This window comes from Nymphalis io, chromosome 13, assembly GCF_905147045.1.
Source record: "Nymphalis io chromosome 13, ilAglIoxx1.1, whole genome shotgun sequence".
Lineage (NCBI taxonomy): Eukaryota > Metazoa > Arthropoda > Insecta > Lepidoptera > Nymphalidae > Nymphalis > Nymphalis io.
In genome coordinates this window covers 3,241,410-4,394,842 of record NC_065900.1, presented here as the reverse complement: position 1 = coordinate 4,394,842, position 1,153,433 = coordinate 3,241,410, and the positions used below count along the sequence as shown (strand labels likewise).

Genomic DNA, 1,153,433 nt, shown 5'->3' with positions numbered 1-1,153,433 from the left:
TGTACACACTTCCAACTTCCAGACTCCGGGAATAAGTGCTACTGAGAATTTTCTGACAGAAAAATCTAACAACTTTTTGTTGGCCCGACCTGGTAATTGAACCCAGGACCTCCGGGTCTTCGGCCTTACATTAATCTAATAGACGAATGAGGCAGTCAAACAATTATATTGAAATAGGTTTGAAATATGAATGAGCCATTTTTATTACAGCAATATAAGATATAACCTTAAATTTTTGTCTCACCTAATGCTATTGTCTGTGGTGACTAATTACTGAGAAATGCCCTACTTCCTTTATGTGACAAAAAGAAACAACTTCACCTCTTAAGTTTATACAATCTTAACTTTTACAATTGGCTTAAGTTTTTATTTTTTTCTTTATAATAATAATTGTATATGTACAAAAACAGACTACAATCAGGATAAGTGGTCACGGGCATCCTTATCAAAATAATATTAATCAGTCAACTGCTCTTTATATAATAATCAATAAAAATAATAAATTACTAAATAACGGTAATTAATAATTTAAAATCATGTAATGATAAGAATTAATAATAATTAAGGATTACAATAACTTTCTACAGCGTTAAAATTAGTTTTTACAAATGTTGAAAAAAAAGAGAAGAAAAATCATGATGTTTTTTTTTCCGTTCTTCGATCCGATATGGTAGTCAAATTTTGACAATCAATAAGCCAGTGTAGTGCGACTGTTTATAATGCCACTTTCTGTCTTATATTTATTTTAATAACCTACGTTCTAAGTTTGACTAACGTATAATTATCTTAATACACAACATTACATTAAATGATTCAGTTTTCAGGGAAACCATTCATGTAAAAAAAACTTAATGGGATTGTAGATAAATAAAAGCGTCTAAAGGCGAACTAATCAATAAAATAAAAAATAAAAATTGATTGGCTTGTATTTGCAAATTGGTCCAATGACTATAAGTACAATATTCATTTAAAATAATCCACAAAAATCTCTCTATAAAATATGTAAAATGAGTGTAAAATTAAAATTATTTGAGATCCAATAAAAGTGGATTGAACGGTTTGGCTTGGACATCAAAAGGTGGGAACCTAATAGAATAATGGATTAATAGACCGACGCCCGGTTGGAAATAATTTATAGCTTTTGAGTCGGAACTGATATATGGCCCTTTTCAATAGTGCAAAAATATTTAAAAAATACCATATGTAGATATAGCCAAATTGGCATATTCTTATGACTATAAGAAGACGCAAGATTTTTTTTATTTAGAATAAAAAATATTAAGAACTAAAATAGAACTATATATAGATGTAAAATAACATGGAATTAGCATTCGTTGATATATAAGAAAGATATTAAGTTTATTTAATTAATATACTATAATATATATATACATACTCCTGGGTCCTGGATTCAATTCCCAGGTCGGGCTAATAATTGGGTCTTTCTGTCAGAAAATTCTCAGTAGCAGCCCGGAGTCGGGAAGTTGGAAATGTGTACACCGGGAGTGAACACATTTGCCTCGGAAAGCACGTAAAGCCGTTGGTCCTGCGCCTGAACTCTTTCCGATCATGTCGGATTGCCGTCCCATCAGATTATGAGAGTAAACCAATAGAGAGTGCACCCGTGTTTGCGCACACACTTGTGCACTAAAAGTAGTTCTATGAGTCTACTTGAATATATAATATATATTTTTTTGTAATATCATTACTTTATAATTATTTTATTATATTATTTGATTACTGCAAAAAAATTATATATGTATCTTGTTTCGGACTAAGAAAACTATTAAGGCTGTTGAATCATTTTCATAATATTTGACATAAACAGGCTTTCATAAATATAAAATATTAGTTTTGGTAGTGAAATAAGTTCTGAAATATAACTAAGCCATCATTGTTCAAATTGATATACTACCATTACCATCTGTTGAAAAGTTATGCTGTTGTAATAAAAATAATCTAAATTTATTGACAATATTATTCATTGTAGTAAAATTAATTTATATTATAATTGTTGCTTAAAATAAACTGCATATTTTGCATCTCAAACTGAATCAGTGTCAAGGAAGCTATTAACAAGAACCTCTTGGTCTGAGAAAGTTAAAACTTTGAATGAGTTGGTAACACTGCTTTTGATCCTTTGAAAGATTTAATTACAAGAATACTCCAAGTAAAACAAAAACTATACTTTGTGAATAATAATAATTGATTAAGCAATCAAATTAAAAATGACGATGAGTTACAGTACAAGTAATTATTATTCTATACAGTACAGGGTGCGGGCCAGCTCTGACAAAATTCTAAATATGTTGCTAACAGACTAGACTGTATATTTGTAAACTGCTGTTGTAAAGTTTCAGCTGGACCAGTAATTACTAAAATATAAGTGTTTATTTTATTTAATTTTTTTTGTAATTTTGTATATGAGTCTTGTTACTTGAATAAATAAATAAGAATTGTCATTATAAACTATTAGCTACACGTCCCGACTTCCCACAGTTAAAATAAGATTCTAAAAAAATGTTTATTTCGGCCAAGTTACACAAAACCTTTTACTGGTGGTAGAGATTTGTGCAAGCTCGTCTGGGTAGGTACCACCCACTCATCAGATATTCTACCGCAAAACAGCAGTACTTGTTATTGTTGTGTTCCGGTTTGAAGGGTGAGTGAGCCAGTGTAATTACAGGCACAAGGAACGTAAAATCTTAGTTCCCAAGGTTGGTGGCGCATTGGCTATGTAAGCGATGGTTGACATTTCTTACAATGCCAATGTCTAAGGGCGTTTGGTGACCACTTACTATCAGGTGGCCCATATGCTCGTCCGCCTTCCTAGTCTATAAAAAAAAACCTTAATAAATTATGCATCTCCTCATGAATTACTGCGCCCATTTGTGAAAACCGTATTCGGTAGTTTTTGAGTTTATTGCGTTCAGACAGATAGACAGACGCGACTTTGTTTTACAATATGCAGTGATTACTATCTTAACGTGGGAAGTTTTCTGCACGCTCATGATCTTGAATGACGTGGGCCACTAGGCCAATGGCCTTTGGTAAGACCTCAAAGCGATAGAATGGAATATTAATATGCTGTTAAGCTCTTATGTCCAAAAAAATCCTATTTATCCTGATACTTCACTGCATAGTCATTAATTGTAAAGCAGTACACACAATGTATAATGCCTATGTTAAATATACATCCTTTATACTTTCTTTCGCTAGTTCAAACTAAGTTCTGGTCAGGGTATTTTCTTCGCCGAATGCTAAGTAAATACCGGAGGTATTTACTTTATCCTCTTAAAGAGAAGGCTTAGGTCAAGTAGCCGATTGAGGCTTGGCAACTACCAAAGATTGGTTTCCAAATGATCTAAAACCAAGTTTTCATAGTTTCTGGTGATTTTTATGCGAAAGAATGCCTCGGAAAGCACGTAAAGCCGTTGGTCCAGCGCTCTTTCCGATCGTGTCAGATTGCCGTCCCATCGGATTATGAGAGTCAGGGAATAGAGAGTGCACCTGTGCTTGCGCACACACTTGTGCACTATAATATCTCCTGCGTAGTTGGATAATCTCTCTTGAGATTGGCCGCCGAGGCTGAAATCGGTCTGGAGGACATTATTATTACATATCTATCAGAATCCTACAAGTATTATCGAGTTCAGTTTATTGATATGTGCTTACATATCTCTTAAGCTTAATAATATGGAATTCACGCGACACTTACGCATAGTGTTCGGGATGTTTTCAAGCGTAAAAAAAATCAAAACAATTTTCATCAACATCGGGCCACGGTCAAACTGCTCGTTAAAACTTTCTTTAAACTCTAATTAAAATATCATAATTACCAAGTCTGAAATTTCCGAAGAAATAAATTACTTTCCGTGTCTACGCTAACTTTTAACAGAGCGTTGTTCACTGAAGGTGTCGACGTCAGAGCACCGAGATATAATTAGCGATGAAGCGATGGACTTAATTTCATCTTCTTAATTTCTCAAGTCTACCCTAATAAGTGCAACTCGGATAATATTTTTAGTCTTCATTTATATGTATATGTATGATATCACTCTTACAAATTTGAAGCAACAGCATTTTTTTTTCGGCATTCGTCAGGTATTAGCCTAGTTATATAGATTTGCAAAAAAATCGGCATGTTTGGTTATATCCTGGATCAACACAATGCGATTTTGCGATAAAAACAATAATATAAATAGAATATATATTATTTATTATAAAATTTATGATGCGAATTGAATCTTTTAATAGAGAGCTATCAAGTTATTAGAGATAGCGTTATTGACTTGTAAATGTATTATTAAATTCAATAATATCATATTCCGTGCTCAAACAAATTATGAAAAATTTTTTTGTAGAATTAGATAAAATTTGTCTCAGCGAGAAAATCTTCAAACGCCTTTTAAAATTCATGCAATCCTGCTGGAATTGCAGACTAACTTCTAGAGCAGAACACACGGCTATGGAGACTGAAAAATGATTATATTTATATCCTCTGCTATAATATTATGTATATTTACTTATTCAATATTGAATACCAATCAACCAAATATATTATATACGCGGTAGAAACAGACACATCATCATTTATAGAAATGTATATAATGTTACATTAGGTGCAATATATGTGTGCTCTTTAAACTTTATGATAATTCATGTAATGTATCACATTTATAAAGCAAACATATTAGAATCTTAGCTTAAAATTATGATTTCATTCAATTATTTTCTATCATTTTTATCAAAATATTTCCTTAGACTTGAATATTCAACAAAACATGATAATAAACCGTCAGATAGTATATACAATTAAATAGTAGCCATTGTTCCGATTGTCCATGCGTCTCTTTCATTCTAAGGATACGTCATATGTTGATTTACTTTTTGTACTCTCCTTACTATCAATACCTTGGATTTCATTATTAAATTCGTTTTGGTTTTCTTTAGATTTTTTATCACAGTGTGTATTAAAGTCATTTAAATATTTTTAGGCCACGGCAACTCTACTCTTTTGAGGAAAATTTTTATATCAACATTACTTAGCTCTCCAGCGGTCGTTGCAGAAGAGATAGTAAATACTGCCCATACTAATATTAACTTTAGGAATATTATTTTTGACAATTTTATTTGAAGCAAATGAAATAAAGCTTACAAATGTTTCACAACTGAGAACACTTCTCTTTTTAAGAGGTATACTATGAAGTAAAAGGTAAACGAAACAGCCTTCCCACGATTGTATTTGGGCTTTCTTTCATTTGGTGGCAAGGTTTGGAGCTTATTCCACCATGCTACACTACACAGGTTGATGGATACACATGTGGCTGATTTTCATCACATGCATGATTTCTCTGAATTATTAACACATGTTAAGCACATAAAATGGAATGAAATTCGCTTTCTAAGAAGATCATCACGGCTACGGAGAAGTCAATAAAAAAATTTATGCTGCTACTACAAAACGTGTTAGTCGAATTTGAATAAAAATATATTATGCGTACATGCTAACAATGTTTTCCATTCCTGTCTCTTATGTAATTACTAACACAAATAAAAGTTTTTTTTTTTATTCTATATTAATCGGATTAGTTTTTTATATTTTCTTTTCGTATATAAATAAAAAAAACCCTCAATAATAACGAATATTTCATACATTTTTATATTTCATTTGACGATTTGTTTTGAATTTATTATTTTTAAACAAACAATACGGGCGAGAAACGCAGTTTAAAATTTTTATTACTTTTTTATCTTTTGAAATGTTCCCTCACAGGATTATCTTCCTTCATATATTATTCAGAAAAACTTTAGCGTTGCGGGCTTTTTCCTAATGCAGTCTTTCTATCCCTAAGGAACTGTGCAACAAACATTTCATGACTACATTTTACCGGGATGAGAAATCTTCTAGTAGGTAAGAGCAACGTGCATTTCAAAACAATCTGTTTAATGGATGACGCGTGACTAAAAAGCTAAAAATTATACCGGAATTGCTTAGAATGATTTAAAGTTTACAAAAATAACTTTTATATAAGTCTTATAACACATTTCTTATAATTACAATATCAACGTCAAAAATATACTTTATTTAATTATAATATACATAATTTTATCTAACAAGATTAACTAAATTTAATCTTACTAGTTAATATATCCCGAATAAAAATCAATGAATATCTCTTTGTATATTATATTTAATAATTGTTTTTTTTTTTAATATATGTATAATACCATCAGTAATTCAATATACTTATTTTAAATATATTTTGTGTAACTTTAAGATATTGAAACCAGAAAACTGCCAGCAAAGTTTACATTAGGACAGTTTCAAAGTATCCTAACAGTTACGAGTATGTATGTCTAAACTCGTTACATTTCATATTTGTTTGCTCGATAGAAAACTGAGATGCAAATATAGATGGAAAAATGCATTTTTACTGAATCAAATTGAAAATTCATAGAACTTCTATAAATACGTCACATGTTTCGCGAATGAAAATGTTATGTCGAAACATACACATAATAATTGTTATTATATTATATTGATACTACTCGTGTGAACATCTAAGACTTATCTGCAGTAGTATAATATTTAAGAGAACCTTTCACTGGTGGTAGGGCTTTGTGCAAGCTCGTCTGGGTAGGTACCACCCACTCATCAGATATTCTACCGCAAAACAGCAATACTTGATATTGTTGTGTTCCGGTTTGAAGGGTGAGTGAGCCAGTGTAATTACAGGCACAAGGGACATAAAATCTTAGTTCCCAAGGTTGGTGGCGCATTGGCTATAAGCGATGGTTGACATTTCTTACAATGCCAATGTCTAAGGGCGTTTGGTGACCAATTACCATCAGGTGGCCCATATGCTCGTCCACCTTCCTATTCTATAAAAAAAAAAAAAAACAAAACATATATGTGTGTCTATTATAATGTATATACTAAAGCAATACACCGGACTGCTTAATAAGGAATTAGGAGTTCATACCTTCTAACATCATCTCGATATTTAAAACAGGTTATCGAGTGGCAACCACGAAACGGAAGACGCAGCGTGGGCAGGCCCCTTACAAGGTGGTCGTGAAAAAGAGTCGCGGGAAGCGGTTGGATGCGGGCAGCGCAAGACCGGCTAATATGGAAATCCTTGGGTGAGGCCATTGCCCAGCAGTGGACATTCGACTGACATGATAATGATGATAATGATGATGAACATCATTTTTTAATATCTCGACTAAGATATTTAATTAGAAATTGACACATTTTTTAAATTGATGAGACGCGAGGCACGAGGCACCGATCGTATAGGCATACGATACATTTTGATACGATATGTACTACTTTCTTACTAAAAATATAATCAAAAGTTAAGTGTAATTGTTATGAATAGCTATAATTATGATATCACATATATAATTAATACTAGGTAAATTAATATTTTCCATGATCTTAGAATAAACAAATAAAACATGCATTAGACATTGCAATAACATTTGTTATTCATATTAAAATATATTTGCATATTATTATATATGTATAAATGGTTTGTTTTTAATTTAGTATTCCTTTTCATTTGAGTGTTTTCACACAACAAATGGTTGCTTATTAAGAAAATATAATATGAAAGAGTACCTATTGTTCTTACAATATTTGTTGCATAATGCTCGTAATAACCGTTTTCTTCGCGGAACGTAATTAAAATATTCATTCATTGTTATCTGAAAAAGAATGCAATCGCAATGTAAATAATAACATTTATAAGTGCTTCGTAGCCAAAACACGAAACTTCGTAATTAATATAAACACTCTAAGTTGGCTTTAGGGTTTTTTTTAGCGATTTGAAGCGATTTCTTTGTGTTTAATTAAAATATGAGAATTACCTCATTGTCTTTTTGACTCCTTGCTTGATCAAAATCTTATTTAACAAGCTATTTGAACTTGTTTTTAATGATTATTAGCTTTTATACGCGCACCTGCTTAATATGTATTTAATTGAATATGTTTTATGAAGAAGATTGAAACATTTTATCTTTTATTTTTTTAATGATCATATTATTATATAATTTTTATAATTATAATTATATATTTTAAACAAGAATTTATTGTTGCAGGTATGTACAGCAGAAAGTTTTTTTTAATTATAAATAGATAAACAGACTGGTAAGTGGGCCATTAGATGGTAAGTTTCCACTATTACCCATGAATATTGGCGAACATTGCCACAATTCATGATTTTAGTAAGAAACGACAGAATATTTTTAAAAAAAAATTTTTTTTGTTATTTTTTTTTTATCTTAATAACGAGATCTAAGTTAAAACAACATACATTTTTAGCGACCAAGAAAAATGTAGAAAAAGAACAATTTATTAAAAAACTAGTTCCGCAACTTTGCTCGTTTTTAAGGAAAGGGAAGGTGTAAGCAAGGGTATCTTGTGATATATTCTATATCCCTGACAAGCTGTATGCAAAATTTCATGATGATCATGAGTAGTTACCACGTAAAGGGTAGCATACAAACAAACTTACTTTCGCCTTTATAATATTAGTAAGGATGTTGTATCATTTTATGATTCAAACGTGTTTGTCGTTCAAATGCTTAGAATTTATACACTTTTAGAAATAACTACCTAAAAATATAACAGCCGTCAATATTATACAAAGCCTTCTCATTCACAAGTATAAAAAAGATTGATGAATATTAAAGCATTACATACAATTTTTCGCCATCGAATAGAAAAAGGAAAACAATATTGTATAAAAGTACCGTCAGAACGAAAATATTTTTTTCGCGCTGAAATGTTTTGACGGTTATCTTTAAAAATAGATATAAACTATCGTTTGTCAATCTGTCATTATTACTTACTTACTTCATACTGCTGTGTTCCAAATTTAATGATGAATAACAAGTTTATTCATCCATCCATTCAAGATGCAGTGAACTTACAGGCACAAAGAAAATAACATCTTAGATATCGTTTTTGGCGGCACATTGACGATGTAAGAAGAGGTTACTATTACTTACAGTGCCAGCCTCTATGGACCATTTACCATAATGGCCCATTCGCTTGTTTGACTTCCTAAAATAAATTAAAAAAAAAAACCTAAACTAACAAAACCTAGAAAAACTGAAACTTTTAAATATATTATATATTTTTGGTACATTACTTTATTACATAAAAATACAGTTAAAATATTTTTGAAAAAATGTGACATCAATTAATAATGACAAAAAACAATTAATAACTAATTTTGTAGAAGTATATACTATTTTATAGCTGAAATTCATTCTTAAGGATATATATACTTTATAATGCTAAATAGCTTTCGTTAACGTACGGTCTATTTTTCCAAGAAAACACGAACTTCCAAGGCAAATGAACTGTGTGTTCGACTATAAATGATAAGTCCTTTCATGGCAAAACTCGAATGGAATGTTTATAAATAGAACGTCTTAAGTTTTAATATTTCTCTTGAGACTTACCCGAACACCTGACCTACTATAAAATATTACTTAAAAACCGACCTGACCCAAGATGGCTCGGTGAATAAACGTAGCGAGATTTTTCTGTTGCCTTGTCTAACGAATCGGTTTTTAAAAAACTCAATCACATTTTTGCCTTTCATGTTCTAGGATCTGTTCAGTGGCTTTGTAAAGGACTAGGGACAATTACTTGGATGAAATGACGGATAAACCGGGAGGTAAGTAATGAGCATTTATGGTTCTAAATATATCCCAAGTATGAATATATTGTAGGATATTGCCCCATATTATTTTAATGTATATCATTTTTATTAATATAAAGCTTTTTTTTATATAGAATAGGAAGGCGGACGAGCAAATGGGCCACCTGATGGTAAGTGGTCACCAAACGCCCTTAGACATTGGCATTGTAAGAAATGTCAACCATCGCCTACATAGCCAATGCGCCACCAACCTTGGGAACTAAGATTTTATGTCCCTTGTGCATGTAATTACACTGGCTCACTCACCCTTCAAACCGGAACACAACAATAACAAGTACTGCTGTTTTGCGGTAGAATATCTGATGAGTGGGTGGTACCTACCCAGACGAGCTTGCACAAAGCTCTACCACCAGTATATTTTATTTACCAAGTAATATTTAATTTAAAATATTCTAAGCATATTCATAAACATTATTGAATATATAGCACAAGAATAATAGCATATTATAAGAAATTATGTACCGCAGCCAAGGAGCCGAGCCGGTCCAGTGGCTAAAAAAGATTGCGGTTTCAAAGACGAGCAACCACTGCTGAGTTTTCATGTATTCAATTTATGTTTTTCATTCATCTCGAGGTCGGTGGTGAAGGAAAACATCATCATGAAAGCTACATGTGTCAGATGAAAATCTGCCATATGTGCATCCTCTAACCAATTTTTGCGTGACCTGATGAAATAAGTTCAAATTTCGTCAAGGGGCTGTTACTTTACGGTACCGCCACTATTTTTTTTTTAATTTTTTTTTGTAAAGATATTCTTTTGTACATTTGTATAATAGAGTAAAAAAATATTTCATTATTTAGATAACTATATGCTTAAATCATTAACATAATTAAATTTAATTAACATTTAGTTGATTAAAAATTCACGTTTTGAATTCTCGTTCTAGTTACTTAGAGCTTGTAGTTCGCATTATTAACTTGATGGCTGTAACACGAACTGTACTTGCATTTAGAGCGACACCACATGGACTTAAGTGACTATGCCTTCCTAATGTTAATAGAGAGTGAAACTAAGTATACGTATTAAGTGTTAGATTTGTATAATTCTTATTATACATTCTTGATACTTACAATAGTTTGAGAATTCAGAGCGAATAACAATTTTGCAGTTTTAAGTCTTTATACCTTGCTTATGATAATATAGTTATAAGCCGAGGTGGCCCAGTGGTTAGAACGCGTGAATATTAACCGATGATCGTGGGTTCAAACCCGGGCAAGCACCACTGAATTTTCATGGGCTAAATTGTGATTATAATTCATCTCGTGCTTGACGGTGAAGGAAAACATCATGAGGAAACCTGCATGATTCTAATTTCATTGAAATTCTGCCACGTGTGTATTCTACCAACCCGCACTGTAGCAGCGTGGTGAAATAAGCTCCAAACCTTCTCCCCAAAAGGGAGAGGAGGAGGCCTTAACCCAGTAGTGGGACATTAACAGGCTGATACTGTATACTGTTACTTCAAAATGGATATTATAACATTGATTCAAATATTACCATAACGTTCTCGATCGTTAAGATTTATCGTTATCCCAGTTAAACTAAATATAAATTATTCAGTATCATCTGATACATAAACAATAGTTGTATATTATATTGTATTTTTAATATACAAGGAAGTAGATGGGTAAACGCAACAAATGGTAAGTTATCATCTTCAACCAAAGATAGATAGAAGACAAGTGTATTCGTTAACATGAAACGAATGATAAGTTCTTGAAGACGAAAAACGTGAATATTTGAAAGAACATACCTGAACGAAAAACGTTTGAATTCAAATTTACAAGTATTTATTTTGCAATTGCATTACATATAATGAAACATTTTATTTTGATTTCCTAAGAAATTCAATGAGCTACCAAAAATGGAATCTAAGATATAATGCTCCTTAGAAAAATATACTCGCTCTAATCTTAACACCAGTAATTATTATTAACTTAATACAATACCTTAATTATAAATTTAAATGATCGCAGTAATTCTAGAAATATAAATCATTGGGATTTTAATTTAAATAAACTCGTAATAAGGAGATTTATTACATCTACAAAGCGATGTTCGCGATTTCCATCCGTTGTTTGTGAAAGATAACGTGAATTATATCTCGATGAATATCTTTTGTAAAATACCGATATCAAATATATACTATCTGCAGTAAAGTTTGTCACTAAGTAAAATATATTCTATAGAATAACGATTATATGCGTCTATTTGTTATAAATAATTATAATTTTAGTATTTTTTTTATTAAAAACATCTTATTATGTTTTTACTTACATTCAAAAACTGGTCAGTAAAGTAAAACAAATCGATATTCCTTATATATTTCAATGCAAGGATAGGGTAGGTCTTCTCTCGCGTCTGCCTCTTAAAAATAAAGTTTTAGCTGACAAGCTTATCCCACCAGGCTGTGCCACTGGCGGCTGATGGATATAATACACAAATGGTACAAGCACATTTGTTAGATGCAGGTAACCTAAAGATGTACCACTATCTTCTATGAACATCCACTAAACAATCTTGGCTGTATACATACATCAGCGTTTTAATTAATCATCATTTCAGTTTTACTGGTAGTAGGGCTTTGTGCAAGCTCGTCTGGGTAGGTACCACCTACTTATCAGATATTCTACTGCAAAACAGCAGTACTTGGTATTGTTGTGTTCCGGTTTGAAGGGTGAGTGACCCAGTGTAATTATAGGCCAAGGGATTTAACACCTTAGTTCCCAAAGTTGGTGGCGCATTGACGATGTAATAGATGGTTAACATTTTTTACAATGCCTATGTCTATGGGCGTTGGTGACCACTAACCATCAGGTGGCCCATATGCTCGTCCGCTTACCTGTACTATAAAATAAAATAATGAACATTATATTTTTTTATTAAATATATTTGAACGCAATCGTAAGAATTCCTACGCTAAATGCGTAGTATAGTTGTTAAATTCATCCCGAAGGAAGTCTCGAGTTGCAAGATGAATAGCTCGAACAACTCTTTTCTAAAGAATGAATCCAGTTTTAATGGTTACAGTATTTCTTTGAAATGTTAACATTTCGTTTAAATTAAATTTATACATTTTCAAAAATGCAAGCTTTTCTTTTCAAAAATGGTAATAGAACTTCTTTTATAAAAATAATAATGTCCTCCAGACTGATTTCGTCTATGGTGGCCAATCTCAAGAGAGATTAGCCAACTACGCAGGAGATATTATAGTGCACAAGTGGTTGCGCAAACACAGGTGCACTCTCTCTTCCCTCACTCACATAATCCGATGGGACGGCAATCCGACACAACCGGAAAGAGTTCAGGCGCAGGAACAACGGCTTTACGTGTTTCCGATGCACGGGAGTGTACACACTTCCAACTTCCAGACTGAGAATTTTCAGACAGAAAAATTCAATAACTTTTTATAAGCCCGACCTGGGAATTGAACCCAGGACCGCCGGGTCTGCGGCCTTACATCAAGCCACTAGACCAACGAGGCAGATATGTGGTCTTTTATAATATAGGAAGGCGGATTGACAAATCGCCCACCTGATGGCAAATAGTCACGACCGACCACAGAAATTGGCGCTGTAAGTAAATATAAAACACTCCTTATATCGTCAAAGCGTCACCAATCATGGGAAATAATATGTCATGTCCGTTACGCCTGTAGTTATACCGACTCACATGTATAACCAACAAACAACAATACTTATTGCTGTTTGGCGGTAGAATATCAGTTGATTGGGAATGGTAAACAGATTACCACTAAAATCATCGTCCTCACCACGGATCAGATAGGTACTGTCAACTATACTTTCACTGCCCAATCTTAAATACTAGCCAAGATAATATATATTATTATATTATTATTCCTATGTTATATATATATATATATATATATATAACATGTATGTTCGCAAACACAGTTTCGCTGTTTGTGCTCTCACTCTCATGGCCTGTTGAGAATGCAATATTATACGATAGAAAGATTAGGCTTAAATCCAGGCTTTACTTTCTTCCTGAGACTCGATAGTATTGAAAATTCCTTAAATTGTATTAGCCTGATCCCGTATTCAATCCCTTAACCTACATCCTTTTAAAGGACCTATCATCAATAGGACAGTTTAAGATATAACAAATGGTTCAAAATATAAATAGTTTTACTATTAACTATGACCACATAAACTTTGCTTTACGACCTTAATCTTACGGGACGTAAATGGTCTGGGCTATCCAATCCAGCAGGGAAAAAAATACGAGCGAAAAAGTGTCAGAGGTGAAAGCAATCGCGCGGCCCGTGATTTACTCTGTCATTACAGACCTACAAAAAAGATACAGGTATTTGTATGGTCCAATTCCACATGAGTTAATCTGATATAGGAGTAACGAAAACAATTGAAGAACGCGAAATCAAAATAAAATATTCTAAAAAACAGACTACCATTAGAGCAAAGTTTGACCATATGGTAAAGGGTTTCAGGCTTAAAGTTAATTGCGATCAGTTTTATTTATTTATTTATTTTTACTTGTAATCAACAACGTTACATAAATGATTGTACAGTTATATTATATTACTAAATTAAAGCCACATAGGATTTCAATTTTACAATATGAAGCTGGAGAAAAAAAATGTAAGGACATAGTATAAGTATTTTTTTTTTTATATTTTGCCAATTTCAACATTCTGGCACTTCTGTCACTTCCTATAGCTTTAGTTATGGCTAATTTAGTTTCAGTTATTATCTTTTCTTATGAGTGGTATAATTTTAATAAGCCTTTTTTTAATTACCACAGTTGGATCATTATTATAAAATGTATGCCTATTGTAATTATATAATTATAATCAGTTACATAATATAACATTTTATGGTTATTGGAATAAATAAAATCAGAAGAATAATTATATTTATTATTACCCGACTTAAAATAATGCTTTTATTTTTATTATAATTGGGAAACATACAGTATACACCGCATACATTATACAACAATTAACTCGTTCACCCACCAATTAAGTTTCCACTAAAAACTAATTCATGTATGACTGTAAACAAGCTATTTAGTAAATTATAATCAATAATTATTAAGATTCAAACAGTTAACAAATAGCAAAACAATAATATATATATAATAAAAAATAAATAAAAAAACAATGACTAAATTGCTATGCTACTAAACTTTCAAGGGTTTCATTCAAATACATCCGATGAATAAGCTAAGCCCTCACATAATCACTATAGTGTCTGTCAATTTGACCATTTTTTCTAGATCTGAACGAAAACAGTTGATCCGCCGATGTATAGCGTTAACGCTTTTTATTATATTTCGGGTCATCAAACTCTATATGAATACAAAATATCAACTGTTTTTTTTGTCCAGTAGATTTTAAAAAACGATATCTGATATTGGGCAATGATTATGCGATAAAAAATAAAACAAGAGTATCATGTCGTTTATTAAATAAATACCTGTGTATGATAGATACAATTATATTTTTTCTTAATAAATATATAATCAAGCATCAACACCCCTTCACCTTTCTTTACCTCTGAAACCATTGAGGCTGACATTTTGTAAGAAATACTGAAGGCTTCAGTCGAAGCTTAGAAGAAAAATTTAATGGAAATCGTAATTCTTTTAATTCGGGGAACGGAAAAAATACATAATGTATGCATACAATACTTAATTTCTGCGATTTTATTTTTTTTTATATTTGCCGGGAGGGCAAATGACTCTACTCCACCTGATGGTAAGTGGTAGTAGAGTCCAAACGCGACGACGGCCAGTACAGACGGGAAAAACGTTCTGTACTAGCCGGCTTCGCCTTGCCGGCCCGCAAGATGCCTCTTCACGCCTCGTTTGAAGGAACCCGGTTAATTATTATGGATAAGGACGAATGGCCTAATCGTTATAAACTCAATAGACGCCTACATTTTCGAGAAATATAAATTAAAAATTTGTAAAGATATACTTTTTCTTTGCGTAAAATTTTTTCAAAAATTTAAATTAAGAACGTAGTCTAGTCGGATACTAGATTGTCCCACATTTTTAATGTTGCTTTACATTTTTGATGCTAAAATTTAGCAAATTCAGTGCCGGCAACATACAATATACTACAGTTTTAGTACATGAAATATAAAAAAAAAATGTTTTTTTATTTTTATTTTGGCTGAGTGTTGCTCGTTTCCTTCGTTTTCTTTGGCCTTGTTAATTTATTCTTTACAATTTCTCCTAACGTTATATTTCTGACTGATAATTACATTTTTTTTATCTTATTTTCAATCATGTTAATTCGAAAGCCTCTTTACACGAGTCCGATTCGCATTTGACCTGTTTCTTTATTTTCTTCACTCATAACATAACATTTAAAAACATATCTCTTTGTACTGACATATATATTTTAATAACCTAAATTACAATTTAATTTCGCGACTTTCAAATAAATTGGCTCATCTCGAATTTTTATTCAGACGAAGTAATTCAACTTTTTCCAATTTTACAAGTTGTTTCTTGTTTCTTTCAATGAATATTCTTTATTGAATTTTATGAAACAATTTATCGTACATTCTTGTATAATTATTTAGGTAAAACATTTCAAATTTAAATTCGACTACTAACTATTTTAGTACAGACTAAGAAATACATCAGAGAAAACCTAATTGTGAATAATTTATATTTTTTATATTTGAATTACTTCTTAAGAAACTACAGCTTTATTGCAGATTTATTTGCAAGGTCCACCATTTGAACAATATTACTCTAATCAAATAAAGTATATTTTGATTTGACTAGTTTTTTTTTTAATGAAGATTGCCGTTTTCAATTGCGGAATAAGATTATATCAAGCTGATTTCTAAGACAGAGAGGTACTAATCAGGTTTATGGATCCAAAGGAATCGTTACTCCCATCGCCACCGCTTAATTACACGCCACATTTAATCCCGTGAAAATTCTTGCGGCAAAATTATTCGGTGTTTACTCAGAAGCCTGAGCTGAGCTATGAGGAAACATTGTAAATTTTATCTTATCCGACTAACTTTTTCAACGACTACGTGTACAATGAATTTTATATTTTTCATGTCAGTTTTCACATAAGTAGTGTTACCGAAATATAAAACCGGCTGGCGTGGTTGGTGGATGCGTGCCTTTCACGCCAAAGGTTGTGGGTTCTATTTCCACCCAGGACAGATATTTGTGTGCATGAGCATGTCTGTTTGTCCTGAGTCTGCGTGTAATTATCTATATAAGTATGTATTTACAAAAGAAAAATGGTATATGTAGTATATCAGTTGTCTGGTTTCCATAGTACAAGCTCTGTACAAGCTTAGTTTGGGATCAGATGGCCGTGTGTGAAAAAATACCCAGGATATTATCATTATTATTAAATAACATTAATCGAAAATAATATATAAATGGCTTTCTTATTGAACATCTATACTGATATTATAAATACTAAAGTAACTCTCACTGTATGCCTGTCTGTTACGCTTTCAAGGCTAAACAACTTAACAAAATGAAACAAAAATGAAAGCAAAAACAAAGTAGCTTTAACTAACTTAAAGGTTATACTAATTTTGGAGCATTCAAATCACTCTGTATTAAAAGTCCACATACCCATTACCGTGTAAGCGCGTTACAGAGGAGTCACGTTCTGTGGTTTAGACCACATAGCATTTACCACATGTAGTTTACTGCTAAAACTAGCGTACGTCCAAGAGAAGCACATTGCAGACGTTGATTATCATTAATTTTATCATTTGATTTCATTTATTTATTGGGCAAAAATATTATATACATGAATCCATTTCAATACATTTTAATGGTTTTACGAAGCAAACTGCTTCGGAAATTAAAATAATTTTTAGATATTACTGCATATTAAATTCACTTAAAAAGAGTAAACATTTCAAAAACATATTTTTGCCTTTTGTATTGGAAATAGTGGTATTAATATTTAAATAAATAGGAATATTATATAAATTATTATTCAACTTCATAAAGCTGCCTAGTTCAATTAAATAATGTGAGAATAATTACGTATATATTAAACTAAAATCGCATGCTGTATATTTTGTTGTTACATACCAACTTAAGACATAATCTCGTAATTACATGTAAGATAAAACGTAATTAAAAGTAAAGAAAATTATTATGAAATATAAAGTACTTGAAAACTTAATAACGACGAAGAACTGAAGTGACGTCACTTATATTGATAACTAGTTAATTCCTGTTTATAAGTTGAATTGTCTTTAGTGTGTCCAAAATAAATGGGGCGAAGTGCAGACAATGCACGTCGCACGTTGCCACGAAGCATTAACAGCATGTGGTCTGATCGTAAAATCTTTTCGTTGTATACTTCGTCAAACAAAACAACTTTACAAAATATAATCTAAGAATTTTTAAAATGAAAATGTTATTTCATATAAACAAAAATATTTCAAAATTAAAAAAATATTTCAATTTTGACCTCGATTGAATTAAAATTTTATTAGACTAGGAAGTTTTTGGTTTTAAGATTTTTTTATTTAAACTCGATATTCTCGAAATAGTTCGTGTTCGTTTATTCATATTCGTTTATCAAATTCGCAAAAGTAGATACAATATATTTATATCGACAGTAGAGTTTGGGAAGTCTAGAAATTAGGACTAAAGGACTTAAAGATTTTTCTAAATAAACAGAATTAAGTTAATTTTTAGTTGTATATCTCAACAAATTTACAATTTTAATCAACAAATTCCAATATTTTAAATATTAATTAAAGTCTTAGCAATACGAAAGTTTAATGCGAAATTATTATATTTTTTTTTAATTTAAAACACTGACTTAGTAAAGTAATTATACTAACCAGTAAAAATACGTAGAGCGTGTCTTTGATTAAAAAAGCAAGTCTCGACTTGATAGCCCAGGGATACGAGACTATTAAATATGATAAGTGTCGAACCTTCTCCTCAAAAGGGAGAGGAGGCCTTAGCCCAGCAGTGGGACATTAACAGGCTGTTACTGTAAGTGTCGATACTTCTATTATATATTCGATATTCTATTTCCTAGCTGGAAAAACGTATTTACGCGTAACCCCCACGAAAAATCCAGTTGTGCCCACTCTGACTACTGGGAGATGCCACGGAATCACTTATGCATTCTACCGTGACACATCCCGACGGTTGGCCCACATATGCGGGCTTCAAATATATAAGGCGGGAGGGAGGAGAACGGCGGTGTTTTCTCCTGGGTGTTCTTCGGTGAAGAGGGTCAGCATTTTCACAAAAGAAGACGATCTCCGTTCAGTACCTCTTGTTGATAGCAACCATGGCGTTTATCATGCTCAACAGCAAGAGGCCCTGCCAACTAAGACCGCCAGGTAAAAGCGCTGATGACCCCAAGCGGCACACTCAATCAGAGTGTGGCACGCCGCGTTCGAAAGTGCACCACGCTTGATTACCAATACTCCTAAGTTTATAAAAGTCAAGTATAACATTTATTTTTGTCTATATAAAGGAGAAATAAAACATTTTATACAAATTAAATATATCATACATAAAAAAATATTGCATAATCTGTCGGATAATAAAATTCTGCAGATCATTTTACATTTGCCATAAATACATTTAAAACTAATGCAAAAAAGGAAAAGATTGTAGTTAATATTCGTTGACAGAATATATAAATATAATTTTATAGGATTTATTGTACATGTAAGTTTGTTGAAAAAGAGTGGAAAGAGTTTCTTGTCGACTCTACTCCGCAGAATCTATATTGCAAACAGAAGATAGCTTTACAATACGTTTACGTTTAAGTAGTTGACTATATAATAAATAAAAAAAATATTATTTAATAAAAAAAACTTAGTTTTTATCACATTATTTGTCTTTATCATAAACGAGTGGTTATCGGACCATACACAGTGAAGGAGCCCTTTTTCTGTTAAATTTCGAAGTTAAATAATAATTAGTCTATTTTTTTAAATAAAAATATTTTTTTTCTGTCACACTTGGAAAATATTTCGACTTAAATTTTATTGGTAGAAAAACCTGATCTTTAGAATTACCTCGTCTTGGTTCGACAACGAGACCTTATGATATGCAGCCGTAAATCTCGACTAGACGAAACTTTATTAAAAAATTTTTAAATATATTCGGTACATTAAAATATTTTAGGTCTGAGCGTAATTAAGACTAGTATTGAGTTTACTAACTTTTAATGAATCGGGCCGGGTGGCTAACTTTTACTGTTATTCCCCAACCTCGATCAACAACTTCATAATTATTGATGGTAAATAAATATTTTAATCGACTTTTGATTTAGCTTGGTAATATTTATATTTCGACGAACTGATAATGAACATGATAATAAAGTCCTCCTGACCGATTTCGGCCACAGCGGCAATTCTCAAGAGAGATTAGGCTTGTGCGCAGCACAGGACATGTTATATTAGCAGGACATATTAAATAGTGCACAACTTTTTATTGGTCCGACGTGGGGCTTAAACCCAAGACTTGGGATCTGCAGCCAGATTTCTAGCTACTAGACCAACGAGGCAGTCAATATAATTTATTATAAAATATAAGTGTAAAAAAAAAACAATTAACACTAGATTGTTACTTTGGTTTGGTTAGATTAGCTTTTTGATTAAAAAGTAGAATATATTTCAATATTATTTTATTTTCCAAATAAGTGCTTAGCCCACGCCTACGAGTTCTAATATTTAAATGTAAGTGCTTTTGGTTTGAATATCGGGTCTATATAGCTCTTTGTATAATTGAATAAGTGTTTGTAATTCTGCGTATTCGTAATGCGGTAGTAGTGTCATTTGATCTTTGCAAACTTTTGTATGAGCTGAAATGGAATAGCATTTGCATAGCAAATTATGTTTTTTCTTGCAAATACGGCTTCTGTTTGCTTCACGCATACACTTCCTTTATTTCCTTTGCCAAGTCAGCTACTTTGCTTCAAATTTTCATATATCAAACGGCTTTAGGATTTCCATGAATTATTCCTTTAAATCATACAAGCCGTCCAATTTGCATCCAGCATGTATGCAATGTAGATTTAAGCTAAAATCGATGTTAAAATCAAACATTAAGATAATTACTTATTGAAAGCAACGATACAACAGTAACTAAATTCCAATATACATTTCGATAACATAAAGTTATATATATTATACCCAGAGGCTTAAGAACGATCATGTCAATACAAATAAGTCGGTCTAAGAATAGTCACGTACCGTGGGCAATTTGCGAAGCTTTGTGCGTCCATAGTATAGAGAACTCGGAATATAAAATAAACGTCAGAAGAGCCATCGCTTATATTTAGGGAATATTAAATTTGAAATATTGAAATGAGACCGCAAAATGAGACAACGTTTTGAAAAATAACTGTATATACAATATAAAACAAATAATGACTAATCACAATAAGTCACTGATTTTATCGTCCAAGAAGGTAACCGATACGAGACGTTTTCGCAACTTCGTATTAGTAAGACGTTGTTATAAAATATAAAGAACGTCTTATGCCGAGATGGCCTAGTGGTAAGAACGCGTGAATCTTAACCGATGGTCGTGGGTTCAAACCCGGGCATGCACCACTGAATATTCATGTGCTTAATTTGTGTTTATAATTCATCTCGTGTTTGACGGTGAAGAAAAACATCGTGAGGAAACCTGCATGTGTCTAATTTCATTGAAATTCTGCCACATGTCTATTCTACCAACCCGAATTGAATCAGCGTGGTGGAATAAGCTCCAAACCTTCTCCTCAAAATGGAGATGAGGCCTTAGCCCAGCAGTGGGACATTAACAGTCAGACGTCTGACAGACGGTGTGACATGTATAAGCTAAAGGCGCGAAATGAATCTGGACAAGATGGCTTGCGAAAAGGCCGATAGGCCCAGCCGTGGGATAAAGAAGACTTTGGATGGTGATGGAGCCAAGGTTGTTATATCAAACTTTTTTCTTCAAGTCAAGTCGTAAGACACATAACATGTATGTATCCGATTAAAATATGTATTTATGGAACAAGGGATTTAACAGTAAATTTATGTTTTAACTGATATCATAATCAAGATATTTGCTCCTTAAGATGCCACTTCCAACGCACAATTTCTTAGATCAAGAAAAACCTCTTTACAAATCTACTCAGGTGTGTTATACCATTTACTGTGAGTAAAACTCGACCAAGATAATGATACGTCTCTTGGTAACACACGTATATATATCCTAAGTCGGTGGTTACATTTCTGAAGTATTTTGAGCTAAACAAACTTCTTGCTTTGTCATGATTCGCTTACCTTTATCCAATTTCTTTAGGGTCTGGGCAGTTCATATGTAACACTACAAGAAAAAATTTCATGGTCACTCTCTGGGTAACAATAAATAGTTTTTCCTCGCGTTTTAAAGAGACTGGTTTGTATAGAATAAAAAATGTTATTAAATTTAAATGATTTATATTTGTGTATTTTAATTTAACTAATATTGATAGAATAGTATAAAATATAATATTTTGTAAATATGTAAATGATATTTAAAAAAAAATATTAATCATCTTATTTTAAAGTAAGATTTGTTATTATAGAATAGGAAGGCGAACGAGCATATTGACCACCTGAGGGTAAGTGATCACCAACGCCCATTGACATTGGGATTGTAAGAAATATTAACCATCGCTTTCATCACCAATGCACCACCAACCTTGGGAACTAAGATGTTATGTCCCTTGTGCCTGTAATTACACTGGGTCACTCACTTTTCAAACCGGAACACAACACTTTCAAGTACTGCTGTTTTGCGGTAGAATATCTGATGAATCGGTGGTACCTACCCAGACGAGCTCAAAGCTCTACGACCAGTATGAGATAAGATAAATTAACAGCCCTTAACTGAGCAAAGTTTGTCGGCATAAGAAAAAATAATTAGAGCTTATTGCATCACGCTGTTCCACAACGGATTGATGAACATGCATGTGGCAGGCTAAGTTCACACGTGCCTGTTTTCTCACGTTGTTCATCTTCTTTTTCTTCTTCTTCGTCGTGACACTCTAGTCAGAGCGCTCGTGGTCGCCGTGTAGTATTAAGAATTTTTCGGCGCATATGTTATTCCCCTCACGAGCCTTTGTCACATTGTTTATCAGTGAACATGAAATGAATAATAAACATGACATATGAAAAATCAGTAGTGCTTCACCGAATTTGAACCTGCATTATTAGATTATGCTATACGTATCCACTGACAAATAATTTGGATACATATAATTGAATCGATTTACGAAATGAGCGAATTAAAGAGTAAATATTTTTTTACATATACGTTATAATGTAAATGAACTATGAATATAAATTGAAAATTCGGGAAAAAAACATCACAAACCAGAATTAATGAATAAAAACTGGCTGAAATGGATCAAATAATTTGTATGCGAAGCATGCTCCGTTGATTAAAAATGGGCTTGTATGGCTCGCGTCCCAGTTACTGTTCCTCATTGATTAATTTGATATATAGAATGCATTTCTATTATTTATGTATAAAAATCTTACATCATACGATAATAATAATACATTTTTTTTTTAAATCGTCCGCAGCGGTCTTTCTGTATGATTAGCATTACGCAAGAGATATTTGAATTTTATAATGAGTGATGTTATCACAAGTTCTTTATTTTCTTACTTTTATAGCGAATGTTAACTTCAGTGAATAATTAAATAATAAGTCCACAGCTTACTAAATACTATTTATTTTATAAACACTAATTAAATATATACAAAACAGAAGGCGAAGGAGTAAACAGAGTGTAAAGCCGAAAATTACAGTAACTATGAAGATTTAAGCTTTTTAAATAATTAAATAAATAAATTATTTTTCTACCATGCTAGTTAAATACAGTATGTTGTTAGAATAATTCTAATAACACGTACAAAAGAGATATATACACATATGAAATCAATTGACTTAAAATTTAATATCATAAAAGACTGTTTGAGTCGTAAAAAGTAAAAGCCCGACTTGTCAAATGTCTTATTTAAAAAAAAAACATATCTTTTTATATATCAGTGAAATATTTACAAGGTAACAATAAATACTGCACTACGATGCTGATAGTTAAGAGTTGCAACACTTAATTAAAATAAATATTACTGACGATATTTAAAAATTAATGGACATCCAAATAAAATACAAAAAAGACAGATTGTTCTATTATTTTTGTTAATTATTGTTTGCATACATACATATATAAAATATTGAATGCCAGCATAAAGGAATTTTAACCACATGTTATTTTATTCCGTGCTTTAAATAATTCATTTTTGATTAAATTATTTAAAGGTGGGTCTAAGATCTTATCACCCCATCACTCTCACGAAGGTCTGAAGGAGGGACAAGTGAAAACATTTTCTCGAGTCCATTTATATTTCCTTTTGGGTGACCCATTTACATAACTAATAATTTACTCTTACGAAGACATCTATGAGAGCATGAAGTGTTTTAAATAAGTAAATATAATAACTTTATTCGGAACGTTAAAATGTTTAATAATTGTACTATTGAACGTTATAATGTTTAATAATTGTATTGAATTTTCTAATTAATTATACATATTTCTCCAAGTTGATAGCAAACTTGTATCTTAACTTGAACTGGTAACCGCTAGTTCTGAGCAAGTATAAAAAATAAAGACTGAAAATAAATATTAATATATTTTTTTGGTATAAATAAATAAATTATTTAAAAATATAATAAATAACTTAAGTGCTTTGTTTGAATTCCTGCTCAGCGGTTGTGAAATCATAATATATTGATTTATTTATTAATCCATGTATTAGTTATGATAATGTATTCAATTATTTACAAACTACTATTTACACTGTACTAGACTTTTGTCCCAACTGTATTATTGCGAGATAAACCAATGGTGTTCCCTTATCAATAAATTATGTATAAAATCAAATATTTCTAAAAAAAAATCATTCTGACATTACATCTTATTAAAATTTAATTTATATTCTAAGACTGAAAATACTAGATTATTATGAAGTTTAGCAAAGGCCTACCCCAGGTTGTTCTACAATTCTTGAGTTTCCCGGTCTCGGTTTTTTATAATAAAAGATATGTATTATTAAATACATGCGTATTTTATATAATATAGAATAGGTTAAACAGAAATATCAATTCAATGAAACTCATCGTGGACGCAATTCGCGAAACCGAATCGGCTTGTATGTTCATTCATTGCACGTTCACTGTTCGAATGTTGTTTATCTCGTGCTCTCGAAACAAGTAAAATAATCATTTCAACAATACCATAGACTAATTGTTACAATAGGTTTATATGGTTGAAGTATGAGATGTGCTTTGTATATTTTATTTTATTACATTTTTGTAGGTTGACTAGAATTTGTCCAGTGACACAGTGTCACTTATAGGTAAGTCACCGTAGCCTATAGAAATTGACACTGTCAGAAATATTAACCTTGGGAATTAAGATGTTAATGGCCCCATCTGATCGGTGATTTTTTTTTATTTAGTCCACAAAATTGACTACAATTATACAATCGACAATGGCTTACGGTAATAAATTGAATCGTTTTCTTTTCTATTGAGCCTTCTCGATTTGGCATGGAAAAAAATGTTAAAATTACCTAACTACAGCGTAACCTTAGAACTAACTTAAAAACGGAAACCTTATAAAAATATCACCTAAAAAGTAAAAACAAATAACTTTAAAGCAAAACAAAATTAAAACGAAACTAAAAAATAAATACATTATATAAACTTAAAATTGACCGATATGTATTGTACCTACGACATGTACGGTATTGATGTTATCGTTTAAGATATAATATCATGGGAAATTATTCACACGAGGCCATCTGATCCCAAATTAAGCATATCTTGTACTACGGAAACCAGACAACTAATATACTACATATACCACTTTTCTTTTGTCAATACATACTTATAAAGATAATTACACCCATACTAAGGACAACTTACTTACTGGTGGTAGGGCTTTGTACAAGCTCGTCTGGGTAGGTACCACCCACTCATCAGATATTCTACCGCAAAACAACAATACTTGATATTGTTGTGTTCCGGTTTGAAGGGTGAGTGAGCCAGTGTAATTACAGGCACAAGGGTCATAAAATCTTAGTTTCCAAGGTTGGTGGCGCATTGGCTATAAGCGATGGTTGACATTTCTTACAATGCCCATGTCTAAGGGCGTTTGGTGACCACTTACCATCAGGTGGCCCATATGCTCGTCCACCTTCCTATTCTATAAAAAAAAAACAGACATGTTCATTGTACAAAGCTTGTGCTATGGAAACCAGACAACTGATATACTACATATACTACTTTTCTTTTGTAAATACATACTTATATATATATAAGTTCACTCAAACTCAGGACAAACAAACGTGTTCATTTACACAAATGTCTGTCCTGGGTGGGAATCGAACCCACAACCTTCGCCGTGAAAGACAAGTATCTACCAACTACGCCAACCGGCTCTATATTCATAGTATATCTAAAACAATTAGCTAAAGGTAGCATTCTATACAGCGGATCATGCTGACCAAGATGGCCCGCTTACTTGCCCGCTCAAAGCCGACCGAAAAATCTCCTGAGATCCGTGTATCCCTCCCTGGACCTAGCTAGGCAATTACAATAAAAAATATTTGATTATGGCTGCGTAGGTCCGAAACAAATATCAATTTTATTTGGGTGTACGTAATTTTTGTTGCCGATATGATTTTTTTACTATTTGGCCCTGACCTTGATAACATAATATCAATTTATTAAAAAAAACTTAAAAAATTTATAAAATGTCACAATTAAAAATAAAGACACGATATGTTTCACTAAACGACTCATTATATTAAGATTTTTTTTTCCATTAAATTATTGTATCAATGAATATTTAGGACATATTTTATGAATATGTCCTCGCCTACGCTGATTTATATTTTTAGCAACATATATTATCTTTGACGACTTTTATTTGACGAAAATATTAAATAATAATTTATTTTCGATGCGTATCAAAATATAATGCTTGTGTAGGTTGTTATCATATAAAAAGACGCCTACGGTTCTTTAAAAGTTACTAAAGTTCTTCTAATTATTAATGTCATTCCCCGTACAATTCAAAGTTCTATGATATATAATAACAATAATATCCTGGGACATTTTTTTACACGCGGCCATCTGATCCCAAATTAAGCTTGTACAAAGCTTGTGCTATGCAAACAATTGATATACTACATATACTACTTATTTTTTTGGAAATAAATACTTATATATATATATATATATATATATATATATATATAATTACACCCAGACTCAAGACAAACAGACATGTTCATGCACACAAATATCTGTCCTGGGTGATAATCGAACCCACAACCTTCGGCGTGAAAGGCAAGTATCTACCAACCACGCCAACTGGCTCGTCAATACATAATATATTTATTATTTTACTCTAAGCATATCCCATATTTTAAAAAAAACCTTAACCAACAAATATCACTAGCATCGTTTACAGTGCAAAACTTTTTTTAGATTTAATTACGGTTCTAATCACAGTGTGATTATACCTTTACAAGCCCGCAATTTCATAATTTTACTCAACGATATTATATTTCTCTGACCTTACTCTCGAGTTTCATAATTGTTTGAATAAAGAAGTAGAAAGACTAACAGAATTCTTAACTTACTATAATACCGCTGAAATATCAAGTAACTAGCAGAATTTTCCTAAACATAATCAAGCTATATTACGTAATTAGATGCATATTTAAATATTGCAAGATAAAGTTTCTTACCCCTCTTATATGGTGCACATAATAATGATATAACAGCCGAGATGGCCCAGGAGTAGGAACGCGTGAATCTTAACCGATGATCTTGGGTTTAAGCCCGGGTCAAAGCCAAGTCAGACCTTAGGCTTAAATTTATTATTCTAATTTATAAGAAACGATATTTTAAGTAGTTATAAAATATTTTATGTTATTATAAATAAATTTCAGGACTGACCATTGATCTTGGCACCTATTTAGATCTCACTTCTTTTGTCGTTTAAGTCATCAACCAAGGCATATATCATATTATTGAATATTAGCTGACATTTACGTGTTGATAAATAACGGCCTTACTTATAAAAATTGTTTAGCGGTTGATTTATTAAACGATTTCTTTCGAATGTAAAATCAATGATGACAGAAAAATAAACCAGTTTTAACTAAACATCTGCTAACAACGTTAATAAGTAAGGTCGTAAATATATAATATAAGCTTACTCTTAACAATATTTCACGTATTTCATGATTACCAACAAAAGCTTGGTAACAAGTAACTCAATATTTTCGTAAATACAGCTAGCATTTCCTACAAAATCTTGACAATACAATTTTATTTCAGCTTTTCTTGAACATGTCTTCGGAGGTGAACTACAACGAAAGATACAATCGACTTCGGTGTAAAAATTTTCCTCTTTCACGGATAGCGGTTTACTCTAGATTTTTTTAGGAAACCTTAGTTTAATATTTTAGATCAAATACCACAAAAATATACTTCGCTTATAAATACGCTTCATTAATAAAATAATATATTGGATATATGTTTATTCAAATACTTATATTATATTTATGGTTTTATCCATTCCTTTTATAATGTTGGTAGACGGACAGTCAAATGGACCACCTGATGGTAAGTGTTCACCACCACCCATAGACGTTGGCACCGTAAGAAATATTAACCATTTCTTATATCGCCAATGTGTCACAAACCTTGGAACTAAGATGTTATGTCCCTTGCCTCTGAGGTTTCATTAGCTTACCAACTATTTGTACCCCAAGCACGACAATACTAAGTGTTACTATTTGGCGGTAGAATATTTGATGACATCCACCCATTGTAGTGGCTTGTACAAAGCCCTACCACCAATTTGAACGAAATTTTATTTTAAATTTGTAATAATAACAAATAACAATACCTAAGTTCACCATTCCGAAAGTGGAAGAAACTTGAGGTTAAGAAGTCTTGATTTTCAAATTGAGTTGATTCTTAGGAATGTCTACCGACGGGGCGTGGCCTGGCGGCGCGACTCGATCACGTGATGATCATCATAGTGGGGTCTGGCCCTGCCGAGCTCATCGGCCGGCCAGGCTGGCTTTAAGACACTTCTGCTTGGACTCTCGGTTGTGGCGAATATCTCATAAATAATATTTCAGTTGCTCAGTCTTGATTCCTTTCTTCTATTTGTGTGTGTAAATTGTACGTGTCGGTCTACGTTTACTTTATTGTTGTATAGTTATTTAGATTTATCTCTTTTAAAAAACCTATTTCTATCTTGATTTCTAATACTATATTTATATTACATTTATATATACTAAATTTAAAACAATAAGCTTTATACGGTTAATATATTCTTTACTTTAGTGAATGATTTGGATCGTTGTTAATATTATTTAGTTTAAATATGAGGTTCTTATTCTTATAAGGATCATTATCTCTGATTATAGAATTGGAATTATGTATAAACTTAATTGAACACCGAAATAAATAAATCATTAAAAACAAAAAAATTTAAATTATATAAATAAGAGAAAATAGCATTTAAATAAAAGCTATAATTATATAAATTAATACTAAAAATGTTTTTTTAGTATTAATATAAATTAATACTAAAAATGTTTTTTTAGTATTAATTTATTTACTTGTTTTTATTATTCGCTGGATATATTTCTCAGTCAAAGTGTTATTTTCAATAAATTCCTACCAGGTTAATTTAATACTATCGAGTTCTTCTATAATCACGTTTAGTGACAAAACCCTCCTTAAAGTAAGTAGCTTTGTAGCACTTATATTGGGCCTATATACAATTTCGTGTGTAATAACGGATAAACCGTTAAAAAGTTCGTTCGTTGGGAACTCTAAGTGCAGTAGTCATGTTATTGTAAAAGTTACAACAGGCTATCATAATTAAATGTTTACACAAAATTTTACCGTTGCGAAGTTCCTTCGTCTGGGCGTAGAATCGAATTACTATAAAAATGCATTGTCATCAGAATTGCACCAACATGTAAAATTTTCGATCTAAAATAAAGCTTGCATGATTTGACCTAAACAAACATAGCAAGCAAGAAGCTTTTGGAAAGTGCGCGTGGCAAAAAGATTAATATTTCAAAGGCAACCTTAAATCCAGAGCATTAGCATAGATTATGAAGGATGGCGGAATATTGTATACTTTGTATATTAATTCAAGAGGTGACGTTAATTCGTGGAAAGGTGTGTGATGCTCTTATTTTTAGGCTTATAATTTTTGTATTGTAATAATAGCGTTAATAGCTCAATGGCTTACCGCCTAGCGATGTAAGATCACAGCTTCGATCCTGACTGCTTGGGCTACCATTATCAATAGGAATATTATTAAGTAGTAATGTATATATATGTAAATATATTATTTAAAAAAAATGGGATGGAATTGTTTAATTGAACAAATAAAATACGAGTTCATCGAAAAAAATGTTAATTTTTTTTCAAAGATTTTTTTCAAAAAATAATAAAAATAAGATAACGTAATGTATAAAATAGAAAAAGTTCTGTATCATATGTATACCTAGAAACATATATATACCTAAGTTAGCAAATTATGTATCATGTATAAGAAAATATTAGAAAGACCGCTAATATGAATAAATTAGAAACCTCCAAAATACCGTTTTCTACTGAATATTATTATTTATTATAATGTTTGAGCTATAAATTATTCATTATTGAAATTTCTTTACAATATATTTGTCTGGGTATATATTTATAAATATAATATGTATTCGAAAACGTCATATTACAATGCCAAATCTTATCACTCTCTTTTACGGTCTATCTTTTTGCGCTAAAGTTTTAAGCCAAGAAATACCTTTAGGACGAAACGACATTTCCGAGTACAAGAATATTATTCATGAATTTAAATTTTCATCACAATATCTGGACTTTCAACAAAACTATCAAGGTAAATACGGTCTACAGTATTAAATTACTTTACTAATATCGTAAATACGTGAGTTTGTTTACTTCTTACTTACACTCCTTAACTACTTAACCTTTTCAAATTTTGCACACATGTTCTCGGAGGTACAGAAAAGTTCATATGGTACATAGCAAAAGCATCCCCCCCGTAAAGCGCTTGCAAAGTCACAGGCGTAAACTAAAATATAATAAAAATAATTATGTACCAATAGATACCAAATTGCAAGAATAAAACTTATCTTAAATGGTTATAAATAAAGTCCTCGGCTGTCCGAAATGATTTTCCTGATACTATAATACCAAAATAGTTTCTATTATATCTTATCGTAAAAGATTATATAGACATTTAAATAAAACCTTCTTCACGGTTTATTACGGACACATTTGCGTACTTCATAAATATTAAAGTGCTACGTCCTGCGGTAATTTACTTTTAAGTACTAACGTCTCAGACTTGCACCTGTCTACAGTTTTAGTTAATAACATTTCTTAAGAAAGTATTGTCTATGTTAAAAATACTATAAACACATGAATTGTACTTGCCTTATTTTCGTTATTTCCTCTTTATAAGAATAAAATAATTTAAATTCATTACATGTCTCTTTATAATGTATATTTAGCAACCAAAAGTGAAACCAGTGTAATTACAGACACAAGGGACATAAAATCTTAGGTCCCAAGGCTGGTGGCGCTTTGGCAATGTAAGCGATGGTTAACATTTCTTACAGTGCCAAGAGCGTTGGTGACCACTTACCATCAGGTGGCCCATATGCTCGTCCGCCTTCTTATTCTATAAAAAAAAAGAAACTGCTTTAACACCAAATAAAACACACTGACGTATAACACACTCAATCTTTAAAACTCAGTCTTTAAAATTCAAATATTACAAATTACGTTCAACAAATCACGCCAATAGATAATTAATTAATGACTATACCTTTCTGTCCATTAGCAAAATGGCGTTCTTTACAAAGCTTTTATACGGTAAAGGATTCATCTAATTATATTTTAATGTCAACCTTCGTTAAGGACTAATTAATTTAATGAGTTATATTTTATACCAAACTAAGCGGGTAGGTTATCAAGAATTAGTCAAGAATAATAAGATATCAAGAATATACGATAAATACATACCATCAGATGATTAAATTCCATGGAATATGTAAATCTAAGGTTAGTTTACGCCTTCGTCGATTGGAATAGGCTAGTGGGCTCCTGGCGGAAAATTCGATGCAGCGACTATTCGCTCTCTTTGCGAACTGTGTCGCGTCTTGCGACTGAAACAAATGGATAGAAATATACCAAGCGTGCTATGGCAGCGGCCATCGGCGGTGCAAACTGCAAATGTTGCCGCGCAAATCACACGAGTATCAGGCGGTGAGCGATAGTAATATTCTAGGAACCAAACTAACCAACCTACTACTAAACCAACTAAACGATTTAGTTGTATTCGCCGCGAAATAATGGACGTAGAAATTTTTCATATGTGTGATTTAGTTAATGTAAAAAAAAGCTTTCTACTTATTGCGGTAGCTGAAGTTATTAGTTATGTGTACTATTAGGTTATTTGTTATTTTTTAAATATTTAGTTTAATATATTTTTTAATTATATTTTAAACGACCTTAAAACATCGTCGTAAGGTTGCCTGACTGTCGGTATTCTACAAGATATATTTCGGAGTGTGCTCGGGAGCTATTTAAACTGGTTCCCTCGTCACGTCGTCGTTTTTACCATAGAACTGCGAGGCATCGAAAAGATCTAGTAGTTGACGTATTTAAGACACGTAAGAAACGATTTGCTTCCTCGTTTTTGATACGCATCGCCAAGGTCTGGAATACCCTCCGTTTTCCCCACCACCTACAATATGGGTACCTTCAAGTGAATAGGCATCTTCTAGGCAAGCGTGCTACACATTAGACTGTATCTCACTTTCCATCAGGTGTGATAACAGCCAAGCGTTAGCCTATACATAATAAAAAAAAAAAAAACAAATTCTTCGAAATTAAAAGAATTGCTCGTAAGAATGAATACAAAACATACCTTTACATAATGAATACATTTTGTTAAAAGTATTTCTAACGAATTTTCAGTCTACTTTATATCTATTTAATTATAAAACCATAAGAGTTTTTTTCAGAAAATTCAGAGGCATAATATATTTATTTACATACTTGCGAAAAAAGTCACACACACAAAGAAAAAGAAAGAGAAAGAAATATTACAAAATTATAATGAAATAAAAATTATAAGAAATTGATATAACATGTCAAAGTTTGTTTATCTTTGTAAGTTTATCATATAAGTACAAATTCGAAGTCACGAACGAGCTTCATAAATAATAAGTAAGAACATTGAATACGCATGTCATCTCGTTTGACATTTTCCATTTAATACGCGCCTTGACTGTAGATTATCTCTTGAATCAGTGACATGAAAAAACCCCGGACTTTTATTACATAGGAAGTAGACGGACAAGCGGGTCTCGTTGTTATTATTATGTACAATAATAATGCAACCGTGAGAACTAGGATGTAATGTCCATTGAATAAGTAATTTCTCTAATTCGAACTGAAAACTTACCGTAACAGCCTGTGAATGTCCCACAGCTGGCCTCCCTTTTTTGAGAAGGTTTGGAGCTTATTCCATCACGCTGCTATAGTGCGGGATGGTGGAATACACATGTGGCAGAATTTCAGAGAAATTGGACACATGCAGGTTTCCTCACGACGTTTTCTTTCAGCGTAAAGCACGAGATGAATTATAATCACAAATTAAGCACATAAAAATTCAGTGGTGCTTGCCCGGGTTTGAACCCACGATCATCGGTTAAGGTTCACGCGTTCTTACCCCTGGGCCATCTCGGCTATAAACTGAAAACTCAGTTATGTGATATATTGCTACATATTGTATATTTTACTTTTTAAGTGATATATATAAATCGTCCATAAGATTTCACAGTGTAAGCTTAATTTGTTTAAAATTAATTAACTATTTACTAATATTCTAATATGAGTTATATCGTTGACTATCTGTACTAATAATATTATAAATGCATTTTATTTGAATGTCTGTGACGATTTTGATGAAATCTCGTAAGCACTCTTGAACACCAAGGAAGAAAATAGGCTAGCTTTTTTATATTAACAATTTCATCCTCCACTCCATAATATGCGGATGAAGCCGCGGGCAAAATCTATCATTTTATAAATTCGAAGTTTTCTCTACAATAAACTATCTGTAACAGCCCAGAGTTGGAATTTGGTAGAGTTAAAGTTTACACTCCCGTGCTTTAGAAAACACATACAGCTTGAGCTCTAACTTGCTTACGCTTAAACTTTTTCTCGTCAAATCTGATTGTAAATGTGAAAGAATGAAGAGCGCACTAGTTTCGGCGCACTATGTAGACGGCAATCCGACACGATCGGAAAGATTTCAGGTGCAGGACCAACGGCTATATGTGCTTTCCGAGGCACGGGAGTGTACACATTACCAACCTCCAGACTCCCGGCTGCTATTGAGAATTTTCGATAGAAAAACCCAATAACTTTTTATTGGCCCAACCTGGGATTTGAACCCAGGACTTGTTTAGCCGGTCCTGGGATTTAAAGCCAAGAAGGCTCCGGGTCTCCGGCCTTACATCTAGCCACTAGACCAACGAGGCAATCAAATGCTGTAATCACGTTATAACCAAAAATAAATACTAACATCACGTTATAAACAAAAATTGCCTATGAAAATAAAGCATATAGAATTTGTCGCAGTCTAACTTTTCCACTTTATTCACTTTTAGAATAGGCGATGCACGCGTCTTACGGTCTCTCTCACGTAGCATTACCGTCTCTTTGTATGTTTATTTTCAAACATTGTGCAAATATTGTAAAGATAGACAAGTTTACGGGAGCAAGACAGACTTTTTTATAAATATATAATATATTTGAATTTTTAAATATTTAATTATAATTAAGTGACACGACTGAACAGAGGTTTATGCTCTAGTCGAATGTTCTTTTCCTTTTAACAAATCGTTTCCCAGGACATACGATCCCAAAGCATGGAATGACACAATGGCTAACATTCCGCTGATTAAGCATTCACTTCTATAGTCTTCATGCTTTGGGCTAACATAACTAGATACAAACATGTTAAACTTTGAAAAAAGTGCAAGTCATCTGACTATGTTAAAAATAATATATAAATATAATAATAAAAATATTATATAAAACTGAAGCATCTTAAATTTGCTGTAGTCTAAGTCCACTTTAAGCGGTTTTATTATAGGCGGGGCAAATCTTGCAGTTTTTGCCACGTCACGTAACATTTACGGCTTAAAATAATGCATAAGCATAGCAACTTTATTAATATATAATTATAACGCTAATGATTACCATTTTTCAAATCTCTCAAAATGTAGAATGAGTTCGTAGCTGTTACAAAATACAATAATATATTGTACAAATGATAAAAAAGCGTGTAGTTCGTATTCGTTAATTTTCATTCAGGGCATGTCTAGTTTTATACAATAGTTGACTATGTACTTCATTCACTCAACACGTCATATTCTATCGCCAAACATTAATAATTGTTGTGTTCCGGTATGAAGGGTAAGTGAGCTCGTAAAATAATAGGCACAAGAGACTAGTTCCCATGATTGATTGTATTATCGATGTAAGGAATGGTTAATCTTATACAGCCAATGTCTAAGTGCACTATCACTTATTATTATGTAACCCATTTGCAGTCATGCCTACTTATTTTAAATAACCATGAGTTTATGATTCTGAAACAATAATATTTAATTTTGATACTTTCACATTTTATTATAGCGAACGATAAAATTGTTATTAATTATTGCTATTAAATTGATGTGATAGCCTCTTGAATATTTAAAAAAATGTTTAAAAGATAATTTCACTCAATTCTCATTTGTCAAGGGCATCTTAATACAAGTTCACGCTGTTTTTATAAGAATGTTGATGTTTTCTATTGATATAATGTGTTTTTATTGTTTGAAAATATGAAAACATAATCAAGTTAATGATAGTAGAGTTCTCTTAGTATTTTAGATTCTATGATATTTAAATGTTTTACATCATCCTAATTTTTTTTTCGATGTTCCTGAATTTCGTCCAATAGCTGGCGGCTAGACGTATTCCTATGAAAAAAGTATTGTGTACTTTAACAGTGAATATTGACGCTCTCGACTGACGCAGATTTGTTTTTACACGAGTATGGAAACATAAAGGGAGATTTTCTGATTAATTTGAAAACTAACAATGTCGTATGTGAAGTTTATTTCAGAAATGTTTATAATATAAACGGTGGATACTGATGTATTATTAGTTGATTAGAATTCAATTGAGAATTAAGAGTACTCATATTGTGGATTCACCGTGAAGTAATGTCGGAGTTATATCTACCTCGACTTACGTAAGCTTTGAGCTGAGTCAGGGTTTGTACGCCGCAATATCTTTAGGTATACTAACAATATGTGGTGGCAGTTAGAAATAGTAAATGACGGCATACAGACGATGAACCTGAACGTCAGAGTTTTTTTTATCTCCCAATCTTTATTCGCCCTGTTTAAGATTAAGTTACTTTACGAATTTAAGGATTTTAGGCATAAGGAAAATCCACTCAGAATCGTCTTAAAGAATAAAGGATAGAATCAAATAAATAAGGAAAACATATGGCCATTTGGTAATGGCCTTCGCTTTTATACTTCGCTTACTCTATTTTATTATTTATACATTAAAGGTAGTCAAATAAGAAATGGAATCACTTGAATTAAAATATTATGAAGAGTTAAAAACTAAAATAATTTACTATATAACTTCATTTCAGAAACCGAAATTCATTTAAGACTATCGCTATCGTATTTAACAAAGATTAACTAAAGAGAAGAACAATATTCGCAAACACAGGTGCGTTCTCTATTGTCTTACTCTCATATCATGATGGCATCCAAATCTGCAAGAATTGGATAGAGATTAGGTGTGGAGCCAGAACATTGTCAGCAACCTATTTCCGAAATGCCACTGAAACTGTTATCACAACACATTGTCAAACCCAAGACCTTTTTAATTGCAGTCCTGAGTATAAAAACTAACAATTAGAATTACGTCAAAATTTAATTATTTTATGTCTTTTGCTATGTGCTAAGCGTATTATTTAAAATAAAAATCGTGATAATGACATAGTAGTTACTAGTATGAAAACACGAAGTCAGATCTTTGTTACTTATTACATAAAATTTACATAATTAAATTAAGGAATCGCTATCACAGTTGAAGTTTCTTATAAGTTTCTGAAGAGTTCTACCGTTTTAAGTTCTATAATTGCTCTCTTCAAAAGAACTTCAACATAACTATGAAAAATAATTCGTATCAATAAATTGGATGTGATTAGAAATAATTATTGGTTAGTGGTATTTATTTTGTTTTATATATATATAATATATATTATAAAAATGAATTTATATTATTCATATGCCAAAAATATTCATATGAGACGCAGGATATAAACTTTATTAACAATATATTACCCACCAACTCGCTTTAAATGGAATATACTCGAAACCTTCGCCTCAAAAATACAGGAGCTAAGAGAGGAGTAAGCCCAGCAGTAAGACATATACAGGCTGTTGCATTTCATGGATTATAATCTGGGAGTTATGTTTAAGAACAAGCACCTACTCGTCCCTACATGTGTTTATTATTCAATATTCCGGTTTCACTTATGGATTGATGAAGACAACGGTTTTCATGATGATTGATACTTACTATTTACGCGTGACTTACAACAATCAATTGACAAGATAAGTATTTTTGCATTTCGGTTTGGGTGAGTGGGCCAGTGTAACTACTAGGCACGAGGAACATAACACTCGTATCGCCAATGCCTATCGGTGGTGGTCACCACTTACCATCATGTGGCCTATTTGCCCGTCCACTTCCTATATATTTTCGTATTATTATATTGCAGTAACTGTAGTCTAAACAGCCGCTAAGCAACGTTTGAAAATGACGACGTAATTTTTATTATCGTAGCAAATATATGTAAATAATTATCTCTATTATAGAAAAATTGCTATAGTATTAATACAAAATAAGCAGATTGCACTCCGGCAATTCCTAAGATTTATTATATGTTTATTTTATTTTGTGTTTACTTTTCATGATCAAATAATGGAAGAAAGCATTCGTAATTTCAAATTTTACAAACTTTTGTACACATTCACTTGTTGGTACGTGTGGTTCAAAACAAAACTGAACTGACTGAATGAGCAACTGAATTTTCAAACAGTCCCGCTAACCGATTAAGCTAATATTGTGCATACAATTTTGTTACTTATGACAATAATAGATTAAACAAAAGATTATTTGCAAAGCATTTTAAGATTATGTGTATTATGATTTTATCTTGATTAAATATTATAAGATTTCTACGAGATTTCTGAGGATTGGAGAACTAGTAAATATGATTTTTATTATAAACACAAATTAAGAACGTAAGGACGAGATTATATCTCGTATTCGGCGATGAAGCAAATCATTATGAGAAAACCTGCATGTGTGAAAACCTGTGATGTCTGATACTCAAAAAGAGACCTCAGACAAAGGTTCAACACAAACGAATGACATTGGTAATGCGCGACCCGTTATTATTTTCTTTGTTGATTAAAGCTGAACAATTTTCAAAAACAAATCTTATTCCAACATTATTTAACGTATTATTAAGATCTCACAGCTCGAACACCCGCGAAACAGTGCGTGCGTGAATGTGAATGATTCACGCGCCTCTTCAAGCGATTATCGCAAGCTTGTTACTCGTTTCCCATTTCCAGTCTGCAGACTGCGAGCGCAAACAGCGCTACAAACGTATCCAGACTTGTACCGTAGCAGTTTTATTTTGTTACAAGCTGATTTTTATATAATATGTAATTTTAGTTATTTTTTTGTCATTGCTCACCGCGTCAGTGCTATAGCAAAAGCTAATATGTCAGTGTTTATAATTGAGCGCGTAAACTAAGCTGAACTACAGAGATGTTTGCGAGTATAGAGGAGTATTTACTGGTGGTAGGGCTTTGTGCAAGCTCGTCTGAGTAGGTACCACCACCATCATCAGATATTCTACCACAAAACAGCAGTACTTGATATTGTTGTGTTCCTGTTTGAAGGGTGAGTGAGCCACTGTAATTACAGGCACAAGGGACATAAAATCTTAGTTCCCAAGGTTGTTGGCGCATTGGCTATGTAAGCGATGGTTGACATTTCTTACAATGCCAATGTCTAAGGGACCCCTTGCCATCAGGTGGCCCATATGCTCGTCCACCTTCCTATTCTTTTTTTTTTTTTTTTATATGCCCCGGGATGGCAAATGACTCTACTCCACCTGATGGTAAGTGGTAGTAGAGTCCAAACGCGAAGACGGCCAGTACAGTCGGGAAGAATGTTCTGTACTAGCCGTTCCCGCCTTGCCGGCCCGCAAGATGCCTCTTCACGCCTCGTTTGAAGGAACCCGGGTTGTAAGAGGAGGGGAACACGTGAGCTGGTAAGGAATTCCATTCTTTGGTAGTGCGACAAAGAAAGGAGTTGCCAAATTTCTTTGTGCGCGATGGAATTGATGTCACAGTTAGGCGGTGACATCGAGAACCAGCTCGCGTGGACTTAAGAAGGAAGGGGGAAGCAGGAATTAGAGAGAATAATTCCTCAGAGCACTCGCCGTGATACAGACGATAGAAAGCGCTCAGTGCTGCTATCTCGCGATGCAATTGTAAAGGTTCAAGGGTGCTTGTGACCTTTACGTCACCAATAATGCGTACTGCACGTCGCTGCAACCGGTCCAAGGCCTCCATTAGGTACTTAGCGGAGCCATCCCAAAGGTGCGAGCAATATTCAACGCAAGACCGTACCTGTGTTTTGTATAACAGGCACAGTGTTGTTCAGAACTCCGAGTTTTCGTGAAGCTGTTTTTATAATAGCCTCGATGTAATCCCTTGGACTAAGGTCGCAGCGAACGTCCATCCCCAGCATGGCGATTTTGCTTTGTATCATCAGCGGTGTGCCACAGAGGGAGGGATGAGGGTAAAATGGTGACTTTTTCGCTGTGAGAGCGCACACCTGTGTTTTCTTGGCATTAAACTCAACAAGATTATCAGAACCCCATTTGGCGATGAGCTCTAATGTCCTATCGAGTTCAATAACAAGATTCTCCCGCCTCTCCTCACTGTATGCACTGTACTATCATCTGCATAGCAATGTATGTTCCCAAGAGAGAGCATATCATTGACATGCAAAAGAAAGAGTGTGGGAGATAGCACAGATCCCTGGGGGACGCCAGCATTCACTACATAGAATTGTGAAGCGCAACCATCTACTAAACCACGAGGCTACGCTTGTGTAGGAAGCTGGCAATCCAGGTGCATAGCTGAGCAGGCAGACCATATGCCGGTAGCTTGGAGAGAAGACTTCTGTGCCAGACCCTGTCGAAAGCCTTGGAGATATCGAGGCTGACAGCCAACGATTCTCCATGCTTGTCGATAGCTTCACCCCAGAGGCTATCGACATTATTATATTTTTATTCTAAAAAAATAAATCCAAATGACTTCGTAAACGAATTACAGCGTGAAACCATAACGTGACTCACGGAAGGGTTGAGATAAACTATTGATAGGAAACAGATAATTTTTTCTCCAATAAAGAAAATGTCATGTCATCAAAATAATACTTAAAAAGCACTATAATCGAATGTCGTAAAACGTAGCGAGTTGGAGAATATAAATTATAGCTGAACTTTTCTACTGACCATAAATGTTTAGAGTCGGTTTTTTTACAAGTGTATTTATTTCATTATGTGTGTGTTAATACATACGTGTATGTTATATTTTTCTCATTTTTAATTATTATTATATTATTTGACTTTAACTTGTTCGATTAAAATTACATTTAAAATTATCACTAGCTCGAAAATATCCATCGAAAAAATACGTAAGTTATTTTATCTAAACGTAAATAATATTTTTCGAATTCCATGGCAGATTTACACACTTGTGCCACGTGATGGTAAGCGGTCACCACCGCACATAAAAATTGGTATTATTATTAATTGCTAGACGAGAAGGCCCAGTGAAAAGAACGCGTGAATCTTACCCGATGATCGCGGGTTCAAACCCGGGCAAGCACCACTGAATTTCATGTGCTTATTTTGTGATTATAATTCATCTCGTGCTTCTCGGTGAAGGAAAACATTGTGAGGAAACCTGCATGTGTCTAACTTCACTAAAATTCTGCCACATGTGTATTCCACTAACCCGCACTAGAACAACGTGATGGAATAAGCTCCAAAACTTTTCCTCAAAACGGGAGAGGAGGCCTTAGCTCAGCAAAGGGACATTCACAGGTATCGTAACAAATATTAACCATCCAGTGTAGGAACTGAGATGTTATTTCCGTTGTGGCTGTAGCTGGCTCACCCCACCCTTCAAACTGAAACACAAAATACTATGTAGTGCTGTTCGGTATTAGAATATATAATGAGTAGGACGACTACAGTGACGATCTTGCACAAAGTCCTACCACCAAGTGGTATTAAAGTTATAAGCACAGTTAAATTTTTAATTCAGATATGATCGCATCGCTTTGAAATTTATTTATTCGCTTAGTATTTTCCTTTTAAACTTGAAACGCAATCAATTTGTGTCAAAATCGTATAAAGTCCTCTAACAAAAATTATTTCCTTTTTTACGTTGGTCATTCAAAATTGTTCGATCAATCATTAATCACCATTGATAGAATTATACGAATATGTTCCATTAAATAGAATACGTGGATTTTAGCCGACGGTTTGAGGTTGAATTGAACGCTTGTGTACACAACCAATTTTTAGATAAATGAAACTATCGCCTCTAGGTTATTTCATATTAAAAAAATACATATTATTCGGCTACTGTGTAAATTGCCTATGATTTTAAAAGATGAGAGGTGACTTTGAATTAAGGTACATATATATAATGCATAGTAATCATACGTTGAAGGAATCAGGACAATAAGTATTTACCTGCTGGAAACCTTATTTTAATAATAATATCCTGGGATTTTTCACACACGGCCATCTGATCCCAAATAAGGCTTGTACAAAGCTTGTGCTATGGAAACCGGATAACTGATATACTACATATACTACTTTTCTTTTTGTAAATACATACTTATATAGATAATTACACCCAGACTCAGGACAAACAGACATGTTCATGCACACAAATGTCTGTCCTGGGTGGGAATCGAACCCACAACCTTCAGCGTAAAAGGCAAGTATCTACCAACCACGCCAACCGTCCCGTCGTCGTATTTTGGAATGACTACGTACATACGTGTAGTTTATTTTAGTATAATATACATGTATATTTTTTTATTTTACTAACCTCTGTATTGAGAATATATCAAATAGCTAATATGTATTCAAAGTAAAAATTTAATCATATTTCAAATATTGTCTGATATGTGTAATAAAATCGAATGTACCAGGTGTTGATATAAAATCTTTTTTTTCATATATATATGTATATTTCTTAAAGTCCGTCATATTGAAATAGACTTAAAAGTTTAAGGATTATTACCGTTCCCGTTTTAAATTGTGATAAAACTTTACTACATTTCAAGGAATCAGGAAATAGGTTAAAATCTCGAACCAGAAATTTGTTAAAAATTAAAGTTAAAAAACGCGCCATAGGCACTATTCTACTAATTAGATGTACAGGGACCTTATAAGTCATTCGTTCTTTTAGGCGGCTAATATTAGAGTGAAATGGCAGAAACTCTCGCATAACGAAATTGCGCTATGCCTACTCTAAGCGAGGTCTTTCTCTTTATTTCAATAAGTGTCTTAAATACTTTTATGATATTTACAGTAGTGCTTACACGAGAATTTAAAAGCACATTTGGAAACATCATTTGTTAATAACTTGACCGCAATTTATAGTGATGAATACCAGGGGACACGAGGCGGTCAAAACAAACAACACAAAACAAGGAATTTAATTTAAATGTTTAATTTGTGGCTTATAACATCTATGCATTGTAAATAAAACTTTATAATTTATGCAAACTTTTAAACTATCAATGAAAGCGCAAAACTAAAAGACAGCCTTACTAATGATAAAAATACAAGATGTACTTGTTAGTAAGTTATACAAAAAAAATAAGTACTCTTCGAGTCTTATTAAACTATAAATAAGGATAAATTTGAACAATTTAATGGAACAATTAATTAATTTAAATAATTAACAATTTAATGTTATTATATTTTATTTTATCGTTTATTCAACAAAAAACCTTGTTTTCGTTAAACATAATTCATCAATAAAAGAATATTAAATTATCATCCACAAAGCAAAAACTTCGAATCATACAATCATACAGTGAAATTGGAAATATACATATCGATCTTTACAAAATAATATATATTATTGTTAGCTGAATAAACGTACCTACATTATCTGACTATTCGGTTTCAATTCATTATGTGTTGCTTTCTGTGGTCACAGTTTATTAACGGATTCACCGTTACAGCGTCTGTTCATTAAAACCATTATATTATTACATTACATCTTGCTTGATTATAACACTATGTTCTTAATAATATTACTTATATAATATCTACTTGTTCTAAAACCCTGAGAAATCTCCCCTTATAAAAACGAATCAAGATAAAATATATATCTTAAATAAAAAAATAGCGAACAATCTTTTGTTTAATCTATTATTTTTATAAGTAACAAAATTGTATGCACAATATTAGCCTAATCTCAAGCCTAGCCTCAAATGCAAGTTTTGCTTTGACGTACCCAGCAGCAAGTGAATAGTTTGTAAAAATTTTAAATAGCAAATGCTTCCTTCCATTATTTGATCATGAAAAGCTTATAAAAAATAAATAAATGAGTAATTGAAACCGTGTTCAGACTAAATCGCACTTACTCGAAGGCTTAATTTTAAAAGCCTTTATTCTAATTAATTTTCCTGTAGTTTATTGAATTACTTTTAATCTTAGTAATAGCTTAATATTTAAATAAGTATGAAATTTCTGTAAATTTTTATGTCCCAAAATGAATTGTAAATAACTATAAAGACGTAAAGAGTATAATAGGATACCAAGTTCCTCTGTTACTCAAGTCCTATATATTCCTTGTCATCTTAACTCGTAAAAAAGTTATTAAGATTCTAGTGAAAGAATTAATTCCGAAAATACTTTATTGAGGTAAATTTTTACAAAAACTCTTAACGGGCACTTTACAAATCCGTTGTGACAATTCTACGTGTTACTGTCGGTTCGAAATGTGAATTATATTTCACTGAAACTCAGTAGTTAATCTACCAATATTTCTCCTAAACATTACATTAAAAATATTCCCAAGGGAGTCAGTGACTCATTTCAAAATAATGTAAAGGAAGGCAAAGTAGCATGTGAATGTCCCACTGCTAGACTAATGTCTCCTCTAATTTTTTTAAGGAGAAGGTTTTGGAGCTTATTCCACCACGCTGCTCCAATGCTGATTGGTGGAATACACATGTGGCAGAGTGATATTAGTCACTAGATAGATTATTAGTGATAGCAGCACTGAGTGCTTTCTATCGACTGTATCACGGCGAGTGCTCTGAGGAATTATTCTCTCTAATTCCTGCTTCCCCCTTCCTTCTTAAGTCCACGCGAGCTGATTCTCGATGTCACCGCCTAACTGTGACATCAATTCCATCGCGCACAAAGAAATTTGGCAACTCCTTTCTTTGTCGCACTACCAAAAAATGGAATTGCTTACCAGCTCACCTGTTCCCCTCCTCTTACAACCCGGATTCCTTCAAACGAGACGTGAAGAGGCATCTTGCGGGCCGGCAAGGCGGTGACGGCTAGTACAGAACATTCTTCCCGACTGTACTGGCCGTCGTCGCGTTTGGACTCTGCTACCACTTACCATCAGGTGGAGTAGAGTCATTTGCCATCCCGGTCATATAAAAAAAAAAAAAAATTAGTCACATGCAGGTTTTTTCATGATGTTTTCCTACACTGTCAAGCTCGTGATGAATTATAAACACAAATTAAGCACATGAAAATTTAGTAGTGCCTGGTTTGAACCACGGCCATCGGTTAAGATTCACGCATTCTAACCACTAGGCATCTCGGCTTTTTAAAATAATGAATAATAAGATATTTAAGTCAAGCTCGAGATGAATTATAAACACAAATTAAGCACATGAAAATTTAGTAGTGCCTGGTTTGAACCCACGACCATCGGTTAAGATTTACGCATTCTAACCACTAGACATCTCGGCTTTTTAAAATAATGAATAATAAGATATTTAATTTGGAGAATAACTAAGTATACTAATGAAGCAATTTCTCTATCAATTAATCATCTAACTTTCTTGACCGCATATGTAGCAAAGTTGAAACTACCCGCAAGAGATCAAAATTAAATTTTCCATTAAACTTTTGAATATAACGTTAAAACAAAAAATACAGTGCGATTAAAAATGTGAATAACTTCGTTAATATAGAGTTTATTTAATTTGAGATAAATCGATATGTCGTTAAGTAAAATATATTAATAATCGAGTATAAGATATGCTTTTGCTAAAAATTAAACGAGATGGTACTGTGGTTATAGCACCACGCAAGCATTATATTGCTTAATGAGTGCTTATAATTATTTCTTGCTTCGTGGTGCAGGAAAACAAAGGAAATGAACTTTGAATTTTCAAGGCCAAGAATCCCAGATCTATTATGATAAACTAACAAATATCTTTTATCATCATTCTTGGTTGGTATCTCTGATCAAACGAGTAGTTTATGAAGCTTTCTGAGGACACAAATTTAAAATATGGGTCTAGCGAATAAAAGGTTAATTTTTTTTTTTTTAATGTTCTGGGACATTATTCACGCACGGCCATCTGATCCCAAACTAAACAGACCTTGTACTATGGAAACCAGACAACTGATATACTACATATACTACTTTTCTTTTTGTAAATACATACATATATAGATAATTACACCCAGACTCAGGACAAACAGATATGTTCATGCACACAAATGTCTGTCTTGGGTGGGAATCGAGCCCACAACCTTCGGCGTGAAAGGCAAGTATCTACCAACCACGCCAACGGCCCGTCAAATATAATTGTCAAATTATAATTGTTAATAACCAATATATTGGAGCTTGGAGTTTTAATGTTGGCAGGGATTAAAACTGTGATGCGAAATGCTCCTAAAGGCATTGTTAATGCGTGCGTTCTCTATGCGGTAGTGTCGCATAGCCATCTCCTCAAATTATAAGAGAGAGAGTATAGATAATGCACGTGTGCTTTACGGTGAAGGAAAACATCGTGAGGAAACCTGCATGTGTCTAATTTCACTGAAATTCTGCCACATGTGAATTCTACCAACCCGCATTGGAGCAGCGTGGTGGAATAAACTCCAAACCTTCTCCTCAAAAAAAGAGGAGAGGAGGCCTTTAGCCCAACAGTGGGACATTCACAGGCTGTTACGGTTACGCATACACTTGTGCACATAACATATCTTACGTAGTTGGCTATTCTTCTTCAAGTATTTCCGCTGTAGGTGGAACTAGTTTTTAAGGCATTATCAATCGTTATCCAAGGAATTTTGAACAACAATATCGGAACATATTCGTAGAGACAAAAATAGCCTTTAAGCCTTATATGTATTCGTATGAAAGGAAATTAAAGCACGTCTGAATAAATTATATATTATTTTTATAAAAATCACCGCATAAATTGTTCGCAGGCTCCATTGATTTCCCGCAGGGATGGTGTGCAACGAACTTTTTGTGAAATCCGTAACATTCTCGTTAATATGTTTTGTGTTGAAATGAGGAACACGTGCTTTATAAACTTTGAATATCAATAAGTACATGTACTACTTGAATATTGAAATAAAAATTTGAACTGGTATTATTAAATCCTTATTTTCCTCTAAAATTAATTAATTCTTCGAAATCTCTTTGAAAGCTAAAAAACCGTCTGACTAAGTTTAAAGCATAAGCATCGTGTGTTTGTAAATTTTACAGACAGAAAAATAAATATAATCTTTTCATAATTTCTATCAAATAACGTATACAACATATAACTAGTCTTTTGTATTCAAAAGTAAATACCACTTTTATATTTTATTGAGCTTTGCTTGTTATGGTGTTCACAAAAGGCAATTTCAAAGATTTATCTGCGGGAAGTATACGGGACAGCTTGTTAGACGACCAAGCCTTGGGTATAATTATATTGACACAAGGGTTGCACGTGGGTGGGTGTCATATAAAGGTGACGTAAATATATTGAGTTCATTAAAATTGAGATTGTATCGAGGAAAATAAACATATATTTTTTCTCTCTAACATAATTTTTATATTAAATCTTATTACTCGAACTAATTAATTGTTATTTTAATTACTCTGTGTCATTTTTTCTTTCTATATATATTGTTATGTCTTTATTTTTTGGTATTTTGGTGTTCTCAAAAACAACCTGGAGTCTGAAAGTTGAAAGTGTGTATACCTCCCGTGCCGAGGCACGGGAACGGCTTTACGTGCTTTCCGAGGAAAGCACGTAAAGCCGTTGGTCCTGCGCCTGAACTCTTTCCGGTCGTTTTGGATTGCCGTCCTATCGGATTATGAGAGTTAGGGTATAGAGAGTGTACCTGTGTTTGCGCACACATTGTGCACTATAGTATGTCCTGCGCAGTTGGCTAATCTCTCTTGAGATTGGCCGCCGTGGCTGAAATCGCTCTGGAGGACAATATTATTATTATTATATATGTAGGTATATATATTATGTATTAATTTCTGCTTATAATTCATCTCGTGCTTTTCAGTGAAGGGAAACATCGTGGTTCATGACATTCCACCAACCCGCATTGGAGCAGCGTGGTGTAATAAGCTCCAAACCTTCTGCTCAAAAAGGGGCTTTAGCCCCACAGTGGGACACTTTCAGGCTGTTACTTATATATTATCAATCAATCAATCAATCAACAGCCAATCGTTGTCCACTGCTGAACATAGGCCTCTCCCAAGGTGCGCCAAAGCTCCCTGTCCTCCGCCTTCCGCATCCAGTTGGTGCCCGCCACCTTCTTAAGGTCGTCGGTCCACCTGGCTGGAGGGCGCCCTACGCTGCGCTTGCCGATTCGCGGTCTCCACTCTAGGACTCGTCTGCTCCAACGGCCATCGGTCCTACGACATACGTGACCCGCCCACTGCCACTTCAGCCTGCTAATTTTGCAAGCTATGTCGGTGACTCCGGTTCTTTTCCGGATAATCTCATTTCTGATCTTATCCTTCAAAGATACTCCGAGCATAGCTCGCTCCATAGCACGCTGAGCGACTTTGAATTTGTGGACTAGTCCCGCAGTTAGTGTCCACGTTTCGGCATCGTATGTCATGGCAGGTAAGACGCATTGGTTGAAGACTTTCGTCTTCAAACATTGCGGTATAGATGACTTGAGGACTTGACGAAGGTTGCCAAATGCTGCCCATCCCAAGCGAATTCTTCGATCGGCTTCCTTCTCAAAGTTGTTCCTACCGACTTGTATTATCTGTCCTAGGTAGGTATATTCACTAACAACTTCGAGAGGCTTCCCCTCGACGTATATCGGTCCCGGCACGACATGCCTATTGAACATGACCTTGGTCTTGTCCAAGTTCATACCGAGACCGACACACCGGGAAGACTCGCCTAGGCTACGCAGCATTTCGGTGAGTTGTTCCAGCGACTCTGCTATGATGACGATATCGTCGGCAAATCGAAGGTGTGAAATGTACTCGCCGTTTACATTGACTCCATACCTAGTCCAATCCAGCGTTTTGAAAACGTCTTCCAACGCGTTGGTGAACAGTTTCGGGGATATTACATCCCCCTGTCTCACCCCGACAATATCTACTATAAGCGAAGTCTTTGCGAAGGTTTGCGAAGTCCAACACTTTCTTGTCATCATTATAAAACTTAAATTCAAATTGAATTGAATGAATGAATATTTTATAATAATATATCAATATTTTTAACTATTTTTTATAATAAAAGTAATCTAAAATATTGTTAAGAGTATTTTATATAAAAGTTAAGGATCAAAATGTTTCGGAAAAAAATGATTAGACTCAAGAAACGAACCCAATCATTCCAAACTATAATTGTTATTTCATCGCAGAATTTTGGTCATAATAAAAATGTTACTAAGGCTGTTTTTCTATGTATGAAATATATTTTATGATCCACGGGACCATCAAATTTGTTAAATTGAAACGCGAATTTCATGATGTTAATCTTGGCTCTCGTTGCATTCATCATGCGGAAAAAACGGTGTGGATCGTAATGTAAGTGATATTGTTGGGATATATTTATGTCTTGAAGCAACAAAGGCGATCTTTTTCATTCAATAATAAAAGATTCCATTTATTTAAAAATATTTATGTTCATTACTCACGTACATGAAATTTGTGTTTTTTTTTTTTTTTTAAGTCCATTTATAATAATGTGTATATTACGAAACATGGAAATCATGCTCGTCACGTCAATAGATAGTCTAAAGTCTTTTAAAGTGATTGCAACTGCGCAGCTCATATACTTAATTAAATATTTTTACTTAATAATTGAAAAGAGGCCTTTTCCCAACAGTGGGACCTTTACAGGCTTTACTTTATACCGGTCCAAGATCGACATAAAGATATTAGACTACCCAACTGTACAAGACATAATATTGTAGTGAAAAAGTATGTGCGCAAACAAAAGAGCACTTTTTTCCCTAAAACTCATAATCCACAATGACCGAGCTGACGTTAAATCTTACCACAAATAAATCTTACATATATTTTCATCATATGATTGGTGAAGAAAACAAATGTATTCTATTAATAACACAAATATCGAATATAAGAATGTGGTATTATTAAATATTAATCTTTCTTGAGATAATTAATTATTTCGTTCAAGCCGAGAAGTCCCGTGGGCGAATTCGTAGACAGTAACTTGTACAATTTATATCAGCTTAGATTACGGTTTTATGCTCACAATGTCTAAAAATCTGCTGTATTCTTGTAATTTTCTTAAGAGCTTTCATCCCAAGGGACCTCCTGAGCAATGTAAATGACTACGAGTATTTTTTATAACAGCATTCTTCCCACGACTTCGTTTGATGATGGGATATAGAGACAGTTTTTTGAACCCTAAGTAACTAGTGATTCTTCACTTTAAAATTATTATATTTATCCATACTATATTTCATCACCCACATAATGTTCATTGCATTACATTTATTTAAAATTAAAAACTTCATTTAAGTAGACTTACAAACAAGAAATATAAGGGTATGTACACACTAAAGTTGGCTAAGGTTAGTCCTGTTTTCTATTCCACAAATATAATGGACTCAAGTTACAGGACTGGTCTGTGTATCTGTATTGATGTTACATTAAAATATTTAAAATACTTTTGTAAAGCCCTCATAACAAATAAAAAAATACCTTAACCAATTTCAGATCTCATCGTCCCAAATCATCACGACCAATCTAAGCCATCCCATATAAACACACACAATTTTTTTATCAAAATCGGTCCAGCCGTTAGAAGGGGTTCAGTGACATATACACGCATTACATTACAGAAGTATAGTATATTCAAAGATAAAAACTAAATTACTTATAAATATTATTAATTTTTAATTGCGGGTGACTAGTTTAACAATGCTGTGTCTTCTTCTAACAAATGTCAAATCAATAATGACAGAAAGAGTGAAATCAGTTATTAACTAAGCTACCGCTAAGCAACGTTTATAAGTAAGGTCGTAAATTAATAAACCACACACCACTTTATACTTCTAATAAAACACATCGACGTTAATGCTATCCAATTGAACATAGCGTTACATAAAAAAAAGATAACATATAACTTGAGAAATAAAAATAAGCAGCCCTTGACTGCGCGCACGAATTATGGCGAAACCGATATTGTTTGAGCATAGCCATTCAACAGATTACCCTATGACATAAAACCCTGCGACAACATACACTTATTGAAAAAGCAACTTAAATTATATAGATATACAGCTTAAATTTGTATTTAACAGTTAAATAAACATACAGTTTTAAGCTTATTTGTGTGATTTTTTAACGCCTTCAACAAACTACATTTTATAGATAAATTATATTGTATCGTATTGTGTTCATACTTTATATATCTCTAACTTATCCGCGAGGTTTCTCCTGCGTTAAACCTTACTACACCGCCCCCTAGGTCTTAGCGTAATATTAATAAGTTTATAACTTTTCTCAATAAATGGATTATCTTATGTAAAATATTTATTCAATAAATAACCCTTCAGCTTTGATTGTTTGGATAATATAATATATGCAAACCATTATATATCATCATGTGAAATACATTATTTAGAGCTATATTCAAAATGCTTCTATCGCTTTAAAATTCAAAGCAAATAAATAGTTAACGAGTCATATAAACATACAAATTATTAAAATATTTTTTTATCATTTATTGCTTACTTTATATAGCTTATAAATAAAATTGTACATTGAAATATCCTCCTGTTAGTACACCAATAAGTAACATTTTGGTACAATTTTAAATATCTGTAATATATATAATTGACGAGCCGTTTGGCGTGGTTGGTAGGTACCTGCCTTTCACGCCGAAGGTTTTGGGTTCGATTCCCACCCAGGACAGACATTTGTGTGCATGAACATGTCTGTTTGTCCTGAGTCTGTGTGTAATTATCTATATAAGTATGTATTTACAAAAGAAAAGTAGTATATGTAATATATCAGTTGTCTGGTTTCCATGGCACAAGCTCTGCTTAATTTGGGATCAGATGGCCGTGTGTGAATAAAGTCCCAGGGTATTATTATTATTATTATTATAAAATAGTAAGAAATAATTAAAGCTGTTTTTTTCTAATTTCTGGTGATTAGATTAGGTGATAGAGCACTTCGCTGCGCCTTCGAGGTGTGCAATATTAATTGTATCGTTTTGTTTTTGTATAAATTATTTGTCTAACGATAATAATAACAACAGCCTTATGACTTTGTTATATTTTTTATATTTATAGATAGTAGATAGAAACACAACTAAATTATTTACTTTAATACCAAACAATGGAAAAAGTGGGAAAAGTAACCGAAAAATAGTTTAAGTGAGGCCTTAAGATAAACACTTTATCCCAGACATTAAACCGCAAAATTAATGAGAGCTTCAGACAGAACCCGTGGGATCTAGGACGAGGGTTAAAGGGAAACACGAAAATTCAATTCTCACTTCAAAATGGTACAAATTCGAATAAAAAAAATATATAGTGAAATAACTTCAATTTTGTTACTTCGTTTTGTTGACGAGAAAGTATCGAAATACTATAAAAAAGCATTTTTATTTTGCCGGTCTAAGCCATAGATCTAAATACTTATATATAATAATAATAATAATAATATCCTGGGACATTTTTCACACACGGCCATCTGATCCCAAATTAAGCTTGTACAAAGCTTGTGCTATGGAAACCAGACAACTGATATACTAAATATACTACTTTTCTTTTGTAAATACATACTTATATAGATAATTACACCCAGACTCAGGACAAACAGACATGTTCATGCACACAAATGTCTGTCCTGGGTGGGAATCGAACCCACAACCTTCGGCGTGAAAAGCAAGTGTTCTACCAACCACGCCAACCGGCTCGTCGAATCAATATTAAGAATAAATTTAATAGTAGAATATCAAAAACTATTGCAGCTGTATAATGAGGATATCATATCGCTAAGCCATCTCTTCCAGATATACTTGAGGCTTGGAGACAAGTGCGATATAAATGGAGCGCTGCTTATGTATTATAAATAAATAAATGGACATAATGTCATATTATGATTTCCTTGATATTTTTTTTCAATAATGAACATTAAAACAAAATAATTAACTTTAGCTTCATTGCTACATGAAATATGTAACTTGCCCGTTCCGGCTTCGTGTAAGTGAAATAAGAATTCTATTTATTTTACTTCGCAGCGTCACCTAAACACACAATACAAAAATATCTAAATCGAGCCGTTTAGTACGAGTTGAGTGACATGCACAGGCAGAGAAGATATTAGATAAACTATTAGTTTATACAGCGATTTGAATTGATATTTGACGATAACTCTAATTTAATAGCAGAATTTTGATAACTGTTTAAGAAGCTATTTAATTTTATCATCTTTGGTTAAAATTAAATTCTTTTAATTAGTACGTAAAATTAGACAATTCCTAGCGTAATTTGACATTGACAATTATAACCCGCCACCTTACCAGGACGCTTTATTCAGAAATAAGGTGGCCAAAAAAATACATTCCATGCACGCATATAAATATATTGTATAATAAAAATTGAAAAAATGAATTATAAATATTTGACGAGCCGGTTGGCGTGGTTGGTAGAACACTTGCTTTTCACGCCGAAGGTTGTGGGTTCGATTCCCACCCAGAACAGACATTTGTGTGCATGAACAGGTCTGTTTGTCCTGAGTCTGGGTGTAATTATCTATATAAGTATGTATTTACAAAAAAAAAGTAGTATATGTAGTATATCAGTTGTCTGGTTTCCATAGCACAAGCTTTGTACAAGCTTAATTTGGGATCAGATGGCCGTGTGTGAAAAATGTCCCAGGATATTATTATTATTATTAAATAATGTAAGATGAGTTTGAAGTACCGTTTGTCAACTTCTACCAAAATGGAGCACAGAGAAAGATAAATAAAATAATGTACGTTATATGACCATGCATACGATTTGTAGACAAGTAATGTGGACGACAAATGCTCTTATTTACATTTTATTAAAACGAAACTATCTTCATTGGTATTTGTTGCATTTAATAAAACATCTTCTTCTAAATGTAATTTTACAAAAAAAAAAATACGTAAACCGGAACACGTTTACTTGTTTGATTATATCTATGTCAAATGTCAATATAATGTCAATTATCTGCATGACTTGCAGATTCTTCGTTGAGTACTGTGTTTGTGTTTTTACGGTTAGTTTATAATCATTTTGATCCCCGCTTATCTGTAACAACTGATATCTTCTACAACTCGATTACGTTGCTTTTAACTCTGGTAACTGGACTCTGATTTGCATTGTTTCAGATTTATTTTGAGAAGAATTATGAGGTATATCAATTGCGGAATAGCCACGGAATTTACTTTTCCTATGTTATATTTAACAAAACTTATTGACAGCGATTTGAATAAAGCTTTAATGAAATTATGAAACTGTTTACGTCTAGCTGTTGTAATGCCAAGTTCGTTGAAGTTTTTATTTAAAACAACTTATTGTGCTAATATTCACGAATATAAAACATCACGACTCATTAAACATTAGACATTGGCATTGTAAGAAATGTTAACCTTAATACCTTGGGAACTAAGATGTTATGTCTCTTGTGCCTGTAATTACACTGGCTCACTCACCCTTCAAACCGGAACACAACAATACCGACTTTAAAAAAGGAAGATTCTCATTTCAGTTTTTTTAATTTTTTGTTTGTTACCTCATAACACCCTGATTTATGAACCGATTTGGAAAATTATTTCTTTGTTTGGGTATACCTTGAGTATACATTATACTTCCCGATTCGTCTTATTTAAATATGAAAAAAAATAACACTTCTAAAAATCTTCACTCAAGATATATACTTAGTGGACTGTTTGTTATATATAGCTACATAAATAACAATTTCAATATGTTAACGTTTAAATTTAAATCACAGAATATGAGAGAATCTTATAACGTTACAAAAAATATATATAATAGTGATTCGTTCGAACTTCTTAGACTTTTGTTTTACATGTTTTATTGCGAAAGTTCAAAACTTTTTTGTTGTTTCGATCGTCTGTAGGGAATTCGACGTAAATCGAAAATACGAAAGATCAACCGTATTCTACTCGAATAAAGAAGTACGTTATATAGAAACAACGGTTTTAAATATCGAATTCAAATAAATTTTTAACTTTTACTAAGGACCATATTGATAAAATCAGTATCATATCATACAAAGAAAACTTTTATTTTAAACAGCTGAGAGAAAGGTTTTTATTTAAAAAAACATAAGCAGAATATATTTTGAAATATGCAGGCTTCCTTACAATATTTCCTATCACTGTCGAGCACGAGATGAAACATAAACACAACTATGAAAATTCCGTGATGCTTGCTCGATTTCCGCTAGGTGACCTCGATAACCTCGTACAATATAATACCCTAAAAGTATCTAATAATAAAATTGCTGAATAGCTTAAGACATAGTTTGATGATTATTTTTTTTTGCTCACCAACAATTTTGTTTTTTATTTAAAAATATTTCTTTGTTTCCATCTACGACATCACCTACCTAAATTCTATACAAAAATTTGAAACGACAGAGTGCGAGATAAATTATATTTTTGTTTTGAATTATATAAAATAGAAAAGAAGTTAATTATGACATATACACATCGTTCCCATCGAAGAGGAAAAAGAAATACAGAATTGTGAAAACACACGATTCTTGTCAATTCACTGGTACGTGAGTATTTGTCACCCGCGCGTTCGTAAACAAGACGATATTTCTCACCAACAGATTGACAACTGCTGAACTACTCGCATTTGTAAAACTGTTAGGAAAAAGCGAGGATGAATTTAATGTAGATGAATTCGTTACATTGAAAAAAACAAAATTGATCATTGTCTCAATTTTATAATCATTTCCTTAAATTTCACAGTCCAACAAAAACATTTTTATTCAAATTATTAATTTGAAGTCTAGGCTCGATTTTATTATAATAATATTTATACAATTCTAATACTGTTTTAATGTATGCGTAAGTGTTAATGTGTCTCTGTGTTTTGTATTAAGAATATGTCACGTAAAGAACAAAATTATTTTCTCCTGATTGAAAAAGTGGCCAGAAAATATCCTACATAATCAACAGTAAGGTCCGCGTCATTGAAATTCAAAGAACACTTTTATATTTTACAGTATTATTCATAGTACGCTCGTTACGTTCTGCCTGTATAAATAATCGTTGAATGTAAACTTTTTAATACCTACCTCTTTTAACATTGCTTGTAAATTACAGTATTTTTCAACGAATCTGTATTTTACAATTAATTGCAGACAGAGGATATAAGAACACGTTATAATAGAGAAATACAAAACAAATCACAATATACAAAATAAATACTTAAAAATAGCCTGCATAAACACTTAATATTAAAATATATTATTGTTATATAAATATCATTCAGCTTATTATTGGTATGCGTAAAGTTATTTATTATTTTGCGTAATGCTAAAATGAGACAGAGCAATTGATTAGATACAAATACATAATCCTCTATTTTTAATACAAAACTACTTTTTTCAAATCAAAATACAGTCGGCGAAGATATCCTGTATCATTAGGCTATTTTATGCCATATTATAGCATAACTAGTTATTTTGTAATCTATATTTAATTACTACAGTTAAGCTTCATGAACTACTCATATGAATTACTGGGCTGCTTAAGTTTTGTTCATCGCAGAACAAGTTAATAAAAAAAAAAAGTTTCCTTATTTAAGTTTTACTAAACGAATGAATGATGCTAGCATTTTAATGAGTTATTAATACGCTTACGACTTTAAACGTAAATATGCGTTATTAATATTATATTATTGTAATTAATTATTACTACTATAAAAAGTAACTGATAGAGATGAACACTTAGTATTTGTTTTATTATTTAAACTAGGTAGGCAGATAAAGACAGGCCACCTGATAGCAAGCAATCACCAATGCACATAGACATAATCACCTTAAGAAACTTCAACAATCCCTTAACGTCGTTAAACCCCACAGCCTCGCTTCACTCACTCTAACCGAAACACAACAGTACAAAGTATTGCTGTTTAGAAGTTGATTAGAATTTGAAGGTAATTATTTAAATCATTAATGGAAATAATTCTTACGTACATCTGTCATCTATATTTCAAATTTTGTTTTAAATTATTTATATTTTACAAATTTTACCCTATGTTATACAGTCATCAAAATTAATAAAGTGCTTCAGGTTATATATATAAAGTAATATTTATCTTTCAAAATTGAATTTCGCAATTTAAACAAGGAGGAACATTTTTTTTTCTTCCATTTACACCTTCAATTTTATTTTAACGGTATACTAGCTGTAAAAAAACTGTAAAGGTGTAAAAACTTTCCGAATCTCATCACTCTCTTCTTTCTATTTTTTCCAGTTAACTAACGTGGTTTCTATTTGTATCCATTACAGATTTTTATTAATAACATTATTAATTATCTTTAACGATCCTCTTCAATTTTTATTAGCAATTATCAGAATAATTTTGTTTGTTGACGGTACTAGAAAACTTCACACAAGCGCCAACAACGATAACGTACAAAGTTTTAATTTTATCGGTGAATTCATAGAAACGAATAAAAACTTATTTTATAAGATTTATGTATATATTATCCAATATTAATAATAATTATAATAAACATATTAAAATTTATCAAGATATTTTTTATTCCTTCCCTTCTGGCAGAGGCAGTACTAATAGGTATTATTTTTCCTATGTTGACTTAAAATTTTTAAATTAAATTCTCTAAAACATTGACTCAAATATCCTATAATATAATAAAAATCTGGGTAGGTCTTATTCACGACAATACGCGAGGTATTGGACTATAGCTGATTGAGCATACATTTTTATGAGCATTCCTATATTCCACCTGGTACCAATATCGTACAACGTACAGCGCGAGCAGTGGGCCGCGCTCGGCAACATGATTCACACACGTCACTCCATGATAATGGGAACAATAGTCATACCAAAACATGTTGAGTATTTCACGAAAAAACGTGTAAAACCGACATAAAGTATACATTGTATAAAATCCTTAAGTATGAATTACATACATCCCTTGTAAGTGGTTAAAGAATGAAAAATAGCTTTTATACATTTTATATATTAGTCATATGATATCACGACCGAGTAGTGTCCGACGAGTCTTGGTAGTTTCCGAATTATTCCAAATTTAAATATTTTAATGAATAACCCTGATTTTAATACACAAAGGTACCCTTTGTCGTGCATCATACGGAAATTTGCTTAATTATTTGTTGTTTTATAGGAAAATCAGCACAGTCACCGATAACCAAAATTAGCTAGAAAACACCATGATCTTTTTAGTTCAGCCTAAAATACTCAGTATTATTTTACGAAAGTTTTATGTTTTAAGTAAATAAACAAAGATTTCTGGGAATCAATTTGACAGGTTGGATTTTTTGTTTGCAAAAAAAAATGTTAAAAAGAACGAGAAATTAAAGAAACTTCGCCTTGTTCTAGAACCTAATTTAAATAGACTAAGATCTACTTATTAAGGCAACAAAAACAATTTCTAACTTTTGAAGCTACTCAAAGTCAAACTTGATACGTGGTATTAATTAGATTCTACACTCATGCTGTGTTTCTTTTAAAGTCAAACAATAGCTTGTCATTATACTAATATTACAAAGCTTAAGTTCTTAAAATATAGTTTAGTATTATTATTTTTAGAATAATTCATGAGAATAAATTATTAATTCATTGACTAATAGTATTAGATGCTTACATTTATATTTTTAACTTCCATTTTACCTGAACTTCACTTATCATGGAACTTTAAGTATTGTATTTTAATCACACAAAAATGTATTTAAATAATTGACAAGCTAACAAAAACCGGTGATCAGGTTTGGTGACGGTGGACGAACAAGGGCCGGGCCAATTATGAATATATATTAATAATACCACTATTAATACCATTAGGCTTTTGCTGGATTTTTTTTTTGCTGATCTTCTTATACGCATGCCACTTCAATATTCTTAACGCCTTATATAATAATATTATATACTGAAACCTTCTCCGAAACGCTTTACATCTTCTGGTATAAGTTTTATGTATATTGGTTTAGTAGTTTTTCTGTTAGTGATTATAAAACAGCACTTGAAATTAGCTAACTAATATTTTTCCATTTGCCTCAACAAAAAGATATAAAAGTTTATAAGTATAATATAAAATAACATTTCAAACTTTAACGTTTTAGTCGTACTCTTGAAACTTTCGTTATGTATTATCCATTTTACCATCCTAATATTATTAAGAGGAAAGTTTGTTTGTTTGTATATCCAAATTCCGATAACAACTAATAATCTAATTAATAAAGAACTTTTATAATTTAGTTGTTTTGTGTTATTATGAATATAGTTGTGCTATATGTTGATATGAAGAAGAAATTAAAATTAAGAAACGATATATTGAATTATAAATGAAATATATAATGACTGGTTCCCTTGACTGAGGTCTTATATGATTAGTTATCATCATGTTAAATGGCTTGCTCTGAATATACATAGATCTGCATCATAATATAAACAATGGAATTTATTGTACTATACATTAATATATAATAATAACTAACTGCAATGAATAATGAATAACTGCAAGCATTCTCCACAATTAAACGACGTTTGGTTCACGTAAAAATTCATAATAATAAAATTCATAATATTATATCTTTTAGAAAATTCTCGTGGAAACTACTTCGTTCAACGTTATAAGTTCATTGTAGTTTTTCACATTTACCTGACCTTTATGATAGTCGGTAGGCGCTATGATGCGTTTTATCGAAGCTATTATCCTTGCGTAACCTCATTTTCACGATGATGACATCGTCGAAGCCTTCAATTTACTAAAGATTTTCGCAATTTTAGTTCTATCAAACATTTATTTATATAGTGTGGTATCTAAAGTTAACATTTATAACCTTTTATCATATAGTATTATCATGTTTCCAAAATATTCAAATAGGTCACCTTACGGTAATTGATCGCGTTTTCTTCATATAAACTGGCAATTTAAGAGGTGTAAACCCTTACATAGTTAATGTTCCACCACCCATGGGATTTGAATGCTATGTCTTTTGTATTATTGTCTTACTTGCTCATTAAATTAGAACACAGCAATACAAAATATTTATGTTTGGCGAATAACTGATAACTGACTTTCGTTTAAACGGAAAGCACAAAGCTCTACCGTCCATTTTCATAGTAGCAAATTTTAAGCCTATAATCGCCTGAGAGCGACGTTAGGACTCATGCACAATATACTTTCAATATCCTATAGAGCTATTGTGTATGAACTAACTCGTAACGCACACTGACTGACTGTTCCCCCGAACATCAAGGTAGTGATAATGATCATAACATTTAAAGGGTACAGACATCAAAATAGCGTATCATTGTAACTTGATTTTCAATATTTCACAAGTGAGATACGAAGTGAGCACTTACAGAAACGGAAGAGCCGAGATGGCCCAGTGGTAAGAACGCGTGAATCTTAACCGATGTACGTGGGTTCAAATCCGGGCAAGCACCACTGAATTTTCATGTGCTTGATTTGTGATTATAATTCATCTCGTGCTTGACGATGAAGGAAAACATTGTGAGGAAACCTGCATGTTTCTAATTCTCACTGAAATTCTGCCACATGTGTATTCCAACACCCCGCATTGGAGCAGCGTGGTGGAATAAGCTCCAAAACCTTCTCATCAAAAAAGGAGTGGAGGCCTTAGCCCAGCAGTGGGACATTCACCGGCTGTTACTGACTTACAGAATAACACAGCAGACCCTTCGAAGATAAACGCAACTTAAACCCTTTGTAAATCTTTATGTCGTACGCGGTGACGTCATTAATACGTCCGTATTTAGTATTGTGATGCTATGATTGCGCTTGTTTTTATTACCGCAAATATTTTGTCAAACAAATACAAACGCGCCTGCATCTCGTTTTACACGCGTTTCGGTACCTGAAATACAAACAATCTGTTGTAATGACTTTTTCACGCTCTGTTCTATCACAAATACGCGTTTGAAAAAGCCGTCATGTGAATTGACCCTAACCAAAGCTGCAGTTTCAACCATGAAGGTTGATATTAACATTTTATTGGGAATCTTTTACACATTTACGTAGTGAATGTGAATAAGAGTTCAAGAAAGTATTTCTATATTCAATGTATTCCTGTTATATATCGAATACATATATTGCATAATATATCGTAATATCGTTGATTCATTAACTTTAATTATATCTTCATAATTAAAAGAAAGGCTCAAAGGAAACCAAACAAATATATCTATATTTGTTTGGTTTTCCTTTGAGCCTTTCTTAAATTCGCGTAATTTCCCTTGTTTTATGGACATTTCCTGCATATTTCCCTATTTATCTTTCTTCATAAAATACGTGTTCTTTTGTGGGAAAAGTATCATGTAGGATTTCTACATATAAGCCCTCTACGATGACCACACTTAAAAGAGATTTGGAGGGCTACGCGATCGTATAAAAATATAAAATATGTACTGCTCTTTCAATCATCATGATATGATCATTTCTTTTATTATTATTTATGAAAAATTTTCAGGGAAAAGCTGACAAAAATATCAGTAATATACTCGAAAGAATTTTGTGGACTAATATTCGAAAAACGATTCTAAAACTTAAAGCAAGAGATTTATTCCCTGCATTGATGATTGAAGAGCTGGTTCATTTTGCGCCCATAAAATCGGAATTGCGCTTCAACGTGGAAATGCTACTAGCATTTTTGACACCTGTCCCTATGAAATTAGAGAAAATATGCATTTAAAGAATTCTACGACACCATACATCCACTTGAATAAAATAACTGGGAACTCGTTGGCAGTTTCAGCTCGTATTGTCTATATATCTAAATTATGATAATATTATTTGTTACCAAAACAAGCAACATTATAATAATTTTATGCAATTTTTGTTTTTCGCGATGTAATAGATGATGCTAATGCTTAGTACATGTTACTTCGAAAACTTGAAAAGCTTGGTCAACGTCGATTTTGCTCGATGAGGCCTTTTATTTTATTTTTATTTTACTTTAATAGGATCTCCAACAAAGAATACACATGACTAGCTTTAAATAAATTATGCGAGTTATAAATCTATGTGCTCCCTCAGTTACAGGAAACCACAGCATCCATCACATACAACTAAGTAACAGCTAATATAAATTGTAAAATTAAAATTAAGAATTTTCGAGGAACTTGGGAACATATATTTTCGACCACCCAATTTTCCGTCGTGGAATATCCCATTGTAATCTCAGAACCCCTGCGAGGTCAAGTGTCTCAACCTTCGGTATTTTTCGACTATCTATTTAACCAAACATTAAAACATATGTGCTTAATAATTTTAATAAATTTTTACATATGATCCGCTAGTTGTCGTATGGTGGTTGTTGTTTATACCACACCGGTTGTGATCGAATACCATAAAAACCATAAGCATTTCATGCATTTTCTGTATTTGTTTTTATAAATGCAAATAAACGAATATCAAGAGATATCGCGATTTAAAAGAACCACATTTATTACGTCATTAGTTTTCCGATCAGCAAGCATTAATATATATTTTGTCTCGTTTACATTTTTTAAAGGTTCTTCTTAAAATATATAAATAATAATCGTTTTTAGTTGTCAATTTATCATTTCGTTCTATGACAAAATTACTTTTTATCATAAAACTTGCACAAGTTTTTTTCAATTGCCTTTTAAACCCTGCTCAACTTGATACGTTTGGGAGAAGATTTTTTTTTCGAAACGCATATTAATTTAATTTAAATTCGAAAATCATATAGTAATATAATATATATGTCGCAATAGTGTCATCATTGGAACGCTAGCGCACTCTGTCGGCGCTCGACGTAGTCAATGATTCACCGGCTGGGCGGCGCATTCGACACTTATCGAGCAGCAGCCGGCCAGTGCGGTTGAATATTGAAACCGACGCGCGTTCCTAGCTAACCGATTGAACATTATAAACGAGTTCATTAATCTACTGTGTTTCGTTGCTCCAACATTACCCATCGACGCCCGCAGCTTGGATGTTAGAAACTATGGACCATACTGATGAAGCTGAGGCTCATCTTCCGTCATATAAATAAAAAAATATTAGTTTTCTTAGAATATTTAAAAAAAAGCAATTTCAGTCTTAGGACAAATCACCTTAGCCTATTTTTAAGCCTTAGACTGATTATACGTTCTTAATTTAAGGTCTATATCTTAGTTAAAAATTAAGGAGTAACACACTAGACTTGCCATCTTACCGGTACAAAGTCTGACTTAGTTATAAGTTATATAATATATAAATTATCACGTTTATATTTCCTGCATTAATCACAATAAATATTTATAGGGATTGGCGTTCGCGCATGTTTTTGGGATAAAATAGCCTATGTTACTATCCATTCCACAAACTATATCTATGCAAATGAAAGCAAGTGACGTCGATATATTACTTCCAATAAACAAGACCAGAACCAACAAGTACATTTTCGCATTTATTTATTTATATTAGTATATAAGGAATTATTTACGAGTATAAAGTATTATATTACAAGTATACAAGTACCACTCAAATAATAATTAATATGCCTCGACTAAACGAATACAATATTTTTTACTTACAATTTGGTAACCGAAACCTCTCAAATAAGTTTTACAAAGTAGATGACGTTGGTAACCCTTCGTTAATATAAATTTGTATATAATCTGAAACGCATATAAAAACCAATATACGAAATGTACAAACAATATATCCAATGCCAATAATCTGCTTTATTCAACGAATTTTTAAACGACGTTAAAACTGACATGCGTCGGTAAACGACTGGCGCCTGCTCAACGATTAAGAGTACGACCAAACAACGTAGTCTGGAAGTTGGAAATGTGTACACTCCCGTACCTCGGAAAGTACGTAAAGCCGTTGGACCTGCGCCTGAACTCTTTCCGGTCGTGTCGGATTGTGATTACGAGAGTTAGGGAATAGAGAGTGCACCTGTGTTTGCGCACTATAATATCTCCTGCGCAGTTGGCTAATCTCTCTTGAGATATATTTATAAATCTATACACAAACTGTCATGCAAAATAAATGTAGTCACATTCTATGGTTTATTAATAGGATCATGCATATCTTTTTCGAATTTCGTTCTATATTTAAATAACAGAAATTGTAATTTTGATCATATATCCATTCAATAGGAGATGATAATGAACCGCGAAATCTTGATTACCTCACTACTTATTTATTCGAAATGAAATGCGGAATTAACGTAGTTGGCTTAAATTTTACTATTTTAAATAAAAGTCAGTCAAATTATTCAGTTGGATTTTAATTTTAATTCAGTGTTGAAACATTTCATTCGTATACATAATTTGTGTCCCATAAAAATTTTAAATTGTATATTACAGCATAAATTACTCCTTTATATAATTACTTTCCCTTACTTTTATCAGGGAGACTTTACTTTTTGGCTGTCGCCTTAGAGAGAGGGGATTCGAAAGTCACTCCGGGTCTTACTTGGCACAAAGGTTGTCCATTACCTTAAAGCGTGTAATGGGCAGCTTAGCGTCGGGTGGGGATCGGGGAGCACTTTTTTTTAATTGAATAATTTGAGAATTATTATAAGACATTAGTAAAGTTTAAATATTTATTTAATTTAATTAAAATAAGTTATGATTAGCGCATGTGTGAGAAATGAATATGGCAGGAGCTGAATGATATGAAAATCAATAAACTTGTAAAATGTAAAGTTACTGTTGGTTCACAATATATTCTATTAAACGGAAAGACATGAAATCATTAATATATATTATTATTAATTTTAAGTAGAGTATATTAATATTACACTAATTAGAATTACCTTTTAATTTTGCCTATTAATACATTGAATTCTTATGTTTAAAAGCATCGTTGAATATATATAAATTCAGGATATATGTATAAATTTAATTTTACGTATTTGATTAAATATTTCATTTGATAAAAAGTGTAACTACTAAGTTTCTTACGGTTCTGCTTCATTTCAAAGTGTAGCGTTTACGTTTAGCTATAGCTTTCTTCGGCTAACATACACACGGGTACTAACCAAAGGTTTAAGTCCGGACAAACACGACGATTTTTCATGTGCTCAATTTGTTATTATAATGCGTTGAAAGACATCGTGAGGAAACCTATATTAGGTTAAATAAAAATCTGACTTATGTGTGAAATCATTTACTGATGTGTGATGCGTAAACCATTAGAATTATAAGTATTACGATATAAACAGTTTATATAAACCTTTATTCTACCCGTGCGAACTATAAGCTAGTATATAATTATTATTATATATATAATTATTATTAATAGTTACTTATAAAAAATATAGTGTTGTTCTATCTATACTGTATTCCAAGAAAAATTTATTGTATATAATAATTATTATTGTAACGTTATTCGAATATAGCATTTTTTTATAGAATAGGTAGGCGGACGAGCATATGGGCCACCAGATAGTAAGTGGTCACGATGGTATGCGCTACCTGCCTCGGGAACTAAGATAACCCTTGTGCCTGTAATTACATTGGCTCACTCACCCTTCAAACCGGAACACAACAATACCAAGTACTGCTGTTTTGCGGTAGAATATCTGATTAGTGGGTGGTACTTACCCAGACGAGCTAGCACTAAGCACTAGTGAAAAAAAGCGTTTATTAAAGCTATCAATAACAAGCTTTATTAATTGTAATATTTAGTTAGGTATCACGAATTTCCACGTTAAGCTTATCGTACTGAAAGTCTAGTTACAGAATACTCAATCTAGGTCATAAGTTAAAAGCTATTGGCGTATTAGCGGCACTATCTAGGTGGGGAATGCAATAACTACAGTGCCGGAGATAAATCCTGCAATATTGCAGCCGTTTAAGCACACAACTTCGAATGCTAAACATCGAACTAGTTTTAGATTCGAGATTATACTATGCCAAATGCTATAGAAGCAAGCTGGTTTATCTTCCAATCAAATTCACTTGTTTTAAACAAGTGAATTTGATTGGAAGATAAACCAGGAAGATTGTGGGTTTATATCCGGAAAAGCAAAGACTGTAAATTCAAGCCGAGCTGATAATATACTGAAATTCTCTCCCTCCTTATTTAAGTCATCCTCGATGTCACGCATGTTTCAAACGACATCTAAAACAATCTTCTCGCGAAATATGCTATCAGTATGTACATATTTATTGTATACATCTTCATCTTTATCAGCTAATACAAAGCTAACATATATAATACATACATAATCTATGTACTATTATTGTATTGTATTTAATAATACCAGGAATAGACAAACGATTTTATTACTATATGATATATAAAATAATTCGCTTGCTTTTATCATACTTCGGAATCAACGCAGGATGGCTTATAACATTACAAGAAAAATAATTTGGCAGACGACCAGCCGGTTGAATGGTGCCAACTCCTCTACTGTACTGATGGATCGATTTCCCACAACATTTTGGAAGACAGCTGAGGCGCATACTTTCCGAATGAAGGGTGCTTTAGATAATAATTTCGTTATTCAAATCTTATGTCAACGGCGCATCTCATATGGTTGCTTTATTTTCTCTGCCAATACCACATCACTTTGTCCAATTATCATGACGCTTTTATTATTTTACAATATTTTAAATCTATATAAAACAATTATCAAAAAAAAAAACAATCATTGTCGCTTCTTAAATTATTCTTAATATATATTATTTTTAAAAAATATTTATATTAAAGTCTTGTATATAATTAATATAGAAAATAAAAATTTAACATAGCTATTGTACAAATCGTGACCGAATAGAATAGCATTATTGCTATTAGCTTTTGTCCCTTAAATCGCAATTTCGTAAGCATATATATAATCAAGTCAGATTATAATAATTGCACTTTTTTAAAAGGTACATGCTTCAAATACCCGTTAGTCATAAATTTCACGATTGCGATTCAAAGAGAATAATTTTACTGTCAAGATCACTGCAGGATACATAATACGCAATACGAATTATTGTGTTCAATTTAAAATTTTCTTCCTTGTAAAAGTATTAGAATTTAATATTCAAGGAAACGTAGATAGGTAATTATAATTTTATTTCAAGATTAATAATATTAATTTCACAATTTATTAATTAAAGTACACGTTAAGTTAATATTTCGAAGGCTATTAACTATAATAGAAAAGTCAAGACAGTAAGACAACGCTTTGCGTTATTGTTTTTCGTTGTGATGAATGAGTCAGTTTTATTACACGAAGTAAATAACTACTTAGGTAAAAACAGAGTAACAGAACTAAAAATTTAGAAATTTCGCGTTCACGCTTCTCCCTTCTGCTCTAAATCCTTCTTTTTTTTTTATATATGCCCCGGGATGGCAAATGACTCCACTCCACCTGATGGTAAGTGGTAGTAGAGTCCAAACGCGACGACGGCCAGTACAGTCGGGAAGAATGTTCTGTACTAGCCGTCCCCGCCTTACCGGCCCGCAAGATGCCTCTTCACGCCTCGTTTGAAGGAACCCGGGTTGTAAGAGGAGGGGAACACGTGAGCTGGTAAGGAATTCCATTCTTTGGTAGTGCGGCAAAGAAAGGAGTTGCCAAATTTCTTTGTGCGAGATGGAATTGATGTCACAGTTAGGCGGTGACATCGAGAACCAGCTCGCGTGGACTTAAGAAGGAACTTCTGTGTTAAAACTAATGTTCTACTGTAAAATCATCCCTATATCTATCTGTACACAATATAGTAATACAATATTAAGGGTACTTTATGTATATTTATTCGATCAATACCATCTTACTGGTGGTAGGGCTTTGTGCAAGCTCGTCTGGGTAGGTACCACCCACTCATCAGATATTCTACCGCAAAACAGCAATACTTGATATTGTTGTGTTCCGGTTTGAAGGGTGAGTGAGCCAGTGTAATTACAGGCACAAGGGACATAAAATCTTAGTTCCCAAGGTTGGTGGCGCATTGGATATGTAAGCGATGGTTGACATTTCTTACAATGCCAATGTCTAAGAGCGTTGGTGACCACTTACCATCAGGTGGCCCATATGCTCGTCCGCCTTCCTTTTCTATAAAAAAAAAAAAAAAAAAAAAAAAAAAAAAAAAAAAAAAAAAAAAAAAAAAAAAAAAAAAAAAAATCTTAATGTGTACACTTCCAAACCGCTGCTGCTACGTCGAGTTCTATGCTCAAAGGTTGCCTAGAAGCGATTGCTTTCTAAGCGATAAGCCGCCTTTGTAAAACTTCTCTTGCTTGTGTTTATAATCGTTCTTAAATATGGTATGCAATAAAAATATTTAATTTAAATTGATACAAACTCTCAAAAATAATTGACTAAAATACGCTTATTTAATTATTTATTTTAATAAGAGTTCACTTTTAAATACAAACAAATAAAATCAGATCAATTGACGTACATTATTACGCGCAATTGTTATAAAGCAGTAATTACATTAAAATTATTAAAAATATGTATTCATATTAAGAAAATATAATAATATTTGTTCACATTCGATATGAAACAGTAGAATACAAAGGACAAGTATGAAGCCTTTCAAAACACGTAACAAATGGCGTTAAAGTAAGTACTTGTGAAATTTCGTAGTACCGTTATAGTTAATTGTGTACTTTCTATATTTGTTCTCACGTTCCTTGCGTCAAGAACGCCTTAAAGTTCCTACAAACTTTATACAAACGACACTTTCGAAACATCCTATATAATTTCGACTCAGATTTTATTCATAAAACTTTATATTATTATTACGAGATTTAGTTTTAATTAAAACTAGAAATAAATTTAAGTAGAATATTTTAATATGAAGCTTTAATGTTTTAAAAGCGTTTCGAATGTTTATCATAATTTAAAATTTGTGTGTTTGGTGTGTATATTCAAAGTACAAGGAGCAACAAAAATATGTTGCAGAAAAGCAATTTACTATAGCTACCAGCCGACACTATTTTTAATTATGGTATGCTTAAGCTTTTTATCTCTTTTCTTTCTCTTTTTAATTGGTTCATAAAATTTTTGCGATTTTTTTACGAAGCGGTGGTAGATTTTTGACAATTAATCAATCAACAAGCAAAAGTAGCGCTTATATATCAAGATAAAGATTTCATCTCAATTCATGTCGAACATATTCCGTAAAAAACGAAAGATAAATCTGTCTTATGGTTAATAAGTCTTTGACAATTTGGTGAAAATGTCATAACCGCAGCTTAAGCTGATATTCAGTTTATACCATGTACATTTGGTTAAGTAATATAAAAAATGACCTAAAAGTAAATATTGAGGAGAAATCTCTACTATCTAGACGACTTTATAAAATTAAAACGTGTTATAAAACAGTTTACTTTTTATTTATAAAAATAAAAATCTTTTTCACGCTGACTGTACATCTCTTTGTCAAGTTACACTTTTTTCAATGAAGTACCGCGGACATCCGTGACTGAATCGCTGCAACCGTGTTATCTTAACCGCTCTTTTAAATTTCATAATGAAATAAAATTAAGGTTTTACGTTCCACTAACATTTATAATAAATTTAAAATATCACCTCGGGATCTAATTCTACATTTAAATTTTTTAATTGTAAATAAAATGAGCAAAAACACTTAGTGTATATAAATCATTTTTAACTAGGAATTGAAATGTCTTTTTCAGGTCATTTGTCAGATACGATTATTCACATATAAAGTATCCCACAGTAAGGCAGCCTAATGCAATATGTTAAAAGACTTTTTCTAAAAGAAATAAGAGTTTTACGCAAGGACATAACCTCTGTTATATTATTAAATAACGAAAGAGAATAGGAGGACACACCAGCGGTAACTAATTAACAAAATATGAACGATTTTTTTTTTACTTTCGGAATCATGCGTTGTTAATATTTTATTACTCTTGATACGGATTTATATTAATATGGATTATTATTATCAGCAAATGGGCGAACATAAGGAAGTTAGCTATACATAATGTAAGCCGCATAATTAAAAATAATTAACTGAAATAAATACGATTGAAAAACACGCAGTACTGATGAAATCATCATACAATTACAATCACATAAAACTAACAATTGTAATGTAACTTATCAAAACGTATCATCAAATACAGCTCAAACGTTGAATAATAAAATATTACAAATTAAAAGCGTTATAGTTCTTTAAAAGTCAATCTTTTGTAGCAGTTTTTCAGCCCGTGTTGGCACTTTTAAACCTTTTACGGACAAGACTCGGCGCTGAATCCGAGTACCACTTCTTACTTACGATTCATTTAACGCGGACATTAAACTCCAATTTTTCTCTCAAACATGAAATGGAACTAGGTTTAAACCCGATTTTAGTGCAATGTCTTCAATGGCTATTGAGTAAGCTTATTTTAAGTTTCAGTTACAAATGAATTTCGTTTTAGTGTGTGGATTTTAATACGATACAAAAACTGGACTGTGCTTAAAATATCCTGGTTTTGTCAAGCATGAGTTATATTTGTTTTTGACCTTGTTTACCTGAAATTGTTATTAATTTAAATATGCTTATCATTACTAAATCACAAGGATCACATATACACTTTTATTTTTAATTTCCAAAAAAATATTTACACCATGGCGCCATTTTTGCTTATTTTTCTTTAAATTCTGTTTACCGCAATCGTTATTCGAATTATAAACAATATGTATTATATTATATTTGTGTCTACACACACATTTTTATATCCAAGTATTCAAAGCACATATAAATCTTAATTTTATATATTTTAAATATAACTTAAATTTACCTAAATTTAATAATGCAAAACGCAGTGTTTAAAAAACAGAAGAAACGAAGCGAAAACAACTGTATGATATTTAATTTGTCGACAATTGTAAAATTATTCACTTTAACGTGTACTATTCAGACATTTTATTAGTAATGTTATGTAAAAATTTTAAAAGATCTCGTTAAGTTGCAAAAAGAGCAAATTGAGTTATCGCCCGTCGTAATTCAGCATGAGCTTTCAGCAATCGTTCGCTTATTTGAAAAATATTCTTCTATTATTCCATTAGGCTTAGCGACGTGGCAGCCGGCAGTAATGCGTAGTGCTCAGCAAGTCTATTTACAACTTCGTTTTCTTGTGTAGTAACTCTACAAAGATATTATATTTAATTTTCAGTTTCAAGACGTCTAGCAGAAATCTAGAGCAAATTAGGAAAAAGATACATAAGACCAAGAACACAAGACAAGAAATACAAAACGAAAGAAGACGGAAAGAACACAAGAAAGAAAGAAGACGGCAAAGGATATTCCATTGCGTTCAATTGTCTTTTACGTGATCATAATAGTTCACAATGTTTTATTTTAATTACAAATTTAAAACACATTTACTGATATATACGATAAGTGGCTCTCTCTCTCTCTCTCTGTGTGTCTTCTTCTTCAACCTTATAAAGATTATTCTGGTAGTATGAACAAGTATATTTAATTACTTCGTATATATACGCATCCTGAATATACGTAAGCTTGTATAGACGAGCTCATAGACGCACGAATGATACATAATGATAGAAATACTGTTAATAGTTCTTCTGAAATTCTGGCCCCAGCATTCAATCGGAACAAATTTATATACTTTCATATATTTATATTAAAACCATCAACAAATTGCATATATTTTTAGGTTAAACAACATACAGCCTTAGGTAACTAGGTACACATAATTTCATTTACAGGTAGTCAAATTTAGTCAAGTTAAAGTACAATAACTTATTATTCAAAATAAATTTAAAAATTACGCTATTATTTACAAATTAATATAAAAACAAAAAAAAACTTAAAAATATATAAGAAATAACATATCATTAATAACAAGTATTATCCATTTAACTGTTAGGTATATAATACTTATATTTTTTATTCATTTTTTTCTAGATTGTCACTTAAAAATCACGAAATAATGTAGCAATTATATAAATAATAATTTATAGTGCACAAGTATGTGTGAAAACATTGATGCACTTTTCTATTAAATTCAATTGGCGAGGCGACTGGCAAAAAACTAATGTTGAAATTTAGGAAACATTGCAAATTCTTAACTCCAGTTGAGGCTGCTATTGAGAATTTATTGATCCGAGATTTGATCCTGAAACTCGGGGTTTGTTACTACTATTAAAGATACCTTTATCTGATATTTAAATAATCGAGTATAAATAGTATAATGAAAATCAAAAACATTCGAAATAGCAAACAGATTGATATACAATATAAGATAATTATATTAATGACTAAAATTGAATTAAAAAATCAAATACATGACGAGACTACACAAAAAACGTCACGTATCTCGATCACATAAGCTTTAAGCAGAAAAAAATCGCGTCAAAATCGGTCCAATCTTTTAGGAGATGCGATGACACAGACGGACACACAGATATAGACGTTAAAGTTATACTTTCTCTATCTACAACGACAGGCAATAGTAGATTTATACTGCTATTAAATAATTTTCAACTGAAAAATCTAATTTATATTATGAGACTGAAACAGGCTTAGAAGTTGGAACTGCGGTATCAGCAAGCTTATAAGCAGTTATTTGCAATGTTATTATGTTTATTTAATGGTTATTTTTTATTTACGCAGTTATATTATACATATTTTATTAAAGCCTAATAAATTATATGAGCAATAAAAGCAACAGGAAAACAAAAACTGAAATAAGAATAAATGTATGAAATTTGTCAAGATGCTGGCTGCTAACAGTTGAATGATGGTTTCCATCGCGCCGGAGAAAAGTCCAGAGGCGTGAGGCTCTCTTATCAAAGCTTAACGAAGATTTATTTGATCACTTGCCTTTTCTAAGGTCGAATAATATATATATATATATATATATATATATATATATATATATATATATATATATATATATATATATATATATATACTCAATTTTAATGGCTATGTTATCTACGTATAAGTATTATTATTTTTGTATTATTAGTTTTGTATAAGCAAATCTAGAAGAATAATCCAATATATCTTTAGCCGTGTTAGAATCTAATTATATGTGTGTGTGAGGAGCCCTACACATACAAACGATGCATTCAAATTTGACCTTGAAATTGTACTTTAATTGAAATGAGTTTCACTTCAACAATAATACGCTACGTTATAAAATAAGGTATATTTGCGAGAGTATATTATCAGTGGTACAATAATTGTAACAGTCAGTATTGGTTTTGTTATAATATTAAATGCACTTTTGGTTTTCAAGTTACATCAGTCTGCATAAAATAGCTTTTTTCGAGTTTTTCTTAAATAAATAAATAAAAAATGTTGCAATTGTTCAATATAACCAGATATAGGATAATCGAATTGATCTGAATTACTCGTTTGATGGTATTAATACTCCGTTACTTAATTACAAAGCTATTCCCAGTCCACTGCCTGTCTCGTTACTTGTTCATTGCAAACAAAAGGTGAAGGACCATAAAGTGCTACAAACTGTTGCTATTCCGTTCTAGAGTACTATAGAAACGTATAGTAACTACTCTAGAATATATTAACCTCGACTTTGTGAAGAGAAAAGGATTGTGCATGAACACAAAGCGAAGCCTGAGGGTATGCAATATGAAAATATTCGTGAAAACGCGTTCACAATATTTCTGACTACTAACTACTTAGTCGACTAACGTCATTTGACTATGCGTCTCTTAGTGGCAAGATTTAAGATATAGCATGATAAATATGATATATAACAATCATAGTCTATAGTAAAGCAAAAAAAAAAATAACATTTTTTGAATGTCCCAGTGCTGGGCTAAGGCCACCTTTCCCTTTGAGGAGAAGGTTTGGAGCTTAATCCACCATGCATCTCCAATACAACCCCTATAGGAGATGCGTGGTGTTGGATTCACATGTTGCAGAATATTCAGCGAAATTAAACACATGCAAGTTTCGTCATGATGTTTTTTTCGTCACTGTGCACGAGATGAATTATTATATAACACAAGGTTATTAAATGAAAATTCAATTGTGCTTTTTTGTACTGGCGATCATTGGCTAAGATTTAGTCATTATTACTAGATATTTTTATATTATAGATAATATAATAATAATAATAATAATATCCTGGGACATTTTTCACACACGGCCATCTGATCCCAAATTAAGCTTGTACAAAAGCTTGTGCTATGGAAACCAGACAACTGATATACTACATATACTACTTTTCTTTTGTAAATACATACTTATATAGATAATTACACTCAGACTCAGGACAAACAGACATGTTCATGCACACAAATGTCTGTCCTGGGTGGGAATCGAACCCACAACTTTCGGCATGAAAGGCAAGTATCTACCAACCACGCCAACCCTCTCGTCAATTATTGTATATAATACTTTGTCCTGATCTTAAAGATCTCAAAACTCAACAAGCGTTACACCTGTGGATTAAATAAAGTTGTTTTATTAGAAACAATTTTTTTTTCGAAATGTACTAAATCAGATATAATTATGAATTGTAAATTTTTAAATATAAGTATAATTGTACTTTTAAGTCAATTCTCCCTTGAGATTGACCGCATTGGCCGTAATCGGTCAGGAAAACATCATCATCAATTCGCTTTATAGTTCATAACCAATTCTGTATGTATGTATGTAGTATGTATGTATACATCTATGGACAATGGAGTAACAGGGATACAAGTGTGTAATCACCTTCGTTAGTATTCTCAGTGCAGCTATTCTTGTATAAGCTTCAACTAAGTGTTACTTGTTGCTAAACTTGTAAAGGTGTATAATCTAAATCGATACCTGTTCGACTTCTTGTTGCGCATTTTTGCAGTGTTCGGCAAAACAATGGCAAGCTTAAAAATAACTTAAGAAATATTGTACACTGTTAATTGCGTGCACGTTATATTTAAAATAATTTCCTCAATTATATTAAACAAACCTTAGCAACTATTGGCTAATTTGAACAAAATTCTCAAAATAATTCTTTTGAATAACAATATGATATATTGATCTAAGTCAGATACTCAACCTTTTCTTTATAGGGGTCACCAACACATATTGTCATGGTGTTGCAAACAAAAATATTTAAGTAACGATTTGAGGGATTGTTACAAATAAAATTGAACAACTATGAACGGATTTATAATTAACATACGCGATGTTTTAAAAAAATCATGACGTTTCAAACACTTTGCAATGTCCGTGGCCACAATCAGTTATTTAATTCAAATTATTTAGGTGTTAATAAAAGCCTTTAAAATTTAAAATAGTTGAAAATAAAGTAATATCAAGTGGCCCACCACAAAAAACCGGCGGCCGCTGGTTGAGTACGACTGATCTAAGTATTTTATAATAATTTTTTTTTTTTTTTTTATTTTTTTTTTTTTTTTTATAGAATAGGAAGGTGGACGAGCATATGGGCCACCTGATGATAAGTGGTCACCAAACGCCCTTAGACATTGGCATTGTAAGAAATGTTAACCATCGCTTATAGCCAATGCGCCACCAACCCTGGGAACTAAGATTTTATGTCCCTTGTGCCTGTAATTACACTGGCTCACTCACCCTTCAAACCTGAAACACAACAATATCAAGTACTGCTGTTTTGCGGTAGAATATCTGATGAGTGGGTGGTACCTACCCAGACGAGCTTGCACAAAGCCCTACCACCAGTAAATTTTATCATCATGGTGAAATGTAGCTTATTATTTGAAATTATATCAGAAAATCTTGTTTCTTGAGCTATATTTTTACGAACTGGTTGTAATAAAATATAAGATTGAACAATTTTGTTCAACGACATTACGTTTTTAAGATAACTCTAACAGTATATTTTCCGTGACCAGGCTTGAAATAATTCAACTATGCAAAAATAATTACTCAAATAACACTTTTTTTAATTTTATTCCTGAGATAAACGCGTCCTAAAATAAAAACTCGTCAGCTTTTGAATATAAATATAGATAACACTACTGTAACTTAATTTTAAGCAAAATTTTGCCCACATACGTACCACACTTGTATCTGCACAAGCACTAGTGCACTCTGTATTTCGTGACTCTCATTATCCAATACGAAAAGAGTTAATATATACCATACCATATAACTCATAGATGTACTTTGAAAAAACATATGAAAAAATTATAAAATATATATAAAACACAGTTCGTTAAATAAACTTCACTATAATTATGGAAAAAAAAAACAAATACATTAACGAATACATAATAGATGTAGTTTCGTTTCACATAATCACTAAACATAATCTTTATAAGCTTGCGTCTGAACCACTGAACGCTTACATCCGTTTTGAATCTCTTGCACATGATGTGTCCAGTATTGTTTACTGTAGGGGTTTATTTATGCATATTTCAATTTAGACTGCGTTTATACGACAGCGAAATGTCGCAACTTGTCGCTAGTGTTGGTGATAAAGTAAAACGTAATTACTATCAAAATAACACAAGATTATAATTTATATTTTCAGTTCGAACATCTTTCACTTAAGAAGCATTAAGCTATGGTTAATGCTGCTTAAATGAAATATAAAAAACAAAGACGATCGATTATTTTTAAAACAAGATAAAACAAAACTAAATGGCTTTGTTATCGCATTTGTAGGGTCCAAGGTAAGCCCAATCCCTTTGCCTATTTGATCCCTTAACTTGAAAATAATATAAGCTCAAGAGAGCGTAAAGACTTAGTAGTAAAGATTGTACGATTTGTCGATTTTTTTTACTTTCCAGGACATAAACCACACAAATACCAATCGAAATCACGTATTATGTAAAAAGGAAAATAAAAACATTTTAAACTATTATTTAACTAACACAATTTAATAGCATAAAAACGCACATAATTGTTGTATAAAGGATTATGATCGACAATTAAGAGCCAGCTGTTAAAACACGTGAATTCTAATTGAAGCCGCAGGCTTAACTCGAATAGGTCCCGCTAAGTTTTAATAAGAATTACATCTCGTTCTCAGGATAACAGGCTAAAGCAAAACGTCATGAATAAATCTGTATGGATTATCCGACCAGATTAAATTTCACCATATCCTCGATTGGAAAAACTTGGTCGAATAAATTTCAATCTTTTTTTTGAACAAACTTCCGTTGCTAGGAAAAGGTATGTGACCTTTAACTTTAATTGATTAAAACATGAGTTTAACCTTATTTACCTTGGTTATCCTTGACTTATGTGACCTCAATAAATATCGCTCTTTATGTAAAACTGTAATTCTGCCACCCTTTTCAATTTACCGCTGTAAGATGACATTATATCCGATAAAGCCTGTTCTACATATTTTGTCAAAATAAATCTCCCATATTGCTTTCTTTTGCTCCTTGTTTTTGTTTCCATAATCATAATGGACCTCGTTTCGCTGTATGGGATGGTAATGACCCTTAATATATGAGCTTATCTAGTTAACGAAGGGGAATTCTTTAGAAATACGTAAGTAGTGGTGGGAACCATGTTATATGGGATTCTTACCCACTAAAAACCGCTGCCCCTTCCGTGCCATGCTCGTGGCTCGGCGGAGCTCTCCTCAGGGTACGAGTTAATCCAGGCCACCGCGTCTATCGCTAGTACGTACAATGAGAGTTCATCTCAGCTTCTATCCCTCTTAGGGATGCCAGAGTTAATAAGGGCGAGGCCACACGATCTCATGATTTCACGGATGATTGCAGTTCACCTTATTTAGGGTGCCATTCGTTGAATGTATGTACAACAAATAATTCAATAAAGATTTTTTTTATCATTATATAAAATTAAGTATCGTCCCTATTTTTCACGGGTAGAATAAGTGTCTTCATATAATATTTTAAAGCCACCTAGCTGCTTTTACCTTATTGAGTAAAAAACATTTAAATATAGAAACATTCACACTGATTAATAGTAGGAATAGGATATCATCATGTCATGGTTTCAGCTTTCATTGAAATTCTGAGAATATATATTTAATATATTTTATTCATATTTCGAAAGACACGGTATACAAAAGACAAACGAATCCCTTAAACACCTTACCTCTCTTATATTTGTACTGAATACGGAATCTTGGCATATACTGAAACCTTGCAATAGCAATATTGCTTAAGTTATAAAATCTGTATAGTTAATAACAATAATAATCTGTAATATGCTAAATCTTATCTTGTGTATTCGAACGTTACACCATACTCGTAAATTTTGCTCCAACATCACCACCGCACTATAGCAGCTATCTCGCTTAAACCATACAAACAACTACCTTGAATATTTACGGATGGTATGTACGAGATAAAAGTTTTTTATATGAACAATCACTTTAGTTTGTCCAACGCTATTTTTTATTTTATATTTATATTGCGATCATATTCCATTCTCCAATAGAAAAAGCGTGTATGGATATGCGCATGCTACACAAATTTTCCGTTCGAAGCTAGCCCGGAGCGCTAATAAATCGGTTCGGCGAGCTAGTCGGCATTTTTCATGGTTTAATCTACAACAAATTAAAAGAATTTTAAAAGAATATATTAAATGTAATTAACATAAGCATTTTATTTTTCTGCGTAAAATATTAATTAAATACAGATTTTTTTTTTATTTCGGTGTAAGTAAAATAAAGAAAGAAAAAAAATCACAATTATTTTTATCGTGAAAAAGAGATAGCCATAAATTGTATGGACCTGTACCCCAAAAGGCACAGTTATATCATTTTATTTAATAGAACATATTTTATATAAAGATTGAGAAAGTCGCATATAGCTATGAAATCCGGGATTAAAATTATGAATAAAGCTACTAGGCACAGGCCTTTAATTGACAGTTTTGGAGCTCATTATACCACACTGCTGTAATGCAAGTTGCTGGATACAGATGTAGCATAATTTCAATCGATACGATGTTTTCCTTCAGCGTCGAACACGAGATGAATTGTATACACAAGTTAAGCACGTTATGACTTAGTGGTGTTAGCCCGGGTTTGAACCAATAGCTGTCGGTTAAGATTCACGTGGTATATTCCACTCGGCTCTTACCCTCATACTCTGTTATATATTTTGTTAACCTCATTGTAATGCAACAGAGCACGGCAAAACGGGTTTTGTTGCGCTGACTTATATTCATTTTAATTTATTTTAGGATGCAGACGAGCACAAGTGCCAACATTTTTTATATATATTACGTTTTTATGTATATCAAACATTACGATATGATACGAAACTTAATAATATTATTTAATAATAGAAAAATCATCTAAAGCGCCATAGCTTATAGGTTTTTCTTTTACGTTCTTTTAATTTAAACTGATATAAAAAAAAACGGCTAAGATTTCCATCTACGAAAAATCCATTCAACCAATTCTACGTGTCTATTTTTCGACTGTGAATGTTAGATTTAGCTTAAAACTGGAATCAAAGTTAAAAGTTTCACTTGCAGGGAAATTCTATCCACTGCAATAGGACCGGCAATGTCCAAACACTGACAGCTTCAAACTCATAAATTTTACTAAAGTTTCCGAACACTCGTTGTTCCTGTTTCATTCCGAAATTACAATTCCCGTTCAATCTTCGTGTATTCGTAATGGTTAATGGAACTGAATTTCTACTGTTATGATTCTTTAAAGAATTGTTTGGTGTTATTTATATACAAAGAGAGATGCGTTTGCGCGCACACTTATGCACTATTATAAGATCTCTTGTCAAAGTCAAAGTCAAAACATACTTTATTCATGTCTAGACTATCACAAGCACTTTTGAATCGTCATTTTACAATTTCGAAATGTAGACCCGAGAAAAACCGGTAAGGAACTCCGTAGTAACTCTTTTTAATAATCAGAAAATTATATGTAATAAATGCATATAAGCAATTATATTTATATATCCTGTATGATTCTCGACGAATGCCAGCTCCAAGCTCTTCTATGAAATGCATAATAATACAGTTTTAAATTTTGTAATTGGTAAATGTAAAATATATTATGCTAACCCTTAAAATTGGCCTCTGTGGATAAAATTCGGTCAGGAAAACCTCATATAACATTATGACTAAATGACTAACTGACTAACTGACTTATCAAACAACAACTCAAATAACTGGAATTATTTAACGAAAATTAGCATATTTTATTTTTTTATAAAGTATAACATTCTCACGAATATTTGGAGATGTTCTTAATGAGTTCATTAAGAAATTTAAATCATATTACTGTCAATATTTCCTTTTCAATATTCGACTGATTATATTTGTATGAAAAACTGTAACGACGTTAATAATGCTACTGACCATTTAATATTCATAGATTTAAATTCATGTAGAAATTATGAGAGCCTTTTTATATAATGGAATGAGAATTAATTTATTTAAATGACTTGACAGAATAAGGGATATTAAAATGAAATTAATTTCCTTACTTAAATTTACCACGAATGGTTAGAGCTCACTAATGTTTCGTCGCTGGGCAAGTGACATTGCTCTGAATATTTCTCCTACACGCACAAAATTATAATTTAAATGAAGCTTTTGAAAAATCACACGCTTTTACTTAAATATGATACACACAAATTTAGAATTTATATATATACCTTCTATAATAAACATATAAATTCGAGTTTACGTGAATTTGTAATTTTTTTTAAATAATTTTAGTATAAACCGAGTGATATTACATCCTGGAAAAAATATGGTTCCTATTACCACTTCATGATATATCACAGAATAATCACAATAAAATATTAATTAAATTTGGTTTTCGGAAAAATTATGATGTCTGATAGTTATTTTACATAATGTGTGTGTGTGTGTGTGTGATAGTTATTTCACATAATTCTGAAATTTCTTCGTGACAAATAACTGTGAAGTGGTCAAAGGGAATGAGATGATATTGTCTAACTGCATAGTTCCAGTGGAATTCAAACTTATCCCAAATGTTATTATAACTCCGTATTTGGATGTATATGTGAGAATGTTTGTGTGTGTCAATTTATGTGTACGTGTGAATATAAATAAAGGTACATGCTAAACATAAATACTATGTCGGACTTTAAGGAAATTAGCCTTTAATTTTTGAAACACTGATCAAAATTAACTGCTTTGATTTTAATTGAAAAGCTTACTGGTGAATGCAAACCGATGATGCGATAAGAGACCAATGAGCGCTCAGTATTAATTCAGATTAAGCCTGACTTTCCTCACCATTTCAGAACTTGAAATTCAGTTTCGAAATTTAAGACGTATATTTATGCTTTGTAGGTATCTGCTTAAATAATATTATTAAAAAAAAAACATCTAATCGTAGGTAACAGTGGTGTCGAATGTTGAAACTTAAAAAAGGAAAGTATGTTTTTTTTTTATTTAATTTTTTATAAGTTTTAATGTACATTTTTAATATACATTTACTTATATGAACATTATTATTAGATAACGATCGCCAAGAAAAGCGCGCGAGCTTATATATATATATTTCAGGCAACATACTTATAGGTACGACATTAATAAATTAATGTTTAAGCTATTTGCTAAATACAGCTAAACATTTTTACAAGTCTTACTTCTAGATTAATACCAAACGCCATAATTGAACAATTTAATGCTTCTGAAAATAATATAAATATAACACAAATTGTATTAACAATTAAGCATATGACGTCATTGGACTAAGGTAAATGCGTTTACTTTGTTTGTTTCGTATGTAATCCGTATTTTGCTTTATAAAATATGTAGGTGAACGGGCAAATAGTGACCTGATGGTAAATTGTCACCATCGCCACAAACAAACTATATTATGCAATAGTCCGGTTTCATGAAACTATGTTTCCATTTAGTCTTTAGTGGCCATGTTAACGATTAAACTTTAGTCGTAAAAACAATATAAACTAATTATTGAAATAATTTCGTTATTTATCAACTTAAATTTAATCCATTTAGAAGTTAGAATGGCTCGGATTTTAAAGTCATAATTATGACCTTTAATTTAATATGAACAGTCATTTTATTTAAAAAGTACGTTTATGTGTGTATATATGTGTTTGTGGACGATTAATGTACATGTTTGTATGTAAATGTTTTTTATCGACACAATAAGACAGCATTCAAAATAATTTCATTAGACACATTTGACGCACCAACCTGTTTTCTTATTATAAATTCAATTAAAGTCGATTATGTAATTTTTTTCTCAATAAATTATTTCATTATAAAGAATGAATATATGAAATGAATTCATTATTAAAAATATATTATGTAAATCCAGCATGATAATTTTATTATCTAATTATTAAAGGCTTACGATAAAAAAACAACTCACTATGCGGTGCGTTTACGATTGCATTATTGAACTTTATAATTCAATAATATTTAGAGCATTTGACATAGCGTTTGCTATTTATACATGTAACTAGTATTCAGGATACTTCATATTGCTTTTGATGCATTCATAGCCAGATGTTTGTGAATGTTACATCGGATACAGTATGAAATTGAATGGCAGGAATCTTAAAATTTAGAAGAGAAGTTAATTCGGACAACTTTATTCGAATATTAGAATTTATCATCATACATTGTAGTTGTCTAACAGAATCATTTTCTTGAATTTGTATTTTTCTTTAACATGTATGCTATAGCATAAAATATATAATAGCTATAATATACGTTTGTCTCATAACGAGCTCTTTTATATGACTCCCCATATAGTGCTTCGTGCAAAATTAACCTTCATTATAAGAATTGATTTATTTGCACTATACATACATGATTAAGTCTTCGAGCTGTGATGTGACTGAAAGATGATCATATATCAACTGTTTCAAATATTTCAAAATTATTTTCTAGAATAGTAGTGACATTTGGTTTGGTACTCATTAAATTTATTTTCTAGATGTCATTCGTATCAAAATTTGTTTAATTTTTTATCCTATGTGTTTAGACAAACTTATTAGTTTTTATTTTTATTTTTATACAGATACAATAGCATAAACTTCTTTTGAAGAATCCCGATAACTTATTACTCGTTTTAAAAGATACAGGTTTGCTGAACACAACAATTTTCAAGTTTTGAAATTAGACATGCATCTCTGAAATAATATTTCACATTTTTCAAACTTTGAAATTACACAGAGATATTTAAAAACTTCACTGATTTTATTGCTTGTGAATAAGTGCAGAATCGTGTTATATGCATACTTCATCCATTAAGATTCAAGAAAGATGCAATATATTCCAGCTAAAAGCGCTTTAAGAATAAGCAGTAAAATATTCAGAATCAGCCTCCGGTAAGAAAAGATTTTGTTTTCGTAATCAACTATCGTTCCGCTTTGATTTTATACGTTACAGATAAAGGGAGGGAGAAACAAGCTCATTGGATAGGGAATAAACATAAGGAAGTATATATTAATATTTAATAAAAGGTTGATATATGATTATATTTTCTTTTAATTTATTTTATGTAAGCAATGCTATTTTTATTATATTGAATTTTGTTAAGGGGAAATAATTTTGTAATATCAGGCCCATCGTTCTATAAATATTTTGATTGAAATGTGATATTTCGATTCCGATCAATATTCAAACTATTTAAAACTATTTTTTATGTATAGTTTATTTTTTAATTTTATTTGATTTATTTTTATGTAATTAATTAAATATATATTATCAAAATTGAATATACAGTAGATTTATTTAGTACCGATTAATACCGACTGGATGCGGAAGGCGAAGGATCGGGAGCTTTGGCGCACCTTGGGAGAGGCTTATGTCCAGCAGTAGATTACGAAAGGCTGTTGATTGATTGATTGATTATTTAGTAACTCATCGCAATACACGAACATAAAATATAATTTGATAATAATGTGATAAGCGACATTGCTTATAAAAAATGTATCATTGAATTGATACCTACAACAAAATAGCGTATCACCGTTAGTCAGCTTTCAACACCACATGAGTGAGACACGAAGTTCTTACAGAACAGCTCTGTTACCAAGTGAAGTGAATTATTTGTATAGCTGACATACTTACTTTGTTACTTTGTGGCTGAAGTTTCTGTAGTGCTTATGACTTGTATGGTTCTAATATAAATAATTGAAAATATATTATTGAAAACATAAATAAATAAATAAATAAATAAATAAATAAATATATATATATATATATATATATATATATATATATTGACTGTCTCGTTGGCATAGTGGCTTGATGACCCTAGTTGGTCTAGTGGCTTGATTTAGGACCACAATCCTGCGTTCAATTCCCAGATCGGGCCAATAAAAAGTTATTGGATTTTTCTGATGAAAATCGCAATGGAACTTAGAAGTGTGTATGTACACTCCCTTGCCTCAGAAAGCACGTTAGTCCTGCGCCTAAATTCTTTCCGGTCATGTCGGATTGCCGTGCCGATGGTTTAAAAGATCCTTAAAATGTGAAGCTTCTATGTGAACGTGTACTCAGTGCGTCGTACAATGGAACGCTGGAAGAGATCTCTCGTTGGGATAAGTCCGCTTTTGTAACTGTACTTTTATTTAATTTAGTTTACGTGTCGTAGGATTTGTGAGCAACAAAGAGATTTACAACAAGTACTCGGCTACATACTAAAACAGCGAATAATTATTTAAGTGCAGTTTTCACATGCGATTACACTCCACTGCATCCCTTAGGTGTGACCATTGCCTTAGAAAAGATTCTTCATCGCAATTGCTAACATTGGCCATATCATTTATCATTATCATTCGCAATAATGAAATATTCATGAATATATGAATATATTTCTTACAATTGCGATATACTATACGAATAATTAATTCATACACCTCCTTTAGAATGGTAACACTAATCCGTTTTTTAATCTACAAATTCAAATGACATCTTAGTTTATGTAAATTTTTGTAATACAATCTCAAGTTCGTTGCTCTTAAGACAAAGAGTAACTGTAATATTCTTTATAACTGTAATATAACGTTGAATGATTGATGAAACTTCGTCTCTAGAAGCTGCCTTTATTCACGTGACCTTTGATGACCTTTGTAACTCTCGATTTAAATTTATTAGTCACTTTGTTCTATTTAATATGTATTATTGCACTTTTAACTATTTAATTTATTAAATTCATAACACAGAAATTATTCTTATAACAACAGTCGCATTGCCTTTGTAAAATAAAATACCAACTGCTGTTTGTGACTAACGAAATGGTTAATAAAAGTTCATGGTTTTTTTTTACTTTCTAGAGTAGAATATATACAAAAGATACTTTTTATATTCTATGGTCATGATATAGTTCAGTTGATATAAAGAATCGAACCAAAGATTATTGGTTAAAATCTTGGAAACCTACTTTAGTTTATTAATGTGTGTTAGCGATAAAAAAATATTTAATATGTAACATATATTTAAGCGTCAATAAAGCTCACATTTTTAACGATCTAAGTTTTTTGTATATATATTATATTTTGTATATATTTTATAAATACTACAATATAATATTAATCGTTAGATTTAATAATTAATAAAGACGTTCCCGGTCATTTATTGATAGTTAGACTCGTTTATAATATATTATTTCATTATTTCGAAGACCTGAAATGGCACTCCAAATTACACGATCGTTGCATGTCATTCCTGAATGGAAATACTTTGCATTTTATAATATTATTTCACGGCCTTATTAGTTAGCACTGTTCACAAATCATATTTAAAGCTACCATTAGATCGATATTAAATCCTACCTAGATGAACCAGCTCAAAATGAATGAACTTTTACATCGATCACATACATATAATTATTTAGTATACAATACATTTTGTATATCTTCTAAGTCAAAGCTCTTCTTAAATACTAAATCAGTTTACAAAATTATCTCGTGCTTACTAGCAAGCATGTGTCGGATGAAGTTCGAAAATATGCATATAAACGAAACCACAAAGGTGCGGCTTGATGTAACAAACACCAAACATTATCCTTAATAAGAAAACCCTTTCCTAGCTGAGAGTGTACGGATACAAAGATTATTCGCTAATATATATATATATATATAATATGCGTGTAATTCTACATCGCTTTGAATTTTGCTAAATTAAAATCTGTGTTTTTTACATATACAAATATTATAAATGTGAAAGTTTTTATTATTGGTACAACATGGAATATTATGATTAATATCAAACAATTGATAAAGTTTATGTAACGGTAGCACAGCTAACAACAATAAAAATTGGAAAAAAATTTTAGCTCAAGGTTTACAGTATACAAAAATAATAATACCTGTTTCGTTTCTGACAACCGCTGCTTTGTTACAGATTAGGTGTGCCAACCTTTTCATTTTCCCCGGACACTCGTACTGAATAACTTATTCGACACGTCCTTTATCTTGAAAACGACCAGAAAATGTTATATGTCCTCACACCGATATCAGAATAACGCATATATCATGAAAGCTTGAAAGGCAATGATTAGTGTGAGTGCGCTCGAGGAGAGGAAACTTTAACACTAGAGGGTAAAAGTGACGAGGCACGATGATCCTCGCGAGGGATGTTACGCAACACGTCGTCGAAGCTATCCTGTCAGCCGTTAAAACCTGGATGAAATTAAAGCAATGAGTAGGTAATTTTCCGACGATGCGTTAAAATTTAAATGTGAAAGCAGCTTAAAGAATATGAATACAGCACGAAGACCAACTACACTAGGGAACTAAGATGTTATGTCACTCGTGCCTGTAATTACACTGGCTCAATACTGGTGATAGGGCTTTGTGCAAGCTCGTCTAGGTAGGTACCACCCACTCATCAGATATTCTACCGCAAAACAGCAATACTTGATATTGTTGTGTTCCGGTTTGAAGGGTGAGTGAGCCAGTGTAATTACAGGCACAAGGGACATAAAATCTTAGTTCCCAAGGTTGGTGGCGCATTGGCTATAAGCGATGGTTGATATTTCTTACAATGCCAATGTCTAAGGGCGTTTGGTGACCACTTATCATCAGGTGGCCCATATGCTCGTCCACCTTCCTATTCTATAAAAAAAAAGTACTGCTGTTTTGCTGTAGAATATCTAAGTGGGTGGTACCTACCTAGATGAACTTGCACAGTTTACACACCAGTGTACCCAGGCGAGCTTGTACAAAGCCCTACCACCAGCGAATGAAATTTTTTTATGCTTCAGTAGTCGTTAGTCGTTCCATACATGCTTTTTTCATTTATTATAGATATCAGATTGAAATTTCCCATCATACTTTGTTTTGGTCTTTTAAATAGAAGAGATTAATATATAACAAGATTATTTTTCGATCGGATGCTTTTATGTAACTAGTTTCACACGCAGTTTTTCGATTTCCCTTGTCCTCTGTTCAATACACCCGATCTTATTGTCTTCACCCATGATAAATAATTTATGTTTTGTTCTGAGAATCTAAATTGTGATTTAAATGAAACATTACGCTAAAACCATTGCCTAGACTTTTTTGTAGATTTGGTATTTTTATTTCTAAATATTGTCATAATTACAGATTTTTGACTTACATTTTGTAATAATATGAGTTTGTAATGTACATTCAAAAAAAATTGTAAAAGGTGAATTGACTATAATGACTTAAATTATACTTGTATTCAAGATTTGTTGATATTAACTTGATATTACACACATATTATAGCTTATACACACATACTTCGTCCGACTGAAGTGATAGAGTATTTTATTCGAAAATGACAAGCTGTCTAAATGTCCTGCATTTTAAAATTTTCAGATAGTAAACCGTTAATAGTTAAACTCGGACACGTTGCATGAAAATTATGTTCAATGGATGTTTATACAAAATGGCTTTTTGCTGCAGGATTTTCATTTTGTTGAAGTTTTTAGACAAAGTGTAAATTATTTTCTCATTGTGCCCTTTATAGCTGCAAAATTTAGTTATTTTGCTATCAAAAAAAAGTTAGTTTTAGCATTCTGTAACATATGTATACACATCAAATTGTAGTACCGATTAATTGAATTTTCTACGAAATTGAAAGAAAATTATTCACCTTTAACTGTGCTTAACTGCTTAATTTCTGGAAAAATTTAGATTTTTAATTACGCATTGGAAAGTTCTTTTATATATTTTTCTTGCCTTTGTTCATTTATTTTTAGTGGAAGATTGTATATTATTACAATGCATGAAAAAGGTTTTGGCAGCCGACCACCTAGCTGATGCCAACCCTTGGGAATGCTTTTGCATGTAGGTTGACTGGTGGAAACGCTAATAGCTAATTTTTTTTTTATAGAATAGGAAGGCGGACGAGCATATGGGCCACCTGATGGTAAGTGGTCACCAACGCCCATAGACATTGGTATGTAATAAATGTTAACCATCGCTTACATAGCCAATGCGCCACCAACCTTGGGAACTAAGATGTTATGTCCCTTGTGCCTGTAATTACACTGGCTCACTCACCCTTCAAACCGGAACACATCAATAACTAAGTACTGCTGTTTTGCGGTAGAATATCTGATGAGTGGGTGGTACCTACCCAGACGAGCATGCACAAAGCTCTACCACCAGTAAATGTATTGACGTATACGTTCAATGTAAAAATAACTTTTGTTTATACATAGGTATCTTCCGGTACCTTATAATATATATCGATTTTTATTTTAGTAATAAAGAAATAAATATTTTTTTTATATAGCGTTTTTTTTTGAACTCGCATGCAATGAATGTGGCTGAAATGATCATGTCGTTGAATCTTTAGTAATATTATTAGTGTGAAAGTAACTTTGTATATCTTGTATGTTACAATTACATGGCTAAGCCAATGCACAGATTTTGATGATGGGTATGAAGCTTGAACTTCGAGGAAGTACATATGCTATAGAGTTTCATATCATACACCTCCTCCCCCCTAATACGGGGACAAAGCCGGGGACGGAAAATTATTTTCTCTGATAATGTACGATACTATTTTACAAGCAAAAGGCAAAATCTCTTTGTTTTAGACAACTCGTTTACATCGCACAGATAAAATCGTTTGCTGATTATTTTCTCATCATCGTTACTAAGCTCGGTCGTTTTAGTGTGTTAATTTCCTTATAGACACGTGTTGACATGCCGTTAAGCTTTGTATTATCAAAGCTTAAATCGGCTTTGTGAAAATTAACATTGCTTGAATCCAAATGATAATATTCCAAATTTGTTATTGAGATAATACGCTTTCAAGATCTTAATCATTGATTTCCAATCTGATATGAAACTTCCAAACATTTCTTTCAACAAGCCTTTCTAGGCAGAAATGAAGCCATTAATAAATCCACGGATATCTTACTGATAAGAAATGAAACATGTCTAATGTGTTATTGTAACTAACGATACTTTTGACTGCTTTTTTTTCACTAACACCCCAACCAATAAATCAAAATCTTACCAAACCCTTAGATAATTATTTAAAGAATTGTTAAAGATTAAAGTATATGTTAATGTTTGTAGTACATATATTTTTTCTTTCTATAAACATATCACGAAGTTGCAATTTAGGGGCAAACATAACACAATATTGTTTGAACTTTTATGAAAAAACTGCTCGAGTAAACATTTCGGCACGCGTGACCAAAATAACGTGCTTCGCATGCGCAAACATTGGTGAAAAAATAGCAAATCTAGTTCGAATAAAGAAAATAATTCGAAAATACGATAACATTGATTATTATTTGACGACGGATTACTATTTTATATATAAAAGTAAACCAATAATTGCTCCCATTGAACAAACTGTTGGAGTGGAATTTGTACAATATAAATGTTACACTCAACCAATATCCTGCTGCTGGGGACAGCTTCCGCTCATACAAAGTTTTTGGATCTATATTCACAACGCTGCTTCATTTATCTATTTATTTCTTTGTAGAAGCAAACTTACAACATACATACAAACAACTTACAAATGAGCTTACAAAACAATAATAGTACATCTAATGTGCATGTCAATTACAAGTGTACCTACAATACAAGTACAATTTCAGTTTGCAGGGTACATAAACAACAAACATAATTGCAGATTAGCGGATATAAATATATACACAGTAATTCTTAAAAATAAAAAAATATCTTACCTATTATTATTATTATTATTATTATTTTTAATATAACATTATACTGTGTTTTATTTGTTTGATTGTTATATATATTAACTATATATATCTATAAACTGGCTCGTTGGTCTAGTAGTTAGTTAGTGAGGCTTAAGATCGTGAGGTTTAAATTCCGACTCAAACTAATACTGTTGATGAGACAATCAATGAATGTTTGCTAAGAATTGATTGATATTAAAACAAGATTCAGAGCTAGGGAGTAAGCTGTCCCTTGTCTTGGAAAGCATAAAAAAACAATATGTCCTGTGCCTGATTTTTCTCCGATTATGTCGGAGTGCGATTCATGAAACTATGAGCGTTTAAAGATAGAAAATAGACATATATATGAGGACTTACTTTTGCATACGTACAATTAAATGTATAATATTTACAAAATGTTTAAAAATAACACATTTTTATATAAATTATTTGGTTCAATATTAAGTATGATGTATATTTTATAATTTTTATAAATAAAAAGTGCCGCCGTTTGACATAATAATAACATTTTTTATTCATTAATGACACAGAAAATTTATATTTTTAATGACCCGGACTAAAAACGCCTTATAAAACCGAATATTTTCATTACAAAAATTTACGAGGTTAAATGTTGCGCACAATTTAACGACTTAAACGCGAACATTTTCTTTCGGAACATAAAGTAAATTGGTGTTTCAATCCCGTTCAAATTAACGGTCTATTAACCTGTTAAGAAGTATTTCCTACTACAGAATAATTACAAATAGAATACGGACGTACTTTAATTTTTACCCGCCCACGCGAACAACGTGGAATCTACTGTAGCTATTAATTTTACGCAGTATTCTAAATCTTGGCGGGATTTCGTTAAAATTTATTACTTTGGTACAGCCGTTTCGATGATCAGACAAATATGCACTAGATCATTTTTTGGGTTTACAGTACAGTAACAGCCTGTTAATGTCCCACTGCTGGGCTAAGGCCTCCTCTCCCTTATGAGGAGAAGATTTGATACTTATTCCACCACGTTGCTCCAATGCGGGTTGGTAGAATACAAATATCGCAGAATTTCAATGAAATCAGACACATGCAGGTTTCCTCACGATGTTTTCCTTTACTGTCAAGCACGAGATTAATTATAAACACAAATTAAGCACATACAAATTCAGTGGTGCTTTTTTTTTAATAGAATAGGAAGGTGGACGAGCATATGGGCCACCTGATGGTAAGTGGTCACCAAACGCCCTTAGACATTGGCATTGTAAGAAATGTCAACCATCGCTTACAGCCAATGCAACAACAACCATGGGAACTGAGATTTAATGTCCCTTGTGCCTGTAATTACACTGGCTCACTCACCCTTCAAACCGGAATACAACAATATCAAGTACTGCTGTTTTGCGGTTGAATATCTGATGAGTGGGTGGTACCTACCCAGACGAGCCTACACAAAGCCCTACCACCAGTATGTACCGACTAGTAAGTATATAAAAATAATATTTTACATGTTTTTTTATTATATTTATTTTCCATATATATCTCATATCCTTCTTCATTAAAAAAGCAATAAAATTACAAATTAAGATATACAAAAGATTTAATTACCTATGTACGTTAGTATTATTTTTTGAACTAATTATAAGCAAATCGTATCTATGTTGCTTCAATTTGATTAACAGTATATTCAGACAATTGAAATCGTTTTCGATAAATATTTGACCGACTAAAATTGACTTAAGTTAACCCGCTATTACGGTCTCTTGTATTATCTTAAGTCCAAGCCTTTTTTATCGATGTAGATGAAGTATACGAGTTAGTATCTAAAGGATCTTGTTATTAAAAAGTTAGCTCAGCCTATAACGGAACAGCTGTTACTTTCGAAAGTAATATTTTATATCATGCCCTAATCTTAATAGCTCTATTACAGACGAAAAACACATTACAGTAGCTATAACATAAATTTTACTAAAATATTTTAAGAACCCTTTTAGCATGCTATAATCATAAAAATTGATGATAAGTTTCTAGAATGTTCCCACGATGAATAAATATAATATTTTTAGTGTATCTTTATTTTAAGCATCTATCAGCTTGCATCATATATATAATGAAAATCAATTTATAATACCTTTATATTTTTCAATCAAATAAAAGAAAATGTAAAATTAAGCATTTTTTATTCAGTGACATTATTTAACGATTGTTAAGTAATGATAAAACTTGAATTTTCAAAGCATCTTCAGTTATCTTTGTCAGTAAATGTCTGAAGAAGATATTTCCGTTGCCAGTTAAATTTGTCCACCTGCGGCGAAGGCTAAGTGAATATAACAAGCGTTTACGCTTAGTGCACCTGATGTATGTCGTGAGCTTTTCAGGATATTAAATGCATTAAAATATTAAACCTGAATATTTTTTGTATTTCCTTCAGGCAAATCTTAGGATTTTTCATTTCCGTCTACGTCTATTTTATTGGATACCATACCATCTATTTCGATAAAATCAAAATAAAAAAATACTTACTCACGAAGGCTCTTATAAGAATATTTTAATCGAATAAAATATTTTAAAGCTATCACTGATCCGGAATATAGATTATACTGGAGAAAAACCGACAATAAACTGTAGATTCTTTCCACCTCCAGATGTCGTCTGTTCGTTCGTATAGATAGCCATGGAGTGCAACTCCATGCCATCAGACAGTGAGAGGCAGGGCATAGAGAGTCTACCTGCTTTTACGCACACACTTGCAGCATATCTTCTGTCTAATTGGCTAGTCCCCGTTAAAAATGGTCGCCGTCACCGATATCAGTTCTTAAATATAATGTTATATATAAATAATTATTTATATATATATATATATAAATAATACTTTGAAGTTCAATCTAAATAAGATGCAATGTTCTTTTTGTAATTACATCGTTTTACTCACCCTTCAAACCAATATAATGATATCTTCCTGACCAATTTCAATCTTGGTGGCCATTCTCAAGAAATACCATCCGTTGGCAAATTTGCCCGTCCACCTTCCTATGATATATAAAAAAGCATATTATTGTGTATAAGTGTGTCGTGATACGTCTTAAAAGTAATTTAACATAATATCAATAAATGTATATTCTAGTAGGTAGAATCCATTTTCCGAACTGGTGACAGATACAATCGTAATTTGTTAAATTACGTCTAAAAAGTGTTATGAAGAAGTTTATAAAGATTATTTCAATTTTGAGCACATTTATGATTTTTAGCATTTGTAAAAAAAAATAATCATATAAAATACATCATCTCTTTTGTTTCAGTAATTTAAACTTTAAGCGAATATAAATTAAAACTTCAGATGTTATAGAAATATAAATGATATTTTTCAATTAGTATTTATATTCTCTATGTCGGGAACTTTGTAAAGCATGGGTTAAGTTGCAACAGAATCACATCAGTAAATATCAAAGTTGTACCATTACTTTGACTAATCGTCTTCCGTTATGCAATGTATTATTTGCTAGTAGTTCGTGTATTACATTTTATTAAAGCACGTTTTGTTGAGAATTGATAATTCACGTTACATGGATTGTATATTGTTTGAAACAAAACAATTTTATTAATGTTAAAAGACAAAAATATGGATATGGTTTATATAATTCCTAATTAGTGTTTCAAGATATATATATAATACTTTGAAGGCATTATATTTAAGAACTGATATCGGTGACGGCGACCATTTTTAACGAGGACTAGCCAATTAGACAGAAGATATGCTGCAAGTGTGTGCGTAAAAGTACTAGTACTAGTAGTAGACTCTCTATGCCCTGCCTCTCACTGTCTGATGGAGTGCAACTCCATGGCCATCTACACGAACGATACGAGATAGTACGAATAAAGCAATCCAATCTAATATACATAGATTTATTATATCAGTTAAAAACAATAATATAAGCAATTCAATGTTCATTTAACTTTTAAATAACAATAACAAAGCAATTTCAATATATGTAAAAAAATATCAACATTTTCCCTCAACATAACTTTTCTTGCACAAACAAAGAATTTAAATAAAGAATGATTCTGCGAAACAATTTATTTAACATAGTAAAATAACATTTCTACATTATGAAAGAGTGTAGTTACGTTTATTTTTGAAATATTTACTACTAGAATATTAAATTTGCATTTTTGATGTATATTTTACCCTTAAGATTCTAATGAATAAAAGCGATGTTTAGTTCATAAAAGCAAATGGTATTTTAATTAAAACTACATTTTCAAATACATTTAGCAATATTTGAGAAATACATTCTCGAATGTTGCTTAATGCACTTTTAACTTTGAGAGTATGACTATTCCTTTTTTTATTTATTTGCCATTGCAAACGTAACTACATTTTAAATAGAAATTTCTGGTACGATGCCGATGGAAAACAACACAAATGTGATGCCTATTAGATTAATGCCGTAATTTTAGTACAAAATGATGCGTCTCAGACGTTATACTTTCTAAGTAATATTTTACATGTCTTCATTTAAATAATAATAATATATAATATGAAAATAGAATATTTATAAGAACAAGTTCCAACCCTTGCCGTTATAGGGAGAGAACCGCTTTGCTCATCAACTGACTTCGATGCGGTATTTAGACATCTATTTATAAATCTTCATCAATTCAATAGATATATACAAAGTCCTAGAGATAAGCTTGAGACTTTTTTTTAATATCCTGGGACATTATTCACACACTGCCATCTGATCCCAAATTAAGCAGAGCTTGTACTATGGAAACCAGACAACTAATATACTTACCTATTATACCAGTTTTCTGTTGCAAATACATACTTAATTACACCCAGACTCAGGACAAACAGACATGTTCGTGCACACAAATGTCTATCCCAGGAAGGTTATCGGTTCGATTCCCACCTGGGCGTGTAAGGCAAGTATACAAACGACGCCAACCGGCCCGTCAACTTAATCAACATTTATAAATGAAAATCAGAATTTTAATATAATAAATGCTTCTCATGGATACTTAACGATATACGGTTTTCTTATAAACGATGTTTAGCGAGCAATTAGTTAAGCAATGCTTATGTCTTCTTTTTTCAAATATTAAATCCAAAGTGACAGAAAGAGATAAATCATTGTTTAATTAAACAGTCGCTGTGCAATATTTATAAGTATAGAGGTCATTTTTTACCCCTAAATAAAATGAAGCATTTCTGTATAAGTAAAGTTATTCATTAACTTTGACAATAATTTAGCTACGTTACATATAAAGTGTATTATCTATAAGTTTTGATTTTAGAGACATACTTTTTCGTAATGCGCAGAAATCGTTTTAAGGCAAGATTTAGCGACTGTAGAGTTTGACAAAAACATTATATACATATAAAAACATTATATTACACAATGAGAATGGAAACATAAAACAACTAAGTAAATAATAAAAAATAAACAAATATAACTAAAACATTTGAACGGTAATATTTTATTCAAAATTGTTATAAGAAGTATTAAACGTATTGATTTTCAAAAATCTACTTTTTATTGAATTGTTAAAGACTGCACACACGCGTCCACGCCACTCTCGGTACACAATCGCATTTCTATTTCTATTTATATCGACAACAACCGAAGCATTATATTTCATATTTTTTCTGTTGCCCATAGGTTTTTTAAATATATTAATGAATACAAATAATGAATACAAATCACTTAAAAAAATTTGTATGCTACTTTTATTTAGGCTGTATCCATGTTTTGTATTTTTTCTTTTTGTGGTGTACAATAAAGTATAAAGTAAAGTAAAATATCAACAAATCAAAAGCGCCGCAATGACTGTTTTATGAAATAAATATATGTTTGAAGTATGGGTGATAATTGACTGAAGATGGTTTTTTGCGGAAAAAAATTAGTCAGCGCCAAAAAATTTTTAGAAACGTAAAGGTTTTACAAAGTAAAGTAAGAATATAAATAAAAAAAGAGTAAAAATTCGAGGACTTTTTATTGTTTTATGTTTTTATTTAAACACAACCGTTGATATTATATACGAATAATATACGTATACAATACTCTTGCAAAATCAAGTAAATAAATTAAAGCTCTTTAAATTTATGTGTTCTAGTAGTAGTAGTAGTAGTAGTTATACACACTCATTACATATTCTACCGGTAAACGGCAATAGCTTTTTATTGTTGCATTCCGGTTTGAAGGGTGAGTGAGCCAGTGTTACAAGCACAGGGGACATAACTTCTTATTTGCCAAGGTTGGTAGTGCATTGGCGATGAAAGAGATGGTTAATATTTCTTACAATGCTAACGTCTATGAGCGGTGGTCACCACTTTCCATCAGTGGTATATTTACTAGTATGCCTACATATTTTCAATAATAAAAAAAGATGATGTCCGATTTTTTACAGAATAATAATAATAATATCCTGGGACATTTTTCACACACGGCCATCTGATCCCAAATTAAGCTTGTACAAAGCTTGTGCTATGGAAACCAGACAACTTATATACATATACTACTTTTCTTTTGTAAATACATATTTATATAGATTATTACACCCAGTCTCAGGACAAACATACAAATGTTCATGCACACAAATGTCTGTCCTGGGTGGGAATCGAACCCACAACCTTCGGCGTGAAAAGCATCTATCAACCACGCCAACCGGCTCGTCTACGAATCATCAAGAATACGGTCTTAGAAAAGTAAGTCTTAGAAAATTAAATTTAAAAGCTGGAACAATGAGGTATGCTTTCGAAATCATAAAATCAAATAATGCTGAATAAACATAAGAGTTCATGTCGCTGAAGTCGAGTTGTTTGAAGCAAATATTTAATATTTTCATAGCTTATATGATGTATTTTGTTTATTTCATGAAAATAACGTCTAAATTTATAATAAAATAAACTATTTCATATCACACGAGATTTACCTACTTTGTACGTATGTTATAACAGGGCAACATTCTAACATAAACAAATATAGAGTGAAATTACTGGTAACTTAATGTTTTTGGCGTTTTTTCTAATATATTAGACAATATTTTTAATAATATTTTACTGCAAGAAGTTCTATACGTATTAAAATGATTTGCTGTTATCTCCTGGAAATACCTTTACGTTTTGCTTCATAAATATAATATGTCGTCTCTAAATACAATAACATTTTCATTTTTCGAGACAAAGAACTTTTCTTACCTCATTTTACCCCACACTGTAATCTTTCGAAAATTTAACACTCGATAATAATATATTTTTATGGATATTTTATATATTGATAGATTATTTCATTTACGCTTAAGATTTTTTCAAGTTTAGAACAAAGGAACATTATTTCATACCTCAAAATTATAACGTCTTATTGATAAATATCGGCTTATTTAAACACTTTTTTTCCTTTCTGTCATCATTGATTTGACATTCGAAAGATGAGGACACAGCGATGTATTATTTAATAAACTTAATGTTAGAAATAGGCTTAGGATTATTTCATTATGCCATAATATATATAAATAACATCATTATTTTTTTTTTATTGACTACGTTTTTGATTATTAAAAAAATCCTTAATAAACATTTTAGTACAGTAAAAAAAAATACTTATGAATAACAGCGATTACATTAAAAACAAAAACTTTTATTTTTGAAGGCACGTCCTTCGGCTAAGATACCACGTATTCTATACATTTAACCATTTGAGCCACTTATATTTTTAAATATGATGTTAATATAACTACTCGAAGCGCTAACTTGTTGCCGGATGCCCGATCTCCACACTTGAAACCCTTATCGGCCAAAAAGCTCTTATGAATACAAGTCCTCGACCCCGCAATGAGAACTTTGTATAAATGTATTTTCATTGCTAATTTTTTGAGATCATTTCATAAGAATAAAACATTTTTCTTTTACAAATAAACCGTAAGTATTCAAAAATTATGCATCACAATAAAGTTTATTAATACAACAGTTTTGAACTGATGAAAAAATATTTTACACACATACACTAAAGTAAAATCTTGTATAAAAACTGAACAAAAATAAATAAAACTGTACTCTTCTCTGTGTAAAACTGACTGAGTTTTAGCTAAGTTTGTTCAGTAAGGCTAATTAATAAACAGCCATACTTTTATATTTCACAGCCTTACTTATAAACGTTTAGCGTTAAGTTAAGCAATTTCAAATCAATAATGAGAGACAGAGCAAAATAGATGTTTAACTAAACAACTAAGCAATGTTATAAGTAAGGCCCTAAATGTACTGCAAATATCATTAATATATGCCGTTATACGTATATAAATATTGTAAGATTTCTCTTGTTCGTTCTTTTTAATCTTTTGCGAATTTATTTTGACAAAAGAGTTAAGTTCTTCAACTTAATATTAGGTAGGTAAAAAAGAATAGCGTTTTATTATTCTTGTAAAACGATGAGATTACAAATAAAAAAAACGAGTCTTCGTCTATTACGATAAAAAAACGAAAACTTCGGATTATATTTGTATTGCGTAATTTCTATTTATTTTACTTTCATCAAGTGCATAGTGTACATCAAATCGCAATCAGACTGAATATTTTGTTTTTTTTTTTGCACGAAACCGGCGAAACCTCTACAAATTGGTTACTACTGCTAACAATGACGTCAGCTGGAAGAATAACTGGTAAATGCGTTACTCCTATATGTATGATCTTGCAGAATATAAATAATTTTCTATTTTTATAACACCAGTGAAATAATAAGCTATTAAAGATTGTGTTCAAATTAGATGAAATACTATTATATAAAATCGTTAACGACCGACAACCCTTCGAGTTGAATCGACGATTCCTTAACAATACCGCAGCTAACTTTGTTAAGATGTTCATAATTACATCTTTGTCATCCCGAGTCACCCGCTCGACCCGTCATTAGCGCTTTCATGAACATGTTTCAGAAGTTAGCCAAGCGTGTCTAGTTGTCAACATTTCTCCAAATTCGCTCCACGTTCTTCCCATTATTGGAGCTCGTTAATAGTTTCGATGCTGTTAAAAATAATACGGAAGTATTACAGAAAGAGTTTTCAAAATTATCACTTTAATTTATTTAATATTATTACTAGTCTGCCTTCTTAGGATATAAGCTAACTTTTTATACCAGACGCTCAGAATTTAAAATGTATAACGTGATACCTATCAATGGATGTTTGAGGTAGGTTATTAACGTGTCCTGTTTCAGTCGGTCTTGAGGAAGGCGGCGCCTAAGACGACCATCACATCGCAAGGTAAAAATATCACATAACTCCTCCCCCAGGATCCCGAGTACTTTTCCGTTCTATTATTATGAGAGAGAGAAATATCAGAGTTCACTGTGATTTAATATACGTATTAAAACTTGTTTGTACTTGGTTTTAATGTGCTTAATTTGTGTTTATAATTCATTTCGTGCTCGGTGGTGAAGGAAAACATCTGGAACTTGCATTAGGCGAACGAAAATCTGATTTCCACCAATGTAGTTTGGAGCACTGTGTTGGAAAAAGCTCCAAGCCTTCTCTTAGCCTTCAAAAGCTAAAGGAGCCCTTAGCCCAGGCGTGCGATATTTACGTGCTGTTACTTTACTTTACTACTTTTTTGTTTGTTAAAAACATTCTGCCATCAATTTAAAACTTATGTTTTATTTACTTATGCAAATAAATGTTAACATTTGTTTTTCATTTTATTAAGACACGCAAGGTACTGTTGGGTTATAATTTGTTTAAATGAAAATTAAGCACAAGGAATGGGTTACGCCACCGAGCACGAGGTAAATATATGAAGTACCAGGTAAAGAGATTTGTATGTCTCTAAAGAAAATATAACCGCTTGCTAACCAGCTTGATAAATCTAGTAGTATTTTTTAAATACTATTCTTATATACTTACCTTTATATTTAAAATAAATAAAAACTTTTTGATTAAAAGTACAGATGTAATTAAGTAAATATCAACAAACATCAATTATTATTTTATAATAACATATCCACAAAGTCAGACGAAGTTATAAAGGTTATTTCTGTTTTCGCATAACTTAATGTGCTTAAAACAACAAAATATTTTACCGGTGACTTTTCGAACAGGTTAAAATATTTTTGGAATGAAATATTCATATGAAAATATTGGAATACAATATATTATATGTAAGCATTATTGTGCCTCAAATAGGTAGATTTTGTTCATCACCAGGCCTTACCCCACAATTGATACAACTTATTTGTGGTCGTTAAGGAGGTGTGAGTACGTCTGTGTTTGTATGTGTACATTTTGTTGCGTTGTGTTTATTATTATTAAATATAAAAAGGTTCTTACATCTGCTGGACCTCCCGTAGCACCCAAATTTTACAAGTCCACCACAAATGAACTTGCAACAAGAAATATTTTTGAATGAATAAAATGTATTAACTTATCATTGACTTGCTTTGTATTCATAAAATGATATAATGGAAGGCAGAAAGGTCTCATAAAAAATATCCCGAACACAGTGACATTCACCGAAATCGAACATCTTTTCGTGATAAATATAAATATGCTCTGGGAACCTTTGAATTCGATATTCCGCTGAGAGTGGCGTATCATATGACCGCAGTTTATTTTTATGTTTCAAGTGAACATTATTTTTCTACTGCTGTTTTATCTGTCAACATGTTTTTGTATTACTTGTGTTTTCTTTATGTACTAGATAATCTGTGATCCAGTTACTCCTACATAGTAACCTTTTGGGAAAACATGTAAATGTTATTTACCCATTTTCTATCCTAGGAAAACGTTCTAAAAATTATAATAAAGGTCATATTATATTATATATTTTTATATATTTTACCAATTTATGGCTTTAGTAGTATTATAAAATACTCTTTCTTCGTGCTGTCTCAATAATATTAGGTGTTCTTATCACTATGAATTATAAATCCCAAACAATATCGTCGAGTTGTAGAATATTATTGCTTTTTATTTGTGCTCCTGTGGAAAAATTCCACAGTGTTTTATGACGTATTCATCTAGAAAAATGGTTTATAAATAGTGTAAAATAAGCAAGGCAACTAAGCGTTTTCACGAACACGAAACAAACCGGTCAAATGCCAATCGGACTAGCGAAGTTAGTTTCGAACTATCACGACAGAAATAAGAAGAGAAAAATGATGAGGACTGCAATATTTTTTACGGCGGATAAAATATAAAGAATAAAATAAAAGCGCAATAAAACAAAAATAATAAAACGTTATAAAAAATGCAAAGGAAATTACTGCTTTAAGGTCGTCAAATTCAATACGAGACCTGAAGATTTCATCAAAAAATACAAAACGTTAAAATACTTTAAAAAATGGAAAATAGCTATCGCTTAGTTTCTTTCGCCGTTTCTTTTTAGGTGTGACGTATTTCTTTAAGGTTTTTAAAATATTTCACAAATATTTTTTATTTAATATTTCAATATATATCACGTGAATACTTCGCCGTGGAGTACCGGCTTAGAATAGTACTCCCCCAATCTCATCCCGTGGGTGTCGTAAGAGGCGACTGAGGGACGGGGAAAAGGGGGGATGGGCAGCAGCGTCCCCCCTCCCATAAACATCTTACCCCCTACTGCGCTCGCCAACACGCCTGCCCAGCGCGGCGAGTATGGGCAAACCCCTCCCTAAATGGCAGATGCGCCCAAAAAAAGGCCCCCAGTTACCGGCAAGCCCGCTAGGCCCGACCAAGGTAGCGGTCGCGGTATCGGCAGGGCAGGGGGTGCTAAGAATCACCGGTTCACGGCAGGCTACCGTATAAAACGACTGAAAATGGCAACGTATAATGGACGCTCGATGAGGCTGGACCATCACCTCGCTGAATTAGAAGTAGAGTTAAGTCATATAAACTGGCATATACTGGGGTTATCTGAAGTCCGAAGACAGGGGGAGGACACGATAACTCTAGAGTCCGGTAACTTACTCTACTTCCGCGAAGGTGATAACCTCTCCCAGGGTGGTGTCGGTTTTCTAGTCAAAAAGGATCTCATTAGCAGCATTGTGGAAATCAGTAGTGTGTCGAACCGAGTAGCGTACCTTGTCCTAAAACTTTCCGACAGGTACTCCCTGAAGGTTGTACAGGTATATGCGCCAACTTCGACATACTCTGATGATGTGGTCGAAGCGATGTACGAGGACATCGCAAAGGCCCTCAACGACACCTCGGGGGCCCACTACAATGTTGTTATGGGAGACTTTAATGCTAAAGTGGGAGTACAAGATAGCGGTGAATCGAAAGTCGGACCTTACGGCTGGGGCTGCAGAAATCACAGGGGGCAAATGCTGGTAAACTTTCTCGAAGCGCAGGGGCTTTTTTTGATGAATTCTTTCTTTCAAAAGAAGCCTCAGAGGAGGTGGACCTGGCGAAGCCCCGATAACGTGACAAGGAACGAGATAGACTTTATCATTTCGAATAAAAGGCACATATTTAGAGATGTTTCAGTGATCAACAGGTTTAATACCGGAAGTGATCACCGCTTGGTTCGAGGCACTCTAAATATCAATCGATATTTAGAGTGCCTCGAATCGATCGAGAATGATAAGGTCTACTCTCCGACCTACCATGCTCCAAGCTGCTCAAGGCTCCGAAAAGTTCCAAATGGAACTTCAAAATCAATTCACCGCGTTGGAAACCATAAGCAGCATTGATGAGAGAACCGACACGCTGGTCAAAATACTGCAAAACACATCCCGCAAGTGTTTTCCGCCACAGAGAAGAGACAACGCACCAAAACTCTCTGCTGAGACACTCGAGCTCATGAGAAAACGACGAGAACTACCATCGTTTTTGTCAGATAAGGCCTTAAACCGAACAATAAAAACGCTGACGCGACGCGATCTCCGACGCTCCAACACCCGTGCCATCAAGGCTGCGATTGAGCAAAATCGGGGATCGAAAGTGTTCGCTCGCAAGTTTGGGAGGCCGCGTCTGACAAAACTTAAAACTGAAAATGGTGGGGTCGTTACCTCTAGGCCTGAGATTATCGGAGAAGTAGAGAGGTTTTATGGGCAGTTGTTCTCTTCAAGATCGGATAAACCCATGGGAATCAGTATTGATGACCAGCGCGCCCCTCTTATGCGCCATTACTCCGAGGAGCTCCCGGTCGTTGACCAAGGAGAGATTAGGGCGGCTCTAGAACAGCTTAAAAACAACAAATCTCCGGGAGATGACGGAATCACAACAGAGTTGCTTAAGGCAGGCGGGACTCCGGTCCTGAAAGAGCTAGCAAGCCTCTTTAATTCCGTCATCCAACATGGCAAGACCCCGGAAACGTGGAGCGGGAGTGAGGTGGTACTGTTTTTCAAGAAAGGTGATAAAACCCTCTTGAAAAACTACAGACCAATCTCCCTCCTGAGTCACGTGTATAAGCTGTTCTCAAGAGTCGTCACGAACCGTCTCGCCAGACGACTTGACGAGTTCCAGCCCCCAGAGCAAGCCGGCTTTCGATCAGGCTACAGCACCGTGGACCACATCCATACTGTTCGGCAGATTGTGCAGAAGACCGAAGAGTACAATCAGCCGCTGTGTATGGCATTTGTGGACTACGAGAAAGCCTTCGACTCCATCGAAACCTGGGCAGTGCTCGACTCATTGCAGAGATGTCATATCGATTGGAGATATATCGAGGTACTGAGATGTCTGTACAACGCCGCTACAATGACTGTCCACATCCAGGACTGTAAGACGAAGGCGATCCAATTGCGCAGAGGGGTGAGACAGGGGGGTGTAATATCCCCGAAACTGTTCACCAACGCGTTGGAAGACGTTTTCAAAACGCTGGATTGGACTAGGTATGGAGTCAATGTAAACGGCGAGTACATCTCACACCTTCGATTTGCCGACGATATCGTCATCATAGCAGAGTCGCTGGAACAACTCACCGAAATGCTGCGTAGCCTAGGCGAGTCTTCCCGGTGTGTCGGTCTCGGTATGAACTTGGACAAGACCAAGGTCATGTTCAATAGGCATGTCGTGCCGGGACCGATATACGTCGAGGGGAAACCTCTCGAAGTTGTTAGTGAATATACCTACCTAGGACAGATAATACAAGTCGGTAGGAACAACTTCGAGAAGGAAGCCGATCCAAGAATTCGCTTGGGATGGGCAGCATTTGGCAACCTTCGTCAAGTCCTCAAGTCGTCTATACCGCAATGTTTGAAGACGAAATTCTTCAACCAATGCGTCTTACCTGCCATGACATACGGTGCCGAAACGTGGACACTAACTGCGGGACTAGTCCACAAATTCAAAGTCGCTCAGCGTGCTATGGAGCGAGCTATGCTCGGAGTATCTTTGAAGGATAAGATCAGAAATGAGATTATCCGGAAAAGAACCGGAGTCACCGACATAGCTTGCAAAATTAGCAGGCTGAAGTGGCAGTGGGCTGGTCACGTATGTCGTAGGACCGATGGCCGTTGGAGCAGACGAGTCCTAGAGTGGAGACCGCGAATCGGCAAGCGCAGCGTAGGGCGCCCTCCAGCCAGGTGGACCGACGACCTTAAGAAGGTGGCGGGCACCAACTGGATGCGGAAGGCGGAGGACAGGGAGCTTTGGCGCACCTTGGGAGAGGCCTATGTTCAGCAGTGGACAACGATTGGCTGTTGATTGATTGATTGATTGATTGAATACTTTAACTTTCTAGTTGGTCTAGCTAATTACAATAGCTATGGGTAGCATGTAGCATCGCTTGTTCTCGTCGTGGAATTAAAGAGATTCTAAAGCAGACCTATATTTTAGTCTTATCTAATAAAAAAATTTACTTAAAAAGTATGATAACTTAAAACAAACGTAGATATTCGTTTATAGATTTATTTACTACGATGTTTAATGGTGATTGGATGGAAATGCCTAAGATATTCATTACGATAATATGAGATGTCGATATATGTTTTTTTTTGTATTGGCCAGGCAAGGGTAGGCAAATGACTCTACTCCACCTGGTAAGTGGTAGTAGAGTCCAAACGAGACGACGGCCAGTACAGTCGGGAAGAATGTTCTGCACTAGCCGCCCCGCCTTGCCGGCCCGCAAGATACCTCTTCATGGCTTTTATTCTAATCACTTTTAAAAAGACAATATAAAAAACAATAATGAAGGTTACTTATCACCTTAACGACAGTTTTTTTTACTTTTATTTATTTTGATTCTGTTATTTGTACGACTATTTTATTAAAAAAAAATATCCTTCCAGATTAGCCAATCAATATTAACATCAATAATTTTATGTTTGGAAAAGATTAACTTAGATTGAAATTTAAATTTAAATTGAGATGATTATTTTGACAGTGACAATAAAATTATAATATTAATTAGTCAATTAATTCAAAATTACTTCATACATTTATTTTATATATTTATAGTATAGGCATAGACATTGGTATTGTAAGAAATGTTAACCATCACTTACATCTCCAATGCGCCACCAACCTTGGGAACTAAGATGTTATGTACCTTGTGCTTGTAATTACACTGGCTCACTCACCCTTCAAACCGGAACACAACAATAACAAGTACTGCTGTTTTGCGGTTTAATATCTGATGAATGGGTGGTACCTGCCCAGACGGTCTTGCACAAAGTCCTGCCACCAGTAAATCATGCATCACTTTACTTTCAATATTCCACTTAAAATTATGTGTTATTGAATTAACTATTTCCCAAATAATTAAAACGTTCGACCTATTATAATTATAAAGCAGATCCATTATTTTTTTAAATAATCACCTATCTTGTGCTACGATGTTTATAAACCAATTAAAAGAAATGAGAAATACTTGCCGTTGACAGAATTCCCAATTGCTAACGTTGTCTTCAAAGTGCTTTTTACAAGACAGAGCCATTGCTCCGGAAAAAGCAATTGTAGTAACGAGTATTAGCAGTAGAAACGCAACTAGAAAGGTCAGAGATAAACTCTTACGTCTCAAGTGTTTAAGAACAAAAAGCTAAAACGTTTTCTACTTTTTATGTGTCTCAGTTAGCCTGCGGTAGTGACATAATTTATTAAATAGAAGAAAAATTTTAAATTATACGCTTGTTAAAAGAAATCTTCTGGCGAGAAATTTTTAGTAGCGGACCTGATTTAAGAAAATGAGTGTTTACGTTCACTCGGAAATGTTTTACCGAGAAGAAATTGCAAGAAACTCGTAGTTACTGTTAACACCAATTAAATAAAATGATTATGTTAATTAAATACAATTAAGTTATTACGTATCCTGCATACTTCTTAATATAAAATACTTAATATAAAATAATTTCACGCTTTTTTATTACCTATACAATAATAGTAACACGACATACTCATGAATGTTAATATTATTACAATTCTAATATTAAACAAATATGGCCAACATATAAGCCTTTTCGAAGTCAACTAAAAGCAAATAATCTCATTGTTCTAGTGGCTAGATATAATGCTGCAGATTCCGAGGTCCTGGGTTCAAACTCTAGGTTGAACCAGTAAAAAATAATTGGGTTATTCCGTCGTAGATTGTCAACAGCAGCCCGGAGATTGGAAGTTGGAAGTATATACTTCTGTGCCTTGGAAATCGCGTTAAGCCGTTGGTCGTACGCATGAATTCTTTCCAGTTGTGTTAGATTGCCGTCCCATCGGATTATTAGAGTAAAGGAATAGAGCATCTGTGTTTTCGCACATTCTTGTGCAATGTAATATGTCCTAATAATTGGCTAATGTCTCTTGATACTGGCCACCGTGATAAAAATCGGTCTGGAAGACATCCTAATGTTACTCTCTAAAGTTTCAGCGGTTGTCTCATTTTGTAGATACGTATGTCGAAAGAAAAAAGTATATAATAATAATAATTTATAATAATAATTTATTTATTCAACATTAAATATTATTAAAAGTAAAATAATTTATTTAGTTAACATAAAGATTGAAGAGCGTAGGTGAGCTTAGCCCTCCTTGCCCCACATTCCAAACAATACGATCGAGATAGAGCTCCATCCCATTTGACATTGTTAATTTGATTGCTATACCAATGTTTTAAAATTCTAGTAACCTCTGGTGGTATTTGTGTCTGTTCCAGCTTTGCCCAAAGGATATCATAAGCAACCATTTTTATTTCGACAGATCGAGAAAACATTCATAAATAAGTGTTTTACGGTCCGTAATCAGGTATTATACTACAGTTACAGTTTGCTTTAAACTTAATATTGCAGATTCAGCCGAGAGACCAGATCGAAAACCAAACTGATTATCATGTGGCTTAAAATATTTATTAAGTTGATTGTTGATCACACTGTCAAAAACTTTATAAATTATCGTAGCTAGTTATATAGGCCTATAATTATTCTTATCTGAACTATCACCCGTTTTATTTTTTATAATAGGTATCACTATTGTTTTTATCATATTACTTGGCAAATATGCATGAGATAGACAAAAGGAAAATAACATTGCCAAGATTCTGGGCAAATGAGGACCAGCATGTTGTAGATGCTCAACGTTGAGACCATCATGACCGGGAGATCTACCTCTAGCTAAATTATTTATTGTCTGTGCAATGTCAAAGGCGGTAAATCTTATTCTAATATTATCTCCAGACTGATAATTAAGTGTAGACTTTGCAGAACTTAGAGGCGATTTAACAGAAAAGTGATCTACAAAAATATTTGCTATCTCGATAGAATCACTAACGTCATCAACGCTCACGGGAATGCCAGGTTTATTGTTTAGATTATTTGAGTGTTTCCAAAAAGTGTGGAAGTCTTTGTTGGTATGATGTGAAGCTAAAATATCCATCTTCATTTGATTTTGATGATCTTGACACCATTTCAGACGTGATTTAAATATTCTCCTAACTTCACACATTTGTTCATATAAACGACCCACAACAGGCTTTCCACTATTTATCCATAGCAAGAATTGTTTCCGGGCTTCACAATGCGCGTCGCTTACGTGTCTGTTCCAGCCAATAATTTTTTTATGTTTTTTAAGTGTTTTTCTTTCCCGACATTGAATGATCGGCTCACTTATAGAACTAATAACATCATTGTACATTTTATCTATGACTAGTCTATGATTTAATTTATTACATTCATAATCACTACAAATTCTAAAGTCATCTGGGAAATCAATAAGTCGTAATTTTTCACGACATTTGTTTTTGTAAGCACGAACTTATTCCGAATACATTTCACTCCAAATTACTGGACTATTACATGTGACATTTTGTTTTTTAACGTTAATAATATTATCTAGATTGCATTCAATTACTAATGGAAAATGATCAGACCATAATACTCATATCTAACATAAGTATTAACTACTGAGTTCTCAGCCGTTTTAGTTACTATACAATTATCTAACCATCTCCTATTCCGTGTACATCACTAATAAACGTATAAGTATCTGCTTGAGACCCTAATAATTTCATATCTATACAGGTCCATTGTAAATCGTCACAAAATGATAACAATTCATTACAAAATTTCTCTGATGGATGAGCATTAAAGTCGCTTATATATAACAACACTCAACATAATTACTCTCAATTATCGCATTTACTGAACCAATAATATAATGAAATAATAATATAATTAACAGAAATAAAATAATTAGCTTTGAGTCAAAGCCATTGTCATCTCGTCTCTTAATTAAGACAAAGGAATTAGAAGCACTTGTGTAAAATTTCAGTAATCTGATAAAATTCGTGCAAGAAAGAAAATCCCAAAACGCCTTTTAAAATTCATGCAATCTTGCTGGTACAGCGTACTAACTCATAATTTCTGACACACAGCGGTACCGCTTGAAATTTAATTTAATCTTCTCTACACCAAGTACTTGGTAAAATGTTTCTAAAAATATAACTTAAGAAATAAAATAATTGAATTTAACAAGTAATTTATCTTAAGTGTCCGTTTTTGTTAATAAAACTTTTAAGTCATTTCAAACATAGTACACAAAGAATACAGTAAATTAAATGTGGTGTTCGGAATAAAACCTTTTTTGTAAAATAGCTCAAACTTTGGTTTATTATACCATATACTTCTTTTACCATTTTGAGTAAGTCGTGGTATCATCTATGTGAATATTACAAATGTGAATGTAACTCGGTCTATTTGTCGCTTTTACGGTTATACCACTGAACCGATTTTGATGAAATTTGTATGAAGCAAGCTTAAGCCCCTTGGAAGGAATTATGCCTTAACACACGCGCAATGCCGCTGCGAGAGCACGAAAGATATACTATATTTAAAAACACCACCAATATTCAAAATTAAATCATTATCACGTCTTTTACTTTAAGTTTAAATCATACGTTTCTCAGTATATTTATTTATTTAAAACTATATTATACAAATGTCGAAGTCGAGATGGCCCAGTGGTAAGAACGCGTGAATCTTAACCGATGAACGTGGGTTCAAACCCGGGCAAGCACCTCTGAATTTTCATGTGCTTAATTTCTGTTATAATTCATCTCGTGCTTTTCGGTGAAGGAAAACATCGTGAGGAAACCTGCATGTGTCTAATTTCATCGAAATTCTGCCACATGTGTGTTCCACCAACCCGCATTGGAGCAGCGTGGTGGAATAAGCTCCAAACCTTCTCCTCAAAAAGGGAGAGGAGGCCTTAGCCCAGCAGTGGGACATTTACAGGCTGTTACTGTTACTGTACTGTATACAAATGTACGTAACAAAAATCATAAATACAAAAAAAAAACATGCTTATCCCCTTAAAGAGATCTTTCAGAATATCTAAAAAAAATAACTAGACAAAAAAAAGGTAGAGACAATCAAAAGTAGGTAGTGACTTCGATGTACAAAAAAAACTATATATATCCTTAATTATATAGCAATTATATACCAAATAATTGATTAAAACTAAATTAGAGTAGGAGAAAAAAGCAACCACTAAAACCACAGTTTGTAAAAAAACACAATCATCGATCAGAAATTAACAATCGACGACGGGTATTAATAATAAACTAAAAGACTGTCGTTTTCGGACAATTTAGTTATATTTTAAGTATCCGAGGTTCTTTTGAAAATAATCTGATGTAAATAAATTTAATGATTTACGTTTTATGATCAGTATGTATCAATATTCACTGGTGGTATAGCTTTGTGCAAGCTCGTCTGGGTAGGTACCACCAGATATTCTACCGCAAAACAGCAGTACTTGGTATTGTTGTGTTTCGGTTTTTTTTTAATAGAATAGGAAGATGGACGAGCATATGGGCCACCTGATGGTAAGTGGTCACCAAACGCCCTTAGACATTGGCATTTGTAAAAAATAAATGTTAGTTACTTGTAAGACCCGTTTATTTAAATGGTTAAGTTTCTTATAAATTTAACATATATCATATTTAATACTTTTTCATGAAAGACTATTAAAATAAATACTAACGTAAAAAAGTAAACCAATCGGACTTGAGTATTTTTACTAAGTAATTACTATTGATTTGATTGGATATCACAGAGTACAACAGAGACATTGTACCAAATTGCTATTTTCATTCATTTATAGTGTCCCATAAATAACAATAGCTTTAGAATAATTTATAATATTTCAAATGAAGCTTTTGTTATGAAACAGCTAGAAAAGGCTCAGACATTAACGCTCACGAAATAGCAACGTGAATGAATAAAGTGGCAGCCATTGTTTCTTTTAATATTTGTGGTACAATGCTTGTAATAAGAGTTTTCTTAGCTTATAATTAAAATATTTCTTCTTTTTAAATAAAAAATAATTATTTCAAAGATAAATTTTTTTGGATTCTTGCTAACATTCAGTATTTTATTACGAATTTTTTTAAACATTGGTGTTTTTTTAAACATATTTACTCACAATCTGCTATCATGCTTACACAAACAACAAAATGACAAAATTAAGGATACATTACAAGTAACAAAATGTGTTCGGTTGAAATTCTTAATACAGTTGAAGATTGCGGAAGAAGCTGTATAAGCTGCATTAGCTGTGCTCTCAGTAGTCTGAGAACATTAAAAGACTTTTCTATAATGTAAAGCGTCTTCTTTATCCTTTCAGTCCTCATTTAATCAACTCCATCAAGAAAGACAACTGGCACACAATACTCGAGTTAATAAAGAAGTCGTTAACGATAAAAACGTGTTTAGTCATCAATAATACTAATATGTACATTGCAATGCTGTCTAGTAGTAAAAACATGAAATTATATTAAGATAACGTTATCTAAATTATATAACAGACTGAGGTAAATCAGGAACAATGCCTATATAGATACGATTAATTAAAAAAAACTAATCTCTCGTTGATAAAGCACTTAAATATTTTTTTTTAACTTCAGCTAGTATAGTTCCCTGGTACAGTAACTATAATAAATCATAATACAATTATTATATTATACGCTAGCAAAATTCGCGGCTTCGGTAATATGGAATCCAGTTTTTGACGTTAATCCTCCCAAATTTGCCATTTAAACGTACATAATGCCTATTTGAATTATAGATATGAAATATTTTAATTATTACGTAGCAGCGGTAGCTTAAAATAAAATGTTAGTTGTTTTGGTTTTGGTAACTCGCACACAAAGATATCAGCTTAAAAAGAGGCAAATAAATAGGATTATTTTGAAATCCTAAACAAATACTTCAGAAAGATCAAAAAAAGACATAATTTAACAAATGTTATAGTAAAATGTTTTAAACTTCAAGGGAATGTGATTTATTAGTTTTATTAGAGAGTTTTGTGTATAATGTCTTCATATTTATTTAAACTAATAATAATTAAGGTAATAGCACAAATGTCTCACTACGTGCTCGAAGCATGCTCTCTTGTTAATGAATGTCTCCGGAGCTTATATCATACACACTTGAACTCTTGAACGCAACTAATGGTGTTGTGATTGGATACATATTCCAGAACATTCCAAAATTTCCACAAATGTTTGTCTCATTCTCCTTCAATTACGAAATTAATTATATACAAAATCCACCATACTTTAATTAATAAAAAATGCAGTATTACTCGACTGTTTTTGAAGTAATGAAATAAGATCATCCGGTTCTATTCTCTTGAACATCCATATAATTATAGAGCAATATTTTCATCCCTATTTATAATCTTTTTACGCATGGCGACATTACATTGTGCATACGTATACAAAATTAAACAGAAAGGCTGTAAAATTGACCGAAATTACACTTACGAGTATTTAAGATGTAAATGAAATTTAAAATATGTAATATTTTGTAATAATAAAGACATATTTTGATAGATTAATTTTATTAGCACATATATATGATATTCAATAATAAAATGTAACATTTTAAATTTATAAAATTAGCTAATAGACATTGTCTTTTTTTGCCTACATTATATTGACGCTTCAGCATATAAATTATATAAGTTCTTTAAACACCTTCGTTAAAGAACTACGAGCTTAAGATATGTAACTCAACAAATACTAGTTTTTAAATTACACAGGTGTTTTATGAATTAATGTTAATTTAGAGTTTAAACTCATTTTTTAAAATATATGCATATTATTATTTTATTAAACAGTGTGACTAAAATAGCACCTGTAATAAATTTTAATACAAATTTAACGAACGAATTATTATTTTTTGCGTAAAACCAAATATAACATTTTTATAAGAGTAACTCGCTTCAATGGTTAAACGAATGTTTATCATTTTACATTAAAGAATACTCATTTCGACACGGGATTAACTCCAATTCATTTATAGTCCGAGTCAAGAAAAGTTTTTTCGACCGCTAAGAGTAAATAGAAAAAAATGTTCGTATTTCGTTTCGATATTCCCTACACGTTACCTTCGATCCTGTTTATTTATCCAATGACTAACGAATCGAGTAACGTAAACGACAACCGAGAACATTCCCCGAATAGTAAGCACTAAAAACCGTCACGGGACGCCCGGTGTATTTAAACCGTTGAAATTTTTGGGTTATTGAAAGAATTTTTAATTAAAGATTACCAATAAATGTCGAGTAAAATTAAAAAAAAACATTGTGTCGTTTTTTCATTATAATAAGATATAATAATATAATATATAATAATATAGGAAAGTATGTGTATTTAAACGCCATGTTGACAAGGTTTAGAGGGCGGTAGCGAATAAAGGTTCATGTCGTTTGATGTCACAGCATACGAATAATTTTAACTCGACAGCGCGCCAATAGGTGTTTCACTTAAAAAAAATTGTTTTTGCTTTAAAAAATCGACATAGTATTAGTGCACATTCTTGTGTACAATTTATAAGCTAAACTTAATTAGTTTAAACAAGAGTAAACAAAACCACACTATTATTATCTCTTTCTTTTGTGGTCGTTAAAAAGGATAGCAAGTCGTTTAGTCGACGTACAACTTAGATTACAACGTATTTATATTACTTCCTTTGTTGGTTGACACGAGACCTTTAGACGGTGACATAAATATTCCTTAGTAACGAAAACAAAATAGTTTTTTTCTTTACATAATTAAACTACTTGCACACGAAATGATCAGTTTATTTTTATAACATTTAATACACTAACATCCCGATTGTGGTTTTTTTTATAGAATAGGAAGGCGGACGAGCATATGGGCCACCTGATGGTAAGTGGTCACCAACGCCCTTAGACATTGGCATTGTAAGTGGCAGTTGTGAGTGGGTGGTACCTACCCAGACGAGCTAGCGCAAAGTCCTACCACTAGTGTTGACGCGAGCTTTTTTTTAATTTTACTGAGTGAAGTTCCTTTCACCGCATCACGTAAACATGTATTATATATATATAACTGTTTATGCTAAATATTATTTCAAAATTGAGCTAATTACCTCCTAAAATTGGAAGTTTGATTTGATGACGATGATGGAAGTTTGATTAGAAGACAGGTATAAATCACGCCAAAATTTCGGATTTTTACCAAACCGCTTCTGAATTATCTCCTCCGGAACAACTATTGTTGCAACGCCAAAGTCATTAAACGCTCATATACGCTCCAAACTTCCTCACAAGGAAGGAGACTGAATATTAAGCTTGTATGAATATAGATATTGTATTCAATCTTACTTTATGATACGTTCTTTGATTATTTTGACGACTTATTATTATATTATCCTCCAGTTTCTAATCGATGGTCAGAGTCAAATTAACTGATATTATTCTATTCTGAATTGTCGTCGATGGCAGCCGATGAAGTAATGGGCGACCAATGAGCGTTCAGTACCATACACCCCCCCCCCCCCACACACACACACACCGTAGTCGTTAACTAATAATATAATAATACTAAAACCATTTTCGAAACATGCAAATTTTGATATCAGTTTTATGTACATTGGTGTAACTTTAGTACATCCCGAAGGTGTGCAATCATCTATGAACCCTATTAATTGTATAACAACCTGTTGCACGCAAATGTTCGTTTGCAATTTGTTTTATGTAGCATCAGCGGTAGTTCTAAAGCTTTTTGAGATCCTTTTGTAAAAACCTATACTACTTAACCCAAAAGACTTTGACTTTATGTCTGTATGTCTCGCCCTATAGTTTGTTCCTGTTATGTTATTGCTATCATAATTCTTACAAATTTATTCATATTTTTTTTTGACAAACTTACTATTGAAGTAAAATTTTACAAATGAATAACAAGGAAACGAAATAATCTTTTTAAAATTAGTCGAATTTGACCATTTGCATATTTCCTTTTTATCCTATTGAATTTTATATGAAGATGAACAAAGTTTTCTTATGAAAGCGGGTATAAAAAAAACAACGAAACTAAATTGTTATCAAAGAAGTCTCAATTCACGAACAAGTAATTTTGATATATGAAACGTTTCTGTGGTCATCGAATTATTTTTGAAAATAAAGAAATATTTTCTTCGTAACAGAGCGCTGCTATTTTTATTTTCATTTTCTATTTTATAGTTCAAGCTTATATGTACATATAGGCGTTGAAAGTCAATTGCATTTTATATCTTACTAAAAACAAGTCATGAAATTGAAAACTTCATAGAATTGCATTTTCTATTAATTTAGTTTAGGTATTAATAAATTAATCCTACGAAATAGCATATCTATTACAAGTATATGATATTTCGATTATTTATCAATCTTTATATTAAAATAAACAACATTGTTCGTGTTTATTCTGTTTATTCAAAGGTTTTACTTAATACATAATTGTCTGAACTCGGCGCGATTTTCTGTTATTTTTCAAGTCAGTGTAATTTAAAATATATATTTCTATTTTTTTTTTTTTTGTATAAACACAAAAACTTGTAGTGTTATGTCAAAAACATTGGTTAACAATCAAAGTAGAGTTCTATGTTTATGTGTATTCTATAGCTATAAATTAAAAAATAATTGTCATATAAAACTTTCTCCTTTATTTGCAGTCAGGTGAAACGCGTTAATTAATAAAAACCAGACGAAATGAATAATTTGGCCGCGGCCTGGTACCGTTGATTGAAAAACGACTGTTCATATCGTTCTTTTGTCAGAATTAATTACAAACCAACATTGACATTAATTCAGTTGTAAATTTGCATTTAATTGAATAATAAACATCAAAGGATTATGAGCGATTAAAGCAATACATATAAATATTATATGAGATTATTTTGTATAGGAAATATTTTTAATGACCTTATATTTCCCGCCTGTCAAATCATTATAGCAATTATTTTTATTTACGTGAAAAGAATTTGCTATTATAAAATTAAAGAACTTTTAATGATTTTATTTTTGTAATTGGACAGTTGGAACAGGACTACATGCTTCCTTACCTACCTTACCGTACCTTTCTGAAGGTTTCCAATGCGTGAAAAAAAGGACTACATGCTTGGGCCTAGGCCATTAAAGGTAGCACTTGTCCCTGGATCTGTAGGTGGGGCGCGTAAGGTGGGCACCTCGCCTGAACTGTTTCAGACGGCCGTACGGTAGGCGGGATGGCCTCGAGCTGCTATACAAACTAGCGAGGTATGTATAGTTAAGGTCACCCGTCGCTTGAAGAGAGCTCTGCTGAGCTCTGAGTGAAGCCTGCGTTCTGGCACGGGGGTCGATGTCTTATCAACACGAAATCGGAGCCTCCGTGCCGAAGAAGGCCATCACAGTAGTTGAAGTGGTTAAGAAACCCCCATGACCCAGTCACAAGGGGCCGGCGCAGATATTTGTAATTGGTAATTACTCTTATCTTATACTTCGTAATATATAAAAATAGGCTTTAATTGTAATTTATGTAGGTATATTTTGTGTTCTTCGGACGTTCGTTTACTTACTTATGATAAACGGATAAAGAATCACCCAGTAAAATAGTTACACCACAAATTAATAGAAAAACAAGGAAAGACGAACTTTTGTTGAATAATTTTGATATCGATATAGGTTTAGTTTAGTTATGGAGATCGTGAACATGATGTGAAAGACTTTTAACCATTTAATGTAATATAATGCAGAACTTAATTATAATAAAACCTGAAATACACTTTGTGATTTTCTTGATATGAATCATTGCCTAGACATAATACGTACCATAAATAACGTAATACGTAATAAAAATGTATTCACCCAAATATATATATGTATGTATGTATGTGTTCAATTATCTACACTCCTACCGATCTTAATATCTTTATTTGTCTGTATTTTATTAGGTATAAGGTATTTAGGTTAAGGTTAGTTGCCTGGAAGAGATCGCTATGTTTAGCGATAAAGCCACCAAGGTTGTATGCTAATTAGGTTATCATGTAATTTTTGATAGATAGGTTAGGTAGGTGTGTTATGTAGTTTAGTTTAGTGTACAATAAAGTATATTCTATCTATCTATTCAATATATTAAAAATAATAATAAGTTATATGGCCTCTTTTTTATACTTATATTTTTTTCCAAAAAAATACAATCCACTGAACTATCGCGGATACACTTATAGGGATAAATCATCTTTGGAATTAGTTTTTCAGAAATTATCAAATTCTATAATATTAAGAGTTTAAAAAAAAGTATGTTTATGTTTCGAACATTTATTTTCATTTCATTTGTTTAAAATTTGACATATTTTTTTTTACAATACCATGCTTTACTAACAGTAGAGTTAGTAATATAAATAAAATGTACTCGAATAAAAGTATACCAATCCAATTAATTAAATAACATTCAAATACTTGGTTATTTCATTACTTGTAGAATAACATCTTGAGAACATCAAAATATGAAGACTTATGAAAACACATACAAGAACTTGGTCTAAAAGAAGAGTCGACACTCGTAGAGATTTATAAAATTATCTTATTTATTACATACAATTTGATCGTTTCCTTTATTATATTTATTATTTATAAGAAATTGAAACGCTTAAGGCACGGCGAATTACATCTAACTATAATATAAACTATCGTAGACACTTGGTAACCATTATTATACTAATCCGCAAATTGTGATATGTACAAAAATATTTTTCATCTTCACTATCTAAGACTATATTACAATTGCAAACGATACCGAAAAAACGCACACGACACACATAAAAATAAATGAAAACTTAAATGCAACGTTTGAAAATGGAATATATAAGATATACAGCACCATAGAGAAGAATAAATAAGTTCACTTAGACACCCACGTTCATGAATCTAAAACGAATGGAGACACAACAGTAAAAATTAACACACAACGAACTTTTGTACTCGGTCCTTATTGGCACAATTTCACTAACGTTCTCATCGTGTATCGGTCCAGTTCTAGAACCGATACTCTTCGAATCAAGCGCGGGTGTTTTGTCTTCTCTGTCTCTCTACCTGCTTTTTGTGACTACGTCGTTTCCTTGCTATTATCGCTACTAGTATCACGACAACAGCAATTGCGACCGCGACACCTATCCACCAGTACACGTTGTACGAAGCTTCTTTAGGATTTTCTATTTCGTTTTGATCACCAACAGCTACGGGGTTTTTAATTTCTAGAACACCAACTGTCGAAGTTTCGTATTTCGAATTCGTGTCGTCATCAGTTTCGATTATGTTCTCGTGAATGTCGTCGTGGGTTTTATCTTTTTCATTGTTTTGTTCGATTGGTATTTCATTTTTTTCTGGTATATCTTTTTCCTGTGGTTCGACTTCGACTGGTGGATCAACGTAATCCTCAATCATGTTATCGCTAGTTGGATCTAATTGATTATCTAAATACTCGTCTAAAAGCCTAAAATAATCAGTAATTCCAGTATACTCTAATCCGTTTTCTCGTTTCGCTAATAAATCACTGACCATTTCTGGCCATGTGGAAACGAAACCCTGCATCATTACGTCGCTGAAAAGAAATTGATAAATGTACATTTTGTTCAAATAACAAACTTAAATATAACTTATGTCTTATGTTACTTACATTAAACGTTGATTATTTTCAGCAACGTGTTTGACCAAATCAGAGTCATCTGATATAAGTTCCTCGGCAAAAGACTGATAAATTTGATACTTCAATATAAGTCCTAAGAATTTTCTGTAATTTAAATATATAATTGTGTAAACGGAAATTATTTTAATTTAGTATAAATAATGTATGATAAAAATATGTCTTACCCTACATATGGTTTATTTAATAAAATATAAGGATCTCCGATAATGTCAACATTTGACGTTTCAATCATAGAAAAATTCTTCCTAAAATCTCTCCAACTGTCCTCAATTTTAGCATAAGGAATTTTGCCCATTAACACGTCCAATCTCCATGTATCAGCAGCTATATAATAGTTCAATCTAGAATAATACAACATGTCAACAATATTGAAGAATTAAATTACAGGAATGTTAGTATAATACGTCTACTACCAAAATTGTTACTCACTTGGGCAAATCTCTTAAGGCTATTATGAGTTGTAAGACGAGTCGATGATGATTGGTGTTATAGCTGAACCTTTCCAGTGGATATAATCCTGCTCTGTCTAATGTATGAGGATTCAATGATAGCAGAGACACAAATCCAGGGACAGCTTCATATATAGCTAAAACAACATTTTGATCATTAAAAAACACGGCTCGAGATGAATTTCCATAACAATTCCAGTTTGTTTTATATTCATACCTGAGTAACGAGGTGCTTCTCTTAAAATATACGTGTTATTACTGTGTAAAGCAGTGATAAGTTTGTATCTAATTTTCATTGCTGCTTCGTGGGCGTCCATGTAATTCTGAATGCTTACATCTTTGCATGTAATAAATCTAACTTTGTTCGGCTGGCACCAGTCTACTACCGTTGTAGGACATGTTCCGTTGAAAGCGGATTCGGAAAATATTTCTGGTGGAATTTCTCCTAAATTTAGTTGATTTAATAGATTGTTGGCTTCCTTGAAGGCTTTTAATCCACCAATATCCTAAAAGAACAAAAAGATAAAATATGCTTTCAAGCAATGTATTCTCGTAATATTAAACTTACTTATATTTAAATATCAAGTATACCTTCAATTGCAAATTTGCGTGGACTTTTTGATATATATCCGGATGCTTGGGCAGCAGCTTTTCGATTAGGTTCGACCAGTCTTCTCCCGTAAGAGATTCTGCGAAATATATTCCAATATTGTACATCTTTATTTTTTAATCTTAATTCTTAAAGATTTCATATTAGGACTAAATAATTTTTTTGAGCAAAATAATTTACATACTTTGTTAATCATGTAAAAAATACAATGAAACTGTTCTCGTTCTCTTTAATATATGTTAATAAAATATATGTTTATAAAAAACGTTCAACCTTAAAACTTTAAACGTAAAAGAAAAAAAACCTTATTTTCTATTTGAAATCGAATATACAATGACAGTAAATAAAGGTTATTTAATCAACAATACAACCACAACAAAGTAATATTTACAAAGCTTAAAACTTGGTAAAGATTGAAAATTTTATGAAGTTTGATTGAAGGGTTGATGTACTCACGGAGCAAATGAATAGGCAGTGGCTCGCCGACTGTTGATGGCCCGCGAAGTTTTAACGCAGTATATTTGTGTAGCTTTTGATACAGTGGACGAATATGTTGCCAAAGTTCTCGGGCTGCTAACAACGCCCCTTCATACTCGCATAGTCCGTCCCAGTATTCCTCAACCAGTTCGTAGTCTACATAGACGAATACAAATTGTATAATATATAGATAAAAGGAAAACGTTAAAAAACTCATTAATTATGCTACGACATTTTTTCTTATTTCTAAATAATCAACAATTTAAGGATAATAAACGGCGAAAATGTTTTCAAATATTATTAAAAGTTTTTAGTATATTACGTAAAATATTTTAGGTATTGAAAATTATTAGATTATTCAACTGAAGATTTTTATCTTGTTAAGTGCCAAACAGTAACAGTAAGATAGAAATATGTCATATCTCTTAATTTCTTCTGACCATCATCGACTAATCATCGCATGAGTAAAATTTATTCTGGCAATTGAAAACTAAATAGTACATTTATAATAGAAATCATATTCTTATATTAAAATAACTAAAAAAAATTAAATATTTAATGTCGAACTATAAAAGTAATTTAAGTTACTTTTATAGTTCGACATTAAATCGTATTATTTAAAAATATCACATACGATTCTCTTTCGATGCATTTCTCAGCAAAGGTAAAATATTTTCTAAATAATCATGTAGTTCAGGCAGGTGGCTCTCCCATGATAGTTTCATTTGTCGTAAAACCTGTTCATCTTGCTCTCTCGCCAGATTGTTATGTAATTCTATGGAAGAAAATTTTACGTGACATAAAATATTAAATTAGCTACTTTAAAAATAAAGTATGTTATTTTGGTGGTTTATTTCAAAGCCTATAAAAACTAACGGCTTTAACATTAAACGTTAAGAGAAGGTAAGACGGGACGATAAGTTGAGCATTATTGTGTCTCCTTCTTTCCAATGTTAAAACAACGATGACAGAAAGAGAGAAAATCAAACAACGTTTATGTTATATTTAAGGCCGAATATGTTAAATAAATTATACCTCTTAAACTGCATGTGGTGTTGGCTCCACAGTCATAATCGGTCGACATGCGAATTCGATTGAGCGCATTATCGGCAAATGTCACCAACTGTAATATGTGATACTATTATTACCAATAACTATAAATTTCACTTGATGGTAGGCCTCTGTACTAGCCCGTCTAGATAGGTACAACCGACTCATCGCATACTCTTACGCCAAATATAATTAGATGATTGTTTTTCGGTTTAAGGACACAAGAGACATAACATCCCCGTGAACAACACCTTGAGCACCATGTTGCACGAGATGGTTAATATTTCTTAGTATCGATGTATATCGGCGGTAATGATCACTAACCATCACGTGGTTATTTGCTAATCTGCCTTCCTTTGCTAATTAAAAAGAAATAGTTGAAAGCAGTTCCTCAAACTAATTTCGGATATTACTGGTGTCTTGTAGAACAGTTTGTCTATTGCAAGCACCAGTCATTACATTATTTAGTTGATATTTAAATGTTATATGTCAATTTGTAAACTTTTTGTGTAAAAATAAATAAAATATTATTATTAATCGTTAATTAAATATTAATCAATAACCTTTATTATAATGTAGATTTTTTTTTTATTACATTGAATTCATATTAATGGACATATTTTCCTTCACCCATATCTAACATTAATTAATAAAAATAGCGTTCAATGCCATTTCATTTCATATTATATCAATACTTATGTGTAAATACATTTATCTCTATGTTCAAAGACTAATATTAATTATTATTATACAGAGTGAATGGAACCGCAAGAGGTGAAAAGGTAATCTAAGTGGGTCAAACTAAGGGAGTGTGTAATCGCGAACAGAACTGGATGATTGAGGTTGTGTAATACTACGATTAATTTTGTCTTATTTATTTTTATCATAGTATTTCACTTCCACTAATGTTTATGACGATTTTTTTTTCACAAAAATTCATATCTTTGTCTATATTATTTTTCGTGATTCCGTTAAATTCTTATTATTAATTAATAACGTTACAACAATACTATTTGATAATTATCTTAATAGCGAATACATTTATGACTTTTGTAATACATCCATGAATTATGCTAACAATGCTTAAGCTTAGAATGATGGATTAAAATGAGATCATTGAGAAACATCCACAATGTGACGTCACGTTGACGTGATATTTTCAATAACCATCTGAAACCTTTTTATTAATATTATTTATTTATTTTGAACATTTAATACACGTCATAAACAATATATACGATAGTAACTACAATAGTATAATACTGTGTCGTAGCTACTAACGCCCTCCAATTGGACAGCACATTTATTTATTATTTGTTCAATGCATAGAATAACATGAATAGAATAAACATAAACATGAATAGAACATGATTTAATTTAAATAATATGAATTGACAAACATATTTTTTTTAAACTGCTTATTTTAATAATTGTAAGAGTATAACAAATTTTTAGTAAAACAAACCGAATTAAATGAATAGATACCAGTGTATATGGATATCTGTCATGTGTCCCAAATTAAGTTAGAATCCATGTTGTGAATAAAAAGGTGAAGAAACACTTAATATGGTCCATTAAACACGCGCCTCTGTTCGGAAAAGCACTTACATATATTGACTCTCGAGAGTTCTAATAGTAGAATGCGATTCAACTTTTAAAGGTTAAAAGGACAGTCTTCGGAGTAACTTTTTTACGATAATAAGATTATTATAAATGTCCATTTTAACACTATGTTCAGTGAATATTAAAGATAAAAATAAGACATTAAAATAGAGACACACTCTATGGGCGGTTACAATATTTAAATATTTCTTCAGAGGTAGTAATCAATCTTATAGTATGTATAGTATTTTTGTTTGATTTTCGTAATATGTAATAAATATTGTTGATGTTCTTACCCGTATCCATTGCTGCGTGTCCAGCAGTGCGTCACCCGGTTGCAATAGCAGTTTCACACGTCGACGCAACGTGTCATCATCAGCGGATAACGCATGCGCCGTGAACGCACTTTCCACGTCTGTTTTTTGCTTACGCGCGAATATACCGAACGCCTTATCTCGCTCCAACTGTGTCCAGAAATAATTACAATTTAACACTATTAAATTTATGTTTATAAATATGACAAAATTAAATTTTAATTGGTAATACGCTGTCAATGATGGGATGTCAAACATTATGTTCCTTACTTACGCCGTATCACTCATTTCTCATATGGACAACTTAAAACTTTTTAACTGATATTGAAATGGAAGCTAGAATCTTTTATGTAGTACAGTAATTATATTTACAAAAAATATCTATAGCTGCGTTTATAAATTATTTCATGCTTGACGGTAAAGGAAAACATCGTGAGGAAACCTGCATGTGTCTAATTTCATTGTAAATTTGCCACATGTCAATCTAGCAACCCGCATTAAAGCAGCGTGGTGGAATGAGCTCCAAACTTTCTCCTCAAAAAAAAAAAGAGAGGAGGCCTTATCCCAGCAGTGGGACATTCACAGGCTGGTACTTACTATGTATAGTTGGTAACTGTTACCTTCATAGATAAGCCCTTGCTGCTACCTAATAGTTCTTCCCAAGCAGCTGTTGCTCTCTGGTCGCATTGGTCTTGGTAGTCGAATTCTACCAGATCGACAAGAGAAACAAGCCATCGCCTATCGTCACCACTAGACGTTCCGCTTGATAGAAGAGCGTAGAAGCAAATACAAAGCAGAAAGAAGTTCGGCCGCATCGTACTGTGAAAGAAAATAAAAAATGTTATGAAACACTAAATATTTCCAAAAATATGACCAAAAATTGTATATTTCGTTTAACAGCAAATACCAATTTCATACTTGTAGACGTAAACAATTTCAAAATATTTTAAGCAATGAATTTGAATAAAAATTTCGGATTTGTAAAAAAATCTTGAGTAGGAAAGTTTTATGATTTCAAAGTAAGCAATTATTTATCTAACTCGAAATGACAAAACTGATAGCTAATGAAGGGGTCGCAAAATAATAACTGCCTATTATTTCTTTCGTTGCCCTTTAGAAGGGTCACAGTAATTAAAGAGCTGGCATTTATAAAACAAACTTTGTTTTTTTAACTCGGTGCTTTTTCTCTTTTAATAATAAAATTTATATTTTCATATAAATATTTCCTCATAATATCAGTTGATAATTGTATATAGTCGACGATTTGTTTATTTTAGTCTCATTTATACTTTTTACTTGTAGAATAATATAAAATATGTGCTTATCTTTGTCATATTCATTATTTAATAATGCTAAACGTATTGTTACTTACAAAACAAAAAATGAATTTTGAACATTTATACAAGTTAGATTAATATAACACAATATTTTTTTCAAAGAAAAATAATACTTCTCCCGTAATTTTGTGTGTAAAAAATATCTAATGTATTATTCGTATGTTTCGTTGTATGTACATATTTTAAGTACGAGTATTGTCAAGTTAGCTCCGAATTAAGAAGAAAGAAAGAAAGAAGAAAGAAAAACGAGAAATGTTTTAGGACAATTAAGGATACGAAAAGAATTTTTAAAAATGATGGAAATGTAAATGACGCTGACGTAAAATTTACACCGGTTTCAGCATGAACCGTGACAACGATTAGCAGAATGCGACAAAAAAACATTACGCGCGAAATCTTAATCACCGACTTAATAATGACAGAAAGAAATTTAAGGGCAACGCAAATTTTAAATGACCTATCATTATGTTGAGAAAAATTGCAAATTTTCAGAATAAGATGAGGTGTCTTGATGAATATTTTTCTGTGGTGCCGATATCTTTATTTACGAAAACGTAAGGACTAACCTTCAGTTATTTCATACGATGTGATATTTCATATGAGGATGTTTATTAAATCTTATTCACAAGTTTACATATTCTTAAATTTTTTTTTTACACATTTATATTTTTGGGTTATGCCCAAATTTATTTTAAGTCCATTCGTTTACTGTATCTTTATACAAATATATCTATACAAATATAGAGATAGATAGATAGATAAAGGATTCTTACACAAAAAAGCTTTTAGGACGGTAAAAAAAATCACCAAAAACTATTTCATGTACATACTAGATACGACCTGTCATAGTTTTATTACATGTTTGCATTTAAAAAGTCTTTTGTTTATCTGCCTACGTTTTAGTTCCGGAAAACAAATCATAAACGTTTTTCTAACGTTATATCACGAAAATTCGTGCAGTTTAACCTAAAAATGTTTCAGTCTGAGATCAAAGCCATTAGGAAACGGGGGAAGTAGGTGAGTACCTATGGTCAATTTAAGTGGAAAGAGGTCACCGTATACTTTGGAACATTTAAATATCTGTACAGATAGTATAATGATTTCGACTTCCTCGTTGGTCTAGTGGCTTAATGTAAGGCCGCAGACCGGAAGGTCCTGAGTTCAATTCCCAGGTCATGCCAACAAAAAGTTATTGGATTTTTCTGTCAGATAATTCTCAGTAGCAGCCCGGAGTCTGGAATTTGGAAGTGTGTACACTCCCGTGCCTCGGATTACCGTCCCATCGGATTATGAGAGTTAGGGAATAGAGAGTGCACACACTTGTGCACTATAATATCTCCTGCGTAGTTGGCTAATCTCTCTTGAGATTGGCCGCCGTGTCCGAAATCGTTCTGGAGGACATTATTATTATTATAATGTTTTCGTCTAGACTACAACACTAAATCATGCATTTAATTAATGTGTCTTCGATTATCTACATAATATTTAAATTTAGTTATTGACTGTCTACAAATGAATAGATTTATATGTAAGTATGATATGTGTAAAGACTTCATATTTAGACGATTAAAGGCGGTACCGTTTCGTGATGTTTGAGGGCACTTAGAAATGTTGAGAAAATTCTATTTCAAGTGGAGCGTTGCAGCATCCTCGATCGTAAACTTCATCCAACCTACCGTTTAAAATGGCATTATTTTTAGCACATCAAGACAAATAATATGATATACGTTTTTGGGTTTAGATGCTTTAACGTTTTATTTAGTGTTAGTACAGTTTAATCATTTATTTATGTATTGAACACTTTATTGCACAACACGAAATCTACGAAGGAAGTGCAGAAAAGTGCATTTCGTAGGTGTGCAAAAGAAAAAATAAAAGTATCTAAAAGAAAAACTGATTTAATAATACTCATAATAATAAATATACATACGTCTTAAATACATACGTTATACGTACGAAAATAATATAATACAAAAAAGTCATCTGATATAATAGGAAATTAAAAACGAAATACTTACCGTTTAAATGCGTCGCGAGAATATTTCTTTTACTATGTCTATAGGCATTTTAAAGTATAGATATTTCTTTAATACAGGTGAGAGGTGTGTGATCCTATATGAGATGGTATTTTTCTAGAACTCTGTGAGTATTTCCAGCTTATTCAAATTGATGGAACGTGCGTTCGGGGCTACCTGTTTTCATGGTATATTTTTTTAAATCTACACTATGTATGACAGGTCGAGATGATTTACATTTTTTGCAAAAAATAGCTCCATCCGATATTTTTTTATTGTAACAACTCAGACCCTTACGATTAGTGTGGCTGAATTTAAGTAACAAACTACTTAAGTAATAACTCTTATTTCTCTTCTGTTTTAATTTATTTAAAAACCATTTATAAATAAAGCCGTACCTTTTAATCATTAATTTATCAGAACTCTATGGTGTTTAAATCAAATTATGACATAGATGTAAAAATATTGTGCTAATAAACAATACATATGAATTAAAACCTTTTTTGAGTTATTTTAAACAGTTTGTAATTTACCTAAAGTACTGGCCGCTATGCTTATACTAGTAGGCAATGTTTATATGTTGGCAGTCATTTTTAACATCTTTAATATGATTAATTTAAAATATAATTTTAATAAGATAAAATTAAATTTTATAATATTAATATAAGTAATATTAATATTAAAAAATTAATGAGGTATATAGTCAACGAATCGTTTGATAATTAAATTACTGAAATAATCTATGCCTGGTGGCAAAACTAAAATGTATTAATTTGATGACGTAGCATCGGCAACTGAGAGCACGGCCATGTCAAAAACTATTTTAACCCCTAAATTATCTCTAATAGTCAGATGAAATGTCAAAGCGCACAGCCTCACGTATTCGGTGGAAAGTTATTAATATAGATTATAATATATGTAATTATTGAAATCTAATTGTGTCTATAGGTTTGAATTAATTTATAGAATATGCTTTATTGTCCACCACAGATAATAAAAAATTACATAACAAATAGATACAACTTCATTAGCATACAACTTTAGCGGCTTTATCGCTGTTTGTATTTATTTATTTCAATTTTTGTTTTGTTAGATATTTATAAAATATTTTTACTCGCAAAAAAACTCTTATGATTACTATTGCAGATGAGAAGAATATTTACCGTTATGTCTAAAATATAGAATTCTAACAATTCAATGCGTTCACGCACCGTTTATCCGAATCCGTTAAAAGTCAGTTTAATTGCTGTCGGCACGTGCATACCAAACGGCATTTGGCCAGCGTGGTGGAGCTTATCCAAAACCTTCACCTCAAAGGGAGAGGAACCAGCTTGTCATGCGGGTACTTAACTTTATTTTATAGAAACAACAGTTACAATTACAACGTATGCCGGGCTAGTCTTAAATACAGTAAACAGCCCGTGAATGTCCGACTGCTGGGCTAAGGCCTTCTCTACTTTTTTGAGAAGAAGGTTTTGGAGCTTATTCCATTTAATTTAATAGTCATATTATTATTTTAATAGTCTTAAATATTATTTATCAATTGGTTACGAAATAAATTCAACGCATTTTATATCGTTATTCAGAGAACCATCACATTCGACATCGACAAATAACAATAACAGAAATTAAACAAAGATATAATATATTAATAATATTCTATAAAATTTATATCTAAACCATCTACTTAGAATAAATATGTATAACCACACCAACCATTAACAGGGTAATCAAAGTACGCAACAGCAAATCATTCAGATATACATCAAGTAAATTGTGTGATAGTATCACTTGATTGATTGTGGGTTTATGGTGCTATCGTGAACTACTAATTGCAAGTTACTGGTGAAGTAACTGAGCTTCCAATTAACTGTGTTAGACTTCGAACATTGTTTATATAATTATTTACCAGAATCTCGTCTGCTGTAAATCTAGATTGGTTTTTAAATTAATGTACAATTCAGCCCGTTAATATTTTAAAGAGTAAAGAAAAAAAGTTAATATTTAGTGGGTAACAAGTTGAAGAAGATGAAAAGAATGGAATGTAATGGATAAATTAATTTCAAGTTCAGTGATGTAGGAAAACATGTAGAGAAAACCTACATGCATTTTAGTAAATTCAGCTACATTAATTAGTTCAAAACTTTTTTCTTAAGAGTCCTTTGCCATTAGTGGGACTTTTATCGAATTGCCATGGTTTCTGTAAAATTTATTTAGACTACATAAATTTTTAGAAATAATTCAAGTAAGTATAAAATACGTAAAGTATACGAGTGTAGCTAACTTATGCGTCGTGATATCATTTTCGTGACATTTTATTTATTTGTGTGTTCTAGAGACTATCAGGATCTTATCACGAAGAAGTAGAATGAACAGCAGTTTGTTTCATCAAAAGTACGTGCCACTTATTTAAAAAAAAAACCTAAACGTAAATCCAAAAACGTCTAACTACATTGATAAACGAGAAGCGAGCGCTAATCCTTTCTGCGTATCGCGGACCGCTCTCGTGAAACCAGTTCTATCTATTGGATTTTTACTCGGAACTATCGATTTGTTGAAGTTGGAATGCCACGTAAACTATAGTTAATACCACTACGCGATCTAGCGCGTTACAATTTTTTGTGAAATTATTCTAGAAGAAATAGAAGATTGACGTTAATTAAAATAATAAACATTTCGATAACTTTAAATAATAATAATAAATATACTAGGACATTATTCTCATGTGAGAATAATGTTTAATTGGGATTTGGCCATGTGGCCATCTGATCCCAAATTAAACAGAGCTTGTACTATAGAACCAGACTTTTTTTTTTTTTTATATGCCCCGGGATGGCAAATGACTCTACTCCACCTGATGGTAAGTGGTAGTAGAGTCCAAACGCGGCGACGGCCAGTACAGTCGGGAAGAATGTTCTGTACTAGCCGTCCCCGCCTTGCCGGCCCGCAAGATGCCTCTTCACGCCTCGTTTAAGGAACCCGGGTTGTAAGAGGAGGGGAACACGTGAGCTGGTAAGGAATTCCATTCTTTGGTAGTGCGACAAAGAAAGGAGTTGCCAAATTTCTTTGTGCGCGATGGAAATGATGTCACAGTTAGGCGGTGACATCGAGAACCAGCTCGCGTGGACTTAAGAAGGAAGGGGGAAGCAGACTTTTGTAAATACATACTTATAGATAATTACACCCAGACTGAGGACAAACAGACATGTTCATGCACACAAATGTCTGTCCTGGGTGGGAATCGACCCACAACCATCGGCGTGAAAGGCAAGTATCTACCAACCACGCCAACCGGCTCTTAAAATAAAATTAAAAGATTTTATTTGTATAAATTTAGAGATTTTTGTCTGCCAACGGTATAGACAAACAAACGCTTTGTTTATTTTTATTGTATTTGAACAAAGTATTTTGAAATAAGTATAAAATGCCGTGTGGAACGTTTCTATATATAAGACAATGGTAACGATAGTTGATTAATTGAAGCAAAAGCTCTGCTCACGAGAGACGCTTTATCGCTGACATAATGAAATGTAATTAAGAAACCGCAACAATGTTCGACGCAACGGTTGCAGAAAATGAATAAATATTAAATTAAAGATAATTTAAGTTCATCAAGCTTCAAATGATTTCCATTTTATAGATCATGCAGCAGATTGTAAACTAACCTGTAGGTAAATGACCTCTTTATAAATGATTTATTCAACTGCATATCAAGCTATTCTTTGCTTTACCGTATTTCCTTATGATGGATGAGTTAGCCAATGTGATGCGAAATTTATTTTACTGCAAATGTATATAGTTTTGAACACCTACTATTCTACAGCGAAGATTAAATATTCGGTATCCAATACGAATACCTAAATTTAATAGATGCAAGACCAATGTGAATTTCAATTAAATAAGTAATATATTTCGATAATAGTTTTTTTTTTTTGTTATGTTAATAAAATCTTTGAACACCAACACACTTTTACATCTTCAATCATGAAGGTTGAGAATGCAATCGTCATGCTGCTATTTGGATATAATTCGTTTTTTATTGTACAAATAAGCATTTTAAAATGAGTAAAGTATTATTTTATGAACTAAGAACTATGAAATTTATATATTTGTTGATGAATTGTATGATACGGGAGCTATTTTATGTTGAGTGTCACGGTAGCATGCGAAAGCGATCCCGTGGCGCTCTTCGTTAAGACGGAAAGGGTACCGCTGGGTTTTTAGTGGGTATTCCGATGTTTGGGGCGTAATCGGTCCCTTGGACACCGGCGAGCCCCACATACCCCCCACTGTTCATATGGGGGAAACGCGTAACGCGTTTTTCCAGCGAAAAAAAGGAGCTATTTTATGCTAACAGTAATTAAATATGAGGAGCAAGTGTTATCCAATTCAAGAACTATTAAATAGTTCATGTGCTTAATTTATATTGGAATTCATCTTGAACTCAGCAAAGTAAAAATCGTGTGAAATCCTCCATATGCCGCACTGGAGCTACGTGGTAATATATTTTCCTAATTCATTTCTTTAACAGCAGGCCTTTGAGCAGTACTGGAAACTAATGGATACTATTTTGTTAGTTTACTGTAAATTCCGTGAAACATTTTAAAAGACCTTTTATCGAATTTGCCCCGAATTCGCAAAATCAATACATCATTTCCAGGACAAAGCCTTTGTTTTGCATAATAAGATACCGTGGATATTTAACTTTGCTTTTTAATATATTTATAACTTATTTTAAAAATACATAGATAAGACTTATTACACAATACAAGAATATATAAATGATAAAAAGCTCGTATTTGCCGATTTTCATACATGACATATAAATTTAAACATATAAAGTTAGCTATATTGTAAAAAAAGAATAGAAGAAATATATTCATTATATGGAATAACCTATGTAGGAGTTTATCAACGGCTCTTGGTAGAATTTGTTTAACAAAATCATATGTTATTTACGCTTAAGTATATTAAAGCTTTTTAATCTTTATCTTATCGGATTATTTAAGTCTTATTACATTGGTTAACTATATGTATGTATGTATTCTCTCTAACTGTTATACTATACATAACAATTCAAAGGTACTTCTCATCAGTCGTTCGCTCTTGACAGAGTGGTCGTGGTTGACGATGACGTATCGTTTTTGGCTAGTGTAGCCTCCGCTATGTGTCTCCATTTGATGCAGTCTTCAGCATCTCTAGAACATTGGACTATGGAGGTCTGTGTTGCAGCCTTTATAATGTCTGTCCAACGCTTGGGTACTCGACCGCGCGACCGCTTGCCTTCTACTAGCCCTTGGACAACGAGTCGTTCCATGGAGTGTTCATTTCGAACAATGTGTCCGAAGTATTTGAGAATTTGTGTTTGCACAGTCGACGATAGTCTTTTTTTGATTTTTAGTTCCTCCAAGATCGAGATGTTAGTCCGAAATGCTGTCCAAGGGATCCGCAGCAGACGCCTCCAACACCACATTTCGAGTGCGTCAATTTTGCGTCGGTCTTTCTGTCGAACCGTCCATGTTTCTGCGCCATAAAGAAATATAGGGAAGACCAGGCTTCTCATCAGGCGGACTTTGGTGGCTTTTGTTATATTGCGGTTGCACCAGACTCTTTTTAGCCTATCAACAGCAAACCTTGTGATAGCACATCTCCTTTGAATCTCGTCCTCACATCCACCGGTGTTCGTGATCGTGGAGCCGAGGTACACGTAGCTTTGAACTACTTCACAGTTGCCAATCATAGAGATATCTGGGTGATTCAGTTCAGCACGGTCCACGACAAAGGTACTTATAAGAACATAATTAAAGAATAAATATTTTATAAGTTAAAAGTAAAGCAAAAATCCTTTCAGAATAAACGAAAATATAAAATACCGAGAAAATCGACAAGAAATTCAGCTGTAACTCTTTAATTGGCTCGCCGCGATTTCAACCGGTCTTGCCTAAAGCTTTTTTTTTGTATATGCTATAAAAAACTTATAACAATTCCACGTTTTATTTTCGAATAAATAGTCTTATTATTAAAACGTCAACACTCTTAAAGTTGTTAAGATGTAGAACTATATGCTCAATGTTAATATAGCATCGAATACCTTGTTCCAGAACTGACATATGACATTTTGGTATTGAATCCTTCTCGTAATGCAGTCGTAACTTGGTGTTATCAAGTTTATGTTTACTTCTCGTGATTCTGATCTATCTGTATGATTTTCGAGCGAAAATCTTCGAGTTTCAATATTGTTTGCTGGAAGTGCGTTTCATCCGCAATATTATGAGGCAATCACATTTTCACGGCGACAATATTTACGCAGCAGATGCTCTCAATCGGTTCAGTAGCGCAGATCTATTATTTAAGTTATAAGATATAGCGATCAATTGAATAATGCAATGTTAATTTTTAGTCTCATAAACAGGATGAAGTTTTTTTTTTTAATTTCTTTGAATTAGGTAGGCGGGCGCTCAAATGGGCTACCTGATGGTAAATGATCACCAACGCCCATTGGCGCTGTAATAAATATTACCCATTCCTTACAAATTTCGCCATTCCCATTCCTTAAAAAACGAAGCCAACTTTCGGAACTAAGATGTTATTTCCCTGTCCACTGACTCACTTGCACTTCTAACCGAAACACAACAATACTAAGTATTACTGTTTAGCGGTAGAATATCTGGTATAACCCACCCAGAAGGGTGTGTATTCATTCAAATCCACGTGTATTCATTAAACCGCAGTTGAGCAGTATGGTGGATAAGCTTCAATCATAAAAGGACAAAAGTCCTTAACCCAACCACGAAACATTTAGGGGGCGGTTACTTTGTAGATTGATAGCTAACCAGAAAAGTAAAACTTATCTAAATAATAATTATAGTTAAAGAATCTGTTATTTAAAAAATATAGGCGATCTCTTTTTCATTTGATGTTAGCAAAAACAATAACATATTTAGCATATGGAAACTTGTGATCCGTGCGTGGACTTGACCCCGTTATAGTTTGATTAGATTCAGTTACATGTTAAATTTAGTTAAGCCGAGATGGCCTAGTGGTTAGAACGCGTGAATTTTAACCGGTGATCGTGGGTTCAAACCCGGGCAAGCACCACTGAATTTTCATGTGCTTAATTTGTGTTTATAATTCATCTCGTGCTTTACGGTGAAGGAAAACATCGCGAGGAAACCTGCATGTGTCTAATTTCATTGAAATTGTGCGAATACATGTGTATTCTACCAACACGCATTGGAGCAGCGTGGTAGATATACTCCAAACCTTCTCCTCAAATGGGAGAGGAGGCCTTAGCCCAGCAGTGGGACATTAACAGACTGTTACTGTACATGTTAAATTACAACGAGTCAGCTTATAACTTGTGTCAAAGAACACTATGAACCAGATTAAAAGATTATATGAACGAAATGGATAATTCGATCTGAGATTGAAACCTTAACGCCGCTGTGAATGGCATCGTGGGAATATATTTTTTGTATCTTTCTTTTCACGTCCGACGATTACGGTAATTACATTTTCTTTGTTTATTTCCCAACTATTATCAGTTTTATCTCACGAATTAATAAAATAGTAATTAATCTTAAAATTTTTGAAATGGGTATATTAAGTACATAAATGATATTTCTTACTAGAAACATATTATTAATAAATAAATATTTAGACTATATAAATGATGTTCATAATACATAAATATAAGTGTGATAAATGCAGGTATATTTTTTTTTATTTATTTATTTTAAAAAGTAATTTCGTTTTTTTGCCGGTTGTTCGCGGTAGAATATATATTCTACTTCTACTTGAATATAATATACATAATCTTTTTATTTTTCTATTTAAGGAATTTTTTTTCGAATAAAAGGTACATATTTAGAGATGTTTCAGTGATCAACAGGTTTAATACCGGAAGTGATCACCGCTTGGTTCGTGCCTCGAAATCTAAATATCAACTTAAAAGCCGAAAGATCGAGAATGATGAGGTCTACTCTCCGACCTACCATGCTCCAAGCTGCTCAAGGCTCCGAAAAGTTCCAAATGGAACTTCAAAATCAATTCACCGCGTTGGAAACCATAAGCAGCATTGATGAGAGAACCGACACGCTGGTCAAAATACTGCAAAACACATCCCGCAAGTGTTTTCCGCCACAGAGAAGAGACAACGCACCAAAACTCTCTGCTGAGACACTCGAGCTCATGAGAAAACGACGAGAACTACCATCGTTTTGTCAGATAAGGCCTTAAACCGAACAATAAAAACGCTGACGCGACGCGATCTCCGACGCTCCAATACCCGTGCCATCAAGGCTGCGATTGAGCAAAATCGGGGATCGAAAGTGTTCGCTCGCAAGTTTGGGAGGCCGCGTCTGACAAAACTTAAAACTGAAAATGGTGGGGTCGTTACCTCTAGGCCTGAGATTGTCGGAGAAGTAGAGAGGTTTTATGGGCAGTTGTTCTCTTCAAGATCGGATAAGCCCGTGGGAATCAGTATTGATGACCAGCGCGCCCCTCTTATGCGCCATTACTCCGAGGAGCTCCCGGTCGTTGACCAAGGCGAGATTAGGGCGGCTCTAGAACAGCTTAAAAACAACAAAGCTCCGGGAGATGACGGAATCACAACAGAGTTGCTTAAGGCAGGCGGGACTCCGGTCCTGAAAGAGCTAGCAAGCCTCTTTAATTCCGTCATCCAACATGGCAAGACCCCGGAAACGTGGAGCGGGAGTGAGGTGGTACTGTTTTTCAAGAAAGGTGATAAAACCCTCTTGAAAAACTACAGACCAATCTCCCTCCTGAGTCACGTGTATAAGCTGTTCTCAAGAGTCGTCACGAACCGTCTCGCCAGACGACTTGACGAGTTCCAGCCCCCAGAGCAAGCCGGCTTTCGATCAGGCTACAGCACCGTGAACCACATCCATACTGTTCGGCAGATTGTGCAGAAGACCGAAGAGTACAATCAGCCGCTGTGTATGGCATTTGTGGACTACGAGAAAGCCTTCGACTCCATTGAAACCTGGGCAGTGCTCGACTCATTGCAGAGATGTCATATCGATTGGAGATATATCGAGGTACTGAGTTGTCTGTACAACGCCGCTACAATGACTGTCCACATCCAGGACTGTAAGACGAAGGCGATCCAACTGCGCAGAGGGGTGAGACAGGGGGATGTAATATCCAATCGCAATAATCGGCAAGCGCAGCGTAGGGTGCCCTCCAGCCAGGTGGACCGACAACCTTAAGAAGGTGGCGGGCACCAACTGGATGCGGAAGGCGGAGGACAGGGAGCTTTGGCGCACCTAGGGAGAGGCCTATGTTCAGCAGTGGACAACGATTTGCTGTTGATTGATTGATTGATTGATTTAAGGAAAAATAAATTCGATAAAATTGATTTGTATTCGGAATGAATTATTGAATAGAGTTAAGAAATGTAATTTGATTGAAGAAAGCACCTACAGATTTTTTTGTTTCGCTGTAGAATCAACACGCCGACGCCGCGCCGTTAGCTTTACATTTTATTTAATCTTGTTAATTGACTATTCGAAAGTTGTAAGAGCTAATCCCTCAGTCTTTGATTAAATATTCGAGTGTATTCTAATCTTAGAACGAATTTACTAACGTAATTACATGGTTACAGACGTGGCTGAGTTTTAGTGAAATAAGACATATGCAGGAAAACATTTTCCATCCTTTTCCTTCACCGCTGAACACGACATGATTTATAAACGAAAAGTAAGTTTTGAAAATTAAGTGGTTGTTGCCTGGGTTTGAATCACCCACGATCATCTTTCAAGATTCATGACTTTCCAACCACTGGGCCATATTGCGCTTTCTCTCAAATTAGTAACGTGTTTGATTTTAAAAATGGATAAATAGCAATGTAGTATTATAATAAATATTATTGCCGAATGAAGAAAATGTATTTAATGAATAAAGTATATTAATTTATATATACCGAAGGCTCTACAGCTGCACTTTCTTGCAACACTGTGTCATGCAGATATTTATTTTTTTTTTTGGATATTTCTAAAAATATTTACAAAAAAAGTCATCCACAGGATTTTGAAGAAACCACAACCTCTAGATTGCCTGCTTTATACGGCTTCTTTAAACGTCAGAAGCATATCGTGTAGCGTCAGGAAAGTAATGAGACAGCCACATGTCTCCAGTACGGCTTCGTCATTATATGGAAATATTTTATCGATTTACGTCAACACATGCTTTGATAGCGTCACTTTATAGTTATACCAAAGAATTTATAAGTAAAAATATTTAATTTCATATTTATAGCCATTTTCGTTCGTTTCGTAACCATCGTATACTACAGATGCCAAGCTCCTGAGTTTAAACCCTGAGTCGAGCCAGCAAAAAATTATGGTTGTTTCTGTTCTGAAATTCTTAATACCAGGAGATAAGTTGAGAAAATTAAACTCATGTGCTTCGGTAAGCAGCTAAAGCGAAGCTTACGACAACGAAGCGTTTGTTATACACCTCATTACTAGACTGTATCTTTATAAACCGCTGTTCAAAAGTTTCAGCTTTATCAGTAAATTGTATTAGTAGTAGATAATAGTATTTATTTTTTTGTTTAGTTAAAACCGTATCCTATTTTTGTATATGAGTCTTTTGTTACTTGAATAAATAAATTATTATTATTATTTGGTTGGGTCGGATTGCCGTCCCACTGGGGTATGAGAATAAGTTCACGTGTTTTTGCGCAGACACACGCAGTAATTTCTTCTGCGCAAACAAAACCAACGAGGACATCATCATCTTTATTATCTTTTAAATAAAATAAGTATTTATATTTACAACCGTCTACGTTTTTGTGTATATTGTTGTGCAGATCTTTCTACTTAATAAGACGTAGAAGATGAAGTTGGGTACAGTATTATAAATTTGCTTTGCATTTTCCTAAATGTTGTTCTTCGCTGTGTTTAAATTAGTGATTAAGTTATAATAGTACGATAACATAGAATGTTGGCTTATACTTATTACTTACAGCAATGACTTTTGCCACCAGTCAAAGATTAAATTTATATTTAAAATATAATAACGATGATATAAGATCCGCTCAAACGTTGGTAATAAAAACTATGCATTTAAGTTCGTCCATTAAAATTAATTTAAAATACATCCTAATTAGTTTCCTTTTAACCGACACATGTAGACCAATCATATTTTACTAATCTCGGAAATAACAAAACCCGTACATCGGGTAATTCAAATAATATATTATTCATTGCACGTTAAAAAGATATTATAGAATTGGAATATTAGATTAATTACCTCTACAGTTATTTAGTTTGAACATACATATATGTATATTATTATTATTATATTTCGAAAATATGCATATCATAAAAAACGAACATAATTACCATATAATATAACATTAATCATATGATACTATATTATATTGTTACTCATATTTCGATAGCAGCAAAGTAGATACAGACATCTACATTTTTCAGGAGAGCACATTAAGTAAAAAAATTGTTACCATTTCGACATTTATGTATCAATTAACTTGAAATTTTCCATTGTGATTTAAAATAACATTTTTTATTTATTGTATAGCGGATTTGATCGCTATTTCGTTGTTTTTCTGAAATAATGTACATGTATTTTTTACTTTGTAAAAGCCTCAACGTAAAAGAAGACATTTGCCTGATATCCGTTTATTCATTGTAATCAAAATAGAGATCATTCTAATTAAAATATTTAATAAATTAAGGTAACAACCTCCACAACTATTTTTAAAGATATTTAAAGAATTCTAAGCGACATAAAAACAGTATTTAATATTTTTAAACTAAAATTTTGTAGATGTCTTCATTTACTTTGCATATACCATTTCACATAGCTTCGTCTACGTCTCAGTTAAACTCATTTAATTTCCTAAACCACACAAATGTTTTGTTTTAATAATAATGCATATGCAATAATACTGTTTTATTTATTATTTATTCATAATAATTATATATTTTTGTTTATGGACGAAAAAATCAAAACTATTTTAAGTAAAATTATACTTTAGATTAACTACCAAAGAAAATATTTTTTTTATTAATTGATATAAATAAATATAAATAATCTGATATCTTAACCGATGATCGTGGGTTCAAACCCGGGCAAGCACCACTGAATTTTCATGTGCTTAATTTGTGATTATAATTCATCTCGTGCTTTACGGTGAAGGAAAACATCGTGAGGAAACCTGCATGTGTCTAATTTCACTGAAATTCTGCCACATGTGTATTCCACCAACCCGCATTGGAGCAGCGTGGTGGAATAAGCTCCAAACCTTCTCCTCAAAAAGAGGAAAGGAGGCCTTTAGCCCAGCAGTGGGACATTCACAGGCTGTTACGGTACGGTTACGGATATAAATAAAGTATAATGCTAACATACAGATAAAAAAATGAATATCACTGTTTCTAAAAGTATAATCACCCTTGAAATTTAAAGAATATCAGGCTATTTTTAATCACTCAGTTTAGTGTTTTATTGGCCCGCTGTTCCACCTGTGTATAACTTAAAGATGTCACTAAAAGCGTACTTATAGTATTTCAGTAATAACAACATTTTTAGTTTAATTTTCGTGGGATATTAGTATTTATTTGTTTTTCGCCGCATCCAAATTTAGACAGGGCAACATACAATTGACCATGAAAAAACTGAATGCCCTTAAATCTATTCCGACATATTTTAATGTCTCTCTCTGTGCTTTATGTATTATGACTGCAAACGATAGCTTCATAAGAAATTGTATCCTTTTAAAACTTAAAGATAAATCTGTATTTAAAAAATAAATACTAATGATTAACTAACTATTAAAAAAACGAGTAATTATAAATTTAAGAAAACAATGAGAAGAAAATCTACGCAAATAACGGATTATTTTAGAACCAATTTGATTACCATAAAAAAAGGTTATAGTAATTCATCCTTAAATGATACACATATGATATCGTGGATGCTTTTTTTTATCTTTTAAAATAGGCAATTCTGGCATACGTGATTGTTGCTTAACTTTAACCGTTTAGACTGCGCACGCAACGGAAGCTCTCAAAAAGAATACATTTTCCTCGTTTCTGCAACATCTTTTATTATATTTTTTAGCTCCTATTGGTTGTAGCTTGATGTTAAATATAATAATAGCCTTTGATAAAGGGGAACACTAACATAATTTTCAATTTGATCTGGTATTTTTTGAGATTCAGAGAGAGAGATAAGTTCAACCAAAAAAACACTTTAGCTTTATAATATTAGTAAATATTAGTTACCGAGTATAAAATTAAAAAAAAATCTTATAACTCAACAATTATTATGACTTTCAAACTACTTCTAATGAAAAAAAAACGTTAACGATGAGGTGCGAATAAACTAAGTTATTATTTAAATTCTGCGTCGTCTAGCCTATTATTATATTATCACCCGACCTCCGTTTTTCCCACCACCTACAATATACCTTCAAGTCTAGAGTGAATAGGCATCTTCTAGGCAAGCGCGCTCCATCATAGACTGTATCATCACTTTCCATCAGGTGTGATAACAGTCAAGCACTAGCTTATATACTTAAAAAAAAACTTCTGTTGATTCTAATACGCTACTGTGTTTGATATTTTTGTAAAAATCATGGTACTAATAAGAAACTAATATTTAATGATAAATAGCTATAAACAATATAATTTTAGCAAAAAGTGCGATAAATTAACCGCGTAACCGCGTATGCGCAAGAGTGTGATAAGTGACTGATGTCTTTGTTTGCGGTTCAATCATCTGTGGATACTCCGAAGTAAAGGCAGACAAATTCAAATGTCCGTTTCTACTGCGGCGTTTTTTAAAATTCGAGTGTAGATGTATTCATTTACGTACCAGAAAATTGTAATTATTTAGAAAAATTAAAAAAGTTATACAGACTTGTAAATAAGCTTATTTTCGTAAAAAAAGCATTTTCACAAAAAGCAGATGTCCGTATCTACTTTGCTGCCATCGATTTGTACCTCTTGCATATTCTTACTCAAAGACTACATGACTATTCATAGTGAAAGTAAAGTAGTAACATCCATTAGATGTCCCACTGGGCATGGTCTCCTCTTTTCTTAAAAAGCTTGGAGCTGCTTCGCTTGTGGATGAATTTTACCCGACACATGCAGGTTTCCTCACGATGTTTTTCAACAACAAGCACCATATTTATAACACTTTGTTTCTTTTTTTTTAATCACCTGTTCTTATTGAAGATTAAAGTTTATACTATGATGATATACAAACAAATCAATTTCATTCATTCTCAATTTAATGCACATGCGATGGCACTTGCCCGGGTTTGACCTCACATCTTTGGTTAATATTCACAAGTTCTAATCTCTGGGTCACGTCAACTCACTGATAGTGTGTGGAGTGTGTAATTAATTATTTATACTACATTCATAATCATATGACTCTTTTTTTGGGACTTTTATCCTACCCAGGCACGTCGTGACGATAAAACTGGTGGTAGGGCTTTGTGCAAGCTCGTCTGGGTAGGTACCACCCACTCATCAGATATTCTACCGCAAAACAGCAATACTTGATATTGTTGTGTTCCGGTTTGAAGGGTGAGTGAGCCAGTGTAATTAGAGGCACAAGGGACATAAAATCTTAGTTCCCAAGGTTGGTGGCGCATTGGCTATAAGCGATGGTTGACATTTCTTACAATGCCAATGTCTAAGGGCGTTTGGTGACCACTTACCATCAGGTGGCCCATATGCTCGTCCACCTTCCTATTCTATATAAAAAATAAAAAAAAAAATAAAAAAAAATGATTTTTCTTTTCGCGAGTAGAGTTCTTATCTAATTTGGGCATGTACAAAATACCTATGTGTGCAAGCCCTCTTGTCAAGTCGTCAATTATTCTTTACCGAACATCGAGACTATTTATTCTTGTTTTCCGGTTTGAATTTAAAATGAGCCTATATAATTATAGGAACAAGGGTCATTACTTCTTAAATCCCAAGGTTAGCGGACAATGACATTGAAAGGAATTGATATTTATTACACAAATGTCTGAGAGTACAATCAAGTCGCCGAAATCAACCAGCTACGAATAAAATAAAATTTGATCGATGAAAAATATATAGTTAGTGTGTATATAAATTTCTAGTAATGATTAAAACTTAATTCTAAGTAATGTAACAAAAATCAAAAAAAAAAAACTTAAATAAATTACAAATAAAATTAAAATAAATCAACGTTACATCTGAACAAGTTAATTATCAGACTGTATTATTTCAATATTCTTAAATATAGAACTATTATTATCCTATACAGTTTTATATATTGTACGTTAAAAACGCACTCAATCACATTGAACACTTCCTATTGACAGTAAATAAACGTTATGATCGTTTTTACGATGCCAGAAATAAAGCTTATTTGTATTAAGAGCGGGTAGGGAACTTGTAATAGTTCGGTCGTTCGTTGAGATTTATCAAAACACTATTTTACTGCTAGTGAAACGATTTATAATAGTTATCTATACGATTTATTAACAATATATGTTAACTATCGAACATATTTAGATTGAATTAGTATTGTTTGTTTTTGTAAGCCAAGATCTAACAGTGGAAATAACACGAATATAAATCAAGAGCATTGATATTGATGTGCCGAGATGGCCCAGTGGTAAGAACGAGTGAATCTTAACTGATGATCGTGGGTTCAAACCCGGGCAAGCACCACTGAATTATCATATGCTTAATTTGTGATTATAATTCATCTCGTGTTTGACGGTGAAGGAAAACATCGTTAGGAAACTTACATGTGTCTAATTTTACTGAAATTCTGCCACATGTGTATAGAATAAGCTCCAAACCTTCTTCTCAAAAAAGGGAGAGGAGCCATTCGCCCAGCAGTGATATATGTAACAGCTAATTATAACAAGTACTTTTCTTAAGTAGATGTGTAATTAACAACAACAAGCCCTTTTAAGATAAAATATCTTTGTACAGCAGTAGGAATAATAACAGGCTGGTTATTTAAGTCTAGATGGTAAGGAATACTTCAAGAAATGCATATTTTCTTGAAATTCTGACACAATAATTTCTGCTTATATATTTCGACGTAACATATTTGTATATAAAGTAGTAGCAAAATCATGATCGCTTAATATATATCATTTTTCTTTAAAAGAAACATCACTGTATTCTCTCGCGTATATTTTCCCGTAAATGATAAGGTAACTTTTAAAGAAATTCAGGCTCAGCCACGCTTTATATTTTTATGTTAAAGGTAGGTGACTATCGGTAGACTTTATTAAAGGAAACATAATATCTTCAAATGAATAACTAGTAATGACAATATTTTTAGATTGAATATCTTTATTTTTATAGAATAGGTAGGCGGACATATGGGCCACGTCCATAGACATTGGCATTGTTAGAAATGTTAACCATCGCTTACATCACCAATGCGCCACCAACCTTGGGAACTAAAATGTTATGTCCCTTGTGCCTGTAATTACACTCACTCATCCTACAAACCGGAACACAACAATACAAAGTACCGCGGTAGAATATCTGATGAGTGGGTGGTACCTACCCAGACGAGCTTGCACAAAGCCCTACCACCATCCTTTATAGAAGGCCAAATCCTTCAATTAAGCTTGACAAATTCCTTCACGACTGGATTCATTATCGACAAGATTTTATATTGAGTATTTGGATTTCCACGAACTTGGTCAATACTGTCATACGTTACTTAAACGAGTTTCTAGATTAGATATATACTTATAATGATTATATATAGAAATAATGTTTTTGAGTTTTAAAACTTAAAAGCATAACAGTTAAAATAACAAATACTGTGGTAACAACAAATATTTAAAGAAATTATATAAAATGAATGAGCACATCATAAAATGATAACCTTGAAGAAGGTAACTAACAGTAAATTTACTACATACGGTTCATTACATAATTCTTCAATTTCTAGATATAATCAATTTAATATTCACCCGATTGGCGGCGCAGAATTAGAGGTTCTTTGGTATCTGAAAAAGAAAACATTAGTTAGTATTTTCTTTCTTAACAAATATTAAAAACGAAATAGGAGTATTTAGTATTCATCTTGTATAGTTTAAAAACATTACAAGTGGCGTTTTATTATTAACATAAATTGTTTATTCGATTGAAATAGCAAGAGAAATAAATATAAACAAACTTTTATCACATAATCAATTCGATTTGCAGATTTATTATGAACTACGAACAATTCTTACTTAAAATATATATTTTTAAAAGAACATAATTTCACTACTTTACAACGTTGATCTTCTATAATATTATTTCCAAGCTTTCGATACAAACTCCTCCGCTATTAAATACGCAATTATTTCTTAAACCGACAAAGCACATCAATTACACCTCGACTAAGAATATTCTCAAAATTAATGATAAAGGAATAAACTTTAATGATTAAGAAATTATTATACTTGAATTTTAATATTAATTCAACGTTAAAAACTAAGTGATATAATCTAAAAATATATATAATATAACATTTGCATAGCAATACTTATATGATATTTATGTGACTTTTAATATTTGTTAGTATACAAGCGTTGTTATCTAGTTTTTATTTACGTTTAAATATATACCAAAAATGAATTGTATAAAATAACAGTCTATATATAAAAAAATAAAACAACGACGTCTACAATCTTTTTAACGGCGTGTTTTTTGTATAAATTTAAAATGCGTATTTTGTTTTTATTTTAGTTATAGTTTAAGTCTGTAATAAATAGTGTATAAAGTTTTCATCAAACAAATTTGTTAATTATTTTTACCTCATTATTTAAACTATTATATCAATTCAAGGCCAATTTCTTTTTTTTTTTTTAAATCTTTTTTCCTCCTTTAATTGGAATGGACTATACTTATGTTACATAAATATGAATATAATATTAAATTGAATATTATCTATCAAAATGCAGACTTTTGTAACCACACGAGCAAAGATTATACCAGTTAGAATAAACATCCACTTCCTACCATTCAAATATCATGAGATATTCTAACGCAAAACAGCAGTACTTGGTATTGTTGTGTTCCGGTTTGAAGGGTGAGTGAGCCAGTGTAATTACAGGCACAAGGGACATAAAATCTTAGTTCCCAAGGTTGGTGGCGAATTAGCGATATAAGCGATAGTTAACATTTCTTACAATGTCAATGTCTTTGGACGTTGGTGACCACTTACAATCAGGTGGCTATATGCTCGTTCGCCTACCAATCCTATAAAAAATATGCCTAGAAAACAATTTTTTAATTTATTTTTATTGTCTTATTGAAAATTATACGATATATAGTCAAAATATTTTGCGAAAATTTACTTAAAACAGTGTATTTGAGTACTTGAAATAACGTTTAATTATTTATCTGTGGTAAGACTATGCAGGTCTGTTGGTAGGAAGAGAAACACGTAAATGAATCCCTGTTGATTAATTGCTCAAATTCCCCTTATTTCACTACAGAGCTATATATTATTATATCATAAAATTGTCAATTAAACGTTACTATTACATAGACCGTGTCGAGAAAGTTTATAACCTACATACTTCACGTGACCATAAGAAGCAAAGCAGTAACCATAGATGTCATTCACCCAATCTAGAAAATTCTACTGGTATTTATTTAATGAGATGCACTTAGGTATGTTTATATCATGTAACAAGCATGTTATAGGTTTAATCGAAATTCAATTAAAACCACGTGGTACAGGCGACCTAAAAATTCCACTATGACTCGCCATTCATCAAGATATATATATGTATATGTGTGGAATATTAAGGTAACAAAAATTAGATATGTCATTTTTTATTTTTTTTATTTCAATATAAGAACGTATATCATGTGCGACCTGATGGTAAGCGGTCACTTAAAGGTAAATGGGAGTCGTTTCGTATGAATTTTACCCGTACAAAGTCGGGACGGGTAAGGAATATAAGCTATTCTTTACGCCGACAATACGTCAGCCACCATGAGATCTGAAATGTCCCTTGTGGCTGTAATTAAGCCGGCTCTCTCTTAAAACCGGAACACGGTCCTATAAAGTTTTAATGTAAGCGGTAGAATAGTTGATGTATGTATATGTCCATATCTACCTACCAGAAAGGCTTACACAAAGCTTCTTCATATTAAGTTTTGTATATAATATTTTAATATATTTATATCAATTAGAATTATTATATTATAGTAAAGAGCCGGGATAATACAATGGTCAGAACACCTTAATCTTCATCGATGATTACGTATTCAAAAGCCCGGGCAAGGCCTACTGATTAATTTGCGTTTATAATTCATCTCCTGCTAGGCGGTGAAGGATAACATTGTGAGAAAACTAATATATTTCGGATGAAAATCGGCCACATGTATACTCACGAACCAAGATTGGAGCAGCATGATGGAATTATCTCCAACACCTCTTATTCAAAATGAGAACAGGCTAAACCAGTAGTGAGCCATTTAGAGGCTGTAACTTTTTTTCTTTATAGAATTAATTACAATTTATTAATAACGTTAAAATTCACGCGTTTTATTCAAGAGCGTGTTAATGTGATCCTGAATAGATCTTTTAAATATAAATACACTTGTCGGGGTTAGTAGATATCTGTCTATTGACAGTTCACAAATTTGCATATTAATTAACAATAAACACGGCATTACAAGTTTTGAATTGTAAAAAATATTAATTTTTTAGAATCATTTAAAATATCAATGGCTTTGGCAAGCCCCTTTGGATAACTACCACCCGTCCAGTCATTACACATACCGCCAATCATCAATACTGTTGTGTTCCGGTTTGAAGGTTAGGTTAGCCAGTGTAACTATACAAGTAACATCTTAGTTGTCAAGGTTGGTGTCGCATTGTAGATGTAATGTGTGGTTAATATTTCTTACCAATATGTTTAGAACCAATGTCTATAAACGATGGTGACCACTTAACATCAGGTGATCCTTTTGCCAATCTGCCTACCTATACAAATAATATATTGGAACTTTCCATAATTGTACGTTTAAAAAATATCCTCATTTGTGAACACTTCGAGACATCGTTGTCATGAATAGCTTAACATATGAACAAAGGAAGATTAAAAAAGGATTCCCTTTTCTGGATTTACAAAATCCTACGAGTGGCAATATTTTATTCACGAAACGACATCCTTTGTTTCACGTGTAACTCAGTTTTTAACGGCACATCTTTCTCGTCTTGAAAAGAAATACTGCTAAAGGTCAAATCAATTAGAGAGAGATAGATGTATATGGTAAAGCTACGTCTACAAAATTCTCCCGAGATTAAATTATTAGTTACAAAACAATGGACTCAACTTACAATATAGTCTCAGTTATATCGTTTTATTTATTTATAGAATCCCATCTGTTCGCACGCCCGTTTTATTTAGTCACTCGGTAACTTTCTACGTTTAACTCAGACTTAGAATAAATCTTGAAGGTTGAACAAAAAAATGAGCAAAGGTGCTGTGTTAAAACGGACAAGCATGTCAAAACTAATTATTATTACTAAATATCACTATATGAGTCGCAGCTGCAGCGATACGTTATCTATACTTATCAATTCGGAATGCCACAATGACACCACTGACACAACACGCAACTTTGGAAGAGCATTGGTGAAGTGCGTGGCTGTCCGTGGTCATCAGCCGTGAGTAAATAATCCGCAGAAACACGCACCATAGGACGCCACTTTTACGTTTTCAAAATAAAAACAAAATATATGTAAATGTAAAAAGAACTCGACAAGTTATTACAGAGGAAAAACAAAAAAGAAGAAGATTAAAGATCGACTTAGCTCAGTGCAACACATAGATGATTTCCCTTGTGCAAATATTTCACGAATATGTAACCCGACACACCATGCCCATAATGGTATGATCACACAGCGGACAGGACTGCGACGGGGCGTGAGCAGTTGTAATGTATTAGTTCATACGGAAGATGTCACTCATTGCGGTCGCGCTCGGCCGTGGTCGGCGGTTCACGTCCCGCTGTCTGTGTAATTACCAATATGAATACTCATAGAACACAACGCGCTTGCGACACGCCAGCCTCGCGTCGCCGCCCAGCCCGCTTTTTGGCAAGGCTTTTTTGTACCGCATTACTTGATCTTGCCATAAAGTCTTTTAATATTATAAAGCAAAGTGATCTCAAAACATTGTTTTACTTTCTTAAGCAACTACATTAGTCATAGTAGTAAGCAATCAAATTTTACTATATGTTGAATATTCGACTATTTATACAAACAATAATAAGAGAAATTATAATTTATCTAATAATACAAAATTTTAGTGTAATAAATGGCAATGAAAATGGCGTTTATATTTATTATGGATTTTCATAAAATACGAACAGCGAATTCCTAAATTGACGAATAACATTGGGGGATCAAAAGTAAATTAGAGAAAAGCCAATTCAATTCCAGCCAATTTATTCTAATAACTAAATAGGTATTATTTTCCGATTTCGTTCATTCATATAACATTCATAACACCTTTAATAAATGTGAGAATATTAGGCGGTAGAATCGATTTGTGGTGTTTCATTATGTATATATTTATCTGCTTAATGACAACTGTATGTATGAACGTTTAAATACAATTTCATATTACGAAACTTCTTGGGTAACTTTAATATGTAATTAAATTGGTGGAAATGTGTTAGTACTGCCTTATTTATTACCGGTTCATGACAGAATCTATAATTAGAACTGGTGATATTTAATTTAATCTTGTAAAACCACTCTTGATTCTAAAGTGCTTGTTAAATCTACATCTTGAATTTCAATTTGAACCCTATTTATAAGCATTATTATTTTTATGTTCTATGTTTTACATTATGATGATTAATTAAATCACCTGTACTTTTCCTTTGTGATGAGAAATAAATATTATTTCATTTCATTTCATTATAGTAAAAAGGCCAGACATAGAGCGATTATTTTCTTTTGTTCATAAAACTGAGCATTCACAAAAAACGGAGAAGGTAAACGTCAGAGGAATACAATTGTTGCTGTTTGTTATTACGCTTGCTCAGTTAGACTTATTTCAATTCGGTCTGTACGAAATGAAAACAATGTTTGGTGACTTACTAAAAATTGCAAACTGTAAACACAAAAATTGTCACCTGTTTCAGTAAAACGCGCCAAAGTTAGTATTTCAATGTAGTCCAGTGCCGTCTTGCACGCAAACCATAATCAAATATTCTCTGTCGAGCCACTGTACTTCTACAGTATTTAATTTAACTAAATAATAATATTTGATAAATCTTTTAATTACAAAATACTTCACTTTTGTCATACATATATATACATGAACTGTGCCTGTAAAAGAATAACTCACATTGTAGCCACATTTCCTGCAATTCTAATTTCGAATTTTGTTATATTATGCAAAGCAAAAAGGTTATGCAATAATAAAGTACATTCAAGCTGATATAACGATGAAGATAGACAGATACTACGCATTGGTTAATAGCAAGTCCATCGAATTTGAGCTCGCTCGACTTGCGTCAGTGTGATTATAAGGGTGTAATGGAAGAGAAATGAAAGGTTGTCATGAAAAAATTTTGTTCCATTAGTATAAATAACTCACGTCTACTAAGCGTATCGATTTTCGAGATATTACGTATTTCCTGTTATGAATAATTACTAGTATTTTCTCAAGAATTAAGAGTGAAACTCGTGCCAAGAGTGTGACAATAATAGTCTAAAATGAACTAGTAAACTGAAAAGATTATTTATTAGTTCATATCACATATATTTAACTTTTTTTTATTTCACAATTAATACAACTTTATATAATATGATGACGCGATAAACCCATCGGTTAATATATTTTGGCAAAACTAAAAAATCAAGCAATAGTTTCAAATGAACTTAACGTTTCTTTAATATTATCGTGAATACCTTGAAAGCTTTCAATATTAAGTTAGGTCTCTCACAAAATCCTTCTACTCACAACTTTGAATGAGATTAGACGGCCGTGAGTTTTCTTCGATATTATATTGGATCAATTTTAATTCAATTCGAATCACTAGCTTAATCACACTTATTTGTTTATTTGTGTTCGCTTTCGAAATTCGCCTGTGAAAAGTGGACTTTGTATTGGCCGAACTTGCGATTTTAATCCAGCATCTCGGAATCTACTGCTATATAGCAATTTATTTTTTATTACACGAACTATAACTTCTAATATAATAACTTCGGCGTTTTAATAAAATTATTTCCATGTTCATTAATACATATTCGCCACGATTAGTAACGTACACATTTGAAAAAAGATACATTGAATTTTATTTTATTCTTATACACAACGAAGAGTTCAATTTACGGAACAAACATCGAAAGCACCAACGTTAAACACTAATAACATTACGAAAGCGCCTCTCCTCCTGAGTGTCATTTGCCTAACGAGCCATTGAAGGAATTTTATTATTATTTTTTCAAATAAATGCAATAAACACATAATATTATACTAAACCGAGTTGGTATTTTTATAGTCCAAAAATGTATTTTAATTTCTACTTTTTATATAAATACTCTTTGATAGATAAATTCGCTACTAAAATTTGCGTTGCTATATTTTTTTTTGAATGCATGGTTTTAAAATCATATAACTGTAAAAAAGCCGTATGTAAATGTTTTACTGCGTTTATATAGAAATAACTGTGCAGAATTTCATCCGACAAGTAAACTGCACTCATTTATTTCTTGACCACGCGAGAGGAATTTTAAACAAGAATTGAGCACTTGATAAACTTAGTAATAACTTGAAGATATATCAAATTTTTATTACCATTGTACGTTTATTTTACCAGGTACATAGTAGTACTGAGAGAGTAGTAGCAGTAGAGTACTCGAGATGGCCTAGTGGTAAGAACGCGTGAATCTTAACCGATGATCGTGGGTTCAAACCCGGGCAAGCACCACTGAATTTTCATGTGCTTAATTTGTGTTTATAATTCATCTCGTGCTTAACGGTGAAGGAAAACATCGTGAGGAAACCTGCATGTGTCTAATTTCATTGAAATTCTGCCACATGTGTATTCTACCAACCCGCATTGGAGCAGCGTGGTGGAATAAGCTCCAAACCTTCTCCTCAAAAGGGAGAGGAGGCCTTAGCCCAGCAGTGGGACATTAACAGGCTGTTACTGTATAGTAGTACTACGTTTATTTAAAAAAAAAATCGTAAAAAAAACATCACACCACACATATTATATACTTTAGTAAATTTATAAATTAGAAGCAAATAAGCTTCCGTTCGGTGTGATAGCTGCTGAACCGAATTCATATTTTTTTATTTCATTTCAAGCCTTTGCGACTAGCGACTACACTTTACCGAGTTCGTGTCGTTGACTAAAACGAAAAAAAAATCTTGCATTTAATTGCCCCATTGTAGTGGCGAATAAAAAATCAGCAAAAACTTTTTCAATAGACAGAAATGCGGAACCTGAAATGGTACGGAAATACACTCACTTTTATTTGAAAATTCGTTAGTTTGTAAATCATTGTTAAAGTCAATTTTAAATCAAAAGAGAAAAAACAACTTAGGCTATATATGCTACTTTTTATTGCGGTTAGACAGTATATTTTTTGGTATAGAAAGCACGATCATCCATCTCTCCTGCTGATTATCGTTTATTTATTGGACTCTCGATAATATACTATAAGAGCGTAGTTAAAAATGCATACAAGAAATTATCTACTTTGATACGTATCGGAACTGCAGACAAGAAAATGGATGAATAGTAATCACGGAACTCATTTCCGATCCCTCTGACCGCAAACTCTTTTAAAGCGAATGTGAATTTTCCATAGCAGTTCAATATCGGATTGCACTCATTTTTATTACAAAATCCTGATGATGACAGGCATTAAAAATCCATATAAGCAAATTGTAAACTATCGCAATCGTAAACCAAAAATGTTTTTTGAGTTTAGCTGCATTCACTTTTAAACTTTTATTCCAAATATTTTTTCTTTTAAACATCCACCATCTATTATTTATAAATGTGGAAGTAACTCTCTCTGTCTGTATATCTGTTACTTTGACACGGCTAAATAAGTGAACCGATTATCGTCAAATGTACTAAACATTGTAGTAGAAGAAAATCATTTACCAACACCCAGGTGAGTATATAAGACGTAAATATAATAGTCATCGCTGATTCAACAAAAAAAAAAAGATTTCCGGCACGAACCTTTTCCATTTTAATAGCACAAATATATTATAGGGGACTACGCTTAAAAGACGTAAACAAAAGGGGAACTATATTGTAATTCTTCGCTTTACTACCGAATGAATTCTTTTTGTTGACTTCACTACTGCCTTTCCCGAACTATTGGAAGTTTGCCAAGTTAAAGACACTGGCATAACTTGTTTGTATTGTTCAAAATGAATATCAGATATCTCAAAGTCATTTCTCTCGTTCGCGCATTACGTTTGTTTATTTCTAACATCTAGTAACATAATATCATCAGAACTATTTTGTAGTAATAGCAGAGCGCTGGTAGTTGCTAGTGGTTAGATGACGTGAATTTCTGAGTTTGAGCAACCCAGGCGAACACCTGGGAATATGAGGAAACTTGCATGCGGCGGGTGAAAATCTGTCACATGTTTCTACCAACCCTCATTGAAGTACCGTGAAAAAGGACAGGAAGCTTTCACACAGCTGCTAGAAAATTACAGGGTGTTACTTTATTTAACTATTGTGCAATAGGTTTAAAATAAAAAAAAATATAAAAACTAATACTATATTGTTATCACCTAATTTATTTATTTTGGGAAGATGTTCTGAAAGATATTTATTTTGGGTGAAATGATTTTAAATACAATAACCTTATTTATATTACTGTAATGTGTAGTCAATGTTATTTTAATAATATTTACTAGAATTTTCCACCTATCCGCATTGGAGTAGCGTGGTGGAAGCTCCAAACTTTCTCCTCAAAAAAGAAGAGGAGGCTTTAGTCCAGCATTGGGACATACACAGGCTGTTACATACTTATTGAACTAGAACTTAATTTAACGTATTTTTGATTTAATTTAGTATACACATTTTATTATTTTAAAACATTGCTTAAATTACAGAATTAATCTGTCTTACAAACTTTCTCAAATTCAAGTCGGTTCCATGTAAAATATGACATTTTTTCAGTTTATTTACATAAAATATAGCGTCAGTGTTCAATAAAATTATAAGAGCGTCACTTTAAAAAGTAATGCAGAATCCTTAAGTAACCATTGAATAGAACAGATTTAGATAATTGTCGGTTGTTCGGTACAAAATGTTGCGTTAAGCGTTTAAATTTATCGTTAGTTCTTGCATCTCATTAGACCTAAACTTGCTATTTGCAGTTATGAATGCAGTCGCTAGTGCTTATTATAGTACAACACGTGTATAACACAGCTGTAACAATAGCTTTGTATATATTAGTTTAGTTACGAACTAACTCTGCTTTGTATTATGATTGTGAACATAAGATTTCGATGTATTAATAAATATTAGCGCTTTACACTAAGATATTATCTCTTTGTTATATGCTTAAATAATAATTAGGTAGTTATTTATGTCTTCTTTAAAAAAAATTTTCTTTCTTACCAGCGACACCATGTGCAGTCATAGATTATTTTTTTTTCAAAATTAATGGGGTATATTACTGAAATTCAAAAATCGAACGATCAGTTTTAATTGACACCAAAATCGGCCTTTTAAAGACATTTTGGTTATAATTTTAATTTTCAGACTTTTATTTAATGTATTCAAAATTAACATCTAGTACAATCTCGGGCGCAATTCATCTGTCAAGTACCAACTAGTGATAAATACTTTTTTTAAACTTAACTACGCCACAATTATATTAAAGTCGTGTTAAGTTCAAACTAAAGTTGTTTAAAATACCTCGGCAAAATTAGCAGATAAAGCGCTGTTGAGTTTAATTAAAACAAAGCCAACTTCACAGTTTAAAGTGGCAATAAAGTTTGAAAGACAAATTTATTATTAAAGATCGCGAACAACTTGTGTTTGGTGTGGATACGTAAGTAGAGCTTTGCTTTGCCCAAAAATGAAAATATACATATACTTATTTGTCAAAATTCATTTTTTTTTTAAATATGTACTCTTTTTTCGGGAATTCTTTGTAAAGGTGGAAATAACTTTGCTAGCGCTGAGTGAGCGCTGTATTACAGTCGGTATAATAAGCTGACAAAAAAAAACACCTACCTAACGAGTGACGTGTAAATATTTTCACAGATCGAAAAAAAAACAAATGTGGCAAACGTATATGTAACAGCAATCTCTTCATTACCGACCTACCCAATGATCTCGAGGTCAGGTTATTTATTTCATATGATATGAAGAGCAAACTGCGAGTCTGTTTCTTAAGATTGATAGCAAATAGAGTCTGCTATATCTCAAAGGGCTTTTAATATTCATTGCTTGTACATTAGATATAAATGTTAATGGTTTATATCAAATTATATGTAAATATTTTTCGTTCTTAATGATAAACTGATCATTTTAAATATCAATTATATATTTAACGAAATTTTATAAAGATTTGCGTTTGCTCTTTTAATTCTGTCATTGTTATTACTGGTAGTTTTCCTTGAGAAGTAATTGAACCAACTAATTAAGTTGATGCTCTACCACTTCGTAAAAACGCCTCCATTTGCTGGACTCACGTCTCGCACGTACCAAGGATATTATTTTTAATTCTTAATTGGATCTTTTCTTAAAAATACTAAGTATACTGCGTTCATTGTTATATAACTCAAAAGATAATATGAAATAAATTTAATTTTTAATATTAGGTTTAAAAAATGTTACTGTTATTTTTTTATATAAATTTTGCGCATTCCACGCCTTAATTGCTTTTTTTATACAACATACATAATACATTTATTATTATTTTAAACAACATACATAATATATTTTAATACATTTCTTTTTTGTATAATAATAATACGATTCTATTTTCAAGGAGCTGAACATTATTTGTTAAACATCTTACAATTAATAACTTGTTAATAGATTTACCTCACTTACGTGGTCGTAGTCTTAAGGAGATGATTTACAATCTGTACCGTCCTAAGTCAGTTCACAATTATTTATTTTTATTTAAAAAAAAAGTAAAGATACTAACCAATCGTTTAAAGAAATTGGAAATCGAAAAACCTTTGTAGCAAAAGATTCTAACGTCGGTGATATTATGAATCCATTACACGATGCTTCAGAACATAACTGTTCAAAATAACTGACGAAGTTTGGTACAATTTCAAACGAAAATTTTGAAGAATGTAAGAAATAGCTGTGTGATTATCAATGAAATATATTTATTGATTTAAGTAATAAATAATAATAATAATATTCTGGGACATTTTTCACACACGGCCATCTGGCCAAATTAAGCTTGTACAAAGCTTGTGCTATGGAAACCAGACAACTGGTATACTACATATACTACTTTTCTTTTGTAAATACATACTTATATAGATAATTACACAGACTCAGGACAAACAGACATGTTCATGCACACAAATGTCTGTCCTGGGTGGGAATCGAACCCACAACCTTCGGCGTGAAAGGCAAGTGTTCTACCAACCACGCCAACCGGCTCAAATATATATAACGAGTATATATTTATTTAATTGATATGAAAAAAATACTAATAACATATTTTAATTTATCACAAATATTATTTATTGAAATCCTTGGGGGAGGCCTTTGTCCAGCAGTGACTTTCGGCTGGTGATGATATTTATTAATATTTATTTTTAGCAACCGACATTCCGTGCATCATATAATAAGATATTAATCGTCTTATATTTATAAATCACAACGAAGAGCAATTGAAGCGAGATAAGATCAATATTGTTGTAAACGAAAATTAAAATAATTCATTCAAGACATTACTTGTATGTTATGTTTCAGTCTCCGCTCAAACGCCAGTAATATTGCAGGATTTATATCCCGCAGTGGAGCTGCGGCAATCCGCCGTTATAATTTACCCGCAGAAAAGCCCATAACTTAACGTAGTTCACATTCTATGTAAGATGTTTTATATTATAAAATTTCATACAATTTATACGACTTCTTGATTTATGACTGCTTGATTTTTTCACCGTGAATGAGATTTTTGATTTTGACATTCGTAATGCGTATAAATATTCAGATATAGCGGTAAAATATAATAGATATAGCTGTTATGGACTTAGAAAAAAAAATTAAAAAAATAAGAAGAGGAATTAATCACAGAAGAGGAAGTAACCTATAACGGACTTACGAATTCAAGTTACGGGTTTAACACTGTCTCCGTCCTCAAGTTAGATAACTCATTTACACACCCTTTAGTGTTTAATTCGCACCGAATTTCCTACTTAATAAATGAACGTTGAAATTCAATTTTAACGCTTTTTCAGATAAATTACATATTAATTTATTAAGAGGAAGGCACACGCAGAACTGTGTCACTTGCTATTTAATCACAACTGCCTATAGACATTGCGCTGCCAACCATGGAATCTAAGATCTTATACCCTTTGTGCTTGTAATTACAGTGGTTCAATCAACCTTCAAATCGGAGCAAGGAACACAATATATTGGTGTAGAATAGCTGATGAGAGGATGGTACCGACCCAGACGGGCTATCACAAGGTCTTACGGAAACATAAGCAGTAATAAACTATGTATACAAACACTATGTATGTAAACTAATACTATATATATTAACAATGACTAAAGTGCGATAGATATAACGTCACCATTTTGGCTAACAGCCTTAAAGTTTACTTTATTTATCAAATGTGGCGTGCAATTAAATAAAAATATATGCGGACAATAATTCACGAAGTACCCCATACCGAAACACTGATAAAATTGTGCTTTGTTCAAAAATGTTCGTAGTTAACCGACTTGTTCTCAGCGTATCATCACATATCTGGCGGCTCGCCAGGGGGGTTCCGCCCGCTACGACACGCAGTTAAGACGATTCGACTAAAGATTTGGAATGTTTGTATTTCCAGCTTATATTTACTGTATGTAATATTGTTAGCTGATAAGATGTTTGTTACAAGTATTATTTATACAGGTTTGTTGAAAAAAATCTGTCATTAATTATATTAGTATTTTCATATAGTTACATAACAATAGTCTAGACAAATAAAACCTGAATATAGCTTGTGAAAAAAAAAACATGGATTCGTGGAATGGTGGAATAATGCTTGCAATATTTCGTCGTTAAAGCGCAATTCCGATTCTCTGAGCTAAAAATGAACCCTTCTGTCACCAGTGGAAGCAATAAGATTGAGTGTTATGTGTTAAAGAAACGTTTTTGCTCTATTACTTAAAGGTCACAAACAAGATCACCAAGCGTTTTAACTGAAAAAGGCGCTAAAATATATTTTAGAAAGTATTTTTATAAGTTAACTGTGATAACAGAAATACATACCTTACCAATTTTAGCTTTAGGATTAAACCTAAAAAAAAAATTGGGGTGAGATCTGGTGAACGCATTTGCACGTAAAAAGGTATTTTTTTCAGGGTATGAAAGTTTCTTGGATGGTTTTATGTAAAAGATATTTTACATATCAGCTCACACTGTCTCCAATGTCCATAGCATTATTTGAGTGGCGACAGCAGCTGTTCCACACCACATTAAACTTCAAGTACATACTGAGATTGATTTTTAAATCAATCTCAGCATACTAACCTAACCATTGTTTGTCTCTCCTAAGCTATTTTTATTTGCCTTATTATGCTTTGTATTGCTGTTTTCTGGTTTTAGCGTCATTACAGGCACAAGGGACATAACATTTTAGTTCTCAGTTACCAGTATAAGGAATGGTTTACATTTCTCACAGTGCCAATGTCTGTGGTTAATGTGACTACCATGAAGCAGCCTATTCCCAGAATGCCATCGTATAATCGTTAAATGTAGAAAACGTAAGAGACAAATCACACACATACACGCTACTTGATAATGAAAGAGACCTTTCATCTAACTGAGAAACTTAAGAACAGCGTAATTTCATTTTAAGTGCCGTCGTTTTCGTACTTATTAGCAACAAGGTGACAAGAAAGTCAAAGTTGAAGAAAATGTTCGATATACAACCGTAATAATAGTTGCAAGTATGTAAAATTTCAACATATTGGTTTCAGTTCTTAATGTGCTCTCGTAATTAATTGCAGCGTTTGCCGAGCTGCGAGCTTACTTCCTAACTGAAGTAAGTATTTAAACATCTGACGCTCCTATAAGCAGGTAGACCAGTAATTAACAATTTCAAGTTATTTTCCTAGATTGTATTATTAAGAAATTTGAAGGCGAACAATGAAACTAAAATTGTTTCATTTGTTATTTTTAATTTCATCGCAAAAACTTAGTTATTAATTATGATAAAATACAAAAGATACGACAGTTATAAACAGATTTGTTTGCACTTTCACGGCTCTCGGAAGGTAAAAGAAATATTTATTCGTGCAGTTTCCGCGTTAATCATATGTTATTCAAATATATAATAATAAGACTTGGTGTTCTTAAAGTAATGAACTTCGAACGGGCTGTTTAGATGAAGTTGAAAATAGAGGAGTTGTACCGATAAAATTTCATGTTATCCCTTCTTATTGCGCACATTACAAAAAGAACGTCAGTCAGGACATTGCCTTTTATATATGCCATAGATTATAAGTAATATGATTATAAAAATCTATGACAGGGGTCTGGAAATGTAAAACAACCAGACCATACCAAACATAGGAACGGAGGTCGAACCCAAAATATTAATCATAAGCTTCATTGCTTCGATCAGTTAGTAGTAGATTCGTAATCAACCATTCATTCATTTTTTTTTTCGTATAAAAATATGAACGGATTAATTTTTGCTATAATATTTTCATTTTTTGATTAATTACAAAAACCATTTACACATTTATTTATATATAGATACTTTGTGCATCTTTAATCTCTTGGAAATCTTCGAATCAATTTATAAATTGGATATTCAATCGCAGCTTTCCGTCCATAAATCCATTTTCAATGAAATAAATACCAACACGTGCTGATTCTCAGCTAAAGCTGTAGGTTTTGTTCCCGGCAACCAGTTAAGGGGCCATAAATTCATGAATACGAATTATCGTATATTAATTTTTCCTTGAAATTTAAAAGCAGACTTGATAATACTTTTTAAAGTTCGTGTCTCTGTTCGTCCATTTCAAAAATTCATAGAATACCTTTGTTTCTCAATATTATTTATTTGTTTTAACATTATAGAATATGCAATAAATAATTTTAAGTTTTTTTATAAAGAATTAAAGCTGAAAGGCGAAAAAATATAACGTTTATTTTATTCCGCCTCGTAATAAATATTTATATATTAAAAATCACTCACAGATATCTACGCGACAGCATGTAATATTTACGAAAATTCTTTAAACATTATATATAATTATTATATTTGCAAGTAGAAGTATCAACATTGTTTAAGATTATTAATTTTTGCGTAAATATAATAACAAGCCACAGCGAGGATGTTTCCTTTGAAAATATCAAAAGTAGCTAAGCCAGGTATATTGTCCATGGTATTTCACTTGAGCATACAAATCCTGGGACAACGACGAAGAAAATTAAATGTACAGATTGAAAAACAATACAGAACTTTTAATTGGATATTATAAATATTAAAGCTTGAAACTTTTAGTGATATAAAACGTTTTGAGATTAAATTAAACAACTCATTTATTATATAATCGTATCAAATTTTTTTTATATTGAAATTACGTATTCATTTGTATCATAGTAATTTAGTGACAGTCTGTGAATGTCCCACTCTCCTTTTTTGAGAAGATTGGGAGCTTATATCACCACGCTGCTCCAATACATGCATGCATGGTTGGTGGAATACGCATGTGGCAGAATTTCAGTGAAATTAGACACATGCAGGTTTCCTCACGATGCTTCCCTTCACCGTCATTCACGAGATGAATTATAAAAACAAATTAAGCACATGAAAGTTTTAGTCGTCTTGCCCGGGTTTGAACACACGATCAGCAGTTAAAATTCACGCGTTCTAACCACTGCGCCATCTTTTAGCAATTTATATCATATATTCGAAATGTATAAGAAATTAGTGCTTCTAAGACGATGAAACGGTACATAACATATTTTAACGGTAACAGTTAGACAAAAAATCTAGCAAAGTTCGTACCGTTATATCGTGGTAGGTAGGTATATTGAATCATGAATGAAACATAATCAAGAATCTATTATCTTATATATATCAACTTCGCTATTGTATTCAAAATATTTGCGAGTATTATATGGAATAATATAGAATAGTTCAGTAAATTGTTGCTATAACTACTCCACTCCTTTGAAAGTGGCCAGCTTATATGGCTTCAAATTTCAAGGTTCCAAATTTGAGTCCCGAATCGTGCCAAGTTATATCGGGTTTTTCGCTCTCGTGCCTGGGAAACCACGTGAACCATTAGTCCTACGCCAGATCTCTCTCCGGTTAATTAATTAAATTTGATTTTGTAATAAATGTCTTGCTTATTCCCACAATTTTGGCGATAAGATTTTTCATCGCGCACATAATCGCTATGGCTTTATTTAGCCTTGCAGATGTTTTCTATCATTGATGGTTCGGGTTATTTCGAAAATGAAGGAATGCATTCGAATTTTTGAAACATACGGACTATTTATTTTCTAACCACAAAACATAAATTTAAAGTGAACAACGTTAAAACCTAAGCGGAAAACACAATCAAACATATTAAAGTTAAGCATGTCAGCTTAATATTCGTTGCGCAATAGATACCCAATATACCAAATATTCACTCGTCAATAGATTCCTTTGCGTTTAGCTGAGAGAATTCTGCTCCAGTAATTACGCACACCCTGTGGAATATTTCTCAGTTATATAGCTTCCTTTCATGGAAGTTATTAGCTAACGTAAACTTGATTAAGTATAATATTTTAGTTAATATGTGTTTGTTAACATAAAGCTATGTAAGTGTGTGTTTTGAGTTAAAATACGTTTTTTGTTTACACACTACTTCAATAAACAATGATATGTGATATTTATTTGTATCTCGTATAGAAGTACAAAAACAAACATTATATTTTACATATAGGTAATATATAATGTCAGACGTTATCCCATGATCGTTAAACATCTAGCCAATGTTTGAAAACTTATTTCCTAACAAGCTTTTTTGAGATTATTGATTGAGATTTTTTTTTGAGATTACATAGACAATAAATAACGAGTATTTCCTATACACTTTTACATAGCTATATAAAAGCTATATCGATGACGAGCTGGTTGGCGTGGTTGGTGGATGCTTGCCTTTCACGCCGAAGGTTGTGGGTTCGATTTTTACCCGGGCCAGATATTTGTGTGCATGAACATGTCTGTTTGTCCTGAGTCTGGGAGTAAATATCTATATAAGTATGTATTTACAAAAGAAAAATAGTATATGTAGTATATCCGTTGTCTGGTTTTCATAGTACAAGCTCTGTACAAGCTTAATTTGGGATCAGATGGCCGTGTGAGAAAAATGTCCCAGGATATTAATATTATTATTATATATAGCTTATATTCGAGTAAGAGCTTGCTTCCAAAAAGTAATATCGACATTTTTTTATCAACAGTCTCAGGTTTCAGAGTATTATCACAATAATTATTTGTTTATTACAAAACTTTATTGAGAGATAAGACAGCAGTAATATCGTTCTCTTGATAAATATAACTTATTATCGGGTTCAAATACATTACAACTACGAATATAGTCTATAATGTGGCGACGAGACGCCATCTTCGAACACTTGGGATTATGAGTTTACTAAGAGCAACCGTCTTCTTTATTACGTCCCTTTAGATTGACTCCTAGAAAAGCCATAAAATGTATTGATGGAAATAGCGTTTTCTTCGATATAAAACGTCTTTGAAAGAATCTTTACAAAAGTTCATCAGACAATGACAGACCGTTCAGAAAGATTTGAGATTAAGATTTTATTCTTTGTCTAGTATTATTATATTGCATTTAGTGAATTCAAACTCCGTTTACATAGCAGCGAGACATTATTGATTGTACTAGAATTGACAATGTCTCCAATAAGAAAAATCATAACTATAGTACGCGTAAATTTTTATTTTTTAAAACCATTAGGATAATTACATAACAATTCATTAGAATTAAATTTTATAGAAATCAAATTCTAAAGGATGAAAGGATTATGATTTGGGTCTGAAAACTATAAGTCAATCAAACTTGGGTACTAACTAGGGCAAGAATAGTTTCCAATTTACGACAGTGAATATATAATTTTAGTGCAGAATACATATGAAAAAACCTTCACATTAATTATGTTGTTGTAATAAATATCTAGAAGACATTTTGAGAGACTTGTAATAGTTTTTTTTAACGTTTTAGTGACTATGTATAATAATTTTAATAATTTATGGCGATTGAAAACCGTTTATGTATTACTTAAAAAAAAACAATTTCATTGACAGGTGGTAAATCTTACAAATTTATTTATCTGAAAAACTTTTTATCCCGATCGCTAATAATACAAAATACCAGTAAAAATAACACGAAAACAAAATTAACCGATTTTACCATTTTTGTTTACTGAGCCTAACGAGGCTTTTGGGAAAAATCGGAACAAATTAAAAAAAAAGAATCCAACGTAAACTTTGATTTTCTTAACTGGAAGACGAGCAATTTTCAACATTAAGTAACATTGTATTTAATTAATTATCTATGTAACTTAATTGTCGTAAAAGAGCTTCTTGCCGGTTCTTCTCGGTAGAATTTACATTCCAAACCGCTGGTAGCTTTAAATTTAATTTTGTAGTTTTTCATTTCATAAGTTCTCACAAGAGCCTTCTTGAATAAAGCAATATTTCGAAATATTCGAGTCGATATTATTTTTATAGCAAAAATTACAAATTACAATTATACATGTAACAAGCTTAACACAATAGAAATACAACCTCCTCTATCCTATCACACTGAGTGCCAATTCCGCTGATTGATTAGGGCACGTTTTATGGTAGGGTGTACAACTGGAAGTATGTCAGAACAATAATAATATTTTATCCAATCAAACCTTTTATTTGATTATATACAGATTTTCTAACTGAATTTAAAATTTAACATTATTCTTATCTAAAAACAAGTTAAGCGAGCGAAAGCTTAATGGCGTTGCCTTTTTGTTTATTTAAAACGCTAAATTGTAAAGTGTTTAAGAGCGCCTGTTTTTAATAAATTTTTATTTATTTAAAATCTTTCATTAAACTTGCTTTTTATCAAAATTATGAATAACAAACCAATTTAAATAAAAAAAGCATAGAAGTTAGAGATTTTGTGGAATAAGACATAATTTTTTATTTTATTTAATACAAAATTATTACATTATAATTTATGCCGTATATATAAGTGAGTATAACAGCTAGTATCCATCAATAATATCTAAACATAAGTATTTTTTTCAACAGAATAAATCAATAACACGGTTGCCCTGAATGAATGAATGAATTTAGAACTAGTGTCACTCAGGATGATGTAACGTTTCGATCGATACCCCATACATTCAAATCGGTTCATTTAAAAGTTATGATGAAATAAAGAAACTTCCATACATATTTGAATCATGTATAAACTTTGTACTCCTTCTTTGACAGTCGTGTAAGTAGATCAAAAATATAGTATATTCCTAAATTTTAATAAAGAGAAACAAAAACTACACATAAATGTCTCACAGGGCATATGTCTCGTGTGATCTTAAAATTAAAGTTTGAAGTTCATGTCACAACGCTAACCTAACGCAAATTGGAAAATATACATAAGGCAGAATTCATCTGACACAAACAGTTTCTTATATATTCTAATAAATAAAAGGATAATTAATCTTGGATAGGTAATATAAAAACACAACTCTTAAACATTAAAATTAAGTAAAATTTTAGGTACTCATATGAGATGAGGTGAGACAGGTGTGTGTGACACACACACTGTGTGTCACACACACCTGTCTCACAATATGTTCTGTTCATTAACAAATCCGTTGATATAATAATACTGTTTAAAATGTGTATACAGCGACCGAAATTTTAATAAGCCAGTCACAAACAGATATTGAAAGTTAACAACATACAATCAGTAGGGTCGACTTAATTGAGCATGGATACGAATAACAATACCATTATCCTGAACAATCTCAGTGAACAGGGAGTACTCGACGGAATCCTAAACACGAGTTTTACTAAATTGAGTAAACAAATTGCTTTGACTCAATTTCAATCGTGCAAAAAATCGCTTCTTGCAAATGAGATCCGCCTTGTTTAATCCACGCTATCAAAGTTGAGAGGAAATCCAATTTAGAAAAACTTTAAACATGTACGATTTGACTGGATCGTAACAACACTGTATTACGGTAAAAATTTATAATAATGTTACCAGCAAATTCGAACGCTTATTTTCTTGGTAGGTAAATCTAAATTTACTTTAGCATCAATTTAAAAATCTTACCTGTGCAGTAAAAACCGCTTAATCGGATTTTATACAAACTTTATTAATTTTTTATAATAATGAATTAAATTCAAACAAGCAGTTTTTTAAAATATGATTCACAATGAAATAGGGCTTGTCTAAATTAATGAGATCTTTATGCTCTTATGTTCTGGATAAAACATGTGTCATTGACATTTTAGTTAACATTATATATTGTTTTGGTTGAAAAAAATATTTTATATTTCAATTCAATTATTATTGTTGCATAACTGTTTCAAAAAGTTATAAATGCCCACTCGTACAGAGCTATGAATGAAAAATTAAGTTAACGTATAACATTGTATACTACGCGCGAACATTTCATAAAAACATTTGATTTAATAAATTAATTATGTCAAGAAGCGGAAACCAGCGTTTTAAAAGAAACCACATTTATTATTTACTTTAAAAATAATTAAATAACGAGTATTTTCTGTTATAATAAGGATGTTAATTAAGTAAAAACACAAAATGTAAGCATTTTAAAGCAAAGCAAATATTTTGTGTATTCACAAATAATAAAATTATAGCAAAATGTATCGTGTATAAATTAGGAAAGGGTACTAATATCGTCGTCAGAGAGTCACGCGTTTTTAGTGGGTATTCCGATATTCGGGGTGCACTCAGTGCCTTGGACACCGGCGAGCCCACATACCCGCCCCCCACTGTTTCCGTGGGGGAAACGCGTAATGCGTTTTTCCAACGTTAAAACAAACTGAGTCTTAATAGAAAATGAACATGACAATCACGTGGGAATCGTCTTTATAAATAGATTACATGACATAGACATTTTAAAATGTTGTTAGGTAAGAATGTCCACACCAGGACAGCACGAATGAATGACTTTTTTTTAATAAAATTTGTCTAAATCTGGTTAACATAAGTGAAGTGGCCTTTGTCCAGACTATTTATTGCTTATCAAAACGTTGTATAAATATATATAAGTTGTTATATAATATCTAATTATAAATTGTTATATAGTAACATACCCCACCACTTACCCTAGGGACAGGTGAACATAAAACCCGATTAGTCGAAAGCAATATTTACCCTAATTAGAAACAACTAAAATATACATTGTTATGACAGGTACAAACAGAAACTTTGCATTGATTATAAACTGAGATAACTAGTGGTTTACACTTGGTGGTAGGGCTTTGTGCAAGCCCGTGGTAGGTACCATCCACTCATTACATAGATAATATAGATAGATTTGAAGGGTCAGTGAGCCAGTGTAATAATAGGCACAAAGGACATACTCCCATGGCTTGTAGCATATTTGTGATATAAGGGAAAAAAGATATCGCTAATATTTCTTACTGTGCCAATGTCCATGGGCGGTGGTCACCACTGACCACCAGGTGGGCTATTTGCCAGTCTAGCAATCTAATTTAAATAAAAAATAAAAAACTCCCAATCAAAGTTTACATGTTAAAATCCGATTACTTTCATCCATTACTTTTCATGATTTTTTATAACGTGTTAAAATTTAAAACATTGTTAGGAAGTCTGCGTGTTAAGAGATATTTCAATATGCCAATACGTAATGGAACAACGTAGTGAAACAAGCTCTACTAATCCTACTCTTCACTCGTACCTCGGAAAGAACCTCTCACTGTTCTTTCAACGTCATTTTGGACAGTTTCGATTATTTGTTGTTATTATTAAGTAATTCTAACTTTCAACTTTGTCCTCCACAAAATCAGTACCAGTGTCATTTTACAAGTTTTTCTTTGTTTCGTTGCGTTCAGTTACTTGTAATTTTAATTTTTGAATCATTATATAATTATATACGCACATTTATAATACCGTAACAGCCTGTGAATGTCCCACTGCTGGGCTAAAGGCCTCCTCTCCTCTTTTTGAGGAGAAGGTTTGGAGCTTATTCCACCACGCTGCTCCAATGCGGGTTGGTAGAATTCACATGTGGCAGAACTTCAGTGAAATTAGACACATGCAGGTTTCCTCACGATGTTTTCCTTCACCGTAAAGCACGAGATGAATTATAATCACAAATTAAGCACATGAAAATTCAGTGGTGCTTGCCCGGGTTTGAACCCACGATCATCGGTTAAGATTCACGCGTTCTTACCACAGGGCCATTTATAATACACCTAATATTAATGTCAATACTATAATTTTTAGGCGGACATAACACTAAATAAAGCAACCCTCGGATCCTGTCAGCTTCTCGAGAAACGCAATGTGTTCTTTAGGGCCATTTTGATGTTAAAATCTAAATTGAAATCCTCTAAATGATACCCGTTCGAATTTTTTATTTTTCATCTTTTAATTTATAAACAACAACAATAGCAATTGTTCCTCAGCTAGAAAGCATAGTTACTTGAAGGGGAGAGCTTAGTGCTATAAATAATGTAAACATGACCTGAATCCGTTGGTTTTTATTTAAATCACAAACATACACTGTTCTACATTTTCCTATTATTTTCATCGCTTTCAATATTTAATGAAGCTAGTTCTATACTTATGTAATACGTAATTCTATATCAAAATTAAATATTAATAATAAGTACGGTAAATTGTTATTCCTTTCACTTATAACAACTAAGAATAAAGTTTTATTTACTAAGAACTCACATGCATTTACTTATCCTTATATAAATTTATTTATTCGTTCATTTTGTTAAATTCATTTTGTTAAAAAATAGAAAGAAACAAAGGCAGCATAGCTCTTTAGATAAAACAAATATTGCGTCGTATTTACTTCGGATGTGTATTTGTTATTTTAGTTAATATTCTAACCTAGTAACTTTCGAAGTTCTAACAAACCCACAGACCACTGCTCGGAAACAAAATAAAATGAAATAGTCTAGGGAATTCAACCAATCAGGGAGTTACTTATATTAACAAATAAAATTAAATTCTTATTGGGTAAGCGTTCACGATACAAGAAATTATTTTGGATATTTTGTTTTACGAAGATATTATTCAAACATATATATCTATTCCTATCGTTTATAAACGTCCTATAAAAATGAACATGAAGATATTTATGGCCATTTAACTGCGATCTAATGGGGAAATGCTAGTAGCATTATTGCCACTATTCCGGGTGTTTTTTATATGAATTGCATATATACTTATTGAAGTGAACATTTATTATATTTTATGCAGCGTAGTGTGAATAATTTTTTTATTTTTAATAATGTCAGTAAGTTTTTCCAGTTTCACGGTTAAGTTACTAATTCAATTGATATGAAACTTTAAGACAGACTTAAAGTATATAGTATTTTTATACGTTGCATATTTTTTAGACTCGGCTTATTATGTCAACATAGTCATAAAGTAGTAGCCCGAGCGCTTTTCAGACAACGTTGCCAAAACTGTAACAGATACACGAAAACTTTTTATGTACGATTTGTAGAGCTCCGAATAGTCTACCACAAAGTCCGGTACACCATACATATATTATATTTTATAAAAAGTAATTTTATTAAAATTTGTGAAAAATCTATAATACATTAAAGTCAAATATTTATTTACATAGCAAATATTTTCTTATCTATATAAAGAACAGACTAATAATAAAGTTTTTTCAGTGAACAAAAAACCTTTACATATTGCAATTTGGTAACTTAGTTTTATAAATTGTATTAACACACTATTAGAATTTACATATTATATTTATACATATTTATAAAGATATTGCTTGGCTTGATTGTATCATATTAGTTTAATATATACATAATTATTTCGAAAACACACACGGCTTATAACCTTATTAATTCTCGTTTGAAAATTAAATTATAAAATTTACAAAATACATTCTTAAATAATATACCTTGTTATAACACACGATTATAGAATGACGTCACTAATCCTTCCCAAGTCAAATGTCATGTCATCAATAATCTAATAGCCACAAGCTCCTTGTACGAAAGATAGGCCAATGTATTATGAAATATAACAGCTTATTCTGTGTAGGTTCCAATAAATAATGTTAGCGACCTTCCCTTATCTTTATGACGTAAGTTATTTTGATTTGCTGTGCATTCATTCATTTATTCATAAAAGGAAAAAATAAGTTCCAATAATAACTGTGAGACATATTCGTTGTTATTTATTTTATTTCATTAACTCATTTATTCATACAAGGATAATATTTTTATTTTATTATTAGGTATTTTAAGAGGCAAGCAATAGTAAAAAATATTACACAAAATAAATTGTAAGAAATACATCGTCATTGGGCCAACAACTCTGGGAACTAAGATGTTATATCCCTCGTGCCTGTAGTTATACATACTTACCTTCCTTTGGAAAGTCGAACACAGACATTGCTAAGTATTGCTGTTTGGCTTGGTGGCAACTAAGGAACATACAACCGCTTAACATTTTAACATTAACGAATCGTCGATAATAGACATTAAATATTTGTGTATGTGTCACTACGTCTTGAGTAATAAGTTTCAAAATTGTATAATTATATACAAAAAAAAATAGCAAAGAACTGTATTATACTTTTGGTCAATTCGATAGACACGAGTATGTTATAACAATGTTTTTATTATCTGAGTATAAATAAAATTAAAACTATATAAATAAACATTTTTCAAACGAATAAGTCAATTTTGAGTATTATATAATTAATTAGTTAAAGACGTGATAAATTCCAAGTGACTGGAATTGGGAGTAATTTGGATTACGTGTTAAGCGTATAATTGTATAGCGACGTGATTCGTTTTCATTAAAACAGTAATAGAATTTCAGCTTTAAAGATTTACCTTTATTTATTTTCCAAATAATCCAAAAAAAATTGCTTTAAATCAGATTGATTTTGAAAAACATAACTCAAATCGAACTTTACATTAAATTACAACGAAATATCTTTAGGTGTTTTAATCTTTTTGATAAAGTTTTTAATTTATCATAATAGTCTCATAACTTAATACAATTTCTATACTGTATACGACGATAAAGTTTAATTTGTTTAGAAACTTATAAATTGATCATACTTACATTAAGAAGTACCTAAGTTTGTTCTTTTGTTTATTCAGGATTCACGCAACTTTTACTTTTGTAATTGACATTGAAGTTTCATATATTAATTATAGTTTTACAACTTTATCGAATTCTATCTTTCTAAAATCACACTACAAGATTTATTTATGAGAGGATTTTAAATAGGCATACGTACCAAAAGTTTATTTGATGTTGTATATTTTTTTAAATATAGATAAATGTAAGGGGCAAAACCGTTAGTCTGAAAGGTTACTATGACCAAAAAATAGAATAGAATACGCTTTATCTACACCAAAAAAGAATTAATGTGCAAAACGCGGTCTTATAAAAGAGTGATCTCTTCCAGACAACCTTTGGGTGGACGACATGGGATAAATAAAGCGGTAAGGAGGTATACAGATCAACTTAACTTTTGTTAATCAAGATCAGATCAAGTTAACTTTGATTTGTATTAAGGAATCGATTTTATAATAAAATGCGAATTAGAATAAATTTGTTTTAATTGTTTATTAAATCTAAAAATAACAAACAAGAAATAGCTAATTATAATATTATCAAACTCATAGATTTACTTGTTTCTCGTAAACAAACAAATCCTAGCATATTCTTTTAATATAAATATTTACATCGGAAAAAAATATTCATCGTAATTAATCAATCTCCAACTTTAAACACTTATCAAATAGGTCAGATTCAAGAACCGTTTATTGAGAGCATCGAAACCACACACGTCGACCGTTAACCCAAATATTATAAAACGTGATAACTTTATACAACCAAAGATCAGAATTCGAAAATGTAGTTCAACATTCACGAATGCTATAAAACAAAATACCGATTGCCTAACCCATCAAAATAAAGAACAATAAAAATTTATAGAACGATCAAGAAAAAATAAATATTTTCGCAGCTGTTTCAGAGAAATTGCGACATAAAATATGTCGGAAACACCCATTAAACGCCATTATATTGACCAATAATCAAACCGTAGTAGAACATAAGTGGAAAATTCATTTATTTGTTTTGTTATAGTACATAGTAAATATTGACTAATACGTTGAATATATTTTTCCGACAAATAGTGTCACTTTGTAATACTGTGTTCTGGTTTTAAAGATGATCGAGATCGGATGATGCAGGGAAATCGTCTTGGTTCCCAGGTTTGGTTTTATAGTGTAGACGTTGTTTTAAATTACATATTAAAAAGTGGTCTTGGAAAAATCACTAAAAATGTAACAACTTCAAACTATTCCGCAATTTTGTAACTGAATGTATATGTATATAACTTAAGCTTGACTAAATCCCTACATATTAGTTTCCCGTTCCGCCTGTTTGTCTGTCTGTATAAACGCGATAAACTCAAAAACTGCCGAAGGGATTTTCAAACAGTTTTCATCAATTAACGGAGTGACTAATAACGTTTAGGTGTAATTAATTACGGCTTTGTTTAAAGTGGCTGAAATGTAATGATAACTGTTGAATATGACAAGATAGATAAAAATAACATGCAAATAGTCAAATATGACAATATGACAATTTGCATTGCGGAACTAAAATAAACTAAAATAATCATTATTTTTATCTATCTGTCTTTCTGTTTCTCTGGTGGTCTTCAAAACTGCTAAAATTACAAATGTAAATTGGATTATTATAGATTGTATTTTAAGGTAACGTTTAGTCTTTATTTTATGAAAATCAATGGAGCTTATCAATACTTGTTAGGTATTTTAGACACAAACCATTTAATAATTAAATTTAACAATATGTAAACATTTAACAATTATTATAATTAAAAACTATATACCGGATTTCCCGATATTCCCCCGTTCTTTATATAATACAAATTTACCGCTAAAACAATAGGGAACAGCCAGTCTATTATTAATCAGCGCTCAGAAGCAAAAAAAAAACCGTTTAAAAGTGTAGTCTGTTTACATTAAAACAAGGAAAACTTGAAAACCTTTTACTTATTTATTATCCAACTCTGAAAACATCGACCCGGTCTCAAAATAATTACTTAATAGCATTCCCAGGATGCAACATCATCCCTCGATATTTTTATACGTTTATTACGAAACGCAATCTGTAACGGCACTCTTAAAATTTTCATGAGTAATTAATGTGTATTATAATAGACATTATTTTGTGTGACGTCTCTCGTTACGTTCTAATTACTTGGGTAATAAGTTTCAAATTTGCCCAATTATGTGCAAAACAATGTACGATGAAATGTTTACTTTGGTCATTTTCATAGTCATAACAATGTTTTTACCATCCCTTAGTATATAACTTATTATAATTTTAATGGATTTTTTTGAGTTTTATATACTGAACAAGTTCAAGACGAGATAAATTCATAGTGTATGGATTGGAAGTCATTTGTATTATAGTGTAGTGTAAAATCAACATGATTGTTTTCATTATAACAATAATAGATTTTCATACAAATAAACGTGAGATCTGCCACAGTGGAATACGTGATTGCTGGTTGCCCCCGGGCTAGCCTTTGCGAATTTTTCATTGGTTATTGTATTTATAATTATGTCTTTTGTCTGAAGAAAAACAGCTGCATGTGTCCGTTAAAAATCTGCAACTAGTGATGAAAAGCGAAATCTGTATTATATATGACCAAAGTAAAGGAGTCCGAAAACAAAATGGAAACACAAATTCTCCCAAGCGTCGTTTATTGAGAGCATCGAAACCACACACGTCGACCGTTAACCCAAATATTATAAAACGTGATAACTTTATACAACCAAAGATCAGAATTCGAAAATGTAGTTCAACATTCACGAATGCTATAAAACAAAATACCGATTGCCTAACCCATCAAAATAAAGAACAATAAAAATTTATAGAACGATCAAGAAAAAATAAATATTTTCGCAGCTGTTTCAGAGAAATTGCGACATAAAATATGTCGGAAACACCCATTAAACGCCATTATATTGACCAATAATCAAACTGTAGTAGAACATAAGTGGAAAATTCATTTATTTGTTTTGTTATAGTACATAGTAAATATTGACTAATACGTTGAATATATTTTTCCGACAAATAGTGTCACTTTGTAATACTGTGTTCTGGTTTTAAAGATGATCGAGATCGGATGATGCAGGGAAATCGTCTTGGTTCCCAGGTTTGGTTTTATAGTGTAGACGTTGTTTTAAATTACATATTAAAAAGTGGTCTTGGAAAAATCACTAAAAATGTAACAACTTCAAACTATTCCGCAATTTTGTAACTGAATGTATATGTATATAACTTAAGCTTGACTAAATCCCTACATATTAGTTTCCCGTTCCGCCTGTTTGTCTGTCTGTATAAACGCGATAAACTCAAAAACTGCCGAAGGGATTTTCAAACAGTTTTCATCAATTAACGGAGTGACTAATAACGTTTAGGTGTAATTAATTACGGCTTTGTTTAAAGTGGCTGAAATGTAATGATAACTGTTGAATATGTCGACAAAATTCACCGTGTAAACCAATAGTGTTATAAAACGTTTCATGTACAGATTTTCGACACGTTCAAGTAACAAAATATAACAATAATTGCATCTGCAATTATAAAGGTCAGAAAAAGTTTTTAAAAGTTAAACAGGAAATTAACAAAAGATAAACGTTTCCAACGAGTTTTCAAATTCGATTTTTCTTTCGTTAGCTAGATTACACAAAATAATTAAATTGAAATTTCTGTCTGTGGTTTCAAAATAGATCCGACTTTTTATGTTCATATAATAATAATAATAAAATAACTTTATTCGCCAAAAAGAAACAAAACAAAATTAATTTACAAAACCACAAAAAAAAGTTAAAAATGTGATATTTGATGATTTGGTGAAAAGGTCGTAGTCTCAGCTAGGCTGCTTTTCAGTCTACGCCTTGTACATATACTGCCAACACGAACGTTATATTCAGTGACAAGATAGATAAAAATAACATGCAAATAGTCAAATATGACAATATGACAATTTGCATTGCGGAACTAAAATAAACTAAAATAATCATTATTTTTATCTATCTGTCTTTCTGTTTCTCTGGTGGTCTTCAAAACTGCTAAAATTACAAATGTAAATTGGATTATTATAGATTGTATTTTAAGGTAACGTTTAGTCTTTATTTTATGAAAATCAATGGAGCTTATCAATACTTGTTAGGTATTTTAGACACAAACCATTTAATAATTAAATTTAACAATATGTAAACATTTAACAATTATTATAATTAAAAACTATATACCGGATTTCCCGATATTCCCCCGTTCTTTATATAATACAAATTTACCGCTAAAACAATAGGGAACAGCCAGTCTATTATTAATCAGCGCTCAGAAGCAAAAAAAAAACCGTTTAAAAGTGTAGTCTGTTTACATTAAAACAAGGAAAACTTGAAAACCTTTTACTTATTTATTATCCAACTCTGAAAACATCGACCCGGTCTCAAAATAATTACTTAATAGCATTCCCAGGATGCAACATCATCCCTCGATATTTTTATACGTTTATTACGAAACGCAATCTGTAACGGCACTCTTAAAATTTTCATGAGTAATTAATGTGTATTATAATAGACATTATTTTGTGTGACGTCTCTCGTTACGTTCTAATTACTTGGGTAATAAGTTTCAAATTTGCCCAATTATGTGCAAAACAATGTACGATGAAATGTTTACTTTGGTCATTTTCATAGTCATAACAATGTTTTTACCATCCCTTAGTATATAACTTATTATAATTTTAATGGATTTTTTTGAGTTTTATATACTGAACAAGTTCAAGACGAGATAAATTCATAGTGTATGGATTGGAAGTCATTTGTATTATAGTGTAGTGTAAAATCAACATGATTGTTTTCATTATAACAATAATAGATTTTCATACAAATAAACGTGAGATCTGCCACAGTGGAATACGTGATTGCTGGTTGCCCCCGGGCTAGCCTTTGCGAATTTTTCATTGGTTATTGTATTTATAATTATGTCTTTTGTCTGAAGAAAAACAGCTGCATGTGTCCGTTAAAAATCTGCAACTAGTGATGAAAAGCGAAATCTGTATTATATATGACCAAAGTAAAGGAGTCCGAAAACAAAATGGAAACACAAATTCTCCCAAGCGTCGCTGAAACTAGCCGACGGAACTAGCCGACAGATGACATTCCTGAGCCTAAACTTTTCTACGAGACTGTTCTACTTTGTAGCTTATATAATGTTTTAACACATTGACTTAGAAACATGAAATTTTGTGTGCTAGTCATTAAAGATACCTAAAAGCAGTAGTGACCACAAAAATAAGGCGCAGAAATTTTAAGCTTATTTTTTTATTTTTCCTGCGCGGTCTAATGATCATGGCTAATATGCATATAACTATTGAACGCGTTGACTTAGGAACTTGAAATTTGTATACTAGTTAACTAAAGATACCCAAAAGGGATAGTAACCACAAAAATGCGGCGCAGAAATTTTAAACATTGTTTTTTTTCATTTTCCGATGTAAAGGGAGCGCGGTGTGTCTATTGATCTTGGCTTATATGCATATAACTCATGCGTTCAAAGTTTATCAAGAAGTTCCTTAGAAACGTCCAGTCATTATATATTGTTTAACTAGAATAAACATATAGTCATTCATAATACGTTCTTATTACCACACATATTTATTTTAATTCTTGTATAAATATTCTTATAATGTTTTGTCATTTTAAAGACGATGTTGCTTCACGTTTACGTAAAAAAGAAAATATACAAAAATCCCTCTGCTGGGCAAAGACCTTCTCTAATTCAACCACGCTGCACTATGCGAGATACACAAGTGGCGCAGTTTCACCTAACACCGGCGATTCTTTACGTCAAGTGCAACTAATGATGACGCATGTTTTTCGCTCTAAGAAACGTCATAACATCCTATGTATTATTTATCTTATAATAAATATATGAAATAGGATCTCAATGTGTAAAAATTGTAACCTGAATTTTGTACTTGTTAATTTTAGACAATTATTTTGGTAATGCATTTTAGTAACAAGCTACTGTGATTGCAACCACGTCGGTATGGTTCTTGGAAATAAATTTCCCAGAATAAATAATATCCAAACTATTATTAGTCATAGTATACCAATAACAAAATGCTTTTAGTGACTCAGATTGAAAATTTATATAAATTGTTTGAAATTTCATATATAATATAGTAATAATAATATCCTGGGACATTATTCACACATGGCCATCTGATCCCAAACTAAGCAGAGCTTGTACGATGGAAACCAGACAATTGATTTACTACATATACTACTTTTCTTTTGTAAATACATACTTATATAGATGATTACACCCAGATTCAGGACAGACATGTTCATGCACACAAATATTAGCCCTGCGTGGGAATCGACAATAACTTTCGGCGTGAAAGGCAAGTACCAACTACCAACCACGCCAACGGCCCGTCAATTTCAAATTATAATAACGACGATAGTCAGTTTTATATAAAACCGTCAAGAATCGATCTACTAGTTCTCATTACATACTAAATTACGATTATGCATGCCCATTTTATATACATAATGTTTCATACACATAACCACGTACAACTAATTAAATACTCGTAAATATTAGTGCAATTTGCCAGATCGATTGACGTTTATGGTTACCGCTTCGCTTTTTACGTTCATAGCTTGAATTGATACAGTCAATAAATGGTCTCAATAGAGCAAATCGTTTTTTTTTTTTTCAAATCGGTCAGTTAGTTTTTGAGATTAGCGTGTTCAAATAGAATAATGTACTCCTGTTTTTCTCTAACGTTAGAAAAACTTATTGATGGAACTATCTGCTCGGTATATATTGTATACCGTACAAGTGTGGGCATATGTGGGCACAGGTGGGACTATTATTGCATTCGCTAGCTCTTCCGATTACCGTATCGGACGATATTCGATATCAAGTACAGGATGGACTTTTGATCGCTGGGTGGAACATTAACCACTTTTTTTGTGTATTACTGAGGTTAGTTTGACAGTAACTCCCCAAATATTTATTACTAACCCGAACGAAGTTACAAGCCCGGTACGTCGGGATCTGTAGTCTTATGAACTAAACATTAGACCAACGAAGCAGTTAGTATTGTTCAAATAACTAAATGTAATGTTTATTTACTAGCTTTATAATTAGTACATATACATATATAAAATAAATGTATATAGCAGTCTGAAAATTATTCGGTATGTAAAACATTTTCAAATATAACAAGGATATAATATTAAAATACTGATATAATTAAATATTAACGTTTAATATTTATAAGTAACCGATTTGTTTTTGTTTGGTAAACTTTGTCGACGTTATTAATATCTGTCGTTCGCGGCCTATGAGAGGAAATTAAACTTGTTCCAAACATTTTTCGTTTAACATCTCATTTGGAGGGTTTTATATAATTTCCTGGTTATTGTCAACATACTTAAGTATTTGTTACAACCTTCCTACAAGCGACTTAAATGTGATCGTTTGACATTTAACAATAATCTCTACATATAAAATCGTTTGACTATAGGCTTAAATTATATGACTTGTATTTAGATCATACGTTTATTTTATAATGTAAGCATCCGGTTTGAATTTTCGGAAATTTCAACTTAAGTGAGGGAAATGGGAGTAAGGTCAGAGCGTCACTGTAGCATGCGCAAGCGATCCCGTGGCGCTCCTTAATAAGACGGAAAGGGTACCGCTGGTTTTTTAGTGAGTATTCCGATGTTCGTGCGGGCCCTGATAGCACCACATATCCCCACCCCCGTAGACAGGGAAACGCGTAATGCGTTTTTGCAGCGTTAAAAAAAAACAAAATGGAAATGGGACTCCAATTTTGGCAAAAAATGGCACTTACCATTTATTTAAAAAAAAGGGTTTGAATACGGATAGTAGAGCTGTCTAATTGACGTTACTATCCGTTATTCTTAAAGCAGAATGCCAATGGTAGCTTCTACATATGTATCTTTGTTACTTTTTCAATCAATAACTACTTATCGGTTTGGATGGTTATAAAAGATAGCTTATATGCCTGACTTAACACATAAGCTACCTGCCCCTTCTACCCTTACACGTGGGTAGAAGCTAGTATGAGAGCTTAATCGTCTGATTTTTTTTATCGATAGATGTAAAACATAAAAATATATATATGTATAGTTGATATAATACATTTCCATAATTGACGAGCCGTTTGGCGTGGTTGGTAGATACTTGCCTTTCACGCCGAAGGTTTGGGTTCGATTCCCACCCAGGACAGACATTTGTGTGCATGAACATGTCTGTTTGTCCTGAGTCTGGGTGTAATTATCTATATAAGTATGTATTTACAAAAGAAAAATAGTATATGTAGTATATCAGTTGTCTGGTTTCCATAGCACAAGCTCTGCTTAATATGGGATCAGATGGCCGTGTGTGAATAAAGTCCCAGGATATTATTATTATTAATTACTAACCTAATTACTAATCTTAGCTTCCAGTGGACGATTATGGCATTAAAGCGATTTGGATTTGATATCAATATATTCCAGCAAGATCTTACAAACACTTTTGAATACTAATTTTCTTTCCACCTGTTTCATATATATATATATATATATATATATATATATATATATATATATATATATATATATATATATATATATGTATATATGTAGTATAGATAAGGACGAGCATACGGTTACCTGAGTGTAAGGTAAGTGGTCACCAACGCCCATAGACATTAGTATTGTAAGAAATGCGCCATCAATCTTGGGAGCTAAGATGTTATGTCCCTTGCGCATGTAATTACAATGGCTCATTCTCCCTTCAAACCGGAACACAACAATACTAAGTACTGCTGTTTTGCGGTAGAATAACTGATGAGTGGGTGGTACCTACCCAGACGAGCTTGCACGAAGCCCTACCACCAGTATATCCGGTATAACATTATAAAAGACCGGTATGATACTAAGTAGTTTTTCATTTTCATAAATTATATTACACGTATAAAATCATATAAGAATTAATTTACATATTCTGAAAATTAAAATGAGCTGAAACTTTTAGTGTGGAGTTAGTATTCTTTGTATTTCAGGTCATTAAATAGTACTCTCTTAGTGTACGATACGCACACTTAGTAAAGTGTGGAGATGATACTTCTCTATAATTAAATAGTCATATCTTGAAAAATATTCAGATAACACTAAAACCTGAGATGTCGAAACAATATCAAAACCTGTCAATCATCAAGCGTGACGAGACTCATGACGAGCCGGTTGGCGTGGTTGGTGGATGCTTACCTTTCATGCCGAAGGTTGTGGGTTCGATTCCCACCCAGGACAGACATTTGTGTGCATGAACATGTCTGTTTGTCCTGAGTCTGGGTGTAATTATCTATATAAGTATGTATTTACAAAAAGAAAAGTAGTATATGTAGTATATCAGTTGTCTGGTTTCCATAGCACAAGCTTTGTACAAGCTTAATTTGGGATCAGATGGCCGTGTGTGAAAAATGTCCCAGGATATTATTATTATCAAGCGTAACAATCGGCTTTAATGAAACTTTAACTGACTTTCTAAAGTTTTCACAATTACAATAAATTCGATTGAAATCAATACGATTTCAATCTGATTCGATATCAAATTTTCGTTTTTCTCAAAATAGTTCGTCTATCTTATGTTTATAATTGTTAATTAATAATAATAATTTATTTTATGTATTATACAATATATGTAATTGTATAACTGGTTATAAAATGAAATATTTTATAATTGTTTGCTTTCCTTTTTTACAATAATGATTATGATATCTCAAGTGGTATCAAATTTGCATTTACTACACTTTTTTTTGTATAACATATATTTAATATATAAAATTTGTAATGTATATTAATTTATTATAAATCGTTAATTTAGTACTATCAATTACACATGTGGAAACTTTATTGCTCAATGTTTTAATATTATGTTCGTTTTTAGATTATATTATCTTGTAATATATGTTTTTTTTCTGCGCACTTGATATTGTGAATGCAAATTTTATGGTGAACGATTGAGTAGTTCAAACTTAAAAATGTAACAAACAAATTACTATCGCATTTATAATATAATTTAGGGTGATTAATACAGTAATTATTAATCTTCTCATTACTATTTACATTATCTATAATAAAATTTCATTTGCATTAAATTTAGTAACAGTAACAGTAATATCCTGTGAATGTCCCACTGCTGGGCTAACGCCTCCTCTCCTTTTTGAGGAGAAGGTTTGTAGCTTATTCCACCACGCTGCTCCAATGCGGGTTGGTAAAATACTCATGTGGCAGAATTTCAGTGAAATTACCAACATGCAGGATTCCTAACGATGTTTTCCTTCACCGTCAAGCGCGAGATGAATTATAACACAAATTAAGCACATGAAAATGGTGCTTGCCCGGGTTTGAACCCACGATATTTGGTTAAGATTCCCGCGTTCTAACCACTGGGCCATCTCGACTTTAATCTCGTTAAATGATAATTCAAAAATACGTAGGATACTTTCATATTATTTAAAATATTTTTGTACAAAATATCAATCACCTAACCAAAGGCGTCGATCACCTATTATGTTGAATGATTTAGCGCTTTATCACTACGTAAGTAGTATTACGTGTTAATAATGGATACACGTGTATACTGATGTATTACAAAAAATTCACAACGTTAACAATTTTTATTTTATATTATCCGTAACAGCCTTTGAATGTCCCACTGCCGGGCTAAAGGCCTCCTCTCCTCATTTTGAGGAGAAGGTTTGGAGCTTATTCCACCATGCTGCTCCAATGCGAGTTGATGGAATCTAAGTCTCATTTATATAATCGATAGACATATAATATATAGTGTATTAGAAATTGCCTCGTTAGTCTAGTGTTTAATTAGTTCAAATCCCAGGTCGGGCCAGTAAAAAGTTATTGGGTTTTTCTATCACATAATTCTCAGTAGCAACCCGGAGTCTGTAAGTTCGAAGTGTGTACACTCCCGTGCCTCGGAAAGCACGTAAAGCCGTTGATCCTGCGCCTGAACTCTTTCCGTTCGTGTCGGATTGCCGTTCCATCGGATTATGAGAGTGCACCTGTGTTGCGCACTCACTTGAGCACCATAATATCTCCTGCGTAACTATGCAATTGTTTGAAAACTATTTTACAAGTTTATTTTTTCAATTGCTATTGTACCTACATATGTAACGTTAAATTTAAATTTAATTACTTATTTATATTCACAATATTGTGTTTTTTTTTAATTTTATTAACCTCTATACTGATATGAATTTATTCATAATTGAAATTAATCTATATAAGCAAGAATCACCAAGGAGTCTTAATTAATATGAAACATTAAATAGAGATTAAAACATTAAATCAGCTATGCTATTTCATTATAAAAAATTATAAATATTTCTTGCATTGCAACTAAATGTAATTATCCTTATCTTATCAAAGAACACAAATTCAACATACGATCATATAGACATTGAAAAAAAATCTTATCTAAATATCGTACCTACCGAAGCGTTCTTCTTTCTACGCACTAGTGCAATAATGTAAATTGACTATATAAATTAATCTTGATGAGAATAAATACTGTATAACAAGTTAATTGAACTTAAACATATCGTTATTTTTTTCTTATAATAACCCACTTGTGAAATGTTCGCCAAACGAAATTGAAAAGTTGGTCAGATCAGATATCTGATAATGATTGGCATCAATACCATACCAATACCATCATAATATTTATAATGAGAAACATCAATACGTAAAATCCAATATAACAACATAATCTAGTATTGAATGAGTTTACCCACTCATAAACATTAACGGCGTTAAAGTAAGGCAAAAAGTAAAATTGCCAATGCCGCCAACCGTGAAATAAATTTGTTGTATTCCTTACAAAAAACACAATTCTCATAACAGGCTTCATAAGCTATGAAGTCATCGAGATCATGTCAAACAAAAAAACCGGCACATTTACATTCCCTATCAAAATGGGGCAAAACTACAATGTGTAAAATTACTTCATCTTACGCCTCGGTTACAACACATCTTGAATGATCACGAACAAAAATGTGGATCAAACGAGCCACGAAATTGCGAACATAACACGTGTTTATGTATTATAATGAGAGTAATAAACGCAAATTTCAATTCACGATTGCGTTCATATGTGATAACATGGCGTTTCATTCGCAATGGAATCATAATTTTATTGAATTGACAAGTTATCATTTGCATCGCATTATACGTTGAATAATAGTTGAAATAGAGTTTTACGCTGGTAATGAATGATTACTATTTGGCGGTAGTCATAAGATAAGTGGTTGTTACCAGACGGGATTGGATTAAGCCCTACGCACTTAATGATTCAATTTCGTTTGAATCCAATGATTTTTTTTTATTGAGTTCAATAATATTGTAAAGAAAAATTCGACAAATGAGGCCATACAGAAATGACAGTGTCTCACATTATAAAATATGTTTAAATAATTTCCGAACAGTTTATCTTTTAATCCACATGGTAGGTTCAACTACTAAAAAATTATTATGTTCGAATACAGCCATAGCCTATCTATGATCAATCAATTTTATTATATGATGGATTTATATATAGTCTTAAATAACAATATGTGACGTCACAACCGTAACCGTAACAACCTGTGAATATCCCACTGCTGGGCTTAAGGCCTCCTCTCCTCTTTTTGAGAAGGTATTGGAGCTTATTCCACCACGCTGCTCCATTGCGGGTTGGTGGAATACACATGTGGCAGATTTCAGTGAAATTAGACACATGCAGGTTTCCTCACGATGTTTTCCTTCACCGTAAAGCACGAGATGAATTATAATCATAAATTAAGCACATGAAAATTCAGTGGTGCTTGCCCGGGTTTGAACCCACGATTATCGGTTAAGATTCACGCGTTCTTACCAGTGGGCCATCTCGGCTTTTTGACGTCACGAAAACAATATAAATTAATAAATTATGTTAGACTATATACTTAGCAGAGTTTTTAATATAACCTTTGCATATATTTAGAATTACATCGCTAAATGATGAGATAACAAACGTGTGTGATTGATGTTAATCAATGAATATAACGGTACTAATGTGTTGAGCAATAAAAATGTACACAATGTAGTTTGTTAGTAACGACCGAACAAATGATATGCGAATACCTTTACGTATGGAATCAGGCTTATATTATTTTGGTAATAGAACATAGGAAAAAAACAAGTAATTACAAAGGAGATCAAATAGTTTTATAAATTTTTATAAATATATTAGTTTTAATCAATACAATTGAAGGCATGAGTGGAAGAAGGTCACGTGAAACAAAAATATGATTTTAAGTGATGTGCATTTTTATGTTTTCGAGTGGAATATTTTATTCGTCTAAATTCATTAATTACGTTTATTGATCTTAAAGTTTTAAAACGTGAGAATTGTATGTATCATAATGTGTGTAGTGACTTAAAATGTTCATTGATGTGTAAAAATGTCCTTCAATCACTTATTAATATATTCACTTATGTCTTCAATTCTGTGTTATATAAGATAAAACGAAATGTTGTTTCTACAATTAGTCATTAATAGTAATTTTCAAGAGGTCAGACAACAAAGTCTTCTCCCGAAAAAATACCAACTAAATCAGATAGTTCCAGTAACGAAAGTGCTGTTCATTCTACATAAAACATATTTTTTCTAAAACATACATTCAGTAATATTCTTTGGTGAGGTGACGCAATGAGACACCAAATAGTTTTTAGTTCAGATTAAACCAGCTCGATAAATAAAAAGTATTTGACGAGTTAATTTTACGACTATGTTGTGAACGGATAAGCGATGTTTGTAACGGTAAGAATATATATAAAAAAATTACATTGACCCGAATACGAGATTAATACTTAAATAATGCAAGTTTTTTGGAGGTATTTCTCATTAAGGCTGTATAGAGCTTAAAATCTAAAATCTCATTTGGTAGAAAAATGTATGTTTATATTATTGTATAATTTACCGTGTGTGATTTTTATGCTTTATTCATATGACCTTAATGTATATAAACTGATATTGTATAGTAGTTCATCAGTGATCTTTAATAATAAGATCTTTAATAAGAGATAAGCTTTCTTATATAACACAATTACTCTCAATGTACATATAATAAGAGGTTAAATGGCGTAACCTTATTTTGTTTCCTCTATTTGGATTAATTCTAGACCAAATAAAAAAAAACTAGACTAGTAGTGGTCAAAAGTAATGTTTAAAATACTTGAATAAAATACACGCAGTTTAAAATAAAATCAACTTGAGCTCATAATGCGAATAAGTCTTCAACTAGTTTAAAGTAAACATTGGCATAAATAAATCATCGTATCAAAGAACACATCAACTGCTCTTCAAAAACGCTACTTATTTCAATGCATATAAGGTTCAAATTGTCACTTTTGTAACGATAGGTAATGACACAGCTCGACTGGCGCTTTATTCGTGATATGAACATTTAAGATATGAAATAGAAGCGAGGCTATTAATTAATCACAGCCAATGAATTAAGCCTAATAAAGGACGTCAATCAAAGAACACCTATTATCAAAGTTAAGAAAGGGACTGAGTGCGAATTATCACGCCTCCAAATTCTACTCTCCTTATAACGCCGTTTAGAAGACAAATATCATGTCGTTTTTGCGAAGAAAGATATTCAAAAAAAAATACTTATTTAAATTTAACTGAAGTTGAACGACCTTCGTCTATTTTAGGAATACATTTATTTTAAATATATTTTTAATACATTGCTTTTAATGATAACGTTTAAAATATTATTCGAAAATTAAAAGATTTCTCCACAAAGCTAACGCAGATTATGTTTTAGGCACTACAGGAAGTTGATCTTAAGCAAAGATCGCTTAAGGACCACATTGAAGAACAGTCATTATATTATCATTCATTCGATCAATCATATTCGATATCACATTCGACGAGTTTTTATTGCATTTATTAAAAGTAATGGTAGTTTTAAATTATTTTGTAAGAAGGTTCAATTTTACAGAAAACATTTTATATTGAACTTAATTTATAAATATTAAATATACAAAAAGCTATTTCGTTTGTTAAACTCGTATTTAAATCTTCGCTTTTCAATAATATTGAATATTAAATAAACAATATAATGAGAGGACAATTTTGAATATATAATATTAATATTTTTTGGAAATTTTGGAATACATTAAGAGATTATACAATATCGCTTTAAGTCACACTATCAAAGACTATTAATTCTTAATTTGTCAAATGCTCAGGGTGCGTTACAGAAGGAAATTGAATTAATTATCTTATTAGTGGATCTTGACAATCTAACGCAATTAACGCGACATTCTCTAACATAATTGAATCAAAGCTAAAGTAAGCCAGCTTAACGTCGGCTCAAAAAAAATTACATCAACTTATATTTATTATAAAATAATATATAGATGTTTTTTTTATTTATACAGAAAAACTCAATAAATGTAATTTCTAAAATAAACAGAATTATTCAAATCGACTTGTTGGTTCCTGACATTAATCATTTAACCTCTCGCAATTTTATGTTTTAAATTTGGAGTTTTTATAACAATATGATAATATTTGATAAACTTGTCCGGTATTTCAAATTTAGATTTGAGGGGCTTTTGAAAACCAAAAAACTACATACTGTTACCAAAATGTTTTCATGCAAATTATTGTGCTAATAAAATATATATTTATTTGTATTCATAAAAAGCACAATAAACATATTGAATTAACGTTAATATTACATTATTTATTACGGCACGGCGCGGTTTCACCCACGTTAAGCGTTTCTGCAACGCCCACGTGAATCGTAACCTGAAGTTATAATAGTCTTCTAGTTTCTTCCCGCGCGCGTGTGGGGGGGGGGGAGGTATCCCTTTCCGAGACAAAACGTGTATAACAAAGGCTCATGATAATCGGTTGAGTAGTCAAGACGTGTAAGCGTGTAGCGTAAGCAAATAAACTATTTATCGCATTTATTAAAAAAAAATATCCTTATTATTAGAAATGTACACTGCTAAGTTATGATATTAAGTCGTTTAAAAAACAAACTCTTCTGCTTTATATATTATATAACTATATGTAATGGCGTTTAACATTTTTACATAGATTTTACATAATATACAACAAACAGTATATAGAATGCGCACACAAAGAATGTTTACTTGAATCAACACCTTTATATAACGCATATTATCAATGCAATAATTGTTTGTACGTACTCAATATTTAAACCAACAATGGACGTTACATACAAACAGTACGGAATTATTCAAGAACACTTTCATTTCCCGAGATAAATGTACCCATACTTAATATAAATATTGACGCAGGATAATATAAACTGTCGTTGTCACAGATTTCAATGTGTTGTTTCGACAAAACCCTACTTTCAACTTGTGTCTACAATATTTAATGGACAGGCTTTGTGTCTTTCCTGCCTATCTTTTCTGAGCATTATAATTCGAATAATCAAAATTAAATAAGGACAATAAAAAAAATATAAAGCACTTATGAATATATTATTTTAGTCTATTACTTGTTGGTATCCAGCCAACTGGATGCGGAAGGCGGAGGACAGGGAGCTTTGGCGCACCTTGGGAGAGGCCTATGTTCAGCAGTGGACAACGATTGGCTGTTGATTGATTGACTTGTTGGTAGGCTTTATATTTAGTTGTGATGGCAGTTCAAATGCAACTAACTCTTAACAATGTGTTCGAACGCAGACGTACACATATAATTCACGATACAATACAGTCAGGACAACACTAATATACATATAAATTCAATCACGGTAATCAAAACCGAAAGAATATTCGGAAACGCATTAAAAATAATATAACATAGATGATAAAATAATTATATTAAGGGCGATCGAAGTAAATCACTTGTGGAGGGTAATGCAAGTAAAAAATCACTGCCCGCTGCGACGATCGTGGACGGCGCGTAGGCACAAGCCATCTGTACTTTTTAACAACGCCGTCCACTCGGGTTTGCGTCGTAATTAATATTAATTGTTTTTAAATTTATACATATATATATATATATATATTATTATGTGTGTGTGTGTGTGTGTGTGTTCTCCACATATATATAAGCGGACCCTGGCGTTACTAGGCCGGGAAAACGCTAGGCAGAAGAAGACTTGTTGGTAGGGCTTTGTGCCGCCAATCTTGGTAGGACCCAATCATCAAATATTCTACCGCCAGCAGCAATACCTAGGATTGGTGCTGACACAAAAGAAAGTTATTTTGAAAGCCCATAAATATCAATAAAATGAAACGTTGGTTCATATTTTATTGATATTATGGGCTTATTGTTAATTTTGAATGTGGTCTCTACCAACGTGATTAGACTAAAATATTTTAGCACAGTGGATTATATTATACAGTTTGATCAATATGTTTTTACTAAGGACACACAATTATTGCAGGAAAAAATATTCATTGTCGGAGCACAACTATTTCCTTTTGAAAAAACATCACAAAGGCCGATTCAACACAACGGATAATGACGTTTATTCACGGAAAAATCATAGCACCTTTTTACAAAATCCGCTCATTAGTGGAGATCTTAGCCAGTCATTTAACGAATAATTTCACAACGGCGGTAAAGCAATTTAATTCGTGTGAAACAGACTTTATTTCGTTTTATTTATTATTTCTAAACAAAATGCGTTTAATAATCGCTTATGCTATTTGTTTGACCACGATTCTCTCTGATGAAGGAAATTCTGTGTTTTCGTACCACGAATGTTTCTTTTAAGAATTTAAATAGGGCGCAATCATGAATCTTTTCACTATTCTGAATGGAGTTCTGTGACTTTATGATTCAGGACAGCACAATGTATAATATTACAATGAAAATTCTTTGTACTCTTTTCGCTGTAGCTAAATTGAAACTGATACTGAACCACGAAAGTCTTGCACGTGCCCAACAAAGTAAGTTCATATCTTTTAGCTCAACGTGACCTGGCTTGGAATATGCGGAAGATGAATTCTCATGAATGAATAAAGCAAGACCTAGACATTCCAAATTTCATAAAAGACTCGAAATATTATGAAATAAATAATATTGACAATGGTAATTTTAGTTTGTCTATGCTTAAACTTTTGCAATGTATTTATGAATGTAAACCATTTTAATATATTCAAGTTGCAAATTACAGCTTACAGTATGCTGTCCACGACTCGTGTCCACATGTGCAAGTCTATCGAACGTCGGGCAAAATTATAAAAAAAACTTATGATCGTAGTTACGACCCGAAAATAATATATCAAATGGATTAGTTACTCTGTCCCGATCAGAGATCAATGAATCAAGTCCCAACGATGACTCACAACGAATTTATAATCGATCATTTAACTATAAAGTTAAACATACATTTCAATATAAATTTTACTAAGTCAAGCCGTATGTTGAATGTATTTAAAAAAAATGAAATACTTCGATTGTCGTAACAAAGCTACGTAAAATATGACGTCATTCAATGTTGTTGAGTTCACTATAGGCTTGCGTAATTCGAGTCAATCACAAAGTTCAAGGATAGAAATAATGAAACAGCATTATTATGATATAAAAAAATGTACACTAAACTGAAGTTTTGTTGAGAATGATAATCTGTTTGAAAAGGCTTTTCAATAGGTTTAAGATAAAGGTACATAAATAAGGATTTTAAAGTACACATCAATCATTCTGTGCGCAAACAAATCAGGTTGGCCAGCTTGATAAAAACTTATCTAGACAACATTAAGGCGTTGAACAGTAACATCCAAGCCAGATGTCTCACCGAACAATATGAAGCCTCGTTTAGAAAAGAATAAATCTTCAAAAATCCGATAAGTTTCGTAAGCTATCTATGAGATTTTATGTTTTATCGTGAGATAAGGTGATCCCCGAAGAGAATTTAGAGGATTTTCCTCAAGGCCTCACTTTAATATGTCAACAGCTGTGAAACTAGGCTCAAAATTTAATTAAGTAATACTGTCTTAATACGAACTTGATTTAATGAGATTCGTAAACGAACGTTTTGGTTCTAATGAATTTATATAAAAATAAGTATTTGTCATCGTAACAAAGAGAAGAAAAAAATAGAAATTAAATATGATTTCTAGATTTTCATAAAATTTCGGTCTAATGACAGGAGTGAATTTACTAGGTTTTTTTTGAATTACCAGCTAATTCATTAATCTGTCATTAATCTGACTAAAATTGTAAATATGCATTATGATTAAAACAGTGTCATTCTCAAACAGTTGAAATGTTTAAAATATGTCGGAAAAGAATACGCCAAGTCGATTTATAATTCATCTAAATCTTACATCATCAAATCGGGCATTATCGATATAGGACGACCTCGTCCTGTCATGATATACGTTAAGTTTTGACAAATAAATAAATAAATTTACCAATCATATCATTCTTATGTTAGAAGAATTTTTATGCAGATTTTTTTTTTGTTAAAGTAATAATAAATTTATAAAATTGTCACGAAAATTCAATTTCCGCTCAACAACGCGAACAACCAACAAAAGAGATAGTCTATCATAATATTTTGCTTATACTTCAATAGTATTCTATACAAATATAACTAATGACATGTAAACACCTAAAGAAATAGTTCTTTCATGCGCACCGATTATTTCCTTTGTGACAATTTCTTTTCAAGTCTTGAGATTGAATCGCGTACTAGATCTTGAATATAAATTACTTTACAAGTATTATTCGCGAAGTTTTTGAGCAACAAATCGTCATTTTTCATTATTCTTAATCCATGCAATCTAAGTTAAGACGGAAGAGTGAATTAAAACCGAAAGGAAATGAGTAAAGTTTTTATAAAATCGTTCTGCGAACGTTTTAAAATAATAAAATGTAGGTTATATTGAATGGTGACCGCGCTTACATATCCCGATCTATAAATCGTGAAATCTTGTTGAAACGGTGCCAAAACTTGAAATCGCCGTGAAACGTCTATTTTTGGCAAACCCTAGCCTATTCCTTTTCAAACATTAATAACATTCTACAAAGGAACTAGGAGAATTTCTAAATTTCAACAAACACTCAGAAGTAAACTTTACATATACACATTTTTATAATACAATATTTTTGTGAAGATATCTATTAATCCCCGTCCGCTTTGTAAGAAAGGATGTCGAATGCATTTGAAATGAAAATGATCGAGTTTCCAACATGTGCATAGTCCTTTGAAAGCTTATGTAAATGCAATCTAGCACGAATGCGATAAGTGTGGGTCGATTGTAGGCTCAATCACTTTGGCTTCAAGGCAAAGCGTTCTCTTTGCGATTATGCTTTCCATTTGTAAAAATATATTTTAAAGGATACGTTATATATTATTGAAAGGAAGCGAATTTTAAATGCGATTGTATTCTTGGTATACCTATAGCATATATAAATTCAATCAATCCGGTACGATTGAATCGCATCCGTTTTGTTTTTGTAACATAAAAGAATGATTAAAACATAAAGGATTGGATTTCTTTGAAACAAGTTCCATAATATATGTTAATTCTTATAGATGTGTTTATTTTTTTATATTTTTTAATACATTTTTAAATTTAGTGCTTCAGGTTACGTGATGTTAAGTGATCATCTTTGCCCACAGAACTAACATTGCAAGAAGTATAAGCCATAATAAGTTATATGCACCTTTTGTCTGTAATTTCAAGCTCAGTCAACTATTGCCTTAAAATAATTTAAACCGGAATACAGCAATTAGTAATTGTGGTAGCTACCGCGGTTAAAAGGGAGAACAAACCTACCACCGGTAGTAACTCTAAGTTTAGTAATAAAAAGTTGGTAAAAGAGTTAGTATTTCATTGACAATGTATAGACTTTTACAAAATAATAACGTTAAATTTTGAAAAATTAACAATAGTAAAAATTAAGAGTAATGACTATTTGTAAGATGATAACACGTATCGGGAATGAAGCGATCGCCTCTAGGCAGTTTCAAATAAAAGCTATAACTATATTTATAGTTTTCAACAACAAAATTAAAAAATATAATATATTATATAAATCCTTTCAATTTCCAGACCTGAGGTATTTCTTGAAGAACTTGTGGTATATATTCAGGGTAAGGTAACCTCGCAAACTTTGAAATTTAACCATAAACATAAATAAAATATAGATAAATCTGAAAATATTTTCATTATTAGTGATCCGTTATGTTTATACCTATTATGATCAACTAGTTATTCAAACATAATTCATCATACTTACTCTTTATAAAAACCTATCAATTAAATATTAATTAGAAAGAATCTCAAGAAATAAAGATAGGTTCATAAACAACAAATTGCATTGTTATGGATGATGCATTACACTTAATAATAAATTCCTTCCCCATTACAAGTAATTTAAATCTACGACAACGATATATCAACGGAAAAACATAGTCACTGAGTAATTATATAAATAACTTTTGAGCCAAGGTCAGTAATAAAACGCCGACGTATTTGTTTAAATTGCGGTCCGCTGTCAATTACAAAGCGGCATTCATGCGAACGACTAAATGAAATCGTCACGCAAATCGAATTTTTAATCATTATTTTAATAAACTGAGGTCACAACCTCGTTCGTCTTTTGCTGTGTAGACTGGCCCGGAACGCCAACGAATGGGTTTCGGTGCCCTTCGTTGATCTTGTCCGGACGGTTTAGCGAATGCTAACGATCTTTCGTTTGCATTTGCCGACAATCCGGTGGCGGTAACATCAAAAGATATCTTAGAATTTGACTGAACTCGCTGTGGACAAGCATCGGAGGCTAAGGAATAGAGTTGACTTTCTTATAAGTTTGCAGTTTATTCCTCCGTACTTCTACTTACTTATTTAAAAGTTCCTCAAATAATAATAACAATTTTAATTCTTTACCCTTGTTACAATGTAATTAAAGATTCAAGTACTAAATAATTGTTGTTGAAATCAACAAGAATATTTTGACGTACCAGGCCAAATAGAATTACGGCAACCAACACCAAACCGTGAATTGTCGCCCGTTATGTACGTACTTTTTAACTGAGGTTTGGCAAACAAAAAGTAGCTAATATAAACTAGTATGATTTTCATGATATATAGGCTTTATTTACAAGAGTTTTGTTTTTTTCGGAATTCAAGAATAAAAGTATTATTTCGCATAAAATCTAATAGAAATATAATGGTATATATTTTAACAATATATGAATAAGATGAAAATGCTGAGGTAGATGTAACAAACACATACAAAAATTAAATATAATTTGGATATTTGAATCAAAGGTCCATGATAGGGCTAATAATAGCATTGGCACGTTCTTACCGATCGGTAAGATATATATTATCATTTATATATTTGCACTGTACCGAGTCTAAACGAGCTAAAATATCATTCAAATTTTAATACACTATAATATAAAATAAAGTCTAAATGAATGCATTCTTAAAACTAATGTAGAAATATTATAGATTACAGTACATATAAATAAGTGTACCCGTACGGTATATCGATAAAAATATTTCATGGACGTTCATTCACTAATCTTTTTATAATGGTGTATAAAGTTTCAAGGATAATATTAAATCACGTCTTTATTTATAAAAGGACAGCAACTGAACATAAAGTCAATGATCGAGATATTTTCGAGTTAAAAGACAATTTAATGCTCTTATAAGTAATCGCAATTAAGAGGGCTCAAACTTTAGCTTTGTGACTTTGAAAATCGTCTCTTGTGACCCGTCTGTACTTTATAGCATTCATATTTTATATAAGCATATATAGATTTTGAAGGCTAATAAAGTAAATGAGAAATAAAAGTTTAAAGAAAACAAAAAGTACTGTCGAACTATGAGAGACAAAAGTAATTTCAACTTCTGCTAGCCAATGATGAGCTCGTTCTTAAAGTTCAATTCCGTGGAGCTTTAGAATAAATTGCCATTTCAAGTTAATGTCTAAAAAATTTCTTCCCATATCCCAAATGCCATTTTACCGATACGTGAGTGAAACCAATAACGGTCGACTCCTATTTTCCTTAATTGACACGAAGACCACGGCAAGCTGCGTGAAACATAAAATTCTGACCCAACGGTAGTGAATTAATCGCTGTCGTTGAATTTTAGCACCCGAAAAAAAATGGTTATCGACCACTAGCACGAATTGAGTAGAGTAACTTACTTCGAAAGTCATTTATAAACCAACGTACGTGCTCCGTACTCTGTTTTAATTTTTTATTCGCTTTTTAAAAGTTGGACAGCGACAATTCACTAACTTAATCGAGTATTCATTTAACTCCTGTGCGGTCATTCAAATGAAAATTATTTGACAATTAGCTGAAATTTGAAGGTTAATAAGATTATTTAAAATGTATTATTCTAAAATCTGAGGAAGGAATATTCTGATCACTTAAAACATGAGAGAATATATCGATATAAAATTATTTATAAATTGTACAAATACACAAGTATTTCTACAAAGAAACAAATGTAATATATGTTAAAATATACATATATTTGAATGTTAAACAGTCCTAAAGATAGCGACGCCTTACACAGTCCTCGTTGATTTATGTCACTTTTTTTTTCCAAGTTGTATAAAAGCAAAAGGTACATATTTTTACTAAGTTCTCTTCTATTGACAACATGTGTAACACAAGTCTCAGTTCACATAAACTCAAAGAACAAATGTTATTATTCAAACATCTGAAGCGTAATATCCAGAAGCGAATCGTAACGGTAACCTTAAAAATGATCTCAAGTTATATCTTGTGATTTCTTGCAACTTTTATCTTACATTACAAAACGGTCAACAACTCCACTCGACTGTAATGGAGAACTTCCCAATTGATGTAAATTGACAATCATTCACAATTGATCAGCTGATGCAACAGCAATTACTATAACTCAAGAAGAAATCGTCACATCATATATTTCACACAAATCATAATATTCTTATAGAGTCCATACACACCACCACCACACACACCACACACCATACAAGTGACTAATTTTGACATTTGAAATTGAATGGAAAAAAGTCGTAAATCTTAAGCGTAAAAGACTTTTCAATCCGTAATAATAATAATAAAATCTCTCTAATAAAAGTGTAGTATATGTGGTGTGTGCTGTTTGTTTCCCAAATATAATAAAAATAAATAAAAATAAAATAACAACTCAAGACAAGTATATTTAAAATTTGAACATGCGAAGATATTTTAAAAAATACGAAAAAATAACATTATCTTTAAATTACTTTGATAAAATTATGTTAATGAGTAAAAAGCAAATCTAAACAAGATTGGTACAAATAGTTTCGTATTATTGGGAAACGCTTCAATCGGTGAAAATAAATTAACATTTTTCTAAAATCTCAATAAAATATATCGTATTAAAAATACGTGATAATGTTGCGATATCTCAATTGAAAACATTATTACCCACCCTATAGCCTAAAATGTAGATCGTGATCAACATACAAATTTATCACATCGAGCTATTTCCTTTGATTTACAATATACCTGCCTATCTCAAGACGTTATAGCATTAACCTACATTCGCTTCTAAAATCTGATAGAGAATGAATTTATAACGTTAAAGCACGTTGAATCTGGTATAAAATTCAATTTTCTATATTATCATGTGTTTGTTTCAAATACTCTAAAATACTGCAGTCTTTGAATTCATGGGATATAAAATTATTGAGTTTTTCAGTCAAGAAATTGTCAATATCAGTATGAAGTGTTTACACTCCCGCGCCTCGTAAAGCCATTGGTCCTGAGGCTAAACTTACTCCGGTCGTGTCATATTTCCACAAGTGTGCACTATAACATATTCTGCGCAATTAGTCGTCGATGAAATTGGCTTGCACAAATTCGCTCACACCTTCATCATCGTCGTAAAAAAAACATGTGCATTTTTACTTAATAAGCTACAACGCAGTCCTACACTATAAATAAAATCTTTTCTTATACACCAAACATCGTATCATTAAATATTATTTATTTATTTATTTTTATTTATTTATTTATTTTAAGGACCACTAGTAGCTACTACATGTTTTAATGACAAACGTAAAACAATTTAGTGAAAATAGCTAACATGTGAAGCTTTTTAAAGTAGCCACAACAATTACAATATTTGTTTTAAAAATAAAAATTATAGTTACTTTTGCTAATGAATTATTTAGTAATGTTTTTAATTTATCGAAAAGGAATTATAAATAATAATAAAAGGTATAGACAATTTGTTAGGATTATAATTATTATTTGTATATTTTATTATGATATTTTATAAAATCGGAAGCTACTTAGGTACACATGCTTAATCGTTGTTATCGGTTGGTGAAAATCCATAATGAATTCAGTGAATAATCATTCCGTCTCATTCCTATTACATTATCTTGATGACGTCATTTCCTCATTGGAAAAAAACGCTTCGCTTCGTACGCTTGAATTCGTTTTTTCTGACGTCAACTACAAAAAACTCAACTACATTTTGTAAATAACAAAATATCAAAACGTTGAAAAAATTACAATAATTTCAATTGTCATGTTTAACGAATGGCAATTTTATGAATACAAAACGCGTTGTCGTTTCCTTTTGTCAAATACTGAATGCAACCCATTTTTATTAGAGCGCGAATTATAAGCTATGACACTGCAATGCACGTACAACTTTATGAGCACTATATTTCATTGTTTTAATATCAGGTTAATTATTCTTCTTATAGCATTGGAACGGAATGAGAACAAGGGAAAATTTAATTATGACTTTACTGCAATATTTTATTGTACAAAAAAATACAGTTTAATCAAAAGGTTCGTTCCAGATTTTTACAGGCCTTCTCAGTTATATAGTCATCAGACCCCTTTGATGCTTACATAGATTTTTCCTGCAAAAAAATCAAATGTCATGTTTATTTTAAAGTGAGAAGTCTATTACAAAACGCCTTTATTATCGCTTTCGTTGTTCCAGATTTTTATACAGATTATTATCAACCTAAATACTTCTATACTGCGTTGTTATTGACTTGGAATTTCCACATAATTCATTATTGAAGTTTGATGACCCTGATGCGATAATAATCCATGTAATTTTTAACAGATTATAGTAAAATACATCCATCCTCTCTTAACCCAAACAAATCAACAACATAAATATGTTGTTTTGTATTTAGCACATATATTAGCACTATCAACACTTGAAACTTCATAAAACCGTGTATTGGCGAAACACCATTCCACCAGCAAAGACATTCTCAAGGAGATTTGGCGAGCCAAGCGATAGGACAGAGAGTCTGCCAAATCCCTTTCTTTCGGCGTTTTAACAAACTGCGCAGACTCCAGATAAAAGCTAGCGAATAACGATGATCAAAAGAGCCTTTCAATTGTTATCACATATCCTACAATATAAATTTCATGTATATGACTTAATAAAAGATAATTTAAATGACTAATTTATGTTTAGGCTTCCCTTCTGAAAAACTTGTCCAGTGATAAAGTTGTAAAGCATAAGATAAACAAATTCTCTATAGATCCTAGTTTATTGTTTTGTTTCTTAATAATTTAGGTACTCATCACAAATAAAGTTCATAGTACTAGCCAATTATTTATAGTACAATAAAAATCATATGACTGTATGTTTTATCGCGATACACGTACTCATCGACGATTTGAGGATATTTTATGACATTCGGAAACGGATGTGCTATGTTCGCGACATGCTTAACGACATAGTAACAGTACCAATTTTTTACAAAACCATATGGAATAATGGGCCTTCTACAATGGCAAGAACGGAAGGACTTGATGAGCTACAAGTAAGATTTGCATGCTTAAATTAAGCGCCAGCACCTAATAAAGAATACTGACGATTCCGAACTGTTATGTAAAAATTTCTTTTGATTTTTTATTTTTAACTTTTCAAATCATTTTGAATTAAAAAAGACTCACTTGTTTTCAAATATCTTTTTCAGGTTTATGTTATAGATTACAAATTATTTTTGTTTAATTCTTGTCGAATAACATTAATCTTAAAGTCATGCTGGTTTAGTTTGGGGTTAAAATCTATGAACTCTATGTTTACATTAAGTTTGATTGATGAGATAATGTTAATGACGTCTACAAAGTCGGAAGAAAATTAATCCGGAAATTTATATCGTAAACGTTGACAAAACTATTATTTATATATATATATATATATAAAAACATGTTGATTATATTCCTTGAAAATATTGCTTCCATACCGTTGAATCTATGGCCATATGGTACATATATATAGAAAACATCTGCCAGAGTTTTGATAGTAACAATATAAAAACGTATAGGATATTTGAATTTCTCAAAAAGTTAGCAAAAACCCGCATTTCATTTTGACATTCATAGATACATGCTCGTATGTCACACAAACCTGATAGGAGTTGAATATTCAAAATATTGTTTCAATTTTTTTTTTTCATTTCGAAATACAAAATACTCAAACAATTGATTCTATAAATATTATTGAATATAGCAATAAAATAAGCGTAGGTTGAACGATGAATCTTCAATTCGTTCTAGTTCCAGTAACTATTAACTAGGCAGTTGTCGCCTACATGGCGTCTGGCACAACTGACACCCAGAATTAATTATATCTTATACTTCGTTTATGTTTATATGTATAAAAGGTAACGCGGTTTTATGCAAGTCTGTGACATTTATAAGCCCAAAAACCAATTTGAAATGATGATTTTCTATTTATTCCAGCGATAGGAATGTTTTTTTTTTATTTTTATTTTATAATTGATTGGTGGCAATTTAATGGCGACAATTTGTTTCTACTCAAAATGACTATGATTTTTTTTATATACAGACTTGGTAGGCGAACGCGCATGTGGGCCACCTAATGGTAAGTGGTCACCAACGCCCATAGACATTGGTATTGTAAGAAAAGTTAACCATCGCTTATTTCGCCAATGCGCCACCAACCTTGGGAACTGTCTTACTTCAAACCGGAATATAACAATACCAAGTACTGTTTTGCGGTACTATATCAGATGTCTGAGTGGTACCTACCCAGACGAGCTTGTACGAAGCCCTACCACCAGTAAATAAAAATGATGAATGCTTTCCTTTGAAACCCGTGCTTTTATGATCGTTTATTGTTTTTTATTTCGTAAGACAGTGACGTCTTAAAGCGGCGAGATGGCAGAGGCTAGAACACGTGGAACCTTGGCCAGGGTGCGGGTAGAAATTCGGGCCAGCACAATTGAATTATTATGTGGTTCATATTTATATAATCAATATCGGCGGTAGAGGAATATTTTGTGAGAAAACCTCCATATATACGATAGAAACCTACACGTGAATCTCCCAACCGGTGTTGGAGCATTATATTCTGAATGAGCTCCAAATGTTCTATTCAAAAGGCGAGACCATCCAGCGGAACATTAACTGTTACGTCATTTCTAAAAATATATATCAAATATATTTGTACTAAAGAAGTATGACAAAAGTTATATAAGAAACAACGCTTAAAACCATTTTTTTGATAAACATTTTAGTACCTTCACATAATAAAGATATTGTAATTAAAGAAATTAACTCTAAAACTGATAATAAATACATGCCATTATAAACTGGTCTTGAATGTTTTCTGGCAGCGGATGAAGATTGAGCTCAGTGGCATGCCATTAGAGAGACCTATGCGCGCAGCAGTAGACGAGAAAAGGATGATGATGATGATGAATGTTTTAACCGTTTAATTCGAATACGAATATGTAACTACCCGTGTAACTAATACTTTAAATTAAAAGATCGATTAAGTCAAGATAAGTGTAAAGAATCTTTTTTTTTAAACTTACCAATTGAGAGTATTGTTGTTGTTGTTACTGGCTTTAGATATTATAAACGATCTGAAATAAAATAAAACAAATAAATTAACTATGACGAAATGAAAAATTCTATTGAATAGACCATATAAGCGATTAGTACTATTATCGAAATTTGTAAACAAAACACTATTTATCTTAACCTAAAATACTGTAATACAAAAATGTGTTCTTTTTTTTTTCGTATTTTAAACATAATTAATACAATGATTAAACTATAATTACATTAAAAAAATCTTTAAATGATATAAATAGACATTATATCTTCTACAATTCTATACATATATATTTGTCATATTATTGAAATCCCAAGAAGCCTTTCCTTAATTTAATTAACAAACACGAAAAATACTTGAGAATTTTTACGGCGCGAAAACGGGTTACCCTTCTTCGTCAGTAGTCAGCGTTGCGTATGACAGGTTTAATTTATGCCGAATTTTCACTTTCTAGTTATTTGGACCGATTTTTCTTTGCCACAATCAAACGTTTGCATATTCGAATTACACTAATTGATAAATAGGTTTTGATAAAGAATTGATAATTATTATCTTCTTATTAAACTTTGATAAGATTTTTTGTACCTTTGACCCGGTAACAGATTTATTTTTTATGATAATTTAATAATTATTCTTGGTGAATTTTATCATTATCTTTTATTACAATTATTTTTTTGCAGGTCGCATGTATAACATAATATATAACTGAATATAACAGACAAAAATAAATAATAATAAGTCTTAATAAAGATAAAAAATATTTAAATTTAATTTCAGGAAGTATAATTAAGTCATTCGTAAAATGGTAATATTTTTTTTATAGAATCGGTTGGTTAGGTTGGCGGACGAGCAGATGGGCCACCTGATGATAAGTCACCAACGGTCCATAGACATTTGCATTGTAAGAAATGTTAACCATCGCTTATTCGCTTACCAGTATAATATTATTTCATCACACTTCATATTGTGTGTTGTTTTTCATAATCATTAAAAAAAAATTGAATAACCACGTTGATACATTATGTATGGAAGGAATTGTAAGAACATGTTTTAGTTTTTTTCCGACACGTGTAGTTTGTACGTGATTACGAAGTTGTGTTAGCCGACCACGAGTTGAGACAATGTCAACAAAAATTAAAACTCAACTTTATTGTCAAGATTTGAACGCACGAAACCCAATCCCAGGTAAGACATTCGGATGGCTTTCTAATTTTTATACCACCTTACCAATAAATGATATAGCGGAAGTATGGAACACTGATTTCTAGTTGACATTCGAAATAAGAATAAAAAAACATACATTAACTACACCTATACAACCGTTTATAAATAAAATAACGTGATATATAAATTGTGTAATATATCTCATAATAAATACATCGGAGATAGCAATGCATGTAGATAATGTTAAAGCAAATGGTCGTAATAATTAATGCAGCTTCATTAATTCTAAATATTAGACTTTACGTGCATTTAATTAATGATAGTATACATTCATAGAAATACCTATAAATGAGCACGTTATATTTGATTCTGTGTTTTCAATTCTACTGTTAACAATCTCTAAACGAATTCCACAGAAATATTGTCATCTCTCTCTTGTGTGAGAAGGAAAGCGAATCTGTCAAAAGAGTTTAGTTTAGAGCAGTAATTGCAATATTTTCTCGTCACGTTTTATTCAGTTTTGTCTTAAATTCTATTAAAATATGGCGATGGCGAGTATTCTTAAGCGAAATAAATGTATAGAAGCGAAGTTCGTATGTGGTTATTTTATACGTGCAACACAGAACAAAATGTTTAGTAAAAGTGGTATCTATTCTTTGCTTTAATTAAAAGTTTAAACAATTATTTAAACTATATTTAATGTATATCTATAACCCAACGTTATGATCTACTCCGAAACAGTGATAGTTTTATGTTAAATTAATACAACAGGCTAAAAATGTTTACGTTGTTTGCATTTAATTAAAAATCATTATGTTTCATCAAAATTATGACGATTATCTCATAATCCATTTCGGTCACGGCGACCACTTTATTTAATCAAAATACAATTATGTTAACAAAAAGGCATTATGTTAACAAGGCATTATGTTAACATGGCAGTGGGCTGGTCACGTATGTCGTAGGACCGATGGCCGTTGGAGCAGACGAGTCCTAGAGTGGAGACCGCGAATCGGCAAGCGCAGCGTAGGGCGCCCTCCAGCCAGGTGGACCGACGACCTTAAGAAGGTGGCGGGCACCAACTGGATGCGGAAGGCGGAGGACAGGGAGCTTTGGCGCACCTTGGGAGAGGCCTATGTTCAGCAGTGGACAACGATTGGTTGTTGATTTTTTAACAAAAAGGATCAAATAAACAAACTGTAAATGTAATTATGCTTTAAAAAAATCCGTATAAACAACCTTTTAAGGACCATATAATAAACATGTATTCTACTGCTAATCAGAAATACTCTGTATTGCTAGAATCCGGTTTAAATAGTTAATAAGCCAATACATCTACGTTCACAAAAGTCGTAACGCCTCACATATCGTGATGAGCAGCAAGCATTGACTCAGTAAAAAGTATTTTATATTTCTACGATGATGACTACAAATCATTACAATATAACAACATTACAATAGAGTATAAAATTTTTGCCAGTGTATTCTTAAAATTAATTTAAAAAAATACTACTATATTCGTATTTGGTTTGATTAATACGGGAATGTTTCGTACAATTTATATTTGCCTCCGTTCTTTTCTGTCCGTTTGTAAGCTGTATTACTCTTGGGAATGTTCTTGAATCGCAATGGAGGTCAAATGGCGAAGCATCTAAATCGCTTTCACTATGGCCTATCTCGCTAAACGGTTCCATTATACTTTTATTCCTTTCAGGTTTTTATATAATAAATTATCGTAAAATGATCGATTTAGACACAATTACATACATTGTAAAGATCAGAAAAAAGATAGAATTTCCAGTATATAATGGAAAAGACAAGATTATATTGTCATTTATAACGTATCTGTGTTTATATATATATATATATATATATATATATATATATATATATATATATATATTTGTGGATTATAATCTGCCCTGAAACCCGTCAGGCTTGACAGGCTGAACATTCTTACTAATATTATAAATTCGAAAGTGAGTGTGTTTATTTGTTACGCTTTTAAATCTTAACTACGCAACTCACCATTACATGGAATTGCACGTTGTCCGGGTACAGAAATTGACATTGACCTCCCCCATCATACGCGGGCAAAGACGCATACAGAAAATGATCATCTTCATTATAAATAAGCTTAATCAAAAGATTAGTATTTTCACAAGATTTTTTTCAATTTCACATGTGTGTATGTGTGGGTCAAATCTTGAATAGATTTTTAAACAAAGCAACCGCATGAGTGGTTTCTTTGCAAATACTTTTCCTGCTGGTGACAGTATAATATAGTATATTAAAGTCTATTCATGATTGTAACAACATAGATTAAATAAAAAAGAGTTATTAATTTAATAAGAAAACTTTTCTTTCTTTTTCCAACTTATTTAAATTGATTTCTGTTGTCACCAGCCAGCATTACTACCATTGAACAATAATACCATTTTATTATTCACCAAACAACACTGAGATTGCGTATCCCATAATATTGCAAGTAAAATTAATTCCATTCATATAACCAATTTCCGTAGTTAGGCTAGCTTATCAATTAGCCCTTTATTATGTGCATGTTTTGCGGTATCGGCTGCGTTGAATTAGCTATAACAAGCGTGAATGTGGCTTACAGACATGTTAGCTATTGCGTTACATTAACTACTAAGTGAATCCGAGTGAAGTCTAGCTATCGTTGGCTTTTGTTAGTTTATGTATATTAAAAAATACATGCATACAAATGTATAGCCCCGAATAGAAAAAACAAAAACGTTCACGAACACGCTACAGTTAGCTCGAACAGTGAACCCTGCCACTAGCATCGCATATCTATACATACCCGTTGACATCGTCGTCGTTTGTCCTGACTAACTATTAACGCACAGATAAAACTACTGAATTCTGAAAGCTGAAATTCAGGACATACATTTATTTTATAACTTAAACATCCGCTATTAAAGATTTCTGGAAATTTCAACTTTAAGCGGAATGGGCAAATAGGTGTAACTTTGTACGAATTTTACAGTACAAAGTACGAAGTCGGGCCGGGCAGCTAGTGTACACATACATAACCAAGAACATTTAACAAAATAAACTCATTTTCATCAAAGAGAGTATTGGGAAACTTAAAGCAAATCAAACATAAATATTCAATTTGTTAGGTCGATAAATATTGTTTATTATTCAAGCTCAATTGGTTCTAGTGTCTAAATATGACCGAAATTAATACTTAATTCGAAATTGGCATAGAAAATATACAAATATTTCGGTTGAAATGTGACTTGGCACTTTGTCTTTGTAAGATGAAATCTTTATCTTAAATATTTGTAATTAGGCTGAGTGCTCGTTCAAAATTAGTCGTTAATTTTCTACTCGCTATTCAGAAGGCTTTCTCACAGCAGACTTAAATTCTTTATTAATATAACAGTAACAGTAACAGCCTGTTAATGTCCCCACTGCTGGGCTAAGGCCTCCTCTCCCTTTTGAGGAGAAGGTTTGGAGCTTATTCAACCACGCTGCTCCAATGCGGGTTGGTAGAAATTTAAAAAATATAAAATAATTAATATATATTATATATTTTTTATTTCTACATATAAGATAAAATCTTAAAATGTCGTTTGAGCATTTGAGTCATGTACAAGTATTAAAATATAAATAGAATTAGCATTACCTTTTAGCGATTTTTTTATGTTCTATAATAATACAAAAAAAACATAAAATAAAACAAATATTCTCTCTTGTTCCTAGAAAGTATTTAATCTAACTCTTAATATAAAGCCTATTTCATATGACTAATCTTGCGAATATTTGTAGTTTATGCTGCTTATATCAATACTTTAATGTATTATTTAAAAAATATGTACTATCCCCTACCGAAAAAAAACTATTTTAAAACTTTCATAGTATTACAGTTTTTAAAATGAAACTCCATAAAATTATAATAACAAAAGATTTCTTTTCCGAGATTTTAATAGATACAATTAAAATGTATTACGTTTGAAAACATTGTGAAGAACTAAGTAACAGGAAACTTCGTACTTCATTAGGTACCAATGATATTTCTTTTAAAACAAAAATATTAATCACGTCACCTAAAGTAAAATAAGTTTTGAAGTTTTTTTTACCACCCAGTCGAATGCAGTTTGAACACATGTGGAAGATTTTTTACCCCACACATGCAGGGTTCCTCACGTTTTCCTGTGCACGAGATGAATTATTATAAACACAAATTAAGCACATAAAAATCCAATTATGCTTGCCCGGGATTGAACTTGCAATCTTCGGTTAATATTTACGTATTCTACTGGGTCATCTCGGCATTTATTTTTATAATTTCAATGTAATTGGAATAACAATTTTTCTAGAAGCCCTATATCAAAGATTTTTATATATTTTTTTAATTTAGTAGAAAGTTAAACAACGTATTATTCATATATTACCATAAATTTTAATAGCCTTAACATGTATGGTTAAGTCACACAGTCAGTTATTCAATTACGTACGAGTACGTACTCACGTTTGTATTTATTGACAAAAACATTATCGTCTTGTTACGAAACAATCGTTTCGACATCATCAATTACACAATACTTAAGTTTAACTTGACCCAACATTTTAAATTTAATTATTTTGACACAATTCCACGTTGAATATCAAAGTACATAAAGCGATATAATTAAAACTTTTGCAGTATGAAATTGTTCTTATTACTTTTAAGTGTTATGAAACGACAAACGTAAACTTGAAGCGACTAAATTACTGAATAACATTATTATATGACGTTATATTACTTAGTAATAAATGTGTTGGTATGAGATAACTTCGTGAGTAGATCTTTATGCACATTGGGATAGACCGTAGATACCTTTCATCAATTGTTCTATCGCCAAAACATCAATGCTCTCTATGCTGTATAACGATATTGTTACGATTAATCTCTGTTTTAATGGTTTTAGGTGTAATAAAAATAAATTTCCGTAATATACGTAAAGCGCTTTAAAGCACCTTAAATGAAACTCCATAAAATTACTATAATAACAAAAATATTGTGACTAATACCAAAAGCGGTTTTTTAAGGCTTATAATTGTGTTCATAATGTTAAACCCGTACTTTAAATTTTATTAAAAGTCCCACTTAATTATTATCTATCAGATCTATATGTTACACGCTCTATATTTCATTGCATCGGCATCTCTATTACTGTCTTTTAAAATTAATCTTTGAATAAATTACTTACTGGTGGTAGAGCTTTATGCAAGCTCGTCTGGGCAGGTACCATCCACTCATCAGATATTCTACCGCAAAACAGCAGTACTTGGTATTGTTGTGTCCCGGTTTGAAGGGTGAGTGAGCCAGTGTAATTACAGGCACAAGGGACATAACATCTTAGTTCCCAAGGTTGGTGGCGCATTGGTGATGTAAGCGATGGTTAACATTTCTTACAATGCCAATGTCTAAGGGCGTTCGTGACCACTTACCATCAGGTGGCCCATATGCTCGTCCGCCTTCCTATTCTATAAAAAAAATATATTTATAAATTTATTTCTACTAAACTTATTAATATAATGATCATAATATCTTAACAAGATATATAGGTGTATATATGTCACCCGATAATTGCAAATGCTGTTAGTTTCTACTGTGGTTTCTAGATCTAGGCGAGATCATTATATGTCGATAATGTGTGAACGGGACATTCAATTAATAATATTTAATTATTACTTTACGTAATTGTAAGGTGAATTACAATTGCAAACTAGAATCATCCGGTTTATATGCGTAAAAAGTACCAGTGAATTCACAGTCACAGGAAATACTCAATGTCCTACATTAAAAATGCCGTTTTGATTTAAAATATACACTGTAAGTTTTTATTATGTACAGTACAGTAACAGCTTATGAATGTCCCACTGCTGGGCTAAGGCCTCCTTTCCCTTTTGAGGAGAAGGTGTGGAACTTATTACATCACGCTGCTCCAATGCGGGTTGGTAGAATACACACGTGGCATAATTTCAATGAAATTAGACACGTGCAGGTTTCCTCACGATGTTTTCCTTCACCGTCAAGCACGAGATGAATTATAATCACAAATTAAGTACATGGAAATTCAGTGGTGCTTGCCCGGTTTGACCCCACGATCGTCGGTTAAGATTCACGCGTTCTAACCACTAGGCCATCTCGGCTTACTATATATTAATTATATACATATATTAATAATATTAAAAAAATAAGAATCTATTAATAGGCATTAACATTGTCCATATTAGATAGGCTAAGACCTGCTGTTCTCTTGAATAGAGCTTATTCCACCTGATGCTGACCCAATGTAAGTCGGTGAATACACATTGGGTCAAGATTTTTGTCAGTCTATTTCTCAAGCGAATACTAGACTAATTATAACAAAATAAAATTGACCTCAGTGGTGCCCGGGTTTGAACATGTACTCGTCAGTAGTGATTCACATATTCTAACCACTGAGCCATATCGGTTCATAACATAAAATAATACTGATACTATTTAAACAGAATCAGTTATTATCATTATCATAAATCATAAGCACATCTTGCTTATTAAAAGAACTCAATAGCATTTTAATGGAACAGGGAGCGAACCGTTTTAGTCGAAGGTCTAAAATATTTTAATTACGCATTAAATAGGTTACGCTAATAAAAATAACGTTTTAAAACCAATGTTAAAATCACTATTTTCGTTTCTTGGAAATCCAGAAGTATTTTGGGTCAATGTCACTGTGTCTGATTCTGTGACGTTATATTTCTTATTCATCTATATTTCTATACTAAAATTATAAATGCGAAAATAACACTGTCTATCAGTCTGTATGTCACGCTTTCACGGCTAAACAACTGAACGGATTTTACTGTTACTTTTTTTTTATAGAATAGGAAGGCGGACGAGCATATGGTAAGTGGTCACCAACGCCCATAGACATTGGCATGTGGGAAATGTTAACCATCGCTTACATCACCAATACGCCACCAACCTTGGGAACTAAGATGTTATGTCCCACGTGCCTGTAATTACACTGGCTCACTCACCCTTCTAACCGGAACACAACAATACCAAGTACTGCTGTTTTGCGGTAGAATATCTGATGAGTGGGCGGTACCTAACCAGACGAGCTTGCACAAAGCTCTACCACCAGTAAATTTGATATTGAAGAAAATTTAAAACCCAAGGAAGGATATATGCTACTTGATTATAGCTAAGTGCTTGCTTAGTTAGGACGCCTTCTAACACGCGGACGAAGCCGGGGCGAAAAGTAGTGGCAAGCAAATCGGCACATTATAAACAAAATTATGTAGTTATGTTATTATACTTACTTAGATCTTAAGTATTATTTATATAATAATATTATCCGCCCGCAGCTTTGCCCGCGTTTGAACAAAGCACGTGTGAGGGAGTTGTTAGCCTAATACCTTTTCTGTACTCCTGACAACTTATATGCAAAATATCTTGAAGTGCAGACGTGAAAGCATAACAGAGACTAAGATTTATAATAATAGTAGAGATGGAGTAGAACATTATAAATTCCTTTTACAAATAAATTAAAAATACATATTAGTTTTAGATTTTGTAGCAAAACATTTCGGTTTTGCAAATACTTTAACGTTATTACAAAGTTAAAAAAATTCACCAACCGTATTTGCGTTATCAGGCGAATATTGTTGTTTATTTTTGTAAAATTCACAATCGTAAAATTTTATAACGAGGATCAACACACAACATTAAAAATAATAATGAATATCTGTAGGATATCTAACCGACTTCGAAAAATAGAAAGTTATCAATTGTATTTTTTTTTATATTCGTTACCTCAGATTCTCAGAACTCCTTCATTTATGAACCGATTTGTAAACATCGTTTTTGAGGGTATACTTCCCGTTTGGTCCCAAAAAGAATACCATCCCAGAGAAAAAATATGGGATAGAATTTTATTAAAAGCCGCTTTTGTTTTTTAAACAGATAATTATTGAATATAATTTCGCTTCTGTAACACAGTTGTGCGTCGTGGCTCGACAAATGTCAACAGATCAGAAGAGGTTCAGTGTTGAACAAAGCACTACCCGTGCTGTGATCTGTTGATTTAGTAATTTGTAAGTAAATTAAAATAATGAGTGAGAATGATGTAAAAGTTAATTTTTTGTATATCAGCTATAAGTTAGCTTATAAATAAATTTACTTGGTAATAGGGCTTTGCGCAAGTCCATCTGGGTGGGTATAACCCACTCAACAGATATTCTACCGCCAAACAGAAATACTTAGTATGGTTGTGTTCCTGTCTCTTCCTATATCTATCGTCACCCGTTTCCACTTATAATGTGACTAGCTATTTTCAATTAATTTCAAAAATTAATCAACAATAACATCAATCATTTTACAGCATTTTTATTAGTCACGGACAAAGTTATAATTTCATAAAATTCCGCGGCATTATCTTAAAATCGTAAAGATAAGAAAAATATTACAAATTGAAAAATTGCATGTTGTTATCATAAAACTTAATTTTCTAGAATGGAAAAAAAGAACCTAGCTTATTCAGTGAATAAAAGACGTCAATCTTAACTGTGGATCGCGGGTTCAAATCCGAGCAAGCACCATTGAGTTTTTATGTGTTCAATGTGTGGTTATAATTAATCTAAAACGGAAAACGTCGCGAGGAATTCTGCGTTTGTCGATAATATTCTGCTACGTGTTGGATACATCAAACACCCAAATGGAGCAGCGTGGTGGAGTAAGCTCTGAACCTCAGTCCTTAGAGGATTGGAAGCGTTTCCCCAGCTTTGAACGTGTTCACAAAATATTAAATACTTAATAAAAATTAATAATGATAGTTTAAAAAAAACGGAATTTTACTGGGAATTTTTCTTCTAATTAATGCATTTGACAAAACAAACTTACTAACGTTAATCATATTTTAAAAAACCAAACCTTCTTACAATTGAAAACAAATCCTGATTAAATCTGCGATCAGTAAAAAAAACTATTTTTTACGTACTCAACACAAATCTGTTGTAAGTAATCAAACATTATACTAGTAAATAAGAGCAATAAAATGAATACACACGGACATATTATAATACACAGAAACTTACAAAACAAGTGCAAACATTGTATTGAAAACAGCACGAGTCTCACTCGGTAAACATAATAAAGATTCCTCGTCAAACAAACGACGTGATAACGAAGCACGTGTGATGACACACCGATCTAATAACACAGTTACTGTTCAAAAATGTCATATCACGATATAAGATAAGATTATAATCCAACAAGAGATACGCATAATTTTTTAAATTCCCCTGTCCAATTTCACGTCATAATTATAAAAGATTATTTAAAGCCGCAATACTTTAAACAGTACGCAGGCCAGCGGTGTTGATTTCACAAATCTCTGTTAAATTACACTATAATCGAATGACACATTTAGTTTTTGACAATATCATATCAAAGTTTGATTATACTTGATAACGGCTATCACGGATTTTGAAACTTTAATTAGAATTATAATTACTTCAAACAAACTCAAAATATATTAAATATAAAATTTATATAAATTAATACCTACCATATTTATGTAAATATACAAAAATTTAAGCGGAATGATTATGTTAAACAATTATGAGAGTATTATATATGTACGACATATGGTGCTATATATAATCATTTTGTGTATCTAAATAATAAAAATAATATTTGTCAAAATTTAATAAAAAAATAAATAAAAATCTTTATAAAATTGATTTTATTTTATAGAAGCGTTGCACTTTTCTGATTGATTGTCACCTCAAACAATAAACTCCTCAGAGCTGAATGAAAATGAAAAAGAAACTATGCGAGATTTTTTATTGTATTTCAAATTATTCAACTATAACGGTTATATGCAATAACATTTTTTTATTTGAAATAACTTAAAAGTGTTCTTTTCATTTTAAAGTAGTGCAATCACATAAAAAGTCATAGGTTTTGTAATATCCTTAAGCCACAAACATTCTTTAACTATTCTAAATTAATTCCTACATAAACTTGCAAATCATATTGATCAAATTAAAATGTTTATAACTAACGTATAGATATACAGACCGTTCTGCACTGCTATCCTAAAAATCACTTCATATTACATATGAAGTGATTAATACACTCATTATACACTCGACTAATATATATATATATATATATATATATTAGTCGAGTATATATATATATATATTAGTCGAGTATATATATATATATATATATATAATAAATTTTATAATGCGATTTATGGTGAAACGTTTTGATGCGTGTATTTTTTAAATTTTGCGACCGTATTTTTTTAGCGCAAAATCTCGACACAAATTTGACTAAAAGATTAAAAATCTTTAAAAAAGAGAGAGGAATATAAAATTTATAAACACCGATGAGTCTTTACCTAAAACTAAGCAGTTGAAAAACCCATTAATTAAATTGCTCAGGCAATATGTCCGAATGAAACGGTTCGTATTTTCATTTAACCAATTGTTAGTGGTATTTCACGGAAAAAAGCTTTCATTTGTCCAAATGTTTTAACTGAAACATGCACAGACAGAAAACACAATCCGAGTTTCGTTATTCATTTTATTCAAATTTTACGTAAATCATTTCTACATGCTATATTTTTTCCTTTCTTTTAAGCCGCGGGTCGAAACTGGTTGAAGTAGAGTGAAGAGTGGCACGTCCAAAGACTTTAAGCAGCAGTTGAAGTCTGGCTGATGATGATACAATATGTGTGCTTATATATAAATATAAGGGAAAGAATAAAGTAATTAATCCTTGCAGAAGCAACAGAGCCGTTTTAAATTGTTTAAACTTTCCGTAGTTGACTCGTTATGAACTGGCGCAATTAAGAAACTGGGTGTTTTCTTACAAAAGTGTTTCAAAGATCTTGCAATTTTCAACAAATGCGCTTTGTCTGTTGCAAAGCAAAGTTATGTTTTTAAATCGGATGTTGGAAAATCAAAATTTCCTTCTCCTTAATTTTTTATTTATATATTTACACTTTTATTAGTTATCTACGACTGCATAAAATAATGATCACTTTTTAAGCAATTTTAACACTCCAGTAATCATTCAATACCAAGGCATTAATAGCTCAAAGGTATATAAAAATTGTAAGTTCGATCCTTTGGATTATCTCCTCCATTAAAAGCTTATGTTAATTTGAAGAAGAAAATAAACAATTCCTTGAATAGAATACTAGTATTATACTGGTACTGAGTATTATTATTTTTTAAGTACTAATAGAAGTACGATCTTTTGGATTATCTCCTCCAACAAAAGCTTATGTTAATTTAAGTAGAAAATAAATAGCTACTTGAACAGATTTAAATTTTTAGATACTATTTTTCTTTTATTATTTTCTTACATTTCGTTTCCTATTGTAAACATTTCTCTATAATATTCAAATCATCGAATCAATTTACAAATTCTCTGACCTTGTCTAATAAGACAAGTTCAGAGAAACTAAATCTACATAGCTTGACGTTGTCAATGAAGATATCTAACTAAGCAGTTGGAATTGTTTTAGTTCTAAACTCGGTCTGGTAAATTAAATTTATGTCTCCTTTGTGGGCAGTCTCCAAACGTCATTGAAGGTATTGTGGATTGTAGCCAAAGCAAACTGATCTATGCAAATCCTTCTGAAATAATAATAATTAGTTTTGGTCAGCCATTTTGAGCTAACCGAAAATAAAATTGTCCCATTCTCTCGATCTAGTCATTATAATATTTAATAAGGCCTTATCCTTGATTATATTGGTTCCAATAAGAAACAAATTTGTATTACGGTTCTACGTTTTCGAAGCTATTTTGTAGACTGTATGTAGTGAGGTAACTTTCAATGATTGTTTTTTACTAGATTTTTGCATCAACTTCAATAAATCCAACCTGTACGTTTAAGACATGCTGAGAATTAATTAAGGTATAAATAGAAACAGAAACTCTCTTCAAGCTTCTCTTAAACATAATCTGAACAAAATATGTTTTATTAAATGGTACACGATTTGATTTTTCATTTACAAATACGAACGATAAGATATCATAATCTGTTCGAGTTATCAAGAAATCATATTTGATTACAGCACAAGATTAAAGTACAAGTGACTTATGTTATCTTGTTGGTTACAAATCTTACTGTAAAGCAATGCAATTCAAATATCCCACTGCTGGACCAAAGAAGCCAATTCCACCACTGCATTAATGCGGGATTGTGGGCAGTTGTTTATCAAATCATCAACACAAATTAAGCGTATGAAGATTCAGTGGTGCTTATCCGGGTTTGAACATACCATATTCGGTTAAAATTCAAGTGTTCGAAAACACTGGGCTATATCGGCTTAACTTACTGTAGTAACAGCCTGTTAATGTCCCACTGTTAGGCTAAGGCCTCCTCTCCCTTTTGAGGAGAAGGTTTGGTGCTTTTCCACCACGCTGCTCCAATGCGGGTTGGTAGAATACATATGTGGCATAATTTCAATGAAATTAGACACATGCAGGTTTCCTCACGATGTTTTCCTTCACCGTCAAGCACGAGATGAATTATAATCACAAATTAAGCACATGAAAATTCAGTGGTGCTTGCCCGGGTTTGAACCCACGATCGTCGGTTAAGATTTACGTGTTCTAACCACTAGGCCATCTCGGCTAACTTACTGAGTAGGAGTAAATTTTTATATTTACCAGAACTTAAATGAAGACTTATAAAATTAAAGTAAAAGAGTTTTTCGTTATATATCCGCTGGTATTCCAGCAATGAGCGCTATGAAAGGATCGCGTTTCATACGCCCCACAATTGTTCATTTCTCTTACATTTCATTCGGAACCTGCGGCGCATATTATTAATTTTCCCTGTGACTTGAATTTACGATGTTCATTTAGCATCGAGTTAATGTGGCGGTATAAAAGCGGTCATATTAAGTACGGACCCCGAATTGGACTACCATTATTTACCGCTTAAAATGACGCCTTTCATTCTCGAATTCGTTTAGCGTTTATTCAAAATCTGTCATAAATTTAAAACGAGTAAAACTGCTAACGAAAATTTGAACAGAGTTAACTGTTTTTATACCTATACCATTGCCCAGACTCAGCACTACATATACATATAGACTGACTGATTTGAATAAAAAAGATTATTAAATGTAACGTGCGTAGATTATTTTTCTTATTAATTTTGTTTGACTACAGGTTGGCTCCAGGCGGTGATTATTGGGTTCTACCAATAAACATTAAATATATATTATGTAATTATCATCTTAAGAGTATTTTCACTGTAAATTGAGTTAAAAATTTCATTAATTTGTTACGTATTGTTTGATGTAGAATATAAATTATATAACATATGTACATTATTTATATAAACAAATCTAAGCGTTAATAGTGCAATGGCTATGGTCGTTTCCACTCTAAACACAAGCTAACCTAAGCCTAACACATAAAAACGAGTATTACTATTATTCTTTAAAAAAAATTATGATTGCTAAATTTATTCAAACAAGCGATTCCTTTTACAAAATAAAGATGACGGGTTGTTATTTTTTGCATGTATATTAAAAATACACGTTTATAAAATTAAATTCAACGCTTTTATAAACGCAAACCGTATTATGAATTTATATTCTCATACTAGCGTAGTATGCACTCATAACGTACTCAGACTTTTTAATTTCTTCACTTTATATGAAAATCGTATAAACACAAATGAAAACTTTTTCAAACATCAGTAATACCGCATTATATATTCACATATTCAAATGTATATACATATGAATATAAATGGTAACATCAGATGTCAGAGGTCGTAACTCACACAACGATTATTTGTTCTTAAACCACATCACAAACATGAAGATTTTGATTATCGTTTCTGTTCAGATTTAATTATCAACGTGGATGATTGTATTTATGAAATAATAAATTAGATTATATACAAATAAAATATTTGTAAATGTTTATTTATAAATTTCATAACACGGCGTTGAAACTAGAAGAACTAAATATATAAATAATTTAAAAGATATTCTGTTGAAATAAAGAAGTCTTGACTATGACTTCAAAAAAAAATTAAAAGAATGAGTCGTGTTAACCGTTGATATGAAAAAAATAATTATCATACCTTGAAATCGGGAACCAATAATATTAAAACAAAGACTATGACGATGAAGAACGAATAAATGACTATACAATTAATATTTTGAATATATTTATATGGGCATTAATGAAAAAAATCTTCAATGTATATAAGACGATTCGCCCTAAAACGAAGGATTTTGATTAAACTCAAAAGGATGACAGTTTGTATCTCAGAAAATGAATGGGGTTTCCTATCTCCAAACGATTTTCATATTCAAACTCCACAACAAAATGACACGGTAGCGCCAATTATATTTAAATTGTAAAACTATAAAAACATGCTTAAACCTAACTGTCATATGAAAAAATAGTTCCTCTATTGTTGCCTTGATAATAAACACTACCGCGAATTAAACATGAACGGATATGAAAATTTACCGCACTGATTTGCCCTCTGACCTTTGGAAGATAAACTCGTACAATTACAGATAGTCTAAGGTCTGGGTACAATATATAATATAAAACTACTTTAACAGTAAGGATTCTTTTTATTATGTAATAAAACCTTCTCATATAATACAAACATGTAGTTCCTTATCTCGACATAAAAGCGGAAATTATTATATTTAATAAATAAATTTATGTACTAATTCAGTCGAATGTGCGATGTGGATATATTTAGGAAAAACAATAATATAGATTACTGGCATTATTGTTACACTGTGTTACCAGGCTTTACGGCGAGATTAAAACGTATAGAACATTCCAAATTTAAACTTACAATATATTTGTATACAAAGATATATAAGTAGACAGAAAGTAAGAAAAGGATGGATTTTATCACACACATAAATGTATTTATATAGGAACATACAATCACAACGTATGTGTATGGGTAGATTTATTGTGTGCGTGTTTATGTGTGTAATTTAATCTATGCTTATACGGCAAAAGTAATTTCAGATTATGCATTGAGAAATTAATTTAAGCGTTTTTGTTAATATTACTTTGCAAATACACGTATACATATTTTTAATTATATTTATACAATATATAGTCAAATTTTTCAGCTCAAACCTGGAGAGCAATTTTAATTCAAAGGATTAAATTTTTCCATGAAAAAAGATAACACATTCAATATTTTGACACGTACATGGATATGTATAAAGTATAAATGTTTCGAACACATTTCATGTGTGAAATAAATAGATCTATTCATATTTTTTCGTAAAACATTGAATATTTCGTCAATATTTTTACGAATTTCTATTCTCAAATTTGTTTCAACTAGTCTACTCAATATTTAAAATAGGTTAATTACAGAAACCTCAAATTACTCAGCACCACAAAACCTACTCTTGAAAATATTTCTGACATCATTATAACTAAGTAAAGTAACAACCCACTATATTGAGGGCTTGGAGCTCCAATTCGGGTTGGTGGACACATCTGGCAGATTTCATCCGATACACGCAGATTTCCTAACGATGTTTTCCTTCATCGCCAAGCTCGAGATGAATTATACACAAATTAAGCACATGATAACTCAGCGGTACTTGCTCCTGGTCCGCAATTTTCAGCTAAGATTAACAAGTTCTCGCTATTGGGCCATCTCGGCTCTCAAATGTAACTTAATAAGATTTAATACACTCATATAAACAGACACGAATATTGCTTTATACCTTTCTTTCTTGTGCACTCATTTTGTTTCATTTTATTGCAACAGTGTTGACTTGCCCGTCATTCTTACATAGGTATTGTTATATCTAAGAAGACCCCTATGTTTGTTATAGAAGATTTTCTGTATATTTAATGTAACATTTAATTATTTTCTGTATATTGTATATATATTTCATCACGTAGGTATTATTATTCAACTGTCTTGTTGGTCTAGTGGTTTGATGTAAGGCCGCATATCCGGAGGTCCAGGGTTCAATTCCCAGGTCGGGCCAATAAAATGTTAAAGGATTTTTTGTCAAAAAATTCTCAGTAGAAGCCCGGGGTCTGGAAGTTGAAAGTGTGTACACTTCCGTGCCTCGGAAAGCATGTAAATCCGTTGGTCCTGCGCCTGAACTCTTTCCGGTCGTGTCGGATTGCCGTCCCATCGGATTATGAGAGTTAGAGAATAGAGTGCACCTGTGTTTGCGCACACACTTGTGCACTATAATATCTCCTGTGTATTTGGCTAATCTCTCTTGAGATTGGCCGCCGTGTCCGAAATCGGTCTGGAAGCCATTATTATTTTTCAAAACATAAATATAAAAACTCGCGTTTAATTTTGAGTAAACGTGCCTGTTTCATAACATGACCCAGTCGTTAGAATGCGTGAATTTTAACTGATGATCGTGGATTCCATTTGTGTTTATAATTCATTTCGTAATGGGCGGTGAAGAAACATTGTAAAGAAATCAGCATGTGTCGTATGGAATATTTATATCCACTATCCAATTTGGAGCAAACCACTTTGGAGCAGTCAAGAATGAGCTCAAAACCTCAACAAAAGAGGAGGCCATATCCTAACTGGATTTATTTCGTAAAGTTACTCAGAAATGGTCGACGTTTATGGTGAATTTTCACATGGCCAATATCAGAGCCAATCCACTTAGCTAAGACATTAAGTCAAACGAATGAAAAATGAAATGTAATTTACATGTAGGCATATTACGATACTTCCTGCTTGTTTGTGCTAGGAATCATTCTATATTAATGGATTGGTTTGATCAATGGCTTTTGTATAGTATAGGTAGGCGGACAAGCATACGGCCGGCCACCTGATGGTAAGTGGTCACCAACGATGCCCATAGACATTGGCATTGTAAGAAATGTTAACCTAAGCTTAAATTGCCATCGCGCCACCAACCTTGGGAACTAAGATGTTATATCCCTTGTGCCTGTAATGCCTGGCTTACTTACCCTTCAAATCGGAAAACAACAATACCATGCGATAGAATATCTGATGAGTGAGCGGTACCTACCCAGACGAGCTTGCACAAAACTCTACCACGAGTAAAGCTTGTGAACTTTTCTATCTATGACTGTGATTATTAAGATGAAGCCAATATTGGATTAGCTAAGTGGGTTGGCTCGGCTTTTAGCAATACGCAAAAAAAATATTTAAATCGAACATGTAGTTATTGAGATGAACGCGCTCACCACATGAACTCTGAATATTTATAATATCAAACATGTCTGTACTTATCCTTTACCCCATTTTCATATGAACATTACATTGTTATGTTTTATTATCTGTAACAAAGATCCAAGCCAAAACATAAAACTTACCATAATTTATGGAATGGAATAGACAAAAAAGACAAATGATTTTCATCGCTTAGATTGCTTTTTTAATTAAAGCAAATTTAAACAAAGATATCGGTATGCGTCTCACCCAAAGTTAATTGAATTTTTTTATGACTCCAATAATTAAAAAATGGTCTTATAATTCTGTTTGCTTAGACAATTTTCATTATATGTCTATGTATAAAATTTTGTCTATACTTACTAAAATATTATATATGTGGAGAATTTGTATATTTGAACGACCATATATCAAAAATCCGATCACAATACATATCACGAATCCGATTAAAAAAAAAATCGAATTGTCCATTTATTAAAGAAGGTCATATACTTCTCACTCTGACACTAAGGAGTGTACTAGTAATCATGAACGTCAATCATGTTGGCATACTAAAGGCGCGACAACACGAAGCGAGAACAATAACACGCGGTGCGGTTGCTTGATATTTAATTTACTTTACACTTGATTACGTAAAAAATAGGCATAAATAATCCAAATTTTATATTATACTAGGAGACACAGTTGGTTATGTTATTGAAAACTGAAGAATCGAACCCGACGAAATTTAATCGGAAAATTTAATGTGTAGGGATGAAATCGGTTTTTTTTTATAGAATAGGAAGGCGGACGAGCATATGGGCCACCTGATGGTAAGTAGTCACCAACGCCCATAGACATTGGCATTGTAAGAAATGTTAACCATCGCTTACATCACCAATGCGCCACCAACCTTGGGAACTAAGATGCTATATCCCTTGTGCCTGTAATTACACTGGCTCACTCACCCTTCAAACCGGAACACAACAATACCAAGTACTGCTGTTTTGCGATAGAATATCTGATGAGTGCGTGGTTCCTACCCAGACGAGCTTGCACAAATTTCTACGATGTCGATATATTCATAATTTATTCTAAAGATATGTTGGAAGTAAGTAAACAAAAATACATGAATGAATTGTAGACTTAACCAATAAAAATATATATTAGGATCTTAATTTAAGTAAAATACCATTACTATCATGTGTACCATAAATAATGTATTCGTTAAAATAACTTGTCGAGCGATATTGGGTACGTTAGAGAATGTTATTGAATTATTATATTAATATTACCAAAGATGATTGTATTATTTTAAAGATTTACTATCATACTGATTAAAGTTGTAAATGGATGAATAATACAATGATTCATCTCCTTTTCTCATCAGTAAGCTTATATGACATTCGAAAGAAGTTCTAGACAAATAATTTTGTAAGTATACGACGATTTTTCTAAGGGGGAAAACAAATATATTACTGCTCCTTGATGCAGGCGACATTTTCTTAACACTACAATATTTTTAATAACACACACAAACACACCAAAATATGCGCCTATAAAACATAGAACGTAGTTATGTTAAAATGTTATATTATATAAAAAATTTACAATAATTACCACCAAATTTAAATTAAAAGTTAAATTAAAATTAAATTCACAGGACAATCTTTTAGACGGCGTGTTTCTGCTTTAAATTTGTAATGTGTATTTTTTTCTTTTTATTTTTATTTTGTATTTTATAAAAATGTATAAATATATACATAACATATATTATTTTGTATTTTACAGTATAAAAAAAGTTACCTACTTATAAATATATACTTAAAAAATCCAATATATTTTATGTTGGATATTTACTTTAAGTAATTCTTAGGTTATGTGGGCGAATATGACTTTTGCGACGTTCATGATTATAACCTGGAAGAGTTGCTTGTGGCCTGACGAAACAAAATAAATAAAAATAATATTTTGCAATTTGCGTATGGCATGTCATGATTTTGATATTCATTACTTTTTAAAACACAAAATAATAAAGCTAATATTTAAAAAGCCCTAATAGGCCTATAAGAAATTTGAAGTCTGATGAATACGAAAGTATTTATAGTATTATTTTTTTTAGTTTAGTAGTATTTAACGAATACTCTTTACAAACTGTAGACATATTTTTGTTTTAAATATTTTTTATAAAAGTAATTGGCCATTTAAAATAAGAACTCTTGGAATTAAATAATCGTTACCTAGTAAAATGTATCGTTTCACATAAAATCACAATAAGGTAATGAGTTACTCAATTATGAGTCTGTTATCTTTCTGATAGGCCAAACACTTATTTAAATAATAAATTATTAACATTATTACGTAAATATGATCAAGGCTATCCAGTATTTTGAACGAATAATTAAACAAGTTTTTATATATAATATAATGATTTCAACGAAAAAATAATAATAGAAAAACAATATAACCCTTATAACCCAAAAATCCGATTATATTATTTCAAGGACGATTTTATGATACCTTTACCTCTATATCTTTCATTGATTACGAAATAAATTCTATTTTTTCTCTATACTTACACAGATATAAAATAATGCTATTAATCGTGAGAAAATTTGATGATATTTTTTAATTACTGTTTTATGCCAACCACACAAGACAAATCGAGTAAAAGTTTGTACGTGTAAAGACAATTGTTATCTAAGTCGGGGATTGCGCCTCTGAATAAGCGGATTGTATGCATATTTTATTTTTATAAGTTCAGAAACATAATTCGTAACAAAAAAACGAATATAAGCAATCCTAAGACAGCCATTCTATGGTTACCGGTTTTAAAGAAAGAAGGCACTAATATATATGGCAACGACAGCCTATACAACAATTAATTTAAAAAAATGCAGAAACATCTATACCCATATTTTTATAATACCGTATGCTGTAACACGTGTTTAAGTAATTAGTACTCTATAATATTATCTGATTTGACACGTATTAATTAAATACAAAACAATACACAGCGTAAATAGGTTATACATAATTAAAATAAGAAATAAATTCTTAAGCTTAAGTTGACCGTAGTATAATAATGTACATACATATAAGCCAGTACTTACAGCGTAAAACAAAATGCCGGTAGGTACGTTGAAAATCCACACTTGGCCTGTTTACACAATACGAAAACTTTAAAAACACAGAAGAAACAGCACAGTCGGTTTTATTATCACAAAATATTAGCACAATACTTTGTCATTATTTCACAATATAACACATCAACTCGTTTAAAAAGTTTTGGAATCTATCGCGGAGAGAAAACGCGGCAACGCTGTATTACGTTACGCACTACCACATCACACCGCGATCGCTCGCCAACTGAACAAGCGAATGAGTGAGTTGTCTTGTCTGCGAATCAAATGAATGTTGAATGTTGATAGAATTAATTTATAATTCCATAATGTAACGCGAAATTTAAGAATTAAGAACGAAATTAAGAACGTAAGAGTACAATGATTTTCACATATGAAGTTCAAATTAAAATACATATTACAGATCTACATATATATGTATTTGGTGTTATTAACTCCTATTATAAAATACAACAGTATATAATATGCCTAGATAATATACTAGTTTACACATTGAAAATAGCACGATTATTGTTATTGTTAGTTACTATGGGTCTTTGATGTAGTCAGAGCGTCACGGTAGCATGCGAAAGCGATCCCGTGGCGCTCCACGTTAAGACGGAAAGGGTAACGTTGGTTTTTTAGTGGGTATTCCGATGTTCGGGGCGTATTCGGCGCCATAGACACCGGCGAGCCCCACATATCCCTCCACTGTTACCGTGGGAGAAACGCGTAACGCGGTTTTCCAGTGTCAAAAAAAAAAAGAGTCTTTGATATAGTGGCAAAACTATACCAGACTCTGGGCTCAAATCCCGAACCTTTCCAAAAAAATATTGGGCTATTAAAAACAAGAAAATATCAGTAGCGTCTGTCCGGTAGTCCGGTAATAGTCTTCCCATCCGACTTCGGATGTGAAAAAGTCTTTAATTCTATAGCTATGCCTAAATTAATGTGCACTATATGTCGTACGTAGTAGGGTAATTTCTATTGAGAATGGCCGTATTGTATGATCGTAATATTATGTAAAATTTTGTGTTCTGAGCATAAAACTAATTGTTTCCTTATGTTTCATTATAATATTCGCTGTTTAACTTAAACCTTATATTTTTGCACCTTGGCTGCTTATTAGTAGTTTCTAAATAATGTGACTTCTGAAGCATATCAAATAAAAAAAGTACATACGTACTACTTTTTAAAGTTTTAAATTATAATTTATTTATTACATACGACCTTCGTACTTACAGTGTCGATGTTATTATTATTTATTTAATTATAAATATAAAAGCATCTATTTTGTAGTCTACTAAATAATTTTAATAATTATAATATCAAATAGTATAAATATGAGTTGTTTATTCTGAATTATTTCGAGTAAAATCTAATTTTCGAAATATATGAGAAAAGGGATGACGTCAATTATTAGATATGATGAAATGCCTGCCCTTAACCAATATTTAAATAATGCTAATGAATAAGATTTAAGAGTAGAATTTTAACACGAAATAATACATTAGCTTTATTATTACTCTGGTTTACAAATAATAATGACATGACTTTAATTACATATACTGGCTATCTGTTCCCACTTCGTTTAATTTTAATTTTAATTATAAGAACGTCGGTTTACCAGGATATACAAAATAATATAACGACGGAAAATACACAAATTATAAAAACAAATAAAAAACAGATAATAAATAAATTTTATTTTATAAATTATCGCTGTTTTTGTATCATTTAACTTCCTCATCTTATAAAAACGTCATATTCTGAAATATATTACGTTAATAAATTATTAAAATTAATAAGTTTACTTGGTATAAAATAATTTAAAAACAAACCCTCCCGCCAAGACAGTTATATAAGCCTAACGTTCTTTTCGATTTTGAATTTTCATAAATAAAAATAAAAATATAGCTTTACAATATGTGTACATATTGTCTTCTAGAACAAGATACTTAGATAAATAGTAATATGTAGATATGTTATAAGTTTCATTTAAATAAATTATCTACATAATAATACTCTAGCATATAATTAACCCAGCTTACTGATAAACGATACAGTGCCTAAACCCGCCGATTTAGAAGCATCAATATAGCACAGGACTTTCTCATCCAACGTAGATTGGACTTTTTTTAATTCCTCTGTGAGACTTAAAAGAGAATACAAATATGTATTATATAGTTGACCCTTTTGAAGTTAGTAATATCGAAATTAGTTAGGCTTCTGTTTAAAAATATATGTAATGTAATTTATTAAAATGTTAAGAGAAATTAAAACAAAAACCAGTAAAGGCTATGCAATTAAACAAACAAAATAAATTCCAGATACAAATTAAATCTTTATAATGACGGAGGTTGAATAAAGTATTCAGAAAATGAACCGTGTATTTTCATTGATAAAACAAAAGTGGAAAGTCAAATTTGTTTAGCATTCAAAGTGACGTAAATGTAGCTTTAAAATGGACTAAGAGTTCACGTTAAATTATTTTTTATCGAGCTAAATCACTATAAGCTTTCTTTTAAATTTACTTTCTCCTCCAGTTAATAAATAATATTATAACCCTTGAATAATACTAAAGGAAATACAAATTGTTCTTGGTGTAAGCCGATTTGTTCAGCTACCCATATCTGACATGACCATTGATGTATAGCTTAATTTCTAACGAACCTTGTAATCTTCATCACACGTAAATACAAAGGCCTTTGACCTCAATCTAGCGATTCCAAAGTGGACAACTGTTAACAGAGTTTGACCTTAACAGACCCGCTTTAAGCTGTTCGAAATTCATATCTCGATTGTGTATTTATGATCTTTTGGATTCTTATTTTAAACTAGCTGTGTCCGCGTTTTCACCCGCGTTTAACTTAAAAAAAATCACTAAGAGCAGACTTATAATATTTCAGTATATACAACATTTTTAATTTTATTTTCATGGGATATTAGTATTTATTTCGATTTTGGCGCACCCGGATCTAGATAGGGCAACATACAATTGGAATCATATATGAGAAAAACATCATTCCCTTGAATCTATTCCGACATACTTGAATGTCTTCTCCTGTACTTTATTTATTGTGACTGCAAACGACACCTTCACGGGAAATTGTGTCTTTTTAAAACTAACTGGTTCATTTTTCGCCCATAGAATGGGAATTGCGATTCAAAGGGGAAATGCTGCTAGCATTCTTGATATCTAACCATTCCCCGCGGTCACGATTTGTACTATTTATTTATTATTTATTTTTAACTATTGTATTTTATACTATACTAGCTGACCCGTGCCCACTTCGTTGGGCGGTAAGCATTTTTACTTGTGATGGATCGGCCAAACATTAATAAAATTGTCTCGCGTATTTGATATTTTAAATGATTTCTTAAGCAATGCAACCAAAAAACAAAATCTAAAAAATTAATTTTATCTAAATAAAATTTCCTTGGTAAGAAAGCGATTTATTTTTAATAGATTGACATGTTGTATACGAGAAAACAATCTAATAGAAATATCAATTAATATATTACAACACGGTCGCGGTTCCATACCTATGTCGTATTATCTTTTTAACCATTGGTCCAAATTATATGCAGTAAAAGGGAAAAGTCTTTTGTTATAAGTACTTGAAACAATAAGTTTACTTATTTTGATAAGAATTCATAATTGTTGATAATATGTCCAATAAACATAACCTAACGATTTAAATATTTTTTTTAATATAAAAAACTACTTTTTGTGACTTAAATATAAAAGTTAGACATATTCCGTCGGACTTTTTTGTAGGCATTATCAAGCTCTACAACTTTTTTATGAACTTAATCATATATTTCTCATCGTTAAGACAGCGTTCGTAAGAAACATTCTCGCTCGACCGTTTTTTTTCCGACTTACTTTGCCAAAAATCCCACTACCACGAAATAGTCTTTTCATTTCGGGTTAATATATAGCCTATGACATTCACAAATGATGTGGCTTCCTATTGGTAAAAGAATTTTCAATATCGTTCAGTAGATCCAGAGATTACCTCCTACAACCTCACAAACTTTACCTCTTTATAATATTTGTATAGATGTATATATTTAAAGCTTACTTGTCAAACTAACCGACTATATATAAATTTAACAAATCCATGAAAAAATATATATGCGGTAACACAACGAAATACCTACCTAAACTCTAAACTTTAATTTATAAAGTTACTTACAAGCCGAAAATAACATATGTATGTATTTTCAAACAACCTACTTAACTACTCGTTGTAATAATATGTCAAAACTATAAAAATTACTCAAAACTGTCTGTCTTTGATCTTGATATATTTCATAAGAATTAATATTTTATAAAAACGACTTAGCAAATAATGCATTATCATAGAACAAATTTGATTACCATACAAAAGGTTATAGTCAACCTTAAAAGATAGATACATATCGGGCGCGTTAACCGATATATACCAGCAAAAGATGAACCATATTTAATATGATTGATCATATAGATCTGAGTTCAACTTACATGGGAAGAACAGTTTAGCAATCTTATCAAATAAATGTTCTACGTGATTCTTTCAATTTACATAAGTTTATTATTATGAACCGATTGAAATAACACAAACACTAAATTTTAAGTGAAGTTAGCCACAATATATTAGTGAAAACCGCACTCAAATCCGTTAAGCCAAAATTGACAAAAAACAATTATTGTTTTGGGTTCTATTGCGTTGATAAAGGCCCCCGGTAATAGTTTTACTCATATATCTTCCATGTACAGACAGCGATCAGTTACAGATTTATTAAGAATGGAATAGAGATTATTTATTTACTTACAAATTGGTGTGTTTTTGAACATTTCGAAAATCGAATTACGAAAAGAGACGAAAAGTAGCTGTATATCAATTAGGCTAATTATTAAGTTTTATTGAATAATTTTATCAAATAGGAAGCCACCGTTTATTAAGAAAAACATGGTATTATAGTTTATACAAAAAATATTGTAGCAAAATATTTATCAATTATAGGCTAATTTAACATTCAAATAAAAAATGTCTCAAAATGACGAAAAACAAAAAAAATTCTTTAAATTAAATAACGTAATAATATCTTTAGAGATATCGTAATTTCTTCCTTCCGTGTCATTGATTCCCGCAATTAACCATGTAAAAGTAAGAAGCGTTAAAACGAAAATTCCGGAAACAACGAAGAGTTAATATAAATTCCTTTCCTCGGCAATTTGAGGCATCATTATTTGGAACCAACGAGGCGTGAACCAGCTAATGCTGCAGAGGTTACAAACCTTTTAGCTGGTTTTACTGGATCGTGAAGCATTCAGAGGATCGAACCACATATTTAGTTCTGCAACGTATTTTAAAAGCATATCATATCTCAGATGAAAATTGTTTGGAGGCAATATTATTGGTATTAATTTAATTAAAATTTTAATACCGTTTAACGGAATAGCCTAGCTATCAAAAAGTCGTAACTCGGTCCTAAATCCGTGCATTATTATTGTCGTCTCAATTTGAATGAAAATAGGTCTCAATTGGAATGAAAATCCTATTAATCTCAAGAAAAGGAGTTGAGGAGATGTTTACGAACATTCATACATACAAACCTCCTTGTACAAAATACAGAATCGTGCTTCCACACTCCTTCGTTTCTATCACGAAAATATTTTGTTTTACTGTCTTCCGGATTAAATGGTACTCACCATACTTACTCAAGCACGTGCTATTGCAGGCATAACATATATAACATTTTAAACCTATTATTGGCGGTATATTTGCAATGTAATCAGTGATTATCACTTCCTGAATATTAATGTTTATTTTAAAGTTAGTTTACCTTCCTAAATTAAATAAAAATATTTTGAAACAGAATCAAATGAAAAAGTCAAAAATTAAAATTAAATATTACTATAACCGAAAAAAGATATTATTTTCTTGGTTTTAGATGCTATTTTTATATAATACTACGCTCACCAAGGACTAAATACGTAAATAAGCACGTCAGATTTGAAAGTGTACAAAATCGATCTCATTCGTTGCACTCTAAAAAAGCTAAAACACAAATACTACTAATCCTATATCTTGCATTCGAAGACAAGAAAATACTTTACAACCATATATTGGTTAACTGTAGTACAGATAAATTAGCTTGAAGAAGTTTTTGCGTTTGTGTGTAATGATTGAATGAGCTAGCCAACACGTGCCTGGCGCGTTCACGTAAATAGCGTTAGAAGTGTCATGCCTTTTTATTTATTATAATTTCTTACTAATTCATTCATAATAAAAGATCTTCATAGTAAAAACATGGAGATGATGAAGCGAGGATAAAAATGACTACGAAATGACTGAAGCAGAATAAAGCATAATTAAAATCGACCTATAATATTTATATATCTGTTAGTGTATTTATCTGCTGACGGTACACTACTACAAATTAAAAAAAAATCCAAGCTGATTTCACTATAGTAATGGAAAGGTAGATTATATTCTCCGTTGTTAACGTCAAACGACCAAAAAGTCAATCATTCCACGTTCTAAAATTAACAAACCATATTTAAATTGACGCAGTAATCAAAGCTTGGTATAACATGCTATTAATAGAGGAAGTTATAAATAAACTTTCGAAATTTGACGGCTATTTATTACTATGCTGTTTTATTTTGGGTTTGGAGCTTATTCCACCACGCTGCTCCAGTGCGGGTTGGTAGAATAGACATGTGGCAGAATTTCAGTGAAATTAGACCCATGCAGGTTTCCTTACGATGTTTCTCTTCACCGTAAAGCACGAGATGAATTAAGCACATGAAAATTCCGTAGTGCTTGCCCGGGTTTGAACCCACGACGATCGGCTAAGATTCACACGTTCTTACCACTGGGCCATCTCGGCTTATATTTTATGGCTTGGTGTGTGTCATATTACATTGTTTAATATAATAATATTTTCCAGCTGGGATGATATTTTAAAAAAACGCCCGTACATTTTCAATGAAAAATTGTTCTATTCTCACACACTATTTACAAATAATAAATATTTTTAAAAGTATATTAGAGGTGTGCTGTCATGTTGATTTAGAAGCGCATTAATCACGACCGACTCCGAACTGTCTGGAGGGTAAGTAAAACGTATGAAGCTCCGGGCTACTATTTTATGACGGGTAATATATTTCATACTTGCATCACTTCACACGAATTGCATATGGAATGTATTTATATACTTGCATTTTAAAAATTGAAGCTAACGTTCACATATATTAGGATGATATGAATTAATTACGTTCCAAATTACATCGCAAATTAAAATAACATTTTAAATGAATCGTTCTCGATTTATATTACATGCATTTTAAATACACATGATCTGACTAATGAGCAATTAACCAATAAAGTAATATTCTATAAATATCCTACAGCTGGTCTCGGGCCGTTTTAACTCTTGATCACAAGATTTCAAGCTTATTAATGAACGCTGCTCAATAGCAGATTTTCTCTGACACATGCACTGTTCCCTCGCAACTTTTTTTAGATTTGATTGTATACAAGTGCACTTAGCATGAAACTCAGTTATACTTGCCTGGACTCATTGCACGTTCGGTTAAGCTCCTCGTTTCGTAGCCACTGGCCATCTAGACATTAGTCACTACGTGTAATGATTGAACTGACCTTGAAATGTGTTAATAATTTCATTGTCTTGTGAATTACTATAGATATTCTAATTAAAACACTAAATAATCGATCGAGATGATCTACATCGTTATATAACCTAATCAAATAACTTCTCAAATACTGCGTTTATGGAAACCAAAACATTTGGGTAACTTTTTACGGCTTTACTGGTGATAACGCTTTGTGCAAACTCATCTAAGTACTCACTGGTTATTTTAGAGCATTCCTGTGTTTCCATTACAAATGTAAGTGAGCTAGTGTAACGACAGGCATAGAAGATGTTAGTTCCTATTTTTGGCTTCACATACAGAATGTTAAGAATAGTTAATATTTATATACTGGTAATACATCATTTGCTTGTCTACCTTCCTAATGTAAATAAACACACACACGCACACAATCATATATATATTCGTATGACGTTACCAGCAAACGGCATATTGCTCTCTTATGCCGAATTGATCCCATTCACCCTTATGTGTAAGTTTGCTTTAAAAAAAATGTTTATTAGTAAAGAAACTCTATATTTTTATTTATTTTACTCCATTTTATAACAAAAATAATAATATCTTGGGACATTATTCACACACGGTCATCTGATCCCAATCTAAGCAGAGCTTGTACTATGGAAACCAGACAACTGATATACTACATATACTTTTTTTTCTTTTGTAAATACAAACTTATATAGATAATTACACCCAGACTCAGGACAAACAGACATTTTCATGCACACAAATATCTTTTCTGGGTGGGAATCGAACCCACACACAACCTTCGGCGTGAAAGGCAAGTATCTACCAACCACGCCAGTCTTATTAATCCAGTCATATTTATTAGTTTTAGTTAAATATTATAAGTTATTTTAAAAACTATTAATTTCGATTCATTTTACATTTGCCGGGCGTCCCGTGGGCTCTGACGGCATTTGTTAATAAGAATACAGCATGTGAAGTCGGGTTATCTTAATTCTTTATCATTGCCTCGATACTCGTACGTCCATTTTTTGACTTGGTCTAGGCCGTCTGGTTACCATTCACCGGAAGCCAGACGGTATACTGTCGAAAAAAAGCTACTACATATTCTACATATGCCATCAAAACAAAACATAAAAACTTACCTCTTTACAAGATTATTACGATAATTTCTTTCTGAGCGGTTTTGGTCACGGTGGCTATTCTCAAAAGCAGACGAGCCACAAGTGTGTTTGTGAACACAAATGCTATCTCTGTTCCCTCAAATCCGATGGGATGGTAATGCAAGACAATAGCATTAAGTGCTTTTCGATGCACGAAAGTCAAAACACTGCCAACTTCCAACCTGCGTCCGAATGTCCTTCCGAAAACTTCTTAAACGAAAAACTCAATAACTTATTACTTTTGTACCGAACTGGAGTTTAAAAAAGGTCCTCAATATCTGCAGCCTTATTGGCTAATAAGACCGATGCAAACAATATTATGCCTATTCAAGTTAAATCCATTAATATTCATAATTAATTAAAAACGAGACAATATCAAGAATCGAATGTATTTTATCTTTATTAATCGTATTCAAAACAACAATTCGAAATTCAAATAATCTCAAATGAATGTGAAGCACGTGTTAAGAATATGTGAAAAGTAACAATATGAGTATTTAACTAGATATTTGCAACTGCATTCTCTACTGAGACTGCATTTCTGAAATTGCATTTAGCACATTTAATATCGAATAGGAAATGATTACTTTTGAGGATCCGATTCGATGGAATAGTATTCTTAATTTAAAATCTAATTATTCTGCGGTAAATATGAGATCATTTGCGAATTTTAGGCATAATTTTGAGACCATTACTGTGCTAGTGAAGAGCCTGTTTGTTAAGCATTAGTTTCACTTTAACGAGAGCCTCTAGGCTCAATTATCCTGCAGCGTGCATCACATAAGAACGACATTAGCTGATATTAATTACTTTGTATACTTTGTAGGTAGTTTATTTAAAAATATATTATGTTTTTTTGTTTATATTTTTATATATATATCGATTTTTCCAGATAAATATAAGGGACATTGGGCGATTCGAAAACTTTAAATTGCAGCTTGTAAATGAATAAATAACTGCATAATAATACGTTACGTGTATATATAACACATATCATACAACATATACTGGTAAGTACTATTTAAATGTCTGAAATTATTGAACACAAAACTTTGAATACAACTTTGAATGGAACTTAATAATTTTAATATTCTCTAATTTCGAATATCAGTTACATCTGATTTTAACAGAATTATTTAGATTTATTCCGGTTCCATCCGACTAAAAATTGCTAGTGCCACTTTCGAACCCTTAAATTATTTTATAGTTGCATGTTACAGCGAGCATCGACGCGAATGAAGTTACAGATGCAAACACAAGGGGTTCGTTATTTCTGAATCCCGTTCTAGAAGGTATCGAGTTATTTTCAAATTTCATATTTGTTTGATGGTTGAATAAATCTGATACGTATTTTTATAAATTATTTTATATCATTAAAGTTTATGAAAACGTTAAATATATTTTATTGTTTTTAATTACAATCCTTAGCTCTATGATTAGTTTCACCATAAACAATACAAGTATTTTTTTCTATTGAGTGGTGCTTGGAAAGTGCTTGTATAATTCTTGATACTTCCTTACTGACACAATTATTGTTCCATCAGTGAATCTGAATTGCGGAATTGAATTGAATTTTAAGGCTGCAAGCATTTTTGCCACTCCGTCACGATTTCAAGTTTCAACAGTATTATTCTTAAATACTTTTTAAACATATGAATAATTCATAATTCAATTCAAAAATAATAAGTTTTCTATTTTTCATTTTATATAACATTAATTAATTTGTTATGTAATTTAATTATAAAGCGTTCCTTACTAAGTTATTTTCTGCAAAATAATAGCAAAGGTCAAATATAAATAATATTAGATATTTTTAGCAAGGTTTTATGGTTCGTTTAATTTTAAACAGAAATTAATCTAATCAATTTAACTACAATTTTATGATTATATACTTTATGATAGGATAATATTTATAATGGCTTACAGCCCTAATGAAACAAACTATAAATTATATAAATAATTTTCATATGGTATGCAGTGCTTAATATTAAAACCGTATCCGACACGGTCATATTGAAATCAGACGAAGCTACTCAACTCCGGCTTGATTTGAGAATCTGACAAATGAAATTTATTAGCCCAGCCTGGGAATCGATCCTATGACATAATTTGAGATCCGATCAAAGAGATAGTTATATAAAAAATCTTTAAATAATACATTTTAAGTAACTTGAAAAAAATATGAAAAAAAAACATTCCTAAATTCAGTTAAAATTACCTCATAGGTTTGCAAATCCTCAAATTTTACTGAAAAAATTTAATGAGAGACACCTCTATTCTGAAAATAGCTTAATAATCTAATTTACTTGTGGTAGGACTTTGTACCCGACCCGAGAAGCCGAGATGGCCTAGTGGCAAGAACGCGTGAATCTTAACCGATGATCGTGGGTTCAAACCCGGGCAAGCACCACTGAATTTTCATGTGCTTAATTTGTGTTTATAATTCGTCTCGTGCTTAACGGTGAAGGAAAACATCGTGAGGAAACCTGCATGTGTCTAATTTCATTGAAATTCTGCCACATGTGTATTCTACCAACCCGCATTGGAGCAGCGTGGTGGAATAAGCTCCAAACCTTCTCCTCAAAAAGGGAGAGGAGGCCTTAGCCCAGCAGTGGGACATTAACAGGCTGTTACTGTAGGACTTTGTACAAGCCCGTCTAGATACCACTTACTCATCAGATACCTACCGGCAAAAAGCAATACTTAGCATTGTTGTGTTCCAGTCTGAATGCCGATTGATCCAGTATAACTATAGGCCAGTAACCAGTAATAGCCTGTGAATGTCCCACTGCTGAGCTAAGGTCTCTTCTCCCTTTTTGAGGAGAAGGTTTTGGAGCTTATTCCACCAAGCCGCTCTAATGCGGGTTAGTGGAATACACATGTGGAAGAATTTTAATGAAATTAGACACATGTAGTTTTCCTTTACGGTCAAGCACGAGATGAATTATAATCACAAATTAAGCACATGAAAATTCAGTGGTGCTTGCCCGCGCTTGAATCCACGATCATCGGTCAAGATTCACGCGTTCTTACCACTGGGCCATCTCGGCTTGACGGTGTAAGGTTAATATTTTTCACAGCGCCAATGTCTACGGGCGATGGTGACATTTACTGTCAAGTGTCCAATAAATACTGTTTTATGTTTATTGTCAACATATAAAGGATTGTTCGGTATATTTCTAGTTATAAATGTAAGAAAAATAAGGACTATCGTGTAATAATATGTATATATTTTTAATAAAACATATTACTTCTAAAATCATACAAATAATATAAATTTCATATTTTTTTCTCAACAGGGTAATACGCTAGTTTACATTAACGTGTCTTGAAAAGATGTGCCATTCCCCAAAGCAAATAACCAATTAGTGCTCCAAAACGAACGCGGCAACTTTAATACCAATTTACGAAGACTAATTTACATGTGCATAATATATGAGCCTCACCACATTTGGGTGTCATTACCATTCGACGTTTACTTTCCGCGGGTATTTTGTTTAATATAAAGTTTGCAAGCAATATCGTTTTTTATTGCTAAAGACATAAGAGCTATTGTAAATTGATATCGCATTCCAGCCTTATACGTTTTTGTTTAACGACTTTTGCAATAAACCATTTAATGAAAATTTATATATTTTCTGAAGTTCAACGCCTATTTATTAATAAGTGTAACCCAGTTTTCGCGCTTTTATTGGCACACAGCCATATTTTTAGAATTATGTTTCTTCTTTAAAACAATTGTTATGTATTATTAAAGTTTTAAATTGTTATTACGAATGTTATATGATTAAATTTTAAGTAAGTTGACAATGTGTCAATGTTTAATTTTTTGGCAAAGGTTTCTTATCCTGTGATATATTTAATTATTTAATCTGATCCAACATTTAAGGTCACTATAATTAAAATACTAATCACTTAATAATCAACTCCTTTCTTTGTCGCACCACTAAAAATTGAATTCTTTACCGGCACACGTGTTCCCTCTCCTCTTACAACCTTCAAACGAGGCATCTTGCGGGCCGACAAGGCGGGGGCGGCTAGTAGGCATTATTTCCGACTGTACTGGCCGTCGTCGCGTTTGGACTCCACTACCACTAACCATCAGATGAAGTGGAGTCATTTGCTTTCCCGGTATCTAAAAAAATAACTAACTACAAACTGCATGCAATATTTTACTACTTTTACTTTACCTTAATTATCTTTAAATATTACAATCACCAAGAGTATGTCCTATTGTATACAATGAACAAAGCCCTTTCGCTGCAAAAATGCACTAGCAAGCAACTTCTATGAGTACAGGGCTCGCCAGAGCGCGAATGATAAAGAGTTGCTTCCCTAACAATTCTAAGTATATAAAATTGTTTGAAATAGACAAAACATTTATTACGCTGAGTTACCATGCTAACCGCATTTTCAGCTGACCGTAACAAATGCGCTCAAGTCAGCAATTGTGTATTTTGTTATATAGGATATTATTATTTACAGTATGACTTCGTCCGGGTTAAAGAATTGTATATCTTAGTGAAAATAATTATGTAGATATTTTGATAAGGTTATGTATAATATAAGGTATACAGGTAAAAAGTAAGTCCATCTGGAATAATGTACCTGAATAATGATGAAAGAATTTCAAATCGGTGATATGGTTCCGGAGATTATACTCCGCATATACACGAACTCACAGAATTTGCACTCCTTTTTATATAATATGAATATTGATATAGATTTAAATTATGATTGCATTATAAGTTTTTGTTATATATTTTTTTCATTTCAGAATAGTGTAGTGAGAAGTAGCAGCGAAGTAGAATAATTCCAAATTAATCTTGGCATAAAATATGCGATTTTGACCTAATGAAATTACAAAGAATATAAAAAAAACGACACCGAATAAATGAAAATTCAGTGAAAATACAAACATGATCCTATCAATTTTACTTTATCACCCGTTTGACCTAGTACTACAAGAGAATATTTATCTTAGACTTTACAAAGCTCACTTCAATAAACTTGTAATCAAACGACAAAGACAAGTGGTTCTCTCGAGGCACGTCTACAAACTAGGCTTAAATATTGAGATATATTAATTATATTTTGCTCGAGTCCTCAAGTACAATTAACCGAGTAATTTTATGATACTCTTGAGGTATTAGGCTCAATTTATCCAAACATTTTCGGTTTTCCAATGAGTTAATTACGAACAAAATTATATTTTGTACCATTCAATACTTTTATTGTTATCACCAACAAAAGGTTATTAGTAACAAGGGATTAATATTTAGTTAATAAGACAATGGAATAAAGAATATTTAGTTAAGTTTGGGAAATATACATTTTACAGAATAACATTTACAAATTATTATTTTAGGGATGCTTAGTTTATTATTCTAGTCTTCCATGCGATTGACCTTGACGTTGCAAGAAATATGTAGATTACTTACACCGTCAATACTGCGTCACTCATGGGATCTGGTTATGATGGACATGGACTTTACATTACAATACTACTTGATAATAGATCTGTTCATTTTTATATGTCATTTATTTATTATTTAGATTCTGGAAAAATCAAGATTTTGATAATAAAAGTTGAGGCTTTGAAAAAATACAAACAATAACTTCGGAGTTATCTATATGAACTAAGTCGGAACTCGAAGTATAAGTCAATTATGAAACGTGATTATATGATATTGACATCAATATATTATATTATTTAAAGTAAACATAAATATAGTGTATGCTCCTAATATTGGCTAGGAGTTTTGATAATTACCTATGTGGTAATTTTGTTTCGCTATTCTTCTATACAAGACGGAAAACCTGATGGTTATAAAAGTTGTGATGGACGCAAGCTAACATGGCTGGATTGTGTGGAAAAATTTCTAAAGCGAATTGGTCTGAAGAACTGGAAGTATAAAGCCAAAAACAGATCCATTTGAAGAAATCTAATCGATCAGGCTAAGGCCTACCCGTGGCTGCAATACCTAAGACGATAAAGTATCATCTATACCGCTAGCGACCTTATCGAAAACGTAGCTAAACTAAAATCATTAGCGTAAGTTACAGCTTACCATGTCGACCTGAAAGTTGAAAGAACGGAGGGTTTTCATCATTGTTCTAGTATGAGTTACAAGTTTATCAAAATATGTATCATCGAGTAGAATTAGATTTTGCTCATATGGGTTCGAGATTATTTTCACCCCCAGAGGTTCGCCGAGCCACGAGAGGAGCACAGCACGGGACAGGCTGCGGATGCCTTATATCGAAACTATCCCGCAGCCTATTCGATCCGTGCCGAGAATGGCCTTCGCAGTGATTTTATTGGGTAAGAATCCCACATTACCCAATTAAAAGGGAACCTTTCTGAAGGTTTCCACAACATTGAAAAATAAAGAGAGGTTTCGCTCATATAGAAGAGAATCGTTATGTCAAGTGTCAGATATTCTTCTTCTACGTGCAGAATAATTTTGTCAGAAATAAGCATCTTACAGTGAATCAAAGGGCGTGGTAATTATCGACCTCGTTATTCACGGTTATCGGTCAGAGAATACGGAGATACATAAAGTTCGATTAATGGTTTCAATCAAGATTAGTTCGAATGAAAGATGTATACGTTTCGATGTCCATTACGTAGGAAATATGTGTTTCAATTTTTAATGTATTATCTTGCGGCATTACTTGTAAACGTTATTTAGCCGATGTTTAGTTTAACACTGATTTCTCTCTTTCTGACATTATTAATTTGACATTCGAAAGAAGAAGACACAGCATTTTTTAACTAATCGTATTACTTATCACCAGCATCATATATTTATTTTTTAATTTGATCTTACCAGTCTGTTATAAATTAGTAACAACTATAGCCACAATAATATATAAGTTAAAAATAATATCTACCTGCCTATAAAAATTACTATTTCATCTAAATAATTAAAATTAACACTGACTGAATAGAATAACGCATAAAAGAAAAAATATTTTTTAAATTCACTCCCTAAGGGGTCGAGAATACTGAATAAAAGTTTTAAAATGTGTTCTTATTTTCGTAATTAGAATTTTGGATATTGGTTCTGATTTTTAATAAAAAAACACTTGATTTTGGAAAGACATCCTTTAAGGGTTGAAAACTCTAACATTTCGATTAGATCGATAAATTTTGTTCATCTTTTCATCCAGGCATTATATTTAAATAGATTTTTTCATAGAATCATTTCCGTGCTTCATACGAGAAGTCACTCATAAACATTTTTATAAAAGTTTTTACGATTAAATGAATCGGAAAGCTACGTGTTCCAAATATAACGAAAGATACATTTATTATGTTCAAATATCTTGTCTTTATCATAAAATAAAATATATATAGGCGAGCGAGCAAATGATCCACTTGATAGTAAGTGGTCACCATCGCCTTGGGAGCTAAGATTTTATGTCCCTTGTGCCTGTTTAATTACCCTTACCTTCCCAAAAGCGTAGGAAATTTTTCGCAAATATATTTTTACTGGAATTTTTAAATATAACATTGAAAAACAGAGACTAATGTGTTAAATTATGTTATTTTTTTTCATAGAACCAAAAAAGCATACAAGTATTATTTTGACCAAGTATTTTTAGGTTTGTATCTTTATATTGGTATTCTTGTTATTTGGTTAGTAAGACTTTGGCTTGTTTGATAAAGCAAATTTCTAACTCTCTAACTTCGTGTCTCTGCCCAAATACATCTAACCAAAATGAAGTAAGTTTCTCGACTAGTTGAAATAGCTAGTCTAAAACATAACCATCTCAACAAGTAAATAAATAGATTACATTAATCTAAACTCTATAACTAAACTAATAATTGATTCTAAGTTTTGTTATTTCTATAAAGGTAAGTTTGTCACATATTCAAACATAAAACCTACTTAAACGTATTTTTATTACAAACAATTTTTACAGAAAAACATTTTCAAGTTGCAAAAGTTGTATTTCGGTCTTATCGTATTAAGTTCCATGCGATTTCGTTTTTCTTTATTAAAAGAAAGCATATTTGTGATAATGAAGAATATTTGTTCTCACTTAGATTATTTGATTGGTTATTTCTTCAATTAAAGAGCTTCTATAGAATATGTTTGAAAACAGATATTAAAAAAAAATGTTCTTATTATATTCATATAGGTGCTTAAAATTCGGCATATAATGGATAAACTTGACTTATCTCTTGCAAAGAACGAATCGATTCAATTTGCTGAAATTAAAATTGTTTTCAGCGTTCTTTTTTAAAGTTACCGATAAAACAATTACCGAGATAAAAGGGCTTAATGCAAAACAAAATAAGCCCATTTTCGCTTTTCTGATTTTCAGTGTAACATTTAAAGCAAATCGAAACGCGTCAAAACAAAATAGTCAAATGCTTATTCCATTACTACCTAACTCCGAAAGATCTTCAAGGAAACTAAATTAATGATACTATCATAAATATATAAATATAACACATGCATATTAATACATAAACTATTAAATAAAAATATTCAATTCATATTAACACTTACAAAAAAAAACAAACACGAAAACTTATAACTTGACGCAAGAACAATATTTGTTTAAGACCGACCCGAATTACAACATATTGAAATTTTAAATAAATAAAAAAATATTCAGGAGTAAAACATATGTGTATATCATATATATACATCAGGTGTGTATTGTGTAGTATTTACTAAATAAATAAATATGTAATGGCAAGTCCCATGTAAACGATATAGGCTAGTATTACCCCTACTTTTTTCCTTTTACTTTATCCACCCGTTCCATAGTTCTTATATTTACTTTTATGATTAACGTGTATTTCTCATATTAAATAAATGTCTTATACAATATTTTACATATAGCAATATACTATTTTAATAATACAGGTGCTTGTCGATTTGGAAAAGTTATCGGATGTGGTTTGAGATTTCCCTTTGTTGTATTTTTATTAAATGGATTGATTTCTCTAAACTGTCCTGCCTTGCCTTGCTCATGCATCATATAACAGACAGCATTGAGTACGATAATACGGAATATCGTGCTCAATGCTGTCTGTTATATGATTCGATATTTGTATTATATGAGAAAATTAATATCTATTAATTGCTTATAATAGCCATTATCATCTATAATATATATTTATGTATTTGAATATTTTTACATAATTGTATAGTAGACAGGATGGTGGTATTGTGTACAAGTGAAATAGTAAACTAAAGGAAGATTAATATAATATAGAATAACAAGTGCAGAGGCTATATACGGAGTCTGAGAAGAATCGCTGAATGTAATTGATGTCTTCTGTGATTTAACTAAATTTTTAGTGTCCCGTGGCGCTCCTCTTAAAATGGAAAGGGTGCCGCTGAATTTTAGTGAGTATTCCGATGTTCGGGGCGCACTCGGCGCCTTGGACACCGGCGAGTCCCACATACCCCCCACTGTTCTCATGGGAAATCACGTAAGGCGTTTTTACAGTGATAAAAAAGGGTTCAAGTTTGCGTTCATTTTGATTACTAACTTTTGTTTTTTTAATCATCTGGCTTTTTTCTAAACGGTTTGCTTTACATAGTATATTTTATATTCAGATGGCACTGAATAATATTTTTTTAAATTAATCGCTTCTATTATAAGTTCATACTACATGAAGCTGTCAGAGGACGTGGTTAAGTGGATTTTCAACAAAAGATCGTTGCAGGCACAAAGACCTACCACCCAGTTAAAGTTTGTTTTCGTGGAAACCTAATACGGTACTTAAAGACAAGTACACAATAATTAGTACGTAAACACTGCTTCAATATTCAATATCAGGTATGTATTATTGTACTACGACATAATTAAGTTATTAACTTACGAAAGTTAGGAATCGACAATGCTAGGTCTGACTTAGCGTTATTGCTACTACTTATTCAACAGGCGACACTTAACTTAGTTCAATACAACAATAAATTGTTGAATTGTTGTTACTTGTTGTTGTTTTTTATCATAATGTGTAGATTTCTATGCAATAAATATGATTGTCCTAAAATCGATGAAATCTATAAAAAATAACGGTATCTGCCTATGAATTCAAAATAACTGCCTCTTTTTAAGTTAATTGAGGTATCTGCGAGTTACCAAAACAAACATATATTTTTTATTTCAAACTATCTCATAGTTCAAACAAGTTGCTTTTATCTTCTGTTAGTATACTATGAGTCTATTAAATATGGCAATAAATTGTACGACTGATATTTTTCACTAAAACATATTTTAAGATTTATGTTCAATAGTTTTTTCAGTTGAATTAGATATACAAATTAATTATATAAAAATATATTGTATGTATAAAAAAGTGAAAATATAATTTTTCATATATTTATATAAGAAGCAATGGTATTTTGATATAAATTATTATATATTTTCAATACGAATTACTTAGCATAATAATATTTAATTAGCCTTATAATTATTCTAATCTTTATATAGTATTTCAATGATATTTTACTTGTGAAAAATTCATCGTCGTCATTATATATGCTGTCTTAAAATATATAAATAAATTATTAGGTACCTCAAGTATCTGATAAATATATTACAGAAAATAAACATTTAAATAAAATTATTGTAAAGGAATATACTTCAATAAATACTCCAAAGCTGAACAAAGCTACTTCAAATTACCCACGGGACAATTTCCTAGACATCCATTAAGTATATTCAGATTCCAGGTTACTTGTACCAGGTTGTTTGTCCTCAGCCGTAATAAAAGGCTGAGTCGGGAACCATGGAAAACAGCAGTAACATTTAAGTGGAATTGAGTGCCTTTGCTCTGGTATACGAATGAATTGTGTAGCCGTTTCGTAACGACAATCCTTTCTTTAACATTTTCGACATTTAAAAACTAGAATGGGTTTATAATATTTATTCAACCATGTTCAACTGAGCTCAGCTTGTCATCGGTGTAATGTACGAGTACGAATTATGGAAATCCAAATCTTTCTATCAAGATGAGGTGTAATTGATAGGCATATATTTATTCCATGAACAATAATTCAATGTACAATGGATAAAGGTTTTTGTGTACCAAGCATATAGCTTGTAGATTTAACGGGTATCGATGTCATAGAAACTCTGAACGATAGACGCTATTTTACGAAGTTTATCTTCACTTTGGCTGATTAAGTGTACAGAAGACAATCTGAAATACTTTTGTTGTAAGCCATTTATACTTAGGTAATCATAATCTATGTATAAATAGGCAAATACAAAACAGCTGAGTACCTTTTTCTTCGTTTGTCATTCGCTGGCTTACAGTGTTATCAATAAAAATAAAATGGAATTAGAGTAGAATAAAAAATACACTTACAAATTCATATACATTTTCCTTAAATTTTAAGTAATGATAATAATAGTAGGATAGTATTATTAATTATGTATGTTTTTAAGTGATGAACTATGCAGTTATCTGTTAAAATCATTGAAATAAGTACTCGTAAAAAAAAATCAACACGTCTCTCAAATCAAACTAGATATTTTTGTCTCGATAAATTTACAAAATTCTAATAATAATAAGTCTTTTAAATTTAATAATACATTTTCTTTTAAATTTAATAATCTCATACATTTGTATGATATTGTATTTGTATTGTAGAATTACGTAACTTTTAATCTCTTTAATATATTATCAGAACGGTTCTACTAAATAGCCTTTTTTTTTCATTTAACATAACGACAGCGCTATAAAATCCCAGCATCGAACGACGGGGGTGACTAATATATATTTTATCACAGCTCATCTACAAGCCTGACCTAGAACTTAGTATCAGAATAAATTAAGCATAGAGAAGATATTTTATTGAATCATTTTATAGCAGCCAAGATTGTCCAGTAGATATGGAACGCGAGAAAAATCTCTACCTTTTGTGCTTGAAATTGTCTTCAAAATCAAACTTGTACTAATGTGAATGAAAACAACAGGGGTAAAAATTCATCGTGAAAAATACCTGTTACTCGCAATGAAATCAAAACGGTAATAAAATTCTTTACTTCAATAAGATACAACCGATCTCAAATAAGTCTTAGAAAAATCATATATGTATATATATAATAATGAATCTTTTCAAACATATATATTTTTTGAAACTACGATTCATACGCAAGACCAAAAACGTACGTTTAATTAGTACTCAATTTTGGTCCTAATGAAATATAAGATAAAGATTATTTTAGTCCAAAATATTTACGTTTCATATTTATATAAATTATATGATTGAAGTTTGAAACGAAGTTACAATGACGCAAATCTCTGCGGGCCTGTCTGTGTCACTAAATAGCAAATTGACTTTTCAGAAAATGTACTTATCTCTAATGCTACCATCTGCTATTTCATGTTTTGTAACATGGCATAGGAATAGCGTTAGTTATCCTCAATCGGCATCAACTCATAAATAAGTGGAGCAATTGGCAGGAATCCAAGAACATATAAGAAAGAATATTTACGATCACACACATATAGATTTTTTTTTACATCGTATGGCCGCAAAATGTAAGTTCCGAACTTATACAGAAAGTGGGTCAATCTAAGATAATTCCGGAATTAGATTAACTTCCTTGTTCTTGTATTTGGTAAACAGGGCGTGTACAATGCGGTTAATTCTTACACAAACATGTAAAGTTCGCATGAACCTTTCGTACAGGTACAAATTTTACTTGGTTTCCGTCTGACGATGCGAATTTTATCTCATGTTAATATTATAAATGTTTTGGGCAATTATTATTTTTTCTTAATTTAATTTAAGTCTTATTACTAGCCTATAAACTACTTTAATAATAAGCGAACTGGCTGTTATTGAAAAAATCGAAATAAGAACGCTACACTTTATTACGAACAAGCGTCAACATTATTTGTACATACTTCAGTCTGACATCGCTAACAATAGTTCAGTTTAGAAATTATCCAAATATTGAATAATAAATTATCAGGATGCAGTCTGTAGTAACGTTCGAGAAGCCATTACCGCATTTAAGTCTGCCGGATTGGGATGCTCGACTATACGGCTTGCAGGTGATTTAGTTTATTTTATAGCCAGCTTAGACTAAAGCCATCGTGAACGTTAGTTTTCTATGTTACCGATCGTTTAGCATGACTGTACTAACAATATCGAATCTATACATAAAGGATATAGACTTTATCTCACCTCTTCTACTGAAAATAAATTCTCATTATCATCATCACCGCTTTTTACAATTTTATTGGATTTTATATCAAGAAATTCTTAGTTACGGCCTGGCGTTAGGTAGTTAGTATTGATACATTTTCATTCCTCGATAAGCACATAAGTTGGTCTTGGCTTTGAGATTTGCCGCTGTTTTTGAAATTTATTTAAGAGCATACTATTATTACAATAATATTAGTACACATTAATGCAATAAATTACGAAAGCCATCTAATAAATATATTTATGTTAACATACTATTTGACATAAGTCACTAAAAATCGTCTTTCTTAATTATTCGTCTTTTCAATTCCGTTTTATTTAAAAACAAAGTATATTTATAACATTAAGGGTAAATATACTAAAATCCGTGCAAATAAAACACTATGTGTTTCAATAATTCCCAAAATTATAAATTAACTTACTTTAGTCATATTTTTAACTTGCAATATGTAAAATATTTTGTAATGTTTATTGATTTTTGTAATAATAACGTGATTAATTGTTGGAAAAAATCTACTACAGTGCTTACAAGTACGTAAGTTTCGGTACAACTATTACTGTTGCAGGAGAAAGATACTGACGTAAATGCACTTGGAAACTACAAACAGCTCTTGTATCGTACTCAAAAAGCAATGTTCAGAGAGTTAGAACTTCTTTTTTACGAGAGGCTCTTTCTACCATTCTCGATAAAAATAGTTGCTTCGAAGTAATATTTACTTCTATATTTGGACAATTTCGATTTGTTTTTGACTGCTGTATTTACAAATATTAGATATACTTTATTTATGTACTTTAATAAATATATTTAATAATTACATGTTTTTATATTGTTTGCGATTTAATAAAAATATAATCCGATTCAGGACGTCATTGGTATTGCTTAGTGATAGAGATAAAAAATAGTTAATTTACTGGTGATAGAGCTTTGTGCAAGCTCGTCTGGGTAGGTACCACCCACTCATCAGATATTCTACCGCAAAACAGCAGTACTTGGTATTGTTGTGTTCCGGTTTGAGCCAGTGTAATTACAGGCATAAGGGACATTTCCCAAGGTTGGTGGCGAATTGGTGATGTAAGCGATGGTTAACATTTCCTACATGCCAATGTCTATGGGCGTTGGTGACCACTTACCATCAGGTGGCCCATATGCTCGTCCGTCTTCCTATTCTATCTAAGTTTTCTCGCGCTTTTATAAAAAGAGAACGACTGCCTTCGAATTGAAGATATATGTTATTTTGTTTTAATTAGATTTGTAAAGATCCCAAAAGCTTAAGAATATTAAAATTAAAAAATAATAAAATTTATTACTTGTACTGGGGCATTTATTACAATTATGTTTAAGAAAGATAATGTAATAAAATTAATATTCTCAAATAGCGCTAAAATAGAGAGAGAGAGGGAAAGCAATATTTATTAGGAATTTGTAATTGAGTTGTCAATACAGTTTCTTTTTCAAAGATGCATGTTTGAATTTTTCCAGTGGTAGGACATTTAACGGGCGTAGAAAAATATATTGGAAGCGAGTCGAAGCGATTTATATTCTCTTTCGTCTGTCGATCTTTGATCACGTGACCTAAAATATTGTTTATGCTATTTCTATATATTTTCGTGTTTTCTGCAAACAAATTCGCACGTGTTCTGCAATATTTTAATCGATACAAAGGCTAACACGATTAACATAAACAAAAATTAAAGTTATAAATTTGGTTACGAGCAAAATATTTATTTCCGAAAAACAATTTTATTACAAACTTTTTGGTATAAGTATTCAGATATATTGGACGATCTTACCCTAATTTGCTACCTTATTCGACTACATTTGTAACAAAAGGAAATTGAATTTTATTAAAATAGAGAATTTCGTAAAGTAACTAAAAGTTTTTACTTTAGCCATGATGGATACTTTTCATTTCGAGTAAAGTTAAATGGAAGCCTTTGAGTATTTATGTATTTAAATCTCTTTTATAACATCGTATCTCATAATACGATATAACGTAATAATAAAAGCTTAATGTTTTATTAACTGGCGTGGCTGAGTTTCAAAGCGAGAAACAAATTACTATCTGCCTTTGAAGACCCTAAGTTAACTTTATTAGGGTTCATCTCAGTACATAACACCACAATTATGCTTTAGGTAACATTTTGTCGATTCTCCCTTTAATAATTTTAAGGGTGGTCTGGTTTGCTGGCAAATTAGAAAAGTTTTACCTGTCCCTCGTAATGCTAAATTGCCTGGTAAGCCTTTTTAAGGTAGATTTCGCGAGGAATTCACGGGGTCCTCAATTTTCACTTTGAATAATATTGCTCTTAAGTCCTTGGGCAATTTTTAATGTATCTTGAAACCTTGAGTAATGGTTATGTTTAGTTATGGTCATTTTTTAAGCAGGATTAGCATATTTTGCTTTACTACTTGTACTCCGTATAAGTATTGTAACTCAATTTATTTAATTTTGCCTTCTATTATTTGTTGAACGGAAAATATTGTGTTTATAGATATTTTTATTAAGTTCACCTAAAAAGCAACCGAGAAAAAAAAATTAATAATTAACTTCTTGTATTTCTTATAAAACATAGTATACGAATTGCAGTACCCAAAATATCTTAAAATTATGGTAATTTTATGTTAATCTGAATTATACGTCTTAACTACTTATAAGCCTTAAGTACATAACGATCTGAATAAACGGCGGCTTTTTGTTATTTCGCCATGCTGTATCAGTCTAGACAAAACACTACTCGTAAATCCCCCTAAGTGTATCTCATTCCGAATTCTTAAACTTTTGTCTCCGTAAAGAAACGGTGATTTTTATTCAAAGTTAGACGCTCCGTCGTAAATATTCATTTGAACGAAGTTTGTTTTCAATGAAAAGTTGAAATGATCCCATTGGCATTCATATTCGCTGTTATTGATTGGACAACTTGTGTTTGAGTATTCATATATTCGAATAACACATCACTATACTTTATTTTTATTTAAAATTATCAGTAAATTCTCCTTTCAAAATCAAAGAATGTAAAGCATTTTATCGCTCATCAATCTGAAAAAGTTTTTTTTCCGTTAAATAGGTTACTGCAGACACCAGACGAGCTGACGCCTTTGATCTACGCCACAGTGCTCATCAACTCCGCAATGAAACTAGAATTAAAACGCAATGGGATAGTTACCACAACAACAATCGTCTTAGAGCAAGGTAATCAAACTTAACTCAATACGATAAGCTTTATTTTTCTTTTCTTTATTCTTTTATCTATTATTAGATCAGCGCTTGCTTTTATATTTCAAATGTTATTTTATAGTGCAAAGTTGAATCTAGGTCCTTAGAATGCGGTTTCAAATTCGTGGAAGCATCACTGAGTATTTTTTTTATAGAATAGGTAGGCGTACGAGCAAATAAGCCACCTGATGGTAAGTAGTCACCAACGCCCATAGACATTGACATTGTAGGAAACGTTAACCATCGCTTACATCGTCAATGTGCCACCAATCTTATTGCCTTGGAAGTAAGATGTTATGTCCCTTGTGCCTGTAAATACACTGGTTCACTCATCCTTCAAACCGGAATACAACAATACCAAGTACTACTGTTTTGCGGTAGAATAGCTGATGAGTGGGTGGTACCTACCCAGACGAGCTTGCACTAAGCCCAACCACCAGTGAAATAAGTATATACGTGCTTCATTTTATTTAAAACTAGTTGTCACCCACGGCTTCGCTCGTGTGTTGGGGGAGGAGGTGCAGGGGTTAGGTGCAAAAAAAAAGCCTACGTCCTTTCTTGACTTTTAACCTTACTTCATACAAAATTTCAATTTAAATTCGATTCAGTGGTTTAAAAGCGTAACATACAGAGAGTTACTTTCTTAATTATAATATAGTGTGATTGCTCTCGTACTCGGCGGTGAAGGAAAATATTGTAAAGATGCATGTGTCTGGTGAATTTTTTACAAATGTATCGAATTGATTCATGCATTTTTTATAACGTTTTACTAAGACATCTTATAATACGCAAAAATAATATAAATATTACCATATATTAAAGAAATTTAATATACTTATCTTTGACAGTAAAGATACATTAACTAAGTCCTAATACGCAATTGTCTTAAACGAGCGAGCATACTATACGCTGGGGACGATTTCACTAAATGCTACTAAACCTTTACTAAGTATAAAAAGCTTTTAACCAGCTGTAGAAAAGCAATTTATTACAAGTGGAACGACATATAAATAGGGATACGTTATCATTTAGCAATTTAATTGTGAATTAAATTCTAAATCGTATAATAAATCGTAAAATAAATATTATTTTTTTAGCCTTGGAGCCTACTTCATACCAAATTACATCAAAATCAGTTCAGTGGTTTAGCCATGAACGCGTAACGGACAGACAGAGTTTTTTCGCATTTATAATATGAGTATAGATTATAAGATTGACAAGAGGATAATCTAAATTTAAATATTATACAATCTGAAACTACTTTTATTTCAACCTACCGTCCAACTTTATATTGCTGAGTTGCCAGTGTAATTACACGCACAAGGAACATAAAAATCTCAATGCGGTGGTGGCCGTTTTCTAATTCGTCTTAACAAAAGAATTAAATTTAAAAATGGCCGGTCATCTTGACGTCAAGATAGATACTAAATGCTGGTAGTATTTCAAAGCTGATCTGTCATTTACAGTAGTCTGATGCACAAAAATTTGACGAGGACTCATAATTTATCCGTGAGAAGCTGGGATTGGCTAGTTGTATATTAAGGCAATAGCACACATATCAATTCGGAAAAAGAACGTCACTGTATCGCCTTTCGCCTCGCCGTCAACCAGGCGTCAACCTAACAAACTGAAGTGGGAACTGTTCGTGAACTTGTCCCGAGGCGAAGCGATTACGTTACGATTCCGATTAGTGTGCGTTGCAGTAGGGAGTTATCTATAAAGAATACTGAGCTCAAGTTGATAAGGTGACGATCCTTTTCCGAGTTTATATGTGTACTTGTGACCTTTAATTTTATCTTTACTGACAGTTTGAATAAGATCATATCTATAATAATTCCTCATAGAAAAATAGCAAAACAAATAATGTTTATATGAGTTACTAAGTTATTTTTATTAAACATTTTATTCAGGGTGTACGAAATAGAACAGTGGAAATCAACTCTTCAAGAGCTACTGGAACGCTTAGATAGAGAAATGAGTGCGTTAAAAGAGGAGAAGGCTTCAACCGAAAGGGAACTAGAACAACTGAACATGCCACTTCTAGTGTGCTCCGAATGTCTGTCCAATAGGGATGGAAGAAGGAGCACGGAATTAACGTATGACTTAGCTGATACTGAGTTGAAAAAGGTACGTGAAGTTATATCTGTGTTGCGCACATTTTAAAAGAAAATAGTATATATTAAAGGAGGTTGTATTACGGCCTAAAACCTTGCAACAGTCTTTGCTAGGAATTAAAGTTTAAATTTATTTAAAGTAGTTTTCATCGAAAAATGTCGTTTTCGTTTCATTGCAATGTCATCGAATTTGTTCATTGAGTTAATAGAAAAAATGTGGTGAAATGTATAAATGATATTATGATTTTATAATAGAACGAGTGATATTCGTATCCCTCGAATTAATAACTTACACTTCTTGATAAATAAATAAATAAGAATTAAAGTAGTTGTAAAACAAATATAATTGTGAATGTATATAGACGAAATACCACTCACTAACTGACTCACTCACGAGATCTCCAAAACTGTAGGTCCTAATAACTTGATAATAGTTTCTGCGTTCGTGATTTAGACGTTCACAAGGAAAGTATTTTTGAAAATTTCAACTTCAGGGCAAATGGAGGGGAAAACTTTGTATGAATTTTACAAGTACGAAGTCGAGTCGGGCAGCTAATATATAACAATAAATATAATAATAAAGTAGATTTCTCTTGTTTTTATATAGTTTACTATCTTAATATTAACAAAAATAAGATTTAATGATAATATACTCATATTATAATCACTCAATTGAAGGAGTTATGCGTCACGGAGAGCAACAAAAAAATGCTCATCGATCGCTGTCAGTCAGCTTGGGAAAAGATCAATAAATTAGAAGTCGTCAAGTTCAAATTACAACTTGATCTAAATGACAAGAACGAAGCATTGCTAATTGATAAAGATATGCTCAGTTTGGATAAAGACTGCGCCAGCATTACTTACAAAACTGATTCGCTTAAAACTCCGAATAGGTATGACATTTTGTCCTGTCAGAAGTATTTGTTGTGTTAGTAAGTCTATTTTTACATGTCGTAATATAGGCCCTGTGGCGCAATGGATAACGCGTCTGACTACGGATCAGAAGATTCCAGGTTCGAATCCTGGCAGGGTCGAAGTAAAAAGTGTTTTGTAATACAATTATGTATATATTATTTACCAATTTATGCAATTATTAGTTTTTAATTATTTGGTTTGTTGAATACAGGCCTTTGTAATTTAAAATAACATTTTATTTTATATTTCCTGTAATTGCTTTATTTACAGGAATAAAAGTTATTACGTATGTTGAGTAGATCGTATAAATAAATGTACCTTTCAAGTTATATTAAATCCTTCTAATGCTTTTTTACGGGACGTTCAACAGCTACCTATCAACTAGCTATTTAAATCCCGATTTTCTTGGCGTCAATTGAATTTGATATTTGATCTTAGGAGTTTTACATAATTATGTGAAATGTTATTCGACTCGATTTTATGAGTGGAGAATTTACAAATATTCGCGTTTATAATATGAATTATATTAAAACATAGTTTTTTTGACTGATTTTCCAATGCATATTTTTATTTTGCATAATTTTTTTTATTTATATTTTTTTCTTTAGAATGATAACGTACGAACAATGGTTAAATAAATGTGAATCAACAAAGAAGATGGCGATAGAAGAACTTCAAGATACACTGCGTCTCCGGGAGATGTTGTTCGTGGCCCGTGGTCGAGCGAGAAATGCTTTACGCGCACAGACAGACGTTACCAATTATATGATGAGAAGACGCATATACGACACGCAGAGGGCACGTAATGAACTACAATGGCAGAAAATGAAGGTAAGAAGTAATTCTAATCCCAATGCACACATTGTAATCCTATTTGAAATTATCTATTTAAATACAGAATATAGCAATATTTGATTTGATTAATGGTAATAAAAAATATACGAGAGATGTTCTATTATTGAATTGCACTATTGAAATCATTGATGAACATTGCGATAGTTTTATAAAATTATATATTATTATGTATTCTGATTTATGAATCAAATTTACAAATTTCGATATATAGTACCAAGGTTTTTTCATCAGTACAATACAGTACAGTACTTTATTTACTAGAGAAGATTTAATATAAAATAAAGTTACTCTGACAAAATATTAATTATCTGAAGTGCATTTTTTTTGCACAGCATAATTATCTTGAAGACGTTTTTGCGTTAGTGGTAGTGCACCGTCAGCAGATAAATAAACAAATACTCTTTATATATATATATATATATATATATATATATAAAGAGTATATATAGGTAGGTAATTATTAATGTACTCACTCGCTTTCAAAGACATGTTCAAGAAAATTCGTTCAGATATCATACAACTAATAAAAGACACGGTTGACTGTTGTTCAGTTTAATCAAAAACGGAATCGAATTTCCATTTGATTTTCGATCGATTTTAACCAATAAATATGCAAATTCTCTTACCTTTTGTCAAACAAATAGTATTTGTATAGTATTTGTATAGTAGTACTATTCTAAGATTTAAATTCAAACAACAGGAATTTTATAGCTCTATTTTAAAGCAATTCAAAGAAGTTGAATATTTCACTAGATGGAAGAGAACATGGACAAGCTTGCGAGGGAATTGAAAACTATTGGTGAACAGTTTGCGGATAAAGTTAACGCATTAAAGGTTGCCGAAACCCGATTAGAGACTCGAGGATACAGACCAGGTATAGAACTTGCTTCCGATGAAGCGGATGTAGGACTGAAGGAAGAAGTCCGAAACTTACGGGAAACAATACGTCAGCTACAAGAGAAGCAAGATTGTGCCAAGTAAGTGTAATGTTGCAAATAGTCTACAATCCATAAATTATCTACTACAAGGCCTCCTCTCCTGTTGAATACAATGTTCAGAGCCTCAAGCTGTGCCTAGATTCCAATTATTAAGTATTTGCAAATTCTCTGACCGCTCCTCCACGTTTCCTATATGAATACAATAGAGAATATTTTCTGTGGAATTGTGAGTTCTGAAAAGTGCCCCAAATAATGATACTATACAAAAATTGGTTTGTAAGTGATAGACTTTATTCAACGTTTTTCCTCTACGGATTGATAAAGTACGTGGTACGAAATGTTTCGTAAGATCTTATTTATGTACTCTTACATAAATAAGATCTTACAATTCATTCACGTACCCTGACAGTATTTTCCTCTTTTGCTAGTTACTTTAAAACCGCCATACGTTTATGTCATATATGGTAGAAACTACGCTGTTTGATATTTATATTTAAAGCCGATAATTAAATATTACTAACCTTACTTTCATAGGTTAAAAATTAGTTATTATGCATATTATTTAAATAACATTAGTTGTAAAAGGATATAATATTTAAAAAAACGCATTATACGCAGGCAACAGCCCGATACGTTAAATACTGTGAAGTACAACCCAAATGTACACGTTTGGAATGTACAACGAGCATCCATCGAAATTAATTATGAAGTCTTACATTTGCTAAATAATCCAAGTTTTTTTTATATTCGCGAGTGTTGGCGTCAAAAATAAATTAATCAGGGATTCATCAAAATATATACATCTTTACACAACAGTTATCTCCGAGTAATCCCTCCAAAAATAGTTGATTTTAATTGGATAGAATTTTTTTTTTATGAATATATATAAAAAAAGATTTCTTTTTTACGCCGACGAGCAAATGGGCCACCAGATGGTAAGTGGTCACCACCGCCCATAGACATTGGCGAGATAAGAAATAATAACCATTTCTTACATCGTCAATGCACCACTAACCTTGGAAACTGAGATGTTATGTCCTTTGTGCCAGTAGTTACACTGGCTCACTCACCCTACAAACCGGAACGCAACAATACTAAGTATTTGTTGCTTAGCGGCAGGTAAAAAGGAAACCAATTTGACCCATTGTACATTCTCATTTTGTTACTAGTTTTAATACTTTTGAAATAATAATTTTTAAGAATTTCTCAAAATCGCTTCAGTTTTTGAAGTATTCTTGACGTGCTCCAAGATTAAAGTTATTTTTGTACGTGATGTTTATCTCGTATTTAGTAGATTCCATTACACACACACATACACACAAACACAAAATAAGCTAAATTACCTGATTGCTTGTATTTGTTAGTTAAAATCTATATGTTACTTCCCCCCTAGTCACCTAAGCTCATTAATTTGTTAGTTAGTAGCCAAACTAAAATTTGTTTCTAACCTAGTCTCCAATCTAAATTTGTAAATAGTTTGCGGCTTTGTGGAACTTTCAGCATTAAATTGAGAGAAGACTTTATAAACCTGATTGATGAACATATGCTCGTAAAACATATAAGAGATATCTCAATTCTATGTTATATATGTATCAATATATTTTTATTTTTATACATGATGTTATAAATTGATAGTGAGTAGAGTCATTCGTAAAATATTAAGTTTGTGCTTAAAGAAATTGTCAGTCACACCATTTAAGTTGTTAGTTATTGCTCTCCCATGTTAAAATACATGTAAATATATTCGTCGTTCGGATTTGCTATCTCATCGTAAATAATGAATTATCGCAAAAGCCGAATACAAAAAAAATTGTTGGTAACTTACATTTATCTACGACTTGTTAAGTAACTTTATCATACGTACTTTCTACGTACGTTACTGGTGGTAGAGCTTTGTGCAAGCTCGCCTGGGTAGGTACCACCCACTCATCAGATATTCTACCGCAAAACAGCAGTATTTGGTATAGTTGTGTTCCGGTTTGAAGGGTGAGTGAACCAGTGTAATTACAGGCACAAAGGACATAACATCTTAGTTCCCAAGGTTGGTGGCGCATTGGTGATGTAAGCGATGGTTAACATTTCTTACAATGCCAATGTCTTGGGCGTTGGTGACCACTTACCATCAGGTGGCCCATATGCTCGTCTGCCTTCCTATTCTATAAAAAATACGTATTAAGATCGTCTGCATCAAGTTATATGTTTTGTTTGTATCAATGCAAACAACAGAATAGTGCAAAAGATATGCTGAAATTTCTAAAGATCATGTCTTTCAATTATATAACACGATAGCATTTGTATTTAACAGTTGACTACAAAATTACCCAATGAGTCTGTACTAATATGTGTACGTCCTAAGCCTATAAAATATATAGCAACATAGATTCTGAGAGCTTTGCACTTATTTTCCTAATGAAATGCTCGTATTGTCCTTTTTGGAACAAGTCCAGAGCCTCGAGCCAAAGGAGTCTGTTTCAAGTGTAGTCGACTTTTATTTGCACACAGTTTGCTCGTTGTTTGTAGCAATTAAGTAAATCTCATGACCTTTAATAAAAGTCTATTCGGTATTCATATAACTTTGCGGGCTTTTAAATGGCACTATTTTTTACGGATCTGCCGACTGCAGATTCTTAAGACCGTTTTTACTTTGACTGATGCAGTTTGTACAGCATGAAAAATGCTATGATAAGGCTTTCTCTATCTTACTGTTCTTATTTAACCATTTATGTTCTATGAATTAGTAGGTATCTATATTTCAAGTTAATATGGAATTTCAAAGATGAAGCAAGTTGACAAAAACAAGAGGAATTTTAAAATATTCTCTATTATCGATCTTTGAATATTTCGTGAATGTAATAAATGTGAAAACAGTCAATGTTAGATGATTAAATTCTTATTCCGTAAAAATATATAAACATAAGAAATATTTCTCAAATTAATTTCCCGAGAAAACATTCCACGTCGACGAATAGAGGAGAAAATATTTCGATCAGATATTTTTTGCTGTCAGCAATTATTGTCTGTCAGTAAATTGTAATCCATATTCACTTACATCAAAAACCGGTGCCTGATAAAAAATACCACTCAATGCTGCAAATTATAAACAAACATTGAAATATAATGAAAAGAAAATATACCCTACGTCCCTTTCTATTCCCGAATTTGCAAAATTTCATTATGATCGATTGTGTAGTAAAGACATTAAAGCATATCAAAGTAACAAACTTTCGAATTTATAATAATAGGTATTGGATGCCATTCGTCAGTGATTTTACCGTCAAATAGCCTATATTATTTACTGTTGCATTCCTTTTTATTGGAGTGAGTCACGAATCGACTTGTTTTTTATTACACACAATGCCTATGTATATGGGCAAACACATCAAGTGGCCCATCATACACCTGCCTTCCTTTTATAATAAAACAAACTGGTGATTTTATTTTTCCGATATCCGGTTTGGCGTCTGACGATATCGTTCTTTAACGTTGAAATAGTAAAATATTAGAGTTTTAGATGCATCGTGTACCCTTCTGGGCTATATATAGGAGTTGACACGAAAAGTAATATGTATATAGATCAGATAGCAATTTCTAACTGTAACTGTGTCAACAAATATTGTGGCGCTTTGACGTTTCTCTATAGAAATAATGGATTGGATTATATTTTGTCTGTGAGTAAACTGTAATAAAATGTTATATATACTTTATTTTATTAAAGAAATATCATCGTCTCTTACGAAGTCAATATTTAAAGTCGACTTGATATTTTTCCAACATCTTCAACAATCAAACAAAAATCTTCCCCATGATCACTACGTAAATTGGTAAAAACCGTATGAAAATCGTGACATCTTTATGATTTAACTGCGTTCAGACGGACAGACGCGGTAGCGACTATGTTTGGCGATATTAATTTTAATAGTCACCTCGTACTTCACTCACATAAAATATTATTTTCACATCTTTAACACAGTCAATCGATTTGAATAACTCTTTCGTGAATTTTTAACTCTTAGATAAAATTTGAAACTTGCTGAACGGTTTGTGTATATAGTTCAATTATAACGATTTCATTTTTTCAGTTTATAAAATACATATTTTTTAATTTATGCATCAAGTATAAATAATACAATAGTTTTATATTTTAAGTTGAAATAACGTAATTAAAAACTGTCTATCCTTTTAAGTACAAGTTAAGATAGGTTATTTCGTTTATTTATAAAATCTGGTATATTTTCTGTCATCATCATCATCATCATCATCATCACCTTTTTCGCGTCCACTGCTGGACATAGGTCTCTCCAATGGCACGCCACTGAGCTCGATTTTCAGCTCTTAATCTCCAACCGCTGCCAGCCTTGCGTATATCGTCACTCCACCTAGCTGGAGGGCGTCCTACGCTACGTTTGCCAAGGCGTGGTCTCCACTCCAGAACGCGTCTACTCCAACGGTCGTCGGTTCTGCGACATATGTGTCCAGCCCACTGCCACTTCAGCTTACTAATCCTTTGGGCTATGTCGATAACCTTGGTTTTCTGTCGGATCACCACATTTGGGATTCGATCCTTCAGAGAAACTCCGAGCATAGCCCTCTCCATAGCTCGCTGAGCGACCTTAAAATGGTGGACCAAACGCACTATCAGTGTCCACGTCTCGGCTCCGTAGGTCATAACCGGTAAGACGCACTCGTTGAAGACTTTTGTCTTCAAGCATTGCGGTATTCGTGACGAAAAGACTTGACCGAGTTTTCTATACGCTGCCCAGCCCAGCTGTACTCTTCTTCGTGCTTCCCCCTCGAAGTTGTTTCGATCCAACTGCAAAGTTTGCCCAAGGTACACATAATCCTGAACAACTTCGAGAGGAACTCGGTTAAGAGATATTGGTTCCGGACTGACGTGTTCGTTGAACATTATCGTGGTTTTTTCCAAGTTCATCCGGAGACCAATTCGAGCAGAAGAATTAGCCAGGCTGCTCAGCATATATTGCATATCCTGCACGGTTTCTGCCACGATGACGATATCGTCTGCAAATCTCGAGCGCAAAAGGTACTCGCCGTTTATGTTTATGCCCCGCCCTTCCCAGTGCAGCGTCTTAAACATATCCTCTAATGCATTAGTGAACAATTTCGGTGAAATGACATCCCCTTGTCTCACTCCTCGATGCAAGAGGATAGGGTCAGACTGCTGATTCTGTACTTTGACGGTCATAACAGCAGCGTCATGCAGGCCTTTCAACACTTGGATGTATCGCCGATCGATTTGGCACCGTTGTAAGGACTCCAGAACAGACCAGGTCTCAATAGAGTCAAAAGCCTTCTCATAGTCCACAAATGCTAAGCACAGGAGCTGATTATACTCTTCGGTCTTCTGTATAATCTGCCGCACTGTGTAAATGTTTTGTGTTTATATTTTCTGTATGCGTAAAAAATAAATGTTATACTCTCTTTACTTTCTTTTATAATCGAGTCTGTTATATTAAGATTAGATTTTCATATTCAGGGCAACATACAACGCCCTGGAGGCAGCGTCTATCAAGATAGCAATAGATCTCAATGATAAGGAACAATCCCTTGAGACGGATACGCAGGCTCTTGAAATGAGGGCGGCCTTGGAACCCAAACGACCACAAGGAACTGACAAGAATCTGATCCTGGCGAGTATGAAGGATGAAGTCCCAGTCGATGTCAATTAATTGAAGATATTTTTGATGTGTTATGTTTTATTTTCTATTGGTTTTTTTTGTAATACATTTTTAATTTAAAATTATTTTTATTATTTTTGTATTTATAAATGTAAAATGACTTTTGAAATTATCATGAGTATGTATTATGAATAAGGTGACATTAAAACACGTTTTAAGAACAAAAACAAATGTAAACTGTCTGTAATTGTTCAAATGGTTCTCAAGGACTCTGCCGTTCAAAGACTTGTCTCCTTTTAAGGTGAAGCTTTCGAGATAATTCCACCACGCTTCTTCATTTCGGGTTAGTGGATAAACATGCACATGAACCTCGGAAGTAGTAATATTTGCTTGGCCGGGTTTGAACTCAAGATTTTCGTTTGATATTCACGTATTCTAATAACTCGATCTTGTCGGCTCTTTTAGAGCGAGCAGATCAATCAGAACAAATCAGATGTTATTAAAGAAAAACTCCCTAAAAAGAAAAACCTAATCAATGTAAAATCTTATTGTATAACATGATGATTTTGTTTTAAAAAAAATATAAAATTTTATTTCAATACATGATGTATCGAGTACAATAATAACGAACATAAACGGTACTAATGCTGCCATCTGTATCATATTGATAGAAACTTTTACAAATTACTTTAATGCCCATGCATAAGATGGCGCTTAACACATACTTTAATAACCCTAAGTAAGAAACTATTAAAATAAGTGATAGCATAAATATATTTTCACCTTTTTTACTCTGATCTTTCAAAATAAATCCTTTGTTTCTAAATCGTAAAGTAATAGTATTAAAAAGTATTTTATCTAAACGGTGGGTACTCTATAAACCATCAATTTCTTCGGATGAAAGCGACGCTCCAAACCTAACGGGAACAATCCTCGCGACGTACATTTTGTAATCTCCCTTAAGAGTTCTCCCAACACTATTTGTATCTCAGAACTCGCCTACCTGATGACGCTTTCAAGGCCTACAGGCCAATAACATATATATACACTCTGAATAAAACATAGACCGTTCTAAATTTCGCTTGTTTATTTTTGCCTTTCATTTTTATATTTCATAATTTTTACTTGTTTTGTATGATTTCTTCGTCCTAATTTCATGTGCGCCATTCTCAACTTAACTGCCTAGCTACACAATTGAGAATTTATTGAAAAACAAAATAACTGGACTCTACCTGTAGCAAAGTTTCCCTTTCTCTTCATAAAAATCGTATGACATTTGAACTATTTATTTTATTTTTACGTACTCTATAACATGTCGTATTTTTTTATAGTATAGGTATGTGGTCGCCAACGCCCGTAGACATTGAAATCCTAAGAAATATTAACCATCGCTTACATCGCCAATGCGCCACCAACCTTGCGAACTAAAATGTTATATCCCATGTGCCTGTAATTACACTGGCTCACTCACCCTTCAAACCGGAATACAACAATACCAAGTACTGCTGTTTTTCCGTAGAATATCTGATGAGTTGGGGGTTCCTAGCCAGACAAGCTTGCACAAAGCCCTACAACTAGTACCCAGTAACATGTAGCAAATCATTGCAATAGTAATATAATTATTTAAGAAAAATGAAACGAATGCTGCTCATCACTTTGTAAGGTAGGCGTTAAGGGAGACGAGTTAATCAAACGAATCCTTACACAAGACTGTCTTTATTATAATGTTTAAAACATTTATATCATATCATTATACTATCAACTAATAAGACATACAAATAAATCTGTACCTTCATTTAACTCACCATTACAACTCAAAATGTATATATATATATATGTATCGATTGCCTCGTTGGTCTAGTGGTTTGATGTAAGGCCGCAGACAGAAGGCCGGAGGTCCTGGGTGCAATAAAAAGTTATTGGGTTTTTCTGTCAGAAAATTCTCAGTAGCAGCCGGAGTCTGGAAGATGGAAGTGTGTACACTCCCGTGTCTCGGAAAGCATGTAAAGCCGTTGGTCCTCCGCCTGAAATCTTTCCGGTCGGATTGCCGTCCATCAGATTATGAGATTTAGGGGACATTTATGAGAGTTAGGGGATTGTGCGCCTGTGTTTGCGCACACACTTGTGCATTAAAATATCTCCTGTGTAGTTGGCTAATCTCTCTTGAGATTGGCCGCCGTGGCCGAAATCGGTCTGGAGGACATTATATATATACAATGTCCTTCTGTGTCTATGTACCTAAGTCAATTCATTATTTATTGTTTGTAAAGATGAAGCTAATTTATTCTTCTCTCAATACTCATCCATCGTTACAATTATGGTATTCGAGTTAAAGTTCTCATATAATAGAGCTCTTCTATTACAATACTGTTGTTGTTTTATGTACATTATGTACTGAGTGTTCACAGCGTTGGTCAAGTAATTGTTTGAATATTTTAATTATATACCATATAGATCCATAGTATTAGGTAATTATAATATACGGTTCAGTAGATAGGTCTTAATACTTATGCAAGAGTCATGGTATCAAGAAAATACCTTTACCCAGCAATATATATATTAATCTTATATGTATATATATATATATATATATATACATATATGACTTTAAATTCGTCACAGATACTCCTTCCCCTACGTAGACGCTCACTGAGAACAGATTTTGTTCAACCTCCATCCAAAGTGGATTTATCACATACTAGCAGTTGCCCGCGGCTTCGCTCGCACGTAATAAATCTATAATAAATAAATATATAAAGAGGTATTTGAGTTTTTGTAATTAATAAATTCAAAAACTGCGCTACTGATTTTAAAAATTCTTTCACCTACAGAAAGCTACGTTATCAGCGACTAACATAGGCTGTATTATATATTTTTTTTAATTAGAGATCCATACAAAAATTGCAATAATGTAACCCAAGGTATCATTTTTTCCATAACAGTTTGGCTCTAAAATTCTCAAATTCCTCTTCATAATATTATAAATATATTATTACGCGAGCGAAACCGCGAGCAGCAGCTAGTATACGTATATTGTTAGGCTAAGCAATGTGGGAGTGGTTTTTATTTAAGATATTTAGATTCTAGAATAATCACAGAAGATCAAGGAAAACAATATGAATATGAATGTTTCGTTTAAAGGATGAGCACAGATAAACAAACATTCTATTTCTTTTTTTTAAATTTAACTTCAAAAGTCTGTCAATGAAGAACGAAGACTATTTATAAAAAGTATTTACTTTATTAATTCATTATATTATTTGTATCGCAATTTCTTTTTGCTGGTAATTGGATAAATTTTGAAACTATTGAACCGATTTTGTCAATAGAAAACTATTTTATGCATGTAGCTTCTTCTATTTAAGTAATAATATGATTTAAGCCAGGTGGACCGACGAGCCAGGTGGACCGACGACCTTAAGAAGGTGGCGGGCACCAACTGGATGCGGAAGGCGGAGGACAGGGAGCTTTAGCGCACCTTGGGAGAGGCCTATGTTCAGCAGTGGACAACGATTGGCTGTTGATTGATTGATTGATTGATCATTTAAGCTTGAAATAATTATATTTTAAAAAGCAAGCTAGATGAAAAAGCGCTATCGAGCTGTTTTATCCGCGTGCGCGTATGTATGCATACTCTTATAGTCAAACTGGATTCTACGCAGGCACAGCTAGTTTAAAATAAAATTTTCAACGATATAATCGACTTCTTTAAATATATAAGTCAAGCTGTACACGTGATGGTTTAATAAACATCAGACACTGACTTTCACATTTATAATAAAAAAAAAAACATTTTTAATTATGTTTTTGTTTACATAGAAAATATCTGCTTATAGGATTAAAATTTACTAGACGATAATCAGACCATAGCTATGATTTCTAAATATTTGTTAAGAAACATTTAAATCAATTTCAATTAAACAGAAAAACGTAATTAGTTTTTTGTAAGTTAGACACTTTTATTACATACTAGTTGCCAATTAAATGATTTACATCAAACGTTTATATAGAAGGACGAGCATATAATACAGAAAAATTATAATTTTTATACAAGGAACCTTCAAAGGCGTACATAGAACACGAAAGTTTCATCAAAATCAGATAAATGGTTTAGGTTAAGCGCATAGAGGTCAGACATATATTTTCATTCATTGATTCATTACATAATAATTACAAATAATCACAATTTTTAAAAACTAATATTCCATTAAAAAGCTTTTCGAATCTCAAATATTAAAAAATATAAATATTTGTTTCATTTCCACAGGATATATAAGTGTGAAGTGACCCACGATTTAAACCTAAGACCTCGAGCATTTTGCTTCCTCGTTTCTGATACACAAAGCTAAGTCTGGAATACCATCCCGATCTCCGTTTTCCCCGACACCTTCAATGTTGTTACCTACAAATCAAAAGTAAATAGGCATCTTCACAAGGCAAGTGCGCTCAACATAAGCCCGTATCATCACTTTCCATCAGGTATGATAATAGTCAAGCGTTAGCCTAAATATTAAAAAAAAAGAAAAAAGATCTGCATCTTTATTAGCTATCTATTAGACCAGCGAAGTAGTTATAAGATATAAAGATTGCCTTGTATTGTCAATACGCTATCAGCCGGTTACGTCCCTTGCACACTCGTGTAATTATATTCGCTAATATATTGTGGTTTGTACCGGAACACGACAACGCTTAGTTTTTTACTGGGCTGTAAATTATCTATTGAATATGTTTATAGTAACATTTGTATGTAGTTTATTGAATTTGGATAAGCTATTATATATTATATAATATATTATATATAATAGCTTATCCAAATATATTTTTATATACTATTGGTAGGCGTACGAGCATATGGGCCACCTGAGTGTAAGTGGTCATCAAAGCCCATAGACATTGGCATTGTGTAATTACACTGGCTCACTCATCCTTCAAACCGGAACACAACAATACCAAGTACTGCTGTTTTGCGGTAGAATATCTGATGAGTGGTAGGTACCACTGGGTAGGTACCCAGACGAGCTTGCACAAAGCCCTACCACCCGTATCGTAAATTAATTTTAAAAGAAAACTTGTCCACTAAACTAGTGATTACGTTTCATATCAAGCTTTTCATAAATAAGTTTGAATTACATTACGACTAAGTAATTCAAATTCTTGTTTGTTAATTCTTATATTTTATATGAAATCTGTGTGATACAATGAAAATAATTTAGTGAATTTCATTGTTTTTACAACAGGTATATAAGCATGTTTGATGTATATTATTTATTTTCTAATAATAGACCTCAGGCTGATTTCCACCATCCGACTTCTGAGTGTCATTGGACAAGAGCAAATTGAATCTCAATTTGTATAAGTATAGTGTACGGGTTTCTAGATGTTTTATTTATTAAATTTTATTAAGGCACGAACGTTTTACGTGTCATTTGAATTAACGACAAAATACTACTAAAACAAACTCCATCAAACGACCGAACGTCAGTTTTTCATAAATATATATAGCCTAAATAGTTTTAATTTAGTTATAAAGAAAAAAATATCCATAAAGAGGCAATATATTTATGGATAAGAAAGGTTAGCTATGGTTTTTACAAACTCGAACAATATAAGAATTTTGAGCATAATAAGTCTATACTTTAGGAATGCAAAATAAAGATGAGGATTGATTAATTTAAAAAGGCTTATTTAGGCTTTTTACGAAAGATAATTTTTCGTATAAGTTGTTATGAAAAACAATATATCATGATGTGACTTTGAATTTATAAATTATTTTATAGCTGACATTTAAGTATTATTGCCTCACCTATTGCTTAGCTCTATAATTTATTTTGGCTGTAAATGGCTAAATATTACTAGACAGTGGGTTGCATATCTAGAAATTCTTCATAACCAAATTAAAGAAGTCCATTTGTATAATAGACCCCCATAATCTCCCGTGGTTTCTAGACACGCTTAGTTAAGAACAAGTATTACGTTGTATATAATGCTCCTAATCCTGCAAGATATCACAGTCTACATCCATTTGCGTCTTCCTCTCTGAACACAATAGAAAACCTTCGGTAAGACCAAATAGCCCAAGTAACTTTATAATTTAAAATTTTGAGTCAGCATTGAGATTTAGACGTGACTTGAATGTAACTGATAATGACAAAATCAAGCTACTATGTAAAATCTTCCTTGAATAAATATTTTATCGGATAATTCTTGTAACAACTCATAACTCTGAGGATTATTGTCGTAAATAGGATTTTACGGAACGTTTTAACAAAACGATATATATATTTGGATTAAAAACTTTTCTCATAATATATAGAATCGTGAAAAATATTTCTTTATTTTTTTTCTTTAATTTAATCGCTTTCGCTAAGAAGGTGATTTTAAAAAATTAAATAAATGGTAAAACACATTTATAGTATAATTAAATTTTGAAATATTTTTATCAAAGCTACTTATACGAAAATTATAATTACGAATATGATTTATCAGGAAAAGAAAAAAAATATACCCATTTTTGCCAGGACAATGTTAAAACTGAGGGCCGTAGGTTGTGCGCATATTTCACTTATTCGGCGTCATAATGAACATATTAATACGGTAATAAAATAAACTCATTTCCAGTTTGAAATTGCCATTAATACTACGTTTTGGATATAAGTATTCTCGTCCGCGTGATTTCATATGCGGAAATGTTTTAAAAATTAAAAATCAATCATACCAAATCTCGTTTTCCGGCAGGATTACGAATCTCTATATTAGGAAGTGTTTGGATCACAATTATTGTGATTTAAAAATATTATGTGATAAGAAACCGCTTCCTAATTTATGCTAGTACAATGCTGCTTAAAATAGTACATATCGTTTAACGTGACAGAAACCATTGCTGTTCAAAACAAGTGATGCCTTGAAGAGACTCGAAGAATGCCAGCAATGTGACATGTCAGTTGTAAAGCCGTCGATGTCGAGTTACGTAGTACAAGTTTATATCTACAGGTTATTTACATTTGACTTTTTGTTCGTTCTTGCGGAAGTTAAAACCACCTCTGTCCTAAATATCGGGTTACGCTGCGACCGGTTTCATATTATTATTATTTTTTATAGGAAATTTTATTTTATTGTTGTCGTTGACTCCAAATGGACCTCGTTATTTTTATTTTCGTTTTAAAACATTAACGATATATAATACAATATTGATAAAATTTTTGCTGTCAAGATAATAATTAAAATCGATATCGCGGCATTATTTGTTTAATTTATCGAATAGCCCGTAGAGTCTCATCTAATATAGGCATTCAGGCGCCTGGGGCTATCGTCGAAGGCTACCCGGCCAACGCTGACACTAAAGAATGTTGTGGATAATCAAATTAATATTCATAATTAATTTAATTAAAAATTTTCTTTTTATATTTACAAATTGTTTTTATATTTCTTGAACATTTACATAGCTAATATTTATTTAGAAGATTATTTATGTAATTACAAATTTGAATTTAGACCTTAAAAGAAGCTAATATATTTATCTGAAGTATAGGTCCAATCAATAGACCCACTAATGTCTCTAGCGTAACTGTTTATTACTATGCGAAAAACTGGTTTTATGCTAACATATCGCAAGCCATTCACCGTGATGTAAGACATGCACATTACGATGATTACATAACAGAGCGTGACGTCAAAATATTGATAAGAAATTATATATATCAAAGTCCATGTTAGTCTTGATGATCAAACTTCCTACTTAGAACTTTCGGCTTTCGCAAAGTACATAAACCGTTTCCTGGGTTAGTCCTTATGCACGCGTGCTAGGTACAGCCTGCGCCCCACCCTGTAGCGATCGTACGAGCATAGTTAACTCGTTTCATATTTAAGCACGAATCATTTTCGAGCGGTCGCGGATAGACGAATTTTCCATAAATACGAGGGTATTAATTGTAAAACGAATCAACTACATCACATTCATGATCAGAGTGCGGTTTCTGGGTGGTTTTCTCATATTATCCGATTTGAACTATTCGTATAGACCTCTATGATTTTAAAAGCGGTGAGTTTGGTTTCTGAACTCATGCGGTGAGTATGGATATTGATAATCTGCTGCCGGATCGTGTTTGTGTATTTATTTACGACGTTCCATTAGGTATGAAGGAAGTAAATATAATTGGCTGTGAAATAGGAAGTGTTTCTGTCGCATAGTTGACGTTGTGATTTCGCGAAGTATGCTAGTTTCCTTAGTGTTAAGCTTACATTGTTTACGCGCGGATGAAATTGTTGTGTCGCTCCCATTAAATGTGTCGTAATTTATCAGCGCAATGTAGATGTAAAGTATATAGCTTCGCTAGAAATGAATTGCTTAAATTATTTGATTTGATTGATTTTATATATATAATTGTGATGAACATAATAATTAGGTATAGTAATAATGGATATATGTAAATAAAAAGCGGCGTTTTGATCAATATTGTGATTCATTTTATATTCGGTGTATATTTACTGATACCATAAAAAATGAAACGCTTTAACGAAAAAACGATTCTTACATAAACGAAAGAAATTTATATATGAATCGAAATACGCGTGGTAAAACTGGTTTTTTTCAGGTAACGCCAATATGATCGGAAAACTCACCAACATCTACACTCTGTTCACCGTAGCCGTCTTTCTCTCTTATTTGGATCACATCAACACTAACCCAGCTATTGGTAAGCAAAAGTCAACCTTATATCGCATTAACTTAAAGATAATAATTATATTTAAGACAAATGTTTGAATAAGCTCCAAACCTTCTCCTCAAAAAGAGGAGAGGAGGCCTTTAGCCCAGCAGTGGGACATTCACAGGCTGTTACGGTACGGTTACGGTTAAATGTTTGAAAACGTTGCCAGCAATATAGTTCTTAGGTGATAATGGAAAGAAATTAGTATTTATAATTAAGTTGTTGCCTATATATTAAAAAAAGATAAATATGATAATGGAGAGATTAAACTATTACAAACTTATTAACCCTAATAATAAGCATAACAATTTCAATCCAAAATGGATGCTTTTTATCTACAAATATGCAGCTTTTTGTCTTTCTGTAATATTTATTATTCTTATTAAATGTTTCGGTTTCATTAACGTTATTAAGGAATTCTTGATAAATCGGAGCAGACGCGTCGAAATGACGTCACCGACGTAAATTAACGTAAGTGCAGCCTAGATATTTAATAATAATAGTATGATTGCTTGCGGATAATTCAGTATTAAAATATTTAATACGTACCAATACAAGATTGTATAGGTCATTGATATCGACATGGACGATCAAAACGTTTTTCCCTGAAATGAAAAAAGAGGATTTTTTTCAATTTCTATTGTAGGGATTGTAGGGAGAAATAGACAGAGGAAGTGTTTGAATTACCCAACTTGTAATAATAATTATTGTTAAAATAAAATATAAAGAAATTTAATAGAGACTAATTTTAACATAGATCTTATTGGAATAATTAAAGTCTTTCCACAGTTTCATAATTAAAATACATTTCACATAATTCAACCTTGTTGGCGAAGTTTCATTAATTTAGATAAAATTACACGAAGTCAAAGACTTTATGTAATAAAGTTACCTATTTATTTGAATAGTCTTATAAATTCTTTGAAAATATCACTTTGTCAAAGTATAAAAAAATAGTTACCTATACAATAACTTATTTTGTAATTACGTCGTATGTCAAGAGCTTTAAAAATTCAAAATATTATTTTTCAACACGACTTCAAAATTTTGAGGTCTGAACATACGATAATTCTAAATACGATCAATTAATGGACTAGACTATTGATGAAATGTAACTATAGTTTAAAAGCTACAATTTTCTTCTTGGTGGTAGAACTTTGTGCAAGCCTGTCAGGGTATTTCTTAGTATATGGGCATTTCTTAAGGCACCAATGTCTATGGGCGGCGGTGAACACTTATCATCAGGTAGCCCATCTGCCCGTCCTAACATATTTAAAAAACATATTCTACCGAACAGATTTATTTTAATTCTAAAGAACAAATGCATATTTCCCTCGTCGGTATGATATGATAAATATAATGTTTTGAAAACATAACATAGTATGAAATGAAAGTACAAACAACCGCAAGGACTAAAAAATTAAAAATATATATAATTGTAATTCACAAAAGTTTTTTTAAGAACGTTTATTAGTTTTGTTTTTTTTTATGTAAACAATACTTTAGCGTATTTTATAAATAGTAATTTTTATACAAAACAAAATCTTACCGTATTTAGTAATAACTCTGTGAAATATGTTCTGAGGCCTAACTTTCTACGTTTTGCGGTTTCGCATAAAATAATGTGTCTTAGGTGAAAAACAAAGTGAAGACGCGCGTGCGAACTGAGGCAATGACCCCAATCCGCGTTTTAGCCGGTTTACTTTCGCCGTATTATTACGCAATTTCACCTTACCCGCTTACACTTGACCTCGTAACAGTGTCGTTTTAAATGAGTGAAGAAGTTACCGAGAAAAACAGTGAAGCAATAGAGAATAGATTACTTGCGTAACGCTTATTCGGTGGATTTAGTTAATGTTCCTAGAAGTTGAGGGGTTGACTTCATCAAATTAATAAGTCATGGATCGCATAACAAAATTTTATTCTTAAGATTTTACAATATAAAAAGATAAAAAACAATTAGGCTCATAGCAAAAATCACCTACTCATTAAATCGAAATGTTATAAACTCATGGTTTTTGTACTTTCATTTATTTGTGTGCACGTCGTTGGTGATCTTATAAGTAAATAAAAATATTTATGTTAGTATACGTAAGCGTCAACAATAATCTCACATTTTCTTAACGAATATAAAATGATTTCAACAAAACATATCACTCAAAATGTTCCTACCTACTATGATTTATTTTTATGCGAATTTAATACAATTTGACCAAACGCGATACTAGTTCTTATAAAAAATCACTATTTACGAACAGCAGTTTCTTTTTTTATTTTTGTTTTCCCTGCCTGCCTTGCAAAAACGACTAACAATAAGGCAAAACTGGGTTAATTCTAATAGGAATAGGGAAATGTTGCAAAGATAGACCACGTTTCCGGCGATAGATTTAATCTTTAGCTAGCTTGTGTGTTCCTCTTTACAATAGAGAACGTACTTGGTAAATCCTTGTTTTAGATAATATTTTCGGCTTCAGTAGTTACATGGAAGCTTTGTGATTATGTCACATTCAGCTGTAAGACAATAATAAGAAGAATTCAACTGACTGCCTGACAAATCAACCAAGGCACAGCCCAAACTATTGGAACTAACACCATGAAACATTGCATATATATTGGGTTCCTTTTATACGGTCGGTTAGTGCTAGCTAAGGAAGGATTTTTGAAAATTTAATCACTAAGGTAGTGAATCACTAGGGATGGAAGTATGTGTGAAAGTTCTTCATTTCAAGGAAGATTTATAGAAATTGCCCTTTAGTAATTATGAATTATGACGTGAGCGTAAAGCTTTAGTTTTCATATAGGAATATAAATACCACATGATATGGTATAACACAACACTTACGCGATTCAGTATTTTTTACCGGACTGTCATAGAAGAAGGGCAATTAATGTTTTCGTGTGTACCTATGTATATTGCATGTATAATCTATATATATAGCATTGACTGCCTCGTTGAACCTGTGGCTTGATGTAAGGCCGCAGACCCGGTGTACCTGGGTTCAATTCCCAGGTCGGGCCAATAAAAAGTTATTGTGTTTTTCTGTCAGAAAATTCTCATTAACAGCCCGGAATCTGGAAGTTGGAAGTATATACACTCCCGTGCCGTCCTGTGCAGAAAGCACGTAAAGCCGTTGGTCCTGCGCCTGAACTCTTTCCGGTCGTGTCGGATTGCCGTCCCATCGGATTATGAGAGTTAGGGAATAGAGAGTGCATCTGTGTTTACGCATACACTTGTGTAGTTGGTTAATCTCTCTTTAGGTTGTGCCGCCATGGCCGAAATCGGTCTGGAGGACATTATTATTATTATATATAGCATAATTGATTTCCAACAAAATCCAAAATGATTTAAATATATTGATTTAAATATCAAAGTTACTTAAAACGCCATATCATTACTATATCGACGATAACATTGCTACATATTTTCAAACTTTATTGTTAAGCATTTCCAAAATTAGAATTCCATTATCTATGTTGTCTGATTCGATCAAGTTTGAGATTGACTTGAATTTTAGCAATTTATCAAAATTTTAGCAATTTATCAAATTTGCTAAAATTCAAGTTAATCAGTTTTTTATTGATGTCTGCTCGTTTTCGACCCGTATGCAATATTTACAAATGCATCCCTAAGTTTTAGTTGAAATTTTTCAAAAAATTCGATGCCTAGTTTGTTAGTAGTAAGTATACAATTAGACATGTAAGCTAGGAAAAAAATTACCTACCTTGTTTGTAATTGTAAACACGATATTGTGTCATCATATTGAATCAATAATAATGAGATCTAAGTAGAATTTAAAAACACATTACACAGTAGTACGCAAAGAGAATGTCGTATTCATTACGTTTATGTTATAAAGGCATTTAGTAACCGAGTAACATTTATTATTTTCAAGGAGATTGTTCTTAGAAAGTTAAAACTAATGCGAGTCCGTTTATTATTTAAAAAAAATGTTGCCTCACTTACATCTAAAATATAAGTTAAAAATATTTCTTAATATTATGCTAATTCGCTTAATGGCTTTTAAGGGCGGAAACTTGGCAGAAAATTAATTATTACTAATGTATCAGATGTTGAAGATATAAAAGCGAAAAGTCATTACTGTTGGAATTACTTTAATTAAATATTAAAGTCGATAAAATAGTTTTTAACATAAAACAAGATCATTATATTTCACAATATTTCATTATATTTATCTTAAGTGATAAACAATCACCACTATTATTTTAGAATTCTAAATTTTATTTTTTGTCTTTATTCTAATAACTTAACTTCATCTTTATTAAAGCCTATTTTAAATTTACGAATATATAGATATAATCGCGAAAACGCTGAAGTTGGCTATAAAAAATGTTTTATAATTTCAATTATTATTCGTACTTTCGCGACTTTATATTGTGCATATGCTTACGCTAATGTAGTCATCTAATGAGTTCCTTATCTAAACATTTTTACGCGTCTGTGTAATCTCTTTATCTACTAGAGCAGCGCGAAAATAACCCGGACATTTCACACGGAATCCTTTTATGGAAATAACGTCGCGAACATAATTACTTTCGCGACAATTCGTATTCACATTCCATGCGGTCACGATTTGTACAATAACTATTTTTAATTTTTATTTATATTTATCTATATACATTCGTAAATATAATATCAGATCAAACAATATATTTATTGCGTGACAAAGGAATAATTTTAACTATAGTTAATTTCTTTCTTCAATTAATGAATACAAACAAATATTTTTTTTATTATAAATGTGTAAAAAACGAAGACATAAAAAATAAAAGCAACAAAAATGGTTGTTTACGTATGAACATTGTACTTCCTGTCTTAATTAATATTGTTTGAGCGGATAATTAAAAATAATTTTATTATAAGGTGATTTAAGCATAAGGTAAAAGTATCAGCAATTTTAATTGCATTTTGCCCATTTTGCTGAATCTAATAAAAAATCATAAAGATTAATTACTTTTTAATTATAAAAATTACTTATTTCCCAGCAACCGGCTACGATCCTTTCGAAATCTGCATCGAGAACTGCGCGCAGTGTAAGAAGATGTTGGGCGCGTGGTTCGAAGGCTCCCTCTGCGCTGAATCCTGTATCAAATTCAAAGGAAAACTGATTCCAGAGTGTGAAGACTTTGCTTCCATTGCGCCTTTTCTCAACAAACTTTAAAAAAAAGATTGTCTATGCAATACTCGCTTCGATTTAAAAGGACCTGTCAAATACTTTATTGTTTCTATTATTATTTTTTGAAGTTTAGTCGCGAACTTCGTATTTAATGCCAAAGCATTTAAACTTTAATTATGTAAGTTGTTACTTATACAAGGTGGTATGATATAAGATTTTTGTATAATTGAGCAAATAAATAAAATGTTATTTTTAAATATCTATTTCTTTCTTAAATAATTTCTACTCAAAACAAGTCTTGCAAAGTATTTTAGGAAAGTTTAGTTACATTTTAACAACCTTTACAAAAAAAAAGAAACAAAAAACGAAAAACAATTAATCATTTATTCCTGAAGTACTACTATAAAAATAGTTTTTTACGTATTTTAATTTATTATGCTAATAAAGCAAAGTCTTTTTATATTAATTCTAGATACCTGCTATTAAAGCAGTTTCTACACAATAACATAGTATCACTTTAATTTACTGCTACACTAATTACCTATTAAAGTATTGATTTCCATCACTTGAACTTTATTTTCTACTCTTTTATGATATTCGTTCACTACGTTAAGACGGATTAACATAAAATAGTATGTTAACCCGCTCGTATCACTATTTATTTTCAATTAGATGGCACAAAATGACCCACCTGATTGTCAGTTGTCACCATCGCCCATAGACATTGCTTACACCATAAATAAAACTAAAGCACTAAGTTGTTATGACTCACTATAAATTTCTTTATTTTAAAATAGGTAGATTATTTTACTATTAAAGAACTCTCTTAAATATACTTTCTTTATTGTTAATTTTGTCAAATCTAGAAAAATATTTCATATACTTGTGGTTATCGATATGAAATGTTTCCTTAAGGTCCTGTCTGGTGCGGGGATTCACCTATAAATCTTTATGCTTTTAACAGAATAAAGGCAATCAAGAATAGGGAAAATATTATACGCAAAAATAAAACAACATAAATGAAAAGTTAAAACATATTTATTTTGTATTTCAGTTTTACTTCTTTGTCTACGATGTCGCCGTCTGCATTTTATAATCTGTTTGGATATGTCACTTGAAACAAAAAATATTTTCTATTTTTAAATAGAAATAGACAAATAAATTTCAAGTGTTCAAAGAGATGTTTTATTTTTTATTGTCATAATTGCTACACTTTGTGTGTTCATACGACGCGTAGACAGAGAAACTAATAGACGATTTCCTTCTCACTTACACAAGAAAGAGAACGAAAATGACGTAACAAATGGTTTAGACAGAGATAGAATTATCAAATCTTTTGTCCCTTATCGCGTAACCAGTTTTGGTGTTTGTTTTGCTACTTGAGTAGCGAGACAAACTTGACAGTTGGTGCGTTCGTTGTGTTTTTTGTTCAATTTTCGCTTATTTTTATGTTAGAAAACGATTCTAATCCAGTGAAAAGGCCGAGAAACAATCCTCATATCATATCGATGGTTATACAATGGTGCATTGTCGTATTATTTCATGTTAAAGCGACAGCAAGAAGAAAACTGCCGGCATGTTTTTTTACGCGTAAGTACGACTATTTTGTCCCTAAATATAGTTTCTCAGTGAAGTTTATTTATGCCATAGCATGACAGAACCTTATATTGCATTAAAATCCTTAAGATAATAGGATTTTCCAGTTTATATTTTTCATAACCTATAATTATTTATCATGTAAGTGCTGCCAGCGTCAGCTAAAAAAAATGTCACGATTTTCGATAAAAAATATCGACTCGTCGACAATGTAAACAAATAAATACGGAGTCCAATAATAACCTAAAGTGCTTCGTTATATGTAAATATGTTATTTTAATTAATTCGTTCTCCTATTTATAATTTCCTAACGAGAACACTATTCAACATTCTTCATGAATTTATAATATTATTAGATTCCGAGTCAAGAAGTTAACATAGAAATATATGTGAAAACCATTCTTTATTAATAGGTTAATTGAATGTTTTAGATTTCAACATCTGAGGAGAATACTAATCCAGTACCATAAAAAGATGCTGAAGTACTATTGATAACGGAAACAAAAACAAACAATGCAACGGTTTTTGGGTGTAGTAGAAAAACAAAAAAATATTTTAATTAAAAAAAATGTATAATAAATATTAAAAAGAAAAATTTAATAACCTTATTTTGTTTTAATTAAATCCTGAAAATTATTTATCTAACAAAACAGGAAATGCAGTTACTATGGCAACATTATACGCACACATTGACAAACTATCTCTATCTCAATCGCGGATTCACGGCCCCCTGGTCAATTTGTTTCTCTGTCTACGATACGACGACATTTCATTTCTTTATTATTATCTTCGATTCTGCTAACGTCATTACGACGACGACGTTTTGCTATTAGTCGTAGTATGACGTCGTAATGACGTCATACTACTCAAAAAACTTCTCAAATGATACGTTAGTAATATATCTGTTTATTTTAGATAATTGTTTGCAAGTTATTTTAATAAGTGCGATAAATTACCTTCAAAACTCATGAAAGAATACCAAAATTGTAACCGTTAATAATAATTTAAGGGTTACATAAACCACCAATTAAATACACGATTAAATGTCAATAGTCTTTACTTTTTGGTATGCACGGTTGTGGTAAGGAGGACTATCTCTCGAAGTCGGACATGACCTCTCCCTGCGAGCAATCGTGTCGGCGATGCTCCGCAGGGAATCGACGTGGAGGGCCGTAGTCTACTTCTGTGAGACCGTCATGGTTCAGAAGACGGCGGAGCGGGAACGGTAAAGTGCCGATCCTGCTCAACGGAGACGACGTCGGCGTCCCCCTGAGGACCGCTCAGCACAGGAGGGCCCGCGGATGCGTTGTATCAACACGATCCCGCAGCGTCTCCGATCCGTACAGACAACAGCCATTGCAGTGGTCTTAGTGGGTAAAAATTCCACATAACCCGGTTCTCCCCCCCCCCCAAAGAAGCCAGAAGAAAAAAAGGAGGACTATCTCTGTGTATGAAAAAGTGTCCGCCAAAATGTGTTAAATTATTTATTAATAGAGTAGGATAGATAAACAAGAAAATTATTATTGTTCTATTATTTTAAAAAATTATAACAGTTATCACAAAAAAAATCACTAAACATATTTTAAGTTCACAAAAATTAATACACTATGTTTTCTCGCAGCAGTTAAATTAGGTTATGCTTACAAAAATATTTTGGGCTATGTAAATAGTTGAAAGTTTTATATACTGTATTGTCACTAACTACTAAGTCGCCACAAATATTAAATTTATAAACTTGGCACACTACAATTCATTTACAACTGCTACACTCATACCACAACCTACATTTACGCTAGCGCCATTCTGGATGGTTTTTGAACTATTGCTTGCAACTGGACACATATTCAGCTTAACCCCATATAAGATAGCCCTCCTTACATCTGCGCTCCATACTATTGGCATTGTAAAATGCGAGTCAGTTGACTGGCACCTCTATGGATTGGCTTTCAGGTTCTGCAATGGGTGGTTGTGGTTCTGTTTGTGGCATCTCAACTGGTGCGTCATCTGTAACAGATTGGTTTTAAATATTATAATTTAATTTTTAAGTATTGTAAAAAAAAAACAGTAACAGCCTGTAAAAGTCCCACTGCTGGGCTAAGGCCTCCTCTCCCTTTTTTGAGAAGGTTTGGAGCTTATTCCACCACGCTGCTCCAATGCAGGTTAGTGGTATAGACATGTGGCACAATTTCGATGAAATTAAGACACATGCAGGTTTCCTCACGATGTTTTCCTTCAGCGAAAAGCACGAGATGAATTATAAACAGAAATTAATCACATGACAATTCAGAGGTGCTTGCCCGGGTTTGAACCCACAATCATCGGTTAAGATACACGCGATCTTACCACTGGGCCATCTCGACTTTAAAAATACATTGCATATTAATTCAGTGAAACTTAAGTCACAAGTCTATTGATAACAATTTTGGTCATGGTTTCCATTTAAAACAGTAACTAGCCAAGATACAGGAAATTGTATTCATATGAAAAAAAATTACATTACATAGGCACACAATAAATAACGGCATATACAGAGTTGCATTAAGTGCAACATGCGGATATAATAAAACAGGTTTAAAGATAATATATAGACAGATATAAGAAAAAAAATCTATTTCATTTTCTCTTTCAAATCTTTATCATTTTTATAACTTTAGAAAATGAATGTAATAAACACCGATAATAATATTTTACTACATTAGCTATCAATTGAATTTTTTAGGTTCAGATTTAAATGAATAGCAATAAGTGATAATATTTGTAAAATAAATATAAATAGATTTTGAGTTAGAACTTAAATACAATATAAGTATGGTTACCTGTCTGTGTAAGGTTGGAAGCGTCTTCCTGGCTCACTTCCATTGCAGTTTCTGTATTTATCTGTGACGTTTCCAGTGGTGGCAGCTGAAAAAAGGACGCAGTTTTCATTGATTTTTCTGTATTAATAACAACTTTTTGTCTTATTAAATAGTGAAATAAAAAATAGAAACTAATATATAATAACGGAGACAATCTATAGACTAGAAGATCCTGCAATGTTATCCTAAGGATCCAAAAAGAATATACATATGACTTTTGATAAAATAAATTTCAGTGAAATACACAATTGTCATTGTTACATAAATTAAAAATAATATAAATAACTCACTTCCGGGGCGATTCTTGGCACTCTTCCCACAGCATGTCTCACGCTGAATGGTGCACACTGTTCATAGTAATTTATCACAAAGTCTGGGAAAGATTGTCCTAACTCGTGTCCTGGGACAACATCCATTTCTGTACAGTCTCGCCTGAGGATGATGTCATCAATTATTTATACAATATTATATTTATTACATTTTAGTTTGATATAAGACATACTAAAAATTACCAATACATAATGAGGGATGAACTTCAGCCTCAAAGTTAGAAGGATACTGAGACTAAATAGCAGGAATCAAAAAGAACTTTGTAATTATTAGGTCCTTACATATGAAATTAGCGTTTTGTGGTACTGACCGCTTTGATCTGAAATATCTCCTCTTTGGTTAAGAATTCCAAATTCAAATTTATAAATTCATTTAGCTGGTACATTTGAGTTTTGAAAACAGTCATTTGTTTTTTCCTCATTATTTTTTCTTTGGCGTCGCTTATCAACACACAATAGAAAACATGAAATATCGGTATATTTACGAGTACGAGTTCTACCGTGGCACCAGTGCTGCAGAAACAGCTCGAAGGATTAATAATGTGTACGGCGCTGGTGTCGCAAAAGAAAGCACGGTACGTTTTTGGTTTCAACGATTTCGTTCTGGAAATTTTGACCTTCAGAACCAACCCCGTGGACGGCCGGAGACCAAAGTGGAAAATGAAGAATTAAAGGCGGAAAAAAATTAAAATTGTGGAAGCGGATCCATCACAAAGCACTTCAGAGATAGCTGCAGGCTTCGGGGTAAGAGATAAAACTGTATCAATACACTTGAAGCAAATCGGGAAAGTAAAAAATCTTGAACGATGGGTACCTCATGAATTGAGTGAATCGAACTTGCAAACACGCGTCGACTGCTGTGTTAGTTTTTTTTTTTTTATAGAAAAGGAAGGCGGACGAGCATATGGGCCACCTGATGGTAAGTGGTCACCAACGCTCTTAGACATTGGCATTGTAAGAAATGTCAACCATCGCTTACATATCCAATGCGCCACCAACCTTGGGAACTAAGATTTTATGTCCCTTGTGCCTGTAATTACACTGGCTCACTCACTCTTCAAACCGGAACACAACAATATCAAGTATTGCTGTTTTGCGGTAGAATATCTGATGAGTGGGTGGTACCTACCCAGACGAGCTTGCACAAAGCCCTACCACCAGTGACAAGTGACAGTGATGACCAGTACCAACAGTTTGCTCAACCGAAACAATAATGAAAGGCTTTTATTACTTGTGATGAAAAGTGGATCAATCAATCAATCAACAGCCAATCGTTGTCCACTGCTGAACATAGGCCTCTCCCAAGGTGCGCCAAAGCTCCCTGTCCTCCGCCTTCCGCATCCAGTTGGTGCCCGCCACCTTCTTAAGGTCGTCGGTCCACCTGGCTGGAGGGCGCCCTACGCTGCGCTTGCCGATTCGCGGTCTCCACTCTAGGACTCGTCTGCTCATCGGCAATCGAAGGTGTGAGATGTACTCGCCGTTTACATTGACTCCATACCTAGTCCAATCCAGCGTTTTGAAAACGTCTTCCAACGCGTTGGTGAACAGTTTCGGGGATATTACATCCCCCTGTCTCACCCCTCTGCGCAGTTGGATCGCCTTCGTCTTACAGTCCTGGATGTGGACAGTCATTGTAGCGGCGTTGTACAGACATCTCAGTACCTCGATATATCTCCAATCGATATGACATCTCTGCAATGAGTCGAGCACTGCCCAGGTTTCGATGGAGTCGAAGGCTTTCTCGTAGTCCACAAATGCCATACACAGCGGCTGATTGTACTCTTCGGTCTTCTGCACAATCTGCCGAACAGTATGGATGTGGTCCACGGTGCTGTAGCCTGATCGAAAGCCGGCTTGCTCTGGGGGCTGGAACTCGTCAAGTCGTCTGTCGAGACGGTTCGTGACGACTCTTGAGAACAGCTTATACACGTGACTCAGGAGGGAGATTGGTCTGTAGTTTTTCAAGAGGGTTTTATCACCTTTCTTGAAAAACAGTACCACCTCACTTCCGCTCCACGTTTCCGGGGTCTTGCCATGTTGGATGACGGAATTAAAGAGGCTTGCTAGCTCTTTCAGGACCGGAGTCCCGCCTGCCTTAAGCAACTCTGTTGTGATTCCGTCATCTCCCGGAGCTTTGTTGTTTTTAAGCTGTTCTAGAGCCGCCCTAATCTCTCCTTGGTCAACGACCGGGAGCTCCTCGGAGTAATGGCGCATAAGAGGGGCGCGCTGGTCATCAATACTGATTCCCACGGGTTTATCCGATCTTGAAGAGAACAACTGCCCATAAAACCTCTCTACTTCTCCGATAATCTCAGGCCTAGAGGTAACGACCCCACCATTTTCAGTTTTAAGTTTTGTCAGACGCGGCCTCCCAAACTTGCGAGCGAACACTTTCGATCCCCGATTTTGCTCAATCGCAGCCATGATGGCACGGGTATTGGAGCGTCGGAGATCGCGTCGCGTCAGCGTTTTTATTGTTCGGTTTAAGGCCTTATCTGACAAAAACGATGGTAGTTCTCGTCGTTTTCTCATGAGCTCGAGTGTCTCAGCAGAGAGTTTTGGTGCGTTGTCTCTTCTCTGTGGCGGAAAACACTTGCGGGATGTGTTTTGCAGTATTTTGACCAGCGTGTCGGTTCTCTCATCAATGCTGCTTATGGTTTCCAACGCGGTGAATTGATTTTGAAGTTCCATTTGGAACTTTTCGGAGCCTTGAGCAGCTTGGAGCATGGTAGGTCGGAGAGTAGACCTTATCATTCTCGATCTTTCGGCTTTTAAGTTGATATTTAGAGTGCCTCGAACCAAGCGGTGATCACTTCCGGTATTAAACCTGTTGATCACTGAAACATCTCTAAATATGTGCCTTTTATTCGAAATGATAAAGTCTATCTCGTTCCTTGTCACGTTATCGGGGCTTCGCCAGGTTCACCTCCTCTGAGGCTTCTTTTGAAAGAAAGAATTCATCAAAAAAAAGCCCCTGCGCTTCGAGAAAGTTTACCAGCATTTGCCCCCTGTGATTTCTGCAGCCCAAGCCGTAAGGTCCGACTTTCGATTCACCGCTATCTTGTACTCCCACTTTAGCATTAAAGTCTCCCATAACAACATTGTAGTGGGCCCTCGAGGTGTCGTTGAGGGCCTTTGCGATGTCCTCGTACATCGCTTCGACCACATCATCAGAGTATGTCGAAGTTGGCGCATATACCTGTACAACCTTCAGGGAGTACCTGTCGGAAAGTTTTAGGACAAGGTACGCTACCCGGTTCGACACACTACTGATTTCCACAATGCTGCTAATGAGATCCTTTTTGACTAGAAAACCGACACCACCCTGGGAGAGGTTATCACCTTCGCGGAAGTAGAGTAAGTTACCGGACTCTAGAGTTATCGTGTCCTCCCCCTGTCTTCGGACTTCAGATAACCCCAGTATATGCCAGTTTATATGACTTAACTCTACTTCTAATTCGGCGAGGTGATGGTCCAGCCTCATCGAGCGTCCATTATACGTTGCCATTTTCAGTCGCTTTATACGGTAGCCTGCCGTGAACCGGTGATTCTTAGCACCCCCTGCCCTGCCGATACCGCGACCGCTACCTTGGTCGGGCCTAGCGGGCTTGCCGGTAACTGGGGGCCTTTTTTTGGGCGCATCTGCCATTAAGGGAGGGGTTTGCCCATACTCGCCGCGCTGGGCAGGCGTGTTGGCGAGCGCAGTAGGGGGTAAGATGTTTATGGGAGGGGGGACGCTGCTGCCCATCCCCCCTTTTCCCCGTCCCTCAGTCGCCTCTTACGACACCCACGGGATGAGATTGGGGGAGTACTATTCTAAGCCGGTACTCCACGGCAAAAAGTGGATACTGTCCGATAATCGAAAGCGCTCGTCGCAATGGCTGAACCCTGGAGACCCAGCCAAATCCTGCCCTAAACGAAAATTGACTCAGAAAAAGTTACTTGTGAGTGTCGTTCACTACAGCTTTCTAAAATTTGGCCAAACGATTACAGGAGATATCTATTGTCAGCAACTGCAAACCATGAAGGAAGAACTAGCTGCTAAGCAACCGAGATTTGGACAATAGCTCTAGGGCACTGCTGCTTCACGACAACGCAAGACCACACACTGCACAACAAACAACCACTTAGTTAGATGAGCTACAATTGGAATGTCTGCGACATCCACCGTACTCCCCGGACCTTCTACTCCTACAGATTACCATTTTTTCCGGAATTTGGACAACTTCTTACAAGGAAAAAAATTCAACTCCGATGCGGACTGCCGCATATAATATAAACATGGGGGCGAGAATCAATAAAATAAAAAAATAAAATGGTTTTTTAGTAAAGGGATCAATGAACTCCCTATGAGATGGCAAAAGTGCATAGATAACAATGGTGCATACTTAGATTAATTAAAGATATTTTACAAAAAAAAGACTATATTCTTCCCGTACAAAACGCTAATTTCATATGTAAGGACCTAATATTAAAATTTACTGAACATTTTTATCATTGAACGACAAATTCTATTCCAATTTTTCATTATTATTCTATACATTAAATGATTGCTAATTAAATAAAATACAAAACAAACAGTAGAACTAGACATACCTATTTAAAAGATGTATATAATATAATTTATGATTGAATTAGACACTACGCTTACCATTTTACTAAAAAATATAGTGTGCCGTGGAAAAGTTGTCCTGCAAGAATTTTTTCAGGTTGAAGCCCTCTCGCCAAGCCTCTAGGTTTCTCTATTTCCTGTAATGCAAAATTATATTTATATACACCCTCAAATCATTCTGTCTGATCAAAAAAGTATTTATGTGGCATTAAAAACTTTATATTACTTATAAGAGTACATAACACTCTTTAATGACAAAATTTAAGTTTTTCTGTCCGTAGCATAAGTGGACACAATAACAATAGATCACTTAATAGTGCTTATCTTGAATAACAAATACTTGGGGCATTGTATGTAATTCCAATGGTTACTCATATTAAAAACTGAAAATCTTACTGCTAAGTTTTAAAATATGTAATTAGTAGAGCAGGCTGAATTACCTCAATTTTTTTTTTCTTATCTCCCCTCTTTGCTCGTTTGCGGGTTGAATGTCCTTCCTCAACCTCTGGAGGTGCAGCTACCTCTCTTTCCCTCTTTAAGCGAGCCTCTTCATATGCTGATATTAAGTCCGGGCAATCCAGATTATCTTCGGGTTCCCAAGTATTATCTTCACTGAAAAAACTTGTTCCTCTAAGTATTATAATAGTGAATTCCGCCAAGGCATCACCAATAACATTCAAAAATCTATTCAGTACAATATAAACTGCTTTTTTTTATAAATCCCATATTTTGATTTCCACAAAATTCTTGTGCATCTGACTGTATATATCTATTTATTCATCATTTTAAGTGATTCTTTATACATATAAACAAAGGTGAAATAAACTCCAAACAAACATTATTTATTTATAGTATGATGAACGATTTAGAAAAGGACAGCCTGTAAAAGTCCCACCACTGGGGTAAACTTCCATTCCATTCCAATGAATACATGGATCAGTATATATCCAAATCAATTTAGCAGTTTAATAATGAATTGTGTTAAATGATATCTGTAAGAATTAATCTTTTTGGTATATTAAATACTTATTACTATTTATTAAGTATTATAATTTGACATAAATTGTTTAATCAAATGGTATAATAACATTTATACTGACTCCCCTGTAGCAAAGCCAGAAATGTTTGTATGTTCATTTAGCTCAATTTCAAACTCAGATTTAATAATTGGCTTAAAATCGTCATTTAAGCCCTTATCACCTTCAGTTTTCATTTCAAACGATGAATCAAATATGTTTTGTAAGAAGTTTTTTGAATCAACAGAGCCGTCCGAAAACGACGACAATTCACATGACAGTAATTGAGATTCAATAGCTGGATGTAAAATCGGAAATTTAAGTTTGTCATTAGCGCAGCACATTCCTGTTTCATTGTGCATCTTTTGGGAACTACAGTGCCCACACTCAAGGCTTGGATAGAGATCGTATACGATAGGTACGATTTCTTTGGATAGAACATCGGCTCTTCGTTGTTGTGTTAATTTCGATACACGCATTCGAGATGTTCTTAAACGATCAGCTAACTTCCTTGCTTCGCGTTGCTCATCTGTTTCTAATGCACGCGAATTAGCAACTCGTAAACGATTAACTTCGTTCCATGCTCGTCGTTCCTCGATTGTTTGAGAAGCTCGTGATCGCCGCTTCCTTTGCGCATCATAAGTCAATCTACCTAATGACGAGCGTTTACGAGGCATTGTTGATTTGACAGAGAAAGCAATAATAACTATACAAAATTATTAATTTAGTGAATTAACTATTTGCAGTTAATATACGGGATATTTATTAAGTACTTAGTATTTTTTGTTTTAGCATAAAGTCAATAAGTCACTGTCATTAGTTGACAAATTGTCAAAATATTTTCTTTGGCACGCTACGCACGTTGCGCCAAGTGCTAACGAATAGTAGGTAGGTACCTAACTATTGTGAAGTATTGTATAGTCAGACGACATGGGGCATGGCCAAATCGGAACCAATATCGACATCTAGTCAAATTTCATATTTTGATAGCTCTCATAATATATATTAAACACATCTGTATTACATAAAAGAAAATTTTACTAACTGGTAACCCTTATTCTAAACTATGCTCCCTCTGTCAGTGTCATTAAGATCCTCCTCTGACTATGTAATTAGGAAGATGTAAATTAAATCGCTCTCTTATAATTTTTGTTCCGTCCGACTTACGCCCGTGACGTCAAATCGCCCGATCGTTATTGCGGGCGGGTGACTTTTATGCGATACGCGCGTTGATCATTTTGTATTTATTTTATCCCGTTTTGCGATTTGGCGCTTTTATTTATAATTATATTAGAACGATTATTATTATATTATTTTATGCTAAAATAGGAGCAATATTATCACGTGGACAAACAAATCACCACATCACAACTCACGCGAAATATAGTAGAGCGTATTATTACTGTATATTTTAATTTTATGTTAAAGGAGATTAATTATAACTGTGAACGGCGATAAGTCCGTACTCTTCATGTAGATACTAGTACTTTCTGCTTTTGATAGATAATATTGATATTGAATATACTATACATTTCATACATTTTAATTTTACCCACAGTTCGGGACGCGATAGTTACAATATAGAGCCACATGGCTCTTGAGCCATTATTTTCTAAAGCTTCATAAGTAAAAATATGCAAAGCTGTTGTCAATATTCTCATTGTGTTAAAAATGGAACTGTTGTTAAATAAATGTAAAATGTCATGTGCGTTTTTTACAAATATCATTTATTTGCACACTTTCACTCACAAGAATAGACTCAATTTCAAGCATGTTGGTTATGCAAGATTTCAAGCTTTTCTGCAAGGATACAATAGTGAGATGTAAACGCAAGTTACATTTGAGTACAGCATTGGACAATTCTCGTAAAAACTTTATGCGGGGCATTGATTCATTGCTATAACTGAAGTTTTATAAAATACAAGTATGTGTGCAAGCTTGACAGAGCATCCCATATAAAAATCACAGTGGCCATCTATAAATTTTTCTCGCTATTGTGTAAGAATGACAAAACTGGTCAAACTCGTCTGAGCCACCTTTACTTCTGTTGGCATCATAAACTATTGCAGGTTTCCCAGTTGCCTTATCAATCGTGGAATTTTGATTAGTGATGTCACTTTTCACACAGAACACAAAAAAATTCATGCAAATAGTTGTGTTCAATTTGGTGATAACCTTTGGAAAGTAACTCAGAATGCACTGTTCAAGTGTACAGTACATAGTCTAGAGGCCGACCGCAGATAACTTTCGTGCCTCTTCATAGTTCATACAGTTCCCATAATATTCCTAGCAAGAATGTGGCCCTTTATATTTTTCCCTTCCTGCATGCAACATTTTAATGGTAGCGCTGGCTGGCTGTAGACCCAGATGACTCTCAGAGGATTAAGTAACATATACCATCGACTAAATATTAAGCAATTGTAAAATACATTTCATCTTAATGTACTGTGTGATTTGCCTTAGAAGGTATATTATATACAATATTTATAGTGAATATAAAAAGTTGCTACCAACAATAACTATTTAAGGAAAAAAAAAAATTTATAATAATATTTTAATTCAAACATTTAAATAATCATATTTAACATAAAATTAGAAAAACTTAACTAGATTAATAAGACAATACTACGTTATATACCTTCAATTCTATTAGTTTGAACTTTTTAATGAGGATTCCAAATAGAGCATGCATATTCTAGGTTGCTGCATATAAGGTTTGCTTAAGGTAAGAATTTGTAAGATATTTTAAAGGGTGTTCAATTTACATTTAAAGAAGCTAAGACTATTTTTGAGGCATGTGAGGTTATTTTTTCTATGAATATGATCACGAAATATTAACTTTTATCAAGAATAATAGGTACTCAAATAATCAAATTAAGGGACCTAAAGTTAGGCTACTTAGTTACTTAAAGTTCGTATATACTTACTTTGAATAACCTTTCCACTTGAGCAAATATTCCACTTTTCCGTTTTTTATTCTCCGATCTAAAACTTTCTCTACCGAAAATTCTTCGTGTTTACCGCTCTGAGGTCCAATCATTTCTGGTGGTTGAATTGGTTGCTGGATTGGTAATTTATCGGTGTCCATCGGCTGATCCGCTTGCATAGTCGGATCGGCTTGTTGGTAGGTTAAGTCGGCAGATTGTGATATGGCCTCCATTTATAATCTAAAGTAATTTTCAATTATATTATTAATCCCGACCATGTAAATATCGCAGGACTCATAATCGTGACATTTTTTGATTAATATATAAGCATTTCAAAAATCATTAGTAGTATAACTTCTGTCTAACCTTGGAATTAATTTTAACTATTTATTTTGTAATTAAATTAAATATAAATATTACAATAAACTTATATGGATAATCGTTTTTATACTATGAATGCAAAGAACGATTAAAGTTCAGGCTTCGGCAAAAGTTAACAGTTTTACTTAAACACAAACACAACAACCAATAAAAATGACAAGACGTGTCAACTAATGTCAACCTTGAATCGTGTAATATATTTTTAATTGTTTTTTTGGCTTTGGATACGAGTTTTTTACTGCTTTAAGAATTAAAAATATTAATTAATATGTATGTTGCCCTTTTTATAATAAAATTATTAACGATTTATTTAATTTATTAAGATTGGAAACGTCTCTAATTGAGATGTTTTTGTTTAAAAATGCCGACCAGTGTCTAAAGAAATTGTACCAATATGACGCCAAAATAAAAAAAAAACACAAGAAACCTTATATTACCTCATATCATATTATTTTAGAAATCGATTTTATTATTTATGTATTCATATTTAAAGACTAAATATATTTTTGTGCCGAGTGACATCCAAACATAGATTATAAAGTTTAGAAAAATATATAATATTACTGTAAGCAAAATTTAATAGAAGTGAAATCCTCAGACGACCTTTAGGATACATTTTAATTCGATAACTATAAGTATATAAAGTGCCGTGGAGTACCGGCTTAGAATAGTACTCCCCCAATCTCATCCCATGGGTGTCGTAAGAGGCGACTGAGGGACGGGGAAAAGGGGGGGATGGGCAGCAGCGTCCCCCCTCCCATAAACATCTTACCCCCCTACTGCGCTCGCCAACACGCCTGCCCAGCGCGGCGAGTATGGGCAAACCCCTCCATTAATGGCAGATGCGCCCAAAAAAAGGCCCCCAGTTACCGGCAAGCCCGCTAGGCCCGACCAAGGTAGCGGTCGCGGTATCGGCAGGGCAGGGGGTGCTAAGAATCACCGGTTCACGGCAGGCTACCGTATAAAACGACTGAACATGGCAACGTATAATGGACGCTCGATGAGGCTGGACCATCACCTCGCCGAATTAGAAGTAGAGTTAAGTCATATAAACTGGCATATACTGGGGTTATCTGAAGTCCGAAGACAGGGGGAGGACACGATAACTCTACAGTCCGGTAACTTACTCTACTTCCGCGAAGGTGATAACCTCTCCCAGGGTGGTGTCGGTTTTCTAGTCAAAAAGGATCTCATTAGCAGCATTGTGGAAATCAGTAGTGTGTCGAACCGGGTAGCGTACCTTGTCCTAAAACGTTCCGACAGATACTCCCTGAAGGTCGTACAGGTATATGCGCCAACTTCGACATACTCTGATGATGTGGTCGAAGCGATGTACGAGGACATCGCAAAGGCCCTCAACGACACCTCGAAGGCCCACTACAATGTTGTTATGGGAGACTTTAATGCTAAAGTGGGAGTACAAGATAGCGGTGAATCGAAAGTCGGACCTTACGGCTTGGGCTGCAGAAATCACAGGGGGCAAATGCTGGTAAACTTTCTCGAAGCGCAGGGGCTTTTTTGATGAATTCTTTCTTTCAAAAGAAGCCTCAGAGGAGGTGGACCTGGCGAAGCCCCGATAACGTGACAAGGAACGAGATAGACTTTATCATTTCGAATAAAAGGCACATATTTAGAGATGTTTCAGTGATCAACAGGTTTAATACCGGAAGTGATCACCGCTTGGTTCGAGGCACTCTAAATATCAACTTAAAAGCCGAAAGATCGAGAATGATGAAGTCTACTCTCCGACCTACCATGCTCCAAGCTGCTCAAGGCTCAGAAAAGTTCCACATGGAACTTCAAATCAATTCACCGCGTTGGAAACCATAAGCAGCATTGATGAGAGAACCGACACGCTGGTCAAAATACTGCAAAACACATCCCGCAAGTGTTTTCCGCCACAGAGAAGAGACAACGCACCAAAACTCTCTGCTGAGACACTCGAGCTCATGAGAAAACGACGAGAACTACCATCGTTTTTGTCAGATAAGGCCTTAAACCGAACAATAAAAACGCTGACGCGACGCGATCTCCGACGCTCCAATACCCGTGCCATCAAGGCTGCGATTGAGCAAAATCGGGGATCGAAAGTGTTCGCTCGCAAGTTTGGGAGGCCGCGTCTGACAAAACTTAAAACTGAAAATGGTGGGGTCGTTACCTCTAGGCCTGAGATTGTCGGAGAAATAGAGAGGTTTTATGGGCAGTTGTTCTCTTCAAGATCGGATAAACCCGTGGGAATCAGTATTGATGACCAGCGCGCCCCTCTTATGCGCCATTACTCCGAGGAGCTCCCGATCGTTGACCAAGGCGAGATTAGGGCGGCTCTAGAACAGCTTAAAAACAACAAAGCTCCGGGAGATGACGGAATCACAACAGAGTTGCTTAAGGCAGGCGGGACTCCGGTCCTGAAAGAGCTAGCAAGCCTCTTTAATTCTGTCATCCAACATGGCAAGACCCCTGAAACGTGGAGCGGGAGTGAGGTGGTACTGTTTTTCAAGAAAGGTGATAAAACCCTCTTGAAAAACTACAGACCAATCTCCCTCCTGAGTCACGTGTATAAGCTGTTCTCAAGAGTCGTCACGAACCGTCTCGCCAGACGACTTGACGAGTTCCAGCCCCCAGAGCAAGCCGGCTTTCGATCAGGCTACAGCACCGTGGACCACATCCATACTGTTCGGCAGATTGTGCAGAAGACCGAAGAGTACAATCAGCCGCTGTGTATGGCATTTGTGGACTACGAGAAAGCCTTCGACTCCATCGAAACCTGGGCAGTGCTCGACTCATTGCAGAGATGTCATATAGATTGGAGATATATCGAAGTACTGAGATGTCTGTACAACGCCGCTACAATGACTGTCCACATCCAGGACTGTAAGACGAAGGCGATCCAACTACGCAGAGGGGTGTGACAGGGGGATGTAATATCCCCGAAACTGTTCACCAACGCGTTGGAAGACGTTTTCAAGACGCTGGATTGGACTGAGTATGGAGTCAATGTAAACGGCGCGTACATCTCACACCTTCGATTTGCCGACGATATCGTCATCATAGCAGAGTCGCTGGAACAACTCACCGAAATGCTGCGTAGCCTAGGCGAGTCTTCCCGGTGTGTCAGTCTCGGTATAAACTTGGACAAGACCAAGGTCATGTTCAATAGGCATGTCGTGCCGGGACCGATATACGTCGAGAGGAAACCTCTCGAAGTTGTTAGTGAATATACCTACCTAGGACAGATAATACAAGTCGGTAGGAACAACTTCGAGAAGGAAGCCGATCGAAGAATTCGCTTGGGATGGGCAGCATTTGGCAACCTTCGTCAAGTCCTCAAGTCGTCTATACCGCAATGTTTGAAGACGAAAGTCTTCAACCAATGCGTCTTACCTGCCATGACATACGGTGCCGAAACGTGGACACTAACTGTGGGACTAGTCCACAAATTCAAAGTCGCTCAGCGTGCTATGGAGCGAGCTATGCTCGGAGTATCTTTGAAGGATAAGATCAGAAATGAGATTATCCGGAAAAGAACCGGAGTCACCGACATAGCTTGCAAAATTAGCAGGCTGAAGTGGCAGTGGGCTGGTCACGTATGTCGTAGGACCGATGGCCGTTGGAGCAGACGAGTCCTAGAGTGGAGACCGCGAATCGGCAAGCGCAGCGTAGGGCGCCCTCCAGCCAGGTGGACCGACGACCTTAAGAAGGTGGCGGGCACCAACTGGATGCGGAAGGCGGAGGACAGGGAGCTTTGGCGCACCTTGGGAGAGGCCTATGTTCAGCAGTGGACAACGATTGGCTGTTGATTGATTGATTAAAGTATATAAAATTATTTCTCTAGATTTAACAAATTTAAACAAATTATTACTAAAAACACACACACATACACACTATTACTTCCCTAAGCACTTAATTAATTTGTTTTTCAATTTACTATATTGTATTATTGTAAATTAAATAATTATAGTAACGATAAAACCTATCTACTTTCAAATAAAGTAATATATTTGTATTTTGTCCATAAAAGAGAAAAGTACTTACTGCGTAAAATATTTGTATCTCTGTGTCTGTTTTTATATTCGTTTTTGCCAATAATGCACTGATTAGTTGGTTTGTGTATTTGCGTACACTAAGCATAAGTGCCAAACACTAATTACCTTTTTTGTACTAGCTTAAATAAGCAATATTTACATCTTTTTCACACATGGCAATGTAGTGAAATGCATTTTCGATCTAATCGTAAGCGAAATAATAATCGAGATTTTGATTTTGTTTGAATTTTTCAGATTGGCAATATTTAAGTAATATTATTATGTTTTATGTTTATAAAATAAATAACCTAAAATAACAATTTCCTGCTATGATTGCGTGTTTTCATAGAATTGTGTAGTTTTTCAGAGAATTAAAATGCAAGGTACCGGGCCGTTTTCAAGTACTTCCGCATTTTGTGCAAAATGTGGTTCAATATTGCCTCTATTACAAGAATTTGGATCTGTAAAGTGTTATGCATGTAAAGCCATTTATGATCCTGAAAGTAAGTTCTTATTATTATATATATAGAGGAAAAATGTGTTATTTTTAAGCATTTGGTACATTAACTTACATGTGTTTGTTTTTTTCTGATTATTATTGTCAGTTAATTATTCATTATTAAAAATCACCATGAGTGATACTAACATACATGAATTATTTATATACTGAATTTACACTATTAAAAGACAATTAAAACTTTTAGGTTTCAGTAACATAAAGTTTAAATACACAATACATTTCAACACTGTATCAACACTAAATAATGATAATATTTTGAACATGGATAATCCAGAAGGCCCTGTGGTAGAAAGAAAATGTCCTAAGTGTGGCAATGATAGAATGTCATATGCAACATTACAACTGAGATCAGCGGATGAAGGCCAAACTGTATTTTATACCTGTGTTAATTGCAAGTAAGTAGACCATTAGATTATCATCAATTAGCCAAATTAGCACAGATGAGTTGTGAAAAAATAATAAAGCTTACGTATTATTTTTATTACAAAGAGACAGTTTGAGATAAATTATAAACATTAATATAATTGATGCAAAATATTATAAAAAATTGAAATTCTGTGAGTTTCATTTTAATCTGAATGATCTATTAATTTTTTTTTCTACAGTTTAAAATCTGCATTAATTTCTTATAAACTAACAATCTGTACAGTGGTATGATTATACACATGAAATTAGTAGTATATAGTTTGATTAGATTGATCTTTTATTGTTTTGTTATTTTTAATGGTAGAAGGGCGAACCTATGTGAAAGTGAAGCCAGTCATCCTAATACCATGGGTATTGTTGTCTACACTCCTAACACAAGATTTATGCTTAATTGGTGTAAAAACAAATACTAGTGTTTCCTGGAAAATATGCTAGTACACTTTAAACGAAAAAAAAACTGCTATTTCTAAGTTGGTAGTTTTTCATATAAGCACTCAGGCACTTACCCCTTTTTTTTTAAAGTAGTGTATTCTTATCATAGAAAAATATGTGTTCATGCAGACAGGCATTGTAAAATGTGTTCCTTTTTGTCTGTAATTTTACTGGCTGAAAAAACTATGGTGGGTTATGTAATAATAATTAGTTTATATTTCACCACAATACCACCACACCATAGTACAGTACAGTAACAGACTGTGAATGTGTCACTGCTGTGCTAAAGCCTCCTCTCCCTTTTTTGAGGAGAATATTTGAAGTACCACATTGCTCCAGTGTGGGTTAGTGGAATACACAATTGGAATTGAATGAAATAATTTCAGTGAAATAAGACACATGCAGGCTTCCTCACTATGTTTTCTTTCACCGTCAAGCTGAATTATAAATGCAAATTAAGCATATGAAATTTCAGTAGTGCTTGCTCGGTTTTGAACCCACAATCATCAGTTAAGATTCATCTAACCACTGGACCATCTCAGTACAAACCAAGATGATAACAAAAATACATGCAAGTAATAATAAGCTAAGTTATACATTTTGGTTGTGGATTGCTGGTGTCAGTGATAGGTAATAAACCTTGCCATATGAGTGGTTACCAGGTCTCCAACTCTCAGCCGATATCAAAACATGAGCTTATGATTAATATATTTAATAAAAAATAGTAGCTAGTTATAATAAAAATTTGTTTATAGTAAGTGTATACAAATTAATATAAAATAACATGATATTTTTAAATTTTACTGAATACAACTATTGTATTATTGTTTCAGGTACAAAGAAACAGAGAATTCATGAAACTACCTGAAATCAGCCTATGTGGATATAATGTATATCTTTGTAAAATAAATGTATAATAAATATAATTTCTTTTAAAAATAAAAATTATAAAATTACTCATTGAAAATAATGATAGTTTTTGGAGAAATCATTGTTTTAATTATGGTATAGAATAGTCATCCTAACTATTGTTATAAATGTGAGTTTGTTTGTTAAGCTTTCACATCTTAACTAGTCATCCGATCAATATGAAATTTTGGATTCATATTGTCAGGGATTCAGACTAACATAGGGTGCCTAACAGCTCTCCTTCGTGCCATAGGACATAGGATAAGTTGTTCATTAGTCTATTTGGAACTATTGAAAGAACTTTATCTCAATTCAGAAATAAAACGAGATTTTGATGAAATGAAAAAATAATTCCCTGTTTCTCGTAATCACCAAATATTCTTATAACATTCAAAGCAAGTCAATTTCCCGCCATGAAGAGTATCCAAATGTTCTTGTTGTCAGATTAAAAATGTAGATCATTATTATTTAATATCAAAAATTACTGATACTCTTCAGTAATATTTAATAATAATTCATATTACATATAATATTATATATTACAATTTGATCGAGTCTTACACCAAACAGTTTACCAAAATTCTTATATGTGTTGGTATATGTAATACCTACATAATTATCAATATGTACAGATATATCATGAAGTGGAATTTTGTTTATTATTATTTTATTACTGATTTATTCATAATATATGGGGAAGATTGAAAACTTATGTCGCGAAAAAAATCCTATCATGAATATGAATGCTACAATTAGCTTGAGATAAATTAAATTACTTTCGAGACATGTTAGTAAACATACTATTGAAGAGGTAAAGTAATTTCAGAGTAGAAACGAGGCCCAATATCAGAATGAATTGTCATTTACATAATTGATTTATCGGATGAAAGGAAAGATGAGCATGACTACAAAATATCTGGAGGTCATTATTAAAAACTACGTTTAACATTTTATAAACCGGTATATAAAAGTGTTTATGTCAGTTCACTACTACAAAGAAAAAACGTATCCAAGCTGATTTGACTGTAATGCTTCAAGCATAATGAAAAAATTGAAGACACAAGTGGGAAAAGGTCGCATTTTTAAACTTTTTGAATTTGGTACATCGATGAACATTTTAAGTCATTATATATCTCATATAATGGTAGCTTCAGCTCAAACGTTTTAAAACTTTAAGAGCTATAAACTTAATGGATGATTTGTCTAGGTACACAAATAAGATAGTCAACTCAAAAATATAAAACTGCCAATTACTTAAAATCATACTTTTGTTTCATGAGACCTTACGTGTTATTATGCTTATGTATAAACATATTTGTTAAATTTTGACATCGTTATTAATATATTATTTATTACTTAAACTATTCTTCCAAATTAAAAGAGCATGAGCATTTCAGTCATAAATTAAATCATTATAAAATTTATTATGATTGGTCGAATTAGTTTTGATCTAATCCTTTGAACTACTACAAACTAATTCTTAGTTAGGTTAGATTAAGTGCTATCTGTCGACACCAATAATTATTAAGTACATAAAAATATAGGGATAAATTGGGATCAAATATAGCAATCAGTATAATTGTAAGTGTTTAGTTTTTATGATCCTAATACAATATGTATTAGAACAATTTGTTAATATATTATAAGACTAAACTAAAATGTACAATTTTAAAACTTTGTGATAAAATTTCAGTTATCGATCTTTTCGTTGGTTTGGACTTAGGGCGGATATGACAGCATTTTTATTCTGCATTTAAAACATATCCTAACGGTAACATATTTTACATATTGAAGAAAAAGAAGTTTTTATTCGTTTTTTTTGCTCATATGATTTTTAAAATTCGTTTGTTGTCAAACAACAATAAATTTAACGTTCCAAATTACCTTTTTATTCAAAGCAAAAAATACACTCATTTTAAAACAGTTCTTAATGCTATACCTTTAAGAATGAAATTCAATACAATGCTTCAAATGTTCGTCTACATAATATGGTACTTTATTTTCCTACCATGCGGGTAACTCATACGAAATTGCTCTCTCATTCATGAGGATCGCGACCCCGACCTCACAACGGAGCTCGTTGTTGACTGTTTTACGTTTAGGGCCATTACACACATTAATGTAAAGTTTCTTTTTTTTATCACCTGATGGTAAGTGGTCACCAACGCCCATAGACATTGGATATATAAGAAATGTTAACCATCGCTTATGTCATCAATGCGCCACCAACCTTGGGAACTAAGATGTTATGTCCCCTGTGCCTGTAATTACACTGGCTCTCTCACCCTTCAAACCGCAACACAACAATACCAAGTACTGCTGTTTTGCGGTAGAATATCTGATGAGTGGGTGATACCTACCCAAACGAGCTTGAACAAAGCTTTATCACCAGTAAAAGATTTATTTTCAAATCTACTTTAAATATTTACTTTTCAGTAACATTTGATTACCCTTAAAAAGTAGATGTGAGGTTCTTTATTTTGTTAAATCTTCGACGACTTGATGAGCAGGTAAGAGGAGAAAGAGATCAAATGAACCATGGAATGACATGGGATAAAGAGATGGATAGATATTAGTTTCGACCGTCCGCATGTGAAGGGGCGGGGGGATCACGTGTAAGGTGTATGTCCTTGTCTGTAACCGTGATAATTTCAATTAGAATGCTAATTTTTATTTTCATGATTAGTTCAATAGTTACGACGTGAAAGCGTAACAAACAAACAAACTTTTTTTTGCATTCTAAACACTAGTTTAGACGATAAGCTTGAACACTGCCTTAGCTATTTCCATTCTCAACATGGTAGGGCACAGTTTATTGATATTTTGCTCCGGGCACAAGCGAAGATTGAAATACCCCGTTACAGAGTGCTTTGTCTTCGTGTTTTTCTTACTTTCTATTGCAAGTTTCCTACTGGTTCAATCGATAAGTAAAGTACATACAACAAATAAATTGTGATGAATCGGGTGATGACGTAGCATTAGTTATACATGTATTTTAATAAGGCTGAAGTCCCGTAGTTGTATCTAGGCAACGCAAATCTTGGACGTATCTTCCCTTTTATAACTTTCTACTAAAATATTTTTATCAACTTTCGCTTAATGTTATTTATATACGTTGTCATAATGATTAGTATTGGCGTAAATTTAATCAATAAAATACTTACGAGTGTAAACTTTTTGCAACTTTATTTTTTACTTTCGTCTTGGAGTTCCGGGTTCGTATTTTCGATAAATAATTTTATGCATATGCTATAAACGCTTTCAACGTTAGGGGGCTTGAGTTTGATATTCGATTAGTACAGAATAAGTTTGTTTTGTTCTGCAGAGTGCTGTTAAATGAAGCCATTTCTTCCAGATGTTTTTATAAAGTTTCATTTAATAGAGACTAGATTTAAATAGTAAGTATTTGCTGAATTAATGTATGACTTAGCTAGCTTAATATTTATTAAAAAAGGGAAAATAAATATCGATTAATGACTTAATTGATCGATATTTATTATCGATCAATAACCTAAATTAAATTAAGGTGTGAAATATAAACGCATTTCATAGGTAGAGTTCTTTCTTTTTGTCGTAAAATTATAACGTATCACTTATGTTCTTTCTTAATTTCCTTGTAAGTACAGATTAAAATTGCAAAGTTGAGTTGCATTCATATATATTTAAAATATAATTTAAAAAATCACAGGGTAAAATTTTAATTTTAAACATATGTAGAATTTTCACTCAACTTGGCACCACTAAACTTTTAGTGTATAGTTGACACAAACACTTATATTATTTAAAAACAAATTATTACTTATTTATCAATTTTAGTCGTTAGTCTTGTTTATCTCTTAATACAATATGTACCTACTTATACATTACTGTTAGGCTATCCGACACAGATCCTACTCACACATAGCCGTCTTAATACTAATCAAAGACATTAATAGATATAGACGATTTACAACTTTATAATTAGTTTGACACATTCTTAAAACAATGTTGCACGAAATGGTTTATTTTCGTCATAAAATTTGACTGTCCAACTGACGATTGATTAGTGACATACTTTATTTAGTCTTTTCTATGTTATATTTTTTATGTTATATGTTATATTTTTCTTTGTTATATTTTTTATTAATTTCGGTCGTACATCAACTGCAAACTATAAACATTGAGCTAGAGATTGTCTCATTATTTCAATTGTTTACTTATATTAATGCTTCAGTCGGGGTGGTCTTTCAGGTCAGCCTTTGTATTGTAAGAAAATTGAATTGTAAATATTTTTTTGTATTCTATATTTCAATAGGTATTTCTAATATAATAATCTCAATATTTACTATTAATATATAAACAATTTGCAGTTGAAATACCTTGGAGTAACAGTGCAAAATTTTTTATTAAAAATAGTACAACACGTCTTATTACCTCTACATGTGACAGGAGATCTGGTTAATTTTTCGCCCAGAGAATAGAAATTGCGATACAAAGAGGAAATGTTACTAGCATTCTGCCACCATTATACGTGGTTATAATTTGTTCAATAGTGATTTTTGTATATATTTAAGTCTTTAATGTATGTATATTTATAGAATGTTACTATTGTCTATATAAATACGATAAGCCGTAAGATTTAGCCATTAGACCAACGTACGAGTATACATTGTTTATATTATTATAAAACCTTACAAATTTTACATTGACTGCCTGACGTTGGTCTAATAGCTAACTCTTATTAAATATTTATTAGTGAGTTTGTCTGTCAAGAAATTCTCAGTAGCACCCAGCAGTTTGGAGTAAGGCAGAGTTTACACTACAGTGCCTTGAAAGGAAAGTGTTGTAGGCCTAAACTCTCTACGGTCGTATCGGAAAGAAGAGAATAGAATAACTATCAGATTGAGAGGCACGTGTCATTATTCCCTTTTTTATTTGTAGAATTGGCATAACTTGATCTGTATTCATTTTGATCTTAATTTATAAAACTGTTCTCACAGAAAAAATATGCAAGCCTTATTTCGTCGTTTTATCAATAGGAACATGGAAAGTTAAAATAATGTTTATTTAAAGTAACCAACCAACGTGGTTTGTTATATCAGTTGTAATATTGTCAAATTGTATCGGTGAACGTTTTACGCGACTCATTGCTCTACTGCATTGCAATAAACACGTAAATTATTTACGCTATTTGTGTTACAACTTCGATAGTTGTATTACTAGTAAAGATCAAAGGCACCGACGATGTTCATTCACAAGTCAGGTGAAAACTTCCCGTTTCGCATTCGGCACGCGCTACCATCAGATTCTACGCGTTTTTTTCACGATGAAAGAGATAGACTTATTAATATTAATTTTTACTATATGATAGATAGAGATAGTGATACATTTTCGACGTGATGGTGGTGCGTCGAGATGAGGCGGTAATTAATTTGATCAGTCGGTGTATCTCTTGCTTACGCTGTGTTTAGTTGAGGTATTTGTCGATAAATCTTATCTATCGATAAAATGTAAAATATCAACGCTAGGTACGTTTCCTTCAACGTATAGTATTTATTGATTTTTTGTTTAATATTATTTTATACTTGCGTTAAAATAAAAGCACGATTTTATTAATTATTTATTTAGTGAAAACGATCGGTCTGTTTGATTAATTTAATATATCGAGTGAGAAATATTTTAAGCATTCGTACTTACTAATCGTTTTCTAAAATATAATCTATTTCTTTATTACTTTTATAATAAAAACACTGCATGTGGTCAAATTATCCCTTATCACATTTCAAAACTTGAATACAAGGTAATGGACATATGATGACCACCACCCTGGCACTATCGATACCGATACCAGCATCACCTGTCACTAACCGCGGGGGCCGGGCGGCAGGTGCAGGCAGACGCGGCGGCGCGCCAGTCTCCCGCGGCACTCGTTCCGACCACACGTCGCGCTCACATCCACATCTATCGACACGTGCGTGGCACAACCCTATTTTGACGTTCCAATTTCAAAGTGTTGTCAAAGTGGCTCGGGATTATTTATGCTTTAGAATCGGTAAGTTAGTCGATCGATTATCGGACGGCACAAATCAAGTATCGTTAATTACAATCGAATCTTTCTTCATAGTCGATATACACTACGGAGAAAATATTGTTAACTGTGTCAGTGTGGCATGTCTTATTAAATATTGTTCTTTTTTACAAACTTACCCGGTTTCGTGCAACGGTTCATGGAATTGTTTACGTACATATAATTTGTTTATATTGTGAGAAGTAGAGATATCGTTTACTCGATACGAGATAAGATAGCGACTACAAAGGCGGCTCGCTTGATGTTGGTACAAAAGACATCAACGCTATGTCCGTGCCAATAGTGGAACTGAAAGCTTTTTACGTTTTCTTAACATTCACTTGGGAATTATTAACGTGACTTGCTATTTTAATACTAATATCGGACTGCGATGACACTTGAAAATCTAGTCTCATATGACGTTTCATCTTGTATATGGATCAAGCTATGTGAATAGAAAATAAGGATTTCCAAAAAAAAAAGAAACTTTAAAATGTTTTTATTTGAACTTTTTAATTTATTTTGTAACTTATCTTTTCACCTTTACATGGTATTTGTATCACATTTAATAATTTATTCCCATTAAGTTAATGAAGTTCAGAATTAATTTCACATCTGTTTAAAGCTTTTTGTATAGAGCAGCTTTTCTCTGACCTGATATAAAGAATTTTAAATCATACAAAACATAATTTATTATCCTAAAACGGGCCTACTCTATGAGGTTCGGAAAAATTCAAAGCCTCTCATAAAATATTATAATGAGAGAAAGCGGGCGATGATACTTCGTCCTTGATCAAACTTTTACATATTGATGATATTTTGATTTTGAAACCGAGGGTTTAAGTTGCCATATTGAAAATTATTTATTTAAATAAATATAAAACAGTTATCTATTTATTCAGCTAACGGTTAAGCTGAATATTATTTTATATATATATATATTAGTTTCACAAATATCGCTTGTTAAAATATTATGAACGGAAAGTTTCGAAGGGTAATTGGACTTTTTGTTATCTTGTCAAGCACACGTTAAGGAATTTAAAATAAGATAAATTTGGTTGAAGTACTCTTCATCGGCACTACTTAAGGCAAGCAGACACATTTAGTAAAGTATCACGTTGATAAGCCTTGTTTTGGTAACGCGTTAATGTTGTAACTTATAATTTATTTTCGCATTCATGTTGAAACATTAGTTAGCAATGTTATATTACAGTAACAGTAACAGCCTGTAAATGTCCCACTGCTGGGCTAAGGCCTCCTCTCCCTTTTTTGAGGAGAAGGTTTGGAGCTTATTCCACCACGCTGCTCCAGTGCGGGTTTGTAGAATACACATGTGGCAGAATTTCGATGAAATTAGACACATGCAGGTTTCCTCACGATGTTTTCCTTCACCGAAAAGCACGAGATGAATTATAAACAGAAATTAAGCACATGTAAATTCAGAGGTGCTTGCCCGGGTTTGAACCCACGTTCATCGGTTAAGATTCACGCGTTCTTACCACTGGGCCATCTCGACTTATTTATAATGTTATATTATGAATCTTTAATTCAATATGGTAGTGGTAGAAAATTAATAAAAAAATATTTTATATTCTCATTCATATTAAATACTTTATAAATATATTTATATACTGTTATTTGTGTAGAAGATAATTTATATATTTCGAACTTTCCTTAGTATCTTCACTTTTATATTGAATTATATTTAAATATACATAAAATATGATTTGAGCTAAGGGCTTGTTTTTACACGATAAATTTTATTGTAATTTTGCTCGGCCGCTCTCAATGTCGTGTCGTGTCGTGTAAAATGTAAGAAGCAATATCATTTTTCACTAACAACTCGGTTCATAAAGCACATCACGTAACGGCGCTGATGTGTGTGGAGAGATCCCATATAATTACATGCGTATTTAAAGTAATTAAGTACCTATATCTTCCGTTAGCTGCACGTGTATGCTAAACTTTATCTTTTATCAAGACGCGCTGAATTTTTTTTTTTTTGTAAAATTATTTATTTTTTTAATCTCCGCGAGCAAAGGAGCGACTTCTAGTATTCTATTAAATTGTTTACCATCGCGTTTACTTGTACTGAATTATTTTAAATATTTCTTATTCAATTGCTATGTAATTTTGAAAAATTTTACCTTGACTTTTGTATTAAATGTATCTATCTTCCGTAACCGTAACAGCCTGTGAATGTCCTACTGCTGGGCTCAAGGCCTCCTCTCCTCTTTTTGAGGAGAAGGTTTGGAGCTTATTCCACCACGCTGCTCCAATGCGGGTTGGTAGAATTCACATGTGGCAGAATTTCAGTGAAATTAGACACATGCAGGTTTCCTCACGATGTTTTCCTTCACCGTAAAGCACGAGATGAATGATAATCACAAATTAAGCACATGAAAATTCAGTGGTGCTTGCCCGGGTTTGAACCCACGATCATCGGTTAAGATTCACGCGTTCTTACCACAGGGCCATCTCGGCTTACTTCTAATCTAACTTCAGTAGAGTATAAATTAAATAGAGCTAACAACACTTGAATCCTTCTAATATGTTATTTATTCATGTAAAAATAATTTAATTTTATCTTGTGTCGATAAACTGAAATAACAATAAGACCTTCTTAAGTTGGACCTTCATGGTGATTGCGACGAAAAAAAGAACAAAGACTTTAAAAATGATATTCATAAGTCATTTATGTAGACGGTAAAGACATTAATGATTCAATCGTTGCAATCCACATGTTTAATTATGACTTAACCGATTCAATGAGTTCGTCGTTGTCTCAATAATTAAAACAAATCGTTCGACGCAGCCCATGAAACATAATATCTGTTTTATCTCCGTGTCATCGACTGATGAATTTAGCGACCGAGAGCAATCGTGACGCACGCCCCGATCGATTAGGCAGTTTGTCTTACTGCGATACGTATCAATTCGTATTGGGGACTCTTTCTAGAAATTCCAATACGTCATGTTCTCTGATAGTGTGCTTAGATTTATGGTCGATTCTTGAAAATCTTCGCATTATAATCGAACCTTTCACTGTGATATTATATATTGTATTATTATAAATCTTTATAAAAATATTTTATGCCACTTTTATGTATTATGTAGATTCTTTAAGTTTTTGTTATTCTCTGTCAATTCAAATTCTCATTTGAATGACATTTTAAATTACTGTTATTTCATTGAATATTAAACCAAATGTTTTATGACAGTTATGCAGCGTAATCAGTTTTCAGTCGTATTCGTAATATCGCCTTCATTGTATGATAAATATGATTATTCTTAATGATTATGATATGATTAATGATAATGATCTTAATTACTAGTCTAAATTTATACATATAATCAATTAATAATCCTCCCTGGCGCGGCTCAAGTGGCTAACAAATCGTCAAACAATATTTATTAAGGACTTAAAATTACATGTACCGTGGCTAAATCTTCGAAATTCTATATTTCGAAATATTTTACTCAAAAACCATAATATAGCGATGTACTTTAGGGCTTGTAGAAGTGAATACTTTTACTAAGTAAAAATTATTAAAAAATATATGATAAAAATATAGAATTATCGTAAATTACAAAATATTACTTCAGTATTATTTCATTTAAGAAGTCACCTGAAAAATCAGCTTATGATAATAAAAATACTATATAACCCGTGGTTGTTTCAAAATATAACATATTAAGGCATTCGAATTTTTTACATTTATTCTATCGTCTAGAATCTAGATTTTTAAAACAGTTTTATAAAAGAAATACTTATTAAAAAAATTAAAGCGCTTTAGCGCTTTCTTCTTGAATAATGTGAATGGTTAAAGTGTGCGTTGGATATTGTTACTAACATATGATTAGATCGCTATCTTTTTAATCGTTCACTAGAATCAGATGTTGGTATGTGTGTAAAAAATGTACTTTGATTTTATCTCGCACTGCCAGATGAGAGAATCTAATAAATGGTAAGACTTAAAATACAATTTTACTTTTAAAGTATTTTATATAATAAATTTATTGACCAATAGGTTCATATAATTCATATAGAATTGTAACTTAATAAATTATTTCTATTGTGAATGATCTCTTATTATTAAATTTATTACATACTAGTTTGTATCGAGTTTTGTAGTATTTTATTCTAAGTCTATTCAATGAACTTATAGTGCTTACTTCCCTTCCGTAACAGCCTGTGAATGTCCCACTGCTGGGCCAAAGGCCTCCTCTCCTCTTTTTGAGGAGAAGGTTTGGAGCTTACTCTACCACGCTGCTCCAATGCGGGTTGGCAGAATTCACATGTGGCAGAATTTCAGTGAAATTAGACACATGCAGGTTTCCTCACGATGTTTTCCTTCACCGTAAAGCACGAGATGAATTATAATCACAAATTAAGCATTATTAAGACCTTCCCTTATTAAGACGTAAATTGTATACTACGGTCTTATACCGAAAAAGCTTTACTTGATTTCAAATCTATATCTTTCTCTATGGGTCCAAATTATAATGAGATCAATTAAAAATTTAATTATACAAATCATTTGTGTTAATTAATTATATTCTTTCGATATTTACACATTAATTACATTTTTAATATTTTAGAATAAAATGTATAAATTGGAAATATTGCGTCCGATATACATATGTATATCATTTATAATGAAATATATTGTGTTCATAAATGAATTAATGAAAAGTAGTATATATAGTATATCAGTTGTCTGGTTTCCATAGCACAAGCTCTGCTTAATTTGGGATCAAATGGCCGTGTGTGAATATTTTCGCAGGATATTATATTATTATTATTATATACAAGCATTGTTTGTTACCTTTTAGTTTAGTTCAGTAATTATTAAAGGTTATTTAAAGATTAATCTTCGATAGAAAACTGTTTGGTATTTGACGTAATGAGTCACTAAAATTAATATATATACATCATATCATAAATTTTAGAATCGGGCCGTTAATGTAAGTTGTACTAATCCGAACTCTCACTGTAATAAAGAACGGATGAGCTCGCTATAGCGGAATTCCATAAAATTATTAATTTATTAATTTATACAGAGCACCGCTCTCTCTGCTTTATGGAGAGCGCCTCGATGCGCACACGCGTGGCGTACTCCGCATCCTAGACTGCGCCTAAATGCGCCTGCACACGATTTTGCTCAAGTCGCTTTTTAGTAATATCTGTAGTTATTCTTGCCCTTTTCTATATTATTTGAGTATTACATTAATCGATTTTAAAAAAGGAGGTTCTGCATTTTTTTATACATTTAGAAACTTTACGACCGATTTCTTAAATCTCTTTAACCCCCTTAGTTATAAACGTTGTATAGCGGTAACGGAGATGTACAATGTTCTCTTTTCTTACGACTATCTAATTAATAATAATAGAAGTAAATAAAACGGCCCGTAAGTCAAGCCCTATTCTAAAATGTATTTTTTCAAATGTACGCAACTACAAACCTATTTATATGTATGAAATAAAATCAATCAACCTACCATTCTTAGGTAGTATATTATGACAATTATTAATTATAATTGTTTTTCCTAAAGTAAATACTTTCTGAAACTCTAAACACTAATGTAACTTCTACATTCATGACCAAACTATATTATAAAAAGTCCACACAAGTTAAACTAACTGTCTCATACTAATCTTTACGTGTGTAGGTGGCCTTATCATATTTTTTTCAGTTTTAACATAGCATAATTATAACTGTGGTACTCATAACCGATTTCCTATTTATTTGAAAATCTGACATTAAAATTAAAATTGAAATACTGACTATGTCATATACTATAATTAAAAATTGATTTATATATATATATTTATTTAATATTTTTTTTTATTAATAAACTATGTAAATATATCATACTATATAAATTGTTTAAGCTTTACAAAGAAAGAATATGTTTTTTTTTATTATTATAAATGCGAAAGTGACTTTTAGTGTCTGTTACGTTTTCAGAGGGTAAATGATAGAACCGATCTTTGTAAAATTTGGTTTGAAGTAAGCTTTGACCACGAGGAAGAATATAGGCCGCTTTTTGAATTAGCATCACGGGCGAATGCTAGTTCTAAACAACTTCTCATAATGATACCTCTATCAGGTTAACCAATTGCGTCAACTACATACTGTCTAATATTTATTAATGAATTTAACATTAAAAATCAGATATAACTACGTAAAAGTAGGAATAGATAGATAAAAGATTAATAAAGCATCGACCCTGGATTTATACCTAGCCTTACAAGGTAATGGCTTAGGGGCCCGACTCAGCCAAAAATAATATAATTTTACTCTGACCGCTTCGCAATGTGGGGTGCCTCAAATATCAAAGTGCTTAGATCTAAGTCCCGGCCTGTTTAGCTTTATTCTAAGATTACTTCATACTATTTTTAAAAAGTATGAGATAAATTCACCTTTACTCTTCTTTTTGTTCATTTATTTCTTCAACATTTCTTTACGTTGCTCTTACTATATTACTCTGATGATTTGCTTTTATATATACACGTTAGATAGAGGATATAGTGTGAACTGTGGACATTAACATTAATTTATCTATAATTCAAAGTTGATCTAAAACGTTCGCGCTAAAGTTTTAGCCTAATAAATCAAGCTTCATGTATTGAAATTTCTAGAAATATTAAGTCTTAATCTTCAATTCGTGCCTACTGTAATGTTTTATAGATCTGGTTCAAAAGGGTATTTGTGTTAAAATTAATAGCACCCTTAGCTAGTTAACTAAATTACAGAGGTCAGCCATAACGTTATCGCCTCCCTGAGTCTCACAAGGCTTGGAAATGCTCTTCCCATTAAAAGTATTATATTAGTATTATAAATTATTATATTTTTCAATTTATACACTAAATTTTTTCAATTTATTTCTTATATTAGACTATACAGATTTGCAAATCGGGACCTTTCTCGGGCGGTATGTCATGGAGCGCTGAATTTGTATGTTCGAAGAAAAAAAACAACTTATTTCTAAAAGCAATTACAACCCTGCAATTGATGCATTTGATTGAAATACATTAAAAAAGCCGAGATGGCCTAGTGGTTAGAACGCGTGAATCTTATCCGATGATTGTGGGTTCAAATCCGGGCAAGCACCACTGAATTTTCATGTGCTTAATTTGTCTTTATAATTCATCTTGTGCTTGACGGTGAAGGATAACATCGCGAGGAAACCTGCATGTGTCTAATTTCATTGAATTCTGCCACATGTGTATTCTACCAATCCGCATTGGAGCAGCGTGGTGGAATAAGCTCCAAACCTTCTCCCCAAAAAGGGATTGATTGAAATACATCCCAGTTAAGTTTTGAATACATCCTGGAAGAGCCTGGGGAAACAAGTACTAATCTCATTACTTATGTTTTTCAATATAAAGTACATAGTCTAATACATTTTTTGTTTTAATTTAATGTACAAACAAACGAGTGAACTAAACCTATTAATTAAATACTCTAATAAAAAATATACACATAAAAAAAATTAATGTTATTATGAAATGTCAGTATATCATCTCACACTAATGGTAACTAAGCAATATAATTTATGTTTTAGTACATATTCAGTATAATTGCCAAGTATGATTAACCTGAAATAGTCATACCTAACCTGACATACTAATATCCTTTCAAGATATACCATCTGAGCCGGTTGGCGTGGTTGGTAGATACTTGCCTTTCACGCCGAAAGTTGTGGGTTCGATTCCCACCCAGGACAGACATTTGTGTGCATGAACATGTCTGTTTGTCATGAGTCTGGGTGTAATTATCTATATAAGTATGTATTTACAAAAGAAAAGTAGTATATTTAGTATATCAGTTGTCTGGTTTCCATAGCACAGGCTAATTTGGGATCAGATGGCCATGTGTGAAAAATATCCCAGGATATTATTATTATATATCGGAGTGCAGTAATAGTAGTTAATATAATAGCTTGTTAAGGTAAATTGCTGTTAATGTATTTTCCATAATTATTTAGTAAATACTTAATCAAAAGTGTTTTCTTTACTCGTCAAAATTTTATAGACTCGCATTAAAATAATACGTTCGATTATCATTATATTAAACTGTTACGGTTATCTTATATTAAATGCTGATAATGATACACATTTATGTATTAAATTAGAATATAAAGTTATCTATCTGCGTAAATAAACAAAATAGTTAGTTTATCCCGTATCCGTTTTTATACCACTGACTTGAAATTTGCGTTGTTGAAAATGCTTTTATGAAAGCTTTTTTTTAAATAATTTTATTTTATACAAGTTAGCAAATGGGCTACCTGTTGGTAAGTTGTCATCACCGTCCATAGACATTGGCAATGTAAATGATATTTCTTACATTGCCAATGTCTATGGACGGTACGGACCTTATATTGTCAAGGCGTCACTAACCTTGGGAACTAAGATGTTATGTCCTTTGTGACCGTACTGGCTTCCTGGCTCACTCTCCCTTCAAACTGGAATACAACAATTCTAGGAATTTGGTATAGGAGTTATTGTGTTCCTGTTTGGTGATAAAATATTGCATGCACAAAGCTCTATCATTCAGATATCTGATAAACTACCGTTAACACAAAATGGTATACTGTCTAATACAATAGCTTACAAAAAATAATAATCATAAGGCAGTTGAATGTTAGTTAATAAACATTTTATGTATAAGCTAAATAACGAATATTAAGCAATGAGAAAAAAAAGTTTGGTCCCGTGACTTCTTTTGCATTTAATAAGAAACTGAGATTTTATTTTATTTATATGCAATAGCATACTTTCTATAAGGAAACTATTGTTAAAACAAAATTAAAAAAAAAAAAACTAAGAAATGCCACTTAAGTTTGTTCATTTGCCTACTTCTCTTGTTAAAAAAGAAAAAAAAAAATCATTCAATTATTCTATCTTGATTCGATTTGCGAATTACTTGAACTGCCATCGTAACATTATAACGGGTGATTCAATTAGCTTGTTAGGTTCATACAATTTACAATCAATTCAGTGCTAGTTGGATTATTAGTAAAATTGCTATTTATTAGTGATGGTTGCTTTATCATTCAGGTTGAAGTTGTTTGTAAGTTGATTTGACAAATACAATTAAGTAGCCATTAATAAATTAAGTGACATAAATAAATGTTCCGCTGCTGGCTCAAAGCCGCTTCTCCACCTAAGAAGAATGGTTAGAACATATTCTACAAAGTGGAGCAAAGCAAATTCTACAAAGTGGAGCAAGTGGAGCAAAGCACGGGAGAGGCCGCGGATGCGTTATATCAACACGATCCCGCAGCCTCTCCGATCCGTGCTGAGGCCGGCCATCGCAGCGGTTATAGTGAGTAAGAATCCCACATAACCCGATTTCAACCTCATGGGACCTTTCTGAAGGTTTCCACTGCCAGAAAAAAAATCTATATCAATAATATATGTATATAGTGAATCTTTCTTCAGCGCTGAGCACGAGATGAATTTTATAACGTACATGAAACAAATGAATGCTTGCTTATTTGAATCTGCATTTTTTTACTTTATTACGTGGGCAGACTGGCTACCTGATGGTAAGTAAGACATTGACCATCCCATACGTCAGTTATGTCCCTTGTGCCTATATTGACACTGCTCACTAACCCTTCAAACTGGAAAACAACAATACTAAGTATGGCTGCTTGGCGTTAGAATATGTGATGAGTATCTGGTACCTACCAATACGAGAATGCAAAAAAACTCTACCACGTAAATGCAAGTAATTTGTATATGCATGTATATTTGTTTAAAATCCACGTGTCGTTTTCAATGAAAAATATTTATTCTCGTCGTAAATTTAAATATTCTACGCTATTAATTAACGAATTATCCGCTCAGTCAGCTTAATGAATATGGATAATCCAAATATACATAATTATTATGTATTTAATTTATTATAATTAAAGATAACATTTTAAAATTAATAATGAATTAAAATAAAAGTACGGTATAAAAAAAATTAAATGTTGATTAATACAATTTATTTTTCAAAAATATAGTTTTTTTTTTTTAATTTAAATAGAAATTAAATAAAGTCATATATGATATGGTCATATTATTCGTGTTTAAATATGTATATGTGGTATAACTACCGTAACGGCTATATATATAGCCTGCTTGTTGAGTTTGTGTTCAAGTATTTAATCGTACACATTTTGATATAATTTATTTATTCTTTATAGAATGAACGATAAGGAATTGAATATAATTGCTCATGATTTTTAATAATAATAATAATAATAAAACTCTTTTTTGCCACACATAATAAAGAACATCTAAATATAATTAAAGCTTAGCTTAACCTGCTACGGGAACACGGTCACATGCATGGTTTTTAGCCATTTTAAATGTTGTATAGTTTTCTTTTACCATTAATTGAAGTGCAATAGATTACTGGCCGCCTGGGGATGTAAAAGGCGCAGGTTCGATTCTGACCCCATGAGCTTAATTGTCGTCCCCACTCTACGCTTCAATGGAGGGGTAAATAGGAATTATATAATACTAATTATTTTTTATAAATAAAAGAAGGACAAAGAATTTCCTAGCTATAAAATATGTTTCCAACGCTTAGTAACGGAGTTAGAATATATTCTAAGAAATTAATTTAAAACTCTTTCATTAACTGTAAATTTATCTATTGATATACGCTGTAACGTCAATGAATATAATATTTATGTAAATTTATGAAACGCATTTATATACCGTAAGAGCTTAGAGGAGTCAGTTTACATTTCAAGATAGGTATGTCTAACATAATAGCCTATTTGTGTTATATATTTCATGCATTGAATATAATAAGATAAAAATATTATGACATGGGAAAAAGTTAATATATATATATATATATATATATATATATATATATAATTATATATTAATATATATATATATATATATATATATATTAAATTAAATATATATTAATATATATATATATATATATTAAATTAAATATATATTAATATATATATTATATATATATATTAATATATATTTAATATAAGTCTATATATTAAATATATATTAACTTCTATATTAACTTTTTCCCATGTCATAATATTTTTATTTATAATAATTAATATCATATCTTTTTGATTTGACTGCCTTGTTGGTCTAGTAGCTAGATAAGGTCGCAGAAAAGACCAATAAATTTAGTTATTGGGTTTAGAAGATTAGGTTTTTGAAAAACCCAATCTGAGTAGCAACCCGTAGTCTAAAAGTATGTACACACCCGTGCCTTGGAAAGCACGTAAAGCTGTTGGTCCTGCGCTTGAACGCTTTTCGGTCGTGTTGGATTGCTGTCCCATCGGATTATGAAAGTGAGGGAATAGATAGTGCACCTGTGTTTGTGTATAAAAATATTATCTCCTGCGCAGTTGTGTAATCACTCTTCAGATTGGCCGCAGGCTGGAGGGCGTCACCATCATTTTATCATATTAAAAATCACACAGACATACATAATGTGATTTGTCATATATTTTGACAATTTATTACCAAACTTTATATAAGCAACAGTTTCAAGCCATTGATAAAATGAAGCATCATTTTTGAATGTAAATCTAAAAGCATTTTCATATGAGGAAATAAATTGATTTATTAAGTAAAATATCAGTGAAGTCTTCTAGAAGCGCGCGCCTAGCCAGCGGACCGCTACATTTGAAATTAAAAATGTAACGGCCGCTTACGAACAATTGTTCTAATTTTCCTCTGAATTAATACAACATCGCCCTCATTATCAAGTGGAAGCGCTTTGAGTGCTGTAAGTATTTACGCTTATGTGAGTTTCATTGTAGGCGTACAGTATTTAGTACGTTTGTAATTTACTTCAACAATTAAAACATTTGAGCAACCTTGTTCTTTGTGAGAATAACGAAGAATTGCTAACATAATATCTATTTACAAAAAAAAAAAAAATATAGGAAGTATCGCCAAACTTCCATATCAAATCATTTCGGTGATATTTAATTGAAGTCGATAATAATTTTATTTGTTTTATTAATAAAATCATAGTTTTATTATCTTCTTACTTCTGGGCAACATTTTTCGTTAGAATTATATAATTGTATTGTTATATTTCTATGTTTTGAAACATTATACGATCTCATCTTCTCTATCGAATATAGATTTTCAAAATGATTCAGGCAGAAGTCTGTTAATTCTCATAATTGTCCATTTATCACCGTTGCTCAGTAATTTAACTAGTATCTTAATTTATACTCTTTAGTTCAAACGTGGGTCATATATTTGCAATAGACAAGACATTTAATTGACTTGCATAAATATATGTTCAATAAACATACAATTTGATATATCAAATATTTCCATTTCAAACTTATTTCCTTAAAACTTATGTATAAAAAAATTCGTATAATTATACGTACAGGTAGAACAATGTCTGCCAGATTCTGCAAGTTAGTTACTTTACTTTAAAATTTTACTTTACTTTAAAATTATTTCAGTAACAAATACCCTATTCGATTTTTTTTAAACATAATAAATTATGAATTTTAATGTCGAGTGTATAAGAACTTTTTTTCAACGAAAACACTTTTAACATATAACGTGTAACAGGAAAATACCTTCGGGAGATCCGTCGACCTATCTTCGAAACGTCAATTTCAGGTCGTTTAAAGAGTGAAAAAGATGATAAATTACGTACAATTAAAACGATACTGGGATTCTAAATGTCGATGTTAATTTCTTTTTAAACTTGTTTTTAAAACTGTCGTAGAATTGGGCATCATTTCACAATATTAAATATTTAAAAGCAGTTATTTTTTACATACATAAAAAGCATTTACAAGTGAACCTATAATAATAATAATAATGTCCTCCAGATCGATTTCGGCCACGGCGGCCAATCTCAAGAGAGATATTATAGCGCACATACTTGTGCGCAAACATAGGTGCACTCTCTATTCCCTAACTCTTATAATCCGATGGGACGGCAATCCGATACGACCGAAAAGAATTCAGGCGCAGGACCAACGGCTTTACGTGTTTTCCGAGGCACGGGTGTGCATACACTTCCATCTTCCAGACTCCAGGTTGCTACTGAGAATTTTCTGACAAAAAAACCCAATAAGTGTTTATTGGCCTAACATGGGAATTGAACCCAGGACCTCCGAATCTGCGGCCTTACATATAACCATTAGACTAATGAGGCAGTAAGTAAGTGAACCTATAAAACACTAATAATAATATATTTAGTATGCTTGTCAATTACAAGAGTACACATCACTTCCAGATTCGTAAATTAAAAGAAACAAAAAATCATAAGTAAGTTTTTATAAATGCTTAAATTTTATAAAGAAAGAAGTTTTAGTAAATTATATATATAATAATATATGGTGATAATTTTAAGTTTAAGTCGAGATGGCCCAGTGGTAAGAACGCGTGAATCTTAACCGATGAACGTGGGTTCAAACCCGGGCGAGCACCTCTGAATTTACATGTGCTTAATTTCTGTTTATAATTCATCTCGTGCTTTTCGGTGAAGGAAAACATCGTGAGGAAACCTGCATGTGTCTAATTTCATCGAAATTCTACCACATGTGTATTCTACCAACCCGCACTGGAGCAGCGTGGTGGAATAAGCTCCAAACCTTCTCCTCAAAAAAGGGAGAGGAGGCCTTAGCCCAGCAGTGGGACATTTACAGGCTGTTACTGTAATTTTAAGTTTAATCAAAAAGTAACAAACTATAAATGTCGTAATGATTTGCTCATTAGCCTTTTAAGGTTCTTCTGTTAAAGAAAAGACTTGGATATTGTTTTAAGAGGTTCTTCAAAGCCGGTTGGTACTCGTATATGCGGCGGAAATTTATCATACACTTGCCGGCTTCATTTACATATATTTTAAAAAGCCGAGATGGCCCTGTGGTAAGAACGCGTGAATCTTAAGCGATGATCGTGGGTTCAAACCCGGGCAAGCACCACTGAATTTTCATGTGCTTAATTTGTGATTATAATTCATCTCGTGCTTTACGGTGAAGGAAAACATCGTGAGGAAACCTGCATGTGTCTAATTTCACTGAAGTTCTGCCACATGTGAATTCTACCAACCCGCATTGGAGCAGCGTGGTGGAATAAGCTCCAAACCTTCTCCTCAAAAAAGAGGAGAGGAGGCCTTTAGCCCAGCAGTGGGACATTCACAGGCTGTTACGGTTACGGTACGGTTGCCGGCTTCCTCACGATATATGACACGTCCTGACACCTACTAATCAATAAGCGGCTAGGTAGTAGTTATGTACAAACAATGTTAGTGAAACGATATTTCTATATATGAATTTTATTTTATAGGAAACTAGTTTTCGCCCCCGCTTCGCCTGCCTGTTAGAGGGGAGGAAGGACAGATATTAGATATAAAATGTAGCCTATGTCATTGCTTAAGCTACAAGCTTGGTTCATACGATATTTTATCAAAATCGGTTCAATGGTTTGGCTGCAAAAAAGTGACAGACAACAGAGTTACTTACGCATTTATAATATATATATTTTTTATTATTATAATTGGGAAACATACAGTAAATACCAAATACATTATACAACAATTAACTCGTTCACACACCAATCAAGTTTTCACTTAAATTCATGAAAGGCAGTAAACAAGCAATTTAGTAAATTATAAATGATAATTAACAAGATTCAAAAATTTAACAAACAGTAAAACAATAAAATATATAAATATACATACAATAAAAAAAAAACAATGACTAAATTGTCAAATGCACACTAACTTTCTTTTTAAATGTATTGAGCGTACAAGAAAACATGTCCAAGTCATTAAACTTGCTATTTTAATTCTTACAAGAGCGATATATAAATTGATTTTGAGAATAATTTATTCGAGTAGAGGGTAAGTGGAATAAGACACTATTGCGTGTGTTCACTTTTTTACATCTAAAGTTCAACCAATCAATCAACAGCCAATCGTTGTCCACTGCTGAACATAGGCCTCTCCCAAGGTGCGCCAAAGCTCCCTGTCCTCCGCCTTCCGCATCCAGTTGGTGCCCGCTACCTTCTTAAGGTCGTCGGTTCACCTGGCTGGAGGGCGCCCTACGCTGCGCTTGCCGATTCGCGGTCTTCACTCTAGGACTCGTCTGCTCCAACGGCCATCGGTCCTACGACATACGTGACCAGTCCACTGCCACTACAGCCTGCTAATTTTGCAAGCTATGTCGGTGACTCCGGTTCTTTTCCGGATAATCTCATTTCTGATCTTATCCTTCAAAGATACTCCGAGCATAGCTCGCTCCATAGCACGCTGAGCGACTTTGAATTTGTGGACTAGTCCCGTAGTTAGTGTCCACGTTTCGGCACCGTATGTCATGGCAGGTAAGACGCATTGGTTGAAGACTTTCGTCTTCAAACATTGCGGTATAGACGACTTGAGGACTTGACGAAGGTTGCCAAATGCTGCCCATCCCAAGCGAATTCTTCGATCGGCTTCCTTCTCGAAGTTGTTCTTTCTAAAGTTAATTTTACATCTAAAGTTAATTTTACTAAAAATATATGGACTATCATTTAAGTTATGTATTAGTTTAAATAAAAAAAAATTATCTCACATTGTACGACTATCCAATAAGGAAATCATTTTAGGCGGATTTTGATTCAGAGTGAAACATTTAGAATTAATATATTTAACAAATTTATGTTGATTTTTTCTATTGTATCAATATATATTTTATATTGTGGATTCGAGACTACAGAACCATATTATAACAATGAACGGACAAAGCAATTATATAAAAGCAAATACATTAGTATACATTTGTAAATATATTGTCAGATACTATACAATTACCACTAAAACTTCAAATAGCTTGATTTTAACATTGAGAAAAAGTGTATTGCACATCTCGATGAGCGTGACAGCGTTTTATTTTTATTAATTTTATACATAGCAACGTTACAAAAAATATTCCGCGAGTACGGAAATATCTTTTATCAGGTTTATTTCAATTTAAAATTAAAAATAACCTCAATATTATACAGATACTCATAACACAGTAATAAGTTTATTTCAATACATTAATATTTGAAAGTATAAATTTTATTATACAAATAATACCATACCTTAGACACGTAAGATTTAATTCTATAGTATTATAAATATTCTTAGCTTAAGCAAAACATTTAAGTACAGATAAGTTGTCAGTTGTCTGAAAGCTTCGCAGAAATCTATTCGATGGGAAGATGCTATCAAATATGCAGGTTTAACTCGGCGGAAACCGTGTCCAATTATGTGTTAGGATTAGGCGAAAATAAGGAATTCGTTGTTGAACGTCCAACTTAGATTTGCGATAATATATTTCGAATTGTTTAACTGTGATTGGTTGGAAAGTTTTGTTGCAATCGGAAACTAAGTTTAGAAATTTAGCTTAGCTTTTTTAATAAAAAATAAAACTATAATATCATTTTAAAGTTACATTATTTAAAGATATTTTTATTATTTAACACATATTTTTAATCTGAAAGTTATTTTTTCGTCTATTCAACTGAATTTCAAGGTCAAATTCAAGCATAACGTTTTTATATGAAACGTTTCTATTGTCAAGCTTTTGACTTCTCTTATGTATACTGGTGCTATACCCATATTTTATTTTTGTATATTTATTAACATAAATATCAATGTTAACGTCAAAATAGCATATAAAGGATACACGCATAATAATACTGTATTACCTTAAGTCGGTTTTCAAAATTTAGTGAGATACGATGTCATTTCTTACAGAATACCTTCACTGTGTGACTTTCACTCTACTTATTCGCGAGAAGAATCAAACGATCGATATATTTTAATGTGTTCAATTAATTTAATGCATCACACGTTTTTGTTTCCTGTCTACTAAGATTTAGTCATCGATGAAAAAATTCTATAAGTAATTTTATATACATGAAAGACGAACGAACGGAAGTTAGTGTTAATTCTAAGTGTCAATTGTTTGAAATAAGACTATAAAATAAAGTAAAATTGAAATACGTGTAACTTACATGCTGTCATTTGAATCCTCTATCTATAAAATATAAGTGACGTCAAAATTAAACGTTACGGATAGAAACGCTAACGGTAAAAAGTTTTTTTAGAAAATCTTGTACTCAAATTCAAGCTTGATATGTTATTTTAAAAAAACGTTGCAGTTCCAGGTTTCATCATCATTTAATAGATATTTAACAAAATAATACATTTATAAAAGAGTACAATTTTTGTCATTACATAGATTTACTTATTAAGATTATATAAAAAGATACGATTCAAATTAAATCATACGCAATTGATTTAACAGGTGTATAGTTTTTAAATACAGCAATTAATTTCAAGGCGATTCGTACAGGTTTGTTATCTTTATGTGTAGAATTTTACGTTTTTATAGGAATTATGCACGCGAAGTTTTTCGCCCGAGCATTTGAGTCGGATGAAGCAAAAAAGGTATGGAAATGTTAAATGACAAATGGATTTTGGTCAAAGTGAACGTTCTTACAAGTAACATAATATAATATACTAAACGCTTTAGAATTGATTTTATGGATAAATATATTACCACTATCAAACATACTCTAAAACAAAGCCCTCGCGCCGCGTCTGTTGTTTGTATAAATATTTTTGAAAAATCATACCGAGCTTTACTAGCGTGAGCCACGTAAACTGCGCAAAAAGATTTATTTATAATTCTAATCTGACTAATAGATTCGGAGATTATCGCGTTCAAGCAAACAAAGTTATTGCCTTTCTATTATGGTATAAATTGGACAAGCTTTGCGGTGCTATTCTGTAAGAACTTACTTCTTTACTCACCCCTGAAAAGTTATTAATAAACTTATTGTGATATACTATTTTGATGCGTGTATTCTTGAACTGTTATAATTATTACGGTCAATGTCGCATATCACTTTTTGATATTTCATAACTTTTTGCAGTGCGTTTTGAGTTTGTTCTTACAGAATAGCACTACTGTCCCATTGTATGCATTTATACTGAATAAAAAAATACAGCTCGTAATGTCTGTGATCATTTATGGTTATTTTTTCGTTTCATATAATATTGTGTATGATTTGGATCGTTTGGATACTAATTAATCACTAATTACAATTTCATTTTATTCAACTCCCTAACTTTTCAAACTTTTTAAAAACAATTTAGTTACAATAACTACAAGGATTCGGTACTGTTTTTAAAATATAATTAAAAAACATATATTAAATTGTTTGGTATAAAAATGATATAAGATTTTTCCCAAAGAATAATTAAAGGCATTATTTTTGTAAATATTATTGTTGAAAATAAAAAACAAAATAGATAAATCGAAACAAGACAACATTTAAAATATATAAGTTTGGTACATATAACGAATCAGAAATACCACTTAAAATGAGCTATAAAGAAATCCAAGTTTTCTGTGTCGCATAGCGTCCAAGTGTCCACGTGTTTACCGTTAAAGTGGTACCGACACATCCTACGGTCGTTTGCAACCAACGTATGCTTCCAGTAATACAACGGAACATGTACGGTAAATTTTTTCGCTTTTATTTTAGTTACATAACAGAATTCAATAATTAATAGCGACGGAGATTATTATCTATATATACCAAAAAGGATTTATTACAGTATTTTGAATGTTCAAAAATAAGTATCTTTAAGTGAAAAACGTGTAAGAACTATGAGTACGTAATAAAATTAAAACAAAAATCTTTTTTTTTCACTTATACATATAATAGGCGAACGCTTATGTGGTTGGATATACCATTACGCTGAAACGGTCGGATTGACTCAAATGTTTGGCGTAGAAGTCGATTAGGTCGTGTAGTAGTGCCTATTTAATTCATTTTGTTATGTACCTACAAGATGGGCTCGTACAAAACCAATCTTAAGGTTCGCGACCATAGTGAAAGGCTAAAAATATAATTCCGCTTAGATATTTTAAACGTATATCTTCTAGATTTAGTAGTATGAATGGTCTTGTATATTTGCTTGCGAATGGCGTTTAGAATAATAATTAATTAGGAGTTTTCTCAGTGTCACCATCCTTTGCATCTTCACTTTCCATCGACAGTTATTTAGGCCGAGCGTGACTATTTGATTTCGCTTATTCATTGGAGACACATTTACGTATTCCGTGAGAAAGATGTGCGAGTTAAGAATGTTATAAAAAAACCCACATCGGGTTTAACATACATATCTACTCAAATTAGTGACGTAATATTTACGCTTATAATATTTTTGACAACTTTCGAACATATCTCAGGTAGTTTGGAAAGTGATGAACATTTTTAATGATGATATTTATATATACCGCTCTTTGCATAATATGGTCTTCTCAAATGGAAAAAAATGAGGGGATAAAACATTTTCGTCAATTCTTTTTATATTTAATTTATATTTGTTATTGGCTGAATAAAATAATAGCAGTGCCTATATGGTGCAAGAAAAAAAATTGGTTGAATAAATTAGAAATAATTCAAAGCATTTCTCTTCACTATTAATTTTATTTATCATTGTTTAAATGGCATATATAATTCAAACCAAAACAGGGAAGTTCTCCGTTACTTTAATATAAATATGTCTTGGTATGCCATTATTATTTTGTACACTCTTATGTTGTTTGCGAATGCCCCCTTGCAGTCAAAAATATCCGAATGGCTCATTGTTCGGAACTTTAACATCTTGCCTTGGGCTCTTTCATAAGTTTCCTCGAAATCTTGTAAACGATTTTAAGAATTATCTCTTAAGTAAAAAAGAGAATTTTCGTATAATGGAGCGATATATTTTCTTTCACATGTTTATTTATGTTTAAAAAAACGTTACCCCTTTTTCGGATCCCATTGTTTATTGAATGGGCGTCCGACTGATTCGATTTGCTAAGATTTCTCAGGACACGGGGAGTTTACATATAAAACTGTATATTATACTTGATTAAAATAATGTAGCTGTCTTGTTCATGTCTTGTAAGAAATATAGTAATCAACATTTATTTTCTTCAACATCATCAGAATATATATTTTTTAAATTTATATAAATATCAATCAAGAAAGGGACAAGTTAATCGAATACCGTGAGGTGTTTTGGTATAAATATTATATATCAAATAATTAATGTTTTCTAATGGAGATATTATTTATTATATAACTGCCTCGTTGGTCTAGTGGCTTGATATAAGGCCGCAGACCCGGAGATTCTGGATTTAATTCCCAGGTCGGGCCAATAAAAATTTATTGGGTTTTTCTGTCAGAAAATTCTCAGTATACCGGAGTATGGAAGTTGGAAGTGTGTACACTCCCGTGCCTCAGAAAGCACGTAAAGCCGTTGGTCCTGCGCCTGAACTCTTTCCGGTCGTGTCGGATTGCCGTCCCATCGGATTATGAGAGTTAGGGAATAGAGAGTGCACCTGTGTTTGCGCACACACTTGTGCACTATAATATCTCCTGTGTAGTTGGCTAATCTCTCTTGAGATTGGCCGCCGTGACCGAAATCGGTCTGGAGGACATTATTATTATTATTATATTATTTATTTACAGGTATTTTGAATAAAATCCGGACGTGTAGTGTAGTGTGACATGATAAGTGCCGTCGTGACCCAACGAAGGTGACAATAGTGTTTACATGTCAGTGAGCGCTGGATGATGACCGGTTGGAAGAACACGAACCGGCGGAAAATTGACCGGTAAGCTTGCATTGCTAGTTGTTTTTATTGTATAACATTATGAATAGTACAATTTTCGGAGAGTGCTCTGAGGAATTATTCTCTCTAATTCCTGCTTCCCCCTTCCTTCTTAAGTCCACGCAAACTGGTTCTCGATGTACCCGCCTAACTGTGACATTAATTCCATCACGAACAAAGAAATTTGGCAATTCCTTTCTTTGTCGCACTTTCAAAAAATGGAATTCCTTACCAGCTCACGTGTTCCCCTCCTCTTACAACACGGGTTCCTTCAAACGAGGCCTGAAGAGGCATCTTGCGGGCCGGCAAGGCGAAGGCGGCTAGTGCAGAACGTTTTTCCCGTCTGTACTGGCCGTCGTCGCGTTTGGACTCTACTACCACTTACCATCAGGAGGAGTAGAGTCATTTGCCCTCCCGGCAAATATAAAAAAAAAACATAATACAGCCATATACGCCGCACATATAATTCAGAAGGTACGTCGTATCTGCGATTAAAAATATGTTTTTGAGAAAAATAATTTGTAAATTAATTATTTTATCGTTTTTTTAAGTATGTTGTATATATCACTGTATCCCATTAGTTTGTGAGTTAAATTGCTCTCTTAATTTAAACGTGCGACTGTATGCGACGTTTGATATCGAGTCAGTGATTGACAATGTTAAGAATCTCTGAAATGCTGTTCGTTGTCAATTTGCTTTACATATTGGAGTTTCATTTTGTGGATACGAGACAATAGAAAGTTGGACAAGATCGTATCAATATTTGTTAAGTTGATATTTAACCTTTGCGTGCAGGATTCGACCAATAAAATGAATATAATTTGGTTAAGGATTGAATAAGGTAAACATATGTTATTAAATTCCTTTTACCCGCACTCTAAGTTGACCGGCCTGAAGTTAGCCTCTTCGATAATAAAATAATCATTAAATGTAAAATTTAGTTAGGAAATAATGTTATTGTTTAATTTTATATTAGAAAATGTATGCCTTTAAAGCGAATTTTCCTTCTTACTTCCTTTTTACCTGATATTTAAATTATTAATAATTAACTACCTTTTCATATGATGAAACACCTAACAAATCTATTTTGTTAGAATGAACAACACTCGCCGCAGAACTCTAGTTTGGAACAGCAGAAATTGACATGCGACTTATATCTTTTAAAGGCATCAATGTTAATCGGTTTTTAACATTTCACGAGTGTCATACGAAGTGAGTTCTTATAGAAAAGCGATGCGCGAGTAATCGATAGATTGACTTTGAAACGTCTTGATAGAGATAGAGAGAGATAATTGTGATGCAACGTTTCTACAAATAACGTTTCTGACGCAAAAATAAAGTGGCTATAATATAATTTTGCCTCTGATCAATAGCTTTAGTTATAACTTTTTGTCAAATGTCTCAATTTACATAAATAGCAATAGTTGTATTACTACCAAAGTTCATCGCTATATGACTTGTACAACCACAATCGTTATTCTCGTGAACATTCCACTACACAATGCAATTTGACTGCTTCACACTGTAATCTCGATAGTGTTTAGAATAATTTCAAATGACAAAGCGCAGCTAGCGAGATCTTTATGCACAGCACACCTGTTATTACCAGGGCCGGATTAACCACATTGCGGCCCCTTTACCATTTTCTTACTTGCTGAAATATATTTTTTAATACTGCAATGCAAATTCATTCATAATTACAATGTTTATTTTATTACATTACAAAGGTCATGCTAACACCTATTATAATAAGAAATATAAATTAATATCGAAACCTTATTTTCAAAATAATCGTCGTCGTCGTTTCGCGGGGCCTCTACTCTAGGCCTTTACTGGGGCAGTTGCCTGTATTACCTAATGGAGAATCCGGCCCTGGTTATTATGATGGCAACATTTTCAATGATAATCACAGTATCTTGGGAGCGCGGTGCTTTTTAACCAGCCAAGTTTATATCTCTAACTGTAATCGATTTGGTGCGATAAATATGTCATCGAGATCGTTACGATACGTGTTCTTTGTAGTGTGAATTAATATGTGTCATGTATTAAATTAAAATTCATATGTTATTAAATAAGATTTTTAATTGTATCTTGTATGGGTTTCGATGTATATAATGAAAAGTTAGGATGATAATGTAATAAATAAATATATATATATATATATATATATATATATATATATATCTTGAAATCACCTAGTTAAGATTTATTTGTTTTGCTATTCAGTATTTAACAATTAAAAAATTTAATTTTATATATTTTGCATTTTTATGTAAGTAGTTCACATATTTTTCCTTATACAAGATATGTAATTTAAAAAATATAACAAAACAAAAACCGACTTGCAAAGAAAATTAATTTCAAAAAAAGAACGTGTTAATGTATGCGAAATAATAAACTGAAAAATCGAATCACGTTCAAAAATCTGGCGAGCGAGTTGCCGTCATAAATTTGTGAATTCACCACAAATATTAAATTCATTTTCGCATGCATGCCGTCAGCCTAAGGCTACTTTCACATGTAACTGGTAATAGCGGGCGAATATTTGCAGTTCACTGCGTTCCCAGACTATATATTTCCTAATTTAAAGATAACCTTCCATTGACCGCATGCCGCGGCTCTGTGCTTAAGCGCCTAACAGAAAGGTAGTTACCATGTAAATTTGATTGATGAAAACAACTCGCATTCTTGTGCGGTCTTTCATTACTGGCGGTATATGCAAAAATGAAGAATGTGAAATTCTGTATGAATTAAGTTTTTTTTTGTACGCATAATTTTTTTTGTTCTAATTATTTTAATAACGGACTTATGAGATTAAAATTACGCAAAATAGTTAAATAGAAAATGAGAGGAGACAGAATACAGTTAGTTATTTGATAAGCTTTCTAATATTAAAACCTAGTTTTAATGAATTTAAATATTCTTATTAATAAATAAGATTGGTCTTTTTAATAAATACCATTAATGTTGATTTATCTTCAAAAATATCATTAAGTTCATATGTGTGGTGGTATAAGTTCACTGGTGGTAGAGCTTTGTGCAAGCTCGTCTGGGTAGGTAGTACTTACTCATCAGATATTCTACCGCAAAACAGCAGTACTTGGTATTGTTGTGTTCCGGTTTGAAGGGTGAATGAGCCAGTGTAATTACAGGCACAAGGGACATAACATTTTAGCTCCCAAGGTTGGTGGCGCATAAGTGATGTAAGCGACGGTTAACATTTCTTACGATGCCAATGGGCGTTGGTGATCACTTACCATCAGGTGTCCCATATACTCGTCCGCCTTCCTATTCTATAAAAAGATGTACAATTTACCATAACATATAAGCGATACTAAAATAGCCCTATATCCAAAATATAGTGTCAATCTTTATATTTAAAATCTGAATGAATATTTTAAATGTATATATTCTTTGCTTTCAGAATAACGCATTTTATTTATAATTATGAATTAGTTTATTAAAATAAGAGTATTATTTAATCACATTCCCTTCATCTAGATATTTAAAATTATACAAAGTTTATTTTTATAACGTCAAGACCAATCTATTTAGGTTTTGAAATAAAAAAAAATACAACAGATTATAAATTTCTTTAGAATTGATACATTTATAAAAATAATACACATTAAAAAAAGGTCATGCTCAATTATTTAACAAAATAAAAATGTACCCAATAATATCGTGTGTTTAAAAATTTCTACATCAAAGGATGATGCGAGCTAATCAAGCGCTGCTTTTCACGCATTCCTCTGCATAATAATGTACTTTCGTTTCAAGCAAAAAACGTTTTTATCGCACGATCGAATCTCGGTGTCTTTTCGTTTTAGGAGTACATAAAACCGATGTATCATAAGATGAAATTTCGAACATAATATGATAATTGGATAATTGTTTTTACTTCAACATTTATTTTTGAATATTTTAATTTAATTATGAAGTTAGTACCTGGGTAATTTTTGTTTTGTGAAAAATTGCGGTTTCAAGAAAGAATTATAGGGATAAATATAACGAGTAAGTAAATACAACAATTGAGCAAAATCGTTAGTCGTTTCCGAGACACACAATATATATACAAGACTTGCTCATTTAATATCATAAGCTTTTACAGAAAAATTATATATTATTTTATCATTTATAAAATATGTTATATAATATATAGAATACAAACATTTATACAAATTAAATTAGTGTTTGAAAGTTAATCGATTAGATTTTTAGAATTAAAATGACCCAATTTTCAATGTTTTTATTGGTCTGGTGGCTACATATGCGGAGATCATAGGTTCGAATCATAGGTCGGCCATTAAAAGTAATTATTATTTTTTGTTAAGAAAAACTCGACCAGTGTTACGATGTTGGTAGTAGTATATTTCCGTGTTACAGCAAAAATCGACAGCTGTAGGTCTTAATTGTTATCTTCGGATTTATGTCCCATAGGAATTGTTGCATGTGTCTAATTTCACTGAAATTCTGCCACATGTGTATTCCACCAACCCGCATTGGAGCAGCGTGGTGGAATAAGCTCCAAACCTTCTCCTCAAATAGAGGAGAGGAGGCCCTTAGCCCAGCAGTGGGACATTCACAGGCTGTTACGGATTACGGATTACGGTACGAATATTCATGAATGTTTCTTTTGTTTCGCATATCTTAAGAGCTTATAATAAAGGCGATTTTTTAATGCATTTAGCATTAAAAAATCGCCTTTATTCAGCGATGACTTAAGTAAAACCCTATACTTTTTTATTTGTCAAACTTGCGGATAGCATTTATGAACCTTATTTAATAATTATAATATTGATTGTGATTTTCTCTCCTGTCAGCTGTACGTGAAATTCAAATGCGTCATTCGAAGTTAACGCTTCAGCCTATTAAATAAATCATAGCTTTTTTTAAAAAAAGAAGAGTCTACCGTTAAGAAATCGCATGTTTACCGATCGCCTATAATTCCAATACTTACAACAGTACGCTAAGAAAGTCAATGCATAATATTAGAGGCGTCATAGCACACGTACGGACAGAACGTGCAATTTAAACATCTATAGCATTTTCTTCATGAGTGTGGTTAAGTGATTTACTCATCATGCAAACCGTAACTTATTGAATGATTGACGGATTGAGTTAGGTTTGTAATATTTTGTTTAAACAGAAAATGACTGTTTTAAATATAGTTTACATTAAGAATTATATTTCGGACGTAAGTAATCTATCTTAATATTCAAAAATGTGAAAGTAACTCTTTCCGTGTGTCTGCCTGTTTGTTATGCTTTCACGTTTAAACCACTGAACTGATTTTGATGAAATTTGGTATGAAGCCTATTATCTGCCCTTTAACACTCGCACGAAGTTGCGAGCGAAAACTGGTAAATAAATAAACAACCCAAGACGGAAACAAATTCTAAGCGCCAGGCTGACAGGACAGGTTGGCAAAAGATCGTGAGAATTTCTTAATAGAAAAACTCAATAAATTATAGCGGCCTGACATGGGTTTGAACCCAGGACCTCGGTATCTCCTTATGTTTATAAGACCACTAGATCAAGATAGCAGTTAAATAATCACACACACTTGTCATAGCCAATGTCATGCCAGACAGGACAGGTAATTGTATTATGAATTAAGATAATTTAATAGTTATTTGATAAATATAAAATATATATATATATAATATGAAGTGAGTTCTAACATAATACATAATGATACATACATTATGACATAAGCCCATAGGACTTAAATATCGATTATTAATTAATTGAATATCTTTTATATAACAGTACAGTTTTGAAGAGAAGGTTTGGAGCTTATTCCACCACGCTGCTCCAATGCGTTGGTGTTGGTAGAATGTACATTTGGCAGAATTTCAACGAAATTAGACACATGCAGGTTTCCTCACGATGATTTCCTTCAGCGTCAAGCACGAGAGAATTATAAATACAAATTAAGCACATGAAAATTCAGTGGTCATGGGTCCACGATCATCGGATCATCATTGACGCGTTCTAACCACTAGGCCATCTCGGCTTATAATCTCATAAGTAATTTATTATCAAGAACATTTAACATTTGCTTCTATTTATACAAAACACACGTTACGTACTTTTAAATGATTATAATTGACTCTTCCAAGAAATATATGCAAAATAATATTGATGTTATCTAATAACTGATAAATTATCTCCGGTTTCCTATTGATTTGTAATCGGATGCTGTGGCTGTGACACAATTTAATACAAATCACTTTACATAAATAACACAAGCAATATTAAAGATGCCTGTTTGTGCCCCACAGCTGAAGGAGAATATTTATAATAGCTTGTTTCACTATGATACTCCAACGCCAATTGGTGGGTTGGTGTGACAGAAATTCAGTAGACACATGCATGCTTATTCTCGATGATTTTGTTGACAATTGGTAATGAATTAAGAACTGAAAGTAAACACTTGACTTTTAATAATACTCTCCCGGATTAAAACTTTGTTAGTGAAATTCTATGTGTTTGCTGTGTTCTAAACTTGACCTTCATAAAAAGAGAGTAAGGGAGAGTGGGAGAGAGCTGGGGGGTAAATAATGAAAGCTGGTTTATCCTCTTTTGAATAGAATTATTTGAAAATACATATTGCTTTTTATTTCTAACAAATTTAATTATTAGAATACTTGTATATGCATAAAGTCAAGAGTCAGTGGACTTTAATAAAAATAGAAATAAAAAACCGAACATGCGAACACGAGAAGCGATCAGATGGTGACAGTGACCGTGATCGTTTTCGCTGAGAAAGCCGTCGTAAAACTAGTTTAGCAGTTATTCAGATATTTTCACTTATGTAAATACTGTCAGAGCTCCAGCATTCCTGTGAGCTATGTGTCCGGTCCTAATTTGTCTAAATTCGATATTTGAATATTTGGATTCATGCAGTTGTCTGTGCGTGTTTTAATTGTTTTTTTTTTACAGGTCCAAAATGGCGACGAATGTCGCTTCACATATATCTCGGACGTCGTTCATCTGTTTATTTATGGCTTTAATAAGTGTGAGTATAAAATATTTTATTATTCACTTGTTATTTGACATTCTGTTTATTATATAAATATATAAAATGTTAATATAATATGCTGAATGTTCGTACTATATGTGTTCGTGTATAGTTTATGTGATTGAGTCTGAAAACTTGGGACCAATTCTGCTAATTTATAACGGTTACGATACGTTCCTGATTCATGAAAGTGATAATTTTGTAGTAGAATTGGCTGGCATTGTACTATCAACGTACGGTATTTGGTGGTGCGCAACTCGTACAGGACATTCTTCTTATAAGAAAAAAAAAGTAATTCGTTCACTGGTGGTAGGGCTTTGTGCAAGCTCGTCTGGGTAGGTACCACCCACTCATCAGATATTCTACCGCAAAACAGCAATACTTGATATTGTTGTGTTCCGGTTTGAAGGATGAGTGAGCCAGTGTAATTACAGGCACAAGGGACATAAAATCTTAGTTCCCAAGGTTGGTGGCGCATTGGCTATAAGCGATGGTTGAAATTTCTTACAATGCCAATGTCTAAGGGCGTTTGGTGACCACTTACCATCAGGTGGCCCACATGCTCGTCCACCTTCCTATTCTATAAAAAAAAAAAAAAAACCATTTTTTTTTAGTTGTGAGTAATAAACACTAATTGTCGTAAATTAATTCGCTTTTAATAGTTATTCTCTGAAGCTCTATGTTGACCAGCGACATGTATCGAATAGGGTTAGAAGAAGACACACATCCGCTAAACCTCATACCAGTATGCATAGCAATTACTAGGGTCATACATCCTTTGCTTTATAATTCACTTGGGTAAATGTTAATTAATCTTGGGTACAATCTTTTAGACGGCGAGTTTTTTGTATAAATTTGTAATGTTTGTTTTCATTTTAAATTTTAGTTCTAAAATATGTTAATGAATATGTACTTGTTTTGTAATTGAATAAGTATCTTATAATTTATTTTAATTACTTATTTCAATTAAATGACAAATTTTCACAAAAAATACTTATTAATATCTGATAAAATCAATATTTTTATTGAATGTGCACAAATAATACATAGTGTTGACTATAATCAAGTATTTCGTATATAGAATGATTTCTACATATTGTATTCAACATACAGTACAGTAACAGTAACATCCTGTGAATGGTAAACTGGTGGTAGGGCTTTGTGCAAGCTCGTCTGGGTAGGTACCACCCACTCATCAGATATTCTACCGCAAAACAGCAATACTTGATATTGTTGTGTTCCGGTTTGAAGGGTGAGTGAGCCAGTGTAATTATAGGCACAAGGGACATAAAATCTTAGTTCCCAAGGTTGGTGGCGCATTGGATATGTAAGCGATGGTTGACATTTCTTACAATGCCAATGTCTAAGAGCGTTGGTGACCACTTACCATCAGGTGGCCCATATGCTCGTCCGCCTTCCTATTCTATAAAAAAAAATGTCCCATTGCTGGGCTAAGGCCTCCTCTCCCTTTTTGAGGAGAAGGTTTGGAGCTTATTCCACCACGCTGCTCCAATGCGGGTTGGTGGAATATTCAACATGTCGAATACATATTAATAACAATATAAGCATATTCAATATCAATAATAAATATAATGTATACACATTAATATTAATTGTTTTAAAATAACGTCAATTTAACATAATATAAAACTAAACATGTCAAAGTTATAAATGAGTAATAAATATACATATTTATTACGTTAAATGTCAAAGAGAAATGAGACATAATCTCGTTCGTTCATCGTCGTATTCACACAAAGAAAATACATTCAGAGATACATACTAGTTATACCGGCTGAGATTATCAATACGTAATGTTTTAAAGTGATAATAATCTTAAACAAATGTGAAGAAATCTTAGCTGTATTGAAAACAAAAGTTAAAAGACCATTGAAAGTACTGTATAACGGAAAAGTTGCTAAAAATAATTAAGCCTATGTATTTTTTTAATTGGATTGTTATTTATTATTACAACTGTACTATAGTATGAAAACTTTATCAAAGTTATTCTTCGTATATTCTTCATTAGTGAAAGGTTCAAAGAGATCATTTCTCACTTAAAGAAACGGAATTGCGATTCAACAGGAAATGGTGCTATTTATGCCAATATTGCACGTGGTCATGGTCAAATTAAGAATAGCTACTGTGAAATCTTCTTCTCAAAAAGGAGAAGAGGTGTTAGCCCAGCAGTGGGACATTTATAAGCTGATACAAGGTTGTGGGTTTGATTCCCACCCAAGAACATTTGTGTGCATAAATATATCTGTTTGTCCTGAGTCTGGGTGTAATTATCTATATAAGTATGTATTTATAAAAAAAAAGTAGTATATATAGTATATCAGTTGTCTGGTTTTCATAGTACAAGCTCTGCTTAGTTTGGGATCAGATGGTCTTGTGTGAATAATGTCCGAGGATAATAAATTAAATAAATAATACATTTTTACTTATTTTACTTCAGAAGTAACTCTCCTTTCTATTCTATAAATTTCAAGCCCCAAGAAAAATATGTATTTTTCTAATGTAATCCCAATATATAAGCTGATTAGTACTTTGCAATACTTGATTTCGAAAACGCGTAATATATTGGACTTTTTGTTCGGATATTTTGTTTTTTATTTTATAACCAAAAATATATATAATATATTTATACATTTCTAACGTTAATAACGGAATGCAATTATTCTTAGTAGTTTATTTGCTACTGAAAAAAACATTTCTGTTGATTGAAAAATATTGATTGTTTTATTTGCAAACGATAAATATGCGCATATGCAATGAGTCATAGACAATCATACGCTTTGCTTGTTTTATCAGTGGGTATGGCAACTGTAGAGCAGTAACATGACAAATATTTAAATTTGACGCTGATATGTTTGTACGGGTGTGTATATATTTGTATGCAAATCTTGTTAGTATTTGTTTAAATCTGAATAAGAAGCGTGAAATATTGTTCAAGACGTTATTTTTAAATGAAAGTAAAAATTTAATAAAGCATTTGATGCAACGTTTCTATATATAACGTTTGAAGAAAACAGCTTCAGATTCTAAAAAAATAACTTCTATCACGGAAATGGAGTTCCGTGTTGTCTGAGATATCTGATTAACTTATTTATTATTATAAATCTATTATAATATATAAGAAATGACGTAAAACATTTAGCGCTTCTGTATATGAATGTACAAATAAAAGTTGAAAAACCTGTGTTGAAAATATTTATTCAGATACTGTGTATTCATTTAGTGTTGTTTTTTATTATCTGATCCGTTACTTTGTCTACATGTCTAGTTTTTGTCTCTAACTAGCTGTTATAGAACTGTAGAAACATTACAAAGTAGAATATTATTTTTTTGTGGTAAAAATATTGCCTTTAATAAACACAGAGAGAAACAAATAATTGTATATATATAAAACAGCTTGTTACATACATATTGTTCAATTCTCATAAGATATATTTATTAGTCAATACCTATTTTGTTTAAATTATAATCTTACATCAGAGAAGATTCATAAAACATTAAGAAAATAAAAGGTCGGGACACTGACACCCGGTTTTTCATTATATTATGTATGAATTAACCGAGACAATAAAATAATATATACATATATGTATACGTTTGTAAACACACATTCAGGATAAATACCTTGACGTAAGTCTCACAATTATTTCGGTATATCTCTCATTCGTCAAGTGTCTGGTATGTTAACTTGCTATAACTTTCATCAAAATATTTAAAAAAAATATTATCTCACATGACTTTGAATACACAAATGTTCCAATATTGTATAGAAACTTGTTTACTTTCAAGAGCAATGAAATAATTAAATCATCCAAATGAATCTCGAAACTCACCGCAGAGCACGTTCGAGAAATGTCAGAAAGTAATATGCGACATGCGACTATAATGAAAATAACGTTTATAGTATACACGCATCAAAATAGCGTAACAGCGTAAGTCGGCTCATTATATTTCACGAGTGAGATACTAAGTGAGTTCTTACGGAATAGCACTACAAAATTCAAATCAATTTAAAATTTGGAACGCTTGCTTCGCGTAACAATCGTCACGTTTTCATCGTTGAGAAGATTCTTTTAATTTTAAAAAAGGAATTGTAAACATTGTTATCTAGCAACATAAGTGAAATGCCAGTTAACTCCGTTTGATAAAAAAAGTGACCTAGAAGTGAGTTAGCAGAATTGTTCCGTCCTTGGGGTCGACCGAATGCCAACTGACAGATCACACGTTTACTCTGCGCTCATGTAACTACTTTAACGGTTAATCCGATGTCACATCGATTACAAATATATTGACGATATACGCAAATGCGTGTAGTTTTATTTACTCGTGACTTTTTTACCTTTTGTAAATTATTAATTAATGTAATAATTATTTAGTTATTAATTCGTTTTGTATAATGACAATTTAATGATTTATTTATTTTTGCAATGAAATAGTCGCAAAATCTTCAACGATTAAAACTCTTACGATTTACAATAGGTAAAAAAATATCAACTTCTTTCTAGTATTTTGACATCTTGTAACGTTACCTAGCAGTGGAAACTTATTAAATTCGATCTTGAAAAGTTTGTGTCAATTTTAAGTTAGATGTTTTAAAGAGTGATCTTTTCATCACTACAAATTAACAAAGAGTATTAACAGCATTAAAATCTCTTCGTAAAACTGAACTGTATCTTAGAAATGCGCAATAGAGTTGCGCGCGTAACCTTAGCGTCCGCTCTATTTGATCGCGTCCGGCACACATTGCGGACATATTGCACGCGAACGAGACCGAGCCGCAAAAACATACGGATGGACGCCATCACAGGCCCGCTAGCATGCTTTAAAGCGAAATAGGAAATTTATAATTATTTATGTTACCGTAATTAATCAATATATGTCATAATTTTACCGATTAAATTAAAAATATATTTTAAAACCATTTTGTCCCCTTCGTCAACAACTGTTCATTTTATAGTGTTATACATAGCAACGTTGCTCTCAATTAAAAAAAATATATTCCCAAATAACAATTATATATCAAATTGTTACCAATTCGTTAAGACTATGTCGGAAACCGATGCCTGGACTTTGTTGTCGAAGGCCCTAGATCCCGCGACAGGCTCAAGAAGCGCTAGCTCGATGTCGTGAGGGACGACATGAAATCGGGCAAAGTGGAGGAATAGATGCAGGAAAGCGGATCCTGGCGTTACTAGGCCGGGAAAACGCCAGAAGAAGAAGAGTTACCAATTTGTTTAGAAACTACGAAATTGGATAATACTTTATCGTAGAAAAGTGTAATAAAAAACTCGGAGTAATGATGAAATCTATGTTTGTTTAAATTTACCAAATTCAAATAGAGATATTCAACGAATGTGGTTTCATAACCGCAAATAAAAAAATAGACCAGGTAAGAACGAACTCAAAATCCACCGCAGAAAACGTTCGTGAATTGTCAGAAAGTGAAATGCAACATTGACCATAATGAGCCAACAGCGTAAATCGTTTTACAATATATCACGAGTGAGATACAAAGTGAGTTCTTAAGGAATACAGGTCTAGTTTCTTAAATTAAAAATAATTAAATGGTAAAGTATCCGTACAATAGATTTACGTTTGCACGTTACGTTTCAAAGTAATTACATTATAAATAAAAAATGATTGGTAATTTATTGAAACGCCCCGTAACGAGCACATTTCGAGGCACACCAACACCGATTGTACACAACGAATAATAATAGTACCGAAACCGAACCGAAACAGCCTGTGAATGTCCCACTGCTGGGCTAAAGGCCTCCTCTCCTCATTTTGAGGAGAAGGTTTTGGAGCTTATTCCACCACGCTGCTCCAATGCGGGTTGGTGGAATACACATGTGGCAGAATTTCAGTGAAATTAGACACATGCAGGTTTCCTCACGATGTTTTCCTTCACCGTAAAGCACGAGATGAATTATAATTATGAATTATAAAAAAAAAATAATAGTACACAACTAGCATATCGTATATAGAAATACATTAGAAAAACTTCATATTGGCTATTTAGTTTTTGTTAGATAAAGAGCTGGAACAAACTAAAAACCCTGTCAATGTATAAACATATCTTTAAGCAATGTGATACAATATTATCTGCGAAAATATATGTTATCTGTGAAACAAAAAAGAACTGTATATGTGATAGTCTATATTATATTTAGAATGTTCTCAATTTTCCAACTAGCTAGTCTGTGTCTACATACATATATACTTAAGAACACCGGTCACACACGGTCACACAAGTTCGACACGTCCTGTGTAATGAGATGTGAAAGCCATGTGAACTCCCGTGGGAGCCATTGTTAATGTCACGACTGTCACGTACAACCAATTATTATTATCTATAGCTAATTACTGTACGGAATTCGAGCAGTTTTTTCTATTCGTTTTCGCTCAAGATAATATTTATATGTTATCGGTGATTTAAACATGTTTTTTTACAAAGTCAAAAGTATTCTTTCATCAAGTAGGGGGAGGGGTAGGAAGGGTTTTAATGTTAATATAAAGCAACCACCGGCTCGGTTCGTAGATTCAATCGATAATAACCGGCCAAACTCAGTGTTCCGGTTTGAAGGATGAGTGAGAAAGTGTAATTACAGGCGCAAGGGACATAAAATCTTAGTTCCCAAGGTTGGTGGCGCATTGGCTATGTAAGCGATGGTTGACATTTCTTACAGTGCCAATGTCTAAGGGCGTTTGGTGACCACTTACCATCAGGTGGCCCATATGCTCGTCCGCCTTCCTATTCTATAAAAAAAAAAGTTACTCTTTTTAAGAATCAAAATATTACATTTATTAATCATATTATACAATTATATTTATATATCCTGCATGAACATCAACCAATACCATTAGTTAGTATAACGTAAGAGCTTTTGTCATTTATATAATCCTGTACTATATAACAAGATAAGACTTATATTACAATTGAATGATAGTTATTATAAAATAATCAAAAAAAGAGTTAAAAAACATCGAATTCTAACGTCGTCGCATCGTGTGTAGTTTTAATCGCGCTTTGTGCAAATCTATGGCTGAATATATCTTTCGTTTCATTTTATAATACATTTTGAAAAAAAAAATATGACAAATTTAAATATTTACGTATGAATATAACGTAGATTTTAGTGACATTTACTTTAGGATATATAAATAATTAACAAAGCACTGTCGAATTGATAGTGCAAGCTCGACTTTGCAACAGATACTTCGCGGCATTGTGAATATATATTTATTATTAATTAATGACTTATCACTTTAGATAAATATCATTTGGTAAGAATTAGTGAAATAAGAACAAGTTTTACGTTGTACACTTTATCATTGCTCTGTTTAGTAATTGGGTAACAATGGTTCCGTACGTCCATTGTTAGCATAGAGATGGGCAAGTTTGTTTGGCTAATAGGGCCTTTAAGTTACATTGCATCCTATATGTGGTACGTTCTGAATAGGCGCCTTTGTTAACGTACAGTTGTTTATACAGTATTGGTCATCATTTGTTAGGCAAAGAACAGTCTAGTCATGAACTGCTTTTCAACACAAATAGCAGTCGTGTGATACAGAATATTCTAGAATAGAATACATTATTTAATTGTATATATTTAACTCAAAATTATATAAAACGATATGATTGAATAAGTATTTTATCTACAAATGTAAAAGAAATATAAACTATTGTTTAAAACGCTCCATTCCATTCTTTAACGGCTCCAACTCTGGGATTTAAGATACTATGTGTATGTATTTACTTATGATACGTATGTACACTTTGAAGTGGTTCGCGAAAACACAAAGTTTTTATGTTAGGGGAAAGAATAACGTTTGCTGCACAAAGCCTCTTTGCGTAGCAAAGAATGCAAAACAAAAAAAAAATCCACTAAAGTTGTCAATATTGATGTTAAAAAGATGAACCCGTTTAACGTAGAAGGAACATAACATATCATTATAAGATGGGAGCCTTTGCTGACCAGCTTTATTTATTAATATTTTCTAATGATATCTATAACATATATTTATAAAAAGAACGTATACATTTTTATCCCTGTCAAAATTTTATATTTAAAAATAAATATCAGACATTTATGAACCAGTATCTACATGAATTATATTTTAATCAACAATTTAATTTTATAACAGTTTAAAAATGTATCAATACAACAATTTATGTTTTATGGGAACACGATTAAACGGTTTGAGTGTGGACAGTTATTTTTGAATTTTAATTTTAATTGTAAAATGTCTAATTTCACTTCCATTTTACTTTTACTTTTTATAAGTAATAATAAAGTCGCAGACAGATAATAAATGTTTGTAAAATTGTAAAGTTAAAGATATAATTTTATTTTAATATCCTGAGATGTTGATTAGTTTCTTCATAAAGCGTCATTAGGTCTGAAATGATGCAAGTTGCAAAGTACTTTCTTAAATTGCTAACGAAATACATACGTACGAAATAAATTTACGTCTCGAGTTACTTAATTTTAAATATTATGTGTATCGGAGAATATATTTAATCTTTTATTCAAATAGGCTTTTGAATTAGAATAAAAATTGATTTGGTTTTTATATTTTACTGATGAATGTATACACTATATGAATACTAAGTAAACACTTTTTATCGTCTATATTATTTTGTACACAATATGTCTTATTAGTGTTGCCCTTGCAGGGATGAGTCTCTCCCTTTAAAAACGAGGTCACTAGTCCATAGATTGCACTAAGCATGTAAACTTGTGCATTAAATGAATTAAACATAGGTATAGTAAACAATGCTTACGTGACGCGAATGACGGAACCATAACGGTGAGATTCTATCCAGAATCTGATGAATATGCAGATCTCACGATGACGCCCTGTCTTGGAATGCTAACGGTTGAAATACTTCACAATGCAACCTCGACGTAACGGCTCGGTTTCAGTCAACGAAAGTTATAACGATCCGGTTTCAAATTTCATCGAGTTATTTAATTGATCGTAAATACAATAAACGTTCGGTGCGTGCTAACCTTAAGCGATTTGTTTTAATAAAAATTATTTTGACGATTTTATTTTTGCATTAAACGCGGAACGGCGGACATGTTAAGTTTTATTTATTTTATGTAAATTAATAACGTTGTTGTTTTTCTTTTTTTAAAAACTTTTTTCAGCCAATAAGTGAAATTCTTTTTTTAAAACTCACTTCTAATTTGTAGTTAGTATGTTCTTTACACTCTAATAAATTTTCGTAATTTGACATTTAAATGCTCATTCATAAAGAGAGAGTGGTCAAGAAAAATAATAGTGAGCTTAATTGTTAAAATGACTTCTCAAACTTTCCTTTTTAACGATCTTATCTAAGCTGAGTAAATCTTGTGTATAATATAGATGTAATTGAGAATTTTGAATTGTTTTGTATTGCTTTAAATGTTTCCAGTTTTAGTTTTTTGTTTAATTTTATATTTCGGTTAATTTATATGCGAACCTATGTGTGTTTATATTTTGATATAATAAAGTGTAATTTTACCGTGTTATAATATATAATATATAATAAAGTGTAATTTTACCGTGTTTGTATTTTCTAATGATTGAAATAACATTTTTTTCTTCAATATTATCCAATGAAATTTTTTATTTTTTGGAATTCAATATATATTTTTAGTAATACGCTGTGTGATAACTATATTAGAACTGAGGGTTGTTATGTTATTTTCTATTTTTCAAACAATTTTTAATAAGGTACACTTATATTACCTTATACTTCTAAATGTTCCCTGCTAGAGGTGACGTAATACAGATACTCAACTACCTTCGCAAACCGACTGTTCCATAATTTATTATGTGGATAATCCCACATCTTAAATTAAAAAAAAGATGCAGAAATATGAAACCATAATATCATCTATGTATAAAAAAGAAAGCTGGTAAGAGTGTGCACTTAAGTTTGCGCACTTGTAGACTAAAATAACTCCTGCGCCGGTGGCTAGTAATTGAGATTGACTTCTATAGGGGAAATTCGATTGAGAAGACAGCTTTTGAGCTAATAATTGATAATAAGAGACAATTAGTCGTACCAAATTCACAAATATATACTGAGTGCCATAAAGTAATTTTTGTTTCTAGCCGGGTTTCTCTAAAGAATCCGCATTCCGAACCTTTGACAGATTTGCATAGCTGACATGCTAGACTTGTTAAATGACGAATCAAAACTCTTACAAGTAATTTGAAAAAAGAATATTCTAAAATTAAAATTTACAATTTTAAAGGTTTCGCTTTCTGAATTCTCTATATCATTATGCTTTCTCTCATTACTTCTTAGACGCATACGACTGAACTACACTTTACAAACGTGTTTATTTCTATTTAATATCGATTGAAACAAATCCAACGGTAATTAAATATCTTGTCCAGAGACGGATTTTAATGTTAACGTAAATTAAATGTTAATCGTAATAGATAAATAAATGCTTAATTAAATAGTAGTAAAAATAGTACGATAAACCTCGTAAAACTGCTTCTGTTTCTGAACATACTCTATAGTTGTCAGCCATTTTGAATAGTTTATATCATTAAAAAAAAAAAACTGTCAACCTTGCGTATTATTTGACTTATAAAAAGAAGGCTATCAATTTTTTTTGGCGAGGATCGCTCATTTTTTTTGTCGAAGATCACTCGATATCTTTGTCTATTATGACCGATTTTGATAGTTCATTTTTATTGGATAGTTTATACTTCAACGGTGGTCCCATCGTAATAATTTGACCAACATTTAGGAGTCGAATAAGGTTAGAAATTTCTTCTTTTGTTGCTTGTATATTACTTGACATCTTAGCCAATTTAAAATAAATATGAATGTATCTTTTTTAAATAAAATATAGTTTAAAGGTTGTATTAAATGTAAAAAAATTCATCTCTATTTTGATATTGTAAAATAAGAGTAAAGGCCTCGTCGTTTTTACTCTAAGCTGTATTATGTTATTTGCCTTACCCATAAATAGTATAAAAACTATAACTCTATAAAAGATTTAGGAAATGCTGTGTCAGCTCGACGTATCTCATACATTCCTTTGAATCCTCGCGCTTTCTCTACAGGAACTTTATTGCAGCTAAAAGCATTGATTCTGTACATTTCTAAAAACACACATAATAAAATTATTTTAATCAATTTCATATCATAATTTAATTAAGATATCACTGTTCACCCAGTCTAATTTTCGTCTTACTTCCAATTAATCTGAATATGAACATATTATGACAATACCCGCTTACTATAAAACAGCTAATCATTTCGTTCGTCTTAATCATACTCTTGCTGTAAATGAGAAAAACATTTTTATTATCTAAAAATCATATAGAGTTTAAAAGCCGCATTCCTATATGATTGATAAAATATTCAAACAACCTATCATTTTGAGTATCAATCGTAGGAAACATTGAATATATTGAAAGCCTCAATCCGAAGTCGTTGCATCAATTTGGTCATTATTATGAAATCGACGATAAGGCAGCTGTTGCCCGAAGTACCTATAATTTATTACACGTAATATAATACGAACGGATAAAAATTGAAATAGTATTGGTTCATAATCACGAAATTATATGATGAGATCGCGTGTTTAGGGCACGAACACAGAATTGTTTAATGGAAATGGCGTGTAAGTTTTGTAAGCCCAATTATCTTAAATGGATTTAAATATTATGACGAGTAAAAAAAACGTTTTTTGAATCGTATTCGTATATAAATCGTATTAAAATTCATCAATTGTATTGATTGTGATTAATTTCAAAATGTGTAATCAATAAATTAAAAGGTAATACTTACTGAGTTAGTACTTACTAAATCTAAAATACACAAGTATATTCTTTGTTCCCTCGCTTTCATGGGATGCGAAATTCGACACAAACTTGTTATTGTTGTGGCTTTACATGCCCTTCGAACCACGAGAGCGTAATCACTGCTAGCTGCAGACTCTGCGTTGCTACTGCTAATGTTTCGATAGAAAAACTTAATGACTTTTTATTGACCCGACAACTAGACCAACGATACATATGTAAGACGTTTACGAAATAACATTTATACTTAGATTATAATGTTCTAAGGTGTGTAATACAGAGATAATTAGAGTTTTTATATCATTCAAATAGTTGAGGGTATAATTCTAAAGTAGTAGTAACAGTTGAAAAGCAACGAAATAATACGAGGCTATTCATATAACGAATCGATATTTCTAGAGCAATGAGTCATTGTATGGAAAATTTTTTGATTGAGATCAACATTATCAAAGTGATAAAGTGATTTTTTATAAATGCGCTGTAATTAGATAGGCGTCAAATCAAATAAATTTTAAATGAGGTATTCTTGAATAATTCGATTATAGAATTAAATTTAAAAATATGAATTATTAAATATGAGACACATATGTTATGTTTTATGATAAATCATTGTTATGATATATACCTATATTAGTTTATAATGAAACGAGTTTGATTGCATCTTACGCTTAGAAATTCGAAATTATGTATTTTTATGTAAATTACTTTAATTCATTGTTTTTCATGGTATAACGTGCACATAAAATCTTTTATCTAGCTTATTAAAAAAAAAATTCATTACATGAAGTCGAGGGACAATCGTAGTATATATTAAAACCATGACACATATGCATTCGCGTTTTGCACGCTTTTTTTTGTAATTTTTGTGTTTTAAAATTGCGTTTCTTTCACGAAAGACATCTATATAGATAAATTAAAAAAGCTATATCTTATCTAAATACAAAATTTAAGCTAAATCGTTAGAGCAGTTTCCGGGACGAACAAAATATATGTATTATAAATGTACATAACAAGAATGCCTCATTTAATATTATGACATATCGATCAATTCCTAACCTTATAAGGCTTATTAAAAAAAAACGCAATATCTCTAATTATGTATTTAGAAAAAACTTATATACGATAAACAAGTTTTTTATGAATTATATTTATCTCAACTCAAATTAGTCCAATTAATATTTTTTTAATAATAATTATAATAATAATAATTTTGTCTTTAATTTTTTTTATAATAGATCTCCCATTAAAAAGTGCGAATTTCTAGTGCTTTTATTATTATTTATTCCTGTTACAATTACGTTATTAATCGAGGAATGATCGACATTTTTCGGGTAGATTACGATAAATAACATAATTATACTAGGAGTATTCAATATTACTTTCAAATAAGAATATATAATTCTATTGATGTAAAGTATTATATTTGAAAAAGTCCAGCTGAATTTGTTTTGTATTGCTAGTTTTTCTCAGGTTTTTTGACTCTGGCTTTAAATAATAATATGAGTGGTTACGGTACATTTAGTAGTATTATGAGTAGAACTTGGGTTGTTAGTATGTTAATCTTTATTACATATAATCTTTAATACATCTGAAAGTGATCGGGTTATTTCTAAGCGACGACTGATTGAGGTCAAATACACAGAATATATTTGCTAGAGTCCGATAAGTGGCATTCTGTTAAGTTGTTACTATTTTTTGCAAAAATAGTGTATATATATATATAAGTCGAGATGGCCCAGTGGTAAGAACGCGTGAATCTTAACCGATGAACGTGGGTTCAAACCCGGGCAAGCACCTCTGAATTTACATGTGCTTAATTTCTGTTTATAATTCATCTCGTGCTTTTCGGTGAAGGAAAACATCGTGAGGAAACCTGCATGTGTCTAATTTCATCGAAATTCTGCCACATGTGTATTCTACCAACCCGCACTAGAGCAGCGTGGTGGAATAAGCTCCAAACCTTCTCCTCAAAAAAGGGAGAGGAGGCCTTAGCCCAGCAGTGGGACATTTTACAGGCTGTTACTGTATATATATATATATATATATATATATATATATATATATATATATATATACTATTACATTATATATATATATTGTTAAATTTACACAATATTTTTACAAGCACATGATAATTGAGCGGTAGTTAAATTGTTAACAAATGTTGCCTCTAGAAATCAAAATGAGTCATATTCAATATAATGTCCTCCAGACCGATTTCGGTCACGGCGGCCAATCTCAAGAGAGATTAGCCAACTACGCAGGAGATATTATAGTGCACAAGTGTGTGCGCAAACACAGGTGCACTCTCTATTCCTTTATTCTCATAATCCGATGGGACGGCAATCCGACACGACCGGAAGGAGTTCAGGCGCAGGACCAACGGCTTTACGTGCTTTCCGAGGCACGGGAGTGTACACACTTCCAACTTTCAGACTCCGGGCTGCTACTGACAATTTTCTGACAGAAAAACCCAATAACTTTTTATTGGCCCGACCTGGGAATTGAACCCAGGACCTCCGGGTCTGCGGCCTTACATCAAGCCACTAGACTAACGAGGCAGTCAATATATATATATATAGTAACGGTGTTATATGTAATTCTATATTAATAGACGATTAATTATAGTTAATGCTTGCAATGATCATTAATTGAAAAAAATATATTTAAAGCAGTAAACTATGAAACACAATGAGAAAATAAAAAATTGCAATTAAGTCAAAGCGCGACTGCGTCTGTCTAAATTCAATAAAAATATACATGTATATATGTTTGTATGAATGTACAAAATCTGCGTCCGATAGATTGCGCTATTCAAGCGAAGACGTGAGCTACCGCAAGTGTATAAAAAAAAACTTCACCGCTAACATGAGCACGTGTAAACGTCACGTTATATTTGATGTTGCGATTTTTTTGTTCACCTTAGTTAATTATGAAGCTCGTATTCAATTAACGCGGTGAGAAAATGACATGTCTATTGGTGAGGCCGCGAGCGGTTTGAAGCTTTCTTTAAGGTCGAGCACGGAGTATTTTAACTGGAATTGACGTCGGCGGGATGCTTATTAATCGGTATAGCGTTCTGTATCAGCTGAATACGCCCATAATATTTATTAGAACTTGTATAATTGTATAAAAAATAAATAAATAATAATATGGTAGTCAGATCGTTCGAATGTATAAAGACAAGAAAGTTATATGTGTTTTTACAATCAATTCATTTTTTAAATGGTTACTTTGACATGTATGCTTATACTTCGTATAGATTATATTTAATTTCATTTGAAAGTAAAAAAAAAATGATTAAGCAAATAGTACTCATATCGTATTTCATAAGAAGGAAAAAGAAATGTTTGAATAAATATTAATCATATTGTTTTAAAATGAATATCATAATTATATTAAAATAGTATTATTAATTAAAAAAAATATTTTAACTTTCACGATGAAAGTTAATATTTTATTTTTAATGACACATCCACCAGCTGTATATCATAGAGGCATAACATCTGGCGTGAAGGCATTGAACTCGACAGGCCGTTGTAGTACAAAGGACAACCTGCCGAAAATATCAAGCAAAAAGTTGAATCGAGAATCATTTCCATTGTGGCCAAGGCCGTAATGTAAACGGTATCATTAATTAACGAATTCATACTTTAATACGCTTTTTCCAGATATCGACTTATTTAAATCATTTTTATTAGCTTCATTATGTAGATCGATCCGTTAATTTGTGATTAATGATTGTTTTAGTCAGAGACATGATTTTTATAAGGTATGGCCTGTTGTTCACGGCACGGTTTCTTAACGGTACGGCGGGCTACCCGCGCTTAGAAGAAACGTGTTAGCTTGTATATAACACGGCAAACCACCGGATGTGATAACGGATTGTATTGTTCTGTATTTATATATATATATATATATATATATATATATATATATATATATATATATATATCTAAATACAGAAATACATAATATTTATATATATATATATATATATATATATATATATGAGATGTTATATATGGGAGTCTTTCATTTATCAATTTAATTAATAATTCGCTAAAACATTTGTACAGTACAGTAACAGTACTCAGTGGTGCTTGCCCGGGTTTGAACCCAAGATCATCGGTTAAGATTCACGCGTTCTAACCACTAGGCTATCTTGGCTTTTTTAAAAACAGTTGTGCCGTCGACAAATTCCCATATATACAACGCTGATGTCAATCTCGCCGTATACGTCGACGGCGCCGTCCCGATTTGCCGTCTAGTCAGTCAATAGATTTCCATAGCGATCCATTCAACTCAAACCACGTGGCGATTCAATCATAGATTTTCACAAATAATGTCTAAGTATAACAACAGCCTATGAGGCTTAAAAAGAAAAAAACTATATTTATTACTCTATTACGTAATTATATAAAACGTACATCAAACGTTTAAGAAACAAAAAACAGTCAAATATTTTCGCATTATCGGATATTTTAGTAACGGGTTTTGATATTGGCGTTTATTTAATGTCAGCCGTTACACTCGACGTGAATGATACGACGATAATAACCGTAAATGTGTTCGAAAAAAATATTTAAACTTTTAATTTGACGGCTAATTAGTACAATGATGCTACTAGCTTGTATTATATATGCTTGTATATATATACTTTCTCGGTTGTCTTTATGAAAGTCATTAGTTGTAGGTTGTCATGTTTTTAGAGTTTTTATAACCTAATTATTAGTTATGCAAGTACTAAAATTTTCTCGGCCACAGGACAATATCTTAGACGGCGATATTTACTTCTGACAATATCAGTTTTATTATCTTTTTTAGTGGCTTTTATAAATAAAAGTTCGTTAAAATTGTGGTTTGAATTATCCTTACCGCGAGGCTTAAGCTTTTCTCTATTAGTAAATCTGATTTTAACACATTAACCTGTTATTAGTACTATAAATTTTGTCGTCTTCTGAAAAATACCTAAAATTATTAGCATATATACTCTGTGTTTTCTTTGCACAGCCAATCAACTGTTTAGCAAATATGTAATTGAAAACAGTAGTATGATAAAGCTTTTCAATATATTATGTATATAAATATTGACATGCTCTGTGCGGGGTCTGACGGTGAAGGAAAACATCGTGAGGAAACCTGCATGTGTCTAATTTCATTGAAATTATGCCACGTGTGTATTCTACCAACCCGCATTGGAGCAGCGTGGTGGAATGAGCATTTTTTTTTTTTATAGAATAGGAAGGCGGACGAGCATATGGGCCACCTGATGGTAAGTGGTCACCAACGCTCTTAGACATTAGCATTGTAAGAAATGTCAACCATCGCTTACATATCCAATGCGCCACCCACCTTGGGAACTAAGATTTTATGTCCCTTGTGCCTGTAATTACACTGGCTCACTCACCCTTCAAACCGGAACACAACAATATCAAGTATTGCTGTTTTGCGGTAGAATATCTGATGAGTGGGTGGTACCTACACAGACGAGCTTGCACAAAGCCCTACCACCAGTAAAACTCCAAACCTTCTCCTCAAAAAGGGACAGGAGGCCTTAGCTCAGCAGTGGGACATTAACAGGCTGTTACTGTACTGTTACTGTTACTGTGCGGGTTCACCTGCGTTATACATTATTGCTCCCTGTGGGCCCTGTGTTCTTTGGGAGGAAGGGATTTGAAAACAAAACTAGTCTATATCCTTTCTTGGAATTCATCCTCGCTTCATACCAAATTACATCAAAATCAAATATTTGGTTATATCGCGAAAGCGTGACAAATAGATAGTCTGACAGAATTATTTTCACATTTATAAATTATTAGTATTGATAACATTTCTCACTAATTGGGCTAATACAAGCGTTTTTAAATATGACTGGTAGAATTTAGCGTTTAAACGAAAACTCCACTTCATAATACATATACATGTATATTATATTATTATATACATAATATCATATACATATTTTTACTGGTGGTAGGGCTTTGTGCAAGCTCGTCTGGGTAAGTACCACCCACTCATCAGATATTCTACCGCAAAACAGCAGTACTTGTTATTGTTGTGTTTCGGTTTGAAGGGTGAGTGAGCCAGTGTAATTACAGGCACAAGGGACATAAAATCTTAGTTCCCAAGGCTGGTGGCGCATTGGCTATGTAAGCGATGGTTGACATTTCTTACAATGCCAATGTCTCAGGGCGTTTGGTGCCACTTACCATCAGGTGGCCCATATGCTCGTCCGCCTTCCTATTCTATAAAAAAAAAACATAATTACCACATTTTTTTAAGTTTGAAATAGGCCGTAAATGGGTTTGTATCACATGAATAAAGGAAGCGATAAACGATCATTTTATGTTTAATCACATTTATAAGTACAGAGGAATTTCAATAATTTCGTTATTAGTTTCTACTTCTACCACAAGAAGAAGCTAAACTTTCTCCTACTCCCAAAATTTCTCCGACGTCCGTTTGACGACACGATCACGTGGCATGCAAGAAATATTTCGCAAGCGGATATTCAAATATGTCTTGTAAATATCTACTGCTTCCTCAGCTGTTAGCGCTGATCTGGCCGTAGTGATACAAATCAATTCGCATCGTGTTGCTTCGTTTGATCGCATAGGTGTGTTACATGCTTTATTTGCGATACTGTCAAATGTTATATCTTGACAAAGCTCTAATTTCTTGAACCCAAACTTATTTTAACGACAAACTGTAATATGATATTTTATAAACATACTTTTAGTTAGAATAGAATTACATTATTTTGCTATAAAAAATGCGGTCTTTGAACCATTCTCGTTTCGTTTCCGCGTTTTAGTGTAAAAAATGCTAATAAATTTAACTTATCTTTAAATTCTTAATTAGAAGAATTGATTGCACATACCGCTGTGTTAAATGGTAATTATCTTAAAATAAGTATAAATTATACTTAAATTTTTAATATAAACTTGCCTAACACCTTCAGTTGAAAATGAAATTAAACAACTAATTTATAACTTTAAAAGTTAACTTTTTTTATAAGGCTGACAGTGTTTAACGATTGATTGTTTGGTTACGAACAACTTCCAAAATTCATGTCTTTTTTGCAAAAGCACTAGCACGTGATTACAAAAAAATTAAATAAAATCTTCTTATAAAATATGAAATGTAATAAAAACGATCATTGATTTACACTAACGTTTTTAAGAAGATTAGAATGAAAGCTGATCGTACTGGAAAATAAATTATAATAACTTTCATTTGTTGCAAATTATTAGAAACTGAGATGGCTCAGAGATGGCTAGAACCCAAATCTTAACTGAAACAAACTCAAGCCCGGGCCATGTGCTTAATTTATGCAGTAAAGAAAAACATCGTGAGGAAACCAGCACATCTATTCACCAATCAGCATTGGAGCAGCGTAGTGGAATTAGCTCTTAGCCTCCTCAAACAGGAGACCAGGCTTTAGCGCAGTAGTAGGTTATTTTCTGGCATTTATTAACTTATTATAACAAAGATATATTAATTATTATAATAAAGGTAAGATTGTCTGAAAATCTGAACTATTTATATTATTTAATAGAAAATGTTTAAAATGATAATAATGATTAAATTTATATATTTAACTAAGTTCCTTATTAAGTTAAGTATAACAATTTCACGGGCATGTAAATACCTCTCTAATAGGTTCCTGTCAGGGCTTGAAGCACATTCTAAGACGATGTTCATATACGGATACGTGTATTTACATTGAAACATAAAATGTTATTCAAATACTCATGCAAATTAACTGACAATATTTTTCATCACTATTTGAAAGAGATTAATGTGATTATTCAAACAAAATTTATATACATATAATAAGTATTACTAAAAACAAACTATAGTTGAAGTAAATATGTCAAAATATATTTGGCCCGAGGGTCAAGGATATGATGAAAAAAAGGTTAAAAAAGCGGAGATACCATTAGCATGATACGTGAATCAAACCTGGTGGTGGTGGTAACACCCACTCATCACAAAGTGCTCACATAGTATAATGTCCCGTTTGAAAAGTGAGTAGTGTAACTATAGGCACAACGTACATAACATCTTAGTTTTCAAGGTTGGAGGCGCAATGATGATGTAAGGGATCGTTACTATTTCTTACAGTGTCCAGACTGCCACATTATTAAAAAAAAAGTAATATACTTATCTCTTTGAGATGGCCTGACGAAAACACATATACGAACATATAAACGTGTTTTATGAGTCATCAATCGAACGAAAGTTTTATCGACTTTACGATACTTTATTACTTCACTTAAATCTCATTCATGTATACAGGTGTGTCATGTGTGAGTAATACTAAACTGTAAATTGTTATTGTTCTAAATGTATTTACATATTGAAGATAAATATTTTATTTAACAATCATCAATCGAAAATTTTGGACCTTGGTGTGATAAAAAAAAAACGATATTTTTGGCTTAATCGGTAAAAAATATAATTAATAATTTATGGTATTTGTCCTTGAGATAGGAAAAGCGAGCCGACGTTGATAAGCTATTCTTGCCACTATTCCGTATAGTCTAAAAAGTCATTTGCTCGGATGAAAATCTTCAACATGTAGAAAGGATATGCTCCAAACCTTCTCTTGAAAAAACACAGCCCGTAGGTTAGGTTTTGCATTTATAGGTTACTTTAAGTTTTATTCATAATTTTCATCTTTATATAATTTTAATAATTCTATTTTCGTTCAAAGAGTAGGTCATTCAATAGTGAGCCTTAACATGACGTCATATATTATACACGAAATCATGGTTTTAATTCAAATGTAATTTGCGTAAAACACTTTCACTGTAGACGGGTGACATTTTTAATGGAACTTATTATTTAGAGTTGTACAATATCACACTTTTTCACTTCCTTGACTTTTCTCAAGACGCAACCACATTCAATTTTCCGTGTGCAATACAAATTGAAACGATAATAATAAGGGTTTTTACACATGAGCGCTTAAGAAGCAGGTGAACTTGGTTTATTTCCATATATCAATATTTCCACAAGAATTCTTCGCTTTTTTTTAAATTATATTATAGGAAGGCGGACCAAGCCCTACCACCAGTAAATGTATATTCTGAACTTAGAATTATAAAAAGCGAGAAAAAAAGAGCCGTATAAACGTTTCGAAAATAAAAAACTCGGGAAATATTTTATAGCACCATTTCAATTTTTTTACATACTCTGTACACATATAATACCTAACGTAATAAAATGAATTCAAGCCAGGTATTTGCTACAAGATCTTTTTTCGAAACAAAAATAAAAAATACATGAAACGGTATTTAATATTAATTAGCAAAATCAATTTTACTTAATTCAATAATTGATAACTCGTAATTATTTTTTGTCAGCATTATAAGCTTAATACAGTCAATTTGTCTGGTATTTTTATGTAATTAAAAATTCCTTGAGTATAGTCTATTGATATATTTGTTGATAAAAATGAATTATAACATCAATAAATGTGTATAACTTGGGTATTATGTTGAACAACATTTCTTACAATTATTTTAAACTTTGTCGGTTTATAAACAAAACGCGAATTTTGTAAAGATTACAGATAGTAGTGCTTGAGTAATGGAAATTGGAAGTTACTTTTAGAGATAGGGGGAAGATATATCAGAATTATAACAGGATCGAAATTTACTGGACTATTAGAAATAGAGTTTTTAGTTAGCCCGTCTTGGTACGTACGTAGCCTAGTTCAATTTCAGGAACACTAAAGATAAATAAATGACTGAAATTTAATTGACATGATATAATTTGTCGAAATATTGTATATTCTATGGTATTCATTAAGGATTCGTGAAATAATAGCTTTGAATGTCGACGAAATTGTTATCGAAACTTTTTAAGTAAAATTAAAGTAGAAACATAGTTAAGAGGAATATTGTTATATTAAAAAAAAAGATATGTTAATCATAAACTGTTTGTAGTGCGTAATATAGCAGAGCCATTAACTAGTCGCATGAAAAATATAAATCTTAGTTTTTTTTATCTTGAAGTAGTAAATTCGATTGTAATGGGTTATACATAATAGGCTTTTTAACGATACTTTAAGTAAATCATCTTTATAGTCTCTATCACATTTTTTTTCATATGATGTTGCTATTTCAAAAAAATACTATTCAGTGAATTCGAAAGTGAAATGTCCAAAACAATTATGGCACTGTGTGAATTGCATGTTTTCATCCTTTAATTATAATTTTTATTCTGTTCAATTTCATGTAATTATAGTTCGGTTTTAAAATTTACGTTCGATTTATTTATTTGAATATATTAAATTTTTCTATTTGTATTTTTTTTTAATTTAAAGTTAAAAAGTTAATGATAACCACGATGAGTACTCGTCTATAGTTAATACAATTTAATAAGTCGATGAAAGCGCCATATCAATCAATGACATTATATTGATTCACAATTGGTCAAACCGTTCGGAAGTTAAGCGTTTACTAACAGGCACTAACGATTATAATATTATACAAATATTATTTTCACATCTCCATTAAATATTCATTTAAAGTCAAAGCCATCGCAAATATCTTCATTCATTACATCGAGGCTTGCTTGCTTACTTATTGACTGCTAAAGTCTGTCAGCAATAACAATAGATTGTCATTGATACTTGTCTGCGTGGGCTACGATAACATTTTATATGTAATGCTAATACGAACGGAGAGGTGAAAGTGTGTTTGTTCTTCATTAGAGGTGAATTTTTGTGGTACAAATTGATGATACGTCAAGTGACACGATTGCTTCTACTGTTACTGAGCGGATAATGCCTTAACCACACTGTACGCAACTGAAGAGGAAGCCGTAAGCGATTATGATACGGAATTAAATACAAGGACAACAATGGAATAAAGTAATCATTGTCAATCATCACTTGTCTTCATATTATGAACGTGTCTATGGACATTTATCAGACTATGTTATGATGTACGTACGATGCTACGTATGGTCTAAGTACAATGGAAAACCAAGGAGCAAAAATTGTTAATTGTTAAAAAGTTTTGAAGAATGTAATTTTACATAAGAATGATATAAATTGAAGATTAAATAACTGTGACAAAAATAAAAAACACAAATCATTACTGCGATGAATACTTTAAGCATTTTCTCTTTATTTGGTTTTTATATCTTTTTTTTTTACAATCGTTTTAATAGGTTTTTTAATTTTTTTTTCATTTGGTTAGTATGTGTTGGGTATATTTTTTTTTAAAGTAAGTGTGAAAAAATAATTTTAAGTTATCAATTATTGAGTAAGACAAATTGTATGTCATGTTGTGTTCCCAAAAAGTAATTGATAACATTGGATAGAGTTTTTCAAGTAGATCATTAGTTATTATTACAGTAAAGGTTAAATGTCAGTGTGTTCGGATTTGTAACGGGCTTCATAGTTTCAATCGATCTACATCGATGACTCTATTGTTTTTTTTATTGTAGTAACGCCTCCGTTAATATCTAATTTGTTTAAAGGTTGACTGCTAGACAATGGCACACATATTTGTTGGTCAATACATTTTCAATTAGATTTACTGTTGGTATGGATTAGGATAAATACAGAGATATGGCGTAATAAATAAATATTCGTTAGTCATGAGTTCTGTTTCTCTCCGAAATAGTCAGATTCCTTTCTCATTAGACTATTTGAGTGATGGAATAGAGAGAGAGGTATAGAACTCATATGTTGTCGATGCTGCGTTGGTTATTCTTCGTTGAAAATGGTGGCCGTGGCTGAAACCTAGTGGCTAATAATTCAAATAGGTTTATTATAAATACCTTATGTTTATAATCGAACTATTTTTTATTGAATTTTACTTGTGGTAGGGCTTTGTAATTTCATATTCAACCACCAAATAGCAATTTGTTAAACTTAGTATTGTTCTGATACGGTTAGAAGGGTGAGTCAGCTTATCCAACTAGAGACACAAGGGCCATTATATCTTAGTTGCCAAAGTTGGGGACGGATTGACGATGTAAGGAATGGTAAATATTTTTTACAGCGCCAATGTCAATGAGCTATTTATATATTTTAGCATATTTCTTTGTTTATAGCATATTTCTTTATATATAATAAAAATTAAAGTCTCACTGTGTCTGCCTAAATGTTGACGTGTCGAAAATAATTTCTCTTGACTGCTTCTGTTGCTACTGAATGGCGTGTGCATAAGTACAGTTCTAAAGAAAAGTAAGCGACACTATATCTATCTACCAGGACCACCCGCGTGAAGCCAGTCGGGTCGCTAGTACTCTATAAGTCCATGAAATATTCTTAAGCGAATCATATCGATATAGAAAGATTTAAACGCATATGATAAGAATTCTACATTGAAACATTATTTCCTTTCAGTATAACCTATAACCCATTATACTAAGAATGCAGATATGGAAATCGAGATGCATTTGCATAAGTAATAAACTCCCTGTCAAGTATTATCCTGCGAAATGAAATATGCATTAAACCTGTAAAAATCTATTGATAGATACATAAGATTTCATGGCGTCAAAAGTTCTTTCATATTCTTACTTCTTGCAATTCGAAATGATATACGTAGATGGATATCATAAATATATTATGAGTTTTCATTGGATATTAAATGTTAATAAACTTTAAATACAAAAAAAGGAAAGTAACAGCCTGCAAACGCACTGTTGAACTAAGTCCTCCTTTCCTATTGAGAAGGTTTGAATCTTATTTCACCACGCTGATCGAAAGTGGGGGGCGCACATGTAGCAAAATTTATTTTCTAACGACGAGAAAAAATATAAAGGCGATTTACGACGAATGTAAACTTTAGTGCTTTTGAATTTCGAACTACTTCGAAATACTTTGAAGGCTACGCCTTTGCCTAGGTAGGTACAGGGGAGACATTTACAGGATATAAGATATATCTTAATGATTACTCCTGTAGAAGAGGAAGTCTGATATATTGGAAGAAATACTAAAGCTTAGTAAAAAAAACCCATAATTAATTATGACAATACAAGAACATGGAATTAACACTACAATAATCTAAATCGGATGAATATGCGAAGCCGCACCTACTTTTTAATAATATTATATGCTTAAACCTTCTCCAAATTGCGCTGAATCTTCTGATATATGTTCTATGTAGAAGTTTTTGCAGTTTGGAATTACAAAACAATATCTCCTCATTTATTAATATAGATATATGAATATTAATATCAATAATTAGATCCAAGTTCTTGCTATAATTGCATTGAAAGTGTTCTGTTGTCTTGCAAATACCGACTTTTGTTTAATCCCAGATCTACATGTTCGCAGCGATGCATAGCTTCGTGTGTGTGGGAAAATGATTATTAATCAATGTTTTGCATTCGTATAATTGTACATTTTTTATTGTACTTGTGTCTACTTTCTGTAGACAACAGAGACAAATATCTTGTAAACGATCTTAATATTAAAATAATAATAAGTATATATAAAAAAAGCCGAGATGGCCCTGTGGTAAGAACGCGTGAATCTTAACCGATGATCGTGGGTTCAAACCCGGGCAAGCACCACTGAATTTTCATGTGCTTAATTTGTGATTATAATTCATCTCGTGCTTTACGGTGAAGGAAAACATCGTGAGGAAACCTGCATGTGTCTAATTTCACTGAAATTGTGCCACATGTGAATTCTACCAACCCGCATTGGGGCAGCGTGGTGGAATAAACTCCAAACCTTCTCCTCAAAAAGAGGAGAGGAGGCCTTTAGCCCAGCAGTGGGACATTCACAGGCTGTTACGGAATAAGTATATAAAAATAAATAAAATTGAATTGTCTGTTTATGATTATTCTAAATGATCAAACTTATAAGACCATTAAATATATAGCGAAGAGTATTTTATGGATATTTGAGGTACAGTTTTGTTTTTATTTCATTAAAATCGGTTGGATGAAAAGTTATAAGAACATAAAACTCACGTATATATCATATCACGTTTATCGTCATTGTAAGCATATAGCCGTAAGTAACTAAAGTATATACTTTTTGTTGACTTTTGATTTTATTATTTCTTGTTTAATACAAATTTAACGCATGTAAAACCTCGGGGTACAGTTAGTATATAAAAAAACTGTAACACAAAAGTATCTTTATATTCAATATTGTTCCGATGGTAATGTTCAAGTCCGTCTGGTTAGGTACCACCCACTCATCAATTATTCGACCGCCAAACAACAGTATTTTGTTTTGTTTCCGTTTGAATAGCTCGTGAGCAAGTGTAATTACTTGTACAATGTCAATGTTATCTCCCACTTTCCATTGGAAATGTAAGGAAAAGTGAGCAACAGAGTCAATGTCTATGGGCTGGATACTGAACACTTTCCATTAATAGAAACAAAATAATACAAAAGTAAATAATTGCTAGAAAGAAAAAAAAATGTGTCGAAATTTGCATGTGTTTGGTGAAATTCTGCAATGTGTATCGTTATAGCGAGATGTATGACGCTTAAAATTTGTTTAATAAGCAGAGAGTATCCCTTTGCTTATTAATTCTATATTTACAGGTTACTGTTCTTTAATTTATAAATAATCGTTTACATGTACATGGATATTTGTTCAATAACATATTTTAATCATTAAGCCCGTAACGTAAAAATGAAAAGATTTTAATAAAATTCACTGAAGTTTCTAGGACACTACTCACACGGGCATGTACGGGGATGTACATTGTTATTTGTACAATGTTTAGGTATTTTGTGTCGTAAGGTAACTAAATAACAAATATAAGAAAGACCGGGACCTTCTACCCAGGTATCTCAATAAAAGTAAAACTTAAAAAATTATGTGTCATTATGTAATTATTTGTAAGTTATTGGCATATAAAACGCCATTTTATCCGTGCAGTGACGGAGAAAGAATACATTTCACTGCCCCTCTCTTTCCCATGGGTGTCGTAAGAGGCGACTAAGGGATATCTGAGCGACCATCTGCTCATCTGGTGGTAGGATGCTAACATCCGCCTGGCTTGTTACCACCGTACGCATGGTGAAAAACTCGTGAAGTGGCTTGCAGCCGCGTTTCGAGGTCAGCCAGCGTACAGCCAGAGCCCGAGCGAGTATTGCCGCGATGGGTGTTGGTCCGGTTGGAGACGGCTGTTGAACCAATGCCGGGGGAAACTGTATTGACCTGCCGGTCAGGGAGACCCGAAGAAACGGCTGTTCCGCTGGCCGCCCGTGGCATAGTACAGGGGCCCGAGCGTGCCTAACCAGCTCGTGAGGCTGCCCCACCAGGCCACGCATAATCTCGGGGTGGACCGTCGTGCCGGTTGGTGACCGGTAGGTGGGGTCCCGGCGGCCACTTCCGGGGGGGTTCGGGGGCCCTTCCGTCCGGCGGGTCAGTGTATTTTTCCTTTTGGCAACCACTTGGGGAAACACGCCTCCACACTTTGCCCATCCCTATCGTGGCAATACATCGCTCGCTTCACGTCTCTTTTCCATTTAATTTCTCCCAAATGGCGCAACAAAAAAGAAATAACGGTCGTACAGCGGTGCTCACCCCCACCATACCCTCGCTGTTTGAGGTCGAGTTCTCTAACATCCGAGGACTCCACACTAACCTCAACGCTGTCCACCACCATCTCGAGACAGCACGGCCAGCAATGTTGTTTCTCACGGAGACACAAATACTCCGTCCTGCCGATACCAGCTACCTTAATTATCCCGGCTACACGCTTGAAGAATCCTTCAAAGCGAAAGCCGGAGTATGCTTGTTCGTCAGGACGGATGTTTGCTGTCACCGACTGCGCTGCTTGGAGGACCCCTCCTTCTCCATGTTGGTGGTACGTGCGGACCTGGTTCGTCAGAGCCGAGTCTACGTGTGCCTCTACAGATCCCACAATGGTGACTTGGAGACAAGCCGACTATTTGACCATCTTAGTCGGGTGGCAGATGCTGCGCAAGAGCAATTTCCTAACGCGGAATTGGTGTTTTTGGGGGACTTTAATGCTCACCACGAATCCTGGTTGAAATCCCTCAAAACTGACCATGCTGGAAGGACTGCTCATGCTTTTGCTCTCACACATGACTTGACCCAACTGGTTGATCAGCCCACCAGGATCCCAGACATTGATGGGCAAGCACCTTCTCTACTGGACCTTCTGCTGACTTCTCACCCGGTGGAATATCAGGTTGTGGTTCAGGCTCCTCTTGGCTCTTCGGATCACAGCCTTATTTCTACCAGAGTGCCACAGGCCAAGCTGCCGCCACTAGCGGTATGCAAACGTCGCGTTTGGCACTATAAGTCGGCGGATTGGGACGGTATGCGCGATTACTATGCGTCGGTCCCTTGGAAGGAACGTTGCTTCAGTGGGAATGACCCGACAGCTAGTGAGCTAGTGCCGCTGCTGTTGCTGGCGAGATCATGCTGGGAATGGAATACTACATTCCTAGCTCAGATCTCGTCAGTGGGAGTACGCGTAACCGTTGGTTCACTCGTGAATGTGCCGATGCTGTATCAGCTAAGCAGGCGGCATATCGCAAGTGGATCAACGGCTGCATTAGCGGGGCATCTAACATTGACTCACTGAAAGCAAACTATAATAAAAATTCCAAGTCCTGTAGAAAGGCATACACGAGAGCGGATGCACAGCGCATTGTACAGATTGGTCATGACCTTGTTTCGCATCCTAGGGGCTCCCGTAGCTTCTGGCGTCTGACCAAGTCTGTGCAAAACAATTTCTGCCAACCTTCGCTGCCACCGCTCAGAAATCCGGACGGATCGCTAGCTCACAGTCCGCAAGAGCAAGCTGATCTCCTGGCTAAACTCTTTGCCGACAATTCCGTCATCGATGATTGTAGTGCACTGCCACCTACAATACCTGCATGTGGCCATACGATGCCTGACATTAAAATCAGGCAACGTGATGTGCGTGCGGAGCTGCAATCACTTGATGTACGGAAAGCTAGCGGTCCCGATGGAATACCAGCCATAGTGCTGAAGAAGTGCGCAGCGGAGCTGTCTCCTGTGTTAACGCGCCTGTTCCAACTTTCTCTCTCTTCGGGAAGTGTGCCGGAGGCTTGGAGAAGAGCTAATGTGCAAGCGGTTCCCAAAAATGGGGATCGGTCTGACCCGGCAAATTATCGGCCAATAGCTATCACCTCAGTACTTTGTAAGGTGATGGAACGGATTTTAAACAACCAACTGATCCATTACCTAGAAGATCACTGTCTAATTAATGATCGTCAGTACGGGTTTCGACCAAAACGGTCCACAGGTGATCTTCTAGCGTACGTAACACACCTCTGGGGTGAAGCTATCGACAAGCATGGAGAATCGTTGGCTGTCAGCCTCGATATCTCCAAGGCTTTCGACAGGGTCTGGCACAGAAGTCTTCTCTCCAAGCTACCGGCATATGGTCTGCCTGCTCAGCTATGCACCTGGATTGCCAGCTTCCTACACAAGCGTAGCCTTCGTGTTTTAGTAGATGGTTGCGCTTCACAATTCTATGTAGTGAATGCTGGGGTCCCCCAGGGATCTGTGCTATCTCCCACACTCTTTCTTTTGCATATCAATGATATGCTCTCCCTTGGGAACATACATTGCTATGCAGATGATAGTACAGTGCATGGTGGATACCACGGACGCGCAGTGGCTGGGCGGGCGGAAACTGAGGAGAGGCGGGAGAATCTTGTCATTGAACTCGATAGGACGTTAGATCTCATCGCCAAATGGGGCTCTGATAATCTTGTTGAGTTTAATGCCAAGAAAACACAGGTATGCGCTCTCACGGCGAAAAAGTCAACATTTTCCCCTCTTCCCTCCCTCTGTGGTACTCCGCTGGTGATGCAAAGCAAAATCGCCATTCTGGGGATTGACGTTCGCTGCGACCTTAGTCCAAGGGATTACATCGAGGCTGTTATAAAAACAGCTTCACGGAAACTCGGAGTTCTGAACAAGGTGCGGCGCTTTTTCACGCCACAACAACTGTGCCTGCTGTACAAAACACAGGTACGGTCTTGCGTGGAATATTGCTCGCACCTTTGGGATGGCTCCGCTAAGTACCTACTTGAAGCCTTGGACCGGTTGCAGCGACGTGCCGTACGCATTATTGGCGACGTAAAGGTCTCAAACACCCTTGAACCTTTACAATTGCGTCGTGAGATAGCAGCACTGAGCGCTTTCTATCGACTGTATCACGGCGAGTGCTCTGAGGAATTATTCTCTCTAATTCCTTCTTAAGTCCACGCGAGCTGGTTCTCGATGTCACCGCCTAACTGTGACATCAATTCCATCGCGAACAAAGAAATTTGGCAACTCCTTTCTTTGTCGCACTTCCAAAAAATGGAATTCCTTACCAGCTCACGTATTCCCCTCCTCTTACAACCCGGGTTCCTTCAAACGAGGCGTGAAGAGGCATCTTGCGGGCCGGCAAGGCGAAGGCGGCTAGTGCAGAACGTTTTTCCCGTCTGTACTGGCCGTCGTCGCGTTTGGACTCTACTACCACTTACCGTCAGGTGGAGTGGAGTCATTTGCCCTCCCGGCGATATAAAAAAAAAAAAAAAAAAAAAAAAAAAAAAAAAAAAAAAAAAAAAAAAAAAAAAAAAAAAACGCATATTTAATTATTTAATTTTCTACAAGTTCAATCAATTCAAAAGTCTAACAAATTCACACGCACAGCGGCTCGTTTTACGACATGTCATAAATTCTCCAACAAATCTTCCAATTCCATGACATTCGTTTCTCCATTAAGCTAGAATATAATTATAATTATATCACGTAGCTTAATTTATATCATCACTATTTATTAATTTGAAACGACCAATCAGAAACGCTCAAATCGTCCATACAGAATCCAGGTGACATGTGAAACTGGTAGAAATCACATAATAAGCTGCACATCTCCCGGTTTCGCGATCTCGGGTAATAACCGCTTATAATAGAAACAGTTGGTGATTACTGTATATTTTCTATACAGTGAAGTGAGTTGTGCGTCATTACGGTAATAGACTATGGCACGCGCCGCGCACGAAATGATTTGTTAGTGCTGCTAAACTAAATAACTGTGTTATAGCATTAGTTTTACTTAAGTTACTAATATATTACTATAATTACTCTAATTTTTATATGTCAAATTTCACTTTGTTCCGAGATTGCTCAGTTGTTACAAGACGAGACTCTTAACCGATGATTGTGGGCTTAAACCCACGCAAGCAGCACTGAATTTTTGTGTGCTTAATTGTGTGATGTCGAAAATCTGCCACATGTTTATCTACCAAACCATATTAGGGCATCGTGGTGGAATGAGCTTCAAACCTTCTTCTTAAAAAGAGATGAGTCTTTAGCCCAGCAGTGGGTCAATTTCAGGCTGTTACTTAATTTTACTTTATAGTATCATTTCGATACATTATACTGAGAAGGCGACATAAGCGTGAGGAACATTTTTCTATTAGATTACATCTCGGGGGACTTTGCCGTTAAGGTTTTATAGGACTTTATTACGGGAAGACTTTCGTAAACTGTAATAAAAGTTCGACGTTAATGAATAAAATTATTTAAGGCACACACATGAATTATAAATTTATAATTATTCTGAACATATCATATAGCCGAGATGAACTAGTGGTTAGAACGCGTGAATCTTAACCGAAGATCGTGGGTTCGAACCCGGGCAAGCACCACTGAATTTTCATGTGCATTTCATGTTTTCATAATTTGTGTTTATAATTCATCTCGTGCTTGACGGTGAAGGAAAACATCGTGAGGAAACCTGCATGTGTCTAATTTCGAAATTAAGCCACATGTGTATTCTACCAACCCGCATTGGAGCAGCGTGGTGGAATAAGCTCCAAACCTTCTCCTCAAAAGGGAGAGGAGGCCTTAGCCCAGCATTTGGATATTAACAGGTTGTTACTGTACTGTACTGAACATAAGGCTGAATATAAGTTACGTACATTTTTAATTAGCGTATAAAATTGTGACGTTGTTTATGCCAATTGAAAGACCATTAATTGCACGTCTCTTATGATAAATCTGTCTGATATATATTTGTGTTTATAATTTACATGCATATCTAAGATTCGAAACGAATGCGTCTAATGTTAGTCTACATCTTGAAGTGAGCCTGTAATTTTATGCGATTAGACGGCAACGCAGCGTTTAGAAATTTGTTCCAAACTAATTTATTTTGTAGTTTTATTGTATGTGTATTTTAATTGATATCTTATTTGCTTTAATTTCTTATTCTATATTTGTTTTTTTTTTGTATATTAATTGCCTTGGTTTTGCAATTGATTTAATTCTACTATATATGGAATCTATAAAACTATGAAATATAAATTATATTTTAGTTTTACAAATATGTAACTCTTGTAAGCTTATTGACTTAGTGTGATAATTGATCTTGGTATTACTGACTATAAATTTAATATTTAATCTGTGATTGAAATCTGTTAAAATGCCTTGTAACTAGTCTGAAAACATCATACACTAAAGTCCCGAGTCTATATATAATTACAAAAACATTTTTGTTTGTATTTATTGTAACAATAATACTCTTTATTAGCTCGTTATACTATTAGCTCTATAGTACTGTAATATTGTTTCTCTAAACACTACCGCGCTTGCGTGCTAACAACTTAAGCGCTGAATATTATCGAGCGATTTCTATCTGAATCGATAAACTTTCATACCGATTATTTCGATCGCGAATATTCATGATCGTTAAATTGGATTCGAATTCAAATTAGGAATCGCACTTTTTTTTTGTTTGCTAATATCATTTATGGATGTATGTGTGAGTTCTTATGATTTAGAAAGTTGGAAAAAAATATCAATTAATTTAAATGTTCATTTTTAAGGAAAGTCTTAAAAAGAAGTTTTAGATGCAACGTGTGCGAGTACATACTCATTTGAAAAGAAAGTTAAAAACACAGTATCTAAGAATATATTTGACTATACATGTTTTATATTTCAATATATAAGACTCGTGTTGTTTTTAGTGACTGGTTAAAATAAAAAGTTGATGTTTTAAAATACATAATTGCTCTTTATAAAAAATGAGAAAATAAAATAAAAATGGGACAATGTTTTTAATAATAATTAAACCTTCTCTGTGAACGTTCTATTTACATCTGCATTATCCGTAAAATATTAAGAAAATTACTTAAAGCAACAGCAGCACTCTAGCACAAAAGAAAAATTGGCAAATTGTCAACAAAAATGGATACAATTTTGAGGAATTGTTGTAATTGCAAACATTATTTAAAAATATATTGCTAAAGTATTTATTATTTCTATGCATTCCGATTACCAAAAATATACTTTTATTTTGTCAAAGTTTTTAAAAAATAGTTAAGATTAACATACAAAATTTAATATTTTTCAAACGGAGATTTTTAATGAAAGTAATAAAACACAAATGAATAAATAAAATTAGAATAAAATCAATAAAATCATGTGAAAAACTATAAACGATACACGATAACTCTAAATGTACATCAAGAACTCTAGTCATCTTTGCTCCATCGATAGACATTTTAGTCATACATATAATTTCGTGTCTCGAAGTAATATCGTTACCACTTTCGCTGCCACTGAAGTAAAGTAATATCGACCGTGTAATCGTAATTCCTTACTCAATCAATATACGATATTGCTTTGTTATTATTCACGATGATTTATTTTGTATTAAGATTTTCATATGTAATTTCCCACCAGCTTTACATATTAAAATTCAAGTATTTTGGTTTTTTTTTCTTACGAAAAATCTGCATAATGTTATGTAATATCGATTATTAATAGTCAAACAAAAATCAGCTAGATGGTTTAGTCAGATGGCAATCTATTTCTTAATTTCAACCGATTTGAATGTAGAATAAAATTTGCCCAGAATAGATCGCTATGGGATCCACATTATTGGAAATGAATTAAGTATTTGAAATACTAATTCAGATGATTGAGTGCAGCTTTCGTAATTCGTATATAGCTTTGAAATGATTGCAATGCTATTATGTCTTCAAAAATATATCATGTACAATATTAAATCCTTATTATTGTACTGTACAAAAATATTTATTGCCATAAAACGAATGCTCGAATAATATAAATTGCAGTTAAAGAAAGTTTGATACATTTTTAGATATTTTTCAAAAACAAGAAGACCGTCCGTCCAATTTCAATATACAACGTAAATTGCAAGGATTGCATTATACTTGCCTCTTTTTAATACGTCAAATTTTATATGTCCATCTCGCTTGCTTTTGCACCAGCGGCGCGTGGGAACGAAATGCGCCCGCGTTTTTCCTGGAACGTGCGCTTGCGATTAATCAAATCGCTTTCGTTCAGACAAAGATCAACTGATAAGAGATGGGGTCCATTTAAATTAATCGGAAACCTTATGTTAACATTTTTGCTTAATTAGACGTAAATAAATAGTGATGTGATGTAATTATCTTTGCGGTAATGTTTATAAATTCCAACGTTTCCATTTTTTTTTTAATATTTAAATACCCGAAAATTATTTGCAGCATTTGCACTTGTAAATTATTTGCAGCGTTAATTGTTATGATAAATTATATTTCAATTATGTTCAATGATAACAGTATAAGTCCCAATATTTTTTGCGTTAAGGCTTCCCAGACTAAACACAACATTTTTTTACAATAGAGCGACTATTCGACAATAGACGAAATCAATTAATTATCTAACAATATAATAAGTCATCTAGCGATGCGAAATTTAATAACCTATATGAGGTAAACTTTAATATAGATACATTTTTTAAATTAATAAAGATTAAAGAAGTTGATTTAAAAAAAATGTTCTCATCTGATTATATTATTCGTACGCATTATTGTGGGATGAGTTTTGGTATTTATAAATTATATTTTTTAATTAAAATATTTAAGATTAGTTCGAGCCTTTTTTGATAAAGAATCTCGTTTGCAGACGAGGGTGAAAGCGGGCGAGCTGTGGCCAATGGAGCGACCAGAAGGAATGCCAGTCATACAATCGTTGGAGGTCATGTGTGGGAAGGACCACATGGATGTGCATCTAACCTTCTCGCATCCTTTCGAAGGCATAGTTTCTTCAAAAGGTAAGCTTATTGATAGTTATTATTTAACTAAGTAAACTAGCTTTGAGGTTATGTTTAACAAATATAATAATTTCATTGAATTTCATTATTTTCTCATCTTTTAAATAGGATTATGTTTTAAGAAGTGGAATATACTGAAGTAGATATGAATGATACCGTTTATTTCAGAAACGGTATATAGATATTGTCTTCACTAGCTAAATTTCCAATATTTAGGCAATCTTATCCCCAATTTGTAACTTCAAATGTTGATTAATGTAAATTGTAGTATGTATTATGTGTGTTAAATCTCAGTTATAATTTAAAAAGTATGTAAAGAAATTCAATACGCTTCACAATCACACCTGAGCCGTCACACACGTAATCAGAGCGCCTCTAATTGTTGCCTCTAATTGCAGTTTCGCTCACAATTATGACGGAAAACTGATTCATTAATATACTGCCCTAGTTGACTCTTGAAATGGGCCACGTTTTGGTCACACTGACTGTTCATACTGTTTGCTTGAGTTTAGATCCGAATAGATTATATGTAATTTTATTGCCTATTTAACGGGACTCTTGTATGTGAAAGTTTTTTTTTTCCTTTAAGACGTTTTAAATGATAATGGAAATATTTGAATTTCGAACAGCCAGAAAATCGACGACTGTTTTTTTTATGGATTTTTACACGCAATTTTAAATTTAAACAACGAGCCCTTTTTTCTAAATCGATAAATCTTTTCGAGGTGTTTTTTTTTTGTACTTTTTATATTAAATGTTTTTTTTTTCATAAATTATGTTACTTTTACATGCGATTACGGACGCTTTGAACAATTTTGTCTTGAGACGAAATATACCTTGTGTGGTCAGTTTTATTGCAGCGTAATTACGTTGTAATTAATGAGCGAATATAACGAGCTAAGTGGGGCGTTAATAAGAAATTAAAAATCATAAGGGACCGGTAAATCCAACTGTACTAATTAATTGAAACTCTTACTGTTTCCTATTAATTAATCTATAAAACATTTTGTAAGAAAACGTTTAATTACGCCTATAACATTTGAATTGGCCCCGTTTGTACTAACCGAAGCTAGCGAGTTCAAATCCGGACGAGCTCTACTAAATCATCGCGTGCTTAATTTAACTGAACCTTCTCCTTACGAGGAGAGAGGAAGAGGAGGCATTTGACAAGCCTTATAACTCTACTATAAGAAATATAATATAGTATCTAATTCTGTCTTTTATTAAATAAGCTATTTTTATTTTCTACATCTTTAATATAAAAGTTTCCGAAAGATAGAAATATTAGTTTGGGATTTCTAAACGTTGATGAAAAGATTGACATTCGACGAGCCAGCACACTTCACCGTGTTTTCCATCTTTGAACTATCACTTTCATTTGTATATGGATCAACAAATCGGATTGTTTTTATTTATATCCATTTACTTCGATTCGATACGCTTTACGTTTTTTAAGATTATTATATAAAAATAGTATAAAAACTAATAGCTGAAAACTTTCGAAGAAACGAAGCGATTTTGATATTTATCTTACTTTAATAATAAAACTATATTTAATACTTAACATAACGTTAAAAGTTATAAATACATGATGACCAGCTTGATATTTCCCTAACTCCTTTTTCATACCAGTTCGACAATATGAATTCGTTTTTTTGTAATTGAACAATGAAATAAATAGAAATATATATTTAAATAAATATCTACAAATCAATATTAAACATAGTTAACGTAAAGATTGTAGTGGCAATAATGCTAGTAGCTAGTCCGCTTTCAATTGCAATTTCGATTCCCTGGAATAAAAAATTAACAGCCTTTCTGTCACCATTAGCAACAATACAGGATCTAGTATGTACTAAATAAGTTTTTGAACTGTTATTCTAAGTTGCAAGTGTTTCAACTGCAAATGAAATATATAACTTGGAATGAGATACGAATATTTGCGTCGTTTTTTCGCTTCAGTATAACTACCTATTAACATAGAAGGCTTGTAAACGAGGTACATAGTGTGACGTTAAATAGTCTTTAATTTTTCGCAATAAATGGGCTACAACCCGAAATATATTTTCATATCAGTTTGGTAGAATCTGAGATTAGCGTAATCTGAGCGTTTAAATAAAAAATAAATAAAAAAGACGTCTTCTTCAGCTTTATATATTTTATGTAATATTGAAGATTTCATTGAATACATTTGTTAATTATAATATGTATATTTCATTTGTTAATAGACTGAGGTCAACTTTTGTGGTTTTTTCAATTTAAAATACATACACATACAATCGTTGTATAATTAATTATATAATTGTATTTTAATAAAATTATTAAAAAAGTAAGTACTTTGTCTGTCCAATTTTGTGGAGGTATATTCAATAAATATTATATGATCACTAAAGCTACAAAATCATGTAAGTATATACGTTTCTAGCGAAATAATGCGTTAAAGGATTGAGCACACAAAGCCGATGAAGCGAAACAAAAGCGACTTCGCACGTAATTATTTGTAAAGGTGCGGCCACACTCGCATCTAATGGACCACATAGTAATTTTGCTGTAGTTTTCTATTTTTATTGTACATATATTTAACCTATTAGAAGTTATTAGCTAGGTACGTGATTCGTGTTCTATGATGAGTGGAAAATATCATGAGGACTGAAGTGAAATGGCGGTATTAAATTCTTCGACTTCGTGGGAATATATTTTTTTTTTGTTGTTACAGGTCAACATGGCGATCCTAGGTGCGTGTACGTGCCGCCATCTACTGGACAAACATACTTTTCATTCCGGATTGCGTACGCAAAATGCGGTACAAAACCTGGTAAGTTATTCTGCTATATACTTTAATAGACGTGTCATATGTGATGTATGTATGTTTGTAGAGTCCCGGTGGTCCAATGGTTAAAACGCGTTAATCCTAACCAATGTTCAAGGTATCAATTTTCATGTGCATCATTTTAGTTTCAAATTTATCTCGTGTTCAGCGGTGAAGAAAAACATCGTAAAGAAACATGCATGTGTCTGATTTCACAGAAATTCTGACAAACGTTATCCACCAATCCGCATTGGAGTAGCGTGTTGGAATAAGATCCAAAAATCTCCTCACCATATGTTTATATACGATATAGCAGCGAATTTGCAAGCAAGCAGTGCTTATCACACAATAAAGTTTTGTTTGTTTAATTCTAAAGGTGTGGTATTGTCTCTGTGTATATTAAATCATAAATACTTATTAACAAACAGAACAAAATCTTCGATGATGTCCAGTTAATGTCCCACTGCTGGGATAAGGCCTCCTCTCCCTTTTGAGGAGAAGGTTTGGAGCTTATCCCACCATGCTGCTCCAATGAGGGTTGGTAGACTACACATGTAGTAGAATTTCAATAAAATTAGACACATGCAGATTTCCTCATAATGTTTTTCTTCACCGTCAAGCACGAGATGGAAGAGAGAGATTAAAAACAAATTAAGTACATGAAAGGCCCGGGTTGGAACCCACGATCATCGGTTAAGATTCACGCGTTCTAACCACTAGGTCTTAACTACCAAAGTGATGGTAAATATATAAACGACTACAACTTTACGCTCATTGAATAGTAAAATGACTCGAGAAGCTCATTTTCCTTAGTATCAATATCAGTTTGTTTTCTATAAACATAATTTAAAGTCAAAAGATTGTTTACTTACAAATGCTTATATTGAGCTTTATTTGAAACGTTATGGGTATTTCAATTATCGAATTTCGAAATTTAAAAAATACATCATTATTTTTATATTAAAAACGTCATTGATTTAATAAAATGACGAACACGCTGATATAATAAATATTTATTTACCTATAATTTAAGGAATATACTTACAATGAAAAAAATTAAACTTTATAGAAATGATATGTGAGTTATAGAAAAATCTCCGTTCAAGAGTTAGTATTTAGGACGCTGAATAATAAATTGAATTTGGAATTGAATAATATAAGAAATATTATTTATATAATCTTATAAACATAATGTTTATGAGTAAATTCCAACTGTCTAACATTAATTCTCCCGTTTATTAAAAGGTATTTCATATAAATGTACTAATTTGTCATCGCACAGCGGGAGTACCACGCTTGAATGGGGCTAATTTTTGAATCGCGTCATGAATAGCATCTTCTTTTTTGTACGTGATTAATAAATAATGTAAGAAAGTAATGTGTAAAGGTTTTTTTTACAATCTTTTTTTTTATAAGATTCATAAATTTGATGAATTTGTCAATATAAGAAATCATTTCGGCCACGGCGACCAATCTTGAGAGAGATTACCTAACAGCGCAGGACATATTCTAGCGCACAAGTGTATGCGCAAACGAAGATCTCAATTCCTTCACTCTCATAATCCGACTGCTACTGAGAAATTTCGACAGAAAATCCCAATAACTTTTATTGGCTCGACATGGAATTCCAACGCGTAGCATACCTACCAACCCACTATAGAGCGGCATCGTGGGATGACGTTTTTATACGTCAAGCTGTGGGACATTCGCATAATATTATTAGCATAATTTTATAAATATTTTTTGACGAAAATTAACGTGACTTTTTATTTACTGATTATTATTTAAGTGATTATATTTATTGCTTTACAGTTATTGTTTTATGACAACATTAAGCCTTGTCACGATCATTCACGAAAAGTTTGCCGACACATTTAAGCGCTCGACGGTCCCGTTGTTATGTTTCCAACTTGTTTTTATAATATTTATATTTTTTTATATATGGTATTAATCTATTATGTTAATTTTTTGAGAAATTATGATTTGTTAAACTGTTTGATCTTTGGCAGCCATATAAAATTTTTTGAGGCTGTAAAATAAATTCGTAATAAATTAACAAAAAACTGACATTATAATAAACATTCCGGGCATTTATTTTACAAACATCAGCATAATAGATATACAATAATTTTGTATTTATTTTTAAAAACAAATCACTAAAAATTCTACCACAAATTATCTTTTGTAGATAAGTAGCTGAACTAAATCTAAAATGTTATTGATATATCTTAGTTCGGGGAATCTTAAAATTATTCATCAACGGAAAAAAACAAACTTTGGGAAAGTTTTAAGAAACAATAAATTATTTTTTTAGCTGTAAAAAGTTAACGATAAGAAATCTGGAGCACACAATTCTACATAAACTTCTACATACATTTTTCCTTAACTATTGTTTTTAAAACTAAAAGAGTTCATTCATTCATTAACCAATATTATAAATGCGAAAGTGTGTTTGTTTGTTGGTTACGCTTTCACGTCTTAACTACTCAACCGTTCATCATGAAATTTTGCATACTCGTTGTCAGGAATACAGAATATAGGGTATCTAATTCCCCCCTCCCCTCACTCGCGGACGAATCAGCGTGCGGAAACTAGTAAGTTGTATATTCATGCGCATTGCAAATTCGACTTGGTGATTTCCCGTATTTAGATTTCATCTAAATGTAATTTGACAGATGAATCGATTGACCTTCCTTAGTTTTATATGATCTTATATTTTCTTTAAGACCGTTTTGTTGACATATTGAAATTTGAAGTTACTTTTAATTAATTACAATATATAAAAAATATATCAGCAAGACTAAATTCGATTTATACGGCTGTTTGATTGGGCAATATTATTATAGTAAAAAAATAAAAAAATACGGGAAATACTTCACTTTGAAAATGTTGACATGAATCGCAGGTAATATTAATATTCATCAATTTCCTTTTGGGATTAAAAGATTTTAAAGAGCTGCGAGAATTTTTCACACTTCATTATTAATAATTCAAAATAAGAACATTACAGATGCACATGTAATAGATATCTCAATTTGTTGTGACTAAGATGTATTACGACGTAAATCCAAATTAACAAATATTTTTTTCCGTCGGCGTAGTGACAAATCACCACACTAACCAGTAATCATATGTACATCAGATTGCTGCTTATAAATCATGAAATGATTCAAGCAAATATAGTCGTTATGGTAAGAGCATTGTTGCCAAAATTGTTTGGGTATAATTTTTATTTTTCATTGTTATCCGCCCAAATTACTTTAATAAAGGTACCATGGGTGGAAAATATATATATTTTCTAAGACTGTTGTCTCATCTCAACTCTCAGCTATATTATAATGAGATATTTTATAATATAGAGGTTTTATCATATTAATACATATAATTTAATTTAAAACCGCTTTTAAAATTATTGAATGTGATGTAAAACAAACAGAAACTTTTATATATATTATATTATTAAGAATTAATGTTGCACTTATGTTGGGGGAGACTTTCGTCCAGCAGTGGACGGTAAAGGCTGAAAAAAAATGTTCCACTAGATTACTTCAGTGACTTCTACGACAAATTTAACTGCGATTACTTCGTTGGTCTAGTGGCTAGATATAATAAAGTTATTAGGTTTTTCTGCCGAAAATTCTCAGTAGCAGCACGGAGTCTAGAAGTTGGTAGTGTGTGCACTCCCGAGCTTTGGAAATCATGTAAAGTTGTTGGTCCTGCGCCTGAGATGTTTCCGTCGTATCGGATTGCCGCATATAATCCATCGGATTATAAGAGTGAGGGAATAGAGAGTGCATTTAGTATTTTTAGTATAATAACATTGCCCAATCAAACAGCCGTATAAATCGTTTTTAGGCTTGCTGGATTTTTTTAAAATATATTTTAATTAATAAAAATTAACCTCAAATTTTAATATGTCAACAAAACGTACATAATGCTTGCGCAAACACTTGTACACTATAACATGTATTGCGCAGTTGGCTAATCTCTCTTGAGACTGGCCACCACAGTCGAAATTGGTTAGGATATCATCACTTAATTTGTGTTAATACTCAATATTCATTAGCTACACAGAAGAATCCGCATCTTTGTTGCCCGGATTACAGCGTAGAATAATTAGCTTAGACTTTTGCCCTACAGTAGAACATTCATAGTATGTTACTTTATGCGGTGTGTAAGAATACAAGCTGTCTGTATAATTTATGAGACAAATGAATAGAAGTCGCAAGCAAGACCGCATTCCCTAACGCCATTTCCGTTGTTGGGTTCAACGTATGTTTTATTGTGTTGATTTGAAATTAAGTGTGCGTGATAATATTAATTATAATTATTTTTATTTTTATTTATAAAAGTATTTATAATTATATCATAAATAACTGAATCATTGCAAATATAAACAAGATACATATATTTTTAATAATTAAATTAATTTTTAATCTTAATATTATTTAGTCTAATCAATAATTAAATTAAAACGTTCTTAAACATAGTCGACGTAAATTAGAGAAGGAAGGCAGTTAGATACTTCAAATATTTTGCTATTGCAAAATTTAGTTTCCTACTAATGTGATATATTGTTTTTATTATCTGCGTTTTGCTGTTATTAAATATTCCGTTTAAAAAAATGTTCAGAACGTTCGATAGATTAAAGGTTACATTTAAGGTTTTTTTAAAATACGTCGTATATTTACGTAATATTTCTACTATATATTATAAAAGCGGAAGTAACTCTGTCTGTATGTAAGACTTTCAAGGCTAGATAACAGAACAGAATTCGATAACATTTGGTATGAACCAAGCTTGTCCCCAAAACGGATATAGGCTATTTTTTACCCAATACCTTTCCCGCTAACACGCGGGTGAAGCCGTGTGCGAATTCTAGTATTTTAATATATATCCGAAAATAATTTCCGTAAGTATTTTTTTTAATAAGAGTTAATGAAATGTATTAAATTGATTTCTTATTCTAGTAAAATCCTTAGCACAATATTTCTTTAATAACTCAAACAATCCATTCAATTTTTTTTATCTATTCTTGTAACATTATACCATACATGCGCTTATAGTAAATAAAATCTTAACTATTAGTGAAGTCAGGGGAGTTAGCTAGTCGCTTAAATATAAGCTTCAGAGTAGCAAACTACTTGATAATAAATATGCCGGCAATATGTCAGACTCTTCCTTTAGCAACTCGCTTACGATGGATGACTTGTTGAGTTGAACTCTAACTCGCCCGTAACAAATACCCCGATCATATATTATTCATTAAAACGTGTAATACATTTAGATAAAATCATTGATCATTATTTTTTTAAATATAACAGATAAAATATAAATAAGAATGAATAATAAAACAATTACAACTGAAATTAATCGTTTTTTTTTAAATTAATTATGTTTTTAAATATCGTAGAACGCTTTAAAATTTTATATTTATTTTATGTTTAAAGTCTAGTAAAAGGTTTTTTTTATTTTATTTTATCAATACCATGTGTTTTCAAATTTAACGAGTAGGTATCGCATATTTTCAGCATTCGTTTATTTATATAATGTATACTATAATGCTAGTATATCATATTTTTTTTTTTTTTTTATATTCGCCGGGAGGGCAAATGACTCTACTCCACCTGTTGGTAAGTGGTAGTGGAGTCCAAACGCGACGACGGCCAGTACAGACGGGAAAAACGTTCTGCACTAGCCGCCTTCGCCTTGCCGGCCCGCAAGATGCCTCTTCACGCCTCGTTTGAAGGAACCCGGGTTGTAAGAGGAGGGGAACACGTGAGCTGGTAAGGAATTCCATTTTTTGGAAGTGCGACAAAGAAAGGAGTTGCCAAATTTCTTTGTTCGCGATGGAATTGATGTCACAGTTAGGCGGTGACATCGAGAACCAGCTCGCGTGGACTTAAGAAGGAAGGGGGAAGCAAGAATTAGAGAGAATAATTCCTCAGAGCACTCGCCGTGATACAGTCGATAGAAAGCGCTCAGTGCTGCTATCTCACGACGCAATTGTAAAGGTTCAAGGGTGTTTGTGACCTTTACGTCGCCAATAATGCGTACGGCACGACGCTGCAACCGGTCCAAGGCCTCAAGTAGGTACTTAGCGGAGCCATCCCAAAGGTGCGAGCAATATTCCACGCAAGACCGTACCTGTGTTTTGTACAGCAGGCACAGTTGTTGTGGCGTGAAAAAGCGCCGCACCTTGTTCAGAACTCCGAGTTTCCGTGAAGCTGTTTTTATAACAGCCTCGATGTAATCCCTTGGACTAAGGTCGCAGCGAACGTCAATCCCCAGCATGGCGATTTTGCTTTGCATCAACAGCGGAGTACCACAGAGGGAGGGAAGAGGGGAAAATGTTGACTTTTTCGCCGTGAGAGCGCATACCTGTGTTTTCTTGGCATTAAACTCAACAAGACTATCAGAGCCCCATTTGGCGATGAGCTCTAACGTCCTATCGAGTTCAATGACAAGATTCTTCCGCCTCTCCTCAATTTCCGCTCGCCCAGCCACTGCGCGTCCGTGGTATCCACCATGCACTGTACTATCGTCTGCATAGCAATGTATGTTCCCAAGAGAGAGCATATCATTGATATGCAAAAGAAAGAGTGTGGGAGATAGCACAGATTCCTGGGGGACCCCAGCATTCACTACATAGAATTGTGAAGCGCAACCATCAACTAAAACACGAAAGCTACGCTTGTGTAGGAAGCTGGCAATCCAGGTGCATAGCTGAGCAGGCAGACCATATGCCGGCAGCTTGGAGAGAAGACTTCTGTGCCAGACCCTGTCGAAAGCCTTGGAGATATCGAGGCTGACAGCCAACGATTCTCCATGCTTGTCGATAGCTTCACCCCAGAGGTGCGTTACGTACGCTAGAAGATCACCTGTGGACCGTTTTGGTCGAAACCCGTATTGACGATCATTAATTAAAGAGTGATCTTCTAGGTAATGGATCAGTTGGTTGTTTAAAATCCGTTCCATCACCTTACAAAGTACTGAGGTGATAGCTATTGGCCGATAATTTGCCGGGTCAGACCGATCCCCTTTTTTGGGAACCGCTTGCACATTAGCTCTTCTCCAAGCTTCCGGCACACTTCCCGAAGAGAGAGAAAGTTGGAACAGGCGCGTTAACACAGGAGACAGCTCCGCTGCGCACTTCTTCAGCACTATGGCTGGTATTCCATCGGGACCGCTAGCTTTCCGTACATCAAGTGATTGCAGCTCCGCACGCACATCACGTTGCCTGATTTTAATGTCAGGCATCGTATGGCCACATGCAGGTATTGTAGGTGGCAGTGCACTACAATCATCGATGACGGAATTGTCGGCAAAGAGTTTAGCCAGGAGATCAGCTTGCTCTTGCGGACTGTGAGCTAGCGATCCGTCCGGATTTCTGAGCGGTGGCAGCGAAGGTTGGCAGAAATTGTTTTGCACAGACTTGGTCAGACGCCAGAAGCTACGGGAGCCCCTAGGATGCGAAACAAGGTCATGACCAATCTGTACAATGCGCTGTGCATCCGCTCTCGTGTATGCCTTTCTACAGGACTTGGAATTTTTATTATAGTTTGCTTTCAGTGAGTCAATGTTAGATGCCCCGCTAATGCAGCCGTTGATCCACTTGCGATATGCTTAGCTGATACAGCATCGGCACATTCACGAGTGAACCAACGGTTACGCGTACTCCTACTGACGAGATCTGAGCTAGGAATGTAGTATTCCATTCCCAGCATGATCTCGCCAGCAACAGCAGCGGCACTAGCTGTCGGGTCATTCCCACTGAAGCAACGTTCCTTCCAAGGGACCGACGCATAGTAATCGCGCATACCGACCCAATCCGCCGACTTATAGTGCCAAACGCGACGTTTGCATACCGCTAGTGGCGGCAGCTTGGCCTGTGGCACTCTGGTAGAAATAAGGCTGTGATCCGAAGAGCCAAGAGGAGCCTGAACCACAACCTGATATTCCACCGGGTGAGAAGTCAGCAGAAGGTCCAGTAGAGAAGGTGCTTGCCCATCAATGTCTGGGATCCTGGTGGGCTGATCAACCAGTTGGGTCAAGTCATGTGTGAGAGCAAAAGCATGAGCAGTCCTTCCAGCATGGTCAGTTTTGAGGGATTTCAACCAGGATTCGTGGTGAGCATTAAAGTCCCCCAAAAACACCAATTCCGCGTTAGGAAATTGCTCTTGCGCAGCATCTGCCACCCGACTAAGATGGTCAAATAGTCGGCTTGTCTCCAAGTCACCATTGTGGGATCTGTAGAGGCACACGTAGACTCGGCTCTGACGAACCAGGTCCACACGTACCACCAACATGGAGAAGGAGGGGTCCTCCAAGCAGCGCAGTCGGTGACAGCAAACATCCGTCCTGACGAACAAGCATACTCCGGCTTTCGCTTTGAAGGATTCTTCAAGCGTGTAGCCGGGATAATTAAGGTAGCTGGTATCGGCAGGACGGAGTATTTGTGTCTCCGTGAGAAACAACATTGCTGGCCGTGCTGTCTCGAGATGGTGGTGGACAGCGTTGAGGTTAGCGTGGAGTCCTCGGATGTTAGAGAACTCGACCTCAAACAGCGTGGGTATGGTGGGGGTGAGCACCGCTGTACGACCGTTATTTCTTTTTTGTTGCGCCATTTGGGAGAAATTAAATGGAAAAGAGACGTGAAGCGAGCGATGTATTGCCACGATAGGGATGGGCAAAGTGTGGAGGCGTGTTTCCCCAAGTGGTTGCCAAAAGGAAAAATACACTGACCCGCCGGACGGAAGGGCCCCCGAACCCCCCCGGAAGTGGCCGCCGGGACCCCACCTACCGGTCACCAACCGGCACGACGGTCCACCCCGAGATTATGCGTGGCCTGGTGGGGCAGCCTCACGAGCTGGTTAGGCACGCTCGGGCCCCTGTACTATGCCACGGGCGGCCAGCGGAACAGCCGTTTCTTCGGGTCTCCCTGACCGGCAGGTCAATACAGTTTCCCCCGGCATTGGTTCAACAGCCGTCTCCAACCGGACCAACACCCATCGCGGCAATACTCGCTCGGGCTCTTCACGAGTTTTTCACCATGCGTACGGTGGTAACAAGCCAGGCGGATGTTAGCATCCTACCACCAGGTGAGCAGATGGTCGCTCAGATATCCCTTAGTCGCCTCTTACGACACCCATGGGAAAGAGAGGGGCAGTGAAATGTATTCTTTCTCCGTCACTGCACGGATAAAACGTAAACGTAAACGTAAAGTAACGTTACTTCTTTTATAAATTTATTCGTTAAAATACTGTCTTTATTAGTGAATATATTTATCATTAAAAAAACAACTTCCGATATTATTATGAATGTTATTTATAATCTTGACTTAGTATAAAACCTAACACTTTCACATTCAACGTTATAACTTAGGGTTCACTCGAAGTTTATCATTAATCATATAATATATTAACTTAATTGTATATACTCATTAATAAAATTATTTAATTGTTTACAGTGACAGTTATTATTGCTCATTCGTAACCATTTTGCAATAAATCACCTGATCAAGTTCCACGGTACGTCGATCTCATTTTAACAAAGTAAAGTAAAGTTTTTCTCGTACCGATTCCTAGTTGCGTCCTCTATGGCTAGTGTGGAGTAACGGCGACATGCGACCCGCTCCTTCTTCGAATGCGGTGTGAGCATTGTTTCTAAGAATCGCCACCCGCCACACCGCATAGCATAGCACGCAGGGCCCATATTCCCGTAACAGCCCGGCATGGAGACGCCTATCCTGAATCCACTAACTTCATGCGTATTTCCTTCCCGATATATCTAACTATTTACGACTCTAAGTACATTTTGCGAATCTGAACGATTGACGACAATGTAAATTCAATTTTATGTCTTCGGACATAGAGTTTACTTGTGACGGTTAACCATCAAGCATCGACATTGAGCTCCTAATGAATTATAAGTCTAAAAGTGTTGTAGTTGGCGGTTATTGAGGATCAGAATTGCTTGCGCGTATTCAGTAGTGGCATGCCTTCTGGCTCGATCCGCGTTCTTTGGACGACTTCCACTTTTTGCGTGAGTTCATCCGCGTATAGCGCTAGCAATAATAAGGATTTAAAAATTAAACCTTCTTTGAAATCCTTCACTGTAAGTGGTGATAAAGTTAAAATATTGTTTCATCTTTAACGCATGCCATATGATCTGTGGAAGTATTTACGTTTTATGTTCCAAGCCGATGTATAGGATTAATATAATATTTTATTGGCTGTTAATATGTTTTAGTAAGCCTTGATAGTGTTTTAAAAGCTTTTATTACGTAACATAAAATTTACCGTTTAATGTAATTAATATTGACGGATAATATTTTATAGCGAAATGTAATACATGTAATTAATTTGAGACTATTGTTTCGTAGTTTTGAGGATAAAGAATAAATAATTATATTCGTGTGAATTTACTTATTTTAAATATTATTTAATTTATAACACGTTAAACAAGACAATTAACTTAAAAAGGTGATAAAGGTCTTTGCGATTAGATCAAAAATAAAATTTATTGAAGTAAGTGTTACAATGAAGCATTTAAATCGTCAAAAACTATTGTCAGAAACCTAACTAATTCATAATAAAAACCGAAAAGGTGGCATAAGATTATAAAATTAGGGGTCTCGTCAATTGTTGTGTTTATTTATTTTTTAAATGAAGCTATTTTTAATGAATAGGCCATAATATTTTAAGGATGGTCTTAATTTACAAGAAAAAAAATCTAGCATACTAAGGTGGAAAACTATGTTTCTATTGGCACTGTCTCATTTGAGCAGCGCTTTAAGAAGGTGAATATGAAAATAATAATACACATCTACAACTAAAAGTAAAAAATAAAATAGAATAGAATTGACTTAAAAGTACCTTTTTTTTTTATATGCCCCGGGATGGCAAATGACTCTACTCCACCTGATGGTAAGTGGTAGTAGAGTCCAAACGCGACGACGGCCAGTACAGTCGGGAAGAATGTGTGTGTGTCCTGTATATTATGTGTGTGTGTGTGTTTCCTTTCTCTATTTATTCTGTAATATGTTTTCCTTTTACAGATCTCCACGGGCAGTTCTATGAGAACACGGTGGTAGTGCAATACGATAAGGACCTACTTGAAGTGTGGGATGAAGCGAAAAGGCTGAGATGCGAATGGTTTAACGATTACGAGAAAACAGCTTCGAAACCGCCCATGGTTATTGCTGATTTGGACGTCGTGCAATTAGATTTTAGAGGTAAGACATATTTAACAGATTATAAATGAGATATAAACATATATAAACTTATAATGCAACATGAGTTTATAAAACCTAAATAATTAGTTTATAAAATAAATATATTGAACATATAATTTAATTTTTGCTGAATTATATCGACATTTTTTACCGAAGAATACATATTACAAATTTGAAATAAAAACCTTAAGAGTGATATGTCTTTTCCAATTATGGGAAACCACAGCAGGTGTATTATTTTACTAAGTATCACATTTGTATTTAGTAATTATATATTGAAATATTATAATTAAAAATAAACGAAAGATATAATATTTGTATTGAAAATAACTAATTTTAAAATGAATACAAGAAATATTTACTAAAAACCTGTATAGAAATTCAAATAAGTATGAGCGATTTTATTCATACTATACAGCAATCATATTTTAAATTACATAAATGACACTTTTGTAAAAATAAATTGTACGCCATTCAATCTTGATAAACAAAAATGTAATCTTAAAAGCAAATTTGATATCTACTTAAATCATAAATTATGCTTATTTTATTTATTTAAAAATTTTACTGACCATAATATTGTAATTGGTACAAAAGAAAAATTAAGAGAGGCTGCGACTGTGAGTAATCTCTACCTATGAGAGTTTAGGCTAATCAAAAATACATAAAGACGATCCTACAACTATTAAAAAACTACTTAAATAAATTATACACATAAACGAAATTATAATATTAAAAATATTCATTTTGTTTATTTAAGTAAAACGAATGCCGTTATTATAAATCTGACTGAAATTTTATCTTGGCCTTGTTAGTTTAGGCTGCAGATTTTGAGGTCGAGGGTTCGATTCCCAATTTTTACCAGTCAGTTTAAATGTTTATGCGTTTACTGTCGATGATTTCTCAAATACTACCCGCAGCTAAGAAGTTGATAGTGCTAAGTACACACAGGTACTCCAGCAAGTACGCGAATTCGCCGTCCTATCAGATTATAGGTCAGGGAAAAGTGAACCTATTGTTAACGGATATATTCAGTACTTTCTTCCTAATTAATAAAAATGTAGGTTTCCTTGTATGTTCGCCATGGGTTTTTAAACCATTAATCCGATTGTTATGAGACTTTGCTAAGTTGTTCTGTCAACTTTGGTAAAGATTTCTGACAAAAAAAATATTATAATTATTTCTCTGTATGGTTGTTTTTCAATAAAACGTTTTTGTCGATCCTAATTTTATCCGAAGTCAGGTCGGGATTGCTTGTTGCATTATCTAATAAAACTAAGTAAGATGGATTAAAATTTTGATTCATTATTATCAACTAGGGGACAACGTTGATTGCTGGATGGAAATCCAAGCTGGTAAGGGTCCGTGGGCGCCGCCGGTGTCCGGCATCGTTCCTCTGGGCTCAACACTCACACTGGTGGTTGCTATCAACGACTATCGAGGTATGTATGGTCTAATTGCTTCTTATTATTGTATTGATTCATAGCTTTGCAAGTATATAAATTCGTATGTTAATACAGTAATTTAAAACCATAAATATGATCTAGCGATGGAATCAGATTAAACGTCTTAATGGACGCCATTAAAAGCTTGTAATCGGTTTTGTTATGCCGAGTTCTGTACATGGCCGTTGCTTAAGTTAAAGAGATTGCGGGTTCAAACATGGGCAAGCGCCGTTGAGTTTTTTACTACTTTTTCTCATATTATCTTCAAGAGAAGAGGGAGAACTTTGTGTTGCAGTAGGACTTATACAGATGTTACGTTGACTTATGTTATAATAAAATTAATATCTACCTAAACATATATACATACATATCTAAAATTCTAGTTACATTTTAAATAAATTAAAGGTAAAAAATATTATATCACACAAAAAGTTAATAAAAAAGAAAAAATAGTATAACATAAGACATTTATAATTTAATAATTCGATAATATTAAAAAAAATTGAACACAATTTCTAAATCTAACAATATACAGTTGATAAGCATTAATAAAACGAAATCAAATGACTTTGGGTAATAGTATATTTGAATAAAGATTTCCATATTATTTATTCGTAACGATTTTAGAGGTCTAATTGTTAATGTCACAAATAATACATTATTACCATTACCGTATCTAAAAGTCATATATCATGACCCTAGCGTGGTGTTGAGTCTGCTTAAGGATTCCGACTCTTATATCTATGGTCTTAAGAACGTTATTCAAATGTGCACTGTATATATATAATTGAAGTGGAGAAGATACGCAAGCCCTTCTCTAACCTCTGATAAACCTAAAACATTTTCAATGCATATCGAAAGTAAACCCGTTAAACAAGCCATTCCTAAATAAATAATGGCTTTTAAGAGAACATACGTAATTAAGAACACAACACTACGTTGTTATTTTACTGTTAACACAAAAACTAACCATTGGTCTTCACGAATGGGTCTTTTTTGAACTACAACAGCAGTCTAGTACAGTACGATACACCATTATAGGAATTAACAATAATACAATTGAATGAAACTACTCTTATAAAATACACAATACAATTATAATGCTAGAATTACATGCAACCTAAATTAATAAAAGTTGAAATAAATAACAAAAATAAAATATAAAAATCAAACTTAAAAAATGGTATAAATAAAACTCCAATGCTGTTGTTAGTTCACTTTCACTAAAATTTTCTTAGATTGATTGAAGCTTTGGTTGAGAATGAGAATGAAAGTATGAGTAATGAGACTTCAACAAAAGAATAAAATACTTAGTATTTGCTTATTGCAATTAGTTTTTGCTTAGAATTTGCATGAAGATTAAGATAGTGATAGTGACTGAGATGTTAATCTTTCATTGCCAATAATGATGCAGCTTATACAGATCTCATGGGTGCATTAAATTGTGCCTTTTTGATATGAGTGTGCTTGCACTTAAGAGCATTCAATGAAAATTTATGAAATAATGTATGTGACTTTAAAGCTCTTACCCAATCATTTGCGCTAATTAGCCGTTATAACATCGTTATTTAAATTTGAATATTGTTTTTTGTAAATAATTAAGTCGAGATGGTCCAGTGGTAAGAACGCGTGAATCTTAAACAATGAACGTGGGTTCAAACCCGGGCAAGCACCTCTGAAGTTTCATGTGCTTAATTTCAGTTATAATCATCTCGTGCTTTTCGGTGAAGGAAAACATCATGAGGAAACCTGCATGTGTCTAATTTCATCGAAATTCTGCCACATGTGTATTCCACCAACCCGCATTGGAGCAGCGTGGTGGAATAAGCTCCAAATCCCTCCTCAAAAAAAAGGGAGAAGAGGCCTTAGCCCAGCAGTGGGACATTTACAGGCTGTTATACTGTAGCCGAGATGGCCCTGTGGTAAGAACGCGTGAATCTTAACTGATGATCTTGGGTTCAAACCCGGGCAAGTACCACTGAATTTTCATGTGCTTAATTTGTGATTATAATTCATCTCGTGCTTTACGGTGAAGGAAAACATCTTGAGGAAACCTGCATGTGTCTAATTTCACTGAAATTCTGCCACATGTGAATTCTACCAACCCGCATTGGAGCAGCGTGGTGGAATAAGCTCCAAACCTTCTCCTCAAAAAAGAGGAGAGGAGGCCTTTAGCCCAGCAGTGGGACATTCACAGGCTGTTACGGATACTCTAAATAATTAAATATGAGGAACCTTCACTCTCATCCACGACACGATAAACTATTCCAAAGGTTATAAGAATACATCCGATCGACCGTGATTAAGTAACGAGCCTACAGAAATAAAAATCGCATTAAAAATATTAGTAGATAATTCTGAGCATTAAATAGATCTATTGCTAATGTATATTTTTAAAACGTTGAAACGCCTTTTTTGCAATAGCACAGATAATATAAAACTAAGCAGTTTGTCATATAAAAACTGTAGATTTCTAAAATTTTATTGATCTAATTTAAGAATACGTTTATTAAACTGACCAATCAAGTTTCGATAACCATTCTGAACCTCCAATTAAAAACTTGTTTTCCTTAAGCTACACATAGCTATGTCAAATATATATCTGTGTACATTGATTACAGCACCACATCTGTGTACATGTGTCAAATTAATTGTTAATACACGAATGTTAGTGTTATAATAAAAATATTCGCTGTATTTATTATAACAAAATATTCAAACAAGTGACAATTTATTTCTATTCTATTCAGTCTCATTTACATTCGCAAATTGAGATATAAATTTATTTCAAGGAATTCTAATGAGGGTTCATATTCGTAGCATGGGATCCTAGGGATTTAATCCCAATACCTCGACTTTGCATCTGTATAAGATAGCCATAAGATTAATATTATTGCTATAATATCTAAATTATTAGTCTTTAGCACTGAGATATTTACGATAAAGTCTACGTCTAATTTACACCTTCATTAAAATAACGACGGCTATTGAACGACCTTATTTTATATATTATAATAATATGAAATGGCAAATAACTTGAGTGATACGAAATATAAATTGTTGTTAATAATGATTAAATAAGCGAAGCAAATGTACCTCATTATTTTATCACTGTAAAACAAAATGTTATAAAACTTCAAACAGTAACAGCCTGTGAATAGCCTCTTCTCCCTTTTTTTTTTGGAAATATTTCAACAACAACGGAATAAATTCAGCTATACTCACGAACATTAGTATAGTTTGATCTAATTCAGGAATTATCGAAGACATTATATTTTGTCTTGGTGTGCTAAAAAGAATTACACTTTTAATTGGTTGATTGAATGTGTGCATTAAAAATTAAAACAGTTCAAATTTATATCTTACGAAACGAAGGTTTTCTCCAAATTTTAACACTATCTATTTTAGTTTAGGCCGTGCGGTGATAGTTTCATTCAGACAGTATATTTTTTTTTTTTTTTTATAGAATAGGAAGGCGGACGGGCCACCTGATGGTAAGTGGTCACCAACGCTCTTAGACATTGGCATTGTAAGAAATGTCAACCATCGCTTACATATCCAATGCGCCACCAACCTTGGGAACTAAGATTTTATGTCCCTTGTGCCTGTAATTACACTGGCTCACTCACCCTTCAAACCGGAACACAACAATATCAAGTATTGCTGTTTTGCGGTAGAATATCTGATGAGTGGGTGGTACCTACCCAGACGAGCTTGCACAAAGCCCTACCACCAGTAATAATAATATTGCCTTAGCTGTATATATTATATAGATGAAGTAAAGACGTTAATAATATGTAAGTAAAAAAATAAATCTCAATAAGCTTTATACAACACCATGACTGATGAGCATTCAAAAAAAATTTTTATAGCCTAACGGAGAATAATCTATTCTTTCTTTTATATTAATTAATTATGATTTTTAATACTCAAGAAATAAAGTTCAATTCACATTGTTTTGTATCAAGTTTTATACATTAAATTAAATGTAACTGCTTGAAATCATGTAGCGGATAGAAAATGATAAATTCGTGTGAATAATTAAAAGACAAATTATTATCAAGTTCATCTACACTTTATAGTGTAACTTACCAGTAAAATTTTGTCATTAATATTTATTATTATATGTTATTAATATAATATAAATTAATCATATATTATTATTAATAAAATTTGACCGGTAGGTAGCTTTTAAATTTGTAATTTAAGTTTGTTTCCATGCATTTTGCTTTCAATCTTTTTCAAGTATACTCATACTTATTATTATTATATTATACCGTATATTATATTATACTTATACTTATACTTATTCTACCGCAAAACAGCAATACTTGATATTGTTGTGTTCCGGTTTGAAGGGTGAGTGAGCCAGTGTAATTACAGGCACAAGGGACATAAAATCTTAGTTCCCAAGGTTGGTGGCGCATTGGATATGTAAGCGATGGTTGACATTTCTTACAATGCCAATGTCTAAGAGCGTTGGTGACCACTTACCATCAGGTGGTCCATATGCTCGTCCGCCTTCCTATTCTATAAAAAAAAAAAAAAAAATACAATCCGATATTAATGTGGCAAAAACCGTTGTTTTAATCATATTATTGAATAGCTTTATAACCATAACTTTATAACATAAATATGTTTGGTAAAGGATTTCTACGGCACCTTCCTAGTTTCGGGAAACATTGATTACTGGCAATTTATAACAAAACATTAAAGCCATGTCATCTAATAAATTTAAAATATTTATTTCTGTTCAATAAAAATATAAAATTGCTTCAGATATTCTTATTTATTATATTTCGATGTAAAAACAAAATAATGGACCAAAAAAACAGCTCAAGAAAAATAAATAGTGTATAATTATGTATGTGTTTTCTTAAAACACAATACTACAAAGGTAATTAAAAATGGAATGCGATCGATTTCGCAAATAATATGATCCAAACATGTAGATTTTGATACGCAAACCACTCGATCGTCAACTCGAGTATCGTCAGTGACACCTCGTAAAACTGTCTCTAACAGGGTAATAATAGTGTGCAAACACACGCTAACGGTACAAAGAATGGTAAAAAGTAAACTGGACAAATACGTACGAATGAGTTTGCTTAACGGGTCGAGACTTCAGCTAGGGTTGTCAAACACCGAGATAATCGTTATTTTATTTAGTGTGTATATTTTAATAGAACATTGGTTAATGATTTTGATACGGGAAAGATTTTTCTTTGCAATAAAAAGAATAGCTTTTATTGAAGTTTATGTAATTAATTGACTTTCGAGTGAAGTTTTTGTAATGCAAAAATTGTATACTTCTGTCAGTTAATTTCAAGTTGCTCGCGCTTAAATTATATGATAATAATAACTGATAAGTACATAACACTTATATAACAGTGATTATTTTATTCGCAATTTTTGATTACGTTCCACGTAGGTTATATATATTTTTGTTAATCAGAATTTTTATTTATATAAAATTCAGTTATGTTTTATTAAAATATATTTTGATCAATTAAACGACGGTCGATGTCAAATTAATAAGTATTTATTTAAACGAATTTCAGCTTGTTCTCCTGACTGTTGTAACCTTTCTCAACATTGTCGTTGCAATTTCAGATTCTATTGAATTCTCGCTTTAGGACAATAAATATCTATATGTCTTCCCCATTTTGTCCAGTTCGATGCGAGAATATGAAAATTGTATATTACATAATTTAAGTTATCTTGTTTTATGCATTATATTGTATAATACTAATAGAAATGTACCAAGTGGCTTGACAACCCTAAGGCCTGTGGAAGGACTGGAAACGCGGATCGCAACTAGCTAGAATCGAGTTTTAATCCAATATTTACAAGAAATAAGTTTTATGAAGAGGCTGACATAATTAATAGGGCGTTGGCAATTGTTTTATTAGCCATATACAGAATTAATGTGTTGAATGGCCTTAACTTGCATCATTTAATTGTTGCTCGATGAGGACTGCTAATTATGGTTTCGCTAAATTAATTTTCATTTTTCGTTTAATTTTTTAATTCAAATTTTAATGCTGTTATCATTAACTTTTATGCTGTTTTATATTCATGAAACTTTATACTATGGCTGTTGTATTCTAATATACGATAGTTAATTATATACCCATATAAATTAGGTATTAATTATAAGGTATTATACTTTTTTTTATCATACCTTCACTGCAACAAAATACTGACTATTATAGCCGTTTTGAAATATCGTTCGTGACTTATCAACGTTTCTCTATGACATAGCTTTACATTGTCTAAATTGTATATTTACACTAAAGTAAATATACAATATTCTTAGTAAATAAATTTTGAACAAAGTTCAGCCATAATCTTATTGTCAATTTGAATATTGAAAAAATTACTTCTCCAAAACTTTCATCGTTTCATGTCATACATATTTATTTATAAAAATAGTGCCTTTTATTATTATTATAATTGGTTGGTTCAAAAATATATGCGTCAAAAATATTTTTATTTCAAAATCATAATACTTTATTCAACTTGGAAGCATTACACTTTATAATGAATGAAGATGTCTGTATAAAAGAAACAAACATTTAAATAATTATTCTTATTTCAATCAATTAAATTCTGACAGTGTTTAATGAACTTAACAAATTTAGATACGAACACATCGGCATAGAACTGTAACAAAGAAAAATTTGTTCCCACACTTCAATTAAATTATTAAACGATCAATTCGATTGATCGAAAGCAAGCTGTATGTGAGAAATACGTGTACCATAAAGGTGAATTAAGATTAATTGTGGGCGCCTATTTATTTATCATGGTACGATGTTTTTTATTACAAATTGTTACTTAGTTTCCATAGCTATATATAGTATATCTGCACATTTCATACCTTTTATAAAATTTGAAGTATTTTTTTAAACATGTAACTTATTTATTTAAGAATTACTTACTTTGAGGAATCTATTTATCGATTGATTAATTTTGTATTTCCAGTGTGAAATTTCGAACATTTAGTTTCCTGTAATAGCGAGACTTAAAATTGGATAACTTTATCAAAAATACATTGCTTATATATATATTTTAAATTAAAACATTAGAAACTCAATGTATTTTTGTATATAGTATATGCAGTACTTTCTTTTTCTTCTAAATACACAATTTGTCACAAATTATAAAAAAATACTGTGTAGAAAACTACTGTATAAATATTAATTAATCATAGCATCAATCACAAATTGATTGATGCTATTTAATTCTATATAATTCATGCTTTATAATATGCTATATAATTCATCTCGTGCTTAACGGTGAAGGAAAACATCGTGAGGAAACCTGCATGTGTCTAATTTCATTGAAATTCTGCCACATGTGTATTCTACCAACCCGCATTGGAGCAGCGTGGTGGAAAAAGCTCCACAACCTTCTCCTCAAAAGGGAGAGGAAGCCTTAGACCAGCAGTGGAACATTAACAGGCTGTTACTGTTACTGTACATAGCATCAATAGTTTGTTAGGGTTGTAGAATTTGTTTAAAGGTCAAGGAAATTTTTATCGTTATTATTGTTCAAACAATAGAACTAAAGTAACACCCAGTCAATGTCTCACTACTGGGCAAAGGGTCTGCCTCCTCTTCAAACTGCTTAGAAACTAGAGTGCATACATGTGATCGAATTTCATCTTACTTCGGATTCCTTTTAATGGTTTCCTCTCAGCACATGTTAAATTATAATAAATTATGCACATGCTTGCCCGAGTTATATAGATATGGTTAAGGTTGACATATTCTAGCCTAAGTCATCAGGGATCTTTTCACACAATGTTAGCATTAATGTCTGGTACTAAATCTAATTTTAGAGTTTGAATTGGTCATACCACAGTTGAAGTTAATAAAACTATTCGTTGCTGTTTTATTTATACATTAAATTAAATTTTCAAGTTTATCTTAAGTAAATGTTAAAACGATTCCGTCTTGTTTAATAGATTATTATTTGTTTATGCATTTCCGTCTTCACGGTACGATGCGGTTTGCGCATTTTCTTTTAATTACATTTCACTTAACGCTCAACTGAGTAGGCTGTTTTAGTGAGCGTTTTGCGTTATACCCATTAAGTTTAACGCTGTGTTGTGGTAACGATATACGTGACTCAAATCTAAACAATGTTTTTACCGCAAATCGCAATTCTTCGAGAAATGTGATGTTTGGCTATGTGCTTGAATTTAAAATATGTGGCTTTATCTCTTTCTCCTCATATAAAACATGTTCCATATTTAAATATTGTTGCAAAAAGTTTATAAAATTGAATTTTAGTTTTCATTTATTTTTGTATGTTTTCGTATATATCGGTCACAATTCATGTACCTTAATAATAAAATAATTTAGGTGTAAAAAGAACACTGAAAAGATCAAGAAATAATAAAAAGCTTCAAAGTTTTTTTTTGTATAAATAAATGAAATGTTGTAATTGTTTTTAGAAAAAAATATTATTTTATCTTTCAGGTGAATTTGACATGAGAGTGAAGTCTTGTGCCGCGTCCGATGGCTCCGGTCATATAATTCAGCTTTCTGATGAATATGGCTGCGTGTTGCGACCTAAAATGATATCTAGGTTTGTGTCACTCATTTGTTCTCTCAAATTAATATTAAAAACTTGAAGAACGACTAAAGTTGATGATTTTCTGACAAAAAACATAAGAAAGGAAAGAGTGCATTTAAAGTATTTATATAAAATTGATTGTTAAATTGAAAATGGTTTTAATTATTTCTAAAGTTTATTAATTTTGATACTATGTCATTTATATAAAATGTAGTCGATGCGAGAATATAAAATGAAATAAATATTAACTCAATACATGCTATTAAAATTCCAGATTCCTCAAAGCGAAAGCGGTAGATGAGCGTGCAACAGTTATAACTTATGCGTTCTTCCACGCATTCAAGTTTCCTGACGCTCTGAGCGTGCACATTAGGTGTAAGGTGGAAATTTGTCGTCACGGGTGCTTGGATCATTGTCAGCTGGCTGGTATAGCACCGCAAAGACATGGCGCTTTGGATAGGAAGGATGACAGAACACACCAAGATCATAATGATATAGGGTAAAGATTATTTTATGAAATAGTTTATGGACTTCAAATAAATGCTTGAATATAAATTCATTTGTGCTGCCTGAAATAAATCAGAAGAAGTTGAGATTTATGTATTTTGTTTTATATTTATTGAATTTAACATTTCAATAAATGTCCTCACAGCGACTCATCTGTTGAAGAATCAGATCTAAGTCTGGCTGAAGACCACCAGCGTCTTTCATTAGAAGAAGCATTTGGGGATGAAGTATCTGGCGATGCTGTGCCAGCGCCTGCCCCACTGCCTCAACGTGCTCCAGCTCCAGTAATAGAAGATGACGCTGATCGTATGTCCGCTGTGGAAGAACTAGTACAGGCTTTGGCTAGACCTTTTACTGTGAGTGTATTATATCTGTGTTTTTAAAGAAAGATAATTGAATTTAAAATAATATTGTATATATCATATTAAGATAAAAGTCAAAAATATGATAGGCTTAGTTTTGTTTTTTTTTTATAGAATACGAAGGTGGACGAGCATATGGGCCATCTGATGGTAAGTCGTCACCAACGCCCATAGACATCGGCATTGTAAGGAATGTTAACATCGCTTACATCACCAATGCGCCACCAACCTTGAGAACTAAGATGTTATGTCCCTTGTGCCTGTAATAACACTGGCTCACTCACCCTTCAAACCAAAATACAACAATACCAAGTACTACTGTTTTGCGGTAGAATATCTGATGTGTGAGTGATGATACCTACCCAGACGAGCTTGCACATGGCACTACTACCAATAAATAAGAGTAAAAAACAACAACATTTTATTTCTTTCCATTGTAATGTACAATACTGTCTTTGTGTGTAGTGATCGAGGTTTCCTAATTATTAAGAATGGTTACAAAAAAAAAACATATATTTCAGGATCGTCCAACTGACCTAAGCGATCGCGAGCGTTTCCCTCACGGTCCACGCAACCTTGGCCCAATCAAAACAGAACCTTCAGGAGATGGAGTAGTCCCAGCTAAACCTCCAGGTCCAGCAGTTGCCGGTCCCAGATCTTTGCGTAAACGACGCTCCGTTCGAGATGCTAGGTCCGCAGATGTTGGTGTTTCTGGAATTTATGATGTAGTCTCCGAAGCTGATCTTGCATTTGGACCTTCCAGAGAGCCTGTCACTGTTTTTAGTGGAAGGATACGTGAAGAGGTAACATTTTATTTAAAATAATGAGCTTTTTTAATTTCGATATATTTTTAACTCAATCATAAAAACGCTTTATTAATTAGTCACTGGATTGGTAATGTTGTTTCTTTAATAATATTATCTTTATGTTCAGTAACAGTACAGTAACAGCCTGTTAATGTCCCACTGCTGGGCTAAGGCCTCCTCTCCCTTTTGAGGAGAAGGTTTTGGAGCTTATTCCACCACGCTGCTCCAATGCGGGTTGGTAGAATACACATGTGGCAGAATTTCAATGAAATTAGACACATGCAGGTTTCCTCACGATGTTTTCCTTCACCGTTAAGCACGAGATGAATTATAAACACAAATTAAGCACATGAAAATTCAGTGGTGCTTGCCCGGGTTTGAACCCACGATCATCGGTTAAGATTCACGCGTTCTTACCACTAGGCCATCTCGGCTTATATCTTTATGTTCATCTACCTTAAATATTAGTTACATATTATGGATGTAATAATTTTTCAGACTGTCTTCTTATATTTCTTTGTTTGTAATTTCAATTTTAACAAATCCAAAGACTTAGCGATTGGAGAAATTAGATTTTCGACTCATATAAACTGTTAATATAATGTGACGATTGAATAATACATAACGATAAAATTCTGGCTGTGAAATATGAGAAATGGCTTGAAATGCCGGTATTACAAGATTTACTTAACTATTTTTGTATCTATTGTTTTATAATACTTTTTTTTCAGGTTGTGTACGGTATATGTATGGGTGCAGTTAGCTTTGGAGCATTATTTGCCTCAGCAGCTGGCGCAGCTGCTGGAGCAGCTCTGGCTGCTGCGGTATTACTCCAAAAACTTCGATCCAGAATGGCTTTACAAGCACCACCTATGTCACCAGCACCAGCGTCTCATTCACTCGCTGCATGGATGGCCTTAAGACTTTTAGGATCCCCACCTCATCCCCACCTTTCAAGAGAAGGATGATCATAAGAACAAATCTTAAGACTGTTTTCGTGTTCTAATTTTAAATAAGGCCAAATCGTCCAGTAATATCTATAAATTATTATCCTTTTTATTCGTTTAATACAATATTTTTCGTTGTGAAATTAAAAATTTATTGTATCGACTAATGTCAAAATTGGAACGAAATTGATTCAATTTAAAGTAAATATAAAGTAAGGTATTTTAGATTTAAATTTTCAATATATTGGTCAGTTGAATGAATTCAATATTTTATATACTTCTACTTCATTACGTCATTGTTTAGAATAAGCTAGTTGTATGAAATCAATGGTTCTAATTCTAAAATGCCTCTATAAAACCGATGGTGCTAAAAAGTGCTACGCATATTAATTAACACTATGATATTCAATATGTTGTGAAAACTATACATAATTATATATACGTTAAGTTTTGTACAGATTTCTTCTTATTATGTATTTATTTATAATTATATCAGCATCTTTTATACTTAGCGAATAAGGATAAACGTCGAGTCATGCCATTAGGATAAGTTTAGATAAAATATATTTTTCAATGCCCTTTGAATAATGTTTAATAATTATATAAATTATGATGTTGTAAATTATAAACAGTTCAAAGGGCCGAATGAAAGTTTTCAATTTTTTAAAAAGTACTAGCAGAAATGGTTTCAATTTTTTGGTTTATCGATAAAAGTAGACAATTAATATTTTTGAAGTTGTACGTAACAACAACTCAGATATTTGTATACTTCATTGAGTTGTTGATGCGTTTATTTTATTTTAATGTTTGTTTACCATCGAAAAGTGGTGTTAAAACTATATATTCAAAAGCTTAAGGAAACAATCTAAGCTGAGTTACGTCACGAACCTTTTTTATTTCATCATTTTCAAGTATCATTTGAACTTTATAAAATTATGAGATTATTATCTTATTTTTCAAATGTCGCTTCAAAATAATTAGTACTTTTTAATTGTTGTTGTATCTCAATTTAAAAATAATTTTCCGTCCAATTTCTTTATGACTATTTACGTTGTTTGTACATTAATAGTTTAATTTAGTTAAGGTTTCAAGACGCTAATAATATTGTAAAATACGATGAAACACCAATGAATACAATAATTATATAATTTAAAATATTATACTCATCGTTTTAAATTAGTTTGCATTTATTCCGCATTTATGAAACATTTTGTTTTTTTTTCTATTATTGTATTTTAATTGATTTTGCTCAAGAGTAACTTTAAAATGATTAATCTTTATTAGTATTATGTTAGGATCAAATTTAGTTATTTTAAGTATATAAGTTTTATTTAATAAATGGATTGAAGGACCTCTAATAAACAAATTCAATTAAATCATAATATTTATTAATCATATAGGATTGTACGAGTACTGATTGTTATTTTAAAAGTCATTTCACTTTAATAATTAATGAAAAACTCGTTAAATAATGATATTTATATTGTAAAAAAATTAATAAATATTAAACAATGATTTTTTTTTCTAATAATTGATCAATTCGCTTGATAGGTCTTTCAATCGGTATTGTAAAATTAATGATGATATAATTATTATTATCATACGATTGCCACCCAAAAATCTTGCATTTAATATAACTATTATTTCATAAGTTACATAGAGTTTTGTGAGAACAATTTGTCTAAGTGCAATTTTAACATGTATTTAAGTAATATCCAGTATAACTTTGATTACTTTTATATCTTCAACATGGTTTTGGTTTCTATATTATACATATATTGCATTTCATTTATTCTTTTATAATGGGAAGTTAAGAATATATTTATTGTAAACAATTTGTTTATATTTGTTTATGTATGATTGTGACGAACGGTTTTTAATGAACGCACTTGTTAATATTTAATGAAATTAAAGTTATGTTGAAAATACAATTTTGGGTTTTTATTCAAACTGACATATACTTTATTTAAGTAGGTTTTTACAAGCATTTTTTATATATATTATCTTAAATGTAAAGTTACCACCTGTTCGGAATGTAGATTCTTCCGAGAAGTTCCAGCAAGAGACATCTATAATAATAACTTCTTTTGATATATATATTTTTTTATAGAATAGCAAAACAGCAATACTTGATATAGGTGGACGAGCATATGGGCCACCTGATGGTAAGTGGTCACCAAAGGCCCTTAGACATTGGCATTGTAAGAAATGTCAACCATCGCTTATAGCCAATGCGCCACCAACCTTGGGAACTAAGATTTTATGTCCCTTGTGCCTGTAATTACACTGGCTCACTCACCCTTCAAACCAGAACACAACAATATCAAGTATTGCTGTTTTGCGGTAGAATATCTGATGAGTGGGTGGTACCTACCCAGACGAGCTTGCACAAAGCCCTACCACCATTAAATGATATTTGCACGCATAACTATAAAGTGCGTACAAATTATGTCTGATCACTCAACTTACTATTTTTGCTTAACGCAATAAATATACTCGTATGCTCGTGTTTTGACAATCTTGATTTGCAATTAGAAAGCTAATTTTGTTTTTAAAGATTTCCCCAGCTTTTGGTAGCTGTGCCCAATAAACATTTGCTTGTTTTTTTCCGCTCTCCCTACACGCTTGCTTACAGATAAGAACACCTGTATATACACCTACTTTATAGACCGGACGATCTGAAGTCATCGGAAGTACACCGCGTTTTATTATTTTCGATGTTTCAAATGGTAACATTTGAATGGAAACATCGAAAAATTATTTTCTATGAAACATGATTTTTATTTCTTGACTGCCTCGTTGGTCTAGTGGCTTGATGTAAGGCCGCAGACCCGGAGGTCCTGGGTTCAATCAAAACTCTGGCCCAGGTTGGGCCAGTAAAAAGTTATTGAGTTTTTCTGTCAGAAAATTCTCAGTAGCAGCCCGGAGTCTGGATGTTAGAAGTGTGTACACTCCCGTGCCTCGGAAAGCACGTAAAGCTATTGGTCCTACGCCTGAACTCTTTCCGGTCGTGTCGGATTGCCGTCCCATCGGATAATGAGAGTTACGGAATAGAGAGTCCACTTGTGTTTGCGCACACACTTGTGCACTATAATATCTCCTGCGCAGTTGGCTAATCTCTCTTGAGATTGGCCGCCGTGGCCGAAATCGGTCTGGAGGACATTATTATTATTTGTAGACAATTGCATAATCTTCAACTGTCCTATTTTTATCATAACACACACAATTTACGAGAAAAATTCAAGATACCGATACTATTTCTGTACCAATCTTAAGCTTCATGTGAATTATTGATGGTTGAAATGTCCATTTTGACCCAACTTTGGTTTCGTAAAGATTTTTGGTGTGAAGTTTTTTGGATGCAACGTTACTATATTACGTTATTATTTGTTAATTTTATTTTTTTTAAGGATTATTTTTTTGATACGTTTGTTTTATTGTGGTTGAAAGAGCTTACGTCATTAACAATATGTTGCAGCTTAAGATGAAATACCATTTTTTTATTTAATTACAATTTTAATTAAATATTTACTTAGAATCGTATCAATAGTTAAATTTGTTGGTAATCCGATAGACTGTTGCAAAAACATTTACTGCGATGTTATGTGCATCAGTCACAGGCGATCAAGACGCGGTATCTGATGTCACGGTTGGTGAACAAATAAAAGTATTTTGTTAAACCGGACTTTGCTTTATTAATAAAAAAAAGGTTATGTCATAACATTTGTAATTGTTTTACAAGCAAAACAAAATCAGGGGTTGGGCCATTGATAGTATCTAGTCATGTAAGGAGGTATAACTAAAACATAAATACACACTTATATTTCAACCGTTATCGTTAAAAGTGAAGTTATTTACCTTTGTTTAATGAAATTATCAAATCAAGAAATATTATAATAAGTTAGTTGTCATCGGTTAAAATTAAGAGAGATTTAAATATAGAATAAATATTAAATAAATAAGCAACATAGTGCAAATCCTCTATACACCGTCCAAATAAGAGAATGAAACCTTTGTTTCATTGTAAAAATTAAAGCAGTGCAAAGTAGCAAAAAGCATTAGCAACAACAGCAACAGCAGGCCGTGCAGAACTAGTCAAGCAGCTTCTCCTCCACAAAACAGTAGAGCCTCCAACAGCTCCAACTCAGCAACAAGCCTTCGGTTGAGTCCACCGAAGAATATTATATTACTTTTATAATAAAATATACAAAGTAAATATAAAAAATAAAATCAAAACACAACCTGTGAACAAAACAACTTATTACCTATCTTGCATAAATACTAAGAAGGTTCTAAGAATACCCTAGCTTCAAGTACAAGCAAGAATAAGTTATTAAAATGAAGGGGTACGGCTTAGTATTCAGCCGCACGAGGGGTTGGGGGTAAAGGAGGGCTTTTCCCTGTCCCCGGTACCATTCCCGTCTTGAGGAAATGCTTCCTTGCTGAGATATTGGCAAAAACAAATCTTATAATTATAACCTTAAAATTAGGTTGTTTATCAACAATTTCGAAACTCAGTGGCCTTCGGTGCTTAAAAAACACTAAGGGTAAGACTGACAAGACCACATAGGGTCAGAGTAAAAAGAATCGGTTTTGTGTCAATTATCCATAATAAAAAAAAGTATAAAACTAAACTTTATAGTTCTATTCTAATTCAATTATTCAAGGTACCAATAAAACAATTATATCAGTTTTACATTTATTATTTATATATATGTTTTATAACATTAATTAGTTCGACAAATGGATTTTGTTTGTGCATTATTAATTACGGTCTATTTGACATGTTCCGACTTTAAAAGTTGTGATAGTTTTTCTTAATTTTCTCGAATCCGGTGCATTTTCGCGTGAGTGGTGTTGTTCTGATCAGGGACTAAATCTCTACTATTTGATACTTTGTTTATCCAAAATCTTGCAGCTGAATACTAAGCCCAACCCAAAATAAGTAATAACTTATATAATTGAATGTTAACTTTTAAAGTACTAAAATATGGAATATTATTGCTTAATTAATAATAAAATAGTACAAGAAAGCAATTATATTGAAATTAATGAAATAAAGCTGTTAAACGATTTAAATTGCTTTAGAATTCGACCTAGGTGATCCAGTAAATTGACAAATTCAAAAGTCAATTTACTGGGTAGGTTTATAGTCTATAATAATAATAAATACTTGTAATAACGTGGGATATTAATTTTTAAATGGTAATTAATGCATCACTCACCTCATGTATTTATATCGAAATTAGTAGTAGAATTGAACGCGGAATCGATTAAATACCACTGTTACTTGTGGTAGGGCTTTGTGCAAGCTCGTCTAGGTAGATACCATCCACTCATCAGATATTCTACAGCAAAACAGCAATACTTGATATTGTTGTGTTCCGGTTTGAAAGGTGAGTGAGCTAGTGTAGGCACAAGGGACATAACATCTTAGTTCCCAAGGTCGGTGGCGCACTGGCGATGTGGGCGAGCGTTAACATTTCTTACAGTGCCAATGTCTATGGGCGTTGGTGACCACTTACCATCAGGTGGCCCATATGCTCGTCCGCCTAACTATTCTATAAAAAAAGCTCAAAATGCCTTGACTAAACGAATACGATGTGTTTTACTTAAGGTTTGGTAACCCGAAACTCTTAAATACTGATTATAAAGTAGATGAAGTAGATAACCCTCCTTTACATGTAAGATTTGTATATAATCTAAAACGAATATAAAAAACCATATATACAATCTGCGATATTCGCTAAATATACTTACAAATAAGTTTATATTTTGTTGTTTTAAAACTGACATGCGTCGGTAAACAACTGGCGCCTGCTCAATGATAAAAATTAAAATGGACGGAGTTGAACAACGCAGTGCTGCCATCTCACAAAACCAACAGATAATAAAATGTTGAAACAATGAATGTATAAATAACCGAAATTTATCGTTAAGGGCTCAAAAAAATGAAAAAGATTTTGGTTCGGATTTTATTTTAAAATTTCTTATTGACTTCTTTCTGATTATTTCATTAAATTAAATATAAGATTTTCTTTTAACTAATTAGTGCGATCAGGTGCCGCCATTGTATGAACTCATTAATATTGTTTATATTTAGGTGAAATTGCTTAGTATAGAGCACCGAATTTGTTTCGTGCCTTCTCATTAGCCCACCTAACTAAGCTTATAAACCAATTACATTTTAAAGGCATTTTTAATTAAATTATTTGTTTGTTAGTTTGCACAGTTTTATTTACATTAAAAAATAGCTAATAATGAAATCATAGTTTTGAATATTGTACGTTAGGGCTATTTTTCGTATAATTACAAAATATATACCTAGCTGTAAAACTTGCTAAGGAAATGTTCCGCTATGTACGCTGAGTCATATTAGTCGTAACGGTAATTACAAATTTGCTATTTAAAATCATAGTATGTACATCCCCGTTCAATAGTCTTATAAATAGTATCGAAGCCAAGTTTTTTAAAAAAATTTATTTGAGTCGTAAATTACATAGAGCTGAGACAGACAATTATTTTATTATTATATATTACAATATTGGCAAGAGTATTTAATGTTTAAAGTATTGGTTATGATGTAATTTAAAAAAGGTTTCGAACTTAATAATTATGATATGATTTGTAAAAGGTCGTTCTCATTTTAATTGGGTGGTTAAAATAAAATTTACACGATTTTATATTGTTTAGATATATTCAATAATACATTTGTTCATGTTGTCGTACATTACTCGATTAAATTAGCGAAACAAATAAAAACATCAGGTATATCGATAATGTTCGATATGAAATATATTTAACAATTTATAAAGTCATTATAAAATAAAACAAGAAACATAATCAAACATAAAAATGAAGGAGAGGTACTCAGGTGGTAAAGTAAATATCATAGCTAGTAAATAGGTAATGACTATTACAAATCTTAAATAAAAATAAATAATATTAATACTAATGACAAGTTAATTTAAATAATTACAGCTAACGGTTTACCTAAGTGATGCTATACCACGTATTTGATTTTCCGTTGCCCCTGTATCAAACACAGTTCGAGAAGAGGTAACAGAAGATTGTACTTCAAGTTTTAATACTACATTTGGGCTTATTATGAAAGTTAGTAATTTATTAGAACATATTGTATTCTTGACCAGGAATACAACTCAACTGAAGCCTCTAGATGGCATGATTTAATAATAATAATAAAGTAAATCACTGTTTTTAATTTAATAATAATAAATCTACAGAATTTTGAACTAAATTATTTGAGCACATCTAACAATGTATTGGCATGGTCATACTTCAGTCTCATTACGCTACTATTTACAAATTTAAATTATAAAAGCATTACACGTTACGAGTAAAATCGACTTTTAGAAATAACATGTGGTCCTGTCGTCGGGTGCGGCCGTGGTATAGTACCAATCGCTGCGGTTTTCTTCTTCAGCTTAGAAATAGGCCGCAGTTTGAAAAATAATACGGCTGACATGGCGCTAGAACAAATTAATGTGGCAAGAAGAGTACCGAGCGTTACAGCAAAACCTGGTGTTGTCATACAAACAAGACCTGGCGTCGGTACAACTTTTGGAGCTGTGTTATCTTCTGATGGATCTAAATTTAAGTCTCCAGCAGACACAACACGAATAACTCTATTTACACCAACTTCTTTTTCAGGGGATGAAGCTCTACGTTGCCTTCTAACTCTTCGTTCATCCCTTCTTATTTCCACGCTAACTGGATAGGAGTCAATTTGTGGAGGTCCGTATTCAGCGTGAGGTGCAATTACATTTTGACCACCATCGGAACATTGCTCGGGGCAATGGTATCTACAAATCTGTATCGTACATTGGAAGTGAACTTCCATTGAATCTGGGAATTTGAACGCTTGGAAATGTGCGTATGATAAGACTGATGCGCTTGCCCCAAAGTTCTTTATTTTTGTAAATCTTGACATAAGCTTTGGTCTGGTTACACAGCCTCGCCTATCGACTAATTGTATAGGAGCGCGTTGACCATCGTGGGCGACACAATCACGAACTAACATATCGAACTTCGCATCATCGTCTTTAATTGCCAATACCATTGTCATTGTTTGTCCAATCTTAACGAGGCCTGATACTTCCGAAGCCCAAGGACCCTTCCCAACCTGAATCTGCATCCAGCAGCCAACATTATCACCGGCAAAGTCAGCACGAACTACGTCTAACATATCTACTGGGAATGGACGGAATGTAACTGCCTTTTCATATTGATCGTGCCATGTACACCGTAGTTTGCGTGCTTGATCCCATACTTCTTGTACTTGTGGGTCATATTGTATTACTATAACGTTTTCGAAATATGTTCCGGCTGCGGCTACATCGCCACGGTATCTAGGATCTCCACTGCCAGCTGTACCACAAGCATGTGCACCAATTTCAAACGAAGCTGATGTTCTGCCTAGATTAGGTGGAAGATGAACACACTGGTGATTTGAATAATGCCCCTTTGAGAAAACTATACCAAAGAATGGTTTGTCGAAACTAAGAAACACTCTCATCGCATTCTTTTCACATTTGACGTCAAGTGATAAAATTTTTGGCATATCAGGAGCTGGTGCAGGCCAAACATCTCCTGTTGTACTAAATACTTTGTCACTGGCTGAAGTTTGAGCATCGGCAGGAGGTGCAGGTGGAGGTGGGGGACCTCGAAAACCGGGGCCAATATCATTTTTGTGGTGATTTATTGGAGGACCAAGCGCGAATGGTTTTGAATGAATTTGATGATGATTCGGAATCCTTGGCATACCTGAAAAAAAAATGTAATTATTTATTCAAAAAGTTACAAGAAATAGACATTTCAGCAATTAATGAAATATAATATAATTTATTTTCTATTTCTCATTTAACATTACGTATATATAATAATGTTTTATATAATAACCTATCGAGTGGTGTGGCTGGTGATGAGGTGGATTCTGACGTCTGTTATGGGGAGGTGGAACCGGTGGTGGAGGTCCGTTATATGCATGACTTGGTGTTTCTCTCTCTCCTGATTCCATGGCCAATTGATCGCTAGATGGTTCTGCTGCATTATTTGAATCAGGACTAGGGCCACCTCCTCCGCCTCCGCTTTCATTGGACGTTTGTTCGCTAAGAGTTCCACTCTGAAAAATGGAAAGCAGCTGTCTTAAATTTGTGTCTTAATTCTACTAAAATATTATTTAACTATTATCAGGAATAAATAATATATAAATAAAGATTAAAAAAACATAGTTTATGTTGTATTGGTTTTTAATAAAGATTTGGGAGTCCACTAAATATTACGTCATCCAAAAATCTTATAAATATTTCGTGATTTCATTCACTTGATTACATATAATTTGAATCTAGTTCCATAATATTGGACAAAAACGTTCCATAATATTGGACGTATAATCACTTCATTTCTATGAATGCGTTTATTAAACGTACAAATAATAGTGCACTAATTTACGTGAATAATCATTTGTTTGTAAATGAATTAATTTGTCTGGTAATCATTTGTTAAATTAATCACTTAGAACAATTAGTTTTTATAGAGATGGTTCATAATTTTGCTAAAACTTGCTCGTAACACCCATTTATTTCCCTAAAGACATACTTTGGCACGAGAAAAAAAACTTGAATTTACTATTGTTTCATTATTTGCTTAGTATTGATGTAAGTTGTTAGCGTCAAATGTAATTTTATACTAGCTATAAAAACTGACCCTAATAAAATGAACGTTCAAGTATATTTGATTGTATTTATTTTAAGTCGAATTCTATTAAAAATTAAGATACATACAATACACCATAATAAACACTGTAATCAATATAATTTTTTGTCGTCGGTTCTTCTCAGGTCTGAGGTGTTTATTTCCGAACCGGTGGTAGATTTATGACAATAAGCAAGTGTAACGCTTCTATATTGAATAAAGACTTTTGACTTTTACTTTGAAATGAAAATACAAGCGATTTATTATATAAAGTTATGACAATCCATTTTTTAATTAAATTAGTCATAATTGTATCATCAAACGACGTATTAAATAATTGTGAGTATATTATATATATGCAATTAAGCAAGAAAATAGGAATCCTTTCATGCCTCGTACATTATTCTGACATGAAAATTATATGTTGTTGTAGTACTACAAGCTTTCACTAGTGCGCGTGGGCATTATTTTAAGTGTTATTTAATTCGACACACTAACCTTTTTAATATCTCTCAAATCAAGCGACAAGTTATGCGACAACACCCAAACCCATGTTCTGATATGAAACAAAACTGACAAGATGACTCTCGGATTCCAATTTCCTCGGTATGAATAGAATCATCATATTGTGAAAGTTGCTAGAGTTCTGGTTTTGCATTTGATTTAAATCATCGCTCAATTGACCGCTCTGCTTTCAGAATATTCATATATTAAACTAGTTTTGGCAGATTTACACTTTACGATTAATTATATCTTGTTTTCCAAGTGTCTTGTAAAATTTGGGCGAAGTTATTTGGGTGGTCGAAATAAATGGTAAAGAGAATTTATAGAACCGGTCACAATTTTTCAATCAAAATTATCGTCGCCCATCAAGGAACCTAAAATTATCGAATCGTCAAAGCTTTTATAACTATCATTTGTTTCGCCTCGGGCTACAAAATTAGAAAGCATTGGTTACACCTAAGCAAGAAACGTGGAGGCTTTTTTTTTCATCAATAAAGATTTATGAGTAAGTATAAAGGTTCATCCTCCAAGCCGAACGTTGAATCCAGTAATTATTCATGATTGGAATCTGGATGGACAAGTCTCAATTGTTTCTACGCGTATTAATAATGTTACGTAATATAATATACAAAAGAGAAAGTTGGAACGAAAAAGAAATTACGCTATTGAACCAGACAGTCATTATTAACAAATGATTCGGAGTGTTGAGCGTCATGTAACATTGATAAGATTGTTCCTTCTACTTTGTATCTTCTCTATCAAATGATCTAAGTTATTTAAGAAAGTCAATACAATATTATTTTTACGATTTCAACGAAAATCTTGTAGGTTTCATAATTTCGAACATTAATTCCATTTTTTAAAAAAATTGATTTTTGTTTATCCTTTAGTTACCATGTGTATTTTCGTTTTAATTCAGAAAAATAAATAAAATGTTAATTGGTTTGCATCTTTAATAAATCAGTGAAATAACGATTTAAATTAAAAAAAAAAGGTTAGAATAAAAGCATTAAAGTCAAGCTCAGATGAATGACGCTGAAGTATGTCAACTCGTTGGAACTCGTTAAGAGCAAAATAAGGCTATTCAATTTAAACTCGTATATAAGCAAAATCACACCAGTTTAAAAATAAAAGGTAAAGTACTTTCATATTTAAGCTCAGCACAGTCTTATAAATATATTTTTTTTAAAACAGAACATTATAAGTTATCGATCACATAATATGAAGACATACTAATGCTAGGTACATACATATATTTTACGCAAGTATCAAGATGGTAACGTCCCTACAGTCTGAGCTAGTGCAACGAGATCCGCTTACGAGTAAACGTTGAGGAGCGGCCGTCAAGTGCAGTGTGTCACAGAGCGGTCGTTGATCTTGCCGGACTAATTTTACTTTCATTAAATCGCTATCGCATCGCTAATTCGTGACTTTCGGTTTATTTAGTATGTGATCATATTGAATATTTTTTTTTAGCATTGACAATATATTCATATTCTTAGAGAGAGCGGTAGTTTAGTTGATTAGCTAAGAGAGGAAGGGGTTAATTTGAATACAACTTAGAAAGATATATTCTATATCGAAAAAGCTATATCAAAAATTTGAAAATGAAGTAATGAAAATTAGAAAATTATTTGCTATAAAATCATTGGGCTTAATGAATACAAAAACACATTAAAGAAAGATGTTGTAGGACAATACCTAGAATGACAAGCAGGATTTCAAGTTCAATGTGTGTCGTCGCTGTAGGTCGCGACCGGTGGGAAAGCTGACTTTTACTCTTACAACACCCATCTATTGTCACAAACTCGAATACCCTTAGCTTACTTTACGTCAGAATACTGATTATTTAGCTAAGACTTTTTGTTTAAAAATAAATTACATGGCTGCGTAGCAGAATGTCTTTGCCTTCTCCAAAAAAAAGGAGACAAAAATAATTTCGTTTGAGACTTTAATTAGCACTTCGTATTCATTTAAATAATTTAATCGTCGTTAAGAATAACAGCCGAGTCAATATGAAAATTAAAATCGATACGATATTCTGAATTCTTTTTAAATATTACGCATAAACTGATATCACTTTTAAATATGTATAAGATGTGAAATTATCGATTTATATACTTGGGAAAGTGTGTAAGCTATTATGCACATGTATAGATAATTACTGAAATCAGAACAACAGTTTTTTTATGCTTCTCAGTATCGCAGTCAACTAAGAGTTGTTTACAAGATTCAGTTACAATGATACCATTTAAGTTAGTTGTTCTTACTGGCGTCGACTAAACAAGTATATAGTGTACATAAACGGAACCAGACATGCCCGTCAGTGCGTAGTGGGTCAATGTCCATATTCGGCGCTTTTACCCGTTGACCGGATTAGATTCTATCTGGTACTATTTCCTCGTGGAAGGCATGCCCTACCCTATATTGTTGCTGATATCTCATTAACTTTTCAAGCAACTCCACCACTAACCGTTCCACATACACATCCCATCGATACAGTTAATATTTTAAAAACAAATGTTTTTAAAATATTTATACAGTTAGTAACTGACTCAATAAATATTACCCAGGTTAAAGTGATTAAGCTTTATTTCAACTTAAATATTTACGTCGATTCTATGCGTTTTATTTTCGCATTAAAGCCTATAACATACTTATATATCTTGATTACTTGATCTTGAGTAACGTAATGTCTTAACGTTAGGCGTTAGCGTGGATCGAATTACCACAAAGTTCTTATATAAATAAATTAAATATATCGCATATACATTATCAATTAACATCAATGTAGTGAAAATGACGATAATGAGTCGAATCCGCGGCGATCAAGTGATGCGCCATAAAAGGAGCAATGTGTTGATTAAAAGTCATTAACTTTCAAGCGCCGATACATATTAAAAAATGAAACGCTATTTTCAAAAACTATTATACGTTATTATGCCTTTGATTTTATATATAAGGCGATATAATTCAACCAATTTTAAGATTTCTTTTGGACTTCCTAGAGAATAACATTGTGCTATGTCTTTTAAAAAGTAATTTCATTTTTAATTAAGAGGCAGTAGTTCGCATTAATTAATTTCTACTTGTTATTTAAATGAATAATATTTATTATTTTAATTAATAAACAAATCTGTCATATACATTAAACTACTCGGTTATTACCATGTATTTTACGGTTTTAAAAATATTATCACCGAATAATAGATATTTGAATATCTAAATCGATTTATAAAAATATATATTTGACTTTTTTAATTTTTACATGATAGGTTCTTAAGCAATCGGTTTTAGGCATAAATAAATTAAAAAAAACATTGGCTGCTAATGATTTAAAAAAAAAAAGATTATTATTTTTTCTACAATTCTGATATTAATATGTTTATTATAATATGTTTATTTTCACAACATATTCAGACTTGCACTTTCAATTCTAACCAATCATTAAATATCTTAGAATGTATGGGTAATATTATATCTGTGAACAGTATACGTGACCCTGCAGACATTTCAAAGTAAACGAGAGAAAGTTTTCTAGGAAATCTTGACATCTTTTCTGTTAAATGTATATTCAACAAATATTAATTACGAAAAAAAGCTATTAAAGTGTCATATAATACTTTATTTTTTATTATATGCTATGGATAAAACTTGCCGTCTTTTTGATGCAGTATGTACGTTATACATGTAAACGATTATTATTATCTTAATATTGCATGTTTTAACAATGTATGCAATATTAAGATAATAATAATAATATCCTGGGACATTATTCACACACGGCCATCTGATCCCAAACTAAGCTGAGCTTGTGATATGGAAACCAGACAACTGATATACTACATATACTACTTTTCTTTAGTAAATACATACTTATATAGACACAACCAGACTCAGGACAAATAGACATGTTCATGCACACAAATGTCTGTCCTGGGTGGGAATCGAACCCACAACCTTCGGCGTGAAAGACAGGTATTTACCAACCGCCAACTGAATCGTCAACTAAATATATAAAACATTTATGTTTCAAAAACATTTCGTATTAACGTTACATGTATCTAATAAGAATCATTGAACTGAAATTCGAAAGGACGGTGATAGCACGGAGATTTGACTTGGAACCTCATCGCAAGTATGATGTGCCCAAAGATGTTTTTTTTTTTTAATTATTATAATTCCTCACCATGTGTAACACGAGGAGGATGCCTATAGCGAGCCCGCGTCTCTGTCGCATCGTTATCTGTGAACAAGAAATGTAAATATTACTTAGGTGCCTCAGTTTGTCGCAACGAAAGTTCAAATGTTTGACTTGTACTCTTAGTTTAAAGGGAAAGTTGCAATACATCGCATTCCCAGTGGATATATTTAAATATGTTATCTGTGCTGCATTTTTTAAAAAAAATCTTCCGTTTGTGTTACATATATCTTTTTTATAAAAATCAAAAAGCTGTTAATTCTGTCTAAAAATAATGAGAACAGTAAACATATCATTGAAATACTTTTTAGACTTTCGCAGTTTCTGTAAACAGTTTTAGCTAGACGTACAAATTGAATGAGCAAATATTCTTAGTATGATAGTTCATACTATACCGCTACTAAAATTGCTTTCACAAGACAAAAAAAGCGATATATATTTGGATAAACTAAAAAAATATTGTTATACTTATACATTTTTTCAATTATTTTATTTTATTAATGGCATCCAGTCAAACATCTTTCTAAATCCGTGGAACAACACAAATAATTGTTGTTTGAAGATTGGTAGTGAAGACGACAACAGCCCAAGGGGTGAGAATTGAACCTGCGACTTGTACATCGCTATGCGGCCTTATACCATTATGCTATCGATGCTTGAAAATAAATATTGTAATCAATGTAACTTTTTATTAAATCTAAATGAGGTATATGGTTTGTATATATTTGCAATCACGCGTAATTTACTATTTTTCATACATACCAGCGTAATATAGCGTTTACTCAACCGAAGAATTTTTTAATAACGGCCGTCCTAGTATCCCATAATAAACCTAGTTTGTAACAAAAGTACACTTGTAATTATTTTTCTCATCGAGCGGTCCCGCCCATTGTATTTCTGTACCCACGAGACAAATTCTTATTTAATTGTAACTAGGCTTAGCATTTGTATCAGTTTAATACTTTAATTATATCAAGAACAGGAATTATAATTTCCGATTAATTTAATGATTAGAATAAAATAGAATAGAATATGCTTTTTTATACCAAAAGAGGTACAGAAACGTACAGTTATAAACACAAACAAAAAAAAATTAATGTACAAAAGGCGTTCTCTTCCAAACAACCTTTGGGTGGAGGACATGAGATGAATAAACCGGTAAGGAGGATTTTACTTTTCTTTTTAATATTTAAAATATATAGTATATGTGTAAATTCAAATTGCGACCTTTGTTATAAACATTGCTTAGTGTTAAGTATACACTAATTCCTCTCTTTCATTCATCATTGATTCGACATTCGAAAGAAGAAGACGGAGCGGTATTTAACTAATCATATATGACATTTATATTCAAAGCCGTCATCTTCACTAAGATTAAATCAACTAAATTACTAATGAAATTAAATATTAGCTATTATAATCAACAAAGTTATATCAAAGATTATATTTAAGCAATTATTTTATTTAATGACTGTGATAATTAAAGCAAAATTATATAATTTGTTACTTCAAATGTATCTTCATATAATATCTCTTGACAATTATATAGTGGATGGGCATTCAAGTGTAATGACAGGTTGGAAAAGGCGAATAATAGGGATCAAAGGCGAATAAGTTACTGTCGAGTGATTATGATCACCAGACATTCGTTTTACGAGCTCAGAGAAAAGTGTAATTTAATAATTCTATATGTTTATACAATTTCTAAAGTTTGTCAATATAGAAAATTTTATTTAGATGTTATTAACATGACAACTCACGGTGATATGAAGTGTTGCCAGAATATAATAATATTAATTTTAATCTGTAATATTAAAAAATATTATATGCTGATTTTTGTTATCACAGTTATATATTTATTTCTGCTTAATAAAAATCAAAGCATAATTTATAAAGTGTGGTAAGTAACACTATATATACAAAATAAACTGATAAAATTCATCCTTGTTATACTATAGTTTAACATAAGTAGGGAAACAGTTGAGAAAATTGATTCAGAGAAAGTTAAAAATATCAAATTTAATATTAAAACGAATACACTTTTTTTGAGCTAAAAGATTAAAGATGGCGTTCGATCAACGACAAGACAGACATCGAAACAATTCTCACCGACAATATAAATATACAATAATTTATTTGGTTATAAATATCGGCAACGTTCAAACAAGAAGGGCTTTCAGATTCAAAAAATCGAAATCGAAATAATTAAAAACGATTTCACTCTCTTTTCGTAATTAATCAAAAGATCCCGATTAACATGTGTAAGACATGATTATAAATGGCGCAAAAACAAAAAGGGCGGCTGACAGATTTAATTGGAAGGAGCAGAGCAGTCGAAAGTAAAGACATGGGCATAAAGATCGGCTTTAATCACCGAATATTTTGGGCGTTCCAGAAGAATGGGCTGGTTTTGATGCAAGTAGGTCGTGGGACTACCACGAGAAAGTATTTTCTTGAGTACCGGATTGCCGGAACTCTTTGAGAGGAACTTTAATGTTTTTTTTTTCACGATAAGCAATGGAATGCTACATAGTTGGTATTGTAATTATTGTGTAATTGTAATAGTTGATGCTTTCTTTTCAAGTTGAATGATTTTTGTATGTTGTTGTATTGTATATTATATATCTTATAATATTAAATGAGCAATTCTTGTATATACATGTATGTATATATATATGTGTGTGTATCTCTAAAACGGCTCCAACGATTTGGCTCAAATTTTGTATTTAGATAAGGTTTTGCTTCATAAATTTATCATCATATATATGAGTGTATTTCAAAAAAAAAAGGATTTTTTCCACTGGTAGCTGGTTCGCTCAGGTGCTTTGTGATTAACACGTTACGTTATTTTAGGAAACTTTATACGCTATAAAAACATCATTATCGCTATAAAATCCTTTTATTGCTCAATAAAATTTATACGAAATTGTGAGTTAAATCCCATAAGATAATTGAATATTCTTTAGTTATGATATGTGACCTCAGTAAAATGTGTTACTAAAATAACGTTAATATTTATACGGATATCACATCAATCAAATATTTAGCCAAGTTTAGGATAATTGTCAATTTTTTAAATGCGGTTCTCTAAATGTATTTTAACATGATTTAAGTTAAATTTTCTCTTTAATGAGTTGGCGGCTAACTAATTAATGTAATACAAAAGCTCATAACATAAAATCATTATATAAATTGCGTAACTTCTTAATATCTGTTATTATATCAAACATTAGTGGTTATTATAATTATGGACGTGTCGAAAATTTCACCAATTACGTAAATTAGTATTTTATGCAACTTTCCATCGAATAAAGAAAGAAAATTAAAATAATGTCACGAAAGTCGGATAGGTGGCATTTAATGTATTTTTATTAAATTAATGTGACGAATGTTAATGTGCACTTTAACATACGATTATATATTTTATTTGTATATAATATTTTAAATAGAAATTGATCATTGTTAGTGCTATGATTTTATTAAATGTTTTTATTTAATCTGGAAGATAAATTCAAAATGGGTTACCTAAGATCGTGTGACAATTTCCGCTTATAGTTAATACGGCGCCAACCATGGGATCTAACGGTCGAAATTATTTTTTTATCTACAATCCGAGATTAGAATCGATCTTAGATATGCACCAATCGATAAATCAATCTTCAATCTACTAACAAAAATTTGAGCTGTCACATCATTAATACACCGTAACAGCCTGTGAATGTCCCACTGCTGGGCTAAAGGCCTCCTCTCCTCTTTTTTGAGGAGAAGGTTTGGAGCTTATTCCACCACGCTGCTCCAATGCATTAATACACCACTACAGATATATCTGTCAAATTTTCTTCAATCAAGCGTTTCTTCATCGTTCATTAATTATTATTTTTAAGATAAAATCCGCAATTAGTAATTATTGCATTTATTGCTATGGAATCCTTATTTCTAAAAGCAAAAGTAGGGGTAAAATTATTACAAAATAAGTTTATTTAAAATAAAGGTCCATAAAAATAGATTTACTTCATTATTAATGCCGAACGATACGAACAACATGAACCAAATAAAGTTTTATTTAAAATCTAATTTTAAATCAGTGAATGTTAAAAATAAATGAAAGTACGTATTGTATAATTAATATTTTGTATAAATAATAATATATTATAGAAGTCTATTCATAGTAAAAATAATTTGGACTTTTATACACTGTCTCATCACTTTATTCAATTTCAAATCCTCTCAAGCTCGTAAGAGCGATTATCGCGATTTAAGCGATAAGCTTCATCTACATGAAGCTTATCTCTGTATGTTACTTATAAGATTTGTCTCTGTATGTTTTCTTTTATTAATTCGTGTACATATTTCTATTTGTAAGTAACAGATCGAAATGTCCCCCAGCTAGGCAAACCCCTCCTCTTCTCTTAATGCTTGGAACTTATATTACTATGCTTTTCCAAATTACTATTTATTATTACTTTGCTTTTGCTTGCGTGTTTTATAGATATATAACAGGTTATAATATAAATATAAAAATATCAAATAATAATTTCCTATACTTAATAGTTTAATATGTTCGATACCCGACAACTTTCACTTCCACTACGTAAATGTTTTAATAAAAACTATAATAAATTCACGCAAGTACAGTATAGTTAGTGTTCATGTGTTTATTATTCATTCCTTGATTGGCGTTGAAGGGATAACGAGTATTTGACTCGGTTTTTTGAAATTCTGCCTTAAATGTGTCCATGTAACCGCATTAGAGCAGTATGAAGAGGGCACGATACCTATGCTGTACGGCATTCATAAGCTGCTACTTTTTGTGAGATCTGTTTATAAAACGATTAATTCTGGTTAATTTTAATATGCCTTGAATTTTAGTAGTTATATAAAATGTAGCATTTCAACAGAACGTATGACGCAATGGTAATGATTTGACGAACTAACGTATCGATTTTTAATGTTCCAATTGTTTCTTTTTTTGCGTTTTTATATCATCGGCTTCCTCATAATTAAATGAACCCCATAATTGAGTTTGTTAATAAAACATTGTAATTGGCAGTTATGACTTATATACTAAGCACACTATCTTAAGAGTAAGCGGGTAAATGAAATTGTTCGAAAAACTGAACATATCGGATTAATTTTTTTTAATAAAAAAAAAACTTGTAAAGTATAAAATTAACTTATATATAAAAATAGACGGTAGTATATCTGTTTGAGATTAAGAAACTGCTTCAACGATCACCAAAAACACAAAAGTTAACAAAACACAACAAAGGAACGACTCATTCATTTATCGTTCACTCATTCACCCGTTTGAGGGAGTGATATATAGTACCTATGCAAAATTTAATGGTTATTTTCACATTTATAATATTAGTGAGCATCTTCAGAGAGTTTCTTTTGATATCTACATTTTGATTAACTTATCGCAATAAATATGAAAAGTCAAGCTTAAATTTATACTGTGTCATTATCAATATCATTCAATTAGCGACAGGTAAGTTCTCGTTGACTTCATTGATACTACTTCGAAATTCGAATACTGCACGACTTGTAATCTTGACAGTTATAACCACAATTAAGTATTATAACGTAATAAGCATTTCAATATAAATTGTACACAGTCTTCCTTAAGGCTTTATTTCAAATAACAATTTTATGATTCAATTTTTGAATGTAATCACTAAATTCTGTTAATAATTTAAAAAGGAGTTTAAGCCTTATATCTTGGTTTGAAGGTTTAAGTTTAAATGCAAATGTAGAAGTCGTGTTTTGTTTCATTAAGCGCTTCGAAGATTGTTGTGGTACTTTACGCTGATACTTTACAGCGTGTGCGAGTTAAATTGCCATGTGCCATTAACCGGCGCTGGTGACATTTACTGTGAAATAAAAGATAAAATGCACGAGCGTGTGTTTTACGCACGCATACAAATAATTATTTATTGTTGTTTTGCATTCTTTTAGGAAAGACATTTTGTATTTACTCAAATAACATAATAAGATAAAATTATTTTAAGCAAATTTCAATTTGCGGTGTAAAGTATCAAAACCAATAATAAACATGATTTAAACAGGAGACTTAGTTTATTATAATGTTTACTAATATGGAAATATTTTATCCCTACAAACGCTTTTGTTTAATTCCAACTGCTTTCAGTAAGTACTTATTATAGATATTATTTTCATGGATTGATAACAATATCTTATAAAATTAATTGCCGAGTTTTATTATGACAATTATAATTCGTTGTCGTTAAACGGTGTTGTAAAGTGTCATTGGCAGGTGGAAACAAAAACATGTGTTACATACGTCATTCTTTAACATAATTAGATGGTATTGATTAAAACTTAATAATTGAATATTGTCTTGCTGATTTGTGGCTAACTTTGTGGTCCCGGAGGTACTGAGCTTAAAATCCGGGTCTATCTAAAGGCGTTAGGTGGTTTCACCTGGTTTGCTATTCCATCGGACTATCAGAATGATGATATTTGCGCTATGCTTATGCACACACTTCAGCACTATAATGTCTCCTGCACAATTAACCATTCTCCGGTGATAATTTTCGCCATGACCGAAATCAGTCAGAAGTTCCTGAAAAGGTCATAATTGAAAGTCGAATTCATATAGCTTTTGATTGAGATAATCGATTGTGATGAAAAAAAAATACTAAATTATTCTTCAAGATACGCGCAAAAAATGCTAATAAAAGTATACTGCATTATATCACTAACAATGATTGAAATGCTTTTGGTTATCCTTAAGTCCCCAACTATATTTTTGAAAATGTTTTCAAAATATCAAAAAACGACAATTTTTTCGTACATGTAAGTTTATTATATGATTTAAAATCTTACAATTCTTAAGCTAGACAGGAGGCAGACGTATTAATGGCTCACAATCGCGTGGTATCTCTAACCTTGGTGCATTGAACCCGAACGAGAGGAAGAGTTGATTGCGACAATGAACGCTGACTGAAATGCGTTACATTCAAATTGATGAATGGGGAATTGGATTTCAAGATCGTTTTACAGCTCTCGTTTACTTATTGTGTAACACATACTAATTGATGTTTTTAGTTGTTAGGTATAAAAAGTAGCCCGTGTCCTTCAAGTTATTCTATATCTTCAAGTTAGGATTCAAGCAAGGGAATTTTATATGAAATATCATATAAAATTTCTTCCAAATCCAATAAATTGGTTAACAGTGGTTTAGCCGTGAAAATGTAACGTTTTTATTTAAATACAATAAGGCTTATATTTTATTTATTTTAAAAAACGATTGCGAAATGTTATGTATAAAATAACATATATTTTTATTTTGTTTAAGATTTTTTACTTGTGAATAACAAAAAACACATACCTATATATAATAGGTAAAACTGGATTCAAAAATGGACCCAGTTTTACTGCCTAATAGAAACTATTCCCAAAATAAAAAACTATTTGTTTTAAAAAATGAATAAAAATAAAAAAAAATCTTTTCAAATAATATCGATCGAACGACACAATATGTTTTTGTTGTAAATGCGTTTCATTTCTTTTAATATAAAATGTCAATGATCTGACATTTACCTTATTACATTTTTATACTTATAAAAATATTTGGACATTTACTTTTAATAGTATACATGAATGAGTACCATTTAAACCTGCCAATTAAATATACGATAATAATCTGACATATTGTAAGAGCAAACAAAATACTCTTAAATGAAAGCGTTCGCAATGTTTACACTTTCACCGTCCAAAGATGTTAAGAAGACCAGTATTACATCTCATGTGTAAGAGTTGAGTACTGCGAGAAAGAGACGGGTATACCTCTTTCCTAATGACTACTTTTTGACAGATCGTAGGCACGAAATGTCAGTCGTAACGGTCAATGAACTTTAAAAAATTTGTCTCGAAAAAAATCTGTGTAATAGGTATATATTTATTCTTATAGAAGATTACAATAATCTAGATTGATTTATTTAAAAAATATGCTTGAATACTTTATTGGTGTATACTTTCGAATATTAGAAAAAAATGTAGCTTATAATATATTTAAAAAATGTGAATTTATCAAATTCAAATTTCGAATCAACAATACACAGTTGTTAGAGAAACAAAATATTTTTTTTCAAGTATAATATAAAGTTGTATAATCGCATACATGAATAAAATTAAAATTAAAATTTATATATTATCATTTACCGTTATAAAGCTATTTTAAAAGACACTAGTATAATATATTGCATATTTAATCGTGTGTATTTACAGTTATGCAAGTTTAAGTTCAATTGCATTTTCATTTAAAACAAAATATGCTATAAAAATAGTTTTTTCAAGCCATATGACAAATTCTGATTCCCATATAGCAATATCATTCACATGCAATCCTAGGAAGCTAACAGTCATAACATTAATTATTGCAAACAATGGCTTGGGAACCCGTTGCGTTGTAAACCCAAAGACCCCATGACACACATAGCCGGGTCATCTCCGGCGATTAGAAAATAAACGTGAATGATATTAATAACTGATATCTATACAATAAATTCTAGAAATTTCGATAAGATGCTGAAAACGTTTTACTCACAACTATCTGATTATAAAAAATAATGATATCGCTGGAACGTTTTCGAGAAAAATCCACATTAATTATGACATCGAGGATACAATTTCAGTTGAATGCCATAAACCATAGATTCGCTAAATAATCTTTATAAGTAAGGCCGTTATTTTTTATCTCCGGAATATATTGAGACATGTAATTATAGTATATTTAAATCACGTACACACAATTCCGTATTGAACGGAATAAATCGGAGTTTCAATCAACTCAGTGAACGGTAAGAGAGTAGCCGAAAAACGAAAGTAGAATCGATCTAAAATCGGCACCACCGAAACATCGGGTTTGCATCGGATTGTGGTCAGTCGGTCGGTAACTTTCACCGACTAATTAGTGTTGCGAGTATCGATGTTTTACGCCAAGTCAATGTCGATATCGATGTTTATAAGTGTCTATTAACTGAGCTGAGATTTGAGGCCCGACCGCCCCATACTGTGGGTGTGGTCGGACATGATAATATAATAATCTTATATATAATAGCTTTGGAAGGCGAGTGGAAGCTTGGAATGTTAAGCTGTAATTATGAAACATTCTGATATGAAAATTGTGTAATGATACTAACGTTTACGAATGTATTTCTTGTGTATTACTTATATATATATATTCTCTGTAATGTAATTACTTATTATATCTTAAGCAAATTCGAAATTTAAATTATTATTAATTTAGTGGTACTTTCGAATTAAGAACGCACCACTCGATAAGTCAAAGGAACATCACTGTCAAAAGCTCGCCGCGCGTCAAAGCGCGGGCGCCTTGATATTTGATTGAGCGAGCGAACATGCACATGTCAAAAATGACATGTACATAACTAGATGTTAATTAGCAGTATCGGAGACTTCAATCATATTTGTTATTATAAGTGCTTATCCTTTGTAAGAGGATTTTGAATTTTAAAATTGAAATACTGAATTGCTTAACGATTATTTTTGTATGTCTTTTAAATGTTAAACGATAATATTCTTTATTATTAAGTGCTTAAATTTGGTTTCAAAAAAGCCATCTCGCAGTTTTGTTAATTAACCCAACGTTACTTATGTATAAATGCTTCCATTGTTTCTGTATCTTCATTACATATGCTAGGGCCTGCAGTGTGCAATATTACTTGCACAATACATGCTATGCTAAAATGCGTTCATTTCCAGGCAACCCATGAGTTAAACAATGAATATATGGAGCTAATATTGAAACAATAATAACAATTATGAGCAAATAAACACAATACAAAAATAATAATAATATCCTGGGACATTTTTCACACACGGCCATCTGATCCCAAATTAAGCTTGTACAAAGTTTGTGCTATGGAAACCAGACAACTGATATACTACATATACTACTTTTCTTTTGTAAATACATACTTATATAGATAATTACACCCAGACTCAAGACAAACAGACATGTTCATGCACACAAATGTCTGTCCTGGGTGGGAATCGTTCGTTCGTCTGGGTAGGTACCAACCACTCATCAGATGTTCTACTTCAAAACAGCAATACTTGATATTGTTGTGTTCCGGTTTGAAGGGTAAGTGAGCCAGTGTAATTACAGGCACAAGGGACATAAAATCTTAGTTCCCAAGGTTGGTGGCGCATTGGCTACAAGCGATGGTTGACATTTCTTACAATGCCAATGTCTAAGGGCGTTTGGTGACCACTTACCATCAGGTGGCCCATATGCTCGTCCACCTTCCTATTCTATATAAAAAAAAAAAGAATCGAACCTAAAACCTTCGGCGTGAAAGGCAAGTGTCTACCAACCACGCCAACCGGCTCGTCAAAATTTATTATATTAAATTAATATATAATTTCGATGAATTTAACACATTATATTAAATGCACATTGTTAACAAGAGAAAATATCAAAACAATTGAATTCGACTCAATGTATTTACAAGATAGTCATAGTATTGTAACTAACACACTTGTTATTATGCCTTATAGTACATACGTAATTTGTAAATCTCTGATAGTGTGATAAAGACTTTTATAATGCAGGTTTCGAACTTCCTCTTACAAGCACATCTCTCTCGGTGGTAGGGCTTCGTGCAAGTTAGTCTGGCTCGGTACTGTTCATAAGTTAATCTACCGTAAACAGTAGTATTGTTGTTTTCCGGTTTGAAGGGTAAGTGAGCCAATGTAACTACAGACACGAGGGAAATAACAACTTAGTTACCAAGGTCGATGGCGCATGGCGATGTAAGGGATGGTTAATATTTTTTACAGTGCCAATGTCTATGGGTGGTGGTGACCACTTACTATGAGGTGAACCAAGTGAGCGTCCGCCAATCTATTCTATAAAAAAGTATCGCAATTTTACAGAGTAATATAAATGTAAAATTCATTTAGGAATCTATCCTCTATGCCTTAAAGCGCTGATAGATATAATGACTGGTCCGTTGACGCAGATGTCAATGACCTTGCGCTTCTCGGTTGTGGGTTTGATTCCCGCCTTAAGTCTTGGGTGTACTATGTATTTATACATTTACTTAAAATTATTTATTTTTGTATATCAGTCAGCTGTTACGTTTGAGCATGAATTTGCCTATCTTAGGAAGAGACGCGTGTGCGTAAAAAAAAAAAAACAAAAAAAATAAAAATGAAATATCATTATAATCCTAATAGATTAAGACGTTATTTCTCAGTGTTTTAGCCATTTCTACGATCATTATGTTAAAAAATACAATTGAATGCTAGACGTATCTAATTAACATTCATTACTGCACTCGTAAAAAGCACGTGCGAATGTTCACTGCGTCTTCTCATTCAAATTTCACTTTATATTTCAATTGTGATAAAAAGTTTTAGATCTGTGTGAAATATGTCCATACACAGGCTCTATTGAATAACAAAAGATCGTTTGTATATACCAATTAGAAGCTTGAATAGATGCTTTCCCTTTATCTCACGAAAAAACAAATTTGTACAATCGAAATTAAAACTTAATACGTCAAGTCATGGTTCATTTTTGTATAAAATAATCTAAGAGTTATGACTTTTATTATTGCTGGAAATCATGTTCGAACGACTTTATTGTGCTAAGTTAGATGTTCAATTGGACTTCAATACATTTAGATAATAACTACCATTTAAATATTCGAATCAAAACATACAAAAAAAATTACAAATCATTCATTACGACCCGTTTCCATAGAATTTATTTAAATTTTACTTCTTATGTAATTGTGAAATGTAAAGTTGTTAGTGAATCTAATAAAGAGAAAAGAAAATTAATCATGTAAATTAATTTTATATACCGTAACAGCCTATGAATGTTCCACTGCTGGGCTAAAGGCCTCCTCTCCTCTTTTTGAGGAGAAGGTTTGGAGCTTATTCCACCACGCTGCTCCAATGCGGGTTGGTAGAATTCACATGTGGCAGAACTTCAGTGAAATTAGACACATGCAGGTTTCCTCACGATGTTTTCCTTCACCGTAAAGCACGAGATGAATTATAATCACAAATTAAGCACATGAAAATTCAGTGGTGCTTGCCCGGGTTTGAACCCACGATCATCGGTTAAGATTCACGCGTTCTTACCACAGGGCCATTTCGGCTTTTTATATGTTTAAGAACAAAAAAAAAAAAATTTTATAAAAACTTTTAAACTACGTCGATACTTGTTTTATTACTTGTTCAATTTTATGTGATTACACACACACACACACACACAGGCACACATACCCATCCTACATATACTATACTATTAACACTAACAACTAGGTACCAGGCTAATTAATTTGACATTTTAATATCGTATATAAACCATTCAAATTATTTTATTTTTAATAGAATATTATATGTATTTTTTTGCATAAAAACTGGGTCATTGTAAATTTAATACCAACTACATAACTAATTATTCACGGATATAAAAGAAACAGCTCAAATATTCAAACGGTTAATAGCTATAAATGTCTTCGTAGAAAATTATTTAGGTTGCACCTTTAGTTTATCATATTCAAAATAACAAATCGAATATTCAGCGAAACTATAAAGAAAAATATAGATTATATCGTCATGTAAACCCTAATTATATACTTATAAATATGTATGTACTATAATAAAAAAATCAGCGCGCGTAGCTTAGTACACGTTGCAAATACTTTTTTTGCTTTGAAAACGTGACATGTAAAAACGAATTGTTTATATACTAACTACAAAACACAGCTTAGTAAATAGTGTTTAAATATACCCCAATTAGAGATGAACACCATGCACGTTCTAGTGCATGGTTTAGATAATATTAATAAACACTATCGCGATGTTTGTTATGCATTTCATATAATAATATCCTTATATTTTATTATTTTACCTTAGCCCGACATTTCGACAATGTTGCACATTTAAAAAAAAGTTACGAATATAAAATATGAAATGGATAATTTTATCAATATTAAATTTGATTCTACATCTCTTACCTTTTAACCGTAGAAAATAATGCAAAATATAATTTATATTTTGTCTTTTATTAATGTGATATAACGATTAAGGCAATTTAATGATTATTGTCCTTGTAACAAGCATTCCTCGTTTAAATGTTTTGAAAGTAACGGTAGCAACTATAAATTGAGCTATAAAACGTATTAAACAAACAACAAGGATTAAAGTGTTTGTATAACAAAGTTATCGCTAATTTGAAGTATGTTGTAAGTTAATTTATTAGTAATAATAATTAAGTAATATTTTGTTAATAAATGTAAGGAGTCGGATAGAAATATGGAAGCTTATACCGCTGCTTCACTACTAGATTTATCCAGAGATATAAATTTGACAAAATTACGATAAAATTGATGTAAATGTAGCTTTGTGAAACACATATACAACAAAGAGATACTGTATTAATTGCTATGTTTTAGTTCAGAATTTAAGTTATGAACTTCAGCTTAAAACTTAATACTTTTATGATATAGATTTTTATCCGATACATGTTGTTTTTCTCGCACGTTATGAATTCTAAACAGACATAACACATCAAATAATGGACTTAGTGATGTTTGCCCGGGCTTGATTCCAATATCTTCGGTTAAAAATCACGTAGTCTAACCACTTTGTCATCTTGGTTCGGGTTTTGCCTATTAATCTGATCCGGTATATTGATTAATCTAATATGTGTAAATCGTTCGCTGCTTCACTATGAAATAAATAGGTAATTGTCGTAGAATAATAATTATGTAACATTAGTTTACAACCGCGACTTCGCTGGCGATATCGCCCGCGTTATTGGGCTTCAAGCTCGATTCATACTAATTTTCATCAAAATCGCTTCAGTGGTTTAGACATGAAAGCATGTTAGTATAGATATTTTGGTATAAAGCAAATCATTTGTGTGTTAAGAATACTGTGCTGTCAGCAATATCGATTAAAAACCTGCGACAAGGTTGCTGAAGCCGATAGGTATATAGGTCACTTGAGCCTGACCCGTTTCTCTATTTATATGCCTGGACTTACGCATTATAAATATCAAGGTGAGGTGCCTGTTTAATATTAAATTAAACTTTAAATATTTACTCCTGAAAAACATTGTTTTTTTAGTATTTTGCAAAACTTTTCCAACTGTCTGTATCGATGTAATTAAAATCAATAATAAAATTTTTAAAAAAGAATTGTAATAAAATGAATTAGTTTATTATTCGATGTTATAAATATAAATAAATTATAATATTACCAGTACCTATCTCGGCTTTGCCCGTAAAAAGTTATAAAAATATGATAACATAACACTATTTAAAAAAAAACGTATATAAAATTATAAATATATTTATTTATGTTCGTGCGCTAACTATGTTTATTGATGTATTATAAAAAGTTTTACAATTAAATATTTCTTCAATTTCAATATTATAAAAGAAAATTAAAAATGGATAATATTAATTTCATCAACTAATATAAAAATAAAATGTATAATTGTATAAAGCTACTTAATCGACACTAAGATAAACGTATTCAATAAAAATAGATGAATCATTAAAAAATGTACCTGTGTGAACAAGCTCTAAAGCCAAAGTTATTTCATACTTTCCTAAAGCTATTGATATTATACACGTGTGACTTGAAGATGATAATTAAAAATAAACGCAGTACTTGACACGATTGTTGATTCGTTTGAAAATTCCACTCCATTTGTCATGACTGACAACAGCAACCATTGCGATTGAATGTTCCAAGAAAACTTGTCATCTTGCTTTTTACGCCATTCATTTGATCGCCGCGGGGAGAATAAACCAATCAGATGTCTTAATTTTAAGCTTCATTGGTTTTTTTATGGTGTTTCATTCGTCATTACGTCTTTAGAACTCAACGTTCACTTGTCATTATCACCAGATGACAATCGTAAGTATGAGCTATAAATTTATAGAATATTAATTAGAGAGTATCGAATCTTTTACTAAGCAAATACCCGTTGCAGAGAACACAGTGTCGATTAATTAATTAAACTTTAATTATTGCTGTAAATTGAACCAAGTTACAAGGCGTGGTGAAGGCAAGGTGAAGATTGTGGGTTCGAATCAAGAAAAGCATCACTGTGTTTTCAAGTTATTGATTCCATTGATGATTTGTTGTATAATGAATATAAATGTGTTATGTATATTATTGTAAAACAATAAAAATATTTTTGTTATGAAGCGAATACGCGCAACTTTGAAAGCACTTAAGAATTAAGTCCATTATGCAAATATTATTTTTATTTTCATGTCTGTAATAAAATAATTTACATAATATTTGTCACAAATTAAATTTAGAATTTCAGAAGATAATAAATTAATTCTTATCATTTTTGTACTGTAATTGAGAGTTTGTTGTGTTTTCATTATAGTTGAGCTATACTGGCGTTAGCCGTGTATGCCGATAATATGTATTACGATATAAACATTTAACGTAGACCGTTATTTTGCCCGAACGAAGCCAGGACGGTTAGTGACGTATAATTTCAAGTTCTAATTGATTTCAACAGTTTTTTGTTTTAAAATAAAACATATCTGTATTAGTTTCATTTTTTTGAAAAACAATACACGCAAGATAAATATTATCATAAATCCCCTGATAAAATAATTAAAAAATATACATTAAACTAACCGGTTTTTTGCATGAACTATAAAAATTGAAAATAAAATAACATTACTAAGAAGTTTAGGTATTTTAAAATACCTGATTAGTGCAGATTTGTTCTTATCAATTTGTATGAATATTCTATTAACATATTCTATTAACACCAATGTTCTGTCGCGTCTATTCGACGTCTCGACTTTCTCTACCGGCTGACTACTTCGATGTAAGTCTGCGATGATAGATTAATGTTTTTCAAGGCTACGTTGGCTTTTACAATACATTTTTATTAGTTTTAATATAATGTAATGTTTGGTTAAAAAATTGAAATAAGAACATAATTTAACGATTATCGTTAGAGATTTTATTTCAGAATAACGATAAAACTAGACAATGTATTCGAGAAGCCTAAATAAAATTTCGATACTGTTCTCCGGATAGATGATTTGTCTTAATGATAAACAGCCTTACTTGTGAACGTGGTGGCTGTATAGTTAAGCATTGGTTTATCTCTTTCTGTTATTTTTGATTTGACATTCGAAAGAAGAAGACACATCATTGTTTAATTATTCACCCGCTAAACAACATTGATAAGTTAGACTGAAAGTCAATAGGAAAATTAAATACGAAAAGCTTAACACTCGATATTGGCGCGCCTATAAGAGAACTATGCATCCAATTGTGAGTTTTGATCGAGAATTGGTGATCGCGTGGAAGGGATGATTTTATGTCAAAGAGGATATTTTATTGTATCGATAAGATAATCGTATGAGTTCAATGATAAGCGATATAAGTTTTTGACGTCACAATATATCTTAAAGATAATTATCGTAGCTCCAAGCTTGATCGAAAATGAAAACGAATTTTTCTTTGAAAAAACCACATCATATGAAACCTCTTGATACATATAATTAGTAGCATTTATAACCTTAAGCGGAGAAAGCCCTACAAAAAAACCGTCCGGGACGCTCGCCATCGGCCCGGCCGGAGATGAGTTTCTCTTATTAACGTAACGATTAAACAGCTATTAACCGAATGCCAACGCATGGCCGCCATGCACGTTTCCTGTTTACTTGACTGATGGCATGTTCGCTGATGTTGATTTTACCCAATTACACTTAATTCAATTTGCTTCAGACTGTTTTTTATTGCTGTGACAGATTAACAGGATAGCAGCCTTATGGTATTTAATTTCTAACATTAATCTCGGGTGATATTTACAATTGAAACACTTTAACAACTTCGCTTTAGAAGCGCATATTGAAGCGATATTTGTTTTACATAGTTATCATTGTTCAAAAGAATGATTAAAAAGCTTCGGTAAAATCAATGCGATTCACAAGTCACTTTTTACCAAACTCTGTATCTGGTAACGTCACGTCTATCCGAGAATCTAAACTCTAAGTCATTGGCAATCACCTAATTTTTATTAAAAATAAAATCTATTTTTTTTTAATGTTTATTCAAGGTTGCTCTCGTCTAGTACGTACATACATAAAATATAAATGGATTAAACGCAAACGTTGTTGCAACTCATCCAACTTAACAATCTTTAACACCACTAATAAGTACGACGACGGCCTTACAAACCTTGTATAGAGGTTATTTTTAACTACCAATTATTCCTTTTCTGTCACCATTAATTTGAGATTAGAAAAAAGAGGACACAGTATTGTTTAACTACTCACCTCCTTAGCAAAATTTATCATTAAAACGTTATATTTAGAATTATATTATAAACGTTATATTTAAAAAAATTAACGTAATATTTAGAATCATATTACGTTATTGTTGTAACATAAATATTGAGGGTAATATGAAAACAAAGCTAATAAATTGCCTATCCTAACATGAAATCGTGAAACAACGTTGTCGAAACATTATTGCTGAGACAAATTGTTAATTCGTTCTTAATTGATCAATATTTATTCGATTCGAGCATGAAAAGCGATAAATCGCTGACTCTAAATAATCGATATAAACGAACCATCAACCAGTCGAGCCGTTTGTAATCAAGCGTGTTAAAAAAATCGTTAAAGTATTGTGATTTCATTCGTACTACGTACTGTTTTGATGCGTCTTGAAGCGAATAATATGACGTCATTGCGTATAATTATGTCGTAACGTTATAAAACTTTACGTTCGTCACTTAGACAACGATCATAACATTCGATGTTTGTTGTAATACAAACTAATTGATTTAATTATAAAAACATAATTACACTACAAATATATCATCTAATTTGATTTTCCTGCGATTTATTTTTGTTCAAGTATTACAGTAAGAATGTACCGACATTGACTATTTCATGTGTTTTGAAGTTCAACTAAAAGGCAATCTGGGTCAATGTGCCAAGTCTAGGAGTCTGTCATAGAATTGTTAAATATATTTTTATTATTGAATGATAACATTTTTTTACCGCTGTCTTTATTGTTTATTCTCGACTCGGAATGATCATCGTAATACTGTAATCATTTTATTTCATTTATTCAATTGATTTTTATTGTTGTAAAATTAAATAACAGGATTATTCGAGTGTTGCTGACGTGAAATGAGAAATAAGAACTTGTCAAAATAAAAAGAAACTTAGATATTATCAATCAAAGATACTTAATTAAATGAAAAATTAATAATCAATTACTGTACTAGTTTATTAGTATTGTTCTATGCGTAGAGTAAGTATGCCTACATATTATGTATATACATACTCGCTAAGTCATGAAAGTGGAACAAACAGATAAATACTTTCGAAATTATAATATTTGTAGGATTTTATAAAAACAAGTATGACAATATTTCAATAATTTCTACATATTGAAATTTATTAATCAAAACAACTCCGGTTAACTCGTCAGTATTGTAACTAAGTATATAAAAATGCTAATTTTAAAATGAATATAAATTAAATAAATTTATTGCTCTTAACAAAAAAAAGTTCGGTTCTGTCCCTTTCGTTTGTACAACGACACGTAAAACTACCTTAAGCGATTAACTGAAAATTTCTAGAATGCAATTGCTATTGTTCCTTAATATGCCCGCAAACAACGTTTGTAACTTGTGTAATATTTGTGACATATCACGCAAAATATAAGATAAATTTATATATATTTATTTTAGTACATACTATACTCTATGGGGATTGTTACTTGATACTATATTCTATGGGGATTGTACTAAACTCTATTATCTTATGACATACAAAGCCTTACTGATTTGTGTAAGTCCGTCTACTTATTTATCAAAACTATATTACACTACGCACATACTTCTGCTCTATAATTTCCTATGTCTTCAATTGATTGTAATAAAATGTAAACCACCATCGGTACCATAAAGATTCTGTCGAGAACACTCAGCAACAAGCTCAATAGTTACTCTTTTCTACCAATTATATTATATAGGTATGTTAAATTAATACAATTAAATTTATACATATATCTTGCCTGAAAATCTACAAATATTATGACGGCGTTTGGTTGGCGACGACGGTGACGGAGGTTGGCGTGTTTAGTACTTGCCTTTCACGCCGAAGGTTGTGGGTTCGATTCCCAGCCAGTAAAGATATTTGTGTGCATGAACATGTCTGTTTGTCCTGAGTCTGGGTTTAGTTATCTACATAAGTATGTATTTACAAAAGGAAAGTCTGCTTAGTTTGGGATTCAATGGCTGTGTGTGAATAATGTACCATGTAATAATGTACCAGGATATTATATTCTACCGCCACTCAGTAATATGTTGTCTTACTAAATTTTGATTTGATGAAACTTCATACAAGTATCAAAAGCAAAAGCAAAGAAACATTCATCTTTAAATAATAGATAAGTAATTAAAAGTGTATAAATAAATTAATATATAAGTACCTATTATAGATTTGAAGTATAGAAAAATTATTCAAGTCGCATTCTGTTATTATATACTTTGTATAACTAAATATACTTTGTATAAATATGATATAACAATACGTTACATATTTTAATGAAATCGTATTTGGGTTAAACGTACGTGAAGTATTCGATCAGTAACCATAAAAAGATACGTGACGTTACTAATGATAATATTTGAGAATTGACTCTTTATAAATTGAAGTACAACTTCAAATTTGAGACCACATAGCTCTTCAGTCCAAAGTTAAAGTCTAGAAAAATAAACATGCAAGTATTTTAATGCGGCTATGCAAGTTTTCTGATAGCATCATAGTATAAAAACTATGATGAAGGTTTGACCACAAATTGAACTTGCTATAATATAACATAATATAAGACTGAGCTAAATGAATAATGAATAAATATAAACCATTGCTTATGTATAAGTGTGACGTAAGCATAGGACGAAAGTTGTTATGTCCCCTGTACCAATAATAATTACTTACCATTTACCCTGGCTTACCCAAATTTCAAACCGGACGACAGCTACATAAAGAAGCGATTGGCGGTAGAATAATTTGCTTCAAATCAGAACACATAGAACCAATTGAGAGACTTGAACAACACGACTAAATTTACGTAGATATCAAACATGTGAAAAAAATACTTTGAAATAGAGTTATTTTGAAATCAATTTACAAATAATTATAGTATATAATACAATTTACATATAATTTTTTAACTATTTCAGTTATAAAGACATTTTATTTCAATATAATATTTATATTTAAAAAAAAATAATTCATCGCATTAGAGTCGTTGCACCCAAGTAAGTTAAATATATAATTTATATGAATCAAATTAATTAGTTTAACTGGCTGGTCATAAACCGTTCTGATACGATTGGCCAGATATGAGTTTCATAAAATGTATCTTATTTTATTTATTTCTTAATTAAGCAATAGTCTTAAGAGAAGCGGTGCAAAACGGCGAATGTCAAGGCTGGCTGCACAGTCAATGTCAATGAGTTTGTTTACGCAATGCGCGTGCGACGACCGCTGCGTCGCTTTACTACGATCCAGAGACCTAGTTTTGTATACATAAATAATACGGAACACTCGATTAAGATCCTATTTTTTTTCAAATCTTGAAATGTACTTTAATTGTTCTAGTTCATGAGCATTATGAATATTATTATACTATACAGAGGGGTTGGGGGTAATGGAATATCATAATTAAGTTATTATGGACTTTAAGTAATTAATTTGTATACAGTTTTTATATTCATTCTTATTTTTGAGCATTCTTTGTTATCGATTTTTCAAATATTAGTATTACTATTGTTATTGGAGTTGGTAGCTTAACCCGTTATGTAAACATATTTAATCAAACTTTTTATTTCTATAATGCAAGAGCGAGCATGCATCTCTCTGACCTACATATCTGACGTTTTGCTCTGAATATTGTAAGCATTAGATTTTTATTTTTCCAGCCATTACGATCTGTCTAAAAATGTTCACATTTCGATTTGACATAAATATAAAAAATACATAATATACATAAGTTACGATTGTGTCTTCGCATCGTGTAGTTCACACCCTTAGCTGCTTCTAAAATAATTTAGCTTAATTTAAAATTAGCATTAAAAAACGTACCGTGTGCTCTTCCTAATTCAAACGAACACCACACACAAGGTCACAGTTCTCACAGATAATATTGGTCCCACAGATTAAAAAAAAATCGAAATTGGTTGGCACGTGCGATTACGTTTGGTTTTCGAACGCGGCGGTGCGCGCGCGCCGGACTGAGAGTGACAAGTGGTTACTGCGCAGGTGTCAGCCTCCCTCTAACAAGGTCGGGCCCCCTCTCTGCACACCCATTTCACCCGGAGAAAGTCTGCCTACATACATACCAAATTTTCGAACTGATTGAGTCGGAATTAAAGGCCGTGTGATGAATGAAGCGGGAGGTCAGCGTTGAAGGTTACGCAGGTTCAACTTCGGCTATTCCTTGATATCTGACAGTATCACTACGCGTTAATGGTTGTAAGTTGTTACATAAATTAGTATTTGTAATAAATAATTACGTAGAATGTGAGATCATTTATGAACATTTTATCAAGTATTCAGTTAAACAATGATTTATATCTTTTTGACGTTCTTGATATTCGAAGAAAAATGTCACAGCATTGTTAAACTATTCACCCCCTAAACGACATATATAAGTAAAACCAATAGATTTAAGCGTTATTTCGAGTTTGGTGGCTTATGTAGGAATTTTTCGAAATAATTTTCTAGGATAGGCGCCTAACAAACACAAAGTCCTAGTAAGTTTTTATTATTTGGCAATTTTTCTATCAATAATATTTACTATCAGCATATTTCAAAATAGTTAAGTAAGCCAATCGTAACATAGTTAAATAATTAGCACCCAATTAATTCCCTAGTTATTCAAAACATCGTAAAGTGTACTTGTAGTGCAATGCACAGTTAGACATTAGCATTGAAACAATAGTTTGTTGGATGCTACTGAAGACTGGGAACATCCACAAAAGGTAAGACCCTCTCAGTGAATTGAGTTGTTCTCGTGTGTGCTATTACAGAGCAAATATCTATCGAACATATGAAACAAAATAAAAAAATAGTTAAACGTATCATCATGATTCATATACGTACATGAAACCAATTTAATAAGTTAAAAAAAGCTCTACTAGGACATGTGTTTAGCGACTCCGCTTCGATAAAACTTAATACAAGATAAAAGCATTACACATGACTTAGCAATACATAGATAGATGAGAGATATATAAGAAGTTTTAAATCAGCAAGTGTCGATGATGGTCTTTGAAACGATGTAGTTAATAATGTAATAGATATTGGCGCTGTCAGAAATATTAACCGTTCCTTACATCACCAATGTGCCACCAATCATGGGAACTAACACAGTTCCTCTGGCTCAAACCGGAGTTCAAACCGGAACACAACCATATTTTCTATTTGGTATTATATTATTAGGAATTGATTGATTGATACTTATCAGACATATAATATAAAATGCTCTTAATATTTATATCCATTTAAAGATATATTTTTTAATTTAATTTATATTACCTTACATTCATCCTGTCATAATAATGAATTACCATGAAAATGAATTCACCTTTAGGTGAGAAATCGCGTAGTATTCAATTTGCAAACATTTTAAATGAGTAATGTTGTGTTATAAACTTTTATTGGTAAGTTCGGACCTTTAGATCGAAACAAAATTGTACCTCGAAAATTCATTGGTGTCATATTTGATGAAGTAAAACGATTATACGTTATTTTTATTTTGCAGTTTGTGGGACAATTGTTTTCGACGTGCAAATTATATGTTCGTTACAAGCAATTTTGAATCGTCATTTTACAAGAAAATTAAATAAAAAGGTACCGATTCAGAAAGTAGATTCTACCGACAAGAACCGGCAAGATACTCAGTAATTATTTTTCATCAATAATTTTATTATACATGTAATAATATGAGTTATTTCAATCCACATCGATATCTTTTATTAAGAAAGAATCGCAAGTATGTTCATCAGTTAATAGTAGAATTTCACTATCAATTATCTCGTGCATATTATTAATAGATGATTTGTGCTCACAGCTGGATGCTTCTCTTGCCTAAATGGTTCTGTCTTCGAATAATACCCACGATACACGTGAGGCTTCAATGAATATGACAGATTAATCGCCATTCAATCTATCAGTAGCTATGCTCAATGTTGTAGGTATCTGACGTTATCTTAAATCTAAGATATGCATACGTGCGATGAGTTCTAACTGAATTCGTTCGTCTCTTTATAATTGTGTGAAATTTTAAAATGTGAACATGGTGATTATTTTTTTTTAAATTATTTGTATTTTAGCGAAGGGTCCCTTGGGATGTGTTATATTCGTACTTTCTTTTACAGTTCGATAACTGTAGGCTTAGAAATTGTCCTTCTTTTTAAATTCATTACGGTTTTTTTTACAAATATTATGTAATCCATGAAATATATGCTAGGTTACATATATGTGTGTGTGCTTTATTAGATTATTACGAACTATATAAATATATAATTTGCGTCAAGCTATAAATAATAGCGCCCGAAGAAGAGTTTAATGGGTCAGCAATTAAGAGATGTCGAAAATTTCTAAATAAACTAAACATCATATTAGTACAATAGTATTTTTCTTTCCTTTCTCGGACATAACTCAGTCAAATCAGATGTATATGTATCACAAACAAGACCATCTATCAAAAAACTACAATATTATGCACTATTGTGATGTTTAATAATTTATATTCAGTATATAAATCTAGTTCAGGTCAATGCCCGTTTAAATGATAAGAAATATGCAAATGATTTTATTGAAATAAATTTTGGCGCAAAATTTACATTAGCTTCTATAAAAACATCGAACTATATTTCCTTTTAGTAACATTTTACCAAACTCTCCTCACGACTGACGTTTCTTATCATAGAACGACTGATTTACGCTTTTACATGTGCATGTTATATACAATTCTTTTTTTTATTAAAAATATTATATTTTGCAAATAAATAACGTTTTTTTATTTGTTACTTTAGGCAATAAATAGATCACTCGATGGTAAGTCATCATCGTCACTCAATGACATTAACACTATGAGGAACTTAGCAACTTCTTCAATCAATACGACAAACATTGGTTTCAACTTGGATCACTAAGTCCCTGTAATTACTGGCTCATTCAACATATGAACACAGCAATAATATCGCAAGTATTCAATTTCGTTTTACGAATTCCTATAAAATGATTTCAATTAAAAAAGAACATGAAAAAAGTAGACCAATACAAACTGATTACTTTTCTAATAGCTTGTTACTTCACAGTTTCGTCTTAGTATCTTAAGCAGTGTCAAACGCACTATACATCCGGTGAAGGTGAAACCCAATTGGGAACTCGTGAGAATATATACATTAGATAAAAAGTCTAAAGACAAACTGTGTTTTTAAGCTTTCTTTACTGCAAACAAAAAAAAAACGTGCAAAAATACCTCTCATTTATTTAAAGTTATTTAATAAAAAAAACTATATCAATCAAATAAACTTATATCTGTATTTCAGTGAATTATATTCTTTATGTTTTAGAAATTACAATTTTGCATTTTCATTCGATGTTTCTAATATTTACAAAAAACGTTTTAAAATCAGTTTAATAGTTCAAATTGTATTTGCGATGTTTTTTACACAAAAATCAAACAACATCCAATATTTTATATAGTTTCTGTCATATTAATTAATTAATAATCGACCCAATTTTTTCATATGTAATTTATCGACACACTTTCGACGTTACAGTTTTATTATAATATGTAGAAACATGTTAAGTGGCACACGATATCGGTGTAAACTACGTATATTGATACACTAGACATTTTTTTCAGTAATGCGCAGAGGAAGTGAAACCTCTGGGCGCATGTCGGCCGCAAGGTCGCTAGTAGGATGCGCGCAAGTGGGCTGTCACTGAGTTGCGCACGCGCACTGTTAGACATTCGCTAAACAAAGGTACAATCCTTTGCAATATTAATATTTTTCATATAAGTAATGTGTTAGTATGTAATAGTTTTATAATAATATTAAAAGAATAAAAGTTTATTTATAATGTGTATAAAAATTAAAGATTAATTTATAAGTATTTTTGTTATTACTCCATATAAAAATATTATTATATGACTCACAAGTAATCGGATCGAGTATGTAAGTCATAGGCTTACATATAAAAGTAAATAAGAGAAAGTTTAGCGTGATGAAACCTCTGCAGTTAACTAACCAAGATTAACGTCTTAATAGTACAATCACATTTTTATAAAACCACAGAAGCAACGACGTAGTACGTAATATTAACATTCGATACACTTTCACGTATCGTATGTAGTTCGCCAGGTACGTGCGTATGTCGCGTGCTCCGCGCCCGGATACGACCCATACATTTCTAGGAGAAGACTATTTATCCTACCGTAGTTATATTACTGTAGACTTTTCTCCTGCAAATTGATCGTTTCGAACAATTTCATTTGTGTTATGGTGAAAACATTATAATAGTATCTTTAACCGACTTGACAATGGAGGTTATATGTATGATGGGTATTATTATTTCTTGTTTTATTTCTCTTTAGAGTCCACATCATGACGCCTGTTGACGAAATATCATTAAATTTGTTATTAGATTGTATATACAATTATTTTTTTTATAGAATAGGAAGGCAGACGAGCATATGGGCCAACTGATGGTAAGTGGTCCCCAACGCCTCTAGACAAAGTTTTACAAAGTGCGGTATTGTAAACATTGCCGAATTCCTGACTCGAACCAGCCACCCACTCATCAGATAATCTACATCGTAAGAAATGTCAACCATCGCTTATAGCCAATGCGCCACCTACATTGTGTGTGTTGTTTGGATGGTGATGGGATTGGTGGCGCATTGGATATGTAAGAGATGGTTGACATTTCTTACAACGCCAATGTCTAAGGGCGTTGGTGACCACTTACCATCAGGTGGCCCATATGCTCGTCCACCTTCCTATTCTATAAAAAAAAACAACCTTGGGAACTAAGATTTTATGTCTCTTGTTCCTGTAATTACACCGGCTCACTCACTCTTCAAACCGGAACACAACAATATCAAGTACTGCTGTTTTGCGGTAGATTATCTGATGAGTGGGTGGCTGGTTCGAGTCAGGGATTCGGCAATGTTTACAATACCGCACTTTGTAAAACACGTAAAGCGTCTGAATTCTTTTGGGTCGGGTCGGATTCGCCGTTTTATCGGATTATGACAGTGATTATTGAGTGAATACAGAGTGTACTTGTGTTTGCGCACATACTTCTGCTCTATAATTTTCTATGTCTTCAATTGGCTGGTCTCACTTGAAACGGCTGTATTATAATAAAACGTAAACCACCATCGGTACCATAAAGATTCTGTCGAGAACACTCTGCAACAAGCTCAATAGTTACTCTTTTCTACCAATTATATTATATAGGTATGTTAATTAAATACAATTAAATTTATACATATATCCTTTTGAAAATAAAAAAATACTAACTCCACAAATTACTTTTTTATCATCTATATAATCGTGTGTTGAGTAAAATGCATTATTTATTGAAGTGTGAACTAACTTGTCTTTGCTAAATATGATATAGTCCATGTATTTATGGTTTTATGGTATATATTTCATCAGATTTCTAATGATTCAGTAATATAAGAGAGTCTATTGGTTATTTGGCGCTAAGCGTTAGTAGTATTCGTCAAAGGAATTTATTTTGTAATTTCCGTATCAACAGAACACTCTTCCATTCTTGTGTAATGAAAGTAATAAACACACCTAGCCATGTTAAAAATAGAGAGGCAATTAGTAAACATTGATGTTGGGTCGGTTACATCTGTATTGTCGAAACAAAACCAGTAAGATGTATCAAGTTGCGTTGGTGTTATTTTTTTTTTTTCATTTTAATAATACTAACTTTCTCTACTGACGTCAATGCTATTAACGTAATGTGTCAAAGTAAACATAAGCCTTATTACTCGGCATGGTATAGGTATGTGTATGTCATTTTATCGTTCACGGTCTAAAATATTACCTCTTAATTATTTAATGTTATTAATTTAAATTTTATCACGAGATTCTAAATTTAAATTTCAATTAACTAAATAGTTATTTATTTAATATCATATTCACGCTTGTCATGCAATAGTCTAATTTGAAAGCGCGTGAAACTGTAAAGTTCGGTGCATTTTTTGATATAAGTATTATATTTATTGGCTTAGTACATTTTTTCAGTTCACTTACTGCCTCGTTAGTATAGTTGAAAATAGAAATAATGTCGCAGATCCCGAGGTCCTGGGGTCAAATCCCGGGTTGGGCCGATAAAGTTATCGGGAGTGTCTGTGTAACTCTCAGTATAGTAGTACTAGTAGTACATTGTTAAAACAATTAAATCTAAACAAAAAATATTAGTAAATGATTGACATTATAAGTATATCCTTACAGTGTGCTTATTATCAATGATTTACTATAACAAATTAATGCCAAGTATTGGCAAGACACCAGCCTGATAGATTGCGCCGCAATCTGTCGATAAGGCGTTACAACAGCAATCCGTATAAGACGAAGTGCAACATACCATAACAACCAGAAGACATACCCATTATATTAAGACCCTTGAAACTACTATTTCCATTCCCAATGAATAAGACTTCCAGTAGAGCAAAGTGGCAACTTATAATGGAAGCGATACTAACATATAAGAACTAAGAGCCGTCAATGAAACTCAGTCGCACAACTGGGATCCGGTTTGTTAATGATGTCGGCGCGACCAACTTTTGTTTCAGTACAAACCTCGTGTACGATAAAGACGTGATCGACACGTGACAAATAGCTTAACTAACATTAAATTAAAATAACGAATACTAACTTATTTCCAAATACATAAAGTACAATATTGTTTGATAAGGGTCGTGTAGCTGAATAGTGATGAAATGGATAAAAACGTGGAAATTTAACATAGGAATGAAAACTTTATTAAAAGAGGTGAAGATGTATTTTGAATTGCAGCTTTAAACGGTCTTGCAGCTCCAACGATGATGGTGACAGCTTTTGAAAAGAGTGAACAAACTAGTAAAGCTTATTGTGCTAGTTTACGGATGAACGCCGAGGTTAATGTCTAGTATGATTTTACACCAGATTGGTGGTCTGTTAGCTTGGGGCGATGGAAAATTCCGAAACAATATAATTGGTATCACAATAAGATTACAAGGGCCTTTTAATTTCGACTTCATCACATTATCTAGAAAGGAATAGTGTGTTGTGTTGAATGCTCATATTATATGCAAAATAAAAAAAAATATAGTTAAGTATATCCATTTCTATTGTTAGGAAGATTTTTTTTATTTAATGTAATTCTAAAGTTATATATTTGTAATATAATCAATTAATATTGAATAAAATTAGTTCATATTACTACAATAGTCTATAATAGCAGAAGAAAAGGTTTAAGGAAGTTCATCCCGAATTAATCACTCTCACCATTTTGAACCTTATTTCAAACACATTAGGGGTTACATTTTTTCACAATTTTTGTGTTCCGGTTACTTTCCAATATGTCACTACGAGCTTTCGCTATCTGTGACCGATTCGTTTTGTTTGCTTTACTTCTTTGAACGATTTATTTCTTAAATTGTATGATGTCCAAAACAGATTCGAGACTTGGGCATTAAAAATGCTACGTAATAAATATTATATTTAAATGAGGGCGATATTTGAAAATGTCCTTGCACAAAATCATAATTATTATGCATGTAATTTTCGATAAATAAATGATAAATTTACTTTTTGTAGGAACGTTGGTATAGAGTACAATTTTATATTTTTTATTATTTTAATTAGATTGTAGCGCTTATCAATGTTCGATTTTATTGATACCTTGATTGGCAGCTGCAATATATTAAGCGCCCCACGCATTTGAGTAATAAACATTTAAAAAAAATATGTTATATAATACGCATATAAATAAGATTATTGTATAAATATAAATATAATATATAAATATAAATATAATATAATATAAACATATAAATGTACATAATACAAAAAAAAATGTTTGCATTTTAATTAAAATTTTGACATTACAATTCATACATAAAACCAAACCAAAATTTCAATCTGATTGATGGAAGATTGGTCGTCTAATGGTCGCCTTAGAACTGAACGTGGTATACAAAACACTAATAAACATGTTTTTGAGATAAAGTATCATGTTGCTTTGCCAATTTACGAAATTAGGCAACGAGGCTATCATCTAATATAATTACGTTGTAGCAAAAAAATATCTAGATCGTTTAAATAACACATTCAATTATTTCAAATTTCAATATTTTTGCATGTTCATCGTTTGTATTGCAGTGTTAATTAATTTGTCTGGTTAGTAACAAAGGCTCTATATAATATATTATATGGAGCACTCTATTCTCTAATTCTAATAATCTGATAGGACGGCAATCCGACACGGCTGGAAAGAGTTCAGGCGCAGGACGCAGAAGGTGCAGACTTTACGTGCATTCCGAGACACGGGAGTGTACACACATCCAACTTTTTTCTTTTTTTTTTATAGAATAGGAAGGCGGACACTCAGCATATGGGCCACCTGATGGTAAGTGGTCACCAACGCCCATAGACATTGGCATTGTAATAAACGTTAACCATCGCTTACATCACCAATGAGCCACCAACCTTGGGAACTAAGATGTCATGTCCCTTGTGCCTGTAATTACACTGGCTCACTCACCCTTCAAACCGGAACACAAAAATACCAAGTACTGCTGTTTAGCGGTATCTGATGAGTGGGTGGTACCTACCCAGACGAGCTTGCACAAAGCTCTACCACCAGTACAACTTCCAGATTCCGGGCTACTATTGATAATTTTTCTACAGAAAAACCTAGTAACTTTTTATTGGCTCGACCTGGGATTTAACCCACATCACATCACAGGACGTCCGGATCTGCAGCCTTACATATAATATAATATAAATTATGAACAATAAGCGTATGATATGTTTAAGAGCTTATACAAATAAAATAATTGCAATTCGACGTCACGTCATTCTCGCAAAGCGTTTTACGATCGTGCTGTGAGCCGTTAATATGACCAGTTCCTGCCGTCTAAAGACTAAATACAACATATATAATAACTAGTGTGACGGTACATCGTTAGAACGAAGAACTTCCTTCACACATCATCTGTCCATTCTTAATGTTATAAATGTTTGTATTGTAAATAGATATATGTATATAGGTATTGATATATGTTGTATGGTTTATTAATGTATGTATGTATCTTTGTGTATGTATTGTTTACATTTATATACATGTATGTACAATGCACTCGCCCGTTAGGTCCTGCCAGCATCTCAATTCAGGGTTGTCTGGAAGAAATCACTACTTGAGTGATAAGACCGCCCTTTCACGCATCATGTTGAGGTCCACAATTTTATTTATATAACATGGCTTCTCTTGAACTTTTGTTTTTCCTTTTTTTGCCTGTGTTTATCTTTTCTTTTTTCGTTGTGAGTGTGCAATAAAGTTGTTTAATAATAATAATAATAATTTGGGACATGCACGGTGCATTCTACGATCTAATGGACGGCGTCACCAATTTTGGTTCCGTATCGTGGTCGTACCGCGTCGATTTGTTTAAAATCTATTTCAATGAAAAGATTTTAGATGATCCATAATTTATATTGTCGGGTTATGTATTTCATTTTATTATATAATATTCAAAATATGTTACTTGCCAAAGTTAAAAATATCTACGGATTTTCTTTATAGAAACTTATACATACCTATATTTTAGTAAAAATTTTGTGAAGAGAGTTTTAACCTCAAGAATATAATATTATAAATACACAGGTGGCTCTTTTTGTAATTTCATCATTTATATAAAAACAATTATATTATAATTATGTATAGCAATACGCTATATATTTTATCTGCTATTAAAATGAATTTTCCTTGTCTTAATATAAGATTATATAGTCGTTCTAGTTTTCTTTATTTTTGTTGTTTTATAATTTTTAATATTATTATAAGCAACATTTTGTTCGTAATACTTGCATTAGCATTGATGAAACTTACAAAAAATGTTCTCTATGCCGTATATATATATTTGATCCAATGCACTTCCAGGCAAAGATGTAAAAACTTTATAGTGTGGTTACTCAAGCGTATAAGAGTCTATGCACACATATCTTGACGCTAAATAAGACATTGTTAAAAATAATTGTAATTTATCATTAATTTATAGAGGTATCAATATAACGAAGATGAAATAAATAAGATTGTTTATCAATTAAAAAAAAAACAACAACAAACTATTTTTTTCCCATCCCAGCAATGCAGCTTGTTTTAAAAAAATATATTAATATACCTATATACTTATTTAAGTTTCGGGCCTCTAAACCGTTACGATATTAACTAGATGATTAAATTAGTTAAATACATCATTCGAATTATTAATTAGCTACTTTTATAACTCAAATTGTTATTCATAAAAATAAATATATTTGTCTCTTTTCTAATTTGCTATACTATTTGTTTTCGAAAGTATATGAAGTTGGCTCATACGCTGCAGATTGGATAATAGTCCGCTTATTTCTCGATTGCATGAAAATACCAAACTCATATGCGTCGGGACTACGCAGCTCTCTTTTGATGCATAATCCCTCTCTTTTTACCAGCTAACTAACTGGCTTTGCCTTACTCTATCTAAAGCCAACTAACTGGCTTTGCCTTACTCTATCTAAAGCCAACTAACTGGCTTTGCCTTACTCTATCTAAAGCCAAATAACTGGCTTTGCCTTACTCTATCTAAAGCCAACTAACTGGCTTTGCCTTACTCTATCTAATCTACTAATGAACGCAACAAATATCATTCTTACACCTCACACGGCCGGTCCTAACATAATCCTGATAACGAAGAAATTGGGTCTCTTATTTCGTGATCTATTTCCCATCATCAGCGTAAACAGTTGATAATATTTAATTAATGAAGTAGTAAAAAAATACACACAAAACGTCTTAATTACTACGAATATTAAAATATAGTTAATGAATTTATCTTAATACAATATTATTTTTAAAACTTGATGTCGCATACGTTTCCGGCGGTATATGTGTAAAGGCTTTAATCACGCAAGTCGGCCGGACGCGCGCCCAGCACACTGACACAAATTTTTCCTTAGCGCAATTTTATTTATTTATTTATCTGTTTATTTGAGAATTCTCGACGCGTTAGCGACAGACGATTAGCATTCCGGATAGTGATGGATTAGGTCCGATCGGATGTGGGCCGTGAGTTTGGAAATTTCACGTAAACTAGGTTAGATGTTGTACGATTTGGGTATAATTTTAGAACCTTTGGAATTGTTGTGTAAATTATTTAAGACTAATTAATAAATAAGTTCCTGTAATAAAATATTAATTTAAATGCTAATTTAAAAATGAATCGACATTAGTCTATTTAAATCGAAATTAGAAGTTTAACGTCCAATAATATAAAAGGTATTATTATATTATTAGGGATATTACTAAAGTTATTTGTCCACCTAGACTTAAAATTTGGATATAAATTTTATTTTCTAATATAAAAATGCACAACATAAAATTTTTATTTAAAAAAAACCTTGACAAACTTTAATCTCATCCAATAGTCCTTTTAAAGAGTTTCTTTGTTTTTTTTTTAATTACCAAATACCAAAGGCGCTAAAACGCATTTCATTATTGTCTGCCGCACTTTATTGTCGCCTGCGAGTCATTTAAAATTGGAAATTTGTTGTTAAGTTGCAACCATGTTTATAACTTTTTGACATTTATGGCCTTGTAGTAATGAAACACTGGATAAATAATGCCTATATTAAAAACTATAACTTATAGAGATTTATTGTTCCGTTAATATAGATAATTAAAGCGTATCAAAACTCTTTGAATATAGAAAACGATAAATCGGTGGTGTTACCGCCATTAACTGCTAACCCATTACAAAGATAGGACCGGTTAGTAATAGGTATTTGCAATAAATGATTTACTTTCTCTTCAAAAATCTCGCCCAAACATTGGGACTGCCCAGCTTAAATATAGTTTAAAAATAATTATATTGATTTACTGTCGATTATAGCATCGATGGTAATTTCGTTAAATGAAAGTTGATTGTATGTTAAACGTACTTAAGCAAATGGCTTAGAAACGTTTTATTTTTTATGCATATACAAGTGCGGGATGGATTGTATGGAAAATATCTAATTATAAGTGTTTTGATTAATAATAATAATTAGCTCACTGTATATTTGGATCGTCTAGGTTAGGTATTAAGCCTAAACATTGCCAAGTTTTGGGACTTTGAATGCTATCTCTTGTGTAATAACACTATCATTAATTCACGGCAAAACACTACCAGTGTCGCTTAGCGATAAATTATCTAGTGAACTGCTTTTACCCAATTCACCTGCACTTGTCCTCCCAGAACTTACCTACCAAGCGATTCCGTTGGCAAAGTTTAAATATGTTTTGCCAACATTGTAAGACAGCGTTTAAAAACTTATATTTTTTTACTGATATCAATAACTCAATCAATCAATCAATGATTGTTTTTGCCAAACATAACATTTAAATCAATATATTTCTTATATAATTAAATTTATCCATTCATAAATGAAAATGACAATAATAAGCTGCACTGTAATCGAATTCTAGCAGTAATTTGAAGTCAATTATTATGGTATAGTATTGATAATAATCTGTCGAAAAATCTTGATTTTGTTTAGATTCTGTGAACCGATGTCTTTACTGAAATGCTTCATATGCCAGTTTCCGTCCATTAAAAGTTATCGATAAAAATAGCTTACTCTGATATGGCATATCGCCAAAAATGTTATCCAATAATATTTCTATAAAAGTGGAGAATATTGCAATTTCTGCTTAACTTAGCATTTAGGATACAATATTTTTTAATGAAACGACGAATACAGAAAACAGTTAAAACAAGCTATTCAGAAATAGAAAAGAAAAGAAATAACAATTTTAATTATATAAAGTAAGTAAGAGAGAATGTAATATTTATGTGCCAGTTACGTTTACGATAGCCGGAGGATTTGAGAAAAACCAAAGTTTCTATAAACACTTTAATTAATCACTAAATATTATATTTAACTTAATCCTAAGATACAATACTGCTCGATGCTGGATGCAAAAATTAATCATAGCTTATATATATCTTAATCCTAAGAAACAATACTGCTCGATGCTGGATGCAGATATTGAATAATACATATAATTATTCCATCCTAATATATAGTGCTGAAAATGCTGATCTATTAGATTAATTTAGGTGGTACGTGCAGAGCTAACTCGCGACGGCGACTTCCCGGGTAGGTGTTTTTAGGGCTGTACGTGACAAATATGTAATTTGTTCAACCTACTGATCTCTCTGTATTAAAAGTATCACGATCCCGACGAGCCCTTCATTTACTTTAAATACACGTTCGATTAGTAATTTGAATACATTTTATTCTACGTGAATCCGTTGACTACAGTTCCTAACCAATTAAAAAACGCCGCGCATTTACACTTTCTACGAGAAGTCTACCAGTTTCTCGTTTGTTTTAATTTCTAACAACAAATTACTGATAATTAGTAGGCTGTGGCCGTGACTTCAGTAGAATACAATCACTATGACGATATATACTACTACTATATTCAAAATTATTATTCAAAAATAAATTATATTTACTTTAAGCTAAAACTGCCTTTCATAATAGTTTATTATTTCATAAGTTAATTTTAGTTGACTAACATTTTTTTTGCTCAGTAAGAAGAATTAAACAAAGGTAAATTGAAATAAAAATCAACGAAGTTGAAAGATGGAAAACTTTTATCGAACATGTTTCTTGAATTTAATTTAAAGTCTGTTCACTTGTGTGAACGTGAAACTTATAGCCAACATATTTATCGAAATTTACTGTTAAATGTTAGTTTATTACGCGTTATTCATTGATTTGAATATTATTTCTTTAGAAAAAATTCAGACTGAGCATAATATACCGTTTTGTTTGCTTTCAGTTAAGACTCGTTCTTTTAATTAATACACTATACCATAAAACACAAAAAAATATTTTATGAATTTATTAAATCATGACGAATGACGCCTTTTAATCAAGTTCTGATAAGGCTTATATTAAAGTTGTAACAGTAACAGCCTGTTAATGTCCTACTGCTGGGCTAAGGCCTCCTCTCCCTTTTTTGAGGAGAAGGTTTGGAGGTTATTCCACCACGCTGCTCCAATGCGGGTTGGTAAAATACACATGTGACAGCATTTCAATGAAATTAGACATATGCAGGTTTCCTCACGATGTTTTCCTTCACCGTCAAGTACGAGATGAATTATACAAATTAAGCACATGAAAATTCAGTGGTGCTTGCCCGGGTTTAAACCCACGATCATCGGTTAAGATTCACGCGTTTTAATCACTAAGCCATCTCGATATTATTAAAGTTGATCGAAAAGTAAAAGCTGGTTTATAGTTTATTTTTGAACTTGTATACGCAGTAATAAAGCATCGAAACGAGCATAGAAATAGGTTAAGTTGACGCACTGTTGAAAGAAAGTGCCGAAAATGTAAGTAAACGCCCACATGTATTCGAAATTAATTATAAAAGGGCAGTGGCCCAAAGGAATGCAAATGAAGCTCTCACGCGCATGCCATGCCCTTCTGGACAAGAGTTTTTACGGTTTTCGGAAAAAGGAGAAAGGTTTCGACCTTGAATTTTCATTGGCTTATACGCAAATAAATTCTTAGCGCACTTGACCTTAATTAGATAAATGTAAATAAAGAAACTACATTTTATTAAACGTAAGCGCATTACAATTTTCCTATAGGGTTTACTATTATGTGTGACCAAAATTTCTTTTCTTTTTCTCCATAAGTAGGTAATAAGAATGGAGGCACAGTGGTTAGAACATGTTTATATAAACCGATGACTGCGGGCTCAAACTTTTATGTACTTATAAATTATATTGTCTTTATTCATAGTTAATTCATGTCGTGCTCGGCGGTGAATTTTGGACCAAAATTAGCCACATAACCAATGAAGCATCGTGATAGAATAAACTCCATATTATTTATCTTCTTTTATGTTATAAATATAGATACTCTGAAGCAACTGGTTTGTTAGTATCTAGTTTGGTTTATTAGTGTCTCGTTTTGATTAACTCGAATAAAAGACGGTTGTAAATTATATTAAACATCAATGCTGTGTCTTTTTCTTTCGAATGTTAAATCATTAATGACAGAAAGAGAAAAATCTGTGTTTAAAATATTCGCTAAGTAAAGTTTATAACAACGGCCGAAAATATCTGGATCATTTGGCAGCGATCTTATTTCATCTATTTAATAAGTCAATGGAAGTATTGTATGTTCCGACTTCATTAAAATGTATTTTTATTAATTTATGACAACGTGTTTTAGCTTAAACTATTGACATCAATATTTAAACCAGATGCAAATATTTAATTTAAGCAAAACTTTCAATTGACTTTCACTATGCAGGAAAATATTTTTCTTGTATTTTAAATATGTTGAACACTTTGTATTTTTTTAGACGAATTCAAAACAGGAATGTCCTCTTTTTTATGTTAATTTCAGAGCCATTTTCATGGTAACATAATATGTATATTTTTATGATTATCCTACTTACAAAATATTAATGGCACCATCCTTTTGTAGAGGCTAATATATGTTATTTTATATTATTGTTAATGTATCAACAATATTAATAGTCAGTTCATTTTTTAAAATAATTTTAATTAGGCGTTGATTTAATAATAAAAATAAAAACCTTATAGTGTTCAAAATTATATCGATTTATGATAAGGTGATGACAGATTAATCATTACATTAATTAATTAAAACGTCTTCAAATTCCCTCACATTACCATACGTCCACCCACCTCAAATATACAAGGCCACTTTTCATGGTCAAGGTAACTGAACTACATATCTTTAGAAATGAACTACATAATAGAAACGACTTCAACGCCATAAAATTTCTAACCAAACTGTGTTATTGATTATTTGATGATGAAAAAAAGGATCTTTGATGGAAGGAAGTTGAATTCATTCATTGAAAACAATTTACAAGACTCAATAGCTCGGCGGTATAAGGGCCGCCTAGCGGTGTCACAGAACCATGAGATATGGGTCCCCTCATACCTCGTCATGGACTTGATGATAAGTGGTCACTATAAGAAATGTAAATTAAGATGCCATGTTCCTCGTACCTGTAAGTACTGGCTAACACGCCATTAACACGGGAAACGTGTTTGACGATAGAATAACTGATGAGTTAACGCTACCCACTCAAATAAAAAAACTGTCAAATTTGATGTTATGTTTTGTTGAAAAGTTAGTATCGTCATGTACTGACGGAATGCTAGGAAAGTGCGGTGAGATGTACGTGCTCTGCTTACTGCAGGTTTGCCACAAAACGCATCGATTGTGATTCCTCAGGCGCAAGCTAATTTAGATTCGTCGAGAGATTCTATGGGAAATTGTATTACAAACGAATAGACACGGCACATGTTATCCACTAGATAATTCTAATCCAGCCAACGCTTATATTTAATGTGTAACTTTTTTATTATTATTAAAATTATATTTAATTATTACTTTTTATTATGTTGCTATTATATCTATTATGTTGCTCAAAATATATAAATTTTAATTTAAACAAATATAACTTTTGCTTGTTCGTCTTTCTAATAAGAGAGGGGGAGGCAATGAATTTGTTTAATAAATTGTTAGTGTATAAATTACCATTTAGTTAGTTTATAAAATACCGTTAGGCATGAAATACCAATTTTTTTAGATATATAATATTTATTTTTAAAGGTTAATGAAGAGGGAAGTTATCTTTAAGTTCATGATTTTTTTTAGGCAGACAAAATCAAAACAATTCTCTCTACTTATGGTAACTTCCATATTCATATAACACCAAAGAGCACCTGTTCAAACATCGTTCATAAATATTATTTATAGTTATTTTATTAATATAACTTCTTCCCTTTATTCCGAGTTGCTGCGTTGTATGTTCCGTGATGAAATTAAAAGCGGTAGCGTTTATACAAGATGTTATTAGACCTCTCAGTTCTGATTGTTTGCCAACAGCGATACGATAATAGATTGTTACTCTGTCAGTATCACACAATAATAATTATGATTACCGAAGTGAAAATACTGATAATAAATAATAAATGATTTCTAGGGCATTGTTTGACGAGTCTGAGATAGTAACGTTTTCCTTATACCGTTTTTAATATCTAAATATTATGATTACGTTGTTTATTTGAAGCTTCATTAAACGTTGACATATTAATGTATGCCTTTTACAATCTATTAAAATGTTTATTAATTTAAAATGCTTTCGAATCTTTAATAATGTCTAGTTAGAGAGATATGTTATTAACTTTTATTAAGAGTAAATCAAATTTGATTGGTAATCGTTTAAACGATAAACTCATTTTCATTCGTTCATTCATCGATTAAATTGATTTATAATCAAAATGAAATCAAATTATTATTTAATTTACTTGGTATCAGGGCACTGTGCAAGCTCGTCCGGGTAGGTATAACTTATTTTATCGCTAAACATCATCATTTTTCTTTGTTGTGTTCCGGTAGACACACACAAATATTCCACTTCTTAGTTCCCAAGGTTGGTGGCACATTAGAGTGGCGTATGGAATGCTTAAACTAAATTCTTACAGGACCAATGTCTATAAGCGGTGATGACTCCTTACCATCAAGTGGCCCATTCGTGGTCCAATATAAAACATTAATGAAGTAAACTCTTTGAATTGACATTTTTTTATGATTTTATTTTGATTGATTTAATTTTAGTTTTAAAAAGTTATCACCAGTTGGATATGTAGATTTTCTCAAGAAATACCTGAAAAAACTCAGTACATAGTATATAGTAATATATTACATATTGCCATGTCTAAAGAAAACAATGCTACACTACACACAGAAGTACCAAACACTAACGCACGGGCGTGAATAATAAAGACGCTCCCCTGACCGCTTTGAGATAAGGACAGGCAAAACGGTGAAAATGGGTACAGATCTACACATAAAAGGCACATTTTATGTCCTTATTACCAGCACATAAGGGTCAGAATTGAATATAATTTCACCCTGTGTGGTCCACTGTAACAGGCAAAAGTAAAAACACTTTCTGCGATATAGTTAGAGATGAAACTGATAAGTTGACATTCTTTTATGTCAGTATTCAGTTATTTTAAGAAATCTAGTGAGTTATAGCCCGAGGTTCGGGAGTGATTTTTTATGACTTATTTGGAGTGAAAAATGATCTGAGTCTACACTTAATGTAATCTTGAAGAAAACATTGAATAATTACTTCAAATTATTTTGATGACGTTTATACTATGTATCGCATTAAACTTCGAGGCCTAACCAACAGAAATATCGATGTTATTAATTGATAAACAAAATTATGAGAACAAAAAAAAAGTTTTGAATTAAATAAATAATTTTCATAGATTTGAATTTCTCTATAAGATAAGATACGTTGCAGATTATTTATTTATATTTTGTAGACTACCGCTGTTACAAATACATCAGACAGAAAAGGCCTTATGGATATTAAGTTTCACAACATCATGGTTAAAATAATAATGGACCAGTGATATCATGGAAATAGAATTCTAGAAAACAATAATGTCATCAGCCATTGTGTATTTGATGTGTCATGACTAAAGATGTCCTTTAAGGTCCGCCATTTATTGTTAAAATACCATGTTCAAAATCGATCGTTAACTCGATATTTATAATAAATGGGGAAAAGGATTTCTTTTTTACAATTTTCAATATATAGAACAAAGATAATACCTTAATCTTTTCAACAGAACATCTTTAATAGATAAATAATAATAAATTAGTTTTCAATTACTTCATTATTCTCGACTGTAATGGCCGTCATCGCGTTTGGGCTGTACTACCACTTACTATTAGGTGGAGTAGTCATTTAACTTCCCGGCAAATATATGAAAAAAACGGTAATCTCTGATTGAAAAATATCTGTTAGCACGTTTATAAAAATAAAGTCGAATCAATTTAACGAGTTTAGAACTATTTCCGAGATACACTAATATATATATATATATATTCATGATAATTATATATAATTCTTTGCAAAGTTTAAAATCAATATAATAGTAATGAAAAGTAAATTAATATCAGTTGTACATTTTGTTTACATGCTGACTTTATTAACACGAGTGCAGCTAATACAAAGCATCTAAATGAATACCGAATCAGTTACTCAATATAGTATTCGGTATCGGGTGAAAATGATTTAAGTCAATAACATTGTTTATTTTTAAGATACACAGTAAAAAACTCTAGCGATTTTAAAATTGGTCTTCCAAAAATTCATTACAAAAACTTCCAAACGGGTAGTTAATAAATAAGAGAAATTAATCCCATTACTGTATGTAACGGGAAAAATATCTAAGTAATAATCCAAAGCAAATATCTATAATATTCACAAAGCAAATATATTAAAACACTAAACAAAGTTTTCAACATTTTTACCTACATATATAAGTAGGTTGCTCAAACTAGTCGCAATGACACGAATTTTGCCAATACTAAGCATTTGAAACCAGTTCGGCATCACACGTGTGGAATTGTGACTTGAATAAATAATTTAAACACGATTTGTAAATTATAAAAGCATATTAAAACTTTTTAATCAAACTTTTAATTGATGTAAGTATTATGTTCATATTAAAAAATGTTTTTTTTTTATAGAATAGGAAGGCGGTCGAGCATGTGGGCCACTTGATGGTAAGTGGTCACCAAACGCCCTTAGACATTGGCATTGTAAGAAATGTTAACCATCGCTTACATTACCAATGCGCCACCAACCTTGGGAACTAAGATGTTATGTCCCTTGTGCCTGTAATTACACTGGCTCACTCACCCTTCAAACCGGAACACAACAATACCAAGTACTGCTGTTTTGCGGTAGAATATCTGATGAGTGGGTGGTACCTACCCAGACGAGCTTGCACAAAGCTCTACCACCAGTATTTAATAATTAATCTTCCGTCACCAGTGGGGGCAATAAGATTAGGTGTTATATTCTTAATCAAGGTTGTGGCAATTTAATAATTGCTCAAATTTAGTAATTGCTTACAATTTTGAACTTTTATCATTCTTAAAGTATGTTCCATGTATTGTATTGCACCTTGTGGTTATGCTTATTAATTTGACGGGTTCATTGTTGAATGATCTTTAAAGAAAAACGAGACATGGTATCGGCAAATTGAGATGTTTTGTGGTTTCGTTCCGTCGAAATACATATTTAGTCGTCCAGTCCAGCTTCGTCCACTATTTGGTGGCAACTCAGTATGGTACATTGATTAAGTGCTAGTTATTTACGAAGTAAAACATTAATATTTTGTTTGAAGATTGATAATATTATTTTAAGCATAAAGATCAATAATTTAGATCCTATTTGATTTCAGCATTAATATGAATAAATATTTCATTTATTATTCTTAGTTATTAAAGGGTAAATTCATTTACGCGGGATGTTTGACATGTTTTAGGAAATATTCCAAAGATACGTACACTTCACAACGATGGAACTGTCGTTATTGTTGAAATTAGTCGAGTATTTCTCAATAAATAACATAAATAAAAGCCAGGCTAACTAATACTAATAATATTAGAGAGATCTTTTTTACGGTTTTTTTAGTCCGATGTTTTGGTCTGAGGAGATTATTTATCATATACTACCTAATTTTCTCGTCTACCATTCTAATAAATTTCATAAATATACGTATAACCGTCTAATATTTTATGTTTTAAAAAAACGCAGGTGATTTTAAATTAAATTTATTTCTTTCAATATAAATATAATCAGGATAGCCATAAAATAAAATTTGGAAATATTGAGAAAATTTGTAAACGAAAAAATTATTCGTTTTTGACATATTTGACAAGTAACTTCTTTATTCTTACTTTAAATAAAATTATTGGGCGAACATTTTATAGTATATTTATTCTTAAGTTACTAAAATAGTTTAATATGTGATCAAAGTAAAAATGTGGTCCAGTGGTAAGAACGCGTGAATCTTAACCGATAAACGTGGGTTCAAATCCGGGCAAGCACCTCTGAATTTTCATGTGCTTAATTTCTGTTTATAATTCATCTCGTGCTTTTCGGTGAAGGAAAACATCGTGAGGAAACCTGCATGTGTCTAATTTAATCGAAATTCTGCCACATGTGTATTCCACCAACCCGCATTGGAGCAGCGTGGTGGAATAAGCTCTAAACCTTCTCCTCAAAAAGGGAGAGGAGGCCTTAGCCCAGCAGTGGGACATTTACAGGCTGTTACTGTACTGTACTGAAAGAAAAAAGTCTTGAAACTGTTAATTTTATTCATTAGGTACATATCAATCATAAAAAATGTTAAGCAAAGCGAAATTCGAAACTACATTTCCTCGGCTATCGTGGTCTACATACTTTAGGTCCATTAACATTTTGGTGCGAATTCACAACCCATAAAAGTATCAATTTTAAATTCTGCTATTTCCTTAACCTATTAATCATATTAATCTTCATTTGTCTTCTATTTCTATATGAATTAACTGTAAATATTAGATAAGCAAATAAGATCTTTGGTAAACAACAATGATTAGTTTAATATATGCGTATTAAACAAATTCGAAACGCGGCGATTAGATAAAAAAAAATAACAAAATTGAATATATGTAATATATTTTTTTATTTATAACAAGGTTCAATCATTACAACGTTGACGTCTATTTCATAAACCATGGATTTAAAGTTGTGACCTATTGGAACAACAAAAATATATTAAGCTAAGAATTTTATCGACTGCAAAGGTGTAATGTCACTTCAAACAGCAAACAGTACAAAGTATTGATCTTTCACGAGACAATAACTGATAAGTGGCTGTATATTATTAATTATGTATCAATAAGAACCGCTAATACTAAAATTATACAAACAAACAATTACACAAACTAGTATATAATTTAACAAATTATTGAAGTAATTTTATATCGGAGGTCTGTTATATTGTAAGATTAAAAAAAGCCGAGATGGCCCAGTGGTAAGAACGCGTGAATCTTAACCGATGATCGTGGGTTCAAACCCGGGCAAGCACCACTGAATTTTCATGTGCTTAATTTGTGATTATAATTCATCTCGTGCTTTACGGTGAAGGAAAACATCGTGAGGAAACCTGCATGTGTCTAATTTCACTGAAATTCTGCCACATGTGAATTCTACCAACCCGCATTGGAGCAGCGTGGTGGAATAAGCTCCAAACCTTCTCATCAAAAAGAGGAGAGGAGGCCTTTAGCCCAGCAGTGGGACATTCACAGGCTGTTACGGTTACGGTTACGGTTATATTGTAAGAAACAAATTTGAAAATCGATCGTAAAATGGACTTTGTTGACATGTGTTCAAGATCAAAATACATTATGACAAATATTTTAATTTTTCTTTTCATTAATAGATGACGCTAGTTGTATTTTACATCGCGCTATAACTATTTATTTTTGTAAGTACTTAATAAAACTTGGCCTATTTAAAATGAGAGAACAATAAAGCTATCTGACTAGAAGTACATACCCAGTAGTTTTAATTTAACAGTCCTATTTACACTATTACTACCGGATAATCCGCAACAATATATAATTTTAATGTAGAGGAAGATAGAAACTCTTACAGCTATAATTAATATAGCTCGATACGCAATTTTAAATTAGCGTTGAGAAAAAATGATACCATTTATAATACAATTGAATATTTATTTTTACGAGAATTTTAAAATTAATTTACGAGAAATAAAGTTATGTCTGAATTCTAGGGTAAATTTGAACGTTCAACCTTGTAATTTACTTTTTGATCAACGCTTCAGGATGACGTTATTATTAAATTATTACAGCATCATTACAGCGTATTCGCATTTGTAAACATTTTTGCGTGTTTGGAATCGAAGCGTTTCTAATTTGTTCTTCAAGAATAACGCTCCCGACTCAGACGCGGATAAGTATAGGCTTACTGAGGGTGTAACATAAGCTGCTGTGGTTTTAAAGAACATACAGCTTAAATTCTGAACCGGAATATATCCACAACTATGTAATGAAGCAAATTAATTTTTTTTGCTATTTCATACTTCACTTGATAATTTATAATTAAAAAAAATTAAATGGTTTTTATTTATACGCTGTATTTTATAAATTATTATAAATTATATTATTTACTCACAAAGCTTACCAATGATATTCATTTATTATCAATAGTTCTTCAACGACAATCAAAAAGTCATTCAGAATTCAAAAAAAAATATGAGTCACATTACCTGATAATGGAATGCCGATCGCGTCCTGGCAGCCATTAACAAATGTCCCATACAAATTGATAAGAATTCCCTTGTAGTTAGTCCAACATTACCACTCGTATGAATAATACGTCAACAACTGTCGTAATAAAATAGAAACATTTGACAATCAATACCTTTTGAAATCCTAATAACCGCGCTTTTTGCAGTTTTTCTTAAATTTGGCAAGGGCGTTACAGTATAGTGCTTAATATTTAAAAAAAAAAATGATGCGAGCAATTTTTTATTTAATGGCGCTCGTGGTGATAAGTATGGTGGATGGGAGGATTGTTGACAAACGAAAATGTCCAGAAGTGAGAGCTGTACCCCATTTTGATTTATCTCAGGTAATATATTATGGATTATGCATTATATTTATAAAATTATCCTTAATATACTTATGTTAAGTAATTTATAAACTGTCATTTTTAATGTATTAGGAAAAAAATGAAAGCATTGATGTTTTTGTTTATTGTGTTTAAAAAAAATATATTAATGTTTACCTTTGTTAATAGGTACATAACTGTCGTCATAGAAATACGTTCAAGGCATATAAATAAGCCTTCCCTTATAAGTTCTTCTACCATTATTCATTTTCAAAGTATTTAATTGATCTAGAACATTCCAATCATAAATATTTAATTTTTGAAGCAAGTCATTGGAAATCAGTTTGTGTGTAGGCGCCGGACGTGTGATTGATAATAGTGTGACTTTTTGTTACACACAACGTATAAATTATATGACTACACAATATATGACTACTTATATACTAACTATAAGTTAATTATAAATATGTACTAGTTACTAAATTTTTCCAAGAATTTTAATTTAGTATATTACAAAAATTTATTTTTTTATTATTAGGCGAGGTTTTTGTATAAAAATATCGGCTTCCAGATCTCAAAAGTTTACATATTATATTATATGTATTGCTGGATTCGTCTGTATTTTGTCATTATTTACTTAAACACAATAAAACAGTGTCATTGAGCCTATATTTAATCATATGAGTTAAGTAGTATCATTAAATAAAAATAAAACGATTTTATAGATTTCGAGTTTTTTATCGATTCTTCCCGATAATTTCATATTACGTTCCAGTAGTTGATAGTTCAAAGGTTTAAAAAATCCCGTATGTTAATATTATTTTGATTTCATTTGACTTATATTCTTGATACTGATTATTTATTCTATATTTCCATTTGTAAGGGAAAAGCGTTTGAAATAATAAAAGACGCTAAGCATTTTAGTAAGTTTTTTATAAAGTAGTAAAAAATAACATAAATAATCTGAACATAATCTTAAAACTTAATTATAATCTTGCATTATTAATAAAACTTATACTATAAAAATGACATTTTAATTTGCGAAATATATTTAAAGTTGATTATGGGTACGAAATGTCCATTTCTCTTTTATAATGCGTGGACATGATATTCGTTTCGCATTTAAATTACAATTAATTGTATTAAAACCTGATAGGCTTCATTAAAAATCTAGAATGATGTTCGAAATATTTTTATAATTACGAAACATCTTCTAATAAAATGTTAGTGGAATTCCTTAATAGAATATTTAAAACCTTTTATTTTACGATAAGAGAAAATACAATAATGAAATATAAATACAATAAGTATATAATAAAGTATTAATAAATAAGTCTATATTATATATAAATAATGATCATCAAAATAGTCGTAAATATTTTAATATTGATAATAATATAACACTTATGCTTGTAACATTCGAAAGGTGAATGAATATGTGCACAGGAATTGGTCGAACTTTGTCAAAAACAAACGAAAAATAGCTGAATTTTCAATTCGATCACAAGCAAAACTTGTAGTTACAAGATTTTATTTGCAAGTTGCTTGATTGTTGCTTGTTTGTTAGTTTGCTTTAGTGAAACCTTGCAAGCTGAATTAGAACAACTTCCTCTTATCCTACGGACTTGAAATTTGAGGTGATGGCTCAGTTCTGATTACATACAATAGTTTTTAATAAACGTCACTTGATTCAGGATTAACTCCAGACGAAGGAATTCTTCAACGGCCAACAAGAAGAAAAAGATTTTTTTTGTATATAATTTTGGTTTTTGTTTTTTTTTTGTTGTTGTCTTGTTAGATTGTCTAACTTGATTCTGATATTTACAACATTTTTAAAATAATAATTCTTGTAGAATTGCAAAAACAAACAAAATCAAAACAAAAATTCTGGCAAATATTTTGGTTTATATCTTTCTTTAACTACGAAAACATATTGGCGACGAAAATATAAAGGAATGCGTACAATAATTTCCCTAATACATTTTCATATATAGATTTACACATTCAGATATTGATAAAAGAGAAAATATACTCATTATACCATATTAAAGATATTGTTTTGTAGTTATTTGACCAGAATAATATTTAAATTTATTCTAGAACCCTTCTTCTATTTTAACAATTTTTTCTTTTCTTTATTGCAAAATTGATGATAGCTTATGACTAGATTTTAGGCCTCGCCTCCCCATTATCTGACAAGAGTGAGAGTAGCTATAATTCTTAATGATTAATTGAGAAATGGCTAATTTATATAAACCACTTCGAGATCACCGTTAGATTGACATGTTTTAGAATATACAGATAAAAACGTTACAAACTATTTTAATAATTTTAGTTGAGTGCAAAAAAGACCTTACCGCCATTAATCTTGTCATACATATATGAGTATGTTCTTGTAATGCAATATTTTTGCTTAAAAACTTAACGTGTATTTGATATATTTTATAATACGAAATATACTATCTGGAAACTAGGATGTGAAAAAGTCATATTTCGTATGATTACTGTAACATATACAGGTATTGGTTTATATATATTTATTTCTAATACAACACGATTCCACTTAACTAAATTCTTAAATCCACTTTAACTTTTACTTGAAAATTTCCGAAAAAAAATGGCATTCAAAACGCCATTTTTAAAATTTCAAAATTTATCAAAATCTCAACTAATAATATCGCCGTCAATTCAATGTCCAAGTGATTTATTTGTCTCTACTGCTTTTGTGGTTGGAATAGGCTATAGACTTTTATGTTCTTATCAAACGAATATATAATAATTATTTTCACTGGCTGTTGAATACTTGTTAACGTTGTATGTTATTAAACCAGGGGCTAATTCTACTAACAAATTGTCACTTTATCGCAATCGAATCGAAGCGTAATTGTTGCCGCATATCCTTTTTCCTATTCTTTAATTTTACTATCGACTATTGGTATAAAAGTTAACAATTAAGTTTGATTTTAATATAATGGTATATGTTAACATCATATCGGTTCGGTTCTGATTTGAATAAATATGGATTAGTCAAGATTGGCTTGGTATGAATCGTAATCGTTATAGATTAGTAGAATTGGACCCCAGACTCTGCACATACAAAGTTGTCGCAATAACCATAATGGTTTCTTTCCCAAGAAGTTCAAGTAAGCTTTCTCTCTGCTCTTAATGATTGTATATAAAGGGTCTGTCATTGACAGTCCAGTTATTCGTTAGAATTAGTTGAAACATTTATTTAGTATGTAAACATTGGAATATAAAGAACGCTATCTTTGCTCAATCAAATAATTTATCAATCTCATCATATGTACATACATATTTGGTGAATTTCTTTAATCGAGCAATACAGTTCAAAACATCTTTACATAACTTTTTTTTTTGCTATAACAACACGTTGATCCGTCGGCAAGGTCTCCAAGCGAAAACAGATTCAGCGTTCCGCGACTATTAGTAACAATGATAGCAGATGAATCGTGTATTCATAGCTGCCAACTTACTAGAACAGAAATTACAAGCATTGTGATTTTTATGCTATACTCGTTAACAAATAAAAAATAAATTGAAAAACGAAAACATCATAAACACATATCCTGGTAAAAAGCACCAAGCAGATCAAAAATACAGTATCAAAGAGGTGCAGCCGCAAAGGGCATTCAGTTTTATATACAGCTTTGGATGGACACTTTACACAGTAAAGCTAAAGTTAAATATTGCTCAGTGACGTGAATAATTCTTTATAAGATAACTTTTGATATCCTACCCTAGAAAAGAATGTCAAAGTGAGAACCCACACCGCTAATATTAAACAGTATAACGGCACAGTTTACATTAGCATAGTTAGATTACTGGTTTAGCTAATTTATATTTAACGACATGTTTATATAAATGCATAGTAAGGATAAGTTATGTTGGAATATCTTAGCACATATCAACTGGATACATTGGTGTTATTTTGCAAAAAAAAATTTACTCTTTTAGACATTCTTAGGTAACAAATGTTCTGCTTAAAGTCTAAATTTGAAATAAAAAACAAGGTAATTTAAAAACACATATGTTCTATTTTCATCATCATCATCATCATATCAGCCGAAAGACGTCTACTGCTGGACAAAGGCCTCCCTCAAGGATTTCCACGTTGGCCGGTCTTGCGTTGCCCGCATCCAACGGCTTCCCGCAACTCGTTCTAAGTTGTCGGTCCACCTCCATCCACGGTGGGGCCTGCCCACGCTGCGTCTTCCGGTTCGTGGTCGCCATTCGAGAACCTTTCTGCCCCAGCGGCCGTCTATTCTGCGATCAATGTGCCCCGCCCACTGCCACTTCAATTTAGTCATTCTTCGGGCTATAGTCTAGTCGGTTACTTTGGTTCGCCTGCGGATTTCATCATTTCTGATTCGATCTCGCAGAGAAACTCCGAGCAGAGCCCCCTCCATTGCCCTTTGAGTGACCTTGAGCCTTCTTATGAGGCCCACTATGAGCGATTACGTCTCTGATCCATAAGTCATCACTGGCAACACACACTGGTCGAAGACTTTCGACTTGTTCTATTTTAAATAGACTTAAATAAAGCAACGTATTTTAAATGGATTTAATCACTTATATTATTAATTTATAGCAACTTGATGTGCTTATATTATATTTTGATTCGACAGCGGTCGACTTATAATTTTTTTTTAAAATTACCTTCCCAATTGTGTGATAAGTTCGATTATCGTTAATTTTTTTTTTTTTAATAAATTTAATAAATAGTAAAGAATAATAAATATAAAGCCAAGAATGACCTCTTACACTGCTTCTACAAAGTTATTGATTGCAATAGGTACTTACTACACGTAACACATCTTTTTTTAATGCGTTTATCAAATATATTTTAATATATCCGTTCTAGTGGTCTAAATTTTATAATTTATACGGTAATTTTGTTAACGGAAAATGATTTAATAAATTTATTAATTATTATTGACTAAATTACTATTGTTATAAAAAAATAGTTAAATATTCCTCTGTTATCTTTTTATTTTTTTTACATGTTAAAGTGATTTCTGAGACGATAAGGCATGAATATAAAATGCAAATATTTTTAAAGATATACGAATAAAAATATATAAATAATAATTAACGATATTTACCTAAAAAAATTGACGCGTCCGCGGCCGAGATTCGCGTATAGTTTCATTTGCGCAATTTGCCTTAGAGTAATATAATCCTTTTATTCGAAAGTGAAATTACTCTATTTGCAATCTGACTCACTGTCATAAGCTAGAGGTGATGCGCGATAATAACACTTATGTATAATAAAATAACTTTTATTATTAAATGGAAGTATCAACATTCCCAAGCATTGAAGCAGAAGAAGTTGTGTAATGTATGCAAATTAATACATAGAAATGTCAGCCTGAGAACATTAGGTTTCTTTTTTTTTAATTTATCTCTTTGTCCTTCTGTTTGCCTGAGGATTACATATTTTATTATTATTTAAGATTTTCATTAATTTATTAAAATTTACCTGAGTAGTATCATTGTGATCCGTTATGAAGGGTGATTGAGCCAGTTTAACTACAGGCACAATGGACATGACATCTTAGTTCCAAAGGTCAGTGGCACTTTGGCGGTGTAGTTAACAGTTACAACGCCAATGTCTAAAAAATAAACCCTTTTCAGATTTCCAGTATTTATCGAAATTCCCATCCTTTTGTATTTAGGGAATCATAATTGATGATCAAGTCGATTATTTAAGTGATCTTCTTTTCTACTTTATTTCACTTAATTCCCGTGATGTATGCCTTAAGCATTTTCATCGATTTTAGGATAATTAACCATCATCCGTAGAACATAAATGACGAAATGGCTTAGCACTCTTGATGTTTTTAATTACAAATTTGACAATAACGTAATGATATTGGATCTTAATCTACTAAATAAGAAACAGGTACATATGTATTCATGTGAACTTTAATCATTTCGATAGAAACTTGAACAAATAATATACCGAATTTCTTGCCAGCTTTTCTTGGATATCCCTCGACATAAGTTTAAATTTAGTGATATTATGATCTTATTTTAAGAAGAACTTTTTAATTAAACTCCTAGAAGAATTTTTATTTCATATTCTAAAATTATTCTAGTCAAGTATATTTATTTAATGGTTTTTACTACTGCATAATAATACAGTAATTATAAACATAATATTATGATTTTTTATATTTAATGAAATATATTTTTGACGCCTTTAGTCAAAACTAAGCAATAGATGTGTGTACTATGATAACTATAAAATAGTTTAAGGCGCATGAAAAATCTTAAAACTATATGTCTTTTAAATTGGTTTTATTTTATTCAAAACATTTTTCTTTATAATTATTATAAAAAAAAAATCATTTCAGATGCTGGGCGATTGGTACGTAGTGGAATACTACGCTAGTGCTGAAGAAGCGCTTTCTTATAGCTGCATGAGAGCTGTTTTCACTGAAGATGACCATGTTCAAGCTGAAGGTAAGACTAACAAAAGATTTGCTTAAAATATTTCATGCTTTAATTTTAATCTGGATAGCTATCAAATCAATCGCTTTTTTGTGTCCGAACAGCGGATTTTAAAAATAAATATGTTTATACTCTCCTTTTATTAGCCTCACAAAGCTTAAGATTTATATAGGTAAATCTTCTTCAAGCTGTTTTCTAATAACGTAAAATATGTACTGATACTTCAGCTGGTAGGCAAGTACTTTATGAGTATTTTTCTTTTAGAAATGTTTTTGTTTATTTTTTTTTAATTTTGAAATCCATTTATGATTTATAATAATTTTATTTCGAAATTTTAAATTAAAATTATATATTTACCTATTTATATATTTACTTTTTATATAAGTAGAACCTTGTCAAATACTATAATAACTTAATTAGTATTTTTCAGAACATTCCAGTAATAGAGGAAATGGCATGTGATTTTATTGGTGCTCATATGGCATAATTTGTTAATTTTGTTATCTTTTTTATTTAAGACGGTTCCATAGAGTGGACGCCTGGTGTGACGATGAATTTCACATATCGCTTTGCTGATGACCCACTCGGTGAAAATCTATTAGGAAATATTACTTGGAAAGTCGATCTAAATGAACCAGCTCATTGGACTCATTCTGAAATAACATGTAAGTTCCATACACTACGATATTCTTTATATATTGTATCAATTATCAGATTTAAAAAAAAAACATTCCATGTATCACATACCCTTAATACAGTTTTAGATTGACACGTGATTATGATTGAACGTATTTTTATCAATTTGCTACCAATTGCAAAAAATGTCAAAGATTTGTGCAGTGAATGAGCTTAAACTTATAATAATGTTTACGCAAACATATACATATAACGCAGTACATTAAATCTCATTGTTCTTATATAATTAGTATTTCTACAAATAAATTTACATATTAGTTTATTCATCCGTCTAAATACCTGACTAGGATTTGAATGAACTTTATACACATATATAACTAAAAGTTTCATCATATTACAAAAACATCTAAGAATCAATTTTACATATTTTTTCTTCACAAATGTGAACCTCAAAAATACAAATGTATGGTAATCGAATATCAAATGGGTTTTCGTGCAAACTTAGACATACTAACCTTAACACCAGTTAATAAGTAAGAGATAATTAAGGCAATCGTTTTGGTTAAATCGAAGAAATAAAATTTTTACATTTAGTTCAAATTTACATTTAGTTCAAATGAACTAAATGTAAAAATTTTATTTCTTCGAGATTATTAAGTAAGAGATAATTAAGGCAATCGTTTTGGTTAAATCGAAGAAATAAAATTTTTACATTTAGTTCAAATTTACATTTAGTTCAAATGAACTAAATGTAAAAATTTTATTTCTTCGATTTAACCAAAACGATTGCCTTAATTATCTCTTACTTATTAACTGGTGTTAAGGTTAGTATGTCTAAGTTTGCACGAAAACCCATTTGATATTCGATTACCATACATTTGTATTTTTGAGGTCCAGCCTTTAAATGTAACACTTCTACACAGAACCTTGTTCCATCTTAAGGGTGAAGACTTGGAGCTTAGTGTACCCCTGATCCAAAGCGATAGGCATTGATGGTAGACTTGTCAAGTTCACATTTGCTAACGATGTTTTCTGTATTTATTTAGATTATAAATTGTAATCGAATAGCCACTGTACATATAGGCCGTCAAATTGTAAATCGAATATTGTTAATAAGCCATTTATACAAAACATTTAAAGATATTTAATATCAATCATTCCTAAATTGAAAAATGAAACTGACTTTAAACAATTATCAATCGTAGGTCAATATTGTACTTGTAAAGGTGTGGCCTTACATCAAGGCATTGCCGTGAAGCAAGAAGGATATGATACCCGTTTCTTCATGAGTTTCAGATTACAATGAAATCGATTTCACAATTCGATAATTGGTTCCAATTACCATATGTTATTGAATGTTAAGACTTTATTTGCAGAAATAGATATATAAGTGGAACATCTGTGTTTTAAATTAACATTAAAAAATTTGTGTTAAATTTTAATGTAGTCTATGGAACGGACGAATAATTAAAAAAAAAGTTTTATAATAATTTCAAAAATAGAAGGCACGCCTTGACTCGTTGAAGCACTCTTAAGACGATTAAGACTTATAGGCTATGAATTGGTTTTTTTTTAAAATAATTCCTTGGATTTCTGTTTCGTATCCTATCGTTTTTATTTTTATTTATTTACATTAAGTGGCTTAGGTTTCTGGAGTAAAGTGAAACCTTTTATTCATTCAGATACACCAATAACTTTATGTAAGTATACTACTTAGTTCCTGTGACATAAGTAGGTCTCGTAGTCTTGTGGCCTGTGTTTGATCGATGTCAGAGAAACGAGTATACTTATAACAAATAAGACAAAATATGAGAACAGTTTCAGTGCCTTTTATAATATATAATATAATATAATAAGCATAATTATACTTTATGTTTTTTCATAATTACACTTAATGTTTTTAGACGATGGTATTTACAATACGTATGTGCTAGACACGGAATACAAAACTTGGATGCTGTTACTCCATTGTGCTGAACAGCGTGAAGGTGCGAGATATCTCAGCGCGTTTGTGCTGTCCAGAAAGACTACACTACCTAAAAATGTTATGGCGTATTTGAGGGATAAGTTGCCGAGGTACGTCATTAATGACTGTTAACAATTATTTATTTATTTTGTTAAGATTTGGTAAGATTTACAATGAATTACTTGATACTCAGCATTTATATACTGGCAAACATGTTCAAGTAATAACATTGTAATAATTGCAAGGCTTAAAATTATATAAATTTATTTAACGTTAAATTTATTTTAGCTAAACAAATAATAGGTAAATAAAATAATGTTAATTTCAACATGAACCGACAGTCTCTGTTGGTCGGATGTCGGATAGTTGATAGATCATCGGCTACCAAATAAGTTTGCAGATCCCGGTCCTAGATAAATATGATCGAGCCATTAATAACTGGTTGCGTTTATATGTCCTGAAAGCATTTCGTTGACTGAAAAAGGACGTAAAGCCGTTAGTTAAACTTTCTTCAGTTCTGTCGAAATTCGGACTCTTCGGACTATGCTTTGCCTTTACCTTGTTACCTCATAACTCACACAAGTGAGGTTGGATGTTAACAAACAAATTAAAGCAGTTTTGTGTCGTTTTTAACTTCAGATCAGGTCAGTTCAGTTCAAATATTCTATTAATTCATATCAACAATATATTTTTTATATTATATATACATAATTAAAATTTCAATTAAAGTATAACATCACAAAGAACTAAGTATCTATTATATATTATATATATTTAAATTGTATTATAATAAATCCCTCAGATGTGATTATAAAAGTAATTAAAAATCCTATTATTATCTTACGAAGGGCTCATAATGAGAAAATGATTGATGGATGCAGAATATTCTTGGACTTTATTAATGGTATTAGATTGTTATATAGAAACATCGTTATTTATGTATTTTAGGCATTTTAAATATTGGAAACGATTCGAAAAATAATAATTAAATTTAGTTATTTGCATTATTTATATAACTTTAGTGTCAAAAAATCGACTAATCTCGGCACATATGGGTCCGTCTATATGTTTTCTTCTTCTTCATCGTCGTAACACTTTTGTCAGAGCGGTCGTGGTCGCCATGTAGTAGTAGCTTTACGAGCCTTCGCCATATGTCCCTATTAATGGTGAGCCTGGTGCACTCATGCGAAGGACCGCCAACAGTTATTTTTATTTGGTCGGTCCGTCGCATGGGCATCCATCGCATCGCGTCTATATATTAGAATATAATAAAAAAGTATGTCCATACTAAGAACTTGGCATCTTAGCCCCGTATAGTTTAATTTATTATTGCCAAGTTTTTTAAACTTCCTTTATTGATCTACAGGAATTTATAATAGTGTTCAAACTGTAATAGATCCTCATTCATATCATCATTTTCATTCAATTATTAAAAAGTATGAAGCATGCAATTCTGTTGTAATATCAATTACTTGCAAATATAGAAAAAATAATAATGACATCTCAAAAATGATCGTAAGAGCCAACTTAAATGAAGTATATATTGTATCTATTAATGTTATTCACATAGTTATTAAAGATAACGAAAATTTTACCACTGTAAATACATTTAGTATGGTTTCGTATATATTATATTTGATATTTAGCCTGATTCTCGCTTGCAGATGGCGAAATTCCAAATACGGATCTGGTTTTAATAGTGTTTTATTCGCGTAACGAAATAATATACATACTAATGGTTGTCTTAATTTTTTTATTATTAAAGTAATTGGGAAACCGGTGTCAAATTTCATACATAAGATTTCAGAATCTCCGAGATACGAATTCAATTACATTAATACTTTAAACTAATATATAATACATTCACAAGAAGCGACAAAGGTTCCTATTTACTAAGTCAGTCAGTCTATCGATTTTAAATATAAATGAGGTTTGCTTAGGCCGTAACAATGCCTTTATCTAGTTTGTACGTGTTTATTCATGAAATATTATTTTAAAGTCCTTAAGTGTTTGTTTTGAAAATAATTATTAGTAATAATTTAAAACATCGTATGTTTGTACACGTATTATAATATATTATTATTATCTATAATTTTAGTTTAAATAGTTATCTTCTTATTGGGCAAAAAAAAAAAAACAGATTATTTAAAAAATATATATAGTTTATTAATTTTTACTAAGTGATATAACTTTGTTTTTAATTAATTATTTTTTTGTTATAATACGTATAAGTCATCAAGGCATATAGTTATTGACAATACCAGAAATGTGAAATGAAATCCATTCACCATCGAATCGCCGTTAACATGTGAACTTTTATTTTTATTATAAAATTCATGATTAGTTTTAATTAATACTTTTAATAATTTTTAATTATCATTTCGCCGATTGATTTTTTATTATAACAATGATATTATTTATTATTTAATTTTGTCATTTTTAAAAATTACTGTTGATTTTTTGTTAATTTTAATTTGAATTTGATTAGATTGAATCTGGAAGTGCTATGTACACTTGTAATTGACATGCATATTAGATATACTATTATTGTTTTATAAATTATTTTTTTCAATGCTTTATATGTATGTTGTAAGTGTGCTATTACAAATAAATAAATAAATTCAAAATATTATACTCATGTTGTCACTAACTGACACTGGCTTATTCGGCCTTCAAACAGAGGATAGAATTCCAATACGAGTTATCTAGCTGTTCAGACGAGTTCGCACAAAGTTCTATGAGCTATGAAAAATTGTGTCAAAAATGTGTTCATAATTTCCAAGCCGGTCGAAAGTTTAACCGTAAACTTTGCAAATTGTTAATAATCATAGAACTTTTCAGATACGACGTTGACGTCAAATACGTTTTCCCTATCCAGCACGAAGATTGTCAAGAGAAACCAGCGAAGTCCGACTACTCTCCGATCCTTGTCGAGGTCGGCAGTAAGACACCGAAGAGACCCGGCGTCACGTACAAAGTTGCCTTCGGACATTGAACGTTGATATTATTTGAAATTTGAATTCCACATTATATATCTCTTATCATTAAAATACATACACAATATTGATGTTTTATTATTGATTTTTTTGTCAAGAACACATTTAAAATTAAACAGATTACAATTTTTATAACAGAGTATAAAAACTTAATTAATTATTAATAAAATATGATATTAAATTTGAATAGTTTTCGTTTTATATGCTAATTATATAGCTAATGGTCGCATACGCAATTGCAAGTTGTAATTTCTTTAAATTTTATAAGCAATTATCCGATGCAGCTCGGGCGCCACATAAATTATTATACGTTGAAGTTTTTGTATGGTACCACTGTTGCCAACCCTTCGAAATTAAAAAACAGCCAATCACCAAATAACAGTAATTAGGTTAACTAAAAACTATACTGTTAATGATAAATTTCGAGATGGCCCAGTTGTAAGAACGCGTGAGTCTTAACCGATGACTGTGGGTTCAAACCCGGGCAAGCACCACTGAATTTTTATTTGCTTAATTTGTGATTATAATTTATCTCGTGCTTTACGATGAAGGAAAACATCGTGAGGAAACCTGCATGTGTCTAATTTCACTGAAATTCTGCCACATGTGTATTTAACCAACCCGCATTGAAGCAGCGTGGTGGAATAAGCTCCAAACCTTCTTCTCAAAAAGGGAGAGGAGGCCTTTAGCCCAGCAGTGGGACATTCACAGGCTGTTACGGTACGGTAATGAAAAAAGAGATCAATAGTATAATTTTTTATTTACTTCAAACAGGGATTTGAAAACGAATTGATGGTGAAGATGTATTTCTATCTAATTCATAACTTTCTCTGTTTGACAAACAATATTTACATGGTATAAAACTATGCGCTAATTAAAAAATAGTAAAAATTAAGTATTCAACAGAAAACAGTAAATCTACTTTTAAAATGGTAAGAATGGTAACACTTTATGTTACGATGGTATGGATGTCAGAAATTTATTGTTTTTTAATTTTTATTTTTATAGCCTACCTAAGGCAGACGAGCATATGGGTCACCTGATGACGGTGTAAGTGGTTACCAACATCCATAGACATTGGCATTGTAAGAAATGTTAACCATCGCTTCCATCGCCGATGCAACACCAACCTTGGGAACTAAGATGTTATGTTCCTTGTACCAGTTATTACACTGGCTCACTCACCCTTTAAACCGAAACACAACAATACCAAGTTCTGCTGTTTTGCGGTAGAATATCTGATGAGTGGGTGGTACCTACCTAGACGAGCTTGCACAAAAGTCTACTACCAGTAACGTTAATTATTACAGTATTAGTCTTATTTTATAATTTTCATACTTTTTAATATTATAAGTAAATAGTAATGCATAATTTTCTAATTACAGTCATACGAATCTAAAGAGGATTTTTATCTTTTAATAGTATGATGTAAATGAAAAAACAGCTTGCGTTTTAATTAGTAAAGTAATGCTACTACATCTCTCTTGTTGTTTCTTTTTATAAGTTCATACTTCAATAAAATATATTTTAAATTAGATTTTATTGTTGTTTTTATAAAGCAGTTTTACTTATTTCGTTTATTAATTTAATTATAATGGTTTTTAATTATATTAATAACTAATTATATTAATAATAAATTTAAACAATAAGTACAAGAAAAACATGCAATGTATTACTTTACACTGTTAATTAATTTAAGGTTGCTTTAAATTAAAAACAACCGTTATATATGTAAAGTATCGAATATGATGGTTATTCAGATAATTTATAATTAAAGAAAACCAATAAATAAATATAGATTAGAAGTAAATAAAATCTTAGAAATTAAAATTAAAAATTTAAATGTTAATAAATTATATTTTATTATTATAATTTATAATAAAATATAATATACAAAATATATAAACACACCCAAGAGAGTAGAGAGCGGCGGGAGGAGGTGATGACATTAGGGAGCTTTATATCGTTTGCCGTCACGGTATACGACGCCGCCTTAACCTCGAGGCGTGTCAGTCGCTGCTTCACATAAAAAGATAAAGAAAACGGTAGGAATATTATTTGCGTTATTGCATGACTGATATAATAAAATAATATTATTTTTAATATCTATTTTAAACTAGTATCAAGTCCCTAAACATTTAAAACATACAAATAATTATATTATCCTACACAATTTCAATTGTAGTTGAGTAATTCGAAGAACTGATAGGGCATGTACATTGTTCCAAAGTATAATTAGTATGCCGGAGCTGTATGTCTGCCTCTAACACAATAAGCAACCAAGAACCTCAGTATACACGTTCGCGATGACATTCAAACTTGACCGTGTCTAAAACAACAATATCCGAGATAAATTATAACGAACGTTGCAAGCAAAACAATATTCGTTATATGAATTAGAATTTTCACAATTCTATGGAGAGGTCATAGATCAAAAATACAAAACAGATATTACTTTAAAATAATTATTATATGTCTTAAATAATTGTTATTTGTTACTGTATGTATTTCGGGAGTTCCCCTTTAATATTCTATACATTGATATAGGAAATTTACCTTATACGATTCAATAATAATTATTTTTCATAATATATTTCTAATAAGATTAAGCTCAAAATTCGAATCCAATATGTATCAGAAGGTAACGAGCTATGTGCGGTCGACAGCAGAAAATGCGACCGCGTACTATTGATGCGGCGAATATGGGATTTGGTTACTGCCTTATTATGAACATTAGGTTATCATGCATATAAAAATCAAATACCATATATTTCATCTTATATAACAATATATGTTTTAGAAATTGGCATCCAAAAAATTTTTTTTCATGTAGTAGGTTTTTATACTATCCGATTTGTTATAACCCGCCACTAGACGCCGCTGCGGCACAATTTCTAAAAAGTACAATCGATCGCCATTATAATCGGTAAACATATTTTGAGCACGGTGAATATTTTAGTGCAAATTGTGCCGAAAAAAAGGTTTACAGAGAAATTTAAAGATAAATCGCTACGAATAACTAACACTAAGGCTATTACTAACATAGAATACACACACAGAATATTTATAGTACAATAGTATACAATAGTATAGTACAATTTATTTAGACAGACTAGCAAGTTTGCCGGCTGATGGTATCAAAACTAGCCCATGTCCGGCAAGTGTTGCAATGTGACTTTAATTTTTTTTCAACTTGTTAGAAATAGGTATGTACATACATGTATGCTTCTATGTGTGTGTTATGCTTTAACGTATGTAACTAAATATATGTGTCGTTAAGAATTAATTCGTCGAGAAATGTAAAAAATGTTACGAGTAGATTGGAAGATTTGATGGACAAAAGGCAATATTTTTAATAAAAGATTCGTAGCAGAAGTTCATTCCACATTAGAAACTACTCAAACGTTACATATCAAAACGTTGATCCTCGAATCCAACCTTATCCAACTTTGTAATCATTGTGTCAAAAAGCCTTAACTGTATATAAAGTAACAGTAATAACATAATAATACCATAGTGTCCAAAGATATACAAAAAAAAAAATTAAAAAAAGATAGCTATGTATTTTAAAATTATTTAAAAATATAAATATCATCACTAGAACATGTTAAAATAATAATTATTTATTCTTTGATGCGTAGCACCTATTAATATTTCAGGCTTCTTGCGCAAACTGTAGTCATAAGAACGTAAGGAACCGTTTCAGTGTTTTCGTAAAAAAATACTTCGAATATGAGTTCAATACGAGCGTGCGTGGTTTTGTTTGTGTTACTAGTGCAGTTTCAATCAATAATTTCAAAGGTTTTGTATGATTTTAATTTTATCAAACATTTATGTATTATATAAGATACTATATACATTTATATACTTGGCGATTGAGTGGGTACTTATCACATATTATACCGCAAAACAGCAATATTCAGTACTGTTGTCTTTCAGTTGGAAGGTTGAGTAAGCCAGTTAAACTACAGGCACAAGGGACATAACATCTTAGTTAATAAAGTTGTTGGCGCATTGGCGAAGTAAGGAATGGTTAATACTTCTTACGGCGCCAATGTCTAAGGGCTATGGTGACTACTTCGTCAACAGGTGGCCCACCTGCTCGTCTGCCTAGAAACATCGTGGTTTTTAAATACTCAGCAGTCGCGATATCATGACGGAATTTACCCTACATATATATCAATATTCCTCTTTGACCTAGTGGTTATCTTATAAGGTCATAATATCCCAAAATTCAAGGTTCAAATATAGGGTTATTCTATCGTTTAAGAGTTATCATTAATTAATACTTTTAGAACCCAACAATTTAAGTTACTCTTTCAATTTTTATTAAATATATACGCATTAAGCTTTTTTATTAATTATGAAGAGGTACGATTAATTATTACCATAAAACTACGTATAGACCAATAGGAAAATTACCAATTTTTGTATAGTCAATATGCGTTAATGACAAGTTTTTTACCTACCTTAAATTATTATCAAGAAAAGCTTACAAAATATTATTGATTAAGACTTTCTGTTGCAAACGCAGACATTGCAAACTTTTATAATCAAAACGTAACATATGTAACAAAATAAACATATCAGCACAACAATTGAAAATATAATCATATAGATTATAGTATCTTGTGTCCATAATAAAATCCTTTCAATTGAAAATAATGGCAAAACTCTAGTTGCAAAATAAAAGATTTTTAAATCACAATTACTAATCCTTAAAATAAATAAAAGTGAGTTTGTTTGTTACGTTTTCAAGTCTAACTACTGAATCGATCATCATGAAATTTTGTACACACGTGGTCACCTCTTCCTCCCCTTCCTCATATGCGGTCAAAGCTGCGGGCAGCATCTTATCTTATGGATATAAAATTTATATAAAACAAATATTCACTTCCAGCCCTTTTTTATGGATTTAATATGCGACTTAATATGTGATGATGATGACGATACATCAACAACAACGACGAGTGCAAGTACAGAAGATGATTATTTCGACTTTTGTGACTGTACCCCTACAACGCGTCGCCCTAACAACATGCGTGGTCAACCTTTTGCCCCGTCACAATTCAACATAAGATTACGTAAGTACATATAAGTATAATTTAACGCTGGGTTTTTCTGAAATACTCGAAAGCCACCAATTATATTGTATGCTTAGTAAAGACTATTGGGTATTATTAGAGATGATTTCATTAACGAAACGGAAGACGCCACGTGGGCAGGCCCCATACAAGGTGGACCGACGACATAAAAAGAATCGCGGGAAGCCGTTGGATGCGGGCAGCGCAAGACTGGCCAACATGGAAATCCTTGGGGGAGGCCTTTGTCCAGCAGTGGACGTCTTTCGGCTGATATGATGATGATGATGAATGATTTCATTATTTTATCTTCCATATCATTTCACAATCCATTTTAATAAATGTATTAAATTTATAACTATGATATGGCTCAGTGGAAAGAACAAGTATAACTCAACCAAAGCTAGCAGATTCAAATATGGGCAAGTACAGTGTTAATGAAGATAAACATCGCCAGAAGATATTTTGGATGTAATAATTATATACAAAACACATTAATGGAATCAATTTAGAGAAAACGAGGTCTTTATCTGGATATATCGCATCTGGATGCGAGCTGTTTATATAGACCGTTATTTTTTTTCTATTCAATAAAGAATCCCTGTGCAGCATTTTAGCAATAAATCTATGCGTCTGTGTTGCCAACTGCAGATACCGTTAACACGACGTATCATGCATATTAATAAAATTTCATTAAGTGAGGGTTAACACGAAACAGTAAAATGTATAATTCAGTATATATGTTGTTTTTTGCCTCAATGTATTTACATATATTACTTTTTTTAATTACAATTTCAATTAAATTATATTACATTTCAGCTCGCAGTAACTATATGGATAAATATTTATCTAAATATGATGGTTTTGTGATATTTGTAGTAAATATAATGAAGGATAAAAGCGTACTGGAATATGTAGCTCATAAGGCTGTACGTACATACAGAGTTCCCGAGTTCGAATTCATGTCCGGTTGAAATGCTATTGAGTATTTTTGTCAAATAAATCTAGTATACTCTCGAAGTTAGGAATCGGCAGCGCTCTAATACCTCAGAGATCAGATAAAAGAACTCACTCTTGTTATATCGGATTTCAATCACATGAGACTGAGGAAATAATTAGTGTACCTGAGTTTGTGCACACAGTCATGAACCAGAATAAGTCTATTGATGCATGTTTAGTCTTTGGTACAGACACCGAAGATGAAATTAGATCAGACTAACGTTTATTATTTAATTATCTCATAGTAGTTTAAATAAAAATGCATTAAAATAATTATTTTATAACTACTGCGTTCGCGAGCCAGATAAGCCATCTGGCCCGGCGTAAGTTGTCACCGCCGCCCATAGAATCTGTCCCAGCGACCTTGGGAACTAAGATGTTATGTCTCTTGTGCCCGTGGTAAAACTGGCACACTCATCCTTCCAACCGGAACACAGAAACACTAAAATACTAAATATTGCAGTTAGGCGGTAAAATATCTCTTGATTGGGTGGTACCTACCCAGATGGCCTTGCACAAAGCCCTACAACCATGTACAATAATATACAAGTTTATATTACAGATATGAAACAAATCGTGTAATTATAAACATACATATTACTTTACTTTTAAATACAGCATAGTTTTTATTTTTGGCAACGTTTTCTTACTTTTTTTAAATTATTTTTAAACAAAATGTAATCGAGAAAAAAAGTCCCAGACGTCAGTTGGTCGGTACGTTTATGTACACAATATCTCTTTCGAGTAGACTCATACAGGCACACGACGTTTGCATCATCATACACCAGAAAAATGTAAATTACTTTATAAAATATAAAGTTGTTACATGTTTTATTAATTTAAATTTAAAATTATATTGACTTACGATTAGCATGTATTAAAGAATATACGCATAACTTACCTAAAACTCCACGCTTCTTTATCATGTAAATAATTTTGTTTTTAACAATATGCGTTATTTAATAATGATTTTAACAAGCTTAGCTTAGACCTATTGTGTTATACATTTCAATAAGAATAAAATGAGTATTGAAATATTTACAATTACGAAGTAGAAAACAATCAAGAAATGTACATGCTTTTTTCCTTTTTGTATTCATTGTCTCCTCAAGCTATTGTTTCTCTTTTCGTAAAACAAAGCCTAGGTAGGATGATGATAATATATAGTTTATAATAATATGAAAATAGGTATATATAAAAGTATAAAAACTTACTTAGCATATACTTATTGTCAAATTAAAAAAATACTAATTATTTTTATTTGGTGTAGTATGTACTGTTAATAATGATTTGTCAAACGAAAGCTTCATTTTTAGAGTTTTTGAAACGCTGATCAAATTAACTAATTAGCTAATCTGAATTGCCAATGGTCGATAGCTCTTTAATGACGAATGACGTAACATTCGAACAATGAGCGTTCAGATTAAGGCCAAGGTTACCCTTCATTAGAATGACGTTTGAAAAACTGATGGCTAACCTAATAAGAAAATAATCTAGATTATTTGATGAGTTTACTTTCCTCGGGACCGTTTTTTTTTAACTAGCATCCTCATTCTAAAAAACACAACAAAACTTAAACTGCAATCTAAAAATTGTTGTGATTTGGCTACCTAAAAATTGTTTAATTAATAATATCCGCCTAAACGGCGAGGCGAGATGGGCAAATGGTTAGAACTCGTGAATCTTAAACGATGATCGTGGGTTCAAATCCGACAAACACCACTGAATTTCCATGTGCTTAATTTGTGTTTATAATTCGTCTCGTGCTCGGCGGTGAGGGAAAACATCTGAAACATCTGGGAAGAAAATCTGCATTTCACTGAAATTCTGTCACATGTGTATCTACCAACAAGGAGGTGGAAGAAGCTCCAAGCCTTTTCCTCAAACGGGGAGGTGGCCTTAGACCAGCTGTGGGATATTAGCATGCCATTAAATTATATTAAATTAGACGATGTACATATATCGTATATTCACACTTACAATTTGTTCTACCGTTAAATTTTTGCCGTTTTAGTAATATAAACTTGCAAATATAATATTTTATATATTACTACTTAGTGTTGACTTCAGCTTTGTCCGCTTGTTATAGGGGTGCAAGTTTAAAAAGTAGTTAATTTTCTTCCTTGGGGTTGAAGCTTGCTTCATATAAAAATTCAGCAAAATCGGTTCAGTGGTTTATGTGTAAAAGACAGACGGAATTACTTCCGTATTTATAATATTAGTATGGAATTAATTATTTATGGAAAAATTTTGACTGCCTCGCTGGTCTAGTGGCTAACGAATAAAGCCTGAGGTCTTGGGTTCAAACACCAGGTCGGGTCGATTAAAAGATTAGGTTTGTATAATGTCTGTACCTGTTGTAACTAGTAAAAAGAGATCTAGCGTCTTCATTAGTTCTATTTGGTAGCATCATCGTTTCGAATTGATGAAGCTTTATGCTAAAATGACTTATACAAACACAAGTTAAAATTGCTTACGAGAACCTGCTTATCATGACCGCGTGGAATGGTTGAAAGAATTTTAGCATTTCCTCTTGGAATCGATTACAATTTCGATTCTGTGGACGAAAAATGTTTTAAATTTCAGAATAAAAACTCTGACATGTTCATTACGGACTGTTGTTTATTTGCTATTCTTACATGCGTTTTCTATTTTTAGCACCTTCAAATGGAATGAACCTCAGCATGATCAACACCAATGGAATTTGGTCATTCGGCTTGGACGCTCTTCAGAATGGACAAGTAACGCCACCCTTCGCCAATGGTCCTACCACACTTTCTCCAACAACAGCTGGCGGTACCACCGCTGCAGGCACAACTGCGGCACCTACCACGGCTAAAAAATAAATAAGTTTTTGTGTGTATGTGCTGAGATATCGCTTATCGCTGGGATTTGTTAAATATATTTAAAATAATTCATTAAATTATAACCTATAAGAATTCAATAACAAATCAACACTCAAATAAGGATAATGCATTTTGCAAAAACATCTTTTTCTTGTAGATATTCGAATATTTTTATTGCAACAGTTTTATTTTATTTTATTGTTAAGTATACATATGTATGTAGATGTACTCTATATATACTAAGGCTTATAATATGAATAAAAAAACGCGTGGATGCAATCGTCATAGCATATATTTCATTATAAAATACAAAAAATACTACACGTAATATTTTTAGTTACGACAAATATATAATTATGTAATTATTCTTACAAAGCTAAATTAAATCACAGACACATTACTCTAAAATTTGAAAGCATTCTTGTCAAAAAGATAAAAAAGAGATGTATATTTATTATCTTTAATTCGTTATTTTTTATAATGTAATGATTGATTTATGATTAATAAGTTATTCTTAAGTATAAATATATATTAAACTTTTTTCGTGGTACTATTATTCTAAATATAGAACGATACTATAACCTTCTTTATATAGTTTTAATTTTAAATACCATTCTTGATTTCCATTAAACACCCATTTCGTATAGAAATCAAATATTATATACATTAAAACGCTAACATTATTAAACGATGAACAAAGCAATTATAAATTCCATTAACATATATTGCTTCATATAATCGTTTATAAATATGATGTGTACTGATTATATGTAATTATGTAAGTAAACTAAGGTATGGGCATAGTGAAAGCCTATGAAGAATCAGGAACTTGCGCAATTACAAATAACAATAAGGACGCGAACACATATTAACGTTAAAAAAACTATACGGCAATATTAGTATTACTTAAAGGATATAATAAATTTATATAGGAAGTTGTAATACCTTATAATTGTTATTTGAAGCGTTTAAAAATTATTTGTAGTGAAATTAAAATTAATAAAGTTACTTTGGAACTGAAATGATAATGACCTGCACCAGCTAATTGTTGCATCTGCATTCTGTTTTTTTTAATAACATCCGTTAAAATTGTTTTTGATTTTTTATATAAAATATTTACGTTTTCTTATAATAATATAGAGCTTAATTTGTTGTAATAATTTTCTCCTTTAATAAAATTTAGAGAGTAATCTATATTACTATGGAAGTTTATGATTAAAATAATATCTTGGGACATTTTTCACAGACGGCCATTTGATCTCAAATTAAGCTTGTACAGAGCTTTTTCTATAGAAACCAGACAACTGATATACTACATATACTATTTTTCCTTGGTAAATACATACTTATATAGATAATTACATCCAGACTTAGGATTAGGACATGTTCACGCACACATTTGTGTGCGTGAACATGTCCTTTTTTTTTCGAGGAGGAAAGGCATTTACGCTTCCCGCCCGGACACGATCGGGACGGGTATGTGGGACTCACGGGGTAGAAGGCCACCGTCCTACCCACTAAAATATCCTCGTTTCCGCCTCACCGCATGGTGGCGGGGTTACGGGACCGAGTTAGCACACCACCGCGACCCCGCCTGCGGCCGTCGCTTTGGGTGAGCGACCCACCGGTTGTTTTTTATTGAGGTTTTCTCCTCTTGGCCCGGCCGGTGAAGGGAAGGCCCTCGGTCCCACCACAGGCTGGCGCCTGGATGGGGAAACGAGTTTGAGAAGGCGGTGACCGAAGTCTGTCCACCCAGCATCGACACCGAAACTGGGCGAACCCGCCTCTCCCTCCTCCTTCTACTCCTCCTCCTGTCTCCGGCAGCCCGAAAGGACTCCGGAGACCAACTCCTCCTCTCTCTCTCCGGCGGCGGCCAAAAGGACCCCGAAGTCCTCCTTCTTGCCACAAAGCCGCTCGCTGGTCCACTCTGCTCAACAGAGAAGTACCAGGAGCGGCCCGAGACACTTCCGCCGCGTCAGTCTCAGCCACGATCGACAAGCAATCCGGAAAAACATGGGATTGCTGGTCGACCCCGTTGCCCAGGGTGCACCACGTGGAGGTGACTGACATGCACCCCACACAAATATCTGTTCTGGGTAAGAATCGAACCCACAACCTTCGGCGTGAAGGGCAAGCATCCACCAACCACGCCAAACGGCTCGTCAGTTTAGTTTTCGCGTTTACTATTATAACAGTTTCACGTTTGCTGGCTTTGACAGCGACCAGATGGGAGGGCGAGTACTAATGAAATACTCCAGCCAGATGTTCGGAGACCACTTAAAAGATCAGAATATGCACGCGATCAAGGAGTATCTTGTGACGCCGATTTAGACCATGAGAACATGATGACTTTCATCGTCGTCTGTTTGGAAGAAGAAGCATAGAGCATTATAGGATATATTTTATCTGTTTGAATTTAACCTGTATTGTGTAGGTTAATGTTAAAATTAAATTGATTGCAAGCAACTCTCAGTCATGATTTTCGATAAACTAATGATAACATTTCTCTCTTCATTCACGGAAATAATCCACATCGCCATTGTGTAATATATGGGTAAATAATCCATTTTTATTAAACGATTTGGTGTATTATACGATTTCTTTTTAGGCAATTTTCGTTCAATATCGTAAATATTGGTCATAACTGGAACTATTTTACTCTACTTTACTCCTTAGTGTCATACAACCTTTTAAGAAACAGGAAAGGAATTAATTATCAAATGAAATCAAATTTAAATGAGATTGGTATCCTCGAACACATCAACTCAATTAGTTAATAGAGATATTTACGGGTATAACTTGAATATAATAACGCTTCAGTATTTTACAGTTTTAACATTCATCATTTTGTAATGCTGTTCTTTGGTTTGAAGCTTCAGTCTATGTAATTAGACTTAAGGAACATCTTAGTTCTGTTCAGAGACCAGACCGTGATAGAAGCGCCTACTGCAGATCGGAGAAGATTTTTTTTTTATAAAATAAGAAGGCGAGCGTATGGGCCATCTGAAGATAAGTGGACAACAATGCCCACAGACATTGGCATTGTAAGAAATGTTAACCATCGCTTTCATCACCAATGCGCCACCAAACTTGGGAACTAAGATGTTATGTCCCTTGTGCCTGTAATTATTTCAACAACACTCAACGAAGATCAAACAACGGCGCTTTATCCACATAAACAATCATAGTATTTTTTTCAATTAACATATTTTGTCACTTTTAAAAACAGTTTTGTGTTAAGCAATGGCAATCTGTAAGATTAAACAAAAGAATATATTTAGTAAAAAATCTTAGTTCTCATAACGTGAGCCCAGATGGTTCAGTGGTTAGAACACGTGAATCTTATCCGAAGGTCGCAGGTTCTAACCCCGGAGAGCACCACTGATTATTAATGAACTAAATTTCTGTTAATAATTATCTCGTCCTCGGCGGTGAAGAATAACGTCGCGAAGAAAACTGTCATACTCATAGACGTCTACAACATGTGCATCTACCAATCCTCGTTACAGCAGTGGTGGAGTAAGCTCCGAGCCTGCTTATAAGGACAGGAGGCCCAATCGTATAGCTATATTTACAGGACGTTAATTTTTTCATGACCGACTTGACGTTGAAAAGGGTTTGGTTTAACTTCTTAAGGTTCAACGTCTTCAAAGAGTATTGATATATAACATGGCCCATTTGTTCGTCTGCCTTCTTGTTACAAATACAAAACAAGTTGCATTTGATTTGATTGGTCTTTTGATAACATCCAAGTGTTTTATTAAATAACTAGCTGTTGCCCGCGGCTTTGCTCGCGCTTAAATATAACGAAAGGATAAGAAGCGTGAAATGTCATTATGGTTAGAAAAAAGTAAGGTAGCTTAGATTGATGATTATTCTTTTAATCATCACCAGTGAACTTACTGTTAATCCTGTAGCTTCACTTACTGTGGTTTACTTAAAATATTTTACAGTGACTTAAATGGCTTGAAGAAAGTTTTTGTTTTTATACAAATATTACGATTCTTTTGCTTAAATACCCCGGCATCTACCCACGCCTTTGGATGTAGTTAATACTGTAAATGAGCAAGCGTACCAATTTATTATTTTTTTATTCTATCAAACTCAGGTTAAACAAAACTTTTTTTTTTTTTTTTTTTTTTTTTTTTTTTTTTTTTTTTTTTTTTTTTTTTTTTCTCGCTGGAAAAACACATTTATGTGTTTCCCCCACATAAGGTGGGGGGGTATGTGGGACTCGCCGGCGCTGAAGGCGCCGGAATACCCACTAAAAACCAGCGGTACCCACTCCATCTTGTCGGGGGACGTCACGGGATCGCTTGCGCATACTACCGTGCCGTCCCGACGGTTGGCCCGCTTCTGCGGGCCTCCAAATCCTAGGGGGTACTCGGGGTACAGAGACCCTCTGGCCCCGGCGACACTCACGGCGGGAGGAGAAGATGCGCATAGCGCTGGCGTCTTCTCCCCGGTCTTCTTCGACGAAGCGGGTCAGCGGAGGCACTCTCCTCGCGCTCCCGCTCCGCGGCCTCCTTCTGCGACATGACATTTTCGCAGAAGGAGACCATCTCCATCCAGCACCTTTCGCTACCAAGCATGGCATTAATCACGCTCGGCAGCGAAAGGTCTCCGCCGATTAAAGTCGCCAGGGAAAGGCGCTGAGGCCCCCAAGCGGCACACTCCATCAGAGTGTGGCATGCCGTGTCCGTAGGCGCACCACACTCGTGGCAGGAGGGCGTTACCTCCCGCCTGACTATTCCGTGCAGGTACTTACCGAAGCACCCATGTCCAGTAAGCACCTGAGTCAGTCTGAAGGTCAGTGTGCCGCCTTTTCTCGTTACCCAGCGACTCAAGTGGGGACGGATCGCCTCCACTGTCGCCAGGCCTGCTGATGGGGACCTCAGATCCACCTCCCACCTGCGAATCAGGGCTTGCTGGGCGAGAGTCCTGATTCGCAGCACCTCCTCCAACCCTGGACGGTCGCCACGCGACCTCACTTCCGCCCGGAACCGGTACACTTCCGCGAGCACCTCCGCCTGGAGCTCCCAAGGCGGATCGCCCGCGAGAAGTGTTGCCGCCGTCCACGACACCGTACGATATCCGCGTATCACCCTCACCGCTATGATTCTCTGCGGCCTTCGCAAGAGAACCTTGTTCCGAGCGGTGAGAGCGTCCACCCAGATGGGAGCACCGTACATAGCCATGGACCGCACAATACCAGCGTATAATCGCCGGCATGGCGTTTCCGGCCCTCCTACATTTGGTAGGAGCCGGCTTAAGGCAGCAGCAGCGTTGATGAGCTTCGGGCCAAGTTGGACAAAATGCTGCCCGAAGCTCCATCTTCCGTCCAGGGTCAAGGTTAAACAAAACTACTCAACTCACTAAAAATCGATTTTTTTGAAATCGAATTAATAATCAAAGCTCCTCTTTGTAAACGGTGGTAGTCTTTGTGCCAAGCCCGTTCCCGAAGCCCTTCAGGGTAGGTACCACCCACATCAGATATTCTACAGCTAAACAGCAATACTTAATATGGTTGCGTACCGGTTTGAATTATGAATGAGTAAGCCAGTGTAACTATGGGCACAAATGACATAACATCTTCGTTCCCAAGATTGGTGGTGCATTAGCGATATAAGGAATGGTTAATATTTCTTATATCGCCAATGTCTAAGGACGGTGGCGATCATTTAACATCAGGTGGCCTATTAGCCCGTCCGGCTACCTATAACATAAATAATAATAATAAATCTTATTTACACCCAAGAACATGTACACAATTTTAGTTGTTGTTTTCAGTTTTATCTAAATCTAGGGTTTTTACATGAGCAACATAGGTGGTGAACCTCTGACTGAATAATATAATAATTATATACATACGTATTATTTACATAAAAAAGCGTTTGCGGTATTTCCTTTTGGGGCTATAATTACTTAGTTTCTTGCAGAGCTCACTCTGGAGCATGCAACATAAAAACTGTCCATGTGATAACAGTTCTCACTAATATCAGTGCCGGCCATGTTCAACGACAGGCATTGGGACTTTTGACTGATATAGGGGCACACACTTTAAGAGGGAACTATATACTTTCAAATTCGAATGATTTATTCTTATGGATATTCTTGGAAAGAAAACTACTTCCCCTCGAGAACATCCTAAAATAAATCTGTAGGAATTGAAGGACATGTTGAGGTAAAGCTTCAAGACTATGAATTAAGTGGTGCACATGGCAATAATGGAATACGTTTTCTTTATAAAAACTTCACTAACATTTAACACGACGATTTCATCGTATGTATTTATTTTTTCTCAGGAGCTTTAATATTAAATATCATTCTTTTTACATTAAAAATGATGGAATCCCCATACAAACTTTCAACCTCTATTTTACCATCTTTGGGGTTAAATAGTAAAATTCTTTTTAAAAATATTTCAAGGCACCGTTTAGTCCTAATTTTATAAAAATCGGTGAATCAAAAGATATAAAAATTTAAGTTCAGGTACTTATTTTCGTAGTTATAATATATGTTGTGACCATTAGCCCATAGGTGGCGGTGTGCTAAATATGATAATTTCTGAATCGTTTGATAGACTCAACCGATTTTGATGAAACAAAGACAAAACCTCGAAATACTTCTTACAATAATTTAGTTATATCAATTTGTTATTTTTAGCCGTTTCCGAGATTAGCCTGGACCAACAGACACAGACAAAAAAAATATTGTTTTTTTTTGGTAAAGGAGGCAGTTATTATGAAATCACAGACATACACTTCAATTTTATTTATATGTATACAATAATAATACTATAATACTAAAAGCAAATGACTCATAAGCTATTAAATGTTCGTCGTTACATTGAGATGATAAAAAGATGATTTATAAGTAATAAATCCCGAAGGAGCATTAACAGTATAATATGAATGACAGACGTAATAATTTATTGAACCGAATAATTTTATGTTTACAAACTTTTATGTTGTTCATATAAAAACGTGTTAATAAAAATTACATATAATATTTAAATTAACCATAAGACCCTTCATAACCTTCTATGTACACTAAAACTGTAACGAAAATGTCTGTACGATACATGTTTTATAAAAATCTGTGGTTATTTTTATTATTATTGATATAAAAAAGTCTAAATCAATAAATTGTTGTATTATAGCATATTACAGACTCTTCTGGAAGAGTTATAATAAGACACTACAGTTATACGTGCAGTATAGTTATATATCCATAGTTTAGCGTTTTATAACTGTTAAAAGTACAGTTATAAAACGCTAACATTATTAGTATTTTTCTCATAAAATGTGTGAAAAATAAAATATTTTCAGGGAAAGTACACTCGACACAATAGTTAAGTAGTTATGACATCTACAGGCGTTTACTGTCCCAGAAAGTGTTAAGCGATCTCTCCGCCCGAACTCAGGCAGCCTACCCAGCAGAGGAACATTAATAAATGTGCCGCTTGTAGGCTAGTAGTTAGTAATTAAAAATGATGACGATCAAAAACTTACGTAGCATAGGTAATTGAAATATTGCTTAATATAACCAACTGCAATATTCTCTTCATTTTCATTCGTCAAGCTTTTGATAACGCGTGTATAGTAAAGCTTAGGAGCTTTTGTTTTTATTTACAGAATATTCTTAAATAACAATGCCATTTAAAATACTAATTACTATTATATATATTATTGAAAGACAATCGCTTAGTTGTCGCTTAGTAGTTTACAAACAGTTTCACTATTCATGTTTTTACTTACGTTCACAAGAACAGTGGCACAATGGATACATTCTCCAATTGGGTTGATACAAATATTCCTCCATTAAATGTAATCAAGTAAGTTTTTCGTTGATCCGAGTAGAATCCATAAAAACTTATATCTTTATAAAATTAGTATGGATTATTTGATATTGCAATACCTGCAATTTACGATAGCTGGCCTTAAATTAAGCACACTGATTGGCATAATATGCAAAATAATAAAAAATAAAGATAATTATGTAATAATTGATTCTATCGATCACGTATACGTAACATTAACGTATCTAACAGTAACGTAACAGTAACGGTTATATATCACATATACGTGATATATAACCGTAAGATAAGTGTATTCGTATATTTGGCCTAAGTTTTCGATCAGCCAAGTTAAATTGCGCGTATTATATTTAGGATAATCAAAAAAGGTGTTTTCGAAATTCAAACAAACAAAGCTGCGATCATTGCTATTCTTCATCATGTCTCTGAATAAAGAAACAAAACATCGAACTTCAATAACAATTAAAGGAATTAAAACCATAATTGATTTATATAGAGGTTAAAATAGCTTGATCCAATCGAGAAATGTGACAAACGTGGGACATAAAACATTGTATAATAATTTATTAGCTTAGATTTCAGCGAACCGCAACAAAACAATCTGTCTCATTAGCCGCGTGCCTTTGAGCAGAAAAAGGAAAAAAAATACCTATATATCACAAAGACCAGGAGTAGCAACGACCGGTTGATTGCTGTAAGGCCGGATGCCCTTCAAGAGCTTAATTAGTGCTTCTGTTCTCTGGAATCGCCCTTTCGTGGGTTACGGATTGATAGGATGTTCTGATAACGGTGCCCAAACATGTATTCTTCTTTTTTTCAAGAGAACGTGAAAGATATTTAAGAAATACCGATTTAAAATTTTAAAATAAGTAATGAATATATGTTATTTACTTTAAAATAATAAACAGTAAATTTATTTTAAAGCTTAATATCTAATAAGATTAATAGGAAAAAATATATACAGTAAAAATTATAGAAAAACCTTAATTAGAGCCTTAATTAGAAAAAAAATGTATAAATGCTCACGCCTGAAATCTTTCAGACGAACAAACCGCAGAAGTTAATGAGTGCATTTGAAAACATCAAAACGCTAGTAGGAAGACGACATTCATTTTTTAATTAGGAAACCGGCTTGGTAGAAGCAACCTTCCGTCATAGCTGTACAGGAAAGCATCGGCGATGAGTATTAATGAAGTAGGGACACGAAGTTGCTTGTGATGCGTACGCGCACTCAGTCGTACCGCGTATTTCAAACGTTGTGAACGCGCTACCACCCAACGCACTCACGATAAAACGCCGGTTCAATGACTCTTTGAGATCGAAATGAGATATTGTCCGATTGATTTCGAAATATTGGCTCATCGATGAATGATTTCGGTTTTGATGAGGTGATTAACATTTTGAAAATCGTGATATTGGATTATTTAATAATAAAAGCTTTCTTGTGTTTTAAATTGGACAAGCGAAGTATCTATGTTTGTTATTATCGTTAATTAATGAATGTGTAACATTAATTTTGTATAACATAATTAATCAATCAATCATTTTGCCTGAATAAGAATTAAAAAAAAAGTGAATATTATCTACATTAAAGACAACGAAGTATGCAAATAACCAATTAAAAGATAAATATAACATCCAACATATTTTGTTTTATGCAATACAATTTTAGGATCACCTATTAAAATGATTCTTTGAAATAAAAATCCTTAATTGTTATTAAATCTAGTCAGATTATATGATGTCGGTGTTTATTAGCCATTACGCAGACTTTATTGCCTTTCATTAAGGCTAGATACGTTTTTGTTTTTTACAGATGTTACAAATAATCGCCTAGGCTAGAATAATCGAAAAAGATTTATTAAGGAAAATTAAATCAAAATGAAATCGATTATAATTTTGCTATTTGTTGCGGTGTTGTTGATGCCTGAAGCTTTAGCGAAGACGAAAAGGTTTTTAAGATTACAAACAGATCCATTGTCGAAGACGCGTTGCGATTTAATATGCATTGATGCGAGCAAGGAGACGAAATCCCAGGTAAGATTAGTAATTATTTATTATTAATAAGTCATGGGATGTTTTTAATTGTTAAGCGTTTAATAAAATGAAAGTGTATTCGTATTGCAATAACAATTAAAAATATATTATAAATAAGATCTTGAAAAGATTAAAAAAAATAGTGTAATGTAATGGATTTATAACCAATTAGTTTTTCATTCATTAAAAAAATACATTTCAATTTACAAGTTTTTTCATATATCATGAATTATTATAATGATTACTTAAAACGTTTTCTGTTTTTTGCACGTTTGGCGTATGTATTATTTGTTTAAATATTTAATACCAAATGGGGAACAATATATAAATTAGTTACAACAAAAACTCCAAAGTACTTTTTAGAATTAATATTTTTACATGGTAGCGACAATAGCAAATTAATGATTTTACAAAATAAGGTACATATGTACCTTTTTACATACTATACATGCACATAATACATTATGTATTATATAAAAAAATATTGCTTTTTTTTACTAATGGGAAAACAAAAAGCAAAGCCTTCCTGGGTCCGGGAATCCGGATTATGTATTCTTACCAACTATAATCGCTGCGATTGCCGTTCGCTGCAAAGATTTGAGGGTGCGGTGTTCCATGCGTTTTGGGGAAAAACTAGAGAGTTATGTCCGCTCAGTGAGGATTTAGAGACCCGTCTCAATCCCAATTTCCCTGGTAGTTCTTCACGCAGTGAAAGAAAGAAACTCATTTCAATTCGGACCTCCTCTGAATTGTACTTCACTCATTCGACGGAGATCGTCTCAGAGTGACCTTAATCCGCAGCATCGTTTGTTGGCATCCCGCCTGCCATTCTCCTCTGAGACGCTCCTCATGATCGCTTTGAAGTTAATTTCCTAAAAGGAAAATATAACTTATTGCATTTCTGTGTTGCTAGTTCAGAAAACGAAATTTGAGCAAATATTAATTAAAATTATTTGTAAGTGGTAAGCTTCTTATTAATTATTGCAACATATTTTTTATTCCTGTTGAATCGTAATACAGATTTTAGAACCAGCTCTATCTACCAATTGAGCTGACATAATTAAAATTCAAGTATGTATGTGTATGTATTTATAGTACAAACATGTATTTGGGACATCACTTCTGATTTAGGATACTTAAACTTTATGATATCAAATTAGAGTAATTTATGAGATGGATATGATAGATTTTATTTGCTTTAATTGGTGTTATATTTCTTACAATAAACTTCTTTAATAACATAGTGCGACGAATAATCCCCTGTCTGGCTCAGCTGTAACAACAAAAACATAGGAAGTTATTCATTGTAATCGTTCGCAAAAGAATAATATTTTATTTTTAAAGCGTTTTAGACGAAGTGAAAATTATAACATTTATTATATCATTTTTATATTTTTAATTCTTAAAATAAAATAATTTAATTAATAATATGCTACTTTTTTAATAGATCAATAATTTATATGACTAATGAGTATTGATTATTGAAAGTCGTTATATATGTAAATTCGAACATTTCGTCTATAAACTTTAAAAAATATATACCTACGTTGTTTTTTCACACGGAAAATGCTCTATATTAATTATCTTTTTAATATTTATCATCGCTAAAGTTGCTAATTTGTAAGTAAATTAGTTCCATTCTTAATTAAATCAGAGCTTTATATATTACTTATATCGAATCACAAAATTAATTGAAATATTTTTAGGGTTCTTAATTAATAAACGAATATATATAAATATATATAATAATTAATATAGATATTTAAAATGTTGCTAAAATATTGAATAACGAATAACATAACTAAAATCATATCAATTATTTTTCATGTTATTTGTAGGCGCAGTCATTCAATTTAAGTATTTATTACCAAAATGTGAGAGGCTTAAGAACGAAGGTAGAAAATTTTCATTTATCCGTATTTTTCTTATAATAGTATTCGTTTTAATTATGATATTTTTACCGACAGTTCTATAGCCTCATTGAAAAAAAAGTTTAAAAAAACTGTTTCGATAGATTAAATTATTTAGCTATTAAAAAAAACTTATAAGCTTAGGTCTTTGTTGCTGTCACAGACTAGACGCTTTTTTCGCACTTAATCAAAAACGCATGTCGTGTCTACATCAAGAGAAATGTAATCATTTAAATTTTTTGATTGTCATTTTGTTTTGTAGACCTATGAACATAAAATAAAAAAAATAAAAAAATTCACGCCGAAAAACGTATGCGTAATAATAATAAATCAAAGTCAGTTTTTCGTTAATAAATAAGTAATATACTTTCTTATTAAGTAGTAAAAAATAACAACGGTTCGAAAATGAAATTATCTCAGACCTGCGAAATATTGGCGAAAGAAACTCGTTGGTTTTTTTTAATGAAATTTGCGAGTCCGTACACAATCCATCCATACAATTTTAAGTTAATATAATGGCGTTATATTAATATTATCTTTAGTTTTTGACATTACTTTGTATAAGATACGAGTTATAATTTCGATGACACCTTAAATGTACATCAAAATATGGTTTCAATACGATGCACAAATTAATATATAACTGTATCTAGGATAAAATCAAAAATAGTCTTATAAGAGATTAAAACTAAGTGACATATTATTTTTTATATTGAGTTTTACACTTTTATCCCTCTTTGAAATCCCAAACGCCGCGTATGAGTAAAACGCAGTTATAACATAGTTAAACAAAGAATAAAAAAATTTATAAGCGTCGTATTTATAAAAACGTTTATGAGAATTACATAAAATATAACAAAAACTTTTAAAGCATTTTTGTATGGTTGTGTATACTGCTACACGATAGCATGCGAAAGCGATCCCGTGATCTCCTCGTTAAGACGGAAAGGGTACCGCTGGTTTTTTAGTGGGTATTCAGATGTTCGGGGCGCACTCGGCGCCTTGGACACCAGCTAGCCCCATATACCCATCATCATCATATTCCCATCGGGAAAAGGGGGGGGGCCCTTTTCCCGATGGGGAATCGCGTAACGGGTTTTTCAAGCGTTAAAAAAAATTGTGTATATTGCTAAAAATACATAAACCTTTAAAATTCGAAGACTATAGTCTGACTTAGCTTCCCTTTTTACAAATCCTCAAAGAGTCAGATAAGTTATATCTACGAAATCTTCACCGTCAAATCCTACTCGTGCTTGACTGCTAGTTTTTTTTTACTAATAACAGAACAGGTTCATGTCTCAAAAATTGTATTCTTTTATAATAAATTTAAATTGAATTATCTTACTCTGTCACGATATCATCGATTGGATATCGAAGTAAAAACCAATATTTGTATCAAAGAATATATGATTTGTCTTATTATTAGTGCATGTTAATTAAATTTGTATGCTACATTTTAGTGCAATTTACCTAAATTTTACCTTTTTCTTTACTTATTATATAAAATTGCGGTATACACTAACTAATTTAATTAATTAATTAAAATTAATTAGAAAGAAGAAGAAAAAATTCATAAACATCGTGACTTATGGAGGTGACTTTAGAAAAGTAATAAATTTAGTTGTTTTATTTGCATATTATGTGAATATTATATTTTAATTTTGATCACATTTAAATAATGCATTTAATTTTATTTAGAGACTAGCCAAATGCTTAGGAAACATTGTTATAGTATGTAAACATAGGTGAACCTATTTTCTTACTCATAATTCGATAGCAATCCAACACAACCCAAGCGAGTTTAGGCCCTAGGAACGACGAAATCAAATTTTCGTCAATTAACGCACTCCAGGCTGATAAAACTAATCATCATTATTTTTTATTGGTTTAAATCGAGGTTGAAATCCTGACCCTCGTGGTCTGCATTTTCAGCTACCAACCGTCCAACAACCCATACAACTATGTAAACATAATCCAGCAAAAAATTCAAAGGAATAAATTTCAATTCAACTGGTCGGTATCCTATACAATTAAAATAAGTGTACCAGCTTCCACAATCCTTTATATCAAATAACTATTTGAAATTAAGTGTATCAAATTATCGCCATTCGCTATTCTAGGGAAAAATTCTACTAATAAATTGTCCTTTCATCGCAATTGTATCGAAACGTAATCGTTGCCGTTTAGAGGTTTACTAATTCAACGATCCAGTTTTAGTTCGGTCGTAGTTGCATCGGAATAGAACCAGGAACGTATCGTACCCTCCATAAATTAGTACAATCGAACCCCAGCTACATTTCAGCTGTGTTTAATTTTTGTGAGGAAAAGAATTGGGAACGTACCGTAATCGTTATAAATTAGTAGAATTGGTCCCTTGTAGTTATTGAAGAATAAACATAACCAATGTCCATTAATAGAACCTGATATTATTATTCTCGTTAAATATGCTTTCATTTTGATTAAGAAAACAAAAAAAAAATACATATTAAAGGATCACGTCACGTACCCATATTTACCGGACCCACAAATTCACTCTTAAATTCTAATGAGACTTGTGGTTTATTGCATACTAGTCTTTATTCTCTGGGAATAAAGATCACAATAATTGAGGTAGTTTCGTAGTTGGGTCACGTAGGACTTCAAAGGAGCCATTATGTTTTTAAATGCGAGGACGCTAATTATGTTCTTTTAATGAACCTGTCTGACGCTGACTGTACCTTCTTATTCTTACGAGCTTTCTACGAAGATTGCTTTACGATGGCTAATGCTTGGTTTTAATCTCGCGTTTCTATTGCATAATGAGATTCTCATTTTATGATTAGTTATCATTACTTTGTATACGCACTATTTTTTACTAAACTAACGTACAATATATATATCACAAAATATCTATACTTGTTTGTATATTATTCGTTTTTATTGTAACATTCATCGTATTATTATGTACGCCTATTCGATTTAATTTTTCTACTAATTACTAACCGTAAAATTATTCATTTAAAAGATTTTCCTTCGTCTTTTGAATTTTATAATGCTTATTTTTTGCGTATTTTGGTCATGACGATATGTAAAAAACATACGATATGGCTTATTTAAGACGTCTTGTTTTTCATTTATTTTGTATGATTATGTACCTAGTTTGCTTATTTTGTATAAGTTTTTTTTGCGAAATACTTTTGTTGATATAAAGGTATAATTGTAACTAAGCTGACTGAAATACATTCGCAAACCTGTTTTTGTATAATTGTATATCCTATAACATAGTTTAATTATAATTGATACAAGGTACTTTACCGTTGATAGGGCTGTGTGCTGGCCCGCCTGGGTGGGTACCACCCACTTATCATTTGTTATACAACCGTTTAAACGCAATATTTTATATTTCTGTGTTTCGATTTAAACGAGGACTATGCCCGTTTAATTGTAGGCATAAGATACATCTTAGCTCACATGAATAGCCTTGTATTGGCGGTATAAGGTATAGTTACTATTTTTTACAGTGAAAGTGTATATGAGCTGTAGTAAACAATTTCGATTAGTCGATACGAAATGCATCGCCTGATGGGCGCCTTCCAATTATGTAGTTAATACGGTGGTATAGGAAAAAAATTGGATAGTATCCCACTATTCTTGAAAAAAGTGATAGGTAAATAACAACGAACAGATACTTAGTATTGCATTTGACTATTGATCTGTGGCTCTCAAGAGAGATCTAGTTTTTGTTTGCGTAATCGTGAGACTATTCTCACATATACTCAATAATTATGACGCGTTAGTAACTTCAACTTCCAAACACTAATATGTGGAGAATTTTGTTGGAAACATGTTTTCTTATTATACGTAACTGATTAACAAGTCTTAATGGAAATAATTTCTCAATGTTCAGTACACCTAAATGCAATATTTTTTGTGTTTGCATTCATTTGAAACGTAATTATATCAAATGGTACCAATTTCGTCAATATTTAGATAAAAAAAACATAACAAGATTTCTTTTCGTATTCTTTTTCGTAAATTACGACTAGATTAGTTTTCCATTCTCTGCTATGAACAGTATTGCTCCAATACCATTAGAGTACGTCCGCAGCTCAGCTCGCGTCCTTTTCTGTATCCATGACGACGTGTTGCAAAATTTCATGATGATCGGTTGAATAGTTAAGACGTGAAAAACAAACAACTCAAATTTGCATTTATAATATTTGGATTTAAAAATTCTGTTTATAAATCTTTTAAACAGTGTCGCTCAACATGCCGGTCCGAAGAACGAAAGCCAGGAACTTGCCCCGATGGCGACAATCCTAGATGGATGGCTGCTTGCGTGGAGGCCTGCAACCAGGACTCACAATGTGATGGTACTCAACGTTGCTGCAAACATGGCTGTAGTTCCATCTGTAGTGAACCCGTAGACCTATTGAACTTATCAGGTAATAATTATGGATAACACATCACACGTAAGCTTAAAAACAATGATTTTAATATGATATGAGAAGGACATGCAGTAAACAAACAAAAACTTAAGTGGTAACCGATAAATGTTATTAATGCCTTAACAATACAATATTTGTCATTTGCGAGTATCTAGTCCACGATAATCGATGATGAATGCACTTGGATTAACCACTAGGTCTGTGACTAGGTTATCGCGATATCATTCATAAAAAGGGTCAATTAGTCACGAGTAAATATACATTTTAAATAAAGACTTCGTTCAATTGTACAGATAACCAAGAAATATAAAATGTTTATTGAAATTAATCTTGTAGCAGAAAGTAGTTCATTGCGCAACGGAGTTTCATCAAATAAGGCTTAACAAAGAATAATGTATATAGAAGTACTGAAAGTAGATTTATTTCTATGACTAAGATAAGAAATAAATAAAGCAACTGATTGTGTTACAAAATTATTAATACTTAAAGAGATAAGATGAATTGAATATTAAAAAATAAATTAACTGAAAATTAAGTGCGTAATATAAAATAAATACTAATATTGCATGCGTTTAGGCCTGCCTGCCCTCCCAGCAATGGACGAGGTAAAGGAAAGACGTCGTGCAGTACAGATTAAGTGGTCTGATGGCGTAGGTGACGCAGCAAGAGCGGTTCCAGGTCGAGTACTGTACATTTTAGAAGAACAACATCATTTAGGACCAAAGTATGAGGAAGAAAGACTTGGAGATTGGAACCTTATACTGAGAACCAATAAGTAAGAAAATATTAATGTCTGATTTTAGAAATGAATTATTATTATTACAAATGAATGTTATACTTATCTTTAACAATAGGAACTTGTTGACAACTGTTTTTTAAGCAATGTTAATAGCTTATAAAGCTTACTTGGGTTTTTATTCATTCATAAAACATGCAAAATGCGTCATATATTTACGTCATTGTCACTCACACCTCAATTGTCCAAATATTGTCGACTATTTATCGTTTATCGAAACTTCTAATTCAGGATTTGTTCTATCTGTCAAATAAACGCACACATTTGCACAATTATAACTGATAACTTAGATTGCTTTCATAAAAAAAAATTGCAACATCATTATCAATTCAATACGTTGTCTCAGTGTATTCAAAATTATGAATGCATTGTCTGATTGATAGATTTCAAAATGTATTACTTTGTATGAAGGTCAGAAACAGCAAGGACATAAATAACACTCATAAAGCCATAACAGTGAACATGCTACTATGCCAGTTCCGGCACAGACACTTGAATCGGTAATCGAACCCGGATACCAACCTTCAAAATAGTCCGTGTTATTAACTTCTTTATTCACCTTTGTTTACAAGATTATGATCAATTATAAAAAGTTATTGAAGACTTTCGTATATATATACATATTTCGTATATTTGATATTCTTCATAACTTCACTTTAATTTTATGTTGTTTTAACTTTGATTTAAATAAGTATCTTGGAATCTACGGATTAAGATTCTATTACAACTTAGAGGGAAATTCGATGAGTATTTTCCGATGAGAATACAGTACAAATAACGGCCTCTTAAATGATTATAGTAAGTACTTCATATTAGTTTAATAGTTATAAAGTTTGATAATATTTAGGTTTCTTTGAGTCATATAACAATATATAATCCATTTGTTACATATAAACTTTACAATCACGTTGTCATTAGTTCTTCCTAATCGCTTTGCAAAAATATACCGGTACGATAATATTCGTATATTTTTTGTAAAACATTTTAGAGCATTTTTTTTTACAATTTTCAAGAGCTAAAAGAACGTGCTTCATTAAAATACAAGCGGTCATTAAATGCAATATTGCTTTCTATACACTTTTCCTTGTTGCGTGCATTAACCGGAATGATAATGCATGTTACAAAACACATCATATAGAGCCATATGCTTTAGTACCTGCTAGTTTCGTAGAAACGAATTTCGTAAACAACTTTTTGTTAATCATATATCTGAACTCATTTTGATCACAATGTCAATCAAAATGATCTTGGCTTATATTTTCAGTGGGGTTTTATATTCTTCGTTAAAGCTGCTTAAGTAGACAAAGCCCAGTCTTAATCCGATTACTATTTATCAAAGGTTATGCTTACCAGTAATAATTGTGTTGTTATTTGAAGACATTTGATTATTATAATATATCCTCATTTAAAAAAATCAACAAAATGAATTGCTTAAAATATCATCTGTATTTTGTAAATGTATTTACATCTAGGACGAAAGTATCTCTTCGAAATCTTCTGAAACCCGGTCGATGGTATCGTTTTCGTGTAGCTGCCGTTAGTTCATCTGGTACCCGAGGATATTCTGCACCAAGTTCTCCTTTTACCCCACGTAAAGGACCAAGGCCACCACCTCCACCTAAAAAACTCAAAGTTTTACCAGTGCGATCAGAAAATGGTAAGAATCATAGAAGTTATGTAATTACTTCATTAAGAATTTCTTCTCTTTAGCTCAAAAAACATTTTTATTTTCTAAAGTTATGATGTTGTTATTACATAACATTAAAGTAAAAGTAAGTAAACTTAACTTTCTAATACAACGTAACTTGAAAAGTGATCTATGTAGTTAATAGCTTTTGTTTTTCATGGTATTTTTTACCATTTTATAATGGATGGTTTTTAACTATCTAAACGAATCATAATTAGTTCCAAAACTATTAATTTCAACAGGTACAGTAACAGTACGACTGGAATGGAAAGAACCTCGTTCTGATCTACCTGTAATGCGTTATAAAGTTTTCTGGAGCAGACGTGTTCGAGGATTAGGAGGAGAATTGGATTCAGTGCTTGTGAATCATCAAACTGTTCCAAAGGTTTGCCAATAATAAGTCTTTTAATGATTTGTAAAGTAGCTATTTTGATTTGTAATCTTGCATTAAGTTTTAAATTGATTCTAGAAGGTTGCTTGATAGAGTTTAATTTAATTTTGTAATTAATATTTTTCAGGAACAAAATTATGTAGAAATTAGCGACTTACAACCCAATTCGATGTATTTCCTTCAAGTACAAACAATTAGCTTATTCGGTCTCGGAAAACTTAGAAGTGACAAAGCAGCTATTTTTTACAATACCACAAGTGCAGAAGGTATAACTCGCCTTAATACAATTTCAACATAACTGTAATATGCACATAATGTTTAGTTATTTGGTTAATTGGAATATAATTGCATGAAAAATTTATCAGGAAAACACGCAAGTTTCCTAATAAGCGCGTTTAAATATTTATAAACTTTTTACCAATATAAAACGTATATAGCAACGACTATATAACTGTAATCGTTACAATGTTTCTTTATATGTTATTTAAAAATTATTTGCTTATAGAACATCCACCGGAAGCTCTTACCAAAAGAAAAGACGAAAAGAGTATCAAAGGTGTAAAATTAAACAAATTCATATGGTTGGATCACAAAATTAAAGCGAAAATAACATGGGAACCCGGTTTCCAAGCCAAGGGACGTAGAAGGTAAAAGCAAATGAGGTGTAATAATATTTACATTATAATTTAAATTTTTATATAAAATTCTATTTTGTACTTATAAAAAAAGGTTGCATGTAAATATAAGCAGTCAGTACCAAGGATCAATAACAATAGTTATACCTACTCAAATAAATAATGGTATGCAGATGACAATCTAATGATTATTTAAATCTATATTGTATCTAAAAAACAAATAAGAAGTGTTATTAAATAAGTATAGTTTAAATCTATATTGTATCAAAAAACGTATATTAATCTTGATAGCATATAATGAGTAGGTACTAGGTTTGCCGTTCGACTTACAAGTAATTTGTAATAAAAAAAAACTAGGATCGCTAGTTTCACTAATTTAATTTTTTTTATTACAGGTATTACGTGCATTGGAAAATGATAGCATGTCAACATCCAGTTAAAGAATTGAAGGAGCTATCGGCAATTACCGAGGTTTGTTAATTAAATACGTTAATTCTATCAATTAACCAATATGAAGAAACAGTAAAAAAAATGAACTTGTACTAAAATATATTTATTACTATGTTTTTGTAATATTACAATAGCTACCAATTCATAGAAAAATTATGAAACCATTTTATTATAAGTATCTAAATAATTTATCTATCCTACTATGTTTAGCTGAAGAAAAACGACTGATACAATTACTTTGATCAATAATTTAAGTTATCTGAACTTAATATCCCTTAACATAATCATTTAATTCTTCGGTAAAATATTATTTCTTCCTTAATGTAACGCAATGCAGATCAACTGCTTTATTTAAAATAATCTAGTGCATGTAAAATACGGTTGTGATAATATGTACGTAGGTACATTTACTTATTGTTTTTGCATTTAAAGTCAGAATAAATTATACGTTAGAATAGAAGATAATAAAGTATTAGGTAAAATAATAATGAAAACATAACTAGATAAGGATTATGATCATACTTATATATCTCATTTAAATGTCATGGTCTAAGCGACTGTACACCGTATAGGTGTTATGTGTAGGGAAATATAACACAATAAGGTTAAGGTTATTTATTTAGTACAGATTAAATATATTTTTATTTATATACTGAAATATTTTCTTTATTTTCAGAAAAACTCATTTGAAATTTACGAATTAGATTATAAATGCAAGTACAGAGTCAACATTAATAGGTCCTGGAACACGAAAACTCCAGATTCGGAATTCATTTTAACCGTTCCCCAGTGCGACTATTTCAAGATGAAAGTCAGCAGCACAACGGTTACTTGCAAAACTTAATAAATATTATAAGATCACTTGAGGCTGTATGTGTGGAATGACCCAATTTTGGTCACGACAAATAATAGTAAAAAGAAAACTAATAAAAGCCGTGACCATTATTTTACTTAAATATTTTTGGGACCCTATTGCATTAATCGCCTGTAGTAAAATAAGAGATGTATATTTATTTAATTTTAGGTTAATATTCAAAATAGACTGTTATAAAAATTTAATATAGAAATAATATTAACATAAAAATGCCATTGATTTTATAAGTTTTTGTAAGTAAAAATCAAAATAAAATAAAATTGACGTGTTAATGACGTATGTACTTTGTACCTATAATATTTTTTTACTATATTTAAATTTAAGATAATTTAGAATTACACTAAAATGGTAATAAATGTTTCAAAACAATTTTTTATTTATTTACCTACCCCCGTAATGTTCACATTTGTTAAATATTATTTTAATTCTATTTTTTTAAAGCACAGTTGTACTAAAGTTTTAGTTATGTATTTGTTAAAAGGTTATCATTTAAACATACAATTTATTTATATAAGTTGGAAAATGTTTTGTTTGGTAGGTATGAATTTTAAAGCATAATAAGCTTTTGTTGTAAAAGATACACTGTACAATGCGCATGTTTAGTAAAATGATTAATGAATATCTTAATAAGAAAATTGGTTAATTAGCTTGCGTTGGTTTTTACTTTTTTGTACGGTTAATATTGTAAAAAAATATTAAATTGAGTGTAAGAAAATATAATAATAGCAATGTAGAATAGCCATAACGATGCGTACGACAAAATCTTTGTTATGATTTTTATTTCATTTTTTCATATGGTAACACAAAATTCAAATGCCAGGTTCAAACTTCAATCCATACAGTTGACGCTGGCAACCCTTGGTAAATGTCAAAAGTAAATAGAAAATAAGAGATGGGAAATTATTTTACGATGATTTAACTTTTTATTCTAATATTAATTAGTGTGCACGTAATTTTAATAATCTTTTACCGTATATCTTCAACGTCGATGTTTTTATTGTGATAAAATGTATTTACAAGTTTTGAAAAAAATGAGCGAATAAACGCAGTTTTTCACCTTTTATAATGCACAATTTGCGTCTAATCACCGTTTATTGTACTAATTTTGTAACTAATGCACCAGATAATTAAATCCAGTATAATTTAGTGTTTAATGTAAAGTTAGAACTTCAAATATTTAGATAAATTAACCCTGGGCGTAACCTTTTAACTTTCGGGGTTGAGGCGACGCGAATATGATAAAATTCGCGTTTTTCTGAAATATAGTGTATTGTGTTGGTGGTAAAAATGGCTGAAGACGAGGTCCTGTTCGATGATGTGTATGAGCTATGTGAAATTATTGGCAAGTAAGTGGTAGTTAAGGCTCCTTCTCCTATTACATTGAATCATCTTAATTTTTTTGTTTACTCTTTAAATGATGTACTTTACCTTTATTTAATAATATATTTTGATTTATAATAATTAAAAAGAGTATTTCCTATAGGAATCCATTTTAATATTTTAAATAAGATTTCAAATTCAATATAAATTTAAGCAATCAGTTCTATAACAGAAAAACGTAACGAAAACCTTTACATTTTCGTTTGTTAATTAATGAATTTATAAAAATATAGACTATACAATTTACTGACATGATATTAACATAGACAACTTATATTACATTCCAACAAGATTTAAATAAAATTTAGATATGAGACATAAATCTATTAGTAAATTTTAAATCAAATTAACACAATAGTTGTTATTTACTGTAATAAAATTATATTCATTATACATACTATTTACATTACACTATAGTACTTGAAGGGGCTAAGTCCTGGCCAAGTCAAAATGTGTATAATTAAGTAATTCTTTTTTGAAAATAAATTAAAGTAATAAATATTATAATAAAGATTAAAGGGAGAATAATAATATTTTAAATATTATAATAAATATATAATTTTATGTAAATTACATTATTTAGTGTAAAGTGTATTATTTAGTATATGAAAAGTTCATATTAAATATCATCGAAATTAGACAGTGAGTGTTGATAAAAATAAACCTTTTTTGCTAATTTATTTTCATACAGTGATATGTATAAATTTTTTTAAATATAGAATGAAAAAACTCCTTGCATTTTTGTTTTTATTTTATCCTTAAAATTTTGCATATTCTTGACTAAGACCATAATAAATTGTTATTCTTAAAAGGGGACCATTCAGCCTTGTTCGTCGATGTGTGCACCGGCAAACAGGACAGCAATTTGCCGTGAAGATTGTGGACGTAGCTCGTTTTACAGCTAGCCCTGGATTAAGCACCGCTGGTATGTAATTAGTCTGTTTAATTATAATCTTGAAGCATTAATTTCTATCACTAATATGCTTACCTCTTTCTTATGAGATAGGTTTATTTTCTTGGAATATTATAGAAGTGACAATAGTATTTAATTATTATTTAATTTTTCAAACATCACATAGGGAATCTATGTGATGTTTGAAAAATGATGAGCTTTTTGATGAGCTTTATCTCAAAATAGTAATTTTAATTATAGTAAATAAGCAGTTATTCTAACTTATATATATATATATATATATATATAAATATATATATATATATATATTTATATATATTTATATTTATATATAGGTTAATTTTGTGTAATAATGTTAATTTTTTTTTATAATAATAATGTTTATTTATCTTACAGACTTAAAACGAGAAGCTACAATATGTCACATGCTCAAACATCCGCACATTGTGGAGCTGCTAGAGACTTACAGCTCTGAGGGGATGCTGTACATGGTTTTCGAATAGTAAGTTCACTGTTTACTATAGAAATATATTATTTATCATTTATTATTGAAATCGAATATTAGCATAAAGCTGTATTTCAAATAGAATAAATAAATTTCAGTTTATGTAGTATAAACAAAATTATGCAAAATAATTACTTGGATTGAGTTTTTTAGTAAAGTTTTCTGTAAGGGTATTAGAAGATTGGTGATGTTTATCTAATGAGTAGAAAATGAGAATGAAAAATTGCTTAATACATTTTATTTTATTACAGTATGGATGGATCTGATTTGTGCTTTGAAGTGGTTCGCCGAGCCACAGCTGGATTTGTCTACAGCGAAGCAGTAGCATGGTATGAATTATCATTGATGAATATAAACTTAACCTAAAATAATTTGATTGTATGAAATCATGCACAAGAATAAAATATAATATTGATGACTTATGTAACTATTGTAACATATAATAATAGTTTATTGGAATTATTTTTATTTATTAAGGTACATAACTGAAATTGATATGTAACGTCATGATATTTTTGATAGATTAGTAGTGTCTATGCATCTTAATTTCTTTAATTAGGTTGGCACAACTTTGTATTGAAATTATTTTAGGTTATTATTTTTGTTCTATAGACTAATTGTATTAATATAGTTTTCTGAAGAATTCATTATTCTATGCAGCCTAGTTGTAGCGTAAGTGTGTGTAAGGCTTCCCTGACACTTTAATAAGATAAAACAGACTTCAATTTGTTAGCTCAGACTCAGCTAATCATTTTTAAGTAAAAATATTAAATTTTCAATTAATTCTGCCCATTATAGGATATAAAAAAATGACAATTAGTTGGAGTAGGTTACTCAAGGGCACTTTTATGTGTAGTGGAAACAGATTCACCACTATCACTAGCTATTGAATAATATTTTATATATTATTTTCATTTGAACACTTCTCAAGTATTATAGAAAACAGACTAATCAATAATCTAATTTATTAGAATTCAGACAAAAAACATCCTAATTATTTTACCGTACTTGATAATAATTTATTTTTAAAACTTTATACATGTTGGGTGACTATAGAAAAAAATTGATATAGGATGTATCGAAATGATGATAAATGTTCATTTTTATGCCATAAAAACTGATGGTTGTCATATTTAAAGATTATTGATACTCGAACAGTCAGTAATCATAATGCGAAAAAATGAAACCCAAAATATTTTCTATTAACTATAGACGAATTCTGCAGAAGATGCTTTAATTGTGACCCCATCCGAAAACCGATTGTTTATTATGTGATTGATAGATTTAATTTTTTTTATTTTAAGTGTAAATCATCAAGATATAATAAGCACAAAGTATCAATTGTTATTCATATACAATCTGTGGAATGCTGTTTCACTTGCTTTAAATTTGTATTTAAGATCCTTATTTCTTAGGCATCTTAGTAATAATCAGATGTATATTATTAACCAAATACCAGTACAGTAAGCTAGATTGCTTGACGTTTATATTGCAGTCTTAAGGTTATCCTCAATCAACGGACTTTATAATCTCACTTTCAAAAGTCAAAAATTTTTATTCAATATAAAAGAGTTACAGTTAATTATTTATTGTCATAAATCTACCACCGGTTCGGAAATAAACACCTCAAATCTGAGAAGAACCGGTGGAAGAAAACTCAGCGGGTTTTTTATATCTCTTTTTTTAAATAATAGGTAATTTATAATAATATAATTGTATTTTCTATTTCAAACGGCTGGAGGCAATCGGATCTGAGCTTAAAGGCAGATAACTATATAACATTAGCAAAGCTTTCAAGCAGATATGAAGTGTAGTAAGCCAGCGTGCGTTTGGTTCCAGTCACTACATGCGTCAGATCCTGGAGGCACTCCGCTACTGCCACGAGAACGACATCGTGCACCGCGACGTGCGGCCGCACTGCGTGCTGCTGGCGGGCCGCGACAACTGCGCGCCCGTCAAGCTCGGCGGGTTCGGCGTCGCCGCGCAGCTGCCCACGCCCACCGCGCACCGCGCGCCGCCCGGTGAGCACCTCTGACGTCACCCACGCAAGCTATATGCTGGATCGAGGGGCCCATTTAATGGATTATTATTTTTTGTTTTGTATTCAACTTGTTCGTCACAAAAAAAATGCATCAGAGGCACGTATAAGAGAACTGTGGGTGCTATAAGAATAAATAAAAAATTAAAGGGTAATAAATGCCTTGATTAAACAGCTTCTGAAGGACTTGTCAAAATCAGATTAACTGATTTGCATATAATCTGAACGCTCATTGTTCTCTACTGCGTTATCAGCTGTGACCGACCAATGGGTATGCGGGTTGAACGCAAATGATTTTTGTCGCCTAGTTTGAAGCTGTTCTACGTGTTTTTTTTTGTTGCTAGGCGTGATTGTTATCATCAATCAAAAAGAGTGGTTACCGTGGTATTTCTATTCATAGTATAGTTATATTTCTGATTAATATGACTTCATTAAAATGGCCTATATGTTTGTATGTATGACTGTATGTACGAATGTTTGAATGAACATATATGTGTAAGTATGTATCTATAAATGTAAAAATGTATTTCCAAACATTTTTACCCACTTCCAGTCTGCTTGTAGACACTCGCGTATCTTTCTATTTCCTGCTTCAGCCCTCTGCTGGATATTTATATATTATTTAAAGTTATATATGATATTGTATATATTGTTTAAAGTTGTGATTCCAAATATATAGACAAATAAATATCATTGTATCCCAAACCTGATACATTATATGTTGATGAGTATTCCGTTTGTGAAGCTATTGACATAGTTAAATTGTGCACAGAACTGGTGATGGACAATCGGCCTCTAGTGGGTCCTATGGGCCAAGCATATCTGAAATCAGATGAGTATGGTAAGACTTCCACTGCGAAGCAAATTGTGCCCTAACTGCATGGATATAATGTGCAATTTTCATCGGCACGAGTTTCACTCATCATCACAAACTAGGTGTCTCATAAAACAGACATGTCTAGTGTAATCACGTTAATTTTACACGATATTAATTATGCATTAGCACATTCACTTAACACTGTGCTCGTGATAATGTTAAATGTGACCTTTGTTCTAAATTTAAATATATATTTTTAATAATGATTGGATTTAACTCTCATTTTTTTATTGACTATAATTGACATATGATGCACATTATACAACATTCGTTTCGGAGATTTGGTTCTAAAATATACATATAAGATCACTTTTATTAATCGAATAGTCGAAATTTTTCAATTTTTTTTTTAAATTTATATAGCAAAGAAAAAGAAGTGTGAGTTAATTCCAAATATATAACTTTTTAAAAGAATAATTTATCGTCATTGGCTTATATTAATTAAAAAAAAAAACCTAAAATGTCAAATAAATAAATGTGACCGTCTAATAGCTCAAGTAAAAAGCTAAATAAACATAACATGTTATAATTATTGTGATAGTTTTATATCATTCTTAGACACGTGTATTATCGCATTGGGTTCTCGTTTAACCAAAATGTTATTTATTTAAAAATATAATGGCACTAATTGCTTACCACGAATATCAATTATTCATTTTATTTATTTTACACGCATCCGTTAATAACTAAATGTGGGTTTTGTAAACTAGGAGTATATATGAATTAATTTGTATAGGTCGTATTGGTACTCCGCACTACATGGCGCCCGAAGTGGTTTCGAGTCAACTGTACGGGAAACCAGTGGATGTGTGGGCAGCTGGAATTTTACTGCACGTTTTGCTTGTGGGCTATTTGCCCTTCACTGGGACTAGGGAGCGGCTGTTTGAAGCTATTTGTCGTGGGAGATTACGCGTAAGTGGTGTTTTGTATATGTATCACGCATATTATTCTTTGAAATTTAAAGAAGTATCATGACTCGTTTGTTCTAACTGCTTCGTTGAGATTGCAGAGCATAAGATCTATGGTTCGAATCACAAGTCGGGTCAGTAAAAAATATTCTCTTCCACACGTCAGAACACCACTGTTCTTTGGAGGATCACACTCATTGGTATTTGAAACTATCGGACTATCCGCAGTTCTATCGGATAACGCCAGTGATGGAATATAAATTTTTGGAGCATATCCACTTAATAAAGAGATACATCCTGAGTTGATAGTTCCGTATCCATTGATGGCGTGATCGCTGTGACCAAAATTCTTTCCAGACGAGTATCAATGCAGCAATCTCATATAAGTCTTAGGTTTACGGAGAAAATTCAATTTTGAAGTTCAAGATCATTTATACAGATTAGCACTTGAAATTAAAGTTATATTAAGGATAAACCTTAACAGTCGTACAAAGGCAACTTTGCGCTGTCTATTAAGGCGATGGTTACACATATGGTAATAGTAATATAGGTATTGTAACAGCCCTTGAATGTCCCACTGCTGGGCTAAGGTCACTTCTCCTTTTTCGAGGAGAAAGTTTGCAGCTTATTTCACGCTGCTCCAATGCTGGTTGGTGGAATACACATGCGGCAGAATTTCAATTAAATTATACACATGCAGGTTTCCTCACGATGCTTTTGTTAATCCTAAAGCACGAGATGAATTACTAGGCCATCTCAGCTCTTGATGGTTACATAAATACATATATAATTTTCTTTGCAGTTTGATGCACCTCTTTGGGACGACATAAGCGATGCTGCCAAAGATTTGGTGCAGCGAATGCTGACGGTCGATCATACGCAAAGAATTAACATACAAGAAGTTCTAAATCACCGATGGATCAGGGTATTAATTTTTTATAGTCATTTTCGTTCGTCGTCAATTTTTGTTTGTATCAAGTAGTTGAGATGTATTTCATAGTACATACATATTTGTGTGTAAGTACATACATATTTGTGTGTACGTACATACATGTGTGTTCAAATATTTGCCAATAACATTATTTTAGATAAATATTTATATATCCTTTCCAGTATACCTTCAAAGTTTTTATTTCGTCTTAAAATAATACCGGTCAAGTGCCAATTAGATCGAAATAAAGAACCAAGAAGCCGAGGGACGCTCGGTCGACCAGGTATTTCGCGTTTGTAAATGGAATGTTTTTATGGATAAGGATCGCGACAAGCAGAACCGCATCCACCTGTCGGGCACAGTGGAGGAGCTGAAGAAGTTCAACAGCCGGCGGCGCCTGCGCGCGGCGACGCTGGCGGCCGCGGCCGTGGACGACGACGACGACGACGACGCGCCGCGCCGCGCGCTGCTCGTGGAGGAGGCCAACGCCGCGGGTGAGGCCCCATACGTGCTTAGCTGTTAAATCCCAGTACAACTATACCATTTGTTATGAAAACATTCATAAATAAGGCTTTTTCTTTACTGGTGGTAGAGCTTTGAGCAAGCTCGTCTGGGTAGGTACCACCAGATATTCTACCGCAAAACAGCAGTACTTGATATTGTTGTGTTCCGGTTTGAAGGTTGAGTGAGCCAGTGTAATTACAGGCACAAGGGACATAAAATCTTAGTTCCCTAAGTTGGTGGCGCATTGGATATGTTAGCGATGGTTCACATTTCTTACAATGCCAATGTCTAAGGGCGTTGGTGACCACTTACCATCAAGTGGCCCATATGCTCATCCGCCTTTTTATACTATAAACAAAATTTGTTAAGAAACCATTTATAAATAAGGCTTACTCAGCACAAGATTATATATATGATAAAAAAGTGTTAAGTTAGTATTTGTTGACACTTAAGCAGAATATATGCTTATTTCACGGTAGCATGCGAAAGAGATCCCGTGGCGCTCCTCGTTAAGACGGAAAGGATACCGCTGGTTTTTTAGTGGGTATTCCGATGTTTGGGGCGCAATCAGCGTTTTGGACACCGACGAGCCCAACATACCGCACCCACCCCACTGTTCCCGTGCGGAAGCGTTAAAAAAAAGGATGTATGCTTATAATTAATCTCGTGCTCGGCGATGGGGGATTACATCGTTACTCCTCACGCTTTCCTGTGTGGTATGAATGTGTGCCACGTATGTATCCACTAACCCACATTCAACATATTCAACCGAATATGTTTTTATGAAAAATCAGAATGATGAATGAATTTTTGAATGAAATGAATTTTTTTTTTATTATCTGTCTTAATCCATTTTTATAAAAACGCGTTATGGGGTGGTCGATTACGTTTAAGCAAATATATTAATTTTTAGCCTTAAATTATTTAAATCAGAAATTTAATACATACCTTACGTTATTTAATACTTAAATTAATATATAATAATCGGATTATTAACTGGAAATTACCATAAATTGAATAAAACAATCTGATATTTTTAAACATATTTTCTCTTTGTTCCAGCTGTTAATCTTATAGTAGAATCGCTAGATGATGTAGCGGTTCTTCAAGATGGACCACCGTTTATGGACCCGGACCTGTTCCACAGCGTGCTCGATGATCTGCAACTACGATCTTTACTAGAAGTTTGTACTTTTCATACATCTTGCGTTGTAGTAATTATTTGCGAGACAGAAAAAAATATCACTTTTTACATATATTATAGTAGTAAATCACGAACGGTTCAGTAAAATGTATTATAGTGCCCGTCAATAAATATTACAGGTCGACCTTTGAAAAGAGACAATCGACTAATTTCGGTTTCGTAGAGCGTCATCTCTGTCGCACAAAACACTAACAGTCCGGTATCTATTAGGAGTCCGTTCACACAGACCGGCTCGGAGAGCATCGGCCTGCTTTTTTCTTTTCACACAGACCGGGTCGTATACGCTTGGAATTGGCCGGAGCGGAGCCGCCAACTATTTCACATCGACCGGCTGGAAGAGATCTGAAAGCGGGTGCGAGCGAGAAAGAGCACGCAAGCGGAGCCGGTCGGCTCCTTTTATTACTTCACACGAAGCGCGTTCAGGCATTTTTAATGACAAAAAAGGTGCAAATGCAAAAATAAACTTTACTACAATCACTCAAAACACTGTTTCCAACGTGATAAAAATCTGCTCTCCTCTCCGAGCCGGTCTGTGTGAACGGACCCTAAGAGTTGTTAAAACAGTTATGAGTTTCTGTGTAATTGAATAAAATACACCATTTTTTTAATATAAATTCAGACGGCATTAGGTTGTGGAAAAATACGTGCACGTACGCACGGACGTGCTTTTAATAGCGAAATAAAAAAATTGACGTATAAAATGTCAGCCATTTTTATTAACAAGTGTGAACTAAGCAACAGCAAAACATTGTGGTGCACCGTACACGGCACCGTGTTACACGACGGCCGGCGCCTACCATAGACATGGGGCCACGCCCGTAGTTCAGAAAGATGGTAGTTCAATGGCGAAGTAAGGAAATATTTCTAACAGCGCAATGTTTATTGGCGGTGTTTACCACTTACTATCGGATGGCCTATTTCCCAGTTGCGTACCTATTTTCCATTTAAAAAATACCGTATAGCATTCTCACCGTATAACTTCTTCTCTCTCTCTCTTCTTCTTCGTAAATTCTCAACTACAATTATGTGTTCTAATACAGTCGGTTCTTACGATCGTCTCTCATAAGAGTCATAATTTGTACAGCAATTATCTATATACTTGTATATATTTGCGTAATGAAAAGATATTGTACTTATTCGCAACTTATTAGTCTGATACTACAATAACAAGTTTGTTTACTTTTACATAGTAAAAGAAAACATATTTTGTGCATTACCATATTTTGCTAAGCTCGCGCGTAACGGTCGGTAGAGAGAGTTTGTCGCAAGATTACTATGATAATCGCATTGATGCGATAAAAGGCGGGTCGCTCGCTTAACATAAAAAAGTGAAGACGTGAGCACTCCACTCCTATTCTACCCTGTGTGATAAAATACTACTTAGATGTCATTTAGTAAATCTTCGACGGGTGAAACTGGAAAAAAGGGATAGAAATGGACTCTATACCGTTTCTATTCTTAAATTTATTACTATCGGGTCAACTCTAACCACGCCATACTTACATAATACATTTAAAGTTTTCGCGATGTATAGATGTTTGAGATTTCATAAATTATATTTGAGTTTATGATTTTCGCCTGTTGTGATTACGGAGTTTACCGTTAAACTGTCATAATATAATGCACGAAATGGATAACGTACTTATTCTACCGTCATCAAAATTCTTATCAATCTTACTGTAATGCGGAATGAAGTGAGTGAAATGATGTAATTTCACTCACTTCATAAATCCTTTGGTTTCACTTATCATCGGGTGATCCATTTGCTCGTGTTCCATCTAATGATAAGTTGAGCGTGCAGTGGCGGTGTAACGGGTGGGTGTGCAGGTGTACGACCGCATCGCGTGCACGGTGGTGGTGACGAGCGGGCGCGCGCCGGCGGCGGAGGGCCGCGCCCGCGCGCGCGCCGCGCTCGAGGCGGCCGCGCGCCTGCGCTCGGGCGCCGCGCCCGCCAGCGCCGCCGCCGTCCACGACCTGCGCCGCCTGCTCGCCGCGCCGCACGTCAAGGTCAGTTGTAGCCGACACTTTACTTGTACCTGCGAACGATACTGGTCTATGTGCCAACGCTCTCGATCGCTCTTCGGTCGTTTTCGATTGTAGGCCAATCGAACTATAGATATTGGGGGTCAGCTTAAGTTCTGCTGGTTGAATTAAAATACCATTGACTATTCAGAAAAATAAGGAGCATTCGTCGTTTTTTGTTTCAATATGAACGATTCGGTAATAGGAACTCTAAATATGATACATTGTAACATAAATATACGTAATTATTTTTATCTAACATCTAGCTAGCGGACCCGGGTTCGCGCGAGTAGAATAAGAGTTTATATAAAACGTTTGTAATGTATAACTATTGGTCTACGCGGCGTAAGATAGTAACGCTGCCAATGTTTTTTTTCAACGTCCCCAAAAATCATCGTCATCTTTGAGCCAATTTATACAAGACTAATAAATAAGACACCTAAACCTTCCTCATGAATCGTTCCGTCCGCTTCGGTGAAAATCGTATGAAAATCTGTTTCAGTCAGCAGTTTTTAAGTTTATTACGTTCAGACAAGCAGACAGACGAGGAGGGGACTTTCTTATGTAGTGACATTTTTTTAATTTAAATCATCGTATCGTATTTCTAAATTATACCCGTATTTAAAAAAAAATACATTATGATATTTCTTAGTAAAACCTAAAGAAGAGAGTAAATTACCGACTCAAAATGAACCCAAAAATATATATGAGCGGTAACAGCGGAACGAATGATAAGGCTTTATTATCCTGGTCTCGCAATAAAACGTATAAATATGAGAATGGATAACGACACGCATTTTAAGGCGCTATTAAAAATGTTACATCGTAATGGTTAGTCATAGTCGTAACGAGCGTTTTGTATTTAAATTATGGTCAAGGAATTTTATGTTGTATCATAAATAAAATAAATATTAACGCTAAATAGGGGAATATTTTTGTTCAGGTAAAACTGTTTTCACTATCTACTTCGGGCGCATTCCGAAAGATGGCGTTGTTTGTATTATATATTCGAACTCATTTTTGTATTGTTCTTCACATATTTAAAAAAAGGTTTTGTTAAAGTTTTAACGTCGAGAATGGATTTCTTATTATATAATATATTACATTATTTTAATTTATTTTACAAAAAAAATATTATATTTAATAATAAATAAAAAAAAATGTGGCTATCACAGGACGACCGGTCCATGGGAAACATCGAAATTAATGTTTCTTGAAATAATTTATAATAAAAAAAAATCGATAAAATCAATATGAGATACGAAGTGAGTCAACTGTATGTTTTAGATGTCGTGTGCATGTTTATATAAAATTAACAGCCTGTAAATCCCACTGCTGGTCTTTAGTCTTATTAGAGCAGCACTCTCAAAGAAAAGAGGCCTAATTCTTTGAGAAGGCTGCTCTAATGCCTTTTGCTTTTATTGTATTGTGAAATAATTAAAATGCTAAAAAAAAAAACCGTTTTAATATTATTAAACGAGCAGTTCTTGTATATAAATGTATTTCGTTTATCTTAAACTGTTTTGATTTCTAAGTTTATCTATACATATAAATGAATTTTCAGACAAACAAAACAACATAAAAAAAAATATTGTTCGAAGCTCGGTCGTCCAGAAACTTAATCATCTATTTTTTTTTCCTCAATAATAATGTATAAATTTTTGTTTTTAACTTCTTTTTCTTTACAAATGTACCTCTTACTTTTGTTTGCTTTTAATCAAATAATTAATATTCAAAAAATTTAAATGTTCTCAGATACTTATAATTTTATTCATTTTATATCAATCGAGTGCTAATTTTATAATAATTTAATTGTTAATATCTTTTCTATTTGTTATAAATATTTTGATTTTTAAAATTATTTTTTTGTTAACTCGAAATGTTGATTTTTGCAACACCAATAATTTAGGAGACACTTGATTTGTATAACGTCATATTTAAAGACTCAATTGTATTTATTGTACTTCTTGTTGGTGTTGCTATTATAATAAATAAATTAATTATTTGTGAAATAGAATATCTGCAACTGTGATAACTACTATAATACTCTCAAAGATGTATTCATATGATATCTTGTATAACATTATCAAGTATTTAAATTCGAGCTAAGAACAAGCTTACACAATGTGTCGTATCTAACATTATTATTAATGACCGCTACTCGTCGGACCCTCATAATTTATCCTTAGAAACTTGCCAAGTGTCAACCCTCTTTAATTTAAGGACCAGTTAGTGGAACGGTTTGATTATGTCGCCTCTGTTATTGTGTTTGATACAAGTTTTGTGACGAATACTTTTGTTACATACTCGTACGTATATTGTCGTTAACTCGCTCCCTATTCATAAACTTTTATACATTTGTCTCATTCTTGCTAACTTGATTTGTCTTTGAAATGAAGAGGAGAAACGTAATTTGGTTACGTACGCTCGGTAGTTTTTTTTTTCAGAAATATTATTTGTTTCATAATACAATAACGATGAATATTCTTCGGGCTGATTTTGAAGTTTCAATTCTGAAGTCAACACAATTACAGTCTATTCTTTCACATTCATAATGTAGATCCGACACGAACGGAAAGAGTTAAGGCGCATTACGTGCTTTCCGAGACAATTGAGCGTAAACACTTTCAAATTCCTAACTCAGGGTTGATACTGAGAATTTTTTGACATCTATTCACTTTGTATTGGTCCGCCCGGGGATTGCACACAGGCTCTCGGGATCAATCAATGGCCCTCCTGGCTGGCCTAGGCCAGTCTGGGTACGGGCCTCGGGGTTGCCCCCCCCTACCCGGGATGGTCCTCCCCGACGGTTCATCCGTCGTGTCCTTACGTTTTGGCCCAGAGGGCCAGATCTCTCTCTCCAGGCCAGGGCTCTTGGGATCTTTAGTGTATAATGGCGTCTATTACTACTCGATAGATGGCGTTGATTGAATTTGTCACATTCCTGAATTGCGCTGTCGGATTCGCTACTTCGGAAAATATACAAAATGCAAATTAAAAATATATAGCGTATATACAAGTTTCAACATGCTAATGGTACTAAAACATCATCCAGACATAAAAGTTAAAATCTATCGACATCCACGAACGAACCTCATATAGAACCTTCTTAAACTTTTAAGATTTAAGACTCAACTAGTAAAGACGTAGTTGGAATTCGAACAAAAAAAAAAACCGAATGTTTGCAGAATACGAATGTTTCAATTCCTTAGAAAGACTAATTTAGTTGGGTCAATCCTTAAGAAGATTAGAGAAACTTTTCAGACACTCATAAGATATTTCGTTTCTTACTCACATTGCGTAACTTTTGGGTGGATTTTATACGATAACGCCGTGTTCGCCAAGTACGTATCACATATCATTATGAATTGAAAACTTTTGTATAAATTGATAAAACTACAGAAATATTATTTCTTTGCTCTTTTTTTATTTCGGTTCTTAATTTTCTTGTTAGTTGTAATTAAAATAAAAGCCTTGTTTGTGCAGTGGTTAAAAATCTATTTTGAGGCTTACACATTTTTATTCGGGCATCTGATCACTGATTTTTCAAGTGTGTCTGTGTTGTCACAATTTGTTTTGCGGCGTAATTATTATAGTAGAAATATTGGTTTGCAGAGTCATGATGGTTAAAGCTTTTAATCAAGAGAAAACGCGTTTCACAGCAATGGGATATTGACGTTTCGCTACTACACGTTGTTAACTATGTAATTTCAACCCAGTTATATTCGTAGACATAATTTTATGTAATTTTTTTTTATATAATACACTATTAATTTAATTTAATTTTATCCAACAAGGAATACACATGACAAGCTTTAATATAATATGCGAGTTATAAATCAATGTGTTCCTCAGTTACAGGAAACCACAGCATCCATCACATATAACTAAGTAACAGCTGATATAGTAAAATTAAAATTTATAGTATTAATAGTAAAATTGAAATTAAGAACTTACAAATTTAAAGTGATATGACTTAAAGAACTGAAACAAAAAACAGAACTTACGTTATATGACTAAAATTTAGGAATAAAATTTGAAAAGCTAAAAAATAAAAGGAATTCAAAGAAAAAAATAATTAAAAAATTAATGGTTCTTTTTTTGTAATTAAATGCAATTAAGTTTTTTTCTATCTATATTTATGATAGATCTAAAAACGTCCAGTTTATATAAAAATATCCATATTATACTAGTACAGCTTATGTACTTTTAAAATTTGTCATCATTATGTATTTTTACTAGCGTTGTACAAGCTAAAGTAGATGCAAACTTTACATTTCGGAACGTTGCTACGGTTGTCATATGTCTCGGCGAATTTTCAGCAGATGGAGCAGAAATTAAAGTGGCATGTTCAGTTTGAAGGAGCCATATCTCGTTAGGTTTGTTTTTGTGTTCGCTTCGTGTAACATGAACTTGATAATTATATAATAATAAATATTTACCTTTCCAGAATGTTTGTGTTATATGATGATAGGTATCATAAGTGTTATTGAGGCACCTTAACATTAGGTTAAATTAATAGTCTGCTTATAAGACAACATGAAAATATCATTGATACAAATTCGAGCTACAAAATTATTTAAAAGAAAATTATTATGTGAAAAAATAGGATTTTTATTTGATGTTCATAAAAAATTGTCGGTTTATTTTTCGTACACCCTAACCATCATTTAAAGATGTGCCACTAGAAAATCGATCGCGTTTATTGAAAAAGTGATATTGAACCAACCGGAGTTAAAGTTCTACTTAATAAAAAAAAATTAAAAAATAAACTATTTCATAATCATTATTTTTTAAATATTTTCCAAAATAAAAATGGTTAGGTTGCCATTGTAAACGGTTTTGTACTAAAATGTGTCCAGTAAAAAACTGGGTTATAAGTACTCTAAATTTTAATGAATACATCAGCATAGACAAAAAGAGAATTCATAAAATTAATAAAATGTAACGATCTTAATCGCTGATAGTTCCAAATAAAATATTTAAGTAAGAGTTTAATATAACCAACCATGTATATGTGCCACTCGACCACAAGACACTTTTCGGCTGTGTAAGTCCGTAATCCTTACCTCGTCGATTGATTAAACTCACGACGGCCAACGTTACGCTATTATAAGTACCACATACGCAGTTTGGGAAAAAAAAATGGACTAAAAGTGATTTAAAATAGTTTGATAGTAAATATCTTTTAGTAAAAAACTCGATTGCTGTTCATAGTAAATTCATAGACGTGAGCACTTTAGTGAGCTAAAGAGAAGTATACTCGTGTTATACACATACAGTAAACCCAATTAGATATATAGAAAACAATCATAAAGATCTTATCCGGATGTTCATACTGTGCATTGTACTGAAGTATCCACGCGTTTATTCTCGACTTATATTATTAAATGGATATACGGAAATCGAAAGGATTAATATGTTTTAAAACAATCAGCGACAACTTAATACTTGGTACTATTTAACAGTACTCCGCATTTCTTATTTTCTTAATATATTCAAATTTTCTTAATATATTCAAAGTGTAAACCGTAACAAAACTTTAATTTAATGTTTTATTGGTTTTTTATTGGTTTATTGGTTTTACTAATACTAAAATTTAAATAATTTATTTACACAGTAAGATTTTGCTAAAATATACAATTCTATAAATTACTAATAGAATAACATTTAAATGATCCAAATTGATTTAGTCATGAAACCAAAAACCATAGCCAGCTGCAATTTCCAAAAATAATCCATATCTAACCGCTATTTGTTATAGGCTTGAATCTTTCACTATTACTTGACGACATTTTTAAATGGTTACTTTATCATGAGAATCTCCTAAGGCTTGCAGATGGGAATCCATTTTCATTGGTTAATAAAGAACACATTTGGAAAACGTGAATTTTCTAGAACGCGTTTAGAGTGCCAGGTTTTTAAGAACGCATTCTATTCATGGTTCGTTGATTCATGTGTGTTGTGTATCGATTCAAATATCAACCGATATATAAAAGAATGACGAACAGACTGACATATTAACGCACAACCCAAACTACTGGTAGAAACATGACGGTATGATTGTTATAATTGCTCTTTAGTCTCTGTTTAACCACCTTTATAATATTCGCATATTAATTGTCCGTGAGTTAACTGACATAGACTTTGCTCACACGCAGCCTTGAGGCGGACTCTCAAAACTATCTTACGAAATATATTATATATAAAGACGAGATCATAGACAATTTTGGTACTTTTTATAGTTTTGACATATTCCTAAAAATGACAATTTGCATACGGGGTTCCTTTTACACAGTAGGCTTAAGGTAAGTGTGAAAATCCTTCATTTTTGATGAAAGAGTAAAAATTGGGTACAAATTGGTATTTCACAATTCTAAATTATGATGCGAGGAAAGTTGCGGATAAAATGATAGTCAATCAATGATCTTGATTTTAAATAAGTCTGCTAAGATTTCTATTATGAAGAAACAGTTTAACTTATAGATGAACGTTTAAACTTCGTCTTCGTGTATTACGGAGATACGAGACCCAAATAAATGGGTATGGTTATATAAGATAATAGATTGTTCCGTCGCTTGATTGTTTTCTCACGATTCTAATTTAATTGGATCAAAGTGAGCGGTCATTGTTCGGATGGAGACTAATTGAAATGTAATATATATAAGGCTTGAACTTCAAACTTTCAAAGAACTTCATCTGATCTCTATCATATGAATATGTAGATACCGTTAGTATGAAAATTATACGTTTGATTAAATTACGAAAATCGAATGGGCTACTTACTCTTTTGTTTGTTGGTTATGTTTTTAATTCATTGAAATTTTTCAAAACTTGTGATTTGAAAACACATAAATATATTTTAATTACGCAAATAGCACCTTTGTTTCGTTAATTTATAAGCCTTTCATATATATATATATTTAGGGAACTGTGATGTTATGTCCCTTGTGCCTGTAATTACACTGGCTCACTCATCCTTCAAACAGGAACACGACAATACCAAGCACTGCTGTTTCGCGGTAGAATTTCTTAATAGTCTAATCTCAGAAAGTGGGATACCTACCCAGACGAGCTTGCACAAAGTCCTACCAGTAAAAATATTCTCTTATAAACAAAATTTAAACATTACTCATAAATAATTTCGATACACGAATTTATTACTTACAATTTCATTTCAGTGAACTGATCCCCTTTCGTTCTATTGGTTCAGTTAAGTGTCGCATCGTTTTCATTTTTGATTTATAGCAATAACATTTGTATATTCGTAACTCTTTATTTGTTTGAACTACATAAAAACCATCGACAAGTTAGCGTTATACTAGTATAGTTGTGTGGTGATAGAACATATGTATATTAGGCATACTGTGGGTGAAACAAACTGCTTTAGGTGTACTTTAGCTTAGCAAGATTTTAATGAATTTAGTTTTTATTAATTTTGTCCAATGCGATGCGCCTATCTCAATAGGTATAAGACGGTCACCGGCCTACACTAAGACTGGACTGCAGAATCATTAAGTAGAAGGGAACCAGAGAACCGTTACTCACGACAAAGAGAAAACTCACGATAGTTATCTAAGACGCTATAAATTAATGTAGAAAAAAATAGACTTATTAGAACATCATATATAGCACTCACTCCATTGGATTAACAAAAAATCTTGTCCTAGCCAGCTGTTCGCTTTAAACGACTATAGGCGGCTGCACCTATGAAAATATTACGCTGGTCGTCCTGCAGTCGTCATGGATTATAAAACAGTTTTTTCGGTTGGTTTTAGTAATAAGTTTATTAATAAATTCAATAACAAATATATATTTAAAATATTAACGGTTCCGTCATATTAATTAATTGAATATATTTTTAAAATTTAGAAATGTTTTTTTCATCATATTATATATAGCGTTTGACCTTTGTCTTGCCTGATGTTAAACATGGACACGTTCTAGGATGTAGCACACGTTCTAAGATGTAGCACGCTAGCCTAGAACAAACCTGTTTACTCTGGTTTTGAAGACACCAACGTTTCAATGATAAACATGAACGGTTTAAAGGTACTATTCAAAAACAGCAATCCGAAACTATTTTCTACTTAAACATGTTCTTTTTAAATCAAAGCCAGCACAAATAAACCGAGAAACTTGTGAATCAGTATTAGATGTAGGAAGTAATTACTGTTTCCCCGGATTATTTGACTTCAAAAGAGAAATCCATAAAGAATACTCGAAGCGGCAAGCGGTTCTTTTATATATTTTTCGTTCAGATTAAAATATTGTTTACCCTTATTTGTGTATTCATGACTTTTGAATATCCAATTATTGGAGTTTATTACTTAATATGTATCGATACTTCAAAGATTTGGTTTCGAATAGAAAGTTTAAATAAATATGTACTGTGTCATAAAATACAGCTGCTTCGTTCTTATGGTGATTTTAAACTTATGTTTGTTTATTCGCGGTATTTCGCGATTTGTTTAATATCAGCAGTCTGCTATTTCAAAGTAAAATCAAAATCTTTATTCAATATAGAAGGGATACACTCTCATTGATTGTTAAATATATACCACATTTTTGGACATATATCTAAACTTGGAACCGCTGGAACAGACTGCCGGACTATATATTATTACAGTAAATTATATTACATTTTAATTAAAATGATTTTATACCCAAAGTGGAGCTGTTATGACGTAAAAATTTTCTAATTTTGTAATATTCTTAACCATACGAACAGTCTACGATCATTAACGCGTTACTGATGACATTATTTATAAAATCAAATTTTAATTCGCAATATTTTCTTTAATGCCTGGTTTACATTATTCCAGTCCAGCGATCTAGTCCAGTACTGGATTGCTTACTGGAAAAATGTAAACCGGCACTGGAATGAACTGAATCCAATCCAGTTCATTCCAGTGTCGGTTTACATTGTAAACCGGGCATAATTTAAAGTAAATGATATGTCAACTACTAAATAGCTTATTTATTAAATAGTGATTGATCTGTTAAGTTTAAAAAATGGAACGTACATCATAACATCATACCCATTTAGAAGGTTCTGCTATTAGTGCAAATTAATAGTAAGTTGCGTTCAAAATGAAAAGTTAATTGATAAAATATTTCTATGATAAAAAAATATAATATGCCTGTTCTGGTTTTTCGAAATAACATTATTAATAAATTATCATGAATATAGATATCGTGAATATTCAATCATTACTTCCCTAACCTATTTACAAAACATAACTTACCTAAAATGAAGTAAATGAATATATAATGTTTAATGTATAAAACAGCACAATTCATATAATCTGTACCCATAACCTCTGGAGACAGAGAGAAAAAATTCACGTAAATAATTCTAATTATCTGCCTTATCTAAATTAACCCGAGGTTTCAAAACTGTATTTAAAACGTGAGCGTAAAATCCGAGGCACCATAGGTTATGACGTGGAATTTTTTCACGGCTTAATGAGATTTTTTAGGATTTAATGCATAATACTAACCGTGTGCTTCATTAATCACACTAATGGCAACCAACACTGTCATATTTATCGCTCATTATTTTATACATAATTATGTACATATATAATATGTTTTATGTTTAGGTTATCAATAATATTCATTATGACTATCTCGTTGGTAAGGTCGGGGCGATAAAATGATGAGCGTCATGGTAGCATGCGAAAGCGATCTCGTGGCGTTTCACGTTAAGACGGAAAGGGTACCACTGGTTTTTTAGTGGGTATTCCGATGTTCGGGGCGCACCCGGCGCCTTGGACACCGGCGAGCCCCACATACCCCTCCACCTATACCCGTAGGGGAAACGCGTAACGCGTTTTTCCAGCGTTAAAAAAAGGCCGATAAAATGATAGACTTTTTCTGTCGAAGATTCTCAGTAGCAGCCAGGAGTCTAGAAGTTGGAAGTGTGTACACTCCCGTGCCGCACACACTTGTGCACTGTAATATATACTGCGCAGTTGGATAACCTCTTGGAGATTTGTCGCCGTGGCCGGAATCGGTCAGGATTACATCAATAAATATTAATAATAATTTAAAGTTAAAATCGCAAAGTACGATTCTTATATGATTAATATTCATCTTTATCGTTATTCAAATCCTCTGTTACTCATTTCTTCTACACATAGTCTTATCTTAGTCTATCTTATGTCCTTATCCATATTAGCTCGTGACATTTCTACGACGTGCATAAAAAGCCTGTAAATGTCCTCCTGCTGGGCTGGCACTCTCTAATTCGTGACAGTGAACACGAATGAGACAGGTTTTCATCGGAATCATGTTGGTTTTGATTTTTTTTACCTCCTAACAATTTTTCCTTTCACCGTCGAACAAGAGATGAATTTTATTATTTTTTAACACATATTAATCATATGAAATTTCAACGGTGTTTGTTCGAGTCGGATCCGTAAGCTATGGATAAGTTTCACTTGTTTTACGACAGTGTGTTCACTGCTCTTTATATAATAAAGTTTTGCTTAAGTATTAAATATATAAAAAATATTTTACAGGTATTTTTGACATTCAATAAGCAAGACTGACTAACTACCTTCTTTGATTAATAATAATCCTTACACAACCTCAGAGGTCGTGAAAGCTTATTGGTATAAATCCGCTTTTATATATTTTAATGTACTTGTTTAACTGTTGTAGTATTAACAACAATGAAGAGATTAACAACATAAAACTATATTCGTATTATATGTATCGTATTTTTTTTTGAGTTCTAAGCTAAATTAACTAAGGTATATAAAAGAGTCAATTTTTATTTTCTGTTCCATACTAAAGCATATTCATTAAATTATATAAGTAATTAAATTAAAAATAAAACATTTATATCGTGTCACAGTAAGCTGGTAAAGTGTGTTATATTAGTTAGAAAACATTAGGGCCACGCTGTGGGACTAACTAGATTTCGAATGATAAATGTGCCGTACGAGACACGCGTCGACTTCCAACTTCATTAGGGTCTATTAACTGAATAATTTCAACCAGGTCGCAGTAAATTCAATTTTTAAACTTGTCACCTGTATGGGAGTAATGGAGTTGTATGATCGACTTATCGTATACCAGTTTAAAAGGCACGGTCGTTGCTTAATGAAATTTCCCGTGGATCATCCGATACATCGGGCTCCTATTAAGTTCGGCTTTGAGAAATAGCTTCGACGAACTACGCTTTGAGGTTGCAAAAAGAATGTACCCCTTTGTTGGTTTGGAAATTTTTTAGTGTTTTTGTTTTAGTAAACATTGTTTTATTGTAAATACTATCTAGTGTAGTGACAATATATACATGGTCGACGTGTATTTGTCACATCGATATTTGTATAGATAATGACCCTTTGTTCTTGCTTGCCTCCAATGTACGGTAAATCTAAACAGAAATTGTATTAATTAAATATGTCGCTGGATGGAATATACAGTGTATTTATAGCAAAAGGGCCCCTCTTGTTGGTCTAGTGGTTAGTGTATTAAGCAGCAGTTCCTGAGAGCCTGGGTTCAAACACCATTTTATACCAGTAAAATTTTTCTCTACGAAAGTCTTAGTAGCACCTCGGACTTTGGAAAATCCGTTTGGACTCCGTCGTTCCAACGGAGGGGTCATAAGGATATCATATTCACCAACAACAACGTCATTAATAGAGCTTGCAAGTGTGATTTATAAGAAAGCATAAAGACTACATACCTACACGCTTTATAACTATTCGTTCTCATCAGAAAGTCTGATTCAAAAAATCGTAATTTGCAATATGTTTAGATATATTTCTTGACCCATGTCGCGTAAACTTTTATAAAAAAACATTGCGTTCGTTTTTTAAATTAAAACTTAACGTAGGATAGGATGTTTCCCTGAGGAGAGCTCCGCCGAGCCAAGAGCCGAGCAAAGCACGGGAGAGGCCACGGATGCGTTATATCAACACGATCCCGCAGCCTCTCCGATCCGTGCCGAAGACGGCTTTTGCAGTAGTTTTAGTGGATGAGAATCCCACATAAGCCAGTTCCTCCCCTCCATGGGAGCTGGGTACCTTTCTGAAGGTTTCCACTGCGTGAAAAAAAAGGATAGGAGGTTTAGCGAGTGGTAAGTTAACCAAAGCTGTCTTTAGAATGTCAAACCAATAATGACGGAAAAAGCGAAATCCGTGTTTAATTAAACGTTGCTTAGCACGTACATAAGAAGGGCCGTAAATTACAGTGGAAGTTAATTAATTTTATTTATTAGCTTTCGTAACAAATTCTAATAACATTCAGTATTTACTGATAAATTATATTAATATTTTATTAACAGTAAAAGCTATATTTTTCACTAAAAAACAATGTGATTTAAAATTTGCGGTTTGGTGTATAGTATAAATAAAATTGAATATTCACTAAAGTCATGTTCCTATAGTTTTTGTTTCTAAATTCACATTGTTTTGTTTCGCAAAACGTTTCAATTTTACTTTAAAATTCACGGGCATTGCGGTGTTGGTTACATTTTGGAGTTAAACAAAGCGAAAAAAAATCAGTATTTTAGAATAGGAATTAAAATGTCATGTTCCGTGGTTTCTCTGTGGCGAGTGTGACGTTGAAAGTAACATCTTTTAAAATTTTACACAAAAATATCTTTCATAAATTATATCGTGATATTGTTTTACAAAAAATGTATAATTATTTTAATAGGATTTTATTGTCTTATTACTTCACATACACAATATTATATTAGTGGGTACGTACCACCCACTAATATAATATTTTATTGCAAAACAGCTATACTTAGTATTGTATTAAAGTATGGTTTTGCCAGTGTAACTACATTACTGCTACAGGCACAAGGGACATAATATCTTAGTTCCGGAGGTTGGTTGCGCGTCGGCGATATATAGGACGGTTAATATTCTGACAGTGCCAATTTTCATGGGCGATGATGATCACTTACCATCAGATGGCTCATTTGCCAGTCTGCAAATTTGTAATAAAAACTCTTATTGGTTGTACATATACACACTCACAATTATTTTTAACAATGTGACCAAATTTTTTAAGGAATATATGATATTTGTGATATGTTATACATATTTTCGACGCCAGATGCGATATAAATAAAATTTAACAAAACTAAAATGCGGTTTAATTTTCTGTGAATATATTTTTGTTTTGAAATTATGACACATTTGTTTAATTTTTTTTTGTACAAGGTTGCAAATGAATTTTATCATAAAGGTGCCCACTTATATACAAATTATTATATGTATTTTAGTAAAGTAGTTTACGATTACTTTTAAATATCATTTAGATACAAATACGCGGGGTCTAATAATGTTACGTACACAGAAGTGTGCGTTTACTTATTTGTTTCATTAATGATCACGGATCATGTTTTCTTCACCCGGAGCATTAAACATAAGCCACTAAATGATGTTATGAGTTAAGGAAGCATTACGGCTGCGATGTGTTCCTAACAAGATACCGATGATAAATGGGCGTACGAGAAATGCGAAGACTAATAATGAAATAATAACTTTATTGAAACGCAAGGGATGTGTTACGTGCTTGTTAAAAAATCGTTAGTTATGCTTAACCAATATCTGTAACTTACTTATGTTAGTCATTGATTTATTCGCTCGTATTTCATTAAATGACGGGCCGTTTGGCGTGGTTGGTAGATACTTGCCTTTCACGCCGAAGGTTGTGGGTTCGATTCCCACACAGGACAGACATTTGTGTGCTTGAACATGTCTGTTTGTCCAGAGTCTGGGTGACTTAATCTATAGATCTAATCTCTCTATCTCTATTCTCTCTATCTCTCTATCTCTCTATCTATAATATCTCTATAATCTATAGACTTAATCTAAAAATCTATATAAGTATGTATTTACAAAAGAAAAGTAGTATGTGTAGTATATCAGTTGTCTGATTTCCATAGTACAAGCTCTGCTTAGTTTGGGATCAGATGTGTGAATAATTTTCCAGGATATTATTATTGTTATCGTCGAAGTTATACACAAATAATCGATTTGCACAGTTTGATGAACATTGCCGACGATATCGTCATCATAGCAGAGTCACTGGAACAACTCACCGAAATGCTGCGTAGCCTAGGCGAGTCTTCCCGGTGTGTCGGTCTCGGTATAAACTTGGACAAGACCAAGGTCATGTTCAATAGGCATGTCGTGCCGGGACTGATATACGTCGAGGGGAAACCTCTCGAAGTTGTTAGTGAATATACCTACCTGGGACAGATAATACAAGTCGGTAGGAACAACTTCGAGAAGGAAGCCGATCAAAGAATTCGCTTGGGATGGGCAGCATTTGGCAACCTTCGTCAGGTCCTCAAGTCGTCTATACCGCAATGTTTGAAGACGAAAGTCTTCAACCAATGCGTCTTACCTGCCATGATACGGTGCCGAAACGTGGACACTAACTGCGGGATTAGTTCACAAATTCAAAAGTCGCTTAGCGTGCTATGGAGCGAGCTATGCTCGGAGTATCTTTGAAGGATAAGATCAGAAATGAGATTATCCGGAAAAGAACTGGAGTCACCGACATAGCTTGCAAAATTAGCAGGCTGAAGTGGCAGTGGGCTGGTCACGTATGTCGTAGGTATGACCGATGGCCGTTGGAGCAGACGAGTCCTAGAGTGGAGCAATCGCAATAATCGGCAAGCGCAGCGTAGGGCGCCCTCCAGCCAGGTGGACCGACGACCTTAAGAAGGTGGTGGGCACCAACTGGATGCGGAAGGCGGAGGACAGGGAGCTTTGGCGCACATTGGGAGAGGCCTATGTTCAGCAGTGGACAACGATTGGGTGTTGATTGATTGATTGATTGATGAACATTCATCATCACCGTTTTGGTTTTCTTCACCACATATTTGAAGATTTGTGAAAATGCCCACAGATTTGCTTCTGTAAAATGTGACATTATCTATTTGTGCTTAAAATATTTATCAAAATTCTTAAAGTAAAATATTTTAAAAGTATCATTTTCATCCTTATGTTTCAATATGTGGGTAATTAATACAATTTTATACATAAGATCATAATTTGACATAAATCTTTGTTCTCTATTAGTCAAAAGCAATTTTCTTTGTTTGGATTTTTGCCAGCTGATTTAACGAAGAAGGTAAAACTCAATACTAATTTGTATGAATCCACACTAATATTGAAAAGTGGACGAATTGTATATTTGGAATGAAATAAAATATGGCAAAAGTCCAACCTGCATAATGATATTAACATCTGACGATAAATTTTTAAACGAATTTTTTTTAATCGAATTTACATAACCACTAAATCAGTTTTATGATATTCGATTTTATTAATTTATTCCATTTCTACAATGATCGAAATTTTAATATTTAAATTTTTACAAATGAAATCGAACTCAATTTAAATTAAATGATTGCCCAATTTCCTTTGTTTTTTACTAGTGTTACGAAGGTCGATGAGTATATCTGCCACTTGATCGGAGCTCATCGCCCATAGATATTTGTATTTGACAAGATTAGATCAAGAAACTGGAAAAATTTTAAATCAAGTCTGTCGAATCTGTTGTTTTGTAAATACATAGCTCATTTTCCCTTCAAGCCAGAACAGAAGCACATGATATTGACGAATTACTGTGCAAGTTATATTTGTTTATAATGATTTTAATATCTACCTTTAGTACTTGGTTCAGGTTTTTTTATCGTGCTGACATAAAGATCCAACCCGATCCAGTAGTGAACAAGTGGATCTCAACTGAAGATTGAAGGCTGTACTACAAGTATTGTCACGTCCATAAGAAGAGAGGTCAACTGGGGGACATTTACAGCTAACAGAAATTGTATTAAGTAAACGCGGAGATCAGCTATCTTAACTTATATGTGTAATGTTTCGGAAATTTTAACTGCTTCGGTGGTCTAGTGGCTTGATATTAGGCCGCAGATCCTGATCATTGATCTGAGGCCGCCCTAGGTTTAAACGCAAGTTTGTGCCGATAAGCCGATAAGCCGATAAGGAAAGCACTTTAAGCCATTGGTCATGCGCCTGAACTCTTTCCGGTCGTGTCGGATTGCTGTCCCATCTAATAGTGAGGGAATAGACAGTGCACCTGTGTCTGCGCACACACTTGTGCACTATAATATGTCCTATACAGTTGACAGTCCTTTGAGCTTAGCCGCCGTGGCCGAAATCGGTCAGTAGGACAACATCATCGTATAGGAAATTGTTTGAAGTAAATACTGACATAGACTGATTGAATATAGATCTTGAACTAAAATTTTAACACTGTTACATAATCAATACGTAACAGTTGGTTGGAGGTTCGCTCTTCATGTTAATCTTTCATTGAATACCGTTGGAACTCACTACTTGTGTAAATTAAGTGATTTTTTTTTAAAACGCATTAACGAGTGCTATCCTAATAAAACTGGTATAGAAAATTTTATATTAAATACTAGGATTCTCAAATATTGTGTGCGTTGTGTGCTTTAGATATTTTAGTACGAATAGTTAACGAGCAAAAGTCTAAGCTCAAACTACAGTACATCAATAATAGAAAGTCATTTTCAAAACAAGCCAGTATCAAAACACATTGTTGACAATAAGCCTCCGCTATCAGCTTGAGCCTATACTACACGCTGCGGACATCCTTCTGAAACAATGTGGTCGATAAGCCTCCGAATCTAGTGTGAGCCTGCATCACTGTGGTATAGCTTATGAGAGCCGCCGGTTTCATACCTAATCTTTGGATCGATTCACTCATCTTCAGAGTTACTACCACCTTTATTATTTTAACCGCCTATAGAATATGGCGCTGTAAGAATTATTGACCATCCCTTATACGACGACAATAATATGTCGTTTCAATATAACCATATTTTTTCACCTTAACTGTTGATAAAATTCTCGATATATTTTTAGAAAATGTTACACAATATAGCTTAGCGGCTTGATTCTAATATTGAAAATGGTTATTTTGTATTTTAACATCTTAAAATAAAGAGGCTCAAAATCCGAACAACGGTCTCTGTTCTTATAAAGTAGGATTAAATTATGCCGACGGAGAGATATTTTGGTCTTTTCGTTTCGTAGCTACTTTTACATTTTACATTCTGGATTTAGGAGAACGTGTATGAGAAATGTCTACAAGAACTTTAGATGACGTAATAATCTAGCGTGTATACAGGATTCATTTTAGGACTCCATTAATCTATAAGAATTTTTTCTTTCAATTGTTTTACGTCTCATTTTTGATGCGTTAACATCTTAGCAATCGATACACGGTAGGGACCAACTGAGACTTCGAGCGTCAGGCGAGTAAGCGTAAGACTTCGAGCATCAGATGACGTCAGCGTTTGTTATTGTAAGTGCGTTAATGTCTGTTTGAGATCGGTACATAGTGTCACATGATTTCACATCAGTTCTCGCGAGTACCTTGGCACTCAAACCATTTTTAATAAATACCTTGCTGAGATTTCTGTGAATTCATTTTATTTATTTATTACAAAAAAATATAAACAGTAAAATTAACAATTTCATAACGACATCAACATTCAAACTAAAAATTAATCACATGCGATAATAAAAGTTTTAATTAGATTATTCGTTACGAACTAAAAAGCATTAAATATTTTCCATAGCGTCACATTCAACGTAGGCCGAATGCTAATTATGTTTCAGAAAATTCACGACGACTCCAGAGCGACGACGGGAAAGGCAAATATAGGACGGAAAGTTTTACGCTTATAGTTCTCACAAATCAAGTGTTTAATTTAACTTTAATTTGTAAGCATATTTTGTATTCGACTGACGAAAGGAAATCTTAGAGTAAATTGAATTTTATGTTAAATTATTTATAATATCTTATTAACTACAGTTTATTTAATGTGTTAGCCTAAAATAAATTGAAAACATCACAATGACACACAACTAAAATTAAATAAAAAGATAATTTATGGCAATATAAAATATTTATGTCAATCCTTAAATGTAATTTTGATACTTATGATCTGTCAAAATACGTCATCAGTACTTAACTTTATTTTTCAATCGCCTCCTGGTGCCCAACAACCAATTCAATGTAAAAAAATTATCTTGACGATATTTACATATAAAAATATATCCATAATACTTATTCACTAATAAGTAGAGGAACGATGCTTTTGGTGCAGAGTTTACGATTTGCGATTCCAACGATAGTGTTATCGTTATCGCCAACGGTAATCTGTACAATAATTTATTAAAAATAACATTCATAACTACAATTAGGAAGATGTAAATAAAAAATAATGTATTTTTTTTTGTACTAAAATAATCTTTAAATGGTTAAAGTAACATGTGTGAAAAAATTATGATTATATCATGTAACTTTTTTTTATAAATAAAACAATTTAGGCGCTCTCGTATAATTCTTGCCCCGTCCGAGTTTTGACTGTGGAGTCACTTTGAACTTAATTTAACACCTTTAAAGCAAATAAGACATTTTTATATGTACATATGTATATCAGTTAATAAATTGTATATACACATTAGTAATAGTAGTCAGTAATCTGTTTTTATTAAAATATTACTTAAGTTTATTTAATTATATGTATATTTCAATTATTTTTACATATTAAAATATTAAGTATTTTTTATTCCTAGAATCGATGTTTTATCTAAAATATATCCGTCCGTATTTAAATTATATTTATTATTATTTTGAAATCAATATTTGTTTAATAAACTTTATTAAATTACGGGAATATGGCACAGTTAAATATTAAAGGGATTGTAAGAGAGAGAGAGATAATATATCCATCTAACGGCTTGTCACCCAAGTGCTGACATAGCCAATGTCCTTTGCAGAGGTAATTACTTACCATCAGGTGATCCATCAACCTGATTGGTCCTCTTTCGTGTAAAAAATTTGATTACTGTTACCAAAAATATATATAAAATATTTTAATTTTGTTTTGTAAGGATATTTCACGAAATATTTCGCAACAATTACGGCTAATGTTTTGCAATAATTTACACATACTTGCGTTAATTTCTATAAACATGTAAACTGCAAGAGCCGTGTTTCTGTATCATACAAGCTTTTATATTTTGCTTCACCTGTTAGTAAGCATTCACTGAATTTTAAGCCAGTTCCATCCAACCGATTAAGCTAGAAAACTAAATTTTGTTCGTTTTAATACAAAGCTTGGTTTTAATGGATTGCAAATTATTTAAGGGTATTAATATTATAAGTATTTATAATCGGAGATTTAAATACATCTTTGATATGTACCAATTGAACGATTTTTAATCTGAGTCTTACTATTATATATATTACTACTTATTTTACATTATTACTAAACCATAAGAGCGATAGATACATAGAAATAATGTCGATCGTTTTTCATTAAAGTTCTTATTAAACTATATTTCATGAATACTTTAATTTTATTCGAAAATTAGTTATTATAATAAAGACTGCTAAATTACTAAAAGCTTTTACTGCGATTTGTAATAAAAAACCAAGGTTTTACGAAATCGTTTTTTTTTGTCACCGTCCAAATCGACCGAAAGGTTATAGATATGACTAAATGTAAGGTTCAAGTTTCATAAACATAAAAACAGATTTGTTCCACGATATGACATTCAAATATATTTTGTTATAAAATATTATAATTTCAATACGTCGATTGATTTTATTTATTGGTATACTTTACTACATACGACTGGATAAAAAATTGATTTAATATAAATTTATTTTATTAGTAATTATTTTTTTGTTTTTTTTTTTTATGTATTTAGATTATAAATGGTTAGTTTATTTCCGAGTATAGACATATTTCTTTAACAATGCGGTCCTACAAATTATATCATGTGGGTTGTTCATTGTATTGCAATAATAGACGATTATTAATTTAGTCTTGTTTTGATAACTTTAGAAAAAAATAAGATTTTTGAGATTATGTACTCGGTTCTGATGCATTTTCGGTACTCATTGCTTCATCGCATAACTAAATATTCCATTTTCATCCTAAAATGAAAGTAGCTTCGGAAGATTTCACGACCAACGCCCTGTGAAAAAACAACGACGCCCTTTTTTAATTTTATTTTTAAAGTGACACTTCTTCGGAAGCAACGTGATTAAAACTTCAAGGTCGAATTGAGTGTAACATTTATATATATGAAGCATTTCCAACGCAAAATTTATTTTCTGTCGAAAATTTTGAGTTTTACGCGCTTTTCTTACTATAAATAAATATATTATTTAAAATTGGAAGTTATACGCCATATCAATATGTTGAACTACTTATTGTCATTGAAGTTCTTATCTATAATATAATTTTAATCAACTGGCTTAGCTATTTCGTTTTACCGCTGAGTCTTGCAAAACCATTGGATTGATTAATTATAACTTATATTAAATGATGCTGTTTCTAAATTCGCTACGGATGGTTTTCATTTTATCGTTAAGCTTACAAAAAAATATACATACTTAGTTGATACTTAGTTGATTCGAGTCTAATAATTTTATACCTTTTTTTGCATACAGTAGTAAAATATCTTTATACTTAGTTCAAGTCGATTTCAGGATTTGAGTGAAAGTATTTTTATGAAATAAATATTGTATCGAGGCTCAATAGCACAATGGTATAATGCCAAATGAAAGAGGTTTGTTCGATTCTGAATTGAGCTGGTAAAGCTACCTGAATCTAAAAATAAAGATAAGTTAAAGACTTTGGTTCTATTTGCCTTACTTAAGCCCGCGGTATTTACGTTCAGTTTTAAAATCTGCTCTTCAAATTAAAATAATAACAGATACCTCTGATATAAAATTTATTACCCATTGCTAGTGCGGTATTGACTTACGTAACGTAACATTGCCCGTACAGTGGGCGGAGATGACCGCTTACTGTAAAATATTTTATTGACGTTGAATATTTTCATAAATAAATGTTTTACTTGGTTTGCTCCAGACTTCACTTCTGTGAATTTTTATATATCTAATATACTCAATCGTTTATTGGTCAGCTTCCAACCCACAAACGATATATGAAAAAAAAAGAGATGTATTTTTTTGGTTGTTTGAAATCATATGTGTTACCACCAACCTATATTGGAGCAGCGTAGGCCTGAAGAGGAGACGAGGCTATAGCCCAGCTCTGGGATTTTATACACAGTGTTACTATCACAAATAAATACCTGTATAAACTATGTACCTCGTGTCTTCTCTATTTATCCGCTTTCGTTTCAACGTAACATAAGATTTATCCGACGTAGGCTCTAAATATTTCATGGCAACATCACGAGGGATGTACGAAGGTTAAAACTTAGTGGTAAATCGATCGGAAAACGTTTCCATGCTTTGTCGGGAAAAATGAAATATAGGTCTTCATAATGTCGAGTGCAAAAGTTTCGTGCTGTTGATTTTTTTTTTTCGTTTTGCTTTTCAAAGTTGAACGCTACTTAGTGATAGTTCTCTGTTGCATTACGTTTTTTGTTTTGTTTGCATGAATAAAACTGTCTCAGTATTTTCTGGCTTGTGTTTTTGTTGGGAAATAAGTTATTGTACTTGCTCCGTGAGTGTGAAAGTATTTCATTTTTACTGGTAGGATACAAGATATAATGAAACGTTCTATAAATATAAATAAAAAAGATTTTAAACCGGTTTCCCTATTTTACTATTTATATATTTGTACTTTAATTTTACTTACTTATTTAAAGATACTCTAAAAACGCTGTTACGTCATTTAATGTAGTGAGATGAAATTAGTTTGTGAAATTTAGGGTCTTACTTATAAACGTTTTTAGCGGGTGTTTAGTTAAACAGTAGGTACTATATTTTCTTTTTTCGAATGTCAAATCAATAATGATAGAAAGGGACAAATTAGTGTTTTTATAAACAGCCGCTAACAATTGTACATCCTACAATTGTAATGTCACTTGTAAGATTATAATTTAACATGTGGCTTTTATTATATATTTATTATATTATCACATTACAAATGAAAGATATTATGATAAAGATTTAAAGTAATATTTACATTTGAGAATTTTTGTTTATTCGTAAATTGTTGTTTTCGAAAAGAAAAAATACTCGCTGAATCAGCTAAATTATAAATTTTCCGTTTTAAACTATGGCTTATATCATTTTTTTACTGAATCCGGCACTGTTCAAAGATGGAGCTGTGCCAAAATGTGAATTCTTAATTTGATGTATCTTTGTAACAAATTAAAAATTTTGTAAATTGAATGAAAATCTGAATTCAAGGATTTTTTAAGACGAAGATCTAATCCAGCATAGTGCTTAAAAGTCGTAAGGAGACTAAACGTCTCCACGTTAAGTTGGGACTTTATTAAAGAGGCACACACTCACCTAGGTTACTTTATTGCCGCTTGAGCAATGACTTTGTCCCTCCTATCTTGTTTTTTTCATTTTACCGTTATCACTATCCTTATTTCGGGATTAATTTATTCGTGAGCAAGAAGCTGTTTCTGTTAGCGTCAGCTCTAATATTTTAAATTAGTCTAGAACAAAGCTACACTACGCTTTACTGTTAGGGTTGACACCGTTTATATTTAGAAATTAAATTTTATAGTACACATTGTATCTTAATATATAATTTTTGTATTGTTTTAAAATTTTTTGAAGGTTTGACTTTTTCGGTAATTGAAAACGTCTTATAAATGCTTAGTAGTAGTACTACGAACTTAGCTTTACATATACTATAGACGCAAGTTGACGACCGTAGTCTTAAAGGCTTATTATATCATAATTGAAAACGGTTCGAGAAGTTTCATAAATTATTAATAGATGTATTAGTTTAAATATATTATTTAATATATAAAGCAATGGTCAAAAACTTCTGATTTTCTGCTTGTTCCTCTAAAACGTGGTAAACATTAACTCTCGGTAAATGGACAAAACTACGTAGGTTAACCATAACGAAATGTAACAACTTATTGATCTTAATATATTCGTAACACTAACTACAATTGACATTTGTCAATTACAATTTATTAAAAAAGTGAAAACACGTCACGTATGAAATATATATAATGATGTAATGTATGAAAATATTATTTACTAATAAAACAAACGTAACAAGACAATCAAGATGCGTGTGCGTCGGGGTGCATGACTAGGGAGTTGTAAGTGAAGGTTAATCGACGAGTATTGTCTTACAATTATCGGTGCTTAGATATAATATTTCCATTTATTTTCTTTTAATATTATATTTTTTCTATCTAACAACCCTAAGCCAGTGGCCTTGTGCCAGCCACCGTTACGCAAAGCTATTCCCTTTCATGTCCTTTCCCATACAAGTTGTTATTCAAATCCATAGAATTTAGTAGGGTGTGGTATATTGATTTGATTTCCCGTACCCTTTGAATAGCAATGAAAAAAATTCAATATCATAAATGTGATGCGTTTAACAGGCTGTGACAAACGTATGTTCTGTCAATAACATTATTTTTGATATTTTAAACGTCACATATACGTGTTTATTTTATCTAGAAAATAAATAATGTTTAAGGTTCCCGCGTTCATTAAATTGGGAAGTGCTTATAGTTGCGTGGAAAAGAGAGTATACTACTTCCGTAATAAAACGTATGTAAGTTTTTATATGGTCACAGTTTTTTTTTGGTAATAGTCAATTCAATGGTTTTATTAGTGAGAATAAATGACTTATTTTATGATAATAAAGTTAAGATTGACATCATTACAAAAAAACGTTTTATGAAGCAATATTTTTTCTGTTTTATTCGGATCAGTAGATTAGAAAGATATGTAAAAATATTTTACTCGATACGTTTTTATTAAAATTTCAAACGGTGAGGTATTTTTTTTATCGCAATGCTGAACCACGTGTCGCGCGCAGCCAATTAGTCATCTCGAAACGTGCAGTGGCGATCAATCAGCGGGAGCTATTAAAGAACAACCTTATACCTCTTTCAATGCCGGAACAGTTTCATATTTGTGTACAAATATCTAAATTACCGTGGAATTTTTAACTTTAGTACGATATAGACACGTATATATCATGGACATCCCGATTCCGAGTTTACATAAATACAAGCCGTAATTATCTCGCTCTCGGTAGGAATATCGCAATGATCTTAGCTTATGCCATTGAGCCGAGATTGCTAACTTGATAGAACACGTTGGACCTTCATCGAAGATTAAAACTAAACCTATTCAACCGAACGTAAAAACTTTGTAATCATCCCAACCTTACTTAATTTGGTTTTGTAATACCTTGGTCAATAGCGTAACTAACAAATTGAGGGTTAAAAAATAAGATATTTTATAATATTAATAACTTGCACGAAGCTGCTATCGTATTAAATTATTCCGAATTTGCTTTATTTACCCATTTCACTTTACATTATTTATACGTATATATGCTGCGGACGGAAGCTATTTATATAATATTAAAATACTATTAATCTTTCACTCCCATTAATAAAATATTCAGTGTACATATTCTATCCGTATTCCATATGACCAGTCTGCGCTTCACCGAAATTTCAATTCTAATCAAGATAATACTCAAGTCACAGGTGCACCTAGGTCCTCTAATTATAACCCCCGGAGAGATTATGTTAGCTAGTTTGCCATTAATTCCAATAATACGTATATAATGAGCATTATGGCCGGACAATATGCAGGCAATGAGTTTGATTAGTGTTGCAATCATGGTCTCTATACAGAAACTAATTAATTCAAATTATATATAATACGTGACAAATTAACACTCTACCTCTTAAATTTGAACAATTACATCATGTACTAAACCATCATAATAAATATTGAAATGTTGGTCTTATTTATGATAATAAACCCCGTATTTTGTTTATTCATGTATTATTATAATTATTGGGTATTACATAATTTGCTTCAGGCAAAATGTAAATATATTAAATATTAATTTATGAATGTACTTTGTTTCGGGCATAACGTCTGAAAATATTTCTTTGACATAACAAGTATAGTGTTTCTAATAATATCACGACGATAACGAAATGCCACCTTTATCGTTAAATTTGTGACCACGTGCCTTGTAACAATGTTATAGCAAGATACCTAGACGGTCCTTTCCTTTGATAGAGGATTATGGCTATGCGGGCAAATATGGGGTCCTCATATTGATTTCCTGAATACCACAGCTTAGATATATCCTACTGTTATAGAAACAATATATCATGAATATATAAATTGTGTTTTTGGCCTGAATGTTGCTTCACTCAGAAAGTTGTTTTTTTTTTCTTTACCATTTAGCAAAGTGTGTTACAAAGGTTAAAAACAGGTTTTTGTATTTTACAAAGTATGCATAAAATTCTAGATATAAAAGGAATGCGGTAGTATTTCACTAGAACAGATTTCCTTCGTAGAAATAACAAAGTAGGCACTTTAACATGAAATGTCTGTGCCGCGCCAGCGCCAAGCAGAGTAATTTTTCATTTCAGAGTATAAACTCATAAAAACTGGAAGATTTCGGCATCTTTCAGTTCTAATATTGTTAAAATTTCTTATATCTAGATGAAATCAATGGTTTAAGTTTATTTTGCTCTTCGGTTCAATAAGTAAAAGAAATATTCAGGAATATAAATTTAAATTCTTTAATTACACATAAATTACGTTAACATCACTTACATTTATATAGTTTCATAACAAACATTTTTAAGCTAAACTTGAGCTTAGCTATTGCTCGTATGTGCACCGCAGTAATATTTATTAGCGGTCTCTTTTATGTATAAAAAAGTAATATTCCTGCTGATTGCGGTCGGGTTTTCTTTGTGTGTAACCAACAACCCTTTAGCAAAGCACTGTTTATCCAGAATGTGTTTGGCTACTAGGGTAACATATTGCCTTTCTCCACAAAAAAAAAAACATACGGAGAGGCGAGAAAATGCACCAGATCCTTTGTATCCATGTTACTGACATTAGCTACACTAGAAATGTGTACAGCTGTTTTTTTTTAATTTACATATCCTATAATATTTGTTACACAGGTTGTCATTTTATATTTTTTAATACCATATAGTATTGCGCGTTACAATTATGCAATATGCTATTGAATGTTTAATATAATTGTTGGTATATCGGTCGCGCTTGTTTAATTACAATTAAACATTCATTAAAAACCGCGGATGCGTTTTGCAACAATAAAATCGTTCCATTTCCGGACCCATTATGATAATTCACCTCAAACTGTTTGGATATAAATTTTCTGTTTGTTTTTACTTAAGGTTTTATTTATCATCTTACTTTCTATATTAATAATATCAATTTTTATGTTTTTTTTGTTCAATGTTTTAATTATTGGCTATTTATTGAATTAATAAAATTATTCGATTTCTATGTATTTTAGTTTTCTTATGAAAAATGAAGTATTACACGCAAAGAGTTTACTCTTAAGTTAGACGACCTGGAACCTACGTTCGCAATTCAGGCTCAGCAAACAAGCGCTATTCAAGCCTCCAAAACTGTGCAGCCTACAGAAATATATCGATAAGGCGTGTATTCAAGTATCCTGCAGAAATGAGCTCTTTGTTCCTGCCAACTCATTGTTCTTTGGGAACGTTGCTCTCGCAGTCGCGGCTCATTTCTGCTCCTTTACCGTTATATACACATTTAAAATAATTTTCGATTTTCTTTCTATTTATATTTATCAAACGCCTACTAGTCTTTTCTTGCATTTTGGTTTACCAATATAGTGCTCTTTTGTGGAGTATTTGTACTTCTGTTGAATATGTGGAATACTTTAATACTAAGTACACCAAAGGACTATTACGCAAAGAGCTTCGACCTTTATATTTACGAGTTCTTCGCCCTCGTGTGAGACGAGACAAAATTACGAAGGAATTTTAAGATTTGTCATTACCGTCTTATATTACAAAATTCTTTTGTTCAGTCTCGATCTTAAGAGACAATAGCTTTTATAATTATAATTGTTTATTTGAAGCATTTTTTGTTTTCTTATGTTTCGTTCTTAAGTTACAAAATTTATCGATAATAATGCACGGGATCTTGATGCGTCCCTATAAGTAAACGCTCGATTCTATAGGAACTGTAACGCTTCGCTGCTCTCGTTTCAGTTGTATGCACGGGAAAGTGAAAGTCACTGATAGTAAACGGTGTGAATCTACCGCTGTTAGTAAATGTTAAAATCAAATATTATCACTAATGAAACATACAGACAAACGCCTTTAAGTAAGTTTAATTTCGATGATTCATTTAAATTGAATTTGTAGGGATTATTTAGTTATATTTTCTATAATATAAGTCAAGAATCTAGAGATCACGCGAAGGTCAGCAATCTCCTAAAATCACCGACTTTGTCTAGACGTGTTACGAATAATGTATGGAGTCAATGTAGCTAACTATAAATTGCGTGTATGTATGAGTTGAATATATGACACGATAAGACAAAAACAAAACAATCTTAATAAGCTTTTCCGTTTTACTGGACACCTGTCCGAATTAATAATAGCAATGTTTCATTTAAAACGATTTTTTGAATTATTCCTCGTTGTTCCTTCCCGAATCAACACTAATACCATACTGACGTAGTCGCAATCCCTTTATTTAGGGACGAGTGACGTAAATCTTCAAATTGAATGGCTTTTCGAGGCAATTCTCATTGTTTCATTTGATACCCTTAATTATTCTATATATTGGACGTTAATAGATATTCAGTTGCAAATTATTATGTTATTCTGAACCGTGTTTTTTTGATCATATTGTTATTTTTTAAAGAAAATTAATCTCAAATTTCAAATTAAAGTTAAATGAACGCTTTATAAAAAGCCGAGATGGCCCAGTGGTAAGAACGCGTGAATCTTAACCGATGATCGTGCGTTCAAACGCGGGCAAGCACCACTGAATTTTCATGTGCTTAATTTGTGATTATAATTCATCTCGTGCTTTACGGTGAAGGAAAACATCGTGAGGAAACCTGCATGTGTCTAATTTCACTGAAATTCTGCCACATGTGAATTCTACCAACCCGCATTGGAGCAGCGTGGTGGAATAAGCTCCAAACCTTCTCCTCAAAAAGAGGAGAGGAGGCCTTTAGCCCAGCAGTGGGACATTCACAGGCTGTTACGGAACGCTTTATATGGTAACAGGTGTTATATGTCAATATAAGTATGTTTATACATTTTTTTCTCTCTTAATTTGAATGCATTTACCCGTTCTTTTGCATAATTTCTTTTACCAAAGGTTGTGAGAGATCGCTAGAAGCGATAAGACCGAAGACCGAGACTGCGCTCCATTTGTCTTTTTTATTATTTTTTCTGGTACTCTTATGTCATGTGTATTTTACATGCTGTGCAATAAAGTATAGATGAAAAAAAAATAACTTCAAAGTAAACAAATTGTCTAAACATTTTAAGTTTAAAAAAACTTATAATAATGCCGTACTATTTCACTGAATGTTGTTAAACAAACTGTGACAAATGGGACTATAAAGTCATTTTCAAACTTAGTAAATGTAAGTTTTGCTGGTGGTCATAATTCTGAGCGAAGTTTTGTATGTCTAGATGCTAGGGTTTGTTTTTTTTCATCTATTATTTGTTTTAAAATTTGACAAATATATAGATTGTGATATTTCTAAGGTTGTTGTAATTATACTAAATTTTTAACAATCTTTAAAATGAAGGAGGCTTACAATCCAAATCCAAATTTGTATTGTGTCAATATTCCACGAGATTTTCGCTAATTGAGAACTAATTTTAGTAATTCTATGGAATTAATAGCCGATATACTTTATGGGTAGGTAGTCCGATTTAAATGTAAAGTTAAAATGCAAAATCCCTAAGGGAGGAGTATGAGTTAAAAACCGGAGCAAATATCACTTGTTGTTCGTTTGTACAGTACAGTAAAACCCTGTGAATATCCCACTGCTGGGCTAAGGCCTCCTCTCCGTTTTTGAAGAGAAGGTATGGAGCTTATTTTCACGCTGCTCCAATGCGGGTTGGTGAAATACACATGTGGCAGAATTTCAGTAAAATTAGTCACATGCAGGTTTCCTCACGATGCTTTCCTTCACCGTCAAGCACGAGACGAATTATAAACACAAATTAAGCAAATGAAAATTCAGTGGTGCTTGCCCGGGGGTGAACCCACGATTACCGGTTAATATTTACGCGTTCTTACCACTGGCGATCTCGGCCATATCGGCTTTTCTTTTGTACACATATCATGTATGTTCTTCTGTACACGATATCGTTGCCGAATGTTAGCCAATTTCATTAATTATATTTAATGAAAAGGTTATTGTTTAAGGGTCGTTATATTAATTCAAAGAAAAAAAACACCTCTAATGTAAAAATAAGATTGTGAAACTAAACTAACATTTTAATTAAAACTTAAACTACAATATTTGTAACTACGTTGAAGACTAAAATTACTGTTTTTATTGTGATCCTTATAAAATTTACCACACTTATAAATATTATTTGAAGGTTTTCAGCTTGTCTTTTCGAACAGGAAAACTATTGATGCCGCCTTTGAATTTTTATCATGTTATAAATGATTTCTCTGCAGATTTGATCCATTCGATAATCGATTATCTTATTAATTGTTGCCTATATTTTAAAAATATTTCGACGTTTTTGGTCTTACTTAGTATAATTTTGCTTACTGTTGTAAAGTAGAACTCTTGTAGCACTTTCTCAAAATTTACTGTTCCTAATGCATTCTGAATATTTCCTTCTCTTTTTCTCATTCGAGTAACAGCAAAGTGGCTGAGCAATGTTTGTCTTTGTAAATGCACATGGTCTGTGCAGTAATGTAGGTCAGGCCTTCACTTGTTTGATCTTTTTATAACTCAAATGTTAAGCGAAATGCTTCATTTTAACTTGAATATTCATTTAATGGAGTTTGTGGTATTAGTCAATATCACATGCGGAAAATATATGTTAAAGAAACAAACTACAATAGTAATTAAAATACTTTTTTTATAAATTAATAATTTATTTAAAATATCGTTTTAAACACTGTTTTCGTATTTTATTTTTAAGCTTAGCTACAATTTTTTTTTAACGTTATGTTTGGTTAATGTAACAGCTTAACATGTTTAACTTGTCATAAATAATGAGTAATTATATATTATATACGTATATAATACATATAGAAAACCCAATTATTTTTATATAAATAACTGCCATTATGTATGTATAATGACGAGCCGGTTGGCGTGGTTGGTAGATACTTGCCTTTCACGTCGAAGGTTGTGGGTTCGATTTCCAACCAGGACAGACATTTGTGTGCATGAACATGTCTGTTTGTTCTGAGTCTGGGTGTAATTATCAATATAAGTATGTATTTACAAAAGAAAATTAGACTAATTTTCTTTTGTAAATACATTCAGTTGTCTGATTTCCATAGCACAAGCTTTGTACAAGCTTAATTTGGGATCAGATGGCCGTGTGTGAAAAATGTCCCAGGATATTATTATTATCCTTATCATAAATCGAAGTAACGACCGTCGACATAGATGCCGCTTCCACTACGCAAGAGAGTATACCAAGATTACTCTTAGCAAACATAAAATAATGTCATAACTAATATCACATTTTAATTATCACAAATTTGTTATACTCATTTAATTTCAAGCATTATGAAATTAATGTTCCGCGTTCGTTATCCTAGGAATTTAATTTGAATTATTACTGGTCTTGAGTCAGGATTAGTTAGCAGCAGGGACACTGTTTTAGTTTTAGCCACCTGACCGAGATCTCCTGCACGTTTTACAGTCCCATTTGTTCCAATTATACCTTCAATTAAATTGATTTCGTTCAAATTTTATTCTGTTTTTTTTTTTTATTGTTATCGTTCGTGTTTTGATATTTTTACTCCTAGAAATATATTTTTAGATTAATTACCAATCACAAAAGTCGTGAATGGCACCTGTACGCACAGTAAAAACAAAATGAGCTACGAATTCATGGCTGTTATTAAGATGAATGACTTTCTCAAACGGAGTCGATATCGGGAATGGTATTCGATTATAGTAAGTAGCCATTATGTATCACGGGGCTCGTTCTCCCCGAGATATTTTATTATCATCTCACTTTCTCAGCTGTTATAGATGTTTGTGGCTTGATAAAATTAATGTGATAAAATTAAATTTGATGTGTATTCTTTTTTTATAGAAAAATACACGATGATTCAACATTTAAAATATGCCAGAACTTCGAAAATGTCAAAAATTGTAATTGACAGAGACGCTTTTATTTTTACTCTCTGATAAGTTTGTTTATACATACATACTGTGTAAAAGAATATCGCTGGTCTATTATGGTCTATTATTGTAGAAGTAGTCGTAACATTATGTCCATGTCGCAGTCATGGATACATAAAATTAGAAATAGTATGTTCCATTTTTCAGTTTTTATAATTATTATGAAGTATTTTAAATATGTCTGTTGTTGTAACTTTCTGCATAACTCTGCTAGATGCCACGGAAACGTCACACTGGTAAACAAAGTAAAAAGTAAGTAAAAGGATTTTAGTTTATTCTACCACGATGCCTCAGAGGGTTGGTAAATATGTACTAATATATTTAGCTGGTAATAAAAATCACATACACATTCTTTTTGATACATCGTTAATATTTTTTTCTTATAAATGAGAAGCGAATACCGCATATTGTTGAGATTTTTATAAAATGAAACACGTTCTCAAATCTTGGGATTCAATCTCACCCGTCACTAGCAGATTTACATCATTTTTGCATTATGTATGTGTATTATATTTATATTTCTTTGTTAAGTTATTCTATCATATCTATAATAGAATGATGACAGATGTTTTTCAAACCTCATTTTCAATTGATGTAAAAGTAGAAGTAGAGAAACCCTGCAAAGGTCCCACGGTTGGGTTAAAACATCCTCTCATCAAGGTCGCCTCGCTGCTTCGATGCGATTTGATGTACATGGGGCAGATTTTCATCCGACACATGCAATTTTACTCAGGACATTTTCCTTCAACGCCGGGCACTAGAAAAAATTACACAAATTTAGCACATGTAAATTCAGTGGTTCTTTTTACCATGCCCTAACTTTTAACCCGTAATTTTAAAATAAAATCGTGTTTCCAACCACTGGGCCATCTCGCCTTTTTTTTTCAGTTCATCTAGAAAATCCGTTTTATGTGGTTGAATGTTTCAGTGCATTTGCCGTAGCTTCAAAATATGTTCACGGTCAGAATGCAATACGTTTTCGTAGAATATAAAGCACCACATTTCCAGTTACCATCGACCTGGATTTTTTTTAGTTCAGGGTCAAATTAGCATTCCGTTACGGAATTGAGCTATGAATAAATTAGTTAAAATTCGTGGATGTTCCCAAGTTATCTCAATCAAGTTATGCTTGGTCAGGTTTTCTGTTATTTGTCTGAATTTCATTTCAAAATGGTTTATGTAACCAAACATACGAAATGGTATTACATTCGTAGTTAGATGTATATGTGGATTATTTGAGTTTGTGAGTTTTGACGTTTAGTTTTTCGTTCACTTAACCATTTGCTTAAATAACAGCTTAGTCTAATAATTGTTTTTGGTCAAAAGCTTTGTTTTGTTCTTTATTTGTAAAATATAATCAGGCAATTATGTATAATTATTTGTCATCGTCATTAACTTTACCTGTAATATTAATAGTTGAAGTATTTTTAATTTTTATAAGCGGATTATTTGTGTTATGACCAATACGATGTTCTCGAGATTCTAGTTAATTAATAAATGACAATAAGATATAATGGCAGTAATTGCTACATCACCAATGTACAATTCCTTGTCTTCGTTGACATATAGAAATAAAGAGGGTCTTATAACTGATCTCGGCACAAGGTCGCAGTTTCCGACGACATAATGGATATTATATTTAGGTATAACCTTAGGCTATTTCCCCCCTTAACTTGGCAGTATAATACGAAGGCGGTTTTAAAAGCAACTAACGGCGAAGGTTGAAAGGTTAAGTGTTATCTCCACTCGATTCCATCTAGTATGTTCTCGAGTCTAATATCGTAGCATATTTTATAAAAATTGTGTATTAGTATTTCGTGAGTTATTTTAAAATATTTTATAGCTTACACACAAAGTATGTGTAAATTATATTTTTGGTTTGTATTCAATCATTCTTGACAATTTTTATAATAAACTAGGGCCATTCTAGAAACATAATATCAAACGTGAACCTAACATTATGGAATTAATAACATATAAGCCATTACCAAGACTTATGATAACATTTGTGATAGGCGGCACTAAGTTCTGTCTTTTCTACGATGAGGCCTATAGGAATAAAGTTCTAATCGAAACAAATATCTGTACGGTAAATAGGATACCGTTTTTTGAGTCTATAAGTACATCCCGCGATCTTGGCGTCGGAATCAAAAGGCACCTTCATATTATGCTTGAATAATTAAAAGATAATTTCATGTATACTTGAATTACCATTACAAAAATGTGTATTTCAGATAATATGAAATTGCATTTCTTAACGATATTTAAACAGTGCAATTTTTTTATCGGAATTCCTCTTTCGTATCTCCTTGAATATTTTTATTGCTGGTAAAATATTTTAAATCCTTTTCTGAGAATCTTGAGTTGAGAATAGATAATTTTTTTCCCTTTTCATTTTAGTAGCGCATTAATGCAACATTTTTCTGTACTATTTTAGTTCAAGATAATACTTTGTTGCTCATTATTTTGGTTTAACTTTATTTAAATAATTTCTTTTTTAAATATTAATGTGTTGTTAATAAAAATTGTATAAACACTTGAATTGAATGAATCCAAAGTGGGAAGAAATTCATATTAAAAATTGTCAATGTCCGAACAAAATAGACCACACTCATTAAAAGCTGTAGAATTAAAGAACTTAACAAACTAAAATTAAATTTAAATATCCTAAGCTACTATGAACCTTTATAAACAAATCGTTAACCCGAAAATCTTTTATACATAGGCATTATCTTTACGGAAAAAGGGAAGTAAAGTCTCTTAGCTTTACGACCTGCAATGAATCTCATTTTACCTGTTCTCGCCGCCACGAAAATTTGTACTTTTTTCATAAAGTATCGCTATAATGGACTGTTTATGAGTGACATTGTTTTTTCGTCTTGCTGTTAGTGTATTACATTTACTATAATATTGTCATCTTTATGAATCTACTACTAAAATTAAACCATGCTCATTTTAATACACGTGGTAAAATTTAAATCTCTTTTTCGTCGAGAAAATATTTTATTCAAATATTACATCTAAAATCGTTGCCCTCAAATTCGACCTTAAAATGTTTTTCGTCGCGATCAGAGATCTACCACCATAAGTTTGTACAAATGGTTTTTTAAATATTTTTCCATTTTATAGCTACATGAAAACTTCAATTTGAATCATCATAGACCAATTATGCTGTAAACAAAGTACTTACGCATATTATAATTAATACCATTGAAATAACTTCATTTGCTATTATATATATTGTTTGATTGGTTATGTAACTAACGGTATTAACAAACGTCAAGTTTTGGTACACGTATATCAAATAAACATATAGGGCACTTTTCATTCTGGTATATTCAACTGTAAGGTTTTAAAACGAAGCGCACGTGTAAAGCGCCGCAAGCAAGAGCTACTTCTGGATAAATTTTCTAGAAACTTTATCAATAATTAGCAATTGTATTTGAGGCTAAAACAATCTAATATGAAAAAAGACAATTATATACATATTGAAACATACGTTACGAAAATATGCAGACATTAATTCACTACGTATTAGATCCTCGATCCGTAGATTAGATAGAGAGGTCCTGGGTTCAATCCCCAGGTCAGGCCAATAAAAAGCTATTGCGTTTTTCTGACAGAAAATTTTCAATAGCAGCCCGAAGTCTGGAAAGATAGACGTGTGATCCTGCCCCTGAAATCTTTCCGGTCTTGTCGCATTGCCGTCCCATCGGATTATGACAGCTAGGGAAAAGAGTGCACCTGTGTTTACGCACACACTTGTCTACTATAATATCTCCTGTGCAGTTGGCTTCTCTCTCTTTGGATTGGCTGCAGTAGCCGAAAGTGGTCTGGAGGAAATTATTATTACGTATTTAGATAATGTATTAACATCAAGTTTTTGGAATGATACCAACTCTCTAGTCGCTTAATATTCCAATTTCTCACGGCGGTATAATATGACCCATAATATCAATATGAATGCTAGATATCTTCGGTTTATATATTTTAAAATCATGATTATAATAAAATATTCTCATTCTAAATGTTCTTGTGTCAGGGATAAAGGTGCAATAGGTAGTAGGATTCTCCGCAAACTGAGCATGAGTAATTTTGAACTTCTTATACTGAATTGATCAAACATTTCGACGCTTCAATAATTCATGCGTGTTGTTGTATTTTGATTATTATTATATAAATTGCAAGCGATCAACTTTATATTCCTTTTATTTGTTATACTTTTTCCGGTTCTACACACGAAACTCGAACCACATTTTTTCTTGCAATCGCAGAATATTGAACTGAACAGCTCTTACATCAGGTCAGCTCATTCAACTCTTCTATTTAAAATATTTAAAAAATAATTGTTTAAAATAAATAAAAAATATAATAAAAAATTATACTTCCACGTAATTTGTAAAAGAAATCAATATTTTAAACTTATAACATTCAATAAATGACATGTGAAGAAAAGAAAATAACACGTTCACGAAAAAAGAAACATTTACTTGGTGATAGGGCGTCAGATTTGTAGGATGAATGAGCTATTGTAACTACAGTCACAAGGGACAAAACATCTTAGTTTCCAAGGTTGGTGGCACATTGGTGGTAAGGAATAGTTCATATTTTTGACGAGCCGTTCAGCGTAGTTGGTAGATACTTGCCTTTCACGCCGAAGGTTGTGGGTTCGATTCCCACCCAGGACAGACCTTTGTGTGCATGAACATACCTGATTGTCCTGATTCTGGGTGTAATTATCTATATAAGTATGTATTTACAAAAGAAAAGTTGTATATGTCTGATATACTAGTTATCTGGTTTCCATAGCACAAGCTCTGCTTAATTTGGGATCTTGGGATAATTTCTGCTGGATTGTCTCAGGATTAAATAATTTATTATTATTAAAAAATATATATATATATTACTCGAAGCGCTAATGTCTATTCGCGGTTCCACTCATTATCTGGTTCATTTGCTCGTTCACCTACAAATTTTATTCATAAAAAAAAACTTAAATATTTTTGATTGATAGCACGAGTTTCTATAAGACTTGACGTATGTAATAAAATGTCAAATAAATATTTATACAAGTTTATAAGACTTTAATCACGTCGTAGTTAAAATTGCACGCGTTAATTTAAAACGTAATTAGTATTTACACAAGTTTAAAAAAAATAATAAATAACGTTTTTAAATTTCAATATCATGAACCTGGAACTTGAACGGACAAACAGGTTCAAGGTTATGTTCATGGTAATACGCCTTAATAATAAATTAGTATCTCCAATTTTAGCTTTATAGCCGTATTTCAGATACCACGTTTGTCAAAACGTTTAAAAAATATAACTAGTATTTGTATTTTGCATAGAATTAGATATATTACGAATGCTACCCTTATATAACTAATATTGATTATATTGTGTTGTAGAAATAAATTTAGAAATAGTCAAATTTTAAAACTATCATACTCTGTGAAAGTTACATATTGGTTTCAATAAGCTATCTGTATCGTCATGTTTTTAGAATAATCAAAATCAAATTTGTTTAATTCCAAATGTATAATAAACATGATTTAATATTGAATTGTTTGTTTCAATAGTCATTGTTATTTTGATAATTTCGATCGGATTGATACGATGGTTTAACAGATTGAAATGTGATTGTTTCCAAACGCCGTTGATATTACAGATTTTATCGGATTGCTTTTAGGCATGGTTTATACAAAATAAATTTGAAATTACTCAATGTTTATTATTTGATTGTTTTAAACGTCACTAAATCGTTGGTCTTGTGGCATGTATGGATAAAGATATTGAGTTACCACGAGGTAGAGGGGCCTTATAATATTTATTAGATTTTTCTTTCTGTGAAATTGTTCGTATCATCCGGAATTAGAAATTTGGCAACGTAAATGTATTGAAAATATCGTAAAGCTTTTGGGAGGCTTGATTGGTCTCAATTCGTGTCGGATTGCAGTCCTATTTTGCTATGAGATTAAGGGAATGAATACATAGTGCACCTGTGCTTAAGACATACATACATACGTGTTTGACCTAAACTCATAACAGGACATTATTTTTTAGATAACTAGCGGCTCCTCGTTGTTTTACTGGCGGTAAATGGTTCGCCTCCGTGCCCGTCGGTCGAAACGTGGTGTGATGTGATTATAGCCTACATTATTCCTCAATAAATGGGCTATCTAACGCAAAAGCCTTTTTCAAATCAAACTGGTAGATCCTAAAATAAGCACATTGAAACAAACAACGTTTTCAGCATTTATATAATAGTATAGATATGCAAAATGTATCGTGTTTTATAATATTAACCGTATACGGAAGTACGATTTGTTATAGCTTAGACATTTTTATTTCACTATGCCGATACGTTCTATTTATTTCAACAAAATTTGGTAAAATTGTCGAAAAATATACATTGGAATTTTTATTATTGCGTTGAACGAGTGTTTTCAGATTGTACTCGTTTAAACTTCGCCTATAGAAATTATTTCTTCGAAACATTCAGTTGCATCCTTGAATGGAAATGCAATACAAAATATTTGAATGATATCGCTTTGATTTTGGTAGTTTTACGTATTATTTTATGAAAAGAACAACAAAAAAATAATTTGTTTTAAATTGTAACCATTTAAAACAAATTATTTTTATGCTTTATTTAGATCGGAAAATAAGTGCATAACTTAAATATGTCGTCGGCATAATCATTTTACTTCTTGTATTTATTGTAAACAATAGTTTAGAAATTAAGTATACTAGATTTTTAGTAAAAAAAGCCAAAAAGTTAAAAAAACCACTTCCGAACATTTGTTCAAAGCATCAAGCTTATATAGATTGATGACGCTCTATTCTAGCATAATTGCACAAGTGGTAGCTGTTATCAAAATATTGTTTAAATATATTAATTAATAAAATCATTTTTAAATAAAATTTATTCACATTTGGGAAATTAACAAAATTAAAGCTTTTAAAATATTCTAATTCTTAAAATGTTTTATTTTGTGACCTATAAGCGCGCGACTTGTGACCTTGTAAAGCTTTCAGCATCAAATTTTTGCGATGAAATGACACAGATTTGAGGTGTTTGATGGCAGTATTTTTGCTTTCTGATCTCTCAGCACAACGCCTATTAAGTTTGTTATCGTGTTTATGAGATTTCATAACAAACTTTAAGATAATTTTTCACAGAACAGGCTTAGGTCTTTTATTAAAAAAAAATACTTAAATTTATACTTTTTTCTTCGGTAATTTTAAGTACATGAATAAGGTAGCCATTAGCTCATTAATGAATACGCTTTGAATTAGTAAAATGTATATTTTTGTATTAAATATTTTACTTTTGTTTTAGGTAAGCTAAAATGGATTTTTTCATTATACGGTAAGTGATTCAATTATTGTACCAAATCAAATGTAATATTATTTCCTTGATGTTCTCTAAATTTTCATATAATTTATTTTACGCTCGATAAAGATAATTTAAATGTTAGTCTTTAGTAATTATAACGATATCCTCTTGACCGATTTTGGGTACGACGGTCATTCTCAATGAATGATCGTGCAAAAGATATTGTAGATTTGAGCACAATTGTGTGGTTGAAGATAGGTGTACTTTTACTTTCAAAACCTGACCTCTAATATCAAGACGCACACAGTCACTTTAGAAATTAATTCAGCAACACTACTAACATAATGTCTACCACTCACGATTTGTAACATAGAGTCTACATAACTTGTATTATATTTATAAATTAGATAAGATAAGGTCTCTGTATAGCATATGTACATCTTTGAATATTTTTTGTGCTTATATTTTGTTCTCTTTATTGTACATCATTAGGCGTTTATTGTAACAGCCCAAGATTTTTAGAATAAACGTAGTGAAAATTGCTTCGAATGGAAAAGGAAAAGGGACGGACAATTTAAACTCGCTAATCTCATTGTGTAATTCCCCCTCGGGCCGTCTCGCACTATCCCTCCCACCGGCCTCGTAATCGAATCGCGCTAAACCAGTGTCTGAAATCGACAACCTCGTGGAACCTGTCGAATGCGTACTTGCTGTTTTATTTATAAATAAATTAGGGTTGTACAACTCGCTCGAATGATCACCCCTAAAATTAAATTATTTCCACTTCACATCTTCCCTCTGCTTTCGGCGACAAAATTGAAATCGTACATAAAGGTTTTCACATCATATTTTGATTTATACACGCGCAACCACAAAGTGTCAAGGTGCCTTTCGTGAGCCGTTATTTCTTCCCTGTTTTAGAGAAGTCTGTTCATCTGTCAGGTAATTTTTCACTCTTGTTAGCTAACAGGTAGCAGTTGTTCTTGTCGTACCTTTATTACGCCTCATTCGGGTGTTCGCGTAACACTCGAAACGTTCGTTACTTACCGTCTTATTAAAGAAACGAGGACGGGAAATCTTCGTTTTAATTGCTTCGTTTTTCTCTTAAGTTTTCGTAATTGTTCTTTTTATTCAAATATAAGAATTGTAATTTTATACAAATATAAGTCATTGATTGCTTTCTTTTATTTTTAATATTTTCTGATACCATAATTTACACAAAACAAATGTTTTTTGTGTGTGTGTGTTTATTACGATAAATGTTTTGTATTGAAACGTTAACTAATTTATAGGAGTTTAATATCGGATATAATGCATCGTATCTCGTGATTTTGAATAAAAATTAAATTTCAACATATCAAAAATATTTCATGTCTTTTTTGTGGGAAAACGGCACATGCCGCATTAAAAGTCCGGCTGTTTTGGGCTAGGCCTTGTCGGTGGTGTGTGAGTGAATGAAGGCGGGGGCGGACGGTTCGCGCAGCCTCCGATGCTCCCGGCCGTCGTCAGTCGACGCCGCGGCTAGCGAGCTATACCACGCACCGCTCGTTGAACATAATCCTTACTACAACTAACTAAATAGTGTCAATCAAACGTGCAAAACTTTAGCAGCGTAAGTAATACGCTCGTTTAAATCGACACCATCTCGATTCTTCAAAGTGGAATATAAATCTGTCAGTCTTTTCGTAAACTACAATAAATCGAACATTAGCGCCATTGGTAAATGCTTTTTCATCCTTTTTACCTTTGTAAAATCACATTTACAGCCGTTATACCTGTTTATTATATAAAATAACTGGAAACTCACCTATGATTCTGGAGGTCAATGTGTCTTTCAGACGGAATGATTGATATACGCGCCAATCATATGTCACTAGTCGGTAGTCGCTAGATATTCACCTACCTGCAAAAGGGTCTTTATTTAACAACTAGCGGTTTTCATAAATATTTCACTTTTTAGGTATTCTTTTGATTTTAAATTATAGATAATATTGTTCATCTATTTATTTTATATTCTATACTTATATTAATTTATATTTTATCATGACAGTCTTTCCCTTTTCCTTATATATTACTTTCCAATTAAGGCATATTGAACATATATATCGTTGCCATAGAACATAAAAGCCAAGCCAAAATATATTCGATCCTCGTGTGATAATTCAGCCAGTTGGCAAGCTTCTGACATTTAGAACTCTCTTTGTCGACTACAGTCTACAAATCGAACGGGATCTCTGCTAAGTCTCTGTTAACTGCCGTAATATAACCCACTATGTTTCTCATTTCGTGTTCTCTTTGTTATACCTTCTTAGGTAGCAATAGTTAATATTTGTCATCCCAATTGAACAAATATGTAAAATCGTACCTCTAAAATACATTTAAGTATCCTTATAATGGGATTGTTTTCTGAAATTAGTCGGTAATTATAAAATTGAAAGTGTACATGATCTGTGCACTTTTTACTGCCTGTGAAGTTAATTCGATGAATCTTTGCAATATCTTTAGCGAGTCAAAACTAACCATTGTAATACGGTCGACAAAGTTTAACTTCATTTCTTCACCCTCTTCACGTGGGCTTTCGTTAATACATTTCTCTGAAATCATCTAACGCGGTCTCTTTATTTCAAGATACTGAATTAGATTGTATTAAATTTAGGCAACTTTTAGGGTTCTGGTATTGAGTCTATTGTGAAATATTTGCTTCAAAATGCTATTGTGTATGTTTAATAAATCATTTTATAAAATAATATATCGTATATCGCAATTTATAATGTAAATATGCACTCAATTATGATATTTTTTCGTAAAATATACTTTTTTCGACAGTAACGAAATAACAATTTAAAATGATAACATTTCCGAAATTTAAAAGGATTTGATTTATAAGTAAGGCTCCGTTTGTAGGATTAAACAAACTTAGTTAACTTTTGGATCGTCCGTTGTATTTTGTAGATGCAAAAATGACTCCCTATTTACCTCTCTGTATAGCGCTTCAAATACCAACAAAAATTGAGCCTTTACACAGCCGAGGTAATTGTTTTATTCACAGAGTTGTTTTATAGTATATTAAAATAATGATTTATCATCACGAAAATTAAATTGAGAAGGTTCAATGTTGTAGTTAAAATGGAACAACGAAGACATATTTATACGTATAAAAAAAGATAATATTGGTACACCATAAAGGATTGATTATGTTTACACTGTCGCTTCACCGATTGTTAGGCAACCCTCCTTCAAAGTATCGGGTAGTGAGGGTGTTTACCCAATGTGACCATGACCTATTTCACCATTTCGCCTGGAATGAAATAGTTCCAACATATGATAATCTTTTATCTTTGAATAACCAATTATATAACGATGTATGTAATTGAGTTATAGTGAAAGCCGAGATGGCCCAGTGGTAAGAACGCGTGAATCTTAACCGATGATCGTGGGTTCAAACCCGGGCAAGCACCACTGAATTTTCATGTGCTTAATTTGTGATTATAATTCATCTCGTGCTTTACGGTGAAGGAAAACATCGTGAGGAAACCTGCATGTGTCTAATTTCACTGAAATTCTGCCACATGTGAATTCTACCAACCCGCATTGGAGCAGCGTGGTGGAATAAGCTCCAAACCTTCTCCTCAAAAAGAGGAGAGGAGGCCTTTAGCCCAGCAGTGGGACATTCACAGGCTGTTACGGTATGTAATTGAGTTATTGTAAATCTGCATAGGTGGATCAGAGAAAAGCATTACTTACCGAATTTCTAAATACTGCTAAACAGTTCGAAGGTGTAAGACTACAATATTGCCCAAAATTGTAGGAAATCTAATATCTAGTGCTTAAAAGAAATGAGTCAGTGTAGTTATTATAATTTAATACGATTACAAGATCATTTTTATCATCGTTGAATAGACACGGTATGGAATTTTTACCTTTTACAAAAGATAAAACAAATAATGGATAGACAAAACCCGACCGCATTGTTCCATGTTTCATTCCTAAGAATGAAGGTTTTCCTCATCCATTTCGTATTATGTTTCCATTAGAGCTTGTTTATTTAACCCTGAAAGATCAGTGACTTTGGTTCAATTTCGGAACCCGTACGAGTACGTATCAGGATTTTACAATGCAAAGGCTTTTTCATTTTCGCCTTCAGCTGTTCCACATTCTAGATTGAGCTGGCGTGCCTTACCTAGTAAAATGATATGTATGATAATGGTAAATAATAAAAAAATATCAGAACAGAATGTTTTTCGTTCAATGTGTACGTACATCTTTGTCTTCGTTGAATTTTGTTTGAGTCGATGCAAGACCGAGCTATGCAGATATCTCATTGTATGACATCTGACACTAAACTGATGACCCAGTGACCCCTTTCTGGACTGCAGCAGTTAGTGACCTGTGTACCTTAATATTTGTTTTAAGTTCTGGCACTGATTCCAATTCATCCCTTTCATATTCATATATTTGAGGGATTCCTTTGTCTCAGTAAGCATTATGATTCTTAATTTGAATACGTGAAGTATGTGTGTTAATTCGGGTTATATCATTTTGTAAATTTATAAGTAGTAACTTATATCTTCTAAGAATGGTCAATAGCTATTAGCTTAAAACTTTAATTACCCATTTCTTTCTCCGCTACAAATGAGCAAAATTCTAAAAACGCTCGTAGTATTTACTTCTGTTGCTACATTCGTATTTAAAATGCTCGTAAAGAAAAGTATGAAGGTAATAAAATGCCAGTTCCATTTTCGCCATTACTCGCAAGGTTCCCTTTAATTGTCGCTCAGCAATCGGTATGAGCGAGGTAGTGAAATTTAATGAGACACATTTAGGTCAAGGCTTGATGACTGCATCTGATCTGTTTTTAACACCCAAATTGATTTAGCAATTCATTTAATTGAATATAATAAATTTATTATGAAATCGATATCCATATTAAATTTAACCCTGATTTATCAGTCTGAATTATGTTTGTATTGGCATATTTTTATTTTCCGAACGACATACAAAATGTCGTTTGGTCCGTTTTAAGGATTTACCCTTCTTGTTAACGGGTAATTGCTGAACCTTCAACTGGGTCGATGGATTTACCTAATTCATGGTTTCGAATTTCACGTTCGCTAGTTAAGATACTCCTTAATAGGTATTTCTCTAAGCAGGATTTTTTGCATTTTCTTTCTCAAGGGAAATTAAAACTTAAAGTGAGGTGCAGCAGCTCCATTATATTTAAGTTTTGACTAAGAACAATAATTCCGCAAAATATTAACACAAAACTTTCTCATTTTTTCTATAAAAATTTTATTTATAAATTCAGGATTAACACTTATAAGCCTGTTTTTGTACTTTAAGAATATGTAAAACGTTTGTTGAGTTGAATCTAGTTGTACCTTAGGGACAAGACACGGAGAATTGAATAGATCAGTTAAGACTGTGTCAGTGGCTTACCGCAGGCTCAAGTGTCTGGGGACTTAGGCAATTCCAAATCTACGTTATTATTCTACTATCCCACTTTCCGAATACGTGAGATCCCTATTTATTGACTTGTGCCAACAGCTTGTGCGTCTTCTATACATCTTATCTTATATCGTAGACTTTCGAATCTGAAAATCTTTAAATATTAATAGAATTAGGAATGAGATTCAGAAAAAAGGATGTTTAAATATTTATCGTAAAATTCTCTGTCTTTATCATTTATTTTGATTCTTTGTACTCCTTGTATTATTTGTTCATAATATATTATACGTAGTCAGTTTCAATATTTAAAAAGATATTTTAAAAGATGATTTAATTTAGTGCTTTTTAATATAAATTTAGTTTCGTTATTGAAACATTAAAAAACAATTTCGGATGCAAATCTGTGACCTACTTCTGTAACACGTCCTTGCTGTTTGGTTTCACATCTGGCTCAACGAAATTCACGATAGGATGCTAAGTTTTTTTATGGTACCTTCCCGATACCTATTGCCTTCTATTACATGAGCTCGCATTATAATTGAACTTCCTATTAACGTTATCCGAAATTTAAAGATGTACCCGTAATTAATTTTTCAAATGAATAAGACAGGTTTTTAAATAAACAAGTTTCATATAATGCAAAGTGCAATCTTTTATATTTTCATTTGAAAGTATTTCCGTTACTTAGCTATATTGAACAAATAGGATCTTGAAATTTAAAATTGCCATTTAATCATTTAATATTTATGACCATTAATTACTTAAATATATTAATGCAAATTGTTTTTATGCTTAAATGCTTAATAAAAATAATATGACCCTCTAATATTTAATAAATGTCGAAGAAATATAAACATTTTCAAAACGGTTGTAACTGTTACTATTTTTTTATAAAAAATCAATTAAATACGAAAAGCTTGGCTAGATTAAATACATGTTGAAATTAAGTGTCAATAAATAGTTTTAAATCATGCGGAGCTAGTGGTTTTAAAGTTGTGATATATTTACTAGAAACTCAAGTGCTTAAGTGGTAAAAAGTGATAAAACAAAAAGTGAATTATTGGCATTGGTGCGGATGATACGATGCGCGGCTGGAGGTTGTCCTCGCGGTGGAGACGCTAGCGACAGTGGTAGGGGTCAGTGGAAAGGGTGTCGGGCCGCGAGCGTGAGGACTGGTGCCCGCACGAGGCGAGGCGGCATGCGCTGACGTGTACGAGGCGCTGCGCGTGTTGTGGCGCAGCGCGATGCCCCCCTGGGCCTGAGATGGAGGAAGGCGTGTACTGGAGGCCGTCCTGCTCGACGCTGTCGCTCGCTGAGCATCATGGCAGCTCGACCCACTTGTGTGCGCGACACGCACAACCACCGCGGTTGCCCCACCGTCACGCAGCCCACGCGCCACACGGCCCACACGCACACCACGCGCACACTCACCAGCATGCGCATACACACCATCTGCCACACGCGCAGCACGCGACGTGTCCAGTGCACAGTCCCTTCAGACAGCCGACTCCTGAATATTGCGCTGCACATTCTCAGGTTTGTCATATATGAAATTCTATAAAAACACATATAAGATAAGTAAAAAGTATGAAAAAGTATTAAGAAGTATATTTTCGTAAATATCCGTAATTTAAAAAAAAAACCTTTTTAAGAACAAGTTTTTCCTGTTTATTGTAACTGTAATATTTTTTTATAAAGAATTTTGTTGCTACGAAAAGAAAACTTTTACTTGTTTTGCTCATATGATAACCTTTTTAACACGAAAGGAGGACTTTTATGTTTAACATTGTATGTTTACTTTGCATTTTTGGAAAGTTATAATTTTAAGACCAATTAAGCCATATTAATCTATCTTTTTAATAGGATTTAATAGGATAGATAAGGAAACCTTTGATCTTTCGGTTGGACTTCATTAAAACGATTCATTAGTCATGATGATATATATTCAGCATCCAAAAGTGAAACTGATTTTATAAAAACCTCGAATTGATCTCAAATCTCGTAAAAGTCGAGTACTTTTTTCTATTACAATTAAGAAATCCAAATAGTAATAAATGGAACATTTTTAACAAATTCATCAAAAGTCGTGCTAATAATGAATTAATGACTAAGGTCATTAATTCCTTACCGTCAACAAATAAAATGGTTTCAAATTAGCGCGCTTTTTTTTTGAACAAAGTTGTTGATCAAACGAATCTCTTAACTGTATTAGAAAACTACATTACTACGAAGAAATTAAACTATTAATTAACATTAAAAAAACAGTACAATTAGTATTTTAAAGGAAAACCAAAAATATAGAATACGTTTATAATATTGATAAGCCTAAGTAAAAAAAAAGGAATTCAGTTAAACTTCAAATTATAAATGGTAGAGCATACTTACTACAGAGAAAGCATATACGGCCTACTTACAAACATGCTTAGCGGCTTGTTAGCTAAACACAGATTTAGCTCTTTCAGTCCTTATTAATTTGACGTTGACGAAAGAATAACACACAGCGTTGTTTAACAAATTACCGACTAAACAATGTCTTAAGTAAAGCCGATAAGCAATTAGGTTTTATGAAACGTGTACGCCAATTAAAAACGTTGATAATATAATAATGCTATAATCATTATATGTACGAAGTATTTTGGAATACGGCTGCAGTATATGATCTCCTAACTATGTAACATGAATAATTTGAAATTTCTTTGCTTCAAATATTAAAGATAATTTAAATTTATCGAAATATGTAAAGATTATAAAATTGATAAATTAGAAATAACACGTAGACAATACGATATGAATATGTTACTTGCAATAATATCAGGACATATAAAATTCAATGATCTAATGAGTGATTTGTGTTTTAAAGTTCCCAATCATCGTTTCCGCTACACAGCAGTATAGTACAAAGTCATTACATGTAATGTAAAAAAAATACATTAGTGTATTGCGTGTTGAAGAAACAAAAATTACTTCTTTACCTTACTTACCTTCATTATTTCGTTGTACCGTATAATATTGTGCTTCTGTATATCATGTTTTCAACAATTTACTCATTCTCTATATTATTATATATTAAATGAAATACCAGTAAAATATTATTTATATTGAAATATATATAATAGTATGTGTAACGAATACGAGCATTAATTGGTTTTTATACAATTTATGATATTAATTATCACGTTACGACACTATAATACCGCGAAATGCACGTGGGAACAGATACCGGGGCTATGTTACGGATAGCGTCATCTGCAAGTAATTTATGACGATCAAAAGCTGAATTTCAACCAAGCGTACTTCCCATTTTACAAGCTATATCGTTAGCTATAAATTACTTTAATCCGACCTCAAGGTGAATATAAACGAATAATTGTAAATATATAACTGATCGCTTCTATCTGAATCTTACATTAGTAAATAAGTGTTATATAAATATATATGTATTTCATTGAACATGTATTTATAAATATCTCTTCTATAATGATAACAGCATTTGAAAGATCAATATAAATTAATTTAATTTTATATAAAAATGTAATAAATTATTTATGTATGTATTATATTGGTGCGTGACACGAACGCTTGTTCAATATTTGGTGATAACGATGTCAGATGCTACAGCTGCTCTTGATTGATGTGATCTAGTCTATAATATACGTAATGGAGTGGGTGCGGCATTTGATGGCCATTTTACTAACATAAAATGTTATCAATTTGTTACAACGGATACAGACTAATCTTTCTTTCGAAAAAGTGCTGCTTGACAAGATGTAAGCACTTTTTATAAAACGAGAAGTTTTTGACTAAGCGTTGGATATTCTTTATGCATTCACTTTATCAGCGATTTTTTAACCGGAATCCGGTAAAAAAAGCGGAGCGCAAGCTTGCTAAATGATGACTGAAAATTTTCATATTCCCGTATACTAAAGTCCCATAGGAAATTAAAACTTGGTACCTGCACTGTAATATGTTTTCCAAATAATTTATCTACATATTCTAAGACAAAGGCTTTCAAGGTCAATTGTATCACTTATGTGTAGCAACCATTAGATGGATCTATTGGGTGGTGAATTGAAGTGAGAGAAATGTTATATTATTTTTTTGTATTAATATTGTTTACATACTTTTTAATACATTCAGATCATTCAACCATTCATAAAACGTTTGAAAGCGCTGATAGTCAAAATCGATTTAGGGATTTGATATCATAACCGCAACATTGACTCAAAATTGAGAACATTGTCATCGGGTATTGAATTATGATCTGCGCATGGGTTCCGAATCATTTGTCATTGTAATAAACCATTTGACAGATATGAAATTGTATTTAAGATTCGAATATTTTGTATACTGGAACCTACATACACGTAAGTCGATATATCGGTGTGATTTAACCGCTAAATTTATTTTGGAAGAAAACAAAGGCAACGAAAGTACTCTTAGCCAAATTTTGTTACCTTAAATAACATTTGCCACAAATTTAATGAAAGTTATAAAATATCGCGTTACGCTAATCACAATAACTCATTAATATCTAAAGTAAATATAAAATAGAAAAATAATGAAAAATATGAAACGTTAAAAGAAACAATTTACGTCGAACTTCTAAAGTTAAATAATGTCAAACTGTAAATAACACTAAGATGATAATAACTGCCAGATAAAATAATAAAAGTTTTTTCGAATCTGGGCCAAAACTTCAGTTACGTTGAAATATTACCTCATTATGGCACCGTGGTATGACTGAATGACACTGAATGCGGCGTCATACTTTCTTCTGATCTATAAAATTGTAAGGTTTATTCAAGATTCGCTTTTTCATGTTTTGTATGCTACTAGAAAAATTTGCTGCCGGCGAGTATTATGTGCTACCGTTAAAAGGATCTTTTACTTGACCGTTAGTTTTGATGTCAGATGAAATTCGTCTTTATATAATACGTATTTACACTGATAATTATACAATAAATTGCAATGACGTTCAGCTTCTAGAGTCTTTAAAAAGCATTGTCGTTGAAAAGCCAAATAGTTGTTTGTATCTTCTCATCCTGTATCTGCTATAGTATCAAATAACAGGGACATTATTATGCAATCATATTTAACCCAAAAATACAACCCCTATTTATTCCTCTTCAATGGTAGTAGAAAAATGAAGTAAACAGTATTCGTATAAAGAGCGGTGACAACTGTAATGCAGTAGAAATGAGTTGTGTATAAACGTATAGTAATAGCTTTTGAAGAGAAGCAAATTTAATATAATTCGTAACTGCCTGTGAATGTCCCACTGCTGGGCTAAGGCCTCCTCTCCCTTTTTTTTTTGGGGGAGAAGGCTTGGAGCTTATTCCACCACGCTGCTCCAATGAGGGTTGGTTGAATACACATGTGTCAGAATTTCGGTGTAATTAGACACATTCAGGTTTTCTCACGATGTTTTCCTTCACCGCAAAGCAGGAGATGAATTATAATCATAAATCACGAATTAAGCACATGAAAATGCAGTGCTTGCCCGGGTTTGAACCTACGATCATCGATTAAGATTCACGCGTTCTTACCACTGGGCCATCTCGACTTTTCAATATAATACGTAGTCGACGTACTAACAATGCGTTAATACCTCCTATGCGAGTAAATGCTTCTTCATGAATTTCAAGACAAATAGTAAGTATCTTGGTAATTAGAGCCTCGTCTTATGTCATAATTTCTCTGCTTCGTCTGTTGACTTGTCGTGCATTATCAAATGGAAGTTTCATTGTTCATTTATTACAAGAAGTTTGACGATCTTCGAGTCGTGTTATCTCTGTAACCTACATCGGCGTATGTTCTAATTTGAACTTACAATTTCTACTATAATCCAGGCTTTGTTTTTGTGTATACATTGTATCTAGACTGTGCTGTTTTGGTTTAAAACATATCTATGTTAATGTTGACTTTCTAGTAAAATATTTGTTCGCCTGTATATGGTTACAGTTTCTAAAGTAATACTGTAGAGTACATATATTTTTCAAATATTGATCTCACCAAAAATTTCTGAGAAACGAAACCAATTTAACTGATATTTGGCACTGGTGGTAGAGCTTTGTGCAAGCTCGTCTGGGTAGGTACCGCCCACTCATCAGATATTCTACCGCAAAACAGCAGTACTTGGTATTGTTGTGTTCCGGTATGAAGGGTGAGTCAGCCAGTGTAATTACAGGCACAAGGGTACATAACATCATAGTTCCCAAGGTTGGTGGCGCATTGGTGATGTAAGCGATGGTTAACATTTCTTACAATGCCAATATTCATGGGCGTTGGTGACCACTTACCATCAGGTGGCTCATATGCTCGTCCGCCTTCCTATTCTATAAAAAAAAATCTATAAATGTAACATGCAAGTAACAAAAAAATATATTAACAAAAACTTCAAATATAATATTATTAAGAGAAAACGTTTAATATCGTTAAATTATTATGTGACGACGTTATTACATTCCTTTGCAGCCTCGCCCATAATGTTTACCTTTTAATATGTATATCTAAGTACCCATAAATTGAGCTAATGTCCTTTTAAACAGCCAATGCGGATAAAGCGTTTACGTCGTTCTTTTTTAATGAATGTTAAACTTCTTAATGCTTTTAATTTAAATGATGAACAAACGAGTTGTTAGATCTCTGCAAGCGTCTAAAGATATTATTTAAATATTCAAAAACCGGCTTTTAACCATGATGATATAACAAATATTACTGTCTGTGATATAAAAATAACATCTTGTATATGTCCCACTGCAGCAGGGCTTAGCTTTCTTTTTTTGTTGGGGTGTACGTGGAAGATTTTTTATCCGCAGGTTTCCTCGCGATGTTTCCACAGCACATAAATTAAGCACATGAAAATTCAGTGGTGATTTCGGGGGTGTGCACTCTGAATCATCGGCTAAGATTTACGCCTATTAAACACTGGACCATAACGGCTCATTGGGATATACTAAATTAATTACGTTCTCGTATCGTTATGTTTAAAATATATTTTTTTACTTTGATTTAATATTTATTATAATATCTAATACGTTAAATAGATATTTAAATTAATTGTAAACTATATCTTGCGGGTTCTTTAAGATATTCTCATCGCTCAAATGTATAGGTATCATAGTGTATATAAGTTATTATGAAGTAGTGACATGTATGGTGAGTGACGAAAACGTTGATAATGAATAAAAACTTTCTTCTTGAGAAAGTATGTAATATACTTTATTTATTTATTTATGAAGTCTTCATTGCACACAATTTACAAATAGTATATAAAAGAACAGATATATCAAAAAGTATGCAAAAGCGGCGTTATAACTTACAATGACCTGTTCCAGGCTACCTCTATTAAAAAAAAGAAAAATATTGCATACCAAGACAGAACAATTACAATAAAAAATAACATTACACGAACAACGCTAATAGTGGTAAATATGGTAATCTACAGTCCTAGACTAGGTTTACCTAACCTAAGCTAGATTTAAACATGTATTTCAAGCAACAGTACTCTTCTAGAGTAGAAGGTACTTACATATATTTATAAATTTAAAGTTAAAGTAACACATGGCATATGTAAATATATATATATTACAAACATATATATATATATATTTCTAACCTCTATTAGGCGAAGGAGCGAAGTCATAGAGTCCTCAGTGCCGATCTGTCAGGAACCGTGGGGGTAAATTTGTACTCGTATATACTGCTTATTTTACCAAACTATACCGCTGATAATATTGACGCCAATCGTCGGCGGTCATTTATGGCATATAATCAATATTATATTCCTTAGTGAACGGCCAGCTGAATATATAAGATAGCATATTTTTACGACACAATATGCAACGTCACGACCAATAGGGTTCATCAATCAATAGCAAGAGTTTCGGATAAATAAAAATAATAAAGTAGCAACCGGAAGAGATTGTAAATTTACAAAGGAGATAGAAGAAACTCTTAAAGTAAAGAAATAGCAATGCATCAAGACCGTATCATGTATTAATACAGATTTAGAAGTTGAACCACCACATTGCTCCGTGCACGTGACCCGTAGTGGGTTTTTGTTATAAACGTTTTTCAGAATATCCTTGACCATTGATTTAAGATTAATTTAAAAAAAAACACTAGAAAACTATTGTGACCGTTGTTGAAGTTTTAACGAGTGAAATAAAATAAATTAAAATTTTCAATGAGATTCACCTAGCCTCATCGGGTCGGGAGTTGTAGGCCTATATAAATATTCCAATTAGGGCACTGGGAAAATTAAACTGAATACTTTAAGGTAAATTATCGTGTAAATTTAATCTTTAAATGACTCAAAATAAAACTCTTTTCGCATGCGTCTGTTGGTTTGCTAACTTCTTTAACATATACATTTGCTTTTGCCGTTTTTGCTATTATTTACACAATTCCTTTAAGCAGATTTTAGTATATATCAAAAATAATTTCTAATCATGCCGTGAAAAGGAACGTCCTTTACAAAAAAGGCAGTACACTATTTTTCATACGAGGCTAATGTAATCGCTATATTGCGTTATTTGTTTTTTCATAATTCACGCAAAAAGATATTAATTACATAAATATGAGTTTTTCTGACTAAGCTACCTGATACTTTTAAGGTACGTTAAAAAAATCAGCATATTTATATGAGTCCTGGTAGAAGGATCGCTTTTATATACTAAATTTTAAATAAAAATACTGGTGTGAATTGAACTGGTGTAATTTTACCCTTTTAAAGTTAGGATATGTAGCTACTAATTGGTATTTTGAAAAGCAAGAAATATTTAGTATTAGAGTTGATAAGATTTTCTTTATAATAAATTTAACGTCGGCGCGAAGAAACCTATACTATTTAAAGGCTTAACCTGTCAGAAGATGATCCATGGTACCCGCTTCATCACTGTCATTTGAGCTTTGCTGCAAATCATTATCTTCTATATTAACCTGTTAATAAAAGGATAAATAAAATGATTTTTTAAGAAACGAATAAATAGTTTTTTTAGTAAACGTTATTATTGTCATAAAGTGATATCATGTCAGTTGTATACAAATCTTCTTATTAATAAATAAAATGAATGTTTGTACGTTTGTCCTCAGTGTTTTTCCAAATCTTCTATGGGATAGCGATGAAACTTGGATGAGTTGTTATGGGTACGCCTGCGAAAGTTCATGGCCAAAAAAGCTTTAATTTTTCTATGTATATTTGTCCTTTAATGTAAACGTTTTTAATAGACCCTTATTCTACCCGTGCGAAACCAGGTGGAACAAATTAACAAAACGTCAATTATAAATGGTCGGAGGGAGATTAGGAACGCTAATATAAGATTAACTTCGGCTTTTTATGCTTTCCGAAGCGCGAGAGTGCAAACACTGTCCACTTCCTTATTTCGGGCTGATCACTTTAGACCGAGGGAAACCGATAAATTTTGGGCCGGATGTGGCATTCGAACTGAGAACATCAAGTTTTGTAGCGTTATTAAGCTAGCCACTTCTCTTGATCTGACATAAAACTGGTTATGTGGGGTTACCTACCGGTCATCTTCTACAGTCTACACGATGGATCAGAAAGGCTGGGTCGTTTTCATAAAATCTTCTGCTATCCCTGTGGTGCGTGATACGCTCGTCATTACTTTTGGTTTATCTATACTACTTAAGAAGAGGTCTTGTGTCACCACCAACTCTTTATTTGCTCTACCTTTTAACAAAGTAAATTCTAAGAGCTACTTTACTGAGTAAAGGCCTTATTCTAGTTAAAGAGAAGGATTTAGAGCTTAAGCCTCTATGCTGCTCCATTGCAATTGTCTGATAAATATTTCAAAAGTTTCTTCCGACTCATGCAGCTTAATTGTATTTTTCTTACGATGTTTATATTTATATTGCCTAACATTAATTGAAACACTTAGAGATACTTAGATGGATTTAAAACTATAATCATGGTTCAGTATTCTACTAGAACCGAGACATGTAAGCAAACAGCAGAAACATGACCATTCGCTGTACCAAAATAATACATTCATATTATGTCCAGTTTCATTAAATGAAACTGTACATAGACAAAATTTGTCGAGAAATACTCTTGGAGTTGGTATCAATAAAAAGAATTCTGACGATTGGTATTGAGGAGGTCGCCAGCCGGGATGGCCTCTTGCTGCCGTACGCACTAGCTAGCACAATGAGTGCGTACGGCGGCAGCTGAGGAGAGCTCCGCCGAGTCACGAGCGGAGCATAGCTCGGGAGAGGCCGCGGATGCTTTATATCAACACGATCCCGTAGCCTTTCCGATCCGTGCCGAGGTCGGCCATCGCAGTAGTTTTAGTAGGTAAGTATCCCACATAACGCGGTTTCCCCTCCATGGGAGCCTGGTACCTTTCTGAAGGCTTCCAATGCGTGCAAAAAAAAGTTATGATTGATATAACTTATACGATTCCAATAATAATTCATTTGGAGAAGAATTTCATAGCTTAAAGTTCGTAGTTCATTTAAAACCACCCACGGGACATTGCTGGAGTTGGTTACCCCTGGCAGACGTGACTGCCATTTATGCCCCCTTTGCTACTGATAATAATCGGTACAATTTAGATTCGACGCTCGATATCGGTATTCACGATAATTTCGTGTCAAACATGCCACGAATAATCCAATTTAAACAGTTCGCTGCTAATATCGAAAATGATAATATCTGAATATGAAATTATATTATATCTGTATACGGTTAATCGTGATCTTCTTGTATAAATTGTTATTTATTATTTCAAGAGCTTTGAAATAATAAATAATTTGATGAATTATTTAATTTTAATTTGTACCTATATCAATTTCAAACTATTTGTGTTTTTAATTTTAATTTTATTAAGTGCATGTTTATTTTTTTATGATCTTTAATTTGTACCAATTTGGACTTATTTTTTTTTAATCTTTCTACTCATGTTGCTATAATTATGTGTTAATGTATTTTTAAAACAAATATTGTAATTGTTGTGGCTACTTTAAAAAGCTTCACATGTTAGCTATTTTCACTAAATTGTTTTACATTTGTCATTAAAACATGTAGTAGCTACTAGTGGTCCTTAAAATAAATAAAAAAAAAAGAGCTTAAATAATGAAATTTTTAAATGTGATCATGACTCCACAATGGACACGAGAATTTAACAATAGATATCGGTCACGCTGGCCATTATCAATGGAAACTGGCAAATGGACTAAACTGAAGATATTAACTATACAATATACTATGTATATAATAATCACTAGCACAAGTGCGCACTCTATATCGTCACTCTTATTTTACAATACGGCAGCCTGACGCGATTGGTAAGGTCAGGAGAGCTTTAAAATATATCTGAATAGCCAAGATATGTAAAAGTAAACACATGATAATAGACTCTATAGGACAAAAACCTTCGCTTTTTGTTTAAAAATTCGTTAACTGTGCAGATATAATGCCGTTTTTTCAAATCTTCTGTAAAACCTTTCACTTTCGTTAAAATTAAAAATATATTATCTGACTTTGTACTGTATGCACTAAGTTGGATAAATTTCGTGTTTTGCATTCAGATGTCACTCGCATATTATTATACCGAAACAGGCTCTTTATTTATATATACATATATAGGTAACATACTGATTCAAATTAACTGCATAACATTACAAGTGTGAGTCACAATCTTTGGTCCTGTTTAATGATTCAGAACATTTTGATATTAAAAGCTCTTATATTGTTCAAAGTATGTATTAACTTGTCATATATACGAGATACGAGGAGGTACATTAAATATTTATTATGTTATATATCTATGTGTGTACGTGCGCGATTAAAATTAATTTTAAACATCCGATTATATAAATAATTATTTGCTGTAGTTTCCTCTATAAATAAACTAATGAAGTTAAATTAATTTAAAATAGGTTTCAATATTATTCCATTTCGATTCTCAAAAAGGCGTGTCCTCTGATCAGTACAAAAAAGGACCGCCTTTACAGTTTCAAAATTCGTCATAAAACAATTAAAATAGAGCTATGACGCGTTGATGAAATTCAATTTCGATATTCAATTTCCGCTGCGTTAAATTGAAATTTCGTCACAAATTGAATATTCTTTTAATTAAATGAAATGAACATACATAAACAGATATGGCAGTATTATTCTAACGAAAGCGTTTGTATGTTTGTACAGGCCCGTCTTGGTGGTACCACCCACTCTAGAGATTTTCTACCGCTAAATATAAGTATACAATTAAAAATTCTTTTTACTGTCGTGTTTCGGTTTGGCAGGTGAGTAAGCCAGGGTAATTACATATACAGGCACGGTTTTTATGTACTACTTTTGTTAGTGCCTATGTTGACCACTCACCGTCATGTATCCCAATTGCGTGTATGTTTTCCTAAAAAAAAGTTTTATAATAAGGTTGTGCATAATACATAGGTAGTCTTTGAGCTCCAGGAAATATGTAGTATAGTATATGTATTGTAGTCGTTAGTGAAGCGTGTAAGAAGCGTGTTCTGCAATCAATTTGAACTAAACTCCCGATGAAATAGAGAGTTGTTACTTGAAATTTAGTTTTGAACTAGATAAGTATGCAACATTAACTCGCTCGCTTTTCTCTGTCCGTGCGTTTGTTTGTTCGGTACGAATACAATCGAATTTAAATTTAATTTTACCGATGAGTTAGAGACTTGAAACAAACAATGGGATAGAAGATTTAAATAAAAACTATATAATCAGAAATTATAAATAAATTAATCACACCCACAACACTAAAATCAATTAATAATTATATCTATAAATCAAAAATTATAATAATATGTCTTTTTTCAAACGGACTAGAAAGTATTTTCTAAAATTTATCCTGCCTGTATAATAAATTATAAGTTCCCTCGCGACTGTTTTGCTTGGCTCGAAAAATAATGAAAAATATTACTTTTTTTGTGAAAAATTGCGTTTGTGGATTTTTTGTGAAAATTACACCTAAATAGATAAACATAAAAACCAAAACTTTTAAAACAAAATTTAAGCTACTCATAAAATCCGTTCTGGTAAATACGAAATAATTTGTTCATTTAATATTCTAAGATAACATTAATACAAATATATATTTTATAAATAAATATAAATCAACAGTAATAAATAAGAGGAGATTCTCCTAATTTCTAAATCGGTTAAAAAAAGTTACGTTTCTCATGCAACAATTAATTTATGTCAAATGAACTCCCCATTGTTTTTTTCGAACATTGGACATATTTGATGATAAAAAATTTACATTATGAGTCCGAATATCTATCTCATATCAAATAGTTGTCTGTAGTATGTCAACGGTCTTATACATAAATCCTATAGTTACCGTGGCAACACCACGCCTCAAGATCCCTCTGTCTTATTGATTAATTGTCGAACGTGATGCTGATTAACTGTGCTATCGTTCTTAGTTTATAAAAAAGTTCCTTAAGGTGAAGTCACTTCTACGTTAAGAGTACTACAGTAGTTGCATTTTTCAAATTATTTGAGAAAATCAGTTACCACGGAATTTCTTGCCGATTCTTCTCGGTATCTACATTCTAAACCGGTTCTAGCGTTACATTAATTTTAACCTTTTTTTTTTATATATTCGCCGAAAGGGCAAATGACTCTATTCCATCTGATGGTAAGTGGTAGTAGAGTCCAAACGCGATGACGGCCAGTACAGACGGGAAGAATGTTCTGCACTAGCCGTCTTCGCCTTGCCGGCCCGCAAGATGCCTCTTCACGCCTCGTTTGAAGGAACCCGGGTTGTAAGAGGAGGGGAACACGTGAGCTGGTAAGGAATTCCATTTTTTGGAAGTGCGACAAAGAAAGCAGTTGCCAAATTTCTTTGTGCGCGATGAAATTGATTCACAGTTAGGCGGTGACATCGAGAGCCAGATCGCGTAGATTTATGAAGGAAGGGGGAAGCAGGAATTAGAGAGAATAATTCCTCAGAGCACTCGCCGTGATACAGTCGATAGAAAGCGCTCAGCGCTGCTATCTCTCGACGCAATTGTAAAGGTTCAAGGGTGTTTGTGACCTTTACGTCGCCAATAATGCAGATCGTACGTCGCTGCAACCGATCCAAGGCCTCCAGTAGGTACTTAGCGGAGCTAGAATCCCAAAGGCGCGAGCAATATTCCACGCAAGACCGTACCTGTATTTTATATAACAGGCACAGTTGTAGTGGCGTGAAAAAACGCCGCACCTTGTTCAGAACTCCGAGTTTCCGTGAGGCTGTTTTTATAATAGCCTCGATGTAATCCCTTGGACTAAGGTCGCAGCGAACGTCCATCCCCAGCATGGCGATTTTGCTTTGTATCACCAGCAGAGTACCACAGAGGGAGAGAGGGAGGGAGGTATCATAATCATGTAACTTAACATATATTTTAGAATCGATTGTTTGATTATAAAAACAAGCTGTATTTAATATACGCATAAAGTAGATTTTTATGTTATTATAAACTCCAGTAGTCTTTATATATATCGAAATAAATCATTTTCGAATATTGATTTGAAATCGTAATACTTTGTTTAAATTTAGATGAAGCATATTAGCTACGTAATCGGCTTATATATCGTATTGCGTTTTTTATGTTTATACGTTACTCATTATATGTAAGAAATTAGAAACCTTTTTGCGTCTAAATGAACTTTACATGTAAAAAGATTTACTTTAATTCGACCATAAAATTGGACTCAATCGTGTCCAAAAAAAGTATCAATTATAAATTATAATTTTGTAATTATTTACATAAAGTAATTGAAAAATCTTAAGTTTTTATTAATATTACCCTTTAAAATGTTTTACGAATTTAAATGAGAACTCCTTTTCTTGAATAGAAAACTTGGCAAGCATTTCAGAGAGCGCTGTATGCGGGCGTTTAAAAGATCGATGTTAAGCGCACTTGCGTTTACATATATTAAATATTTTAAATAAAAACTTCTAGTAGGTAGTATAAATTTATAGCTTGATGAGGGCGTGCGTCTTTATAAAGAAATTCCTTAAGGATTTAGTTTTATTATATCTTAAACACTCATTTTGATTCATAATATGCTCTTTGTTAAAAGTATACTAACTTCATTCAAATAAATAGAAAAATATATGTTTTTTAATATTTTCTTATAACAAATGCCATTCATACTAAAACAGATTGTCCTAGTTAAAAAAATGAGTTTTTATTTTTCATTTAATTGCATTCGGCCCCGCAACACGATAAGACGTCATTCAATAAATAATAAACGAATTCGATGAAATACTGAGAAACTGTACAGAGTAATTTTATTTATTATACTTATCTATGATGAAACTATTTACGGTATTATTATTTTATAATACAATGTTATTTCCTTTTAACATGGACAAGATTATTTGTCTCATACAAATGTTAATTTATCTGTTCCGTATTTCACACTTTAAAATAAATTTGTAATGTTTTATTTTATATTGGAACTTCGTTGGTTACTTCGTTTTATCGAATTTTTAAAATATTGCTATTTAATTTTGTTCGTTATTGGTCTTATAATGGACGTGAATATTAAAAGATCGTTGATATTAGTTTTTTGGACGTCAAATGCAATTGCGTTTCGGTCATCAAATTCATATGCGAGCAATAAAACGTTTTCGTATTCACTTGATTGTTTCTGATTGTGATGGTTGAGTGGTTACCGCAATTATGCTCACTTTAAATATTTGTTTCAACAATGACGGTGTTTCTCTGTCTTATGGTTTTTTTGTTCACAATTATGACTAGCGCGTATACCGCTCATGATTACGTCAAATATGGACGTAAGTATTTCTGGTGCTTTACTTTGTATTTTAAATAAAATAGTCTTGTAATTGAAACGTTAACTTTTAATTTTAAGTGTGAGGTAAGTTCGGATTGCTTACATTTATTTCAGTAAGCGTGCTATCTGGGAAGTGGAACAGATACAACGGGATGCGATGTTTTCATACTAAATACGAGTATATATCAAACATCGATGCATACGTCAAGATATGTCGCATATAGATTTAAACCTAACGTGTCTTTAGTTAAAAGAGTTTTTTGATAGATATATGATATTAATCATAACAATAGTGATTTAATTAAACAATCGATATAAAATAAGCTTTTTTATAGCATAGCTAGGCGGACGAGCATATGCACCCCTTTATGGTGAGTGGTCACCAACGCCCACAGACATGGGTATTGTAAGAAATGTTAACCTTCCTTTACATCGACAAAGCGCCACAAACTTTGAGAACTATGATGTTATGTCCCTTGTGCCTGTAATTACACTGGCTCACTCACCCTTAATCCGGAACGCAACATATACAAATAAACGATACAAAGTGAAGCTGTTTTGTGGTAGAATATCTGATAATATCCGAACTTATAAAACATGACGCTTTAATATAATGTTGGCAACACGAATGCTCTATCAGTCAAGCGGATGAAGCGTTAATTGATTCTAAATAATCGAATTTCTCAATCAATCACATTGGATTTATAAATTGCACCGGCTATTAATGCTATTAACATTTGAAATAAGGATTTGGTATAAACTATGTTAGATCTTCTGCCATAAAATAACAGTACTTTCAGCAGTACTAAAGCAGTTGTGTTCCGGTTTGAAGTGGCGATGTAAGCGAGGGTTAACATTTCTTACAATGCCAATGTCTATGGGCGTTGGTGACCACTTACAATTGGGTGGCCCATAAGCTCGGCCGCCTACCTATACAATTAAAAAAAAAATTGTCAGACAACTGAATATCGAGGGTTTTCTTGTAATGTTTAAACTAAATTAAAAACTAAACTAAATTAAAAAAAAAGTAATGGAACGTGTATTTATAAATTTATATATATTTAGTAAGTGCGTGGATGATATCACACCTATGGAATAAAAAGATCTCCTTATTGGCTATTTCTTTGTTATATATTATAATTAGTAGACAATGACAAAAATTATCGAAAAAAAATCACTGAGTTTCTTTCGTTGGTTTCTTATGTCAGGGTATTTTCTATCCAAATCGGTGGTCGTTTCTATACCGGATAAATGAATTTGGGTTTTGATAAATTTAAGAAATGAAAGTACAAGAATATATGATTTTTTTATTATTTAATAGATTCTTAAGTGGGTAAAATTTATTTAGAATTTATTTTACATGATATATTTATCTCCGATATTTCGAATAAAATTAATATCAATTAAAAACATTTGAAACAAACTAACTTATTCGTATGGCTAGGATTTTTCTGCTTCTTAGCACTCTTAATTATGTAATACAATGTTCTGTTTAATTAAAACCGAAGTTTCCTCTAGCGACTTAATTACTAAATATGCTATTCAAAGCATGAAAAAGAATTATTAAAAGGAAGTGAAAATTACTTTTCACTGTCCATGGGAAATAAAAGATATTCAAAACGAGAATTCTATTGAAAATAATCCCTGTTTTTAATTATTTCTTATATATCATTAAAACCGTTTGTTCGTCTGTCACTGACCGTATAGCTTTTTAGCAACTTGAACGATTGAGTTCAAATTCAGACAACACATTTGTTTAGTCGAGTGTTCTGTTACGATACTTTGTATTGTTGATACAATATATGTATTTGATCACGCAATTTTCGCTTAAGTTATGAATATTCTAACCACTCTGCTATTTCAGCTAAGTATCTACATATCATGTTAATAATATATCATCTTCAATACTATATGAGTAAACACATATTGCGTACGTGCATATGTCATGTCAAGCACCTATATTCAATGAATAATAGTAATAAGGAACTTTATTCGCAAAAAAAGATATAATGACACAAAAGTTAAAGACTATGATTTCGATAATTTGGTGAAAGGGTCGAAGCCTCAGCTAAGCTGCTTTTCAGTCTACGCCTTCTACATTTGCTGCCAACACAAACGTTTTATTTTATGTAATAAAAGTTGAAACTCATACAATAAAAACATGATAAATTTGCTTACAAACAAAAATGTTCTAGTTTATTTATATATTGTATAATCACTAAAAATAGGTTAAAATAAAATACAAACATGCACATTACTAAAATAACAAAAAAAATTGCTTTCATTCGGGTCTCGTTTAATTTGTTTATTCATTTCCAGGTGTCGATGATGGTCCATTTCCATCCAATTTGTTGAACATACCATATTATTGCTATCAGGTACCCTCCAAAGGGCCTTGCAGTGGAATGTACAAGGTCTGGTTCTATGATATCGTCAGGCGATCGTGCATGCCGATGATATATTCCGGATGTGGTGGAAACGAGAATAGATTCTCTAGTGAATCGTCGTGTGTAATACATTGCGACCGAAAGAGACGTATACGTTAATTGTTTATTTAATAAATTATATATAAAATATGTGTTTGTATATATAAGTAATTTAGACTTCGACAGCGTTCTACCTAAAAGCATGAAAATTGGCACATATAAATTTTTTCATGATGAAGGTTTTTAAACTTCACCTGTTGTCAATAGGAGATAGATGGCGCTGCAAAATATCTTCAATATCGTTAATAAATTGCCATGTTAATCGGTAGGACAACTTGTGCGGGGTTTTTCTCATAAAGTATGAAATTGCTAATTTAACTTTATACAAGCCCATCTAGGTAGGTTACGCACTCATCAGATATTCTACCGCCAAACAGCAATACTTAATATTGTTGTGTTTCGGTTTGATGTGTGAGTGAGCAAATTTAACTACAGGCGCAAAAGACAAGTTCCCAAGGTTGTTGGCCCATTGACTATATAAGAAATGGTTAATAATTCTTATAGCGCCAATGTCTATGGGCGATGGGGCCTATTTACTATCAGATGGGTCATTTTGCCAACCAGACCAACAATTTCTTTAATAAGAAAAACTAAACATATTGTTAGTTTAAAATAATTGACAATTTAATAAGACTCCGTACAGTTTGTTTAAATATACACTTACACATACGAAGTCTTTCGGACCGAATTTCACTCATGATACCCAATCTCAAGAACTACCCAGAAGTTATTATATACATGTGTGTAAATAGAAGTGCACTTGCTATTTCCTCAACCTTATAATCCAATGGAATAGTAATCCGACACAACCGAAGAGAGCTTGGGCGCAAGACCAACAGCTTTTCAAGGCACAGTTGTAAAACACTACCAAATTCCTGAGATTAAACTGCTTTTTAAAATTTCTTGTAATAAAAGCTTTTATTATTTAATATAGATTTAAAAACTTTTATGATCATTTACATATTTATTCAATACTAAGAAATAATGATAAGAATACTTTTCAAATTCACTATAAAGGATGGGATTCGTTCCGAAACATTCTTAAAAAACTTAAGAAGCTAATAAGTGCGAAATTTTTTTTTAGAATTTTTTGTTTTATTTCCTCAGCATACAATATTTTATGCACTAATTTGTTAGTAAAATACTATATACAAAGCTTTAATAATTTTAATTTAACAACGAGTGCAATTTTGATCTAACTTAGTATTGATGTCTAAGTCTGGAGAGTTGCCAGAAAAAAATAAGAATAAGAAGGATGACCAGATGGAATGTAATCAATTCCTTTATTTATTGAATCCCCTTATGAATAAATATCGTCAGTGTAACAAAATTAGGGTCGTATTTTAATATATTTTGACTAGGCAGGGTGATTTAGTTTGTATCAAATTTGAATAAAGATTCCACTCATTACTATGATTTATCTTTTTAAAACACATAAATTATATACTATATATTTTATTAGGTAACGCTAAATATATTTTAAGTTATCATAAGAAAGCCGAAAAAATTAAATTGCTTACATACATTACATACATTTTCAACACAATACATTGTGATTGATACCACCTGAACCGTGCAACATTTTCGTTAAAATCAAGTTATAGACATATTTATATCATTTTGTACTTATTTTAATTTTGTACAAACATGGAAAGTGGCATTATATGAAATATTATCCATTCCTTGCACCGTGAATTCGCCTTCATGCATAAGAACTAAGGATGTTCTATGTGCCTATAATTAAACTGTATTACTCAACGTCAAACTAGAACACATATATACAATGCACTTCTTATTGGAGGTAGAATAATAATAAATGACGAGTGTGTGGTACCTCCTTAGTCAGCCCGGGGCATAACCCTACCAGCAGCTATCAAATATTATAAACGTATGTAGATACATGTTTTATGTGTGTAATGCTAATTATAATAATAATAATGTCCTCCAGACCGATTTCGACTACTCTAATCTCAAGCGAGATTAGCCAACTACATAAGAGATATTATAGTGCACAAGTGTGTGCGCAAACACAGGTGCACTCTCTATTACCTAACTCTCATAATCCAATGGGACGGCAATCTGACACGACCGGAAAGAGTTCAGGCGCAGGACCAACGGCTTTAAGTGCTTTCCGAGGCACGGAAGTGTGTACACACTTGCAATTTCAAGACTCCGGGCTGCTACTGAGAATTTTCTGACAGAAAAACCCAATAAGTTTTTATTGACCCGACCTCGGAATTGAACTCAGGACCTCCGGGTCTGCGGTCTTAAATTGACCAACGAGGCAGTCTAAATGTATTAATACTACAAATATTAAGTAGATTTACCACATTGCATTCGGTGGTTGTTATTTTTATGTTTAAGTGCATTCATAAGCAGTAAGCATTTCAACAAACCGTATGTATGTTGGCGAGGAACCAACCCACAAGCAAAAGTATTGCTTAGGAGGTAAGAATCAGTCTAGTGACCAGAGGTTGTAATAAAAACATTGCTCCGCATTGCGGCATGTATATTTATTTATTTATTAAGATTCTCCAGAAGTAATTACATCAATACAATATAAGAAAAAACAAAAACAACATATAGCTTAAAACTAGACGCATTTCCTATTAAGGAGAATACCTCATAAAATGAAAAAGGAGATAAAAGGAGCTTACATTATAAAGTTTAGTACATTAATTTAAACGTTTTAACATATTACGAAAAATAAAAAGTTACAGAAAAAATAAATAGATAATGAAAACAATAAGAACAATAATAACTATCAAATGGCAAATAATTCGGACAACATTATCTTGCGGAACTTGATGTATATGATTTATCCTATATAAATAATATGATAACAATTGTCTCTTAAAAGTTTATAAACAAGTATCGTCGCCAAACACATGTAAATCGCCCGTCAAACCTGCTTGTAATCAAGATACGATACGATTCAATAAATTCAATTTGATTAAATAAATTGAAGAAACTAAATTCTCAGAGTAATTTACAAGTCCTACGTCAGGCGAGGTTTTCTCGTTCGTTTAATAATATTTAGTTACAGTAATGAGTTTAGTTCAACGTCTACGTCTATCGTTTTACAAATAGCTCTCAATTTAACATGAAGTCAACGAACGTCGAGAAATTTAAACTCGTTGGGAGAACGTTAAACCCCTTGAACTTGCTACAAAAAATATTAATTTATTGCTAAGACAAATAATAATTATTTTTGTTTTTAAGAAACATTAAGTACTGCGTCTGCCACAATAGTAGCGCTGCATTGTCAATTGACAGCGTTTTGAATTTGTAATAGACCACAGAAAAATGAGTATGTTGCTTCTGAGTTGTCAATTTACTTCAAAAAATGTTAAAAAATAGCATGCTTAATAATTTTATTATCTGCCTCTTGGTTTCGTACGTATAATTTTTTTTTAATAAAAACGATGAGGCAGACATCCAGGCCTCTGATATTCCAAAGGAACTTTATAACTAACTAAGAAAATTTACATCTTAAAATATCAATGAAAATAATTAGTGTAAATTGCAATTCATAGTTATGATTTAGTATTTATCTAAGTCTATACAGCTCAAAGACAGTGTGTAAAATGTCTAACATTTGTTTGTTGTTTTCATTTTGATGATTTTTTTTGTGTAAACGAGCAGGAGGCTCACCTGATGGAATATGAGCAAATGTCTTAGTATAGCTTTTTTTTTTTTTCAAAACTACGTCATGCGATAATCTAGTGCCCTGCCTTCTTCATTGATTTTCTTTGCTTCCAGGATTATCTTGACCGTCATTCACAGAGGTAGACATAAACAAAAAATATATATTTAATATTTTTCGACGCAGTACTTGAACTAACTAAACTAAATCAAATCGCATTGATCTAAAATTTGAAATCAAATCATATATTGAAATGGTCGCGAGCTCCCTAAGCCATAATGACAATGTTTTTTTTAGCACACACTATTTTCGTATCAAACATCAGATTTGTCGATGCAGTTTTAAAAAAAATACAAAAAAACGAAAAAAGAATTTTGTGTTTTTTAAAGTGACAGGATATATTATAAAGTTTACATAATATATTGAAAAACCCTGAATACAATTATTATAATATATAACAGTATAAATATACATCCATACAAATAAACTTTAAATAACCAGTTATAGACGATTCAACATTTATGAATAGTTACATTGTCAATACGCTATCGCAAAACGTACCCAGCTTTGAATGCACAAGTATTTGCGTGTACTTGATCCCAATTTATATCCATATGAAATCGTATTTACCCTATTAAAGCAAGCATCGTTCTATTGCATCATCCGTGTTGTACAAGTTTAGCGGATTATATGGTTTCTCGTGCTTATAGTTAAAGATTCATTTCCAACTTTGCCTGCAATTTGCCAAATTGCAGCAGCAACGGGCCAAGTTTACCGAAATACTGACGGTAACTTAATGTAATTCAACAAACGTTCCGCATCGTTACATCAGAGACGTCTAATTAACTTAAGTTTTTAATAACGAATTGTAAAACAGAAACGAACATTTTGTTCTTGTTGTTCATGATGACAATTGACTGAACGATATTCGGTGTAATTATATACCTAACATATTTGGTAAATGTTATATATATATATATATATATATATATATATATAGATATTATTTGACTGCCTCGTTGGTCGCAAGGCCGCAGACCCGGAGGTCCTGGGTTCAATTCCCGGGTCGGGCCAATAAAAAGTTATCGGGTTTTTCTGTCAGAAAATTCTAAGTAGCAGCCCGGAGTCTGGAAGTTGGAAGAGTATACACTCCCGTAAAGCACGTAAAGACGTTGGCCTTGTGCATGAAGTCTTTCCGGTCGTGTCGGATTGCCGTCCCATCGGATTATGAGAGTTAGGGAATAGAGAGTGCACCTGTGTTTGTGCACACACTGCTGCACTATAATATCCCCTGCGTAGTTGGCTAATCTCTCTTGAAATTGGCCGCCGTGGCCGAAATCGGTCAGGAGAACATTATTATTCTTATGTAGATATTATTATTAGCTTTTAAACGCCTTCTTTGCTTGTGAATAAAAATAACAGCCTGTAAATATCCCAATGTTGGGCTAAGGCCTTCCTTCCGTTTGATTAGAAGATTAGGACCTAATTCCACCAAGGTACTCAAATGTGGCAGATTTTCTTCTATCACATGCGGGTTTCGGACGGATTTATTTCAATGGTGCTTCCTCGGTTTGAACCTTCAATCTTCGATTTACCTTCATGTTTTCTAACCACTGGGTCATCTATTAATTTGCTTTGAGATGTTACGTTACATAAATATATCAGTATTTTAACGGCATACCCAAGCACGACTTAACAGTCAAAATGCAGCTTTGGTTCTGACCCCTTGAGTTGTAATCGTTTCAACACTAGAGAGAGATGGAGATAGGAATATTTACCTATTTCTTGAAAAAAACCCTTTTAATATGGAATCAGAAAAATCATTTCAAAATCAACGAACATTAATATAAAAAAAAAAAAAAATTATAACCTCCATTTTTTAAAATCAGCTAAAAATTAAATGTGAGGTGTTTTAAAATGTACATACAAAATAGAGTATCATGTGGCCGTTAATATTTATATCGATTAATGCAAAAATGTTTCTTATAAAGACCAAGTTGCACTTGCAATAGACTGGTGTGGTTAATATGTATAGATAATCCAAGCTCGGCTTGAGGTTTGCGATATATCCGAAACCTGCAGAGCATGTAATAAATTATGAATTAAGCTTTTACGAAAAACCGGAGGTAACTGTGACCTCTTGATAAGCGTACATATTATACCCCTAACGGTGAACATACATATGTAAATGAGGAAGAGAGTATCTAAGTATTCATGAAGCGAAACGGAACGCGTGAACTATATCAATTTCTCACAAAATCATTACCGCAATGCAGCCATGCGTAATGTACAGGAACGATTGACTAATTTCAAAGCGGACTAACACACTGAATATGTCCGTTAATAACTTTATAACCTATATTTTGTTTTTAAATAATATAACTATTGCTTTTATTGATACTTTGGTATGGTCTGTCAATAAGGGTTACTATGAAATTCAATGTTGGGATTTCAAATCCCATGTTAAAGAAGCCGTTAAATTGTGTATCTATACATATTCATACTAAAATATTTTTTCGTTTTTCGTTTAATAAATATTGCTTTTTTATTTGTAAGATCTCTGTCTGCGGTTGCAGAATATAATTATTGCGGTTTAGTCCCCAATAACAGTTATGTTATTATTCTAACATAAAATCAATTTTCAGGTTTTCCTTTTGAGGTTTGAAGCTTATTCCACCACGCTGCTCCAATGCGGGTTGGTAGAATACACATGTGGCAGAATTTCAATGAAATTAGACACATGCAGGTTTCCTCACGTTGTTTTCCTTGACCGTCAAGCACGAGATGAATTATAAACACAAATTAGGCACATGAAAATTTATGGGTTAAGATTCTAACTACTAGGCCATCTCGGCCTATGATAGTAAAAATATGATAGTTATATAGAAAAAGAGTAAAATAAAAAATGAAATACAATCAAAAACACAAATAAAATTAATGGTATGTTATCGTACAAAAAGGCGGTCTTATCGCTGACAGAGCGATCTCTTCGGAATTGGATAAAGGACATGAGATTGAAAAAGTGGTAAGGTTAACTGTATTTTACCATTATATATTTATTTCGATGTTAAGAAGCGGGGAAATTAAAATATTACACATAAGTGATTATTAAATAATAGGTAATTAAAAATTAAAGGTAATTAAAATCATACATCAAAACGTTCATAAGAGCCTTCTAAAACAAATTTTAATTTGGTTTGGTCAGCGTTCATGTTTGCACTTCAATTCCCATAAAATATTTATCATTTATGAAAGTAAAAGTAAATTTGTCAAAATAATTTTACAACGGCTTTGCAAAACAAACTTCTCTCATATATACAATGCTCTCATGAAATATGACCAACGTGTTTTTAGTATAAAAAAAAATAAATGTTAAGGTCATACGGGAAACCTAAATAAATAAATCATACCACGATCCCTCGTTACATCGACAAACAAAGACTAATAATTTTGTAAATTGAATTTTGTTGGTTACGTTTCAAAATGAATTTATGAATACTTTTTTTTTTATTAATATGTTGCTGTTTTTGAAACATGAAATATACTCGAAAAAGTATTTATGTCACCGCGATGATTTGTAAAAAGATTAACTTAGATTTAATCTGCCATTATTTTTACATCAACTTGATTGAGGCATAATATTAATTTGCTGGTATTGCTATGTGCAAGCCCGTCTGGATACCGTCCACTCATTAGATATTTTACCGCTATATAGCAAAACTTAATATTGTTGCGTTCCGGTTTGAAGGGTGAGTAAGTAAGTAAGTAAGTACAGGTACAAGGGTCAAAACATCTTAGTTCCGAAGGTTCGTGGTCACCACTTATCATCAGGTGGCCTAGTCATTACCAGTCTGCCTATCTGTAACATAAAACAGGTCATTAATAAGACTTCATTTTAAATACTTTAAAATAGCTTGAAATGAAACTTTCAACTTCACTTCAACATTTGAACTGGAATTTAGATTAATATACAAAATTAAATAATCGTGAGCGAAGCATGTACAATCCACACCTGTATCGTGTTTTGAATCGAATACCTAAACACATTTTGCCCGGCAGTAGAAAATACTTTATATAAAATAAAAAATATAGAAGTATATTTGTTTATTCCACTTGCGCTTTTTTATTGTATTTTTTTTTTGTTGCGAATTAAAAAAAATGTTTGGTAAATACATATGTAATTATGGAAATTATCCAATTTTTTTTTCTATAATAAACCATCATAATATGTTATCCATTTCATACATTGTTTTCACAAGTGCACTGTCAAAACGTCGGGCGTAATAATAAAAGAAGGTGTGATCGCGGTTAAAAGCAAAATATAATATTTTAAACTGCCTGATAAATTTAAATTTCTTACTGTCGAGCTGACTGTAGCTCTACGGTGGTATAAATTGAAAGCAAATACAAACTGAATCCAGCATTAAATCGGTAATTCACTATTAATGTAAAAAATCTTATATAGATATAATATATGTATATAAAAATGTATACATATAAATAATAACATAAAATAGTTTATATTTTTGCAAAAAATAAATAATATTCTAAAATGTTTAATAAATCTTAAAATTTACTTTTCGAATACGATGGAATATAAAATTTCAGGTAGGACAGCCATTCTCTATGGAGAACTACGGTGCTAGAAATATTAAAGTAATCATAAGTGTACGCAAACAAACCAGCAAAGTTTAACGTTGACTTTACGTACCTCCCAAGGAGTCTCGTGGAGAATTAACACTGACGGTTTCTAAACTTCGAGTTGTCACTAAATTTTTTTTGACGGCATATCCCAATAACTTGTTTTTGGCCCGAGCCAGAGGCCAAGACCTCGAAATCTGCGCTCTTATTTGCCAACCACCAGATCATCGAAGCGATCTGCTTAATCCTCTACACTCATATTTTCCGAAGAAAAAACCTCCTATTTACATTAAAAAAAATAATGTGTTAATTAATAAAATTTGAAAAGAGGCAAGATCCCTTTTCAGTGTATACATACTTCAAAATATTTTCTTGAATTTTACAAATAAAAATTTATATGCTCAGCCTAAAATGTGCTACGCTTTGCGAGTTATTCGTAAACTTTTAATGACTCATGTGTTGTGTTGCAACGAAGGGAAAAGTTAAATTCTGTTTCGTTGGTAATATATACCTGAGCTGTTTGCGAACTTGAGATCGAATATATTTTTTTATTTCAAGATATACGTTACCGACGTATTAATTATTGGCAATAAGTTATCAAATTACACCAAATATCGTATCGTTATTATTATAGAATAAATATTTTATCAATAACTTCTATTTAATAATTTTTTTGAAGACTAATGAAATGTTAGTATTTTTTGCCTTTTTTCTTAACAATATGAATTAATTCGATAATACGCTGTACAAGTTTTTATTTGCTAGACTCGGTATTTGAACCTAGGACCACGAGATTTACCTTTTTATAAGCTAACCACTACACCGAATAAATTGAACTGGAATGAATAAAATGAAAACTGTTTTATAAAATAAAATATTTTAATATAAAATTCATTGCAAGTTTCACCAATTAAAATATTTTTTTATTAGGATTCGTAATCAAACACTTTATGTTGGTCCAAGCAGCCATAAAATCTATATTAAATTTTATTGAAATATATGTGAAATTCCATAACTGTTTTGTAAACCTCTTTATAAAATGAAGGAATAATAAACCGATCTTCATATTACCATCAAATTGATTACAATTCAGATATAGTATCATCTATTTCGTTAGTAAGGAAGCTAATTGAAAGGATAGTGAAATTGCTACAATCAGACATAATTCAAAAACCTTGTTGAAATTCCAGTCACAATGCGCTTCGACGAACTTGCGGATGTAAATTGGGTTTACGTCTAGAATTTAGACGAATGCTTATTTTGAATTTACACGTCCTTAAACTCAATATTATAAGGGACTGATTGAATGATACGAATGTTAGAATAATAATATAATAATAATATCCTGAGCCGAGATGGCCCAGTGGTAAGAACGCGGGAATCTTAACCGATGATCGTGGGTTCAAACCCGAGCAAGCACCACTGAATTTTCATGTGCTTAATTTGCGATTATAATTCATCTCGTGCTTTACGGTGAAGGAAAACATCGTAAGGAAACCTGCATGTGTCTAATTTCACTGAAATTCTGCCACATGTGTATTCCACCAACCCGCATTGGAGCAGCGTGGTGGAATAATGCTCCAAACCTTCTCCTCAAAAAGAGGAGAGGAGGCCTTTAGCCCAGCAGTGGGACATTCACAGGCTGTTACGGTACGGTACGGTAATAATATCCTAGGACATTTTTCACACACGGCCATCTGATCCCAAATTAAGCTTGTACAGAGTTTGTCCTATGGAAACCAGATAACTGATATACTACATATACTACTTTTCTTTTGTAAATACATACTTATATAGATAATTACACCCAGACTCAGGACAAACAGATATGTTCATGACGAACCCACAACCTTCGGCGTGAAAGGCAAGCATCCACCAACCACGCCAACCGGCTCGTCAAGTGTTAGAAGTTTTAATAATGAACATAACTTTTATTTTATATTACATTTCACGTTTATGCACTTCTCGCTTTGTTTATAAACATGTGCAAAGCTTTTTTGCGTACCCTTTGTTTCTTCGTACCGATCACAATTTACATTTTCACTACAAAATGCCGACTTTACCCTGCGGCTTAAGACGATAACACACGATCAGGGCTCACGTACCCTTTTGCTGATCTGATTTCGTTTATCCGAGATAACTGCGTGTAAATTTTCATATCTCATTTTAACTTACTGCTTTTTCCTCTTATAAATCTATACTGAAGACAGCGTTTCATTTTCAATTCGCTCGACATGAATTCTGTTATGCAGAAACTTCTTTATATGTTCAATATGTGCAAGTCAAAAGATTATTTGTAAGTCTATCATAATATTGCCTTAATGAATGCAATAATTGTACATAATCAGTGTAAAATAGTTAGTTATATATACATTTAATTTATTATGATTTAAAAATGCATTTGCGGTTAGTTAAGAGGTTTTATATTGGTCTTAAAAATAATACGAAAATATGTTACACCTACCATATGTTAAAAGATTTGTATTACAACACCACCACAGAATCGTATTGAAAGCTTCATTCGGTTTTTTTTGCGGATAGACCTTTCTTTGCCGTCTCTTTAATGAATTCCCATGCAGGACGCTCACTTCAGCTGACCCATTTTTGTTCTCATTAACGTGTGACCACGAGCGGTTACCGGAACACGGGGATTTTCCTCTCTTTGTATGTTTTTTTACAACCACTGACATACTAGACTTTAAAACATCCTGATTTGTAAGTGTAATAAAAAAGAAACATCGATTTACCGAATAGCATATCAGTAGGTATATATGAGAAAATTCGATTCGATAATGGAGAAATATTTTCTATAATAAAAATGTCGGTAACATATTTATGTTTTTATTTCGTTATAAATAATAATAATATAATAATAATAATATTTCGTTATAAATAATAATAAATAATAAATCGGGAAACTTTCACAAAATGACGAGTAATTTCTTACAGGAAAACCAACGTACACCACGTTAGCTCAGTTAGCCCTAAACATTACGTGTTAAATTGAGTACGTTGTGCGCGATATTATGATATTGATATGGTAGCAAGGGAAATCTACGTCCTGTAAATTTGACGTTGAAATTAAGGTAACATACGTCGTGTAATGTGCGTAACGTGCCCACCAGTCTGTCGATAACTTTGACGTACTATGTGTGGTCAAGTTCCCCACATACCCCTTGCTTAGTCGGAACACGCAAATATTTTACTTCTATCGTGTCCCTAATATTTGCGGGCGGTCGATTTGCTTCATACTTAAATAGAACGACAAGATGAACTCATTCAAATGCAAAGGAGACCATTCCATTATAACTTGCTCTACGCTGTAGCAAATATCATAAAAGAATCTAGCAGCTCTTTTGTTCTTTATTTTACTAAGAAAAAATGTTTCTTTCATGCTAAAGCTCATTTACATGTGTACGGTTTGGCTTTAACCTCAGGGTTTCATATAAAATTATACTGTTCAAACCGCTGTTCATTATTTGATCTATTATCGATTGATATACATAACTTGACAGAATTTTCTTTTATTTTGAAATTATAGGCAGACGTATGTTGGCCACCTGATAATAAGTGATCACCACTACCCATAGGCATTGGCACTATAAGAAATATTAAACTCTTCTAAATCAATATATATGCCATTAACCTTGGATACTAAGATGTTGTGTCCCTTGTGTCTGTAATTACAAAGTAAGTCGGTGGGTAATTTCCTAGACAGACTTGCACAAATTACCAGCATCAAGTTGATATATTAAACATACATATATAAACACCACACGCCTTTAGTCAAAGTTATGATGATCGTGACCGTTAATATTTGTGGCATTTTTACACATTTTAATTGGTTCCGACATATACGGTATATAATGGTATAACTTGGTCGCTTGGTTTTGCAATATTTCATAGTGATCGCTTCATATTATCGTTTGCTGCAGACCGGTCGTTTGTCCTATACGTATTATGTTATTGTACGCTTTATAAAACTATTAGAATTTCGGCGGAGGATACGGGCGAAGAGTTATAGTGTGTGATCATGACAAACTGTTAGAAGACGTGAGCTCGTAGTTTTTTGTTTAACTTTCGTTCATTCGTTATTACTATCGCATTTTTGACATTGATAAAATAGAAAATTTTCAAGTTTCCCGCTGACATTTGAACTTAGCTTCATTCACTTTTGTTTTCTTTATTATTCATATCGATTTTATAGAGGATTTTCGTATCAAGTAGCTGCTGTTCTGCTTTATAGTGCACTGTCTTTGATTATGTAAATTAATTGATAATTTTCTAAAATAGAACTAAGTTCTCGAAATAATTTCTTATATAAATGTTGTAAGATTATAATGTAGTTGAGCCATGTAATGAATTCATTAATCAGTTCGATCGATCTATATATACTTTATCAATATTTTTAAATTTATAAATTAATACAGTGCTATTTTATTATTGTATAATTAGTTTTCGGACATGTAGGCAAAAAATACCAATTGTTATAACTTCGTTATTTATAGTATAAAAGTGTCCTAAATTTTATTTCAAGTTATCTTTTTAGTGAGAGTCGAGACCACATCGACACCTACTAGAAGTTATAATTTGTCTCTTTTTTTTCAATTATTATAACGAGAAATTACTGGATAATAAATACACGAACAAAGTTGTATAAATATTGTATTATTTTAATTGGTTAACTTTTTGTCGAGGAATTCCGATTTAACGAGGAATGTTGTTAGCATTCTTTCCACTATATCACGTAGTAATTTGTACGGTAAATTTAATTTTTATATAAAATAATACCCGATATTTAATATTTTTTTACTCTTCAGATAAATATCAAAACGTTATTTAATTAAATTTAATGTTTATATAAACACATCGCATAGTTTGCTACAATTGTTTATGGTTACCTGAATAATACAGAATATATTCAAGAAATTATTCGTCCCAAATGATATGGCGTAATACTTATTGTATACAGTTACAATATTGAAGTAAATTATCTTCTTGCTTGTTGCAGGTAATGGCGCGTGAGAGTTCTCACTATCTGGAATTTATCTACGTAAAGGTTTTCAACTATTAAATTCGTTCTTAACAACATTAAATGAGGTGATATTCTAAAATGAAAAAAAAAACGTTTTTAAATATTTTAGTCTTATGCGAATTATACTTTCCTTTTTATATTAAACTAGCAAAATGCTATATATATTATAATTGCGATGGCGGTTGATCGGTGTAGAAGGTGATGTCCCGCAGCGCCCTCTGGTGGTGAGTTATAATAAAATGGATTGTATGACAATCTTCTCCTTGAAAACATACACTTGCGACAACTTTCATGATAGTCGGTCAAACGGTATTGAAGTCAATTAATTTCGGACTGATAAACTATCATCCATTTATATACATATCTAAATATATAAGCGAAATACCATTCATCAAGTGGTCTCCTAAACTAACCGCCCGATTGACATGAAATTGGTCACAGTTACTCCTTCTCTAAAGTAGACGCTCACTATGAACGGATTTTACGCAAATTCTATACAAAATAAGTTTTTCTACTTATCTATCGATGCGAAGCCGAGACGATTAGCTACTGTATATATAAGGCTAACTAGTGCTCGCATGCGTTATTTATGTAAAATTATTCGATACGGCTCGTACTAAAAAAAACTTCGTACGTAACTGTTCAAAGTTTCAACCCAATCGGTTGAAAGGTGCGTAAATGTATTGAATAGGAACGAAAACAAGCATTAATATTTATATATAAAATATTCGGGTTTTATGGTCGCAGACCACGACAGGTGCAACATCCGATAGAATAAAATTACTATGGTCGCGGTTAAAATCTAAATATAATATTCGTATTGTATTATAAAAAAATATTATTAAAACTTTGATCGCAATTATTAAAAATGTAAACGTGTCTATTGGTATCCGTTAATATTTTTTTCCACATAAGCGACCGCAGAATTTAAATAATCATTGGAAACGAAGATTTTATTAATTGTTTATTAAATGGAAATAGTTTAATTCTTTGATAAAAATAAAACTGGTACTAAAATACAAAATATAAGTCACAGTTGTGAAATTAAATTAGCTGTTTCCATTCGAAGTTAAAACGAAAAGTATAAATATTATTTCTTATTAGAATTTATCCATAAAGGAAGCTATTTTGTAAGTCGAATAAAACAATAAAACGTGGGTTTTTATTTAACGTCAGGCTGACGTCATTACGTCACATGGGTGTACCAAACCGGATATTTACTCCGAGGTATTTCATGTTTATTGAACTATTTACATGAACCCTTTATTCGTAATGGGCTATTGGCTGACAGTTTTACGACATTTCTTATTTATCAAAGAAAATATGTGAGACATTACAGAACCCATAACAGCCCTCTGCAGTGGTGTTCCGTGAGAACTCACTCTGTATCACTCGTGAAATGTTTAAAGCCTACTTACGGTGACATCTTGACTTTTTTTTATAGTACAGAAAAGCCGATGAGCATATGGGCCACTTGATGGTAAGTGGTCACCAACGCCCATAGACACTGGCATTGTAAGAAATGTTAACCATCGTTTACATCGCCAATGCGTTCCTTGGAAACTAAGATGTTTTGTCCCTTGTCCCGGTAATTCCACTGGCTTGCTTAGTTGGCTATACCATAAATGAATTAATATTTAATTTGCAATGACAGATTATAAGTGGCTTTGAAAAAGGTTAAATATGATTATTTTAACAATATATGCGCCATAATTGTAACTATCCCTTTATCTTCAACTACACTAGCTCCCGCAATCCCAATACAGAGTACAAAATTTTACTGTTTGGCGGTAGTGTACTGGGTGGTATCTTCCCAAAGACGGACTGCACACAGCACCACACCAATAAATTATCCATGTTAAACACTATATTTCATTCTTACTTAGCTCCTGCCCCTAATCACCGTCGACATCCATTGATGTCCATTACAAAACATCCACAATCGACATTTCCTATTACCATCACAAAGTCGCACAGCCAGTCGCTGTTTGACTTGAATTAAACGGTGTTACCATCAAGCCACCATTTACCTTGTCGACATTAATTCAGTAAAGAGGAAATTTAAAGCGAATTCGTGTCAAGCCGTGCCTCTGGCGGCCGCAGTGCATTGACTCTCATTAATAATGCTACAGCTCGTTTCAAACACGGTCACACGTGCATTTCAGAGTAACCCGAAACTGAATCTGTCTCCGTAAACATTGACTAATGTACAGAATTAGTTCGGTCCGATTATGTATTAGCGATTATCAAAGTTGTTAATCGAGTATTGACTAGATGGGGCAGATTTTCGTGTAGCCTAACGAATGTTTCTTGCTTGAAAATTTATAGCTTTTCAGGCGTTGTTTATTTGACTAGATTATCGCCTTAATTTCATAAAAACCTTATTTTCATAACCAATATGTATTAAATGAAGTGTTATTTAGAAGCATCGTAAAACAATCAGTATAACTTGAGTAAGATTTTATTAGTCTTATCAAATATATATTATCGTCTCTAAAATTTCTTGTCGAAATTCTAATGTTTACACGTTCGACAATTTCTCTTTCGGATACAACTTGAGTTTTTGTCATTGAGTGGGTAGTTTCTAACATAAGCCTTCAAACATAATCAAATTTTATTAAAATTAGTAGATTAAAGATTTAATTATTATTGTACATTTAAAATACACTTTATTCGTTTTTCATTGAATTCGTCGATGTCCTAGGTACTGCGCGTTACTTTTCCAGAAGACACCACGAAATGAAAATAGTTTTGTTCAAGTTGTCCGTTCATTGTTAGTTTAGTTTCGCTTTACATCCAACTTGCTCCTTGTCCCAGAAGAAACAAATTTGCAACGTTTTTAACAAATAAATAAATGAACTATAAAATGTTATTTTAAAATTCGAATTTATAAACGTTGGGATTGAGAATAAAATTATTTGTAAATTCATCATATGAACCTTTACAATCGTTCAAAGTTCATCCTTAACTATACGATCACTCAAAATTGTAAAAGTTTTTAATTTTTGAAAGCAAGCAAATGACACTATAATATATTTATCAAGTGTTCTATTATAATCATTATTAAAAATAGTAATCCGCAATAAAAAGACAGGCGTTTAATTGAATAAGAATTGTGACTTAAATTTAATACGCCAATAAAACAACTTCATTTTAATGTACTTTATCACTTAACCCGCGTCAAAATTGTTTACTTGTCTATTTAAGAACGACGTGACTCGAATGTGTAGGCGGCAGAATTTGAAGCGTCTGTGTTAAACGCCTACGAGTATATTGTTCTCTATGTATTACTGCGAGAGTGGAATTGAATTAATTTAGTTGTGTAGTGTATTTTATGTACATTGAAGCCTTAGCAGTTTGACATTATACGTGTCGTAGGTTTGATCGTGGACTTTGTTCTACTGTCGTCCCCAACTCGTAGAACAATACTTTTTATATGAAAAAATTTGATATGAAAAAAAAGAAAATTGGTAATTCTATGTATACAAGAAGGTATTTTTAAACAAAATATAATGTTTATTTTTTTTTTTTTATAAAATAGGAAGGCGGACGAGCATATGGGCCACCTGACGGTAAGTGGTCACCAAACGCCCATAGACATTGGCATTGTAAGAAATGTTAACCATCGCTTACATCACCAATGCGCCACCAACCTTGGGAACTAAGATGTTATGTCCCTTGTGCCTGTAATTACACTGGCTCACTCACCCTTCAAACCGGAACACAACAATACCAAGTACTGCTGTTTTGCGGTAAAATATCTGATGAGTGGATGGTACCTACCCAGACGAGCTTGCACAAAGCTCTACCGCCAGTAAACTTATTATTACTTACTTCATATGTAAAAAATACAGTTAAATATGTATGACATAAAATATAGAAATAAAAACAAATTAAAGTTCGACTACTTATTATAAATAATTTAGTTTCATCTATATATATCACATCTTTATTAATTTTCGTAATTATTATTATCTGCTCTATTTTCAGTTCTTAATATACGTTATGCAGTGTTGAATGAAAATAAAGCTTATATTTTCTACTGATAATCAAAACTTTATCTCAATAATCGATATCCTAGCGAATATGTTATTGGCTCTTACAAATTTTTATATACTAGATAATTCCATTTGTTATTGTTTTCTCTGCTGTGACTGTGAATTTTATAACCTGATATAAAAGTAGCTGAAATTGAAACATTAATATGTTGTTATATTTGTCGATTATATAATATATATAAATTAAAATATATAAATTAATTGTTACTTAAATTGTTTAAATCGGTTCACTTTTCTTAAAATGCCTTTAAAACAATGCTCTAAAATTCTTAAATAGCGCTCTTTAGCGCTTTAATTCATCTTTTGTACGTTTTAAAAGCTTCGCTTTTTAACTTTACGTTTATAACAGATGATTTGCTGTTGAATTTATACAAACGCTACTATTTTAAAATAATTTTTAAATATATTAGTGCTATTTATGGGAAATGCCGTATCGTCATTCTGTATAATTATGCCATTGTATGAAAAAAAATATCTACAGCATTTCATTACGTAAATGTATATTATTTAAATTCCTAAATTAAATTATTGAATAAGAGATGATGCTCCGGTAAATAAAACATGTAGCTTTAAACCAAAGGTCAAGTATTCTAGCCCGACCAAGCGACAATGAACTTTCATGTGCTTAATTTATATTTACAATAAATCTCTTGTTTAGTAGGGTACAAGCATGTATCGTAGTGACCCTACGATACATGCTTGTACACTTAACGGTCTTCTTTGCTAGTCAGCAATACCGTCGCCATGATCGTCAAGCAATCATAAGAGTATCAACGACGATGCCCACGGTGCACCATGAGTAAGGTCAGTCATGCACCCCATGAACTAGCACTACGACACAGTGTATACATATAATTGGTGTCCAAAGGTAAGTTGCACAATTATACGATAAATTTAAAACATAATTAACCAAACACAATAACGTTGGAACTCAATTAGCTTTGTTATTCAAATATTCGGTCTCACTATGAAAATACATTTATTAATACGGCAATATCTACAAGCTATCTCATTACGAGTCCATTCTCTATAGACGTCAATAGTCTGTTTATTTTATGGACGTTTGCGTCAAATAAACAAGAGACTAAAATTAAAATATGTATTTATCCTGTTAAAAGCTGTTCCAATTATATTTAAAACTAATACAAATATTTAACTTGTATTTAAAAAAAATTAATGATCAAATATAATTTAATTCTAAAAAAGAATAATGTTATTAATAGACGAATAACTTCATTAATATTTCTGTATTTTTATTTGGACTATATTTTTAGTTTTTTTTTATTAACAATTAAATTATTCTCATTGTCAGTTAAATCACACTTGGTCTGCATATGTCAGAAGGACACCTGACTGTATGCTAGCTTGTAATTGAATCGCTTGTCCCATAAAGCTTCAAATCGTGTTAAGAAAATAAGAAATTCTGTATAAAATATAGACAAGATAATGCCTAACATGAGCTGCAATGTCTCTTTAAATTTGTTTGTAAACTATTGTCCCATACGACTTACGCTTAAATATTATTCGTGTTCAAATGATTCGTATTCTATTAAATTCTATTCTTCCGCCGATACTTCTCACGTCTGATGATTTTTTTTCATGGTCGGTGGTAGATTTTTTAAAAGCAATAAGTTAAATTAATCCTTCTGTATTCAATAATAGTAAGCCGAGATGGCCCTGTGGTAAGAACGCGTGAATCTTAACCGATGATCGTTGGTTCAAACCCGGGCAAGCACCACTGAATTTTCATGTGCTTAATTTGTGATTATAATTCATCTCGTGCTTTACGGTGAAGGAAAACATCGTGAGGAAACCTGCATGTGTCTAATTTCACTGAAGTTCTGCCACATGTGAATTCTACCAACCCGCATTGGAGCAGCGTGGTGGAATAAGCTCCAAACCTTCTCCTCAAAAAGAGGAGAGGGGGCATTTAGCCCAGCAGTGGGACATTTACAGGCTTTTACGTTACGTTACGTTACGTATTCAATAAAAATTCTGGCATTTGGACGTTTGCACTTCACTTGTCTTGGCGACAGATTAAATGGTATAGAAGTTGTTGTGCAGCGCCATGTAGTGATGACTTACAACAAAGTGGATAACACCAAAACCTCTATGAGAAAATTCTTATATGCCTATTTGCTAATTTATTGATCGGCTAAACTGTGCCTGTGTAAACTCAAACAGACATAAAAAAAAAGAAATGTATAAGAACAAAAAAATATTAAGTTATTAATGTAAAAATATATCTGTAGATAGATAAGAATAAAAAACAAAACTAAATTTTCTTTTAATGTGATTCCAAAGAACAATTTACCATTATTAACGTAATCCAAATTACAGTTCTAAGTTAAAGTTATAGTCACACGCATACGTTACGAGCGTAGGAATTGCGGCAATAATTTCGCATTCAATTGCTTTTTCATTACACGACTTGTGTGCTAGTAATTAATATTTGTGTTAATATTTTACACTAATTACATTCTCGCTTTGATAATTTAAACAAACTATTAGTATTTTATTGAGATAACAACCGTCGACTGCCGATTTCGTCGCTTTTAAAATATAAATATTGAATTTTTCTGTTGGGATATTTCTTGGATTGGAAAAAAAGAATAACTATCAACGATGACGAGTCTTAGTAAAATTGATAAAGAAATTTCTTTCCGCTTCGCTTATCTTGTAATTAGAATACACGGCTGAAGATCCCAAGTATCTGGTTTAAAATCCCGGGAGAGACCATTAAAAGTTATTGGGATGTTCTATCAAGAAATTCTCAGTAGAAAATCGAAGTTGAGATGTTTGCTGGGGTAAACTCCCGTATCGTGAAAAGCACATGCAGCCGTTTTATTGTCCCGCAACTGATCTTATTCTCTAATCTTGTCGGATTGTCGATCCATCGGGCAATGAGAGTGAATGAATGGATTGCGAAGCTGTGTTTGTGCATATTCTTCTGCAATATTATAACCCTCGCATAGTTAGCTAGTATTCATTAAGATTGACCGCTGTTCTAAATATCATTATGTATGTATTATGTGGACAAATTTATTTATTTTTTAAATTTTTTCTCTGTTCAAAATGGTAAACTGCAATATTCGTTTCTTATAGTTTTATTATATTTAGCCGGCTTAACTAACATAATATTAAGATATGTAAAATTTTGATTTATTATTTTGAAGTACCATAAAGCCTTCATGAATAACTTATCGTTATTTCTTATTGATATATAATAATAAATAATCTTTATTCCGATTCAGTGCAGTCGTATGTTATATTTAATTAATTTTGTATTTTTTATATATTTTATTTTCTGAAGGCAGTCTACTTGAATAAAGTATGTTTTGATGTCTGTTATATTTTAATATGATATATAATTTGAAGCTTAAGATATTTTTCAACCTAAAAGGTTTCATCGTACAATTATTTCTGCAGCTTACACAAACAATATCGCGACCGGATTGCTCATTTATAAAATGAATGAATTTTTTTTTCTCTAATCTTGTTGGCTTACAATCGAAGTACTAGTTGATTCTTTGCACGATTTTGCGAAGTAAACTTAAATTGAAATGAATAAATTCGAAAACAACAAAGATGACTCATTTTTATCATCAAAGAAACTTCAGGTTCTTAAATCGAGTTGCTTTTCTAATAATATTCTTCAATTTTATTTGCGTCCTCTCTTCGACAAATTGCTTTCACGGTAAGGGACCTTCTATAAACCTTTTAAACGGTTACCTTTTTCGTGAACAAGTTTAAGCAAAGTCTAGTCGAGTTTGAACACACACATCGTCTTATGTGGAATTTGAATTTGACTTGAATTTTTTAAATGTTGCGTGATTTTGGTAGTTGTCGATGCAAATGTTTTTTATTATCATTTAAATGTTTATCTTTTTATGTATGTAATAAAAACCGTTGATGTTGCTAGAAGGGCCAGTTACCATTACTGGAGCTTAGAAGTAAAAATATACAGTTGCATATATATATAAATATAAATCATAATGTCCTCCAGACCGATTTCGGCCACGGTGGCCAATCTCAAGAGAGATTAGCCAACTACGCATGAGATATTATAGTGCACAAATATGTGCGCAAACACAACTGCTCATAATCTCTCATCATCCGATGTGACGGCAATCCGACACGACCGGAAAGATTTCAGGCGCAGGACTAACGACTTTACGTGCTTTCCGAGGCACGGGAGTGAACACACTTTCAACTTCCAGACTCCGGGCTGCTACTGAAAATTTTCTGACAGAAAAACCCAATAAATTTTTTATTGGCCCAACCTGAGCATTGAACCCAGGACCTCCGGGTTTGCGGCCTTACATCAAGCCACTAGACCAACGAGGCAGTCACCGAGTGAGTTCCAATGTTATTGTGTTTGGTTAATTATATTTTAAATTAATCGTACAATTGTATAACTTACATAAAGCTTATCTATCTTATATACTAATTATATGTATATATATCTGCTACTGAAACTTTTGGGCTGACACTCTTAAGTATATAGTAATGAGGTGAAGCACCCTCATTATATAATAAATACCTACACTTTAAAGTAAAATTAACTATAATTGCGAAATAAAATTTATGGAGGTAGTTAAAATTTTCAGAGACATCGTAGTTTTATTCGTCCCTTTGGTTAGATACAGGCACAATTAGGCAATTATTAGGCAAACTTTCACTTGTGCTTCTGTTTTAAGATAAATAATGCGAACTATTGGCCCCAACTCGTACTTGTACTTGTATTTGCTGCGATGACTTTATTTTTAACTAAATTTGTGACCGACAGACGAGATAGCAACAAAGTGATCTCTAGTTAAACAAAAAATATGATAAATAAATTAATACCACCTAACTTATAAATATAAAATTTTGATTTTTATTTAAAGTTTCTCACGATCGTCTCATGAAATATTTAAGAACATTCAAATGTACGTCCAAAGCTAGGTATTAAGAGTCGTTTCAATGGCTGCTGAGAGCGAAGAATACTATTAAAAAGTACTTTACACTGCTGACTTGCTACGATCTTTAATTAATAATTTCAAATTGAATTCCATGTTTCATTTTTAATCAGATTGCGAAACTTAAGCTAGCAGTTCTGATTTTAACATTTGTCTATTACTTTATTATGGATGGAACATAATTTATAACAGCAAAGAGATGACCAAGGATATTTCTGGAGATAATTGGTCTGTACATATATAAAAATTCACAAACATATAAATAAATTATCCACCAACAATGGGAAGTAACGGCTCTACTTATAAACGTTCATAACGGCTGTTTAGTTAAACACTGATTTCTCTTTCTGTCATTATTGATTTGACATTGGAAAGAAGAAGACGCAAAACAGCATTGCTGAACCAATTACATCTGACCAACATTTGTAGGTAAGTAAAACCTTATAGAGTGACATTGCACGAACACGGGATACTGATCCCATGTTCGTGTAATATCACTCTCACTCATGACATAGCAATACAATGGTAGATTAATTAATGAGTACCCAGACCAGCTTGCGAAAAGCCATAATAAATGAACATAAAAAAACTGTCTGTATTAGTTAATATATGTGCGACTACTTTAGGGCTATACTATATTTTTCGAAAGTTTTTAGAAATGAATAAGTCAAAAGACGTTCTCTTAATAGAGAAAAAAAATTAGAAACACGCTTATATTCTTCGAAGTTTTGGGTGAAATGGCGCTCCTTTATTTAATTCTTCCATAGCCGAGTCGGGTCCGTTGACTGAATTCAAATGTCTTCCAAATTTGCACGATGTCGTATGTATCGAGGGTCGAGGGTTTCTAATAAAATAAAACCATATGGTGCAACATTTACTACAGTTCCGTTTTTTTTCATACAACTTACGAGTTGTTGTGAATCCATTTGTTTTTATTGATGTTTGGAAAGCCGGAACATTATATTATCTGTTCTCAATTAGTGTATTTCGTTTTAGATGTTTTTATTTGATTATGTGTTCGATTTTTGGAAGTACGAGATTTTATTTTATTGCAAGGTACGTTGTTAATTTTGCGTTCCGCAAGGTTTGCAAATCAAATCAAAATATGCTTAATCTAAGTAGAGTCATACAAGTGTTTTTGAATCGTTATTATACAGAATTATATTGAATGTAAACATACATGTGCCCTGTTTTAGGATTCATTTTTAATTATCATACAAAATCAATCCAAAAGTTTAAATTTAGACAAACAAAACTTGTGTACATGAATGCGTTGTTATTTAATATAACAATGTCACTAAAAGTAATACCATTTCATCAAAATATAATAATATTTTATAAAGAACTTTATTGTCGTTGTCAAAAAAGGTTAGAAATAAAGGTTTTAATTCATAGAAAGAATCCTTTTGTCAAGTCTTTTCTGTAACAATTAGATAAAGTTAATTTTTATCTTTCAAATAAAAACAGAAAAGCTTTAGTATTTTCATTTTATTTTGACTTCATTACTCTTGAAAAGATTAAACTTTGTGTAGAGATTTGTTATTGCAAATTAAGATAATTTTACTTTATGAAAATTTACTGTAGTTTATTTGCAGTAAGACGTGTATTAAGCGAAAGATAGGGTTTAAACTCGTTTAAACACCTCTGAATTAATTTTTTTATAATTCTTCTCGTGCTTGATGATGTTTTCTTCACCGTCAATCGTCATCGTAAGCATAATTGCATTTCAGATGACAATCTGCTACATACCGACCCGTGGTGGATACGTTGTCCTCAAATTTTGGCAGACTTAACCTAGCAATGGAACGTTACGGTATACATATGTGTTTACAATTATAAAAAACGTAAATTACTTTATAATGATGCAATTAAAATAAATTTAAAACCAGACAGACGATCTCACATAAAATAAAACTAAGAATATTGTATTGTATTAATTAAATTCACAAAATTTGTTTGAATTAAAACTTTAAGCTAAAATTACTGTACTGTCACTAAAATTAGTTTGTTAACCCAACCAATGGTACCGATAGCACAGCACAAATATATTTTATTTAAAATGCGAATTATATTTTTTCTAAAATATTACTGTAAAAAATTTTTTATATTTCTTTTCCATAAATCCTAAATCTGTCATTTAATTTTTTTTATAAAGTTTTTGATTTTTTAAGGCGTTGAGCGTTTTTTTTTCTCTGTCAATGGTACTGGAGTATGTTCAGATACGCCTTGATAATGTTAATTAGACAAACTGAGTTGCAAACAAAGCCACCCCGCTCCGAGACCGTAATGGAATCTCTGAAACAGCACGTTTCTGTGTCATCGTCACAATTAATAATGGGAGAGGTGGGATGAATATGCATTATATTTCTCACTGGCCTTGTGTTTGTAAAAAAGGATTGAATTTCATTATCTAATATCGAAAAAAAATGGGTTTTTAATTATCAGTCATGAAATTTGTAGGTATGTACGTTCCGTTTTCATTTTCAGAAACGTTTTATTATTTATTTTTTAATTACTTATTTTTTTATTAAATCTTCCTCTGTAAATATAAATATTGCATGCAATTTTACTCACTAACTATATCACTTAACAAAGTTATGTTGAAGTTGAAGTTTCAGTTGCAACTAATGCTTTAGCAGCAACAGACATGACCGGAATAAATAAACCAGATTTTATTATATTTTGTTTTTGAATTTTGTACAAAATAAAAAACAATCAAGCAAACCGTTGAATTCATTAGTTACTTTAAAGTATGATTGAAAATAATGATTTAATAACACATTTAGTATCAGGATTATTCTATAAATGATTAATGCTCTTTATTTATTAAAACAGAAAAACCTGAACCACATACCTATTAAAGTTTCACACGGGCAATGACTTTCATTCCAACAGAGATCCATTACTTAAATATTTAATATTTCTCGGATACCAATATAAATAAGATCGAAATTGCTTGATATATTTCACAACAAATTTCTAGCTACAATGGCTCGCTGAGCTTTGATTATTGTTTATATCTCTGAATATCAAAATAGTCGTCTATATCTGTGTTAGTGATGCTTTGGTCGCTGTCGAAAAGGTAATATTATAATGATGTATGTCTGCAGCTACAGCGACAGCTTCATTTGCTGTAAAAAAATCGTATATAAATCTAGTACTCTCTGGTGTACTTACCAAAGTGACCTATTCATACGGTAAACGTGTCCACACTGAGTGCACGTTAGCACACTAGCGCTAAAATTCAATGGAATATTTCCTGGGGATGACCTATACATATATGTACATGTTTATTATTTTGCGTAATATTAATGATATATCTTCTAAATATTTCAAGAATATATTAATAAAAGCTTATGTATTTTTTAACTCTAAATGGTTTTGATATTTTTTGTACGAACGATATACAAACAATTATGTATGATAAAATTACTCAGTAAACAAATTACTTTTGTGGTGTTAATGACTTTGATGATAAGGAAATCTACGGTTATAATTAAACAACTCGTCTGTCCAATAAACGAACCTATAGTTTGTATTGACACGGATGCGTTCTATTTAGTAAGTTTTCGTAAAGTATACAGACTCATTCCCATGGTAATTATTTTTACCAATTTTTTTTTACAATATACCATCAAATTTTAAAGGTTACCTCCTGTGGTTGTGGTTTATGTGTGTATGTCAAAACTAATAATGATTATTCACTATATATATATTATAGTTCACTAATACAAAATCATTACAATATATTCTTGGCCATATAAATTTGTCCAAATCTCGAATTTTTGCATGCTCCTAATAATATGTTACACGAGCTGAATATTACTTATCGTATAAAATAGATATTATTGATTGTAAAGAATGTGATATTTTTAAAAATTAAGGATTTTTATTTATGTATTTTTAATTTTAATACATTCATATTTTCTTTCAATGTATCAATGAAAAGCGCATTAATAAAAGATCTGGGTGTCCTTTTGCTTTTTTAATATGTATGAATGAAAGTAATTTCTATTCTCCGCGTCATCTCGACCGAGTGACTCACGCTCAGCTGAATGAAATGTGAGAATGGAAAAATTATGTCTAAATCCACTTTCCCTGGCGACATACAGGAGGCGGATATGTATGTTAATATTACGTTATTTTTACAAATATTATAACATGAGTGACCATTGTTTTATTTTATTTATCTGGTTATAAATTTAGTTTAGTGTTTGTGTTTTATAATTTCATACATATTTTTTTATTCGCTAGACTGTCAAAATACAAAATCTAATAGACAGCGGCAATGATTATTTTAGCACAAGTTCCTGTGTTTAGCTTATGACAGGGATCCAGTAATTATAATATTATTGGAATATAAATATAAATTGTTTGCTTTAATAAATAAAAAATACCGTTAATTTAATCCTGAAAAAATAAACTAACATTGACAACTTTAGATTATGTTTAAAATAAAATGTACCTACATGAATAATATTATAGACAGATAAGTACAAAGTAGGAAATGTCATGTTTGTAAAAATATTAGTGTAGAAATTCAGAGTGCAATGCATGGATCTTTGTCAGCATCCAACAGTCGAGAAAATCTTATTTGACAAGTTTTCTCTATGTGAATATTTATGAGACTAGTTTTAATATTATTTTAAAACTTTACTAGAAAATATTTGATAGGATTGCATGTGAAGGTTAAAATATCACCTGTCTCTCTGTTTATATTCTAACGCTAAATAATATAAATTCGAATATAAAATATTCATCGTTGTTAGTACATCCGACCAGAGAAGTCCGAATGAATATAAATTGAAATACATGAAACATTTAAACATACTTTATGTTATTCTCTTGAAGTAAATGTTCAATATTCAAAGTTTACCGTAGACCACAATTTCGATGATAGGTAAATCGATTAAATCGTTTCAGATTAGTTCGTTACTAAACTAATGCATCCGTAATCCAATATTAACCTAAACCCAAACACAAACTAACTCAGGTGAAACAGTTCCGTTGTTAATTCTCCGTATACATGAGTTACAACTTGCTCAACTAGGTACGTAGCTAGGAAATAGCGATGTAAGTACGAACAGGTCTTTAAATTGAAAGCAAGTTAGACAAACTAGAGCAATTTTGTACTGATTTGAAAACTTTCCTTTTATATTGATGGGATTCTTCGTTCATTTCATTCCCAAGTTTTCGTTTCGGTGATTTAAAAAAAATAATATTTACTTTTCGTTTTGTTATTAAAAGGATTAGTTTAATTTTCCTTAGTATATGTTTATTACTGGCAGAGATTTCTCTTGCTTGTCTGCGTAACTACCAACCAATCATCACTTATTCTATCGCAAATTTTATCAATACTTATATGTTACTATTGTATTGCTTTGTACCGGTTTAAAGGTTGAGTTCTCGAGAGGGTGTTATTTCAAGTGGAAGAGTTATAATATCTCCGATCCTATGGTTGGCTGCGTATTGACAGTGACAGCCTGTAAATGTCCCACTGCTGGGCTAATGCAGGAGGCCCTGCTAATGCTCTTTTTTTGAGGAGATGGTAAATATTGACGGTATTGACAATGCAAAGAAAATTTTATTACTTTTTTTAAAAGTGTCAGTGTCTATGGGCAGAAGTGACCACTTACCGTTACGTGGATCCTGATAGATATATGAATACTATAATTTATTACAAATTTGTTTTATTTTACAATAAAACCAACATTTTTTTTTTCAACAACAAGTTTAATTAGGTTTATATTCATATTAAAATAATATATTTGAGTAAAACCTCTTTGCGATTTTCAAAGTAAGCGCCTGTTTTTTTTTCTTATTTGCGCTGAGGAACTGGGTCAAGGTGTTAGACAAATTATTTCGTGGCACAGGTTTCGTCGGCTGTTCAAATAACGCGAAGCCATTTTCAAAATGCCACCGACTTTCGCCGGAGTGAATTGTGTTTTTAGGAGCAGCCTCCGCCGACGTTTACTTTTAATGAGCTACCCGACCTACGTAAATTTTATCCTTGATTGGCTTACCAGTCAATGCGATTCCTTTGTTTCTTTTACGAGCCATTGATTTTATCTCGTAAATTTATCTAAATGAATTACAAACCTCTTTGAACAAACATGATATCATAAATCAAAGCTATATTTTAAACTAAAAATAATGCTTTTTTATTTAAATCTTTGTCTTGTATAACGGGAATGAAATAAATAAAATATTCTAGAAGTGGATGAAGAATTTAGGAGTTGTAAATACAATAAAATAAAGAAACTATTTAACATAGTTATTCCGTTTCAGTATACATAGTTACCGTCAACTTAAATAAATTTAGCAGATCGAGAAAGTAACTTCTCTAACTCTCCAAAAAACACTTTTATCTTTGCCTTTAAAATGTGTTGAAATCGCCTCCTTAACTTCATTGACGTCTGAAAATGGATTTTACCTTTCTTGAGTCCATTGCACGGACGCTAGCTTTGAATCAGCTTTAGAATGATGAACACATATGTTACATTTCCAGTTACAATGTTCTAAATCGGTGTAAGACCCTCAACTCAAAGCTCTGAAATTGCTTAAACGCATTAGGTCGCCGTTTCTGTTGAAGCGTGGGCATTCTCCGCTTCCACCTTGCAATGAGTTTTATTATCAGATGTCCAATGATGATATCTTGTTGCGACTGTTTTTCTAATAATCACGTATCCTTTTTTCGTAATGTCTGATTTTGGTGGTCATAATCGGCCGTCCAATGCTAGGATCATCTTCAATCGATTCTTAACATTGATTAAATAAATTATGTCACTTGTAAATTATTGTTTTATAACGAAAATGAGTTACATGACCGATTTCCGTCACACTAATTTTGATTAAAATGGATTGCATTAGGACATGTTATATATCTTTTTTGCAGTGTAAGTTTGTATCCCTATCATTAGCCCTTTTCTTCCCTTGCGAAGATTTTCACGTTCATTTATTAGAAAATTAAAATGGCTATAAATGTCTTGTCACATATTTTTCTTATTAAATATTTATTTATTATGTACGTTTTTAAATGATATCGCTTAACTTTTAACGTATGAGCTTAGTTTACTAAGAAAAATGCCTTATTGTAGTGAAATAAAAAAATAAAAAAAAACTAAGTCATTCCCATTTTTCTTAAATGTTATTTTTTTGATGTTACAAAGTTCACTATTTCAAAAAACATAACTAAACCTATACTTCAAGATTATTACGATTTGTATGTGGCCTTTTCGTATAATATTAAATCTATTAAGACTCTTCTTAATGTCTTGTAACAACAATGTCTGATTATATATACGCTATGGGTCATGACAGCAATCCGGGACGTGCGCCTAGGGCACCCTGAAGACAAAATGTATGGCGTTGTATGTAACCTCTCGCAGCAAAAGGCCGCCTCGCAACGATAATATCGCTTAGCGGAGTTTTTTGGTCGCGGTGTTTTTAATAAAAACCATCAAAGTGAGATTAGCGTGATGAGTCCTATAGTAAACAAAAGTAAAGTAACAGTCTAGTAAAAAAAACGAAGGGAAATTAAAAGTACCCGTTTCAATCTCACAAAATAATTTAATTTATTTTTCGACCATTATCTATCTAATTACATATTATTTATTATACAAATATATAGATTATACAAATATACGTGTAACAGATATTTTAAAATTAAGGTTATATGCTGTAAATGCCATGCCTTTTTTCATGGGTATCTAAGCGAAATTGTTATAGTACTTCATTCATCATCTCCTTAATGTACGAGCAGTACATAATATATAAACGAGGACAGATGTCCACGTTTATATACTATGCGCATATATTATTTGTGGCCGAAACAACACTTTAGTGCACCACTAATGAGATTTCCGGAATACTCTAGAGAGCTTAGTTGTATTTGTAGGTACATTGTTTGTCGATTTCTATTATAAGGTTTTTTATATATTGAACCACTAATAATTTATGGTTAGTTAAATTCAAAAACAAAAAAAAACAATTATTTTACGTATTCGAGTTTATAAAAGAGTATATTTTTTTTTGTTTTATTTTTAATTTACTTTAAATAGACATTCGAGTGAATTGCCCATCGGATGATAAGTGTTTGCGTCGCCCATTGATACCGGTATTGATGGTGTATTATTATCTAAGATGATCATTGCGTATCTTGTGTCTGAAATTATACTATGTTGGTAAATATTATATTGAATAATTCTAAGATTACGTAACTATTCTTAACTAAACTTCTTTTTTTTTTCTCGCAGTGGAAACCTTCAGAAAGGTACCCGGGTCCTATGGAGGTGGAACCGGGTTTTGTGGGATTCTTTCCCACTAAAACCACTGCGATGGCCGTCCTCAGCACGGATCGGAGAGGCTGCGGGATCGTGTTGATATAACGCATCCGCGGCCTCTCCCGTGATTTGCTCCACTCGTGGCTCGGCGGAGCTCTCATCAGGGGGCGAATCTCGCCCCCCCCGCACTCCTCGCTAGTGCGTACGGCAGCGCGAGGCCATCACGGCTGCCGTCCTCCACAGGACCGTCTGAAATAGGACACATGAAGCCCCCACCTCACGCATCCACGGCCCCAGGGTTACGCCCTATCTTTTAAGCCCCGGGCGTCTGGGCTATGGGAGGGCCGGGACGACGCCGTCGTCGTCTCCGCCGAGCAGGATCGGCCCTTTTTTTATATTCGCCGGGAGGGCAAATGACTCTACTCCACCTGATGGTAAGTGGTAGTAGAGTCCAAACGCGACGACGGCCAGTACAGACGGGAAAAACGTTCTGCACTAGCCGCCTTCGCTTTGCCGGCCCGCAAGATGCCTCTTCACGCCTCGTTTGAAGGAACCCGGGTTGTAAGAGGAGGGGAACACGTGAGCTGGTAAGGAATTCCAATTTTTGGAAGTGCGACAAAGAAAGGAGTTGCCAAATTTCTTTGTTCGCGATGGAATTGATGTCACAGTTAGGCGGTGACATCGAGAACCAGCTCGCGTGGACTTAAGAAGGAAGGGGGAAGCAGGAATTAGAGAGAATAATTCCTCAGAGCACTCGCCGTGATACAGTCGATAGAAAGCGTTCAGTGCTGCTATCTCACGACGCAATTGTAAAGGTTCAAGGGTGTTTGTGACCTTTACGTCGCCAATAATGCGTACGGCACTTCGCTGCAACCGGTCCAAGGCCTCCAGTATGTACTTAGCGGAGCCATCCCAAATGTGCAAGCAATATTCCACGCAAGACCGTACCTGTGTTTTGTACAGCAGGCAGTTATTGTGGCGTGAAAAAACGCCGCACCTTGTTCAGAACTCCGAGTTTCTGTGAAGCTGTTTTTATAACAGCCTCGATGTAATCCCTAGGACTAAGGTCGCAGCGAACGTCAATCCCCAGCATGGCGATTTTGCTTTGCATCACCAGCGGAGTACCAGAGAGGGAGGGAAGAGGGGAAAATGTTGACTTTTTCGCCGTGAGAGCGCATACCTGTGTTTTCTTGCCATTAAACTCAACAAGATTATCAGAGCCCCATTTGGCAATGAGCTTTAACGTCCTATCGAATTCAATGACAAGATCCTTCCGCCTCTTCTCAATTTCCGCTCGCCCAGCCACTGCGCGTCCGTGGTATCCACCATGTACTGTACTATCGTCTGCATAGCAATGTATGTTCCCAAGAGAGAGCATATCATTGATATGCAAAAGAAAGAGTGTGGGAGATAGCACAGATCCCTGGAGGACCCCAGCATTCACTACATAGGATTGTGAAGCGCAACCATCAACTAAAACACCAAGGCTACGCTTGTGTAGGAAGCTGGCAATCCAGGTGCATAGCTGAGCTGGCAGACCATATGCCGGCAGCTTGGAGAGAAGACTTCTGTGCCAGACCCTGTCGAAAGCCTTGGAGATATCGAGGCTGACAGCCAACGATTCTCCATGCTTGTCGATAGCTTCACCCCAGAGGTGTGTTACGTACGCTAGAAGATCACCTGTGGACCGTTTTGGTCGAAACCCGTACTGACGATCATTAATTAAACAGTGATCTTCTTTCCCGTTCCCGCTTCGCTGTCTCCTTCTGAACCATGACGGTCTTACAGAAGGAGGCTACGGCCCTCCACGCCGATTCTCTGCGAAGCATCGCCGACACGATTGCTCGCAGGTAACTAAACTTCTACACTAACCTATCGTAATATAAAAGCTCTTGCAACTTGAAAGTTGCAAGTACAATCCTTATCCATTACTACATATCTTCACCGTTCTTAAAACAAATTTTGACGCTAAGTTAGAGATGAAAATTGAAATATTAGTAATTCCCTTAAATACAAAATGGCTAGTGTTTTTAATGAAAATACACATGATAATATTGAGGAGCATGCTCAAGCAGAAATTTCAAGCTCAATCATCAAATGACACATAAAAATTAAAGAATGAACAAATATAAAATATATTTTATTTTCTGGTACCCCAGAAAAAAAAGCGGGAAAGTCCATTTCGGAACTGAGACAATGAAATAAAGGTAGTGGCAAATAGAACATGGTCTAGGATAGCGCCAAACAATATAGAAATGGAATAAAATGGAAGAGATATTTGCCAAAGTTAGGTAAACAGACCAAGCCGTCGATGTCGACTCACTATAATTGAACGAACAAAATGTATAAAAATGTATCTATATAATATTTTTCATAATACTTTAAATGCGAAACTAACTCAATCTGTTTTTCTGTTACATTTTCATGGCTAAACCACTCGAATCAATTTTGATGAATTTGGTGTGAAGGAAGCTTGGAATCGCAATGACTACTGGCCTACTTTCCCACAATCTACTTAAAAAAAATTTTAGTGTTATATATTATTATATTTTTGGTTGTTATTATATATAAACCTGTCTGTAATGTAGTGAAATCCCGATTATTCTATTATTAAGAAATGGGCATTGTCCTGCGCCTGATCTCGTCCCACACACTGTGTTTGCACACACATTGATTATAATATCTCTTGCGCTTTTAGCGAATCCTTCACCCTCAAATTAGTCACTGCTGCCATTTCATCATGAAGACTTCATTCAACTATTCGAGAAATAATTAGTATATATTTTCAATTTATTTAATTTAATTTTCAGTATTAATTAAACTTTTGACCCGATTACTTCTTGTAAACTGCTATTGCAATAAAATAAAAATGTTACGAAAACTTATACAATATTGAAACTTTGAAAACTGAAGCTCAGCGAAGTTGTAACTTAAATTTTTACGTTTCCCGATAAACATTTCTACTGGAAACGATAAACAAACTACCTGAGTTGGCACGTGTCAAGGGAAATTGTGTGAGTGCTTCGTCGTCTTGCATTGCTATTTCCTGTGCAGGATTGGCAGTCATGTCGGCTATTGAATTAAGTGTACTAACTCCATCCATTTGAACATAAGTCTGAATCATCAATTTGTTAACAAATATTGCAATTGATATTCTTTATTGGTAAATATTGCCATTTAGATTTTTTTTGTGATTCGTTATAAAGTAATTTATAGGTAGCTTTAAAGCTAAAGATGGTAATTACTATGTTTCCGAATAAATCATTCTACAAATGTTATTGTTGTGTTGTATTAGAAAACATCATAAAGCACATGAAAAAATTATCTATTTTTCAAGATTTTTTTCTTTTTCGTAATATTGAATAAAATGCAAATAGTGAAGATTTACAATGATAGGGATCAGATGGCAAGACCCTTACCTGAGATGTAACAAAGTGTCATATTGGATTAGACTAATAAACAGAGCTCGGTATATTCCAGAAAATTGCTCAGAAGAGAATTAATGACGTTCATATAACTTGATATCAATTTCGCCCTTTACTCTCCATTCCCATTTCTCTGTCTTCTAAAAACGAAGTGTCAAAGATATCTAGTGAAAATCCATTATTTATCTGAAAGTTCTCTCTTTCAATTTATTTAATTGAAAATCAATTGTTTTATAGTGTTTCATTTTGTATTAATTGATTTATGTATATTTTCTTAAAGAAAAGTATGAAGATTTTTATTTAAACGATTATGTACAATATTTAAGTATTAAAGTTACAGCTTATGTTATATATAGCCTCCAAGAGATTTATTGCTGAGCGAAGGCCTGCTCCTGTTTTATTCGTATTTATATATTCTTATTATGATATTTATATTATATAATGAGAATATGCGGTATTGATACATCGGGTGTAACCGACTGCAACCTTTTTCGGGTTTATGACAACGAACACCTCGAAAGAATTTCGAACGTAATGGCTAGCGTTTATATACGGATTCGGACGGAATATAAATACACGCGACGCGGGATTTTTACTGCAGTTCAGCGTGTTCGTACGGAAAATTATATTATTATTTTTTGTATAAATAAGGTAGTTTAATGACAAATGTTCGTTTTATAAGAATAATATTTTTTACTACATGTTTCTGGTATGTTCTATTATTTGATTACCTTAAATATAACAGATTATTGCACGCGTAATCCAACAAAAATAAGACCACGATTTTGGTTTGTACGTCAATCATAGCACCTTTTGCAAATGCAATGCAAGTCAAATGCAATGCAAATCAATAATTGTCTGCAAGGCCTACCTCCTTAGGCAAATACTACCGGCTTTCTCGACGCACTATCAAAAACAGATTATTCATGATTAATTTATATTTATTAGGTTTTAATGTCACTTTTAACGGTTTTTTTGGAGTTGTTTTTCGATCACTGTTATGTACAATTAACATAATCTCTCTATATGTACTCTATATGAATTATAATTTCTCTACCTAGTTAAATATGACCTATTATTCTATATTCATTGTTCAAATATTTTAGCTTCTGCCTCGTTCTCGTTCGCTTCTGGTTTAGTGGCTTGATGAAAGGCCGCAGACCGGAGCAACCCAGGACGGGTTCAATTCCCAGGTCAAGCCAATAAAAAGTAATTGGGTTTTTTTGTCAGAAAATTCTCACTAGCAGCCCGGAGTCTGGAAACTGGAAGTGTGTACACTCCTGTGCCTCGGAAAGCACTTAAAGCCGTTGGTCCTGCGCCTGAACTCTTTCCGGTCGTGTCGGATTGCCGTCCCATCGGATTATGAGAGTTAGGGAATAGAGAGTGTATCTGTATTTGCGAGCACTTGTGCACTATAATATGTTGGCTAATCTCTCTTGAGATTGGCCGCCGTGGCCAAAATCGGTATGGATGACATTATTTTAGCTTGAATTTTTCGAATTGATATTTCTCTATTAACTTAAGTAACTTAAGATAACTCTACTAGACTAATGTTCTACTTATTCCTATTGTAAATTTAGCAATAGATCTGGTCCGTTTAATAGGCCTTATTTAACCTTTATTTTAATGTTGCTTTGGATAACGGCAAAATGGTAAATACCACAGGCTTCTTATCGCTTACCTCTTCACAAACAATTGCTCGAGGGCGGTCTGTTATCATTTTTTATGCCGCGTAGGCGACGTAAAGCCTCGTCATAGCTTGGTCGTCTAATACTATAATAATTGTCCGTCTTCTTTTCGTGTTGTTTTATTGATTATCTCTTTAGCGCTTTCCTCCTTTGTGATGGACATTTTTCTCTTTGAACTGCTAATAATGCCGTTCATCTTAACTTGTCATCTCTCATGTGTTGTTTATGTACGCGTTGAGAGGCGCTTATATACCAAATAATAACATTGAGTAGTATTACATACAATAGCTAATGCGAATTATGCGGCTGGCTAACTCGTTTTTCGCGTCAAATTTTTCGTAACGTTGATAGACTATCTGCCCTTTTAGAACTTCTGGCTGAGTTTTCTTCTGATATACCTCTTGCTATATATTTCTTAAGTGCTCATTTATTATACAACACTGCACGTCCAGATACAATTATAAGTTGTTAGATTTTCCCTTGCTCTTTTCTTACTACTTCACGGCTTTCGCTTAATGACAGTTGTTTAATTCTTATTCTTCTAACGTATATTTTTATAGAATTATAAATAATTGAAATAATTATATATATAAGAAAAAATTATTCAAAATCTACCCGAGCAAGTCTTGATCAAGCCTTCAGTTATGAACCCTATTTGGTCGGTAAATTAAGGTGTTTTCAAAAACCTAGCATAGTATTTAATACACGTATTGTAAAATCAAATATAATCATTGCTAAACAATGAATGAGCAATCATTACATAATAAATAAGAACTCGTAGTATTAAAACTGCTCATAAATTTATTTCTCGTACATACAGATAAGTAAATCGGCAACCTGATGGTGTTATTGTACTTCTGACTATTAAAATTGTAAAAAAGCCAAGAAACAGCCTGCAAAAGACCTATTGCAGAGATATGACTGCACCTATAAAATGGCATTCCAATAATTATTCTAAGCCTCGCTGATTTTTGGATCAATTAATATTTCCTGTGATTGTTATTACACTGGCCTACTCGCCGTTATAACTGAAACCTAACAACATTAACTTTTGCCATTAGAATTACTAACGAGTGGGTGGTATCCACACGAGTCTACAGAGCCTACCACTAAAACTAAACTAGGTTAAGTGAAGTTGTTTTCTCAGTACACAAGGCATTATCGTTATGCCTGTATTTATCAAGCACGCGTTATAGATTCGCTGTTTATGAATGATAGTCGAGGTTGCACTCCAATCCGGATTTAATATCGAATGCATTGCCCGATTATCTACTTAACTGAGGCCATTTCCGCTGACTTGTCGCGTTACCGAATTTTAAATTCAATATTAATTTTAAATTAAATTATCGTTGAAAATATATTACGTATTTTTCTACAGATTTTTTTTTCTATATTTATGAATAAAATTACATCAATGGGTTGTTAAATATAATATTGTGATTGAAATTTTTGAGCCTATTGTTTGTTTTGTTCAATTGTGGAATAGGTTATTTGACGGACGGAATTCCATTACCTAGAATAAAATTCAATGTGATGGGATTCGTGAATGTAGAGTTTTAGAAGTCGAGTCAATAGTTTGCATGTAAATAGAACAAACAAACGTTATTAAAATGAACGAATGCGAAAAATCAGACACAATATAAATTTATAATATATTACTGTGTAAAGGAAAATAAATGATAATTTATTCAAGGGTTTTTTATACCTAAAATGTAATTACTTATAATCCTGAGGTTTATCTTAAAAGGAGAACAAAGATTAGAGGCGAAATTTAATAAATTGCAGATATTTAGTCTAGCGTTAAGAATTGCGGTTGATTATTTATTAAGCTATTAGTTGTAATTTAGATTCGGTAAACAAAAGCCTTTGCTCAGCAGTGTTATATTTTCTATAATAACTTGCTATTAACGGAAAAAAACTTTATTTAAAACAAAGTATTTATATTATATTTTATTGTAATTGACGCGTCATATTGATGGTTTTATTACTTTCTAAAGTAACTTAAAAACGTTGTTACGTAAAAAGTTTTAAAGAAAATAATTGTTGCTTGGATTTTATATAATGTATGTCTTTTACCAATTTCATCTTAAATATAAAGAAAGTATTTTTAACTTACATTTTTCCCCACTCGGGTTGTGTTTGTTGCTTTTGATTACACTATAATTACTTTTCCGTTTAATACGTTTCTGCTCCGAGTGTCGTTTGGTTCGAAAGTTCTCGTTTTAAATCTCTCTGCGGTTAATAACGTTTGTTTTAAATCGTCTCGTGAAATGCTCCTTGAAATGAAAAGCTTATATTACACTGAAGATTAATCACTTAGTCATTATTATAGCTTTACAAAAATATTATACTTTTTAAGGAAATTGAAGAAAAAATATTATATTTTGTACTGGTGGGTACCATCCACTCTTCGGATATTCTACCGCAAAACACGGTACTTGGTATTGTTGTGTTCCGGTTTGAAGAGTGAGTGAGCTAGTGTAATTACAGGCACAAGGGACATAACGTCTTAGTTCCCAAGGTTGGCGGCACATTGGTGATGTAAGCGATGGTTAACATTTCTTACAATGCCAATGTCTATGGGCGTTGGTGACCACTTACCATCAGGTGGCCCATATGCTCGTCCGCCTTCCTATTCTATATATTAAAAAAAATCTACACATGAATATACAAATAAAACAAAGAGGGTTTCTTAATCAAAGTTAATTCAAAATACGTGATTTAAATGTCAAAACTTCTTATTTTTATGACTCCTTTCATTAAAAGGACTATCATACATTTGAATCATTCAGTATTTAAAATATTTTTAAATGTATTTCACGGTTCGGTAGCTAATAGTAGGTACACTAAATTATTTTTACTCGATTAAAACACGACCAAATTATATCGTGGATACATTATACGTGAGCGTTCATCAAGTACGCATTAAAACTTAAAGCTGAATTTTCATATCAATTCATGTGTTTATATGGTGGCTTATAATATATTTAATGCATCAACGTATTTCTTACAGCTTAACTTTATTTTGTTTTTCACCGCCAAATATCAATACTCAGTATATGTAATACAGAGTATTGATACTTGCACTGACTTAAACATGTTCCGGTTGGATCACCGACTCAATACACCTGTATTGAGTCGGTGTCATTACAGATCTTGCCGAATTGCCGCCACATAGAAATATAACAGTGAATAGATGTAGCTGTGCTTTCGCATATACTTGTGCACTATAATATCTCCTGTTAATATAATTAATCTCCTTTGGGAATGACGAAGATAATAAATACTAATCATCTTTTATCTATGTCCTATGCCTGTAGTTTCACTAACTCACTCACTCTTTAAACTGGAACACAATAGTATTAAATATTGCTATTAGGCAGTAGAATATACGATGAGCAGGCGGTCCGCACCAAATAAAGACAACATCGTCATCATTATTACAGGCACAAAGTTTTTAACATCTTAGATTCTATATGCGCAATATGGTTGCAACACAAGAGCACAGAGCACAGTGGTTGAAGCAAACCTGCATGGGTTTGATCAAAAAACGACACAGGCCTCTTTTGATCTCTATTCTGTTGTTTTAATATTAATAATAATAAGAAAAATCATATTACTTGTACTGACTTAAACGTGTCGCCAGACTCGATGTGACAGAAGAAAACGCGGCCATATCTTTTTTAATTACATAAAACAAGTAATGAAATCATTTTTAAACACGTCAATACAAAATAAGTCATTTTCCTGGAAAAAATGTCTGTATGAATTCAATAAGGGTTACGAAAGTATTTCTCGTGTTACTGTACATCGTAACTTCGTAGCGACGTTGCATTGTCGACGTCTCTCGTAGTACTTCCGTAGCGGGTCGCGACTCGTGGCATATAAAACACAATGTATGGCTTGTATGGCAAGTACAATGAGCAGCCCATTGAAGCTCATAACTTTGTTACATTATGGCCCTTATGTTTTAAATGTTAAGAACAGTTGTCGTTTGAAATTGCTCGTTGCTCATTGTACGCACATAGGTTCAACCGCTATTATGAGGTTTGCGTTCCAAACATACAACAGTGGCAGCGAACTTGCGGATAAATTTACATATCGCATTCTGTACACACACTCACTCAGCTTTGGTTACGAAATATCCAACGTATGTGTTGCAATATTTTGTACCTAAAAATCTCAATGATTCAATTCATATATACTTAATGTCCTAATAATCCCTAAAAATAAAATTAAAGTAGCGCTGCCTTGTATTATAAATATATTGTTTTAGATAAATTATTGTTTTAGTTACAAAACTCTTGTTTACAAAATTTCACTCTCTTTAATTCTCGACCCAACATTCTTGACCGGATTTTACACAACACAAAACCAAGATAAAATATACCACCATAAAAATAACATGTCTCCATTTGTGTCTCCGCGACAAGCACTCTTAGGATGTGACTGTATCCTGTGAAAGAGGGTTATTTGAAACAAATTTTTCTCAACGTCTACTTCATGATATGTCTTTCTGCATCGGATTGTTTTATTTTTTATTTTACAAATCGATAGCCTGTGGACCGAAGGGCCAGATCAAATGTTCTAACCATAAATGTTATTTATGAAAAAAAAAGTTTAATTTTGTCAATACTTTGGCTAGATATGAAATCTTTTTTTTGTATCATTTGATCCAAAATAAAAATTTATTTTTGGCATTCATTCATCATTGGTATAACTGATGAACATGTTTTAGAAAATACGATGAATTTTACCACTCAAAACGTGACCAGACTACATTCCTGAAACATTTCCAACGGGAATAATTTTGATCGTTTGTTATGTTACAGCACGCTTTGATTTAAGTCCACGATTGTTCAAAGTTAGTGGGACATTAGAAAATAATTTCGTGATTTACACGACTATCTATGTGCCAAATAGAGCCGACCGCGCGTTCCGAGCGAGAGTTATAGTGGTCCCGCAGACTAATTGTCAAAGAGACAGATTGCGAGAACACTGAAGCGATAATATTATGTATGATTACTTTTCTTGTTACTACTGGCGGTTGTAACTATCCAATAGTTATCAATATAAATTCGTCAAAGAGTTTTTGACATACATACATTTCGGTTAACAAACAAGTTCAATCAATACTAGTTTTTCTATATATTTTTCGTCAGTCTGAAATATCTTAATTTAATACCGTCACGATTTATTTTCAATTGATGTGGCAAAATTAGGGGGCCAGGTGTACAAGCCGTATTTATTGCTCGTAAATTTCTATGTCTACTGCCTCATTGTTACGTGTTGTTTCAATGAAACGGCTTGCACTCGGAGGAAACAGCTATTTGTCAATCCTATATACTCGTAGTTTGCCCAAACAACAAAGACAATTTTACATTAACAACAAATACAAGCCTTAATTCGTTTTCATCTTAATATAATAAATATTGCAGATTTTAAGTGTAGTCGTAATGAAAAAATCTCCAAAAAAACTTCGAGCAAATTAATATTAATTAATAAAAAGGTTTCGCAACATTTTATGTAACGTAAATTCATCGGCTTTGTAACATATATAAGTGTTTGTGTGATATTCGTAATAGACGCACAATTCAGCCGTCCCATTATTAAGAGGGTCCCCAGTAAACGCTCTGACTGGGATCAAAATTACAAAGGTGCTTTGGTGAGATCCCTGATGAGACCGCAAGGGTCGCTACATATGCTGATTACAAATGAGGCACCATGTTAGGCTTCGTTCATGGCATAACCGCTCATCTAATACAAACATTTGTAAACGTAGAACTACGTACTGTCTAGCAGCATTACAGTTGCATACATTTCACGATTTTCACTTACTGATATCTCCAAATACTCGAAGTAATTTTCTACTTCAAGTAAACAATAAAATTGTTTTCAAAGCATATTAATGTAATAATCGTTGTGATGTAAAATGCCTTTTTTCAAATCGAAATTAAGTGCTTACATTTTATTTCCTTATTACAATATTTAAATCGAAAACGTAATAATTCCTCCACCACTGTGACTTTTCTAAGATTCTATATTGAGATTCAATAATGATCTCTACCTGAAATCTTCGACAAATCATGTCTCTCAATTTAAACTGAACGTCAATTAATTGTTTATATTGGATAAGATTTATCAAATACATCATAATTTTTTTTCTATGATCTGACTTCATTTATCTTAATATTATAAAAATATTATTAAATATTATTAAATATCTTTGAGGTCTCTATATAACAATCGATTTTGTAATAGAACATTAATATATACTTAAATTATAAATGCGTAAGTATCTTTTTACGTTACGCTAAATCAGTGAACTGAATTAGATGAAATTTGTAGGTTACTTTTTATAACTAACACCTTCCCCAAACACGGGAGCAATACCGCGGCTAACAACTAATGTTATATATACTTGAAATATATTATAAGTTTATAAATGTTAGTGAGAAAAAAAGTTTCCGAAATAATCGCGTAAACGCAATCATTCATCATTCAATCATTCAAGAAAAACGAAGAAGAAGTTTATTATTAAAGACGGTTCAATGTTGAATAGGAATCTATGTTCCAAAACGATATAGGAGAGACATTCAGAGCTATCCGTAATCTAGTTATGAAGACCCAAACAAAATTATATACGTAGACATATAATATTTATATATAATATTTTTTTTTTTAAAAATTATTACAATTAGAGTTAAATATCGTAAAACGTGAACATACGTCCTTACTTGCCTTGCGAACGAGGCACATAACGTGACACCCTCATTTAAGTTGACTCGATGAATATTTCACAGAACACGCGTCGCTAAATTTTGTTAAAACCCCGATCAAGTTTAATTGCGATGTGCCGTGTCAGATGATTTAACTTTATTATACTTTAAATTGAAATAGTTTACAAATGGATTCTGGTTTACTTGTGTAAACTAATACTTTTGCGTTATCTGTATCCGTTATATTTTTTGATGGTTAAAAAGTTTTAATAATAAAATGTATTTAATTTACGTCATATAAACATAAAAATAGTCATACTATATCTACTATGTATTTTTGTTTGCTGAGTTGCACTATAAATCGTGCAGTCGAACACCTTCGCTCAGACAGATGCTGGCACTCTTGAAGCACAAACAACTCCGATCATGGTCAACGCGATGCGAACTATAAGATCTAAAGTGTTATGTCCTTTTAAACCGGAATATATCAATATAGAGTACTGATGTTTATTAGTAAAATAATATTTGAGTAGATGGTACACATCCAGACAGGGGCTTTATGCAGATGCGGTCTGCATCTGAAGCCCCTTTTACCTGTATATACATAAAGAAACATAGTGAGATTCGTATTAGGTAACAGAGGGATTTTCGTTTCCAAAAACTTGTTATATTAAATATTTGTTTTACTGTTTGTTCTCTTAGAACTTTTTTATTTAAAAACGAAACAAAGACGATTCCTTCTCTTTAAATCAAACACTTCGACAATACTAAAAGAAACCGTTTATTTATTCCAACCCCAATACAAAATCTTATTCGGAACACGTACCGTCCGAACCATTAAGCTTAACACGCCGAATTATTTATTCCAGCACTCAAATGCCACTATTAAGGAGATAAAGCCGGGAGGAGTAAACATTTATTTATTTACCATATATTGCGGCGATACGCTCTTTCATTGTAGATTTGAAAAAATATAAGTTCTTCGATAAATACACGTTTTTTCTTAAACTAAACTATAAAAAATATAATATAAATTAAAAATTATATTTATGACTATTACTGCAATAATAAAGCATTAATATTATGCTAACTAAACTTTTTATGACAAGAAGGCAGACGTGTAAATTGTTAAACAATAATCTCTATAATAATTTCCGACCAAGGGCGTTAGCGCTGTAAGAAATAAATATAATAATTTATAACCATCTTTTCTAAAATATTATTTTATGTTATTACAATTTTAAATATTGTAATTAGTTTTCCCCTAAAGTTGAGCCAAAACTTTTTCTCTTGTATATATGAATCAATAAAATTATAATTTTTTTATTATTTCACCCTCTTAGTGGGTATTTATTATTATTTATTTTATGTACAGACATTTTTATAAAATACAAAATAAAATTAAAAAAAAACAAAATACACATTACAAATTTAAACGCAGAAACACGCCGTCTAAAACATGTAATATAATTATAAATTAAATATGTGTGTTCTCTTTTATCACTATTATTTTAAAGTTTGCATATTGTGTGTGTATTAACTCATTGTTGTTTTCGTTTTATGTTTTTTTTAATTAAGTTGGTTTCATAAGTAAATTAACTGTACTATATTATTTTCTCTGTTCTACTTAGAATTGACTGAAAGACGGTGCGTGATATAACGGACACCGACCATTCCGCACCGACGCACATGGAAAGAGTATCATCTAAGGAATCTAGCGGTGCGTCGGATTCACTGCGAGTCGATAATTACAAAAGTGCGGTTCGGAAGCCGTTTCGGCGACAGCAGCCATACGTTCTTTTTTACTTTGTGTTTTGGAATGATCAAATGGCTTCGAAGCTCCATACCGACACGGACAATTGAAAGAGCCTCGCTGCGGTGCGTGCAGAATAAAGCACCATGGGGAGCCATCTTAGGATGATATATCCGTTTTGTTTATTAATATATTATTTCACCCACACTTTAAATTAGAATTGAGCAACTACAGTGCTTATGTCTAGTGGTGGAATAATTGTTGAATTTTTGGTATTCAGATGTATGCATTTGTATAAAGCCCTACTGTGTCTGTATTTATGGATGAAATGAAACTTATGAGATGGTAATTCGTAGTCAGACGGGTTTGCATAACCAGTAGTAATATTCGAATAATTCTAATTATTAAAAAAATCTAAGAGTTTTAATTAGAATTCCTAATATTCGTAATATTAATATGCCGTATTTTCATAAGAATCTCCTGACATAGTTATGATATTTAACCACTAAACTTTCCAATTAATATATTTCAATTAATTTACGTACTTTAATAAAGTATTACCTCACAGTGGATTCAATATCCCTTGCAAGAATTCACTAACGCTTCGTTTAAATTTTCAGTGATAAAATTTCAAAGCCATTATTTAGCAATTTTCTATGAATTATCCCATGCAAAGTTTATGCTTAGAGAACACGCGGAAAGCTTAAAATTAAATTGAAGTTAACGTTGATAGCTTAAGCTGTTACGTATATAATCATGTTTACGATGAACTGTCTCGTCTGTTGTGCCGAGATGGCCTAGTGGTTAGAACGCGTAAATCTTAACCGATGATCGTGGGTTGATGATGATTTTTATGTGCTTAATTTGTGTTTATAATTCATCTCGCGCTTGACGGTGAAAGAAAACATCATAAGGAAACCTGCATGTGTCTAATTTCATTGAAATTCTGCTACATGTGTATTCTACCAATCCGCATTGGAGCAGCGTGGTGGAATAAGCTCCAAACCTTCTCCTCGAAAGGGAGAGGAGGCCTTAGCCCAGCAGTGCGACATTAACAGGCTGTTACTGACAAATAACTACGAATATAGAAATGTATAGAAAAAAACTTCTTTTGACATTTTATATAATATGATAGTATTTTTTTAAGAATAGATATTTTAAACATTAAATTCAAAATTAATCCTTTTTTTTGAAAATAAGTTTACCATGGTGATGAAAACATTTGAATCTCGCGCAAATTGAAGTCTCAAATATTGGACGCGTATTCACATTCACAAACTCGTTTGCAGCAAGTTTCTAACGCAAACAAACGAAATATTGAACGCGTTCAAAGAATACCTTCAGTTCGCAATTCGATATTCCCCAGCGGATGGACAACAGCAAGAGTAACAAAATTCTCAGGTTCGTTAAAAAACAACTGAGTTTTGTCAGACTGGCGTTTTTCAGACGGAGAGTTTGAAAGGGTGTCCGCTGACACTACGGACTTAACTTTGTACCTGAACTTCAAAATATAACATATTTTGACAGAAAAGAATAGTAAACTAGTTTTTGTGAAGTTACTTATTTGGTTTACAATTAGCCGATGCAGCCACAAATTCGATTAGCAGCAGCGTGGCTAAAGTTTAAAAAACCCACCAAAAGCTAAGCAGCAGTGGACGGCGGTAAGCCGATATATATACCCAAAACATTCCCAAAGTGATTTGCGTCACTGTGATGGTGATAATTAGCTTATACTCATTGTGATTGCTGTTATCTCCTCATATTTAAAGGAAGTCTATATTTCACATTTTTTATTATTCATGTATTGTTTGTAAAGAACATACAAATATATATTAGTGTTAAGTTCATAATTTGTTCATTCACTGTAATAAAAAAAAAGTTTTCTTCAAGGAAAATTTATATTATATTATTAAAATCAAAAATATCGGTGGTAGGTGGTGAAGAGCAAAAACATATGTATGTATGTATTAATGTAACATTCGACTTATTTATCGATTTATAGGTTCTTCCATTAATTAGTTTTCGTTAAAATATTATCAATTAGTTGTTAATTAATTTATAGACGGGTGTAATTTAGTTCTAAATTAGTCTTAATTTTTTTTGTATATCCGTTAACATATAAATAAATAGTTTTCGCGTGCGTGTCCCTATCACGTGGGAAAGTGTTAGGTATAAAAAGTCTATGTCTATGGCTTATTATAAGATTACGCTTTATTATCATAACTTTCCCAGTCAAATAATGATATAATTAAATATAGTTCTAATTTACTAAACGGCAATTCATATTCGGGATTGGAGATTAATTAAACGACTAATTAAGCTCAACGGATGTTATAACTTTTAATTTATAGTCGTTCATAAATTTTATCGTCCATTAATCAATCACTTTTTCATTACACGACGTAAATTCATTATTCTTACAATAATGTATCGCAAAGTTTCAAATAAAAAAAAAAATTTACGGCGTATTAAATTTATCTGTTTACATACATATTTGTGAATATATTAAATAATAATAATCGTTAGGAAGATTTACTTAAACACAAATTATTATTATTATTTTTGTTAAATATAAATATGTTACTGTTTTTTTTTAAAGTTCGTGAACACATCTCACAGAAACTCCTAGATAAGTTTTAATAACAGAGCTCGGTGATCTTCTTTATCTTAGGGAATAAGAATTAGTATAATTTAATAAAACCGAACGTCTTCAAAGGAACGAAAGAAGAACTTTTCACTAAGAATTTTAACTTAATAGAAGTCAGTTTCTAGTTTTGCACTAATATAGTTTTATTGTTATTGATTGTATAACCCAAACAAGTCTGAATGATTAGAAATATTTAGTATATAAACTAATTTAAAACTATGCTAATAGATTTACATGCGATTTTTTTTGATTGATGCAAAGTGCAAGTTTTTATGTACTTTTAGCACTTTAAGATTTTTGACTTACCAAGTTTCAGTCGCTCTACGATACTCTGCATCTTTGAGCAGTTTGTCATAAATTTTGTTAAAGGCCCCGATCAAAGACTATTAGTGTAACGTAACTTTACTGAAATGTTATACATTTATATAGTTTCCAATACATTATTATGAATAAAATATTAAAAGTTGAGTGGTTCTATAAACGGGTTATATAATTCATAGATCCGAAATAGCGTATCGATCTTCTACTTTAAATTTTTCGCTGCGCGCTAAAGTAATTCTTTGATATTAATATTTAAACATATTCTTAGCTTTCAGTGACCGAATCTTAAGTCTGAGCTCCAAGCTTCGGTATTTACTCGAGGTTCATTCAAATTCCCCTTTAATGCCACAAGGGTCATATTCCGTAAGGCAGTATATTTTCACGACTCAATTAAAACCACGGTAATTAACGTGAAGGTCTCGCTTGGTATAAATTATTATTGAGCAATTATAATCTTCCAGTATAAAATATCCTCAACTGTCAATGGAATCCGTTCCGTTTACGTGTTTTATAGTTTTTTTAACTGTCTTCAATAATAATTGTTTTTATTGTTTTATAACATTTACACGTACCAATAAATAAATTTAAAAATCGCAAATAATAATTAAAAAGTATATTATTTTAAATTCTGATAAAAATAGTTTGAGTAATATTTGAGTTTTATATGAAATAAAAGTCGGGGGCTTCGCCCTGTGTAACGCGGAGAGCAGGTCTTAGGTAGTCTTACGTGTATCAAAAATTCATGATAATCACTTGCGCAGTTAAGATGTATATTTATTTAATAATAAATAAAAGTCACGTCAGTTGAATTGACGGAAATGAAACTGCAACTGAAACGGTTTATATTGAAATGTTGCGTTCAAATTCGACGTTGTAATTGACTCTAATTCCGACTAAAGAAATGTCTCTTCCAATAAATCTTCTGAAATGCTTCTATATCTCGAAAACACGTCACAAATTTAATTGTTTTTATTATAACAAGTATTTTACTTGTTGGTAGGGCTTTGTATAATCCCGACTGGGTAGGTAACACCCACTTATCACATATTCTGAATAGCATTACTTTGTATTACTGTGTTCTATAATACTAAGTAATGCAAAAATTTCGAAGGTTGGTAAGTCAGTGGATGGTGATGAACATTACAACCAGGTGGTCCATTTGCCCGGCAGCTTACTTAACTGATTTTTTTTTTATATATTAAAGAATATATTTTCATTTAAGATATTAAATAAAAGCTTCAAAGAGTTAATTAGTGAATAAATTGTAAGCATTAAGATGTCTCGGTTCCGATAAGAAAATGTTTACAGTAAGTCGTCGCTTCAAATTGAGACTCGAGTAATGAAATTTAATATTCTATTGAAAATGCATTCATTGGTAAATATAAATGTTCTAAGGACTTTTTTCTTTTTAATTAAGAATTAGTTTTTTTATTTTCTTCTAAAATTGTTTGGGCACGATTTATTTACAATGAAGACTAATTGTTCTTAATAAATTAATATTTATATCTAAGTCAATTAATTTTGAAAACAGTTTTGAATGTGTGTGTGTGCGTGCGTGCGTGCGTGCGTGCGTGCGTTCCTGTGGTGTGTATGTGTGTGGATTGAATTATTAAAACATGTTATAAGTGTTAATACGTTAAAATTTATCGGCTTATGATCGAATTTTATTGGATAAAAAATGTTCGTAGTGCATCTCTTCCATATTCATGATAAAAGTACCATTATAATTTATTCTAAAAAATACAATCGTTTTATGTAATAGATTTTAAGCTAGTTACTATTTTAAGGCAGTCATGAGTCTATTATATTTTAAATAGTAAAATATCAAAAATGTCTCATCAAACATAAGTGGTATTAAATTTTATATCGAATGCAGTAAAAATATATAGCCCTCAATCAAATATCGTCGTTGTCAAATATTGTACATATATGTACATACAAAATTAAAACGTTGACAAACTTAAAACGTCCCAGTAAAGCACTCGTTACCGCGCATAAATTTATGACCAGTTTGTATTGAACCATAATTTTTCGCCCACAAACCTTTAATAGTATACATATTTTAAACATTGATAAGGTTCACCAATAACTGGTCCATGCCTCCAAGTATTATAAGCATGCATAATAGTTTATTTTATACGCAAAATGTAGCGAAACGAAATTATTTATTTATGGCGAAAACGATAATTTAGGGCACGGGTTTTTGTTTCATAAAATTTTTTACCAATATTTTACTGTTACACCCAATAAGATCCTTTCAATTTGCAAGGCAAAGGCTGCGTGTTCAGTAGATTCATAGCTTATTTTCAATTTTTATGTTAGACTGCCAATTTTCAAATTCATATTCGTAAATCTTTACATGTATTTGTATTCACAATTTGTTTTGACAGCAGTTTATGGAAACAAATATTGTCGTCCGCGCTAATAATATTAACAAAAAAGTAAATTATACTAAAAAAAAATACTTGGTGTTAGGGCTGCGCAAACCTGTCCGGGTAGGTACCACCCACACATCAGATATTCTACTGCCAAACAGCAACACTTAGTATTGTTGTGTTCCGGCTTAAAGGGTAACTGAGCCAGTGTCACTACAGGCAAGAGGAACAAAGCATCTTAGTTCCCTTTGAACATTTATCATTAGGTGACCCATTGGCATGTCCTTCCTTTTTTAATAAAAAAAATACAAAATACTTTATTAAACAAAGAAGCTTTATACTTACTGGTATAAAAATATTTAGTATAAAAATAGCTAAATAGGCGATCGTTTCGTTCCCAAATACTGACATTAAATTAGTGATTCTAGTGTATCCGATGCTGTGATGCTTTTAGGAATAACTAAATTCGAAACTTCAGTGAAATCCTCATTTATTGATCCTTTTCAACTTTAAGACCCAACTCCGCACTATACGCGGCTAGAAAAGTTGGACAACTGATATTGACACTGCTCGATTAGTGGAATATTTTCGCTTAATTCATAGTATAATGTCTTGTAGCGTATTTTTTGGTAACGCTACAATTATCAAAAATGTTTTCATTATATTTGTAATACATAATTCATAACTTTGTGTATTATTCTTTTTTAGGTTTACATTTAAGATTATTATAAAAAAGTCTGGCAAAAAGTGAGTATATATAAAAAATTAGTATATATACAATATATGGACGGTTTTTATATTTAATATGTGTGTGGGTAATTGTTGGCTTCTCTAAATGCCGTGCTCGAATAATTCATTCACGATCGGCACAAAATAGGTAGTATAGATAACCTCTTTTTAAAGTCGCTTAAAATGGGACTGGAGTAGGACCTGGAGGCTGTCTTGGGATGGTTTTAAAAAAATAATATTATATATATTACCAACAATAGGATATATATTCACAGTACTTTTTATTACTTTGATGGAAATAGACACTCATTAAATGAAGATTCAACGATAAACTTAGAACGCCAAGTTTCCGATCAATCGTCATTAAACCTTACAATCCGGTGGTTCGGAATCCGGATCGACGTTCAAGCGATTCATAAGTGCTTGAAGAGGCTACTTAAATAAAGTATATTTTTAGTAATTGATTGATATAAAGTACTTACTTAAGGGTTGCCTCGCCCATAAAGTTTTTTTTGTCAACGAGAGAGAACGTCAATAAATAAATGTAGACGTATTAGAATTCGTACAATTATTTATTGTGTAATCCAAATATAACGGTAAGTTCTTTTCGGTTCGTACCTGTCGTATCTACGTAATAACCGCTTGATAGATTTACTTTTAATCCAATCTTCTAAAGTAATAATAATAATAATCTTTTACTGGTGGTAGGGCTTTGTGCAAGCTCGTCTGGGTAGGTACCACCCACTCATCAGATATTCTACCGCAAAACAGCAATACTTGATATTGTTATGTTCCGGTTTGAAGGGTGAATGAGCCAGTGTAATTACAGGCACAAGGGACATAAAATCTTAGTTCCCAAGGTTGGTGGCGCATTGGATATGTAAGCGATGGTTGACATTTCTTACAATGCCAATGTCTAAGAGCGTTGGTGACCACTTACCATCAGGTGGCCCATATGCTCGTCCGCCTTCCTATTCTATAAAAAAAAAAAAAAAGTAACCATTCGAAAATGCTTGAGTCTGCTTTAATAAATAATATTTAGATATTAGATTTTAATCTATGATTTCTTCTCCCTCAATCGATCAATACTATAAAATATCAATAGCGTAATGGTTTACGAGGCCGCTTAGCGATGTAAAAGTCGCAGATTCGATTCTGACCCCTGGGCTATTGTCACCTCCGTTCCACACTTTTAACAAACACAAGCTTTACGATCTTAAACTCTAATTAAGGGAGCGGTTAATAAGGATATTTGTAATTTTCTAAAACGGGCATTACTATTATACCTTTTATTTCATACAGAGTGAAACGTAATTTTTATTTACTAATTATTTATTATAAAATTTGTTTATATCTTACTCAAAATAATTTAACATATCACAATATAAACCAATACCAATGTATGTATAATATTTCCAATCCTATATAAAAATATCAAATAATATATATAATAAAGTATTTAATAAACACTTCGTACATAGCGAAATTTATTAGAGCGAAATTCGAATACCGACATAACACCCAGGCACTTGTGTTCGCCGTAACGTTATTTTCGCCAAATCTGATCCGAATAAAACTTTTTAAATAATTATGTTTCAATCAATTCAGAATCGGACTCAATTAATTTGAGCTATAAATTCGATCCCGTCGGAACTTAAACTAACACGCGTTAGAAAATGTTTGAGCTAGAGATTCCAGAGATTCTAGAATTCATAGTTAATTAATTGTTTTGTTTGTTTATTGATCTTAAAAACAATTTCAATATAACAACACATTCGTATTATGATTTTCTCGCATAAATCTTAAGTAAGACTGTATTTTATTGTACACATTAATACGTATGCCTTATTAATATATTAATTTTGTATTCATACTTAATATAAAATTGTAATCCTGTGTCATTCAATGTACTTAAGTACTAAGTAATAACTGTTTAACCATTTCTATAACGTTGTTGATTACACGTAAAAAAATAAAATAATAAAATAATATTGAACGATGTTATTATTTTAAATGAATACTCATTTATATTTTCCTTTTTCAGGTAATGATTTATATATTCTACATAGAGCTTCACAACTTATGTAAGTAATTTATTAATTTTATTAATTTATATTATGACTTAAAATAATGTAACCATAAGCTATTTATGAAAGTGAAAAATTGTTAAGAAATATAGAAAACTAAATTAAAATACATGAACCTAATTACAAACCACATCGAAATATTTATGTATCGGAACGATAACTGACTATATAAATAAGATATGATAACTAACTAAAAGATAATATTCCTTTTTTTCTTAATATAATTTAATATCGTTTTTTTTTTCTGCTATAAAATCCGACCAAGGTTGAAATATAAGTACATCTAAAAGACCGTACCGAAGGATTTATTCTATCCAATTTACGCACCCGAGTGAATTGTATCAATCCAAATTGAAAAAAACCGCTGATGCGAATTCCCGCTATCAAACGCGTATCTGTTCTGATATTTAATTCCTTCTCTGTCCTTCGCTTTCTTCAACGATAAAAAACTTTTTTGATTTATTACTAAAGCTTGACAGAGAAATGCTTTTTGCGAAGGTTTGAATTACCATTTTACGAGGGCTATACGTAAATATAAAGGTCCTATCGAAGGACGCATGCATCTTATTGTGTCTTTTATATTCGTTTTTGATACTAACATTTTTAAAAGTCAATGGGTTTTGTGATAAAGGTCTCTTATAGATAAAAGAGAGCGTCAAGTCCTTTTTTCTCCTGTTCCGTTAAGAAGTTCTCATTTCGTTTTTAATTTATCGCTAATTATAAGCGTAAATTTCTAGCCTTTATATTTATAGACGAAAGAACGATAACTTCTGAAAATCTAGATCCATTTATATCCTTAATAATCTCTCTTTAATGCCACAAACTTGAACCACGCCCACATCATCGTACCAATCTTTTGTTCCATTGTGGGTTTCCCCTCATAGATTATATGGAACTTAATTTAGGAATTTCCAACTCTAAATGGATTTCTTCCTTCTTTACCTATAACGAAGTGAGTTAGGAAACCGTTCCTAAAAACTTGGAACAAGTTTGTTTCTTGGCAAGTTTTCTTGTATAAATAAACATTATATTATCGATATACGAAACAATATAATTATATGACAATATTTGCTTAACTTTCTTTGACTTATTGTGTTATTACTAGCAACGTTATATACTTATATAAATAAGATTGGTTGGTAATTTGATCCTTCTGATCAAAACATATAAATTGCTACTGAAATTATATGTAGAGTATATTTGGTTATTTGATGAAATGCTTAATATATCATATATTACATATTTATAAAATAGTTCCAAATTATAAAATGGAACCAATCCATTACTGTAATATTCAATTTAACTTATCAATGTTATATATATATATATATATATATATATATATATATATATATATATATATATATATATATTTTTTATATCGCCGGGAGGGCAAATGACTCTACTCCACCTGATGGTAAGTGGTAGTAGAGTCCAAACGCGACGACGGCCAGTACAGACGGGAAAAACGTTCTGCACTAGCCGCCTTCGCCTTGCCGGCCCGCAAGATGCCTCTTCACGCCTCGTTTGAAGGAACCCGGGTTGTAAGAGGAGGGGAATACGTGAGCTGGTAAGGAATTCCATTTTTTGGAAGTGCGACAAAGAAAGGAGTTGCCAAATTTCTTTGTTCGCGATGGAATTGATGTCACAGTTAGGCGGTGACATCGAGAACCAGCTCGCGTGGACTTAAGAAGGAAGGGGGAAGCAGGAATTAGAGAGCACTCGCCGTGATACAGTCGATAGAAAGCGCTCAGTGCTGCTATCTCACGACGCAATTGTAAAGGTTCAAGGGTGTTTGTGACCTTTACGTCGCCAATAATGCGTACGGCACGTCGCTGCAACCGGTCCAAGGCCTCAAGTAGGTACTTAGCGGAGCCATCCCAAAGGTGCGAGCAATATTCCACGCAAGACCGTACCTGTGTTTTGTACAGCAGGCACAGTTGTTGTGGCGTGAAAAAGCGCCGCACCTTGTTCAGAACTCCGAGTTTCCGTGAAGCTGTTTTTATAACAGCCTCGATGTAATCCCTTGGACTAAGGTCGCAGCGAACGTCAATCCCCAGCATGGCGATTTTGCTTTGCATCACCAGCGGAGTACCACAGAGGGAGGGAAGAGGGGAAAATGTTGACTTTTTCGCCGTGAGAGCGCATACCTGTGTTTTCTTGGCATTAAACTCAACAAGATTATCAGAGCCCCATTTGGCGATGAGATCTAACGTCCTATCAAGTTCAATGACAAGATTCTCCCGCCTCTCCTCAGTTTCCGCCCGCCCAGCCACTACGCGTCCGTGGTATCCACCATGCACTGTACTATCATCTGCATAGCAATGTATATATATATATATATATATATATAAATATATATATTCTCGCTTTAAAGTAAATCAAATAAATGTACTATAAAGTGAACTATGCTCTGAGTAAGATACTCAGAAAAATAAAGAATAAAATCGGTACTGTGATTATCCGGAGTAGAACGACAGTTACCGATATAGCTGGCAAGGTTTGCAAACTTAATTGAAATTGGGTTTGTCACGTAAGTCGAAAGGTGGTGGACTGTTGAAGCAGACGTATGAAAGGGTGGAATGACAAACGCAACGCAGCATGGGATCAGACGAATGGACATGATCTGAAAATTATTCAAATTTTTATTATTTACTTAACGTTAAAACGTAGGAAATCAAGAATTTCAGACTCTTGAAATTTTTTGAATATGTTATTGTTAATATGTGTATATGTTATTATAAAGTTACTAAAATAAAATAAATATATTCTACATTGTTAATAAAAAATGCCTGACAGACTGTGATAAGAACTGCTGCCAATCACGTTAAGACCCGCAAAACGCGTTCTCGTAAGTTAAGCCCCCATTTGACTATTCTGAGATAAAAGTTACTGAATATACTAGGAATATGAGTAAGTCGCGGTAAGTATGACATATTTCGTTTAGCAGACTTGGAGATATTGTCATGAAAATATTCATAAGAGTCTCTTGCCTTCGTATATTTGTTCGAAATACGTTATACAGAAGGATAATAGCCATGAGATTGTATATTTTATCCCATATTAAGTTAAATCCTGCATTTTTTATATCTTGGATCCAAACAGGATTAATGAGGCATTGTGCAAATTAACATATCTACGTAATGTATGTAACGTGGAAGATGACACGGGTTAGAGTAACCTTTCATTTCTAGAAAATATTTTTCATTAAAAAACTATATATAATATATATATTAATTTATATAATAGTGGTTAAGATAAAACAATATTTCAAATTATTTTAGTTTATAATTGATTTGTTTATTCCTAATTACTAATAAGAAAGTTAATAAATTTAAAAAAATTACGTATATATGTATATACATATAACAAGTCCGAGCAGTCGGGATGTTATTTGAAACGTTTTAGGAGTTCCCTTGAGCTATTTTAGTTGTAGATAATAATAATTAAATTAATACAGTTTTATTATTACAAAGTTTTGTAATTTCTTGCAATAATTTGGTGCTATATTTCTTTTAATGCTTAATACATATTATAATATATGTACAATACATACATACAAGTCAAAGTCAAAAATCTTTATTCAATATAGAAGTGTTGCACTTTCTTATTGATTGTCATAAATCTACCACCGGTTCGGAAATAAACACCTCAGACCTGAGAAGAACCGGCGAAAGAAACTCAGCGGGTTTTTTTATATCTCATTTCTTTACAAGAAGTGCAATACATGTAGAACACTAGCCAAATTATATATACCATTTTTTTAATTTGAGATAACCTGGAGGCGATCATTTCATTCCCAGGGTGTGCAATCATTTAAAAAGTCATCGGATGTGTAATATCCTTTAGCACACAAACGTTCCTTAACGATTCTTTTAAATTTCACAATTGAATATTTTTGAACGTTTTCTGGGATCCTGTTGTAAAAGCGTATACATTGTCCCATAAAAGACTTACTAACCCTGTGTAATCTGGTAATAATGGTTGTAAGTTTATACTTGTTCCTGGTGTTAACAGTATGTACGTCACAATTTCTAGAAAAATCTTTTATGTTTTTTCGTACATACATAACATTATCAAATATATATTGAGAAGCGACAGTCATTATTTTAATTTCTTTAAATTTACATCTAAGTGAATCTTTAGGGCCCAGGTTATAAATTGCACGAATAGCCCTCTTCATACACCTTATTTATTATTTATGTAACTGTTCGCACCATATTTTAAACTTAGAAATTTCCTCGTTAGTCTTATGCCCAGCTTGTAGGATGGAAATAACCTATCAGACCAATAAAAAATATTGGACTTTTCTATCAGAACATCAACGGTAACCTTATTTGGAAAATTGGTTGTGATTATACTTACACGTATGCGTTGCAAAGAACGCATGGCCGTTACTCTGATCTGTATTTGGTTGTGTTGTGACATAATACATATCTATGGAACTATCAGAGTTATCAAAAGAGAGCACTGCCCGAGTGTGGATTTCCTGATAGGTACAACGTTGGTGTCTACAAATACAAGCTTGCTACATCCTAGACGGTCACCGGTCATACACTGGTCTACATGAGTTAAAAAGCACTTGTGTTGCGCTTAGATGCAGTGAACGATAAAAGTCACACCATCATCGCTGGATTTATTTTATAACAATTATCATTATGTCAGTCATTTGAAATGTTACTATGTTTTATGCTTAACAATTTAGTCTTGTCATTAATACAATAAGTACAGAAACTTCAGCCATACGTTATTAAATCATATTCGAAAATTAATATTTATATAAAGTCAGTTGTTGCGAAATAGGACGTAGAATTTTTACCCTAACTAATATTATAAATGCGAAAGTGAGTCTGTTTGTTTTTTGTTTTCATAAAATTTTGTGAAAAAAATTCGAGATGGCCCCGTTCTTACGAACGCGTGAATCTTAACCGATGATCGTGGGTTCAAACCCGGGCAAGCACCACTGAAGTTTTTCATGTGCTTAATTTGTGATTATAATTCCTCTCGCAAACATCGTGAGGAAACCTGGATGTGTCTAACTTCAATGAAATTCTATTGCATGTATATTCCACCAACTCGCATTGGAGCAGCGTGCTCGAATAAGCTTCAAACCTTCTCCTCAAAAAGGATTAGGAGGCCTTAGCCTAGCCGTGGGACATTTACAGGCTGTTACCGTTTACCGTTATGAAATTTGTATATTATTTGTTTAATTTTTGTATCTACATTCATCTAAAACCTGCCCCCTACCTCAAATAAATGTTAATTAGATCTGTTAACAACTTTCGTAGTTTTCAATCTTTCATAGTTAACGACTATAAATATCTGATGAGTTATTTTAACTCGACCAAGTTTATTTACTTTTCACTAATTAAATCTCTCGTGAATATATAAATACCCTTTTAATTAGTGACGTAAATAAATAGTTTCGTGTTTATATATGATTTTCAAATGCAAAATTACGTTTAATGTTTATTTTTAGGGGTAGTCAAATGCGCTACCTTATTTTCCGTCTGCGATACGCCCATAGTTTCAACAGTTTTGAATCTGTTTGCATAATTTAACTTGTACAGATTTCAGATGAATGTTTTGGTCATCATTTATCAGGATAATAAATTGGTTTCTATATCACAATGTGCTATTCTGTTGGAATCGTATCGAAATTAAGAATATTTTTTTACCAATTTTAATTATTAAATCGGTTTTGTTCTTTTACATGAAATATGTGTGCATTTTATTTTTAAAAATTTACTTGTATTAATTCATTATGCAGTTGTATACGAGTAGATGTCGTATAACTGTTTATAATTTATTCAATTAATGAAACTGGCTCATACTTGATAAACAAGTAAATACTTGATATAGAAACTTTATATGGATTATTAGATTTTCTTACAATGAAATGGTAGTCTTGTCAATATGGTAGAGCTAACCCTTGCCATGGAAATCACTTAAATTATTTATTTGACCTGAGCGTGAACTCTCTCAGGCCATGTCGGATTTCCGTCCAATCATATTATGATTTTTGTTGGCGCACACACTTTTGCACAATAGTTTCACCTGTACAGTTACCGAATATACGCCGAGAAATGCAGCCGTGGACAAAGTTTGACGAGAAAATATTATCGTCTTTATCATTACTTGCTATAATTAAAAACAATTTATCGTTGTTATTAATTATAGCAAGTTAAACTTAAAATTATGTTTATAATGTTTACAATGTTTACTTTGTAATTATTCAATTAGATTTAGGTAAATTTGTCTCAAGATTCATTACATCGTTCGTCCGTTTAAGTGATGGAATGTAATTTAAACGAGGGGAATATTCAAATTGAAGTCTTCCTAACATTTGTTAATGAAGCGTCATGTTTTATTATGGCCTTGAAGCGACATCAAGAATTCAGAAATAGACATCGACTGATGTTCGACTTTGTTTATTCGTATATTATTCATTCTTATTCATTCACACAACTTTTAATCCTAGATGGATGGATGAAAGGATGGATAGTAGGGGAAAGTGGATAGAATGCCTAATTAATAAATTTCAATCACACGTCAAGAATCATTGATAGAAAAAGCTTTTTTCGCTATATTATAATAAACATTTAGAGTTGTTATTCTTTATTTTGCATCTCGGATAAAGAATAATTTAATTGTATTTTATTAATAAAGCTAATATACATATATGTTAGTAGAAAATAGTAAATACTAAGTTTTCTAGTCGATCCTACTAGATATTTAATTTATACAGGTCGAGTCAATATTGCCTTTAAGGGCATACTGAAATAAATAATGTTGTGAATTGATTTTGTCAATCTTAACTTACAACCGCGAGTAATAATCCGGACAAACATCGTTGAGGCATTTTCGTAACAACCAATAATCGCAAAGTCACAATTTGTTTGAAAGTTTCAATTGTACCGAGTAGATAGAAATAAATAATAAATCCCTAGTATATTCTCTTATATTTATAACTATAAATACGAATTTTATTGCACTCACACGTCCACATAGATTTCATTGAAAATAAATTTATTTATTACAGTGAGATACTATCACTTCGTTACTAAGTCTCAGTAACTGAGTTATCGGGAATTTTTAAATTAAAATTCATGACTGACTATCGGCTCCGTCGTGCGGTTACAAATTTTGGCGAGACTTTACAAAGTCTCAAATAGTTTTAGACGCATTGCGGAAAACGTATAGCTTTGTTTGCTAGAAACTAAAGTATTTATTGACCGAAAACCAAGCGATAATTCAATTTTAATGAGTTCACTGTAACATCAACTTCAAAGACCGGTAATCGAGATGTCTTCTGCTGACGGTTTATCAAATGCTACGAAAAATACGGTGTGAGTCCATTTCTATTCAATTCATTTAAAACTTTTAAGTGAATAAAAAATAAGAATTAGTTTCGTATATTTTACGAGAATCTTGTTGCTTATTATATTTCTTTTTATCAAAAATCTCTGTGACTTTTGTTTACATGCATTTATTTTAAAATATATGTCGTTCGATTGAAGTACAGATATTTTGTTCCATTTAATTCATAATAAAATAATATTATGTATTTTAATTAAAATTGATCACTTTGAGCGGACGGATATTTCACGAATTAATAAATACAAATAAAGCTATTCTGCGTTATTTCACAACAACTTGTATGAAATTTTATCTCCGTGAGAAATAAATTCCCCAAGAGATAGTCAAAAATCTATCCAAAAACACGACGAAACAAAGCTACGTTTTTTTTTATATTTCATTTGTTCTTGTATCAAAAAAATGAGAGCAGTTAAATGACATCGCTTACTTTTATTTTCCCAAAGAAAATGTTACTGAAAATAAAATACTATTTTGTATTGTGACTCTAAAAGAGATTTCGCTTGACACAGGAACGATGAATGGAACAAGTTAAGAAGTTTATCAATTTATAACAGCGTTTACTTTCTTATTTGCTTCAAACTTACACGTTGATAACGAAGTCTAAGTATAGCCCATTTGAAAATAATTTATACCAGTGATAAAATAAATCTGAATTATGACAAAAGAGCGACAAATTATATTTTGACACTTCATTTTGTTTGAAATGATAAACTTAGTTATTTACTTTATCGAGGTTGAACAAAAGCAAGGACGCTGTACACTTTTAAACATTTTGATAGTTAAAAATATTTCTGTATTGAAATTATATTTCATTGAAATTATTCTTCTTGGTAATTATACGAAAATTTATTTAGTTATCTAAGATTACAAGTATCATTGTAGAAATATAATAAAAGCTCCATTTCAATCTGGCTGAGGTACAATAGTCACAGTTCCTACCATGTTCTCTCTACATATACGAGTGCCATCTGATTCTAAACTTTAATTTAGAATGTTACAATTACTCGTAAAAATTAGCATAGCGATCAATAAATACCATGAAAAACGATAAAAAAAAACTGAAATGGACTTATCGGTTATATCGATGATTATAAGATGGCTTCTTGAATTAACTTTATTTCAAGTGTGTACTGCCGAATTGGAAGAAATTCTAATAGTGTATGTACAAAAAATCCTTGTAAAATTTAATATTAAAAACACAAGAGTTAAATTCAATTCAAAATTCGAAACTACGAGCAGAAACCATAATGAATAAGTGCTTATAAGAAAAAGGAAAAAAAAGTCATGTAAATAAAACCAATTTTACCGGTACGTTGTCACTCTGTATATTTCAATAAATATTACTATATGCTATGAAATTAGATGTGACGTTAAGGTATTGTAGTTTTTATTTATAATAAACAATCGAAAAAGTTTTTATAGCACGAGAGTATTTGAAAGTTATTTCATCGTCAGTAAATATTTTTAATCTGTTTCCATTCACTGTACGACAGTTAAATGGCAATGAAATCCGGAACAGTAAATGGGATTGTATCAAACGAACGACTGGCCTCTGTTTGATATCTTGTTTTATAGTGAAAATAATTACATCACGATACGGTGTTACTGATTTTTTTGTGAATGTTAAATAGTTTTATTTATGTTTTATAAAACAAAGAGTTAAATAAAATTTAATATTAAGTTTGACTTCTCGTTTGGAAATTGTTAAAATGAGCCAGATCAAATGGTAACATATTAGTAAAAAGGTATTACGGTTCAAACCACTTAAGGGCGAGTGAGCCAGTGTAATTACAAGAACAACTAACATATCATATAACATCTTGTGATTGATGGCGCATTATAGCTACAAAGTGGGTTTATTTGAAAGACCTCTTGAAAATCCATGTTTTCACGTCCCATGGTTCACTTATGCTGTTTAAAAAGTGTCTGTAAGTTTTTCTACGCTTCCATGTTTTTTAGGTTATTGCGCATATTAATATCTTGTAAACAAAACTGTAATTGATACCCAAATATTTTCATCGGATGCGTAATATAATGAACATCACATTAAATCTCATTAAATATATCTGTGAAAATAAAAATACATACATATAATTATTTAAACCAAAGTCGTATAACTAAACTAAACTTTTTACGTTTAACTATAGAACTTACTTATTTACTAATATAAAACAGAAGTACGTTTGCTCGCAGACAACCACTAAAAACTTTGTTAATAGACTTAAAAGTATTTTTATTATTATCAAAGAAGTTCTCGTCTAAAACATTTGGTGGGCTTTGAACCGCTTAATTAAATGTCACAATCACTGAACCTTTATCTAAAATTGATATCACACATTATAACCTCAATGTCATATCGAGTGTATAATTAAACTGCCTAGTCGATGTCAAGTATTATAATTTAATATGACAGCGGTTTATCCGTATAAGCCTCAATTTAGACGCTAACGTCGGATCTTTAGTGGCGTATTACGAGTTCGTAATTTCTACTTAACTTTCGAAAAGTGCTATCGACTTATTAACTGTATTATTATTAGCTGTACTCACCGACTACTAGAGAGCCGAGATGGCCCAGTGGTAAGAACGCGTGAATCTTAACCGATGATCGTGAGTTCAAACCCGGGCAAGCGCCACTGAATTTTCATGTGCTTAATTTGTGATTATAATTCACCGCGTGCTATATGGTGAAGGAAAACATCGTGAGGAAACCTGCATGTGTCTAATTTCACTGAAATTCTGCCACATGTGTATTCCACCAACCCGCATTGGAGCAGCGTGGTGGAATAAGCTCCTCCTTCTCCTTAAAAAGGGAGACCTTAGCCCAGCAGTGGGACATTCACAGGCTGTTACTGTACTCACCGACTTTGCAAGAGTTATTTTTACTAATATTGTAATAACAAATATAATCTAATCTTCTACCACCACGCGCATCATGATGTCAAAGTATATTTGATTAGGTGTTTTTAAAGGTATCGAAACTTATTAACGAATTCTTAAAATTTTATATCGAAAATCGTATTGATTAGTTTTTTATACGGTTTTTTCGTATTAATTGGTATTAATTATAACAAAAAATCTAATTTAATTTATGATAGTTTTCATAATCAATCTGTTACTACAAAAATTTAAGATAAAAAGTATTTTCTGAATATGCGTTTTATTATCATAACGTGCCAAGGAAAATATCTCGACATTAAAATCCATGATTTTCTTGAAAAATAACTGTAATATATTTATTTCCTCGGTTATTTATAGTATATTTTGTACTCTTGAAAATTTCATTTTCAAAACTATTCCGCTTCGTCCAACATTTCTACTTAAAAGAAACTTTGTCCACTTTGAGATGGGTTTAACTTTATGCTATTAATATTCAGCTGCAGTAAACATGTCAACATTGTAAATGAGCATTACGGAGACTTTGGACTTTTGGTTCAATGTCGATTAAATAGTTAGATAATATATTAATATGATTTTTTTTTCATTTTCATCATCTCATCTTCAGTCGATGCTATCCACTGCTGGACATAGGGTCCCACCAAGGTGCGCCAAATCTCCCAAAAATTTGTAGATTATAAATTTTATATATCTTTATACCACACGTTCTTAAAATAAGACGCGATATTAAAACAAAATAGTTTTAATATAAATTTAGGTAGCTTAGCTAACTTCTTAGTAGGTATTTTTTCAAGCAAGTCTGGGTATGTACTGCCCGCTCATTAATTATTTTGACACGATTTTTGCATGGTGAGTGAGCCAGTGTAATTCTACACATATAACGTCTTAGATCTACGGTTATACGCGCATTAATAGTGAAAGGAAGGCTTAAATATTTCTTACAACAAAGTATGTATCCTATGTATGTATATACATCGGCATCGGTGACGGAGATAATAATGGAACTCAATTGTCTTTTGTTTTAAGTACTTAAATATGTTTAAAGGAAATTAATAAGATATTGCAGGTTGATGGAAATAAGCATATATTATAAGTAAAGGCTATAAAGCTAAAGCTAAAGATATTTGTTATTAAATAAAACAAAATGTAAACAAAATTCGAAACTGATTGATTATGTGTTTGATGTTAACGTTTACAATGCCATCCAATCAAAACACACTACTGATTGGAATGAGTTCATTCGAACAATGTTCACGTTACGTTAATTCCACGTTTTGGAATCGCATCGCTATTATATCGCGAACGTGTAGATAAATAGTTCTTGTTTTTGATTCTTTGTTTGTTTGTTTGACGGTTCCCCCTCCGTTACGTATAGGGATGCTATGAATTTTTTCGTGTAGACTAACGCTATCATTGCATAGTGTATTTTAATGAGTCTTAATGATCCTGACACATTGTTAGATATTGTTTGGAATATTCAGGTAAAATAATAAATACGAATTTATTTCGGTTGAGACATGTAATGAGTAAGAACATCGTGACATAACAAAGAAAGAAAGCAATAGAAATAACAAAAGAATTAACAAATGAATTTGAAAATTATATTTTTTTCTTAATTGTAATAAAAACTCTTTAGAAAGTTATAATATAAAATGAGATTTATTTCTTATTTATAAAAGGCTATACATGCAAACATACACAATCATATTAAAAAGTATTGTCGTCTTGAGTATTAAAAATACAAACATATATATGAAATCCGTATTTCCTGATAGGTACAATGTTGGTGTCTTCAAATCCAGAGTAAACAGGTTTCTTACAGGCAAGCGTGCTACATCTTAGACCGTGTCGATGCTTAACATCAGGCAAGTCAACGGTCAAACGCTGGCCCATTAATTGTAAAAAAATAAAATATATCGTGTTATTTAGAAGACATTTTTCTTGTAATACCATATAAAATGTGTGATATCTAGTAGATGCTAATGTAAAATATCCTAATTATTTTTAATTCTTATACGAAAATAATATAAATTTCATAACAAACAAAAATATTTCATTATGTAAAATCAAAAGTTATTTCAAGTTGGTTTAATATTACGAAACAGTTGATATCAGGAGCTGGGAACTCGGATCCGGTTTCATGCGATTTGTTTGTTGAATGAAATTCGATAACGACTGAGTGCTAATTTGTGTTAGATTCCATGTGTCGTTTTATGTTTAATGTGATTACTTTTGGAATTGTTTTAAAGATTAAATATAATAAGTTTAAATAACAATAATAGAAAAACTGCTATAAGTATTATTAATATTTAAATATAATTTTGGAGTTCTTTTTTTAAGCTTACATGCATAGGTATATATCAGGTTTTTTTATTAAATATGGGTTCGCGCTTCAAAACGCACAACTTCACCTTTTTTACCCTTAGTTTCAAAGCTATCAATGAACATAAAAAACAATAGACCGACATGATAACTTTATTCGTTTTAAAGTTAGTTAAGGAATTATTTATTTATAAATGTACTTTATTTAAATGGTAAAAGGTTTAGATCAGGACTCTTATTTTTATAACAATAAAAAATAATTAAAAGTACCGTATATTGTTGTTATATGTTATAAGTTTCCTTCGATACGAATCAGATAAAAATGTTTGTGCTTCTTGTATATAAACCTCATTCCATCTATTTGAAACCAATGCAATCGTTTGAAATTGTGATGCCGTTATGAAAGCATTCACTGAAAATAAAAAATTTAAAAATATTTCGTTCTCGATGATGTACAGCATATCGTGTCTAAACCGCTAATACATTCTTTACTTACTAGACAATATGTGACACACAATTTGCCTGCACTTCGTTTACCGCACGACATCATCTCAAAGCTTTGACTATAAAATATTCTTACTGTCCCACATTTTACGACTGCGTAAATCAGGTGTCAGCCTTTGTTGAGTTCACGCAGGGATATATTTTTGCATTTGTAATAAAATTGAGAATTTATCGCCTTTCAGAGGCGGTTTTGCTTATCTTATATGCGGTTATCAAAATTATAGATTTGTTCTATATTTAAATTTGAAACATAATGTACATTTTTTATATTTAATGTTGAAACTCGCTTGTTTAATATAGAACTAGTTTAACTGATAGTATATAAGGTATGGTAAACGTTACATTGTTAATGTATGCAGGATACATTCATACACGGTATCAAGGCCGTTATGTTCATTTCATCAATTTTACAGAGTCATTCGTTCGTCTCTTAAAAACATCAATACATTTTTGCTTTTTCATAGCAGGGATATCATAGCTGGACCTGCGCCTTGGCTTCTAATCAATATATTAATCCCTTTTTTTCATTCACATTCAATGTATGTGTAATTGTTAACAATTTCAATTATTGAACCAATGAATGTGTTTTATTTTTTACATTCGAAAAGTATGCACCTACCTGACAATGTAGATACATTGTCGGGTAGGTTTAAGTATAAAATTAAATTACCATTGAAATCTATTTTGATTTCGTCAACTGAAACTATGAAATAATAAAACTATATAATTTTTATATTAAGTCTTTGACTCTTACAAGCATACTGATTGCAAATTTAACGATATGCATACGCATTCATGTTTCGTATGTATAAAATAATGCATTATACCGATGATATTCTCCTTACCAATGCCACCAGCCAGCCATTCTTAAAGGATTCTAAACAACGACTCGGTGGATACTCGTATAATGATATAGTGCACTACTGGTGCAAAAACACCACATTTTTCCACTCTCGTCATTCGGTGTGATGATGATCAGATACGACGGATAGAAGCTATCCATAAGACCAATGTAACGCGCTTTCCGAGCCACGGAAGTCTTTACTACCAAATTTCAACTAAATAGTAATAAACTTAAAAAATATTAAACGATAAACCCAATGGTTTTTTTAAATGGTCTTATCAAATAATTGAATCCTCGGTATCCTTATAAACTAGTCTGTTTTCTTATAAACTAGTCTGTTTTCTTATAAACTAGGTACTAGACCATCGTCGCAGTTATGCATTTATCCTGTATATAGCTACTAATATTAACAAATAATTTTCAAGCATTTTCTGCGGATCTCGTTAGTTCCTTTATTGCTTTCCGGGCATATCTCATCAAATACTGCAATCCGACTGCAATTCGAGTGCGATTCTCGTCTAAATATTGATTTGGCAATTGAATTCACAAAAGAACGGCCATAGAAATGGTGCTTCGCTTCAAAAGTACACCATTAGCTTATAGACTTGAAAATAAGGGTTAGAAAAATCGTTATATAAAATAAATACTTATTTTCAGCGACAGTCCGTTATTTGCTACTGGACAAAGGCCTTCTCTCCTGAGAATAAGGATTTGTGTATGTAGCTTTTTCCACCACGTAATAAGTATAGATTGGTGCAAACACATTTTGTACATAACAAGTTTCTCTATTTCGGTGAAATAAGTTTTTTTTTGTTTATAATAATCCCATAACCGTAGCGTAACGCCATCTACCCGGTTCTATCTAAATCATCCAAGATTCTACCCTCAACTCCTATATCTTAATAACTTAGCAGTTTTTTTGTTCAGTTTTGATCTCGTGTAAAATTTCATTCGGTTAAGATGTAAGTGTCGTCTAAGCCATATTAACGTAATCAGCTCATTTCAAACACACTTGTTTAAATATTTCAACTGTTTTTTTAAAGACATTATGATCGAGAACATTTATTTATTAATTAAATTAACTTATGATAGCGAAACATTTCTTAAACCAATGGTGAATAATATTGTGAAATAAAAACCTTTATAAGTTAACTAAAAGTACGAATTTCCCACAATATGCATTAATTTGAAAATATTTTTCAAATATAAAACAAATGTTTATGAAACACGGTTTATAAATTTTACCACAGAATTTTTAACTCCATAAAACTTTAAAATGAATTTATTTTATGATGCTACCCTGACCTAAATAAAAACTATTGACTGTAGACCGAACAACGAATCTTAGAAACTAGGAACTAGGAACTGTTTCGTTCGACAGAAACCGTCGGAAACTTCAGAACTTGTGACTTCGGACGCAAACGTTTTGAAGATGTTCCGCCAACTACTAAAAATATTTAAAAGTCTATCATTAATGCTGTCGCTAAATAATTTCAAATAAGAAAAATTTACATTTTAAAACTGCTTATAGTAATTTTAGAAAGATTAAATATAGTAAAAAATATTTTATAATATTCTTATATAATACTAAAACCTTATATCTGCCAGAATAAGGCTACACATCAGGATTTGTTTTAACACTTTAATTTAATCCACTATTTTTTTTATAGTAAAGGTGGACGAGCATATGAGCCACCTGATGGTAAGTACTCACCAACGCCCATAGACATTGGCATTGTAAGAAATGTTAACCATCGCTTACATTGCCAATGCGCCACCTACCTTGGGAACTAAGATGTTATGTCCCTTGTATGAACTAAAACGATTACTGGATTGGTGTTAGAAGAAACAAAAACCAGTGCTCGACTATAAAGAGTTTACGTACAGTTATGTGTATGTAAATGCTGGATTCAGAAGGCAGAGAAATGGTGACAGTGACCCCAATTAGAGGAGACCTACTCCAAACAAATGAATACCTCATATGAGTCTTATCTACAGAAAGTATTCTTAAATTTTTCGTCTACTTTTTAAATGATACCTATCTTCATAATTAAGGAGTGACCTGTCCTTGTTTAGTTTTATCTTTATCCGATTAGGCGTATTGTGGAAATACGCTTTACTTTCTTAAATAAACAGATTTCTACTCACCTTGGCCTTTTGATATTTTTTTTTTCAAGACTGCCCAATCGAAATTATGAAGTTATTTTATTTTCTAAGTTGACAATCCATACTAAAAAGAAAGATTACCATCAAATAAATTAATGCCTGTTCTTTTCTTTTTTATAATTAGTTTTTATACTCGTAATATTAATTTTACATGTTCAATGTGGCGATTTTGATATTGAAAGTTATATGATTTAGTATTTACTCTAATTGTATTTAATATATATATCACATTTCGGTAATATCAATGGATTTACTTTATTTTCTTTTAACGAATTTTTCAACAAATCGCCTGCTTTTCGTTGGTAATTGAATGTTTAAAACGTATTTCGGTTGAATTCCCCGAGTGCGATTGTGTACAAATGGTTGATTTTCCGCGTCTGATTCTGTTTGCATGTCGTATTATAATTTAAATTAGCATTAATAGCTGCGGAGCGCCCACCGATTGTTTGTATTTAATTGTTTGCTTTTCAATTTTAAAGATTATTTGAATACTACTTTTATTGTTAGTCTCCATTTTTGCAGTTAAACTTTACAATAAAAAATAGTACAAAGGTACACATACATACATATGTGATATTTTCATATATAAAATTAATTCATTCATTATATATATATATATATATATATATATTCAAATGTACATGCGTTATGTAAATTTCTTTCAAACGTTACACTCGAGGTCTTCAATTTTTTCTCTCATCGCGCGTAAAGAAATTTCTCTTCTAAAACAGTACACAGATATAAAACCACCTTGAATCATAAACATTTTATATAGAAAATCAAATTTCAATTTTACAATCCAAAGATATTTTACTTAAAAAAAAACAAACAATTTTACCTCTTGAATTAGTTAGCGTAACGTAAGTGAGTTTTTTTCCGTGAAACAAAAGCAGTTTCCTGGAGGAAGTATCATGTCTACATGTATACTTTACGAAACGAGATACTATATACTTATATAAAATTTAAATATGAAAATAAAATTTGAAATAAACAAATTTACATTTTTATATACATATTACTAAATCATATTTCATACTAATTATCTACGATACACCGGGCGGTGTTTTTTAATCAACAATATCAAGCTGTAACTTCGAGTAGTTTCGTTTTGACGAGACGCCTAACTTTGCGCTCTATAATCGGCCAAAAAGACATTATTATCACTTTTTATTATAAATTTCTAACCGTCAATCATAAATGATTAAATTTAAATGATGGGTTTGTAAATAAATCTCAATAATATGTCCCGAATAGCCCCCAAATGTACAATGTACATATTTATTTATATATAGTATATGTAACTATCCATGCCGGTTTTGCATGGGTAGAGTAAGGATCTACACAAAACCCAGAAACCTACGCGGGCGGTCCTAGAACGGCTTACCACAATGTTATCAGGTTCGAATAAACAGTTTACGAAAGCAGGATTAAGGTAAAGATTTATTTTTATTTATTAAGATAAGTTACACAAAATGATGCTCCGGTTCTAAATCGATTTACTAACGATACCATAAACCACGTAGAAATGAATGAAAAAGTAATTTTATATTTTTTCCATAAATAGAAATTGCCTTTGAAGCTTCATAATTTATACCAATATTTTCAGTGATATTAAAAGATGTTTCTAAGAACGCATAAAAAATGCGTAGGGCGTGCGGTAAATATTTGCGCTGAGACTGGCGGGGAGATTGCTTGGAGCGTCACTGATTATATTATAATATGATCCATATATTAATACATAATATATATAAGCCGAGATAGCCCAGTGGTAAGAACGGGATCGTGGGTTTAAACTTGGGCAAGCACCACTGAATTTTCATGTCCTTAATTTGTGAATATAATTCATCTTGTGCTTGACGGTGAAGGAAAAAATCGTGAGGAAACTTGCATGTGTCTAATTACAATTCATTAAAGCATACAATTAATCATGCGCTTAATTTGTGATTATAGTTCACCTCGTGTTTTATGGTGAAGGAAAACAACGTGAGGAAACCTGCATGTGTCTAATTTCACTGAAATTCTGCCACATGTGTATTCCACCAACCCGCACTGGAGCATCGTGATGAAATAAACTCTAAACCTTCTCCTCAAAAAAAAGGAGAGGAGGCCTTTAGCCCAGCAGTGGGACATTTACAGGCTGTTACGGTATTAATACATAAACATAAAAATGACATTTTTTTTTAAATTCATAAATGGAAAATATCGACAGTTATATCATTCGAAACGTAATGTGCAACATCCATGTGCACAAACAAAACTCAAATTCTAATAAAAGTAAACTGAATAAAATTTTAAATGAACCTTAAACTGGCTATGGATGTAAAATTTTATGGTTACGTAATATTCGTAACGAGAATGTATCACACATTGCATCTGCTAACAATATGCGTAACGTTTTTATTCCGGGCAGTTCTGTCGTGCTCCAGCTTTATTCGTTTTTTTTTTACAATTTTTTACTTGAGACCGTAGTTCTGCAAATAACTGACAGAACCCATTAAACGATATGTTCCTTATATTTGTGGATATTATTAATATTTTTTCTTTGTCTCGCAGCATTATTATTTAACAGCCGGAACAAATTGAAAACACGCGCTTGTAATTCTGATATAAGTTTTAAGCAAAGTATGCTCGCAACGACGTGTCGACTGTCCTGTACAGACTCATAAAGTAACACTTAAAGGGATTCGTCGTAAAACATAAATGGGTTCCACGCGTGAAGCCCGTGGCTGTCGCCTCTATGCGAACAGCAAAAAACATTTAATATGATTATAAATAATATTTCAAAATCCTTATCATTTTTTTATCGCATGTTTCAACAACATGTCAAATCCAACGAGTCGAATAATAAGAATAATACAAAATATCATTAACGTGCCCACGAAGCGACGAAATTGGCGTATTACTATTAAATACATTTTCAAAAGATGTAGTTATATTAGGGTAATTCTATCCCTTGAGGCGAGCATTGACAGGCGTTGATACGGGCTTGATGCTTATCCACTCATGTTACCTCTGTATAAAGGCCTATTTCCTGTCCCAATTCTATACAATCCATAGTCATCTAAATAATTTATTTGTACACAGTTTTTTCACGATTTATACCGCGATGAGATTATCATTCGAATTAGCGTATATACTTGCTGGGAGGCCCTTGTGCAAGTCTGGGTAGGTACAACCCGATTATCAGATATTTTACCGCCAAACATTGTTGTGTTCCGGTTAGAAAGGTAAGTGAGCCAGTCTAAAAAATGAACAAGGGACTTAACTTCTTAATTCCTAAAGTTGCTGGCGCATTTTCAATGTAAATAATGGTTAAAAAAATTTTTTGCAGCGTCAATGTCAATAGGTGGTTGTGACCACTCAGGTGGCCCATTTGCCAATTAAGTGAAGCGTTCCAATTGTAACATTTGGGTGAAACGCTAATAAAGCAGAAAGGTTTTAAATCTGTCACGTGTACAACATTGAACGCGCTTTTATTTGTTTTCCAAAGATGAAACGGGAAGTTTATGAGGTCCCTTACTAGGATCGATTTAATTAGTATAGTAAATGTGAAACGTATATAAAAAATAAACATTAATATTTAAAGTTTTTTTTTATAGAATAGGAAGGCGGACGAGCATATATATGGGCCACCTGATGGTAAGTGGTCACCAAACGCCCTTAGACATTGGCATTGTAAGAAATGTCCACCAACCTTGGAAACTTAAGATTTTATGTCCCTTGCGCCTGTAATTACACTGGCTCACTCACCCTTCAAACCGGAACACAACAATAACAAGTACTGCTGTTTTGCGGTAGAATATCTGATGAGTAGGTGGTACCTACTCAGACGAGCTTGCACAAAGCTCTACCACCAGATTTTTAAACAACGACTTTCATATTCGTCGATTTCCATACAAGACAGCAATTTAACTACATGTAGTTGACTGTATATCATTTGAGACAAAAAGTAACTACTGAGTTTCCTGCGGGTTCTTTTACGTAGACTATTCATTACAAGCCGATGGCTGCTTATTATTCAAATTAATCAAATCACAACAATTCAGTAGGGCATATTTTGATTCAATAGAAATTATTCAACACCTTTCTAAAGCTATTCGGATAATTTAATTTTCCAATGTCATGTTACGCCTAATGCGTCACGATTATCATAAGAGCAAAAGCATGTTGAATATGTAATAAAAAATGTAATATATGATTGTATAAGATTATTAAGAAACTTTGCAATTAAAATTTTAACAGTTTAATTACAGTGCAAAGTAGGAATACCTACAGTGAAGAGAACGTGCCTTATCTTGAACGAATCTGTTTGTGTAGAACAATCTCTTTTTGACGTTTGCTTTGACTTTTTGTTTGATTTTTTATCTTTCAAATGAAAATGATACGATCTTATTCTTATATAATATAAATTCAACGTACATTTTATTTTATTATATACAAGCTATTGGTATACGTTTAAATTATCCGATTTGACTTCCGCGCTAACTATTTTATTGTACGTTGATTATTATATACCAGAAACGTTCATCCGAATGACAATAATAACTGTATGAAGTATTATTTTTATCAACAGTATCGTACAATCAATCGCATAAAATACGAACGACAAATATTAATTAAATATTATTGTTAATATATAAAATAATAAGAGCTTATATTAGCAAGTCATATTAATATTGGCAAATGAAAATATATAGAATGCGGTACAGAAAGAGCTGATTTAGATCGCAGACAATACTAGTTCTTATAATTTCATAACATAAATACACTCTAGATTCACGTAATGATATATCATCGTTCAAAGAAATAGTCGGGCTAATATACAAATGTAAAGCGATTATTCATAAAATTACACTTTCCTTGCTGATGACAGACGTGATTGATGGCATCCTAAAATTTCATATTTTTTTGTCAACAGAAATATTACTTTGAACTTCGTTAAAGACACTTGTGCCAGTAATTAGTCTTTAACATTCTCGTTATAAAGTTTTCATCGTAATTTATTCGGAACAGAGGTCCGTTTGATATTAGAGTCGAAAACCTGCGTCGTGACTAAATTGTCGCAAATAGTTCATTAATTTTGAAATAAAACTTTTTTGGGCCAAATTTAGAATAAAATTATAAGGTCGAATTTGAACAATAACATGGATATTTACAAATATTCTAAGAAGCCAGACAAGAGCTATGTGAATGTAAATCATCTTCGCCGATAGTTATGGTACTGCAGGAAATATAAAGCAGTAGTGCAGTATTTACTTTTTCCCATACACCGTAAGTTAAACTAATTAGCGACCAATAAATACAACACCTTTTCATTTTTCACTCACCTCTGTGTTCTGGACAGAGCCATGCATAGCACTGATGTTAAATTAGAATGAATGTGAACTCCACTTCTGAAGCAAAGAAAGTTTCACTTCTGTCACGTTATCGATGATCTACTTTTTATTAAAAGATCCATCTGTCAACATAAGTTTCTTCAGTTCAGTCAGTATACTGAGTATCGGTTTAATCAGTGAAAATAGATTAATCTTTAAAAAAAAACACAGCAGTTTTACATTAAAAAGCCATTTTGATTTTTGCAATATTGCTACTTTTGCAATTTTTATTATATATTAGTAGTAATTTAATTTATTCAGCTTCGTATTATAATTTTCAATAGAATATTACTATTTTCTTCATAGGAAAAAAATCTCCGCAGACCTGTTGTAATTTATTTGATATATCTTTCTCTTATTTTGATTAACTATTAGCTTAAATTTTTTTGATGTTTTAATATTTTAATTATTATGTATTTTAATAGCGTCCATAATTAATTTTTGCCATTTCTAAAAATAGCTTTTTTTTCGGTGGTAAATTTATCTTCACTATTATTTTTAATAACTGATTTATTTACAGACAGTCTTATTTATAAACTAAGACTAAGTTTAAGAAATTTTACCGTTAACAAATTTCAATAAAGCGACGTAGCCTTGGACCCTTCTTAAAGTTATTTGCGTAATGAAACGATCCTTCATAAGATGAGGTTACTTAAAATTTAATTTAATAAGTTATTCATAAATGAAAACTAATATATATATATATATTAGTTAACTTTCACTGGTGTTATATATATATATATATAACACCAGTGAAATCATATGGGCCACCTGATGGTAAGTGGTCACCAACGCTCATAGACATTGTAAAAATTTTAACCATCGCTTAAATCACCAATGCGTCACCAACCTTGGAAACTAAGATGTTATTTTGTATTATGTTATGTTCCTTGTGACTGTAATTACACTGGCTCACTCGCCCTTCAAACCGGAACACAACAATACCAAGTGCTGTTTTGTGGTAGAATATCTGATGCGTGGGTGGTACCTGCCCAGACGAGCTTGCACAAAGCTCTACCACCAGTGAAAGTTAATATTTTTGATAGTTCTTTAAACTGTTATTTAACTTACATAACTTCCCTTTTATGATATAAACTTTTCCTGTTATAATATTATGTTAAGAATATTTAGCTATTTGTTTTTCGTTGTGATAAATAAATCAAATTATAAATTATAACAAACAAAATTTATCTTTAAATTAACTCATTTTCAGTTATTTATAATTGACATAAACATTTGCAGCTTCACAGATTATTGACTTACTGACGGATTATAACCTAAAGTAATTACTCGGACAGTTTTGCCTGTTTTGTTGAAGTGCGGGAGCAAAGGGGCTTTCATCTAAAATTATATATAATTAGGTCACTTTAATTATACGCTGTTGTTCAGTACAAGGTCACTAATTTGAGGGCAAGGGGATTTAAAATAACGTTCTTCCTTATCGCTTTTCTTATTGGGAGAGGTTGTATTGCATTATTGTAGTTTTTTTATTATTATTTACAATAAATTTAGCGTTATATTATTGTAGTTTATTAGTATTGTTATTTTAATTTGATAAATAATTTGTGTTTAGTAAATTAAGTCTTTAAGAGGAATATGCAATTAAATAATGAGATTAATTTATAAATATAAAATGATTATTTCAGGACGTAAATTCTTAAAATATTTTCCATTATTTTGTTTAAATAAAAAGTAAACTAATAAACGGTCAAAAAAGTTAATGTTGTTCTCTTGCCCAACTTCATTTACCAAAGGTTAACATATTTATGTTTTACAATAATTTAACTGACGGGTGATTAAAATCAACACAATTACCAAACAACCAACACGTCGGTATACAACATGTTCAAAAGTTATATAGCAGTCCAAGATGAGTCACGCCAAAGCCAATTCATTATTCTTTTGCCAACAATATTGTAGAGTGTGAAAAGCAAATACTGAAAGGATTTTTTTCTCATTAGCTATAGACGTAGAAAGTAAGAGTAAAAACACTTCGTGTTATTCTAGACCAAGATGCATTAATCAAAACACCCGAAGTATGATGAACATAATGTTCTTAAATAATAAATGTAGTTTTAATTGTCTTAGTTAATAATTTAAAAATATTAAAATTTAATGGTATAACATATGTTTCTGGAATTTTATTCTTAACTCTTGAGTTCAATAAGCATTACCCATCTATTAAATCATCGTTTGCCAGATTGTTGAAAACTAAGTTTGAAACAAAATTATTTTATGGTACCTTTGTTCGTAACCGAATTTCCAGTGTTACTTGGATAATTTTAACTATTTCAAGGAACCGGCTCAGTATTCCTGCTTAATATATAAAATGTGAATTCCATAAAATTCGATTGTTATTTTTCCTGGAAATAAAAAATATGCAGGCACATCAAAGGACAACAAGTCTGTGGGGATTTTTTATTTAAAAAATAATGTAGAATTTAAATTTGGAATTTAAACCGACGACTGTTCGAAGTTTTTGAAACTTTAAAATTTTAAACGTGACCAGCACAAATATAATTATATGTAAATTAAACTTAACTTAAATTAAAATTGAAGAACCGAATAAAGATTATTAAATGAATAGATATGATCTTAAGCCATTCCAAATGCAAATTCAATGTATCATAGTAAACGTTATGTTTCGTACAGAAAAACCTTCATGGTGGATGACAGTTAATTCTCGTGAATATGTAAATATTATCTGAAATAATACGTGACAAATAAACCAATCAATCAATCAAAACAATTACGTAACTTTTAGTAAAATCTAATCCCATCAATAGTTTAATTTGAAACCGAATTAATTCCCCATTTAAAACTATGAATAATTTAAAACCAATGAAATGGGGCTGGCAATACCAAATCTTTAATGTAGAAGCAAATTGACGTAAAAGTACACGTGCTCCTTTATGTTATTCAGAAACTTGCCAATTAAATACTAAAATTTATATTTGCCAACGACAAATTATGATAATTGTTCCAATACAATATGTAATGCTTTAACTTCCTAAATACACAATATAACACGGTAGGTCAATAAAATCATCGGTTGACCAATAACCACCGCGATGCTTACAGCTATGCGTTTGTGGTCTACAACCAGCCAACCAACCAATTATATCTATATACTCAATAAATTATTCGGACTATTTAACGATGACGTTGAACTAAAACCTAAAAAAATATTAATCAATTTTAAAACAATTCAATTATGATGCTGCCTGGAAACAAAAACACGCAGACGCACAAAAAAATAATCTCAAATGAAATAATTGAAAGATACACCAAAGGCGTGAACAAACACGTCTGTTGAAATTTGTTAGTGTGAATAAAAACATAATATTTACTGTATATGGTATTTTTTAGTATCTGATACGTTTCATAATTCGTAAGGTGATAAAGAGCTATCGATTAATCGCATTTCAAACAATTATTTTCCATTTCTCTGTAATGGAACGTTTTTTTCCTTTGATCTTTGATTTGATTGAAGTTAGATAACCTTCATTTGTTCAAACCATTGCATACGGGTATTTGTCATGGTCGGGTTGTATTTGTATTATGAGTTTTAGGACATAGAGACGAAATATACAACAGCTGTTTGAAAGCGTGAGTGGCATTAATTAATTATATAATGCTTTTACCTAAACACTATTAATACGATTGTGCTTATGATTGTACTATTATACTATAAAATAATAACTTGTATAATTTAAAAATAAAAAGATCAATTTAATAGATGAATATTGTGTTTGATTTATTGATAGAATTGGCAGGCCAAATCGCACTCACATCAATTTTCTTCATTCGGTTAGAAGAGGGATTGTTTCTTCATTTGTCAAGTGGATTACTCAATGTCTTGGATAAACATGTTTCAGAACTTATTCAATTCGCGTTGGCTACCTCACGGTGTTTGCGTTTGCTATACCGAGAAGTTTATTGGTTCCACTGAAGTTTCTAGAATTTTTGATGACGTATCGATCAATGGTACATGTTACTCTTTCATTAAAGCATTGTCCCGTGAATCTTGCTTATTTTGCTTTTGTTATAATAATGAATTGCATTACAAAGTAGATTATCGGTGATACTTATCAAATTGTATAATGGCGTATATTACTACTTGGTAACGATACTTGGTAGATGACGTTGATTGATCTGTCACAATCCTGAATAAGCTGTTTAGATTCGCTTCTAGGTATATATATTCGAAGTGATTTTCTTAAAATGATGAAATAAATTTCAGTTATGTGAACAGCTAAAGCTCTTCCTTAGTTTAATTTTCCGCGACATCAGTTTGGCGTAAACTTCAATACCTGCCAGTTGTATCTGTAATTGTTTTCAAATATATATTATTAATTTTTTCATTATTGTAGGTAATACGTTTTCGGTTAAAAATTCCGATTTCAAGCACTCATTCAAATTATGTATTCAATATTTCAAATTATCCAGAGGTCTCTCCTACAATAAATTTATTTGCTGATATCACTGAAGCCCATGTTATGTATACGATACGTGCTCCGGAGTCACTGATAGGGTATATTCCCTTCTTTGATATTTATTTTCGTGCAAATAGTATTTACATTTTTATATCGTATCGGCTACATATAAAATACGGAGTAACGTTATTTGACATCCTATGTTATATAATAGAAAGAAAATTTTATCTGCTGTATATGGTAGGTATATATCATAAAAAGCGTCATATATAAAGATTGTTAAAGTTATATGTATAAAAAATATTGGGAGATTCTGATATTGTCAAATAAAATGAGATGTTTGCTACATTGTAATTTGTTGATGAAATATGAATTTTGATCAAATAGTTTCAATTTCAAAGCGCAGATTCAAAACTATATACACGGAAAAAGATAGTCATTCACTAGTTTAACCTCGATGATATGAAATCCAATATTGTCGATATGCACGAATCATTTTTAATTATGTATCTACGAATTGGCTTATTTTTTTATTCAATAAACAGATCTATTTGTCAAATTTTGATTGTTATTGTATTGAAACAATATAATTGGACGAGATTTGTCAGGTTTTAAGCCGATGGTCACTTGCAACTAATGGAATAAATATTATTGTCAATGCGTATGATTGAACTTTATATTCACAGAACGTATTTTATAATGGCGTATTACTACTCGGTAGCGATAGATGGCGCTGTTTAGACTCACTACTGAGTATATATAATATGAAAGTAATTATTCTATAGTGATCAAATAAACGTTAGTTCTGTAAACTGTGGAAAGTTCTTCCTTAGTTTTATTTAACGTCTGATAATCCCCCGATATTACTTCGGTGTAAACGTACATAAATGTATTACACAATTAAATTCTTAATATTATTTCAATTTGTAGTAATAACATAGGTTTAGATCTTAGGGCAAGCTTACAAAACGCTGCTCATTCTTAGTTCGCTTAGTTTTCTTGTTCTCAGAAAGCAAGTAAAATATCGCCAAATTGCCGACATTGACTAATTAGAAGGTGGATTTGGAAAATAGACTGTACATTTTTTTTTGCATTACAATTTCCTTAAAAAAAAAACTTTCGATACTATCATTGCGAGTGGTCCGAAATATATGTTGTATTTTTCTATATTTCAAGGAATTTTTTACTTTGTTTAGTATTCTTTAAAATAGCAATAATCTAAAGTATAATTCTCTGGAGTATTTATTTGGTTTAACTTAGTAGGCTATTATGATTTATTACAATTTTTAATAATCATGAATAAATCTAGATACATTGAAATGGTAGTGTTTTTTCTATAAACTCATTATAGTTTCCTCAAGTTCTTAGAAAATGAATATTCCTTCTTTTTGTTTAGTTATTCGCTATTCAGTGCTTTTGTTTTTTTTTTCCTGACTTATTTTGCTACAGAATAACTTCTAATGCCAATTTGTTTCAAGACTTAATAAATGATTCTGCAATATTGACTTTTTTTATTTGTTTTAAGTATTTGGATTAAAATAAAGTAAATAAGAAATTTAGTGAATGCTGATCTGCGTGACTTGTATTAAATAGAGACCCATTATTATTATAAATATAAAGTAATAATGTAACAATATCAATATAACATTAAAGAAGACCCAATGAAATTGAATTTTAATGTTATAAAATCCGACGTAAAATGGTTCGCCCGGTGGTCAGTGGTCACCTTCCCGCATAGAAGCTGGCAATGTATGCTTTATAAAGTATAAATACCGGGATGAGCACTCTGGCTTATTCACCCTTCAAACCGAAACGAACTTGTTTTGCGGTAGTACATGGTAAATGGATTTTACACTACGCACCACTTGCACAAAGCTTTACTAACATATAGTTAGTTAATTTGACATCTATTAATTCATACATATTACACATACAAAGGTAAAATTGTTTCACGTATTTGATATTTTAAATTATCTGTTAAACTATGCAACCAAAAACCTGTAAAAAATGAATTTTATGTAAATAAAATTTCATATAATAAAACAACTTTTTGTGACTTAAATATAAAAGTTAGGCATATGCTGTATTGTAGGCATTATCAAGCTCTACAACTTTTCTCTAGAACTCAAATCATATATCTCTCGTCGTTAAGGCAGCGTTTGTAAGAAACGTTTTCGTTCGACGGTTTTTTCTCCAACTTACTTTGCAAACCACTACCACGAAAAAGTCTTTTAATTTTTCAGGTTACTATATAGCCTATGACACTCACAAATGATGTGGCTTTCTATTGGTTAAAGAATTTTCAAAATCGGTTAAGTAGATCCAGAGATTACCCCCTACAACCTCACAAACTACCTCTTTATAATATTTGTATAGATTAAGATGGAAAAAAATATGTTAATTATCTCAATGTAGAAACTAAAGCGTAATTTATTAAGACTATTAAAGCAAATGCATACTTTTTTTGTTCATTTTTCGACAATAATAAATAGTGAACCGGTACAAATAATATTTTTAATAAATCAATCGCGATGACAAATTGATGGGACAGATTAAAATTATTGCTTCACTGTCTGCTGACCAAAACACTTTTCATTAAAAAAATCTTTGCATATTATACCATTATATTTTGCATTAACATGTACGAGTTGGACATTTTTATTCCAGAAAGTAATGAGATTCTCGAGGGTAGCGAAATAACCTCATCTCCAAGTATACAACGCCCACAAGAAGAAAAGCCACGAACACAGAAACTTGTGATTTATAATATTGTAAGTTCAGAATACAAAACGTCGACAAAAGTCTTGATATTAAGTAACTTTTTATGAATAAAATATTATAAAATCATAATATTTATTTAAATATGGACTATAATTATTTATCCTAAACTTCGTACCCAAAAGAATCGATGATCCACTTTCAAGTGAGACGAAATTAAATTATTCTTTATCAGGTCGGCACTTTTGAATCAGCGTGTTAAAAAATTAGATTAAATGTAAATCTACATCTATAATAGTACTGTTTGTTATAATATGACAATACAATGCCTCGTAAATCTAGTACCTAGCTTATAAAACCACTGATCCTTAGATTCCATCCCCAGGTAGGGTCGAGAAAAAGTTATTCCATTCTCAGTAGCAGCTTGGAGTTTATGTATTCAACTTCAACCGGATAATACTTGCAAATTTATTTTATATTTCAATACTTCTACCATTACTTGTCGGTTGGGCTTTGTGCAAGGCTGTATTGGTACGTAGCATCCACTTATAACATATTTTGCCCCTAAACAGAACTGCTTAGTATTGTTGTGTTCTGGTTTGAAGATTGAGTAGACCTGTGAACTACAGGCACAAAGAATATAACTTCTTAGATCCCAAAGTTGGTGGCGAATTGGTGATGAAAACGATTGTTACTATTTCTTATAGTTCTAATGTGTATGTGCGCATGTGAGTGGTGGTGACCATTAACCATTAAATGAACCATTTTCTAGACTGCCTACCTATTAAAATAAATTAAAAAAACCTAGCATAATAGTATTACTATACTATACAATTGCTAAATATTAAGCATTAAATAATAAGTAATACAATCATTTTCTCTTTAAAATTCATTCGACATCGCTAATCCAGCTTAAACCAAACAAAACTGCTCTATGACAAGCTTTATACAAAAAGTCGATTTAGTTCTCGTTCGAGGGCCGATATATCGCTATTGAATATGAGATAAGTGAAATCTATTAATATTCATAGGCCAGATACAAGTATAGAATAGATGTTGACCTGTTCTGATGCAAATGTCACTGTTAAGGTCGATCGATTCATTTCTTTAATACTAATTTTACTATGATGTATAACGTTATATGACTCACGTTTCAAGTGTAGTATGTTAGAATTCCTAATGATTAACTAAACAGTATTAATTGTGGTTAGGGGTTAATATTATTCTGTTTTTGGGGGGTACCTACTAAAAAAAGTAGTAAGTCTAAATTCTCTACTGCCAGGATAGTTTCTCCGGTTGAGGAGAAGGTTTATTACAGTACGCTGCTCCAATGCGGATCGGTGGATATATATGTGACAGATTTTCAACTGATACATGCGAGTTTCCTCACGATGATATCTCCACCGCCGAGCAGTAGGTGAATTATAAACACAAATTAAGCACATGAAAATTCAAGAGCACGGGTTTGAACGTACAATATTCGGTTAAGAGCTTTTGTTCTAACCACTGCACCATCTTTACTGAAAATTAGTATAGTAAAAGAATGTGAATGTTCTACAGCATACCTAAGGTTTTCTTTCTTATTAAAGTTGGTGAATAAATGTTATAGAATTTCATCCGTCACATGCAGGTTCCCTCGCGATGTTTCATTCGCAGACGAGCACGAGATTATAAACGTGAATTTAGCACATGAAAAGTACCTCGACTTGATGCATTAATCTAATTAAAATGGAAATTAAACGTTTAATTATTTTTAATGAAAAATTATAATTTGCTATGTAATAGCTTAAAGTAATTAAAGCTTTTAAATCGTCACAAATTGTACACTAAAACTTATCCAATGATTAATTTTTTATAACACTACCAAAACTCTATAGACGTTATATTGCCCGTGTATATAACAATGATCTTGTTTTATTGTAGTGCCATCTAGTAGAGAGCTACAATGAACTGGATAGTATAAAATTCTCCTCTTGCCTCCTTCATAAAAAATACATATATGTATGTAATTTCATGAAGTTCGAATAAATGGTGTCAAGTCTATTACTTAAAAATATATACGAAAACCAACCAGGCCCGGACTTAGAGATCCAAGCCCAATTTGAGGCCCTCCCCCTCATTCCGAAGCGGTTAGAGTAATATTATATTATTATTGATTGGGCGAGGCCTATTAGACCTAGGCATGAAACCGGCGCTGACACCTACACCATTTTTATATACAGGTAAAAAATATTTTTATTATGTTGCCCAACGGTTCGAACGAGCTGCATCTGCCGTGGTCACGAGCTAATTAGGAGCTTAGCGCGCACTGCGATGTCGACTGCAGCAGTTATATTCGTCTACTTTTATTATACTTTTATCGTCTTTTTTCTACCATCACGTTGCGAGCACACTACACTAACACAATTGAGTCGCACGTACGTTGATTGAGGCACTTTAATTTTATGTAATTCAGAAGTTCTGGGTACCATCGTTGCTTTTAAAAATGTCGTTTTATAATTTTAATCACTTTACGTACCAAACGGCGGTAGTCATTTTTGTACATCGAGTTCATGAAGTTTCTAGTGGTTTGTTACAGAGTTAAGTAGTTAGTCTGCAAATGTATTTGTTTGTATTTATTTAATCGTTGGTATGTTTTCACATCCTTTGATGTACTTAATATTGGTCGAGGGTGTGAATACGGTTTTTTGGTATATTTTGTTTTAATATAGCGTCGACTACTCCGTCACTCGTCTGTCATTTCGCGCACACGGTGCTAACGTCTTGTTTATTTCTCCGAACGAAGCAATAAACATAAGCATCGTGCCTCTCCCAGTATTAAATAGGACCCGAACTGAAAGCTGTATGTATGTACTAAATACTCCATCCAAATGTTGACTAAGTGCTTTGGGACTTCCCACAACTACACAGTTTATTTTTAAGTAGAACAATCGTGTCTTCGTTTCTAAAATTAATAATTTGTAGATGTTTTTAGCTATGCTAATTAAGAAATTTAGATATAACGTTTTAATGAAAACAGCAGTATAAGAAGTGAAAAAATATACAAAAATATGTAAGTTTAAAAAAAAGCTCGTTGATTTAGTTTTCGTAGATTTTCATTCGGAATTTATATATATTTTATGAATAAGTTGATAATGTTATTTGTAAACAAAAAAAAATAAGGGTTACTATTGTGTTTTCTTATTTATTATTCTCGACGGAAACTACATTCCCATCTGGATTGAGAACAATTCAAGAGTACTCGTAAGAGCCTAATTGAAGTTATATCGAATATCAAATAAATATGATATATATTAAAATATATATAATCTATCAACCGTTGAGGTGTTGCCTTCATATGAGATAGGTTTCTATGCATATTTTATTCCCAAAATTCGTATTTCTAGTATCTCCGAAAACCCCTCAAAATGCAAATGCAATAGAGCTTTGACACTACACGTCGTATATTAATTAGTGAATTTTGCGCCAAGCATACACTTTCAGAAGTTTAGTTGATTATGAGTTTACTAATTATAAAATAAATATGTTTGAATGTGTGTAAAATAATAATAATATTATTACACACATTCAAACATAGTTTGACTATACACCACAAAGATATAAATCTTACAATAACAATACATTTCAATTTGCACAATAAGGTGATCTTATCAATATAAATTTATATTTGCGCGAAAGTATGAACGATGTAGTTGTGTGTGAAAGTGTTATTTATTTTTATTGACATACGATAGCAAGTAAGTGCCACCGCTCAGACATTTGACAGTGTGAGTAATATTGAATTCCTTTCATCGACCACACGTACAAAAAGTCGTAACCAACCAACGTATGTCATAGTAGGTATAATTATAATTTTGTAAGCGCGAATCACTTTAACATTTTTTAACAGGTATTCTACAATTTATAAAGAATATAATAGTATAATATAACATTATAATAGCACAGTAATAATAGAATTATGTTATACAGATTGAAGCAGAAACCGGGATAAAGATTTCTGAAGTATTCAATTTACAGAAATACTGTTAGCGGAATCAAAAGTTAATAAATTGTTCTCAACGTGAAAATCGTAGCCATACCAACATTTACAATAGATAAATGAATATAAAACCTTTTTTTATAGAATAGGAAGGCGGACGAGCATATGGGCCACCTGATGGTAAGTGGTCACCAAACGCCCTTAGACATTGGCATTGTAAGAAATGTTAACCATCGCTTACATCACCAATGCGCCACCAACCTTGGGAACTAAGATGTTATGTCCCTTGTGCCTGTAATTACACTTGCTCACTCACCCTTCAAACCGGAACACAACAATACCAAGTACTGTTGTTTTTCGGTAGAATATCTGATGAGTGGGTGGTACCTACCCAGACGAGCTTGCACACAGCTCTACCACCAGTTACCTATCAATAACGTATTATTAGTTTATATATTTCATATTTATCTACTAAAATAGACATTACTGCTTTATATTATAATATTTACGAACAATTTAACAGCGATAAAAGCTTTTCAATCTCCAATATATTCTCGGAATAGACTCCACTATAAAATACAAATGTAGTCACAGCGCGCGGTCCACAAGAAATTCTTTTAAAATATGGGTATTTGTTTGTACCTGAAAATATTGCACACAAGTGTGTCGTAAACACGAGAAAGCATTTCGTGGACGCAGATAAGCAAATGGTACGTTTGTTGCACTTCGCAGTTTAATGGTACCCGTTCTAATCGTTACGAGTATTAAGTGCAACACACCTTCCCGAATTCTATTTAGATAACACGGATATGTATTGCGATTTAGTTACTATGTCTTTAGATGTTATAATATACGAATGATAATTTTTTTTTATAGAATAGGAAGGCGGCCGAGCATATGGGCCACCTGAGATGGTAAATGGTCACAAACGCCCATAGACATTGGCTTTGTAAGAAATGTTAACCATCGCCTACATTACCACTACGCCACCAACCTTGGGAACTAAGATGTTATGTCCCTCGTACCCTTTAAACCGGAACACAAAAATACCAAGTAGTACTGTTTTGCGGTAGAATATCTGATGAGTGGGTGTTACTTACCAAGACGAGCTTAAACAAATCTCTACCACCAGTAAATAGCCTTAAATAGTATTTACCCGTCATGGCAATTATCCATCATCGTGATTTTTGCCATTTTATATGAATAGAACTTGTATATTTGACATTTCGTCTTTAATTATTGATTTTAATTATTTTAGTGACATTTTCTCTATAATCAAAATTCAACGTTCAGCGACTTAGTCGCATACTATTGTAATATATTTATTAACAACTAACGTTCACCTATTCAATACATTACGTAATATTATTTGAGGTATCGTTCGTATTGTCAAGAAAATCTTAGTAATACTGAACGTATACTCCAAAGCTCTCTGTTGGCTATCCTTTTCAATATACTTAAGAATAGGAATAGAGACGGCCTTTTCGTAAAGCATTTTGTACCTAACCGTATCTTATTCGCTTCTTTGGAGAGTTCGATTATAATAGTACATTTTATTTGGTGTCCTCTGGAGGTACCTAAATTCAGTATATCGAATACCCGATTTATTTCATGGCCTCCAATATTGCACGAACGTCCTTCGTTGTATTGTGTTATGCGTCAGAGGGGCACTGTGCGGTGCCAACGTACATGGACAATAATTTAAGACGGTTCTATTGAATTTGCTCGGGTATCCAGATACTAATCTCAATATATATATATATAATATATATATATAAATATAATATATATATATATATATATATATATATATATATATATATATATATATAATATAATATAATATATATATAGGTAGCTTAGATGTTGGATGGTATAAATGAAAATTTTGTTCTATCGTTAAACGTAATAAAATTGTTTATATCTTTCAGAAATTTTACTGAAAATTATAATATTTCTCTTTCTGCCATTATCGATTTGAAATTCTAAAGAAGAAGACGCAGCAATGACTAATCAACTTTATACATAAATACAACAATAATATCGCTTTTGTCGTTTACGGTAGCCATTGTCAACGCTGACTAGCTACGCAGGTGATATTATAATGGGTTATTGAGTTCGCAAACACAGCTACATTTTCTATTAATTTATTTCAGTTGAAGGGAATGAAGGGAAAGAAATTGAGTTATGATTTGAATCAAATTGATGACAAGTTAATAAGAATCGAAACCGCACTGACGTTATGTTTTGTTTCCAATGAACGCAATTATTTTATCCATAATCTACTCTTATCCTACTAATATTCGAAAGCGATCATTTGTAAAAAAATACCGTAACTTTTATTAAAATGTTTTTTTTTTTCTTTATCATAAATATACTTTTGTCATTAAAAGAGGGGTGTTAATAATAATCATAAATACCTATATTGCACACAAAGAAAAAAAAAACAAATATAAATGTTTATAAAACATCCTTTTTTATATTTATACAGTACAATATATATATAAATACGTACACACATAAATACAAACATATGAATAATATAAAATAAATTGTAACAAATAATTAGAATATATATAATACTTATTTATACAATGCTCATAATTTTTTTTTTATATAATAGGAAGGTGGACGAGCATATGGGCCACCTGATGGTAAGTGGTCACCGAACGACATTGGCATTGTAAGAAATGTCAACCATCGCTTATAGCCAATGCGCCACCAACCTTGGGAACTAAGATTTTATGTCCCTTGTGCCTGTAATTACACTGGCTCACTCACCCTTCAAACCGGAACACAACAATATCAAGTATTGCTGTTTTGCGGTAGAATATCTGATGAGTGGGTGGTACCAACCCAGACGAGCATGCACAAAGCCCTACCACCAGTAATAAGGTGTTATGAGTATAACGTGTGTATGCGTGTATCTGTTTGTGGTCGAGTGTTTTAATTTTAATGCGGTTTTTTCTATGTGAAACCTAATTTGATCGAGATGGTTCTAAACTATGATTTACAAAAAGATCCATTTTGGTGTTTGAAGATTATAAGTTTATTTCCTTCTTGACAAAAGCACCTTACAATGAATACGTCCGATTTATTTCAAATCGCTCTCCCCCGAAACGACGATTGTTGTATTAAAATATTACTGGGTATTTGACGGCGAGACTTTGGTGGCTTCATTGATTCAGACTATTACATTACAGACGAGAGTGATAGCATACTTTTGTTGTTATGTCACTCTGTTGTAACGTCAAACGGACAGCCTTATATTGTGGTTGGACGTCATCGACAGATTGCCGTTAATTTAAATTACGTTTAAATTATAACATAAAATGAATTTACATAATGTCTCAACTAATACGTCAATTTACTTATAGTAAAGTTAAAGGGTCAACAAATACATTTCATTTTTTGCATGTACGTATATACTGGTGATAGGGTTTTCGTTGCGTTCATCTACTCAGGGTAGGTACAGCCCAGTCATCAATTATTTGATCGCCAAACAGCAATACTTTGTATTACTACAATCCGCTCTGTAAGGTGAGTAAGCCACTGTAATTACATCTACATCTGAGATTGAGAATAAGATAGTGAACATTTTTTTAAATATTACTAGATAATAAATATTTTTTATATATTACACGATTTACTTTATAAAATTATAGGCCGTAGACAACTTTACGCGTCTGACAATTTTTCAAATTGGATTATGATGCCTTTGTGTACACGATATAATTAAAGTTTACTCTCGACCAATTTTCTGGCAAATAATTAAACTTCAAACAAACTTTCACACTAAACTTGAACTTTATTTATTTAATATTAAATATTTTACTTTCTAACATAATAATTTTTTGTTATATTATTTTACCAATTAGGAATTTATTTTATTTATTTGTCTAATTTCATTGAAATTATGCCACATGTGTATTCTACCAACCCGCATTGGAGCAGCGTGGTGGAATAAGCTCCAAACCTTCTCCTCAAAAGGGAGAGGAGGCCTTAGCCCAGCAGTGGGACATTAACAAGCTGTTACTGTAGGAATTTATTAACAATAGTATATTAAATTATGTATGGATCGTTGATGGACCGACTATAATCTACTCCTGTTATGGTAGATGGGGGGCTTTATACGCTTCGCTGCTCCATAGCAAATTGGCGGATAGCCATGTGCTAAAGTAGTTTATGCTGAGAACAAATGAGCGATCATTTTACAAGACTCGCTTCTATCTATTATATTCTGAATGATATACTTTATATATATTTATATAGTTACGTTATATATATATTATCGTGTACTTCAGACTTGTTTTTTATCATATCTGCCACTGATACACTGGGTTATTTATGCATTAAGTATCAGAAACAAGAACAAAGAACAAGAAGTGCAATAGAAATCGTCTATTTCATAATACATATATATTTTTACAATTAATAGGCCAGCGTTTGACCGATGTTAAGCATCGACACGGTCTAGGATGTAGCACGCTTGCAAAAGGGTGCTTTGCTTTAAAGGGGGCGGGAGGAACGTTTTTATCATTTAAACATTATTTCAAATTGATTAATAATAAAAACTTATTCACAATTTTTTTTATTTTATTTATATAATTATATTTGTTTATTTTTTTTTATAGAATAGGAAGGTGGACGAGCATATGTGCCATATTACATTGGCATTGTATTAAATGTTAAACATCGCTTACATCACCGATACGCCACCAATCTTGGGAACTAAGATGTTATATCCCTTGTGCCTGTAATTACTCTGGCTCACTCACCCTTTAAACCGGAACACAACAATACCAAGTACTTCTGTTTGGTGGTAGAATATGTGATGAGTGGGTGGTACCGAGCTTGCACAAAGCTCTACCACCAGTTAATTATAACTATTTATAGAATGAAAGCGGTAAATGGCAGAGTAAGAGACTTTGCCAACGTTATTATATCCATAAGACGCTTCATATTTAACTCTTGCCACTAATTAACTGTCTCGCTTTTCATACCGAAAATATCACGACAGCTGATTTGAAATAGAGTAATTAGTGTGGAATATTTGCTAAACGGAAACCATTTACTATCAACAGTGTCTAATTTATAAAATAATAAAATTACTATTGCTACGTATATTGTGTCGAAGTGTGTATAGTGCATACACTACACCGCCAAGTACACAACAAACTCACAAAGCCCGCAAATCGATAACATGACAGGCTATACACGCTACAATCTCGCTACAATGGTTTTCCTAGATCCAATAGCTGTTGATTTACTAGGCTATAATAAGCTAGCGTAAATTCAAAATAAACATGTACGTGAAGATATATCCTTTTTAATTTTATTAATATGATAAATGCGAAAGTTTGGGTGGATGTTTGTTACTGAAGGCTGATTGGATCTGGATGAAACTGGCACTCATATAGTTATATAGTATATATTTAAAATATTATAGTCTGGAAAAGCATATATGCTACCTTTTACCCCGTTAAAATGCACGGTTTCCGTGGAATATATATGAGTACCCCAAATATTTGGCAATGATTCCTTTGAAAATGCAGAAAATCGTTGACAAGCTATCGCTAAACGGACGGCACAGCGATTGCAAACGTTTGCAAAAAAACACACATGGTTCGTATTTGATAAAGCAGCGTTTGAATACGATTCGACTCTTGAATTAGGCAGTCATTGGCTTACAAAAATGTAGAAGATAAATAAAGAGTAATAGTTTTTGTTACTGTAACAGCCTGTGAATGTCCTACTGCTAAGCTAAGGGCTCCTTTCACTTTTTGAGGAGAAGGTTTAGAGCTTATTCCACCACGCTGCTCCAATGCGCGTTGGTAGAATTTCAATAAAATTAGACACATGCAGGTTTCGTTGTTTTCCTTCACCGTCAAGCACGAGATGAATTAATTATAAACACAAATTAAGCACATGAAAATTCAGTGGTGCTTGCCCGGGTTTGGACCCACAATCATCGGTTAAGATTCACGCGTTCTAACCACTAGGCCATCTCGATTTTTTTAATATTATTTTCGTTTTTGTTAATATTATTTTATTTAAGCTGAAACGAACAATGCAAATTATATGAAAACTTCATAGTGACCTTTTAGTTGGACGATAATATTTTATTGTCAATGCGCTTAACAATGGTCCATTTACCCTTCGAACCGAAATACAGCAATACAAATTATTATTACTAGTTCTCGATAGTAGCCTAGACGGGCACAAAGTTCTTCCACGGGTAGGTTTTTTGACTTTTTAAATCTAGGAATAAAATCATAGTTACTTTTATTAGTATAAACATAGTTCATAGTCATTTAAAACAGGTACAAGGAGCGAATTGAAATAGCTTTTTAAATTTTGTTCTATGGGATCCCGATTTTGGAGGTACAAGGTAAAGTGTAATGAATATTTATTTTTGTTTTCGTGTATCAAAACCTATTGCTGGACTGTTGACCTAATTCTAATACTGGTGGTAGGGCTTTGTGCAAGCTCGTCTGGGTAGGTACCACCCACTCGTCAGATATTCTACCGCAAAACAGCAATACTTAATATTGTTGTGTTCCGGTTTGAAGGGTGAGTGAGCCAGTGTTATTACAGGCACAAGGGACATAAATATACACTTGATATTCTCAAGCATATCAATATAGATAAACAACATAGAACGAATTAAGTTTATGTAATAAATATAGCTTAAGATACTATCAATAAGGAACGTTTTCCACGAAACGATATAGTAACATCACCGCAACCGTTCAGTCTCTTGTTTCAAGAACAAATTGTTTCAATATTTATTACACCCAATACATTCGAAGCTCAAGTTTTGTTCGAGGTTTTCATAATAGAGTGGTTTCTTCGAAAAACATATTTTTGATCATTGAAAGTTATTTATTGGTGCAGTTTAATAAATTTCTGTGAATTTATTTCGTGTTCTTTGATAAATAACGTTCATAACGATTTTCGTATCGTTGTTAATATTAGTTACGTTATTTTTATGTAATTAGATATTCTTCACTCGAATAATTTAACAATATTTTTTTTTTAATTTACGATGCAAATGAACAAATATTTTGAAATGTTTTAATTGAAATGTGATATTTTCATTTCATAGCAAATCATTTTTTAATTCGTTTTATAATAAATACATCTATGTAAGTGATGAATATTATATTTATGATTTTTCTATTCTATTTCTATCATATTTAGAATTTACAATAAACTCAACAATAGTAGCTAAATTACTACATACAAAGAAGTGAAAATTCTACAAAATGCCAGCGAAAAAAATGACTTTTCCCGAAACTTGTCTACAAGTACAATAGCTACAAGTTTCACAATAGCCAATCCTGTAATGTCTAACAAGACGAACTCTAAAGGGTCCTTAATACATTTATTGGGGACGTAATTTCCCCCTGACGTACCCATAACATTTCCTTTTCGACTCCCAATAGTATTCAAGTTATAAGATATAGCGAAGCGTCTGTACATTTTTATTATAGGTTCAATTTATAAATATACATAATTTGGTAATATTTTTCCGTTCTCGTTGTCTCACTTCTAGGCTAAGACCTCATCTTTTCTATTGTGATAATATTTTATATTTTCATTCACAATATGATTGTGTTAGTTACATCAATAAATAATAATAATCATTTGCTAATATTAATTTAATTAATATATGAGAGTCGAGATGGTCCTGTATATCCTGGTAATGTTAGTGATATCCTGGTAAGAACGCGTGAATCTTAACTGATAATCGTGGTTTCAAACCCGGGCAAGCACCACTGAATTTTCATGTCCTTAATTTGTGATTATAATTCATCTTGTGCTTGACGGTGAATGAAAAAATCGTGAGGAAACTTGCATGTGTCTAATTACAATGAAATTCTGCCACATGTGTATTCCACCAACCACCACCGCAATGGAGGAGCGTGGTGGATTAAGCTGTTGAAGTGGAAACCGTCTCCTCAAAAAGGGAGAGGAGGCCTAAGCCCAGCAGTGGGACTTTCACGGGCTGTTAAATGTAACTTAAATGTAATATATCTTTGTAAATCAGTGGATAAGATAACTACCGAGTTCCTTACCGGTACTTCTCCATCCTATTACGAACTAGTGGTAGCTTTACATTTAATTCAAAAATATTAACATGACTATTAAAAAAGTGCTTCTATAAGCCTACTTACTTTACTCGTGTCTTAATTAATATTTTGATTTCGAATCGCTCAAAGCATCTACGAACAACCAGAAGAACAATATATTACAATATTAGTCTTTAAGAAAATTCATAAAGAGACCTGTCGTTATTGTTGAGTTATATTGTGTTTTTTTAATTTTTTTAATGTATATTGGTACCACAAATGTATTTATTGTTATAAATATAGGTTACATTTATTTAAGAGTAAATGCCTATGCCAATATGTTCCTTTATCTTTGGTCTCTCTAAGCATTTATTTAAGATCAAAGAAATAATAACCCTTCGTTCCATCGACTTATTTTTCCATCATTTAATCCCGATCTTAATTGCTGTATTGTTTGAAACAGAATTACTTCTCGAAGACTTATGGCCTAACTTAAAAACATTGTTTAGCGGGTGATTAATTAAATAATGCTGTATCTTCTTCTTTCGAATGTCAAACCAATAATGTAAGAAAGAGCGAAACGAGTGTTTAACGAAACAGCCGTTAAGCAAATTTTAAAGTAACTGTAATTGGGCCTTAAGTAAGTCGTAAGTCTCCTAAAAGCCTTTATTTTAGTTTAAAGTATCGTTTTATCGGATTACTATTCATCATAAATATTTGGATTTTAACATTTTTATAAATTAATATAGAATAAATCTTTTGTTTCTTATTAAACGTTTAGTGATCTAATATGGGTATTGTTTTTGCATGAGCTTCCTAAAAATATTATTAAGATTTTTATTGTATATTTTGTGTATCTTTTAATTATTAAAATAAAAATAAAAAAATTTCTTTTGTTTTTAAGTAGCATTTCGTTAAACAAACAATAATATACAGGACCAAAACGTTTTTCGTAAATATACAAACTAAATATTACTACTAACAATATATTATTACTTACTACTCATCATCATCATCATCTTCATATCAGCCGAAAGACCTCCACTGCTGGACAAAGGCCTCCCCCAAGGATTTCCACGTTGGCCGATCTTGCGCTGCCCGCATCCAACGGCTTCCCGCGACTCGTTCTACGTCGTCGGTCCACCTTTTAGGGGGCCTGCCCACGCTGCGTCTTCCGGTTCGTGGTTGCCACTCGAGAACCTTTCTGCCCCAGCGGCCGTCGGTTCTGCGAGCAATGTGCCCCGCCCACTGCCACTTCAATTTAGCAATTCTTCGGGCTATGTCGGTTACTTGGGTTCGCCTGCCGATTTCATCATTTCTGATTCGATCTCGCAGAGAAACTCCGAGCATAGCCCTCTCCATTGCCCTTTGAGTGACCTTGAGCCTTCTTATGAGGCCCATTGTGACCGACCACGTCTCTGATCCATAAGTCATCACTGGCAACACACACTGGTCGAAGACTTTCGACTTGAGACACTGCGGTATTTGGGATGAGAAGATATCGTGTAGCTTCCCGAACGCTGCCCAGCAGAGTTGAATTCGACGATTGACCTCTTTCTCGAAGTTGGACCTACCTAGTTGGATGGTCTGACCTAGGTAGACATAGTTGTCTACAACTTCGAGTGCAGAATTTCCAACCTTGACTTGAGTGGCTGCAACATGGACGTTTGACATGATTTTCGTCTTGTCCATGTTTATTTTTAGACCCACTTGTTGGGAAACCCTGCTGAGGCCATCGAACATAGTGCCGAGGTCTTTCAAGGTCTCAGCCATAATTACAATGTCATCGGCAAATCGAAGATGAGTGATGTACTTGCCGTTGATATTGATGCCAAGTCCGTTCCAGTCCAGAAGCTTGAAAACATCTTTCAATGCAGCGGTAAACAGTTTCGGAGATATCACGTCTCCCTGTCTTACACCTCTCTGCAGTTGGATAGGTTTTGAGTTCTGATCCTTGAGTCGGATCGACATGGTGGCGTTCTCGTACAAGCACTTTAATACCCCGATATACCGATAATCAATTTGGCACCTTTGAAGTGAATTCAGCACGGCCCAGGTTTCGATCGAATCAAAGGCTTTCTCATAGTCCACAAACGCTAAGCAAAGTGGCTGGTTATACTCCTCAGTCTTCTGTATAACGTGCCACAGCGTATGTATGTTGTCTATGGTGCTAAAGCCTTTCCGGAATCCGGCTTGTTCGGGTGGCTGGAAGTCGTCAAGCCTTTGCTCGAGACGATTCGTAATGACTCTCGAAAACAACTTGTAAACATGGCTCAGCAGTGAAATGGGCCTGTAGTTCTTCAGAAGGGTTTTATCACCCTTCTTAAAGAAAAGTACCACCACACTTCTGTGCCATGCCTTTGGCGTTTGACCTTTGGCTATAACGGAGTTAAAAAGCCTCTCAAGAGCTCTGAGGATCGGTGTACCACCCGCCTTCAAAAGCTCGGCTGTAATACCATCATCACCAGGTGCCTTGTTGTTTTTGAGTTGTTCGAGAGCCATTCTAATCTCGAAAAGACTGAAGTCCTGAAAATCTTCAGTGTAGTGTCGGGTTAGTCTTGCTCTGGGATCTGCAGCATGACTACTGACAGGTGATTGAGCTGTCGTGTACAGCTGATCGTAGAACTTCTCAACCGCTTCCAACAGCTCAGATCTTGACGTGACTATTCTGCCATCCTCAGTTTTTTTTTTCAGCCTTGTCAGTTGACTCTGCCCAACAGACAGATCTCTGGCAAACACTTTAGAGCCTTTGTTTCGCTCGATGGACTCTTTAATGCGCATTGTATTAAATTGGCGAGTGTCGCGAGTTAGAGACTTTGAAATCTGTCTGTTGATCAGCCGATAGCTGGCAGCATCAGCTGGGGACGTCAGAATCAATTTTCCGTCTTTCCTCCATAAGCCGTAGGGTAGAAGCAGAGATCTTTTTGGTTCCTTTTGTACGGCTGGTCTTAAAGGTCTTAGACCCAGCCGTACGGACAGTTTCCACAAACCTGTCGTTGTATGTGTCCACTTCCTCGCAGTCTGCTAGGCAATCGAATCGGTTTTGGAGTTCGAGCTAAAAGGCTTCGGGATTTCCGATTTGAAGAAGTGATGGTCGGAGCGTAGACTTCATCAGTCGGGACCTCTGGAGTTTAACATTGATATTTAATGAGCCTCTTACGAGTCTGTGATCGTTCCCAGTTTTGACTGCATTGATCACGAAGACGTCATTAAATATTTGTCTTCTCGTCGACAAAAAGAAGTCTATCTCATTCTTGGTTTTCCCATCAGGGCTCACCCAGTTCCATTTACGTTGACCTGGCTTCTTGAAAAAGGAGTTCATCATAAAGAGTCCCTCCTTGTCCATAAAGTCGGCCAACATCTGGCCCCGAAGGTTGCGGTCTCCAATTCCATGTGGTCCCACCTTTAACTCATCACCGAATTGTTTGCCCAGCTTCGCGTTAAAGTCCGCCATTACAACAGTGAAATGAGTCTTATTGGTATGTATGGCTTTAGATAAATCCTCATACATGACCTCAACCTCATCGTCGGAGTGTGTCGAAGTCAGCGCGTATACCTGTATGACCTTCAAAAAATACCGCTTGGTGATTCTGAGTATAAGGTACGCCACCCTAGTCGACACGCTCTCGATTTTCACAACGTTGTTAACGAGGGACTTGTGGACTATGAACCCGACACCACCTTGAGACAGTTGATCGCCCTCTCGGAAATAGAGAAGGTTACCGGATTTCAGGATCATCGTATCCTCCCCCTGTCTTCGGACTTCGGATAATCCGACGATATCCCAGTGTAACCTGCTCAGTTCTTCCTCCAGTTCGATGATCTTCTCGTCGATCCGCAGTGTACGCGTGTTATATGTTGCCAGGGCCAGAGGTCGTCGGTGTTGGTAACACGAAATCTGCCGGGGATTCTTAGCACCCCCTGCCCCGCCGTTACCACAGCTGTTACCAAGGCTAGGAATAGCAGGGCTGCCGGGGACTAGAGGCCGTGGTTTAGTTACGCGAATCATTGAGGGGATATGCCATAATCGCCACGCTTGGCAGACGGGTTGGCGATCGCAGTAAGTTAGTCATAGTACTCAGAGAGACGCTGCTGCCCGTTCTCTGGTATATATTCCCTCGGGTCGACTTCTACGCCCCCCACGGGATGAGATGGGGTGGTGAAATTCGTCACCGTCACCACACGGCAAACTACTACTTACTACTACGATAATTCAAAGAAATAAAACCTATAACACAACATATTCTCATATAAATAATGATTACAATCTTTATATATTTTTATTACAAACATATTCAATAAGCGACACCGTGTATCATATATACCGTATAGTATACACGGTATATAGGTATGGTATTGTAGTATATAGCTTACATTAAAGCAATATCTATGAAAGAAATTCCCCTTCACGTTTAAATTGATGCTAGGTATGAAACTTGCTTTTTCAGAATATTTCATTCATAGCCTTTAGAATGTTCGCATTGCATATATGTAAATGTATTGTACACGTATGATTGTATCTAGCTATATTCAGATCAAACTATAAGAACTGGTGGTAGAGCTTTGTCCAAGCTCGTCTGGGTAGGTATGACCCACTCATCAGATATTCTACTGCAAAACAGCAGTACTTGGTATTGTTCTGTTCTGGTTTGAAGGGTGAGTGAGCCAGTGTTATTACAGGCACAAGGAACATAACATCTTAGTTCCCAAGGTTGTTGGCGCATTGGTGATGTAAGCGATGGTTAACATTTTACCATGACCACTTACCATCAGGTGGCCCATATGCTCGTCCGCCTTCCTATTCTATAAAAGAAGCAGTAGTGATTATCAAGATTTTTTATTTACCAATTAGCATAGTTGGACAATACTATCTGTTACTAGTTAACGTGATACTAATAATTACTAGGTAGAAAACTAAAATACTCAAGTACAAAAAAAAAACAAGAACAAAAAGTGATGCTCAAGATATGTCATGCATGCGAGGCGTAAAATCAAAGATTGAATCTAGAACGACGTCATTGTCTGTGTGTGTCAGGACGCAACTCAACGTTGCCTAGAAATTGCGGAGACGTGACTGAGAGTCGATTTTTATACAAGACTCGATGGCACAATTTGGAACAATCTAGAACGATTTTACTGCTCTATTCTCTAGGTAATTGTATATTTATTCCACCTCAGGGAAATTGTAGTAAATTGTCAGTTTCGGTCGCAGTTTGTCAAGTACATTTTTAATCGTATCTGTTTCTATTAAATAAATTATTTTATTTTTATTTTAATACCATTGTAGCCAAGTTATTTGGTCACCTTATCACCCTAGTCCAAAGACATTGGCCCAGTGATATGTTTAAGCAAATTCCTTATACGGGGAATGCTTCTTACTTATCGTAGATCTTTGTGCAGAATCGTCTAGCTAGGTTCCTACTTCAAAAAATTATACTTTGTATTACCGTGTTGTGGTTATTTTATCCGTTTCTCAAAACATATTAGCATAATTACAAGTGCAAGGGACATAAAATTTTAATTCCCACGATTATCGACTTAAACTTTTATATCGTTTTATTTTAATATTAGCTATTTAAGTTCATGTAATAATTCAAAGTTACGTTATTGTTGCATTCGTTAGGTATAAATACTCAAAAATTATGAATATAAGTATATTTTATAAAATTAGTATTTTAACAAAGGATTATATTGCTTAGTATTACACGTATATCGATTTTAAAATATTTAAAATATGTTCATATTGTTTGTTTTTTTTTTCGTTGTGTGAATATTTTTTGCTGAAATTGTAGTCTGTAATATTCGAATCCATTCTAGCAATTTGAATCACAAAAAAATAACGAATTTCGAAATAGAATTTAGTAAAACATAGATATTTCTAACGAAAAATAAATATTTTAAATTGATACTGAACGAAATACGTCAAATTTATTACTGGGTTTTTTGCATGATGTTATATTACAGAAACCTTCTTCATCCATCATCATGTCGAATTGTTTTGTTTAGCATAGAATGTCCACGGGCGACCCTATTTTTCTCCGTTGGGAAACGAATAAGGTGCCTCGGGATAAAATAGTAATTTATCTTGGCGTTAAATGTAGTCGCCACGACAGGGTAGATTTCTACTGGAAGAAATCTTAAGAAATAATTACACTATTGCTCTTTAAATAAAAAGTCTTTCAATGACCTTGAATAGACTTGAATGTCTCACATTGACATTCCAGCTATGTTGTTGTACATTTTGTCATATATTAAAATGTTGAGCTCAAAGTCTTTTCTGCTAAAAGCAAAGCCTAAGAGGTCTTAAAAAGACACGAAGTACGCTCAGAAATTGTGTCGAAATTTCGCTTCGAACTTTTTTACAAAATTTAAAAACGAGCCTTTATAACGTTAAAAATAAATTGCCAAAAGACCGACGAAAATGCTTCTACTTAGTTAAAACTTCGGCAGTTTGTGTGAATAAAGTCATCACTAAATAAAGTTCAGGATTCTTTACAGATATCTAAGGACATCGGAAGTCCGTTGGTCGGAACTTGCTTACAAGGATGACGAAGGTCTTCCGCTTACAAACAAGTAGCCTAGAACATAATACATTTTTTATTTATATTTCATCTTTTGTTATTTTCAGTATTCATATATGCACGAGCTAAATTAAAGAGAAGTTTCAACATCTTTAAATATTACTGTACTTTTACGAATATGCTGAAACAGCTGTTTAACTATGCTTGGATAAATGGATAAAAATATTTAAATCGAGTTTTGGTAAAATACAAAAATACTGTTCTTTTTTATTCTGTTATAATATTCATGGTTTCCATAAAAGGAAAAAAATTGTTACTTTGTTTTAAATTGTACCGACAAAAAAAATCTAATTCGTCTTACGATTAGCTTTATCTAAGACTAGCTTAGCTAGGTCAAGTTGTTTTCGGTCTCATACAAAAAAAATATATATTTTTAAATAAAATAATGGCTATTTAAAATAAATTTGTCTTATATTTCCGTATCCTTGTAACAATAGAACTTCGGTGGTCACAATTATTGGACTGATTTTCTATCCATTACTGAAAAAGCACTCCGTGTATTAGAGGACGCTATTGTATTCAGTTGCATTCAGAAGCTATTTGATGCTGTCTGTCGGTACGTTCAGAACAAAATAATGAAGGCTGCATTGTGCCCTGTATGAGAGGCAATCTCTGCTAAACTCAACGCAGCATGAAGATAGTATGCTGTGTGAAGGTAGATAATACCTTATTGAAGAACATTTATTAACTTCTTCGCGCGCTTATAATGCATGTATTATTATGGTTACAATGTACTTTCATCACACTTTTTCAATGCGATTGTTGCGTGTACTCATAAACATTAAATTTTTATTTTATTTTATTAAATAGGAAGCCAACGATGTATACAATTTTGATTCTTATTCTAGACTACAATCTTAAATAACTTGAATATAAAAATTGAATACCTCAATTATACGCTAATTTTAAAATATCAATATTTATATATACTCGTCTTACAAGCACTTTGATAAAGTCCATGATTGAGCACAAGGGACGTAACATATTAATTGCCAAAGTTGGTGGAGCATTGGCGATGTAAGGGACGTATGCAGTATTTAAATAAAATAAAATTTTTATCTTCGTTACAATTTATAGTATGAGAATATTCAAAAGACAAACGGCGACTATAACAATGTCAGCTATTATAGATTCCACTCTTGGGCAAAGATTCGACGATGTTTCCGTTAAATTTGCATATTTATCATTCCCATCATTGGTAGGGTCTCGTGAGTGTCCTACTGCTCCGCAATTGAAGTAGGCATACAATTTAGCCGCTCCACTCCAGAGTTCCATCCGACACAATATATATAGTCGCTATGTATGGTGCTTGCCTGGTTTGTATGTTATCTTCAAAGATCTAAGTATTACATAAATTGCGTCATTTCGTCTCTTTCAACCGAAAAAAAAACACATAAAAACTTACTCTTTAAAACACACTACTCTCATTGTAACTAAACTAGTTTCAAGTTCTATAATAATTTGACTTTATATAACAAACGTATATACAAAAAATTACATTTGCATTGTGACAAGTATAACGTAACGCGACATAATGGTGAAATCCACTAATGACGTCACAGGGGAAACAAATCTAAAATATGACTCCATCGGGCATTGTCTTGTACTGACAGTAATTATGTACAATTCAACCTCAAAACTCCTCCAGGGCTCACAGTACAAACTGGCACACATCGCGAATGTCTTCCATTTTGAATAAAATTTGCATTTAATACAATGATAAAGTTTCTTTATTTTCTTGGGACACAATATGTTTTAATTAATTTTATTAAATTTTTGCAAGTTTTTGTCACCATTTGCACTATTATATACATGCTATATATTATTTTTATTAACACGAGATGAATAATAATAAATATAAAGTAAGCACAAGTGAAGTACAAGTCAATATTGCTTAAATAAAATAGCCAAAGTAACGATAAGACATTAATTCAAACTTTTGAATTAATAGTCTTGATTTTGTATTGGTGACAAGTATTTTATTGTGTTAAAAAAACTGGATCTCAGCGCCACCTAACGAATCCAATCTGAACTAACCATGGACCGACTCAAACATACCCAAAAAAGTCATCAAAATCGGTATAAATTCACGTAATCATTATATTACAGATATATATGTATATAGTAGGAAGTAGGTAATTCTACCCCCCTTACCCGGTTGTTTACGTTCTAAAACGGTCAAGTGGGTCTCGTGTCCCGTACGATTAGGGTCGTACCCTATACGTCGGATTTAATGTGTTCCCTCTTTTAGTCGGGAAAACATTAGGTGCTTTCACAAAGGGACCTTATATGTTACTTAGCAAGACATGGTCATAGAACTGATACGGCTTCTTGTTTATTTTATGGATATGGAAAAAGTCGGTATAATAATTGATTAATTAATGGTATTCATCTAGATAGACCTTCACGAGGCACTTAGTAAAATGATAGTGAGTACATAAGCAATCTGATACTTTTCGTCTCTTTTTATAGCAACGTCTAAAATACAACTGATATTTTTCAACAACTGGCTTACTTACTCATTTATTACACAAAATGTATTCATGTACCTATTATATACTTTTGGTTGAATATCTTGTTACTCGTTAAAATATTTTATGATATGAATACGTGGAATTAGTATTCGTTCATTTACATGAAGGATTATATATATTATAATTTAATTATTATACCTATGTAATTTAATTCGTAGAAAAGAGGTCAACTGCCGAGTTTCAGGATACAATTTCGTTTCCTTTAGCTTTATATTTAAGGGCGTACTTGAATAAAAAAAAATGATTTGTAGATATGAAATATATAATATTATTATTATCAGACAATTAAATATTATTATTAAAACACAATTTATTATTATTTTGGTTGTAAAATGGTACAAATATTGCTATCAAGATGTTTATGTGAATTAAAGTTAAAACACTAAAAGCAAATTAAGAATAATTACGATGATTGAACGCTATTTCTATCATAAATGTATGTCATTTAATTTTCTATATGAAGCTTTGCTTACAGCGTTATTAAGTACCGACATTGTATTAAGTTTTTTGTTTTGGCAATGAACCAGGAAAAAAACTCTCTTTCCATTTAACTCATAAATTGTATTACGGTAAATATTATATTTTATTATATGAAGGAAAGTAAAGCTCTTATAAAAGTATTATACGAACCAATTTGTACTTATTACTCACATGCATAATTTTTTATAATAAATTAATAAAATATTAATTCAATTATATTCAATTACAAAAATGGGGCAAGTTAAAGTTATATAATTTATGCATTATGATCGCAAACGACAATTTTCACTTTTGTAAAAGTATCGATGAAGTCCATTATTTAATTTAAAGTAATTTGTTGTAAACTCGTCTATACTAATAACAATAATAACCATAAATCATGATTCTCATGTAATATGTAACATTATTGTATATAAGGTGAAGGAAAACATCGTGAGGAAACCTGCATGTGTCTAATTTCATTGAAACTATGCCACATGTGTATTCCACCAAACCGGATTGGAGCAGCGTGGTGGAATAAGCTCCAAACCTTCTCCTCAAAAAGGGAGAGGAGGCCTTAGCCCAGCAGTGGGACATTTACAGGCTGTTACTTACTTATGTAACATTAATATAATCGACGGGTTGGTTGGAGTGGTTGGTAGATACTTGCCTTTCACGCCTAAGGTTGTGGGCTCGATTCCCACCCAGGACAGACATTTGTGTGCATGAACATGTTTGTTTGTCCTTATTGTGGGCTTAATTTAAATTCAGTTATCTATAAAAGTATGTATTTGCAAAAAGTAAAAGTAGTATATGTACTTCAGTTCCCTGGTTTCCATAGTACAAGCTCTGCTAGTTTGGGATCAGATGGCCGTGTGTGAATAATAATATCCCAGGATATTATTATTATTATATTGTTCTGTGTCCATTTGGAACATAAAATAACAAATTATAGTTATTTATTATATTATTTTAAGTTAATTATTAGAGTTAATTATTATATTATTAACGTATTAATAATATAATAATTAATACAAAATTATTATATTATTAATACGTTATATCTGTCGGAATTATTTCTATTTGCGTTCATTTTATCAGCACTAAAATAAACTTTATCGATGTTCAAAGTTAGTCGTTTATTTGCAGAAAGTCTGTCAACTGCATCCCTGAGAGTGACAAATTCGTACTATGTTACTTTAGTTTGTGAATTAATTGAAGCGTATATTTTTGATTTAATACTTACAATTACGTCATAAGAACGTGTAAGGTAATTTGTTTACCGCCGTGATAATAAACTTTGTATAGCGGTTGTATAGTTATACTGCTTCCTTTCAGCTTCTGAAACGTTCGGAAATTAAATTAATTAGTTCGACTTCATTTGATTGGTCGGTGGCAGTCGATGACGTAATAGGCGATCAATGATCACCCAGATTTAAGTCTTATTAGTTACTATGAGTTTGTTTTGTTATTTTGTCTATGTGTGGTCACTCACCCTACGACGTTTATTAGTATCTTAGCTGTTAAAGAAACATGCTAGTTGAAAAGAAATAAATTACAAAAGCCTTAAAGATGGCTGTTATCTTTTATTACAAGTTGTCTTGTGCAGGCGTCTTGAGGAAACTACGGGTTGAATTGTAATGAAACGTGGCATGGTGCCCTCCTATAACTTAGATCAATATGTCGAATATTCTATATCCCATCCTATTCGACCCCTTTCCGTATAATGTTCGCATTTCAGTAACAAGTATAAATATCACAAATTAAAAGTATTTGCAGAATGAATTAAAAAATTAATGTTATATTAATGTTTGGTGAATATTTCACTTAATTAACGGTTGGTGTTTGAAAAGCTATTCAATGTATTCAATCAGAATTTATATTTGAAATGATTATTGTGGTAAATTAGCAATACAATAATACAATATTTTAAATACTATTTCTCAGTTTATTATTGCGAAATGTTATCATTTAAATGTTGTCTTAAGCATGCTACCAAGAAGCATGCTCACAATAAATATAATTCTGAATCATGTGTTGTGTAAGATTTCACTACGGTTTTGTGTTAAGCCGGGTCCAGATATGTATCATTTGCGCGATCTGATCACCGAACCATTCGTCGAGCCGTATCAAGCTTATCTAGTATCTCATTGTGGATTATATGATCGCATATCAAATTGTGAAGCTCTGAGTCAGCTCTCGATTAAACATGTCGTCGTTGGATTATAGGAGAATTTAGCTATTCCGTTTGCCTTTTTTTCGATCACAGTACCTAATACCAAATAAGCATATTTATTCAATAATCTTAATAATATTGTCCTCCGGACCGATTACGGCCGCGGCGGCCAATCTCAAGAGTGAATAGCCACCTGCGCAGGACATATTATAGTTCACAAGTGTGTGCGCAAACACAGGTGCACTCTCTATTCCCTAACTATCATAATACGATGGAACGGCAATCCGATACGACCGAAAAGAGTTCAGGCACAAAACCAACAGGGTTTCGTGCTTTCCGAGGCACAGGAGTGTACGTACTTCCAACTTCCAGACTCCGGGCTGCTATTGAGAGTTTTCGACAGAAAAACCCAATAACTTTTTATTGGCCCTAACTATTTACATGTAGCCACTAGACCAACGAGGCAGTTAGTCCATGATCATATTGCTATGTTCAACATTCTACTACGTTCAAAAATATAACAACATATTATAGCGTTACATACATATATTTTTCAAAGACAGCCTCTAAACTGTATAAAATTGTCAAAGAAGAGAATAATAAAAGTTCGTTATAAAATTCATTTCTGAGCGTCCCATCCTTAACATGGCAGTTTAGGTAAAAGACGTAATGTAAATTTTATTAATAAATTGAAAAAGAAACGTTCGCTCATTTAATCTACAACGAAAACGGATCACTTTTTTTTTTTTTTCTCGCTGGAAAAGCACATTTATGTGTTTCCCCCACATGAGGTGGGGGGTTTTAAAAAAACAGCGGTACCCACTCCATCTTGTCGGGGGACGTCACGGGATCGCTTGCGCATACTACCGTGCCGTCCCGACGGCTGGCCCGCTTCTGCGGACCTCCAAATTCTAGGGGGTACTCGGGGTACAGAGACCCCCTGGCCCCGGCGACACTCACGGCGGGAGGAGAAGATGCGCATAGCGCCGGCGTCTTCTCCCCGGTCTTCTTCGGCGAAGCGGGTCAGCGGAGGCACTCTCCTCGCGCTCCCGCTCCGCGGCCTCCTTCGACATGACATTTTCGCAGAAGGAGACCATCTCCATCCAGCACCTTTCGCTACCAAGCATGGCAGTTATCACGCTCGGCAGCGAAAGGTCTCCGCCGATTAAAGTCGCTAGGAAAAGGCGCTGAGGCCCCCAAGCGGCACACTCCAGAGTGTGGCATGCCGTGTCCGTAGGCGCACCACACTCGTGGCAGGAGGGCGTTACCTCCCGCCTGACTATTCCGTGCAGGTACTTACTTACCGAAGCACCCATGTCCAGTAACCACCTGAGTTAGTCTGAAGGTCAGTGTGCCGCCTTTTCTCGTTACCCAGCGACTCAAGTGGGGACGGATCGCCTCCACTGTCGCCAGGCCTGCTGATGGGGACCTCAGATCCTCCTCCCACCTGCGAATCAGGGCTTGCTGGGCGAGAGTCCTGATTCGCAGCACCTCCTCCAATCCTGGACGGTCGCCACGCGACCTCACTTCCGCCCGGAACCGGTACAATTCCGCGAGCACCTCCGCCTGGAGCTCCCAAGGCGGATCGCCCGCGAGAAGTGTTGCCGCCGTCCACGACACCGTACGATATCCGCGTATCACCCTCACCGCTATGATTCTCTGCGGCCTTCGCAAGAGAACCTTGTTCCGAGCAGTGAGAGCGTCCACCCAGATGGGAGCACCGTACAGAGCCATGGACCGCACAACACCGGCGTATAATCGCCGGCATGGCGTTTCCGGCCCTTCTACATTTGGTAGGAGCCGGCTTAAGGCAGCAGCAGCGTTGATGAGCTTCGGGCCAAGTTGGACAAAATGCTGCCCGAAGCTCCATCTTCCGTCCAGGGTCAGGTCCAGATACTTCATGTGGGCCTGCACCTTAATCACCGTCCCCTGGACGGTGATAAACGCCCCTCGAGGGGGGCCTCGACGTGGACCGTGGAATAAGAGGGCCTCCGTTTTTGAGATGGAGACCCTCAAGCCCAACATTCCTATGCGGTCCACGAAAACGGATCACTGCTTATATAATAAATATACAATTTTTAACATTTATAACATTAACAACAAACAAACAAATTTCCAAACCATAATCATGCTCTGACATGGATGATTCTGTTTGAAGATCAATGTATCTTTTCAGAGTCTATAGCAGATCAATTATAGGATACTAGAATGATCGTATAATGTTCGCTTTAAACTCGAGATATCTGCAAGATAATACGAAAGATAAAATAAACTCAAATATCTGAACAGCTTTTTCTTTGAAATCTAATCTAAATTTTCAGAAACAATCCTTGAAGGATTTTCTAGAATGTTCTCCAGTCTTTATTGTCTTCAACGTGAAAAACTTAGACATACATAGTTGGACGCAGTTTTTTTATACATACAAAATTTGATAGTAGATTTCAATATTGATTTTTGATGGCATTCGAAATTTTTTAATATATTAAATAGAAATAACAAATTAAAGATATTTAAAAAATTAGCTAGATATAACATATACGACAGCCCTAATATACAATAATTACATGTATCTTTGATATTAAAAGAGTAATTGAAAATTATAGTCTTGCGATCGTTCACGATCCCGATTTATATATCACTAGTAGGATCTGTAAGAAAAAAATAGAAAGATATATTAATACCAACGTGCCATCTGTTGTAAGATAGTTGTACTAGCTTAGAAAGCTTCGCGTGTCTACAACTGACCAAAGCTTTGTCGTTATCCGTGCATTGTACAGAAAATAACAATCAATTTTCAGATGTAATAATAATAGCAAACATTTTTTTATATGCGATTTATTTATTTAGTTCTTAAGAAACGTTAGTTTAACGCTTCAATGAAATCAGAGGGTGGATGTAAACGATTGACTGACATAGTGGGATTGTTTATAGGGAAAATGATTAATGGCTTGATTGTGAGTTGATATTGGAATTGGGAAATAAAACAGTTGGAGTAGTCGACCAGAATGCTATTACATACATCCGTATGTTTCATGAGTTAAATTGTAAAAACTTTATTATAGCAACACAGTAGTTCAGTTATTTGACGTGGGAAGATAGAACCAACCCACGGATATCCTGATGACAGAGCTTACTACCTCAAATATATAGATGTAAACAAAAATGGAATACGAGAGGTCTTCATTGTAAATGTTTTATTATTCATAACGTTTTTGTTATTTTCGGTTCGTTAAATTAATTTGTTTTACACATAATTTTCGAGGAAGAGAAAGGGAGGTTCTTATAAGATTATGTTGGTGTTCTTTTCAATGTTTTTTAAATTGATAACATATTTATAATAAAAAATAATAATGATAATTATAAAGTGTATATTAAATCGATACTAACTACTTTATACAGTATAATTATAACCTAATCATGAGCAATATTAACATATTGAGATGTGTATATTTACTATAATAATTATAATTTCGAAATTGTCTAGTGGACTGATCGATTCCGTGTAGTAATCCCGAGTAACGAATAAGTTATTAGTCTGTTCTGTCTACAAATCTAGAACAGCATGGAATACGCATCGGTTGTTTTCACCGAATCTTGCGCCTAACCTACATCAGATCGTGTCGGATTAGAGTTCTATAGAACTATTTATGTGAAGAGCTCGCACCTGAGTAATCTCACATACTTGTGTACTATAATTTTTCTGTATAGTTAGATGATTTGCCTTTGAGACTAGCCAACATACGCCAACGATCGAAATATGATCAGGATAATACATATTATTATACAGTAATACAGTTATAACATATTCAACCAAAATGAAACGAATGAATATATATTTTAATCATTTTAGTTCCGAGTGCTCCCATATTTAATTTATTTTCATTGTTCTCAGGTAATAAATTTTTGTCGCTGACTCAGGGTATGTACATTTTAAATCTATATCATAATATTTTTCGTTCATATAGTAAGTAGCTTTCTTTTTTCAAAGAACAAGACGTATTTTCGCTGACAGAATAACGTCATTTCATCGATCAATCTTTATTGTTTACCCGCATATCCACATAAGATATATGACCAACCACCAATACCAAGTATATAAGAATAATTAAAAAAAGAACATTTTTTTCACTTATGTTTTTATCAATAATAACAATGTTTTGATTTTGATGATTCACCATAATCTTTTACCTCGGGTCGAATACGTAGTAATTAAATATGATAGATGTAAGAAAGTCTAAGCTAAGCTTGGTGAAAAATCAAATAAGTTTTCTAACGCCATCTAGCGGAATTTTCCTGTACTATTAAGTTAGGACTTATAACAGCGGTGGAAATTTGAAACTTGCTATGAACTGCCCTCTATAAAGCTAAGCTGGCTAAAATAGTAGCTAACCCGTATGAAACTCGGTTGTTGTTCAGGAATTTTCCGCTAGAGGGCACTACAAGTTCTACCTGAAACAAACTTAGTTGTTAAAAAAATATTATATTAACTATAACGAAAAATAATCAGTTATGAAAAGGTATACTGTAAGATATTCTATAACAATGAATTTAATTACAGTTTTCATTACAAATATGCACTCTATTATCAATACTTGAGAGATAGCCAACATGGACTAAATTATGGAGTCTTATATGTGAAGTTTTCCCTTTTACTTGTAAAAGAAAATACAGTACTGTCAAAAAGTAACGTTTAATTTTGGGCATTGTACTAAAACTATTGGTCTCTGAGTACAGTTAATTAGTGAAAGCAATAATTGTCTTCCGGTTTTCCGGTGTTAGTTTTGATCCGGATTCTATCTTCATTCGCTCAACTGGGATTACGCCTTCATTATTAAGATATTCATGATATATGTTATTATTTCCTATCCCACGTGGCTAGCACGTCATCTGTATTTAATTTATACAACTAAAAGTAATTTAGTTAATAATTAATTTTATCGAAAATCATACTTGATAATTGTAAACTGAAATTACTTACTTAGTTAGTTAGTAAAAAAATCTATAATTTATTTGAAAGTACTAAATATAAGTAAACATTTTCAAAAATATTACTCTTATGGCAGCACTAAATGAATTTGGCGTAAATTTGTTTGCTTTATTTGCTCAAATAACCGTTTACATTAATTGTACGTGGTTTCGTATGTTTGTCAATTTGTCAAACACACATCAAAGGATTTAATTAAGGTAAATTATAAAGTATTTGCATTTATTATTCACAATTAATCCGCTCCGTAGCATTGCAATGATGTGGTACATTTGATCATATTTCAGTTATCTGCAGTTTCAGTCCATATGTGGATGATATGTTTCTACTGTTTGTGAATATACCGTACATTAACTGGTGGTAGAGCTTGGTACTCATCAGATATTCTACCGCAAAACAGCAATATTTGGTATTGTTGTGTTCCGGTTTGAAGGGTGAATGAGCCAGTGTAATTACAGGCACAAGGGACATAAAATCTTAGGTCCCAAGGTTGGTGGCGCATTGGCGATGTAAGCGATGGTCAACATTTCTTACAGTCCCCAATGTCTGAGGGCGTTGGTGACCACTTACCGTCAGGTGGCCCATATGCTCGTCCGCCCTTCTATTCTATAAAAAAAAAAACATTCCTATGGTAGGTATGACTACCACTCACTAATTACATCTTTGAATCGGAATTTTCTTTTTTATCTTCATATGACGAGAATTAAATTTGGTGTTGCGTTTTTTTCGAAAGAGAGCGTCGCTTGTTTTACATTATCTTATCACGTTTTTTTGAAAATCTTGTTGAATTTATTTGTTAAAAAATACCTCGTTTTAAAAACTTACTATTTATATAATAACATTGAAAAAATATGTTTTGGCCTTGAAAATAAAATGAAATTGAACCAACCGAAGTGTGATCGACGCTCAATCGCGTGCTACATTACATATAATAGAATTTTCTGAAAAACACCCTGACTTATGTATTTTTGTTTCATTACAACAAGAAACCTATTGAATAAAAGATTCAATTATTAAACAAAATTGTTTAATCGTCATATTAATCTATAGACGTATTAAGTATGTTCAATTGTCATATTAATTTATATATCGAATCGAAATATCTAATATTTGTAAACTTCTGCGATCGATTTCGGCCTCGGGCGGCAATTTCCAGACAAGCTAACAAGACAAGACAAACCAACTGTCCAGTGCATAACAAAGTGTAAGAGTGTGCAAACACACAAAAATGGAAACGCCATTCACTCACTCGATGTGATATAATATAATCAGATAACGTAGTAAATTCGAGATGATCAGAAATAGTTACTTTACGTTATTTCTGAGGCACGGGGTTATTAGACATCACTGTCAACTTCTAAACTTCAGTATACAACTGAGAATTTATTTATAAAATTCAGGATTTGTATAGAAAAGTCTCGAAACTTTTTGTTGTCTTTACATATGGTTTAAATTCCTGACCGACTGCCTCGTTGATCTAGTGGCTAGACATAAGGCCGCAGATCTCGAGGTCCTGGGTTCACACCCCAGATCGGGCCGATAAAAAGTTAGTGACTTTTCTGTCAGAAAATTCTCAGTAGCAGCCCGAAGTCTGGAAGTTGGAAGTGTGTACAATCCCGTGCCTCGAAAAGCACGTAAAACCGTTGGCGCTGCGCCGCAACTTTTCCGGTCGTGTCGATTTGCCGTCCCTTCGGATTATGAGAATGCACCTGTGTTTGCGCACACACTGGTGTATTACAATATGCCCTGCGCAGTTGGTTAATCTCTCTTGAGATTGTGCACCGTGGCAGATACTGGTCAGGAAGACATAATCATCATATCATGGTTTAAGCTTAGAACCTACCTCGGGATTGAACTTGGAATTGGACTAGTTGACGTATAACAATAAGCCATAAATATATGCACGTTTACATATATTCGTTATTTGAAATTCGTCGTATAGGGTAGCGAGGCCAGCCGTTATAAATATGGCCGCCGTCGCCCGCCACATGCTAATGATGTCGTTTTTCCACGTCGATACCAGACTCTTTATTACCAACACCATCAGATTTACAAGCGTATTTGTCGGATTCAGATTCACTTTTGTGTTCGAAATATTTATATCGTTGTTTCATTATTCATATAAAATAAAAAATATTCTTCTTATATAAAAAATTGAATATTTTTCGGTATGTTTAGTTCATTTAAATTTTAGCAATAAAAAAACCGAAATACATAATTAGTTAGTATTTTTAATCACATAATTTAGATAGATAAATTTATATTTAAAATTGTTTTCTTACTATCAGTCAAACAAAGCAGTCTGATCTATAATACACAATTAGGAAGCAAATTGTCGTTTATTATATAAAGACATAATAAGGAAAAGATTTGATGCTCAAACCGAAACAAGATCTTTGCCCAAAAGTGGGGAATATAGTCTCTTATTTCTTACTGTATTTATATTTGTAACTTTTATATAATATATGCATTTTATTATTGAGATACATAATAATGTTTCACTCGTCTGGTGATAGGCCTTAACGTTTGACCTTAAACATATTTATAATCCTTTCAGACCTTAAATCAGTTCTTATGCTAATTAGAATTAGGAATGTTATCAGAACGGCTAAAGGTTAGCTGTTACTCGTGTCTTTGAATTATTCATTTGTTAATTACTTACTATACTTAAGTTAATAAGTCTATATGCTTTATAATAAATTCAGTTAATAATTAACAGTCTACTGAAATTTAAAGCGAGTCGGTTTTTGCATAATATATATATTTTTATGGAATAATAGATGAAAAAATTTTAAAGTAAATGGCCACAAAAGAATTCAAAACACTGTTTACATGGAGTCTGTAATGTAATGTCTATAATGGGGTTTGTAATTATATATTATTTTACATTAACAGATAGGCCGAGTTGTTGCTTGTAGTGTCGTCCAAATCGGAGAACAGCAATACAGTATTGTTGTTTGGTGTTAGAATAAGTGTCACGTGACCCAGACTAAATATATATATATAGCGCTTCCACTGGTTTTATTGATAACAAGAAAGCAATCGACTAAATGACTCACATGATGGTGACGAACGTAGACGTTATATACACTAAGAATTCGTAATGTAAGAGCCGAGATGATAAATATAATATATAAAATACGTGAACAGGCATCAGATCACTCCATGAAATGGATGAAAATGTGTAGAATTAATTAGGCGTATTTATATAAATATAATTGTTTTTTTTTTATGAATATATATAGATAAAGTTTATTTCGGTAGAATGGGCTTTCTGAATGTTAATGCTCGAATATTATTCAGGACTAGTAAAAGTCTTATATAAGCAAAATATTTTTTTTTTTTTGTATTCTATTATATTTTGTTGTCTATTTTATTTTGTCAGTTCATAAAAGAAAAAAACAAATAATATGCCTCAAAAAATAAGTCACAAAAAACATTTTCCTTCTTTTAACATAAATATTAAACTGAAACATGGTAAATAATATAACAAGCAGGCGTAAAGCTTAAAAGCTTTCTATCGTATCCCTTGAAACTCGTATCTAGTGGCTTAGTGCAAGATTGGCACATAACGTCACACATTACGGTTATCTATATACATTCAGGTATCATAATATTTGTGATGTTTATCTCACGCTAACCTTGGGGTCCTATATTCCCAAGGCGTGGTTATCCACTTATGCGTGTCCTTGTTTTTAGTGCGTCGTGTAAATGGTATAATGTTTAAGCCGTTTTAAAGCAGTTCGTATATATTTTAGAAGTAAGGAACACGGCAAAATATTTAAAAATATTGATCGGTTCAATTTTTATTGGTAGTACAGTACAGTAACAGCCTGTGAATGTCCCACTGCTGGGCTAAGACCTCCTCTCGTTTTTGCGGAGTAGGTTTAGAGCTTATTTCACCACGCTGCTCCAAAGCGAGTTAGTGAAATACACATGTGGCAGAATTTCAGTGAAATTAGACACATGCAGGTTTCCTCACGATGTTTTCCTTCACCGTAAAGCACGAGATGAATTATAATCACAAATTAAGCACATGAAAATTCAGTGGTGCTTGCCCGGGTTTGAACCCACGATCATCGGTTAAGATTCACGCGTTCTTACCACAGGGCCATCTCGGCTTTTTTTTAACATACAAGATTCTTATTACTTTACAAAACTCCATAAGCGAATAGAGTACATTGCTTTTATTGAATGTCATGAATTATATTAAACGAATCTCATAGACAAGAAGGGTCCTGTTACAAGAGTGACAAAGTTTTATCAACTAAAAAATGTTTTCCGAAACGCTCCCTCCGCAATAAAGCCAGGAATTTATGAGGAATTTATGTCTATATGTCGAAAAAATACCTTATCGAACATCTCATACGCGCTTACAACATGTCATCTCTGAGATAGATAGGATCTAATATGTTTTATAAAAAGCCTTTATATGTAATCGCTAAAATAGAAATCTTTATTTTTAATAAAACTTATGTACTGTGCATGCGGACACTTTTATCGTTTATTCTATTGTAATTAGATTATTATTTTAACATTTACTTGACGTCGGCATTTCTAGCACTGCATGAAATAGAACTTATAAGACTTGGCCAACCGTCAGACTGATGCTAAGCTGTTTAGAAATTCTTTTACGGCTGGAATAAGTATATGCAATCACTATAAAACTTGATCATACAAATAGAACGCATTTTACAAAGATTCCCTAAATCCGCTCTTGCGACACATATTGTTCAAGAGAGGCATTTTCCTACTCTTGCAGTACCGCGCCGTTTATTATTATTACAATAATTCAATGAGATTATTTCAACATACTTAATTTGTCAATGAATAATTTATCTCAATCAAACATTCATATGCAAACTAGATAAAAAAAACTTTATTTGTAAACGTTTGTAGGTTTTAATAATTTCATTTGACAAATTATGTTCATTTAACAAATTTTATTAATGTTAATCATCATTAATAATTCGACAAACAGAACGAGCGAAAATTCCTTCACCGATTATCGGGCGCTTATAAAACCGAGCAAACGTCGAAGATAAGCTGGTCCAGCCGACTGTCTTTCTTATAGTGCCAACGCAAACCCCTACTGGAGGCATGGACAGTATAGACGAGTACTATGTGCAGTGAACAAAACCACAACTTTGAAGTTGCTAGAAGGTAATCTTCCAAAGTCTTTGCTTGGATTATCTACAAAATAAGGTAAAAAAATAAAGTGACGAGTGATAGTTCAATAGAATAAGCAACCAGGCTCATATAAATATATTAAAACTGAAAATCGATTCTCTAAACGTGCGGACAGTGCCTTTAGGATAAAATGACTACCTGGTTAATTGTATCTTCGAATGAAGCGACGAAAATATAATTGTGTACATATACAGAAGCATTTTCCGTTAATATAAAATTCAATTTATTATTTTAATATCGTCTTTCCTTTTATCACGGTTTAATTTAAATTAAAGTGAAGTTTTCGTCAAAATTAAAATATACTTTACTGAAGTGGGCTCATAACAAGCACTTTTGAATCGTCATTTTCCAAGATTAAATAAAATGTATATACAGCTACCAACGGCTTGGAATGTTTTTTCTTGAAATGAAATTAAAATGCTATAATCGTAAGATAAACGGGAAAATATTAAATTCTAACTTACCTATAGACATTGACATCGTAAGGAGAAATAATTTAAGAATTTGACATCTCCAAACATAATGTAAATGTAAGATTCTTAATACAAAATTTGCCTATACTAAATTACTCGCATTAAATTTTTTATATATTTAATATATGCGAATGACCAAAAATTTAACTCACTGCTTCATTTTAAATTATAATTCTTTTCTTTAATTGAAGAGAGAAGAGCTATTATTTCTGAAACAACCTTAAAGTCGTTTATTCCCGAGAGGGTTTCTTATTGTAAATTTATATTTTAATATAACTATTATATATAAAGTTAATGGACTTAGCATTTAAGTCGGAGTCATTAAAAAGAGATAAAATATACTTTTTTATCTGACTTTCTTTTCTTTTAATACGTCACTTTTCCGGCGTCTCGTCTCATCGTTGTGCGGCTCAAGGACGACTTCCTCAATTTAGTTCTTGACTTTGTATCTTATCTTGACTAAGGCGAACTTGAGCACGTTCCTTATCTCATATTATTTACAATAGCCGATAGAGTTTCGTCAGCCCTGAAATTCGATGCTTCTTGAATTGAATGACGAAGAAAGTTTGATCAGCTCTTTGGTGACCTTGAAACTGATTTTGAATATAGATTATAAATGGTATACATGTATCAAGTATTAGATTGTTACAGAAACTATTTTTGCAATTTTTTTTAAAAAGATAGATTTAAACCTGATTGTACTTAATTAATGTGCTTTGTCCATGGCTGCACAAATAGAAGCAAAATAGTTACAGCATGTATACTACAGTAGAATAACAGTAAGACGAAATTATATTATGAAGATATATGCAGTAGCTATTAGCGACTACTGAAGCGAAACGAAATAAAAAGACAAACAATCGAATCGAAAATAACACGAATTCAAAATTCTGTGGACATATACATAATTAAAAAATAACTAAATAGGTATGTATTTTTAAATGTGTATTTTTTACCTTTTCCATGTCCTCTGCTCTCTTAAGTTCCCAAATTGTAAGTTGCAGATAAAATTATACTTATTCATATTTCACCCTAACATAACACTTTTTAGGGATAACGTAGACGCTTAAATAAAGTTAAAAGCATACTTTAATACAAGCCAAAATACGTAAGGAAAAATCCCTAAAGATCAACTCTTCAAAATCACATGTCTTATTGCAGTTTTAAAATAATTTGTTTCAAAATAAATTTGAAAATACATTCTCCTCATAAATATAAATGGAAGGAATATGTTTCAGGTTTGAACAAGCGGTCATATATTCGTAGTAGCTTTTCGTGTACTGTAATTAGTGATAATAAATTATGTTGCATGTTGTTGATGGACAATTAAGCCGCTTGATGTGCCCTGAACATTATGCCCGAATATGACGATGACAATTCCTATTTACACTGCGGCGTCTGAATTTACGATTATATGGCTATGTTTTTTTTATTTTTTATTTTACCGTATAAACATTTATAAGACAGGATATTTGTATTTTGTTAAACATGTCATTTCGAAATTCATTTATTAGGCACAAAATCACCCGGCCGTTATGTACAAAATCTTACGAGGCAGATACCAAATTTTTTAAAAATATCTACTTCCACGAATTATGAGTGAAATTTTGTTTTGGTAAGCATCACTGACTCATTAGTAATTTTACTGATAATATAAACAAATTGTACTGGGCATTAAATACATACATTTTAATTTCTTAAACACCATCAATTTAACTCTAATTTCAGGACTTCATACTTATCTATTGACATAGCTATGAGTTATGTTGAACTTATTTCAACGTAACTCTTAGCTATGTGTCAAGTTTGTGCACTGAAAACTATAATTACAGAAGTTATGTCATAACAGAAATAGTTATTCAACGTTGCAGATCTTGAACTATAACTAGACTTCTTGTTCAATCCCTAACACTATATTACTTAATTTATTTCCCTTTTATATTTATTATATATTGCAGAATTAATTATAGACGAATATAATATATAAAAAGATTTTGATTGTTTTAACTACGTAGATACTTTTTTCACGGCTTTTACTCCGCATAAACGTATACAATGTAATTTTGAGTTCGACTATGCGCAATCTAAGTAAGCCGGTCTAAAGCTACGCGTTTGCCCATTTAAATCAATATAAAAATATTAACTATCTATGTCACAGCTCGTAACTCCTGCTTTTGTTTGTAATTACAATATCTGTTCAATAGTGACTTATTTCTGAACGTTGTTCTTTTCTATTGCATTATACAAACCTAGCTGCGACTCATTTGGCGTAATTTTCAATGTAATAACATTTTTATAAAAATAAAAACAAATGATAAAAAGTATAGAAGATAATTTTTGTCATTCTATTCCATGATATAATCGACTTCTACGTCAAATTTCATTCAAATTATTATTTATTTACAAACATCGAATTGAATACTACAATCAATCAATCACAATTTTAATTTTTTATTATTTAAACGTTAATGTTATTAGCGACGACTATAAAAAAAATTGTTGTCACAGATAATTTACACTAGAATTCATTTAATAATTTTCGAAACAATGTTGTTATGTTATAGTTTTGCCAGCGTTCGACAAAAGAGCCGGAAGTAACGACATTATCTCTCGACTATGTTGACATAATTTTAGCTACATTTCTTAATAAATATTTACTATTATAAAATCAAGACGGTATCGTCTATTATTTTATTTGTATCGCCTCGTATTAGTTTTACGAATTTACGAAAAATTTGAATTTGTATAAATTTTCACTTATTAATTATTACTTATTTCTTGTCATATAAGTTTAGAAATTTCCAATAAAATTCTGAAGAAAAAATATTACAACCACTTAGATACGATAAATCAAATAGTTTCAAAACATTTAAGATAAAAGTACTCAAAAATAATGGAATGATTTTTATATTATTGAATAATTTTGTCCTACTAGTAAATGACACAAACCATGTATACGATTTACAGAATAAAATGTAATATTATAAAATGTTTCTAATATTTATTAAAGAGTGAGCTTGTCGGGTTTAATATCTGAATTCTCGCGATATTTACATATTTCCCGCGAGCAAAAGTCTAATCTACGTCGTCTGGCATAGTTTAAGAAACCGTCTTTCTCAAAAGATGTTTTGAACTATTCATACCGTGACATTTCAAGCTGAGATGAGCTCGACTATGCAAGCTTATGAATCCTTTCTGATACATAAGCCATTTTGAAAGATAGTCATTTTAATCTAGGAAAATAGTTCTAGTTTCTGGTGGTAGTCTTTGTGAAAGCTCATCTGAGTGGCAATTACTCTCTCACTAGTTATTTCATTCATTTCTGCGTTACGGTTTGAATAGTAACTTAGCCCGTATCATTACAGGCTTTTAGGATACCTTATAGCCCATGTTTATCGGTGCATTAACATTGTAAAACGTAGTTTATATTTTTGGATATCCTCTTGACCGATATCGGTCTCGACCGAGAATAGTCACCTCCGCGTAAGTTATTATAGTACTCGAATGTCTGCGCAAACAGACGTACACGCTCTATTTCCTCATTATTGAAGTCCTATGATGCCAATCCCACATGACCTGAAGGATTTAGACACAGGACGAAGCGCGGGAGTGATAACACAGCCAACTTCCAAACTTCGGACTGATACTAAAATATTTCCTTATGGAAAACCTCGACACCCACTCTTCGTTATTGCGTACGGCAGCGTGAGGCCATTCTAGCTGCCTTCTTCCGTCGGAAACGAGCTAGCCACTATACCTACTAGACAAACGAGGCATTCCACGTTATATTTCTTAAGGCGACAGTGTATATGGGCTTAAGTGACACTTGTAATCAAATTCGCAGGCTCATTGTCCGGTTGTGTTTTTCAATAAACTTAATAAAAAATTATCGATAAGTTTGGTTTGTGCCAAATAATATATATAACATTTTTATTTATATACAAATAATTAAATGCCTTGTTATTATGATAATTAATTATACATGTCAAAACAAGAGGTTCAGTTGAATTTGTTACGAAAAGTTTTATAATAAATTACTTTTACCACTTTTAATTAATTCTCTCTTTGTATTCTTCATTATCATTAAGCAAGTTCTGGTAATGTTACTCTGTACTAATATACACTAGTCAAAAGGAGACGATGATTTATTAGATTTTTTAATTTTATGACATAGAAATATTTTTATTTTATTTTTATTCAATGTATTTACAGTTTCGGCTCCTCTTGCCTGTTAGCTTATCTTATTTTTACTGTGTATTATAATCTATTTTTAATATACATATAATATAATTCTTATTTATTCAACATACATATTTTTTTTCTTTCTTGGGTAAAAGAAAACTCTTAAATGGAGATAGTACGTATTAGTACGTGTTACTTATACTCTTTTTTATCATTGTTATGTCTATTTTTCCCTGTTACATACAATGAGGTGTTTAAAGGCAATTTTAATTTCAAATTATTCTTAGGTATTTTAATAAGTAGACTAGTAATAGCATTTAAATCATCATATAATACATGCGCGCTACGACTCACCAGATGTACACCCTAATTGTTATAATAATACATTAAAAACTTAAAATAATTCTTACACCAAATTGACAGCAATTTATTATAACATGAAAAAAATATGTCAGCCATAAACAAACCTTGATTACTGATATGCAAATTTCGACATATGAATAATAACACACGTGAAAAATGCCTCATATTCCATCGCGATAAATTTGATTATTCCGTTAGTAAGGTAAAAAAACCTATTCAGTTGAAAAATTACAAATATGGAATATAAAGAGAATACCGTAACAGAAAAAAAAATGTCGGCTAAATAAAATAATTAGTATACAGTCATAATAAATTATATTTATTATAAAACAAACAAGTTTAAAATTCGAATTTACGCCTAAAATCGTTTAAGCATTGTTGTTGGAGGTATTTCGAAAATATTAAGTTGTCTTTTTCAATTTCAGTAATATCCACTATTCGCAATTACTAAATGGCCGTGCTCACAGAATGCTATATATTAAGAAGGACATATATATAGAGACAAGACAATATCTTACCCTTTCAGCAAATTCTAGAACGTTGCATTTGTCTTTAAATTGTCGTTTAAGACAAGCTCTCTCAAGTCTCCCGGTGCACTTTCCTCGTACAGCGCTTTCTTAATGAAAATTTTCTAATATATTAGAAAAACTATAATATCGTTATGAATTCCTGTATGTAGGAACTTTAGCATTTCAGTTTTAGCTAAAAATGTTTATTTGTTTAGGAGTGCGCAGTGTGTACATATTTGGGTCTTTATTGTTTTATGATTTTCTATACTAATGTTACAAATGTGGAAATAACTCTGTCTGGCTGTCTGTTACGCTTTCATGGCTTAAATACCCCCGCCCCTCCCCCACTTACAAACGGGTAAAGCCGCAGTGAAAACAAGTGTTGAATAAAACTACTTCAAAGAGCTTAAATTCCTGGTCAGGCAAATAAAATTCATCGGGCCTGTTAACAAATTCTCAGCAGCAGACTGGATTAGGAAGTTGGCAGTGGTTTTCTCCAATACTCGAAGCACGTACAGTCATTGGTCCTGGGTTTGATTCCTTTGAACCCACGATCATCGGTTAAGATTCACGCGTTCTTACCACTGGGCCATCTCGGCTCTTTTTTATTTTTTATTATCTTCAATGTATTTATATTGTCAGTTTTCCGTAACCGAGATTCATTAAAATACACCAACACGAACTATTTACAGTATTATTTATTACAAATTCTTTATCTCGTATTGAATCGAAAAGGATATAAATTATATTCGTTTCATAAAATTCGTTGGTGACATTTTTTCTAACTTTAGGAGAAATGAGAACTCAAAAATGTTTCACACCTTTGTATCGATAACAGCGTCCGAGATTTCCGTTACAGTGTCTTTGTATGTACATACATGTGTGTTATAGACTAGAATACGTAGGCAACGTTCTGTTCTGAATACAGTACCAGTGTGAAATCGCCTTATTACGGCACAACAGCAATAACGATGTATGACAACCGTTATTGCTTTACGATCCGCGTTGCTTTGCCTCGCGGAATGCAATATTGCTTCATATCAACTGCGGTCTGTTTTTCAATAATACTTGAAACGTAATTGAAATGGAATTTATAACTAAACAAAACTTCCGTCATTGCTTCTATCGGTTTTATGGATAATTGTTTATTAGCTTTTGTTGATTTTTAATTTTATATGTCACTGTCGTGTTTCGCGGTTAAGAAAGCAAAATTGGCAACAAAAATAAATGGTTTTTGATACATAAATCATACATGAAATAGAAAATCATAGAAATCAACCAAACCGGTGTGGTTGATTTCTAGAAGCATCGCACTTGGGAAATGGGTATTACATGTTTAAATGCATGGTCCAGATACTAAAATACACTACTAACAGTCAGATGTACAGTAATACGTAGTACCTGTTAATGTCCCACTGCTGGGCTAAGGCCTCCTCTCCCTTTTGAGGAGAAGGTTTGGAGCTTATTTCACCACGCTGCTCCAATTCGGGATGGTAGAATACACATGTGGCATAATTTCAATGAAATTAGACACATGCAGGTTTCCTCACGATGTTTTCCTTCACCGTCAAGCACGAGATGAATTATAATCACAAATTAAGCACATGAAAATTCAGTGGTGCTGGCACGGGTTTGAACCCATGATCGTCGGTTAAGATTCACGCGTTCTAACTACTAGGCCATCTCGGCTTTCAACAGTCAGATGGCAGACATTTAATAAAACAAAAGTGACAAAACATCAAAACTTTTTTCAATTGAAAGTAATTTTAAATGTAATAGGGAATAGTCCCTACAGTTGTAACTTAATTATATCGGAACGGTTTTGTGAATACAGTTTTTATATAGATTGGAATTTGTTTTCTTCCATTAACAATTATTTAAAAAAAAATTGGAAACTTAATCAAAAGTTAAAAGGATTATATATAGTGGACGAAACAAAAATAATATGTTATTACGTAAAAAAATAAAAGAAATCAAAATGAGAGTAAAAATTGTGAAGGTTATTCTGGCCAAGCTGCTGTGTCTCTATGTCCTCTCGACGGGCAAGATTAAACTAGCCTTTTCTTCATCACAAAGAATACAAACAGAACCTTATTGAATACAGCCTCCGCTCTCTGTCTACTTTACGCATAGTGTAATAACTCAGGACGAAATGTTTCATATTCCGTGTTGTAAAATTATAATTCCGCATGGTATTATAATTTTGCTGCAATAAAAAATAAATCTTTTTCAGTATTTTAATTCGACAATTGATGAAGACGGGTTTTATGCAAGTTTTAGTGTATTTATACGATATTAGAAATTCGCCGCTTTTTTCTAATTTTGTGTGTGTCACACGTAAACTATACACTTCGTTTTTTTTTATATAGTAGTTGAAACTTTTAAGAGTAGATGATTTCATAAATTTCAACGGACAAATCTGAATCCTAACGTCTCGTGACGGCCAAGTTTTTTTTTTTGTATTAGGGTTTTTTTATTATCATTCGATAGTTACATCAGTATAAAGAAAGCGTTTCTCTATTCAATACTAATATTATAAATCTGAGAAGTTTTTGAATGAACTTATCTCAGGACGTCTTCAGTCCAAGAAAGAGAGTGGAGCAAAACCGCGCGGAGCGACTATTTATTTATATTTTAACTAATCTATGCGGTAGCAAAAGGAAAAGGATGAACATAGATTCAAGCAAGTTTCGCGTTTCAAAAGTTAATGAATAAATTTAAAATAAAAGGTAACCGCTTCATTTGCATATTTCAAAGTTAGTCAGTTTATATTGTAAAACATGCTCGTTGTTAAGTGTTAATAGACTTAATTAAATTGTTAGTAATAGTATCTATTGTAACTATAGTTTTTATTATTGGCAAGGCTTTGTGTAACTCCGTCTCAATCGGTATTAAGGGAGAGTTAAGCCAGTGTTATTATTGTAGGCACAAGGAACATAACATATTTTTTTCCCAAGTTTATCACTTGGACGGTGAAGGGAAGGTTTAATATTTGTTTATAATGCAAATTACAATCGTAGTTTGCAGTACGGAATAACCCGTTAGGTTAGGTTAGCTATTACCTATCAATATTACCTACCTTTAAATACTATATAATACCAATATATATATATATATATATATATATATAACTAAATGATAATAATTGTTTTTTTTTCTGGAAGATTCTTCGTTCCGAAACAGTACTTTAAATTTAACTTAATTCTGTGAGATGACGATTTAAAATGCGTATTAAAGCCTCCTTGAATAAATAATACTTCGATTATGAGTAGTTTATATATATATAACTTTTAAAGACCATTATAACACTTTGTGACGTCTCTGGTCACAGTTTGTTACAAAAGACTTCTCCCTAACTTTTAAACTGCACATAACTTCTGTTTAGTTTCCCTTCAATAGCAACCGATTTATATTTCAAACTTATTGCAAACTTTAAAAAGTTAAGTGACGTTATTTATATTTGACTCCACATATATTTAGTATTTTAAAATTATTTAAATATAATTTTTATTTTAACAGATTAAAAATATAAACATTTAAGCACATACAAATGAAATATAAGTGAAACTTAAGTCTTATTTATATATTATAATGCATCATTTATTTGAAAAGGCACATCAACAATAAATATATGAAAAACTTATAATTAAACGTACAAACGTAACTTCTATTGCATAAATGTATTAATGCCTCTACGGTCCCCTTTCCTCCTTTTCTACGATTGTTTCGGCTGCAGAGATTTTGTACCAAATTTCGCAAAAAACGTCTAAAATATAAAAGCTTTTTATAAATAAAATATTTCTTTATTATAAACTTTCATTATGCTAATTATGCTTTATAATAGTTACTCAAATTGTGTTGCTCTCAAAACCGGATCTTTTTGTAGCATTATCGACGGAAATTATCGATCCTATATTACAAACTTTTATGCATATAAGGGTAAGCGAGAAGTGCATTTTTGTTTTATTCATGTTTCAAGTTCCTCTTTAGTCCAGATAGTCGAGTAACTTTAGTATAACAACCTTGAGCTTGAAGCAAATTTCGAGTTGAGGCTAAAAGTTATAGGTTTTTTTCAGTCAAGCAATTCTCAGTAGCACACCGGTGTTGGATTAGAATTGGCAATATTATTTCGGATGTGTTAGGTTAATCGGCCCATCTTATTATGTTAGTAACGCAATAGCGCACTTAATATGTCAGTGCTTACATTAGCGCACGCAGTTGGATAATCACTCTATAACTATATAACTTTCAAATCAATAAAAAAAAATCAACAGCCAATCGTTGTCCACTGCTGAACATAGGCCTCTCCCAAGGTGCGCCAAAGCTCCCTGTCCTCCGCCTTCCGCATCCAGTTGGTGCCCGCCATCTTCTTAAGGTTGTCGGTCCACCTGGCTGAAGGGCGCTCTACGCTGCGCTTGCCGATTCGCGGTCTCCACTCTAGGACTCGTCTGCTCCAACGGCCATCGGTCCTACGACATACGTGACCAGCCCACTGCCACTTCAGCCTGCTAATTTTGCAAGCTATGTCGGTGACTCCGGTTCTTTTCCGGATAATCTCATTTCTGATCTTATCCTTCAAAGATACTCCGAGCATAGCTCGCTCCATAGCACGCTGAGCGACTTTGAATTTGTGGACTAGTCCCGCAGTTAGTGTCCACGTTTCGGCACTGTATGTCATGGCAGGTAAGACGCATTGGTTGAAGACTTTCGTCTTCAAACATTGCGGTATAGACGACTTGAGGACTTGACGAAGGTTGCCAAATGCTGCCCATCCCAAGCGAATTCTTCGATCAGCTTCCTTCTCGAAGTTGTTCCTACCGACTTGTATTATCTGTCCTAGGTGGTATATTCACTAACAACTTCGAGAGGTTTCCCCTCGACGTATATCGGTCCCGGCACGACATGCCTATTGAACATGACCTTGGTCTTGTCCAAGTTCATACCGAGACCGACACACCGGGAAGACTCGCCTAGGCTACGCAGCATTTCGGTGAGTTGTTCCAGCGACTCTGCTATGATGACGATATCGTCGGCAAATCGATGGTGTGAGATGTACTCGCCGTTTACATTGACTCCATACCTAGTCATAACTATATAACTTTAGTATAAGTTAAAGAAAAATCTGCTAAATACATCAAAAATTTAGTAAGCCTTTAAATGGAACCTTGAGAACGTATACATCGAAAAGTGATTGTTTAATTTTAACTTGGCAACTGCACTAGACCAACACTAATCTATTATGAAAAAACCTTGCCGCCAACCAGTCTTAATGTGTAAAACGGCTTATGTGACCTAAGTTTTATATGGGTCAGGGCTTTTAGCAGTACTCTGCTTACGCGACAGAGTTTAATGAAAGGACATTTTCTTTGGCTTTAAAAGGTACACTTTCTGTGCTTCGTAAGATTTATTACATGGGCAACCGATTGAATGTTTAAAAATTTTTAATATAAATTTATGACATTAAATATGATATTCTTATTTCTACACTCTTTTCTGCTATATTGTAGTACCTTAAATATGCGGAGATACATGTTTTTCAAACAAACCACATTTACATCGACATTGAAACAAAACTGTTAATATGAGTTAGTATAAGAATTGTTAATTTTCTCCTTTACCTTCCAATTAAGCGCTAAACCTTTGTTTGGAATGAATACGACAATAACCTATCGGAACATGATCGACTCTGCAACGTTCATATAGCTAGGCCGTTCTTATACTATGAAGCTACACAATGTATTGAAATAATATAATTAACCCTTTATGCAGTTACGTGTTTATCATATTGATAATCGTTGATTATCCTGAACGAAACTCTATGTTCAGCGTTAAACATTAAGAGAATATTGTAATACTGCATACTAAAAAAAATATTATTATTTTGTATACAATTATATTATATACAATGATGCATTTTCTTACTGCTATTTGCTGCATATGAAGAATATGGTTACCGCATGAAACAGAATTGAAATCGTCTTCTTTAAAATACTAATATGTGAGATCAATTAAAAGCCCGGTTTAAAACATACAACAACTAAGTAAATTGAATTAAAATATAGTGGAAATATAGAACAAAAATATCCTCGCTTTGTTTTCCTTAACCGCAAAGAACAATTATAAACACAAATCAAGCAGAGGAAAATCCACTGTCGCCTGCCTTGGTTAGATCCTGTGATATTTGGTTAAAATTGACACGTTCTAATAACTGGGTCATATTAACAACATCTACATTCTGAAACGATGGTAGCTTTACATTTTATTTACCTTATTAAATGACGATACAAACGCGCTTGCAAGTGACCACTTCAATATAGTCTATTTTGATTTTGTTGTTTCCATTCAAAACTGAAGGATATTGTTTCGTTCGTCATTTCGTATATCAACGCTAGTCCAATTGATTCAATGAAATGTCCCATAACATATCTTTTGAATAGAAATGACATACACATTTGTGGTTATAATTCATCTCGTGCTTGACGGTGAAGGAAAACATCGTGAGGAAACCTGCATGTGTCTAATTTCACTGAAAATACATGCGTATTCCACCAACCCGCATTGGAGCAGCGTGATGAAATAAGCTCCAAAACCTTCTCCTCAAAAAGGGAGAGGAGGCCTTAGCCCAGCAGTGGGACATTCACAGGCTGTTACTGTAATACGATTATTACACGTAAAATATAAACGAATAGCGAATGCGAAAAATTAGTGAGGCGCATATAAAATTTATACTTCATGAAATACCACGTACGTAATTACATATATCCTAAAGTAAGTCAGTTGTCCACATTCGCGTCTGCTATGGACTATTTTATAAACGTCTACGACATTTATTATTGCAATTTCATACAATCATAAAAACAATGAATAGCCTTTGTTTTACGAGCCTCGTAAAATTCGACAAGACGCGCGTTCTATTTTTAAAAAATTCGCTAACGTAAAAGTTTAATATATATATATATATATATATATATATATATATAAGTAATATAAAAACAAATCTTAGCCTTATTTAAGTTCTTTGACAGATACGTAGCTAAAATTCTTAAGTTTATTAAGCTATTTGTTAAGCTGGAAAGAGTATTTCGTGAAATTTCATGACAGGCAGTAAATGTAATCCGAGTAAGTAGCTTATATTTATCCGACAATAGAATGAATTAAATCCGGTACCATTAAATTCAAACAAGATTAAAATACGTTACGTTGAGCAATAGAAAAGTATTTTATTTTAACTTCTAATATAAGACTATATTTTTTTCGTGCTTTTGTTGTGTCTTTCTATTATTTTGAATGAGCTTAGTCGCTTATATGACTTCATGTTTTTTTTTTATATTTGGCAGCAATACAATCGTAATCTTAAGATTACAATTTTAATTGTCTAATGTATTTATTTTTTTGCGGCTCCACTGTTGTTGTATGCCAGTTAGTAGTATCTTTCTTTAAGGAGTATTATTAAGCTTCGTTGAATCCGAGTTCCTAAACTGGTCTGTGTGTATATGGCCAGCCTTTTCATGATGTGGTCATCTCTATTATGAATCCCAATTTAGATTGTAGTCGGCAAACGTTTGTGCCCTTTTCACCAGCTTTCCCCGTTCACAGCTTTTTCAAAAAGGTGTTATAAGAATATTACATACATTTGTATTGCTTTGTATTTGTTTTGTAATAATGAAAATTTATAAAGCAAATGATAAAGCAAACGCTTTTACTTATACTAAGATTGAAAAAGGATAAAATTGTTTAAATAACATACTTTTTCGCTTTCAAAAGTAAAAAGTATTGTATACGTTCGAAAAAGAATTCAAATAGGTCATTGAATAAAGAATCGAAACAACGAAAACAAACAAAACATAAAACTACTATTAAATTAATACTAAAGTAGAATAAAAACTTAAAGATGTACTACATATATTCGTGTTTAATAATTATTTATTATAACATATCAATCTTAAAGCTTTTAATCTCACGCAAAAAGTGTATAAATCAAAATGACAGCTGCGATCTTTCGCATCCACTCATGTTCCACCACCTTCTTCAAGATACCATCTAGATCAACGGTCTCCATTCTTATTAATATAATAGATAAGAACCATGTATTGGAAGTATAATAAATAAATCAGTGTACCTTTCACGTTTTATTCTGATCATAATAGATTACTGCTAGGAACTAACTCTTCGCTTCGATTTCGAATCGTCCAATTCAAATGATATCTTAATAGACGTATTTCATCCTTATGTTCATATGATAATTTTTTTTTTTTATAGAATAGGAAGGTGGACGAGCATATGGGCCACCTGATGGTAAGTGGTCACCAAACGCCCTTAGACATTGGCATTGTAAGAAATGTCAACCATCGCTTATAGCCAATGCGCCACCAACCTTGGGAACTAAGATTTTATGTCCCTTGTGCCTGTAATTACACTGGGTCACTCACCCTTCAAACCGGAACACAACAATATCAAGTATTGCTGTTTTGCGGTAGAATATCTGATGAGTGGGTGGTACCTACCCAGACGAGCTTGCACAAAGCCCTACCACCAGTAAAATTTAGTGTTAAAGAGGTATTACATGTGTATTATCCTAAAACTGTCAAGCGAATGTTAGCGCTCGGATTACGGGCATTACCTTCGTTTATCTGGACTACATCGTGCACTTTGTAGTGACAAGTTCGGTCTCTGAGAGCTTATGAGTTTATCATTGAACTGACGTTGACTTGTAGGTGAGTACTTGCTCAGGAAGCGTTGAACAATCGTTTTAGAAATATCTACATAAATTTGTCTAACTAGACGTATCATAGTTACTTGATGTAAAATATTTTAAGAACACTTTTTTTTCATGTCATAAAAATTCCTTACGTTTGTCGCAAAGAGAAACTTGTTTTAAAAAAAATTCAAATTCTGATTCGATTTTAGTATCGAGTAGAGGATAAATTACAATTTTGAATATCTGCTTATCTATTTGTGTCATCTTAAACTTAATAATATTTTCTCGTCCAGTTTATCGAGTGGTACAGTTTTATGAGATTAAAGCTGTTATATCGCGAATGAAGTAGCCATATTAAGAGATTATTTAAACCTCCTTACACACAGCTAATTCGAATTTTAAATATTTTATCTATTAGCTAACTTTTTAACTTATGACGAGTCTTAACTAATTACATTTTTAACAACAAAACATTTCACCAGTTACAAAGTTATGCTCACTCTCGAGAAGTTCGTTTTGAACTTTTACATTAATCAGTATCCTCCATGGGCGGAAATATTCAGATATACGAGTTTTGTTGATTAGGTACTTAGTTCATAATATTAATTAATTGAAATAACTGACGTAACAATTATCATTTGGATCCTGTTACTATATAAATGGGTATATCGATGTTTATAGTAAAATTTAACTTTACTATTTATTAAAAGTATAATTCCTTCTTCTTTACTAATATTATAAATGCGAAAGTGAATTTGTGTGTTCATTTGTTTGTTACGCTTTCACATTGTAATTACTTAACTCATCATTAGGAAAATGTACACCTGACAGAAAAGACATTGAATTGCACGCGAGCGAAGCCGGGCGGAAACTCATATATAATATAATTTTAAATGTTGGTCACACGTATTACTTCGTAAGATTAACTGTTTTGATTGTTAGTATAAGTGTTAACTAATAAATTGATGGTGTTACAATAAATAAATAAACTGATAAGAAAATCCATCATCTAATGGAAAGTAGTGATTCTATAATTGAAATTGAATGAAGAATTTTGTCCATCTAAGCGGTTTTGGCCAGAGCGGTTAATCGCGAAAATATTATAGTAAAAAAATGTGTCTATGGCTCTCATAATCCGACGGTACCGCAGATTCGACACGAACCAAGAGCGTCTTACGGTACAGTCGGGTACGGGCTTACTTACAAAATTGTCATACCTAGACTAATATTTCTTTCTGTATTATGGTTTGTTGTTATTTTCTATTTAACACTATTCCCTTCAATTTGTCTTTTGAAACGTTATTGACATAAATTTATGACGTAGGATATTTTATTAAAACACATGATATAGCGATTTTAAATATTCTGTTACTTAACGAACAGGTACTTGTTTTTTATAATATTATTCTAATTTCAAAATTATATTTTAACTTTGATGGCTAATATATCATTTCTTCGTGAATTTTCTATCCTTGATTTTAGAAAGGTTATCAGGAATAGTAATCTTGAAATAGATATTGCAAGCCATACTATTAAAAGGAAACTAATTCGACTGCAGCAAAGTTGTTAGTAACGGCAAGATCGAGTTACTTAACACTTGAATTCTGTTTCTTCGGTGTAGGAATTGATCGTTCTGACTAGAACGTTTGACAGTTGTCCGGAAACATTTTCAAGCTAAGCTATCATGTTTTGAGCTACATATAAAATTCATCTAGGGAAATCTCTAGATGAATTTTATCGTTTGATGTGTGTATAGACGGGTCTTTTAATATTAGCGGATGTTTTGCGCAAGATTGAAATTGTTATTTCATAAAAATCGATACTAATCGATGATCACGGCCTAAATCTGGTACTAGCACCGTTTTCATCTGACCAATTTTAATCTATTAGACACCTCGTGCCTGCCGGCTAAAATAACTATCTTGAGGACACCTGCATGAATTCTGGCACATGCATATCATGCGTTGCATATTATGCAGGTAATCATATTCAGCCCACATTAATCCACTGCTGGACATAGGCCTCCTCACAGGCGCGCCAGTTCTCCCGGTCCTGTGCTAGTCGCATCCATTGAGCACCCGCCATCTTCCTAAAATCGTCTGACCATCGGGCGGGTGGTCTGCCCACTGGCCTTTTTGCTTCTCTAGGCCACCATTCCGTGACGCAGGTAAAGTCCAATTTTTTTATTAAGTAAATAGGACGACGTTGCCGAGCTGTGAAACGTAGATTATTACTTTTGTAGTACTAATTCCAATAACAACTATTTAGCTTTAATCAGTATAGGCCTTAATTTTAAACATTATTTAGTGAACGATTATTTAAACAATGTTGTGTCTTCTTCTTTCGAATGTCAAATCCATAAAGATAGAAAGAGAAAAATCAGTGTATAACTAAACAGCTGCTAAGCAACGTTTATAAGTAAGACGGTTTTGCATAAAACTGTCATGGTTGATTTGTTAATTGGCAAAAGACTTGCTCGTTAAGTCTATTTGAATAACTTATGATATGAATTTTGGCATTCACGTCTATCTGATATTCACAGAAAGTATTCCGTCACTAAGTAAAATATATATGTAGGTGAAAACATATTTTACTTATTTAATACTTTTGATATAGTTTTATACACATTTGCTTATTATTTTTGAGTCATAATTAAAGAAGTGCAAAAACTAAAACTAGGTATAACTTTTCGCCACGACGCGAGAACTTACATAAAACTTCTTAAAAGATCTTTGGAAACATTATAATAATTAGAAGAGCTTCTAATTAAATATTTCTTGATATTATACTAAAAATTATTCTGTAACGAGAAGTTTTTTTTTGTTTTATGAACAGCAAAAACGTTGACGTACCGAGATCGTATAATGAATTGATTACGTAAATATCTTGTTCATGGGTGAAAGTCTACCACTTATGTATGTAATACGCTCGGTGTTAGATACATAAGTAGTAAATAAGTGTAGTGGGATAAAGTCCATTTGTACAGGACGGAAACCTTTTGTCCAGCTGTGGACGAGCAGAGGTATCGCTTTATTGCAAGTACTCATTTGGTCATTGGCTACTAATAAATTTATTGCACTGACTGCCTCTTTGGTCTAGTTGTAAGCTTATGAGGCTGCAAGTCCCAAGATACTGGGTTCCCGAATTAAATCACAGTTCTTGTCAGGAGTTAGAAATTTGACATTGGTGTACTCTCGTACCTCGAAAACTTCGTACATATATTCAAAGCCGTGCCTGATCTCTATGGATTGGCGTCATGTCAAGCAGTAACAGTAAGGGAGTAGAGAGTCCACGCTTGCGCTTCTTACTTACTTTAAGTCCTTTAAGTGGTTTAAATCTTATCTCACGCAGCTTTCAAATAATATAATAATATTGTTCTTTTCAGGTAGAATAATTTATGAGCGTCGTAACATGCCAGATTGGACTATAAAATTTATAGTTATATAAATTTATAGTATAACCGAAAACAGTTTAATGACAGAATTAATATCTCTTACTGGAGGGATAACAATTTCTGAAACGAAAAAAATATATTTTTAATTAATCTCTTTAATCTAATTTTATGTACAACATAAACCGTTAGTCTAAAATTAAAATGTATATAAAAACAATAGGTAACTTAATTGTCTTAAAGAGCTCTTCATCGCTACCTTCACTTAATTAAACCTCATCTTAAGAAATGAAAACGATTAACGAAACACCGGGAAAAAAAGAAAAATAAATATAAGAAGGTTTAATGCTAGGAGTCATAAACAAAATTAACGAATAACGAAGGCAAATCCATGGAGAGACGTTATCATTCCGATCATTCCCTAAGGATGCAAAATGCGTCCGTTCAGTCAGCCCGCTTCGGGTCGCGCGGTTGGACGTGTGCTAACCGTAGCACGGAACGTTTGACGAAACTACGAAAATTTAATAAACATTTATTTATGTTATTTAAGGAATTTTATTATACAACATATTAAAATTCCATATGATTTGTGATTGCTTGTGACTTTTTAATTGATTTTGAAACTTACTTACTATTAAATATATTTTTTCATAAAATTTATAGTTTGACAAATATAATTTAAAAATAACCTTCCAAGGAATATATTGTTATGGATTCGAAACTGAATGATAAATACTGAATCCACAATGCTTTGTTATGTAAGTATATTTTAACTTTCAACATGTTCCTAATTAATTAAATTTCACACATTCTATTAGTCGCCATAAATGATAAGCTAAAATATATTACGAGGAATAAATACGAAATTTAATTACATATTATTTCCAAGAATATTTTCTTCCATAAATTAAATATAAATAAAACAAAGAGAAATACTCAGTATAACTTAATTGTTGACAAATCTCTGACATTTCAGAAAAAAAAAATATTTATCAGTAGTTATTCTTTATATATCAAACACGAAATAAAAACTTACGGTAGCCGTGCTAGTCTGTAAGAACTCATTTCATTATTCACCCGTGAAACGTTGACAACCGATATATGGTGATAAACGATTTTGATGCGAGTATTTTTAAAATAAGCCGATGATCGTGGGTTTAAACCCCGGGCAAGCACCACTGAAGTTTTTTCATGTGCTTAATTTGTGATTATAATTCATCTCGTGCTTTTCCGTGAAGAAATCATCGTGAGGAAAACTGCATGTGTCTAATTTCACTGAAATTCTGCCACATGTGTATTCCACCAACCCGCACCGGAGCAGCGTGTTGGAATAAGGTCCACACCTTCTCAAAAAAAAAGGAGAGGTGGCCTTAGCTCAACAGTGGGACATTTACAAGCTATTACCATTCTTAAAATTAGTCATAATTATTATGGTCAATATCGCATATCACTTTCTGACATTCCACGACCGTTTTCTGCGTTGATGTTCGAGTTTACTCTTACAGAATAGTCTTAGTGAACACGATCCTGAAATGTCAAAGAGATACGACATATGATATACGACATTGACTATATTAATAATAGCATTTTACGATTGAGCTACGAAGAAAGTTCTTACAGCATAGCATAGTGATATTTGTTTTAATGTTTTACCCTTATAATTAATTACGTTCAAATACTATCTCTACATAGAGACTATTTTATGTATTAAGGTAAATTAATCCTTCTCTGTGTTAAAGAACGTTGTATTCTCATATTAATTATAAAAGTAAGTTCCCGGACTGGTTGTGTTTTTTATATTTGTATACGTTATTCTTAATGATTTCGAATGTAATTCGATGAAATGAATTACAAAGTATTGTTCTTGACGTTTCGGTATAAATCATTGACAAACAACACGTAATTTATAAGATACGGCTATTTTTGCGAACGAGGTCCGAGAAATTCGACGAACCAGAAGCTTTAATGGCGAAATGATAGAACTATTACTACTAGAGATTCGTTTCGTGCGCTTTCAAATTTCAAAAAGAAAAGTCGGTCGTTATTTACTATAATAATATAAAATTACTTATTTAAGTTTGTGTTTTTTAACACATAGAAACTGTCGCTTAATTCATTTATATGATATAACATTATTTCTTATCCGAATTAAATAACAATGCATGTAATGATTACTTGAAAAAAGTAAACACGAAAATTAATAAGAAGGATAAACAAGAAGGGGTAAACAAGAAAGTTGTCAGTGAAAGAGGTATCCGTTTCAAATTAATTTGCTATTTTTCTGTGCAAATGCACATTGGTTCATATACCATAATGCACTCTCTCACTCATTGTCTCTCTTGCCTATAAAACAATAAATAACTCACCATTCAAACTAAAAAATAGGAGACAAAAATATAAAGTATTAGTCTCTGTCTGCGGTTTCGCTCGCGTATTGAGGGGGGAAGTGTTAGGTATAAAGCCTCCTCCCTCAAGTTTCAGGCTTGCTCCTTACCAATTTTCATCATAATCGGTTCAGTGGCTTACTCATGATAGCGTAACACACAGACAAAATTACTTTCGTATTGATAAAATTATAAGCATTGATTAGTATTTGACGATATGAGAAGAGAGAAGATTGTTCACTAGTCGGGTTTTATCATTCAACAATAAAATAGATTCCACACTTTCTGTCCATCATACGCACACTTTTTTTATCCCTTCCGAATAAATGTAAAGCGTCGTTAAAGGCTACATCTCTATATTTTTTTATTTGCATGGTAATAACATTAGGTACTTATACTTCGGTAAACGGTTCGTAGCCATAAGCATATTATATCGAACATCAGTAGCTGTTATATATCCCCGGTACGGTATCGGGGATTTGTCAAAAGCACACCTGTTTTTCTTTTAAAAAAAAATTTACCGTTATATGGAATATTCATGTACAGATAAATGGGTTTTATGGCTGTAATATTAATATTATATCTTTTTATATTGTTGTCTTATATGCCATACCTTCTGAGTAGATGCCGGTGACGTATCTCCTTAAACGTCACTTTGTATCGTGTGGTTCCACGATTACTATGTATTCCTTGTTAACGACTCCGAATTTTATGTTCTATGTACTTATATTATTTTTTATTATACGTACATAAAATGTTTTAGAATGCCAGACACTTTGCAGCAACGGAATTTATCGCGACTTTATTTATATTGAACTAGTGCCGTCTTCGCACGGGTGTTTTATTATACACTGACGTAAAATTCGTAGTGGCAACTAAGCTCTGCATGCTTTGAGTTATTGTATGTGACAAACTTACTCTTTAATGTATGAGTATATTTATATTAATATGATAGCTTCTTGTTTTGAATCCCATCAAAACGAGCGCTATGGCAGTATTCTTCGAGATAGTATTATGTGATTATCTTAACTACTTTTAATTTCCCAAATATTGTATTTAACTTTTTTTTTAATACTAATATTTCCAATTCATACATAGATGTGTATAAAACATACACGAACGTGCGCGGAACAAGCAATTTCTCGACACTAACTAAGCACGTATCTTGAGATATGAATTAAATATTATCGTCTACAAATTAAATATTAACACTCAATAAATATATATATATATATATATATATTTTATAGAATAGGAAGGCGGACGAGCATATGGGCCACCTGATGGTAAGTGGTCACCAACGCCCATAGACATTGGCATTGTAAGAAATGTTAACCATCGCTTACATCACCAATGCGCCACCAACCTTGGGAACTAAGATGTTATGTCCCTTGTGCCTGTAATTAAACTGGCTCACTCACCCATCAAACCGGAACACAACAATACCAAGTACTGCTGTTTTGCGGTAGAATATTTGATGAGTGGGTGGTACCTACCCAGACAAGCTTGCACAAAGCTCTACCATCAGAGCTCAAACTCAAAAACATTAAATATGTTTCAAAATTGATATAAATGAACAGATAATATAGCGGAGAGATCTTAGATTTTTTATAATATAATATTTAGCAATGGTGTTCGTATCTAATATTCGATGTTCTATATAATAGTTGCCTCTAACATAAATACGGCCGGGACTGCTCCGAAGCTGGGTTCAGTTTACGATTGAGCCGATTTTGTTTATTTTAAGGCTATCTTCCCGCAGTTTATGCATCGTAAAACGAAATTGATATTTCTATCTTAAAATATAAATCATGATGATAACGATTAGTTTTGTCACGAGCATGGAATCGCTTTTCGTAATTGATCGATTATTTAAGATTGTATCATGACATGAGCGTTATACTTTATGGTTTATCTTAAAATGTTTTGGCTCGAATTCAAAATATTAAGTTAAATTTAATTGAAGATATTTCGCAATATTGTAAAGAAATTCGGACCAATTTCGAGTCACGTGTATTTCTTAAAAATTTTTTTTGTCTTTCAACTTTTTCTCATTTTCAGTGTTTTATTATTCATATAAAATTATGATTTCCCTCTTTCATTACTTATATGAAATAGTTAATATTTGTTTGTCGTATTAGGTAGTGATAATTTAAATATGTTTAGAAAATATTTAACGACTTAAGTAAACTTTAAGCTTGCTTAAATTCTGTTCTGTTGCAACTACCCTTTATTAGTTAAGTGTATTCGATTTATAAATATTTTGATATCGCCAAAAATATTTTTGTTGGGAGTATTCTTTGATAACCTTTATGTATGTATGTTAGTGTATGTTACTTTTATTTAAAAAAATATATTTGCAATTTGAAATTTAAAAAATAGCAATGCACTAAGTCAATGAATGTAACTACGTATCTGTGTGTGTGTGTGTGTGTGTGTCTTGTATGTACTGTATTTTTTTATTTAATCCACAAAGTTCTACGTTTTAACATGTTAACCCCTCGAAATAAATGATAATGTTACGACCGAAGTCTAGAATTACGCAAGCGTTCAAATTAGCCTTAAATCTTTTACTGGCTATAAAGCTTTATGTATGTACTAGTACTGCATAAATACTAGTACGTCCGAAAAAAGAAAATAGAATAGTACCTTTTGACTATTAAACTTATTTAATAAAAATATTTAGAATGTATTTGACATTTTTAGGTACTAACAATATTTTAAAAGAAGGTGATTATAAATTTGCAAGTTATGAAATCTTACATACAAAATGCCTATTAACTCATGACTTTTAGACACCTGAATTGTAAATGTTTCGTGTCATGTTTTCGTTAGGCGCCTGATAATGTAAGAAAAAAACGACACGTTATGTAATATTTCGAAATAATAGTATAATGGATTCGGTTAATTTATGACTTACTTACTTTGACAATCGACGTTTACCTCTGAAGCTGATGTTTACAATTTTATGAGTACTTAAAGTATCTATACAAAATTCTTTAAAATCGGTTCAACGTTAAACCAACACAAAATACATGACGACGTATAGACGATTATAAGTGTACTCTACCGTTTTATACAGTAGTTATCTATTTGAAATATTTTACTTTGAGAACTAATTAATGAAAATTTTGGTCAGATATCTTCCGTTGAATGGGATGTGACATAGGTTTCCTCAATGCTGAGGGTCATGACCACCTCCTCGCAACAAGAATTTGTTTTGGATCACTCGACGCTATTTGTCTAACTGCTACCGAGTGTACAGCATCGTGGACTGTGGTGTCGAGAGTAGTGCGGATCTGATCAGGCCAACATGTCAGGTTTCTACCTAGTTGTCTTTTTTCATCCACTTTTGATAAGATATAAGATAAAGTATAAGAATTGCTAAATTGAAAAGACTATTCAAATGGTTCTGATGAAATGTGCTGATATTTTGTTTTATTTTCAGCTATCCATCCGTATGTACATTGCAAGTGCAAAAAGTATAAACCATGTTAAACACGCGTGTAAATCAACTTATCTTAAATTTTATGCCCCTTATCCCTGTGAGCACATGAGTACACTCACTTTTCAATGTGTAATACAGCAATATTTATAAATTATTAATTTTTGTCGATACAACATATAGTTCATGATTGGTACATACTAAAATTAAAATATACTTTAATTAACTTAGCTCATACTAGCAATCTTAAATCGTCATTATATTGAGTGTAGCTACCACTGGTTCAGAATATATATATTCTACGAAGAATAATCGCCTAGGAACTGCGTAGTTACTTTTCAAATGGAATTATGTGATCAATTAACTAGATGGACTTGCCCAAAACTCTTTCACCGGTTAAGTTTATTAGTACTGGTAGACGCTAAACGTTTTATACAGTTCCTTAGTGTTATAAGTTCGTGTGATTTCAAGAGTTTTTATACTAATATGTATCGGTTTGGACACGAATGTATGTTCATACATAGCTTAAAGATTTTCTTTTAAACGTAAATATTTCGAAAAATACCGATAGTTTTTACGTCTCTGGTTGAATAAATAAGCTTACGTAATCAATTTCGATTATTTTTGTTATAGTTCGACAATAGAATAATGTATTCTTCTTTTCTTTGCAAGGATTATGCGGAAACTATTGGGTAGGTTTACATTAAATTTGATATGGTGATAAATTTTGTCCTAGATCAATAGGCAATAATTATATCGGATATTTTATCCCTATCCCGCGTCGAAAAACAATATAGGATACGATTTATCCGGGTCCTGTGTCAATAGACAATATATGTAATAAAAGGTATAGAATGCTTTATCTTTCATTTCTGGGACAATAGATACGATAATAAAATTACACTTCATCTCTGATTTAAATCCCTGATATAAAATTTTAAGTAGCTTTAATGAGTTTCTATATGACAAGCTTTGTTTTTAAAACCATCTCGTGCTTGGAGGCGAAGGTAAATGTCGTCAGGAAAATTCAAATACCTATGCTTTGAAAATGAATACAAAATCCAGTCGATCTATTACAATTTGACATCCGATAATCGCTACCATTAATCGATATATAAAATTCGATAGATGATCATATGCAGTTTGAATCGTAAAGTCCCAAAACCGCGATATCGATCCAGCCAACGTCACTACAGGGAATATGAGATGGTTACAGCTTTTGTTAAAAATTACCTGTCATCAAAATTTTCGGATGATACTTAAAAATATTTATATAAAATGCAATTTAATGTGACACATTTTTTTATAGAATAGGAAGGCGGACGAGCATATGAGCCACCTGATGGTAAGTAGTCACCAACGCCCATAGACATTGGCATTGTAAGAAATTTTTACTCGCTCGCTCCATCACTTACATCACCAATGCGCCACCAACCTTGAGAACTAAGATGTTATGTCTCTTATGCCTGTAATTATTTAAACATTGATGTTTTTATTGATATTAGGAACATAAATGTGCTATTTATTGATTTCGAATGCCTGTCTCCGTATAATGGTTTTCATCATTTTTACTTACTAGGTTGCTTTTTAAAGATTTTTTGCTAAATACTAGAATGCAGACTGTATGCTCTCTCGTGATCATAATCATACGCCACGGTAATTACTAATGCAGTACATTAGAATTAGAAATAGATATGTAATGAATACTGTATAAATTTATTGTAATAAAAAACCTAATTAAAATACCCCTTGAACCCGATTTCCTAGACTTACCATGCGTTTTGCTAATTAAAATATATATCGTGAGTAACTCCGTTAGTACATTTTTGTACCAAGGTACCAATAAACACATTTATGTTTATTTTTTTTTAATTTTAAGTGACATTCTTCAAAGACTATAAATCCCAAAATAATTCTGTTAAGAGTAATAACCATTAAACGTCCTACATAACCTACCGAGGATAAAGGTCTTCGTATATTTTATTTCGACTATAAAACACAAAATAATAAAAATGACGAGAGCCAATTTTCCACTACTGATTGGAGATACTTATGGCATTTGGTGATATTTTTAGGGAATCAATTGTTATTGCTCACGATTTTTAAGATCAGCTGATTAAAGAAACCTAGAAGCGCAATGGATGACACGAATATCTTAAACGAAGATTCTGGGCTCGAATCTGGAAAAGCAATTTTAAGACATGTTTTCATTTCATGTTTTTAATTTTTCTAGTCCTCGGTGGTAAAGAAAAACAGCTCGAAGAAACCTGTCTGTGTAGACATCCGTTACATCAGTACAGTACAGTACAATACAGTAACAGCCTGTTAATGTCCTACTGCTAGGCTAAGGCCTCCTCTCCCTTTTGAGGAGAAGGCTTGGAGCTTATTCCACCACACTGCTCCAATGCGAGTTGGTAGAATACACATGTGGCAGAATTTCAATGAGATTAGGCACATGCAGGTTTCCTCGCGATGTTTTCCTTTACCGTCAAGCACGAGATGAATTATAAATAAAATTAAGCACATGAATATTCACTGGTGCTTGCCCGAGTGTGAACCCACGATCATCGGTTAAGATTCAAGCGTTCTAACCACTAGGCTATCTCGGCATTTTCCGTTCCATCTGTTTATGCAGTTTTTTTTCAAGTTGTTTTTCTTTTAGGCCATCCGCATTAGGTAAGCGCAGAAGGAATAAACTCCAATCCTTTTCTTTAAAAGCGAGGAGTCCTCTTTTCAGCATCGGGTCATTTGGACTTTAAAGTACTTTAGAATATTTTTTAGCATATATAATTTTACGATTATTTGGTCTTGCAAGTCTATTTCCTATTAAAAAATTATTAACGATATAATTAACTAACTTTGTACGCGCGTGGAATTCAGTTTGTGACTGTTAGTCTAATTATTGTTGAAATAAAATATAACCTATGTTACTTTCGGTTAAAGTAGCTTTCTAATGATTAAATAATTATGACAATCAGCTTAGTAGTTTCATAGTTCATCGTTTATCTTTATAATAATACTATAGATATCGATTTAATTCGTATAAAAGAGTCAAGATTTTATATTATTCTTTTGTAAAAAAATATTTTTTTACTGCACATATAAACGTATGTTACTATATAAGACGTGACGGGACGTCTGTTCAGTTTCACTTGTTTCCTATTAAATCTACACATGCGTGTATAAATTAAACTAACGTATCTACCAACGAACGAGTAAGTTTCATTAAAGCGATTTGATTAATCCTCGCCCGGTGTAAGTTATGAGGCTGTGTGTTATCGTGTGTATATAATTTTATGCTTTGAGCTTATATATACTTGTCTCAGTGATATTTTAATGGCTTCTATTTAAACTGTGAAATATTTATTCCAAAGAATGATATTTAGAATCATTTTACATTTTTATATATTATTTAATTTACTAACTACTACCTATCCATTATCTTGTGGTTAGCTATTATGAAGCTGTAAATTCCGATTCCTGAGTTCAACTCTCAGGTCAGCCAATAAAGTTGCCCGCCTTTGCAGCCTTGTACCTCGAAAAGCAGAAAGGTCAATAGCCGTATGTATGATCCCCCTCCGGCCGTATCGAATTACCGTCCCATCGGAATTATTAGAGTAATGGAATGATGAGTGCAACTGTGTTTCCACACACTAATGCATGGATCTTAGTTATAAGCTTTGTAAATTTTAATTAAAAGTGGCCGCCGTGGCCGTAATTCAATCATCATCAATCGCGTTACATGTATGTACAATAATTTGACAATTTTGTTTCTCATATTCAATGTTTAGTACAAAATATAGAGCCACAATGTTTATATTATATATACTATATTCAGTAGCAAATATATTTCTGTTTCATCATATATAGTCATCTACATCATTACTACCGCACTCGACGCACGTTTTCGCTCGTATTGAAGCATCCTCCAATTTGACTCCCAGACAGACGATTGTTGGCTGTTTCTCATTTCAAATGATCCTTTTATTCAGGAATTAATATTAATTCGAATGCATTCTTTTCATAATTCAAATATTTATGTATTATAATCGACAAGAAAACTAATAAGTTTTGTTCTTATAATGTGAATTCAAGAAAACTGACAACTTCAATGAAATATCTTTTTCGAGTTGTCAAATAAACCTTTACAATTCCATAGAAGAGACACTGACAAAAGATTCGCTAAAATTCAACTTCAAAACTCATTTTGAAGCAGAAACTGAGCGTATTCGAACCAAGAAGATTAATACAAAGACTCTGATTAGTTATAAAGCTGCTATTGCCGTGATTTCGTTCGCGTTAATATTGTGTACAGTAGTTTAAATCTTTTCTAAGAAGTTTTATAGTGTCTGTGACGATCATACTAGTTTAATGATGATTCATGACTTGCAAATATATAAGAAGACAGGTAAACATATCTTATTTCTAACTTGTATAATATCCCCAAATATATATCGTTGAAAATTATATTTTGTTGTAACATCTCTGACCATCAACGGTCCTCTTTCCAATAAAAGGGTTAGAGTTTATCAAACCATGCTACTTTACTACGTATTGGTGGTTACATGTAGCTGTTTTTCATCATGATATTTTATATGACCGGTCAATACAAGTTATTATAAACAAAGCATGCTATCTTCTTTCAGGATTCACGTTCCAGTAACAGCCTGTGATGTCCCAGTGCTGGGCTAAGGCTCCTCTCCCTTTTTGAGGAGAAGGTTTTGGAGCTTATTCACGTTCATAATAGTTTAATTATTATTTGTGTTCAAATGTTTTGGTCGTTATAATCGTTAAAGACACGCTTGCCTTAACTAACTCTTAACTAATACTAAAACTCTTAATAACTCTTTAGTAACGTTTTATATGTATGTAACGTATGTTGCATTTGGCTCGGCAGTGGTAACGGTAGGGACTAGCGGGATATACCTTGCATTGTTCATGTTAGGGATTTTGTGCTGCGATCACATTTGCATATTATATTAGAATTTAGTTGCTCGTCGATTTATAGCAGCCATATCGTTAGAACATTGACTTTTTTTTAATCTGGTGCAGCATTTTGCGCCAGCGATATTTGTAATCCATTTTGTTTTATAGGTGGATTGCCTACATTCGTACTGTAACAATTTGTTTCTATATCGAATGAATTTACAGCCTTTCGTGACAGTTAACATAAGCGATAATCGCTTAAAATATTTCACGATTGCAGCGATATTTTATTAAAGCAATAAATTTTTAATTTTAACGTTTTATTAATTTAATAAAATTATTCATCTTTGCGCTTTCAATACGCTTTGCAATATTTATTTCTGATTATTGGCGTTTGATATTAAAAATATACATATTTAAATGAACATAAAATGAATTTAAATTTATTTATATAAATCATTTAAAAATGTATACATCAATATAGAATATTTAAATTTTACATTTAATTTGTATACCTACATCCGAAGCTTTGCTTTTGTAAAAGCGTTCTTGGATAAAGTTGCTTTCATAGTATTATGTATTCATTAAATTTCATTCAAAATTTAATGAACACTAAGAATTTTAGAATGAACTTTACGAGTTTTTCACGTCAATTCTATCGAAATCCAAAAATGATACGAAAACATTTTAGAAATAACAATTGCTAGTATATGAATCCGATTTAGAATCAGTTATCCGATCGAAAAATCCGATCGGATTAACCCGACACACATTCGATTTTCTGCCAGTCCATTCGAAATTCGGCTTATTTACTAATTGCCGTCTGTGTTTTGTATGAAAAACTTTTTTATATTTCAAGTTGCATATGTTATATCGTGTGTGTTGTTTGAAAATAAAAAAAATATTTTTATTAATTATCTGTATATTGCACACAGACTAATACAAATTAACTGTAAATGCATTAAAAGTTCAGTCAGGGTTATCATAACCAGTGAAATGGTAATAATATCGATTGAATGTTTTATTTGGATTCGAAATTTAAATTTAATAGCATTAGAGGGTAATTCGTGCGTATATCAAGTATCGTTAGAATTATTCTTCCATACGTTCATTTGCTCGAGTTATTTATTTCTCTGAAAAAAAAATATTATAAGAATAATTTATAAGGATTTTTTTATAAACCTTTATATGTTACTGTAGATCTACGTCACTGTATCGCATTCGAAATGCGGACAAGTGACCTTTAAATAGGGTATTCGGATTTGCTCTCCGCTCGTGATAAATGGTATCACAAATGGATCCCTTTGAATTCAACACCGTTCTCAAATTGATTATTCCGACAGACTAACTGTAGAGAAGTTTGACACTAATTACTCTGTAATCTCAGTCTTAGGCGGCAAGTCGGTTCAGGAAACGTACTCTAAATTGAACTCGACTTCGGTTATGACTTTTGACATGGCAGTTCATAGATTCGTTATAATATTGTAACTGGTTGACTTTAGCGATGACAATTTATGTCGAGAAAATTATTATTTTGCAAATTATTTGTGCTGATATAATTGATCAATGTTCATTGTATCCACATTTATTCTCTATATTAGTTTAAGTAAACTTTCCGTTTAGATATTAATTTATTTTTCATATTCACAAGGAATATAATAACACCTTAGATCCAATATTTATCGGTGCATTCAAGTGTTTTATACTTCTTACTATCCCAATATCTAATAATAATAATGTCCTCCAGACCGATTTCGGCCACGGCGGCCAATCTCAAGAGAGATTAGCCAACTACGCAGGAGATATTATAGTGCACAAGTGTGTGCGCAAACACAGGTGGACTCTCTATTCCCTACCTCTCATAATCCGATGGGACGGCAATCCGACACGACCGGAAAGAGTTCAGGCGCAGGACCATCGGCTTTACGTGCTTTCCGAGGCACGGGAGTGTACACATTTCCAACTTCCAGACTCCGGGCTGCTACTGAGAATTTTCTGACAGAAAAACCCAATAACTTTTTATTGGCCCGACCTGGGAATTGAACCCAGGACCTCCGTGTCTGCGGCCTTATATCAAGCCACTAGACCAACGAGGCAGTCATCCCAATATCTATTATATGATCTAAGGAACTACCTATCATGAAAGATCCATATTCTAGTCTGCTTTCCTATACATAGGAATATAGTAAATTATTTTTTTCTTTACTAAAATTAGTGATTCGTTCGAAGCCTCAAATGAAGTTAATAATATAATTTGAGGATTTTGAGCAAGGCTCGTCTGACTCATGGGTCATTAAACATCTGAGCGTCAATACTTTAGTTATTTATGTGTTCTGGTTGTAAAAGTGAATAAATTTATGTCAACTTCTGGTAATAATAACGTGTCATCTCATATTCCATGGTTGGCGGCGAAATTACAGTGTTACATATTGTTTATATTTCTTTACGTCGTCTGGAGGCTGTAGGTCGCCTATTTGTTCGTCTGCTTTCTTACTCTGAATACAAAAATGGACGTGACGGGTTAGAAAGCTTATTGAAGAGCGTTCGTGATTGAAACGCGTTCCATATGCACGCTCCGATTCGCAGGCCCTTTGCTCGTCGCCGGAAAAAAAGCTATGTCGTCTGCTTATACCGATTAATCTGAAATACACGAACGCCCACCAATAATATGTATCGATTTCTTTTAAATATTTATTTAATGAAAAGATCAACTAACTAAATTACATAAATGTATTATAATATGTATTTGTTTTCGAATAAAACAATATTTTATTTCGAATAAACTTCAAACCTTCTCCAAAAGAGAAGTCTTAGTTTAGGATACTTAAAAAAAAATTGCATCCACTGTAGCATATGTATATAACACGACTGTCTCGTTGTCCTAGTGGCTAGATATAAGGCCGCAGATCCCGAGGTCGGACATCGGATAATTAGAGTGAGGGAATAGAGAGTGCACCTGTGTTTGCGTACACACTTATGCAGTATAATATGTCCTGCGCGGTTGGCTAATCTATCTTAAGATTGGCTGCCATGACCGAAATCGGTCAGGAGGACATCATCATCAGCATTTGTACGAGTGGTCAAGCGATGTATATTCGATTATTGAATTTCCATAGATGTTAATGGAATTTGATTCTTCTGAAAATATACATATGTTTAGAAGTTTTTTTTTTATATAGAATAGGAAGGCGGACGAGCATATGGGCCACCTGATGGTAAGTGGTCACCAACGCCCATAGACATTGGCATTGTAAGAAATGTTAACTATCGCTTACATCACCAATGCACCACCAACCTTTGGAACTAAGATGTTATGTCCCTTGTGACCCTTCAAACCGGAACACAACAAAATCAAGTATCAACTGTTTTGCAGTAAAATATCTGATGAGTGGGAGGTACCTACCCAGACGAGATTGCACAAAGCTCTACCACCAGTAAATACATGCAGTTATCATTTCCGTCCTCCTGCTTTCATTAAATCCACCGATTAGCGGCAAATGTTTTGAAAAAATCGAAATACGAACTCGTTGTTATAATGTTACATCATATATTATTAGTTAAATAATACATACGAATAGTCTTAGTTCCAACATAATATACTCATAAATTTTTGAATTAAAAACTTAACTACATTTATGACTGTAATAAATTCACACAAACTTTTGTATACGATTTAACAAAACACGAATTCACATTCATTACCTTGTATTGTATTTTGTAACACGTAATTTTATATAAGAAAATAACGTTAAATAAAATATTTTTCATCGTGTCACGGGGACATCACTAAATATAACCTTTTGTGTTCTTCGGGCGTTTTTAATGCTCACGATTTATTTTCTACGGTCAAAGTACGAATATATTCCATCTTAGCTCACGAAATCTGATTCTTTACATTTAGGTCGTGTGATCAATCAAGCTTAAGAGCAACTTCTAAGGTGTTTTCCAATTTCGTTAGCAATATATATATATATATATATATATATATATATATATATATATATATATATATATATATATATATATATATGTCGTTGTCTGCGTGTCATTGTCTGTGTAGCCATTAAATCATCCTACATTGTTTATATTACACTGTCTCTTGTATAGTTTATGTCGTACCTACATAACCGCGCTATTCATCATTTAACAGAACAGCGAAAGTCTTGACACTAGCTTTACTGGAATTTTTTTTTTTTTTATAGAATAGGAAGGCGGACGAGCATTGTAAGAAATGTTAACCATTGCTTACATCACCAATGCGCCACCAACCTTGGGAACTAAGATTTTATGTCCCTTGTGCCTGTAATTACACTGGCTCACTCACCCATCAAACCGGAACACGACAATATCAAGTATTGCTGTTTTGCGGTAGAATATCTGATGAGTGGGTGGTACCTACCCAGACGAGCTTGCACAAAGCCCTGCCACCAGTAAAAATTGCGTGCTATGTCTTGTGTTTAAATATCAAAGTATACATTGGTCTGAGGAAACCTTTAAGTACTTTAAGTATATTAGTTCGCCGAGATGGCTCAGTGGTAAGAACGCGTGAATCTTAACCGATGAACGTGGGTTCAAACCCGGGCAAGCACCTCTGAATTTTCATGTGCTTAATTTCTGTTTATAATTCATCTCGTGCTTTTCGGTGAAGGAAAACATCGTGAGGAAACCTGCATGTGTCTAATTTCATCGAAATTCTGCCACATGTGTATTCCACCAACCCGCATTGGAGCAGCGTGGTGGAATAAGCTCCAAAACCTTCTCCTCAAATAGGGAGAGGAGGCCTTAGCCCAGCAGTGGGACATTTACAGGCTGTTACTTTACTTTTACTTTTACTTTAAGTATTTTTTTTTAGAAGTCTAAAAACAAATAGAGTACTTAAAGGTAAATAGAGTACTTAAAAGTACTTAAAGGTTTTCTGCTAAACAAAGGCCTCCCCAATGTCGACTGATCATGTCGTGTTAGCGTGGAAGTGGATTGGAATATGTGTAATGTAAAAAGAGTGGTAAAGCGTTAGGTTGAAAAAAAATTAAAATAATTAAACTGATTGATCGTTTATGCTTTCGATCCTTGAAAGCTTCAACGCCGATATACAGGCAAACGGTAACGCGCTGAAACGACTGCAATAATGTCGCTGTGTCGCACATTTGCGCGCTTTCACGAGTGTATTATTTCATTTGACAGTTACGAGATAATCGCGTATGAATTTTTGTAAATTCTTTATTTACGTCTACGCATTATATAACACAGTTCATATGTTTTTTACTTGTGAAAAACTTAAACATATTGCGTATATAATAAAGTATTTATTTTTAAATTACGAATACGCCCGAAGTCTTTAAGTTAACGATAAGTCAAGTCAAGTTTATGTTAAGCGCTAAGGCAAGATATATTTAATATGTACACGATGCACACCTGTTTCGAGTGCTTCGTCTCATCCCGACCTCGTGTTCAAACATTGCTGGGCACGTTCTTAGTTAACAGCTTTTAAATATAATACTGTTTATATTTTATATATATTATAATAATGCTTGCAAAGCTAACACATCTATATACATATGTATACTACTCCGGTTTTAAAATGATTTGATTGACTATATGTTATGTTATATTTATTTTGAAGTATCGACTATTAAAATATTTATTACAAAGAGTATATACTTGTATTCTTTTAGGTATAAGATATAAAACATGTTCGTCTGGTTTACTATTAAATAACATTCAAAAGCAAAATTCTTTATTCAATATAAATATAGTCCACATTCTTTTTTCTTTTTAAAAATAATCACGTACTTTGTGACCGTTTGGCGAATAATAAACTAAAGCAGAAAAAAATTAAGCCAAGAAAAACACTTCCAAAATTACAAGCAAATGTCACAGATACGTTACAGTAACACCCACATCGTTTATAATATATATATAGTATCTAGAAATTGTATGTGTGTGGGTGTGACGTATGGTGGACATGATAATACTATAATGGTTTCAAATCTGATTACGTAACCCTAAACTTTATGTGTCCGGTGACTTGTGTTATGGTAAATTTAATTCGAAAAATTAATTAAGTAATCAGGCTAAGCTTCGTACTGCCGTAGAAATACCAGTTGTAGGTGTTTGTGAAGGTCTCACTGTTTATTCTACCGACAAACATCAACACTTTTTGGCTATGTTCCGGCTTAAAGGGTAATGTAGCCAGTGTAATTAAGTAATTAAATAAGTAAACAGGCAAAAGGGACATACTAGATCCCTTGGGCTCCACAGCTGGAGAGCTCCTCTTTATAAAAATTGTTTTTCAGCTCATTATTACTCCACGTGTTCTAATGTTGAAATTTGGCGCGAGATTTATAAACACAAATAAAGCACAAGAAAAGTTAGTGGTATGGATTTGAGCCCGCGATCGTCGGTCGAAGTCGATGTGTACTTATCCACTGGACCATCTCTTTTCTTATTGGATCGAATAGTCATTTCGATATATATAAATCATTTTTACAAATAAATACAGATAAAGAAATATGCATCTAGAAATATGCACGTTCATATTCCATATTAAATTTAAAATAAAATGTGGATTTTGCGGATAGCCATGAATGATTAAAAACTGAATCTGACATTTGTATAAGTTATTGGTTACCCAGGCTGTAGCAATGTTATGATTTATGACTTCGAAGGAACTTCTTGTCTGTGAATATCTTTGTTATTTGTAAGTTTATTCAATACATACATATATATCGTAAACTTTGTCATCAAAAATTATCTTGTTATTTACTTAATATTGATTTCATAGTAATTGTATATTGTTTAAAAAAATCGTAGTTTGAAATTTGATTTTGGAATTAAAAAAGTAGAATTTTAATAAAGTTTTATATGTGATGAGGATATTGACCACTAGTGTTTTGTTTTCTGTGAAATAGGTAATGAAGTTATGTATCTATATATAGTATTAGTCAAGTCTAGAACTCATGGATTATATGTATTCAAAAGCAGCCTATTTTCGTCTCACAGACGATATCTTTCGCCCGTATGTTTCGTTTTAGCCAGCCGTCCCTTATTTATAACCCAAGGGACCGCATCGTGAAACTAGTTACGGTACATTTGTCTCGAATCCTTAAGGCTTTTAGAGATGGGGATTTTTTTTTCTATTAGATTCTTTTTTCATCCAGAACATTGCTTTAAATTACAAAAAGTTTTCCAACAGACTTATCTCCTTATAATGTCATAAGTTTATGCAAGTACCTAGAAATTATTAATAGAAAAAAACGGAATAATAGCAATTCAGATAATTTACTAATAGTCCTTGTTTACCCCTCCAATTTAACTTAAAGCATTAGGATTGGGGACGACTATAGCCCAAGGGTAGCTGCTACTTTTATATCGATAGGGGGCCAGTAAATCATTGTGCTATGGACGCTTCAATCCAGTATAATATATAAGTCCAATTGGTTTGCATCTAGAATTTTAAGTTTAGATTTAAGAATTTGAATTTGCGGATTTATTTTGATTTACATTAAGAAAATTTCACAATATTTTATAGCTTGTTTAAGTATGTTGCAATGATCCTATATATTATAGAGACACAAAAATATCGCGAAACATATTACCAAATTAATAATTTAAAGTGAAGCCCATAATTCAATTCGCTGACGTATTTCGTAGTTTCATTTCCCAAATAGAATTAGAGCACCAAAGTTTAACCTAATTTATTGCATCAAAGCTAGCTGAAACTATACAATTTGTTCGCTTACTCGGAGTTTGTATTCGGTCGGATAAGCCTGTAATTGTGTGGACAATTACTAAACAATTTAATGTTTAATCTGTAATAGAAAATTCTGCGCTTTTTTTTTGTGTTTGAGCGGTGGGTAGAGCGTCACAGATATAACTGAAATCCTATTGGCATTAGAACAGTAAAGGCTTAGAGGAATGCTTCCTTTCCTTAGGCAGTTTTATTGTCAATATAAGTAAATAAGAAGAACGACGGAATCATCTTAAAATAACTCTTACTATTAGCAGTATCAGCCTATTTAATGTAATTAATAAATAAAATACTCTTTTAAAAGTTCAATGGTATTATTTTTTTTATATGGAAACTAGTATTGTATGCATTATTACATAGTATTATATACATAAAACTTCGTTTGGATACTTTTATATATATATATATATATAAATGTATCCATTGAAACATATATATGTTTCAATGCTATTAAGAAAGCTTTGTACGTAACAAAGTTTTTTTAATAGCATTGAGACATAAGAAAACACCATGAATTGTTTTCAATGCCGTAGCTTCCGAACGGAATATAAACTATCCTATTTCCAAACTATCGCTTTGCAGGACTAGATATTTAGTAGATAGACATTTATACCGTATGTCCGAGGGCCTAAGGTTTATTATAGTGATGTTTTTGTTATATAAAAAGCGGTCCGAATCACGCAAAAATAAACTTTCGTTGTATACAAATAAAGTCCACTATTTGATGATTGGAAATATTTGGATCTGTAGTTACAATTCAGCATGCATAAACACCGTAAACGCTAAAACAGTACATTTGTTTTATTGAGAAATAAGAAAGCAAAGGGTGCATTTACTTTTTATTTACTAACTAAGCTAGCTTTGAAATAAACAAATCTGATACAGTTTACAAGCGGAATATTTTCCAATATACAATGTGTGTTATGTTTCAAACCAGGCAATATTTGTGTTGAAAATTAAATACTAAATTAACAATTAATCTTTACTGAGATATATTTTCATTTTTCTGATTAATGATTTAGTGTAATGTCATTTTATTGACAGTGTATTAGCTACGTCAATAGCAGCTGACAGTTCTTGAAAAGTAAATTTGTATCACCCAAAAAACCTTTATAGAAAATAATTACATTTTATTCCTATACTACTGTAAATAATATTTTGTCCAATAGTTTGTATTTGTCACCAGCGCCGATTGCGTCAAAAGTTACAGCTTAATCGTTGAAGTGAACAAACTGAATTTTAAACAGGATTGGCAGTTTGTTACGAACTAAGTATATACTTTATCGTATTACAATATATATATATATCTACCTATAAATGATAAACAAGTTTTTTTTGTATCAAATATAAATCGATCACAGTGCCACCTACCGGATCCAATCTAGACCATCCAGAGACTCACTCAAGTACACAAAAATTTCAAAGTGACAAATTGTACGACCGCATACACACATTTATTAACAAGCGATGTTATATAAAAGCTTTTTAAAATACTTTGTCATATTTTCTTTTCTATTAACAATTTATTATTCGTGGAATGCACTGAAGTCTCTTCGTTGATATGGAAAATTGGATTTAAATTGTCTCACTGAATGTTTTTCTAGTCCTTCTATTGTTATTTCATCGTTAGCAAAGCTGACGATTCCCCTTGTGTGATACATTTATTTTAAATCAATTATAGAAAAAACGTTATAAAAGTTGTTTTATTATAAATATGTATTGCAATGAAACTTCTCACGATTATAGCTTTATGGAATTGGCTAAAAACTTCAATCTTCGAATTCAAAATGCTCGCTAACCATTTTTTGTAGTGTTCTAATGTACTTTTACATATATGTTACATACAACAAGCCTTGCAAGTCAAACGCCTCTCCTAAGTTTTGTTAGTAATTACGTAGCCGTAGGAGTCTCCCAGTGTCACGGTAGGATGCGCAAACGATCCCGTGACACTCCCTCGAAGAGATTGGGTAACGCTGGTTTTTTAGCAGTTATTTCTTCAGCGCCGGCGAATCCATACCGATTTATACCTATAGTTCTTATATTTTATACAATATTTTGTATTAATATGTATTATGCCATATGTCGCTCCTTTGGCAGTGCTAGTTGCATTCTGTTCCAATTATGTGTGATTGCCAAAACTATGGTCTACCGTAAATGTAACTCTGCAATTTCTGATTTACCAGTATTCATACAAAAAGAATAAGCTCCAAACCTTCTCCTCAAAAGGGAGAGGAGGCCTTATCCCAGCAGTGGGACAACAAGCTGTTACTGTTACTGTATACAAAAAGAGCCAAGGTCTATTGATAGATCACATCGACCTTAACCAAGTACGTGTAAGCACCATCTAAGTTTATTGTGCCCAATTTGTATTGCTCAGGAACCTCACCAATCGACTGCTCTTTTCTTCCCACACTTAACACAATATTATTTAATAAATTATAAAAAAAAAGATATAGACAAAAGATTTTTAACTCAAATGAACACAATCGCGGTTATCTAACTAAACAATATCGTACTCTTCAATAATATAAAATATAAACGTAGCCTCTAAAAAAATTAAATCATATAACAGAAGCATAAGAATAGGTCATGCACAATATTTTACCGGAACAATGTGTTTTCAATCCAATCAATCCTATTTGTTTTGACCTAATTTTGACATTTATCCGCTCAAATAACGAATTACAATAGTAAATAAAACAACCGATGCTAACCATTTATGCGCTTCAATATTGCTGCGGCTGGCTGTCTGTCTTTCAAATTGGATTTGACTTGACAGATGCAACATAACAACGTGTGTATAATAATTCCGCTAGCCAAAGAGATACGTCAAATAGTTCCACTTGATCAATGAATATTCCTGTATTTTCAACTTTGAGAATGCAATATCCGACTCATTGATAAATGTTCTCACTTAATCTAAACTAGACGCTATCACATACCTGGACTTTCAATTTAGGTTCCAAATGTTCCGTGAAACTATTCTATGATATTATTAAAAATTTGATGCATTGAAATTCGTAATTTTCCCTCGGAACGTAATTTATTTCAACATTGTCCTACATTTCCTGATTAGAGAACATTTGTATTCTGAATGAAATGAGACCTAAGTAGATTTAATTCACAAGGGCTCTTTGTCTCTTCGTTGTCTCAGAACATATCATAAGTTGAAACCCGTAAATTTATCAAACATTAAACATAACATAACAGTTAAAATAATTTATATTTATTATACCAAATGTACTTTTAAATATATTACGTGACTTTGAACGTTCTGTTTTATTTACTCAACTGTTTATTTGTTTCCTTATCTACTTCAAAAGATTGCTATTAAATAAATGCAATGGCAACTACTTAGTATTTTTTTTTAAACTCATAATTCATTCATCCATCATTTGAAAAGAAACATTTTCATTTTGTAACTTTGAGTCATTTCTGTGATTGGCTACTTTTATTAATATCTGAAATAATACCTCCAATAATTTAATGGCAAAATTACTTTCGGTAAAAATATCTCTGGACAAATACAAGTTTGATCGTTTTATAAGCATAATTATTAAATATTTTATGACTATAATAGATAGCTACGTATTTAAAATACTACAAATATTTTCAACATTAATATGATATATTATCATCTGCAGTGCTTTCGTCTCAAGCTCTTGACATTTGTAGTTTTGGCTTACATCCAAATCAAATTCAATTTCATACACAGGAAAGTTGCAAGTTGTATTTACAATGATTATGATCGCTTAATATCTTCATTGGTTTTGTCGGCAATGCCAAACTTAAACCGCATAAATAGAATGTCAATCTAAACATAAATTTAATTACGTCGATAACATTAATTAACAAAGCTAATCAGAGCCTACTGAATATATTAAACGAATCTGATTACATGTTACAAATTGAGCACCTAATCAAAATGTATGTCAACACAGAAAACAATGACAAAAAAGGTCCCTTCATTAAGGATCTTCGCTAAATTTACTGTTGATATTTTGTTACAAAAAGAAATAATTTTTTATGAATCCATACGAATTTTATTACTAACAGTGCTTAAACAGAAATGGAACGGGCAATTTCAAAGGATTAATGGCGATAGAATGGCCGTTGATGTTAGAAGTACAACAATGCAAACCACGCATCGTAAAGTTTTGGGTAACCTTGTTTCATATAAACAATTAAAATACAGTTACAGTAGATAAACTTATTTAATATAGCGAATAACATTGTGTAAGCTATTTTATTAAGAGCTATTTGTATTACGACAAAATCGTTCATGGTTGACTTTGATCTGATTGATAGTAATTTGTCAAATTCCACTGAATCAAGAATCCATTTCAGCTGCGTGAATCCCATTTTAATATAATACAATCTAATTTTAATGGAATTTCAACATAAATAAAGCTAAGCAATTTATTTATTACTTGATTTTTGAATGAAAAATTTGATGTTATTCAAGATAAATAAAATCTACATTAACACATTGATCACAGAGCCGAGATGGTTCAGTGGTTTGAACGTTTAAATTTTAATCTATGATGTAGGCTCCCGCAGGCATCACTGAAATTCTATGTACTTAATATGTGCTTATAATTCATCTCATCTAATAAATTTCTTTCACGTGTGCATCCACCAACCCGAGTTGGATCAGCTTGGTAGAATAAGCTCCATCCATCTCGCCAAATAGAGAGGAGGCATGTACCCTGTTACTTTACTTTTTTACTTTGACTACGAGACTAGTTCTAGTTAATTTTTTTATAAGGCTTAACACTTGGTTATATAATTTTATTATTTAATACAAATACTCAATTTGAAAAATAAATAATATTTAAGTTCTTCAGACATTTTTACCTTTCACATATACGGTAACTCATTTTTATTTTACAAAAAAATCTAAAAGTACATTACCTGAGGAAACTGTTAAAGCACTACTTAAGACTTGTCTACATCACCTACAGAATCCCTTTTATCTGGAAAACTTCAAGAAAGTTCGAAAGTGTATCTAATTGCATTTAGTTGCTGACGTTGTGTTATTCTAACAAACTGTTCTTAACTTCTACGATTGGAGTCTTTTGACTGAAACTTCTCCGAGATTTGTTTTTGTTTATTTATCAAAAACAATCCTACACTTTTCTCCGTCAAATCTTTGTTGTATCTTACTTTGGTTGATTTTTTTATAGAAAGTTATTAGAGGAGATTATATCATCATGTCTGGACCACCTATTTCATGTTGAAATCCTCTCCTTGTCCTCGGATTCATTCAATCGGATAAAAAATCCGTAACATGTCTTTTAGGCGCCGCGAAGAAATTATGCTACTTGATTTTGGAACTGCGAATACGTTTACTTAACAAAAAATAATTCTTTCCAGCAATGATAGATATTTCAACTTAATCTTCAGCCACCGATCAATAATCCCTTTATCGTGTTCTACTTACTATGAACACATTTTAAATAAGCCAGTAAGTAAATAAGTCATTTCAGGACGTGACGATTAGTATTAGTGAATAGAAGTTCATATATAATCAACAAAGAAAAATTTATATGTAGTATAAATTCCTCCACTCTGACTTGCGCTTTTAAATCAACAAAATAGTAAATAGTGCTTAAAGTATTTCAAATAGAATAAGAATAAAACTAATGTATAATAACAGAACAGCTTCATAGGCTCAAAGCGTCTTGCCATAAAAACTTTCCATCGAAAGATCATATGAAACGCGTAAAAAAAATCCTTATAAATTTCGTAGAGCGTGAGTGCATTCAAACTTTCCTACACTAACACTACACAGTGTGGTTACTTTAATGCCAACATTCTAAAGAAAAATTAATAGGTAGGTTCCCGTGAGACAAACTTTCAAAAACTTCAATATACGACCGAGTTTCATAATATCAGGCTTAAAAAATTTACCATCGGTTAACTGAGTATATATTCTTCAAACTTTAACATTTATTGTCATTTGTTGACATTGTCGTAATAGAATTTTTTTATAAAGCGTGAATGTTTGGCGATATTATAATTAGATATACATATATACGCATAGAAACGTGAAACAATAGATGCCTCTTAATAAACTCGAGAAACTCGAAGTCCTCGAGATTATCATTTCCAATAATAATCCTAGGTAAAAGGATCTGGAATTTATGATCAACTATATTTCAACTTTTCATCATTTAGAAATTATTTTTTATTTATTTAGAACTTGTGAATTTTATAAAATAAAACAATTTCTACGCAAATGTAGATTTTAAAATAGTTTTTTTTATCAAAATGAATATACGAGTAATCGCTAGAACACTTTGAATTTACATTTAGTAAAACTAAATACATTTTATCTATTTTATTGTTAAAATCGATTTTACGTTGAAATTATTTCCAACGAGGCTTTTAGCGTTAATTTAATCTAAAAAATTGTTCGTACGTTGCCAATATCCATATTGACTTATTTATTCTACATGCTTTTGTAATATTAAAGTGGATTGAGCAATTTCTTCTGCATGTAAAACTTGTTTTCTTATATTTTAATACATTCGTCGGAATAATTCTTGTTTCGCGAAGAATTTTGTTTTGTGCTATCATATAAGATTCCTTGAATGCTCATAGCTAACCTTATTATTATATCATCAAATAAAATTTCATGCATATTTCTGTTTGTAATTTGGCAAACCTTTTTGTTTTGACTTATATATTGTTATATTATGTATGTTATCGTAATGGACATATCGTATGTACGTTTGATATCCTCTTGAAAGATTTCGGACATAGCGGACGTTTTTAGAGAAGGATTATACAAGGTAGTAAAAATATTTAAATGACTATGTCTTAAGCCAAATGAACATCAAATATTTTGATAATGATATTACTAAGATGTAAGAAAAACAACATTGACTGCCATTTGGTTTTTCGCAAACAAATTAACGGTTCTATCCTTTCTCTTATATTATTCTTCACCCCAATGTCATTGATGGTCTGTAATAAATTCCCAAACTGAAGAAATCGTAAAAGCGCCCAGTGAAAGTAGATGTATTTGATAAAGTAGTGTTACATTTTTTGCGTTTGCAAAAAATGTAACGCTAATTGTTGTTGCTTAATCTTGAATATTATCTCGGCACATCGTATCAAAATATGAAAGTATAGTATGAACAATTAAGAAAAACAACTGTCTAGAGATATGTTTGTAGCAAAACTTTATTGTCTAAGAAAGTACGTTGGAATTCAGATTTTTCCTACATATTTTCATAAAACTTACCAACTAAATGCAATTAAATACAAGGCATAGGTGAATGTGAAACAATTGAATCAGCTTAAGTACATTATTCTTCTGTATTGAATAAAGTTTCATCTTTATCATCAAATAAATTTATTTCTTATGGTAAAAGTGAACTCTCATTCATACTACTACTTTAATGTAGTTTTATTGAGTTTTTATTAAAGGAATCTGTGAATAGCTTGACTTATAACATTAGACTCGGTAGTTTTATTTTCCTCTGACCGTATCGTATTTGTCTATGGCTCTTTTCATTTGACCTTGCCTTTTGTCACGTCTCGATAACATACAAATAAATTTCGTCTATAGCTTTGTTTTCTTTTATTTCATTCGTAAATCCATCTTATATTTTTTATTTTCAATGTTTATTGTTATTATTATTTATTTATACAGCTAAGTACAACTCGATGCGTTTTCACACGCTTGAAAGTATAAATATTAATTAGTTTTCGTATTGTAACGATACTTTAAATCAATTAAGTCGCTGCATCAAAACATTTTTTTATATGCAACTAAACAACGGTCTTCTTTAAGTTTTAGTTTCTATTTCTTATATATTGCACTAATTAATGCCACAGTCAACTAGTTTGAAAGTCTTAGAGATCTTTTATTGCTTAACGCCTCTTACTTTTTTATCGTTTACAAAAACGATCTTATATCGTCCCTGAACATATATTTATATTTATCTGCTATCTACATTACACGATACAGGCTGTTTCCAAAGATTTATTGCAAAAAAGATAAATTGAAACGCTTTTCGTATTCAGCGCGCCGCAAACTTATCTCTAAATTCATCTAAACTACATGAAATTTACAGTAGCAGCTACGCATAATGCTCAAGTGCCACGAAGCGCTGCAAAAACTTTATACGTGTACATGTATATACATATATGTATATACAGACTATATTGTATATTTATACATTGAAAAACAGCTGTTGTTAATATCAACAGTTTTTGTTCCAAAATGTATCCGTTCAAAGCAACAAAACTTTATCGTTGAACCAAAACACGGTATATATTTGATACGACGAAACATTTAAACAAGCTATCTAAATATCGCCCTTCCTACTTAAATAATAAAACAACCTTTATAGTGAAATAATGGCCTCATTGATTTATTGCTGGAAGTCAAATGCTACCAATGTATACATCAACTTTTGCATATGGTTACAATATAATGTATATAAAATTGTAGTAAGATAATATAGTAGTATAATAATATTTGATTATTTGCCGTCGTATTTATTTTTGATTGGATGTTATCGATATTAAACATTTTCATTCAAATTGGTATTCATCAAAGTTTTCTTGTTGTGGACCCCCAGAAGTTTAAGGTCGCTCAGCGAGCTGTGGAATGTGCCATGCTTGGGGTTTCTCTGGCAGAAAGAATCCGAAATGAGGACATGCGCCAGAGAACTAGCACGCTGAAGTGGAAGTGGGCTGGTCATGTCTCCAGACGCATTGATGACCGATGGTTACCGATACTTGTTAGAGTAGAGACCACGCTAAGGCAAACGTAGTGTAGGACGCCCTGCGATAAGGTGGACCGACTTGAAAAAGGTGGCAGGAACGAAACGGATGCGGGCTGCCCAAGATCGAAATGGTTGGCGTTCTTTGGGGGAGGCTTTCGTCCAGCAGTGGACGGCGATAAGCTGATATTATTTTATTAAAGTTTTCTTGCATGTATTATTAATATACGATCAAGCTTCGTATCTATAATATTAGTGTCCTTTTTACCTATTTGCATAATAAAAATAATGCGTTTATTCAAATAGTTGGCAATATCCGTTTGCAAAATTACATAACGTTGTACACTTTTTTGTTAAAAATTAACAAAAACTATTTTCAGTGACGCTTGCTGGCAACACAGCAGTTGTCACTTTTTTCTTTTAAAGTCAAGTTATAATAGGACACAGTAAAGGCTATTAATTTTATTTATTAATTAAATTGTTAACTTTTTTTATTTTATAAATTTTTTATTTTTAGAAGCTTATTTTCGTACTTTAGTTTATGTCTCAGGAAAGCACCATGAGCTTTTTTTTTAATTTAAAAAAAGAAGAATAAACGAATTAAATATTTTAAAACAAAAACCAGACATCACAATTTTTTATAACATTTTCAGTTTTCATATTTCAGTTTCCTTTCCTATTTTGTAAACATTGAAATTAAATTGTGTGTTATGAATAGTTTGTAGCCACACACTGCAAGCAAGTCCACGTTTGATATTTGTTTTTACCCAAGAGTCTTAAGCCTCAGACAATAAAGTTCATTATAATTAATTTCTTAATTATAACGTTTTGTTCCTTACGGCTCACAAGTTCTGGCTTTTGCATTATTAAAAATAAAAGTCGGTTTCGAACATTTAATTAAATGCTGTTTTAATATAAACGTTATACGTCCCTTCACCGTTTATTAAACGACTATGATATTCTCTACTCCTTTACAATTTTGTGCTCTTACAGCCAAGATACTTTAGTGGATTGAAAACTTGGATCTTATACAAAGATCGCAAATCATATCCGAGTAAGCACCACTGAGTTTGTACGAGTTTATAAATCATCTCGTGCTTTGAGATCAAGGTTGACGTCGTGAGAAAAATGTTCATGTGTCTGATGAAATTCTGCCTTATATTTACCAAAGCGTACTGTAATATTGTGGTGGAATAATTTAAAAATCCTCCCCCTAAGAGCGAGAAAAGGCCTCTGTCCAGCAGTTGGACATTTGCGTGTTTTGTTTTGCTGTCTCTGTTTTTCTTAGTAGATAATGCTAACATATCGTTTTATTTAAACTCAATAGATATTCAATAGAAATTGATAGACAAAGTATAAGTAATGAGGTATTTCACTTTATCTTTGGTATTATTTACTTTAGGAAAGCAAACGAGCAGATAGGCTATCTAATGCTTTGTGGTCACCTTAGACATTGGCACCCCACAATTTACCTACTCATTACGCCGTCAATGCGCTGCAAACCAAGAGATCTCGGTTACATCTCTTGTGCATGTAATTACACTGCTTCACTCACCCTTGAAACCGGAACACAGCAATACATAAGTATTAGTCGGTATCCCAAGTCGTGCGATCCGTTTTAAATTATAGAAGAGCTTGAGAATGTATTTTCTGATTAACTGATTAATTACTTTACATTTTCTCTTTTTATTTAAATTAATACTATAAATGTGTACTTTCACGTCTAGACCGCTGAACCGATTATGATATTTTTTTTCCGAAATTTTAGTATAAAGCAATCTGTAACCCCAATTAAGGACATAAGCTACTTTTTGATACCTAACATTCGCTTATCTCGCTTAGCACTCGCTGCCATATATCGTGATGAAAGTAATAATAAGTCTTATTTGTTTATGCTTTATTCCGAATTCGCGCAAAAACTTTATATCCGATTAATTATAAAGTTTCACAATATGATTAGTTATAGTTTTAGAACAAAGTTATTATATTTATGATTTTTATATTGTTTCTAAATAAAGCTTTTTATTTCTGTCAAAACAAGAAAAACATATTTTATATTTTAGAACTTAAAAATGATTACATCAAATTATGAGGGGATGTATCTTTAATAAATATTTCACACTATTTTTATATTTCAAAATTAAAAATATAGAAAAAAATTAACGATTACTTCAGTTTCAATTTGCTTGTCAAACTATGTGAATCCTTATCAAAATGAAAAACTTATTAATTTTAGACACATCCCGTAATTAAAAAGCGACCGTTACGCTTTGCAAGCACAGCTGTTAGATTCAGAGCTATTATATAATATTTGGATTTATTTATAGTTTATAAATTTATATTTTAATGTACACAAGCACATCATAGCATGGATAATACAGTAAGTTTGAAACCTGCAAAGATGGCTTTATCACTATAACAAACTCTTCCAGACAACCTTTATGCCAGTTTAGGCACTGACAAAATGATGAAAACATAAAGTAACTTAAAACAGAATAGGTGTCAAATGATAACATTTATACTACAATACGCTACGGCATATATAAATATTAGACATGTGACATGTGATTTAATGTATTAGTATAATACATGATGATTGTACTTTTATATATTATATATATATATATATATAATATATAAATATATATATATATATATATATATATATATATATATATAATAGGAAGGCGGACGAGCATATCCACCTGATGGTAAGTGGTCATCAACGCCCATAGACATTGGCATTGTAAGAAATGTTAACCATCGCTTACATCACCAATGCGCCACCAACCTTGGGAACTGAGATGTCCCTTGTGCCTGTAATTGCACTGGCTCACTCACCCTTCAAACCGGAACACAACAATAACAAGTACTGCTGTTTTGCGGTAGAATATCTGATGTGTATGGTACCTACCCAGACGAGCTTGCACAAAGCTCTACCACCAGTATGCACAAAACTCTACCACCAGTATTATATTGGTTTTATATCTAATTATTTAAAAAAATTAATGGACGTAATATCCGTATTTGAGTTTTGTGAAATCGAGATGGGTAGCTAATATGTTATCCATCTCGATTTCACAAAACAGGTTTTTAGATAAAATCAACAAAATGAATGTGTACGTTAGTGATTTTTATATATTCAGGATAACTCGACTGTAATTATTCATTTCCAGAACGGAATAATAAAGCAAGAATATTTTTAAAACACGTGTACGGTAGGTAAATCGACATACTGACTTTTTTTTAAATTGCTTTTAACAGTTTATTAACAATTTATTGCTTATTCACTTTAATTTTATCTTCTAAATATAAGCTTTGGCTATCGTGGTTTTCGAATTATTTTCTATGACAGTCTGAAAATTACCGACATTATAAATACAGTTCTTGACAACAAGCTGGTATGTGGTGCGAATAGCAGTTGGTCCTAGACTGGAGTAAAAGTTAAACATCGCTTGAGGCACTGTTCATTTATTATTCAGCAGCGCTTGAAAGCCCTGATGTCGTCGCAATCGCACCTAACAATAAGTGGATTGCTAGCGAGATGTGAAATGTAAGTATATATACATTGGAGGTCTAGTTAAGTAACGACATTGCTAGGACAAACACAATATATTTGTAGTTTCTGCCATTTCTTATAGCAGCATTGACTTTTATCACATAAAAGCGAGCCGCTTTATTATAGTGAATAATAATAAGAATGTATGTCAGTTTTATATTTATAGAAATACATTTTCGTGTTTTGTTACCCTTCTTTTTATCGCCCACATTCATTTTTTGATAAATTTACACACGGTTTCTACTACAAAAAACTGCATTATTTTGTTAAAAAAAAGACGACATATAATTTTTTTTTTTCATATCTATATTTTACTTTTAGTCAAATTAAGCCATTATTTTATTACTCTTGCCTTAAGTTTCTGAAACGCTGATTAATGACAAATTAAATACATTTATATTAAATCTGAATTGTACTGAACTGGTCGATGACAGCCGATTATGCAATAGTCGACCAATGAGTGATCAGTATTAGCCAGATTAATTAATCTGAATTTCACAAGCGTTTTACAAACTGGAGATAAACGTTCTAAGATGAGGCGTGTAGGTAGGTAACACCCACTCATCAGATATTCTACCGCAAAACAGCAGTACTTGTTATTGTTGTGTTCCGGTTTGAAGGATGAGTGAGCCAGTATAATTACAGGCACAAGAGACATAACATCTTAGTTCCCAAGGTTGGTGGCGCATTGCTGATGTAAGCGATGGTTAACATTTCTTACAATGCCAATGTCAATGAGCGTTGGTGACCACTTACTATCAGGTGGCCTATATGCTCGTCCGCCTTCCTATTCTGTAAAAAAAATCTCATGTTATCCCAAAAAAGAACATATTATAAACTACGAAGTCATTATAAATAACAACTTTGAAAATAAAAAGGTTTTTGTCGAGATTTTCATTAAATACACTGAAATTCTGGCTTGAAAATAGTTTCCAGTAGAAGTATTACCGTCCTGTCAGCATCTGTCAGCCTTCCTTTATATCTCACTTTAATGATATTTGTTGAAATTCAACTCCGGAATAATTCTAACAATGCAGAATAAATTAAACAGTTTATTTATTTAACTACTCGTTTTGCTCACATTTCAAAAGCAAAGCGTATTCAATGGTTTGTTTTTTATGAATCAATAATTTTATAGTATATAACCTACGTTATTAAAATATCAAGTTCAACTCAACTTTGTGTGGAACACTTAAATCGAAATAATTATTCTGCCATTAGTCTTGAACAATATGAGCGCTTCAAGTCAACAAACCATCACTATCACACCACCCGTAGCATCTACATATTGGTATTGCATTAAAAAAAATACTCGATTGCATGATTTTGCAATAAATATAATTTTACAAGAAACATATTTAAAAGAAATATTGTTTCGTATATCGTGTAGTAAATACATCAATTTCATATCTGTTGAAAGTGTACAGAAAATAAATTTCAATTAACGAAGCGAGAAAAACAATTTAAGGTGACTTCTAAATTGGAGCCTAGTACGGTAAATTACTCTTAAACGTCTTATCTTAATGGTGGAAACTTTTAGCAACAAATTCTTCTGAAATAAAAAAATACACGTTCCTCATTGATAAGTCTGTTTTAAAAAGAAGTAATTAAAAGTAGTATTATTAATATACAGTTTTGTAATTAATCTTTTCAACAAGTTAAATAGAATGATGAAATAATTATATTAAAAGGGCTACGTAATATCATTTTGTCTTAAGCAATTTTTATCTTAATTAGGTTAAATTAAAGCAACCTTAATTCGATAATAATCCTGTTAGAAAGGGAAGTTCAAAATATCCTTTTCTTATTTAAAACAGATTATCTGAATTTTAATATTATATTTTATTGCAAAAAAAAAAAATGATCTTTCCCTCAAACAGAGTTAAATTTCAGGTTCGAATTTTAATGCAACTTATTGAGTCAGCCGTATTTCGTATTTTATAATTATTTTCTATATATTTAAATTATTTATCTTTATAGGTGCATTGTGTGCTTTATGATGGATAATGATGTAGTGACATTATGTTATCGCTTAAAAAAAACAATGTATGGATTTCTGCCATATGTGCTTACACCCGCATTGGAAAATCGTGATGAAATAACCTTCAAACTCACCCTAACAGCAAAGGAAACATTTGCCAAGCAGTTAGATATTTACAGGCCGTGTCCTGTTGTTTATTTAGAAATACTTGTAATTATTGTTATAGCGTTTTCTGTTTTTGTTACTTTATAATTATTTTATAATAATTTTACCGTTAATAACTTAATCGTTTGTATAATATACTCCATACTGTTCTGTTTCGTATCTCCAGACAAGATATATCACAATCTCCTCCAACATTACTAAATCATCTCGTATACTGGGATGTATGTGTCGACGATATATTGCGACGTCTAAAGTATAATATTGCAAGTACCATGTCCCTTAGTATTAATGAGTATTTAATTCAGTTCAAATCATAATTCATGGTACGTTCCAGTATTTACAAGGATATATTAACAGTCTCGATTATTATTTATAATATATTAACATATTCATGGCTGATGTCAGTGAAGGTGGAATTTTGTAATTGATTCTTAATTAATTTCCTGATGAGTTACATAATTGGATGTTTTGAATATAGCTCAGGATTCGATGAAAATGCAAGATAAATGTCACTTATGTCTGTCCCCGTCTGAAGTAATTCTGAGCCAGTGTATTACAGGTTAAAGGTTCATTTTATACCCCGTGGATGGCGTAGTGAGTAAGTTGAAAGGAAGAGCTTACATTTTTACAGTACTAGTGTCTTTGGACGATTTACCATCACGTGAGCCATTTAACGGTCTGCCATATTAACTGATATTAAAAAAAAACGATTTGCAAGTCAAGATGTAGGTAAATTGTGTGGTTTTTGGAAAGTGGGTGTGGGTGTGTGTGTGTGTGTGTATGTGACTTTTAAAGTTTATTAGTCTTGCATTTTTTTAATAACGAAAATTAATATTAAATACAAACCATTGTTCATCGAAACTTAATTATATTATAATTATTACCATCTTATAAAAGTTTTAACTCATAATAAAATAAAATTATGAAAAGTGTATAATAAGGTTACCGTCCGTAATTGCATCAAATTCGTTTTTCATAGCAATCAGAATAAAGAACTGGATAATTAAAATAATATTCCACTATAATTTAATTATGTAACAAAATGTTGCTCTTATAAATATTTTATACGCTCAGTGATAAAATCAATACTCTTATAAATAATAGGACACTTATTAAAACTCAGCTCATTGAAGCATGTCTAGAGCCCCACCTCGCTGAACGAGGCGTCATTGAGCATTTGCAGTGCTTTTGAGTGAAAAGTTTGACTCGAAAACACGAAATGTCGATCTCACGTGCTGAAATTTTCAGACGTATAAGAGGGCTGCCTTAAGGTATAATTTTTTTTAAGCTTAACTTACAAAATAAATATATAATGTAACTTTCGAGTTTGTTATATTTTATATGACAAATACAATTATAAAGACAAAGAGGTATTTTAACGGTTTGCTGGATGCTTAGTAAAACCACACTATGAATTTCCGAGATGGCCCAGTGGTTAGAACGCGTGAATCTTAACGGATAATTGCATTTTTCAAACTCAGCCAAGCATTATTCATGTCCATAATTTGTGTTTATAATTCCGTGATCGGCGGTAAAGAAAAACATCATAATGAAATCAGCGCGCAATGTTTTGCAACAGCAGTCTTTGGGCTAATATCTTAAAAAAAAAGCAGATCCATATTACAGTAGTTCGGCAGGTGTATTTAATTATGCTCACCTTGATGATTACTTCGCGATCATGCTTAAATAAGTTGCATTAATGTCAGAAAGAGTGAAATCAGCGTTAATAAGTAGTGATATTAGTTAATCTAGTTAGAATCTGCAAGGGAGAAGCGTTGTCAAAATTATTACGAAACATTAAAACTTAAAAAATCAAAATTTTATTTTTACTCTTTAAAAACAGACTCAGACGTAGTGCATATTATTATTATTAAATTAGCCTCATAATAATAATCGCTATACTCGTAAGTTTGGAGTGTAATTATTATTTACTGGTGGTAGGGCTTTGTGCAAGCTCGTCTGGGTAGGTACCACCCACTCATCAGATATTCTACCGCAAAACAGCAATACTTGATATTGTTGTGTTCCGGTTTGAAGGGTGAGTGAGCCAGTGTAATTACAGGCACAAGGGACATAAAATCTTAGTTCCCAAGGTTGGTGGCGCATTGGATATGTAAGCGATGGTTGACATTTCTTACAATGCCAATGTCTAAGAGCGTTGGTAACCACTTACCATCAGGTGGCCCATATACTCGTCCGCCTTCCTATTCTATAAAAAAAAAAAAAAATTATTACGAAGAAAATTAATATTGCTGGAAGCTTATGAACGGTGAGATTTAATTTCCGTTGACTGTACGTTATTTCTTTTGGGACCAACTCGACCTATACAATATTTACTCCGACGGAAATCTGACGTAATTGTATAACTATCCATTGACATTTAATACAAGGTATGTTTGCATGTAAATAAATCATCAATTATTTTTTTATTATGTTCCCAAGAGAAATTTGTATATAGGAAGTTTATTTTACCTACGATATATTATGATCGTGAGCCGAGACGGCACAGTGGTTAGATCACTTGAATCTTAACCGAAGATTGTGGATTCAAAACCGAGGAAGCGCAAATTAATTTTTAAATTATCTCGTGTTCGTCGGTGAAGGAAAACATCGTGAAGTAATCTGCAGTGTTGGATGAAAATATTAGATTTACTACTAACAACGAATGTCTTAAATAGGTACAGAAGCGTTAAAACATAGGCACATAGGAATATGGATTAGGAGGTATGACTATTAAACACCAGCTGCACCGTGTGGTGTTTACACCCATATTAAACATCCGCTCCCATAGGTTGTTGTCATAGATATAGTAGTATAACCATTCTCAATAAGGCTATTTATTAACTAAAGCCTTTTTTTTACAAACCGGACTATTAAGTTTTGAGATTAACGCGCTCAAACAAATAAATTCTTTAGCTTTATATATTAGTATCGATATGTAACATTTTTTTGGCGTGATCATAGTAAATTTTATACATCGAATTGATGTGCGATTCTCGTATGTGTAACTCTTCAAAACATTTTCTGACGCATTACGTCACTAACACTTCCGTCTCGTGTACATTTCCTTAGCTTTGTTTTCTGACATGATTTTGTATTAAATATATGTGTTTCTTTTTAATAAAACTGATTTATATTATTAACTTTAAATGAAATTGTATATTTCTCTTTTTAAATAATTTTATAAGTAATTGCGAATTCCAAGTTCACTTAAATCACTTATGATTCATCGAAAATTTATCGATGTGGTCGGATAACTACGGCCTTCGTCTTGGAATGGACGCATCGAAATCAAGTTGGTGACTCGTTTAGTGGTAATATATATACATATATATTACTTTTGAAAAACGCTTTCGAAAAAGTATTTATATTTACATACAGTAACCATTGTGGACTAAGCTGTCACAGACGCAAATAATTCAAGTAAGCCAGCTCATTTAAACCAATTCAAGGTTTGTTTATACAGAACCCAATCCTCTGGCCAATATTATTTATACTCCGAACATCACAAATAAGATATCTTCATCGAGATTTTATTGACACATTCCTTTAATAGTATTTGAAAGATGGTAGGAAATGTTATCAAGATCGAGAAATAGTTTTATCGCTTCGGCGATATCAATTTCGTCTTTGAACAGATTGCTTATATGGCCTTCAAATATTTCAGGCTATTTAAGCCAAGTCTCAACAAAAGAAAAATTGCCATCATTTTTAAGTTGTAGATATAGACATTGATAATATGAATAATATATGTTTTATCCGTTGATCTATTATTGTTGGATTCAATGCGTCAATCGTGTATTTCCCTTTTACACAAATATATTATTCAATATACGAAGCACATATCATTACGGCTTTGTCGATTACTGTTTCAACGTTTAAAAATATAGTACCATAACAATTTATCGATAGCAAACTTCAATATTGGTTACTCAGTGGTCCTACGTACAAGATAGCGAAGTTCGCAAAGAATCTCCAGAGCATATTCGAATCATCAGCGCCGTTGTGCGCGAAAAATAACCCCCCTAATTGTGATTTTCTAAATTTTCATGTTTACTTATACATATTTCCTAATGTCTCTGTTGTCCTCTGTCAAAACGCGGTGAGCACATGTCGTTAGGTAAGTTTTAAAAAACATTGTAATCGAATGTCACGAATCGTGAATCCTTTTAGAGCGGTAAACATCAAAGGAATACGCGCGAAGAATTTGCGCATTTCTTTAGTTAGACTTATTTTTATTCGTTGTGGATAAAATAAAAACGAAATTTGATGACTTTCCAACTAATCGCAGACACCGAAATAGCCAAGCATTTCAGTCTGCTTTATTTGTTTTATATCTCTTTACTTTATATTCTATTATATTACAAATAATATTTCATAAAACTATCAAAGATTTAATTAATATTTATCAATAATGTGTTCCATTTGAATAAGTTAATTTCCTTTTATATAGATTTGATTTATTGTTGTAACATAATGGGGTCTTTATTAAGTACATTAAAAGATAAAATAAATACTTCTGTATATGGAAAAGTTGTCTATATTTTCTTTTAATTATCATATGATTTTTATTATGGTTTTGGTTTTATTTAATTTCTTTCATATTATTTTTCAAACATCCTTCTGTATTCTAAATTACATTTTTAATTAATATTTACTTTAGTTAAAAAGGTTTAGTCCCATTTGAAAGTGTATTATCCTGTTTCTGTTTTTATATTTTATTGTTCTAATTATTGTTACTGACTTAAGACCACCAACCTCGAAAACATCGTGAGGAAACCTGCATGTGTCTAATTTCATCGAAATTCTGCCACATGTGTATTCTACCAACCCGCACTGGAGCAGCGTGGTGGAATAAGCTCCAAACCTTCTCCTCAAAAAAGGGAGAGGAGGCCTTAGCCCAGCAGTGGGACATTTACAGGCTGTTACTGTACTGTACTGTACTGTACTAGATTGGAACTTCTAAAATTCTTTCCGTTTCTGCATAAGATCATTTAAGAGCTTTATGAGGCATTCATAAAGAGTATTTTTATACTTGTATGTACCACTAAGACATAAATTATTTATACCGTCAGAGTTTGTGTTGATGTATTCCGATTCGAAGGCCATGGACCAGTAATAAGAGACATACCGTCTTTAATTTCATGATTGGTGGTGTGTTTCATGTTATATTGCTCCTTCATTGCCAGTGTCTATGTGTGAAGGTGACCACTTTTTATAAGGTATCTGTTCGTGTGTCTTCATATTTTCCGTCTTCAAAGTTCTCACACACTACAATAACAATAGTAGCGTCTTATATCCACACACACTTGAATTGTTTTGTTTTTCGAGTAGCCGAGCCATATTTCGAGGTACCCTTTACCCAGAATAAGACTTAAGTTCTCTTTGTTTGTTGTCTTAAAGTAAACAAGAACCTCTGCCTTAACGCACAACTTGCAACTTGGTATGCAACCCGTGTGTTGCTTATAAATTTGTTCCCGCTCAAATTGGGGTAAACCTTTAATTAAATGTGCGTTTGTTTATTTATTACTTTGTATTTTTTTTTATATTTTCCTGTTGGATATCTAACGTATGCGATTGTATCTTTTATTTAATGCTTGTTGGTCGAATGGCTCACCTTTCACGGCTACGGATATAAGATAGAAGATTAGGGTTCGAGGGTTTGATTTCCGGGTAGAGTGAATTAAGTTAATTGGGTTTTTCATTTCAGTTGAAATATAAGACTGTACCTATTAAGTCTTAATTACTGTACTTAAATTTTCCTAGAGAGTCCTTCGTTTAAAATGAACATCAAATTTTAACAAAATCTTCTGAGCCGATGAGCATTCTATTAATGTGAAGTGAAAAAAAACTATGCTCATAAGCGTATCATTCATTTTTTTAATATAAGTAAACATTACACGCGTGCTAAGTTATAAAGTATAGATAGTCAGCGAGACGAAGACATTAAAAACTGTTCAAATATTTTAAAATAAAGTCAACTTAAAAGCATCCTAACTTTTAACATTTGTCTATTCGAACAGCGGAGGAGAAGAAGTGACTATAAACTGTTGAAATATACTGCGAAGTTTTGACGGTTTTGATATTTGCATGAGATATGCGGGTTTCGTTCATATCGCATTCTGAACTTTGCAGTTTTTAGAAACTATTGAATCGATATGAATAATTTTATTCGTATATCCGTATATAGCTACCCGCCTGCCAGCTTTCAAATGTTATATTTGAAAAGTATCAATATCTATTTTCAGAGAATTACAATTTTTCCTATTAACCTTTACAGTAAGGTTTAAAATTGTTGTTCAAAGTGAGTATCATTAATGTAATGCTTAAGAGGTCTCGATCGAGCCTACGACTTCTATATCACTAAACGGACCGTATATCATTGAGATGTTATTGAGGCTTTGATTAATATGAAGATTAAAACTGTTTCATATTGGTTCATTTAATTAACCATTTATATTGATACCTAAACGACCTTAAGACTCAAATTAGAAAACTTAAGTCCAAGACAGGAGATAAAAACTTTTCTGAAGCTAATTGGGTTTAACTCTACGAGCGGATAATATTAAACCTTATCTAAGTAAATCATTTAATCACTCGCGTTTTAATATAATTAAATCCCAGTGACAGTTCAATTTTAATTATTTTGCTTTATTTACGGTTTCAGTATATAAAAAAAGCTGCGAAGCCGCCCCAGCTACATGTATATTTTGAAAAATAATCGCAGACAATAGATACATAGCACCTCTGTTGAAATCGCTTTCGACAAAATATAGCTGTTAAAATTATAATCTATATAATGAATAACATACAATCGTGAAAAAACTAATTAATATTTATTTGTATTTTCCTGATATTCTATCACTTTTTAAAATCGTTGCTCTCACCATCTCCGTTACTTTTGACGTCTTGCTGCGACTGAAAACCAGCGTTGAGGTCTCATACCTAACACGGAGCTGAGTGGCATACCAATTTGTTGCGTCATATTATTACTTTGAAATTGTTTATAGTTTAAAAATGTGCCCATCTTTTATACATTCCGTCTGGAATTTTTTTTAACATCATTTGTTTTTGAATAATGAGACACAATGAAATATTATGACTTTTTTGAAATACATTACGTTGTTATTGCCAATATTTCGCATTCGGATATTACAATACGTTACAACTAAACATAAGACTCGGTGCCTTTTGAAATTAAAATCTTATCCTTAAATCTATCCTGTGAAAGTTTCGCGTCAATCGAATTAGTTGTTTTGTGTCGTAACGTGAATTTTAAATACATTCGCTGAAGTCGTATAAAATCGAAGAATCCAACGTAAGTTACTTGCCTTCGAACTAAAACTACGACACTTAGCCAACGAAACATTTTTCCTCTGTTTGTATGGATACTTGGACTTGCTTAATCTCAACAAGTTTGAAATAAGCAAAGTTTCCCGTAGACAGTTTTATGTTGTCGTTACAGCTTATTAGGAACACAAAAATAGGTTAAATCGCCACAATTTCTCTTCCGAGCCGTATCTTCTTATCATTTATCCATTAGAGACGATTCACACGTTTTATCCTTGCAATGTCTTCGTAGATTTTGCTAAAGAAGTTTGTAAGGAAGTGATTTGGTTCGTTGCAAATATATTAATTTTGTTCCATCTCTTCATTCGTGCTTCACGAGTAACCGTAGTTTACATGAAATATTTTTAACTTAACTGCCTTAATGATCTGGTGGCTCGATTATGACGTAACAAATCCTGCGTTCTAAATCTTAACTACGGCCAATAAAAAGTTAGTACGTTTTTCTACTCAGTTTTTTGTACTAATGTATCTCCTGCGCAGCACATCAGCACATTTCAGTTATATAAAACACTATATTATATTATATTATTAAGCTGAAACAACAATGCTCGCGGTGAAAGTAAATTATCAAGATCGAATTTCTCAGCAACATTATTTTATGAAATGTGTTTGACTTAAAGTTTTCTTTCAGTCACATACTGACTTCAAACGCGCTCTGTTTTATATGTTACTACTGGCTTATAAAGAAATTGGCTGATTTTCTGAAATGTTTGTAGACTGTCATCGTGATAAGCCCAGTTGGGTCGAGTGCGAAAGGACAACAATAACGACGTTGGAAACAAAGAAAACTCATTTAAACAATTTGTTTTCAACACAGATTTCGTTATGTTTATTTGACCCCACTTATTCGTTCGCTACGTTGAGTGTAAATTGAAATAATAATAATGTCCTCCAGACCGATTTAACCACGGCGGCCAATCTCAAGAGTGATTAGCCAACTACGCAGAACATATTATAGTGCACAAGTTTGTGCGCAAACACAGATGCACTCTCTATTCCCTAACTCTCATAATCCGATGGGACGGCAATCCGACACGACCGGACCGGAGAGTTCAGGCGCAGGACCAACGGCTTTACGTGCTTACCGGGGCACGGGAGTGTACACACTTCCAACTTCAAGATTCCGGGCTGCTACTGAGAATTTTCTGACTGAAAAACCCAATAACTTTTTTTATTTTCCCGACTTGGGAATTGAACCCAGGACCTCCGGGTCTGCGGCCTTACATCAAGCCTCTAGACCAATGAGGTAATTGAAATATAACATTTATTTAATTAAAAAATAGAGATATTATGTATTTATTACAACAATGTAATCAATTATACAATTTTTCATTAGAATCAGTTCAGCCGTCCGAATGTAATTGATTCATAAATACCAAGTTTTGCATTTATATTGAACATGAAAACGTAAATAAGAAAAAAAATGCACATAATACAATTACTATGATTAATTTTAGCCGACTTCCAAAAAAAATTGGAATTTCGATGATTCTTGTTTTGTTCGATAGGACATATACATATTATTTTAATTTGAAAAAAATATATATTCACGCGATCGGAATGAATGTACATAGAAAACTAATAGATTTTACAGTTGTTCTTGAAACAGAAAAATATATGAGTAATAAGCATATTACTAATATATTTTTCTGTTTCTTTAAAGATTGTATACAATTGTATTGTATACAATACATTGTATACAATGTTCTGCTTTATTTAAATACGACGAGGGATATTGCGCGTGTTTTTCTATATGAGGTTAATTATGCACGTCTACTGGATATATTTTTAACCAAAATAAATTGTATTGATTGATAATATACATGATCACTTAGTTTTATACGTATTAGTTACCAGGGCCTTGAACACATAAACATAGTTACAAGGGCCGTTATATTGACGTGACGTATTTAAAAAAAAAATAACAAAAATTAAAATGTAAGAAATAATATTATAAAATTTAAAACGTTTTGAAGATGAAATAAACGAATTATAATTTAAATGCTAAAACACGACGTAGAAACAAGAGGGAGACGAAATATCTTGGTTTTTATGTATTATTATAATCCAATTGCTGGTTTCACTTTTTAAATAACTATTTAAGATCATTTCGTATAAAAATTGTGTAGATTTTTTCGCATTTGTTTTTATGTGGGACACTTAAATTGAATCGTTTTTGTTTCCAGGTAGCATAACAAACTTAATTTTAGGGTTAATTGACTGTAGGAATATTTAAACTTGTCTTGTCTAAAAAGATTTTGTTGACTATAATCTATGTCTTTGTATAATATATGCCTTTTAATGCCATTTTTTCACGACTATTCTGATCCGGATGATTGTGCCATTTGACTTTTATCTCCAAATTTATTTATTTTTTAATATCAAGTATAGAAAAGTACCTGCGAATTTTCTTGCGAGTTTCCGATAGAATCCATACTGAACGATGTCACAAATTTTACGATTACATTACATAATGAATTTCCAATTGAGATAATGAAAACTACTTGTGTTAAGCCTCATATCGCTATATAATTACTAATAAGCTCAATTATGTCAATACCATTAACTTTTACAACGCCTTTCACGCATTATTCGTATGTAATAATAATATTCATAAATAAATAATATAATTGTCAAATTAACACTCATTCGAAACCCATTGTACTGTACGTATATATTTATTACAGCAATAACGTGCATTGTTTGCACTGTATATTCCAAAAATATAATTTTTGTTTAGCAAATGTTTTTATTATTAATAGTAAGTTAGACCGGCCAATCAGCCACCCAATAGTAAGCGGTCACCGTCATCCATAGATATTGGCGCTTTAAGAAATATAAACCATTTTCAATATCGTCAATGCTCCGCCAAACATGGAATCTGAGATGTTATATCCCTATTAACTGTAATTGCGCTGGTTCACTAACCCTCTAAATTAGAACACAGCAATACAACTGATACGATAAGAGATCGGCCCAGTGACTTGAATATGAAAATCTTAAACGAAAATTGCGGGTTCGACCACAAGTACGTTGAGTTTTTATGTGCCTGATTTGTGTTTAAAAACGTTTCATTCTCGTAGACAAACATTGTGAGAAAACCTCACGTGCGGGTGATATTCTGATTCACCTGTATCCTCCAATCCGCATTGGAGCGGCGTGGAATAAACGCCAAACCTTCTCCTTAAGATGATAGAACTTTGATCAGCAGTAGTACTTTACTTACTTTTTTATGAGTAGAATAATGATGGATGCTGTGGTTTTCTGTAACTGAGGAAGCACATAGATTTAAAACACGCATAATATATTAAAGCTTGTCATGCGTATTCCTTATTGGAGATCCTATTAAAATAAAATTAAAATAAAGACTTGCATAAAAGTCTAGTACATAATGTTACTTATCATTACGGTAATTATATATATATATATATATATATATATATATATATATATATATATATATATATATATATATATATATATTTTAATACTATTTAAATTAAATGAACTATCCGAACTCGTTGAATCTGCTACGTTTTAGTGTTTCGTGCGATTTCCAGGGATTTATTGTTGAAATAAAAGTTGTTAAATCACTGTCAGATACATCTGAATGCGCTTCGTTCTATTTTAATGAAACACCTTCTGCGAGTTGTTTGAATTCCGTACTTTTTTATATATTTATAGAAGTTTTTTGAATAGCACTAACAATTTATTATTGGTGTTGCGTTTTTGTCGATTTCTTACCTTTAAACTCTTAACATGAAAATATAGGCTTTAGACACTTTAGCGGAAAAAAATGATTAATAAATATCAGTCAGTTCCTCTTTGAAGTTATTTCTTTTCCTGTAGACCTTTAACTATAGGATAAGTGTTGAAATAAACTCCAAATCATTTCCTTAAAAATTAGGGCCGCCTTGCCAATATTAGGACATTCATAGGCTTCTTTTGTACATAAAATAGATGTTATTCAGCAGTTTTAATGAAAAATATATATAAATGCAGAATTAGTTCTCTTAAATGTTTATGATAATGTTCTTCGGAAAATACCTTCTGTTAAAGTAAAAATCGTCATTAACCGAATTACATTTCAGCACTATTTCTACTCTGGCTTTATTCGGCACGTGTGAATGTTAACTGAAAGAAAGAAACTAAAAATAACGACAATTGCATACAAAAGAGCAGCGTATTTTCGGGAAATGTTGGTCGGAACACTTTAAATTATGTTGCACGAAGGTTTCCGAACTATTTTGCGTTTTTTTTTCCACTTTGTGGTTGAGGTCTTCATTTTTAGATACGGATATATATATTTTTTTTTATTTATTTTACTATTTATTTATTTTAGATACGGTCACTTCTGAGTCTTTTTAATAGTAATTTGACATTTCATAGTCAACGAATCTAGTTAATTTAATCTTCTTTATCTTTCCCTTGTTTCGACTTACATAATTACCGGTAGAAGCTTTGTGTAAGTCCATATGTGTAGGTCCATATGTGTAGGTATCACCCTCTCACATTTCTTTTACCGTAATGAATGCTTTGTATTATTGTGTATCCGCTTTGAATGACATCTTAGATCCCTTGGATGGTAACATAACATCGTAGATGCCTTGGGTGGTAACGTATTGTCAATATAAAGAATAGTTTTTATTCGACGAGCCGGTTGGCGTGGTTGGTAGATACTTGCCTTTCAAGGAGATGGTTGTGGGTTCGATTCCCACCCAGGACAGACATTTGTGTGCATGAACATGTCTGTTTGTCCTGAGTCTAGGTGTAATTATCTATATAAGTATGTATTTACAAAAGAAAAGTAGTATATGTAGTATATCAATTGTTTGGTTTCCATAGCACAAGCTCTGCTTAATTTGGGATCAGATGGCCGTGTGTGAATAATGTCCCAGGATATTTATTATTATTATTATTTCTTACAGTATACATAGTGTAAGTGACTGACTAAAAGATGGCTAATTTGCTCGTCTAAAATCTAATATTTTAAAAGTTAATTTTCACATGAAATCCTTGAAATATAAAAAGTTTAAATTGAGATTTGTAACATTGCTATATACCCTAATTGTTCATAACAAAACATTAGCTAATTATTATTACATCATTATAACAACAAAAATGTCAATTTAAAAAAAAATGTTAGTAAAATACCTCGAAAGATTACGTTAAATGGCAGTAAATTATAAATAAATAATTCAAAGAAAATTCAAATGAAAATTGCGGGTTTGCAATTAGTGCGATTGGCAACCCTGGTGCGTTTCCTGGTGGTAGAACTTTGTGCAGGCCCGTCTGTTTTTTTGCCGCTAAGCCGCAATACTTAGTACTATTGCGTTCAAGTTTGAAGGGTGAGTGAGCCAGTGTAACTAAAGGCACAAGGGACATAACATCTCAGTTCCCAAGGTTGGTGGCACATTGGCGAGTTAAGGAATAGATATTATTTCTTACCTCGTCAATATGTTAGGACGGTGGTGACCACTTACCATCAGGTAGCCTATTTGCTCGTCCGCCTGCCTATAACATAAAAAAATATACCTTCCAAAATTTTTGCAGACAAAAATAGGTTTTCCTACAACGGTATTCGTCGCGTTTATTTGTGAATGTGTCATTTTAATAATAAAAAATGTTATCTCATTTTTATAAAGCCTAATTGCTAAAAATATATCATTTATGCCTAAATATTGCATAATTTATGAGACAGTACAATTTTATGCGTAACATAAAATTAATATTTATATGAAGTGTTTTATCGTTGAGCTAAACCAGCCTCCAAAGGGATGCCCGAAACTAAGCGGGATATACATCGCAAGCCGCTGTAAAGATAATCAGATTTTGCGAATATCCTAGAAAAGCGGATTGGTAAAGTAAACGGATCTAGATATAGCCGCGGTAAAATCTAGATCTCTAGGATCATCGTACTGGATATTGAACTTAGTGCAGATCTCATTATCCTGTTGATATCTGAATTACAAACACTTTGTTTTGATTGCATAAACGGGAACTGTAATACTCTTCACAATACCGCTTGATATTTTTGTTTAAGTAAACTATTAAGTATTATCATAACGATTTTTATATGTATATACGTATATAGGGGCGTTAGTCCCCAATGTTCTTGTACCACAGACAACGTGTATGCAAAATTTCATGATGATCAGTTGAAAAGTTAAAACGTAAAAGCGTAACAAACAAATGCATGAAGAATTTATAATAATAATACGAATTATTGACGTTTTTTTGTTAGTGTAAAGTTGTAAACAAAAATTACATAAATTCTAATTGAAATTTTATATGTATATATATTTATGAATAATTAACACTATCGCATAGTATAGAACTGTCGTTTATCTTCATACGATAAAGAAAGCGATGAAATTGTAAGGGTTTTGAGATAGACTACGCTCTCAAAAACTAACTCCTAAATCTTCCGCGAACATAAGATGTTGTACCCGCAATTTCTATCTGAAATTGATCTTTGCAGATCGTTAGGCTCAGATTGTAGCTTTAGACATGAAATCTCGTACATCTTTTATATTAAGTACAAGTAAATATTTATTCAATGAAAACAGGTCAAACGAGAAATATAAAAAAAAAAAAATTAAAAAAATTAACCTACCAGTTTAACTTCCATTAGGCTTATTTATATTTTTGTGGTTTTTATTTTATTTTATTGAAATAAATGATAGTTGAGCTAAATATATAAATATTCAGTATTAAGTATGTTAAAATATTTATATATATAAATAATTACAATACCTAAATAATAAATTGCTATCGTGCTTAGATATATATATATATATATATATATATATATATATATATACGTAGCAACAAATGCGTGAGTTGTTTGGTGCAACTAGAGTGAGACTGGATAGGAGCAATGATTGCGTGCCTCCTCCTCATCCTATTCCTCTGCAAGAAATATCACCGAGAACCGAGTCGTTTCTCCTACCGGCATCGAATCACGCCAATTTCAGAAGTTTTCTTTATAAAAATTATTATATTTTTTTATAAAAACTATTTAATTATCATTAAAATAGTTTTAGAATTTGTTGTTTTTCGATTAGTAAATCTTACAATTACTTGCAAATTTATTTATAAACATTTATAAAAACATTGCACTTTTGATTATGTAGTATATATCACCATAATTTATCGTTTAACCAATCAATCAACAGCCAATCGTTGTCCACTGCTGAACATAGGCCTCTCCCAAGGTGCGCCAAAGCTCCCTGTCCTCCGCCTTCCGCATCCAGTTGGTGCCCGCCACCTTCTTAAGGTCGTCGGTCCACCTGGCTGGAGGGCGCCCTACGCTGCGCTTGCCGATTCGCGGTCTCCACTCTAGGACTCGTCTGCTCCAACGGCCATCGGTCCTACGACATACGTGACCAGCCCACTGCCACTTCAGCCTGCTAATTTTGCAAGCTATGTCGGTGACTCCGGTTCTTTTCCGGATAATCTCATTTCTGATCTTATCCTTCAAAGATACTCCGAGCATAGCTCGCTTAACCAATCAGAAATTGTAAATTGGAATTGAATTATCACGATGATTATTTCATTGCAATCGTTATTGCATCTGAATTCTGACACTGGAATGGTGAAATTTGAATAGTTAGGCCTTACGATGTTGTGTGGAGGATCGTAATTATATCGCTAACAGAATAGTTTCTAATCAGTCGAAATTTCCCCATTTATTTACCAAATTAACTTTTACAAGTGTGTGAATTTTATTTCTTTTCTTAAAAAAATAAATACTAAAAAATGAACGTGAATTTAATATATATATTAGAATGTACGTTCCGAAAATATTAACGAACTTGTGAGAAATTGTACATTGCTTATTGTTATACGATGAACAACAACTAACTTATTATGCCCATTCCTTTAATCTATACTGTTTTTCCCAGAAAAAGTTTAAACGGCAAACGTTGCTGAATTAAAAACGAAATGAAAATAATATTTCTGTGCAAAAGATTACGTTATATGAGTGATTTTATAGATAGTCTTGGGAATGAAATAATCGCCTGTAAGGCTTCTTATAGTTAAAATCCTTAACGATTATAAAAGTAAGTCAAAAACAAAAACTGTCTGTTCTGGTCTAAGTGTTCTCTTTACCAAACTGGTGGTACTTTTACTTTGCCTATGAATAAGTAATAGGATTTTTTTAATATTGAATAAAAACTCAGCCAATATATTTTTGAATATCAATAAATGAAATATTTAATTTGAAGCGTCAATAGCGCAACGATTTACTGGCTACTGCGATGGAAAAGTCGTAGATTCGATCCTGACCCCTTGGGCTATTGTCATTCTCACTCCTAACACAAGCTGTACGATCAATTGGAGGCGTAAATAGGAACATTAGTAATTCCATAATAAACGATACAATTAGCTATTATTCTTTTAAATATAATTATAGATAATGTTATAATATTTGCATTGAGTATTATTTTATATAAATATTTATTACCTACATATGTATTGAACCCGTACCATGATAATTATGAACGAACGTAAAAATACATCAACATTACGAACTTAATTGAAATCTTCATTTACTTCTTCATTTATTAGAGATGATATCTGAAACATTTTCTCATTTCGTTCCGAACTTAGATTATGTTTCAAAGACTGAACATCGCAGACAATTTTCTCGTTTTAAGCAAACAACCCTTGAATTTTAATTTACTGAGCGAAATTGAATCATTCACCTCTTCCTTACAAGATTGAGATTTTAAATTAAAGTTTTCTTTGTTTCTTATATTACTTGTAGTTGTGTTTTTTTTTAACAAATACTAAAATTATAAAATAGTTTTTTGTATTAAATTTATTTTTAACTAACTGATTCCGGTTTTCGCGTTGACGCGTTTCGTATGTTACTAGACTTTTGTTGTTAGACTAATTTGTTTGAAATTGTTTGTGCCATTTTCTTTTTAGATGTGACCCTTATATTATGTTTCTCTGATATAAAACAAATTGATTTAGCGATCATTAAAATTGGAATCTTCAATTTTTCAAACTTTAATAAACAACATTGTTTCCATTATATTTAAATTTGGCTTAAATATTTATTAATGACTATTTCAAGTTTTTCCTATTCAAATCGACCTCTGTATGAACAGATGCTTTAGTCTTTGTTGATACTAAATTACTTAATTATTATTTTTTATTACAAAAATATATCATGTTGAAACAAGAACCATACTGTTATTTTAGTTTATATTTAGGTATTATTTGAGTATACACAAGTAATTGATTTGACATGAAAATAATATATATAGTATACAAGGCCGCAGATTGCAAGGTCCTGGGTTCAAACCAAAGGTCGGGCTATTAAAAAGTTATTGACATTTTCTGTTGAAAAATTTCAGTAGCAACACGGGTTCTGGGACTTGGAGCCCTGTGCCTCGATAAGTACGTAAAGCTGTTGGTCCTGCACTCAAATGCTTTCCGGTCGGTTCGGATTGAAGTCCCATTTGATTATGAGAGTAAGGGAATAGAGAATGCACATGTGTTTGCGCACACGCATTTGTTCTATATAATAATACATCCTTTGCAGTTGGCTAATCGTTCTTCAGATTGGTTGCCGTGGCCAAAATCGGTCAGGATCCTACAATCGATCATATGTAAATTATTTCATGTCACGGGAAGTAAATAACCCTTTTATAGCTTCGATAAGAAAATGTCCCGTAGAATTCATGTAGTTTGAAACAATTTAATATTTTGCATATGAAGCAATGCTTTGGGTATCTAAATTTACGACTTCGTAGTCGTCGGTAGTTTAGTAATAACGTCGGGAGAATATTGCATCCCTGAAGCGAATTGCCTCTGAGCTCGTCGCTTGAGGGATTTGATAATGCTTAAGTTACTTCGAAATGTCATCTAATTTTATATATATGTTCGACGAAATATATTTTCAGAGTCGTTTATATCGACTTTGAACATAAGTAGACAGATTTTTAGCTATCCTCCGAGGATAATTTGCATTCCTGTATAAAAAGTTTTTATATATTAAACAGTGACTTAGTAAGAGTTGCCTTTATGAGGAATTTAATCTAATTTCATGCCATGGCGACGTCGTGATATCAACACAAAGAATAGAATAATATTACCAGAGTTTTTTTATTTTTTCTCTTTATAATTTTTTTGTTCAATAATAATTTTATTTGACACATTTTCTTTATTTAACCTAAGAGCTACATACAATGTGACAAAAACAAATATAACTTAAAGCAAATGTATTGTTGTTTTGTATTGTGTATGTTCTTTTATACCGTTTAGACGTAAGGAATTGTAATTTTGATCAAAGCTTTCACAACATTAAAAACGAATTCAATGGATCGTGTAAAATGTATTTATATGTAATAATAATATCCTAAGACATTTTTCACACACGGCCATCTGATCCAAATTTAAGCTTGTACAGAGTTTGTACTATGGAAACCAGACAACTGATATACTACATATACTTTTTTTTGTAAATACATACTTATATAGATAATTACACCCAGACTCAGGACAAACAGACATGTTCATGCACATAAATATCTGTCCTGGGTGGGAACTGAACCCAGAACCTTCTGCGTGAAAGGCAAGCATCCACCAACCACGCCAACCGGCTCAGTGAATATACACAAATACGTACATATATATATACAAATCTTTGTTCAAATTCTGCCTTCAGAATTAACACCTGTTCATTTTGCTAAGCATTACGAGTTTATGTTAGATTCAAATGCAAATTCTACACATACATACGCCCCAATCAATAGATTGGATATAACATTTATAGCAGTTAATCGAATACACAATCGGAAACAAGGGACTTATCAAGATGAATTGGTAATATTAATTAAAACTATCAATAATTCAACAGTAATTGTCAGTATTAAACATTACTAATAATATTCATTTGTGGAATGGCCTTGTGCAGGTCCATGTGGAAAAAAATGGTGACCGAAGTATTGTGTTGTTGACAATAATGTAAAGTGTTTCGGTTAGAATGATGACTCAGGATAATTTAAGGTACAAGTATTAAACTGCCTATGATTGATGATTATGTAATATTTTGTGCAATGCTAATGTCTGGTCTGGTCGTAGTCATATCATACCTGATATGCCCATGAGCGTCTGAGAAACTGTATAAAATAAAAACACCATGAGGACACATCTATTTAGCTATTAAAGTGGGTATTTTCATATTTGAACAAAGAAATTATATAAAAGTTACATTTAATGATCGACAACATTTCAATACTTAGGTAAATGTATTACACTCGATGGCCGATTTCGGGAAACAGCCTGGAAAGCGAAATCGTCCAGGCATCAACAAACACGCGTTTTACCTAAACAAATATTTACAAGAGGGGGATCAAACCCACCAAACGGCTAGTTGCAATAACACTGGACAAGTAAATTGTCATATGGATAGAAAATTCCGTGTTGAAATGCCAGAGCTAAGAACAAACTCTTTATTCACCGTAGATAACATGTCAGATAACCGACTATAATTGACTATAATAAGTAAGGGTGTTATCTCTTGATTCTAGGATCCTTTATAAATGAATCAAAATAGGTTATCACTGGTTCTTCCAACGCAGCTGATCAGAAATATGAAATGAAACTGAAAGATAAAAAAGTTTTACTTAATGAAATAGCTAGGTAAACGGGCAAATGGTTCAACTGATGGTAAGTGGTCACCATGTACTTGTAATTACACTAGCTCACTCACCATTATTAAGTATTGCTAAGTTTGGTGGTAGAATACCTAATAAGTGGCCGATACCTACCCGCAGGTCCTGTACAAAACCCTACAACCAAGTAAAAGTTAAAAATTTAATTGTCAAATTTATGAAATGAAAATACAGTTTTGTTTCCCGAAATGTGGACACATGGGCTGGGAATTTGTTCAGTTTGTTAATATTTATTGTGTAAACTTGGAAACCCATATTACATAAAGTATTGGCTTGTTATCATGTCAGGGAAATGGCAAAACACTAATACAAACGTAACTATATAATTCTCGTAAAGAAAATTTTGTATTTGCATCTAAAATCCTTATGACCATTGAGTTAATTGTGGCACCATTTTTTTACATAGTAAAGAAGTCTGGTTTGATTTTCAACTAGAGATTCTAAATTAAGATGCTGCTGGCATTGCTCTTAGTGTTCCATCCGGTCATGATTTATTAGATTTTTACTTTAAATTTTTTTATCCATCTGAGCATAAGATTAAAGTTAAAAATTTTTTTTTATATAGAATAGGAAGGCGGACGAGCATATGGACCACCTGATGGTAAGTGGTCACCAACGCCCTTAGACATTGGCATTGTAAGAAATGTCAACCATCGCTTACATATCGAATGCGCCACCAAGTTTGGGAAGTAAGATTTTATGTCCCTTATGCCTGTAATTACACTGGCTCACTCACCTTTCAAACCGGAACACAACAATACCAAGTACTGCTGTTTTGCGGTAGAATATCTGATGAGTGGATGGCACCAACCCAGACGAGCTTGCACAAAGCCCTACCACCAGTAGAATGTTAGTTACGATGTTAAGTTACGATGAATGTTATGCTTACAGATCAACTTGTTACAAGGCGTAATTCAAAAGCTACAATTAAATTTATGAAGATGACAGATACAAGTTTAAGAAATTGTAAACGATAATTAAACAATTTTATTTAACAATTAGTTGTGTAATGAATCGTTATTTTGATTATAGTATAGTTCAATGAATAGTAGTATATAGTACAAGAGTTATGACGTCACGTAAACATTTTACAAAAGTAAATGTCATATACCACGGATAAGCTCGTTGGTTTAACTCGGTTAAACCATTTTGAATTCGCGGAATTGCAAACATTCGTCCATTGCGATTCAAAATGTATTATTTGTTATATTCATATCGATGCTTTTAGAGAAACTCCGTATTGAAACGGTTGGTTTTCTTAATATTCAATTCAACGTATTCGTTGAAGCGTGACGACAAAGTTTGCGAATGAAGGAATCATGTGTGAGAATTTGTACGTAACATGTTTCATGTGTCGTGGCTTTTCAATTTTATTTAAGATTTCCTACGAACAAATTTGAAAATTTTAAATAATACATATTCTCATTGCAAGTGATACAATGTATGAAAATATATAACATATATACATTGTTATATCGTAGTCTCTATAGGACATAAATTTTTTTCATTGATACCGGCTTTTGTTTTATTCCTATTGAAACTCCCGCGATGAAAGTTTTCGGCACAGATTCAGTGATTGCTGTTTTCCTTTCAGCGTAAATTTTAGCTCAACGCTCACGTCATATACTTAACGTAGTGTTTCAGGGTGCCTTGCTTATAAACTTTCGTCTTTTTCTTTCGAATGTAAAATCAGTAATGACAGAAAGAGCAAAATCAGTGTAGCTAAGAAACTTTTATAAGTAAATTCAATTCATCATTCTATCATTTTAGAGAGAGTTTTTATACCGTTGTTTTTTTTTCCTTTTTAATAGTTTCTTATTATTATTATTAATTAGTTTAGGAGCGAATGAGCTATCTGATGGGAAGTGGTTACTTTTTGATATATAATTTTCTACACTGGGATTAGGAAGGTATATCGCTATACACCTTTCATGTACCCGAGATGGCCCAGTGGTAAAAACGCGTGAATCTTAGCCGATGATCGTGGGTTCAAACTCGGGCAAGCACTACTGAATTTTCATGTGTTTAATTTGTGTTATAATTCATCTCGCGCTTGACGGTGGAGGAAAACATCGTGAGAAAACCTGCATGTGTCTAATATGACTGAAATTCTGCACATGTGTATTCCACCAAGCCGCATTGGAGCAGCGTGGTGGAATAAGCTCCAATAACTTCTCAAAAAAAAAGGAGAGAAGGCCTTAGCCCAGCAGTGGGACATTCACAGGCGGTTACTGATTACCTTTAATGTGTCGCCAACGATGGTATGTATTATAGAATGTCCTATATTCATGCCTGTGATTACACTGTACAGTAAAGTACAGTAACTTTATTATAGATTACACTGACTTATCCACATTTCAAACCGTATAAATATATCGATGTTTTGCAGTAGAATTACTGATGAAGCTTCTGTGTGGGCTCACAAAGTTTTAACAGTGCTAAAACTAGCAGCTCTACAAACGACGTAACTTTAGCAGTAACTTATGCTCACGTCATGTCTATACAAGTTTAATGGTTTAGAGATAGACAAATAAAAATAGTGACTGTCAAGCATGTGTGAAACGTCAACATTGATGGTCGTTGAAACAAATTAATAAATATATATAATATAATACATATAAAAGTATTTTGTTAAATTAATATTTTTTTTTTATATAATAACATATTTATAGCAATAAATTAATTAAAATACGCACCACATAAGGGAGAAAGATTGCCATTTACCTTAGTCGAAATTAAGCAATGACTAAGTCATTCTATGATATTAATATTGCTCGTATCCATTTTATATATTTTATATTCGGGTATTCCGTGGTCATACCTTTTTTTATTATTTTACCTCCATTAAGCTTATATTGCTTACATTTCTAATGTAATGCTGCCACACCCTACGACAATATCATATCACAATCACATTTGGACCTCGCTAACTTCCATGCCATAAACACGAAGACAAATTCTTCATTACAGTAATAAGGATTTAGATGCCCTTTGAAATGGTTCAAATCATAAATCCCAACGTTCTCGTTCATCTGGTCACGTTGATGAGCAAATAGGAAACGAACCAGTCGACGCTACAATACTAAATAACAACTGAAATCGCCTTTGTGTGATTTGATGGTCCGATGTTTCATATATTATGTAGTATACTACTACGTTATCGCTGATATTGAGATGGCCTAGTGGTTAGAACGCGCGAATCTTAACCGATGATCGTGGATTCAAACCCGGGCAAGCACCACTGAATTCTCATGTACTTAATTTGTTTTTAAAATTCATCTCGTGATTGACGGTGAAGGAAAACATCGTGAAGAAACCTACTACTTATGTATTTTACTAACCCGCATGGGAGCAGCGTGGTGGAATAAGCTCCAAACCATCTCCTCAAAAGGGAGAGGAGGCCTTAGTCCAGCAGTGGGATACTAACAGGCTGTTACTGTGACTCTTTTTAATTAAAAACTAGTGTATATTAACTATAACACGTGATAATAAAATTAAAATTATTTATTTTATTCATACAAATGAGCCGAGGCGATTCAGTGGCAATTGCATTTTCAAGTGTTTAATTTGTGTTTATAATTAATATTGTGCTCGTCAGTGGCACAGTTTAGCTTGTTGCTTCTTAGACCTTAGTGGGACATCTGATAGGCTATTAGACGAGCCGGTTGGCGTGGTTACTAGATACTTGCCTTTCACGCCGAAGGTTGTGGGTTCGATTCCCACCCAGGACAGACATTTGTGTGCATGAACATGTCTGTTTGTCCTGAGTCTGGGTGTAATTATCTATATAAGTATGTATTTATAAAAGAAACGTAGTATATGTAGTATATCAGTTGTCTGGTTTCCATAGCACAAGCTCTGTACAAGCTTAATTTGGGATCAGATGGCCGTGTGTGAAAAATGACCCAGGATATCATTATTACTGCTATTTATATATTGAGGTAATTTGCTTCAGGTTTCTGTTATAATTGTCTTTTGTTTTCTATAACTTGCTTAATTGCATTGATAAATTTATAGGCTAAATACAAAACTAAAAATTACTTATTTAATTGTTGACATTGCTAAAATTTTTTTGAATCAGGTACTAGTAAAAAGTGTATAGAAAAACCAGTCATATAATTTCTATAAAATAAATCAAATTCAACGGCTCTTGGAAACGAAATTAAGTTAACAATGCAAATGGTAAAAACATATTAAAAACAGAATTATATTGTTGGAATAAGCAGGATATTTGAAAGCAAGTCTCGGTTAAGACATGTTTTAGAGTACAGTCTACATTTGCATATGAAAAGTTTTCGCATTGCATTCAAGAAATCAACTTGTTTTCACATTAAATATATTCTAAATTTGAACTGAAATATACATAATATACTAGCCTATTGGGCGTGTTATAACTGAAAAGCAGCCTAGCTGAGACTACGACCTTTTCAGCAAATTATCAAATATCATATTGTTAACTCTTTTTTTTATGGTTTTGTACCTTAATTTTTTTATTATTTATTTATTTAACACTTTTTGCACAATATATACATAAAATGAGAGAAGTAGGAAACAATCAACGAAAAAGAAAATAAAAAATGGTGCGCAAAGGCGGTCTTATCGCTTATAGCGATCTCTACATACATACATACACATATTATATATATATATATATATAATTATAAACTACATACTATTTCATACATACATTCATACATACATACCTTAATTGGAAATGGACAAATAATAGCTTTTCAAGCGGTATTTAAAAATACTCAATGAATTCGACTGCCGAATATCTGTAGGCATTTAGGTAGGTGCATTCCAAAGTTTGATGGTTTTTGCAGTAAAAGAGTTACTGTAGGTTTGTGTACGGCTGCAGGGGGTAACTAGTTTATTATGTTATTATTTAAAGCGTTCTTTAAGGTAAGATGGTGTGTGATCGATATAAAGAATAGAGTAGAGAAGAGATAAGTCGTGTAAATTTCTTCGTAATCTGATTGGCAGCCACTTTAACTGAGACCGATACTCAGAGACATGATCAAACTTTCGCAGACCAAAAATAAATCTTATGGCTATATTTTGCAGCCGTTCTAATTTATTTAGGAGGTCTTCAGTTAAATCCATGTAGCAGACATCATCATAGTCCAGTATTGGTAAGAGGAACGTATTAGCTAAGCTGATCTTTGCCTTGATGGGCAATAGGTTTTTCCATCGCCTTAAAAAACCAATGATAGCGAAAATCTTACGACTCATTTCAGCAATTTGAGGAACTCAGGAAAAGGAAGCATCAAGAAGTAGTCCAAGATTTCTAACAGTCTCTTGCATGTGTAATATTTGGTCCTCAAATAAGATTGGAGGTAGATGTTTATCCTGGACCCTCGTCAGAAGCTGATGACTGCCAAATATAGCCACTTGCGACTTGCTCGGGTTCACTTTGAGACCGTAAGATTTACACCATTCAGATATCTTTGCCAAATCATGATTCAAGGTTGCAGCTACCTCATCGATACTGTCTAAAGGAGCGGTAACGTAAATTTGTAGATCATCAGCATATAGATGATAAGAGGAGGAAATAAGTGAAGAGAGAGTATTAATGAATATAGAAAAGAGAAGAGGAGAGAGCACACCAACCTGCGGGACACCGGAAGGAATATCTAGTTAGGATGAATATTTATTATTAGCCATTATGCATTGTTGTCGGTTAAACAGATAAGAGCGGAACCATTCAATGACAGTAGATGTTTAGCGATCTTAGGATAAGCCAGGCATATGTCAGACTCAATGTTATTAAAGGCATTTGAAAAGTCAAGGAGAGCTAGTACAGTCACGGATTTGTTATCAATACCCTTTCTTTTTGGTAAATAAAGTTATTTTTTGGTTTCTTTTTGGTAAATAAAGTTATTTATTATTATTATTATTAAAGGTACATCGAATCGACTCTCTGTCCAATTATTAACCGGTTACAAATCTATCAGCATTTCAAATAACATCAAAATGATTTTTTTTAAATAAATTAAATTTACACAACGAATATCATTCGTCCCTATATAGCATCACACACGCTTATAGCAAATCAACCAACATCCCTATGGTCTTCTTTTGAACAGTCTTATGAGATGTAATTGATAGCCAACAAAATAATATTTGAATATAGAAGAAACGTATTTGCCTTGAATGAAAAGTATACCGAGATTTTATAAAAATGAAATAAATATGAAATTTTTATAATATAAATTTAGAAATAATAATATCAACATCAGTCATTTATAAAATACATTTAGAAAGTTTAATGTTGTAGTATTAAACGTTCGTTAAAATATAAACGTTATAAAAAATACGCTGAACATGTTGAGCTTCTAAATTACGAATGAAAGCAAAGTTTATTCTAAAAATTAAGTCTACGCTGCTGCTGCATAGAAAAATAGTGTCAAAAATAATTTAATTTATTCCGACGTTTGTTTTTTTTTTTTGATTCGACTATTTTTTTAATACTGACTCATTCCCATTTGAAGCCCCTGTTGAATTTTATAGTGTATATAATTTTGCGATGTACTTCACTTTATTCCATTGTACCATTATGTTACCATCATTGCGCCATCGTAGCTTAACGCACGTACAAGTCAAACCGTGACAAACGTATCAACGACAGCTGACCAAGTTTCAACTCAATCGTATGAACGATGAGTGAATACGAATAAAAATAAGCTTTATTGCTAACGTACAATATTTTTTTTATGTGAATACATATTTTTAAACAAATTATTATTAAAAATGAAGATATATTTAAACAAATTTATTTATTTATTTGGGAAACAAACAATTATAATTACACTTAATAGTAAAAAAACAAATAAAAGAAAAACATAAATCAATCAAGTTTCCACTTAAAATTAATACAAACAAATGACATATTATATTAAAAATAAAAACAAAAACAGAAAGCACAAAATGCAAGTGAAACTGCTATAATTTAATTATATGACGTAAACTAAATTTAAATTCGCTAATTTTTGAGTTAAATATATCTAATTCTGTACAATGTTTGTTATAACTTTTACATGCACGTAACAAGAACGTATTCTTCTTATAAATTAAATAAATGATGAGTTTCTCAATTTGTCTGTATATTTTTTTATGTACATAAGTTTGGGTATAGATTATTTGTTTATGCACCGATTTGTACAATTATTTTTAAAATTGGATTCAATAATGCTCGAAGGTATTCCTATTTCATTGTTTTTTGATATTGTTAAGTTTATACTTTAACCTTATATTCAGATATTTCTTTTAATTTTATGTCGATCTGTATTTTGTTTTTTTAAAATAATATTTTTTTAAAAAAATTTTGTTTTCAAACGTTTCTATCATTAACTAAAGAAAATAAAACTATACTTAAAAATTAAAGATTAAAGGAAATATTTCACTACAACTCGTCATTAGATGTTCGCATTGACTGGTTAACCTAATTTTAGACTTCAGATAAATCGCTAAACTACGTCGCTATGGTTCACCTCATTTGGAGGCACACTTATTCGCCGATTTGGCAAACGCTAACTGCAAATAACTGTCCGATTCGACCTGGCAAAGTTTCATTGCCAGCAGCGTTCATTAGAACAGCTATAACTTCACTTTTTTTTAATCGTTTTAACTTATGGAATTGCTAATGAGAAATGTCAAACGACTGTTCATTAAGAAGAAAAGGGAAAATTCTCTTTCGTTCGGAATATGTATGACAACCTAAGGCATTTTAATCAGGATAAAGATTTTAAGTTGTTTTTTTTAAAAACCGCTTTAAACAAAATAACCACATTTAAAACTCAACCAAACCTCGACGAAGCCACAGGTATTACTTTTCAGGAATAAATTACAAATTATATTCAAGTAAAGCATGATTGAATTTTGTGGTTGCCATAAAAGCAGACAATTAACTTTTCGTAAACGCCTCTTACACAAAATAATTAATGCCAATGTAACAATTTACACTTCCACTAAATAAATTTCATGAGTTTTATACGAACAGTAAACAACTTCGAAAGCAACTTAATAAATTTAATTCTCTGTACAAGATCTCTTTCCATTATAGTTTGAATAGTGATAAAAAGCAATCACCATGAGATTGTATAGTAAAAGGAAACCTTGATTGAATCAAACCGACCTCTGTGATATATTAACTGGGAATGTGGTTTCGGGTAAATACAAAGAGAGTACTACGTCCTATGGACGAGATTCTGTTTCCAATCACATACTAGATCAAAGACTGCTATTGAATGCATCACAGACCATTGTTGATCGAAATTGACTCGTTAATGATGGAAATATACTTGGTAGAAATGATAAAAATTATATATATTCGAAAACGGTTATAACGATTGGGCTAAAATTTTGAATTTAGACAAGGTTTTGCTTTTTAAATACATCTACATGTTAGGTGTCTTTTCTGAAAAACGCAATTTTTCACAAGAATTACAACAACAAAACTGAGAGTAGCTGTCGCCCAGGTAAATATTCCGTGCCTAAATAATATCTCTATTATTTATGCTAGCTGTATTTAGTTCATAACTAACCGAAACAGTGACCATAAGGTTCTTAAATAAAAGATTTAAATTATTTGCGGGATCGGATTTTGAGATTAGATTAAATTATTTTGGCCGCATTTTCTCAAAGCGACGCCATTTACATAAGAAGGAATACATAACTTGCTTTTACAAATGGTTAATTCTCCTATAATATTATATGCATTTTTAGGACTGCATTTCCATATGTTTTTCATTATAAATTCACGTTGTATTTTTCAATCGCGTGTAGGTATTTAAAGCTATTAACATATATCATTTGATTTGACTGTCTCATTGGTCTAGAGGTAACATTTAAGGAGGCCGACCCGGAGTTCCTGGTTTCAAATCCCAGGTTGGGGCAATAATAGTTATTGAGATCTTCTATCGATTATTCTCGGTAACAGCCTGGAGTTGGAAGTTGGAAGTGTGTACACTCCCGTACCTCAGAAATCACGTAAAGCCGTTGGTCCTGCGCCTGAATTCTTTCCGGTCGTGTCGGATTGCCGTCCCATCGGATTATGAGAGTTAGGGAATAGAGAGTGCAACTGTGTTTACGCACACAGCTATGCACTATAATATGTCCTGCGTATAATCATCACGCACTAGCTAATTTATCTTGAGATCGTGGCCGAAATCAGTCTGGAGGACTATTATTATTATTATATATCATTTACTAAGGTAAATAAAAAAACTAAGAACTTTTCGTATTTAAATTATTCAGTGTACATATATTTATAAATAACTGATAAAGAGAAAAATCTTTCAAGATTAGGTTCAGAAAATATCGTTGAAAGACGCGTTTATTACAAATTAAAAATACAATCATAAATAACTACAAATCACAAACCACACTTTCAAATACTAGATAAATCCAAGTATTAAAGCAACCTGGCGATAATCGGTTTATCGACTTCCAGATCAATCTACACAAATTTCCCAAAATTTGTCGAATGTTGCAGATAGAACATTTCGCGAATTAAAGGATCTCCGAAATATTGGCTGCTCTAGGGGGAATACTCCCTCAGTTTTCTGTATTGCAAGCATCTGTATATCAGCAAACGTGTTCGTTAAATATTATTTAAGACAGACCTATAACACCGTTTTTAAACGTTATTTTATTTATTATTATTCATTTTTATTAGTGTTTACACAAATAATATTATAAACGAGGTGATATTTTTTCTACACCATTTTCATTATCATAAGTGTTATAAGTTTGGCAAACTGTAAATTGTTTAATTAAGTATCTATGACCATATTCATGTTTTTTAATCTTTTAAACAGGCCCTATTACAAGCACACGACGTGGTCGCGCGTGAGGTGTACGGCGAAGAGTCGCTACGTGCTTCCCCGCCTCCTGTCAACGGCAGAGCTCAGCCTCCGACCGAAGAAGAGGATGACACCGAACCTGAGTTTGAAAACGTGACCAGAGTGCGCCTCGTACAGTTCCAGAAAAACACCGATGAACCTATGGTAATAACGCATTTTTTGTTTTAAGAGAATGAAATAATAGTAAATTATTGGCTTGAATCAATAAGTATTAATTCTTAAATGACTTCCTATTTCGTTATAATTCGTATAATATACGTTACATGTCGTTCGTTACAAGATGTAATTTCGTCTGTTAAGTAACTGATAGTCAAATCTAGTAACTGAGTTTTGAACAAGTTTCTTCATTTAGCAGAAATTTATACAATAATACAATTCAATCTAGTAACCATTTTTTTTTTCGCTTAAGTACCTACATGGATTAATAGTTTTTTTTTTAATTTACTAAAGCGAGTTCAACTCAGTACATCACATAATTGAAATTACCTTATATATAATATTTTTACGCCATAGAAGTATTATTTCAAAAATTAAATTTCTATCAAATACACTAATAAATACGTGTCACGAAATCAAGTATATATTCCAGGGTATAACGTTGAAGCTAGCAGATGACGGTCGGTGCATCGTGGCACGCATTATGCACGGTGGCATGATTCACAGACAAGCTACATTGCACGTTGGCGATGAAATCAAGGAAATCAACGGGACGCCCGTCGCTAACCAGTCTGTTGCACAACTTCAAAGGATGCTGGTATAAAAGATATTATGATTAGCTTTATAGTACAGATAGTCTATGATGCGGCAATCACTGCCTTATTTGTCTCGTGGGTAGCCCTTTTTCATAGCTTTATGATATATAAATATATTCATAATATAAAAAAATATATATTTGGTTTCACTTGTAAGCCTGAAGCAAGCCGAAGACCACAGTGTTCACAGTTCATACTCTGCCCCTGAAGGGATGTAAAGCCGTTCTGCGTCTGAACTCATTCCGGTTGGGTTGGATTTGACATCCCATTGTATAATGTTAGCTAATAGATATGGCAGTTACATTTCTACACTAGGATATGATCTGCGCAGTTGGCTAGTCTCTATTGAGAATTTCCACCGGTAGCGAAATTGGTCAGGAGGACATCATCAGTCTTTTGTGTTAATTATATATCGTTTTCTTTCAGATCGCGTGTCTTCTTAGAGTGAAGTTTTTAATTAGAAATAAAAAAAACCTTCTATACAGATTATGTATAAATAATTACTTTTATCCTCCTCGTTGGTCTCGGGTTTACCTTATATCGCTGTTCGCGTGAATCTTAACCGATGATCGTGGGTCCAAACCCGGGCAAGCACCACGGTTTTTCGTGTGTTTAATTTGTGTTATAATTCATCTCGTGCTTTACGGTGAAGGAAAACATCGTGAGGAAACCTGCATGTGTCTAATTTCATTGAAATTCTGCCACATGTGGATTCCACCAACTCGCATTGGAGCAGCGTGGTGGAATAAACTCCAAACCTTCTCCTGAAAAAGGGAGAGGAGGCCTTAGCCCAGCAGTGGGACATTCACAGGCTGTTACGGTCAAGTAATTCTCAGTGGCAGCCCGGAGTTATTTAGCGGTGTAACAGTTATGTATTAATATTTAATATGTAAATACATTTTATACAACCGGCTCGGTATACAAATACAGGACCTTAGGATTTGCAGCCTTACAAGATTATATTTTATATGTAACATTGTTTTGCCACTGACTAACAAAATGAATCGACTTACAGCGAGAGGCTCGCGGCTCAGTAACGTTCAAGATAGTACCGTCGTATCGATCAGCTCCTCCACCTTGTGAGGTAACATACTTTTATTATTTTATTTTTTTATATTGAATTTAATTAATTACTAGTGCTCTTGGCAACCCTCAGTGCTCTGTGTTCTAGGAATGCTGTGCATTTTGCTGAAAATTTATTTAAAGAAGGCAATTTTATTAATACTAGAAATAAAAGTGTGTCTAATGTAGTTTCTAATTTAATCTAATTTATTTCAAATAGTTGTGTGGCACTAATGCGTGGTTTTGAGAACTAATAAAACTAAAGTAGTTGATTTAAAAGTCGGCAAGCGCACATAAATAACCAATTACTGCTTGTCCTTAAAGCATACTGGTTGTGAATAAAAATAAATATAACTAAAACAATATTTTTTTATTTTCTTCTAACTAGCTATTCCGGATAAAGCCTTCGCCCGTGCTAGTAAGTAGCGATTACCAGAACTGTTGCTACATTATGTTGTTTTTTGTTTGTCACATATTTGTTTAATTGTTTTTATTTATGTTATTTTTGCGTTTTATTGTTCTCATCCGGGCATGGCTGCGCGTCCTCCGTTTCTGTGCGCTTGTTGTTCTTTACCATTGCTCCATTATCTCATCGGTATTGACATATTCATCTAAACTACTAACAAGTTTCATCCATCAATTTTGCGTATATCATATTCATAATCATTTAACTCATAATTTATTCTACATACAGAAATAAGTTTAGTATTTCCATAAATAAATATAATTAGCGTCATTGCAAAATTTTGAGATTGGAGTATTTGATTTAATTACATAGACAAAATTACTTTACAATATTATATATTACTAGCTTGTATGTAGTTATAGTAATCAATGGCGGTAATGCTATTTAAAAAAAAAATTGGTTATTAAAATGATTATTAAAAATATTTCGAGTAATAGTTGCGTCTTCTGTGTAACTGAAGTAATAATAAAAAATACTTTCAGATATTTGTAAGAGCTCAATTCGACTATGATCCTCTTGAAGATGAGCTGATACCTTGTGCTCAAGCAGGCATAGCCTTTAACACCGGAGATATATTGCAGGTACGAAAGAAACTAAAATTTAGCTTATTATATAGAATATAAGTTAGACCTGACGATTTCTATATTTGGTAAAGAAATAACATAATATTTTTATCTGATAGAAAAAGTATCAATTTCAGATTATAAGCAAAGATGATGCTCATTGGTGGCAAGCTAGGAAAGATGCTTCAGGAGGTTCCGCTGGTCTCATCCCAAGCCCAGAACTGCAGGAATGGAGAGCAGCTTGTGCAGCGGCAGAAAGATCTAACACTGATCAAGGTTTCCATTTTTTTAAATCTTTTTTGCCTTTACATTGTGTGTTTTTTGCTAAAATAGGAAAATATGGTGTTGCTTGGTGCCTGTTTATTATGGTCAGACACAAAATTGATAATCGTGGAAACGTTTCAATTATTATAAGTATAATTAGTAATGCCAGAATGACCTCAAACGATAACTGTACAATTTGTTTGTTTTTGTGTATAAACAACATTTTGCAATTAGTTTTTATGTATAACCGTTCGGAATATCTCATCAGCAAATGTTTCATTAAGGCTAATAGAAATCTGAGTACAAAACGATATTGTTTTACCAAAATTGGCAAATATGATGATTAATAGATCAGAAAATCACTAACTGAAAAGTGAATCTTTGATTAATGTTGGTTGAAATATTAAATTGTTTTCTTGTATTCAGTTTTCATTAAAGGTCCTGTTAAGATTATTTTTGTTATTATAACAGAAATTGCCTGATCTGTTTTCAATTCATTTTGAATTTCGTGTACGATGTGTTTACTTTAATTAAAACTTTAAGCATTAAGTTCCTAGCTCCCTTGTGTTGTTTTAGGATGGAATAGTTATTAAAAAAAAATCATCCTGTCTAATTCTCCTTAGAGGAAAGCTCGCTATAGCAGTGTTTATATATGACGTAATTCCCGTCAAGGAGTTTTATCTATCTATATTTTACAATTTCAATTTTTATTATTTCTAAAAAATCTTATATTATTATAATTTAAAAATATAAATTTGTTCATATTTGCAACTTTAGATTTATGTGTTTGATGGATTTTCATAGTCATCTTAACATTATAATATTTATTTCAAAATATTAACATTTTATATCTTTCTTTCAAACATTAACGTCTATGGACAAATCTACAGTTGGTATGTAAGGTTTTCTTTTATTTCGCCAATTAAACGAGTTTCCTATATAAATGAATGATTATGACGTCATAAACCCAAATATGCATGGTAATAGTCACTTCAACCCCGATAATAATTGATTATAACTATTATCCCTAGTTAGGTACAAAGTTTATGAAGCGTGTAGATAAAATGTAAACATTTAATACATTGTGATATAAAGTTGCCAAAGAATTGCGGGAGTTTGTTCGGTAATATAATTTTCTTGTCTTTTGGGATTTGCTTAGTCAAATGTCTACACAATTTTGTTTCATTACGCTTTAAAAATTTGACTCGTGTGTTCAGCTTGTAAATGTACGTTCCAAGGTAACTGGTCATCGGCCAAATTATATAACAGAATATTCTTATTAACGATATATCATGGATTTATTTTAAGTTTCTTTGAACTTATATTTCGTGTTCCTATTTATGTAAATAATGTTTTTTTTTTTTTTTTCATTACTACAAACATGCGTATTTGTGTTCAGAACAAACATCGCTTACTGTTCTTATTAACGTAGTATTATAATAAATGTATATTAGTAATTGTGAAAGTAAACATTTAGACCCATTGGCTAAGCATCCCCCAATGTGTGCCCTATTTATGTAGTGGCCCTCATACTCCATTCCGTTGCGAGTTTCGTTTGCATGATCGTGTTGTAATGTTGTGCGGCTAGGAGCTGAAGGCTGCGTGTCGCATACCGATGGATGCGAGAATACAGGTAACTTATTTGACTTATCGATAGATAATTTTCTGATTCGATAATGTAAGTTCTGAATAATTCGAGACGTTAATTATAAGGCTAATAACAGTACCAGTATCAGTGTAAAGTATTTCGTTGATTTTATTTATGGTATCTAAGTATATGCGAAGGTCATGAATTATCAGATTGTTGTATAGCTACTAATTCTTTATAATTTTCTATTGAGATAATTTTACTTTTTTCTTAAACGTATAAAATATTTGACCATTTACCATCAATGTTTTTAATTTTATTTAACTAAGTATTAGATTCGATCCTGTTGCTGTTCAAGTATCAAGGATATTCAATATAACAAATCGATATTAGTGAACTGTTCACTTATTATGTTTATTATATTAAAATATGGATATTAAAATAAATTTCTTTCAAATATTTTCTAATATATTTTACTTTCTATATTTGTTACAGTCAATTGTTCGATATTTGGACGAAAGAAAAAACAAGCTAAGGATAAATATTTGGCGAAACACAATGCCGTCTTCGATCAGCTCGATGTTGTTACTTATGAAGAAGTTGTTAAGCTTCCCTGTGAGTTATCGTTCTTTTTTCTTTTAATAATCTTATGTATTAATTATGTTTCGTTGATCATTAATTTTATTTATTTTGTAAGGAAACATACAATGTGATGATATAGCATGATAATGTAAAATGATACATACATCAGCTAGATTTCCTTCCAATTTCTTTCCAAATAATTTAAAGATTTAGATTACACAATCACTAAAATTTAACAAAAAAAAAACATATGTAAAACCACATAGCAAATAGTGTAGCAAAGACAACATTTTATTTAACCATATAATATTAATTACTTAATGAAAACAGGCTACATTGACAAATTACAAAAAAAAAAAAAAAACTAAAAGATAAAATATTATTCATACATAAACTAATATATTATATTTTTATGTTATTTATTTTTTCAAATTAATATAAATATATGAATATACCTTATAAAAAATTTGGTATCATATGAATATGTTTAACAAATATTAGCCATTTAATAAAATGACCTTTAAAAATTTCAGCTTTCCAACGAAAAACCATAGTTCTTTTGGGTGCACATGGAGTTGGTCGTCGTCATATCAAGAATACGCTCATTGCGCGTCATCCCGACCAATATGCCTATCCCATACCACGTAAGCTATTTTTGGTCTGGTTCTCTTTTGAAAGGTCCGTTGTTTTTTGTAACTTGCACACTAAGCCCATGGTTCAAATATGGATTGGACCAATATAAAGTAATTCACTTATTATATCAAGAAATTCTTAATAGCATCTTAAAATGGTAGTCGGTAATGTTTAAGCTCCGGTGCCTTGAGAAGTCGTTGATCCTGCCTGAAATATTTCGGGTCTTGTCAGATATGCCGTCCATGCTAGAGTGTAAAAATTGAGGATGCACTTGTGTTTTGCGCACACACTTGTTTACTATAATAATTATTTTTCGACCATATTGCCTGTATAATTGGCGAGTCTCTGTATAGAATAACCGCCGTGGTTACACGTGTATTGCCGCTGTCGAAAATGTAACTGAGGGTCGAGGGGATAAAATAATATATTTTACATAATATATGGTGCAATTGCGGGCTGTTACGTAGTAAAGTGACTGTTACAATGCTTCAAAACCTAAAAAAATATCGTTTTCTTTTTTTAGATACGACTAGACCACCCCGTACTGATGAAGAAAACGGCAGACATTACTACTTCGTTACACACGATGAAATGATGGCCGATATTGCTGCTAATGAATACTTAGAATATGGTATTTTAACTTTTAATCCACGTGAAATTTGATCAATACAATTTTACACTTGGAATACTCACTCAATGGTCACTCAATTTCAATTGACCCCTCAGCAGTTGTTCTGCTGAATACGTAAATACTTTCTATTGCCGAGTTTCAGTTTCGAGGATAAGTGAGCCGGTATATTTATAGGCACAAGTGATTTTATAAATGTTAATTATAAAACTTTCCTTAAGGTACACTAAATAGTTCGTCTGTTTTCTATTACAAAAAAAATATGTCCACGATTTTCAATTAGATTTGTGATTAGATTCAGGTCAAAATATATCCTGTAGTACTATAGTTATAAAAGACTGGTGGGACAGCTTTTTGCAAGCTCGTCTGTAAGTACCACCCACTCATCAGATATTCTACCGCAAAACAGCCGTACTTGGTATTGTTGTGTTCCGATTTGAAGGGTGAGTGAGCCAGTGTAATTACAGGCACAAGGGACATAACAACTTAGTTCCCAAGGTTGGTAGCGCATTGGTAATGTAAGCGATGGTTAACATTTCTTACAATTCCAATGTCTATGGGCGTTATATGCTCGTCTGCTTTCCTATTTTATAAAAAAAAGAACTGCAACTACTATATTGTGGTAATAGAAATGATATATAATATGAATGATATGTTTTCCAGGAACTCACGAAGACGCAATGTACGGAACTAAACTGGAAACCATCCGTCGTATCCACTCGGAGCGTCGTATCGCCATTCTGGACGTGGAGCCTCAAGCGTTGAAGATCTTACGCACTGCGGAGTTCGCGCCTTACGTCGTGTTCGTCGCTGCACCATCTTTGAACAACGTCGCTGATGTAAATTAAATTTATTTTACTATTTTTCCCTATTAGCCTTGCCTATATACCATACATTGGAAGCTCAGTGGCTGATTTTATGGTTAACAAGTCATGACCATCACCATTTCAAACTAATAAATATTAATAAGCTTCACGAAGCTTTCTATGCCCTCGGTTCTGCATATTTAATAGGATACTTAAGTGGCTTTCCTCTTAAGGTTGAGATCACACCTGCTAGCGTTAACCTTATACTAAACTCAGTTATGCTAATCATTATTTTCGAAGAGATGATCCTATATACATAAATTACGGTCATTACACAATGTTAAATTTTAAACTAATATTTGCATACTTAATTTTATATCAAAAAATAATCTAATAACTGTTTTTTGGGTGCATTGATTTTTTTAATAATTTCCATTTCAGTACGATGGGTCTTTGGAAGTTCTGGCTCGGGAGTCCGACCAGCTGCGCCGGACGTACGGCCACTACTTCGACATGTCCATCGTCAACAACGACATCGACGACACGCTCGCCCAGCTGGAGGCCGCGCTCGCGAGGATGCGTTCCTCGCCGCAGTGGGTTCCCGTGTCTTGGGTGTATTGACCTACCGACTGCTACCTGTAAGTCACACTGGCGTTCTGAAATAGACTTTATTCCGCTAGCCATACAATTACGTTTTGAATGTATCGACATGTCGCATGTTACATTTTGGAATTTCAAATTAAAATGGTTACCATTTTATAGACTTTATTCCCATAATCTTACATTTTCGTTTTCAATTTATCGACATGTCGTTTGCTTTTAAATTGTATTGAAGTGGTTATAGAGTTACAGCTATAGAGTTCCATTCTTATCCACTTTTCGTTTTCACCTTAACAAAGGCTTAATCTCACTCTAATCTCAATGTCGATCTAAATAGACTTTATGTTCCTGTAATAAAGTTTCATTTCCAATGTATCGACATGTCTATTGTTACACTTTAAATGTTTCTGTTATTTTAATCTGTCGACTGTTACGTTTCTCCTCTCCCTGTCGATCTGAAATAGACTTTAATACCCAAATATGTATGATACAGATTATAAATTGACATTTTAACTTCGATCGTTTGTTGACATTTTGTCAGTTTCGTTGTTTTGTCATATTTCACGACCTTACTTATAAACGTTGTTTAGCGGATGATTAGGTTTTCTGTCTTTCTTTGTTTTCTGTCTTTTTCTTTCGAATGTCAAATCAATAATGACAGAAAGAGCGAATTAAGTGTTTTACTAAATAAAGCCGCTAAGCAATAATTTCTCAAAACAAATTGCAGTATTTTCATTTGAATACCAAAATAATATTTCGACATGTCGATTTTCATTTGTTTTAAGCTAAAATAGACTTTATAATTATTTATTAAGGTACAAATTCATGTGTAATATTTAGTGCCATATTTTATAATGATACCGTTGTTTTTTTGTATATGTTAAAATACGTTGCAGAAGAAAATAAAGTCTATTTCATGGATAGAAATGACCGAGGGACTAATATTTAAAAATTGAACATTGATTATAAAAATACAACGATGTTTTAAAGAATAAATAGAGGTGTGAAGTCTTTCGTCACAAGTTAGAAAATTTTCACACTTTAAATAATTGGCACACTGGCACATTGGCAAAGTCTTTCGAATTATTGTAACAAAAAAATATATATATCATTTCAAAATCCATTATATTGAAAATAAAGATTAAGGGTATGTTTAGTAAAAAAGAGAATGGGCTTAGATTAATACAAAAAGCATGTTAAAAGACCTATTTTATTTGTTACTTAACCAAAAAGTATTATATTTTATATATTTTGTGAATAAATATCGTTATTATTTAATTATGTTAATTTATTGTTCTTAAATTATTGTTTGCGTGAAAACAGTTTAGTCTTAATTTGGTGCAATACCGCTCAAAACATTTTTGTGCCAAATAATGCTATCACGAGAATATTTCATCACACCGTTTCATGATTTTTAGAACAATGTACATAATTATACATTAGTAGGTAATTTACAAGGAGGGAATAATGAAATAATACTCTTTAGAGTGTACTGTAGCTCAAATGTTAACTTCGATATTTAATTGTAAGATCTATCCTATTATAAGTACCGATATGGTTGTCCAACTGAGATACAATATTTAAAAAAAAAACAAACAAAGTCAATTTACTTTAGACCTTTATAATATCATGTGACTTTCTTAATCTCGAATTATAAACAAAAGACGATGTTGCATAATAAATAAAAAAAACTTTAGTATAATTATTAATTATTTATAACGAATATAATGACTTGTACGAAGAAATATGATGTTTAAATGGCAACATTGCGTTATGATAATGTTAACTGTGTGAAAAATAAAAGAATATATAAATATAACATCTATTGTTTCTTAGTTGGGAAACTTTTTGATTATTATATCACAGGTTTTTTGAAGTCACAGGGTCGGAAAGAACATTGTAGTGTATCGCTATTGGTTTAACAATTTATTTATTTATATTTAAACTGTAATTTTCCTGAAACTGTAACTGTAAAGGAAACGTAGTTGTTGATATCTTTGGAGTAATAATCTTTCATTTTAAAATAATATCGGATTTTTAAGTATTTCGTTTTAAGATTAAAACATTGATTGATTTATTCCCCTTTCCTCGATAATATTAACTTTATAAGTATATTTATTATTTCAATAAGGCGATCAACTGAACCGTGTTTTGGGATTTTTATAAAAATTACAATATTTTTAAGGCAATGATAATAGTGTTAAAATTCTTGTTCTATTATGGGGACTTTTTATAATTCAATTTAAACTTTTCATGCAAAAAAAAAATACAAAAAAATATATATTATTTTAAGTTTTTGATCGCCTTTTTGAATATTCATTCAATTACTCGCCTTTTGCACATTTGCATTCCAGTAATGATACTACCTTGTAGCTGAATTTTACTATATAATTCACTTTCACTATTGTTATTTTAAGTAGTTTTAGGGAGTAAGGTCAGAAGAAAAAATTCTTACATTTTTGTTTGAAATTTTAAGTGCGGGTTATTTTACCTCGTTTGCTCAACGCAGTAATCCGGCTGCTCAGGTTATTAAACAAATATAAACAAATAATATTTATTCTTCCTTTTTTAGATTATTTATTTAATAGTTTTTCTGGTATTTATATATGCATTCGAATACTCGCACTTGAACATTTCGATTTGATTGTTTCGTCTAAAAAATATTTAAAATTTATTTTGTTTTTGTTACTAATGTTATTTTAAATTATCACTATTTAATCATGAATATTCGTAACAATTCACTAATATTCAATAAAATAATAATTAACTATAGCTATACAGTTACTTTAAATATTTGTTAAAAATAATGTTTTCAAATCTTAAAAAGTTTGATAATGTAAGGAGTCAGGTAAAATTTAATGTAGTTAAAATTAATATATTATACATGAATTTATTAATAGGTGTGTGACGTAATGGTGTGCGAGTAGCACTGGTTTGACTTTGAATAGTATTGCCATATTAAAAAATAATTTATTATACTTTAGATATGAAATTGCGATTAGTTTATTGCATTATATTTCTATTGAACAGACGGTAGATGAGAAGTAATCTACGAATTCCGTCGTTCATACATCGCTTAATCTAATATATATTATTATATAATAACAAATATATGAAATATGAAGCAAATTATATCTAGCATAAAGAAATTTTATTTACTTAGACAATTCATTCCCAATATTTGAAATGTAGGTATTTATTTATTTGAAAAAAAAAGCTATTTAATAAAATAAATACAAAAAATACTATTTATGAATATGTATGACATATAACGTACTTATTGTTTCTTTTAAACGTTGAATAGAAAATATTAATTTAATGCAAAGCATGTTACAATGTTAACACACACTTATCATAGATATATCGTATTTAAAAAGGTATGTGTTTCATAGATTTTTAATTTTAGTAGTCATAGACTAATTCGTTGGACTGTATACCGTCGTATTAATGAACACTTTGGTGTCGATCCTTTTGTACCCAAACTCTTAAACTAAACGAATCTAACAGGTCTATAAAATACTGCTTTCTCCTTTTCCCATGCGAAGTTAAAAAGGATAGCAATTATGTCAATCCTGACAAGTCTTAAGTTAAGAGTTTGTGTATAAGATTATCGGTATATATGTCATTTATATGTTTTGTCACTCTCTTACAGATATAATATTTAAGTAAGGAAGTGTCATTAACTACCATGACGCATAGAATAAAAGATGAAATTCATTTTTTTCTCTGTTAGTGCTACTCATATATGAATGAGTGAGAGTTTATCTATGTATGTAATAGTTATAATATTTAAATAAGAGTATTTTCAAATATGTATACATCACAAATCTATCTGTACCTTAAACATTCCATCACCGTCTTTTTGGTTATTTGTTTTTATTTATTTATTGACTTATCGAGTCACTAGGAATGAATATAAAATGAAAATAATTATATTAGAACTGTAATTGAATAATTTTGTTGATTATTAATTATTGTTTCATACTTAAGTTTGTGTTTTTTTTATTATAAGTTTCATCAGAATTATTATTATTGTTATTTTCCAATGACATTTAAAAAAAATGTAGAGGAATATTTGGAAAAATATAAGTTAAGGTCTAAACTGATGTTGAAACGAAAGTAAAAACGGCAATGAATCGTACCTAATAGCTACCTATTAATTTTTAAAATAACAGTAATGTAATATCTACTAAATTTAAAATTGTATTCAATTGATATGATGATACATAATAATATTGTATTAGTATCAGATTCATACCGATAATCTTAAATTGCATGCAAAATTGAAATGTATTTAAGGTCGATGAAATCTGTAAACTAGATTTTTTTCCAATAACAACTAATGATGACTGAAATAAAACCTTAATATAACTGTTAAAAATTGAATAAAGAGCACAAAATATTATTTTTGTTTTATTTTACAACTGGCAACTCCATAACGTGCTAATAAAGAATACAAAAACTGTCTTCGTAAAACAGGGTACAATTTAATATGACCCATAAACAGTTTATTTTTAATAATATATTATATTTTGTTCACTTAAAGGTACAAGGATCTCTGAAATAAAACCTTAATATAACTGTTAAAAATTAAATAAAGAGCACAAGATATTATTTTCGTTTTATTTTACAACTGGCAACACCATAAAATGCTAATAAAGAATACAAAAAAAAACTATCTTAGTAAATAGGTAACATTTTAATATGACCCATAAAGTTAATTTTAAATAATGTATTATGCTCGTTTGTTATCTGTAGAATATCCACACATAATACACGAACATATTATATTTTGTATAATTAAAGTTACAACCTGTAACGTACAAACTTTAGATATAAAAAATTCCAGGCGATTTTCTAATAGGTCTTCTATATTATGCACTACAATCAGTTCACCTATTCGACTTACCCATTTATATTATAAACACATTTATTCAGATACAAATAAATTACTAAGTTCAGATAACGACTTCACTAATATTGTCAATTCAATGACAAAATTGTAATTGTTTATTAATTTGTATTTTTTCTTATGGTTGGAATAGAGTATAGTAAATCTTTGTTTTACCGCTGGCTTCAATTATCTCATGCATTTTTTTATGAATTAAAAAATTTACCGGGCGTCCTATGTCGGCCGTCGCTTAACACTTGGTGGATGTAAAATATCCAAGATCTCCATTGAAAGAATTTCTAATTAAAGGAAATCAATCAATAAATATAGAGCAAAGTACATAAAAACATAGTGTTGCCATTTTTTTTTTTTTATAATAATAAATATTAACAAGGTATATAGTATACACTCACGATGGTATAGAGCAGCGGCGGAACGACAATAGAATATAATGGTATAAGAGAGCGTCATGCAGTTTGCAATCACGGCATCGAGTCACGCCACCCAAATACATGAACATAGTTTTAAAAATAATATAAAAAAATATTATATCAACGATCAATGTTCTCAACCTGATCTTCCTATCAGGTTGAGAACATTGTGTTAACATACTGGACTTCGAAAAACTAACATAAAGACCAAACGAAAACAATGAAATAATAAAAAAGAAAAGGAACATTTCTAGGTATCGCTTTGTACTGCGCCCCACCGCTCCTATAAAAATCCTTAACACTGAAGAGAAGACAAGAATCACTTACCGTACTTAGTAGAGTAGTTTTAGTAAAGTTTTGTTAATTTTGTTAAATATTTAATCAAATTATTTTTTTAAAGTATTTATTTTTCAAATATTTTGACTTACGAGTCAGTCTTACACCTTTCACATCAAAAATTACATCTTACTTCCATAAGTTACTTCTATATTTGTTATGTAAGTATTTTTCTTCTTTAAGATTGGATTGTGGACTAATACTCGAACTAAAAACGAAATATTTCAGTCTTCAATTTGTGCTCGCTAGTAACATATCAGTTTCATTTTACATGAATAATATAAATAAATAAATATAATTGTCAACACCATTATAGCGCACCATAATTTGTGTTTATTCATTTATCCTGGCAATGTTTCTAATGTCATCAAAATCCTATTGGACAATTATGTCAATGTCAAATTTTGTTTATATATAGTCTAGTTCGCGTTTGTTATGTTTGGAATAGATTATTTGTCTTAGTCTTTAATTGAAACTAAATAAGCTTAATACGAATAAGAAATAAAAAAAAAACTATTTGTACAATAGTTTAAAAATGACTCAAAGGGAACGCCGGTCTAATGCTGGCAATCGCATGGCAAAGTTGCTTGATGAGGAGGAAGAAGACGATTTCTATAAAACAACTTACGGCGGCTTCCAAGAAGTGGAAGAAGATCGAGATTATATGTAAGTTTTTAATAGAGGTCAAGAATTAATCGGCACGGGATATTTACTCCAAAAAAATTTGATATTGACGTTAAATTACGTAAACATAGCTTAACTGAATTTATATGTGAAATAGTAAAAATCTGAATTATTATAATTTCTTTAGTACATGCAGATACATCTTACTTATAAACTCAATTAAATTAATAGAAATTTACACAAAAGGCAAGGACAACATGTCTGTGGAGATTAGCTTAATTTACGGAATTAAAGTTTTGCCGCTATTTTTTTTTTGCTTAGTTAATTCGTTATAAATAAATAAAGATGATTTTATATATACCTCATCTATATCATCAATCTTTATCATATTAAAACTTTAAAAAGTTTTACATAAGACATAAATTCTAAAATTAGATTTTATTTAGGTTCAAATGTGACAGAAAAAATATTTAAGTTAACCAATATTGCCATAAAAAAATGCAGCCCTTAGTGTATAATATTATGTGAATTTTAATACTTTAGACAGGAAAAAGAAACTGAGGATGTCGTAGACTCCGATTTTGATATTGATGAAAATGATGATCCAGTTTCTGACCATGAGACAGATGTAAAAGAAAAGCGTAAAATTAATACCAAAGGCTATAAGGTATGTTTATAGAATAATATTTATTACTGTTCGGGTTCTATCTAGTTGTGTCATCTTAGGGATAGGGTTGTACTATCATCGTCATAGTAGCAAGCGAAAGCAATCCCATGGCTCTCCTCGTTAAGACGGAAAGCTCATCGTTAAGGATGTACTCGGCGCTTTTGACTCCGGTGAGCCCCACATACCCCCCCACTGTGGGGAAAAAGTGTAACGCATTTTTTCAGCGTTAAAAAAAAGGGTTGTATCGTCAATGATTTAATTTGAAAATAGCATTGATATGTGTGTCAGTATAATCACAGTCACATGTGGTATAAGCATTGATTGAATGGATCTCTTGATAAGTCTCACATTAACAATAAAAGAATTGGTTTATTGTTACAGTGCCATTATCTATACCCTTATCATTAGGAAGAAAATTCGCTTCTGCCTTCATATAATGAATAAATAATTCCAGACATTTGTAATTCATTTTGAATCTATAAATAAATAATGCATAGTTGTATTTTTATATTAATTTCAGGATCCTAATAGAAAAAAGAAATTGGAAAAAACAAAGAAGGTTCTGACAAAAAAACCAAAAGAACCTAAACTAAAGGATGATTCGGAGAAAACAGAAAAAGTTGAAAAGTCATTCTTCGATACTTCTATAGGTTTGTTTCATGTTTCTTTTAACGAATCAAACAAATTATATTTTAATATGGTTTTATATTCTCATTTACTAAGTTAAAGTATCTGAAAAAATTATATTATTAATAAAAAATAGAAAAAACATAACTTAATATGTATGCCTTGTTTTGAATTTCGTAATATATGTACGGTATAGACAGCAATTCTAAGATACATACAAATATTTCTAGAGAGAAAATCAATAAGGCAGAGCACAGCAGTGAAATCAGCGGAAACCCAACAAAGAATTAAAATAAGATCAGAATTAAAAAAGAAAAAACCGAAAAAAGTGGAAGAGAGAGTATTAACTCAAGAAGAACTGCTTGAGGAAGCACTTATTACTGAAAAAGAAAATTTGAAAAGCTTAGGTATAATATAAGTCATATAGATAGATATATATTGCTAGTAAATTATAATAGCATAGCCGAGTGGCTAAATGGATATAACACATGAATTGCAATTAAATGGTTTCGAATATGAAGAAATACTACTGGTTTCATGTGCTGAATGTATCTTATACTAGGCGGTTAAGAATGATAACTTGCCTTTCACGCCGAAGATTGTGGGTTTGATTCCCACCCAGGACAGACATTGTGTGCATGAACATGTCTGTTTATCCTGAGTCTGAAGAAAAGTAGTATATGTAGTATATCAGTTGTCTGGTTTCCATAGCACAAGCTTTGTATAAGCTTAATTTGGGATCAAATGGTCGTGTGTAAAGAATGTCCCAGGATATTAATGTATATATCTCGAGGAGACCCGTGTGCTAGGTGAAATTATTTAATATTGTGATGTGACAATAATGCTGTGTTTTTGATGTTTCTAGAAAGATTTGAGCAAAGTGAATTAGAGAGAAAAAAGATCAGACCGATTAAGAAATCTATTACTGGACCAGTTATAAGGTAAATAGCAATTAATTTATAATATTTTATAGTAGTATAAGATAAAATATATCGGAGTTATTTGTTAAATTACCTTTGACCGTGAATGTTTCTTTGTGATATCTCTACAAAATTGCTGCTATTCAAGATTCAGTATCTTAATGTATGTTATCATCATATAATTTCTCAAACAATAAGTAAGTTTTGACAATTAATAATAATAATAATAATAAAATCATTTATTTCGACCAAACAAATACTGGTGGTAGGGCTTTGTGCAAGCTCGTCTGGGTAGGTACCACCCACTCATCAGATATTCTACCGCAAAACAGTAGTACTTGGTATTGTTGTGTTCCGGTTTGAAGGGTGAGTGAGCCAGTGTAATTACAGGCACAAGGGACATAAAATCTTAGTTCCCAAGGTTGGTGGCGCATTGGATATGTAAGCGATGGTTGACATTTCTTACAATGCCAATGTCTAAGGGCGTTGGTGACCACTTACCATCAGGTGGTCCATATGCTCGTCCGCCTTCCTATTCTATAAAAAAAAACAGGGATCATAAATACAAGAAAATTTATGTAAAAATACAAAAATTATAATAATAATATTTTACAGATTTTATGTATTAACAGCCGAGATGGCCCTGTGGTAAGAACGCGTGAATCTTAACCGATGATCGTGGGTTCAAACCCGGGCAAGCACCACTGAATTTTCATGTGCTTAATTTGTGATTATAATTCATCTCGTGCTTTACGGTGAAGGAAAACATCGTGAGGAAACCTGCATGTGTCTAATTTCACTGAAATTCTGCCACATGTGAATTCTACCAACCCGCATTGGAGCAGCGTGGTGGAATAAGCTCCAAACCTTCTCCTCAAAAAAAGAGGAGAGGAGGCCTTTAGCCCAGCAGTGGGACATTCACAAGCTGTTACGGTTATGTATTATAAATTAGATTAAATAATTTCGAATTAAATCATATCATATAATTAAATCAAAATAAAATTTGAATTAAATCAAATCAATCACATTAAGTTACAATAAATTAAATAAAATAAAATAAAACACCTAATATTTAATTGCGATGATATATTTTAAAAATTATGACAGTTCGAAATAATTTAAAGAGTGAGAGCTGAATTTTATATTTTTTAAATTTACGTTTACTTAAAAGATATTTTTTAAGTTAACATAAATTTAATTAAGAAAATAAAAATTAAATTTTAATTTTAATTTTATTGTTCTAAATTTATGTTAACACAAACTTTAAAATAAATCCTATTAGATTGTATTTATTTGATTTTCAGATATCATTCGTTCTCAGTACCGCTAATAACAGAAATAACTCCCGAGGAGAAAACTTGTATCACACCAATTACGGATATCAACCTCAGTGATATAATAAAAAGTGAAGAAGGTAATTAAATTTCATCATTTCAAATTGTATATTAGTGAAATATGAATATACTGATGACTGAGCATTAAGCCAAACATACTTTGTGGTAACGCTCCTGGGTAGCTACCACCCACTCATCAGATATTATACCGCAAAACAGCAGTACCTGGTATTGTTGTGTTCCGGTTTGAAGGGTGAGTCAGCCAGTGTAATTACAGGCACGAAGGACATCTCAGTTCCCAAGGTTGGTGGCGCATTGGTGATGTAAGCGATGGTTAACATTTCTTATAATCCCATTGTCTAAGGGCGTTGGTGACCACTTACCATCAGGTGGCCCAAATGCACATCCGCCTTCCTATTCTATAAAAAAAAAATACCGCCAAACAGCAATATTTGGTATTGTTGTGCTCCGGTTTGTTGAAGTATTAGTAAGGGACATAATATCTTAGTATAATGCTGCGTTGGCAATGCAAGAATTGGTTATTGGTTATTTCAGTCAACGCCAATGTCTATAGGCAGTGGTGACCGCTTACTATCAGTTGGCCTATTTGCCTACCTATTACATTATTAAAAAGATACTATATTTGAAAAACGTTGCTCTCAATTTCTTATTATATTACTTCCTTGAAGATGGTTTTTTTTCAGATTTACTTGGTCAAGATCTGAGTGACTCCAATACACTAACTGAAGCAAAGACTGAGACGGAGGAACCCAAAGGCGAAACAAGTAAAATGGATGTGGACTTTGTCGGACCAGACGAAGAGATCAGTATTGAAAATGTCACTATGTATGTACATATTTATTTATATACAAAAAACGATTAGTTTTATCTAGCAGACATAATTCTGAAGCTACTATTGGCTTGTTACTTACGGATTAGAGGGTTACGGAAAACATTTGTGTAACCCAGTATATTTTTATATTGTTTTTTTTTTCTCTCTTTTATGGCGTGTTGTGTTTATGTATATATTTATTGTTTCAATAAAAAAAAATATCAAGTATACCAAAAACGTTATATTTTTTAAAAATAATATCCGGGCTTAAGTCATAATGTATAATGCCAATATTTTAGGCAATGTCCTCCTTAGATTGAAGTAAGCATGGATTCGAATAATTTTAAGGTTTGGAAATAATATTTAAAATAAATTTAATTCTTCTTACAGGAAGGAAGAAAAGCCAGCAAAGTCAAAGGAATGTATAAAATATCACGAAAGAACGTTAATTTCTTTTGAAAATGATTTAAAAAATAAAGCATTCAACGCTTGCTTCCCACAAAAGAAACCGAAGAGACGAAGGGAATTACTATGCGCTGTTACTAAGTTAGTATTACATGTCAATTATATTATTTGTAGCTTCATTTAAGCTGCCTCGTTGGACTAGTGGCTTAATGTAAGGGAATTGAACCCGGTGGTCCTGGGTTCAATTCCCAGGTCAGGCCAATAAAAAGTTATTGGGTTTTTCTGTCAGAAAATTCTCAGTATCATCCCGGAGTCTGGAAGTTGGCATACTCTTGTGCCTCGGAAAACACGTAAATCCGTTGATCCTGCTCCTGAACTCCTTCCGGTCGGTGCGGATTGCCGTCCCATCGGATTATGAGAATGAGGGAATAGATAGTGCGCTTGTGTTTGCGCACACAGTTGGCTAATCTCTCTTGAAATTGGCCGCCGTAGCCAAAATCGGTCTGGAGGACATTATTATTATTATTATTTATAGCCGAGATGAATTCTAGGAAGTCAGAATACCGTTCAAATTTGGATGAATTTTTAAGTGCTTAATTTGTTTTATGTGAATTTTTACTCGTGATTTGTTACTGCGTTCCTTTAAAGATATATAATAACATTAACAACGTAACATTTTGAAAAGTGAATCAAGTGATATAATTGCCAATTAAAAGTATTAATTTTCATTCAACAGTCGAATTGGGGTGCAACGTTTATGTAACGTTTGCGTGAAACGTTTCCGTCGCAAAATTTCACCTAAACGAGTTGCCTGTACTTTGTGTTTTTTTTTTCAATTTTTTTTTTCTACCGTCAGACGCCCCGCCCGCTACATCGACCCCATAACGAAGCTGCCGTACCGCAGCGTGGACGCGTTCCGCATCATCCGCGAGGCGTACTGCCAGCAGCTCGAGGCGCGCGCCGACCGCAGCGACCCGCGCCTCGCCGCCTGGCTGCGCGCGCGCCGCGCCTCCGCCACCTCCGCCTACGTGCAGATACACATCAAGTAGAACGTGCAAACATACATACATCCCGCTACCTGACTTTTATTTCCCCCACCACCCCGCTACGCGCAATTACGGTTTTATCCCATGCAACTGTATGAAAGACAATCATTATATAAATTTTGTCCGATTACAGAATATTTTTATCATATAATCATTTAATTATCCATATATGGAAGCCTATACCAAAATATGTTTTTTTATGTGGTGATCGTTTGAAGGGTATAAAAATATGCAACGCCATCTAGCAGCGAGTTATAACAAAGAGGATATTTTAAGAAATCAAAAAATCAGTTACATAAAAATACATTAACAACTTTTATAGGTGTAATTTAATATCAAAACGACATACTCGTAAATATTTTTTTATATCGTGTAAGATAAGAATTCGTAATGACAATACAATATACTATTAATTAATCTATGGTTCTATGAGTAGTCCATATTAATGTATGCTCCGAACCGGAATAAACTTCTAATTAATTTCTTATCAGAATATATGCTAAAAATTTAATTATTAATTTTTCTTTCAATCTATAAGACAATACACGATCTTTACAAACAAGATTTATCTAGTTTTTTTTTGGGAATGAGTTTGGGTATTTTCTTCATAATAGAGGAAACTGAATAAAAACGTTCTTATTGGCTAGACGCGCGACTACAGCACCACATGCGTTGAACTATTTTCATCGATGTCCGAACTGATGCGAGCGTACACCTCCACGGTATAGCACAGCTGCACGCTAGACCACCTGAGGGGCGTCCTCTACCTCGTGAGCTCCTACTGTCGCCGCCCATCTGCCCCGATGCATCGATGACGAAGACGACGATTTGGTCTGACGATAGGACGACGACACCAACCGGACTGACAACCACTTGAAAAATAAGAAGATAACCTACAGAAAACGACTTACGACACTATGAGATGACAGCCACTGGGTCATTGAGGCCCTGGTCCTTTGGGCCAAAATGAAAGGACACGGCAGGTAAACCTGTCGGTGAGGAATATCTCGGGTAAAGGGGGCAACCCCGAGGCCCGTACCCAGACTGGCCTAGACCAGTCAGGAGGAACCAACACTTTCTCGAACTGATCGGTCGTTATTTTACGCGCTCTGATAAAAAAATTGTAAACTGTTCTCTGTAGACTGGAAGTTCTATCATCATATAATTGTGGACGATACTCCCTTTTCCGGTTCCTTCAGTAAATGGTAATCGGAGGACCGAAGACATGTTACTGGGCCTAGTCTACGTAAGCTAGTTGGTGCTGTTAAAGATAGGTGCGTAGGTTCAATTTTCTTACTGTACGTGACAATATGCTTAGGAAAAAAGGTTTTACTTGAGGCAAAGAAACGTCTTGCGTTATTAAAAATATTTTTAATGTTCGATGAAGACTTTATTGTCTAATAAATAGTTTCTTACAAATTACAATAAGATCCAAAAACTGTACAAGGGATTGTACAAAATCCTTATTTAGAATGTTAAACTGAAATATATATAACATATACTAACTTAAATTCGATTTATCAAAAAATATATAACTATAAGGTACAGTAAAATACTGCTATTCATTAAACAAATAATATTCATTAATTCTTTGAAAAAAATCATTGATTTTTAATAAATTAAATGTTTTATAAATCAGCAGTAAAAGTTGGATTTAATCTTAAATCAGGCACACTGTTTCTTCTTGGTATCTTCCTTAATTCTTTAAATGTAATCAGACCAGACGCACTTGTATCTAGCCTCGAGTGATATTTGGACGGATCAGTAGTAGGCAGATAAGGATATTCACTTAAATAAGTTTGCGCGTTTTTTATTTTGTTCTCTTCAGCGAATTCATTTAATTGCGATACTGCCATTTCATAGGAGTTTAGTTTATTATCATTTACATTTTCCATGGATCGGAATGTCTCAAGAACAGCTTTCTTGTTTGGAATACCCCTTAAACTGCCCTGGCGACTTAATCTGCCTTCCATGACGTCCTCGAATAAGTCGTCAACGTTAAATTTCTCGGATATTTTCACTAATTTTTTATTTTCGGCTTCTTTTTCTTGCATTTGATTCCAAATTTTTGAAATTTCCGAGGACGGCATAGATCGTGATTTTTTAATATTACTTCGTTTTCGCGAACGCTTGTTTTCTTCAAGAGATTCAGTGGACTGACAACTTATTAAAGATTCGCTTTTAATTAATTTTTTTGTATTCTTTTCTTCACGAAGTTCTTCTAAAGATTGAAAAAATTTTCTAGCCATTGTAAAACGATTTTTGTATTCTATGTGAGCAGGCTCGTTTTCAGGTGGGGATTCAATCGTTTTTTCGGGTTTTTCTATAATTTCAATTTCAATATCAGAAAGGCTCAAATAGCTTGTATCCTTGTCTTGATTTGAAATCAACTCTGTGTCGGAAGACGGATGAGTATTTTCAATTTCGTTATTAAAGTTTTCGAAACTTTTATCGTCGAACAATCTTTGTTTGCGTTTATTAAGTGTCATAAATCCTTCGTCATGGATTGATTTTAAAGGCGTTGATGTTAATGATGATGATATTTGTGTTTCAGTAGGGGAAGTCGAAATCGTCGCAGTTCCTGTTAAATAAAAAAATATATACATAATATTATAAAATTAAAAGGTCAATAAAAAAAAAGAATCATATATTTACCATGAATTGAACTCGGGACTGGCTCTTTATTTAAAGACCCTACATTTATTCTATTACTACTTTTTATTTGACGACTTGTGTCAGATACTTTAGAAACATCTTCATACAGAGATATGAAATTTTTCACAGAAATTTTTGGTAATTCCTCATAGGATTTATGTTTTTCGAGGACGTCTTCAGTCACTTCTGTGAATTTGTTAAATATGTCCATTTCAGACTTGCTGATTGATTTCAGTTTGGATGTTGGTGATTTAACAAGCAAATCGTTTTGTTCGTTAATATCTTTTATAGTTTTTTTAACGTTTGAGGTGTCTGTCTGTTTTGGAGGTGTATACATAGTTTCGTCGAAACTTTTATTGTGTTTATTCTGTATCATTCTTGCTCTCTTTTCTTTCAGTGCAATTATATTTTTGTCGGCTTGATTAAAATAATTTATATTTGATTCTTCACATGAGCTACTGATTTTTCTACTTTCTTTTTCCTTAAAGTTCTTTGTATCTCGCGTTGTTGATTTATTTTCTAAATTATTACACGTTTCGCTTACTTGATGGGTTATATTATGCATTGATTTACTTTTTCTACGTGACCATGCTAATTCTTCTGTTTTAGATATATTATGGAATAAAGAAATACGACTAGAGACTAGACCAGTTTCGTGGTTTATAATGCTGTTGATTTTTTTCGTCTCGTTTTCATTATCCGGATATCCTAAAAAAGTGTCGATTTTATTTAAAATATGTTTTCTAGATGTACCGAAAAACCTTTTGGGACTTGTTTCGAATGCTTGAAATACTTTTTCTGATAATTCTTGTTTTAAGTGTAAATTTGATTTTAGTTCATCATTATCGTTATTCGTATCTACGGAATCGACACTACTTACTTTTAATTGTTTGAAGGCATCGAATACCGATCGTTCTTTACTATTAGAAGACTTTTTACCAAAACAAGAGGTAGATTCATTTTTATTGTATATTTCAATATTATTATTCATGCATTTAATTTTATCTTCAATAGAATTGAAATCACTTTGTAAATTAATATCTTCAAGTTGATCAACTGATTTTTTAAGTGGATAAGATTCATCTTGATTTGTATTTAAAAAGTTTTGAACGATTTTTCTGCCCCTTCTCTTGGAAAGGGAATCATTACGACGTAAATACTTTGAAGTTAATCGCCTTTTACATTGTAGAGATTTAACTTCTTCAGATTTCTCCTCTATTTCGCGTATCTTTTCATCCCAATATTTTTTCTTTTCTAATACTATGTTATTAAACGTTTCATCGCCAAATTGGACATGATCGCTGTTCTCATTATTATTTTCTTCTTTATAATATCGGTTAATCTTAACATGAAGGTTTTGACTTGCTGATAAAGATTCAGTGATAGCTGCCTGAACCTCAGAAATCTTTCCTTCTAATATTTTCGTTTGTCTTTTCACATCTGTTTTCAATTCAGATGCAGAATCGACATGGATATCGTTTCTTTCTAAGGTATAATCTATTCCTAAATTCTGTAATTGACATTCTTGTGTTGACGTTACTGAACTAACTTCAGAAGTTTTAAAATAGTCATCGTATAAATCATTTATTTCGGCAAATGCTACTGTCACTGGATCGTCGACATTATCTTGTGCAGTCTTAACCTTCATGTTATCCTTCATGTTTGATGATAAGATTTTTTCGTTTTCTTCAATTATTGGCATGAATTCCGATTTTTTTGTTTCGCACTTGTATGTTTTATCATCATCAGGGTTTATATTTTGCAATTGCTCTCTTTCATTTAATTTTAATTTGGAATTATCTCTTGGAAGAGGAGACTTTTTATTTAAAGGCTCATTAAATTCAATATTGTCTGTGTAGTTGTTTTCGTCTATGCTGACATATGCTGAATCCCACGTGTCTTTTTTGGGTGACGTTTCTCTACTTGTTTCTATTGGAGTACTTACATTAGAATGTGTTGGACTAAAATTTGAAGTTATATTTACATCTTCGGTTAAATTTGAATCGTAACTGCTGTAACAATTAGATTTCCTTGATGAGTTATCTGTTTCTACGGATATAGCGGGAATTGTTGTCGTGTCTGTAATATGATTTTTACAGTTATAATCTTCTTTATTCTTGTTGTGAAGTCGTTTGTTAATTTCTGTAACATTTTTTACTGAAGACGTGCTTGAATTTAAATTGATCATAGGTGGCAAAGAAACCGGTGCTCCAATTATAAAATCAGGTTTTTCTTGATATTCATTAAGTTGATCTTGTATATGGTCTATAAAGGGGTTAACCAAGTTGTTTAACACAATTTCAGTAGACAACTTCCTTTCTAAATTGATATGAACCGAATCTTCTTCCTTTACAACTTCTCTATTGATAATTCTACAAACGGGCGTTTTGGGTCGTTCCATATCTATAAGTGGGTTTGTTTCTTCATTTGATATTTTATTTTCATTTTCAATGAATATTTTAATATTTGCGTTAGCTGTCTCTTCATTTTGGGAGTTGTTTGATTCATATTCGTTCGTTATGAAGGAGCCCAATTTTTTTTCTATTTCATAATTTTGATTATATATATCATCTATAAATGGGTTTGAGGATTGTACTTTATCTATGGACATATTATCATCTTCAAAAGGATCACTTGGAAATATATTGTTATTATTTATGCTGTCACTATGCACATTTAAATTTGGTGTCTCTTTTGCAAGAGCTTTAGATTTTTCAGTTAAGATAGAGACAGAAATATTCTCCGGAATAATGACTCTGTTCCGTTTTTCTTGTTTGCAAAGTTTATTTTGGTCATCATTAAATGTTGAATTAACGATATCAGGAACATCTGGCTTATTAACCTCATTCTTTAGCTCTGATTTTTGTTGTTTTTTAATATCACTTAAAATATTACAAAATCGATTTGCTGTTAAAACTTTATTTGCTGTGTTATAAAACTTTTTTGTCTTAAAGTTGCTTTCTACCATATCATTGGTTGTTGATTCGTTAAGCCTCGTAAGTGGTTCATTATTTATTTTTTCAATGTCATCATTTTCCATTAAATATTTTGCTTCTTCTTCGGTTATTTTTTCCAATGTGCCATTTTCTCGAAGTAACATTTTTTCTGTTACAAAATCTACTATTCTTAAAACTACTTTTCTATCGGATTTTACATCAACAATATCAATTTCTTCACCATCTTCCAGACAAAAACTATCTCGTTCTAAAATTCCGATAATATTATTCGAAGCGGTGACAGTAAACGGTGAGCCGACGACATTTTGTCCTCTGCTAGTTATTGAAACTTCGTATTTGCCTTCTATATTAGCCACATAGCCAATTCTAGCATGATCCGGTTTCAACTCAGTGTCAATTTCTATATCGTGCTTAGATTTCGGAATATAGAATGTTTTGTTCATATCACTTCGACCATAGTTTCGTAAGTATGCCGTACCTTGTGTAATAGGAAGAACGTTATCAGTATATTTCGACTTCGATTGTAGTCCCAATAAATTTTGCCTTATCATTTGAGCTTTGCCTAATATTGGTGGTACTACTGTCATTCCATATGTGTCATTGGGACCGTTTATTAGTATAGTTATATCACCTGGATCTAAGGATTGTTGAGCTGTAGGATATATTTTGAAATGAACTTTGTTGTTCACTTGAGCCGCTGTGAGTCCTGATCCTCTGGCAATGTAGTTCAGAGTAAAGTGAGTTGTTTCTGGGGAAGCTTTTTGAGTTGTATGACTAATTGTTTTAGAAGTTGGTGGCGTAAGTTTAGATAGAGCTAGTCGAATTTTTTCCAGGTAATTTATAAGCTTCCATTCTTGATGTCTACTTATTGAATCATTTGCTTCTAACTCTAGCCTTGTAAAAGCCTGAAAATGAAAACAGTTATATTTTTAGTCACATTCTCACAAACTATTAAAATATATATTGATTGCATTATATAATATTTAATATTTATTAATTGAAAAAGTTATTGATTTATTTATACATTACCTGCTTCGTAAAGTTATACTCGTACTATGTTAAGGTAATATCTATGCAGGTATGTAATTGGAAAAGTAAATTAATACTGAAAAAGTAGTCTATGGTCGTCACTTTATATTTTAAAATTTCAAAAAAAAAAGTAGTTAACAAAATGACTTACCGGCTCAACGCCAAGGTAGTGGTCAGCTATCGCCTGTGCGTGTTTCAGTGTAAGTCTTGTTGGAGGGTGTCCTGCGCATGCACCGGGGAGTGCTGTATCCAGCACTCCGCAGACTATCCAACCGTGCCTCCAGACCACCTCTAGATTCTCGACCCTTACTGGTCCAGCCTCTCCCAGCCATTGTAAAATTGATTGCTTTTGCTCCTCGTTAGAAAATATCACTGTAAATAAATAAATTACAACTTAAAATCTGAATAACCGCCAATTATACTTTCATTTATTAATTGCTTGGTGAAAGCTCGTTTGAGTAGGTACCACCACCACTCATCAGATATCAACACAGTATTGTTATATTCCGGTTGGAAAGGACATCTTAGTTCCCAGGTTTATTGGCGATGTAACGGATGGTTAGTATTTCTTACAATGGTAATGACTATCGGTGATGGTGACCACTGACCATCGACTGGCCCATTTGCCCGTCCGTACCTATTCTATATAAAAAAGCGACTGACTGAAAGAAAACATTATGGATAAATCTGGCTGTTGGAAAAAGGTTCAAATATCTTCGTAAATTTCATTAACAGAACGCCATTATATCTACCGTATACATTATACACTGATATGGGATTTCACGGAGCGCAAATTCAGATTTGTATTTTTATAAATGATTGTCGTTATTTTGTTTATTAAAAAATATTTTCAAGCGTGAACTTTTTTTGGGTGTGGGACCGAAAATCCTTAATGAAGATGTTAATTAAGTCATGCGTTGAAGTAACTGCAGAAACAAATAATTAATTAAATTTTTCATTCGATTTTCAGCAATCACTTACTGTGAACTTCCCCGAACAAATAATATTAAAATAATTCAATATAGGTACTTATAACAAAAAATTCTGGCGATCATTTGTATTCTATGTATGCTCTTACATTGCATACGATTGAGTCGAAACTTTGTACATTTGTTGTTGGAACTTAAACGACGGATTCCGACATATTACTGTCAAACATTACACAACCAAGAATAACAATATACGATGTTTAAAGTTCTTTATTAGATGCTGCAGTGTTACTTTGTAAGAACATACTTCGTATCTCACTCGTGAAACGTTGATTACTGTGCTACTTACGTTATTTTGATCGGTGTACCTATTCATTAAATTGTAATTATTATTACTGATTTCAATGTGTTTTTTAATCGTATTTTTCCCTCAACCTATCCAATTCTATTGTTACAAATGAATTATATTTCAACGGATGTATCATATTACGAATAAAATGCGTCGTAATTTACGTAACGGCGTATTACGATCGAATTAGTCATGTATGAAACTGTTTACTTAGTGAGTACTTTGCTTTATGAAATAATAATGTCCCGTTGAATATTCAATAATGTGAAGGTAAGTTGGTAATTCAAAACATTAGTAAACATTGATTGTCACTTATAATATATAATTCGTAACCTAAGAATGTTAAATCAATATTTTGTCTCTTTGCCTATGGTATATTATTGCTTAAAACTTTCGTTTACGTAACTACGTTTTATGTAAGAGGTTTAAAAACAATTCTCTCGTGTAAATTTAACGTCAGATTCAACAGAATTGAATCTTCAAGAAGCTCAGTAGTTACGTGTAAATTATTCCAAAGGTCGTCACAGTTTCCCGAATCCATATTTAATTTCATAGATTATCTAGATAAAACATCTCTGGATTTGACCTTGTTCATTTGTCTTTATTCTTCCACCGACATTATTCAGTAATAGTATACATAGCTATGTGTCCTAAACTTATGTTTGTAGTTTCGCTTCATGGCGTTACAGCTTCTAGTCGAGTCTGGCGTTAGTTGATCTAATTTAGTTTTACACCAGAATTTTATTTTTTTATAAAAAGTAGGCAAATTTTGTTTGGTAGATAAATTTTGTCTCTTTCCGTATTTTTAGCTTTAAAATATATATAATGATAGTTCTTTTGACATATATATTTTTACCTTTTTATCGTTTTAAATCAATATCACCGTGATTTTAATACTGCCTATATACAACAGCGTGAAGTAGAAGGAAAATAAATAATTAAAATGTTCTGTGTTAAAAAAATTCCAGGCATACAAAAGAAACATGATTTACCTCTTAAATTTTAGTTCGTACATGTGAGGCCAAATAGTTTTAAAAGGTTAAAAAGGTTTTCGTCTGTGTCTAACAAAGGTTTCACTAATTACGAGCAGTCATGGACACTTACCTATCGTTAGAATTTACACCAAGGTAATTTGGATTTCAAAATACGTGGATCTTGATCATAGATCAGCTTATAGGTAACCCTACCACTGATACCACTGGTACCACGGATTATATTCTTGGAATAATTATATTATTACTTGATTTATGGTCGAGAAATACATTCCAAGAAGTTCTGCGAGATTTGATTCGCCATTTCATAATGCAGCAACATTATGAAATAAGTTTAATTATCTGTTTAATCTTTGCGCAGGAGCAAGACATTTAAGTGTAAATTTACTTACACGCTCTGAAAGCAGAGTCGATATATTTTAGTAACTTGAACAAGAAACTTTGCTGTCCCCAGAAAAGCGTGAGCAAGGTTGCTGGAGCGAGGTAGCGTAGAGTCGTCAGTATGACGTCCAGCGCGGTAGACCACATGCCGCGCTGTACTTCGAACTCAGGGTACTCGGGGATTGGAAACAACCCTGTAATAGAAAAAAAAAACATTTAAGCATTAAATACTGATCCAGAGCTCTTGAGTCATAGGATTATAATTTTGACACAAAACAAAAGATCTGATGGTAGATGTGTGTGGTTACCATCGTCCATAGACATGGGAGGTATAAGATAATATATTTATTTCCCTACATCGCTAATGCGCCACCAACCATAGGAACTAAGCTGTTATATGCCTTGTGCATATAATTACACTGGTTCACTGACCCTTTCTACCGGGACTCAACAGTATTGCTCTTTGGCAGTAGTATATTTAATGAGTGGATTGTACCTACCCAAACGTGCTTGCGCAAAGCCCTACCTTAAGTATTTTATAGTCGATGGTAGGTCCTTATGCATCGTTTGTCACATATCAACGTATACGGATGTCAGATTATTTTAATTAGAATTTCAAAATCAAAAAATAATCAAAAATAGTTTATTTTTACAACAAAATATTATACACTTGATCCAATAGCTGGTTTGTTTGCTGAAACGATATCATAATTGTATTTCCGGTGGCATCCACACTAAGCAAGCTTGTGTCGTGGATGCCTTACTACGATTCACAGACAGCGTTCCACCTGCGGTTAATAGCGTGTTCTTAAAAATTTATATAATAATAATTAGGAAGCTAAGAAATCTTGTTCTTAGAATCCAGGAACAGCTACAACTATAATACATATACGGCTTATATATTTTTATGATAAAGAACGAATATAAATTTGTTAATACAGCATCCATTTTTAGTTGTGTCGAAAAATGCTCTGATTGTAAATGAGGTCTATTCTCAGGCTTATTCAGATTCATTTTTATATTCATTTTTATACATGACGTCCTAGTCAGGTCGACCAGTGACCCGAAGAAGGTGGCGGGAACCGACTGGATGCTAAAGTCAGAGAACCAGGGCTTAGGCCTTGGGAAAGTTCAATGAATTAGTTCTGATAATGATGATGAAGATTTCATCATGATATAAGTAAAATATTTTTCCACCTTTGAGATATATGCGTAGAATAATTCTTTAATGATACCAACCGATACTCCTCTCGTGTTCGCCCAAGACATTTTCCTCGTATTCCTTTGTTAATTCTTCGACACTGTCTGACATTGTTAGAATTTTTGTTACAGTTTTCCTAATGTTTCCTGCCCATCTTAACACTGAGCTACTACACACGAGTATCGTTAAAATCGAAGTAGGAATATGCGAAAATAATTCGTGCCAGTTTCATAGTTTGTCAAGTACTTTAGGTTATTTGTTTATTTATAAAAATATATATAATTTTAATAGCCGTTTATGTTGAGTGCGTATTTTTTCAATTGTTTAATAATATGTGTTACCGTTTTGTATACATTCTTAATTAATAAATAAATAATATATCTAAAAAGCCAGTTTTAAGTTTACTTACGGATAGTCGTATCACAGACCATAAAATTGACAACAAATCCAATTTTTTCTAAATATCGTTTGATAATGCTTCGTAAAATATACTCCTCTTACAGCGTGTTCAGATAAACGTCCGAACGAGATCACTAAGCAATGTCCAATTTCATTAACCGTCCCGTAAACATACTAATCTAATCTTACAGCATTCAACGCTTTGAGAGACAAAAATCTAGGCGTTGAATTTTTAACTCTATCACAAGCAGTTAACAGATATTTTCGCGTGTAATAATAAAGCACGTTTTTCGTTGTCATGGTCTGTACATAATATCTAAAAACTACACGTAGATAACGTTGATAAATTTCAATGAATCACAATATTAATATAACACTTGTTCTTTAATCATCGTGATGCAGCGACAAGTTTTTGAACGCTCTTTTATTTACAAATCGATTAATTGTTTTATCTGTATTGGTTGTATTTCCAATATATTATATTTTATCTGTGATGGATATCATAGATAAAAAAAAACGTTTTCTCAAATGCCAAGATTGTTAAATGGAACGCCATTTTTAATTTTAAGTAAAGTTCGTAATATTTATGTTGCTTGTACAACTATGTATTCTACAATAAAATAACAGTGTAAGTAGCGATTTTATTTTGTGAGTCTTCTAGTGATGTATTTAATATTTTTTGCACTGAAATTAAAGATAAACACGACAACAGACTTGCTTTTGTTTACAGGGCCTTATTGTATAATGTAGCGACTCGCAGAAAATTTTTGTGTACAGGGATAATTGGAAAATATGTGGGGACACTACTTAGAAAAACATACATAAGGAAAACTTGATTTAATTAAGTTTTTTTTTTTTATTTAAATTTAGATTATTAATTTTTATTATTTTAGTCAAATTTTAAAATAGTCCCTCCCGATTCCCACCCGACGCAAAGCTGCCCATAATGCAGGCCGCATTTCCGCGTTGTATGGCAATGGACAACCTTTGTGCCAAGTGTGACCCGGAGCGACTGTCAAATTAATTAAGTTGAGAATAATTTTTACAAGAGATTTTCAAATAAAGTTTGAGTTTCTCACAACTTCGGGAAACTTAAGAATAGGTCTGCATTATTATTAGTCTGATAGGAAAATATATATATGTATATAATAAAAGAGATAATAATATAAAGCTAAACGCTGATCGTTAGGTGTAGTACTTATTAATACATTAAAAATACGCTACAAATGCAAACTTTCGAATTCTATTAGAATTCTCAGAAGCGTTTTAGAATTATAATAAATAATAAATATTGTAAACACAACACTAATCTTTGAACAATAAGATGATCTAAGACATTGTACTTTTTTGGTATTTTCCCAGTATTATGGCAGTAAATTTTTATAAAAAACAAGGTCGGCTATTTGGGGCAAGTTCACATTGAACTCAGATTCCCACACTTTTTTATCTTAGTAAGAATCATACATTTATTGGAACAAGTATGACACGAAAATAGGAGATTTTGTAAGTGTCTCATTTGTGATTACAATTATTAATAGAAAACTAAAAAGCTTAACACAAATATGGTAATAGTAATACCTCGAAAACGATTAGCAATTGAAATTGAATTATGTAAGAAACTGAATGATTTTTCCGATAGATTCGACTAAAACATCAAACAGTCCTGGAATTTCAGTTGCTGTTGTAGAGGATAAAATGAGAAACAGACAGGACTTATTTCTCTACGTTGATCTTAAGGGTTTGGCAAATGTAAATGATAGTTACTGCGTGAGTTTGCCTAAGCAACCGGGAGTGAGAAAAGAATAGAGATTTTGAAAATGAAAAATGCAGTTCTGTCATCTAAATTTAGCTTGGATTCATTATCCCGTTTCAGCTTTAATAAGATAATTTTAGGGCAGGAAACTTCAGGTTAAATATCTTTATTTCGAACAATATGACAAACCATTTTAATCCTATTCTTTCGATTACTATAATCGAGAGGATTAGGAATCGAGATTTCAGTATTTACATTCATATTTTATTTAATAATTATAGAAAATATTGTATCTGCACCTGCGTAATTTTATTTGGCATTATAATATTATGGTTTTTATTAAAATAGGTTTATCTTAACATGTCCTTTAACTTGTGCAGGCATGTTCAAGGTTAGTCTGATATTTGATACGGGAGATTACGTGTAATATATAATATACCTTATGTTTGAGTACTATAGAGCGATAGTGACATATATTAGTAAATATAACAGATTACATGCCGCCAAGATAGTGTCGAAGATGACAGATCACCTTTGAGATGTACGTTATTTCAAATTATATAACAAGTAACTAATTTTTCTATATCCACACAGAGTTATATCTAAATAATTAATGGGGATATTGACGTTCATACCGATTTTGGCTATTCTTAATAGGGACTAGCCCACTACATAGGAGATATTATAGTGCTTAAGTGTGCGTGCAAACAGGTGCATTCTAGTCACTCAGTCTTATTGTTCAATGTCACAGTAATCCGACGCGACCGGATAGAGACTTAGGGCAGGCTTAGGATTTTATCATCTTTCCAAGCCGCTGTAGTGTAACACTGCTAACTTTACCTACTACTCTACTTTCCTATTGACAATTTAAATATACTCTTTAATATTTAAGTGGGCGGATACAGGATGTGTCCAAGGCCCAAAGAGGAGTTAACCACAGAATAGCCATTACACCAGGTAAAACAAAGAACGCTTTATAATGTTTAATATATTTTCCTGTTGAACATTTTTAGGATTTCGAATCAGTAATAGCTTACATTCATTAACTAATATTGTATTTGGAATTTGATAAAAATAAAAATACAATGTATCGTTTTTTTAACAAGTAATAAAAAAAAGTTTTTGTTTTTCGTTTTATATTATATAAAAATGAATCTTGTTTTATGAAAGATTGGTACTTTGTTTTTTTATAAATTACAGTCGTAGAAAGATAATTGTGGCTTGTAATGAAACAAGACTCGGAGATTAGGCGTTCAAGTATCAACCAGCACAGTCTCTATTCGATTTTAATTACAAATCTTAATTAAAAATAAATACTTCCTATTTCCCGGATCGATTTATTTAGATCCGTCACAATCTTATTTTTTATTTTTGTCATCAAATCAACTAGCTACGTGACAGCAGATCGTGACAAGCGAAGATTATCCGAAAACTAAATTGAATAAATATATTCAATTTGAAAATTTTAAGTTTGTAAATTCAATTCGTAGTGAGTAATATGATAATAATATGATCAAAGTCAACTAAAACTTTTGTGGTTTTTTGTCGAAAAATTATTAGTAGCAGATCGAAGTCTGAAAGTTGGAAATGAACTTAGGAAAGCAATGTTGAATTTGCCGACTCAGTCGAATATAAAAGGGAAATAGTGCACTTGTGTTTGTGCACATACTTGTGCAATATAATATGAGCTGCACAGTTTGTCAGTCTATCTTGAGAATGTGACCGTTATCATTCGTCAAGGGAGATGTGATACTAAAACTATAATAAGAGTTTTAGATGATTATTTCAATAAAATAATTTACGCATATTGATGACGATATTTTTATTTTTAACAAAAAACTTCTTTCCGCCCGGTCGATGATAGAAAAATTTTGATTTTGGAAATGGATCTCCATATTGATATAATTATAAAGACAAAAATAATTATTATAAACATTATTTTGCAATTTACTGTAACTGGACCAGTATAATCATAAGTTTGTGTGTGTACTTATATGTATCTATATTATGTGCATTTGTTAAGGAGTTCGATACAGAAGCAATAACTTAAGCAGCTAGTAAATACATTTATATAAATACTTAGCAATAAGTCGATATGACAGTGTTTAGGAAATGTGAATCTTAAACGAAGATTGCGGGTTAAAACGCAAGCAAGCACCTCTTAATTTACATATGCTTAATTTGTGCTTATAATAAGCAATAAATGAGGGAATCTGTATGTCTCGGATGAATCATCTTTGTGTGATAGAACGTGGAATAAGCTTCAACCAAACCTTCCAAACTCCTCAAAAGGAGAAACATTAGCCCAGAAGTGGGATATATACAAGTTGATAAGGTTTTTTACGTAACATTAAGTATGAATTAAACTAAATAAGGTAACACCTTAGACCTCGAATCATAAACGATATTTTTTATTATACACATACAGTTCATAAATAAAATAATAAATGTTTTACGTTCACGAACACGCTCTGTATCTTATTCTTATCGTTATGATAACGAGATTTACGTTTCATGGTCACAGGTTTTCTTTATTGTCTCATATTTTTCACCTAAAAATGGTCTGCAAAATATTAGTATAGGAATGAAAAATATTTTGAGATATGATAATAATTCTGTATGTTTTTATAGTTGAAATAAAAAATAATAAAACTCGACTTCCACGACGCCTTGCACAATTTTAAAACTAAAACTTAGAAATTGTATTTATATACTTGCTAGACATTATGTATATCGAAACAGATTAACCTTGACTTGAGTCAACAATTGATTAATATTGTAAATAAACTATTTGATGATTTTTAGGAAACCATATAACAATAAATGATCGGACTGAACAAAATAAAAAAAATGGATGACTTTCTTTACTGGGGCTTGATTTTAACTTTAGCTATGACAACATCTCCATGTTCATAATACAAATATAATAACACACCCTCTGAGATAACCAATAGCTATAAGGCCGTTTAAAATGTACTGCGAGTAGTTTTTTTTCATCTCAGTTCAGCAATACGCAACTGTATTGCTTCTTAAACCCAAACTAACGCCACAGAATTTATATTCGAACCAACCAGCATTGGCGCACTGTAAAACCTCCTCAAAAGGAGAGGTAGGCTTATACCAGTAATGACAGTGAGGAATTTAAAGACTCACATGATTAAAACGTCTATACGTCATCATTTCATCAACAAATACGTGATATTCTTTTTTTAAATTGTGGTTTAAAATGAAAGCATTACTTCGTTATGTAATGTTTGTGATTATTGTCGGTACTGGCAATTAATAAATAGTTTTTAATGGTATTAACGTAAACTTAGGATGTATCAGTTTGTAAATAAATATAATTGCGACTGTACATTCTTTTAGCTGAATATAACACGTTCACGAATGCTAGTTGTGCATTAAGATTAAGAAACGTAGAAAGGCGTAATGTAAGTCAGTAATATTAGTAAAATTATTTTGGAGATAGCGATGAATATTGATGAAATATGTAATGTAATTGTTGTAATAATTTGACTTTAATTATCATCTTAACTGAAATTATCAAAAACAATACACTATATGTATATATGAATTATAAATAAGATTACTTATTTCGATTAAGGATTTGTGATATCGGCCACGGCCATTTTAAAGGGAGACTAGCCAACTGTGCAAAAGATATAGTGCACAAGGGCGCAAACCAAGTCTACTATTGCCTCATTTTTATAATGTAATGGGACCGCAAAACTGACATGACCAGAAATATATCAGGATTGCTAAACCGTACCGTATGTACTTTACGAGGCACGCAAGAGTTAAGTACTATAAAATTCTAGACTTCGGGCTCCTAATTAGAATTTCTCGATATATAAACCAAATAATATGACCCCGAGATCTACGGCCTTAATTATTAGCCACCAGATCATCGAGATATAGAATATCAAGGCGGACGAGCATATGGGCCACCTGATGGTAAATGGTCACCAACGCTCTTAGACATTGGCATTGTAAGAAATGTTAACCATCGCTTACATCACCAATGCGCCACCAATCTTGGGAACTAAGATATTATGTCCCTTGTGCCTGCCGTGAGCCAGTGTAATTACACTGGCTCACTCACCCTTCAAACCGGAACACAACAATACCAAGTACTGCTGTTTTGTGGTAGAATATCTGATGAGTAGGTGGTACCCCGACAAGCTTGCACAAAACTCTACCACTAGCAGAGAGATAATAAATAGTAATCTAAAAGCTAAGTAAATCCAACACATATCAAAATGCTTGTAAGAACTTATCAAATGCCAAAATCTATTGGAGCGGAAATCAAGTCGAAATTATAAAGAAAGATAAACATTCGTTTGACTTATTATATTCAAATTTATTTTACTAATTCCTATAATTAACTCATTTTTTATAATTAATATTTAACATTAAACTAACTAACTAATAACTTAACGGTAAAATCGTGGTACTAATTCAAGAAAAAACATTTTTATCCTTGCAAAGTCGCTAATGAATAACAAAACATTGTTGTTGTTAGTTTGTTTCGTGTTTTAAGTTTGAGTTTGGAACTAAAATTTTATTTTATAAAACATTAATTAATTTCAAGTCATTTTTTTATTGTTATATGCCAGTTCTTATGTCATCATTAATAAAAACTTTTTAGTTAATTTTTTCGATACTATATATTTTTTAAACTCACCCCTCAGTCGTATTACTTTGTATATTAAGTAGTTTTTATTTTTTTCTAAGAATATTTAATAATTTCACATTTTATTTTTAATTTAAATAATGCTTTCCCTTATTTATTATTCCGCTGGGATTTCCGACATTATTATTCACTTTATTTTAATTTCTTACAAACTGCCACTATTATTAATTAATAGCAAATTATTTTCACATATTCCTCTTATAGCTAATAATTTAGTATTACATATAATTATTACTTAGACACAGTTCACACACAGGCACAAAGACGACTGATGATAAAATTACCTGCATTATCTGTTGTTTTATATAAGAATACTATCAATAACAGGCCTTGCGATATAAACGTTTCTTAAGATCCTTATGTCCAAGTATTAAGACATATATTAACGCTTTGATAGATTAATATTTTTCAATATAAAATTATAACAAAAAAAAAACATAACTTTTTGTAAATAATATTCAATTTTAAATGTTATGTTTGCACAATTTTATACATTTCTTGAAGTATATATAATTTTTTTTCTCCATATTTCTAGACTTATGTACCCATATACAAGTATGAATTTTCATTCATTTCTAAGAATGAATAGAATACAGAATATAGTCCAACAATGTTAAGTTTTTGAGGACATCCCTTCATACAACACAAGCAGAAAACTAGTTCAAACTAGTACAATAAACTCTTTTTACATGCAAATGAAGAGAACATAACCGGTTCCGGATTTCTAAGAATTAAATAACCCCTCTCTTTTTGCCTATTGGCCTTTCTTATAATTACATAATAATATTTTGATTAAGTTTTCATACAATTTGATTAATCAGTTTTTTTCAGTAGATATATATGAATATTTCCCTTAAAGCCATTGAATAGAAAAATTAGACTTATTCGCACTTATACAAATTTTTGAGGTATTTATGTCTGGCATTGATATTACTGGTGGTAGGGCTTTGTGCAAGCTCGTCTGGGTAGGTACCACCCACTCATCAGATATTCTACCGCAAAACAGCAATACTTGATATTGTTGTGTTCCGGTTTGAAGGGTGAGTGAGCCAGTGTAATTACAGGCACAAGGGACATAAAATCTTAGTTCCCAAGGTTGGTGGCGCATTGGCTGTAAGCGATGGTTGACATTTCTTACAATGCCACCACTTACCATCAGGTGGCCCATATGCTCGTCCACCTTCCTATTCTATAAAAAAAAAATATATGATAATAATGACGTAACACATTTTAAAAACGCTGTAAAAATTTATGAATAAAAGTAAATAAAGGCGACATGTATTCACTTAACTATCGTACTGATTAAATTTAATCTGTAGATAACGTTTTTGTATTATAAGTATTATTTGTAGAGTTCTTGAAATGAAAGTTGTACACTTACTGATAAAAATTCCTCATAATATTAATCCATAATCATAAACAAATAATGCATTAATGGGCAGGAAATAATGTGTTATGTTGGCAACATTGAGTGTATTAAGATAGCTTTATATAACGTGACGTCTGTTTTTAGTACCTAGTAATTTATTATTTTCCGCTTTGGAAGCTAGAAGCTAAACAGCGGATAAATTCTTTATTTTTTAAGTTAAAGCAAAACAATACGTGTATAAGATTTTGTAGCATACTCGTAATTTTTTCTTAAATTTTCTGATCTATTTATATATAGGTGAGCGCTCCTCGTTAAGGCGGAAAGGGTACCGCTGGTTTTTTTAGTGAGTATTCCGCATTGATATATAAAAAAACCCGACCGACCGAAAAAAAGTTTTTTATATATCAACGGTACTCCGATATTCGGGGCGAACTCGGCGCCTTGGACACCGGCGAGTTTTTTTTTAAATAAAATTTTTATTTATCAAAATGCAAACTTATGAAGCCGTGATGGCCCAGTGGTAAGAACGCGTGAATCTTAACCGATGAACGTCGGTCCAACCCGGGCAAGCACCTCTGCATTTTCATGTGCTTAATTTCTGTTTATAATTCATCTCGTGCTTGACGGTTAAGGAAAACATCGTGAGGGAACTTGCATGTGTCTAATTTTCCAACTCGCATTGGAGCAGCGTGGTAGAATAAGCTCCAGAACCTTCTCCTCAAAAAGGGAGAGGAGGCCTTAACCCAGCAGTGGGACATTCACAGGCTGTTACTGTACTGTAGTGTAAACTTATGAATATTATAATAATATTTTCCAAATTCTCTCATTAATTGTTAGTCGCAGTTGATTATTTATATATAGATTTTCAAAACACTTATATAGAGATATGGAAAGATAAAAAAATAATTACATACTTATCTACAATAACATAGTTAAGCCGCTTAACATATTTAAAATTGTTGTCTTCGAATGTTATTACTCATCTATATTTATATATACGAGGAATAATTGAGAAAGTCCATTGAATTGACTTGAGTCTTAAACTATAAATGATTTTTAAAGTTAAGAGTTTTTATTATTTTTGTTGTTTTATGTTTTTGTTTTAATATTCGTGTTTTTGCTTCAGGGACTTGATTTGTATAACTTGGCTGCTATGGAGAGAGTAGTGACTAATGGAATGAACTTCTAACTTGGAATGAACTTCCTTAAAAGAGAAAATGCAATTGTTTATCTGTAGGACATTTACGGGATCGATTTATCAGAACGATATTTAACGCAAAGTAAGGTCTATTGTGACTGCTCCATAAAAACGCGGACCGCAAGCGATGCTAGCGATCCGTATCCAATGCACCAAGTTCATGACGTCATCATGGCGGAGTCACCCTTATACAGCTTGCGGAGTCTTTTTATATCTAATAGTAAAATCAAAGGAAAAAACGACTAATCATACTGTGTTATTACGTTGTATGAAAAAGCGAGGGTAAAGCAAAATAATATATATATGACGGAATTAAGAGTTTTAGTGCGTATTTAATTGTTTACGAATACAGTTATAAGAAAATACACAGGATTGTAAAGTTCAAGACAGATTAGAAAGCGGAAACGTGGCAACAACCGTTCCCTTTCGTATCCCAAATGAATCCCTCTCCTGCCGTTACGCCACGTCCTTTAGAAGCATGACGGCTAACCCGCACTCTAACTCACATTAATGTCAACCGCTTATCCAGTAACAGCTAATATTTTGTGTTGCTATCGTTCTATCGATCTCACCCAAGTGTACTACTTGATGTTTCCGTTGCAAGTGACCAATTGATTGTATGAGTTATGATTTCATTAATCTACAAGATGGCGCCTCAGTGCTGACGCTGCGACATGTATATACATACATATTATTGGCTATATAATTTAATATAGAATTAAGCCGTGACCGCTAACGAGGTCGCTCAGTAAAAACTCAAACAATAAATTTTTCAAATAATTTAAGATTTATGATTTATTTCCTTTGGAGCGCTAGCCGCTATCTTAAGAAACGAGTTTATGCAAATATCTCATGAACGATGTGAAATTGTAAGAATATGTTTTTGTATTAACAAAATTACACTTAGTAGTATAGTAACAGCCTGTGAATGTCCCACTGCTGGGCTAAGGCCTCCTCTCCCTTTAAAATTACACTTGCAATATTAATAAATTTGTTCATCAGGTTTTCCCAGTCTACAATTTTTTATATAAGTTTCTATTGGTTTTAAAATGAAAGATGAAAAAATACAAACAGCGTATCATTAGCTGTAAACTTTGTGCAGTCACATACAACGCCGTGCGTGACGAATTGGTCTCCTTTTTCCGTCACGTTCGATCTAGATTTATATACTTCACACATTGACTATAAACGTTTAAATAATATACAAACCTTTATAGACCTTATTCAATTGATTTAAAGATCAAATTTAAAAGAAGATTTATTTCTTTCCGATTCAAAACTGTCATTTATTAGTCAATAGCAATGTGTAATGTGTTACACAAATATTTATGGCTTGTGTTTTTGAATACAATTCAACCGCATTATTGCATGATCTGTACAGTAACAGCCTGTGAATGTCCCACTGCTGGGCTAAGACCTCCCCTCCCTTTTTGAGGAGAAGGTTTGGAGCTTATTCCACCACACTGCTCCAGTGCTGCTGCGCGTTGGTGGAATACACATTTGGCAGAATTTCAGTGAAATTCGACCCAAGGAAGTTTTCGTCACGATGTTTTATTTCACCATCAAGCACGAGATGAATTATAATAACAAATTAGGCACATGAAAATTCAGTGGTGTTTGTCCGGGTTTGAACCCACGATCATCGGTTAAGATTCACGCGTTCTTACCATTGGGCCATCGGCTCTCGTTTTTCTAGAAATATTTGTTATTTCTTACATCGTCATAGCATCACCAACCGTGGGAACGAAGCAGTAATGTCCTTTGTGCATCCAAACGGGCTTGCGTGTTTTCCTTGACCGTCGAGCACGAGTTGTACACATCCAATATAAACATGAAAAGACAATGATGATACTTGTCTGGTTTTGAACTCGTAATATTGAGTTAAGATAAAGCACTGGGCCATATAAGCACAAATGATATAATCAAGCCGAAATGATAAGTCTACATAAAGAAATTCATAAAAGTATTCTCTCGTATAAAAATTTACATTGTATCTTAAAAACATTTAATAAAACAGAGCTAGAAAACAACGAAATAAGAAACAAAGTACTTCAATTTGTAGAAATGTTACGTAATTTCTTGCATTCCGTGAAAATTTAACTGCACGGAAAACAGTAGATCTTTATTGCTACGTGAATATAGCGCAGACACTAGACACGACGGATTGGAGCTGCTTTTTTTTAATGAGAATGATTCGAGGCAAAATAAATCACAAATACAGTGGTATCACACACATACACACACGACACAACTAATTGTACATATAGGTGAAAAATCGTGACCACGTGGAACGATGGTAAGAATGCTAGCAGTATTTCCTCTTTGAATCGCGAAAAATAAATAATCTAAAAAAATAATTTATAATTATGTAATGTAATATTAATACAAAAGGTGGAGAACGGAAATTTGATTTCACAAAGAGTTTGATTTTCACACAAAAATGTGCTCAAATATTATTATATTTTTACAAATTTAAGTTAGGCATTATTAAATAACGAGCTTAGGTTAGCTGGGGCCCAGGCTGCTGAGACCAGATCTAAAAAGGACAGATGACCTGCCTTGACCTCCGCTCACCTTCATATGACAGCATTGAAATAATATCTTAATGTAATACGATAAGTTCTTTAAACTCGTCTCATGTCGGCATTTTCTCAAGATATTTAATCCGATGAAACCGTCAAAGTAATGAAAGTTATATTAGTTATTGTGAAGGTGTTTTGGAAAGTAAATTTTGAAACATGAAATAAAATACGTCTTTATTTCTCGAATAATCTATCGATGAATTATCTGGATTTTAAACTTAATATAATTTGATCAATTTCGGCCATGGCGGCCAATCATATGCGTGATATATCATAGTACTTTCGTTATTCTTTCATCATAATTCAATGGGACGCGGACATGATAAGCAATGAGATTTTTTAACAAAAATGCCAATGATTTTCTTAAGTTATATATATTTGTACAATAACTATATATCATCTATTTTTATTCTTATTTTAATATGTATAATAGTTTGTGTAATCCTGTCTGAGTTCTACCCCCTCTCTTATTATACCGGAATATATCGATACTTTGTTTAGTTCCCGGTTCGACGTGTGAGTAAGCCAGTGTTATTATAGAAAAGATGTTATAGTAGGAGCCGTTTTGCCATATCAGTAACTATATAAAGAATGGTTTATATTCCTTAAATCGTGTATGTGTTGGGTCAGTTTTGCTGGCCATTTGTTTCTTGACTAAATAAACTGTACATATTATTTTACCTTTATAAGTCATTGATATGAATATGTAAAAATATAATAATATTTGTGTAATAATATTTGTGTGTTGCGTAATAATATTTGTGTTATATTTTTTACGCAACTACAAAAAATCTAATTTGATCGATTTATAATAGATTTTTTTGTAGTAGTAATTCATTAATAAAAAATGACTAATGTCTGCGTATGCGCAAATGCAACATTCTTATCACAAAGATGTAAATGCTCTTACCTGTTTACAAGGCTTTCTACGTATTTGGGTCAACTACGTGTTGTCGTTTAAAGTATTTCAAAATTGTCCGTATTATAAAATTAAATTTACCTACTTATGATTTATTAATGATATTATTAATATTAAGTTTTGCTCGCATATTAATTAAGTATCAAATACTATATATAATACCGTTATAAAAACTGGCAATAAGGATAATTAATTTTTGCAAGAAAAATTCCGGTAATTTGCAAAACGAACGTAAAATCCATTATAAACATTTTACGCTAAGCATTGCACTGACACAAGAAACGGCTAAATAGAATCCAAGAAACTACTCCTTGAGGTAGTTCAATGGTCTGTAAATCTACATGTATCATAAAATCACAAAAGGACTGGTATTTATAGGATAATTTGCCTGAGTCTGTATTTCTTGATTGGTACAACGTTGGTGTCTTCAAATCCAGAGTAAACAGGTTTCTTCCAGGCAAGCGTGCTACATCCTAGACCGTGTCGATGCTTAACATTAAATAAGTCAATGGTCAAACGCTGGCCTATAAATTGTATAATTATAAAGACTTCTAAAAATAAATCTCGTTTTGTATATAGGTAAGTCGTTCTTACATTAATTAATTCTACGTAGCGTGAAATCACTCTGGGTAGGACGCTTTTAGATAACAATCGCATTCTGAATTAATTGAATCTTAGATTAAAGTAAATATTTCTTATTAGGATCCGGTATTTAGAATATGCTACTTCTAACTTTTTATTAATTGTAAAATTCTAATTAAGTTTTGAAATGGAATGTACGTTTGAATTATTAGAATAAAAGAACTTATAATAAACCGACTACTGATCGACGTTCTTTTGTTTTCGTAATTGAAAACCTATGCATTTACTAACGGCTTGCATCCCACTGGCAGCACGGCACGGTATAGTATGAATATAAATAAAACTTAATAGGGGAACAATAAAAATGAAATTTCAATGATGATTATCATAGCTAGAAAATACAAAAGTGCTGTATGCTTATGTATATATGTCAGCAGTCTTCGAAATGGTTCAGCGTCTGTCGGGATACCGAAGCAGCGTAGGATGCAAGGCAATGTTTCTCTTTTTATTTAGAAAGATTTTCTAGGAGTACTAGGTCCCGAGGTGATTGAAATACACATAACTATTCTTAAGTAGAATTACGGCTCTCGTGAAATGGATGCATCGGCTTGACTAAGGGCGTTTCCGGCATCGGGCATACCTTAGGATAACATAGCATCGTTGCCGTCAGTAAGCGCGTGTCCGAAAGTGCCGCAACGTGCCACCAGTAAGCACAGGCCCTAACATTACTTACACTATTAGAATATGATAACAGAAAAACAAATGTCTGACAATGTAAATGTGAAACTCAATGCCAAAGGCTTGTTTGGTATTTTGCTGCGAAAGAACGATACCTACTTATACCAAATTATAAACGTTCTTCGAATTTAAAATTAATTCGGCTATTAATTTATTAATTGCGAATTAACTTGGGTTAAGTTACAAAAAAAATAAATATTTCTAGTTATAAATGAAACAAATAGCTCTAGATGATCTGTTATGTGCTCTTAGTACAGTCAAATCAGTTTGAAGACGTTTTTGCTTTGTAGTAGTAACGTCAGCAAGTAAATAATTTATATTATATTATTTTTATAAGAAATTATTATGGCTATACTTATTAAACATAATATTTTTTTAATGATGAGCTTCTTCAACTACAGGTATTACGTCATCATTCTCATCATCGCATTCATCCAATGAATAACTTATGTTAACAGCAAACAATTCATCGTTGGGGTCAATTTTCCCTCCATATATTCTACACTGTAGCTAACTGGTTTATTCCAGATTTAGTCATCGTGTGTATACAATATGTGTATGTATGTATACACTACAATTAAAAAAACTAATCGAAGCTGATTAATCTGTACTGTCGTTACTTGTTCAACTTTAAGTATTGAGTTAATTACAGTAGGAATACAGCTCGTCAACTTTTACGGGATTATCACCATATTCTACTATCCTATCCCGTTTTCATGCTTTTTACCAGACATCAAAATAGGAGGAGTTTCTGTGTTTGGTGCGTGTTTTTATGTTTGTTCACCGTTTTATCGGAAACAGTTAACTGCCTTGGACGATTTAAACTCTATGCATGTATATTTTACTTATACATTTTTATATAGCGTAAATCATCTTCGTATATAATAATGTAGGAATTATAAACGTATACATAAAAAATAATAATAATTATATACAATTTGTCGCGTGTCTTACGAATCTGCATACGATTGATCATGCATACAACATATTTGAACACGAAGCTAATATTATCTAATTAAATCATTAACATAACAAACTAAATACATAATTAACTGGTTACAATTAAGCGAGTAATTTATTTGTAATTTTTCCGATAGAATAAACACAAATTGATTTAACATAATAAATTGCATTCGTTATTGTTTTATCGTCTTAATTACGATTGAAATGACTTATTTTTTTTTAAATGTTGTATTTCTAATTTAGTTAATACGATTATAGAATTGAGGTTGCGTGTTTTAATGATATTAGGTTATATGTTCCAATACTTTATGATGCTTAAAATTGTTATTGTATTGTTCATGATTATATAATAATGTCGTCTAGACCTCTAAAATATCCTCTAAACAAAATTGCAAAAGTTTTATGTATAATTATGCATATTTTAAAGAGGTCATATAATCAATTTAATTCCTTATCTTGTATTACTTACGTTAATTGAAAAGCTGGAGTTAAATGTTACTACGCCCTCGTTTGTCGTGAGTTTTTTATATATTTGTTACGCTTTCAAGTCGTAACTTCAAACGTACATCAAGCCATTTGGCATACACGTTGTCAAGTGTACAGAAAAAGATACAGTGTACCACCTAAATTACTTAAAAATATATATTAGCGTTATGTTCTTAATAGGCACAGTGGACATAGAATTGAAAATATCAACCTGGAATATTTGATAAAAAACACATTATTATAAAATTGATAATCATTATTGAATATTTTAAACACATTAAATATAATTAATATTGTTTATTTATAAGAAAAAAATAATTGTAATATTTTAATAATAATTAAATAAAAATTATGAAAACAGAAAATTAAAATTTTTGTTAACTTTTATATATAATAAAATACTTTCTTGGCTCGTGAGCCGGATGTTAAATAACTAATGAGAGCACGCCCACGGGTTCGCTTGCATGAATGGTAAGTACAATATCCTACCGATAATGTGTATGCAAAATTTAACAATAATTAACAAAATTTAACAATCGAAGAGTTAATATGTGTAAATAAGCAAGCAAACTTACATTAGCATTTATAATATTAAGGATTCTGTGATTTGACTGCCTTGTTGGTCGAGTGGCTAAAAGGCCACAGATCCCGAGGGCCGTTGTTCAAATTAAGGGTCGGGTCAGTAAAAAAATATTAGGTTTTTGTGTTAAAAAATTCTCACTTAGGCAGCGATCATATATAATATAATTGGTCGTTAGATATATTTAAAATAATCACCGATAAATTATAAATGATTTCGTGTAGTTGTGTTTGTGTACAAAATGTGATGCACGCAAAATCATGCAGCGAGTGACAATTTTATTCACTAAATAACGGAACGGAAAACGAAATTACTTGCTAAATAATGTATCTGATCTGAGACCAAAGACTAAGGTCATTGATCTTAATAGCTGTTCAAATATTTGAAATACATATCACAGCTTACGTAACCTTGACGTTAGTTAATATTTCATGATATACAAGTTCGCGTTGTATTATGATTTTCTGTTATGTTAAGCTCATTATGATATTAAGATGAATTATTAAGTCCTTTCATTTTGTCTGTAAATAATAAATGAAATTCTTTGAACATTTTGAAATGCTTATTACTAAAATCAAAAATATATTTTATTAAAATTGGCTGTTAAAAGCAAATTTGAATCATAATTTAAGAATTAAGTTCCTTCTGAGAAATCGGTATCATTCGATATAATTATACTTTGGCTTAGAAAGTAAAAGTAACAGTATGTAAATGTCCCACTGCTGGGCTAAGATATTCTCTCCATTTAGAGTAGAAGGTTTCGAGCTTACTCCACCACGTTGCTGCAATACGATTTGGTGGATACACGTAGCAGACTTTTTCCTACCGCCGAGCACGAAATGAATTATAAACCCGAATCAACATGAAAATTCAGATGCTTACCAGAGTTTGAACTCGGAATCATCGGCCACTAGGCCATCATAGCTCTTATATTGTGCCTTAGATATGCAAAAAAATAAAAGTCGTATTTCGTCTTAAAAAATAAATAATTATCTTAAATAATTAGCGAAATTTGTACACGCGATAATATTAATTAATATGCATTTCAAATATCATTTACATTAATTTGAATTAATTACAATAATTTTTATTCATAACAATGAATTTTCTCTGGTGGGCCTGAGCAGGTCATAGCTACACCACGTGAATACCTCATCGGTTATTTTTGTCAAACATATTTTTTTAAGTTTGGTCATGGTCTTGTGTAAGGCGGAACGGGGTAGAGGTGTGCTTATTAAAAGGGCTACATAATGAAATTGATGCACCACATCAATTAAAGCCTAGCAATGTTCGTAAATATAAAATACAATGGGCATTTAAATTTCAATCGTTCTAACCACTAGGCCATCTCTGCATTTGTACACGTTTGTACTTATTCCAATTTTATTTAGGATGAATGTTTAGTATAAGAGTATAAATAAAAATGCATCCCATATATGTAAGTAGCTTATATATATACATAAATATGTATAGTACATATAATATTTGTGCAAGGGTGAGCTTGGCAGTAACCGAGTAGACTTAGAATGCTAAGAACGTGTTTAGTGTTCACTCTAATACCAAGATTACATTTATTTTTTAATGTTGGTATTTACTGGTGGTAGGGTTTTGTGCAAGCTCGTCTGGGTAGGTACCACTAACTCATCAGATGTTCTACCGCAAAGTAGCAGTACTTGGTATTGTTGTGTTCCGGTTTGAAGGGTGAGTGAGCCAGTGTAATTACAGGCACAAGGGATATAACATCTTAGTTTCCAAGGTGGCGCATTGGCGATGTAAGAGATGGTTCACATTTCTTACAATGCCTATGTCCATGGGTATTGTGACCACTTACCGTCAGGTGACCCAGATGCTCGTCCGCCTACCTATACTATAAAAAAATGCCAAAGCCCTCCTGCCTAAATGCTTCTTAAATGCTTTAGTGGTTGGTATGTTCTCCATCACCATATGGTAAAGTTCCTACATGTTTGACTGTTAGATTCGTTTAACAAAGCTAGCTTTGAACGGTTCCTATGTGTGTCACATGGGTCGAGAGACATCTACCTGCAGCAACTGTAGGGCTGAATTAAAGTGTAATTTTATACGAATATCATATTCTATTTAAAAATATCTAATTTGTCACAAAGAAAAGTCATTAAAACGTAAACAGTTCTGCGGTTACAGCTTAACCGCAATGTTATAACATTTCCTTTTCCCGTTAAATATATTACAAATGCGGAACAATTGCGAAATTGCTTTCAATTTATTGTATTTTTTATTGCAGTTCAATAACCGGCTGATATTGGTGATTGCGAGTCGCGTAAAATATATATTTTTAAAGGTATTTTAAGTATGAAGATTAGCGAGTTAGACACCTGATGGTAATTCATCTTCGTCTAACGATACTGTAAGATAAACCTTTTTTCGACCGTCAATTTGCCGCTATGGAATTTGGGATTTAAATCTCTTGTGACTGTTCATACCTTCCAAGTTAGGTGGCCCATTGACGACGCATGGTAAATATTTCTTAAGTGCCAATATCTACGAGCGGTGGTGACCTCTCACCATTAGGTGGCCATTGGTCTACCTGTGTTAAATGAGTAAAAAAAGAAATATGTTATTTTATAAATATTAAAACTATAAAGTGAAAAATTTTTATTCCGTTTGCAGTTGAAACGCTTGGAACTTGGAGTAATAGTGTAAAAAGTTTCACCAAAAATGTTACTCCCCGTTATTGCCTCTATTGGTGACAGGAGGCCTGGTTCATTTTTTGCCCAGAGAATTGGAATTCCGATTCAAAGGGGAAATGCTGCTAGCATTCTTGCCACCATTCCACGCGGTCACGATTTGTACAATAACTACTTTTAATTTTTATTTGTATTTATTAATGTAAATAAATGTATATAAAGTGAAATGTACACAGTGACAATACTAGTGATATACGAGAAAAAGCAATCGACTTTGAGAGTATATTATATATTGATCACATACATTCTTTTTTAAAGTCAGTGTAAGGTAAACCCTACATTAGCGAGTAACAATAAAGTCTGAAACCATTCTTGTTCGCGTCACATTAACCCGTTCACATACTTCGTCTAATTTCCTACCATTCTAAATTAACAATGCTTTCTTTAAAAAGACTTAAAATAAAACTTTCACTGGCACGTAATAAAAGGCCTAATTAGCGGCTCTTACGATCGATCGATACTCTTTTTTGAATTTCGAAAGATCGAATCAATAAAGAAAATCGAGTCATGTTGAATTAAGAAATACAATTTCGTAATATCGTCTTAAAATAATCGTGTATTAATATCGTTCGTAATTTATGTAATTACTTTTTCTTTTAATATAAAACTGTTATAAGTAACTTCCTTCCGTATAAAGGAACTTGCATACGATAAAACTGTGTGATACTGAGCGCGACTCGATTTCGAAATTACAATAAATTTTAAAGCATTTCATTGTAAATGTAGGTCGGTTTGTGCACGTAATCTCGTTTAGAAATTAAAACTATAATATTTTTTTTCATCTACAGCGTGCGTAAAAAAACGTTTTGAAAGTAAAATTTAATTTACTTAAATACGTATAGATTTATTTTTGCATTAACATAATATCTGTTGAATGAAGCTGTCCTGTTTAAAAATCAGTCTAAATGACGTTTATTTCATTAGGTTTATTAATAATAGCACCTACCGATATAATCAAATTATAAGATATAAAAAATTATAATCGAAAATAATGAAAATGGACTATTTACGTGATTGCAACATAAAAGTCTGGGCTATTATGAACCGCTAGCACTTCTCGCAAGTTTGACTCAAGACCGGCCATAATAGTCGTATAACGCGCGTGTTATACGACTTAAGAGTTATAAATTTCTTAGAAACAATAGTTTTACTATCGGTAATAATGTTATTCTTACCTTTTATACTTACTTTCGATTAATCTTAAATTTCAATTTAAGATTTTTCTATGTAATCATTTTTGGGAGATTAATTAATTTGTATTTCATTTGTTATATTATTCATAGCATTCTTGCCACCATTCCACGCAATCATCATTTGTACAGTAACTGTTTTTAATTTTAATTTGCATATATTTAATGTTTTATCGTAAATTATTATTATATTAAATTTAATAAAAAGGATGTTATGCTTGTAACCTTCTTTAAAGACGACGCCAACTAAAGGTGCAAGTATAAGGTATATAATCGATACAATCAGCCTCGTATCACCTCAAGAACCCGCATGGTGCAAGCAAACCCGTAAAAATCTACCAAATTATGTTTTTTGTAGTGTGATAACACAGTGCACTGACCCGAACCGAATAAAAGAGATAAATGCAAGCGAAAAATAAATTATTATTGACTTTAATTTTTTCACTTTGCTTTGCACATGTATTTTGAAAATGTTTGTCATCGAAGCATATGCTAAATTAAAAAAAATGGTAATTGAAAATATAAGAGGTCTTTATAGATTTTAACCCATAATCTAAAAATTTTGGAGAAGCTTTGGACGCTACTTCGATGCGTGTTGGTACAGATTTCCATCTGTCTCATGTAGGTTACCACACGATGGATTCCTTCATCCTTGAGCACGGGTTGAATAATAAACACAAAATAAGCACAGGAAATTTTAGCGGTGGTTTGAACTCGGAATCATCGGTTATGGATTTAAGATTCAAACGTTCTAACCGCTGAGCCATCACGACTCAACCACTGTAACATAGATTTAATGTTAACATCCATCTACATCATTGTTAAACTGGTTCAATCCGCTTTAAACACGTTTTGTATTAGTTTCGCGTGTATGTGACTAATAAAGTCAGTATGTAAGCAAATCTAGGAAGTCGATTTTAACATAATTCTAATAAACACGATTTGAAAAGTACTCTTAGGTTAATATTATAATGTATTACTACCGAAGATGGAACCGGGGGGCGGGTAGTTAAACTCTTCAAAGGCTTTGTTAAGACCATTGTGATCGTTTATAAATAAATAAACACAGATTAAAAATAATTCCACAATTTATATAAATTATTTATTTTTAATATTTTAAAATATTTATATTATTATTAATAAATAAACCAGTACAAGTTATACGTTTTTAAATTTTTTGTTAATTTTAATATCCTTAAACTTCTGAGATCTTTATAAATCTAATTAAAACAATATATCATTTATCGTTAATTCGATGTCATTCTTTTAGTTTTTTTTTAAACTATTTTTTAACTTTATCATTAAGCAATACCAAAACGTTCTGAAACCGATTATATTTTTATAAAATCGGATACAATATAAAAATATTAAATATATTAATTGAAGTACATAAATAAGTATTTCTAAAAAATGTTTTTTTTTTAAAACAATCGTGTGACTGTTGTTTATTATGTTTTTAAACGAACAAAACTTTACACTCACGACGCAACAATAGATAATTCATCCTGCATACTTAAACCCCGTCCATTTCTGTTGCGAACTAGGTAATTAAGTTCATAGCAATTAAGGTCACTGGGAAATAATGGTAAAACAAAAAGTGAAGATTATAAGAGCATAGTAATGAACTCGTTTTATTACATTGTTTCAAATACACAATGCTGCTTCTCATGTACATAATCTCTAAGCTAATTTATTATTAAGTGTATTGCTATCTCTTTCTAATTGTGGGTTTCAAAAGAATTGTCACCTCTAGTTTCTGAAAGGTTGGTCATAGTAATCACTTTATATAAAACAAAGTCCCCCCGCCGCGTCTATCTGACTGCTTGAACGCGATAAACTCAGAAACTAATGATCGGATATTCATACGGTTTTCACCAATGGAGGGAGTGATTTATGAGTAAGGTTTAGATGTATAATTTATAAATATCTGCATGAATGTTGAAGACGTCAGAAAAATGTTAAGTTGTCATTGGTCGATAGGAGATGATGACGAAATAGGCGACAATCAGCGTTCAGTGTTAAGTCATATTTGTTAAACTGGTTTTGTTCATCATTTCAGACACTAGCGGTAACTGTGTTTTTCATAATATAGTCGTATATTTTTTAATTATATAATTATTTACCTGGTTTCTTAGAAGTTTTCGGTAGTTTAGACATTCGATTGGTAAGTTGGTAACATGTTACGATGTAATTAAAAGTATTAATTAAAATGATTTGTTTTTAGGTAATTTATTATTTAATAGTTATTAGTATTATTAATTATTTATACTTAAAAATTGACACAAACACTCAAAAAACACATTTTTTTTTAAATTAAAATTAAGCAAATCGATATTGTGCTTAAATATATTAAGCATCTTAAGTACAAAAAAAGTAAGTAACTTTCTTTCAATTAAACCTTATTTAGTCTTATCTCATCAATCAATCAATCAACAGCCAATCGTTGTCCACTGCTGAACATAGGCCTCTCCCAAGGTGCGCCAAAGCTCCCTGTCCTCCGCCTTCCGCATCCAGTTGGTGCCCGCCACCTTCTTAAGGTCGTCGGTCCACCTGGCTGGAGGGCGCCCTACGCTGCGCTTGCCGATTCGCGGTCTCCACTCTAGGACTCGTCTGCTCCAACGGCCATCGGTCCTACGACATACGTGACCAGCCCACTGCCACTTCAGCCTGCTAATTTTGCAAGCTATGTCGGTGACTCCGGTTCTTTTCCGGATAATCTCATTTCTGATCTTATCCTTCAAAGATACTCCGAGCATAGCTCGCTCCATAGCACGCTGAGCGACTTTGAATTTGTGGACTAGTCCCGCAGTTAGTGTCCACGTTTCGGCACCGTATGTCATGGCAGGTAAGACGCATTGGTTGAAGACTTTCGTCTTCAAACATTGCGGTATAGACGACTTGAGGACTTGACGAAGGTTGCCAAATGCTGCCCATCCCAAGCGAATTCTTCGATCGGCTTCCTTCTCGAAGTTGTTCCTACCGACTTGTATTATCTGTCCTAGGTAGGTATATTCACTAACAACTTCGAGAGGTTTCCCCTCGACGTATATCGGTCCCGGCACGACATGCCTATTGAACATGACCTTGGTCTTGTCCAAGTTCATACCGAGACCGACACACCGGGAAGACTCGCCTAGGCTACGCAGCATTTCGGTGAGTTGTTCCAGCGACTCTGCTATGATGACGATATCGTCGGCAAATCGAAGGTGTGAGATGTACTCGCCGTTTACATTGACTCCATACCTAGTCCAATCCAGCGTTTTGAAAACGTCTTCCAACGCGTTGGTGAACAGTTTCGGGGATATTACATCCCCCTGTCTCACCCCTCTGCGCAGTTGGATCGCCTTCGTCTTACAGTCCTGGATGTGGACAGTCATTGTAGCGGCGTTGTACAGACATCTCAGTACCTCGATATATCTCCAATCGATATGACATCTCTGCAATGAGTCGAGCACTGCCCAGGTTTCGATGGAGTCGAAGGCTTTCTCGTAGTCCACAAATGCCATACACAGCGGCTGATTGTACTCTTCGGTCTTCTGCACAATCTGCCAAACAGTATGGATGTGGTCCACGGTGCTGTAGCCTGATCGAAAGCCGGCTTGCTCTGGGGGCTGGAACTCGTCAAGTCGTCTGGCGAGACGGTTCGTGACGACTCTTGAGAACAGCTTATACACGTGACTCAGGAGGGAGATTGGTCTGTAGTTTTTCAAGAGGGTTTTATCACCTTTCTTGAAAAACAGTACCACCTCACTCCCGCTCCACGTTTCCGGGGTCTTGCCATGTTGGATGACGGAATTAAAGAGGCTTGCTAGCTCTTTCAGGACCGGAGTCCCGCCTGCCTTAAGCAACTCTGTTGTGATTCCGTCATCTCCCGGAGCTTTGTTGTTTTTAAGCTGTTCTAGAGCCGCCCTAATCTCTCCTTGGTCAACGACCGGGAGCTCCTCGGAGTAATGGCGCATAAGAGGGGCGCGCTGGTCATCAATACTGATTCCCACGGGTTTATCCGATCTTGAAGAGAACAACTGCCCATAAAACCTCTCTACTTCTCCGATAATCTCAGGCCTAGAGGTAACGACCCCACCATTTTCAGTTTTAAGTTTTGTCAGACGCGGCCTCCCAAACTTGCGAGCGAACACTTTCGATCCCCGATTTTGCTCAATCGCAGCCTTGATGGCACGGGTATTGGAGCGTCGGAGATCGCGTCGCGTCAGCGTTTTTATTGTTCGGTTTAAGGCCTTATCTGACAAAAACGATGGTAGTTCTCGTCGTTTTCTCATGAGCTCGAGTGTCTCAGCAGAGAGTTTTGGTGCGTTGTCTCTTCTCTGTGGCGGAAAACACTTGCGGGATGTGTTTTGCAGTATTTTGACCAGCGTGTCGGTTCTCTCATCAATGCTGCTTATGGTTTCCAACGCGGTGAATTGATTTTGAAGTTCCATTTGGAACTTTTCGGAGCCTTGAGCAGCTTGGAGCATGGTAGGTCGGAGAGTAGACCTCATCATTCTCGATCTTTCGGCTTTTAAGTTGATATTTAGAGTGCCTCGAACCAAGCGGTGATCACTTCCGGTATTAAACCTGTTGATCACTGAAACATCTCTAAATATGTGCCTTTTATTCGAAATGATAAAGTCTATCTCGTTCCTTGTCACGTTATCGGGGCTTCGCCAGGTCCACCTCCTCTGAGGCTTCTTTTGAAAGAAAGAATTCATCAAAAAAAGCCCCTGCGCTTCGAGAAAGTTTACCAGCATTTGCCCCCTGTGATTTCTGCAGCCCAAGCCGTAAGGTCCGACTTTCGATTCACCGCTATCTTGTACTCCCACTTTAGCATTAAAGTCTCCCATAACAACATTGTAGTGGGCCCTCGAGGTGTCGTTGAGGGCCTTTGCGATGTCCTCGTACATCGCTTCGACCACATCATCAGAGTATGTCGAAGTTGGCGCATATACCTGTACAACCTTCAGGGAGTACCTGTCGGAAAGTTTTAGGACAAGGTACGCTACCCGATTCGACACACTACTGATTTCCACAATGCTGCTAATGAGATCCTTTTTGACAAGAAAACCGACACCACCCTGGGAGAGGTTATCACCTTCGCGGAAGTAGAGTAAGTTACCGGACTCTAGAGCTATCGTGTCCTCCCCCTGTCTTCGGACTTCAGATAACCCCAGTATATGCCAGTTTATATGACTTAACTCTACTTCTAATTCGGCGAGGTGATGGTCCAGCCTCATCGAGCGTCCATTATACGTTGCCATTTTCAGTCGTTTTATACGGTAGCCTGCCGTGAACCGGTGATTCTTAGCACCCCCTGCCCTGCCGATACCGCGACCGCTACCTTGGTCGGGCCTAGCGGGCTTGCCGGTAACTGGGGGCCTTTTTTTTGGGCGCATCTGCCATTAAGGGAGGGGTTTGCCCATACTCGCCGCGCTGGGCAGGCGTGTTGGCGAGCGCAGTAGGGGTAAGATGTTTATGGGAGGGGGGACGCTGCTGCCCATCCCCCCTTTTCCCCGTCCCTCAGTCGCCTCTTACGACACCCACGGGATTATGTATAGATCAGATAAAAGACAGTCAACACAAAACAAGACAATCTGGTTCATTCTGATAGCATCTGTACTTTAATAAACAGACATTCGACCGAGTACATAAAGAAGTAATTACTGTCGATTGTTTATTTGTTGTATTTTTTATAATTCGTTAAACTATATTTTTTTTAGATTCTTATATAGAATAATTTAGTATAATATATTTATCGATGTTTGCGTTGATTATAGTAGCGTCCGTTGGAGCGTCTAGGAAATTTTAATCATAATACACCCCAGGGTCTTTCATGGGACATATATTTCTGGACTGTGTATTTACCACAAAAAAGCGACTTAAATATTTTTCTTAATCAAAACCAATAGCATTATATTGACAGTTACAGAGTGAATTTCATATACCTAATTGAATTTGATAGAAGGAATATTTTATTCCTTTTTTAATATTTCTTCTTTTTTTTAATTGTTCTCGATTTATAATATATGAAATACTACAATAATATATTGTAGTATTTTACCTCAATAGTAACAGTCGTAAGACCATATTGTCTGATGCGTACGGAGCCAGCAACTTTCACAGCCGCAGCCATTGAAGTTTGAACGGTAAATTTATAATGACTTCGATTAAAACATTTTATATCCGATATCGCTCGCGTGCTATATGTCACTTATTCTTAATTGGTTTCATGTAAATTGGTTCTATTATTTTAAAATTAAAAAAAATACAATAAATAAGAATTTGCGCTTAATATCCAGTTTCACTTCTTGATTTCCAAACATTAATATATTGTTAAAAGTGGTTAAATCGTCAATGAGAAAGTTATTTCATAATAATGATGATCATGTTTTTATGAGCGATTTCGGGCACGGTGGTCTTTCTCCATGGTTACAGCACAGAAGATACTATAGTGTCCAAATGTATGCGGAAGAAGTTTTAAATAAATGACGTTGTCGCGGCCACTTGGGCCAACAGCAACAAGTGGCACTCTAACTGGTGGTAGAGCTTTGTGCAAGCTCGTCTGGGTAGGTACCACCCACTCATCAGATATTCTACCGCAAAACAGCAGTACTTGGTATTGTTGTGTTCCGCTTTGAAGGGTGAGTGAGCCAGTGTAATTACAGGCACAAGGGACATAACATCTTAGTTCCCAAGGTTGGTGGCGCATTGGTGATGTAAGCGATGGTTAACATTTCTTACAATGCCAATGTCTAAAGGCGTTTGGTGACCACTTACTATCAGGTGGCCCATACGCACGTCCGCCTTCCTATTCTATAAAAAAAAGTCCATTCATTATCATCCGGGATGGCACAACATGGGACGGCAATCCGATACGACCGGACGGTTCAAGCGCTGGACTAACGTCTCCACGTCGTTCTGAGGCTCGGAATTGCTTTCACTATCAATTTCCAAACTTCGGTCTGCTCCCGAGATATTTCGTGACAGCAAAACAAATTTTTTTTCGGCCTGATCTCGGGATATGCAATTTTATAAGCTAGTTATTAACCCAATGAGATATTCAAAAAGTTAATTAATGTTACAATTATATAATAAGTTAATATTATTTTCCTCAACTATTGAGATTGGTCCATGATCCAGAAATTATAATCTAAAAGGACACTCGATAATTCCATTTCGCATAATTTATCCATTATAGGTATTCAAAGCATAATCCGAGATTATTCGTTAGATATTTATTGTCAAACGGTTATTATGATTGACAATGTCATTCTTTCTCACTCACACGCAACTCTCTCGAAACGAACAAAATGAAAATAAGCATGATCGCAGTTAAAACCCGAATATAATATATAAAACGGATATATAACTACTTCATATACATAGCGAAAGCGTATTCGAGAAATTATTCATATTTCTGTCTAACAGTTTTCTACACGTAATATATTTTAAAGATTGCTTATCTCATAGCAATTATTATCCAAACGTCTTGTTTATAATATATTTAAACCATCCTTATATATAATATTATCATATGATTTACATAAGAAGTAATATTCTAAACAAAATCTATTTGAAATATGCTAAATATTTTTATTTATTTTTAATTAATACAGGTTTCATTGAAGTACAATTAAAGTGTTAACCTTGTGAATTAAGGTGTTATTTGTCTTCTATCCGTTATTATCCTGGCTCATGGCCTTCTTTAAAACACAGCGTTACAGTTGTGATGTTTAGCAGTAAATTTACGGTAACATATATATTCAAACAAAATCGTGTGGTTACGATTAACATGTTAATCATATACTTATTAAGATTTGTTATTGAGAAATACAAAATAAATTACATAATGAATCACGTTTTTGGTTCTATCTTCCATGAATATATGTATATTAATTATAAGCATTTACCTTAATAAAAATTGCACTAATTCGTTTTAATATTACGTAACGTTAATATATGATATTTTTATTTTTAAAAGTACGTAATGGTTTTATCGAAATAAATAAATGTATGTCTCGGATTATTTTTTACCTGTTTTTCGGTGTGAAAAACCATACTTATTTCAGGAATTTTTAAACTTTAGTTGTATTGGCTCTCAAAGCTTAGTCTGAAGTTCTTTGCGGTAGAAAATCCGCCACAAGCGTATAAAAAATTTGACCCATTTCTAAAACAATTAGCTGCGAAAACTTTGTAACATCTAAAAGTTAATTTTGTTGAAAGTTTAATTACATTGGGGAAATATTTCTCGACTTACAAGTTGTGGTTGAGTTTCACTTCGATTATATACTAAGATAAGTCATTGTGTTAGAAGTGGCGTGTAGGTCACGGGTACTGGTGCGAACTGGTATGAACCGGTATTTTGAATAAATCGAAATTACTGACAATGTAATCATAAGTGATAATTATCACAAATTTTATTCGCATTTAATTTGTTATTGTTCTAGTAAGAAGACCTTGGTGGGTTAGAAGAACTTCTGTCACACGGACATGTACTGGAACAGCTTAGTGGTTGCTCAAAACCTTAATTGAAGAGGTGGAAAATCCAGTATATGATATTTATGCGTTGTTACTTTTATTTTATTATTATAATATAATACTAATTAAATAGTATAGGGAGTACAACTGATATATAATCTTTCATTATAAGTTTAGTGTGGTTGTTGAAAGCTGTTTCATGTGAGACCATTTTTGTGTATTGTTAGTGATTTTCATGTTAATTATGATAAAGTGACAAATATTGAGTATTCAAGAACTTTGTTTTTATTAAAGATGATTGAAGTGATAATTGTATTTCTATTAGTGGAAATGTTATTTGTTTTATAGAATAATTTTGTTCATTTATTCTTTAATATTTTCCGCCCGTGGCTTCATCCGCGGGTGAGGGGAGAAAGTGTTATTTACCTTATGGCCTCTGTTAAACCCCTGACAACATATATGCAAAATTTCATGATGGTCGGTTGAGAAGTTAAGACGTGTAAGCGTTACAAACAAACAAACTCACTATCGCATAACTTAATCCTAATGTATTAAAGTGAAAGTTAAATTTGTCGAATTTATGTACAACGTTTCTAAATGTAACGTTTTTAGTGGATAATTCTTTTTTTGAATTAACGACCAGATTTCGTGGTTTTTATAAATAGCTTGGGATACTATTTCTTGAATACTATTTGTTCTATGGCCTTACACGGGTTGACATTAAATTATAAATAGACATTTCTATTAAACGTAGAGTAAGTTACAATATTTCAAAGTTATTTTTGATTATGCGAGACCAATGTATTTATAATAAGACGTTTTAGCCTTCGTTATAAAATTTTCCCTTATAAAATATAAAAGCGTGACATTCACGCTTGTCCCTTCAATAGTCTAATTATTTAGAGCACGTGATACTGCGAAGCGTACCTACTTATGTAATACCTGTTGTATAAGGAGGAGGAGGGAGGTGTTAGCTACCCTACGTACTTTCCTGTACCATTGACAACGTGTATGCAAAGTTTTATGAGAATCGGCTTAGGAGTTAATATTAGTAGGAAGGATTATATAATAAATCATTTTCCGAAACGCGTTGCGTCTTCTGGTATAAGTTTTATGTAAATTAATTCAGTACTTTTTTCAGTAAGGTATTACAAATATCTCTTTCCTTTATAAGTCTAGATGTATGTATGTGTGTGTGTGGTTTAATTTATTTACATATATATGTAAGTATGTCTACTGATTAATTCCTAATAGATCTTAGATGTTTTTTTAATATAATATATATAGTTTTATGTGCGAAATAGTAATATACTAAAAAAAATCTAGACTATTCATGTATAAATACCATAAAAGGAACATGGCCGGTAAAGCTAAATTGAGGAAGTCTAAATTGAGGACCAATTCTACTAAATATTGTTACTACATCGCAATCGAATCGAAACGTTATCGTTCGATTCGTTTAAAACGTTGCCTTTTAACTGTCTCGATTGAGTCACGGATTTAAAAGTTGAATCGGGAATGTATCGTAACCGTTATAATTATTAGAATTTTCCCCTGGCAACACTCGGCGCGGGAAACTATTGTACAATATAATTGACGCTATTATGTAGCTTATCATATATATATATATATATATATATATATATATATATATATATATATATATATATAATAAATATATATATATATATATTTTAGCAAAATAAGATGAACGATTATAAAGATTTAGACGTTATAACGTGTTTAAAATTAGCATAATTCATTTGTATAAGTGAAAGTCGAGACACATATACATAAAATTACATACAAAAACAATTAAATAGTAATTTTTTTTTGTGGTTTTTTCTTTTATAATTTGTGCGAGATGTGACGTGATTTTTTTTTGCACTAAAGCGAAAAAAGTTATCAGTTAAGAATAAAGTTTTTATTAACGGCCTTACTTATAAGCGTTTAGCGAAATATTAATAAAACTATGACGTGTCTTCTTCTTTCGAATATCAAATCAAGAATGTCAGAAAGAGATAAAACAGCGTTTAAATAATAAGTCGCTAAGGAACGTATATAAAGATTAGTGTACGTAGTAGTTTGTATCGGTTGATTTTCGCAAGATTTATATATAATTAGTGGCTTTAATTGGCTTCGTGTAAGCCAATCTGAGTAGGTACCACTCATCAGATATTCTACAGCCAAACATTAATACATAGTATTGTTTGAATGGTGAGCCAGTGTAACTACAGGCACAAGGGACGTAACATTTTAGTTCCCAAGGTTGGTGGCGCGTTGGCGATGTGAGGAATGTTGGTGAAATACAGCGCCAATGTTTTGGTAGGTATTACCATAAGACCCATTTGCCAGTCCGCCTACCTAATGTGTTAGTTGCAGTTTCCTATACTATAAAGAATACACAACTCAAATTATAATATAATAGAGTCGTATACATATCATATCTATGAATTTAGTTGCATAATTGCGTACCTATTGTTGAAGATTCATAAACAAAAAAATAAATAAACTTTATAATAAGTTTTAAGCCGCTATGATAGAATTTACATTCTGAGCTTGTGAACGGTAATTAAATCGGATTTTTTTATATAAAATAGGTAATAAACGGATGGGCAAGTGAGCCACCTGGCGGTAAGTGGTCACCGTCGCCCTGTAAGAAATATGAACTGTTCCTTACTAGGTGCAGATTCTCAACCTATACACAGGTTTCCTTACGATGTTGATCTTGATGAACGGTGAATTATGAACACAAATTAAGCACATGAAAATTCAGTAATGTTCAGAATTTGAACCCGCGATCTTTACTTAAGTCTGACGTATTCTAACCATGGGGCCATCTCGACTCAAGTTGAATAAAGTATTTCAATGAAATATAACAAATCTTCAAGTAAAGCCAGCGAATATAATATTGATAATCTTTCAACACGATCTTAAGCAAGGATTCTTAGCTAATTGGGGCGAAGCCGCAACCAAGAACTAGTCCGCTGTAAATGATTCATAGATAACGTAATAGTTAATGACATGTTGAAATATGCACGGTTTACGAACCTTTGCTTAAATTAATATTTATATTGCTGGGAATAGGTCTTGCAAATATTTGGTTATTATATATTAAGCATGGAAGTTTATTTATTGATTAAGCAAATTGTATTGAACTCGGTATACATATGTTTTAACCTGACTTATACATTCATTTTTTTTATTTTAAAGGGGGTAAAGACCCTGACAAGACGATATTAATAATAATAATCGATATAATTGCATTGAATTTGAATAAAACGCCTTAAAATTAAATTGATAAAAGGAATATCTATGGAAGATTTCTATTTTTCTAGAAGGAAAATCTATTTTGCTTTTAGAAACTTTTCTTAAATATCTTGAGATTGCAAGTTGAATTGAATGTCATAACAATAAGGCTTATATACTTATAATACGTTAAAGAAGAACCCAGCTCAAAGCAAGATAACGATATGATCTTTCAAAGCATATTTCCTGGGTAAGTCTGGCTCAATGATCTTCAAACATGTCGGTTATATTGCACTAATTCTTGTTGTCAAACAATCTTTAAAGAGCTCACAGTACAAAGATAAGATATATTATTAATTCTGAATACGAAATGATTTAAATGATTCAAACCACGTTATGACTTTACTGGTGGTAGAGCTTTGTGCAAGCGCGTCTGGGTAGGTACCACCCACTCATCAGATAGTCTACCGTAAAACAGAAGTACTTGGTATTGTTGGGTTCCGTTTTGAGTGAGCCAGTGTAATTACAGGCACAAGGGACATAACATCTTAGTTCCCAAGGTTGGTGGCGCATTGGTGATGTAAGCGATGGTTAAAATATCTTACAATGCCAATGTCTATGGGCGTTGGTGACCAGGTACCATCAGGTGGCCCATATGCTAGCCGCCTTCCTATTCTATAAAAAAAAAGATTATTTCATATAAGAAATCTATCCGCTTGTATATAATAATCTTGAGTTTAGATATGTTGGTATTTCCTGGCTTATAATAAACCACGTGGGTACAAATAGGTAATAGGTAGGTATGGTATGAGACGCGTAGGTGATACTTGATTTATTAAGCGAATTTTAATTCATTATAATTCCATCACCCACTCAAGAATTTATAGCACCAGACGGCAATACCTTGTTACTTTGTTCCAGTTTGAATTGTGAGTGAGCGAGTAGATCCTACGTTTGATAGCCACGTTGGTCTAGTGGTTAGACATAATGCCGCAGATCCCGTCTCGAGTTCGACCCCAGGTCGGGCCGATTGAATGTTATTTTTCTGTCGAAGATTATCGGTTGCAGCCCCGAGTGTGGAAATTGGAAGTGTGAAAATTCCCCTTTCTCGGAAAGCGAGTAAAGCCGTTGATTTTACACCTGAACTCTTTAGGGTCGTGTCAGATTGCCGTCCCATCGGACTATTAGAGTGAGAGCATCGACATTTGCGCACTTATAAACATACACACAATCTCTCTTGAGATTGGATGCCGTGGCCGAAATATGTCAGGAGGACATTATCAGATTCAATTTTTGGTGGAACATTGACGGTTTAAGTTAGTATATATAGTAGTTTTATATTTTTTAAATTGCAAATGCTTTGACGATGAAAAAGATATTTTACAATTTGCACGTCCGCCTACCCAAAAATAAATTGAAAAAAATGAAAAAAGGTTGTTTGTTATAATCAAGATCATCGAATTATGATTTTCTAAAGCTAGATATCTCCTGTAAATTACTTTATTGAGCTCAATCTTTAGCTCTTATTTTTTAACTATCTTGCGGTTATAATATCACACACCGAGTCTGGTCTCTGCTGTACTAGCAGACAGCCTGAGCATTAACTATGCACGATATTTTGTGCATTTCGTCACAGAAACGAATATAAGAAATCTAGAAACATCCATTGAAGACTGTTTAAATTAAATAGTTATTATGCAAATTAATGAATTCCATTAAGCTATGAAAATGAATGATTTAAATGGATCTTTGTTATATGCAAATGAATGAATGATCTTAGTAACGTATTACATCAGAGGTCATTGAACTGAACATATGTGCACCAAGCGGAAACCATATAATGTTACTTACATAGTTCCTTATATATTCTAATATGAAAGTGAAATGTATACAATAAAGCCATAATTATGTGGAAATTAACAATTAGATACACCATTATACAACACAGTGTGTTTGTTACGGGTAATCTCAGAAATGAATTGTCTGTTTTCTTTTTTACGATCTTATAGAAGAGCGAGATGTTTTTGGACAGCAATAAATGTTTGTTTACTAAATGTAATTTCAAGAAATAATTTGTCGCTACTAGTGAATAAACTTTTATACGAAAGTTATGTTATATATGTTTTGTTTTTGTTCTTAATATGAGTCGAAATGTAAATTTAATTTTTCATTTGTTTTTTATTTTATTATTTATGTCGGGTCGCCATCCCATCAGATGATGAGAGTGAATGAATAGAGAGAGCATTGTGCACATAAGTCCTGCGCAGTTGACTAATTTCTCTTGAGATTGGATACAGTGGCCGAAATCGGTCAGGATGACATCGGCAGATCCCAAGTATGGTGGAATATTGCACGATTTTTTTTTAATTTCAATTATTTTTTCTTGTTTAATTGGCTTAAATATGTAGTTTTATGTTTATTTATTTTTTATTGCGTCTATATAATTAATAAATAAATAATGCAATAGGCGGCTTTTATTCTTCTAGACGAAGAAAATATTATATAATAGGGTCTAAATATGTTTATCTATGTATTTTGTTAAAATATGAGAGTTTATTGTTATTATTCAGAATACATTGAATATATTATTTACCAGTTATATGGTTTTTAACATATAACCGATTACGAAACAAAACGCGATTTATGTCTCTGAGATAACGTCGTTTTATGAAGCATATTAAATTCAAATGAACTATTTATTATGTATATTTTAATAATGAAACGTAACATAAGATACAATATTCAAATTATATTATTACATAATAATATCTGCGGACATCCGTTTTCTTACTAATATCGAATAAATCATTAACTTACCTCGAAAGACAAATAAAATATTTAATTTACTTTATAGAGATATTAAATTTCATAAAATAAGATGGAAAGGCATGGGCTTAATGCATCGGACATACATACTTACTTACACGATTGAATGTAAATTAAATATTCTATCAACAATGTAAGTTAGAACAAAGTTGCAATAAAAAATATTTTCCAGCAGTGTCTTTTTTTATAAGGGATTATTGCTATTTACTCCTCAAATTAAGTGTAAACTTTGTGTTATAAGTGGGGACGACAATAGCCTAATGGGGTCAAGATCGAATCTACAGCTTTCACATTGCTTGGCAGACCGAATTATTCCATCGTCCGTATACCGTTGGGTAAATAAATTTTACCTCCAGTCTAAAATTTTTTTTAAATACCTTAAATGAAATCTATGTGTTAAATTGATTAAAAAAAATACATCTCAAGTCTTCTATTTTCAGTTTTTTGATTGGCAATTGAGAAAAATATTTATTATGATTATTAAAGTATTAAACTCGATTGTTTTTTTTAAAGCAACGGTCGCAATTTGTCTAAGAAGTGTTTATAAATTACTCAAATACCTAAATACTTATGCACACGCCATGAAATGTTTGTTTTTTAAATCGGCGTTAAATGATCTTTGTCTTATAGCGGAACTATATTCATTTACAAGCATATTATATACTTATTATATAGAATATAATATAGTAAGTTACCTCCATTTTCATAAACGTTTTTATAACAACTTATAAAAGATCGAAATATATCCTAATATACTCTTTATATTGCATTTTAGTTCAATAAATAATAATAATGACAGAAATAATAATTGGTAGCGATCATAATCATATGTTTTATATAGGCATATTATTTCTATAGTGTTTGTAGCAGTGGCCAGTACTTTAACACTAAGTATTTATAAATGTGATAATTAGTTATTTGTAAAACAAAATTGTTGAACGACTTTAAATGAAACGTGGTATGTTAATAGAGTATTCGACAAATTGAGACAGATAACCTGTACATATTTAATATAATTTACGTGTAACAGAACAGAAAAGTTGAATATAATCTGTGATAGAACGAGAGAAACATTCCCGCGCGTCTGACACAGATTATATTATAATCATAATATTATTATAAAACTAAACAGTTTTGATTGATTAATTCAATAATAATTATGTTATTATTTTATAATAGTTTTAGCTGTTGCAAGTGCATTTTGTTTTCTTTTCTTTAATTGCTTGATGTAATAATATTAATGACATTCACTTTCACCTTGATGTTTATTTTATTTTAGTTGTTGGAGTACAATAAAAAGTAATAAGTATTTTGACTTTGACATTGACAGTACCAAAAATACAAATGTCATTTGAGTATCCAAGCAGTAGGAAGTATTTGAAGATGCAGTTACAGGTTTTAATTAAATAACACTGAGTTATATCTTCGAAAATAGTAATAGAACATACGTTGTTAATGTAACGTGTTTAATATAACAGATTAAATCTGATAAAGCAAAAACATTTTTTTTCTTAGAATATCGTAAAAAAACCACGTATGCCATCAGGAAGTATATGTCACACGCACACGCAACAGCGTGGTGGAATAAGACAAAGCCAAACCTTCTCCTCAAGGACCGACCATACCAGTTGCATAGAAGTGGGTTCCTAATAGGTAGGTACTTTTTTACATTAAGTACCTACATATTTTTAATAGTTTTAAGATTTTATATGAAATTGTCAAATTCATATTATAAAAATTAAATATATAAAATAAAAAGTAAAGTAACAACCTGTATATATTCCAATGCTGGGCGAATGACTTCTCTCCATTTTGAGGAGAAGGTTGGGAGCTTATTCCGCCATGTGCATGTTCCAATGCGTGTTTGTGGATACACATATGGTAGATTTTCATCTGACAGCTGGAGGTTTCCAATATTTTAATTCACCACCGAGCACGAGATGAATTATAATACACAACACATGAAAACACATAAAAATTCTGGTGCTTGTCCTGATTTATAACATCTCGGTTCTGATAGTTCTTGTTGCTCATGATATACAAATGTAATATATCAGTTTATCTACTCAACGAGTATATATTGACTTACGTTAACATTTATTACAACATTTATACCTTATTTATTATATAAATATAAACAAATGATTACTCACTTGAATTATTTTTGATATCCACCATTATTGAAATTACTTAAAAAAGAGTACGTTATAATGTGAGCCTTGATATTTGATTGTATATACGAGTACTTATATGAAGATTCGGTTCATTGGTTGTTAAGAAAGATTTGTTTCGAAATAATGTATCTATTCGCGCAATGGATATATCGTAAGAATATATTACAGCATCGGTTGTGTTATGTTACTTATATTCGAATGAAATTTCACATAATAAAATATTATGTTTCGAAAGAAATATTATCAAGTATTTACTCAATAATAGAAATTTTATTTGCATATCATAAAATGTGTTTTAATGTAGACTTTCCATATTTCTACGTAAAGTTATTTGTTATATGTTACGGACTTTTAATGTCCCAATGCTAGGCAAGGGCTACTTTTCGAGAAGTTATTACAAATTATACGTAAATTTCTGTGTGGATTTTAGGCTTTGGATGGATGGATGACTGGTGGATTGGCTTATATGAGAATATATTCACGGCCTGGTTTGGTTATAATGGTTTCACTCGGTTGAGTTTTAACCTTCATTAAATGTAGATAATTAACGTGATTGCTAACGTGATATGCTCTATTTTGAGTGGGAAGTTCCCAATTTCAAGCTACACGTCCAAGTTTCCTCAGAAAACTCCCAAAAAGTCGCATATGGCAAAACAGCCCATTGTTGATATTTATTTTTTAAAAAACCTTGTGATCCTCGTATTATGGAGTAAATTTGTGCTGTCGATAAATATGCATCTACATTTTTACCGGTCTAATAGAAGTAATAACTAATGACTTTTAAGAAAAGTAAAATGTTCTTGTAATATAACTAAGTATATATTAATTTAGAATCTTTACGATAAGCGCAAATTGTACGCGAAGCGGAAATGTAGTGATTATCACACATTTAAAGTTGTTTTCATCAATTTTAAATAAGTACACTAATAGCAAAAGAATATTCCAATTATTTGTAAATTTTTATATTTTAAATGTATTTTTTTTTTTTTTTTATAGAATAGGAAGGCGGACGAGCATATGGGCCACCTGATGGTAAGTGGTCACCAACGCTCTTAGACATTGGCATTGTAAGAAATGTCAACCATCGCTTACATATCCAATGCGCCACCAACCTTGGGAACTAAGATTTTATGTCCCTTGTGCCTGTAATTACACTGGCTCACTCACCCTTCAAACCGGAACACAACAATATCAAGTATTGCTGTTTTGCGGTAGAATATCTGATGAGTGGGTGGTACCTACCCAGACGAGCTTGCACAAAGCCCTACCACCAGTTATATGACGCTACACAGATTTATATTTAAGGTTTGTTTTTTGTTAAGACTGTGTAGGGATAAACTCAACTAATTTCAAGCTACACCCAATTAACCTTTTTTTATTAAGATTATTATGAATAGAAATTTTTGGTTAATAAATTAAAATGACGAATTGCGAATGTCGCATGTGCACTTAAATATCGATTTGATTTTTTGAACTCCTTTTGCTTTTATACGTATGTTTTATTTGAATAGCTTTTTCCAGTATTTATAAAAAAAATATTCGTGTTTTACTTTTTTTTATAAATATGCTTGTATTTATAAATCAATAACAATTTAATGATGTTAATATATATATATATATATATATATATATATATATATATATATATATATATATATATATTAACATCATTAAATATATAATAACAATTTAATGATGTTAATATATATATTAACATCATTATAAATTATTAATTAATTTAAATATATTAATTTAGTTTATATTTATCATTAACGTATAGGATATAGACAAAATATATGTATGTAAATACATGCATATATTTTGTATTTATGTATGTTTGTATTTTATGATGATAAGTTTTGTTTAATATATTGTATGGAATTGTAAAATATTTGAACGAAATATTCTTCACTTCAAACTTTATTCACAAGTTACGTATTTTAATGAAACACATCCGTTTAGAAAAAAACAGTCACTGTTTGAAATTAAAAAAACAACAGAAAAGCCTTTCTAGCATGAAGATTGATTATTTGAAGATATTCACGTACTTTATTAACTTTACAAAGCGATAGTCATTAAGGGGAAAACGGAAACAGTCGTTATTAAGAAAGAGAATTCTCCAAAACTTACCTTTTTACACTAATGACGCCCCATTTCCTCAAAACGCCGGTGATCTTCGAAGTTAACGCACAATAACGAACTCCTTATCAAACTCAAAATAAACGTAACGTAACAATAACGCGCGCGTAAACGTCCAATATTAAACTAAAATCCAGTATTTTGTCGTGCAAAACCTTCGAGTTTTAAACGCAGACTCACGCGTCTCTGTAACTGTTATGGTCTATTGTAACGTCAGGTACGGCTGACATCGCCTCATGTTAGAACGCAAATGACCGTCAGCTGAAGCAGTACAATCGCTGTGACGTCACGAACGAAATTAAAAAAGAAAAAAAAAACGAAGAAGCTCTAATAGACAGGGAATCTATAGAGGCGTCATCGGTAACATGTCGGACAGAGAAAGTGGCTGAGTTGTTCACTCATTCATTACGTTTTGAAAGTGCAAGTTCAAATCCCGTTAACGACAACCGTCACTCAAAATGTAAGCGATTGGCTGAATTTCCTAAAATAATCGTACAATGAATACTTCCTTCATTTGCGTAAGATTTGTTCGTATATCTATTGTTCATGTAACTATATTATCTAACTATATTTAGAATATCTTGGTATTTTATCCGGATTAATTTTACCGTTATATAATAAATGCTGAAGCCATAAAAGCAAGCGAGTGCATTCCAATGCGTAGCATAACCAGAATTCTATATACCTATGTGCCCGGTGCAGCTTGTTTTAAAATAGTTTACGTGATATTGCACAGATTTATTATATACATTTAATATATTCAGGCTATGTTGCGGCTTTAACTTGGATAAGGTTACATTTATTACATTTTTTTAGTAAAATTATGTTAATATTAAAATAAGCATGATAAAGATTTTAAAACGATGTCGCTTATCGTCTGAAATAAAGTATAATAAAAAAGTATTTAATATATTTTATATAAATATAAATTTATAAATGAAATAAAAAATAGATATATGCTCTCCTTTTGAAAAGAATTCTTGAAGATCACAAACCACGCTTGTTTTCATATGATATTTTTTATTTACTTCGTTTCTTTTTTTGATTTTGAAAGTAATTAAATATACTAGTTCACACTTTTTATCATCGATTTAAAAATAATTCTTAATTAGACAATACGCTTTATTACTTAAGGTTTTCTTTACATGTGATTTAAACTAATTAATTGGATAACCTAATAATAATACGGCCAACCACTGGAGCCGAAATGGTATAAATATATCTTAAGTGCCTGTCATTAGATTTCATTCGTTCTTCGAATAGAAACAACGCCATATTAGAAAAACAGCAGTAGCGGTAACCATATATACGTGATAAATATATACAATTAAATATAAGCGCCGAGCTCTTTTATTACTGGTGGTAGGGCTTTGTTCGAGCTTGTCTGGGTGGGTACCACCCACTCATCAGATATTCTACCGCAAAACAGCAGTACCTGTTATTCTTATGTTCCGGTTTGAAGGGTGAGTGAGCCAGTGTAATTACAGGCACAAGGGACATAACATCTTAGTTCCCAAGGTTGGTGACGCATTGGTGATGTAAGCGTTGGTTAACATTTCTTACAATGCCAATGTCTGAGGGAGTTTGGTGACCATTTACCATCAGGTGGCCCATACGCTCGTCCGCCGTCCTATTCTATATAAAAAAATATATTATGTATACAATTTTGTACAGAATAATATGCCTTATTTGATATAAAATATACGCTATGTTAGTAAATACTGCTTAATGTTGTGTAATAAAAATAAATATTATAATATCGTTAAATCAATTCCTGGCATTGCCATTTTTTATGACTCTCCCTCAATCTTTAGAAATAAGTTACTTAATTATTATAAAATGCATGATTAGTTTTAATTAATACTTTTAATAATTTTTAATTATCATTTCGCCGATTGATTTTTTATTATAACAATGATATTATTTATTATATGTTTAAGACGCTGCACTGGGAAGGGCGGGGCATAAACATAAACGGCGAGTACCTTTCGCACTTGAGATTTGCAGACGATATCGTCATCGTGGCAGAAACCGTGCAGGATATGCAATATATGCTGAGCAGCCTGGCTGATTCTTCTGCTCGAATTGGTCTCCGGATGAACTTAGAAAAAACCAAGATAATGTTCAACGATCACGTCAGTCCGGAACCAATGGCTCTTAACGGAGTTCCTCTCGAAGTTGTTCAGGAGTATGTGTACCTTGGGCAAACTTTGCAGTTGGGTCGAAACAACTTCGAGGGGGAAGCACGAAGAAGAGTACAGCTGGGCTGGGCAGCGTATAGAAAACTCGGTCGAGTCTTTTCGTCACGAATACCGCAATGCTTGAAGACAAAAGTCTTCAACGAGTGCGTCTTAACGGTTATGACTTACGGAGCCGAGACGTGGACACTGACAGTGCGTTTGGTCCACCATTTTAAGGTCGCTTAGCGAGCTATGGAGATGGCTATGCTCGGAGTTTCTCTGAAGGATCGAATCCCAAATGTGGTGATCCGACAGAGAACCAAGGTTATCGACATAGCCCAAAGGATTAGTAACCTGAAGTGGCAGTGGGCTGGACACATATGTCGCAGAACCGACGACCGTTGGAGTAGACGCGTTCTGGAGTGGAAACCACGCCTTGGATACGTAGCGTAGGACGCCCTCAAGCTAGGTGGAGTGACGATATACGCAAGGTTGGCAGCGGTTGGAGATTAAGAGCTGAAAATAGAGCTCAGTGGCGTGCCATTGGAGAGACCTATGTCCAGCAGTGGACGCGAAAAGGGTGATGATGATGATGATTATTTATTATTTAATTTTGTCATTTTTAAAAATTACTGTTGATTTTTTGTTACTTTTAATTTGAATTTTATTAGATTGAATCTGGAAGTGCTATGTACACTTGTAATTGACATGCATATTAGATATACTATTATTGTTTTACAAATTAATTTGTGAATGCTTTATATGTATGTTGTAAGTGTGCTTTTACAAATAAATAAATGTAAGATGATCTTCGGGATTAATTGATGCGTAGGTGGTACTAACCAGACAGGCTTACAAAAACTGATACTTACAAGTATATATATATACATATATATACATATATATACAGGCTGTTACCGTATATATATATAGCCTGTAAATGTCCCAACTGCTGGGCTAAGGCCTCCTCTCCCTTTTTGAGGAGAAGGTTTGGAGCTCATTACACCACACTGGTCCAATGCGGGTTGGTGGAATACACATGTGGCAGAATTTCGACGAAATTAGACACATGCAGGTTTCCTCACGATGTTATCCTTCACCGAAAAGCACGAGATGAATTATAAACAGAAATTAAGCACATGAAAATTAAGAGGTGCTTGCCCGGGTTTGAACCCACGTTCATCGGTTAAGATTCACGCGTTCTTACCACTGGGCCATCTCGACTTACATACTTATATGTAATTGGGAAGATATGAACAATAATTTGGTACCAACGATCTGATGATAGAGCCGGGGGTAATTCTATTAATTTATAACGGTTACGATATGCTCTCGATTCTATGCTGATTTAACTTCGATCGAAATGCAACTGGATCGTTGCATTAGGATAAGGAAACGACTAAACAGGGATCACATTCTACTAAAAAATTGTCACTCTATCGCAATCGAATCGAACCTTAATCGTTCAATTTGTTCGTAGAATTGACTCCCAGGGGATGAACTATGAGAATATTGTAATACTAGTAAAATCCTCGAGTTGGTTAAGTTTATTACGTCCTTGCAATATCTTGAGCCTTGACTTTAGAGGCCAAAATAATTTATCTATTAAATTGTTCATACTTTTCACAACGAATAAAACAAAACTGCTTACATAGTTACTACTGTTTATTACGACAAAGTAATAGACTAACTAGAAACAGTTAACCTAGTATTAAATGTTGGATGTCGCAGGAAAATCGAATGTACTCTTAGCCTAAAATAGCAGGAAAATACGCCAGGAAAATACTACGAATCTAAGGAGTGAAAACTTGGTACAAACTGTATTATTTAGCTTATTATCCTATCCTATTAAAATGAATTAAACGCTTGTGAAGCTACGATGTACAGTTAGCAAGACAAGTTGTACATTGTAGTTCTTAAGTCAAACCTCAAACAAGTACGAGATTTATGGAACAAAATCTAATAGTAACGAAACATCTAAAAAGTTATATAATAGCGAAGAAGTAACATTGTTTAAAGAACATAATAAACACGAACGTGCAGGCACTAATTGTAAATTGTTCTCGGAATGAACTCATTGTTTCTGTTTATGTACGGCGGTAAAAGCAAACACTCCACTTAATATTATCATCCACTTGAATATCGCTTCATATATCCTCACTGTATGCGATATTTTTTTTAATTGTTTTTTTAATTATAAGCCTATAAGTACTATGTAAATTAATTCATTAGTATAGATAGTAGCTCTCGGGGGGGCTAGATTCGCCCCCTGATGAGAGCTCTGTCGAGCCACGAGTGGAGCAAAGCACGGGATAGGTCGCGGATGCGTTATATCAACACGATCCCGCAGCCACTCCGATCCGTGCTGAGGACGGCCATCGCAGTGGTTTTGGTGGGTAAGAATCCCATAGAAACCGGGTTATGTGGGATGAACCTTTCTGAAGGTTTCCACTGCGAGAAAAAAAATTAGATAGGAGCTCGGTCTGTCTGGGCTAAACCTTTGAACTGATTATGATGAAACTTGGTACGAAGCAAGCTACCCAAGGAAAGAGATAGGCTACTTTTAAATACGATGTAGCGTTATTAGGCCCAAGGAATCTAATTTAAAATTGATTACAAAATATTTATTTAATTCAAATTAATATTGCTCTCGATATGTATATAAAATATTATATTATAATGTTCTACTCTTTATATTACATTATACCATTATACAGTACAGAATTATACGGGCATTAGCCCGTGAATGTCCCACGGGCTAATTGCCTCTTCTCCTTTTTTTAAGGAGAAGGGTTGGAGCTTATTCATCCACGCTGCTCCAATGCGGATTGGTGGAATACACATGTGGAAAAATTTCAGAGACAAGAAATTAGACACATGCAGGTTTCCTCACGATGTTTTCCTTCACCTTGACGGTGATGAATTGTACAAGATGAATTGTTAACACAAATTAAGCAAATGAAAATTCAGTATTACTTGCTCAATTTTGAACCCACGATCATCGATTAAAATTCACTTCGCCACTGGGCCATCTCGGCTTGAAAATAATCGTTGGTAACTTTACAATACTAAGTATTGCTGTTTGGTGGTACAATGTAACCAGTAGGTGGTACCAACCGAGCTTTTCTAAAATAAAAAAATTAATATACTTATAAACATTTTTGTACTATTACAGTTTCAGATATAAAAATATTTAACACACGTGATTTGTTGTACTTATACATACTTTATAGCAACTAATAGCGCTATGTCGCACTATGATCAGTGGAAGTTTAGTTTTAATGTGACTGTTTCATCTCAAATCTTAATTTGAATATCGTGCAGAGAGGACCCGGCTATGAACTTGCTTCAATGTTTAACTTTTATTGTTACGGTTATTATTTACGAGTAATTAAATTATTTTGCAATAAGCTTATCAGAGATAATCGTTGTGTAATAATAAGTTTTTTTCTAAAATTAAAAAAAAAAAATCAAATAAGACAAGACATATCATGTGGATTCAACTCCGAATAACCTTCAAGAAGCAGATTTTATGCAAGTTATTCATCATTTGTTTTTTTATCTTAAAGCAATCTATTTTGCTTAGTAATGGAAACGTGAACAAACTACTTATGACTTTTAATCAATCTTTGTAGCGAATTCAAATTTGTATACTTTCGTGACTTCTAGTGTATATATTGTAACTGATTTTGAATCTTAGTTGGTGTTTTTCGATTTGAATAAAAATATCTTTTTAATTTAAAGAATACAGCGTAATACTAAATAGTCAATGAGGTTATTGTACGATAATGTCTGTATCCATTAATTATACAGGTTCATGTGGGATCCGTTTCATGATACGAATTAATAACGGTTAACTTGATATTGTTTTACAATAATTGATTCTCAGACCCAGAACTCTGAATAAATACGAGGTTTTATCTTTTATTAACTGTTTATTAATGTGAACGTGGGTTTATTTTATGTATAGTGTAATTATTGTACATAACATGAATAATACATACAAGCGTAAAGTGAAAGCATGTAAGCTGGTGCTGGGCTAGCCTTCCCCCTTTAGAGGATAAGGTTTGCTGGATTCAGATGTGAAAGATTTTTATTTGTCACATCCAGGTTTCCTCACGATGTTTTGTGATGAAAATTCACTGGTACTTACCGTGTATGAACGCTCAATTTTTGGTTAAGGTTTATATGTTCTAACCATAGATACATTGACCCATAATCTTTGGTTAAGTTTTTATGTGTTCTTTTCTTATTATAGAATAGGAACGCGGACGAGGATATGGGCCATCTGATGGTAAGTGGTCACCAACACCCATAGATATTGGCATGTAAGGAATGTTAATCATCGCTTACATCACCAATGCGCCACCAAACTTGGGAACTGAGATGTTATGTCCCTTGTGCCTGTAATTACACTGGCTCACTCACCCTTCAAACCGGAACACAACAATACCAAGTTCTGGCGATGGAGACATCTTAGATCTTGCAGATAAATTAATATAATGAATTATTGACTTGTAAAGGAATATCTTATAGGTAATACGCTATTTCTTCCGTACAACCATAATAAATATGGAATCTCGGTATATGATTTCCTTTAAAAATATCAATGAAATAAAATGACACACAAATATTTATACTAATACGCGATAAACATATATACAAATTAATAAAATTAAATTGTCTGTCTGTGTTTTAAAAATTAATAGTTACTGCCTTTTTAGTTAATATGGGCATTTGCGAGTTACCAAAACAATTTTATTTTACTTTTTTTTTATTTTACACAACCGCTGCTAGCTAGTAATTTAAATATTTTATATGTATAATTCAAATAGCCAAAACGTACGTTAGAATGGCAAATTTTAAAGGATTTTCGTCACACACCGAATCACACGCTGGTGAAGCCGCGGTTTTTGCATAAAATAAGATTGAATCAATTAAAAGATGAAATTAGCTAAATAAGGTCGCACTCATTATGATAGTTATCATAAATAAAATGCTTAATACAATTCAAATATAATGATGATTTTTAAATAAATATTAATAAAGTAATTAAAAAAGGGTCTAGATGCAAATTGCAACCAAAATACAGAACCCTAAGTCTCAAGTCTCTTCGAAAGTGCGTTTACGAGCTTATTTAAATATAATATATATATATACCTTTAAGTATGTATATATATATATATATATATATATATATATATATATATATATATATATATATATATATACTTAAAGATATATATTTGATAAAACGAATAAGCCACGTGTATATATACTATAATTGTATGTTACAACGAAACAATTAAAATAGGTCTTTTTTAATTTCGCTAGTTTGTTTAAAATTTCTCACATTTGTACTTTTATCCATCAAAGAGAGCTTATGCAAGCCCGTCGGCGTAAGAACGACCCATTCATCGTATATTCTACAGCCAAACTGCAATACTGTTTTAATGTTCCGGTTTGAAAGGTAAGTGAGCCAGTGTAACAAACACAGGGGTCATAACAACTTAGTTCTCGAGGTTTCCGGCGCATTGACGATGTAAGGAATGGTTATTATTTCTTACAGCGCCAATGTATATGGCTGATGGTGACCATTTACCATCTGGCGGAACAAATGGGCCAACATTTGCCAGTTCGCCTTTCTATTTAAAAAAGAACCGGAGAAAAAGTTGTTCCAAATAAACACATTCAACTGCCGGTGACACAAAGCTTGTAAGATACCCTAATTGTACGTTTCTGCAAATCCGAAGATAAATTGTTTAAGGTGTTTAGCCTTTAAGATTTATGTATTTTATATAATAACGCCTATAACGGCTTTAATAACGAATCTTCATAATTATTATTTATAATTTACTAAATTTCTTGTTTACTGACATTCATGAATTAGTTTTAAGTGGAAACTGGATTGGTGTGTAAGCGAGTTAATTGTTGTATAATGTATGTGGTGTTTACTGTTTATTTTCCAATTATAATAAAAATATAAAATAAAACGCTGAGATGGCCCAGGTGGTTGTGCATGCTTGAAGAATCTTTATTATATTTGAAAGCCGGAGTATGCTTGTTCGTCAGGGCGGATGTTTGTTGTCACCGTTTGCGCTGCTTGGAGGACCCCTCCTTCTCCATGTTGGTGGTACGTGTGGACCTGATTCGTCAGAGTCGAGTTTACGTGTGCCTCTACAGATCCCACAATGGTGACTCGGAGACAAGCCGATTATTTGACCATCTTAGTCGGGTGGCAGATGCTGCGCAAGAGCAGTTTCCTAACGCGGAATTGGTGTTTTTGGGGGATTTTAATGCTCACCATGAATCATGGTTGAAATCCCTCAAAACTGACCATGCTGGAAGAACTGCTCATGCTTTTGCTCTCACACACGACTTGACCCAACTGGTTGATCAGCCCACCAGGATCCCAGACATTGATGGGCAAGCGCCTTCTCTACTGGATCTTCTGCTGACTTCTCACCCGGTGGAAGCTCCACTTGGTTCTTCGGATCACGGCCTTATATCTACCAAAGTGCCACAGGCCAAGCTGCCGCCATCAGCGGTATGCAAACGTCGCGTTTGGCACTATAAGTCGGCAGATTGGGACGGTATGCGCGATTACTATGCGTCAGTCCCTTGGAAGGAACGTTGCTTCAGTGGGAATGACCCGACAGCTAGTGCCGCTGTTGTTGCTGATGAGATCATGTTAGGAATGGACATTCCTAGCTCAGATCTCATCAATAGGGGTACGCGTAACCGTTGGTTCACTCGTGAATGTGCCGACGCTGTATCATCTAAGCAGGCGGCATATCGCGCGTGGATCAACGGCTGCATTAGCGGGGCATCTAACATTGACTCACTGAAAGCAAACTACAATAAAAATTCCAAGTCCTGTAGGAAGGCATACACGAGAGCGGATGCACAGCGCATTGTACAGATTGGTCATGACCTTATTTCGCATCCTAGGGGCTCCCGTAGCTTCTGGCGTCTGACCAAGTCTGTGCAAAACAATTTCTGCCAACCTTCGCTGCACCGCTCAGAAATCCGGACGGATCGCTAGCTCACAGTCCGCAGGAGAAAGCCGACCTCCTGGCTAAACTCTTTGCCGACAACTCTGTGATCGATGATTGTAGTGCGCAGCCACCTACACTACCTTCATGTGGCCAAACGATGCCTGACATCAAAATCAGGCAACGTGATGTGCGTGCGGAGCTGCAATCACTTTATATACGGAAAGCTAGTGGTCCCGATGGAATACCAGCCATTGTGCTGAAGAAGTGCGCGGCGGAGCTGTCTCCTGTGTTAACGCGCCTGTTCCAACTTTCTCTTTCTACGGGATGTGTGCCGGAGGCTTGGAGAAGAGCTAATGTGCAAGCGGTTCCCAAAAAAGGGGATCAGTCTGACCCGGCAAATTATCGACCAATAGCTATCGCCTCAGTACTTTGTAAGGTGATGGAACGGATTCTGAACACCTTTGGGGTGAAGCTATAAACAAGCATGGAGAATCGTTGGCTGTCAGCCTCGATATCTCCAAGGCTTTCGACAGGGTCTGGCACAGAAGTCTTCTCTCCAAGCTACCGGCATATGGTCTGCCTGCTCAGCTATGCACCTGGCTTCCTACCAGCTTCCTACACAAGCGTAGCCTTCCTGTTTTAGTAGATGGTTGCGCTTCACAATTCTATGTAGTGAATGCTGGGGTCCCCCAGGGATCTGTGCTATCTCCCACACTCTTTCTTTTGCATATCAATGATATGCTCTCTCTTGGGAACATACATTGCTATGCAGATGATAGTACAGTGCATGGTGGATACCACGGACGCGCAGTGGCTGGGCGGGCGGAAACTGAGGAGAGGCGGGAGAATCTTGTCATTAAACTCGATAGGACGTTAGAGCTAATCGCCAAATGGGGTTCTGATAATCTTGTTGAGTTTAATGCCAAGAAAACACAGGTATGCGCTCTCACAGCGAAAAAGTCACCATTTTACCCTCATCCCTCCCTCTGTGGCACACCGCTGATGATACAAAGCAAAATCGCCATGCTGGGGATGGACGTTCGCTGCGACCTTAGTCCAAGGGATTACATCGAGGCTATTATAAAAACAGCTTCGCGGAAACTCGGAGTTCTGAACAAGGTGCGGCGTTTTTTCACGCCACAACCACTGTGCCTGTTATACAAAACACAGGTATGGTCTTGCGTTGAATATTGCTCGCACCTTTGGGATGGCTCCGCTAAGTACCTACTGGAGGCCTTGGACCGGTTGCAGCGACGTGCAGTACGCATTATTGGCGACGTAAAGGTCACAAACACCCTTGAACCTTTACAATTGCGTCGCAAGATAGCAGCACTGAGCGCTTTCTATCGACTGTATCACGGCGAGTGCTCTGAGGAATTATTCTCTCTAATTCCTGCTTCCCCCTTCCTTCTTAAGTCCACGCGAGCTGGTTCTCGATGTCACCACCTAACTGTGACATCAATTCCATCGCGCACAAAGAAATTTGGCAACTCCTTTCTTTGTCGCACTACCAAAAAATGGAATTCCTTACCAGCTCACGTGTTCCTCTCCTCTTACAACCCGGGTTCCTTCAAACGAGGCGTGAAGAGGCATCTTGCGGGCCGGCAAGGCGGGGACGGCTAGTACAGAACATTTTTCCCGACTGTACTGGCCGTCGTCGCGTTTGGACTCTACTACCACTTACCGTCAGGTGGAGTAGAGTCATTTGCCATCCCGGGGCATATAAAAAAAAAAAGAATCTTAACTAAGAGATGGGTGGATTCAAAGCGGAAAAGCACCACTGAATTTGACATGATTAATTCTGTCACAGAGGTATTTGCAACCCCCATTGGAGCTTAATAAGTAGGATAAGCTCCAAACATTGTGCTCAAAAAAGAAAGTATGCTTTAGCCCAGCAATGGAACTGGACTGTAAGCCCACTCGTCCACTTACAGTGTAACTTTTGTGTAACTTTGTTTCAAATATCGTTATATTTGTTAGCTATAGTGTTTTGAAAGATATCGTATTGTATATTTTGATTTTTTTGAGTACAATTAGAAAACTCGGTAAAATTCATCATTAAAGCAATTTAATGCTTGACTTGTTATTGATTAGCGATGTTTTTATTGCTTTTTAAACTCTGAATTGAATATTGCAGACTTTTTATGATAACATTCTGTTTATATAATTTTCGGTTCAATGACTTTTTGTATTTTAATAACCTACTTTATTGACCTGTTTATAGAAATTTAATCAATGAGTAAGTATTTGTTAATTATTTCTTTTATGTATAATTATTTTGTTTAAGTATTTATTAGGTAAAATATTATAATTTTAATTAATTTTATATAATAGTAAGTATGCTTTGCTTGCAACGTAGCTTTAGTAGTAGTAGTAGAAATGCATACTGCTAGAAGTGTATACTATTATTTACACCGTTAAAACATTGTCGAGATCTTAAGATGTTATCTTACTTGTATTTGCGAATTAACTCGCTCACTGTCTTAGTGACGATCAATGCAAGATTTTTTAATAGATTAAAAACTTGAGTTCATAAAACACGTAAAACTAAAACAATTACCAAAATTTATATACGAAATGAATAGTCGTCAAAATTCAATTATCAACTATTATAATTAATAAAACGTAATTTAATTATCACTACATATTACAAACAGTCACCACGTCTGACTGTCTGTCTGAATGCGATAAACTCTAAAACTACCGATCTTATGGCTAACGACATTACGGGATTACTGGTGGTAGGGCTTTGTGCAAGCTCGTCTGGGTAGGTACCACCCACTCATCAGATATTCTACCGCAAAACAGCAGTACTTGATATTGTTGTGTTCCGGTTTAAAGGGTGACATAAAATCTTAGTTCCCAAGGTTGGTGGCGCATTGGCTATAAGCGATGGTTGACATTTCTTACAATGCTAATGTCTAAGGGCGTTTGGTGACCACTTACCATCAGGTGGCCCATATGCTCGTCCACCTTCCTATTCTATAAAAAAAAGACATAGACGAACGACGAGATATTAGAAAAAAAAAAAATCTCGACTGGGAGCTTTCCTGGCGTGCGTCGCGTAAACCAATAGAGTTATATATATTACGATGTTTTATTATACCTTTGCGAAGCCGGGACTTGTAGCTAGTTAAATATATAAAAAATAAGCATACAAATACAAAACCATTCCACAAAATAAAATCGAAAGACCTACAAGAATGAGAAATATTAGGTGAATTTGTCAATTCTTCCTGTACTAATGATTCCGAATGTCGTCATCACAAGGTTCATTTCCCGCTAATCACCTTTGGAATATGTCAACAAGAACAAGTCCCTTACCAGTATTTATCGATGTGTAATTGTATACGGACGCTAATGTAACTATTAAGGATATTATTAAGAGTTCGTTATAAATTGACGGGCCGGTTGGCGTGGTTGGTAGATACTTGCCTTTCACGCCGGAGGATGTAGGTGCGATTCCCACCAAGGACAGACATTTGTGTGCATGAACATGTTTGTCCTAAGTCTGGGTGTAACTATCTATATAAGTACGTATTTACAAAAGAAAAATAGTATAGTATATTTAGTATATCGATTTTCTGGTTTCCATAGTACAAGCTCTGCTGAGTTTGGGACTAGATAGCCGTGTGTGAATAATGTCCCAGGATATTATAATTTTAAGTTCATGAAGTTTAATTTTATATATATTTAAATAAATAATTGGATAAATAAATATGTACATATATTCATACGTTGTTGGGTTCATAAAAACGCTTTTTTTCCTCTGATTTGGTTCGACATTCTGTGATTCTGTGTGTCATCTTTCGTCGCTGAACAAGAGTTCAATTATAAACGCAAATTAAGCACATTATAATTCAGTAGCGCTTGCCGTGATTTAAATCGCGATCCAATCCAATTAATCCGTTTAAATCACATGTTAAAGAAACTTTTATTAATAAGGCATTTTACTTGATAAAGTATTATACGGATGATAAAATAGTATGCAGTTGGTATTCTTTAATTTTTATGCAAGATAATTCCATGAATAATTCAATTGGGTTTAATTATCTATGTAATTTGATTCATGGAAAAGAGTAACTACTGAGTGTTTTGCTGGTTCCTCTCGTTTATTAGGAATTGGTGGTAATCTTTAATTTAATTGTAAAATGCCGATTAAAAAGAGGTTCCAAGAACCAACTGGAATAAATTATAAATTGATAGAAAAAATACCTACTGTTGAGGTTTATATATATTTACTCTTCGTGTCCAGTACAATAATGCCTTTAGATTGCTGATGGGTTTGCCTCGCTTCTGTAGTGCTTCAGGGATGTTCGCTGAATTGAATATAGACTGTTTTTACGCATTAATGCGAAAGAAGTGTGCATCCTTGGTTCACAGGGTCCGGGCCAGCTCAAACAAAATTCTAATCATGGTAGCTAACAGACTAGACTGTATATTTATAAACCGCTGTTGTAAAGTTTCGGCTGGACCAGTAAATTATATAAGTAGTAGATAGTAGTGTTTATTTTATTTTTTGTAATTTTGTATATGAGTCTTGTTACTTAAATAAATAAAATAAATAAATTAAAATTATTATTATATGTACTAACTACTGAACTTTCTCGCCGTTTTATTAAAAAAAAAAGTTGCTAGCTTGAACGAGGTTTTACCTCACTAAGGAGGTAGGACGTAGCAAGATATATAAAATTTAGTTCGATTTTTGAAATTCGTATAAGGGAACAATAATAATTGTTGCATTCGTCATTGATTTTAAAAATCATTCAAAGTAAATGCGATTAAATTACAAACTAACGACAGTTACTTAATTTGCCTTTTTAAAACTATTAATTCATCAAATTAAAATAACTATTTCCATTTTTCACTGCCTGTGTAGTAAATATACTTGGTAGGGGTAACATTCCTTATTCGTACTGAGATTGTTATACACTTGACATTTCTCTCAAGTTTCAACTAATAACGATAATAATTGAAGTTAATCGTTTTCGGTTAAAAGAATATATCACGCGATGAAACGCTAACCGTGTTTGAAATCTAGGGGGTTCGTGTTTCGATACAATCGATAATAAATGGTAATCGATTACTGTTCCGATCGTGATATTCAATGGGAAAATGAACGCAATCATTCGAATTTCGAAATTATTTCAAGGATTATTGTTATGTGTAAAAATGTTATTTAGAAATAACACTTGTATTTGAAAATGTATTGTGAAATTGAAGTTGTAGCTACGAAATAAAACAAATGGAAACGGCGTCACAGTTTGTTTCTAAGATGTGACCAATCATGACGTAGTGATTTTAAAGTTAGAATTTATATTTCTTATGACGAGTTTCCAAATCATTATATATATACTGAAATACACCATTCAAAAACTCCAGTTATAATAATTAATTTAATTTCTGACTGACGGCTTTCCCTCTCTTTAGACACGGAAATTTAAAACTATAACGGTCAAATTCCTAATTTAAATAATTGTTCGTGACATTTTTTTTTTTTTTTTATAGAATAGGAAGGCGGACGAGCATATGGGCTACCTGATGGTAAGTGGTCACCAACGCTCTTAGACATTAGCATTGTAAGAAATGTCAACCATCGCTTACATATCCAATGCGCCACCAACCTTGGGAACCAAGATTTTATGTCCCTTGTGCCTGTAATTACACTGGCTCACTCACCCTTCAAACCGGAACACAACAATATCAAGTATTGCTGTTTTGCGGTAGAATATCTGATGAGTGGGTGGTACCTACCCAGACGAGCTTGCACAAAGCCCTACCACCAGTATAACCAATCGATCTATCTTGATCTGCCGTTAAAGCTGCTCAACAATTTTAATTACATTTTATATCCTATCCGTGCAGTGACGGAGAAATAATACATTTCACTGCTCCTCTCTTTCCCATGGGTGTCGTAAGAGGCGACTAAGGGATATCTGAGCGACCATCTGCTCATCTGGTGGTAGGATGCTAACATCCGTCTGGCTTGTTACCACCGTACGCATGGTGAAAAACTCGTGAAGTGGCTTGCAGCCGCGTTTCGAGGTCAGCCAGCGTACAGCCAGTGACCGAGCGAGTATTGCCGCGATGGGTGTTGGTTCAGTGGAGACGGCTGTTGAACCAATGTCGAGGGAAACTGTATGGACCTGCCGGACAGGGAGACCTGAAGAAACGGCTGTTCCGCTGGCCGCCCGAGACATAGTATAGGGGCCCGAGCGTGCCTAACCAGCTCGCGAGGCTGCCCCACCAGGCCACGCATAATCTCGGGGTGGACCGTCGTGTGTAACGGCGGGTGTAACGTCGACCGGTTGGTGACTGGAAGGTGGGGTCCCGGCGGCCACTTCCGGGGGGGTTCGGGGGCCCTTCCGTCCGGCGGATCAGTATATTTTCCCTTTTGGCAACCATTTGGGGAATTTTTCCAAATGGTAGCGCAACTAAGAAATAACGGTCGTTCAGCGGTGCACACCCCCCCTATACCCACTCTGTTTGAGGTCGAGTTCTCTAACATCCGAGGACTCCACGCTAACCTCAACGCTGTCCACCGCCATCTCGAGACAGCACGGCCAGCAATGTTGTTTCTCACGGAGACGCAAATACTCCGCCCTGCCGACACCAGCTACCTTAACTATCCCGGCTACATGCTAGAAGAATCTTTCAAAGCGAAAGCCGGAGTATGCTTGTTCGTCAGGGTGGATGTTTGTTGTCACCGATTGCGCTGCTTGGAGGACCCCTCCTTCTCCATGTTGGTGAGTCTACGTGTGCCTCTACAGATCCCACAATGGTGACTTGGAGACAAGCCGATTATTTGACCATCTTAGTCGGGTGGGAGATGCTGCGCAAGAGCAGTTTCCTAACGCAGAATTGGTGTTTTTGGGGGATTTTAATGCTCTCAAATTGGTCGATACCAATAGCTATCACCTCAGTACTTTGTAAGGTGATGGAACGGATTATAAACAACCAACTGATGCATTACCTAGAAGATCACTGTCTAATTAATGATCGTCAGTACGGGTTTTGACCAAAACGGTCCACAGGTGATCTTCTAGCTTACGTAACACACCTCTGAGGTGAAGCTATCGACAAGCATGGAGAATCTTTGTCTGTCAGCCTCGATATCTCCAAGGCTTTCGACAGGGTCTGGCACAGAAGTCTTCTCTCCAAGCTACCGGCATATGGTCTGCCTGCTCAGCTATGCACCTGGATTGCCAGCTTCCTACACAAGCGTAGACTTCGTGTTTAGTTGATGGTTGCGCTTCACAATTCTATGTAGTGAATGGTGGGGTCCCCCAGAAAGAGTGTGGGAGATAGCATAGATCCCTATCTGTGCTATCTCCCACACTCTTTCTTTTGCATGTCAATGATATGCTCTCTCTTGGGTTACATTTGTAATTGTAATGTATGTTACATTGCTATGCAGACGATAGTACAGTGCATGGTGGATACCACGGACGCGCAGTGGCTGGGCGAGCGGAAACTGAGGAGAGGCGGAAAAATCTTGTCATATATATATATATATATATATATATATATATATATATATATATATATATATATATATATATATATATATATACTATAAAATGTAATTCGGTTTGGTTTTCAATCTTTAATTTCTATAACTTTGATCAAGTTTTGCCATCATCTTACTACTTATGTTGTGTTATAAAATTTTATTTAATAAATAGCTCAAATTTTATTCGATAATATTTTGTTCTTTAAGTTTATCTACATAAGTTAAAAAATGCAATTTTTAGTTAGTTTTCTACTTAGATTTTTTAAAAGAATTTCGGTTTTATTATTAAAAATAAATAATTAACTTGTTACTCAGTATGTATACAAAATTTTCGTTTTGATGAAAGTTTAGATGAAACCAAAATATAAAGAAAGATAAAATTAAAATTACATTCGGTGAAAGAGATTTCTTTGCGAGAATGACGAATGATTTTAAAATTTCTCATTCGATTTGTTTACGATGTTGAGCGTGATCGGCGCTTTTATATCGTTAAGGTTGACAGCCAACAATTGACTTAGTAAGGAAGTGACTTGCACGAGAAAAATGTTGCTTCGTAATGTTTATATTATGTAAGCCAACATTATATATGATGAGATGAGCCGTGATGGTTCAGTGGACAGAAATAGGAGATTTTAACTTATGATTGGGCGTTTAAATATTGAAAGATTATTTTGCTTAAAATTATTATTTAATATTTGTTACAGTGCCCATGGTGATAGAGCTTTGTGCAAGGCCGTCTTTGTAACCACCCACCTCACCACCCTCTTCACGAATCCAATGTCTATAGGTGGTACTGACCATTTACTACCAGGTGCTCTATGTATTCTATTTGTTGTCTTCCTACATAAATAAGTTTGTAGTGGACATAAAAACATAATTTGTTAGTTTCAATTTCTTCCAAAAAAAAGACATTTATATCACATAATCTCAGTAATACAGTAAGTCTATAAACTATTACATATATACATTATTAATAAATGGTTTTAATTTCTCATCATTGCGTTGCACATAAACCTTAAAAAATGGTTACATATAGAAAAGAAACGTAAAAGAAAGAAGGCTACACGTAGAAAAAGCTTTCGCACCACGAGTTCGCAAGTTCGATCATCTGATCTCAAGCTAGCTACAGAGCATTATAGCAGAAATGACTTCTGTAATGCTAAAATAACCAACAATAGGAAAAAAAATTATCTCCATCATTAATATTTAAGATCTTTTTGAGTATTCTTACACAATTACGCAAATAATTTATAATTTCACGTTGAATTTTTAAATACGTTATATAACTAAATAGTTAACTTTATTTATTAGAGTAGTAATTTCACTGAATCACGTTTTAAATGTATAAAGGAGATATGATTGCAGAAAATCCGATACGCTTTCAATGGCAACCTTTGGCATCGCACGAGGTTCATTTCAGGTAGGTTTTATTGCTTCAACGGCTTCGTGAGAGTCCGTTATCAGTTTCCTTTTAGCTTATATTTATATATCGACTGACGTTATGTTGTTCGATTTAAAAAAAAAAAAAGGCCACGAAATCTTTATTAAGAGTGAGGTTGTAAAAAAAGTACTTATTAATGATTTTTTAATTAGTATATGTCAATGTAATATTCTGAAAAATATGTTTTGTATATTTTTTTCGTTAGATACGTTTATGAGATTCGTTTATTAGATATTTTCTAATTCGCGATACTCAATATGACGGCCAATGTCCCGCAACGATAAAAACTTGGTTTCAGGTACACTGCGGGGGCAGCTAAAAATATAGCTTAATTGAAAATATATACATTGCTTTATGAATAATATTACATTCTATATTCAAAATAAAATTGCTCCGTCATTATCTTTAAAAACCTTTTTTATTATAAAAATAACTCTGCAACGCTGAGATTCCATAATATAATTACCTAATATTAAAAAGAAGAAGACTGATATACATATAAACTTATTTTAGTCTATTCCAGTAACAGACGGTGAATTTCCCACTGCTGGGCTAAGGGCTCCTCTCCTTTTTTGAGGAGAAGGTTTGGAACTTATTCATCCACGCTGCTCCAATGTGGGTTGGTGAAATACACATGTGGCAGAATTGTAGTGAAATTAGACACATGCATGTTTCCTTACGATGTTTCTGAAATTAAGCATATTTTCCATGGTGCTTGTTTTAGATACTTGTGTCAAAAAAAAAAAACAAAATTGCTAGATGACTAAAACGAGGGTATTATAAACAATTAGTGTAATCATTAAGATATTTATATCTGTTATCAGGGTGGTATGTAATGAAATCTTAGGGCTAAGACTAATATTTCAATAAATAGGTAGACTAATATCTTCGAAAAATCTTATTAGAAAGTAATTAGCTTATTATTTCTTAATTCATTTTTTTATAGAATAAGAAGGCGGACGAGCATATGGGTCACCTGACGGTAAGTGGTCACTAACGCCCTTAGACTTTGGCATTGTAAGAAATGTCAACCATCGCTTACATAGCCATTGCGCCACCACCCTTGGAAATTTTATGTCCCTTCTGCCTGTAATTACACTGGCTCACTCACCCTTCAAACCGGAACACAACAATATCAAGTACTGCTGTTTTGCGGTAGAATACCTGATCAGTGGGTAGTACCTACCCAGACGAGCCTGCATAAAGCTCTACCACCAGTTACCATTTAAAGATATTTTATTATCTATTAACATTGACCGCCGTGAAATCGGTTATACGTCATAGTTCTTGTTTATTTTATTTTATAAATATAAAAGTAAGTTTGTTTGTTGTGAAGTTTACGTCGCGTAAAAAAGATATGAGAAATGTATTTAACCTGATTATTAAATAAAATCAAATAAATATATGTATTTATTGAAGTAGGCTCTTGCAAATTATTTAAGTGTATAAATGTATAAATGTCTGCAAGTATTCCAATACTAGACAAAGGTTCCCTTTGAGGAGAAGACTTGGTGCTAATTAATTATTAGAGACAACACACTACACACCACGTAGAATTTAATTCGATCTATTCTGGTTTCCTCGCGATGTTTTCGTTCAGAGATGAATTATAAATATAAATTAAGCATATGAATATTCGGTGTTGCTTACCCGAACTCGAACGCAATCTTTGGTCATGTTTCTCATGATCTCACTGGGCCATTTGGCTAACGGTAATTTTTTTTTTGGGCCACCTGATGTAAATTGGCCATCACCACCCAAAGACATTGGCGATGTAATAAATATTAACAATTCCATACATCGCCAATGCGCCACCAATGCGAACGAAGATGTTCCGATGGACTGGAATCCAACATTACTAAGTAAAAAGTGCTGTTTAGCGGTAGAATATCTGATGAGTTGATAGTACCCAGACGGACTTAATGTAAAGCTACCAGTTTGGAATGTCGATTTTACAGAGAATCGATAAGAAAATCAAGAGGCGAAAGAAATTTAACATGAAATTTTATTATAAATAAACGAAGCATATAGAATCGAGCGAAGCTGGAATTCTGTGTGTAGTACGATAATTATCGTTAAATCTAAGTAGAAAACTATTCTAGAAAATTCACAAGAAACTATTCAGTGGAATGGAAAGTCCTTGGGAATGCTGAAATTGTTATGACATTTGTGTAAAGAATTCAAAGACGACGTTTGTAGTGTTTATAAACACTCGTTTGAAACGTTGGAATTCCAATGGCATTCCTGTCGACATTCCAAGATAATAGAATTTGTGTAACAAACTAATTTGAGCGAGATATATATAAAACATCCTTAAAATAACCTTATTTTCTTATATATATTTTCATTTAACAATGCTTAATCTTAGTTTTCAGATGAATAACTTTGAAACATAACGTTAATTGAATTGTTAATTATAATATTAATTAAACACATTGGTTTCAGTCTTATTGGTGCGTGTAAGCTTGCTTATGTTTGATGAATTGATTTTTTTAAATGAATATTATTAATTAATAAGATATCTCGTTAAGAGATAGAGAGAAAAATAAATTTGGATTTAAATATAAGAATGTATATTTTTTTCTTCTGCTCTAAGCAAATATAATTTAGTGTATAAATCTGTGTCATCGCGAATATCAAATCGTTTAGTTCTGATTTGGAATTCATTTGTAAGATCAACAAACAAACACTAATAGACAGATATACTTTTTTTTTTTTATAGAATAGGAAGGTGGACGAGCATATGGGCCACCTGATGGTAAGTGGTCACCAAACGCCCATAGACATTGGCATTGTAAGAAATGTCAACCATCGCTTATAGCCAATGCGCCACCAACCTTGGGAACTAAGATTTTATGTCCCTTGTGCTTGTAATTACACTGGCTCACTCACCCTTCAAACCGGAACACAACAATTTTGCGTTAGAATATCTGATGAGTGGGTGGTACCTACCCAGACGAGCTTGCACAAAGCCCTACCACCAGTGACATACAGTAACAGCCTGTGAATATCTCACTGCTGAGCTAAGGCCTGCTCTCCTTTTTTGAGGATAGGGTTTGGAGCTTATTCCACCACGCTGCAATGCGGGATTTGTTGGAATACACATGTGGCAGAATTTCGGTGAAATTAGACACATGCAGGTTTTCTCATGATGTTTCCCTTCACCGTAAAGCAAGAGATGAATTATAAACAGAAATTAAGCACATGAAAATTCAGAGGTGCATGCCCCGGCTTGAACCCACGTTCATCAGTTAAGATTCACGCGTTCTTACTACTGGGCCATCTCGGCTTCCATACATACGTTATATAAGCTTATATAAAAGATAGATATAAAGTAATGAAAGAAAAAAAAAACATAGTGAATAAAAAATTCAGATACTTAGTCGTATAAAAGGAGAAAAGATTCATCTTTACTGAATTGCTATTTTGAGATTCATGCTATTTTAGTAGCATTTATATTATTAATACAATCCGTGGGTTGAGATTATTACGTTCAAAGCTCTCATAACGAAATTTTTCGCATTTCCTTAATAAAAAAAAAAAATACTTCTTAGCTCACCATTATTACTGATCCTAGGTGAAGATGAAAGTCAGTACTATACCTACCAGTATGTATATTGTAAGAAACATTTTAAAATACAAGATTTTATATATAATACAAAATTTCTTATCTCTGCCCTAGATCGTTGAGGAGTGATTCTATTTCTATAAAACGTCTCACTTTTTTTGTGCATTGCGTTAATTAACTGGATGTATTAATTCATTTCTCAGTTATTATTGGGTAAGGTTCTTTCGAGAATGTGGTTTCTCGACTTGTATAGGACTTAATAAATCACTTATCTCAATCGCGAAGTGTTGCAAAAGGATAACAGTGATACGCTTTTTTGACCCTTGTGGCCCTTAGTGCTATAATTAGATAAAAATCATTGTCGCATATCTTTCATTCGATCGTTTTCTTTGAGCTTGTTTTTACAGGGTGGATCAACAGCTGTCATAATTTTTATATCGAGAAATACAATGCTTTCTTCAGAAAACTATATGCATAGTCGAAGTTATAAAACAGAGTCACGGACATATAAGCTAGCTTTCTATAAAAAATGACTGTTCAATAAACGTAACTCGAATAGAATATGACGATTAAAAAAAAGTGAAATTCAATTTACAATTCAACGATGCTACGCGACGATACTGCGATGAACATGATGATAAGTCTTTATTTAGAAATCCGTGTTTTAAAATGTGTTATAAATAATATTATGTTCTGTTTTAAATTTAGTAATCGTTCTTTATTTAAAAATATATTTTTTTAAATCAATGCTTGGAATCGGTGTGCAAACAGATGTGGCGGTGTAATGTGTGTACTAGATGTGGTATTTTTATCTCATACATGAAGAATGTTTTTAATAATAAGGACTTATTTTTGTACTCGTAGCGTTCTGCTGAAAACTTATTAAAAAACAGGAACATGTCTGGATTGTATGTTATAATTCAATAATATCTTATGTCAAAAGGTTTTTAAAAGCAAAATATAGTCGTCATAAATCCCTTTAAATTTTTTTTTATTTAGTATATAAATGATGCATCATGATATGTGTCTTCTTCGTTGTGACACTCTTGTCAGAGCGGTCGTGGCCGCCATGTAGTATTTCGAATTGTACGGCGCAGATGTTGTTATTTATTGATTTATATATCGAGTAAATACGGATGTATTCGTTTTCTATATAAATATATTGAGAACGATAGTTTTATGGAAAGAACATTATAATAATATTTTCATTCTATTTCCTTCATGTCTTTTTTAACTTACATCAAAGAACGATTTTCAATTTGTCTTTATATATGTACGTATGTATAACGTATGTATACGTTCCGTTGTAACTTTTTACTCATAAAACAATTTTTGTAAGAATATAACTTTTCTTTTAGTTTGGTTTGACTTATTAATCAAATACCTTTTGTTTATTTTTATATTAATAAACTAGCTGTCCCTTGTGTGTGTTTCACTCGCATATAACTTAACGAAATCACTAAGAACTGACTTGTAATATTTCAGTATTTACAACATTTTTAGTTTTATTTTCGTGGGATATATGAGAAAAATATAGAATTCCCTTAAACCTTTTCGGATATACCTGAAAGATTCTTTCTTCCTGTGCTTTATTTATTGTGCTTACAAACGATACCTTCACAGAAAATTGTGTATTTTTAAACTGATAGGTTAATCTGTGTATTTAAAAAATAATTACTTATTGTCAACCAACCGACTTAGTATAAATTAAACAAAACGAAATACATATCTTACATTAAAAATTTAACTTGCAAATTTTATTGCATTATATTTATTTGCATTTAATTTACAAATCGAAAACAAATATCCATGTCCTTAAGTATGAGTATTTTCAAATAACCTGCTCAACAACCTGTTGAAATATGTCAAAACTCTAAAAAACTGTCTATGATCTTATCTCGATATATTTCATAAGAATTAATGCCATATTTATAAAAAACGACTTCAAATAATACCCTAAAATTCCGTATATACCATAAAAAAGATTAAATAGTGAGTCAACCTTCAAAGACACACATATTATATTGCAAACTTTTTTTAGAACTTTTCAAGAGGAACAATTCCGTCATACATGATTATTGTGTAACTTAACAGTTTACGCAGCGCACGCAACGGAAAATCTCAAAAGGAATAAATTTTCCCCGTTTTCGCAATATTTTTCATTCAGAATTTCATTTGATGTTTCATATTTTAAAATCCATACAACATATATCCTTTACGCGCGAGCGAAGCCGCGGGCAATAGCTAATTGAATATATAGTATTGACAAACAAAAGATGTATATTACATATAGTCTTATTTTTTTATCTGTATAATATGTACAGTTTTATTTATTAAGCTACTACTGTAACCTTACAATATATATATATATACATAGCGCGGCAATCGACACGATTTATATATGCGTGGGCACGTTTAACCAACGTGTGTCTAGCATAAGATAAACCCTAAATACATTAGTAAAAAAATACACCCAAATCAGTTAAGCCATTTCAAAGATTTGCGCTCACAAACGCAGAGACAATCGGACAAAAAATCTTTCTTGCGTCGATAAAGGCCCCCGATAATAGTTTCACTCATATATCTTCCATGTACAGACAGCAATCAGATACATTATTTATTATATATAGAAGTGATAAGGATAAAAATAACACGAAGAGAAAATTATAATAATAAATAAATTAACTTACAATTACACATATGAGTAAAAAAATATAATTTAATCGAATTCCTTATCTGTCAAGTATAAATTAACATTAAGCATTTTCGTACGGAATACATCGTGTAAATAGAACTCGCGTTCATCCACTTAAATTAGTAGTATTACTACTTACGAGTATATCTGCTTTGAACGCTCGAATAGATGATAAAATCGACTAGTTATCCACTTATGTTTTACTTCACTTATTAAGCGGTGGTGTATAAGTTAAATTAGTTTTTAATTGTCTTCTATTTATAAATTAAACACGAAACACATTCGATACACGATGATCCAGTTTTTAACCAAACATATCTTGTGAAAAACGATCATTTTTTGCATTAAAATGTACTCTTGTTTTCATATTGAAGACCAGTTCACACTTCATTGGTGCTTAATTCGTATTTGTTTTAGTATTTATCGAATATTTTTTGTTCACTCTTCAATTAAAGCAAGATACAAACTAATCAGAAAATATATTTCCAGGAAGACTTAACGTCATTCTTTGCGAGCAGTTTACTCGCTGCGTAAATTTAAGATAATTCATTTTGTATCGGTGCTTTGTATTTTTGAATAACATGGCTCAGGCATTTATAGTAAAACTTTTACAGTGCAATGTTTAATAGTTCTGTAAACTTCTTGGTTTACGCCATCTCTCCCAGACCAGTCTTGTCGACTCGGTCTATTATATAGGAGGGTTTAGAGAGTGCACCGTCTGTCTGCTTGTGCAGACCTTCTGCGCAGATTAGTCTTTGAGATTTTCAGTTGCAGTCGAAATACGGCCAGGATTTTTGTTTTAATCTTTTATGCCCTAACTAAAAAAAATAGCCAATTAGTCCATAGCTATAGGTACTAAAATATGATATTTAAAAACAATAATATAAGACTGACGGTGATTTACTCACGCTTTAGTTTTAGATATCAATATGTAAAAGTTCATAATTTAAAAAATTTAAACCGATTTTCGATTTATTAAATCAATTGTTTTGTTTGTTGAAACAATAGTTCATAACAATAATTGAAACGTGTCAAGGAACTATTGATTAACGTTTAAACTTGTTTTAAAAACGCAACGACTTCTTTAAGACAAGTTCTTCTTGAAACAGAGATTCCAATAACCAAATAAGGATCTACCGCTATTTCCATAGAAAAGATAGCGTGACACGCCTCATAGCAAAAACAAACTAAGATCAAGCGTGATTGACAATAAATATTTTTTAACAGTTAATTTGATTAACGTATGTTATTTATCATCACGCGATTAATTTAATTGTTCGTGATTCTTATTTATTGATATATCCATGCTATTTGTATAATTCAATCAATATTAATGGTTAAATGAGACGTAACGTGATCTACGGTTAGACTATTGTGTGTGGGAGATGCTATTGCTTACTACTTATTTCGCATGACTTCACCTGCTTTAGATGAGCTTAGAATTGAACCATAGAGGAATTAAAGGGTCATTAAAAGCATAGTTAGATTAATATCTAAAAAAATAAATAAAGTAGAAATGTCTGTAATTACAAAATAATTTCATTTTTTAAAGTTAATATGGCTATACAAAAAAATCTATTATTATTATTTTTTAATATATAAGACTAGCGCTTCACTGCTATCACACCTGATGGAAAGTGATGATACAGTATAAGTTTGAGCGTGCTTGCCTAGAAGATGCCTGTTCACTCTTGACTTGAAGGTACGCATATTGTAGGTGGTAGGGAAAACGGAGGTCGGAAAGGTATTCCAGACTTTAGCGCTGCGTATTAGAAACGAGGAAGCAAATCGATTCGTACGTGTCTTAAAGACGTCAACTACGTACGGGTGCAGATCTTTTCGATGCCTCGCAGTTCTGTGGTAAAAAGGTGAAGGGGGAACCAAATTAAATATTTCCTGAGCACACTCCAAAATATATCCTGTAGAATACCGACAGACAAAAAACATTTAATTTTTTTTATCTGTCTGTCTTTTTAATAAGGTAATCATAAAAATGGGTAATTTTACGAATGTATACATCTATGCATCTAAATAGTTTCATAAAAAATGCTTGAGTCTAGCAAAAGTTATAACAACATAATAACATTCATCTCACGAAAAGCTGGAGAGCTTGTATGATTGAATGCGCTAATCTCAGGAATAGTATAAATAAGTTTGTTCAACAAAGTACATTTGTTGATAAAGAAATTTATGAAATACTTGATACACTAACTTTATGCTACCTCAAAGCACAGACAATAACAACCAAATCGGAATACTCTTCAAATCAAGCGTGTGTATTTGTAAAATAAAATTGAAGACAGGTAAAACCGCGAGGTACAGCTGTTAGTAATAAAGAGAAAGCATTTTTTTTTATCTCTTTTCATTTACCTTTTTAAACGAAGACAAATGGATTTATTTTACAAATCATATGTTCATTCAGTTTGCTGTTGAAATGCTTGGACATTTATTCAATGATAATTTTAATCAGGAGAAGACCATTTTATGAATCAAATGAATAACCAAGTCTTTAAGATATAAAATATTTTATGCTATATTAGTTTAAAATTTGAAAATTTACATCATTAATAATAATAATAAGTAATATATGCTTCATTTTTAAGTACTGTGATTACAGATTTGCAAATTTACCATTCAATTTATGGTAACTTTATCCCCAGGCACCCAGCTATTGACAACCATCTCAAATAAAGCCAGCATAAGTGCAATTTTAGCACTGGCAAAATTTTTGTTTTAAATTTATTTTTATAAAATGATGGTCATCTACCTACGCTACTATGGTAAGCTATTTTAAATGTTGGCACAACTATTCAAGGTTCTAAATTCACTACATACTGGTTTTAAAAAAATATATTTCTTGTATTTTTCTAAAAAAGACTCAATTCACATTTGTCGTATTTTTATTCTCCAAGTCATATTTTATTTATACTTTATATTACCCAAAAAACAATATATTTTTTCAACATGATGATTTTCATTAAAAACCCTTCCGTGATATTCAAGTTTCTTGCAAATCTTTTCCAATAGTTTACAATAAATGACCCTGATGTATAGAAAGATAGTATTCATCAATTAGGTAGGATAAATAAGCAAAAATTGAATTGCTAATTTTTGCTGTAGAGTAAATTGAGCCCTGCCACCGGATAAAATTAATTTAATCCCCATAATATGATAATATCTAACGTAATACTGAAATCAACTGTTTTAAAACGATCAATATTATTAATTGACATTCGATGTACAATTATGATAATTTACGCAAACACTAAATGGAAGTGTCAAAGCAAAAAGTCAAATAGACGCACGGTTTTAATAAATAGTATGAAGATTTATGTGATCGTTATCACTACTGAAGCATGAAGGCAAAATATGTATAAATTTTTCTATTATCTGTGATTTCGTTTTAGAATTCAATAGTCAATAGTGTTGATTCGTGTGAAGAAAACCCGTGAATTTCGGCGTTTTCGGAGTTTCAAGGCGAAAATACATACCCAATCCAAACTACCTATTTGGAGTGACACTTTTTAGTGTCCTACTTCCTCGTTGGTGTAGTGGCTAAATATAAGGCCGCAGATTCCAAAGTCCTGGGATCTAATCCTAAGTTGGGCCCATAAGAAGTTATTGAGATTTTTTATCGAAAAATTCTCAATAGTTGGTATTGTATATACTCCTGTGCCTCGAAAAGCTCGTAAAACCGTTGATGCTGCGCCTAAACTTTTTCCAGTCGTTTCGGACTTGACGTCGCGTCGGATTATAAAAGTGAGAGAATAGAGGCACACACCTATGCGCAAAAACAATGTTATGTTTTTGCCCTTTAATTACTCTTAATATTTGGTTTATCATATATTTGTATTTAATTTAATTTAATTAATAATTTAATAACGTAACGATATAGATGGAGAGTCACCTATGTTTTTTAACCAAACGGGCAACCCAGACGGCTAGCACAAAGCCTTACCACATAGTATACGTTTGGTCGCATTTCAGTATAGTTTTCGTAATTATAAGTATTACAAATTTTTGTGTAGTTTTTATCATCAAATAAAAGTATTTTCTGTTCTTCTTTCACAGTGTCAGTTAGCTAATCTTTGTAATCATTTATGTATAAAAAGTGTTAAATCATGTAGGTCATTACGTCATATGTGCGGGTAAAATTGACGATGCGTTAATAATTCCATTATAAATCTTACCTCTAAATGTGCTTAGAAACCATTCAAAGGCAAGCTATTTAAAAAGACAAAACAGACAACCAAGCAAATAAGACTAAGATATAGTATTCCGTACAATAATGACTTATCGGTAACTCCTTTTAATAAATTTTACGAGCACCTCAAGTCGTATATAGTTTGTAAAAGTTTTAAAATGAAATGCAGGTTTGGTATATAAATGTATTTTTGGACAGAGTTCAGCCACCTGTAAAAACAATATATGCGAGCAATATCTTATCTTATCCAAAACTTGTTTCGTTTTTTTCAGTGTATCAATTTTAGGCATACTGGCTTTGACAAAGTCACCAAAGGGGTGCGGAGTTGAATTTTGACTCTCTCTGGCTGCAAATGACGTTATCCTAAAGGATATCGTATGACATTGAAACACAGGACGTGGTCGACCGATCCCTTATTGACCCTACTCGCTTTTATAACATGCTTGTGTGTTTTCATGATAGTTTTTGTATACATTGACAACTACACACAAATTAAATTAGATTTAATGCTTCAAAATAATGATTTAAAAAATAGAATTCCCTTTTAAATAACCAAAAAACGGAATTGTTTAAAATTCGAATACATATCTGATATCGTCGGACAACTTTATCCACTATGTCAAAATATGCTGAAGTAATTACAAAGAGAATCGAAGTTGCCAAAACAAAGTATGAGTATAGAGCTATATTGTCGAAGTCCTCGCTCATCTGGCAAGTACAGAACCCTTATGACAGATGTGTCATATATTTACAACGTGGCCTTATTTCTTGTTAAAGTAAGAGTATGTCAAGTTGTAATAAAGTTATATTATTTGACATGATTCTGTATTAGCTAATGTATAATAGAAAATTGAAAAGATAATAGTAATTCTTATTCAATTACACCTCAGAAATACTACAAATATTTTATAAATGTATTTTATAAACGTATATTTTTTATATGATCCTACGGTATCCAGGTCAGATTTATATAAACAGTTAAATTAGTTTACTTTTTTTATTATTTGTATAACATATTCTACTTGCAATTTTATGATGAGTATTTTTAATTTTCTCTTTTAAACGCTTTATTCAAATACAGCTAATGATTAACTTGTATGTACTTAACTAACAACAATTTCTTTATTAAGTATATAGAAGAACACTGTTGGCTTAGTAGCTAGTTAATAATGCTGTACGTCGGGTCCTGGGTTCTAGACCCAATTGTTTGAGTCAGTTAAACGTTATTCGGATTTTCTGTCAAGAAATTTTTGTAGTACTCTTTGAAGAAATCTTTTGTCAAGAAATATTTTTCCGGTCATGTCGAATTGCCGTCCCATCAAATTCTAAGGGTAAGGGAATGGAGCGTGCACCTGTGTTGTGCACTTGTGTAATATGTCCTGCGCAGTTAGTTTGTCTCCAATGAGAATGGCCGCCGTGATCGCAATCGGTCACAATAGGATCAGCATAAAACAAAATTATACGCAAATCTTCAAACTTGTTACTAAAATGTTATTTCATCTTATTAGTTGAAAAATGAAAAAAAAACCAGATACGTAACGTTTGAAGATACAAAAAACAATTCAGATTGAACGAGTAGACGAAATTAAAAATGAATATGATGGACATAATGTAACTTTTCCAATTAAAAATTCGCCGTCGCTTGAAAGTATTTTAAAAGGAAAAGAAATTAAGTCACGACGAGAACTTTCAAGTTTGCGCAGACTAAATTAAACAATAAGATGTTTTTTTTTGCTTCGATTTTTTTAAATATAACTACTATTGCAATTTTTATAAAAAAAATCTCCATATACATTTGGTTTCTTGGTAATTAAACGGGTACTTGGTTTACGGGTTTGGGTATATAATAAATATATATCATAATTCAGCATCTAGTAATAACTGTTCCATTGCCGATCAGCAAACTGTTCCAGATAGATAGTTACCACATAGTTCCAATTTATAAGAAGTTTATGGGAAAGCGAATAACAATTTTAATAAAAAATGTACATTAAAATAAACATTTTAATATTCGGTCGGCTTTTTAATAAAATATAAAAACCAAAATTAACGCATTCTTGTGATTCGTAGAGCAGCCGAATCCAACCAGACCATATAATATTTTTATAAAAGATTCAACATTTACTCTACTAGCCATTTATTTCTTACTAGGCGAAAATTTTACCGCCTTGCTTTTTTTCAGTAAAAAAAAAACACATTTCAAAATACATTCTCAAATAACATGTGTATGCTGTAAGTCTGGAATCAATGACCTTATCTCCAATTTTTACGGTTCCCTTGAAACATTTTGTTACCAATAGTAGATTCCTTTAGAAATGTTTGAAGGAATTATTCATGTAAGTTATGCAATTTTAATGGAACCGAAAGGTCCCAGTGATAAAAACACAATTAAAATTTAATTTGTGTTTGTAAGTGATCTCGTGTTCGAATTTGAAAGAAAACATCGCGAGGAAACCTGCATATGTTGGATGAAAATCAGCCGTATGTGTATCAAAGCCGAATCGGAGCAGAAATAAACTCTAAAAATTCCTCAAAAAAAGGAGAGTAGGGGTTACCCTAAATGTGGGACGGTTAATTCAGTGGCTGGTTTTTATAATAAAGTAAAAGCCTGTAAATGTCCCACTGCTGGGCTAAGGCCTCCTCTCCCTTTTGAGGAGAAGGTTTTGAGCTTATTCCACCACACTGCTCCAATGAGGGTTGGTAAAATACACATGTGGCAGAATTTCAGTGAAATTAGACACATGCAGGTTTCCTCACGATGTTTTCTTTTACCGTCAAGCACGAAATGTATTATAAACACAAATTAAGCACATGAAAATTTAGTGGTGCTTGCCCGAGTTTGAACCCATGATCATCGATTAAGATTTACTCGTTCTAATAACTAGGCCACCTCGGCTTTTTTTACTGGTTTTTACTTTTTTAATATTAACAGAAAGTTAAGGAGTGAACATTAACTTTTATTAGTAAAAGTAAAAAGCTAATTTAAGGAAATCAGGACAATAACTTTACAAACTGGTTTCTTATTCGGTTGCTTTTTTAATAAAAATCTCTCGCTGCGATTTACCGTTTAACTTTTTTTAAAGTACTGTGTAACTTTTGGTGCGGCCTTATTCTGATATTAAAAAAATATTTTGGCGTTAAAACATATTAAAATGAATACCAAATACTGAATAGTACTTTAGGACCGATATATTAAAATGGAGTGATACAAAGATAATCAAAACTTATAACGTCAATTTGCAAATAGTCTTTCATAATATACCAACGTCACCAACGCTTTAGAAATTGATGGCCTCGAATATATATACATTTGACACTATAATATATATTCGTTATAATGTCTCATATAGTTCTTGTAGTGTCTGTAATTAACTGGCTCACTCGCCCTTTTAACAGGAGCCCAACAAATTACTAATTACTATTGCTGTTTGACGGTAAAATATAATATGATGCCATATGTATGGTACTTACTCGGGCTTGCAGGTATTAAACTAAACTCATCACATCTTGAATCTTTAAACATTTAAGTAAAATAACTTTAAGTTTGTTTAAAGATGCAAGATTTTATTTCATTATTGTCACATACTTTAAAAAAAAAATATTTTAAAACATTTCAGTAGCTCTCAGAATAATACCACGAAATAGATATTAAGGATTTCGGTCTAGATTTGCGTCTGAACTAGTAAATCTTCAAAGCTCATTATCTCTTAATGAAAATGAGATTTTTAATTTAGATTCACATTAACAGATTCTATCTTTAATTAATCCAACTGGTCGAATGATTTGTTATTAAGATAAAAACTAAAACGAGCAATAAATAATAACATAAATTACAAAATATTTAATGCGATTTTTAAAATATCGTATGCTGTTTAATAACGTAGTGATATTGCTTACCAATATTTGAAATGATATCTTGTATTTTGTTGTCTACAACAAAATACAAGATATCATTGTTGTCTGTAGCCTTTTTTTAACGCTGGAAAAACGCGTTACGCGTTTCCCCCGCGGGAACAGTGTGTGGGGGGGGGGGGTATGTGGGGCTCGCCGAATAATAAACCAGCGGTACACTTTCCGTCTTAACGAGGAGCGCCACGGGATCGCTTTCGCATGCTACCGTGACGCTCTGTTGTCTGTAGCCTTGATAAAATTAATTTAATTTTAAATTTTATTTATAATAAGCAAACGATTAACATAACATTGTATCGACAAAGATCAAACACGAGATTTTGTTAAAGGTTTTCGACAAGTTATCGAAAACTGCTTTGACTTAATGCTTATTGGCATACATTTATCGTTGCTACTAAATGTTTTGTTAAACACAAATTTATCTCTTTCTGTCATTATTGATTTGTCATTCGAAAGAAGAAGACAAAGTATTGTTTAACTAATCACCCGCTAAACAACGTTTATAAGTAAAACCGTATGATTACAAAGTAATCACTTTTGTTTTAAATATTTCATCCACATACAGACATATATTAAGATACAAGTGTATAGTATGTTTTTTTTTTTTTTTAAATTAATAAAGTATTTGTCAGTTTTGATTAATGAAAACTATATTATCATCCTCTATTTCTAAACTGATACACCTTTGCTTTTTATTTATTTTATGAGTCGAACATTACAAACAAAAGTTTAAATTTTTGCAACGCAAACAAGCAAATGGGCCATTGATATTAAGAATAACCTTCGCCATAGACACACTGGCAATATATAGACGCCATTGTAATTTTAAAATATAATTTTTAGAGACTTTCCCAGACTCGGGACAAGAACGGTACTTAAGTTTTTTTTCTTGTTTTTTGTATTTTACAATTTACTCTCGTATTGTCTGGAGCGATAATTAATCCCATGGTGATGAAACCTCCATGATTACGGCAAATGAAAAAAAAAATTGCCAAAAAATTTACTGTCGCCTCATTTATGATTCCTCTCGTCTCTGTATAAAATAAATTAGAGCGTTTATGGTATGGTAACGAAATGTGCGATAAATCATATGTTATATTGGAAACCAGGTAGACGTTGGACAAACATTTTGTTTTGTTGGTCGTATTTTATTAGTTTTTGCATTTATTTATTTAACGTCCAGGTCCAGTTCGCTCTTGGTTACGGAAATAACAATAACGCAAGTGTAATTCATTGCACTTCATTTTTTTTATTATCTATAAAAATTCATTCATTCACATTCTTCTATTTTCTCAAGTTTAAATGTCATTATTTATTTTTAAACAAAGAAACTACTTCATGTGTTAGTTCGTGGTCTTGGGTCATGTTCTTACATATTGACAAACCTGAACTAATTAGTTATTTTTAAATTTGTGGACATTGCCGAGATTGCCAACTGCCGAGATGGCCCTGTGGTAAGAACGCGTGAATCTTAACCGATGATCGTGGGTTCAAACCCGGGCAAGCACCACTGAATTTTCATGTGCTTAATTTGTGATTATAATTCATCTCGTGCTTTACGGTGAAGGAAAACATCGTCAGGAAACCTGCATGTGTCTAATTTCACTGAAATTCTGCCACATGTGAATTCTACCAACTGTATTGGAGCAGCGTGGTGGAATAAGCTCCAAACCTTCTCCTCAAAAAGAGGAGAGGAGGCCTTTAGCCCAGCAGTGGGACATTCACAGGCTGTTACGGATTGTGGACATTATACAATACAAATTAGGTAAAAATCATTTTCACTTTTTTTGTATTTAAGCTTAAATTATATTTAAAATATTTCTTTTTGTTAATCTGTTACTAAAATTTTAATACATGTAAAAATACTAAAACAAATTATTTTACTTATTAATTATTGACAAAACTCTTTAGTTAATGCTAATATTTGTCCAATCAATAAGATTGTCACCCGCTCGTCATCTGGCCACATTGCGCTGCATTGGAACCTGTCTGGGGAAATATATTTGTTGGAATGAAATGCTCGGCAGCTTGCGACTTTATGACTTGTGTGTAATGGACAAGGGAATTTTGAATGTGAATGCGAGGATTATCTCCTCTGTATCGGGTAGCTCAGCGAATATTTGAATGGAGATTATACGTTATTTTGAATTGTATAATGTTATATAGGGTTGCTACCCTCAATAAAGACTCAACGGTTCAATGGTATATGGACGGCTTTGTGATGTGAAAGTTACAGGTTCGATCCTGACTCCTAAGATTATTGCAGTGTAAATATTGATAGAAATTGTTATAAGTTTCAATTTAGACATTAATAGGATTAAAAAAAACAGGTTGGGCTATACTTCAAAATGAAAAAGGTATGGAGCTTTTTCATATGTATGTTGTCAGATATAATCAAATTTCTCACGATGTTTTCCTTCAACGCTTCAAGCATCCGAGCACGATATGAATTTAAAACACATAAATTAATTACATATAAAACTCGGATTTCAACCTGCGATCTTCAGGTTCCACGCCTATTCACTGAGCCATTGCGCAGGTGTAGTTAAATGATGTCATTATAACACTTTGTGAGACGATTACGATATGCTATCGGAACATTATTGCAATGCCTCACGTAAAACAGCAACGAGCTCTGCCGCGATTACCTGAAGCAGCTAACCTTTTTTAAATTTATTTTAGGAAGGCAGACGATCAAACGAGCCAGTCAACCTTAGGTTGACTATAGTAGACTATAGTAGACTATGGTAGACTATAAATAAATATAGTAAACAGAAACATATAATATTGATGTATGGATCGCTAGGATAACCGATATGTAGTACTAGTTTGAAACATCATCGGCATAATGGCATGGAGAAGACATCTGACTTCGAATTTTCCCCGCTGCTCCAATAAAGTTTTCCGTAACAGCCTGTGAATGTCCCACTGCTGGGCTAAAGGCCTCCTCTCCTCTTTATGAGGAGAAGGTTTGGAGCTTATTTCACCACGCTGCTCCAATGCGGTTTGGTGGAATAAACATATGGCAGAATGTGTATTCCATACCGTAAAGCACGAGATGAATTATAATCGCAAATTAAGCACATGAAAATTCAGTGGTGCTTGCCCGGGTTTGAACCCACGATCATAGGTTAGGATTCCCGCGTTCTTACCACTGGGCCAACTCGGCTTTTTTTTGGCTTTTTTTTAAATAAAATTTTACAAACATTTAATATAACATTTGTTTAATTTTTGAGCACGAGAACAAATGTGAAAAAAATCTAGAAGAATTTCGATATCAATACAAAAAATACACAAAGTTAAAACGTAAAGGTATGGGTTAGTTACTTTCAAATTAGTCAAATATACCGGTTGACTGCATGCAACAAATGGCAGCAATTTAACACAACGCTGAGGGATTCTTTAAACACAGAACGTTTCCATTTCAAAGACAAAAATCCATAATAACTGTACTCCAGCTTAAAATCTCGAATATGCTTCAAATTTCAACTTTAACACTTTGAAATAATGCCTTCCCGAATTGCGCAAAATATTAAAATTTTGTCAAGTTTACCATTGTATATTTACAGGTTGATCGTTTTTAACCCTTATTGGCTTAGCAATAAAGGCTTATAAAAGCGAATTGTGTTCTGTCCAAAGCGTCGCAGTTGTTAAACCCACAAACCGCAGACAACGGGCAATGTCTGACACATTTAGTTTGAAGTGAAATTATTATTTTAATGTTAGAATTTTCATACTTTCACCTTGCCTTTGAATTAAAAAATACATGTAATAAATTTAAATGACCATTTCTAAAAATACTTCTCTAATTTGAGTTTGTCTTAAGGTATTACTATAAATATGGTCAAGGTTTTTATTTCTGTCTCAAGAATTATCTATAAAATCGAATCGAATGAAAATATTTTTATTCGGATATACTTTTACAATTACTTATGAATCGTTAAGCGTTACCACCAGTTCGAAATGTGGATTCTACCGAACGAACCAGCAAGAATCTCAGTAGTAACAGCCTGTTAATGTCCCACTGCTGGGCTAAGGCCTCCTCTCCCTTTTGTGGAGAAGGTTTGGAGCTTATTCCACCACGCTCTAATGCGGGTTGGTAGAATACAGATTTGACAGAATTTCAATGAAATTAGACACATGCAGATTTCCTCACAATGTTTTCCTTCACCGTCAAGCACAAGATGAATTATAAACACAAATTAAGCACATGAAAATTCAGTGGTGCTTGAACCCACGATCATCGGTTAAGATTCACGCGTTCTAACCACTGGGCCATCTCGCATCATTAGGCCATCTCGGCTCAACTCAGTAGTTACCTTTTTTTTAAATATAAATTTGTTTGTATTACATACACTTAGTTCCTACACGTGATCCAGCTTTTCAATCCTTGCCATAATTTGGTATTATACTAAAGAACTCGTAATAAAATAGTTTTATATAGGTTTTGGAGTAATTTTATAATTGTTAAAACATATGTCTTTTGCTAAGACGACATTGATTGAATTATGAATAGTGTCTTTTATCGATTTATGTTTTAAATAATATAATTATAATTATAACAATCGTTTTATTGTGATGAAAATACTTTGAGTGACATTATTTTATATTATACAATTAAAATTTATTTTAAGTCATATAATTATGGCGATAACATAAAAAAGTCAATCGAACTCTTGACTTTTAAAGTTAAAATCTGAATCCGTCCCTATCTTCAAAAAAGTTTATACTTTATATCCGAAATGAAATCTAAAAGAGTTTTCATCGGTTAAGGAAATCCTTCTTTATTAAATTCCACTTAATAAGTCTAGTCAGTATGTATGATATACAGCACGAGTTTTTTTTTAATTTCCTTTATATCTATTTTTATAATAACTAAAAAACGTTTAAAATTATCTTTCACGTATTAAGTATGCGTGAACATGACCGGCTTCTATGCACTAGTGCAATCAACTGTGACAAGTGCGAGTTTTTTTTATGTATTCAATAGCTGTGTCGTTAACTGCGATTTGTATGGAATTCAGACGATTTTCACAAGATGACGCAAATAACGCCATCGAATAAGTAAGGAAACTCACGCTTAAATTTTTTAAATTATAGATATGGTATTGTTGTGTTCCGGTTTGAGGGGTGAGTGAGCCAGTGTAATTACAGGCACAAGGGACATAACATGTTTGTTCCCAAGATTGGTGGCGCATTGGTGATGTAAGCGATGGTTAACATTTCTTACAATGCCAATGTCTATGGGCGTTGGTGACCACTTACCATCAGGTGGCCCATATGCGCGTCCGCCTTCCTCTTCTATATAAAAAAATTATAGGCTGACAGGCACCATGGTAAATGGTTACCATTGTCCATAGACATTGGCGCTGTAAGATATTTCAACCATTCCTTACATCGCCTATGCGCCTAAAGCACTGAGAACCAAGACGTTTATGTCCCTTGAGCGCATAGATTATATATAATATTACATTACACATATATAATATTACACATTATGTTTAAAAAAAAGTTATAATATTTTTGTTTATATGCAAAAAAAATCGTTACTTTTGACATGTCATCGTATGTTACAGAAGGCTATTTTTAAATGAATTAAAATTATATTGTTATTTTAATTCTAAAATCTAGTTTATTGGTTCAAATAAAACGACTTCGATACCGGTTTTAAGAAATAAGGTGAATGAACTGAAATAATTATTTATAAAAAGTAGTGCTTGCTCTCAAAATCTAATGAACCGTGTTTGTTGGAACTTACTATATTTCTTGACGTTCTAGGAATACTACAATAATAATTTCTTGTGTTTAAATCGCTATTACATAAAATACAAACTTGGAACTGCTAATGAGAATTATATAACTTAAAAATTCAAACAAAATTGTTAGTACGGGACTTGAACCCAGAACATCGGGATCTGAAACCCTATAAACTAGCCACTTGACCAATGCGGTCAAAACAAAATAATACAAAAGGAAAAGTCATCTACTTTGACGTAAAGTTTAATTGAAAAAAAAACGGAATTTAATAAATCGCATAGCAATCGTTATTATATCGCGTCATTCCGATATTAGATCATGTTTTAAATCATATAACGTTACATTAAGTATTAAACGGGAATCTTAAACAACATTGCTGGTTCAACCAGGAGAAGCAACACTGTATAATTTACTTAAATCGTATTAAGGAAAACATCGTAAGTATTCATGTGTGTATGATGTGATATATCGAAGTTAAAAAATGCCTATTTTTGCTTAAAAATATTTTTAATACGTTAATAAAAAGTTTTTAGAAGGATATGTAAATGTCTTTTTATTAAGTATTATATTTTCAATACCTGGCTGAAGAGGCACAGTGTGACTGCGTCACGGTAGCATGCGAAAGCGATCCCTTGGCGTTCCTCGTTAATACGGAATGGGTACCGCTGGTTTTCTAGTGGGTATTCCGATGTTCGGGGCGAACTCGGCGCCTTGGACACCGGCGAGCCCCACATGCCCCCCACTGTATTCCCGTGGTGGAAAAGCGTAACGCGTTTTTCCAGCGTTAAAAAAAAGGAGACACAGTGAGAAGTGTACGAAATGCGAGTTCAAACGGACATACCTGTGGTGCATTTGTGTATTCACCAACACTCGATGGTGCAACTTAGTGAACTATGCTCCACTACAAGAGTAAGATCTTCAGTAGGACTTTGCACTGAATTTTTAAGCATTATTTTTAAATATCCTTGTCCTTTATTATTATTAGGTTATTTGGTTTCACTTACATTACTTTATCGAGATTTTTTTATTTAGGTTTTAATTAAAGCAATTTCGTTTGAAGGTTAATAGAATTTTAAGTTCACATTGTACTTAGGTACTTGAACTTTGACATTATGTATTTATTAAACATCCCATTCACGATATATATATATAGTGGGTTTCTAGACAAATATATTGACTTAGGGAGCTGGCGAGCATATCGATATATGATTTGCTCATGTTTCGCATCATAAATATAGATAAAGTTCATTCCACCACGATATTCCAGTGCGGGTTTTAGGTTACACATTGAATATATGAGCGGAGATGTCCCAGTGGTAAGAACACGTGAATCTTAACCGATGATCTTGGGTTCAAGCCCAGGCAAGTACCACTGAATTTTCATGTGCTTAATTTGTGATTATAACTCATCTCGTGCTTGACGGAAAACATTATGCAGAAACCTGCATGTGTCTAACTTCACTGAAATTCTGCCACATGTATATTCTACCAACCTGGTTTGAAGCAGCGTGGTGGAATAAGCTCTAAACCTTCTCCTCAAAAAGGAGAGGAGGCCTTAGCCCAGCAGTGGGACATTTACAGGCTGTTACTTTATTATAAAAACCAGACACTGAATTAACCACTGAATACTGGTGGTAGGGTTTTGTGCAAGTTCGTCTGGGTAGGTACCACCCACTCATCAGATATTCTACCGCAAAACAGCAATACTTGATATTGTTGTGTTCCGGTTTGAAGGGTGAGTGAGCCAGTGTAATTACAGGCACAAGGGACATAAAATCTTAGTTCCCAAGGTTGGTGGCGCATTGGCTATAAGCGATGGTTGACATTTCTTACAATGCGAATGTCTAAGGACGTTTGGTGACCACTTACCATCAGGCGGCCCATATGCTCGTCCACCTTCCTATTCTATAAAAAAAAAAAAAATAACCGTCCCACATTTAGGGTAACCCCTACTCTCCTTTTTTGTGAGGAATTTTTAGAGTTTATTTCTGCTCCAATTCGGCTTTGATACACATACGGCTGATTTTCATCCAACATATGCAGGTTTCCTCGCGATGTTTTCTTTCAAATCCGAACACGAGATCACTTACAAACACAAATTAAATTTTAATTGTGGTTTTATCACTGGGACCTTTCGGTTCCATTAAAATTGCATAACTTACATGAATAATTCCTTCAAACATTTCAAAAGGGTAATCTACTATTGGCAACAAAATGTTTCAGGCAAGCACCACTGAATTTTCATGTGCTTAATTTGTGATTATAATTCATCTCGTGCTTGACGGAAAACATCATGCAGAAACCTGCATGTGTCTAACTTCACTGAAATTCTGCCACATGTATATTTCACCAACATGGTTTGAAGCAGCGTGGTGGAATAAGCTTCAAACCTTCTCCTCAAAAAGGGAGAGGAGGCCTTAGCCCAGCAGTGACGCATTCACAGGCTGTTACTGTATTGAATATATCACCACCGACCACTAGATGAATTATTATAAAAACAAACACATGAATAATCAATGGTACTTGCTCAAATTTGAACTCGTAATCTTCAGCTTAAGCAGCATGCTAAAGTTAATCACGCTAACGAGTTAAAATTTAAAACATGGAAATAAACTCGCCTTGAAATAAAGGAATTTTAAGATAAATTTTAGTTTAAATCCTTTACACTAACAGTAACAGTCTGTGAATGTCCCACTGCTTGGCTAAAGCCACCTCTCCCTTTTGAAAGAAGGTTTGGAGCTTATTCTAATTCTGTAAGGTTTTTTTTTGAATATATATACTATTAACATATTAATTTAGGTCGAGACGTCTTGTTTGTTTTTTACGTCAGTCAGTTTTGTTTATTTCTGCGAAAATTAATAAGTATTTGTAGTGTGTAGGTAAATATAAATTAACTAATATTATCTCATTTTTTTAATTCCTTACAATGTCCAAGCGATGTCCATGCAACAGGACAATCTTTTGGAAAGCGGTTTTTTTTTATAAAAACAAAAGATTTATTTTGTTTGTTTGTTTTTTTTTAATTCTTTATGATATATTGAATAATATTAAACATAAAGTAAAAAAGATCTAAATGTCAACTGGAGCTGTAAGCTTTTTGTGCTGCACCTACTTTTATTTCTCTTTTCTTTGTCTTATTTATACTGTTTTCAATGTTTGCGATGAAGAGTATAAATATAATAATAAATAATATATTTATAGAATAGAACTAAAAGTATTTTTATTTACATAATCACTTGTGTAGGGATACAAAATTTTGTAGTCGAATCTAAGTTTGGGCCGATTTTTCCTGTTCAGAATAAATATTTGCATAAGCTCGACAAATATTCCCAACCGAGCGTAGTGTTACGAGGACCGGTGAACCAAAAGTGTACAGAAAATTCGAGTTGAAAAAATCTTGACCAGCTATAAAAATTGCACCGATATTTTTTTCTTGCGCTGAGAATAGTTTTCGTTGTGTGAAATATTTTATTTTTAATGGAAAAAGCACAGTTTAATGTAATTTAATTACAATATTTTTTTTATTTTGGAAATGGAAAAGAAATAACATGCTTTAAATCGTTTCTGATCTCGGCGCTTTATTAAATAATACATATTTATAGTTTGTTAGTGACAAACTATTATATATATTTAATATTTTTACCAAATTCCTGTTATGAGATTGTATTAATTTTATTATTTTTAGCAATAAACATTCTTGACCAAAATAATAATATCGGCTTAAAGCATTAACATACCAGAGACTATACATAATTCCGAAAATATTTTAATTTATTTTTTATGATAATGTTTATTAGTAGGTCAGATTGCTTCTGTTTCGACTTTGGCTATAAAAAGAGCGTAAAAAAGGAATTCGATTCGTTCGAATAAATTTACCATTAGGTAACCTAGAATTTCGAGAAAATTCTAAAAGCGAAACATGAATCCCATTCGAATTCGATTCTTATCCTTGTTTATTAGAACATTTGGCAGGCGTCCACCAAGAAATTAAGCGGAACCGTTCCGATGGTAATAACATCGAGATTTTCTTCGTAATAAAATAAAATTTGTGAAAGAATTCGTACCGGCGCAATACATTCAGGGAGGCGTGTCGATAGCTCTCCACGGATTTATGTCAAATTACCTAGCCCATAGCCCATTGACCTCGTTTGGAAAGGCTTTGGCCCAAGTTACAGGGTAGAAATATCTAATATTTATGATTTATTATGGCGGCATGAGGTTCATTTTTCGCACAGTGAATTGGAATTGCGATTTATCGGGAAAATTCTGCTTTCGTGCCACTATTCAGCACAAACATGATTTGTATAGTATTCATTATGATATTCAAATCTTAAATTAATTTTATATTTAAATAATATTTATTATTAATAATAAGTACAATGATTAATATAAAAAATTAATACAGTCATACATGATACTAAGTACATGCTACATCAAACCAAAATAAAGTCTAATCGTGTCTTTAATAATGCTAGCTGATAAAACTTAGTAAATAAAATACCAAGATCGTAATCGACGATTCAAGGTTCAAATCAGATTCAATCGTTGCAAGCATCAGTAAGTTTTCATCTGATTAATTTATTTTCTCGAATTTTTTCACACTTTTTGATAGGTTACCATTCACGGGGTCGAATATTGATTGGGCCCGTTATAAGATAATATTTATTTGGTCCAAATATCAATTGGATTTATCTGATATCAACGTATACCTACGGACAAATGTAATATGTATTCGAAAATTAAAATAATCCTTATACTCTATATCTTATAACATGAACCCTTCTAAATATGCCAAATTCTTTTTTTCATTTATTACGAAGGAAGGACAATGATTTATGTAATACGTACGCCTTAGGTTTTATTGCCTGAAGTCCAAGGGAATTCCTTTTGGTGCCTTCATAAAGTTCCTTTTATTATCACTCGCTACCACAGTTATTGTAATGCACAATTTGCAAAATAGCTTTTACATTGTTTTGCTGACCCTTTTAAGTATTAGTAACATAGTATAATAGTAGCAGGGTAGTAGATAATATATATAAGTAACCTAGTAAAGTAGAATTCTATAATCATCTCGGTAGTAGTCTGTGGCTCCTTCTCTATTAAGAGGAAGCTTATCAGCTTCACCTCCTACCTCCGCGTTACTTCACAGCGAGATGGTCGATATACATATTTTTAAATTACTACGAAATACATGCAGATGCTATCAGTACTGACAAGATCAAGACAAACACGAATTCAGCACAAGTATAACTCATCGTCAGTGATGGATTTGTAACCACTTTTCTATAAATATTGTAACAAAAACGTGTACAACTAATTACAAAAACATATAAATCTTCATATATAAAATTCCTGTGCCAGTTGGTTATTAATTCTTCTAAAAGACTTGATTTTGGTGAAAATAAATATTAATATTATTAATTCACTTGGATGGATCTAACTAATGCGCGTAGCTGTTACCATTATATAGATTTTTTTTTCAACGGTTTTTAATTTTTTTTATATAATTCTTAAATTTCAGCCTCATAAAAAAAAAAAAATCTCTAAATTTTTTTTTTATTTATGACTTAGTAATCTTTGTTCTTCCTAGTAAGGTAATATTCTGAGTGTATATACATAACTATCAGTTATCGTATATACACTCAGAATTTATCTTTGTATTTTTATCATAATGTATTTTATATAAATAACAATAAATTGTGATAGTGGTCCTGCCCCCACACTCGGGAGGGCACGCCTGCTCTCCATTCGTAATATTATCTATCAATAATCGTATGCTTTACAGATATACACAAAAGAAAGAAAAGGTAGTTTGTTCCTACCTGTTTTATGAGTTATATATTCAAATGATTAAGGTGGTAAATAAAAATCTTATACTTATGTCTTCTTTTTTATGTTTGAGGCGACGGGCAAATGGGCCACCTGATGTTAAGTGGTCACCAACGCCCGGTGGCGATGTAAGAAATATAAACTATTCCTTACATCGCCAATGCGCCACCAAACTTGGGAACAAAGATCTATCTTTTATGCCTGTAGTTACACAGGCTTACTCACCCTTCAAACCGGAACGGAACAATACTAAGTGTTGCTTTTTAGCGGTAGAATATCTGATGAGTGGGTGGCACCAAACCAGATGAGCTTGCAAAAAGCCGTACCACTGACATTAATAATTAATTATCTTCATTAAGATTATGCGACGAATTAGAAACTATTAACTCCCTCCATGAGAAGTAAATCTTTCTTAATAAATTAAAATGTATGTTCGTATGTTCCTATTGTATTTAACTTTGGTGTTCTGCATGTTCCAACAAAACTCCTTGTTAAAAAAAGAACTTTTCTTGGTATTCTTGTTCTTCAATATAAAATTTTTATGTACTTACTCACCCACACTACTCGGGTGAAGCTGGCTTAGCTAGTTATATAATTTTTTTTTTTTTTTTTAATAGAATAGGAAGGCGGACGAGCATATGGGCCACCTGATGGTAAGTGGTCACCAACGCTCTTAGACATTGGCATTGTAAGAAATGTCAACCATCGCTTACATATCCAATGCGCCACCAACCTTGGGAACTAAGATTTTATGTCCCTTGTGCCTGTAATTACACTGGCTCACTCACCCTTCAAACCGGAACACAACAATATCAAGTATTGCTGTTTTGCGGTAGAATATCTGATGAGTGGGTGGTACCTACCCAGACGAGCTTGCACAAAGCCCTACCACCAGTAATAATAATGAAAATAACAACTAATGTCAAATACATAGAGCTATGCTCTGAGGCTATGTTCTAATTAGTACGTTTTATAAGATCTGAGTGACGTCATTCGCGCCTGTAATTCACCTTTCATAGCGGCCTATCCTTTGTGTCTGCATATATGATTGAACTGATCTCTTAGAGATCTACAAAGCGTTCAGCTAATTACTTAGATACGTTATCTTTCACGATTGTATTTATATAAAATATGTATTTAGCGTAACAATAGATAAATGATTTTATCAATAATAATATCGATTACTTATACGAGTTCACTCGATTAGTTCCAGATTACTTTGGGCATAGAATTTTAATTTATTGTTTGAAAAAGATTCTATGATATGATTTTTATTTTTCGAAAATGTGTCACTTATTGAAATCTCTGTGATTTTCGTCTTATTATTATTTTATAAATTAAGTTTCTCTACGACTTCCTTTCAATTATTAAACATGATGTTAAAAGCCACGCCTCTTTTGTCGTAATTATTAATTGCAATATGGGCCAACCAACATTTCTCCTTTCGTGAGCGATTTTACTTTTCCTTTTGGCAAACGCGATGGCGCTTCTTCCTTAGAAGGGCAGTTATGTTATGTAGATGTACTTCCTTCGGAATTTTCTTTTATTACTCCTTGTCAGCATATATCCAAAATACTCTGAAGATAGTGCATGTGGACTATTAAGCCGTCTCTGTTACGTAGAATAGGACGCCCATGTCTTAGAATCGTTAAACCAATGATTATTCATCATTGGACTGATACACGATCATTGGTTTTGGTGGTAGTTTTATATTAACGAAAAATCTAAAATAATAATATTGTATTAAATTCATTTTCTAAATACAATGGAAAACCTCAACATTTGAATTCAAATTTAGAACAAACATAACCGGCACAAGCAATAATAACCAACATGTTAATGAATGAAACTGAATACATAGACCAAAGCACGGAATTATAATATTTACAGCTATACACGAACTTGCAATTCCACCTCAAAGCGTTCATAATCAAAGCTCTTTATAATGATTAAGAGCGAATTGAATATTTAAATTGTAATTTATGGAAATGTTCTTGATATGAGATTATGTTTTCTTCATTATTTGATATATTTGTAATCTTCATTTTCTCCAAACAAAAGTATGTTACAAAAGGCAGACAAAACATCATCAAGGTATTCACTGAATTCAAAGTGCTTAAAAATAGCAAGTGCTGAAATATAACAAACTGAATGCACACACACACACCTACACACACACACACACACACACACGCACACATATTTAAAAGTAAACAAATATTTTAAAAGTTATACTTTTCATTATGCATATATTCTAAAATAACTAAAATCAAGTTTATTAGGAATATAAATTTATAGAAGTTAATTTAAGCTAGTCAATCAAAAGACAGTATTTAGTCTTAATGTTTCATGTTTCTTTCTTAATTATTTATTTATATTAGTATATAATTTACAACAATAACGAGACTGCGGAACTCCGATTTCGAATATGGTGGTGTGTAGGTATTATGAAAACGAATTTCCTCTTCGGTGGAAATAAAACAGCGCCTGAAGGTGGGTGGGAGGCAATTTGCTATAAATCTACTCTAGATGGAAATGTTCGAAGGCGTTTTTAGCGATCGCCATTGTTTCAGAAATAATAGCTATCATTCGAAAGGTGTTTGTTAAACAATTTTTAGTCTTAAACATTTTAAAATTATCGTCTCGATCACATCAAAATACCAAATCTATGATGTTATAATTTTTATTGGGTCGATCAGAGATTTGAACACAGAATCCCGAAAACTAAGACGTTATATCCCTTAAGATGTAGTTGTGTCTGTAGTTACGCAGGCTCATTGACACATCATGGTAGCATGCGAAAGCGATCCCGTGGCGCTCCACGTTAAGACGGAAAGGGTGCGCCTTGCACACCGGCGAGCCCCACATACCCCCCCACTGTTTCCGTAGAGGAAACGCGTAACGCGTTTTTCCAGCGTTAAAAAAAGGGTCAATGACACTTCAAACTGGAACACAACTAATAAAAGTCTATTTCGATCGAAGAAGTAGATACAAACCTGAGATGTTCATATTATATGCGATTTGCAAATAGCTCTGTTATATTATGTACTACAAACAGTTACAATAGTTAAATATATATATATTAAATTATAATAAAACCTTATTGAAGTTAAATATTTATAACCAATTTAATTTTACTTTCAATGTTCCGATAACAACTTCGCCGGCATATAAAACGCCATTTTTTCGCTAACACGATGAATATCATATATTATTCAAGATTTCCACCAATTATATCACGTGAATTTAATGTCAAAGTATTATGTGTTTGAATTCGGTTATAAATATTGCTTTTTGGCAGGAGAATATGTGACGCATAGGGTTAGCTACCCAGAAGGGCTTGTACAAAGCCCTAACATCTACATACATTGTATGTATATGTGTACGTAATCCAAAATAATAACAAGGTATTTAATTACATTCCATGTTAAAGCGTCTAATGGGTTATCATTAAAACATTTGCAAAATTACAACACGAAACGGGACGTGGTTTCTCTCACAGTGATATATTTTGGTCGAAAAGCAAATTTACACGAATGTTAATCTTAATTAAATATACATTGTAAGGAAAGGACAGCGTTCTTGCGGTCATGTAACAATGGTAGGTAAAATGGGTAGAATAATTTTGTTCTATTCAATTCTAAACGCGTCCTAATGTGCCCTATTTAGGGGGAAGTGGTCATTATCCGTTGGGTGTTACTATTTATTTAAAATAATTTAAAAAGACATATAATTAATTTTGTGTGATTCCTTAAAAGTGATTAAATTATTATTGATTTGAGTGATATAGTATCGAATAATAATTATATCTAAATAACCAGATCAGGGAACTATCACAATGCTATTGTTTCGTTGAAAATTAATCGAACGATTTCAATTTTATAATCCGTAAATTGTCAAATATTTAGTAATTGCAGTACACTAGATACGACATACAAATATTTTACCAACAAATTATGTTAATGTAGAGTATGAGATTGTTGCCAATGTTTAAAAATATATGAGAAAATAAAACATATCGTAACACAGATAATATATACAGTAACAGCCTGGGAATGTGTTTTACTGGTGGTAGGGCTTTGTGCAAGCTCGTCTGGGTAGGTACCACCCACTCATCAGATATTCTACCGCAAAACAGCAATACTTGATATTGTTGTGTTCCGGTTTGAAGGGTGAGTGAGCCAGTGTAATTACAGGCACAAGGGACATAAAATCTTAGTTCCCAAGGTTGGTGGCGCATTGGATATGTAAGCGATGGTTGACATTTCTTACAATGCCAATGTCTAAGAGCGTTGGTGACCACTTACCATCAGGTGGCCCATATGCTCGTCCGCCTTCCTATTCTATAAAAAAAAAAAAAATGTCCCACTGCTAGGCTAAGGGCTCCTCTCCTTTTTGACGTAAATTGGAGCTTAATCCACCACTCTGCTCCGCGGGTTGGTAGAATACACATGTGGCAGAATTTCAGTGAAATTAGACACAGGCATATTTTCTCACGATGTTTTCCGTCACTATCAAGTGCGAGATAAATTATAAACAAATTAAGCACTTGAAAATTCAGTGGTGCTTGCCCGGATTGGGACCCACGATCATCGGTTAAGATTCCCGCGTTTTAATCCAGTGGTTATTAATAATATAATGGTGAATAATAGTAAAATAAAATTTTCTTCAATTACTATATAAGCCATAATTAATTTTCTGAATAATATGTATAACTAATGATAATAATATAGCATTTATTTTAGTATAACTTTAAATAAAAACAATGTTTCTATAAAAAACCTTTATCAGCACTTTTCATATTTACTTAGTCACCTGATAAGTATGTACAACTTCGAGAAGGAAGCCGATCGAAGAATTCGCTTGGGATGGGCAGCATTTGGCAACCTTCGTCAAATCCTCACGTCGTCTATACCGCAATGTTTGAAGACGAAAGTCTTCAACCAATGCGTCTTACCTGCCATGACATACGGTGCCGAAACGTGGACACTAACTGCGGGACTAGTCCACAAATTCAAAGTCGCTCAGCGTGCTATGGAGCGAGCTATGCTCGGAGTATCTTTGAAGGATAAGATCAGAAATGAGATTATCCGGAAAAGAACCGGAGTCACCGACATAGCTTGCAAAATTAGCAGGCTGAAGTGGCAGTGGGCTGGTCACGTATGTCGTAGGACCGATGGCCGTTGGAGCAGACGAGTCCTAGAGTGGAGACCGCGAATCGGCAAGCGCAGCGTAGGGCGCCCTCCAGCCAGGTGAACCGACGACCTTAAGAAGGTGGCGGGCACCAACTGGATGCGGAAGGCGGAGGACAGGGAGCTTTGGCGCACCTTGGGAGAGGCCTATGTTCAGCAGTGGACAACGATTGGCTGTTGATTGATTGATTTGATTGACTGATAAGTATGTACATATGTCAAAATTATATACGAGACAAGCAGGTCTTCCGATTTATTACCCCCAAGTAATAGATGAATTGTAAATTTTAATTATAAACAAAAATTATGTAAATAAAACAGTGCTGCTCGTCAAGAACCCGTTATCTTCTATATTTGAGATCCTTCTTGTCTAATCAGTGGACTACATCGGTTCAAATTCGAGTAATATATTATTATAATTTCGACGGAGCTTATATTCTTCTGTGCTTGTCACTGATAAATGAAACTGACGTAATTTAATATATTCAACAAATTGAAATCTGAACAAAAGGGTCATATGAAGTCATAATATCGTTTCTCGCAATTTCGCCGAGCACAATTAGCCTTTAGCTCTGTAAAGATATTCATTACTGGAATTCCTTCGCTTCATATTACAAAATCCAGAACTCGCGAAAACAATTACTTGTGGTATAGAAAATATTTTAAAATGTTTCCTTAAATGCATTATAATTATGAACCTTTAATAACTAAAATAAATACTGATCTAAATTTGTTAAAAGTATATAAGAATTTAATTTACGAAAGGCAGTGGACGGCGATAAGCTAAAAAAAATATATATGAGATTAATTTTATTCAGAACAAAATTTGATGTATTTATAAATTATCGATTGTACATAATAAAATCATTTAAAATGTAATATTATTGCAATAGCAAAAAATATCGTAATAAACGATACGAAAATTTTATTTTTGAATTATGTTGTTGACGAGGAATTTTAAGTGATCAATTTAATATTTTTATTAAAAATTCCTTTTAAGCACGTCATTTATTTAACAAGCCGTATTATGTATATTTTGTCCCACTGCTGGGCCAAGGTCTCTTGCATAGGATGGAAAACTCACGCTCCTTTAATTATTATCCTTATTATGCCTATATAATGCGTCTTCGGATTTATTTATATAATATTATATATTATATAAATAAATTAAATATATGATTATATTTCGGTCAGACCCGATCCCCTTTTTTGGGAACCGCTTGCACATTAGCTCTTCTCCAAGCCTCCGGCACACATCCCGAAGAGAGAGAAAGTTGGAATTTTAAAATTTAATCCATGCTGGGGATGGACGTTCGCTGCGACCTTAGTCCAAGGGATTACATCGAGGCTATTATAAAAACTGCTTCACGGAAACTCGGAGTTCTGAACAAGGTGCGGCGTTTTTTCACGCCACAACAACTGTGCCTATTATACAAAACACAGGTACGGTCTTGCGTTGAATATTGCTCGCACCTTTGGGATGGCTCCGCTAAGTACCTACTGGAGGCCTTGGTCCGGTTGCAGCGACATGTAGTACGCATTATTGGCGACGTAAAGGTCACAAACACCCTTGAACCTTTACAATTGCGTCGCGAGATAGCAGCACTGAGCGCTTTCTATCGACTGTATTACGGCGAGTGCTCTGAGGAATTATTCTCTCTAATTCCTGCTTCCCCCTTCCTTCTTAAGTCCACGCGAGCTGGTTCTCGATGTCACCGCCTAACTGTGACATCAATTCCATCGCGCACAAAGAAATTTGGCAACTCCTTTCTTTGTCGCACTACCAAAAAATGGAATTCCTTACCAGCTCACGTGTTCCCCTCCTCTTACAACCCGGGTTCCTTCAAACGAGGCGTAAAGAGGCATCTTGCGGGCCGGCAAGGCGGGGACGGCTAGTACAGAACATTCTTCCCGACTGTACTGGCCGTCGTCGCGTTTGGACTCTACTACCACTTACCATCAGGTGCAGTAGAGTCATTTGCCATCTAGGGGCATATATAAAAAAAAAAACATATTTTTTTTTACGCTGGAAAATCGCATTACGCGTTTCCCCCACGGGAACAGTGGGGGGGTATGTGGGGCTCGCCGATGTCCGAGGCGCCGAGTGCGCCCCGAACAACGGAATACCCACTAAAAAACCAGCGGTACCCTTTCCGTCAAAACCAGGAGCGCCACGGGATCGCTTGCGCATGCTACCGCGACGCTCTGACGGGTGGCCTGCGTATGCAGGCCTCCATTCTCTATGGGAATTACCAGGGTACTGAGAACCCTCTAGTCCCAGCGACGCCTATTGCGGCGGAGGGAGAAGGTGCGCATGGCGCCTCATTCTTCTCCCAAGTCTTCTTCGGCGGAGCAGGTTTGCAGTGGCATCCTCTTCGTCCTCCGCGGCCTCCTTCTGCGACATTACATTTTCACAGAAGGAGACCATTTCCGACCAACACTCATCGCTTCTGATGATGCTCGGCAAGGAGAGGTCTCCGCCGACAACTGCCGCCAGAGAAAGCCTCTGGGCCCACGCGGCAGGTACTTACCGAAGCAGCCGTGTCCGGTAAGTACCTGCGATAACCTAAACGAGAGCGTGCCTCGTTTTCTTTTGATCCAGCGATTTAAGTGGGGACGTACCGCCTCCACTGTCACCAGGCCCGCTGTAGGGGACCTCAGATCTTCCTTCCATCGGGCTATCAGGGCTTGCTGGGCTAGAGCCATGATCCGCCCGACATCCGCCGACCCTGGACGGTCGCCGCGGTCTCTCACCTCGGCCCGGAAGCGGTACACCACTGCGAGCACCTCCGCCTGGAGTTCCCAGGGCGGATCGACCGCGAGGAGCGTCGCCGCTGTCCAAGACACCGTACGATACCCTCTTATCGCTCTTACCGCTATGACCCTCTGCGGCCTCCGCAGGAGGGCCCGGTTGTGAGCAGTGAGCGCATCGACCCATATCGGGGCACCGTACAGTGCCATCGAACTCACTACGCCAGCATAGAGGCGCCGACATAGCGATCCCGGTCCTCCCACGTTGGGTAGGAGGCGACCCAAGGTGGCAGCTGTGTTGATGAGCTTCGGGCCGAGTTGCACGAAGTGCTATCTATTTCAAAACCGACGTTTCACAGAATTGGGCCGAGGACCGCCCCTGTGGAACGCCGCAGCCTACCCGACACCGGACCAACTTCCCGTCGCCTCCTGTCCATACGACCTCCCTGTCCTGGAGGTACGCCTCCAACAGTCTCCTCAGATAGATCGGCACCCCTTGGTATCGGAGTGCCTCCCTGATCGTCTCGAATGGGAGACTGTTAAATGCGTTTGCAACGTCTAACGACACCGCCAGGACCACTTGCCACTGCTTTCGTGGTCCAAGTCTTCAGGGCGTTCAAGGCATCGATCGTTGAACGGCCCGCCCTGAACCCGAACTGAGCCTCCGAGAGACCCGGACCGGCCTCGTCGAGGTGTTGAACGAGATGAGCTGCGAGAATCTTCTCAAACAATTTGCCCGTCTCGTTCAGCAGCACTATCGGCCTATATGCCGAAGAGGAGCCTGGTGCCCGCCCCTCCTTTGGCAAGAGCACCAACTTCCCTTGCTTCCAAGGCTTCGGAAACTGCCCGCTGCGCAGACATTCGTTGAACAGCTCCCGAAGCCTTGTACCTAGGTATTCCAGGGCATCGCACAGAATACGCCCTGGAACAACGTCCGGACCCGGCTTGGTCCTCAAGCGGCCGAGGGCCATCTCCATTTCTCGCTCCGTGATCAATGGTGGAGCCACTAGGTCCTCTATCACAGACCGAGGGGCCATCTGTGGAGGGAAAAACTCGCCTGGGTGGGGAAACAGTTCCGGGGAACTGTGGGGAACCAGGCGCAGAACGAGCTCCGATGGCAGCGTATCCGTCACGGGGGTAGTTTGGGTGCGGAATTTTCCGCGAACCCCTCGATATGCTCGCCCCATGGGTTTCGGTTGAGGCTCACCAGCAGCTCTTCCCTCACCTTCTCTTTGGCCCGACTTATTGCCAGCTGCAGGTCCTTTTTTAGCTGGCGGTAAGCGGCCAAAAGCTGTCCCTCCAGGTCCACATCGAGGCCGTTGCGTCTTCGACAGCGGACGTAGGCCCGCCGCGCCCGATTGCACGTCGCCCGAAGCTCGGCTATTTTAGGCGACCACCAGTACACATGCCGGCGCTGGGCTCTGCGACGGGTCCTCGGCATGGCCGCATCGCAGACCTCTTTGAGGGCACGGCTCATGCGGCCCGCCAGCTCTTCCACGCTGGCACCCTCCCTCCGTCCCGCGGAACCCCACCGTTGCACAATGGCGGCCTCTCTCGGCGGTAGAGATATCGGATGTAACGGTGGTCCGACAGAGTCTCCACCTCTTCCTCTACCCTCCATTCCGACACTCTGCGTGCTACGACAGGTGTGGCGAAGGAGACGTCCACCACGGACCCCCCGTTATGGCGCACGCAGGTGTGAGCCTGCCCCTTGTTCAGTAGGGATAGGCCGGAGAGTAGTGCCCACACTTGGACAGCCCTTCCTCGCAGGTTCGTGGCGGGGTTGCCCCAGGCGCGTGACTTCGCGTTTAAGTCGCCGAGAACCAGAATAGGTTTCGGCGACTGTTAGGGGAGAAGTACGTTCCCATTTGCTAAACATATTTATCAGACGACGTATATCTTTAATATTAAGTAACGAACAACTTTATTTTAAAAATTATACAGATTAAACAAAACATTCTATAAAAACAACAATAGATGGCGATAGGTAGTCAAGTTTCGGGAGTTTTGAAAACACTTTTTAATAAAAATAAAATTTATTTAAAAATTCACTAAAACTAAAATACATGTGACAGAATTAGATGATGATGTAATGATCATAAAACATAAAAATTTGACAATATTAATTTTAACCAAATCAGCAAGTTTCCTGGAAACTCGCAGTCTGTCTGGTTCCCCAAGATTTCTTTGTTGGCAGAAACTGTGTGCTGCGCAACATAACTAGGTTGTTTATTTGATGTTACCATATTATAAATAATAATATTTCTAACAAAAACTTTACAGTTGAAAAATTAAATAGTTCTTGCTCGAATTGGAACCAGATACATTTGATGAAAACAATATTGTTTGGACCATCTGCTCAATGTTCGAATTATATAATTTCCGTAATATGTAATATGAGCAAAAAGTTAGCAGAACGGAACCAGCAGCAAAGCTTGTTTTAACAGAGATGGATGCCATCATTCCGCTTCATAAATAAATGTATTTTGTGACGTTTTTCATTTCACATGCCATATTCCGCCCATTAGTCCGAGTAATGGACTCTGGCTGTTTGGTACAAGGCCGCTTACAGACATGAGTGAAAATTAATTAAAGCATATACGTTGCAAAATCGTAAATAGACTAACTTATAATAATGTTAGGGTATTTACTATTTAAAATTATGGAAATTTTAAGTTCTTTATTTGGAAATATGCTTGAGAAGTGCATTAAATTTCAGCTGTATTTGTTTACCGGTGAAGGCACATACAATAATATCCTCCAGACGGCAGTCAATCTCAAGAGATATTAGCCAACTAGGCAGGAGATATTATAGTGCACAAGTGTGTGCGCAAACACAGATGCAATCTCTATTCCCTAACTCTCATAATCCGATGGGACGGCAATCTGACACGACCGGAAAGAGTTCAGGCGCAGGACCAACGGCTTTACGTGCTTTCCGAGGCACGGGAGTGTACACACTTCCAACTTTCAGACTCTGCGCTATTACTGAGAATTTTCTGACAGAAAAACCCAATAACTTTTTTATTGGCCCGACCTGGGAATTAAACTGCGGCCTGCGGCCTTACATCAAGCCACTAGACCAACGAGGCAGTTAGCAAGGCACATTATAAAGGTGTAATATCGGTGGTTAAAAAAGGTGTGATCTTTATTGTTTTAAAAATATAATACAATTGATTAATACTATATACCTATGTACTTTGTTAAAAAATATTATAATATCAAATAAGCTGTTCACATTTATTAATATGCTAACTAAACGTAACTAATACCTTATTGCTTTATATGAAACATTAACATAGTTTACTTATTCATACAGAAATTTGTATCAAATATATTATAGGCTATTTTATTAAATATTATGTTAAGTTTGTAATAAAAATTTCTGTGTGAATGAATACGTTGAGCAAAATTTATTTCTTTATTGCACACCCCACATTAAATAGATTAAAATATTTTTTAGGCTATTTTTTATTATTTGAAAGATTATATCGTGAGATATTCACGAAACAATTGGCTGTATTTTATTTTGTACATAAATGTTATACTTGTATGTCTGAGATCCACATTAATTATTTTACCGACACATTATATAAATTTTATCATCTCTTAAATTTAAATTAGATATTAATGTACACTAATATTATATATAAGACATAAATGTGAGAGAAATGTCTGTCTGTTTTATGACTTTTTTCTTTTTTTTTTATGTAGTATAGGGCCACCCGATGGTAAGTGGTAACCAAAGCCCATAGATATTGTAAGAAATGTTAAACATCGCTTCCATCGCCAATGCGCCACCGACGTTGGGATGTTATGTCCCCTGTACCTGTAATTACACTAGCTCACTCGCCCTTCAAAACACACAACAATACCAAGCACTTCTGTTTTGCGTTAGAATATCTGATGAGTGGGTGGTACCTACCCAGACGAGCTTGCACAAATCTCTACTACCAGTAAACTTTAAAAATGTGACTACAACCAATTGCAATGAAAAATATTAGGGCAGTCTGGAATAAGATGTTTGATATATATTAACAGCGCAACGAAGTTCGATGCGAATGGAGTTGCTGGGAAAGGCTAGTGGCATCCCGAAGATGATCACTGACTGTCTGGTAGCCAATGCGCTTTTAATTTATACTATATTTAATATAGTTAAAATAAATTTATGAATAAAACAAACTCATATGAACGACGCTTAAAATGAAGCTAGTAATGCTAAATGAGCTAACTCGAACAAGTCTCTTACTCCGCTGGGATGTCACGCCGAATTTTACTCAGATTTTATGGCGCGAATGCGACAGCGGTCACGGCGGAATAACGGCACGTCCTACGAGATTTAAAAAAAGTTCACGAACGTCATAATCTCTTTTGCCACGTCAATTAATTTTACACGGCTTTCCAAGTTTAAAAATGGCGGATAAGCAACATAGGGATATTTTTTAATTTATAACATTTTTAATTTATAAATATTATATTATTGCACACCATAACCTGCAGTGCTATTCCTTTAGAAGTCACTCGGGAAATATAATTGAAAACTGACATTAAGCTGACTTATTTTGATGCCTGTATCCTTTAATTGTTATAGCAAATGTCGCAGATCACTTTCAGACATTAGAATACAATTTTGTGTTGAAGTTATTTTTTATTTATTTAACAAACAATAATTCAGGTTATACACATTTAATGTAATTGTATGAAGTATATAGTTGTATAAGTATATATAGTATTAAATTTGTAGTACAACAGCTTGTGACATATATATACTAACATCCCTCGTATGCGATATTGTTCTATATTACAAGATCACATTAAATAATTATCTTTATTGAAGGAAGATACTTTTAATAGGCCTTTTTGCATGGCCTTACAATAAGAGGAAGACTTATTACTATAAAATAAGAATTTACTAATAAAATGTTAAAGTTTAACGGCCTTACCTAGTGGTTGTTCAGTTAAAAAAAAGAGATTTTGATCTTGATTTGATCCTTCTGTCTTCATTAATTTTACATTTGAAAGAAGAAGACACAGCATTGCTTAACTAATCAACAGTTATATGACCCACAGATTTAAAAAAAAAAAGAAATAACAGGGAGTTATCCATTTTCAATTGGTGGAACTTAGTGTAAGCCGTCTGGGTATGTACCACCCACTCATCATATATTATACCGTCAAAGAGCCATACTTAGTATTGTTGTGTTGCGGTTTGTAACTGTAACAGATACTAGGTACGTAACATAACATCTTAGTTCCCAAGGTTGGTGACGCATTGGCGATATAAGGTAAGGTTAATATTTCTTAGTGTTAATATCTATGGTTAGTGGTCAACACTTACCATTAAGTGCTCCATATAGCTATTTATAAATAATTGCTTCATGCATTATTATATGAATTAAATCATAAGTTACTTTGTAAACAATAAGAGGTATAAACTTATTGTCTATTCGAATGCCAGGGCAAATTTCGTTTGGAGTTTAGAACGTGTATCCGACAGCGGTCACGCCGCGGGATTACGTCACGTCCGTTGAGATTTGGAGCAATGTGCATTCTTGTTTGTCACGTAGATTTAATTGTGCACTAGCTTTTGATATTTGGATGGATAATGCAAATTATTCGGTTTGAGATAGTATTAATAGTAATTAAGAATAATTTATTACTTTTTATTTTATTTTATACCGTCGCTTATATTGCCGATGCGCCACCAACCTTGAGAATTAAGGTCCCTTGTGCCTGTAATTACACTGTCTCACACACCCTTTAAACCGGAACACAACGATTTCAAGTACTGCTATTTCTGATGTGTGTATTATACTCCATAATCCAATGTCCAATGCAGTTAAGTAGTTACATATTGTAACCCTTTAATTTTTTTTTAATTTTTATTAAAATATTGTATTTATTTTACCTTACCTCACATTGTATTCGTTTAGTCGAGGCATATTATTTGTCATTTGAGTAGTGTTTAATCGATTCTTCGTTTAATTCCAGCCTTTGTATCAAAACCGTGCCACGTGCAATATAAGTCATATACTGCCTTATTTCTACATATTTAAACACTCCTGAGGTAAGTTGGTACCTAAAATACTTTCAATAATCAATATACCACGTGGTTCAGGACATATTTTTATTAATTTATTCATATTTTATTCAAAAACTGAACATAGACTTTGTCAATTTACTAGGTGACCTGGGTTGAATCCTAATGTGATTCGAATTGTTTAAAAGTTTTGTTTCGTTATATAATTTAGCAATAATTTTCAATACTCTTGACACTTTAAAAGTTACTTTAATAACCTCAAATGTCTAACTTATTACTTGGTTTTAATAACTTATTCTTCTTTGTACCTGTGTCTAGGGCATTAATAGGACCTTCTTAGTGCTTATGCAAGATAGGTAATATGCTGTTTTGTTCACAGGGAGTGTTTATTTTTCTTTAATTTTATAAATACTTTGTATATTACATTACAAAGTAATATAATATGGTTCTGTAGACTCAACTGAGGAATTGTTGCCTATTTGCAGCTGTTGGAGGCCCTGCTGTTTTGTGGAGGAGACGCTGCTTGTCTAGTGGCCTGCTGTTGCTGCTGGTGCTTTTTTACTGCTTCCCACTGTTTTTATTTATTTGTTCACTCATTGTGACACTGCGTTTGCACTATCCTGCTTATCTATTTAAATCTATCACTTATTTTTAACTGATGCCAACTGACCTACAACTAACTTGTTATATTTTATTGTATTAATGTTAACTTAATTGACCTGATACTGTCAACGGCCCACCCCCTGACTTTTTATGTTGTAAATTTTATAATTAAAATTTTATAATCTTTATGACGAGTTTTATTAATATAACGGTCTTCGTGGAACTAACCCCATACACACGAGAACACCGTGACAACATAAGGTAGATTGACATGAGCCGCCGAACATGGGATGAATTATAAAAACAAATTTTAAGCATATGAATATACAGTGGTGCTTGCTGGCTCTGAGCCCTCAACCTTTGGTTTAGAGTCACGTATTGTAATTACTTAGCCATCTCGGCTCCTATATAAATATACATGAAAAAGATCAAATATAATGCATAAATCTACATCCTAATTGCTCTGTTTCCTGCTCGACTTAATTAGAAATACAGATATGTGAAGACAATGTAGAAAATGGAAGCCTATATCAAATTACTATAATACACTTTAAAAGAAAAATATAATATTATAAACATGAAGTAAACAAAGTTGACGTAATTCTAGTCTATCTATACTCTCGTTCTTGTAACTTTAGTATTTGCGCAATTTGAAAAGCAATTTACATCAAAAGAACATTATCCTAGTAAATAACGTTTAGCCTCTTGATATAAGATCATTATAACTTTCACAAGACCTACTTACTATACTAACTTTGTATGGCTGTGAAATATATTGTAATATATTTAGTTATTTTTGATTTCGAAAATTGACTTTCTTTTATTAAGAAATGTTCTATTATTTGGCAAAGTTAAACATAAATTATATTTATTAAATGGTTCCTCAAAAGTAATTGCAAATTTAATACGATTTTATTCGTAGAATGTCTAAACTTTTAGAGGTCAGTTTTCGTTGCATAAAATTCAAATGAGAAATTTCAATTTGAAAGAAGAGTTCTTCCTTAACAATCTGCACCTCTCTTCAATTCTCTAGTTCAAACATCGACGGACAATGACTGCCCATTGTCAAAAGATACCCCCATTTGAGACGAGACGCACATTATCGATAGCATCACAGGACAAAACTCTAAGCTTCCATGTTGTACTTAAATCAGGTAAAAAATATTAACACACAAACCATTGCCGTATTATATTTAAGTACACGATGTTAGAATACACAAAACAAGCAATGAAAAGCGAATTTTTGTAAGCGCAGGTTTTAAAAAATATAAAGGAAAAAGATGGTGTGAGATAGTGCGCAAGGGTGCATATTTGATCGTTTCTGATGAGAATAAAGTCGGGGTGTGTTTAAGCCTTGAGCTCGTTTAAAGGGGTGGTATTCCGCGTGGATCGCATTTCTTTAAGGAAAATGGTTTTTATATGGCTTTCCAACATTATATGCATAAAACATGTTTTGCACGTATTTTTGAAATATTCACTCACCCGAGCTTGTTATGAAAAGCAAAAGAAAAAATATAGTGGAATGAAAATAAAATAATATATTTTTATAGAATTATTCCTGCGTCTGTTAGTCATTGCGTTCTGAAACTCTTGACCAAATTTACTCACATTATATAAGTTTGTATATTACCAAAAAAGAAAATCACGAAAATCATAACCATTAAATAAAACAGAGCTTGAGTTATTATTAAAATTTATTCGGTGTTCCGATATTTTTCGAGGAGAAGACGTGAAGTCTTTTGCTTATATATGTATATACATAAAACAATAATATTTAGTATGAATATATGTATGATTTAATATTGCCAAAAATTATTAGGCAGTAAGATAAAGAGAATTGTAAAAGTAAATAAGTTTAAGTTTTTACTGGTGTTAGGGCTTTGTGCAAGCTCGTCTGGGTAGGTACCACCCACTCATCAGATATTCTACCTCAAAACAGCAGCACTTGGTATTGTTGTGTTCCGGTTTGAAGGAAGAGTGAGCCAGTGTAAATATATGCACAATAGACGAAACATCTTAGTTCCCAAGGTTGGTGCTGCATTGGTGATGTAAGCGATGGTTAACATCTCTTACAGTGTCAATATATATGGGCGTTTGGTGTTCACTTACCACTACACTTGCTCGTCCGCACATATCTATACTATAAAAAAGTAATTTTAATTAAGGTTCTTACAACGACGACAAACTTTCATTTTATCTCAACATTGTCTAATTCAATATGCCTGAAGTGTTCTAAGTAGAACCTCGGTTACATTATTTAAGATCGATTGGTAGATTACGTCTCTAGTGGTTTATTTTCTTGGCTCGTGTCCATAATCGGTGATGTCTGTGTTACTTTAAGCTGAAGCAATGCTGGGAGTCGAGTAATAAATAACTCGAGTAAAGTGCGCACGTATGTATGTCTGTTGTGTGACATAACATGATATAATCTCTATATGAAATTGCTTTTCGAAATAAATCATAATGCTATTTATTAAAGTCAATGTATAGTTGTCTTCATGATTAAGTATCATTGGAAACGTTACTCATATGTTTTTTTGGTGGGTACATCGACGCAATATTCGTTCAACATTAAGTCCAATCAATTGAGGTTTTCACATATCGATTCTATTATTCACATGTGTGTGTTGAGTGAGCGTTTGAGAGTATTCTTTATATCAAATGTCTTGAGAACAAATTGTAATGACGATTTTGTACCAATTTCTTCCAGTGTGTAATATATATAGAAGATAATGGCTTTGGTCGATTAAAGAGAATGAAAGCAACTTACGTCAGATAATATTTTTTATTTAATATTGAAGCATTACATTTACTAATAATTAATTGTGGGATATTTATTAACGTCCTAATTAACTTTTTTTTTTTCCGCTGGAAAAACGCATTTACGCGTTTCCCCCACTTGAAGTGGGGGGGTATGTGGGGCTCGCCGCCGCTGAAGGCGCCGGAATACCCACCGAAAAACCAGCGATACCCACACCGTCTTTTCGGGGGACGCCATGGGATCGCTTGCGCATACTACCGTGACGTCCCGACGGTAGGCTGCCTCTGCAGGCCTCCAAATTCTAAGGGGTTCTCGGGTTACATACACCCCCTATCCCCGGCGACATTTACGGCGGGAGGAGAAGGTTTGCATAGCGCCGACGTCTTCTCCCCGGTCTTCTTCGGCGAAGCGGGTCAGCGGAAGCACTGTTCTCACGCTCCCGCTCCACGGCCTCCTTCTGCGACATGACGTTTTCGCAGAAAGAGACCATCTCCTTCCAGCCCCTCTCACTACCGATCATGGCGTTTATCACAATAAGCAGCGAGAGGTCTCCGCCTACAATGGCCGCCAGGTAATGGCGCTGAGGCCCCCATGCAGCACACTCAATCAGGGTGTGACGCGCCGTGTCCGAAGGCGCGCCGCACTCGTGGCAGGAGGGTGTGACCTCCCGCCTCGCTATCCGGTGCAGATACCTACCGAAGCAACCGTGCCCGCTAAGTACCTGCGTCAGCCTGAATGTGAGTGTGCCGTGACTCCGTTCCACCCAGCGATTCAAGTGGGGACGGACCGCCTCCACTGTCGCCAGGCCTGCCGAGGGGGACCCCAGGTCCTCCTCCCACCTGCGAATCAAGGCTCGCTGGGCTAGAGCCCTGACTCGCTCCACCTCCGCCAATCCTGGACGGTCGCCACTCGACCTCGCTTCCACCCGGAACCGGTACACTTCCGCAAGCACCTCTGCCTGGAGTTCCCAAGGCGGATCGCTCGCGAGAAGTATCGCTGCCGTCCATGACACTGTACGGTAACCACGTATCGCTCTCACCGCTATGACTGTGGTCTCCGAAGAAGAGCCCTGTTACGAGCAGTGAGAGCGTCCACCCAGATGGGTGCACCGTACAGCGCCATGGAGCGCACCACACCAGCGTATAATCGCCGGCAAGGTGTTTCGGGCCCTCCTACGTTGGGTAGAAGGCGGCCCAAGGCGGCAGCGGCGTTGATGAGCTTCGGGCTGAGTTGGACAAAATGCTGCCCAAAGCTCCATCTTCCATCCAGAATCAGGCCCAAATACCTCATCTGGGCCTGCATCTTAATCACCGTTCCCTGGACGGTGATAGACGCTCCTCGAGGGGGACCTCGACGTTGACCGTGGAATAGGAGGGCCTCCGTTTTTGTTACAGAGACCCTCAAGCCCAGCATCCTGATTCGATCCATCGTGAGCGACACTCCGACCTCAGCCAAGCGGGCTGCCTCCTGAAAAGTACGTCCCGTCGCTGTGATGAGGGTGTCGTCCGCTTAGCACAGCACCCCCATCCCGGGAAGGACGGGTGCCCGCAGGAGCCAGTCAAAGCCGACGTTCCACAGGATTGGGCCGAGAACCGACCCCTGTGGAACGCCGCAGCCTACTCTACGCCGTACAAGTCGCCCATCGCCCCCCTCTCAGAGGACCACCCGATCCTAGAGGTATGCCCCCAACAGCCTTCTGAGATAGGAAGGCACCCCATGATATCGAAGCGCCTCCCTTATTGTCCCGAAAGGAAGACTATTGAAGGCGTTCGCCACGTCCAGCGATACCGCCAGGACCACGTCCCCTCGGGCCACCGCCTCCATGGTCCGGGTCTTCAGGGTGTTCAGGGCGTCGATAGTTGATCGACCCGCCCTGACCCCGAACTGAGCCTCTGAAAGACCCGGTCCCACCTCCTCGAGGTGCTGAACAAGACGGGCAGCGACAATCTTCTCGAAGAGTTTGCCCGTCTCATTCAACAGCACAATTGGCCTGTATGCTGAGGAAGAGCTTAGTGGGCGCCCCTCCTTCGGCAACAGGATCAACTTTCCTTCCTTCCATAGCTTCGGAAACTGCCCACTAGAAAGACACTCGTCGAACAGTTCCCGAAGCCTCCCTCCTAAGTGCTCCAGGGCGTCACGCAGAACACGTCCTGGAACCCCGTCCGGACCCGGCGCTGTTCTGGCCCACAGTCGATCAAGGGCCATCTCCATCTCTCGCTCCATGATATTTGGTGGAGCCATATTGACATCTGTCATGGAGAGAGGGGCCATACTTGGTGGGACGTGCTCGCCTGAGTTAGGAAATAATTCCCCAACCAGGCGCAGAAGAAGATCCGGCGGTAGCGTTTCCGTAACAGGAGAGCCGTGTGTACAGAACTTCCCTCGCACACCACGATACGAGCGCCCCCACGGGTCCCTGTTCACGCCCACCAGAAGCTCCTCCCTTGCTCTCTGCTTGGCACAACTTATCGCCTGCTGCAGCTCCTTTTTCAACTGGCGATAAGCGGCCCACAGCCGTCCCTCCAAGTCCGTGTCGAGGCCGTTGCGCCTGCGACAACGGACGTAAGCCCTCCGCGCCCGGTTACATGTCGCCCGCAGCTCTGCTATTTCGAGCGACCACCAGTACACCTGACGGCGCGGTACCCTCTGTCGGGTCCTCGGCATGGCCGCATCGCACACCTCCTTTAGAGCACTGCGCATGCTGCCCGCCATCTCTTCGACGCTAGCGCCCTCCCTCCATCCCGCGGAAACCCACCGCTGCACGATGGCAGCCTCCTTGACCAGCTCACGATTTAGCTGTCCAAGAGACCACCTCAGAAGCGTGGTTGGCACCCTGTCCTAATTAACTTCATTCAACCATTTGTCAAATTAAAGTCTCAAATGATTCTATAGATTGATTAAAATTTTCTTCAGGATATTTTTTAACAAAGTAACAATACTGGTAGCGTTTTTATTTACAACAATGTTGCGTATAAGTACGTACGTTGTCATTTTATACTCGAGAAACTTTATCTTTACGATAAACTTCTAACATCCTACAATGTTTCCTGTTTTGTAACGATTCTAAGTACTTCCTGGGAAAAGGTATTCATTTTTATAATAAAATCCCGAAGATTATTTAAGTTTATTACATTATTTAAAGTCTAAATACATATATAAAAAAAGCAAAATATAAACGAGTTGAGTTCGATATTAGTTTCTTAATGATATAAGGGATATATAAATTTAATTTTATTTAATTAAATATAATTTTTAAAAAAATTATGCAAAATAAATTGCATTGCTAAAAAAAGCAGCAAATTACTGCCCGTACTGTATCATGGCTTCGTATATGATGCACAGTCAATATTACATCTAAAGCTACGATGTTATGTACTTTGTCCCTGTAGTTTACATCACAAGCTACCAATTCTCTCAATGTTTAAACCTACTAAAATCAAATTACAGATAACACCTTTTTAATGGAAAGCCAAAGTATAGTCCTTATTCCAAGTCAATGATTAAGTTTATCCAAATTAATGTGCAGACGCAAAGTAACTATCGACTATGTCCAGGTGCCGAGGTCACTATTTCTACTTCCAATTACTTAGTATTAGCTACGTAACCGCGACCACTGGGGAACTAGCAAATAAACAAGATCCTTTTCCAACGATACCACTTAAAGGCTGTGGTGAAAGAAAACGGGGTGTGGCCTCATTTGAAGCGATATGGCAACAAAGTTATAATATAAACGTACACTACGTGTAATACTGTCAAATTATACAGTGGATTGTGACAAAATATATTTGATATAAGATAATAACATATAAGAACAAAAACAACTACAAGAAATTCAAAGATATGTTTACCCGCCATATTTTATAAGCGATATTTGATATTTCATCTCATCAGGAGTGTATGCGTCTTATACACTTAGCAGGGAATGGAGCCTTATAGATTTGTATTTACTTACAATTAGAACAAAACAAAACCTTATTTATAACCGCGTCAGGTCTCCTTGAATATGTTTCAGAAGTTTATTTATAGTAAGAAATATATTAAAAGCAAAATTTGAATGAGAGAGCGTGTACTTATAAGTTAAAGGGATGTCATGACATCATAGATGACGTAGTTTTAGTATGGATTTAAAGATGATGCAAGATATGGTGTATGAATGTTATCTATTGGTAAACGGTGACCACTTACCGTCTAGTGTTATTTGTAAGTCTGTTTTCCTAACAAAAATTAACAGAATATCGCAAATAGCTCGTTATCACTACGACCAATCCAAGAAGTTGCGGCGACAAGAGTAACCCTCTTGTAATTTACGGTTCCGTAGTTTGTTGCGCCTAAGGAAACACTTTATTACAGAGAATGTGCAAGTTCGCGGCAAAACTCCGTTTGTATCTTTACATAGATTTTATTTGCATTTCAAAACAGCTTCGTTTCGTATATTATATAAAAAATTAAGCTATTTTGAAATATAGAACGATGACGTTGAAATTATTACAACATCCAATGTCTATGAACAAAATCTGAATTGTTAGAATCCAATAATTATAATCACAAAAGTATTTAACATAATCAGATAGTCCCTAACTTAGTCTGCGTTGTTCAAAACTAAACAATAATCATTCTACAAACGCGTTGCGTAATTCGCTAAACCATCTACTTGCGCCGATATATACATGAAGTCTTTATTTTTAGATATGTCTCTCTGATCGCTTGCAGTCATTCTCAAGGAAGATCAGCAGTTTACGCTGATATATGATAGTATATGCGCAAACACAAGTGTACTACTTACTCTCATAATCCTATGGGACGGCAAAGTCACTCGGTGACTGGTAAGAGTTCAGGCACGACCAACTTCCAGAATGAAGCTACTACTGAGAAAGTTTTTTGGTCTGACCCGGAATTGATTTTATATCAGACATAAGCTATTCACTAAAGGCAATACTAGAGCACGACCTTCAACCGTGACTTTCAATGTCTTACAAATGTATCAAGTTCACGGTGATAAGTATTTTCTGTTTATACAAAAAAAAATATCTTATTCTTATAAATATAAATGTGGATTTGTTTATTTTAATGTTTGATACTGAAATACACCAAAATTGCTGAACAGATTCGAATAAATTTGGTTCTTATATGTGAACACGATCCTTTTTTGTTGATTCTTGAAGATATTTTGTTTCACGCTTAAATAAGTGGATGAGAACAGTTAGTACATAAATAAATGGTATAGTTTGTCTATGAGTGGTTGGCTTTACGCAAATGCTTGTATTTTGTTTCACTTTGAAACTTTTACATTACAATAGCCTATAATATCGAGATAGATAAAGGCCATGTGTTTATATATTGTGTATGACGTCATAGCGTCAAATAAGAGGAAACTAAAATACGTTATTGTATTTGAAAACGTTGGTAAAACTGGAACAGACATATCAAAACTTTGTCTCTAAAAGCGATTTGTCGGTCTTAAAACTCTCTGTATAGAAAACTACCAACCGCAACATATTATGAATTTTATTGAGAACAGAGATGTGGTTTAAAATAGGGCAAGCGCCATTAAATTTCATGTGCTTAATTTGTGTTTATGATTCATCTCGTACTCAGCCTTGAAGGAAATTATCGTAAGGAAACATGCACGTTGTGACGTATAAAAAATCGCCACAATCTGTAGGGCTTTTTTGTAAGAATAAATACCGCAGAAATCGCTTGTAAAGTGTAATATGCATCAAAATAGTATATGACCATAAGTCAGTTATCAACATTTCATGGATAAGGAATTAAGTGTTTTTTTTAAAGAATAGTACTGTCGTATTTGAATAAATTCCAATTTTTCCATGAAAATCGAAAAGAAGCTTTAGACTGTTAAATTATACTTACATACAGTTTCATTATAGTTTTTTTTATTGAATAGGTAGGTGAACGAGCATATGGGTCACCTGATGGTAAGTGGTCACCAACGCCCATAGATATTGGCATTGTAAGAAATGCTAACCATCGCTTACATCGCCAATGCGCCACCAACCTTGGGAACTAAGATCTTTTGTACCTTGTGCCTGTAATTACGCTGGTTCTCTCACCTTTCAAACTGGAACAAAGTAATAAAAATTTCTATCTTTTATTCATGATTAAAATTCTATCTATATGCAAAAAGGGTGAAAAATGAATAACATAATATTATTATTGTTTTTATTTGAATCAGTTTTTTTTTCAAGATAGTACTACAAAAGAATGCAAGAATCAATAATATTTACCCTGAAAATGTGACGCTTATTTTTAGGAGTGACGTATAATAACCCAAGGGTCAGGATTATGCCCGAGACATTCACATTGCCACACCGTCTGTATACCCTTGAGCTGCTGATGAGTGAATGTAAATGAAATTATAAAAAAAAATATTTTCCGATACAAAAAACGGTGAAAGATATGTTGATAATAACATAAAATAAAATAGACGAATTGACTTTTATTTTTGCGTCTACCGCCATTTTTTTCTATTTATTAGCTACTATTGACATTCGATTTCACAATAATTTATAGTTGCGTTCGGGAATTAAATAAAAATATACATATAATACATACGTGTACAGTGGGCGGTAATGGGTAAAGGTGAAATAATTAAAAAGAAAAATGATAATATTAAATTAAACTAGACATTCATTGATAACATAAGTAGATATATTTCGTTAATAAACAATTTTTATTTATCATTTGTTTTGGTAAGTTTATCACTAGGTCATAGAAAACAAATATTATATTACATAATGCTATAAAACTGAAACAGTTAGTACGTTTGCTCATTGATTTATTTATAAATGTTTTTGTACGTTCTTTAATCAAACACTGATTACTCTCTTTCTGTCATTGTCACAGATTTGACATTTGACAGAAGATGACATTTATTTGTTTAACTAATCATAATAAATAAAAAAAAGAATAACAGAAAAATGATTATTATGTTGATATTTAACAAAACTGCACTTGGGCGTAAAAAAAGTAAAAATAAATGCACTAATAGCGGGTTCACGCGCCAATCAACTGCTAAATCGAAAGCGCATTGAACCATCTGAACAGACTTTAAATCAAAGTTACGCTACAAAAACCGTTTCAATAAAAGCTAGCCACCTTTCAACTTTTGTTGATTTCAGTCGAATAAATTGTAAATAAATTATTAAGCTATTTATTTCACATAATTGATTGACGTTTTTAATTTCAGACGCGATTATAAAATGTCAACGAAAAAAATGAAGTGTACTGATGAATGTTATCCCATTTACCATTTTGGTTACCAATAATGAATCGATTTACATTAAATCGTTGAATATTCATATAAATTCAAATTAAAAAAAAACATAATGCTGCAACAAATGTTAACTTAAAAACAAACAAATGTAAAATTAAACCATGTTTAAACGTGTGTAATTATTATTAATCATGAAATAAATCTCAACTTGGTATACACTTTATACTAAAATTTTGGTGGTGGTGGTGTCAGTGGTGCTATGCCGTGGAGGTGCCCGCGCGCACTATTGTCCGCTCTTCCAAACATTTGCGTGCGAGTTGGCGGACGAACTCCTACACGGTGGGTGTCCTAGTATCTATGATTATTATAGTTCTTTATATCCAATAATAGTTCTGACTATTGTCACTAGACGGCGCTATTTGCATTCCATACATATCGCAATTAACGTCAACGCTGTCGAATAAGCAAGAAAACTTGCATTGGGCACACTGATTGATCAATCATTAGAAAATATACAATTTACTACTCAGTACTAAATCTTTTGTGTTTGAAATTCAGAAATGCTCATTAAATCAATCAGCGCCATCTATTATAATATATATAAAACAGTTTTTAACATTTAAACAATTCGTCAACATTTAGTGATAGTTACAGAATTACTCTAGTCTAAATAGACGATAACGATTTGTTATTAAGCAAACGTATAAATATCAGTGCATTTCGTTGTATGTATTGAAATAGATCGTGAAGTTCGAAATGGCAAGAAAATTACATTACTTCGACCTAAACGGTCTCGCTGAGCCAATTAGGTACATCCTGCACTATGGAAAGCATAAGTTCGAAGATGTGAGATACCGATACAAGGACTGGCCAATCAAGAGCGTCAAAGACTGTAAGTATTTAATCTTATACATAAAAACTAGCGCTTGAACCGCGCTTTTATAGCTGCTAGATACTCATTTTCATAACTTACTTTAAAGATTAAAGACTTTCATACAAACTTTCATTCTCTTTATCAATAACTAAGGGGTTGAATTTTCAAAGATCTTTGCCTTAGTGCGAACCTACTGAGTAAAAGAAACCCCTATGCAAATTTTCTTAGTGCTAGCACCAGAAGTTTGGGCTATGCGATGATTTGTATGTGAGTTAGTCAGTTATTTTTTATACATATATACATGCGGATGGATACACTTCGATACTGTTTCCAACCAGCATGTCCAATGAACCAATCAGCATGTAAATTAACATATATATTTATATTGTTCATTGAATAAAAAACGTCATTTACAATACTTTTTACATTTTCATTTTACATTTACAACAATAAATGTAAAAAAGTACAATATAATATTTTTATACTGCTATTTATATGTAGATTTATTAATTTACTTGCTTATCAATGAGGTCGTCTGCAATGATATTGCGTTACCTTAATATTAAAGGTCAGAAGACTGCAGCTCAAATTAAAATGTTTATGTGCGTTTTTAACTAAAGTGATAAGAATACATGAAGTTTAAAATTGTCTGGGTATTACTTCTAATATAACAAAAATAAATTATACAATTATTTTTAGATAAGCTTAGATTCTCTTTGTCTTTAAGAAGTTTGAACTAAAATTTACTGACATTTGTCCAAACAAATAAATAATATTTGAGTGTCTCTCTGAGATTTCAAATTAACTATCTCTTTTAAAGTTAAAATTACTATTTATGAGTATCGCTTACTCAATAGGCTTAGATAATAATTTATATATTTTTTTATTATTTCTTGACTGAATTAGGCATCATGTACGTTAAAATAGTAGATTTCGAAGGATTTTCGTCACGAATCAAACTCCATGCTGATGAAGCCGCGGGTTTTTTCTAGATATTAATATAAAGCAGATAAGATCAAATGAGTCACATTTTACTCACCTTCTTCCATCGACACTGGCACTGCAATAAATATAAATTGCTTGCATCGTCAATGGTGGTATTCAAGAAGTTCTATTTCGAGCCTATAATAATACTATCTCACTCACTCTTCAACTACTACTTCACATAGAAATATTGGAAATATACCTTACTCCTCTACCACTGAATACAAGATCAAATTAGAAAGACAAATTACGTACATAAATACTCACTACATCGAAATTTTCGGTTAAGCTTTACGTGTTATTACCACTCGGCTACCTAAGTTACATTACTTACAATAATTTTTAACCGATTATTATATTATACGTGTCTTATTTCTAGCACTTCCATACGGTCAATTGCCTCTTTATGAAGAAGGTGATCGTACCCTGAACCAATCACTTGCCATCGCTCGTTATCTTGCAAACACCAATAATCTCTTACCAAGCGATCCCTGGGAACAAGCTGTCTTGGATTCTGTTGTATTCAATATCTACGACTTCTGGCAGCGTAAGTAAAAACCTATTTATTATTTTGGATTATCAACGAATTGTACATAAAATATATCCGATCGACGTGTATTCGAATACTTTACTAAATTTTGTTTCGAGCAAAAAAATACTAGAATATGTATCAAAAAATGTTGACTAAATAAAATAAAAACAGTTTCATGCCGGTTTTTCTCGGTAGAATCTTTATGTCGAACGGGTAGCTTTACATTTAAATGATATAATATTATTAACTTTTCTTGAACTCATATTACACAATATATCCATTTAATGTAATACGGTTTGTATATGCCTTTAATTTGATATTGCAGAAAATTTAGTTACAGACATAATTTTTTTCGATGAAGAAACTTGTTGAAACTTGAAAAATCTTGTGTTAATATTCATATTCTATGAAAGTAAAATATTTGTATTTTCAAAAGTTAAAGTCAAATATCTTTCTTAAGCACAGGAGCGTTATAATAACTTATTTATTGTAAAAAAATCTATCACCGATTCGAAAAGAAACTCGGTTCTGAGAAAAACTGGCGAATGGAACTCGGCAGCACTTTTATAGAAGTATTCATAACGAAGTGATTATTCATATTTGCAGGTGTGATAGCCTATATCAAGGAACAAGATGTCGCTAAAAAACAAGCGATAAAGAAAGAAATCCTAACAGAAACTATTGATTATTTCTTTTCAAGATTCGAAAAAGATTTGAAGAACAACAATGGTTTCTTCGGAGGAAAGGTAGAGTCTAAGTCTAATGTATGTATGATTGAGGAATCATAAAATGTTACATAGATTGAAAGAGTGAAATGATTCATATTATATTATTAGTCATTTCACTCTTTCTATCTAACGACACAAGCCAAGTACACTACAAAGTAAGTACAAAGCAAGTACAATAAAGATAAAACGATAATCCCAACATTTAATAACCGTAATGGCATTATTGTATTCCATTAAAATAATTTTCTTAACAAACAAAAATAATCTAAAAGCTGTTGTTAAGTCAAACGGACACATATATTGTCATCTCTATTTGCACGACTTTACAGTTTAAATCACGGAGCGAATTTTATTAACATACAACGAGAACCAACATCCGGTCTATGTAAACTGGTTCCAATTAAAGCGTATAAATACATTTTTGTTTTTAATATTTTTATATCTCGGGAAGGATAAGCAGAAGTATTTAAATAATTAATCCTGGATAAAATAAGAGATTGGTCGCTGGGTGATAACAAGCTATATATATACATCGTCACTGATAACAAAGTTTGTAGTGAATTCGTATATTATTTAGTCATGTCATATTTACTTTAAGTTGACTTTGGAGTAACGAGTAATCGTAGATATAGCGTACGTAGTATTCAAGGTTTCTTTCATTGATCACTCAATGAAAGTAATCCTTAAATCATTTGTAATGCTGCCAGGAAATGAACAGCTAGTAAATATTCAATGAAAAAAAATCCGTAACCTGTGAATGTCCCACTGGTGGGCTAAAGGCCTCGTCTCCCTTTTATTTTAAGAAGGTTTGGAGCCCACTCCACCGCGCTCCTCCAGTGCGGGTTAGTGGAATACACATGTGGCAGCATTTCAGTGAAATTAGATACATGCAGGTTTCCTCACGATGTTTTACCGTTAAGCACGAGATAAATTAAAATCACAAATTAAGGACATGAAAATTCAGTGGTGCTTGCCCGGGTTTGAACCCACGATCGTCGTTCAAAATTCAAGCGTTCTTACCAATGAGCCATCTCGGCTTTTTAAATGAAAAAAATAGAAAAGTAAATACTCAACGCGTTGTGTTAATTCGTCATCCTTTAAAAACATTCTATGGGATCAACTTTATCTAATCTTGTTCAATCCAATTCTTCTTGTTAAATTACTCAATGAATGTGGGTTTGTTTTGTACAACCTGAAGAATATACGATAAAATAGAAATGTCGTTTTTTCTTGTTGTGTGTGTTGTTAAAACACAGTGACTTATCGTTGAATGTGTTACATTGCATAAGGTTATATCTGCATCAATTACTCGTATACTTCCATTTTAATTATGAATGGAAAACAAAATTCAGTATTTTTTTTCTTTTACAGCTGAGCTGGGCTGACTTCATCTTCGTTGGCATCGTAGAATCAACAAATCTATTCCTAGGAGAGGAAATCGAACGCAAATACCCACACGCCGTAGCGCTCATTCAAAAGATTAGAAATTTACCCGGCGTCAAGGAGTACGTTGCAACTAGAAAACCTTACGTCTTGTAAATTAATTAAAAGGTTAATTTAAATTTCGAATGTAATGATTAAAATCTCATTATCTCGGTCTGTATAGCGATGTAAAAGATACAGGTTCAATCTTGAGTCCTTAGGCATATCCACAATTTAAAACTGAAACGGAAATAGAAATATTAATAATTCCTCAAACACTTAAATATTGCTGCATCTTTATTATAAAAGAAATTGAATTGTGTAATTTATATCTGTTTTTAATAAAAAATAAAACAGTGTTTTTTTTTTAACTTATTTTAGTCTTTTAGTAATAAACGAAAACATACCCATTGATGTGATTAGAACAATACAAGTACTATTTGATCATTTTATAACAATATTTTATCCAGACATTGCTACATGTTCATATTATGAAAAATAATACTCTTTACGTTATTTAGTTATCGGTATATGATTTTATCCTTTAGAAACATGTACATTCAATAATAATATTTGTAAGAAAAATATCTATAAAAGATATTCGGTACGCTGGTGAAAGATCCTTTTATATATAAATATTAAATGTAGCGAGAAAGGTCGGCCTGACTTTGATTATTATTATTATTTTACTCTTCTATCATAGATCAAAGTTTTATGGAAGGTTACACTCTCGCCAAGATTCAAGACCTATTATGGTTTAATATGAGAAGAATTTGAATTTGATATTTATCCAAATTGACCTAGGTACATGAGATTACTACCGAATGACGTGCCAATTTTCCTCTAAAAATTCTATTCTGAACGATGCTTACTTTATATTCTATTGACTTTTGAAAATTACGTGTACGAACATTAATCGATGAAACAAATATTAAAAAGAAGTAAAGTAACAACTTGTAAATATATAACTACTGGGAAAGACCACTTTTTTTTAAAAAAAAGGTTTGGAGCGTCTTCCGTGAAGTTGCCTCATTTATGAAGAGTTTCAAGTTTTCATCAAGATATTTTTCTTCGAGCACGATATCAAAACACGAACGGGTGATTATCTAAGATTCGTGTGGATCACGTGTTCAATCTACTGGACAATTTTGGTACTCAGAAAAAAATTCTCACCATTTCGGCTATTTAATCAGCATTAATTTCGTCTCGTTTTTTTGTGCAAAAATGTTAACTACCATCGAAGTACTGTGCCAACAATAGCACGAGGTGTAAACTCCAAAATTACTTTCCCCTTAATTACTTTACAAAAGTTCTTAAGTTTACTTAACAATTCGTCGAATCTTCAAGTTGTGTATTTATTTTACGAACAATAAGTTAAGCTAACTTTTATTGAACTTCTCTGACTTTATTTAATACGAGTTGCTGTGTCGTGATTTCCTTCGCTTTGATATGATGATAATACGGGTTTTATGATTTTAATTAAATTATATAAGAATTTTCGGAGAGCTTTAGGCGATGCCAGTTGAATGAGATTATAGCGTTAGTTGGGATTCATAGTTATTGAGTAACTCAATAATAATAATGTCCTCCAGACCAATTTAGGCTACGGTGGCGAATCTCAAGAGAGATTAGCCAACTGAGCAGGACATATTATAGTGCACAAGTGTGTGCGCAAATACAGGTGCACTCTCAATTCTCTTACTCTCATAATCTGATGGGACGGCATTCCGACACTACCGGAAAGAGTTCATGCACAGGACCAACGGCTTTATGTGCTTTCCGAGTCACGGGAGTGTACACACTTCCAAACTCCAACCTCCGGGCTGCTACTGAGAATTTTCGACAGAAAAACTCAATAACTTTTATTGGCCCGACTTGGGATTTGAACCCAGGAACTCCGGGTCTGCAGCCTTACATGTATCTATTAGATCAGTGATTCTCAACCTTTTTTTTGTTATGGCATACTTTTAACAATTTCATAATTTGGCGGCACACAAATATAAGTTTAAAAATTATTTACCTACCAATACACACTGCGTAAAATAGATTACGAACCCAATTAAATTTTATGGATTTAAATATGTACTCCTGTTAAAAGGATTTTTCTTTTAAAATTAATTCATTTAATAATATTAACATAATCATGTCTAAAATTTGGCGGCACTCTTAGAATTTCGCGGCACACAAGAGTGCCGCGGCACAGCGGTTGAGAATTACTGCACTAGACCATCGAGACAGTTAACTCAATAATATACTAAGCGTTTATGATGAGAATTCCGTGGATTATGCTTTAATACATGAGGAATATTAATTATGTATATAAAACAGATATTTATAGTAGTATATAATATATAATACATTATATCTTGTCATGGAACAATTGCATCTTTAAATAATCTTAACAACCGTTTTTATTCAAGATCTGAAATGCAACCCGATCCTATAAAAATATTGGGATTTTCTGTGCTTAAATTTTCATTAGCTGCTTGAAACGTGGAAGTTGATAGTGCTTAGAATACAATACGACGATTAAAAAAGGTTTCGGTGTAAAAAAATAAAATAATGGATATACCATTAGGCAAAGTATTATAGTTTAAATAAGTATGGGCCGAAAAACAAAATTCGATGTGACGTTGCAGCACAGCAAATAAATGTTTGCGTTCGCATGATGCATAAATAGTACAGAGTTATCTTGGTAAAGATAAACTTCATAAAGCTATTATTCTGTAATAATACATACACACATAAAAACATTCATTAAAAATGCAAGATGTCGAATCGAAAAACACTGATTACTATTTAATAGTTATTAGCACAGTAGCATGTAACCCATGCTATGTTCGATTATATTTAGTTACAATAAAGTATATACACAAATAATGCTTAAATCAATTTGTGGTAATGTAATTGATATAAAAAATAAAATTATTCATCGCGTGATATTTAATCTTAGCTCTTAGTTCTCAACCTACAGTAAATTAAACCTCTCTGTGACTAAACAAAGGCATTTTTCTTTAGCTTTATGAAAACATAATTTCTTTGAGAGAAGACTTCTTTAATAAAGGTTTTTTTTACGTTAAGGAGCAGCTGCTTATTTATGTATAATAAAACTGTAGAATCCTGTTTTTACACGAGAAAATTTCTTAAATTTCTTTAAGATTAATCATTACGTTTTTATCATTTACAATAGTTACATTATTTATAACGGTGATAAGATTTTGTTGAATTGTTTTTTATTTAAATATTTATTAAAGGATGACATTCTGGAAAGTAGATTATTTTATTGTGCCTTGACATACTAAAGTAAAAAAAGCCTGCAAATGTTAGGCTGCTAGGCTAAGACCACCAATACCCTTGAAGAGGGTTTTGTAGCTTATTCCATCACGCTGCTTCAAAGCATGATAGTGGAAACACTTGTGGCAGACATTTGAAGATATGCAGATTTCTTTAAAAGGAAAACACCTTCATTATCGACCTCGAGATGAATAATAACGAAATATAAATGAGGGTTTGCCTGGAGTTGAAATTTCAGTATTAATACTTATATAATTCACACGTTTTAACCACTCGCCCATTTCGGTTCCCTTTGTAAATAAAAAAATAAAACTAAAATTGTTATATTTAAAAATAAAAAAATATAACTGAACAGTATTTCAAAAGATTAGAGTGCCCTTAATAAACTGTGGTAGTAATTTTGAATTAAACAAAAATCATAATATTAACGTCACAGAAACGAACTACACAATTTTTTTTTTTCGTAAATACCTTTGAAAGTATATTAAATTTGTAAAATCAAATAATTCGATTTAAATAACAAAAACAAAAAGGAATTTAAATTACTAAAAAAGCTAGAAAATTTTACGAACAATTTTAAATAGCAACATTATTTTAAAACTCGCTCCGTTTGACTTTGTTAAACACCGGTACGGCCTGGATTAAAGTTGGGAGGCTCTTGATTTACTTTATTCTGACTTTCAGCCACTGTTGTCCAAAACTTAATTTATACCACAATTATTATGTATATATATTAAATAACTTACTTTATAATTTCGAAACAAAGGAATTTATAGTACTAATATTTCGCATCTTTTTTTTATAAGTAATGTAGGCGGACGGGTAATGTTTATATATGTATATTGGTGTTGGAAGGAATATTAACCATCCCTTATATCATTAATGCGCCACCCAATCTTGGAAACTATTCCTTGTGTCTGTACTTATACTGGCTCACTTCCCTTTAAACCGGAGCACAACAATATTATTGAGTATTGATATTGGCAGTAGAATATGTGATAAATACGGGCTTGCACAAGGTCCTAACACCAAGTAAATTACTATATAAAATATTATTATTTATTTGATATTTTATGTGTATGTTTTTAATGGATGAAACTCTTTTAATAGAATAGAAATGAGGACGAGTATATAGGCCACCTGATGGTACACCTTCACGGTTATATCACTGTACTGATTTTAATGAAATTGAATATGAAGCTTGACCCTCAAGGAAGGATATAGGCTACTTTTGTTTATTTAATATCAAAACCCCTTTCCCTAACACCCGGGCAAAACAGCTGGCAAAAACTAGTGCTTTATATTATATACAGCGCAAATGTCAATAAGCAGAATATATATCTTCTTTAAAATTAAAATTAAAATAAATTAAAAAAGAAAAACTAAACAATAGGTACCTATTTTGTTTACGCTTGGTGTCCAAGTTTAATAAAATTATTAAAGTAAAATGTTTTCCTTAGCGTGATTCATCTGAGCCTTAAGAAAGCCTTATTAATAAATTAAGGGCGGAGTGGATCGCAATATTTTAGACCCACTCTGAATTATCAACAGGTGTAGCCAGCTACCACAAAATACAGTAGTAGTAATGTAATTAGGAACGATTTTGTATTTGAACATTTACTTTACCTATAAACGTTGTAATGACCTTATTATATACGAACTGTGCATATACATATGGCAGTTGCACAATCCCGATTTCTTACTTATATTTATCTCACGATATAAGATTGTCTGTAAGAGATTGCCTAAAGTAATAGGACTGCCTTTGTACACTTCAATACACTCCAAGTTTATTTGTATTTAATTTTAATTTTATTTTATGTGCAATAAATATTTATCTACTCACTTCTTTAAAAGAAAAATCTATTACAAATTTGAATTTTATTCTAAATATAATTGGTTTAAGAGCACATTTGATATATGTTTTTAAAAAAAATCTTTTTGTTTACAACTAGATTGCTTTCTTTTGATAAAATATTTTTACAAATCAATTTTAGATAAAAAGGTACGTCATCGTTAGACACTAAGATTTTGTATTTTGTATTTTTGCTTAAACAAATAATCTGTTAATTTTATTTGTTATCTTTTTGAGCGATTACAATAATTATTTAATAAAGTCCTTAAGTTTCTTGAACTTATCCCGTTAATTCAAAAACTCCATCGTAGTTATTTGTAAAAAAATTCGAAGGTTCTTAATGTTAAAGTCTAGTGGACTAGTTGGAAAGTTTTGGAACAGTTTGCAGAGAGTTCATTAAGATCGTTGGTTTTTTGTTTGGAGTAATTGAAACGATGAAGCGATTTATATCGCGATAGAATATTTGGTTTGGATTGTGACGTCATAATAGTGATATTATTTAAAAATATAAATTTTAAGTCTTAAATGTATTTTACAATAACTTTTGCATATTGTTCAAATTTAGATAATATTCACGATTTAAATCTAGTTTATTTTATAAAATGCATAATATATTACAAATATATACGACTCATTTTTTATTAATTGGGAAATACCGGCTTAGAATAGTACTCCCCCAATCTCATCCCGTGGGTGTCGTAAGTGGCGACTGAGGGACGGGGAAAAGGGGGGATGGGCAGCAGCGTCCCCCCCCTCCCATAAACATCTTACCCCTACTGCGCTCGCCAACACGCCTGCCCAGCGCGGCGAGTATGGGCAAACCCCCCTTAATGGCAGATGCGCCCAAAAAAAGGCCCCCAGTTACCGGCAAGCCCGCTAGGCCCGACCAAGGTAGCGGTCGCGGTATCGGCAGGGCAGGGGGTGCTAAGGTTCACGGCAGGCTACCGTATAAAACGACTGCACATGGCAACGTACAATGGACGCTCGATGAGGCTGGACCATCACCTCGCCGAATTAGAAGTAGAGTTAAGTCATATAAACTGGCATATACTGGGGTTATCTGTAGTCCGAAGACAGGGGGAGGACACGATAACTCTAGAGTCCGGTAACTTACTCTACTTCCGCGAAGGTGATAACCTCTCCCAGGGTGGTGTTGGTTTTCTAGTCAAAAAGGATCTCATTAGCAGCATTGTGGAAATCAGTAGTGTGTCGAACGGGTAGCGTACCTTGTCCTAAAACTTTCTGACAGGTACTCCCTGAAGGTCGTACTTGTGGTCGAAGCGATGTACGAGGACATCGCAAAGGCCCTCAACGACACCTCGAAGGCCCACTACAATGTTGTTACCATAAGCAGCATTGATGAGAGAACCGACACGCTGGTCAAAATACTGCAAAACACATCCCGCAAGTGTTTTCCGCCACAGAGAAGAGACAACGCACCAAAACTCTCTGCTGAGACACTCGAGCTCATGAGAAAACGACGAGAACTACCATCGTTTTTGTCAGATAAGGCCTTAAACCGAACAATAAAAACGCTGACGCGACGCGATCTCCGACGCTCCAATACCCGTGCCATCAAGGCTGCGATTGAGCAAAATCGGGGATCGAAAGTGTTCGCTCGCAAGTTTGGGAGGCCGCGTCTGACAAAACTTAAAACTGAAAATGGTGGGGTCGTTACCTCTAAGCCTAAGATTATCGGAGAAGTAGAGAGGTTTTATGGGCAGTTGTTCTCTTCAAGATCGGATAAACCCGTGGGAATCAGTATTGATGACCAGCGCGCCCCTCTTATGCGCCATTACTCCGAGGAGCTCCCGGTCGTTGACCAAGGCGAGATTAGGGCGGCTTTAGAACAGCTTAAAAACAACAAAGCTCCGGGAGATGACGGAATCTCAACAGAGTTGCTTAAGGCAGGCGGGACTCCGGTCCTGAAAGAGCTAGCAAGCCTCTTTAATTCCGTCATCCAACATGGCAAGACCCCGGAAACGTGGAGCGGGAGTGAGGTAGTACTGTTTTTCAAGAAAAGTGATAAAACCCTCTTGAAAAACTACAGACCAATCTCCCTCCTGAGTCACGTGTATAAGCTGTTCTCAAGAGTCGTCACGAACCGTCTCGCCAGACGACTTGACGAGTTCCAGCCCCCAGAGCATGCCGGCTTTCGATCAGGCTACAGCACCGTGGACCACATCCATACTGTTCGGCAGATTGTGCAGAAGACCGAAGAGTACAATCAGCCGCTGTGTATGGCATTTGTGGACTACGAGAAAGCCTTCGACTCCATCGAAACCTGGGCAGTGCTCGACTCATTGCAGAGATGTCATATCGATTGGAGATATATCGAGGTACTGAGATGTCTGTACAACGCCGCTACAATGACTGTCCACATCCAGGACTGTAAGACGAAGGCGATCCAACTGCGTAGAGGGGTGAGACAGGGGGATGTAATATCCCCGAAACTGTTCACCAACGCGTTGGAAGACGTTTTCAAGACGCTGGATTGGACTAGGTATGGAGTCAATGTAAACGGCGAGTACATCTCACACCTTCGATTTGCCGACGATATCGTCATCATAGCAGAGTCGCTGGAACAACTCACCGAAATGCTGCGTAGCCTAGGCGAGTCTTCCCGGTGTGTCGGTCTCGGTATAAACTTGGACAAGACCAAGGTCATGTTCAATAGGCATGTCGTGCCGGGACCGATATAAGTCGAGGGGAAACCTCTCGAAGTTGTTAGTGAATATACCTACCTAGGACAGATAATATATTGTCGATAGGAACAACTTCGAGAAGGAAGCCGATCAAAGAATTCGCTTGGGATGGGCAGCATTTGGCAACCTCAAGTCCTCAAGTCGTCTATACCGCAATGTTTGAAGACGAAAGTCTTCAACCAATGGGTCTTACCTGCCATGACATACGGTGCCGAAACGTGGACACTAACTGCGGGACTAGTCCACAAATTCAAAGTCACTCAGCGTGCTATGGAGCGAGCTATGTTCGGAGTATCTTTGAAGGATAAGATCAGAAATGAGATTATCCGGAAAAGAACCGGAGTCACCGACATAGCTTGCAAAATTAGCAGACTGAAGTGGCAGTGGGCTGGTCACGTATATCGTAGGACCGATGGCCGTTGGAGCAGACGAGTCTTAGAGTGGAGACCGCGAATCAGCAAGCGCAGCGTAGGGCGCCCTCCAGCCAGGTGGACCGACGACCTTAAGAAGGTGGCGGGCACCAACTGGATGCGGAAGGCGGAGGACAGGGAGCTTTGGCGCACCTTGGGAGAGGCCTAGGTTCAGCAGTGGACAACGATTGGCTGTTGATATAAATAATTTCCTCAAAACATAACTGTCAAATATTTTAATAATATTCCTTATATAAATTAGCCAATAATACACTGAGATTAGAACACAAGAACTGAAGATTATGGGTTCAAACCCCCTGACATTTTATGTTTTTAACAATGTGTTGGTTGAAAATCTGTCACAAGTGTATCCACCAACTCGCATTGTAATAGCTTGATGCTATTCTAAGCTGTACTGTAGGAGTTTTACATCTTTCGTAAAAGGATGACCTAAGCCCAGCAGTAGGACATTTACAGGCATTTACTTTACTTTACTAAATGGTTTCCATGTGTAAAAGAAATATGTTGAAAGTCATCGAAGTATAGATTTCAGAATACAAAAAAAATATAAATGCCTTTAATTAGAAATTGATCTTTATATTATATGTACTAATATATAGCAATATATAGCACTTCTTTGAAAAAGTGCTAAAGCACTTTTTAACGCTAAAGCGTTCGATTTTGTTTAACAATATATTTCTTATGCCTTATACCATCTGGTCTCTCTTCTTTAGACAAGAAATGCTACACAGAAGAAATGCTTCACTTTCTATAAGTAGGAGAATGAAGTTTTGGCCACTCGGGACTCGTTAAGACTTGCTTGTAATTGGACTTAACTCAGCATTGTTTGATGTCAGTTTCATGAACTCATTGGTATAAATTGTTAGTTTTTAATAACTAATAGAAACATAGATTTAATATAAAAACATTATAACTTTATCTTGGCTCGAAGCTGGACACGCTTAAGTGATTGAGTAAATCCACATCGATTTATTTAACAAGGAACTAAGGATGGATAACGAGTGAATGAAATGGAATGAACGGTAAAGATGAAAACTCAAATATTGAACGAAAATGTAATCGACTTCTTTTCGATTTCAAATCAACTATAATATTATTTTGGTAAAAGTTTTGAAGAGGTTTGATTACATTCAAAGATTTGATAAAATTGATTGCTTCGTTCGTGTAGAGGCTTCGTAAGATCGTGGATTCAAAACTCGGTTCGCGCTATTAAAAGTTATAGGGTTTACCAGCCGAGAAATTCTCAGTTGCAGCCCGGAATCTGGAAATTAATGGGTGTTATTATCTATATAAGTATGTATTTACAAAAGAAAAATAGTATAAGTAGTATATCAGTTGTCTGGTTTTCATAGTACAAGCTCTGTACAAGTTTAATTTGGGATCAGATGGCCGTGTGTGAAAAATGTCCCAGGATATAAATTGTTAGCGCTTACATTCCCTTGCCTCGGAAAGCACGTCAAGCGCCTGAACAGTTACCGGGCGTGTCGGTATTTCGTTATTTTTGAATCATGAAAGCGAGGGATAGAGTAAATTCTTGGCCCAAACACTAATAAATAAATAATTACATATTATACAATTATATATATAATAGAAAAAACAAGACCATTTAATATACATACAATTTATTTAATTTAAAAACTAGTTACATATTGTGAAGCAAATATTTAAGAAGATTAAATAGCCTTCTGAATTATCCGCTTCGAGGGCTTTAAAACTTTACTAACTAATGTTAAAAATAACGTTACGTAACGTTGTTTTTAATTTGCTACTACTTACTTGTATACATACTTGTGAACTATAATACTTTCCGTGTAGTTAGTAGGCTAGATATCTTGATAATAAGAAGACCGTGATCATGATCGTATTACTATTGTTTGATAAATTTAGTTCGTTTTTATAATTGGAATGAAAATTGAAAATTTAACATTAATTGAAATTCCAATTGATTATTTTTTTAAACTAATGAAGTTTTTATCTTTTAACAGTTTACGAGTGAAATCGATTACTTTCTGATTATAAAGGCGATGACAGTTTGCCTAGATTTCATTTAGTTTAATTTAAATTCGGTTGTAAAATGTTTGTTCAAAATATTTTTATCTTTTATTTAATGTTCTTAACAGTAGTTTTTGGTAGTGGTAAGTTTTTAATAATTTTTGGTAGTAGTAAGTTTTTAATTTGACGGGCCGGTGGGCATGTTTGGTAGATACTTGCCTTTCGCACCAAAGGTTATGGGTTCGATTCCCACCCAGGACAGACATTTGTGTGCATGAACATATCTGTTGGTGCTGAGTCTGGGTGTAATTATCTACATATAACAATTATCTATTCCATGGTACAAGCTCTGAATAATGTCCCAGGATATTATTCTTATTATTAATAAAATATTGTTAACATTAATTATTTAATGAACCTTTAATGACACATCAACAAACAAGACAATGACAACAATTTATATTTATTGTGCTTGAATGAGAGTTGAATTTGCTTTCTTATTTAAGTAATCGAATGAAATATATTTTTTTTAATTGAATTCCCAATTAGCCTGTTAATTTTTATTTTATATTTTCTTCTTTGTGTGTATTTATTTCTACTTTTATGTAAATTAAGTTGAGTATAGTTTTAGATTTATATTGTTTTAAGCCCGTGTAGATCTATCACACAATGCCATTCTTTTATTCATTTTGTGATTATGCCAATGGACTTTATAATATTAATAAATGAAATGACTAATAGACGTACTTCTAGCAGTATTAGTTTCTTTATGCTGTAGTAAACCGGAAATGCTTCACACAATTTTGTAAAACTTAAAAGATTCTCCTAAATTTTTGTAATTTCTTTTACTGCTATAAGTATTTCTATCTGAGATATTTATTGTTATTATTATTATACATCATTAAATAACCAGGTCGGTTAATTATAATAAGTAAAATTTATTAAGAAATGTATGTATGTATACAACACATTTTTTGATGTTAAGGGATTTTTTAGAATAAATTTAATCTCGTTTCTTTTAAAATGGTCGATTTTTAGGCAATTAAGCGAAAACATTTTTTTTTTATTTTCAGTAGACGACGATTATTACTACATTTCCGCACTCCGTTCTAGTTCATTGATATGCAAAAATTTCGTCCAACAAATGTATTGTCAGATAAAATGCGGCATGGAGGCGGCCATTTGTATTCATGAGAATTGCTATTGTCTTTCTCTTACACTTGCAGGAGCAAAGGATGTTGGTGAGAATTATTAAAATAATTGTCCTGTTTTTAATAGTTGCTTTAATGAGTTGTTATTTAACTAGACTTCATTTTAGTTATAGAATATTTTTAAGTTTATATTTTTAAGTTCGTTATAATATCTGTTGGATGTTAGCAAATTTCCCACTGTTGGGCAAAAGAGTTCACTACGCTTTTTAAATTAAGTCCTGCGACACATATGTCTTATTATATTTCTTTATGATTTGTTTCAACATTGCTGATTACGATATAACATATAAATATTTTGTTAAATACAAAAATTGTTCTAATAACAAAACAAAATAATTATAATCACTTTTAAATACATTTTTGCAATTAATTTAATGTTGACATAATATATCACGTATAAAACAAACTCAATACAATAGAAAAGCTTTAGTAACACAAAAAAAGGAATGCATCAAAGAAAGAAATAAAATTATTTTAAAATTAATTATATCAACGCCGATCCTAACTCCTATTTCTATGAGAATCTCTTACAGGCAATCGTTGGATAAAGGGCATGAACTTGAACTATAAGGAGTACAATTATAATATAAATAATTAAAATTAATATATATAACAAATTATATTATTACATATACAGCCAAACATATACATTTCCCAAGATGTTATGTATGCGGTTACTTACCAGCAGGTTTTCATATGCCAAAGTTAAAAGTAACCAAGCAACATAATTATCGAAACCTACAAGCAAATGTATTGTAAAAACATAATATTATAAATAACCCTCTATAATATGATAGTTTTTTTCAGCTCATCAACATCAAATAGATGAAATAAGACAAGACGAGAGAGAACATGAAAATGTGAATTTTATTGAAAGCGATGAACTACGTAAATACTTAATTCTAATACACTATTTACTTAATTCCATTTTTTTGTCGACAAAAAAAATCCAAGTTCATTGACATATTTTAGCGCTCTTTTATTCTATCTTTTGTGTTATGATAGTTTAATTTTACTTCTCAAACTATTATTTATTCGAGTAGATTCTTATTAACTTAAATCACTGAGGATTCAATTAAATTCAAAACCACAACTAATTCGGAATATCCTGAGAATCTACAAGAAAATGTATACTGGTCTCAATTAATAAAAAAAAATAGTGTACCATTTATGACCGCGTGGAATGGTTGCAAGGTAGCCAGTTATTAAGCCAAGGTAGCAGGTAGTAAGTAATTTTAAAAGTGGGGGCAATAATGTTATATTTTTATAAAGATTTTTGCACTTGTATTCGAAGGACAATTGATAAATTGAAGCACTCGAATTGTTTAAATTTTCAACGGAACAAAGATTTTATATAGAATGATATTCTCAAATTTGTTAAGTAATATATGCTTAAATATTTTAGATATGATACAAAAAGCAAGTCCAGAAACAAGTGACTCATTTTACGCAAAACGTCCCACGGTGCGGCATCATATTGCCCACTTTTGTCCTAATCTTGATGTAGCAAGGGAGTGTATCAAAAAATGTATGGTAGTAGGCAAGCCGGCCTTCTGTGGCAAGGATCACGTCTGTTACTGTGGTCATAGCTATTCGAACAATGACGACGATACGGCAGCTGATGCAAAAGAAACATACGCACAGTTCAAAGACCTATACACTAAATATTTTGGGACAGATAGAGATACAATTGAAATGGACCTGTAATTGCTAAAATTGCTAAAATTTTATTAAAAGTAGTAAATATATATCCGAATAATAATGAAGTTTTTTTAATAATTGTAGATCATTTAAAACACATCTTATTTTTTTAAGGTAACAATATTTTCCTTTATTTAAAAATAGAACCAACCTATTGTTGGTCAAGGTAACGTCCACTAATCAATTATTCTATCACCAAACATCAATATTTGTATGACTGCGTTCCGATTTGAGCAGTAAGCGAGCCAGTGTAATAATAGGCACGAGGGAAATCGTCTTAGAATTCTTAGATCCCATAATTGACTGCAAACCGACTCAATGTGGAATGGCTTACAATACCTTTAGTAACACAGTATAACCAGAATATATCGTTTTATTAATTTGAATTTACATAAAAATTTGCACATACTCCTCGAAGTATTCTCTTATTTCTTATATAGTATAAATTAAATATTTCTGTTCATATTCATACTTCTGGTTTCGTTTCTAATTCTTACTCCGTTTAAGCTGTCCGATTATCGAACAAAGTACCTGAACATATTAGAAAAGCTACCCCTAAATTTATTTTCAAAACTCATCTCCGTGAGCATATTTTGTCAGAAAGTTCCTAGTTTTTTTCATCTTATGACATTTAAATTACACTATTATTCATATATTTATACTATAAATATTAAAGCTCTGTATTTATTTTGTTGATATTATATTTGTATGTATATATGTTTTTGATTACTAATTACCACCTTCGCGGATTTCTGCTTAGCCTTATAGGTTCACTGGCAGAGAATGCCTTCAGGCATTAAGGCTGCCTTTTATTCCAATTACATATTGTGGTGGTCAAAAAAGTTTTAAATAAATAAATACAATAATTATAAAATATTTATTTTATACTTGGTGATATGGTGCGTCCGTCTCACACTTATAACTTATTATATCGCCAAAAAGCTACTTAGGATTGATGTTGTCTGGTTTGATGGATGAGTGAGCTAGAGTAACTACAATCACAAGGGACATACCAGCTTAGTTCCCAAGGGTGGCAGTGCATTGGGGATGTAAAGAATTGTTAATATTTCTTACAGTAGTAATATCTGTAGGCGTTAGTGACCACTAACCATCAAGTGGCCCGTTTACCAGTCTGCCAAACTGCCAAAAAAACATATGAAAGAAAAAAATAAATGTATTTCACGATTTAGCTGATATGCATGGTAAAATTTCCTTAGATTTATTCCATTTTCAAGTCGCAGATGTGCGTAAGAGAAATGATGCGGGCGCGAATTTAATTTGTACAGCTTGATGAATAATTTCAAGCTATCAGTACACGGTTTTAAATTTCTTGATGGATTTTTATTTTTACGGATAAAAACGTTATAAGCATAAAAATATATTTTCTGCTATTACCACTTTAATGTAATATTTTTTTTTTAATTTTGACAATTATTCTCCAAGACCAGAAAAAACACCGAGTTTGATTCAATATTTCTTGCCTTAGGTGTTTCTTTTCGAACCGATGTCAAACTTTTGACATTTAATAAGAATGTGTAATGATTCTATATTGAATAAATATTTTATTTGATTTCATTTGATTTGTCTAAAAAATGGCTTACGTTTGCTAACCGTCCTCAGCCATGGGTTCAGTTAAAAGAAAATAAGTAAATAAAAGTTACTGATTGGGTTTTTCTGTCTACTAACTACTTACGTCATTTATCTAGGTATTCAATTTCTACAAGATTCTTCCCGGCCACCAAAGTGCGCGCATTCACATGCGCGAAATTAAAGATTGACAATGATTATAGAGTTAGTTACCGTTTTTGAAAAATTAATAAAAAAATAATTTAAATAGTTATCTTGAATTTAATTCGAGAAATACTATATGATATTGTTATTGTATTTTATATATTTACTTATTCGTCGTGTTCTTATTCCTGAATTAATTTTTATCTTACAATTACATTTTTTTAAATATTTTATTGATAATTATAAAACAAATCTAGAAAGTTCTCTGTTAAAGCAGTTTTAATTTAATTGAGTTTTACGCACCGTATTTTAATTTAATAGATTTGTATTAATGGAAGATTGAATATATATCAATCATTGAAGTCAATGTTTTCCTTCGACTTAAATAAATTCATAGTCGAGTGCAATTGGATGGGTATGTTTAATTTGTTACGGTTAGGGTTGACGATCTGATTCCTGAATAAAGTAATATTTTGGTTAAAACGAGTATATAGTCGTAAAATGGCTCATTTTCCTAGTGGCTAGCTCACGAGGCTGCGCGATTCTGTAGGTTCAAACCTAGGATCGTGGAAGTCATATGTAATTGTGATTCCCTTTCAAGAAATTCCCAGTACCAGCCCAAAAATTAGAAGTTGGCAGCCCAAAATATTTCAATGCAGGTTAGTAGGTTAGATCGTTTCTTTAGTTACCTTCAATTACTGTGTAAGATAATTTTTAATTGATTGTGTTCCTGAAAAGCTGACAGTATGTTGTCTTCAGCGTCTGTTTTTGGTAGAAATAATTGACGAAATATATTCAATCAAATATATGGAAATTTTGAATTACCGAAAGTACTGCATATATACTGTGTATTAAAGTATTATATTCAATACATTATAATATATCGAATGCCTCGTTGGTATAGTGGCTAGATGAAAGGCCGCAGACCCGGAGGTCCTGAGTTGCAATCCCAGTTTGGGCCAATACAATGAAAATTCTCGATAGCAGACCGGAGCCTGGTTCTAAATTGGTTCTAAGTTGGAAGTGTGAAAGTCAGTAAAGCCGTTGGTCCTGCGCCTGGACTCTTTCCGGTCGTATCGGATTGCCGTCCCATCGGGTTATGAGAGTTAGGGAATAGAGAGAGGAACACAGGTGGTGTTTGCACACACATTTGTGCACAATATGTCCAGCGTAGTTGGCTAATCTCTCTTGAAATTTCAAGTCAATCGGTCTGGAGGCCTATTATTAATGTATTCCGGCTGGAAGTTTAAGGAATCACTTTTAATATAAGGACAATGACATAACATCTTAGATTTCATGATTATCATTGCATTGGTAGTGGAAGTAGCGAGAACTGGTGTCAAGATATACATGAGGTGGTTCATTTGTACGACGGACTTGTATTGTCTTGCATTCGTGCATTGTCTTGTATGTAGCAACTATACGCTATTGAAATGAAATATCAATAACAAGAACCTGAAATTCACGCTTGTCACGTCAATAGTCTAAATCTAAACTGCGAAACTTGCGAAGCGAAGCTAGTTATGTAAGAATATTATTTACTAAATACCTAAAATATTCTACGAAACGCCCTGCATCCTGTGGTATACTATATTTTAGTAGTTTTTTTTTTCATTTAGGCATTACAAAAAATGTACAATAATTATTATACATTTAAAAAGAGAATATTTTGGTGTAAAAATTTGTAAGCAGCCCTGAGGCCTGACACTCCCTTCATATTACCATTAACAGTGTTTTCACATAGCTCTAGTGGTCTTTTGTTCTCGGATATAAATACAAATTCGTTCGAACATACCGAATAGTTCTTGTTATCTTTGGATAAAGAACAATTTTGCTCGGCAAATGTTTTTAACATCTTTGCGTAAACACTCGAACCTAAAAGCTAGCCGATTTGATTAAGCAGTCCGCTTTCATTTTAGAAATTCGGTATATTTTTTTAATTTTGCTTTATATAAATTAAATATAAAGTCACTGAATAATACATATAAATTCATTCTTCGCAAATTTGAAAGCGTTTAAATATTCAAACTGAATAGATTTTTGTTTTCTAATCAGACAAATAGTTCCTGAGTTTATTCAGCCCTATACAATCTTTAGATTTATCGTAAAAATAGATAAAGATTACGTGGACTAGAAGTACTATAGCTTATTAGTAAATACTGTTTTCAATACTTTTTTTTTTTCGCTGGAAAAACGCGTTTACGCGTTTCCCCCACTTGAAGTGGGGGGGTATGTATCACTAAAAAACCAGCGGTACCCACACCGTCTTTTCGAGGGGCGTCACGGGATCGCTTGCGCATACTACCGTGACGCCCCGACGGTTGGAGGCCTCCAAATCCTAGGGGGTTCACCTCCCGCGTCGCTATCCGGTGCAGGTACTTACCGAAACAACCGTGTCCGGTAAGTACCTGCGTCAGTCTGAATGTGAGTGTGCCGTGACTCCGTTCCACCCAGCGACTCAAGTGGGGGCGGACCGCCTCCACTGTCACTAGGCGTGCCGAGGGGGACCTCAGGTCCTCCTCCCACCTACGAATCAAGGCTCGCTGGGCTAGGGCCCTGACTCGCTCAACCTCCGCCGATCCTGGACGGACGCCGCTTGACCTCGTTTCCACCCGGAACCGGTGCACTTCCGCAAGCACCTCTGTCTGGAGTTCCCGGGGCGGATCGCTCGCGAGAAGTGTCCACCCAAATGGGTGCACCGTACAACGCTATGGAGCGTACCACGCCAGCGTATAAGCGCCGACATGGTGTTTCCGGCCCTCCTACATTGGGTAGGAGGCGGCCCAGGGCAGCAGCAGCGCTTATGAGCTTCGGGCCGAGTTGGACAAAATGCTGCCTGAAGCTCCATCTTCCGTCCAGGATCAGGCTCAGATACCTCATCTGGGCTTGCACCTTAATCACCGTCCCCTGGGCGGTGATAGACGCCCCTCGAGGGGGACCCCGACGTGGACCGTGGAATAGGAGGGCCTCTGTTTTTGTAACAAAGACCCTCAAGCCCAGCATTCCAACCCGGTCCATAGTGAGCGATACACCGACCTCGGCCAGGCGGGCCGCCTCCTGAAAGGTCTGCCCCGTCGCCGTGATGAGGGTGTCATCAGCGTAGCACAACATCCTCATTCCGGAAAGGATGGGGGCCTTAAGGAGCCATTCGAATCCGACGTTCCACAGGATTGGGCCGAGTACCGACCCCTGTGGAACGCCGCAGCCTACCCAACGCCGGACAAGTTGCCCATCGCCCGTCGGAGGTATGCCCCCAACAGCCTTTTGAGGTAGGAAGGCACCCTGTGGTATCGGAGTGACTCCCTAATAGTCTCGAAGGGAAGACTGTTAAAGGCGTTCGCTACGTCCAGCGATACCGCCAGGACTACGTCTCCTCGGGCCACCACCTCGGTGGTCCAGGTCATTAGGGCGTCCAGGGCGTCAATGGTTGATCGACCCTCCCTGAACCCGTACTGAGCCTCTGAAAGACCCGGCCCCACCTCGTTGAGGTGCTGAATAAGACGGGCAGCGAGGATCTTCTCGAAGAGCTTGCCCGTCTCATTCAGCAGCACAATTGGCCTATATGCCGAAGGAGAATCGAGTGGACACCCCTCCGAAGCCTCCCACCTAGATGTTCCAGGGCGTCACGCAGAACACGCCCTGGAACCCCGTCCGGACCCGGCGCTGTGGTTCTGGCTCTCAATCGATCGAGGGCCATCTCCATCACTCGCTCCGTAACGTGTGGTGGAGCCGCACTGTCATCTGTTACAGAGCGAGGGGTCATACTTGGTGGGACGTGTTCGCCTGGTTGGGGAAATAATTCACCAACCAGTCGCAGGAGGAGATCCGGCGGCAACGTTTCCGTCGCAGGGGCGCCGTGTGTGTGGAACTTTCCTCTCACACCACGGTACGGGCGTCTCCATGGGTCCCTGTTCAGGCCCACCAGAAGCTCCTCCCTTGCTCTCTCCTTAGCTTGACTTATCACCTGCTGCAGCTCCTTTTTCAGCTGGTGATAAGTAGCCCACAGCCGTCCCTCCAAGTCCGCGTCGAGGCCGTTGTGCCTGCGACAGCGGACGTATGCCCTCCGCGCCCGGTTACATGTCGCTCGAAGCTTTGCTATTTTGGGCGACCACCAGTATACCTGGCGGCGCGGTACCCTGCGCCGGGTCCTCGGCATGGCCGCATCGCACACCTTCTTTAGAGCGCTGCGCATGCGGTCCGCCAGCTCGTCGACACTGGCACCCTCCCTCCTTCCCGCGGAACCCCACCGCTGCACGAACTGTTTTCAATACCTGCATATTTCTTCATTTGCTAAATGTTATACTTTTGAACTAAAGGCATTGCCAAATGGTGTAATAACTCCGATTATTCATTCTGGTATCTTAACATTTGATAAAACTTACTGAAGCATTTATACTCCATTTATATGACTGCCTCTTTAGTTTACGTTGCTTGGTTGCCTCTCTTGATTGGTCGCGGTGGTCCAAATTGGTCAGGAGGACATCATGATCATCATCAAATGTGTGTACAATAAGGATGTTTTTTTTTTAAATAAATTATAATATTACACGAATATGTTTAGACAACCAATACTATGTGCAAGCGAAGGGACGATTATATCACCCTTTTAAGGGTCGACCCTTATATTTCCGACTAGTAAGTTTTAGGGGCAACAACCAACCGAATATTTCATACTTTTAACAATATTTTGTGCTGGTGAAAATATTAGATAAGGTTTATGTGTGTGAGTCTGTGTTCATGTTTGTCTGCGTGCGTGTTTGAATATCCTTGGACATTTTTCTCACACGGCCATCTGATCGCAAATTAAGCTTGTACAAAGCTTGTGCTATGGAAACCAGACAACTGATATACTACATATACTGCTTTTCTTTTATAAATACATACTTATATAGATAATTACACCCATACTAAGGACAAACAGACATGTTCATGCACACAAATGTCTGTCCTGGGTGGGAATCGAACCCACAACGGCGTGAAAGGCAAGTACCTACCAACCACGCCAACCGGCTCGTCAAAATATCGAATATGTGTGTGCAGTGATGACGATGTTTGTAACAACTTCAGTGTTTACTAGTAACAGTGGCGAGGATAACGCCGATAATTGAAATTGGCGAGGGGAACCTGGAGTCCGAAATCCTCCACGCAAAGCACGAGCCTGCATAGCCGAATGCATTGTGCGGCCCATATTCTTGTCAAAAGCGAACAAAACAAAAAGTATACCCTACGTAATCCAGTTCGTTTCAGAAGTTTTTCGAATATTTAGTCTACGTCAAGAATATATGTGAAGCCAAAGGATAAAGGATAATGTACGTGCGGCTAAGTGAAGTGTTCTCAATTGGACAATTCAAAATGATTGGACTCACGTTTACTTATGTATCTGTCAAAGCGTCTTATGTCACTGTCAGTGTCACCGTTCTTTGCCATATAATTTGTCAGTAGTATAATAAAATTAAATACTGGAAATACGTACTACAGTAATAAAAGTGTTTTTTTTTTTCAATAATTTAAAATTGATTTATAAAAGTATTTTAGATAAGTTAACTAAAGCCGAGATGGCCCAGTGGTTGGAACGCGTGAATGTTAACCGATGATCGTGGGTTCAAACCCGGGCAAGCACCACTGAATTTTCATGTGCTTAATTTGTGTTTATAATTCATTTCGTGCTTGACGGGGAAGGAAAACATCGCGAGGAAACCTGCATGTGTCTAATTTCATTGAAATCCTGCAACATGTGTATTCTACCAACCCGCATTGGAGCAGCGTGGTGGAATAAGCTCCAAACCTTCTCCTCAAAAGGGAGAGGAGGCCTTAGCCCAGCAGTGGGACATTAACAGGCTGTTACTGTACTGTAGATAAGTTATAATAATATTTGAAGTACTTAGCCGTAGACATGCTATAGAAGTGACAGCTTAAAATGTCTCAGATTAAATGCACAGAAACACAATATTCCATGTGCAATAGTGGAGAATTTGACGACGCATTATTTGTTATCTCTTCGATAAAAGCGCTTATTGTTAACCTGCAGTGATTAACTTGAACTTAAAGCCGGAACGATCTTCTTATTAGAGTAAAAGGTTAACGATCTGGGAGCGTTAAATTTGTAGATAACATTAAATTTAAATTAATCCTGATTTTTTATTGAAAACTTATAAATTTATTTTAACAGTAATATGGCATAAAGAGACAAAAATTTTAATATAATATTGCTTATTTAATTTCATAACATAATCAAACAATATTGTATTTTATTTTAGTAAAGTCATCGACAAAGAAATAGGCATGTAGGAATGAATAAAAATAGTAAATCTGGTTTTGCTAATACCTAGATCTATTCATTTCTTAGATACGTTATGTTACTATCTATTATTGTTAGAATCTATAAATAATGAATCGTGTAACTAGTATACTAAATACTTATTTGATTAAATCCCGATATACTAAGCTTAGTTACTAAACTTTTTTATTTCTGAAAATATAGAGAAATAAAGTGTTACTTAAACAATACGTCGACATACAGACATGCGCTTGAATTTTATAACATTAATACATACGTGACTGACGGCCCCCTAATTCACTTCATCCCCTCATGAGGGGTTGCAGCGTATTAGTATTTCAAACTCGATTGATGTTTCAATTTGGATGATTTATGTTTTTCAAAATGATTTCTTAAAGGAAACATGTTTTTTTCATATTTACTTTATTAAATCATTAGGATAATGATTTAATAAAGTTACAATATGTAGTATTTTGACATAAAAATATATATTTTTAACCAGTTTCGACCGAGTGTATCAGTTCCTTGTACCGGAATATATTTAAAAAAAATAAAAGTGCGTCATCGCCCGTCATAGGAGAAGAATATCACTTTTGGCGCGAAGTTAGTGCTTCAAACATACAATTACATACAACTAGAATAGTCATTTTTAGTTGGTTTTGTTAGTATTTAAAGTAATTAATGATTGTTTTGTTTGTTATTTATGTATTTTTTTCTTATAAAGTCAAATAATTATTTATATATTCTTTTAAAAAAAATCATTTTCACTTCTGGTTTGTAATGATAAATTATTTTATTACAATAGTTAATTAATTTTTTGTTTATTTGTAGACCTAGATTACACTTTTGTATCATTTTCAAAGGCTGGTAGGAAATTCGGTTCAGATAAGTTCTGATTATAATTTGGACAGTGAATAATTAGTTTAAAATAAATTATCTGTTATTAATCTATAAATAAAAACCTCGGTGAATATGAAGTTGTATTTAATTATCTGTTTAGCTTGATTGTCAAAGAATACTAACTAAAACGGGCAAGAAATTCAGTTCTTGCCGGTTTTTGTGGAATCTACATTATGAAACTATTGTTGTTTTTAATTTAATTTAGTTTTGTAAAATTGATCTGACGTAGTATTACTTACCGGTGATATCGAAGTAGTTATTAATAACATAGCTAGACATTTGAAAATCACGTACAAAAATACTTCCAGACGTCAAGATTTGGTCTAATGCCCCTCGTGTATCGTGCCCAAGGCGTTCTAACTACCAATTAAGCGATACCTTACTCGGTGTGCAGTGGCAAAAAATATCTTGGATTTAAGTGTATGTGTTAACTTTCAAATCTATATCGTACATGAATGTTACATTAAAATAATATTCTTAGTATTTTATTGATAACAATTTTTTATTATGTATATATTTATGTTGTAACTAAGATAGGATTAAGTTATAGAAAAAAGGGGAATTCCCAATCTCATTTTGAGTTCAACAAACTGAAATATTTTCGTCCAACTTAGTATCAATATTTGATGAAAATAGTAATTGACTGGTGGTAGAGCTTTGTGCAAGCTCGTCTGGGTAGGTACCACCCACTCATCAGATATTCTACCACAAAACAGCAGTACTTGGTATTGTTGTATTCCGGTTTGAAGGGTGAGTGAGCCAGTGTAATTACAGGCACAAGGGACATAACATCTTAGTTCCCAAGGTTGGTGGCGCATTGGTGATGTAAGCGATGGTTAACATTTCTTACAATGGCAATGTCTAAGGGCGTTTGGTGACCACTTAGCATCAGGTGGCCCATATGCTCGTCCGCCTTCCTATTCTATAAAAAAAAAAAAATGTAGTCCGTGCAAACGGCACAAGGATTTAAAGGATTTCATATTTTAATTATGATTATGACTCTTTCTCAATTTTTTCTACGCTAAGCTTTAGTTTATCAAATAATAAAATGCAGTACTCGATATTTCGTATCTTGAAGCATAGAATAACACAAATTATACAATAATTAAACACATTTTAAAGGCATTCACATTATAATAATAATCCAAAATAAACTTAGACTTTCTTAAAACCAATAATTTAATTGCCTTTCATTTAAAATTATGTTATAAAAATTTTATTTTTATCATTTCCTACGATATCACTTCAATTATTGCTAATTTATTTTGTCTGTTTTTTTTTTTGTAAATTTTATATGATATCAGACTTATATATTATATAAAACTAAACTTGAGATATATTTTTGTATATCTTCGACGTAAATTAAATTATTATTCTTAGCAATTAATTTATTTAACCAAAATTGGTAATAATTATGTCAAGATATAAATACTTTTAATTATCGAATGACTAGATCACGTAATCACGTATGTCACGTCAATATTCTAAATTAAAGCAGGTGAAATTGTATAATAATATCATGACGAGCCGTTTGGCGTGGTTGGTAGGTACCTGCCTTTCACGCCCAAGGTTGTGGGTTCGATTACCACCCAGGGCAGACATTTGTTTGCATGAACATGTCCGTTTGTCCTGAGTCTGGGTGTAATTATCTATATAAGTATGTATTTACAAAAGAAAAGTAGTATATGTAGTATATCAGTTGTCTGATTTCCATGGCACAAGCTCCGCTTAATTTGGGATCAGATGACCGTGTGTGAATAAAGTCCCAAGATATTATTATTATTATTATTATAGAGATACTAAGACATTCTCAAACGCGCTGGATCTAATATAACTTTTATGTAAATTGATTTAGTATTTTTTGTCAGCAAGAAAGAACTTAATTTATATTATAAATAAGGTGTATTTATAATATAAATTAAGTAATAAGCAAATACACATCATGTTATTATTTTATCTCAACGAGTTACATACGAATGCACTTTCACGGTGCTTCAAGTTTAACTCGCTTTCATGTTCAGTTTGTAAAAGAAAATTCAAACTATTTTTACGATTCTGTCTAGTCTTGTTTCATCTTGTATTTTACTTATTTCACGTAAGTGGACGACCTTTCTGTAGTAATTATAAACAACATATTAATTCTAACTAATATTATAAATGAAATATACAAATTAAAGTTTGTTTATTTGTAAGTTTTAACGTCTTAATTAATCAACCAAATGAAATTTTGATTATAATACAAGTGGTCAGTGATACAAAAAAGGACATAAGGTATCTCAAAATTGCACTTCGGTTTACAGACAACCATGACTTTCAAAAGGAAAATTGTTGAAGTGTAACGGCCTTAAAATCTTTGTCTAGTTAAACCTTCATTTGTCTCTTTCTTTTGTTTTTAATTTCACATTAGAAAGAAGAAGACAAAACAATGCTTAACTAAACACCTTCTTGAAACATTTAAAAGTAAATCTATAAATCACGTATTATAAAAAATATATTTTAATAAGACTTTTACTCTTGTATATTATAAATAATGAATTTATACTATTAAATAAACTTTAAAATGATAAAACGCAACCGACCAACAAGATATTGATTGTATTACGCGAACCGAACTCGCAACGCTAATAAATAAATAAAAGACAAAGTAGTAGTAGAAAAAAGAAGAAAGTAGTAGTAGTAGTAAAATCTTCAAAGCATAATCCATCATCTCATATCTATCATCTCTCTAGATCTCATCTCTCTTAACTAAACTAATATTTTGTGATTGCAATAACTAATAATAATTAATAAAATTCAAACAAATCAAAAAATTCTAACTTCACATCGGGTTGTAAAAACTCCCGTCACATAGCATAGCATGCGAAAGCGATCCCGTGGCGCTTCTCGTTAAGACGGCAAGGTTACCGCTGGTTTTTTTTAGTGGGTATTCCGATGTTCGAGGCACACTCAGAGCCTTGGACACCGGCGAGCCCCACATACCTTTTTTATCCGTGCAGTGACGGAGAAAGAATACATTTCACTGCCCCTCTCTTTCCCATGGGTGTCGTAAGAGGAGACTAAGGGATATCTGAGCGACCATCTGCTCATCTGGTGGTAGGATGCTAACATCCGCCTGGCTTGTTACCACCGTACGCATGGTGAAAAACTCGTGAAGTGGCTTGCAGCCACGTTTCGAGGTCAGCCAGCGTACAGCCAGTGCCCGAGCGAGTATTGCCGCGATGGGTGTTGGTCTAGTGGAGACGGCTGTTGAACTAATGCCGGGGGAAACTGTATTGACCTGCCGGACAGGGAGACCTGAAGAAACGGCTGTTCCGCTGGCCGCCCGTGGCATAGTACAGGGGCCCGAGCGTGCCTAACCAGCTCGCGAGGCTGCCCCACCAGGCCACGCATAATCTCGGGGTGGACCGTCGTGCCGGTTGGTGACCGGAAGGAGGGGTCCCGGCGGCCACTTCCGGGGGGGTTCGGGGGCCCTTCCGTCCGGCGGATCAGTATATTTTCCCTTTTGGCAACCATTTGGGAAAACACGCCTCCATACTTTGCCCATCCCTATGGTGGCAATACGTCGCTCGCTTCACGTCTCTTTTCCTTATTTTTCCAAATGGTAGCGCAATTAAGAAATAACGGTCCTTCAGCGGTGCTCACCCCCACCATACTCACGTTGTTTGAGGTCGAGTTCTCTAACATCCGAGGACTCCACGCTAACCTCGAGACAGCACGGCCAGCAATGCTGTTTCTCACGGAGACGCAAATACACCGCCCTGCCGACACCAGCTACCTTAACTATCCCGGCTACATGCTAGAAGAATCTTTTAAAGCGAAAGCCGGAGTATGCTTGTTCGTCAGGGCGGATGTTTGTTGTCACCGATTGCGCTGCTTGGAGGACCCCTCCTTCTCCATGTTGGTGGTACGTGTGGACCTGGTTCGTCAGAGTCGAGTCTACGTGTGCCTCAACAGATCCCGCAATGGTGACTTGGAGACAAGCCGATTATTTGACCATCTTAGTCGGGTGGCAGATGCTGCGCAAGAGCAGTTTCCTAACGCGGAATTGGTGTTTTTGGGGGATTTTAATGCTCACCAGGAATCATGGTTGAAATCCCTCAAAACTGACTATGCTGGAAGAACTGCTCATGCTTTTGCTCTCACACACGACTTGACCCAACTGGTTGATCAGCCCACCAGGATCCCAGACATTGATGGGCAAGCGCCTTCTCTACTGGATCTTCTGCTGACTGCTCCACTCGGTGGAATATCAGGTTGTGGTTCAAGCTCCACTTGGTTCTTCGGATCACGGCCTTATATCTACCAAAGTGCCACAGGCCAAGCTGCCGCCATCAGCGGTATGCAAACATCGCGTTTGGCACTATAAGTTGCCAGATTGGGACGGTATGCGCGATTACTATGCGTCAGTCCCTTGGAAGGAACGTTGCTTCAGTGGGAATGACCCGACAGCTAGTGCTGCTGCTGTTGCTGATGCGATCATGTTAGGAATGGAATACTACATTCCTAGCTCAGATCTCATCAATAGGGGTACGCGTAACCGTTGGTTCACTCGTGAATGTGCCGACGCTGTATCATCTAAGCAGGCAGCATATCGCGCGTGGATCAACGGCTGCATTAGCGGGGCATCTAACATTGACTCACTGAAAGCAAACTACAATAAAAATTCCAAGTCCTGTAGGAAGGCATTCACGAGAGCGGATGCACAGCGCATTGTACAGATTGGTCATGACCTTATTTCGCATCCTAGGGGCTCCCGTAGCTTCTGGCGTCTGACCAAGTCTGTGCAAAACAATTTCTGCCAACCTTCGCTGCCACCGCTCAGAAATCCGGACGGATCGCTAGCTCACAGTCCGCAGGAGAAAGCCGACCTCCTGGCTAAACTCTTTGCCGACAACTCTGTGATCGATGATTGTAGTGCGCAGCCACCAACAATACCTTCATGTGGCCACACGATGCCTGACATCAAAATCAGGCAACGTGATGTGCGTGCGGAGCTGCAATCACTCGATATACGGAAAGCTAGCGGTCCCGATAGAATACCAGCCATTGTGCTGAAGAAGTGCGCGGCGGAGCTGTCTCCTGTGTTAACGCGCCTGTTCCAACTTTCTCTCTCTTCGGGATGTGTGCCGGAGGCTTGGAGAAGAGCTAATGTGCAAGCGGTTCCCAAAAAAGGGGATCGGTCTGACCCGGCAAATTATCGGCCAATAGCTATCACCTCAGTACTTTGTAAGGTGATGGAACGGATTTTAAACAACCAACTGATCCATTACCTAGAAGATCACTGTCTAATTAATGATCGTCAGTACGGGTTTCGACCAAAACGGTCCACAGGTGATCTACTAGCGTACGTAACACACCTCTGGGGTGAAGCTATCGACAAGCATGGAGAATCGTTGGCTGTCAGCCTCGATATCTCCAAGGCTTTCGACAGGGTCTGGCACAGAAGTCTTCTCTCCAAGCTGCCGGCATATGGTCTGCCTGCTCAGCTATGCACCTGGATTGCCAGCTTCCTACACAAGCGTAGCCTTCGTGTTTTAGTTGATGGTTGCGCTTCACAATTCTATGTAGTGAATGCTGGGGTCCCCCAGGGATCTGTGCTATCTCCCACACTCTTTCTTTTGCATATCAATGATATGCTCTCTCTTGGGAACATACATTGCTATGCAGACGATAGTACAGTGCATGGTGGATACCACGGACGCGCAGTGGCTGGGCGGGCGGAAACTGAGGAGAGGCGGGAGAATCTTGTCATTGAACTCGATAGGACGTTAGAGCTGATTGCCAAATGGGGTTCTGATAATCTTGTTGAGTTTAATGAAAAACTCTCACAGCGAAAAAGTCACCATTTTACCCTCATCCTTCCCTCTGTGGCATACCGCTAATGATACAAAGCAAAATCGCCAAGCTGGGGATGGACGTTCGCTGCGACCTTAGTCCAAGGGTTTTTTATTTACATTTCATCGAGGCTATAATAAAAAAACAGCTTCACGAAAACTCGGAGTTCTGAACAAGGTGCGGCGTTTTTTCACGCCGCAACAACTGTGCCTGTTATACAAAACACAGGTACGGTCTTGCGTTGAATATTGCTCGCACCTTTGGGATGGCTCCGCTAAGTACCTACCGGAGGTCTTGGACCGGTTGCAGCGACGTGCAGTACGCATTATTGGCGACGTAAAGGTCACAAACACCCTTGAACCTTTACAATTGCCTCGCGAGATAGCAGCACTGAGCGCTTTCTATCGACTGTATCACGGCGAGTGCTCTGAGGAATTATTCTCTCTAATTCCTGCTTCCCCCTTCCTTCTTAAGTGCACGCGAGCTGGTTCTCGATGTCACCGCCTAACTGTGACATCAATTCCATCGCGCACAAAGAAATTTGGCAACTCCTTTCTTTGTCGCACTACCAAAAAATGGAATTCCTTATCAGCTCACGTGTTCCCCTCCTCTTACAACCCGGGTTCCTTCAAACGAGGCGTGAAGAGGCATCTTGCGGGCCGGCAAGGCGGTGACGGCTAGTACAGAACATTCTTTCCGACTGTACTGGCCGTCGTCGCGTTTGGACTCTACTACCACTTACCATCAGATGGAGTAGAGTTATTTGCCATCCCGGACATATAAAAAAAAAAAAAAACCTCCCCACTTTTCCTGTGGGGGAAACGCATAACGCGTTTCTCCAGCGATAAAAAAAGGGTTGAAATAGCTCGCGTTGAAGTTTCCGCACTACATGTGCTCGCCCGTTATGTCCTGCAAGTAGCTTCGTGGCAAGTAGGTGGATTCCTGGGTCCTTTTGGGCTGCCGGAGAGAGGAGGAATTGGTCTCCGGGGTCCTTTCGGGCTGCCGGAGAAAGGAGGAAGTAGAAAGAGGAGGGAGAGGCGGGTTCGCCCAGTGTCGATACTGTGTGAACAGACTGTAAAAAGTCACCGCCTTCTCAAACTCGTTTCCCCATCCAGGCGTCAGCCTGTGGTGGGACCGAGGGCCTTGCCTCCACCGGCTGGGCCAAGAGGAGACAAACTTAATAAAAAACAATTGGTGGGTCGACCCATAGCGACGGCCGCTGGCGGGGTCGCGGTGGTAAGCCACAACGTTCCCGTAACCCCGCCGCCTGCGGGGAGGTTTTAGTGGGTAGGACGGTGGCCTTCTGCCCCGTGAGTCCCACATACCCGCCCCGGTCAAGGACCGGGCGGCAGGCGTAAATGCCTTTCCTCCCCGAAAACAAAAAAAAGGTTTGTCTGGAAGACATAAGTGATAAGACCGCCCCTTGCATTCATCATATTACAGTCCGCAATTATGGTTATATATCATGACTATTCTTAAGCTTTGATTTTCTTTTTTACTTGTCCTTTTTAATTATCTTTTTTTTCTTGTGAATGTGCAATAACGTTGTTTAATAATAATATACTTCGACTTCAAATATGTTACAGTTAACAAAGATATTTAATCTATATAGAACCTAATCCCTAATAAAAATGTAAAAGTTATGATCGTAATTTTAACAGCATATCATGGATCCACGACGGTCCAGTGGTTTGAACACGTGTTCTCAGCCATGGATTGCGAGTTCAAGACCTGAGCAACCATTGTTTATTGATAATTTTATTTTGTGTTTATAATTTATCTCGCCCTTAAAAATGATAGGAGGCTGTAGTCCAATATTTACATGGTGTTACTACTGGATTTATTATGTGACATATTTTATTGTCATGCTAGAAAGCTATTAAAGTTTTATTTACCACCTCGATTTTTTATATTATATGCGGGAAATTTGATGGTAAGTGGTCACCACCGTCCATAGACATTGGCGATGTAGGAAATAATAACCATTCTTTACATTGCCAATGCGCCAACAACCTAGGGAACTGAGATGTTATGTCCCTTGTGCCTGTTGTTACATTGGCTCATTCACAATTTAAACCGGATTGCAACAATGCTAAGGATTGCTGGTTAGTGGCAGAATTTTTTGATGAGTGGGTGCTAACCACCCAGACGGGCCTGCACAAAGCCTTACCACCAGGTAAATATCGTATCTTAAATGACTACAAAACCATTTTAGTACGATTGAGTGGATTTCAATCGTGATACTTTTCTTCAAGTTTTTGTGTACACGTATGAGATTAAAGCAAAATTGTGACATAAACTTTGCAACGCAATGAAATTATAATGTTGTTTTTTACATAGCACTTATAAAAAAATAGCACAGTTATAGTTATATTGATAGAAAATAAGGTATACCGTCGAAACCCACGCATGCATATTAAAAGAAAAAAATATTGCTGCTAAATACCTTAAGCCTATACCTTAATGATTATTAGAAATGTAAAAAACTAATCCGATCTCATTTAAAAGAGTCAATTAGCAAAATAAAACCTAATATATTTCAATGATCTAAAGAAACTTAACCTTCTTTATATATCCACCCTGCTTTTACTTGATACAATAAGTATCTTGCTATCTCTCTTCAGCACAGGCACGCAATTGCCCAACTTGGACTGTTATCTCCTTCCTATGTATTTATAATGCTACGGGCGGTATTATGCTCTACCGTTTGGTAATTCCATAATTGTAGGGTGTAATTGGAGCATACTTATAATATTATTATCACTTGCTTAATTTATATATTGTTTGTAGACTTTAAATGGAAAGATTTTAAATTTGAAAAATTTATATATTACTTTTAATTGTTTGTAGTATACATTTATTAAAAAAAATCATATTTTTACTTTTGGAGGGTATTATTATAATTAACTGAATATATGTTTGGATTCGAAATTATTTTATTTGTGCATTAAAACAATTGATTTTAATATATATTTTTTTAAATATTAGTAATAAAATAGAGCATACTCCATTCCACGCAGCCTCACTTCGATTGGCCGCGGATCCCCGCGTAGCTCGTAGCAACGTGAGGCTGTCGTACCGTAGACCGGCTACAGAGCGGACGTCTACGCCGGAGTCGATTCGGGGACCTTGACACGATTTAGCCCCGCCTGATACGTGTTAGCATTCGCGATTTATCAATCAGATTGAAATGATAATTATCAAGAAAATTATCAATAAGACACTAACTTAAATTATAGTGACTGTTCAGTGTTTTTGGACGTTAATTACCACGTGGTTCAAAAGGTAAGTTTATACCAATATTTGTTTTTGTTCTTGTATAAGAAATCAATTATACAAAATGAAGGATATTTAACATGAAATTTACGATTCATAATTCGTTATTATAATTAAAATAATTGAATAACTTATATGGCCGATTTTTTTGTAATATAAAAGACGATTTTCTGTTTTTTTTTTTTAAATTAAAACCTCAGTTTTTATCTTAAACATTTCAATGTCAAAGCATGTCAATATGATACAAGACAATATGGAAAGTTTTTATATTAAAAAAAAAACACAAATGGTTTTAATCTTTTTATAAATACCGTCTAGAGAATTTTAAATCTAAATTAAATTAAAATTCAAACATATGTAAATTGAGCAGCCTTTCCGACCACCTTTAACTAAGTAAGGTTTTCCTTTTAAGCTTTGTTTAAAAATTTAAGCAAAGAATGAAATGTTAGGTCAAAAACATCGAGGAAGCGATGAAATTTAAAAATTCATTCTAGGAATGTTTCTTGGGAGGAAAAAGGTCAACACAATATTTATTTTATATTGAAAGGTGAATTTCTTGGTTTACTTTCCAATTATTTCATCATAAAATTATTCATTATCTAAACAAGGTTTTATATTGAATTTGTATAACGAAAACAAAATCCAATTAGTGTTTTTTTCTTAGATTTTATAATCGTGGATTATACAAAAAGTACGTGTTTTTCACTTTACATATACATAACTAGCTATTTACAATATCAAATTATATTTATACAGCATTTAGTAGTGCCGAGGAAATTTATAAGTGAAAAAATAACAATAAAATAAATAGCAGAGAACAAATTAATAGGATAGAATTAAGGTTTAATACTTTCCTTTTGATTTATATAAATTCTGATTATGACAGAAAATGTATATTTTTTTTTTTTATAGAATAGGAAGGCGGACTAGCATTTGGGCCACCTGATGGTAAGTGGTCAGCAACGCCATAGACATTGGCATTGTAAGAAATGTTAACCATCGCTTACATCACCAATGCGCAACCAACCTTGGGAACTAAGATGTTATGTCCCTTGTGCCTGTAATACACTGGCTGACTCACCCTTCAAACCGGAACACAACAATACCAAGTACTGCTGTTTTGCGGTAGAATATCTTATGAGTGGGCGGCTACCCAGACGAGCTTGCACAAAGCTCTACCACCAGTAAATTTGTAATAATTACAAAAATAAAGATACCTTTAAATAATATAACAACAAGCATAAATACCGAATTCTAGCGGCAGATTACAGCGGCAGCGTCTACTTCTCAATATTTTGTCATTGTTAATTTTAACATATATAATATAACATAAAATATATGTAATAATAATAAAGTTCTCCAGACCGATTTTGGCGACCGCGGCCAATCTCAAGAGAGATTAGCCAATTACGCAGAAGAAATTATAATGCACAAGTGTGTGCACAAACGCAGGTTCACTGTCTATTCCCTAACTCTCATAATCCGATGGGACGGCATTCCAACACGACCGGAAAGAGTTCAGGCGTAGGACCAACGGCTTTACGTGCTTTCCGAGGTACGAGAGTGTACGCACTTCCAACTTCCAGGGCTGCTACTGGGAATTTCCTGACGGAGAAACCCAATAACCTTTTACTGTCCCGACCTGGGAATTGAACCCAGGACCTCCGGGTCTGCTGTCTTACATCAAACCACTAGACCAACGAGGCAGTCAAAATATATATATAATATATAATATATAATATATATATATATATATATATATATATATATATGTGTATATATATATTATTATATATATATATAATAATATATAGGATATATATATATATATATGTATATATATATTATTATAAATAATATATACATTAGTAGATGATAAAGGTCAACGGTGAGACGAGCCAATCCTTCTAATTGCAATGCGATGATGACTGAGGCATTTAATATTTTATTGTCTTCAGTACCATGTGTGCGGGTAAATTGAAAAACGACGATTGTTGAAGGCAAATAGAAATTTGTATGCGTTAGACTTAATGTCTTTCTAAAAATCAATTCTTAAATAAACTTATTTTCTTAAAATATGCGATACTTTTTGAATCGTTGTATAATTACACTTCGTTATTTTAAATTAAAATATATAATGAGTGATCTTATGTTGTAACGTTTTTATAAAAAAGCTGTACAGCTGAGATACTTATGCTCCAGAATTAAGGCCAAGGTTAATCATGTTTGCACGGAACTAAGTTTATGAGTAAGAATGCGATTATGTTTTTTTGTTTAAAATACACAATCTTATTCATATTACGCTTCGTACTGATTATTGTGGTAATGACAATGGCCTTGTGGATCTAGTGACAACTAAGGTTCCCAGATTTGAATAATGGGTCAATCAATAGACTTTTTTATTTTATTTTTGTGTATAAATTGTCTGTTGCAGCACCAAGCTAGCAAGTCAGTAGGGGTACATACGGAAAGTGAGTAATGTGGTCTTACGCCTGACTTATCTTTGGTCGTGTCGGTTTCCCGTCTCATCGAGTTATTAGAGTGAGAGAATAGAAATTGTATATATGTGTGTGCTATAATATTTCTTGTACAACCGACAGCAGACTATCGATGGCCTAATTTTTAGAACGCGTGAATCTAACCGATGAGAGATAAAACAAGCGCCACCGAATTATCATATGCTTAATTTGGATTTTTTAATTAATCTCGTGGTCAGCGATGAAGGAAAACATCGTAAGGAAACCTGCATGTATCTTATTCTAAGCACCAATTCGCATTGGAGCAGCTTGGTGGAATAAGCTCCAAATACTCCCCTTAAAGGGAGGCTTCACAGGATGTAACTGTTACATATGACTGGTCTTTGGAAAGTGCAGATATTAATTTATTATTAATTTGATAAAATTGCTATTTAATCTTAAATTTAATAAAATAATACTATAATACATTAAATTCATAATATTTTGTAGCTTATCTTAAATATGAATTCTATTAAATAATATAATGCTTGAATAAAATACAAATTCACAGATTCTTTTATTTTTTTCTTAGTATAATTCGTGTTGATTTTACTTAAGCCTGCATGTTCCGGATGAAATTGTGCCACACGTGTATCCAACAACCTGCATTGGTCTCCTGAGTTTATCAATGGGACAAATTATAAAGCTTTCAACAAATATTATAATTAATGAAGTAAAAAAAAGAAAAATAAATAAAATTGCCTTTCAATTTTTTTAGAACGTGATTTTAAGGAAGTCAATTCATTATTTCAATAGCGTGTATACAAAATGTTTGCTTATTTTGTCATTGCAAATTGGATCGTCCTACGTAATAAGCACAAGTCGTGCGATCATTTCCCAAGAAAAACACAATGAAATATACGAGTCATATCTCGAAGGGATAGGAATTGTTTTTATACATTTCCAAGTTCTTATTCCATCCCAGCTGTCGGATCTTGTAACGTATAAAGAGCCTCAATAAGGAAAAATATAACCTTACGCTTGTTTGCTTAATATCCTTCTATTTTTTTAATGCATAAATTTATCTTTATTATATTATATATGACTTGGTCAAAGTGAAAGTCAAAATATAAAAAAAAGCCGAGATGGCCTAGTGGTAAGAACGCGTGAATCTTAACCGATGATCGTGGGTTCAAACCCGGGCAAGCACCACTGAATTTTCATGTGCTTAATTTGTGTTTATAATTCATCTCGTGCTTAACGGTGAAGGAAAAACATCGTGAGGAAACCTGCATGTGTCTAATTTCATTGAAATTCTGCCACATGTGTATTCTACCAACCCGCATTGGAGCAGCGTGGTGGAATAAGCTCCAAACCTTCTCCTCAAAAGGGAGAGGAGGCCTTAGCCCAGCAGTGGGACATTAACAGGCTGTTACTATATTATATATACAATATTATAAATCCTATTTTTGTGTTAAATGCTAATAATAATAAAATAGGTCAATAATTATATATATAAATCATCGCGTGAACATGATACACGCACACTTATAATTGATATACATATCAGAAATTATTTATACGTGTATACTGTTATTGTGTGTTATGTATATTGTTACTGTGCTTATTAAGTAAATAAAGTAATAAACATCTTGTTGGTCTTATGGCAAAAGGCAGACACTACTGTTTTTTTTTTTGGTATTTATATTTATAATTTATCTCGAGCTCTTAGGTTATGGGAAATATCGTGAGGAAATTTATGTGTGCCAAATGAAATTCTCCTATATCCACCAACCCATAATGAATTAGATGAGTTTCAAAACTTTTTCTTCTGAAAAGTAAGTTCCTCTGCTCAGCAGTGGGATATTCACGAGCAGTTACTATTTGCTCTTTATATTTTCGGACTATCTAATATGCGATCTCTTCGCTAGGCTCAAATTTAAATAGGGAATCTTGTTTTCATTATAGTAAATTAAAACGTATTATTATATGTAATAATTAAATAACAATTTCCTAAAATGGCTGCGTCAATGAAGTAATAGAAATATGAAGAATAATGAAGTTGTTTTCGAAAAAATTCTGCAGTAAGTTTGGTCAATGGTAAAACTTTTTAATTTTGATTTCCTATGATTGAACTAATAAAATGAATTTGGTTTTAATAATAAGTTTTATTTGTATTACTCTCTAGGGTGTGCATACAGAAAGTCTGTCTAGCAACTAACTTCTTGTATGATACTGATTTAAACCAATTAATTGATAAACAAAGTCTTTAAAAGAATGGTATTTCATTTAATTATTTTATTGTATGTTAAGATTTATTTTAAAAGATTAAAAATAAAAAAGTAACTAAACATAATTTACATAAAATATTTTATATAAAGTCCGCCACAAAGGAACACACATGGAATAACTAAATACATATAAATGGCTGCTGCTTACAAAACGGCACTCAAAAAGAACAATAGCACTTAATTAATTTTCCTTAAGGGCAGCATAAAAGAGGATAAAAATAGACAATATACCGAACAAACACGAACGGAAAAGCGGATTTTAAACGCCACTAAATTATTTTCTTCAAGTGCCTTGGAAAAATGGCCTTTTCATCTTTGAATTTAAGTCCCTCAGGAAGCAAATTCGTTTGACACGTTTTTTATGTAAGTACAAACGTCAAGAATGGCAAAGAGGATACGATAGACATTGATAAGACGTGAAAACCTTAAAGAAGCTTTTAGAGTTACGACCACACAAGCGGTATCAAGGGAGATAATTGTAACGTAGAGGGTTCAGAATTACTTGGTTGCAGAGATATGGCCGTATCTTAATGATAGCTTACACTGATAGATCATACCATACCATGAGTATACTATTGAAACAAAACGAACGAAATTTGCGAAGTGGTTGGTAATACAAATATTAAATTCAATAATTGGAGGCGAATCACCACAGATACTAAAATCCGATTTACGTAGATTGGCTACTCAAATATGTTTGTACATATCTTAAAATTTATTCCGACACAAACAAGATTTCTTCACGATGTTTGCCGGGCCGATCGCGATGAATTGTAAACACGAATTTGGCACTTCAAAATTGAGTGGCACTTGCCCTAATTCGAAACTTCGACCTTTGGTTACTTAGTTACTGTCTCTGTATATATATATATATATATATATATATATATATATATATATATATATATATATATATATATATATATATATATATAGTTGACTGCAGTTATTAGTTATTGATTGTTTAGTGGATAACTTATAAGGCCCAAGGGAACAAATCTCGTGTCGGGTATTGGCTCGATTTTTCCCCAGAAGTGTCAATTACTATTTATTGAAATGGAGATTTCTGTATCTTATTTATTTATTTATCTTTGTACCCAGCTTCTGCATACACAGACAGCCGTTAGATTTTATACTTAAAGTATCAAAACTACTATAATTAATTCGAAATAGTTTTAAAAAAATATATTTGATAAATATTTTAATACTGAAGGATTATATAACAGTTACAGTTGCAGCTTGTTCCCACAGCTGGGCTAAGACCTCCTCTCCCTTTTTGAGGAGAAGGTTTGGAGTTTATTCCACCACGCTGCTCCAATGCGGGTTGGTAGAATACACATGTGGCACAATTTCGATGAAATTAGACACATGCAGGTTTGCTCACGATGTTTTCCGTCACTGTAAAGCACGAGATGAATTATAAACACAAATTAAGCACATGAAAATTCAGTGGTGCTTGCCTGAGTTAAAATTCATGATCATCTAGTTCTAGCCACTAGGCCATCTCGGCTTATAAGAAGATTATATATTTTAATTTAATTATAAATGTGATAGTGAATATTAAAAGCGGTATATATTATTCCTTTGCTTTTTACGACTATTTGATTATTATTTGATGGTCATATTAAAAAACACATGGCACGAAGTTATTTTAAAAAATGATCACTAAAATGTGTTACGTATAGGAAACAAATCGAAGTTTTCGATCTTGATAGCTTTCGCAGTGTAACAAATGGCTCGAGTTACGCCAAGATTGCGACAGGATTTCATTTTGAGCAACTTTAAACAGTGAAATGTTTGGATCGTTACTAGTAAAATAGTCTAGTTATCCTCCTATCGAGAAAGAGAAGGTTTGGAGCTTAATACGCCATGTTGTCGCAATGTTGATTGGTAGACACAGAGGTGGTGTTTTCTTTAAAATCAAAACTCAGTGGTAATTTTTTTGATTTTGAACCCACTATCTTCGATTAATATTCACATGTTGTAGTCACGGTGCCGTCTCGGTTCTTCTTACTAGGTGTTTGATTTATAAAAACTAAATCAAGCGTCAGACCGAAATGTTCTACTGCATCGCAAGCCACCTTAACAGTTTCAATCTTTGGAACTTAACAATCAGTTAGTATCTATAACGAAGTGGATAGATCAGAAAGACCTCAATGGAAATCCCAGAGTGCAAGAATAACTTAGGAGAAATGCCCACAAAAAATTAGGTGAGCCTGACAGCTTTAAGGAATGCAATATCAACTACATATGTCCACTGACTATGGACCTAAGAAGAATCATTTATTACCATACATTTGAGATTTAAAAATAATTGTACTTTGCGCCAAGTGAGATGAATGTTTTTGTATTATTTGAACTCGAATTTATATACAAAATTTTATTTAAATTTCGATCCATATAATCTAAGAAAATGTATATTAAGTAACATGCCTTATTTATTATTGTTCTTATGAGCAAACTATTTGAATTGATTATATTTTAATATTTGATGTTTTGAGAATACGAAGAGATATAACGTTGAAAAAATGTTGCTATTGAATAATTTAAAAGTTACCTCTACTACTAATACTCAATTTTATCCATTTAAGATATTAATATTTTGTTTATTGTCTTTATTAATGTTTTTAAAAACAGAACAGTTTAAAATATATATTTTATAATGGTTGTACATTTAATCTACAAAATATATTTTGGTGTACTCTCCAATTTCCCCAAATTGAAATTACTCTTCGCCGTTGAATCGAAAATCAAAATTTAACTTTATTTTATAACACAATATAAATATTATACATGAAATGTATTCGTTGAACAAAACACCGTGGACTGACCGCAATTTCGTATTAAACTGTCCGAACTCGATATAAAATGTGTATTTTGACAGATTATTATTTGAAGATTATATATATTTATATATATATATATATATATATATATATATATATATATATATATATATATAGCTTTACATAATATACAATTTGTAAACATAATAAAAAATAAACCTATATATAGAAATACTATGCTATATTATCACATTACAATACCAATTCGAATGATTATGTATTCGGATGTTTGTTTCTCAATAGCCCGGGTTTAGGTTTCATCCGCGTATAACTTAAATAAACCACTAAGAGCTGACTTATAATATTTCAGTTTATACATTATTTTAAGTTTTATATTCGTGGGATATTGGTATTTATTGGTTTTCGTCGTATCAGGATCTAGAGAGGACAACATACAATTGACCATGAGAAAAACAGCATTCCCTTAAATCTATACCGACATACTTGAATGTAAAGACATTCCCTGTGCTGTATTTATTATGATTGCATACTGTCCTTATAAAACTGAAAGGTAAATCTGTGTTTTTAAAACATAAGTAGTTATTTTTTAAATACACAGATTATGATAATAAGTTATCCAGTAATCGACTAAGTACAGATTTAATAAAACAATGAGAAAAAAATATATGCGGAGACGAAACGAACCTAACCTATAAACTTTAACTTACAAAGTTATTTTCAAGCAACCTACTCATACCTGTAAAATATGTCAAAACTATTAAAAGTACTAAAACTGTCTATAATTTTATCTCGATATCTTTTAGAAGAATTAATGCCGTATTCAATAATAATAATATCTTGGGATATTATTCACACACGGCCATCTGATCCCAAACTAAGCAGAGCTTGTGCTATGGAAACCAAACAACTGATATACTACATATACTACTTTTCTTTTGTAAATACATACTTATATAGATAATTACACCCAGACTCAGGACAAACAGACATGTTCATGCACACAAATGTCTGTCCTGGGTGGGAATCGAACCCACGACCTTCGGCGTGAAAGGCAGGTATCTACCCACCACGCCAACCGGCTCGTCACTTTAAAACGACTTCGCAAATAATGCATTATTTTAGAACAAATTTGATTACCATACAAAATAGTGGGTCAACCTTAAAAGAAGATATGCTATTATGGACTTTTGTAGAACTTTTCAAGAGGAATAATTCGTCATACGTGATTATTGTGTAGCTTTAACCGTTTACGCAGTGCACGCAACGGCAGCTCTTAAGAGGAATAAATTTTCCCCGTTTGTGCAACATTTTTCATTAGATTGGCGTGTTCAACCTAACAAACTCTTCAGCTTAATTTTAGTATAGATAAATAAAGTTTTCAGTGAGTTAAATAGTTTTGTGTAATCTGAATATATTGGAGCAAAAAAAAACTTGATCATTTACAGCATTAACAACGACGTGGGTGACGGGGGCGTGGAGCTACAGCATCGTACATCGGAAAACATGTGTAAAATAAATTTTGGTTCAACCCATTTAGGTCACCATAAAATATATAAAGTCAAACTATAGGCATCATTTTAAGTTCACTGATGAAAAGAAAAACACCATAATATACTTTTTTCTAACCCGACCAACATTTTATGCTTTTTATTTTAAAATTACAGACTTTCAACAATTATCCTTCATCAATATTTATGCGCGAGCGAAGCCGCGGGCAATACTATTTAAGTATATAGTATAGAAAAAAAAGAAATGTGTATTAGGTATATTGTTATATTTTTTTATATGTAGTTATGCGTAATATGTATAGTTTTTTTTTAGTAAGCCTAACAAAATATATTACAAACGAATACAGACAGATGTTTACCAGGTCCCTGTTTCCAAGGAGCACTGTGCGTCTCCGACAAACGTGCGTTCGCTGCAAATAGCTCAATGCTATAGGCAACAGCGCGGCAATTGGCCTTCTTTATATAATTGTATGCTTGGGCACGTTTAACTGATAATGTCCAGCACAAGCTGAACCCTATTTAATATGATTGGTCATATATATCTGAGCTCAATTTACATTGGACTTTCTAACGAAATATCTGAACCTTTAATTTTTACCTTGGTTATGCCACTATATATAACATATATACAGCATATATTTTATTTACATTAAAATTATTTAAAAAATATTAAATCATTGCTAAGTTTACGATAAATTTCAGTAGCAATAAGCGATTTGCTGAATTAAGAAATTAACACAAATCATTTAGAAACAACACACATTAATGAATATAAAAATATATCTATTTTTTATATATTCCCTGATATCATATTTTATTATTCGTCACGAACTCTCGTAATTTGGACCACATCTCGGATCGTGTCTCGCGAACAATGGTACTAGATAGCTAACAATTACTACGTTTCCGTATACGGACTCTAATCTGGTTCATCATTTGTACAGTATTATTCTCCCTGTAACATTACCGTCGAATTTGCTAGGATCAGACGTTTCACTTGCTTTTGTTTGTAGACAAAGTATGGAGCCCGAGAAATGGCAGCACCCTAATGAGTTTCCTGCCGCTCCTTTTCAAAGCGATATTCTCAGATTTAGAGGGTATTAAGGGTATTATCCTTGTACTAAATGTATTAAATAATGATGGATATGATCTTGAAGATGCTATTACGACAGAGTACTTAGATTTTAAGGACATATTAAAAAATATTACAGAAATAATTTGTACTAACATTCTATTGATAGACATGTAAGGCGCGTAGTAAACATTAAAATTAAACTTAATAAGAAAAATAAAAATACTTTTTTAACCGACATTAAGTTTCAATTTATTTTTCTTTTTGGTAAAATGTTAAATATGAACGAAACAAAGTTAAGCCTAATGACAGGTATTAAGCTGACAATGCGAAAGACATATTTATAAAATATTAATGCCAACGCAATTTACTCCGTTTGAATATTTAATTCCCCGAGCAAACAAAGAGTCCTATCAAAAGATTAGGAAAAGAAAAACGAGAAAGTATTTCAGTTTATAACAATTATGAGAATCCATGACCCCATCAAAAAGGAAACGATTTAAAACGGTCATTTATTTTTAAATAGGCGCATTTTACATTAACTTGTTACAATGATGAGCATTATAAGGACAATTTAAAGCAAAATTATTTATTGCTTGTTTTTTCTAAATTTTAATTAAACTTATGATTTTTATAAATCTCATGTTTATTATGTGTATGTCATGAAGAAAATAATTCAATCAAGCAAGTATCGCGTTTATTTTGCCTGGTCAGCTGCATAAAGTGGAAGATAAGCAAGATAGTGATGAGAAAGACTCATCTAAGAAATAGTTATAAAAACTCAAAGCAACTTTCAGCGGCTTACAGAGATAAGAAGCGACCTGAAATGATACCTAGAGGGTCGTTAGTGGATACTACAATTAGTACGATGTTACAGGTTAGGTTAGTGGGTCGCCTCGTGTCGACTTTGACTACTTTTGGATAATTTTACTTTGTTTTTACTTTTTGCCTCTTGTATTAAATTATACCTAAAATAGTTTTTAATAATTTTTTACTTGGTTGTAAGACTTTGTGCAACCCTGTCTGGGTAAATACCACCTTCTCATCACATATTCCCTGCCAAACAGCAAAACTTACACAAGTGGTCACCACCGTCCATTTACACTTACGCTGTAAGAAATATTAACCGTTACGTACATCCCCAACGCTCAACCAATCATAGAAACTAAGAAGTTACATCCCTTGTGTGTGTAATTACACTGGTTTACTCACTCTTCACCATACAGCATTGCTGACTGATGCTGTTCAGCGGAAGAATAGTTTTTTTTATTGCTTAAGATACGATTGGTCTTTATCTTAAACAACTAAAAAACCCCACACGAATATCCATTTTTAGACCTATTACATTAAAATTTAATTGAAAAAATAATATTTCAGCCTTCTGTTAATTAATTTAATCTCTATTATCAATATTTCAAGTACTAATAATAAGATTTGTTAACTCGAAAACGTTACTCTTGGTAAGTTAAGAGACGATATTACAATTTAATTATTCTAATGTTTTGTATTTTGTGTATCTAATTAGCACTGCTTTTGTTAATTCTCATTTTAAATAAAAAAACAGTATTCATATTATTATTGACAACGTGCTACCTTCAGCTTCACTTTGCGTGTATTTGCGTTAAGGATAGGAATTCTTGTAATCTTTGAAAACTGTTGAAAATGTAGTGTTTGTGTGTTTTATAAACGCTGAATGAAATAACATATTTGGCTTTCATCTGAATTGTCTTTTTTTTGTAGGTAGGTAAACCGATTAGCATATGGGCCACCTGATGGTAAGTGGTCACCAACGCCCATAGACAGGCATTATAAGAAATGTTAACCATCGCTTACATCGCCAATGCGCCACCAACCTTGGGAACTAAGATGTTATGTCTCTTGTGTCTGTAATTGCACTACTGTTTTGCGGTAGAATATCTGATGAGTGGGTGGTACCTACCCAGACGAGCTTGCACAATGTACTACCATCAGCATATTTATATACATAGTACCAGTATGTATATAGTAGTCAATAGTGCAGTAGGCGACCAATGAGCGTTCAAGATTAGGTAATCTGACTTTGACAAGTGCTTTAGAAACTGGAGCTAAGTCATTTGGTCGAAGTAAGATGAAAACTTATTTGTTATAAAATATGCGAAGTTTAAAAAAAATCGCAATCTCTTCAACTTTACTGAATTTTTCATATCTAACGTTAAATATATAAAAAGATCACGTGAAATTGAAATTTTTGTTTGAATATGAGTTTTTTTAAAAGTAATGAAAAAGCATTAAGCCGTGTAATGTATTTCACAAATCACAAGAAACCAACTTAAGAAGAATTTTCTGTATAGTTATAGACTTTAAATTCATATTATTCCGGCTGCTTTATTGTTCTAGCACAAATCTGAAGTATCTAATTAAACGATGATTCCAAGAGAGTACATCTGTGATTGCGCACACACCTGAGCACTTTAATATCTGCTACGCATTTCGCATTTTTCGTTGTGAAAGGTCACTGTGATCGAAGTGACCAGATGGCGCCTCATTATCCTTAATAATAATCCTTAATAAAATATTAGTGGGGCAATCTACAATTTGTATGGTTGCGGTGGGTGTTGTCCTTTAACCTTTCTGAAGGTTTCCACTGCGAGAAAAAAAAAAGGCTTACTATAAGAAGACCCGTATCATTCACGATCAGATGCCTAATATAGACGTTAATTATCTAACCCTGAAATTACCATTTTTTTGCATTTAAATAAATATTTATTAAGTAAAAAAGGTTTGGAACCAACCAGAGCGTAACACATGAACAATCCCATCGGATTTAATTTAACGGTCAGGGGTCAGGTTATATCGGTCAGGTCATGCAAAATGACCCTTCCGCTTGCCTTGATTAACGCGCCCTTTGTATCATACATTTTAATAGATATTAATACTCGTGTTGGTTATTGTTATGGACTAATTGGTATGGAAAACCAAGTGGGGCTTAAAAGTCTTTGATGTATCTTCTTTGAAATTATGGATCTGTTGTTAGACGAAATCATTTGTGGGTAATTTCGTAGGATATTACCAAGCCCTGGATATTACAGACAATGATCTATCGCTATCTAGCGCGCTTATTAGAAAGTCTTCATATAACTTAACTTAACTTATTAAAACTATTTGTAATAAAACGTGTTTTGTCTCTGTCATTTCGACGGTATAATTTGTTTGAAATAAAAAGACAGAGAATATTTTATTAGTGATTTAATATGAGAATACTAGGGATAATAATAGTCACTGACCTTGTTTAGTAATTGTAAGCATTTGATAGTAAATGTTAATATTAATTTTGAAGAAATACTTGTAATAATAATAATTTGTATTTGATATTTTTTTCGAAGAATTGTAGGCGTCAGGCAGGCGATCGAATGTGTATGCCAAATCGTTTTTTCATACTTACATACAGCACTGACCTTGACTAATTATTGGTATAAGTCGTGCATCTATTAATAGTTACATGTATAATAAATCTTTTTTTGAAAAATACTGTTTTAAAAATGATAAAAAAAATATAGATTAAAAATTTATTCATCTTTGTCGTTTTCCTTTTATATCTCCTAATAAAATATTTTTATGTAATTGAATGAAACTATTTCTTTAAAAAATATGGTCTTTATTTTCAACTTCTTCTTATTTAAATGACTTAAAATTAAAAATGCTAAACCGTCTTTAAGCTAATTGCATTTATTGTTAAACGTCATTTAATTTCTTCTTAATGTTTGAAATGTAAATTGACTAGAAAGGTTCAAAGAACACTAGAGGACAATTTATCTAAAGCCTCAAATTTGCAGGCCATCCAAAAGATGTAGCGTTGTCTTGTGGTATTATTATGTTTCTAGACAATGATGGTATAAATTAGCGGATGAATAGTTAGTTACACATCTGTCTCTTTCTGTCATCAGTAATCTGACATTTGAAAAGAGAAGTCAAGATAATGTGCATCAATCACTATAAATTGTATAGGTATACATATAGTAGGTGGTATGTTTTTTTTTTAAAGTGATAAACTTTTGTTTTAGCTTCAATGTCTTTCGGTTCGGTCTCCAAAACAAATTATTCGTAAAGTCATTACGAAAATTTTCGGACCAAAAGTTTAATTCCGTTGCTTAAATTGAAGAGACTTCTTCGTTTGTTTTTGTTTTGCTTGAAAGTGTTTATTTATGCCTTTAACACTTTTCTTGTTTTGGCAAGTTTAACCGTAATTTTGTTAGTGTAATGTTAGTCTAATAATAATAAAAAATACATTAATTGTCTGCCTCGTGTAGTGGCTATCTGGCTATGATATAAGGCAAACGAGAACGGGTTCAAACTTGTAGTTACGACAGTAACAAGTTATTTCGTTTTTTTATCTTTAAATTCACAGTACTTATAGTCCAGTCTGAAATAATATATATAAATATATATATACAATCCCATGCCTAAAAAATAAAAAAAATAAACAATCGAGGTATGGTCCCACTGAATTATGAGAGTGCGGGAATAGAGAATGCATCTGTATTTTGCCCATGTACTTGCGAACTATCAATTTATTTTTTAGTCATCGTATTCGAACAACAAACAACCAATTTTGTTTAGCTTAGATGCGAATACACACACAATATTTATACCATTTAAAGGCACTTCAAATATGCATGTAAGACGAAGTAAATTCATAAAATACAGGTTAAAAAATGACTGTACAAATCCATCGTACGTCATGATGTTTTTTTTCTTAATAATTGTTACACCACTCTTTTTGTAAGAATACCTTTATTTTATATAATATTATATGAACTAGATTCTATAAAAATAAATCAGTTTTATTATATTTGATCACTGCAGCTCTTCTCAAACTGGTAATATCATACAAACAAAGGTCAAACATATTGTCAAAACAAAGGCTTCGTATGAAACAAATAATATTGATTATTATATTATTTGAGGCCAATGTTGAATTGAAGAAAGTTTTAAACAATCAAATTGGAATATAATTTGAACGCGATATTATATATTTGGCGGTATATATTTGGTAAATTTAAAATATAACTATTTATTATATACATAGAAAAAAATCACGAGTTCTTTAACAAACGCAAATAGATGTAGTCATAAAAAACATAAATGAATCAATTTTCGAAATTGCAACGAATGTGTCGCCATTTTGTTTTCGCTTGCTAAATGTCAGTTGGATAACCTAAATGAAATCTGGCTTTAAAATGTCGAAATTAAAAGGTATTCCTGTAATTTGATATATATTTAATCCGGCCATACAGTATTGCTAATTGAAATTGGATCTCCCGAAGGATTTATTTTTAATTAGACCCGTCCTTTTAATATGGATATTTCATTGGGAAAATTGATCGATCGAATTTATTTTTTTGACGAATCATAATTATTGAAGTCATTCGGATTACATTTTGATAGGACACTTTTTCTCAATATTAGGTCTGATTTTCCGAATTCAAATTTTGATAAACCTCCATGTTTTGATGCCCCTGGAGTATAAAGGTAAAGATCATTGTTTAAATAGATCCAAGAGTTTCGAAAATAAATAAATATTCGAAATTTAAAATTACAAACGAGTCGAAAAGAAATAGATTTAAAGGTAATTTAAATAATAAAGTGTTACCATAAAGATGTAATATGTACTCGTTCTGGTTCCGATCTTCTCGTTTCCCAGACATACTTGGCACGTGATTAGCGTGCACTACGATAAAAAAACTTTTTGAGCAGTTTGCTTGTGTGCATTTAAATGCGGTTACTCGGCTAGTGAAATAATAAACAACATTTTGAGACTGTTATTTACGAACGAGAAGTTGTCGCCGCCTGCTGTGGTCTACATATAAACATTATGAGACAGCCTACGCTAACACGGATGGTTAAGCGTATGAGGATAGTTAAAAAAATAGCTTTCGAAGAGTTTGTTTCTTTACAATTATCTCTCTAAAACAAGCGTATAAATAAAAGTTATTTTTTTATATGAATCACTTTATTTTAAAGATCATGTAAAAGAGTAAATGATAAATTAAACATAATATAACTGATTACAAGTCTATAGCACTAAATTACTAGATTTAAAAAAATACGTTAATACAATATATTGCATATAAATAAATACAAGAAGTAAAAGACAGAAGTAGCAGAAGTAATAACATTTTAATTTCCAATAACATTATTAAGAATATCATTTCCCGCCACTTCAAAGCGGAGTCATCGAAAAGTAATTCATTTTTTTCCATTTCTCGTGAACGGAGCAATCAATCCGCGAGCGACGGAGTCTAAACAGGCGCAAAGATACGTCAATAGGGTACGAGAAATTTATCTTTTCTATCGGAAATTGGTATATGAGCTCCTGACAAGTTGACGTTGACTTTTTCATTCGCTCTTCAAAGCCATGTTTGGGTGAACAGTAAATATACAAAACGAATATCAAAATCAAATGAAAAAAAAACGATAAAATTTAATATGGTTTAATTATTTATTTAATTTCGATTGTAAGTTAAAGTAACTTTTATGTTTTTCCATGCTGTGTTTGCGTTTAATTAAATACATTTAATTATTTTATACTAACTTATTTTGTTGATGTATCATCTAACTTATTTTATATGGTTATGCGAACAAAATAAATAAATGAAAAAATCATAATACCTCATATTCTTGCTATAAGAATAACAAACATAAAAATATATTTTAAGTATCTTATATTATTTTATTTCTATTGTAATGTTAATATTAAAAAACAGTTTATTTCCGTCTGCTTATTACACTAATTCTTCTACTCTACTCAGAACAGAATTCAGCTAAAGACAAAATTAAACCTTTTGTCGACCTCGTATATTATTATAAAGGATAAAAATATATATATTATAAACAATCAATAACTAATAACTGCTCTACCTAAAGTCAACTATATATATATATATATATATATATATATAGCCAATTCGACCCATTGACTATTCAATTGAATACGTCAGTTTCAATCGCATGTCATGCCTGCGAATCCCGGCTAGTACTAATGAGTTTACACATGCTTAATTCGACACGTGACATTCAACCCGCAATAAAGTTCCTTCATAGCAAACCTTCTATATATAAGAAGGCTTTTCCGTAACAGTTGGAGATTACGGAATTTTTATAATAGATCAAAAGAGACATGATCTATCTAGTGACGTGGCACATGTCACTTAGTATGGAATACGACCGTGATAGACCGATAAATTCACAGTGAGCTCACGCAATTTATTTCCTTATTCGGCAGATCCCGGTCATATGCATTAGCATAACTAAGGGTTCGATACAAAAATTCCCCAGGGTGAAGGTTAAACGATAGGAAATAGCGTACAAATCCTACTACTGCCTATCTGACTAATGTTATCACGATATTTTTGAGATATTTTAAATATAAATTTAGAGTAATGGTGTTAAATTAGAGTAATCAAATTGTTTGTATCATTAAAAAAAATTCTCGTCACTTTTTAATTTGGGATTATTTTAATTTTAAAGGTGAATAAAATGTTTTTATTCATTAAACTTACTGTTAACTTTAGTCAACCCAATCCGTTACGCATGACATTTATAACGAATTTTGCTTAAAATATATTTTTTTACTTTTACATTGTTCTAAAGGTTAGTGTTTGAATAATTAGTGAACACTGATCCTTTCATTTATTTATATAGGCTTCTGCATCTTTGTCAGATGATTTAAGCAAGCCACTCTCCGTGTTGTTTTCCACCTGCAAGACAGGTGAGCGAAGTGTCCTCTCCGTGGATGCTGCTACGCCTGGACAGGCGACTTTATGGCAACACGGGCTTGCCCAGTACCCATGCCACCCTCTCCTCCTCCCCAGCAGGATCCGCAGGAATGACGAGTCAATACGTGTGGTGCTGGTTTGGCCGCAGGTGACTGGCTTACGCCTAAACGGAGGCACCGCTCCGGGTTTAATATTAGTTTTCCTTCTTCTTTGGCGTGACGCTGGGATAATTTTGGGAAACAACGTATCAAGGAGAGGGGGGAGGATACTGTGATCACGGAAGATACAGGAATGTGACACTAGTAGCTAGAGCAGTCCGGGGTCGCGTACCCGTAGTGATTCCAACCAGCTATCGGATAGATAACTGGTAGATCCACCCTCTGGACTTCATTTATTTAATAATATATAAATACACAGTTATGGACCAAATTTTATTCAAAGGTTAAACAAATATTGAAAATATTTTTAAAATCAAATTTCAATCAGTTAGTATCGTAACGTAAAGCTTAAGTTCATCAATTAATCTTTAATAATTAAAACAGTATTACTAAATCGTTAAATCGCTAGTTCTTATGTCTTAATCCACATATTTTATGCCTTCTTCGACCCCCAGTCACGAATAGAAGATTTATAGAGGTCACAATCTATTCTTTACAGAACCAGGGCCACAGTGAGCTGATCGGTTGCGTATTTATTCACGACCACATCTAAATGGGTCACCCATTCACATCTACTCTTTTCTCAATAAATAATAATGTCTGCTTATTGATGCGATGTGCGTATCTTGTTGGAAACATTTGGGAGATTCTTTTCGTCTATTGCAATTAAGTCGACCGTATTTTGGCCTCATATATTTTTTTGTATGACAATTGTTATATTTGTAAGGTTCGTGAATAGTAATAGTGTTTAGTAAATAAGCGTGACAAATGTAATCGGTTTTTATGTAGGATATAGGTTTACTTGAATTATAGGAGTAACTGTTTAACTATCGTAATAATTATGACTTTCAACTACTTTTGCGGCGATGTTAATTATAAGTATGCTTCAACTACCTCGTTGGTCAGCTTATAAGCCTGCAGAACCCGAAGTTCAGGGTACAAACCCCAACATTAATTACTTATTTTTTAAATAAAATTACTTATTTTTTCTGTCAAATAATTTAGCGCTTAAAGCCGTTTTTTACTGCGCCTAAACGCCTCCGGTCACATTGGATTATGAGAGTTAGGGAATAAGACTGCTCTTGAAATTGCGTACGTATACTTGTGCACTATAATATCTTCAGCGCAGTTGGCTAGTTCCGTTAAGAATGGCCACTGTCAGCGAAATCAGCCAGGACGACATCAACATCAATTAGCTACGAAGATTTATAAAAGTAATTAATTTAGACTTCAATTTTATTCGATATAGCGATAATATATTTGATAAATGCCTATTATTATGCTTGTAACTGCTATTATAAGTTTTTGCAAAATGGATTGGAACCACTAATATTCAATGCTGGCTATATTAGGTTTCCTTAGTAGTAAATCTAAAATTGGGACGTATCAGGAAGCAGTGAAAATGTCGAAATCGTTGGAGCGTATATAGAAGTGAACTATTATTTACTATTGATTTGGCCTTTGGGCACTTTCGATTTCCTGTTTGCTGACTTCAAAGAGATTCACACGAAGCTATTTACTGCAGACAACATGAAATTTATATGGGATAGAGTTTATCATCAATAGCATTTTGTTTTATGCGACCAACGAATAACTCCACTTGCTAGATATACTGTACCCAAATAAATAATACAACCAATCCAAATAATACAAGTTAATACTTTTAAGCCAAAATCGTAGGCGGGTTAAAATCTTATCAAATACCATTGAATTTTTATATACTCAATTTGTGTTTATAATGCTTGTGGCTGTAGTTACACTGGCTCACTCATCCTTCAAACTGGAACATAATAATACTACGTATTGCTGTTAAGCGGATCGAAATTGGGCTTGTACAAATCCCCACCACCAAGTAAACTCGAAGCAAACACCATTAAATTTTGCCACCACTGCCAGAACTCTCTCGGTTGCTCTTAAATTTATAATTCACTAACTTCCGCCCGCGGCTTTGGCCGCTTGTAAGAGGGTGAGCGAGGTACCTTACATCTTTACTGTACCCTGTAAGTAGTCAGTACTTGAGTATTTAACCCCTTTACGCGTAACAACAACTAAACTACAACTATTTACAGACTGTTACTAATATTTCATATTTAGTAACAGTCTGTGAATTGTCCCACTGCTGGGCTAAGGCCTCCTCTCCTTTTTTTTTTTTTTGAGGAGAAGGTTTTGGACTTTATTCCTCCACATTGCTCCAATGCGGGTTGGTGGAATACACAAATGGCAGAATTTCAGTGAAATTTGAATTTGTCAGCCAGGTTTCCTCATGATGTTTTCCTTCACCGTCAAGCACGAGATGAATTATAATACAAATTAAACACATGAAAATTAAATGCCCGGGTTTGAACCCACGATCATCGGTTAAGATCCACGCGTTCATACTACTGGGCCATCTCGATTACTAGATTATTTCATATATGCTTATTTTAGTAATTAAAAAAATGATAAATGTACTAAATCATATTCTTATTCCGCTACTATGATATGCTGAAGGCATGTCTCTATGGATGTCAATGACAGCAAAGCCGCGGTTAAGTATTTCCTTTCATTTCTTTTGAAGTCAAACTAGTCAGGGAATCTCTGAGAGTAATGAAGGTGTCGAAGTAATGATTTCTTGAAGACTGAAAGTCCTTATAAAAGAACTGAAGAATCAATCAATCAATCAACAGCCAATCGTTGTCCACTGCTGAACATAGGCCTCTCCCAAGGTGCGCCAAAGCTCCCTGTCCTCCGCCTTCCGCATCCAGTTGGTGCCCGCCACCTGGATGTAAACATAAACATAAACATCTTACCCCCCCTACTGCGCTCGCCAACACGCCTGCCCAGCGCGGCGAGTATGGGCAAACCCCTCCCTTTTTTTTTTTTTTATAGAATAGGAAGGCGGACGAGCATATGGGCCACCTGATGGTAAGTGGTCACCAACGCTCTTAGACATTGGCATTGTAAGAAATGTCAACCATCGCTTACATATCCAATGCGCCACCAACCTTGGGAACTAAGATTTTATGTCCCTTGTGCCTGTAATTACACTGGCTCACTCACCCTTCTAACCGGAACACAACAATATCAAGTATTGCTGTTTTGCGGTAGAATATCTGATGAGTGGGTGGTACCTACCCAGACGAGCTTGCACAAAGCCCTACCACCAGTAAACCACCACCTTAATGGTAGATGCGCCCAAAAAAAAACTGAAGAATATAAATTGTCAATTATTCAGTTATTTTTTTTTATATATAATTTAAACATATCACTCGATTACTAAGTGTAAAGGCTTCATGTTATATTTATGAGTATTTTAATTTTAGATTCTGTTCGTAATTTCGGCGCGTATTATTTTTTATTGTATGTTTATTACTTTAATTCTATAAAATTTATATTTAGCCTTAACTGTCTTATGAATAAAATAATTCTTTTGTTGATCATTTAAAGATTTACAAATCATTCATAAAATATTGTTTTTCAATCACAACATGACAACTACATATATCGTTTTTGTGATGTTTGCGTGAAATATGATTAAATATTAATACGTATATTATTATATTTATATTATTTATTCTACAAATGTTGTTCCTTGTACCCGCGATTTTATAAGCACTGACGTCAAATATGAAAATCAGATTTATTAATGTCCCTTGAGAGTTGAGATATTATTTTTCTGGCATAAAAAATATTTTATAATTATGTTTAGAATATAAAATATTCATGCTATTTTAATATTGTAGTAAAATATACCTCTAATGTTTTTTCCATATACAGAGTTTGGTTTGGCTTTGTTATGAGCTATTCGGTTTGGCTTGTGACCTAATTTGGCTTTGGTAATGATAAAATATCAACGATAAAACTGTTCAGTACACATTCCACGTGCACATACGTACCATAAAAATTTATTATATGTATTGAAAAATATAGGCAATATAAACGACCTGAGTGCTATCAAAATTCACCAGCTTATACGTAGCTAATGTATTATTTGACTTTACAAAAGTTACAGTGCGCGGTTGACTCGAATACGAAACTCGAGAAACTTCCCAAGGTATTCCATTAAATGTTTGCATCGCTGACAGAATAATTCATATTCTATTTGAATCCTAATCCCCATGAATGAGTATGTGACAATAAATTGATCAAACAGAAGTATAATAGTATCTGACGAGAGGTTCATTTTTGAGTGAATAATAAATATTAATATATAAATGTATTGTAATTTTTGTTCCATTAATGTAAAAACTACCTCTTAATTATTCTTTTTCGCATTATTTCTATATTCCCAATGGTTAAACTAAATTAACTTTAATAGTCCGACTTTAAGCTAAGCGTGGTTGGTTTCGTACATCGTACAATTCTCTTCGAAACTTAGTATTATTATTTTAGATTTTGCACGCGTAGTGTTAGCAAAGTCAACAATAACTAGTCAAAGTTGAGCAAAGTTAGCTAAACAAAGTTGACTTAAGTGCCAGGCACAATTCGCTGCTAATTATTGTTCTCTAAAACTAGCCTCAAAACATGAAGCTAATTTTTAATGGACAGTGTTTTAATAATAATAATAATGTTTATTTTCAGTGTTATTTACAAAGCTTAAAAACTATGTGAGTATGAGTATACATATAAAGGGTTTAAAATAATGAGTAGACACATGAAGTTGCCCCCAATGTTTAGCAAATGGGTTATCCATTTTCAATATAAATGTATTCAGGACACCGATAGAACCTCCGCGAATCTTAACTATATTTTTAATTTATACAAGACAGACAATAAATAAGTACAAGGATAAATTCCAATGTTGTAAGTTTCTCTACTCAACAAACTCTAATAAAAAAGTAAGAAGTTATATTTTCTACAAGGCAGGAAGTTCTTAATGCGGCTCAATTGTTTACAGAGAATATAATATGTACATGCTTTAAGTAAAGACCAGATGCCCAGAGGATCTAAAGTTGTGTGTAGTCCTTTTGCGTTTATAATTATTTTATTTACTTATCTTGCTTGATTGTCAAGTAAAACATCGTGAAAAACTTGCATGGGTCATATGAAAATCTGCCATAAATCTTTCAATCTGCAGCGTGGTGGAATAAGCTCGAAGGTTTTTGACTTGCCATTTGACCACGAGATAGAGAGAAACGCGTTGTTAGTGATAGTTGATTCCTGATCAGATTTTTTATTGATATTTAATTTCTTTAGACGTGTTTTTGCTGTTTAAATCAATTGGGCCTAACAAATTTTCAAAAGATTAATAATTTGTATAATATGTATGTATTAAAAGATTAATAATGTTGCCATGCACTGTATATAATTTCTAAAATATATCAATATGTTTGCGTCTAACTGTTCACAAAGTTGGAAAATTACTTAATGTTTTTATTACTCAAACAAAATTATACTTAAAATAGTTCATCAATTACACTAATTACTAAGTTCTTGTTTCAAAAATAATTAAACCTAAGTACATAATTATAATGTTCACCTTACCATTACGGAAGCGAAGGGACCTCTTTGCGGTTAACTATGACAGTAATAACAGTCTCGTTGGCTTTATTAGATGGACTTTATCCACAGTGAATAATTTGCCTTTATTTACTTATGTTGAAATTAATATAATGAATAAATGGATAGATATATATGCATCTATGAAAGTAAACGTAAGTCAGAAAGTCTTGAATGTGCTAGATATAATAAAATTTGAGTGGTAGAGCTTTGTGCAAGCTCGTTTGGGTAGGTACCACTCACTCCTCAAATATTCCACTGCAAATAGCAATACTTGGTATTGTTGTGTTCCGGTTTGAAAGGTGAGTGAGCCAGTGTAATAACACGCAAAAGGGACATAACATCTTAGTTACCAAGGTTGGTGGCGCATGGGTGATGTAAGCGATGGTTAACATTTCTTACAATGCCAATTTCTAAGGGCGTTTTTGACTGCTTACAATCAGGCGGTACATATGCTTGTCCGCCAACCTATTCTATAAAAAAGTACAATCTTTTTGTCGTATTACGATATTATTTTATAAATTAAACATCTTTATACGCGATGGGTATAATAAGGTCGTTTTATATAAAGTTTATGTAGGGTATTTAACACCTTGTCTTAATTCCTTTGAAATTCCACATATAACAGAAGAGCTGGTTCATTCTCCCAAGAAATACTGTTTTGTTTGAAATTTTCTTGCGTATTTTTCACACAATCGAGATCTGCACTTAATAATATATTTTTAATTAACCCTTTTGACAGATTTTCAAAGAGATGTTTGTCTTATTACCAGAATTGTTAGTTACAGAGAGAAAGACCGTTAAATAGTGGTCTGTATTAGAGATGACATGTATAAAAAATAAGAATCGGAGATAAGTCTAAACATTAATCCAAATAAATAAAACAAGAGCAAGAGAATGATGTATGAGGACAATAGTCTTCAATGTAAATAGTTCTCACAATAAGCTGTAATGATTCAGTTTATTGTAGTTAATGTAATGTTCTTTATTATGTCTCTTAATTTAATATAAATGACATATATAGAATTAAGACTGTAAGCTGTTTTTGAAAAATACTTTATTTAGTGATAATAATAATAACAGTATATAGTCTAAATTTAACGCGGCTGAAACTGCGAAACGCAGCTACTCGTATAAAAATATTATATACTTAAACATTCTCCGAAGCGCGCTGCATCTTCTAGTATAAGTTCTATGAATATTTGCTAAGTAGTTTTTTTTTCAATAGGTACTACAAAAAAAACGTCGCCTCATTTATTATAATAGATTTAAATATATCTACCTAAGTTTTGTATTTCCGTTTTGTTATTACGTTTTAGTTTTATTCAAACAATACGTGTATTTGAATTTTTAGCGAAGAAAATACAAAAATAAAACGGAATGTTATTTGCAGACAGGTAATCTTGTTCGCTTCAAGTCTGTTATGTTTACACACGTGCGGGTCTAGACTGTACTTGGAAATCTTTGATAAACTAACATGTTTTGTTATTATATTGTTTGTATCTCTGCTGACTGCCTCGTTGGTCTAGTGGCTTGATATAAGGCCGCAGACCCGGAGGTCCAGTGTTCAATTCCGAGGTCGGGCCAATAAAAAGTTATTGGGTTTTTCTGTCAGAAAATTCTCAGTAGGAGCCCAGACTCTGGAAGTTGGAAATGTGTACTCTCCCGTGCCTCGGAAACATGTAAAGCCGTTGGTCCTGCGCCTGAACTCTTTCCGGTGCTGTCGGATTGCCGTCCCATCGGATTATGAGAGTTAGGGAATAGATAGTGCACCTGTGTTTGCGCACACACTTGTGCACTATAATATCCTGCGTAGTTGGCTACTCTCTCTTGAAATTGGCCGCCGTGGCCGAAATCGGCCTGGAGGACATTACTATCTTCACTACGGGTACTTACTTAAGTACCATATTTATTATTAAGTAATATTTTAAAGAAATATACTTTGTTTATTTTAATTTAATTTTTGTTCAGTATTATTTTGTCAATGTTACTAAGTTTTACGTGGAGTTTCGAGCTAGTTCTACAAAATAATTCCACAGTTTTGAAAAGAGAACTTTTTAATAACAGTACAGTAACAGCCTGTGAATGTCCCATTGCTTGGCTATGGCCACCACTCCTTTTTTTTGAGGAGAAGGTTTGGAGCTTACTCCACCACGCTGCTTCAATGCGGGTTGGTGTGTGTATTCCACTTGTGGCAGAATTTCAGTGAAATTTGACACAGGTTTCCTCACGGTGTTTTCCTTCACCGTCAAGTCGAAATGAATTATAAGCAAAGATTAAGCACTTGATAATTCAGTGGTGCTTGTCCGGGTTCGAACTCACGATCATTGATTAAGATTCACGCGTTCTAACCACTCGGTTATCACGGCATCTTTTAATAAGTGTAACTTTATTATATCAATAAATGAAAGAAAAATATTGGTCCGAATGTTTGCTGTGGCAAATGCAAGGGTGCATTTGTTTTTATATTTACATGCATTTATGCTTTATGAGTTTGCTTGCATTTTGTGAAGCGTTTTAATAAATATTTGTAGAAATTAAAATATCTAAAGGAAACTCTATTAAAATTACGAGTATATTTAACTTTGATAGAGCATATTTACGTGTTAGTTATTAAGTGATTACTAATACAAAAGTTAAATGTATGGAATAAATAATAATAGTTCTACAACGCCAATATATAAGGTTAGTCGTGACCACTTAGCATTAGGTCCATTCGCCAGTCTGCCTAAAAAATATAAATAAAAACAATATATAAAAGTATATAACAGAATATTTTACGTAGATCAATATATTTGATTACGGAAACGTGAAAGGTTCCAGGGGTTTTGTCAAAAACGTAACTTCATACACAGAGAATGCGAATAAAAATCGCATTGAATGAGTATCACGGGAAAGTATTTGTTTTATAAAAATAAAACTTTTATTTTTCATTGTGTAATACTTTGAACACGTGTAGGTAGAAAAAAACAAACTATATATCTTTTTTTATATTATTATCGGAAAACTGTTGTATGTACATTCAGAGTATCAAAGTTTGCAGTACATTTCCTTTATCCCTGTAAATAATTAAAATATAAACTTTAGCAGGACCTTTATAATATCGAATTCCGTGGCACGCTGACAAGTGCCGTTATTATGGCTGCGTTCGATGTGACGTCAAACGTCACGATAATATAATGTGGATATTGCTATATCTTCAATAGCTGTCCAATTATCATTGCTTTACTTTTTAATTTTTAAGAAATCTGACGTCACGGCTACGTCATGATTTTGGTAAAACACAGTTCCACCAAAATACTAAAATGCTGATACTGTAATCAAACAATACCTACAATATTATATTTCATATTAATACATGAAACACTTTTTAATTTTCAATTATATTCATTCGTTTAAAAATTATTTTAGCAAACGCTTATAACTTATTACATGAATTGCTACCATACAATTCCACCAATAATGCATAAAATACCTACAATTTATTTTTGTTATCCAACCCAAGTTTTTTTGCGGGCAACAATAAACATCCATACTTGTATGCATTTGGCAATGCAAAGCTGGCATCGACCGAGTTTAGCGACCTTCCGAGAAATGTATAAATCATTCGAGAATAATATAGAACATTCTAGAATACGTAGTTGGGGCAATAGAACGGTACATTAAACAGGGCGCAGACACGGTGGTGTAAGAAAATCTTTCGACTTTATGAGCTATAAGAATACTCGTTGCATTATTGTGCATGTTTCGCTCACTTTGATAGACTTTAGTCTTCTTGAGAAATATTAGAAGTGGAATAAAATAACATGAATTTACCTGAATTTTATATAAATTAGTGAATGGATTAGCTTTCCTGATTAGAATATGATTTGAGTTTACTATATCTATTGAAATAAAACTGAGTAAGTTTTGTTTAGGCAAGTATTCCTGAATATCGATTATTAATGAAATATCATTTAATTGGATAAAAAGAGTTTTCCGCTTTTTGTCTGTAGAATTTAAATCCTCCCATTAAAATGATTTTAATCTTGAAAAATAATGATGCGGTTAAAAACTCATGAGGAAACCTGCATGACTTGTCTACTTTTTTTATATATCATAGGTAGGCGGACGAGCAAATGGTCCACCAGATGGTAAGTGGTCACCGATGCGCCACGAACCTTGGGAATTAAGATGGTATGTTCCTTGTGCCTGTAATTACATTGGCTCACTCACCCTTTAAGCCGGAACACAACAATACCAAGTACTGCTGTTTTGCGGGATAATATCTGATGAGTGGGTGGTATCTACCCAGACGATCTTGCACAAAGCCCTACCACCAGTATATATAAAACGTAACGTTTTAAAGTCAATTCGTAGCAATTAATTGTGTTAAATTAATCGATTCGTGATTGGTGTTTACATTTACATATTTTATAGCAAGCATTAATTTCGTCCAATCACTTTTTTTAATGAAAACATTAATTATAAGAACTTAACGACAAGTAAATAAAAAATAAAACATTGAATATTTAATTAATAAAAAGTAAATGTGCACTCCGCTTTACAATAACATTACAAACATCTTATTCAAGAGCACTAATGGAAACATGAAAGTTTGTGTTTGCGGAACAAGCCATACAAATTTAAGCATACTATAGAAATCGTCGGTTCATTTTGTGTAGACACTATCAGCCTTACTTATAAACGTTGCTTAGCTATTTAGTTAAACACGGATTTATCTCCTTCTCTTTTCTCTCTCCTTCTCTTCTATCATTATAGATTTGACATTCGAAAGAAGACACAACATTGTTAAACTAATCAGTCGCTAAGCAACGCTTTTCAGGTCGTAAATGAATGATTTTACAGTTAAACTTGTCAGTAAGCTAATCCCGTATTATCCACAAACGAGATTTCAAAATATCTTTTATGATTAACATAATATGAGTAATATGTGATGACTTGACTGCCTTGTTAGTTTTGTGGTTAGAGATATAAGGCCGCAGACCCGGAGGTCCTGAGTTCCCAGGTTGGGCTAATAAAAAGTTATTGGGTTTTTCAGTCAGAAACTTTTCAGTAGCAGCCCGGAGTCTGGAAGTTGCAAGTGTGTACACTCCCGTAACACGTAAACACGAAAACACGTAAAGCCGTTGGTCCTGCACCTGAACTCTTTCCGATCGTGTCGGATTGCCGTCCCATCGTATTAAGAGAGTTAGGTAATAGAGAGTGCACCTGTGTGTGCGCACATACTTGTGCACTGTAATATCTCCTGCGCAGTAGGCTAATCTATCTTGAAATTGGCCGCCGTGGCCGAAACCGGTCTGGAGGACATTATTAATATGCGAAGAGAAATCTTTGCTTCCTTTTTAAGCAAATTGTGAGATTTGTCAGTTTTTACGAATAATTTAATATTTAATTAAATGAAATATTTATTGTTTATGTTTATACTGCCTATAGTCAAACAGTAGCAATTGGCTTCAAGTAATTTTAAAATGTTGCCATAACACGAAACTATATAGACTATATCAAAAAATATTATCAAACCTAATTGATTTTTTTTTAATTAATCATATACTTCATAGGGCTGATGTAATAGATCTTAATTTAAAAATAAATATATGCAAGTCATCATTGTTTTCTATTAATGTTTTAGAAAAATATAATATAATATTTATATTATTACTTAAGAACATTTTTGCTTCTGATAAGCTTACCTCTGCTTTTTGATTTAAATAATTAAATACAATATCGGCTTTATGATTTTGAATGGAAGTATTGATCGACTTTAATCGTTAAACAAATTATTAATTTGTTCAGTTGAATTGATTAATTTAGTTAATCAAATAGTTACTCAATTACGTCATTATATATTTACCTTGTTGATCCATTAAATTAGTTTGTGATTATTCATCATATTTAAATTATTAACAATAATTAATATTTTGAATTTGGAAATTTTATTTAATTGTTTCAATTAAGTAAAAAAAAAATAATGCTGAATATTTCGTAATAAAGGTTATTGCGGATGATATAACTAACATATTTTTTATTGTTTTGAGTTGAGTTGAGTCGAGATAGTTCAGAACACGTCTATCTTTAAAAAAAAAGAACTCGTCTATTTTAACCAAATATTGATTTTATATGTGCTCGACGGTGCTCTGATAATCTGGCTTTTTCGATTGAATTAGCTACAACTCTGCAACTTAATGGTATAGTCGGATAGCGGGCTGAACGGGACGGTGACTGGGCGTGAACAGTTGTAATGTACTTGTTAGTATCGAAGACGTTGCGCTTGACGGGCCACGTCCCGCTGTCTATGTGACTACTAATATCAATACACATATAACACAAGTAACCATCACGCTAACGTCGCAGCTTCGTCCTGCCCTGTCTGCTCAATGAAAGCTTAAAATAAAAGGCATATACACAGCATATTGCTTATTCACGGGCTATAACTAAATAAATCATTTTTTATGCACAAAATTCAAAATTGTATCAAAGTTTTCTCATTCCTTACATCTACTTAGACATTTGCATATGGAAGTAAGATAAGCTCATCCAATACCATATGCCTGTTATTTACCTTTTATATCTTACTAAATATTTTGCATCCTCCTTACACATCGGATATTTTGAATTTTCTGTCCCTCTCGAGCAATTTTCTTCAAGCTGTCAAAAGAAATTACAAGCGGACTGAAAGTGCTGCTGTGAAACTCAGTGAGTGAGATATGTTAAGAAAGTAGCGCTGTTGGTGAAAATTTAAGACTCACTTTAGTATTAGTGGTGCAGATCCAGATGCATTCGGTTTGGCACCGAGAGAGCATTATCGTTGTCTCTCTCTCTCTGTTCATTTGTTTTTCGTTAAACCAAGTAATGTATCTCTATCGCTCAAAAGGTCTTATAAGATAAGTCAGATAAGTCAACTCTCTAACTGGGGTTCAAGCTTGCTTCATATCAAATGTAATCAAATTCTGTTCAGTTGCTTAGCCGTGTGAGGATAACAGACAGACTAATTTAATTTAAAATATTGTTATAGATTAATAAAAAAAAAACAGATTCAACATAAATATTATAAAATGACTTGCAGCAATAACAGCCTGTGAATGTCCCACTGCTGGGCCAATTCCTCCTCATATTTTTTGAGAAGAAGACATTCAAGTTAAGTCGTTTAAGTGACTGTTTTATTTATTAGATTATAATGAGTAATGGTTATTTTGTGTTTTTAGTAAAGTGTATATTAAATTCTAAACAAATTATTTGGTTTCGAAACGCAACTGCTAACGAGAGAAGTTGAAAACTAATGTTAATTTATTAGCAAAGCTGTTTGTTAGTTGAACTTTAGACACATCATAAATGTTCCCATAGTATCTAGATAACTTCGTCTTTCATTTATATGAAACGGTTTTATAATGTAAAATAGTTTACATGGTGGTAGGGCTTTGTGAAAGCCTGTCTGGGTAGGCGTGGTACCTACTTACTCTCTCCATACTACCAAACAGGAATACTAAGTATGTTGTATTTCTGTTTGAAGGGTGAGTAAGCCAGTGTAATAGTGGCGCATTTCCTTTGTAAGGGATGTTTAATATTTTTAACAGCACCAATGTCTTTGGACAATAGTCTGCCAAGCTAATTTCAATTAAAAAATAAAGAGTTTCTATAAAAATCAATTAAACTATTAGACAATTTTAAATAATGCAATATGTTTTTGTGTCTTATTCATTGAAAAAATACACATATATTCGCTGTTGACTTAGACATTCATAGTATATATGTAACTGTTTTTTTAAATTTTGTCTTTAAGAAAAAAACAAGCACTGGAAAATAATTTAGTGCCTAAAATATTAACAAAAATGACTTTGTTTATTTTATTGTTTGTGTTTGAAATTATTATTACAACAAATTTAAATAACGGTAAATATTGTTTAATAAACTTCTTGAATATTCTCTATTCTACTCACGCCTTAGTAAAATAAACTATAAACATATTTAATCATGTCTTTTATCTTTCGGATCGTAAGTCTGCTGAAGTGAGGGAGTAAATGTTTCGGAAGAAATCCCCACATGTATAGACCAACCCAAATTTTAGGGTAGGGCTCAAATAACGGCTCAATTGCTTAGAAAACCGATAACTCTAGATAAGGAGAGACACACTGTCTTACCTTGTCTCACTAAGCAATGTAGCATGTATTTTTTTGTATAAGATAATTTTAAATACAGCCATTCTATTTTTAATTTAGAATATAATAATTTTAGTCTATTTTTTATCAAGTATACTAATGAAATATTTACTATTTTAATGGTCTGTCTGAACAGGCTCTGCCAGACCAGTATTATTAATTTTTTTTTTCGAAATTCGAAAAGCTTATCTTTTTTGTATATACCAACATATTGTCTAATTTTTTTTTAATTGTATATTACAGACTAGATTCATCGTGTTTCAGTTAAATAAGTTTGAAATGTTCTAGTGATATTTTATTACCCGATTTGGTTCGAATTATAAAAGTTTACAAATTACAAATATCCCACATATTGAGATCACCAAGTTCGTTAACGTGTTTCCGTCAGAAGTTTTTGAAGAACATGATTAATATTGGTTACTGTATGTTTGTGTATGTATGTACGTTTACATGCAACATGGTCTACATACTCTGTGTTGTTTCATCAATCCTCACATGGATATAAAAGCTCTAGAAGCTACCCAGCAGGCAAACTAAATAGCACAGAGACACAAAGAAATCAGTATTTGTTATTTTGACACAAGTATTTAACACACTGTACATACATCAATGTTAATAAGACTGAACAATACGTAATTCTAAAAGGGGATTCCCGTCTAGAATTGTTCATCAGTATACGGAACTCGCTTTGTGCCTTTCACTTGAACCATGCATTCACCGTACCATTGTTTGGTACGGTACAAATCCCTGGTGCAGGCTTACAAGCGATGCATTGTTGCGTTCCGGACGGAGCAATTGTACGAAGATCGTGAACCTCACGCTTCGATTATGATAAATGTGATCCTATTTTCGGTTTGATGCCTAACATTTGGATGATATATGCTATTATTATGTATATTCACACATACATATTTTACCAAACATACATGCTTTATTGTTTATAGCATCTACTCTGTTTATACCAGAAATGTTTAAAGATGGAACCACTAATCATGATCTAGGGATTTAAGAAAACAAAATCGTAAAACTTACTTTTTAAAAGAATATCAGATCCCAGTGACCCAGAATCTATCAGAGTGGAAACGACCTACAGCAATGAATTAAACGATCGAGAAGAACTAGTCTATCTACAATTGAGTAGATAAACATATGAAAAGGAGACCAGCTATCCTATCTTTTATAAAAAAATATATATAAATATACGGAAAAAGAGGAAATAAACAATATTTTAACTTAATTTACTTTTAGTATTAAGTACTTGTATTTTTATGACCGTTACCCGTTAAGGGCCAGAGGGGTTCTCTGTAAATCTTTTCCTCTTAAAACATTTGCCTTAAAGGATTTTTACCCTTTGAATTAAATAACCTTCATCTTCCAGTCATAAGGTTGAAAATCGGAAAGCCGATTTCTTAATAGAAAGGTTTTACAAAAACATTTCATAAATATTTGTAACCTTTTAGCGAGAATCGTTTTCTCGATTTTCTGACGATATATAATATATATAAGGTTTTATATTTACAAGGTTTTTTTTTTTGTTGTAATAAAGCTTCGACTTTAATTTGTTTTTTAATTAAATACTTTATTGTAAAACATGAAAAAATGACATCCGGACACTTGAAAACTCAGTAATGCTTGCCCGAGTATTTACAATAGTTATACAAGATTTTCTGATCACTAGACCGTTTCGCCAAAAGTGACGTACATAATTACATACAAAATAATTAATTTTTTAAAATAACGGTCTATTATGTATCAATAAACGGTGTATCTTATCCACAAGTGTAAGTTTTTTTTTATAATTAATAGGCCAGTGTTTGACCGTTGACTTGCCTGATGTTAAGCATCGACACGGTCTAGGATGTAGCACGCTTACCTATAAGAAACCTGTTTACTCTGGATTTGAAGACACCAATCTTGTACCTATCAGGAAATACGGACTCAGGCAAAGCATTCCATAGTTTCGCAGTGCGAATGATGAATGTGGATTCAAAGCGCTTCGTACGTAGGCGAGGAATTTCTACTGTGTACCTATGGCGTTTTGGTCGCGTTTGCCTGGCCGTTCGATAGTAAAAAAAAGTAAGATAATGGATTGACGTTTATATCATCTCTAGGCTGCCTAATAAAGACTATAAATAAACCATTTTAAAAATTACTCTCAAATTTACGGACCCCATTTATTACGCTTTCTAATAAATTGGTCCGTGATAAAGAAGAATAACAAGTTTATTAATCCTCTTCGTGAAATTAATTTCTCAATAGCAACTTAAAATTTAGCCGGCAGATTGATTTGGAATTGACAATTGACTTTTAATATTTGGATAGAATTACAATTTAGCACGAAATTAAAAGCTTAGGAAATATTTTATGAATGATATCAGTCAGATTTTATGCGTATAAAATGTACTTGAAAATATCTCTCACTATATTTTTAGTACTCGCTGATCGTTTATGTTTATAACAGATATATTGATTGATAAAAAAAAGTTGCTACTGTGTTCTCTCAGTGTTCTTACCGTTCTTCATCTCGATAGACATCCCGAATCAGTGGTAGTATTGACATTCATGGTGATCATTTATCATCAGGTTGATCACTTCCATGGCCGCCAAGCTATTTTATATATAAAAAAAACACAAACTACTATTTCCATTAATATGAAATTTCACCTTTATAGTAAGTAACCTTAGTATAAAATTGATATTTTATATTGTATGTTTTTAAGCTGCATATTAATATACTCTTATAACTGCAATGTATTATAATATATATGTGGCACAATTATTATATTATAAATTTTAATAAATTTTTAAAATGAGATTATTTATAATAATTTTGTATAGACGAGCCGGTTAGCGTGGTTGGTTGATGCTTGCCTTTCACGTCGAAGGTTGTGGTTTCGATTCCCACCCAGGACAGATATTTGTATACATGAACATATCTGTTTGTCCTGAGTCTGGGTGTAATTATCTATATAAGTATGTATTTACAAAAGAAAAATAGTATATGCAGTATATCAGTTGTCTGGTTTTCATAGTAAAAGCTTAATTTGGGATCAGATGGCCGTGTGTGAAAAATGTCCCAGGATATTATTATTATTATTATTTTGTATAATAAATAGTGTAATATTATTTTATGTTAGCAGTTTCGGTCGTTGGTGAGAGAAAAGAAAAAAATATTAAAAATATTTACCCAATACACGAAAACTATATATTACATGAGATTTTAAGATCTCTATACGCTGTACAGAGAACTTTTAGACATAAAACTTACTATTTATAGATGTGTCACAATGCTAGTGGTAGAGCTTTAGGCAAGCTCGTCTGGTTAGGTACTACCCACTCATCACATATTCTACCGCAAAACAGCAGTACTTGGTATTGTTGTGTTCCGGTTTGAAGGGTGAGTGAGCCAGTGTATTTACATTCACAAGGGACATAACATCTTAGTTCCCAAGGTTGGAGCGCATTGGTGATGTAAGCGACGGTTAACATTTCTTACAATGCCAATGTCTATGGGCGTTGGTGACCACTTACCCTCAGGTGGCCCATATGCTCGTCCGCCTTCCTATTCTATAAAAAAAAACATTGTATACCAATATTTAATTCATGAATATTATAAAATACTCATATACAAAACTCATTCCACATACATTCCTTACTAAAGTTAAAACTGTCGTCCTATTCCTTTATAAGTAAATATTCGTTATACACTATATATGCCTTGCTTATTTAGTACAATACTGACTTCGCTCTTTCTTTCAGTATGCAGTTGTCATTCGAAAGAAGAAGACAGTATGGTTTACCAAATCACCCGCCAAACAACGTTTATAAGTAACGTAAATCTGTGTTCATTAATTATTTCAGAATATCACGTGATCAATAAGTAATACGCTATATGGGTTCAAAAAATCTTGCATCTATTATTCTTGTATAAGACATAAAATTTCAACACAATTCAATGTTTAACCAGCTATTCTGGTCACGTACATACCAAAGCGCCAACTTTTGGCAATGTCCTCTAACTATTTGATGAAGCTTGGATGACTCTATTATGGCACGTCGAATACAAATTCTCAGCTTATTTATATGCTTTCGTGCCTTGAAATAAGGTTCTCGTTTTAAATCACGGTGGAACTAATTTCACCCAATCGATATTAAGACCTTTATTGCCTTGTAGTAGATTTCATAATCAATGATATCTTGAAGATTCGGTTCGAGAGTATTTAATTACCCCAGGAATTTGTGTATTTGAAATATTACAATCCGTTGTTCAAATTTCTGGTAATACTATTTTCTTAAAATATAGCTTCTTATGTAAAGACTTATAATATATATTATATATAAATAGACTTTTATAAAGAAATATGGTCTCAATTCCTCTGTTTATATATATATTTTACCGGAAAATATGTAGATTTTAATTATTTTAGTGTCGTATTCAGTATCTCAATTAAAATGGTACTAGACATAATAAAGTTTTGAAGTTGGTTTTTTTGGGAAACCTTAATTTTTTCGATAAAAATCACATTTCGAACTTGAAATTATTGATTTCAGAGGTATATAAATATTTCATAGAGGGAATATATTTATGCAAATTTATTGTCTAGGTTTGAATTTCGAACGTGTTCCGCTTTTTCAAACACGCGTTCTATTCTGATGGAATCGAAATCCTGTAAGCCCACCTTCAAATCGAAATCAACTCCAAATCCCGTCTTTTCCCCGAGTTTTTTTGAACACGGAGCTTCGATAAAGAACAAAGTATACGAGTAGTGTGAATAATTTATTGAAAGACTGTAATGCAAGAAAATAATATTTATTTTTCACGTAATAACAGCCAACCATCACCAAGAATTTAAGGAGCAGTTCTAAACTTGAGATAAGGGAAAGGCCATCGAGGTAAATAACATGATGGATTTTATTATGAAATTTAATCTTATTATTTGTAAAATAATAGACAATCAAAAGTGAAAATAAATAAATTGGTATTTTAATAAATAGGTTTTGTATGTTTTACAAAACTGTCTAGTTGGCGCGAATATACCAACGCCCCCTTAGAGTTGAAATTTTAAAAAAACGTCGATCTTAATATTTGATCGTGGATCCAAATTTAGGCAATCACCATAAAACTTTCGTGCAATCTGTGTTTATAATTCATCTCGTGTATGATAAAAATAAACATTATTATATTTCAAAACTATTCCACAAAAGATAGGAGGCCACGGCTACCACGTTTTATTTTTTGGACTGAATGTTTTCAACTGCAGACTATCTGCAATGCCGGCAGAAAACCCATTATAACATAAAAAGATCAGTTTCGAAAGAACAAAACCGTTTCGATTTCTTGCATGGATGCAAACAAGCCTGACTAACTATAGCCGTGTTCTCAATACCGGCTTTAGGCTTGTCAATACAGATTTGTTCGGCAACTGAAAAATTTAAATTCCCCGATATTGCTAAAAGAATATGCTGGATTTTATTTTAGCCTAGCTCATGAAATTGTATAATATACGCGGATCTTATTATGCGATTTTCAATGTTTATATCCCGTATTTGCGAGTTAGGTTAGAATATAAATTGCAGCGGATAAAGCCGAGACGAATTTAAGTTACCGTTTAATGAAATAACTTGGAACAAGTAGGAAAAACACTGATGTTGTGGTGAATGAATCCATAATGTTTTATGTATAAAATTTAGAAAACTGTGAATTTTAAAATCAATATGACGTGAAAGAGGTTCTGAATTCACATAATATCAATCGCAAAAATAAACATACTAAATTTTCAATTTTATTTTATCATTATTATCAAAAATCACAAGGCATTTTTTACCTAACAGTTCTTCAGGGTTTGGCATTACTGATGAAAGTCGCATAGTACGTTTTCGACCTGCGGTGCCTAGTAATAAACGCAAGGGCGCAGAGCACCTTTAATCAGACTGTTTCGCTCCAGGGACGACTGCATAATTCATGACGTACGGTCGACCACAGTGACATATTATTACTACATTTTGAGCTTTCATAAGACTGATATAAGATCTACTATCCTATATCAAGCTCTACGATCCTTCACTTACCCTTCATGGTAATGCCAGCCTATGAAATTAAAACGAAAATATTTATGACAAAAAAAAAACACACAATTTTAATTTTCTTTCTTTATTCCTTTGTTTTTGTCTAATCAATGTTTTGTATCAATTATTTGATCTGGTCAACAACCTTGAATACTCATAATTCAAAAAATTTTAGGAGTCATTGTATTATAAAAATGTTATGACAACAAAACAAAACAAACAAAGAATCACCTGTTTATATGAAAGAAAATGATTTATTTCGTATCTGTTATTATAATAAAATATCAATTAAATCCGTATCACTTGGACTTTACATCGTAGTTTTGAAAAATATCAAACAGTTGTATACATTTTAAAATTATTTGCTCGACTATTAACAATATTTTATGCGTAAGTAATCTGAACGCTAATAATGTTAGTGAAGTTCGATCATGCACTGATAACGTCTGATTTTGGCTGTGTAGTAATTTATACCTAAATTACTAACCCAAAGTGCTTTGTGTTTGAAAATGTTAATTATTCGTTGATTATACGCGTATTCAACTGAATATGCTGTCTTATGTAGACAATACGTGCTGCATATAAATGAAAAATTTGAAGTGAATATTTATGAATTTTTTTGCATAGTGTCTGGTATCTTTTCAACCTTGTATTATGTGCAGACTCAATTATCCCTTTGTCATACCGTTTGAGTTAAAAACGATTTATATAATTTTGTATAATATACTCCTTGCAAAGTAACTCCTTTTTAGGAGAAGTTTTGGAGCTTATTCCAACACGCTGCCTCAATGCAACTTTGTTTGCCCGGGTTCGAACCCGCAATCATCGAATAAGATTCACTTTCGAACCACTGGCCCATCTCGGCTCTCCTAATAATATAGTCCTAATTAATATTATAAATACGTAAGCAGGTTTGTTTGTTACGCTTTAAAGATTTAACCACTCAACATATCAACTTAAATTTTTGCATACAAAGTTATGGTTACAGAAATAAAATTGAATCTACAGCTAAATTGTGGCATGGCAATGACCTTTCCAAATTTAATTGGAATAGAAATAATAAAATTAATTTATTTCAAACATTTTTTCAACTAAAATAACTTTTGCTTGTTATGAGTAAATAATTCTGGTTTTTGTTTCAGGTAAGGGCGATTTATGACGCTGCGTTTGTATACTTTGAATTATACAGTATTTTATGACACAATATAAATTTTACTTAATATTAGAATATTATTTTCTTCATGTTTTATTTTATTTCGGCAAGGCGAAAGCGGCTAGTGCAGAACGTTTTTCCCGTCTGTACTGGCCGTTGTCGCGTTTGGACTCTACTACCACTTTCCATCAGGTGGAGTAGAGTCATTTGCCCTCCCGGCGAATATAACATACCTTTTGTGATTTTATGATTGGTACTGAAAAGTTTCAAAAAATAAGCTGTATGTAAATATATGAAAAAACTGCATGAAAAAATAACAGTTTTTACAGGATTCCAACCGTCTTTCATGGTTCGTTGATTTCCATCAGCCACACGAAGAGATACTCAAATCATTAATTCGCTTAAAATAAGCAATTTTACCACTAAAATCTTACGATAAGGGTATGTCGTCAGCTCTCGAAACCAGACGGCTAAAATTCAATTAGTTATGTTTTAAGAAGTTATGTCATCAGGATTCTTATATAATGGCTTAACTTTTCAATGAACGTCAGAACTGAAATAAAACATAGCTGTGTTTTTTTGGTTGTCTTATTACAATTGAACTTAAGAGTCTTATAAAACGCAATGTTCTCGGCAGATATGTAATTGCATTCTGTTCGACCGCTCAAACTGTTCTCCAATTCCAATATCGACCCACCATCAAGCTGTTAATCAATCCCCTCTCAATAATCCCACCGTTTGACATGTCTGTACTGACGTCAGTCTATCGTTTACATCTACCCTTTACTGATTATATATAAGTGTTAACTTGACGTATCTCAACGACAAACTAAAAATATTATAACCAATTTAAAAATGCATCTGATCTTCGTTATATGTAAATATATTGATAGACAATACTTACTTTACTTTACTTTAATACTTTTATTGTACATCACACCACAAAGAGAAAAATACAAAACATGTATATTGCCTAAATAAATGTACAATTATGGCGACCTTATCGCTACACAGCGATCTCTTCCAGGTAACCGAGTGTAAGTAATTACAGATAGGATATGGGGTAGGTAGTGGTATGAATAAAATAATATTAATAGGAAATATTGTATTTAATAGAATGAATTAATTTAAGTTAAACGATAAAGAGAACCTCATGACGTAACATAAAAAAAAATATCGAATGCTCCGTTTACAATATTTCAACAGACAACAAACTGTATTAAGTTTAGTTTTACGGTGATACATTACATTCTGAGATAAAACGATAATTTTTGGTGATTCAACCATTATTTTTGTCTAAAATTAGGAACCATTATGGAACTACTGCATAATTACCAAGTATATAAATGATTGATAAACAGTTTATGGCAGAAAAATATTAGGAACTAAAAACAAGAAGATTATAAAGATCCTAATAAAAAAGTCTTTGTCTCTTATTTATTGACTATTTATGCAAATATTTTAGGGCTTGTCATTTATCTTGTCGCTTAAAATGTAAAGATCGCTGAAGACTTTTTCAAATAAATCTCTCCCGAAAGAATTATAGACGATGTCGTCGGTTGGACTTTGAAATGTGAAATATTTCGTAAGGACTAGAATGTTTAATTGCTCAACAGACTTTTATTGATAAATCTTGTGTTATGTATATTTTATATGATCAGATGTATATCTTTATACAAATTAGGTGCTCTAAATCAAATTTTATTTTTGTCTTCGATCGTGAAGTTTTTTACATAGAATTTTCTTTACAAAAATCACATAAGTTTCGTTCATATTATGTGACATTTTTTTAAATCCTTTTTCTTTTTAAATTGCGAGAATCGTTTATATAAAACTGCAATAATTCCAAGCATGAAAGATGAATACAAATAATGAACAATCGCAACGTCAATGGGCCTCATAAGAAAGCTCAAGGTCACTCAAAGGGCAATGGAGAGGGCTATGCTCGGAGTTTCTCTGCGAGATCGAATCAGATATGATGAAATCCGCAGGCGACCCAAAGTAACCGACATAGCCCGAAGAATTGCTAAATTGAAGTGGCAGTGGGCGGGACACATTGCTCACAGAACCGATGGCCGCTGGGGCAGAAAGGTTCTCGAGTGGCCACCACGAACCGGAAGACGCAGCGTGAGCAGGCCCCCTACAAGGTGGACCGACGACTTAGAACGAGTCGCGGGAAGCCGTTGGATACGGGCAGCGCAAGATCGGCCAACGTGGAAATCTTTGGGAGAGGCCTTTGTCCAGCAGTGGACGTCTTTCGGCTGATATGATGATGATGTGGACCAAAACGGTCCACAGGTGATCTTCTAGCATACGTAACACACCTCTAGGGTGAAGCTATCGACAAGCATGGAGAATCGTTGGCTGTCAGCCTTGATATCTCCAAGGCTTTCGACAGGGTCTGGCACAGAAGTCTTCTCTCCAAGCTACCGGCATATGGTCTGCCTGCTCAGCTATGCACATGGATTTCCAGCTTCCTACACAAGCGTAGCCTTCGTGTTTTAATAGATGGTTGCGTTTCACAATTCTATGTAGTGAATGCTGGGGTCCCCCAGGGATCTGTGCTATCTCCCACACTCTTTCTTTTGCATATCAATGATATGCTCTCTCTTGGGAACATACATTGCTATGCAGATGATAGTACAGTGCATGGTGGATACCACGGACGCGCAGTGGCTGGGCGGACGGAAACTGAGGAGAGGCGGGAGAATCTTGTCATTGAACTCGATAGGACGTTAGAGCTCATCGCCAAATGGGGTTCTGATAATTTTGTTGAGTTTAATGCCAAGAAAACACAGGTATGCGCTCTCACAGCGAAAAAGTCACCATTTCCCCTCTTCCCTGCCTCTGTGGCACACCGCTGATGATACAAAGCAAAATCGTCATGCTGAGGATGGACGTTCGCTACGACCTTAGTCCAAGGGATTACATCGAAGCTATTATAAAAACAGCTTCACGGAAACTCGGAGTTTTGAACAAGGTGCGGCGTTTTTTCACGCCACAACAACTGTGCCTGTTATACAAAACACAAGTACGGTCTTGCGTTGAATATTGCTCGCACCTTTGGGATGGCTCCGCTAAGTACCTACTGGAGGCCTTGGACCGGTTGCAGAGACGTGCAGTACGCATTATTGGCGACGTAAAGGTCACAAACACCCTTGAACCTTTACAATTGCGTCGCGAGATAGCAGCACTGAGCGCTTTCTATCGTCTGTATCACGGCGAGTGCTCTGAGGAATTATTCTCTCTAATTCCTGCTTCCCCCCTCCTTCTTAAGTCCACGCGAGCTGGTTCTCGATGTCACCGCCTAACTGTGACATCAATTCCATCGCGCACAAAGAAATTTGGCAACTCCTTTCTTTGTCGCACTTCCCAAAAATGGAATTCCTTACCAACTCACGTGTTTTCCTCCTCTTACAACCCGGGTTCTTTCAAACGAGGCGTGAAGGCATCTTGCAGGCCGGCAAGGCGGGGACGGCTAGTACAGATCATTCTTCCCGACTGTACTGGCCGTCGTCACGTTTGGACTCTACTACCACTTACCATCAGGTGGAGTAGAGTCATTTGCCACCCCGGCGCATATAAAAAAAAATGATGACCCTACTTCACGTCACAAACTACTTGTACTTGCATGCACTGTACCGATATTATTAGGTTATTGTAACATTCACTGTTTTACTATGTACGCCAAATCGATGTAATTTTTTTTTTCTAATTTTGTAATATAATGTTTCAGTAATTTTCTCTGTAAGTGATTTTGAAATCTTAATTTGAAATTTTAATTTAAATCTTTTGAGAAAATAAATGTCTTTAACCGTAAATTATTAAGTCCTTAAAAACTGATTTGCGTTTGTTCGGATGTTATCGCGCGATGTTTAAGATTTACGCGTTCTATCTCGGTTCGAACCGCATTCGGGACAATAAAAAGTTATAGGGTATTTATGCCGAGAAATTATTTGTAGCAGCGGAATCTGGAAGTTGGCAGTGTTTGAACTCCCGTACCTAGGAAAGCACGTAAAGCCGATGGTATGAACCAATCTAACACGACGGTAAAGATCTTAGGTTCATATTTGATGATCCTATTGAAAATATTGTTTTCATAAGGTTATGAGGGTGCTGGAATAGAGAGTTTATCTGTCTGATATCGGTTTATCAATATGTCTGATAAGCTCTCTATTGTGCACTATAATATGTTCTACACAGTTAGCTACTTTTTTGAGATTTTTTTTTTACGCTGGAAAAACGCATTACGCGTTTCCCCCACGGGAACAGTGGGTATGTGGGGCTCGCTGATGTCCAAGCACCGAGTGCGCCCCGAACAACGGAATACCCACTAAAAAACCAGCGGTACCCTTTCCGTCATAACGAGGAGCGCCACGGGATCGCTTGCGCATGCTACCGCGACGGGCGGCCTGCGTATGCAGGCCTCCATTCTCTAGGGGGATTACCAGGGTACTGAGAACTTCCTAGTCCCGGTGACACCTATTGCGGCGGAGGGAGAAGGTGCGCATAACGCCTAATTATTCTCCCCAGTCTTCTTTGGTGGAGCAGGTTTGCAGCGGCGTCCTCTTCCCGCTCCGCGGCCTCCTTCTGTGAGATTACATTTTCACAGAAGGAGACCATATCCGACCAGCACTCATCGCTTCCCAGCATCGCGTTGATGATGCTCGGCAAGGAGAGGTCTCCGCCGACAACTGCCGCCAGAGAAAGGTGACATTTCCCGCCGTGCTATCTTGTGCAGGTACTTACCGAAGTAGCCGTGTCCGGTAAGTACCTGCGTCAACCTAAACGAGAGCGTGCCTCGTTTTCTTTTGACCCAGCGACTCAAGTGGGGACGTACCGCCTCCACTGTCGCCAGGCCCGCTGTGGGGGACCCCAAATCTTCCTCCCATAGGACTATCAGGGCTTGCTGGGCTAGAGCCCTGATCCGCCCGACATCCGCTGACCCTGGACGGTCACCGCAGTCTCTTGCCTCGGCCCGGAAGCAGTACACCTCTGCGAGCACCTCCGCCTGGAGTTCCCAGAGCGGATCGCCCGCGTACTCTTTTGAGAATGGTTACCATATTTCAAATCAAAAAGGAAGACTTAATTAACAACATGAGTAAATCCAGAATCAAATTTACTGACCAAAATCAAAACATGAAAATTAATCATCAGGCTTAAAGGTATTCTATAAAAATGTGATTGTATTACTTTACCTGGATGTAACCAATTTAATACCCCAATATCGCAAACGTAGAAAGGAATAAACTTTGATTTATGGCTTTTAATAAATTGCGTAACTTTGGCGAAAATAAATTCACTTTAGGATTTTGCAAGGAATGAAAAAACGGCTCTTATATCGTGACTTTATTGATTAAGTTGACTTTTTCCAACTCACATTATCTTTGATAAGTAAAATTTCTTTTCATGGAAATACAGAAGAGAATCGCATAGATGATCCGATATAATTATTATATATTATAATCATCATCATCTATATAAAATGTATGTGTTATTAGTGTTAATTATTAGGTACACACAATTAACACGATTCAATTTAATATAATAGAATCAGTCATGTTAATAGAATGAGATAAAATAATAAGAGTTTTATATAATGTATGCAATAATCATGAGGACCTTTTTTATTAAAATAAATCGGTTAGTAAATATGCCAATTGAAGGAAAGTGATCACCATCGTTCATAGACATTGGTGCTGTAAGAAATATTATCCATACATTAAGTTGCCTATGCGTCCGTGGAAAGACGTCATGTCACACTGCCTAAAGTTACACTAGCTCACTCACTCTTCAAACTGGAATACAGCTGTTTGGTGGTTGAATATGTGATGATTGGATAATATTTAATTTTATAATAATAAATAAAAAAACAATTTTATTATTCGAGAACATAATACAACATATATACAATAATTGTATATACGCTACACCGTACAGATGATGTTCCATCCCTGGACATACATATTTATCAACGTCCGCAGCATCCTGGTACATTTTACGGTATTCGACGATATTTTTATGCAATATTTCAATATAGTATAAAATATTTTTTCCCGTTTAAATTTACAGCTATGTAAAAAAGGACATTTTTATTGAAGAAAAAAGTACAAAATTTTTATATTTAAAAAATGAAATGCCTTAAATTTTTTATTGCTATATGTGTATATAGGGTCAATTTATAATTTTTAATAAGCGTTTATTACAAATACAACTATAGCAGAACCTTCCAAAAATATTTTAGATATTGATTACGAAAAATTTTAATTGTTTTTACTTGTGTGTGCAAGGAACATAAAGTATATTATGTTAGTTTTAAAATCCTAGTCTAATCTCAATTAAAATATACATAACACTTTTGTAGAAGCATCAGAAATAAGCTCCAAGCCTTCTCATGGCGATGAAGCACGAGGACGAGATATTTACAGTCTGAAATATATTGTACTTTTCAATAATGGTCAACTCATTTATTCAATATTTACATGTACTGTATTATCGTACCCTGTCCATGTTTAAGCTTTACCCTTAATTGAAGGGGAAACAGAGCGTGGGTAAAGCCTGAAATATTTTAAATTTCAACTGCGTCCCTTATATGCCACACTATATCTGTCGCACATCCATCTCATTTATATGCCTATTATATTTACAGTTTTTTTGACTTTTGACTTTGACGAAGCTCAACGGCATCACAGCGACTGTTTTAAGCAATAAATATACGTATGTTTAAAGTCACAGCGACAGGAGATATGGTTTTTCGTGGAAATAGAATGTAGTTAACGCCAAAAAGTTGTTAATATTAAAAGTATTAAAAATAAGGGGTTTATAAAAAATATTTAGTAACAGAACCAGATTTTTGGTAAATATAATTAATTATCCAGTTTTTGTTTTAGTATTCCATACCATTTCGAAAATAAATCAGAAAAATTTTAAGATTACATTTCGTGATTTTTCCTAATGAGAAATTTCTATGTCTATGTGTTTTTATAAGAATATTGTAATGTATTTTTAGTTTACATAAAATATTTAATTTTTCACATTCAACTGGATTAGCAATTTTGCTTTATATCTAAGTAATTCTTTGTTACTAATATTTAAATGTATAAAAAATCTTATTTTCATGTGAAAGTTTTATTTTATATTTATATTTGTAAATAAGTTCAAAAGTAGCTTGCTGAGTTATCATTCAAAGTTTAATTATCTTGTACAAAATCATTTTTAAGTTATAAGCAAATTTTTGCTCTTTTATTTAAACCAAAATTTATTATTCGTATATGTTAATCGAATCCCTGAATATCCGTTATAGATCAGGCAATTTTCGCGTTTAATTTATAAGCAAAGCATTTTGGAACCCAGTATTATGTGAGCGAGATAATGAAGAATTTGCTTTAAGCGCTTTCAGCGTCAAAGGTACGTGACGCATAGTTTTTTTAAAAGCGCTGGTACGCTTTAAAGGATAACGCTACTTTAATCGCATGTTTAATTAATAGCTTAACGATAATACTACGAATACTAAACATGATTAAAAGTTGTATGTATTCTAAATTATTTTTCATTGCTGGACAAAAGCTTTCATTCTTATCATGTTAAAAATAAGCTTATATAATAAAGTTCTTACAAGGCTTTAGATTTCGAGGTTTTGGATTCAAGCCCACGATCGGGTTGATAATAATTACTGGATTTTGTTATCAAGAACTTTCTAGCTTTTTTGAGTTTAGCAGTGCTTAAAGTCTAATGTTTTGAAAAATACCTGAATCTTTTGGTTTTCCAACTATCTCCAACTGAACACGTTTTATAAATATTTAAATTAGATTCGAAAATCGAACAAATTATTAAACTGGCAATTTAAATAGATTAGATTTTGTTCCTGTTTGTAATATTTTGACGTAATATTGCAAGTGTTTTACGTCCTCACACGATGCGGCTTAGGCAGTAGAAGATTCTTATAAGCAAATAGTTACCCGATACTAAATGGTCACCACCGCCCCTAGCCATTGGCGCTATAAGACAACCTTGGGAATTAGGATATATAACATGTGGTTCTGTAGAGACGCTGGCTTATAGATAAACAAATTCTCAATAGCGCAATGGGTTACGTGCCGCGTGATAATGTGAAAGATCGATTCTCGCCCCTTTGACAATTTGAGTGGAGTTCTTACGCAAACATTACGTTTAATAAGATGAAAAATAAAGAAATAATAAAATATAATACATAGCATTCTACAATAATTTAAAAGAATTTACTGTGTATTTTTATATGTTTATCCGTGAATATTTCTGTGTCCCCATTTAATTTATTTTAATTTTATTGATATTCAATATTAATTTTATCTATCTTTAATGTAAATGCAAAATTAAGTTTGAAATATATTTAGTTTAGATTTTTTTTTAATGAACGGACATAAAGTTCATATATCAAGATAAATATGAATAGGAAATAATAAGTCGCAATAAAAAAATATATATTAAGGCTACTTCCGTAACAGCCTGTGAATGTCCCACTGCTGGGCAAAAGGCCTCTCCCTTTCTTTTTGAGGAGTAGGTTTGGAGCTCATTCCACCACGCTGCTCCAGTGCGGGTTGGTGGAATACACATGTGGCAGAATTTCAGTGAAATTAGACACATGCAGGTTTCCTCACAAAGTTTTGCTTCACCGTAGAGCACAAGATGAATTATAATAACAGATTAAGCATATGAAAATTCGGTACTGCTTGCCTGGGTTTGAACCCACGGTCATCGGTTAAGATTCACGCGTTTCTACCACTGGGCCATCTCGGCTCGACTACTTAATTTTAAGGCTACTTACAAATACCTTATATTAAGAAACAGCTCATAAAACGTTCCGTTTCCAAATGTTTTGAATATATTCAGGTATTTCATGTCAGTACAATTCAAATAATGTAGACGTTAGTCGACATATTAAAAACTTCATATCATTTATTTTGGTAAAAAGAAAGAATATTGTCGCTCGCTTTCATTGATATACTGAGTAAAAATTTTGTCTGTGTTATTTAATTGAATTTAGAGGGAATAATATAACACATAATTTTATGACTTAAAAGCGAATAAGTAATATTTTTCTTGATTGCACTAAGCTTAATATAGTTATTGATAAGTCATTTATTTACACCCACCAACAATCACACGAGCGAGCACACAAGTATAAAGTTGCATACTTCCATTACGCCATCTATATATATATATATATATATGCCTGGTTACTTATTCTATTGAACTGTCATGATATAATCGAAATATTGAAAAACAAACACCCATATATACAAATTAAATAAGTATCGGTTGTGCTCTAGAATATTCTTTCTACAAGCGAAGTAACAAAGGCTTGCTTTAGTATACATAATAATTATATAATATGATACAGTTTATAATTAGTGCGAGAACACCCGTGCAAATGACGTCGTTAAAACGTCATTTACTTTTAAGTATTTTATAATCTACACAATATTATACTTGAGATTTTGTCACATGTTTTTAATAAAATACAAGCTTGTTCTATTGGTTTTTAAAAAGTTAAGGAGCTTGCGAGCATTTTGGTATCAATGATTTGCTCATGCTTCAATCGATAGCTACCAAAGTTCAGATCAATACGAATCAATGTGGTTCAGTTTAAACTTTTATGTCACTGATTTTTTGATTTTTTTTTCATTATTTATCGTATTCACTTCGTGTACGCACCACGTACAAATCGTTAGAGGCGACCATGACGTCATAGAAATCGTCATTCCGTTTGCCGTCATGGCATACGAGTCAGTCACGGCATTTAAGTCGGTCACGGCATTTACCCCTAAGGCGAGTCAGTAGATGTTCAATTAAAAATGTTGAACTTTTTATCTTAAAATACGACAATTCATCAGAATCAATATAATACAAATGTTACAAAACTTCAAATTAATAATTACAGTTGGCTGTAAGGCGCACTGTTTTAACGAGGCTCTAACTTTGACTCGTGCCGTAAGTTTAACTATGAGATATGATATTTATATATATATGTCAATTGTGAACAAAAATAAGTTAAAAACTTTCAGTAGATATAATATAAAAACTTATAAATCATCCGATTTAATATTGTAATATTAAAACCATTACGTAACAAACATAAGTTCAAATTCATTTTTTATTTATTTACATGGAAATATTAACGTAAATATGTATTAAGACTTTTGTATTTATTTTTGGCGTTCGAGTATTGTGTTACATACGATTTAAAATTTCGAAAAAAAAAAGAATTAAGAGAGTAATTGAAAAGATGAAATTGAATCAAAATGTTCATTAATTTCTTGTGTATGATTTTTTCCTTTACACACATAATATACCAGTGCCAATATTCTTTTAAAAACATAACTAGTGCTAGAAACCTTAAAATGTGAGGTCGTGAATTATGTTTTGATTTCTTTTATAAATGGAAAGTAATAAAATTTTTAGAACAAACAGTACAATTGTGTTAAAAGTGGATGCTTTTAACGCGATCATACTGTTAATGCAAGACTATAAGCTTTTATAATCAACAAGCAATATGTGGCGCCAGAAAACTAATCCACCAGCAAAATTCCAAAAGCAGGAGAATTTTAATCCGAAACATGCAGGTTTTTCCACACAATATTTTTTCTTCACTGTCGATAAATGTAAAATATAATAATAATTAGTAATTTTGCATATTAACCAAGACGCAGACGTGCAAACGTGCCAAGTAAGGATAAGCTTTTATAAATACATTATTAATTAATAATATTATTTGACAAAATTTAACATTTTACACTTAAATTAAATTTTCGAAAGGATCGAAAGATTTGAAGAAATTATCGTAATAAATTCGTTACATTTTATAATAAATACGCAAGATTAAAATAATCCTTTACGTCTGCGATCAAAATGTTCGTATAATTTATGTTTTAATGGTAGGATTAAATTTTAAGCAGGTGCTACCTCGAAAATCCCAGAAGGATTTGTAAGGAGGCACTTCAAGGAAAAATACTTTGATTAAGTACCACAGTCAATGATATTTATATTATTATCCACTTCACTAATTTTAACGTTTTAACTCTCTTTTAATTGGTTCTAATGTACTCTACTATGTCAGGTAGGTACTTCGTGGAGGGGATCGCCCACTTTAATTAACATAACATTTTAGATGTAAGGGTTGATTAGTATTTCCTATGGTGCCAATGTCTATGAGCAGTGGTGACCACTTACCATCAGGTGGCCCATTTATCCTTCCGCCTTACTGATAAATAAAATAAAACATCTTTATTTTTTTTTTGTAATTTATAGCACATTTGTGTATTCCAACAACGTATTTACTTATTGGAAATGCTTTTAAAACAATATGAAAGTTTTAAGCTAAAGTCGTAGAAACACTGATCCGGTACATTTTTATTATAAATACTTGAAATTCCAATAATTTCACATCGTTCTCGCGTCTCATTGGTCAGCAGTTTCGAAGGGCCAATAAATATGACAGCGGGAAATTGGATGAAATCTGCTTACTCCGCACGATACCAGTTCCAACCAGTTATTACTGGTTAATATATATGATTTAGAGCATGTCAATTCTCGTTTTATTCCTTTTTGGTGCAATTTTCGTGTTCAATCGTTTTCGCTGTATTGGGTAGATAGTTTAGAAACATTTTGCGATTGGAAGCAGACTTTATGTAAAATTTTTATTATATCTCGTTTTTATTTAGTTTTTATCACATTATTATTGTATAATAAAGTAACATGATTATTAATTTAATTTTGTTTTTATCACAAAGTAAAAATTTAATACGACATGCTGCTAACATCATTCTCATAAATGTCTTCAAAATCTTACATAGATAACATTCACCTTTAATAAAAAATACCCTCTAATCTTATTAATATTATAAATGCGAATGTTCTTGAGTTTAGATCTTTATTGAGCTTGAGCATATTAAGATGTCTTAAGGTTGTCTGAAAGAGATCGCTCTGTCTTACTGATAAGGCCGTAAGGACTCCTACACATTTTCTTTGACTGTATTCTATATTTAAATTTCATTAGTATAGCTTTGTACAAGCTTGCCTGGGTAGGCACCAACCACTGATAACTTAATCTACCACCAAGCAGTAATATTACAAAGTATTGCTTTGCTTCGGTTTGTAGGGTAAGTTTGAGCCGGAGTAGATACAAGCACAAGGGACATAACATCTTAGATCGCAAGGTTGGTAGCGCATTGGTAATGCAAGGGATGGTTAAATTTTGTTCAGTTCCAATATCTATGGGTGGCAGTGATCACATACCATCATGTAGCTCGGTTTATTAATTTGAAGCCGAGATGGCCCCTACTGGGCCGCGTAAGAACGCGTGAATCTTAACCGATGATCATGTGTTCAAACTAGGGCAAGCACCACTGAATTTTCATGTGCTTAATTTGTGATTATAATTCATCTTGTGCTTGACGGTGAAGGATTACATCGTGAGGAAACCTACATTTGTCTAATTTCACTGAAATTCTGCCACATGTGTATTCCACCAACCAGCTTTGGAGCAGCGTGGAGTAAGAAGCTCCTAAGCTTCTCCTCAAAAAGGGAGAGGAGGCCTTAGCGCTGCAGTGGGACATTCACAGGCTGTTAGTGTTACTGTTACTATTAATTTAAAATAAAAAATGTAATAAACTTAAATTATTACAAATTTGATCATTTAATACGAGTGTGAATATCCTTTATAGATAAACAAGATCGTTTGCTTTAACCCGATACGCCTTAAGAAGGGATTTTCTTTACTTTGTCTAAAAATCCTTTCAGAGCATATTCTATGTCAGCGTTTTGTAACTTGATAAATTTATTTTACGTCTACCTTCACTTGTAGTTTTTAGTAGTATCATATATTAGAGCTATGGAAGAATTTCAGTTTTTCTAATAATATAAATTATGTTAGTAAAACGTGAGTCGAGACGGTGGATCTATCAGTGGTTAGAACTCGTGAATATTAATTGATGACTACGGGTTCAAAGCTGTGCAAGCTCAGGTGATACTTCATGTGTTTAATTTATGTTTATAATTCATCTCGTACTCGGTTACGGAAATTATCGTGTATGTGTCAGATACAAATCAGCAAAAAGTGTATCTATCCCGCATTGGGGCAGCGTGGTGGAAGAAGCTTTAAACTTCCTTTTCATAAGTAAGTAAATAATTATACATGTAATACCTTTTTCGTAAATTAAAAAAAAATCATAATTATTGTTTATCTATTTTCGCATCTGGTAACCTTATGTTCATGCGATATCTATCTTATATTGAAGCCTGTCTCATCAACACGCTGAAGTGTGAAAGACTTCATCTCTGCATTTCTCTCCTATCTCTTTGAAGTGTTATCCCACGATAATTGCCTACAGCTCGCGGCGAACGCCTGGCTAAGTTCCACACTTTGTCGTTCAATGTAGCGATCTTTATGCGTTTACGCTATTATGCTCATAACGTGAGTTTTTTTTAATGTTTTATTTTTACCGTTAAATGCAAACTGACACGCAAACATATAACAATAACAATATTTTCATTTAATTTTATTGAAGACCTTATTTACCCTAAAATAGGTACACAGTCAGTTTTTCCATTCAAATGTTTTTAGTTTTTACGTCTGATCAACGATTACGTATTCTTGTGAATAGTAATATGATAACGCACTTACAATCAAATATTATTTATATTTCGATTAAATAAAGTAGTAACAGCCTGTCAACGTCCCACTGCTGGGCTAAGGCTCCTATTGAGATGAAGTTTCATACACATGTGACAAATTTACCTCCAACACATGCAGGTTTCCTTACAATGTTTTCGTTCACCCATAATATACCATATATATGTATAATTAAGGTTCATTTTACTATGCTGTTTCACTGGACTGATAAAAATATCATTATTGATATTGTACTATTTAGCTCGAAGTTCTTTATAAGGAGAACTACTGGAATTTGTAATACCATTAAACACAGCTACAGTAAGCTAAGCATCTCCATGGCTTGCAGGCTTTAACCAAATCCTTTCTAAGTCTATAATCCACGTTGAGACTAATAACTAGTATCTCTAGAGAGCTCATCAGCGTCTGAGCTGTGTTTCCAAACAGCATAACCTGCAAAGCAAACATTTTGAATGAATATCAGTCAATTAAATATCAACAGTATCTTTGTGTTATATTTAAAATTAAAAATGTACAAGCCAATAGATACTGGGTGATCCAGTATAAAGCAATTTAGCCAGTAAAAACGCGTTCTAGCTACGGGTTTTGACTGTAACTTACACATATTGCATGGACATGTATTCATAAACGGTTTACTGATTTTCCAATCATCCGGTGACGCTTTCGAGGCCATTTGGGCCAACAGCAACAAGTTCGAAAAAAAACGTATTCTAAATACAAATATTTAGTCACAAGTATAATTTAATCCGATACCTTATTGCGTTAAAAATAATAATTAATCAATTTAATAGTTTTCACCAATTTTAATTGAGCAGTTCTTTTTTCAAATAATAATGAATAAAGTATTAAACGTGCGTGTATAAAAGAAAATAACAGATTCTCTGTAAAAAAAATATACATTTATACAAAAACAATGCTTTAACAATTTTCAGCTAACATAGCTCCTAGTTTAGTGGTTCTGTTTGCGTATCGTCCGGCTGCCATCGAACAACAAACAATTGATGCTTAACGAACCCCAATTAGTACCGAGGTAGGGACTGTCAGCAAAATAGAAAAATATTAACCTTTTACATAAAAGTTACATCTATTTTAATAAATTTGTTTGATAATATCAAATTAAAATATTTATTTGGGAGGTGTATGGTATATTATATATCCTTTTCGGTATGCCTGACAACGTGTCTGTGTTTGTAATGTTGATTGAGTAGTTAAGGCGTGAAAATGTAACAAACAAACAAACTCACAAAAATTGAATATGAAATCACCTAAAAGAACTAGCAAAGAACGCAACCAGTGAGTTACATTATTTTAATTAGAAAAAAATTACTCATTTAATTTATCCCTATTTCATTACTTCCAAGTTCTTAATATAATCTACTTATATCCCTTTATACTCTTACACGTATAAAACACTATACACACAACTACATCGTGTTGTGTGTTTACTATAACACACATGTAAGTGTAACGCTTACTTATGTACACAATAAAGCTCTATACACGAACGCAAATATTGCTCTATTCGTGAACCGTGCAAACACGCGTACTATTGATCTTTGACCGCAATAAATTAACCGACTCCGTATGTCACTTATGTCAGATACCTAACGTTCACGTTTTGTTCACGTATAACGAAGAAAAAATGTTTACATTTGTAAATTGTAGAATAATGTATTATTTCGTTAATAATAATCTTTATTTATATGATATATAATATCTATACTTATATATAATGCGATAGTAACTCTGTCTGTCTTTTACGTGTATAGGGCGAAACACCTGAACTGGATTGGATGAAATTTTGTATGAACCATGCTTGAACCCTAAGGAAGGACATAGGCTAGTTATTTAAACATATATATACCTATATAGGTAAACCCGCGATTATTAAGAATATTCTAGTATGTGTAAAGTGTAATCTTTATAACTTTTATACATTCTTATCAGTTAATAGGTGAGGAGTCAAAAGAAAACGCTTCACGATATCTCCAAAAACGTAACGATAACACTATATAACAAATGACTTACACTTTGTAAGTCAAGTTCCTTACGGTCTTGTCGCCCACGAGCGATCGTTAATCTTAAGTAAAGGACTAAATGATGACGACGCTATGGCATCTTGTTTTTAAAAGGTCTGTACTCAACCTGCGGCCCGCGGGCCGCATGCGGCCTGTCGGGCTTTTGTGGTTAGCCCTCTTTTTATTCAACTATTTTAAATTCCAAAGGTTTTTATTAACTTACATAATTCTAATTAAACAACTTGAAGTCCTGGACAATGCAATGTGTTTGAAACGTCATGAAATCATAAAAAAATGTTCAATTTGTGACAACCTGAGAAATCATTACTTAAATATTTTTTATTTGCGGCCCGCGACGCCATGACTAACACGTATTTGTGGCCCCTATAAAGAAAAGGTTGAGTATTGCTGGTCTAGTTTACTTAAGCACGCTGCTTAAATGTGGTTTTGGGAAAGCACATGCGACTTTCAACCATCAAATACTCCTCACCATATGTTCCTTCAAATTATAAACGCCAAATTTTCTTTCGTTTCTTTGTAGTGTGGCTTTTTTATGTAATAGGTGGAAGGGCAAATGGGCCACCTGATGTTAGGTGGTTACCACAGCGCATAGACATATTAAGCATTCCCTACATCGCCAATACACCACTTGAAAACTAAGAGCTTATGACCCTTTCGCCTATTTACACTTACTCACTCACCCTTCAAAGTGGAACGCAAAAATGCTTAAGTATTGCTGTTTAGCGATAGAATACCTGATGAATGAGTGGTATATACTCAGGCGGGCTTAAAGTAGCTAATTCCACTACGCTGTTTCCTCGCTGGTTGCTGGATCAAGCGGCACGACAAAAGCAGATACTCTAACTTTAATTTTCTTCACAAATTAATTATAAACACATATACATATGAAAACCAAGTTTTGAATGGCTGAGATGCATAAATTCTAACATCAAGGATGTTAGGAGCATCTCGGCATAAATTAATTATAAAAGTTCATACAAAAAAATTATGTGTATTTAAATAGGGCATTTAATTCTGACAACTCTTGATATTAAAATTTTAATTACATCAAACTCTTCAACCTTAAACTATACAAGTATCAAAATCAATAATATTATATGTAACATTTAAATAGATTCAACATATAATATCCACTCAATATAATGTCAAAACAAATAGGTTAGAAATTGAATTAAATTACCCCCGAAACTAAATGGAGTTATTACGTACGTAGGAAGTTATAAGGATATCCTGTATCATATTGTGTCAGCAGCGAAATGGTAATTAGTGAATAAATAGCAGTCCCTTCATTATATTGTATCATTATATTCTATCTCCGACTGTGTTCAACAACCTTTGTAGCATCGTTCGTTTTGTTTAATGATAATATTTTTATACTAATTATATTATAAATGCGAAATTAACTCTGTCTATCTGTTACGCTTTAAAGGCGAAACCACTGAACCGATGAAGCAATCTTGGACCTCTTGAAGATTTTTTATACCTAATACATAACATTCGGGCGAAGCCGCGGTCAAAGACTAGTTCTTAATATACTACATATATTCTTGTAATTTTTGACTATATTATCTTCTGAATACAAAGTCCCTGAATATAGTTATATTATTATTATATATTTATGTATAGTTTTATTATTTTTACTTATTTTTATGATAATTGGTTGTTCATATTTAGTTTTAAGTTAATGTAAAAAGTGATTTGAATGTGTCTTATGTACAACTGTTGGAGATCCAAATAAATAAATAAATGATGACTATAGGCGGACTGATGATTTCATCACTGCACATAAAATTGCCACTGGAAGTGACGTTAACCGTTCCTTACTACCACCAAACTTGGGAATTAGGATGTTATATCCCTTGTGCTTGTAAATACACTGACTCACACACCCATCAAGCGGGAGCACATAATATCCGACTTTTCCGAACGGATATGACATGATAACCTTAAAGAAAAGAGCGTATTCATTCCTTAAAACGCACCTGTAAGCCCTCGGGTGTTGTAGATGTCCATGGACGGTGGTAGTCACTTTCCATTAGGTTAGCTTTCTGCTCGTTTGCCCTCGCTTACAAAAAATAAAAAAAATAAACTTGAGTAATATTTTTTAGCGGTAGAATACATGGAGGGTGAGTGGTACCTACCTAGATAGGCTTGCACAAAGCCCTACAAGCAAGTAAAATGTATTCTAATAAATTGTAATGACATATGTCAATATTTTAAAATGTTATCTTTATTATTTTTGATATCCTTAGCAGAGTATAATTATTGCAACTATTAATAATAATGTCGATTTCAGCCCTGGCGGCCAATCTCAAGAGAGATTAGCCAACTGCGCAGGATATATCATAGTGCACAAGTGTGTGCGCAAACACAGGTGCACTTTCTATTCCCTAACTCTCATAATCCGATGGGACGGCAATCCGACACGACCGGAAAGAGTAGAGGCGCAGGTCCAACGGCTATACGTGCTTTCCGAGGCACGGAAGAGTACACACTTCCAACTTCCAGACTCTGGGCTGCTACTGAGAATTTTCTGACAGAAAAACCCAATAACTTTTTATTGACCCGACCTGGGAATTGAACCCAGGACCTCCGCGTCTGTGGCCTTACATCAAGCCACTAGACTAACGAGGCAATCACAACTATTATTGTATAATTAAATCAAATTTCATTGTATTTACTCGAAACATTAGCATTGGGTATTAATTTTGTAATTTTATGTGCTATGAGATAATATAAGCCAGCAAAATGTAAACGTTTTGAATGAAATTATAATTAAGTAAATAGTATGATAATATTTTATAATGGAAATTCTTTTAAGGATAACTAGTCTATATAATTTCAATGTATACGATATTTAATATTGAGGGCACAATAAAGCTAATTTCTTACATCACCTATTTCATCCATCTTTCTCTCATCGATTATTCTACAGTCACATATTAATATCTGTAATAATTTGTCTTGGCTTATAGCGTGGACATATGTAAGTATAGCCAAATCAGCTTATAGATACAGAACTTTTTGCGTTTGGAGTAGTGTACATCAGATAAATAAATAAAAAAAACTTTTTCAAAGATAAGCACTTCATATTAAAATGTATATTAAGCGTAAATTTTGTTTATGAATTTCTTCAATTTCAGATATTTCATAGTCATTCGTCCTGGCTTTTATCCGATATTTAATTTATGTTAATGATAATTCATTCTGATGTTGTACCTGATACCAAGTATACATTGATAAAGTTATTTTTTTAACTAACATTTTTCCTCAGCTGATGTCATTTATATTAATTGTGACATCTTGTTTGTGACGTGAGTTTTCATTATCCCCCATATGTTATATTATGAATTGATTAGTAAAAATATAACAAAAGACAAAATTATACTTCTAACGCTACTTATCTGAGGCACGCGGTAGCTAGCGCAAACTAGTTTATTCCGAATTTAATCATGAATATGTGTATTACAACAAACAGTGTATTACACTGCTACAAACGCAAAAACCTTTTTAATTTTTTTAAACCTTTTTACCTGTAGTCTAATTACCAGCACTAGGGCTAAAAAAGTTTTTATGATCCTGAGCCCACGTTCAGTGGTGAATCGCGGTGTAAAAAAATTATATTTCAGCAACTCGTGTATCTTAAGATATTTTTTATTTATTTAAAAAATACAGTTTTCAGTTGCTTATCTTCTTTGTTTCTGTACTCGGTGGTGAAAGAAATAATCGTGAGGATATCTACTATTTTGGATAAAAATACATGAATACCCACCAAGCCAAATTGGAGCGTGATAGAATAAGCTTCAAACCATACCTATAAGGCTTTTTGTTTAGAAATGATGTGACCACATAACATCAGATGATCTATTTACTCATCCACCTTGATATAAAAAACACAACTCTAAAAATTTAAGTACAGAATCATATGTATTAAACACACTCATTACTTCCATCTCGAACATCATTTTGTGACGTCAAATTTTGATTACAGTTGTAAAACAGTTTCAATATCTCCATAAAAATAAATCTGATCGTAATGACACTCTCATAAATGACAGCGTACGATAGCAAGTTACCTTATGTGTTTTCATGGACCTATAAACAATATATCTATAAATCCTTTTGTTTATTATACTCATAATATGAAATGTTTTTTAAAATTATAAGCCTAGTGAGTATAGTAAATTAATTTAACCAAACATTGTGGGTTCAAACCCAAGCACTCACCGCTAGGTTTTCAAGTGCTTAATTTGTGTTTATTAATCGTTTTGCCGTGGAGTACCGGCTTAGAATAGTACTCCCCCAATCTCATCCCGTGGGTGTCGTAAGAGGCGACTGAGGGACGGGGAAAAGGGGGGATGGGCAGCAGCGTCCCCCCTCCCATAAACATCTTACCCCCTACTGCGCTCGCCAACACGCCTGCCCAGCGCGGCGAGTATGGGCAAACCCCTCCCTAAATGGCAGATGCGCCCAAAAAAAGGCCCCCAGTTACCGGCAAGCCCGCTAGGCCCGACCAAGGTAGCGGTCGCGGTATCGGCAGGGCAGGGGGTGCTAAGAATCACCGGTTCACGGCAGGCTACCGTATAAAGCGACTGAAAATGGCAACGTATAATGGACGCTCGATGAGGCTGGACCATCACCTCGCCGAATTAGAAGTAGAGTTAAGTCATATAAACTGGCATATACTGGGGTTATCTGAAGTCCGAAGACAGGGGGAGGACACGATAACTCTAGAGTCCGGTAACTTACTCTACTTCCGCGAAGGTGATAACCTCTCCCAGGGTGGTGTCGGTTTTCTAGTCAAAAAGGATCTCATTAGCAGCATTGTGGAAATCAGTAGTGTGTCGAACCGGGTAGCGTACCTTGTCCTAAAACTTTCCGACAGATACTCCCTGAAGGTTGTACAGGTATATGCGCCAACTTCGACATACTCTGATGATGTGGTCGAAGCGATGTACGAGGACATCGCAAAGGCCCTCAACGACACCTCGAGGGCCCACTACAATGTTGTTATGGGAGACTTTAATGCTAAAGTGGGAGTACAAGATAGCGGTGAATCGAAAGTCGGACCTTACGGCTTGGGCTGCAGAAATCACAGGGGGCAAATGCTGGTAAACTTTCTCGAAGCGCAGGGGCTTTTTTTGATGAATTCTTTCTTTCAAAAGAAGCCTCAGAGGAGGTGGACCTGGCGAAGCCCCGATAACGTGACAAGGAACGAGATAGACTTTATTATTTCGAATAAAAGGCACATATTTAGAGATGTTTCAGTGATCAACAGGTTTAATACCGGAAGTGATCACCGCTTGGTTCGAGGCACTCTAAATATCAACTTAAAAGCCGAAAGATCGAGAATGATGAGGTGTACTCTCCGACCTACCATGCTCCAAGCTGCTCAAGGCTCCGAAAAGTTCCAAATGGAACTTCAAAATCAATTCACCGTGTTGGAAACCATAAGCAGCATTGATGAGAGAACCGACACGCTGGTCAAAATACTGCAAAACACATCCCGCAAGTGTTTTCCGCCACAGAGAAGAGACAACGCACCAAAACTCTCTGCTGAGACACTCGAGCTCATGAGAAAACGAAGAGAACTACCATCGTTTTTGTCAGATAAGGCCTTAAACTGAACAATAAAAACGCTGACGCGACGCGATCTCCGACGCACCAATACCCGTGCCATCATGGCTGCGATTGAGTAAAATCGGGGATCGAAAGTGTTCGCTCGCAAGTTTGGGAGGCCGCGTCTGACAAAACTTAAAACTGAAAATGGTGGGGTCGTTACCTCTAGGCCTGAGATTATCGGAGAAGAAGAGAGGTTTTATGGGCAGTTGTTCTCTTCAAGATCGGATAAACCCGTGGGAATCAGTATTGATGACCAGCGCGCCCCTCTTATGCGCCATTACTCCGAGGAGCTCCCGGTCGTTGACCAAGGAGAGATTAGGGCGGCTCTAGAACAGCTTAAAAACAACAAAGCTCCGGGAGATGACGGAATCACAACAGAGTTGCTTAAGGCAGGCGGGACCCCGGTCCTGAAAGAGCTAGCAAGCCTCTTTAATTCCGTCATCCAACATGGCAAGACCCCGGAAACGTGGAGCGGGAGTGAGGTGGTACTGTTTTTCAAGAAAGGTGATAAAACCCTCTTGAAAAACTACAGACCAATCTCCCTCCTGAGTCACGTGTATAAGCTGTTCTCAAGAGTCGTCACGAACCGTCTCGCCAGACGACTTGACGAGTTCCAGCCCCCAGAGCAAGCCGGCTTTCGATCAGGCTACAGCACCGTGGACCACATCCATACTGTTCGGCAGATTGTGCAGAAGACCGAAGAGTACAATCAGCCGCTGTGTATGGCATTTGTGGACTACGAGAATGCCTTCGACTCCATCGAAACCTGGGCAGTGCTCGACTCATTGCAGAGATGTCATATCGATTGGAGATATATCGAGGTACTGAGATGTCTGTACAACGCCGCTACAATGACTGTCCACATCCACGACTGTAAGACGAAGGCGATCCAACTGCGCAGAGGGGTGAGACAGGGGGATGTAATATCCCCGAAACTGTTCACCAACGCGTTGGAAGACGTTTTCAAAACGCTGGATTGGACTAGGTATGGAGTCAATGTAAACGGCGAGTACATCTCACACCTTCGATTTGCCGACGATATCGTCATCATAGCAGAGTCGCTGGAACAACTCACCGAAATGCTGCGTAGCCTAGGCGAGTCTTCCCGGTGTGTCGGTCTCGGTATGAACTTGGACAAGACCAAGGTCATGTTCAATAGGCATGTCGTGCCGGGACCGATATACGTCGAGGGGAAACCTCTCGAAGTTGTTAGTGAATATACCTACCTAGGATAGATAATACAAGTCGGTAGGAACAACTTCGAGAAGGAAGCCGATCGAAGAATTCGCTTGGGATGGGCAGCATTTGGCAACCTTCGTCAAGTCCTCAAGTCGTCTATACCGCAATGTTTGAAGACGAAAGTCTTCAACCAATGCGTCTTACCTGCCATGACATACGGTGCCGAAACGTGGACACTAACTGCGGGACTAGTCCACAAATTCAAAGTCGCTCAGCGTGCTATGGAGCGAGCTATGCTCGGAGTATCTTTGAAGGATAAGATCAGAAATGAGATTATCCGGAAAAGAACCGGAGTCACCGACATAGCTTGCAAAATTAGCAGGCTGAAGTGGCAGTGGGCTGGTCACGTATGTCGTAGGACCGATGGCCGTTGGAGCAGACGAGTCCTAGAGTGGAGACCGCGAATCGGCAAGCGCAGCGTAGGGCGCCCTCCAGCCAGGTGGACCGACGACCTTAAGAAGGTGGCGGGCACCAACTGGATGCGGAAGGCGGAGGACAGGGAGCTTTGGCGCACCTTGGGAGAGGCCTATGTTCAGCAGTGGACAACGATTGGCTGTTGATTGAATCGTTTCATGCTTCACAGCAAATACCGTGAAGGCGGATATATGTCGGATGACATGTGTATACATCCAAGAACTTGTTCTCAAAAGGAATGGACACTTTTTACAAACCTGACTCAGACTTGGCAGGTAACATGAAATTATATTAAATAGCTATGTAATATTAAAATCCGTTACAATCACGATCAAACCAACTAAATAAATTGAATCTTTTCTGAAACGGATCTCTAATGGTTCTCGTCGAAAGTATGTCACATATATGACCGAAGATCAATCACCAGAGTTGACGAATCCGAACAAGAGCCATTGAGATTTTGTGCTAAATTAATGTACAATCAATTTCGCACTCAGAGATGAAAGAAAAAATCACAAGGGTAAGAAAGAACCTTCTTAGCTATATATCTGCCAAATCGCGTTTTAGCAATGAATCTTGCACACACTTACACAACATTAGGGCATTTAAGGTTTTTAAGTAAATAATATTACGTGTTATTGATCGACTATGCGTATTTTTAATGGAGTGTGTGTAAAAATATAGGTGTAAATGAAGAACCAATTGAATAACGTGCATTACGAGGCACGCGAGTGTGAGACTTCCAGCTTGAAAAAAGGGATTCGAATATGGGATTTCATGATCTATAATCATTACAACAGTAAACAAAAACCTTCTTTCTACATATCGATTAATAAATTCCACACACAGTTAAATAAAAGCGTGTTAAATTGATAATATATTCACATATACGGCTTACCTGCATTTGTTCTATCGAAATAATTAATTAATCCGTCGCGTATATGGACATTATAATAGTTATAAGATTCATATGTATATAAAACAATTTCCTTTATATGTATGTATGCTACTATATATGTGTGTATGCTACTGCACTCATTTGTTTACTATAATGTGTCACCTCATATCCTATTAATAATTTCTTACAATGTTGGTTGCCTGGAGATCGTTATGTAGCGATAAGGTCGCCAACCGTAACAGCTGTGAATATCCCACTGCTGGGCTAAAGGCCTCCTCTTCTCTTTTTGAGGAGAAGGTTTGGAGCTTATTCCACCACGCTGCTCCAATGCGGGTTGGTGGAATACACATGTGGCAGAATTTCAGTGAAATTAGACACATGCAGGTTTCCTCAAAATGTTTTCCTTCACCGTAAAGCACGAGATGAATTTTAATTACAAATTAAGCACATGAAAATTCAGTTGTGCTTGCCCGGGCTTGAACCCACGATCATCGGTTAAGATTCACACGTTCTAACCACTGCGCCATCTGGGCTCTCAGGTCGCCAAAGTCGTATTTTTTTTTTTATAGAATAGGAAGGCGGACGAGCATATGGGCCACCTGATGGTAAGTGGTCACCAAACGCCCTTAGACATTGGCATTGTAAGAAATGTTAACCATCGCTTACATCACCAATGCGCCACTAACCTTTGGAACTAAGATGTTATGTCCCTTGTGCCTGTAATTACACTGGCTCACTCACCCTTCAAACGGGAACACAACAATACCAAGTACTGCTGTTTTGCGGTAGAATATGTGATGAGTGGGTAGTACCTACCCAGACGAGCTTGCACAAAGCTCTACCACATCAAATATCTTGACGACTCATAGCGAAGATAGAATTTATGACTTGCAAAGTGATTAAGAGAATGGATTGCTAGAGCTAAAAGGGCACTTCGGTTATATTACGATACTTTAAATGAAATCAACTTTACAGAATGATCTATTTTGAAAGCATGATATTTCAGAATAAAATACAAAGTAATGTCATAAAAAATGTTACTCATATATTAAAAAAAAAACAATATTGTTTTTCCCGGTTCAGAAAAACTTATATAGTTTCAAATGGATTGAATATATACTTTGTACGATGTAGCATATTAAGGCAACGTAGTCGAAGAGCGATTCTTTGTTCCGAGCGCTTCGCTATGAAACGTTTAAACAATAACAGATATAGCAGAAATTTTTAAATTCTTTTGAATTCTCAATTTTTTTTTATATTTATGTATGTATTGACAGTTTCATCTTTTAGATCAATCAAATTTTAATTATTTTCGTGAAAAAATCAATAATATTTAACAATACTATCATAGTTGGTATGTATACAAACAAATACACAGAGTAACTTTGTATTGCTTTGTTTCGGTTTGTAAAACCATTGAACTATATATTATATTATATCCTCCTATATATATATATATATATATATATATATATATATATATATATATATATTATATATAGGATATTATTTTGTATATTATATATAGGATATTATATTGTATAATTATATACAGGATATTATTTTGTATTTTTTGGTATTTTTTCTTCAAATTTAAATGTAAGCTAACATGATTTATAAATTCAAAACACATCCTTTTAAAAGACATTTTTGTTATAAAAAATATTAATTTCAAAATCGATCTAAAATAACGGAGTTCTGAGATAACAAACATTTGAAAAGCTGATTTAAGAACCTCAATTTTATTTGTTTGTTAGTTTACGATAAGATATGAGCAGCGAAGTTATTAGTCACATGTAACAAAGGTTGCTCGATTCTAAATCGCTATTTAAAATAAACGCAACGTGAATAGCCTGCCTTATTTTATTCTTAGTAATATTTTATTTAAGAGAAGATTTGATTTTTTGTATTTTTTTTTTTGTAACAAATAAACTTAAAATCTACTAAACCGATTTAAGAAATTCTTTTACCTTTAGAAAGCTTCATTATCAAAATAAGTATATTTTGTCGCAGCTACCATAATATACAATATATATATATATATATATATATATATATATATATATATATATATATATATATGTCAAATGAATACAATTGTAATTAAACATACTAGACTAATTTTTACTAAAGTTAAATATCGATTCGGAAAACTGAATAAAAAGATACAAAAATAATACAAATTATAATTATATCCTTCGAATATTTCAAACATACATATATATTAACGTTAAAAATATAACTATTTAAACAGTAATGATGCTATTAATATGTTGAACAAACAGAGTTTTCGATCAAACTACCGAAATTCCTCCATAAACTGGTTTCACGTAAGGCAAAGCATCGAAGTCTAAGTCAATTTGCTGAACAAACACCATTTGTCTTCGAAGACAGCGCCGTAATGCAGCGTTACCGGACTTGAGAACTTCGATGTGGTACCACTGAAATAAATTTATCCTACGGATTGGTTGATTTATTTATATACTACGAGTAGTTCCTTAGTTTCTGTCTGCGGTTTCGCCTATATTTGTGAGGGGAGATATAAGGTTTCCCCCTTTTCCGTATCCCTGAGGACGTGTATGCAAAATTTCATGTGTATCGGTTGAGTAGTTAGGACGTGAAAGTTTAATAAGCAAACAAACTCGAAAAGTAAGTAACTAGGGATTCAGTAAATAGTGAATTATTCAAAGTAAACGATGTTTTTCTTTAATTTCAATATTTTTATTAAAAATATAAGAGATACTTGTATATTGATTATAATAATATTTTATTATTGATTATTGATCATTATAATAATTATTCATTAATGACATTCTGCGATCGTATTAAAATAAATGAAATGTTGACAGCGGACTTAACTATTTCAGATTATGAGTGGGTGGTACCTACACAGACGGGCTCGCACAAAGGCCTACTCTCCTATCACCAAGTCCATTGATCATAATATATTTGTCATAAATTGGTCTGTAACCAATTGTCTGATTTATTGATTTGTTTTAGTATGTGTAGGAGAATATACGGTGAAAAACCGAAAAACGTGGTATTTCAGTATAGGAAGATTATTGAGAATTGTATTGTATTGTATGTAATGAGAAATTGTAATTGATACAGATGGATTTATGTCAACCTACCTTCCTGATGAGCCAAGATGACCCAGTGGTTAGAACACCCGAATCTTAACCTAAGATCATAGGTTTTCACCGAGCAAGCACTACTAAATTTTCCTGTGCTTAATTTGAGTTATCTAAATCATCTCATACTCGGCGTTGATGGAAGACATCGTGAGGAAACCTGCATGGTGGATGAAAATCTGATACATTTGTATCCACATCTGCATTGGAGCCAAGTAATGGGACATTTACAGGCATTGTGATGTCTCAAGCTCAAACTTCTGATAAGGAGCTTCTCAGTTGTTTTACAACCTACTTATAATCTATCACATAGATCAACACAATTGGTTTGGCATAAATATATTTTAATACTCAAAAAATCAACGCTTAACTTAATGAAAACGATATGACATTTATATATTCAAAATCTCATTTTAGTGTGAAATAGGTTAAAAGTTCGAAAGTTAAAAGTAGTTGTACACTTGGGGTTGAGCTATGGGATCTTTTAGTTGACCTGAAATTTTCTTGAACCGTGTTAAAGCTTTTATAGTACGAAGTTGAATCGTAATGACTCCATTCAAACGTTTGCGTTAAAAGAGACTTTACTCTCTACGCTGTATCAATGGGTAACACTAAGAATGTATTTTGAACGAGGCCTAAATTTAAAAATAAAAATATCCCCAATACAAGTTATCTTTTAAAAAATTTTACCGAATTAGATATAATACATGTAATATATAGAAGTCGAAATGGCCCAGTGGTAAGAACGCGTGAATCTTAACCGATGAACGTGGGTTCAAACCCGGGCAAGCACCTCTGAATTTTCATGTGCTTAATTTCTGTTATAATTCATCTCGTGCTTTTCGGTGAAGGAAAACATCGTGAGGAAACCTGCATGTGTCTAATTTCATCGAAATTCTGCCACATGTGTATTCCACCAACCCGCATTGGAGCAGCGTGGTGGAATAAGCTCCAAACCTTCTCCCTTAAAAAAGGAGAGGAGGCCTTAGCGTTTGCCCAGATTTGAGCCCACGATCATTGGTTAAGATTCACGCGTTCTAACCACTAGGCCAACTCGGTTGTTTCTCTCAAGATAAAGGCAATATTTAATATATAAGTTAATTAATCAATATAAAATCATTTTCAAATTACACATTCCTTTGTGAGAGACAGGTATCCATACTAGTTTAACTGTTTTACAGATTACCAGGGGACCAATTCTTCTAACAAATTGTCACTTTATCGCAATCGAATCGAAGCGTAGTAATTGATATATGATAACCTTGACAAAGGTAAACCATCACTGGTTGAGTTCCAACTATAATTGTATTACTCACATAATACAAAATACAAAATAATACTAAATAAAATTAATATTTTATATCTGTGCATTATTAATTTATTCGTCTGAGGAATCTAATATAATCTTCAGTCGAGGACGCATTTACTAGAATACATTCGCGATAAAAAAATAGTGATGTTATAAAATTATCGATGTCTCATTTAATAAATAGATTTTAGGAAATGCAAATTGTTAATTTATGTTCAAAATGAGAAAATAAATGAGAAAAATAATTAATATATTTATAGTCAGAAGGAATAGTCGTTTTTGTTTTGTTTTTTTTTGTTTAAGCGAGCTTATTATCGATTTAAATATACATATAATAATATCGTATCTGGTATTTAAATAAACATAAGAAATATGATAAAGCCTGTTTTAATAAATTAAACAACGTATTAAACGTGGCACTACGAATATGATAAATAATTAGACTAAGTGAAATTGTTGAATGGTAATCAATAAAATTATCGACATATTGACATCACTCGGCCCATAACTTTGAAAGCGGAACGTTCTAACATGATTAACTCAGTGTATATTACGCACTATTCTCTTGACACTGCAGACTACAGCGAGAAATTTGCATCGAAATAGTTTAATTTGAATCTGCATGTACAATATCTACGAAATAAATTAACCTGTAATACATATTCATTAAAATCCTTACAAATATTATAAATGCGAAAATGAGTTTGTTTGTATGTTACACTTTGACGTTATAACTACTCAACTTATCATCATGTCATAAAGTACCTTACACCTGAGCCCGCACCCCCACGCTTGTGAAGCCACGAGCAGAAATTTGTATTTTTATTCGTTAAAATATAAAAGCGCTTAAGAAATGTGTATTTGTAATGTTTTACTATGATAATTTTCACCAAACGCAATCTGATTTGTAGCTTCTGTTTTCGTTTTTAAAAGTAAAAGCTTACATTACTATTTTTTAAATTAATATGACATACAAATGACCTGTCCAGTTTTGCACGAATCTATCGTCATGACTGTAATCGCAGACTTTCTCTTAAAACTTTATGAGACGAATATTAAAATGTATTGTACATTTCCTTTATGTAGATAATTACTAGATACTAATTTTTTTTAAGTCGAGATAGCCCAGTGGTAAGAACGCGTGAATCTTAACCGATGAACGTGGGTTCAAACCCGGGCAAGCACCTCTGAATTTTCATGTGCTTAATTTCTGTTTATAATTCATCTCGTGCTTTTCGGTGAAGGAAAACATCGTGAGGAAACCTGCATGTGTCTAATTTCATCGAAATTCTGCCACATGTGTATTCCACCAACCCGCTCTGCCACATGTGTATTCCACCAACCCGCTCACCACGCTGCTCCAATGAGCAGCGTGGTGGAATAAGCTCCAAACCTTCTCCTCAAAAAGGGAGAGGAGGCCTTAGCTCAGCAGTGGGACATTTACAGGCTGTTACTTACTTACTTACTTAATTTTTTTTATAAATCTGACATAAAAAAGTCAGAGGCAGTTGAAAAAATAATGTAATTAATTTGACAAAAAATGACACACATTGACAAACTTAAAAAAAAACACAAAAAGATTTAAAAGCGCTTACATTAAATATAAACATATAAACTCAATATTTATACGCAAATTGCGTATAAATAATGAGTTTATTTATTTACATTTACAACGAATGAACATAAAATAATACATTATAATATTATTATTGTAGAAAATTAAACAGAATTTCATAAGTAAAAAAACATTGACATACGCACAAACGAGTACATGTAGAGATATATCTTCCGTTTTCAATACTAAAGGTACCTTTATTTCTGTTAATATTATTTTTACACGTCAGTTATTTTTTTACATAATTAAAAGAAAAAATTAACATCGTTTTTCATTAAAACTGTCCAATTATTTGAATTTCGTATCCGAACATTCAACACCATTTTGCGTCAGGTCATCGCATCGGCGTAATAAACGACCCCAGCGGTATTATTTACGCTCTACATAATTATATTATCGTGTCGTTTCATGCGCCGTAAACACTGATCTCAGTATTTTATGTTGCATAATCCTTCATTACTTTTTATATTTATTATAATTACAACGGTATTTACAACAGTATTCGTAATTTATAATATATTCCTAAAAAAATTTTTGATGAAAAATAATTATATTATATATAAATAATTTTTGTCGATATTTGTCACGACGCATCACTAAAAGGGGCGATTGCGTCACTAACGCGATTAGCCTTGTATTTGTGTACGCAGAGCTCCCGTGCGTTGGATGCGACACTGGTTTTATTTGAATTATATCCCGTTGATTAGCTTTGCCAGCCGTCGTTCTATGGATCCTTTATACAGTTTTGCTTGGGGGACGTTAAATTTTAATTTGATATCAGGTTTAATTACATTTTACAATACTCTATTACATACAAACTTTTATTCCTGATTTATCCTGCTTAGGGGATGAACTATATAAATATTCTGGTAATAAAAATTAAAATTTATTGACGAACACGAGCCACAAAACTAATTTTAATTTTATTAGCTTCAAAAATAATGGATACAAAGGTGAGCTGAAGCTCCCATTCCTTAATAAATTTATAATATGTCATTATTTTTTTTAATATATGTATATATTTTACTATTTAAGCGTTTTATATCTACGTGACAAACGCTACGTAAATAAAAAGAAACAACATTCTCAGCGTAAAGTAATTTTATTCGATTAGACAAATGGCTTTTGTCATGACGTCATAAATTAGCCACTTAGATTTTAGTGGATATAATAAATTGTGCTGAAAGTCTCGCAGAAAACACTTAAGTTAATCATTTTTTGTATGAATAAATGAATTCAATTATAAATGAAATATATTCTTACCCGACTTAAAAAGCGACCGAAAAAGTGTTTGTAACCTCACTACATATAACTACTTCAATAAACTTCAAGCTTTGACGAGCCGGTCGGCGTGGTTGGTGGATGCTTGTCTTTGCCTTTCACGCTAAAGGTTGTGGGTTCGATTCCCACCCAGGACATGTAGTACATCAGTTGTCTGATTTCCATATTACAAGCTCTGTACAAGCAATTTGGGATGAGATGGCCGTGCGTGAAAAATGTCCCAGAATATTATTATTATAAAGCAAATTTTTTAAAGTATATGCTTCTAGATTGGTCCCTTTTTTAACTGGAAATTGTAAAGTGGAAATTCGTGTTGTAGGTACTTTAATTTATCAACATATCTATATTTTGCAAAAAAAAAATCATTAAATTAAATTTTCGATAAAATCAAAACAATAAAATTTTATTCTCAATCCTACGTGTATAACAAAAATTCATCCATATTCACACAATCACAGAATTAATGAACAATATGATATTACATTCTGGTACATTGGTTCACAACAAAACTATAAATCCAATAATCATTCGCTAGTGTAATATACAGCCGTATAGTGGTTTATCTCATAACGTATACGTCGGACGTTAAATCACAATGACGACAGAAGTATAACACCCATACTGCAGACTCATAACAATAACATTGCGTTATCACTGAACACTCGGGCTGCGGATATGGCTCTGTGATGACGTCATTAAAACGAAACTGTTGCAGAAATATATTATACCTAAATTGTTTAAGCACGAGAAACATAAAAACCGAGATCCTATCGAGCAGTAAATTGATAATTTAATAAATGGCTTTTCCTTCGTAGAACTAATAATAATTAGCAAATATTTACGCCCAAACAATTAGTAAATTTCCTCGTCGTACAAAGTTATTTCTAGTAATGTTGACATATAATTATAATAACATCTCAGGCCTTTTGATATGACATAAAATCTGACGTAACATCTTAGTTTCCAAGGTTCGTGTGAATAGTTAACATTTCTTACATCATCAATGTCTATGGGCGGTGGTGACCTAGGTCAGTACTTCAGGTGACCCATTTGCCTGTCTGTTTATCTTAACATATAATATATATGTATATATATACAAATAAGCTATAATTTATAAAAAAATCGTGACAAACATCAAAGAATACTGTTCATATTAATAGCCTTATATACTGCTATTATATATACTTTACTACTGTCTTATTTACGTTAGATATAACTAAAATGGCATTAATTTGTAGACAAATGGCTACAATGTTATTTTAGCATTGTTAGTGCTATTAAATATAATATATCTTTTGCGTCCTCGTAAATAATCCGTTCTGATTTCTTGGAAATAAAGTATTTATATCCCCATACTTTATTTATTAACTTATTATTTCTTATTTGTCCCCTTTTGTTATCTTTTCATTTTTTTCATATGATATAAAAAAAGAAAACATTTCTCATGCGCAACGCCTTTGTCCGCAATACAATATTTAATGTATAGTATGTTGTAAATATATAATATACTATATATACAATTAATTGTATACATAGCAGATTTATAATTTTTTTTTCCTTTTAAACATCATCAATTCTTCTGTATCCCTGGCAGCGTTACTACAGCACCAGTTTTACTGGTGGTAGGGCTTTGTGCAAGCTCGTCTGGGTAGGTACCACCCACTCATCAGATATTCTACCGCAAAACAGCAATACTTGATATTGTTGTGTTCCGGTTTGAAGGGTGAGTGAGCCAGTGTAATTACAGGCACAAGGGACATAAAATCTTAGTTCCCAAGGTTGGTGGCGCATTGGCTATAAGCGATGGTTGACATTTCTTACAATGCCAATGTCTAAGGGCGTTTGGTGACCACTTACCATCAGGTGGCCTATATGCTCGTCCACCTTCCTATTCTATAAAAAAAAAAAAGCGTGTATGCAAAATTTTATGGTTAAGTTATTAAGACCTGCAAGAGTAACAAACAAATAAATTCACTTAAGATTTCATTATATATATAGTAAGGATAAGAAGAACAAAAAATAACTCATTATCACGTTATTAAGACATCTTAAAACCATATTAGCATTTGTCAATCACAATTGAAAGTTTGCAAATTAACCAAAGTTTGAAACATTAAAATATGCAAAAAGCGTCCGTGTTTCAAACGACCTCACTCAGATATTTATACCCTCCCGTTTGACAGAGCCTACTCGGGTCGCTCATTTTTAACCAGAATTAATGGATGGTTCTAGCATAGAAATGTTTCATTTAAATTGTTCCATTATGATACTTCATGGTTAAGTAATTACATTGTGTTCATTGTGAGTTTATTGATAAATAATTTTAAAGAATATTTAATTCAAACCAGCCTAATAGAGGTAAAATAAAAATTTCTTTCACACTAGCACAATAATAATATAGAGAGCGTCTATATACTTTGTGATTGCATTTGGAATTACTTAAAGGCTCTCAAATATACATTAGTTAAGTGGGCTCTGGCAAGCACTTTAAAATCTTAATTTAACTGGGTTAAAATAAGTGTAAAGCTACCATGTCGGAATGTAGAACTCTGAAGAACTCTGTAAAATTATAATAATAATTATGTCCTGGAACATTATTCACACACGGTCATCTGATCCCAAACTAAGTACAGCTTGTACTTTGGAAACCAGACAAGTGATATACTACATATACTACTTTTATTTTGTAAATACATACTTATATAAATAGTTACACCCAGACTCAGGCCAAAAAGACATGTTCATGCACAAATGTCTGTCCTGGGTGGGAATCGAACCCACAACCTTCGGCGTGAAAGGCAAGTATCTACCAATCACGCCAACTGGCCCGTCATTAAATGTAACTGTCTGTATATGTCCCACCTTTGGCTTAAAGCCTCCTATTTTGAGAATAAGGGTTCGAGCCTAATTCAACAGGCTACTCCAATGCGGGTTGGTGGATTCCTCAAGATATTTTCCTTCATATGAATATTAATTCCTGATGATATTCCAAAGAAGAGACAGCTTTGTTATAGTAATCAACCGTTATTCAAAGTTTACAATTAAGACCAATACATTCTAAGATTAACTTCAATTTCTATTTTAATTTTTAGTATTTTTATTCAAATGGATAAAAAAATGTGTTAAAACGTTTTATCTTTCTTTTTATTTTCTGACCCTAAAAGTATGTCATTTTTATCGAATAAAGTGATAATTGACTGAACACTAGAAGACGCTGAAATTATGATGAGCTTAAAGTACCATTATACGGCTGATAGTAAGTATCATTAATGGGTAATGAATTGTAAAGAAAAGTAAACTCAATGTCGCGTTAAATCCAAGCCTGGAGCTGATCACGCATCAACCCATGCGGGTCAGAGGTCGCTCATACTTAAACGGATAATCCGTTTCGTAGACAACCTTATATTCATCCAATCTAAATTGACCCACCATTTCCCCTTGCTTCGAAAAATTGAAGACCAATCCTCGAACTTCAGCCAGTTTTAGGGGCTCAAAGTTAAATGGAAGAGCTTTATCAGGTCGTAAATTTGCGGATATCTAGCAAACGTCAAGCCGTCTAAGGCCCTTACAAAAATTTCATAGATAAATATCGTATATTTTAGGTCAGTAGTAAACTGTTTGTTATTTTTTATGTGACGTTTCGGGATTTAGTGAAATTAATAGCTTGTCTTTCTTGCCCCTTGCCTCTTTAAGGTCATCCTTTGTCGAAGTTTTGTTTTTATTGCGTTCAATTTTGGCTTGTTTTAAGACTTACATATAAAACTATATTTAAATCGAATAACTTAGTATCTAATTTTATATAGTATAAGGTCTTTAGTGATTAAAAAGTATCAAAACAATCTCATATTTCTGGTGACTTGAAAAAATTGTATGAATGAAATCGCGTAATATATTGGAATAATATATATATTTGATGAATTGATGAATATATGATTTTATTAAATCAGTCAGACCAGAAATTTCATACTGTCAAAAAAATAATATAAATAAAGTATTTTTTAATTCAAATTTAAATGAACTTATTCATAGTCAAACAAAAACTACTACAGGCTTAGAAAAGAAAATAAATTGAGATAAATTAACGAAATAAATTCACCTTTCATTTTTTTATAGTATAGGTAGGCGACGAACATATGGGCCACCTGATGGTAAGTAGTCACCAACGCCCATAGACATTGGCATTGTAAGAAATGTTAACCATAGCTTACATAGCCAATGCGCCAACAAACTTGGGAACTAAGATGTTATGTCCCTTGTGCCTGGAGTTACACTGGCTCATTCACCCTTCAAGCCGGAACACAACACTACCAAGTACAGCTGTTTTGCTGTAGAATATCTGACAAGTGGATGGTACCTACCCAGACGAGCTTGCACAAAGCCCTACCACCAGTAACATTCAGACATTATACATATTCAGTCCCAATGTGTGGTGACATACAAATTCACTAGTTGCATAATGACCTCTTGCACATAGCAGGAAATACATTTTCAAAATCAATTGTAAAACAAATCAACTGACTATTACAATTAATTGTCCAAAAATCCGAAGCCTATTGTGAAATAAGGCGGGAACATAAATTTAACAACAATAATTATTGCCTCCGTTTGCAGTATTTTATCATTGAATAAGATTTATAGTCGAAGATAAATTGTGCTTTTCACGAGATTGCGATTAAAGATAAATTAGATTAAGTAGTCTTTAATAAAATTCTTTTCGCCTGTTTCAATTTATCGAATTAATAATATTATACTGAAGTGGTTGTATACTATTTAGTTTTTAAAAATTGAATTGTTCTAAAATTGAAAGTTATACTGATACTCAAATATATAATATCCTGGGACATTTTTCACACACGGCCATCTGATCCCAAATTAAGCTTGTACAGAGCTTGTGCTATGGAAACCAGACAACTTATATACTACATATACTACTTTTCTTTTTGTAAATACATACTTATATAGATAATTACACCCAGACTCAGGACAAACAGACATGTTCATGCACACAAATGTCTGTCCTGGGTGGGAATCGAACCCACAACCTTCGGCGTGAAAGGCAAGTGTTCTACCAACTACGCCAACCGGCTCGTCAATATAAGTCAATACTCAAATATATCCTCTAGTAGTTCCACATTATCGTTCGAAATTCGACATATACCGCTGCAACAAAAGGTTTTTAATAATATAATCGCTTTCACTGCTATAGACTGCTAATGGCTGCCGATATCGAAATCACTGGAAAGGGAGAAATCGGTTAGAGTGACATCGTTATTTTTAAATATAAACCCTCTCCCGGTTCAAATCTACGTGTACCACAAACGTTTGATAAATAAAAAATTGACAATACATATCGTCAAAAATAAAACTTTTTCGCAAATAAAAAATAAATCCTTAAACTAGCACTCACAGCTTAATTTAAACTGAACTAGGTCACAAATGTTCACACGCTTTGACAGCTGTGAACAGCAACTTTAATACAGACGCAAAAACAAGTATAACATATAACTCTTGCAGTTGGGGACTTGTGGCAATATGTCCTTACCATGAAAAGCCAAATACAATAATAATAAAATTCTCTTTATTTAAAATTATTTTTGTAATTCATTGCTGTAAATAAAAAAAAAGTCTAAGGATTTTTATTCTCAAATTATGAACTTCATTTATTTTAACTTTTCTTTTGAAAAACTTACGTTTTTGTTAATTGTTGTATATTTTATTAAATAACAAAGAATCTTTTAAATAAGATATATCCTAGATAGAATAATTCGTAAATATTTAATTACTACATATTTATAATTACTTATTTGAATACTGCATTAGACAAAAGTCAATTACGCAAAATTATATACATACATGTGCTAAATAAATATTCGATATATGTTTCCTGGAACAAGGTACTCGTTTGTATAATAAGATTCCCCTGATATTTTGAAACTTTGCCTATTATCATATTTAAATCTGATGTTGCAGTTGCTTAAACAATGTATCTTCTTACATTATCAGCCTGTGAATGTCCCACTGCTAGGGTAAGGCCTCCTCTCCCTTTTTGAGGAGAAAATTTTGGAGCATTATTCCACCACGCTGCTCCAATGCGAGTTGGTGGAATACATATGTGGTAGAATTTCAGTGAAATTAGACATATGCAGGTTCCCTCACGATGTTTTCCTTCGCCGTTAGGCACGAGATGAATTATAATCACAAATTAAGCACATGAAAATTCAGTAATGCTTGCCCGAGTTTGAACCAATGGTCATCGGTTAAGATTCACGTGCTCTTACCATTGGGCGATCTCGTGCTCTATCTATCTTCTTATGGATGATGAAATATAATATGGATGATAAGAAAGTGTACAGTTTGTATTTGTTGATTGTCATACAGGACATGAATTAATTCAATTGCATACACTTGACTACTTATTTCTTTTGAGAAAAGTATTGACTATTGATTTTCTCGCTGGTGCTTTTCCATTGAATCGAGATTTCGAAAGAAGAAAAGTGCTTATATCAATAAGAGCCTTCTTGAATAAAGAATAGAATTTATTTTAGTGTGACTAGAATAGATTATTAATTTGATCAATACATTATGTGAATTATAATATATTTCATAAAAACATAATAACTTCAATATAATTTATATATGTTATCTTCAAATTTAAGCGATCCAAGATAATATAACAAAACGGATTCAATGAATTGAAATACAGAAAGGAATTGAACACACGGTCATTACTTATCATTACTGAACAAGTGCGGTTGACGTCGTTAGCGCCGACCACTTTTGTAATTTGCCAACTAAAAGGGTCCACAATTTATGTTCCACCTGTCTTTACCAGTTGAGGGCCGACCCTATTTGAGTCCATATGGGACTGCCCTAACTGTTAACACCTTTGTCAGTTTATGTAAGGGTGCTTTACTAAAGGGTCCAGCTTTTGTACAGTGGTTTTCCTTTCACATTAGAGAAATTGAAGGGAATTTTATATTTTCTCTTATATAATTCGCTTCGTTGGTCTAATGATAGGGATATGGGCTGTGCTATACGTACGCTTTGACCGCTGCTGTTGATTAGATTTTTTTTATGTCTAGACGGTTGTGTATTATACAAGTATATAGTGTTTCAATAGGTGTTGTTTTTTGCTTTTTGGCTTTTGCTTATATAGTATTTTCTATTGTTTATTACTAATTTTAATATAATATTATTGTATTAAAATTTTCAAATAACTTAAATGAATGAAATATTTCAAATGTTAACAAAATATGTCAGTAATTATCCCACTGTTGGAACAAGGACTCTTTTCTCCTCACGGAAAAGCTTTGGAGATTATTCCACCATACTGCTTTAATATCGCTTGGTAGATTTACACCTGACAAACTGTCAAGCAGCACAAGCAGATGCATGCCTGGATTTGCACCCGCAATCAACAGTGAAAATTCACATTTTTTTTTTTTATAGAATAGGAAGGTGGACGAGCATATGGGCAACCTGATGGTAAGTGGTCACCAAACGCCCTTAGACATTGGCATTCTAAGAAATGTCAACCATCGCTTATAGCCAATGCGCCACCAACCTTGGGAACTAAGATTTTATGTCCCTTGTGCCTGTAATTACACTGGCTCACTCACCCTTCAAACCGGAACACAACAATATCAAGTATTGCTGTTTTGCGGTAGAATATCTGATGAGTGGGTGGTACCTACCCAGACGAGCTTGCACAAAGCCCTACCACCAGTAAACAACATGTTCTAGCCACTGGGCTTTTTTTTCGCGTATCCAAACAACAATTTGTTAGACATTATACATCCACCTATATTCACCAATATGTAACGTAACAGCACGATGAATCGAACATAGTACAATTATCTATATTTTTTGTCTAGAATACATTAATAGCCCAATAGTTTAATGAATACTGACCTCTTGAAATATTATACTCATTACAGTAACAGCCTGTTAATGTCCCACTGCTGGGCTAAGGCCTCCTCTCCCTTTTTGAGGAGAAGGTTTGGAGCTTATTCCACCACGCTGCTCCAATGCGGGTTGGTAGAATACACATGTGGCAGAATTTCAATGAAATTAGACACATGCAGGTTTCCTCACGATGTTTTCCTTCACCGTTAAGCACGAGATGAATTATAAACACAAATTAAGCACATGAAAATTCAGTGGTGCTTGCCCGGGTTTGAACCCACGATCATCGGTTAAGATTCACGCGTTCTTACCACTAGGCCATCTCGGCTTTCCTAGTACATTATTTCGAGTTGAAGAAAAAAATAGAAAAATACTCGACGTAAATATTCAATTTAATGTATATAACATGAATACATTGCTTATAGGATGGCTAGTGTACTTAAAAAATGAATAAAACATTATTTTTTTTAAATTAATACTTCCAAAAATGGTCTAATGAAAAACATGAAACAAGAGCTTTCGTCCCAGCACTTAAAATCTCATATGAAAAAAGGTTCATTCAAATATTTAAAAATTATATACTACATATACTAAATTAAATTTTGCTATTTGTTTAACAATCTAAACAAGGTTTTGTTATTATACTTTCAAAATGAGCTGAATTTTCAAAAACAATGGGCGCGATACTTTCTACTCACAGCTGGTGAAAGCCTGCCGCGATATCGTTCGGAGGACTCTTTTGGTTTCCAACCAATATTTTAGCCCAAAGGTCTGATATGCTCAGATATGTCCAGTATCATCATAGTATCATTTCAACAAGGCAGCTTTTCCTGTTACATCGATGATTCCAGTCTTCAAGCAATTTTGTCATATTCCTTGCTCGCCATTACCATTCTACACTTTGTTTTATGATCCAATACTCTATCTGTATTCCGATAGAATGAACTAACAATTCAAATTAGACAAGGACACAATAGACTCGTTCAGAAGCAAACGCTAACGTACTCCATTGTTCAATAGTTGCAAACTGGGTTCCCAATAAAGGTGAGAATTATCTTCATCTATATTCAAGGTGAATTTAATAGAGCTTAGTATGTACGGAAAAAGTTATGGTTAATCTATACATAAAGATGGGTGCTTATTAGTAATTTTCTCGGCTTCACAAAGCCAATATTTTTGAGCAAATATAAATTTTTGTAGGACTGAATTTTGTTATTCAGTTACAAATAAATTAAAGTTCATTCTTTAGTGTTTTTTTTTTATATTTGCCGGGAAGGCAAATTACTCTACTCCACCTGATGGTAAGTGGTAGTACAGTCCAAACGCGACGACGGCCAGTACAGTCACGAAGAATGTTCTGCATTAGCCCTCTTCACGCCTAGTTTGCAGGAACCCGGGTTGTAAAAGGAGGGGAACACGTGAGCTGGTAAAGAATTTCATTTTTTGAAAGTGCGACTAAGAATTAGACCAGCCCGCTCCATCTTAGACTGTATCTCACTTTCCATCAGTTGTGATAACAGTCAAGCGCTAGCCTATACATTTAAAAAAAAAAGAAAACTCTGGAAAACTGGGAAACCTCTCGAAGTTGTTAGTGAATATACCTACCTAGGACAGATAATACAAGTCGGTAGGAACAACTTCGAGAAGGAAGCCGATCGAAGAATTCGCTTGGGATGGGCAGCATTTGGCAACCTTCGTCAAGTCCTCAAGTCGTCTATACCGCAATGTTTGAAGACGAAAGTCTTCAACCAATGCGTCTTATCTGCCATGACATACGGTGCCGAAACGTGGACACTAACTGCGGGACTAGTCCACAAATTCAAAGTCGCTCAGCGTGCTATGGAGCGAGCTATGCTCGGAGTATCTTTGAAGGATAAGATCAGAAATGAGATTATCCGGAAAAGAACCGGAGTCACCGACATAGCTTGCAAAATTAGCAGGCTGAAGTGGCAGTGGGCTGGTCACGTATGTCGTAGGACCGATGGCCGTTGGAGCAGACGAGTCCTAGAGTGGAGACCGCGAATCGGCAAGCGCAGCGTGGGGCGCCCTCCAGCCAGGTGGACCGACGACCTTAAGAAGGTGGCGGGCACCAACTGGATGCGGAAGGCGGAGGACATGGAGCTTTGGCGCACCTTGGGAGAGGCCTATGTTCAGCAGTGGACAACGATTGGCTGTTGATTGATTGATTGATTGGGTTGTACCTACCCAGACGAGCTTGCACAAAGCTCTACCACCAGTGTTTCTTGTAGGCAAGCGTGCTACATCCTAGACTGTATCGATGCTTTATATCAGGCAAGTCAACGGTCAAACGCTGGCCTATATGTTTAAAATATATATATTTGCAGTATTCATTTAAAAAAAAATTTTAAGGCGTCGATCCCGGCCACCGCGAATATTTTCAATAAAAACAAGCCTTGTGAAAAACAAACACACGCATATATTATTGTATGTGTATTTTCTTTTTCATGACACAATTATTTATTTATAAGATTAATATTCATTGCAGGTTTCATTTCAACTTCTCGCTCAATTTCAAATAGATCGCACGTTTCAAGCATAATTTAATATTAATTTAATTTAAGACACCTTTACATTCAGACTCAGAATTAAAGAAAAATTAAATGACTTAATATCTTTGAGATAACTTAACCGAATGGCCGATTTCATAAAGCCGAATTCATAATTAATTTTTTTTTATTTCATTAAGCCTCTACAAGTAATTTTAAATGTCAAAAATTATAATTGTAATTTTAAAATGCTATCACATTAGAGTAGTAGAGGTAGACAGACTTGCCATCGTCATGTGCCTATGCATGTGGTGGCACTAAGATGTTTTGTTCCTTGTGTCTTTATTTACACAGGCGCAGTTACCATTGGAGAAAATCATTTGCAATATTAACTATAATAATAATTATAATACTCAAATGTTTTGTATATTTCACGTATAAAACGACGTTAGTTCTTACGGAATGTAACTGCTGTTCGAAATATGGATTCCACCGAACTTGATTGAAAGTCATCGAGACATTCAGCAATTACTATTGTTAGTAGCAATTTAAATATAATATTTATTTTAATTAATCAAACATACTACCCCTCAAACTCAAAAGGCTATCTTGAGATACTAAGGCATATATTATTGAGAGACGGATCCAGGTATGAGGCCAATCAATACTCAAAGACCGAAGTTAATATATTTTTATTTACGACACGTCACAATTGTTTGAGTACCCAATACTGACTTATTGATTAATGTATTACAATAATCGAATAAGAAATTGTTATGATTTCGTCATCATGCCAAATATGGAGTACAATTAAAAAGGCGTAGTGCCGACGGCACAGTATCTTTACCGTGCTGCCCATTCCTTTGGTGTAAATTACACATTTACATAATTGTTACTCTTATAAGTTTTTTTAATATTATATGCTGAGCTTAATTTGTGATTATAATTCATCTCGTGCTTGACGGTGAAGGAAAACATCGTGAGTAAGCTTGCATGTGTCTAATTTCACTGAAATACTGTCACATGTGTATTCCACCAAACCCGCATTGGAGCAGCGTGGTGGAATATGCTCCAAACGTTCTCCTCAAAACAAAGGGAGAGGAGACCTTAGCCCAGCAGTGGGACATTCACAGGCTGTTACTGTACTGTTTGTTAGATTTGTTATTTCCTAATCCAAGTAAAGAGTAGTCAGTTATTTCAAATTTTGTCTTTACCTCATTAATCTAACCAGTTTTCGCTCAGTGGTTAAAATTTGAACAAATTCGATAACTCTTACTGTATGTAAAACATAATTATATAAATGTACGTTTCCATTTTTTTTTCAAATCTTTTTTTTTTCTATTTTATTAATAACATCAATTGAGAAACATAAGCAAAAAGGTACTATATTATTTGTGTTTGCCTATTTATATGAATATAATATATCTTGCGATTAATAAAACAAGTTTTATAAAAACAAAAGCTCTCAACTGTTTTATTAAAATATAATTGGATAAGAGATTAAAAATGAACCTTAATAAACAAAATGGATCTATTAAGGCCGCAGAAACGCTTGACAAATGCGACAGTTGAAGTAAACACAGATAAATGACGCATCTAGAAGTGTCGCCAACGTAATTAACACAGTTCACTCGCTAGTACTCTGTTAGACGTCATTATCATTAACACGCTGACAGAAAATTGTTATGTAGGTAGATTAGTAAAAATAATCGTAGTGGTCTTTTGTGACCTTTATTAATATATTTAATAGATAGAAATAGTTTTTCAAAAAAACGTTGAAAAAAAAATTGAATTAGTTAATAATATTTTTTAATATATAACTACGAATATTATTATCACAAGAGTAACTTCTAAGTTTCTTGGCTATTATTCTCGTTATAATCTACATTCCAATTCAGTAGCAACTTTTAATTTTATTTAAAATTGTAAAATTACGACTCAGAAAAGTATTATTTTATTTTCGTTTTGTTTAACAATAAATAAATCCACATTACGAGGAGCAAGTTATTTGTTGATATATTGTTGACAACTTTAAAAGTCATGATCAAAATCTTCATAATATAAATTCACTAAACTAAACAAAGTATATCACAGGATAATTAAAACGGTCACATTGATATCAACGAAAAGGATCACGTTTCGTTCACATTTTTTATTATCAGATACATTTCTTAACTCTCAACACACAGGTCACGTACTGTATTTCGCTGAAAAACAATATGGGGACGGCAAATTGCAAGAGTGTCATCACTGGGAATTAGTTGTTTTGTCTGTCCAAGTTTTATTACTAGTTCTTGTATTAAATAATGCTTAGAATTTACTTTTGTATTATTTTCTTCTTACTAATCTTTAAAGTCTTGAAACGTTTCATTCGTAATTAGTTTGTATAAATAAAAGAAAAATGTGATGGTTTTTATTAGAATTAATGAAATTAATTCTTTCACCTTTCATGTGGTAAACATAAAACTAAAACTAAAAATGCTTATATGCTTTTGAAATCACATTTACATAGATTCACGTTGCGACACGTGCTGCATATGATAACATGAACAAAGATAATAAGATGAGTTGCTAAAAGAAAAAAGTTTAACAGAAAATTAATACTTTTCAAAAGAAAACATATCACACCGTCAGCAGGTCACCACATATATCAAAGTTATAAACCAGTTTTATATATCGTAAATACTGCTTCAGCTGATTTTAAGTGCTTCCAAGTTTCATGGCTCGGGAAACGTTGCTCATGTTTTATTAACAAGTAAATTTCTATAATCTTTGAAGTTTCCTCTCGAGTAATACCTCTTAAACTATCCAGACTCGAACTTTAAAAACGATAATCATGCCGTTAACCTGGAGAACTGAAGTTGTTTCGAAAATCTTCCTCTCAAATTTATCATACAGTAATATGAAGAACTATACTTAAAATTACGCTTTGGTAAGGAGTAAAAATATAATTTTAATTTCGATAGATTAGAATGAGGTTGCTGTTTACAATATTGTAGATATAGGTTTAGTGGGAAAACCCTTAAAAAGCTCAACAAAAATAAATAAGCCACTAACATGTTTCCGATTTCAGTATAAACATTAGATATTTAGGTATTTACTGAAATACCGCAAAAATAAAACGTTTATTATAGCAATAATTAAAATAAATACAAAAATTTTGTGAAATGACGAAAATATGTTTTATTTAAATGAGTCTTTTCGATGCGATTTGTGATGTTATACATACCCTGTTCATATTATATATCTCTTTTTCGCCTGAAAAATAAATATTTGTATCCATAAATAACAACAGAATACCAGTTCATATTTTACCAAACACCAATTTATTTCATTTTTGTTGCAGGCTAAAGCTGAAAAAATATTATGGTTTGAGAAAATGTGCTGATCACCACAAGATGGCTGTTATCGTCGTACTGTTGGCGCTTCATTTAGCCGTCGCAGCTGCGGGAAATTGTACTACGTAAGTCTTTTCTGAAATATTTATTTTTTATGTTAATGAACTTATAATGTTAATAATTTGATGTTTCCTTCATGGCATTCATCTTCTGCACTGCTATGAAATTTGACAACTGTCACATCATATCTAAAAAACAATATAGGTATGTCAGCTTTGTTTGTCTCGTAGCTGAAGACCACTAAAATAAGTCCGTAGACTTCTAGGTACTGGGTACAAACCGGGTACTGGTCATGCTGAAAAAAATTATTGGGCTTCACAATCGAAAAATTCTCTGTATCAGCAACGAGTCTGTAACTTGGAATTATGTTCACTCTTGCGCCTCGGAAAACACGTAAAGCCGTTGCTCCTACACCTGAATTCCTTCGGATCGGATTATGAGAATGATGGAATAGAGAATGCACTTGTGTTTGCACACACATTTGTGCATTATAATAAGCCCTATGAGCTAGTCTCGGAAAAATCAGGACATATAATCATTATCTACAGTAATTTCTTAAAGTTTTTTAGCATTTCTAAAAAAAATAATAATCTATGTATGAATTGTAATAAACATATCCACTCGAAATCTAGAGGTAGGCTAAACAAACATTTCTCGCCTGTCAACACACGGCTTTACCGAAAATATTATCTCCATATGAGTAATTTATAGACGTTAATATTGTTTTTGGCGAGCTATGAAAATAATGTTTCCGTTATAGAAAAGTGCTGTTATCCGAAATAGCCAGAAATAATAATAATAAGAGCCTTTATTCCTGACCAAATTACGGCAGTCTTAATTTATAAAATAAAAATTAAAGCAAGTTTAATTAATATATTTAATTCAATTAGGTAAGGTAGTACAATTCTTCCGCAATTAGTTTGTTAACACAAATTCAACATAAGTCTGCCCTATTTTTTTACATTATTTCAGATAATTCAAAAATGTACTTGAATTTTAGTATTCACAATATGCTTTATTAATAATAACTTTTTATTATTAGCTTTTAATTATTTCTTTACTCGTAATATTTTTTATTATAGGTAGCAGACTGACCATGGGCCACCTGATGATATATGGTCATAGATATTGGTACTGTACGACATATAAACGATTCCATACGTCACCGATCACATCAAACTTGAGGATTAAGATATTTTAGTTACAAATCAACAAACAATATCCTAGTATTGCTGTTTGGCGGTAGAATATCCGATGTGTGGGTGGTATTTATCTAGACGGATTTGTACAAATCCAAGTGTGAAGTATTATAACGAAATATATCATGGTAAAAAAAAGTTATTTTATATGCATAAAAAATCTTTGAAACACATTAGCACCTTAAGTGTAATCGTAAGATATACATTATATTCAATATTTGAGTTAATTAAGAATACAACAAATTTTGGAAGAATTAAATTATTGCTGCTGCATAGCTGTGCTTTATATTAAATCTTGTTACAAATATTTTAGATACTATATCGTAAACTTTAATCACAAGATGAAAAAACCCGCCTTGTCACTAACACGGTTCTAAATAAACAACCTATACCGAACCCTCGGAAGGGTTGCTAACAATAGAAAAAAGTTATAGGGGTACTTTAGAGACCTTTGAAGCACTCTCAAAGCAGTCGTCAAGTCACTTCAATTAAATAGATGACTTTCTAAAATAAATCGACTTCTTTTCATCATTCAGTCGGAATTCTTTGTCAATTTCCACGATAATTATTTATTTATATTTTCATTATTACTTTCACTTCCCTAAAAAGACAATAAAAAGTACCTAAAGGTTAACTTATTATTATTTAGTTCATAGAAGTTGATACAGTTAACAATGGTAGTTTTTTTACTTTACTAAGATGCAAACATACCATAAAAATTTAAACAGGCACTTTAAGATGTATAAGCATTTCTTACACGTGAAATAAGCCCCAAAACTGATTATTTTACGGACATTATTTTTCCTACTCTGACATTTGGTTTTGAGCTATTGACGAGCTTTAATTTGATCAAATACATATTTTATTGAATATTTACAAATAGTTCAACAAATAGGCCACCTGATGGTAAATGGTCATATCACCCATCGACCATAGATATTCGCACTGTAAGAAATATTAACCATTCCCTACGTCGTCAATGCGCCACAAACCTTGGGAATTTAGATGTTATGTCCCTTGTGTCTGTAGCTATACTGACTCACTTACCCTTCAAACCAGAAGAGTTGTATGTATTGCTGTATGGTGGTAGAATATCTGTAAATAATAATAGCTAAAATAATTCCTACAAAAGACTGCATAATCCTTATTAAATTCGACGTATGAAAATGTTATAGTTTGGTGTGTCAATCATTATATCAAGAAAAAGGTTGTATAGCAAAAATGTCAAGACTGTCATAATTACTGAAATGGATACGTCGAACGCCTGGAGTCTGAGGTCATTAGCAGTGTCCATCACAAGCGTAATGCTGACTTTAACAAGATATGGAGATAATACAGATACTTGTTACGCTATCGTAACGGTTTCATTTTTAACAGTGTGACAATACTTTTTGTTACTTTTCGTGTTTGAAGTAGGTTAAATTATATACGACCTTTTCTGTGAATGTAAACAAATAGATAAAAAATAAAATTATATAATACGAAAAGAGTGAAAAAAAAACATGACTTCTGTATCATAACGACAGTGATGCTAGTTACAGTGTACATACTTTTGTGTGTTTAATTTTGTCTATTAGATATTGACTATTTTGCCATCTAATTGGAAATAATCAAATGAAAAACCATCTGTTTAGCTTGATCAGAATATTTTGCGCTCAAATAGCGTAGATACACGGCAGAAAAGAGAAAAAAAAATGCTAATAATACAAATATTTTTTTAATCACCTATACTAATATTATAAATACGAAAGTAGCTTAGTATGTTACGCCTAAAACGCAATGAATCGATTTTGATATAATTTTGTATGAAGTTAGCTTGAAATCCAAGGAAGAACTCCCTCCCTTTACACGCGGCCGAAGCCACTTGTGAAAACTAGTTAAGTATTTATATAATTCCATAATTCTAATATTATACAAGTACTTTATACAAAGTATATTATTAATTAAATCTTTATGATTTTTGAATATAATATAACAGCCTAAAAGACTAATAAAGATCCTCTTAAGCCAGTATTTAAGTTAATAAACGTTAATCTTGATCTTATCTCACTACTTTATTAGCTCAATATCATTGTCATTTGTCGACTATTACCAATTTAACCTAATAATTTCTTCGATATCTAAATTTGCTTGTATATTGTTCATTTGTCAGTAACAAATTACTATTTCAAAACAATTATATACTAATTTTAACAATGAGCCCATTCATTCATTTATTTAAATTTGGAATAGATTTTCAGAAACCAGCGTTCGCGTTTTCATTGGTTATAATATATAAATTAATTAATTTTATTTTTATCATTTTATCAAGTACCCGCATTGATAGAATAAGGATTTAAATAAATCGATTATAGTGAAAGATAAAAATACTAAGAAACATATTGCCATTTTTGGGCCAGGGTCTTCGCAGGCCTACACGCCCATCACAATTTTAATTTATATATTGTTTTAGAAACGCATAGAGAAGCATACAAATATTATTATTTTTAGTTTATTAACATAAAATAATATATACGATATAGAATATACGATCAGAAAAACTGTTAACAAATTACAATATTCCAGAATATTACACAGCAGAACTTGTGTCATAATGAATGCACAGCTTGTTACGCAACATCGCACGAAAGGTTTCAAACAGTTTTGAATTCAATCAATCAATAGTGCAATGCATTAACCACTATCAGCACATTAACAACCTTCTGTACTAAAATATATTGCTGTATAAACGGAGCACACCTATTTTTTACTATATATATACCGCCTACAGACATTGGCACCTTGAGAAATATTAACCATTAACGTAACCAACCTTGGGAACTAAGATGTTATGTCCCTTGTGCCTATGAGTAACTCGCTCCTCCAACCGTAACACAACGATACTTATTACTATTTGGCGGTGAAATATGTGATCAGTAATCATTAAGTCAAATAATTCAACACAAATTTTGTCTACAAAAATCAAAATGAATCATTGCTATCTACTCGCAATGTTAAATATATGTCAACGTTCGATGTTTGTTAGCTTATTATTAACACTACGGCATAGAAAAACGGTTTTCCAATTTTTATATTTATTTCATCTCGAAGCTTCACTGCGAGTTCTTGAATATGATTTATGGAATATGAGCGATCAACAAACAATTTCATCAGCTTTATAATGTCAGTATGGATTATTTGTTATTAACTCTTATAATCTTGTATAAGCTAGGTACGTACTCAGTTTTCTTGCTTTTTTATTAAATAATCATACCCATCATACATATATAAAACAACTTCTAGAATCCAGTTGAGTCATAACAAGGATCCAAGTTAAGACGTCGTTAGGCGAATGACTTTTCAGAATAAAATTAGTCCTCTGAAGACCCCATTGTTTGCAAGTCGTTTTACAACACCCCGTGGCCTTTGAAAAATGATTATCGCTTAAGTTTCGTAGCGATCATAAAATTTTAGGGCACCCTACACAACCTAATGAAACCATTTTAAGTAGAATTGTAGCCGATGTCACTGGTGAAAATAACATCGTAGCGCTTTAGGAAAATAAGTCCGTTATAATTAATATTATGATAAACAAATCACAAAGAGATTTAACAGCTAGCGATACTGATTATTTTATACTAAAATTAGAGCTTGTCCCTGCTTCGTATGGGTGTCTATCTATGCCATTCTTAGGGAGTATCTACGTCGAAAAGAGTAGCTATGTTAAAATCAATTGGACCTTTAGGTAATCTGTAATATGTTGCTTATAAATTATAAGCGATTAAAAATTATTTCAGGGCAAATAAATTAACTTTCAACAACTTGCCGTTTGATATCTCTAGAAATGATATATATGAAATTAAATTAATTTGGAATTAATAATTGTATTCCTTATAAATAGTATAGATTATAAATAGTTTATAAGATAATATGTAAAATGTTAAAAATGCGAATTCGAAATTCGAAACAGACAAAAAAATTTCATTCATTCGAAAGTAATGGTATTTTAAATGAAGATCTCGCGATGTTTTTGCTAAAACAGCTGTATTTTCACTCACACTTGACATATTTTTGCATTCGTTCGCCGGCGTTAACCCAGCGTTTTTCATAGAAGAACGTTTCATATTAAAAGCGCGGTTTCTCTTTTAGAAGGTCACGAGAAACTGAATTTGTGCCGTTTAAAAGTAAACTTCCCTCAATTGATGCTTACGCCAAAAGTATTTTGTTGACGAAATCAGAGCAAGGTCACATGGCACGCTTTGAAGTTCATGTACATTCTCCCAATTAAAACTTTTTTCACTATTTATGGATAAAACTCTTAAGTTATTTAAAATTACACTGAGTTCGTTAAAGTAAAGATGTCTTCAAAGAGGAATTTTAAATTTTAAGAAGATTCATTCTTCTTCTTCGAGTGCCACTCCGACTAGCGAAGGTTGGCAGTCAGCTTTAAATACTCCTTCTTGTTCTTCGCGAGGCGAAAGAGTTCGGCAGCACTCACGATTCCCGTCCATTCACGGATGTTGCACAGCCAAGAAATTTTTTCTGCACCCAACAGCTTTCCTTCCGGTAACTTTTCCCATCATAATCAGTTGCAAAAGTTCATATCTTTCATGCTTAAGCACGTGTCCGAGATATGCAACTTTTCTCTTCTTGATAGTCTCCAGAAGTTGCCGTTTTTGGTTGACGCGTCGCAGAACTTCCACGTTCGAGACCTTTTGAGTCCAAGAAGATTAATTGATTCAGTATAAATAAAAAAAATCTCTGTATGGGTCGTCTAATTTGTTAATATTTTAAGAGAACGATAAACATTTTTAATATTACCTTATTACATAATTATTTGTATTAATCCTCACCTTTTTTTTCATTCTCAACCAACCTTATTAACTACTTTAAATTGAATTGTATTTGTTTAATATGTATTTGGTATCTAATGAGAATTTGGTAAATAGAATACAATTATGTACAGTATTTTCTCGTCATGTTTATATTTACAACATGAATTATAAACACCGATTAGGTTGTATAACTACAGACACAAAAGACATAACATCTCAGTTCCCATGATAGGTGGCGCATTGGCGATTTAAGGAATGGTTAATCTTTCTTACAATGCCAATGTCTATGTGCAATGGTGACCACTTACCATCAGGTGTTCCAGTTGCTCGTTCGCCTGCCTATAACATAAAAAATATACATGAAAAATTAGTGGTGCTTGCTTGTATTCGAATCTCCAATCTTTGCTTAAAATTTACTTGTTCCATCCTCAGGTAATCTTGACTCATTTATTATATAACATTGTCCCAATAAGCAATTCTTATATTTTTTATTTCTTTTAACGAAATTGTTCTAAAATTTTTTGAATATAGAATAGTTTTAAATTAAAAAAAAATACGAATATTCCATGCAATTTACGAGGGAAAAATTTCATCAAAAATGAGGCTTCCCATTAAAGTGTGTCCCAGTAAACGTTAACTCTTCCAAGCTACTAGATTGTATAGAATTATTTTATCTTTTAAAAACTTTAAATTGGAAGTTCCCTTTTTTATTTAAAAGTTAAAATGCAAATAAAAAATATGCAGCAGCGTGTCAGTTTAAAATTCTACTTCCAGTTCATTCAAACGAATAAAGTTAACAAACTATGCTCACTGGCAATTCAGCTCGATGATATTGACTAGACTAGGATAGGAATATAAAAATAAATGAATACGAATAAATAATAGAAAAAGTAATTAGATAAATAATTATATACAAGCTTAAGGAATGATGATGATGATGGTATCCTGCTGACTATTTTATTTTATAGTATAGGAATGCGGACGAGCATATGGGCCACCTGATGGTAAGTTGTCAACAACGGCTATAGACATTGGCGTTGTAAGAAATGTTAACCATCGCTTACATCGGCAATGCGCCACCAACCTTGGGTACTAATATGATATGTCCTTTGATTTCGACCATGGTAGCCAATCTCAAAGGAGATCAACTGCGCAAGGCATATTATAGTGAACAAGTCTGCGCGCAAACACAGATGCACTCTCTAATCCTTTACTCTCACAATCCGATTGAACGGCAAACCAACAAATAGTCTAGGTGTAGGACCAATGACTTTACGTGCCTTCTGAGGTATGGGACTGTACACACTGTCAGCTTCCAAACTCCAGGCTGCTAATTAGGAACGAACTTACAAAAATGGGTGAGAAAACTTCGCGAGCCTAAGAAGTACAACTCAACAAAATTGTATCATAATCGGATGATTAGCTTAGGAACGCAATGAGGACAAACGTACACATATTCATATATTGATTTATATAGAAGAAGATTAGAGTTAAGGCCATGGAATACTATCAGAATTTCATCACAAATTCTGTAACGGAGGCGGATAAAAGCCCCAGTCCAGCGTTGCATTGATTGGTACAGATGTCGCCTGAGTATAGAAATGTTAAATGAAGGCTTAATGAAGCCTTGTTATATCAAATATATTAATAATGAAAATGGAATAAAAATGTAGATTGCTATGCCATAATATATAATATTTAGTTTTCCTAGTATAGAAATATAATCTTTTTGATATATTGCCCCCAGGGTCCTCTCACCTCGGGGCTCTATTGAACCACACCGCCTTGCCTTATGATAGCTACGCCACTGCGTAATTTAGCATCTGTGAAGAATTTTACTTGTCCACATTTGAACTCAAGATTTTGGTACACATGCTTAAGTGACCGCTTGCATGATTTCACTCTTTCTATCATTATTGATTTGACATTCGAATGAAGTAGACACAGCATTGTTTAACTAATCACCTGCTAAACAAAGTTTAAGTTACGCCGTAAGTAGTTATGTTTTTTTTTTTTATATTTAATAATTCAACCGTTCACAGCTGTTCACAAATTACACCCTGATTCTTACTGACTCGCAAAATAAAATGCAATCTCGCTTTGACTTGACTTGCTTATAAAATTAAATATTATATTAAATATATGAATAGGCTTTTTACATGATACAAAAATGTACCGGTGATAAAAAGTGCGAGTGATATTCTTTGCTTGTAATACAGCAACTTATATAGATTTTATTTTAATTGACTTTGTTATTTTATTTCATATATAAAACGACTTTTTTAACTGTGATTATGAGCAGAATCTACACTCCAAGCCGTTGTATAGTTTTAAATTCAATTTAATCTTTCAACATGACAATTCGAAATTGATTACGAAAAGTTTTAAGTAATGGCTTTCTTTAAAAAAAATATAAAAGGAAATTTAAATGATAAAATATAAATTTTCACAATTTAAATCGCCTTTACAAAATCTATATCACACACGTCATGCCCTCAATATGAAGCTTTGTCCCGATTTTGCGTAGGTACGTCGAATACCGATAGTACGAAATTTCCTGGACTAAATTCAAGTTAAATGCGCGAAATGCCGAATGGAAAAATATGTGTCGATTTTCAGTTCACAAATCTTCGTATGGAAAAATAAAATCATTGTTATTTTTGTACTATATTATAAGGAGGTATAAAATCAAAACTATTTATATTTTTTTATCTAGTCAGAACTAAGATGAATGTTTGATGTTCAATGCCAATGAATTCCAACCTACGTATGAAATATTATATAACGCAAGTTTGTGCGCAAACATAGCACTAAATATTCCCTTCTTCTCATAATCCGATGGGTCGGTAAAACCAACGCGACCAAAAGGAGTTTAGATGCAGGGAGTGCATACACTTCCAATTTACGCCCGACCCGGATTTGAACTCTGGACATCGGATTCTACCTTATTAAACTAGTCTCTAGACAAATGGGGCAATCAATAACACGTAAACTACACGTGGATCGTCACCGAAGCTCGCTTCTCCGAATCCGGGACTAATTGTGATCAGCGGTGAAGTAAAACATTGTATGATTCGGATTAAATTCTGAGCAGTGGAGTATTGCAAACTATATCGAAGTAGTTATAGAAGTCCTAAGTTTTTTTTAATAGGAAACGAAGATTTTTCTCTGAGTTCATAAATATTTTCAAACTGTTACATTATATGGATACCGTACCGTAACAGCCTGTGAATGTCCCACTGCTGGGCTAAAGGCCTCCTCTCCTCGTTTTGAGGAGAAGGTATTGGAGCTTATTCCACCACGCTGCTCCGATGCGGGTTGGTGGAATACACATGTGGCAGATTTCAGTGAAATTAGACACATGCAGGTTTCCTCACGATGTTTTCCTTCACCGTATAGCACGAGATGAATTATAATCACAAATTAAGCACATGAAAATTCAGTGGTGCTTGCCTGGGTTTGAACCCATTATCATCGGTTAAGATTCACGCGTTTGTACCACTGGGCCATCTCAGCTTGTATTGTATTATATGGATAGTCGGAACAATATTATCTACATTATTTATTTGATAAGAATCGAGCTTACAGGTGAAATTAAAAAACTTAAGAATATTTTTTGTTAAAAAATAAATTCCTGTAACCTGATAGCAGCGCCACCACCTACTAAGTCCACCATCCAAAAACACTTAAACAGACACAAAAATATCATCATCGGTCCAGTTCTATGAAAGAATTAGGCAATTCATAAAGATAACATATTTTTATTTTATGATTAATTGATAAAATTTAATTTTCTTATTATGTTTCATTTAATACCGACTAATTCATAACATATTTCATAAAATATATTTATATATTAGACTAGAAACTATTTAAATTCTTTGAAATATCCTTTGAGTTATTGTACATATTTATTTTTAATCTAGATGTTCTGATAATCGCATCGCATTTTTCATTTATTTTTCAATCCGCAAAATATTTCATAAAATATTTTGAGAGACATTACATTTGTGAAAACTTTAACTTTATCTATGTTTTACGTGTTCTATTGTGAAATGTAGATATATTTTTAATAAATAAGCCGAGATGGGTAAGAACGCGTGAATCTTAACTTATGATCGTGAATTCTTGCATTTGCGTTCGGCATTGGAGCAGCGTGGTGAAATAAGCTCCGATCCTTCTCCTCAAAAAGGGAGAGGAAGCCTTAGCCCAGCAGTGGGATATTCATAGGCTGTTACTGTTTAATATGTATGTCTATTGTACCACAGCTATTATGCTTACTAATCGAAATGTTATTTTCATTTTACGGGATTAAAATGATTCTATATATTTATAATGTATTGATGTTATTGTTTGTATACGGCTTACACTGTATTTTGTACCTGTCCGGTATAAGAGATATAAACGTACGGGTACGCGACCCCGCCTTCCCCAACCTACTTAGGCTACACCCTATGTCTTCCGTGGCATAAGTATCCCTATACCATGAATTCCCACCAAATTTCCTCAACATCCCTCTATCCTGAACTGGTTTCCTACTCTAGGTTGGAGAGGTCAGACGGCAGTCGCTCCTTGTAAAACCAGTACCCGCCATTTAACATGGAAAAGAAGAAAATAATTTTAGGTACAATGGCTAGGGCGTCGCCGCAAAACGACGTGCAGGCACATCGCCCTAAACCTGTGACAAGTGGGAAAGGGCTACCGTGTCAAGTACGGGCACGGCTAAAGAGCAAGTACCTAAAAAAAAGCTCTGCTTTGCCACGTTGGAAGGGGAACAAGTCCCGTGATATTGGACTGGGTTACAAGTTGATCTACTCCGGCTCCCCTTCAGGAAAGAACGGTGTGGCCTTAGTACTGTCCGAGGAATTCCAGAACAATATTCTAAAAGTCGATAGACTGAGCGACCGACTTCTTCGGGTGAAGCTACTGATAGAAGGAGTAATTACTCATCTTATCAGCGCCTACACTCCACAGGTCGGCGGCTCTGAATCGGAGAAGGAATCCTTCTGGAATGACTTGGAAGACATGCTCCGCTACATTCCACCTGCTTATTATCAGACCTTGTCATTGTTAACACTTTCTTCCAAAAGAAACCTGAGCACCTCATCACCTATAAAAGTGGGCCGCTCTCCACCCAGATGGACTACTTGCTCATAAGAAGAAGCAAAATTGGTAGAGTGACCAACTGCAAAGTAATTCCTGGGGAATGCCTCACAATACAACACCGCATCCTTGTCATGGACATGCTGGTAGTACCAAGCAAAAAAGTACCTGAACGACGCAGACCTAAAATTAAATGGTGGCTGTTGAATGGACCAAAACAGCATGACTTCTGTAAAGTCGTAGCTAGCTCCAACTTAAGCACGGACACAGATGAATCAGTCCATAGTCAATGGTCTAGGATCCAGTCAACAGTGAACATCGTTGGAAAACAGGTCCTTGGCACTTCGAAGGGAGGCCGCGTCATCGACAAGGAGACGTGGTGGTGGAACAGCTCAGTACAGGAGGCAGTTCGAGAGAAAAAGACACAGTTTAAAAAGTGGCAAGAGACCAAATCTCCTGAAGACCGGGACGCGTATAAAGCAGTTAAATGTGCCACCAAACGAGCAGTTGCTAAAGTCCGCTACCAGACGTTGTCACCTCTTTATGACACGCTTGAGACAAACAAGGGCCAAAAGACTATCTTCCGTTTGGCAAAAGCTCGGGAGAAAGCGACACAAGACATTACAAAATGTCTTTGTGTAAAGGACTCAAATGGCACTTTGGTTTGCAACGCAGTTAAGGTGAAGGAGAGGTGGTGCGACTACTTTAACGTGTTGCTTAACACACAACACGGTAATGTCTCTCCTCCAGAACTGCCTCCTAATCTCGGACTTGTTGCACCGGTAATACCTGACGAGGTACTCAAATGTCTTCGTACAATGAAAAACCGAAAAGCCGTAGGCCCTGACGACTTGTCGATTGAAGCGTGGAAAGCGATGGGTTATCATGGTGTGAACCTACTTACTGACCTTTTTAACCAAATACTTACTAGCCAGAAGATGCCCAACTCTTGGAGATTGAGTATCATTACTCCAGTATATAAAGGCAAAGGTAGTGTACAGGACTGCAAAAGCTACCGCGGTATTAAGGTTATGTGCCACACCATGAAACTCTTCGCACGCGTAATCGATTCAAGGCTCCGGCAAGATTGTACTGTCTCGGAATGTCAATATGGGTTTCGCCCAGGCTGTGGAACCATAGACCCCATCTTCGCCCTAAGAATACTGGCCGAGGCCCACAGGGAAAAGAAGAAGCCGCTGTACATGGCGTTTCTAGACCTGCAGAAGGCATTTGACTGCGTCCCACGCCAAATTATATGGTGGGCTTTGAAGATGAAGAACGTGCCACAAATCTATATTGACATTATCCGAGACATGTACCATAATTCGGAATCAATAGTAAGGACCGCCGTTGGCGACACACACCCTTTCCCGATCACAGTTGGTGTCCACCAAGGCTCGGCCCTGAGTCCTTTTCTGTTCAGTGTAGTGCTTGACGTTGTCACAGTGAAAGCCCATGAACCGTCTCCCTGGCTCATGATGTATGCTGATGACATTGCACTGGTAGATGAGGACAAACAGGTATTGGAGCAAAAGGTGAACCAGTGGAAGTGTGTGCTAGAGAGGGGAGGTCTGATGCTAAATGTTGCGAAGACCGACTATATGGCCTGTGGCAGTACGGACCCCGAACCCATAAAGATAGGCGGAGAATCCGTTATCAAGACGGAAAAGTTTAAATACCTCGGGTCCGTACTGCACGAATCTGGTACAGTCGACCACGACGTCAGAGCTCGAATAAACGCAGCCTGGGCCAAATGGCGGGAAGTCACCGGGGTAATCTGTGATCGCAGGATACCGGTGAAATTAAAGGTCCTTGTGTACAAGTGCATCATCCGACCAGTCTTATTGTACGGCAGCGAGACGTGGCCAGCTCTCGCGAGACACGTTCAGCAACTTCACGTCGCGGAAATGAAGATGCTGCGGTGGATGTGTGGCGTTACGCGACTAGATCGCATTCGTAACGAGCACATCCGTGGTAGCCTTGGAGTTTGCAATGTAGCGGATAAGTTGCAGGAAAGCCGTCTGCGTTGGTTTGGCCACATTAGCCGCAGACCACCAGACTATGTCGGGAACCGATGCCAGGACTTTGTTGTTGAAGGTCCTAGATGCCGCGGCAGGCTCAAGAAGCGCTGGCTCGATGTTGTGAGGGACGATATGAGAAAGCACGATCTCACTAAGCAGGACGCATTAGATCGGGCAAAGTGGAGGCATAGATGCAGGAAAGCGGACCCTGGCGTTACTAGGCCGGGAAAACGCTAGGCAGAAGAAGAAGAAGAAGTACTGCTTAAGTCGATTTTGTCAATATTCCTTAAGGACTGACTTTTCCAGATGCTTAATTTAAGTTATGATATTTTTAAGTAATAATCACAACATGGTTAGTATTTATTTTGTTACTATACATATATATTAAGAAATATTAACTGATCTATTGATTTATCAAACTTTAACATTTAATATTATATTAAATTCCTTGTTTATCTTATTTAGTTGTTTAAGTCAAAGTTAATATATAATGTATTCCAGTAGAACAAGTACTATTGAGTTGACGACAACGACGGTGTTTATGTATAGACTTCATATCTGGAGTAAAGCGGCTCCTTCAAAGGCGGTTTTATTAAAATTTTTCGTATTCCATATTTTATTTTTATTAATTCTAATTAATTGGGTGTGTTGTATTTATTCCACTTCTGAGTTGTATTAACTAGATCTTAACACGCCATCTGCAATGCTTGTAAAAATAATTCAAAGTTTCAGTTCTATCAGTTTCCCGCCGTAAAGAGTATCTGTCAATGTTCTTGTTGGCAGATTAAAAATATAGATTATTATTTAGATAATAATAATTCGTATCACATCTAATATTGTATATTACAATCGGACTTAGTCTTACAATATTTCGGACCTTCTACTAAGTAGAACCGACAAGAAATGGGTTTTGGACGTGACCTATATAGATAGTTACTCTTTTTAACTATCAAAAATATTTTACATATAATTATCATATCGTAACAGCCTGTAAATGTCCCATTTTTGACGAAAGGGTTTGGAGTTATTCCACTACTCTGGTCCAATGCGGGTTAGTGGAATACACATGTGGCAAAATTGCAGTGAAATTAGATATATGCAGGTTTCCTCACGATGTTTTCCTTCACCGTAAAGCACGAGATGAATTAGAAACCATTATATAAATATGTTTTATAATCATAATTTATTTAATAATTTTTTTTTTGAATTTTTTTTTTTAATAATTATATTTTTTTTAATTTAAAATGAATTTTCCATATCCCAATTTTATTTGATAATTTACAAAATATTGTCAATATTACAATGATAATTCTAATTGTGTATCTGATTACAATATTACTTTTCTTTTATATTACAGAAATCATGATCATTACATAGGATTTGATTTAAATTTAGATTATTAATTTTTATTATTTTAGTCAAATTTTAAAATAGTCCCTCCCGATTCCCACCCGACGCAAAGCTGCCCATAATGCAGGCCGCATTTCCGCGTTGTATGGCAATGGACAACCTTTGTGCCAAGTGTGACCCGGAGCGACTGTCAAATCCCCTCTCTCTAAGGCGACAGCCAATTTCCCTTATTAAACTGAGGGCATCCGACCCCCAACATCCCGACGTCTCAACCGCTAGTGGCACAAATAAATATTTTTTTAAAAAGGGGGCATACTTCTCCCGTTTCCTCGCTGCTGCACTCTCAGCAGCCGCCCCAGCCGTCCGTGTTGTGTGGGCCAGGTGAGAGGCCGCGAAGGTATTGACACAGGTAGCATCCCATATCAAACTTCTTCCGCTTTGCCATGGGACCAGTGTCAAGCCATCCGGTCTCTTGCTATCGGAGTGACTGAGACCTGGTGGTTCCAGGACGCATGGGACATTCGCCGAAACCAAGGCTCTCCGGACAATGTCGTTTAGAGCGTGGTGTCGGGGAAATCTCCCCGAGCATCGTCCGCAACTCAATGCGTGATGACCGTTGGCACCCACCATGTATCCGCAGATGCATCGGTGTGGTTGACAAACATCGCAGCCAAGGCGGAGAGCCACAGCCACACGCAAAGAGTTACTGTCGAGAAGAGTCCCAAATCAGGGGGAAGGCAAAGCCTGCAACCAAGCTCCAGACTCCGCCCTCGACACCGCTCTGAGTCTGGCCAAATCCGCTCCCCCAGCCGCACTGACAAGTCGGTCGAGCTCAGACTTGTACCCCACATCGTCCCAAGAACGCTGCCTTTCTGGAAATCTAGGAAGGGGTGCATTCGGGAAGAGCGTCTCCCACTTCGCTACTCCCTCAGCAGCAAAAGGTATGATAGTCCTGCCTCCATCGGACGATAAAATTTTAGAGACCAGACTAACAACCCCATGTGCCGATGCGAGAAAGGCAGGCAGACACACATCCCTCACTCGTCGCACACCTAGACCTCCAGACCGTACAGGCAAAGAGGCTTGGCTCCACTGAGTTTCATTCAATGACACATTCAAAATACTTTCCACCGTACACTTTAAGGAGCTATCAAAGGAAGATATATCTTGAGGAAACAACCAGACAGGAGACGTCCTTAAAAGATAGGTAATCTTTGGTACCGCAAAACACATTCTCAACAGAACCAAGGCTACATGCGCAGAGATCCCAGTGAGACGGTTCTGAGCAAGTAAAAGAAGACGTCTTCCGACTTCAATAGCTTCGGGAACAGCCTCCGGAAAAATAGGTGAACCCAGAAGATTAAAGGTTTCACGAGACAGCTCCTTGAGGCCAGGTAGAATGGAAGAGAAAAGGGAGAATTTATAAAAGGGGCCGGCTCCACATTGAAAAAACTCGCACTTATCCGAGTTAATCTCTAACCCTAAGTCTTTAAAGAGGGGAATCAAAGTAAGGATATCTTGCCTCACGTCTTCTGGCTTTCCCCCAATAGTGCCATCATCTAGGTACCATATATTAAGAGGAGATTTTAAGGACAAGATTGCCTTATGGATTGCAAGGCTGAAAGTAAGTGGTCCAAGCGGATCCCCCTGCTGTGCACCAACTTGGGAAAGTATTAGGGAATTCTCGAAGAAGAGCTTAGAAGGGAACTGATAGACCTGTTGAAGAAATGGATAAAGAGAAGGAATGTTTCTACTGACCTCATCAAGGAGTACGTCCCTTTCCACTGAGTTGAACGCGTTCTTAAGATCTAATTTTATCACTACACAATCTGCGTTCCCTGGCTTTGTTACAAATGTACGTGTTGCGTGTATTGCTCCCTCACACCCCATTTGGGTTCCGAACCCCAATTTAATAATTCGACATAATTTGTTTTATATATATTTTATTTGTGACTCATTTTTAATACATATCTGTTTATATTTTTAGTATATAAGACAAATATATTGTTTTTTATATCACGAATAAATAAATGGAGTTTTTAAATTGTAAAAAAAGCTTCTAAAACAAATAGCAATTATTACTTAACACAAATTTCAGGAAATAAAATAAGGTATTAATAGTTTTAATCCTTAATTCTATCCCGAGTGTTAACGTGACAATTAATAAAGTAACCTGAAGAAATAATTTCTTACATGTACCGGAAAAGAGATATGACGTCAAAGCGAAGTCAATAAAAGCTACTAAACATCCGGGTCACTTGGCTCAGAGGTGGGGACTATACATGAATAATTTATTAAGACGTAATGAGCCGCAGGCAAGTATTCAGCCACCGAACAGTTTCTATGGACTGCCTGAGGGGTTTCTTAAGGAAAGATTCTTCGGATAAAACTGGGCCGTGACGTCGGATATATAATTATAACATTCTAAAAGATTCCGTTACCATAATCTAAAAGTTTTTGTGACGTTCATCCATGTTACGTAACATGGTCGGTCGATACACAAAAATGTTTTTGTCGTTTATAATTGAAAAACTAATTTCGTAATTATATTATTTGAAAGTTTAAATATAATGTATTTATGAAATTTCAAATATTATCAATTTTAATATGTATAAAATAAATAAGAAAAAAACTTTAGAAGGTTCCTAGAATAGGTTTTGAAATTGATTATTATAGGTTCAAAATCGTCCAATATAAAATTTTCATCTAATTAATCTCAGCCACAATAAAAATTAATTCATAAAATCATTAAAAGTCTTACTTTCTTAACTGCTTTATAAAACAAACTACAGTCATTAATAAGGAACCCTTGATAGCGATTAATATGCCGACAATAATACGTAACTAATTGAAGTAATCAAAGTTTCTGAACGGAAATGAATATTTAGTTTGAATTTATCGGTTCGGAAACATCAAATTAATCGGTTCAGTAACAAGGATTGAGGGATATTTAAAGTAATAATGGTACGAAATCCAATCCTTATTACCATTAGCGTACTCGTACATTTGCGGTATCGTAGAGGCTGGTTACGGAGCACGAACAGATGACGTCACGTGGTCTCTACGTGCTTATGGTAAGAATAGTGTGGCTAAAACGTATATTTTATGTGTAGTTTTTTGTATAGTATAGATGAGATATTGGAGTAACAATTAGATTGTGTCTAAATATTATTTATCAAAGTATATTTTTCTGATTAATCAGTCTTTGTTTCTATAGGTCCTTCACAAACATTTAATCGATTTTTAGTAAGACATATTTTTGTGTGTGTGTCTCATGTGTATTAATTAAAAACTTTAGCTGAAGTTTTAGCTTATTTACTTGACATTGTAAGTTTTTATATATTTATAATGAAAGCGAAACAATTTATGAATGATAAATAGTCTCAAATTGTACAGCCATTTTATTGACAAATTAGTATTAGTAAATGAGGCAGTACTCTTTAATGAGTGATTTTGTCACAAAATGTAAAAAAGTATCACTAAATATTATAAAACAAAGCCCGTCTCCGCGTCTGTTTGACCGTGATTAACTCAGAAAATGACGAACTCATACGAACTCATGGTCAAGTATGTAGGAGTGTAGAGTAATGTAGTGAAAAGAGTGAGATAGGTATATATAATCCATGAAGAATTTTTAACAATAAGGTTGTTAAACAACACTTTTTACTTGTCTTCATGTCTTATGAATGGTTGTCTTGAATTGTTATTTTTTAAATCATCTATTGGCTTTTTTTTATAATCACATATAAGAGTTATTAATATAAAGTATATCGAATATAATTTAAAATCGTATCAAAAGATTGTATGATTTTCTATAAAAAATCCCTCATACGGTACAAAGACTGCTTACAAAGTAGAACCATTGTACAAAGAGTTTTGCTCTACAAGCACTTTAAAACATAGGTTAAGCGGCACGCTCGAAGCTCGATAAGGAGCAGAATTCACATTTTGTTTTCTTAATATTTAATATGATTTTCAAATTTAGAATCTATGTTTCTATAACTTTATTAGTTTAACATATCTGAAAATAGATCGCGATGCCAAAACAAAAGAATGAGCACAGGTCTTCCAACTTACAGCAACAATTAACGGTTTTATAAATAAACTAATTAAAAAAAAAAAAATATTATACTTGTGGTAGAGCTTTGTGCAAGCTCGTCTGGGTAGGTACCCACTCATCAGATATTCCACCGCAAAACAGTAGTATTTATTATTACTGGTATTGTTGTGTTCCGGTTTGAAGGGTGAGTGAGCCGGTGTAATTACAGGCACAAGGGACATAACATTGGTGATGTAAGCGATGGTTAACATTTCTTACAATGCCAATGTCTATGGGTGTTGGTGATCACTTACCATCAGGTGGCCCATATGCTCGTCCGCCTTCCTATTCTATAAAGAAAATATAATCAAAATACATTTTATTGATGTACGCACTTCACAAAATTCAAGCAACGCAAAATAAAATATTATTAGAAGAAGAAATAGCAGAACGCAGTAGGCAGTGTTTTACCTCAACAATATATTAATTATTTTTTTCCAATTCAATTTTCTTTTATATAGTTTAAAGTCATATCTTACTGATCCGCTCCATATAACACAGCGTGATGCTATAGCCTAAAACCTTTCTAAATAAATTAGCTATTTTTATAGTATTTTTTTTTCAATTATCTACCAATCCTAAGATGAACGCAAGCAAACAAACCCTTTATAATATTTGGAAGTATAAGAAATGGATGATCGCTTAAGTTGCTCTGGGATTAATAAGGTCTCAAAAATATTCATCTATCCCGTCCTTATCCGCGTAACTCAGCGCTCGAGTGTGTATTGAACCACACAACTCCTCGAATATTGAACGACAAAATTAAGTCATGTCACGATACACTTTTCTGGCTCTCCGCTGTCGTAAGTATGTATGAAGTACGTAACGTCGGTGAAAATAGGTCATTTTCCTCAGGCGATATCGGATATTTTCGATGACCAAGCTAATCCGATTCATACTCGTAGAAGGCGTTTGAGTGAGAGTCATATTTAGAAATGTGAAGGATTTGTTGCGTTAATTATTGCAGTCACAAGTTACGTATTTAATAAATTACATTTCATCTGATATATCTTCCTGCGATTTGCGATTGTACTAAAAAATAAATATTATAAATAATAATTAATAAGTATTGAGTTTAAATAGGAATCAAATAATTAAAATATAAATGTAATTCGGACACTGAATAATAATACAATATCTACATATTTATATATTTATTTATCTGTATTTTATGGAAACAAACAGTACAGCCATAGTAAATTTCATGAATATCAAATATTAATAAATAATTACCAATAAAAGTTTCCAATAATTGATTAAAACGTAACAAATTACATGCATGGATCAGATGAAATTATCAATTAATTATATAAACGCACAGCTTAAATTACGAGCCATTAATAGAGACTTGGAGTACCTTTCAGAACGTTATTTTTATTCGTAGACGCATTAAGTAAATAACTTACATGATTGCGGCAGAAGGTTTGCTCTTTGAGAACGGACGTGTCACGCTAAATACGCTCCAATATTCTATTTATAACTTAATTGCAGATCTGCTCGCTAGCTTATTTATAAAAGAAAGGTTTCAATTCCTTGTTTCTTTTCAATTTAATATTATTCAAGAAATAATCAGATATTCCAACGTTAAAGAGTAACACTTAGTACTGTTGGGTTCCGGTTTTAAGGGTGAGTGACCCAGTGTTATTGGCGCATTGGCAATGTAAGAAATGGTTCATATTTCTTACATCACCTTTTTTTTTTATCCTTTCTATAACATAAACTAAAAAACCTTAGAAGTTATTTTATTTCGTATCTCGTGATGAAATCTTTTTTGTATAATTCGTCTTCATTTTTGTAACTTCTTAAATAAAAGTTTTTTTCAGGAAGCTTAAGAAAAGTTGTGATCGATCATTGAAAATCTTTGACGTTTCCGTAAGTGTAACCTTTGTTTTATGTTACGGAAACTTTAAATAGAATGTTGTAAATAGTTTCAATACACCAGGGATGCTGCGAATAGATTCCAGAACAACAAGTCGTGTGTTGCGTATAGTCACACAATAAAATTCATATTTACTAAATAACAAAAATTAAATAGTTCTGTTTGTGTATAATAAAGTTTTTGCTTTGATATTTGCTACTTATATTAAAAAATAAAATCGTGATTAAATATACACCAATTGATCCTGTGAATGGTGTTTATTTTATTTAATATAAATACTTTATTTACCTGTTGAAAATTGGAGAAGAAACTGTTATATTTTTGTAATAAATAAACACGATAGTTATCTTATTAGTAATAGATAACGTATGAGGCTGTAGTTTCCTCATCTGTGTTCAAATCCACAAAAAGTTCGTCACGGTAGCATGCGCAAACGATCCCGTGGCACTCCCCGTAAAAACTGAAAGGGTACCGCTGGTTTTCTAGTGGGTATTCCGATGTTCGGGGCGCACTCGGCGCCTAGGACACCGGCGAGCCCCACATATTCCCCCCCCCCCACTGTTCCCGTTGAAGAAACACGTAATGCGCTTTTCCAGCGTGAAAAAAAGGGTACGAATAGTTATTGAGTTCAATAATGATTTCTTAATAGCAGCCAAGATCTTGAAATTTGGTATTCCATCACTTCCATTAATTTAAACCTTTTAATGTAAGAACGGTACTTCCTAGAAGCAAATCATTTGCTTAAGCTGGAGCTCAAACCACTCGCTTATATATAAAGAGTAACTTTCACAATATTCAATACTTATAAAAGAGTCGAGATGGCCTAGTTGTTAGAACGCGTGAATCTTAACCGTTGATCGTGGGTTCAAGCCCAGGCTAGCACCACTGAATTTTCATGTGCTTAATTTGTGTTTATAATTCATCTCGTGCTTAACGGTGAAGGAAAACATCGTGAGTAAATCTGAAATTCTGCCACATGTGTATTCTACCAACCCGCATTGGAGCAGCGTGGTGAAATAAGCTCCAAACCTTCTCCTCAAACGGGAGAGCAGGCCTTAGCCCAGCAGTGGACATTAACAGGCTGTTACTATTACTGTTACACAATAGTCATTTTCTTTCAAATTACAGATTATTTATAAGTGTGATATAATATAACATGTTTACGCATAGTTGTGTACTGTAATGTGTCTTGCACAAATACATTGATATTAAGCGCCGAGGTCAAAATAAAAATAAAATAAAACGTAAGATAGAATAGCGTCATCTTTAGAAATGTCACTAACAAAAGCTAAAGTTTGTCTAACTTTACAGTTAAACTGTACAAACTTCATAGAACAAAGAGGAATAATTCTAATCCTTTTTTATAACACCATTAGACCTTTACGAATTACAAATGTGGGTTATTTTGAGCCGGGATTAAGTCGGATTTGGCGTCGACGGAATCTGTACCTCAAATATGGTATACTATAAAATAACACGTAATTTCAGAAGAGGCAAATCAATTAACCGTGATAATCCAATGCGTTGATAGACGATTCAAATATGAAAAAGACATTCTCAAATTTCTCTAGTAATTCATTTGTTTTGCCAGTAATTTAATAACAATGTTTAAAGAAAATATAATGGTGCTTAATTCTGTATAGTTTAATAGTTTATAGAAATGAAAAAATAATTAATGTAAAAAAAAATTGATTAACTATCTAGTTCATCCATCAAGATGAATCTAAGGTAAGCCTATATATATATATATATAGGCTTACCTTAGATTCATCTTATATATATATATATATATATATATATATATACTACCTTTAAGTATGACTGAAACAATATATTTCTAACATATTTTTTATAGTATAGGTTGGCGGAAGAGCATATTGGCCACCTGACGGTAAGTGGTCACCAACTCCCATAGACATTGGCATTGTAAGAAATGTTAACCAACGTTTACATAGCCAATGCGCCACCAACCTTGGAAACTAAGATGTTATGTCCCTTGTGCCTATAATTACACTGGCTCACTCACTCTTCAAACCGGAACACAATCATACCAAGTACTGCTGTTTTGCAGAAGAATATCTGATGAATGGGTGGTACCTATACAGAAGAGCTTGCACAAAGCACCACCAGTATCTGATGAGTGGCTGGTTATATTAACAGTTCCTTACATTGCTAATGCGCCACTAGCTTTGTGTAATACGATGTTATATCCCGTGTGTTTGTAGTATTGCTGGAGTAGCGAATATGTAATAACTTGATGGTACCTTCCCTACCACTAAGTAAATTAAAAACATTCTTATTAAATTAAATATTGCTAAATACAAAACGAAAAAAAGATTTCCGCCTAATTGATAAGTAAGATAGACAATAAGGATATGTATCTTCAAGCTTCGCAAATCCAAAGCGTTTCGCGTTTTTGCAACTACTCCACTAATGGATATACTTAAGCTCTTGGGGAGCGCATTGTTGCATGATTGTGGTGAGTGACGAACTAATTGAGACAGTATACTTGATATTTTGTGTATTAGATATGTGTCGTATGAATAAGTCAGGCACTTTTATATTTTCATTGCAAAAGTCAATATAATTATCAATTTCTATGTTCTTAATTTCAACTCTAGTAAAAACTAGTTCACTCAACATCAAACAAATGACGATATTTATTTCCAGAAAAATAAAATATTTTAAATTTTGTTACATTGTTTGTATCTACTGTAGTCTACTCTTGTTTATCTGCCATAATTTTCTAGCTGATGTCTTTGCTTGCAGTTCAATCATCTGTGGATACTCCAAAGTAAAGGCGGACAAATTCAAATGTCCGTTTCTACTGCGGCGTTTTTTAAAATTCGAGTGTAGATGTATTCATTTACGTACCAGATAATTGTAATTAATTAGAAAAATTAAAAAAAAACTTTAATACAGACTTGTAGATAAGGTTAATATAAGCTTATTTTCGTAAAAGCATTTTCACAAAAATGCAGATGTCCGTATCTACTTTGCTGCCATCGAAATGATTTCTAACACATTGATTTGGTCTACAAAATGAAATACAAACATCTTTTACTAGTGGTAGGGCTTTGTGCAAGCTGAGTAGGTACTACGAATATCAATAATGTTTATGTACATACAATTTATTTTGAAAAATTAACGATAATATTCTATCTACATATTCGTCTATGCATCCAATCTAAAGAAAGATTAGCACAAGTGTGAGCGCAAATACATTTCGTTTAAACATTTATTATGCTAAACGTAAATAATTCAAATACAAAACAGATTATATATACATGTAATAAAGCAGTCAAAACTGACCAATTACTGGTGGTAGAGCTTTGTGCAAGCTCGTCTGGGTAGGTACCACCCACTCATCAGACATTCTACCGCAAAACAGCAGTACTTGATATTGTTGTGTTCCGGTTTGAAGGGTGGGTGAGCAAGTGTAATTACAGGCACAAGGGACATAATCCCCAAGGCTGGAGGTACATTGGCGATGTAAACGATGATTAACATTTCTTACAATGGCAATGTTTGGATATGGGCGTTGGTGACCATTTATAATCAGGTGACCCATATGCTCGTCCGCCTACCTATACTATAAAAAAAAACAATCAGCGCTGGTAAAGCCTTAGGGTGTAATTAACATACATTTAGAACACTACCGATTCTCGTAATTATATAACGTTCTCAACGATATCTCTCTTAATTGATTCTGTGTGATTATTTATTCAATGAATGGAAACGCTTTTTGTTTCGAGAAAATGGATTCATCTGGGAGTTGTAAAATACTTTATTTTGCGAATGTACCGAAGTGGTTTGGAATGAATGTGGCTATTCTATCAATCACATCGATTAATCCCGCAATAAACCGGAATTCTTTCCAATCTAGTTCAATGCGCTAGTGTGAATTGTTCAACGCATTCTTACAGCTTGCGATAGCTCACTGAAGTTCTATTTATTCGACTTGTGTGATGCAGGCCATACTTTGTCTTTTTTTATTGTAAGGATTATCCATTGGTGCATTTTGGGGATAAGACCGACTAATGCCGTAACGGCATACGACATGATGCTCTCTTGTGGATACGTGGCACGTATATTATCATTTATTAATGATAATTTACAAAACTAAACAACAATAATTACACTGTACTGGTGGTAGAGCTTTGTGCAAGCTCGTCTGGGTAGGTACCACCCACTCATCAGATATTCTACCGCAAAACAGCAATACTTGATATTGTTGTGTTCCGGTTTGAAGGGTGAGTGAGCCAGTGTAATTACAGGCACAAGGGACATAAAATCTTAGTTCCCAAGGTTGGTGGCGCATTGGATATGTAAGCGATGGTTGACATTTCTTACAATGCCAATGTCTAAGAGCGTTGGTGACCACTTACCATCAGGTGGCCCATATGCTCGTCCGCCTTCCTATTCTATAAAAAAAAAAAAAAACACTACGTAACTACGTATGAACAAAACGGACGGTATAAATGTGTCCTCATTATGTTTTCCTTCACTACAGAACGAGAGGAATTATAAACACTAATTAAATTAACAAGACAGTAGGTTTAATACCTACAGATTTGTTGTACCCTGTAGCATATAAATGACGTCAGTAAAATAATTACAAAGCTATTATTTTTATCAATGACAAAAATACACTATATGTATGTAGTTTTTCTTATCCTTTATTTCTAATAAAAAACTGTATTAAGTGTGCAAATTAAAAATAAAACAATCCACAATCACATTATTTTTTCTTCATACTGTCAATTTTTTTTCCCTTCGTTGAAATTAAAGATAAAAAATTAAATCAGCTCAACATATATTTTATTTAAGTAAAAATACTTTTGAATCATTTTACATGATTAACTTAAATTTAAAATTATTACGCGTTCTATATGTGGATTCGTCTGAAACAAATTTCTAGGAAACGCTAACAATCTCTGTAGTTACTCTTTATTATCAATTAAATTACAAAGTTATAGTAATGAAACTAAATTAATGATATATCCTACATATTAAGCAATGAATACTAAACTCCATACATTTTTATTATCTACATTATCATTCGTACTTCTTTAACATTAAATTTTATTATGTTTTTATTTAAAAAACTAAAATATAGATAGATAAATAATATTTTTATAAAAGTTTTAAGCTTAAAGAATTTAAACAGGCTATATTAATTGAATTTGCTAGAAGATAATTAAATATTTATGTAAAGTGTTTAAAACAACGTAAGCTGCTTTAATTTTTCAGAAGACTTTAGATATTATCTCGAGTAAGGAAATACATAAAAACTTATAAAGATAAGCACGTGTTTAGATGAAGATAAAATTCTACCATATGTATAAATCCCCTACGAATGTGTTCAACTTGCAACCCTCATCAAATGGAGACATTATGGAGCTATTTGTCTTGTGAATGATCTTTTAGGATTCCACAGTGAAACAGAATAAACTTTTTTTTTATATCAACATAGTGGATACATGTAATATAAATGAGTTCATTTTCTTAAAATTATTAACTAAATATCGTCACAATCATGGTATATTGACGTATCTACAATCCTTTAAGTAATTCACTGTAGTAAGTGAAATTTTGATAAAACATAATAAGTAAATGTTTGTTATTTTATTGTAGTGAATTTTCGAATGAAACATTCTTTATGATTAGCTTAAAAGTTAAACATATTCGCTGACCCGGTTCCGTACGGGTTGAATTAGGTGATTTATAAAACGTTTATATCGTAATGTTATACATATAACTCTATTGGTTTACGTGGCGCACGCCAGTAAAGATCCCTATCATATTTCAGCCAATTTACACAATATATGAATGAATTACATCATGAAAAACCTATGAAAATCTGTTCGTAATTTTTGAGTTTATCGCGTTCAGACAGACAGACGAGACGGGGGCACTTTGTTTTATAATATAAAGTAATAGTATTCCAGCATATTATAATTATAAAAAAAAACCTGAAATTTTATTTGGTTCTCCCTTTTTATTTTTATATCAAAGTTAAAATGTTTTTGGGTTGGCGTTTTATAAGGTTTGTCAACCTAATTATTTTAGTAATTTGTTATTGTACTAGCAAGGTTAGTTAAAAAACATATAAACTTGAAAAAGATAATAAAGAAAGAAATGATTTATTGCAAGAAAGTATTAACAGACATATAAAATTGATTTAAAATAAACTTTACAAATCGCGTAAATAATATATTCTATCGTGTCACATTTTTTGGCCGTATGTGCCCTTATCAAACCCAGATATGTCAAGTAGTCTAAAAACCAGTTGGATGACCTTGGTATGGTATGGTTGGTTGGTATGGCTGCCCCTATATTGGTTCTGCATTTTTTCTTTCACAAACAATTTTAGCAATAAAATGTGTCAATTATAAGCTGGAACTGGCGCGCCTTTGAGGAGGCCTTTGTCCAGCAGTGGATTAATGTGGGCTGAATATTATGATGATGATAAGCTGGTCAGAAATAAGACACCGTTGTCAGTGTAACGTTATTTATTGTCCGATGTATTAAAACAAAATTATACTACCATCTCACAAAATTCACTTTTTATTAATTTTTTATTTGATGAAATTTAAATTTAATATTTTAACGAACTTAAGTAAAAGATATTCTATGTCCTGTATCCGTTGGGTGTTAGTCCAAAATTTCTAACTTCCCATCGTGACAGTTATTATGTCCCATAATGAAAGTTATATCCAACCGATCAATACAGACAATCAATAAAGTGCTAACATAATGAAATGACGGATGGGCGTTATTCCTAAATTGAAATTATTTTAAAAGCACTTCAAAATCACAAACGATTACCGTTTTGAAATGTTTACTATACGGTGTGTATAACAAATTGAAATAAACTACGTGCCATGACGTCACAAAGTATGTCAATTAAATATAATAAATACCTTTTTTTAATTACACTGACAAAATTATTGATTGTCAAAATAATATAATACCAGTGGAGCTATTCTCTTAGAACTGTTGAAATTGCAACATTTACTACAATAATTATAATAAAAATTTAAAATTTTTAGAATGGCACAATAATTTGAAAAACAAATCATATCTGAGCAAAAAGATCGCGAGTCACAATTTATTTTTTATACTTAATTTATTTTAATTCTTAGTTTTAAATAAGGAAGAAACAAATCTTCAAAAATAACATAACAAAGGTCAATTCTATCAATCCTGTTTGTTTTTATCGAAGTGATACAGTTTTAAACAATCGCTTAGGAACTTGCATGTTTAAACGAAGGAACACGAGGGTATGTCAAACAAAATTCCGTATTCCGTACACATGAAGGAAATACAATAATTTGAACGTGTCCATACGATTTGTCGCATTGCAGCTGTCTGAAGTGGATTTTTCAATATTCGTGTGTTTGATATTTCGTGTTAGTCATTTTGTTGGCAGTGTGTTACTAGTAACAAATGTGCTCTTATTTATTTCAATGTTTGCTAGCTTTTTTCTTAGATTTCGTTTATGATTGAACGTGTATGTATTTCTTGAATAAAACATTTTACCGTTCGGAAACATTTTGTTGTGTATGTATTGTTATAATATTCGATAGGTTTCTGTTAAACGCTTCATTTGTATTTTTGCGTAAGGTAGGTCGTTATATATGAAATAGCTTAAAAAAGTATATTAATAACTATCAATTACACTGTCGCTTAAAAATAATACTATCATTTTAAATAGAGAATGTTTGCGATAAGACGAATAGAATCATTCCACATCGAAGGTTGTAAGAGATGATGGAAATTATTGATTAGGCACATCAATCAATTAAACAAGAAACACATCAATAGTTGAAGCCCATTTTTTTTTACCTAATATATTGCCACAAGCCAAAAATTTGGATTTTACTTAAGACTTTTATTAAATATAAGAAAGCAGACTAGTAAATAAGCCTAATGATATATGGCCACACACGCCAATAAATATTGGCAATTCAAGGAATATTAATCCTTCTTTACACTTACATTGTACTCTGAACCCAGCTCACTCACTATTTATACGAAAACGAAAGCATAAATAACTGTTTTTCGGCGAGAAAATATGGTTGAGTCGATCTACCCAGACGGTCCATTGCAAAGCTGGACCACGAGTATATTTGCTTAGGTTATAAACAGTGAATAAGTAAATAATTTTGTTCGCAGAGGCTTCTCAGTAGTAGCACCGGAAGTTGCTGTTCCAGGAAAAACAACAGCTATCCTTGTCACACTTCATGGTAGAGCTGAAGATGGCAAATTGGATCCGTTGAACGTAACAGTGAGGCTGGAGACTCAAGATGATAATAATGACGTAAAGTTATTGACCACTGCCAGTCAGATGATTACAGGTAAGAAATTATTTGACAATTTATATTTCTGTGCTAATTTTGGCAAAATATGAAAGTTAATATTATTACCTCATTATAAGGCAAATATCCCACTGCTGGGCTAAGGCCTTTAATCTTCTTGTGATCTTATAATGATCGGTTATAAGACGTGAAAACGTAACAAACCAACTGACTTTGGCATTTATGATATTAATAAGTATGTGGTGAGACAGCCGAGATGGCCTAGTGGTTAGATCACGTGAATCTTAACCGACAATCGTGGGTTCAAATCCGGGCAAGCACCACTGAATTTTCATGTGCTTAATTTGTGATTATAATTGATCTCGTGCTTGACGGTGAAGGAAAACATCGTGAGGAAACCTGCATGTGTCTAATTTCATTGAAATTATGCCACATGTGTATTCTACCAACCAGCATTGGAGCAGCGTGGTGGAATAAGCTCCAAACCTTCTCCTAAAAAGGGAGAGGAGGCTTTAGCCTAGCAGTGGGACATTAACAGGCTGTTACTAGAGGCAGTTCTAGTAAAGGAGGTTATTTAAAGATATTTTTAAGTATTATATTTCAAATATATATCTACTTTCAAAACCTAAAAGTTTTTCAAAAAAATAGTTAATATTGATAGAAATACATTATTTTTTTTTTGATATTTTTCTTGTCAAAGCAATCTTAGTATATTTAACCTATTTAAAACTATACTTCGATACCGGGAAAGATCTTGATACATGGTAAATTGATTATAGTATGAAGATTAAAAATTGGACTGACAATTAATATATATTTCATAATATTTTTAGTTAAATACATGCAGATTGTTGTGTAAGTTTCAATATCACGTATGTACCTAATAGTATTCTATAAGAGTTCACCTACTTCGAAACTTGTTCGGTAAATAAAACTGTTTGAACCAAATATCTGAAAACTCTAACGAAATTATTTTGCATGAGTTATAAAGTTCACAAGAAGCGCGCTCCGTAAAAGTGTTTCCAACGGTACTGTGAGTTATCGAGGGGGAAGTTTCTAGACTGAACCCGGATATATATACGATTGGTTGAAGGTTTATTTGTTTGTTTTGAGTACCACACGACCTTCGTTCTGACAATTATTAATTATTTTGCAATATAGCCATATATTTATTTATTATTTTCTTAGAAGAAAATATTTTATCTTATTAAATTGGTAAAAGACAATACAATAGGTATAATAATGTTTGAATTCAATACGTGTACAAATTTAAATATCCTTTCTGCGATCGTTTTTTACTTTCATATTCGTGACAATATCTAAGCATGTCATAAGAATTAATCATGGCTTGTTTTTTTTAGGTCCAAATGACCCACCTTATACTAAATTCCTTAAATAATGATATATCTGTATTATCTTGACTTCTTCAAGCTTGTAACGCCGTCGTTAAGTGACCAATCACGTGACCCTTTTCATTTGAAAATACAGCAATACAAGTGGTTGGTAGTCAGAGTTTTCTCGTGTGATTCCAGCTGTCAAACCAGTCCAATTAATTATAAAATCATTCAGTTTAATGAAAGTTAACCTTAAAACGTGTCAGGTATAGTAAATAGACGGGCCCTAAAATACACGTTTTTTTTGGTGCATATTACGTCAGTTGTTATTATCATAAATTAATTAACCCCACTAATTCTACGGTCGTTTTTTAACTCAAATATCTAAAAATCTTTCTCTCAAGTCAATGCCTTCGGAAGTTTATATATTATGTAATCTACAAATAGTAAAATGTAAAGAAACCGGAAAAATGAACTTAAATGGAAAAAGTTTCACTGGCATGTGTCAAAACTATTTTATGTCACTGGATATACCCAGTGTGGTAATGGAAATATTCAGAATATCAATTTACGGCGTCTAAGGGAATCATAAAGGCATTTCGTTGTCTAGAAAACTTTAGCCATTTCAGTATTCATGGAGGAAGACGTTAGAAGTTTATTTGGGTTCCGTTAATGCTTCGTAGTTTTAAAATCCTTTGTAGTCGGCGTTCTCGCATGTTCTTCAATTTCTAAAGTAAAACCATCTCCGTAAAGTGAGATAAAAACTTAACTGCTTCATTTTTCTATTTTGACGAGAGAGTTCAGGCGCAGGGCAAAAAATGGCTTAACGTGCTTAATTTATATATATAGATATATAAATACGTTATATATATATATATATATATATATATATATATATATATATATATATATATATATATATTATTATTATTATACTCTGCTGATGGCGACACTAAATTACCTAATTTAGCGATATGTGTTGTATTGTAAATAACAAATGAATGCTACCAATTTAATTAATATCAATAACACCCTATTTATCGAAAACCTTGGCAAGCTTAATTGGCGGTGTGATTACGCGCAATCTATGACGATGAGAACCATAGTCTATCCGAAACAAGAAAAGAATTATTCGATAAAGATAATACTAAAGATAAATAAAAAATAATCTTGTGTTATTTATATGTTGTCCATTAAGTATTAAAAAATTAAATAATGTAACAACAACAATTAAATTTTAGTTTGGCGTCGCACTCGTATTAAGTGCTTTTATTTTATTACTTGACAGGCATAAAATAAGAAAGTACTGTGACTCGTTGTAAGTTATCGCTCTCGACTTACCTTTTAACTCGATTCCCATTTCTTTTCTTCCAACACACAGTTGATACATGGCAGGATCTTGCTTAAGACCATTAATCAAAGTCGAGATACTATCATAATGTCCTGTCTCCTACTGCAAAGTGCAAGCTGGTTTATTTTGTAAATTCTATAAATTTAGTAGGACTTCATTTAAAAACTATTAACTATTCGATTATTTAATAATTTATTAGAAAGATTTTTGTTTGAGTGAAATCAAATTAAACCAAAATATGCTTTATTTAAGTAAGAAACCAAGCGTTAATGAATCATCTTTTTAAAATGTTAATTTTAATGTAAAGCTCTATTATTCCCTTCGATATTTAGATTTCACCGAGAGGAGTCGGCAACAAAATCAGTAGTTATTACTTCCTAAGAATTAAATTAAAAATATATGTTAATAAAATAAAACTGAATCATTTATCCTATTTGAAAATTAACGAATATTAAATCCACTCTTTTATGAGATTAATTTTTAAACACGTGGTTTTCTTGATTAGTACAAAGTAAGCGTATTTTAATTTCACGCTAAGGGATAATCCACAATTATCCCAGTCAGCCTAATTTAATCTTTGATTTAATTATTCCTATAGATATATAAATACATCTAGATATCGAAATATAATGCTTATTGATTTTATATTTTACATTTCATTATATTTATATATATCATTTACATATCAATGACATTTCAATTTAATATTTCAAAAGCCATATATAAAATTAAGGAACCCACTGTGTCTGTCTGCATACAAGTTCTTGCAATGTCAGAAATTACCAGAGATTTTTTAATTAAATTAAAAATAAAATTGTCAAATTATTTAAAGACGCATAATATTTAAGTAATACCATTAAAAATACTTCGTAAAATTATGATGGTATTTGTCAAATAGAACTACATGAAAATATGTTTCATAGATTGATTTGATTTATTGATATCAAATGTATCTAAGCTTTCATTAACAATTATAGGTAACAAGCTATTTTGTAACATGTTAATACACAAATGGTATTAACCGTTTGTGGTTAGCATAGTTAGAGCGACAATTTTGATTAAAGGATAGAATTCTTGTTTAGCCGAGCGTTTCGAATCAATGTTAATAGCTCAAAGCGATGCTGTATCGCAAATATTTTGTCTTAACGATTCATCGAGGGCTGATTGCAGGTTAATTGAAGCGGTACTAATTAGATGCTTCTGAAGTTGAACTATTAATTATTAATAAACTTTTACTATAAATCTCTAATAAGATTAATGTAAAATAATAAAAAGTTAATATATTTAAATAAGTTTGTACTGTTTGTAAATTAAACAGTTATTTATATATATATTTAGTATCTTTCACTGTTCATATATAATCATATTATTAGTAATACTTAAAATTTAATGATAATTTTCAATTTGACTATCTAATGAATTAAAGATTTTGAAATTAATAAACAAAAATCAATAGGAAGATAGGATGTAATCGTTACAAACATCAAATTCAAATCCCCATGACAGGGTGCTAATGATCACAGTAATTGCTAATTCCATCGAAGAAATCGGATTTGCTCTGCATCGAATCTAACGAACCGTGCACTGGTTGTCAGCTGCGTCTTCCATCAGATGGAACGGAAAAATTAGATCTTGATAAAGGAAAATCTCCTTGTTAGAACACGTTCATTGGACACGAACGAATAAATATGGATTCTGTTTACATCGTTAGCGGATTGGATGTAATTTTTTTATTAAAGTAGAGGAAAATACATACTACTTAGTTTCATGATAGAATATATATTGCGATATATACTAATATTATAAAAAGAAAATATTTGATTTTTTCGAATGTTTGTTTGTAATGGAAAAACTCAAAATCTACAAACCGTTTTTAAAATTTCTTTCACTTGTAGAAAGCTACATTAAAATGAGATCTCCTAAAAAATCCAGTAATTTAAACCAAGGTATAATTTTTTTATAAAAGTAGTTATTATAACTGGCTTGTCTAGAACCTAGCTTTGGCTGAAAATCATGAGGTCCCAAGTTTAACTCCCGCGTCAGACAATTAAATTTCTTAGGTATCTTTCTCTCTATCGAGAAATTCTCGTTGTAGCCCGGAGTTATATAAATAAATGGTCAGTGTTACATAAAATCGCTTAAATTATATACATTTAGTAGTTATTAATCCGTTTATTGATTTTTTGTTATATGCATTTATATTTTTTTATTTCTGAAAATATATTTTTTTAAATTGTCCAAATTACAAAGTGATTCTATTCTGAAGACATTTTGAGACATTTTTAATAGATTATAAAATAAACCTATGCTCCATATTCCAGTTTTGAAGACTCAGTACCACAGGCTGTGCGTTTATTTATGAAGTCGTTTGTCAATCAGGACGAACGAAATATGTATCACCAAATTGAATAAATATTAAAAAATAACTGTACTGTTCCGACGCATTTCGTCAATCTACATGATGTTTTTTTATTGAATATGTTTTGAAGTAGAGTTATAACTTGAACAAAGCATTTACCCGGCTAACATAAAACAGAACAGAATGCAAAAACTTTGAATAGCTCGAAAATAATTTTATCTCAACACAAAAGAATCGCTAATAATAAAACGCGTGTTCCATACAGCGTACGTTTTTATATACTACTTTTAATAATTTCTTTATTATTTTAGTCGGAACATGAAAACTTCTCTCTCAGTCCAATGGTTCCAAGCGTTCTGTGAAAATTCCTTTGAATGAACTCTAGTTGTTTGTGAGTCCGAACAAAGCCAATCTTCTCGGATTCCAATGCAAAAGGTTCCTCGAACAAAATATTATATGGTATATCGTTGCTTTGTACTCATGGAAATTTCATGTCGCCCGTCTCCGTACGAAGAATAATAAGCAGCCAATTTGAAATTTGGTGCCTTTTAAAAGATTTCCAAGGGAGTCTTCTCTCTTTTTAAATACGGGTTCCGACCTCGTTTATTCTCGCTGGCCAACCGCTTGTGACTGAAGCTAGAGTATAACAAAGGATTCTTTGTATTATAAAAATAGTTTTGCTCAGATTTTATATATTTATAGTTTATTTAAGACTTTTGTTTTTTTTATTAACGCTTGGTGTCTACGATACATTGGTATTTTAAGATAAATTTATAAATGGCTAATTATTTATTATGACCATATTTGATAATCAACCTGATTCTGTATTATAAGAATATATATGTATGTTTGATGTATGTAAATTATCTATATATTTTCGCGAGTGTTTATATAGCGTTATTTTTTTTTAAACAAATTATAACTCTGCACTAAATATATCATATTTAGTTAAGACTTAAAACACGTTATTAATATTTTTACTTCAAGCTGTTTTATCAATCCATTAGATCGAGGCATGAATTTATAGATTCATAATTATATGTATTATATATTTATATAATATGTGACTTCGTGTTAAAATATACTGACGACAAGTAAATAGGATATGAAATTTCAGCGTCAGCGATTTGTGCTAGAAAATAAATATGGAATTAATTTTATGATGAATATATGAAAATTAATGCATCCAAAGAAACGCAAAATGTCTTTTGTTACATGCAATATTTCTGATAGCAATACCCCAATAAAAAGCTTTCGTATACAAATTCGTGTCTTATTTGTACCGAGTATATTCAAAAACGCAATCTTCAAATGGAAACATGTGGTGAGCGTCTGCATCCAAGTGCATGAAATTGTGTGTTCCAACAGTGCTATTACTGTGAATCGATGTGAATATTTCAAATTGCCGCCAATTGCTCTTCCGATATTGATATTATGAAGTTCCTTTAATTATATTCCTACTAAGCTAATTTTCACTAAAAATTTAATGCAATAATATAATTTAAGGAACGTTTAAATAAATTAATAATTAAAATATTCTCAAAAAAGTCTATACTATTGATTGTTGAATTTCTTTGTGTGCAAATCCTGGATGTTAGCTATGCTTACCATAAAATTGCCTTGTCAATTCTGAAACAAAGTGTGAAATTTAAACTCCATTAAATAAATGAAAGTTGTTCTAATTCAGGTTGCAAGATTTGACAGGTTAGTTAAAAAACTAACAAACATTTGAAGCTAAATGAAACCTTGTAAAAACCTTCTTTAATATTTAGATAAACAGCCACGAACACAACTGATTTGCTTATTTCGCGATAATTGCGACTTCGTTCGCTTGAAAGGCGATTTTATTACGGTATATTAAAAAAATAATTTTCCTGTACCTGTTAGCTTTTAAAACTGCAAGAAAATCCGTGAATTCCGTAGTCGGAGATTAGCGACTGACAAATGTTAAGAAAATGCATTTTTTGTCTGTTACATTTTTTATCGCCCACTCGTTTTTTGATAATATTTTTATTTTATCGAATAGGAAGGCGGACGAGCATATTGGCCACCTGATGGTAAGTGGTCACCAACGCCCGTAGACATTGGCATTGTTAGAAATGTTAACCATCGCTTATATCACCAATGCGCCACCAACCTTGGGAACTAAGATGTTATCTCCCTTGTACCTGTAATTACACTGGCTCACTCACCCTTTAAACTGGAACACAACAATACCAAGTACTGCTGTTTTGTGGTAGAATTGTATGTACATAAATATTATTGATATTCGTAATACAAATACTCAAAATATAGACAAAGATAATATTTTGATCAAAACTTATACAAATAAAAATTTGAAATGTAATTAAAAAGTACCCGGAAAATGTACATTCAACGCATTAATTTCCTCATTATTATGGAACAACAACAAGAAAATTCAATTCAATTAGTAAAACTTTTAATTGAATCTACCTTAAGCATTGACGGTTACTTTTCTAATTATTCCGCGAGCAGATTCGGAACTCTGTCAAAAACATGCGGCGGAGACAAATTGCTTTCAAGTATTATTAAATAGTGGTATAAGTGACTTAAATATTCGACGAAAAAATACAACATACTATTACTATTAATGTAAATTTATTAAATATTGTAAAAGTTAATTTTATAATTTTTTTTAAGGAAATTACTAATATTACTAGTTACAGCTTCAATAAAGCGTAAAGCGTGTATCAGGAAGATAATAATAGTCCAAGGAATAAAGACCAAACCTCCTTCTCGCCGGGCGGTCACTAAACGCTATTGAGGCTTTTTTAAATATTCGTCACTGTTGACCCTTGCCTATGTATGTGCAATATGATATTCAGCTGTCGCTGAATTATTTGGAAAATGCTTAAAAACAGAAACATGGTTTTCGAGTTCTTTAAAGAACTCGAAACCATGTTTCTGTTTTTAAGCATTATATATAGTTATATATAGTTATGTATAGTTTATATATAGTTATATATATATATAATAGTTATATATATATAACTATAATGTTATAAGTATAAATAAGGCGCCTTTTAAGAATCATCTCGCAAAAGATACTTGGGAGCCAGCACTTCATATAATTATTTAGCTTAGTATATGTATAAAATATTTATTATTTTAAATAAAGCATTAGTTTTTTTATTAGCAAGATCTAATTAAAATACTAATAGCAATAATATCAAAACGTTATTTTAATGCGTTTTTGGAATTAAAAAAAATCTTAGATTATCGCCGTTTACTGTTGGACGGAAGCCCCCATAGAACGCCAACAATCCTGATAAAAATTATCTTACAAAAATTGAAATGATATTGCTTAACAAACTTTATTACTCTTTGAAACGAACCTTTAGAACTTGATAGGGTTATGCCGTAATGAAAAAAAAAAGACCATCAAAATTTGCTTTCAAAAAAATACCTTTTTGAAACATAATGCCTTTGAAAAATTAATACTTATATAGGAAATAATAATAAGAAATTATTTGTGTTTTTTTATTTTAAAATTCTAAATGTTTTCCTAAAACTGACAAAAATGCCTATCCCTAAATAAAATTATTTTAAGTAGTTTCTTTTTATCTACTAAAGTTTATTATTCTGCTATAAAAATCGTATGGCTGGGCAATATTTGCAAAATCTAAAAATTAATGAATACATGATTAAAATCTGTTTATGAGTTCACGATAAGTTGAATAAATCTCGAGAAATCAGCTTTATATTAAAAAAAAATAGTGCTTTGAGCGATAACTTAATTAATGCAATTCCAACCAAATCAAAGTTAATGTACAAAAGGCAGATCTTAAAAAATAACTTATAAAATACAATTTTAATACCATACAAATTAGAATTTTGTGTAGGATATTGTAACTTTATATTATTTTTAACTTATATTGTTAATCTTTGATTCATTTCAGATTATATAAGACAAATGTTCTGATACTTATATATTATATGTATACTAAATATATAAGGAAATGCAAAAAAAAAATAATAATAAAAATATCGCGATTTTTTTGTGTTTCACAAAATTAAAATAAAAAACTAATATTAATACAGCAGGAATTTGATTGATTCTACGTAAAGTACAGGAAGTGGGACATACGACTTTTTAATTCTTTGTGTTTTATGTTAGGGGCTTATTGAACATGTGTCCTATATATTACCATATCCAACGTACACGCGTAAGTCTCGAGCGTAGCTAGTTAATACAATCCTTTGAAATACCCGATACGGTGTTCTCGTTAGGTTTTTTGTGAAAAGTTTAAACCATATTAATCAGCGGTCGATACCAATTTTTTTAGCTTTCATTTTTGTGGATTTGCTCTACAAACGAGGATTTTACGTAAAATACTGAAAACGTTTTCATTAACGAATGAAGATTATTCATATTCTTTTGATTAAAGTAAATATTGAAGTTCAGCTATTGAGTAATAGCTTTCTTTTTTAGAGTGTCGAAGCTCATTCCACCACGCTTCTCCAATGCGGATTTGTGGATGGATGGCACATAAGGCAAAATTTCATTCAACAAATGCAGTTTTTCTTAACTCTGAGCACGACATGATTTTTAAACACAAATAAAGCACAGAAAGACCTGCTTGCGCTTGCCGGGTTTGAACCTGCAATCTTCCGTTAAGATTCACGTGTTGGAATCGTATCGCTGAACGCAAATTGCACAATTCTGTTCAAAATATCCTATTACCTAAATAGCTTTTTTATAATCAGGTTTTATAATAACAACTGCTTCGTCAAAATCGCACAACGAGGTAAAAGTTTATTGCAACTCTAATAGTTGGTGGAATATATTATGTGAGCCGAAATTCCTTTCAATATGCGCTGGTTTCTTTAAAATTCTTCTCTTCATCACCGAGACCTAGAATGGAAGTAAGCAAAAAATAGCTCATCATAGACTATAGTTTGTGAATTTTAAGTATTACAGTGAATAAATTAATAGTACTAAATATATTTATAACACACACAAAAAAGTGAAAATAAAGAATAAAAGGCATGCAATCGACGATCTTGACTAAAGTAGTTATATCTTAGCGTGTTTATTGTGAAATGATTAATATATAGTGTACACACATCTATAATATAATAATAATTAGTTTTAGATAAATAGTTTGCATGAATATATATACTTTGTGTATCTATTCATCTGTCATCTTGAGAGACACATTACATGGTACAAAAGCATTGATCAATTTTCCCTTGTGTACTAGTTTTATCTATCATACAGGTATAATAGACATAAGCTCTGCGCAACACTTGACTATTAATTAATATCTTAATTTAGTTTCGATTTTGAATTGAATCATGAGTTCTTGAGTTTTGTAAGGATTAATAAAGATTTGTTATTAATATTTCCATTCCACTCGTTCAAAATGCCCAAGATAAAGTTGGCATATACATATATAATAAGTAAGAAGTAAGTTTTACTGGTGGTAGGGCTTTGTATGCACAAGATGTAGGTGTACCACCCACTCGTGAGATATTATACCGCAGTGCTTGGTAAATTGTTGTGTTCCGGTTTGAAGGGTGAGTGAGCCAGTGTAATTGCAGGCACAAAGGACATACTATCTAAGAAGCCCAAGGTTAATAGCGCATTGGCGATGTAAGGGATGGTTAACATTTTTTATTATGCCATAGTTTATGGGTGAGCACTTACCATCAGGTGGCCCACATGCTCGTCCTTCGGCCTACCTTTAATAAACAAAAGAATTCAAAATGTTCAAGAGAATCGTGCAAAAAATTGAGGTAGCATACTCTACAGCACTCATGCGAGAATTCATATCATGCTTAAAACAAAAAATAGGTTTTGAGCAACGGTTCATTGCTTTGCAGACTTCTACCAAAAACAACTTTTTTCTCACACAGCTATTGAATTATATATCAACCCGAGTTATAAATATTCCAAATAATAATAATAATAATAAATAGTATATACGAATATCATTTATAATTAAAATTTTGTAAAAGTATAATTTGCTAATAATATTGAATATCTAATATAAATTCAATATAAACTTTGTTATGTAGAGATTGTATAAATATATTATATATCAAACAGTTTCAAGAGAGTATAACTTTAAAAAGTTTTGCGTCGCGATATCAATCGGTTGCATTCAAGTTTGTGCAACCCCCTGGGGACGTTCTTTTGAATATTGTGAAACTATTTGCTACTTATTTTGATTTAAGTATTTTAAAGTTGTAGTTCTTAGACATCCTTCGGGTTTCAAATGCTTAGTTAACTTTTTATTTAGAACTAGCTGTTGAATGTAATGTTAATAATGTACTTTATATAAATGACCCACGGGAGGTCCGTGGTTTGAGAAGTGAGATTTTAATTTATCCAATCAAGATATTTAATTAAATATAATATTTCAAATATCTGAATAGCAAACTATGAATCAATGAACATTACAAACAATTAACTCACTTTTTCTCTCTTTCTTTTACGATATGAATGTATCACAGGAATAGTTAAGCTTAAGACAATTAAAATAAAAATAAAAACCGCTAATTTAATATGAATTAAAAATGAGTCAAAGACAGATTTAGTAATTTACCTAACCAAATGCTTATTTAGCATATATAGTTATAGCTTGCCGCCAACCAAAGACTACATAGATTAAAACGAAATTAGTTAATTACACATTGATAAGCCTTTCAGAAAAAGTAGGTAAATATGATAAAAAAACGAACAAATTTCAAGCAAATTGCTTATATCGAGACGCCGTTAAAATTATAAAGCTCTGACTTATGTATTTCATTAAAGACCCTTCAAAATGTAATCTGTCGAAACCAATGTTCTCGAGAAAAGCTACACTTGATCCCTTCGGATGGCGACGGTACGCCAGGAAAATTTAATTCCCTTGACGAAACTTTAATTGAATCTCCTTCAATCGATAGATACTTTTCTAATTATTCAACGAAGATTTGTACACGTTAAAGCAAATTACTATCGTGTTTATTAAATAGAACAAAGTTGTAAGCATCCAGCAGTTAAATTGAAACTAAAATATTCCGAACGCTAGAATTGATTTAATTTAATCGAATCGGGTAGTTAAATTTAAATACGAATAGATTTTCTTTAAATACTAAACGATATAAAACTTTGCGACAGAAAGTGCATAAGGAAAACTAGTTTCGTGGACTAATTTGCATAGAACATTTAAGTTTCGAAATTGAAAATCGTAATAATATTTAACTCTTGTAAGCGTCTATGCTCCTAGTATCGGATTTTTTTATATTTAATTATTAAAGGATAAATTAAGGACGAATAAATTGTCTTTATAAATATTATGGAACTTGAAGCACCTTATTATATTTTACGAAATTTAATTATTAATAAGCCAAGCTAATTTATTTAAATATACATCATATGATTTTTTTTAAATAAAATATATTTATCCAGTTTTTTTATACAATTTGTCACGTTCGTAGTAATCAATTTGAATAATATCTTGAACATAGCAATAAAAAATACGCATTGATTTAAAACATCGCAAGTCATAAAATTAATAATCTTTATAATGCTGTTGAAATAAATGCTAAAAAGAACAATTAAATCGTGCACTTAAAGAAACTTCATGTCGAGCTAGTTCAACATTTATATGCTTTGACGACTTTCTTCAAATGAGCGAAATATTACCAGAAGCATTCATTTAAGATTTAATATCGAAATTACATTACCAACCGTATTTTAAATATAAATGAAAAAATCTTTAAATGATGCTATTCTACGCGGTCGGCTAATGAAGCAGTTTGGGCGACTAGTTTGCTAAATTGTGTGCACTGCGAATATTATACCTGAACTAAACATTCGGATATGAGAGAGCTTATGTATAATACTAACGAGTTTTATAGCTGGAAAACGAGCACTTACATTTAATATGAACTGAAATAGCAATAAAACTGAACAATATAATACAAAAATACGACTCTTTGCCTTTGCTTTACGTCAAATGACAAAAAAAAATAAGCGCATAATCGAAAATAGCTTGACGTAGTTGAACATAGAAGTTTTAAATTTAGAACCTTTACTATGATATTATAAAAAAAGTTGTTAAAAATAATATTACATTATTTTTACTGTAGACGTAATCATTATTGTATTTTGTATCTGTTCAAGCTTTAGTGATTATAACAAAGATGCCAGCAGGGAAATTGGTTCACCTGGAACGTGCAAGCAATTGTCGTCTTTATAGCCTCAATTTTGTGCAGTGCTAATAACACTGCCAGAGGAAGATAGTTACGGTTCACAATGGGGAACGGTGTGATTTAATTACAGGCATGAGTCAGGATTCATGATAATTGTTGAGAAATATTATCGAGTTTTAAACCATGGTACTAATTCTACCTTTTGTTTGATAATAAGCTAGTCTGTCTATGTTTCTTACTGACAATTTATAAAAGTAATTTCAGAGAGACTATTTAAATATTTATAATGCGCATTTATGATGTGTAAAAATCTTAGCGCACGGTTCACGGTAGGTTCTAACTTCGAGCGTCAGACGAGTAAGTGTAAGATTTCGAGCGTCAGATGACGTCAATGTAAAATTTTAAAACACGCACGTTTTTATTTTTAATAAAGATGCACATATGTTTCTATTACTTACACTGTAATAGAAGTTATATAGTTAATCTGCAAGTAATCGATTGCAGCATTAAAATGTGGGTTATTTGTTTTACTAGTTAAATTAAGTATCAATTGACGTACAGAGATATTGTTTTCATATAAATTTTGGTGGTAGGGCTTTGTGTAAGCCCATCTGAGTAGATACCACCCACTCATCACTTCATCTACCACTAAACAAATGCAGCACTCTGCACTTTTAAGTGTTGTTGTGTTCCGGTAAAGGTGAGTAAGCCAATATCATAAATATAGCATGAAATTCTACTGACGATGAAGATTAAATAATCTTGATACTGACGGGCTGGTTAGCGTGGTTGGTAGAAACTTGAAAGGCATTTCACGCCGAAGGTTATGAGTTCGATTCCCACCCAGGGCAGACATTTGTGTGTATGAACATGTCTGTTTATACTGAGTCTAGGTGTAATTATCTATATAAGTATGTATTTACAAAAGAAAAGTAGTACATCAGTTGTCTGATTTCCATACTACAAGCTCTGCTTATATTATGGAATCTGCTAGTTTGGGTCAGATGGCCCTGTGTGAATAATGTCACAGGATATTATTATTATTATTATATAGAAAGAATACAAAACTTAGTAATTCAATAAAAAAAATGTTTCCATAATATTATGTAAATTATGTTGTATATTTTTTCTGTAACTTCGTATGAAATTTCATGTTGGCATCATTTGACTTATCTTACTTATTAATATGGAACGAATTCCATGTATTCGGGTATGAATTTTAAATTGGATTCTGAAAGAAAAAGTAAAATAACTCATACATATATATACGAAGGAGTTCATATATTAAATGACAATATTTATCCTATTACAGCTTCACATGAAAAAAATCACGTTTTATATTAAAAAAAAGATAATCAAAATATTCATGAGAATATATAAATATTTAGTATACACTTATTATTGCTGTGTTTTCATTGGGCCATTGCCCAATGATGTAAATATACTGGAACAAATTATATAGATTCTTCGTTTGCGTGGTTAGCCTTTTAACCGTTTGAAAAGAGAACATCTAAAACTTCCTAAAATTTAAATAATATTTCTCTTATAATAAAATTGTAAATAATAACAAAGTAAACTATTTTAATTTTAATAATATACTTTTAGGTACTTGTTTCAGTGACTGTTGTATTCTATTTCTTCTATTTGTGATAAAAATATAAAAATAGAATAAAACGTATTTCCAATATGAAATAACATTCTCCCAATCGCCTTTCCATTCTAAAATATAATCATTCTTACCTTTTAATAGTGTCTGGTTCATTTGAGTGGTTGGCGAACGTTGGAGAAATTTCTCCGACATCTTTTCCATTTGGAGGTGCTCCAAGATCTTTTATTGTCGGTATCGAAGTGTCTCGAACTTTACTTGGTATTTAATGGAGTACCACTTCTATTCTATTTAAATATTATTACGTTCAACTTCGTTTTAACAGAAAGAAATAACAATTGTTAGAATACTCTAAATTTGACTTGTATTCGATTAAATGGAAATGGTTAACATTTCTCCATTAAAAAAATTAGATTTTTGTTACAGGTAGGTGGATCGGCAAATGGGCCATGTAAGAAATGTATATGTAAGCGGTAGAATATCTGATGAGTGGGTCGTACGTATGCAGATGGGCTTGCATAAATCCCTAACACCTAATGACCTAGCCCTATCACCTACCTATATAATATAATTACATAAATTTCGTAAGTAGAGAAATGCTACTACTTCAAAAATACGGTATCGCCTTCGTTAATCGTTATTGCTTATAACGTAATTTTATTATAGTCTAGATTTTATTTCCAAATATTATGCACTATATAGCGCAAAAATATCGAATCAAACTGGCGTACCCCGAGATTAGCGGGTTAAAAAAAAATCCAAAATTATATTTGTATAGATTTAAGTTTTCGAAACATAAAATAATAGTTTCGTTTTGTTTTAGGTTATGGAATTATTCCATTGAAGATACCGTCATCGCCGGCTACTCACTGCACCCTTCACACCACAGTCGGCTGCGTCGGGAATGACGAGTGTACTGCTAAAAGTCACAGTGTCATTCGATTGCTGGGACCAGTTCGGGACGTTATAGTTCGACCTGCCCGACATCATTACCGTCCGGGCGAAACAAGTAAGTTAATTTATCATGAAAAACAAATACACTTCATTAAGTAGAAACACCATAGTTAATTCTATAAAATGCAAATGCTCTTTTATTACTTATAAAAGCTTAATACAATTGGCTTCAATAAATCTATGGATAATTTGATAAATTATTCTCACAGCTCATTGGTCTTTCGAAAATTTTCTCTTCGACTTTTATGTAATGCGGCGGATATTTTGAAAGATAATTTCTTTTTAGAGGTGAATATTTTTCTCATCTTGAATAATGGATTTTTTTGTTGTCGAGTAAATTATTTTAGAAGCAACTGATTGAATGAGCATCTATTATGTTCGGTCGAAAGCAGCGAACGGTATTGGGCGTAATTAATTAGATTTTCGATTACCCTGTCACCATCGTGATTGGCGGCTTTTTTACGTTAACAAATTTTATTTGAGACAAGTATTTAACGTCAAGGCTTTCTGTAAGGCTTTCTATATAAAATAATGTAATTAATTTTAGTCTGCATTTTAAAAGCCGAGATGGCTCAGTTGTTAGAACGCCTAAATCTTAATCGATGATCGCGGGTTCAAATCCTGGCAAGCACCACTAATAATTTGTGCTTATAATTCATCTCGTGCTTAGCGGTGAAGGAAAACATCGTGAATTTGTCTAATTTCACAGAAATTCTGCTACATGTGGGCAGCTAGGTGGAATAACCTCCTAACCCAGCCCAGCAGTGGGACATTCACAAGTTATTACTTACTTACTTTAGTCTACTAATTATTTGTAATTTATTAGTGGCATGTGGTATTTAAAACAGGCGTCTCATATTTAATTTTTAAAATAATACTTATATAAATATATAAAAACCATGATGTCATTGTTAGTTTACTTACCAGTTTTTGTACCTATCGTTATATGTACATACCAAATTCCAATTTCAAAAGATTCACTTCCAAATCTAATGAAAGCTAGTTAGTTACACGAAGAACATGTATCGAGCTACAAATGTCAACCTTGTGAACTGTTGCCAACTTTCCCTTATTGTCCAAGTTAGAACGTAACACGGCTTACAGTAATTAATTACGGAGCAAGGCCCATATATTACGCTGGAAACTGCTTTAGCCGGATAAATTGTCTTTCAACTGTTTCACGGGGATTTGTGGCCTCATTTTTATTGATGGCTCAACTTAGATAGTCGATGAACGGCTGAACGGTGTCGTTACGCATTAAATTTTATTCCTGGTAGAATTTTTCATTGAAAATGCATTTCAATTTAAAAATAATGTTTAATGTTCTATCGCGGTTTATTCCAAATTATTATTTTTAATTATAAATTATCACTAAAAATCTGTACTTATTACTTAATTTGCTAAAATTTCAACATTTTAATATTATACATTACGCAGATTAAACATAACATAGCTTTTCATTCATTCACTCCATTTAAAAACGATAAACACGTTTTCATTCCCGTTATATATTTGCTTTTTATTTAAAAAACGTTCATGATAAACCTATGAGAGAAACTTTATATAATCCTTCATATATTTCATAATGTTTGTGCCTTTTGTAAGCTGCTTATCAGTTATTTATTACATTTATAATTCATGATATATTAATTTATGTTTTATTATCTGTATCTGAAATGGTCTGGATTTTGCAATGAGTTTTTGTAAAGAGGGTTTATATGTTATCATCTTTAATTTTAAAAATTTTAGACGTACTGTAATAATTATAAATTATATTTATTCAAGTTATTTGTGTAAAAAAAAACAACTTCGACATAAAATATTTAATCAATGAAAATGCATAGAGATTTATTATTACAAAAAGAAATCTATTTAAGATACCATTTTTTTATTTGTATAGTAAATAATATAATTTAATCATCATATTAATTACTAATGTTAATAAAGAAGAATTTTAACAAATCATACATATATATGTTAACGTCAGTTTTTATATGGTGAAATAAAGAAACTCACATATATAACCAGAGCCCTGAACACATAACACTGCATTTTGGGCAGTTATAAAAAAAAAGTTTTCGTTAGTATTTTTAACAATTTGTTTATATTTGTAAAAGAAACAGATATGTTAAATCTTATGCAAAGACAGACCATTATCACATCACAGCTCATGTGTGCTCAAATTGCATACACATATTAAACACACACATATGAAGAAAAAAAAAATTGTTTCTTTTGTTTCAGTTACATTCTGGATTCTTGCTTTGGACCACGATCTTCGCTTGGTGAGACACGAAATCGCATATGTCGCTCTAAGTGATCCTGCTGGGACTAAAGTTGCCATATGGGATCAACTGTCTATGGATGAAGGTAAGCATAATTCATATAAAAACTCAAACTCAATAAGGACTCGATGGTTGTAAATATATCAGAAATTTTCGAATATGTTGTAATTCCAAGGTTGCGCTGTTTTTCTGGTATCCTATATTATCTAATGCTAAATTTACAGAACTTTCAGATAAGTGTACTGCTGATTTACAGCAGCAGTACACTTATCTGAAAGAAAAGATCTTCTTACATACAGATATTTGAAAAAGGATTAAATATAGTTCGATGTTGACCTTGGATTATATTCTCCTAGCTTAAATTTTACGCTTAATCTTTGTATGTACTTACTGACTGACATAACAACGAACAGCCCAAGCTACTGGGGCTAGCAATATGAAAGTTGCTTACAGGTTACTTTTACACGGTAGGGAAGCACTGAGGAAAGGTTTGAAAATTCAACCCCTGAGGTGATAAAGGCTATGAAAAGTTAGTTTTTTAAAAAAGAGCTATGGGAAAGTTGTACTTAACAGTAACAGCCTGTTAATGTCCCACTGCTTGGCTAAGGCCTCCTCTCCCTTTTGAAGAGAAGTTGTACTTACTAATAATAATAATAATAAGTTGTACTTAGCAATTCTGAATTATGACACGAGCGAAGCCGTAGGTAAAGCGCTAGTTCTTTTATATACTCCTAATAACATGCATTACTGGGTTTTTAAATAATAATGTAGTCTCGTAGTGTAGCGTTCATGCTTATATATATTTCATTTAAATCAGTATAGGTAATGAATGAACCATAAAACAAATTAATATTTAATAAGGATATATTTCCGAAAGTGTTCAAACATGTAATAATCAAAATACATTACGAAACATGACTCAGTGGATAACTTTATAATACACCTAAGAGGTAGAATGTTTACCATCTAAAAGCTTTTCTATGTCACATCAGCAGGGATCAGCTTTGACAGATTCAATTTCCGATTATAAATAATCCTAGCATCAAGGAAAAGGTGAGGAATCAGTGACATTCAAATAGGTTAAATGTAATAAAAAAATATGATTGACATTTAGATATTATAAGAGCCAAGATGGCTCAGATGACAAAGATAGCGGGTTCAAATCCAGGCAAGCACCATTGAATTTTTATGTGCTTAATTTGGGTTAATAATTCTCGTGCTCGTTGGTGAAGGAAAACATCGTGAGGAAACCTGCATGTGTCGGATTCAAATCTTTGACTATATATAAGTGAAATAAGCTCCAAACCTTCTTAAAAAAGCAGAGACCCAGCTGTGAGACACAAGCTGTTACTTTGTAGTATAATTTGAATTTAGAAGTGAAAGAAACTTCATATGAGATATAAAATATATATACCATTAAAATAGAAAAAAAAAACATCTTATAAATATTATTCTTAAGAACAGTCTTTAATTGAAAATATGTGTAATATAACATCACTAGTAATAAACGATTAATGTTAGCAGCTATATATTAGAAAGCATTCTTATAAAAAGTTAGAATTAAGAAGTAAAAATTACGATGTTTTTCAACTCCTCGAAATATCACGGGCTGGCTTTATAAAAGTTATCTAATAACGTAAGTGAAACAGGTGTATTTAATGATAATAATGTAAACAGTTGTTGCTCATTTATTTAGTACTTAAATTAATATCATCGCCAATTAAGCGAATCATTAAAAAACGTTAACAGTATAATTTTCATGAAACACTTTTAGTAAGTGAATTAATAAAACCCTTTTATTAATAATCAATCGTACAACGTCCTACGTAGGCGTTCATACTTTTGTACTATAATTTATTCTGTGACTGCGACTATTTCTACCAAATTGTCTAATATAACTAGTTCTTTTGGGCATTTTTACATCATCTGTTTATTTATTTTATGGTGTTTATAGCGTATTATCTTAAATTAAGAAAGAAGTACTTACGTTCACCTGTACTATTATTTCAATGTAAAAACAAAGTAATGTAAACTAAAGTATAATCAAAGGAAAGCGACTTAAACTGGAACTCCATTAACTTTGGCGAGCCGCAAATGAGCTAGACAAGTTTAGGAACTATCAAAGCAAATTGTTCCCTGTCATGCTTGAAGATACCTTTGTAACTTCAAATTGCTTCGAGACTGTTAAAGCAAATCAACTTACAGGATTTGACAAATAGGAATGTTCTGCTCATTTTCTTCCTGGACGTATAAACATTATTGGACAATAGAATCAGTTGATATTTTGTTTTTAAATTATTGTAAAAACTTACAAATTTCTGATAGAAAGTGACTATCTTCATCCATACTCTCACTTCACAATCGAAAACAGCAATATAATATTAATACTTGGTGGTAGTAAATGCGAGAATGGTATCCAACCAGACGAGCCTGCACAAAACTCGACCATATGATGGATATTTTATTTCTCATACAATTCTGAGCCTAGTTGACAAAATTTGCCAATTAGTTAAACAATCCTCGCAACACTTTTTTTTTATATATTCGCCGGGAGGGCAAATGACTCTACTCCACCTGATGGTAAGTGGTAGTAGAGTCCAAACGCGACGACGGCCAGTACAGACGGAAAAAACGTTCTGCACTAGCCGCCTTCGCCTTGCCGGCCCGCAAGATGCCTCTTCACGCCTCGTTTGAAGGAACCCGGGTTGTAAGAGGAGGGGAACACGTGAGCTGGTAAGGAATTCAATTTTTTGGAAGTGCGACAAAGAAATGAGTTGCCAAATTTCTTTGTTCGCGTTTCGTGGTCGCTCACAATGGCCTCATAAGAAGGCTCAAGGTCACTCAAAGGGCAATGGAGAGGGCTATGCTCGGAGTTTCTCTGCGAGATCGAATCAGAAATGATGAAATCCGCAGGCGAACCAAAGTAACCGACATAGCCCGAAGAATTGCTAAATTTAAGTGGCAGTGCGCGGGGCACATTGCTCGCAGAACCGACGGCCGCTGGGGCAGAAAGGTTCTCGAGTGGCGACCACGAACCGGAAGACGCAGCGTGGGCAGGCCCCCTACAAGGTGGACTGACGACTTAGAATAAGTCGCGGGAAGCCGTTGGATGCGGGCAGCGCAAGATCGGCCAACGTGGAAATCCTTGGGGGAGGCCTTTGTCCAGCAGTGGATGTCTTTCGGCTGATATGATGATGATGATGATGATTATTTGTTCGCGATGGAATTGATGTCACAGTTAGGCGGTGACATCGAGAACCAGCTCGCGTGGACTAAAGTAGGAAGGGGGAAGCAGGAATTAGAGAGAATAATTCCTCAGAGCACTCGCCGTGATACTGTCGATAGAAAGCGCTCAGTGCTGCTATTTCACGACGCAATTGTAAAGGTTCAAGGGTGTTTGTGACCTTTACGTCGCCAATGATGCGTACTGCACGTCGCTGCAACCGGTCCAAGGCCTCCATTAGGTACTTAGCGGAGCCATCCCAAAGGTGCGAGCAATATTCAACGCAAGACCGTACCTGTGTTTTGTATAACAGGCACAGTTGTTGTGGCGTGAAAAAATGCCGCACCTTGTTCAGAACTCCGAGTTTCCGTGAAGCTGTTTTATAACAGCCTCGATGTAATCCCTTGGACTAAGGTCGCAGCGCACGTCAATCCCCAGCATGGCGATTTTGCTTTGTATCACCAGCGGAGTACCACAGAGGGAGGGAAGCAACTTGCAACATTTCCATTGTTGCAAGATTATAATGTATAAACTGTGTTATAATTTTAGTTTCTTTACTACTTGGCTAGTGTAACCTCGGACCCGTTTTACGACTATTCCTCTTATTAGACACGCCACTTGGAGGCAATGACTTCATGAAATTAGCATAAACATTAAAACCGAGATGACCCAGTGACTAGAACATATGAAAATTATAGACTAGTCTGGAATTAGCTCCAAAACCACTCCTCAAAAGCAGAGGAAACAGTTTTTACAAATAACACACCTATTCTCTATATTTGTTGAAAAATAAAACTGTTTCAATCGCCTTATACTAAACAAACATCTCATGCTTTACAAACTTTGAAGTCTTAGTTACTATATACCTTTTCAACTTTTGGTCCCATTCGTTATTTTATATACTACAAACTTGTATATCTTCAGTGACTCCGACAAGCCTCTCTAATTGCAAAGTAACTTCGCCATTGTTGCTCTTCCTGACTCCGAAGTTACGACCAATAAACGAAGTACTTCATTTTGTTTCGACGCTCGAAGCAAGAAGTTATTGCACGCTTTCATATTTGCTAATCCAATATTGGATTCGGATATTTTTGATGCTTTCGAGAATTATATTCATTTCTAAATATGGTGCGAATATTTATAAGTAATGTACGAATAAATAAATAAATTTATAATTATAATATGGGGTATTTTTGATGAGTAATAGTAAGTAGTAAAAACCTTTAAATGTCCTACTATTGGTTAATACTCCTTTTGAGAAGAACATTTTGAGCTTATTCCACCAAGCTGTTCCAATGCGGGTCTCGTTATAGAATTTCATCCGATATATGGCGATAACTTCAAAATGTATTCCTTCACCGCTGAGAACAAAATTATTTATAAAAACAATTTTAGCACGTGACCTTCGGATAAATTTAAACATGCAATCTACGATTAAAATTCATATGTTCTAAGCATTAGTCCAGCTCAAAAAGTTTGCGACTGTGGTATTATTAGACAGAATATATGTGGATTTTAACGAAATATAAATATGGACTGATTTCTTTCAAGAGATTCATTTGAAATAAAATTTTAATATAAGCCTATTTTATGTATTTCGGTAGGAGTACGTAGAAAATTTTTGTCCGCTTGTCTTTACTGATTTTAAGCAATCTTAAGCTTAACTATCGTTAAATAAAATTAATACAGATAAAAAATACATCAAATAATATTACAGCGAAATAGAATTAAAGTGAGATCTTTCCTTAAGCACAATAATATTGTTGACTGTTTCGAATAAAGTTTCTCAAACTAGCTATTATTTGCATTTAAACTCGCAACGAAATGTTTTTTAAAATCGAACATCTTATTAAGTACGGAAAATCTTGTATACCTTTAAAAAGTGAAACTTCATTTGATTTCCTACCGATACATTGTTAAATTCTTAGCCATTAGAGCAACGGGTGGGCGTTTCTATAAAAGCATTTTCTTGTCATTTGCAACGTAACCCGTGTCAAGTTTTGATAGATTGGGCTTGCCTTACGCGTCCCCTCTGACTTATCTTTGACGTATTATTGAAATTTTTCCTATTGATCGATTTGATTAATACAAAATAAAAACACAATATTGCTTTGAGGCTTTTTTTTGAAATGAAACTTCTTTTGTCTCATGAGATAAAAAAAGCTGAATGTTAGAGTATAGCATTCTATATGTTTCGCTTTTGACGCAAATATTTAATTGAAATATGAAAATAATTATATCCATGCTATAATTAAACTTTAATTTAATTATATAAAACTAAAAATCTATGAACCTTACCATTACAATACATTTATATACATTGCAATGTAATGAATATTAATAACACAGTATAGTGACTATTTATATTATTATTTTATATGTAACATTCATTCTCAATTTAAATTAAATCAATTTTAATTAAATGTATTTAAACAGACGCATAATTCCCTCGAAATGCAAAAAATCAAAGAATATCATGTAATCCCTAAACTTAATATCAAGTACTAAAAAATTGAGTAGTATGATGATGCCTCAATGCCACTAAATTTCCCAACGAATTCTCTAAATTTATCCAAATATTTTTATTATTTCAAATAAAATATAGTCTAGTTCCCGTAATTGTTATAAAGGTTATAAACTTATGAAAAAGGCGTTACAGTTTTGCTACACAAGAATTTTTACGTAAAGGGATCAAGTTACACACCTGACAACGGTATGGGCTACCCTTGGCGTGTTAACATGCTTGTTGAAAACTTTTCTGATACTCTTATTATTGTTTCATTTTTATTTGACGTATCGTTATTGATATCATCATACTTGTTTATTTAAACATTGATTTCTCTTTTTCTGTTATTATTTTAAGACGGGCCGGCTGGCGTGGCTGGCAGATACTTTCACGCAGAAGATTGTGGGTTCGATTCCCACCCAGGACAGACATTTGTGTCCATGAACATGTCTGTTTGTCCTGAGTCTGCGTGTAAATATCTATATAAGTATGCATTTACAAAAGAAAAGTGGTATATGTAGTATATCAGTTGTTTGGTTTCCATCGTACAGGCTCTGCTTAGTTTAAGATCAGATGACCGTGTGTAAACAATGTCTCAGGATATTAGTATTATTATTATTATCATTATTCACTTGATATTTGAAAGAAGAAGACACAGCATTGTTAAATTAATCACTTACTAAACAACGTTTATTAGTTAGGCCGTGAATCCTTATTATTTTATAATAATACCTTTTGTGATTTTTGTTGGTCCTGTGCCTAGGCTCATTCCGGTCGTGTCGGATTGCCGTTCCATCGGATTATGAGAGTTATGGAATAGAGAGTGCATCTGTGTTTGCGCACACATTTGTGCACTATTATATCTCCTGCGTAGTTTGCTAATCTCTCTTGAGATTGGGCGCCGTGGCCGAAATCGGTCTAGAGGATCTATTTATTTATTTTTTGTATTATATTATCTTTTTGTACAAATATAAATATAAAAAAGGATAAATAAAGAAATACTTTATGCTTTTTTAGAATAATATATGAAATAATAAATATATATAGCATGTTATAAATTATGTTAAAAGTAAATTTGAATCTTCGTTAATTAACATAATTGGATTAAAAATGGTTATTTCATATCTGCAGGGTATCATTCTTTAATATGCATGCGTACACTTTTTGTTTTTATTACGCCAGTCCACCTACGTGTAGGTGGACTGGCAAATGGGCACCAGATGGCCACCACCGCTCATAGACACTATAAGAACTATTGGCGCTATAAGAACTATAAGCATTTTAACATCACCTTTGATTTAGAACTATAAAACTGTAGAACGTTTCGCCTTATACAATAAAACATAAAGAGTACTACAATTATATAAAATTAAAATAAATTTATGTCACTTCACTTTTCATCAATACACTTTTTTTTAAGATAGATTTCGAGTATACCTTATGTGTATATATAAGCAAACTATAAGACATAAAGGCACATCAACTTTTATATTAAACTTGATATCATAAATGGAGGTAAGATTTTGCGAAATTACGATTGTAAAGCTCTGGCCCTTAATCTTTGTCTTCTTCTCGTCAACCCATTCAAAGTGCTATTATTTTATTCATAGCAAGGCAAATAAAATATCTCATATTGTCAATAGAACTTCAACATACGTGTCGTACTGAAAACGCGCTTATATAATTTGTTTACTTTCCAAGGGTGAAGCCGTGACCGCTAGTGCTAGTTGTATGTACATACATTTGATGTGACCTCTAAATAAGGGTATTTTCTGTTATTAATATGATAACATCACAAAAGATTAGATTTATTTTGACCCAAATTGCTAAACCAAAAATCTTTCGAATAGAAAACATCAGAATTTTAATGTTAAACATTTACTGCCGCGCCTTATAAGACACACGAGCCGGTATACTGCGACGGCAATAATTACGTTCTCGACTTTCTTTTGTGTGCGTGCTGCGTGTATTACATTCTTGTTTCGTTTTTAAATATTACTGTAATAATTAATAATACATGTATATGTATGTAATTTATTTTTATTAACTCCTTAAATTAAATCATATTTTAATGTTGTAATTCATTAATTATAACTTCTTTCGATAGCCGTCAATTTCGATATTTCACATCAGCTAAGCGTCCCGAGATGCGCACATTTTTTTTTAATTCACTAGTTACTTATATTAAGTCTCTCTTCGTCTTAGCTCCACTGTCGCTATAATCACTTAAGATGACTTTGCCGATTACGACAGCTATAATGATAACAGTTGTAAAGCATAGCAGACAAACCGTAATTCAATTATTTAATTTTGTTTTATTATAAAATATATTTATTAATTAGTAAAAAAAACACAAGAAATATTAACATTGAGGGCAAAAAATAGCTACTGTACAAATCATGATTTCATCGCAAATCTGATCTGAGCAAAAAGGGAAGAAGCCGTTCTGTAACCAATGGAGGCAATACAAATAAATATCTATTACAAAAGGTAACCTACCTATGTCCTTTACTGTAATCTTGACAACGTGTATGTATAATTTCATAACTATCGGTTTAGGTAAGATGTGAAAGCGTAACAAATAAACTCACTTTAAAATTAACAAAATTATAGTGCCTTAATAAAACTATAAAATCCATTCGATAACAAGATTCATTTAAATTAAAATAACCACTTTTTTGTACTCGCTAGATAAATAGATTCTAGCGATAACAATCGGCAAGAATCATATATTACGAAGAAACATAAGATAAATTTGCTATAATTAAATCTTGTATGATAATAAATATTCGTTATAAGTCTATAATTCATATGCTTTGTCCATACTTATTGGTTCCTTTACAAAGCTGAAGATTGATTATTTTTCTTCATTATCTGTTTTATTTATATTTCATATTATTACTAAACCCAACATCCTACATCTGCTTGCTAACAACTTAACACTTTAGTTCTTATAAACGTGTAACAAACAATACACAGTAATTGGTGCATGATGTAGTTGTATAGTATTTTGTTACTTATTATTGCACGCAGTTTTATCCTCCGTTACAATTGAACAAATGCCAGGTTCAGCTTGTAATACGATATACGACATTGACTGTTATAACTATAACATTTAGAAGACCAATCAAAAAGCACCGTCAGTCGGTTTTAACATTACATAAGTGAGATACGAAGTGAGAAAACTGCTGGTAGATATTACGATGATATATAGACATTTTTTTTAAATAAAAGATATAAAATTGAGAATCATCATTAAGTTAAAAAGATTGATATATTTTGTTTATCATATCACTGGTGGTTGAGCTCTGTGCAAGCTCGTCTGGGTAGGTACTACCCACTCATCAGATATTCTACCGCAAAACAGCAGTACTTGGTATTGTTGTGTTCCGGTTTGAAGGGTGAGTGAGCCAGTGTAATTACAGGCACATGGGACATAACATCTGAGTTGCCAAGGTTGGTGGCGCATTGATGATATAAGCGAGCTGGTTCTCGATGTCATCGCCTAACTGTGACATCAATTCCATCACGAACAAAGAAATTTGGCAACTCCTTTCCTTGTCGCACTTCCAAAAATGGAATTCCTTACCAGCTCACGTGTTTCCCTCCTCTTACAACCCGGGTTCCTTCAAACGAGGCGTGAAGAGGCATCTTGCGGGCGGGCAAGGCGAAGGCGGCTAGTGCAGAACGTTTTTCCCGTCTGTACTGGCCGTCGTCGCGTTTGGACTCTACTACCACTTACCATCAGGTGGAGTAAAGTCATTTGCCCTCCCGGCGAATATAAAAATAAACAAAACATTTCCATTTACCATCACGTGACTCATATGCTCGTTCGCTTTCCTATTCTATAGAAATATATATATATCAACATTTTGGTATAAAAGGTTATTTATTTGAAGTATTAACTTACAATACTTTACTTGTTGGTAGGGCTTTGTGTAAGCCCATCTGGATAGGTACGTACTACCCACTCATCAGATGTTCTACCGAAAAACAGCTAATATTATTGGGTTTTGTTTTGAAGGGTGACTGAGCCCGTATAAGTACTCCCTGTACTCAAGTGACATCTTAGTTCCCAATGGTTATTATTTCTTACATCGCCAATGTCTATCGACGGTGGTGCCCACTTACCATTAGGTGACCCAGTTGTCCTTCCGCTTACCTATTTTATGAAAAAATGCGTTACAACAATAAATAAGAATGAAGGACTTGATTGATATCTAAAAAGTTAATTGCATCTAAAAAGCTATGTGAGCAATATTAACACAATATACATATATCTTGTATACCGGAATTTTTTAAGTTTTTTGGCGTGGGAGGCTAAATTCGAAAGTATGAGGAATCGCGTATACTTCTGTCCTAAGGGAAATTAACTGATTTATTAAAATAAAAACACTTACTCTTTGTAAATTGCTTAGTAGATCACTGATAATTATTGATAATGTATCAATTTGCCACGCAACTATCCACAGAAACCTTATACGTCAAACAATCTGTCAAACCGTAGACATATCCATCATTTCATATTCCACGAGATGGCCCAGTGGTAAGAACGCGTGAATCTTAACCGATAATCGTGGGTTCAACCCGGGCAAGCACCACTGAATATTATGTGTATTCTAAATATGTATTCCACCAACCCGCATAGAAGCAGTGTAGTGGAATAAGCTCAGAGGCCTTAGCCCAGCAGTAGGACATTCGCGGGCTGTTACTGTATTCATCATTTGTGATAAAATACATTACTTGTTCCTATACATATTAATCCTCTTTGAAATCATTTCACTATTTCCTTCGCTTTAGTTAAAATTTTTGACAATTAAATTTTTAACATATCAATCAAGTTATTGGCGCATCTAGTCATCGATAAAAGTAACGAGGCAATGAATTTCAGAATAAAAACAGTTTTGCTTAACAAAATCCAAGTTGCGGTAGCTTAGTCATTTCCTTTTGTTTTAATACATTAATAATGAAAACGCGTCGTGTCTCGCTGTCACCGGAACTTGACTTTTGATTAATTACATTCGTCAACCCTTGGAAGTCATGTGTCATATCCTGAAGCAAAAACATCGTGAGTAAGGGCTCGACGCGTCGTATTATTGGGTCGAGTGTCGAAAAATTTGTCCACAAGTTTATGAAAAAAATATTTTGAAACCAAAGTTTTGTCTATTGGAGAAAAATTTTCAACAATTTTGATAAGCCATTGCACCGCATCCTAACTAGTATTATAAGCAGGAATAATTATTATTCCTGGTGGATTGATAATTTGTCCTTCTTTAAGGAAACTGATCGAAATGATTTTTGATATATATACCTCTGATTATGGATAATGTTTGAAATGGGCTATTTTTGACTTTACTAATGTCGTTTTATCACAAATAAGGGCGATTCCTGTAGATTCCTGTATTTCTGAATTACTATCTTATGTTTTAAAAGCTATCCGAGCGAAGCTCTGTCGCCCATAGTTTATTTTTTTGTCCTTATCATCTTTTCAATGTTTAATATTTGATTTTTTTACTCAGCGCTCTGATACCGCCTCCGCAACCCCATTAGATGTATTTTTAGGAAATTGACTGATTCATTCATTTATAATAATTTAATTAAAACGCCTCTTGCGTCTTACAAAAAACGAGAGTATTTTTGATATTATTATTCTTTTGTATTTAATTTATTCTTGCCTTTCTTGTTCTCATGTTTCTAGTGATTTTGGAAGTAAATTCTTAAATTATTGGTATTATAGCTTATGTGGCATATATAACAAGATTCAACTATCCGGGATGTATTTTTTTAGTATAATATGTAAAATGAATAGATAAAAAACGGTATTAACATTTTTATTTTGAGATCCTTGCAACACACTTTGGGAATTTATTCTCATCGCATTTTATTTGTAAATTATAAGACCAATAAATATTGTTAAACGAAATTCGACTATCAAGGGTTTTAGAGATGCTTAACAAAAAAAATATGCCTATTCCATAAATGTAAATAATAAATTAAAAAAATCCATAATGATATAATTTATCTATCTATCTATATATTAAAAACGCGAAAGTTTGTATGGATGTTTGTTACTCTTGCATGCAAACACCACTAAATTGATTTTAATGAATACAATAATATAGCTCATATATCAGAATAACAAATAAGCTATAATTTATGCAGCTATTGATTAAATTGGTCAAAATATAACAATAAGTGTCACGTAAGTCGGAAAAAATTCTCCTACCTGCGAGCCATTCTGGCGTGCGCTGCAAAAACCGTAAGAGTTATACGAATATAATGTATGGTGGAATTGTATCTCTTAAATAGTTCTACAAAAATGTCCGCGACAGCATATATCTATTATGTGTAAGACATTATCGCTAAAATAGTGAATCGAAAATACAATAAAATTTAATATTTATTTCCAAAATACATATTTTGTATTAACAAATTGATTCTTATCGAAACAAATACTTTTATCACTTCTGATATTTAAAGTAGATAAGCTTTGTCATTTACACTGTCATTTGGACAAATATTTTAAAGCTAATTACAATAAAACTGCGAAACCGTTACTTAGTAAGTTTACTTAAAATATTAAATTTAACTCAATTAAAATTATTACTATCTATCCATATAATAAATCTGTAACTGATCGCTGCTATTAAAGACATATCACTAAAATGATTACCGGGGGCCGTTATCAACGCAATAGAACCCAAAACAATGATTATTAGAATTTTTGTCCGTTTATCTGTTTGTCTGTGCGTTCGTGCAAGCTAATCTTGGAAACGGTTTAACGGATTTTAGTGTGATTTTCACCAATGTTTTATGGCTAACTTCATTTAAAATTTAGTGTTTGTTTTATTTCAATCGGTTCCTAAATAATAGAGCTATGTCAATTAATAGAATCACGTCGAAAATTTATACGATAAAATTGCTATAAAATGACTGTTCAGTAGAATTTGCTGAAACTTTAGCTACCTCCAAATTATATTCTGTAAAGTGATGATGATTGAAAGTTTATAGGAACAAAACAAAGTAAAAAATGTACAATTTCAGAGATTTAGAACTTCCAATGTAAGTTGAACTCAGATCTATTCAATCAATAATATTAAATAGGGTGTAGCTTATGCTGGTATATGTCGGTTAACTGGCCCATGCGTAGATATATGTCTTTTAATCAATTTTGTTCTATGATAATGCATTATTTGCAAATTCGTTTTTATAAACTATTAATTCTTATATCTTCTTATATTTTTATATATATAAGATATCGAGATAAGACCGAAAATAGACATAGACAGTTTTTATTACTTTTTATAGTTTTGACATATTATTAAAACAGGTACCGAGATGGCCCTGTGGTAAGAACGCGTGAATCTTAACCGATGATCGTGGGTTCAAACCCGGGCAAGCACCACTGAATTTTCATGTGCTTAATTTGTGATTATAATTCATCTCGTGCTTTACGGTGAAGGAAAACATCGTGAGGAAACCTGCATGTGTCTAATTTCACTGAAATTCTGCCACATGTGAATTCTACCAACCCGCATTGGAGCAGCGTGGTGGAATAAGCTCCAAACCTTCTCCTCAAAAAGAGGAGAGGAGGCCTTTAGCCCAGCAGTGGGACATTCACAGGCTGTTACGGTTACGGTACGGTAGGTAGTTAAGTAGGTTGTTTGAAAGTTCTCATACATACATATGTATTTATTTTCTTGAATAAATACGAATATCCTACGAAAATGAAACTAAAAATGTTGTATATACTGAAATATTATAAGTCTGCCCGTAGGGTTTTATGTAAGTTATACGCTGGTGAAACCGCGGGCACAGCTAGTTATATAATATTTGACTCCCAATGTATAAATTATAAGTGAAATTTGTAAGAATGTAGTATTTTCAGAGGCAACTTATATGCGTACGAGATAAATGTTCTATTTTTTAATCCTATTTCTAAGATGCACAGTAACTTTCTTCGAAATCCGATAACCGTAACAGAACGTACTATTAATACTTAGCACGTATTATGACATGAATTTATATTAACATATACATATATGTATGTTCTCTAATATGTATTTGTTTAAGCTTGAATTCCATTAGAACTATGCATTTAAGGATGACACATTTTAGGGGATTTTAGGGGATAATCAACTTGAAACCGATCTATATCCTACCCTATTCTAATCACAGAAGGGAAGACAAACAAACCTTAAATTTACATATTCTCTTTGCTCGGGCTATACAGTGCACTAAATTGTTGTTGATTAATATACATTTGTTTATAATGTAGCACTATTCCACTAACTACATATATCCAATTTTACTTCTAAATATCTGATACCTTAATGACAATCAAAATCGCCATTCTCTGCAAATTCATGAATACCATAAATTATTAATGATTTCGACCAATGGTATCACGTTAATTCAATGTCAAAATTGTTTATTTTTCTTTTCTCCTCTACTAACTGGAGGCTACACATAGAAAAAAAATCAGATCGGCTTACGTGTAACAGAGATAGTTATAAAATATTTAATTATACCCTCCTAGTAGAAGTCCTGTCAAATTTATTTGATGATATATTAACCTATATTATAATATGTAATACTATAGTGAGCTAATAAAATATGTTTAATTCCAAATATTAAATTTTATTTTTGAATGTCATATATTCTTTTGGAGAACAAAATATTACGAGAACGATCGCAAAAATCTTTTTTGTGTTTTTGCGAATCAACGAAACACCTCTTGACAAACCTACTCAGTGTAGTCAAAGAAGTTTATAATATAAAAGGAAATTCTACAGTATTCGTATACAAGCCGTGGTTCCGTGAAGATTCTCAGATTTCAAATCGTTTTCTAACAATGGACTTCAGTCTTATTTATTGTATCTTGAATATGTGTTTCTCAATTTCTCGCCTTCACAAAGGTAAACGTAGACTGATATATTTTTTACATTATGATATGATAATATAATAATCATCGTGACAAATCTAGTTTTGCTTTTACTCAACCAGTTAATATTTACTTAAACTATTTTATTACTTTATTTTAAAGATTAAAGTAACAGTGTGCATGGAGGAGGCATTAGCCCAGCAGTCCCACTGCTCTACTCTTTTTTGAGGAGAATGTTTGGAGCTTATTCCATCACAATGTTCCAGCTGCTGCTGCTGCGTGTTGTTGGAATACACAAGTGGCAGAATTTCAGTGAAATTAGACATGTACAGGTTTCTTCACAATGTTTTCCTTCACCGTTAAGCACGAGATGAATTATAATTACATGAAAATTAATAATAAATTAGAAGTACATGAAAATTCAGTGGTGCTTGATTTTAAAGATTATCGTAATAGAATATTTTTTTTAAAGAATAGTAGCAATGCCTATCTAGAAAATCCATACAGCGCCAGTGTCTAGGAGCAAAAATTATTAAGCTTCACATATTTATTAAAACGAGATAACTTTACTCAATAGTTTAATATTAGGTCCTTACATATGAAATTATCGTTTTGTCGTACTGACCTCTTTGATCTGAAATATCTCCTCTTTGGTTAAGAATTCCAAATTCAAATTTATAAATTCATTTAACTGGTAAATTTGAGTTTTCAAAACAGTCATTCATTTGTTTTTTCCTCATTTTTTTTTCTTTGGCGTCGCGTATTCCCGCACAATGGAAAACATGAAATATCGGTATATTTACGAGTACGAGTTCTACCGTGGCACCAGTGCTGCAGAAACAGCTCGAAGGTTTAATGATGTGTACGGCGCTAGTGTTGCAAAAGAAAGCACGGTAGGTTTTTGGTTTCAACGTTTTCGTTCTGGAAATTTCGACCTTCAGAACCAACCCTGTGGACAGCCGGAGGCCAAAGTGGAAAATGAAGAATTAAAGGCTATTGTGGAAGCGGATCCATCACAAAGCACTTCAGAGATAGCTGCAGGCTTCGGGGTAAGTGATAAAACTGTATTAATCCACTTGAAGCAAATCGAGAAAGTAAAAAAAACTTGAACGATGGATACTTCATGAATTAAGTGAATCGAACTTGCAAACACGCGTCGACTGCTGTGTTACTTTGCTCAACCGACACAATAATGAAGGGATTTTACATCGAATCATTATTTGTGATGAAAAGTGGATACTGTAAGATAATCGGAAGCGCTCATCGCAATGGTTGAACCCTGGAGACCCAGCCATAACCTGCCCTAAACGAAAATTAACTCAGAAAAAGTTACTTATGAGTGTTTGGTGGACTACCACCGGTGTCGTTCACTACAGCTTTCTAAAATCTGGCTAAACGATTATGGCAGATATCTATTGTCAGTCACTGCAAACCATGAAGGAATAACTAGCTGCTAAACAACCGAGATTGGTCAATCGCTCTAGACCACTGCTGCTTCACGACAACGCAAGACCACACACTGCACAACAAAATACTAAGTTAGATGAGCTACAATTGGAATGTCTGCGACATTCACCGTACTCCCCGGACCTTGCTCCAACAGATTACCATTTTTTCCGGAATTTGGACAACTTCTTACAAGAAAAAAAATTCAACTCTGATGCGGCAGTCCAAACCGCCTTGAAAGAGTTTATTGATTCTCGCCCCCATGGTTTTTTTAGTAAAGGGATCAATGAACTACCTATGAGATGGCAAAAGTGCATAGATAAAACAGTGCATACTTTTAGTAATTAAATATATTTTACAAATACAAAATTGACTTTATATTCCTCCCGATATATATCCCCTCCTTATATACAATCCCTCCAATCAATCCTCCAAACAATCCCTCCCTTATATACAAAACGCCAATTTCATATGTAAGGACCTAATATTATGTTACAATATTATTTTGTGTAACTCGTTTATTTTACTTTTTGTCACCAGGTGTACGCAAGCTTAGCGCAATTCTGGCCGCTGGAGGACGTTCTGGAACATGGCGGATCGAGGCTCGCTGTGGTGGAAGCTCTGCACGCGTGGAGCTTACTGTTGGTTCCGGATTAGGCAGTACAACTCCAGCTACCCCAGCTGCTGAACAACACTACGTGGAATTGAAATTCGCAGACAGCATGCGTCGTAGATACAAGCCTGGATTACCATTTGTTGGTAGAGTAAGTATTTTTAGAGAATTGTACATTTTTAAATGAATTTTTATTTGATATATTTATGATATATATATAAATGTTTGTATGCATACACGTCGTCAGGGTACTGAAAAGGACGTACTTTTACCTAACTTTACATAAAATCTGCCCTCTTCTTACGCCATACTCAATTGTAGATTTAATAAAATAAATTCTATAAGTTTTAACACATTATATTATCTTTGCACTCATATATAGAACAGTTAGATGAAAGTTTAGGAAATGTACTTAGAAGAAGAAAATAAAAATCAGTTCTGCCAAAATTTCGGTCATAGCAATTTTTTTAATAGTCAAGCGCATAGAAGATATTAGTATATAGTATATACGTGTACACAGTACAGGTATACTCCCTTTAAATTTATAAGTAGCTATATATAATAATAAAGTAGCTATGTATACATACTTTAATAGTTTAAAGGTATGAGAATCGGATAAGGCCAGAGGCAGTTCAGGTACAGCGTTCACGGTATTGCGTGATTCATAATATTTAAATCATTAACGAACTCCGGACAGCTCCTTATTAATTATTTTGTATGAACTAATACGGAACTCCAACTATATGTTATTAAATTTAAAATAGATAGGCGATATGGAAAATGGGCCACCTGATGGTAAGTGGTCACCAATTCTCATATACATTTTACTGTAGGAAATAATTACCGTCCTTTACATCGCCAGTGCGCCACCAACCTTAGGACTAAGATGTTGTGCCCTTTTTTAGAAAACGACAATACTTAGTATTGTTGTTTGGTAGTAGGATATGTGGTAATTGGTTGGTACCTACCCAGGCTGGCTTGCACAATGCATACCACCATGTATATTTATTTATGACAATCATGCGCCACTAGATCAGCAACACAGATACGTGACAATTAAGAAACCCCTTCATTATACATATTCTGTTTTCCACGCATATACGAAGTTCACGACAGCTCACATTATCTTAAATTTAACGATTACCTTAACAGCTAAAGTTTACCTTTCGAGCTAATAGCCTAAAGTAAGAAGCGAAATCATAACTGTAACTAAAGCAATTTATATTAGTCAGTTTTCATGTAATACAACTGGACGAGTTTGAACATTTAGTTTCTGTTGTTTAAATTTAATTGATGTTGTTTCTGTTTTTTTCAAATTTAAATTACGAATTAAAAAAGTCGAGTAAAGTTATAAATTTTGAGATAGTATGTTTTTGAATACAACATAAAAAGCAAGTGTTATAACTGTAAATATAATACGCATAGATAAATATTTGGGTCATCTTGCTCAGTGCTTGCACATTTCGCCGCATATTTAATGATTTTTGTTGTGAAACATGTATTGGCACGCCTTGGGAATTGGCATGGAAGACAGACTCGTATGCGATAACTAAGAGAGGTATGAAGATCTAATACCGTCATTCCCACTGTACGCCGCCTCTCTCTACTCCCCTGTGTTCATGTAACGCGCATACTGTATACTTTTTTGCTATATATGATGTTAATAATTATATATAAATTATTTCGATAGCCATCAACTTCGAAATTTCACATCTGCGAGGCGTCCAATGATGGGCTATTTTTTCAAAATTACCTATATCTCGAAAAAAATAATCAACGTAAAAAATCAACTCGACTATTTATCGTAACAGTTGCACTACGCGAAAATAGAAGTAACATCCTACTAATTTCATAGTGTTGGACTAATGTCTTCCACTCCATTTGAGGAGAAGGCTTGGAGCTTATTCTATAACGCTGCTGTATGAACATTGGTGAATACACATGTGGTTGGTTTTCATCCGACACTCAGAAGATTTATGCCCGTAATGATCAGTTGAGATTCTTTTTTTTTATATAGAATAGGAAGGCGGACGAGCATATTGGCCACCTGATGATAAGTGGTCACCAACGCCCATAAACATCGGCATTGTAAGAAATGTTAACCATGCTCTACCACCAGTAAAGTGAGATTCACGTGGATTGGAAGTAAAACTAATGGAACACCTCGGCTCCTATAAAAATTTCAATAAACCTAATCGAACCCGCGTTTATATGAGCACAAATAAAAATCAATGAATTTTCACATTTAAGTTGTAAGTCACCCTTAAGGCACAATTATAAAACTTAACTATTTTGATAAAAATACTATGTTAATAATAATTGTTTAATTGATTGTTAATCAAGTTTAGGCTTTAAAGCTTGTTCATTAAATTTAATCTAATTTATTTGCTTAAAGTGCTTGTTGATTTTTAGATTATTAAGTCTGAGTGACTGAAAGCGTTTGGTAAAATAATTGGATTCGCAATATTTATTCAGTTAGGACGTGTTGACTTTGGCTTCGCTCGTGTTACATGTTAAGTCAATGTTCCTCGAGTTACCGTATTAACTGTCTAGAATATATAATAGTAGTGAATGTGAACATAATCACTGATCATTCTACTGTCCAATTTCTTGCATATTGTAAAGATATATACTAATTAATGTTATATTCACGATATGATGATGTAACAATTTCAGGTCGATCTACAAAACTTGAATTAGAATCAAACGGCTTTCCTTATAAACGCTTCAGCACCTGTTTAGTTACAAAGCATATTTTGCTCTTTCTGTCATTATTGATTTGACATTCGAAAGAAGAAGACACATTGTTTAACTAGTCACCCACCAAACAACATACATAAGAAAGTTCGTAAGAGTTCGACTGTTATCATTCTACTATCATGATATAGTTGTTTGGAAATGATGATTAATAATAGTTGTTAGAAATAAATATATTGAATCCAGTTATATACTAAAACGTACAAAATTTTAAGAAATTTTTGTTGTGTACTAAAATTGCATACAAAATTTCGGCTCAATCATTTGAATGAAATTAGCTTAAAATTCCATTTGACCCACAATAATAAAGTGTACGCATACTCAAGTTCCAACTATACATAATATACACTCCAGTGAAGGTAAATAAAATGGCTCCCATTATTCTAATACGTACAGGTCGACAGTAGAATATTGGGTATTGTAAAAAAATATTCAAAAAAACATGTTTGTTTCTAATTTCGAAATTTGATATCGAATTTCGTATTTTTTTCTCAAAGCAATTGTTATAAAGGGCTTAACATGGAAAACACAGTATTACATAACATCCTTTACACTCATATTTCTTTTCTAAGACCCAAAATGAGAGCAGTTTTCTCTCTTACGGCATATGGGATACCTTATATGGCTGACAAAGTGCTCATAAGAATTACACTCTAACGTTACAAATAATTTAAGGAAAAATATCTTTTGAATAAAGCGTATATTCAAATAACGAACGACAATATATAAGAAATATTACCATTTTCTCATGAAAAATATTTATTCCCAAGTTTTTAAATCGTTAGTCAAAGTAATATTAACGAATTTTACTTGAATTTTAATGGTCATTGGTCGATAGTAGCTGATGACGCAATAAACGACCAATAAGCGATCGTTTGATTCGACATGATATTGAGAAGTCAAATAAATTCATTGAAAATAATATTACGAGTATTATGTCAAATGTTGCTGTATTTTAAAATTAAATTATTTAAGTATATGTGCAGATCATAACTACAACTGCTAAACAGCAATGCTTAGTTCTATAGCCGGTATTCCGGTTTGAAGGATGTGTGAGCCAATGCATCTACCACAAGGGTATATAAGTATATAAGGGTATATCTTAGCTCACAAGGTTGGTGGCACATTGGCGATGTAAGGAATGGTTATTATTTCTTACTATGTCTTTGGGCGGTGGTGACTACTTACCATCAGGTGGCCCATTTCCCGTCCACCTGCATGTAACATAAAAACACTTTTCACACTAGACTATTTTAGACAACGAATCTGAATCTGATAGTAACTTTCATTATAATTACGTGATGAAATTACGTGACAACCCTTAAATATCCCATAAGCCAGGAGGATCTCTGAAGGAGAAATTTGGAATTCATTTCCCTACGCTACGTCAAATATGGTCTTTGAATACTTCATAAAAACATGTGGCAGGATTATAATAGATACGTACAGTTTTTCTCACGATAATTTCTTTTACCGCAAAGCACAAATTAAGAACACTAATATTAAGTGATTATTCTCAGTATTTGAACCTGCAAACTTCCGTTAAAATCCAAGGGTATACTGAGTCATACCGATACTCGTCGCTATCATTCTTATCACTTCTTACGCTGGTTTAAAAATCTATTTAACATATTCAAGGTTTTAATAATGAATTTATATATTTTTTAACCGAAGCAATTCTCACTTATATCAAGCAGGAATATTTAGGACTTCGTATACGAAACATAATAATACATTAACCCCGACATTCGTATAATAAACTCATTTTAAGAAACCTTCTGTATATATTCAAATTATATTTCAAGCTACACAAAGAAAAAAAAAACATAAAACAACAATTCCCTTACACATAGATTTGTATTCTTCGGCGTGTCCCTTTCATTTTCGTGTCTTGGCAACGATACAATATAATAAATTACTAAGGCTGTCTAACGAAAAGGCCCTGTATCATGATACTATTTGTTGCATCACTCTGTTTTGAATTAGTGTAACTATCGGAATGTTTTTGTGCTCCCATGATTGATTGCCTCATTACTGTGAGTAATCCTCATCATGTACTCGGTTATAATTCTCGTATATTTGCCTGTTATATTTCGATGTTTATGCCTTGTTCTTTGTTATGTTCTTGGAAATAATTCATTTGGTAATGCTCGAGTAAATGTTAAAGATTTAGCGAAAAACATTCTAGTATTTGTTATAATGAAAAACTGTTAAGTAAAAATATATTTTTACTTTATATTTATTTATGTAGGATATACTTTCAGAAATTCTGAAATATATAGCAGTAGTAAGTTATTGCGTATAAATAAATAAGCCTTTATAGTTAATTATACAAAACATTGGACTATGTGGTAGGGCTTTGTCACTAGGTGGTAGGACTTTGTACAAGCCCGTCTGGGTAGGTACCATCCACTTATCATATATTTTACCGCTAAACAGCAATACTTAGTATTGTTGCATTGCGATTTCTGTGAGCCAGTGTAACAAAGTAACCAAGGGCAAGAAGCCCTATAATAAGATCATAAAGCAATTTCATGTTTTGCCTTCACGTTTAAAAAAAACGTCTCAAAATTGGCGGCACTTAACAATTTATAAATAAGAAGAATACGTTTAAATGGTTTGAGCAAACATAAAAACCATTATCAAACAATTTACACAAACAATTCAGCGATTTGGTGAAATGATCAAACGAATAGCGCTTCAAACTTCTTGATAATGTTTAATTACATCTACTCGTATTTCATATCGAGACTGTCGGCAGGTTTTGGATCGAAGCCAGGTCGGGTCGACTAAATGACTTAATTAAGCCTAAGTCGGCGACGCAACGTCGTTTTAGTAATAGCGATGGATTATTTGATAAAATGGAAACGTTCATCGTGCTTGGAATTTCATAAATATGTACAAATCAATGACCTTGAAGTATTCGAAATAGAAATGAATCAAAATCAAGTTTGATCCAAATTATACATAACATGGAAGAATATATATATATATTAGACGCGCCATGCATACTTAATAGAGAGGCGGCAGAGAGAGGGCATGATGGCATAAGAGAGCGTTAAGCCGTTTGACGTCACGGTATACGAGTCGGGCTCACTCTCAAAGCGCTAATAGATGTTTCACATAAATAATTAATATAACATATGTATGGCACAGCACTGTTTTATAAAAAAAATACTCGCAAAGCTCTTTTTTAAGGAATTACTATAAATCCTATTTACCCCTCCAATTAAGCGTACAGCGTGAGGAGATGTTAACATGTTCTGTATAATCTTTAACAGGTTGAAGCAATGAGTACTGAGAAGAAAGTTCGAGTCCGAGTAAAGCTGTATGATGATAAAACAGACATCTACAGTCAAGATATCGACATGTCCACTGGTGAAGGCGGCTTTATCGTACCAACTGTGATGGCTGACGCTCCATACGTGAACTTACAAGTATGTTGATTATTTAAGAATTATATATTTTTTTTTAATTATTTATAACTTGCGAGGACATGTCTATGTGGACATCTGAAAATTATTGGTTATATGAACCATCTTATACATATCGTCATCATCATCAGCATCTCAGCCGAAAGACGTCCACTACTGGACAAAGGCCTCCCCCAAGGATTTCCATTTTGGCCAGTCTTGCGCTGCCCACATCCAACGGCTTCCCGCGACTCTTTTTATGAAACAAAACCTAAACATATACCACACAGAATATAACGGTACAAGGACTATAATTTTACAAGTATTCTTAAAAAAAGAATGAAAATGTGCCTGAGGGTCGGAGCTCATTCCGCCACACTGGTCCAATAGGGGTTGAGTATGTTGTGTGTATTTTACTTGATATCTTTGTTGGCCTTAAATTAATTTAAATATCTTGGGTTTGACCCAATTTAAACTAGAAGAAAAGAATGTCTTGTTTGTACAGTATGACAGTGTCATACCTAGCTAAATTTAATATAAAATCAATAATTAATTTTTTATTATTTCTGAACCTTAAAATAGACATGAAAAACCTTTTTTTTAGTATTATAGTTAAAATAAACAAAAAATATTAGTTATTTAATATAAAAAGTAAGTATATAAATAAAAAGAAAACAAAACACACCAAACACACAAAGTACAGACCCAGCGCTGACGTCACAGAACCCTTCCAAATCAACAAAGATGTATTACATTTCGCTACCAAGCTTGTATTCTCCTGAACCCCCTTTCATCTAAACCCGAAAAGTAATCAAAGTAATAAAATAAATTCCAGACTAGAAATTTCAGTGTAATTTTAAAGTTTGGAATCGAATTTCGTCTATCGACCGCAATGTCACCAACAACTGTTTAATTCGGATCAGAGTTATCCCGATCACTCCACGTCCGAATTGGTCGTTCGCGCCTCCGACCTAATTTAGTTTAATCGCCTCATTAATGGGGCTTGGTGGGACTTGTGAAACTTCTATACCCCAGGATAGTAATCATAGGTACCGGCACGGAATACAAATGACGATATTTTCAGCCTTTACTCCGTTTACGTTAATCCTAGCTAAAGCTGGGACGGTTAGTGCAGCGTTGATTTGGATTATATTTTGCGGTATATTGAAATTTTGAGTGCGTTGTTTATTTTTCATAACTAATTTATGACTAAATAAATAACAAATATTGTATTTAATAATAAATAATGATTCGTTATTCAAACTCTTTTGAAATGTATTTTTTTAAAAGCCAATCGGTTCGATATTTAAAATTGTTTGTGTTCTATTTTATTTATCTTCATAGACTTTTGATGTTGGTAAAAATATAATATAAATATAAAAAAACGATTTAAATGTCATTTATTTTATTGATAATATTTTTGAAAATAAGTAGCTATGGAATAGATATTAATATAAAATACATTTTTTTTATGTTGCAATGTCATCTAACGTTACTATTAATTACTGATTTTATAACAATATTATTACAGTTTTTGTATGCAATTCATCACTAAGAGAGAAAGAAATATTTACAATCATAAGTACTTACATATCAAAATATAATTTCTTGAAGTTAAATTTTCAAGCACTTTTGCATAATTCATGAATTCATTTACATGAATAAATTAAACATAAAGCTACCGAATCGCAGATTTGAGATTCACTCAATATTATATACGCACTTCATTGGTTATATACATTATAATAATTCATTTATACCTATTATATAAAAATGATGATTCGTTTGTAAGCATGTTTATCATTCTTATCACAATCAAGCTCTTTATAATTGAGTCAATACTCATATAAATATATTATTATTATATGAAAGATATATTCATATTATACTCACACATACATCAAATCAAATAATTATTACAACTGGGCGAATAAATTTGAGCGATTTGTAAATGATAATTTTTTTGTAATTCCTGCATTGAAAAGAATGGTATAATAAAAAACGTAATAAATTCTTACAGACGAATTTTGTCTTTAATCCTCCTTAGCAATACAAAATACTAATAGCACTTGAGAAATAAACAAGTAGACCGACAGTGAGATTTTGCATTTTATAATATTCATAAGGATAAAGACTGCAAAAATACTTAAGACATTTAACATAAAGGAAATGATTTTATCTTTATCCTAAAATGCCTCAGGCGAAAAGTAACTAAATATGCAAATAGAAAATCATCGATAAATTTACATAGAAACTTTTCAAATATATGGCCTAGTTATGTAGTACGAAATACTGTTTTAAAAAGTTAAGAAATACTTAATTAAGTTAAGAAATAATTAAATTATTAATAAACATTCCTTATTCAATAAAAATCTTGAGGATTGACATCGAAGCGTCGATTAATACTCTAAATAGGTCTCAATACGACTTTAAGGAGTGACTAATTCACTCCAAGTTTTAAATAAAAATGCACTATAAGCAATTTTAAAATCCATCTTCCTAACGTCACTGGAGGAAAGCAATTACTGAGTCGGGAGTGGTTATGACATAGTCATCATGCAAATACATCGCTGCCTGAACGGGATTGGCAATCCGGCTAAAGTGCTTTTAGACCTGATAACTATCTTATGAATTATTTCAATGAACGTGACAAGACGAGACACACTGTTTGAAAGCATAATAAACATGACATACAGAGTTTTTGATTTTATACTTTGTAATGATTTGTGACTAACTAGCAAAAAATAGTTCACGTCCTCCTGCCTATATATATCCTAATTGTCACGCCCATCAGTTTTAGATTTATTTTAAATAGTAGGCGGACGGGCAATTGGGCCACTTGATGGTAAATGATTAACCCTGATAGAAATTAACCATTCCTTGGGAAGTAATAATAAGTTATCTCCATTGTGCATTTAGTTACACCGACTTACATACCCTTTAAATTTGGACACAACAATACTAACGATAAGTATTTCTATATGGCTATAGAATATGTGATAAGTAGGTGGTACCTATCCAGATGGGCTTACACAAAGCATTCCCACCGAGTAAAATATGAAAGGTTGATGAAAAAATACATTTGTGTCAACATTCATGGTGATCGTTCTAACGGCAACGAAGTCTGATAATCTCAAATACAAATTGATAATGTTTCTATATATAACATAAGATGAAGAAGAGATGAAACCACCACGCTAATCTAATGCTTAGTTAGATAGACACCTTCAATGGAAACTTAGTTTTACCCAGTAATCTTGGGTTATTATAGATCCGTTTGGCCTGGTAGGTACCTTTCACGCCGAAGGTTGTGGGCTCGATTCCCACCCATGACAGACATTTGTGTGCATGAACATATTTGTTTGTGAACATAATGTATTTACAAAAGAAAAGTAGTATATGTAGTATGTCAGTTGTATGGTTTCCATAGTACAAGCTCTGCTTAGTTTGGGATCAGATGGCCGTGTTTGAAAAATGTGCCTGGATATTATTATTACATATACAAACTCTTTGAAAATGAATGGGAGGAGATTTAAACCTTACAGTACAGTAACAGCCTGTTTGTCCCAACTGTCCCACTGCTGGGCTAAGCCCTCCTCTCCCTTTTTGAGGTTTAGAGCTTATTCCACTACGCTGCTCCAATGCGGGTTGGTAGAATACACATGTGACATAATTTCAATTTAAAACTTATCATCACCAAATATCGCATTATTACATTATAAATCGTTAAAAGTATTTAAAATATCACATACGGTTTTGGATGAACTTAAATTTTGCATACATGATACATGATGAGAAATTCAATATTATGTTTCAAAGTTAGATAGATTTATCAACTGTATGACAATTTGTAGCCGCTTCGTGTTCATGTCAATTAGCATGGTTATTAGAAGTCGATCATAATAGTAAAGACGAGATTGGTTTCAATTACAGCGTTAATCTAGAGGACGGATAACCAAGTTTCCCGGTTATTCGACGCCATTATGGCCTTACAACAGGTTTCCTTATCAGTAAAGTTCACACGTAAACATATAAAGATCGATATAAGGACGAACTATCTACACTGCATTATATATCTTATTATTGAGCGATAAGACATATTTTGCAACTTAAATTATAATAATAATTATTATTGGTCCTGGTCAGTCCTTTTAAAGTATTTAAGCATATTCTACTTTTTACTAAAAATATACACTTTTTACTTAATTTGAAATTATGAAATTTAAACACTTATAATTTGACTAATACTATATACGTATAAATACTTTGTTTGTAATGTTAGTGTTACAATAAAACTCATACCGTTTATCATATGAGTTGCATATGTATTTAATAATTGCATTTATCTTAATTTTTAAATCATTAGTATTTTTCATGTGCGGTGCTTTCAACGATTTATAAATCTGAAATCGCTGAAGTTATTTTTGTAATTACTTATTCAAATCTTTGCCAAGTATCAGACTGTAATTATTGACGTCGGGTATTGTAAGAGCAATTTCCATTAATATTTATTAATGTCTATCCATCTTACGTATTCATTCAATTTATCCCATATGCCTATCTAATCTCTATCTTTGTCTTATATATCCTTATTATATATAATAGATAAATAATGAATTATCATTGTTCTTATTTTAAAAATAATAAATTATATTACTGGTGCTGGGCTTTGTGCAAGCTCGTCTGGGTAGTTACCACTCACTCATCAGATATTCTGCCGCAAAACAGCAGTAATTGGTATCGTTGTGTTCCGCTTTGAAGGGTTAGTAAGCCAGTGTAATTACAGGTACAAGGGACGTAACATCTTAGTTCCCAAGGTTGGTGGCGCATTGGTGATGTAAGCGATGGTCAACATTTCTTACAATGCCAATGTCTATGGGCATTGGTGACTACTTACCATCAGGTAGCCCATTTGCTCGTCCGCCTACCTGTACTAGAAAAACAAAATGGAGTTAAAAAGTTCTATAACAATTTCGATATGAAATCTAAGAAGGAATATGCACATTATCTTGCTGCTATATAAATCTACTCGCTCCTTCTTATCTGAAATATCGTTTACATTATTTATCTGCGGTCGGTGGTGATCGACTGAAATCGATCAGCTATCCTAAGCTCGCAATACCTGTAAGTTCTTCTACCTCCTCTAGATCATTTAATTTGACATCTTTGCTTAACAGCTGTTAAATTAAATGGAATGACTTTCTATTTGGTATTCGCAATTCACCTTATTAATTATCTTTGAAAGTGAAAGTTGCAAATCATGGATGTGTATGACCCTTTTTAGAACATATTATCGATTTATTATTATTATATTATAGTATATTGTTATTATTTATGTTACGTTTATTTATTATGAATTTGATTTATTCTCCTCTCAGTACTTCCAAAGGTTGGGTGGAAGAGATTTCAACTCGAGATAAGTCCGCCTTTGTGCACTTTTATTAGTTTATTCCTTGTACGATCGTTTGTGTGCAATAAATAAATTTGCAAAAGCAACCCAGTTGTTGTAGAATTGAAATAAATTCCTTATAAGCCTTCCTTATATTTATGTATAAACATGGGACGACTAGGTGGCAAAGATAGTGTCGCATTGACAGAAAATAATTGTTTTTGCTTTATTTTCAAGTTATAGGTAAGCAAACGGACCACTTACGGTTAAGTGGTCACCACTGTTCATAGACATAGGGAACGAAGATGTTATGTCCCTTTTCTCTGTAGTTACATTGGCTCATTCACCCTTTAAACCAGAACGCAACAATACTAAAGTATTACTGTTTAGCGGTAAAATATCACGAGTGGGTGGTACCTACCCAGACGGCTTGCAAAAAGCCTTTGCCAATCTGACAAAAAAACAAAAACATTTTACATTATTCTTACTAAAAAATGGTTCTCCATTTTCTCTATAACTTCGTTAATATATTGTTACAATTACTCTCGTTGTTCATCCTGGTTCTTTTGTGAGTGTTTCTGAAAATACTCTTAGTATTTTATCGGCGTACATTTTTTCAACGGGAACTTCCGGACCAAGCTCCATCGACCAGATAAATTATGCCAAGCCAGAGTCAAATAATCCCTCGCTCCATTAAATTCGTAGAAAGAGCACGCTTTTAAAAAAATTAGTATACTAATCTTGGTCTTAAGTAAAAGAGGATTAAGCTTTGGGATTTCTTAATAATTATACTCTTGAATGATAATAATCAGATTTATATCATGGTGCTATTTTTACTAATATTATAAATCTAGTTTTTGTCCACTACTAAACCACGTGTGAGGAGGCCAGGTGTTTCCAAGCCAAAAACCTAGAAAATAGTAAATTTTATCAGTTTTTAAATATAAATAAGAAGTCAGATAGGCATATGGACTCCAAGGAAATCATTTCTATAAAAACGCTGCCAGCTATGGAAACTTAGATGTTATATCTTTTTTGCCTCTAATTACACTGGCTCACTCAACCGTAAATCCTGACCATGGTAATACAAACTTATTTGTAGTGGTAGAATAATCGATAAGCATATCTACACAGATACGCAATTATCTTGCCAGTAAGTTTATATTTAGAAAATGATAGTATAAATTAAATGGTTCATTCTGAAATAACCAAGTTACTTAATTAACCAAATTAAATATAGTAGTCCATAAGACACTAATTTTATTGCTTGATCGTCTAAAATCTGAAGTCAATGTTACAAAATTTTGGCAACGAAAATGTAAACGCTCACTTTAAGTAAATCCATTATCGGATGGTCTGTGAACTTTTGAGGACTATCAAATAAGATGGTTACTATTAATATAACTTTCGATCGCCAACTCCGATGACTGTTGGAGACAAATTTTATTGATCGATTTTAAAACTCCATCAGCCTAGGCTATTAGGCTCGAAAGGCTTTTGATTCTCGAATATCGATCTACGTTTGCGAACTTTTTTTTCTTATTTTTGAGAAGGTTACCTTAATTAAAAGCACGATGAAATATTTTCATTATCTTTCTTGCTATTGGTTGTTTATTGTAGTTAGATTTAAAATATAATTTTTCAATAGAAGATTTCAGACTCTTAACATTTTTAATTATGTTATATTATTAATTATTATATCAAAGTGTATCATATTTATTATAATATATTTGTTTGCTTACTTTTCCTCTTTGTTTAAAAATATTTATAGAGTTTTTCGTCATTTAACAAAAAAAATTTGTGATGAATTCAGAACAAACGTTACAATACAAACAAAAGTTATTACATTTCAAATTCGTCAATACCAATCCGAAATATTATTGCAATTAACAAACTATGGTTTAGTTTTATCGTGACTAAGCCATGGAATCCAATTTGACGCTCGTCGGAAAACCGACCCGTGTCTCAAAGAGTTAGCTAAGCTGAAATTTAGTTGGAAATCAATTCATTTGGTGGATTTGCAGACTGCGGTCTAACCACGGGATCATTAATTGAAGTTGAAGATTCACTTTGGACGAACTAAGTTGTTTGTCTAATCAGTTAAATGGCTTGCATAAACATGAATTCGTTTTATAATTAAATATGAAAACATAAATTAATTGATATATATTTTGAAATTTAATTCAGTATTTTCTATTAAAATTATACTATGTTAAAAATAAATTCTATTCACATATTTATTGTGAAGGTTTATTTTTTTTTATAATAAAATTTATCGTTATTAAATATCACATAAATCATTTTATGACATTGTAAGGATGACGTGATTATTTATTCATATAATTACATTGTATACATTAAACCATTGCACGATATATTATTTTATAATGGTATTGTATTTTTATAAAACCTCAAATAGTCAACTAAAACAGTGAATTATTTGAACTTCAATGCAAAATTTTAAAAATACATTAGAATCGAAAATGATATTTATTTACAATTGTAACTTTAAAACTATTAATTTTCTAAAAAAATATTTTTTTAGATACAAAAGTATTCAGGAAATTCAGAAATACTTTTCAATCTAAGTGAAAAACAAGACTATAATTTGTTCCGTTCGATGAAGATAGCTACAGAATTAGCAATAGATGTTGTTGCGGTATTTAAAAAACATATACGTTACATAATATTATAACGTTTACATAAAATATATATGACATTGCAAATTCATTTCAATAATGTAATTTTGTAGTCAGCAACGTAGGCTTCCCGTAAGGCGATTTTTAGGAGCTAACTCCACTACACTACTCTAATACTCTAATACATACTTGATGGGTATGCATCAGAATTTCAACCGACAATTTGATGCTGGAATCTTTAATAAAGAACCACGTGTTATGTCTACGGAGCTATGTCAACTCTGAAAATTGTAATCTAACAATATTCGTATAAACTTATTATAAATTTTCACTACCATACGGTCACAACTCTTTGAGCAGAGAGCTGTTTTACACGGTAGCATGCACAATTTATTTGGATATCGCGTATTAAATGATACAATATTCCGATTAGTCTCAAAGTAATTGTTTTTGAATTTCTTTACGAAACACGCTGCTTCGTATATGTAGATGCATGGTAACGTTAATAATTTGAGATTTTAAATAAGAGTTTACATGATTGCATTGTATCTTTGTTATAAATTGCTAGAATATATTTTTTTTGAATGAGAAATACTCTGTTCATTTCTATTGCATTGCCCCAAAGTATAATACCATATCTAATATTGGATGCAACGTAGCCATGATATGCCAATAAGGCTGTCCTTTGGTCAATAATTGTAGATATTCTTCTTAAAGCAAATAAAGTTTATTAATTTTATTGCATAAATTATTAATATTGGGACTCTAAGCACAAAATTCATTTATATTGTTCTATATTTTCATTGGCACATGTCACGTATTATATTTATATGTCATTTTTTTTTATTTCTTAATATCATATATTTAGTCATTTTCAAATTCATTTATAGTTTTATTTATTTCATGGGAATTGTTAGCATTTTTGACACGAGGCACAATAATATATACTTTCATTCGATTGCGAATTGGATAGAAATACATTCAATAGTTAACTTGAGTTGTGCTTTGGGATTAATACAATTACTTTCAAAGTGAAACTTTGTATTACACATGACGGGAATCATAATTAGGATCGACATACTTACACGAGCTTGTGCTGGAAATCTATTTCAAGTAGGCAATGTACATAGAGGTAATTTCTAGACGATCCTTTGGGATAGTTTTCATTTACTGGATTAAAAAAAACTATGCTCGCACATGGTAAAGATCACCGCGCTTATTAAAATCCAACTCGGAGCTGTGGTTCAATACTTTGCTTATTTTATTTTTTCTGAGTCTGCGTCCTGCATTTATCGATTTCACGGCGAATTTGTTAAAATAGTTAATATTTTAGAATTTATTGTGATGGCACTGAAATAATATTGAAGAAGAAGACTTATATTTGTACGCTTAGAACAGTTTCACAAGTAAAATTACAAGAAATGCATTTTTTTTACTTGGTTTCTATAACGGTTGTTTGAATTAATTTTAGGCTTTTAGCGTTCTCTGCATCTGACAAATGCGAAACTTCTCGCCTCTTAATACCTATTGAGTACATCCTCAATACAAAGGAACATCAATGACAGTTCTTTAAACATCTTACCTTTGCTATAAAGAAGGCCATCGGCCCTAATTTCAGAAATTGTTCTGGGGAATTTAACTCATGAGTTGTCTTATATACTAACTCAATTGACAGGCAAACTTAAACCTGACAAAATCGCAAAATCATTGAAGCAAAAAGCTAAACCCTTTCTATTTAGGCAATTATCAAAAAGCTGATTGCAGTCACCTCATCGCAGTCACCTTATAGTGTAATTATAATGTTGGCTTTGGGTATACAGTAGAAAATTAAACAGGAGTGAGTGTTAGTAAGCCAATTTAGAGTAATAAAACAACTTTGAATTAATTACAAAACACCAAACACAACTACTATTAAATTAATTTGTTATGTACCCCCCTCTGAAGAAATTATCTTAATAATGGTAAAAACCACAATAAAGCCCAATCCACGGAGAATAAGCTACATAAAAGCGGAGACACATTAAGGGATTTATTTTAAACTGCTTAAAGAAAAGGTACAGTCGCGTACATTAAAGTGGACGAAAAGTTACCCACTTTTTGTCTACTTTTTTGCCTATAGTTAGTAATAAATATAAACTCACCTCTTGGTCTCTGTAATGAATCTGGTTCGTTCGAAAATAACTGGTATGTGATTCACACAAACTCTCGCTATACACTGCAGCTGCACGAGTAGTAACTATACTATAACCTAGTACTTTCGTCCAGCAGTGGACGGCGATAAGCTGATATATATAACCTAGCACTGTTAATAATATATAGTCTCGTTTTAATATAGTATTGTATGGACTGTTCGATACTAATCACGTCCAGCGCATGAGATGTTCGCAAGATAACCACAAGCAAGTTTGCTAAGTCAAGCTATGCCAGACTAATTTAATTAATCTACGCTGATTGGATTTAGCTAGCTGAACGTTAAAATTACGTTTCAAACTCCCAATACGTTTCATAATATCTTAAATCGAGAATTACTAAATTAATTATTTAATTAATAACGTAAAATAAGAAAGATTGGAAGAAACCTCCTTCAAAATACAAGCATACCTTTTAGACTCAGTTTTCTTTTGACAGAATCTTATCTGTATATACTATATTTGGTATTTTTAATAAATTATTCGGTGTTGGCTAGAAGTTTTTAGGTTTCCATATTAATATTTTAGGTCCTTTGTTTAACTATAAAAATAATATATGAAATTGCTATGCGCACTGTTTGTTTATGCTCATAATAATGAGCGTACGAGCTTTGTCTGGTTAATCTACCTGTCTCATTTTAATATATTACCTCAATCTTTAATCTTTATTTTATTAAATCCTTTGTACTTCGAATAGGTCGTCGTGATTACGCCACAAATTTTGTATCGGTTGAATATAAACTATTATTTGATTAAGAAAATTCAAAGAACAGATGTTTTGCTCACTTCAAATTTTATTTTTGTTTAACACATACTGACTATGCGACTGTATTACTAAGAGATGTGGAGAAATTGTATTAGTAATTAAGATAAAATTATTAAATTCAATGATAATTTTAATCCAGGATTTAGGTCATTTTACCTTTGGCCTTGAAAAACTTCACAATTATAAAATCTACATAATATGTTATACCTTTAAAAAAATACTTAATATAATCAATTAATTTTGTGACACTTAATTTAATAAAAAACAGAGTATAAGTAAAAGATCAATAAGTATACAGATAAAGTAATAATAAGTAATACAAAACTGAAAAAACCCGGACACAAGAGCCTGTGGACTGAGAATTGTAATTAATATATTATTGTAATAATATATAAGATATGAAAAAAGAAAATGTACTAATTTAATAACACATTAGTCAATATTATGCAATATGCACTAAATTGAGGAGCTTAAGTCTCAACAAGTTTAAGGATAGACCGAATATCCTCCAAGCGTTTGTGGAGAGTTTAACTGCTTATGCAATAATTAATTCCAGACTCTACATTAAATAATTTGCAATTCGCTAATGACCCCCTTTAAAACTAATTTATTACTAAAATTATAGCTTATTAATTCAGTTCCACGGACTTATGGCTAATTTTATAAGACATTTTATAAACTACCGTCATTTACGACAAGAACCGAAAATTGTTAATATACTCGTATACCCGATTATATATACAGATTAAAAGTAGTGTTTTTACAATGTTCAATTTTAAACAACATAGTTGTATGTATGTAGATACGATTCAAAAGGTTTGCCAAAGATTAAAATTTTATTATCCTTTGTTATGTTAACAAAATTAATAAAGAAAATGAATTTCAGTTCCGCAATACCACCTCTCTTGGCTCAGGACCAACAAACTGCAACATTTCGTTTCGCCGCCATGTTTTTAAATTTTAACATTTTTCGAGCCAAGAATTCATTCGCTTTTTTTGTAATCAAATTTTCAAAGAAATCGCTGGCTGATTTCATAAGAATAAAAAATGGACAATGAAGATATAAAAAGGGAATCATAAAAAGTTCCAATAGGTGAAGACTTATCTTATGACGACACAGAATTTTTTTTAGAATTTAATCCACAATTTTACCCGTGTACGAGTTCAATAACCAGCTCAGTTATAAAAATGGTATTATGCTATTTCTGCAGAATAATGTGCAGATTTTACTCGTAAAACTACAATAGTTGTGTTTTATTGCTAGCGTATATAAAGTTTTCAACTTTACGTACGTTTGGAGCTTTAACATGGCAAGTTCGGTTCATAGTTGGCAAGCATACGAATATGTGTTTTCTAAAGGCGTAACTTTTCCTTGCATAATATTTAAAGTAGTTTATTCAAAAGATAATTATTGATTTTTTCTTTTACTCAATATGTAAGTGTTGGGTTTATAGTCCACAAGTCTCTCGTAAACAACGTTGTGAAAATCAAGAGCGTGTCGACTAGGGTGGCGTACCTTATACTCAGAATCACCAAGCGGTATTCTTTGAAGGTCATACAGGTATACGCACCAACTTCGACACACTCCGACGATGAGGTTGAGGTCATGTATGAGGATTTATCTAAAGCCATACATATCAATAAGACTCATTTCACTGTTGTAATGGGGGACTTTAACGCGAAGCTGGGCAAACGATTCGGTGATGAGTTAAAGGTCCACATGGAATTGGAGACCGCAATCCTCGGGGCCAGATGTTGGCCAACTTTATGGAGAAGGAGGGACTCTTTATGATGAACTCCTTTTTCAAGAAACCAGGTCAACGTAAATGGACCTGGGTGAGCCCTGATGGGAAAACCAAGAATGAGATAGACTTCATCTTGTCGACGAGAAGACAAATATTTAATGACGTCTCCGTGATCAATGCAGTCAAAACTGGGAGCGATCACAGACTAGTAAGAGGCTCATTAAATATCAATGTTAAATTCCAGAGGTCCCGACTGATGAAGTCTACGCTCCGACCATCACCTCTTCAAATCCGAAATCCCGAAGCCTTTCAGCTCGAACTCCAAAACCGATTCGATTGCCTAGCAGACTGCGAGGAAGTGGACACATACAACGACAGGTTTGTGGAAACTGTCCGTACGGCTGGGTCTAAGACCTTCAAGACCAGCCGTACAAAAGGAACCAAAAAGATCTCTGCCTCTACCCTACGGCTTAGGGAGGAAAGACGGAAAATGATTCTGACGTCCCCAGCTGATGCTGCCAGCTATAGGCTGATCAACAGACAGATTTCAAAGTCTCTAACTCGCGACACTCGCCAATTTAATACAATGCGCATTAAAGAGGCCATCGAGCGGAACAAAGGCTCTAAAGTGTCGCCAGAGATCTGTCTGTTGGGCAGAGCCAACTGACAAGGCTGAAAACTGAGGATGGCAGAATAGTCACGTCAAGATCTGAGCTGTTGGAAGAGGTTGAGAAGTTCTACGGTCAGCTGTACACGACAACTCAATCACCTGTCAGTAGTCATGCTGCAGATCCCAGATCAAGACTAACCCGACACTACACTGAAGATTAACAGGACGTCAGTCTTTTCGAGATTAGAATGGCTCTCGAGCAACTCAAAAACAATAAGGCACCTGGTGATGATGTTATTACAGCCGAGCTTCTGAAAGCGGGTGGTACACCGATCCTCAGGGCTTTTCAGAGGCTTTTAACTCCGTCATAGCCAAAGGTCAAACGCCAAAGGCATGGCACAGAAGTGTGGTGGTACTTTTCTTTAAGAAGGGTGACAAAACCCTTCTGAAGAATTACTGGCCCATCTCACTGCTGAGCCATGTTTACAAGTTGTTTTCGAGAGTCATTACGAATCGTCTCGAGCAAAGGCTTGACGACTTCCAGCCACCCGAACAAGCCGGATTCCGGAAAGGCTTTAGCACCATAGACCACATACATACGCTGCGGCAAGTTATACAGAAGACTGAGGAGTATAACCAGCCACTTTGCTTAGCGTTTGTGGACTATGAGAAAGCCTTTGATTCGATCGAAACCTGGGCCGTGCTGAATTCTCTTCAGAGGTTCCAAATTGATTATCGGTATATCAGGGTGTTAAATTGCTTGTACGAGAACGCCACGATGTCGATCCGACTCCAGGATCAGAACTCAAAACCTATCCAACTGCAGAGAGGTGTAAGACAGGGAGACGTGATATCTCCGAAACTGTTTACTGCTGCATTGGAAGATGTTCTCAAGCTTCTGGACTGGAACCGACTTGGCATCAATATCAACGGCGAGTACATCACTCATATTCGATTTGCCGATGACATTGTAATTATGGCTGAGACCTTGGAAGACCTCGGCACTATGCTCGATAACCTCAGCAAGGTTTCCCAACAAGTGGGTCTAAAAATGAACATGGACAAGACGAAAATCATGTCAAACATCCATGTTGCACCCACTCAAGTCAAGGTTGGAAATACTGCACTCGAAGTTGTAGACAACTATGTCTACCTAGGTCAGACCATCCAACTAGGTAGGTCCAACTTCGAGAAAGAGGTCAATCGTCGAATTCAACTCGGCTGGGCAGCGTTCGGGAAGCTACACGATATCTTCTCATCCCAAATACCGCAGTGTCTCAAGTCGAAAGTCTTCGACCAGTGTGTGTTGCTAGTGATGACTTATGGATCAGAGATGTGGTCGCTCACAATGGGCCTCATAAGAAGGCTCAAGATCACTCAAAGGGCAATGGAGAGGGCTATGCTCGGAGTTTCTCTGCGAGATCGAATCGGAAATGATGAAATCCGCAGGCGAACCAAAGTAACCGACATAGCCCGAAGAATTGCTAAATTGAAGTGGCAGTGGGCGGGGCACATTGCTCGCAGAACCGACGGCCGCTGGGGCAGAGAGGTTCTCGAGTGGCGACCACGAACTGGAAGACGCAGCGTGGGCAGGCTCCCTACAAGGTGGACCGACAACTTAGAACGAGTCGCGGGAAGCCGTTGGATGCGGGCAGCGCAAGACCGGCCAACGTGGAAATCTTTGGCGAGGCCTTTGTCCAGCAGTGGACGTCTTTCGGCTGATATGATGACTCAATATGTATTAGAAACTTTGTAATTTCTTATATGGGATAAAGTCCATTGAAAAATGAGTTAGCAAGGCATTAAAAGTTACATCAATATTTTCAACCAATTCAATGTATAAAATGTGTAATTTGGGCATAGAGATTCACTAATAAATAAACCTATTTATTAAAGATACAAGATTAAATAATTAAAATAAATATAAATTCTTAGAAAAATGTAAACAACAGATAGGTAAACAAAAGATGTAACATAGATCAATTAATTTATTAAAACTGTTATACTTTGTAGTTAATTAAGTGAAAACGGATCAACCTAGTAATTATAAGGATAAGGCTGACTTGTAATTTAAATAATCACGAATATAATAATAATTTACACGAAGACAATTCCTTTTGAAATAAAATAAAAACCTAATAATATTTTTTCTAAGTAATACCATAGAAAAAATATTATATTGTTTTTACCGCTTACTTTCTATTTGATAATCCAAGTGTAGAACTAATCCAAGTGAAGTGCGGGGTTTAACTGTTTATTTAAGTGCTTAGTCACGAAAACGTATACTACTCTATTTTTTTTACTCGTATCAAGTAAATGGCAAAGTCCTAAACCAACAGGTTTTCATTAAAGAACAACCAAGCTATCAATCTGTCACTGACTTGATTTCAAACCGAGCCTTCTGTGCTAATAAACTGGCATTACAGGGTAGCCAATCTCATCGAAGAGAAGCCAACGGTGCAGGATATTACACATATACTCGGATATCACAATTATATAACATATATTTATACAACAAATTGTTTGTGCGCGAACAATCTTCTATTCTCTTTTTTGGATTAACGTGCTTTCCGTTCAAGCTGTTAATGAGAATTTTCCGAGGAAATTCACCAAAAATTGTATTGACCTAAAACGAGTCTTGAACTCAGAACCTAGCTTTATAGATATAGCTAAGTAATATACTAACGAGATTATCACATAATATAATATTATATACTCTGACGTTTAAACAAGTCTGAACAATTCGCATTTAAAGTGCAAGCTTACAGCACGATCCAATATGTATATTTTAATATACAACATTACAAAAATAACCCGAGCAAAACTGTTCTCAACATTATGATGGAAAACAAACGTTATTGTATTAGAAACATTTTAATACATAAGTGTGTACACTGCATATACTGAAGTTTTGAATAACCAGTGTTGTATATACCCTTTGTGTAAATTGTACACAGGAATATTTCGAGCTTACGTTGAAAACAAGTTGCACAGTGGCTTAACATATTGTTGCATAATTCCGATAGTTTACTGGCTGTTATGTAATTGGGTAAAATATTTTAATAGTTTATTTTTAAAATTTAATAATAGTTAATTGATGTTGAAATTAATTATTAATAGTTTTTTTTATTAGAATATATGAAGCGTGTTTTGAGACGTAATATTTTTTCAATATATAAACGTGGTACTGTTATTACATCGCGTGAAGGTTTCTTGCAACACTTCTTTCTTCTTCTTCTTCTTCGTGTGTTTCATTACCGGAGGTCGTGCTTGTTTTGAAATGCTTTCACCGATGTGTCGACTAGCTTTCTCCATACCACTCCGTCGTCTGCTTGTCTCAGGGCAGTGGATCTGGTCGGACCAGCAGGTAGGTATTACAACGAGTTTATCCAGATTGTCTGGTTGCTTCCTGGCAATATGGCCCAAATAACTTAGGACTCGTTGGTAGCTTGCATTTACTTTCAAATTTTTGAATAAATAATAATTAATAATTCAAACCCTACCAGATTATTTCACAAGTGTAGATTAACCACTAAAAATAAACAGCTAAGAACAATATTACATCTAAACTTTAACACAATTAAATTCTTCATTAACTAAGCTAAAGAAATACTTAAGTAAATCTCCAAATTTATCTCATTAGACTGATGACACTCTGAGAACTTTCACAGAGCTTGCTGTGTTTTTAAAAACTTCACCCCTAGGAGTAAGGCTTGAAGATAACCAGATTAAGAGTGGACTTAGGCATAAGTCTGTTAATGATGCTATAAGAAGACCTCTTCCATGAAGAGAGGATCAGTTAATATAATAATTAAGTTAATGTTATTAAAAATATTTCGTTTTAGCAAGATATAAAGATTTTATTATAAATAATTAATATACATTTTTTGATTTAAGGAAAAAAATACTACTGAGGTTGTTGTAGATTTTTATCAATCATATTTTATTTATATTTACTATATACGTGCCTGTAATGTAGCTGACTTGAATAAATTATATATTTATTATTATAATTTTATTTTTTGTTGCTTATTTTTTAGTAAACTATCATGGGTAATTTTGAAAGCAAACTGTGTCGGTAACATTTTGTTATTTTGTGATGATGAAAAATGTTGTCCTACGTTCCAATAGTCAAATCTCTTGCATGTTCCGTTGGTGAATAATAAGCTATTCTTCTGCTAAGAAAATGTGAAGCTTAATTCATACGCTGCTGTTTGTCTTCGATATTCCTGTATGCAGATGTCGTACTTATCGCTGGATAAATTGCGAACATAAATGTGGTACTAGATCATAGAAGTCCTATTCTAAATGTAAATTCACGACGTAGCCTATCTAGACTTTTAAATTAGCTGATTATTAATGTAAGTAATATATCATAAAGGGGATATATCATTTTCTGTCTCCGACGTATAACATCGTAACTATTAACAGTTTCACCTAAATGAATATATATATATTGAATATTTTATGAAATTTTTTACCGTAATTTTTTTTATAATAAAGCGGTCTTTTTTAAGAAATATTTTTAATCAACGCATCCCACGACAATATATAGTTCAGTTAAAAAATACAATTTTGTATCTTTCGGCTTTTGCGGGTAATTGAAATACCCGCAGCGAAACTAAGTGAGATAAAATTAACTTTCGTTTATGAAAATAGTATTAGAAAAATATTATGAAAAGAAAACGCTTTGGTAGATCATTCATTACACTGATCAAATCATCTTCCAAGCGAAACCGATTCTATTCCAGATACGGGATTTTAGAACGTTAAGGAACAATAGAAAATCAATGAGGTGAAAATTATTCCCCCCTGCATAATAGCCGAGGGTCTCGACGTAAAGAAAAAAAACAAGCTCGCCTTATCCACGAACAAAATAACTTAGTTGATAAGACTTCAGCTAATGAGTTAAGAATTTACGCTAACTTCGTGAAATGTTTAATGTATTGAAATGCGTAATAACATTTTTTGCTGAAGCACTTTTAAATATATATTTTTGTAAAAACATAACAGTATGACAGAAGTATTGTATGTTTAAGTTCTAGACAAAGATTCTCTCACTCGCTATTTATCTCACAACGCCCTTCATTTATGAGCAAATATATGTACATAAAATAAGTTTGTCTTCGAGATTTGAATATATGCCTTGGACATTCTAAATTTAAAAAAATCAGCTATCTGTCTCTTATATATAATCAGCAACTACAATTTGTCCATAATATTCACTTACATTCTTGCTTATATATTTTATTATTAGCATGTTTATTTTCAATCGGATTGTTCCGAGTCGTCTGATAAAATGTTAGTATTAAATACATACAAACTTCGGGCCTTATATTATAGTCCAACTGACCACAATACAATTTCGTGCTCCCCTACCCAAAACAGATTTCTTTTGAAGTAGACTTCCAGTAAATTTGGCACGAAACCCGTTTGCTCCTATTTGCTTTGAAGAAAGATGAGCAACGCTTTTTCATATTCTGTCTCGGCTTCCTATTTTCAGCTGAAAAAAGTTATTGACCTAAAAAGGTTGAGGAAATTTCCATGTGATTTTGTAAAGCGATTTCTCTTTTTTTTCGAATGTTTTATTGTTAAATTATTTATTTCCTACTTAGATAATGAAATTAGAGGGACCGAGATAGCTCAATGAATATAATACATTGATATTAATAGAAGATCGCATAATCAAATCCGAATAGATACCACCTTGTTATCATGAATTTGTGTTTTTAATTCAATATCTCGTGTCAGGATGAAATGAAAACATCATGAAGAAACGTGTCTCAGATGTAAGTCTATCCCATTGAAATATTGAATAAGCCCAACTAAAAACTCAAACATTTAAAAAGTGATTTTCTTAAGTGTGAAAGAGACCTTTCTCCAGCGGTGGGCATTTAAGCTCATTTCCGTCCTATGTAATGTTTCCAAGTATACCAAGTATTTTATTATAATAAGGAGGCTTGCAGATAAAAATATTGGTAAGATAGCGATTCATCCTTAAGATGAAGATGGAAATGAGTTTCTATACTATGCAAGGGATATATTATAGTCTAGTCTAAGCTGTAAAATATAACAAAGCTAAATAAAAAAATGAACCTTGGGCATGAAAAAGGCCTCGATATTCTGACAAGAATTCTCGGCTTTGAACATATATATAAAAGTTAACTATTGTTACATAATACTAATATTTGAAAAAAAAGCTTCTCTATAAAACACAAAAAACGTGATATGACCCACAACGACAAATTTAATCGAAATATTATAAAATTAATTGTATTTTAAAAATATATTTATTTATTAGAAACGAGTAGTTCTTCAATCAGATTCTTGCCAAATATCAAAATGTATTATATATATACTGAAACTTTGTAAAAAATAAACTTTAGACAATCAATAAAGACATTATAATGCTTCTATGTTGAATAATGGATTTTAATTTAATTTGAAATCTTATAAGTATTATAAATTTACGAGAAGAAGAAGAAATCAGTAAAAATATCTGTTATTAATTGTGAAATCTCAGAACACATATTATTATTTATAATAATTGCTCTTATGTACATCTTTCATTTATTCTCTTTATATTTTATAAAATCATAAATAGCAAATACAATTTTAGCCATATATAATATTATATATGGGTTAAATTGTTTTTGTTTTTACAATATAACCCTTTTTGAATAAAACCTCTTGAAATCAATATCATTATATTATAAAGGAATGAAATAAAGCTGTCTTCAATAAAGAATACTTAGGAAAAATATATTTTCATACTGTAATTGGTCCTCTCGTTCAAGAGCCAATAAAAGCAGAAATAAAACATAATAAAATTCCGTATCAGTGGAAAGCACGCGACTTGAGGATAACTTTTAGATTTACGAGACCCCTAAATGTTTCAATACGAATGAGAGTAACAGCCTCTGAATGTCCCACTGCTGGACATAGGCCTTCTCTACCTTTTTGAGGAGAAGGTTTGGAGCTTATTCCACCACGCTGCTCCAATGCAGGTTGGCGGAATACACATGTGGCAGAATTTCAATGAAATTAGACACATGCAGGCTTCCTCGCGATGTTTTCCTTCACCGTCAAGCACGAGATGAATTATAATCACAAATTCAGCACATGAAAATTCAGTAGTACTTGCCCGGGTTTGAACCCAACATCATCGGTTGAGATTCACGCGTTCTTACCACTGGGCCATATCGGCTATTTTTAAATACGAATGAGTTATAATATATTTCGATAATAGTCTTAATAAAACAACAACATTAGGTTAAGGTTAGAATACTTACACGCCTCGTTGGTCTGGTGGCTATATGTCAGATATAGTTCATCAGCCAGGTCGAGCCAATAAAAAGTTATTGAGTTTTTCAGTCGAAAAATATCAATAGCAGCCTGGAGTTTGGTAGTCGGAAGTGTGTACACGCACGAGCGTGTACACACTTCCTTGTAAAGAGCGTAGAGCCGTTGGATCTGCACCTGAACTCTTTCCGGTCGTGTCGGATTGCCATCTAATCGCATTATAAGAACGAGGGAATAGAAAGTGCATCTGTGTTTGCGCACATACTTTTGTACTATAATATGTCCTGCGCAGTTGGCGATATCATCATTTACAGGGCTTCACCTACGAGTCACTTCAAAAGAATGAATATGAATGAGAAGTTTCTTTAATTTTCAGTGCCAAAATAAAATAAATTCTGTCATTTACAAGAGCCGAGATGGTTCGGGGCTAGAATATATCTATTTTCACTGAAGATAACGAGTTCAAACCCGAGCAAGCATAACTGAATTGTCATATACTTAATTTGTATTTGTAATTTCATTTTATGCTCGGCGGTGAAGGAAAATATCGGATATATATTTGCCACATGTATATCCAAAACACAACAGTAGAGTAGCGTAGTGGAATAACCTCTAAGCCTACTCTTTAAGTGGCTTATGCCCAGCAGTAAGCGTTTACTCCATTTATGAATGTTTTTTACTCTGAACGATTTTTATATTAATACATGTATGTGTTAATGTATATTATCAAGGCACAACCTTAAACAAATAGTTAAATAAAAATATTCTAACACAATAGAAAGTTTAAATTTGCAATTTATAAAGAACACGCTGCTGTCCTAATGGCATGTAATGATGGACTCGTCACTGTGACTAGTACAATTATTATCTTCTATTATCCTTTACATTTCCAGTATCTTTCGTTAGTTAAAAAAAAAAACGTTTCATTTTTCGCAGGCGGAGTTGGTGGCTGTTGAAGGCAAAGAAATAGAAACACACTACGTGCTGGCTCGTGAGCGAATTCGTCGCTGGAACTCGACGTCCAAGTGTTATCTCCTCATCGAGAACTTGCCAACACCATTACAGGTATATTAATATAATTTATTACATTTTGGGTAAATTGATATGCGATCAATGTCAGCCATTATCTATGGCACTATAAGAATATAAATATAAGGTGTCTCTTGTACACTGACTCGCTTACTATTCGTACCGGAATGCCGCTGCAGTACCCAGTATTGCTGTTTTGCATTAAAACTATAACTAACGAAGGATTACTCTCTTTCTCCCTTCTCTTCCTCGTATTACTAAATATTTACATACAACTTTGTCATAGGCTGGTGGCATTGCAAGTGCAAGTGTGTGGTCGTCTTGTGGATGTCGACAAAGGTTGCTGGCAGCTGTTACTAGCGGTGGCCGTGCCGTCCACTGGGCAGCTGTTCCTGCGCCCAATCCAAGTGACAACAATGATTTATGCCGCTTCAATTATACGTGAGTAAACTTCTATTCAGCAAATGGGTTCGAACTATGAATATTACGTATTTACCAAGGCACGGGGATATAACACTGCCACTTAACTTCGGGCTGCTAACGAGAATTTTAGAACAGGTAAACCGAATATATTTTTGAAGTGAAAAGTTCTTTAGGCGAACTTTGCGCTCTTCCTGAGCAGTAGACAGTGAGTGTATCGGTGACGCTAATTGGATGTACTCTTTTATGTGAGTTAAAGTGCGTTCAAACGCGGTTACGTCGGTAATGCTGACGGTGTTCGGGTCAATAACGTTGACGTTTACTGTCCAAACAAGAACTACATCATCACAAGAATAATTTTATTTGCTTAATTCAGAACAAATCCCAAGTCGGACATCTCGGAATTTAAAAGTAACAGAATCTAAATATCCGACTGCTGGGCTAAGACCTCCTCAATTTATTTGAGGAGAAGGTTTGGAGCTTATTTCACCACGTTGCTCCAATGCGGGTTGGTGGATTACACATATAGCACAATTGCAGTGAAATTAGACAAATGCAGATTTCCTCACGATGTTTTCCTTTGCGAGAAAAATTATAAACACAAATTAAGTACATAAAAATTCAGTAGTGCTTGCCCGGGTTTAAACTTACGATCATCGGCTAAGATTCACGCGTTTTAACCACTAGACCATCTCGGCTTATAATTAGTTTTCTCTCGTAAACAACCTCATAATTAGTTAATAGACTAACGAGGCAATTGAATAGTACGTCTCTATATTAGCTTATTCATAGCTTCGGTCGATATATTTGAATAAGCATTATTTGACGTTGTTATCTTTTGGCACACGCGTATATGTTGCATACTTACGCAATTCACTAGTAGACATTATCAGCAATGGCTGGGCTGTAAACGGAGTTAGTATTCCTGTACCCCGGACTGCCAACTATGATAAGAAAAATAGCTATTGTTAAGGCTTGCCATCTTACATTCATAGAAGTGCATTTATTTATTTTATTATTTTTTTTTTAAATTATTAAATTTTAAAAAACCCTTTACCCTAAAGAAAGAAACCCTAAAAAAACCCTTTTTGTTTTTTTTTAACTCTTCAAACATTTTTGTTTTAGTATAAGGATGTTCTAGAAAATATATTTCCTTAACAGTCTTACTCTTGTATTGAGAAGAATAACACTGCTTTATCCCATCCTTTCATTAGCAATTGATATGATAAGTCATAAAATTATGTACAAATAACTGGAACAGTATACATTTATTCATATATTCACTTAATTGTGAACGCGAATTTTAAAATTCAAAACAATATTTAATAAAATATTCGATTGCGTTAAGTGCCAAGGTAGCAAAAGAGATCCGACAGCCAATCAACGGAGAAAAATAGGTTCATTATGCTTCATCAGGCGTCTATAAACAAAGAATGAATAGCATCTCGTAAAATTTTATTTTTATGAGGTTCGATAATTAGTCCCTGAAATTGCATTGTAAGAATAATGATCGCATAAAAAGACGATAAATAAACTGACATATTTAAGAACCGGTACTTTACTGAAAAATTCTAGGTTATTCTGGTGAAGTCCTCACTAGTTGAGATAAACATTATGTATAAAAATTTAGTTAATTAAAAAATTTGCGTTTAATTTATTAAAAAAATAGCTATAGATCCGGGCTTTGCACAGCTATAATAAGGGCTATCAAGCTTTAATATTAAATGACAAACATTAAAGAAACATAATATATGTAATATAAAAAAAACTGTGTCATAGCTGAGCATAAAAAGACACGACACAAATAAAAATATATAAAAAAATATTTAATGTTACGGATTACTTATAAACGTTCTTTAACGAGTGATTCGTTTAACAATTCTGTGTTTGTTACGAATAACAAACCAATAATCAGCGTTAAAATAAAGTTTGCTAAGCAAATTTATAAATGAGGCCGATTTTCAATTACCGTTCGTTCCATAAAAGTTACAATAATGACAATATTAAATTCAACAGTTCCGCGGTACTATTGATGCACAGGATGGTTAATATCCATGATTATTAAAAAAACGTTGCGATTCGTGCGTTCCTGTTATATAGTTCGCACGGTAGGAATCGAAAAAAGCTTTTATAAATATAGAACGAAGCTGTGATTGATAAATATATTTACAAACTTTATATTATGTTCGTTAGTATTGCACTTATTGAACTCTTCAAACGCTGATTTAAAGTACCTTTTAATTACATTTTCATATTACCTTTATAAATAAAATACTATATTGAACTTTATAAATAGAATACTAAATTAAATGTAAATTATATTTAAGATACCTTATATTTAACTGGTGGGCTTTGTGCTAGCTCATCTGGTACCACCCACTCATCAGATATTCTACCGCAAAACAGCATTGTTTGGTATTGTTGTGTTCCGGATTGAAGGGCGAGTGAGCCAGTGTAATAACAGGCACAAGGGACATAACATCAGTTCCCAAGGTCGGTGGCGCATTGGCGATGTAAGCGATGGTTAACATTTATTACAATGCCAATATATATATTGGCGTTGGTGATCACTTACCATCAGGTGGCCCATATGCTCGTCCGGCTACCTATTCTGTAAAAAAAATTAGATTATAAAGTGCTTCTTGTCGTTTCTTTTATAACTGTATTTTGAAAACGTGTTTAGCATTGTTTATAAATCAACAACAGATAAAATAAACATTTGAAGTTTAGTTAGTTTATAAAAATAATTTGACCATATTCGTCAAAAAATACAAAGGGATCCGTTATTATACAAAGGAATTCGTTTATTTTAATACAAAGGATAAAAACGTGTAATTTGCGCTGGATATAATGTACCGACATAAAGAGTACTGCAGAGTAGATTGATTGATACCCAAGCTTAATACCATTGATAATTTGTAGTATGAGCTGTGGTATTGTCCTAGCTGAATGTGCATACCACAAACCAGTATTTCAGAACCAATGACACGCTCTAGTGGGAGTAATTGAGTGTGAAATGAAAATTTATTTATTAATTTAAAATTACGCTCTAATTAATCTTTAAAAAATAAAAATATAAACGGTGTAGTCGAGTTATTTAGATATCCCATCAGAATTGCCATATTGATAGTATTTATTGTTTCACTCTGGTAAACATTTGTAAATAAATAATACATAACTGGATTCAGAATTGATAAATTATACAAATTTCTATAACTCTTTCATACAAACTTTTATCCTCTTTATCATTTTTTTGAACGCTGGAAAAACGCATTACGTGTTTACCCCACGGAAACAGAGGGGAGGGTTTGTACGGCCCGAGTGTGCCCCGAACATCCAAATAGCCACTAAAAAACCCTTTCTGTCTTAACGACAAGCGCCATGGAGTCGCTTGCGCATGCTACCGTGATCCCCTTTATAAACTACCTCAGAAGTTAAATTTTCAAAAATTCTCCCTTTTATTCTTCCTTTATTTTGTGATATGTTAATCAGCTATTTTGATTTGGCTTATTCTTTTATTATATACTATAGTACCTATTTTGTATGTTTATTGTTATACTCTAATTGTTTTTATGTAATAATTGGTATCTTCTTTTTATACATAAATACACTTACCTGTTCTCTTACAAAATTTCTTTCACCAAAGGTTGCTTGTGAGAGATCGCTATAAGTGATAAGGCCTTTGCGTAACATTTGTTGTTTGTTTCCTATTAATATTACATAAGGGTATTATTTTTATGGTGTGCAATAAATAATAAATAAATTATCTGTACTAATATTATAAATGTAACGCTTTCACGGCTGATCAACTGAAGCAATTTTGATGAAATTTAGTATGAAGCAAGCTTGGACCCAAAGAAAGGACACAGGCTACCCCAAACTCGCGAAACCGCAGGCGAAAAGTAGTACATCATATAACATAAATAAAAACGCTTACAAATATTAATTGTTGTTAAGTAGCTCTGACGTCACATAAATTCATATTGGGACAGTAAAAGTAATAAAACGAAAATATATTGTCCAATACGTCCGCGTCAGAACGGAAACAAGATTATGTGGATGATGTATGCGCCTCGCGGGTCGTAGCCCGTACGATTGCACTCATTGTGTTTATATTGATGATTTATACATCGTTAGCGGGCATATATATAAAAGTACATAACTGTATTCACTTGTTCATCGAACTATGGAATTCAATAATTGGCTATCCTTACTTATATTTTTAATGCGGAAGGTAGTATGTTATGTGAGTCCGCTTTCGCGCCTTAACTCAACTGATCATCATGAAATTTTGCAAACACGTTGTCAGAGTGCCACATGTGTATTCCACCAACCCGCATTGAAGCAGCGTGGTGGACTAAGGCCTCCTCTCCCTTTTGAGGATGTCCCACTGTAATGACTGATTGTCCCACTGCTGGACTAAGGCCTCCTCTCCTCTTCTGCGAAAATGTCATGTCGTAGAAGGAGGCAGCGGAGCGGGAGCGTGAGGAGAGGGCCTCCGCCGCTTCGCCGAAGAAGACCGGGGAGAAGGCGTCGGCGCTATGCGCATCTTCTCCTAGGATTTGGAGGCCTACAGAGGCGGGCCAACCGTCGGGGCGTCACGGTAGTATGCGCAAGCGATCCCGTGACGCCCCTCGAAAAGGCGATGTGGGTACCGCTAGTTTTTTAGTGGGTATTCCGGCGCATACTCGGCGAGTCCCACATACCCCCCCACTTCAAGTGGGACAAACGCGTGAAAGCGTTTTTCCAGCGAAAAAAAAAAGCCCTCCTCTCCCTTTTGAGGAGAAGGCCTTTTGTGACCAGACAGTAACAGCCTTTTAGGCTAATGTCGCACTGCTGGACTATTTTCTCTGCCTCTGACAATAGTACAGTACAGTACAGTGTTTCTGTACTGTACTGTACTATTGTCAGAGGCAGAGAAAATGATATAAAGTACATAAAATCTCCTCACCTCAAGTTACCTTTATCTCACATGCGAGATAAAGGTAACTTTTTTGATACCTAGCACCAGCTTCACCCCCTAACATACGGGCGAAGACGTACGCAAATACTAGTATAATATATAGTAACACGAACCGCACTTAAGATAAATATAGCGTAATGCAAGAAAATTATCAAGATATTACAAATTATGAAATGATATTTATTAACATACTGTTTAATTTAGATGAATATATCAAAAACAAAATTGATAGCTTTAATGTTTCATCTTGACTAAAATACGTTATTACTTTTATATCTCTCAAAGAAACGCGTACACATGTTTAATCCAAAATTTCGTATCCAATAATTGTGTTCATCTTGTTAGTATCTTGAATTATTCACTACGTGCTACAAGCGAAGCTGGTGTCTTATTAGTAATTCTATTGAGATTCTTTATGTTATTCTTAAGAACTTCTTTTGATTGCTTAGGACTTTAACTTTAACTTTATTCTATGTACATAAAATATTAAACTTTCGACAATTTTTTTTAACGCTTGAACCAAAATAGAATTACTTTCATCGCTTTTAAAATATTCTTCGTTTAAATTATTATATTAATTTACTTACCGTTAAAAAGGTAGTTTTGTGATTTTACTTAAACTTTATTTCCACAATAATTTATATTTCTTATTACCAAATTTCTTATAACCAATATTCTAGTAAAACTAAGTTCCACCCGAAAGCACACACCAAAGAGAGTAAGTCTTAGTTACACGTATGTGTCTCTATTCCAAATTTTATCCGATTCCGTACAGCCGTTTTTGCATGATCGTGTAACAGCGTCCACATTTAAATATTAGTAAGATAAATAGTTATGACGAGTGTTTCGAACACTCGTAAAATTATACCTCAGTACTTATTAAATATTTAAACAAATTACAATGCTCTACTACTCTACTAGCCGAGATGGCCCAGTGGTAAGAACGCGTGAATCTTAACCGATGATCGTGGGTTCAAACCCGGGCAAGCAACACTGAATTTTCATTTTTTCTTAATTTGTGATTGTAATTCATCTCATTCGTTGACGGTGAAGGAAAACATCGTGAGGAAATCTGCATGTGTCTGATTTCACTGAAATTTTGCCACATCTGCCACCAACCCGCATTGGACCAGCGTGGTGGAATAAACTTCAAGCCTTTTTCTCAATTAGGAAGAGGAAGCCTCAGCCCAGCAGTGGGACATTCACAGGCTGTTACTGAGGTATTAAATTAAATGACATAATTGTTTGAGACGATATTGCTTACCTTTTAAGACTTTTTACTTTGTAAATAATTCCACGAGGCTTATCTGGTAAATTATGATATTCGGTAAAAACACTGAAATATTTATTTGATGTATTGCAGAAGGGTGAGAACTGTTATGTTGAAATAATTATATTTCGATATTGTGTAAGGTGTATAGTCACTCGTTATTGGAGGCAATAAATAATATACGTATATATTACTGTTAATTTAATATAATTATCAAAATAATCAGTTAAATGTCATTACGTTTTTTGTTGCTTCACCTTTGAAACAATCGATTTTCAAACTAAAAGTTGGTTTCCGTACATAGAACACTTTATATATCTTATAATTGTTGTCGGCTTATATTTATAATATCAATAAAATAAACCTGTTGAGTCAAAACTCAAGAATATTTAAATATCTAATCTGATCCATTCATATCCATACATTCGATATTCAAAATATTAAAATCACGTTGTATTTTTAAGAATGAAGCCATATCCAAATTTTTATATACGGGAAGTATTTCATCAATAACTCTTATTTTAATAGTAATAAAGACCATAATAGCCAGAATGATACAACATTCACAAAGCTTCCGAATTAACCTGAATCGAATTTACTGCGCGGTAATTATTCTTTGGGTCGCTCAATTTTCAATTCCCCAGCTTCCGCGTATAATTAAATGGACCGAATTTTTATCGAAGCTCTTATTAAGACTGGCTATTTAATGACCTCGCCTTTTTTATTTACTCCACCAACCTATAAAGTTTCGTCCAACTTATATTATTTTATACTTCCGTCCGGCCTCCCTTACGTGTGGTGCCTAGGTGAAAAGTAATCTGTAATTATCTCTGTATCTCTGTAAAAATTGTACAATTACTTTCTAGACTCAGTCGTTTTGGCTGTTAATAGTCTGAAAAATAAACAATTTTCCAAGTATATATATATTATATGTATAACAATATTAATAATAACTTGAAATTCGTTTCTGTTTAGATCACCAGATAATAGATCTCTAGCTATCATATGTATGTATATATTGTCTTAGACTCAATATTCTATTCAAAGTACAAACATAATGCGAACATCTTTAATAGAAAACAGTCACAATATAGGCATTATTCAATGATCTATCGACCTTTAAACTTTACCCATTACGTTTGAAGCATGCCTATATATGTCTCTTTAACTTAAATTACTTTTGAAGTTTAAATGAATAGTTTCTTAATAGCGACATAAATGGAATTTAGTAACTTATGTACGATGTAAACAACGAATGTCTTATGAGTTTGTTGTTTTTTACATTTAATTATTGTCTGTAAAATAAGCTTGACTTAACATATGTTGGTTAATAAACCTATTATGATAATAGTAAATAGAAAATAAATTTTATAATAATAATGAAAAGTTTCATAAGAACATATTTTATTCATAGACGTGTTATCCGTATGAATAAAATATGTTTACTGTATTTCTTATCGATGGCCAATTACACATTAAAGTTTTCTACTGTGCATGACCTAAAGATAAGCAACAAGGAAAAGCGAAAAATGCTTCGACTAATCTAATTGCTCATTTTGAAAATTTAGTTTTCTTAGACTTTATTGCAATAGTTGATAATATCTTAATAAAAAATTACTGGGAATGAAATAGTTGGAAATAAAGTTATTTTCAAACACACTGTATAAAATTAATTATTCAAAGTCATTGCTGTCAGACGCTAAAAAATAACAAAATATAAGGACTTTTGAATCATCATTTTAAAATATTTATTTAAATATAGTTACTGGTGGTAGGGCTTTGTGCAAGCTTGTCTGGGTAGGTACCACCCACACATCAGATATTCTACCGCAAAACTGTAGTACTCGGTATTATTATGTTCCAGCTCGAAGGGCGAGTGAGTCAATGTAATTACAAGCACAAGGGACATAACATATTAGTTTCCAAGTTTGGTGGCGCATTGGCGATGTAATCGCAAGAAACTCGGTATATAATTGTTGATTATCTTTTATCGTGTAATACGCCGTGCCTATTAAAATATTTAACATACAATTTAAATTAAATAATTAGCAAAGCTAAAAATATTTAAGGAATTTTATTATAGAAGCGAAAAACAAAGCGAAAAATGCCCTAGCGAAAAACCAGGTATTGCAAGTTTTTCTTTACTTTTTGTTTTTATACAATATTAAACACAGTTTCTATCAAAATAATTATATTTTTATAGATATATATAATGTTTACAACATATTTAAATCCTTCCGTGCGATTTACACGAATTTTAATCTGTCTGTCTAAGTGTACATAAGTAGCACAAATACAAAAGCCTAATTAATTATCTTTATTAAAGTTTTTTTTCCTGTACTGATAATACAATATTCATTATGTAATACAGAATATTTTTCGTATTTTTTGTTGCCAATAATCTTTCCGAGTCGGACAGAAAGATGAAATGGCCCCGAGGGTAAAGTACCTCCGCATCTCATGAATTATGCTTTTCTTTCTAGGGATATATTTTGTTTGAAAGATTCGAGACATAGAATTTTCCGTACTGTAAAGCGTAAACGTTTCAAATCCAACAATGGAGCTCATGTTTGGATTAATTCAATTATAAAAGCTGAGATATTCCAAGTGTTAGAAAACCTAAATCTCAATCAAATATTGCGGGTTCATTTCCCGGTAGGCACAACAAAATTAGGAGAACTTGTTGTGCCTACCGTGCATATATGCTTTATCAGTCTGTTCATAATATCCAATATGTAAAGTTTTCCGCAGATTAATAGCTTAAGTTTGAAATAAATCGATATTATAAGATGCTTTGCTCAAGCCAGTGTGGGTAGGTACCACCAGCTCATCACATATTCTACCACCATGCAGCAATACTTAGAATTGTTGTGCTCCGGTTGGAAGGGTGACTAAATCAATGTAACAACAGGTATAAGAGGTAACGTCTTAGTTGCCAAGGTTGGTAGTGCATTGGCGATCTACGAAATAGTTAACATTTTTCGCCAATGTCCATGGGTCACTATATACATATGTATATGTTACCACATAGTATCAGGTGGCCCGTTTGCCAGTCTGCCTTAACATATGTATACGATAAAAAAAGTTAAGTTTAGCACCATAAAACAAAACTCTGTATCATAAATCATAAAGTATCTGAACTTCTTGCTTAAAAGAGATCATTAATCTTTTTCAAATTTTAAGTGAACGCTTTGACAATTTCACGACGATTGGATTTATGACGTGTGAAACATGGCCAATTAACTCAATTATTCTACTAACTGTAGATATTTGTTTAGTATCACCTTTCCAGTTTCTTTTTACCGTGAATGAATACTTTGTATTTTTGTAACTGAAGTGACTGATCAAAAGGGCAAAAATTTATATAGAAAAAAAAAACATAAATAACAATTGATGATTCTATAGACTTACTAACTAAAAGCCGTAAAAATAATTTGCAAATTATTAACAATATAGAAGCAATAGTCAGGTAATAGCATGTAAATTTCCCATAGCTGAATATTTATTTATTTATGTAATATGGCATACAAAACAGGTTTTTTTCTTTTTTTTTTTTATAGAATAGGAAGGTGGACGAGCATATGGGCCACCTGATGGTAAGTGGTCACCAACCGCTCTTAGACATTGGCATTGTAAGAAATGTCAACCATCGCTTATAGCCAATGCGCCACCAACCTTGGGAACTAAGATTTTATGTCCCTTGTGCCTGTAACACTGGCTCACTCACCCTTCAAACCGGAACACAACAATATCAAGTATTGCTGTTTTGCGGTAGAATATCTGATGAGTGGGTGGCGTAGTAAACAGGTAATATATATAATTATACATCAGGTAAGAGCTATGTGACAACCCTGAACATTTGTGCACATAGTAGTTACAATGCACTAGAAATAACTTAACTTATATAAAACATAACAATAGCATAGAAAAAAATAGCAATATAGAAAATACCAATTGTGAAGAAAAAATATTAGACGATTAAACTAAGTACTTATAGTTAAAAACGAAGTCAAACCAAACACAAATTAAAGAATAAATGAGTTAAAAGTTATTTAGAGTTTATGCCACTACGTAGCATCAGCGCAGGGTGGTGGACACCAATATAGCGCCAATCACTGCAGATGAAATAAATTACAAAAAAACAATAAGCTCATTTATAATCAACGCTGAATTTGAATCTGCTATATTCAGTTAAAATTCCCGTATTCGAAACACTGAGCCATCTCGGCTTAAAACCACACAGATTCAGTAAAACATATATAATAGTGAATTATTAACTACTCGTTATAATTAATTATTCGTTCGTATCTAAAGTATCGCCTCGCAGCAACAATGTAAACAGCACAATGCCCTGTCGCGTTTCGAAACAATTTGTATCCTGTCAGCAAACGATACCCTTGAGGTCGAATTACATTGATTCATTAGTATGTTCCATTTAAAGTGACACAGTTGATTAAATTTGTATGCGTTGAAATTTAATCTGTTTACTTTATTACCCAACTTATAAACTACAAGTTTCCGAACGCGGCTTCGTCCACGTGTGAGGAGTGGGGGAGCGGTTATGTTATCTATATCCTTTTCTGTACCCCGGACAATGTAATGCAAAATTTCATGATGATCGGTAAGTTGTTAAGACCAGATATAAGACGTAAGCATAATAAATAAACAAACTTACATTCAGATTTGAATATCTCCTCAGAAGTCCATGTCTTCGTATCTTTTCTAGTTTTTAGATTTACATTATTTTTTATTTCTGAATATTGCATCATCAGAATAAAAATTTTAGAATCGTTGATAATTATGCAAGTTTTTAAATTTAATTCGTTATTAACGCTGAATGTCTTGTATCAGTTATCTTCCTTCCTTCCTTGTGAAAAAATTAAGCGATTTTTACTCAGTACGCGTTAAAAAAGATCCTTTTGCATCAGAAGCGTAATATATATAAAAAAAAAATTAATACTATTCCATCTTATCCAATGAAGTATCGTCTAAAAATCTTTAAAGTATTTACACCATCACTTGGTGGTAGGACCCTGTGCAAGCCCGTTTTACATACCATGTAATTACGAGCACGAAGGACATAGTATCATCTTATTTCCCCACGCATTTCAATTTAAATAAACATTTACTTATAATAATACTACTGTAATCAAATGTTTCAATAATTTAATTCGAAATGCGGCTATGACTACTAACTAAACTAAATAAAAAAACTGACAATATGTGTTGAGCCGTATCCGCAAAGTGATAATCGATCAAGACTATTTCCAGGTCAATTAGTTTATCGAGCTCTAGTCGACGCTCGACAATACGCGTGCATTCGTTTTATGAAAAATAAAATGATTCTTCGGTATTATTTTTTTTTATTTCACATGGTTTTATTACGTAAGAAAAAAATAGTAGCAGAATTCTTAAAATTGAATTAATTAAGTAACAATAAAAAATGCGATCAAAAAACCAGTGCAAATGTTAGATTTATCAAATGTTAATTTACATTAAATATTTTTTTTAAACATAATTAAAATTAATGAGATCAACTCGCAAAAAAATAATAAGGTCCCACGTTGGGTGCCATCTTACAAGATGATGTGACAGAGATAATCCGTCACAAAAGAATAATATGAGGACAGTGTGACAATAATATGAGAATAAGATATCTGTCATTACAATAAACTCACAACAAGAGATGAAAACGTTACACAACCTGACGTACCATCGCTTTATATGATGATTTGAACAAGAGAATATTTTCGGCGAGTGCTTGCTATGACCAAATGTCATTTTAGTCCATTGATTTGTGTAATTATGATCGTGCAACTTTGTGAAGATAAGGGTGAGCGGATCATCTTTATTTACACAAAAAGTCTTACCTGATAAGTAGGTAACCTATTTTTCAAAACATCTCTGTACAGCCTGGCACTGACTTTGATATGCACTTTTAACCTAATTTTATCTCATGTCATAGAACCTACGCTAACTAACTTACCTAGTACGTACATTTAACAGGGTTGTGCCTCTTGAAAGTTTTTTAGCACAAAATAATTGTATGTCTCTGTATTTTTATACATTCGTAAATAAACTATTGTTATAAATGAAACTCAACATATTTTATTTCTAAAAGTGAAACATATTAAAAAAACTTATTTTTGATATAAATAAATACATCACGTATATTTATAGATCTATATATAAAAATATTTATAAGTAACGTACATTCTAAGGTTTGACATATATTCTCGTAATATAAGGGAATAGCCGAGATGGTCCAGTGGTTAGAACGCGTGAATCTTAACCGATGATCGTAGGTTCAAACCCGGCCAAGCATCACTGAATTTCCATGTGCTTAATTTGTCTTTACAATTCAGCTCAGCTTCAGCTTGACGGTGAAGGAAAACATCTTGAGGAAACCTGCATGTGCCTAATTTCACCGAAATTCTGCCACATGTATATTCCACCAACCCGCATTTGAGCAGCTTGGTGGAATAAGCTCCAAAACCTTCTCCTCAAAAAGGAGAGGAGGCATTAGTCCAGCAGTAGGAAATTCTCAGGCTGTTACTTGCGATATGAAAAATACCTTCGTATTCGTATGAAATAAACTCGCACTATGAAATGTTCTTAAGAGATTTTGAGCTACTGCACCCCAAAAATCTTCCAATTCATCGAATCGAGCCGTTCAAAATATCATACATTTTAATACAACACGACAAATAAATATCACCGTAAATATTATATGTAGTTTGTCATTTATCTAATCACAACGTGACATGTTGAAAACGTACTGATGTACATTTTCATTTGTCATCGATGGAAATGCTACAGGTAATAAATACTTAGTTCCCAATGTTACAAATAATAAGGACTATAAATAAATTAAATGTTTTACATGTAAATTCAGATATATAATAATAATATTATAATAATCAGCCAGAAGAGATCGTTTTAATACGTTTGCGTGTCCGAACAAGATACAACATTTCAAAAATCATTCAAGAGTTGCATGTCACACTGCACGTGTCTCAAGTTTACTTATCGAGTAAAATTAATTCCACTCGAGCAAACCCACGACCAAAAGCTCGTTCATCTACACATTGTTCAGGACATAACCTAGTTTATTACACAACACAAAACAAAATATAAAAAAATATTTAAACGTACTTTTATAAAAGTTACTCCATACGCAACGATATCGGCGCTACTTTAAATTTTATAGCGAAGGCTTTAGAATTCCACGCCATCGCTTTAAATATACGCTACATTGTCAGAGTTTGCGATACTGTAACAAACATCGCATTGTTGGGGACCGGTCGAACGTCACTGAATGTTACAGCGTTATCCATTTTTCCTCGGGCGCCATGACAGCCGATACGGCCTCGTCACTCGCTTGTTATGTCGTAACCGCTTTGTTTGGAGTTAGAAAATTTAGAATAATATTTCATAACGTAACATTTTAGAATTTTATTTTTTATTGATGCCTCGCTAATAACGTAAATCTCTGGTGGTAGAGCTTTGCGAAACCTCGTCTGGGTAGGTACCATCCACTTATTAGATATTCTACCGCAAAATAGCAGTACTTGGTATTGTTGTGTTCCGGTTTGAAGGGTGAGTGAGCCAGAGTAATTACAGGCACAAGGGACATAACATCTTAGTTCCCAAGGTTGGTGGCACATTGGTGATGTAAGCGGTAGTTAACATTTCTTACAATGCCAATGTCTATGGGCGTTGGTGACCACTTACCATCAGGTGGCCCATATGTTCGTCCACCTTCCTATTCTATAAAAAAAACGTATATTTTCTGTAAAAGATTGGCCGCGCTATCTTTTCAATGAGTTTAATTAAAGCCAGTGAGATTTATTAGATTTTTAGTTTTATTAGAGTTAGTTATATCGGATGAGTAGAAGGTCAACGTTCTCACAGCGTTCACCAACAAGATGGACACTCGCTGTATTAAAAATAGAAAGAGATGAAGAAGTTTCACAAAACCCGCAACCAACTTACCAGACGTTGCAAGACCACTCCGCTAGGAGTGTATGTGTAAGAAGAAGCCAATACCCGTCACCGGTTGGAAAACCTCTTTGAATTATATAAGCAATTATCTGTCTAGTGTGTCAATTAATAATTCAACTACCCACGGAGAGTAGGTACAAGCAAAGAAACAGTAATTGTTGTTTTTATAGTTACTTATATTTTTTGATTTAGTCACGAGCTGCAATCCTGTGATTCACGTAATTCAAGACGCAAAAGCTAAACTTGATTTACTCGCATTAAAATATCTTTGTGGAAAAAAGTGAAAAAAAAAACAATAAATGCACTCAACTCATCAAAGAAACTACGCGTGAGAAGAAAAATATAGTTCGTTTCTTAATATGTTTTTTCACGAAGTAATAATCAAAGAACATTTTAATAAATATAGATAAGTAATTCTTTGACAGTAAGTCATTAAATTTTATGGTATTACATTTGTGTGTATAATTATTCTATTGTTATTAAAAATAAATTGCCTTTTCAGTCACTAAAATGTATTCATTTATATAACCCTACAATTTTAAGAGTATAGAATAACACACAAGGAAAAGGAGGAATCGAGTGAATTTGGTCCAAATAAAATATACGTCCATTTGACCTCAGGTTTCCCGTGACAGCTGACATGGCGCCGGTCAGTTCACTGCTCGTCTACTATGTCACAGAGGCGGGTGAGCCTGTGAGTGACGTCGCTAGCTTTCACGTCCGACTCTTGCATAAGGAGGTGAGTCTTATGCCCTTAATCATAAGGTACAAAATTGTATATTAAAATAACCTGATTTATATTCAGTGAATTTACCTAATGGTCTTTGACTGGTATATGATACAGTTGTATTTAATGGTTTTGTCGCTGCATATTTCTATATAATGCTTTTCATGCAATGCATCACGTAAAAAAAGTTTTGTAAAGCAATAGACAGTAAATATTCCACTGAGAATACACCACGATCCTCCAATGGTTTGGTAAATACACAAAAAGCAGAATTTCACGACACGAGCAGGTTTCTTCGCGATGTTTTATATAATTACTAATAAATTTTTACTTTTAATTTTACCAATTAATAAACTTAAATTGTTTGTGAAGAAACTTTAATAAATAAGGCATATTACTAAACACAAGATTATATGTGGTAAAAAGCATAGAATTTGTACTTGTTGACTTTCAAGCAGCATGTATATAAGCTTAATTTTATTTGATTGACATAGCTTTGTATTTGAAATGTTGGAAAATAAAAATTACTGAGTATCTTACCGATTCTGTTTGGAATCTGCATTTAAAATCGGTGGTGGCTTTACATTTAAAATAATTCTGTAATATTACAATTTAACAGCGCTTGTCTTAGCCTAATTTAAAAAGATATATTTGATTAGTAATAAGCGTAAATAAAGCGCAGAAAAATCAGCGCTTGTCCGCGCTTAGACTTGCCATAATTTTCATCACTAACGATTCATAGGTATCTGTTATTTAGGAATTCATATAAGTGCACGTTCGTGTAATGAAGAAAAAAAACTTTAAATTGGAACTTCGTTACATAGAATGTATTGTAAATTGAAGTATTTTTAATCTCTTATTGTTATTTATTGATTTAGAAGAAGTTAATTGAATTTCTCTGCCCCGTACGGATGTACTTGAGCTACGTACGCAGTCTTATTATCTGCTCACTCGACCTATTTGTTCTATGCAACCCAGATCGCTGTCGATAACATACCCCTTCAATACTTAATTAAAGAATTGATGTATTAAATAATTACGAATAGTAGCTTTAATGCAGGCATAATGATGTGAAGAGTGATAATCAAGATTGTGTCATAAAATTGGAGAAAATAAAAAGGATTTATTATATTATAACCTTTACTGCTTAATGAAATAAAGTCATAAATTGCTTGTACATATATTCCTCGTATTAAACAGGGTCGGATTAAAATGTGAAGAAAACAAATAGCGACATTCTCTCCCTCCGATTGTGGAATTAAAATGTTGCGGTTTATGCTGCGGAATGTATTTTTGTGTGAAATTGCTTGGAAAATTTGGCACAAGAGAAATTTTGTTTTCGGTGTAGTTTAGAAATATGCGTATAAATATAAAGACAGTTATATAATCACTTGTATATATGATCTGACATCATACAAAAACAAAGTCGGACTTTGTTTTGCTTTTTGAGTCGCTACTTGCTATAAGATAACGAAATCCTTATTTATAATATAACTCTAGAATTTAGGATCCTTTCGTTTGTTTTAATGAGCTTCATGATCCATTATTAATAAAAAATAACAAATCAATAATTCGATAACGCGTTTCGAGTTGTATTATCATTTATTCTCAAAATATGTATGTACACACGCATATATCCTTCAAATAACTACTCATAAGGACTATGAGATGTATATTTTAATGATCAAAAGAAGAAGATTTCGTAATTTATAATATTACAACCGGTTAAATCGATATTAAATAAGATAGAGAAGTCAATTGAAGCTCTCACCAGTAACAAATCGTGCCTCATTAAGCTGCCTGTTCATTGAATCCGGCGATAGTTGCTAGCTAATTGTTTGATTATCTAGAAACAAGAATTAATGTCAATTTGCTTGAGTATCCATGAAACAAATTATTGAAAATGGTTTATCGTAACGTAATCTTGGGTCATTAAAATTTGGGAACCAAAGCACTGAAAGGACATAAAAAAGACATGAAAAACAGAACTTCCTTATCAATCAGTCAAGCAATTAAGAACTCGAATAAACTTTGAGGAATAAAGTTCTTATCTCATATCTTATAATAGTAAATATTCTAAATATTTTATAAAATATATTAAAGAAGCTAATGGAGTACACAGGACATTTCATATTTTAAGTCTCAGCCAAATAAGTTTTCACTGCAAATATGATTGAATAAAAATTTTGTTTTAATAAATATCTCATTGAAATTATAAGTTGTGGTTTATACTGATTAGAAATGGGCAACATTACAAAGAATATATTTTTTACCCGTTATCTTCTACACTTGAAACTAAAAGATGTAATTACTTAAGCGGCGATTACGTTAAATTTATCAGACAAAACGGCCTTTCCGAATACGCCCGCTAGAAGTGCTATTTGTACTAATTAAAGGGGACATTCCAATTAATTTTCATCCCGAACATTTTATTAACATTGTCTGTTTAGTACTGAGATTTGTGTTTTAGTGGAATTTAAAATGTTGATTTCGGAAGAACAGTTTTTTATTTAATTAAAAACCTTTATTTAACTTGCAGTTTTTTTTTTAGGATCGAATCTTGCAAGTTAAATTCGCACACATTCACAATACACATTCAAGAACCATTTTCACTTATCGTACAAAATTGAAATTTTAGGTGTTGGTTCAGTTTCGATAACAATGTATTTTCCTGCAAAGCATGACCTGGTTCTTTAATTAGGATTAACTCCAGATGAAAGAACTCCTCAACGGTTGACATTGTAGACATTAAACTTAGTATAAATGCTTAATTATGATTGTCCGCTCTAGTTTCACTGACAGACTGCTGCACTCAGGCATCCGACGAGCAAACTCCTTAACAGTTAACAACACAGACTTATTTATTTTATATACATTTCAATAAAGATAGCCCGTTTGTATACGCCTTCAATTAAGAGAGTTTGTTCTTCAGCTATGTCATGTTGGCAATCATGGAGTAGCTGCTGCACCCAGGCTTGGCTCCTTATAAGCGGATTCTTCAACAGTTAACTGCACAAAAACGAAATTTTTATATATAATAATAAATGCTTGCATGACATCTACTGTATTCAGGGCTTGGCTCCTGATGAGGGAACTGCTGCATGGTCAACAGCAGATATCAAATTTTGTATACGCATTTAATTATGATAGCACGTTATACCCTGGCAGTCCAAATCTCTGCTATTATCCGCAAAATATAATCTTGGTACTGTTGTACGTTTAATGTTGGAAGTAATATTGCTGGGTTTGCGCAATAAAAAAACGCAGAATAGTACTGACGACAATACTGTTGTCTATATAGGCTCAAAGCCCTTCAGTGCTGACCAAGTCTATGTTGCTTTTATTACGGTCAAGTCACTACGAGGTCTCCTGATTGAAGAACTACTGGTGGTAGGGCTTTGTGCAAGCCCGTCTGGGTAGGTATCACTCACTCATCAAATAATCAACCGCAAAACAACAGTACTTGATATTGTTGTATCCCGGTTTGAAGGATGAGTATGCCAGTGTAATTACAGGCACAAGGGACATAACACCTTCGTTCCCAAGGTTGATGGCGCATTGGTGATGTAAGCGATGGTTAACGTTTATTACAATGCCAATGACTTTGGGTGTTGGTGACCACTTACCATCAGGTGGCTCGTCCGCCAACCTTACTAAAAAAAAAGTTGTAGTAAATTAACAATACAGTAACAATAGTAACTAACAGGCAAGCATCAATACAACAATATTGCGTTAAATTAAGTCTTAGAAACAAGAGTAAAAAATATACAATATAAAATATTATAATATAAATATATTATATAAAAGTATTGAAATTGTAATGAGACAATCTACAACTTTCATGCAAGAAAGATCTATTATATAATAACTGTTAAAATGCGATATTTAAAGACAACACCTAGAATTACATAATAAGTTTACGTAAAATACTACGAAATTTCTTAATGTCAACACTACACTAATTCGGCAATGTAAGCGTTGATTCAATTACACGGAGAATGAATTTCAAAAGCCTTATAATACGGATAAATATTAAATAAAGACTACTAAGGATTTCTCCTTACTTAAAATTCAGTGTATCTTCGAAGTCGAATTTGCTCAATTTAACAAAATTTAGCTATTATAAAAACTCGATTCATTGAGCTAGCCATCAAATTTGATTTCTTTTAGTTTAGGCGGCCATTAAAAAATTAATTTACATCTCATAAATGAATTTACTTATGCTAAACCTATGTTCAGGTAGTGGTAGCGGTAGAAGAACGGCGCTGGTGGTATCCGAGAGCAGCTTTACAATTACGAGTATTAGCTCCTACTGATTCCTTGATGTGCTTAATCGGCGCTCGAGCACCTCCGGACTCCCGTTTCGACGTCCATCAAACGTAAGTAATAGCTGAAAGAGAAATTTTAAAGTTTTAATTGCCAACGTGTTAATTCAAAAAAAAAAGTCTCGAAGGCTGGAAATCGGGTTTTTCATAGGTATTTCAACTATGAGTTGAAATACCTATGAAAAAAACTATGATATTACAAAATACAAAATAGTATACACTAGAACCTTATCCGAAACGCGCTGTACCTTCTAGCATTGGTTTTTTGTTAATTGCTTTAGTATTTTTTTATTTAGTCATTAAAAACCCCTCCAATTTGTACCAAGTACAACAATATTATACCAAGTATCAAATGTTCATTTAGTTTTTTTAAATAAATAAATAAACGTATTGACTTTATATAAAAGTTGCAATTCCATTCGAATTACGTTATTGATAAATTTACGATTGTTAAATTTAAATTTAAGCCAAATAGCCCAACAGTATTTAGGCTGTCCATCGATGAGAAAATCACAGGTTCAATTCTGACCCTTTGAGCTAGTTTCATCCTTATTCCTAGTAAACACAGCTTACAGCACAGAAAAATAAAAATATAATTCATTGAAAGATGAAGCACTGCAAGTATTCTTAAAAAGCTGTGTATTTCCAATTGACCTACCTTCTTCACTACTCCTACGTATTCAAATATTTTTCATAGAAAATCTACCAATTCATTATGATCAAGTTTTATCCAGTTGAATCCGGTTTGAACATATTTATTTACTCATTTAAATATATCATAACTACGCCTAGTCAGGACGTCTAATATCTGGTAATCTATAAATGTGTTATTAATTTATTTAAAAAAAAAGTTTGTTCTTTATCAAGTTCGAAATATAATTACTTTTATAGCCTCATTATTATTATTATAAAATAGCAAACGGTTATCTTTTTGTAACTGACACAATACGCGAGTAACGGGACTTTAATACACTTTAGTAAATATATTTTCGGCGATGAAGTATTTTTTCCATGACGTCTATTTAATTCCCTGTATGATACAAATATTTTCGTCGTAAATGTAATCAAAATAATTTCTTAAGCACCAATCCCATTAGACTCAATTTTGTTTATTAATTTTTTTTTCTTTATAAATGAAAAAGTTGATATTTGTTATTATTCTACAGTTAAAGCATTTTCAAAACATCGTATTGGAATTTGTGCACATTAAAACATTTAATTAACTTTCTCCTGGGGACCTTTTAACTTTTCAGTATACTGGTATACCGAGATGGCCTAGTGGTTAGAACGCGTGAATCTTAACCGATGATCGTGGGCTTAAACCCGGGTAAGCACCACTGAATTTTCATATGCTTAATTTGTGATTATAATTCATCTCGTGCCTTACGGTGAAGGAAAACATCGTAAGCAAACCTGCATGTGTCTGATTTCACTGAAATTCTGCCACATGTGTATTCCACCAATCTGCACTGGAACAGTATGGTGGAATAAGCTTCAAGCCTTCTCCTCAAAAAATTGAGAGGAGGCCTTTAGCCCAGCAGTGGGACATTCACAGGCTGCTACGGTTAAGAGTATCGTACAATTTCTCCAGCTTATATGTTTTACCAAGTTTCAGAAGCATATATAATATATGGAGGATCATTGAGAGGAACGATGTGATAGAATAAGCTTAAATAATATACTTTAACCAAACCTTGCCCAAGTGGCTTATTTATGATGAATATATATTTAATTTATAATATAGATTTCTTAGCGAACCTATTGACAGTATTTTTAACAAAGAATATACACTATTTAAGCAATCAATGCCTATAGTTGATATTTAAAAGTCCTAGGGTCAAGTACACGTTCCGGTACATCAGTACTTATAATGAAATCTTAGTGCAAAAAACTCACGCATTTTTAACAAAAAATCACAATATGAAGTGAAATAATATCCGTGTCATATAATCACGAAAAGCATTTCTATAGATTTGGAAATACTGTCTAGCATGTACTTAAAAAAAAAAAATCTTTTAAAAAAATAAGCTTTACTTTAATTTAAATATTGTCTCTCTTTAAATTGAAGTATAGTTATAAGTTATAACTTAACGGAAAATTAACGTATAAAAAAATGAAATATATATATATATATATATATTTATTTAAATTACAAATGGCTTTTAATTTAAAATCAGGGAAGTATATTTATTTACCAAAAAAATTAGGATCCACCACAACCATTTGTCATTATATAAATATTTTAATAAGAACACTTTTTATTTAAAATTATGTCGCACGTATTTTAACTTATTATTAACTATAAAAAACACGCCAAAATGATACAACAGTATCACAGTATGCTTTGAAAAGTTCCAATTTTCATATTTTATGCCGAAAATGTAATTTACTTGCAACATATTACTCATAACAATGTAGTGTGTGCGTGTGTGTACGCGCACATTTATAGTTTTTGCCTTCAATTGTGAGCGAAAGTTTGTATAAACCTTAAATACTTATATAGTCTATGGTTTATTATGTCTCTAATTACTTTTAGTGAATCAAGTAATCTTAGTAACTTGGGATATAAGTTAAACTTCCAGCTTATATTAGAAACAACCAGAAGCCGCTAACATTAAGTGTGTGCAACAATAGTCCAAAGCGTTAGGAATCGAACCCAAGCTTTTCAAATACTTAATTAACGCACCACTCTTCTATTAAGGCTTTTATATAATCAACTAGCTACAATTTTCGACGGTATCCAACGGAAATTCATGAGCACAATAATATTCATTTACGTTGAGAGCAAAACTCATCTAATCCAATGGATTAATTAACTACGATGCCTAACGAAGTCGTTTTTCTTGAATTAAATTATTTATTTAATACAAACTTTGTAAAGTAGCCCGTAATTGTCCTACTGCTGGGCTAAGACCCCTTCTACTTTTTAAGACAAAAAATTGAGGCTTTAGCTTAAATAGTACTAATATAACAAATGTGTAAGTTTGAATGTTTGGATGTTTATTACACAATCTCGCAACGACTGGACGGATTTTAATGAAATTTGCCATAGGCTTATACCCTGATCTTACATATATATCTAACCACTCTACTCTCACACGTGTACTGAAGCTAAAATATATGAAACTAAACAACCCGTATTGGAGCAGCGTGGTAGAATAAGCTCCAAACCTTCTCCACAAAAAAAAGAGGAGAGGAGGCCCTTAGCCCAGCAGTGGGACATTCACAGGCCGTTACTGATTACTGATACTGAAACAATTTCAAATTACAATATATATATATTTATTTATTTATTTATTAGGGAAACATACAGCATATCGTATATTACAACTTAATATAATAATCATATTTTAACACTTATGCCAGTTAAGTTTCCACTACTGTTTTAACAGGGAAGTGGACTAATTTTGATGTTACATAAAATATAACTATTTATGACAAAGTAAAATTTTAACGTAAATATGGTTATGGTTAATTACTAATAAGTATTTTTCACAAGATTATAAAATTTACTTAAACTATTTTTAAACAGATCAATGTGGTTGTATTTTCTGTTATGACTATTACAAGATCTTAGAATAAAAGAATTTTTGAAATAATTAGTTTTATAAATGGGTATTGAAAAAGTATCCTGAGAGCGAGCGTTAAAACGAGGACACTTAAATAAAATCTCACTGAGCAGATATGGAGAATTAATTAATTTATTTAATATTTTGTAAAGAAACAGCCGAGATGGCCCAGTGGTTCGAACGCGTGAATCTTAACCGATGATCGATGGTTCAAACCCGGGAAAGCACCACTGAATTTTCATGTGCTTAATTTGTGTTTATAATTCATCTCGTGCTTGACGGTGAAGGAAAACATCGTGAGGAAACCTGCATGTGTCTAATTTCATTGAAATCCGGCCACATGTGTATTCTACCAACCCGCATTGGAGCAGCGTGGTAGAATAAGCTCCAAAACCTTCTCCTCAAAAGGGAGAGGAGGCCTTAGCCCAGCAGTGGGACATTAACAGGCTGTTACTGTAAAGAAACATTTGGTCTCTTTGTTCTCTACGTTCTTCAAGTGGCATAAAAACAGAGTCAGGAAAAGTAAATTTGTATCGCAACCTCCTGATAAATTTGTTTTGTATATTTTCAATTAAGTTGACATATTTTGCATATTGTGGATTCCAAACAGTTGATGCATACTCTAAATGTGATCTAACGAAAGCGTTGTACAAAATTACAAAGGTATGAATATTTTTAAAATCTGCCCCTTGCCGAAAGATAAATCCAAGCATTTTATACGACTTCATCACTATTTCCTCAATATGCTTATCGAATATAAGTTTGTTGTCTAGTTGTACCCCAAGGTCTCTCACCTCGGTTACCCTTTTTAATTTAGTATTAAATATGGAATAGTCAAAAATTATTTGTTCTTTTTTTTTCGAAAATGTAATTACACAGCATTTGTCAACATTAAGCTACAAATTATTAGCAATGCAATATTGTCCTAATTTATTTAAATCCTCTTGTAAATGAAAATAGTCTTGATTATTTTTTATTATCTTTAAAATTTTAGTGTCATCAGCGTATAATAAAACTTGAGAATTTTTGAAACAATTAGTTACGTCATTAATAAAAATGTTAAAAAGTAAAGGGCCAAGGTGAGAACCTTGTGGTACACCCGATGTTACAGGAATAAAACTAGACGTATATCCTTTAATAGCAACGGCTTGAGATCTTTCGCGGAGATAAGATGTAAGCCAACGTAGAAGGTCACCATGTATACCGATGTTGTTAAGTTTTTGTAATAACAAATTGTGCGATATCTTATCAAATGCTTTCAAGTAATCAGTGTATACGACATCTACCTGGAAACCAACTTCCATAGCACTCAATACTGTATGCAAGAACTCACACAGATTGGACTCAGTGGATCGCTTATTAATAAAACCATGTTGGTTACAGGTAAGTAGAGGCCTTAATAATGGAAATATCGTATCATAGACAATCTTTTCAAAAAGTTTTGGAATAACTGACAATTTAGAAATACCGCGATAGTTTTTTATATCGTTTTTATTTCCAGACTTATAAATCGGCATAATTAAAGATTTTTTCCAAATAGTTGGTAATAATCCGTTGTCCAATGATTTTTTGAAAAGCATCGTTAAAGGCACACATAACACTTTACTGCAGTTTTTTAAGAAAATGGGATGTATTCCATCTGGACCATAACCCTTGGATGTATCTATGTTCGATAAATATCGTTCTACTTTTTTGTCAACAATCTCGATAGAGCTGATGATAGTCTGATTTGCGCTAGTAGAATAGTGATCCATTGTTTGATTTCCACTATTATCCTCAAAAACTGAATGAAAATAAGAATTAAACATATTTGCTATATCGTGTCCATTGTATCCAACTTGAGAGTTAAAATACATTACATTAGGTACAGATGTATGACCTTTTTTAGTCTTTATATAGGACCAAAACTGTTTTGAGCTAAAACGAATATTATTCTCTGCTCGTTCCAGAAACTCATTATAACACGTTCCTTCTAAGTTTTTTGATTGTAGTCGTAATTCAGAGAACTTGTTATAATCGTTTTGTTGGCCATAAATTTATTGATCTCATTTATACACTTAGACGGGACAAATGTCTCTATAATGTGATTTACGATAAGATAGAAGGTATCAACTGCCTGACTAATATCTTTGTTTTTAAAATTAATTTTATCATAATCAGCGCTGTGAAAGCGACGTACAAGACGAATATCTGGATTTAAATTTCGCTCAATGGTATTCATATCAACTTTAATACAAAGGGAAGGATGATGTTCATCTTCAGGTTCTAATAAAGGGTCCACACGAGATATGTTACAATTCAGATTGGAAAGTACTAAGTCTAAGAGCCTGTTATTTAAGTTAAGAATATAATTTAATTGTTGTAATCCAGTAAAATTCATAAAAACAAATATTTGATGTACAAGGAGACATTCCGAGGGATTTAAAATATAAATTGAATTATTATTATTTAATGACCAAACAGCATCTCGTATATTAAAATCACCTGTAATAATTATATCATCTTGTGAATTTTCTATAATCAAATCAGATATAAATTCAAAAAAATTAAGCTGTGAATCCGTTTGAGAATTATTCTGTGGAAAGTAACAACAAAAAAGATGCAGAATTTTCCTAATAATACCGCGTTTGGTTATAATTTTTATATAAGTGACTTCAGCACTAGGAAAATTAGGCAACTGAACATTTCTTACATCAACATCAATTTCGCGACGGACCGCTATCAGAGTACCACCTCCCTTTGTCATTTCTAACTGCTCGTAATCACGGTCGTTACGATAAACATTATATCGAGCATCAAATAATTCACTGTCAAAGATTCCAGGTAAAAGCCAAGTTTCTGTTAGGCAAATAATGTCATAATCGCAATTAAGCACGTTTTTATAAAATTGATTAGTTTTAGTCCGTAAACCTCGGACGTTTTGATAAAAAATATTTAAGAACATGTTGAATACTTAAAACACAAATAATAATTGTATATATTACATATCTGTAATAAAAATTCCTTCAGAGTTTCTATTTCTAATAAGTCATAAATAAATGATTCCCGCAATGAACGCTGCTCAGATAAAACGAATAAAATCATAAAAGAATATACAACACTAACAATAAAATAATAACTAAAAAAGTCATGAAAATGGACATTAACTAAAAAAGTAAAGTTACGAAAAAATACTAACAAAATAAAATTAGACACTTGAAACTTATGTTTTAAATAAAACAATTTCGCACTTATACGATTTTTTTTAAACAATCTCAGAAGTGATGTGCAGGACAGGCGAGTTTTCTGTGCGTCTATATATATTCTCCATAATCGTGCAGTTACGTACCCAACAAAACAAATAACCCTTTTCCTTTGACTTACGCTTTGCCTCATTGAATAAACTTTTATTGCGAGTAGAAAGGTGATCATTAACGTAAATTTGATTTTGCATTCCTGAAAATCCTATATCGCAAGCTCTTATAGTTTTTAATTTTCGAAGCAATGACAAAAAGTCTTTTTTGTAACGAGCTTGCATTTTTAAAATAATTGGTTTAGGCCTGATGTCATTGGAATCATTCTTAGTCGCTACTCTTGTGATAAAGACTTTATACATATATATATATATATATATATATATATATATATATATATATATATATATAAGTATATATATATATATATATATATATATCCAAGTGCATATTAATTACTATTTAACATTAATAGCAAGTAAAGACAAGCTTAATATAATATATTGGATATCACGTTAGTATCGATTCTCAGTTAATCATTCGGATATCCTTCACAAAGATCCGATCATTTATCAACCAGTGCGAAATAACACGTCAAAGGGTGGTAGATTGATATATTTTTTTTAGTTGATAGATTGATCTTTACATATAATAAATGTGTAGGATAGCCGCATGTTCATCAAATATATCCAATATTAAAGAGTAATATGGCAACTTAAAATTAAGTTGTATGCAAAAATTTTAAAGCTATTTAAAGTGCCTTTATATCTCGTTATTTGTCTAAGAAGCGTTATCCACCACGCTACTTCAATGCGGATAGGCACATTTGGCAGATTTTCATTCGGCACATGCGAGTTTTCTCATATTTTTTTCCTTTACCAACAAAGATTTCTATCATAAGGACAAATAAAGCACATGAAAGTTCTATGTTGGTTGACTGCGTTTGAGCTCATAATTTTATAATACTTTGGCTTTTAAAAATTTATTGATATATATATAGATATTATCTAAATGTTTTGATCGGTCACAAAATTATATAAATATTCCAAATTTTGTCAAATTTAAAAATAATAACCGACATCGCTCCCTACGGAATTCTTTTAAATTCACTCATTTTAACTAATAAAATATTTCATTAAACTTAAGCAGGTTTATTAAAAATAGGATACTATACTTTATTAAGCTAGGAACTGAGCAATTTTGACATGATTAAATAGTTAATGATTGATTTCTATTTACTGGCTGCCCTGCGGCAGTTAGTTTGATTAATTTATAATGTCGATATAAGCACATGTTTATGAAATCATAAATGCATTATCAAAAATAATTTACAATAACATGTACGCAAATTCGTTTTTATTTTTCATTTAAATAAACTCTCAATTAATCTGCTTTTACCCTCTTGAAAGATTATTTTCTAAAACCCGTCGCAATGTGATATTTATGTAATGTAACTAACAATTGGATTAAAACGTTGTATTGACTTTCAATAAAAAGATTACCTACCCAGAATGTTTAGCCGTATAGCTCAATTTTTAATCTATGATCTGCTTTTATCTAACAATTTTTTCAATCTTTCATTAGTTCAAACGATCATGAAGAGCAGCCTGGTCCAGAATTTGTGTCAGCGGGGGTATCGCTATTCGTTGGTGGTGGAGCTTGTGGTGGTGGCGTCCTCTACCGTCAGAAAACTGCGCCTGCACCGCAAGCACCAGCTCACCTTGTTCCTCCAGCTACCCATGATAGATTGTGGATGTGGAAATGTTTCAACTATACGTAAGTATGACCTTTAAATTTTTGGTGATACAGAAATATTTCACTCGATAAATTTGAAATAATGTTTAAAAAGGCTTACATAGGATATGCTCATAAATCCATAATCAGTCGACTCATATGCTGGCTGTAACTTATACGTTTTCCTAACTGACAAACTGCCCTGTTCATTGGACAGGAATGTTTTCATTGAACCAAATGAAAAAGCTATGTGACGTTTTGACAAAATTATGGTCTATCGGAATAGAGTAGAATCCAGTAATCCTCTATATATACATTAAAAGATAGTATTGGTGGATATACACATGGTTTTTTTTAAGTTTGTGTCATAGAAATCTTGGGAGTGGCTAATCAGTCAATTTAATAATACAAACAAATCTTACTTACATATATTAAGTAAAACCGGGATGGAGGATGATGAAAACATTCTAAATGAGAATAAAAACAGGTTTGAAAATATCTTCAATCTACAAATAAAATGGTATTTTCACGATTACTGCACATCGGGAGAAACTATAAGAAGGATATTTTACTGTCTTTTATTTAAGTCATTTGCATTTCAAACTATTTTCACTATGCTCTCAATTTATTTATTGAAACCAGTTTTGAAATTTGAAACGTTATACTATTTCATGAATAATTATTTTTATATTTGTTTACGCCGAAGTAATATCGGGGGATTGAAACAAATTGGGAATGAAACAAACGAAGAGCTTTCCACTATAACCACAACTATCATTTATTTGATCACTTTAGAATAATCACTTCTACACTACGAATACCGGTAGCGAATCTAGACAGCGCGATTCAGGAATGTGACAGATACAGTCAACGCCATCTATCGTTAACGAGTTTATATGTCATTATACAGTAATAATGTATAAAGGTTTATATTTTATAAATTATTATAACAAACCTATCGAGCGTCCCGAACGACGATTTTTTTATGATCCTGTCTCAAATAAATAAAGCCTGATAAAGCCTGTAACATTGAAATGATTAATATAATTACCGACTTTTAATTAAAAGTAACATAATATCTCTTAAAACAATGGCATCAGTGGCGATTTAACTCGACAAAAACATTTTCATATCGAGTTCATTATTTCGACCATGTCAGTTAAATCCGTCAAATTGGTTCCCTGATATTGTTTTTCGATAAAATCATTTCATTGTGCAGTTTAATTATCATATAGTACTGGATTGGCGTGTAACATGCTTGTACCAAATTATCGTAATATCGTGTTTAACAATATCCACAATGGCATGTATGTTGATCGTGTTTTCTATAAAATAGGGAAATATATTTTGAATAATTTGCTCATAATATGTTATACTAAAACAATATAATTCAAAATATAAATAATTATTGTTTTTCAAACATGTAGTTTTTTAATAATATTGTTTAATTTATATACTGTGAATTTTCTTGGAAAAAATAATATCTACTGCGTTACTTGTTAGTTCTTCTATGTTAAATCTACATGTCGAAACGTTAGTAGCTTCACATTCACGTAACATGTAGCTATTCAAAACTGCTTATTTTTATTAAAAACGCATTGTGAATTGGGGGTATGTGAGACTCGCTGGTGCTTAAAACGTCTAGCGTTGCCGAAATACCCACTAAAAAGATAGCGGTACCATCACCGTTTTATCGGAGGGCGCCGCTTGCGCATAACAAGACGTGCTTATAAAAGTCTACTTGAATAATAAATATTGCGATTTTCATAATAATCGTTTTTTTTTTTATTTCAAACTACACTGTAATCTAATAAATACCTACTCAAGTATTTATTACCTTAATGAACCGGAAACATTGACAGGATACAGGACACGAATAAATAATCTTCAGTCACCATCTTCAAAATCAATACACCGAAAAAAAACACTGATTTGGAAAACGGAATACTTGTGACATGGTTTATCTTACTATTAAGAATATGTGTATACACAACAATTTCAAGTCATAGTATATAGATACCATCTACAATAATTTAACTAATTATGATTATACAATGTACATTTCTTCAGGACCCAATTATCAACTGATGGAGTAACAATCGCAGCGCCATCAGAAGCTGGTCGATGGTCGCTTTGGGCGCTGTCACTATCGAACCGTGGTCTTCGCTTCTCAGCTCCGAGAACTATTAATGTCTTCCGGCCGATACAGCTAGACTTCTCACTCCCGTCGGCACTAAAGGTCGGCGAGACGGTGGAAGTCGACGTGAAAATTACTAACAACATCAATAATTGCATGGATGTAAGTATAATAAATAAATATATAAAATCCTTTTAATATTCTTCGATCGATACTATTAATATTGTAACGACAAATATGAGTTCGTGTTCGTTAAAGAAACTACGTCCTAAAAACACATTAAGTATTAATATATCGGGAGAACTATCGTCAAGCCTGCATCGGTTTCCATTATAGATTTCCACAATTATAATAATTTATATGCAATAAATTTGCATGACGAGATGGCCTAGTGGTTAGAACGCGTGAATCTTAACCGATGATCGTGGGTTCAAACCCAGGCAAGCACCACTGAATTTTCATGTGCTTAATTTGTGTTTATAATTCATCTCGTGCTTGACGGTGAAGGAAAACTTCGTGAGGAAACCTGCATCTGTCATGTCATTGAAATTATGCCACATGTGTATTCTACCAATCCGCATTGGAGCAGCGTGGTGGAATAAGCTCCAAAACCATCCTCAAAAGGGAGAGGAGGCCTTAGCCCAGCCCAGACATTAACAGGCTGTTACTATATTGCATTTTAGTTTTCTCTCGAAATTTTTATAAGTTATCAAATACTTAATATATATTATTTTATAAGCCGTGGACAATACTCCTTACATACTATAACAAAGGTATTTTAACTTACATTTATTTATGATATCAATCACATTTAAAATAATAAAACATTAAAACATTGATCTATAATTACCTTTATTACGTATATATGTTCATATTAATTTTGTAATGAGATTCATTTGTTCTTGTCTTGGCGTTTTTTAATTATTATTTAAATAATATAACGAAATGTAATAACTATTAAAATTAAACTACTATTTTATATTCCTAGCTTATATTCCTAACCGTAATAAGTGCAACAGAGTTGAAAATAGCCGGAGAGTGAGATGGCATGAAGTCAGCTGTCAATCAATTCTTTATTGACATTTATTGTACATTTTCTATCATATTTTCTTAACGATAACACAGAGTAAATAAAATAAAACTGAAATATCAATTTGCTTACATTTAAAATATAATATGCTCCTGTAAGGGCAATAATGTTGTGAAACAAATTGTATTTATTTAGGACGCTCCCTAATAACGCCATCTCATATTATTTGCGTAACGTGGAATTGTATCTATATAAATTAATTTGTTGTTCGTTACTGCGTCGAAGAAATTGTTTATAGGAATTTGAACTTTAATTAGTTAGATTTAGGTTGGTTTACCGTTGCAATTGTTGCAAGAATACCTATTATTATTTTAGCATTGCTGCACCATGTTTTGGTGGTATATTTGCAAAGGTAAATTGGGTTAGAGATATTATACTAACTAATTAGTATGTGAATGTGTCGACTAATTTAGTACACGATTTTATGAAGGTAGAACGAACAAAATTAAATTGGAACATAAATAATATTGTTAAGGAAGTGAAATTTGCTTATTTATATCATTGTAATTTCAACTGTATTATAATGTGCATAGAATTTATTTTAGACCATAATGTGACCAGAATTGTTAACATGAATGAATCTTTTTCGACATGTTTATCTAGATCGATTTCACAAATTGCACATGTCATAGTCATTTTTCATTTCAAGACGAAATTTCTTTAATTCTGTCTGAATTTACTAACAAAATTTATCATTAAACCAAGTACAATAAACTAGACAATGCTGCTGACATTGCATACAAGACGTTAAAAAATATGAATAATCGTCTGTTTACTTAATTTTTACCGCGCAATATTCGTGTCTCAAGCTTATTTTGGGACTCAGTGTTATTGTTCTCAAAATTGACATTTGCGTAGCCACTTTTTTGAATAATTTTTGACCCTACGTGTAGTTAATACTCCACATGGAGTTAATGGAAAAATAATATTCTTAATATTAAAATTGACTACCCAAGTCGTTTAATTTTATATTTGAAGTTTTTCACGTGCGACGTAAAAAAGTTCCAAGTTATTAAGTAATGTATAATATAATATTATATTTGATAAGCCTAAGCTAAACATGGAATTTATCTGCACTAATCGTAGTATGAAAATCGTGTCGTATAATATTATAAGATGTGCATAACGGAGCACGTGCGTTAGCAATTTGTTTGCGATCGGCGTCGCTCATCGAATCCAAATTGGGGATCCTGATATATCCACAGACATTTAACGAAGGAGAACATAACGAGACAGTTTCTCCTTATTGATCAATGCATTCAAATAAAGCTTTGGAAATGTTTTATTAATATCAACTGTTTCGTCGTTGTCGCAGTCATTAGTTACTTTTTTATAATGTCTCGAACATTCTACTGATATCTTTTCATAGATATATTCTACACGGTGAACACATCTTTGTATTTATCTTCTGTACGTATGCATGTCAATGAACTTCTACGCGACTGGACCGATTTTGATCAAATTTTTTGTATGAGTGGGTCGGCAGTGGTAGTTCACTGCTATCAGGATCTAGGATTTAATTTAAATAAAATAAAAAAAGCTTACTTCACCCCTGCGAAGAAGAGTTGGGACGAGCAGATATATCATGAATACATTTTATTGTAAATTTTGTATCACATTCCTCAAACATATTATTTCAAATTTGAATAAAACTAACTACATTTAAATATGTAAGTATATTTGCTGTCGGGTTGTTTATTTTGGGGCTTCGATGTATTCTTTAGGGTATTCTAAAAAACGTAAAACAAATTCGATGGTCCTTTTCAAGGCACTGAATAAATTTACTTTTACTGAAAAACGAGGATTCGTCAAAATGAAATTGTACATTTAGACTTAATTATAAATTAATTAATTATTATCAGGATTAACAGCTACAAAATGTTTTATTATATCTTTCAGTAATAATTCGTACCGTATAATTAAATACAAAAACCTGATAATCCATTGCAGATGACAAAACGTACACAGACGCGATAAAAGTTTTAATTTTACGAAACACGAGCAAGTTGTAATCAAGCGGACTTGCCAACTAGTTTGCATTGTCCTAGTTCGAATGGATCTCCTGGGTACAGAATTTCAACAGCTTTACAGAATACGTCTGCTAACGTCTGCTTTAAAGTTTGTTCAGGTATTTCTGTTGACGTAAAATTTAGATTTGGATAATGAACAGAATAAAATGTATTACTTATATCTAAATTTTAGAATATGTATTTAAAAATTACGAGTTAAAATTTGAACATGTGACATTTGGAAATGTTTTATTTATCTTTTTGTATTATGAATACAAATTTGTTGGTCTTAAATCTAAGAGGAAAATATCACGAAGACAGGTAACGAAAGACTTCCTGAGATGTTTAATTGTTCATATTATACATATCTGGCAATGCCAGTGGAAATTCGTAGTGGCTTAGCATAAAACTTATTACATCTAAAGGAGAGGGGAACGTAGCTTCTTAAAAAACTTGTAAGAGTACAAAGTTGATGTTGGTTGCACCTCGCGCTCATTAAAAATCAGCAATTTACCCCGAACCCCTAATGATTACCATAAATTATTCAAGTTCCGACTAATGATATCTCGACAATTCGTTGTCAAAGTTGCTTATTCGCATTAACTCCTGTAATAAGAATACGCTATGAATATTATACGTATTAAGCCTATTGTCGCGAAAGTTAAATAGTTATATTTCGAAACTTTTCTTATATTAATTTATGGAAATTGAAAATGATCAAGAATCTTTTTAATGTAGAAACGAATGTACTATAATACTAAATTTTAGTCCAAAGTTAATTTGCATCGTAATTCATTGAATCGTGTAGTCACTTCAGCTTTAATTCAGTTGGTAGTTCTGACATTTACGATGCCCACGGGATATTCCCAGGAATAATCAGCAGAGTTAAGGGATCGACTTGTTATTATACTGAAACATGCCATCTGGATCAGAAGATTGGTAAAGTTTCGAATCTGTCAAATCAAATCAGTGAACTTTTGTTCTGTATAACACAACGAAATTATTTATCTGATTATGTTTACTATTTATCACAAGCTATTGAGTGTTTTTAGTTTGACATCATCGTCAAATATACAGGATATTGAAGCCGAGATGGCCTAGTGCTTAGAACGCGTGAATCTTAACCGACGATCGTGGGTTCAAATTCGGGCAAACACCACTTTAATATAATTTTCATGTGATTAATTTGTGTTTGTGGTCGTAATTCATCTCGTGTATTACGGTGAAATGACATCGTAAAGAAACTATCATGTGTCTAATTTCAATACAATTCTGCCAGTTCTGCCCATTGAAGCAGCGTGGTGGAATAAGCTCCAAACCTTCGCCTCAAAAATGGAGAGGAGGCCTTAGCCCAGCAGTTTTTATAATAGAAGCGTTCTATTATGTATACTATGTTATATATATGATATAGCACAATAATAATTACTATCAATATCATAATATCAGGTAGTGAGTATTTTTTTAATATCTCAATTTTACTTCACAAAGGTGACGGCTTTACTAGCGCTTAGCGCTGGCGCAGCATTCGCAAGCACCGGAGCGCTGTATGTAACGGAACGACTAAGGCTCGGACCTCGTGGAGGAACTCAATTAGTTGTACGTGTTGCTGTCAATACTCCAGGGAGAAAAAATATTACCGGTTAGTATGCTATTTTATATATTTTAATTGGAGTGTATATTTGGTTCATACTGATTTTCTTATACATACACATAGCATGAAAAAAAAATCACACACAAAGTAAAGACAATGCTTATTTTAATTATACGTTTACAAAGGTGTGTGTCAGTTGTCATACTTGTTGTAATCAATTGATCTTTGTAGGGTTCTGGATTGCTAGGCTGGTCTGGATGACGTTCGCCAGCCATGCTAACTGGATGATGTTTAATGATAGGGTCGTTATGAATTGCCATTCTAAGGTTATAGCCTAGAAACTCCTTGGTCATCGCAATTACTGGTGGTAGGGCTTTGTGCAAGCTCGTCTGGGTAGGTACCACCCACTCATTAGATATTCTACCGCAAAACAGCAATACTTGATATTGTTGTGTTCCGGTTTGAAGGGTGAGTGAGCCAGTGTAATTACAGGCACAAGGGACATAAAATCTTAGTTCCCAAGGTTGGTGGCGCATTGGCTATAAGCGATGGTTGACATTTCTTACAATGCCAATGTCTAAGGGCGTTTGGTGACCACTTACCATCAGGTGGCCCATATGCTCGTCCACCTTCCTATTCTATAAAAAAAAATATATATATATATAATATATCGTGAAAATATATCATCTTAAATTAAAAGTTTCAAGGTTAGGTAAATAATATTTCCACAAAAATATAAAGCAAAGACCGAACAAAATCTCGTTACAGAACAACAGCACTCCAAAGGATTTCAATCTTTATTGCATAAACTTCTTGTAACTTATGTGAAGCAATTTTCTCATATATTTGTGTTAGTAGAATCCCAACCAAGATCGAGTTTACCTTGTCAACATCTCGACCTTCACTCGCTCGCTTTCTCAGAAAAGAGCATAAACAGGCTGTGCTAGAAACTACATGTATTTTGATAAACATTATTACAAATAAAACTACATATAAATAAATAGATGCTTATTAGAAGAAAATATATAATAATAATAATATCCTGTATTCACACACGGCCATCTGATCCCAAACTAATCAGAGCTTGTACTATGGCAACCAGACAACTGATATAGTCCAAATACTATTTGTCTTTTGTAAATACATACTTATATAAATAATTACACCCAGACTACTGAGTCTGGTGTACAAACAGACAAGTCCATACACATAAAGTCTGGCCTGAGTGGGAATCTATCCCACAACCTTCGGCGGAAAAGGCAAGTATCTACTAACCAGGCCCACCGGCCCGTCAATATAACACCATATATCCTTATATGTCCTTAACTGTACCTTTGACAACGTGTATGCAAAATTTAACAATGATCGGTTGAGTAGTTAAGATGTCAAAGCATAACAAACAAATAAACAAACTGACTATTTATAATATCAATTACGATTTGAAATCACTATGTGAACAATTGTAAGAATTAAAAAAACTTCGAGTATAACAAATTCAATTTCAAAAGATATTAACCACGACATAAACTCATACAAAAATATAACATTACAAAACTTTGCGTCTTGGTTACAAACTTTTAACTAATATATCTAACTTAAAAGAGAAAACTATAACGTATGTATATATAGGAGACATATAAAGCTGCATGTTCTCCTATATATCGGAGAATCGTTATTATCACGGTTATTCGTTGTGGGCAATTGCAGGGATCCGGGTAAGAAATAAGTCTTTACTTCAACCAACAGAAATGTAATATTCACACTTTTTATACAATACACAGCAGAATTCCTAGACTTGTATTCCTATTATGCGATCAGAACGATAAGGGATGCAAATACAGAATGCAGCCCCTTTTTATTTCATTCTTTTCAAATTTAGGCTCTGTACACGTCACTACAATGTTTGTGCGTTGTTTGCGGCCAGTTTTTATAAGTGGGATGCGGCATATATAATATGTAAAATTTCTCTTCTATTCTTAACTATGTGCTAACTTTTTTTTATAGAATAGGAAGGCGGTCTACTTATGTGCCACCTGATGGTAAGCAGTCGCCAACGCCCATAGACATTGGCATTGTAAGAAACGAAACACAAAAATACCAAGTACTGCTGTTTTGCGGTAGAATAATTTCTGTTTTCTCATTTATTAGGATAGGAGATAGTAAGTATCAGAATTCAAAAGAATTTTAGTTGTAACTATCATATTATAAATTATGCTGATGCTGATAAAAGATAATTAATCGCAAGTAACTTGGGTTCATATGCAAAAAAACATACAAACAAAGTATATTATTCTAATGAAACGGAATTCAGGGACACCTTGCTAACTACTACTACTGGTGGTATCCACCCACAACAATACTAACTACTGCTCTGTTGCGGTAGAATATCTGGTGAGTGGGTGGTACATACCCAAACGAGCTTGCACAAAGCCCTACGACCAGTTATAAATCAAAGGTTTTCTCATTTATTAGGATAGGAGATAGTTACTATCAGAATTATAACTATTACATTTAATGACAAAGTTACAAATAACACTATTATAAGCTACAACCAACAAACGAAATAAGCCATCTCTAATCCCAACAAAATCAGTTTACACTAACTTAATTATCCCAACACAACTCACATTCGATAATTAATTTAATAGTATAATCTAATACATAGTTGCTAATGTAATATCTAAATTATGTAACCGAAGCATCCGTATTAACATTTATATCGTACATGTCAGCACAATCACGTTTAATGACGTCATTTCGTGTATTATGCAAATGAGAGGAGCAATCGTAATGTGCTTTATCGAAAATACACCGATCAATATTCATCAATTTATGTTTAATCCTAAGTACGTTTTAAATGCGAATGGGAGTGTTTGTTGCGCTTTACGTCTTAACTACTCATCCGATCATCATTCCCTAAAGATCCACTCGAATAAAATTTAAGACATCCAAATAGCGAATCTCTTTCGAGTAATCGGTGAACGCTTATAAAAAAAAGGTTAAGAAAACTGAAATGGGTGCGATTTGGTCTGCCCACGTTAACAACTACTATCAACTACTGTCCGAATTGATTTATTACGTTAAAAAAAGGTAAATTGGTTTAAACAAAACCTTACTCTGTGAATTATTATTAGAGTGATTTGGAGTCGATATTATTCCAAAGACACGTACATTTTAGTAAACATTTGCGAAACCTCCAAAAAAAATATTAAATGATCTCAATAAGATTTGTCGATAACTCTTATAAAACTGAGACCTATTATTACAACTACCAAAAGTTTTATATTTATATTTTTTAGAAAACAAAAGTTAACAAACAATAAATCTTTTCGTAGCAACTATTGGCTCACAAACGAGACTGTAACATGGCAATAAACTGAAATTCCATTACGTTGGTAACTCCATCTTGTTGCGGTATTCTTAATGTCTGGCTGGTGGTTCAATTTATAGGAGGAAAGACTAACTGAACACCATATAGTCCTTCTAGCCATTTTAAAATTTGTAAATAATAAAAAAATAAAAAACTTTCTGATTTTTCCTTTATTACTTCGGTTATGTTTTGATATTAAATATATAATTTACAGGTTTTTATTATTTGTAGTCTGACTAGCACCTGATGGAAATATTAATCACTCACAAATGCGCCACCAACCTTGGGACCAGTGATGTCCCTTGTGCTCCTGATTACTGACTCACTCACTATTCTAAACGGGATACAACAATACGACGTAGCGCTGTTTATCAGTAGTATAAATGATGAGTGGGTTTAAAACTGGTTCATTTTTCAACCAGAGGGTTGGAACTGCGATTCAAAGGGGATATACTGCTGGCATTCTTCCACACAGTCATAACTTGTGCAGTAGCTATTTATTAATCAATGTAATAAATAATTATATATTATACTATCTCAAAATATTTTGCCTTAACATTAAAGGAGGTATTTACTTAGTACTGGTATATAAACTGTCTAGTACCTTGAAATCGCGTGTCGCTTATATTTTTTTCACCTAAAGCACTCACGAATAGAGACATAAAAAGATACTACGTAAGAATATTTCATTGAATAATCGCTAATGTTGCATAGTATGGTGATCAAAAATTAATTAACTTATTTTGTATTAATATTTTATCTTATGCTTGGCGCATGCGTGTCTAAACAAAATGTATCAGATCTATAACGATATGCAGTGGACCGCCGTGATGCAGTAAGTTTTTGTGAGAAGAAATAGACCAGCAGTAGTTCATTTGTACATGACTTCATGTTATTTGTAACGAAACTAGTTCATGTCACATGATATCGTCATAAATTTTACGTATCGGCACTTGACGATCGGCAGTTGGCGCTCGTGACACTGAAACATTGATCCTGTTTTCATAAAGATTAATGTTTGTACCATACATTCATATACATATAACACAGCAATAGTATCTTTGTTAGATAAATTAGTGAAATAATCACTCAAAACATTAGACTCCTTAACGAGCAGTTGTCACTATGCTGTGTTAAATTATTCTCAGTATTCACGACATCATTTACGACATCCTTATCGACCCCGATAATAAGATTACATCGGCCAATATTAACACGCTAGATTACAGAATAAACACACACCGACCCCGCCGGCGGGGTCGGCGACCCTAATTCATTGCGCCCCGTTGACGCTTAGGCGTATGACGGTGTTTAAAATGTACACGTTTTTTGCGCCCGACTTCAACGACGTCCTAAGCCGAGGTCCGGCCTCATAGGAGGCGCCCTTAGGACGTCCGTTTCTCTTGAGCCCCTTTTGTGCCCCCCAACATCCAGTTGAGTTCACCTCGCCCATCCCAACCGGTGAGGCTGTAGAGGCCATTAGGGCCTAAGGATCATTAGGGTTTTTTTTCACGCAGTGGAAACCTTCAGAAAGGTATCTAACACCCATTTTATGTGGGATTATTACCCACTAAAACCACTGCGATGGCCGACCTCGGCACGGATCGGACGATTCGCATCCGATCTTACACGACTTCTCTTCTCCAAAACAACTGTGACTGGTCATTACCTGCGTAAGTCGGAAGGTGACTCGTCGCTTTCGTCTCATCCAGGCTTCGAAGACTGGCAGGATCGCTTCAACGACGTGTTTGCGCGTACCGTTCTTCGCAGAACGGTCGCGCCACATCGCAAGAGCCCTCCGGTGTTCCCGAAGCTTCAACGCCTCGAGTGCACTCGGAGGGGGTGTGTTTCCACTATTCTGACGGAGCGTGCGGGTCTGATGATAGCCTTTCGCATCCACAGGTGCCAGAATATTCAAGGGCGGAAAGCGCGCTAGGATGGTTGCCACCTTGTAGGATATCGTGTGATATCTTAGTCCTGCAACGGCGGACGACCGATAGTCTGTGAGACCAAATGGGTGCTACGTAGAGTGCCATCGATCGCACGACACCGACATAGAGACTTCCTCCCTCGGTCCCCCGAGAGCCAGCAGTCTGTGCATGGCCTGGACGTTTGAGTCACCATCGCAGATGTGCGAGTCGGGCAATTCCCTGCTCCTTGGCAGTTTATGGAACCATAGCGCCTCCGCCTTATGGGACGCTATCCGAAGGTCCAACTCATAGATCTTATCGACGACGATGTTCACCCCGAGCTCTGCGAGCTTTTTGGTTCTCTCAAAATTCTCCCCCGACGCCAGCACTAACGTGTCGTCTGCATAGCAAACATTGCTGACACCTTCAGGAAGAGGGATACGGAGGACTGCGTCATAAGCGAGATTTAACAACAGAGGACCCAAAACTGACCCCTGTGGAACCCCACAGCAAACCTCTCTCCGGGTCGTTGTCTTGGTCCATATACTAAAAATATCTGTCGCACATGTAGCCACCGACAATCGCCTGCAGGTAAAGAGGCACACGATGGTGTAAAAATGCCTCCCTGATAGCGCAATTTGCCCAGCACCATACGGTATGGACGCCCGAACGGATCTCTGTTGAGTTCCTCCAGAAGCTCGTTCCAGGAACGAGTGTTCTTTGTGAGATCGCGACTTGGAGTGCCAACTTATGCCAACAGCAACTAGACAGTTCGAAAAAAAAGACTACATTAATAACATCGCTTCTAATATTCTTTAAATCTTTTACGCTCTGTTTAACTTAACGATATCTTTTTTTTATATATAAATTTACCTGTTTAATATTATGCAACTTTGTAATGTTTTTTTATATTCAGGATTTAATAAATATATATGTTACAGTGGAAGTAACTGGGTATAGCGCTGACAATTGCTCTGTATCTTACACCTCTTTCAACAATGAGACATTAGTTGGATCAGTTATTCGATCTGCAAGTGTGTTGGTACTTCCCGAAGGCTTACATAGAAGTGATACGCAGAGCGCGTACTTTTGCGCTAACGGTTAGTATTCGTATTCCATTTAGACTTGTTCTCTAACTGTTCCAATTTTAAAATTATATCAACATACCTCCAAATACAATGCATACATTATGTTGATGAATAAATTATGGCACAGAATTTTGTCAAGAATGTATTTACAAGATCAAAATTTGTACAATAATAATGTCAACAAGTTTTTTTATTGATTTTTATGTTGAGTTATCAGTTTACATCATGCAGCAGAAGTATATAATATAATCTTTTATAATCACTGATTTATTTTTCTAGAACATTTAGCTGTTTCTTCTCGTGGTTCATGGGAATGGCAATGGGTGGCAGCCCCACGTAATCGGGCAGGATTAGTATTAGAACTAAAAGCTCAAGGTGCCGCTCACGTTGCGCTTTCATCAAATCGGGAACCATCAGATGACATGTACAGGGTTGTATTTGAAAGAACTCGTGTCTGGATTGCTAAAGGAAAACATGGTATTTTACCCTTGATAACTCTTTAATTACTTATCATTTTAGCAGTTTCATAGCAATAAACTAATATTCTATTATGTTGTTAACTATTTTGTGTGTCAAATAAATAAATGAAAAAAAAGAACTTAAATGAGTTGATGAATTCAATTCGAAATAATTGTTTGGACGCTTAAATGTTACTTCATAATAATCTGTATTTTTTAGGGTATGACGTTCATTTAGCAAGTGCAGAACAAACGGAAAGTGATGAGGAATGTGCTGGGGCTGATTCCTGGTGCGCTTGGTGGGTATGGTGGGAAGGTGGTAGATTGTCAGTTGGAAGAGGAGCTGCTCCATCTGAGAGAAGACTATTGGTGTGGCCATTGACTTCTGATATGAGGATAAAATATGTCGGTTTCAGTGCTTTGTGGGGTGATAAAGCTGATTTCAGGTAATTAATTATTATCAAAGTTTGTGCAATCACTTTATTCAAACACGTGTTCAATAAAAAGTATAATAAGCTAGTAGTTAATTTAGTAGATCTTCTAACAAATTACCATTTAATGAAAGAAGATGACTCAAACTAAAAAAATTACTCTAATATTTTTTTTCTTTATTTTTTTATTTCAGAATATGGAACTTCAACGAAGAGGCTGGTTTTTCCCAAGTGCTTGAGCTTGGTCTACCACATGGCGTAGTTCCTGGATCAGCTAGTGGAACATTACTCGTGTCTGGTGGTCTACATTTACCGTTATACAGTCTTCAGACAGATGTTTCTGATCAATGGGCAGATGTTTGGAGAGATTCGCAATTGTCAGCTGCTTCTGCCAGCCTAGCGCCATTGTTAGCGTTAGAACACATCCCACATCTAGTTGACGAGGCTGAAAGGGAGAAGATTTTGAAGAAATTACCAGAACAGGTAATTAACGCTACCTAAACTAAACTAAGCCAAACTAAACTACAATGCAGATTATATACAGCCCATTTTTTATAAGGATGCTTACATTTTAATCCAGTCCTACACAATTTCATTAGACTGTGAAGTGATATATAATTCAAATTAATTTCAACTGATAAAAATATGATCTTCTATTTTTATCGACATATTCTTATAATCGTTTCAGGTTCAAATTCTTCTATCTTTTCGGAAAAGCGACAATTCTTTTAGCGACCATCCAGCAATAAGCAGTCACTTATCAACCATTAAAATATTAGAAATTCTTAATAAAATACAATCTTACTATCCAATTGATCCAGAACTCTTAAAATCTATTAAAGACTGGATTCAGTCAAGACAAAATCAAGATGGATCGTTCACACCTTTGGCAGCTGATAAAGAAGTCGATTACTATCCAGTTGAAATAAAGAATGTTAATAGTACTGACAAAGAAGTCGATGTAAATGAGTACTATTACTATGACAGAGATGGAAATATGACTGAAGATGAAATAGAATGGGAGCGAACAGTGGAAGTTACAGCTGAAACTTTGGTATCGTTATTAGAAGTTGGTGTTGAAGATCAAGTAAGTTCTTCTGTATATAATATTATTTGACATATTGAATTTTTGTAATCATGTGTGAGTTTGGATTAAATTTAGTTCATTTTGAATGTTTTTAATACAGTTATTTTTTTATAGTAGTACATAAAGTTTTTAATTTAATGTTCTGAAAAAGAAATATAAAATTTAATGCAAGTACTATTTAAAAAAAAATATTCATTACGAATTATTTACATTTTCTCACAGTTGGATGCGGATATAGCTAAAAAAGCTCAGACATATTTGGAGAAAAATCTATATAATTTGACTTCACCAGCCGCTTTAGCTGCTACAGTATTGGCTCTTGTTTTAGCGAGGTAAATATGTTTAAATATCATATTAATTTTACACACACATTAGAATCTAATTATATTTGCTAATTAGCATGATCTAGTCTTAATCTATCAATCTATAAATCCACATTTATTACTTGTTTTTGCTACATAAATAAGTTATTACTTAAAAAGGTCCGAGTTATCTGTATAAAAACTCATTTATCGTCGTCACATTGTCTCAACTTTTATGTTCAATTATTACAGGAGCCCAATTGTTCCCGAAGCCTTAGTAATCTTGCGAAACGCGTCAACTACCGAAGAGGGAGAGTTTGGTTGGCCAGCTCCAAGAAAAGATGCTGCTGATTGGCTACTTGAAGAAACTTCACGGAACATCAAGACTACGTCATATGGTGAGAAATTATTATAATAAAAATATTTTAGCCGCAATTTTGCCCGCGACAACATTGAAAATGGACAAATTATATACCTAAATTCTCAAATTTTCCATGCAAAAAGTAAAGACAATAATTGTTTAATCGGGTAAAATTTGTTACTACTATATATAATATATATGTGGATATATTGTATAACTAAACAACGTCAATAAATGTGTGTCTTTAAATATCGTCGCTAAAATTCTATTTTGTTATTAAAAGAAAAAACCTATAAGGTGTTTTCTCAAAATAATGTTTTCGAAAAGATTTTTATAGTAATTCGAATATTCATTTTAAGATTATTTCTTAACAATATTACAGAAGCGGTAACAATGGAACAATACGTAGCTGGGGTTAGAGTTCTTCTAGCAGCTTGCGCTCGAGGAGCTCTCGCTGAAGGAGAGGCAGCTGCAAGATTCTTATACTATAGAGCTTCAACACTTCAACGTCATCCTAGCCTTGCATATACTGCTACAAAAGCTGCTGCTCAATATGCTGCACTAGCTCATGACAGGTGAATTACTTTATAAGTAACCTAATTAAAATACCTAAAAACTGTAATTACTTAAAATAAAAATAAAGGTATTATAACAATATTTATAATAAATTTTATATTTAAAACAAATTGTATATAAAAATATATTTGAATATAACCTTATGAATCATACATATCAAACAATAATTCAAAGCGTCAACGATTTTCTTGCCCAGTTAAAACAACTCATTTAGTATGAATATGTCTGTCTCTGTGAGACTTCATCTGCCTCAAAGAGCAAAATAAGCCAATAAAAGTAATAATTTAGAAACCATTCCAATGTTAAATTATCATTTCATGATCAAGCGGCAATCTGTTAATCTTAGTCACGTATTACGTTATACTGGGGCAGTACAGTAGTCCCTTAGTAGCATTGCTATGCTAAATAATATGTACATTAATGTTTTAGACATCGCGCACTCACCGTATCACTTGCAACAGCCGGCATGGAATTAACTGATACATTGGAACTGCGAGCCAAAACTCCACCTCGTCCTTTACAGCTACCTGGGCTACCCACAAAAGTATTTGTATATGCCACTGGGGCTGGATGTGCTACAGTGCAGGTAAAATAACAGAAATATTTTTTCATTAATCGCTGTATAATAAAACAAGAAAGTGTTAGTACATTTTGGGTTATGAGACACAGATTAATTGGTAATAATGTCAAAACAGCGTGAATAATAGCCAAAATAATATATTTCTTTACCTAATTTATATAATGATGTTTATTAGGGAGTTTTAAAAATAAAATCGACACACAAATGAATTATGTCTTAAATATACAATAAATATTTAAGGTCTTGCTGCGATTATAGTTAGCCAAACCTTGTAAAAAATAATATACTAATATTACTCGGTTAGATTTCACATTTATGATCCAAAATTAGACAAAGACAATTTAACGATTAGCTATATTTTCCTTTTGGAAAAATAATTTTAACAAACCATTTCATTGCGCTTTGAATTTTAAAAACTACACCAATCAGATTTACAACTACACCAACTATGGCCTCCATACTTATACGACATTCTTATGCAGTCTGTTTGTAAAATCTCTGCCATCGATATTTAATGATGAATAAATTAAAAAAAATAGTGCAAATGTAACTTCTTCAGATTTTTTCGTGATCATAAGGAATAAAATAAAATAGTATGATGATCACGTAAACAAGTACATAAATTTAAACTAGTTAATGTTAGTTATTGGTTCAACCGCTAAATCTTTTTGGGAACTTTATGTTTTCATCTCTCCAATTAATTTCAATATATGACAATAATTAACGTCACAAATAAATCTATTTCTACATTTGGATTATTCTGCTGTATCCAATTGCTAAATGTGTGTCATGTAAAATATTCATACTACAATAATCAAATTATCGAACATTTGCTGGCGCTAATCTCATCTGGTTCACACTTAAACGCTTTCACATTTACATGATCTTCGAACATATTCCAAAGTAAAAGTACAGTAATCTGACCTTTTAATAAAACTATTTTATTTAATCATTCTGTAACATAACAATGTATGTTCATTAAATTTGATACCTTTTTGTTGGAGCACAAAATTATAAAAAAGTAACATTTCATAGATTATTCAATCAAACAGTAAATTGTACGAAGTAACAAAAAAATACACAGTAAACATTATTATTTAGCAGTATTTAAGAAGCTGCTATTGTAGACAAACTGCATGTCAATCGTTGTCTGATTGGTCAATGTATTTGACATCCCCAAATTGAATAGCGCATGATATTGTTGAGCAATAAATATCAATTGCTGATAAATAAAAAAAATTAATTCAATTTTATGGATATTTTTTGTACTATTCATGCTGCTCGGGTATTACTACTAACATCCTCGTGTGATCCATAACGCATTTTCTAATAGTTAATTGTCATTAACATTATGTAAGAATGAAAACAAGTGAAACTTCCAGAAATTTTCTAATGTAAAAATTATGTAATTTTCAGGGCACCATAACTTATTCAACTTATACGCCGAAACCAGAAAATGCACTTTTAAACATCCAATCTGCTATTATTGAAGAAATACGCCCTGAAAGAAGTAGCCTTGAAGATTTACAAGGAAATTTACCCACATTAATTATTAAAACATGCTTCAAGTGAGTATTGATATTTTATTTCTGATGTCGAAAAAAACACTTTAGAAACAGTAGTTTTTAAATTAAATAATGAAGTATTGAATACTTTAATAATAATTGATTACTTTCAATCTGTTCAGGCGGCTTAGTTGTAGAAGCTACTACCATACATTCGGCTTACTTTTACTTTTGAACTGAACTGAATTTAAAAAATATTAATTAATTATATATATATATTAATATGTTCTATATTTGAAAATTCCCAGATTTAAAAACTAAAGTTAATAATTTATCAGCGTGTATTAAGTAACGTTATATTTTATTTAAGATGGAAAGGAAAAGAACGATCAGGAATCCTTCGTCTTGAAACGTCGCTCTTCTCTGGTTATGAATTGCACTCGGTCAATCCAGTCGTATTAGATGGCGCTACATTCGCTGATCTGCATTATGGTTCAAGAGGCGAATCTGTATGGTTCGTTTTTGCTAATGTAAGTATAGATTTAATATTTCTTGAATAAGATTTTTTAAAGTATTTGTCACAAGCCAAAACAATTGTAATATTTATTATTATTATAGTATATACATATTGAGGAAACAGCAATGGTTAGAAATTTTACCAGATGAAAACTTTACATGTCCATCATAAAAAATATACCTATATATATCATGACCTGTAAGTTTTTTTTAGATTAGTTCAACCTGTCCAGTTTGTGCAACATATGAGGCAAGATCTAAATTCGTCATTACTAGCCTCCGTCCAGCTTTTGCCAAAATATATCCTTCTAGCAGACCTGACTTAGCCGTCGAAACATTCTTCCATGCGAAACCAGGAAGTCCATTACTTCGAGGAATTACTGATGATGATTTCATAACATGGTTTGATAAAACTCAAATCGCTAGCCTTAAAGCTAGCGCAAATATCGACAACATATGTGAATGTGGGCGTATTTGTAGCAGAGATTATGAATTCAGAAAAGATTATGAAAAAATACACGACATTAAAGCTGAAACAACCAGTACTACTACTGACATTACTACTACTGACATTACTTCTACAGAATTGCGTACATCTGATTCTGGCAACACTGTGACATCAACGGAGCCAACATCAACTGTAGGCAAAGGAGAGTACTCAACTAATCTTTCTGTTTCTGTTGAATTTAGGGATGGTCTGATAAATGATTCTACGAATGTATCAATTGTTAATACTATGATTGCAGCAACAACTGCTAAGGATGAGCTAAGTACTAAAATATCAGATGACCCGATTATCATACCAACGGTAACATACGTTAATGATACTGAAAATCAGAAAACTGATAACAATATTCAACCGAACATTCCAAAAATGAATGGAGAACTTATTATACAAAAATTACCAATATCTAAAAGTTATGGAAAGAAACCCGATTTATATAAGAAACCATTGCCAAGGCGTAAAGGCACTCTCAAAGCTACTTATGGTGATAAACACGACAAATTTTTCATCAAATCAAAACCAATTGAAGCCCTTTCAATAAATAATACAAATATTTCATTACAACAAAATAAAACACACGATGCCGATATTTTGGTAAGTGAGAAAAATGAAATTACAACGCAAAAATCAGAGATATTAGTAAAAGAAGAGCAAAATTTAATGAACACCAGCTCAAGCATCACCACGATAAACCAGGAACAGATACAAATAAAAGAAAAACCAGTGTCAACTGGTAATAATAATCATCAGGGAACTACGTCAATTCCTCACACAATAGCGGCTATAACAAAGACAAATATTAAAACGATGCATTATAGAACAAAGAAACCGAAACCTAAAACGCAAATAAAAAAACCAATCATACATTCAAATCAAACGGACGAAAAACAAATTGATGATAATAAAACAGTCAAGCCTGAATTAATTGTGAATAAAACTAAAATAAAAGTTATCACTGATAAATATATTGCAAAACCATTGAAATCTATCAATAAAGAAATTCACAAAATACCATCAGCTCCAGTTTCTGAAACATCTAAATCCCTAAACAAACCCGTAAAGATTGATATTGCACCTGAAAATAAAGGTGGTTTTGAGATATTAGACAAAAACAATCTTTGGGAATTACTAAAAGAAGGTACCGATCATAACAGCTCAAAAATTGATGATAAAATTCAAGTACATAATAGATTAAACGACGTGTCAAATTTAACACAGAATAATAATAATCGTTCTTTATAAGCTCTGTTGTTATATAATATTTAAGGCACAAAGACATCAGCATATTTTTATAATATTCACTCCCACATTAAGAGAAATTGGTGAAACTATTAAAATTCAGGTCAAATTAGAGCACATTCATTGTTGATTCTTAGATCGGTAAAGTTGCACTAATTATTTATAATTGTTTAGAATAATGTGTTCTGTAAATAAAGGAGTGAATGCGTAATTGGATGAGGATAATAGGAAAGTTATGCGCTGTGACTATTAAAATATATCTGTCTGTAATATTCTTATGCTCAAAGCCTGAAATATATGAAATAGTAACTAATATTTCGATCTCTTAAGACAAAAGTAAGCTTCCAAATTTTTTAATTAATACAATAACAAGTATAAACTTTTATGCCTTAAAATATAAACAAAGTTTTAAAACGATAACCCATGTAAAGCTAATTAAAAAAAAAGCATAACTTAGAATATGCTAGAGTTGCTGATTAAGTAAGTTATTTAAATTAATTTTATCTTAAAACGTATTGTTATTAAGGATTTAATTATAAACAATGTCTAAATTATTCTATTTAATAAGAATTTTTGACTGTATAAGTTCAATGGTTGTAAAAGTATATAATTTTTAGTATAGAATAATCTTTAAACTAAGATAAATTTTGTATATAGTTTCCTAGTTGCCAAGCCCGATTGAATATGATAGAATTTTCTAGCTCTATGTCTTCTTAGATCATATTCGTATTTACCCTCTAGTGATTGTATAACATAGATTTTAGCATAATTATGCGATGCCCCAGAATTTCCATCCGTCTAATCTATTCTTCTGTATCTATTGTATGTAACGTAGTTTCTTAAACCGGCGCTAGACATTCGTCGACGTTCAACTAAAGCAGTGTATTCACGATATTTTGCGAATGCACTTGCATATTTTATAGTAATCGTCGAATGTTTGGTAGTAAATATTCGTAAGATGTCATCGGTATAATATTCAGAGAATGTTTGCACTGTTTGGGCGCCGGTCTTACTGTAGCTGTTCTTAGATGCTTATGTTGTATTTGTTAGATTAGAAATTTATCTTTTCCTAGTATATACTATTTACCTTAACCTCTAGAATCTACTCTATTGCGTCTTTATAGTGTTACCTATCTAGTACTCGGGTTCTTTAGATTCATATTCATTTTCCTTTTATAATAGGCTTATAATTTACATCTTTAGATATCTTATATAACACTTATATACTTTATATTACATATGCATATTTTGTTTCTTTTCTTATTAATGACCACCGTAATTAAGAACTACAAATCAAATTACAGTTTAAATGAATTTACTTAAACTCTACTTATATTTGAAAAATTAAAAAAAAAAGGTTTTGATAATAGTTATGGCTTGTATTTTTTCACATAGTATTAAGAAATAGAATTAAAACGTTAATTTTAAGTGTGATTAATTATAAGTTCGTATAAATGTACGGTTGTATAGGTGCTTGTGCGGAGGACACTCGTCAATTTCTTGTGTTAAAAAAATATGTTTGATGCATTACTATATCGATATAGTATTTTAATTAAACTCTGTGCTTACTTGTAAGCTAGTCACCTATTTAATAATACCTCGATGTACTGACACAGATTAATTAGAATGGATAAAAGATAACACATAAAAATAGTGTTTTATTTCTTACGTATTATGAATGAAACCGTTGGCAATTTCTGTATTGTGAACTGAAATTTTCGTTGATGACTAAGGGTGATAAAACAAAAGTTTGCCATCAAATCCTTTGGAAAATTCAAAAGTTACCATTTTTTTTTGTGAAGACTTACATATCAAATATTTAGCAGTTTTGTAAAGGTCCTTTGCGAAGATGAAACAAAAGACGAAATAGAAAAAAAACATC

General features: G+C 32.8%; 17 protein-coding genes, 2 long non-coding RNA genes and 1 other non-coding gene across 32 annotated transcripts; 14 read left to right on the top strand and 6 right to left on the bottom strand.

Moving 5' to 3' along the window:
• Window positions 1-116,804: 116,804 nt before the first annotated feature.
• Window positions 116,805-219,285, bottom strand: LOC126772796 (angiotensin-converting enzyme-like). Of its 3 annotated transcripts, XM_050493377.1 has the most exons (14): window positions 219,018-219,285; window positions 197,508-197,558; window positions 143,015-143,050; window positions 123,299-123,497; window positions 122,661-122,828; window positions 120,748-120,835; window positions 120,347-120,487; window positions 119,692-119,868; window positions 119,217-119,314; window positions 118,843-119,131; window positions 118,606-118,762; window positions 118,341-118,517; window positions 118,147-118,260; window positions 116,805-118,071 (listed from the first exon to the last, which is right to left on the bottom strand). In XM_050493377.1, exons 4-14 carry the CDS (start codon window positions 123,491-123,493, stop codon window positions 117,528-117,530), a joined length of 2,148 nt encoding a protein of 715 aa, XP_050349334.1. In that variant the 5' UTR covers window positions 123,494-123,497; window positions 143,015-143,050; window positions 197,508-197,558; window positions 219,018-219,285; the 3' UTR covers window positions 116,805-117,527. The 3 variants fall into 3 exon arrangements, with proteins under 3 accessions (XP_050349334.1, XP_050349336.1, XP_050349335.1); XM_050493379.1 differs by lacking the exon at window positions 197,508-197,558; XM_050493378.1 differs by lacking the exons at window positions 143,015-143,050; window positions 197,508-197,558; window positions 219,018-219,285 and adding an exon at window positions 142,964-142,983.
• On the top strand, window positions 176,812-178,132 carry LOC126772898 (uncharacterized). Its single transcript, XR_007669704.1, has 2 exons — window positions 176,812-176,846; window positions 177,913-178,132. It is a non-coding gene; the product is annotated as an uncharacterized LOC126772898 (long non-coding RNA).
• Window positions 219,286-240,733: 21,448 nt separating the features above from the next.
• On the top strand, window positions 240,734-254,920 carry LOC126772830 (tektin-2-like). 2 transcript variants are annotated; one of them, XM_050493427.1, is made up of 7 exons: window positions 240,734-240,870; window positions 244,091-244,215; window positions 246,150-246,366; window positions 247,032-247,246; window positions 247,877-248,099; window positions 248,877-249,100; window positions 254,556-254,920. In XM_050493427.1, exons 1-7 carry the CDS (start codon window positions 240,790-240,792, stop codon window positions 254,746-254,748), a joined length of 1,278 nt encoding a protein of 425 aa, XP_050349384.1. In that variant the 5' UTR covers window positions 240,734-240,789; the 3' UTR covers window positions 254,749-254,920. The 2 variants fall into 2 exon arrangements, with proteins under 2 accessions (XP_050349384.1, XP_050349385.1); XM_050493428.1 differs by lacking the exon at window positions 254,556-254,920 and adding an exon at window positions 253,987-254,093.
• Window positions 247,315-247,387, top strand: Trnar-acg (transfer RNA arginine (anticodon ACG)). The gene has a single exon. It is a non-coding gene; the product is annotated as a tRNA-Arg (tRNA).
• An 8,379-nt stretch (window positions 254,921-263,299) lies between the features above and the next one.
• On the top strand, window positions 263,300-268,728 carry LOC126772886 (eclosion hormone). The gene is made up of 2 exons (XM_050493492.1): window positions 263,300-263,390; window positions 268,407-268,728. Exons 1-2 carry the CDS (start codon window positions 263,300-263,302, stop codon window positions 268,580-268,582), a joined length of 267 nt encoding a protein of 88 aa, XP_050349449.1. The 3' UTR covers window positions 268,583-268,728.
• An 829-nt stretch (window positions 268,729-269,557) lies between these two features.
• Window positions 269,558-286,306, bottom strand: LOC126772853 (chromobox protein homolog 1-like). 3 transcript variants are annotated; one of them, XM_050493460.1, is made up of 8 exons: window positions 282,239-282,418; window positions 281,873-282,112; window positions 278,370-278,541; window positions 277,969-278,066; window positions 273,279-273,420; window positions 272,950-273,034; window positions 272,012-272,137; window positions 269,558-269,650 (listed from the first exon to the last, which is right to left on the bottom strand). In XM_050493460.1, the coding sequence occupies exons 2-7, from the start codon at window positions 282,103-282,105 to the stop codon at window positions 272,049-272,051; spliced, it is 819 nt and encodes a 272-aa protein (XP_050349417.1). In that variant the 5' UTR covers window positions 282,106-282,112; window positions 282,239-282,418; the 3' UTR covers window positions 269,558-269,650; window positions 272,012-272,048. The 3 variants fall into 3 exon arrangements, with proteins under 3 accessions (XP_050349417.1, XP_050349416.1, XP_050349415.1); XM_050493459.1 differs by lacking the exon at window positions 282,239-282,418 and adding an exon at window positions 286,286-286,306 and having other exon boundaries at window positions 269,558-272,137; XM_050493458.1 differs by having other exon boundaries at window positions 269,558-272,137.
• LOC126772868 (uncharacterized) lies at window positions 278,565-279,723 on the bottom strand. The gene is made up of 2 exons (XM_050493476.1): window positions 279,030-279,723; window positions 278,565-278,921 (listed from the first exon to the last, which is right to left on the bottom strand). The coding sequence occupies exons 1-2, from the start codon at window positions 279,620-279,622 to the stop codon at window positions 278,882-278,884; spliced, it is 633 nt and encodes a 210-aa protein (XP_050349433.1). The 5' UTR covers window positions 279,623-279,723; the 3' UTR covers window positions 278,565-278,881.
• A 179-nt stretch (window positions 286,307-286,485) lies between the features above and the next one.
• LOC126772880 (DNA-directed RNA polymerase I subunit RPA12) lies at window positions 286,486-288,641 on the top strand. Its single transcript, XM_050493486.1, has 3 exons — window positions 286,486-286,778; window positions 286,980-287,190; window positions 288,487-288,641. Exons 1-3 carry the CDS (start codon window positions 286,652-286,654, stop codon window positions 288,509-288,511), a joined length of 363 nt encoding a protein of 120 aa, XP_050349443.1. The 5' UTR covers window positions 286,486-286,651; the 3' UTR covers window positions 288,512-288,641.
• Window positions 288,642-294,477: 5,836 nt separating this feature from the next.
• LOC126772809 (cuticlin-1) lies at window positions 294,478-384,021 on the top strand. The gene is made up of 12 exons (XM_050493398.1): window positions 294,478-294,593; window positions 315,148-315,293; window positions 322,239-322,314; window positions 357,077-357,224; window positions 359,941-360,039; window positions 371,093-371,269; window positions 372,589-372,711; window positions 381,204-381,312; window positions 381,575-381,799; window positions 381,953-382,163; window positions 382,691-382,972; window positions 383,707-384,021. Exons 2-12 carry the CDS (start codon window positions 315,250-315,252, stop codon window positions 383,941-383,943), a joined length of 1,731 nt encoding a protein of 576 aa, XP_050349355.1. The 5' UTR covers window positions 294,478-294,593; window positions 315,148-315,249; the 3' UTR covers window positions 383,944-384,021.
• Window positions 384,022-390,813: 6,792 nt separating this feature from the next.
• Window positions 390,814-442,936, bottom strand: LOC126772808 (uncharacterized). The gene is made up of 4 exons (XM_050493397.1): window positions 442,901-442,936; window positions 398,330-398,386; window positions 392,842-393,064; window positions 390,814-392,706 (listed from the first exon to the last, which is right to left on the bottom strand). Exons 1-4 carry the CDS (start codon window positions 442,934-442,936, stop codon window positions 391,274-391,276), a joined length of 1,749 nt encoding a protein of 582 aa, XP_050349354.1. The 3' UTR covers window positions 390,814-391,273.
• Window positions 442,937-442,989: 53 nt separating this feature from the next.
• Window positions 442,990-455,383, top strand: LOC126772865 (lopap). Its single transcript, XM_050493473.1, has 5 exons — window positions 442,990-443,265; window positions 449,622-449,730; window positions 450,237-450,383; window positions 452,259-452,430; window positions 455,162-455,383. Exons 1-5 carry the CDS (start codon window positions 443,146-443,148, stop codon window positions 455,313-455,315), a joined length of 702 nt encoding a protein of 233 aa, XP_050349430.1. The 5' UTR covers window positions 442,990-443,145; the 3' UTR covers window positions 455,316-455,383.
• Window positions 455,384-458,996: 3,613 nt separating this feature from the next.
• On the top strand, window positions 458,997-464,660 carry LOC126772875 (uncharacterized). The gene is made up of 3 exons (XM_050493482.1): window positions 458,997-459,117; window positions 460,217-460,400; window positions 464,055-464,660. Exons 1-3 carry the CDS (start codon window positions 459,049-459,051, stop codon window positions 464,240-464,242), a joined length of 441 nt encoding a protein of 146 aa, XP_050349439.1. The 5' UTR covers window positions 458,997-459,048; the 3' UTR covers window positions 464,243-464,660.
• An 8,562-nt stretch (window positions 464,661-473,222) lies between these two features.
• Window positions 473,223-485,539, top strand: LOC126772824 (anosmin-1). The gene is made up of 10 exons (XM_050493421.1): window positions 473,223-473,449; window positions 473,878-474,098; window positions 480,246-480,432; window positions 481,012-481,210; window positions 482,704-482,888; window positions 483,161-483,303; window positions 483,437-483,575; window positions 483,815-483,956; window positions 484,340-484,415; window positions 485,071-485,539. The coding sequence occupies exons 2-10, from the start codon at window positions 473,943-473,945 to the stop codon at window positions 485,236-485,238; spliced, it is 1,395 nt and encodes a 464-aa protein (XP_050349378.1). The 5' UTR covers window positions 473,223-473,449; window positions 473,878-473,942; the 3' UTR covers window positions 485,239-485,539.
• A 596-nt stretch (window positions 485,540-486,135) lies between these two features.
• On the top strand, window positions 486,136-765,617 carry LOC126772788 (peripheral plasma membrane protein CASK). 5 transcript variants are annotated; one of them, XM_050493364.1, is made up of 22 exons: window positions 486,136-486,614; window positions 487,461-487,573; window positions 487,958-488,063; window positions 488,318-488,395; window positions 489,906-490,087; window positions 490,877-490,945; window positions 491,718-491,893; window positions 492,692-492,814; window positions 493,143-493,314; window positions 494,387-494,508; window positions 496,356-496,535; window positions 753,224-753,412; window positions 753,858-754,022; window positions 755,036-755,104; window positions 755,471-755,500; window positions 756,031-756,129; window positions 756,249-756,387; window positions 758,459-758,578; window positions 759,079-759,189; window positions 759,702-759,809; window positions 760,470-760,645; window positions 761,054-765,617. In XM_050493364.1, exons 1-22 carry the CDS (start codon window positions 486,556-486,558, stop codon window positions 761,231-761,233), a joined length of 2,766 nt encoding a protein of 921 aa, XP_050349321.1. In that variant the 5' UTR covers window positions 486,136-486,555; the 3' UTR covers window positions 761,234-765,617. The 5 variants fall into 5 exon arrangements, with proteins under 5 accessions (XP_050349321.1, XP_050349322.1, XP_050349324.1 ...); XM_050493365.1 differs by lacking the exon at window positions 755,471-755,500; XM_050493367.1 differs by lacking the exons at window positions 486,136-486,614; window positions 487,461-487,573; window positions 487,958-488,063; ... (6 more) ...; window positions 494,387-494,508; window positions 496,356-496,535 and adding exons at window positions 536,623-536,707; window positions 541,466-542,076.
• A 1,671-nt stretch (window positions 765,618-767,288) lies between these two features.
• LOC126772833 (vacuolar protein sorting-associated protein 72 homolog) lies at window positions 767,289-773,630 on the top strand. 2 transcript variants are annotated; one of them, XM_050493433.1, is made up of 9 exons: window positions 767,289-767,536; window positions 768,038-768,161; window positions 768,682-768,811; window positions 769,019-769,195; window positions 769,654-769,729; window positions 771,013-771,122; window positions 771,732-771,888; window positions 772,265-772,420; window positions 773,136-773,630. In XM_050493433.1, the coding sequence occupies exons 1-9, from the start codon at window positions 767,406-767,408 to the stop codon at window positions 773,326-773,328; spliced, it is 1,254 nt and encodes a 417-aa protein (XP_050349390.1). In that variant the 5' UTR covers window positions 767,289-767,405; the 3' UTR covers window positions 773,329-773,630. The 2 variants fall into 2 exon arrangements, with proteins under 2 accessions (XP_050349390.1, XP_050349391.1); XM_050493434.1 differs by having other exon boundaries at window positions 771,747-771,888; window positions 773,136-773,628.
• Window positions 773,631-774,699: 1,069 nt separating this feature from the next.
• On the bottom strand, window positions 774,700-823,083 carry LOC126772778 (uncharacterized). Of its 3 annotated transcripts, XM_050493350.1 has the most exons (6): window positions 790,899-790,909; window positions 783,857-783,984; window positions 782,629-782,811; window positions 780,118-780,338; window positions 775,981-779,842; window positions 774,700-775,906 (listed from the first exon to the last, which is right to left on the bottom strand). In XM_050493350.1, the coding sequence occupies exons 2-6, from the start codon at window positions 783,927-783,929 to the stop codon at window positions 774,954-774,956; spliced, it is 5,292 nt and encodes a 1,763-aa protein (XP_050349307.1). In that variant the 5' UTR covers window positions 783,930-783,984; window positions 790,899-790,909; the 3' UTR covers window positions 774,700-774,953. The 3 variants fall into 3 exon arrangements, with proteins under 3 accessions (XP_050349307.1, XP_050349308.1, XP_050349306.1); XM_050493351.1 differs by lacking the exons at window positions 783,857-783,984; window positions 790,899-790,909 and adding an exon at window positions 822,842-823,083; XM_050493349.1 differs by lacking the exon at window positions 790,899-790,909 and having other exon boundaries at window positions 783,857-784,008.
• A 69,061-nt stretch (window positions 823,084-892,144) lies between these two features.
• On the top strand, window positions 892,145-896,382 carry LOC126772871 (glutathione S-transferase-like). Its single transcript, XM_050493478.1, has 4 exons — window positions 892,145-892,414; window positions 893,760-893,927; window positions 894,519-894,658; window positions 896,012-896,382. Exons 1-4 carry the CDS (start codon window positions 892,279-892,281, stop codon window positions 896,177-896,179), a joined length of 612 nt encoding a protein of 203 aa, XP_050349435.1. The 5' UTR covers window positions 892,145-892,278; the 3' UTR covers window positions 896,180-896,382.
• A 9,008-nt stretch (window positions 896,383-905,390) lies between these two features.
• Window positions 905,391-906,244, bottom strand: LOC126772895 (uncharacterized). The gene is made up of 2 exons (XR_007669701.1): window positions 906,124-906,244; window positions 905,391-905,608 (listed from the first exon to the last, which is right to left on the bottom strand). It is a non-coding gene; the product is annotated as an uncharacterized LOC126772895 (long non-coding RNA).
• Window positions 906,245-906,349: 105 nt separating this feature from the next.
• LOC126772869 (uncharacterized) lies at window positions 906,350-909,312 on the top strand. The gene is made up of 4 exons (XM_050493477.1): window positions 906,350-906,482; window positions 907,413-907,580; window positions 908,358-908,438; window positions 908,956-909,312. Exons 1-4 carry the CDS (start codon window positions 906,422-906,424, stop codon window positions 909,255-909,257), a joined length of 612 nt encoding a protein of 203 aa, XP_050349434.1. The 5' UTR covers window positions 906,350-906,421; the 3' UTR covers window positions 909,258-909,312.
• A 17,784-nt stretch (window positions 909,313-927,096) lies between these two features.
• LOC126772775 (C3 and PZP-like alpha-2-macroglobulin domain-containing protein 8) lies at window positions 927,097-1,152,742 on the top strand. Its single transcript, XM_050493340.1, has 26 exons — window positions 927,097-927,279; window positions 1,011,145-1,011,261; window positions 1,039,843-1,040,024; window positions 1,055,625-1,055,810; window positions 1,058,000-1,058,125; window positions 1,074,640-1,074,863; window positions 1,080,751-1,080,906; window positions 1,102,459-1,102,587; window positions 1,102,838-1,102,992; window positions 1,117,830-1,117,947; window positions 1,122,175-1,122,314; window positions 1,130,647-1,130,838; window positions 1,132,867-1,133,095; window positions 1,137,521-1,137,671; window positions 1,143,845-1,144,003; window positions 1,144,271-1,144,468; window positions 1,144,670-1,144,895; window positions 1,145,075-1,145,363; window positions 1,145,569-1,145,967; window positions 1,146,190-1,146,299; window positions 1,146,522-1,146,667; window positions 1,147,013-1,147,205; window positions 1,147,636-1,147,792; window positions 1,149,203-1,149,354; window positions 1,149,662-1,149,821; window positions 1,150,022-1,152,742. Exons 2-26 carry the CDS (start codon window positions 1,011,197-1,011,199, stop codon window positions 1,151,552-1,151,554), a joined length of 5,775 nt encoding a protein of 1,924 aa, XP_050349297.1. The 5' UTR covers window positions 927,097-927,279; window positions 1,011,145-1,011,196; the 3' UTR covers window positions 1,151,555-1,152,742.
• The last annotated feature ends 691 nt before the right edge of the window (window positions 1,152,743-1,153,433 follow it).

Coding starts and splice junctions, on each gene's coding strand:
- LOC126772824 (XM_050493421.1), top strand. CDS start 473,943: ATGAAATCGATTATAATTTTGCTATTTGTTGCGGTGTTGTTGATGCCT. Junction 482,889..483,160: donor ACCAGTGCGATCAGAAAATG/GTAAGAATCATA, acceptor TAATTTCAACAG/GTACAGTAACAGTACGACTG. Junction 483,957..484,339: donor CAAGCCAAGGGACGTAGAAG/GTAAAAGCAAAT, acceptor TTTTTATTACAG/GTATTACGTGCATTGGAAAA.
- LOC126772809 (XM_050493398.1), top strand. CDS start 315,250: ATGATGACCGGTTGGAAGAACACGAACCGGCGGAAAATTGACCG. Junction 372,712..381,203: donor TGCTATCAACGACTATCGAG/GTATGTATGGTC, acceptor TTTATCTTTCAG/GTGAATTTGACATGAGAGTG. Junction 382,973..383,706: donor GTGGAAGGATACGTGAAGAG/GTAACATTTTAT, acceptor CTTTTTTTTCAG/GTTGTGTACGGTATATGTAT.
- LOC126772808 (XM_050493397.1), bottom strand. CDS start 442,936: ATGGCTGCCAGGACGCGATCGGCATTCCATTATCAG. Junction 398,387..442,900: donor GATCGGCATTCCATTATCAG/GTAATGTGACTC, acceptor TCTTGTTCACAG/ATAACGATGCGACAGAGACG. Junction 392,707..392,841: donor CCAGCCACACCACTCGATAG/GTTATTATATAA, acceptor TTTTTTTTTCAG/GTATGCCAAGGATTCCGAAT.
- LOC126772871 (XM_050493478.1), top strand. CDS start 892,279: ATGGCAAGAAAATTACATTACTTCGACCTAAACGGTCTCGCTGAGCCA. Junction 892,415..893,759: donor AATCAAGAGCGTCAAAGACT/GTAAGTATTTAA, acceptor TCTTATTTCTAG/CACTTCCATACGGTCAATTG. Junction 894,659..896,011: donor ATGGTTTCTTCGGAGGAAAG/GTAGAGTCTAAG, acceptor TTTCTTTTACAG/CTGAGCTGGGCTGACTTCAT.
- LOC126772778 (XM_050493350.1), bottom strand. CDS start 783,929: ATGTCAGACAGTGTCGAAGAATTAACAAAGGAATACGAGGAAAATGTC. Junction 779,843..780,117: donor ACTACCTTGGCGTTGAGCCG/GTAAGTCATTTT, acceptor TTTCATTTTCAG/GCTTTTACAAGGCTAGAGTT. Junction 775,907..775,980: donor AGTCCCGAGTTCAATTCATG/GTAAATATATGA, acceptor TTTATTTAACAG/GAACTGCGACGATTTCGACT.
- LOC126772865 (XM_050493473.1), top strand. CDS start 443,146: ATGATGCGAGCAATTTTTTATTTAATGGCGCTCGTGGTGATAAGTATG. Junction 449,731..450,236: donor TGACCATGTTCAAGCTGAAG/GTAAGACTAACA, acceptor TTTTTATTTAAG/ACGGTTCCATAGAGTGGACG. Junction 450,384..452,258: donor GACTCATTCTGAAATAACAT/GTAAGTTCCATA, acceptor TAATGTTTTTAG/ACGATGGTATTTACAATACG.
- LOC126772833 (XM_050493433.1), top strand. CDS start 767,406: ATGACTCAAAGGGAACGCCGGTCTAATGCTGGCAATCGCATGGCAAAG. Junction 769,196..769,653: donor AGAAAATTTGAAAAGCTTAG/GTATAATATAAG, acceptor TGATGTTTCTAG/AAAGATTTGAGCAAAGTGAA. Junction 771,123..771,731: donor TATAATAAAAAGTGAAGAAG/GTAATTAAATTT, acceptor ACTTCCTTGAAG/ATGGTTTTTTTTCAGATTTA.
- LOC126772869 (XM_050493477.1), top strand. CDS start 906,422: ATGTTTGTTCAAAATATTTTTATCTTTTATTTAATGTTCTTAACAGTA. Junction 906,483..907,412: donor AACAGTAGTTTTTGGTAGTG/GTAAGTTTTTAA, acceptor TTTTATTTTCAG/TAGACGACGATTATTACTAC. Junction 908,439..908,955: donor TATTGAAAGCGATGAACTAC/GTAAATACTTAA, acceptor TAAATATTTTAG/ATATGATACAAAAAGCAAGT.
- LOC126772853 (XM_050493459.1), bottom strand. CDS start 282,105: ATGGAGGCCATATCACAATCTGCCGACTTAACCTACCAACAAGCCGAT. Junction 278,542..281,872: donor AAGTGGAAAGGTTATTCAAA/GTAAGTATATAC, acceptor AAGTTTTTTCAG/TGAAGATAATACTTGGGAAC. Junction 278,067..278,369: donor ATAAGAAAAAAAAAATTGAG/GTAATTCAGCCT, acceptor TTTGCATTACAG/GAAATAGAGAAACCTAGAGG.
- LOC126772830 (XM_050493427.1), top strand. CDS start 240,790: ATGCAGTCTGTAGTAACGTTCGAGAAGCCATTACCGCATTTAAGTCTG. Junction 246,367..247,031: donor CTGATACTGAGTTGAAAAAG/GTACGTGAAGTT, acceptor ACTCAATTGAAG/GAGTTATGCGTCACGGAGAG. Junction 249,101..254,555: donor GAGAAGCAAGATTGTGCCAA/GTAAGTGTAATG, acceptor TTTCATATTCAG/GGCAACATACAACGCCCTGG.
- LOC126772775 (XM_050493340.1), top strand. CDS start 1,011,197: ATGGCTGTTATCGTCGTACTGTTGGCGCTTCATTTAGCCGTCGCAGCT. Junction 1,011,262..1,039,842: donor GCTGCGGGAAATTGTACTAC/GTAAGTCTTTTC, acceptor TTTTGTTCGCAG/AGGCTTCTCAGTAGTAGCAC. Junction 1,149,822..1,150,021: donor TATGGTTCGTTTTTGCTAAT/GTAAGTATAGAT, acceptor AGTTTTTTTTAG/ATTAGTTCAACCTGTCCAGT.
- LOC126772875 (XM_050493482.1), top strand. CDS start 459,049: ATGAGTTCAATACGAGCGTGCGTGGTTTTGTTTGTGTTACTAGTGCAG. Junction 459,118..460,216: donor TTCAATCAATAATTTCAAAG/GTTTTGTATGAT, acceptor ATTCACTTCCAG/CCCTTTTTTATGGATTTAAT. Junction 460,401..464,054: donor ACAATTCAACATAAGATTAC/GTAAGTACATAT, acceptor TTCTATTTTTAG/CACCTTCAAATGGAATGAAC.
- LOC126772796 (XM_050493377.1), bottom strand. CDS start 123,493: ATGCGGCCGAACTTCTTTCTGCTTTGTATTTGCTTCTACGCTCTTCTA. Junction 122,829..123,298: donor GCAAGGGCTTATCTATGAAG/GTAACAGTTACC, acceptor TTCTGGACACAG/TTGGAGCGAGATAAGGCGTT. Junction 120,488..120,747: donor CACCACATGCAGTTTAAGAG/GTATAATTTATT, acceptor TTTCTTCCATAG/AATTACATAACAATCTGGCG.
- LOC126772868 (XM_050493476.1), bottom strand. CDS start 279,622: ATGCCTCGTAAACGCTCGTCATTAGGTAGATTGACTTATGATGCGCAA. Junction 278,922..279,029: donor TCTGGCTTTGCTACAGGGGA/GTCAGTATAAAT, acceptor TAATTCTTACAG/ATATCATTTAACACAATTCA.
- LOC126772880 (XM_050493486.1), top strand. CDS start 286,652: ATGCAAGGTACCGGGCCGTTTTCAAGTACTTCCGCATTTTGTGCAAAA. Junction 286,779..286,979: donor AGCCATTTATGATCCTGAAA/GTAAGTTCTTAT, acceptor TAAAACTTTTAG/GTTTCAGTAACATAAAGTTT. Junction 287,191..288,486: donor TATACCTGTGTTAATTGCAA/GTAAGTAGACCA, acceptor TTATTGTTTCAG/GTACAAAGAAACAGAGAATT.
- LOC126772886 (XM_050493492.1), top strand. CDS start 263,300: ATGATCGGAAAACTCACCAACATCTACACTCTGTTCACCGTAGCCGTC. Junction 263,391..268,406: donor CAACACTAACCCAGCTATTG/GTAAGCAAAAGT, acceptor CTTATTTCCCAG/CAACCGGCTACGATCCTTTC.
- LOC126772788 (XM_050493364.1), top strand. CDS start 486,556: ATGGCTGAAGACGAGGTCCTGTTCGATGATGTGTATGAGCTATGTGAA. Junction 490,946..491,717: donor TCTGAAATCAGATGAGTATG/GTAAGACTTCCA, acceptor TAATTTGTATAG/GTCGTATTGGTACTCCGCAC. Junction 758,579..759,078: donor AGAAGTTGTTAAGCTTCCCT/GTGAGTTATCGT, acceptor TAAAAATTTCAG/CTTTCCAACGAAAAACCATA.